The 1,024,682-nt window shown below is 47.5% G+C and overlaps 23 protein-coding genes and 2 long non-coding RNA genes across 41 annotated transcripts; 12 read left to right on the plus strand and 13 right to left on the minus strand.

The window, feature by feature from the left end:
* Positions 1-11,197: 11,197 nt before the first annotated feature.
* Positions 11,198-91,767, minus strand: ARHGEF12 (Rho guanine nucleotide exchange factor 12). Of its 2 annotated transcripts, XM_064470942.1 has the most exons (41): positions 91,130-91,767; positions 58,438-58,461; positions 57,635-57,723; positions 55,983-56,039; positions 48,639-48,737; positions 48,132-48,181; positions 47,230-47,287; positions 46,321-46,499; positions 45,622-45,699; positions 44,894-45,013; positions 44,146-44,280; positions 42,500-42,571; positions 41,631-41,723; positions 40,906-41,016; positions 40,334-40,432; positions 39,653-39,695; positions 39,154-39,259; positions 38,194-38,331; positions 37,681-37,713; positions 36,884-36,998; positions 35,678-35,783; positions 35,237-35,449; positions 34,657-34,786; positions 34,309-34,344; positions 33,576-33,730; positions 32,755-32,901; positions 31,861-31,946; positions 30,248-30,373; positions 29,325-29,439; positions 26,392-26,492; positions 26,061-26,138; positions 24,485-24,560; positions 23,909-24,076; positions 23,299-23,386; positions 22,248-22,337; positions 22,022-22,098; positions 21,422-21,649; positions 19,072-19,557; positions 17,096-17,409; positions 16,206-16,278; positions 11,198-15,594 (listed from the first exon to the last, which is right to left on the minus strand). In XM_064470942.1, the coding sequence occupies exons 1-41, from the start codon at positions 91,159-91,161 to the stop codon at positions 15,584-15,586; spliced, it is 4,635 nt and encodes a 1,544-aa protein (XP_064327012.1). In that variant the 5' UTR covers positions 91,162-91,767; the 3' UTR covers positions 11,198-15,583. The 2 variants fall into 2 exon arrangements, with proteins under 2 accessions (XP_064327012.1, XP_064327013.1); XM_064470943.1 differs by lacking the exon at positions 55,983-56,039.
* Positions 91,768-99,435: 7,668 nt separating this feature from the next.
* Positions 99,436-106,315, minus strand: TLCD5 (TLC domain containing 5). Its single transcript, XM_064470858.1, has 3 exons — positions 106,235-106,315; positions 103,777-103,976; positions 99,436-103,354 (listed from the first exon to the last, which is right to left on the minus strand). The coding sequence occupies exons 2-3, from the start codon at positions 103,973-103,975 to the stop codon at positions 102,816-102,818; spliced, it is 738 nt and encodes a 245-aa protein (XP_064326928.1). The 5' UTR covers position 103,976; positions 106,235-106,315; the 3' UTR covers positions 99,436-102,815.
* Positions 106,316-108,988: 2,673 nt separating this feature from the next.
* On the minus strand, positions 108,989-112,741 carry LOC104051020 (TLC domain-containing protein 5). 2 transcript variants are annotated; one of them, XM_064470744.1, is made up of 3 exons: positions 112,558-112,741; positions 111,805-112,094; positions 108,989-111,130 (listed from the first exon to the last, which is right to left on the minus strand). In XM_064470744.1, the coding sequence occupies exons 2-3, from the start codon at positions 111,998-112,000 to the stop codon at positions 110,547-110,549; spliced, it is 780 nt and encodes a 259-aa protein (XP_064326814.1). In that variant the 5' UTR covers positions 112,001-112,094; positions 112,558-112,741; the 3' UTR covers positions 108,989-110,546. The 2 variants fall into 2 exon arrangements, with proteins under 2 accessions (XP_064326814.1, XP_009510277.2); XM_009511982.2 differs by lacking the exon at positions 112,558-112,741 and having other exon boundaries at positions 111,805-112,546.
* Positions 112,742-119,386: 6,645 nt separating this feature from the next.
* Positions 119,387-161,671, minus strand: POU2F3 (POU class 2 homeobox 3). The gene is made up of 14 exons (XM_064470857.1): positions 161,464-161,671; positions 157,075-157,128; positions 156,204-156,272; positions 145,093-145,127; positions 131,340-131,444; positions 129,654-129,756; positions 126,380-126,462; positions 126,044-126,226; positions 125,514-125,655; positions 124,501-124,637; positions 123,052-123,213; positions 121,408-121,474; positions 120,694-120,826; positions 119,387-119,729 (listed from the first exon to the last, which is right to left on the minus strand). Exons 1-14 carry the CDS (start codon positions 161,669-161,671, stop codon positions 119,690-119,692), a joined length of 1,521 nt encoding a protein of 506 aa, XP_064326927.1. The 3' UTR covers positions 119,387-119,689.
* Positions 161,672-166,163: 4,492 nt separating this feature from the next.
* Positions 166,164-178,414, minus strand: OAF (out at first homolog). Of its 2 annotated transcripts, none has more exons than XM_064471031.1 (4): positions 177,436-178,414; positions 169,039-169,173; positions 168,297-168,477; positions 166,164-167,776 (listed from the first exon to the last, which is right to left on the minus strand). In XM_064471031.1, the coding sequence occupies exons 1-4, from the start codon at positions 177,670-177,672 to the stop codon at positions 167,502-167,504; spliced, it is 828 nt and encodes a 275-aa protein (XP_064327101.1). In that variant the 5' UTR covers positions 177,673-178,414; the 3' UTR covers positions 166,164-167,501. The 2 variants fall into 2 exon arrangements, with proteins under 2 accessions (XP_064327101.1, XP_064327102.1); XM_064471032.1 differs by lacking the exon at positions 177,436-178,414 and adding an exon at positions 169,363-171,192.
* Positions 178,415-214,113: 35,699 nt separating this feature from the next.
* TRIM29 (tripartite motif containing 29) lies at positions 214,114-238,734 on the plus strand. Of its 2 annotated transcripts, XM_009501245.2 has the most exons (9): positions 214,126-215,156; positions 222,854-222,949; positions 224,179-224,412; positions 224,779-224,977; positions 228,897-228,980; positions 232,439-232,498; positions 233,739-233,840; positions 234,942-235,018; positions 237,893-238,734. In XM_009501245.2, the coding sequence occupies exons 1-9, from the start codon at positions 214,299-214,301 to the stop codon at positions 237,953-237,955; spliced, it is 1,773 nt and encodes a 590-aa protein (XP_009499540.2). In that variant the 5' UTR covers positions 214,126-214,298; the 3' UTR covers positions 237,956-238,734. The 2 variants fall into 2 exon arrangements, with proteins under 2 accessions (XP_064326877.1, XP_009499540.2); XM_064470807.1 differs by lacking the exon at positions 232,439-232,498 and having other exon boundaries at positions 214,114-215,156.
* Positions 238,735-245,252: 6,518 nt separating this feature from the next.
* On the minus strand, positions 245,253-814,404 carry CBL (Cbl proto-oncogene). 3 transcript variants are annotated; one of them, XR_010375982.1, is made up of 17 exons: positions 814,036-814,404; positions 806,056-806,303; positions 789,959-790,105; positions 788,480-788,636; positions 786,830-786,951; positions 785,666-785,803; positions 784,784-784,871; positions 784,107-784,238; positions 783,493-783,696; positions 781,966-782,097; positions 780,469-780,846; positions 779,426-779,520; positions 778,747-778,902; positions 778,152-778,255; positions 777,510-777,692; positions 771,190-772,007; positions 245,253-245,267 (listed from the first exon to the last, which is right to left on the minus strand). XR_010375982.1 is itself a non-coding variant. In XM_064471090.1 (16 exons), exons 1-16 carry the CDS (start codon positions 814,180-814,182, stop codon positions 771,727-771,729), a joined length of 2,712 nt encoding a protein of 903 aa, XP_064327160.1. In that variant the 5' UTR covers positions 814,183-814,404; the 3' UTR covers positions 767,332-771,726. The 3 variants fall into 3 exon arrangements, 2 of the variants coding, with proteins under 2 accessions (XP_064327160.1, XP_064327161.1); XM_064471090.1 differs by lacking the exon at positions 245,253-245,267 and having other exon boundaries at positions 767,332-772,007; XM_064471091.1 differs by lacking the exons at positions 245,253-245,267; positions 806,056-806,303 and having other exon boundaries at positions 767,332-772,007; positions 814,036-814,107.
* NECTIN1 (nectin cell adhesion molecule 1) lies at positions 425,057-529,243 on the plus strand. Of its 3 annotated transcripts, XM_064470944.1 has the most exons (10): positions 425,057-425,802; positions 473,667-474,017; positions 474,669-474,971; positions 475,396-475,513; positions 479,683-479,834; positions 512,802-512,949; positions 514,979-515,066; positions 515,557-515,667; positions 523,211-523,255; positions 528,664-529,243. In XM_064470944.1, exons 1-10 carry the CDS (start codon positions 425,718-425,720, stop codon positions 528,880-528,882), a joined length of 1,620 nt encoding a protein of 539 aa, XP_064327014.1. In that variant the 5' UTR covers positions 425,057-425,717; the 3' UTR covers positions 528,883-529,243. The 3 variants fall into 3 exon arrangements, with proteins under 3 accessions (XP_064327014.1, XP_064327015.1, XP_064327016.1); XM_064470945.1 differs by lacking the exon at positions 523,211-523,255 and having other exon boundaries at positions 425,058-425,802; XM_064470946.1 differs by lacking the exons at positions 512,802-512,949; positions 514,979-515,066; positions 515,557-515,667; positions 523,211-523,255; positions 528,664-529,243 and adding an exon at positions 489,784-496,838 and having other exon boundaries at positions 425,076-425,802.
* Positions 642,807-645,159, plus strand: LOC135316690 (uncharacterized). The gene is made up of 3 exons (XR_010375932.1): positions 642,807-642,983; positions 643,934-644,015; positions 645,007-645,159. It is a non-coding gene; the product is annotated as an uncharacterized LOC135316690 (long non-coding RNA).
* On the plus strand, positions 677,562-678,289 carry LOC135316655 (uncharacterized). Its single transcript, XR_010375895.1, has 2 exons — positions 677,562-677,896; positions 678,154-678,289. It is a non-coding gene; the product is annotated as an uncharacterized LOC135316655 (long non-coding RNA).
* Positions 686,811-692,812, plus strand: THY1 (Thy-1 cell surface antigen). 2 transcript variants are annotated; one of them, XR_010375914.1, is made up of 5 exons: positions 686,811-686,941; positions 689,472-689,553; positions 689,690-690,025; positions 690,709-691,214; positions 692,106-692,812. XR_010375914.1 is itself a non-coding variant. In XM_064470828.1 (4 exons), exons 2-4 carry the CDS (start codon positions 689,517-689,519, stop codon positions 690,819-690,821), a joined length of 486 nt encoding a protein of 161 aa, XP_064326898.1. In that variant the 5' UTR covers positions 686,811-686,941; positions 689,472-689,516; the 3' UTR covers positions 690,822-692,812. The 2 variants fall into 2 exon arrangements, 1 of the variants encoding a protein (XP_064326898.1); XM_064470828.1 differs by having other exon boundaries at positions 690,709-692,812.
* On the plus strand, positions 694,226-711,578 carry USP2 (ubiquitin specific peptidase 2). 2 transcript variants are annotated; one of them, XM_064470759.1, is made up of 13 exons: positions 694,226-694,533; positions 698,987-699,756; positions 707,556-707,606; positions 707,900-708,023; positions 708,317-708,428; positions 708,516-708,626; positions 708,794-708,858; positions 708,952-709,055; positions 709,129-709,209; positions 709,364-709,442; positions 709,549-709,656; positions 709,885-710,005; positions 710,123-711,578. In XM_064470759.1, exons 2-13 carry the CDS (start codon positions 699,028-699,030, stop codon positions 710,208-710,210), a joined length of 1,773 nt encoding a protein of 590 aa, XP_064326829.1. In that variant the 5' UTR covers positions 694,226-694,533; positions 698,987-699,027; the 3' UTR covers positions 710,211-711,578. The 2 variants fall into 2 exon arrangements, with proteins under 2 accessions (XP_064326829.1, XP_064326830.1); XM_064470760.1 differs by lacking the exons at positions 694,226-694,533; positions 698,987-699,756 and adding an exon at positions 699,779-704,865.
* On the plus strand, positions 712,263-717,284 carry MFRP (membrane frizzled-related protein). Its single transcript, XM_064470863.1, has 13 exons — positions 712,263-712,558; positions 712,661-712,772; positions 713,023-713,151; positions 713,521-713,682; positions 713,763-714,006; positions 714,099-714,229; positions 714,387-714,512; positions 714,666-714,742; positions 714,881-715,029; positions 715,215-715,345; positions 715,891-716,025; positions 716,177-716,304; positions 716,383-717,284. The coding sequence occupies exons 1-13, from the start codon at positions 712,505-712,507 to the stop codon at positions 716,605-716,607; spliced, it is 1,803 nt and encodes a 600-aa protein (XP_064326933.1). The 5' UTR covers positions 712,263-712,504; the 3' UTR covers positions 716,608-717,284.
* C1QTNF5 (C1q and TNF related 5) lies at positions 718,469-721,637 on the plus strand. The gene is made up of 3 exons (XM_064470861.1): positions 718,469-718,841; positions 719,763-719,995; positions 720,582-721,637. Exons 2-3 carry the CDS (start codon positions 719,782-719,784, stop codon positions 721,097-721,099), a joined length of 732 nt encoding a protein of 243 aa, XP_064326931.1. The 5' UTR covers positions 718,469-718,841; positions 719,763-719,781; the 3' UTR covers positions 721,100-721,637.
* On the minus strand, positions 727,921-733,142 carry RNF26 (ring finger protein 26). Its single transcript, XM_064470745.1, has one exon. It carries the CDS (start codon positions 731,675-731,677, stop codon positions 730,262-730,264), a length of 1,416 nt encoding a protein of 471 aa, XP_064326815.1. The 5' UTR covers positions 731,678-733,142; the 3' UTR covers positions 727,921-730,261.
* Positions 743,743-755,270, plus strand: MCAM (melanoma cell adhesion molecule). Of its 3 annotated transcripts, XM_064470739.1 has the most exons (15): positions 743,743-743,878; positions 748,651-748,778; positions 748,882-749,092; positions 749,201-749,271; positions 749,375-749,462; positions 749,656-749,835; positions 749,923-750,050; positions 750,214-750,376; positions 750,465-750,586; positions 750,903-751,041; positions 751,160-751,281; positions 751,380-751,515; positions 752,248-752,389; positions 752,836-752,953; positions 753,781-755,270. In XM_064470739.1, exons 1-15 carry the CDS (start codon positions 743,812-743,814, stop codon positions 753,808-753,810), a joined length of 1,845 nt encoding a protein of 614 aa, XP_064326809.1. In that variant the 5' UTR covers positions 743,743-743,811; the 3' UTR covers positions 753,811-755,270. The 3 variants fall into 3 exon arrangements, with proteins under 3 accessions (XP_064326809.1, XP_064326811.1, XP_064326810.1); XM_064470741.1 differs by lacking the exon at positions 752,836-752,953 and having other exon boundaries at positions 752,248-752,434; XM_064470740.1 differs by lacking the exon at positions 752,836-752,953.
* A 4,562-nt stretch (positions 814,405-818,966) lies between the features above and the next one.
* DRC12 (dynein regulatory complex subunit 12 homolog) lies at positions 818,967-822,696 on the plus strand. Its single transcript, XM_064471029.1, is given in 6 exon segments — positions 818,967-819,033; positions 819,774-819,839; positions 821,027-821,158; positions 821,792-821,884; positions 822,247-822,395; positions 822,454-822,696. Coding segments are annotated over 6 exon segments (699 nt in total). The 3' UTR covers positions 822,646-822,696.
* Positions 822,697-822,773: 77 nt separating this feature from the next.
* Positions 822,774-827,093, minus strand: NHERF4 (NHERF family PDZ scaffold protein 4). The gene is given in 10 exon segments (XM_064470956.1): positions 822,774-823,470; positions 823,724-823,894; positions 824,073-824,269; positions 824,452-824,656; positions 824,732-824,868; positions 824,956-825,142; positions 825,216-825,427; positions 825,659-825,723; positions 826,072-826,132; positions 826,135-827,093. Coding segments are annotated over 10 exon segments (1,401 nt in total). The 5' UTR covers positions 826,232-827,093; the 3' UTR covers positions 822,774-823,401.
* Positions 827,094-827,223: 130 nt separating this feature from the next.
* NLRX1 (NLR family member X1) lies at positions 827,224-835,257 on the minus strand. Of its 3 annotated transcripts, none has more exons than XM_064470948.1 (9): positions 835,184-835,257; positions 832,879-833,006; positions 832,600-832,660; positions 832,078-832,175; positions 831,254-831,870; positions 829,372-830,786; positions 828,437-828,523; positions 828,075-828,326; positions 827,224-827,920 (listed from the first exon to the last, which is right to left on the minus strand). In XM_064470948.1, exons 1-9 carry the CDS (start codon positions 835,225-835,227, stop codon positions 827,602-827,604), a joined length of 3,021 nt encoding a protein of 1,006 aa, XP_064327018.1. In that variant the 5' UTR covers positions 835,228-835,257; the 3' UTR covers positions 827,224-827,601. The 3 variants fall into 3 exon arrangements, with proteins under 3 accessions (XP_064327018.1, XP_064327020.1, XP_064327019.1); XM_064470950.1 differs by lacking the exon at positions 835,184-835,257 and adding an exon at positions 834,846-835,015; XM_064470949.1 differs by lacking the exon at positions 835,184-835,257 and adding an exon at positions 834,846-835,015 and having other exon boundaries at positions 832,879-834,288.
* A 4,983-nt stretch (positions 835,258-840,240) lies between these two features.
* ABCG4 (ATP binding cassette subfamily G member 4) lies at positions 840,241-854,193 on the minus strand. The gene is made up of 18 exons (XM_064470953.1): positions 853,972-854,193; positions 853,508-853,675; positions 853,135-853,338; positions 849,818-853,008; positions 847,929-848,166; positions 845,356-845,473; positions 845,142-845,274; positions 844,834-844,884; positions 844,503-844,648; positions 844,082-844,205; positions 843,720-843,834; positions 843,294-843,433; positions 842,871-842,969; positions 842,508-842,676; positions 841,844-841,944; positions 841,490-841,648; positions 841,201-841,319; positions 840,241-841,089 (listed from the first exon to the last, which is right to left on the minus strand). The coding sequence occupies exons 4-18, from the start codon at positions 850,358-850,360 to the stop codon at positions 840,864-840,866; spliced, it is 2,481 nt and encodes an 826-aa protein (XP_064327023.1). The 5' UTR covers positions 850,361-853,008; positions 853,135-853,338; positions 853,508-853,675; positions 853,972-854,193; the 3' UTR covers positions 840,241-840,863.
* A 1,816-nt stretch (positions 854,194-856,009) lies between these two features.
* HINFP (histone H4 transcription factor) lies at positions 856,010-861,439 on the minus strand. 2 transcript variants are annotated; one of them, XM_009504680.2, is made up of 9 exons: positions 861,004-861,438; positions 860,574-860,800; positions 860,259-860,370; positions 859,628-859,780; positions 858,928-859,005; positions 858,714-858,834; positions 858,462-858,600; positions 858,040-858,164; positions 856,010-857,345 (listed from the first exon to the last, which is right to left on the minus strand). In XM_009504680.2, the coding sequence occupies exons 1-9, from the start codon at positions 861,164-861,166 to the stop codon at positions 856,823-856,825; spliced, it is 1,641 nt and encodes a 546-aa protein (XP_009502975.1). In that variant the 5' UTR covers positions 861,167-861,438; the 3' UTR covers positions 856,010-856,822. The 2 variants fall into 2 exon arrangements, with proteins under 2 accessions (XP_009502975.1, XP_064327024.1); XM_064470954.1 differs by lacking the exon at positions 858,928-859,005 and having other exon boundaries at positions 861,004-861,439.
* Positions 861,440-861,505: 66 nt separating this feature from the next.
* On the minus strand, positions 861,506-906,684 carry POU2AF1 (POU class 2 homeobox associating factor 1). 2 transcript variants are annotated; one of them, XM_064470955.1, is made up of 17 exons: positions 906,516-906,684; positions 906,243-906,370; positions 905,478-905,520; positions 905,116-905,387; positions 903,418-903,689; positions 900,065-900,170; positions 899,312-899,458; positions 896,948-896,999; positions 896,370-896,536; positions 895,897-896,013; positions 892,046-892,210; positions 890,528-891,618; positions 882,553-882,846; positions 881,303-881,448; positions 873,262-873,401; positions 867,783-867,875; positions 861,506-864,425 (listed from the first exon to the last, which is right to left on the minus strand). In XM_064470955.1, the coding sequence occupies exons 1-12, from the start codon at positions 906,535-906,537 to the stop codon at positions 891,547-891,549; spliced, it is 1,563 nt and encodes a 520-aa protein (XP_064327025.1). In that variant the 5' UTR covers positions 906,538-906,684; the 3' UTR covers positions 861,506-864,425; positions 867,783-867,875; positions 873,262-873,401; positions 881,303-881,448; positions 882,553-882,846; positions 890,528-891,546. The 2 variants fall into 2 exon arrangements, with proteins under 2 accessions (XP_064327025.1, XP_009505653.2); XM_009507358.2 differs by lacking the exons at positions 861,506-864,425; positions 867,783-867,875; positions 873,262-873,401; ... (7 more) ...; positions 899,312-899,458; positions 900,065-900,170 and having other exon boundaries at positions 901,401-903,689.
* POU2AF2 (POU class 2 homeobox associating factor 2) lies at positions 867,001-873,388 on the plus strand. Its single transcript, XM_064470707.1, has 4 exons — positions 867,001-867,153; positions 871,267-871,309; positions 872,059-872,357; positions 872,987-873,388. The coding sequence occupies exons 1-4, from the start codon at positions 867,001-867,003 to the stop codon at positions 873,386-873,388; spliced, it is 897 nt and encodes a 298-aa protein (XP_064326777.1).
* POU2AF3 (POU class 2 homeobox associating factor 3) lies at positions 877,566-885,365 on the plus strand. The gene is made up of 5 exons (XM_064470958.1): positions 877,566-877,736; positions 879,903-879,997; positions 882,368-882,425; positions 883,970-884,196; positions 884,738-885,365. Exons 1-5 carry the CDS (start codon positions 877,730-877,732, stop codon positions 885,071-885,073), a joined length of 723 nt encoding a protein of 240 aa, XP_064327028.1. The 5' UTR covers positions 877,566-877,729; the 3' UTR covers positions 885,074-885,365.
* A 106,884-nt stretch (positions 906,685-1,013,568) lies between the features above and the next one.
* On the minus strand, positions 1,013,569-1,015,485 carry BTG4 (BTG anti-proliferation factor 4). The gene is made up of 4 exons (XM_009512485.2): positions 1,015,269-1,015,485; positions 1,014,541-1,014,678; positions 1,014,173-1,014,368; positions 1,013,569-1,014,013 (listed from the first exon to the last, which is right to left on the minus strand). Exons 1-4 carry the CDS (start codon positions 1,015,439-1,015,441, stop codon positions 1,013,837-1,013,839), a joined length of 684 nt encoding a protein of 227 aa, XP_009510780.1. The 5' UTR covers positions 1,015,442-1,015,485; the 3' UTR covers positions 1,013,569-1,013,836.
* Between the last annotated feature and the right edge of the window lie 9,197 nt (positions 1,015,486-1,024,682).

Raw genomic sequence — 1,024,682 nt, forward strand, 5'->3', positions numbered from 1 at the left:
AGCTAAGACCCTGACTCTCCCCGTGTGTCCTCCCTTTCTACATTGCCTGCAAAGGACACAGGGTGAGATACTTTTGCCCACAGCTCCTAAAATCTTCATATTAAATGTTAATCTCCTTCTTGTGCCCTGAACAGTAATGCATGCTGGGCAAGAGACATCACCTAGTGCTGGAAAACTGGCAGGAGTGGGACAGTCAGGACCTGTCCTATAGCACAAGGCTGAGAAATGCGGCACCAGACAGTCAGTTCCCTAGGCAGTGTCCCTGCGGGCTATAATGCTCCAGCCGTTTCTGCTACACTGCAGTTTTGTTTTCCTGTTTGTTTGCTTTTAATAGTGAGAAAAGCAAAGCTTGTAAACCATCAATTAACTGGACCCTTGCATTAGGAGCAATGAACTATTATTTGACAGAAATTCATCTTCTCCTGCTGAGAAGAAATAAGCTGGAGGAAAAGAATCAGCTTCACAGGAGGAAAAAAAAAAAGCATGCCTCTGCTTCAGAGACAAATTACTCATAAGATACATAGGTAACAGGCACAGGGTGCTTTGAGCTCATCCCTTTTACACATCATTTCCCTTAGGACAACAGCTACAAGTCAATTGCTTTGTGAATGATCCCTGTGCCTTTGCACCAGTGACCCTGCCCAACAGGCCATTCCAAGCATTTATTATTCTCAGAATAGAAAAGCATTTCCCTATATCTGGGCTGCATTTGCTTTTAATTTATAGTTGTGGCCCTCAAGGTCCAGATTCACAACCGTCTGGGCTGCAGCTCAGTACTGCAGGGAGCGGTGCTTTCTGCTCGTGTCCGAGGATGGGCAGAGCAGGTGGCGGTGGGCGTTTGGGGGACAGGAACACACAGGTCTGGCTGGCAGAGCTGGGATTGCTTCTGGACCGAGAGCCGCCTCTGTGCAAACTCCAGAAGTGGGAGATAGACTGAGCATACCTCTTACCTCAGCACTGACCACACTGAGCCTGGCAGGGCTTCCTCTGTTTGCCCCTCGCAGGCGCGATCCAGCCAGATGCTGCATCCTCCTCATCACTCCTGCCATCTCCTGCCTTCGGAGGGGTTTGCTTGTGCAACCACACTGCTTTCTTTTAGACATCTTTTGCATAGTACAGGTACATCTCTGCATAGCCCTAAGCCTTTCATGCGATTATTGGAGCCCCAGCCTTGTTGTTGTACTCATAGAAGGTAACTTAAGACCTAGAAAGCTAATACAAGGCCTTTGCCTCAAAATCTCCATGAGCTACCCTCTGGCACAGTATAAATCAGTGCAGGATCACAACAGTTAGGGCACCTTTTTCAGCCAACAGCAGGTGAGAGCTACCTTAAAGAAAGCAATCCAGGCAGTTGTCTGTGGTCTCCAGGGTCCTGGAAGGCAGAAGGCAGATGGGCTGCATGACCCTGCTGTCCAGGCGGGCCGTGCGAAGCCTTCCTTTCACCTCACCTGTGATGGGGAAACCTCCAGTCCAGCATAAGGCAGGAGAACAGCACAGCCATCCCGTGAGTCTTGCAAGACAGAGTGAAGGACAGCATTGCTGAACTCAGTCCTGCTCCCTTTCCCTCTACTTCTTTCCTCCTCCCTTGCTCTTGAAAAAGGCTTTCCTGCTGGGACTCTCACCACTAAGCTTGAGGAAAGATAGCTGGATTCCAATTATTTCCAATTTCATTTGCTCTCTCCAGTTTCTGAGACAGTTATGTTTTATTAAAAACCTTTTGGGATCTTTGTGCTTGAGATAATTCAGCAAGGGAACAAATGGGGTAGAAACCGTCTGTAAATAAATCTTGTTTGGCTTGGAAATAAAAAGGATTCTAACCATGAGAGAGAGGTTTCAAAACTGCCTTCTGATATAAAGCATGTGTAGGTAGAAGAAGGGGAGGCAAGTCCTCCAACTAGTTTTAAAATATTTTGGTCATTTTATGAATGAGGTTATCTGACACAGTTACCTGCAAAAGCAAGGGAGTTTGATGACCTAGAAAATCCTGTTTGTGGAAGGAACTATTGCTGTTGTAAGGACATAAATCCAAAGGTTACAGACAGTTTGGGATCCCGCTTACACGCAGGGGCACAGAAAGCCAGGGAGGCAGCGTCTGTCCCAGGGGCTCAGAAACCTTCAGGGACCCTCTGGGGTGCTCAGGGCAGAGCACTGGTCCCCACTGCACCAGAGAGCCCTGAAAGCTCCTTCCCCGGGAGTCACTGCTAAGGTGCTCCCTAAGGTCGGCAAGGCACAGAGGAGAAACCATATGGTCTTAGAAAACCAGTTAATTGTCCAAAACAGAAGTTCAAAACAATAGTTGTACTATTGCAGGTCCAGCTCAACCCAGACCAAAACGTGCTTTTCCCAGCAGGAGCTTTACTAGCCGTGTCCGTGCAGGGTGTAAGAAAGCCTGCAGTGATGCATACGGATCAGTCTGTCCCTATTTTCACAAACAACAGGCTGTTTGTTCCTTAGAATAATCTAACGTCTTCAGATCCAAACATCTGGGGGAAATAACCACCATCAGTAATCACACTGCTTACCTCATGGTATATTATATATCTAAGCAATTAAATTATCTTTTCCCTCTCAGTTGCACTAAGAGGGGCTCTGATCTTAAATTGACGTGAAGTGGTGTTGTGAATCATTTAAACAACTGCTACATTTATCTTCATAGGTGGCTATATTTCAGCAGAAGAGTAAATAACAGTACCACTGTAAAAAAAAGAGTCAGTCAAATGCATGAAGTACTGAGAGATTTCTGGGGATAAAAGACATTGCAAAAGGCAAGATTTCTCATTTGACTGAAATATAAAAAATAAATCTATTATATGTGTGCCAGATTTTTTCTTCAAGGTTCGTAACAACTTTCTATTGGTAATAGAACATGTCCAAATTAGATAATTTTATAGATAAGAACAGCTCTGAAGGAACTGGTTAGCGGAGCAAGTATCTTGTGGTAGTTACATAAAAAAGCCCATCTAATTACATATATATATTTAGATGGCTCAAAGAAGTTAGTAGGATGAGTTAGATAAATAAGGAACATTTTGTGGAACAGTTTGTTTGCTTTCTTTTTTATGCAAAAGAAAATGTGTGTGAATTTAAGAGCTGAAGTCAGAAATAGCATCTGCGATCCTGACGCAAAATTTGGGGGGATAACTAGTAAACCCGTCGAAAGAGACTGGTCCACGCCCTACGTTGTATAACTCCCTCCCCGAAACGCACACGAAGGTCCAAAGCTTTTCTCTGGGTGAGGATGTGCCCCTGCCAGATAGCTCACGGCAGTGAAATGCAAGAGGTGCATACGTGGCTGCAGGACCCAGGCTACACGAGACAGGAGAAGTGGAGACCACCACTGGCATTCATTGGTCTGTTGTTCTACAGGGATGCAGATTTCCCAGGCGCTCCGGGTGAGAGATGGTGCACCTTGCAGGCCTGTGTCCCGGAGATGTGGAGGCCCTGCCGCCAGTACTGGCGTTGGCTGGCATTGCTAACCTCTGGCCGGCTATTGCTGCAATCACAGTGACTGTTTTCACTTGAAATGCAGTAGGTCCCCGTTCACTGAAATTCCTCGCTAGGCTCCAACAAACAGCTGGGTCCCTCGGTCTCAAGTCCTTTCTAAACCATCTCTTACCTATTGCCTCCATCCGTACGCTTCTGCTTATCCCCAATTTTGAAAGCGACCCATTCCATTAACTACCATTTAATCTGATAATTATATACATATATATGTAATTAGTGCATAACATTTCCAAAAGAGATTGATTACGTACCCTCTCAAGTGCTGTACACACAGAGAGACAATCCTGGAAGATCAGAGCATTTAAATAAGGTTCAAAAAAAAGCATGTGCTGTGCCTTGCCATTTTAATGATGGGAAACAGGGCTGGAGCAATGACACGACTTCAGTAATGTCACACAGGCTTGCGCTGCACATCTCAGAGCTAAACCCAGACCACCTTTACTCATTGCCCTGTGTTTTCACAAGGACATCCATCCTCTTCAGACAGTAATAAATATTGGACCGATTATTTGCAAAGTGTTTACCTTCACTTGCATCTTAGTTTTCCTTGGTTTTTTATGTTCTTTTCCTTGTAATTACTGCCATCAAAGAATGTTTTCTCCTGTATGTATTCCATTCACACACCAAAGGAAAATGAAAGCAGTCATTTAAAAAGGAAAAAAAAATGAACAAAAAAACCCAACCCAGAACCACAAAACCCACCTCTCTTTGAAATGTGGTGAAAGCAAAAGATTAAGAGACTTTCAGGTGAGAAAAAAATTAAGAAAAGGGAATAACGAAGAATGACACTGACTTGAGAGATATCGCCAGCAGGTTGGTCCAAGGAGTGAGGACACAACCCAGAGAGGAGGAGACACCAGTTTAGCTGCTCTGGGCTCTGACGTCGACTGACTCACCCTCCAAAGCCAGGAAGTGCATTGCGCCTTACCCATCTTTGCAATGGATTCAGAGAACTCTAGCTCTGAAGTCTCTGCTCCGGCTGTGACTCACTCTCGGGCAGATTAGTCCACCCTTAAATCACCACCAATTTATAAAGCCTCTGGTCTTGACAGATACAGAGCCACCTTTTCTCTCTCCCATATCCAAAGGAACCGTAGATGCCCCAGACTCTTGTCTCTCAGGTCAAGCCAGTGAATGCTTTTCTGAGCTGAGTTCTGAGCATCCCCTTCTGATTTTTATCATTGGCACAGCGCGTGATATTTCCCAGCACTAATACTTCTAGGGAGAATTAAGAAAGTAAAGCAGAGAAGACAAAGGCTCAGGCTTAGCATGGTGTGTATCAGCGCAGTCACCTGAACAGAAAGATTTAGATCTACTGAGAATCCAACCCCCAAGTCTCTTAAGCAGAGCAGAGTCCTAGAGGAGCAGCCGAAGCAAGGCAGCCACCCCAGCACACGCTTCTCATGCAGACATCTGCGCAGGAACACGTCCCATTGGAGGATCAGGTTTACTGAGAAGACAGAGAAGCCAGGACTGGAGCCTTTCCCTGCTCCTTTGCTAATATTGGCTAAGCTACTATGAGCTCTCCTACATACGTGACTGACAGGGGACATGCACAGCCGCTGCCATTCCAGCTGGGCTGCAGCTGCTACCTGCAACAGCATTAGCAGCATGGAAGAAATACTTGTTTGGTTTGGGTTTTTTTTTTTTCCTAAGGCAAACTGGTACTGTCCTACCTCACATAGCATTTTCTTTTTGCCAACTCCAGACCAGATGCAGAGCCCGTCTTATAGAGACAGACGAGCAATAGCTCAGGAATGACAGGTGTAGTTTTATTATAGCAGAATAAAGAAATTGCAGAGGAAAAAAGATGAGTTCAGTGTAAGATACAATTGAGGCTATTTGACTTCTGCTGCATGTATCCACTAAAATGATGATGATGAATGGGTCAGAGGGACTTTCGAAACATTGTGAACCTGTTTCTTCCAGGACAGAAGTTAATAAAAAAAAAAAAAAAAAGAAAGAAATCCCAGCCAAAAAAAGTCAGCATTTGGAGTTGAAATACTAGGTAAAGGGCATGCACAGCAGAACACAGAACAAACAGATCTATAATCAAGTTCTTGTGTTGAATAGTAAACAAACACCGGAACTGCTGGAGAACAGGGAGGGCATCTCTTCTGCTCAGTGCTGTCTAATTAGACTTCGGAGTTTTAAAAGGAGACAGCAGAATTAGGAGGAGCGGAAACCTCCAGACGGATTTAAAAATGCAACGAAGACCCACAGAGAAGGGTTTAATCTTCTTATCACAAAGGTCAAAGGGAAATAGATGGAGTTATATCAAATACATCTTTATGAAACTAAAGACCATCCTTTCAAACTGGAGCTGACAAGAGGCCAACACAAAGCTTTCTCCTTTCCATGTTAATTCAGAACGGAGATGTTGTTTTAGCACAGAAGGGGGATCTGAACTGAAGTTTCAAGAGACAAAAGGAAGGAAGATGTGCTCATTAATATCCTAGTCTAACAATAACCTCAGATAATACGAATTATAGCAAAACCTCCAGAGAGCTGATAGAAATGCAGATTTACTTTCCCATCCATGGTGTTCCACTTAATACAGTTTATTCAGCAGCACTGAGTAAATATCAACAAGAAGGTTAAAATATTGATCAGGGAAAATACTTCACATGAATAAGCTGCAGACATCTGGAAACAAACAAACTGGTGCAAGAAAGCAGCAGAGATATTTTGGGCATTTATTCTGCCAAAAGCCCAACTGATGATTTGCAGCTGCAGCCTCCCATCTGGTGAGGAAGAAGGGGAGAAATAGATGCTCACTGTCTGAAGAAGGAGGCCCTATCAGTTTTTTTGGTTTGTGATATGGAGAAACGGAGGAGGGATCTGCACAGTCAGCTCGAGCAAGGAATACACTTCTGCCAGAACTATTTCCCAAGAAGTGGTCAGGCCAGTTAATGGGGCTGGATACCAGATTGGAACACCTCCAGTTTTGCAGACTATGTCTGAAGTCTCTCGCGCAGGACTAGCCATATTCTCCTACCTTGTTGCATCTCGCACTTCCCGGGCAGCACTGCTCTGAGCTTCCCAGAGCAGAGCTGAAATTGTGTCAAAACTTTTGGCTGCCTAAGCCTTTCTTTCAGAAGCAATCCTGACCCTCTTTTTTTAAACGACAGATGCCTAAAAAGTTTTGAAGATTTGTTAAGCCAACACCTAACACAGACATGCTCTGGATATCAATCCTATTCTGCAGTGTTACACTCGTGTTTACCACCTAAATGTTGGATCGCACTTAAGGCAAACACATCAAGCTTTCATTTTCTGTGAACAGTGCCCTGTCTGGGTCCAGTTCTCTGGTAATAAATCTACCCTCACGATAATCAAACCAAGTGGCAAAGAATACATGCCAGGAACAGACAACTTCCATTTTATGCCAACCTTTGTAAATACTCTGAGAGAAGAAAAACAATAACAATATACTAAAATCCATTGACCAGTTGATAAAAAGAAAGGGTAGTTTATAGGCAGTCTTCAGGAAATACCCAGGCCACCCTTGCCCAAAGATGTGTCCTAGAAAAAAATGGAATAGCCGTCTTTTGCCATGTGGGGTAGTGGTGGTGGATGGATAGAACTGTCCTCCTAATTGCTCAAAAAGACCCTAGAGTCACTGTGTGTGCAACCAAGAGTGGCAAAAACCTCTAGGTGAACACCACTAGACTTAGGCAAAGACTAGGAGAGACGCTTCACGAAAAAGACCGGGAGGAAGGTGGTATAGGAGATACGTTACAAAGGTAACACTGCTTGCATCTCAGGATCCTGAAAGATGCTGCAACCTCGCTTAGGACTCCAAGCTCTCTGGCCTAGAAATTGGTCTTATAAAGTTTGTGGCACAGCAAAGCCCTCAGTCCCAGCGAGAACTGTCAGGCATCACCATGTAAGATATATTCCTGGACAAGTATTACCAAACACACCGACGTTTCTGGGAGCTATGCTGCATGACCACGATACTTCAAATAACCCAGAAATGACACAAACCCATCTGAAATAAGACTCTCTGAATCCTTTCTTACGTATCCCTTCCCTATCTATGGCAGGCAGCAAGCAGAGGTTAATTCCATGATGGTGGATGTTAAAGAGCCCTAAAAGATGCAGTATGGTTCTCTCCCATCCCTAGGTGGGATTCAAGGGCATAGGCTGCAGGAGAATCACAGAATCAGAAAATAGTTTAGGTTGGAAGAGACTTTTAAGATCATTGAGTCCAAGACACAAAGCAAAATCTGAGCTGTTTATTTTGAATCATTTACTTACAGCAGTGCAGTAAAGGGAACATATAAAATAACATTTAAATAGGCAAAACACAAAAAGCATCATTAGGAAAGCATAATAGAACTCAGATTACCAATTATAATAAAGCAATCTCTCAAGGAGCTTCACATACATGCTGCAGAAAGTGGGGGGAGAGGATCCTAACCACTGAGAAATATACCTGATTTGGTTTCTGGTTTGGTGCTTGCTTTTTTTATTCATTCATCAGCTTGTCTATCAGAAATATGAGTGCAATACTTTCCAGGGAAGTCAAAAGCTAAAGATAAACCTATCACTGAACGATAAGGATGTAAGTAGGAGTGTTGCTCTCCTCGAGGGCAGGAGGGCTCTGCAGTTGCATCTGTACAGGCTGGATCCATGGGCCGAGGCCAGTTGTGTGAGGTTTAACAAGGCCCAGTGCCGGGTCCTGCCCTTGGGTCACCCCAACCCCAGGCAGCGCCCCAGGCCTGGGGCAGAGGGGCTGGGAAGTGCCCGGCGGAGAAGGCCCTGGGGGTGCTGGCTGACAGCCGGCTGGGCATGAGCCAGCAGTGCCCGGGTGGCCAAGGAGGCCACCAGCCCCCGGGCTTGTGTCAGCCCTGGTGTGGCCAGCAGGAGCCGGGCAGGGATGGGGCCCCTGTGCTCGGCCCTGGGGAGGCCCCACCTCGAATGCTGGGCTCAGGTTTGGGCCCCTCGGGACAAGCAGGACCCTGAGGGGCTGGAGCGTGTCCAGAGAAGGGCAGCGGGGCTGGGGCAGGGTCTGGAGCACAAGTGTGCTGGGGGGCGGCTGAGGGAGCTGGGGGGGGTTTAGCCTGGAGAAGAGGGGGCTGAGGGGAGCCCTTCTCGCTCTCTGCAGCTGCCTGAGAGGGGCTGGAGTGAGGGGGGGTTGGTCTCTGCTCCCAAGTCACCAGTGACGAGAGGGAACGGCCTCAGGCTGCGTCAGGGAGGTTTAGATTGGAGATTAGAAAGAATTCCCTCCGCAAATGGGGTGTCAGGGATTGGAACAGGCTGCCCAGGGAAGTGGTTGAGTCGCCATCCCTGGAGATATTCGAAAGACATGCAGATGTGGTGCTTAGGGACATGGCTTAGTGGTGGACCTCTCAGTGTTGGGTTAATGGTTGGACTCGATGATCCTAAAGGTCTTTTCCAACGTAAACAATTCCATGATTCGTGTAAAACATCCTCTGCAAATAATGCGACAGAGCAGAGGCCTTCGTACAAAACTCTCAGCACATATGTTCCCTATTAAAAAATTTGCAAGTTCCTTCAACAGCAAGTTTCAATTTTACTGCTCTTTCAAATTCTATTTGATCCTAGTGGAGGGAAAAATATCCAGCAAAAGAATGGAAATGAAAAGCCTCAAGTGCTTCCATGCGCAGATACACAAAGCAGTATAATACAGCTTCTGTTACGTGACTGTCCCCATAGGCACTCTATCCCACATCTTATAGAGGGGAGGCAAGGGCTGCCAGGCACAAGGGTGAAGTTTCATCTTCTAGAAACTCTACCTTGTTAAAAGAGTAGCCTAGAGAGGGAAAACAGATGTCCTGTTCTGCTGCACACACCACTTCACACATACCCACCGTCTTTGTGAACACTCCAGCGAAGGCAGTCTCAAAACAACTTGCTGGAAGAAACCAAACTTCTTCAAAAGTAGACATTTTAAAACCAAAAGACATATATAAGGAAGAAGATTCACTTTACAGAACACAAACTATCATTTCAGCCCAATGGACTCCAGCTAACATTTGATATAAAGTTGAAGCCTTTTAGCTGAACAGCAAGTACTTGCAGTTATGTTTCAGGGGAAAAATTAGTCCAGCGAGATTTAAACTATAAACATTTGCAAGCTTAGTATCATGTTGAAAGGCTACATATTGACAGTTCCTAACTGTCAAAACAGATTCTGTTTTAAAAATAAGCTTATAAGTTAACCAAATCAACTCATTTAATTGGATAATGGTTCTGGTTGGATTTAAAACTACGGTGCTGGAAACTTAAAAGCAACCCCTACAGCAGGTAAGTGCTGGAGCATGGGAAGACAAAAACTAACTTGAAATGGAAAGCGAAAGTCACTGCTCAGATTTAATCAAAGGTGATCAGATGAGCCAAAGCATTAAAGGTGACAGCTCTGCTGGACTTCTTAAAGCGTTCATTAAATTGCTCTTCTTAGTGACAAAAAAATGAAATATTAGTGAACAAAACAGATTCCAGTGAATGCAATAGGGGGTGTAGCAGCCAAGTAAGGAAATCCACTACAAAGGGCAAAATTCCACTTCCAAATCTCATCTAGCAGTTATAGAAACCAACAGAATGGCCACAGGTGCACCACGAACTGTGTAAAACACAACCAAGGCCTCACTTACCGTGGGGAACCTCCTCAGGTATCATTCTCAGCTTAGGTCAAGCAGCAGATTTGTTTGTTTTCTTGTAGTTGAGGTTTTGTGCTAATTCCTCCTTGCTGGTCAACACTAGAAGGAAGACACAGGGACATCCTTCCCTGTACAGTAAAGATCGCATTTGGCAAGGAACCAAACACCACCACCCTTTAAAAGGCAGCTCCCAAACAAGAACTCTTATGTTGTTTCGTGTGCTTTCTTTTGCCCTGGTTTAGCATGGTACTCATATTAGACACCATACGCAGACACCCTGTTAGATTACAGCCTTTGTATAAGACTGCTGTTGAGACCAACACAACGCAAGGAAGTACAAGTCCAGGATGTGATGGGCACAGAAGCACCGGTTACTTACTAACCTGGAACTTCAGCTATTTCAGGAGGCACTTTTGACTTTAGAAAAAGAGTAGATATTCACTAACTCACTCTGACCTTCACAGATGCTTAAGTACCTTGTCCAAGTTTCTGCAGGTCATAGTACAGTGCCTTCAATATCAGAATGTTTAAGACAATCTTGAATTCAATGAATTCAAATCTTGAGAATTTTTTTCTGGTTTTGTTTGTTTGGTTGGTTTTGTGGGGTTTTGTTGTTGTTGTTTGTTTTTATGTTTGTTTGTTTTTTGTTTTTAATGGGCACAGACCTTTGGAGAAGACACAAACAATTTGACACCTTGCCAGAAGCAGCCCTTTAAACAGAGACTGCCAAGCCTACGGGACCCTTTTACCTCGATGAGACCATGAAAGAAGCATTTTTGCTCACTCCGCCAGTCAGCTGGGCGCAGGCAGTGCCCACCGCAGAGCTCGGCACCGGAGGACATCTCCACTGCTGCTGGCAGGAGGCTCTCGCTCTCTCCTCAAGGAAGAGCGACTAATCAGTAACAACTGTGTTAACTGGGAGAACTGGGGATCCCACATTTGCAACAGCAACAACAGATTCTGAAAGGTCATTCGTACCGAATGAAAGCTTCCTTTGCCGATCAAGACAGTTTGTCCTGCCAAACGCTCCAGGCAATTAAAGCAGAATACCCAGCACACAAAACTTATTTCCTTTAAGCTTATTTAATGATATTTGAAACGCTTAAATTTTCTATTTCCCAGATCCTGAAAACAGAATTTTTTTTAAGTGACCAATATTTAATTCCAGAAACATACAACCTTAACAGCTAAGTCATAAAAGAGCTATTTTACAAACATACATCTGGATAATTAGAACAATAAAGTCTTTTTAGACATTCAGACATGATCAGTAAAAATACAGGATTATTAATAAAGATTTTTTGTGTATTTTTTAAAGAATACTTCCAGATTTTTCTTCTCTTTAAAGTAAATCTCTGTTAAAGAGTACATGATTGTATGTTGTACAAAGAAAATAAAAATACTCTAGTATGAAGAGAGCTCCACAAGACTTAATCCAAAATAAAACAGCAGTGTTTTGGCTGCAGTATCCCTTTTGCAGTACATCTGCTTGTCAGTTGGCACCTTTAGGGGAGGGAGAGGGAATTAAGGGACTTCTTTGGGGAACAGAGGGTGAAAACAATACCAGATACGATCAAGCACTGAGATTATAATCAAGGGCCACCTGCTGAAGCATCAGAACCCTCTTGTAATAATGATGACAGCATCTTTAAACCAGTATATCTAAGTTTTCATAAAACACTGGAAATAGGCACAGTGCTCTCTGAAAGCTGACCAAAACCATCCAGACTTCTTAGCTCTTGAGGTTTACATTCTTCATCCTTCTTTCTGATCCCACCTATAGGATGTTAAAGAAATCTCCCCTCCCTACAGACACAGTATGTTCAGGAAAATAGAGTGATCAAACGCCAGCTTAGCACTTGTTCTTCTATGCTTCTATAGGAGAAGGAAGTTCCCCTTTCCAGAAGTACCCATCCGACTTTTTTGCCTGTCCCTGAACTATATCCCAGCAACAGCAAAAGACAAATCACTTCTCAGAAGGATATGAAGGAATGGTTGCCATACTACATCTTTGTTCCCAAGACAAGAAACCCTTGCTCAGTTGCATTTGGGGAAGAAAGGGGGCGGGGAGCCAAACTAACCAACCTAAAACAAACAAAAACAAACCACTGGGGAGGAGGGGCTGGGGCAAATGAACCAGAGAACATTGTCCTGCTCTGCTATCCAGTCTCAATAAGGGAATGTACAATCAATCACCAACCATAGGCAAATTATGATGCTTCCTTACACTGGAAACTGGAATTTAAAAAAGGATAATCTTATGGCTTCAAGGGGAAAAGAAAGTGAGAATCCTGAATAGTGCGTCTGAGTTCCAGCTCCTTCCCCACAGCAAGATATAGCCTGAGGGCCGCAATAGGGCAGATGGGCTAGAGAGGAAAAAGGAATCCCCCATTATTTCAGGTTACTGCTCTCAGAAGATAACAGATCCGTGACCCCACCATTCTTTTTCTAGAGGAGTAATGCCTATTTGTGAGGATGATCAATGGAGCATAAGAAGGCCAGCTGAAGCAAAAACTAAACAGGACAGGGCACAGTGTGTTATTTATATTGCCCATAAAACTGGGTTCAAATTGGACTGGTCTTCTCCAACGTTCCTTAAAGCCCTCTGTGATCTCCGGGGACTGTCCATTTCACCTAGCACAAAGGCTTCTCTGCCATCATCTTTAGCCTGGAATAAAGTGTGGATGTCTCCCCTTATACTTCTTGAGAGGTGACAGGGGAAGAACTGCACCTGACCTCCCAGGGGATAATGTCCAAGGCAGCATTAGGGGATGGCGGGGAAAATTCTGCATTCCCAGCTTTCTCACTACATCTATTAGAGATGAAACAATGTAGTGGTGGATGATGCTACAACATGTTTACACAAGGTGAAAAAGTCAGAGGCAGCATGGACAGATTTCTCCCCTGTGGCCCTTCCGAACAGCCATACGCTTCTCGAGCAGTACGTTGCTCACCACGAACCTTAAAATTCATGCAGCTTGGAGAAAAGCATTTTATCTTCAGTCATAAGTAAAGAGCATTAAGCACCCAGGCCTTCACAGGTGCCACCTTTGCTGATCTTCCAGCAATCTCTGAGAAGCCAGACTAAGCTCTCTCTAATAAAAGAGGTCAGTGGTGATTTTCCATCAACGATGGAAGCCTGCTAAAAAGCTTTTCGACAGCTATGGTCACAACAACTGCTCCTGTTTCTAGAGCGTGCAGACCCAGGCAAGCATCATGCCAAGTGATGAAGGGGAGTTGGGGAAGAACAAGGGTCCTTTTATTTAAGGGGAAAAAGGGCCTTAAATACCAAGCCGGGCTATAGCCCAGTTCTCTTTCTGGCAGGATCAGGTAGAAGATGCCACTTCAGCATGAGGCAGCATTCCAGTTTGGGAATTTATCAGAGGAAGTCTAAATGTTTATAACCAAAGGAACCGTATGGCTGAAGGTGAGGAGGGGCGATCCCACCCACTAGGAATGGAAGTGCTTGGCTAATACTGACAGTATACTCATACAGGTGCAACAGGACAGGCCTTAGTGGGTCCCAAGGAAGAGGAAGCTCCTGCCAGCCTGGAAGAGAACACTTTGGCTTGTGTTGGCAGTGTAATGCTCCACTGGTGAAAAATTATACTTTGTGCAAGTGGCTTTTAAGACAAGAGAAACTCCTCCCTGCTCTATAAGGGCTCATGGCTCCAACTTTCATATCAGGCCCCAAATCATCCCTGCTCAACCTCTGTCAAATCTTTACACGAACTTATCTCTGGCATATTCCTAACAGGAAGAAAAAGGACTGGTTTATTCCTACATGAGTAGACAAAGGACAGATCTGATTTCTTGCCCATAGTTAAAGAGAAAGTGTTTGTTGTAAAGGAGCAGGGAGTATGGTCTTTTTGCTGACCAAAGACAGATTCTCAGTACTTCACGATGCACGCAGTGATGCAAACAGTGCTGTAGCGGTTCTGACATATTAATGGGATTTACAGGTTGGGCATGCTGTTCAGTTTGGGTTCATCAAATAGTTCAAAACTTGGGAAGAGGGTGCAAAAAAGACTGCTTTACACAATTTCCAGTAGCAGATGTATGTACAGTGTCTGTGATACCAGGAGCAGCTTGAAGCACCCTATGCCAAGCAGGAAATGCCTGTCCTAGGACCAAAAGCAGAGAGGAGGCACAGCCAGCTTAGGCTGTCCAGTGTTAGCTCTGCCAGTAGCCTGATAGTTACCATCTTGTTCCCAGACCAAAAGGAATTCCAACAGCAAAACTGATTAGAACAGGCCTAAGGATGTACTAAAGAGCTGTTTCAGCCTTCTTTGTTTTGCACATCTCTGTTTCAGTGAGAACACATTGGCACAAATAAGTGTAAAAAAAAAAAAAAAGAAAAAACCCAAAACAAAACAAAACCTAACCCAATCCCACCCCCCTAAAAAAACCCCAAAACCCACCCCAAGCCCTCAGCAAGACATACTTTCAGGTACTAAAACTTACTGGCCCTATAATCAGCAGTACCTGTGGCTAACTCAAATGGCAGCCCTTAATCATTCAGTAGTGAATCAGGGGCAGATCTGCCCCACATCTTTGATACACTTCTGGGTTTGCATTTTTTCTTTTTGATCCAGAGAAGAGTTACAAAAGTGCTGCAGGTCCAAGTATTTTTATCACTTTACAAAGGAGACAATGATCAAAGCCAACTAAGTCAAGAAAAAATTAAACCTATCTTTCCCCTCTCCCAGTCTAATCTTGCATGTCAACAAAGGAGACCCCTAATGGGAGCAGGGAGAAAAGAAATTTGCCCATCTCAAGTGCCTGGCTATTTAGTGCATGGAAAAGTCTTGTTACATATGTGGTGACATGAGCAGTTCCCATGCAATTGTTGAATACAGATAGTTCCAGCCACAATTCATCCTAACACCTTCATAAGTAGCTCTTTGCATGGCAGTTTGATCGCCAGCAGGGAGTGCAGAGTCCAGTCCAGTGAAGATACAGCTGCATATAGGCACACCCTCTCCCCTCAGACCTGACTTTTGGTTCAGGAGCAGTGGCAGGCAGGGTGTACTATATGCAGAGGGCTAGAACTGTCACTACCCAATTAAAATAGAACAAAAAAGGCAGATTAAAAAATTAAAATGTGCTTTTGATACACGGAATGAAGTCAAATAAATACATTGATTTTTTTTTTTAAATGTCTAAATACAGTTTTATATCCTACACCCAAAGCTCTGTACATTTGGTTTGGTTTTTCTGTTCTGAAATATTACTTTCTGGTAACAAGGAGAGGAGCAGAGTAGAATAGACTCCCTCACTGACAAGATAGTGCAGATGCCCCACAGGAAAAGCACCCCATGCCCACTTTCCTAGAGTATGGTTCACGTTTGGATGGTCCAAACCCTCTTGTCTCAGAGTCCACAAGGAAGACAGCGGGCATGGTGTCCTGATACTCTTCCTCCAATCTTCAGCCACTCCTAAAAACACGACTAGCTTTTGTCTGAAGGAGGAAAAACAACAAGGAGAAAAAAAGGGTGGTGAGAGAGATGGGGTGCAATGAGAGATGAATGCCTAACGTTTCTGAACACTGACACAAGAGAAAGCATGCTGTGTGAGAGACAGCACACCCATTTAACCTTAAGACCTTTGTTAGCAATTCCAGCAATTATGTCTCTAGGATGCCTAAGGCCAATTTGAAGGGACCCACGGCAACCGCTTTACACAGCATCAGAGACACCCCAGAGAAAGAAAAGACAGACTTGTAATCATTTTACACATTCAAAAATCTTCCTTTGGGACTTTACACCAATCTAGCCTTCTTTGAAAGAGAAGTTGTATATCCCGAGATGCAGGGCTTTGGCAGATAGAGGTGAGCAGCTTGCGAACAGCCCTTTCAAGGGAAGGAACAAGCGCTCCTCTGCACATGAGTCTCAGTGGATTCAACTGACCTTTCTTGGAATCAGCATGGTCTCAGCCCTGTGAGAGCTACTGAAGTAGGTGAAACCTTTTTTTTGTGTGTGTCTGTCTAACAGTAATAATTGACTTTGTGCTGTTTAATATCTGAAGCCAGTGTGACATATGCTACCAATTACAGACAGCCTGGTTGCATACCTGAGTGCTCTCCCGTGGAGGCTGATCCAGCCAGCCCTTGGCGTCGGAGAATGGTGTAGTCTTCTTCAACCTCCTAAAAAACAAAACAAAAAATCCCCCCAAAACTCAAGTGGCTCTTTCTCTATTTACTGAGGGGCTTCTATTTAAAGAGGGCTTCAAATGGGAAAAGAGAAGTTTCACTGCATGTGAGTGGACTGGAACCACCAATGTTGCTACAGTGACCCGCAATGGAACTCAAGTCCCTTATCAGCATCTTTGTCAGGTCTTCCATTTGCATGCAATATTCCACTTCCTTGTCAGTTTTCAGTTAGATTAAAGGCTGGCTACTGACTTAGCACATCAGTGTGCCTCCTAAATCAGGGTGCTATAAACCTTCTACAGCAATGGCTATTATGTACAGAGAATCCCCATTACATACAAAAAGTAATTTTAAATATAGTGAGGCTAAAAAACTCCTTCTTGGTCTACTGCAACTTAGCACCTTCATTCGACATTAGCAGCAGTATGCAACAGATTTGGTAAGTCTTTTAACGCCAGGAATTCATATTCCTTAGGTCAGTGATCCCTTCAAAACTCCACTGTTGCAGACTTGCATCAGTTCTGTCCTGTACTTCAAGAATCTCTCCAAATTCAAATCAAAGCAACAGGCATACCCCCTAGCTCCAGTGGAACTATTTGCTTCTCATAACCCACAACTTAATGCAAGCAAAACAGCACCGATTTTCTGTTTTAAAAAAGTTCTAGAGATAAGAACCAAAGACAAAAAAAAGGCATGGTTACTTCTCTTCCCCCTCAAAATTATTTTCAAGCTCTTTTCAAAAAAACAACCAACCCCAAAACAACCCAAAGAATATGATCACCCAGATACTTCAAACAGAAACATAGTATACCTTTAACTTTTCAAGGTCATCCTCTATCTTCTGAATATACTGCATCATCTGCACACGTGACTCTATAGAAAAGTGAGGGCTTGCTACAAATGAGCAGGACTCTTCCACTCCCCCCCAGCGTGAGGCCATCATCTCCTCAGCAAACGGGGAGCTTCCTCCATCCGACTGGGCGTCCCGTGGGGAAAGTGGCTGCTGCTGTGCAGAGTCCAAAGAGGCGCGGCCACCTGCAGTGTACTGGAGAACTAGGGACGATACCTCCTCGTCTGTGGAGCTCTCCTGTACTGTTCCATATCCGTCAAGGATCAAATAATTTCCTGTTAGGAGAACAGTGTTTTACTAACACCTCCAGCTCAATGATCACCAAGAACCACTGAACTGTAGACAGTTTAAGCGTACTTTAAGACACACAAGTGGTGAGAGGCCCATCTCCTGAGACATTTTAAAATGGGTAAGAAAAAAGCATTTATGAACACCACACAGAATAGTGATTGTATGAGACCAGACTGGTTTGGTTCTGAATTGCGCTTCAGAGATCATGGCTGGTTTTTGGACTGCAGTTTCAGAATTACATGATCAGATGAGCTGGTCACCTACCTTCCTGTTTTTCCAAAATCTGTGTTTCTGTTGTAACATCTGAAAATCCTGCACTTACACTAACGACACCCAACAAATCAGACCGCTAGATTTCTAACCTCCACTAACTAGCTATGGTACCAAGGATGCTTTTAGATGGGCTAGCTTTAAAATTTAGCTTGCTGAAAATTTGTTCGAAGATAAAGCAATTATAAATAGAAATGCTTTCATAACCTGCACCTAGCAATAGGATTATATTAAATAATTTCTTTACAGTATTACAGCAAAGCTAGTATGTGAAGTCAGAATTGACTAAAACCAGGTCAATCTAATTTTCATGTCCCTGCACAGTTAGGAAGGTAAACAGTGTAAAAAGTGACAAATAAATTAGATGCTTCAAGTTGTTGGCACAGGTTTAATAATTTAAAATGTCTCAGTAATTCAGGGAAAGAAAAAGTATTTTCAATATGTAGTTGGAAGGCAGCAGTCACAAATTGGCTTATTCACATTGCTAGAACTCAATTTTTAAATATAAGCATATTCACGGATAAGAGATTTCAAGACTAATATTCATATAGAAACTACCTACTAGTAGCTACTTCTACAACACGCATGAGATAAATCTCAATTTGTGTGCTAAATTTAGTGCAGTGTCACCATGTCAGCTGATCAAAATCACAGGACCTTCCAAACACAAAGCGCGCCAAGTCCCATGAAAGTGCTCACAGCTGCTGTCTTGGAGCTAGTTTGCTGAGTTAACAGCTCTACAACCTTCTTGAAGGCTAGAACAGATATACTTCAAGATGCTGCTCAGGTAACTGCCAAACATATGTAGCAATAACAATAATAACAAAATTAATAAGCTTTTAAGAGCTTCAGACCGGGGTAAGGTTGCAAGAGGCAATTAACAGTACAAAGCTGAACTGTAAGTTTCTTTTCTGTGGCTTGATCAGGAGAAGTCAACAGAGGATCTACAAAACAGCATGAGTCATGGGGGCTCTGTGTGTACAGAGTAAGGAAGTGCTTCGCCTTCAGGGAAAATGTTTTCCCTACAGGTCCCAGCAGTCAGTTGAGAGAGAAACTGGTGCAGTGACAACCAAAATCAAGAGCTTGCATTGTGCCCCTCCCTTTGTAATTACAGTCTGTCACAGTGTATTAACCCCACAGTATTTCAGCTTCTGCTTTCATGAAATAGATAATTCATTAGGTACATGTTTGCACAGCCTTTTTCAGGGCTAAAATGACTGTCAAGGACTGAGCGTTCACTTTAAATATCCTCTATCATATAAGCAAGAGAGGAAAACACTGATTTTCTTCAGTATCTTCTATTTAAAACTGAACTCAAGTCTCTAATACCAAATCTGGACAGACTATCACGCAATAAATAAATGAAATATGGTCACCTGAGATCCGTATTTGCACATCATCTTCCTCCTTCCTTTCCATTAGTTCACTTTCAGATGGATTTTCATCACTGTGAGCTTCTCGTGCATCAAAAAAATGCTCCCCACTTTCATCAGCACCCACCCCTTCCAGCTCTGTGGTAGACATCTCCAGATTCATACTCATGTGGTCTATTGCTAAGTTACTACTTGACCTGGGGTCTCTCACTATCAGCTGCATGGCATCCCCTGCTGCTGGCGATTCAGCTGAAGTCCGGAGGCCATAACTAGCTGTGGACTCATTAGTTCCGGTTCTTGGAAGCATTCTGTATGTTCCAGGCTGGTGAAATTTGTTATTGTCAGAGTGCTGTAGTCCAGGCTCACTTCCACTCTCCGTTTGGGCTTCTTGAGAAACGGTCCTAAACCTGGGAAAGCGCTGCCGGTCTTCAAGGATCCCCTTCTCAGAAAAGCCAAGCTGCTGTACCAACAATTGTTTCAGCAAGCCCACTGCAAGTAGAGATAACGTTCACAAGGCTTCACAGACCATAATCTCTCTAACAGTGATTAAACTAGACGTAAAGGCCACCCTTTCAAAAAGGTATATCTCATGGCAGCCAGCCCTCTTGTTGCTCTTGGTAAGAAAAACAGGGATAAAAATAAATATATGAGTTCTGAAGCCTTGCTCCACATTTTACCTTACAAGCGAGAGCAAACATGCCACTACAAGTTCCATCTTGCTTATGGGAAAAACAGAGAGATCATCCACTGAAATTACCCAGCAAGCGAGTTGGAGCGCAGGTATGTGCCCAGGTTTTACCCATGCCCTCAAATGAACTAAAAACTATGGCCGTAACAGGGGATTCCCACCTGAGAAACAAGCATATTGAGAACATTCCACTCAACTTTGAAATGATGGATCAAAAAAGAATTGAAGACATATTTCCCCTAAAATTTCATGCAAATTTATGCTTGTTTGAACTTCAACCCACATTCCCTTAGCTCTCAAATTATCCCAACCAAACACTTCATAATAAGGACACATTGTTCAAAACAAAAATATGATACTGTCAAGCCATAAGAACACTGTTCATTCTCACCATACAGTGCTCATGTAACTCCCAATATAGGCTATGATTTCATACAGCAGAACAGTCACTCATCTAAGTGGAAGGCTCTTGTCAAAATGTGAGTGACCCACTGCTGCTGTTAGAGGGCTGCTCTTTTAAGTCTGAATAGTCATGAGATGCTAAGTCACCAATACTATCTTTACATACCCCACAGACTAAGATTATCTTATCACTTGTCTCTGCAAACAAGTACCAAGAATATCTGTACAGCATTCAGAATTAGAAAAGGACTTTGAATCCTGTAAGAAGGAGAAGCATAAATGGATCAAAACATCCAAGATAAACTATTAGACTACAGAGAACTGTCATTACTTGTATGGAGAGATGGAAGGTCGAATTTGGGACAACGATATGAATGCTCTGCATTTTGGGAAAAGCAAACGACCCACAGAGAAGCAATACAGACCGTTCCCTCGAAGTACAATTAAGGGACTTCATGTCCCTTTCAGAGTTGCCAGGAAGAGATATATGGATTAATCAATTAATTCAAATTTTAGGAAGTTATATTTAGGAACTGCACTGCTAGATCTGATCAAGGAAGTTGCATAGTCCTGCGTTCTTCCTCTGAAAGGAGGTATACCGGAAAACAGAGGAAGTGATTAAAATCTTCTGTAAACAATTTTATAGAATCTGTCCATCAGGAAAATTTCTTCTCAACACACACAAGTGTTCGCCTAATTATATCCAACCAAGTCTACAGAAAATTTGAACCTAGACTTTGTCAAGCTCTCAGACATCCAATCTTGTTTGCAGGATTTTACAAAAAAATATGCAAAATCATACTCTGCAGCTCATGCAACCTCTCCTATTCTGCTCCAGTGCTACAAAAACAAGTCCACAGGCTAAAAACCGCATTGTCTTTTAAAAAACTGCTGACTAGCAATGGTACAGCACCGCACAAAGTTCTGCAATATAATATTGTCATCAAAGCACTTCATGGACAGTAAGCAACAATTCACTACCACCATCATTTTATACAAGGAAAAACCACAGAAAAACAGTGAGATGCCCAAAGCCAAGGAAAGGGACAGTATATGAGTCCAGAACTTAGAATTCCTTGCTGTCAGATCAATTTTGTTTTGCTACGCTGTGATCTACAGCACAGAGAGAATTTATATTAAACAGAAATGGGCTTTAGCTTTAATTTTAGCTCACTGATTTAGAAGGTTGATGATTTAGATGGCTGACCTAACAATTTCCACCTCCAAACCACATCCCACCAGACACTGCCCACAGATACTTACAGTTCCTTAATGCATCCAGTGCCCACTGCCCTTCGGATACTGATGGTAAACTGGTGGTTGTGTGTTCATAGCATGCAGAAGAATCTTTAAGTGTCAGGTCTGCCTGCTGCACTTTATCAAACTGTCTTTCTGACACAAGAAGACTTTCTACCTTGGACTTTTCAGACATGATGGGCGAAGACGACTGAGCATTTAGTATTAATGGAGATTCGAGGCCCAAATCTTTATCTAGTAAAGAGAAAACATACATTCAGGTTAAACTGATATGGTTTATTTATATAATAAGCGATAGACTACAGGAAATTAAGCTTCACACAGGAATCTCTGAAACTGCTAAAAAATACCAAGCCTATGCTCAAGAACTGTAGAAGGCCAGTTCTCTCCAGGGGAAAAAAGAATCCCACCAATTCTTAAGACAGATGTAAGAGGTACATTTCCAAGAGGTTCAATATCACTTCCCTACATGCTTGTGAAGAAATAATTCCTTTCCAGAAAATGTCAAAGCTACCAAAAGACCCCCAAGACACAAGGAATATGGCATGGCGCATCACGCTCCATGTAGCCATCTACTGATGCCAATTACCTGGACCACTGTTTTACCTGGACTCTGTAGACTACTGGCAGGAATGTCATGCTGCTCTTTGAGCTTCTGCTGCTCCTCTTCTTCACGCTCTTCTCTGCAGGGAGGAAAGAATGAGCATATTCTTTTAGTCACGTATCTGAATCACTGCCTGAGAATCTGTGCTTTGGCAGGCAATCTCTGAGCAGAAGAAGGGGTACTGGAGAAAGGAAAACCAGCCTTCTTCCTCCAGCTACTTTTACTTACTCGCCAGGTCCTGACTGTGGTAATGGAATCACTCTTCTGGTACTGCCCATTTTTACAGTCCCTGCCATCTGAGCTATAAGGTCCTGCCATCTGCAGTAGAAACATCAAATAAAAACATGCAAGACACGAAGCACAATAAATACTTCTCTATTTAACACCTCTTAAATCCAACTAATATTATTATGGCTTTTCTTATCAACAGATATTTTTTTTTTAAATTCTGTTATATTCAGTTCCTCAGTAATACCTTGCAGCCACAAGTGAAGCACCACAGCGTAATGCTCACCTCACCAGGATACTCTTCAGCAGAAGGAAATGAATGACAGAACCTTAGCAGTTGTCAGGAGAGGCAGTTATTTTATATAAAAATAGATACAGAAGCATTAAGTAACATTTCACATATTACTGAAGAGTTTCAAATGTGACACACTAGAAGAGTTGCTATGTATCATACAAATAATTCTGTGTCCTGCTTACATTTAGAAGAAAAACATTTCTACCAAAGAGGGAAAAAAAGCGTTTAGCTAGGGAATCCAGTTCATGCATTGGAGTGGTTATCATGCTAGTATCCAAGTCTGCAAGGCTAACTGGTTCTGCATGAAGACACAGGATTATTTCAGTTACTTATCTGGCAGTCAATCACATAAGACCAGAATGGCAAGGGTAACGAAAAGCATTTCTGAGGTCAGAAAAGGGGTTTGAGTAAGCCAGACAACAAGCAACAACAACAACAGAATCACTGAGTGTATATATGGTGTGGTTTTTTTAATATATGTGTGTGTATATATAGGTACACATATATGTACACACACACACATTCACTAACATGTGCATATATCATCTCCCTGCTTTTTCTAAGCTGGATACTTCCCTTGGATACTGCCCTTGGATACTTCCTACAGAGGCCAACATAGCTATGTTTACAGCTACGCTTAGAGAAGAAACGCAGGTAATTCAGAGACACCTGCACAGTTACTTCAGGTAAGCAGATGTAAAAGATCCCTCAAGAACAAAAAATCAAGCAGCAGGTGGAGCTGAACCAATTACTTACACATTCTTTTCTGAAACAGTCTGTGCCACCAGTTCATAAATATGAGCGCCATTTTCTGACATGGAGATGACGAAGAAAGCTTTGTTATCTGAAGCAACACAGGGAGGGAAGAATTTAGCTGGATGCCTTGTCCCACACAGCTTTCTGAAAATTCCTAAAACTGGGCATAACTCCAACCGGAAGCAATGAACGAAGAGTTCATGAGATAACCCTCCAACGCTATAATACACAAACAGTGATCTTTCCCTATCTCTGAAATTTGTCTATTAGTCCTGAAAGAAAAGACCCATTACCGCCCAAACCATTTTGAAACAGATTTATTTCTCCTCTTTTCCCTCCTAATAATTTCTAGGGTACCTTTCATCTAATACAATCAGAGTACTTTAATTTAGAAGGCTATTTAAAACTCAAGCCATGCCTATTACTGATGCAAAGAAGTTAAACAGCTCATACATACAAAGCATGTTCAACAACATTTGGACAACCAAGAATTAAGCCTACACATTTTCCCATGTTCTACTCTGGAACTCTAGACAAAAGCATCTGTCCTCAACTGATCTACGCTTCATTTTTGGCCTCCTCTTCTGCTTTCTCAATTGGTTACACTGACCTGTTGCCACCTGACGAACCAGAACGGTGTTCAATTTGATGATAGGACTGAAGGTGTGTTTACTATCAGCTGTAGATGCCAAGATTTTACTGTGACACTTCAGTACCAGTTTATCATCTTGTTTCTGCAACAGCACCAGAATGTCCTCCAGAAGCAGAGTGTAGAGATCTGCACAGAGTGCAAAAGAACCCAGAATGAGGTAAAGATTCATAGTTTTATACCACACCCCTGCAGAAAGAAAAAGGCTGCTTTTTTGATTACTCATGCATAGGCAGTAATCAGTGCTATGCCATTCTAGGCAAAGCTTGCAAATCTTCCTCATCAAAACTACAGCAGAAAGCTACAGATCCAATTGGATCATCTCGTGACTGACTGCTGTGTCCCTGCATGGCCCTAATGATACTCCAGCACATTTCAGAATTGACAAGAATAATTTAATCAGCTCTGAGAAGCACACAGCCATTATTACAGGTGGCAGTACAAATCATAATTGGAAACTGCAGAAATGTTGGGTTTGTGCATGCTTGCTGAGAAGGAGAGAAAGAAAACTAAGTCAGTTGATGGAATAGGACTCACCAATAGTTTTGTCACGATTAACCTTCCAAATTAGAGGTCCTTCATGAAGCATTTTTCTCTTTGTTAGATCCAAGTTCTGTCACCAGGGGAAAGAAAAAAAGTAGCACTATGAAACTTCTGCAGAAGCAAGTAATGGTAAAGCATGGGAGTATCAGAGGGAAGGCTAAACCAGGCACTCCAGTATGGAGACGAGCAGCTAAACTCCATTTGGAAAAAGAAACGTGGAGCAGGAGTAGGGTATGCTTGTAAATCAAAACCTTGTTGAGAGGTGTTCATTATCACTCTTCCTCGTTCGCTGCTCTTTTGCAGATGCTGGGGTCACAGGGTAGAGAATTTTTGTACTAAGTCAAGATACTAAGGCATTAGGATATCCCCTAATTTCTAGGAGGAGTTTTTCCAACATCCCATATCAAGTTTGCAGTTCTAGTATTACAACTGGTTAATACTTCAGCACGCGATTTGCAAGTCAAGTGTGCCTACAAATGATATACAAATCATTCCAATGATCTGATGGACTTTATAATGTCAATGGATTCTTCAGTCATTTCAATGCTTGTGACATTTAGATCTGCAGGCAAGTAGAAGTGACAATTTTCACAAGTCATTCCTTCCAAGTCGCAGAGTCTACAATCAATGACAGCACGACTTCATAACTGCCAGTAAGTTCTTCATTCCCTAACTAAACGCTTGCAAGTTTATTTGTGGAAGGATACACGACACAGTTTTATAGAGGAGTCTTCATACAAAAATTTCTTTGGTTACACACTGACTTTGGAGAAGATAGATTCCCTGTTCATTTATTATTCCTCTATACAAGACACAGGAACAGAGAGTGGCAGAAACTAGGAACTGGGGATAAAGTACCAAATCATGAGGAAACGGTACAGAAGTGAAGGGAGAGGAATCCTTGTGTAGAAGCTACATATTTGGAACATGTGTGAAAGAAAAAGAAACTATTTGTTTCAAGTTGCAAGTGTCTATTGGTGCTCATCATGCACTTGAAACACGAAAATTTCAGAGCTAGTCCTGGTCAAAGATGTTGCCAGCAAGTAACCAGCTTCACTAATGTAACTGCAAGAATTTGAAGGGCCCTGAAACACAGTACTCCTAGCACTAGACTTAGGCTTTATTTGGCTATGCCTGTGGATCTCCTATACAAATCAGCCTGTGTACAAGCTCTTCTTTTAAAGCCAACTGCATTGCTACAGTTAACGGGTTTCTGAGGCCTCCCCAGTTCCACGAGCACACCTAAGATGTGATCATATGACGTATATATCCATAATAAGATGTATTGTCCATCAGCTCTCTCTCATGTGATACAGAAGTGCTTTAGTTTGCAGAGCATTAAGATTTGTTTCACAGAACTTAAGCTTTATCAACACTTATGTGCAGAACCAAGTTGTTACATACACAGATATCTTCACAAAGAGAGCAAAACTCAAATTTCTGAGACTAATGTTTTAATTTTTGTATAGAAATATTTATCTCCAGAGACCATTTGATTGCACATCAGAAGATTCTAGTAGAAAGAGCCACAAAGTGGCTACACAGAGATTGCTTCGATGTTGTCACTCACCCTGAACTCATCCATCATGGGATCCTCGGACTGCTTCAAGTAAGACAGGTCAAGACGACGCTGATAATCTTCCAAGTGCTGCACAAAATGCAATGAAGACGGTCACTTTGGTTAGTGAAACTCACTAGCATCAGAATGCAGGCAGTCATGAATACTTCTGCACATTCCCAAACGCCCAGGATTCCTCCCTTAACAGGAATATTTGTGCCGCAAAATATATTTAAGCGCAATATAAAGTCACTAGTACAGGATCTCTAGGTGTCTTAAGCAGCTTGCTGCCCTTCAACTCTCTTCTCCCCAACCCTTGATGGTCACTCTGTTCACCTCCTACCTGCTTGTTCTCTGACTCTTTGACAGCCTGGTTCACGTGGTTAAGGATCTGACGACAATGATCTGCTGCTTTCTTCACTTTCTCTTTCTCTTCAGATAGTTCTGCAAGAGAAAAAGGAAATGTAACAATGCTTTCCGATAAAGGTGGAAGAAGTCAGAAATCTAGTACAGCTTGCTGACCTCAAATTTGAGAGGGAGAACTTAAATTCTCAGAATAGCCTGTCAACAAAAGCACTGCATTTCAAAGGCGAAATGACAAAAGTAGACTTGTGACAAGAGAGAAATCATTCTGCCCTGCACAAGACACCAGTCTCTGATAATCACCGTACACAGCACAGCACTTGTTACTCTCCCATTTTTGAGGGGCTTGTGACAACGACTCATTCCACAAACATCACTGAGAAGCATTCTGAGACGTCTAAGAAGTTTACTAAGACTCCACTGTGGTACAAAGAGAGTCTCAGGGTAGATCTTTAAGATCACACACAGCCATCTACCCAAAGTCCCAGTATTTGGCAACTGGCTACTGGCTTCTGCATTTCTCAATATCCTTTTTATTTCTTTATTTTGGAAGAGAGAAAGAGACAAAGAAACATCATGCAAAAAAAAATAAATTACATAAAGTGTTACATAATAGCCTTTTCCATCCAGATAGCTTGTATTTCTTTTACAGCTTGGGAAAAACAGTATCTCTGGCTACATTCATGCAGCCTGATTACAAAACCTAGTCTTTTATTACAGCAAGAGCAAACAAGAGTTATCTTTCCAGCCAATGCCACTTGATCATATGCAGATAGACACAGATGGACCCCATCAATTCTCATTACAATAAAACACATCAAGAATTTAGTTAACAGGCAAATAAACAAGTACATCAAGGATAATGGAGTATCACATGCTTTCCTAATTATGATTAGAGTGAACTTGTAAATGCAATATATTTTTTACAAGTAATGAAATTTGACTGCAGCAGGTATCAACTAGTAAACCTGAAAAGGCATTTTGTGGTATTATTAATCATATTTTAGCCAGTTATGCTGGAAACAGTCTAACACATCCTAGCTCAACTCCAGCCTCTTCAAGAACACGAAAACATCCTGTAGTGCTTTAGAGATTCCACAGATGAGGAGGATTAAGATTCTGTTGGTGTCTACTGTGTACAAAAGTATTTCTTTCCAAGTTCAATCTCCTTCAAATTCTTAGTTGACGTTATATTGATAACGTCCAATATTTTTATATGAAACTTGTTTTGTATCAGATTTCAGGGGTGTAGGTTAGATTGCACTCTGAGCGCACATTTTTCGCACATATTGGGAATTGTGAACAAATAATACTGAGGATTGATTAAAAAAAAACAAACAACAAGAACACACCCTTGGTCGATAACAAGAAAACCTTGACCTTAAAAAAAAGAATCAATTTGTTCTGTATTATCTGCTTTTTGTTCTCTTCTTTTGTTCTCTTGCTTTTTGTTCTCTTCATGATTTTTGCTTAGATTCTAATATACTTTGCTTTTTTTTTCCTTCCTTGCACAGAAGTATACCCTATGTCTACCCAACCTTGTTTAAGCAATGGCATAACTTGATACGGTTTTATTAGATTCTTCACCCTTCACATTTTTATGTTAGTAATGGACGATTAGGGATTTCTGTTAATGGAGAATTTATTCTTTTCTCTCCCAACTGCATCTACATGGAAAGTGGAATTCACTTTAATGTGTTTTCTCTTAATAGTTTGATTTAGCTATCCTTACTATGCTGAATTCAGGAAAAAATACTTTTTTCAGAACATTTATTACTGAAAACCAATTTATTGAAACAAATAGAGTATCATATTTAGTGACTGAATTCTTTCTAGTTACTTCCTTCTTCAAGATTGTAGAAAGGTGTTAAATGTATCTAGAAAATTACAGAAAGAACAGGCATGCTAATGACTATTCAAAACAATAGCACAAATGCAACTTGCCTCTCAGTAAGTTCCGGAAGTTTTGATTGCTAAGAACAGGTATTAAGGAGAAGTTACACGATACCCACTGTTTTTCCTGTTTCTTTTTCTTCTGAATGTAATTCCAGCTACTGGCAGTATCATGTTCTTATACAATCAGAAATATAAGGGTGCAGAGAAAGTATTTTCTTCACTTCCATTTGGTTGTCATAATCACTAAAAACCATTCATAACAGTAATATTCAGCGTAAAACAAAGAAACAGGCTAGGAACTGCAGGGTAGAGAGGAGATAATCACAAATACCTGGTTTCCTTCTGCAATAACTAATAGTAAAGCAAGTTGTTTTACAATTAACTTTCATAAGCAGGGTGGTTCGGTTTATCTCAAAACTTGAGCATCCTCCTCCCCTAACTTTCTAAAACTACATTTAAAATATTTTATATATATATCTATATAATGGTCTCAAGCTGCGTCAGGGGAGGTTTATATTGCATAATACAAAAAATATCTTTACTGCAGGAGTGGTCAGGCACTGGCACAGGCTGCCCAGAGAGGTGATGGAGTCATCATCCCTGGGGGTGATCAAAACACATGTAGACGTGGCACTTCAGGGTATGGTTTAGGAGACCTGGTAGTGTTGGGTTCACTTGACGATCCTAGAAGTCTTTTCCAACCTCAATAATTCTATGATTCTATACTGCACTCTACATACACTCCAACCCAATGCAGACTGTTATTCACTTATTTCCTACTTTTTTTTGTCCTAAGATGGAAAATGAATTTAATTTAGAAACAAAGACTGTATTTTTAAATTATTATTATTAACTTTTTTTAACCTGCCTCCCTGTGTGGAAGGTAGCAGCGAGGTCACAACGAAAACAGATGGTGACCCATAAAATTGAATTGTCCTTCAACACATGCTTTGAAATCACGTTTGCCAAGAAAACCTGCTGAGATGTGTGCACAAACCCTAGTGGAAAGGCTTTTACCTGTGTACTTTGCAATGTTATCCAGCAGAAGGGGGTACTTAGTCAACCTCTGCATCTCTGTGGGAATGATATCCTTCAGCTGCAACCGGCGACACAGTGGATTACTCTCAGCATCCTAAAATTAAACAGCACAATAACTACATTTGTCATTTTTATTAAGACTATAATTACCTGAACGTGTAACAACTATTCATCACATAAACATCTATTACTTCACTTGCCAGTAATTAAATACACAACAAGAAATGCCAAGATCTATCATTCCGACAACACATCCCCTCTCCATTTGCAATTACATATAGGAAAGGCTCATCACAAAAGCGGTGGCTTCCTTCCCTCATTACTTCACAGAGGCCTGGTACCATCTCCAATCAATCTCAGTCACCACCATACAGGGAAGACATCAGTTTAGGCTTTCACACTATAGCAAAACTACAGTACATTTTTCAATATAACCTCAGCCCTTGTATTACTGGAGTTCCTCCCAGCCTGTGGTAATGAAGATAATGTTCTCTTCTCCAAATGCCACATGTATTCAAGCCCCTTTCCTGGCAGGCAGAATGGGTGCGTATCATCTGTCTTCTGCCCGTGGCATGCATAAAAATTACACTACTGTAAACAGTTGTCCCCACAGAAGTACTCATCCTTGGGAAACAGCCACCCCAAGTGAGATGCCATCTCCTGCCTGGGACGCCAATGCTTTTCTGCATGCCATCTGCATGGTCTCTGTTCCCCAAAATTAAAGGCTCTTTCCACCAGAAACAACTAGCAGAAAAAAATACACTATTGGAAGTGATCCCAATCTGAAGACAATGGTAGACATGATGGCATTAATTATAATATCTTAATCTACAAGCTTTTGTTATGCTATGCTTGCCACCAGCCACATCCTCAGGCAGCCCAAACCCTTGTGTAAAATTCACCTGCACAAAAGTCTGGAAGCGAGAGTCCTTCTTCTGGCGTGACTTGATGACCTCTAGAGCAAAGGGCTGGTTACTGCAGAAGGTGGCAGTTGCATGTTTCAGCTTCTCCTCTGCTGCTCCACTAAACTGTGCCACAAAGCCAAAAAGCCAAATTTAGATAGGCTCAAGTTCAGCGTGTCCCACTTTCAACAGACATATAGCCACACAGCAGAACTGGACTCGTCAGAGAAGAAAGGAATTATTGGCAAAATATGAGAAGTCATTTCCATCCTTTTTTTAAGGCCTTGACTTCCCAGTCTACCGAGGAACCCCTTCACATCTCAAACTCTACAGTTGTGCTGCCTCCAGCGCTAGCGCATCCAATCCTTTCCATAAATGCACTGCTGATTCAGAGGAACAATACAGTGCCATGTCTCCACTGTCAGCCATAAGGAGAGCAGAAAAAACTGCACTCACATGAATGACAAGGGATTATTTACCTGAATATTGGTCAGCAAAGCCAAGACCAAAGGTTATCTTGTTTCTCAGGGACACCCATGCTTAAACACCAAAATATAACATCTTATTTCCTAAACAAAAGTATTACCAATACATGGCTAGGGGAAATGATAGCCATGAGCAGGGCTGAGAAATGTGCTGCACATGACAGATGGCTAATCTGTTACTGCAACTGCAACTCCTCCCATTCCTGCTACCCAGGCTGTGATGCAGCATAGTAACTCCTGAAAATACTCACTCTGGAGAAAGAGATCCTCTGTTTCTTTGTTTTAGCCACTTAGCCAGAACACTACAAGGGCATATTACTATTAGCTTAAGATCTAGAGTCCTCTAGCAAGTGTATTCATGCTTTTTGATAATACACAGGAGAACTGAAAGGGTTGGAAGTGCTTCTTTACCAGCCACATATGATTTTTGCTTTCTTTCTTTTTTTCCTGGAATACTAGACAAAGTGGGATATTAAAAAAAAACCCCAAACCAAAACACCACAAAACACAACACTCCACCACAAGAGACTTCTCCATGAAGAGCTGAAAAGAACAAACAGATCAATCCTCAATCCTAAATTAAGTAGGCTTGAAACAAACAACAAAACGGGATTCCCAAGTGAAATTTTTTTTTTTTTAAGAACCTACATCACTCCTGGTCCTGTCATTTGCATCTCTGAAAGGAAACCTGCAACAGTGTTATAAATTTGAAAAAGTTCAGCTATGTGAATTCTAGCATTGGAAGCCAATGTTTTTAACTAACTTAACTGCATCACAGGCAATACAAGACTTGTATTTCACTGTTACTGAATAAATTGTGATATTACATTTTTTCAAAATCCTTCTCTGATCTTTATGTCTCCTGCCTTTCTACTCTACCCACACATCATAAGGAAATGATTTTTTTCTTCCTTATATTGTTCTTATCTCCAGCCAAATCAAAGTCCTGTAAGTTCTTTCTGCTTTCCTTCAACCCTCATTCTCTAGCTCTATGGTGGCTCCATAGAAATGGCAGCTCTAAGACCTTCAGCTCCTATTAACTGGGAATTACCTTCACTAACCTCTGGCTCTGTTTGTCATTATATAAAACATTATTTTCAAGGTCAAGAAAGCAAAAAATTATTTTACCCAGGAAAGCAGGTCTTCCCCAATTTGGCCAATAACAGAAGTCTCATTCCTTTTTCGGACAGCTTTCATATGATCGTTCAACACAACTTAAAAAAAAAAGAAATTTTATTAATACTGCTCAAATTGTTTGCTTAATTTTCAGCATGTGTTTTAAAATAAAAGCTATTCTATGAGAAGACTAGATTTGCAATAATTTCCTTTAAATTAAAAAAATCAAATGTATCCTGCAACATAATAAATTTAGCAGAATATCTAAGAAAATGTTATATAAGTCATTTGCACTTTCATCTCACCTGTCTTCAAGTAACCCCTAGGAACCTTTCCAGTCTTATCTTTTCTGAGGTTAAATATTACTGCCCTTTTAAAAACATAGAAATAATGTAGAACACACTTCAAGACACCCGCATGAAATTATACAATTGATTATTCAGTGGCAGAGCTGAAATTCTGATTCTGAACAGTCCTTTCTCTAAACAGTTAGTAAGGGCTGCCCTTCAAAGACACCTGCAAGACTTCCATGTTTTCAGATTTGTGTTCATATTCTCTTCAACAACAGTTGTAACATTTTAAACATTGACCCATAAAGACCATTCATCAAAGCATCGCTCCTTTTATCAGAGCATAAATCAGCACAGGAGAGTCTGTGTACACAGATAAGATAAAAGCAAGTATCTGAAACACTGGACGCATGCATTCTTTACCAAAGTATCTTTGTAAACCAGGAACGGAAAAAACTGTGTGCAAAAGAAAGAACAGCTGCACTATTCTTTTTCATCTTAAGTGTTGTACAAGGTTGTCTCTTGTTTCAGGGTCATGTGCTTAAATTTTTCAGATATTTGTATCCAGAATTCGAGTTGAGACTACAAAGCAAAAAGGCACCTCAGCTGCACTTACTATGAAGCCCAAGAATATCCTCCAGATTGGAGAAGATTTTCCGTTTGTCGCTGGAGTTCAGGATCCCTTCCCGGGTGACACGCTGGTAGAAGACATTATGCAGAACCTTCAGCGTGCGAACATGAGCCCTCTCAGTGTAAAACAACTCTGAAGAGAGAGCGGAAAGCACGATTGTAACTACCTACTTAAAGAGGTGTGGCAACATGGATCCAAATGTGAAGCAAACTGAAGTCAGAAGCATGAACTTACAAAAGCCTCCCTCACGGATGCTTCCCTTGCTGGCCCACAGTCCAGCATGTTCCAGAATGGAGCCATGCTCTGCTATACTTCCATGTTTGAAAGAACAGAGGAGTCAACTGATTTGTGACTCACCATTTAACCCAAACAGTGAGCTCTTAGCAGCTCATACAGCCACACAGTGTGTTGTGCAGGGTTGCAAGACCTGAATTGAGATGAAGCTTTGAAGATGAAGTTTGGTAGTAGCTTTCCATTTGCATCATGTGCTCTCCAACAGTGTTGACAGTGCCTCTTGATTTCTTTTACCGAACACAATACTGCAAACTTGCCTTTCAGTGTCAAATCACTTTTTTTTCCTTTTTTCCCCCTCCTCTAAGGACCGGATCAGTCTCATCTCCGCATACTTTTCAGTAATAAGTACACGTTTCACACACACAAACACTGCAAACCAGAAGTAATAGATGGCCACTGCTTTGAGCAAATCAGTGAATGAAGACCTGGTTTTAAATTTTAAGAAATTCAGCGCCCCAGAGAACAGGTTTCAGCTTTGCGCTACATGAGCTAGGAAAAAATACCCATCTCACCATTAATCACTTCTTGGCGCTTGATTTCATAGGGTTTCAGCCCCAGCAACACTTCTCGGCTCACAAGTTGCTGCCAGTTGGGAGGGTCCATGTCCATGTCAAAATCATATAGCTCATCTTCACTTTGTACATCTGTGAAACCAACACTGTCCATCCTAACATGAAAAAATATGTCAGATACTTCCCATTTTAGGCATGGATGTAAGGAAGAAAGAAGAGAAAATCTTAAGTGTATCAGTTGTAAAGCATTATGAATATGCTCTCCGTAACAGCTGGAGTTCTTTAGATGTCTGAACCTATAGATACATTTTCTAACTCTCCTTTTAATTATAAAAATAAACATTATTTGCTTGAAGTCAAATATCTAGTTGGTGACAGGGCAGGTTACCATTTCTTCCCTCCATCTATCTGCAGAGCAGAGCTAAAAGCAACACAAAGATTTAAAAAGAACATGTGGAAATTCCAACTCCCTAACCTATCAATTCAGATCAGTAGATACAACAATCACTATACTTCACTCATAGATCAAAGGGCTTATTTGCATATGAGTCAGTCCACCTGTCCTATATACTGATGCCAGTGTCTCATTTCACATATGCGTTATTTAAGAAAAGGAAAGATCATGCAGACAATTGTACCAGCTCAGAACAATGAACACTACTACATTCTACTTCCTAACCTCTTAGAATCTCAACAAGTTCAGTGACGTTCAAACATTCATAAGCATACTCACTTGCGAAAAGGCTTTGGCGTTCCCATGTCAACCATTCTGCAAAGAACGAAAGGGATTATTAGGGAAGCTTATGCAAGAACTTCATCCCACTCAGACATTCAGTGTAACCTCAGAGTAAAGGCCTAAACTCCTAACTAGAACATTTTGTCCATCTGTCAGCCTCACCCTCCTGATACACACATACTTTTCTAGTACAACCATAGTAGCAGACACAGATCAGCATTTCCTACTTCTACCAATAGTGTTTAATATAAATGATGTCACTAATAGTTCTATAGACTCAGCTTCAACAGCCATTGTGACACTGACTCTCTTCCAAGGATCAAGCAATCAGGGTACCATAGTTACCTTTCTGATTCTCCCTCCTCCTCCTGCAAGTTTTCCAAAGGAGATGGGAATTCAAAGGTATTATTAGGTGTGCGGGGAGTGCCATCCATACAGTCATTGGCAGGTGGAGCTTCTCCAGTCTGCTTCAAACCTAAACAGAAAGTGAGTATGAAATGTTAAGAACTGTATCAAATCAGAGTATGCTGGAGAAGTTCACAGCCTCTTCATAGCCTCCTGATTCACAGCTTTATTTCATCTTTGAGCTGGAGGAACTGAATTCCTAGGCTGGTAAGAAAAATCTCAGTGACAAACGTTTCCAGATGACACTGACTTGTGCTTACAAAAGCAGGCACCTGAGTCTCATTCTTTTCCTGTTAGATGATCCAATGCCACAGTGATAGAACCCAGCTAACAACAATTTCCCTCCATGATAAGACTTCCTAATTTGAACCAGAGACTAAGTCAGAAAAGATAACTAAGCACCGAGGAAGACCATGTCTAATGACATAAAAACACTTCCTAATTTTTTAAGTCTGTTGGGCTTTGCGTATCCAGTTCACAGCACAATCTTAATCATTACTCTTTGCTAGTGTCATCCTACCTGTTTCGCTATCTTTGCTTCCCTCTGGAGAGGAAAAGGGACCCATTGCCAAAGGAGACATTGGGTTGGCAGGCGGATATGGCACATCTGTTCCATCACTGGAGGACCCACTCTGGCGCATCTTGCTAGAATCCGGTGGCTCTGGGCTAACAGAAGACGCTGTAGTTAAGTGCTTTGAATGGCGGGGCTTCTGCATTTCCATGGCTCTGCCAACTAAACAAACACAGAGCCATTATATTGCTGAAAGAGCTTTTACCTGTCTTCAGCAATGAAGAGAGGAAGCATTCCAGGACAAAATTAGGTTTGTGTTTCTTCAAAAACATGTTTTAAAACCAAAAAGTTTACTGAGACGTTTTAGGATGGATTTCTAAAAGACAGCTAAGACTTCATCTGACTTTCAAACTAATAGTTAGGGAACATATATTTCCTTGTCTGACATACTTGCACTGCTATCATGTCGACTCGGTCTCCTTGGTGGGCCCAGAATATTAGGAAAGCCTCTTCTCTTTCCTTTTTCCTCTCCTTCTTTCTCCTTCTTGATACTTTGCTGCAGTTAATATACAACAACGAAAAAAAGGAAACCGATCACTCATTTCTTCAAATTCAGTTATTTACTGCAGTTTTAAAGAATTAGCCAATATCTCAGGAGTTCTGTACAATAGAATTTTACTTCTAACAAGTTATCGAGAGGTCATCATCCTGTAGCATCAGAGGCAAAGACAGTCAGTCTACGGACAGACGGAACGGTGCGTAACAGGGTTAGCAGCAGGGAGCCACAGCATCTTAAGAGATGCATCTGTTACAAACAAAAACTCACACACCCTGTGTTTAACTTAGCAGGAGCTAAAAACCACTCTCCATCCTAGGGTAAGAGACAAATTTACAGTGACCAGTAGCACCTTGTTTCTCTAAGGCACAACATCTTGTGACTCCAAACCTCCACGAGCATACAGACTCTAATCTGTGAGAGAAATATACAACTTCTCTTAGCACTTCAGAAAGGCTGCAAACACTTGATCTAACCTTTTTGTACTGTCAGCGTAGAACTGATCGTAACAGTCTTAACATTTCAAAGGAAGCTGGAATGATGATGAAAGTAAGTAGCTACTGTGACCAGATACGCCCCCATACTGTGGGAGGCGAATGGAAACACCCACACGGAGTTTTGCTGAAAAAATTCAGTATATAACCGGGAAAGTGTGGGTGGCTGGAAAAGTATGTTTCCTGCATCATGAAGCATAAGTTTTTGGGCAAGTTTCTCATGAACAAAACTGAAGTATGTAGGCCAACAGCCTGATTAGCCATAATGAGATCCTCAAGTGATTCCAGGTTGTATTATAGGAAGTATTTCTCACCCAAAGTTTTAATAAGGCTAGAGCTGTGAAGAACAAGCAATTAGAATTAGACATACAGATAAAGGAAGAAAGAAGGCAACTGATTTCTAATTCATGTGTCTGGAAACATATGTAGAACCCAATTTAAACTGTTCTGTTTTCCGTGCAGCTCAGTAATCCCAAATCCTCTTGATGCAGCAACAAAGACTGTAAGACCATACCAACTTCTAATATGTCATGCAAAAGGTGAATTTTGAATTCTAACGAAGCACCCATGCTGGGCAGCTTTAACCATATACATTCTGGCCACTACCTTGATCTTTGGCAAGAAACCAATACGGCCACGCTTCTGCTCCAGGTTACGAGGTTCTTTAACTTTGACTCCCAGGTGTTTCATGTAAGTAAGAATCACATACTGCATTGTGGAACTGCCAAGAAAAAAAAAAAAAGATTGAGAATACAGAGAAAAGTATTGGGGAAAATACATTTTGTCAAGGAAATGAAAAAGGTCAAATGCAAAGGTTCTATTCGCATACTTTTTTTTTAAAATATGAAACAAACTGTCACAGACAATGGGAAAGACTCAGCCAATATCAGAATTTGTCCTCTTGAAAAAAAAAGATGGAGTATATAAGAGGCATACCAGCCTAGGCAGTAAAAATAACATTGAGAATTACGCAGAAGGTCCAAATGATCTACTAAATAGATATTTGAAGTCACATTATAGTTTTGAGTTATGGTAAAAATAAGTTACAGTAAATGGTACAATTGCTGTAAAGAGTATAGTACACGCTACCCAGACAGTTGTATACATACAAACTGAACAAGGCAAGGCACATACAGAAAATACATGTCAGGCGAGATTTAAACAAAACCAAAAAACCCATGAACTCTCAGTGACAGAAACTTTTTCAGATCTGAAACAAAGGCAAGAAACTTCAGAATAAGAAGAGGTTGATGCTGTGAATTCAAATTAATTATGCCAGGGGATTTAGAAAATGAGAGTTTGTGGCTCCAGCCAGCAGAGGGCTGTCTTGTTCTGCTCAGCAGAACACACAGCTAGAGGTGGGATTCTTATTTTAGACTAAAAGCCCATACAACTTGCATTACCTCTTGTCTTCTTCCAAAGGCTGAGATGTCATCCTAAAAACCAAGAAAGACTTTAAAAACTGAACTCAAAACCCAGTTAATACCCAGTCCCATCCACTCAGCATCAGCAGTTGTGTTCCAAGTGTCCTTTAGAATGTTAGAAAGTCCCAGGGAGGGGTAGGGGTGTAGTACACAGAAACAAATGTTCACACTCATATTAAAAGAAAAAAAGGGGCTCTGAAGCTATAGGTTTCTACAACCCAAAAAAGGGACTCTGATCTAACAATGCACAAGCTGACAGTGGAAGCACTTCCTCTATTTGAACAGTAGCCTCCTTGAGAAGATACATGGACTTCACCTAACTATTAGCTCACTTCTGGCTGTCATTACCCATACACTGACAGCAAACAGAAGCAGCAATGTAAACATAGTGACGTCAAATTGTTTCTAGTTCCTAATTCCTTTGCTCTGCTGTTGTCAGGTTTAAGGTAGAACATTTTTTTTAGCCCCACAATTATACTTGCTGTTACTCACAACACTTCCTCAATTTTAGCAATAATCTGTTCTGCACATGCTCTTTCCTTCTCCACTGCATTCCGGTCACGAACTCTTTCTGCATCCAGCTTGGTTAGCTCTCCTTCTGCCAGGGTCAATCCCATACTACGTTTCTGCCTGAAAAATGGGGAGAGGGAAGCACCACTTGACATTGAATACTGACCTGTAACAAGGAAAAACAACCTCTTGACATTCAAAATGTCTAACATGTTTCATTATTGGTTTCTGTACGGAAATGGAGCAGTGATGACATTTCTCCGTAACATTTGCGCTCACTGTAAAACATAGCTAACATAGCCTTTGGAGAGAGAAAACTGTATGATATTTATCACGAGGCAGCCATTGCCAGGGTCAAGAAAAAGTAGTTACTCCTTTTGCAGCATCCCAGGCTGTACATTTGAAGAATATACTTGAATTGAGACATTTTTAGATATGAAAAAGTCCATTACTGAACACTTGTCTTGGTATAATGTCTCATGTCGGCACAGAACTCTTATGACTCCACATGAAAGGGCATATCAATTATCAAATTCTACTACATGCCGTTCACAGCTTTATAAAGTGGATTAAATCTTATATAGGGGAGAGGGAAGGAAAGAAAAAAACAGAAGATATAAGCTGATTATAAATACGATTAGTAAGAAGGATTTATATAACATGACCTAAGTAACAGTATTCTGAAATTGCCTCAAATAGCCTCAAGGAATGGAGAATCCAAGCTCTAAAAATTGATCTTGTAATTGATTACTTGCAACACAGTATCAAAAAATATTCAAGGATTGGTCACAGGATGACCCTGGAAGTCCCCTCCGGTGGTATCTTCCTATTCAGCCCAAGACTAATTACTTCATACCTCAAGTTTCAACTTCCCCTGTATTGGACATGTTGACTGAGGGCAGGTATGAACTAAAGGAAAACTACACAGACAACTGTTTTTACCTAAAATCTTCCAGATTCCTTTGAACTTCTGGACAGACTTTATCTTGCATAGTTTGTATAAACTGGCGATGAAGCTCTTCAGGAAGGAGTTCTGGCCTTCTTCTATCTGCCAGTCAGAAGAGAAGGTAATAGATTATTCTTTTGAGAACACCCCTCTCCACCTTAGAACAAAGCCACTCACATGTATATTTTAGCCCATCCAAAAGTACCTTTTGCCTTTCACTTGCCGATAATATGAACTTCAGTGCATTAAGCATAAGCAGCTTTGGTCGCATCCACTGTTATACTAAAAAATGTACATGCCCAAGTGTCCAGTGCTTCCCACCACTTACACATGTATCACAGCACGCATTATGCCCTTCCCAAGAAACAGAAGTAGTACTTATTTGTCTCTCCATGTAACATAGGACACCATATGTTTGAAGTAATCCCAAGTGCTTTTCAGAGACTTGGACAGTAGAAACTACAGAAATAGGTATCTGAGGCAAGTGGACCCTACCTAGTTCTAGGGAGATTTCATCTGGGACTGGAACTTTTAGATTCTGCAAAAGAAAAGAAAAACTGGGAGAACATACACAACAAGCACAACCCCAATAAAACACACGGTACAAAACATACAACAAAATCCCCACAAAAGCCAAAGCCATACAACCTGAACACCTGAAGGTATTAAGGGGAAGACTCCCCTTAATATATATTATATTACATAAAGATTATTTAATCTAAACGTGTAATACTAGCCTCTGCTACACTATCTGGTAGTCCAATTCATGACAGTGAAGAAGTTTCTCAGGCTTTCCAACAGACACATAACACTTCCTAATCCTTGCAATAGCCACATCAATATACTAGACGATCCCTGAGGTCCCTTCCAACCTGTGATTCTTTGATATGCAGCAATTAACTAAAAGGCAATGTATAACAGCCAGAGCTTGCTTATATATCACAAAGTCATTTCTCCTATCAGACAATGCATTCCCTGCGATTTATTGAGTTTCCAAGCATCTGACGCTATATACCATTCATTTTGCCATATTCACTGGAAACATTTAAACAAAAAACCCTTTTATTTTGCAGGACTTAAGTAATTCCGTAGTTTTTTCTAGTTCAGGAGAGTGGAGAAAGATATAAGTCAGCTTGCTAGATATGCTTGAAAATGAGGGAAAGGACTGGAACCTACTGCAGCTCGGTCCAAGAAGAACTGGTAAAACTCAAGGAAGACACGCCGAGTCTCTTTGGAGTTGGTCTGCTTGTACAGGTCTGTGTAAAGGTAGCATAACTGTGGGAAACAGGAGGGGAAGAAAGTAAGCGATACCATGAGAACTCTTACACTTCTAACTCCATGTTTTCTTCCAAATATTTCAAGGTATGCAGCACTGTTGGATTGAAACTCTTCCTAGCTGCCTTCGGCCATCTAGATTGCTCAGGTAACCTCAGCTAGGCTGCCCCGATAATCAGTGGAGTGGGAGGATCAGACCTTCCCCATAGACAACTAATCCTACCACCTTAGGGTGGCATGAAGTGCTTTCAAGAGCTAAATACTTATTTGTAAACAGCTAAATGTACAGGACACTGTTGTCTTTGTGCTTCTCTTCATTTATCTGAAATACTCTCATGCCTGCATAGGATCTGCATTTCTCTCCTTGCTGATCCAGCCATGTCACTGACCACTCTACAAGAACAAGAAGATCCTGATACGCTCTGGTTAAGACTACCAATCTGGGCAAACGAAACAATTCCAGAACATCTTACCAATGCTGCAGGGTCAAACTGGGACACCACATGATGCAGAAGAACAGCCAGGTGAGCTGGGCGAGATTTCAGGAGCTCAATGTTTTGGAAACAGCTGCATTGTCCATTAATCTGTAGAGATATATGGAAACTATTTGAATTATTCAAGAAAGCTACTGTGAGAAGAACCAAGAAACTTTGTTCCAACAGCTTTGCTCCTCATTTGTTTAATTAAAATAAAAACTGACCAATTCCAGGACATCTGCAATGCCATTCTAACATCCCAGGAAGAACTTACAACAGGAAAACGTCTTTAAAATACTCTTCTGAGCACTGAGTAAAATATAATGAAATATAATTCAGAAGAAAGAACAACTAAAATAACTCAGAATAAATATGCCAAAAGCCATAGCAGCTATACTGCTGTGACAATAATACAGAACATGAGAGAAACTGAATAAGCAAAAAAAAATGAAATAAGGCAAGTGCATTTCTAGAAAGCTTGAAGTTATGAGAAGAAAGAAGTCTAATAGAAATAGTCAAAGATGGTATATTGTTATAAACTTCTCAAATGTTTTAATATGGCAAGATCAGCCGTAACAGGAATCACATTCTCTAATTCTTAATCTACCACACAAACACTGCCTGATAAAAACAAGTCATGGAACACTCATAGTTTGGGCATAGAGGAACAGAATTCTGGTCAAAGGGGAAAAGGGGTGGCTGAGTCTAAATGTCTTTCCCACCTGCTCCTGTTCAGTGTCAAAGTCGTCATCCTCTGCTCCAATGATCTGAGGCCCCACTCTGGATAAAGGACTTCCAACACTCGACTGGGAATCCTGGGTGAGTGAGGGAAGAGATGGAAGAAATGCACAGTGCTATTACTCTCTTGGCACAATAAACCTTTTTTACCAAGTTAGAGACACTGCTATAATTTTTATTCTCCTTCTCAAAACTAAATGGAAACCCATGTCTGTACTCAACCTTGTCCAAGTGTGCAGCTGCAAGATCCCCTTACAACTGCTTCTCCCAAGCTGCAAGCATTCAGAAACATTAAATCACACAATTCAAAAAAACCTGCATTATCTACAGACATGAGCACGCTAAGCATGTGGCATATGACAAATGCCATCTTAGTACAAATGGAGAAATACGACTTTTGAAATTCAAGCAGATGAGGGAAAAAACACTTCAGAAGTCATGCTAAAGGAATAAAATACTATGTTCAGATAGGCCTGCACTTTCTGCTGTGTTCCACTTTTACCTACTCTTCAGGCCATCCCTGATAATGCTAGCCTCATAATGACTAAACATCCTAAAGAAAAGTCTTCTGATTATGGCAGGACTCAAGGAATAAAATATGTACAACTGCTCTACCCATTTTAGGTCCAGCTTTTTACTGCTTATTATGTATTTGTCACCTCTAATTGGGCCTGCTTTTAAACTCCATAAACATCTACTCAGCCAATTAACTTTCCCTGCACAATTTTAATTGTATTTAGGTGCAGCGTACATAAAATTTGCTTTAGAAAATAAAAAAGCTCAGGAAAACCAGCAGTGTTTTAATTGGCCCGTTACAGGAGTGTCATTGTGACACTTTATGTTTTGTACTCACATTATCTTGAACCTCACTCTTTTCTGGGCTCTCATCTGGATAAATCCGCTCCTTCAAGCCACTGCGAGGACTCTGGGAAAGAAGGAAGTCCAGTTCTGGTGAGTACCAGCAAATCCAGGAAAATGAGTAATGCAGAGTAAGTTTTTCAGCCACAATAGCCAAAACTTCTGCTTTCTCACAGAATGAACTGCTGAACAGCTGAGGTGTGAACAGCCAAACTAAAGTGTGTGACCTACATGCGCTGGTTCCAAAAAAACACAAAACACAACCGGATGCAGAAACAGTTTCAGTAAGAAAGCTAGTGACATTGAGTAACAGTAGAGCTGTAAAATCCACTAGTGCATCTGTCCCCAGCTTTGTCTTTGCTCTTTCCACCGATTCTGACAGTTTATGTAGCACCCACGTTGCTAGCTCTCTGACTAGGACCTTTTCTCAACATCCCCTCTGAAGAGGGGGCTCCCAGCAAAGGCCTCAGCACTCCAGGTGTAGTCTCACCAGTGCCCAGCAGACAGGGCTAGTAACCTCCCTCCACCTGCTGGCAATCCTCTTTCTCATGGCGCCCAGTAGATACTTGGCTTTATTTGCAAAAAGCATGTGCTGTTGGCTCACCTTCAGTGTGTCCACAGTAACACCTAGGTCTTTTCAGCTAGGTGACTATTCAGCCTGTTGGTTTCTAGCCTGTACTGATGTGTGGAGTTATTTCACCCCAGCTGTGGAACTCTGGACTTCTTGTTAAACTTCAAGAGGTTTCTGTTGCCCCCCCAGTCCTCAAGTTTCTCAGGGTCACTTTGTATTGAAAAGCTTGAATGTTCGGTGTGTCAGTCACCTCCAGGGATCAAATACTATCCACAATACTGACAGGATTAAGTTTATTAGGAAGATAGCTATGAATTTTGTTCTGCATTTATTATATACAAATATAGAGGATACCTACTCAGATTTGGAGGAGGAATGTTCCTAAACAGGATCAAATATGGTCACATTTTGGAGGTATATCTGACCCATCTTCCTTTCACTTCCAACTGCTAGTACAAGTTTAGCTCCCACATCCTCAGGCCAAAACCCAAGTACAGAGTCTCAGTTCTGCACTAATCAGATAGTGACTTAAGGATTAGGTGCTAAGGCACTCCAATAGGGAGACCATACAAGCAACACAGACTGATAACTAAAGAGTGAACAGACTAGGAGCCTTTACTGTTGACAATAATTGAAGCTTAGAAATAAATCTCTTCCCCACTTTCATGGCAACTTGCCCACTGCCTGGATTTGAGTCACAGCTACCGCAATTGGGACATTACCATACTCTTAAAAGATGTTCTAATTGGCACCTCTGAGTTCTGAGAAAGATGCTGGCATCCATTTTTCTTTGTCTGGTTACAGGCATTTTGCCAGGAAAATCTAGTCCTGGATAAAAACCCCAAACCCCCACTATTTCTTCCCCAGTCCCTAATGGAAGACCAATATAGTATCCTTCATCAGGGAAATGTTTTTGGTGTGTAGCGAGAAGCCTATCTAATAATACACAGTGTTACTGAGGTAGAGTACATATGTATGATACACAGGACAACAGAAACATAAGAAATCCACACAAGAAAACCAAATCTGAAAAGTACAGAAGCAAAGTCATGGAGTTGTTCAAGACTCACATCAGCAATGTCACTGTTCGGTCGGGAGGGGCTGTCACCACTGTAATCCAGTTTGCTCACACAGTCCCCGCTCTCTGCCTCCACTTCACTGATCTGCAGCGATTCCGTCACAGACCTGGAGTACAAGACTCCATCCTAAAAAGATACAGTGAGTTGGGAGACAACACAGTGCAAGTAGACTATTTCAAGAGACAATCCTTAAAAAATAGCTGCTTTTAAACCTGGTTAGTTCACATTATTTATAAAACTTCATTTCTGTATCCAGAAAAGGCTGCAATGCCTTTGGAAGAGAACAGAAAAATCACTCCAAGTTTTCAGTACTTATAACGTTACAGACAGAGGAAAAATGGGAACAATAATATCACCTACATTTTTTTTTCAAAAGCAAAGCTGTTTTAAGCCTCCAGTTATTCAGTCTCCACTGTAAGAATGACTTCAGGGGTTTCTTTTAAGTTGTATTGACAGGCAGACTAAAAAACACATCGTAGTTTGCACTTACTGTTTTAAAAGCAGTTTTTCCCAGATGGTTTGGGAGTCCATTGTTAAGAGTACTTCATATACTGCTTTTGCACAGTATTGCTTGACAGCCTCTGCAAGCCTAATTACAAGTCTCAACCCTAGAGGGTGCAATTTGCCTGTACAAGCACAGACGAGCACAGCAGGGAACTCCTGCTTGCCCAGAACACCATCATCCCCCAAGAATTTTCACCCAGAACACACCACAGAGAAGCCTGACACATTCTGTTACCTGAGTACAGCCTGTGGCTTTGGACAACTGCTCTTGCAGCTGAGGAATGTGCTTCTTCGTTTCCTGTATCTCTTTGAGCACTCGTGTGGTGGGTGATCGGCTATACTCTTCTTGCAGAGACTGAAAAAATAAATTTCATGAGCTTTCACTCAGTATCTCCTCAATATCAAAGCTTACAACTACAACCTACAACTAATCTTAATTCCGTTTACACATTTTAAATAGTAAACAGCACATCTGCACACTTACCAAGTAGATGCTACAGAATGTCCATTTTATATCTCTCCTGTGCCATATGAAAATAACCGTATTCTAGAGATTTATTGTAAATTACAAAAACATTGAACGTACAGCTGAAGGCACAATAACTCAGCACCACCACGGAGTACTGTGCCAATTGTAGCTCCCAGTGAGAAATGGCTCGCTCTCTCAGTAAGAGTCCAAGATGCTTACTTGCCCAAGGATTAGATCTGATTGACAGATATGTACTTTTCCACTTAAGAAAGCTCCCATAATTTTTTTCTTACCCTGTCAAGGCTTAAAGACTCAAGAGCTGATCAGTAAGAGTGATTAGATCTCTGGTGTTGGGCTGGTATATAGAAAAGCTAAGCTGAAACACAAGCTATGCAAGGGAATGTTGAAGATGCTACTAAGTAGTGATTCAACAACCAATCTTTGCATTTGCGCTGTACTTTCCTCTGCCCCTGCCAAACTCTCAATTCCAGTACCTGCAGCCGCTCCTGCTCTTTCTGTAGCATCTTTCTCAGAATCTCCACCTTCTGGCTGTGGACAATATTATTCTCCTCCTAGAAAATATACAGAGGTTAAGGGTTGGGGTTTTTTGGTGGAGCTGGAAAAAAAAAAAGGTAAGGAAAATGGATACGCCCATTTTTCATATACTTCCTAGATATGGATTCTGAAAAGCCCTACAAGAAGCAATTCAAGTTTCTAAACCCTATCCTATGCATTCTTTCTTACTTTTGAACATAGCCTACCAACGTTAAAAAAAAAAAAAAAAAAAGAAGAAGAGAAAAAGTAAATAGACCAGAAGTGTTTGCTTATTTGCTTTCCCTACTCTTTGCCAAGTATCCGCACACCTAACAACCCACTTTTTAACAGAACTTACAGCATGACTGGCTTGGATCAAACAATGTATAAACTCACAGCATGCAAATTGCAGGATATCTCAGAGACAACCTGTGAATAACTCCTCAACTATCTTTGTATTATATCAGATGGGACGGGATATTTTTACTTGCAAAATGTTTTTCCCATGTGATTAAAAGCCCACTGGGTGGCAGGATAAATATTCCACTTCCAATTTGTGATACGTGCAGGAAGTACAAAACAATTCAAGAAAAAAAATACATGACAACATTTCTTCCACTGCTATGCTGGTTTTTTGGAAAGAGACCTTTAAATCTTACCCCAACAAGCACTGGGCTAGTAATCCTTTCTGCATTTCCTGATGTGCCAGGCGAATGGGGAGATGTCATGATGGGAGACATATGCCCAAATGTTGCCAGATCCACTTCAGAATCAGCTAATGAAATCTGGGGCGACCCTGGTGGGCGCCCCTGAACAGTGAGAGCTACATAGGAACCCGCTGTAGAGAGAACAATTCACATTTCAGACACACTTGCAGATTTCTGTGGTTGCTGGTTCTCTGGTTGCCACTTTTTTCTAGAGACAAAACTCAGACCATTCTTCACCTATTCGTTCTTCAAACCAGAGAACCTGAGAGCAGTGGCAGCTCTGTTTTAGAGGCCTGTTAAAATTTCAGGTAATCCCAAAACCTTCATGAAAATCATCCTTAATATAAGACTAGAAATTGGATTGGGTGCTATCAGGTTACATTTACCAGATTGCCTTTATAGTATACATATGCTCGTGCCACAAAATAAACTGTGCTAGGGTGGAAGGAGCCACTACCACCTTCTTCCTTATACAAGAAAATCAACCAGGAATGCACTTCCTTTAGAAATGCCAGTACTTTGCATGCATCATACCACAGTGTACATTAAGAGTGCCTGAACAGCTATGGTATTTAAGGTGGAATCAAAAGACGGGAAGACGTGTAGGCAAGGTTTGATGGTAACTTCGAACATCAAGCTAAGGAGAAACTGCAGAAGTATGTATCGGCTCAAGTTCGAGAAGCCAAAATTACCCCAATTTTACTTTGCTGTTTCATACACACCCTTTATCTCTCAGCATGGGCCATGGTTAGACCTCACCCTGGTCACCTGATAGCTGAATCAGTCATTAGTCCTTTAAAATTATGCCTTTCATGCTTTGAAGGAGCACAATGACAAAAATAGTAACCTGCCTCTACTTACACTTGATCAGCTTTACCACCTCCAGATGGTTTGAGTGAGTTACAAGAGTGCCATTCACCTGGGGGTAGGGAAGAATACAAAGTTAACAGTGTTTAGCTACTGATTTCCAGCTAAGGGTACCCACACACTACACAGTAAGGATGTAGAATGAGTAACAAAACTTTTTGGCGGCTCCCCATCTCCATTACTGTGTCTTTCAAGACACCAACAGGTTAACATTTTATCCTTCTAAAAGTTTGTCTTCTAACAGGTGAGCAGAGCTCTGCAAAAAGAAAACTATACACTCATACCAATGAAAACCAAGCAACCAACCAACAAAAAAAAAAAAAAAGAAAAAGCAATCCACCTCTGACTGGGCAGAAAAAAGATCTGGGTAGCTAATCTAATTCATCAATTTAAATGCCTAGTTGAAACCCCAGCTCCATCCATGACAGCAGTTGCTGGAGCACAACCACCATTTTGCAGCAATAGTTTAGATAGTCATCTTGGATTATTGTTTTTCCCCTAACTGCCCCTAGATCAGTGCTCTCTTTTAGTCCCAAACAACTAAGAAATTGTCTGTATCTAAAAAGACTATTTATTTACAGGCAATTATTAATAACTCTCCATTCCTTCCTTCCCCTGCCACTTCTGTTTTTATTGTACATGTGATACCTGAACCTTGAGGATACTGAGCTCCGCCACGAAGTTCTGAAATGAGAGTGATCTCCACAACAAAACACAACCCAGCAGTGAGCTTTCAGTGGTTACTGTTCTGGTGTCCCCAGAACACAAACTTAGACCATTTCTCTATCCCACCGGCAAATGCAAACATCACAGCAGATGTATCAATGACATTATTTCAGGGAAAGAGCTAATTTAATACAAATAATCCATTTCTCTGATGATTTTGATGTCCTTACCTTGATAATTCTATCCCCTGTTTGCACTCCAGCCCGCATGGCTGCTCCATCTAGAGAGGCAAGAAATCACTTTGTTCCAGTCTCAGTACATTCAAATCAAAAATGGTTTAAGCACTTCTGTAGTTCCATGCAAAGCTACTTCCCACACTCACCCAAGCTTCCTCTGTCTCTATCAGATTAAAATCTCTGAATATCTAGACTAGAGCAGTTCTGTTCTCATTTTGCAGTGACTACACCAAGCCACAATCCCACCACATTTCAAGGAGTCATTTCCTGTCAGATATAAGAGGTCAGTTTCCAAATACGTCAGACACTGAGGTGGCGACTCACTGCATCCCAACAGTGCAATGCTCTTTGTCCTTGCACATCTATTCCAAAGCTACAGCCATCCCACTCGTGAAGGCAGCATCTGGAGTTTTCTCCTCTAACTCATGCACATGTTTCTTTGATTCACATGAAAACCATCTAGGCTGCGCTCTGCCTAGCACATTTAGCAAGTCTGCTTACCTTCTTTGACGGACTGCACGAAGACTGGATTGTCTCCGCTGACTGTCAGCCCAAATCCGTTTTCATCCCGTTGGATAACAACACACCGTTGAACAAGACCTGCATAAGAAAGGTGGGGAAAGGGCAGAAGAAAGAGAAGGAGAGAAATACAAAGAGACACAAGCTAGGCATCAGTCCAAAACCTTATCCTCCTAGATAATCACAGAAAGAAACTGGTACAACACAACAGAGGGGAAAATATATGACAGACAGAAACAGGGCAGCAGTCCAGAAACAGACAGGAATGTCAAGACAGGTCAACCTTATTGCTTCAGTTACACAAAACAGAGATATACAACAGCAGAGATACAGACAGCTCTGGCACATCAGATACAACTTGAGGTAAAAGCAGGTTTTGAAGGAGAGCAGCTATGTACATGAACCAAGGAGCACAACTTCCCTTTGTCTGATTAACAGTTCTTCAAAGTACAACAGAGGACGGTCATGTCCCAGTACACTATCAAAAACACCAAACAACTTTTACAAGCTACTCTAAAAAAAGTCACAACTCTCAGACTAACATCAACAGGTTGGACTAAAACAGATTTATTGACCAGGAAAAATCCTCCCAGTTCTCAGCAAAAATCTCATCTCAGGGCACCTTCTGTTCCAGGATGAGAATATCGCAGAGAACCAGAACAGCCGCAGTAAAGAATTACAAGCCACTCTTACTACATTGAACAAGACTTCTGAAATCAAGACCATGTGTCCCACTGAGCTACTGATGTACAGGGCCAAAACTCCAGGAGATGCGAGTTTGAATCTGCTCCTCCTTTAACTTGCTGTATGACATCAAAGGCAACTTCTTGTTTCCAGGTGTTAGGGTTACTCAGTATAATGTGAGCGTAAACACTGTTGCAGAGATAAATGTACTTAGTAGATGCAGCATTTTGAAAGGGTGAAATGTGTATGTCTATTGTTCACCTGAAAATGACATAAGGGAAAAACAAAACAAAGCAACAGTCCTGGCACTGTGCTACCAAGTGCCTTGCAGAGCACTTCCCTAGGAGCATCTGCAAAAAGCCTGCCACAATGGAGCCCCTATCTTGAAAAGCAACTTTAGGAACCCTGCAAAACGCTTGGGTATTCTTTCATTTACACAGCAGAAACTACTAGCTGCTAAACTACTAAATATCACCCTTAGTTCTAAGGGCTTGCCTTGCTTCTTCATTTCCAGCCACATCAGACAAAACTCTTACATCAGTATCTTAAGAATTGGAGTTCTCCACAATTAAATACCAAAATTGTAGCAGTTCCCTTTAGCGTGGAAGGAGCAAAGGGAATTGTGAAGATGCTGTCCCAGAAAGACTGTCTTCTCTGGAATAATTTTTAAGGAATGAATTGTAACAGAGTATGGAGTCATACCCACGTCTTAAATTATTCTCACACCACTACAGCTCCTTTCACTTCTCTGGAGCAATTCCTAATGGAAATGAGGAGCCGCAAGTGAAAATACTGTCTGCCCAGTCAGCCCTGTTCTCCTTGAGTGTGGCATATATGAAAAATGGGTGTGGGAGTAGTGGAAAAGGTTGCATTCCAGCACTTCTGCAGCAGTCTGGTCACAGTATCATATCGCAGTAACTCCCCTTCCGCCGATAAAGTAGAAGCAAATCATGCTATACAAAGTGATCTGCAGTAAGATGATGGAATGGATGCAAAGGGAAAGCAGACAAGAGGGGAAAAAACCCACCACCTTTCACACCCTCTTTATATGGTTAAGTGAAAGAACATGCCTCTCCCTTCTGTACCTCCCACTTTTCTATATAGCCAAGCTTCTTTAAGTCTCACTTCACAAGAATGATGCCCCAGGGTGGGGTGTGGGAAAGAGAACATATGCTATTTCATAAAAACAGCTCGTTTTAAAACCTGCTGCCAGATGTACAGGTTTTATGAGTAAGACACTAACTAATCTTTCGACTCATAAGAACTGTCCTTATTTAAAGGCGCAGTATAGTTCTGTGTACTTGTTGCTCTTTCACTGAATTTCTTTCTTTTCCAGAACCAATAACCCTTGGATCTACTCTTAAGGTTCCTCCTTGAATGAACGTGATGCCAAAGCAGAGGCAATATAGCAGGAGGTGCAACATAAACTGGCCTTACAGAGTATAATTCAAGTTCCAAGAGTAATCACATTAAACACTGTTACACACCACAAGCCTCAATTTCACCCAAGACCACCTTTCAATTTTAGAATGGGGAGGCAATTGAAATTAGGACAGCTCAAACCCAAATTAGTCCATAATTGCTTTCTCCCTGCATTTGTTCCCTTCAGACAAGCAGCAGGCACTTAATCCTTCTCCTAACACAGTATAAAAGGCTGGAACGAGGTCTAGGTAGCCCAGCTGAGAGATACCATGCTGGACAGAGATACACAGCAGCTTTATAGTGATTTTAATGAATGTAATGAAAGTTTTCTAAAGATAACATTATTACCTGCAGAACTAGATCAGCTTTGATAGCACTCCCTGTCTGAAACAGGTATACTAATAAGCAACATTCAAGTGCTCTCTTTTACTCTGCTGTGAGGAGAAATTAGCAAAGAAACTCCCCAAATCTCTCATTTGCTCACTTTTGTTCTTTAAGTAAAATACATTCAATTTGAAATCTGCTTAGTGGTAGAATTTTAAGACCAGAGCACCAATGTTTTCATAACCCACATCTTGCACCTTGAACACCTCATTAGACACTCTGGAATAGACTTAAAGGAAAGCCACAAACCCCTGAGAGCCCAGTGACACGCAATGTAAGGTTTTCAATAGCTGTCACTGTCACGTCTGGATATCACAAGTACAGAAAATTACATTAAATCATTAATTAAACCAACTTCACCCACTTTAATTAAAGTCTATGAGTTTGGGGCAACAATGAAGGACCCATGTTAGCAAGTGGCAATCCGCTTTTCATTCACCTTTTTTGATTTCGTGTTCCAATCCTTAGCGTTCCCTAGATGGAAATCGTGAGTGATTTTGCAATATCTTACCATGATATTCCACTTTTTCCAGCTGAAGCTTAGTAAAGATTACAAGATCAATAGAACCCACCATTGATAGCACTCAAAATCAAATCAATAATTAACTTATTTTCACATTCAGTTTCACATGACAGTGTCCTGAAGGCAATAAATGAGGAAACATCACTGTAACCACACTTCAAGTACACAAAATCAGACTACGTGTTCATATCTTGAGTGGATTAATAAAATTCTGTGGAGAAAAAAGTAAATCTTAAAAATCCTTTTTCACCCTCACGCATATTATAATTCCCCAAACTCATTGGTATAGCCTCAAGCCAAGAGTTCGATAAAGCAGCTAACCATGTACTGTAGTTAAAGAGGTTTAAGATTAGAAACGAAAGCAGTTAGAAATTACCAGTCTCAGAAAAAAGGAATTGCAAGAAAAGCTAAGATGATCAACTCTTCAGTAGGTGGCACTATTCTCTCTGCTGCATCGCGGCTGAGTTACAAATGTGCCTTTTGGATAACAGGGAAGGGTAAAGTCCGAACTTCTCAAGGTCACAGACACACCATGGTAGAAGTGATTGCCTGAAACAGTTCTGCCAGGTATGTTTTGATTGTCCAGGAGCTTCTCTAGTAAAGAGATCATTTACCTTCTTCTCTTCTACAGATCCTAAATAGTTTTATTCAATAGAATAGGAAATTTAATTTCCCTAGCAGTGCACAACAAATAGAGCAGGGGTTCATTCTAAAAACCTGACTCACTACAGAGAATGGAAATGTGAACTGCATCTCTGGTAATACAGTGTAGCTTTTCCCTGATCAGACTGTGTGGGACATGGCAAGGGAGGAGACTTGTTAACTAGAGCCTCCCTGGAGGCATGAGGCCACAATAGGAAAATGCAGTTTAATATAGTGATTTGAAATGAATCATTCAATAAACAAAAACAATCTCCTTGGGGTTTTGAGAATGTCCCAATGTTTCATTTCATTTGGGAAGCTTTATTTCTATAAAATATTTTCAGAAACGCTGCTCCACAAAATAAATAAGACCATCAGCTTTTATAAAGAAAATTTCTCCTAGGATGAAATTTTGAACTGCACTTAGTTCTAGTTATTACAGTGATCTTCATACCAAATGCCATATTCGCAGCATTCTTTAGCTTCTTCCACTAACCTGGTAACAGAAGTCATGTAAAGTCAGAGCAAAAACTATATTGTTTGAGGTTAGTGCAGTGTATAGTGTCTTGGTAAAACAGCTAACAACAATGGCACTGAATACCGTTCATAAAACAAGGTTCAGTAACCTTTCTAGAAAAAAGAACCACGTATTTTAACCATGATAAATAGGACTATCTGCTCCCATGGCAACAACACATTCAACCCCCGTGGTCAAGTGGAAGCCACAGCCGTTTCTGGCTATTGTAAGGGTAGTGTTGAGGGACTCCCAAGAGTCCTTTCAAGAGTCTGGAAAAATGGTGGCCACAACATGAAGACACAAGGCTGACAAGAACTACAAGAAACAAAACAGAACAAGTAAGTTCAATTTAAAAACGTCTTAACAGGGGTAAAATCTGGGGTTGCAAACCAAAAACCTGTCTAAAAACCTGTTCCAAAGCTGGAGAGAATATGTGAGGATATGTATATGGTCTAGTCTAATATTTGGGCCAGAACTGATCATTACTAAATAAAAACAAAGATATCGTTGGAGAGCAACTAAGTCATGGGGAAAAGAGAAGAGTAACTGATATCTCACCTACCACCCTGAAAGCTAATTTCAATCTTAAGTTAATTTTAGAAACAAGAATTCTACTTCGAGAAAAAGGTATCAAGTATTGTGGGAGATTATGGCACTAATTAGTAAATTACAGCATATCTGAAACTACACTCAAACTCTCTCCTGTTGAATACACAGATATGAGATGGTTGGATTTATGGAAGAAAACACCGCACTAAGTTTCACTCACTATAAATCAACTTCTGTGTATCACAATAATTTCCCTACCTAGCCACTCTGCCAATCCCAGTCACTCATATACCTCATGATAATCTGGTCTCTTGCTCCTGAATGAAGAATTTCTCAAGGTAAGAACACACGCATACACAAAAGCCACACCTCCTTTTCCTGTTGTCATTCAAGACTTCTTTATTATTCACTTTCCATGGCTAGCCAAAGAACCAGCTAACATCTAGTCACCAGCATGCAAAATATCAGTACAGTATTTCTACTTGTAGGTTTTTAAATAGTTTGGTCCCATACAAGGCAAACAGCAGACCACAGAACTTGGGAAAAGCAGAGGCTAGAGACAAAAGGCAGGGCAAGGTACAACACAGCAAAGGCCACTGGAAAGGAAGGATGAGTGGAAACTGCTCCCATAGATACTGGACATGGATAGAGCATCTGCAGGAAGCTTTGGGGGAAGTAAAGGCTTATGTTAGGAAGTCATGTTTCTTTCTGCCACACATGAAAAACCAGGACACTGTACAGACTGAGGGAAAAGTGTAAACACAGATACATTCCATCAAGCATACCAAATGTTTCCTGTAATTGACCTACAATAGTTTGACAGCACCTCCAGTATATTATGGGTAAGCAGCATCAGGCAAAAATTAGTGCAGGTTCAAGCCATAGCAATCTAGTCCACCTGACTGCACTGTCACTAACCAGCATGTACCTGGCAAGGGGAAGAACTAGTCAAGGCTTCAAACACAAGCTCATCAGAAGTATCTTCCCAAAATATACGCTTTTCAAGAAGGCTGCTTCCCTGTTCATTCTCTCTGAGCATGGGAGGAAGACGTACAAGCTGCAGCAAAACAGGTCTTCCTTAGACAGGTTTCCAGCTCTACCAAAGCAAATCAAGGCACTCTCAAAGCCTGTTTACTTTCTGAGGAACAGTCTCACGCCCTGAGGAACGTGACTGTCATATTACTTTTCTTTTTGCCTTTTTTTTTTGTTAAGAAAAGCATGTGATTCAAAATTCCAAGGAAAATTAAGAGATCTCATTTTCAGAGAAGGAACAGATTACACCTCCCTAAACTGCATCAGCTTTTGCCAACATGCCTACATTGGTTTAGGAGGAACTCCTCAGGGTTGGTGGTTTTTGGCTTTTGGGGTTTTTTTGGTTTATTTTTTAATGTTCCTTATAGCCAGAGCTATGACAGCATCATTTGGTATTACGCAGGTGGTTTAAGAAGTTGTATCACAGCAATTAACATGTGGCAGTTTTACTCTAGTGGAATAATAAAGCTGATACTGGAAGAGTCATTGCATCTCTCCCAAAGCCCACAGCAGGTTATGCAGCAAGCAATATTCTCTACAGAGAAAAATCAGAAAATATCACAGACTGTTCTAAATATCAAAGGAAAAAAAAAAGGAAAGGACAGGAAAATAAAGGCAACCCATGGCTGGAGTCAAGAGAGCTGGACAGATTCAGCCTAGGTCCAAAGGTCTTAAGAAGCTGGCAGGACCCAAAAGACCACCCACCAACTTGAAAATGCATTACTTTTTTGTTTCTGAGTGCAAATCTCTTTAGAGATTGGAAATTCAACAAGTCATTAACATAAAGGTAGGATGGAGAGAGTGCCACAGCCCGAAGACTGAAATATCTGATATAATCTGAAGGAGGATGAGCAAACAGGCTATGTTTGCTAGACATTCTTTCCAACAGCCCCCATCGTGGTATACTGACAACAAAATGGTGTGGGGGGCTACTCCTATCCCAAACTGTTTTATGACGATTTGTTCCAGTCTACAAGACCACAACACAGTAGTAATACACAACAATAAAGGACTGCCACGGAGCTTACTCCCTTTTCAGAACGAAGAACAGTGAAGTTCATATTCTTATATTTTTTAAAATTATTTACAGATACATTCTTCCACTTCTGTGAAACATGGAAAGGAACTGACATGAGACCCTCTACAAATAATGCAAAAAATAAGATGAATTGCTGGCTCAATCAGATTGATCTCCACAGTTAGAGCAAGACAGACTTTTCTACAACCACAAAATCTCTTCTGGAGTCCAGCACGAGCTGCGTCCTCATACAATGCCAAAAATCCTCAGTTGCACAGGATCTCCAAGAAGGGCAGCCCCAGCAAGTTTTCCCAACTATCAACAGATAACAGGAGAATCCAGGTGACAGCCTATGCTTGCCAGGTATGGGTTAGTTTCCAGCCACTACAAAAACTACAAGCTGATACACTGAAGCAACATTTAAACCCAGTTTCCCACTCCCTGCTGCAGAGCCAACCATGCGGATCATGTAAAGGATGAAAGCCTCAGGTGCACAGACAGAAAGCACGGAGCAGACTGCAAAGGTGCAAGGCCGCAGCAGCTGCTTTAGCTTACCATACGTCTCCGATCTACTCTCCTCCGAACTAGACTTTGTCTTCTTGGAGGAGCTATCTGCACAAGAGCAGGAGAAAAGGAGAGAGAGATATAGAAAATATGGAGACCAAACATGAGAAAAAAAAAACTTCATGAAAAACACAGACGGATTTATTAGGTTAAATCGTGCAAAACACAAACAAGATGTGAACAAAACGTAGGTGAAACACTTGGAATAAGGAGTGAATAATACAAACATGGAGACACAAGTAACACCACAAAGAATCTATTACAGAATCTAAGTCACAACAAGAGAAGTTCTCTGCAATGAACTACAGAGAGTATTCTGGATAAAAACAGTCCAAGCATAGAAACTCTGGTGACATTTATCTCCAGAGTAAGTAACTGACATATGCATAGTAGTTCAGCATTCTGAATTCACCCCTTAAAAAGAAAGGAATTTTATGAAGGCTACAGTACAGAGTTCATCTATCAGACCAGATCATAGGCATCGTAACAGTAGTGCCAGATAACAGCTCTCAAAATTGGAATGACTGTCATCAAATTAAGATGAGAGGATTCCTGAAGTCTGCTTCCAAAGAAAACAAATTCCTTCTATGAAACAGGTTCATAGCCTGAGACCTCCCCCTGACTTACCCTAACCTAAAATAATCTTATGTTACCTATTCCCAAGGCCAAAGGAAAATAAAGACAAGCACTAATTCAGGTTTTTTCCCTTACAAGATTTTTTTTTTTTAAACAGACAATAAAAGCCCATTTTAATTTATTTTGTGCACACTAGGAAGGAGTCATACAGAAAGCATTAATGAACTGGACAGTTTATAAACATCAGCTTCAAACGTCTTGTGCAAAAACACATTCTACAAGCTCTACCACCTTTACATTCAACTCTCATCTCTTCCACAAGCCCCAGGGGAAAGACTGGACTAAACAGCAGAATGCACAGACATGAAAAATGCACACTGCGTGGGGCCAGGAGGCTCAGACAAGAGCCTGTCATGCATTTCATGAACATACACAGTAGTCACTGGGTTAGTGTTTCAGAGAGAGAATGAAGAACCCCTGCATGCGTCCTAATTTCCAAGGCACCACTGGACAGGCTGACCAAATTGACCCAGATTTAACCTTTAGGAAGATTAAAAAATAGGATAGCATATCCTTTAAAAATAAATGTTTATCTTAAAATGTATCATGTTGGAAAGGACAAATTCACTTTAAAATTGACAGAGATGGATCAAATCCACCAAGGCTCAAAAAAATCCACAACAAGGAATACCAGCCCTAGTCAAGCCTACAGTATCTCCAATTTCACACTTTGACTAAAACAGCCAAAAGAACTACTCACAACTACAGTATTTGCTTACAGAAATTTCAGTCTGACTTTTCTGAAAGAAGAAGTAGTTATAATTATTCCTTGATACCACTAATCTAGGTTTATTCTTGCACAGGTTAACAGCTGCTTTGTAGATGAGCACGTTTAAAAGGAAGCCCGTATTCATTTAATGCCCACATTCTTGAAAAAAGGTTTGCAGTCACAGAAACACAACTCTGAAAACCGCATTTGTTGGCACTTTCAGATCATTTTTATTCTGATCCCCAGCACTTTTCAAACTGAAGTCTAGAATTTCAGCTGTGAAGTTTTAGGACTTTACCTGTCGGATCAAAGTCGTGCGTACTACTGCAGCGTTCAACCTTCTGTTTCTTGTCAGCTGGAGACTCTCTGCTCAGAATGCTGCCGTGTCTGTGTCAAACCAAAGCAAAGGGATCCTGACTACCGTACCACAGAAGCATTGCCTAACTGCTAAGAGTCTTGGGAATAACCTTAGCTAGGTCTGTTTGCTAACAAGGAATTTAGATAAAAATATCCACATTAAGTTCACCGAAAATAATTTATTCCCAGGCTGAATTCAGTTGGAAAAAATGAGCTCTCTTAGCATCTTTGGGAGTGTATCCAAGGCTCTAGAAACAGTCTCGTTAACCTTTGAAATTAGTACCAGCAAGTGCATTCTCTTTATCATTCAACACCAGGCCATATGTTATTTTAAAATCAAGATAAATGTAAGTTACATAAAACTGAAAACACTCCTGAAATCTTAACTCTACCTCTTCTCCCAGCAAACCTTAAATATCTGTGCATGCAAAAATTAGACTTAGAATACCCCCCCAAAGTAAGTGCCTGTACATCATACACGAACATAGTGTCACTTTCTCAGTTAAGACAAGCCACCAGCGTACATAACAGAAATGCAGATGGTAACACTATGCCATGCACTTTAAGTACACCACCAACAGTATTTTTGGCACCTTGTCCCAATTAATATTAATTTCCTCACATCTATAACGGGTATTGCTATCCGTGGTTGTATTTTTTTTCCTTTTAAAAATGCATTCCTCCATCAAAAATGCTATATCATTATTTGCAATACAGATAAACATTCAAACTTCAGTAACTCACCTTGTAGGTTTTTTGAGAGGAAACCTAAAAAGAAAAAAGAACATAAGTTTAATGGACTTTTTTGTTTCTCAATCTTATGTTTGATATCAACACTAACGCTTAAATACAGTTATTTTACAATTCTGTAAAGCTTCACAAGAAAACAGGTCTTTTTTGGTATTCTACTTCAGCCAATTATTAGTCCATTTAGAGTTGATAATTCTTTACCTAGTTGAATCAATATGCTTAATGTTTCAAACAGAACTAAGAACAGAAGCAGAATCTGTGCTCTCAAATCCAGCATCTAGACAACCTTTCTTTCTTAGTATGCTCATGGATCATCTTCCTCTCATAACAACTAGTTCCATACAATAAAAATTAATGGAGCTTGATTTTTTTATCCTGCTGATGGTCTGAGTACCTGGTACATAATGAAGGTCCAAACTCTAAATGAAAAAATCTCCTATAGCTGAGACATTCCAGTTATCTCTCTCCTATGTGGGTGCTGTGGTATCTAGTAATACATGACACATGCTGACATCTCCTAACAAGATCTCTAACTATTTTCATGAAACTGTATGAACTTGCCATCTTTGAGACAAGCACAACAGAATAAAGTTAAGTTGAAATTATATTAAGTATTCCAAATATTATTACTGGGACATACAGGTAAAACAGGCAATACAAACCCACAGTTAAAGGGAAGAAGTAGTGTATACGCATTTTTTAAGTAAGGAAAAAATGTGGGACTTACAAAACCAGGATTTTTTTTCCTTGAATTACCACAGAAAAATGACAGAGCAAGGTGTATGCCATCTAACTTAAGGTACCCACTTCTACCTTCATAAAGCAGAACTAATTTTTTCTCAGGTTTTTTCAGAAGTTTAGCTCCATTCCTACTTGTTAAATGTCTTTAGATCCTTTGGCTGGAAAGCAATACAAACATCTAGAGTTGTGTGTATATGTGTAAGAAAATAACAAGTCACTTTTTCTTCTAAATTAAGACATCTACAATTATTATATCTGATAATTTCCCCCATATACATAATATTTATCCTTAGTGCATTTAGTTTCTCCTATTTATTTCAGGTTTTCCAAGAAGTAATGGGGCAAGAATTAAAAGGAGGCAGGGAAGAGATTCAAGTAAAAAGAAATGTAATACCACAAAAGTTAACAGGTCATTAAATGACAACTTTTTTTTTCTTTTCTTTTTTTTAAAGTTAGCTTAGTTTAAACAGGCCTATTTAGTAAACATCCACAGTTCCATGATAAGTCTGCATTAGAAAAAGACATCAGTGCAGGATAGTTCCAAGGACACCACCTCCAAATTCAGACTCAGCTAGGCTGAGCGATGGCCCTATGCAACCAAACTGGTCCAATGCACAAAATCAAACCATCCTCCGAAAGCATTTCAGAGCATTACAACAACAGAGTCCTTAAGCACTGCCAAGACAACCGCCCAAAATGCGCACCTCGTGTTTTAAGCTCCTTTCTCGAAAGGATGTGCACCTTGCCACCTATTCTCTTTTCCTCCATAACTATACGTAGAGTGGCCCAGCCAGAAATAGCACAGTCTTAGAGTTATAGTAACTCCCTCCCCATTACCTGAAAAACATAACAGGATACACAGAAATACTCAACTTAATCCCTCTCTTTGAATAATAGGTATTCCACTAAATGTGTATACACCCAAAACACTGGCCAGCTCACACATGCCAATTCCCTATGCAAGCATGCACTAATATGGCAACTGTGAAATGAACATCTGATGACACATTAGGCAAGTGAAATTAAAATGTTGTCTGCCTGTTACTGAAAATAATTACACACATCAAGACACTTGCTATCTTTTAGATAAGAGCATCAAATTCAGTTGAAATACAACAACGGCTTCAAAATGAAGGGGATAGATAGAGCCTTTGATTGCATAAGCCTTAGGAACCTATGGGTAATGCAGTACAGAAGTTAATTAATTGAAGAAAAAAAAAAAAAAAAAGAGGTGTACATAGACTCCACAAGAAGTGGTAGTCCTCTTTCCTCCTGCCCCCAAAAGGATTATTTTCGTCTCAGAAGTCTGGGAAATGCACTCTGATTCAAATAAGAAACATGTAGGTAATCAAGCCTCTCATTATTCTGCTCTACCTGCAAAGACAGATCTCTTCAGCATTCAGTCCTCCCATTTACAAATTTTGGCCAGTAAAGAACTACTTTGTGCAAGACAGACAACCTGAATCCCAAAGCAAAGAAAACAAAAGTCATCTCAGGCCAACCTAACCCTGTCTGAACACTGTACGGTAAAGAGACGCAGTAGTGATCAAGTGTTTCATTGAAAAGCAGAAAAGGAGACAAAGGAATTCAGGGAAACACAATCTATTGTCCCTCCAAAGGCAGGAAAAGATGCTTAAGATAAATTATACTATATTTTTTATTCAATGCACTTGAACTTCAGAGCTGCGTAAAAAAATCCCAACACCACTAACAAAGATTTTAATGAAGCGTTTCGGTGAAAACCTTTATCCCATAGTGTTTCTTATCAAGCACCCAGAACTTCAGGCTTATACTCCTGTAGCAAAAGAAACCATTTATGAACAAAATAAAATTAGTTCACTGGTACCGTTTTGAATGGTTCAGACCTATTTATTATCTGTTCAAGGATGAAAAGCAAATATTCTATTTTAGAGGTGTAGAAAGTTGCTTTAAACCTTTCTACTTATTACATACATAGACCACTGACACGAATTATTGAGAAAGAGAACTCTAATATTTTTGTACATAAAACAGCACTGAAAACATCAGATTTTTTTTTTCCTGTGCATTGACATTAACGGTAAGCACAGAAGTCTCTCTGAGCAAGAGCCAAAATCCCAGTCTCCTAGTCTGAGGCCCCAACTGCACTGATAGTTGTACGTGCAGCACTTCAGTACAAATGGCCAGGGCTCGCAAGGAGCCGGCCAGCTCCAAGGAATCCCCAGCGCCCCGATGCTGACACCCACGGAAAGAGACTCCCGAGCCCAGGCCTGGGATGGCACGAGCGCAGCGCTCGCTCCCCTTGGGCTCCGTCCCGTGGCACCCACGGGCACACTGCCGCGGAGCACGGCTGCAGAGCACGCCGGGAGCAGCGCCCGGAAGCTCCGGAGCCCCTTGGCCCCCCGCCAGTTTCCTGCGTTTCTTTCTTCTCTGAAGTGGGCAGGGAGGGGGAGACGTGGTGGGGAAGCGGGGCAGGCAGCAGGTCACCATCACAGCAAAGCCTCTCAGGCACACACAGCATGTTCACCAGAGGCAGTGAGGCTGAGGGAGCTCCAGGCCTTCTCTTGCACCAGCTTTACTTCAGAGGTATTCCATAAAACCAATAGAGTAGGAAGGGAGTGGGCTTTGTCCAGCTAGGCTGGACATGAAGCTCCCCAGCCCCGCACAGAAAACCTCGTCTCCCAGTCCTGAAATCATTCCAGGCCACTGAGTTATGAAATCACAGAAATTAGCTCAGCCGACTGTTCCATCTCTAAGACTACAACTATGATTTAATGTCCTTCCTAGCCAGACTGGGGGGGGGGCACTCGGCATAAAAGTTTCTCCCCTTTTCCCAGTTTCCTACCTAAATAGTACCTGGCATTTCTTGATTTGCTGAAGACATTCTTCAGTCCCCAAACACTATGTCACTTGTATGCTACAGCAGAAGGGAGACTATAAGTGGATAAATGGAGTATTATCAAAGAACACAGAAGAGCTCCTATGAGTTTATCCAACAACCCTTTGTATTTCACCACAACTTATCTTCACTTTGAAATAGTATTAAATTTGAAAGTAGTACTGAAACTCCCCTCACTGTGTTATAGCCTCCAGCACTATATATAACATATAAAATGTACTTCACCTACTACTGTAAACACCATGCAAGCTGAAGGCACAGCAGGGTGCGGTTAACAGCTGAAGACTTAATTCCAAATCTAGCTGGCAAGTTTAGGCTACACGATAAAACCCTGTAGACATTTTGTCTGATAACTGATGAACATCAGCATATTTTCAAACAAGTTGTTCCACTCTCCCAAATACCAGGAACAATTAAAAGCCAAGTCACATTTTGTTTTTAAAATACTGGGTCAAATAATTTAAGTAATTTAAATGCATCAAATTACTAAAAGTATGTCTTGTTAGTCATGCTGCATTAGGAAAATCTATTTACCATAAAGCCAAGTGAGGAAAAATACACCTACAACTAGTAACGCTGTGGATTAAAAATTATACTTCTCCAAGTTAGCTCACGCATGCACCACTCAGTACTGGACCAGTGCCTAACAACTACCTTGAAGCCAAGACAGAAAAAGAAAGTTTTAAGACCTCATGTGTCAAAACACACCAGAGTGAGGAAGGATTCCCAGCTTCTAACAGTACAAAGCATTCCATTCTAGCCGGGGAGGTTGAAAATATAGCTGACCATAAATAGCACAGCATTCAGATAACCATGCTGGGGTTTTTTTCTCCCATACTAAAATATTACCAGAATTCAAATAACTACTATCTCAAAAAATGATCAAAGACAAAAATATTTACATTCAGACAAGGGCCCCAACCTTGGAAATATTTATTCATGTGCCTAACTTGAGTTCCATTTGCTTCAACAGGACTACTCACATGCCTGAAACTAAGCTTGTGTGTGTTTGCACGATGCAAGTATAAATTACTACAAGTTGTGCCGAGATGAGTAAGAAATATTGTGAAACCCATACAAAAGAGAACAGCCAAAAACTGCTTGCTTGACGGAACTAATCTTTAATTAGGAGACGGACAGTTGCAATAGAAGCTTCTTCATTGCTTTATTAGTTTCATTTAACCAAGACGTCGCTTGTTACGGACAAACCCTCTTACAGAATTCTAAATTTGAAAGAAAAACAGCAAAAACACCCGACCACCCCAAACTCAGGAGAGATGAGAAATACTACAGGTTCACTTGATCATCTTTATCACACATTTAGAAAGAGAACAGGAAAACCAAAGGTTAACTCAAAGTTTGATCCGCCCCCTCCCCCCTCGCCGTAACACCCCCAAACCATGGCTATTTAAAGTGGCATCATCCTACTTCAGGAGGTTTTCACTAAGTAATTAGTCAATGAGAGGCCTTTTGCCAGCACCACCTCCACGGATTTTGGTGACAAAACGAGTTGTGTAACTGGCAGCTACGCTTCTGGAAGGCTGAGCTGGATTGTACTCTCCTCTTGTTCACGCACACCCAAACAGATCCTAGAACTGGAAGAACTGAAGTTGGGTGACTGTTAGAAATCACTGAAGAACTTCATTACTATTTTGAGAGCATCTAGTGCATGCAACTCCTTCGGTACCTATTAAGCCTCATTTTCAACACCCTGATTGGACCTTTACTGACAGTAGTCAGAAAAGGCTACTTAAACCTACTAGATTTAGACAGAAAATGTAAGTGCCTTGGAAGTACACTAAGTATGGATGTCTTAAATGCCATTCTGCAGATATTTCCCAGATTTTCATCTTGAAAGAGATGGGAAGAAACAAACAAAAAAGTACATTTGTTTTTCCAGTTTGCAGATGCAGATATCTACCAGGGCAGTTTTCTGCTTGGCTTAAAAGCCCTGAGAAAGGTATTACAGGAGAGCGCTGACATGACCTGAACAAAAGCAATACCAATGTGGCCTTAACATAGAGCTAAAGGCAGTCTTCTGTCACAACAAAAAAGGGGTAGACGCGTTCTGTATAGGACAGTGGGTGAGTAAAAGGAACTGATGAGATAGCAAATGACAGGCGGATAGAGAGAAACACAGATGCAGCGAGTGGGCAACTATTAGCAACCAAGAAAAAACGCAGACAGAAGTCTGTCATTTTACTGTACTGCCCACAAACTACAGCTGTAACCACATCAGCTTGTCCATTGTCTGTTGACAACACTGAACACATGAAGTCTAAGTGGGTTAATGCTAAGGTAAATAAAGAGCAGTTTTATGCAGCATCATCTTTTCCCCATATCAAAGTACATAAGCTCAGGAAACCACGGAGTTTTCTTCCTCAAAAAAACCCCACTGCATACTGATGATAACAGATTGCAATGCAAGGCGCAGAGAAACAGCCAGGTTGAGGAAGGGACCCAAACAGCATGGATTCCTAGGAGCTGCCAGAGCCTACAGACACATCGTATGAACTTGTAGCAAGTGCACAAGGAGGCGAAACTGAGCTAGGCAATGAAAGTTTCCATGTTATTTTCGTAGGAGTCCAAGGCAGCAACCACAGCTGACACAATGACTCATGGAAGAATCGTTCATGGCATTATTAGCTTTAGATTACCGGCAGCTTTGTGAACAGGCCTTCTGAGAAGGAACATAGGAAGTTTAGTGAAGTGACTGAAAAGCTTATATAGCTATCTTCTTGTGTCTACTCCACACTGTTCTCTACCTTCTGAACATTCCCAGCAACTTCAGTGTTGGGTTTGCCCTAATATGGCATCAGAGAATACCTCCTATGCAGTCAATGTTATATTGCTTTTCTGGCCCACCAGTGTTTCTATACGTAACTAGAATATGCCATTCAATTTTCCTTTTAGGTTAGAAAATGCGGAATAGCCAATATAGCCCATCAACATACTTCTTGATTAATCAGTATAAGTATCAATGCAAGGGACCAGCACTATGGCAACTGAAAGTGCCGAGTTAAGCACTTAACACAAACTAGCTTAAGATAAATTTGACAAATATCAAGGAAAAAAATTGTGCCTTTTCACAAGCCTGGAAGCGAGCAGGTTTCTGATGGTCTTTCATAAGAGAAGGTCAGGACTCCAAGAGGAAGGTATTTCTACAGGAAAAGAGTATTCCACTGGTGCTAGTGAGCCCACCTTTCCATGACAGGGATGGTTCCTCTTCAAGCTTTAAAAAAAAAAAAAATCCATACCCCTATATACTCTTCTTTCTGGCAGTTAACCAGAGATTTAGTCTGGGTGAGGGTTTTGTCAAGAGGGGTGAAGGCAAGGCAGCAGCATGAGAAGGGAGCAGGAGAAGAGGAAAAAAATCAGTTTGAAAAGATGAAAGAAAAACAGAATGCAAAGATAAGCCTTCTTCATAAAACGGATTAAAAGAACACGGAGATTTTGCCTCCGCACAAGAAGGTGCATGGAATTTGCTGATGATACAGATAGTATGTCCATCCAAATGAACATTGCTCCCTCTGGGAAATACTCCTTTGCAGATAGACGTGACCAGCTCTAAAGGGAGCTTGCAACCATGTCTGTTAAAGAGACAAAATAAAAAAAATATAAAAAAGAAATAATGACAAGCAGGGTACTTTGAATATACTACAGCCAACTGTAGTTCTTTCCTTAGCACCCTTTCACTGTAAAACTTTCAGATAGGAAGAGTTTATATTTCTCTAGGAACAGTAACATTTGGAAAGGGTAGGAGAAGAGCATCTCTGGAGAAGTTTCATCCACAGTTCAGTCATTCAGTCCCAGCCCAAGCAAGTGCTTCAGCTATTTTCCATGACACAAGCACTTGGATTTTTCCAAGAGCTGATGTCAGGGCTTTTCATGGAGAAAGAACCGCATTTACAGGGCAGGCAAGGAAGGAGGGCTTCCCCAGCAGCTATTCTCAATGTGGCCTTTGTGCTGCTCTGCTGCTGAAGCCAGGACCCTGCAAGAACTCTTAGTCCCTGCAGAAACTCTACAAAGGGGAGGGGACAGAGACATTTTCAGCAGCCAGTACTGTACTTCCACTCCTGACTGACTTCCAAGGCTCAGAAGCATCAGCTCTCCATCTACAGGGCCTGAAGTTACAGCCTTTTAAGACAAGGACACCTATTGTTTAATATCTCTACAACAGGGTAGAAGCAGACAAACAAACTAAAACTGGGGACGGGAGACAGGGGAAGAGAACATAAACTCTGTTCAGAAACTGATGAAGAACAGAGGTTGCCAAATCACAGGTGATTTCCTACTAGTTTCCTAACCTGACTTGTTACAAGTTACTAAATCCATCAGCTTCCACCTTTGGGAAAGAAAAACTGACATCTTTGAAACGGAAAAAAAATTAATTAAACACCAGAAATACTGAAAAGTGCCAAGTATTTTTGTAAAAAGACCTTCGGAAAATGCTATCATAACAAATATTTAAGCAAAACTCCAGTGCACTGTAGAGAAGAAATATCCATGATTTGTTCATTTGTCACAAGCTTTTACTGCATGACCCACTTAACAGAATTGACCAGGTACAGGAAAAAGGTCAAGTGTTGTGTTTTCAGAAATTATGACCCAGTTTTCTTGCTTATTTGTTTATTTTTAAGTAGACTATAAACAAATTTTCCCAGGCATAGAGAGCTCAAGCTTCCCGAAAGCAAGGAAAAGCAGCTGAAACATGCACGGTTTGGCCATACTAGAGGAGGTCCAAAATAATCTTTTTCTCCACATTTTCGTATCGTCTTGGCAAACTGAGCTTCAGCTTTTTGGTGGCGGGGGGGAAGAGCGCAGAACATGTGTGTTCTGATGCTTTTTGCCAGCTTTCTTTTGTGAAAATCATTTAAAATCCCTTTGCCCGTAGACGACTACTCTATGAAAGAATCAAATAAAGCAACAAGGTTTCTTGCACAGACAGGGCGTGGCACTCAAAATTAACCTGCCTCCCTACACTGGAGCTAATTACGGGGAAATGAAATGTTTGCTTTGCTTGCCAGTAATTGCAATACAGAACTGGCTCAATGGAAGCAGCCCTACTCTCCGCCTCCCTACCACCACTCCTCCTACACGGCGTCTGGAAAAGCTTTCTAGTTAGATGCACACAAAAATCAAAGCAAGAGACAAAGGAACAAGAGCGCCACACCAGACAATTTTATTTTCCTAAACCAACCATAGAAACCTAAAGCCATCAACTGCCACAGGATCTGCTTTTACCTGGTGCACACGTAAGGGCTTGGAGATCACTCATGTTGCCCCAGCGTGTCAAGCAGTTTTTGCATTTCATTAGGCACACAGCCTAGTTCCTTATTAATGCCATACCTAGCTTGTGGTTGTTATGAACAAGCAATAAGACTAGCGTGGAAACAGTTCTTAAAAACAGCAAAAGACAGCAATTAGAAAGGGAGGAGGAAAAACACAGCGCACGTAATACAACTGGAAATGTAGCTTTCAAAATACCGTAACACTAACTCCAATTACCCAGCTTTAAGTTTTGCAAATATATGGACAAGGTTCAGAGCCACATTTGAATACTTGGCCCAGAGTTCATGTTTCTGGTGAGTGAGTGAGTAGTTGCCTGGCACAGAAACACCACACCTCTATACTAATGAATGTGGCTCAGGTGCTAGATACCAGTCAGAAAGTATCCACATTTAGACATATTTATTATTCCTCCAACGTGTCCTTCAAAAGATGTTTTAAAGAACCAACAAGGCTAAGTTGTTGTTCTGCTCCTCAGCATTATGAACTCATGTCTGACTTAATATTTCACCAGAGATTTACCTTGATACAGATATTACTACAATTTGAAAACATTAGAAGTACGTAGCTCAGCAACACCTTCACCAATGGATTTATATATTTAAAAGATATACCAGTTTGTCTGACCTACTGTAAAATGCAACATTTCATTAAGTTACTCCTAAATAAGATCAGCATGACTAAAATACTTAGCTCCAAGAAAGGCACCTTGTCTTAATTTAATTTTTCCTCCAAGTCTCTTGTCAGCTTATTTTAACGGTTAACGCGTGTTTACCAGTCTAGTAATATAATGCCAACACTTCAAACCCAAGACTTGCCTGCTCACTAGAACTAGGAATTTATCAGTTCCAAGCTAAACAGACTCAACAAAAAGGCATTTTCAACCCTGCCTTTCCTTCTCCCAACCAGTCATAAGCCTTTGGTCAAACTACACCCATTCTGCATGGGATGTGCAGAAAACATGCACCCTAACAACCTTTGCAAAGCTTCTAAAATATTTGCCAGCTGCAATAAATTAATTTATAGCTAATATGTCTTAAACGACCCAAAGGCAAAGTGCTCCCAGTGGCCTAATTTACACCACAGAAAAAGCGGATACACAATTTTACTAACGAAAGCTGTAGCACAGAGGACCAAGAAATCATTACCATACTGTTGCTTAACCTGAAGAGTGCATTATTAGCTCTTAATCCTTCACAGCTTCCAATCTAGCTAATTCTGCTGGTGAAGTCTCACTCATGTAGATACAAACACCAAGGGCAACAGAAATCTAAACTATTTTAAACTAAATTAAAAAATATGCAACTAACTGAACATTTCACCTTACTTGCTTCAACACCTCCCCAGAAGGTTTCTATCCTAGCATTAACTCATATTTTAAAAGCATCTATGACCGTTTCTCAACCATATATCTTAGTTTGTCAGAATTTGCAAAAAAGAAAGTATGTGCTGTAAAATGAACTATATAGAGATTAGCAACGCTACATACTAAAGTTAAAGCTACCTTATTTATTTACATGGCCTAAGAAAAATAGAGACTTCTGCGATATGCACACCTATTATTTCTGCCCTGAAATGCAGGTCTCACCTATAAAATGCAAGACAAAAGATGCACATAGCATACATTGCATGAAAAGTGAAAAATTTACACCAGCTTCTCGGCATGCTTTGCTCCTTCACATTTCTTCTTCCCCTTCATCTAAATTACAGGACAAATCCAGAAAGACCAACTGTAAAGGACTGGAGCTGAACACAGGATTAGTATTTCACAGCAACATCAAGCCCTGTTTTTCCTACTATAAAATGGAAGAGAAATAAAAAAAAGAGTAGCGAAGCCATGGCACTTGTAAAATGGCTCAAGATCCTGAGAACAGCATGTGAGTCAAATACATTGCTATTAATAGGCCTCCGAATATGTTTGTATTAGTATTTTCCTCTTGGGTCTCTTAAAGAAAAATACAACAAAGAAAAAACATTTACTCAGGAAACTACCAGCTGCTAAGAGGTGATGGCAACAAAATTCCTTAGCAGATATGGGTGCGGTATAGAGGCGACCAAGCTATCAAAAATATCAATACCAGTTTTAAGTTGTTTCCCCACCCGCTTCAGTTACACCAGTTCTTGATACCTCCTCCTCATACAGGCACAATGCTGAGAACTGCCAACTCTCACTGACTTCAGTGAGAACAGAGCAGAGCTTGCAGTAACTTGCAGATTGTCGCTCAGTATTTTAGACAGTTACCTCTTCACATCAAAGCCACCTACAGTGCTGCCTTCCTGGAAAATGAGCATCTGGTCACAAAGGGAAGTAACCATTTTATAGTGTATCCACTCAACAAAAAAAAGCTTTTTACATATATACATACATATATATGTATGTGTGTATATGTACGTGTATATATGTAAAATCCAAATCCCCCCAGCAGTGATTAGCATCTCACAGCCCTTCTACATGAAATCCTCATACCCATACATTAGCAGAAGCTATTGCAAATGAAGTCTCTCAATGCCATTGTTTCTATCCTCTACTGATGCAATTTGCTTAATTTTTAGAACATTTTACAATGAAATTAAAAAAAAAGGAAAAGATCAGGAAACATTGTATTCAGAAAAGAAAAACCAAACCAACACCCAAACCACTCAAACAAGGTTTCTTCAACATCAATAGCTAATTTCACATCAACATGCATAAAATATCAGCTTATCAAAAAAAAAAATAATCACATTCACTTGGACTGGAAAAGCTGGTGAGAAGATTCTGCTAACATGCTGGTATGCAATTCAGCACTGGGAAATGGAATGAAGGTAGTACTGCCAGCACCTACATCTAAGGCATCTTTCCTAGCTGTCAAAACCTTTGTTCTTGAGCTGAGACACTGAGGCACAGATTTACACAGCAAGCATATTTAGTTGGCCATTTTCACAATGAGAATACAGAAGAATAACTAAGGTTCACATAGCAGCTATTAAAAGAAAAAAAGCAAACCCAAACCCTACAGGAAAAATACCTTCCTTTCCATCCCACCTCCCCCTCCCCCCCCTTTTTCCAATAGGTATTAAAGGAAAAATTCTTTCTGTCTTCTGCATTCAAGGAAGCTATTTTCTCATCTTTCAGTATATTCATGTATCACAGAATAGGAACAAAGACTCTCAGACGTTACCTGTTTCACAAGGCAAAGTCAGCTGAACAGGGAGATCCCAAAGGCCCATTTCCAGGGGGAGTACACTGAGACCTAGTCCTTTCCAAGGAGCACAGCTACCCCTCTTGGAAGCTTTCTCGGTTTTTTACGCTTATCCGATATCCTTGAGAGGCATCTGCCTGATTGTTTCACTGACCACTTGAGGGAAGGGAAGAAACTCCACCTCTTCTCTCCCACCTCCTCCCAACCACCATCAGCTGCGGCCCTACACTGCACTGCTAATGGATACACAGAGAACAGCATCCAGCTACATCCCACAGAGACTGCATGCAACAAGAAAGCAGAAGAGAGCTAGGATTTTAATTTAGCATTTCCAGCTGTCCTGAGGGACACAACAATATATACCTAAATAGGTATTTATGTACATACAATGCATGCACACAGAATGTATGTATTTATGTACATATGCACTTATATGTTTATATATTCTCTATATATGCCCGCATATTATTAAATCAGATCACTGATCAAAAACTGCATCACATGAGGCCCATAACAAAAGCTTGGCACAGGGCAACAAGATTTTTCCTTCAATCCACTTTCAGCCTTTTACAGGGTCACACTGTGCCACGTAACGTATTTTCTTTTCAGGCATTTTGAAAATACCCGACCACTACAGCACCTGAAGAGCACACAGTCTCAGAAAAACAGAGCCTCTGTATTGTTTTAGAAGAGAAGAGGGGTGAAAAGAGGGCGAGAATGAAAGCATGCCTCTTTCTGTCATCCACGGAAAGAAACTGGGAGGTCAAAACAGAGGGGCAATGAGTTTACTGCTCTTATAGCTTATATGACTGGTCAAGCCCTAGGGAAGAAGGATTGGAGGGTGAAGGGGCTGTTTTCTTTTTCTGCCCCAATAACCTAATTAAGTTTGTGAGCACTGCTAGCGGGATAGAAATTTCTTCACGCTACACTGTCTGTTTGTGTTTGATTAATGTAAATCTTCCCAGGGCTCTAACCATGCCCCAGGCAGTGTGATGCCTGGCTCTCCATTAACAAGCATCCAAGCCGCCACGTACAGCGGGATGAGAGAAAAAGCAAGATCTCTACTTTAGCCTTTGCCATAAAGCCATCTAACTCAAAATAATTTTTGGTGATTTGATTTGAATTACCATTACTAATTAAATTCTGCTTTTTTTCCCAAATTATGGGGCCTGTTAAAAAGATGAAACTGCAGCAAACCACTTATATATTAATCACTTTCTTTTGCATTTCTTCAGTTCTCATGACTGAATTTTTTAGACTACACTCACCACAATTACCATGTTGCCCAGTCCAATGCGTGCTGGTACCAAATATAATCTCCAAGCCACAACTGCATCAAGGCTACAATTACAGAGCAGACAGGAAGCCAAAGAAATCAGCTCCTACCCCTACATCTATCTGCTCCATGGTTCTAAGCATGCAATAATTTCCCAGCCAGAGCTTGCATTTTCCATGCTTCTATCTTTTCCAGTGGCATGCATTAGCATTTTCTAAATAGTAGTAAGCTGTATTTCATTGGTTCATACTTTGAAACATTTGCCCAGCTCCTCATTTTCTAGGAATTTCACAAATCGGTAAAGAAAATGTCAGCTCTCAAAAAGAAAATGGTAACAGGAGGAAAGCAAAAAAACCCAGTACGTAGCCAGCTGCTCAGATACTCACTGGCTAGCACCCCTTCCTTTCAGAGTCCTAGTATATGACCCCAAAGCAGAGGAAAATAAAATGAACAGTAGTGGTTTTTTAGGCAAATATGAAATCACAAAGGGTTAAGAAAGCAAGGAAAAAGTCACTGCAAATCCCAGAGCAGAGCTTCATATCCAGTTTATTCATGCCTGAGTGAGAATCACGTGCACCAAAACAGCCACCGCTAAGGCATAAAGAGGGTGTCAAAACAGAGGTATTTTTAAACCTGGATTACATTTTAAAAATCAAACATTTCCTAATTCTTCTCCCTAATGCTCCTCGTCATTAAGTGAAACATGAATGAAACAATATAAGCAGGCCAATATACCTTACTTTACCAAAACCACATTTTGCTTAAAACGCTGTAGTTTCCCATTTCCTTCATTGTGCAGAGTACTCTTGTACCGACTGCAGGAGCCCAAACAACGCGCTCCAACAAGCAGACCTTGCAATGGCTGGTCAGAACCAGATCTCCTCCCCTCCACAGAGCTTCCCATTCCCTAGCTGCGTGCCTCAGTTTACCCTTCAATGAAACTGCATATTACCACAAGTTTAAGATTTTTAAGTTGCTTTACAGTCGTAAGAAATACATACAACATTGTGGAGTATTACTTATCATATCCTTGTAACTCAAATTACCCTGAGCAGAGTGCTTTTTGAAATTTGCATGTAAAACATTTAATATGAAGCCATTCAGGCAGGTGAACAGCTGGAGGAATACAACAGGAGTATGCTTCAAGGCCGTGTTATGCCCTTACCTCATAGGGACATCATCAATCCCCTTAAACATGAAAACTCTTATAGCATCAACGCTTGGGAAAAGAAATGCGTTTGTGCCATGAAACAATCTCAAAAGCTTCTTAAATAGATATCACAGCTTTCGCCATTATAATAAAGTTTAAAACACTTTGAAGCATCCAAACAAAATTTCAGTCTATCAGGAAAAGTATCAAGTAGAATAAGGATTTAAGCGCAGCAACAGCACTTTTGGAAAACTATTACAAGAATGAACTCTTGACCTCAACACTGAATTTATTCATTTCTTGCTCTAAGGTTTCTTTTACACTGCAAAAACAATATAGAAGGGACTGGTGTAAGCGAACAGAGCTAGTCCTGTAGACGGCTTCTTTCCTCAAATACTGAATTTCTGAAAGAACATTGCTTTCCAAAGCACTGACCACCTTTCAAACGAAGCCTGTTATGTCCTGACTCCTAACATCACACAGGTGGCATGCATCACAACTTGAGACAAAGTTCCCTTCCGTACTTAAAATGGGGAAGGGGATATGAATAACTGACTCTTAACAGGATTATTATCCAGTATGATCACTGCAGAACTACAGATCAGTCACGTAAGACTTCACTGTTGGCTGCAGTTTTTTGCTTTGCACATAATGGACTTATAATTTTACGGTATTAATTTTTATTTATATTTTATCTAAAGCTTTTGGGAAAAAGCAACACAATGCATTCCTTTCAAGTACAAAGCAATGCAGCTGCCAGGAAACAGTGTAAAAACAAGAAAGATTCAGGAATGGAAGCTTATATTTTGCTTCCTACTCTGATTTCCCAGATTTCCTTCCCTTGGTGCTCTCTCAGGCACAAGACATAAGAAAAAAAACAATGGGGGGGCGGAATCTTTGACCAAAAAAGGCAAGAAAGTCTAGTGCAACCAGGTTTTAGAAGAAATTAGAGATACCTAAGATATGGCTAGAACTGTATATGTAGTATCACTATTTTAAATCTACAGGGATTTCTGCAGTCCTGAACAACAGCAGGAAAGGAAGATAAGGGAAGAAAACACAGAAAAGAGATGCCACTTTCCACATCATTAAAAAAGAAATCTCTCCTAAAAATATAGGAAAGATGGTAAAAGAGTAAGATAACTCCTCCTCACTGAGCCCCATTTCTTTTTCGTTTTAGAAAATAATTAATAAAAGGTGAGAAAATTAAGTTAAAATCAATGCTTCTAAAATACCACACTACAAGTTACAAGCCTCTGTATTTCAGGTTTCACTTTCCAGAATTTTCAAACCTTTGTTCCACCCTTCTTTGTCAAGTAACTGCAATTTTGGTCCCTACACTCTCTGTCGATTAAGGAATTATTTACTTCTTACCCATAATACAAACGACGCACCCTGCAAGCAACATAAGTTGCTCTCCTCCTTGTTCAATAACAGTATTAGCAGCTCTCAGCTGGTTAGGCTGGGATATGGTAAATATTTATGCAGAATTCACAGACCTTTACCCCAATAAGGAGCCAGGCATGGGAAAAGAACAGCTTCCCAGAGCTCCATACAGCGGAAGTGAAGTGGTCCCCAAGGAACGGAGTCCACACCCCTGTGAAAAAAAAAAAAACAGCAAGAAGAGCTCCGCATCTGACCACTACCACTGCCGGCTGAGTTTCTACAACAAAACCTAAGGCCTCAACACACTGAGCGCTAAGCATCCTGTTTGCAGCTTAGCTGAAGAGACCGAACCTCACTCACAACTTTTGGGAAGTTCAAAGAGGCATGGATGAAGAAATCTGCTCTTGAAAAATTATTTAGTTCAGATACTGTCAGGATATGGGGTAGATGGATACATGCATTTTTAATCAGTGAACCCCTAGCATTATAAGGTATCACATCAATATATAAAAAGCTTGCCTATGCACTTCCTTAGCCCTTAAAATCATAAACAACAGGCAGAAGGGCTGTCCAATTCCCCCATCAGAGTATCTAAATACTTTACAGAGCCTCTAAATACTTTACAGGGCCATATGTTATGAGCCCTGACTCTCATCCTCTCCCTTTTATTTGATTGGATCAGGATGTTAATTTCTCCTATCTTTAATATAAAGCAACAAAATACATCCCGCACATCTTAAATAAACAGGAACCAGCAAAAGGCTACTATGTTTTTTTAGGAGTGCAACTATAAAAGAACAGACAAGGTGATGTGCAAGAGATCTGACATATTTCAGCAAGATACTGCAAGAACACAGAGCCCACTAGATGACCTGCATTTTTTAGACACATCTGAGTGTTTTCAAGTACAAAAACAGCAGGCCACTATTTAGAATGTAGATACCTACTGAGAAGTCACAAAGATGTTAGAAGCTCTGAACTTCACTTTAGTCAAGTATGGTGAATGTCCTTTTTTGTTTTTTCTCTCCATAAAGAGATCAGAACTCTCATACTTCAGGCACAACAGCACTTCCTTCTTGTCACCAAGAGAACTATAAACTATACCTTTTTTCCCTCTATGCTTATGCTGCCTTATTTTCAAGTCATGTGCATTTTCTTTTTGCTTTAGACACGTCTTGGTCTTAGACATTATGTCTTTACATAACCGATATTGATCCTTCAGTACAGTTTCTGACAGCAGCAGCACACAAACATTGCCCAACCTGCAGCTGTTATCCACACACTTGTTCCATCACCTACAGCCGATTCCTTTCTACCACGAGCAGAACTGCGCAGACTTGACACACACCGAGTGGGTAAGTTCACCCTCTCTGCCTTCACAGCATAGACTGTGTTCTTTCATAAACTTTTCTTGGCCTGAAATATCAACAACTCATAAGCAGCGTATGATGAAGAAATATTCTGTTCAGCTACTCTGGGTATGCTTTATTGAAAGCAGAAGACAACTTGATGAACAACTCCGTTAATATTTCATTTGAGTACCTGAAGTATGTTATGTAATAGGCAGTGGAAGGTCAAGATATAGAAGCTTCCTCTTAGGAATTTCTGCAAGTCAGAGTAGACATTTAAAGGAGAGCTTACGTCAGGTAAAGTAATCATTTTACAAAATCACTGCTTCATGTATACAAATCCTTCATTATTTCAACTCCTTAGAAACATGCCTTAAATTACTGGAACTTAGTTTGAAAAATAGGAAACTGAGGTACAGAAACAGGAAATTATTTTTGCAATAAAAAACAATTGCTGAAGTAGAAATACTATCCAGATTATTTGACCAGTACTCAGCCATTCTATCTTAAATCAGTACCGTAATTACTTTTTTAAAAGTCTGTGTGGCACCCTGCAAGGTACAGAAACCAAGTCACAGATACTTGGCATATACAACATATTTGGGAAGGAAAGCGTAACTGAGTTCTAGCAACACATGTGCAAGTAAGCCAGAAGACCTATAGCTTTCATAATTCAGAGCATTTTGCTACATGACAATTAACCAAAGGCCTTTAGGATCCTAGATACCAGACGAGAACCCCCTAAGAAATACCCCCCAACTTTAAGTGCATTAGTGGACACAGCTTCAGCAGTTGCTATGTGAAACACAAGGGACAGCATCTGTAGAATGCCAGGCAAAATTCAAATTCAAAACTGGCATAGAAGAAAGAAGAGGAAATCAAATCAAATGTAGGACAAGCTCCAGAGAAGCACCACCTGTGAAGAAAAAAGCAAGGATGATTTAGACATAAGAGAAATTGATTTACTGAGCAGGGTGGAAAAATATATAAGCAGAACTAGAGGATAAGAAAATAGAAAAGCTCTCTATTGCTTGAGATACAACCCAATTTATTATGCATCTCACTGAACGATTCACCGCACAAATACTCTCACTGTGCTCTGAACAAAATCCACCTTCCAGGCTCCAGACAGCTGACTAAAAAGCACATATCAGCACAAGTTAGGATTAGACTGGCAACCTACTTTACAGAGTCAATCATTACAAGACTGAACCACATCTGTCTGTTTTTAATGCATGGCTGCATTAACCCTAAGCAAGATGTAGTACTTTGAAAAAAAAATCACCTTCAAAAAAGAAAACACTGAAGTCATTAAAACTTTAGGCAAATTGTTAATTGCAAGCATTTACTAATAATAGATATTACTGAAGTAAAGAATCTGCTAACCAAAGAAAAATTTACAGAAGTACCAACCATTTTCTACTGTGACACACAACATGCTACTGGACAATCTTCACAGAGAGTAATTAAAAGAAGGAAGTTCTGATACAAATATGGAAACGGATTAAAAAACATCTGTAAAGTCTGCTGATTCAGTGACGCAATAAAAAATACTTATCTGTAGAAGCAAAAAGTGAAAGACCCTTTAGGAAAGGGAACCCTAATTCTTTCATTCTCTCATTGTCTCAGCTGACCTCTGGCATAGGAAAATGGGCTATATGGAGCTTCATTTAAAAGGTCATACTGTTTCCTTCCTTGATCTTTTACCATGAACAATTTTAGAAGGCATTAAACATTTCAGAACAGCCTAAACAAATTTTTGCTTATCCTGTCATTGAATTAAGTTCAACCAATTCCAGTAAGCCTACTAGGAAGAAGAGGAAAAAAAAAACCAAAAAAAAGCAGTCCCCCAGAAGACCTCCAAAAGATTATATTAATGCCAGTCACTAAATTCAAACTGGAAACAATGCCAAAATAGAACACTTATCTAAAGAGTGAGACAAGTAATTATTGTACAGTTGACAACTTGGAAAGAGAGAAAAATACAAACAGGGATACTCCATTTTCTAAGATACAATCTACTTCACTCGTAGCAAACTGCCAAACATAGTTGCTAAAATTGTGTCATAATTCAAAGAGATAACACAAAACCAATAAACATGGTTTTAGCACTCAGTACCTTGTTATGGTACACTGTAGAGCTGGGAATTTTCAGCAATAAATACTTCCAGGTCTAAAAAAAAGCCACAAAACTCTACCGACTGCTCACTATATATCCAGAACTGGGACAGAGCGGGTGAGCTTAACTTAGTCCTTCCAAAGATTTTTGCAGGGCATTCTCAACTCACTGTAGGCTTCACCCCACCCCAGCTTTACAGTACAATACATATAAAAATAATTAAAGGACATGAAATGCATCAAAATATTGACCCAACAAGCAAGCCAGCACTGACTTCATCATTACTGTATTCTGCAATTGTAGCCTTACACTCCCCAAATTCTGAAAGAAGGGGGGGCGACACACCAAAATGCAAAGTAGCGATACCTGTATTCACAGCCCCAGCTTCTGAAAATGCATAAATCCATTTCCTTAATGCACTAAAACATAATTCCATTCTCTCATCGCTTCAGTGTGACAAGGAACATAAAACCACCAACATTTAGAGTTTGCAGTGTTTCCAGATGTTGTCTATAAGCCAAATACCAGTTTGAGTTATCTCCCCTAGAATTACTTTTATTTCTGAGTCTGTCCTATTGACAATTTCTCCTTTGCCCTCAAGCCAATGCATAATCAACAGTCTTTTCCAGGGCTCTCCGTCTCCCCCTTCACAGCAATCATCATGCCTAAAGCACACCACCAAAGCCATACAAGGGGTCAGGAGACGGGCAGGGAGAAAAAAGTTTTAGGTCTTGCCAGAAAACTTTATCATTGTAGCTACGACAGTGCATCTGCCTCTTACTTTGAAATTCCAGAGCAAGAGCGTTCACATAGCTAGTTACACCAGTATAATTACAAGTGTACATTTCCTCAAAGCGGCAGGCCAGCACTTTAGTGGGGCCTGGTAGCTGATTCATCTGATTTTTTTAATATTTGCTCACAAGCCGAGTACTGCTGCAGCCTCAAGAGACTCTTCCTGCCTTAGCCTCTGGAGGGGCAATAGTACTAAAACCAGGCAAATTTTAACACAGTGATTGCAGCTGCTTTTCAGATAACATTTGACCATCAAATATACAAAATTAAGTATTATAATTTCTATTTAAGCAGAGCATGCATGCAGCTTACCTACAGAAACTTTAATATAGCTGTTTTTCTTATCAGCTAGATCTGAGTCATTCATGCTTGCAAGAAATCACAACTCCCTCAATTTTGTATCAAAGCATGCTCCAAATGCCACAACACAGACCTCCCTCTCCAATTTCCACTATACCGTATTAACTGAACGTGTTCACTACACATCAGCAGTTGTCCACGTTCAAACATCCTCACAGGATTTAACAAAACGTGTTATCACCATAACCAACAGCTGAGTTTAAGTAACCGAGATTATTCAAGTTACTACATACGCAAGAAACTTGCAAACATAAAAATTAAGCACTGATCACTAGCAGAACATCAGTACTCAGTGCATTACATCAGTAAGGGAATTATAGTTTGTTTAGTTTTGTGAACGGCCCGCAGTAAGGCAATTTCTCCCAAGGTATTTTCTGCCCGGGGTTCTGAAAATGGAATATATGTAATCAGACCCACTGCAGCATGGAAACCACCAGGATGCCAACAGGAGTGCTTTAATCTAAAGCAAACATCTCCACGTGATGGAAAAGAGAGAGGAGGGGGAGAGTAGAGGCAGCTTACAATCTTACAAGACAAAATTCATTTGCTACTGGGCATTTCTTCCCGCACATTATCATGCAACTGAATCGGGTTGACTGCCATTGAGAAACAGATCCTGGGGCCAGGGTGACAGCCAAAGTATTTGTCACTGACAAAGGGCTGCCCCACAGATCTGTTATTCCTGTGCCAGACTCATGCAGCCTGACATCTATATCCAGTGCACACACAGCTGGAGAGGTAACGGAGACAAAGGGAGGATGCAGCGCTCATGGATTCTCAGATCATGCGACCACCTTCAGGAATGCTAGCTTGAGCACGGCTGAGAAAGCATTTCTTAAAATCCCACAGGAAACAAGCCTTCCATTTTTGGGTCCCAGATATTTTCGTAGGCTTCTCATTGCCACACAGCTAATCATTGTATTTCAAATTTACTACCCCAGCAAACCGATCCAAATACAAATCTGAGAAGATGATGAAGCGATTTCACATGAGGATTTAAATAAACAAGGTCCCTGAACAGAACAGTCCTTGTTTGAAGTGTCCAGATTCCCTTTGTGCCTGTCTCACAACCAGGTACAAGGTCTTTTTTAAAAAAAAAAACAACCAACAAATCCAAACCCCACCTCATTATTTGTATGTTCTTTGTTATTTTTTTCCTCTACCTAGCTGTTGAAATGCTCTTTTGGGGACAACTGTAGTTTTGAGCTAGAAGACACTTCATTTATAAAAAAATATTAAAAGTTTTTTTAAAAACCCAAATCCTAAATCCCTACATACACTCTAAATGAGCACTTACTTTTGGAAAAATACATTCCCAGTTCCCAATAAAAGCAGAGGAACCAACTTATTTTGATGGAGTAAACTTCAGGTTTCTGAAGCCCCTTGCTTATCCAATAACTGATCAAAACCCATCATTATTCTGAGTAGTATGTTATAGATTTGAAGGAGACATTTTTCTCCATCTATAAAGAGCAACAGATGGAGCAAGATTTTCAGCACACTCTGAGCTACTGTGATGTTCTTGTCATTGCAGTAAGTAAGCAGGCTCAGCGAAGCTGCCTCCCAGTAGCCAGAGCCATGATCTTTTTTTTTTTTTTTTTTTCAAAAGGCAGGAGAAAGGGGCAAGTTGTCTCCATCTGGCTGAATTCCAGCAAAAGCATTTTGAGTTGCAGGCTGCCCAAAACTCAAACCTGTTGCAAGGCTACTTCCTCTCCCCCTTCCAGCTAAGCTTAATGATCTGCTTCTGTTTTACATGTGACCCAGGAGCTCTGCTAAGAGAAGGAGCCTCCTCCAGTAAGGCTGGTGCTAACTGTTAAAACAAGCCGTGATCAGCATACAGTGACTCTTGCCCTTCGCCTGGCACCCACCAGGCAGCATTTCTAGCCTAAACCAGGGACTCCACATCTGGATTACTAGGGCCAGAGCACAGCCAGATACCCCATCTACAGAGGGGGAGTCAAAAGCACAGGTGACCAGGTGCAGACACTGAAAAACAGAGTTAATGTCTCATTATCAGGTTTTGCACTCATTAGTAAGTCTACTAAAAGGAAAAGGGAGAGGAGGTCAAGGTTTGCTATGCAACGCATACAGCTTAAGTTGCACTGGTTAACATCCAAAGTAAACAACACTCTAGCGTTCAAAGCTATCACCAACATTCCTACATCTTTCCACACTGGAAGAACAGGAAAGTATGCTTGCCTTTCCCCATCCCCCACCACCCCCAAATATTACAGGGTTTTATTCTCACAACAATTTCCATTATGTGAGTGGCTGAATATTTTACATAACTTCATAGACCTGACGCATCCGAGTGTAAAACTTGGGGCTTTCAATACTACTGAAAGGGCTGCTGTGCTTGGCAACATTATACTTACCAAACATTAAGTAAGTATTATCAAACACAGACACCAAAGCATCCGCCACTGAAGCAACTAGAGCAGATACAGAGCAAAGTTCTTTTAGATCATGTACCCATTTCCGAACTGTCACAAGATACTGCTTTTACTGTTGAACGTTCCATTGTAACTCAGGAGTAGAAGTCTGTGACAAAGGTATTCATTTTACCAGTGCCCTACAGACTTGGACACATCCTTACAACAAAGGAAATCCCACAACAATTGCAAACAGCTGTCTGCAGTATCCCCATACCACCTTCACCAGCCAAAGTGATTGAGCTTGTTGGTTTGCTAAGATCAGATCTGCACCCACATGAACCACTTCCGCTACTGAAACCACAGGGACTATGCAGGGCAAACCACAACCTATCATTTTGTGTCTCTCAACAGACAACAAGAACAAATTGCCAACTTGAGAGCTGCAGTTCATCATTATGAGATATCTAAGCTAAGAACTTTTATCCTCGACACAGAAGTATTTCTGATAAACCATCAATCCCCCCTACCCTTACATTTAGGGAGTTCATATGATTTAAATTCATCCCCTTCTCTCTATTAGTTCCCCCTGAATATTTTTCAAATCTGTTATGATGCTGCCTACCTAAGTCAGGTTAGAAAGCTATACAGCAGTCTACAGCAGCAGGGAAAAATCACTCTTTTAAAACACAGAAATGATGTGAGAAGAACAGCTTACTTCTGGCGGAAGTCACTGTCTAATTTGGGACATTGTATAATAATTTTTCAGAAGGTGGAAAAAATATCCTATCGACACAGATCGGAAAACCGCATTATTTTCTTACTTGCAAAAAAAAAAAAAAGAACAGGAGTTACCATCATCGTGGCTCAAATACTGCCACATGGGACTTGCTGTCACTCCAACCACAGCAAAATTTTAGAAGGCATTATAACAGCTGAGTTTTCTAGTCCCGAACAGTACCAGCACAGCCTCCTCAAGAAACAGACAGGCACTCCCAGACACCAAACGTGTATCTTCAGTCCCCCACAGAAAACTCACACAGCTGTAGCCCTGCCTTGTCAGGGTTTTTTGCCTTACACCAGGTCTTAGTCCTTTACGGCTGACATCTGCCAGTGCATTCTGAAGGCCCACAGGAAACCCCTCTCCTATCTTGCAGTTGCCACCACCTCTCCCATTTCTCTCCCTCTCACTCACTTCCTATTGGCTTTCTCATGTCTTACATTGCAGCTTTTTCCTATTTCCTTTTCTCCTCGCTCATTACAGCTTCCCTCCTTCAATTCTCCTCTTAGCCCCTTTTCCCAACACTTTTCTAGTACCTTTGATCTCAGCCTGTACTCATCAGAATATTCTTTTGCATCTGGGCACAACAGAAGCATGCAATGGTGCCTCTGTGCCATGGGAGTACTGAGAGGAGACGCCTTGTCTGATGTGCTGCCAATAAGCTACACTAACAGCCACTATCATAACAGGGTAAAAAGACTTTCAAGCAGCCATCAGATACTTCAGGTAAGCCTGCAGGTTGAAGCTTGTATGTTTATGGGAGTGGTGAACCCAGAATCCTGTACCTGCCTCAGATCAGTCTAGTGTTTTATTAAATAGAGGGGTCTTCTCCTCTAGACTTGCTTCCTCAGGTCAATTCAGGTCCCACCTAAGCCTGCCAACCGCCTTCCATCCAGCGTAACAGCTCATTCAGGACTCCATAAAAGAGTATCTAACTCTTCATTAGTTACTGGTTTATCTTGGGAAGTCACCCAAGCTCTTGGTAAAATGATTGCCTGTAATACTACAAACCAGGATTCACACTCTGCAAATAAACTGAAGATCAGCTTCTCACATAAACAAGCATAGTTGTGCTGCTACTTATGGTCTCGAGGAACAGCACTTGGGTAAAATTAAGATTTCCACCATTATCTCTGAAGACTTCCAATACGTAATTCAAAAGCTTAGGAGCAGACAGAAACCAATTCGAGTCTTGCCCTTGCATACACCTTTCTTGTGCCAACTGAGAGCAAACAGGAACTCCCATAACCTGGGGACTCTACCTTAGGTTTCTAGCACCAACACTGTAACTTCTTTATAACCACCAAAAGAGGCCCTTTTGCTCAATTCACACAGTTCAGTCCATCTTTCACATAGCCCTGTTCCTTGGTGATAAAGGGTTTAGTTTTTCTGAACCCTTAAATGAACTGAGACCCAAGTGCCACTTCCAGGACAGCATCCACTGTTAGCATACCAGTCCTACAAGGGACACTGCCTATCTTCAGTGGGACATTTGACAGTATCCAAGTAACTAACATGACAATGACCCAGACAGATTACAATGAAATTACTTCAAGTAGAGGAACTCATGTGCTTGGCCTTAGGATCTCTTCCACCCCAGGTATTCACCCTCACAAAGGGCACCATTCATTTGCTTTTCCAGTGCCAAGGCAATTTAATGAAGTACCTTACCAACTGACATCACAGAGCCCAGAAGTTTCAGTGTTGTCAAAACAAAGCTCAAAATAGCCACAGAGATAATATTTAAGCATTTGCCAACAGATGTAAACAGCAATGTTTCTTAGACTTTGCTAAATGGTGTGACCATGCAAGAAAGGGTTCCTGCCCATTGGTCTTAGAAGTCAAACACACACAATACTGAAAATACTCAAGGCAAGGATACAGAGTAATAACAAAGCATAAGTGATGTTTAGTAGATGATTTGTGAATGTCACAGTCTGAACATTGTTTGTTTTGTTTTTACTATTTATACTTATGCTTACATTTTAAACATAAGGACACTGCTTCTTCCTGTCATTTTTAATATATTTATTTTTAAATGTTTTCTTTTAAAAGAAAAATGAGTAAACCTTGTTTCTTCCTGTCTTTCGCTAAGTGTGCTGTTCCTATTTTGTATGTATCCTGCCTTGTATTTTATTCCTTGTACCTTCTTAATCAAACACGGCAGGTTTTACATCCCTTTTCATCTTACTAATTACTTTGCTACTGCTTCCCCCATCCTTATTTTGAGCTCCCTCCTGACGTTAAGACATTATCTACATCCAGGCTCCTGACCCTTAGTTTAATCAAGCTGAGACATGAACTAACACTTCTGTTCTTTAAACCTAGTAATTATCCAGAACAGGGCCACAGAACAGGACATAGCATCACCTACCAGAAAGTATGCATTCAAGTCTATTTTCTCTTAGTGCTACTGACATCTCTTACACAAGAACAATCTAGTTATCTCAAAGCAGATAAAATATCATGACTAGAGTGAAAGAAAGGAGAGTGCTTAGGCAGAGGAATATTTGTGGAGCCTTAGGAATGCCACAAGAAGCATTTTCATTAGTGTCCCAAATCACCCAGTCTAGAAACTGAAGGATAATACAAGTGGGATTCATTAATGAGTCTCCTACTGCTAATTTTCAGGGGGAAGGAAGGGGTATTCACCGAGAAACCTGGAGGATAAAGCCTTGAAAGCAAGAGCCTAAGCTTATCTTTCAAGCAGCACAGCCAACATACTTCCCCGGTGACCCAGAAGGACCACCTAGGGGTTTAAGTGGAGAATTCAGTCTCCAGACCAAGGCAAATACTGCCCCTCTTTGAGGCACTTTGCATAACTACAAGCTATAGCGCTGGGCTGGCCAGGGTGGGGGTTGATGCTTGTAACCATGAGGCAAACAACGCTACCCAGAACACTGGAAAAAATGGGTAAAAAACCAGTTAATACCAAAAATTGTGTTAATGATACTCCAAAGCTTCTTGGTAAAGGAGGGAAACATAAGCAGGCACTGAAGCTACTCACTGAACAGGATTCACACAAAATGCTTAAGGCACAAATTCAGTAGGAGACCCCACTTCTTGAAATAATCAAAAGACCTTGGGATATAGTAATGAAATATGCAAAATAACCAGTACAGGTGTCTGCACTGCTTTCCCCAGGCAAATACATGAATGCTCTACACTACCTTCAGATGGACTGCCAAATAATCCTCAATGCCTAAATCACTACTTTTACAATACAATACAGAATAGTTCTGAAAGTAACCACAAGACTACTTTGCTTTCCAGCAGGAAGACTATAGTCAATGCTGCCACCCTCAAGGACCAAGAAACCTCTCTCCTATATGGGTCATGCTCATCCACACAGAAGTCTGTTTTTTAAAGAATGGTCTGAGAAGATCACGAATGAACGCTCACAAAGCTCAATAACCTCAGCAACTTCTGCCCCAAGGGTAAGATGCATGTTTCTTCTCAGGCATCTCTGAATAGGAGTGCAGCAGGCATTAACAAAACAGAACAGTGATCTTAAAAAGCACTCCAATGGGCAAACTATTTTCCAGAGGAAGAAAGGGGAGGGGTACAACATGGAGAAGGACTATCCATACATGACAGTCGTGAGTTATGTCAATGTGCTACCAGCACTCAATCACTACCATGATAAGCCAGTCTAAGAGTTCTCTGTAGAACAGACTAAATGAGGCTGGAAAAGCCAAAGAGGTCCCTCCATCTTGCAGCAGGGTTTATATATTTCACATTTACCTAGACCCCTATGGACATCACTTTGACAGGAATGGTATCTGACAAGCTTAGATTATCACCAGACCATTTCTCCACACTTTTCATGCAATCCCTCACTCCCTCTCGGCTTTCCATAATTAGCTCTGGCAAGTATTTTTTTTTGCTGCTAAATGCATCGCACCCTGATTCCTGTGAATCTGGACAAGATTTTTAGAAGTCTAAAACTGAAGTAGCCTACATCCCAGCATCATTCCTAAGTTATCCATTTGAAACACTAATAAATGCCATAATAGGAGTTATGTGCACAGGGGGAATTATACAATTGGGCTAACAGATGAAATATCGTTCCTGTCTCCACCCAAATAATCATGACGCCCACAGCTCTATTCAAAACTAGAAAATCAAGCTCACCTCAACTTCTGTTTCCAGTAAAAGCCCTAATAAACTATGCAGCATGAACTGGTAGCATTTGCTTCCTAGCCAACAGTAAACACCACAGACAGTACTCTCTTCTGACAGCTTCAATAAAAGCAAAATTAAAAAATGAGTTTATGAACAGACTATGTCAACTACTAATTTGCAAACATAGCGAAGGCACAGTGATGGAAAGCACATGAAGACTTGCCTCAAAGACTTTTTACTTCATAGAAACAGACATGGTGCTGCAGCTTTCCATAAATATTACACCTTACAAACTCTACTAATTAAGTAGATGCATGATAAAAACATCTAGCTACTCAATAACACTAAGGCATGACTTTCTAAGAAGTTCTTACCCCTATCCTGCTGGGAAAAAAATAAAACTTTTTTTGCCACCATACAGTTAGAGTAGTCCAAGTTACTATGGGGACTTACAAACAGCCAAAGACAGGGAAAGTGCATCTAAGCAGATAAGAAACAAGGGTCTATTTTAGTACCAAGTCAGGAGCAAATCGGCAATTAAAACCTCTCAAGGGTAACTATGTGTAAATTCTACCTCTCCTATTTTCCAATCATAGCAACAGAAACTACAGCACTGTTATAAATAAAACTCATTTGCAAGCAACTGCATAGGAAGAGTCATCAGTTCCTCAACAAGGTACTGCAAAAGCAGTGAGAGCCTCCATTCTTTTACTGTGCTTTAATAAACAGAAAGAAACATAAAGCAAGTTCTGTAGCCGTGCAATTGCTCAACTCTACAGCACGTTTGGAATGGTTACAGGAATAAAAATACAGTTAACTACGAGACCAAAAAAGATTAATTGCATACAAATGTTTCTTTAGTGTCATAACAGGATACAGCAGAGTTCTGATCATCCTTCAGTGGCCTACCAAAGCCTGCAAATGGCTGAATTTCATCCCAGCCCCAGTATGTCCTTGCAAAGAATAAAACCCTTATCTCTCTCGCTCAGCCATGTGTCGCCTGCCACAAACAGCAGAACAGAGCAACGCCCAAAGCCAGCCGGCCTGCCCGAGTGTGTCTGGGCCAGAAGAGCTCTGAAGCGAGCCAACGCAGGCACACTCGTACGCAGTCTCACAGAAGTAACACGGAAACACCTCCTCTGACATGCCCTACTCAGCCACCCACTACATGGAGGGAGGTCCCAAAGCAAGCCTTAGGTGTCCCTCCAAGGTCAATCTCCCCCTTCCAAAATCCTCACACTGACAGCCCGAAACAGCATCCAGGAACTAAAACTCCAATATAGCACTAGCAACTAGACAGCAATTTGTGGAACAAAAAACCCAGACATTTTCAGGCTAAAAGGTACTGCAAATCTCACCTGAATCCAGAGCTGGATGAAGGCAAGCAGGCATTCCGACATTCACCTGACCAATTTTAGATACCTACTTTAGGATAAGAAATGGTCCCCTAGATGTGCTTATTTTCTTCCACTAACTATAAAGGCAATCTAGACAAACAGTTCAGATAGAGATGTTGACCTCAAAGACTTATGAAGTTAAGCAAGATAAATGGCACCTTAGGAGGCCTCTAAACAAATACAGCATAACTAAGAGAGGATTAAATTAAGAGGGTGTAAATGTTTACAAACATAAAGTGGCAGAGGAATAAGGCTGAAGAGGAATTGTTTGATATGGTCAACAGGATTATGAAAAGCAGCAGCTCTCAAAGTAAAAGAACATTGTGAAAGAAAGAAGGGGAAGTAAATGTCACTGTTCTGACTCTCTCATACCATCAGAAGCCATGCAGGGCACCATGCCTCTCCTGGACTACTTTTTGCTTATTTATTTCTAAACCTGAAGTACTACATTAGAAGATAATCCTTCTTTTTCTGCTAGCACCCTTTACAATCTTCTCTAAATGCTGAGTAGCTGACCAGGAACAGCAAGTGTCAGATGCTTCTTCATTAACTTTGAACAGTCATGACACCCTCAGAAGTCTTAACATCTGTTATGTCTTTTTGTTTAATACCTGACATTCCCCCAGGCACTCACCCCCCCCCAGACTTAGGGCACTGAAGGAAGAAGATGCAAGAAAACGATGGTGCTTTGTGAGCCAGCTGGATACTGGAATCCAGCTCAAGGATGAGGCATAACCATTATCAAAACTGACTAGTTTAAGGTTTGGTCCACAGAGAATATTATCCCAGACACATGAGATGTGAACTGGCACGATTGTGTTTCAGCAGAGTCTCAGACACTAAAATCCATTGAACTTTGTTAGGAAAAAAAAAAAGAAGAAAACACTATGAGGAAGAAAAAAAAAGGAGAAAAAATAGAGGAGGGGACTTAATGAAAGAATCATTTATCATACTGGCTACAGAACTGCACTAGAAATGGCCATTCATACATTCCTTCTAATTTACATATACTTTAATGCCATACATGACATCATCAACAGGAACATGAGAGACACAAAACACGTAAAGGATAGGGCAAGTGCAACCTAGACAAGGTAAATGTCAAACAGCTATCACAACACACAGTATGATTGCCATCTTACATTGAAGGGATAGCAAATATTTCCTTTTGTGTCTGTAACAGGGATTTTAAGCAGCTATACATATGTAAAATGCAAATATGTAAAGCTAATGTGGAGAAAAATGCAGGCCCATGCTACCCTATTATATTTGTAATACCATTTAGCATGGACACAAGCTGGGTTTTTCTGTTTTAAGGCAGTTCCCAACTTGATCTCACCAAGGAAGGTCACTGATAAATATGGAGAGAATTTAACATGCCATATGATTTACACCATGTAGATCCAATGACATTAGAAGCATCAAGTTTGTTTATATTGCACCCACTTTACATCACAAGCTTAAGAGCCAGATTTGAAGAGGCAATATGGAGGCTTCTTGGGCCTAATGGGAAAGCAGGCTTTTCACCAATGTACTGCTAGGACAACAGTGACCGAAAAACAGACCCCTCCTGATCCTGCACCATGCTGTAGATAGAATGCAGCAGCCTTGATCCAGACACTAGTAAGCTGACATCCACGTGTTAAGAACATACACCACCACTACATCCAGCGCTCTGCTGAAAGGTTCGGCCACAGAGTAAATGGGCCACGACAACCAAATTCCCTTCGTGCCCCCCAGGCTGGGGTTTCTTCAGGCCAGAGGTGAAGACTAGTGGCAAGGCCAGGCCCAGCTTCTCCACATTGCCCCAACCATCACACAACCCCACCACCAGAAAGCTCTGACTGCCAGGGTTGTGGAGACAGCTCCTCACCTGACATTAAAAGTCTTCTGAACCAGAACCTTAACGGAACACCAAACAGAAACATCCTCTTAACGTGACTGAAAGCAAAAGGAAATGAGACATTTTTGTCTCCACTACATTTTCAATTTGGTTGTTCCAATTCAATAATGGAAAGTATTTTGTTTTACTAACAAGCAAATTAAATTCCCTGTCCTCATGCTTTTCCTTCCCATGCGTTACTCAACTGCTTCTTGGTATGAAAATCCTGTCATTTCTTTTGATATCTTGCAACCTGCCGTTAAGACATACGCTCTTAAATACGTGACAGAATTCTCACAAAGCCACTGAAACACCACCTTCTTTTTTACTGTCACTGCCTTGTCTGGTACAGAAGAAAAGTGTCCTGCAAGTCAATAATACCTCATGCACGTGCACTGCAAAAGAGGACAAAGTTAAGAGTTTTGTTTTGCCGCCTATTCTGCTAGTACAAACATACCACACAACTCATTTCAAAGACTTAGCACTCTATGAACAGCACAGTCATAAACACAGACCAGACGTGATTTTGAGCTGTACTAGAGCCCCTACACACTGCTCAGGCACTACGCTCTGTTAGACCTGAGGAGTCATGAAAATGCCTAAGTGTGAGAACTACACTTACTCTTTCCTGCCCACACCTGGAGACTAAAAGGTGATCTCAGGCACTCAGAAGCATCATCCCTCTGTCCCAGACAGCCCTGGCTTATCCCCTATGCCAGAAGTGCTTGTATTGGTCATGAAAAGCCTAAGCAGCAAGGCCTTTGTCACACATGTTCATGCCTTAACCAACAAATACACGCAATAAAGGAAAACATAATTAAAAAAACATAACAAAAGAGAAGGCTTTTTCACTTACAAGAGTAGAAAAACTGAGGACACTCATTCCATACTTCTGTCTCAAAAGCACATAAGAGGTTTCCTACTTGGTTTTTTTTTTTCCTTACAACAGTAAATACATTTTTTCCCCTGGCTGTGAAGTATCCCAGTACAAGTGAGAGAATCCCAGACTGCTAATGAAATGCACATGGCAGCACCTGCAGAGAAGCCCAGAGGCCTGAACAGGTATCTAAAGCAAGGAACAGATTACTGCAAAGGCAGCGCAGCCACCAGCAGACATTCCTGCTCATCAACTATCCTTCCTGCCCTCACCTGAAGTGACCTCTCTTTGGTAGGCTACAATGTTTGACCTAACAAGAACCAAGTGCATCCCCTCTGCAGCTTTTGAGCTCAGACTCGAGCTGTAGCCTAAACTCCTGCCGCTTTTCCTGCTTTAACTTCTTGCAGAAAAAATTCCTTTCGGTGTCCCTCCCAGCACCAACCCGTCCTGAGAGCTGAATTACAACCCCTAGTTCTTACAAAGTCAGCCTAGCAGGCTTGAAAACAGGTAGGCTTGAAATACTCCAGTTTCAAAGTTAACCTAGTTGCCTTGACAGCTGGCCACCCCAGGTATATACCGATTCCCAGAAACTCAGGTTTAATCCCACTTTTCTGGTGCCACCTGTCACACTGTCACTGAAGTTGGAACACAAAGTAACAAGCTCTGGGAAGCACCTAGACTTTAGAAAATAAAATTTAAAAAAGAAGGAATAATCTAATTTTATACTGACCTGTCCGTGATTGTGGACTGTGTGCCACTCATTGGAGCCTTTGGCAGGAAGTCGTGCTATCCAATTTACATTTTACTATTACTGCAGGAGTATTAACGAGGCTTTGCCCCCCACATGCACTGAGGTTCAGGATCCAGCCTTGCTCCAGAAGAGGCATGCACAGAGGACAAATTCAGTTCAAGGGCAGGAAAAAATAAACAAAAACAACAACAAAAAAAGGAAAAACAAAAATCCAAAACAACTCCAAAACTCGTCTTGCAGTCACACAGAATTTCCAGACCACGGAAGCGCGGCGCGGGGGATGTTCAAGAAAAAACTCCAAGGGAGAAAAAAAAACAACAAACCACAAAACACCACCAAAACGAGCTGTTCCCCTCGATGCTCCCTTCGCCCCAAAGAAGAAAGGAAAAGTGAGGCGTGCCGAGAAAGGAAGTCTTCCGAAGCAACCGCTCCTCCTCACCGGTCCGGGGTGTCGGTGGGGAGGGGACCGCCGGGGGGCGGCGGCGCGGGGGCGGCTGCCCGCGGGGCTCCCCTCGCCGCCGGGGACGCCCGCCGGCTCTCGGCAGGAGGGTGCCCCCTTCCCTCCCCTCCCCTGCCTTTCCTCTCCCCTCCCCGCCGCTGCTCACGGCCTCTCGCCCGCGGGGGGCGGGCGGCGCTCCCCGCCAGCTGCCGCTGTCCCGAGGGCCGCCGCGCAGGGGCCCATGTCCCGCCGCCGGCCCGCCCCGACCCCCCGCCCGCCGGCTCGCCCGCAGGGGGGTCGGGAAGGGCGGCCGCCCCGCCGCCGCCGCCGCCGCCTTTAGGCCCGCGGGTCCATGCCCCGCCGCTCCGCCTGTCGCGCCTCGGCCCGAGCTAGAGCGGGGCGCGGCGGCCCGGCCTGCCGGCGAGGCCCCGCGGGCCTCGGTACGCTCAGCCGGCGGGACTCGGCCTCGCGCTCGCCTCGGTCCCGACCCGCTTCGAAGAGGGGCGAAGCGAGCGCCGCCGCGCCGCTCCTCCCCGCTCCGCTCCTGCCGGCCCGGTTCCGGCCCCGGCCCCGCTGCGCTGCTGCCAGGCGGGAGCGTCGCGTCGCGTCCCGGCGGAGCCTGCGCCGAGCCGAGCCGAGCCGGGCCGGGCCGGGCCGCGCCGCCTCCGCGCTCGCCCCTCCCTCCCGCCTTCGGGGGGCTTGTACCTCCGGGACGCCTCACGCCCGCCCCTCCGGCCGTATCCTTCCGCCGCCGCGCCGCCCGCCGCCCCCGCCGGTAGCCCGCCGCCCCTCCCTCCCCTTGCCCCGGGCGCTCCGGGTGGGCGATGGGGGGGGGGGCCGGGTCCCCGCACTCACAGGCCCCTGCCGGGACAGCCGCAGCCCTCGCCAGGCCGGCGGGGTGTCCCCTCCCCTTCCCATCACGGCCCGTGAACAGCCCCTCCTCCCGCGGCCCGCCGTACCGCTGCCGAGGTTTTCCTCTCCGTGTCCCGTCCCTCCCGGAGCTCCACCGCCCGCCGGCCTCCTCCCTCCCTCCCAGCCCGCTCCTCTGTTGTGGCTTGTCACAAGCTCTCAGGGGCAGGGAGTGTCCCTGCCTCCATCTGCACGGTATGCGGCGTGGAAAACAGGACACCGAGGAAACTCAGAGAATAAACAGCCCATTAGGACGGCGAGCGGCCAGGAGCTGCGTGCGGCTCCGGAGCCTCAGCGAGCCGCCGCCCGCGCCGTTTGCTCCCAGACCGTGCGTAGCTCCGCGTCCAGCCTCGCGTTCCCTGCATTTCCACAACACCTTTCCTTAGGCATTTTTCTCACAGGTGAAGGTGAACAAAAACCCGAGATCAGAACGAGAACTAATCCCTCCCCGTGCGTTTCCCAGCCTCCCAGAAACACTGCAGCTGGGGGCCTGTTCCTGCTCCCCTTCTCTTAGAGCAAAAAACTCCCCCCAGTACGAAAAGGTGAGCAACAGGCTATGTATTACCACACCCATTAAATACAGAATATTTGAACATTCAAATTTCAATGCATGTAGACTTCCCTCTCCTCGGCCACAGCTCCCAACCACCACATCCTTGCTGGTACATTGCTGTAACTCCATGCCATTTATGCCACGTACAACACAGCTTTAGGGAGAAGCGCCTGCCTCAGCTCCAGTTGAGACACGAACAGGATGAAGCACACTGTGACAGATCAGAAGCCAAGTTCTAGGTACATTACCCAACTCGCAATCTCATCGCCAACACAGGGGGATAAATAAGATTCTAGCCAGGCACTCGCGTCCTCAAACACCTAGGAAAAACACCTATATACCAGAAGTTCAGGAACCTCCCATGCTACTATGCCTCATGTTGCCAGGAATTAGGGTTCATGATCAGCACAAAAGCGGAATGGAAAGCAGGACGGCTCTGCTGCCAGGGAGGGTGGGCATTAATACCAGCCGCCCCAGCGCAGACAAACTTGTCAAACATCAGTCTTTCCTACCAAATGCCAACAGACCAAATTAATCTTACTAGCTAATCCCAGTCATATAGGACAGCATCCTTCTTCCCTCTAATTAATCTTACCTTGATACACTTCTTCAAAGCCAGGGCACTGGACTTGGAACGAGTCTGGAAAGATGGCTTCTGGAAACTCAGGGCCAGGTACATCACTAAGCACGCGGGACCATACCTTGCGTGAACCGGGACCCTGCTGCTCTACAACATACAGCTTTTTCATCCTCAGAGCGAAGTGAGCATGAATCAGGAAGCCAGGAGACTGATAGTCTGAGGAGTTTGTTGTTTTGAGGAAGTTCAATGCAAAGCGGGGAAGCATGGGATGAAATAATTTTCTATATGATACTTGACATATATACACAGGACATTTATACTTCCTCTTTTGGTTTCCTTTTGAGGAAGATAGAGGCTTGGGAAAAAGAAAAAAAAAGGTGGGGGTGGGGGTGGAAGACATGTAGCCACAACTGCCTCTCATTCTGCAGCTGTATGCAATACACCGGTCAGGGTAATAGAGTGACTGAATACCTCTATCTATATTTATTATGTATCTCTTTATTGCACCTTCTCTGCAATGAATCCCTCCCTACTTTTAACTTGGGGAACATCAAGTACTGTGCCTTGAGAGAAGAAAGCTCCTGGGAGACCTTCTGTTTCACGGCAGGCCCAGCATTTGCATATTAAGCCTCAATGCTGTTTTATTACTTTAATTATTTTTTATTGTGCATTACAACATAATGACAACAACAATTAGCTGGAGGAAATCCTAAAAAAAAATATATGCGAATGAGAAGGAAACTTATCCCCTGCTGCAGTAAACTGATGTAAAATTCAGCAGAGTGACAGTGATTAACATTTGCCAAAAATTTGCTCAGCATTGTCAACAGAAGAATCAGACAAAACTACATCAATGACATAACAGAAGCATAAAACCCTTACGCACATGGTTCAGTAGATTAACTCTTGCTCATAATGGGCTGCATTCACATTCTGATGTTTAATGCAACAATTAGAAAGAAAAAGCACTAAAAATGCGATTCAAAAGGAGACTCTGAAACCATAACTACTTCTCTTTTCTGCAGACGACTTCTTTGGTGGGAGCTGTTTGCATACTTATGTTAATATAAATGCCTATTTGTGATACTTCTGCTGCCTGGGCAGTTTTACAGTGTGAAATCCAGGGTCGGGATGGGGAAATCAATAAGCAATTACACTGGGAAATACCAATTAAATTTATTTTTTTTTTTATAGCTATAAAGTCCACACTTAACCTGAATTTACAGAGAGTACTGTCATACAGGCATAGATGCTCGAAGCAGAGAGCGCTTACGAACCTCATCAGTCCATGTCCCCAGGGCAAAGCACCAGTGTCCAAGACTGTTTTTACAGTCCAGAGCAGAGCTAAGCGCCTCAAGGGAGGAGGACCCTGAGGCCAGGAAGGTTGAGTCCAACGAAGGATAGCTTCTTACTTTGCCGTAAAGGATGGCGCAGAAAGGACAGATGCTCGGAGGTGCCTTCGGCGGGTCCCCTGACCTGCAGGGCCAGGAAAGGCTCCCCCCGGCTCCCAGCCCCGCACCCGAAGCTCACCTGGGGCGCTGTTGCCATCTGCTGGCACGTCCCGGAACGGCAGCAGTCCCGCACCCGCCCCCAGGCGCCGGCTGGCAGCCAGGCCCCGCTCGCACCCTCCGGCCCCTTCGGGAACGAAAGCGGTGCCAGCTCGGGGAGCTTTGGGGCGCCCTCCGGCCACCTGAGGGTCCCCATGCGGCGGCCTGAGCGGCGTTTGCACCGCCACGGGCTCAGCCCAGACAACGGCAGGAAATCAGCAAAAGCTGATGCTTTTTTTTTACGCCTTGATGCTGGATTTACCACACTGCCTTGCCTCTGATAGCTGGTGTGCTTCAAATTTTAACTGTGAACAAACAGTGAATGTAATAATTTGTCTTTCAGGAAAATTTCCCTTCACATTTCAACTTAGGACACTCAACCAGCAGAGTGACTTACCTGCGAGTGCAATGGATCTCCTGCAGACCTCACGTAAAGAAAAGCTGGTGTTGTAAAACCATGTGCTGTAAGTCAGCCGTGATGGGCTATTATTAGCTGAGTTTCGCTGACATCTATCATAAAAATTAAATGGACAAAGAGTCTTCTAACTTCTGCTACTTACAAATAATCAGTTTAAAACCAGTGATAGAACGCACCAGTATTTTGTACTGTTATTTAAACTTAACATAACTTGCTATGCCAACTGCTCTGCTGGCAAAAAAAAAAAAAAGCCAAACATGAGCTGCTTTCGTAAGGCAACAGCCAACCCTTGAGCCTTGCACAACTGGAGGGGAAAGGCACAGGGGAAAGGATTCCCAAGGCTAACACAGAAGGCAGCTAATTTCCCAAATGTGCATATGAATTTGTGACTCCTGAAGAACACATAGGACCTTGACCTTGTGTCAGGTCCTTGAACTTGAGTCAGGTAAGCCTTGCTCTGCTCTCAAGTTTAGCCTAACTTACACCTTCCTTTTTATAGTGCCCTGCCATTCAATCCAAACTCACCTAAGAACTAATGGCTGCTGCTTAGTTCAGCATCCTTCAATCCCAGGGAACTGCTCTGGCATGAGATTCTTCTGAGCCAGCTGAGAACGTGTGGGGGACTTCATTATTTGCTGAGATTCTACTTCGGAGAGTGCTGAAGATCGTAACGACACCCTGAATCAAATCCAGACATGTGTCTATCTCCTCGCCCATCCACTGAATTTTGCAGCCAGGTGCTGGGCTGATGCTAACCAGCTTCACTGTGACGTGGATGCACCCTGCTTCAGAAACTGATATGACTCATCCAACAGCCACTAACACCTCTCTGGATGCAACTCTAATCTGAAAAAAACCCGCATGAATTTGTCCTGTGCTTCACATTGCTATACAATTTCAAAGCCTTTTAACCATCTCCTACCTTAAAATAGGCACATGATTTGCCACCTAAAGACAGGCCACTTGTTCTGCATCCAGTTCACTGGAAATGCATACAGGGCTGGTCTATACTTCTAAGTCACTTGGACACAAATACAATACTTTGCTGAGACTTCGTCAAGACACAGATAGCCTAATCTATCAGAGCTTCTACTGTGACAGTGTATTACAGTTCCTAAACCTGGATAATCCACATTGCAGTAAGCATTTTTATAGCACTAAGCTTTCTTTCCATATCAGCGTAATTCAAGCAGCAACCTTTATAAGGACAGATGAAGCTGCGTTGTCATGAATTTCCTTCTTGCCCTCTGCTAGAATCCGTGTCCTCTGACTGGAGGGGTGGGAGAGAGGAAAAAAAAAAAAGAGGTATTAGTTATTAGGGTAAAATCTAAAGAGATGGAGAATAACATTATTTCTCATCACCTTGGAGGATTATCAGTTACACTGAACAGACCTTACCCTTCTGACACGATACACAATTCAAACAGCAACATAACACAAGCATTGTTGAAAACCTGTACCTTTTAACATTTGAGAAGCCACAGAAACTGACACTTTCTCCTTTCCATATGAACTTGACTACCAGTAAACCCTTCTTACTTTGCAAAAGCTTCTCCATACACATTGATCTGCTCCACTCCTTCTTAAAGTAATTTTCTAAAGATCTCTTATATGTTGCCAACTTATCAGCTGCCAAGCTCCCCCTGGAACTTGAGGGAAACAGGACAAAGCCTGCAAAAGCTAACACCTTCTCTTACACAGATTTACTAGAGCACATATTGAAGCTGACTTGGAAAGAGAAAAGTGTGGGTATATTGATATAACCAAAAGAGAGTTGCTCCTTGCCCAGAAATTGCTCATGCAATGCAAGGCTAATGCTGACTGATCCTTTCTCGGCCTCTGAAATTTGATTTCTTTGGAAACAGCAGCAGATGTGTTATTTTACTCTCAGCCAGGCTATACAAAGTCTGCAAGTATCAGGAACATACCCATGACTTCCATGAAGCTTAAAACATTCTCTCGTATTTTTTTGTCCAAGAAACAGACCTGCTGACAGCACTGTTATTAGTCTAATAGCAGACTCCAAAGCCTTAAAATGCTATGCTTTTACATCAGTGCTTGGACTACTGTTGCGAGGGAATAAAACCTTAAATATCATAAAATTGCAATTTCTTCAAATACAAATAAGGAGTTCAGGTAGAAAAAGAGGGCAGAGGACTGAAAGAAGAGGTTAATTTTATAAAGCTCTACTACAGGGACCAGCATCAGAAGCAAAAGGCAAGCAGCAGAGAAGGAATGGCTTTAAAAGAAATAATGGGAAGATTAAAAAGTGAAATAAATGATGGGGGAGAGGAGAGTGCGGATTTCTCTCTTTACAGTCAAAGCACATTTGCCCATTGACTTAAGGCTAGATTCTGGTGTAGTTATTCCTGAAGACATGAAACTTGGAAGATGCTTGCAGCTCTAAAGCAAAGCTTCAGAATGCTGCTGTACTTTCTTTTCTGCTTCTGGACTACCTCAGAGGTTAAACAAACTCCCAGGATAAATTGTTGCAGTCCCCAAGACCTCTTTATCATGCAGGCAGGCTGCTTGTAGAGTATAAACAAGCCAGCATCTCTAGAGGGCTCACTGCTACACAGCTGCTCCCCAGCACTGGAGGATTTTGAGGTAGATTTAAGCATTACATCCAAACAACTAAATTGGCTTAACTATTTATAGAACACAGTTTTTGACATGCTGGACCTCTGGTAAAATGCTGTGACCATAAGCAAGGCAGATAACTGTTCTTCACCAACACAAGACACACACTACACTACATTCAGGCTTGGCTACACACAGTTTCAGAGCTTCTGGTACAGGCCATGTGGGGCATTCCCAGCCCACAGAAATTCTTATTGGTACCTAGGTCTCTTACTGCAACTGCTGAAAGCATCACTGAAAGAAATGTTCTCCTCTCTTATTTTAGGAGCATCTTTTGAAGCAGAGCTTTTAAAAGGAGCACACAGCTTTCTAAATCACTTGACAAGGCTGTTCTGTGTGGTGGTGGCTTTCCCAGTGCTAAGCTATTGCATTAAGGGCAAAAGAAGCCCCTGTGCAAACAGACCTGAGCCCTGCACAACATCCTGCCGGCAGCTCCCACGTCCCACGGCAGATTATGTGGCACAGTCAGCCCTGCCCGGGGAGCTTCAGGGCACAAACAGAACATGATACACACAGCTTCCGGCAGCTGCACAGCCCTGCAGTTTCTCTCTGGCTCTGAATGAAGACAGCTCCCTGGTGCGTAAGCAGTAACACCACAGCAGGCACGTGGAGAGACAGACTAACACCACTCGGACCCCAGATTAAATCTGCACCTTTGCACAGTGCTGACTTTGGCTCATCTCTACAGCTGCAAGGACCCCCCAAACAAGGCAACATTAAATAATGCTAAAAGATACTCTCTTCCTATCAGCAATTCATAGGCACCAACGTTTAGTTTATTAATTATAAGAGCTCATGGTTAACGGTGTGGAAACAGAGGACAACCTTCTCCTCTATCATACAGGGCATGGAAAACCAAGGAAACACTTTTGCTCTGTGAGTTGCCTGAGGATAGGCGCATGGAAGGCCTGGGAACAAATGCTATGGAAGAAATGCACCCTGTTCAGCCAGTCAACGTGAAAGCACCTATTAGCAAACACCAAACTACTAAGAAGTCCTCAGGACAACCTCGCAAAGAAGGGTGGTTTCTCTGACTGTTAACATGTCTAAGATGCAATAATGGTGAAAGCTGTACAAGCTGTTGGCTCAGTCCCTAAAGAGCACCCACCAACCATCATTTTGTTGATTTACACTGGCAATGCTGACTCATTCGGCAATATGATACAACTTAAGAACAGCATCCAAAGAGAAAAGATAAATCCCTCATATAATTAAAATATCTTTATTTTATAAAACATAATACAAAGCATCTACACCATTCACTGGTGGAACATTAGTTGCTATTACACAGTAATTCAAACACAAGTTATTATTTCACACTAGTTCTTCAGTTTCCTTTTACAATTTGCACTAGCCATTGTGGACTAGCCTGGAGACAGGTCCCACCACGTGATCCACAGCTTGAAAGTTACAGTCCTCCTGGGTCTGTGATGCTATGCCGGAACCCACTAGACAGACTACAAGGCTTTGCTCTGAGACATCATTGGTAGCTCTACCTCATTAAGCCATTCCTAATTGCTCTTTTGTTTTCTGGTGCCCTTGTTTAGCTTCTAAAGCCTCAACATTGATCAAAGTGCCCGACTTCTTCCACCCAAGATTCCCCCCAGCTCAAAGAAGGGGACCACTCAGCCATTAAGTGCGTTATCTTTCAAAACATCTTCACACAAGCTGTTTCATAGATACCGGCAGTCACTAACTGACATCCTTATTCACCTGGGCAGGTATGGCCTGTAAAACCCCAACAGAAAAGCTGTAACCATGCATTAAGCTGCACACCAAACCTCAGAGTCTAAATCATCAGGACTGCTCAGGAAACTCTTCTTGGTGGGCAAGTCAACAGCTGCAATGAAAAATGAACAGGCTGTTTTCACCTACACTTCTCAGGACTTGCTGCTGAAAGGCCTTATTCCCTGGTCAGCCTGGCTGCTGAAACTCTTTTGGCTTGAGATTTACTGCAATCCTTTCTAGGGAAAACCCACCAGACTTCCTTTCTTCAACTTGGGAGTGTTTCTTCAACTTAGGAGTCGACCTGAACAAGAAGCAGCATGGCTGATCCTTATGCATGTGTCTAGCTCACTCCTTTTGACTCCTACCCATAAGCACCACTGCAAAACACCCTGGACTCATGCCTCTGAGGCAAGCAAGATGCTGGGAAGTGCCATGTTCAGGTGACAAGGTACTGATAGCAGGCCATAGTGAGAAGTGCTTCACTCAAAGCAACAGCATTTTGCCTTTATACAGCACAGCTTGACACAGACCACCAAGTGTTACTCAAAAGTGGCTTAGTGTTAACAAATTAAAACACCCCAACGAGGTAGGTAATACTGTACCCACTTAAGAAAGTGGGTAAGCTGAGGCAAAAAGGATCCTTGACAGGCCCCGCAGCAGCAGCACAGCTGGGAAAGAACTACAAAGCCCCAACTATCCCTTCTTGTCTCCCTTCAAGGCTCAATAGTCCTATCACCATGCTGTGCTAAGTCAGTTAAGTTTCCTTTACAGGACCAGCTCACCCAACAGTTGGCTCTGCTAATCTGAAGTACTTTGGGCTCTTCAGGTCTTTGGCTGCAACAGGCAAGGCTCACAGCAGAACTGGCACCTGCGCTGCGCTGCAGGCCTGGTGCTCAGGCTCAAACTCAGTGATCTTAAGAATGACAGCAATTACGAAGGAACAGCGCTTAAGAACATACAGTGAAATAAACATCAGAAGCTGCCAACTGAGGGACAGTTTTCCCCTGCAAATGGACCAGATAAGTAACACTTATTTTCTCTCCCAGTCAGGTTCACATTTTTTCTTAAAAAAGGCCAGATTCTGTGCCTCTCCTTTAATTAGGCTTTAAAATAAGTCTCTCTTACCATATAAAGTTCTCGTTATATTATAAAGTAACCCAGATACATCAGGAACACAGAAGTGAATTCAAACCCGGGGGTCAAGGCATCAATTCAGATGGAAAGCCAAGGTTAGGTCTTTGGGTTGAACAGGGCAGAAGACATATTTAAAGCTGTGTAGCTCTTCCACCTTAGCCACTGCCTTTTGAAGATGCATGTTGGCCACTCTTCAAACAGAAATCCCAGTTTGGATCTGAGGAAACACCCCTGTCGAAACTGGTATCTTTGGTCCTGGGGGAAATCATCAACGCTAGTTTCAAGTCTTTTTCAATCCCTTTCCCACAGAGCTTCCAGAAATTCACCTATGGTACCCTACTATCCTCAAACACTACAGCAGAGTCAGGGTTCAGATACACTGATCTGAATCTGGGATGACATTTTCAAGGGCAACAGAAGTACACACAGCCTTCACTACAAATCAGGCCCCTGACCCCTCTAGATTGCCAAAACCGGCAAGTACAGATTGTTGGCAGACGGCTGCAGTAAAACACTCTGCATTTACTTTTCTTACTTTTAAAAGTTACTTACAGCTCGGGGAAGGTATTTGTCTGACAATCTCAAGGCATGCTGTTTATTCTCAGGCTGGCTCCACAGTATGCCTGCATTTGGGCCAATCAGCACAGCAGAGGGTATTTTGGCATTCTTCAGAAAAATCAGGGTTTGGTCCATCAGCCAGAAAAACACTTACTGGCAAGTCCTGATGGGGCTTCTCATAATGGAGAGTGTTGGTCACTCTAGGAGCTAAAAGCAGTATTTGGAGGGGGCGGGTGGAGTTTTAACAGGGATGAAGAGGGAAAAAGTCAGAAAGGCGTTTCACATCAGGGGCTGTGTCTTTGGGTGTATTCACAGAGCACCTAGTCCTGCAAGGCGCCAGTGCTAATTAGAGCTTCTGGACACTACTGAAAAATAAGTTACCAATATGTTACTAAATAAGTTATTAAAAGGAATTAGAAAGGGTAGGAAACAACAACCTACCTAAAATACTGTTCTTTCTAGAGTCACACTCTAGCTCAACCACCAGAATAGTTTCTCCCAAAGGAAACATAGGGATAACGAACAAAGTGCAGATAACAACCATCATTTTGCATTTATATAGCACCCCTCAAGTAAAGATCTGAAAGTGCGTAATGCAGATGGATCAGCTCCATCACCCCCAACTCACAGATGGGGAAATAGGCACAGAGTAGAGTTATGTGACTTGCCCAAGGTCACATAATGAGTTGGTGGAAGAGCCAGGAATCCCAGCTCTGATGCAACACTAGAGCATGCTGCTTCTTAACAGTATGAAGAGTCACTCTAGCTGTCCAGCCTGTACAGGACACTGAACATGAAGATCTAGTGTTATTTTCTTCTCTCTTCCAAGATTTAGTGCTGAAGGAGTTAGGTACTAACATTACTATTTACACCTGCACCACTGGACTAGTTATGTTTAGTCTGTAAAATTAGCCCTTCTTTCACTCATATCGTTTAGTGTATGCTTATGTACACACCGAGCCAGCCTCTGCCAGGCCAAACACTGCAGATCCAATGAATCCGTGGCATAGCTCCATGGATTTCAATGGAGTTATGCCAAGGATAAACTTGGCTCCAGAATTGCTAACGTGTGCTGGCTCCTCTCCCGACAGTGGCATTTCAGGCACGATCCTCCTCTTGCCAGATCATGAACTTGACAAAGTCTTCCCTCAACATCCAGTCAGTGGTTTTTCAGATGTCCATTAGTTTTCAAGTATAACTCATCACTCCTCCGACTCCTCCAAGCATGGTATTTCTTCATGCTCTTCCGCCTAGCAAAGCGACAGATGCTGACCATGAAAACCCAGGAGACAGCGTACATGATGACGCCCCCCAGCTTAATGTACCACCTGGGTTTGGGCGAAGCAAGCTCACAGTACATCAGCCAGGCTCCCACTCCAATCCGCACCCCAGTGAAGAGGACCACGAAGAAGAAATCCACTACATCACCTGTGAAACTGTGGTAACACCCCATCTCCTTCAGGAACCAGCGGGCCTGCAGCAGCGGGTTAGTGATCTCACTACCAAAGATGACGGCATTGACCTCCGCAGCTGACTCTCCGAGTGCCAATGATGCTGTGATGCCCAAGATGCTCACCAGGTGGTGGGCCAGCATCAGGGCACCCTCTGTCTGGAAGTACACGCACCAACAAAGGTCAAAGAGGAAGTAGCCCAAGCTAAGGCACAGCACATGTACCTGAAGAGTTGTGTTTGGTGATCCTGAAACATAAAGACACCAGACAGAGCTTTAAAGTATGGAGACAACAAGCAGGCAGGATGCGAGACAAGGAAAGGGTATTCACCTTCAGCACTGGCAGGGTGGTATTAGCTTGTACTGATCACAGCTCAGCTGGAGGAGTCAGACAAGGCATAATACTACAGTTGTTAGACTAACAGCTGCACACATGTAACAGCCACACAACGTGATCACACAGTCTGCCAGATTGCAGCTGAGGAGGGCCATTACGCTAGCAAAATACAGTACCAGTCTCTCCATTTCTCTAGTACTGGCCGTCACAAAGCAGCTCAGATACCATTACAATCATCATTCCTCAAGTGGGCTGGATACTGAGGTGGTAGGAGAACCCCACTTTGCGCCATCACCTACTGGGCGACTTGGGACCACAACTTTCATTACTCACCTGGGTGACTTAAAGGCCAGGGACCATCAATAAAGCCAATGTAAGCAGAGAGACAGGTAGCAAGGATGCCATGGGTCAGTGTGACCAGCCTGCAGCTCCATTCATAATTCCGGTGCTTGTAGCGATGGCAGAACCAAGCATAGAGAGAGAGCCAGGCAAGCAGACTGCAGGCTACCCGCAGAGGCAGGGGGAACAGCATCCTGTCACAGGAACAGAAAGACAAAATGCATCAGAAGGTCTAGCCTTCAGCAGCATTAGCACAACCCAGTGCAGCATTTCACCCGTTAACATCCCAGTACTGAGCGTACAGTGCTGTTTTCTGGTGGTGCTGCTTGCTCCTGACAGTTTTTGTTCCTCTGGGGAAAGGCCTACATCAGAGCAGTGTATCCTTGAGAATTAGGGCAGATTCACCATGTGGCCACCAGCACACAGACCCCCACCAGTGTCACCTCAGCTGTGGGAAGACCCACTGAAAGCAATGACCTTGTAAGGCAGTGAGCTCCTAGCCTGGTTGAACAGAAGACACACCACAACTTGGTAAAGCACCTCAGAGGACTTCCCCAACCAGTCTATGATGCAGGATCTACTGGTATATGTTAGGGCTCATCTCACTGGCTCAGGAGTGCCACATCCAGCAATAAAACTTTGACCCAGAGCTATGCCTGCACCTTCATTTTAATTCCCTGCCCATATACCTACATTTGACTGTCTGCTTGTGTTGCCCCACCTGACCCGTCATGCTGTTTACTAGCTTGGTTCTTCCTCTCCTGAAACAAACCACCAAGAACACCCAAAGCACACAGTGTCTTTTGCTGGGTCCACTGATAATCTTCCCAGTGCAGTGACACCAACTGCAAATAACTGCAAAACACATATCCAGGACAGTTTGAGGAATAAACTGCTGTAAAATCCCCCTGTCCTCCCAAGGAAAACTCCCAGTAGAACAACATATAGTTCAAGCTTCTTCATAAGCACATGAGGACAAAGCTCAAATTAGAACAATTAGCCCCTCAAATAAGTAATACTCTAATAGCTACATCTTGTTCCTATTTATAATAGCTTTCCATGAAACATAAGATGTGTCTCATTACTCCTGAGCATTCAGGGCAGCGCATGAAAAGAAGTTGAGTCACGCTCTGGGATACGTGAGTTTCCAGCTGTGTAATAGCAAAAGCGCCACTGGTCCTGCTGGTACCTGTGACCAGCACGCTGGATTTCACACCCAGGGCTCGGGAACACCGAGAGGACTACATATGATTTGACGAGGAGTCAGAGTTGCAATGCCCAACCTTCCTGTTTGGCCTGTTGAAAGCATTACCAGGAATTACTTAGGAGGCTGGGTAAACAAAGCCATTGAGGTATAATGGGCCTCCACAGCACGGGGAGATAAAGTAAGGATGTGATTAACTGCTCTGACCAGGTGTTTCCATTAACATCCCTGGTACTTGAGGTCCCTATGCATTTAGAGGCAGGGCAGATAAGGGAGGAAGAATCCTGATATAACAAAAGGAATTGACCAGCTGAGAAGCCTTGTAGAAGGAAGAGGAATGACCTTTTAGGCATTTTTAGGTGTTTTCCACACCTGCTTGTGAAACAAATGTTTCTCCATTTCCTGGAAAGAAAGATGGGGGCTACCTTCCAACTGCACACCAAAGTTAAACATTTGCATTTAGCATATACTATATAGAATCACAGAATCATTAAAGTTGAAAAAGACCTCTAAGATCAAGTCCAACTGTCAACCCAACCCCACATGCCTCCTAAACCATGTCCCGAAGTGCCACATCTACACGTTTTTTGAACATATATGTTGCACCTGTGAGTTACGCCTGTCCCCCCACACTGGAAAGGGCAATATCCTTTAAAAACATCAATAATTATAATCGTTTGTACCACCAGTAGCAATGGGGTCACGAACAACAGCAGGCTCTGCAATAATCACACGTGCCTAAGAACCTAGTCCAGAACAGCCCTGCTCTCCCTGAAAGAGCTTGAAAATTAGATGGGCACCTGAGCAAAGCACCATTTTCTGGTGTGGGTTTTGGGGGGTTTTTTTGTGTGGTTTTTTTGTTGTTGTTGTTGTTGTTGTTTTTCTGCTGTTGGTTTTTTTTGGGGGGTGGGGGTGGTGCGTGCGTACAAATGAGAAAATGGAGGAGCCCAGAGAGCCTAAACGACGCGCCCCAAGCCACGGACACAGCCCGCCCCGCCGACCGGAGCCTGCCCGCAGCCAGCAGCCTTCCTCGCCGGGATGCAGCCGCCCTCCTCCTCCCCGCCGCCCCCGCGGCCTCCCGCCCCGCTCGCCGCACCTGCCCGGCGGCAGCCGCTGCCCGCGGGCCTGCCCACAGCCGAGCACGGCTGCCCCCGGCCCCGCTCCTCTCCAGCGGCTCCCGCAGCCTTGCGGGGCCGGGGAGCGCCGCCGGGCCGGGCCCTTCCCCTTCCCCCGGCGCCGCGTACCCACCTGCAGGGAGGCGGCTGCTGGGGCCGGCCCGGCGCCGCGCCTCCGCCGCCCGGGAAGAGGAAGCGGCCGGGCGGCGGCCGAGGGGCACCTGCTGGCGGGGAGGAGGGACGGCAAGGGCGGCGGGCGGCGGGCGGCGGAGGGGTTCCGGCGCGGCCGGCCGGCCCCGCCGAGCATCCCTCCTGAAGCCAGACAAGAGGTCGGTGACCTTCGGGGGCTGGCCCCGGCGGCTGCAATGCGCGGGTTTGCGGGCCCCGCTGGCTGGCTCACAGATCGAGGTCCTGTTCCCACCGGGTGCACGCATGCACAGCGCTGCTTTAGCCTGTGGGCACAGGAAATTAGTCCCATGCGCCCACGACCCGTTTCAATCATCTCCCACGTCCCAGAGATAACAGGCGTGACCACACAGCTGCAGGCAGATGTGGGCTTGCTTTACTCACACCCAGGCAGCACCTGATGTGAACCAGCTCTTCCACAGAACTTGCAAAACTGTGTCAGTACAGCACCGGCTTCAAGGCAACATACCCCGCGGGGTTTATCATCACAGAGCATGCAGCTTCAGCAGGCTGAGAAAGCACACAGCCCTGCCCTAAACACGCTCTCTCATCCAATGCTTATGCAGCAGCTACAAAGCCCAGCAATTTCTTCTCACTACAAGCATTCAGTGCTACACCACATTATTTTCTCTCCTCCCTTCATCCACAGAGTAACAAAATCCACAGCTTATGCAGGACACCTGAAGTGGCTTCTGAAAGTGTTCAACCAACGCACTTACTCCTTTTGTAAGTTGCAATCAAAACAACCTCTCACACCCTGAAATAGGTTTGTTTTTTCTCCTTCATCCTGTCAAGTTTTACCTTTTGAAATACACATGGTGGGAGTGGCTTGTCCTGCCTCTTACAGCACTTGTAATGAGCCTGTTTTCAACTGCATATCTATCTCACTTTTCCAGCTCAGGCCAGGCTCAGGTTCCCATTGCTACAAGATGCTCATCCTTCAGCTATTTCAGCACAACATCCTCACGAGCAATGATGGCTTTCCTCCACCTTTGCTGGACCAGGCCTCCTCCCATAGCCTCAGTAACAACTGAGATGGAGCTGTTCTAATATTTAGCTTAGGATACAGAACAGCATTGACCCACAGAAAGCTATAGGGCTAATATTGACTCATAACACAGATTCTGAGTCACAAGGAAGAACAACAGAGATGGTCACCAAAGACTACTCCCAAAGTCCAAACAAGGCAAGGACCATTTAATGCTTGAGGTAGAATATAGAGAAGGTGGTGTGGGCTTTTTGTTCTAGATCATACAACAAGCAAAATTTGCACGAGGTACAAGGTGGCAAGTTAAATTATCTCCCAGTGGATTGTACCAGAAGTTAGGTGCAGCTTATACACTAATTTTCTCGTTTGCTTTGCGCAGAGTCAGCCATTTAAATACGCAGGCTGAGCTGCACTGGCTCATTTTGCCTGCAGATGAACAGCACTCAGCAAAACCACTCAGGACAGGAAGCTCCGCTCACAGTTATTTGTGCACTGCTACCCATTTTAGTATACCTACACCCTCCCTCAGCAGTACATTCTTCTTGTATTCTTTCTGCACCTATTCTAGCGAGAGCTTACAACACTGAAGGGTCCCAGACATATTAGCTTGCCAACACCAGGAATCTTCTTGTCCAACAATAAGCTGGAAATACACAAAAACTGGAAACACACAAGAGTCCAATAGCCTCAGAGACAAGCAAAGACTGATGCTCGCTTTTTGTGACTATAAAAGCCCTCAAGGGTATTTGACAGACAAAAATCAGGCACCTGTATTAAAAATTACATAATCCGAAATGTTAGCAAATAAGAAATCCAGTGGGATACTGCAGGTAGACCCAGATGCTTTTCTAGCATCACATTAGTGGGTTTAACACTAAAACTATCCTTAGATGAGACATGAGGCATGACCACCTGAGGGCACTTACTTTGCTTCAGATCTAACAGGGTAACTACCATCAGCCCTGTTTTGCATGCAGGCAAGCTGGGTGCACTGGGTTCCTGTCCCTCAGCTAATGGAAGAGAGTTTTCTTGTTGGAAGCCAAGCCCAGGCCCACCTCCACTCCAGACAGCCGAGTCCTGGCCCAGCAATAGCAGGTTCTCAATTGGAAACAGGCACTCAGCAGCAGCCTAGGACATCTCATTGCACCAAAGGTGTTCCCATGCTTTCAATTGCTTCTCCAAAGACAGTGTAGACAAACCGCCTTGCAAACCAAGCCTTCTGAATTGGTCATTCCTAGGACAAAATGCAGCAACAGAGAGCCATTAGTGCTGCAGAGAAAAAAGGCAACCTGGGATGTAGACTACGACCAGAATTTAAGTTACCTTGCATCTCTCATGAGCAAGCACCTCAGTTTGATGGCCCATTTTTAAGTTCCCTGCAGTACCGACCATGAATCATTGGCAAGGCAGGTTATGGGTATATTAGTCACAAATCTGAGCTTCAGCTGACCCTCACCTATCCTTCACACCTCAAGCATGAGCTCCAGAGCACATGGCTCAGTCCATGCTTGTTTTCCCACCAGCTCACTCCTTCCTGAACTGCATGAGCCAGAGCTTTGCCAGTGACTACTAGCCTTTGCATGCTTAGGCTACCCTCAAGCCTGTTTTCCTCAGCATTAGCTTCATCTGCCATCTTAAGACCCAGAACAAAAGAACATTACAGCAATGGTTTCTTTTTAAAAAGAGAACATAACTTTATTAGAAGTCTCATCGCTTACAGGAGTTTTCCAAAGAGCACAGTGACTCTGGCAAGGGTTCATACCTCATGAGGCCAGGCCCTCAGAGCCATGCTGGCAAAGTATCAGGAGTGCAGGGCTCCTGTTTTTCTAAACATATTAGCCTGCTAACTTGCCTGGGTTCACAGCTGCAATGCATTCAGAGGGCATGTCAAAAGGTAGGCTATTTCATATCATTTTTTAATCTCTCCATCACCTTATTCTAGGCAAGGCAGATATCTGCACTGAACAGTACCAAAGTTAGTGAGATAAGAGGCGTGGAGGAGCTAGTACGGCTGCATCCCCACAGCAGCTGTATTCCCACTGCTCCCCTCCTTCACCTCTGCAGCAGGGGTGACACCTCATTTAAGCAAGTGCCACAGAGGCTTTTTCAGGGGCTTTTTAGCTCCATGAAGCAGCTCTTACTAAACAAGGTCTTGGAAAGCAGGCAGGAAAGGCAATGGGCCTTGCTAAGCCTGAGGGCTACACAACGCCATTTGTTCCTCAGCTCTAAGTAAGGCTTTTACGGGAGAGCAAATCTGAACTGCAGCCTTAAACAGAGGGAAATTCACATTAAAACTCCAGGGGAAGTGTCAGAACACAAATCTGAGATGTAAAGAAAGCAAGAGAACTGGTCCATACTCCACGACCTGCTGCTACGGAGCAGATGTTACAGAGCTGCCTAAACATTACTGTCACCCTGAAAGTACAGTCACTTATGAGACTCATTAGCCATGCATTCAGCTTAAAGTGGCTTTTACATGAGCCAACTCCAGAACAGAAAGAGCATCCAGAGAGCGCTGTTTTTAAGTCATCCCTCACCCACAAAATGCATGCTCTTTGTTTTTTAAAGCAAGCCAAGGTTACGTGAACACCTGCTTATGGAGTTTACTGGTGTAAGTCTAACTCTTAACTCTAGTTTGCAAGGACCTGACACAATTCCAGTGAAGTCACACTGCTCTACAATCAGTATCTGCTTCAATGCAAGTATTAAAAAAAATGAAATGTATTGTTAAAAACAATGAGGTAAAACTTTGCCTCACCTCAAGTACCATCACTTCACACACTCAAAGGACAACTATATTATACCCCTGCAAGCACTTGAATCTTGTTCAGATGCTTTCTTCCAAGTACTTAGTCAAGCGTGTGGTCCAACTCGAGGATTAAGGGAGAGTGAGGCTCAGCAAATCTTCGCTAGGTCACGCCCTACCTGGTCCCACTGGCAGGAAGATGGGATTTTTCAGATTTGATTCTCTGGCTCTACACTGTAAAATAATTCTACCTCCAAAATGATTACAGAACATACAGACTGTGCTGCTATTGGCTGTGGACTGAATAGGTCTGGTATTGTCACCCTCCTCAAGGCTGTACCATTGCTGGAGAAGTCAGGGAATCAGAGTCCAGTAGACATGCCAGGTTCCTCAGATTTCCACAGAAACTCCTCTTCTGTCAGCTTTCCTATGTTTGTAGCACTGATTCATCTCCTCCAGGGATAGCGGACCAGTGCAGAAGGTCAATTTCCACATCACTTCTAGGAGTTCTCAGAGGAATAGGCTTCAGTAACCAGGACCATAGCGCAAGGGATTGCCATCCACAACCCGTTTATGAGCTGTCAAGTGCCCATTAGTTTTCACAGGAGCATTCATACTCCTCAGGTTTGTCCAGGAACCATATTTTTTCAAGATTTTCCTCCTGACAAAGTGGCAGATTTCAACCATGAACCCCAAAGATACAGTGTACATGGCCAGGCCTCCAGCCTTGAGGAGCCAGCTAGAATCAGGGGATGTCATCATCGCGTACATGATGAAAGCTCCTCCTCCTATTCGCAGCACCAGGAAGAGGAACACAAAGAAGAAATCCACCACCTCTCCCAGGTGAGTGTGGTAACACCCCATTTCCCGCAGAAACCAGCGGGTCTGGAGCAGTGGGTTGGTGATCTCGCTAACAAATACTACTGCATTGACTTCTGTAGCAGACTTCCCAAGCCCCAGCACCATGATCATGCCGCAGATGCTCAGCGTGTGATGGAACAGCATTAGGTCCCCCTCTGTCTGGAAATATAGGCACCAGCCCAGGTCAAAGATAAAGTAACCCAAAGTCAGGGACAGCACATGGATCTGAAGAGATGTGTTTGGTGAACCTGAAATGAAAGATGTGCATAAGTCTGGGGTCTTATTTAAGACATTCTTCTACAATACAGAGCAATACAGGTGTGAGTATGCCTCTTTCCTGCTTAGCTTCCAGCCTTATCCTGTGGGCCTGGAAGTTTGGATATCTGGTTCTGTTCTCCCTTCACACTTCAGCCTGCCCAACAGACCCAGGCAAGCTATCCCATCCCACCACACTTCTGTTTCTCTTTTTTTCTCCATGCTTTTAGAAATCAGGGGTGGAAAGCCTGACCCTTATCAGCAGAACTATTTGAGATTTAATTATAGAAAACTGCAAATAAAACCCCACAGCCAAATGCCAGGTGCTATTACACCCTTAAAGATGATAACAGCACTTAGACTATTCTCAACACATTCCTACAACTAATGTTGCAATAAACTCAAGCTACCAACCAGAAAACTTTCAATATATACATGGATAAAAAAACAAAGAAAACAAACAAACAAAAAAAGGATTAGCAGTAAGAAGTGGTAGGGGCTAAAGAAGAAGCAAGGGCATTAAACAAAATCCCGCCACAAACACACCCCAGAAACACACACATAAGAGAACAGACAGCAAAAGCAATCAGCCCCCCACTCCACCTGTAACAAGAGGTTTCCACACTGCATGACAAGGACACGTGTCAGGGTAAGACTCCAAACATACCTGCATGGGTCAGAGGCCAGGGGCCATCCAAGAGAGCAACATAACCAGAGAGGCAGGTGACAATCACCCCATGTAGCAAGGTGACCAAGCGACAGCTCCACTCATAGGAACGGTGCTTGTTCCGGTAGCAGAAGCAGGCGTACAGAAACAGCCAGGCAACAAAGCTGCAGGTCACCTCGAGAGCGATGGACACCATCCCGGTGAACACAGATTGAGGATGTTATGCACACAGCAGCCCTGTCAGCAAGGGGCATTCATCCAGACATCCACCTCAGCATCCACCCCAGCCCCTTTGCAGCAACCGCAGGGAAAAAAATAATGAAAAGAATTAAAATAAATAGAAATAAAATAAAATAAAAAAGAAACCCAAACAAAAACCCCCAAACAGCCAAACCCAAAACACCAGCACAAACAAACCAAACCAACCAACCAAAACCGCCCCACCAGAACATGCCTTGTACCCTTCCCGTGAGCACGGTGCTCTCCTGAAGCCCTCTTTGGCACCCCTTCCCTGCAAGACCCTCCTCGCTAACCAAGGGGCTAACCTTTGGGGAAAACCACGATCCCAGCACCCCCGGGCCCAAGCGGCTCAGCCCGCCCCGCTCCCCCTCGGGGGCCGGCGGACGGCGCGGCGGGGGCCGGGACACGCGGGGGCCAGACCCGCTCCCCCAGCCCGGCCCGGAGGGAGGGAACGGGCGCCCCGGAGCGGCGCTTGCCCCGGGGCTGCTCGGCAGCCCCCTGCCCGCTCCTTACCCCGCGCTCGCCGCCGCCTGCGCCTCACCGGCTCTGCCGCCCGGCTGCAGGTTCCAGCTCTGTCCGGGACGGGAGGCGGCACCGGCGCGCACCGAGAGGCTTTTATCTTCCCCTCCCCTTCCCTCCCCTCCTCTCCCTTTTCCTCCCTCCCCCGACCGGGGCAGCTCCCGCCGGGGAGGGTCCGTCCCCCGCCCCAGCTCCCCCATCCATCGCCGGCGGACGTTCCCCTTGCCCCTCCGCTCCCCATCCCCGCTTACCCCACCCCGGAGGCGAGAAGGGATCCGAGCAGCACAGCTGCGTACCGGGGCAGGGAGAGGGCCCTGCTGCTGGGGGACCGTGCCGGGAAGGGGGAACAGGGGAGGAGAAGTAAGGACAGGCGTCTGGAGCCTGTCAGCCAGGCTGGAACCTCCATCCACCCTCAGCCCTCCCGGCTGGAAGAGTCCCACAGGGTCCCCAGGCTTTAATGCGGCTGAATGTTTCTCTCCAAGGAAGGAGAATAAAGTGGAGAATAAAGCTGGATCAGGCAAGAAGGGAGGTGCTTTTTTCCTTTTGTTGGTGTTTTTTAAAAGAAGTGTCCTGGGGTCCTCCTTCAACTTTTATACCTGGTTTTGAAAGCGGAGGCCGGGTGGGTGGGTTTGCAGTGACCAGCTTTGTGCTGTCCTGTGCTGACTTCAAGGAGGGAAGGCTGCGACAGGGGCTGGGACGGCTTGGTCCGGAGCTGGGGAGCGGTGCTGGCTGTGCAGGGAGGAGCGGCGCAGAACGCACAGAACAGGATGAGCGAGCGAGGAGCTGAGCTGGGGCCAAGCGCTCGGGCCGGGCAGAGGCAGGAGTGAGTAACCACGAAAGAGCTGTGCTTCCTCCAAGCCCTGACAGTGAACTCAGTGTCGGTACCAGGGAATTTCTGTTCATTCAATTTGCTTTAAAAACTGCCTAAAAAGATTGTGATTGCCAAACCTCCCTTACAGCCAAAGAGCCCTATGCTGGGGGTGAAACCAATCACCCAGAGCATGAGAGGCCGCTTCTATGGCTGCTGAGGTCTGGTGTGTGTGCTGTGCTCCATAGGATGTTTTGCTGTGTTCTAAAAGCTCTGGTAACACATTAAAATGCACTTCTAGTTGGATTGTAGATTATAGGTTGCCCTTCTACTTGAGCTAAATCTTCCTGATTTTTCTCTACTTTGCCAGCATTTTGGCCCCAGTTCTGAAGCAAGCTCACAGGCTGTGCTGGCAGGGACCCGCTGGCACAGAGAAAGGGGGTCCCACTGCAGCTCAGGCACTCATCCCTGCTGGCATCTCTAAAGGTGAGCCTCAACTTATGCTCAGCTACTGAAGGCATTGTATTGGACTGTTAGGATCTATGCTAATTCTACCAGGACTGTAAGTCCCAAGGCATCAGGAATGATGAGGACTGTAAGTCCCAAGGCATCAGGAATGATGAGGGCACTTGACGGGCTCATTTGGACACTTAGAAATGCTCAAAGTCTCCCGTCAGGCCACAGGGAGAACTGGGAAGGGCAAGCAACAGAGCCCTGCTGTCCCAGCTTGCACTCACTGTCCTCACAGGTGGAAAACAGAGGAGAAAAGACAGGGGAATGAACAGTAAAAGAAATTAAATACCACAAGAAATTGTTAATTTGCCAGCCCTTCCCAGTCTTGCTTGAACTTGGGCACTGCTGAACATCATGGTTGTATGAGGTATCCCACCTCCTACCTGGGCTGCTCACTTGCTTAGAGCTCTGCAGTTGCTACCGCAGTTAAGTGGAAAAGTCACCCCTGATGTCAGTCATTAATAGGAGTGCATCTCCTGTATGCACTCAAGCATCTATCAACAGAACAGTCAGGAGTATTTGTCCATTTTTATATTCTGAGGATGCCAGGTCAGTTACCTCTGGCTAAAAGCAGGAACTAGAGAGAGAGGTCTACCTACAGACAGACCAGAACTTCCAAAGGCATACCACATCCTTGATTTGATTTCGGAACTGAGTGGGATCTGGGTCATTTCTCCAGAGAGCTTGTGTATGACCAGACTACAGATAAAAATAGAAGATGAATGGGGTTGCATCCCTTATACTCACAGACAATAGGGATGGGACCCACAGAGGTGTTTTAGACAGGGACTCAGCTGACAGCTGGCTCTTCACTCACACCTGAGGTTCACGTCACTGATGGTTCACATCACGTCCACTGAAGGTGGAGTAGCAGCGGAGCTCTTCTCAAGAGAAGAGTCGGGACAGAGACCGTCGAAACAGTTCAGGCACAAGGGCTGCTTTGGTAGCAGACCCGGTTGTTCAGGACGTTATGTGCGTTCTTATAGCCACTGTGAGGCACATCTGCCTGTGAGCAATTGTTCCCTGCGTTGTTTATGTGTGGCTGTGGGATGTGACTCTTAGCCTTGGAAAGCTGGAATTTCCTGCCTTGTATATTTTTAATCCCTTAGATGCTCCTGTGAGTCTGGAAGTATTTCTGGAAGACAGGGAATGAAGACCTTTCCCTTCAAACTGTAGCTTTTTGTGAAACAAACAAGCTGCTAGTGTTTGTTTTCCTATTCAGGACAAGTTTATCAATAAATCTGAGAGACTTGTTACTGTGTTTATAAACTTTTCAGCGGACAACAATTCTCATAATGTGTCTGCACAACACCTGGCACAGCTTGGCTTTGATCTCAGCTGCAATACTAATGTGCAGATACCGTTATTCAGCATTTAATACATTTGTAATTTCCCACCCAGCTTTCAGAAGTAATATTCCAAAAGTTATGCGGTGCTGCCTTTGTGGGAGCAAATTAGAGGAATTTCTGAAAATTAAATGGAATGGTCCTTGTCAGTTAAGAGCCAGATTTTGATCTTGATGTATCTTCTCTATAAGTGTACACATGTACAATAACTTGTAAACATATTATTGTAAATAGTAAGCTGCCTTTCAAAACTTTATTTTTGGTCTCTTTTGACAGAGAGTCTTACAAACCTCTGGGAGTCTTTACCAAGTGTTTAAGTAGACCGTCAGTTGACTCTGAAATCTGTAGCTAAATTACAGCTCAGCTACCAAGCATAGGATTAATGTAGGGATTACTAAGTAAAATTTGCAGGCTAGGGTTATGAAGGCAATCAGAATGGTCACTTCTAAGATTTTTAAATAATTGCTTGTAATCTATGAAATAACTTGATATTTTTTACAGTAGAAATGAGCTGGAAACTAGAGCTTTGCCAAGCGCTGGTGTAATAAATGTCTTCGATGGCTGGCAGCAGAATCAGCTGTAATGTTCATCATTCATGAACTATGCTATTTAGCACAAGCTGAGTTCTGAGAGAAGGAAAGGATTATCATCACCATCACCTAATGGGGATTAAGTCATTTGTCCAAGGTCATACAGGAAGTAAAATAAGATAGGGTGTCCCAAAAGTATAGATGAGTGGTTTACATTTGTTCTTCCTATCTGCTAATCTTTAAATAGTCATAATAGCCAAAATTTAAAAAGAAAAAGGAAAAAAGTAAAAGAGAGAGAGTGTCATTGTCTTAGCAGCATGCCATCCTGTGATGCGCTTGTTTCCATTATGTAGATTATTAATTTCAAGAAGGTCTGTATCTTAGGAGGGAGGTGCTGGAGCAAGATCCCTTCATGCCACTTGAACATCTTTTTCATATGGAACTGGCTTTGAATAAGGATTGTAAAATTATTGCTTAAAAAGCTGGAAGCTTCCTAAGGGGTCTTTATAGTTACAGAGTGACAGCCAGCCACCCATCATCTTCATCCCTGGCCAGGGCTGCTGTTTAGTCAAAATCCAAATCCTGCTGACTTTATTCATTAGGGTTGCAGCACACTCAGTGAACAGTCACACACAAATAACTTCTCAGGCTGGCAAGAAAAAAAGATAGATTGTTTCATCCTCCATCCTTCTCTCAGAGTGTTGGCCAGCCCTCACAGGAGCTTGAGTGAGGTGTTTCAATGAAAGACCTGAGAGGAAAGGCAGCTCCTTGAGGGGGGCTCATGAATTTGCCACTTCTCACCTACACCTCTCCCTTAGGACTTGCAGCATCTCTTCTCCAAGGGCACAAGCCCATAGTGATGCACCTGGCAGGGTTCAGCCGTGGCAGGTATGATTGAGTCATCAATGCGCCTTGGCTCATCTTAGTACGCGGTGGGGTTTATGCCATCCCAGCCAGTCAGGAGAGGAAAATTCTCCTCCCACACACTTTATCTGCATATGAGTACGGGTCAATGATTTGTTTTCTAAGTAGATTTTTTTTTTTAACTATGTCAGGATTGAAATTTTCATGTAAAAGTATACTTTTTCTAATCTTTTAGACCAGGTAAGAGAGAAACACAGATCTGGAAAGGTTTCTTTCCAACAAAACCAGCAAAACACTGGCATGCTTTAGTTAAAAAGCAAAACAAATTTCTGCTGATTTGTTCATTTCTGTTTCTCCTAACCTCCACCATTTTAGGACAGATCCCTTAGCCTCACCCCACCAGCCTCCCAGCCAGTTTAACTCAGCTGCTTATGTGAAATTAATGGAAATGCATCAGGCAAAATACTTATAGTATCAACCCCAATTCTCTATCGAGTAACCAAGATCTTGCATGTGAATAAAAACTGTTACCAGTCTCTGGCTGTGTATACGTGAGTATCTACTACTAGTGTTCAGCAGCAATCGCACAGGATTTTCCAGCAGGACAGAGCCAGCGCTGGCGGGGAGCTGAGCAGATATTGCTCTGTGTCTGCAGAGCTTGCCTTAGAGCATTTTGAGAGCCCACTGTTATAAGCAATCCCATGGAGGCAAATGGCAGGGGTAAGTTCAGACAGGGAGGGCACGTTGGCAGGATCTGTCCCTGCAGCTGACCCAGCAAACAAGTACCTGGGTTTAAATGCAGTTGTCGTAGCACAGTTGTTTTAAAACACTGCTGTGGTGTCATTCTCTTGGCTGGAGGAGAATTTGTTTTTTCCTCAAGAATTCTGTGATTAAGGCACACTATAGAAAGAGCTGTCATGTTTAATTCCTGTCACTCCAGCTCTAGAAAGCAGTTCTTGTCCCTGTTTCAGACAGTAATGGGAACCTTAAGGAATCTGCCAAGAGACCCACCCGCACAGCTGCACCAAACCTGTCACAGCTCAGCTCTAGAATGATTCATTTCAAATAGTTTGTTTCACATCTCCAAATACAGTTGGGAAGCAATGGAGAGCAAGGCTTGAAATCTACCCTACAAGCATGTAAGAAAATTTACTTAACGGTAGAAGAAGGGCTACAGCAATCAGGAGAGTTAGATTAATACTTCCCGTCTACATTTCTTGCTTTCCCATCATAAAATGTTTTTTAAAGTCACAACAGATTTTGTTGAAAAAGTTTCATTTAATTTTAATGTTTCCAGTGAAAAACAGAAGTTATGAAAGTGTTTCGGTTAGAGGTAAATGACTGGTGGTGGGGAATCCAGGAAACAGAGATACAGTTTCTCCCTTTTTGTGTTAGAACATTTTGAAAAATCTCATTTTAATATTTTAGAAAATATTTTTTTTAATTTCCATTTTTCAAGAAACGTTACCTTATCTTTTCCAGTTCCCTCTCATTATTATCAGTGTCTGCTTCTGTAACAAAACCTCACTCAAAGCAACAAATGCAGTTCTATATACAATGTGCATGTAGGGCTCAATACTTTGTGTGAAGGTAGCCGATAAACTCTTAAGGTCCACAGACTCCCTATAGCAATAATTCATCACACAGGACTGGATGAGTAGGATAAGAAACAACAGATCAATCCCCACCCCCCACCCCCCTGGAAGTGACAAAGGATAATTTTTACTAAAAAAAAATCTCACATTTACCTATTAAAAAAAAAAAGCTATCAGGAAAAAAGACGGCTACTCAAACTGTCTATTTACAATCTGTGAACCAGATACTCATTTACTCTAGTTCCGCTGAATTAATTACTTATACCCATAAACAACCTGACCAGGACTTTGTATTACTTAAGTCTACTTTAACAAAATTAAATATCTACCTCTTTTCAAGTGGAGAGTTGCAAAGTAACAACAATTTCCCTGGTGATATGCTGTGAAAGTTGAAGTTCCCTACACTTTGGCATCTCATGAAATTAAGAAACACTTGCACACACCAACCTCAAGATTCACACCTGAGCAAAACAACTTGTCCTCCCAGGAACAGAAGAGCATGCTGCAGAGAACAGGCAAGCTACATTACTTACAATTCAGGAAAGACCAGAACACATGCACACCTCTACTCCAGAGAGGTTGTTTTGATTTGGTATCAGATAAAAACCAAAAGATTAATAAAAGGAAGGAGGGAAGGTCAAGACTAATCCTTGTCCCATCAAATCAACACAAACTGCTTTTGTGTTCAATGGAGTCAGAAGTTCACCCAAGGTTTTCGAACAGTGACGTCCTCCAGTGGGGCAGTGAGGCCAGCTGTGAACAATAACAAGACCTGGACACAAATTTTGCAAAAGATAATTTTTTTAAAAGGAAAAAATAAGATGGCTCTAAAATACTTAATAAAATAAGACAGAAAAAAAAGGGAAAAAAGCACTGTTAGAAACAGAGCAGAATGGCTCAAAGCAAAGCAAGTTTGGTAGTGGATAAAGCACAGTGCCATTGACCTTGGAAGTCTATTGGAAACCAAAGCTCACATCTAGACACAGGTCTCTGGTGAAATGAACTGGGTAACCTCGGCTCAGTTTGGGGGTTTATGGTGTGTGTGCGTGATAGTAACAGCATGACAGACCCTTCTTATGGGAAGCTCTGAAATGAGTGAGGGGAAAAGAGGGTCCTGACAAAGAAATCCTTCCAGATTAAAGGTTGCCAGGCAATCCAGCATGAATGCAGAGATTTGCAAGCAGAGGGCAGTGTTTCATGCTAAGAGTGATAAGCAAGGGCTCATTCTTGAAGTGAATGCCTGGAAGAGTATTATAATGTCACTGTTGGCATTGAGAATCCTTGGGGAAGGTCAGCTGCAGTTTGAGTCCCTGGAGATTTCTGCTGCTATGGGTTTCCTTAAACAAGACCTTCATTTGGCAGCATTTTGAAGGCACTGGAACACCAGATGTTGCCCCAAGCATTGTTCCTAGAGAAGTTGGTCCATAGCTAGAAGTCAGAGCTCCTTTTACACATGATGGAGGAGTCATCTCAGTGGAGGTAGGTAGGTTGATTCCATCGGTACCACGATCTGTTTGCAACAGAGGGAATAAAACCTACAATTGCCATGTTGTTAAGAGTTTCCCCTTGAATTAAAATCATCATTATTCCATTTGTAACCTTCCTTCGACTTGGCAGCCAGCAAACGATTGTTTGCCTCTACAGGAAGCAAAACCCCTGTCTTTCTAAGCAATCTTTCATTGTGCTTGTGATTTCACATACTACCTGGCCATTGGACTTCCTCCATGTGAGAGAAGTCTGATTCACGGCACAGGATGATCCATGACTCAGAAAGCCCAAAAGCTACTGGTAACGCCCTCTGCTCTCTGTTGCCTTCCTACTGACACAGCATCCTTCTTGAGATGTAGCAGAAACTACAAGCGCAGAGAGGCCTGAGCAGCACAGACTGTGGCGGAGGTGCATTCAGTGAAATAACCAGAAGGGCTCTGAGCCCATATGTGTGGCTTAATGCTTTTGTAGCTTCTAAAGGCAGGGCAGAGGAGAATCTTTGTTCGTGTTTCATCTGCCACTGTGGAATATTTACTCTGCAGCAGATCTCTCTGGGTGGCACTGCAGGAGAGGAAACTGTCTGTGGACAGGATTATCCAAGCAGAAACAGCAAAATAAGCCTTCCTCTGCTTCCTCCACAGAAGGAGTTAAGCTGGGGCACTCCTATGGCCAGTGTTTCTATTCAGGTTTTTGGGTGGGGAGGTTTTTTCCTGGTTTTTTTTTGTTGTTTTTTTTTTTTTTTTTTTTAACCAGCACAGTTTTTCAGGCAAACCTTGATTTACTATTTGTATTCAAGCAGAAAAATAGCCAAATCCCAGGAAGATTCAGTTTAGATGTGACACTTCATGTAAGAACGTGCTGCCACATAGCTCCGCTTGCTGGAGTCTCTAAGGGCTTGCACGTTCTCCTGTAAAGTCCCACTGCTTTTCTCCCAAGCCCTCTGATGCCCTTGTGAAGGAGCAAGCTGTGGGCCCCCACTGCCTTACCCTGAAGAGTTGAAACCAGATGAGTTCATTGCAGCTTTAGAGTTGCTCTGGGCTGTGCCGGGGCTGCTGGCATGGAGCGCACTGCCAGGGGACGAGGGCCTGCTGGAGTTCCCTGGGGAACACGATGATGTTACTGTGTAGCAGAGAAAGTAGAATAAGGCTGGGATCTCCTTTTCCTGTCAAGGACAGCCCAAGCCCAAATACTTCCAACTGTCTTGTACCCATCTTGTTGCTCATCTGACTCACTGCCCTGCAGCAGCAAGGCAGAATCTGCACTCCAGCCCCAGAGAAGGAAGGGGTCTCCCTGCTCTCTCTGCAGCACTTGGTTTCTATTTGTGAGAGTCATGCTTCTCGAAGGAGATCTGACAATGTTCTGCTGAGGAAGTGCAGTAACCCACCCCCAAGGACTCCTCTTGATAGGCTTCTAGGTGTGCCTGGCTCCCAAACATAAACACTCCAGGAAAATTTGCCTAGGATTATCCTGGGAATGTTATCATGCCCAGGAAGATTTCCATGTCTTTGTTCCAGCCAAGAGAAAGACTCTGCTGTTCTTATCCCTTGCACACTAGTTACGTGGTGATACTTTCCCTGGCCAAACCCAAGGGTCTTAATAAGAGTGGCCTGCAAATGTGACCTAGAAACTAATTAATCAGAGGGCAAAAGCAGAGGAATGAGGGAAGGAATGGTGAGTGGGGCAGGTTTCTCAAGGCTTACCAGTCCCAGGCATGGTGCTATGAACCGGGTTGACGGAGAGGGGCCCCAAGGACCCTGAGGTAGAGACCTAGAGAGAAACAGAAGCAAAGAGTAGGCACGTGGCACTATGAGGGTATAGATCACAAAGTGCCACTCTTTTCACATTCTTTTTAGACTGTGCTTGCTCCCAGGCAGACTTTTTATCCACATATGAGGCTCCCACAGATATTTCTATTCATACTCTAGGGTAGAAGCTCCATTCCCATATCCAGAGCTATCAGAAGAAATGGGAATGAGCATTACATATGCCTGACACTCTCCACACAGTTCTAAATGTATGGATTAGCTATGGAAAAGCCTGAAATTATCAAACAAGCCAAACTTTCTGGAAGGCCTGAGATCCAGCTGGTAGGAGCCACTGCCTTTTGGATGTGTCAGGCTGGATGTTTCTAGTCTGAAACTTCCCAGCTCACTCTGGTCTTCAGCACAAACAATCCCTTTTCCTTTAGGGAGTCCTTGATGGGTCAGAATTCTCAGGTGACAATTAGTAATTTGGTGGCTGCAATCCAAGCGAGCCAGGAGCATTTGCTGTTCAGCCGTGATACTGTAACTACAGGCACCATGTTGTTCAGAGTGACTGATGAGCAAAGGTATCGTTTGTACTATGCATTCACAGAAAAACAATTCACCAAAGCTACTGCTTTAAAAATTCATGGCTTGCAAGCAGCATTTTGTCTTTGTGACTGTAAATCAAATGTATTGTGCAACAAGTGACCAAACTTCTTGTGATGCTTTCCTGCCTTCTGATTGATAATTCCAAAACGCAGAAGATTTCAAGATAAAATATTGCTTGCAAATACATACTCTCCCTCCCACTCGTGTGCTCCAGCACTAATAACACTGTAGGAAGGTTCTTGCTGCTTTTATATGTGGAAGCACCTAGGCAACTATTAACTAGCAGAAGTGCAGTAGTAGCTTGTTATCCACGATAGCTGCTTCAGTAGATTACACCAACTCTCACAACAGTTTATCTTTTCCTCATCCTTCCTGGCAATAAAAATAGGCTTCACAAAATGTGAATGTGAATGAGAGAAGGACAATTAGCACTACTGAAGTATATTCTGCATTTCTGCACAGTTGTAAACCAACAAACTGATATATGAATAGTTACCATTAGGTTTCAGAGTTAACAACTAAATTGACATGCATGGATGTAATTCTCATTCCATGGAATGCTGATTCCTCCTCCATTCACTTTGGAAAGCTTTTCTTTACCAGGTTCAGGGTGAAAAGTTTTGGGATAGCACCCCTATTTGGATAAATTATCCTATAATTAAACTGAATTGTACTTTCTAGGAAATTTGTATTCTCTTTCTGTTGCTTCCATTAACAGAATAAAAATAAATATTCTGTAAGTGTGGGCATGAGATGGGGATGTTGAGTATATGCCCGATCCCTGGCTAGCCCAGCTGCCTCTCTGCACACTCCTGCAGGTGTAATCCCCCACAGGACCATGGAGTGGGCTTGCCACCAATTCAGGGACTTGTGTGTACAAGGAAATGCCCTGTCCTGTTTCATTTTCCAGCAAACCCTGATGCATCCCCCTACCGTTTTCCCTTCCTGTCTGGGTTGGCATGTAGAACTCCTTAATCCAAAGTCTCTCACCAGTCTGGAATTGTAGATAGGTGATTTGATGGGGGATGGCATTGGGCAGCTGATCCGTTTTTCCTTCTGGCGCCGGTTGCAGAACCAGACCCGAACCACCTCCTTTTCCATGGACAGCTGCTCTGCTATCAAGGATATCTCTTCTGAACTGGGCTTGGGGTTCTGCTGAGAAAGGGCAGGAAGTTAAAGAAAGCCCCAAAGAGCCATAACTTACAGCATCAGTATATGCTTCTGCTGCTCAAAAGGCAGAGGACGAGGGTGGGGTTGGCTGTAAACTGGGGAGGGGAGAAAATTTACTTCTAAAACAAAGGGTAAATATTTGGGTGAGAGATTATGTTCTGTGAACCAGAAAGTGCTTCTCATTCAACACTGAGTCTCATGAAATCAGTGGGGGATGAGTCACAGTATCTGGCCCTGTTATTGCATGAAGCGCCACGCTCTTTGATCTTAACAGCACCCTAAATCATTGCTTGAGGGGAAGCTAATGACTGGTGGTCTTCTTATCACTACACAGGACACACGACCTGAGTGCTGACTGTACACCTACCTGCACCATCTCAGAAAAGCCATTTCTTCTCTTTCTTCCTCCATCCCTCATTTATAAAGGGAAATAACAGTACCTATCCTTTCTTCTGAGTCACTTATTTTCTGGTGCATTTCACAGCATTTAGCTCTATGGGTTTTGAACTGAGTTGGAGACATTGAAGGTCAAAAATACCTAGCACAGAGATGCCAAGACAGCTTGCCCATTACAAAGAATGCCTCATACTAGCTAAAAATGAGGTGCCCGTAATGACCTGACAATGACTGTCTTTTGTTCTCATTAACAGGTACAGGAGGATATTTTGATATGATCAGATAGGAGGGAGAAACCAAGAAAAAATGAGGGCTGGTCAAAAACTGTTTTGATGAAAAATTCTCAATGAACAAGTTAGTGCTACTGATTGAACAGTTGCACTGTTTGTGCTCTGTAGTGATTTCTCTTTAAAATCTTGATGCTTAGGAAGTTAAGAGTTCCACTTCTGAAAAAATTCAGCAGCAATATCTGGAGCAACCTGTTCTGTGGTTTCACAAGACCTGCTTAATGGGGCATCCGTTTCTGTGCTGCACCATGGCCACACAGCTGCTGCGACACAACGCCTGCCAACTCGCAAAGAGAAGAGGTGGGTGCAGGTGATCAGCTCTGGCGAGTGCACTGATCAGTGGAAGATAATGGGGACTTGCGGTGGCAAAATTGTAATTCCCTTAAAACCGCATTTACCCAGTAAATAATTGGGTCTGATTTCTCTGTTTTTGACACTTTTCCTGTTAATCCCTTCAAGCATTTTCTAACCTCCTATGAAAACAACCAAACAAGATCTCTGTTTTTTGATGATTCAGTGCTACTGTGACCTAGCAAATGCCAGACTTGGAGAGAGTTCACAACACATTCAAAGATTTTCCCCTCACATCTTGAAATCTTTTCTCCAGCGTGGAGCGAATGTTGGTCTCAATGCTGGTTCGCTTCTTTCTTTTCCGTCCAAACATCTCATTCACTGAGGGGTAGGAATTGGGAGTGCTCATGGAAGAATCCAAAGGAGCCGATTCTGTTGAAAGAGGGAAGGGAAGAGAGATATTCAAAGACGACAATGAGGTATTTTCATTCCTAGATCCTTTCTGGGAACTATGGCACCTCCTAAAGTAAATAAAATATTCCTACATTGAGGATCATTCCTCTAACGATGAATAAAATTGCTCCAAGGGTCCCAATCCATCAATGATCTTGTTCAAATCAGGAAAGAAATATGAATGCTGAAATTTTAATCAACACACTATTTTTCCTCTTTCCAGCCTGCTCTGAAGAGGATCACACATTTCCAATTATTTAATTTCACACAGTTAAAGATGTTGACTTACATTACTGGGGTCAGGTCTCATGTAGGTGATGCCTCCTGACATAAATTGGTCAAACATGCAACTCCAGAAGGGCTAGGTGAAGCACTTGAGACTAATGCCGCTCGTACAGTGGCTCGCAGCCAGCAGAGGACACCGGTCCAATACTGCTGCTAGTGGGGCTTCCCCTTGCAGTGATATCTTTCTTTTCTAATTACTGCTCACAGGCTGATCTCTGAGCACTTTAGGAGGAGTCCCTTCCTACTCTTCCCAGTTTACACAAGGAGGGACTGAATGGACTAGCCCTGCGATTTGCCCTGGACCATGCAATAGAGCAAGAGGCGGTGCAGGAGGGGGCTGCCCCAGACACTAAATTGCCAGAGTGAAACAACATTTATAGTTTGGTATCTAGGCTGCTATGAAACCTGCTGTGTGATCACAGAGGAAAGCAGTCTGTCACCAGACCAGACACAGATCTGAGAGGTCTTAGCTCCAGCTGCAATTTTCCTGGATTTTATTGGAGGTTCCCGGGTGGATCCTCTCATGCGCTAGCCAAGACTGGTGTCATTTCTGCACGCAGTGTCACCTACCTGCGTCACTCAGCCACTTCTCCAGCAGGGGTTTGAGCTTGCACATATTCTTAAAGCTCAGGTTGAGAGCCTCAAAGCGGGAAATCGTGGTCTGGCTGAAATCATTGCCATAGAGCTTCCCCATGGCAAGTCCAACGTCACCCTGCCAGAGAAGATCCAAATCACAACATAAGCTCAGAAAAAAACCTCATAAATTCCTGCTGTCAGAGCACCTCCCAGCCTGCTTCCAGAATAGGTGCAGCCTAGTTTCTGTGACCTGCCTTCCAGAGAAAATGACTTATCTTCTCACTAGAGTCTGCCCCAAACCCTCGAACCTTTGTGAATTGATGAAGATGCAGATAATGAGGTCACAGTAATGAAATGGTAGGAAGGGTTTGTCTCCTCGTCTGTCTGGAAGGAGATGCTCCAAAGAAAGCCAAACTGTGTCTAATCCAGCCCTTCCTCCATACCCTCCTCTGCCACAAACTCCCCCAGCCCAACACATCCACATCACAAGTGACACCAACCTTCCCATTGATGAAGCTGCTCACCTGCGTGAACCCCAATTTGATTCGCCTTTGTTTGAAAGTCTTAGCAAACTTTTCTAGCTCCTCCAGGTCACTGGGTTCCTCAGATGCTCCTGATGGAGTTAGGTGCTTTGCCACTTGCAAATGCTGTGGTACGTCCAGGTGGGGTTCAACTGACGATCCAGGGAGTCCAGACCGGCCCACAGCCTGTTAAAACAACAAAAAAAGGTGCATAGAGTCACAACAATAGAAAAGCACACAATTTTCTCTGACATTTGCCCTTAATGAAGCAGCACTTTTTGTAGATGGGTGCTTCTCAGGGTGGGACTCTGTGTTGGACTGCACGTTGAGGCAAGTTACCTGTGATGCCAGGCTGGGTCCCGGCTGGGAGAGGAGAAGGCTGCCCTGTTGCTGAGGGAAGGAGAGGATGTTTGGCTGCAAAGCTGAGGAGAGAAAAAAAGACCCATCTGAGCAGACCAGCTCCTTCATCAACACCTAGGTGACTGAATATCACTCTGCACAGAGAAAGACCCAGAAATCTCTGAATGGAAAATATCAGCTATCTCTTGTTCGAAATATGAGAATTTCAGCTGTTACAAATGTGGATGGCTCTAAGTCGGATTATGAGAAAGGAAAGGTCCTTTTAATGGCTTTTTTAGCATGAAAGGGATTATTACAATAATGATATAGGTAAAATATCTCACCCACTGATCTCTGAGTGTAGCTCATTAACCTGAGGCTGAACCAGGGCACAGACATTTTGCATAGACATCTAACTTTGATTGTGGATGCCAAGCAGCAGAAAATTTACTATATTCTTAGTGGTAATCTCTCCCAATGCTTAATCACTGTAGCTGTTAAAAAAAGGTGCATCTTATTTCCAATAGAAGCTTTTCTGACTTCAACTTTCAGCCACTTGATCTTGTTAAAAAAATCCTGAACCTACACAGTTAATCTCATGATCCTACCCACTCTGCTTTCTACTATACATTTAATTTTGAAGTGTCATTTTGAAGCCATCTTACCCTACTGTATTTCAAATAAATTGAATTTCTTTTGGAATATATAAACTGACATGAAATGATGAAAGGAAACTGAATGGAGACTGCATAATTGTTAGTTGACAAACTGCCATGTACAAGCCTATATCTCTTACAGGGAATGTCCTGAAGGATTAAGTAGTGTCCAAGGCAATGTAGCTCCCTAGAAATTTAGTTAGGCTCTTCAAGACTGTTGTGGGTGAATTTAGTGAGATTTAGTGAGGATTTATAACCTTTCCAGAAATAGTCAATATATTCTATTGATTGTAACTGACAATTATAAGGAAAACTATAAAAATTTATGGACTTCTGCTAAAAAAGGAAAAAAGATAATCTCCAGAATCAATCACTCCCCCCTCTCTTTTTCTGTCTTTCCTTTTTTTAATTTAGATCTGAATGTGTAGGATCCCATTTATTTATTTAGATTGGTGTTTCAATAAGCCTTCTCTAATGCTGGAACAACTTTGAATTTCAAATGCAGGCTGGTAATGAGGTGCACATTTTTAACAGTGAAGATAATTAATCACTGGAATGGCTTGCCTAGGGACATGGCGGATGCTCTGTCATTTGGAGTCTTTAAAATCATGATTGAACACCTTTGCAAAAGCCAAGCTCTAGCTCAAATGAAAATTATGGACTGGATTCAGGAATCACCGGTTTGACAGCTGATGAGGCAGAGGCTGTGTTTCCGTAAGATGAAGACTTCAGCAGCAATATTTTGGCTGACAGTATTCCCAGCATCTACCTGGCTGCCTGTTTCCACCTCTACAGCACAGAGCTCTGACCCCCTTGTTCAAGTGTCCCAGCAGTAGCTGTTTGAAGGGCTGTACAATGAATCAAATCAGTGCATAACGAATCAGACCTGGGAATTTATCTGGCTTAAAAACAGCTTTAAAACACTAAACCCAAACCAAAACACATGTTGTCTTGGAAAGGTTAAGCCATAGCCAAGTCTCTTTGGCCATTGAAATCCACGAACTGATGTACCCATCAGTCAGAACTCAGGAAACATCGAGGGTGTTCCCCTGATGGCTCAACAGAAAACTTCAGGAATATTGTGTGCATCTCTTTGGTATAAAGAACACTCCATCTGTATCTGTACCAAACAACTACTTCCACAAAACCAACCTGTGCCTTCACTTTCACTCCCCAGTGGCTGTGCAAGCAGAGGGCAAAGGGTCATTAAAACTTGGCAATCATCTATTCAAATGGAAGTGCTCTTGCACAAAACACTGGCTACTGGCCAGAATATCCAGTCTTTGTCAAGTCTGGAACCAAAAAGGGCCATGACCAAACAAGTGGCCATCTGTTGGAGGGGTTGTAGCTGCCAAAGCAAGTCACTTACAGAAGAAACTCTAACTCAGTAGAAGGAAGCAAGTTCTGTTTTCTGGTATGTGCTTCCTATTATATATTAAGAAAAGCAGACAGTAAGCAATAGATTCTCCTGACCCTGCCATTTCAGACAAACTAAATTCTAGATTATCATTAAATATGCATAAAGTAGTTTCTTTATACATCACCCAGCATCATTTGGCAGAGAGAAGAGCTTATATATTGTCAATGAAAGGTAGGTTTCCCACTTTCCTACAATATGTTATCTTTAGGACTATGTGTACCATTGCATTTGAGCTGCAGAGATTTTAGGGTTTTAATTCTGAAATGTCATTCGTAGGGACAGACAGACCTCTGTGCTGGAATAAATCAAGAATGTGAGCAAAGGACCCAAGTCCCTTTGCATCTGCCTGGTTATGGATCAAAGCCTATGTTTGTCTATCCACAAGCAGCATAAAACTTTATCAATGGCATGCCTGTGTCCCCGTTGCTGGGGAAATGCCATAAAGAACCAGAAACACAGGAGCTTTCTCAAGCGCTGGGTTCAGCCCTCAGTGCTTTCATCCCTCTCACAAAGCTGACTACACTGTTTCAGAAGTAGATAGACCTCCCATCCTCTCCTGCTCCATGGCTTGGAGCAAGATTTGGGAACAACCACTGGCAACTCCAAACCTCTCAGCTCTCAACCCCGGGTTGCTCCCGGCTAGGTTAGACCTGTTTGTTCTAGTGCCAGCATCATCCTTCCACCAGAGCAGCTCAGATCCTTCCCTGGATTTGCTCTTCCTCTAAGGTACTTTGAGAGAACAGCTCAACCTCCCATCACTTTTCTGGAAGAAATGAAGAGTGCTAACCCAGAGAGGCTGAAAGCCCAGGCAGGCTGCAACTGCTCCCCAAGGAGCAGGCTCCTTGCTGTTTTGCCGAAAGCCAACCACATGCTGTCCTGACTTTCAGAGGTGGGATCCCTACCAGGTCTGCAAAGATTGGCCCCAAGGTGGCACTCTTGGTGCACACAAGCCACAGATACCAGGAGCACCTCCTGCACTGGATCCTTCCCAGATCAACTGCTGGGATCATCCCAGGTGTGGGAACCAGCACATGGGGAAGAGCAGGGGAAATGGCATCTGGTGCCATAGCAGGGGAACAGACACCATCATGCTGGGAAAACTTAACAGACCAGATTAAAATGAATAGTCATGAAGGAATCTTTTCCTATATATATATCTGCTTATAACAATGCCCCTTCTAGCTTTTATTACTCTTACCTTGTTGCCCGGCCTGAGACTGAGACAGAAGAAACTGGGGAACTGACTGCATATGACCAGGAAGCAACACAAGCTGCTGCAGGGTGTGAAGAGAGCTCATATCCTACAGGAAAAAGCAAAGGGAACAACAAAACTCAGATGTCTGCTCTTCACACAGCATCACCTCTCCTATAAGGCTTCCCTGTTCTTTTATACTGTCCTTGACCCCATTCACACTTTTCATTTAACTGCCAACAGACTGGATTTATCCAATTCATGCACTGGAGAGTTACAGATCCAGAGGTACTTCAGGATCTGAAGTTTTCAGCTGTATAAGAAGAATTCTGAGCACACATGTGGAGAATTGTCTACTCTTATCTGAAAAAGCCAATTATTGAAAAATGACATTTCTGAGGCACTGGCAATCAAGACCTAGTTTTGTGAAAGCACTTAGATATCGGTTTCTTCCAGATAATGTATTTTCAGAGAGTGAACTCCCTAAAATTACATAGGAATTGCAGCTGACTGTCCCATCTCACACTGAGAGCCTACTTTCCACAGAAGGCTCGTTTCTCAGCCAGCCATGTGAGGAGATGAGAAAGAAGCAATGCCCAACAGTGCCTGATTCTCTGCACTGACAGCAATTGCATTGCAATGGACACAGTAATCAGGTCCAAAAACATTTCCTGTTCTTTGCCACATAGCTGCCAGGAATTCCCCTCTGTGCATTGAGCAGAGCAGGCAATAGGTACTGAGAGATGAGGATTACATCCTAGTGCTCTTTCACACCACTGGGGTCCCAGCCCCAGGTCCTTTGCTGGGATTAGGGACTAAAAGTTTACACTTGCCTGGGACAGACACCAAAAAGCAAAACAAAAAAAAAGCCGCAATAATAAGACGAACTCTCTTTAGAGATATATTTTTAAAGGAACTCATTACTCAATAAGGTGAGCTTTTCGAGCTTCTCAAGAACTCCTTTGAAGCTTTGGGGAAATTGAACAGTCCCTCAATTGTGTAAGGGATCTGAATACCCTGTGAAAGAATGAGGGAAGAGATTACTGAGCAACTGTGTGGCCTTCCGGCATCTAATTCTGACTAGAATTTAACAAGTTAAGTGCTAAACTCCAATTTTCAATGTTAGGGGGGAAAAAAATCCCTCGAGGAATTAATTTCTTCGCTGGTATAAATCAATTTGAGGCAACATATTCAAGGATAGCTGTACTCGTTAAGATCAAGAGTTACTCTAGCCTGGAATCCTATCTCCAACAATGGCATTAACCTGACACTCATGAAAAAGGAAGACCAGGGCAAGCATATCTAACATTTCCCCTTGGTGTTGTCTCAGCCCCCAATTATTTTCAATTCAAGGGATTTCCTGAGCATGGTGTGGTTTGTCTACTAAATAAACCCTCAAAGGAAATCTCTTCTAAGCACATGTCCAGTCTCCCTTTAAACACATGTAAGAATTTCTTCAGAAAAGAAAGAGGCTGAGGAGGAAGCTCACTTCCTCGGTCACAGAAAGCTGACTTTTGCCAACACAGACTCACTTTTCTGATTTTGCATCCATTGCACCCTCAAGTCTCCCTTTGCCACAGTCAAAAGGCATATGTAATTTGGCAAGTGGCTCAAAGCCAGCCTCTTCTCCGGAGGTTCACTAGCCAGTGCCATTTCAGACTTCTGGATCCCTGAAGCAGCAAAGTCACTTACCCCCGCGATTTGGCTTCCAGGCATCATTGATGATCCCTGAACAAGGTGACCTGACCTGGAGGGGATTGTAGATTGCAAGGAGTCGCTGAGGTCTTCGGTTTTAATCTGAAAAAGAGCAAAGTAATTGTAGCATTAGGGAGCAGAGAGACAAGGAGGTGCAGGAGGTGTGGGGCAGCTAGGAGTCTGAGAGGCCATAAGGGATTGGGAAGGGGTTCCTTTCAGAGAAAAGTTAGAGGTCAGGACTTGCTGCTTCCATCCCTGACTTTGCAGGAAGGCATGGTTACTCCCCACTTTTGCTCCCCAGTTTATAACATGGACATAGTTTTCCTGCCTTGCCAAGGAAAGGGAAGGCTTGCAGTTTGCTCAATTAAAATGCATTAATTAAAACATTTTAGGAAGTACCAAGTTCCAGTGACTTAGCAAGGTCCAAATCATGGGAGTCCTTTCCTCAGACAAAACACTGAGGCATTTTATGGAATTATAAGGAAAACACAAAGCAATTCTCCTTTATAGATCACGACTCACAACTTGATGGCAGGATTGGCTATAGAAATCTTTTCATTTTGTTCTGCAGGTGACAGAGAATGGTGCAAGGGGATGCAAAAGGAAAGGGTCATGAAGTAAAAGACCTCAAAATGCACTGTAATCTTCCAGACTTGAAAATGCCACACCCCAGGCCCCAAACTTATTTGCTCAGCTTCTACCAGAAAATGACAAGAAACGGTACTGGTCTGGCAAGGAAAAACATCTGCTTCCTTAGCTAAAACAAGCTGTGAAAAAAGAACTGGAAGACTTCACAGGTGTCAGCCCTTTGTCCAGTGGTAATTTTAACCTATTTTAATGTTCAGGAAAGATTCCTGTCTGCAAAAAAAACCCATTAGTTCTGAGTCTACGTTCTTAAGAGAAGAATTTACCCAGGGACCACGACTGAACCTTTGTATCTGGTTTATTCCATAGTCTCCATGTTCATTTCTAGCATTGCTACTGCATTAAAAAAAGCAAAAAAAAAAAACCCAAACCCTGTTATGTCACTATGTACTAGCTGAAACCCTTTGGTAAGGCTGACTGGGACAAGAGAGAGGGGAACTTGGTTGGGGAGATTTTAGAAGTTTTTAGATTAATTCCTGAAAGCTGTCTGAGGAGTGTCTACACACAGATACCATGCACAGGAGACAGAAAAGTCATACAGACTCTTGTAACACATTTTCTCTAAGAACAAATCCAAGCAAACAATTTCCAAACTTAGGCTCAAGTTTCTCCTAAGCGTGAGAATGTGTCGAACAAGGCTCACATCATCAGTCCTGTTCCTCATGTAAGCCTTTCCAGTGCAAGAAGAGGCTCCAGTTTCCACAAACTGGAAAAACCAGGAGGACGCCAGGAAGAACAAGTCTTGAAAACCCTGTCCACAGGCTCAGCATTACAGATTCACTCTTACTACTAGGGCTGAACCTCACTATCTCCCATGAAATTACAACCAAGCCCAACATCCCCCAGAAGACAAGGGGGGTCCCGTTTGCTGGGGTTTTGCAGTGCTGATATGGACTTTAGGTCATACAACCTCCTACCAGCAGAGGGGGACAAGAAATTCAGCTTTTAAAAACATTGGCCCAAGAGAATATTTTTGGTTGACGGATGTTTTATTTCAATTTGACTAAAGCAAACAAATACACAAATCTCCACAGGAGCAAAGGCGAAAATGTGATCTCAAGAGGCTTGCAGCTGCAGCGCAGGGAGCTGGCCTTGTAGCAATAACCTCTGCATTTTGGAAGGTGCTACGCAGAGGGAAGAGAATTACAACATCTTTCATTACAGCTATAGCTCCGGACACTGCCGAAACTAGTTTTGCAATAGTACTAGCTCCTTGAAACAAGAGTTATACATGCTACAAATTCCAGTTCTTTCCTACCTTTCAGGTTGGCATGATCATCCCTCTTAGCCTGGCGAAAAAAAATCAGATGGAGAGATCTTCTTGATCACTATCAATGCGGATAGTGACTACGTTACTAAATGTTAGACAAAAGGCTCAGGAGAATACACCGTTACCCCGAACCATCCAGCCACTGCAGGCAAATGGTTTTACGCATGTCTTTTTCTTTCTGAGGGTGCATTAAAAAAAGTAATCCGAGCCAAAAAGTAAAAATAAATAAATAAAAATAAATAAATTACCCCTGCTTGCAATTCATGTGTGTCTGCCTCACACAACGCAGTCATTCAAGTCTGAACAGTCCCAAAAAGAAAAGTTATCCACGTCTTAGAGAACAAGGCACTTGATCCCGCCTAAGTTATGATCCCAATAGGAGTGGAGTGTTGAAGAAGCACAAGCCATTTCCAAACTGAAATCAATTTTTACAGCTGCCAAGCGGAATGATTTGGAAGCATTCCAGGGTGAAAGGGGTGTGTAGCTGCATCCCAGCATCGCACAATATGAGAACGGGAGGTGGGTTTGGCATAGGACTGGTTCCCAATTTAAAAACAACAACATCTCCTACTGCTCCTTCCCCCGTCCCTGGAATTCTCTGCCTCCCTCCTGCGCAGTGGGCGGGAACCTGGGTGTTCTTGACAAATCCTTCTCCACTGCACCTATTTTCATTGGGTTTAGGCTCAAGTTTACCTCTCCCTCCTCTTCCTCTCCCCAACAGGCCTGCAGCTGGCTAATTGTTCATTAGCGAGAGTTTGGGGTATATCCAAAACTTTTGGGATGGTTTATGCAAATCCTGCACCTTCATTTTTTCCCTGGCTAAACCGGCAGTATTACCAACTGCACATTAAAAAAACCAAAACCAAAAACCCCAAAAAACCACACACATTGTGGGTGAGGCCACTCAATATCATGAGACTCCCTTAAAATAATGTAAATTTCAAATTAATAAAACAAGGGGAGGAGTTGCCTTCTCCTTTCCCAGTGCATCTGACCTGTATTTGCAGGCATTTTCTACAAATATGAGAAAAGTTTTCTTTAAGGAACTCGAAAAAGTGGAAATTATCACAGCATCACCTCATGTAGGTATTTGATGAGAACCCTGCTAAAACACTGCAAGCGAGCAAATGTGATTTAGTTAAAACCAGGACCAGATCCCACTGTGGTCCCTCAGGACCTTGGTTTTGCATGACTATCAGGTCAGAGACGGAATGGGGAACAAGAAGTCATTGACAGTAAACCTAAGTTTCTTCCTGTTGAATTTGATTTGGGGAAATAACACTATCTAAGGAAAAACAAACTTGTTAAACAGTGGGACCAAGTAATGCACTGCAGACACATCCTCCTCACTGACAGCTAGGCAAAGGTATGAAGCCTGGGTTGCCAGCTGCAAATCTACAGGCACCTTCTCCCTCTTGGGCTGGAGGGGAGTCTCTGGGCAGGGCTGGGAGCAGCTTTGAGCTCTTCCCGAGGAGGTAACGGCAGGTGGCGGCACCGGTACGTGGAGCTACCTAGGGTTTCTCCAGGATACGAAAGGAATCACACTCGCAAATCTCAAGTGGATGTTTTCACAGCCTTAAAATAGGGTCAGCTGCCCCCAAGCAATCAAGAGTGAAAAACACAGGAAGGGTGACTGGATGGAAAGAGAGTCCTTTCCTTAGTTGGCTAGCACATCTGCTGGGCCTGGCCAAGGATAGATTGTTTCTTACCTATCTCTTGCCTAAAAACAAAAACAAAAAGCAAAACAAACTAAGAAACATATTGAGGGCGATGGAAAATGATCAAAGCTCTTCAGCTTGCTTGCGTAACCGATTTGTGGAAGGTGTTTCATAAACATTTCATAAGAAGGAGAATTATGAAGAAAACATCTCCCAACCTGCCTGCAATTACTGCACAAACTCTTCCTTACCAGTAGGAAGAAGGGGAGGAAAAAAAAAAAAACATCTGTTTTGTAACTGATCTGTGAACTTTTGGCAAACATTCGGCTCATGAAAACATCCTGCAGACATATTGCAAAGCTGTGAAAAGCCAGCTTTACATGAGGAAGTTGGAAAGATTCACCTTAGTGGCTCTGATTTCACTGTGTGGAAGGCCATACCCTGCTGACAGACAGACCGACCGACCCACATTTGATTCAGTGGACTGACAGTCAGATCCCATTGGTTGGGCAGGACTCTGGCTGCAGTCCTCCTCGTATAAACAGAGCTTAGAGTCACTGCGCACTGATAATCTAAATTGGTCTTCCTCGTCTATTAGACACCAAAGCAGGCAGGCTAAATGCAGCCCCAAGACACCTCCTTTTGATGAGCACTTCTGATGTAAGGTAAGCACTGCGCCGTCATCCTCTTTGAAAAGGTGCGACCCACTGACTGACTCAGCACTCAGAACCATGGATACTTTCCCCAAATCTAGATAAAAGATCCCCGTACCCTGCGAGAGCGAGGCTGTTAAAGCTGTGTCAGCCTTCTCTAGTACCAGTTATTAGGCAGGAACTGTGGTCGTTATTGTAAAACAGAAGACAATCCTATTTGTTGTGTAGTTTCTATTTAGACAGTAACCTCTTTGAAACAGATATTTATCTGCCTTCGTATCTGGCTTATCTCATAGTCAGCAACTCAACTGTTTGAGAGGTTGACTTACTCATATGCCTGCCTCCCTCATTGCAGAGTGGTAAGGCTATTTCACTGCACAGAAGAGGATCAGGTGCACACAGACTGAACAAATTGCCCCTCACTGAAAGCAAACAGTACGGTTCTTCCAGGGCTGAATCACTCCCAAAGCGCTATTCAGTACAACGGACCTGGCTGAAGCTGCCCCAAAGCAATTTGCCTGAAGCCAAGGAAGTTTTATGGTAGAAACAGGTATCAAAACTGGGTCCAAGGCTATTGCAGTTAACTAAGCCTTCCCACCTTCCAATGGCGTAAGTGTACTTCTCTGTGAATTACCTGCACACGTGGGCACCATAAAATAAAAAACACACTAATAATAAATTATAGCAATAATAATAATGGGCTTGCAATTACTATTTCCACATGTACTATCCTGCACGTATGGCAAGGCTTAACAGACACCCAGGAAGAAAGCAGAAAACCCTTATGTCAATGCAACAATATTAACTTTATAACACTTGCTATCCTTTCACACTGAAGGCTAGGATTTTCCAGAAGCTGTCAGCACGACAAAAGGGGAGTTAATCCCATGCTGAACGTCTTACAGACTATATCCTAAAACTCAGCAATGACAGCACAGTGAAAAACTAAAATGTATTCGCTAACCTCAACACACCTGCATCACAGCTATATGAGGCCTTTGAGTTTATTAATTGAGGCCTGATCTGATATGCTTTACCCTCTGAGCTTCAGCTCAGGATGTTAATAGTTGCACCTTAGCTGTAGTAAAAGTGGGGGTGGGAAATCAAAACTTTAAGAACAATCAAGCTACATGCTTCGCAAAAGAAAACAAACAGAACCACACTCAGCTTTATATTAATGGGTTTTCTGATGCAGTATTTCCCTAGCGTTCTTGCTTTTAAACAGAGAACAGGAAAACGAAAAAGCCACCCCTCTCCTCTGTGCTGAACAATAAACCTCAGAATGATCACGTGTAGCACAGCTGGCTTCAAAAGCAGGCGCTGGGCAAGGGAGTGGAGAACAAAAGCCGGAGGTGGGAAGAGCACCTGCCCTGAATGCCCACGCTCATATCGGCGCCTGCTCAGGTAGGCACGTCCTGACGAAGGGCTGCTCTCCACGTTAGAGACTGCGGCCTCTCCAAGAGTCTCAGGACCACAGAAGCTAGCTAGTGCTTTTGTATGGTGATCTGTGTCCAGGGAGCACAGAACTGGCAAAAAGATACTGAAAAGCAACAATTTACAACATCTTTGGTCTTACTGTTGGTACTCAGACACGTGGTACCTTCTCTGGCAAGGCCTGTGGACATGCCAAATTGGAGGTATTTTAAAAAAGGGGAGGAGAAGATGCCTTTTTCTTGGTCAGAATGGTGAGAACCTCCACATCAAGTACGGAAAACAATTTTACCACCATTAAGGCTGATATTTCTCTCATGTCTCCATTCCACGATTCTCCTGGCCCATTCCTCCCTAGCCATCCTCAGCCCAGAGGTCCTGCTCCTCTGCCCCAACCTTCTCATACATTGCAGCACTGCTCCCCGCATCTCTCTCAATTTCACTTGCCCAACTTCCAAAGCTCTCCAGAACTCCACCTCTGCCTACACGTTTGAGCTTATCTCCACTGCTCCCACCCTGGGCTGCATCCCTGCCCCTTTCCTTATCAATCCAGTTTCACACACACCAGGCTTCATGGCTTCTCCCATGCCCTCTTACATGCTCACACAGGTTCCCTGGAGACTAATCACGTTCCTGTTGAAGTCAGCAGCAAAGTTGCCTTATTGGGCTCTTCTGGGGCCAGAAAGAGACCCTTAGTTCTTCTCCAAATTTTCTGCATGAAAAATTTCTCCTTCCCACGAATGTCTTGTCTAGGGGGAGCAGACTGTGATTGTTCTGTATTCTCTGTGCCCTCTGGTCGCCAGCGAGTCACAGACCATCTAAATCCCTGGCACTGCCTCCCCGCTGTACAGTACCGATGTCCCCGGATCAGTCACCCATGAGGAGGGCAACACAGTGTCCGCCTAGCAAGTCGTGGTACAGGTAGCCCTCAATAGCAAAGCACTTTCCACCACATCCCACGTTTGAAAGGAATTAACTTGGAATCAGGCTGCTCCCGTGACTGGGGCTGGCTCCATCCCAGCTCCACAGGTTTCTCTGATTGGTTCATCGTAGTTTTGGCACCAGTTGCTGTGCCCCAGGGAACTGGGACACAGGAAGAGCAGCTAGAGGGATTGCATTAAATATACACAAGTAATATAATTAAAGAAGAAAGGGAGAGTGAGAAAGATCAACTTTGCTGGAGAGTATCACATAGTTTTTCATTTCGGGTGGAAGGAATGAAGTCTAGTGATTGAGGGGAAGAGAGAGCTAAAAGCCAGTTGCCTGCTCCCAACTCAGTGGCTCTGGGCAACTTCTGTGTGTTGGGGAAGCAGGGCAAGAGGGTTTCTGGCTCGCTTAAACCCAACATCTGACTCCTAAGGGGCTGAGCAGCCCTGGTTCAGCCCACTGATTTCACATGGAGTGCCTGCAGATCAGCACCTCTGGGAAGAGAGAAAGTACACTCTGATGTCAGGCTTCCAAAATTAGAGGCCTTGCTTGAAACCCCATCACCTTCACCTTTTTATGCTATGACTTGCCCTTCTGCAAAATGGGTGTAGGGCCCCACCCTTGCTGGGTGGTGCAGGCTTTTGATTGAATTCTTGGAGCTCACCAGATGAAAGGCCTTCAAGAATTTAGAGTCCTCTCCTTATTACCAATGAGCCATTCTATAGTAGGCAAAAGAGTCATATCCAGGCACAGTAGTTCGTGTAACTCACCACTTAAAAAGGTGCTAGGCAACCTAAATAGTGGTTTGACAGTGACAGCCATGCCTTCAGCTTAGTTTCTATTGTGGAAACAATTGTTATGTCCCTTTGGACAGGTCCATGAAAATAGGGCTTGTCCCCTGCAAGCCAAGGAAATATTTCCCAAAAGATGATAGGAACAGAGTTGGAGCAGGGAATTGGCATGAAGAAAAGACCTCTCTCTCTCCCTGATCTCAAAGACAGCTCTGAAACAGCTCTGCAAGATATACTGCCAGTGGACCAAGGCAACAAGTGTAGGAAATACCTTATAAGTGTAGGTTGCTCTGTAGAAGCCTGGAGCAGAAAAGCAAGTTTATGAACAGACTGCAGCTAGATCTTAAGGAATGGATACAATCCAGCCAACTCAGAAGAGATGCTGGGTTGTTGTCAACTGTTATTGGCTAACATAAAGCTAATTTAGTGGTTTCAGTCCTCCACTTGAGAAAAAAAAAATTTAAAAGACAAAATTCTTCCTCCTACTTCCATCCCCCTTTCCCTTATAAGCTTCCCCAAAGACTTGCTGGCCTGTTTTGGAGTTAATTCCCAGCAATCTCATCTGAGGACTTCTGTGAGGCATCAGAACAAAACTAGCTTGAAGAAGGGGTTTGTCTACATATCTGTCCTAAGCAAAACAGTGCCATATATAGAAACAGAGGACTTTCCCTCAAGCCAGGGCTTTCTCTGATGCTTTCCCAAAGGGCAGCATTTCAATGAAGAAACAGCACACATACAAATTTATGCAATCAGTCTATCCCTAGGACAGAGCAAGGAAACTTCAAAAGGGAAAGGCCAAGGTAGTGTTCAGCTTGGATGTAGTGTCAATCAAGGCAGATACGGACAGCCGGGCTGATTTCCAGTTAGTGAAGGCTCAAGAGATGAAAAGCAGATGCAAGACTTAGGCTGATACCCTGGGGCAATGCGGAGAAGAAGAGAGAGTGAAATCTGAATTGATCCCCAGAGGGGAGAAGGAAGCAGGATGTGAACCTCCCCTTGAGAGGAGGGCAAAACAGGACTGGGATGGAAATCTGGAGGGCAGACTGAAACCTGAACTACCCACAGGGAAAGCCAAGCAGGAACAGAAATGACATGTAGGGAACACATGAGATTAAGGGGAGGTGGGAGCACAAAGTGGAATGAAAAACTATGAGAGAGATCCCTGGGGGGAGGGAAGCCCTGATGGAGCAAAATTAAATCTGCAGGGAGTTTTGCATCCCAGATATTAATAACAAACTACCTAGCAAGTTAGGCCCTTCTTTCCACCTTCAAAAGGACAGAGGGGAGGAAGAACTTGTCTGTGGTTGAGCACAAGACTATGAATCAGAGAATCGGAGTCCATATCCCAGCTCTGCCAGGGAGCAGGTACTTGGATTACAATACACCTCAATGTCCACAGGCAACTGTCCTATAAAGCATCCACTGATTTCAACTGCAATCACGGTGCTCAGCATCTTTGGGAAAAGCCAGGTAGTCAGTCTGTGTCTGCCTCATCTGTAAGACAGGGTTAAACACCTCCCTACCTTCCAAAGGCACCGGGATCCTAAATTCATTAGCAAAGTACCTTCAGACGTGTGGGTGGAAAGTACCAAACAAGGTCAGAGTGTTATTAACAGCACTGAAAAAGAGCCGCCAGTGATTTTAGATCTCACATGCAGTTTGCCCACTTTAATTTCTCATTCTGTGTGTCTACAGGACATCAGCTGTGAAGACCTGAGACAACTCACTCTATTACCTCAAAACAACTGTTGAAAACTCCACATAAACCTCAACAATTAAAGTTCCCTTGGACAACAAGTCTGAGATATGAACAGGGCAGGGAGATGATTTAGGTAAGGAGGTCTTGAGAGAGGGGAAACCCTTTGGCACCTCTTGCAGAGAGCAGGGCAGTAACACACAGGATTCTTCACTTGGTTTTGAGAGGGAGGAATTTTTCAGTGGACCCAGTCCCTCACTGCTCTTTTGTGATATACTAGCAGACACACTCAATTGGCCAAAAAAACGTCTACTCAGGTCCTTCTGACTGGGAATGTTAAGCAGCTTAATTATTTAATGCTGACTGACTACTGGAAGAGAGGGATTCTGAAATGTGTCCCTTACAGTCATGTGCAACAGTCAAAAACGGCAATGTGTATGACCCCATGTGCAAATGTAAGTGTTGGGCTAACGTGCATATGAAATACAAGGCCACTTCAATTGCATATCTTATTTCTTTATTTTGTTCTGGATGCTTCCCTTTGGTTCTGAACATCTCTTCTGCCCCAGGAATACATCTCTAAGCTACCTCCTTTCCCCAGGTAAATCCATCCCAAGATCCTATTTCTAGGAAGCCTGTTGGAAAGAGATACATAACCTTATTACCTGCCCTGATTGGTGTAAACCAAAGAAAATAAAGTAATAGGAATAAAGAACCAACAGGAAAATTTAAGCTGTGCTGAGCCCTGGGCTGCTCAAGCACACCAGTGCCTGCTTGTCTGTCTTCAACATTGTAAAGTCCCATAGCAGGATCACCTTTACATTGATATAAATACCTAACCTGTCATTATCATTAAACAAATGACAGCCTGTCTGCAAGGGTTAGCCTTTTGCTGGAATGAAACTGTGGGACATATTTGGATACAGAGCACATGCAGATCCTGGTAAGCCTTTCCTGCACTGGTAGCAACCTTTCAGCTTTATTTCAAAAGAGGTGTATTCTCTCCCAGCACTGGAGTGAAGCTCAGTGCGTGAGAGCATGAAGGGGCTTGGAGGGGACCTCTCATTCCCTCCGGAAGGAGAGGAGGTCTGAGCCTTTGTTCCTCCCTGGCACTCAGAGACTGTTGCTGCAAGAACCAACAGATGACATGGTCCTACACATCACTCCCCTCACAGAAAAGAAATCAGTGATTCAGCATCTGTGTATTTTCCTCCTCCAGGTACAGATCAGTGCACAGCACTATGTGCTGGGCTACAACACTCACAGAATGCACACAAGCCCTGTTGTCTCCCAAAACCATCAGCCCTAGCCCCATGCCTGTATTCCAGAAGGCAATATTATCTCAGGGTTTAACGCCAAACACAGGGTAAATTACCTGGCTCTCTAGAGCAGCTCTATTCAGAACCATCTACAGAAACAAACAATGCAATATTTCCTTAAAGGCTGAACGCTGAGTATACAAACAACGAAATAAACCAAACAAAACCGGGTAAGACCACAGCAGCATCACCTGGTGAGGATCACCACATTACAGAGAGGAAAATGTCTGATTTCAACACTTTCAGTCAGATCTTTTCCTGGTCCCCTTTCATGGCAAGACTGAAGCCATGTTTACGGAGTTACTCAGTTCTGTCCCTGACACACTCTGGACATGATCCCAAACCATCAAGGAGCAGATGTCGCTAACCAGGTTGCCAGCACTGAAGGTGAAAGTTTATTACTGTCTCTTTGCATTTCCCTTGATATAAACAGGAAACAACTAGCATTAGAGTCACTAAATAAAAATCCAAACCAGATAGGCAAGGCAGAAGATGCTCCTTTTTCCATACACACCCTTTTCCCTCTCATTCACATACAAATTACTGTTGCATCCAGGTGGGAGGAGAGTTTGAAGAAGGGAGGGGGGAAGAGATGTTTGCCAAATAGGTTGAGGGATCAGAAGGCAGCTTTCTCATAAAGTCAGGGCTGACCCACAAACTGCGAGAAAACCTCAAACTCCGCAAGAGTTTCCCTCCTCCCCATTTTCAGGGTGAGAGCAGCCACAGCAGGGAATTGGTAGGCAAGTAAGGGGTCTAACCAGGTCACTCCACCCTTCTCTTCCCGCCTGGAGCATAACATGGGAGGGAAACAGACCTGAAATGTAGGCCATCTACAAAGACTGGAGGAGAGGCTTAAATGATGTGAGATTTATGATCTTCAAAGTGATTAGCGCCCAGCACTCCAAATAAAGTCAAAGAGAGCTCAGCAGCTCTCGCATTCAGTTTGGAGTTGGGTTTCAAACCATAGTCCTCTGGCTTCAGTTTGAAAACTTGAATTGCAAGGTAACAAAAAAAAAAGCCACCCCAAACCAACCTCAAACCCTAAACCAAAATGAAAAAACCCACCAACCTCCACCCCTAATGAAAGAGCTTGGCACCTGATTTTACATTAAAACATTTTGATATTTCCGTATCTCTCTTCTTCCTTTTTCTTGTAATTTGAAATCTATTTGCTGAATTGAAGATGAATTCACCAATAGCTGAGGTCAATCTGAAATGTGAGGGTATAACCCTTTCGCATTTGGGCTCATGCTCATTTAAAGTAATAACAATAACAATAATGGGTCAAGTCTACACGTGGCCTTGAGAGGGCCAAGAGAGGGAGACAAAGAGCCATTCGCACACGTCTATGTCCACTCACATGGATGGTTACAACCCCATCCCTGACATCACCGCAAAACCCCTTCTGCAGACACTACCTCTGTCTGGGGAATTGCACCAGATTAAAACAAAACATTAAAATGAGGTTGTTCACAGGCTTTTGCTTTTTAAGCCATAATAAGTCCCCAGTCAGGCTTGCTACTCAGTTACACAAACAGATACGCTAGCACAAAGGAAAGGGATTTTGCGGTACCCCTTTGGTGGAAGGAGAAACACAAACGCAGAAAGTGAATGCTACAGAAGACTGTCATAAAACCACAATCTTTCTGGGAGGGAATTGTTTCTATCAAGATGACTCTGGCCCAAATCCTGCTGACTGTGAGGCTGTCTGCCCCTACAACTTTTCCAGCATCCGCTCATTCAGTGGCATGCAGAGGACTAGGACCTTAAAGCTGATGGGTCAAATCATCAGTGGGTGTAAATCAGCACCGCTTCACCACAGTCAATCACGTTTCCTTGATTAACCTCAGCCCAGCTTCCAGTTCTAATATCTTTGTGGTGTTGCCATAGGAAAAGTTTGCAACATGTAACGATCTTGTACTTTCATAGCTTATTTCTATCTTGAGGGAATTTTCTTTTATCACTAGTTATAAGCACATTGGATTCTTCTTTTGGCATGTAGAAAGCTTATGCTTTGGGCTCTGCAATCCACAGAGCTGGAGACACAAGACTTTTTGTTTTCGGCTGGGTATTCCAAAAACGTGGAAGATGGCTGAACGTGTTAAGACACCTTTGATAGGAAGTTACGACCCACCCAAAACCAGAGCAGCCAAAGCAAACAAACAAACAGCAGCTTGCTGGCATCTGTCAGGCAACAGCCACCAAGGCAAGCTTGGAGGACAGAAAAGTCATGGTGAGAAACTTCAGCTGCCCACCTGCCGCTAGCAGGAAGCCTTTGCAAAGGACTGCAACCCTTGAACTCGGGAAATGCACAGTTGGAAGCAGGTAAGCTGCTGTACTCTTAAGAGTGCCAACATCTGCTTCAAATGCTAATGACTGCCCATGGAGCTACGTACCCTTCTGTGTCCCCGCTCCAGCAACCCAGTCAACCCCTGGAGTCCTGGAGCACATCAGCGAGTTAGCTCTCCAGACCTCCTCTTTTAATTTACAAGGTCTGAGTCCAGCTCCACTGACAGCCACAACAGCCCTTAGCTCTGGACTCAGAGAGCATTTTCTCATGTGTCTGCACAGATGCAAGATCCATATTCTCTGGAGGACTGTAACCTTCCTGCCCTTGCAATTCTGATGTGAGAGTCAGGGATTTCTTAGAGCCACATATGAAAATCTCCAGGTACTCAGTGAGATGAGGGTTGCTTTTAGTTGCTTGAAGCGGGGAGGATAACAGCAAACACAGCAAAGACAACGGTCCCTCACATGTTCATTTGCAATTAGGGCTTGCTTGCCCTGCAAGAAGCACTTGCTTTTATCTGCTGTCCCTTTCCCCACTGGTTTACAAAGAGGAATCTGCAGTTGTAGGCAGGCCTGGTCTTGACCTACACACTCCAAGACCTCAAACCACCTCATCTTCAGCCCTTGCTGATATTCCTGTGAGTCAGCGCCATGCTCTTAGACTTGCATACCACAGTGTTTTCAGCACCAGTGTCACAAGAAATCAAAATGATTGGGGTTTTGGGGCGGGATTTGCACATTTGCCAGTGTAAATAAGGTCCCTTTTGTTTCTAAATGGCAATGGGGGAAAAAAAAAAAGCCAGAAAAAGCCTCAAACAAATGGTGATTTAAAGAAACACGAATTAACTAAACTTATATGAAGTAGGAAGGCCTGGAAACCAGAAGTTTAATCTGTCATTCTATCCCACAAGGGGAATTGGGAGGAACTTGTGTGGTCTGTTTCATGGTAGCTTCTGACCTAACAGTTTTTATCTCTTAGCAATAGCTGCCTGGGACTCAGCAAGAAGAGCAATTAAAAAACAGTAATTCAAGAAAGCAGGAGAATACCTGGAAACCCAGGGAGCATCTTACCTGCCTGTTAAAGTCCAGCCCATTCTGTTCACTTCCTACAATGAAACAAACAGAAAAATATCTCAGTATTAATGACAGTCAGCATCGACATAAACCTTCCAGAACTTAGAACGCATGTAACCAAAGACACGCTGCTAACCCAGCTCAGTTTACTATAAGAGCAAGGAGAGGAGGAGGAAGGTGGAGTCAATGTGAATGCAGCAATGGAAATACTAAGGCAGCTTTTGCAAAGTTTGGTGGTATCAGCCTTTGCTGAAGAATAACAGAAGTGGTTCTGCCTGGGAGATACCTGGCCAAGCAGCAAGGGTAGGGGAAAGCTCACTGGCTGCAAGGGAGATTCCAGCAGAGGTGAGCTGGAGAAATTGCAAATCTCCAGGGAAATCCAGGACCAAGGCACTGTACATAAAGTAAGAACTAACTGTGGGAGAGGCTAGCAAACAGGTGGCTGAGGCTGTTAATGAGGGATCTTCAGGAACTCATGTGGCACTGAGTAATTACGGGATATCTAAAGGAACAGAGGGTGCCGTGGGGTTGTGCTCAAGAGGCGTCTCCTTGATTCCAGAAGAGATTGGCAGGCACAGGGGGAAAAAAATCAGACAGGTTTCAGCCTGAAGGTACTGCACAGGCCCTCACTCATTCCCCTTTGATGATAAACATTCCCCCCCACTCCATCACACCTGCCAAATTCATCAAGAACATCACAGAGGAAAGGTTGTACACTCCACAGATATGAATGCTTTAAGGGATTCCACGAAGCCTCTTTAGCTGCAAAGGCAACCCCAAGAAACCCCTTCCCTTCCCTTTGCAATCCACTCCCTAAATCATTCTCCTCCAGTCCAACTGAGTTTGTGATAAATAGTCTTAAATTGTTCACATCCCACCGGCACAAGCCCCCAGGGCCTCCTCCTCCTGTTTTTTCCAGTATAATGTTCCCCATAAAACATAGCCTATGCCCTCTGATCTGATCAAGCTTCAACACATCATGTTTTTCAGTAGTTCATGTCTCTCTTGCAAAAAGTTGGAAAGCATCTAAGAGAGGCTCTGCAGGCAGGAGTGCAAATCTGCCTTTCCCATTGACTCACTTTCTTCAACTGAACAAGCCTCTACCCTCCATCTAGCACACGTTTTTTCAGCTTGCACCATACATATAATATTCCCAGGTGAATCAGCATGATTCTTTGAGATCCTCAGGGGGAGCACGCTTGGTACAATCATTCAGAGATGGCAAAATATTTTAGAGTCGACGATAACGATTTCATGGCACCCTGCTCTCTGTTACCTAGAAAAAACTTGGAGATTTAATCTGCACCATGTTAATGGCATTGACCATGGAAACTGAGCTGCCTTTGTTGCTCTTGTTAGGCTGAGCTGTAGGTCTTCGTTACCAAACAATACCAGAGCACTATTTAACAGCAGAACAAGCTGTTGCCCTCCTGCTCTGAAATCTGTCTTCTCACTGTCTGCAACTCAACCTAGATCCAGCTCTGTGCTTTCTCCCCGAGCCTGTCTGCTTGTCTGCTGTGCTAGAGCTTGACCTTGCTTCCTGTCTTCCTCCTGACGTGCTTCTCAAAGCTTTTTCTCTTCCCAATCTCAGCTTTTTATCTTCCTCCATGTAATTCCCTACTCTACTACAACCTCCAACTTGCCACGCGCTTCCGCGCTCCCGTGCCTCCCGCTGTAACCATCTGCTCCCTGACCACCTCTCTCCAGCTGCTCCCGCCTGAGGAATTTGTTCATTCATTGCGTTCCAGCTCTACGCCCCAAGAGCCAACAACTGCACATATAATGATGGGAATGCTGATAGTGTTAATAGATGATCACAATCAGTATCCACACACCTGAGCAGGACGGTGTGAGGATCTTCAAGGCCTGCAGTTTCTACCTTTGAAACCCACAGGGGGTTGATGCAATCTAAGGGCAGTAGCTGAAGGGAAGAAAGGCAAGGAAGAGAGAAGGAGGAAATAAATTTCCCAGTTGCTAAAATAGAACAGGAAGGAAAAGGTAATCTTTTGGTTTCTTGGATACAAGAGTTTCGTTCACGTTCAAATGAAGCATGTTGATGAGGCAAGATTCAAAGACCTTGAGGGAAATCCCTGGGTCCCACCAATGATGGCTCTGAGTCACTATCATACACCCCAAAACTTGGAACTTGAGACGCACAGCCGGAACAGTGTTTCACTCCACATCGCTATGACCAAGCTCAAGTTCTCCAGCACATTCTTCCCTCTTCTTCCAAGCTTCCCATCTTTTACTTTTCCTCCCTGCACAAGCATACGCAGCTGACAGACTTCTACCTTTCTTTTTCCCTTCTTCTCCTACAAGGCCAGACACAGCTTCTTCCAAGTCCTACCCTCTGTTCTCTTGCATGTCCCTCCGCAGATCCACAGGGGTGTTCGGGAGTACCTCAGCCAGATATTTGGTGACAGTGGAAAACACTGCAAATATGCATGGAGATTGACATTAACTCAGTCGTAGTTTGGGCGTCTAAGCCTGAGAAAACTGCCCCAGGCTGTCTTGGTAGACAGCGAGGAGGAATAGGCACCTCCAGAGGCCATTCATCTGGCCTATCTTAGACACCTATCTTAAGTTGAGATGAATGGCCCTCTGGAGATGACTATTTCTCTTTATTGACTACAAAGGGACCCAGGGGCAACTGGTTCAGACTTAGATGTCCAACAGTGAGATATTTAAAATTGGGCGAGGTAATTTCTACTCCCAGTGGTTATGTAAATGGGAGGTGGATACACAAATCTCTTCAACTTTTCAGCAGGTCCAGTAAGTGTTTGTGCACAGATTTATTTGCAAACAAATCTCATCTTTTTTCTATTTCAGTAAAAGCTTGTGTTGGAGTAAAATTCAAATTATTCCAGCTGCCAGCCAAGGTTTGGGTGTGATAGGGATAACTCCCCTATTTCAACTGAATCAGTAACTTTCCTACAAATATTTTAAAAATAGACTCAGTTTATCCCCAGTTTCTAGCAACATCAGGACTCACACTGAAGTAGTCATTTCTCTCCTTAAAGGAACGGGCTGTTCAAACAACAAGGATCTGCACTTAAGATTTAATCTTTTCTACCTCCAGGAGATAAAAAGAAAGAAAAGTGTAAGTGGCAGCACATTCTCGGCTGCTGTAAACTGCCAGAACTCCACTAATTTTAATGGAGCTTTGCACCAGCCAAAAACTTGCCTCTTGCTACACCAGCCAGACACAATGAGATCCAAAGCCTCCAGTGTCTGCTAGATGCAGTCCCCCCTCCTTAAATTGTATCAAACTGGGGAAGCCCTGGGATTTAAATTGAGAAAGACTGCTTTGAGCCCTTGCACTACTGTTCCCAGGAGCTTCGCCATCAAACAAGCCTTCTTTGCCCTCTTTATGGGTGTTCCGGACAGGGGGAAAAAGGCAGCAATAAGCTCAGGTGGCTCCCTGCAGCACAGCATAGACAAGGACTGTGCTGCTCTCCTTGGTTCACCTGGCAGCTGTTTTGCATAGCCCTGGCATCAGATCTGGTGCGAGTTTGCCCGGGGAGGTTTCTCTGGGGATGGGAGCAGCAGAACAGTTCCGGACACTTCCCCCGACCCATTGCTGTTCCCCCTGTCTGGAACATGCTGTTTGCTCTGAAAACCAAAGACAAGCGCTCTATCAGAACCAACATTATTCCCACTGGAAGCCACTGAGCCAGTCCAGCACTAGAGGATAAAGGTGCCGTAATGGGAGAAAAGTAAAATCAAGATTGCAGTGTGCCTTCATCTTCACAAGGCAAACACATGCAGATATCACCTCTGGGGAGTCACAGCCACCCGTGGGTTTTCGCCTGGTGACAAAAACAGGGCTGCAATCAGAAGGCTAACCTTATCCCCTATCCCACCCCACTGCAGCCTTAATTCACCTCACAGTTTGATCTCAGCTGCACAGAAGGGACAGGGAATTAGAAGGTGATTTCAATCTTGAACAGGTGTTGGGGAATTCCCACAGGGAATCAGTTTTCTGCCGCATGCATTTGGGAGGGAAATTCAGAACACCTGAATGGCGATAGAGGAACAGTGCCAGGCAGACAGCAGGCAGGGGATTCAGCTGCCTGGCCTTAGATGTCTAACTTTTAGGTGTCTAATTCTGAGCCAATTGCTCTAGGCTCCCTTTAGAGCCACAGAGAGGAAGCAGGCACTTCCAGAGGGCAATCCATCTTGCCCTCGAGATAGATGGCAGAGAAATTAATCACCTTCTGGAGATAGCTATTTTCATCATAGACTGTACAAGAAGTCTAGGGTGAGTAGGTCAGACTTCAGCCTCAAAATATTTAATACCTAAAATTAAGATTAATCTCACCTATCCTGAAGATTTTAACACTCTAGTTGATAAAGCATAATACCACTAGAGATTGACAAAGCAGGCCAAATGCAGAATGCCTTCTAATGTACATTTTTGAGAAGCTGAGAAATTAACTTGTTCACATTAACTCAGACAAGAATCAAATCTCCCACCTCAAACAACATGTGAATTTAAAAGATTACCCAAGAGTGGGTGAAGAAAAGAGCGACAAAAATATTGTAACCATAAACAATACTTGACCCACATGCTGTGAATGAAGTAAAATGCTCACCTGCACTGAGAAGGATGTGGTTCTATTAAGCAAAATGATACTCAGTGCCAAATACACACCTCAGGATTTCAATTCACTGTGGAGACTCAAGCAAATACCAAGTCATAGCCCTCAACACTATTCTTCCCAGCAGTCAGACCAGCAACTTCTCCAGAACTAGCAAGTAAATCCCTGGGTGGTAGGAGCTCACTTAAATCACCTTCTCCCCATTTTAGTGACTACCCCTGATTCCCTTCAGCTGTGTCCAGTGGCACTGGGGAACAGAAAATGAAGCTGAGCAGACACCAGTCAGTTCCCTAAATCCTTACATGCCTTGCTGAGATGCTCTCTGTTCCCAAGGCTTGCCTTAAGAAATGCTTTTTAAAGAGAGCAGGGGAAAGTGTGAACAGGATAGCAAGTTTGAGGCAGCCAGATAGGGTTTTTCATGTTAACCATTCATGCTAAAGACACAAACAGACCAAACAAGGGCATTGGAGCATCTCCATGGGAAAGTTCAGGCTGGCTAGTAAGGAAAGTGAATCTGTGCTGACTCAGTCAGACAGCTACAGACTCCAGGGGAAGCTTTCACTGAAGACTCAAGTGTTTCATTTGGGTGGAAACCCCTGGGTTATAAAAACACCTTTCCTTTGTCAGCAGTGCCTCAAAGAAATCACATCTTCTAGTCCCACTGCAGCTCTGAGTGCAATATACCCTTCATGTGGGGCGGCGGGGGGGGCAGGGGGGAAGAAAGCAGGACAGCAAGTGTGGGAGACTCATGCAGTTTCCAGAAGGAAACCCGAAGGCAGCAGTTGTTCCCACGGAAAACATTTCACCTGCAGGTGCTGAGAGAGGGCAAGTCTCTTCTCTTAGACCAGAGGCAAGAGGCAGATCAGACCAGCTCTTCCTTTGCCCCTCTAATTCAAGTCAAACCAGCCTTTTGTTCCCCTTTCCCCTCCCCATCCTTTTTTATCCTCTTCCATAATGGGATGTTTAAGAAAAAAAAATAAAATAACCCAACCTCAAACCCTAATCACCTTCATTTGAATTTCAAATAGCCCCCTCCTGGCCTCCCCCACGCCCCAACTGACTCGGAGCTGGGAATATGGAAATTTCTCCTGCTTGCCTTAAATGTGGCTGTGCTATGAAAATCATCAGCCTTATGCAAATCCTGAGCAGGCCCAATTGCCATAGCAACCAGCTGTTTCCAGCCCGACTGCTGCTGCTTTCATTTATTCGGGACTTGTCCTGGGGCTGTGCATGGCTGCAGGGGGAAAAGACAAGAGAAATCCTGGAGGCTTTGAGGAAAGTTTCACCAGGGAGAGCAAGCCTTGGAGAGAAAAGGTGCAGCCAAGGACTAGGCTCAGCGTGGGGCCAGGGAAGGCCAAGTTTCCTCAAAAGACTTTGGCCTGGCAATCTGTTTCCAGCCTGATCTGCAGAGGTAACAGCAAAAGGCGAAAGAGAAAAGCTGAGACTGTGTATCCCTTAGCTTGCCTGCTGAGTGCAACGTGGAGTGCCCCTGTGCATCAAGCAGCACAGCCTGAGCACCCACCAATTCATCTCACACAAGCTGTTGCACTGCTCAATTTGACATCCCTTGCTTGTGCACATTTCCTTTTGCCGGAGTTAGAAGCTGACACAGAGGTCAGAGCCTCCATATCCTATTCCAAAATGAGCCATCAAGTTTAAAAAAGACCCTACCCAGACACCTACAGTTGGAATACAATAAACAACGGTGTCTCCAGAGCCCAGCAGAGATGGAGTCCATTCTGCCAAGAGCTGTACCCATCCCTGGGGAAAGCATCACCTGCATCAAAGAGCTTACACCCTGGCAAAAAGGTGGGGAAAAAAGATCAGGACCCTCACTTTGGAGCTAAGGAACAGAGATAGACTTAAATAAGTTTGTACAGAGTGTGTGGCAGAGAAGCAAACTGGGACAAAGTCTCTCCTTTTTCCATCCACCCTGATATGGATTTAATGCAAAATGTACTGACATGGAAGCCAGGGTATTGGGAGGATCTTGTGCTTGGGTGGGAAATTTTGGTGTCCAGTTTCAGAGCTGCCCTTGCTTTCTCTCTTTCACTACTGGGGGACTTCAGGTGTCTTGCAGCAGCAGTGCAGGAAGGTGTCTCATGCTGGCATCCTTCCATGGGCACATACTGGCTGAAGATGAGGGTGCAGGGAGGGTAGAATGATATTCAAAGGACCGTCCCCTCAAAAGGGACACTTTGCAAGACCATAGGAGCAGACGCATCATAGCTCCTTACCATTTTCATTTCCTTGGGCTTTAAAGGAAAGGGTCTTTCCTACCCTCGGGGAGAAGATATCTGCTTTATCTCTTCCTAACGCACCTGGATGTGTTATCCAAGCTGTAGGGGCTAGGTAACCCTGCCGCTGTTGCCACCAGAGTCAGAAGCAGGCCAAGAGCCCAGCTTTCTGGCTACGTGTGCCCTCCCCGTGAAACCGCACTCCTCTACCTGGCTGCTGCTCTTCCAGAACCCAGACCTGACACAGCTGGGCAAAGCTGCCGGGTCAGCCAACCACCCCTGTCCCAGGGAGAGATACTAGCTGCTCCCGAGGCAGCGATAATGCTGTAGGGCTGTCCTATATTGCACCCACACGTACACACCTCAGCTCCTCTCCCTGTGCGCTGGGATGCCCATCGTGCACCCCGCCCTGGGCTTCTGGCAGGCTGGCCAGTTCCCCGTGTTACAGGGTGGGGAGGGAAGATGTTCGGGTGCCTGCAGCTATTCAGTTACCGATGGTTGTGTTTGAAGAGCTTCCCTATCGCCCTTTTGTTAAAGCTTTGGCTTCCCCCCCATAGCCTCAACAGATGAAATCAAAGGGAAGTAGCTTTGCTTGGTGTAACCTGTTTTGATCAAGCAGATAAACGGGGAACAAGTGTCTGACACAAACAAACAGACAGACAGAGGCAAGTCCCACCTCAGCATTTTGTTGCATCAGATACAGAGGGCTTAGATAAACCACAAGAAGGGGGAGATCTCTGCCTCTCGGCTTGAAGACCAGGGGCGACACTCTGCAGTGCCAAGCCCCCACAGTTCCCATAAAAAAAAAAAATCAACCCAGAACTTGCTGGCATGGATTTCATCAGTTTAAAAAGATGAAAAGAGCTTACAACCAAGCATAAAACTCATGCTTGTCATTACCCCCCATGGAGTCAGCGGTACTGCCTGCAAGCCCAGCCACAGCTGCTGCACGCCAAGCGTTAAACCACACTGGCATCACACAGGAAAGGGTAAAGACGACCCTCAGACTGGAGAGATGAGCCAGTGCTCGGACTGGAGCTGACCTCCACAGCTCCAGAGCGATGGGGGAAGGCAGCGCAACCCACGGCCCTCGCAGGAGAAACTTGTGCCTATTCCCCTCTTCCCCCTCACACGTGTTCTGTGATAAAAAAGGGAGAGTTAAGGTAATGAAGGGCTTCAGATTGACAGGACTGGGTAGGGTAGGTGATATTCCTTAGATTTTTTTTTTTAAAAAAAACATGGCTTTTTGTAAAATGGCAAAATTTTACTATAAGCACTAGACATGGGGAGGCTGGAATTGAACAAACATGGGTTTTTCGAGAACATCTTACTAAAAGCTTTGAAGCCTTTTCTATGAAATTGGTATGGATGAAAAAAAAAGCTTAGCTTTCCTAACATCCTATGAAAGATGAACAATGAAAAAGAGAAAGCCCCATGATTATTTTGAACACTTTCAAAGTAAAACAATGCCCCAAATTACCCCCTTTCCCCCTCTAAGCCTAGAACTGGCAGAGATATGAAAGGATGAGATTATGCTTCTGCTACTGACACTTCCCATCAGATCTCTAGGCATCAGTTTTAGATCAAGGGCTTGGTTTACAAAAGCAGTTTGGCACCCAACTCCCTCCAGTATTTTTTTTTTTTTAAATCTTCTTGGAACCAGTCTGCATCTTTTGGTGATGAAAGACCTTTGTAAATCTGCACCTAGAAGGATTTCCATTCTGTATAAGCTATAATACTGTTAGTTTGGTAACTGGCCTCTCCTTTGGGGGTAACAAGATTACTGGGGAGCTGTGTGGATTGGTCCAATTCATTAAGAAATGGATCTTCACTTAATGAGTCACTGGAAAACAGATTTTCCCACATGAAGCTAGTAAACAAAACACTAAACTCTTAGGTGTTGCAGTAAATTTTCCTCTAACAATGTATATTAGGGAAAATAAAAACTTCCAGGGAAGTTCAGTACAAAGAGTTTTGTTGTTTATAAACAGAATGGTCGGAAAGAGGGGGAAAAACCACCCAAACAAAACAAAACTCAACAGAGATGTGTAGAGGTTTTAAGTAAAGCATGGAGGCAGCCCCTCCGTGGGCATGGCTGGTCGCGGCTGCCAGTGGGGCTGGTGTGCCAGGTCACACCACCTGGAGTGTGGCATATACAGCTGAGCAATGGTGTGCAAGCCTGCTCTGGGCACCCTCTTCTCTGGAGTCCTGCAAGGGACCCGTCACCCCGCAGGAGGGGTTGTGCCAGTTTGCTAGAGTCCCACAAGAAGCTCCTAACTCTGCAGTGTCTCTCATCCCAGCTGAGTCTGGTACGGTGAGCTCTGAAAATCCTGAACAGATCAAGCAGTCACGGGGACTGTATTAGAAAAAAGAATAATTTAAACAGGTTCCTTGTATCAGCCCGCAGGGAAGTGTCACTCTTTTGCAAATGAAGGGGATTTACTTGTTCTGATTTCCCTGCTTGATTTGAAGGCTCCTAGAGCAGAAGCAGAGCTAATGCTGCTGCAAATGTTTTTGTTATTTTAAAACAAATTGCCTTCACTTCTCTGCTTTCTTTTCTCAATTATCACTAGAAAGAGGTGCTACAGCTAACACTAATGGCTGTCTGGGAAGCTTAAGCTGAATAACATACTTGATCCAATCGACTGTGGTGCCAGCTTCTTGCACTATTGACTACAACATCAGCAGCCAGAGACTCCTACCACATTTAGTAACAACCAATACCAAAACCAAATACCAATTCTTATAATAATACAGCCTTCCCTGATCTAGATTCACCTATGCTATCCATCAGCTTTGTGTGCCAAGATGCGCGAAACATTCCATGAGATCTGGTTCCCAATTTAAGGCCTGTAACAGATACCAGGGTTTTTTGAAAGAGCTTGGGAAGTTGGGGACATGTTTGTTGCTAGGTGGCTTGAAAACATTTGTTTCAAAAAACAACTTGGGGTCACCTGAAAGCCGTGAGCAGAAGCGGGCCTGACCAAAGTCAATCAGAGTTCATGGATGTGAATAGAACCAGATTTTATCTCTACCTTAGGTTATGTCAAATAACCCAGCTTAATAGCTAAGAACACAGATGATTTCTAGTCCTCAATGTACAGTGTAAATAAAGTGGTGCTTTGGTCCATTAAAACATGCCTAGGTTTCTCTGGCTTTACCAAGAGCTCATTTTTTTCTAAGTCCTCTCAAATGACAGAAGTAAAAGAGAAACAGTAAAATCATTCCATGTCAAGTTTTAATCTGCTTCTACACCTCCCCCCCAGCTTAGGGCTCTTCATTACCCAAAGAACAATGATTCTTCTACATTGTCTCTGTGAGTTTTAGTTTTAAATGCTGTTTATTCGTAAGTCTATAGATGACCCTCACTGTTTCTAATAATCTTAATTTCTTATACTTAGTAGGTGCTAAAAATATTTCTTACTGCTGTTTATTTGCCTAAAAAGGAATCCAGCTGTGAGCCCTTGTGAAATTACAGCCTCGAGGTCTTGCATTCAAAGCCCACTGCAGGCAGTGGCAATCAGAAGTGATGCCAGAAAACACAAACGTGGTTTTTTTTGGTGTATATCACACCTTGTGGCAGTGCAGGAGTTGGTAGGTAACCTGACAGAAATCAGCGCTAACACCAGTGCTACTGCCTTCAAAAGATCGCCCTGTTCTTCAGCTTTCCGTATTCAAGGAAAACTGGAGCTTCTAGCCACGGAGGAGCGAGCGCCTGAGCAGCCATCAGGTGGGAGTAGCAGAGACGAGAAACCCAATCATGCTCCAAGATGAAGAGTGATAAATTTTTTGCTGGAACTACCTAGCTGGATTTCATTATTCCTGAAGTTCCTCCCATTTTAATACATATACATGGCCAAAAAAGGCTTAGTCCCCAGGAGCTTTTTCTAAGGAAACGTTCCTGACAATCCCTGCATGAAACGAAAAGCTGTTTGTGCTAAACTCAGCGGACCAAGACTATTTCAATGGCATTATTCCTTTGGCAAGATGTGAGTCTATTTCCATGCTAAAACTACAGAGGACATTACTGAGACACCCACTGATTCACCACTGTTACTGAAGGATCTTGCACAGTGATCAAGATACAAACTCAGTCCTAGCCCAGAGCGCATTCTTGATCAACTCCCAGGCCACTTGGAAGAGTGCAACGTAGCAGCAACAGGAGTCAAGCAAAGCACACACAGAAACTTCCAGCATCCATGCCCCCCCCTTCTATCCGCTCCTTCCTTGGGGTCCCTCACCTGCCCCCCACATCCCAGACCCTCCTTACCTGGCTCCACCTGGTCGGGTTCGTGCCGAGTATCTGTGGAATCTGCCGCATCACCGCTCATCTTGATCTCTGGAAAAGGAGGCACAACTGATTTTAATAACAGGTCACAGTCCCAGGCAACAGGCACATGTGGCTTCCACTAAACAGCACAAATGAATGTGTAATTATAATAAACCATCAGACTTTCAAATTTCTGATTCCTCAACATACAGTCACTAGAATATTCATCAGCTCCGAGGATGCACTTTCCCTCCTGTTGCTCTTTGCATCCCCCTCATTCCTCTCCCCCCTCCCCAATTTGCTGCTGTGTTCTCACCTTTTGTATCATTCCTCTCCTGCACAGAGGATGAGGGGTTGTTCAACCATTGGGAGCCCTCCCAGCCTCTACCCCGAGCTTTATGCAGGCTTCCCAAACCAGCTGGTGTGGCTCTCCATTTGACACCATCCTCCACCATACCTGTGGAGGCAGGGGATCCCTCCCAGCTTTCCCCTCCTCTCCCACATCCTTTCATTGTCCCTCCAGATGGCTCAGCCGGGCCAGTGCTTGGTGCTGTACAAAACGCTTGCAGGGAGGACTGGCCTCAGAAAGGCAGGCACAGACCAAGATGCTCTCAGAGAGAGGAGCAAAGCGGTCTTCTCCTCTCACTCCCTGGCAAACTCAGCTTGTTTCTCTCAATACATCTGATCCCTACTCACAAACTCTTTACCCTGCTTTCTCCTACAGGCGTGTGCTCGCACCCCTTGCAAACCACAAAGCAGCTGCCTGGCTCCAAAGCACTGTCCCCAGCCCAGGAGCAAGAAGAGTACTTTGCCATCAAGCTCCCAGATATTTCCCCCCATCTTTATCAATGCCAGCAAATTTGTCATTTACCCTTGAAGTGATGGTTGCCACCACAACCGGGGCCACGCTCTCCTTCAGGGACAGCTGAAAGACAAGGTGGGAATAGTCAATTTTACACTGGATTGCTCATCTCCTCCTTAAAAGAGGCAAAGTACACACCAGTGAAAGAAGGAAGAATATGTATTCAAATTCAGATGGACACCCCCTCACACTCTTCTACCCTTTGCATGGGAATTTTAACTCTTTCCAGGCTAGTTGGGGAAAAAAGATAATTTTTTTTAAGAACCAACTGATTTGCATGTGCTTCCTGCAGCCAATCCCAGCCACAGAAGTCACCGAATTTGCATCGGGTAATAACAACAGCGTGGAAGCTGGGCCAGTGTTTGCTGTGGTTTTGCTGGGGTAGAAAAGGCAGGTGGAAGCCCTCTTAAAGGCATCATGCAAGCCTTTTCCTCTTTCCTAAGAACGCCTTCTATTATTTCCAAACAGCCAAAAGGGCGAGAAGGACCCTATAGGTTTTTATAGCCATTTCCCTCTATTACTCACACTAAAGCAGGCAGGCCTTTTTGTTTGTTTGGGTTTTCTTTTCCCTATTAAAGCTTCCACTGCTTAAATAGCAAATTATCTGCTTTTTGGCCAAAATTGAATAGCTTTGTTTAGGTTAAAATTTGAAACATTTTCTTCAGCAAATTGAAAAAAAGAAAGAAAAAAATGACAAGATTTTATACCTGAGATGGAGTGCAGAAACACTCACATACTTCAGAAACTTCCTTTCTTTAAATTGTATTAAGGAGTGAAGGGAAAAAGGAGAGAGAACAGAGCTGTGGGGGTTTTTTTCCCTTCAAACAAACCCGCTGCAATTAAGACATGAACATTTAGTGGGGGTTCTAAGCATTTCTACTGCAGGAAGAGTAATTATCAGCTACAAACATCTTCTTGTCTTGTTATACTGCCAAGGGACCCTAACTTAGGCAATCTACAAAGCATAAAGTTTTGCTTGCTGCCAAAAAGCATCTTTTAAAAAAAAAAGGCAAGTTCTCATAAAATAGAGTAAGAGAAATCTTAAATCATGCAGAAGTTTGGTACTTTCTTTAGTGAGAAAGCCTGCAGAAAAATTAACTTATGTTAGTGGAAGAAAATTATCTAATCCCCAAGACCAAGGAGCCCCTTATGAGCACAGAGCAAGAGACAGGGCAGTTCAGATAGAGCTGAAGAAGGAAAGACACAAAAGTAAATGTCCCTCTCACAGGGGTGACCCCTCAGCCCCTCTGCTATTTATAACCTGGGGTGGGGAGGCAGGAAAGGAGGAATTGCAGCTGTGGCTTGATTACATATCACATGTTATCCATCAGTTAATTCCCTCCTCCTGGAGTCAGGAGATAACAAGATACTCTGTGATTCTCCTATATAGAGCAGAAGAAATGTGTTTTCACAAAGATTCAAATTCCCATCACAAATATTCATATATCTATTAAATTTTTATTACATAAATGTAAAAAAAGTTTAAACATCTTGTGGGGGGAAAACAAAACAAAACAAAACCCCAACAACCACAACAAAAAAAACAACCCAGGCAGAAAAAGAAAGCCCTTTTGATGAAGGCCTACTGATCTGAGTGGTTTGGGGCTGGCCAGCTTTTGTATACCTGTGGACAGCAGTACAGCACCAGAGCACCAGTCATCCTCCAAGGGGTCCTTGAGAGCAAGTAGCAGACATACAGAGGAATTACTTCCTAATATGATATGAGTGTAGCCAAGATAAGGGCAACACCTTTTTATTGACACCCAAACGGTTTCCACTATAGACCAGGACCGAGTGATGTATCTGGATCTGACACCTCTTCCCCCATCTGACAAAATATCTCAAGACAAAACAGGCTGTGAAACTTTGAGTCCAACTAAATGCAAGCTCCACCATACAGCTTTGCTAGTTTGGCAATATACAGAGAATAAGCAGGCTAGTAAAAAAATCTCTGGGAAAAATAATGCAACTTAGGACTGCCTAACTCCTAACCACAGACCTATTAGGAGCTGCCACTGCGGCCTCGGACATATTAAAAATGTGCTGCTATACCTCAGCTAGCAAACATACCTGGAGTAGGGGTAGTCTGGTTTGTTCACCAGACCAAAGAAACTATACTAGTACAGACACTTCTCTGGGGATATATCTGCATCTATATTTTTGCTGAAACAAATGGTGTCAGCAAATGAAGATTTCCCAAGCCCTTACTCCTAGTAGTTGTTCAGACATGGGCACCAGGGCAAACCAGCCTGATGATTTTAAAAGGGAAAGTGAAAGTTGGTGGTGGTAGTGGGGTGAATTCAGCTTGGCTGAGACCAGTACCTGGAGCCTATTGAATTTTCTGCACTTTAGGTGCCTGAGCCCCTCGGGGAGGCTCCATGACGGTGAAATATCCAAATGCCTGCGGAGGAGGTGGTGGTACACACCAGGGAACACACTGCTGCAGGGAAACCATCTTGCCAGGGAGGAGGGCGTGCAGAGCCCAAGCAGCCCACCTTCCCTTTGCATGCTACATCTTCTCTGCACGGCTGTGGAAGAACCAGAGCTCACCTCTGCAAGCAGCTTACTGCAAGGCCTGACTCTTCGGGGACCCCAAGACTGAACATGTTGAACTGCCTTTGCAGGAGGGTGAAGAAACACCCTCCAACCAACACTGGGCTCTGGCATGTGAAAGTGGTCTCCCTGCAAAAAGACTGCTTAAACCGTAGGCCCTTCTGACAGATAGCAGGGTGGGATGATTTGGTAGAATGGCAGTTCAGCACGCACCCAGCTCTGCACAGCTCCTGGCCAAATCCACCCTGAGAGTGATGCCACTGGCTTTGAGAGAGGGCACAGTATCGATTTTGGGAATCTTCTCATGAAGAAAGAGTCGCCCACAAGGAAAGCAGATGGGTGGATAGGAGCCTGCGGGGGATGCGTCCCCGAGAGACACCACACACAAGCACACCCATTGCAGGTGCTCAGACTAGTCAGGCTCACACGCTGAGCCAAGACCACGAGCCTCCCGCAGCCCCTCCTTGCGGCCAGCCACACAGCGCCGGGGGCTCCCCAGCTGCCCTCCCATGGCTGGCATAGGGTGCCAGCCTGCTCAGCAGGGTGCTGACTGGCCACAGAGGGGCTGCTGACATCCCAGAGCGATGAAGAGGTTGCAAAACAGCCACGGAGCAGAGGCTTTGGCCACCTCTGCTGGCCCGCTGCAGGCTGACGCTGCGTTAGGTGATGGCATGGCCACAGAATCTGCCTTGCCCTGCAGGCCTGCCTGCGAGCCCACGTGCAGGGAGGGCCTGTTGAGGGGCCACCAGCACTGGCCATGGACCCCTAGGTCTCCCCTGCACAGCAGGACCACCAAAAGCCTGAGCTTCTCTGCAGTGTGCCGATATGCAAAGGGAACGAGCCTGGGACAGATGATAGAAGTACTCGCCTCCTCCCCTCTAAACCTGGAGACAACATGCAGTGTCTCCCGCTGCACAAAGTGCCGGACACAGGTCACTAGCAAGGCATATGGCTCCCATACCTACAACACCCTGCTGCCTGCCCCTGCTGCAGAAGGGGCTGACAGGACCTGGCCTTCACTGCTGCCACACTGCTACCACCACCCCAGTGTCATCCTCGGCTCCAGTATGCTCAGGGATACAGTCCTCCCCCTTGAGCGCAGGGGCTTGAGCTGAGGGCAGAAGCTAAACTCACTCTGCCAGGGCAAGCTGAAGCTCAGCACAGCTCAAAGGGATTTGGCAGTGATTGCTCTTGTTCCCCAGCTAATTGCAGAGGGGAGGTCTGCTCAGAGAAGATGTGAGACTAAGCTGTACCTCTGGGTCAGACCCCCTGGAAGGAGTCTCGCTCTTTCTGAGTATCCCTGCTCATTCATTCCTCACTCAGCCCAGCCTCCTATAGCTCCCTCCTCATTCATTTCTCCCTCCTTTTCCGTCTTTGTCATTAACTTTTTTACTTCCAACCCATGTCCCAGCTCACACTCACGCTCACCCCACCCCTCCACACTTGCCACATCCCTATGAATTTATCCCCTCTCACTCCTCCCAGCTTTAGCCCAATGGCTGGACCCACAGCTCAGGCACTAAATACTAATTTCCCAGGTACCCCAAGAGACCTCTGCGCTCTGGTCCCCAAACCGTGTTAGGGCTGGCAGCATGAGCAGTGCGCCCACATTGTCAGCATGGCTTGGCAGCCCCCTAAATAAGATCAGGGCAGCATCCATCCCCAGGTAGGAAGGTAGGCACTTAACCAGGCACTGGCTGTGATTGCTGACTCCAGCAGGAGAAAAGAGGAGGGAAAGGAGGGAGGAAAGGTCACAGGAATCAGAGCAATCCCATTTCCTGCCCAAGTCCACGGTCTGAGCTACATGGTGAGCTCCAGCCCGGTCCTTCCTCAAGTGCTCTTTACCTGCATGCACAGACTCCAGGTTCACCATCCTGCTGGTGGAGGGAAATCCACGGTGCGCCCAGCCTCCTGCCGTCAGCCCCAGGTTGCCAGGGGCTGCCAGTTTGCCCTCCCTCCTCTGCCACCCGTTGCCTCTCAAACCAGGCGTGGGTCCGCTCCCGAAGGGACCTAGAGCTCCATTGCCTGTTGCCATGCAGGGCCAGGTGAGCATGCGGCGCCGCGCCACGCCTCGCCCCACCTCCGGCTCCCTCGGGTGCCCTGACACCCAGCAGCCTGGCGCCCGGCCCATGCAAAAGTGTCCATTTGCATATTAGTAACTTGGGAATGGATGAGTCCCTGCAGCGCTACCAGGGCGTGGGGTGGGGTGGGAAGGAGGGAGGAAGGAAGGCGGTTTGCCCGCCCTCAGCTGCGCAGATACACCCCGCAGCACCTGCCTGCTGGGCTGCAAGTGGGGGGCTTTGCAGGGGCTCTGCCATCAGCCCCAGATCCAAGCTGTCCCCTCGTGGATAGGCTTTTGGCTCTGACCCTTGCAATGCACAGGTAACAGGTCAAGGCATCAAGCCAGGCTGGGCAGCAGCTGCCAGCACCCAGCAGATAAGGTGTCTGAGCTGCGGGAATGGCCCCTCCAGTAAGCAGCTCTTCCACTTAATTTCTGGCCTCTCTGATAAACCCTGGGGTCTGCTCAGTGAGCCATGAGAGCAGCCTGTGCAGCTGAGTCTTTGTATCCCCTAGATCTGGGCTGAACCTGAATGATGCCATATGAAACAATCAGCACAGAAAGGAACATTAAGAGCAGAAAGGTATCCTGACTTGGCTAAAGACACAGGGCACGGTTTGGATCAGCACATGGAAACTCTCCTTTCGTGGCCTGTGCTCTGTGTGGTACATCAGTCCCCCAAGAAGAGGAGAGAAGTGGCAGACAGCCTCTTCCTCCTCCTCCATGTTGTTCAAAGCTGCAGTATTTAACTGACTTCCAGGGAAAGCAGGGGATAAAAACCCCTAATGTTGGCTTCTTTGGAAGGAAGCTGCCAGAGGCCAGATCTTCCACGTATGCTCGGTGCTCTGAGAGGGACCAGCAGCCACCCTGATGGACCCAGGATTGTGGTTGCTCCCTCTCCCTGCCATGCGCTATCTTGATGACCCCCACCATGGCCTGGGGTACCAGGATGACTGTGTTAAATGCCTGAGCTCCAGCGCTGCTCAAACCCCTCCTGAAAGTGTTAAAGCGTTAACGCTCTCAATTGGTAGCTGCCAGGTACAAGCTATCATGCATTCATCTCTCCCTGGCTAATTCACGTTCCAGGGCTCTTGGCTTTCCCACATGCTGCTCTCCCTGGAAAGACAGGTTTCTCTGAAGAGATGGGTGGGTGGGTGGGTGGGCAGGCTCTTGAGCCTCACCTCCAACCCAGTCCGACATTACGGTGCTGGAGTGCCTGTCCTCGGCTTGCATAGTTGGAGAGGAGATCCTCAGGAGAGGGCAACAGGCTGGGAGGAAAGGGTGGATGTGCTAAACAAACCTCTAACAAGGAAAAAGAGGGGGAAAGTGGGGGAAGAGATGGAAGGGGGAAAACAGGGAGGAGGGGGAGCTCCCTACTCAGACCAGCGTTTGCAGGACAGGGCACAAGGGGAGATTTCTGCGTGCTGTGTTTAGCGCTGCTCCAGGAAGCAGAAAGGTGACACAGCTTGTTTCAAGCTGCTGGAGGGGCTGGACTCCTGCCACCTACCCCGGTGGCAGAGACCCAGCCATTCAGGCCCTGACCCTCAGGGCATTCCCGGGCAGCTGCTGGTCTGTTTTCTAGTGTTTTCGGCATGACCCCCACGTCTGGGTTTTCCCCGCCTTGAAGACTGACGGGATCAGGTGTCTTCGCTGTGTCAAACACGGATTTGCTGGTGGCTTCCAGCCAGCTTTAAGGGCCTCTGGGGCACAGGAGAAAGGCCCTGGAAAGACTGGGGACCCCAAGAGCTCTCGTTTCCCCCACATCAGAACGTCTTCTGTACACGGGAGTTTCACTTGACACCGGTCTTCTGTCCCTGCTTCCTGGTGCTTCTCCCTTGCTCCAGAGCCGAGCAGCCTGTCCCGGCGCCCCAGGGAGGCAGGTCCTGCCCCGTGGCACCTCCAGCCGGACAGGAATCCCGGGCATCCTCCTGCCGGGGATGCTGTTTCGGCCACGGCAGGACCGCAGTGCCCTCTCCTGGCCCTGGCGCTGCCGAATACAGCCGGGAATCCTCCAGCCACCGGTCCCGCTCTGCGGCTGGGGGGATCTGCTTTTTCTGGCTATTATTTTGTGGTCAGTAGAACAGCAGGAAAAAATTAATATTTAGGCGCTTTTCTCCCCAAACGGCTGTGCGAGCAAAGCCCTTCACCTGGGTACCCTTGGCTTTGGTGATGTGCTATGCAGGGAAGACAGAATACACCCTCCTTATTAAGCTATCCGAAACACTTCTGATACCCAGAGATAGAAAAAATAGGGGAGGGACTACAGCATCATCACCCCTTTCTGCTGTGGAAATAAGACCACCTTCTCCAGGCAAAGGCAGATTTGCTTTAAATCTGTCCTGAGATGATCGCTCCTAGGTACCGGCAGATATGCTGCTTTTTCTTTTTTCCCCCCCATGGCCATCAACGAATGATCCATCAGTCTCATCCTCACTGTATGCATGCGTTCCTCCACTCCTGGCACCCATGTTTATTCTCCTGTTGAAGGAAGATAAGCTCTGCAGATAGCACTTCAGTTATGGGGTATGGCCTTTGGAGAGGCCCTGAAAGCACGAACTGCAGGAAGATGTTACAGAATCCCCCACTGCTTTTTCCTAGCAGTAAGGATTTATACCAGTGCTCCTGGCCAGCTGTGCCTTTTCCCTGTGCCAGGACGGTCTCCTGTCGCCACCTGCAACAGCTGCTTTTCAAGGGTGTTATTTAAGTGCATCAAGAAGGAGGATTTTTCTCCTGGAAGGCAAATGCACGGCGGTGCAGCTCTCGTCTAGCCAGGCCGGGGAGGTGGCGAGATCTTGCAGGGACCAGGATGCCTAGCTGTGACCTGGGGCAGGGAGCCTGCAGCCGCGCAGAGCAGAGGCGCGCTCCGCCAGCACCCACTTGTGGAGCCCGGGCAATCTGCACCCCGAGCGGCGCCGTGCTAGCCGAGGGGCAGGACCCCCGGCCCCCGGGCCGCCCTGGGGCTCCAGCAAGCCGCCGGCGCCCCCCCGCGATTGCCGAGGCCCCCCCCGGCGCTGCTTGCCCGGCCCTCTGGACCCCCCGAGGCGCCGGTAGCCTCAAGGCGGGCAGGTGGCATTCGTTTCGGGAAAACCGAGGCACCACCTCCCTCCCATGCTCTGGCGAGGGTGGCAGGTTGCGGCACACCTGAGGGACCTGCCCCGGCCCTCAAAGCCCAGCTCCACGGGAGCGCACGCAAATCCAGGACTGCCGAGTCGAGCTCAGGGTACACTGCCCACAGGCAGAGTTCACGTCCTTCCCTTATCTGCTACTCCCAGAGCTCCCACGGCCCTGCTCTTGCACACAGAAGTTCAAAGCACTCTGACCTGCGCTGCTGAACACCGGTCCAGCTCATAAAAGGCTCCTCCACCACCCCACAGAGCCAAGGCAATGGTTTGGTACTGCTCTGCAGCATGCTGCTTTGCCAAGGCGGCCTAGGAGTATCTCAGCTCAGCTGCCAAAAGAACCAGGGAAGGCTGAGATGTCTCTGTGATCCAGGTACCCCAGAGCCTCACCATTACAAAATAAGCATGTTCAAGCTCACCTCGATATGACCCAATGCTCCCAGAGCAAGCTCACATCCCCTCCCAGCAGCCCTGTCCAGGATGTAGCTGTGGAAATGGGCTATGCAGGGCTCCTGGCAGAAAGGCACACAGCCACCCTGCAATCCTCTCCCACTCTGCCAACAGCCCATCTCACCCCACAGCTGGATTTAACTCCAGCAAGCAGGGACAAAGTCCCATGGTGTCCTGCTGCAGCAGGAGCCGAGGCAGCACAGAACACAGCCCTGTAAATGCTGACCACGTAAGTCTAGAAGAAGCAATTCCAGCTTCCCGAGAAACCACAGTAATGGGGTAAGTTGCCTCAGTAGCTCAAGCAGCAAAGGAAGGAGGCTGCAAAAGTCCTGTCCCATCTCTGCATTCACTACACTAGGGGGAATCAGCACTCCATGTTTCTCCCTTGAGCAGCCACTAAGCTAAGAGCTATGAGCCAGCCCCAAACTCCACCGCCCTATCTCCCCTCAGCTATAGCTGCAGAGGCATAGACAAAGAATACCTTACTGAGGCTGCTGGACCCAGACAAGCCTCCAGCCACATAGTGCAGCTGCACATCTGCATAATATCCCCTCGTGGGACCCAACATCACTTGGAGAGGAGATCAGGTACCAGCCTGCCTAACCCCAGGACCTGGTTCTACAGTTGGTCTTGTACTTCACCAGAGCTCAGGCTCAAAGCTTCCAGTTGCTTCAGATGAGTCAAAGCTGTTTCCCTACAGAGGGGCTGGGTGGAGGGCGTGCTTGAGATGCAGGACCACTGGTAAGTGCTGTGGTCATGCTGGACAGCAGAATGCTACCCCTTGCCCTGATGCATGGGTCTTCAATGTCCTAGGAGCAGGCTTGAGACTGACCATAAGGGAACAACTCTAATTCAAGAACCCAAACAACTGGATCACACACAGATTCTGATGCACAGAGAATCATTTAGGCCAGGGATGCTTTAAAAAAAACCAGTTTATTTTACCTTACAAATGATAAATAATTTGTTTTTAAAAAAAATCAAGTGTGTTTTACTTCATGTTGCAATATTAAAATACCTTTCCCTTCTCCCCCTTTAAGTGATCAATACAAAAATAATTGTGACCAAATTATTTTTTTTCCTCAAAAATTCCTGTATTTTAAGCAAAAAGGCACATTGTGAAGGCTTTTCACCAGGAGGTACAGGGGTTCACAATGACCCCAACAGCCTCTCTCCCCTCCCTGCTTGTTCTAACTTGAGTGGAAGAGGACACAGGAACCAGGCTGCACTCCTTCAGTGCTTTTTATCTGATGCCCTCCAGGTATATACCAGGGCCAAGGTCAACTTCTGTATCATCCCTGTTTTACATATAGGGGAAACCAAGGCACAGCAAAGCAGTACAATTATCTAAGAGCTTCTTGTGAATAGCTGGCAGAGTAGTACATAAAATGACGTAGATGTAGAATGTCGTCGTCTTCAAAACAGCAGTGCGGTCCCACCTGGGATCATCCTCCCGCCTTGCAACCAGAATGTTACAACAGTAGTCAGAAGTCTCTAGATGGTTCTTAGCAGGGGAGTCACAGGACCAACACAAAAAGTTGGGCCTTCACTAGTCTAAACAGGGATTAATTAGAGCCCTAATTACCAACCCTTTAGAGGCAAAAGTAATTGCTGGCATATATCCCCCCCATTATACTTCTAGCCACAGGAAGGATATAACAGCCAGTCAGACGCTAGAAAAAGGCAGGCTCTTGTTTTGGGTAGGCTTCGTACCTTCCTTGTTCAGGGTATGTGGTCCCATAAATCAGCTGTTTTCCCACTGGGAAATGCTGTTGTGTCACCAGGAGGTGGTGAAGTCAGTGAGGGGGCTTCTTCGGTGGCAGAGATGCTTGACAAACCAGGTCACCAACACCCTTTCTCTCCCTGCCCTGACCACTCATCAGGATGCTCAAGGCTGATAACTGATCAGGACTGCCCCCTTTCACATCTGCTAACTCCCAAGCAGGTCAAAACACACCCCTCCCAGTGCTTCAACCCAGAAACCTGCATCTCCTGCTTCTTCCAGGAGGCCAGATCTCCTGGCAGCTGTCAGGAGAGCATCAACATGCAGTGAGCTGAGCCCATTTATCACAGAATGAGGCAGCGTCAGGTGGGGAGGGGCCAGAAGGAAAGGCACACACACAGAGCTCTCCTGGTACAAGGCACCGCTGTGAACCGTATTCCTTCTTTGGAGCAGCCAGCTCCAGGAGGCCCTTAGCATCATAAATGGAAGGAGGCAGATGAGCTGCCCCTTGCAAAGATCTGGCCTGGCTTTGCTAGGTCTCCTCGTCCCAGAGACAGAGCTGCTTCTGCGGTACATAGTAATCAAAGGTGTAGCCCTTCTGGCAGCTGCGGATGCCACATTTGTAAGAAGAAACCTTGCCCCCAGCATCGCGACTCTTGCAGTACTTCAGCATGCATGGGTACCACTCGATGCTCAGTGAGTAGCTGCAAATGCAGGGTTTCCAGCGGTCTGCACACAGCTTGCAACGCTGCAGGTCAGGGAGATCGGATGTCTGTGGCAGGACCTCAAACATGGAGCCATCCACCCCTGAGGGAGAAAGCAGAGAGACGTTGCTCAGGGTGCTGCTGAAAGGCACGGCCAAAGGAAAAAACCACCAATGCGAGCACTGCTCTCTCTGCGGAGTCTCCAGGACAGCCGAGGAGGATGAAGTTAGACACAGTGCATTTCCAGTGGCTGTGTGGACACGAGTCTGAATAGGAACCATGGGAGAAGAAAGGGCCCTCGGGAAACTAAGCCAAAAGATACACAAAGTGTGGGAAGAACGTATTTCTTTTCAGTGATGGGCCAGGTGAAAGGTTACCTTGGAAATACTTGCCTAATTATGTTCATTAGGAGAGCACCACCAAAAGTAGTCAGAGATACTAACAAATACACTAGTGCGATGTGATGTGCAAGCAAGTGATACACATGCCTTATCCACTGTAAAGACAGTGAAAGAGAAGCCAAAAATGATCTGTGCTGATCACCAGGAATCTGGCAGGAGAGATCACAGCAGAGCGCCAACTTGCTGACAGGAGCAGTTCCAATGAAACTGAACGAAACTTACCTCTCTCCAGCCAAAATTTGACATCTTCTTCTCGGGTGTAAATTGCTTCTTTGGCCTCTGCACAGACATTGTGGATGTGAGAGCTCAGCTGGGCCCCCTTGCTGAAGTTGACAGCTACATCCATGCTGAGATGCTCCAGGCCCCGCACCTCCTCAGCCTGCCGCACTGTCCTCGGATTTTTCTGCAGAGGATGAAATAATGAAAACCAAAATCCTCGTTGCAACAAATTATTCCATATAGCATGTCGAGATTTCATGCCAACACAAGATTTGCAAATGGGTATTCCTCTGTAAATGCACCTGCATCCTATCTGGATGGAAGGCACTTAAACTTCTTGCTGATGCCGAAACCGATGATAGTTTAACATGCTCTGATCTGCCTGTGATCATTTATTAACGCTTTGTTGTGATAGATGGTCCCAAATCAGTACTTACTTCGTTGGGCAATGTGGGCTAAGGGTTTTCATGGTGATTGCTCTAGCCATCCACTTACCCTTTAATACAGGCTAGGCTGAACAAAATCATGCCTTATTCTAGTTTATTAGTAGAATAGGATCAATACTATTGATGAACTTAGTTTAATACCAAGTCCCTCAAGCGGGAGGGGTGGTCAAAGGTGGGTCTAATAGCTGAACAATCAGGCAGCTGCCTGGGAAGAGTATCGAGGCAGGACAGCTCTAAGAAACCCTAGATGGGCTGGAGGATGGAGCTGGCACTGAAGCTGGCTGCAGGGTGCCTCTCACCTGCCGCAGCTTTGCCATGGACTCGCTGGGGATGATCTCGTTGCGGTGAAGCCTTGTGACGAAGCAGAGCGCTTGGAACTGGCTCTGGCCCCTCTCCAGCTCCCCTAGGATTAAGGCACGGAAGATCTTCACCTCCTGACAAAGAGATAAGTAAGCAGAGTGAGAGTCACAGATCTTTGGCATCAGTGGGGCGAACCAAAAAGTCAGGGTCAAAGAGAAAGGCTCCATCCAAAAGAACAAAGTCAAAGGTCTCATACTTCTGCTACCTGAGCACAGGGGTGTAGTCCCAGGTGCAATCCCACCCAAAAGCCTGCGGCATAATACCTGGTGTCTGTGAAGTAGTAAGGCTTTTCGCAATCCCACTGTGGCAAGGACAAATTGCTGCCAGGTCACATCCCACATCCATGGCTCTCTCAAACAACAGCTGGGGGTTTCAGGCCCTTGCTAAGAAGTGAGGCAAACCTCCAGGTAGTCTCATTTTGTTTTGTTAAACAAATACCACATAGCCATTATCTCCATGCATTACTTAGAGCAAGCAGCCCCAAATTTCCTCTGCTACCTTCCCTCACTTGCTTCTGAGCAACTGGTATCCTGGAGAACAAATTATTCATTTCTGAACCCAAGAACATGTGGAACAGAAATGAAAGCCAAATTATTAAAGCCAGAAGGAACCCATTATGATCAGCTGCAGCTGACCACCTTTTCTGCTTGGGTCAATAATTTTGGCATTTTATATATTAGAGCTTCTAACATGGATTGTAGCCCATCTCCAAAACCAGCTTGGAAAGCAGGCATAGTTACCTCCATGTAGACTCACAGAATACCTTGTTCAATAGCAAAGCCTCCCTATATCCTGTTCTGGTGTAAATCAACACTGATTTCTATGCAGGTATCAATTAATTTGGCTTCTAGTTTCAGGGGCATTTGTGCACCCTGTGGGAGTCTGCCATCCCCTGCCTTGGTGTCAGAACATGCTACTACAAGGGCTAAGTAGATGGATTAAATGATGCCTCCCCCTCAGTATGAAGAGCAATTATTGCCTCCTGGCACCCACCTGCAGCCATTGCTCTTAACAACAACATCTACAGAGAACTGGACAGATACTGGTGGCTAGGGACCAGCAAGCAGAAGCTATGCCAAGCTACTAAGATCATCCCTCTCCTCCTGAGCTACTCCTGTTGTATGGCTCATAAGCTCGGCTTCTCCCAAACCTCTTTCTGCCCTAAGAAGGGAGCCTTTCTCTTTTCTACAACCTCTAAGCCGTGCACATGCTGACGACTTCTGCAGACTAGAGCTCATACAGCCCACCGTTTATTCCCTGCCTTCTCTTCCACATCCAGAAGAGAAATGGGTAGGCAGCTCAGTGCACATCTGGACAGCTGAAATCTGCAATCTGGGATGCATTTTGCTCCCCAAGATAAGGATTTTGCTGGGTGCATTTATTGACCAAAAACTTGCCACAAGAGCAGAACATGAAGGCATTTTGGGAAGAAAGAAATACTAAAAATGCTTGTGAAATTACTATGGAATCATTATTTTTTGACTGCTTTAACAGGGAGAAATCCCACCAAGACATTGGCACCACTAGAACAGCCCCTGTTCCCATCTGCATTTAGTCCAACTGCCGTCTTCTGCTGTGAGCTCCCACACTGTGCAAGGCCCAAGGATGAGCAGAATAAAACCAGCAGCTGACCCTGGCATATTCTTCAGTTGCATATTTGATTTCAATTCAGTTTGTACAATCAGCATTCAGTCTGGAAAAGGCAAAGTGGGATAGCCATGTTTTGCTCTCAGGGTGAAAACCTCTACAGGAAGGAGATTAAAAACAGTGCAGTACTTCCCAGGTTGGGGGCAATTTTTGTAAAATGAGAACATGCTAAGCAACTGATTAATCCTTCTGATCTGCCTGTTTAAGAATTAGTCTTCAGACACCTAACTCTCTTTCTCACGGCTGATACGTAAGAGAGGTTCACAGCTCTCACTGCTCCTAGCAAATGGTCCAGAGCTCCCCACCAGTCCCACACAGCTGCAGGTCCCTCACTCCACCTCCAAAGTTTGGATCCTAGCTGCCCCTGCAGAGTCCAGGCAGAGAGAAGCTGCCTCCCAAGTGGGCTCAGGTCTCAAGGCACCACCTCCACAGTCCACAAAGGGCTCCTGGATTCAGTGACCCTGTTCAGTGACAAATTCAGGCAAAGGTTCTATGCATCTGTTTTAAGTATTTCTGAGTTCTGAGTACATGGGAGAGGAAAGACCAGATTTGTGTCACGATAATGCACCAGTGAAACACATGAACAGCTCTCAGGCATCAAGACAAGCATCTACTCCCCGCTCCAACCAAAGGCAGACACAAGGAGCAAGCTCGGAGTGCACAGGGTCACCAGCCACTGCTGTATTGCCCTCAGAGCACCTTATTGAAGCACCATCTTCAGCTCCAGCCCTGCTCCCACCACCAGAAAGCAAGTGATCCAGGGCTGCTGCTCAGCTAATCTATATATTTATCAGCCCATCTATGCGCTTACTAATTTATACGTCAATGAGTCCATGTAACCGCTGTTAAATATCCCTGCAAGAATCACCATTGAAAGAGCTCATTGGTAGGGGATGGAAGGAGAGAAAGAATAGAAAGGTGAGGAAAAAGTGGTCTTGCAGTGGGGGAACTACAGCTGCACGAGGAAAGAGCAAAGGAGAAGACAGTAAAGATCAATGGGGCGGTGCTCCACTACATGATTCTCCTTTCTCGGAAAGGCATGGCTGATCTCCCTCATGTCTCCCCCCTCCTACCCTTGGGCACACACAGAGCCAGCCCTTTGCTCCCCCACCTGCCTGCCTGCCGCAGCCCCTTCCAACTGAATCAGAAAGGCTCTGCGCCTGGCTGTCTGGATGGTACATTGAACAGCAAAGCCAGATCTTTATCTAAGTCAGCCATTCCACCAGCCCTGATGATGCTGCTGCCTGTGATTGCAACCGCCCCAAGCTGCGACCCTGCAACCACCCCATGCTGGGCTTTGGTGCCCCAGAGATGGGGTAATTTCTTCTCTTCGCTGTGTCCCCACTGCTTCTGGTGTGTGTCCCTCTCCCAGCCCTATCTCATTCCACGGCATCTAAAGGAAGCAACTCTGGTGTGAAGAGGGCTCTGGTGCTGCCTAAACTCCAGGTGTCAGGGATTTCCAGCACATTTTTTGATACCAAGGGAGGTTCACGGCGAAAGCCAGGTATGGTCCGGGTTTGCCAACACTGAAGTAACCAGTGAGCAAATGAACAGCTTTAATCAAGCTGTTTTGTTCAAGGAGTTGGCTCCTATGTCATGTGTTGTTCCAAAGAGAGAAATCCTACCCTTACCCAGCTCAGAGCAAACCCAAAGCGACCCTCGCCGAGGTTTCCAGAGCAAGGTTAAAACTATGCTGCATGCTGGCCCATTTTCTGGGAGACACATACCCTGCAGTGACCACTCACTCTCTCCTGAGCAAGAAGTCAGTCTCTTCTTCTCCCCAGCCCTGCTTCGCCTCTCTGTCTCAAAGCCTTGCTTGGCTTTCCCTAGCTTTCCAGCTCTTCCTGCCCTGGCTATGCAACCTCAGGTGGAGCAAGAACCAAAGCATGTCACATCAAAAATATGTCACACTTCTCACCTGGAAGAGGCTACCAAAGTTTTTCCTACTCTGAGAGAGCCTTTCACTCCCCAGCCACCTCACCTCTTTTCCACCAGCAGAAGTAGGGTGAATCAGCACCAAGGTGGGTACCCGGCCAAGGCAACCAACAGCACCTTTAATTCTGGGTTCCTGCAAAATTTCCCAGCAGGGAACAAGTCTCAGCAGAACACTGCCTTTGCAATGCGGGGACTCTCCGGATGAACTCATCATGGGGGTGTTGAGAATCCTTGGCCCCGACCCACACTTGTGTGGCGGGTACAGTTACAACTATTGTTTAGGACACTCGGTGTAACGCAAACAACCAGTTTTGCAGCCACGCTCTCATCATTGCACTGGAGGTAACCGCAGCCTTGGCTTTCAGGGCAAGAGGAGAGCAGCTCCTCTCTCATAAAGACAGAAAAGAAATCAGTGCACCAAGCTCCCAACAGCTCAGGCTGCCTGTACCTACCAAAGGGACTTCTAGCAAAGACTAGCCTGCAAAGAGGATCGGGGAAATCATTAAACAACTTCCCTCCTAGCACAGTCCTCAGCCAGCTCCTCCAGGGACTGTCATCTGGGGTGCAAGAACAATTCAGCCTCCATTTCTAGGGTTTATCCAGTAGAGACTTACAAGCCTGTGTGGTCTAGATCTGAGCCCAGTGTCTCGACTTCACACTGAGTGGAGCAAACCAGTTCCCAGGGAAATAAATTATTTCAGTGCCTTCCTCCCCACAACCCATTCAGCTTTCCTGCCAAATTTCTCTCCCCCAAGGACATAAGTGCTGCTGTGGAACCCATTTTTGTCTTTGCTGTCGCACGCCTGCTCAGAGCGGGGAGTACATGCAAAGGGGACATGCTGCTAGGGGCACTGGGTAACATCGGCACTCCTGGGCCCAATTCCTTACCCTGTCAGCAGCCTTTGCTATGGCCAGGGCCCTGCCTGCGCTGCCCAGGGGAACAGCTACAGCTGGTCAGAAAGTCCTTGTGCCTGTACGACACAGAGAATGTGTTATTGCATCCACACTGGGAGTCCGGCCAGCTGAGTTACCCTGACTGGGTGGGGATTACGGTCTTTAACCCCTCTCCTACTGGAAATGGCTAGAATGGACACATTTTGGTGCACTGCCTCTTAAGCTCAGGCATCTATAAAGGCAAATTAGGGATGTGCGGGTGTGGGGTGGGGTTGGGCAGGGAAGCACATTTTCAGGAGCAGTAAGGTTTGATGCTGATTCTTACAAGCACTGAGCAGCCAGAAATCCCCTCAATGCCCCGAGATGCTTGGTACACCATCCTCTTGCCCAGCACCCACAACCTGAGGGGTGCCTAAAAGTAACTGTCAGAGGCCACTTCTGAAACTGGATCTTACCTAAAAAGTGATTTCCCCAAAGGTGCGGAGTGAGCAAAGGGTAGCTCTGGCCATAAGGCAGGAGCTGAGCCCTGCGCTCAGCCCAGCAAGCCATCACACTGCCTTTGCGGGCAGTACAGCTGCCATCTAGCCACACTTGAGCGATCAGTTCAAGAGAGAGCATTTTTAGATACCTCAGGGTAACAAATGCTACCATGTTTTAATGATCCCACCCCATCCCAGAGGGTGCTGAATAACCTTTCTATTAATCGTTTGGTATCTCTACAGAAGAGATGAGGCTGCTTTCCAAATTACTCAGGTATCATTTTCGGACAGATGCTTTCTTGTATCACCTGGTCATTCAGCACCTAACATGATGGACCCCTGGCATAAGGAAATTCTCAAAACACCACCCCAGAATATCACATAACATCACCTTAGTAACAAGGAAACTGAAAGGACTGGCAGTGCAAGTGTTAAAATACCATTACCCATGCTTTCTCCCTTTGTTTCCAACACAACTTTTCCAGCAATCAAAAGGAAAAAGAAACTTTTCTATATCTTTGTGCTTGGAATAAAACCACCTACTTTGTTCTCAGGCCACGGTTTATCAACTGGCAAGATTATGCTATTCAAATTAGACACAACATTTAGGGTTGCTGTCCCCCCTTGCTCTTTTTTGCAATACATTTTGTGCCTGATGGTGCTATACAGGAGAAGTAGTGTTTTCATCACGTTCTTTCAAACTGCAAGAAAAGAAACAGCCTTTACTACTGTACTGACCAAAAAACAAGTTCCAGTTTGGACTCCCACTGACCAGTTTGTGCTGCACTAGAGAACAAGGAAGAAAAACTGGTATGCTCTGAGGACAAGACTTCTTCAGGTTCAGCTCTGGAGAGAAGGCAGGTGTGAGAGAGAAATTAAAATCCCACCTCTGTGGAAGACCCAACTGCTGTTCATGTCCCACCCAGCTTCCACCAGTGTCAGGGCAGAGAAATGAACTGTGATCTCATTATAACTCCTTTCTTCTCCAGCCCCTGGTCTAGCAGCAACAAGGAAAACAAAAAAAATCTGCCTTTGGACTAACCCCCTGCAGTTTAAGCCAGAGAAGTGGAAAAAAATCATTTTTGCAAAAACCCAGCATCCCAGCCACAGCATGACCACACGATCCAGCTCGGGAAAGCCAGATCAACAACCCCAGCTGCTTTTACCAAGGCTAAAAGCCTCAAGACCTTCTCTCTGGAAAGGAGTAGTTGTGTAATGTTAGAGATGAGGACCAGAGCAGAGCAGGGAAATGCCTGCATGTAGCCAGGAGAACAGGTCAGAAGGGGAAGTCTGGCCAGGCAGCTGCCTGCTCTCATCATTACTCACTGCACCGCAAATTCATCTCCTCAGTCCTTTATGTCTTTCTGGCTTTTTTTCAGCTATTTTCCAGCAAGGCCATGAAACAGAGAGAGCCAGTACCCAACTGCTCCAAAACTGAAGATTACGAACGGGCTTCTGCAAGTCTGATGCTTGCAAAGCCTTCCAGGGACCATCTCCTGTGTATTTCCAGCAGGAACTGAGGGGATGCATGGAGCTAAGGATTTTACATACTGAAGTCAAGATACCTTCAGAGAACCTCTCCCCAGAAGCAGCTCAACTATACTAAGGATGAGAATAAGAAAAGAGCTAATGTGTACTCTGTTGGATTTGTAGGTAAGGTTTGACAGCAAGCTTTCCTCAAGAAGAGCTGAAGCCCAAAGGGCCTACCTGATTTTGAATTTCCCTTAGCCAGAAACACTCTGTGGTATGCAAGTTTGTAGACTGCAGGCTTAAGAGGCCTCCCTCCTTCTGTTCTTTACCTTCCACGGTATGCTGTGTCTTCTCGGAATCTTTTTTTTTTTGGGGGGTACTGCTTTCCTGGATGCATGCTGGAGTACCCTAAGCATGCCATCATGTCCAAAATCACCATAGCATCTCAAAGAGGGCCATGGGAGGCAGCCGTCTGAGAGACTTGCAAGACAACTGGGACCAAAGAGCGTAGCTGAAAAGAGAAGCGGTACCAGAACAATCCCTAGCAGAAGGCTCCAAGGTTCACAACAGGTTAAGACACAACTCCTTCCTATCTCATGGGTCTGAGCTTTCTCCTGCCACAAACCAAAGTCCACCTGAGCAAACAGGCTGGATGAAAGGCTGGAACAAGATAACACTGTCGCGCCATCTGGACAGCCATGCCACCCACGTGGTAGCAAACAGCTCTTCTCTGTGCAATAGAAAGTGCGGAGCATGCCAAGTCCGGCTGGATGCAATGAAGAATGCCACGCTGGCCCAGAAGCCACCATCTCCTGCTGAGAGCATAGCATCTTAGACTTCAGCTCAGCAAGGATCACCTCCCTGCAGGGAGGCCACCTCTCACACGCTGGGTCAGGAAGAAAGGTTCCCCTGACAGGTGGGCTACTGTCAGTCCCACAGTCAAACACTTCCCACGCCACAAAATCACACATGTGCTCCCAAAGACAGCGGGAGTCCACCTAAGGAGCTAACTGTATCCCACATGCGTTGTGGAGGGAGATGTTCTAGAGATAAAGCAGAGCATAAACACCCCCACCCAGGCATCAGGAACCTGAGCTCTCCTCACTGCACAAAGCCTCTCCTGCCCTGGCCCTGCTCCATGCCCAGTTGCTGCCATGCAAAGCAACGCTACTTGCAACTCAGCAAAGAAAAACAGAGCTGCTAGGGTCGGCAGGGTGCAGGAACGGCACTGCCACCCATCCATCCCACTGGGATCTTTACCACCTACTTGCACAACAGAGGCAGCCCCGGTTACAGGTGTAACGCTAGCAATAGCTTAGAGCTATATATGTGAGAGTTGCTCTGCAGAGACTGCAAAGACCCCGACAGCGCTCGAAGGTGGAGGGGCTTTTCCCCCACACATGTGAAAGGACCCCGCTCCTCCTCGGAGACAGTTCTGGCTCCCGGACCCTCAGCCAGGGTCTTCCCAGGCTCCAAGTCGCTTCGAGGTCCCGAAGGACCTCACGCACCGGCGCTCACCCCACAAAAAACAGAGCCCTGACCCGATCCTCTCGCCGGGCCCATCGGCTGACCCGCGAGGTGCGAAGGGCCAGAGCTCCCAGCCCGCAGTCTCTGATCCGCTCCAGCCGAGCCGGGAATCGCCGTGGGGACACCGGCCCCGCGACACACGCTGCGGGTTATCCCACGGGGCTGGGGGGGGCCGCGGGAGGGGACGGGCTTTCGGCACACGGGTCCCCCTCGGGGCAAGCAGCGCGGACACACACACCCACACCCACACACCCCCCGTATCCCTGGGGAGCCCCCCTCCCCACCGCGGCACCTCCCGGGGACGCCCCTCCGGCGGGGCGGGCGCAGGCAACGGGAGCTGCCCGGCGCTGGGGCGCGACGGCGGGGCAGGCTCCCGAGCCCTACCTGTCTGAAGTCGGCGGTGAGGGTGACGAGGGCGCCGTCGGCCGTCCGCAGCTCCAGGCTGATGCAGTCGGAGCCGCTGTCGGCCTGCAGGCTCTCCTCCGTCACCTGCCCGCCGGGCAGCCGCACCCGCACCCGCAGCTCGGCCCGCGCCGCGGGGCCGGGAGCGCCGGGCAGCGGGGCCAGCGCCAGCCACAGCAGGGCGGGCAGCGCCGGCAGCCGCCGCCGGGGGCCCCGCATCCCCCCCGGGGGCGCGGAGCCGGGGCCGGCCGCCGCGGGCTCAGGGCAGGGCCGGCATGGGGCGGGCGCGGAGCGGCGGCGTGGGAGGGCGGGCGGCCCGCCGCGCCCCCGTCCCGGTGCGGCTCCCGGCCCCGCTGGGCTAGCTCGGCGCGCCGCCCGCTCGCCCTTTTCATTCAAGCCCTCGGCGGGCTCTTCCCTCGCCCCCCGCCCGTCACTTCCTTCCCCCGGCCCAGGGACCGGCCCCGCGCAGGCAGCGCGCCGCCCCGCCGTTAAAGGGCCAGCGCCGGCCGCGGCGGAGGCTGGCAGGGCAGCGCCCGCCGGAGGGCCGGCTCGGTCCTAAGCAGCGTGCCCTGCACGCACCCCGCTCCCTCCTGCCGCCGGGGCTCCGGCCGCGGCGGGACGGTGGAGAGAGGCGTCTCCTGCCGGCTTCGGGGCTCTCCCGCCTTGTGCGGCCGTGGTTTTGATGTTTTTTTTTCCCCTGGGATACGCAGCTATCTACGAACTGCAGTTGGAAAGAAGGGAGGGCAGCGCTAACAACAAAGCCCCGCTCTCCTGCCGGCACCGCTACGGAGTCCTCTAAGCATGTGGTTACTGTGAATCAAACGCTGACACGATTGCTCGGGCTCTCGCAGCGCACTAGCACAGGTCTGCTGCGAGGCACGCTGGATGTATTCCTGCCTCTGAGGATGTAACGTCGGCCGCTTCAGATTTTCTTTCACAGGCACCAGACCCGGGTCGCTTCAGACTCTGCACTTCACAGTCAAAAAGCTCCCACTCTGCCCTTCACCCACCCAGTTCTGCAATCACTTCCAGATGGGCAGATGCTCGTGAAGGGCCCCTTTGATTTCAAAAGGTCTCTCTGCAAACACAAAGGTCACTGCGGCAGCAGGATCAGGGCCTCAGAGAAAGAGCTTTGCAAGGAGAAACACAGAAATAAATAGAAACAACCATTTAAATCCACACTTCCAGGCAGAGAGATCACTCTTGTCCAAGCAGCACTTTTTGTGGGACCCCACACAAGTTTTAACCCTAAATTTTCACAGCCTCCCTCAAACAAACTTGTCTCCTTGAAATACTTTTCAGAACAATAGCAACGCTAAAAGTAACAGCTGAGGAGAAGAAAAAGCTAAGAGGTGCAAATGGGCAAAGGGGAGAAAAGAAATGGCTCAGCTCAGATACAAAGAGAGGGAGGGCCCACAAGGTAGAAACCTACAGGAAGACAGTTCCTCATGACAAAAGCTGCAAAGGAGAAGGCCCCACTCAGAGTGTATTTATTCAGAGGAGATTATGCAGAAAGACAGGAGGACCCCAGCGGGAGCTAGAAGGGAAAGTGCCCTGAGGTCCGAGGGCAGAAATAACCCTTGGAAGATTTCCAGTCCAAAGGGCCATGCTCGTTTCTCGGCCCAAAGCTGGAATCCGCTTCCCTGTTGCACTACGGATGCTTCAGACCCATCAGCTTGCAACTAAGCCCCAAGCACCAGAGCACAGTGCAGTCTTGTGTCTGCGCTGGAGGATAAAGGGAGATAAGGCTGCACTCTATGCAGCTCTAAACATTTGCGGAACATGGTCTCCCAGCTGCAGGTTTTAGCAGTGCCCACTGTGTACCTGGATCCTGGGGTGTGGGAGCTAATTCCGGACTGTGCTTCACTGTCTTGCCGAGCTAGCAAAGTTGACTTGGAATAAGTGGTATCATTTTTCTCCGGGTACCTCCCAGAGCAAAGGAAATGGGAAGGCAGGCTGTCTCAGAGAGCTCTTTCTGAGGCTCAGCACCTTGCCAGGAATGCTGTAGTCCCGCAGATTGCAATTTGAGCAGGACACCACTGAACCTTGAATCTGACCTGGGAACGGTAGATTGATCCCAGTCCCAAAATGAATGGACACATAGACAAGAAATACTGGAGGGTGGGGAGGAGATTCAAAAACACTGGCAGGCAACAGAATTAAAGAGCAAGTAGCTCTTTAAAGCAGATAACAGAAAAGCAACCAGGGAGCACAGGAGAGGCGAACTTTGCTGAGATTTGAAAGAGACTGAAAACTGATGAGTGAAAGGGACAGACACTGCTGGTCAGCATCCCAACAAGAGACACTTGAACAGCTTAGTGGTGGGTGGAGAAATACTGGCCATTAAGGGTAGCCAGAGAAGAATAAGTACAGCTCAAAGACTTTGGAACAGGTCTGAATGTCCAAACAAATTCTTTACTGGTGTCAGTCAGCATCTTCCACCTGTGTTGTTTGCTAATATGGGGCAGCTCTTCATACACGTAATCTCTTCTCCGAGCTATAGGGAAGGTGAAACATGCCTTACAGTTCAGCGCTCCCATTGCAGGATCAGCTGCCGGGCTGCATTGAGTTTTACGGAATGTTAATGGTGTGGGCCAAGAGTTTCTGGTATGTGTATGTGCTGCAGTCTTTTTACTGGGAGGAAACTTCCATTAAAATACCTCAGCCATGTTTAAGAACAAGGTTAAGGAAAAAATATGCTGTTAAAAGAAAAACACTCTCTGCTGTGCTTTGTTGTGAAGTTCCAGCAGGGCAGCGTGTTGGAGCAGGGTTTACATACTGACATGGGCTTTGCCTTGGTGCCTTAGATGTATCCTTTGTCATCCCTGGGGAAAACCACTAATATTTGGCCAAGCTACAAATGTTCATTCCCTCTTCCTCACCTCAGAACTTCATTTACAGAAGCTCAGGATCACATCGGCACCTTGGAAAACCAGGAAGGGATCAGTGCCCACTAAGATCTGGACTCAAAGACAGCCCTTGCTGTAAAAGCTTAGAGCCTTAGCAAGCAAGGGAAAAATAGAAGTAAAGAGCATGAGAAGTCCTATACCATCCCACACAAGGCTCGGTGGGTAAACTGCTTGCAAGGCCCCTGCCTTCCCCACGTGCAAATTTAGCAGGCAAACAAAAACGTTTGCAGCCACCCTGTCTTTACCACTTACCACCCACTTGCTGTTGCATGCATGCTATCAAGCTGGATGATGCATAAATATCTGCACCATCTTCTCCCTTCACCCATTCCAGGAATACATCTGCTCTCTCCCCCCTGCCCCCAGTCATCCTTTCCCCTTTTAGTCCAAAGTCAGACTGCTGCAACTATCTCTTACGCTGTCTAGGATGCTTCCTGCCCAACCCCCTGAACACAGGAGCATTTAAGACCAAAGAGAACGAAGGCCCTTTCCCTTTGCAGTTTCTCCCCAATATGAGTAATCAGTCAATACTCTAGAGGCCATTAGCATCTTAAGTTTACCCTCCCATGGAAGGGAGAGCAATAATTACTGCTACTTTCTCATCAACTTACAGTAAGGCTCTGTGGCCAGTTTTCTTCTTATGAGCATGAAACCAAGGTATTTAAAACACCACAACAACAGTACCACCAATACATCAAAGAGTGAAGACGTTTGTTGTGAATGAGCTGTTTATTCTAAGAAACAATCTCAGTAATTCAGCAGGGAGCTGGGCTGTGCAAGGCTAGGCAGTGGGAAGAGCAGCTTGCTGAGAACTGCTCTGCTGCCAGCAGTTCCTCTGCATCCCTCGCCTTTGGTGGGGCAAGAGACACACCTCCCATCCTCTTCTGCAGAGCAGCAGGGAGAAAGTGAGCCCTGCCTGGAGGGCTGCAGGGGACTTCATGCAGGTGCAGCACCACACCTCTTCCAGATCTCAGCTGATCTTAGTCCCACACAACTCTGCTGTTGCAGAAACAAGCTTTACCGCTGCCAGTGTGGCTCCCCTCAGACTGCGAATCAACAATAACAGTGGTTCCCAAGAAGCTCTAGCTCCAACAAATTGTCTCTCCTTCTTCAAAACAGCCTCATTTGCCATTTCAAGTTGCTTTTGCCTGTAGTATCATGCACTCTGTTGAACATAAATTCAGTGCAGAAGCCACGAAGCAACTAGGAGGCCCTGGCTCTTGGGGAAGGCACATATCCCAGCAGGACACCTTCAGAAAGTCTGTTCCATACCTAACTGCTAGGGTCCTAAGAGCACCAAGCATTAAATGTCAAACCTCAGACCTTCCTTTTCAGCAAAGACCCTGGTCCCCAGCCCTTGCCTGAACTCCACTACACGCAGGACCTCTTCAGCTTGACTTGTCTCCTCAGCATGACCCTAGACCTGACTTACCATCTCACACTTGCCTGGTGCTCACTGGACTGTTGGCTGAGCCAGTTATCCCCATCAAGACTCCTCTGCTCACCCTGCCCAGGATCATGCCTGTGTTGGCAAAGATACAGCCTTATCCCACTCTGCTCATCTTTGGTGGGGCAGCGCCCCTCTGGGTGCTCCACGCAACCAGCTCGGAGAAGGGCTGTGGGGCCAGTGGGAAAGGAGTGTGTGGGCTGAAGCCCAGGTGAGGCTCTTTGGGGCAATTAGCACCTGCTGGTGTGCTCAGGGCCCCAGCACCAAGCTGTCTACAAGCCAGAGCTCAAACAAAGCACTGATATCGAGGCATGTTTCTTTCAGGGTGATTTATTGGGCTGTGTCTAATGAACTGTACACAACACCCTTGCCCAGTTAAGGCATGGAGGAGATGAATGGAGCAAGCATCAAAGCTGGTGCATACACCCATTTTGTCAATGCAAGAGGCTTAACACTAAATTATGCTCACTTATAACGGACCAGGATTACCCACAAACCACAATGGGAAAAAGCAAGACCCTGACCCTTACGAAGCTGGGAAGAATGATGTGCTTTTGGATAGAGGTAGAACAGGGGCTTGAGAAGCCTCCCCTGTGCTCCTGGAAGTGATGCATTTCTCTGGGAGCTACTCACAGCTCTGCAGGTCCTTTCTGCAGCGCTTTCAGCAGGGAAAACACTACACAGCTAACTCATCTCAGAGGCTGCAGGGCTGAACAGAACCCCAGGAAACATCCTGTCACTGCAGTTGCAGGTCTTGTGCCCCAATCAGATTGCTAATCCAGCCAGCAGATCCTGAGAGCCATCCTCTCTCCCAGCCTTTACTGGGCAGCTTATCTGTGGTTTACTAAGGCTTTCCATCCCCTGCCCTGGCCTCATCAGGTTTATTTCCCCTTGGTGGACTGAGGAGAGCTCTGTGTGCACACACTGAGAGCCAGGCAGACTTCTTCCAACACTTCGGCTAACTGGTTGCACAGAGTTTAGGGCAGTAATGTGAAGGCAGGGGGAAGGAAAAACAGACTTTTGGTTGTGCTCTGAGAACCCACTCAGTAGTTGTCCAGAACAGTGTGACAGATCTAAGTCTTTGACACGAAAATCAACCAAGAACAAGTTTTGCTGCCTGTTCAGTCCCTGAGCTTCTCATTTATGCTGGTATTAATCTCAGCTAAAACTGGTGTAACTGAGGTCAGGGATCAGACCCAAATGTTCTGCCTTGATCTCTTTAATCTTCCATCCTTCATTTTCATGCCAAACTCTACTTCTAAAGCTACATGAAAGAATCATCAATGCTTTTTGAAGGATTCAATCAGGGCAACTATTTTGGGGATCTGAACACATAAAAACCAGCTTTTTACTATTGTTCACAGCACTGCAGAACTAATAGAGCTCTGGGAGAGTTAATTGGATTTTTTTTTTTTACACTTTCCCAGCCCCCCAATTTGTTGGCTAAATCCCAGCTATTATCAGGAATATTACTACAGAGGACCTATGGCTTGATCTGAAACTCTGGGAAAGGATTTGTGTTGTGGTGTTCACTAGAGATCTTATTGTTACAGAAGGGAATCAGGTTCAAGTAATTTTTCATTAATTAAAACTATTCAGCATCACTTTTGAGTGTTCCCTGCTGCCCCTCCTGAATGCCCTCCTTTTCTTGGCAATTACATAAACAAGCTTCTGTATGGTGTTTAAAACCAGCTTTACTGTCTTAAAACAATGCTTTATCTCTGACCTGTTTACCACCCTATTCTCTGTCCTGGGCAATTAAAAGGTTGAGGAGTACAGCAGCCTGGGTGTAATTAAATGAACAGGCCCCAGTGGCAGAGTACTGGGAGGTTAACTGAGTGCTCAACCTCTATAGCCGATGCAGACTCTCTCTTCCAGAGATGTTGATGTCCTGATTAGATGCACATTAATTGAGATACCATGCTTATTTATGCAGAGGCTGGATACAGCTGCAGGGAAGATGAGAAAAGCAGAGGAAAGGGGGAGGAGAGCAGCGGGAGTGGTTCTTGGTGTGTGCGGGAGGGGTAAATTCATGGGAAGAGACTTGAGAGCATGAGGCTGCTCCCACCGTGGTCTGTGTGACCTGGTTCACAGCTAGGGTGGAATAGGGAAATGCCACAAAAATAATACCCTTGAAGCCACACTATGCAATACAGATGAGGATCCCTCACAGGGGACCTGAGGCCCTAAAAGAGAAATCCTGAACTGTGGGAGCTGGTGGGGACCATTCACTAAGAGTATTCAAGACGTGGGATGCCCTTCCTTAGAAAGGGCACGAAAGCTGGAAGGATCACATGGAAAAGTCTGGTCTGTCTGAAGGAGAGGCTTCAGAGTTCATGCTGATGGTGGAGAATTGGGAGCTACTAGGAAATGCTTGGAAAATCATCCTTGTGGCTAACACTGTCTTACAGCTCCTTACATGACTAATAGCTGCTTTTGTGAAGCAGGCTCACGACTAAGCACTGGCTGTGGGTGCCTTCTGCAAAAGATGCCTCTTGGTGTGGGCCAAATATATCACACCGGAATAGGAGAGTAGGTTTTAGTAGTTTTTGCTGGTCAGCCCTTCTCTTACACTGAAGATCTGGGGCAGCTTCCCTTTTTCCCTTCCAGCTTCTGTCCTCTGCTGGGGGCAGAACAGAATTGTACCTCAAGAGCCAAATCCACATCCCTTTTGAGTTTAACTGGGCTAAATGCAGGGCAGGCTTGGTGCCCCTTACTTTCTCCTGCTCCAGCCTTTTTCCACCGCGCTCACACAACTCTGCTCCTTCCCTTAACATCTGGATTCAACTATCAAACAACAGGCTTTCTGTAACACATTCCTTGCCTCCCTCAGTGCTTCATGCCTCATAGGGTTTGTCCTGTTCACAGAGGGAATAAACACAAGGAGGGGGAGGCCAGAGAGAGATAAAGACAGGGCAGGACAAAGGCATAGGTAGGTGAAAAACTTTTTTCTTTTTGTTTCCTGAACCCGGCTCTTGGCCTGTTTGACATGAGCTCCCAAATGCCGCACAAATACAGGAATTCAAACCCACTGCAAAAGTCTTCTGGAACTGCCCCATGAAAGCTGCTGCCCTGCAGCGATCACGGTGAGCAGACGGGAAACCTTCCTGCCATTTCGAGGGGTGGGGAGCATGTGCAACCCTCTGCACTGCTGACAGGCTGTTCTTTGGTTGGCAGGTATCTCACACAGCCAAGCCCAAGGTACCCTAACGCTACAGCTCTATGAACGGCACGTCTCATAAGCTTTTAATATCTCGGGACACACAGTAAACTCCAGTGTCATGTAGCGTTTTGGGAAAGAGGAGATTCAGGAGGTTGGTTTTGTCTGTGTGAGACCTCTGAGTGAGTGCAGCCGCCACCCCTGCCAAACTGAGTGCTGATGGCTGAAAAACTTAATAGAAATTAAGATCCATCAGCTCAGGCCCTTAGTGGGTTTAGAGATAAAACTGGGTAAGGTCTGGGAGCAGTGGTCCACTTGGCCCACTCTCCTGCCCCCCAACAGAGCCCCGAATCACATGTTTCTGGGAAAGCAACGGAATATCCTGCTGTGAACATCTGAAATAACAGCCCTCAGGGACATCTACCGACCTCTCTCAATCAGAGGTTGGCTTTTGCCCTGAAGCACGTGGATTTAGGTCTCTTCTAGCTGATTTCTTATGCTGATGTGATCAGAGCTGGGCAGGACATACAAAGCCAGTTCCTCTGTGACTATTAACTGGAAGAGTGGCTTTTCAGAGCACTGCTGCTTTCCTCCTGCTGTGGTCTTGGCCAGGGTGTTGAGGGACAGGCTCTTGCACTGAAATTTCATGTCCTGCAAGACTTCAGCTCAAAACGAGGAGTGAGGGGGCATGGACTCACCACAGACAGGGCATAGGTGTCTGCCCCCTTTGCACAGTTATGGTCTTGGGGACAGCAGCAAGAATGAAATGCTGAGGAAGAAGGTGCTGCTATGTGCCTGAGATTGCCAGCTCTGAGCTCTCCTTAAGATATTTGAGTATTTTCCTGGAAAAATTAAAGTGGAGAGGGAAATGCTCCTGCTCCCTCGACACCCAGTTGCTTCGTGCTTAGGACGCTTGCTTGGACAGGGAAAACCCAGTTTGGAGCCTACATCACCCAACAGGACACTGATCCCAGAGTCTTGCCTCCTGGGACACTGCAGTCCTGGCCCTCTGTCATGCTGGGAGACTGTGCTCAGCTTCCCTATGATGGTGTGATATTTAGCATACAGGAAAGAAAGGAGTAAATGTGGTATCTCAATAACTGGACTCCCACTGGGTATTCTGAGGAATCCAGTAAGTGACATGATCTCTACTACATTCCTGCTGGTGTTGGCTTGGAAGAGGTTAATTTAAATCAGTACAGTTTATGCTGGAAATTAGGCAGGGGGTGGGGGGGTGGAGGGGGTGGGGGGAAGTGGGGTGTGGAACAGGCAGTGAGTGCTGGCTTCATATATCTAACTGGGAGGCTGACCAAAGTCTAGATAAAGCAACATCAGTGTTAAGTAAAACAATATCCTTCAAAAGAAAAAGGATGTGAATCTCCAATGCAAGACAAGCCTAGTACAGAGATATTGTAAATCTAAGTGAAACCCTCAAATTCTAAAAGGATATAAATCTAATTAAAGTGATATAAATCTAACTGAAGAAATACACTGTAAATCTAGCCAAAATCATACCCATCTAAGGAAAGCAATGCAAATGCACTAGAAACACCATAAATAAAATCAAAGCAATATATAAGATGTAATGGAAGTGATCTGAAACCTAAATCAAGTGATATAACACAATGATATAAAACTAATTAAAGTGATTTATAAAATGGACATTTCAAAAAGAATCATGGCCCACAGAAGATGAGAACAGCTGAAGAGAGGGCCCAGGATAGGTTTCTGAGCAATAAAATCACCTGCAGCTACAAAGAATAAAACAAGGTTAATTAGGTGCTGTACTTCAGGGCAATCTCCAGTTGCAGAGGGGGTCAGGAAAGCTGCTCTTTTAGTACAACACTGAGTCACAGTCGCGCTTGACCCATGTTACACGAATAGCAAGAAAGCAAAATGGGGATGTTTGCACAGGGCAAAAGTAACGTAGTGAAGATAACGACAGCACTGCTCAGGGGAACCCCAGAGTCTTCCAACCCAAGGTCCTGGGAGCTTTGGGGGATACTCAGTTAAGCAGGAGTTCATGGGAACGAGCGTAATTCCCTACACGGCTGAGCGCACTCCTCTGACTCTATTGGACCTGACGCAGCAATGTGGGCTGGGAGAGTCAGGGTCAATTCTCAAAGCCGTTAAGAGAGATTGGAATCAATTTAAAGCTGAAGCAAAAGGTTAGGCACATTTTAGCCATCCTTCGCAGGGTGCAGTGATGCCAGCAGCAGTGGGACCAACACTCCAGAGCCATTAATGCAGCAGGAGGGATGAGCTGTCAGGTGGTTAGTGGCTTCACCCTCTCCCCTGACCTCCAGCGGGGTCCCACTCCCCTACAGACAAGGGGACAAGAACAGAGGCAGCCAGCACAGTCCTGTCTGAAATTTATTCCCCAGGGAGGCTCATTTCCATTTCAAACTTTCTGGTATACAGTGAAGCAACAAAAAGAAAATTAAGTTTTTTGGGATTTTTTTTTTTACTTCAGTTATGAGCAGTGAACCCCTCCTTCCCCTTTCGCCTCCCATGTCTAAAGGCAGAACTGTCCCGAATCTTCTGTGTTCACAGAGGGAGTCAGCAGTAAATATTTTTCTCTTAAACTGGAAAAATGTCATGGGTTGTTTCCATTTTCAGCCGTTTTCACATAAAATGAATGCCTAAGGATCTCTTGGTTTTCACTTAAGTGATTTCATAATTGACCTAATATGACTACAATACAAGTAATTAATAAGACTGTTGCTTGTCTTTGGAAAAGATCTGTGTTGGAAAATAGTCAGATCTGCTCAAAATTCTGTCTTCCTTTAGCTAAAAGAAAGTGCTTTCTTTTCATTCTGAATAATAAAGCGTCCTCAGTTCAGCTTTACAACTGAGCTTTTCCCTTCCAAACCTATTCCAAAGCAAAGTGCCATATGTTTTGTACTTATGGATTCAAAATTTTCTCGTGCTTGAAAGTCATTTGGCATTTGAGCATCTGCAGTGGTCTGAATTTCATTTTTCAGAGTAAAGGAAAGTATCTATTTTGTGGAAACTTACTGAAAAGCAGCAACCCCCTCCCAAAACCCTCAACCCCAGCAATCTAGGTTAGAAATCAGCCTGAAGGGAAATGCAAATATTTTTCTTGCAGATTTAGCTGGAAATGTTTCCTATGCTTTCCTGGAACATTAATGCAAAATTAGGCAGTCTGTTGGACTGACAGGCCCACTGAATCAAATAGCTCTAAACCCTGCCCTCCCCCCACCCCCCAAGTTAACCAAAATGACTATTCACTTCATCTATGGATAGATACATTGCATTCTGTCACCTAATCTTACCTGGCCTTAAGGTGCACTGGAAATAGTCTTGTAAACCTATTCTGTCCTGTCTTATTCTTATTCTTATTCTTATTCTTATTCTTATTCTTATTCTTATTCTTATTCTTATTCTTATTCTTATTCTTATTCTTATTCTTATTCTTATTCTTATTCTTATTCTATTCTTGTCATTGGAGCCAGAGGGAAAGGTATCTAACCATGGGGATCAGCTTGAAACTGGGTTAAGCAGTGAAGATGTCCAGGGGAGAGTGACGGAATAAGCACCCTTACCAGAGCTGTTTGTACTACACCTCTATTTAAGGTGCCTCCAGCAAAACCTCACAGAGCTCATTACCTAGAATCAAGGTGGTGGGCAGACATTCAGCATCACCAAAATTCAAGACTGATTTAGGCCAGGCTGGAAGAAATGAGAAGTGACACTTGAAATTAACAAAGGAGCTGGAAATTGGAAATTAGGTCTGGTGACTAACAGCTAGAAGTTACACACCAAATCCAGAATGAACTCCCGAGAGCCCTGGTTCCCACAGCATTATTTTCCTTTGGCTGTTGGTAACTCTTCCAATTATTTGAGAACAGCAATAGTCCTCAGCTATGGTCTATCATGAAGGAGTAAATCATACGGGTCACTAAAGTTATCATTCGGTGACAGATTTGTATAATTTTACACTGAGAAGGATCTTGCCTCTGCAACTAGTCCTACCCTGAAATCAGACGTGAGGGACAGCGCTAGTCCCTGTGAGCATGGGCGCCGGGACCCGGCTCTGGGGATTTCACATAGTGCAAATGCAAGCTGGATCCAGCCCTGGGACTTAGTCGAGATTCACAACCAGGCTGTTTCTCATCCTGTTCTTTTGCTGAGGTGGCTGCAATCAGTGTTGAATACAGACGCTGAAATAATCATGGTGATACAATCAGCAAACAAAAGCCGCAAAGCCACAAAACACTCTGTACTGTCACTAAAAATTTCTGGCGGCTACAGGAGGATGAATGCTGTCCAGACCAGCCTGAAACACGGTGAAGGCACCTCAGTGCGTTGTGCACCATGTGTTATCTTAGATAACCTAGCATGCTTTGAAAAATGATGGGGACTGATTTAGGATAGGGAACATCGCTGGTTGTTATAGCAGGGTAGAAGATGGGGTCGTGATGTTTGAAGAAGGACAAACAAGATTTTACTCATGGTCAAGTACTTCTGCGGTTGGGGCTCTATCTTTGTGCTGCCTGTTGACAGCACCTGGCCAGTGAGATCCTGGCACTTACCTGAGAAGCCCAGGTCTTGCTGCAATAAATGTAGTAAGTGATGAAATTATTACCAACCTGGAGAGGTGGCTTTGACAAGATAAAAACAGAGAAACTTGGTAGACTGTCAAGAAATTAAACCAAAACTCAAAAGCCAGGCTTGACGAATCTAGAGTGGACTAGGTACAAGGTCCAGTTAGGTTCCTGTGAAGGAGCTGGGGTGGTGGCTAGCTCTGGGAGCCAGGGTAGCACAACTTATACTCAGAACTCTTGATCTCAGAAATGAGGGATACAGTCAAAAAAGAGGAAGAGAGGACCTTGGCCACACAAGGAGTCTGGCAGTGATATCTATCACCTTTAAAAGGGTGAGGACCTCCTTTGGGTGACATCTTCTGCCTGCACAGCCTGTGCTGCTTGTGGTGAAGGCTCTGCAGCCATCCTGCTTCCAGCCCTGCCTGGCAAAGGAGAAGGCTGCCATCTTCCCTCCTGTTTGCCTCTGACCCTGGGGACAACAGAGCAGTTGAGTGTAAGTTAGAACAATGCAGAGGCTGCTCTATCTTACCTGGGGGCAAGGGGCTGCTCTGTGTCTGCTTGGGAAGGCATCTTTGCCTTCCCGAGGTTCACCTTTCCTTCCTCCCCAGGGAAGGCTGGAAGCTCCTGTGCAGCAAGGCCTTAGCAATGCACCTACAGGGCCCAGGAGGGGTGTCACCTCCCCCCAGCTTTCTGAAGTGAAGCTGGCAGCAGTCACCCCACACTGTGGGCCTCAGTGGAGGAGAGGGAGAGCTGGTTCAGGTCCAGTTTGTCGTGCTAGCTTCACACACTGATCACAGCTCTTGACTAACACTTGTTGTAAATCTTTGCTGGGTGCTGCCAATAAGCCATCAAACTAGAGATGATGGAAAGAAATCGCCCCTGTGCCAGTTCCTGCAGTCCCTCCTGCAGCTCCCAAACCCTGCTGCTGCTTTGGCTCCAGCTCCCGGGTGCCGTTATCCCAACGTGTGGCTCCTGGAAACAGTCCACCCTCCCTCGTCTCTATCTTTCCAGCTCAAGGTCCTCCTGCCTGATGCCCCCGCAGGCAGCAAGATGGAGGCAGGCCAAGGGACAATCTGTTCCTCATTGAGGTCACCCTGCAGCTTGCAGCTTGCTGCTGATGTGGCGTTTGGGGAATGGAGCAAAAAAAAATAAATAAAAATATCTCCCGTCCTTGCCTAGCCTCAGTCCCTGCTGAGGGCCTGATAAAGCGTGAGAAGCACAAGGCCAGCAAAGGAAACCTAACTCTTCCAGGTAACCCTTTACACCCTCACCATCCCGATCCCAGAACGGCGGCTAAAAACCACAGCATCTCACCAGCTGGGCACAGTACCAGGACTTTAGAGGAATATTTTCCATCTTCCTAGGAGGTCTTAACAAGGTCCTTCTCTGGTTTACTCTCTCTCACCCCTGCTCCCAGAGCCCCCCCGCATGCTGGGAAGCTCTCCTTCCCTACAGCTCAGCCAAGCTGCTGTATCACTTTAATGACCCAGCTCTGAGTGCAGCTGCTGAGCTCAGACAGTTTCTTGGATTCTGGTGAAAAATCACAGCTGTCTGAGAGTTTCCTGTTGGTTTGCCTTCCCCCATTTGCCCTCCAACTAAGGAGGTGGGGAAAGCAGGAATGCAAAAGCTGAGAAGTCTTCAGAGCTGGGAAGATTTTTCTTCCCTCTGGTACATCAAAGGCCAGATACTTCTGCCTTCCCTTTCTGTGGCATGTGGGAGAAATCAACAGCATCTTCTGAGAAGCTACCTGTTCCCAAATCCCTGAGCTCCCAACCCTCCCTTAGGAAAGAACTAGGCTCTGGATTTCAAATACCCCAAAGTCTGAAGGGGTTTAGCTCAAGCTGTTACTCAGGAGTCTGGGGTATGTCTTTCAGTCATGCTGTGGAGAAAACCAGAGCCCAGCAAGAAAGAAAACAGAAAGGGAGCACGAGAGATGGAGTAAGGCAGAGCTACTGCTAGGAAGACTGGGAAGACTGGGAAGTCCCCTCTGTTTGCCCAGCGTACTGTGACATGAAGCTCAGAGCTTGGCTAAGGACAAAACAAGATGGTCCTACTTGCAGCTGCCCTGCTAACCAGTTCCAGGCTGGGCAGCCCACGAGTCACCGAGCACACCAGGCCTGAGATAATACATTATGCTGTTTCTGGGACACTGCTGCACGGAAGTCTGCAGCCCAGAATTAATTGAAAGGCTCTTAGTGCTGCAAGAGAAATCACATTATTTTCCCTTCACAGCTTTTGGGGCAGGATTGGAAGAGAACAAGAATCCCTGACTGGGATGGAGCCACAATAGGGTCAGGACACTCTTGTCTGTATTAGTGAGAAGAGAGATACCTTTTGTTTGAGATAAGAGGCACTAACCACGGCAGGAGGGAGGCAGAGCCTGGCACTTTGTGCTCTGCCTGTTCAGAGCAGAGGAAAGAGAGCAGAAACTCAGGGAGCACATGCTGTACCCTGACGTGATGCACAGGGGGGCCCCACTCCCTGCAAGCATGCTCAGAAAATGCTTTTGCAACAGGGGGCTAGATTAGTAGGGAAAGCTACACCCCTGGTGTTGCCAAGCAGGTTTGTGGTGCCATTGGCAGCAAAGCCGGGTTGTGGAAAAGAAATCTCCCCTTCCTTCTCAGTGACACCCCTGCTAGTTGCCCCAGCTGATCAACACTGGGGGTTTCCCTGGTCCTGACCAAAAAAGCTGCTCCCGTGGGAAGAGGCCAGCCCAGCTGTACCAGGAGATGAGGAATGACCCCTATTCCCCAGCTCCAGGAAACCATCCCACTGGTTATGATTCATGTTTATGGGAGTGCGGAGGCTGGTACATGCATGTAGCCTCTTGCGTGCTAATCACAGCTGAGGATGGAGATGGGGGAGGTGGGAAGTGTAGGGGGATGAAATCCTGTTCTCTGGTATGAAAAGATTCAGACAGCCCACTGAGTCAGCACAGGGTCAGCAGGGTGAGGCCAGCCAGGCTTTGATTCCCCCAGCAACTGGCTCTCAGCTGGTGCCTTTCTACCACCAAGCTCAGCCCCTGGCATAGGAACCACATGTACGAGGGGAGGTAGCTTATCCCTTCGCCTCTCTTTCTCACCGTAACCTTAGCTGGAGCCCTTCCCCACAATCACGTGGCAAATATGGCTCTGTTTCAAGGGACAAAGTGCAGAAGTTTCTCATTAACAGAGAATGAAAACTGCCTGCTGTGATCCAGCTGCAGTAACTCCATTGGAGGAGGGAGAAAAAGCACTGTGGGGGTAAAAGGAGGTAAAAGGAAATCAAACAAGCACAACCGCCTCACAAAGCCTGAGCCGAGAGCTCTGAGCTTCGTGACATTGCCCCTGTACCCCTTTCCCCATGCACCCTGCCAAACCCCCACTGACACCAGCACTTCACGCTGGAGAAGACCTTGTTCTTCTCCTTGAGCCTCTTGGAAGATCACAGCTGCAATGACCTTGACTTCAGTGTAATGCCCAGCAAAACCACTCTGGACACACAACATCCGTCTGGGGCTTCCCTGTCTTGCCTGAACACCTGCAGTCCATCCTAGGACACCGGGAGCAGGAAGAGCACTGCCTTCTCAGAGTATTTAGGAGCAGGGAACAGAACGATGAGGAGGAGCAGGAGAAAGAAAAGTGGTTGCTGCGGTGTTTACACCTCCCCATGTTCTCCCCCCAAAAAGAAGAAACTGAGATTTGATTTCCCTGAGGCAGCTCCCAAAGAAGTTACCCGGCATTCAAAGGAAAAGGCCTCTTTTTTCCCCACCTACAGACTTGGCTGCAAAACCAGCCTCTCACTCTACAAGAGGAAAAAAACCCATATTGTTAGTGAGATCCCACTACTGCCAAACAGAAAGAACCATGTGGGCCAGAGCTGGGAGTAGGAGTGAGACAGGGAGGGAATAAAGTGGCCCTTTATCTGGTGCCTGGGTTGCCTGGGCTGGGGATGATGCATAGCTAGCATAACTGGAAAGGTCAAGTTTTATAACAGCCTGAAGAGGGGGATCTTCCTTCTGGGGGAAATAGAGGAGGAATACAGAGGAGCATCTGATGAGCAAACAGCCAGATAGTTGGCATTGAAGTAGGGGCAGTGGGAGCAGGGTAGCATTGAGGGATATTCAGTCCAGCTTCACACCAGTGGGGTCACTGACGTGCACATGGCTTTTTCATACTGCAGGGGAAAGGATGTATTGTGGTAGGATATGCTACACGCATCACATAACCTGGCAAGAGGATGGGAGAGCAGCCCAGCCAACCTCCTTTGGCAGTGGCAGATTCCCAAGACATGGAGATGAAGGAGCAGACAGGGCAGAGATGGAAGTGGGGAACTGGGTGGCTGTGGGAGAGATGGGGTGACAGCACGGGGCAGAGAGGAAAATGCTGAGTTTGGGTAAAGTGGGACCACTGTTTTCCTTCCGCTACGTTGGCTCAGCAACAGATAAATCCGGTCCCAGAGGAACTGTGTTTGTTTGTGATTGTTTATGGTGAAGTGAAACAAGCTGCTTTCCTTTCACCCCCAACACACGCACTTGCTCACTGGCACTTCATGCAGCAAGCTAATCTAAACTAAGCGAGAATCTGCCAGCATCTGCTGCAGCTTCTCCTATCCTCCCCTCCCCAAGGCAAGTTACAGACAGTAGAATCATCCTTGCATTGTCGTCCCAGCAAACGCCTCTGCTTTTCCCCAGAAAGATGTGGTGGTGTTGGCCAGGGTGGCATACTGTTCCCTTTCCACCTCCTGGTAGAACCTCTGTTGAGGGTGAAGGGCAGGTTACAAGAGACAAAGCCCTGATCCTATTGCCATGGAGATGTTAATTCAAGCTGAGTTCAAAGGAAATTGTTCCAGCTAAAGCTAACAAGCCTGGCAGGAAAGCCCTGCTGTCAGCTGAAAGAGGCCAGCTTCTCGTAAAAGGGGAAAGGAGGTGGGGTCAGAAAGAGGGGCCCCGTTCAAAACACAAGCTCCAAATAGACACAGTCCTATTCTCTGCCTTTGAGCAAAGCCCCCCCCACCACCAAAGCACCAGCTGTGAAGCAAGACAGCAGAAGATGCCAGGCAGGCTTCTCGTGCCTGTCCCCTTACAGAACAGCGGCAGGGAAGCAGGGGATGGAGGAGCTGGGAGAGCAGCCTCTCCCACTCAGGGCAGACGTGGCAGGCATGCACTCAGGCTGTCGCAGCTCTGCAGCTGGCTGCTGGGCTCTCCCTGGTCAGGTCACTCTGCTACGGTTTATGCTGATGACAATAACAAGCACAGGTCCCAGGCAAGGCTGGCTGCCTCCTGCCACGCACCAGCAAACACTGGAGGTGTCGGGGAGAGGGAACCCTTGACATCGGTGGCAGAGCTCCTGCCTTGCTGCCACGCAAGCACTAAATGCACCACGTGATAATCGACATCTTCCTCGTGAGGCTGCAAGGGACTGCTCGGGGGCAGGACAGCTTTTGCTTAGCTTGTCACTGAAATAATTCAGGTTTTCGTATAGCCAGTGCAGTTTCAGGTTTTAGTGGAAGTATTACATTGTTGTAATGATTAATCCAGCTGAGAAGTCTCACCTGCTGGGTATAAGACCTTGTGTTCATACAAGGTGTTTAGGGAATGCTCTGCCTCTGAGAGCTGGGGGTGAATATTCACGGCCCCTCTGAGGATGGGTGGGACTGACCTGGTCATTATTTGCCATAAGGGCCCATATAGAGCATCTGGAGAGAAGGCAGGTGTGCTCTCCCACACAAAAACTTCCTTAAACTGGCACTGAGGAAGTGACTTGTGGAGGTGCGAGAAAGGCAGAGGCCATAGTCTGGGGTGGACAGGAGAGCGTGCAAGAGCTGCAAGGTCAACAAACTGCTTTGAAAGACATGATGAAGCAACCAGCTGCCAACCCCCTCCTCTGCCCTGCAGAAACACTTTGAACGTCTATCCTGAGTCAGAGCAGGAGTGGGCCTGCTTAGTGCAAGATTTGGAGGAGAATTATGAGCAGCCCAGCTTAGTATTAGAGGCATTAACTGCATTTTTTTAAAAGAAAGAACAAAAACCCCAAACTCGGAACAGACTCTTCCAATTGAGCTAGAATATCTTCCCATCTGCTCATCTGGTGCCAAGAGGAGAAGCAGGCACTGAAGTCGAACTGCTCCCTGCCAGCCAGAGCAGCAAGAGGAAGAGAGGAAACTTTTGTCTGTACCAGGCAGCCCTGGAAAAACTCCTGGCTGGCAAAGAAAGGCCCTGAGGGAGGCCTCTGCAGTCCCTGGCCACTGCTGGGTCCTGAGATGCCTGCAGGGCTTGCAGGAAACTGCAGGCAGCACAATTACCCTCCCATTCCACCATCGCCCTTTTCCCCCCTCCCCGTCCCATCTCCATTGCCTTCCTTGCTGCTTCTCTGCAGCCCTTTCCTTCTCTTGCAAGCTCACCCCGCTGCTGGGCTCAGAACTACTGCCAGGAAAGTGGCAGGGAGCAGTAAGAAAGCGCTGACAGCCAGTTAGTACTGCGGGTTTCACATCCCGCTGGTTTAGCAAGACTTGGGCCCTCTCCCACCTCTTCCTTTTCTTTCATCTTCCCCTGCTTCCAGGCTGTAGCTCGAGGCTGCAGCTGCTGCAAGAACACGAGAAATTTGCTAATGGACAGCAGAGAGTTTTCCCACAAATCAGAGCAAGAAATGTTTTCTCTCTTTTTCTTAACTTTTTCTCTCTTCTTCTCATCATCCCCTTTTCCTGCCACTTATCCCTCTCACTGACTCCTTTCCTTGCCAGCTGGCTCCTCTCCTCCTGTGTCACTGCTGAGAGCATGAGGGGCTCCCTCCTGAAGCAATGCTGACTTTTGGCCTGCTCAGCAACGTGCCCGAGCAAGAGGAGAGAAAGTAAGGAAAAGGGGAAGGACAGACTGTGAGCTACTAGGACAGAGAGAGTGCGAGAGCTAGCATGTGCCTGCAGTGAAGCAGAGGAAGAGAGCTGAATAGGCTAGGGTCAGAAGTAACAGCAGAGACACCTGGCATTTCTCTAGCCTCGTTTGTCTTTGCACCATAATCTGAGAGATGAGGTCACGGCATGCCCATGGCTGCACAGCCCAGTGGTGGGAGAGCCAAGAGGAGGACCCAGAAACCGGGCTCTGGCCTGAACTGCCTCTTCACTGTATAGTTAGGAAACCTCCAGACACTGCCTCCAGTGAGCCCGACCGCCCCAGCCCTGCCTGCTCACCCTGCCACGGACAAGGTGGCCAGGGCACCGCTGAAGAAACAGCCTGCGCAGCAAACTCCCCTCAGCTGGGAACCTGCACTGTTAAACCTCAGGGTAAAGCACCTCTGCAGCCACTGCTCCCACCACAGGCGTACACGTAAGCTGATCAGCAGCAGTACTTCTCACAAGCCCTCTCTCCTCCTCCAGGAATGGGAAAGGATCTGCTGGAGTAGTATTAGGAGAAACCATACCACACACTCCCTTCCTCAAAATAGCTCAAACTTCATTCTAATGCAAGCTAGGGAGTTTTTTTTTTCCCCCAGGCTCTATCTACAAGTTGAATTATTTTAGCAAAGAAAAACAAATAGTTAGAAAAACAACCAGTCCCTCCTAGGCAGCCATAATTAATTTCATATTCCATTTATACGTAGCCTTAACCCTTCTCTCCTGCAAAATTTGCTCTGACATCCTGCTGAGGAGTGAGGTAGCGTTTCTGTAGTAATCTACAATAATCTCTCCCAAACCCATTTTTAATTGTAGGTATTGAATTAGGTGCTCTGGTCATGTGATAATGCTGAGATGACACAGACTTGTTAAAAATCCTGATGAATGATCCGTAATTACCACCACTCTTCTAGAACGAGAGGGGAGAAGGTATTTCCCTACATCCCTCCACCAGAAAGGGAGCTCTGAATTTTATTTCTACCAACAACTTGGCAATTTCCCTTTGAATACCTTTGCCTTCACTTGCCCAACATTTAGCCCTTTTTCCCACTGATGATTAAGTCCTTCTGAGGCAATATTTAGACCCGCCTTAATCTCTACCCTATACTGATTGCAGAGCATCACCATGTCTTCCTTCCTTGCTTGCTCTTTTTGTTCTCCACCCGAAGAACTTGGGGCTGGTTATTTTAATGCCCATTGTGAGGTTAGTCAGCTTGGCTCTCGTTGATTCCTCCACACGCTGACCGCTAAGCTGCTGCTTTCTCTGCTGATCTGGCCTGTTTCTACATACCTTGCAGGCATTCTGATTACTGTTAGCATCCTTTTGAGGTGGTTATTAATCTAGCTAGAATTGGAAACCTCCCTTGGAAGGTGTCCCCACCCCCCACCTCTAAAACATTTTGAACTTCGGGGTTTTTTTTTTAACTTAGAAAAATCGCAAGCCTCCTCTGAGCTCCTGAGTCCAATTTTCATTCCTGTGGATTTCTCTTAGCCAACAAGGATTTACCGATTTGAAATCAAGAACCTTATTTTCAGGCTTTGTTTGTCTTTCCATTTCATTTTAATTGAATCAGCAGTTAATCTCTGAATCCAAGGTTACTTTCTCTGTACGGTGCCCTCATTGCTTATCAAAACCCAGTCCAGGGCAATACCTTTCCTCACTGGTTCAGTGAATGCTGGTGAAGAAATTCACCTGCTATCACATGCCAGAATATATTCACTTCTGTTATTAGTGACATTGATTTTTCATGCTAAATAAGAGACTTTCACCTCCTGAGTAAGAGCGCACTTTCTGAGTCTGTATCAGGCGAATAACTATGCTGTAGTCTCTGTCCATGTCCAAGTCTGACCCTGGAAATCTACAGCACAGCTCCCTCAGAGTGCTAGGACCAGCCCATCTTTCTTTCCCCACCGATCTTAAATCTAACAAATTTCTTTTATGGCATATCAAGACTTGGTGGATTCTCACTATAAAGCTCTGTATTGCCCCTTCTACCATATATACCTTTAGGGAATCATAATTATTTCATTTCTGCTTCAGAGCAAGCTTTCCAGCTAGCCTGCTGGTTCTGCAGCTCGTCAGCCAGATGTCGCATGCATGGTGCAATACATCCTTTGCCTGGAAAGCAGGGCATGCTGCAAATGGTGATGAAATGCAGTTCCCTGAAGTAGGAATCCACTGAAAATGGGATTCAGTACAGAATGGACAAGCCTTTACCTTCTCTCTCACTTCTAATTCCTCCAGCTCAAAAAAAAAAGAGTTAAAAAAACAGATTTCTATGCTTAGATCTTAATTTCTGTTAAATCTTCCTCTCAGTCACTGTAACAGCAACTACTAGATATGTAAGTGCAAAGAGCTAATGCAGATACAAGGCAATAGTACAAAGCATGCTATGCACCAGCACCTTGCTCTAACATGTGGCAGGGGTTGTGAAGCAGTACATAAATTTGCTTCAGTCTCATTACATTACTGCAAGAACAAACGAAAGCAATCAATGCAGTACACCAAGAGGATTTTCTTTTTTCTCTCTTTAATCTGCATTTGAGTTCCTCTCTAAAAATCTTCCCTTTCACCTCCTGATGTTTCTGCCCCCTCCCTGATCTTTAAAGCACTGCTTCAGCCTGCTAAGGTGCGCATCAGGCCAGGCTGCTGAATGGTACTGTTTGCTTAGTTTAGCATTGGCTCCTATCAGGAGGAGCCCTGCTGGCTGAACACACCCTTTGTAGCCATATGTGGTGTTATTTACATGGGGAAGGGAAGAAAAAATATATCTTAATGAAATATGAGTTGAGAGAAAAAGACACAGGCAGAGTGGGGTGTGAATGTGCCCATCTGAGAAAGCCATCCCAGCCCAGACTGCAGGAAGAATTAGCACAGAGCTCACAGAAAGGAGCACTGCTCTGAAAGCAAGCTGCAAGGGTCTGCAACAAAGCCTCGTAATGGGAGAAGAAATTGGACAGACTTCTGGAATCACTGCACGGAAGCTCTGCTACCAGCTGGGAGACTAATTTAGTTTCTGGGTTTTTTTCTCCTTCTCCCCATCCTCCCTCTTTCTGTCTTTGAATAGGAGAGCAACGCGGCCAAGGGCTCAGCTCCAGCCAGATTGTACAGGCTCAGATGGGGCAGACTGGGTCACTCAGTGGAGGAGGGCTTTCTTAGGCTGTGCTTGAGCTAAAATGCTGAAGAGCAGCACAGGAAGGACTTGAAATCCCCAACAGGTCCCGGCCTGTGTGCATCCAGCTGCATTACCTGTTGTGAAGCAGAGCAGCCTGAGGACTGCTCTAAATCCCACAGCAGCCGCAATGAAAAGCCCACAGCAGGTAATGAAAGCAGAGACAGGCAGGGGCTGAAGCTGGTGAGTGCTCTGTTGTCTTCCTGCTGCTTAGCACAGCAGTGCTCTTCTCCTTGACTGGTGCCCAGCAGCAGCATTGCAGTTTTGTCTTCCCCAGCACAACCAATCTCTTCCCAACCCAGCCAGTGTCAGTACCCTGATGCGCTTGATGAGAGATGCTGTGCCAGTGGAGGTGCCAGCTTTTGGAATAAGATGTAAAACCAACTGTCTGACAGCTTGGACTATAAAAGTTCCCTTGGCAGTTTCTGACAGTGTTATCTTCCTCCCTCAGCCAAATTCCAGGTTAGAAACTGAACAAAGCAGTAGTGATGAGCTGCCAGTATTTTAATGAGCAGTTCCCACAGACACCTTCCTACCTCTGCCTGTGATGAAACTCCACAGAGCAGGTGCACATGTGCTCTCCCAGAAAGGGAGTTGTATTTACTTCTCACTTGTTCAAACAGCAGCAGTTACAAAAATCCACTCTCATAACCATCACTCAAGCAGAGAAGTGGCTTATTTGGCAAGGGAAATTGTCATTAAGAGCAGTATGCTGGAGATGTTTACACTGTGTTTCTGAGGGTATAATGAGTGTGCTGATAAGATAGTGCAGGAGCTAGCTGACTGGAATGAGGGGGGAATACGTTGATGGGGAAGCTGTGAGCTATATTCTGCAAGATGTTTGGGAAATACCCTGCTAGCACCCTGCAGAGGCAACGGCATTTACCTTTGAGCATTTCTTTCAGGCCGCTTAGGGAAAAGGTCTTTCTAGGAGAGAAAAGCAGGACTGGGAGCACTGGGATTTCCAAGATCATGTTTTCCTCCCCCAGAAAGGAATTTGTGGTGTTTTCCCTGCTGTAAATCCAACTATCCCTTCTCAGCATCTGGGGCATTCCAGCAGGGAGGAGGAGAGGAAGAGGTACAGTCAAACCCCTAAGGAGCCCTTGGTTACCTGCTGGAGATTAATCATGAAGGCATTTGCCCCACTAGTGACCCTGCAGGACAGGCATGGACCAGGGGAGCAGCACAAGATATGGCTGGCTCCAACACTGGCAGATTATCTTTGCTTCTTCTGTGCTTCAGGGCTCGGCTCAGCAGCTCTCTTGCTCCCCCCGGGCTGGCTGTGTTTCAATGACGGTGGATTTACCTTTCTAGCAGAGCAGAGGAAAGCCAGGAAGACTATACCTAGTGAAACTCCAGTCCTGTCCTCCTCTGCCCACGAGCTCAGTATGGGCATGGAGAGGGTCCCTTCCTCCTCACTCCCACCAACACCTCCAGGGACACCAGGGATGGGCATGTCCCTCTGGGATGCTGCCCTGGGCAGGTCCAGGCACCCACCCTACCACCAGAGACGTGGGCTTGAGATAATATCCCCCCACCCCTGCTCAGCCCCAGGTACTCGCTCCGAACCCTGCCGGGAACGGAGCTCTGCCAGGACAGGCAGCTGGAGGAGGACTGGCTTATCCTGTCCTGGAGGGATTTTCCAGCATGCCGGCATTTGTGGAGGCCCCTTTCCGTGCAGGGCTCCCGACACCCGTGTGCAGGCCACGGAGGACACCTAGCGGCTGGCAAGCCCTGCTGGGTGCCCTTGCCCCACAGCACCCAGCCTGCTGGGAACCAGGCAGGCAGGCTGCTCTGAAGATGCTCACCCCATTGCTCACCCAGGGTGGGAGCGGCAGGGCTGAGAGCTGCCGGAAGCTCATCTGTTCCACAGCTCTCGCTGAACTCCCCTCTCTGTCTTTAGTGCTCACACACAAGCCCCAGGCCCAGGGAATTCGTGCAGTCCTGTAGCATGGAGGGGGAAAATGGGGCTTAGGACCTGTGGCATCCTCCTAGCCCATGTCCTCACACGAGCAGGCTGTGCAGGAAATTATTTGAATGCTACATGGTGCAGAAGGTCAGCAAGAAGTAAGCATCTCCTGTACACTCCCAAGCTGGACTTCCACACCTCTCCAGTGTGGTGCAGAGCACAGGGATGGGCAGGATAAGGGGAGCTGGGATGGGCCAGGGGATGATGGCTTGCAGATGTGGCATAGGGAAGGGGGATTTGAGCGGCTATTAGGGCTTCACGAGCTAGCTGGGGATTCCCCCCCCATCACTGGGGTGCCAAGAGCACCCTGCTCAACAAAAAGTCACTGAAAGTGCCCTGGGAGGGACCTCCCCACTCACTCTTTCATTTTCCCATGTTGGATAGGCAAGATGTGAAAGCCCAGGAATAACTGAGCACTAAAGCCCTCCCGGTGAGAGACACGGGAACCTTCCAGCAATGTCCAACAGACCTTCGTCCATCAGAAACACCCTTTTACAAATCAGCTGCTCTTCAGCTGGGTGGTGAGTGGCGTGCACTCTCTTCAGTGAGAACGAAGGTGTCCTTCGTGTGTGTCCACACGTACACACTGCCTCTCTCTCCTTCCTTCTGCCATGGGACTGGGATCTTCAGGAGAGGTACAAGCAAATAGGTGAGAGCAGCTCCCTGATGCATCCTCCCTCTCCTGTAGTGGCAGAGGTGGCACTGGCTGGCCATGTGCCCCCCTAACATGGGGACCTCACCCCAAAAGGCTCACCCCCATCCAGCCCAGAGGGCAGGATCATTGCTGCCAGGGTACATGGAGATGGGCAGGGAGCGCAAGGCAAGGGCAAGCATGCCCTTTCCCTGTACCAGAAGAGAGCCGCAGCTCCCCCAGACCTGCAGCTTTGTCACCCAATCTTCCTCCACCCCCTTGGCTTTCCTTCCTGGGTGCCAGCCAGCCCCATGACGCTACATTAGGCTGCGTTTGGACTTGATGGAGCCTCAAACTTAAATGCAATTAATGTAATAAAGGCCAGCAGCTAATACATGCATGGGGCCAACTGGAGCAGCAGGGACGGCTCCCTGAGTTGCCCAAGCTCCAGGTGTTCCCTGCCCGTGCACAACAAGCAACATCCCTTCTCCACTCCCTGGCATTCCTGCGGCCCGTGGAGCTGCAGTGCCAGCACACAGCTTGGAGCTGCCTGGGAATCTCCCCCATTATTTTACCCTCTTTCACAACTATACCACCAACGAGGAGGCCAAATCCTGCCTCTGCCAGCAGCTCACTGCTGAAGAAGCAGGATCTGCCAGGAGGTAGCAAGGTAGGGAGGCAGGAATGCATGAGCTTTTGGGCCTTCTGGGTGTTGGGCACTTTCCAAAGCTCACATGCAGCTGCAAAAGAGTTCTCCAACCTGACTGGCCATCCTATTCTGCAGGGCCGGCAGGCAGTGGTAGTGACAGTGCTGGCTGACACACAGGGAGTGTGGCAGATGCCTGGCCTGAGGCTGTACCCCTTGCTGCTGCTGCCAGTGTTGAGTCTGCTACCCCGCACCTTATTATGGGCACTTAACTCGCCACGGAGAGCTGCTACTGCAGTGACAGAGCTGCCACCAAGTCCGGAGGAGAGCTCCACATGCTAGCCACACAGAAAGCCCTGCCCTGGGGAGGTAGGTGAGAAGACAGGATGGACGAGCAGGCATCCACTGACAAGGATGCAGCGGGTAGCCATGCCTGTGCCACCAAGAAGCCCACTGTCTCCCTGGTTTTGAGTTAGGTCCTGCCATGGGCATTTCTTGAGCTGAAGAACCCTTCAGAGGTTTGTTTTGTGTATGCTGGATGGAGGCGGAGAGGTTAACAGCTTTTTCTGTCACCAGACCACATAGGAGTGAAGCAAAGAGGCACCAGTGCAGTTGGCAGGAAGATGGGTGCTGGTTACAGGGGCGGTGAGGGGGATTCAGGGTGCAGGTGATCCTCTGGGCTGCCCAGAGCAGCGAGCATGCATCTGGAAAGAGGCAGCAGCTAGGACAGAGAGCTGGGCTAGCAGGATGAAAGACAAAGTCTGAGCTCCTGCCATTTAACAGTGGGGCTTGGAAGAAGGTATAAACAGGTGCTGAAGAACTATGAGCTCAGTGCCAGTGACGTAAGAGCTACCGCGATCAGCCTGTCCCCAGATTCTTTCCAAGGCAAACATCAGACATTTTCCATCAGACACTGCTCTCCTTGGATGCCAAATTTCACTCCCATTTGTGCAAGCCAGGGCCAGTGTCCACATGCTCCCATTGAATTGCAGATCCCTTCCCAAGCCCCAAACACTGAGCAGCCCAACAGGAGCAGATAAAGGACCTAGGAAGACAAGCTGTATCAAGGGCTGCCTGCCCCCTGCTCCCATCTCCATCTGAATGCCAGCAACTAAAATACAGTCTTCTGCACTGTTGCCTGGAGAAAAGCAGCCTTGTTGGCCTTCCCTGAAGCTTGATGATCCTGCTCTTTTCACCTGGAGAAGGGGATGACATGACAGAGTTTTTTCCCAGGCAGTTGCCACCACCCTAAAACCAGAGGGTGGGATTAGGCTGCAGAGGAATAATGCTGACCAAGGACAAGCAAGTCCAGGCAAGGCACGCAGCAGCGCACTGCTCCTGATGAGTAAGAGTGGCAGATGCTAACCCTTCTCGAGGTCTGGTCCTGACCCTCACCCTGCCTCAGCTTCTGTCAAGTTATCCTGTGTTTATGGCAGTGAGTAAGGGTGGCTCAGTACCCAGGTTCACTCTCTTATCTAGGTTCTGTATTTCTCTCCCAAAATTGTTCTGATTTTTTTCTCCTTCTCCCTCTTTCCTCTCTTCTATATTCCTCCCCCTTCAACCCCACTTCATTTTTCTTTTGCTGTCCTATTTTTCCTCCTGTATTTATAGAGGAAAGGAAGAAGGAAGTAAATCAAACCGCACACAGACATGCACACACACATGCTGGATGTTTGTCTTGCTCAGTCACAGAGTGAATAAGCGTCCTTGTTTCAACATGTTTTCCCATTTAACTTCCCAGGGGCTTTTCAGAATGAGAATTACTCTGAACAACCAGACACAAGAGCTGAGCTCCCAGTCATTTGCTGTGCGTGGTGGCCTCATTCCTCAGGCTTCCCCCTGTCCTGCGCTCTGATTTCCAGGAACCCAACAATGACACAGACTGGGGCCCACCCACCACCTCCCCTAAAGCCTTCCCAGCAGGCAGGGAAGTCCAGCAAGGTCAGGTTGCAGCTCCCCAAATGCTGAGCTGTCCCCTGGCATGACAGAGCAGCAGCCCTTGTGCTGGCAAAAACTCCCATGGAATTTTCTACACAGGGCAGAAGCCATGGGCAGCAGAGACCTTGCCTGCTGGGGCTTTTCCACATCCATGGGACAGCTCAGATGAGCCCTGCTGCCCTGGGTGGGTGACGGCTCCCCATCCCTCTAAGTACCTTCCCTGCAGGGGAGCCCGTCTCAGGTGGCTGAGCCTTCCACAGAGAGCGCCAACTCGAAGCACTGAGACTCTTACATGAGGTGAAGAACAATTCAGGAGAGATGGCACTTGCTCTTAGTGAGGAAGACACTGACCTGATTCTACAAGCCCACGAGTTTGCCATCGCCCCCAGCCCCTCACCAGCACCTGGCCCGTGAACAAGCACAGCCTAAGGAGAGAAAGCATCTACCCCCTCCTTTGCCCCACCTGCAGCATGCTCTTGGGGCAGAGGTTGCCGTGTCCTGCTTGGTGGTCACGCAGGCCTGGACATCTCGGGAGGGACAGAGCCACAGTTTCTGTCTCCAGGGCAGGTCAGGGCAAGGAGTGCTCCTCCATGCGCAGGTCTCCATGCTACCCTTACTAGAAACAACCACTGCCTGGAGGAAAGCTTGGCTTGATATTGCCAAATACAGAGGATTTCAAAGTAGTTCATGTGTTAGGGAGACTCTGTTAATACGTCTCTGTCCTTTTTATTCTTTCTCTGCCTGTCCTTGTTCTGTTCGTCCCTATCCATCCGTCACAGAATGGTAGGGGTTGGAAGGCACCCCTGGAGATCATCTTGGCCAACTCCCATGCTTGAGCAGGCACACCCAGAGCAGGGGGCACAGGACCATGTCCAGGCAGGGTTTGGATATATCCAGGGAAGAGACTCCACAGCCTCCCTGGGCAGCCTGTGCCACTGCTCTGGCACCCGCACAGGGAAGAAATTTTTTTCTCATTTGCAGGTGGAACTTCCTCTGTTCCAACTTGTGGCCGTTGCCCCTCGTCCTGTTGTTAGGCACCACTGAAAAGAGTCTGGCCCCATCCTCTTGACACCCACCCTTCCACTATTTCTAAGCATTGATAAGTTCCCCCCACAGTCTTCTCTTCTCCAGGCTGAACAAACCCAGGTCTCTCAGCCTTTCCTCATAAGAGAGATGCTCCAGCCCCTGATCACCTTGGCAGCTCTCTGCTGGACTGTCCCCAGTAGTTCCCAGTCTTTCTTGAACTGGGGGGCCCAGAACTGGCCGCAGCCCTGCAGCTGTGGCCTCGTTGGGGCAGAGCAGAGGGGGAGGAGAACCTCCCTCGCCCTGCTGGCCACACTCCTTTCCATGCACCCCAGGGCACCGCTGGCCCCCTTGGCCCCAAGGGCCCGGTGCTGGCTCAGGGTCACCTCGCTGCCCCCCAGCACCCCCAGGGCCTCTCAGCAGAGCCGCTCTCCAGCAGGTCCCCCCCAGCCTGTGCTGGTGCGGGGGGCTGTTCCTCCCCAGGGGCAGGACCTGGCACTGGCTCTGGTTGAATGTCATGGGGTTCCCCTGGGCCCAGCTCTCCAGCCTGGCCAGGTCTCCCTGGATGGCAGCACAGCCTCTGGTGCATCAGCCGCCCCTCCCAGCTTGGTATCATCAGTGAACTTGCTGAGGGGACGCTCTGTCCCTTCGTCCAGGTCACTGATGAATATGTTGAACAGGACTGGGCCCAGCACAGAGCCCTGGGGAACACCGCTCGTGACAGGCCTCCAACCAGACTCTGCGCCGTTGATCACGACACTCTAAGCTCTGCCGTTCAGCCAGTTCTCAGCCCACCTCTCTGTCCTATCAGCCAACCCACACTTCCTAAGCTTACCTATGAGGCTGTTATGGGAGACAGTGTCAAAAGCCTTGCTGAAGTCAAGGTGAACAGCATCCACTGCTTTCCCTTCATCTACCCAGCCAGTCATGCCATTGTAGAAGGCTATCGGGTTGGTCAAGCATCATCCCCCCTTGGTGAATCCATGCTGACTACTTCTGATAACTTTCTTGTCCTCTACATGCCTGGAGATGACCTCCAGGATGAACTGTTCCATCACCTTTCTGGGGATGGAGGTGAGGCTGACTGGCCTATAGTTTCCCAGGTCCTCCTTCTTGCCCTTTCTGAAGACCAAAGTGACATTGGCTACCCTCCAGTCCTCAGACACCTCTCCTGTCCTCCATGACCTTTCAAAGCTGATGGGCAGTGGATTAGGATAGCATCCGCCAGCTCCCTCAGCACTCGTGGGTGCATCCCATTGGGGCCCATGGATTCACGAGGATCCACCTTGCCTAAATGATCTCTAAACCAATCCTCTTCAACCAAGGGGAAGCCTTCCTTTCTCCGGATCTTCTCTCTCACCTCTGGGGCTGGGGTGCCTGAGGACCAGCCTTAGCACTAAAGACTGAAGCAAAGAAGGCATTCAGGACCTCTGGCTTCTCTGCATCCTGCAGCACCAGGGCACCCACCTTGGTCAGCAGCAGGCCCACAGTTTCCCTAGTCTTTCTTTTACTACTGATGCATTTGAAGAAGCCTTTCTTGTTATCCATGTCTCCCCTCTTTCTCTCCACCTGTCTCCTCCACCCTCGGCACTGTGAGTCACACTTCGTCCCATCAGCTTCACTTATTTTCACTCCCAGACCTCACCAGGGATCTGGGACTTTGACCACATGAAGGCAGAGACTCTGCACTGAAAGGGAAGCTGGGGTACAGCTGCCAACCTGGGAGAGCACAGATGCTTGGGAGAGGGGAGACGGAGAACCATGGGATTGCAGGGAAGGGGATGACTGTTAGAAAGAGGCTAAGGAGGAGCAGGTAGTGATTCGGCTTTTTACCACCTTTTACCACCCATCACCAAATGCAGAGCTCTTTCCAGCTCCATTAGCACAGAGACTCTGGATGTCAAGCCTGCTACAGCTCGTGACATGGACTTGTCAAGTCTCTCCCATCACAAATAAAACTCTTACCAGTGGTACTCTCAACCCTTTCCCAGCCTGGGCTCCATTCCACAGCACCTCTCTCCAAGTCTAGGGTCCCAGATATAGATGTATGACAAGCTTAATCAGCACAGCTCTTTAAAGGGAGAGAAACTGGCCCTCTGCTCAGGAAGAAAAGGACCATACAGGAGCCCTGCCCCAGATATGCCCTAGTAGCCTTTCCCATCTGCTGACACAGTGCCAAAAACCCCCTCAGTGGCTCAGCTACTGGAACTGTATCTCATGGATCAGTAAAATAGGCTCTAGAAAGGAAACACGTTTTTAAGCAATGTGACAGGGACGAAAAGGTTTCTATTTGGGGATTTCCAGCCTCCACCTTTGGCTTGCTGCAAAACCAATGATTCTGAACTTCGGTAGGCCTTGCAGAGTTTAGTGCAGAGCATTTTTTGTTGAGATACAAACCCATAGAGAACTAGACCTAACCTGCTGCTGGAGACAATAGCAAATTATGCTAAAAGCTATAATTTTCAAGCATCAGAGAAAAAAGAGCATCCTCACAGAAGAGTACACAAAGAGATCCTGGGGGCTATAGACCCATACTAGCACCTATACCTCAGGACCAAATATTTTTCTGGAAGGTCTACAATCTCTGTTTCAGCTATCCAGAAACCAATAAATTCAGTTCTCCCAGCTGCAAATCAAGGACTGTTTTGTTACTTCTACAGCCCCCAAAACCATAAGACTATATGGACTGCCAATTTTACATTAATAATATCTATCTCTTCTAATATGCTTTGTTCCCAAAGATCTCAGGACAGCTACAGCAGGTTGCAATAGAACAGAATCATGATTTCCCAAGTTCGCATGTGGAAACATCCATGAAATCACATCTGCATGGTTACTGAGGCTGACTTGAAAACTGCCAGTGACCACACTCCAAAGAAGCTAAAAGACAATGTGCCATCCTACAGGAGAAGGTAAAAAAGCTCCACTGGTCCTTGCAAATCCAACTAAGGAATATTCCTGATCCCAAATTTTGAGATTGTGTTTTAATGCTGAGCAGACACCCAAGAGGTGCAACCAACTCCACCCAACCTCCTCATCTCAGGTTGTGCCAATCTCCAGTGCATAAAAAGGAGGTGGAAAAGAAAACAAAAACTGAAAACCAATGACACAGAAACCAAGTTAATCATCAAAGGTGGGGGTGGGGGGGGAATCCTTCCTGGCCTCTACAGGCAGCCAGCAGAAGCCTTGAAACACAGGTTTAATTAATTAATTAAAAACAATATGAACATGGTGCAACCAGTCTTGTAAGCACATTGAAGGCATGCAGTATCATCCATACACTGTTATGCAACGTGTTGATGACTATAGCAAGCTCATCTTGAATCCAGTTTGGATCCTGGTGCCCAAGACTCTGTTTCAAAGGCCACCCCTCAACTCTGCTCCTATGATGTCTAGAAATCATCTTTTAATTTCTAGCCTACATTTTTTAATGAACAAATTTACCCTATTTGATCTTACACTAGCACTGTCCTTTAATTCAAATAGAATCCCCTCTTTAGCTAGTATTCCCTTTCCTGGCCTCCACAAGAATTTAATGCTGAGTAGTCATTTTCCCCTTCAGCCCTTTCAAAGATGAAGACTCAGCATAACCACTAGAAAGGGGGCCTCCCCCAGGCAGCACATATCATCCAGTTAATGCCCTTGTCCTGTCATATACCCTCTCACTCCTTCAGTGAATCAGCCTCCTTCTGCACGATCATTGAGTATTGTTGTTACACAACAGGCATTCATATAATGCCTGTAACTTGTTCCAATAATTAAGATTCCCCAGGGTCCAGCTCATAGCCTGCAGGCCTGATTTAAGCCCTAGAAAGCTTGTGTTTGGCCTGCCATGGAGCCCTGGAGGAGCTATTCAGATGCTCACACTACCCTAAAAATCCAAGTCCTCATACCTGAAGCCAGGTCCCGACCACCTTCTCTGAGCTCTCAATTCAGCAGGCCTCCTAACATGAAAATGCATCCTCCAAACAACTGGACCCTCCTGGTTCAGTTTTCCTTCCCTTCGTCACCTATTCTGACACACACAGCTAATTATCACATGGAGGTGGTGAGCCCAAATTGTCACAAATACCTGAAGTTAAGTTTATGCCATATAAATTGAGTCTATCTCATATAAATCCCAGCTCTGAGTACCTGTAGATCTGCTTTAAGCACACCTGCAGCACTGTTGTTTTTTCCCCATGTACTCTATACCAGGATAGCTCTACTGATCTATCTGGATGCATTGCTGACTGAATCTGATACGTGTGAAAGCAACACGAAGCCTTGAACTAGTTCTGCCTGCTCTGCTGTTACGCTCGGATCTGGCTAATGCGTGGTCATTGCTCAATGGTGTCTACATGCTTGATGGATTAATTTCCTGAGCTTTCTTGTAGCAGGAATGGTGTGCATGCATTTCAGTGTAACGTTTTCCGAGCTCTGGACTTGTCTTATGTAAAGGTATAAGAAATGAGAAAGGACTGAAAATATGTAGGATGTGAAAGGGAATGTCGATTAGTGGGTAGAGCACAGAGCAGGCAATTAGCAGACAGGATCCCCGCTCCTCATTTGGTTGGAGTTGTTGTGAGAACTGGGACCAGTGAATCATGGGCTGGTTGATCTAATTCTCTATGACTCTCCATGACTTCATCAGCCATTGGTGTTTGAAACTCTGCTCCGGAGCCTGTCTAAAGGAGTGCCCTGGGGTTGGCTTAACTGTTTCTATTCTATTTAGTTTGAAATTGACCCAATTTTTTCACTTTTTCCATCCTGGGGAAATTTATTCTTTTTTGGTACCTACCCACCCATGAAGATTTTTGTGCAGCACGTTGCACAGTGGAAATACTTTAGTACAAACAATAAACTACCCAAACTTACTGGTGTATATACAATGAAAATAATGTTCAAAAAAAGAACAAAAGCATCATGGAATATTAAAAAAAATCAAGGGGTCACAATCATGAAAAGTAAGAGAATGAGCAAACAAAAAGTCTGCATAGCTATTTCAGGAAAAAAGTTTCATTTTTGCTGAAAAAATTCAGTTCCACAGTACGTGCCTCAGTTTCTCTAATTGCTACATGAGGTTAGCAACCCAGACCTATTTTGCAAAGGTGTTGTCAAGTTTAATTTGCGAACCTTTGAAAAACGCTCTGAGTTTTTCAGATGAAAGGCACTGCAGATGCCAAACGTGGGTGTATACTCTGAGTCAGAGGCATAGACATGGGCATATTGTGTGATCGGCTTGACGCAGTGCACTAGATAGGAGACAGTTGTCCTCTGCAGGAAATTGAGAGATAGCTGGTGCAAAAATCACAGATGATGCTTACACAAGTGTGAACTCATGCTGTAGAAATCAGGAGCCACCCTCTGGGAAGTTAAAAAATAAAGCCTGCAATAAAGAGAAGTCCAGCCTGTACTTTACTTTGGCTTCTAAATTGCCTGAAATACATGCATGCGCACAAGTCTTCTAAATATGGTTGGGAACTGAAGCACAAGGTGTCTAACAAACTACCCTTTAACTCTCGTAGTCCTCCTGTGATTCCCAGGCAGAATTAGCCAGCATTGGCTGTGATTATGAACACCAATAAGACCATGCGCACCTCAAGTTTCAGACAGGTGTGAACAGTAGATGTCCCAGGAGAGGCCAGAAATATCAAGAAAGAGGTGGGCTCCATCTGCAAACATTTTTTTGGCATGAAAAGACATGATGAGGTGTGATAAGGTGCAGAGAGATGCTGGGGAAAAGAGTGGCCTTGTCTTTGGCTAAAACGCTGCAGTCCCAGGAGACTCGGCAGCAGAGGTGATGCATTTAGCTCTTGCTGGTCAGACGTGAGCCTGTCATGGTTTCACAAGTATTTGCAAGCAGGACGTGCCCAAGGTGCTAATGCCAGGCATGTGGGATGCTGTGAGAGTGAGCTGAGGTTGAAAGGGGACCAGTGAAAGTGGCATTACGCAGAAGTGACTGGCAACAGCAGGGAATGTTTCTTACGCAGACGTGAGTGACATCCTTTCTTTCTTTCTGCTGGCTCAAGGGAGGTTCATCCCAGACTAATGGCAAACAGAGTCTTCTTCAAGACACCCAGTTTGCACTTGGCTCCATTAGTCTGTGTGTGTGTATATGCACATGACCTCCCTTTTCCTCTGTGACACAGAGTATTTAAGCTGAGGATTCTCCAAAATTAAGCAGTAAAGACAGATGCCACCCAAGCTATTCAAAAGCCAAAGCAGAACCTGAAGCTTTATGGAACAATAGCAACTGTCACGAGGGCTGACACCAGCCCATCTGAGTCTGACTGGAGCAGCATTAGATGATAGACATCACATCATCTTAGATCTCAAGTATGGCCATACTTCACCAGTACCGCAACCAACGGAGTAGCTAAAGCCACGACTGGCATTAGGGTAGGCCAGGCAAAGCACAGCTGCAGCCTGACTTATTGGAAGGTGGCCAGTCTTGTATGTGCCTCTGCATGGACAGAAGAATCAATAATAAACCATCCTTCTGAGCCCAATTGCTCCTGAGTCTGCCTGGAATAACTGGATTAAACTCATTTACTCTGGATTTGCATCAGTAAAACCATGATGAAAAAATTCAGTCCTTAGTTTTCTGACTGCCTATGTGCTCAAAAATCTTAACAAAGTGTCAGGAAAACAAGAAAAACCAAGGCCACCTTCTTCCAAGTTAGACCTTTTCATATAGATGTTTTTTGTTTCTTAGGTATTAATGCTAGGTTGGAAAAGCTCTGCTGAGTCTTTTCTGTACACGTGAGAACAGGTACCTCCACCCTCCAGTATTTTTAATTACTTGGAGATCTATAGGACTGTTGATGTTATGAAGGTCGGCTCAGCCCAGGAAGCCAGGGGGAAAGAAATACATATATGTCAGCCAATCTCTTTTCTTTTATGAAATTTTTTTTTTAAAAAATAGCATTGCCCTTTCCTATGCCAGAGAATGACTTCTGACTCATGAAAGACTACGGTCCTATTAATAAAAAGCCTGTCCATTAGAAGTTACTGCAAAAGGCGTGGCCTTTCCCAACAACTATTATCCAAAAAAATACTGAATACTGAATCATTTCTCATATATAGACAGCCATAATGACATATAGGCAGTAAAAGGGCCTGGATCTATGAGCCAGAGGTCCCAACTGCATTTTAGTTGAAGAGAAAAAAAATTTCTCATTCCTTTTCTCTCATTTTGCAGACAAAAAGCCCTTAGAAACTGTATCTGTAAGACACATGCTTCCTGGCTACCTCATTCTCATATCAGATCCAAAATGTATGCTGTTCCTGTTTTGGGCTGCACCTCTATTGCCTCCACACCTAAAAAAGAGCTGCACAATGCAGACCTGGATTTTTCCTCCACTATATGAGACACTTCCAGCCAGGGCTTTGTTAAGGATTTCTAATGAGAAATTATTACAGCTAAAAATCACATTCTCCAGCAATTGCATTCTGCAAAAATTAAATCAAGCACAAATCTTAGTCATGGTTAATTTACACTCTGGGCATTAATCTCAGCAGTCGCACTGAAATTCAGAGTACAACCTATGCTAAATTGATATGATATGAGCGGAAGATCAGCCTCCTCCTTTTGAAGTTGATGGAATTCACCAGTGCTTATAAAGAGCCTTTTTCAGTGGACATTTATGGGAAGAGCTACATAAGATACACCTGCACCCTTACCTCATTGAGAACATGCAATGAAATAGGCAATGGGGGTTTTATTCTACTAGTCACGTTAGTGGAGATTGCATGGCCTGTGGGAAAAACAGGACTAGCCAATTTTTACTTCAGGTAGGCTGTGTTTTTCTGATCCATGGCTGGACTAGATGGATGGACCTTGCACAAACCCAACATCAAAATCAAAATAAAGATAATAGGGTATTTTAAACCCAGTATTACCCATCTGTTTCCCCTCCCTGTCCTACTGAATACAGTAAGCCCTCAGGGAAACCCTCTTTAAGAATGCTTTATTCTAGGCGTTCATTTTAATTACAACCATAATCATTTTTGTGCATGTGTATGACCCAGTTAACAAACCCATCTTCAGCATCTCATGGTCTCTCCAACCCTGCCCATCTCTGCAAGGAGGTAACCTCAACTCCTGGCTACAATGAGAAAAAATTATTTTTGAAACAAGCGGTCAAACTGGTTGCTACATCTTAATGAAAATTATTAAAAAAAAAAACCACCACACTTCTATGTATATAAACAGCCCTTCCTCCCAAACCTGGTTAGACAAGAATGTTCCTGGGTGTGGACTGCCTTGTATAATTAACTGCACAGCTGTAGCTTCTGATCCCTGGTAACGTCTGTTTCTTTCTTTCCCCCTGCGTCTACCTAGGATAATCCAGGCGTTCTCCTCCTCCTTGTAGGAGCTCCAGGTGCGTCACTTGGGCAGAAACTTTCCTGCATTCCACCATCATTCTTTGCTGAGACAACGACCGGGCAGACGTACCCGCTTTGTAGAGGGTTGGGAGACAGGAATCGGAGGAAAGACTGAGGAGTGAAGTCAAGTCACACTGTTAGACGATGGAAACGGGGAGTGCAGCAAGGACAAATGGTACCACTGGGAAGCCAGAGGATGTGAAGAGTCCATCTGCCCCCAAAAAAGAAGAAGAAGTGAAGAAGACCACAAATCCTGGTGGAGGTGAGAAGGAAGCTTTGAAGGGCACTGGCGGTGCTTCTTTGGAGACAGGGCAAATCAAGAGCTCCCTCTTCTCTGGGAGTGACTGGAAGAGGCCCATCATTCAGTTTGTGGAGTCGTCTGATGAGAAGAGGTCAACCTACTTCAGCATGGATTCGGCAGATTCAAAAAAGATGCAATATGCCAGTGGACAGATAGGAGACATGAGGAGACCACCCCTCTCCTTTGCAGAGAAAGGCGATCTCAGGAAGCCCCTCTTCTCCTTGGATTCCAAAAAAAGCTTCTTGCCTAGTGAAGGGGAAGGGAGGAAGTCATTGTTCTCTGGGGGGCAGATGGGGGACCTGAAGAAACCTTCCCTTCCTCTGGTGGAGACAGGGGACCTGAGAAGATCCACCTTCAACAAGCCTGACAGAGCGGCTGGGTCACGGCCCAGGGTGAAGCTCGAGGATGTTCTGTGCGATTCCTGCATTGACAACAAGCAAAAGGCCGTGAAGTCCTGCTTGGTATGCCAGGCTTCCTTCTGTGAGCTGCACCTCAAGCCCCATCTGGAGGGAGCAGCTTTCCGGGACCACCAGCTCCTGGACCCCATCAGGGACTTTGAAGCAAGAAAATGCCCTGTGCATGGGAAGACCATGGAGCTGTTCTGTCAGACAGATCAGATGTGCATCTGCTACCTCTGCATGTTCCAGGAGCACAAGAACCACAGCACGGTGACAGTGGAGATCGAGAAAGCAGGAAAAGAGGTAATGCTCTTTTTATTGCAGGTTCCCATCAGTCTTTCCAAAGGACCTCAATAGTACACCACAGCTTTTGCTCTCCAGCCTAGAGTCTCTCCTAAAATCATGTCTGCAATGTAATTCTGGGAATCAGGGGTGGTGGACAGGAAGCATTTAGTGGAGAACTGATACTGCCTGGGTTCTGCTGCAATGGGATTGTGGCTCTCCTAACAGCTGATTACAGCAGCATAGCGCTGCTGTTGTGTAGCACACGGGGTTGGTAGGGTGGGTGGTGAAGAACCTGGTTTCCACCCCTGGTTGCACCTCTGACTTTCAGCAGAAGCTGAATCAAAGTCCGAAATGCTAAGTTTTAAAAAAACGGTCTCAACTTTTGGCAGTGTTTATGTAGTGTTACCCACAGCCAGAAAGGTGGGTCAATACTCAAGTTCAGGACCTCCAGAATACAGGTAGTCAGATCAGTGACTGCTCAAGTTACTAATGGCTGCTAGGTTACTATTGAAAATTGCCACCTCAGCTACTTAGAGTGAGATTATGGGTTTTTGGTTTTCTTTTCTTTTTTGTTATGGATATAATAGTGTCAAGCCCCACCTATGGAAAGTCTTTTCAAGCTTAGATGAAGAAAAAATCCTGGTGCAAAACATTATAATTTCCCCTGAAGTGTTACTACAGTAGGTTCAGAGGATGGACACCTAAGGAGATGAGGCTGGTATGTGAAACAGTGCTTACTCTAATGAAGTGTCTTCCAGCTTTGTTTGCTTAAAGTCTCATGCTGTTTGCTTTCTGGGTGGATGTATGATTATTCCACTAGGTGTAGTGAAGATCAGGGTCTCACCATGTCTGGTGCTGTACATCCCCATAGTAAGAGCATGGCCTAAAGACCTTCTGATCTAAGCAGACAGAACAGGACAGATTACAGAAAGGAGACACATGAAACAGTAATGTAAAACAGTTTGCCTAGAAACACACAGACAATCCATGGCAGAAAACAGAAGGGCACTAAGATCTGCTAAATCCTAGTTTTAGGCACAGCCCAAGTCAATGCTCTGATGCGAACAGGCAAATACAAGTACTCACTGTTGGAAATTCTTAAGTTACCCTTAATATGGGAGAACAGTTTAACTCTTTCTAAGGTGCTAGGAAGATTTATCTCATAAGGCTGAAAGAACACCTTATCTAGAGCTTATCTCTGACTTCTTGTGCAAATTTTTGGTCTTTTCTGGCAATGTCATCTCCAGCTTGCAGCCTTGCTGAAACCAGACAAGGTTTCTTCCATGTCTCAGACAGTCTTTCTTAAAGAAATTCCTGCAGGGCTCGCCAGTCTGCTGTTTGTTTCATAATTGCTTGTTCTTGTGTTTTTGATGTCAGCCCTGATCATAGCATATGCTTAACTCTCACAAAGCTGCGTCTAGTGTCTGCCAGGTTGTCCAATTCCTCTTAACCTTTTTTCAGTAGAAACGGCTAACAGCTGCTCTGTAAGGAACCAAAGCTGGCCAGAGCCTTCTTCCTGTGGTTGGATGGACCTAGAACACCTTGCTTTAAAAAAGGCAACCATAGCTGGGCACAGAAGACTTCACATAATATTTAATTTATGTCTGATTTCTTTCTCAGAGTCTTGTTAGCTCCATGCTTTAGTAACTGTACTGTCCTGTGCTGTTTCTGCTGCTGCTAAGCCTAAAGGATTTAGGACTTTATCAATATGAATCATACACATGTGCAAGTTTCTCTTGACAATGGGTTTTGACCATGTTGTAACTTGAGTGAGTATTCACTCAGACAAAAACAATTAGCAGGAAAGCTGTTGCTTACAAGTGTTTATTCCTAGCCCTGATTTATTCACCATTGGTGGAGCCTTAGCAAGAACCACAAAGACGAACGAAGGAATGAACATTTCCAAGTCCCTGTGTGCACCACCTATTCTTTTCAAGTCTTGCAAATCAGCCGAGCTGAAATAGGACCACAAATTGGAAGAGTGGCAAAGTGTGGCTGGTGCTGCTGGCCTTTGTAGAAAGAATAAACAAAACCCCTACATCAGGTTAACACCATCCCTGCCCCATTTTCACAGCTAGGCATCCAAGCAGCTCCAGCATACCTTTACTGCCTCCAAATTTGCTAACTATGCCATGGGACTGGTGGCCAGAAGACAACTGTATCCAGACAGACCCTTTCAGAGGGTGTTGGTTGTCAAGGAAGAATTGGTTTAACTGCAAGGATTTCCCAGTCTCTGACTATACTGAGGCTGCAAACCCAAAGAGGATTCCAGCAGAACTGGGCAGGGGGAGGTGGCGGGGGGCAGGGAGCTTTTCTATGCTGTGAGGCGCTTAAGCCTGACTGTCAGTCTGGGTGCTCAGCAGTTTAGTGGCACAAAAGCGTCACATAAAAGGTGTATTATGCTTGGTTTAGGTACATCTGTTCCTTTTGTATTGCAGAATTAATGCAGGTTAGAGTCTCTTTCATGAGTTTATCTTTGCTATAGACCTGCAGGGAAGAGAGGTGCTGTACTTCAGTGTTGGGAAAGCAAGGGATAGCTTAAGATCCTTCTGTAAAATTAGGTAACTCTGCTTGCTCCACGATGCAGGCAGAGACAGTACAGCTTAAGAGAAGAGGAATGCAAACAAGCCAGTATACAGACACCTATTGGGTTAGAGCATTTAAGCAAGCAGTGGAAAAGCCTGATGTTTCTGTCTGTGGAAGAGAGGGAGAATACAGCAGCATCTTCCACTTTTCAGGAGCTCGGGATGAGAGACAGTCATTGCCTTTCCTGGTGTGCTGCTGAGTAGGCAAGAGCGAAAGGCACAGGGGTCAGACAGAGAAAACTTGGCAGGAAAGGCAGGAACATTTTTTCTGAGTTTCCACCCAGTGGTATTTGCGTATTTTACCCAGCAAACCTTTAATGCCTTCCCCAGATCCACTTTGCATTAGTTTCCTGCTACAGACTTAAAGGAAAAGCAACCCCCACCAGAATCAGTACAAGAAACTACCACGAAAAAGTTTATGAGGCTGGGTAATAACCACACACAGTTGAAAAATGAGAATTGTCAATAGCAGCTTGTACAATCCAATAAAACCTGTAGCCAGCTTGATTTATCAGCAGAACTAGAGCCCCCCTTTCAGACAGAATCCTTCATTTTGAAAGGGGATCCTTCAATTCAAAACTTCTTTTACAGGCCTATTCTCAAAATGACACAACTTCACATATTACTGACAGTCACAGAGCTGTAAATAACCTGGCATTATTATCCAGCATTAGCCTTAGTGCTCAGCATGTTAGGTCAGTTCTAGTGAAAAGCACTTTGATTTTTTTCCTTTAATTCTTTACCTTTAAAGAAAAGTTCACATTGTACAGCAGGTTTAAAGAGGCAGCAGAGAACTGCTGTGCAGAAACGGAGGCTGGGTGTTCCTCTTTTCAACAAAGCAACTTTTAAAAGGGGAGACTTCACAGAGTCTGAACTAGGCTTTGAAGTCAACCGTCCACAGAGATGGATCCAGAGGGATTTCCATCTGAGCCCTCTCTGTGTTGCTTTCACTGTCTGAATAGAGAGCAAACAAGAGTGTATCAATGTGCCAGTGGAAGGATTTTTGGCCTTTCCCAGTGATGCAAGGTTAGGGCACAATGGGGCTGTAAGACCTTATCTACACTAGCTGTGGTTGCTCTGTGGACACAGCTTAAAGTAGATGCTCTTTCCACAGAGAGGGTGCAGTTACCTGCAGGATGTTCTTCCTAGCTGGAAGGCTGTGGAAGCTGACCTGCTGCAAATTGTGATTTAGAGTAGGTTTCCCTGTTTGCCTGCACTCTGAATTAATGCCTCTACAGTGAGGACAAAACCCAAGGAAAACCCACGAGTTTGGAGGTAAGGAATTCTCTTGAAACTGTGCAAAGCAGAGAGCCTTTTCTGGCCTCCGCTCATGCAGTGACTAGTGGCATTTTTGCAGGACACTGGCAGAGCCTCCAGAGGTTGTAGCCCACTGACACCCACCTCTGCTTAACAAAAGCTTAGACAGAAAGACTTTAATGGCAAAACCAGCAGAAATGATGTCTCAAAAAATTTGCTGATTTTTCAGCTATGTCATTTCCAGTACAGGCCCTGTACTGGGACAACTAGTTTAAACACTTCTTCTCTAGCTTCATTATTGCATTTGGTTGTTGCTGTCAGGTAATTAGCGTAGCTCTTCCAGGCTGGTGACACAGGGGTGTTCCCTGATTCAGGGACCAGGTTCCCAGAGCATTAAAACATGATGATGCTTGTATTGCTGCCTTGCAAAAATGAGTTGCATCCTGATGCAAGACTCATAATCTCACATCTCTGGGCCCTTTACAGGAGAAGGGCTGGGTTCAGTTATGGATGTTTAGGTGTATGCTCTGAACTTTCACTTAGGCCTCTTGACTGTCCTAATTAACTTACAACTCTAACAGGGGATCCTCTCTTAGCTCAAAGACACTCTCAGTGCCAGCATTTCTCAACTTGCTATAGCCAAACTGAATGGTCTAAACCTGTATTTCCCAGACCTTCTTCACTGTTAGTGTTGTTTCTGCAGCGTAGGGACTCCCCCCGCAATAGGTACAGCTGCTATATTATCTTCCACTAGGACCTTCTGATCCCCAAGTCTCACCCAGTGGATTTGTTCTGGGTGGTCCATCACATAAGGGGATCAGGGATTGTTGACCCTGGAAAATCTGAGACATATGAGGAAGGCTAGGAGAGAAGTTTCTTCATGGGGAATGAAGCTGAGAAGGTGACTGTCCCTAGTACCTGTAACTACCCAACTGTAAATGTAACACAGGATATACATGGACAGCTAAAGTAATCTTGCAGCCAGCCCGAGACCGAACAGGGCCTTAACAACATCATGAAATCACCATTGCTGATCCCCTTATGTTGTGGTCCATGTCCAGAGCATCCCTAGTGAATTCGCCTCCTTGTGCCCATGTCACCAGTTCTTGTACTATTCCATAGTTTCCCTGGACCACTTTTGGACCTTTTTTTTTTAAATGGTAAAAGTAGTTTTAATGTTTGTACTATCATGCAATGAAACACCTCCCTTCACGTCCCTTGCTGGTGTCTGTACCAGTGTTTCCTTTTGCCCTCAGTATGGGCGTTTTAACCCAAGCTGAACCTGGATGACTGTGGCATTTGCATCCCGGCTGTTGGAACTATCTCTGTAATTTCCATTTGCAAATCATAATTCTCACTCTAAATTGTAGTGTGGGTCTGCTCTTAAATAGTTGTTACATCCCATCCCAGAGGCACCCAAACTACCTTCCTGGGTGAAGGGATTTTTTAACTGCAACAAGCTGTTAAGAGTTAGCTATCACTTTTGAGCAAGTAATAGTTTGCAAAATTCCTTTGAGACCCATCTTAATTAAAAAGTACTATAAAAGTATAATATTGTTATTACGACCTTCCAGCCATCACCTGAAATGTTTTCCTGTTACCTTTCTTTTCAAACCCCCTGTGTTTGGGAGTGTCTGCATGGCTGTGAAAGGTCTGCTCTTCTCAAAAAAAACCCCTTCAGTCCCTCTCTGTATGATTTCACTCATGTCCTTGTCGTAAGAACGTCCTGATGTTTAGGGATGTGGAGGAAAACAAGATCTCCCATTGTTGAGGAGGGGTGCTTTTTACTTTGCTAACAATTAATGCCATCTGCATGTAGCTCCGTGGCTCGAGAAATCAACTTGCATTAGAGTGTAATTTCACATATTGGTTACTACAGTGTGATGGATATCTGGATCTAAAACGCTTTTATCTCATTGCATTTCCCTGCTGTGCAAAGATAGTGCACACCTTTGTGTCTTGAAGCAGAGGGCACCTCACAATGCACATCAGGATGGAAAAAAGCATGCATTCCTCCAAGTCACTGTCTTGACATTATGAAAACTACAGGATCAAGCTCATGCCTTTACTCTCTTGATCAGTAGTAGGGTGAATTTTCTCACCTTGATACCCTTCCATGTCTGCTCTGAACCCCTGTAGAATATGAGCTCATGACTGCATTCAGTTGACTAGTGAAGGGTGTCCAGGTGTATGGATAATATTTAGAGGGCCAGTGCTGTCCCAACTCTCAACAAACAAGGACAATGACAATATGAGGATGCAGCTCTTGTGGCACTGAGACACCTTGAAGTACATTTGCCTTTTTTGTTCCCCCTTCTGTTTTATAAGGCAGTAAAATAACTATCAAATTGTTTCCCCTCTATAAATAGAGATTTTCTAAATTGGAACAGCTAGAGTCAATGGCTCTCGGAGGCAGCTGTGCTTGATTCAAGCTCAAGAGGATGTTCAGACACTACGGTGTCTGGCACCAAGGCAAGAGCCCTGACAGGCTGATTTCCTTGGTCTGAGCTGTTTGACAGTTTGTTGCCTGCTCTTCATTGTATGATGCTGTTTGCTACTCCTTGAATGGAGAATCGAAAACTTTTAAACTCCCACTCTGAGAGCAACTATGATCACAAAAGACGACTCAGGTTTTCATGTTTATTATGTTCTTGGAGGGGCGTAAAGTAGTGGGAACTACACCTTGTGTTTTAACAGCAGCGAGACCTCACAGTGTTAATTGCTGTGGGAGTGGGTTTATCCATCCCTCATCTCTCCTGCCTCTAACTGTTGGCCTAAATGCAAGTGCTTTTGGGTAATACAACGATTTGCCAAAGGACCCCACCTGAACAGTGGGTTTTGAGAACTTTTCTAATGCAACACAGCTCAGTTTTGGAATACAGGTAATTTCTGCCAACTGCATAGTTCCTGAAGAGCTGTGGGGATAAGTGTCCCATAGCCAGATTGCCTGTAGTTACAGTTGTGCTGTGACCAATCTGTACACACATGAAATGCAAAAAAGATCTTGAAATACGTAAACAAAGGCTTTGTCATGATCTGTTGGGCAGGGATGTGGTGAATATGAACAGCCGAGGGAGGGGTTGCCCAGAGTTAACGGCGCAAGGCATTACTAATCAGCCAGGTCCTGGTCTGATCCAGAGACATGGCATGCACACCAACCAGCATGTTACACCAGTGCATGGCTGCCCAGCCCTCCACAGGCTCCAGTTGTATGAACTGCCGTGCATGCAATTGTCTGGTCTGAGCTTCCCTGGGAAGTCAGTGCAAAACGAAATGCAAATGAATCCCAGTGAAGTTGCTGATCTAAGCCAAGCATGGTTGACTACACCTCCTCCCTCCTCCTTTTGTGTTTTTCATTTTTTTCCAAGCATTCCCCAGCTTCATCATAACATGAAAGCTCTCAATTCAGAGCAAATTAATCCACAATCCTGCCTAAACAGAATTCCTGCCGGAGGCATCATCCTCTTGTTGCAACACTCGTCAAACGTCATTCCATAATTATATGAAAACTGTTATTGCTGCAGAGGCACACCCTGGGATGGGCCCTTCACTGCATACACAGCTGAATTTTGAAACAGACCTCTTCCCCCTCCAGCTAATGACTCTAATGTGATTAAAAGTGGCACCATGACGGTAGCCTAGTAGGTGGGTGCTTCTGCTGCTGTCTTTGCTGAGGGAGCTGAATCTCTTGACCCAGCCAGAAGCTCTGGGATCTTGTCCAGTGTCAGCACATGATCTCCATTTCAAGCAGTGCCAGGAACCTGTACCTCCCAGCTATTATTGTTCAGGGCCAAATGCATAAGTGGAAGCACAGTGCCTCTTTGAAGTAGGCCACCCTCAGCCCCAGTTCACGAGACTCCCCTCTTCTCACAGGCTGAGCTTTCACTGCAGAAAGAGCAACTACAGCTGAAGATCATTGAAGTAGAAGATGAAATGGATAAGTGGCAGAAGGAGAGGGACCGTATCAAGGTGTGTATGGGATATTCTTTTATGTTCACGTCTCTTTTTCTCCTGTACTTGTCACTTTTCTTTCTCACATCCTCCCTTCCTCAATTTCTCTGCCATATCCAGCTCTTACTCATTCCATTCCTTATCCAGTCTCTATCTCATCACTCTCCAAAATTCACTCATGCCAAATCTTGGAAACAACAACTCCCACTGAAGTCATCTTGCAACATATCCTGCAGGAGATCAAGAAGAAGCAGCGCAGCCTTGTTACAAAATGATCCAAGGCACCTCCCTGCTTTGGGTCCCTTGTAGTTCTTCAATCACAAGTAGCCAGGCTGACTTGGAAACAAAGGTGTGCTGCTATTTTTTTCCTCCTAGGCCACACAAAAATAAACTCCAGAAGGGCTCTGAATTGCCCAAACAGAGATAAGGGAACAGGAACAGATGCAGTTACACCAACAAACATCTTGTTTACAATGAAACAACTTATTTCCATACTGATATAGGGCTCCTTTATAATTATTTTACCACGCTAAGGGTTAGAATATAGAAATGGTGCTGTTTTTTTCATTTATACCCCAACTGAATAGAGAGGTGAAAACACTATTTGGAGACACCCCAGAAAATTTGCATTATATTAATAGGCAAAGTCATTCTTCTCCCTTTTATGTGGTACACACACATTGGTTTGCCAGGTCTGGTTTTTGTCTGCTTTATTATTATTATTACTATTATTATTATTATTGGAAATCTGACCTAGCAATTTTTCCTCTGAATATAGTTACATATACAGTCCTTCTGAGAAATGTTTCAGAAGGACCTAGAGGCCAGGTTTGTAAAAGGTATTTCAGCACCTTTCATCCTTTGAGATGGTGGGAATTTAGTCCTCAAACTCTTAAGGAGACAGAACCATGATTTAGAAGGTTAAACAGTGTTTCTAAATATCAGCTAAAAGAGAAGCTCATGAATTGAAATAAAAGATATTTTCTTATAATCGGGAAGACCGCATGCCCTGTAGATTACACACACACAATTATTGCATGAACAAGTATTACTTCTCTCGGTACGGTTTTCCTGGTGCTAAGACTTACATACCTGGAGTCCTCATAGTCACAGTCTAAATGCTGAGATTGCTTGGACATATCCTCTTCTATATCCCTCTATTAGCAAGTGTTTCCCTGCGAAGTTTAATATTTTATTTCTCCTGCATCTTTCCTGCTGCCTCCTCTCTTTGCCCCTTCCCTCTGCAGAACTACACCACCAATGAGAAAGCCACAGTGGACCAGCATTTCAAAGAGCTGATCCGCGACCTGGAGAGGCAGAGGGATGAAGTGAAGGCTGCCCTGGACCAGAGGGAAAAGATTGCATCAGAGAATGTGAAAGAAATTGTGGATGAGCTGGAAGAGCGGGCAAAGCTTCTGCGGGAGGACAAGGAGAACAGGGAGCAGATCCACCAGATCAGTGACTCCGTGCTCTTCCTGCAGGTAACTGAGATCTCATTTCCCTTTCCTTTTTTCCCCCCATGAGGACAGGATTTGTCCCAAAGAAAATCCCAAGCTGCTGTAAGGTCTGTTATTCTTCTCCAGTTCAATGCACGTGTATAGCAAGGACCAACCCTGACATTTGAAGCTGTGTCTGCTCTGGTAGGTGAAGAATGAACTTAGGCGTGTCAACACCTGATTTTTTGTAGATGGCTACAGCTCACAGACAGAACATTTGTCTGCCCCCTTCATATTCACTATTCTCCTTTGCACTTCATACTATTTGGAGCCTAACATTAGCCAGTTCCCTAGGATCTAGTCTCTGTCTCTTATGTTTCTCAGTAACCTCTCCTCCCTTCTTTTTGACAGGAGTTTGGGGCTTTGATGCGGAATTACGTCCCCCCTCCATCACTCCCAACATACAGTGTGCTGCTTGAAGGGGAGAGCATGAGCCCATCTATGGGACTCCTCAGAGATGACCTCCTAAACGTCTGCATGAGGCATGTAGAGAAGATCTGCAAGGCCGACCTTGGCCGCAACTTCATAGAGAGGAACCACATGGAGAATGGTAGAGTATCAGAGATCTCCCTCTCTGGGCAAACCCTAGCTCAGGGTCAGAGGAGATGACGTGTGATGGGTGTGCTTTCACACAGGATAAAGTAAGCAAGGACCTAAGGAAAGTGGGAGAAACACTACGGGTAGCTGAAACTCATTCTGGAATATCAGAGCTGTCCTACCAGACCTATGTGGGGCTGGAGCCAGTTGAACTGCCAGGGATTTAAAGTATCTCATGTGTTTGGACCCAGGGGTCCAAACTAGCCCTGCTTCCCTGTTTTGCATTATGGCTTCACAGTGTTTAATTGGTTCAGCCACGTCCCGCATGGGACTTCAGAGCAACACTTCTTTTGGGGGTGGAGAACACTGACCTTTCCTTCCTGCAAGAGACCAGCAGGGACACTCTGCCTTGTGACAGGCTCCAACAAGCTCCTGCAAGCTTAGCACGACAGTTTCTACGTGGAAGACTGCACAGGTATACTAAGGCAACTCAGTGGCTCACTAGGTAAATTGAGAAGGCAGTGGCATTTCTGCCACTGTGAAGGTAGCCACCCCAGCATGGCAATTTTGAAATCCTGTAATTAGCCTATTTGTACAGCTCGGTTAGCACATTTGCTGTGCTGGTATGACATATTATTTTAAAACAGCCTGTTCCAGCCACTGCTTGCCTGGCTGGAACATGAAATACCCTGCAAGCACCTGTTGCTGAAAAGCTAATACCAGATTTTCCAAGTAAGAAGGTGTCCATTTTGGTGTTCAGGATAACCTATGACTTGAACCGGCATAACTCTCTCCGATCATGCTTCTCTGCACGTTCCACTAGGGAGAGGTTTGTTTCCTGCCTGCCCTGAGCCAGGATGTTCAAGGAACGTGCAGTGCCAAATGGTCCCCACACTTCAGGGATGTTTAAGGATGGGTGATCTTTCTTATGTGAATAGAGAGGTCATGGTCAATACCACAGCACTGAAGGGAATCTTCTGCATTTTAGAACACACTTACTTCCTGTGTCTCCCAATTAGCTCTGAGAAAGGACTTGTCTTGCAAGGTCACACATAAGATTAGGAGGACAGGGCACTAGAATGGGACTCCACAACTGAGGTTCACTTCCCAGCTCTCCCACAAGCAGCCTTGGTAACCTTGGGCAAGTTACTTAATCCCATTAATTGACCTCTTGCACTAAGAACAATAGAGATCAGAATTAATTGTTATCTCACTGGGCTGCTATAAGGATATAATCTATTAATAATTATGGAACCCCAGATACCAGAACAATAAAGGTCAAGAAGCTGGATAGGTAACATGAGGATAAATTGCACCCTGTTGTCCACGAGGATGTGTGACTTGAAAAGATGCAGGAATAATCCCAAGTCCAGTTCATACAACACAAGCAGATGAGAAACTCTGCTGCAAATCTGAAAGAGCACTGTTATTTCATTCAAATTCATAGTACTTAGTAGACTTTCCTCTCATATTAACATACCACCTTTTTTCCTGGGCAACAGCCATGCAAATCACTCCAACTTCCTTCCAGAAAAGACAGATCCACATTGCAAGGTGATATGATAAAGGAGGAGGGGAAGAAACAGCCAAAAAAAACCCCAAACCCAAAACCCCAGACAAAAAGCAGTCCACTGAAAAGATCCATAGAAGTCAGAACAACATGGGTTCAGTATTGGTCAATACGCTAATGTTTTTCAGAGCCTGGGTTTTGTGAATCAGCCTGTCTGGCATTCAAAATCTAGATCAATAAGAATGAAGGTGACACAGGACCAGAGTATGTTTAGATCTGTGATGGGAATCACTAGTATGCATCAAATGATAGCCTGCTGCCTTCCTACACTATGGACAGAAAGAGTAAGTCGCTGGCCCCAGGGAGACTGCACTGCAAACAGTTCATTAATGTTTATCTAGTACCATCATTCCCCATTAGACATGAATTAGACAGACCAGGTATTTCTGGTCCGGAGAACCAACCTTTCAGAAAAGTCAGGAATCATGTTCAAAGTGTTGACAATGCATAGCTAAAGCCATATTTTTAAACTCTCTGTATCCTTAAAGTAGTACCAGGAAGTGAATATTACTTGTCTTCCAACACTTAATACTGCAGTGCTCCTGGTCAGATTCTCAACACTCCATGTGCTAAGGTTTGCTGAGAAATTTGGCCATAACTTAATGCAAGTAGATGAGAAGCAGCTCAGATCCAAAAATCACTTTTTTACATTTCTGTTCCTTCTTTGGTCACCTGGCAATTTGTAGAATTTCCAAACTCTGGATGGCATAATGCCAAAGGGGTTTAGGATTCCTGACTACTCACAGCATTTATGAAAACTAGAAGAGTGGCATAAAAGCACTTTGCATTCAAGTTACCGTTGCTTAGGAAGTTACCTTCCATCTGCTGAGCTGTTTTTTGCCAATCCTGAAACAAATACATTTTACTTGGCCATTTGTACAACCCAACAGGAGTATGCATATGTTCAGTTCTAGTAGCTCTGTATAAAGACTGGCTACTTCTTGGCCACTTTTAATTAGGGTCCCCTCCATGTTACTGATGCCAGAAGTCCTCAATGGTACTTAGAATCCGTGGGACTCAGATGCCAAAACATTTGCGAGCAGGGCAACTATTGCCAGAAACCTGGGCACTTTCAGAAACTTTACCAGGTATTTAATGGACACAGCTTGAGGCCTGCCTAATGAGAACAACAGTGGTATCCACTCAGTTGGGAAATGTTATTTAAGGTGAGTCTCAAATTTCAGAGCTCTCCATTTTTCAAACCACAGTTACATTTGAAAGAGGACAGCACTCTGCATCTAGTGACTGCAAGGAAATAACTCCACGATTACTTAATGGATTTAATTAACTCCGACTCCCCCTGAGTCATTGCAACAAATTCATTTGCAACTGGCTTGATCTTCTAGCGTAAAAAACTTCCCAGGAAGAAATATTATATTAATGGAATGAAACCTGCTTAATAGCAGACTCCAAAGGGAATCCACTTTCTTTTAGTTGTCATAACAGGTACCTACTTAGTAGTGTGGCAAGGAGGCAAATAATCAGAGAGCATCCAGGGATTTTAAACAACACAGAAATAAATTGGAGAAATAACATAGAAGTTTGTTCAGTGACTTAAGAATCAAAGAATGGAACCATTTAAACAGGGGAACCAAATTTACCCCTTTGCAGAGAACAATGGGTTTATATAACACTTGAGGCCTTAAAAGAAAGTATTTTTATGAACAGCTGTACTGATAGAGCACCATTTTCTGTGGATCAGAGTTGGAAGACCAAAACCAGGGTGTGTAAAGAGTAGGTTTCATCCACTTTGCATGAAGCCTGAACCAAAGGCCCTTGTCCAAGACCCCTTGTCCAAGGAAGCTAGAGCTGTTTGCAACTCAGGTTTAGCATCTTTCTTTAAAAATTGAACAAACCATTACATTAAGCCCTCCCAACACTGACTTTCTTGAGCTTTGTAATACTGGCAGTTCAAGGTCTGCTGGTTGAAAGCCAGCTCTGTGCATAGGTTAGACACACAAAAAAAGCCAAACACAAACCACCACTTTGAAGCAGGATACATTTTTAGCCACACGGCAGTATTTTGATAGGAAAATGCCTGAACCCTCACAAGTCTCCCTATGGATTTTTAGCAGATAGCATATCAACTGAATGGCCAAATGCTTCAGCTATGCTATGCATCTAAGGGAGCTTTTTTATCCCAGGCTGAACCTCTGGGCAGCTACAGCACTGCTTTACCTCCCAGCCAGAGTCCTGCAGAGGAATTACAAAAAGAGAAGAACTTGTTTTCAAAAGGCAGAACCATCTCTCCTGCAGCACTTGAGGAAGCAATTCTAGTCTGTTATCCTCTTTCCCCTCCTCCCGTCCCTCTCAAGGCCACCAAACTACCTCTTCCAGCTCATGTCCTGCTCTGCTTCTCCAGGTGACCACCGGTACATGATGAACAACTACGAGTGGAACCAGCCTGACAACTTGAAGAGATTTTCCATGTTCCTGTCTCCCAAAGGTATGGCACCCTAATGGTGGTCAGGTTTCCTCCAAACACAGTGTAAGAAAGGAACTTCATCAATAATTTGACCCAAAATTTGCTTTCCCTCATATTTCCTGCTGTTCCCTAGACAAGATAAGTCCCTCTGCTTTTGTTTATGCCAGGTCTTCTCTCCAGCCTACAGAGCTTTGAGAAGTTTTTGCCTTTTCATCTCAGACAAGGCAGCAAAGGTTCTCAACTCCATGGGGGGGAGCTGGAGCAGCCTGACTCTTGAAAGCATGTGGTTTGTGAATATAGGGGGGTTTTAACATGTGTGACTGGGTCGAAGTAAGTGTTATTCTCTGCCAGAGGCTTACCCTACTGTGGTATCAAGTATGAAAGCTACACTAGGCTTGCTCTGCATTAGGATTTTACTTTCACCAGAAAACATACTTTTTCCCTACAGGGAAAGGATCGAAGAAGTGAGGAATGTGTCCTAAAAAAAGCAGGAGTCTGGGGTTCTTTTATGAGCTCTGACACTGACAAGAAGAGCCCTGGTGATTTGCTTATGTCCCAATTGTTACACGAACATTACAGGATGAGCCTTTGGAGTGAATGACTGTTTCAACACATTCAGTTGTAAAATGGCAGCTGCTTCTAAATTAGTGGCAGGACCTCTAGAGCAAGAATCAGAGTGCTAAAAGCATAGGCAAAGCAATGCCTGTAGAAACAAAAGAACAGAGAGGGTAGCACAAAATAGGGAACCAAGTTTCCTCTGGTCCCTAGAGAGCAAGGCCCTGCCTGGATTTGCCAGGTGTTTACAGCTGCTGCTCTGCAGAGCCAGAGGGAGGGCAGGGCAAAGGGATACACAGCAATTAGCAGTGGCACTCCTCTGAAGGCGTATTTGAAGTGTGGTGTTGCCTGCTGTGTCGTTAGGGTTTTATGGGGATAACCCAGATCCCAACACTGAGCCCTTTGTCTGGATCTCCACTCTGCCCTTCTCCTCGGTTCTCAGCCCACGCCTGGCAGCTCACTGGCCGCCCTGCCCGGCGCCGTGGGGGTGAGGACGCTGTTTGGAGCAGATGCCAGGGCAGAGGCAACATTCCCAGTTCAGCATCAGCAAGCCTTTAGGACTGTTCCCTGCAGGCCCCCCAGAGTTAGAGGGCACCCTCTTCATTAGAGGCTGCAGAGGGGCATTTTGCCAGTGGTGGGTTAGTTTTGCACAGAACCTGTCTCCAGACACTGCCTGGATTATTACAGCTGCTGTTCTGCCCCAGCTGCTTCAGGGCTTTACAGGCCCTGTGCTATCAGGGAAACACATGTTCTGCTAAGCGGAGCTGCCGATGTCTCAGCCCTCCATCCAAAACTGTTTTCAACCTTAAGGGATGGTGGAAAGTTAGTTCTAAAATTGCATGGGCTGAACCCATTTCTACCCAAAACGTGGGGCTTTGGGTTCAGGTGGAAATAGCCCAACATGCATTTGAAGAGGTGGGGGCGTGGGGGCAGCGGGGGGTGGTGATGGGAAGAACACAGCAGACAGTGCCATTCTGCCATCACCACTCCCATCTGTGTCTGGAACAGGGCTGAAACCTGACGTGGTGGAAGCCATTTGTGGCAGTGCCATAGCATGGCATAGCCTGGCTGCTCACCGCTCTGGACCATAGTGCCTCGACTTCTTTGCTCCTCTCTGGAGGATCAGCTGGTGAGACCTGGGAGCAGGGGGCTCCTGCCTCCCAGCTGAGATCCAGCATCCCAACCTCCTGAAGGGTGTGCCAAGAGACAGGGACTGCTAGGTACAGGGTTTCTGATTTAGTGCTCTTTATTAGAGCCAGAGGGGACATTTGCTGTATGCAGTCAGCTAGAGAGTAGCGTGAGGGTTGTGCAGCAGCTTGCTGCTTCCTGCAATGGGCTTTTGAATATACAAATACTGGGGGAACGCTTGTGCCACCTATACGCCTACATTTTCCTGAGAGCGCGGTCATGTTGCCTTCCAAAACTACTCATTCTATATTTTCTACCAACAAAGTTACTGCTTTGCACGTGATTGCACCCACGGTCTTTGCTGAAATGGGGATTGAACAGCACTGGATTCTCCACCAGGGTGAGGGCCCAAGCATGAGCCCTTATGGGAACATTTTGATAGAAGGCAACCGGCTGTTGAAACCACACTGATGGGGACTTTGGGAACAGAATGAATCAGTAGGCAAAACAGGAGACATGACCCACTTAGCTTGCATGCTGGCTACCAAAGGATATCCAATGAATAATGCAATATACCTATAATCATTTAACTCTCTAGAGCCTTCTGTGCTCTATCAATGTGTCATGCAGAAGTCCAGCGCTGCCTCCAATTGCATATTTTCTAAGGAATTCCACAAAATGGGAGAAGAAGAAAGAGGACCACCCTTTGCATTGCATAATAGGAACAGAATCCTTGAATAACTCATGATAGTTTTGTAACACACCCTTTTTCTTGCTAGGTTGGATCACTGCAAATTCTGCCTGAGGCCATAGTGGCAAGTCTGTTTGCTGCATTGAGGAATGCTACCCAAGCAGTGCTCTGCGCTAACTGCAGCAGCCCATACTAGAAACTGCTTGGATTTGAGCTGAACCTATAGGTTTTTAAGCCCTGCTTAAATACAAGGAGACTTCCACTGCTCTTGTCATTAAAGACAGTATCACAGAGCATCTGTCTGCAGGGATGACATAATGAGGCAGAGGGGAGACATAAAAGGTTTCAAATGCTGTCTAAAAGATAGAGGAACAAGCTGTTCAACTGCTCGACACTCCTTTCTGTCCTCTTCCACTGAGTTTTCTTCTCCTGTTGTCGCGAACAGTTTGGCAAAGCCAGGATGAGGTTGGAAAGATCATCTTGTGCTTTTGGAAGTCTTTGAATGAGGAATAGAAGGGACTCAGCACCCAGAGGGAGGGAGAACTGCTTAAATAGAAACACTGCTTAAATAGAAAAGCAGTCCACAGGATGGCAGCATAGCAGCTCAAAGTATTCATCTCTTTTTCACTCTTCTGGGAGTCCAGTGTCTCACAAACAGGGTACAACAGCACTAGTCTGCATCACAGCATGATGTCCTAGTGAAACCCCGGAGCACATCCCTGTCATGGTGGCCGAGGCAACGTGTGCTTGAGCAAGAAATGTTCCTCTACTTGTGTCTCTTGAGCATTAAATCCAAGCCTCTGCCTGCCGGTCTCTTTGCAGAATAGTCATGTCGAGTAGACAAACCTGAGTTGGCAATTTAATGCACCTAAAGACAGCTCTGTGGCAGTGAAAGCGCTTTGTTCTCTAAATGAGAAGTCTATTCACGCTTCCCTAGAACGCAAGAGAAAAAAGACCAGGCTCTCCGCTACTCCCTGGACCCAGATTTCTGGTTTGAGACTGCTTTCAAATTGGTGGGGACTGTTTCATAGAGCAATGCCAGGCACAGGCCTTTGAGCCAGCTCATCAGGAGCCGACTGCTGAACTGGATGCTCTTGTTTTACAGCCAGTTTCAACCCACGATCATGGGAATTTTCCTCCTTCCAAGCAACTGAGGAAACACTTGGTATGGGTAATTCCATCTTCAGTTTGAAAGGATCTAACCCCCGTGCCACAGCCTTCTAGCTGGCTAACCAACCTTTTCTGCTTCCCTCTCAGCTGTCCTGTCATCTATCAGTCACTGTCTCACAGAACCATCTCTTAGCTGGGTTATCAGCACCGCCTGCATACACCCAAAACCAGGGTCTCACTGCTCTATGCACTATCTATATAGGAGGGAAAGGCATCCCTGGTCCTCATCGTTCAGACAGTGAAAGAAGATGGAAAACATAGGTGCCAATTTGTAAAGATCGTGAGATACCTAACCAACTGCAAGTGATGGGAGTGCCAACATCATCCAAGGCAATCTGTGGAGGTTGTGGCAGAACAAGGAGAGGACTCCAAATACCCTCAGCCAGTCTCAGAGGCACAAGGCTGCTCTTCTCCATCGTACACACACCTTTTACTTAGCTCATAAGTTCTCAAAGACAGAGCTTGTCCAATGTTCACTGTCTGTACAGTGTCCAGCACAATGGGGAGGGCGTGCTTTGAGCTAGTGTACTGAGAACTAGCAGCAGCGAGCCATGCCTTTTCTTCCCAGATCCCCACCTTCCTTTTTCTCACCTATATTTTCTTTCTTTGCTTTGTTCATGCTCAGAGGGTCCTGCCTTTCCTTTCATTCAGAGGCAGCCTACAAGCATCCCCGGCCACTCTACCTGGGGAGCCCTGGTGACTCACAGCCACACCTAAGTTGTTCCTGCTTTTCATGCCACAGACAGGCCTGTCTCCCTCTCATTGTCTCTGCTCTCAGATTCATTCTGGCAGCCAGGGCCTGACCCCAAAGAGGCCAGGAGGGGAAGCCTTGCTTTAATTTCAATGGGCTTTGAATAAAGCCTCAACTGCTTTGGAGGCAAGGGAGCTTTGGCAGTTAATGTAGCTTTCCCTCATTACTCCAGTCTCTGGAGATGCAGTTTACCTGTGAGGAAGCTGCTGCTCTTCAGTCACACCTGCACTCTGGGTCTCTCAAGAGAAAGGCTTTTCCCTGGAGCATTGAGATTTCTTCACACATGCACACTCTGTACAAGGGGACCCCACAACTGACTGCTCTCAGCTGCCTTTTCTTACTAAGAGAAAAGGGACAAAGCTATTAGTTCCTGTTTTCCCCCAAGCTGGCTGAAGGTAGTTTTGCAGGATGTGTTTTGAAATGCTTGGCTTCCCCACTGCAGCACACAGCACCATGGAATAACGCAACCTCTTCTATCTTCCAGTAGGCAATGGTACTAAGCTGCCTTTTCAGTTCTCCTCGGTGGGACAGAATCCGCCTGGTGACTTCAGCAAACAGTCTGACGGGAGCCTCTTCACTAAGACTGGTACTAGGCATTTAGTTTTTTCCCCTTCTTCCCCTTTTTCAGATGATAAGACATTTAATCCTGTCCTTGCTCCCCCAGAGAAGGCCTGGAGCAGTTCTACACCTGCCCTGTCCGTCAATCTTTTAGATGCACGCACGTGTTCACATAGGCAACTTACTCTGCTGAACCAGGGCAACAGGAGTTTATCAGAGAGTGTTGAAAAGTATTAGAAAGTTATATCGAGTGACTAGTTGAAGGGTGTTTACATTTTGTTTGTAATGGGTAGAGATGAGAATTTTAGATTATTTTAGAGATGTAGGGACCAGGAAGAGAAAGATACTAGGATAATATGTTCACAGCCATTTACCCCTCTAACTTCATCAGTGTTTTAAAACACCTATTGTCCTGAAAGAATAATAGCCACTGAGCACAACCTTTTAAAAAATATGCAGTAGCTTCCTGTTCTCCATCTGAACCAGAATCCCCCACTCACCATCTCATAATCATCTTTTCACTGCCCACTAGTTCAAGGGCACCAGAGGTGGAATCCAAGAGCATCAGCACCTGCCAAGCAGAGTCAGGTCTGATTAATTTGCAAATGGGAGATGGTGGGGAAGGGTCATTGTCTGATAGTGCTGAAACTGGTTGTGATTCAGCAGGGTTGGTATTATTTTTGAATCAGAATGGAGCTGGTGTGCTGGAAGGGGGTTAGGGCTTATCACGCTGCCAGAGGTACTGTCATTAATTTCTGACATGAAACCCAGGCCTCGGCTCTTTGCACTAATTAAATAGCCTATAGTGTTCTTTGCGAGAGTCAGAATGCTTAGTTCAGGACTTGGCCTAACTTTAATTGGACTGATTGCATTCCACCTCTCTGCATTCCTCAGACTTTTTAATTAGACAGACCTCCTTTACTCCCTTTTTCTAACTGATTGGGTGGTGGAATAGGCATCTGTCTGACGGCTGTTGTGTCCCACCCCAGAAATGGCTGCATTTCAGTGTTAAGCAATGCAATACTAATTATGTGGCACTTCCAGTCCAGCTACTCATCTTGATGATTGCAAGGGGAGACGGGATGGTGGCAGGGACTGATCTATAACATGCTGTTTTATGTTGTCGCAGCTTATCCTTCAATAGTGAGACATCAGTCTGCAAAGGTGACGCCACAGACATGGAAATCCTCTAAGCAGTCTGTATTGGTAAGAAATATACCCTTGGTGTGAAAGCATGTGCACAGCTTCAGCATACCTGAGCCTTCAGAGACTAGGACTTGGGTCATATAGAGATGGGAAAGCAAAAGCCTCAAGTCAACAACTTCTATTATTTTTTTTCTGTGGTTAACTGCATCCACAGAGGGATACAGATAACCCCTACCCCCTGCCCCCGCCCCCAGCTCCACAGCTCTGGGTTGTAGGAATAATCAATACTTCAAAATGATATTATGAAAATATTTCACCCTGGTCTAAAATTTGATTGAGGCTTCTGGAAGCTATACAAATACTATAGAACATATGCTACTCTCTGTAGTACTTTTCCTCCCTGCAGGGATATCATACATTCTTAGCAGTCTGTGACATCTAGAAAGGACGGATTGTGTAAATGACATCAGAGACACCATATAAAAGTATCTTGCTAATTACATCCTACAGTGGGCAGATGCAGTATCAAAGGTGAGGGGTCAGACTAAAATCATAAATCACTAGAACATCTGTAAGTCACTCATTTCACACTGTTAGCACAAAGCAGGTAACAGTGCATTATAAGGGGCAGAGAACAACTATATTTTAGGTCTTGTAATCTTAGGTATACAAGGTTAACAAACAGTTAATGCATAACCACAGAAACACTAAGTTAATCTGTTTTTCTTGACATCCATTCACACTGTGCATTAAGATCTTGCATAATCTGAATTAAGATCAAGTTTTTGCCCCCATTTCGGCAGATGAAATCTATTTTTTTTAATTCTGATTATATATTTGTGAAAGATTATTTACTGTTCCCTGGAAATAAGACTTGTAAGAAGGAGAGGGTCAAAAATCAAGAGCATTCTCACACTGAAGAAAGAAAACGGAGGAAACTGACAACACTTAGAAAGTGGCTGCCTAAGGACTGCAGCTGTATGTCTCTGCTGATTTTTCAAGGCCCCACCAGGAGATGAATGCCAGAGAAAGGGATGCTCCTTGGTAGACTGCATCACTTTCAGAAAATCCAGCCTTGAGCCTCTGAAAGTGCTACAGCAAAACATATCTCCTAGGAGCAGCAAAGTTTTGCAGTATCTTCTGTCTTGTGTTTGATCACCGCCTTTCTAAAAGATCATCTACTTCACCATGTCTGTGCTCAGATAGAGGCTCTTCCCAGTGATTTTAAATACCAACATATCCTCCCTGATGGTGGTGTTATACTGGGGATGTCTGGTTAGGAAAGTGAAGTCTCTGTTTGCACTGGAGGACGTGAGTATGGCCTTCTTGGCCACATGCACCCCGCTGCACAACGGTCGGTGTGCTGTGCTCCACGGACGCAACCAGTGCTTTCCTCAATCCCCATAGAGCAAGCCCAAGTAACTTCTCCCACATGAAGTCACCAGTCTTTTTCTGTCTCCCTTTCTCTCTCATGCATACACTCGTAGCAGCTATTTTATTTTTATAGCCTATATTCACCAGATAGCCCTGAACCTAACAATTGACTTGATAAATATAAGCATTAAAAAGTCCCAAAATAGAAATGCATGCTCCGGACTGCAGTAGCTCTGCAGGAGCTTTTATGGTCTATTGGGCCAATAATCTAGCCTTTAAAATAGTCTTAAATATGTATTTAAGTAATACACATTCTAAAATCTCTGTAAATAGCAATTTTTGCAAAGGACTATACTGTTCAAGGAGGAATGTCTTTTTAACCCACAGGGAGTTCTTTAAAACGAAGGTCCCCTCTTCCATCTCTTAATTATACTGGAAATTAAAGCCATAAAACGAAAAGAATTTCAACAAAAGGGAAGATTGAGCAGGAGGTATTGAGAGTCAGCACTGAGCAGCAAGATGGGTTGGGTTTGCTCTGCCCATGCTTCCAGCCTCCTGCCATGCTGGTATTAAGTAGTGCGCTGCAAAAAAATGTACCAGCATGCTCCTGTGGGGTCTCTCCCACCTTCTGCAAGCAAGATCTGGGCAGCAGATCAAACCTAAGACAGATCAGACATTACAAAAACAGAGTTGTTCCTGATTGCCGTGGTCACTGCTTCACTGGTGTAAGCATATTCTTATCCAAGCTAAAGATTTTACCTTGAATAGTGCAACCAGCTATCAGAATTAATAAATTGGCTTTTCTGTTTTGCAATGATTCCAAGACAACACTAGGCTGCATGACAACTTCGCCACGTGTTGCTTGTTTGTAATGGTGCAGATAAGAGTGAAATTCCAGGCGTAGGTCCTGGTGAGAAGAGATGCAATTAGGGACTGCAGTAAACAGAGACAGGAAAATGGCAATTCCTTTAGGCTCTGCCCCTGTCTCTCCACTTATACTTCTGTTTACACAAACATTTAGTACTGGGCCATGCAACATGTGGAGGCATGAATAAACAATACACCACTGTGTGAGAATTTCCATGCACAAGAGTTTTGGCTTGCCAGCCAGAGAGCACAAATAAATGCCATGTGACTTGGTTGATGACGCGTAACTGTGCATGGCTTTAAGCGTGAAAACTCCCATGAGTTCTCAGGTTAGTGAGGGATTAAAAGACACTGACAGAAGCATAAGAATAAAGGTGACATTCCTTTTCTCCCTGAAACCTCTCATCAAACTATGACTGATAGTCTGAGATTGTATATGATACACAGGCTCATTTGGGTCAGGAATGAAGTCCATGCAAAGCATGTATGTAAATCAAAAAGCAACACCATTTGATCACTCTAGCACCTCCAGTAATAATATCAGGTGGTGCTGCTCTGCAAGAGGAAAGACTGAAGGTGTTAAGATAAGAGTACATTAAGATACATATGTTTGGGCTACCTAGGAGGGTGAAGCATAGGCAGTCAGAAAGAGAAGGTAGGTCAAACTCACATGCCCCAAATTCTCCATTGCAGTCACATTACCGCCCCTTTTACGTCAACAAAGGCAATGGAGCCACTTCCAACGAGGCACCTTGATCCCTGAAGATTTAGGGAAGAGCTGGCAGCACTTGGAGTGAAGACTCAGCTGCGGATTTTCATGGATGTACCTGCTACTGTATTAACCTTACTGCTCTAATCTCTGCCAGGGAGAGGGAAGGTGCAGAAGGGAATAGCCTTTACTAGAGGAAACAAGGACTTTTTCCAAATCACCTAATCACCTTGAAAGCTCTGCAGGCCCTAACAACATAACCCCACCCTCTGCTGTCACCTCCTTATTCCCTCTCTGTCAATGCCCTTCCTTTTGCTTCTGCAGAGCAAGCTGCTCTGCTTCTCCCGGGAAGCATGCATGCTTGGGTAGCACCGCCACACTCTCTGCTGTACTAGTTGCCCCCTTGCCCTGAGTGTGTTTATATGGCCATAGCTGTTAAGTCCTGGTGAAAGGTTCCAAGCTGGGGGGCCCCAAAGGTCTTCTTGGAACGGAGAGGCCCCAACCACTGGGAGCAGTGACAGGTTAAATTTCTTCCCTTGCCTCTTTACCCTGTCACCCAGCCCTGCCTCAGACAGGGACGCACAGCTCTCACTGGGATCAGGTCCAGCAGTGCCACCTCCCTGAGATCCCTGCAGACTGCCCCAGCCATGCCAGTGGTGGCACACTTCCTCAGGGCCCTTTGTCAGCTCAGCTCTGCTCCTGCTGGCTTCCAAAAAAGCCAGCCAACAGGACCTATATGGAGCTGCTACAGCCCAAAGCCAGCTACCGGTGGGGGGCAGCGAGGCTTTCTATTCCATTAAAGTATCCCTCCAGCCACCTTTTTAAATTAAAAAATAAAAAGAAAATCCATCCTCCTAATACAAGATTGATTAGATGCCATAGGTGTTGGGTGCTTTTTGTTTGTTTTATTTTTTGTGTGTGTTTTTTTAATTCCCCTAAACCAAAATTGATTTATATATTGTGGTTCAGGTATATTTTCTGCGATGGGAATTAGTACCATAGCATTTTGCTTGGGATAATATTTCTTATTTGTCCCCTGGATAGATGAATCACATCAGCACCCGGCCTGCAAACCAGCCAGGACTGGTTAACCTTTCCACGATCTCACTAAGATTGTTTTCCTTCCCCTTGGGCAATGCTGAGAGGTTGGGTCCATGCTATGCAAAAACCTCCCCGGGCCAGTCCATGGGAGCAGATGGCTCATTGCAGGACCAGAGCCTTCAAACGCTGATACGCAGCTTCAGAACAGAGAACCAAGACCTGACAGCTCCTTGTCACGGTTTGCTCTGTTCGAGCGGTTTTTGGAATGGCTTCCCCCACCTTTCCTACCCCCATATGCTTGCAACACCTTGCTGAGAGAAGTCACACCTATCGCTCCCTGAAAATTATTTTCTTGCTAATCCCCGTGCAAAGATACTCAATGGTTTTTAATCCGATACCTCAGACGAAACTTCTGAGGCTGAAAAGTTGGTTGCTCCAGAATACTTTAAACAGCACATATACTTTTTTGTTTTTCCTTAATGACCAGAGGGGAAAGAGATAGCATGGTAGAGAAGGATGTGAAGTAAGGGAAACTGGGACAGAGTTGCTAGGAAATATACTGAGGGGTTTGAGTATGTGTGTGAAAGGATAAAATAAGCCCCACCCCAAATCTCGCTGTTTGTTTTGCCTCCAAGCAGGCGTCCAGTAATAACCTGCGTCCCTTACGGTCCAGTAAAAGCTTCCACCGCCTGCTTTCTATTCTCCAAAATGTGGGCATGATTCCTCCTCCTCCTCCAAAACTCAGCTTTTAAAAAGTCTCCTCCCTGCCCTTTCCTGCCCCAAAGAAGGCCTGCTGCGGTGTCAGCTGGGATCTGCACTGCCCAGCACACAAACGACTGGCTTGAGGAAGCAAGTGTCCCCTTCCTCCCGCTGCGCCTCCCCGCCGGGTCTGCCCTACCCCACCTCTGCAGCCCCCGCAGCCTGTTCCCTCCCCTTCCTCTCCTCGCTTCAAGGGCCTCGCTGAGACCTCGCACACACACCTTTTCACACCAGCACGCTCGGGTGACAGGAATGGAGCTGCTCCCCATTTCTGTTAGCCTGGGAGGATGCCAGGCCTCCCCTTCCAGCCCTGCTGCTCTCCCCGCAGTCCTTTGCCCCTCCAGAGTGCGGGATGGGGTACAGCTCCGCACCCGCTGCACCTCGCAGTCCCAGGGAACTAGCAGCGCGGCTTCAACGTCTATTGTGCATGAACTGTTTTTATCATGTTTGTCTTGATCAGCAAAGCAAGAGGAATTCCAGCTCCTCAGACAGGACACGACTGCGCTGATGTAAATGAGGCCCTTCACATGTGCAACATACTGCAGAAATAAAGGAGAAAGCTCCATATCTGACCAAAACCCTGGGAATGAGGTGTCTCTGTCTTTGGTGTTTGTATGCTTGCAAGACTCTCAGTGAGGTTAAGTCTTTTCAAAATATTCTTTATATGAGCAAGGGGTTTGGAGAACCCATTTTCCCAGCTCCTTTATTTTCACTGCTTTCTGGATATTTTGAGTCAGGGTCATGTCAGCTCAGAGAAAATTCCCACATCCTTGAAGGTCAAAGCCAGACTGATGGATGTACTGTTAGTTTAATACCTTGAGTCTACCCTGCAGATATGCCCAGCCAGGTCGGTTCCCAAACACTGGTCCTGTGGAAGTCCTTCTCTGCAAGGGCATTTCTAGAAACCCCTCGGCCTGCTGTTGTTCATGATTTTAGTGCCTCTCTCCTGCCAGAGGTAAACCTCACCAGTTACCACTGGAGGAAGCACTTGCTCACATACATGCAGCAGGCCAAAATCAGCCTGGGAGAGACAAGGCTGTGAGGAGTTTTGCTGAGCTGGGTCACTGTTTTGCTCCAGCCTGGACCCAAGTCTCCCTGGGAGGTTGGTTCTGGGCACCACTGGCGCCTTCCACACACTTCAGCTTTTCTGGGGATATAGGCCTCTGGTTCTGCACGGCTCCAATTTCTTGCCTATATCATGGCTTCTCTTGTCTCTGAGGGAGAGAAAAAAATATCTTGTGGGCTGCTAAAGATGCAAATTTGAGGCCAGACACGCACACAGGTAGCCCTGAGAGCTGCTTAAAAGCGCAATTGTACGTGTGAATCTGTGGGGATAAGAATGGAGGCAGGCAAGGTTTGTTCATTTACCCTAGATACACTAAGGCAGGGAGCTTTCCGAAGGATGCCTGGCCTATTTCTTCTCCCAGGTACTGGATACCAGCTATTTTTTCCCAGACATTGCTGACAGTCATTCCTGAAGAGCAAGGATACTACCAATTCACTTGAGAAACCAGTAAATCCTCCTTGTTTACCCCACATGGGAATTATCAGAGAACAGAGCTCAGCTCTTTCCCATCAATTCCACTCACTGCCTCCATTACTGTTATTACTGTGATTAAAAAGCAATCAAAGAGAAATCTTCTTCCTGTCCTGAAATTGCTGCAAACATCTCAGTTCCACCACTTAAGCATGAGAAGAGCAAGTTAGAAGCGTACTCTGCACTCCCGGACTCTGTGACACTAGAAAAAATAATGGAGCTCATTGCCTGAACAGTCAGAAGGAGTGAGCAGGACTGGCCGTGCCAGCAGCGAGGGTATAGAGTAATGAACCTTTCAGCTGCAGGGCTGCGTCGCACCTGCTTAGGGAATCTAGTCAGAGCAGCCCCAGACACACCATAATGAACTTTGCAGCCTCAAAGTGCAGTCTGAGCTCAGCGCTGCTGCGCACCTAGCTTGGAGACCGAGGGCAGCCAGCCCAGCTGAAGGAGACAGGACTGCTCATCTCCCTCTGCTCGGGCAGACAGGAGGCGTTGGATGTGGGGTCAGGCATCAGCTCTCCATCCCAAGGAGATCCCTGGGAGAAGGGAGGGGGGTGATGGGTCTCTCTGACCCAGCCAGCAGGTGCAGAAGGGCAGAGGAGACTTGGACACCCAAAGCTGGGCTGTCAGAGGAAGGCTCAATTGCAAAATTTACAGTCAGGGTGACTCAGGGGGAAGTGAGCAGCCATGACACCTCTTTGGAGGGCCTGGATGCCAATGAAATCAAAAGTGGTCTTCTTAACTCTTTCACCCCCAGTAATTTGCAGTTTCCTTAAAGTTTAGGCTTCTGGGAGTAGTTTCTTGGCCCAGAAGAGGCTGTTTCTCAGTGCAGACTTTATTCACAAACCCTCACTGCCCTCCAGAGCAACCCCAGCCTGCCCCACGGCACAGCTCTTTGGAGCCAGCCTGACACCGCCCAAAGCACCCTCAGTGCAGTTCAAGACATCGTTGGGCCAGACTGGGGTGCTGGTCCCGGTCCCCGGGCCAGGCTGGCGGCAGCTGGCAGGTGTCGGTGCCCCGCTGCCGGGTGTGTTATCCGACAGTAACCACAGCCTTCTGATTATCAAAAGAGCAAAATGGACTGTCACACAAATATAAGCAAATTTATGCCGAGCTTTGCCAGCATGTATCTAATTCTGGGCTTCTAAAGTAGAATGATACATGTTCTGTGCTAGTCCAAGGGAAACATAAATAACATGGGGACAGACCCTCTTCTTGGATCTAAATTGGCTGCAACAGTCAGCTAAGAATCAAAGCAAGTACCTCCAGAAGCTGATCATCTTTAATAAATCATTCATCTCACTCAATCACTTGACTCCTGTCACCAGCGCAAGACAGGCCACTACTTTATCTTTGTACATATTAACTATAACGTCTTAAAATGAACAATTCTTCAGGGGCATAAACAAGAATAATAAAATCTAATTACTTGTGAATCTTTAAATTTTTGCAATATTTTAATGACATAAATTTGCCACTCTCTTGCACAAAGATAACACAGAAAGAAAGTGTTTGACTTTGCTAATTAGCGAGCATAAAATACAGGAATGCCTCCTTAATAAAACTATTGGGATGTTCAATCAAAGACTATGATAGCTTCTGAATTTTCATTGCCAAGAATCTGATCTTTAGACTTTTAGTTCTTCAGGCTACAGTCCTTGAAATGAGGCAGCATAACAGAGCATTTCCTCCAGACCACACTGGAGCTAAGGGGCACAGTGACACCAGTTGCAGACCCACAGTCAAGGCTGAGTTCTGCCTTGAATAGTTCATAAACTTGGGGGCTAGCTTAGGGCCTGCCTTCAAGACATCACTTACCTCATGCAAAGTGAAGTATGTGGATGTGTCAAGTGGGACTGGGGCTGAAAAAACAGGAAATACTTAGCATCTGCAGATATGGTACAACCCATAATTCTGCTACTTCAGTGTGTCACAAGAAAAACGCTTTTTCATCTTCTTTAGCTCTCCTATACCAGCCCACCACAGCTCACATACAGACAGGGAGAAAACACTCTATTGCCTGGTACAGTGAGGCCCATGTCTTACAGCACAGTCATCCAGACAGTACTCAAAAAAATAGCAATGAGAAACACAAAGCTGGTTCAATATGTTCTTTTTACCCCAGCTTTTTCCTCTACTTAGATTTTTAAACAACTCCAATTAACTCAATAGAAAGAATTGTTGAAATAATTATTCTAAATAGAATTGTAAAGAAATTCCTTAAAGGTTAGTACTTTCCTCAACCTGGGAAAAAACAAACATGCATGGATAGTTGTGGTAATTAATTTACGCATTTTAGTGCACTTAAACTAGCAGTCTTACACACTTCATTCAATCATATATCTAACTCCTGGAATAGTTGCCATGCACTGTCAGGCAAAGCTGCCTGCATGTTAGGGTAATGAAGGGTAAGCTTTTTGCACTTTCTGTCACTTGACATTACAGGATCTTCAGTGTTTTGTAAATACGGGTTTTCAATGCTTTCTCCCTGAGAAGGTAGGCAAGCACAGCCTGCAGTTCCCTCATCAGGAGGCACAGACCAAAGGGAACAGCTTCCCTGGCATTGCTGATGCTGACTCTGTGCTCTTGGGTAGGTTTCAGGGAGAATTCAAATCAGATTCTGTCAAACTCTACCTCAGACTGTTGACTCTGATAAGGCCTGATACCAGATGCTTTGTGATGGTGTTAGCCAGTCTCTGCTGGATTGCAGTGCTGGACAATTTTCCGACAGCTAGCACACTAAACCTGGTTAGCCTGACTTTGACAAGCTCTAGGTGCCCCAGAGTCCTGCTGAAGCTGGACTGGGCCAAATGGGCCAACAGACCCCGAGTCGCCAGGAAGAAGGCCTGCTTTGCCGCTGTCAGGAACCACTCATCAGCCCCTGCAGCAGCAGTATCAACTTACACTGATTTTATTAAATAGCCCAGTGCCAGAATTGCTTGTGAACTGCTCCTGGGTCCCTGCAATGCAGGTGCCACAGGACAGCTGTCCTGATTTCAGAGGAACATGCACAGAAGGTGTTTTTGTGGGATCTGAAAGAGAGACCTGTCTCAAACCCCACAGCAAGAGCATCAGCACTCAGGAGTCCAGCCTTGCATTTCCCTGCTCCAGCGGTTTGACAGACCCTATTACCTTTTCGCGTGCCATTTGGCTGCTGTCAGAAGCAAGAAAGCTTCTTAACAGAGAAACCTTTAAAGGCCACAGCCTGCATATGTGTGCTCTTTACTGGAGCCTCCTTCAAAGAAAAGATTTACTTCACATTTTCTCTTCCCAGCTAGGACCTCCAGGGGACGATAGCTCCATAGCAGTGCTCTCCTGCCTACTTATAGATTCTGTGAGTACTTTCCCACTGCAAATCCTGGAGGATTTAATATCCACTCTGTAATCTACTGGCACCAACAGGCATTATCTAACTAAACCTTAAATTGAAAATGCTAGTCTTTCCATTTTCCCCAAGCCGTTGTGAAAGTCGGGTTCTCGTAGTCCGATGTAATTTACTCTCACTCTAATTAAAATACAGCAGTCAGCTGTTCCTGGCAAGATACTCAGCCGGCTGATGCTGTGAGTGCTGAAGGCACATCAGGACCTGTGCAGAGCTGGTGGGTGGGACAGTGGGGCCCCAGGCCTCCCAGACTGACTCTGCTTTATCAGACCTGCCTCTATTCTGTCTCCCCATAAACCAACAGGAGCAGCACACCGAATTCTCCATTCCTGTTTTGCTGTGGCTCTGGTCAGTCAAGTTTTGGCTCTACTGGGGCCATGGACTGTCACTGAGGGCATCCAACCCCTTGCCCCAGCCCATTGCGAAATCTAGGCAGCAGTGATCAGCAAGGAAACTGTTCGGTGTTGTGTTTGGTTCTGTAAGTGGTGGGAACTGATCAGTGTCCACAGAAACACCCTCCACCCAGCTTGCTTCCCAGGCACCTGACGGCAACAAGAGTGGCTACCTGGCTGGGCTAGCAAACACACATGGCTGGGCATACAATGGTGACCTGGTGGGTAGGAGAACAGGCAAAAGGGACCTGAGGTACACATTTAATGCAATTAGACATGGGCCAGTGACACAGATCTGTGACACTGACCTTTCTGTATGGCCATGTGCTTCCAAGATAAAGAAACAAATGTTCTGTAGTTCTTCCTCCCTCTCATTCATCATACTCCATTTTGACTAAATCACCAAAGTCTAAAGACCAGCCAGCAATATTCATTTATGGTTTCCAATTTTATTAGGAAAAAATAAAAAGTCTCAGTCCCAATCAAGGCAGTTGTATGTATCAGGTTCCCACATGGATAGGGTATAGGTTCTGCTCTACAGTAATCAATCCCTACTGACACACAGCAAACAGAGGATGGAAACTTTTAGGGGGAAATCAGTCAGGAAATGCAAGAACAAAGACAGTATTAGAGTGAATTGCTGAACAAGTCCATCTGGTTCAGTAACCCATCTGACAGTACCAGATGCTTCGACAGAAGATGCCAATAGACACATGTGGGATAAACATGTTTAGGGAGAGCTATTTCCTCCTGACCCCACCAGTTAGTACTTAGCTTATGTCACTAATTGATACCACTTTTACTATTTTTAAATCCTATCTGATGTGGCTCCCTATTAGTATAACAGCTGAGCATCAGGATCTCTGGTGCATTTATTTTACCAACACTTATGGCAAATATGAACCCCATTTTACAACCACAGGGAGCAGAAGCACAGAGAAGGTGAGATTTGCTTAAGGCCGAAAAAGGAGTTTGTGGCAAGGCAGGATCTTGAGGTCTAATTTCCAGCCAGAAGAGGATTATTTTCCTCAAACACACCTAATCCCATTTTGAATCCACTTCTCCCTTAGCTCAGGAGTATGTGGCAGCAAGGAGTTCTACAGTCTAGTCTCATAAAAATACTTCTCTAAGAACAACCGTTGTGCACATTCAACTTAGCACATTCAAAAACCGCTTGGCAGATTAAAGGCGTTATTAGTGCAGGGAATGCAGGGTTACAGCAGAACTCCACCACTCCACCTTCTATCTGAAGAGACTGCCAGCGTCAGCTGCAACCTTGGCCTCGCCAATGAAGGTGGAGGACATGACGGATGTAGGGATTTCCTCCACCCTTTTTGCTCCAGTGTAGCATATTTACTGGGACAAGAACCATACAGGCTGAAAAGTCACCTCTTGATCAAAATGAGGGGGTTGACAAGGCAGTGTTGTGCGGGGGGGACACACCAGCTGGACATCTGCAACATGCCTTTTGGATTGATATAAAAGCTCACCATGGGAAAACAGTGCAGACACTGATACACAGAATATGGTTAATAAGGTCAATATTTTGTGTGCAATGCTTAGAAGGTGATGGAAAGATGGAATAATACACACAATGAAAGCAGAGGAACCTGAACAGAATAACGTATTTTCTGAAAAAGAATCAGTGTGAGGAAAGGAAAATTTTCCCAGCTGAAACATTTATTATTTGATATATGTTTAAGAAAAATAATTTCAGGGAGATGTAATGACTAAATATTCCCAAATCTGTTAGCTTCTGCTAAAAGAACAGCTGCACAGGAAATATAGGGAAATAATCAAGAAGAAAAACCTCATCCTAGCATACTCTCATTTTCAGCAGGCATAAGGGACTTTTGCCCTTCATAACTAACGTAACAACTTTGTGTTTTCATTACCCAGAGAAATGATTAATCCCCATTTGAACCTCTCTAGATGCTCCACTTCCATCATATTTAGCGCAGCAAGTTCTACTGAAATATGCAGAATTAAAAAAAGGTCTAGGACAGAAGACTGACTTAGACTAACAAAATACATGAACAAGGTCACAAATCTGTTTACATACAAATAAAAATGCAGAGCTCTTCTTTCCAACCAACGGCAGCAATTCTGGGCACCCATGTCTGTTACCACAGGATCAAACTCCTCAGTTTGCAGCAACACTCACCAAGACATTCCATAATGAACCAGCCATGTAGGAGTTCAAAGCTCTGTGCTATAGAATTAATGTTTTATTATGGCTGTTAGGAACACAGGGCATCACTTTTTATCATCTGCTGATAGTTATGGCCAGTCAACTCAGTTATGCTAATCATTGGGAGGTTTTTTTAAGAGTAATATAATTTCATTTCATATATAAGATAGGCTAAGAGTGTGCACACAGTCACAGTGGCTTGGCTAATGAGCGGTAATTTGTTAAAGGAACAATTAATTTCAATACGTAGCCCATATGTCCCTGGCCAAGGGAGAAGTAGGGTCCAGACTCTTCAGTTCCAGAGACGTTCCTGTTACTTGCGGTGAGGAAAAAAGTCTCATTTTCTGCTCATTGCAAGTGACTAAAACACAATGTGGAGAAGTTGCAATGCCAGCCAGGCAGTAGCACAAACTCATGCACATAAACTGGCCAGTTTCTGCTCTGACAAAATGTGAGGCCGCACATCGGTGCCCTCTGGGTGACCAAGGCACTGGCCTTTTTCCCTCCTGTTTCAGACAGTCTCAAGGAAGACAACAGCCTGTCCCCAGCAGCTCTCCCTTCCAGCTCCCACCTCGGTCTGTCTAAAAGAGCCCAGCCACACAGCAAGGAATGGGGCTGCAAAGTTCCTCTCCAAGACAACTGCATATCAAGTAGAAATCACACAAGCACTCTTGATAAACAGCAGGCAGCCCTGCTCCTGCCAGCTAACAGGATTAATCTAAATGCACACAGACACAGCTGGGCAAAATCAAAACATCGAGCAGAGACTAAATTACACCACTTAATGGCAAAACATCTTTGAGGCTTCTACTCCACCCACTGCTTTTCCCCTTGGTGCTGCAGCCATGCTAAGGAAGAGAAGCTGCATCCCTGCCCCTCTAGCCCTCTGGCAGGCACCAGTTCAAATGACAGCCAGACCTCGGAGGTGAAATCCAGCCACCCAGTTCTCATAAGAGCAATGAGCAGAAGGGAGCCAGGTTTTCACAGACCTGGAGTCCTAGCTGCCAAGGGTCAAGAGATTAGTTTTGAAGCAGTAGCAGTGGCAAGGTCTTTACAAAGGGAGACGACCTGACTCTGAGTTTTATGCCACAAAAGACTTGGGCTCTTCTGGCTCTGCTGCCAACCAGTTAATGTCAGAGTGAGTTACCCAGTGCAGTGCTGAGTCTGCAGCTCACCCAAACCACAGGAAGCAGTCCTTGACACCAAGGAGAAAAACCTCCACACATTTTAGCAACAGAGATTAAATGAAAATAAGAAGCGTATCTTCAAAAGGCTAGCATAATTTTTACATGATTGAAAGTAAAAGCCACTGAGGCAATGCTACACAAGAGGGTCTGTGGAATTCCTCCTCCCCCTATAAAGACCAGGGAATCTCGAGATTGAAAAAGATGGAGAATTTCTATCATAGTTACCCATGTTCAGGTCCCCATCTGTACAGTGGAAGGGAGCTACAATCACAAATGTGTTTTGAAAACGAAGTTTGGGCACGGGGATTGTCTTCTTGACTCCATGCCTCAGTTTCACCCTGTGCACATCTCATTTATCTTGGTTCTCACAAATTGCTTTGTAGAATTAAAGAAAAATCCAGCTGTCATGGCTAATGCCCTAGCATCAGTTTCGCAGAGTTTACAGTGATGTGGGCCAGGAGGTGGAGAAAGTATTAAAGCAGGCACCAGCTGGACATGTCTAAGTGAACAAACTTGTCAATGCTGGAAATGGTTTGGGTTGGCTCTGCCCCATAGCCAGATCTCATTTAAAACCAGTGAGCAAGGTTTTGCGTGGGCTGGCTCCATTCATATTGTGCTCACTAGAAACAAGACTAGCAGTTATCTAGGAAGTAATTGCCTGACTCACCTCATGTGAATTTTCCTAGCAAGCAGAGGCTAAATCTCTTGTCCCTGAGAGTAGAGAGACCTCAAGATGACCAGGAAAAGGTCATATCAAGCTGTGGCAAGCTGCCCTCCTACTGGCTACTAATCCAGGACAGGTTATGAACTCTGCTTGAACTCCAAATGTGAGTAAGCTACTTCCAAGTGTTTCCTAATGACACCTGTGGACTTAAAGGGAACATCCTTTATTCTCCAGAGACCATGATAACGTCTGGTATGATAATACCAGAACCTTTGTGGTTTCAAATCAGAGAATTATGTAAACATTCCTAAATTATTGTAGCACATTACAGCGGTCTTAGTGGGAGATGGGTTTTCCCTTAGCAGAAACGACAAGGAATATCCTACTCTGAGCAGCCCTGAGAGAGCTTCAAGTAGTTGTAGAGCAGTGATGGGAGGTTAGATGAGAGAAGCAATGACCAGATTTTGAGAGACTTTGTGAAGAACACAAAACCCCAAAATAGATAGCTGCTTACCAGCTTTCCAAACTAGCAACAGAAGTGAAGCTTCTGCATTTAGTATTGCATGGGGTTGTCAGTACTTTATGCCATTAAAGTTGATCAAAGCTCAGCAAGAAAAAGCTAATATTGGTAAACTAATAGTGGTCAACATGATTATGGCTAGTCTGTGGGTTCTGGATGGAATTTCCTTTTAATTTCATGAATATTAATCGGAAAGAATTATGCAACAGAGAAACACGGTCACAGGGCAAATCAAGTTTCCAGCTCAAAGGATGTTATTGTCTTTTCTCTTTCCCTGTTCCTTTCAAAGCATTTATAATTTTGCTTGTGGGACACAGTTCAGCCACTAAGCTTCTTCCTTTCTGGAAGCAGGTCCCTGGTGGGCTGAAAAGATAGCACTGGAGCTCAAGCAATGTAGAAACTCACTTTTGTGCAAGCGGCTGTTTCCTCTTTAAGGATAACTGTAAGTCTGTATTTCATAGCAGACGGGAAGGATGCTTTCTATTTAAAGCAGATGGGTTAAGAGTTCAGGAAAGGAGGATGAAAAGAGATCATCGGATGAAACATTCTTGGAGATGTAGGGATTTGAGAATGGAGATAGGCTGGCACTTGGCAGACAAGAAATTACACAGGGCAATTTGTACTAAGAACTATTCTGACCCTTTTTAAATCAGTTCTTTAGAGTCTCCCCTGAGGTACCACAGTAATTTCCTTCAGCTTTTACTCAAAAGCCAGACTCTCCTCTAGGCAACTTTTTTTTCACAGGTTGTTTGGGTGACCTTAAATGGCAATTGCATTACCAGTAAAGACCAATTTCCTTTATTTCTGCCAATCAGCATGTTACAAACGCTGTTACCTGCCATAGAACACAAGTTCCTGCCTGGGGCTGTTGTTTCAGCAGCTTTTAAAGCCCCAAGCCCCATGTAAACTTGATGCAATGGCCAGATCCCCAGCTGGGCTGAGGCTACTACACCTCATAGCAGCCTCCTACAGCAATTCAAAGAGCAGCTTGTTTGGCCTCAGCTCAGGGCTGCACAGCAGGATGCTCTCTGTCCTGGGTGACCCTGACCACATCACTAAAGGGCCACTGTTCAAAAAGCACCTAAGTATCTCTGTGGGTCTAGCCTGTAAGTTGTTCCAGGTGCCATATCTCCACCAGAAAATGCTGTGCATTTCTGTGGCATTTTTTGTCTGGACGTACTAGGTGCTAGGACCCAGACACGGTCTTTAGGGACACAGAATAGATGTGTACCCCTCTGGTCTATCATTCCTTGCTACATTTTTTAAGTTGCAGATCTTAAACTGTTCTTGCCAGCCATTTCTATCTCTAACTTAAAAAAAAAACACACCAAAGTGTGTCTCCTTACTTGGTTTCTGTAGCGGGGGGTGGCGAGTACCCTTGTTGGATCTATTTGTATTGTATATCTTTCAGACATTAACTAGTCACACCATGCTTATATCCAGGTGCATGGTGTTCAGAGAGATCAGACTGCTGATCATCTTTGAGACCTTTTTTTTTTTCTTTCCCTCATATTCCTTTTGAGTGATGTTTACCTGCTCCCCCCCTTTTCAACATATTTGAAAAACAAAGCCAGACAACCACTGGTTTGCTTTGCATGTAATTTTTTTTTCTTTCCTAAGAGGCCACAGAGGTAAACCTCACAGTCGCAGAAGCAAATCAAGAAGTCCTGCAGTACAAATATCTAAAAGTATTTTTTACAATAGTCATCTTGGTGTTTACGTATTTGCTCCCAGTCTCCCCATCTAATTAGACTCTGAATCCCATAATCACTTATGCTGGCAGATAGCTCCGTTGTTTTCATGTTTTGGGTCCGTGACTATCTGGAGGATTACAGTATAAGCCCATTTCTGGCTTTGGTGGAGGATGAGGCAAAACCAAAGATAAGTGAATACTCGAGGAGGAGCCTATTTGCAAAGGATAGCCAAGGCAATACTAATGCAATTTATACTTGGGGTGACTGGCAGAGCTCAAACATGGGGTGAAGACTGACTCCCTCATTGAATGCATAGATCTGTTTGATGATCTTTCATATGAGCCAGGAACTAGACAATTACAATGCAATCCAAAGAGAGGTTACCAGGCACCAAAAGAAAAAATATCATTGGCAAAATCTGTAGATGCAGGTGGAAACATCAGTGACAAATGACAAGGACAACAGAGGCAGGAGGATTTTCCAGCAGGTTGTGCAGGGACCTGGATTATCCATGTGTCGAGAACTTCAGTAAGCTGCTCTCTCCACATTGGGACAAAACCAAACGGAAAAGGATCAGTTCATACATGAGCTGTCTCCTATGTTTGTGCAACATGAAGCAAGCAACATTGAAGCAAAACTGGAGCAAAAGTGGCTGTTGCTTCACAGTTTGGATAAATGACGGGCTCGCAGAGAAGCCAAGACATGCTTGGGAGGGGCAGTCTTTGAGATGTAGCCACAGAGACACCAGTTCAGTAATCGATGCAAAGCGTTTAGCACGACAGCTTTTCAGCTGGATTTGTGAGCTGGATGTTGGCCAGCTGCTATAGCTTCAAGCATGTTAGCAGGGATGTAGTCATAAATCAGTAGGTTCCCAGCCCAGCAGCAGATTGAGCTGCAAGGACCACACGAACCGACACCAACGCTCAGCAAAGAGTGTTGGGGGATTTCCCCCAAAGCATGATGTAAGCATAATGAATAAGAGAGAGAAAAAAATGCCTGAACAAGCCCTTGGAATAAACCTGAGCTCTCCTCTCCATGAAGCTGAGCAGCTAGATCTAGCTTCCTGGCAGCTGAGTATCTGTCCCAGTATTAGGGTCAGGCCTATTGCTGTTGGACCTTCTCAGATTCAAAAGTAAAAACATATTCTTTCAAGTTAGATGACTTGCTTTTGATTAAGGGCAAAGGGGAAGGGGAGGCGAAGAAGCCAAGGAAGCAGCTGTGAGAATACAGCACAAAAATGAAACAATCTGAAAAGATGTGATTTTGAGACATTTTATTCTAACTCATTGCCTGTCTCCCTCCCTTGTGAAAGGATGATAACATCTACCTCTGAGGGATAGAAGCAAGCTTGCTTGAACAGTGTGTGCAAAATCCATTTGCCATTCTTGAATGAAAGGGGCTATTGAGATGTGTGGTATTAGCTGAGCCTTTATCTGATACCCTGCCAACTCGTTTGAAAGTCTCTTTTTACCCACAGCAGGGTCAACAGCAACTAGTGTGGCTGAGATAGGGCTGTGCTGCTGGCACAAAGATCCCATCCTGGCATTTTATCTGGTACAGAAATAAACCTACAAGCTTAGGATTTTTCTCCCATTGGTTAATGGATTAGTCAGAAAAGCAGCCAAGAAGGAACCCTGATGTGCCATGGACTGACCCGAGGGGAGGTAACAGTTGAAGAAATTAGCTAGATGCTAAAGAAATTCTGGCTCCCCAGTCTTGACCTATTTGTTTTCTAAAATGCAGAATCTGAATCACTGATTTTTAAATAAGAGATGCTCCAGGGATGCGAATTGGCTCAAGGGGCAGACAAGAGACCACAACGGCTTTCCACCTTTAGGTTAGCAGCAAACCTGCCCTGCTTTGTTATCAGCAGAGTGTCACAGGGGCTGACAACCTTGTAATCGCCAACAGCATGTGACTTTTAGGCTGCACAGTACCAAACCTGTAATTTGGTAATCTCTGCAAAAAGATTGTAGAGGCTTGGTCAGAAAATGCTAAGCAGTGGGGAGATATTTGTTGGCAGAGAAATCCTCTCTGTTACTGCTTCTGCTACCAACTTAAAGCCGACTTTCTGCCCAGCAAGTCTCTCTGTTATACTGTCCCTGACCAGGGAGGGATGGGGACACCCTTGCTCAGTTCATTTGCTGCACTGTCTCTGCGATGCGAATTATGTGCCTGACTATATACCTTGCTGATCTACTTAGATTGGGATCTTGCTGACCCTGAACAAGGAAGGAGTTCCATAGCACGAGAACCCTTATATAATTTGGGACTACGGGGGCCTTCAAGGAACACAAAGCTCTTCTGACAGTAAAGCTATGAAATACTAGCCTGACTCCATGCTCCTCTCACACTGAGGGGAATTGTAAAGGAGGCAGCAGCATTAATTATTGATCGCAAATAGAATTAATAAAGAAAGAACATTTACTACAGCTGATAAAATGTTCCATGCAAGATCTTTATCCTCAGGTCAGTAGCAGAAACAAGACAACAGCATGCAGCCCTTTTCATGCCAAACAAGACATGATACCTTGTTTCTCACAAGGCAGAAAGACTAGGGAGCTGCTTGGGACGCAGAGAGAGTTTCCATCGTGCGATCAAACTTGAGCCATGCCACTGCCTGGTGCAGGCACTGGGTCTCGGTCTTACAGCTCTGGGGAAGTGATCTGCTGCCCTAACCCTTGCAAGCCAGCTGCAGATTTGCAGGCAGACCTCGCAGCAGGCAGCTATGCCAGATTCGCTCTGCAGATAAATAAGCTCTCTGCTCAGAAGGCAGAGGTAGGTGGGGTGGGGATGGGGTTGAATAAGGCAGCTGAAACCTGAAAGCCTGTGCAGGCTTGTTGCTGGTTGGACAAGCATAACCATGTCCCATCGGAGGAGATGGAGCGCTACTCAGGGGTTTGGTGGTATGCTTTACTGGGCTTTCAGGAGAACCTGTCTTTCCCCTTGCCACAGAATTTCAACAGCAAACCTCTCTGGGTATTATTGCGTTTCGAGGCTGCACTGTGTTCAAGCATGGTATTTCTCACTTTCGAGGTTAATATGATTTCTCATTTAGCTTGGATGGAGAGCTGCTTCCCAAGGCAAAGCCTCTCTGGAGACCTCAGGTTCTGCTCGCTATGGACATCTCTGACAATGATGTGATTTTTTTTCCCATCCTCTTGGTGTGCATGCGCTAGCACCTACATAAATATTGTCAGTGCACATAAGTCTACATAAATTAGATCCCCGCCCCCAGCCTCAACATCTAGTAAAGCTCTAATCAGCAGAAAAGAACAGATTAAAGACACAGGACTAGATCATTAAACTGCATCAAGTCTGTACAATTCTTTGAATTCTGTTGAAGTTACTCTGGTTTACACCACCTGATGGGGTAACGCAAAGATTCTCCCATTGCCTTGAGTCAGGATGTTTTATGACCTAGTTCTATTTATTTTTACCCACAAACTAAACTAACCTGCACTATAAGTTATAGCAAAGGGAGGGGATTTTTTTCTCCTTCTTTCAGAAAGCTTTACATTTATCGAAGTTAATTGTAATCGGCCATTAGATCCCATAAATAATCAGAGACACAGAATAAATCCACCCAAATTATGCTAACGAGTAGAGTTCTGAAAAAGTTTAATCAAAGTTTTCGTATGGAATTGCAATCAGCAGAAAACGGCCAGTTCTTAAAGGTCCCCTGTCTGCAGTCATCACAAAACCCCTAAAATCAGGAAATAGCAGAAGCTTCAAGGGTTGGGTGGGAGACTAGCAAGGCACTAGTCTCCTCTACATATCTTCAGGTCTATATTTATATTACTATCAGCAGCGTGACAGCAGTACTGTAAATCTTGCTGCTGCCTAAACAGGACCATAGGAATAAGGGAATTTAAGTATAGGATAACAAGGTTTTTGGCCTCTATTCTACACATGGTTTTATACTGCCCTCCTCCTAACAACCTGCCTATTGCACAGTGAACAGCAGTAGTCACCTTGTTTGGGCTTTTCCCCCTTCGCCTGTCGCTGCAAACACCAGCTCATTTTCAATCCATCACTCCTGCTAAGAGCTCCATTTTCCAGCTCAGCTCCCGTTCTCTCTTATAAAGTTTTAAATTAAGATGGGGGCCCCACAAAGCCAGGGTGGCCTCCTCCCCTCTACATCTCAAGAGGCAGAAGTGGGATATTTCTGAACTCTGACTGTGGGATGAAGGCCCATACTCCCCCAGTCCTTGCTGGCTGGGTGATAAAAAAAAAAACTACCAGTGCAACCCCCTGCTGCCAGTGTTGCTACAGCTGGAGTGGCAGGGAATTGCCCGTGTAGAAAACGCTCACAAACAATTACTGTGAAGTGGCTGATGGGACTGTAATTTCATGTCTTGTGTTGTCAGGGAGTCACAGCAGACTCAATAAAAAGTTGAGACCAGAAGAAGAGAAAAGAAAAAAAGGGGGGGGGGGGGGGGGGGCGGGGGGGGTTATGGTGTGTATACATATATACATGCCTGAGTGTGTCTGGGACAAAAATGATGATTGAAGTGTCCCCCGTACCCCAGCAATAGGAAGTGTCTGCTTTTGATGAAAAATGGGGTATTCAGAATGTGCTGAGAAAAACGAGGAGCATGACCGGGAAGGAATCCAGCTGACAAATTACATTGAGAAAAGATCCTTCAAGGTGCGGGAGGCGAGTTGCAGTTCTGATTGAATAGACTTGTTAATAAAAATACATTGAACAAAAAATGAAATAGAGAACAAATCCTTTCAAATAAGATTTCAGTCCTGACTTAAATCCATGGCTTTATTTATGAGTTCTTCTGTCCTTGCTTGCTCAGGAGGACAGTAGAAGAAAAGAAGAGGGGTGAAAACAGACTGAAGCGTGTCCCTCCCGAGGTCTGACACACAGCATTATAGCTGGGGGAGTAAGCCACAGCAGTTTTAAAACACCTTTCCTCTCTAGTTGCTTTAAAGTTACAGCTTGTTTTCCTGGAAATGGAGGCAGCAAATCTTGGTCATTGGACTCTCCCTAGCTCTGTCCCATAGCAGGCCAGTGTTGCACCTTTACATAAGTCTCAGCCCTTCATTTCTTCTTCTTTTGTGTTTTCCCCTACATTGCACCCTAAAGGTCCGTGGCAGGTCCCCACTGTCAGATATAATGGCTAGAGAGCTCTGTTAGCCAGGAGCAGGAGCTCCATCAACTTGGGTTGGGGCAACACAAGAGCTCTCTCTGTGGTGACTCTTTCTGAGGGATTTTCTGGGGACTCTTTGCATGAAGCACCAGGACTAAGTAAGTATTTTGCAAGCCTCAAGCACTGCACTTCTGCATTTCACAGGTTTGTTTTTTCAGTTGCTGGAGTCATACCAGCTTCTCAGCTGTGTAATGAACAAGCCAACACTGAGCCTCATTAGCACCCATTTCAGGTGCATAATTTAATTGTCAGCTTTGGAAATCACCTTTGTGTCATGTGCAGAGCTTTAGAACTGGGCCATGAGATGGGGCAAGGGAAGTGCAAAGACACTGCAAGGAGGCATGAGAAAAGATGTAAATCATGCAGGGCTGAAGCTGCTTTAAGACATGCGTCTCTGCTATCTGCTGCTCTGAACACATCATGCTTGCAGGCGTGTGAGTCCTGCTAATTTACCAGTCTCAGGCCCTGGGTCTGTCCGGGCTTTTCTCTGCCCACTCCCTTTCATCCATCCCCTCTCCCAGCCTGACCAACAAGTCTGACCTGCAGGGAGTTCCAGCAGCAAAAATCAGTGACCATAGCCAACGGGATGAGAAAAGCAACAGAAATCCAAGCGTGTTTCCAAATGACTCCCCTATCCCCCTGCTCACAAAGCCTTATACTTTGTGAGGCTGTTTTTCTGCCTCTTACACGCTGACAAACTCCTGCTCTCCAGGGCCCATTTACCATATGAGACCTGTTTTCATATTGCTTCCCAAAAGAGTTTAATGGAGCAGAGACAGTGTGCACAAGAGCAGGGTGAGGGGGAAAAAAGCTGGAGGGTTTCAGTGTTTTAGAGTGCTCTGTTAACATGCCTGGAGGAAAATTTTTTGCTTCCTGCAGTCCTTCATCTACTAGGCCTGTGCTGGAGAGCAATACTGCTTGGGTGGTCCTGTGCCAGCTCCCAGGGCTCCCACCTCACTGAAACCCGTTACAGAAAATCCCCAGCTGTCCTGCCCAAACTGGCTCTGTTACTCTCATCTCAGGCCACCGAGACTCACCATCGTACAAAAACTGCCCAGCCTACCTGTCCTTGCTTCACATTGCTTCACGGACTGCTTTTCGCTACCTTCTTTGGTGCAGAAACACAGTCAGCACCACTGGAGGGCCCACAAGTTGTTTGAAGGAGTCTCTCCTATACTTGCCACCCCCTGGAGTTAAAAAATAATGAGATCTATAAATAATAAATAAATCAGCAATTCTTTTTCATGTCTTTAGAAAGGCTATTCTCTAAGGCTACATAGCTTTTAGAATTTTTAATGGAAGTGCAAGGGGGGAGCTAGAGAGTTTTTCATCTTGATTTTAAAGATAAACACACAATTTGTGGAGGTGAAGCTTTAAGAAAAGAAAAATCAAGAAAATGTAATATAATTAAATAATTTCTTTCAGTCCAGTGCAGAGGAACGACAGAAGGAGAAAAGTGGACTAAGTTTTGCTTGGAACCTCCTAAGAGAAATATTTACTCCCACCAGACAAATAGATCAAACTTTTTAAATGCATCTGTACATGGCAATTTGAAAAATTCCTTTACATGCAACAGGGTGTTTGAAAATATGAGCTGAGTGTCTGACAGATCTACAAAGAGGGAAACTAAATGGGGAAGAGGAAACCAATACGTACTCATTAGCCTGGGTCTTGTGAGTCTTTCTGTGCTGGGGAAACAGGACAGACTACTTTTAGGGTCATTCAGTAAACGTGCAGGACCAAGGGTATTAATAATACAAATCCCCCCATATATGGAAGATGAATATAACTAGATCAATTCAAGCAAAATATCAGTGGTGAAACTAGCACATCTGAGTTGAGGAAAAGCAAAAGAAAAGCTGGTATCACACCCCTAGGTTCTGTCTCAGCAAAGTCTGCTCTGCCTCCTTCCTTCCTAATGAGGCATTTTACAATGTTGATGAAAAAATTCCCTGATGGAATTGAAGCACCAGGGTGGAGACTAGGGATATGCTGAAATTTATATACAGTAAGATGAAGGCAGGCATGCAGGAAGGGGAGCAAAGGGGGAAAAATTGGAGGGAATAATCAAGTTGACTTCCTCTACTGCCCAGACCTGGACATCTGCAGTGTCTCTGCTTCCATCAGCCCCCTGCTCCCCCCAGAGAACAAGTCAAACCAATACAGAGACCTGTGGGTTTTTTTATTTATGAGAACCTTCTATTCAGTTACCTGTGGTCCAGTAGAGCTTTTTTGCTTTTGTTTTCCCAAGCATCAGAACAGCACTGCTAATCCTACAGAATAATATTAATGTAATCAATATGATTATGCCCATGAGAGAATATCAGCCACTGTAAAATAACACAGCCAAAGGGATCCAGTAACAGAACAAAAACAAGGACAGGAGCTTATTTTTGGATTTGTTTTGTTCTTCTGTCATTTTTTATCCATTTTCCCCTGTACTATGTAAAATAGGAATAGATAGAGTAGAATTCTTGGGCATTGCCAGAGAAAGCCAGCCTTTTATTGAGTCCAAACACTAGAGACCCTAGCTTAAGCATCTGCTCTTCAGGCAGTTTGAAAAACATACCCAAAGCTATGACTTCCCCATTGAAGCCCAGGTTAAGTGCTGCCCAACCTGCCTGCCCGTCAATATCTGGCTAATTATCTGCACAGCACCTTTTTCAGGAGAGATGATCAGAATCAAGCCTATTGCTGCTTTGCTGGATGGTGTGGGCAGAGCAGAATCTGAGCATTGCTGCCCCAGGTCAGCCTTTCTACAAGGACTGTGAATGATTAGCACAGACCCGAGGCCTCGCTTAAAGATGGCACGTGCCAGCATTTCTTCACACTTGAAAAGGCTTGAAACAAACACGGAACAGGCAGAGTATCTGAGATCTTGAAAAAAGATCCACACACAACTCTAAGTGATTTATCTAGTGCTCCCACAGCCATACCTGGATGAGAACTTGAGCCCTGCTCTCATACTCTGAGCTATATTTGTGGAATGAGTCATTTCCTGCCAATTTGGGGAAACCTAGGGTTTGCTTTTGAAGGCATAGAATTTTCTTTCTTGAGTACTGCAGAATGCAGGAGCTGGCAGGGGGGATTTGTCTCAAATAGAGCTGTGTCTGCACTTTGGGTTGCCAGGCAGGTTCTTAAGCATGATCACCACTCTGATAGGAGTTAGCAGCTGCCCTGCCCACAGGTGCATTGCTGAGAAAACTTCTGTTTAAGTTCCCTTTTTGGGGATTAGCACCTCCTGGTCTGCACAACCTGTCCCTTCAGTCTCTGTCTTATTTTTTCTAATTCTCCCATTATTGTTTCTTCTAAAAGCTCTAGGATGGTTCCCAGAGGCCATACAAGAAAATAGAAATTGATGAAGTTTAAAATGCTGATCTAGAGCTGCTAATGCCCCTCAGGAGTTACACAAACATTCACTTGGAATGAGTCCCATCTGGATAACAGCAAGAAACATTCAGGAACAAACCTTGAAGGTTAATTATCATATTAGCTTTCTTTAGATCTCATATCCTCTTTGACTTTCACCCCTCTTCCCTGGCATTAAGGAATGGCCTAAAGACCACATGCAGTAAAGTTCCGACAGTGGTCACAGGGCTTTAGCCAGGTGAAAGCTGCCCCTGCTCTGGGGGCTGTATGAGTCACCGATGGGCTGAGAAAGCCTGGATGCTCTTCCAGGACATGACGGTGTCTCAGGCATGATGGGCCAAGTCCCGTCACCTCCCTGAACGTAACTGTTCACAGAGGATGAAGGGTTATAGCACAGCTAGGAAATCAATGCCATTTGAGAAGGGCTGGACAGGGACAGCTGGCCAGGTCAACAGGAGAAATTGACTTGCCCCCTAAATAGCATTAGACACTTAAAGTGCCACGTTCAGCTCTGCCAGTGGAGACGCCTCCAGCACAGAGGTGCATGTGCTCATCACCCAGCAACCTCACCCAGCTACTTTTTAAACCAGCAGAGAGAAAGGGACACTTCTTATGTGTATTTCATCTCCACAGGACTCCTTGCCTGACTCCCTCAAAGTTTTGCTTTGGACAAGGCATGGTGCTACGCTCCCTGCTTCTGTTGTGCTTCAGCCCTCTCTCCCATCTGCAGGGAATTCACTCTTTACTTCATCCAGTTCATCACATGATCTTTTAATGCCTTTGTTTTTGTCATAGATTTTTATGTGTGTGCACACGTGTTAAATCTGGGCAGGAATGTGTTTGAACGTTTAGCCAGATTAGCCTGGGTTTTATTTATTCTTGCTAGGATGTGCACTCCAGCCCCTGGCTGACATTATTTTAATTGTTTCTGTTTCATTATCCTTACTTACAAGGAAGGGGTGTGTGTGAAATGAAGAAAGCCTCATATGCCTTGAAAACATGTTTTATCTCCCCTTTGATTCCTCACCAGCCAGTTCCAGCATCAATACCTCCTTTGAGCTGGTAACCCTGACACTTCTTGCCTCTCCCCATTATCTCTTCATCACTCTCCAGGACCATACTGATTTCCTGCTCTGTCGTCCACCCCAGTACCTCCTGAATTTCTCCTTCTCTCCCTGGTCTTCTAAGGCCACCCTCTTTGCTGTCCACACTCCGAGCAAGGCACCTGTCTCACATCCTTCTCTCTCCTGTATCAAAGCCCCCCCAGTCTGCAGTCAGGGGGGTCAGGTCCCTATCGGGATGGCACGCCTGCAGCGGCAGCACAGCCCTTCCCCAACAGGTTACTAAGTTCCTGCTAATCCTAAGTCCACAAATAAGCACCACTCTGGCTCTGATAGCAGGGAAGGAGAGTCTGAGAGCACCCTTCATCGGGGAAGCACGCTGATTGTGCCTTTCCTCCTACCCTTTCACTGGGAGGCCACAACCAGCTGTCTCCAAACTCTTGGTCTATACACAAATACTCATGTTTATGGGGTCAGGGTGGCTGCTGGGGTGAATCTGGGATGCAGCAGAACTGTCTACAGCAGTGGCCTGCTTGCACCTTGCTTCTTTTTGGAGTAATAAGAAGCTACCAGGTGCCTCTTGCTGCCTTTCTGTGCTGGCACATTATTTATATGCAAATTTCTTGTCTGTGTTTGCTGCATTTAAACACAGTAACAAAACCTTCCATGGAGACAGGGTGTGGGAGAGGCATGCAAGGGCCTTTGGATCCAGCCAGGAGAGTTAATACAGTATTATTCAGAACCAATTAGATATTTTCCGACAGGAAGGGATAGCTATATACCGAGATACAGTTCGTTATACTGAGACTGCATCCGGAAACTTGGGAAGGCAGAGGAGGAAAGCTCCTAGAAACATACTTAGCTACAATTAGACTGTATTGAAATTTCAGCTCTTTCCCACCTCAGGGTCAGCAGAAACACTTCCCTATTGCAGCAGAAAGAACCCCTGCTCCTACGAGATGATCTCCAAAGGTGCCTTCCAACCCCTACCATTCTGTGAACTGCACCGCTTGGGTTCCTATTTGATTCCTATAGTTTCTGCAGAAACTCCTGGGCTTAACTTATATTGTACTGCGACTTGGGCTTGCAGCGAGATGAATCCCAGACTGGCAGGGGCTGGAAGGACCCTCTGGAGCTCACCCCGTCCCACCCCCCGCTTGAGCAGGCACACCCAGAGCAGGGGCACAGGGCCGCGTCCAGGCGGGGGGTGAATGTCTCCAGGGAAGGGACCCCACAGCCTCTCTGGGCAGCCTGTGCCCCTGCTTTGTTACCCAGAGATGAGATGATCCCTTCCTGTCCTACCCTGCTAGGGGTGTCCTTCTCCTCTTCCTAGGATTTGACACCTTGTCTTCTTGCCCTCTGAAAACTCTGAATGACGACCAAAGAAACACCTTCTCAGTTATTTTTGACTTTATTTTCTGTGAAGCAATGTGTTTCCCCAGTTTCTGGACCCTACTTGAGATACATAGCATTATCTAGCCCAGTACATTTGTAGTCAAGTTACCTGAAGCCCCCTCCAGTCTTGCTGAAGGTAGCTCACATCCAAGTCTTCTCCTTATGCTTTTGCAAAATAAGCTTTGATTAACAAAAATGTGCACATTTTGACATGCTTAGATGAAAAGTATTAGAGTGGCTATGAGAAGAGTGGATTCACAGACCTGAAGAGGCCACACTTATAATGAAAACCTACTTCCTACCCAAAATAGGCTGCAATTTCTTTATGAGCAAAATTATAGAGTTTTTAAAAACCCCATAATCTTGAGCTTACTCCAGAGAGGTCCTGGGTCCTTAAAAAATCCTCGCAACTGTCCATTATGGCTGAGAGTAGCACCTGCATACCCTGCTCTCAAGTTAGCACCAGCATTAAGTGTTGAAGGCTGCAAGATTTTTTTTTTTTCTGCGAAGACAGGGACAGAGAAGAAGGGAGATTCCTGGGAGGGATCACTTGTTTTCTGGTAGAAAATTACTAGTTTATGACTAGTACCATAAACTCCCTGGAAAGGTAAGGCTGCTTTCCAAAGAAATGAGTCTGAGTTAACCCAAAGGTGCAAGAATAGGAACGTGTGTCCCTCTGCTCTCAGGCCAGTGCGGAACCTGCAGGCTCACAGCTCCTTACCAGAGCGAACCGCTTGGCCTCACCACTAGCTTTCTCAGGCCCTACGTGTTGCCCTTACCGGGTAAGGAGCTGCTGCCTCTAGAGATCTCACCTGGACACAGGGAGGCGAGGACCAGCGTGTGCTTGCTGTTCAGGGTAAGCAAGGAAAACAATGAGCCAGAGGCTTTGCTCCTGGCTCCTGCCTCCCTCCACACCCCGAGGGGCCATCGCTGGTTTCCCGTCACTCTTAAGAGGAGATGCTGATGGGTTGGGCCACATCAGGTGCTGTGTCAAGCCTGCCACTCGCTCCCTCCACTTTCCCATAGCTCACCACGACAGACCCTATCAGCTCTCACTTCCCCTCTCTTGACAACGTTGGGAAGTTCAGAGGCTTCACAGAGCCTCAGGCACTTAAACCTGTCTGTCTTTTCAGTGACTGCCGCTGCTAAGCAGTAAATGATAGAAGGAAAGAAAGAGAGAGAGAAAAACTACTCCAAGAAGAAGAGTTCAGCTAAATAGAGCAGCATTGGTGACCAGCATGTAGAAACCAAGAATAAGCTCAGAAACACACTTCCCCTCCCTCTGACCAGCTACTGAACATCATGCCTCTACTATCAAGTGAGACAGGCAGCCCTGCTCCTTCCCTCACCTCATCCTCCTGTAAGCTCCGTTTCCCACTTTGCTCAGCAAATGCCTTTGCCATGGAGATAGGACCTCACCAGTGCTTAGAAATAACTCTAGCCCTGATCTGCCTCCAGCTTATGCCAGGTGAGGTCAGCAGCCCTCCCACAAAAGCGATCTTAGCTGTGCTGGTATTACTTCCACCTCCATCCTGCTCATCCAAGCCATCCTGCTCATCCAAGTTTCTGTTTGAGCTCCGTACCCCTATGGCTGGCCACACCTCTGCTCAGCCCTGCCAGATCTGCCAGTTGGCCAAATCCTGGCCTGGGGTTTTGGAACAAAGATGTTTCTTGTCATTTTTTGTGTGCTGGTGAAACACTGTCAGAGATTGATAAGCACTGAGTCTGCTGGTTCCAAAGAGTCTATGATGATCACTGCAGGATCCACCCATTCTCCAGAAGCCCTGTTTTCAATTGCAATGTTAATTACAGATTAAAACAGGAGTGTTGGTGTGAAGTCAGTCCCCCAGCCAGGCTGACACAAGCAGCTGTTTTGGTTTACCCGTTTCCTGTCCTCCCGCTACCTCTTGGCTGCTGAGCTACTGATGCGTCTTCCAAAGACATAGGGCTGCCAAACCCTAGATGCTTATTATAATATCTGTTTGGCATTTTGGACCTTTCCATCATCCAGAGAAGCAACCGCAAAGCATGCAGAAAGCCAAATCCTTGTTACCCTTCATAGGTCTGAAAGCACCCTTGCAAAGAAACCAGTGAACAAGCAGCTTTACCTGTGGGCTGCATGTGTAGCCCATCATGATAAACTACCCTTGTTCCTTGCCTCATTTCTGTCTTCACTCTTTATCTCCTGGCATGTTTAATATAAACTGTCTGAGAAGGAGAACATCTTTCTACCGAGTCCCTATTCCTCTCTCAGCACCAGAGGGATTAAGCTATACCTGAAGTTCCTAAACAAAACTGCTATACAAGTGATATATTTATCTAATTTACACAGTGATCTCATTGTATCAACATCAACTCTGATGGTTCTGAGGTATAAATGGGCCCAAAATATCTGTATTCAGATTTTATTTCTTTTTTTTTAATCCCTGCCTCATCAAAACTAGAAGTGTACTTTGGGGACAACTCCAGATTTCAAGCCTGGTTTAACTGCTTGTGACAAAGAGAATGGGCATACGAATAACTAAGCGCTGATTTCACACACATCTGTACCGACTGAGTGGAGGAGAAGGGGATCTGGGCCCTGAGGCCATCCTTCATGATTCAGAAAGCCTCTCCAGCTTCAGCCCATGGTTTTTTGTGAAAGAGAGCTTTAGCCTGGCAGAGAGCGATACAGGGAAACAGGGATTTTGTATATTTACCTCTAGGTATCTCTTTTCTCCAGAGCAATACAAGAACAGAGAGCTTGTGGCAAAAGGAGTTGTCTGCGGGGCAGATGGGCAGGCCTGCCCTGAACCTGAGCCTCCTCTCCTGCCTCTGGCATGAGTCAGACCCGCATACCTTTGACACTGGCAAGGGAAACGGATGGAGACCTCTCTCCTCTCTCAGGATGCACTTGGCAGATGCCAGGTGAACTACAACAGAGCATAACCACACAGAGGGAGCAGCAAATGAGTCTGACTAGCTCCATTTGCCATCCTAGTGAGTGACTTCCCCTGCAGAGATGGGGACTGTGATCTCTGGAGGAACCTGTCAGATAACACTAGGAGCTGCACAAGGATTTATGCTGGCAGGGGCACAATAATTCACTTCGATGACACTTGCTTTCTTAATATTTTAATCATGCTGTTAACCTCGAGACTTGAGAGACACAGGCGGCTGCCACCCTTCCCACTGTGCCTTCCACTGATGAAGCCAAGCCCTGCAGCAAACGCCATGCCAACAGCCTTCAGCACAGCACAATCAGCTCAGAAGTTCTCCCAGCTCGTGCGTCACAGCACACATCACACCAGAGACCAAGGGACCAATTACCTATTCTCTTCCCCTGAATTCAATGGGGCTTGAATCTCAGAAAAGCAACACTGAAGAAACAAGAAGGAAAGTCAAGGTCAAGGCAGCCAGGACTGCAGGACTCACTTCTGCATCCCTTAATAACGGCGGATAACCAAACGCCGCAACACACTTGCTTTCTAGCCAGTCCCATGCTGCGTTCTGAACAAATGACTAGTAACAATGGCATCAGAGAAAGACAAGAAACCCTCAATGTTCAACTCCACATGCAAGATTCATAGGATCATTCATTGCCTAACAAATTACCTGCTATTTCAGTAACTCAGAACATTTTTAATGTCCTTGGTCCGTTTTGCTTTCTTCCTTCAGGTTACTTTAGCTTGGGAGCTTTTGGTCTTTTTTTTTGAATGTAGTACCCTAGAGTGTGCATATCCTAGGGAAATGTTTCTAAAACTCACACACATTGATTTTCAAGATGCTTGTGGACACATCTATTATCAGGCTGCATATTTGCAAGGGACTGTATTTGATGAGCCAGATAATTGCTTCTAATCCAGGGTCCTGTGTTATATTAGTGTAAGCTGAAAATTTACAGTGATCATATCCAGGTGTGTGTTCATCTGATGTTCATTCTGTTCACAAGAGTAATCAGACTATCTCAGAGATGTACAAATAGATATGAAAGTGGAACCCGTTCCACAGCAAAGAAAGGCAGAAAACGATTACATGCTTTCCTAATTCTGCAATTCAACAGAGACGAAGACTGTAATGAACTGAGTTTTCCAAGTCTAACTCGCAACTCAATGAAGTCCTTTCCAGGAGAAAGAAGAAAGCAAAGGCTCTGAGGACTCAACTTCAACAGGCTGCAGAACAGCACTGGGCTGAGCCATGGCAAGCCCCACACAAGGGATATTACAGAGCAAGTAGCAATGCACTGGCAAGACATCCAGGCTGCTCTCCAGTCTGGCAAATGGGCCGTACCCAGCCCTGCATGACAGAAGATTGCAGGCAGGTGCCTGGTTGCTCACAGGAGACAGAGCAATAAATCTTTCCTGCCACTGACTGCACCCTTGCTCTTCACCAGTACATTTTGACAGGGACTGAATTGAACAGCATCACTAACACACAGGTAAAAAATTATAAGGTTTATTTAGAGGGCACTGAAGAGGTAATTTTCAACTTCCATTTGAAAATCATAACATAATAATTCTTTCCTAGTGGTTTCAACAGGGGAGCAAGAGCAAAAGGGACCTCAAAGCATTTCAGTATCCAGCTCCACAACTGGCATGGGTGCCCACACTCTGGCTGAGAGAGAGCAGCTTTGAGACCCCAGCAGGCAGAGGACTTCAAGCAAATATAAGGGTTGGTGCATGTTTTCAACACCTACAAATTCCAGCTAAAACCATGGCCTCTTTATACTGAAGCACAGTACAAATGGATAAGGAAAAGAACCTTTTCCTTAAAGAACTTTTACTATCCTAAAACAGGACATTTCGTTATCACTGGGAAACAAAGCCCTGAAGGTGCTAGATGACATGACCAAGGCCTTATCGGTAATCTGTGGCAGTACAAAGATCTGATTCCAGGCTGGGGTGAAATTCAGGATGAATGTAAAACCAGGCTTCTGCACTGTGTGTATCTGCATATACATTTTATAAAAGCCTGGGAGTGTGCGTGTGCTCACACATTAGTGGACAGTAGGGACAATACATGTGACTATTAAAATCAAAGTTCTGCCATTAATTCCTGTTGGTCCTTTGCATAAATTTACTGTGATTTCAGGAGCATTCCTGGAAAACTGGAAGAGATATTAGGCATGTGTGGAAGCATTGATTCAAGGCCTTTGAGTCAGTATAGATGAGTATGCATGGGTTAGGACGGGGTGCTGGGAGGGATACAAATACATGCAACGTGACAGAACTATGGAGTCATGGATGGATCAGGCACATAAGCAAAGTATGCTTTTGCATAGCGCTAAGAAAAGTAATCACAGCCTTTCCTGGTTAACTGTTTTCCTATTCTTCTTTCCATCACCTTGTAAATAGCTACAAACTGGCCTCAGCAGGATGTACAGGGAGATGATTGATGCAATCAGCTTCTATGTAATTAGTGACCAAAGCAATAAGGGCAGTCTCCTGGTGTTTCACTGGAGATCTAATAATGATATATACATCATATAGAGAGACATACACATACCATTTTCACACACATATATTTATTGTTATGCCCATGGTTAGATGAATAAAAGCCATGAATAGTCCTGAAGGCTCTGTTTTGCTGTTGTATTAGGGCTTTTAAGGGGATGCCAAAAGCTGATTTCTCCTACAGTGCAACAGTTCCTGTTTGGATCAGAAAGGCCACACAAAAATGTGTTAACTGTAACTTAAATCCATTGTGCAATTCCTACTCTTCTATTTATTCTATTTTGTATATTTTCATAATGCGGACAAAAGTTTCACTTGCTAAAGCCAAGCGTGATGCCACAGAAATCAATAGATAATGATAAACTGTCTGTAGCTTGGGATCTGATACTCAACCTTTTATCTGAAAACTCTATTGATTGGTGGAAAAAATGGATTACAAATAAAAATACAAGACAATTAAACGCTATGCAATTAGCACTAAGCCTCAAGAAAGATTACTTAAAGACAAAGGGTAGAACTGAGTAATCAGCTTTTGTTCCTACTTTTTTAAAGGATATAAACCCTTAAGTTTCAGTGCTCAGGCCAGCCTTTAAACTGGTATATGTTAGGAAGAAGTTTTCCCTATGAGAAAACAGTTCTTCTAATTATCCACTGGTGACGACTTCTCTAGCTTCTGGACCCATTTGTTGTGGCAAGTAGATACTGCTCTGGTGGATCAATGGCTTGATTCTCCAAGGCTGTTTCTCTGGGAAAATGGCCAGGCTTGAATACCAATTATTTCATTAGAAATCTGGAATAACTCGATTGACTTTAATGGGAATGGTTAAATTTGGAATTACTTCATACAGTGGGTTCATCCAGCCTGAAACATGCATTGAGGACAGTATATTTTAGTGTAAACTAGAAGGACCTCTGATGCAACACCACTGAGAACAGCACAAGAGAACAAGGAGCACTTCAAAGGCTGTTTTGAGGTAGTGTGACAAGAACACTCCTGCCAAAAACCCAGTTGCAAACTAGTTCCATAAATCTCTGCATTTGCTGGTATCATTAAGGATTTGTGGAAGGGGAAAAGAAAGGGCAATTGGATTTATTACTCTGGAAATAAGAGCAAGGCATCCACCAAAAGTAGAAATGTTTTGGGATAGATTAAGCTTGATCTTTAGGATATGCTATGGTAACACACCTGGCTAGTATTGTCCTTTGAAAGCACTGGAGCAAAGCTGTATGTACACAGGCCTTTATTTCCAATACATAAGCACCTATAAGTTTGATAGCCCACTGATAGTTGATCTGTTGCCATAGGTCATTCTCAAATCTTCATTTATGTCAGGTAATGCCATGCATCATTGATTACAATTGAGAAGATGCTTATTAATAAGATTTAGTGTATTGGATTGTAAATCTAGCAGAAAGGCCATCTATGTCATCATAATGACCCAGAAAGGTGGAATAACTCATCGTATCACTATACAATTTTCTTTAGATGCTTGCCACAGTTTTCAATGTTAACAGCTTCCTTAGGACATTGGGGCTTACTGCAGGTCTGAGGATTTAAGACCCATATGGAAAATGATGTGAAGATTGCAAAGGCTTCTGTATTAGAAGAGATTAAAAATATTAAGACTAGATTAGTTTGGGGAGGAGATGATTAAAAGGTGACATGATAGAGGCGTGTAAGGTAGTAAATGGCACAGAGAAGGTCAGCTGGAGGGTCCTGGTTTTACTTTTCATAATACAGGAATCCAATTAGATTAAAAGGCTATTCATTTAAAACTGATAAAAGGAAATACTCTTTTCACATGCAGTGCAATTAGGCAGTGGAACTCATGAGTATGAGGTATTACAAAGGCACAGAATTTAGGATTGCCCCAAAAGAGGGAGCATTCACAGCGACAGAATATTCATCATCAGCTGTTGAGGATAAAAGGTTTAAAGGGGATACAGACTCATACCTTAGGCTATATATTAAGCACAAGAGACTTGGTACAAAGCTCAGAAAAGCTGGCCCAAAGACTCACTTTCATTTTAGAGGGACTCGTTTCTGTCCATAGCAGCTTGTTGATGGAAGGAAGTTCCCTCGTATAATTTCATTGCTGGCCTTAGTGGGGATGATACACTTCCTGTCCTCAGGAAGTGCAGCACTGGGTTTTGATGTTGCAAGTTCCAGACTGAAGTGGCCATCAGGGTCTGGTGATAGTGACAGAGGGAAAAGTATCCCTAACTCCATTCCTGAATGACAAAAGTCAGCCTCACAGTTAAGTGATAGAACCCTGTCTATCTTTGTCGGGAAAATGAGTAATCATAATAGATTAAATAGATCTTTTTTTTAAAGCAAACATTTAGGAGCCACCTTCTTCAAGTTAAGTAACAGTGAGAAGACCCAGTTAATAAGTCCAATGCCTCTTGTCTTGGGATATCACCAACACACCCGCCACAATAACAATGCAATATTATTTCAGCATTGTTCTTATTTATTAGGACACCTGAAAATGCTATCCAGATTAGGCTCCTATTATGCTACGAATTGTGTATACACAGGGTAAGATAACTGCTGCAAAAAAGCACTTGTGATCTTAATTTAAATTAAGCACAACAGGTATCAGTAACAAACAAACGTAGGCAATAAAGGAAAATGGATAAAAGCTCTGAAGATAAGAAGTGCCCAGAGGCTCTTCATGTTTGGGGTTTTTTTGTAAGAATCGTAGTAAATGAAATGCCTGGAAAAAGTGTCATAGACACCATGTTTTAAGCAGATACATCACTGAAAAACAAATTCTGAGTTTCATAATCACAAACGTTTATACAGGAAAACTGATGCTATGATATATGCTTATCCAATCAGGGATTTTAAATATGCCATGTAACCACAGACAAGAATCAAAGCTGCTCTAAATACACTTCCCAGACACTCATAGCTGACAAGCTTTAGGCCAAGATTTATCAGTAGAAACTATTTTTGAATATCATGTTGCCAATAAACATGTTTCAGAAAATTGCAATCACGGAGTATTCAGAGAAAGCAAATTGGATGAAACTGCCACCAAAAATTCATTTTAAACAAAATGAATGAAGACTTGAATAGAACTGTTTTCCCTTTGAAAATGTCATTCTTTCAAAATCAAAATATGTTGTGAAATTGTGCTAATTTTGGCCAGAGGTATAAAAGAATATTGACAATGATGAGGTGTCTTAGTTTGGCAGCTTTAGAATAATAGCCTCTGATGTTTCTTTGTGAGATTACTTAAACTCTAATTTTCACCTGATAAAATACAAATATCAACACTGAAGCAAACCATTTCCATTTTCAAAGATGACCAAAGTTCCACCTAAAAGCAGGGTGGTTGTTTTTTTAATCCATTCCCATGATATCGCTGCTTACAAAAACCTCATGTCTGAGCTAAATGTATTCATGAATCCATCTGTTAGGTCCTTTTTTAGCTTCAACAACAAGACATGGGCTCAGACCTACAAAAAGTCATCAGCAGAACAAATAGTACCTCACTAGAGCTGGCTACAGGAGGGAATCCATCCTGTGATGGTTTTTCAAACTAATTTTGCTTAGAAAATTCAAAGATTTTGAAACATATCTCCCTTCCTCCACTCCATTTTGAAATGCTGAAAGAAAATAAAAACGTCTGGGTTTCATGCTTGCCTTGCTTGCGCTGGACTGTTCCTGACTGCTGGTACCCAAGGCTGCGTAGGGCCTTTTACCCACTCATTCAAGACATACAACTACAAAAATTGGACCTTTTCTCTGACTGGATAGCCCATGTGGCCAAAGTGCTTCAGTGCCTTCTGGTATAAATGAAAGTAACTCATTTGGCTCCATCTCTACAATTAAATACCTGTGGCTGGGGCATCCCACTTTCCTGGTGTTCTAATTTTTTACCCCATTTGTGAGCTTCTCCTGCCATTCCTCCTGGCAATTACCTGCATACACCATCTGCAGAAGCACAGTCCCCTAGAGACCATAAAGGCAGGTTTTGACAAAGGTCTCGGAGACAAGCCTCTCTAAAAGTGACAAAAATGTAAAACCCCGCTGAGCTAAATGCAATGTGAAAAGGGCAAAGCTAAAGTCAGCTCAGCAGAACCAGTCCCCCCTTTGCTCGGAATAGACTGCCTCAGCAGAGATCAGGGCTGGCCTGCTGTTACCTCTCACAGAATGGTGAGGTTTGAACAACAGGACTTTTAATTTAGCACCCAGAGGGGAGAAGGTAAAGGTCTGTGCCTGATGACATTTCTTCTCTCTGATCCCATCTGTGGCCACCAAAAGTTCATCTGGCATCTTTGAGCATGTTGTCTGTCTGGAAGGCATCACACTGACAGCAAACATTCCTAAGTGGCTTAGCCATACCAAGAACTCAGAAGGGAAAGCCTCTGTTACCCTTACCCTGAACATCTAAATTAAAATGTAGGGCTGAAGGTGTTAACACCTGATGTGTTTGGTACTGTATGTCCGTTTTTACACAAGCAACATACTGCTTTAACCCATGCAGTGACAAGCAGGGTGCGCAGGCCTATCTAGCAAAGGGAGAAAAAAAAGTCTCACAGATTTATTGGGAGGAGAGGTCTCTGTTAAGATGTGGCTTCAGCATTAGCACTTTGGCATCATGCCGAAGCCCAAGGGAGATTCACAGAGTTGGGCCAAGTACTGATAGAAACAAGAGCATCTGTGAAACGCCGGTCTGCATGTTTTAGCTTGTCCGCTCATTAAATAAGTGAGAGAAGGCTCTGTTAAGTTAAACCTGCTCCCTAAGCTTGGGGTATGGAAAGGTACTTTAGGGTGCAAACCAGCTGACCTGCATTCACACCAAAGCATTTGCCACTGCTCTCCTGTGTGGGTAAGCCATTTCTTCCCCCTTTGCCTCTGTTCTACAACTCCCGGTGCACAGTGAGATTTGAAGAGCAACAAAACAAAATAATGGAACTAAATATTGCAAAAGTAAAGCAAAACTTTAGCACTCGTCAAGCAAAGCAGCCATTGAGGGCGTGTGCGTGCATGCATGCACACCTGTGAGCAGGGATTCTTGGACGCAGTGAGGGAGTGGGATGATTGACAGCAGTCACTCGAAGGCTGCAAGCACCGCACAGCAAAGAGACCCTGCTGAAGAGAGGGATGTTTGGAAGTGGCTGGTGCACTGCACTACCTAAGGAAACAGCCGCAGAGACAAAGGTGTGAATTCAACCCACGCAGCCCTGGAAAAGTCCTGCTCATTTCCTCACAAAATAAGCTCTAAATGCTGTGGATCACCCAATTCCCAATTTAATTCTGAAAGTCATTCAAGAGAGGGAGAACAACAGAGGAACATCTGTGCTGGTAAGATACCGAGACCCAGATACTGAACATCATTTTAGTGCTAATTACACTTTTTCCCCTTCCTCATTCTTGCAGTTGACAAGAATCTTCAAACAACTAAGGGGAAGGAAATAAAAGCATTTAGCAACACCTCAGTTGTTGCTTTTTCCCAGTCAGCTGCTTGAGCAAGGTTTTCATCTGTCCAGAGGTTACAGTTGACTAGTTGTGCTAATGTCATGAACAAATAACATTAGGAGCAGCTGTTTTGGAAAAGACAAATATCCATCTATCCCACTTCTGGTCTCTAGTGATGGTCACTGGCAAATGTCTGGAGAAGAGTATAAAAATAGGTCAAACAGACTGTACTGCTTTCCCCAGCTTTCCAGACTCCCAGGCTGTGACTGTAGGATTTGACTACCCTTCTAGGCAAGGAATCCTAGGCTGTTTTCCAGCCCCTGATGTAGTGTGCAGTCCAAGCATGTACCACCCACCTCTGTGGGATGGTGGTAAGGTATGCTCCTTCCATTCCTTCACAAATAAACAGCGACATGGACCAGAGAAGAACTAAAACTGCTCTAACAGAACACCAGTTTGGATGGTGATGGACTGAGGATGCATGGCTGCATACTCCATCAGGGAAGTGTAGCTGCAGCTTTAGGGACTTCTGTTGTACAACACCAGAATTTCAAATTATATTCTGGTGGCTCCTTAAGATTAGAATAATATTCTGCTTTGATGACAGCAGAGGGACCACGAGAATCTCAATGCTAACTAAAGATTTTGTATCAACTATGTCTTGCAAGACTCTCCAACCAAAGAAAGAAAGAAGAACTCACATTGAATGACTGCATTTCAAGAGAGTTTCATGGGACTTGACAGACTCAGACAAAATGCCAGGGAGGGAAGTTTAATTTGCTACTTCTCTGTATGGGCTCATTAATTAAGGACTCATATGAAAGCATCCTATAGTTCTCTCCTGTGGTGGCTAGGCTGCTCAGAGAGATGCTGCTGTTCTTTCAGGGCAACATACACACGAGCTTAGAACTAACAGAGAGATGGGAGGAGCTGCTCCCACAGGAACTGGGGTCTGGGAGAGCTGTTCCAGCACATCCACGCTGCTGAACAGCTCACATACCTGCAACAAATCCTCTTTCTCTAATGATGTTACTCCTCTTTGACTGATCAGAAAGCACGACCTCTTTTCATTGCAACCTGTCTTTTTGAAAGGTTGGGTTCATATAGTGACGTGGCCATATGAGGACTACTGGATAGAGAGTCAATTCTGTTACTGCGGACAAAGAAGAGTCTACTACAGGATGGGAGACCAACAACCTGGGAGGCCCTGTTCTCACCACTGACATGGGGGGGAGCAACTCCGTAGAAGCGCCTCTGCCTGTGACAGGTGGTCAGCGGTTTTGCCATCTCTGTAATGGCAGAGATGTAAAAATGTCTCCTCAGGACAATACAGGCTGCTTCGTCCTTCTTAAAAATTGGCAGTTAATAACGTACTTAAAACTGGCTGTCTGCATCCTTACGCTTGTAAGTGAATGTAAACAGCTAGGGTTTAAAACTGAGACCCTGCCCTGCCTTGCAGGGAATTCTTAGGTAGAACAGTGGAATTATTCCCTGGAACAGCTTCATCCAGCTATCCCCCTTTTAAGATGGAGCTGGCCAGCTTTTATAGGAGCCTGAAAGCTCTCATTTCTAGCTTGCCCTACCTTGGCTTTCATCCTATTTCTTCCATGCCAGAAGTATGAGGAGAAAGGAAGCAGTAAGGCAAGGTCTGGCTGAGACTTAGTTTGCCTGGGTATCTACACAGTGTTATGAGAAAGTCTCATTCTTGCTTCACCTTGGAACCTGGGCTTATCTCAGCTCTTGGAATTTACCCAAAAAACTATATTGTTGCCACCTGGTACATCAAATAGCTAGCAATAGGACAGCAGAGGACTTGCCACCACAATAAGATTTGTCACCCGAGAACATAATTTTTCCCCATCCCCTTTCCCCTGCTCCAAATCCTGCCCACTTCATTGCATGGAGACTCAGTACACACCCCATTCAATCCAAGAAAAAAAGGGGTTGCATTCAGCCTAAAAAGAACAAACAAGGAGGCGGGTTTTGTGTATATGTATATATACAGCTATATACAAAAAATGTAAAATTTTTTTAAAAAAATCACAAACCACACACAGGTGGTAACTACGTTCAAATGCAAAATAATTTAAAACAGGCACAGCTATATATAAGTAAGAATAAGTAGATGTAAAGTTTCAATGAATATATTTAGGTTGAGAATGAGGAGGATTCTACCCACCAAATTAATGAAGCTTTGAAAGGGGAAGGGAGGCAGGGAGGGCAACAAACACAACCCGCACAACCTGGCTACTTTCAAGGTGGAGTCTGAGCAAGACACTACATTATACTTTGACAAGAAGCCCTGAAAATGGATAAGGCCTGCAGACAGGAGGTGGGAAGGAATAAAAGGAAGACAGAAAAATGCTCTTAAAAAGATAATTTTAGATGAAAGAACATAATCTTTCGTGGTCATACTATACTTAAAATTATATACTAAGGTACAAAAATGTCTCTAAATATCAGGCTGGGGCATTTAAATTCCTGGTTTAGAGATACGTGGATCCTGAGAGCAAACCAAATCTTCATCTGACAGTAGTCCAAGCAGAGGGAAGGTCTGGACTACTGGATTTTCCTCTCAGTTTTGCTGTCTTTTTCTCCTAAGCCATTCTCATGCAATGCCACAAAAATCAGTCCTGGAAAGGGACCTTTTTGATGAAACTCTGGGATAGCCAGTGATCTTTCCCTTCCTTCCTGCGACAGGAGGAAAGAAAAGAGGATCCCTAAAAACTAATTGGGTCCTGCAGAATGCATTGAAGACCTGGGATGTGATGAGCTGTGCATGAAAAAACGCACATGAACATCATGATCCCCACGTCAGACAGCCAGGGAACTGAACCTGCAACCCAGCCCAACACCAAGGAAGACAGCAGCTCTGACCTCTCCCATCTCCTATGCCTCCTTTCTTTCCACTGGGGCTGCAGGAGGTCTCTGCTGCTTTCCCACTCTATCTGCAGTAAACTTGGCTGCAAACTCAAAAGCAGCGCTGACACCCAGGTGGGAATTTCAGGCATGAGGGACTTTGACATGGCTGGTTTCAACTTCTTTCCCTCCTGTCCTTAGCAAGCAATTTCCCATTGTCCAGCATTTCTCACCTCTCTCTCTTCCTCTCTCCCCTCTACACCTATCAGACAGATGCTACTAGCAGTGAATTCCTTTTCAACATGGAAAAAAAGATCAGATCCTTCCTGTCTTTTTTTGAACCTCTGAGCTTAATTAGGCTCATTCTGCACCTGTCTTGATGACACATGAAGAAAATTAACGGAACCAGCAGCCATTTCAGACTTCCATGTGGCCTGTGGGAGCCTCCAATTACTTCCACTACTGGGCTATGTCAGGGATAAGAATAAAGGACTTTAATTATCGACCCTGCTGTGCTGGGGAATGGCAAGAAGATGGATGCCTGGCTAACATCACATGATCAGCTCAGGATCTGGACAGCAGCTTTTGGAAGGGAATACGGCAAAGGTTGTCAGGAGCAAATAAAATCTGAGTGCAGAGTCTTCCAGCAGGTTACAAAAATCCAGGTCTGTCTGTGCTGGCAAAGGAGCTGAGGCAGCATGATGAACAGTGCTACTGAAGTTCACAGGACAACTGGTGATGCATATTTCTGAGCGCTTGCACAGCCCAGTCCTAAAACAGAATATTTGAGCATCCACAGACACACCTCTCCATGCAAAACTTCTGACTTCACTTTGCTTTAATCCTACATAACTCCACTGGATTCAGAGAATGCAAGCTATTGCATGACCTTGATGATGAGAGAGAAGAGAGATTATGTGTAAGAAGGAACCTGGAAGTCAATATTTTTTTCATTGAAAATATTCTCCTGGAGTAAAATACTTTTTCGTCAGCACAGGGAAAAGAACAGAGACAAAAAAAGTGGTTCCTTACTCTTTTGGGAAGTCAAACACTGGTAGTGTACACAAAAACTTCCACAACAAATTATTTTTGGCAGCAAAAATTTCTTTAAACGTCATGTTTTTACATGTTTTAAAAATGGCTGTGACCACACCTAATCTCATAAGTGTGCACATTTTCTTGCAGAACAATTTCAGCAAAGCCGCTTTAAAAAAAAAAAAAAAAAGACATTTCTCAGAGAAGTAACAGAAAAACCAAAGGAAAAAAAAAAAACCACTCCAAAACACCCTCCCCCCCCCCCCCCCCCCCTTCTAGGCAGAGCAGAGCCGCCAATGTCCTTGTACCGCTTTAACTTGCATCAGTCCATGACCATGACTGTGCACAGGCCCTACTCTAACATTTAGCACAAATCAGGCTCTTTTCTAATGCTGCTTTTTTCAAATGAAAACTCTGAAACGCTTATGACTGATGAGCTATGTATGTCATGAGATTTTAAACAAACGCAGCTTTTAAGTCATAGTTTCCAGTAAATAATTCACTATTTCACGTAAAAGAGGTGACATTTATTACCCATATTTTTATGAAGTATCTGATGAGATTTTATAGAAAAGTGTTTGACTTTTGATGAATCAAAACCAAAAAAGAGAGATTTTGTCATATCTCCATTAATGCAGGTCTATATTCCTATCAAACAGGTTCACTGTAGCCACACTAACTATTCCCCAGCAACAGCAGCATTACATTCTGCTGCAAACCAATGAAACTGGATCTTTATGGACCTGTATCATATACCTGCCACCGTCGTGTTTCACATTTCCCAGCACGGCGTCACACCCAGTTAGCACAGAAAGTGCGTGGGCTGAACACCATATGGAGAAATGTGAACAATTTAGGGAGATGCAAGCCATCTATTTGGAGTAAAATTTAGCCAGGAGTCAATTTTTTTTTCTGCTATTTTTTTTCTAGGAAGGCTTTTCAACTTATATCAGGAGAAAGTAAAGGGTAAAGGAACTTGACATTCTGCTTCCCCCTCCCTATAGCAGCTTATTTCCCTATGCTGGCTTATAATATCAGATCCAGCAGCCAGATTTGCCCACAGCTCTTGGGTACAGGGCAGTTAAAACTAAGACCCACAACTAAGGCTCTGTAGTTATGAACTGTCTACACCAGGAAGACAACTTCATCCTGCATGTACAAACCTTCACAGGCCGTGGCCTTTTTTCTTTCATATATTGTCACCTATCTCCAAATCTGGCCACCACCTTCTCCTAGAGCTCTGAAGGAAGGTGGAACAAGATTGGTGTCCACTTTCCCCAATACCTCTCTGCAAGAAAAATGGATGCCATTTCTGTGTATCTCAGTTCCCAGAGACAGCCTCTCCCTTCCTTCCCTTCTTGAATGGATATAAAATACCTCTTAATGTTTTTAAGACACATAAAACCAATGAAGCCTGCAATGATATGTAGGTGCGTATGATGTATGAAGGACAACTCCACTCAATCCTACTGCTGAGTAATAGCTTTTTGGGTAATTAGTATCTGATATTTTTAAACAGATAGGTCCCCCTGGCTGAGGGCAACTATAATGCTGAAAACAATCCTGAGCAAGTATTATATTACTTTCAGAGATCCTTGTCTCTGCGGACAAAACCCCACTGTGTTCCAGTGAACATTATAATGATGAGATTATTAATATTAGATAATTATGACTTTGAAAGATTAGATGAAAAATGGTGATGATGAGGAAAAAGCATTATGTTAAATAAAACTCCTGCCCACGTACACTGCTAACGCTCGTCTGTTGATGGTTTCAGACTGAAATAATAAAAGCAAGAGGAAGGGAGAGGTGGTTTCTGTCTCTGTCCAAAGTGGCAGAGGTGCAACCCTGAGGCAGGGACTGCCAGTGAAACAGAGTTATTCAGACAGAAAAGGCATCTTCACTGATCTATAGTAGAAATGCTTAGCTCCTTTCTATAATGCTTTTCATCCTCAGAGCTTTTCATCTTTACAGTGCATGCTCAGGGTTTTGATTTCCCCGATTATGTTCATAACAATAAAAACACAGGACACTTACAGAATCTCCCTTTGAAGGACCTCAAAATGTCAGGGAGAACATCTGCCTAAGCTGTGATATGGACAACTCCTCCTGCCTCTCATCAGAGAGATACAGTTGTACAGGACAGGGGTGCAGGTAGGCAAGCCTTGAAGTTAGAGCCAACATCTGAAGTGAAGATAAAGACTGAGCATCTGCACCTACTAACAAGAGTCAAGGTAGTCACCAAAGATATGGGGATGAAGAAAGGATCACTGAGGGAAGAATCAGAAGATGACACCAGAGCAAGCTGAGAGATAGGAAAGAGGCTATAACCATCAGATGCTCCAGCTATCCTCCCACAAAGCAGCTCTTGCTCTCTGTTGTCTTAAAGCTACTGCTCTCACTGGTCCATTACCTACACCAAGGAACAGCAGCACAGTCCTCCTTCTCCACCAGGCCGATGGCTGGAGCTGGGCAGAGCTCCTGTCCAGGCCCAGTAGCCCTGGCAAGGAAGTATCAGAGCTTTAAAAAAAAAAAAAAAAAGAGCAAAGAAACGATTCCCAAGAGTATTCCAGGAGCATTTCTTCCTTGCATTAGCTGCTATACCCCTTATTCTCCTGGCCAAACAGGTACCGCTACCTTGGATGGCTGCCAACCTCAAGGGGCACAGCTAGCCCCCAGCACCCCCAACACTGCAGCCTCCCTCATCCCTGGCAGTATCATATTCTTCTCTTCCAATTTCAGATTTTTGCCTTTCACCCCCTGGATGGGCCTAAATGAGGTAGAAATAGTACTTAAAAGAGGTAGAGATGAATCTGTTCATGCCTGCGTCCTTTGCTGAAGGCTAGCACAGAGCAGAATTTTAATTGCTTGCCCAGCCCCATTCCAGGGCATGAAAGAGGCATGTTTTCTTCCTACCTCTTTTTATTTTGCTTGCTCTGAAGGAATTTTATGAATATAAAAACCTTACCACTGTGTAATAAGCACAATCCTCTTAGAGCAAATCTGACAGGCACTAAAGGTATCTTAATGGATGTATTATTTCAAATGTTCCCTCCTGTTTGATATCTGGCAAGCAGAGAGAAATGTGATTAGAGGATGCTGGGGACACTGTATAGCTGGCCTTCCTTCCCACCTTTCCTATTCAGATTATTTCCCCCCTGTTGGTGACCTTTTGATTCTGGCTCTGATCTGAACCTGAACTAAAATTTATGACCCTTTGATAAGAAAGGTAAAAGAGTCTGTGTGTGCTAAATTCCTTTTCTTCTCCTTTAAAAAAAAAATTCTTAAGTAAGGCTCAATAAAATCCTTTAAGCCAGTTGCTTTTATCTATTTTTATATGGAATTTAAGGATTTATGTCTTTTTTTTTCCCACCTCCCTGTTGGTTCCTTTTTGATTGAATTACATCAGGAGCCGAGAGTCACAATATTCTTTGTAGCTGTCTTAAAGCTCCCGTTAAACTCTAAAACCACAGGAACTGCAGTGGCCGTCATCAGTGATTTCAGTGGTGGTACCTCTGGGTAAGGATACAAGCATCTCCTTCACTCTCATCATCATTAACATTTTAATGGATATTTGGCTTGCAAGTGGTGAAATGCTGAATTTTTTCCAGCTGTAACCAGACACTAATGTCCAGGCATACCAGGCTATTAATCAGTCATGCCTTTACCTTTGCCCTGCCCTACTTGATGTAAAAAACATTGTGTTTGTAGCAGACCACTTAGCAACTCCATGGCTTGGGCAAACCTCCTTACCACTCTCCCTTGAGGAACATTATGTCAACAGATCCTCATGAAATCATTAATCACAATAATTAGGACAAGACAATCTAGCAGTTAACAAGCACGGTGCCCACATTTGTGCAGCAGTCAACTTCCTTATCCTTCATTACACCTCAATCTACTCCCCAGCCTGCAGTCAGGCCTAACATATCTGCCCTCCCTCCTTTCCCCAGCAGGCTCATGGGATTCAGGCAGCCTGGATGCTCTGGTAACTAAGGAGGGGGAAATTCCCAAACTATCCCAGCTTCTGCAGTGGTTAATCAAAATAAATTAGGATACGTCAGAGAAAATTTAAGAAGCTAAAAAATACAACACAAGAAAAAACTCTTGAACTTGGCTCCTTTGAAAACTTGATTGAATGTCTCCTGGACTTCAAATTTCATGGCCCTAAAAACTCCTATTGATTTTAATAGCACAGATCAGGTCCTGACACACATTGATTTCCCTTATCTTTCTCTCTCCTTCTGTTCTGCTAACGCCCATTCCCTTGGGATGTGACAATCCTATTTTATCATACTGCTTACTCTGCAGGGGATATCACTTCATTAGCAGTCTCAAAAGGTGGGAGGGAAGCAAGTTAGCTCTGGGACATATGGCTGAGAGATCTATCCCTCGTATAAATTCCATTAACTCAATGCTTTCGCGTGTTTTAGAAGCAAATCTGCATTTGACCTATTTCCATGTGGGATACGTGCTTTCAAGTTCATTGCTGGGTTCTGAGCAAAGCAGAGCCCCATTCTGGATATGCCATTGGCCTGCGATGAGGCTGAGACCAAGGATCAGTCGTCTGCAGACAGAAGCATAGGGAGATGAAGGAACAGATCAAGAAACACCTTCTCATCCTTATTCTCAAGATCTTGATAAGGAAGTAGCAAGACAAGTAAAATGATGATAATTTGCCTTCTCTCCTTCAGTTGTCTCCCTCACCCCCACCCAAAAAAAAAGTTTCAAAGAAAAAAATCTCAAAGCCAGAAAAGGACATTTTCTCCATTAAGTTTATTGATGGTCTCAGCAGACCACAGTAAGATCAAAGAAAGAGGGAAAAACTGCAGCTAATCAGAGAAACAACTGGGTATAAGTCAAATATCAGAAAGCAAGACGAAAGCCCAATATAGATGGGGATGAAGCCACAGCCAGACCACACGAGCACAAAGCCTTCAGCGCTGAGGAGACTATGGGGAGCAAACAGCTAGGCTTTTCCACAACAGGAAGACAACAGAGTAAGCTCAGTCTAAATGCCTGTCCCAGACAAGATACGCCTGCAGTGTGGATCTAGCAGTGAATGCGACAAATTCCCGTGTGGCTCCCATTCACCAAATCTGAAGAGGCTGATCCAATGCTCACCTGTATCACTGGCTCAACCTCCCCTAATCTCAGTGCTACTTAATCAGCTGCTGCTTCCTAGCTCAGTCATCAAGCTTTTAAGGAAGTTTTGACACCCAGGGACCTAGATGCTGCAGCAGCACCCTTAGTCTATGCCCACAGGTACGCTGCCAGACGAATTTCATTGCGAGGAAATTGTGTTACTGTCTTGCTTTTACGGTCATTGGAGCACTTAAGGCTTGATTTTCAGAGGCACTAAGCAACATGTGGAGCTTAACAGGAATCACAGAATCACACAAAATCACAGGTTGGAAGTGACCTCAGGGATCATCTACTCCAACCTTTCTGGGAAGAGCCCAGCCTAGACAAGATGGCCCAGCACCCTGTCCAGACGACTCCTGAAGGTGTCCAACGTGGCCGAGCCAACCCCTTCCATGGGGAGATTATTCGAGTGGTGACTGTCCTCACTGTGAAAAATTTCCCTCTGGAGTCCAATCGGAATCTCCCCAAGATCAACTTGTGTCCATCCCCCCTTGTCCTCTCTATGTGACTCTGTGTAAAAAGGGAGGCTCCGTCTTCTTTGTAGCTACAAAGCAGCTACTGCTGTCACATTTGAAAAATCAGAACAAGGAATGTTCTCCCACACCAGTGTGCAGGCTGCTGTACAAGTCAATAGGGGGATCAACAGAACAAGATTAATCTGGGGGCATGGGTGTACCAACTGTTTCTAATTCCTGGCTATTGGTAAACATACATCCTCTTAAAGTAAATACATCTCACATGCAGATGCTCTTACACATGGATAAACCTGCACACATGCTCCCATAAATTCAAATCAGGAAAATACTTTATTGACATGACAAGTACTATAAGCACTGCCAAAACATAAGAGGAGAAACCTGTCAGAGGGAGATACAATTCAGCAGCCAGGTTGAGTATACACTGCTTCACCTGGCACGGGAAGTGGAGAGATACAGCATAAAGAGTGGGAAAAGCAGTCCTGCATCACCAGCTATGCCAAGGTGATCTGAGGCAGAGTCCGGGTCTCCCCAGCCAATGCAGTCTCACTCCCCAACACGTCCCTGGCACCTACTCACTGCCTCAATGAATCTACTGTACCAGAACCAACTCTTCTTATTGCCAGCACAGTTTCTGGAATGCTCTTTCTCCTATCCAACACAGGCTGTTCCCTCCCTTCCCTGAAGTATGTTTTCTTCTCAGTTATCACACATTCCTGTCTCCTCTTGCTGCCTCACACCTCTACAGCTTTTCGGACAGCAATGGGTGGGAGCGAGCCAGAGTGTCTCAACACCTTGGCAGAGCCGATCGAAACAAGGCATCCATAGGTTCTGCATCCACTGAAAGGTCTTCAACCAGTTGGGACCAACATTTGTGGGAATTAAGGTGCAAAGCTACGGGTTGTAAGAGATGTGGGTGGAAACAGCTGGGAACAGTCCAGCACCTCTGAAATGAATCATGCAGAAATCTGAAGTTGGAAAGGAATTTCCCTCCAGGTTATGAGCGTGCAGGTGACAGAGATAGTTGTGATTCAGAAGGAATTTTCCCCACGGGACTTTGGCAAGGATTGAGGTTGGGGAAGGAGGACAAAAAAAAAATATATTTTTTTTCCTCCTGAGCACAAAGGAAGAATTCAGTGAATGTGCTGCTCACCTTTACAGAAACATTCCTCTCTAACAGTCTCAATCCCCTACAAACACCAGTTTTGAGTGCTCCCTGTAAGCTGTCTTAGCCTTCTGAGGTCCAGGATATCTGGGATTCAGCTCCATCTCTAACATAGATGTGCAGGGGAACCCTAAGCAAACACCATTCCTCAGGGTGCTTTAGCCAACCCCTCTACCAGTTCCATAACAACATGAAAATCATTGAGTGGGGTCAGGCTGTGGGTACATCTAGCCTCTTACTCATCTCAAAAAGGGATGCTAGCAAATATTGAAGGAAAGAAGATATAAACAATTATTCTACAGATTGTGGAAAGCAGGGTACAATGATGCCAAGAGACTTAATTTTATGCATCTTCAGATAAAAGCCAAAGTGTAGAAAATCGAAGTTAAATATTGCTGTCTGCTGCAGGCACATTGACCTGTTGTTCTGCACCACTAAGAGATCTTTCTGCTTACAGGAAAATGCAAGATTCAAAAAAAAAAAAAAAGTTTTTTATAAACCATTAAAACAAAAGCCACTTCTAGTCCAAATGTTCCTAGTAGATGCCTCCACAGGTGACTGCTAAGTAGACCTCTAGCAAGAGAGCACATTTTGTTGGCATTAAATGATCAACTCTGCAAGTAAAGCTAGATATTTATGACTTCTGAGAGTTCCCCACCTCCCCAAGTTTGCTGTGAGTCTCCTCCAGCCACTGATTAAACAGTGAATCATGGCCTCAGTCAGTGTTTCTCATGGGGCTGCCTTCATGTTCCTTTTCTTCCAGATCACTGAGTGACATTGTGGCAGCCAGTGCCCAGTGCTGGCAGTGTGCTCCATGAAGACAAGGGACCTTTAGACATAGCACCCCTGTGGCATGGAGACTGCTGCAGAGATGAGAGTACTGGCCACTCCTAGAGGACATAGCTGCTGAGAGTCATGGGCTGCCACAGTGGGAGAGAGAAACCTGTGCTTTCATAGCAGTCACCACAGTTCTTTGCATTCAGCCCTCATGAACTTCTACCCAGCTGCTGCAAGTGGACAATAACTGTGTTCCTTGCCACTACATCCACTCCTCGGGCAGTATATAAACATATACATGCACCTAGCTCACATCATCTATCTATTCCCCAGGGTGGAGTGTGGTTAAAACAGCGCACAAGGACAAGATAAAAGGGTTAGGCCAGGAAATGAAGGAGAATACTACATCCATTTGAAAGCACAGAAAAAATTTTAATTAGATGGCAAGATGCAATTACTCATGTTGGAGTTTTGCCAGCTAATATCCATGCAAAATACCACAGGTCTGAATGGACAAAAGGTTTTGGGACCTCTGCTTTATATCAGTGAGGACACGCAGCTATCCTGCTCAAGGACAAAGTACAAAAAGCTAGGTGGGCAGCAGGGCAGCCAGGCCACAAGTGCTATCTGGACAATATAAGGACAAGTGAAAGAGCAGCTCGCTGATGGAACAAGCACAGATGACCACTGCTTTCTGCACTCCGTGGTTCAGAATGTGGCAGAATGAATCAAGGGACAGAGCGCAAAACCTATTCCCTCCCCAAGCACAAAATGCTAAAATACATTTTTGGCCGAATTCTGGACTTCAGCATACAGCAAACCTGGCTCTTGCTTACAATCTTCCATCCGCTTCAGCTTCCTGACTCTAGGCCTATACAGTGACAGATATCTGTCTGCTCTTCCACATGTAGTGCCTCTATAGAGCATTGGAGTATTGGAGAAGAGCTTTCCTTAAGTGCAACATCCCAGTTTAGTCAGATCAACATGGCAGTAGAAGAGGGTATAGCGTTGCAAGGAACAACATCTGCTCCTGTTTGCCCTGTAAAGGTAGAAGTGAAATGAAATGTGGGACAAAACCAGAATCCAGACAGGCAGCCCACCTCCTGCCCCATGGGAAGGTGTGAGTTAGAGGAGCTTGTATTTTGTTGGCTGATTACAATTACACCATCCACTGTCTGGCTTGAAATAAAATGAAATTGCAACAGAGTTCCAGCTTTAATTGAAATTTCCTGGGATCTGTTATTACACGGCAGTGATTGTTCTGCAGTACTAATGAGCCTTTGCTCAGATGATTATCCAAGTGTCTCTCCAGTCACTATTTCATTATTGTATTATTAATGATCAAGATAGGATTGTCACAGCTGAGATGAAACTTGAACATCAGACAACAGACAGAGCACTACGCACATCAGAGCACACAAACATGACTGCTTTGACACATATCCCCCTGCTACAATGGCTGTAGCATCATTGCTGGTACATGAAACAAAGTCCACGCCAATTTTGTTGGGAGCAGGTGGGACCTCTTTATTTCTTTTTGGTCCACTGCACTATTAGTCTGTATGAACTCTGCCATCCAGATGACCTTTTACGTCCAGTTGTGTGTGGGCTATTGGGAAGGCTGGTGCTCTCCCGTCTTTGTCTTCCAAGAAGGATTTTTGTTCTTTCTTGGTTTGCACATTTTGCCTTTTTTTTCTTTTTGGTCATGCAGTGAAATGAGGACTGTAGCCTTCCCCTTTCCTTATTGGTATGAAGAACCTCCGAGATCCCCCCCCATCTGTCTGGGTTTCATGGCCTGGATTGATCACCGAAACAGTTTTAACATTTAGGAGCCGCTTACCCAGCCCACGTGGTGTTGCTTGGAAGTAATTCAGACCCCCGTCTCATTCAACAGATTGCCCTGTGCCAAGTCCTGCATGAAATCAGGCAGGATCCTGCGAGCTATCCACTTGGCATAAGGCCAGGCCAAGGCTGGAAGCTGTTAATTTTGGCAAGAAGGTATCTGCAAGATTTGGCAGGGCAGAGAGAGTCCTGGCTCACTACAGCCCTAATGGCTTTGGGAAGCAGCTTTCCCCCTCCCCCAGTAACACAGTTGTACAGAGTGATGCTGCTGAAAGGACATAGCGACATTTGTGCAGTTATGTGCATCAAATTTACCACTCTCATTGCTGGTTCTCTGATATGTAAGCAAATGAGCAGTCCATTTCCTCTGTCAGCAGTAGGATCTCCCCGTTGTCTCAATGCCACGAGTCAAAAAAGCCATTGTTCATAGAAAAGGCCTGTAACAACTTTATCTGAGCAAATCTCAGGTTTGCAGAGACTCAGAAAAAGATATATTTTCATATACCTCAAAGGCCTATTTCACTTTCTAAACAAGAATGATAAATCCCACACCTCTGCTTTTAACAGCACAACGTAGCCCACCACTCCGGAAGATCAGCCCATTCAAACCTCACTGCTCGCCATCTCTTCAATCACTGGCAAGAACATCTCAAACAGGCAGAAGCATTTCTCAGACAACTCCTGGCAGCATCGCATGTGTTCCTAGGCTAATACAAATCCTTGAAATACACAGTCCTTTTTGGTTTTGACCAGAATCCAGGAATTCTGGGTTTGGTTGTCTATGGGTTTTAGGTTTTTTGTTTTGGGTTTTGGGTTGTTTTCTGTTAGGTTTCCTCCCCTCCCCCCCAATTTTACATGCTCCTTTTTTGTGTCATGTTCAGCAAATCACTTCTCTATTTCAGCTAGTGCAGATATAAAATGGGGCAAAAAGTTCAATCCCAAATCTGGGTGACATTTCAGTTTTCTTGCGAGATGTAGCTAGAAACAGAAGAGGAACAGTTTTAAACCAGCAGAAAATATTTGCAGAATCAGGGTGAGTTAAGGGAACAGCTTGAGTCAACAGAATTATCTGTAAAAAATTCAGAACTTCCAAACCTTTATATATTTTTGTCATTACAATTACTTCTGTTTTTCCTAAATTTTTTTTTCTTTTCATAGTTAAGCAAAATGTATTGTTAACCCATGAATAATAGATAATGATAATGGCTCCCCCTTAGGGCTGGCCAAGTACTTCAGCCACTATTAATTTTTATTGGGAATTTGTTTGTTGCCCAGGATCCTAAGCATGTACTGGTAACTGGACAAAAAAGTTTATTTGGTTTTACCATTAAATAAATATTACAATATTTGAATAATCTTCTACACCCAGCATTGAAAAAGTTTTATGATCTTCATGAAGAAAAATACACTGGATAAGTGCCAGGTATTGTTCTTAATACTGATAAAAGACAACCTACATGTCCAGGAATCATTTTCTTAAAATCCTATCGTAGGTTTTTGCTGATTTAGTTCTCTCTCAGAAAAACACCACACATGATTAGATCATTATGGTCTATCAATTTGTCATATTTCAGCAATTTTTCTATAAGGATCCAAGATGAGACTAAAAGGGTCTAAAACTAGAGAAAAATCATTTTAGAAAAACAATTGCTCCATTTTGATGTCAAAATGCACAATATTCTTCTCCGTTGAAAGAACATTAAAAAAATCATCACACCCCCCTTAGCAGCAATCATTTCCTCATGATTTTTGCACATTGTGGTTGCAGATATCTGTCTCAGAAATTATAGGGAAGCCTTAATTTACATGGCAGTTGCTTGCCTGTCGAGAGGCTCCACCTTAAATCAAACACCCATTTCAGAGTGCTGCCATCTTGTATATTTGTTTAATCGACATACACACACATATACATACGAACCGCTGTGAGCGTGGCTGAGACTACAGAGTAGGTGAGATTTAAGGAGCTCCACGTTAGCAAGAAGCTCGGCACAGGGAAGCGAGACCATTGCTTTCCCAGCCTCTCAGGCAAGCCTGGATACTGCAAGGCAGCATCTGAGCCATCTGACTCAAAGCGAGCTTGGATATAGCTGTCCAAGCATCTCCCCTGTTCAGCTACGAAGTAGCCTGGTTGTGGTGTATAAGAGCGATAGCATTAGTTCAGTGTGAAATAAAGATACGATGACGAGACAACGTTGCATTAAATTGCTGGCCCAGAATGGTTCCCAGGGGAGAAAAGCAGTCCTGATCCACGACTTCATCTAAATGCTTCTGCATTTTCTCCAGCGGTACCGGCTATTCTCTGCATCCCCAGGCCATTAGCATGCCACACTAGCAGGTCAAGGAAGACAAAAAGGTCCCTGTAGTTCCCATCTGCCCCACTAGAAAGGATGAGCTGATTATACTCTACATTCAATCACAAGAAATAAGCAATCTGTAATTAAGAGACTTCTCTCCCACCCCTGTCAGGCCTTTGCGTCTTTCACCATTCCATCCCCCACCAAACCTTCCAGCATGAAGTCAATTTAATGAGATTTCTCAGTAACAAATGACCAGTTTGTAATAATTATATTTTCTTCTGCAATTGCTGTAAAAATGATTTAAAGCAGAGAAGGCTCCAATTTATTAAGCATCAAATTTTCTGCAGTAAACTTTTAACTATGAAAAGAGCCTTGAGACTGAGGGAGCTCTCCTCCTCCACTCTGGGCTTTGCCATTGCCCTGAAATATTGATGGTTTGTAGATTAAAATGTAGCAATAGCTATTTGACTCCTTTATGAAAATAAATGAATCCTGTGGCAAGAAGAGCCCAGCTGTGTCTTCTACCCTTTCATCAAGCCTTATGGCAGCACAGCAAGTGAAGGAGGGAAAGAAGTCATATAGAGAATAACAAACCCATCCTCAACCAGCTCCAGCCTCATGTTTTCATAGCTAATATTAGCAGAGGAAGGTCTAACTGCTGTGCACCTTTCAGGCTATTGGGGAAAAGTCCAAAGCAAAGGGAGTTCAGGTTCTCAGCGGGTACATCTAGGCTTGGTGAGCTTACAGAGATACCGAGAACACAATAGTTATCCTCAGGAACATCTAGCTTGGAGCTTCAGGCCCTTGGAGTACTAAAAACCTGCTTCAGCTGGGAATAGCCTTAAATGTGGGGATTTAATTATCTCAAGACACAGCTCTCCTCCACAAGGCTAACCTCTGCACTGACAACACGCCCTGGCCACTGGTGTTCCTTGGTCTTTTACAGTCTTAGCTTACTCTCATGGCCTTCTAGCCTACCATTAAAATAAAACTCATACATTCATAGTCTCCTCAAATATGCGGTGGTTGCTTGGTTTTGGTTTTGTTGGGGTTTGTGTTCTTTGTGGTGTGTTTTTTTGTTTGTTGTTTGGTCAGGTTTGGGGTTGGGTTTTTTTGTTTGTTTGTTTGGTTTTCTTTTAACCAACATGCCATCTGGACTTTAAAATCAATTGAGACAGAGCATCTGGAGGAGGCCTAGAAACGATGTTCTGACTTTAATGCTTCATTTGAAAGGCACTTTAATAGCTTTGATAAATCACAACACTCAAGTTGTGCAATTGTTTCTACTTTAGAGAGACACCATAGCTAAATTAGTTGAAGTCATGCAGAAAGTTTAGGAGGAAGTAAAAGTCCAAAATTGTTAGACTATTGCACAGCCTGCCAGAGCTGGGAAGAGAACCCAGGAGTCCTGGTTCTCCATCCCATTCATCAAACGCAAAGCACCTTCTTACATTTCCCCAATTGTTCCTGTCCATTAAACTTCAATGTAGTTTGCATCCTAAGTCTTTTCTGTCAAATCTGGCTTTCTTTCATTTTTATTGTGGAAGATTATTTATATCACAAAGTCAGAGTCACCCAGCTGTGAGGCAATATAGAAACATCACTAATGCTAAAGAAATTGATCCCACATCATTAGTTTTCCCATGGGTCTCATTTTAAATCAGCAGTATGTCCTGCATTTCTGGACCTTTGATATGTGAGATGGGCAGAGAAGAGCATAGGGATTTTAGTATAATCAGCAAGCACCATGCAGGCATGAGAAAGCAGCCACAGTAGTTCTGTCCATTGCTTATCAGGGGAAGCATAGTGTAAGAAGATCCAAGTATAACACTGGACTTGATGCCAACTGGCAGTGTACCGAGGAAAATTCCTGGTGTCTTGGTATTCTTATTGATATAGTGCACCTGAACACCGGTCTGAGAAAGAGCGTGCTGAAGCTGGTAAGTGTCTGGTGGTTAGATATTAAACATGCCACACTGGGATAGTAAAGTTCAAGATTCAATCCTCACTCTGCTGCAATTCCCTAATTAACAGAAGTTGCATCCCATTATGCACCTGGACAGTGACAACAAATAGAGCAGGTAAGATCTTGCTCTCAACTTTTTCTGCTTAGCAAATAAAGTCTTGAGGACCATATTTTATTAGGATTTCCCACAAACTTCCTATGCAACCAGGCCCTATTTGTATAAAGGACCTCTTGGGACTGTTGCAATCCATTAATAACTCAGGAAGAATACAATATGGGTAGCTGAGTTTTAAGATGCCTGTGGAAAGGATACTAGACAGGAGAAAAATAGGAAGGTGCTTATGGAAACAATTGAAACTAGAACTTAAGGACAAGATCCGGACAGGTGCACCTTTCTCCCTGATTCATTTTAAAACACCAGCAATGGTTTGCTATGTCAGGGGGATAAATAGGAAAAAAAAAAAACAAACAACAAAAAACCCAACCTACCACACCAAAAATGAAACATAGAACACCCCCACCAAGCCAAAAAACAACCCAAAGCCTGCAGCATCCTGACAGCTTCCAGTGTGGTCACAGACAGACTGCCAAGTTCAAACCCTGGTCCTAGCTCTCCTATAATTTGGAGTCAGCTGGTTCTAGCACACATTTGAACCCTTTTCACAGCAGGAGCCCACATTACATGTTAGAATTTGCTCAAACTACTCCTCAGCTGATTTGGGCCTACCTAGGACCCTTTTCAGTTCAGGCAGCTGGGACAAGCAGGTTGTCATGACACCCCAGTGCAGCTGGTCAAAAACTACCAAGTCCCAGTCAGCTGCTGCTGTTCTCTAAATACTACTATAATCCTCTTGTTCCGGTTGGGAGCCTAAGTGCAGGCAGCCCAAAAATAGAAGTGGTAGGAGAATGAGAGAATCAAGTCCATGCCATGAGATTAGCATATTTTTTTCATGGATAATTATGGTAAAAAGAAAAAAGCAATATTACTTCCTTTTCGCCTCACTTTGGTCATTCAGAGGAATGAAAATGAACCAGAAGAAAATCTGCCCTAATGCAGTACACACGCAGCACCCAAAAACCCCAAAGCAAAGGTTTACGTGAAGTTTTCTATTGCATCACTGGAAGTTTTTGCGAAGTATTTTATTCTACCTGGTTTTGCCCATGTGCACCTCAACAACTTTGAGAATGAAAAAGGCAGTTTTCTGTAGCACAGCAGCAACTGCTGAAACAGCTCTCGGCATGGAGTTCATTGAAATGCAGACCACCTCACGCTTCCTTTTACCTTCAGCTGAACAGAAAAGGAAATAGCTTCTACTAGCTGATTGACCTTTCTGCTGAATAGGTTGTCTTGCTCTAAAGCTATGATCCATGACCCCAAGTGGAGTGGCATGGGCAACCATGGGTAATTACAACCCAACAGGGCCATCATTGCTAAAACACAAGGGTATTCAAGTAGTTGGTGTTAGTTTCCTGTTTGAAGTGGCAAGCAATATTCACAGCAACTGATCCTTCCCACCTTTCTCCTCCTTGTCTTCCAAGGAGGAGGGAATGGATGCAAACGGTAGATTTCCTTAATTAGAACAAGGGGCAATTTGCAGAGACAGTAGGAGACTGAACAAGACTGGCTCATGGGGGAAGAGATTATTTTAATGAGACCTAATTCTATTATATGAAAGATGATGAACAATCAATGTGCAATCATGCTGACAGTGGTTAAAGATTTTAGTCTTTGGTATGCATTAAAAAAAACAGGTTTTCTACACCTAGCAGAGAGACCGCGAATATGAAAAAGGCAAGATAAAAGAAGCTGCGACCTTGCATAGGGTAAATTGGCACAGTTTTACTGTTTTGTGAATAATACCAGTGAAAGATGTAGCCGAGAGTTTTAACCTGCATATTGTTTACCAACAGCTGTTGCAATCCAGCATCTTGTTTCAAAGCGCACTTGTTACATGAACCTCCAGCACGCCTACAAAAGGCTGTTAATTTAATTAATTATCTTTGATAAATGGACCCCTAAGAGCTCCCAGAGGTAACATGCATCTTGGCAAGAAAACAACACAGTTGACAGGAGAATCTGCCTTGCAGAAAATTACAGTGCCCACCTAGTGACATTAAGCAACAGAGAAGCCGCCAAGTCTCCTTGCTCCTTCCTCAAAAGGGGCAAGGCATCAGTCACCTGGCTCATCTCTGGACCTGTCTGAGAAGTTGTACCACTGTCTGAGGTCAGAGAGAGAATGTGTTCAGCTGGGGATATTACTGTCCTGGAAGTAAGAATGGCATAAGAATATTTTACTCCTCATTCCTGACACAGAATGTTACTGTGACAGTAGGCTAAAGCACTGGGCAGGACAGGGTTCTGGAGCACGTTTTGCAGGCCCTGAGTCTCAGGGTCAGGTTTTCAGCTAGCAAAGACAAACCTCATACTGGTAGTAGCTCCAGTGAATCCTACTGGCATTTTTGTCACCATCTCCGTTCATTCTGCCACGGCCAGATATTTCTAGTCAGAGGTGTACAACAGTACATACAGCTGCATGGCCTTACATTACATGCTTAGGCAACTATTTGTGAAAGCACATGCACTATTTCTGCATGCCTACTAGCTCTGTGTACGTTCTCGTGGGCACACACAAAGACAAGGTTTTAATGAGTCTAGTTTGAAAATCCATATTCACAACAATCTCCTGCTCAGGTTAGTGCTCAGACAATCAATTTTTGCTTTAGAAGCTAATGACACCATTTTTAACAAGATGAACTCAATCACACCCATGGAAAGGGACTTAGCTGCCTGATGATTTCCTCCAAATTGACTAAAACAAGGCATAACGTTTTCCTCAGCTATTTACAATTGCTGGATGAGCTCTAAATGGAGTAAGTCAGATGAATCCCAGCCTCTTCAGTCAAGCTTTGCCAATATTTGGAAGCTGAAGATCATGCTGAGAAGACCTTGGGAAGGCCATTTTACACATCATCTGCAAAACCTGACGCTTTGTGGGGTTGAATATTATGGGGATACTGTGGAGGGAAGGTACAAATTAAAAATTCACTTTTGGAAAACTGTCAGGGTTACATGCAGAGAAACAAGGGTTTTGACAGCTTTGAATTTGACATCTGAGACAGACGTGAGGGCCTGCACAAACCACTGACACCATATAGAAGGATCTGCTGTTGCCATATCTCATGACCATGACATTCACAGTTGTAGTTCAAGATCTCTGCAATTAGCGCCCACATCTGACTCCCAGCTAAGGCTGAGGTCTCAGGCTAACAGGCAGTTGCGGCATTTTGCTCTCTAGTACACATCCCCCTGCATTGCCATCACTGACCCTTATTGTGGCAATAGCTGGTTGAGTTTCCACTGCGTGCATAGCAAGAGCTGAGCTGCAGACCTGGGTGCAGCGTGCTCTGCCTCCCTGTGTGAACAGTGACGGCACCCCCGCTAAAGCATCGACGCTGCCCAAGCACTGGGGACAGGGACCACGTGCCAGGCTGGCAGCAGCTCGAGCCTCCTTTGTGACCGATCGCATCAAGGGCTGCCGGTGAGAGCTGAGCTGCTCTGGGAGTCAGTTCCCCGACGGCCTCCTCGGCCACTGCCAGTCCCCTTTGTTGGGCTGACAGTAACTTTTTCATGACAGTACTTGTCCCTGCACAAGGGCCCAGATCTCGGTGGAAGCCTCTAGGTGATAGTGTAAGACAAACAATAAATAATTGTGTTTGTCCGAGCATGAGCGGCATGTACAATGCTGTAGACAGCTGTAATAGTTTTACACATTTATCCTTCAGGCCTACATAGGTTGGGTGTCTCTTTCATAAGCTGAAATTATACTAGCTTCACACTATATATTGCTTTTCTTATTAAATCTGGCCAGACCAGTTCTTCTCTAGAAAACCACTGCTGTCACATTAGTTTTATCTAAATGTGTACGGCACTCTCGACAGTTTCCAGCCTAACAACAGAGCCATTCCTTCCTGCCTGGGTTAAGGCTGGCTTGCTTTCTTCTCCCTCCTCTTCCTGCACAACACCCTCATCCACATGGAGGAGTCAACCACCTCTTTCCCCCTCCATCCCCTCCCCATGTTTCTCTCTGAACATTGCTGCCAGGCTCAGTGCATTGCTTAGGGAGATGTAGAAGCAGCCAAGGAAAAGGCACCCGCCTGCTGTTTCCCCTTGTAACAACTTCACCTCATGGATGAGCAGAGGGCTATCAGTTAGAGGTTGTCAGTTATCCTCAATACCCTGACATAGTCAGTCATTGACAGAGAGGGAAAAACAACCCTTAAAGAACAGAGTAAGATCAGCTCTCAGGATTGCTCCAGACAAGTCTCTAACCTCAGGAAATTCTCCATTGTAAAATTCGACGGGAAGGTTAAAAGCTTTCTTGTAAAAAAAAAAAAAACCCACACCCCTTCCTCTAGGGGATTTTATAATGTTTCAGGAGGCCCTTCACTCCCCAGTAGCGGTTTGTTTAGCATCAGATCAGGTGGGCTAGAACGTCGGCTTGTACAGGCTAACTTAGTTCCAGATATTTAGATGAATCTAGAGCAATTTGCATTAATTTAGTGGTGATCTGCCAGGCTGCACTCATTCAAAATTTGGCCTTGCAGACATCTGCATAAGGACTTGTTCTCCCTCTCTGCCTGGCCTAGTGTGCTTGACTGACAAGGGCAACCCTCTACAATCACTTCTCCTGACGGCATCTTTCCTTTGCTGATGTAATTTTTAAGATGAGGGTTGCTTTTCAGGTAGCTAGGCCAGGCCCACTGAGAAGCTGATTCATGTTACACAGGGGTAAGAAATCTTCCCTGGAGCATTCATATTTTTCCCTAACGGTTTTCTGCATGGCAGATCAGCAGGGAGGCAAAGCATGCAACAGGCCATAGTGAGATCAAACCCTTTTCCATCTTCCAGAGAAACTGCTAAGTGATTAACCACTTCCCGGAGAGAAGTGACATGGAGACATGAATAAAGAGACACTGGCTGTTAGACTGTAAGAGCAAGTGGAAATTACTGATAAGCCATGGGATTCAGAGAAATCTGTGATCGGTAAGTGAGCATATAATAACTGTATCACCAGAGGAGCTCCCTGAGTGCCCATCTCTTCTCCTCCTCGCACCACTGCAGACGCTCACGGTGCCTGTCAGCTGCTGTGCTGAAGCTGAGGGAAAGCAAGTATATTGTCTTTATTAGGATCTGGGTGGAGACTTACATCTGCCCTTTTTTGGGGGCTCTACATTATTTTACTTCACTGGTTCTGCAGGAGTCTTGGCCAGACTCTTTCCCTGGAGGTAGACAGGAGCTGTGTGTAGAAATCTCCTGAATCACTCAGATAGCAGCAGCAAGATAGAAGAGAAAAAAATAACCTAAGAATATCCTGTCTACCAACGTAATTTTTAACTTCTGCTAAATGCAACCAGTGTTGCATTTCACAGAATCACATAAAGCTGGAAAAGACCCCCCAGACATCACCTAATCCACTCTAATGCTCAGAGCAGGACCATCACCATCAAATGAGCAGGTCAGCTGTGGCTTTGTCTATCCCTCACAAACCTCCAGAGGTGTGCATCTTGAGGCAGCACATTTCAGTCTTGCTGCACTAGCAAAGTTTTCCCTAGCGTTCAGTCTGACCCTACGCATTCACAAGTTGTGGCTGTTGCCTCTTATTACCTCAGACAGTTTTCACCTTAAAATCTGTTTATTCAGAGTCTACATTCTCAGTTTCCGTATAAGAAAGTCTTGGGAGACATTATCAAATGCTTTACTAATACCATGCCAGACTACATCGCCTCATCCACACAGCCCAACACTTCTTGTAGAGGGCTGTAGAGTTGATCAAGAATGACCTATCCTTGGTAAATCTGTCAGCTGTTTAGAACTTGCCCAAGTAGATTTTATCTTTGCATCACTTCTGAAAAGGCAGGCACTGTCCAAGGGAAAAGAAAAAAAAAATCCGCGGCAGCGTTTTCTTCAGAAAATTTCGATTCCCTGCAACTAGTCAGTAGACAAAGCTACAGTACTTTGAAGAGCAAGCCACAGGTCTAAGATCCTGCATAAAAAGCCAGGCAAGAAGAAAAACTGCTGACCGTAAGGCTATAGAACACATTAGACTATTTCAAGAAAGCCTTAATGCCTTAGGCAAAGCTACACGTATAGGTGTTGTGTTGAATAAAGAGCTGTGCTCAAACCTTTTAGCTCCAGCATCTCATCCTCTATGTTATGCTTCCTGCTTTGTGTCCTGAGACACTAAGCATCATCATGATTATTCTTGCAGAGGTACTCATTGTAATGAGTGTCTCCATCTTCTCTGGGATATATGCATCAGTAATTATGTTTATGTAGGACTCACTATTACTTTCAAGTATCCAAGGAGAAACCTTTGCTGAAACCTTAGCTACAGTGCAAAGAGATATGGGAGGGATTTGCTGAATGACCAGTATAGTCTCCTTCTGTTTAATTACCAAATTCTTTAATGACCCTTCTAATGAGCTGCAAAAGCCTGCATGTATCTTTCGGAGAGCCACCATTAACCACACAGCAACCTGAGGATAAATCCTCCCCTCACCGGGTTGTGGAAAGCCCAGGACAGATTCATACGTAGAGAGACTTAAAAAACAAGTCCTAACCAAACAAGCTTACTGTCTAGTGCTTAGTATGAGGCACTAGCTGTCATTTTTAGGATTGCAGCAGGAAGAAGGATCCTCTCAGACTCTGAGTTTTAGAGTGACCTTGTAAGAGACCCTGATGTTCCTCCTCCCCAACACACTCCCTCGCCTCCTTTCTCTTGCCCTAGTTTTCTGAATGTCTCTTATGGTGTGCCTGCAACAGCAGCCATTAATGAGGACCCGATCTCACTCTGAGCCTTAAGCTGTCCCATAGCACAAGTAATTCTTCTATACCGGTATCTGCCTATATTTATTCTCAGGTTTCAGTAGCTCTAACAATACCCAAATTATCAGGTGAAAAGCAATTAAGTAATAACAGACTTTTATCAGAGTCATCAGCGACTTTTCATGCTGTGGTAGAAAATCAGGACCCAAAATGGATTTGATTGGATTCAATAAGAAAACCGATCTGACATCCTCATGATCTCCTACATAGAACTGAAGCTTTACAGAGCTTTGAAAAAGCAATCACAATATTTTGTTTCAAGGTTTCCTTCATTACTTCCCAGTCTTGCAATGAGAACATGAAACAGGAATCACCTCTGTCTACCTTCTCTGCTGAACATTTTCTGCTTTATTGCATGTTTTGGGAATTTATCAGAAAAATCTCTGGGCCCCCTGCACCGAAGTACCACCAATAAATGCAACAAGGTGAAAAACTGACCTCACTGCTGCCCTGCTGTTTCAGAATGCAAAAGTGGAGAAGTTTGTCTTGTCCATTCCCAGAGTGCCTGGAGCTTTGCAGATGAAACTGTTGTCTGAGAATAAATTCTGTGCCCTGCAATCTGGATAAAGCAAAGACAATCAGCAACATATACATGCTACCTGATTTAGGCTTTAGCACAGCTGTAAAACACGCATCATCTACAGCCACAGAAAAGGAAGTCCCATAACATGGTAGTGCTGAATACCTCTTCATTTAGCACCATATCTACTGCTCCTTTTCTTTTGTAGGATGTCTTTTATTCAGCTCCCTGTATCTTCAAGAGGGTCCCAGCACCTCCTAGAAAACAATTATAAGAGCGAGCTGTGGAAAAAAGGCAGAAAGGTAGTAAAGATAGTCAGATCTTTCCTATAACAAGTATTTGGATGAAAGCATGGGAAAGAGTAATGCAGAACCAAGTGAGTTGTGCAGTCTGGTGAAAGATGAGAGAGCAAGGGTTAACAGGAGATAAATTATACAGGGCCTTGAAGACAAGGACAAACCCATCAATACTCAGTGACCATCCAGGGATTCTGAAAATATTGCAATAATTTTAAGAACAAACATTAAAAAAAATAGGCAAGAAAGTTCCCTCACTTTCTGTGCCACCTGTAGCTATTTTGATCCCTCTCTGCCTCCCTGCCCTTACATCAGCTAATCTAATGATTGATTTTGGTTAAAAATAGCATTCTCTGTGGTTTTGGGGGAAGGGATGCATCCTGCAAACAGCAAGAGTGATCTCTAAGTGGCCCCTGGGCAGAGTAGGAGAGGTGGACAGCTTTCCTGCTTATCTTGTGCTCTGCAGATGCAGCACAGTTAATCCTTCCTGGTGTATCTGGAAGTAGAGTCCTGGACAGAGAAGGCTGCTGTAGCACAGCAACCAGCCATAACGGACCCAGGCTTTTTACAACTTAACCTGTGCAGAATGTGTAACCAATATGCAGACAGGGCCAAATCCTGAGACATATCGAATGCATCCAGAACTAAAGAAGTCACTTATGGCTTTCACCAATTCCTGCCTATACCAGTGACAAGGAAACTCTCTGGTATCATTTAGCACAGCCTAAAGGCTGCTGCTTTTTATCTTTAGCTGCAGTGACCTCCAATGCAGAGCAGACCAATTAATTCGGAAATAAAAAAAATATTTGTGTGATACAGTTCCTCCTCTACAATATGTTTATAACCCAATCAAAAAGCTGCAGAAAACCTTTCTGTGCTAAGGCCCATTTAATTAGAATTTTCTATATTAAAGTTTTATGGACCCTCCAACTAAACCTATATATATCATATCAGATGACCCAGCCTCAGTTTTTCCAGTGAGGGCCAAATGATGGTCTGGCATTGCCATAAAAATATGCCTTTGCACAGTTTTGCAGCTAGAATGCCCTGTAATGATTTCCCATCAGAACGTGTTCCAAGACTTTTCAGTCAGGAACCCCAAAACAAACTGCAGGGATCGCCAACCCCTGCAAATAAAAAATACACACACACTCACACATCTGCAGACTACAAAGGCCCTAGAAGTTGTACTGCTGCTCTTTGTTTAAAAAGAGACAAGAAGAAATTGCGGGAAATAGAGAACATTTACAAAAGACAACATGGGTCTGAATGTTCTGCAAGAAAGGGAAAAAGCCACTGGAAGGTAGGTTTTGCTTCCTGGTTTTAAGTGGACAGCTGTCAAAAGGGAACTCTGTGAAACAATTACAAACCCTACTCCTGCTCCACCCCTGAAAAGGGTGGGGGGTGCAAGTAAAAGAAAAGTCAATTGAAGTGCAGCAGTGAGCATACAAACCCACCACGCAATTTCTTACAGAAGGCAGGAGAGCTTGAAAGTAGGTTAAGATTTGTGTGAAGATAACATGCAGGACAGCACTAGACATTAGACCTAATAACCTTAGACAAGCCAAAATGTGTGCAAACTTAGTTTACATTTTTTGTTACTTGGATGCTTTCCCTCTTTTTATTTCCCATGCACCTATGATGATTAATCATCAAAGGGTATTATTGCACTCCTGACATTCAAACCAAGCAATCTCAGAGCCTGGAATAAGCACACACACAAAAAAAAAAGAAGGGCAGGTGGTGAGGGCAGCTCACTCCCAGATCCAAGCTCTTTTTCTATTTACATTAATACAAGGAAGAGCTGAATGTGCAGAGAACACACAGGAAATATCATCTGTGTTCATAGACTTTTGTATTAAAGGTAAGACCTGAATATTTATCTTTCCTTCCAGCCACTGAACTCCACGGGTCCGTTAGCTCAGGGGCAGTCATGTTTGACTGTGGGGAGTTACGATAACTGCTGTGGCTTTGCGATCCCAAACATCTAGCAATCCTTTTGGGAGCAGCCCTCTCTTTCCTCCCTTAACTAAAAGTGTTAACATGCTCCAGAAGTGCGAATCGAAAGTAAGGAAAACCACCAATGTTTTTTCTTTAAGCTTGAGAGAAAAAGCAAGTAATTTAGCAACCACCACTTAAAATAAGCGTTTCATAAAATGACCTCTGCTCTGCCTTTTTTCTTTCTCTTTTTTCTTTTTAAAAATTGTTTCTTCTTCCATCTCCCCCTTACTTTTCTGCCACTGGTTAACAGCACCCTGATAATTCTCTCAGTTCGTAGGCATTTTTTAAGATTTAATTCATGGCACCGCAAACTGAATTGTCCCTCTATGCCTCCTCCAGTTTCTCTCCCTTTCCAATTGGTTCTAGGGGCAATAGCGGCAAAGATTGCAGAAATTGAAGGGAGTGCCTCTATATACACACTATGTTCCTGCCGTGGCAATAAAGTGCATCCATTTCCTAACCTGTAAACCCTCCAATGAAAGGTTCCATGATGACAGAAAAAAGGAGCCGAAAACTCAGATTAATACTGAGGACAAGTGACTATTTCGCTCCAAGTATGCAATGTGTTTCTCAGTCCAGCCTGGTCACTCTCAGCATGGCCATGTTGGGGCACTACCAGCCCCACGGTACCCCAGCCTGGATCTGCAGTTCCAGAACAGAGCATAGGCAGTTCATATTATAAGCTTAGTGTATCATTTCTTGGGCAACCCAAGGGACTGGAACACTCAAGTGGCAGATTAATTCAAATCCAAACTTATCAGAGATGAGAAGATAACCATACCGTTTATTTTGTGGGCAAACAGCAATTCCATCTTGGCCTTGATCTCAATAGAATACTTCGCTTTTGTTGTACAATCACAGCCTAAAATACAAATTCAAAAGAGGCTCAAAATAAGCCCATATTTTCTGTAAGAGCAGTTTGCAGAAAACACTGTGTTTTCCATATTTACTTTGTTTGCCAAAATTAGAAGTGAAAGCCAGAGCAGCAGGATGGGAGACACTCCCCTGGTTAGAATTACTTTCACTTTTCCCTGGGGTTTCTTACTGACAGTGTAAATTTGGGGCTTGTTAACACATTACAAGACATCAAGCATCACACAGCTTTTGCTTTTCAATCTGTTTGTTTCTGTTGCTTAATTGTGGCAATGGTTTAAATCTGAGCAGGAGTGGGGAAACCTTTCTAGTAGGAATGCTGGCTGCCTGTCTGTGCTGGTTTTGCTTTCAGTTTCCGAACAGGGGAAAGAAAGGTCCTTTCTAAATAACTGGAAGTCACCATACCACGGTCAGGGCTTGGAAGCTGGGACTGCAGAGAGGCTGGTTGTTTGATTCAGGGAAATCTCTAGTAACGGAGAGGGGGAGGTTGTGTTTAGCCTGCTAATCCTGACTTCCAGGCTCAGGTCCCTGCTTTGATAGAGAACCCAACGAGATATTTCAGCTAGCAACTTTGAACCACCTCTTTAAAAGGATTAAGCTTCTAAATGCCTCAATAGAAATTAGGCACTTAAATGTCTTTGAGGATCAGAGCCTGCTCTACAGCCAGAGGAGATCTGCAGAGATATTTCTGTGCCTCAGGCTGCGGACAGTGGCTGATGAGACTTATAGCACACACATTGCAAGCTGCTCGAACCCAGCTTGGCACTCTAGTTTCCCATCAGGAAAATTGGAGATAATAGTACTCTCCTGTCTTACTAGGGTGGGGGGAAGAGAAAGACATTAAAGATTGTGATGTTCACCTAATACAGCCCTAGGGAGCAGATAAGTGAGATTTTTCTCAAGTATTTTAACAGTGACTAGGTCTGACTTCAGTAGTGAAATGGAGCTAATTTGCACAGCCCAAGGATCTAGCTCTTGATGCTTATCTAAAGCTCCTAGGACTACAAATGATGGCTGCAGGTATCACAGGCACATCCTGCTGTTTGCCACTATGAAGTGCAGCACACAAGCAGTTATAATAGCAATACAAAGCTTCTGGTGACACTGCCCTCAGGGTAGGTAGCACATCAAGGTCATTTCCTTGCTGGCAATGGGTAACATCATGAGCAGAAGAAATATTACTCGTTGTCTTGAGAGAACTGCAAAGCGCAGAATCCCTTGGCAGAGCAAGAGAAGTATTAGTGAACTCACTCTGGAATTTCTGAGCAGGTTCAAATCCAGCCTCATTTCTGCTGTTAGGGCAGTTTTTCCTCCACATGATCCCCTGGCGTGTCACAGCGCCAAGAAAGCTGTACAAGACCTTGGAGTCTGCCACACATCTCAAATGCAATCAGATTCTGGACTGTCCCCCCCCCCAATCAGAACCTGCAGCCTCTCCATGGTCCCCAATCAAGGCAAATATCCTCTTTTCCATGTCTCACAATAGGCTGAGTCATTTTTCATCACCTCCCCCATCTACAAAGCCCAAGGTTGCTGTTTCCAGACAGTCAGGTTTCCCCTAGCTGTGTATCTCATTAACCTAAGACAGTGGTGTACATATTGATCTGTGTCTTCCCAGTGCTACCAAGTAGTACCAAGTACTGCTTCCCAGTACTTCCACAGATGCTACCAAGATCTCCTGGCACCTACAAGAGATTAATTCCTGAAGGACACACAACTGCCAAAGAATTCACGCCCATCTCTTAATGCCAGCCTCATGACTTTCATCACCCCAGTATGACCTGTGGGTATGACCAGCACTTCCCTCTGCACAAGAAATAATCTTTCCTGGCCATTTCCAGTAATACTTTTACTGCCCACCAAGACTTTATACAACCAGCAGTTAGGCTTTTTATTTTTTTAAATGATGGGTATAGTTAAATATTCAAGAGGAGAAACCAAGAACAACTCTCTAGTCTTGCAGTTAGAAACTAACATGGGGAATCTGAATTCCAGGCATTCTCACAGTCAGAAAGATTTGATACTAAATCCCACATGTTACAATGAAAAACCTTAATCCCTGAGCTGTACAAGGAAAAAGGGAAAACGGAGATTCAGCTAGGATGAAGTGCTGGACTTCAGAGAATTTGGTCTGAACAAAGCATTTCTGCAAAAATGTTACTGCCAGTTAGCATGCTTAGCCAGCTGTGAGTCATTAAATCAATGACGGATTCCAGACTGAATGGAAATGGAATATCCTGGGACCAGCAGGGGACATATTCTGCAGGTGTATAAGAGCAGGTTGCTCTGGCTAATTACTAGGTAATAAGATCCAGTGTAGTATTTTTCTGAGTAGTAACCAATTTACCCTACATAGGTTTCCCCTGAGGTATCTCTTGCTCATATTGGATATTCCTTGTCTGGAGATTATTTTTGTTTTAGCAAAGTAAAAGCAGCTGCTCCTTCAACTTAGAAAAAGAAGTCTAAAATAGCATCAAGGGCCCAGCATGTGGTTGGTGATTGCAGGGAAAAAAAGGAGGTCCATTCAGGCTCAAATGCAAGGTTGGAATGGACTTCAGAGAAATCACTGAAAGCTTGGCTATCTAAAGCCTACTCTGTCCCCTTTCTGGCAAAGCCCATTGTGACAGTTGTACCTCCTGAGTAGTCTTCCATCCCCAGAGAGGTATGGTTTGAAATAATCCATAATTTATATACAAAAACATTTTTGAAAAAGCACAAAATAAACCACTGAAAAGAAATGACAACTGGGGAAAAAACAGATGACTTGATAGGTTTCCAGACAGTGTTGGAAAGTTCTTGTGCACTACAAGGAACTTCAAGCCACTGTCTGAATAGGACAAGTGAGAAGAACTGTACCAAGCCTGAAAAAAAGGCTTCCTGAAAGCTGTTGATCTGCAGGCTATTACAGTTGAAATGCTGATGTTAGTTTCATATCAAAGAGACAGGGCACCCGGAATAGTCCGTTTTAGTGCCAAGCTGATATTCAGACACGATGGGGCAGGTAGCCTTCCTCGAGACGATCCCTGGAGCGACAGAAAGGAACTGAACTCCAGGACCCCAGTAATTCTGCAGGGAAATGGGGGTCGATGGAGAACGAGGGGCAGGGGACCGATCCATTTTCGTTCTGAAATTGGTCTGGACTCAGCAGAAATATGAATGATTTGTTTTGAGCCTTGTGCAAATCTTGGATGAGTTTAATAAGAACTAGAATTAACTCAGTTAATAAATATAAGATATAATCGGAAGGCCCAGTTGGTACGTGTGCTGTTTTACCATGGCATGCCTTGATTAAGATTCATTGCATTTACTAACCCTTCTGATGTGAATGGTCAAGTGCCCCCATCCAGTTAAACTCAGCCTTTTCTTCAGCCTTAAGACAGTTCTATAAAGCATATGAGAGGCACGCCATAATAAATATATATGTTTTGTCTCTGCAGCAGCCTGGAGCTGCCCCAAGACAGTGCACAGAGAAAAACTCAGAGGCATATCAAGTGGCTCAGCTCCAAGCTGGCACCATGCAAGGTAACAGAATTTCTCAGACAAGCACACAAGGGCTAGAGAATTTTAATATCTTCTTCCCTACAAGTAATTTCCAGTGTTTATGCTCTGTGGAGCTCCTTACGAGTGTCAGAGCAGAACAAATGTCATTTTTAATGGACTTGCTAAATCATAAAAACCATTTACAAAATTGCATCTGATTAAAACATGAAAACGTTCCACTGTTCACAGAAAGGTCCTAGGCAGCTTGTAACAGTGGCAGTAGCGGGCTGTCTGAAGAGAAGTCTTGGCCTGCAGGACTTAACCACAGTAACAAAAAGTAATCCTCTAATGTACTCTGGCCAAATACAGAGGCATTTTCCTGGAGCCTTGGAACAAAGCTTAGCATTCATCATTACATCATTAATTCTTGCAGCAACATATAAAAATGCACAACACAATATGCATTACAACGTACAACTTTGCAGCACGCATTGTCATTGGTAATATTCAACATTCTGAGATGTAGATCACAGGTCCCTTTGGGAAAAGGCCAGCCTTGGAACAGGCCAAAATATTTCATTTCTAAGGTGGCTGTCACTGAAAGAGTTTCCTATTATTTATCCCCATTTTAACCTGCCCACATTCACACACACACAAAAAAAGCCTTTTACTCCATATGGAAGGGGAGTAAAAATTGAAAGTTCTTTCCCATATGGACAAAGCAGATGCAGCCATAGAACATGTATTAAAAATAGGGGCTGCTTTAGAGAGCAAATAGCACTAAAACCAGAAAGGATATCCATCAAAATTATTATGTTATACCATTTACTGGTGACAACATAGAGGCTTAGTTCTAACTATGCTCTCTAGATGGTGATGCAGAGTAATTGTGCTTTAGTTTACTGAGCATGTAACCTTTGGTAATAGTATATTCCGAAACGTGACAGAAAATTATTTAGCCAGACATGACACATCTAGGTAGCTGCTTATATCCTAGATGTCAAACCATAGATCAACCTTTTACTGTTAAGCTGTTGCTTAATTTTCAGGGGATTCAGGAAGCATGTTCCTTCCCAAAAGCATATTTTTTATTGTATTTAGCTAAACAATGCAGCTTCAGGCAGGAAGGGAGCAACCATTATTTTTAGAAAGGAAAAAACATATAATTTAAACATATCCAAAGCCAAACATTTCATTTCAAAAGGATCCAAGCTTTCCGTTGTGCATATCTCAAAACAGCAGATTAAGTTCTGGTTTCTCAATGGTATTTCCATGGCAGAACTGATGCATGCATTGCTTTCTAAAAGGATAGAAGAACATGAATAACTTCAGCATTAAAATAGTTGGTTGTGAGGTTACCAAAGCTGATTATTTCCCTTGAGGTGCAAACACACCCTGATCTGACCATGTTAGCATGTCTAGTTTCAGGACTGTGACAGGAGATACAGGACTACTTTTGCTGCACTGACTGATGCTGATGAGCAGGCAGAGGGGATATGCTCTTTTAGTGCCTCCAGATATTCCATGCATACGATAGGAAACACAGACTCTGATATTTATATACTGGAAATGTCTACTGTAGTCTGTGCTGTACAGAGAAATTCAACTGTAACACATCACCTGGTAAAGATTTGACCAGTGCCAAGCGTGGTTGTATGGATAAATTTATTAAGACAAAGGTGGTTTGAAATAGTTGGATGATACTGTCAAGTAAGAGTAAAAATCAGACTGTTTATCAGTGCTGCTGCAGTGTTTTCCCCATACACCAAACAGTGTCAGAGAGATGCTGAAATGCAACTTGGGCAAATTTCCTACCATTGTGCAGTACAGTTTTCATGCAAAGGTTAATAACTCTTGATACGTTCTGTGAACTCAGCATTTCTCCTGAATTTCAGCTTGATGTACTGCCCTTTTCACCGTGAACACATTTCTTCCTGCTTGCCTTCTTTTGCTAATCAGTTTTATCAACAGAGCCTCAGGTGAAGAATAGCTTTCAAGATATGTAGACTACTAGACAGAAATTCTTCCTTAGTGCAAATGATAACAGTCAACAGCAGTGTATTAATAAGCTACGGAAATCCAGCCATGGCCCAGAATTACAGCTGATATAAACTGAAACAGCAATGTCAATTTACACCACAAGAGAGCCTGGCCTTGCAAGTTTATAAATCTCAATGGTCTTTAAAAAACAAAATACTAAATCATTTTGTCTGAGAGCTGAGAATATCAATTATATTGCTCTACATCCTTCACCATAACCATTGATTTGTGCTTCCCTATTTCATCCCAGGATTTTCAAACACAGTAGAAAATTTATAGCTCCAGTCTATAGAGAGGAAAACTGAGAATCTTGTGAATTGCTGGTGGTTAGCCAGCTGTGGGAATCCAACTGCCCACATTCATCCCAACAGAGTACAAATGCCACTCTCACCATCCTGAAAAATGAACCCCTTATAGCCCAAGACTACTTGGTGACTAGTGTTGAAGGTGCTTATTTTCACAATCAAACTGCTTGACAGTGGCTCAGCAAGTCTGTAAAGAGACCCTGTATCTCCTGGCAAGTTTGGAAGATGCCAGCATAACATCTAATCTTCGATTCCCTGCAATGAAGAGATCCAGAGAATAAAGTGCATTATGTTATCATAAAGTTTTGGAAGTGCTGCACTTAATCCTTTGCTCCTACCCAATGAACAGTTTCTTTTGAATTGTATGCAGTTTGGTGTTGGGCCAGAGCAAAAGAAGCTGGGTTATTCATGCTCATTGCAAGACATTTCTTCTCCTGCTAGACTGGGACACAACTACCCCAAATGCTGGCAAGCTTGTTCTCTAAAAGGTCACTGAAGAGCTCTTGCTTTGTGGCAGACATAGGTTGATTTCACTGAAATTAATAAGTGTACATTTCAAGCTTTAGTCTGCTCATGTCTGGGATTCATCTGATTTCAGGCATTATTTGAGTAATGTATTTGCATTCCCTCATCCTGAGTAGCATTTGGCTGCCCGTCAAGGACAGGCCCTTTGTTATCCTGGGCAGGCAGGAGTGATGGGGGACAGGACACAAAGCAGGTTTCCCTCCCACAGGACCCTGGCAAAGGGATGGACAGGTTCTATAAAGGTTGCAGTAAAGTATCTGTAGTTGCATTTCATTAAAATTTATAGTAATGCTTAGCTCTCACATAGTGTTTGTCATCCTGAGATTTCAAGTCATCAACATAATCAAACCTTGCTTAGAGCATAAGAAAGGCTTGAGGTCATGCAGAGTCTCAGGGAGGACAAGGATTAGACCTAGGTCTTTGACTAAAAATAGCACTGGCAATACTCTGCTTCCTCCCTATTTGCGTCTTTCCTTTTAATCCTGTTTCTCTGAACAAATGGAAGTGCAGTCTTTTCTGTGCAACAATCCTGAATGTAATCATAGTGATGAATGCCTGTCTGAATCTTTCTGATCCGAGAGGTGCATCTGCTATGCTGACACCGCCAAGCCTAAGACAGCAGGTGAGTCACAGGGAGAGACAATTCTCCCAGATCTCCAAGCATGTCGGGAATAAGTTTAACTGGACAAGACTGGGGTAAGTATAGTTCCTTCCATGCAGCACAAGGACTTGAAATAATAAAAATTAATCCCATCCTACCATCAAGGAGACACTATGGAAAGGCTCGTGTTTATCAAGTCCTCCAGTTCTTAATTATGATATCCTTAATTAAGGACAGGGGATCCTCAACTGTTAAATTACAACGGTACACACCTCTTCCCAGGGAAGGATGGGCAGCCAATGCTACCTCATCTGCCAACGCTTCCTCTGCAAGGTGCTCTTAGAAGCCACATTTCTCTTTCTGTGATGGGGACACCCCAAAGTGACCCCTCGCTCCCCACATTCTCACCAGAACCAAAGCAGCACCTGAGTATGGTGAGGGGCTACAGACGCATCACTTCAGCACAATATTAGATAAAAACAATGGGACAACAAGCAACAATCCTTTCCCTATATTATCTGTTGCAGACCTACAGCTCTTGGCTTGACACTGAACTTGGGACAAGTCAGACCTAAAACCACAAGCCTTTCTCTGCTGAAATAAGCAATTAGCAGCTCTCCGCTCACTTCTTGACTCTGTGTTAGTCAGGTGGGATCACATTCCCTAGAAACTGAAGTACTTATACTTGACATCAAAAGATACTCAGCTATTGCAAAAAGCTCTTGATCTTGTGACCCTAGTGTGCTGCCAGCTTACCTCAGCTGAGAAGCTGGTCTGTTGCAGACATTATTTACAAAATATTGGTTCTTTGGTTTACAAGCACGGAGTTCATCCACAAATGGAAGTGAATCACTGCATTAGATACTTTTGTTTTTTCCTCACACACTGCCTTCTCTGTGAAAGGTTTTCAGCAACATTAATTTAAAATCTCCTATTAAGATCACTATTAAGATCCTATTAAGATCACTCACTGCCATCACTGGAGAGCAGAAGGCTGTGAGGGACGTAGAATAATACCTTGCACAAGGAAAAAGTACAACCCATAAAGACAATAAGAGCAAAAAAATTGCTTTGCTCTTTAAGGTCTACAGAGGTATGTATGGAAAACTACTTTTGGTCTGGAAACTCCTTGGGCCTAGGTAGCAAGTAGCATCTAGTATTCTTGCCTGAGGTTTAAGTTAGGAAACCAGAAAACAAACAAACAAAAAAGCAAAGACAAGTTTTTCCTGCTGATTCTCCTGACATCATTGCTGGTGTAGGGCATGACGGGAGCTTCTTGGCAGACGGTACAGGCTCTTGTCACAGGACGGCTCATCACTGCTTTTGCAAAACCATTTGTTCCAAGATTTTAGCACAAACTTTGGAGCAGGAGCGTCTCCATATAGGAGGTCTCAGGAATTACTTCAGCAAACTAGAACTGAGAGCCAAGTCATAGCTTAGGCACTGCTTATGTCCTAAAGACTGCAGGGAATGTGCCAATAAACCTTTTGCGAAAGAAGTGAGATAACCTCCATGAATATCTCAAGGATAACAGTCAGCCAAGGACATACCTACTGCAGCTTTGAAAGACATTGCAGCCATAGGTGACAACAGAACTGAGTGGACAATAATCATAATTTCTCTCCTATAAGCATTCCATAAAATTTACGAAGCCAATGGCTTTTCAGCTGAAGCTGCAGAGGGTTGTTACCAGAGATCAACTTTGACCAAAATGGGAAGAAAAAAAAGAAATGAAGGGCTTCTAAAGATGCAGGAAATAAACTATACAACTACACTGTAGAAGGCATCAGCAGTTTTCGTTTTAACTTCCCACCCTCAGTTCCCCAGAACTTCAGTTAATTTTGTGCCAAAGCATTTCAAAGCTCAATTCTTCTACAGAAAAGCCTGATGGAAACTAACTGATGTGAGAGAAATTCAAGCATGAAACAGAAAATGCCTTTCTCCCCATCTATTATTCACACTTCGTGGTGAGAGAACATCAAAATGGGTAGTGGGAACTTCTAGTTCATCTTGTTAGCGTAATTTGCCAAAGTCTAACTCTGAAGCCACAGTGTTTTTTCCCTAAATGGCCAGCAACCACAGGGTGGGGGGGAGGGGAAGACATAGAAAGTCTCAAAGGTCTGTAACGGTAGCAGACCAAAAGGAATGTACCTGGAAGATACAGAGAGGGAAAATCTTTTATCCAGTACCCTGGCTATAAAAAGCGTTTTCTACAAATCACCATCCAAGTCGATGTAGCTAGCTTATGGCACTGAAGGGTCTGACCTTTTCCTTCTCCACTGCTCAGCAAATGCCATTGGGTGGGAGGAACCAACATTACAGAGCTCAGGGAGAAATGCTGAGCAATAGAGCTCTGTGCCTGCTGCCAGGTGCTCCTGATCAGACTGCAGTCTGCCCATTTGCTTTCCTCCAAATGAGGAAGCTCTGTTTTGTTTTTTCTCTTCAGACTACAGAGTAAAAACAAGCCAAGAAAACAGATATAAATGTCCACAACATGACAAGATTATGCTGCAGAGCTGAGATGCGGGAAAGTGAGAGAGGAGAAGATGTACTGGTAACTCTTAATTGAAGCCACAGCCAATAAACAGTAAGTAACAGGGAAATCTGTGCTTGCTTCTCACAGCCTTGTTTATGCTAACAAAGGTTTGGTAATGAATTATTGCTAAGTGGCCTCCTTTTGTGGAAAATTATTCAAGCAAGCAGGTGCAGCTTAACAAACATTTATCTTTTTCTGGCTGGCAAGGCACTCCAGGATCTGTGCTAAAGGCACCACAAGGCACCAGCTACCTGTACAGACGTCCACAGAGGGGTGCGGAGAGGTAGCAAAACACACAGGCAAGAGACTGCAGGGTGTATGTGGGCAGGGAACGTTGCGTCTGCCCTACTTGATGCAAGTGCCATCCCTAAGTTCAGCATAGCACTTGAGATCTTGTCAGCCTCCATGAAGCTTACTTTATCACTCTGAGAAGCCCATTCCTAGACTGCTTGAAGAACATGACAAGGAGGTTTTGAAGCCCTAAGCTAGGATTAGGATTCTGAGATCTGAGGCCAGGGTACCACTGGCTTTGCACGTGACATCTGGCAAGCCACACCAAGCCTGACTAGGATAGTTTTGCTATCACATCCTTCCAGGGCTCTCACACCACCTCAGTTTCTTTGCTTTACCCATGCTGGCAGCTAAATCCCATTTTTGCTTGCAAAAAGCTCAGGCACTAATGCAGCACTCGTCATTTCAGTTCCTAGATGGATAAGTACTCTCACTGCCACTTTAAGCTGTCACAAGGATTTGTATCTGCCTTCATTACATCCCTTCCAGTCACAGTATAATTATATCTGATGTTGCTTTAAGTCTCTGAGCAAAGGAGAATTCAAGAGATTAATCAGAATATTTTTCAAAAAGAATTCTAAAAATATTCTAAATAGACCAGAAAACCAGGTGAGTGGCATTCTCATTTATTACTGAGCCAAGCTCTGGATACAACAATCAATTGACTTGATAGATAACACAGGTCTTCCGCCTCTCCTATGCCGTTCTAGAAGCTCTCATTCAGAGCCAGATCAAGATGCAATTCTCTCTATTACTGTCTCATTCACAGGAGTTTATTTTTGGATGTGTGTTTTCAGCATTCTTTCAAGGCGTGTGCTGTTGTCATGATTTTGAATTAGGTTTTTCCTTTCTCATTGTCCCCATCCTGTAATAATTTTTTTTTGAGCACATGTATCCTAAGATGCCGTTCAGTTCTGTCCTTCCAGAAGCCTATAAGAATTTTGTTGTTGCATTCAGGGGAGTCATGATGTCATTGCAGACACACAACAGAAGTTTCCCATATGGTTGTCAAGGCTTTTTTACTCAAGCCTGGACCAGCTTTCTGTGATATATAATCTGATATTTACAAAGCAGTTGTAGCTGTTTGAGCCCCTCGGGTGTTTGTTTCTGGCCACTTCAGCCCTGATATAACTGATTACCTTTCTGCATCAAGTAAAACAGGTTCATCTATACCATCTTTAAGAGTAACTTCACAAGCTTCTTGGCAAGCTGATGTTCTGGCTGTATCCTTGTATGCTTTTGTCACAGCAGCATTAAGCCTACTGACTGGGCAAAATTTACAGCTGCTTTACATCAAGAACATGAGAACAAAAGCAGACACTCATCCTTTGCAGCTGGGCCAACTGAGCTGTACAGAGGATCTGTAGATATTCCCACTGGAGCAACCAAGAGAGATTTGACCCAGGAAAATTTCAGCACTTAGATCAGTGTCACTTTAGCTTCTACTGAGAAGATTTATTACAAATATATAACACAATAAAATAAGGCACTTGCTTTTCATGGTGTAAACTACCTTGCAAAGGCATGAGGGGATGATGGAAGAGGGCAGTCAGCCTCTGTGCCTCACCTGTGAATTCCTGCTCTGATTTAAACACATTAACTCCTGAGAAACACCAGGTGCCATTTGCTGACCTTAGGGCAGTAGTTCTGCAGAGCCCAGGCTGCCAGAGCTGGTACCAACCCAGCATCCTCTCCACACCTACTCATGCATTGCCATTCCACAGAGAGGCCTTGGGTCTGACAAGCACCAGCCGTTGTCAGGTGACCTGAGAGAAATTTGAAGCTCCTGACATACCTGACTGTTCACATGGCTGGAACAAAGCCCCCAGTAGAGGCAACTCTTTCAGAAATTAAGAAATAAACAGACCAGTGTAAGCTCCAGAGGAACCCAGCCTACAATAGATTGCCTGAATACACTATGAGCAAGAGGAATATAACATAGGCAACGCACCTGCAAGGTGGAAATTACATGGGGAAAGAGGTAGGTAGCACTGGAGGAAAGAAAGGATATTAAAAATAGAGCATCATGATTCAATGCCAAAATTATTAGGAAAGCAAAGGAAATACGCTAGAAAGCAGCATAATCCATATCAGTCACTGGATGCTGTTCCACTGGGGAAGACTGGAGATGCCAAGGTTGAAAAGCCTGCCATTCATTATTTTTTATTTAGTGCTGCACAGACATGAAGAGCTTGCATGATGCATTAGTTGTATATTCTTCTATTGATCTCTCAGACTTAGTTTTCTAAACTTACCATCCATCACCCCCACAAGTCCCACTCAAATTCTCCTTGAGAGGAGACTGAAGAGAAGCAACTGTCCTGTCTCTCAGGGCCAAGCTCCAAATAGTTTATGATAGGCAACGACATGTGAGAACTTCTGTTGATCCACTACCTTTATGACAGATTGGCAGTATTTGCAGGTATTACTTTCTCTCTCCTAGGATGGCTCTTCTGAAGGGCAAAAGAAGCCTTGAGGAAGCTGCACTCCCAACACCTCTTAGGTGAGACAAACCGATCATGAGAGGGGGAGAATTCATCTCCAGCTCATGCACCACTCTGCTAACACTGTATTACACCTCCATAGAAACTAAATCTGCAAAACTACCACCTCCCAGAGTACAGATCTGAGCTTTCTCTGAGCTTGGCCACAGCCTCGACATTAGATTCTTAAGGACACACCACTTCACAAACGATACCACCCTCTGCTCCTCTTCCCTGTTCAGCCTATATCCAGTCATTTACCAAGGAGTAGGTATGTCCAAGTGGGGGCACACAAGGAATGAGAAGGCAGCTTGTGAAACAAACGCAAATGTAAAATCCCATATACACCTACTTAGCTGCTTTCTCACGTTACCCTTGCCAGCAAGTATTATTTATGGCCTGTGTTGTCCTGGCTTGGGAGGGCTAGGTTAAGCTTGTGCAAGTTTTGAGCTAGATTCTCATATTTTCATCATTGTAAAGAAATGTCTTAACTCTCAGGTGTTGGGATAAGACTTAATACGGAGGAGAGATTAGTGTTCATCTTCTGGGCGCCTCTTAGACTTTCACCAGAACAATTTAAAACCAGCATTTGCTAGAGACAATATGGCAGCTCCCACAACTCAGCTTTCATTACTGGCTTCTCGTCTAGTCTATTGAAAGAAGACGACTCTTCTAGAGCATCAGTGGCAAAATAGGGTGGTATGAATATCCTCTACTTATAACAATAGTTATTTCTCTGTTGCCCCATCTCAAGCAAGAACAATGCCTGAAGTCTGTACCAGACAAAACTCATGAAAAGCAATAGCAGTTTTGCCCCAAATAAGGACCAAGAAATAAGACATCAGATGAATTGTTTCAGGATTCATCTCCCACATGTCCAGCTACCATTTTCTTTTGCTGTGCTCTGCAAAATGTCACAGAAGCATTGATGGATCTGACAGTCTTAAATCCATCATGATAATTCTTACAGAAACTCTGGAAGGATCTTTACATAAATTCTCACAAAGCTTTTCCCCCACCCCTTTCTTGTAAAGATGCAGATGTTAAGAACACAAAGCATTATTCATTTCCTCCCTTTCTGACATTTCAGGTATAAAAAAGGAAGCCAGGTATGAAGGGGACATGTAGCTTAAGAGCAATCTGTCTATGCTCAATAAGAGATGGAAAAAACATGAAGCAAAATTGTACATTATTAGATCATCTTCCGTTGCCCTCTCAATGCAGAAAGCAGCAGTATTAGGAGGCAGGGAGAGTTTAAAAACCTGTAAATGGCTCCAGGGGCGAAGTGCTCTCCGGGGGGGGAGAAAACTGTTACTGCTGAACAGGTTACATGTCAGGAAATCTCAAAGTTTAGAAAAAGCTGAAGATGTTTTTTCAGAAGGTCTTTAGACAGCTACACAAATTGGATCTGTGTTCTGTTTCTCTGTATGTGGGATAGTTAACTAAACTATAGTAAACCCTCCCATGTCACCACAGCAAGAGTCCCAAACACACTTTGGAGTTAAAGCAAGCACCAGGCAAGGAAAAAAGAAAGATGATGCTTACTGTGCCTTATGTTGCGTTGGCCCAGAAACGCATCATGGGTTCAAGATATAAGTGCATCCATAACACAGCCAGAAATAACCTTGTCTGGAGAAACAGCCATGATACAAGCTTTAGGTTTAGGAAAAAATAAGAAAAAAAAAGAAAGAGAGATCTGTTTACCTATTACCAAATACCTTTACTATTAACGAATTACTGAGAGGTAGCCCAGAGCAGCAGTGCTTTCTGGCTTGACTATTATAGTTGAATATTTCAAGGCCTGCTAATGGGAGATAAATTCACGTACAGGAAATTGGATGCCATTAGAATGATTTAGCAATAGTTCAGAATAGAACTGACCTTTGCTTTCACATGCAGGGTTCCAGAGATTATATATTAATTTTATTTGTTATGGAAGAAAGCTTTTGTGTTCACATGTACCCGAACAACTTACCTAAGCAAAGGAAAACATGATGTGAACCAGGGTTTAAAGAATGGTGTAGGATTTAAAATTCCTAAATTCTAGTCTCATCTTTGTCATCAACTCAGTGTGACAGTAATTTTGCTTTGCTCTGACTCATTTTACCCATCTTTAAGGCTTGGCTGACTCAACAATCCCTTGTAGTTCCCGAATATACCCTTCTATTTGACACTTCCCTTATTTGGTGTTGACACCTTCACAGCACTTACAGGCAATTATCAGTTTCCACTGAGAATCCACCTTGCAAAGTCAGCTGAGGAATCTGGTAGGAAATAAAATCATTCCAATGGGAAAGTTACTTTATTAAGATAAATATTAGGGGTCTTTTCCAAGTGTGCTTTCTATAGCTGATGCACAAAGCAGTCCTTAGATAGTATTTGAAAGGCTTGCAGTAACCTTAAACAGCACTACCATTTCACAGGTGACTCAACCAACATACCTATAAAATGTATACCACTGTCTGCAGCCAACCAGAACTGGCTGGACATCAACAACAACTCTCATTGAATTTTCAGGTTTGGATATCTTCTTCTCTTTTCCTCTGCTGTTCTGTGCACCCAGCAGTGCTCCCCAGTCATCTGTCTAACCTCGGGGTCTGCAGCTACCAGTAAAAACTCTTCAAAGTCTGGCATCCTGGGCTTAATACACAAAGTGCTTATTTTTAACACAGACTGATGTCTTTTCTCCTAGATAATGATGATTGATTCTGTTTTCCATCCTCTGTCAAGGCTCAGCACTTGCTTAGAATTTTAACTAGTCCTTCTGATACTTCCATGCATCCATCTGTTCCTCTGGATCCCTCTCATTCTCCTGCTTTAAATAATGAACTTTGCTACACTCAGAACAATCTATTAATAAATAACAATCTTAGAGATTACACGAGCCAATTAATAATAAAGCAGTGTCAGGAACTGAAGTGATAGATGCTGCTGAATGGGAGAGGTGTGGGAGGGGGGCGTTGAAGCCGCCAGTCCTTGTACACACAGGATTAGCAGAACTCTTTACAATAGCTGGGGGGCAAAGTTGTGCAAACAGTGCCATAAACAAACTCATAGTAATTAAACATGCACTGATGTCCAAATTATGCCTGAGCAACAGAAAGGAGGGAGTAGAACTGCATTAATTCTAACATTCTTTAACATATAAAAGTGAAGATATTATTTGCACCTACAGTTCAGGCTCAAAGACAGAGCCCAGCTCACTGGGCACTGGGAATACAGTATCATCGATGAGTTTTTCCTCCTTAAACTTGTTGTTTGAATGTAGCACAACTGACCTGGTAAAAGACCTTAAGAATCTCCTAAACCTACTCTATCCTTTGCTCTATCATTCCCTGCATTTCTGTGCCCATTTGCATGGATACAGCAAACCCAACCAGCATGGCACCATTCAAGATCCTAGTTAAGGCTTGTTCACTTTGCCTCACAGCCTGGTCACACATGAAGCAAACAATGAGAAGTAAGAGTAGCAAAAGATGAAGATGCCATATAGGATACATGCCATCTCACTTCAGCTAGTTGACTCAATGGACGTAACAGAGTTACCTATTGCCAATGAAAAGGGACAGAAACCGCCATGGAGTGACTGCACCCATCTCTGGTCTGGAAGTGCTTACTACTTTGGACATGCAAAAAGATGAACCATCATCAGCTCTGTCAGATCAAAGGATGGCCCTGCAGGGCTCTACCAATCTCCATAACTGTCAGAGCTGGACAGTACCGTTGCCTACACTGGTTGGGCATTTAGGAATTGTCTAAACCTTTGATTCAGCTACATTTTTGCTTCACTTCATGTTAAGCACATATTTAAATGTTTAGCTGAATGGTCTGCCAATATCTTAGTTTACTGTGTTTGCCGTCTCAGTTTGTTCCTTTTATTTTTGGTCTTCATTCTTCTGTCCTCTCTTCCTTTCTCTTTTATTTCTCAGTCTAACTCCTGTGGGATTTTTTTTCTCATTTCTCCTCCTCTCTGCCCTTCATAATGACTTAATCTGGCAGGCAATGTGACAAGCAAATGAATCGAACACGGAGTTTTCCTGCACTCCAGATTCATTTGAAGATTTCTCCCAGATGCAGCTCTAAAGCCCCAGATTCAATTTCCCTTTGACATAATAACAGAATTAGTCTTATATTGTCATACATAAATTACTTGCAAGCCCAGTGTCAGGAGAGAAAGCAAGGAGAAAAAAAAAGAGGATAGGATTCAAAGGAAGGTGTGACTCTGACAAGTAATAACAGAATAACAATAGACGACCAGTGGCTGACATCTATCATATCTGACAAACAAGGAGAAAGCTATCTCTATATCAAACATAAGAATTATTTACCTCTTCTTCTCTCAGCCCTTGAGCCATTAAACCTTATACTGAGGATTTCTGTGTCTTGCAAAGGACACACGAAGTCTAAATAACTCTCAGATTGAAAAATATTGTATCTGACTTAGTTTAGCAGAGTGCTTTCTTCTTCCACACAAGACACCATTCACAGAAATAACCCTACTGCCCTTAGCTGGGAGAGACTGCTCCCGCAAAAGTCATTAGAGACAGGAGCTGGACAATGCCCTTCCCGTCCCATTGAGCTGGTTTAAAGACCTCAGCTGCTCCCAGGCAGCAGCTCACCCAGGCTTCTTTTTCTGGGGGTCTGTTGGATGGGAGGCAGGACACTGCAGGCAACCATTGCTTCTCAGTGCAAGCTCTCAGCCTCCTGCTCTCAAATCCTTACAGCTGCCTGCGGGTTTCACAGCACTGTAAAGGATGGCTCAGCCTGCGCTATAGTGGTTCAGCTCCCACCTGTCCAGCACCTAAGCAGCTTAAAGAAAGAGACGAGCAGAGCCAGGTTAGCTAATACAGGACATGCCCCCATTCTGCCTGGCCTGGACAGGCAGTGTCAAATGGGTATGAAATATTTCTCTTTCTGCTTCACTAAATGCTGCCTTTTAAAGGCCTCTCCTTTTCCCAAAAGCTGTTTTTTGTGGGTTTTGTGGTTTGAGTTTTTTTTGGGGGCAAGGGGTGTGTCATTATTTTCTTTTTTAATAAGGAAATAAACCAAAATAAATTCCTCCTACTTTCCTCAAGAGGCTGTCAGCTTAGCTTCATTACCACTTTTTGTACTCCAGAGCAGAAGGGGCTTAACCCTTTACATATTTCATTGCAATTTATTTATCACCATAATATTAGGGAGCGCTTCTATCACTTTTCCCTTCCCTGCCAAAAAGAATAACTTTTGGTCAAAGCATTCTTAATACATACAAATAAAATTAAGCCTTCGTATTAAAGAAGTTTGCGTATACAACCGGCAATGAATCAAATACAAAACGTTATCCTTGCTCCTTTGTCCATATGGAGAGAGACAGCCCGCACAGGACACACCACACCAGCCCCCAGCACTGCAGCTGGGTAAAGGGCTGAGCCAGCAGAGCTAACAAGCTATCACAATCACTTTGACAGGGAAGAGAAGTTACCACATTGCAATAGCCATTGCTCCACTTTACTTGCCCAACCTGTGAGATTCAACAGCTCTTTGGCTGCTGAATTAGTGACAAAAGAACACAGTCGCACTGTTCCTTCCATTACTTTCATTTTGCCTAGGTAGCAGGGCAAGGGAGGTGATTGACCAAAAGAGAATCCATCTAGCCCAGTATTCTGCCTTAGGCTGAAATTACAGAAAGTAATTACTCACTGCAAAAAAACATGCTTTGCTTATCTGCTTTAAACTGATCTGTTTTCAGTGAGTGCCCACAAGTTCTAGTACTGTAGGAATTGATGAGTAACAGCTCAGATTACCTACTATCCTCATGATTTTGTGAGCCTCTATCATAACTCCCCTCAGCTTTCTCTTTGTGTCTGTATTGTGGAAAACTGCATTTAGAAAAGGTACAAGGGCAGCTAGAATGATAACTCATATATGACTGAAATGGTAGTTTGTTATTAGTAGAGAAAGTTAACAGAGAGGAGGATTCAGAGTTCTTTTGCTTTAGTTCAGTACTAGAATGAGGCAACCAATGGCGAAAAACATTTGGAAAATGAGTCTTTATACGCTTTTTCCCCAGTTATGACTGCAACTATGTCAAATGAAACTTCAGCCTATAGATTTTAAGAAGCTGGCAGAAGATACAACCATTGACTATATAATCTGCGGTAAGGAAGGCTATCGTTCAAATGCAGGCTGATTTATAGACTTTGGCTTTGAGGCTACTAATATGAATGCAGCCCAGATGTTCTACTGTGCAATGGATGCTTGATAGCATTTGCTGCATGCTTCTGTTGGGTCGGACTAGTCCCCGGTGAGCAAGCACACTCATCTGGAAAGCCTACCTCCAACCACAGATTACACTAGGGGATATGCTAAGGACTGGCAGGTGTGTTGTGGGGACAAAATGCTCTCATGATTTCCCTAAGGCTTCTCCTCATTGCAGAACTGGTTTTGTGGCTGGGACAGCACACCAAAGCATGCTTAGCTCATGATTAGTCAGGAGATGGCAATCTCTCAGGTTAGCAATAAAATTGACAGCATTCATATTAAAAGAAAAAAGAAAAGAGCAAACCAACAACAACTCCTCTGTCTACCCATCCTGTCCTTTGATTCTTCTGTCTGCCTCCTGCACCAAGAGCAAATGGCTAGGACTATAGCTCTAAGAGAGTAAGTAGAGAGGTAGGTCCTGTGAGAGCTTCCTGGCCCTAGCAGGAATGCCACAGCCATTCAGGAGAGTTTCCTCACCTGAACAGACATGAGAATTGATGCCAAAAGGCTCATTCATCAGCTCAGCATTCTCCATGGCAGAGGACAAGGCCCAGCAGTGCTCCAGGTGGGACAGCAGAGCCAGCCATTGACACAGCTCCTTGTCACACAAAAGAAATACAGAGCATAATATATGAGCAACTATAATCTCAATTTTGCCACACAAAGGAGGCAGGCAGACATCAGCTGCTGCCTGGAAGGTCTGGGTGGCCAGTTACTCCATCAGAGGACATACTGTCAGCACAAAGTGAATTAAACCTGCCACTCAGACCCGCCTGTCAGAAAGGTATTGCTTAGGATGGAGCAGACCAGCTTCCGCATCACATCAGCCTGGCTGGCCAGACACCCCTGGGAAATGCCTGCTTGGCACTGATGACACAGGAGGGCATCCAAAGCACACATGGTGGCACAGCCCTTCTTTCCATTCAATTAACCTGTCATTTGAAAGGCTGTCTCTATTCTATCATGATAAGGAGGAACCAGCCACTCATCATTTTTAATAGGCGTTATCTGAATTTACAGGTACATATATAAAATTGAACTGCAGTAGGGAAGGAGGGAAGAAACAGAGAAAAAAAAATCATTTAATTGCCATCCAAACACAGGCATTCAGGTTCAGAAGCGACATGTTTTTAAAAAACAGTCAATCCCTCTGGAAAAACCTATGGACTTTGATACAATTCTATTGACTTCCTTAATAAAATCCATGTGTTAGGGAATAAACAGATACCTCACAGTTGATTACAGTTCTAGTCCTTTCCCAGGTTTAGTTTTTTTACACCACCTCTGTCTTTTGAGGTCAGAAACCAGGAGTTACACCTATCTAACTTAACTGAGGGAATCATGAATGCTTAAGCCTTTTGCTCTCCCTACCACTAATGCACACAGTGTTGTTGCAGACTTAAAACAAATCTGGGACATAGCTATCAGCCAGATTCTGAAGCTGGCATGAGCCCGAGCAATTCAAGGAAGTCAGGTAAGAATATTTATGGAGGCTTTCCTTGATAAAAGTATTTGCAAAATATTTCAGGTGATATTTTTTGTCAGCTGAAAATCCAGGCTAGTTTTGAGGCGAGACAGTAAATAAGGGGACAAGCAGAAGATTAGCAACAAACAAGGCAGGTTAAAATAACCCCTTGCTAGACAACTGCAAGCCAGACAACTCCTAAAGATTGTGCGCAACACTCCGGCACCGTTTTCAGGGGTGATAAAAACACTTGCAGCTTAACACAATGCTGACCATAAAGCACTCAATGTTTGTGATCGATTACAACACTATTTCACCCTGTTTTGTTTTTCTGCCTGCCTCACTGCTGTGATGTACAATCAAACACCAGCGATGCATGTCAGATAGCGCACGTCACTGCTGATTGTCATTTGAATATCATTGTGCCATGTGAAGGCATACTTAATGGTACAAGTCTGAATTCTCCGTAACAGCAGTCATCTGAAACTCCACATCTCATTCATCTATCAAACCGCTCGTAGTAATAAAACAAGCTGACCTGAACAGAGACATCTTTGGATTTTCAAGGAATCTTGACAACCTTATGTCCTTCATTAGGTGGCTTCTGCCCTTCCCTTTTGGTCATTCAGCAAACAGCAAAACTGGCAGTTAGGAATTGAATATAGAAGGTGAAATCTGAAAGATGTCAGCAAAAGGCACTTGACTGATCATTTCAGAGCAAAGCTGTGCCTACACCTGCAGGCTGTGCCATGTCAAAAAAATTGGTACTACGTATTATATTTCAGCTGTCAGTCTACTTTGCAACCCTCCAATTAACTTCACTTTCTGGGGATGAGCAGCTGACAGGATGCTCACAAACCCCAGAAATCCCAACACTTAAGCATCACTTCTCACAGGTGCTTCTATCTGCGGGGGGAGGGGGGGGGAGGATAGTGAAAAAGGCCTATTTTCCTCTGTTGACCCACCCTTTCATTAGCTGTGTAAATATTGGCTGCTGAATGGTACCATACCCCCTAAAAAAAAAAGGTACAGGGAGCCCCTGAGTTTATAAACACCTGGGGGGCAAGTCCAGACCAGAGTAATCCACAAAGCAGTAAGTATCAGCCTCAGGGATGCTGAACTTCAAACCAAAGCCAGGTTTTATTTGCCTGTTGACAGAGCAAATGAGTTTGTTGGTCTTTCTAACCCACCTCTGAGACAGTAAAGGTCTCTTTAATCTAGCAAAGGCATAACAAAAACTAGTGGCTTAAAGCTGAAGCTAAAGAAATCCAGGCTGAAAGTAGGACATGCTTTTTTTTTTTCCCCAGCAGAAAAATGTAATAACCCATTGGAGCAGCTGCGCTTGGGGAAGGAGTGCATTGTGTCCCTAGGTGTCTTCATTCAAAACTGCCCATCTCCAGCTAAAACACACACACAAAAAAACCCCAAAAACCACAAAAAAAACCACCACAGACACAAAAAAGAGTGAAAACAAACCCAAACCCCTCTTACTCAAGGAGAACAAGCTCAATTGGGGATTATCAGTATATGTGTCCTGCCATGGCTGTTTTGGCTTAAGACCAGCTTGGAAAAAATCAAGGTTAGTAAATCTGAGCTACCTAATAAGCAACATTTGCTGTTAGTTCCATATCACGCATAGCCCAGGGAAGTCTGAGTGGTTATTAAGACTCATGATGTTTCTGGCTGAAATCATGGCATATGCTTGGGCCAATTTCAGGTCTGACTTTTCCCCTACCTCCCAAGTCAAGACAACTGGAGTGCACATGGGCTCCCCATCTGGATGCGGTGCCTGCAGCATTTTGATGGTTTATTCCCTTGGCACAAAGAAGAGACAGCTGCAGGTCTCCTCCTGGTCTCATCCAGTAAAAAGCTTTTACGCTCCAAGCCTGCCTCACACTGCTTGTGGTGGGGGCATGTCCCTGAGCAATCGCAGCCCACCATGTCAGCCCTGGTGGCCGCTGGGACAGGCACAGGTAGCTCACAAGATGCTTTGGTACTGAGTTGAGCCACATTTGCTCACAGCTGCTTTGATGCCCTGACAGGCAAAATCCAGTCATCAGCATCTTCCTCTTTAAAAGGATATTGAGGGACTTAGTTGTATACTTTGCCAAGAAATATTAAACATATCTACTGAAAATACAAATGAGGTAAATTGTCAAAGAGAAGTAATTTCAATGTAAACACACTTCCCCCCTCCCCTTCTTCCAGAACAGCTCTGCTACCAGGTAGTCCTCCTTTCACCCAATATACCTGGACAAATCCTTTCTTTTCAGTTTTGCCTGACTTGCTGTCACTGGAACTAACAAGGCTGTGCAGGGAGGGTCACAGAAACTGTGTCCATTCATCGTAGCTCAAGAGGGTGTAAAGAGCAGCAAGACTGATTGAGGTTGGACATTGGGGAGCATTATAATAGGGGAGAGAAGCACTGGCAAAAATTGTCAAGAGGAGGAGTGAAATCATCAGGGGAGTGCTTTCCATATAGTTTAGTCAATCAAAAGCAGTTCAGCTAGCACCACTCAGCCTGGACATCCTTGCAAATCCAAACACATGGAAAGCTGATAGAAATTCGGAAGATGCTCTGAAAGAAAGAGGCTAGGCTGACTTTGAAATCACCCTTTCCTGAGCACCTAGCACTGCATGAAACCCCACTCCTCTGTTTCCTTTCAGGAGGTGCCAAAGCCCCTCAACAGAGTTGGAAGAACTTTCTACAGTAAGAGGCTGGGAGATCACCCTCCCTCCTCCTCCTTCGCCCTTCCATGAATAATGTCAGCCATTGACCTTTTCAAACATGGTGCTTGCTGTAAAATATTACATTACAGTTATCACCAGCACCAGTGGAGGAAGGGGCTGGAGAGAAGTCTCAAGCCTGGTAGCATGCCAGATAAAGGGCTCTGTGATTGTAACAACCTCCAAGGAAATTTTATTACTATATCTCTGGCATTTAAAATTAATATAGTTATTAAGAAAGATATTGTTTTACAGCATAATGGCTTTTTAACAAGGTGAATGCCATGGACCCCTGCCTCAGAGGAGAAAAATAAAAAAGGAATATGGAGGGTCTTCCATGCATTTGTGCCTCTTGCAAGAGATTGTCAGTGACAGAAGCTTTAAGGACCAGTTGCACACCTCGATGAGACTAGATTATAATTTATGTCACTTCCCTGCTATTAACCCTCTGACTGCGCACAGAGCTCCACAGTGAGCAGAGAAACAGGACAGATTTAGCCCAAAGATGCTTCCATCAGCATGATGTTGGGCTGGTGATGGACTTCTCCAGGGCTGATAAGCTCCAGTTCCATTTGTGCTTTCATTCCTTCTCTTCCACGCTTGTTTCCTTGGCTATGCAGAAGGTATCTCAGCATCAAATGGTACTTGCTAGTCTGAAAGGTTTCTGCCTAAGGCTCTAAAAAGCACCCCTGGAGCTAGGGCAGAGAGATGATGCATTGATTTTAATTCACTGAACTTTATTGCTGCATTTAAACATATAATTTTTTTTAATAGAATAAACCAATGAATCAAGCAATGAGAGAGACTAATTTTACCACTGGCCGGATGGCCGCTGGAACATTCTTTGCAAAGCCACCAGATTAAATTCTGCTAACCAAGGCATGGTCTATTCACAACATCCCTAAAAAACGCCACAGACTCTTGCTTCTTCCAGAGGCTGCAGAGATGCCAATATTTTCAATGGCTTGCCACAGAAATAGTCTGTGTTTTGAAGATGTCTCATTCAGGGGGCTGGATTCTCTCCTTACACCAGTTTAGGTTGGGATTAGTTTTGCTACAAACAGGATGCTTTCAAACCAGGGTATAATTGCATTCCTTGTTATCTGGGCAGCTTTGACACCACAGATTGCGCATCATTTATTTGGTACAAGCAGCACTGCAGAGCAGCTAAAACACTGTCCACAGGGCACGAAGGTCTATCTCTGGCAAACCACTGAGCTCCCAAACCCATGAATCTTAGTTCCTAGATGCATTTGATGCTTTTAACTGCTACAATGCAGCTTGTTGGACTGTGACCATTTAACCAGGGAGTTTGCTTCATGCCATGACAATAACTACATTTGCAACATCACAAATCTTTACCTCATCTGCAATCTAGCCCAGCAAAGGACACGGATCATCAGCTAAATCATTAATAGAAGTATTGAATAGCTGTGGACCAAAACAATGCGTCCCTAGGGAACTTGCTTGAAACAGCCTTCTTCATTGGTATCGTTCCTTGAAAAACTGTACCTTGATTTCTGTCCCCAAGCCACACTCTCATCCGTCTAGAATGCGCCCTATTAATTCTACCTCATGAAAGTTTCTCCTAATCAAAATGTCAGGTGATACCAAATCAAACGCCTCAGAAGGAAGTAAGAATATGCTACCAACACTGCTGCACGTGAGCCAGATCCCTACACCTGTCAAAAAAGACAACAGGTTTGTTTGATGGGACCTACCTCAGAGGACACTCTGCTGACTCACATTAATTTTATTTTTATCCTTTGATTTGTTCTTGTCAAAATACCAGATCAGCCATTCCTCTGTGTAACATGGGTTTGACCTCAGACTGCTGCTTCTCTCACCATCTGGCTTGCCTCTTTTTACCCTTATTTAAATCTTACAACTATCAGAAGGATTTGGCAGAATATTTCAGAGGAAAGACTGTGAAGGGTTTTCATCTCCAGCTAGGCTAGAAGCTGTATAACCACATAGACATGTGCCATGCTCAACCGTACATACCTCATCTTTCAAAAGGCCTTATTAGCTAATGTAGCTATAACAGCTTCTAGACACCAGAGCTGGCTTGCATCCAGCCGGATCAGAACAAGGGCAGAATGAGCTCATGTCTGTCTGTATCCATCTTTCAAGTATGAGAACCAAACAATTTTTATTCTTTTCATCCCTGCATTGCATACCCAGAACATTTGTGAAAGCAGCCAAATCTAACCTCACCTTAGCTATGTGACAGGGGAGGAAAAAGATACCTTTATTCCACTCTTCTGAAGCCTCCTATGTTGCTGTTGCTCCTTCCTGAAATTGAAGGTGCTCCCCTACATCCCACAGAAAAGCAGCCACCCAGGCAAAAGCTGGAGAATCTGAAAAAAAAGAGCATTATTTCCAGGCTATACCTTGGCAGGAGATGGCTTCCCTTACGTGAGTGTGATCCAGCAGACTGGGTAAACAAGTGGTTAAATTTCAGCACAATCCTTCAGAAGAAAGGAGAACTATTCACCTCTCTGAAGTTAAATATGCAGCTGCTAGCACTTAGGATCTGAGATGTCAATGGGTCTCTATTTTCATCATCCTGCTCTAGCAGAGCAATGTCTCCTGCAGCCTAAATGTTGCTGAGGCACTGAGGCATGCAAGACTGGCAGCGCTGCACTAGCCCGGAACAGTAAAGCAGTGCACCTCTTGGCTTTAAAGGCAGCAGACGTTCCAAAAGTCTTTGCAAGGAGAGAGGATAAATAAGCTCTGAGTGATGCAGTTTTTAACAACAAAATCATTCTATGGACAGAGTGTGTAATGAGTTCTAGTCACAGCAACTTATGGAGGAATAATTTCTGAGTACCTGGAGCTAGCAACCACTTCATGGATGTTTTTATTCCTAGGCTGTAAATTGATTTTATACATCATTTATCAATGGAGGCCTGGCTTTATAATAGGTATATTTTAATATTTATGCCTCTCCACCCTCATGCTCAGCAAACAAATGTGAACAATAGAACATGGTCGGTATTACAAGTCACTGGGGTATCCCCCCCGCTCCTAGGTAAGGCTGATTAAGGTCTGCAAGTGACAGATAAACTCGGAGAAATTTGGTTATGTAACGCATAAAGAATGACTCCTGTGTTACTGAAGAGGATTAAAGTGCTGAGGGCCTAAGTTTTGTGCTACCTTTCCAAATTATTGCCTTTATAAGCCAAAGGCACCAGCATCCACAGAGGGACATCACCACCCCTCACCCCCCATATCCATGAGGCTGCAGATCCACAGCACAGACCACAGCATTTCTGCAGGACCACACTGCCTTGAAGCACTAAGGGGATGTGCTTGGACAACCTGGGCTGTTGCATTGTAATGATCCTTCCAAATCGTGCTAATCAAAAGCTGAATGCAGACAGCAGGAAACATATATCCCCACTTTGGGCAAAGGGCACGGCTTCTGTTCTATGGACAAAATTTCGCTATTCTGCAGGTGTGGAAGGATAGGTATCAAACTGTTCTTGCACCTCCTCAAAACACTGACCTGTCCTTCCCTTAGTGCTCACCCATCTATAGCTTTCACTTTCCACAGTCGGCCTGCTGGGAAGCAACTATTCTGAATGTTTTCCAAAACATTTCATGCATCTGTTTATTTTCATCAAAACTGTAAGTAAAGCCTCTGACAAGGTTCTTCGTTTGTGCTTAGGCTATCAGCTGTATTACAGTATACTCAAATAGGACTCCTGCAGAAAGATCTTGTGCTAAACCCCACTGCTCCAGGGATGAAACATTAATATTCAGCAGAGAAACTGGGAAAATACATTTACTCCCTACTCACAGCTAAAACTGTTCTTCAGGCAGCTACTTAATCTGTGGACACTGTGCTATTTTACTTCCAGAAAGATGATGAATACTCAGAGCTTGCGCGCTGGTTCTGCTTCAGAAAGCCAGACTTAATTCATAGCCATGTAAGCCAGAACCACATTTGCAGGCTAACAAAACCTGCAGTCTGTCCCTTAGCATGATGATATACCCCTCTGGAGCCATAAACTGTGGGAGTTACACTTCACAGCTTTCAACTGCAATAATTATCTCCCCATTATTGATGTTGATTAGATGAGATATACTCTCGCTATGTTAAATACCATATTTGTTTATAGATATGGGTACAATCAGGAAGTATCACAACCTCAGCCAACAATAGCAAAGCAGAAGAAACTGAAATACATACTTCTGTTTTCCTTCCCACACGCTAATAAGGTATCACAGTTAATAACAATACCGTGTTAACACTTTGCAACCTCACTGAGCTGTGCACCTGAAAATGCCTTTCCAGCTCCCCGGTGGCAGTTCGCCTTGGGAAGATGAAGCAACAGAGAAGCGAGGTGACTTGACCAAAAGCTGTACAGCAAAGCACACCTATTGAACCCTTCTTGCCTCTGCTTTAAACAGAAACCCAAGTGCCCTTTTTCAAGGGCATGCAGGAGATCAGAAACTGTACCTTGCAAGCCAAAACACAGAGCTGGAGTTTGTACTTAAATCACTATAGCTTAATGCATTACATTAACACCTTACAATGTGTCAGTCAAGTGTGTTAGCTCACAGCAAAGGCAGCCAATGAGGCTTAACATCACACACATTCCTTAAAAGATTAGCCACCGATTTATCTGCCTTTACAACTGGTGATTGTGAAAGTTGTTGACTCAATACGTGGTGGAGTGAAGGCTGGAGAGTGAAGGACAGCAATGGTTAACCAGGCAAGTAAACAACCTCAGTTTGACAGCATACCATAACTTCACTGTCTATTGCCAATAAAGGAGAGCATTAGAGAAAATTCAATTGAGAGGACAAGGCATAATGCAGGTAATATGATGTGCTCATCACAATCTCAGACTCCAGGTAATGAGTACCTGATAAATGCTCTGGAGAATAAAAGCACTGAGCACTGCAAGGAGGAGGCAGAAATAAACACACTGAATAGTTCTGCTTAGTAGCAGGAAGATGTCATGAGGCTCTGCCTGTTTAGGACAACAGCCTGAAAGTGCTTCTTGCTCTCTTTTTCCGCATTCTCCCTCTTTGCTTGTTCTCCCCCCCGCTATTTCTTCAAATTTTGGTGAAAATTTCCCAGTTTCTATGAATTGGAAGGCCTTTGGATAGCAATGTGGCTTTGCTCAATCGCTTACTTCTGATCTTAATATCCCTTCTCCTGGCAGATGCTAACTTAGCAATAGCTAAGTGGGTGGAACCTGTTTATTGCTTTTCACAATGGAATAGATTTGAAGTTATTGGCTAATTAGATGACAGATGAATTCAATAACATTTGCGTAGAATCATCAGTGGTATTAAAACAATAATAGGCCAGATACGACAGATGGAGCTTACTCAAGATTATACAGCTTCAGATTTTTTTTTTTATTATTTCTTTTTTATTTCTGATGGTCCCCTTTGACAATTTCAGGGGCACACAGTTTAACAGCTACTTAGAACTGGAAGTCTCCTTGGCTGGTTACAAAAGTTGACGGTGGAAGTAGAGAGACCTGCCCTCAGGCAGGCCAAGCTATATTGTATGTCAAGCTGTAATTTCCACGCCATACACTATTCTACACACTCCTGTTGTCACCTCCCAAAGGAAACCAACCATCAGAGGCATAAACTCCAAATCCCTTACTTTCCACTCCATTCCTGCAGCAGAAGGTTTTAACAAGAATAATCCAGTGAAGACCACAGCTGAAAGAAAGGGCACTTGGAGATCCTTTCTATTCGCTCTCATTTAGCACTCTCAATGGAGATGCTCCTTTTTCATGTTACAATACTAACATGAAGAACAGAAAAGCTAGGTTAATTTAATCTATCAAGGCAATAGTTAAATAAATATACAAACACATCACTGCAAAGAGGATTATAAAGGAAAAGCACAGAAGAAGACAATGTATAGTCAGATTATCATGAACATCTACATTCTTCCTTATACATACAACTTGCTGAGGAGCCTTTTAGAGGGAAAAATAAGTGTTTTCTGTCAAAAAGAATTGCTTTGTCAAGCAGGAATGCCTTCCTGACCTGCACCCCCCACCCCCGCCATACAAACCATGGCTTTCAAGGTCACTCCACAAAGTAATTCAGCATGAGGCGCTCTAAACTTATTCGGCTTGACATGTCAATTTTTCCCTATGAGGCCACAGGCCAATGTCTTGGAGGAGCCGCAGCCTGTGGCAGCATTAGGAGAATAACCAGAAAAGGAGAGTTGGAGTCACAGCTATGCTCCGAGCAACACCGGCATGACAAATGCCATTGCAATATAGCTAGAATCCTGCAAAACCAGAAAAGGGGGGCTAAACCATCGCAGCCCTGTCCCTCCCAGGAGCCCAGAGATTTTATTTACAAAGATGCATTTAATGATTCCATTTAAAGAAAAGCTACAGTATCTGCAGAGGAAGCTGGACTTGAAAACTGATCCTTTTCCTACCATCCCCTTTAGCAACAAGGCTGACATGTGAATCGAGGTCAAGTTTGTTTTCAAACACAAGGAGAGATTTGATGGGTTGGTTTTGCGCCTGCACCAGTACCGCTGCATGGTAGGATGCTCTATGACTGATGTCTCACCATGTCAGTCTGTGCACTTGACTCTCACGCTCTCTAAGGGTGAGAGGTAGAGATACTAAAGAGAAAGCAGGAGGTCTAGGCTGAGTTCCTAGCTGTACTATACAGCCCTGCAAGATCTCAGGTAAGTCATCTAATTGCCCTTGGCCCATGTGCTAGCTCTGGGACGAAAAATCAGCATCTTTCTTGCCTATGCTGCCCCTCCATCAGGAGGTGTTCGGGCCTGTTTGGACACAGTGCTAGCATGATAGAGTACTGGTGTCCATGGAGCCTGGGGCAGTGGTGGAATATAAGTAACCATAGTGATCGAGACTAGAGCATATATAAAGGAAAAAGAGCATCCAAAAGGCTCCACTGCTGGCTCTGCCCATCCCCCAGCTGTCTCATTCAGAGCCACATTCTCAAAACCATATCTCAGGGACCTATGTCAGAGCCAGATATTAAAATGATGCATAACAACAAGCAGTTCCAGCTATCTTTCCTGCAGAGGTCCCCATCCTTCCTGCTTTAGTTTATCAGAACACAAACAGAAAGGGACAGAGGAGGTAGAAACTTCACGGACCCCTCTCCATCTGTTCCCTTCCTTATCATTCCCTTCCCATGACCCAAGCAACACATCTCAGTTCTGGAACCAAATCCATCCCTCAACACCTCTGGCCATACGCATAGCCTCATATAATTGAAATAACTCTGCAACACAGGGCCCAGCCTGGCACCAAAGCATTGATGATTACTATCTAATCTCCCAGACCCCACTATCCCTTTTCAATCCCTCAATTCCCACTAAACTCCTATTTATCCTAAACCACAGCTTTATCTTGCAGGCTCTGTGGTTCCCTGGCAGCACTAAAGTCCCTTCTCTTGTGAATGGACTCTTATTTGGAGCCTAAGTCATTGAAGCATTTAGTTGACATTGCAGTGACAAAGAAATGTCATGGTATATAAGTATATAGTAGTACTGAATGTCCTAGAGAGAAGAGTATACACAGGTGGCAGATCCCTCCACAGCCTTTTAGACCCTAACACATTCTGTTGGCTTGGTTTCTTTTTTGCCACCACTTTTCTATCCTCACACTGGTGCTTGCAAGGATGCACAAAGCTAAATAGGTCCTCATAACTCCCAGGCTGCAGGGCAGGGGGTCGTTCCTCTCCTTACTCTGCCTGTCTTTTATAATACACTTGTACATAAAAACCAATTTTGGTCTCAGATGGGAAACATACCCTTGCCTTGAAAGATCAACCCAGCTTCATACCGATGCATTTGTAATCTGTCACTCCATCCTTTGAAGGCATCGGTCATCAGTAGAAGTGCTACCCGTCTCCTGTTGCTTGGGCACAAGAAGCGTGTGAAAAGGAGAGGAGATCCAAGCACCCTGCTGCACAGATTAAATTCAAGGTGTTATGAGGAAGAACACCACCACTAGAAAAGGAACACTTTCCTCCTACAGCACAGCACCTATGTTGCAGGCCTCAGCTTGGTTGTATAGTTTTTGACAGAAATAATAACAATAAATCATGTATAATGCTTCCTGACACTTATTTGCTAGTTTTAACTAACAAGATCCTTTGCAGAGTCCAGAGAACATGAGAATCTGAAGTGGATCCAGCTGTTCACCTAACTTCAGCATTATACATCCATACTGTGTATTGTTATACAGCCATGCCTTATACAAAGCACAAAAAAAAATAGTCCCTGCTCCACAACACTGACAATCTAAGCAGGAATTTTATCTACCACCCAATATAAAAGCACTACTTTTCTCTACCAGTGACTTCAGAGGGAGTGTGGCTTTTTAGAGGACTCCATTTCCCTTGTGAAGTTGTGAAGGTAGCATTCTGCATGTTAGCCCGTACCGTCTCTGCTCCCCAACCTATTCCCAAGCAAAAAATGCAATTGGTATTAAAAACACTGACTTCTACATTTAGTGGCCTTTGTTACCATCCAGTAGGCTGAGGGGTGGGTGGATACAGAAGCTAAATCCAAAACACTGCCTCCACAGCAGAAACTGGCCTGCAGGGCAGTGTATTACAGAATCTTAAATACCTTTAAGCCACTGATTGAAGAATCGCCTCTTCCACCACAGGAACACAACCATTTCTGGGGTGGGACCTGGCAACTAACTAGCAGCACAGTGACAGTGTGATTTAGAGCCATGTCTCCTTTTGAGGCTATACTAAATGTCAGCCAGGAACCTTTAGTAAAGCACTAAAGCTCACAGCATGCATCTGTGTGGTTGGGGAGAAAGATGGTTGCTTCTTCTTGATTGCAGGGTACAACTTGTGTCTGTAAGCTGCAGGAAGAATCCCTGACAGCCTCATTCAACAAGCCCTCAGGAAAGAAATTAGGTTGAACTTTGTATTCATTGATTATGGTTTCTCTGGACCTTCAGTAACACCAAACGCTCACTTCTCACCCAATCCCTTTATCTCTGTCTTTATTTTTTTATCTTTAACTGAGCTGCCAGAAATCATTTTTCTCAGCTCATAAACACATTTCCATTTAGGAAAAGAAAGTAACCTTTGCTGCAGAATTGCTTCACCCTTCTCAGCCCTAAAAGCTCCTATTCTTCCATTTCCACCAATAAGTGTTTCCCAAGGGAGGTGGAAGTTGTAGGCAGGGAAAGAGGATTTAGTGTGCACTGCAGATTCCTCCTCCCCAAAACACATCCTGGTTTGTCACTCCATTCAGTGTTAATAAGCCTCAACAACATGCAGTCTGAGTGACTGTTTGTTGAAAAATCATTACTGAGAAAGTTGATGTTAGGAATGCATACAGGGACATGCAGTCTTCTTTTTAAATACCATACATGAAGCAGTATTTGTTTTGCAGATGGGGATCTGCAGGACAAATGGATTAAGAAACTCCTCTGTGATGAGATCAGGGAAGTTGTGCCAAAGCTATGCCTACTTGCCCTCTCTGAACATGCCTCCTTTCTACTCTCTACTGCATGTTTCTGATAGCCTAACTGGTTATCAAGACAGCACTTTTTGCATCTTGAAATATTTCTTTATATATTTAGCATCCTCTATTGCAGGGAAATTTCAAAGGCAATTTTTCACTACATCCAGTTGTCACTGGTGAACAATATAGCGTGGACTAATTTCAATCACTCTCAAAAAAGGTTCTCTTCTATTGGATGGAAGATTAGGATTGCCATGTATATCTTCCCTATGGCAGCCAGACTGTGGGAATGGAAAAGATGCCTGCCCCTATTCCAAACTACTTCCATCTATGAAAATCTAAAGATTTAGATCCTTGATTCTTTGTCTTCTCTTGGGAGACAGTGATAAAATGCATTCATTACCTCTACTTCAGTGGATGGAAAATGAGGGGAAAATGGTTGTTTATTAGATGTCTAGAAATACCAAACCTTTTTAACTTGTACTGTAAAAAAAGGGAAAAAGGTAAAAAGGTAATTTTCCAGGAAGCTCCTGTCACTATTTGACAAGAGTAAAAGACTGCTTTTATTATCTGCTTTATTTATGATTACTTCATAATGACACAGACAAGTACATTAGTTGCTCAGCCACTTCCCTGCCACTGCTTTTGTAAAGGCAAAGGGGCAATGAAATTTATGCCTGTTTGCTAAAAGCTGAACTCAATAGTCAGCCAACAGTGGTTTTCATGTGTCTGACTCGGGGGAAAATGGAGGTGTAGTGCAGAGGGTTAATGGAGATTTACATGATCCTGGACCTTAGGGCAGCAGGGTTTAGGGAGAGAGGCCACCTAAGGAGGGAAAAGGGAAAGTGACAAGTGAGTTTTACAGGATTTCCTACCTCTTTCTGGGCTATTGTTCGCCTTAAAACTGTCACAGAAGAACACCTTATTAAGATGGGAAGCAGAGATGAGTCCGCAGCACTGTCATCCACAGAGAAGAGGAGCTAAAACATTAGCCAACACTGTCTGTGCCTTAGTTTAGGCTTCAATTCTCTAGAGCCAAGTGGATTGAGAAGCAGCATGGCTACAGACAAAAGAGTGGTTCCCAAATGTGATTGACAGCCTCATTTCTCAGCATAGCAGAGGATCAAGGGTCAAGGCTAGCCAAGTACCAGAAATAGCAGGGACAAAGAAAGGACAACTTTGGATTAGGGTCCAGAGCATTATGGTAGGCTTTCTTCAGGATACTTGAGCATTAGGTCAGTTGCCAGACCAGAACAAAGACAGCTGAAAAGTTGCAGCCCTTCCTAAGAAGATCAGCTGCAGGGCCAAGAAACTTGCAAGGGTTTGGGGGATACTAGGGAGCTGGTTTGGATTTAGTGTCCCAGTCTCTGGTATTTGCTCTAATCAAAACTAGTGCTTAGCTTCAATGTGAGCAAATGCTGGAGGACAAGACTCAAAAAAGGGAACAAATGACCTGTCCATCACGGCCATCCTTCAGTACCCTTTTCTCTTTTTATTCATAGTTAAAAAACAAACAAAGCCAACACGATACACAGGCCATCTAGCGGATGCCAGAAGAGCTTCCTAGCTGATCCTGCACATATATTTGTCAGGCAAGTGCATAACATTGCATGGAAAGCAGCTCTGCTGAGAGGCCCTGGGGGTGCTGGGGGGCAGCGAGGTGACCCTGAGCCAGCACCGGGCCCTTGGGGCCAAGGGGGCCAGCGGTACCTGGGGGGCATGAAAAGGAGTGTGGCCAGCAGGGCGAGGGAGGTTCTCCTCCCCCTCTGCTCTGCCCCAGTGAGGCCACATCTGGGGTGCTGCGGCCAGTTCTGGGCCCCCCAGTTCAAGGAGGACAGGGAACTGCTGGGGAGAGTCCAGTGGAGAGCTACGGAGATGGTCAGGGGCTGGGAGCATCTCCCTTGTGAGGAAAGGCTGAGAGACCTGGGTTTGTTCAGCCTGGAGAAGAGAAGACTGAGGGGGGAACTTATCAATGCTTAGAAATATCTAAAGGGTGGGTTACAAGAGGCAAAAAGCCCTAACTGGAACACAGGAACTTCCACCTGCATATGAAGAAACACTTCTTCCCTGTGCGGGTGCCAGAGCAGGGGCACAGGCTGCCCAGAGAGGCTGTGGGGTCTCCTTCTCTGGATATATTCAAAACCTGCCTGGACGCTTTCCTGTGCCCCCTGCTCAAGTGGGGGGGTGGACAACATGAGGTGCCTTCCAACCACTGTCGTTCTGAGATTCCGTGAAAGAGCAAAGGATAGGGATAAGGAAGGGAGAGGCATGGATGGACAAGGTAATATTCCTGCCTCACTTCCTCAAGAAGTCTAAGCCATGGAATTTGGCATGGAGACTACAGCTACTTAAATAAATCCAAAGGAATTTCTTTTTTTGTGTTTGGTATAGATTTTTTTATCACCCTGCACACTATGATACAGCTCAGAGCTTTCTTGCTACAAGGCACAGACAGTTCTTAATTAAGTGTCTTAACTGTGTAGTTATTTATACTGCACACGATATCTGGATCCAGTTCTGTATCACTAGGGTACTGTTGGCTTTCAATAGCAAGTACTTAAAGAGATTGGAGGTCTTTTATACACAGCTGTTTAAGGTGAATGAACAATACATCCCATGAACATTACAGCAGCCAAGAGAAGAGAAGGATGTGGCTATTAAGATCTGTTTCTAATAATTCACAATGGATTCAGTTATCCCAGGTATCCTGCAATGAGGCAGAGTGTTAATATGCTATTAACCCATCATGGAGCAAGCAAAGTGGGATGGCTACAGCTATTAAGGGAATTGGGAGCAAAGCAATGTGTGTGGGGAAAGGAAGGACAGGAGCATCAGGATCTCTGACACTGGGGCAGGATCCTGTCCAGAAGGTAAGAACTAAGGTTTATGCTACCACCTTCTTTGCTTTTTCCCTTCAGCAAAGAACTCAGATGTCCTGTACCTTTCTGGCCCCTGCACCTACCTCAAAAGAAAATACAGGTTCATGTATCAGGTATCATATGCTGAGAGGAGTGCAAGAGGTTGGTGCTGTGTGGGTCACCTGGTTAATATATCACTTCCCACCACAATCTGCTTGACACTTGTTTACTCAAGCACAGTAAGAGCTAAGCTGTTCGTTCCATTGGGCATGTTCCATCTGGGCTGACATAGCTGCAGACATGAGATTTGGTGAGAGAAACAACATCTAGCATCTTATGGGAAGGCATAGCACACGGTAATCTTCCTTTGACTGGAGGGGTGGATGCAGGAGAAGCTGGAGAAGAGGGAAAGGGATAGTGTAGAGGTGTGTATTTGCATAGGGATCTTTTCACAGAGAAAAAACCCTACCCTATATGTTTATTAACAGATGGATACCTCTTGGTATTGATTCTCTAGTGCAGTTAACTAGGAATGTTAAAAGCCTTTGGGCTGACTTCAGAATAAACTTAGTCCATTGTGTTACTCATGACCTTTCCCTTAAGAAACAGCTACTCTGATGACTCAGGCAGATTTGGAGCACCAAAAAGCAGGATATTATTTGCACCCTCCAGGACAAAAACACAGCCTTTGCATCTGTGTTTGGAGTCAGGCACAGCTAGGAACTGGTAAGGAAAGAAACTTTGGATACCCATCCTCTCTAAGGTAAACCAGGACTAGGTGATCTCTGCTTCTCATTTTATCATGAGTAAGATTGCTTTCTGTTTTGGCTTTGTATTGTTCTCACATTGCTATCTCTCATTATGGTGTTTGAGTGCAGCGCCTGACAGAGTGGCATCCTGACCTCTGGTAGGGACTGTCAGTGCTGCTAGAATACAAATGCACAGAAACTGTGGCAGTGCCACAGTTTTCCCATCCGCTATGCTGTTACCCACAATGTGATGGCTGCCACAGCAGGAACTTTTTCACAGGCAGATGATTCATTGGAGGAAGGTGGCACAGGGAGGGAGGCAGTATTACCTACCAGCCATTTCATAATTTCTCTGGGTCGTGACAATTGTATATTGTGGTATTCAATACCTGAGACCATAGTGGCTCTTACAGACAAAAGAATATACAGCTATCCAGCCGAGAAATTATGTCAGGAAAGAGTTGCAAACAGGACCAAGGCAACAAGGCAGAAGCCCTTCTGAGTAGGAGTGCCTAGAAGTTTCTACAATTGTAAAAGCTGTTCTGTGCTAGGCACCGTATGTATCTGTAGACAGAAACAGCCTGTGCACACAGAGCCTGCTGCCTAAAGGTAGGAGACAGAGTAGGTGAAAGGACTTATTTTGGGGAAATGAGTTTAAGAGCAACAAGGCACCATCCCCTGCCTTAAACATGACCCAGCAGCCCACACCCACACTTACCAACACCTGGCAGCAGGGTACATGAATGCAGAAGTGTCACACCATGCAGTAGCAGGTTCTCTGCTGCTTGTCCATACCACAGGTCTTCCCTGAGGCATTCTGCCAAAAGACCCAAGGCAAATCTACCTTGACTCTTTGAGAGCTCTCCTCAGAGGCCCTGAGTCAGAGCTCCCAGCCAAGTAACATGCTCCAGACATGCAACCAGCAGCAGCACCGAGGCACAGGTACTCCCTATCCCATCCTCCTGGCAGCACTCAGGCCTCCCTTTGCTGCCTAGTCCTGCCCCTCATCTGATACAGCACGAATGGGCTTAGGGTAGAGGTGGCAAGTCCAGGGCAGGGGGAGTACAGGCCAACCACCAAGCCTAGAAGGATCAAGTATGCCACCTTGATCAGAAAAGCTCTGATAAAGCATTTAGGGACAATGGAAGAGGAGAAAAAATGCCCTGCAAAGCACTGCAGCCCCATCTGTCTCTGACATAAGCAGGTACATTGGGCACTAAGGAGTTTGCTATTAGATGTTTTTCCTCTGCTGATTGATAGTATTTCCAGAGTGTTATTAACTGCACTGGACTTTAACACTTTGGGGTGATCTATGGAGCAGTAGCAGCTTTAAAGTCTTTGGCACTCCAGCCATGGATTATAGAAAAGAGTAAAAATTGAAGCAGTTGCTCAGAGCATCGCCATCTGTCAAGGTGTATTTGTGCACACGGGGGGGGGGGGGTGTGTGAGCATGAGCATGTAATACAAGGGAGCATCTGAGGAAGGGCAGCTGGCTGGTGCAATGCATCACTTCTCTTAGAAATGAAGACACTTCAATTTGTTTCCAGAAGCCCCAGCTGCTCACAGGAGTGAGAAATTGGGTGACCACACTCAGAAAACCAAAACAGGAGGGAAGAGAGACAAGTGATGGAAGGAGAAGCAGACATTTTCAGAATAGAAATGTCAAAGGAGGAGCCTGCTCAGGACATGCTGTCTCTGAGACTAAGAACAGATGAGAACTTCGGTTTGAAGGCAGACAATCCCCATTTCCCACTGCATATGAAAGCCACATTGCAGCATACAGCCAATCCTCTCTTTTTTGGAAGATAAGAGGCTGTGTAGCGCAAACCATCTTATCCAGCATTTCCAAAGGCAGGGGGAAGGCACAGGGTGGCTCTCACTCCCAGTAACTATGCATTTCATTTGCAGTGAACTGTTATCATAGAATCATTAAGGTTGGAAAAGACCCTCAAGATCATCGAGTCCAACCGCTAACCTATCACTGCCAAGCCCACCACTAAACCATATCCTCAAGCACCACATCTACCCTTCTTTTAAATACCTCCAGGGACAGAGACTCCACCACCTCCCTGGGCAGCCTGTGCCAGTGCCTGACAGCCCTTTCGGTGAAGAAGTTTTTCCTAATATCCAATCTAAACTTCCCCTGGCGCACCTTGAGGCCGTTTCCTCTTGTCCTATTGCTTGTTACTAGGGAGAAGAGACTGACCCCCACCTCCACTTATGTGGAGGGCACAATGACCGGCTGGAGAAGACACTTGCAGAATGAGGTTGAAATATTTCCCAAGCAGCGCCTGACCTGCCACTTAGCTCTGTTCTGAAAACATGCAGAGTTGTGACCTGTAATCACAACAGTAATTTTGAAGATTAATTAATTTTATTTTAAGCAGGTCTGACCTCTAGATAGTGATCTACAATACAGTCACATTCTCAAGATTATCTTTTGCAGCACCCTGAATTTACCATGGCATAAAGGAACAGTGAGTCAGCCCTATGCCTACTAGGTATTGGTACTGCTTGACTAGTTGCAAAGGCCTGGATCCACACACCAAATTCCCTCCCTTTCCCCCAGCTGAAACGATTTGCTAATTTAGCACTAATGTATGAATCATTTCAGTCAACCTGAGACTGGCTTCCATAATATTTTTTGTCAAATATTCATCCACTAAGAAAAACTGCCTTGTTCTTGTTCCAGGGGCCTAATTAAATCATGGCACAAATTGGAAGAAGCCATTCTTCTAGTAAGACTGAGCTGACCTCCTCAACTCATTTATTCACTGATAACCATCCTACAGAAGCAGTCAGCAATGGGTGCACATCCCATTGATCCCAAGCTTTTCCCTGACTTCTCAAGCAGCTTTTATTTTAGTTGTATGACTGCATTCCCATAGCAGGAAGTACTTGACCAGCTACAAAAATCCTTTCCCTCACCCACCTCTGCTAAGGAGCCAAAGCTGTAAGAAATCACAGCTGTAGGCTCAGTCAGAAGAGACATGGTCAAGCCACAAAGCAATGCAACAGGAGCCCAAAGTGGTGTTATGAAAGGCGACAGCTATTGCTGCTGGACAGCATTTGAAAATGTGAGTAATCATCAAGGTGTCATTTGTATACTTTCTCTGATCAAAGCAGGAAAGCAATGGAGAGCAAAACATCAGCTTCAGCAGGGGAAATATGTAGAAGTACCCAAGAACCCATAGCACTGACTGTCAGGCTTCCAAAGCAGGCCCCAGCTGTCAAGAGAAATTTAACTGTTTATGGCCTCCTGTTCCTGTGAGCCATAAAAAAAATAAACAACAGCTGCTTCCTTCTTCTCAGTATCTAGCAGGACTGGGTTTGTTCGTTATTAATTCTGTTTGGCATTTATATCACAGGGGTTCAAAATCCTGGCCCCAGACCTTGTGTTAGGTGCTTAACACTCCTAGAAGAAACACGTGCTTGCTAACCCAATGTACTTACAGCCTCACAGTGGCTAACTATGGCATGATCCAATTCATCTAGGAACCTTAACACATCCAAGAGGAATCAATGTAGAAGGAAATTCATCATCCCTGAGCAGGTGGGGGAAGTGAGACACAGCAAAAGCCAGGCAAGTTTCCCCACTCCCACATGCCTACCACCCAGGTTCCTGCTGTGCCCATGAGACCACATGCAGCAAATTGCACAGTGCTGTCTTTCCACACCGGTGTCAACACTCAAACTCACACATTCTCACAGCATGGGACAACACAACTCAAAAGATTATGATGGTGCAAAGGGTTGATCGTGTAAAGATGGGCTAGAAGAGCACTAAGGAGATCAGGCCAGATTTTCAACAATTGCCATTAGACATGGAGAAAGGCACAGAAAGCCAATAGCTCATTAAAGTGTCCTTCTGAGCCAAGGTCCACCTCCCATTAGGATGTGGCCTCCCCATTTCCATAGGCTGCTTTGGAAATGTCATCCTCAGCCACTGTGAAATGAAAAGGCCAAAGGAGAATTTCAGAAGTCTAAGGCTCAACACGAGCAAAGGGAGTTGTTACTGCCTCTGCTTGCATAAGATTTTGTCCTAAGAGGAGTAGTATAATCTGTCCCACAGGAGTAATGAGTCTCTTACAGCATTCTCCTGTTCACTCACCCATTCATTCTTCTTACCTCAGAGGGAAATAGGATTTCTGTGTTATGCCCAAAGACACATATGCCCTGTTCCCCTCTGCTCTGCTCAGTTGGAAGCATGAAGTAGTTAATCAGGGGATTAGCTGATGCTGCTACATTGTCCCTGTCCCTAGGAAAGGGAACACTTGCCACAAAAAAGCAATGAAGAAATTGGACGAATGATGTGGCAAGGCAAAAATATCCCAGGTGCTGCCCTGCACAACAGCTTATTAGTCTGTCTCTGCATTGCTGGGATCCATCCTTGCAGCAGAGCCCCAGAGCCTAATTCCACACCCCCATAACGCTCCAGTTGTGTCCCTGCCTGAGCCTCCTGAACATCCCAAAAGAGGACAACCCTTGAGAATCTGTCTCAGTTTTCTTGCCGAGCCAGTGAAAGCAAACAAAGGACTATGGAGTTGAGCTTTTTCTGGTGCGAACGTCCATGCAGGAAAAGGGGAAGGACCAGAGCCACGCCTGCATTTTTATTCATGCGACAGTGCTGCGGGACAGTGCAGCATCCTGCTGTGCAAGGACACACAGCAGCATGCCACAGGCTGACCTGGACCTGAGCATACATCAGTCCAAAGTCCTACCCAGGATGCCCACAAAGCTGAGGATCCAGAACGAAAGGTAGCATTCATGCGACAAGCTGAAAAATCAACTGAACTGTAGAACACCACCTTTTTACCATGGTCCAACTAAAGGTTTTTAGATCCAGCTGTTCCCAGTTAATTCCCGTTATCACACGGACACGAGGTGGGAGCAGGAAGGTTGTTTACTGGATAGATACAAGCATGGCCCAGGATGGCTCAGCAACACATCATCATCTTTTAAAATCACGCTGCTCTGCCTGACACACAGGCATCCCTGCAATGTAACAAATGTCCCTTTGGAAGGAGGAGGCAAAAAAAATAGCTCTTTAGTGAAACTGCCTTTCTTTGGTTCCCTCCCTCCCCACGGTGAAGTCAATCTTTAAGTGATCCTGTACTATCTTCTCTCCTTGACCCAGAGCCATGCCTGGGGGAGTTTCTAAACTACTTTATTCTGAGTCAGTTAAAAAAGCCTTGAGAATATTCATCATTCTGACATACCCCTTAGCTAGACCCTCTGTATAAAGTAACTATTCATCTTCCTCACTCTGAGCTGCCTTTCTGCAGACTGTGGGGTCTGGACATACACCACTTTAGGGGAAAAGTGGGGCCCACTCTCCTTAATTTATTGTTTTTGAGAAGGAGAGAGGGGTGATGATCTCCCCACCCATCCATAGAGAGCTCCAGGGGTTAGACAAGAGGCTGCCTCTGCTTTCAACCAATAAGTCTGTTCAGATCTCTCAGCCCACATAGAAGCAGATTAACGTCTCCTTTTCTTTCTCCTGTCTTTTGAAGTGCATTCCATTACCTGTCCAGCTACACTACCACATTTACTACCTCTCTTCTGCTCCACCTAATCCATCACCTGTGCTTCCCCACCTCTTCGGAGACAAGGAGCTGTAAAATGGCTTTTTTACCTAAATGGGAGGCTATTAGGGGATTAAGCACAGCAGATGCTAAAGAGGCCTTCACACTGCTCAGCAGATCTACCCTTGGAAGCAGAAATGTTTATAAACATATGGATGTTAAAAAACCACAAACCACTTATGCAAAGCATTTTTCTTGCATTGGAAGGGGTATCTTCATTGTGCCATTATGGCATCTGTGTGCCCTTTCCCCTACTAGGTATGAAACTCGGAGCACATGGAAAACTCCTGCTCAGCAAAGAACAGACTCCTTGCTTCTCAGAGATGAAAATGCCACCAACGGAGCAGAATAATATCCTCACTTCTGACCAGGAATTGAGAGTGTGGGCTGATTCACCTGGGTGTGAGGCAAAGGCATGCACTTCTAAAGTAACATCAGGATTTTCATAGTCTTAACCTGAGATCCAGTGCCCAAACCAGCTCTAGCCTCTGGAGTCCCCTTAGGCCAAAGGAACCACACATCCATCAATCTTAGTGCCACAGGGTGCCCAACTGAGGACACAAATTCACACTCCCAGCCTAAGGCAGCCAACATCATGACACACCCAGGGACCCAATTCAAAGCAAGGTGCACATGGAATTGGCTTCAGCCCAGTTTTCAATGAGAATACATACACTGCAGTGGAAAGACTGAATTATTTTTGTTCAGCTATGAGCTTTTATCTAAACTACAGAATGTTTTCTGCACATAACCCAACCTTCAGGTAGTAGCCACAGAGGGCAGCTCATCAGGAATCACAAAGCCCTCTAGCAAACCCACTAAAAAATCTCCCAAAACCTTCTCCATTGCATGTAACAATGAAGAGCAAAAGCAGATGGGTCCCTGCAGCACCTGCCTCCTCTGCTCAGTACTTGACTTTTTTTCTTCCTCATCTTATCTCTCTCTCTCCATCCCTTGGTCTCTCCCTGCCATCAGCACCAGCTGTTCTACTGTACACAGATTCCTGGAGCCATTACCAGACCCTGCTAAATTTGGTGTCCATATATAAGATTTGTTATTACAGCATTTGCATGAGATGTAGTAACCAATGTTTTGGACAGGTAGTCCCAAAAGACGTGGTGCACCTTTGCTCCCAATGCAAGGGTCAGTCCCATTCAGAAGTTCCTGAAACTACAGCCATTAAAAGTTCCCTGGATTTTGCTGAACCTCAACACTTAGAGTTTTGCATGTCCTGGACCACCTACTCCATACTTCATTCTTTACATTACGTTATTCCAAGAGCTTATAGTTGAGATCAGGGTCAGTGAGCCAGGTGAACCAAAGCCTAGGACAAGCCATTCCTCTGTGCTAGAGAGTGCACGAGGCTGAGCAGGTGAAGCAACCCTAGGACAGAAGGGGAAATGGGCAAAGTGACTCATCGTATTCACAGAACTCCTCTGTCCAGTGGAGAGTTATCTGCTAAGATAATGCTCTTCAGTTTCTCATACCGTGGTCAGAGTCTAATATCAACACCTAAAATGTTCCTTCTGTGCAACAGTGATCCTTGCATCCAGTAACAAGCAGTAAAATGTCTCCCCATGCAAGCCATCAGCAAGAAATCCAGCAAAGAAGGGGGATCCATACTTATTCAAGTACTGCATCCTGAAGTGCTAGCCAATAACTGGGATGTAAAACCTTACAAATGAAAAAACTATTTACAGAAATAAGCAGTATTTTTATTATCCAGAACTCAGAGGGGTCACAGCATTTTCAGGCATAGACCATACTGCTGGGCCACAGAAAAAAAATCCACCTATGAAAGAAGCACAGGAGAATAGAGGCATAGCAAGAATTAGAAGTCTGGTTAGATACTGTACCAAAACACAAGGGGGAAGAAAAAAAAACCCCAAACAAAAAAAGCAGCTAAGCTACTTCCCAACACTGAACAACATGGTTCCCTGCATTAGAAAGGGTGGAACAGAAATTGTCGAAAAAGCTGCCCAGTGAAAGAAAATTTTTTCTCGCCCCTTTCCCTAAGCCTTTACAGAGCTATGCAAGTTGACTTTATCTATTACAAATCCTCCTTTCTGTTTCAGCACTTGGAAAGTTAAAGTCCTTAATTCTCCTACACACACTATAGGCTAGGTTGGGTAATATCTGTTTTATCCTTTCTATAATGAATCCCATCTCCGCCTCCCTGGGCTGCCATGGTTATTGATTCCAGCCTAACGCCCTGGCTTGTTTTCTGTCAGCTCAGACATTCGCCCCTTGTTGGCCAAGCAGTTTTTTCATCTGTGATTTTCTTTCTTGTAACTTCTCTGTTCACTTAGTTTTGCCACGTACTGAAATGACATTGGGTTTTTGTATCAACCCAGTGGTGGTCCTTCCCCAGTCTCTCCCTGATGGGATTCTTTTGCAGGAATCTACCCTGAGATGCCAGAGTAGGTCACTAGCAGCAGCCAGCAATAGGTGATGCTGGGGAGGAGGGTGGAGGAAATTAAATTGTTTTCCTCTTTATGCTCTTTGCTCTGTAGAGCACCGTGGATGTCTCTGCGCTGCAGGCCTGCTACAGCTGCAAATCCCCTCGGGCACTGCTCCTTGCTTGCAGTTTGTAGCTGGTATTATGCCGAGGTTCAGCTCTGCTACATGGCTCAGGCTTACTCTGTTAACTAGTACAAGGGCATATTTGCACAAAACTGAACTGTAGGCTTCCAGCTCATGACTGGAGTGTGCCTGCAGTGTTTAGGTGTTTCAGGAGCAGAGCTGACGGGCCTTGGCATCACAAGGGCTCGATCTAATGTGTGTGCAGTGCAGACTGGGAAAGGGTTATGCACCAGCATGGGAGAGCTCAGCTTTACCACTGTTAGAGCCGTACCCTGTAGACTGATGGACTGCAAGCCACCAGCTCTCAGCACATTCATGACCAGCTGAATGCAGCAGGTCACAGACTGACAGGAGAGCCTTCTCTATTTGAAGGAGCAGTACTTTCCCCAGGTGCAGTTTAACTTCGTTGTGCTGCACAAAGCAGCCCTAGGCATGGCGGGGCAGCCCACAGCTTCCTCACTTCATCAGCAAACCAATGCCTGAAAGCAAAGAACACCCCACTTCAAAAACACTGAGGGCCCCAAGTGACAAAGTGATGCTGCAGGCCCTCAGAAACCTCTTGACACGGCCCTTGCCTGTGGCATGTGCCTTAGTGACAGGGCACAGAGGTAAAACAGCTGCACGCTACTGTTCCCAGGCTCCTTTAGGTGCAAGATGGAGACTCCAAGATACAGAGGAAGGTCAGGCATGGGAAGAAGGAGCAGCAGGGGGAAGTGCCAAAACACAAGGCTTTCTGTAGCTGCCTGTGGCTGTGTAACAGCCTGAATGTATCTTAGAAGTTCCCTGGCCATGCCTGATCCCAGAGAATAAGTTGTTGTGTTGACATCTGCAGGGCCTGCCTCTAGCTCACACCGTAACAGCTCACACTGTTAGCTCTGGAAGTCACAGCTCCTCTTCCAGCAACTGACTGGAAGTTTAGGTAAAGTAAGCCTGAGGAAAACAGCAGGAACAACAGGCCATATCATTAAACTGAGCATGGCGTTGATCGTGACAGGGAAGCCAGACTGACTACTGCCCTGATTACCCCATGTACTTGTGCAGGGTTCCAATGGACAAATAGGAGCCTCTGGAAGAAATGCTAGGTCAGCAAATGTCATTAAATCCAGGCCCATGGAACTTATGCAGACACATACCTACCCTGAACTCTCTGCATTATGGCTGGTTCCCTCCTCTGCACAGTTCTTTTGTCAACTAGCCCAATCTCATCCAAGATGGATCCCTGTTTGGGAGATAAAACCTCTCTTCAGCAGCCCTAGATTAAACAATAGAATCTATCAGCCTTTCTGGATTTTCAACATCTCCTCCAACGAGCTTTTATCGTCTCCCAGCATCTCAAACAGCAGCTTTCTTTCCACTGCCTCACTTGTTTGCCTTCCAAAGGTTTAGCTGCAGAAGAGCTGAGCCCAGTTCTGATATCAGTCATGTGGTGATGACTTGGTGGCCTGATGCATCTGTTCAGATGCAGAACTGAAGCAGGCAATAAATTTCAGACATTGCCCTTGGGAGCACTAAGTCTACAGCTGAAGGAGGAAACAAACAGCAGCCATAAATATCACCCTGATGGCTTAAGGGGAACAGCAGGATGGGAGAATGCCTTTGCAGGTGGTAAAGCCTCTCAGAAAAGGTACCATCAGAAGAAGCTAGCATTCACTCCAGGCATTTTCCCCACCAGCAGCTGTGGCACCCGTGGACCCCAACGCCTGAACTCCCATGCACTGAGACCTGATTGGCATCAGGTCACTAGAGAGGGAACTGGTGCTCTTACTACCCCCTTTTGCATCAGCTGCTTGTTCAGCATCCAGCCAGGCATCTGAGAGGGTTTGTGCCCCCTCCAGTGCCAAGGAGCTCCCTCCTGCTTTAGAGCATGTCCGCAGCCTACAGAAGTAAAAGCAAATTTACAGCAAAGGCACTGAGCCCAGAGAGCTTATTCCCTGCACTGCTGTACACTGCAAATGATCTCCAGGAAAATAACTTCCATTTCGTTCAGCTGCATGTTTCACATGATCATCTATTTGCAGTCAGAGGCACACACAGCAGAGAGCCCCCTCACCAATTCACAGGAGATAGACCTCATCTCAGAGATGTTGAGGGACAGGACAACTGGTACAACTGCCCTACCACCAGCTCACCTTGCAGCTATTTATAGATGTGGTATTTAAAGTTTTAAGTCTCTAATAATCCATCATTTATTTCTGTGCTGCAAGCAGATACACATTTAACCCTGTCAGCTTCTACCTTGTCCTCAAAATGCAGAATGGGGAACACAGCCAGCTTAGGATGCAGTGACAGATGCTGCTCTGACTCACAGTGGGGCTGATGGTGCAGGGAGACAAATTGCTCCCACTTCAGAGGGGCCAGCATGTTGCTCCTTTATCAGTCGATTTGCACAAAAAGCTAAGAATTGATGAGGGGGATGAGTCCCTCATGCTTCAGTTCCTACAGCCACTTCTGGAGTCATTTTTCAGCACCCATCCCTCCCCCCCGCGCCCACCTTTTTTTTTTTTTTTAATGCAATATAAGGCTTAGAAGGTCAGCTCTTTTTTTTGCAAGAATAAGTTAGACTCATTATCTGTAAAAATGTCTGACTTGGAAAGAAAACATGAATTTGCTGAGGAAAAATAAAAACGTTAATGAGATCCAAGAAATATTAACAAGTCTAGAAATGAGAGAATGTGGGAGTGTTAATTAAAGGTAACAGGCTCCAACACAGGAAGTGGGGATGTTCCAGTACTACTCAGAGGGGAAGTGTGCTCATGGATTTGATTTTCCTGAGGCTGTAAAATTGGAGGACGGTTTGTCCAATTTTTCACCTACAGTTGTGCGAGTGTGCATGTGTGGTGCTGCTGCTGCTGATTTTCCAAAGTGGCTATGGGGCAGTTTCATGCACTAGGGCAGAAGAACTTGAAGGGAGACTTGCTAATATTGGGCCCTGAACAGGAAGACAGAGTGCACAACTATGCTGTATTATTCTGGACTGGCCTATATCACGCCTGCCTTACTTCCCTGAGGCATTTCATATGCCTAGAGCAACAGACTGATTTCTCAGCCTCCCCTCACCAGTAGGGAAACAGGCCAATCAACTGGAGCTAACTGGGGATAAAACAGACAATTCATTTCCAGAACTGGACAGGAATTCCAGGCCCAGAAGGAATGTTCCACATTCTCCTAGCCCAAATTAATGCAGACACCCACCAGGATGCTGCTGAAACCCTCTGTTGTTGTCACTGAGTGCTGCCCCCAGCAACTTTCTCCCAAAAGCTGCATCAGAGCTAAAGATGGGCTCTCTTCTCCCTATATGCCTCCCATGCCCCCCCCCCCAACACCAGTAAATCTGAGTGGACTGCAGCATTAAACAAAAAATGTTACCTTAAAACCTCCTATGATTAAAGGACAGGCAGTGTAATTCCATAGTTGTTTAAAGTGAAATCCATAAAGGTTAAGTTTAATATCAGGGAGATGAGATTTCACCTCAGTGGAGCCGTCAGTCAAACCAGGGCCAGGGAAGCTCTTACAAGAAATCTTCAGTGGTCTTTCCCTTGCCAGGACCCAGGGCATGCTCCACAGCCTGGCGTATACCTAGACAAGAATTGATGGTTGATCGAAAACTGCTGGCAGAGGACCCCAGTAAGCGGGCACAGAAAATGTTGTTCTTCACTCAGGGATAGAAGATAGATGCATCTGCTCATTTCAGATTGTTAGCTTGCACTGCCCTCGCTGACTGCTGTATTTAAAAAGTGCTTCACTTTTTATAATAGTAGCTCTCCACTTGTTCACCTACCTCACTTTGTAGGTCCTATATCCCTTCCATCCCTAAGTCCTCCAACATCTCTGTCCATCCTGACCCAGTCCACTGTGGCAGAAATCACTCTACACACAGCTATTGAGAAAGTCTGAATACACTTGCCTTTGATTTCTGAATTGCTGCAGCTTCACTACTGCTGCATCACTAACAATGTGAATCTGTCCAAGTCAAAAAAAAAAAAAAATCCCAACAGGAGACACGGCTGTATTTGAAGTTGTGCACTAATGAGAGAGAAAGAACAAAAAGAAGCAGCAATGCTTGTCCCCCCAAAGACAACAAAACTCCAAGCATCAGCTGGTTGAAGCTGCTGCTGCTGGGTTTGGCTGTTAGAATCCGTAAAGGGAAGGAGGGAGATCAGTGGATCGGGCAGAGGGTGCCATGGAGGCCAGCTTCATGCTGCAGTCCTAAATGATCTGACACTTCCCTAATGCAGAACTTTGGGCAGTTGCTGTTTGAGAAGAAACAAGCAGCTTAAACTAAAATTCATTTTCAAGCTTCTGCCAGCCTCTAACTCCAAACAAGATGCTTCTTGCTAAAGTCTTTGAAAGATAAGTTTGTCTTCGGATTATTTCCAGGCAGCTGAAAGCCCTTGAAACACTCTGTCCTCAGCACTATGGGGGTGTAGGACATGAGAGCAGCTTCTTGAAAATTTGAGCTTCCTGGTGAGGGATCTGGCAGAGGAAACTTTTACTTTTGCTTGATATTAGAAAGGACAGGTTGAGGGAAGTCATCTGTCATCAGATGCTAAGGAGTAACATTCATTTTCTCTACTAACAGACATGACCATAGGGCTAATGCACTGCATGGGGACACCAGAGATCTCTGCTCTTGCCTCTATCACAATTTCCCTCTAGCAGGTCACTTCATTGTTCTGTGAAACAAGCCAAATAATCCTCCTTTTCTCACTTTGTTGGCCCATCTCACTGAGATTTCTCAGCACAGAAAATGTCTGTCTCCTGCCAATGTGCAGATGGCACCTGAAATTAAGAGACTTACTATCAAAGGGAGTACTACCCTCGGACCCCTAAGAACACAGTTGCTCAGCTGAGGGTCTTGAGCTGCTGTGCAGTGCTCAGCCCGGCACCCTGTGCCCCAGATAGGAGCAACGTGTTGCTATACCCCTCTAAGACATGGGTAAATAACATAGGGCTGCCTGCAATGTGGGAGGCAAGAGCAGACTGGCTCAGCTCTTACAGCAGTCTTAGGCTTTAGCCTGTAGAGGGTATTTATGCTATAGCCCTCAGATATTGCTGGTGACCATTCCCAATGTGTAGATTAGAACCAGAGCCATCCCTGGGGGTGCAGAGAGCTATCTTATCTGATCCTGCTTGCATTTGGGGTGTTGTTATTGTAAACTACAGGCTAAGACTGCAGTTAACCTGACTTCAGTATTAAGCCAGCTCAATTGTCAGCCCTCGCCCTCTATGGGATAAATTTTCTGCTACTCCTTGGCAGAGACTCCCTGAGAGCTTCACTGGCAAGTTATTTACCCAAAAGCTAATATTTCAAAAAAGATCAGAGCTGACTAATGCATTTGTAGGTATTTTAGAACAGCGAAAGCCACAAATGTCCATGAGAGATTGGGAAGCATTCAAGTCCTGACATTTTCAGGCTGGTTTAGACACAAGCCCCATTTACTCTAGCATACTCTCTCTGCCCAGAGCTAGTACCAGTGGCTCTGCTGGAAGGCTCAGAAAGCCTTGCAGCAGGTGGATACAAAATTACCAGGGAAATTTTCTTCCTGACCCTGATTAATTAGAAGCTGCCTGATGACCTGAAGCACAGAGAAGAACACTACAGGAAGAAACCAGAAGGTAGACAAAAGGTTGCTCAGAGGAAGCAGCAGCTATTTGCCAACTGGCAAGCTATGACTTGAACTGTGAACTGGTCTGCAAGGGAATCTGAAGACATTTTAAAGTGCATTTTCCTGCCATGAAGGAAGACACTTTCCTCCTTGAGAACCAAAGGGGGTCTTCCTGGGCTAAATTTCATTTCCTTTGTAATGAACACTGATAGGAACAGTAAAGACTGAAGCAAGGAGGAACTATAGCTTCCTCCCACTCCACAGCTGTGCCTGCCACTCTACTGCAAACCTGCTCCACTCAAAAAACAGGCAGTCACCACATTTTAATTATGTCAGTAATATATTTGCAACCAATATGCCCCTAGGAGTCAGCACAATAACCATTTAAACACAAGATCAATTTGCTTGCTGTAACATAGACAACACTTTAAGGTTACTTATTTCCACAATGTGTTCTCTTCCAGACAGACAACTTTTCACCCCATGTCTCCCGCTCCGCTCTGCACTGTTACCCTTCTCCTGTAACAACCAAGCAAAGATTGCTGGCAAAAGCCAAAAAATAAACACGGGCAATGCAGCTTTTCCATAAAGGTAATCAAAAGATACCTCTCCAGGAGCATCCAGGACTTCAGAGAAAGTCTTTGCATTCAGGCTCCAGAAGGTGCACAGTTTTATCAGTTCTAGCATTTTTTCTGGATTAGGACACAAGGTTAGAAGTGAAAGAGGAGGCAAAGAGAAAGGGGATTGACAGTCAAAGCATGTGAATGTCAGATATGTGAAAGGATCTTTGTAACAGATGTGTCAGGCAAGGGCAGCAATGAAGGTCCCTGTCACCCAACACTAAAGGAGTCCTTATAAGAATGAACATCATTTTCATTGCTTGGGGCCTGAAAGTTTATTAATAAAGATCATGCTATTAATAGCAGTGATATAGAGAGGATCAAATAGTGGAGCTAAAACTACATGGGGATAAGAAAAGGAAGATGTAGTTTCCAAATAGCAATAGTGAAATAGGTGAAGCCAAATGGTGATTTAGATTAAGGAGATCAAATATTAAGTTTTCACCTCAAAAGGCCTGGAGAGCAGCAGGAAATGCTGAGTGACATGCAATCCAAAACTGTGGTGGAAGAGGCATGGATTATGATGTCCCAGGTCAGCTGCCTGCTTATGAGAGGGGTATTCCTCCCAGCTTCTCGCCCACCCTTGCTCATTGTCCATGCTGCTAATTCCCTACTTGCGGAAGGGGCAGTGCCAGGCACAGCCTTGGCTTTCTGGGGCTTGTTGTTTGCCAGCTGCTGGTATAAGCCTATTGTTTTCAAAGAGGCTTTGGATCCACACTTAACTAGTGCCTCATGTCCTAAAGCATGCCAGGGTTACTATGCAGGCAGTGGATGTCCACCTCTGGCTGCAGAATCCAAGCCCTAGCAATGCAGGAGTCCTGACAGTCAAGCAAACAGCTAGCACCTGTTTTGTCCCTCCCTCACCTCATTTTCCTTGCATTCCATAAATCTACCTCCACATATGTTCAGTACTTTTTGTTCCTGCAGAATCTCCACAAATGTTAGGATTTCTGGGATGTTTCCAGGAGCAGAGAAGAGAAACAACACAAAAATCATATATTTATATGAAGACAGAAACTGACAGAGCCCCCAGAGATCACGGACTTTTCCCTTCCAGGATGCACGACTAAGGCTCACAGCATCAGGGGAGTCTCCTTGCCAGCTTCCGTGGAGGAATGCTGTCTCTGGGTACCACCGTGCCTCTGGCTGGAGCAGGGAAGGACGCATTTGGCCCTGCAGGAGGCTGTGCACAGTTCCAGCCTGCGCTGCCATTTCCTCATGCCAGGGCATTTTGGGGGGAGGTTCTTCACAGTAGAACACTAGTTCGATAGGCCTCCTCCACAGGGTACAACATAAGCAGACTCTGAAGACAGAAAAACTAGAGAGACAACTTGAGGGACGATTTTTACTCAGCCTTTATTTAATTTAATATTCATGAGCAATCCCAGCAGGGGAACTAAAAATCTTCCACTCCTAAATCAAAATGCTGTGCAAAAGCCTATTTAAGTTACTTCATGAAAATACAGTGACCTTCAGAACTGTAGTTTCCAAGTGCTCTACCACATTCCAGAAATCTCCCAGGAATAACTCTCCTGGACGCACAAACCTCATGGCTCTTCCTTGCGCAGCCTGTAGGCAGGCAATACCACGGGGACTAAGTGTCCAGCACAGCATCACATGAATACTAATCCAAGTCCTGATGCTATCTGAAGAGGATGTTTCAACATTTGCTGTCTGGGACAGAGGTAGAATCCAGGTGGAACTGAGGCTACAGATCAGCATTAATTGAAGAACAAGAAGAGTTTGGGTGAAGTAAGGACCTGACCCCTAGAACTTGAATGAAGGAGGAACTTTGTAGAAAGGATCATTTTGTAGCCAAGACAAGGCCTGAAATGCACACAAGTAGTTCAGCTTAGCTAGGAAGACACTGCTCTTTATAGAATTATGCATGGTCCGATTCATCTTGAGGTATAAGGACATGAAATCCGCAGGTTCCTGAAGAAATTCTTTGGTGCAGGCATAGCTTTTCACCAGTTTTCAGTCATAAAGTTCTGCAGTGCTGCTGATTTTTAAAAGACCTGTCGGAGGCTGGACTTAGCCATTCAGACTGTAGCAGTTCCTGCTAGAGGAGTGCCGATTTTTCAAGTGGAAGACTCGGGTATTGAGCTTGCAATTCTGTTGAAGCTAGCCATCAACGCCAGCCCTGAGATTTAGAGCACAACATAGCCTCTATATTCAAAGGCCACTGAAGAGCATTTTGGATTTTCTTGTCAAGGAAAAGAGAGGGCATCTGCTGAAGAGGCCTGATATACAAGTGGGTACCTGGCTGGCTCTCCTCAAAGTATCAGATGCTGCGTGCTGGTTGCAGGAGGGAGGGAATGGTCATATTGATCTGGAATGCTGAGTCACAGCCAGATGCTGCTGTACTGAGTCATATTTCTGGCAAAGGGCAAGCTGACCTAACTGATAGCAACTTTCACACCCCAAATTACCTCATCTTTCTGGAAATGACAGCAGAAAGAAATTTGTAAGTCTACACACTAAAAGCAAATCTTGGGACAGCAGGGGCTAGATCCACTAATTTGGCAGTGTAATAACCCATTCTGTATACAATTCTAGGGAACAAGGTCAATTAAGCACTTGGGAAACAATTCTGCAATTTCACTGAAGACAGAATCATCTGTTTTATTTTTTCCAGCCAAAGAACCTCTTCTACTGAAGTGAATTCAGTGCTGCTGGTGGAGGCTGGATTGACAATAGCTATCCCTCCAAACACAGGGAGGAAGGTTGTCACCTCTGTTTGGCCAATATGCATGCCTCCAGTCTTTTAATAAAGATAATTACCAATCCCTTTTCCAGAGCTACTTTCTGCTGAAACAGGGAGAGCATTGCATAGCAAGAGTCAGTCTAGGAAAATCCTATTCATATCTAGCCACTGTTTGAAAGATGCCAATGAGCTTGGGGGATTTCAGTCTGGCAAAATGCATCACCTCTTACTTTGTAGTGAGCAGACACCAAATGCACTCAAGGAATGTTCCATTTCGGGTCAACACAGACCATGAAGAACTCAGGGAAGCGCTAGTGGAAGCCGAACAGCTGGTACAGGCTGACTCACAGCAAGTCTGTTTCCAATATCCATATCCCCCTGATGGTGCATGCATAGCATGGCCCATGTCACTTTTGTAACATAAAGAGCTATCACATCTGGAACACCTCTAAGCAACAGAGCTGAAGTTGAGTCTCCCCAATAGTTTCCTCTCTCTCCTCATCCCTGCCTCAGTTGTGTTTTTCTGTTAGCCCTGCAGTATGGCAATACCTCTTCTAACCTGGCCTGTCTCAGAGGCTTCCAGTAAAACACCTGTTTCAGTTTCTCTATAGTTGTCTTTTGCAAAGGTCCTGCCTATTCTTGCTGCTTGCAGCAATATCCCCTCCTACCCTGAAGAAAAAAAATGCTGAATTAATTATATCTTCATGCACAGATCATCTTTTTTCCAGCTGCTACAGCTATGCTGGTGTTCTTTGTGATCCTGGCAGTCCTAGGGTACAATGGAGGAAGGTCAGTTCAGCCACAATGGGGAAAGTACGGTGCTCCCAAGACGAAGAGCTCTCAGCTCAGCAGGTGGTGCTCAGCTCTTTGAATCAAGACTGGCCCACATGGTGGACTTAACAGAGAATGGCTTGCTACTGGAAAGATGTTGGTTTTATAGTTGGTAAGTTAAAAATAAGAAAAGAAAATATACTCCCTTGCAGACTCCAAGATCCTTGTGTTTCTAATTAAAGATGCAAAGGTAATCAAGGGATTAGCTTTGATGCTATAGCCAGCTCCTAGAATGGGTGATTGCATTCTGTTCCCCAGTCACACTTCACTTCCCTGCCTCCGTTTCATTACCAAACTCTAACACACTTGAACGAGTGTATTCTGGATGTCAGGATGCATTATTATGCTTTATCCAACACAAGAGAAATTAAGGCACAAAAAGATTAAGTGATGTAAGTTTATGCAGATCTAAGAGTCAGACCTAGGGCATCCTACATTCCCAAGGCAGCTGTGGGTTTTGGTTGAAAGACAGCAAACTGAATCATGCCGAGCCTGCAAAACAGTTGTGCTTCCTATTGCTTCTTCCTAGCTTCTAAGGGCTTTTCGGGCTGGAGATTTATTCTGTTGAACTGCAGCCAGTGTCCCATCAAAACTGCACATAGCCATTTTGCTTCATGGGGAAACACTGCCTCTCCTCCCCACCTTTCTCTGTGTTTCAGGCAATTAATTCCTAACCACAGCTGCTCACTTCCCCTTTCAGTAACATTCTACCCTGCCCCATGGGACCTACGCATTGCTGCTGCATCTTCCCACTGTCCCTCTCCAGCCAGGATCAGGTTCCCACTTGGTCACCCAGCTTTCTGTGCCTATAGGGCTGCTGCCTCTCAGCCAGCCATGGCAGGCCCCACCAGCACCAGACATTGTAAGAGTTAAGCTAATCAATACCAGAGGAACAGATTAAGGGGACTGGTTTGCAGCCATCAATCAGTACCATTTACAGGAGAACTGTCAGGCTGCAAATAGAAAAGAGGTGATGTGAAACAATTCTGTCTGAAGGTTTTTAGCACTCTTTACAAATTGCTATGGTGAATAACTTGTTGCCTGTATTTATCCCTTTTCAAATTGTCTCTTAGCTACAGTCATCCATCTTCATTCCTCTCTGCTTGCTCCAGACACTCTCAGCTGCTACCTCATTATTTTACATTTGTACACTGCCACTTGGCTGTGCCTTGCTGAGATACATAGAGCAATCTCAGGAGGACAGATTCATCCCTGGGGCAATGCCACTGGCTTCAGTATGAATCCAGCATGGCCTTTCACACATTTCCCCACATCTTTCCAATTGAGACAGCATGTTTGCAAGAGATCAAAGCACTGGCACCAGGACACCTGGGTCCCAGCCAGGACAGTGCTACTGACAGCCTTGGAAAGCAAAGCACCTGCTCTGTAAAAAGGTTGTTTTGCAGGGCACATGGTGCAGCTTCACTGAAACATTTTTACAATGATGGGCTGAAGGATGTTTGAGTCAGGTCAGATCATAGCAAGCCTGAGTTTGCCCTATCACAAAAGAGCCAGCTCAGTGTGTCACAGCAGTCAACTCCTGATGCTTGAAGCACAGATCTCCTCTCTTTTCAACTGCCAGCAGTATAAGGCACATGACAGTTATTCTAACAGTCCTTTGAGACAGGAGTGGTACACACAGTCCATTTTATAAGGAAATTGCAAATCAGAGATGTCACTGAGAAGTAGACACTGCACTTAATACAAGCTTCAGCACTACTGTGCTCCAACGCACTCTAGAAAAAACACCAGACATGCAGCTAGTAAAAGCCTACCCTGTTTCAGCAGACTGGCTTATACCAACTCAGATATTGTTTCTATTCCAGTTTTGCCACTGCTCCTTATTAGACGAATGCTACTGTCTTCCATCCTTGAAGCCCTTCCACACAGCTGCAGGCACACACCTTCACCAGCTGCTTCAGAGCAATCACTCTTGCATCATGCCTCCAGCTGTCCTGCTTATTTTAAAAACCTCATGTTCAAAATTAAACATATATTCGCGTTTTCCCATACTTCAGATTTTCTCTCCTTCATTTGCCAGTCTCCTGACTGAATGCCCTAAATGTACTCATTAGCCAACATCTCAAAACCACTGCTTCCCCTAGATTGTACTTTGTACTACCTTGTTTTTGTTTGCCTCTGAAAAGCATTCAGGGGATACTGTTTGTATGAAAGATACAGTACACATTTATTTTGTATAGCGCTATAATCTCAGCCGAAGTACAAATAAGATAGGTACAAAATTACAGGCTACAAGTAGGTGGTTGGAGAGTGCATGCTTGTGTAGGAGGAAAGAATGATTCCCTTCATAACAACCATCACTGGGGAAAACTGAAGTTGGTATTATTCATGTGGTCAGGCTATATAGGGCTCATCTCTTCAAATGCGTAACTGAAAAGGTCAGGTTTTGTTAAAAGAACATTAACAAGATCAAGCCCCCGAAGCCCTGGAGACTCTGTATCTGTCTTCAGAGAGGATCCTGCCACTTAAGAGAAATCAGCAGAGAGAAATGCCTTGGTCGGGGCAGCATATGAATCAGGGGCAGAAGCAGGGTAGACCCAAGGACTCTGAAATTTCTGTGCTGTGCCATCCAAAGGAAAAAAAAAAAAGGCAGAATTAAACATAGGTGCTGTTTACATGTAAATGGGAGGAAGGCAACGACTCAGAAGCAGAGCAACGTTTTGCAAGGGGGCCAGCTTTGGGGGAGAGAAACTCTCTCAAAGGGAAGAGGAGAAAGGAACACTGAAACAGCTCTGAGGGCTTTGTAGTGCATTTCCCAGCAAAGGAATGTGTCAAGGCTCCATCTTGCAGCCTCCTGAGCCAGGCAGTCCATCTCCACAGCAGCACCTCCCGTGAGGCCACCCCTCACTCAAGCTCCCCTCTCAGCTTACTGGGTAATCACAGGTACTCAGCCTTCCTCGCTACTTTCCTCTTCAGCTTTATGGAGAAAGAGAATCCAGTCAGATACCATCATTGTGGGCAGCATTCCTCAGTTTCATCTCTAACTTATTCTCCTTTCTTCCTGCTGAGACAATCTTGACTTCCCAAATAAAGTGACAAGGGGTTGAACGCCTGGAGCCTGGTGCCCAGAGTGGCCCCATGACCTCTGTGCCGCTGCTGGGCCCAATTTATTCAGCCTCAATGCTACCAGCCTGCTAACAGGCAACCCCAGCAGCTCTCCTCTCCAAACCAGGGCCTGCCTCTTGCATTATGTAAGATCTCTCCACCTAGAATATTCCCCAAGCTGAAAAGCTGTTCGTATAATAGATGAATGCTCCGGCTGGACACTTTTATTTTTATTATGTTTAATTCACTTTATCCATTGCTAATTTCCCTTTTGCTGTGTGCCTGTCAGGAATCCATGTCTCAGCAATTCACTAAGCAGAGCAGCCTAAGCATATATCAGGCTTCATAAATAGCACCCCAGTGGCTCGGGCTTGCTGACAGAGCTGCCAAGCAATACTGATCTACTGTGATTTGTCTCTAGAGGCACAGTCCTCTGGGGTCAGATGCGGTAACCATCTTCCAGCTATACTTCCCTGTTTGCTCCCAACTGCCTCCCCCATGTCCTCCTTCTCTGGCATTATTACTGTTATATAGCAGCCACAACAGACCCCTGGCAAAAATCTGAAAACCCTATTTGTGCTAAGTGCTGGGGAAGCATTTGCTCCAAGAGCCTCCGAAAATAGATGGCAATAGTGGAGAGTAAAAAGGGGTCGTGACCTGCTGCTCCACAAAAGAGGAGAGAAGCACAAAAGGATGAAAGGGCTTGGCCATTGGCACTTGGGGAGTTTACAGTCATGTCAGTTGCCAGCTCATTCCCAGGCTCAGGCTTTACGCACACAACAACCCTTCGTGCCAGCAGGGGAAGCAGGAGGATCAGCATTGTACACGCCTTCAGAGGCAGGCAGGCAGCACCACACCAAATAACCCCACAGAGCTTACACAGAACATCACAGTAAGAACTTTCCAGCGGGAGCCAGAGCTGATCTGCCATCCTGATGCTTACAACTGTCACTGCAATGATTGCTGTTCACCTCACAGCTAGTTTAAAGTCTGAATTCCCTCAAACAGAAGATAAAATAGGTTATCGTATGGAAGAGAGCACTAGAATTCAAGCTCTGTGCAAATTTTTTTTAATACGTTAGCTAAAACTGAACCATCTAAACAATGTTGTTCTTTTCATGCCTATGGAATATAAATATATCATTGTTTCTCATGGAAGTAATCCTCTCCCCATCATGTTTCAACCCTGTATATGTAATCATATAATTTGGGGTTGAACAAAATGTTTATCTTTCTGCTGAAAACTATTAGTCCAATGTAGCACAAGCTCATGAATAGTTCCAGTCAACACAAATCTTATTTTCCAGCAGAGGAAGATATTCAGCTTCCCCCACTCCTTAAATCAGTTCTAATTATGAGAGCAGAAGAACCAGAGATGCCCTTAGACATGGCAAAATGAGCGTTAGTCTCAATTCAGAAAGAGAACAGGCAGAAATAAAGCAAAGCCTTCCTGAGCATGGAGCCAAAGGAGACGTCTGGGGTCAGTTTGGCTTCACAACAAAAAAGGAAAGATATTTACATCCTTCCCTGAGGGTCATACATGTAAAACAATGATTGCCCTTCCCAACGACATCCTTCGTATTTCCTCCAACAGCCTATGGAGGAAAAAAGAAAAGCCAGTTAAATAAAGAGGAAAAAAAACCTAACAAGGACATAAAAATATGGAAGTTACTAAAATTCAGAGCCATTAGATAAGCAGTTACTATGCACTGCTGATTTATTTTGTCTTTTCCAAATCAATTTCCAGATGATCATAAATATGAACTCACATCCAGCATTAATATTTTCATAGATCCACATCAGACATTTGGAAAAAAGCCTGCTAAGTCTGTTATCGCAATGCATTCACAACAAAACACACTCACCCATAAACCTGAATACTGAACCATCAGAGAACATAAAAATATAACCAGGTAGGCAGATTTTTTCCACAGTGACATATAAACAAAGCTTACAATTAAAATTTAATATTTTCTTTCTCTTTGAACTAACCATGAATGAACTTTCAGACCACTGAGCCTTTTTGCATTTATTAGAACCCTTAGCTGGGTAGATGTAAAGCCTGACTTTCAAAACGTTCTGCTTTCAGAGAGCAGAAGGCAGGTTGGGTTGTCCCCAGTGTTATTAATTATTTATTATTGCCATCCACACTAAAGCAGCACATTCAGGCCCCAGATGGGATCAGTCACTCTGTGCTCAGCTTTGCACACATGTACGACAAACTAGCCCGCTCCTCGGGGTGCGGGCTGCGCCCCCAGCAGCGGGGAGGAAGGAGGCACAGAACCTGAGGACAGCACAAGACACCCCTGATCTCACCGATCAGCAGTAGCAGAGGTGAGAGCACGGCAGTACCCTAGCTTTTCTAGCCTTCTATACGAGATGTATTTCTGGTCTGGTGAGGGAGACCTGCTACTTCACTGGGCTCAAGCCAGACACATGCCATGTAACATCCATCAAGTGCATTACTAGACATACCATACAAACCCATCTCCCCCAAACCTGGGCACAGGTCTGACAAGAGACAGCTGGAAGGCAGAGGAAGAGAAATAATGCACATGTGGATGTCCCTTTAGGTATGTTTTGGGGAGAAGTTAGGGAGCAAATAGGAGAAGTAGAGTCTTGGACCTACTCTACCACCACACTACCTAGGAAATACGTGAAGCAGGTTTGGAGAATCACATTTTGTTTCCCTGTACAGCATGGAGTTGGAGCATAACTCAACTGCAGCACTTCCCCTGCCTTTACTAAGTAATCTCTTCCTCACTGTAACCATGGGACATGCCAGGTATACAGAACGGCGCAATAAAAGGAAAAGGTTTTCTGGCAAAGGGAATACAACTTTTGCAGAGTCTAACTAGAAAATAAATTATTTCAGGACAACCAGCAATCTTTTCCCTCCAAGGGAAGGAATTATTGAATTGTATTTTTAAAACCAGGAGAAATATTTTGCACTATATGTAAGAGAAAATATATTAGTGGTTGTGCAGGGAGAAAAAAGTTACTTCCTTTTCCTTAGCAGCTTAAAAACTGGCAATTAGCAATCCAGTATGCAAATGTGATCAAACTTGACAGGCAGAGCTACACAGTTATACAGTAATAACACCAATGGAAAAATACAGAAGAACAACGATGTTTAGAGAAAGCAGAAACAGGAGGCAAATATTTTTATACAGTATAAACTGTATACATCTTAAGTGTTTTCAGTATTACTCTCAATGTAATTATTTGCATTGAGCAGAATGTAATGGGCCTTGGAAAAATGTATTGTGCAAACAATAGGCTGCCTGCCACAAAAAGGTTCAATATAGAAGTTGTAAGACAACAGACTGTCAGACAGAAGTGTGGGGAGTCAATGAGAGAGTACTGCTCAGTGCACTTAAAGGCAGTTTCAGCTTGCCCTTTAGCAAAAGTTTGTGTATAGCAACACTTTATATTATGGTCACTTCCCAAAACACTAAATCAAGGTTTGGGTGTTATCTCCAGCACACTGCTAACACAGCAAAGAGCTCATCTCCAGCCAAACGGTATAAGCAGACAGATGGGCAGGGCTGGAAGATTCTGCAGAAAAACAAATCAAGAAGGAACAGTTTGTTTCTCACTTACAGACTGCTAAGCTTGTGGAATGGTTTATTGTCTTTTTAAATTCTTGGCCTTAGAAATAAGCAAGGGAGAGGAAAGGATGGAACTAGCAAAGTCTCCTTGGCTGGCAGGCAGAGTTTGGTGGGTAACTTGCCTAAATTGGGGGGGGGGGGGGGGGGAAGGATTTAGTGGAAAATATCTTGATGTCAACATAAGCAAGTGCTCTCTGAAAGTCATCTTCGACTTCTCAGGCACTTAGCAAGCAATGCAGGAAGCTGCACAGAAAGCAGAGCTGATATGGTCAATTCACAGAATTGTCTTAAATAGTTAACATACACCTCATGAACATAGGGGTGCCCCAATGCAGGAGTTTTACTGCCATATGACATTTTGGGGCAAGACAAATTGTGGCCCCTTGTCACATAAACAGTCCTGAAAAAGTCTCCCTCTGCTCTTGTGAGAAAAAGCTGCTCAAATAGGGTCATTTGATTAGGTGCCTTAAAACTTGAACTGACCTCTTCCAAAAATTCAGTCCTAGGGAATAATGAAGCTAGAATAGGCAGTGAAATACAGCGACATGCTTCCCTTAGCAACTATTACAACAGCAGAAAAACATTGTTGAGTAACTGGATCACTGAATCCACATTCACATAGCCTAATAGGCTCATCTTGAGAAAATACTCCTTCCCTTTAGGTAGCTTTTGTTGTCGTTTTGTTTTTTAACAGCAGAAGAAAATTTGATGGAGAGCAAGCCTTCATACTAAAATATTTTGATTTCTTCTATTTGCTGTTGAAGTAGAAGAGGATTTAGTTCAGCAATTTTTACAAGGCCATGACCAAACAGACAGAATTGGTATTATATATTTCTATAGGCAATGTGTTACAAAAGCTTTGCTGCTGATTCGGTAATGTTATCCGTTAGCACGCTAATAAAAGCGTGAGCATGTATGCACACAGAGGTATCTAAAAAACAGTAGAGAAAAGCAATTCTCTGGGAGTAGCAACACAAGTCAGAGTCAATGTCCTTTCACCTTATGCCTCATTAGAAGAGAGTTGTTTCTGTGCCTGAACTAGGATTTGATATTAGCTTTCAATTACCTAGTGTAGATTTTAAACACTTAACTGATTACCTTTGCCACCTTTCTCCCATTGCAGTTCCACAATCAATATATGGGCTATATTCCTTTCCCAAATTCCAGTGGAATATAAAGGCAATCTAGGTAATGACACCAGCCTGCCTATAACCCAAGGAGAGGGGAGATGTTTTCTTACCCTCTAATATAATGTCACCCCCTTCCCAAACTGAGCTTTCTTTTCTTGCTGGATTTCACTTCAGCTCACTAATGATCCACGTTCAGATAACATAACAGACTCATCTTGAGAAAATACTCCTCCAGCAACAAATAGAAAGACTCCTGCTTGATTCCGCAAGGATATTTATTACCCAGGGTGCCCTTTGATCCTGTTTAGTCTAATTCAGCCTGGCACATAGCTCCAGGTTGCTAATGTATTTCCACTATAGACTATATTTGCAGACAGATGGAAGTTACATGATTGCCTCCTTTCGCTGCTATTAGTGAAGCAGTCAGCTCCTTACTTTTACTTACAATTTAATTACGAGGCATATGGAAACACTGAGAGCACTGAAGCCAAGGCCCTTGCACAGATTTCAGCACTCAATTCTTTCGCCTTCAAGCCACCTCTCTCTCCTTTTCAAAGACTCAAATGACTCCTAAAACAGAGCCTCTTCAGCAGCATTCAGAAACAGAGAGATCCCTTGGCACGCCATGCTGGGGGTAGGCTGCTGCTCTGGGGAAGCTGCTCTTCGTTTGTGTGGATTCAGCATGGTGGAAGCAGCAGCTAGCTAAACATTTCCTGCTTTTCTACTACTACAGGGCAAGGAACAGAAGCTTTTCTGGTGACAGCTGACCCCCCTCCCAAGACCACTAGGCACTGCCTTGCTAAGACAAGCACCTCAGACAGACATGCCGCAGCTGTCATTAGACTAGTTAGCTTGGGCAATGATCTTAGCATAGCTGGAAGTACTTAACCTCATCAGCTAATCGCCTGAGCATTTATTCAACAGCAGCTCTCTGAAATGTCAGAGACCTAGTAAAAATTGACATGCTTCAACTCCTGCCTGTTTTTAAGTATCAAGATGCCTTCAGCTGTGCTCATTGCCCTCTAGGAAGCAAATGGAGGAAACAATGGCAATTCCTAAGCTCTCCACATCTGTCTTTCATCTCCCTCCTCATCAGATGTCCATGGGGACAGTGATACTGGTCTCCAGGGCCCCCACTCTGTAAAGCAGGCAGGCACAGGCTTCAAGGTACACTGGACCAGTAAGGGCTGGATGAGGGATGCATTGTATTTCTCAATATGATTTTCATCCCAAAACAAGCTGCACATTAGCTATTGCCAAGATACAAATAGTTTTTGGCTGGTTTAGGTGCTTCTGGTGCATTGAAAAGGTGAGTCTCAAAGACCTTCTTTCCTGGCAGTGATACCATCTTCCAACTATATTACAGAAAAGACCCAGAAGAGAATGACATGGCCCCAGTCTGAGGGCTTAGGGTACAGCTCTGACAGACAGAGGTAGCCCTTGCTAAAGGGAGTCCATTAAAATAGGCTGCACTACAGCTCAGCCTTTCCTGCTGTCTCATTATCTGAAGTTTCCTTGTTTCTTTTTACTGTTTTCAAATTGAATCCACAATAAAACATTCCTGACAGTGGAAACAAGCCGAACAGAACAGGGGAGGGGGTAGATGGAAACGCAATATTCATTTCCCTGCCCCCACCCACCCCCCCCATCCCCCCCAAAGATGCCTGACAATTTCTGTTGCTGAGTAAGTGACAGTCATATTCAGGGGGATAATTGAATCCCTGTCAGACAGAAAAATCAGATGAAACCTACAATAACACCCCAGTAAAAATATTTTTAAAAGTTAAAAGGAACAGACAATGAGAGCAAATAAATTATACAGAGTGGTCTAAAGCACTCTTGGCCTGACCTGTCCTTAGACTGAGTTGTATCCTACTGTGTGAAAGGACAGATATGAACCTTTTGGATAGCAACAGGAACATAGTCATCAGTTTCCTCTGACTTAGAATTACTTCTGTGGCTCCAGAGACCTTATGCACCACACGCAGGACCCTGTAGGACACGTGACACATGGAAGAAGCTTCATCTTTAGCAGGTCAGGAGAGGTGCCCAAATACCTGGTGACACACAACCATGCAACAACTGGACAGAAATGGTGCTCTCATTTCACTGTTTGCTCAGGACATGAGAAAATTGACACCTGCCATCCTGTCCCCTTCCCCCCTTCTCTCAAGGGCTGAAAATCAGCAAGCTGGTGCTCCATGCCCATCCTGGTGAACAGAGAAATTCCATCCTATAATCTTACTGTGAAATTCAAAAACAAAACTGTCTTTGACAGAATCATAGACAGGACTTTTGAGTTCCCAGTGGCATCATCAGTGTATCCTAGTCTAAACACCAGTCCCAGGATGCTGGATCGTCAATAGCCATGAGTCACCACTAACATTTCCCCAGTTTTGGATTTTTGTCTGCTCTCATTGCTTTTTTCCATCTTTTTCTCTTCTTCAGAAAAATTGGTCTCTCCCTAGCTTGCACGCTTTCTCCTGTGCTTTCCTTCTGCCCCCAAACAGAAGCCTACGCTTGTCTTTTCCTTTTCTCAATTTCCATTCTCCGTTTCACTGAGTTCAATTTAATTTAAACCACATTGCTTTATTGGTGCCACTGAAAGACAAGGATTGCAAAAGCCATTATAAACACGTACAATACACATTATGTAAAAAATATTTAAGGAAGTAATACTCCAGCAAATGGAATCAATATATTCCGCATAAAGCATTGCCAGGAATGGAAAAAAAGGAGCAAAGTCAAACTCTTGTTAAATGCACCACAAGCCTACTCAAAATTCAGAGCTGATAACATGTTAGCACATAATCAGCAGCGTTCCAGTTCCCACTACTGTGCTCACCCTGGCTCCCGTGCCCTGACTGTAGCAGCAGCCTCTCACAAATGAACGATCTCTTACTATTTCAGGGATCCTGGGCTGAGAACTAGAGCTGTTTCCTTTGGATATCTTCTCACTGCACTGCTGCTGATAAAACTATATATCTCCATCTCTGTCACTTCTGAATCACATTTCAGAGATGTAGCAGGCAGGCACTGAGGGTGGGAAGAAGGTATTTACATAGTAATTTTAGACCCAAAGAGGAAATAAGTCTATGACCATTTTTAGAAAGCAGTCTTGTATCAGATCCGACTCCAAACATGTTGCCTTGTTTCTCTTTGAGTCTTCTCTATAAAAATTCTTATTAGATGCCTAGGGACATTGGTGACCGGGAAGTCTCACACCCAGAAGAGCAAGCAGATCCCTAATTACAGTCCAGGAACTGTGCAGTTCCACCATTCCTGAAGGAGTCATGAGTATTTCCCTCCTCAAACTCTTTTCAGCAAAACCCTTCTTTTTACCATATGATCACCCAGCTGGCAAACCTTTGCCTGGTGCACTTCAGAGAGTCGCCTTGAAGCAAACAGTGTGCTGTGTGACATGTGCTGCCACTCAGCAGAAGCAAAGCTTAGAACCTAGGCCCCAGAAACCAAGGATGAGTTTCAAAAAAGCTGAAAGCATCTGAAGTCAGTGTAAATGGACAGACATTTTCAGAAGCTACAAGCAATCTGGAGGCCAGATCAGGTCACGAAAGGCACAGCAGCTTCTCCAGAATGAACCCAAGGAGGACAGAGCCAGCTACCATCACCGCTGGGGATTTCTCCTTATTCCTAATCTTTTCCTTCCCTAATCCATTTTCCCCATTTCTGCACACCTGTGCGCTCCAAGAAGCAAAGCACACTGCAGTGCTAATAGTCCCTTCTTGCTCCTTTTCCCCACCAGGCTGGAGACAGTCTTGCTTCGAGATGCACCACAGTTCATCGTTTTTGCTTCTCCCTTGCAACGGTTGGATTATCAGCTCATTTTTCTGATAACTCCTGGATGCCCCAAGAATCCCAGTAGACACAGAATACTCTTGCCTCTCTGAGAAGAAATTAAGTTTTCTCTGAGGAAACAGTCAGAGTGTGTCCCACTTACTGCAGAGATTAAGAGGACTCTGCTAATAGTTTGCTTTCTAGAACAGAGCACATCAGTGCTGCCTCCCTGCCACTGCACTGCCTTGAGCAGCTCAGCTTAAGAGCACTTCTGGGGCAGCCTGCAATTCACACAGCTTTTAAAGGCACCTTCAATTTCAGATCATGCGAAACACACGAGCACCTGTTTTTCCTTCCTCTGTATACCTTTTCTCAAATAGTTTTGGGGACAAGTGATAAACCAAGTGAGGAGATGATACTGGAAACAGATGGGAAGTTACTCTCTACACTTCCCCTTGTAACCATTTTCTCACTCTGTTCAAGCCATATAAGAGTGGATTTTAAGGAGGATGTGCCTAAGGGCTGGGGACACCAGTAAGTGGGCAGATGAACCTTTTCACCTTCAAGCAGGGGATTTGAATCCTGCCCATTTAATTCATCTGTCTGCGTATTCACATTCATCACCACAGTGGCTGACCAGTTGAACGCTGAGCGGCCAGTGATCCAGAAACATTTTGGATTCTCATCCCAAAACAAGCAGAAGTTTTTGACTTAAAGGACACATCTCACATGCTCCCTCTCATGGGAAGCCAGAGTGACAAGAAAAGAGGAGGAAGATTTTTGCCAAGGCTTGTGGAAGATGCCCATGAAAGACAGAACAAAACCCTTCTATAGGACAAGTACTTCTTCCTTTAGTATTCTTCGGGATACAGCAGCGCAGCACTCAGAGCAGACCATTTAAGTAACTGTCCAGATGTATTCAGATACGGCCCTAATAGAGTCATAGAAGGGTTTGGGTTGGAGGAGACCTTTAAGATCATCTAGTTCCACCCTCCTTGCCTTGGGCAGGGACACCTCCCACTAAACATCTTTTATTCTTTAATTACCAGCTGATAACTGTTTCCTGGGGTTTTTTTTCCATCTGCTAACTGCAGTGAAAAAATGCTAGCTCCCCTCCCTCCCCATTCAGTTTGCTATATGTGCAATTTACTCAAGGGCAGGAAAGATAAAGCTGCAGGAAGCAGCCATTCATACAGCAAATCTGTCAAGCAACCTGCTCACAAAAATGGCTTAGCCTCTGACCCAGCACCTGGCCAGCTCCTGCAAAGCACTACATGGCGTTTAGTCTGTAATGCAGCAACTGAGCCAGGAACTACAGAGGAAAAGCACTCCTGAAGTAATGAAAAAATACTGGTAATACTTGTTAAAGCAGAATTAGAGCAAAAAAGTAATGGCGATAGAGTTTAACAGCTATTAGTATTTAAGTGGGAAGGAAGTACACATCCAGTGTCTGTTTTAAGCTGGTATCTAAGGATATGGCTGTCTAACGCGAGCCATTTATTGATCCCAGGATGCATGGGGGCAGAGGATCTGTGGTAGGTAACAAGCAACAGTTGTGCTTTTGAACATCTGATGTACCATACCTCCTGTATAACACTCACTACTCTGCTAGCTACGCCTCTTCCACCTCCATCTGGAGTACCCGAGATTGGGGTGCGCCCTGCCAGGTGAGGGACATGGCAGCACAACAATCTGCTGCCCTGTCCTGTCCCCCATCACAGAACTAACTTGCCTAGAACACAGGAGAATGCTTGTGATTTTTATTTAGTTCTGCCAGTCATCACTGGCAACAGGACCCTCTGCCCAAAGCAACACCTGCCTAAACTTTTACCTGATAGATGCCAGCCTAGTTTCCAGCAAGTCTTCCACAAGAGGGAATCTGGTTTCCCCCTTACCCTTGTCAAAGCTTTCCCCTGCAGTGTTCCCCCCTTCCTTCCTCCCCAGTATCTAACCTGATTTGGGAATCAAGGGGAAGGAGGAATACTGTGTTTCCCCCCCAAGACCATTTGGCACCCTCTATATCACACACCACCCCCCAGCTGGATCTAGGCTGTCTCCATTACATTACAATCATGCCTGATGCATTAACCACTCCTGATACAGTGGTAAATGTTCCTTACTGATCTGCGCTTCACGTGGTTTTGGTTCTTAACTGTGTCACCATCTGCTTCAACATACTTGGGTTATATATACAGCCACCCCCTTTCATGATATTACTATCAAGCATGTGTCCCACTACAAACAAGGCTCTAACCTCTGCAGTAGCATTTTTGGGGTTTCAACATTGCTGAAAGCGAACAGGACACTAGCTCCACTTCTGGGATTCAAAGCTACTGAGATGGTTAAAAAAAATTGCTAACAAATGTTCTGTTTTAAGCTGGAAAATAAGGCCAGAACAGACTGGGATTCCTCAGCATCTCACTGCAAGCTGCTGGCCGTGTGCCAATACTGTTCAGCTTCACAGTCCCACCAAAAGCAAGCGAGGAGAGCTGAGGGGGGACAGACCTTTTCTCCAGCAAGATTTTCCTCATTCCAGGATTTAGAAATATGCTGTGACCCAAGAATGAGTCACATTAGCCAAAAAGTACCCTGAAAAAAACCCAGTACATGCCTGTGTCCAAAAGCCCCTGACACATTTTAACATCTATATCATCTTTAAAACATCCCAGATATTTCCAGACTCCATGACCTGGGAATGAAACTAACTTCTTGGAGCATCAGGAGTGTCTTTCGAGCTTGTGATCGCCTTGAGTCCCAGTAAAGTTACAGCCTCTGGTTCATGAAGAGCCACCTGCCTGCAAAGAATCCCAACCAGAAACGATGCAGATGCATCACAAGAGTGGGAAGATCAAAGACACTGGCACTTAAGATTATATGCTAAAAACCCATCCCAGGCATATTCTTGCAATTTGTTTTCATCCAGTCCTCCAAGTTTTATAATAAAATCACCCCTTGCAAAACACAACCTGGTACTTACAAGATATAATGATTTCAGGACAGAATTTTCTCCTTCGGGAAAATGAGTACTACAAGCTATAATCGTTTTTTCAGATCAATACTGGACTAATCACTATTAATACAGATAGTTATCTCCTCCTCTGGTTTGTGTGTCCTTAACAGCAGATGTAATGCTTGTAAAATAGTTTCCTATTCAGTATATACTGATTGCTTTCTTCCGAAACACAGTATTTTTCAGAGCTATCACTGTGTGGGACTCATTACCCAGAAGGCTTTGGTCACTGACAAATCTGGTTGGCCCTGCGCTGCCCTGAATGAAGGTTCGTAATGTAGCTTTTGCCTGCACTTTTCTATAGCTCTCTTTGTTGCTTTTCTCCCCTGGAAGCCTCCAAATAAATATGGATCTCATAGCATAATGCAAACAAAGCATGCCCTAGAAAGGCCTCAAATGAAATTATGGATGATGCTTTTAGTTTAAACAGCATCTTCATGGTTGGTTTTAACAGACTGATTTCTCAGCAGCTGTCTGGGTACTACAGAACACTGCACTGAAAGGGAGAGAGGTCACAGACCCAACTGCCCCAGCACTGGGCCTCTCTTAATTAGTCTAAGCTTTCCGAAGATTAACTGTCTACTCTCCCCAGAAATCCTCATACCTTATCCTCAGAGACAATATTCCCCTGCACCAGTTCATCTCTGAGGTGAGGGCAGAGACCATCCCATTGCTCATCGTGGTGCGGACTGATCTGGCATCCAGAGTCCTTGGATGGAAAAGGAATGCATAGTTCTTTGGTTAGATACGATCCTTCTGTGTTCTGATTAAGAGACTGTAAAAGCAGATATTTGGCAATATAAATGCTGAAGCGGTCACTATGCCCTGTAGGTAAGTCTGTTCAGACTGACATGTAAACTGTAGCCCTGATGGCTCCTCGCTTTGTCCTCAAACAGGCTAAGGAGCACCCAGCAGTTGTTCTGATGCCCATTTTATAAATCACTAATTTGGTGAGAAAGGAATAATTGAAGTATCTGTGAGGAAGAAATACAGAGGTGGGTTGCAGCTAGGAAGAGCCATCCTTGAATTTGAAGATCCATGCTTTCCCTTTAATCGAACGTCAGTGAAAATTGTTCTGCGCCTGTAGGGACTGGCATTTAGAAAGCAGCTAGAACAATCCAACTGTTTTATTACTGCTACTGTATAATAGCACTAAGATCCTTCCCCTTGCAGTGTTTACAGACTGGGATATTGAGTAAAGAAAAATACTGAACCTTGAAAAATAAACAGTAGCTCTAGAAAATGCTTGTATTGGCCCTTCCTCCACTTAACTGCTGTTAATGACTGTAACCCAGGAACCCACTGCAATGAGGTAAGGACAGCTTCTCCACGAGAAGTGTGTCTGAAGGAGAAGCACACCTTACTGCTGTGTCAGGCAGCCATATAGGCAGAAAGGTCACCTGAGGGCTGCCATCACAAGATGTCACCGGGCACCATGCATGGCTGAACGCAGTCATGATGATTGTGTGCTACACAACACATCTCGGCACGCCTTGTGTGCCATCCAGAACAGAGGCAGGATGAGTATGCAGGCAGGTTGAAACACAGCAGAACAAGGTGAGTGACACCCTTACATTATTTCTTTTCAGATTAGGGTTCCATGGAGGCAGGATACTTGCACAGAGCAGGATACACCAGCAGAACAGGGTGCCTGTTACTAACTTTCAGAAAAACATTTTCCTTTCCACTTGTCAGTTCTCCACCTGAAGTAACTCTCCCATTCTCTCATGCAACTATTCACTAGCACCTACTTCCATCATTTTCTGGTTGGTGGCCCCATGAGAGCAGGATCTTTCATTCTGTTTATAAAAGCAGGGACTAGGTCTCATCTCTCCTTCCCTCCCATCAGCCTACAAAGCAGGTAGCTCCTAGACTACCTTACTGCAAGAGGTACCCACAACTGTTCAAGCACTGTCAAGATCATTTAGATGAAAGGCTAAAACAGCAAGCCTCCTTAACTCCAGTGGAGAGACAGCTACGTATCATACCTTTAATTCCATGATCTGAGATTTGTTTACTCTCTGGCCAGAGACAAGCGGAACAACTGGTAGCAACAAGTGGACTTTGGTGTTCCAGCACAGAGCCCTGTAATCTCCCAGCTATGTTCATCTCTTCCTCCAGCAGAGACACCAGAGAAAAAGGTAATTACTCCAGAGAGCATCCTATGAGCTAGCCTGATTTCTTAAGAAAAGAGATTGAATGAGCTAGAAGGTGTTTGCCCCCGTCTTACTTCACCTACATCATGAACTTCCTAACAAGCCCCTCCACTACTGAAAGCAGAAGATAGAGGTAATTTGACTCCCAGAAGAAAGGGTAGTGGTAGAAGATAGCTCTGTCACACAGGATTTCACATGTCAAGTCCCACATATGATCTGTAACTTCTGCAAAGCTACCAAATTCGAAGAACCATAGTAGAAGACAAGTCTCATACAAGGTGATTCTAATTATCTTGTTGAAATCTGCAGATAAACCTTTCCTTCTAAAATGAAAATGTAGGATAGCATCTTCTGTTACCTGTGGGTGTGTGAAATTCAACCTTTCCAGAGATTAAGTTACTATACAGTAACTAAAACAGGAAAAAAATTACTAGGACTGATGCATTCATGAAGAGAAATCCCTGCTAAGAATACTTCCACTAAAGCAGCCAGTCTAGTTTCTAACTCCTCACTAGAGCTTTGCTTTAAGACAAATTCCTGCTCTAATACAAAGCTCCAATCTTAGAGAACAAGAAAAAGATATGGTCTCTGATGTTATCATCTGCCTTTCATTTGTACATAATTTTTCATTTAGCTAGTATAGAACACCTGGTACCCCACTAACAGTTGAAGACCATTTTGCATCCTGAACATTATCAGCTGCATTGTTTTTATCACCTGTTCTTCTCCCTGGCCCTTGATGTCTCCAGGGTGTTTAAGTAGCAGACCTACAGTAAGAACCATTTACTTGAAGGCACGGGAGCAAACAATTCCTATTGAAATCAGATAACCACAATTTATTTGCAAATCTGGCCTCAAACTTTATGTTTCAGAGACAGAAAGTGGAGAACTACTCTACCAAGGAAATTGCTGCCACACCAAAGGACCCCAAACAGAGACCAGGCCCTTGCTATCCAAATAAATAACCTAAGACTAGGCAACAAAATGAGGCAGTTAGGGATAATGACCCAGAATTTATCCTTTTCATTGAAGCTCACTGAAACAAGCAGCATTATGTTGAAGATATATTAACTTTTGGAGGGGCAGCAGGAAAGAGATTGGATAGGAAGAAAGCTAATTGGGAAATAACTAAGCACTGATTTCTTTGGTGGAGATGCAGGTAATGAAGTAAACAAGTAGTGAAGGAAAAGCAGTGAATGAAAGCATTATTTATTCATCCTGTCCTAAGTCTGGATTTTTGGTCTCTCAAGATGCTTTTATTGTCTGCAGGTTCCAGCTCAGAGCAGATCCTACCACAACAGGCAGAGTAACAGGCAATCTGCCTCTAACAAAAAGCAAAACAATTGTCACAAAAGGAAAAGCAAAACCAAGTGTTCTGCCCTGTCCATGCAACTGCTCATCTGGGGAACAGACCCTCCCAACTCCCATGTGTTTGGAGATATCCATGTGCTCAGCCACTCTATTGAGTCAGGGACCAGTTCATGACAAACACAGAAGGAGGAGGCTACTAAGAATAATGACAAATATTAAGCCTTTCTGTAAACCCAGTGAACTAAATGACCTTACACAGAGGTCCTTTTAGTTCATGGATCCATAAGGCTTTGCTTTTCTTCTGTTCCAAATTTATACTTACCACTATAACTTGTAGCAATCTGGAGGGAATAAGACTTCTCAGGGATATTTTGCAACTTCCACTTAAGCTCAGTCTGTCTTTATATTCACTGTCATCTAAACTGTGAATATATTATATTTTTTCCCCAACTTTCCAATTTTATCATCTACTGTCAGTGTGTCATTTATGTGCAATACTGCCTAGATGGGAGCCTGGTATTTTTATTTATTTATTTCGTATTCAGGAGCTTCACCTTAATGTGTTATAATACAAAACATAACAGCCATTACTGGGTTGGATAGGAAAGTTAATATTTCATTTTCTGTGGTTTATGTCCTGATGGCTTCCTACTAACATCAGAGGTAATTCTCACATATTTCACTGGGAAATGTAATGGGGTGGAAAGACATTCCCTAGCTCTGCAATCACTATTCTAGCTGAGACACAGATGGAATAGGGACTCGCAGAAATGCATTGGTGGTGTCTATTCTGGACAGACTTTCAGCAATTTATATAAGATACTAATACGCTTGTCAGGGAGACAACATCAGACATTTACTTTTTCTTTTGTTTGTTCACAACACAAATGAGAGAAAAGGAATGGATGCATTTACTGAGATACAATCTTTAAGTTAGTGGTGTGGAAAATTGCACTGATACTTCCTGAGTAAAATGATCAACTTTATTGAACAGCAGCAAAAGCTGAACATTTGCATGAGGCTTTTAAAAAGAAATCTTCATCTTCTGTCTATGACAGGTAAAACAGGAAGTAAAGCAATTTTATCTGGATATTCTCCAAGGCATAGGAACTTAATTGGAGACCAATTTATTTTTGGGCAGAGGAACACATATTGATCAAGGGCTACATAGAAGTAAGAGATGTAAAATTGGAGACAAATCGAGCTGAACGTGCTTTGAAGAAGGGAATTTGATGTTTTTCAGGTCTGGAGTATGTAGTATGGTCCTCTTAGCTCTAAGTTACCAGATTGAATGTAACTCATATTGACCAGGAACTACGAGACGATAATAGCTTTGAGCAATTCAAATGACTGATCTCATTTCTTTCTGTGTCAGTCTACAGGAAGTCTCCCTAAAACCAACAATATCAATGGTATATGCAATTTCAAATTCATCAAGAAAAATAAATAGAATCTAGAAAATTAATCGAATAATGTGGTCTTACAAAGATAGAGCAGCTAAACAGTCTAGAAGCAGCTGAGGAATTTCGCTTGCCAAGATCATGTCTTCACTCACTAGAAGCAGAAAAATATCTCTTACCCCCACCACAAACTTGCCCTTTTAGGTCATGTCCAAAGAGGTTCCTTCTAGACAGCAATGAAATCTATCACTTTCTTCTGCACATTGAGAACTCCTCTGCATTTATTGCACGTCACCTAGTAGTGTTTCTACAGACAGACTTCTGCCCTGTTCAGCCCTCTCCATTAATGCATTACATTAAGGTTAAGGGAGTTATTTATTTACAAGCAGCCATGTCTTCTCCTGCCTATAAGCCTTTAACCCTGTTGTCTTGATTAATATCTTAACACCAACAGACTTCCTTTACCCTTAATTTTTAGATTTCATAGGAAAATTCCTGATTCACTCCAGAAAAACACTTTCTTCTATGGTACAGGTAGGCTATCCTTAACCCACAGGGTTCTTCCTCATGTAATCCTGTCTCTAAAAGTCATGTGGCCTTGTCAATTCCTGAGCCCCAAAGTTCCTTTTCATTCCATGAACATTACAGGCTCAAAGAGATTTCTTCTGTAACTGTATGTATGCAAGTCTATCCACACTTCAAAGAAGTCTTGCTATTGGGTGTCCGAAGTTCGTCAGACTGATTTCCAGAAGCCCTGGGACCATATGAACTTCACATTCTCTGTTAGATGTCATCTGTCTAGAACATTGTGGGCAGAGATAAGTCATCTTTGAATAAAGAAAAAAAATAAAAACACGTAGAAAGCCACAGCACTCCCAGGGCTTTCATCAAGATTCCAAGGAAGAGCTCCCTGCCATGGCTGTCAGCAGCATGGCTGGCATTCTGAGCAAGCCTCTAACACCAGTTAAAAGGAAACTCAGCCCAAGTAGGGGATGACACACACACAATCCAGTGGTCACAACTTGCTCCAGTCAGGTCAAGTCTGTGTTTCACAGCTCCCTTCCTCAGATCAGAAGCAGCTATACTGCACACTCCAACATGAAAGCTGGTGCTAGGGTTATTCTTTTGAGCTCGAAAGACTTCGCCCTATTTTCCTGCTCCTTCCCCCTTCTCTACCCTTGCTTCTCACTTGCACTCCAAAGCCCTCCCTTGCTCATCGATTTAATTATTCATAAGGTGGAGCTCTAGTACTCTAGTTAATCTCTTGCACTCTTCTCTTTCCAGTTAGGGTGAGTTACAAATCCACAGTGATGCATGTGATGTCGATTAAAGTATCGATCAGCTTACAGCATTCACCATCCCTAACTGGAACAGTCAGTGCTAGTCAGTCCCCACTACACCCCAGGGCATCCAAGCTGCAGAGATGCTTGACAGTGGTGCTCTACCTGCAAAGACAGAGGCACAACCCCACTCAGTGCTAGGGCACATGCAGCAAAGAGGTTTTTAATGCTTGCAGCAGAGACTCTCGCAGCCTGGTCCTAGGGGTGCCAGCCCTCTTTGTTCTCTTCAAAATGCGGCATGTGCAGAAATATGTGCTTCAACAGCCTGCTGTCCCTTCCTCACGCTCAGAGTCCTCAGAGCAGTCACCTCCTGGCCGACAGGCCTTCAGCCAGGACTGAGCAAAGGAATAAAGTCTCCTCAGCAAATTCACTCTGTTTTTCCTGGGGCTGCCTTCTCAGGGTACTCAGAGTAGTCAGGCCTCCCCCAGCTGCAGGATCCCTTGTGCATTTGCAGGTCTCTGACTTCCACACCAGAGCTTGAGCCAAAAGGACGAGTGGATCAGTTTGTTGAGACAGTGCAGTCCAGCAGCTGTTTGCCAAAATACATTACCTACAGTGATGCTGAGGGCAGAAAGTAGTATCAGGGTCTGCCATAGAGCACCCACACCATGTTTGCAGGGACAGCTATTGAAGAGGTTAGTGCAGCAAAGAAATCATCAGGCTCAAAATCCTGCTTTGAAAACTAGGATCAATGGCAAGTATTCACCAAAAGCACACAAGAGGATAAGCCAAGTAAACCTGCGCTGTATCATCTCCCCACTGCATGGCCAGACACATACCTATGCTATCCCATGACCTGGGGTGCTCTCTGTGCAAGTCAGATGAACAGACTTGTGCAAAGCACCAAAACAAAGTAGAGGTCTGTCTCTTTCAGGACCTGAGACTCTTTGCAAATGCAGTTTTTGATTCAGGCTGTAAGAAGAGGACATAACATGATCAAGTTTGGGCAGAACTTGCCCTGAAGATTAAGAGGTATGCAAGGGAAAGAGACAGATGCATTCAGCTCTAGCTTAAAGGCTACCAGCTACGCTCTAAAACAGTCCAGTGACCAAATAAAGCCAACAAGATTCGTTTGCAGCAAGAACGGCTCAGCTGCACACCTCAAACCTCTCCCCTTTCCTCCATCAGCAGTGACCCCTATACTCTCTTCTCCCAATCTGCCTCCCTGCTGTAAGGCAGCTTTTTCAAGTCACATATGGCTGTGACTAATAAAGCTACTGGTTTCACATTCATTAAGGGGTGTTTGATCTGGCAGCCCTGGACTCTGCAGCCTTGGCACTTTTGGCCTGTGATTCCTCACAAGACAGGAAGGGATCAGACCCTAAAGCTAGCAAGGGTTGGAAGAAACTGTGGAGAGAAGGACATTGCATTGTAAAATTAGAGGACAGCAACTTATGATCATAATTTAGCTTAAAGCAGCAAAAGGAAGAATTTCTCAGGCAGCTATTTTTGACACCAAGGCTGCTATAATCTCTTGCCCTTCTGTGCTGCCTTTGTGCCTGTTCTGTTCTCTAAGGAGAATTTAAAGGTGAGCTGTAACACAGGGAGAAAGGAAAAAAAGAGGAGGCTTTGTTTCAGATCCCAGGTTAGTAACTAGAAGTATGTGTTGGCCTAAAAAGCTCCAGTAAGTATCAGTGATAAGGGCAGGCTGAGAACCTGATTTCCACCTGAGGAATGGCCTGTATTTTCAGTTCACTGAGGTGCCAGTGAATATTTTCAAGCCAGTATTCTCAGGAGGCACTTGTTGAGCATCTTGGAGTTGCATGCAGGGGGCAGCAAAGGGGTTGAGGCTGTAACACCTCGAGCTGTAAAGATACAATTCTTGTGTTACACTGCCCTGAAAAGCTTTGAGTCTCAGCAGCCTTCCTGATCCCCAGGGGCCACAAACCCAGAGCTGGGTGCCTGTGTCTAACTCACGTCCCCAGACATTTTGGCCAGTATGAGGTGTGCTAAACATCAGAAGGCAGGAGAACCTAGAAGTCGTGGCTCCCCCTTTCAGGTTACCCTCAGCCTACTTTCTGTACTTGTCCAAAAGAAATACCTCCATTTGTCAGACAAAAGAGCTAGAGCTTCTCTCCCAGTATTTGCTTCTAACCCATAGCACAAACACATGTTCCCATAGAACCTGACCCTGAGGGATAATGAACAATTGACTCCAGATGAGAGGCAGAGGTTTGCGGTACCCTCCTTCCAGAGATGCTACCCTCATCATCTGACAGCGTAACTGTTTACTTTTGGACACAACACTAAATGAAAGTTTCCTTAGAAAGACCAGCAGGGCTGAACATGAAGAGTATAAATGCTTCGCTTAACCTTCAAATCTGGAGCCACAGGGCTATTTTATGACAAGTAATCCTCCTGATATCACAACATACCAGCTTTCAGATGATGCCACACGAGATAAGAACACATGAAACTGCAGAGGCTTCTGCATAGCAAATCCCCTCTTTTGCCAGATACTGCTTGTATTCTTGTCTTCAAAGTAATTCCAATACACTATATTAAAAAATTGTCATCAAGTCAAGGAAAGCCCTCAAACCTAGGGGCACAGTGAATTCATAACATCAGTGACATTTTTTTATTTCTTCAGTCTCTCACCTCAGACTGTATTGCCTACAGGGTTGATATCAGGTCTCTGTGTATATATATTTTCATATAAGAACTGCTGAAAAACAGCAAGGCTTTTCACACACTTTAATGAAACAACTCATTCTGTTGGCCAGCCACATGCTATCTCTTTATCTCCCCTTGCTTTCAAGGGCAGGGGAGTGCACTGACATGGGCTACAGCCAGAATTTCTGGAGCACTTTTGAGCCAGCCACGGGCATGCTGTGCCTTCTCATCTGTGAAAGACTACTAATAATGCCTTCATCCCAGGGCAGGCTGCCTCCATGCCCCAAGGACATTATAAGCCCTCAAAAATCAAAACCCCGTGGGAAGAAGTCTGCTTCTGAAGCATAGCTAGAGAGCTTGAGAAATACACCCATGGTCCCACAATGTAGATGATAGAGAAGCATATGCTTCAATGGTTTTACAGGGGCTTTCAGCAGCATGTACCTGTAATAAAGTGCACCTGCAACGCTAGCCCTGCCAACTGACACCACAAAATGGGAGCTCATTTTTAGGCTTTCTTTCCAGGTCTATTTGTGCCTCACTTCTCAGGACAGGACATGATCTCTGTGCTTCCCAGGATGCCTCAGTAGTTTTCTGTACCCTGACATCTGTTGAATTTTGCATTGAGTTTGAAGACAGGAGGCATGAGCTGAATATGCTACAAAGTCAGAGCTGATTCCTATTTCAATTCTCCAGGAACATACAAGTGAATGTTGCATTTAATCATCCCACACTCTCCAAGGACTCTGCCTCTCTCACCACTGTTTGGGGAGGATTCCTGTGCATGCAAACACACTTTACATAGGAAAATCACCTTCAGTGAAAGTACAGTTAAACATATGCCAGAGCATGTCTCCTATCACAAAGACACTGCTGTATATGTACAGCGCACAGAGCCCCAATTGCATCAGGAACAAGCAGGTTCAAAGCATCCTGAACAAGAGGGAAACCCCCTAGGGTCTCATGTTAAGTTTGCACAGGCAGAATGACTGACTGCTGCAGCATCCTCAAGATCCTTATCCCAGGAGACAATTCCACTACACAGTGCTTGGTGAATCCAAATGCCTGGCCCTGCAGGGAGCTTTCTGGGTACAAAAAAACCTTAGAGTACTAAGGCTCTGCTCTTTATCTTTTAGGAAGGAGCGGAAGAGAGATACACACATCCATGCCAGAAAAGAAACAAAATTAAGAGTCTCAGTATTTGTATTGCTGTAGGAACTACATTGCCTACCTGTAAGCGAAGCCTGGCTGCGCTGGATAAATATCAGCTGCTCTGAAGTGCTTTGTAACTAAGCAGACAGACAAGCAAGTATAATTGCATTTGTTTTGTATATAGAAGGGACTAATACAGATGTTATACAGGAAGTTTTGTGGCAGGGAAGGGATATTTATCTGAATATAGCTGAAAACATTTACTGAGTTCTGGCCTTTGTAAAGACAGGACGGAGAGGTGTAGCTTTTAGGGAACAGGTTTTCATGTCAAACATTAATAGCAGTCAGCAATTCCTCTCTGGAAATGCAGGGAAGAAACACTTCGATAACCACACAACTGTATCTCACTACATTAGGTAATTCTTCAAGGGTACAGTGAAGGTCCCTCAAGCAGGCAGGCTCCAAGCCACTGTTGAAAACCAATTCCTTAAGCTTCAGCTGTCTGAAAACAAGCACGGAAGAACAGCTATGAAGCAGGAACAAATACAGGTATTCACATCACATAATCAGAGACACAGCAGAGTAATTGTTCTAGCCTCCCTTGTCAGTGGTTAGGGAAGGGAAACTCTCTCCAAGGGTGATTTACAAAACCTGTCAAGATGGATGAAGAAGGACCAGAAATAAGAAATATAAAACAAATAAGGGAGATTGGGAACTGAAATTGAAGAGCTTGAAAAGGGAAATGAAGGCCCTTGAACCTGACAAGGATGAGGCTAAATCCATAAATCCAGGCTCCCACCAAAGGATTTGCCAGCTGTGGAGCCCAGGGACTCAGTACAGCAGGACACCAGTGACCATGGCTGCACTGCCCTTGTCAGAGTCACTCCCAGCCCTGCTTGGTCCCAGGGACCCAATGCCCTGCCAGTCCTTATGTCCCACCTCTCCCAGCTGGCACCAGTAAGCCCAAAGCAAGGAGCAAGGCTTTCCCTGCCACATGCCTCCAACCCCACCCTGCACAGAGTACTTGTACTAGTGCATCAGTGCCACAACAGAGCTGGATGGAGGAGCATGGAGGTGTAGAAGATGCAGGAGACGTTGTGACGTCCCATCCCTGCTGGCACAGCAGGGGAAAATAAACCTCAATTCTTTCACTCCCAGCACTTTAAATTTAAAGTCTGTCTTCTTGAGAGAACAGGCTGTGAAGCAAAGAAATTTTTTTTCCTTCCCCCTCCTCCATTTCAAGTGTCAAGCAAACTGAGGCTAGCTCTGACAGGCTCGAGAGCACTGACTTGCATCGCATCAGATTTTAGCTCCTTGTTTTGTAAATAAATTGAGGGCAGCTGGAATAATATACCTGTCAAACAACAGTGAGCTTCCAATTTCCCTTGACAGAATCAGCTCACATGTGCTGCCTGCCTTTTACAAGAGTCTGCCAGGAGGAATCAATTCTTTAAGCATATGTTGATATATAAACACATTCTCTGTTGCTTCAGTATGTTCTAGCCATTGACCATGGACCTGAGAGGCTTCACCTCCCATCGTCATTTCTCATCTTAGTTCCAGGCCAAATCTGGTTCCAGCCTTCCACCGAGATTCACTATAGGCGATGCAGGTGAGACATGCAGGTGGGTTGCCCAGCACTTTGTTTTATGACCCTGTCTTCAGTTTGACTGTGTCACTCGCTAATCAGTTCAGCTTACAGTCTCCATGCCAGGGGCCTGACTGCTAGACAAAAACCTCTGACAGGGGGAGTTTCTTTTGGGATAAGTTACCTGCTTCTGAGAAGAAAGGTAGGCTATTTTAGAGGAAAAAAACCCACATATCTTACCGACAGTAAGAAAAAAGGACAACAATATTTTGGCTGAATTTTTGCAGTGGTCTCCATACTGATACAAAGAGACTAATTAGAAAATTATAACTCATTAAAGCAAAATAATTAAAGAATAGATATAGGGCTCTGCAAATAGAAATTAAAGTTCACAGAGCACTCTGATATTTTTACAACTGTCACAGTGAAGCTCTTGTGGAAATTCGGTATTGCGTTGTAGTCAGTGCAGGCATTAGAAACTGCATCATAAATAATGCATACTGGTAGGCAGTTTGTGATGAGATTAAAAAGTGCTTAAGGATAGCCATGCATTACCACCATCAGTTCTCGCACATGGAGAGAGGCACAGGTCTTGTGGAGCAAACTGTAGGTGCTTAAAGATCTAAGACTCAGGCATAAGCAGAAAGAACTCAACTTATTTAAAGCAATCTCTGTTTTGATGTTCCCAGCCTCTCGGAGGTCTGGCTGTTACCTCAATGTTCTCCTCAGAGAAGCGAGTATAATGTTATATAGCTTGTGTTTATTTGCTTCAACTGCTATCCAGGCTCTCAAAGCATGCTATGAACTTTAATGCATTAGGCTGAACCCTATGCTCCAACAGGTGTAGAGGGATCCAGACATCCCATTCAGGGATGGAGAAACTGAAGCCCAGGGAAGTCATTGTTGGCTCAAGGTCAAAAGATGTCTGTGTTAAAAGCAGAACTAGAAGAGATGGCATGACTCAATATATGGAACAAATCTTTGGTGCTATAGACTGGAACAAGTCTCTGTGTGTCTGTTGAGCAAAGGCAGTAGGCGCTTGAATTCACCCACAGGATTAGCCCTTCATCTTTACAAACCAGCCTTTTTGTCTTGTTACTGACATACCACAAAGATGCAAAAAACAACATAACAGCAGCAGAACATTTGACACAAAATAAAGCTAGCAAAGCACCTGGGCAATGAAATTCCAACACCAGCTGTGCTTCTGATTACTGAGAGGTACTGCTTAATATAGCAAGGAAGCCACTCTGACCTCTCTTACACTGCTGAGAACAAAGCAGTTGAAATAAGCATAGTAGCAACGGTGGAAAGTCAGAGAACTAGGCTTGATGCTCTATTAAGGAAAAACAAGGCATTTCTGCTTATCAATCCAGTAAGAGATAGCAAGGGTGAATTTGCTGTCTTAAGTGCATGCTTAACAGGCTGTGTTGGGTCCGACCCATTTTCCCTCTAATCCACTATCCTGTTTTATATAGTGGCCAGATGCAGAGACAGGGAAAAAGAACAGAGCAAACATTCAAGTCTTCCCTGATCTCCCCTTTGAGCATTGATTTATCAGACCATAATACTGAGGGTAATTGCATTAAAATTAAGATTCAAACTAAGACTTGGACCATTGAGCATAAGCTTAGCCAAACTATTTTTACTTCTGTTCAACTCAGTGCACTATCATCTCATTTACTAAGCTAAATGACCAGAAGTTCAGCAACTCTCTGCAGAAGGTTTTTATAACATTCTCTCAACCAAAGGGAAACCCTTTGCTGCCTGAGCTAGCAAAACAGCTCCTGTAAGTAGAATGCTGTTACTCCCCACTCAGAGTAGGGGCTGTAACAGACATTTTACAAATTCATTAGGTGTCAGTGCCTGCAGGCACAAACTAGTAGAAAAGCCAGGAACATCATAGTGAGTGACACTGTGGTCTGAGTAAGACCACTAGCCAAAACACTGACCAAATGCTTCTGCTTTGTGTCAGGAAACCAAAATAAGTGTTGACAAATGAAAACACAAGAGCTGGGCAGGGCAAGAGATTCTTCAGTACTTCCCTGTGCCTGGCTTTTGCGTTCTGATGTTGACACATGCAAAACTCCCTGCTGTGCCCAGATCTGGGAACACATCCCAGAGCCCGTGGAAGGTGCCAGCCTTTCCAGCACGCACTTGTCTGTCACCATTTGCCAGCAGAAACCAGGGCACACAGCAGGGACAAGGGACTGACACATGCTTCACCTTGAGCACCTGAAACAGCCCTTTCCCATAGCCTGCCTGGCAGCCAGGGGCTGGCATGGGCCAAGATCACCTGCCCTGCTCTTGCTGGAGTTAGGACTACCTAACTAGGACCTTGGGGAATCAGGTCCTCTGCACCAGGTTTGACACTGCTGTAGCACAATTCAAGAGCAGAGGAGTTGCTCTCCCCCTCACCAGGAGGACAGGCACCTGAAAACAAAAGCAGACCTTTTGCCTGCCTTCTTTGCAACCTCCCATCCACAACCTCTCCCAGCACTGCCTGAGCCATGGTGATTCCTCATCACCACTCACATTATCCCAAGGAGCATAATGGGACACAAAAAGCAAGTTTTTTTTTTCCCCAAAACCATTTCACTCTGTGTCCAAACGATGCAGAAAACTGGGTCCCATGCTCTAGCAACTTTCCAGATTACATCCTGCCTTCTGTACCACTTAGCAGATAGGTATTACACCCTCCTGGCATGGCCTCTTTTCCTGTGTCCTAGGTAATCAAGTGCTCCTTCACCCCATTATGTTATTCCACAGAGTTACTGATAAAAATCCATATTCTGCTCTAAGATAACTCACTAGGAAGACCCAGAGTGTTAAATCCAGGAATGTATCTACCTCCAGCCTGTCCTATTTGAAGGCTCCATCTAGAGACCATATTCCCCCCAGCAGATACAGGCATCTACCTAGAGGGGTAATCTGAGCTGCCTTTCTCAATTTTATTTTCATGTTGTAAAACTTCTCTTCCCAGCCCTCGGTTTCCCTGGAGCATTTCACCTTTTTCAATTGATTACCAGCTCCATCTACGCCAGCTGAGTTGTATTCTGATGGTTGTTACTCATTGTTGAAATCACCTCATTCTGGGGACCTAGTGTGGTCGAACAGCTGCAGAGAGAGAGGGGGATCTGTTTGTCTGAATGCAGACACTGACCAGGAGAAGATCTCCATTTGAGCACATTATCCAGACTGACTCCACAGATGGCTAACCAAGAGAAGTAGGTGCTTCTAAGGAGCAATGCATCCCATCCATGTCCCAAAGTGGACTCCTAATACCAGGCAGAACCTACCTCATCTGTTCCTAGTTCTCTTAATTGGCTAAGATAACAGATGAACAGATCAGGTGTAGTCATAGTTGCTGCCTTTCTCAGAGCAGTGGAATAAGCAAAACACATATTTTGGTTGAGATCAGTTTTGGCAATGGGAAGCAGGACCCTGCAAACAAGGACTTCCCCCACCTTTCATTCTACATTGCAGCTGTGCAGACCCGAGGGGGAAGGATTTAGATTACACTGTGTAGCAAGGCCTTCTAATGAGATTGCTTTTGGCTGCAAGCACAGCAATACATTTGCGAAACCACTACACCACCCTGAGATGCCATCTGACTCCATTTAGGGAGGTTTGCTGCAGAGTTCCCCTTTTGCAGATATATGAGAAAACAATCCAAAGTGGGAGGACTGCAGGGAAAATGTTCTCTCATGAGCAAGCCTGGGTTATGAGTCAGGCTGGGACTGCAGACTAGAAAGAACAGAGAACAGCAAATGGACAACACCTCTTCCTCCCCAGAGCTGGCTACACTTCAGTATTACAGAGACAGTTTGTGAAGCTTAGGGAGCAGCTGAAGATTTAAACAACCTAACACCAAGAATAAAAGTCTTCATGAACACAAGAAATCCATCCTCTGGATCTGAAATTGATGGGCTTTCCCATTTGGAAAGTTGTTAGCCTCAAGTGGAGAGCTTTTCTTCTGATGGGGAGAAGGTTTGGCCATTCTGGTACACAGGTGCTTTGTTGTTTTATCAGGAGAGTCATATACTGCAGCCTCTCCCTCAGTGCAGATGCCATAGGATCTTTCTTGCTGAGCTCCAAAACTTGCAGCAATCCAACACTTGAAGCCTCCTGTCCTCTGCTAAATGTGGCTGAAATGAGCTAATGGCATAGAAGTTATGGGAAGCATGTATACAGACACTGATTATGTAAGCCTCATTTCTTTAAGAAACTAAGCTAAAAAATGGTAATTAAAAGCTATGTCATCTTCCACATAGTCTAAGGTTAAATAAGCCCTGCATTCTAAGTATCACAGAAGTCTGTTTAGATCCTTGTCCCTCAAATCTTGCACAGGTTCAGCATCAGATTAGTCAGCTGTCTTTTCAGACTATTTCTCTCATCTACAAGAGGAAGATGTCTGGAGTAGTGGCTGCTGGAGAAACTATTCCATCATGCCTCCCAAAGGACATTATGATAGCAGGTTTTTATTCCAGAATAAAAAACACTCCAAAGTAATTAGCATCCTTCCAAAATGAAGTAATTATGCTACAGTAAAGTCACTTATGTTCCAGAAGAGTGTGTCCACGCAGGCAACTATTCTGGAAAGCTTCAGGCTGAACAGCTTATTCTGCAATAGCTATTCCAGTCAATCCCTCAGTGTAGGCAAGCCCAGAGAATGAGAATGATCTCTAATTTCCCCTCCTATAGGGAGGAAAACCAGATTAGAAAAGCTAGTGTTCTTCAGGAGACATTGGAACCATTTCAACCAATTTTACAGATCCACCAGTTTAAGGGAAATTAATTTTTACAAGTTTTATAACCACTGGCAGATAATTCAAGGAGAAAGGTCAAATTCTTCCCCTGCCCCTAAAGAAAAGACAACAACCATGTTCAACAATGTTATTACCTATCAGAGCACCCACAGGGAAGAGTGCTTCTATGAACTGTCCAACCATGCAAAAAGCTTCAGAAGCGCACATTTTATTAGACACCAGAGACTCCAACATAAATCACAAGTCTGAAGGAAAGCTGGCTGTGTTACTGTTGCAGCTCCTGGAACTGCATGTTCAACAACAAAAAGGACATGAAAGACAACCAATATTTAAATACATAACTACATGCAACCACGGGCAAAACACTGTGCCCTGCTGCCCAGCTCATGGTGCAGAACAGCACGACTGATGCCAGCGACGTTCACCTCTTTACAGGAGGTGAGAGAATATCTCCCAGTACTGTCTACTTGCCAAACACTCTAAACTGAAGAAGGCAGAAGGGTTAATTGAGACCAGAATGGTCTGGGCTGATTTTACTGTGGGCTGGCATGTACTTTAAGTGTACTGCTCTATCTTTGGAGCTCCTTAGCATATTTGCTCAGCTTATTTGCATACACAAATATAAACTGTACTCTCCAAAAATTGCTCAAGCAGAGTCTGGAGCAAATTAAACACTCAAGCTGAAGAGAGAGAGGGAGAGAGTGAAAGAAAATTGTAGGTATTGCATGTTCTGGGCTTGTAGCTGACATGGCTTTAAGCAAAGACACTTGCAAACACTGACTACTAGGATAAAACATGGAAAACATGACAGGCAAGTCATGCTAGTCTAAGAGAAGGAGATGCATGAGTAGTTTATTTCTGCATATTTTTTCAGCTAATATGTAGCTGTCAGCAGTGATAGGGTTGTATCTAACTGGTGAAATACTTGGGGGAAGATCAAGGGAGAGGGCGTGACCCAGAGATTCCTGGTACGGGGGATACTGCCAATTTCCATGGCCTTCAGTCAAGCTTTGACTGACAAGGAGACTAAATTGCATTGGCCCTGCAAGTGCCAGCTTCAACACACAGGGCCATGAACAGTGTGCACAGACCCCATCCCCCCAGCTTGAGTCAAACTGGGAAACACATTTTGTGTCAAAAGCCAGATGGGGAAAAGGCTGCCCACACTGGCTGGTCCATTCCCCTGCCAAAACAACCTGATCCACAGTGCAGTGAAACAGTTGGTCTTATGGCTCAGTGACATAGGAATGGGCTATCGTGGCTTGTAGCTCTAGGTTGTGAATACTTGTGATTTTTACCATTCTGTCACAGGGCAAGGGGTGGGAAGTAAATTGTTTGGTCAAATTCTGGTGGGCAAAAGCTCATATCAGGGTCCATATCAACAACTTGCACATCGAGCTCACCCAAGAGTTTGATGGGAGGCTTGGGAAACACAAGCCTCGAAGAAAGGTCAAATGAGGTAGGTTTCCTCAGCCCACATAAGAGTTTTATGAACTGGGAATACGATAGAATTCTGATATGTAAAGGGTTGCTCTGAAAAGGGAAGTGAACAATTATCCTTCAGGCCACTAGAGGCAGAACAGGAAAATAGGGTGAATCTGCAGGGGAGGAAATAGAAAAAGGTAGATTTTGTTTTCTTGTTAGGATATCCTCAGCATTAAAAAGTTTAAATAAGTACTAGAACAGACTACTCAGTGCACTGAATCCTTGTAAGGGGAGGATTTTAAGGACATCTGTCAGGGCTGGTGAAATATAGCCAGTTGTATAGAGGATAAGGGGGTGGATTAGATGACCCCATCCGAGTCCCACCAGCCCCACAGTTCTATGACTATTCATCTTTTGCATACACATAAGTACCAAGAGTTGAGTGTGTTGCAAGGAACGAATCACAAAGGAGAAATTGAGGATTTCATCCATGTCCTAACGAACAACATTACGTGAAATGCAGCATATAATCCTAGGGTGGGGCTGTGCTTTGTGTTACAGAGGAAGAACCTCTAGTAGCTCCTGCTCAGGGTGGGGCATATTCCTTCCTGACCTCACTGCTAGTGGTCAGTCAGTCCTCCTGCACACAAGCAAGAGTCAGACTCCAGAGGAGTATCTCAGTGTCCCTGGAAAAACTTGTATATCCCACTTGGTGTCCTGTCTCTAGACAGCACCAATCTCTGATAATCCAAAAGAGGCAGAAAGCAGCAATCCAGAAGTTAAGATGGGAGAAAAGTAGAAAGACTGATGGTGCAGATTCTTTGTGCCCCCTGCAGACCAGCATCAGAAGCCCTCAAGAAGGGCTTCATTTAGTACAGTGCAAACAGCAGCCAAATTTGCTTTTGGTCTTCCCTCCCCCACCTAGAAGATGCCAAGCCCCCCCCCGTCAATTAGCACCCCATTGTCCATTCCCCTCCAAAGCAGCTGACAATACCCCAGTTCAGCAATGCTTTAAAATGTGCTCAGCCCAGCAATTCTACTTTGCATTTAGGTTACAAGAGTTAAGAAGGTTATTCTTTGAATAAGCTCTTACTTTCAGGCCAGAAATTAAGGGTAATCAGCTCTCACGAGCAATGTTTCACTGCAATCCCCACTCCCCCAGCAAGCTACTGCTAGGGACTGGAATTCATTTCTTGCCTCTTTTCCCCATGGCAGGCAGGCTGAGTCCCAGAGAGTGCTGACTTGCAGTAAGATTCTCCAGATGCATCATACCATGTAAGGACTGGAGGGAATATTGTCATATGAAATAGAGAGGGAACTAACGGAAAGACAGGCTAAAAAAGAGGTTTCAGCTTGCTTTCTAGCAAAAAGTCAGGTCTGTTCTGGGAATGACGGATTTCTCTCACAGGGACAGGAAAGTGCTGGAATTTATCTAGGCTGGCAGCATATGCTATGTCTCAAAGGGAAAGGGTAGAAAAGACTAAGGAGGCTCTTTGTCATTGTGCCCCTCAACCCCTGGCTGCTTGAGCTCCCAGGTGGAAGTCAACTGGGGTAGATGAGGCAGAAAGGAATGCAAAGAGACCTACCACACTGCCACATCAGTTAGAAAAGTCATCCAAAACTGGAATAACTGTCAAGTTTTTTCCTCTGGCCTCTGCAGATAAACCTGGTTTGGCTCAAAACAACATTCAGGATGATATTTTGAAAAAAAAAAAAAAGCTGCTCTGCCCTTTGTAAGGGTTGAACCTTTTGTGACCAAGCCCTCCCAGACTCTTGTTCTGATCAAGCAGTTCCAAAACCATCTCTGGAACAGGCCCAGGCCCAACCTCTATTGATAATCAATGAGCTTTCATTGGGAGATTTCAGCCTACATATCTGTAAGCTTTATCAATGACAGCAGAACTGGTACCACAGCAAGGAGACAACCCAGGATTTCCGTGGCTCTCCTGCTGTATTTTGACCTTGTTTTGCAACTTCCTCTTACAGATGTTGCCCCAGGGCTGCAGTGACATCCCAACCAGCCTCTACAATCTCTGCAATCTCATCACCATGCAAATTGTCTCCATCTGCTGAAGTGTGAAGCACAAACCAAGATTTTGCCCCTGGATTTACAGCTCCTAACTGTACATGCTTGAGTGGAGATGGTTGTGACCTTCAAATGCACTTGCAAGCATATCTGAACTTGGGAATCTTTTAAAGTAGATTAAAACTTCGTTAGGGGAGCAGATGCTTAGCCTACTTTAATCAGCAGAGGTGTTTCTCCATAAAAAGGACTTTTCCTGAACTTTTGAATCTTGAACATGCCCACCCAAAGTTGCCTCTGTTCTTGTCATGCAACAAGGAAAGAAACTGAGGCAAAAAAAAAAAAAATTGATGTACCTGGGGAAACTGGGACACATTCAGTTACAGAAATGGGAAAAGACCTAAACAATTCATTGTTGCTTGCCTTTGATCTGCTGAATAATTTTTGCAAAGCCAAGGAGCATCTTGGGCACATTTCTAAAGGAATTACTGGGGAATCAGTGGAGCTGAGGTTCCCAGTGAATAGCACAGTTACACACAAAGGATTCTCAAACATTTACAGAGGAGCAGAATGAGGAATCCTTTTTGTTCTGGGCATGTAACATTAGAGAACCTGTCAGCTCTCATTTCACTTGACGACTTGGGTAAATCTCCCTGTCTGTTTGTCTTTTTCTGCTTTTCTTTCTTTCTTTTATTGTTTTTCCGAGAAACAGTTGACATGAAAAATGAGAAACACGAATTGCATTGTCAGTTAGAAACGCATACATGTAATGAATTGTAAGCTGGTTGACCCTTCTTGGATATTGATTCTGCTTTTTAACTAGGAGGGGAAGCATGGACTGCTTTGCAGAAGCTGATAAAAGAAAAAAGAAACCTGCCAAATAAAAATTGAACCCAGGATTTTCTTATTTTAAGCTTAAGCTTGTCACTTACAGGGCTGGCTGGAACACTAATACAATGCAATTCCTTCACTGAAAAGAGGCTCCCCCAAAATACCACCCTCTGTGTCCATGAGAAACTTGCCTGTTTTCACTTATCACCATTTTTATCATTAAAAAGGTAAATAATAGAGACCGTGAGCAAACCCGGTGTTCTAGTAAGAAGCCTCAAAATGTTTTCTTTTCTGGGATTCTATCTCCCATCAAAACCTTAAACATGCTCATGAAATATTTTCACTCACTGAAGAAGCATTTTTATGAAAAAACATATTTCCCCCAAAATTTGCATTTTTCAAACAGCTGCAGTAAATCCTTATCTCACAGGGATGCTGAGAGAGGAATGCTAAGCTTTAAACAGTTTTAGAAACAGATCTTCAGCTAGCATAAATCAGCCTAGTTCCACTGAAACAACAGACTTTGAAGCTCAAATGTGCATAATGCAACTCCAGAGAAACTATCCCCCCTTACACCAGGTAATCAATTTGGCCCTCTAATATCCCTCTCTATGCAGGGACAACAGAAGCTATTACAAGCAACACACTCCTGACTTAAAGCAACGTATTTTTAATCATCCCAGCAGAACACCTGACTAAACCTACACTGCTTACACTTAAACCCTTAAGCATATTCATCAGCATCACAGCTATTACTGTGTATTGCAAATGATTGGAATCAGGCAACAAAGTGTTCCTGTAACTTCCTCTGTCACATGATAGATGTTGTTTGCCTTGCAGAGCAGCACCAACATGATTGACTGCATACAGTAGCACAGGCTAAAGGACAGGTGCTTCAAGAAAAGACTTTCAAATGAGAGCAGAAACACCAAGTGGATTTCCAAAACACAGCTATATTCAGAAGATATTTCCCCTCACACCCCAGGGTCCCCCAGGGCCAGCAAAAAAGTGCTTTTAAAATCTTCTTTAGCGAATATGTGAAACAATGAACCTTCGATCTTGGTAACAAGCACCAGCAGAAAAGGGTAGGTAACTCAGGGAAGCATGCCGCTTCAGAGTAGTTATTCAGCCTGCTGCTTTTCATCACTGTTGCCTGCATTAGTTACGTGTGCTGCAATTTCTCCCTCTTTCTTTGTAAAGAGTTTGTAAGTAACTTTTACCAATCTCTCTTCAACCAGGATAACCCAGGTTGTGCAGAAGTACAGAACCCTGCAGACTTTCTCTGCAGCCCAAGGGAGATGTCTGGAGGAGGCTGTGGCAACCGTAAAGCAAGCAGGCAGAAACATCAAACCCTACAGAGGCAAATCTGTATCTACTCGAAAAACGAGGGTATATAAAGATGCAAAGGAATTCTTGCCAACTCACATTTGCCTACCAAAGCCAGGGATCCCTTCACTAATCTTTGCAGAATGTCATTGCAAACGGCCTCACATGAAGACAAACTTCCTGTTTTTAGTAAAACCCTCCTGACTTCAGAGTGGGATGTGGGTTTTCACAGGGGGCTAGGGCCACTGCCCAAGTTCCTCTGCTAGAGCCCCACACAAATATGATGCAAGCCGGGTAGCTCAGTGTCATGGCTTTAGCTGGTATAGTGACGTGACACTCAGGGGGCACGAGGTACTAATGGAGATCTCTGGCACAGGCAAGCTTAGAGGCCAACAGGTGCAAAAAGGCAGGACACTGGGGTTTGACTAAAGCCTTAGGAATGCTTCAGGTTTAAGTAGAGTGGCTCAGAGGTATGTCTGGTGGTCCCTAGCAAAAACCAGAACTCCCCTTCAGTATTCTGCATCCAACAAAAGCCACTGACTTACTCCCCACTTCATACAGCCCTTCCCTGTGAACAGCCTGGCTGCTGCTTACAGCTTGCAACACGCCCTGCCCCCAAAGGATCACAAGACATACTCTGGGGCACACTTACTGCCCTGCAGTCCAGCTGACTTTTCTGAGGAGCAAAGATGGAGGAACAGCAGGACAGACTGTAAATATAAAGCCAACAGATGGGCATTTTTTGATTCATTTCCAGCCATTCCCCTTGATACTCTTTACCGCAACACAAGACCTCCTGAAGCACAGCCTTGGTAAGCTTTCACTCATCTACCACTGCACACTGAGGACAAAAGTCTGGGGAGGGATGTAGGGCTGGGCTACAAAGACAGCAGATCTTTCTCTAGTTTTCTTTGTCCTTTCCTCGATATAGCCCCTAGATACACTAAAAGCAATAAAAAAAAAAACCACTCAAGAAACAACTCAAGAGAGAAAAGTGCTGTGTCAACATTTCCGGGGCAGATGAGGAGGCAGAGATACAAATGAATTACTGCACAGCTACTGTCTCATTGACAGATATCACTGCTCTTTAAAACACACTTATCTCACTGACAGATCGACTGTATTTTTCCACTACCTCCCCTAGCACTCCAGGCTGGAGAAAGGTATACGAGACCAAAAACCAGAAGTAACAGAAAGTTTTCCTACCTTATCAATGCAGCTTTGAAGTTGAAGGAAGCAGAGTAGAGCAGATAAGAAAATCACCTCACACCTACAGCCACAGTAAGGTGTAACTACAAAATAAAAAAAGAGCTAAAAGCTCTGGCTCAAACAGGACATCAGACAAGAAGCAGCACCACATTAGCAATACAAAAAACCTATGAGGAGGCTGTGCTACTCAATAAATAGCTTTCCTGCAAAGGCGGTGCCCCCAGGTGCTGGTGCTGGTTGAGGCATCATGGCCCTAACAGAAACAGCTGGGTAAAGAATGCCTAAAACATGGTTTGTTCACAATCATAAGAGCTCACTCCAATGCCATGGATAGATCTCAGATGGAAGGTAGCATCTTCAGGTAATTTTTAATAGACTAAAGAAAATGATACATTAATATGGGATAAAATATTTTCCCAAGGAAAGGTGTGAGGAGAAAGCTTTATTTGCCTAATTGCCTGAATCAGCTGCATGCCCAAGTGAGGCTTAGGGCTTCTCATATCACTTTCACCTGATTCTCCATAAAACGATCATGCTTTCTGTGTTTCTGCTGGTTTGCTGTTTATCCCACAGAACTCCTGAAATCCCTGTCCTGTTTCACTCAGTTTACAAGAGACAGGACAGCATTCAAGAGTAAGTTCTTATGGATTTCTGCATCTCAGGGCTGGAGGGAGGAATTGTTCTTAGCACTGTCTTTACTCAAGGAAAAGCTGCAGCATAAGTCCATTAGACACTGAAGAAGCTATGCAGATGCTCATCCTTTAGAACTATGAGTCCATAGGTTCTGTGGTGCAAGGACCTATTTAATAATGCATTTGGGTTTGCAAAGTGAGCAGGGTTTCCTTGCTCTTATTCCTTGCTTGGGTGAGTGGAAAATATCCCCCTATGCCGAGCTGATTCTCAGAGGTCCCTAGGGAATAGCTGCAACTATTACCAAAATTGCACCATGATACAAATGATGTGCGTTTGAAATTTTCCATCTATTAATGCCCATTGAAAAGACTTTAAATTCCTTAATTCCCACAAAAATACCTGGGAAAATAATGGCTTGAGCAAAAGTGTCTCTTCCACTCTGTGTTGTACTAGCTGAATTCCTGAACCACAGCTGCAAAACTGGCATCTAGACTCAAGCCTCAAATGAGCTTCGGTTCATGCCCATCTTTTGATCAAGCTCTGGAGTGAAGGAAAGAACAGCCGCAAGGTCTAAATAACATTCAAAGCGTAGGGGTAGCAAGGGAAATGCTTTATGCTGATCACATGGAAAATAACATCAAAGCCTGCACAATAAAGTAAATTTATTAAATTGGTCAAAAAAAGTTTATTTTAAAATCAATTTGCATTGAACCTCCATAACAAAGAAATCATAAAGTCCTTGTGTAATAGATTTGAATTGACCTCAGCCACTCATCCTGAAAGATGTGAAGCCACTAGTCAACACAGACAGCCCCTCACCTGCTTAATCCGTACCCTGCTCAATTCATAAAAGCAGTAGCTCTATAACTCAGAACACAGTCTTTCCAATCTAGAAGTAAACAGCCCTCTAAGCAATCAAATTCAGAAACCACTAAACCAGTCCATTCCCCATTCTAAGTACATCACTGGTTTAGAACATAGTGACTGTTTTATCTATAAAGTAGTAAATGGTGTAAATCTAATACTCAGTAAAATACACTTTCAGAGAAAGGATGCTGTGCTATCAATTTGTACTGTCTACCAACTAGCACCTAGAGACTCCCTCTCCAGCTTGGAGTTTATTATCTCTGGACATTAGAATCAACAGATCTACCCTGGATCCAAACTAAAATCACAACCCACTCTAAAGCTTCATGTCTGACCTAGTGAAAAAGTGCACCAGCCTGGAAGAGCACTCTTCCTTTTTTTTTTTCTTTTTCCTGTTTGCTGAATCCTTAGAATTTTCTCCTGGAATTGCAAATCCTTGTATAGAAAATCTAAGCCTACTGTCAATGAGTTTGTTTTCACCAAACACCCAGAAATAGTCAGTGGGTTGTCTGGAATCCACAGACTGCAGCTTGAAAGTCAGCACAGATCTAAACTGATGTGAGACACAGCAAAACATATCCTGGCATATCTGCTGACCTGCCAGCCCTGTGGAAATGCTCAGAAGGGACGAAAGCTCCTTGCTCAGGAATAAAAGGCACTGCTGGATTTGGAATACAGGATCAAATCAGAAATTTTTCCAAGTAGCCAGAGACTTGGGAGCCTGTCTAAATGCCATTTTCAAAATGGGGCTGGGACATCTAACAGTTTAAAAACGTGACCCCAGATTTAAGATATCCAGCCGGCAAAAAAGAACTCTTGGGAGCTGTGCAGCTAATATAGCTTTAGTTATTTTCTGAGGTTCAGAGCTGCACAGATTTCCTATAACAAATGAGTTGCAAGCTCTGACTGAAGGTTTTCTCAGGGCTGAGCAATCAGCGTGTCACTGGCCTCTGTGGATTCTCTGGTGCCTATTACTGCTGCTGTGCTCACACCACAGCTCTTCCTTTAGCTGAGGAAGTAATTTTGCTCTCATTCTCCCAGCTAGCAAAACCCATCAGAACTTCACTGGGGATCTGCTGAAATCAGCCGATAGCTCAAACTGATTAAGAACAGGACTGGCAGATAGACACAGAGAGAGAGAGAGAGAGAGAGAGAGAGAAGTAGAGGGATTCAGGCTAAAAAAATGCTGCCGAGTTTGACTGTAGTAAAGAAAAAATAGAATATATAACAAATATCCATGTAAATTTCTATAAAAAGTCTTAACCCCCTTATATTCAAGAAAGTCTTTACTAAGCAAGCCTCCTAGACTGGAACCCTGTAACCTGTGTTTGGCTCTGGAGCACCCCAGGGACAGGGAGTACCACGTCAATACCAATTACAAGCAAAAGGACAGAGGTTTGCCCTGTCAGCACTTTTACATGCACAATTAGTCTCCCTAACTGTCTTCTGGATAGGTGAGGCAGCCTACTGCTCTCGGCGAAAGGAGAGGGATGCTGTGTGCATTATGAAAGGGCCGGACCTTGCTCTGGGCTCCGGCCTTTCACAGAGGCAAGTGGCTGCTTAGAACCACATTAGTGCCTCAGGAAAGTGCTATAGCAAGGGAAAACTGGAGAAAAGAAATTGGCATTGCTCTTCCCCTTGCCTCTGGGTTCCTGCATCGGGAGTCCATGGAGCATACAAGCCAAGCCCCCAGCTGGATGCCCCCCCCAAAAAAAGAAAAAAACATATGAAAGATCCAGTGAGAACAGAGAGGAAGGACTTCTTTATCCACCTGCTGCTAGAACGATGTTTCTTTCCCAAGCCTTCAGGAAATGGTAGGAGACTTGGGTCTAATGCCAGCTGGGCACATCCCAGATGTGTGACCCTTGCTTCCAAGACTGACCTTTCCGCAGCCTTGCAGGTGCCCCAGTGAGCTTTCCCTTGCTCTGCAGCGCTGAGTGGCAGCACACTGATGCCCTGAGTGAGGGGTCTGCAGTGATCTCTAGAGAATCAGGGGCTTATGGACACTGAGAAGTTTCACAAAAACACCAGCAAAGCTCTGTGTGCAGAAAAGTACTGGAAGCAAAAATTCAACCACATGCCCAGACAAGTGTTTAGGGCAGACAGAGCTGTCTTTTTCCCAGATGTCTGCCAGACTTGGCTGGCTCTGCTTCCCAGGAAGTTTCTAAGAGTGGCAGGGAAAGTGGTATTTGATGTGACAGTTTGAAATTAAGCATTAGACTTCTCCACCTTCCACCTAGCCATCACAGATCCACCAGCACTATTCATTTCTATGACCAGATCCTGGCCAAAACCCTTGGGAAGTGCTTCTCTGAGGACTGTGGCCAGATGGTTGATAGCTGCACGTCACTAGGGCCAGGGTTATGAAGAACTAGTTTGAGATGCTGATTTATTTTGCTACATCTCAGGTAATGGAACAAAACCAGCGTGCTTGGACAAACGGGATTTTCTGAAACTTACGGGAACTTCATACCTCAGAGATACCTCTCCTTCTGTAAGAGTTAGAGGAAAGCGGCCAATGACAGCAGAATTTATTAGTGCTGCATACCAGAGACACACAGCAGGCTGCATACACCTTGCTTCCCTTGGGAGTCAGGCTTAATTTTTAAAAAAGAAGAAACCAGCAGCCCAATATTTTCCCTACAAGCCCCCTTTTTTTTTTTTAGAGCTGCTATCAGAAGAACATTTTGTCTCCCAATTGGATCAGAATGTCTGGAAATGTACAGGGGGCAGCTCGGCTCCTCTTGTCTTCTTTTATAAGTGGAAGAGTGGAAGCAGTGAAAAGAGTGGGAGGAAGGAGGCAAACGTGCACCTCGGTGCTGAAATGGCCCAGCGAAGCGATCGTGCTGTTATCAGCACCGTTGTGCTTTCTGTGAGTGTGTGTGGAATAATGGAGAGGCACACAAGGCAGAAGAAAAGCTTCATTTAGAAATGCATTTCATTTACATTTTTATAACAAAACTTCAAAGTTCTGATTGATCATAAGGGCTTCGCTTAGTACAAAGAGCAGAATGATTAAAGCTCACATAAGCAATGATTGTGAGCCAGAATTGAAGTCATTTTCCCTTACTGATGGAGGAATTGTTTATCCTGCTAAGGTTTACACCTTCTCCTCAAATAAGAAAAGAGCTTCTCAGCACTCTGTATTTATATTGAAACCACATGTGTGCAGGCAGGGTCTCCAAGACTAAGGAGACAAAACGCAGCCTCGTTTCCAGCTGTGTGTTTAATAAACAGCCCTGCAACTGAAAGCATAGATGAACCTGTGAAGGAAAAGTTTCCATACATGTTAACAAATGAACACTAATCTGTGCTGAGAAACAAAAGCCAAAGGACCACAGAGACGGTGGGTGTGAGCAAGCATTGCCCATTGGTGCTGTGCAGATTTAAGCCTGCTGAAGTCCTGATCCCTTATCTGAGTGGGACTAGGAAACTCCACAGGGCCCTGCAGGGCTCCCACCCTGGAGAAGGAGCAAAGCACTGGACAGCAAGGCTGTGGGCAGAGCACTTAATCCTGCTGTGCCTCAGAGCCCCCAGCTGTACAACAGGGGGAATAACACTCCTTTCTGCACATCTTTTGCCTCCCTCCTCCTCTGAGGTTCCCCAAGGCACCTCTGGGTGCCTGTACAGCACTGCGCACAATGAGGCCCGGGTTGCCATTTAGGCAAAAACCCCAATGTTATACAGAGCAGCCACATTCTGAATTAGTCCTACCACACTGGTAGAGCTATCAAGATGTCAGTATAGCATTCACAACTCTCACAATGGACCAACACACAAATGCAATTAGAAGTTGTCATCACCCAAATGCACAGACCCTTTTGCTTGTAAATCTGGCCTCTTCAGCATCAAGAGAAATTAGTACCACACTAAAACCCATCTCATAAGCCTTATCAGGAAAATGGATCAAAGTTGGATAACAGCTCTCTTCAGATTCAGGAGTCAGGTATTTTAGAGAATTGGTTTGGAAATTATCCAAATGATATAATTAAGGAATCAAGATCAAGTTAAGCTAGACTTAAATAGCTCTGAAGCTTTATCAGATACATTCAAGTACAAAGTAGTTCTGCATTGCGGCACCATTTGGAGGTCCTGGCAAAGAGGTCCATGTTCTGCTATAATGCTTGTCTATATATTAAGATAGGGCTTAAATTCCTCAAGCCAGACAGGTCTCTGTTATTTTACAGGCTGTCCAGACCTCTACTGAGAAGCAGTCGCGGCCACAGTGACTTTAGTGACTACGTAGCTTTCACCTTCCAGTTGCAGACCCCTACAAATGTACCAGTAGAAGTGTGGACCCAGGGTAGCAAATTTAAGCCTGGTAACAATGGCTTTTGCTTTCCCTGATCACTTTGGCAGATCCTTTAAAAGTAGCCTAAGAACTGCCTAGACTTGCAGAACAGAGTTTTAAACCAGCAGATGAAAAAAAAATTAGGTGGATTGCACATATCAGAAAGGAGGTATCATTGTTAGATTGTTTTGGTGTTTAGGATAAACCTTCTTTTTATTGGCAAATGGTCATTTTGCCAGGAAACCTCTGCTCCACATCGGAAACTGCAGCCTAACCCATATACTAACCTGGAATAATAAGAGGTAAAAGGACGGATATTGTAGAAGTCAGGACCTCAGGCATGAAATTCTTGGCTTACAACCATCCTTGAAATTTTCAGCCTGCATCAGGCAGAGCAAGAGTTAAATCATCCCATAATGATAAAGTTCTATGCATGGGGACAGCTTAAAACTGTTCAAAGGTGATGAGCAACACTGACTACCTTAACTAGTGTGATACTGGAATTTAAGAAAGCTGGGATTCAGTCTCAGTATTTGAGGCACTCTGAATTACTTACCCCACTTAACAATCTTTGCTTGTTCCCAAAGCTTCTTCCTCGAACATCAGTTGAAGAACTAGCATTTGGAGACCTGAATGATTTAGAAAGTGCCCGGATTTTTTATCTTTTTGATTCCTGAACATAAGTCACATCTTGATTTAGAGTGTATCAGATCTTGAATTATATATATTTTTCTCCTGATTGAGGATACATTTGTGGTGAAAGGAGCACCGTGTATTTTATTTGCAATGCCATGACTGGGTTTAAGATTGGCCAAATACAGTGATATATGCCTGCTTTGTTCTCCTCATAACATTTTTTCTGGCTCTTTAGTGGGAGGATTATGGCCTCTCTTTTTTTGTGCATTATGAATTCAGCAGCCTATATATTTTTTTTTAATAATAAATACAATGTTTACAAGAATGAAACCTCAATTTCAGACAGAAATATGCACTCGCATATATATATATCAGTGCCAGAGGCTCCGATCTCTTCCCATTGGTGAGTAAACTCACAGATGCACGCAATCTTAAACAATGCTTAAACAGCTGTTCTTGCCGTGCAGGGAGCTTCACAGACCTGTCCCTGGTGTGGCTTACCCCAACAGAGTAATATTGTGCAAGACCTGTGTGAGAAGTGGGAAGGCTTCTCTCCCGAGGGATCTGTCAAGTTATAGGCACTGCACTGCACACAGGGGTCGCGCCTGGGAGGCCAACAGCTGGCATGTACCGCTTGTCACAGCACTCCTTGAAAGACGGGTCCCACGAGGTGACGCTCAGGCCAGCAGCAGCACCACGCAGCTGCCTGTCCCCTGCTCTGTGACCCAGGCACCCGGCATAGCTGGTCAGCAAGGTGACAGGCCAGCCCAGCACACATGAAGGCACTGGTGCCAACAGCCCCAGGAGGGATGCAAGCTGGAAGATGACTGCTAGCACTAAACCTGCCCCTTGGAGCTCGGCTTGGAGTGAGGTATATCTTACACCATGGCCCAGGAGGAGTAGGAGTAGCTCCTGATTCCACAGATGTGCACTGGTGCCGTGCGCCACCAAAAGGCATGGAAAAGGGATTCAGAGCAGGTCTCAAATCCCCATGGCTTCATTAGTTACCACAGCCCAGCCAAAACACAGCAACCAGCTGGACACATCTCAAATGCAAGGCTGGATGCATTAGAGCTTTCATCAAGCTCTGAGCTAACACATTTCCCTCCCAGTTGTGGTGCCAGATAAAATTTCAGTTGCCAAACTGCAAAGGGGGTTTAAGGTGTACTACCACCGTGAAGGACACAGCCTGCTGAAAAAAGTTTTGTGGTTAGCTCACCTGGTACTCAGCTGCCCAGGAGCAGGGAACCCAGAACCAAGAAAGTACAGGTTTTAATACACTTTTTACTCCTAAGTGCAGTTATAACCCAGCCATCATAAGTGTGATTACCAAAACCACTTTTAAACCAAAACTGCAGATGGGGTCTTTTACTGCCACATCCCCTTTATAAATGTATTTGGAATAGTAAAGACAAATATACGATGCTGTAGAAAATTACACTGGCGAGGCTACAGAGAGGCTGTAGCCAATGATCAGAACTAATGGATCACTATTTAATAGTAACACTTAGAACTTGAATATGTTTGAAGCTTCAAAGAGCTGTGCAAACGGTACCTAATTAATGCACACAAAATCCCAGCCAGGTATTACCGGATTCTTCCCCTCCTTACACAACGCTCAAAAGATTACAGCCACTAATTGTCCCCACAGTCACAGTGGGGAAGCGTGGAGATTGCTAAGATAGGAGGAAGCGCATTCATGCTGATGTGAACCCCACAATGCAGAAAATGAGAGGTTTAGGCCCTTGGGAACATTACTGGTGCTAATGATTCATCCCCTTCCAATGATCCTAAGGACTACTATTATTATTACACTAATTTTCACAGGGAGGAGAGAAAGGAGCATCAGAAGATGAATTGCTCATATAGGAATTTGGTAGAGGAGCAGGGTTAGAAATCAGACCTTGATAGTCATTCCTATGCTGGTGAGCAGCAGCACTGCTCCACTGAGCAGCAGCGGCAGTGGTGTGCATGCAGCTGAAATTGTATACTGAGATCTGGCTGGGGAGGGGAGGACTCCATGTGCGTATTCCCCATCCACTTTGCTTGAATGTAAATATTTAGCCACGCTGGGTCCGAAACACCAGCTGTCCAGGTGATAATACAGCTAAATCCCTCCTCAAATATCCAGGCACCTCCTCCCTCCGGAAAGGCCATTTGGCTAATGCAATGTTTGCACATGTTAATCTGAAGCAGGCTGACACAGAACCACCCCCTCCAGGGCAAGGGCTGTGCAGAGGGACAACAGGGTGCAGGAGCTGCGATTCAGCTGGGAACAGCGCTTGTGGGCCCTGCCAAGCCCTGTCTGGAGGATAAAGCAGAAAGCAGGAACATAACCCTCCCATCCCCGGGGGTCTGGCAGCATGGGGAAGAGCAAAGGCCCCAGAGAAGAGGCTCCCAGCTTCTAGCACTGACGGTACAGCTGCTCCCCTTGTGGGGCTCCAAGGCAGGCACCCTGCCCAGGCACATGGGACTCTCTGTGGGGCGAGGGGCAGAAGGCTGCCCCAGCCTGGCCATGGTCACACCACTGAGCACCTGGGAAGGACCAGGGAGGAAGAAGCAAGGGGTCTTCACCAGCTCAGAGGGCAGCATTTGGGGTCTCTGGCTCATTTACTGACCAGGCAGAGTTTACATCTGTTCTGCCACTGGCACACTGGGGGACTGTTTCACCACTTTCCTACTGTTCTCACCTTTTTTTATATTTATGGTATAATTTCCTGAAGGTAGAGGATGTCTCCTGTTAGGGCTACGTGTAGCACCTTCACTGTGGTCTGTTACTGATGGGCTCCCATCTCTCCTTCTCTACTGATACCATATGTGGCTGTGGAGTCACCGTCAGGGGCAGAAGCAAACGTACCAGCCAGGAGATTACAGACCTGACAGCTGACGTGGTTTGTTTCCTGTGCTGTGATCCAGACTAGCTGCTGTGTCCTGCAACTGGAAAACCCAGAGCAGGCAAACACTTCTGTCACACAGAGAAACTTTCAGCACATTTCCTTCCTGGCTGCTCTTCAGGACCAGCCCAAACTATTTCCATCTTCAGTCACAAAACACTAGGCTTGACAGATCTGAGCTCTCCTGAGTCATCACAGCTTTCTCCAGACCCCTCACTGTGTTGTTCTACAGATTAAAAAAAAAAAAGCTTACCTTTCCCATTTTGCATGTGGTTTGTGACCATTTAGTTGGGGGTCACAGTACAACTAACTGATCTTCAGGCTTACAGAACATTTTGCCATCAGCAATTCAGCACGGGGAGGAGAACAAAATTATTTATTTTCTGTCACTGTCCCTCACACTAATATCACAGTACTGAATGGGATCAATGAGAATGTGCTGCTACACTTCCTTAATGCTTTATTACAGGCACCAGAGTCCTGCTAAACAGCATAATAAAATATCAATAAATAGACTGTTTGCTGTAAAGGCTCCTTCTGCTTCTGCAATTTCTCCACCTCATGCACGACTTCTGCAGCTTGGTATGTTTCAGCTTAGCCAGAGAGTACCCCAGTATGCTGGGAGAGATGGGAATGGATAGGTGGATGAATGAATGGACAGACTGGTAGCAGGCACAGGGGTGTCTGTTCTCAGAGGCTGGAAAGAAACATGCACGCTGATGCCCACTAAAATTGTTCTGCTTTCAGCTTCCTACAAACAACAAAACCCAAAATTGTTCATGAAAAAGCAAGACTGATTACCCTCACTTAATGACAATCCCAGAGAAAAAGAAACATAGCAGTTTTTTTCATCCAGTTTTTAAACCAAGATTTTGAGGATAGTTGGTATCAAGGGACACTTCATTGGAAAGGTAGTTAATACAGATACAAAAGTAGTAGGGAAAAGAAAATAAAAAGTCCTACATGAACCTGAATCATTGTGATTAAGCACAGGCAAAAATGGGTTTCGATGATTGATGAAAACCACCAGGATTTTCATTTGGGAAAAAAAGGCTTTGACCTTCCCCCAGAGCAGGAAATCCTCTATCCATCCTGCTCTTCTAACCTGCTCCATTTTTGATATAATCTTTTCTTTAGTGCCTCTGCCTAGAAAATCTCAGCAAAGCTCCTCTGCTGAGAGACAGCTGGGTTTGTGATGCAGCGTGGTATAACACAGACCTCCTTTTTTATTAATAGCTAGCGGTCTACCTAAGCCTTTGGGTTAGCGAGGGCTCCATGCAGCCTGACTCTGAATCTCAGCCAGTCTGTGCCTGAAAAATCTCTGCTGACCAAGGTCTGTCCTACAGCTTCCCCCTGGGGGCTTTGGCAAAGCACCTGATAAAGATGTCTTCATCGTGTCTGACACGAAGCTATCATGCTGTTTACAAGAGATCTGTTGCAGACAAGTGCCTTCTGTACAGAAGCTGTTTCCTCCCCAGGCAGAGAGCAGAGGACATTCTAAATTAGCTCCTGAGGATGGAGTTATTCCAACACACCCAGGCACTAACTAAGCTGTACTTCAAGCTGCACAGAGCTGCATCCTATTATGAGTTTGGCTTACGACCTGTAAACTCTCTCTCATTTCTGATCCCTTCCTTCCTTGTTTGTCTTCCTGATCTTGCAGTTTATCCAGCAGTTCAGCTGGAGAGAGGGCAAAATTTGGAGTGGAGGGATAGGAGATGGTGAGGCTGAGAAATGATGGCTGGAAATGGTTTGGAAATCACCCAAAAGTAGGAACACATCATTGTTTAGAGGACTGTTAATATGAAACAAAGCAGTCAGGAGCCCTGCCTTGGGCTGCAATCCACTCCTCCTCTCAGATATGCATGCAAAACCCAGGAGTCCAGCTTACAAGAGTGGCTTTAATGCCAGCTTGAAGATGCATGGGCAGAGTCCAGGAACTTGGCCCTTGCCTTTGCCAAATCCTTTCACTGAGGCCTTCATGAACTAGGGTCTTCCATGGCCTTTTTCTCCCCTATCACTGTCCCGTGGAGCTGCGAAGCAGAGTGATATGCACGCATGTATGCGCGTATGTGTAAAGAAGTAGGGGCAGCACGAAGTGGTGAAGGGTTCATTTCTGTAATCATAAATTCAGCCACCTGTAAATTCAATTCTGTGATGCTGTGCCTGTGACGTCAGTAAATCACAGCCATAAAGAAGGGAAGGCAACAGCAGCATGCAAAGTGAATATAAATGCATCCAGAAAGCCAGGACCATCACTCACACTGGTTTCTGCTGAGCTCAGCCAGGAGAGGCAGGTCTGGTTGCTGCATGGGCAGAGATGTCCATGCCAGCTCCTACCCTGCGAGAGGGGCAGCACCCTGCATTCCCATCAGCTGCTGGCTTCACCCAGCAAAGGCAGCATCTTGCAGGAGATGGGAAGTGTCTCCCTGGAAGCTGATTCAGCTGAACGGACCTTTGGGTTCAGTGGAAGATACCTTGCATCTCCAGCAGGCTTTTAACAGCCGGGTCCCATCAGCTCTGTCTTTCTCCATAAAAGCTGATATTCTTATTGTTTCACTGACCAAATTTTCCCCAGAGGAACAGGATTTACTGCATGCTTGACACCTGTAGTACAGAGCTGGGCGCACAGCTGTACAAGATGGTGGATTGTTCCTGTTCATAACCCGTGAGTTTCTGCGTCCAACAGCACCCTGACACTCCCACTGAAGGTGCTCCTGCCCCATGTATTGCAACACATAAAATCCCTTCACATCCCACTAAGTGGGAAGGGACTGCAGATATTCTTGGGGGTGAAGAATGAGGCATTTGTGGCCCGGAATGATGCTGAGACCTCTGCCTCCCCATGTGCACTGAAAACATCCTGATCTGTTATTATGGCTGAATTCACCCTGCACGGCTCTGCCCAAAGCACTTGCTTCTTCAGAAGCAGTTCCCAACTGGCTTTCACATCCAGGTGACCTTCTTCAGGGACGTTTCCCCCTCCCCACCCCACTGCCTGGCCATCATGCGTGGCTCTTGGCAGCCCAACGTGATGCTGTCCTGAGCTTCCCTCCCGCACAGGCTGCTGCTCCGCAAAGCGGAGGCCAGTCCAGCAGCGGCTTGCTGACAACCCCGCGGATAATCAAGATGAGCAGGGAGAGCCAGCCGTGCCCCCTGTGCGTACAGCACTCCGGCCTCCTCCACCTCCTTCCCGGTACCCCCTCTTTGAGTCCCCTGCTACTCCCGCACAACCTACGTGGGATTTGGCTCCCTCTGCTTTGCCTCCCCCCTCCCCTCCGCCGCCTTGCAGGGTGGCTTTGTGAGCCCCTGAGCTGTCACAGCGCGACTGCCGGCCGCCTCCGCCCCACCGAAAGTGAAGCTAATGCTGTGTGACATCTCACTCCCAGCACATCACACACCGAAGACGAGACCAGCTGAGGCTGCTCCCTGCTTCCTGTCCTGGAAACTTCCAGCACCAGAGACCTAAGTCTCCCTGCAAAGAGCTTTTCCAGGGTGATGGAGGGGGTTTTTAATACATCTAAAATCAACCTGTCACAGTCTTCTCCGCCTCCTTTCTCCCCAGAGCAGGGTGACTAACTCAGCTGCAGCAGATCGGGTCACAGGCTGATTCCTACTCTGATCCAACCAAACCAGGAGAGGCATTGTTAGAGGATATTCAGGACCACCAGGAGCAGATAGTCTCAACGGCTTCTCCGTGCCAGCGGCTGGCTGTATCGCCCTTGGCTGTGCATGGCAAAAATCATCAATAAGGTCTGCTAGCAAGGAATTCGGGTAAAAGTTTCTGTCCTCCTCTCCTGCTTCTCTGCAAAAATCTCTCAGCCCTGCAGGCTTCTTTTAGGTGCTTCCATCCCTCCTCTGTGGAGAGACTTTGTGCAGGAGTCACAGACAGGCAGGGGCCATTTCTATTTGCAGCCATCCCACTGCCTGTACTTCATCCACTTACACCGCAGAAACAAAGAGCGGCTTCTAAAAAAATACCCACCCTCTACCTCCAAATCACGCTTCACTTCTGATTGACAGCTGGGGAAAGTTCCTAATTATGTCCCCTGGACACTTTGGAGGCAACCCACCCCACAGCATGATTTGATGGCTCAGCGAATGGATGGCCTCGTTTGTACTGATTTATATTACAGAGCCAGATCTAGCCTCATCAGCCTGGCTTGACCTAGTTTTTCTCTTGCATAGGTCAATAAAAACACAGCAAATAGAGCTAATCATACACAGAGGATGCACAGTTAATTTGGGCTTGTACAAACTTACAGGAAGACTGCAAACTCTGCTGGCATGAGGAAGGAGAGGATAAATCGTTCCCTAACAAGTCAAAGGGAACTGTACAAAGACCATGCTATTTCCAGGACACATAATGCATGAAGCGTCTTTTTTTTTTTTTTTTTCTTGCTTCCCTTTTGGTCTGTCTGCATCTGGTAGATGCTGCACGATCTTCCTTCCCCTGAAAGCAGAGAGGATTGGTCCCTTCTCTGCACTGGCGTTATAAGCAATCACCAAAAGGGCATGAAGTCACACAAAAACCAACCAAAGATGCGTGCAGCTGGCTCTAGAGCATCCAAATAAATCCTGGGTAATCGCCAGGCTGCCTTAGTCACTGGCTCTGGTGGGACAAGGACGACCTCCTTTAAACTGCCTGCATAGTGAGAGGAACAGTAGCCACATTAGAGGGCTGGCTGCGTTGTGGCATTGTGCCATCACTGCGGGCGTAGAGCCAGCAGGACCTCAGGCAGGGCTGGGCCAACCGCGAACAGACACATGGGAACACACACACTGCAGAACGTGCCTTACAGAACAAACATGTGTTAGGCACATACAGCAGGGTAACCCACACACAGAGTCAGGGGCATCCTAACCAAATGCTTAGCTTTTGTGCAAACACTGACTCACATGGGACATATTAGAGATCTGCAGACAAACACGTATGCCAACCAGGATGTGAAGAGACGTAATGCCTTACAGCCACACACATGCCATCCCTCCTCAGCCCATCACACCACAAGGACGTGATGTCTGCATTCAGATATCAGCATAAGCATGTCCAAGGCAGAATGCTTACATGTATCACCCCCGCACAGAGGTGGTGTGCTCGGACCCAGCCATTTTCTGCACTTGTACGGCCATCGTGTCCCTCTCTGATCCCACTGCAAACACAGCACAGCAAGGGTGTACTCTGTGCAAATGTATTTCTCTGTATAGTCACACTTAAGCATCATAGTATGTGTGTTAGCCTGTGTCACATGCAACACAGCTGCATGAAAGAAAATCACAGATGGGTGTTACACAGACCACATAGGTGCATATAGTACAATACATATGCATTCCTATCCCAGAGTCCACAACCTAGTCAATGGCTCTCACTTCGCAACCTGCATGTTTCGAGCACCTCCACTAGCCCTTTTCCTCCCTAAAGCAGCCACAATCTACCAGGAGCCCTGACAGCAGCACTAATGAAGGACCATACCTATTAAGGTGCTCCAGCCCTTTGCCCTGCTGGAGTGGCATACCAGCCTGTGCTCTTGTCCCTCCTTTTTCCTGGATCTCTCCTCATGTGGAGATTTTCATGCCTCAAGTGAAGGAGCCCAGGCCTGAGCAATAGCCTAATGAGGGCATATCACATCCACCTGCTGATGATTGCCACACACAGTGGCTGGCGAGCAGAGCCTGCCCAGAGTTCAGGGCTGGCTTGGTCTGGGGCTGAGGTCAAGAGTGTTCATTTCCCTAGAAAAATTAATAGTTGCATTCTCCCATAGCAGACACGTGCAAGCACACTTTGCAAGGGGGGCAGGAGTCAGTGCCTTTGCCAGGGAATGCTCCCTGCAGGCAGCTGCGGGAGAGCCTGCCTCCCTGTCTGCAGCCGCTGCTGCCATTTCCACTCAGGGACTGCGGCTTCAGCACTGCAGGCACTTGGAAGCAGCCTCACAAGGGCAGGCAAAGGGGCCAAGGTCACCTGTACCCATGCTTGCACTCAAGTAAGAGCAGTCAGCGTGGCGCTCCCATGAGAATAAGAGCTGGCACAGACATGCCAGTAGTGATGAGGTCTCCACTTCTGGACAGAGCTGCCATGCTCAAACTGGCCTCAAACCACCCTGGGAAAGAACATCAATCCCTGCAGGCATTGAGCAGCTGACTCCCCAAAAAGAAAATAGCAGGGCTGTCTGCACAGGGGAGAAGCAGGGAGAAAAGCAGGGCTAGTGCGGGGTGGGCAGAGGCTGAACTGGCCACTACAGGGCAGTGTGACCGACTCTGGTGAGCAAGTTGCAGAGGACTACAGGGCAGAACAGCGAGGGAAGGAAGGGCTTCCAGACCACCGCAAGGTGTGCAAAGCCCACTTGCATGCTCCCCTGAGCCTGGATGTGTGGGGACCTGGCACCATCCACCACCATGGGGAGAGGGTTTACATGCCACCAGAACTGCACCGAGTACCTTCACTGGAGAGAGGGGGAGAAGCAGCACGCTCCAGTTCTGTCTGCCCATGTGCTGGCTGCTCTCTCAAGGGATGCTCGCGTGCTCGCAGTGAGGGAGAAATGGCAGCTGACAAAAGTTATTCCCAGGCAATCAGCCCCAAGAGGCCCGTGAAGGCTGCAATTACTCTGCTACATTGCATCCATGTTTTACTGTACCATTGCCAGGGCAGGGAGAAGGAGCAGGAGCTGAATGCACAGAAATACGCTTCTGTATGTGTAGGAGCTCCCACTACTCTCTACAACGCGTGAGGGTATTTCCACATAGGGATCCAGTCCTCCTCCTGCTGCACAGGAAAACTGCAGCTCTGAGACTTGGCCCTTGGCTTCAGCTTCCTACGTCTTGGCCCACTCACTGCAGCAACTAGAAAGAGTACTCGCTCCTTAGGGAGGGAGTTGTGCAATCCCAGATGCTTGCAGTGACACAGCCTAGCTTTCTCTGCTTATTCAAAAGATTGCAGAATTTGATGTTAGCTTGGTAAGGGAAGGTCTATCAGAAAGGTTAAGTTCCTAAGCCAACATCCTTGCACTGATGCAATAGCAAGCGGGATATGTCCATCCAGAAAAGCAAAAATAGACCACTGTTTAAGGACATTGGAGATATCTGCATTTCCCCTATTTTACCACCATACACCCTTGGTCCCTTGGTAAGCAGAGCAGGGCCAGGCACAGAAACGCAAGAGCCTGATGACACCACCAGCTGATGCCAGCACCCATGAGAGGCTTGCCCTCTCCCCCGCTCTGCCTCCAAGAAAACCCTGCTTCAGTGTGCCATGCTGCCAGGACTCCAGAGAAGAACCAGTATTTGCAGAGCAAACTGATCTTACTGCCTGCTGGCCCTCACCGCATCCCACTCCACAACATTGTCCCTGTGTCTCTGGTGCTGGAGCATCAGTGTAATGTGATGTGACACCTTCCCCCACACATTGTTATAAATATCATGTTTCACTGTAACTGTGTCTGACACCCCCTTGGAGGCATTTTCTCATGCTCCTAGCCAAGATGTGGGCATGTGCAGATCCCCCCCAGCGTGCACTGCCTCTGATGGTAGGGGACTGCCGTCCATACCCCCTCCTTCCCCACCACCTGCAGCAGAGATATTAGTGGCAGCAGGACGGGGTCGTGTAGGGTGAGCCGATTGCAGAGATTCCTTTGCATTCAGTCTGACTCTTCAAGAAATAACGCTGCTAGATCACAGATCTCTCCCTCTCTTCTTCCATAAGATAGATGCCAGTGCAAGGGACAGGGGCACTGAAGTCTGTTATTTATTTGGAGAGCAGAACCATCTCCTTACCACCATGACCCACCTCTTCCCTGGGCACCTCCTTCTTAGCCATACGTGCTTGTAGTTATAGTAAAATGCCACTAGATGTCTGTCAGGGTCCTAAACATTGCCTGCTAGGGATAGCCCTGGTAAACAAGGGAGACAAGGCTGGGATGCAAGTTGTGCAGAAAGCTGTGTCTGTTCCTCACTCCATTTTCCCAGTCAGGATTTCTGATATTTTTGCACCTGTGGAAGAATCTTGATTTTACATTTATTTACTTCCAAGAAATGTAGAATACCTGAATATTATATCTCTGTACCATAAACTTTTATCCAGTTTTCTTCCAGCTGTTTTGAGACAAGGTTTGGAAAGCTTCCCCTCAGGACATGACCTCTAGGTATGTACCTCCATTAGGCCTGCTTAGAAAGGCCTTTTTCTATACCCCAAAAGGGGGCATGGATGAGAAGAAGATGCTGTTCCCATACCAGCCAAGAGCAAAATCAGCTGTGCCACCGTTGAAAAAGCCCTTCCTTGTAGCAGGACTGGTCATCCAAAATCAGTGTTGCAAGGACAAAACATTTATGCAGCTCAAGTTCTTTGAAGAGCCTTGCAAGGGCTACATCACTTTTTTGTCATCCTGCTCACAAATGAATGTGACCTGTCCTGAACTCGCCAGGCCTGAGCTGACCTCCTGAAGACATCCCTGAGTTCATCCCTCTCTCACCTCTCCAGTCGCCTTTTAACCCTGCATTTCTCACCTTCCTCTTGCCCTGCCCTGCCCGGGCCTGGGAGGCCTGTTTTGGTCGCGCTGGCAGTCACGTCCCTCCATGTCAATGGGGGAGATGAATCTGGCCTCGCTCTGTTAATGCTGCTCCAGAACGTGAACCACAGTGACAGGAGCCCTCAGTAGTTCTTTTGCAATTTACCATAAACCCTGCTGCCCTGAAGCCTCAACACCCCTGGGAGGGTCAGCAGGCTCAGGAAGGTGGCAGCCTTTCTGGAAGGAGGGGCAGCCACCTTCACACAAACACATGTGCCTATTTATTCCCCAGTCGGGTTCTCCTTCCTGCCTGCGGGAGAGTGGGAGCCTGGGAGCGTGTGGCAGGGGAGTTGGAGCTGCGAGGTGCAGCGCTCCCGGATAGGAAGGGGCAGTAACTACATCTGCCTCTGCTTGTGGAGTCACCCTTGGTGCTGGAAGCAGAGGTCAAGTCATGGAGCTGCTGCCCAAGAGCCATCACTGAGGCTTCTTCCAGCAAAAGGGCAGCTGCAGCTTTATGACTTCACCTCTTGGGTAACTCTGCAGCAGATGCCATGCAATTACCATCACTGATGTAAGTGCAATTACTGCTGGAGCTGCTTGAGAAATGTCAGGGTTTTTTCAGAGGAAATTTGGGAAGGAAGTAATCTCTTTTTGTGTTTTGGGGAACTTCAAATTTCCACTAGCTTCTTTTTCTCTCAAAAGAAAAGTATGAGAAACGTGCTTTTCTTAATACTGTTGATGTAAAAACATATTAAGGAAACACATTAAAATAAAGAGAGATTTGTAAAAGCGAAGCTATTTTTGGAAAAGAGAGCATTTTATATAGTTTATTTTTTTAAACTTGTAACCAAAAATATTTTATTTTTCTATTCCAAGGGCATTTATCTTTCACAGAATCACAGAATGGCAGGTATTGGAAGGGCCCTGTGGAGATCATCTTCTCCAACGCCCCCGCTTGAGCAGGCACCCCCAGAGCAGGGGCACAGGGCCGCGTCCAGGCGGGGGGTGAATGTCTCCAGGCAAGGGACCCCACAGCCTCTCTGGGCAGCCTGTGCCCCTGCTCTGGCACCCGCACAGGGAAGAAGTGTTTCTTCATATGCAGGTGGAAGTTCCCGTGTTCCAGCTTGTGCCCGTTGCCCCTTGGCCTGTCATTGGGCACCACTGAAAAGAGCCCGGCCCCATCCCCCTGACACCCGCCCTTCAGATATTTATAAGCATTGATGAGATCCCCCCTCAGGCTTCTCTTCTCCAGGCTGAACAGCCCCAGGTCTCTCCACCTTTCCTCAGAAGAGAGATGCTCCCATCCCCTGATCATCTTGGCAGCTCTCCGGTAGCTTTCCCTAGTCTTTCTTTTACTACTTTATTACACTTTCTGTGTAATAAAGGTAGTTTGAAAAAAATACTAACCAGCTTTACATCCAGGTCTATCCTGTAGATGTCAAGGTAGCATATGAGCCTCTGCAGTCAGAGCTGTCCCTCCCCATGGCCATGCTGCTCAGCTCCTAGCCAAGGAGACTGTGAGTGTCACGAAGAAAAGCAAAATTCCTTCCCTTTTGTTTCACAGCTTCCTCCCCTTTTGCTTCGCAGCTCACAGCCCAGTATGGGACCAAAGTGTTCCCTGATAAAATCTCCCAGAAAGACAGCTGACTGAGCACTGGCTGGGAGAAAAAATGCAAAAGGCAATTAAAAAATAATGGAGAGGACAGAAGAGACAGAGATAGGCAGTTGGCTCTCAAGGTCTACAACTGTAACGAGCACAAAGCATTTGGAAATGCTCAGAAGATGTGTCCGAAAAGCTCCCCTGGCTGATATGTCAAGGAGCTTCCAATCCCCTTTCAAAAGCTTCTCTTCTCTCTGCTGCCGCTTGCTCCCTTTGTAATGGGTGGCTGTTTCTAATTATCTGTAAATGTTAAATGTTCTCTAATTCAATCAGAACAACTTGTTCACAGATGGAAAACCCTTCATCTGCTCAGCTTTCAGTGGAGTCTCTGACTCAAGAGCCATTGATCCCTTCCCTCCCAGAGAAGCTGGCTTGAGACATGCAAGGGTGCAGAGAGGAAAGGAGTGTGTAGCATACAGGAACAATTCCAGGTCTTTCCCTTTTTCCCTTGACAGCTCTCACGCCACTCTCTGCTCCTGTGTAACCCAGTACTCTCTCCTGTGCAGGACACTTCAGTCATGATGCTGGCAGATGCATGCTTGGGTTCAGTCCCTCCTGCTCTCCCCACTGCTCCTTGTCTCGTCTGAGCGAGCAGTCCTGTTCAGTGCCACCGCATCCCACCGTGCAATAGGTACACAGTGTGGTATCCTGGATCCTGATGCAGTTATGTCACAGGCCTGTGGTTTATCTCACCATGTATCCCAGCTCCTGTTACCAGTACACTAGCTCATGTCAAGCTCATGCCCAGCTGATGCTGATCCCATTGGACTCTGCATTTCTTATCTTGTTGCCTGTTGGTGAATAGTACCTGCCAACGCTCTGTGTCCTTTCTCATTCCCTGCTCCTAGCACATGCACTCATTCACATCTATCCCCCTCAGCTACAGCACTTTCTCCCTTGCTACTGTCCAGACTTGTTGGTTACGGCAGAAAACTACTGCCCAATGCCAAGGAATAACTGTAACATGGATCCTAAATCACGTATCCCCATTCATTAAATCATTAAATTAATTAAATTCACTAAAATTTGCAATTTACACTACAGAAGCCAGGGGGCATGGGGGACAAAGGAGGAGGGTGGTGAGGTTTTCTCATTAAACCCAAGGGAAACTCTCTTTACTGCCAATTCCTAATGATTTATTGAAGCATCTAGTCTTCCTCTCAGACCTAGAAAAGGGTCTTGCCTTTGATCAGCCAGTGACTCACCATCTGCAGCCGAGGTGATTTACGACAAATGCAAGCTATTTCTGCACATGGTAGGGGAGAAAAATAGGCCTCATCATCACTGAGAGGGTGGAAAGGATAAAAAACAAGCCACCCACAGGATAATGCTGGCTGGGCTGCTCCTCAAAGCTTTGCTGCTCCCCTGGCACCTCAGCGGAGTCCCTGGCTCCCCACAGCAAAAATGCTGCTGCAGCGGGTTGTGTGTGGGAGACTCTTACGTCTCAAACAAATGGCTCCACGCCAGGGTAGGAATAGAACAGCTTAAATTATACTCTTCATGTTGCATCGCAGGGCTGGGCACGGGTCTCCATCAGCCATGCCAATAGAGGGGGCTGCAAGAACAGCCCATGGGGTGGAGAGCATTGACAGCCACTGATGAGCATGATCCTGATTCCATGTCTGAACTTGCTCTTTTCAATACCCATCCTTTCCTTCCTCATGGCATAGCCAAAATCTAATCACTTCCAGATCACGAAAACTGTATTTTCTGGAATTTTTCTGATTTTTTTTTGCAAAGACCTCCAACCAAATCCTGGTACAAAAATGAAATCCTTAAAGACCTCTGAACCCTTTGCATGACATGCCTAAAGCCTGAAATATCACCTCTACCATTCCCCTAGCCTTCACTTTCTGACTCTGCAAAAATGCCTTTAGCTTAAAAAAAGACTGTACCCTGTTTAGAAAAGGAAAATGTTTCATTGTTCAGGACGTGAGCAGATTCACAGCTAACATCCAGCCACCCATGAGAGGCTCCCGGCACAGCAAGCATTGCAGAATCACTGCTCCATATCCTCCAACAACTGGCTAAGGAGAAGCAAAGTCATTATAGTGCGCATTATACTTGCTGGAACAATCCTTGGGCAGAAGCTTCATGCAAAGCCCCACTGGGCAAAGTGCTCCACTGCTCAGGAGCAGTGATTAGGGAGTTTGTTAATGAAGCAGATTTTAGTGACTAAAGACAAGCGTGGAGAGAGAGAGAGCAGACTCTTCATCAAATGGTATAATGTGGGCTTGCTGCAGCTGATCTTTGGTGGACATAAATCAGTTCAGTTCTCCCAGCTTTTATCAGCTGAGGATCTGACCCACGGGATGTGCGAATTTTTGAAGGGCATAGCACCGATCACATCATAATAAAACTGCTCATTTTTGGCAACCGGCTGCTGCAGATCTCAAAGCATTTTGCAGACATCCAAAGCTGCTTCAGAGCCATAAAGGTTTTCCTCACATTTCCAAAATTGCCTTTTTCATACACTCCCTGAAGGTTCAGCTGCTTTAAATCAGGGCGATCCCCCTGAAGCGGAAGAGTAAAGGGACCCTGAGTAAAAGCATAGTCAGCCCTGCTGTTCTGATCTCACTGGGCTATCCACCTCTCTAATGAAAATCAGCATCACCCTGTGGATACCAGCAGAACATGACCAATTTATCATCTGCGGCTCCATTCCCAGCCCTATGGTACATGTTTTGCCCTGCGTGAGAGACGAAAGTGTGGATCAGTGCGCTTAAAAGACCCAACACGGTTTTATCAGTGCTCAGATGGTGTATACAGGAGGACTGCACACACAGCATCCCCAAACGCAGAAAAATATGCTTCCTGTTCCCTTCTTCCTCTTCTGATTTCTCATCCTCCTCCCCACCTTCATACCCTTCCCCTCACGCAGGAGCAATGTGTCTCCACAGCCACATAGATAATTCCCATTTCCTGAAGCGGATTGCCAAATAGCCAGGTATGACCTTCTGCCCTTTACACCTTTCCCTCAGTAATGTAACTCTACCACTCCAAGCACCCTTGGAGTTGCAAGTTCCTGTGCATATACAACTTCAGCATGAGGCAGGGGAACCTGGGTCCCTGTTGCAGTGCAGAAAGGCCAGTGAGCTGGGACTGGAGAGGTTTACCAAAGGCAGAAGGGCAGAGAGGCAAGTGTCCCAAAATCACTGGAAAGTAAGTTCATGGGAGTTTGCTAGCCCAAGTGAAGGCAAGATCAGCATAACCCCTTCCCCAAAATAGCTCCTGTTGGATGCAGGACCCAGGCACCTGATGCAAAGCTTTCCAATGGCTTTCTGTTAGTGCCAGCCTTTATCCTCTGTTATTATCCATAGTGTGATTGCTTCCAGGAGCTCTAGTGTCCCTCCCTATACTGAATCATTTGTGACAGGAGGAGAATAGGTTTGATGGGAGCAGGGATGGGTGGTTTTAGAGAGACATCCCTCCTTCCCAGAGAGAAACTGGGAAGGAAGGGATAGAAGACCTACCATGGTGCTAGGTGGTGTGGTGTACAAGCATGGAAAAGAGAAGTAGAGAGATTGGAATCAGATCTTACACGGGCTTTCCAGGTGTCCTTCAGGCAGAAGTACCTCAGTTTGGCAAGCCCTTCTAAATCTCTGCAGTTAGCAGTAAAAATGACGCATTTTCTTTATCAGTCACTGCTCTGCACTGCCTGCCCACCCACCCATCCCTCCTCATCTCAAGGATAAAACCCACTTAGCCAAGCCCCTTCCCATACAGCCCTTCATCACTAGGAATTGATTTCCTATATTGACTGAGCAGGCCCCAGCCATTAATGAGTTCATTTTCCATCACTTAAATGCAGATGGATTCCCTCAGGAGCCCCAGGGTCACCGAAGTTTCATTAACAGACACTGTAAAAGTATTTAAATACATTTAAAAAAAATCACTTGACAAATGGAGTAAGCCCATAGTCCTACTCTTCTCAGGTTATCTTAGAAGATAAAAGAAACCTTTGCTGCCCGCAGAAAGATAGAAAGCCCGTAACATCTTTTCCCTGATATTACCCATCTCACACAAAACATCACCTTTAAAGAGGCACAATTTCCCATAACGCTCCAGATGGAAATTATCTGTTCATTTATCCAAGCTCTGGCTAAGCATGTTCCAGCAACTAAGGGCTTTTGGCCTCCAAACTTTCCTGAGGTATGGAATGATGAAGACTCAGACACAGACCTGGGTGCTTAGATACACTAGCAGCATACATACCATAGACAGGCATTGGTAGCTCTGCTGCAAAGTGAATTCTCATCCCAATTGTTCATATCAGGGCACAAAATAAACATAACTGAGCCCTATCTGGCCTTGAACACCACTCAGGAGATTACATGGGGAAATATGTGTCAGAAATACAGGCTGAACTAAGGAGTCTATTTCTGCTGCTAAAAGATTTCTGTCTTTTTGCCAGAGATCTCTAGAAGGCATGCTGAACTTCACTACCATGAAACTCTAGGTAGATGGTGGCTTAGCTGTCACTCCATGAGGCGGGGTTTGGAACCAGAAACACCACCAAATCTCCACCAAATACATGGCCATGGAAAATTCAGCCCTGCAGACAGTTTCCATTCTAAGCTCATTTATGTCAAGAACTCAAGCTACACATTTGAAAAATTTGCAAACAGAAATTTAATGTGACATTTTTCTCCCCGCTTGGAAAGAGATGACTCATTAAGTGAGCCTACAACTCTTATTGGGTGTCCAGGATGGCAGGGTCTCACAGCACTTTGAAGTATAGTCACATTATCCTCAAACACTAGGAGGAAGGGCAAATAAACCTGGCTCCCCTAAGTCCCAGGCCTGCGTGAATCCCTTCTCCTCACGGGAAGGCTGTAAAGTACCATAGATCTACCAAATTTTTCCTAGTATCTTTTTCCATCATCACAAAAAAAGAACAACCCACCCAAACAGCTAGTAGGAATTAGCAGGCAGAGCCTGGCTCTGGCCGGTTGAGTGGAAGTTTGGGTAGACTTGCCATGGGGACAAAAGCTCATGCTCAGTGCAGGGCCAGCAGCTCTCCCAGGGAGATGGGCAGACTCCCTATCCAGTGTCTTTGGAAGGGTCTCATGATCTCCTAGGAGCTCAGCATAAGGAAGGTGACCTCCTCCCTCCAGCATCTGCTGAAGAAAGCAGAATCTCATGGATGGAGGAGATAGATTGCTCCCACAATTAGACAGGAGGAGGAAACTGGCCCGTGAGGAGAGGTTTGTCCTCTGAGAGAGAGGGGTAATGTCATTTCCCTGGCCCCTCTGCAGTTACTCCAGGCTGACAGAAACATTTCCCTTGGAGTCCCTCCAAATTCACATCGCTGACTCCTCAGGCTGCAGAAAAATTCCTCTGAATAGACATCAGCCAGATCCAGTTGGCATTTACAAAACAGGCTGCAAGAGGGATTACTCTAGGTCCACAAAATCACTGTTTGGAGTGAAACCCCTTGCCTTCCCTGGGATGGTGGAGGAGCACGCACAAGAGACCTCCACTGCATGCACAGCCTGGCAATATTCCCCCTGCACACCAACAGGAGATTCATTAATGCTGACAAGGTAAACTCAGGCTGTGTTTTTCATATCTGTATTTATCAAGTATTTATGCTGACAACCTAGAGGGCAATAAATCAGCATCACCAGGATGTGTTGATTCCTGTGGCCGATTCTGATGCTGACAAGGCTGATGCCTGCTCTGCCTGGGAGAGGGGGGCGGAGGGCCCTGCTCACAGAGAACAGCTCGTTTGTGACAGACGGAAATTAACGGCCTGGCTAGAGGAGGGGGGAGAGAAAGGACAGTCTTTGCTGGATGTGCCTCAGAAGCAAATGGCAAGGATTGAATGGGGAAGCTCCTTGTGCAGCAGAAATGCTTCCCCACCTAGATGTGGATTTTAACAAAGCTTCCACCTGCATACCAGATGAAAACAGGTCTTGGGCTGCCTTCTGTGTCCAGCCACTCCAGCACAGACAGGGAGGGGGCTGCCCTACTGTCTCGCTCATGGGGCTGCTCCATGTTGACAGCAGCAATTGTGCTCAACTCATTCCAGATTTACACCACAAATTCCCATGTCTGGGCTGGATTTGCTGCAGATTTGCTGAAGTTAATGCATTGGAGTTGCTCCAGAGGTACACCTTGACAGCGGGGAGTTGATCTGGTCCAACTCCAGGGAGGTCCAAACTCCAGGGACTCCAGCAGGGTGACAGTTACCCCACTGATGGCAATGTGCCCCTCCAGACTCATTGTGGTGGCTGCAGCGGTATTGCTCCCTGTTCACAGCAGCACTTCTACTGCCGTAGCATCAAATTTGCACTCCCATGCTATCGACAGCCTGCAAATGAGACAGGCCTGCAAACTTCTTGACTTTTCACCCTGTGATCCAGAGATCAGGTCCCAGAAGAGCTTTTGCAAGATAAGAAGCCTATTTGTCCAACTACTAAAAGCAAAGGGCTTATTTCCACTTGTAAATTTACACCAAGTTCTGGTCCTGATTCAAATCCGAAGCAGAGCATGTCAGTGAATTTCCAGTTCAGAAGAATCCTCTCTGTGGCTTTTCCCTCATGGATGACTGCACAGCAGCTTCTAAAACCCTCTGTCAGAAGGCTATTCTGGGTATTGGTTTGGGACTCTGTGTCCTGCCTTCCCTGCCATGCACGGGCACTGCCAAGGCACTCAGGAAGACAGGGCTACAGTGCTGATCAATAATGCATGCTATTTTCTAATACAATAACTTCTGAGGCTTGTGCACGCTCTGAATGAGCTGTGCCAGTGCTGGAGAGTGTTTCAGCTCAGATGTTGGAGCTAAGAGACAAGTCTTGAAGAGAAGAGAGAGCATTCCCCTTGCAGGATCTCATTAGCAATGCCAGGAACACATGCCTTTTGAAATATTTCTGTTGATTTCACGTCATATTTCTCCTCTATATTTTCTTTCTCTACGCCTATCTCTGTAAACGCTGTGTCCATTCTTCTGCCTAGCACCGGCCCTTTATGCATACGTACGCACACATGCAACCCAAGTGCAAGGCTGCGCGTCTGTGTGCGTGTAAGACAGCCCTTTGAATTCCTTCTCAGATGTCAGCTTCATCACCAAAGATGGCACCTCCTTCCATCAAGCATTTAAGCAGCTTTGCCCAAGCAATTGATCTTCGCCGACGTGGAGCACGCTCGCATACCCCCAGACCCCTCCGCGAAGCCGATACCCGGCGTCCGGGAGGCAGCGCTCCCCGGTGCTCCCCCGGCCTGCCGGGGCCGCGGCGACGCTCCGGCGCTGGGACGGGGCGGCTGCACCGGGGCTCGGATGCGGGGCGGGCGTCGGGCAGCCCCGGCCGCGGCCTGCGCGCCCCCGCGGGGCCGCCGCCCGCCCCCCGCCTGCCGAGGCCGCCCGCGCGGCGGCGGCTCCGCGGGGCGGCGGCGGCCGAGCCGGCCCTGCTGGCGCTAGGTGGTGCTCGGCGGTTGCGCTCGGGGCGGCGGCGCCTGCGGCCGGTTTCGCCTGCCTTCTCTCCTTGCGAGGTGGTCGGCCCGTTTGCTCCACTAGAAACGCTCTCCCGCCGTGCAACGGGCATATGCGTCTGCCCCCACGATCCCTGTCCCGGGACGGGTGGGATCCGCCGCGCCCGCTCCTCCCGCCCCGGCGCTGCCTGCACGGGGAGACGAGACCCCCGCTCCTGCAACGTAAGCCAGGAGACACCTCAAGAGCGCTCACAATGTTTGGCGCCCTGTTCCTAAGGAGCCTCCATCCCCTCCTCTGCCTGGCTCAGAAAGGACCCCCAATTAAAAACATCTCCCAGCAGTAACATTACTGTTGATGGCTGGAGTGGAAGGTGTGCGTTGGCACAGAAAGCCAAGAAGGAAAGAGTGGACCAAAGAGCTGCGTGGCGCGGTGGTTTGAGCAAGACACTGATGCTGCTTGCAGCAGTTTTACCCATGCAAGAGCACTCCAGCCCAAATTCACCCCCAATTTGTGGCTGATTGGATTGAAAAGTGTGGCTGATTGGATTGAAAAGCATTCAGATCACCCGTTGTTGGGCATTTCCAAAACGTGGGTCCTCCCAAGCTCATCAGCCTTGCACTTCCAGCCACTTTCCACTGAAAGCCCATAGCAGAACTCATACTGCTTTCTGCAAGGCTGGGATTCCTAATCTCCTTTGGCTTCTTTTGTCCATGTATAATGAGGATTATGGTTTAATTCCTGCCTCACAAGGGGGTGCTTTGGGGACTGAGAGGGTTAAGGCACTCAGCATTGCAGCAAGGCTATTACAAACCCTTCAACAGAGGGGGCAGAAATACCCCACTGCTGTTTGCAGGCTGCTTACAACTTGCATCAGCTTCCATTAACTGGGAAGCAATTTTCTCACCAGTTCAGATTTAATTTCTTCTCCAACTGCTGGCCCTGTCCAGGGAACAGCAGGACGGGAGTGACTACCACCACTGAAGTGTATTTTAAAAGGATGGTGCTTTCAGATTCAAAGGAGTGTCTGCTGTCTGTACAGTGTGTATGTGTGCGGATCTATGTGTGTTCATGTAAGCATGTAGGAGGCTGTATCAGGAGAGCTCAGAAGTGAATCCAAGCAGAGAATCAGCTCAGGAAGCCCTTTGCACCTTTGGTACCTCATTGTTGACTGCGCTGCAGACACATTATGTGTGTTTACAGATGAAAAAGCAAAAATAAAACTGATGCTGGCTTTAAAATTCTGTTCAGCACAGCCTTCTGCACTGATGCAAAATGTTTATAAACACAGAAGTTAATGTAATCAGCACTGCAGCAAATACACTCCAGGTATACAGCAGAGAGGAGGAGTGTCAAATGGGCTTCCAGCTCAGAATGACAGGCCTATGCTTTGGGGTCTTCGTCAAACAAAAGCAGCTGAAAAAACCCACTGAGGAACGCTTTAAAAAGCAGTTCCTCTCCCCCTTCTTCCCTCCTTCCAACCCCCTCTGGTCATCATAACTGTAAAAAATAATATAACATGTCCATTCCCACTGAGCCTTTCAAGTCACAGGGCCTTGCAAGACTGTGTGTGTGCAGGGAGCCACTGGAAAGCGGCCACTGCTCAGGAAGGGGAGCGGAGGCACAGCCCCAGACATCAGTGGAGGAACATCAGTTCACCGGTGTGGGGGAATTCCTGGGTGACGTTTCCTCCTCCATGGAAACACAGTGTCCTTTGAGGGCTATCCATCAGCCCAGCCCTATTGTTCCTGAGCATGTGCTGTGCTCATCCCAGAGCAGATAGGAGCTGCATTTACAAAGATCTGGGGGAGCAATTTTGCCCTGACTCCAGCCCAGTGAATGTTCAGCCCTGGGGAAGGATGTGTATCAGCTTGCCAGGGAAGACCCCATCCAAAGGAGTTGCGTCATCGCAGAACCCTTACCAAACCCATCCCGTGTCATCCTGCACATTGCCAAAAGACCATGCTCAACCACGTTAGCCAGTGGGAAGGACTTTGGGAGGTGCGCGTGAAACGTGCTATTACAGCAGGTTGCTGCAGAGACATTACCTCACATGTCAGCATCAGCAGAAAACTCTTGTGCTGGCTGAACAGCCAAAATGCTGGGCGGACAAAACAGTGCTTGACTACAAGCAAGCCTTTTGTGTTTTTTTTTCAGCCAAATGTTGTTTCATGCTTTAATTGCAATTTTCAAGAACTATATTAGCATGACAACTTATATAAGTGTCAGCCAAGTTACTACACCATTTCTAGTATTTGTGCCTAAACCAGATTTCACAGGGGTGTAGAGGAAGGGGCTTGCATAACTTTTGGATCTCTGTTCTGATGGCTCGTTGCCGTCCAAAATGAGACTTCTGGCATCCCTAAAAATCAAGAGGGGGTAAATATCACTTCTGTACAGTATTAGGAATTATTTTCCTTGAGGAAGGGGGGATTCGTCACTGCCCAGTCCTTCGGACTCTGAAGCACCAGGTGGGTTGGGGTATTTTCTCTTTGTTTCTAGTGGAATATATTTATAGATTTATGAAAATGAATTCTGAGCCTCAGAGTGGTTCATGTGTTCCTGTACTCGGAGTGGAAAGGATGGGCCACCGTTGAAACCTCCTCCTCTATTATTGCAGGCACCATGGTATGTAAAGCAGTTAGGGCTCCTCCTCCATGTCTCTGGCTGGGACGTACTTTAGAAACCTACTGCTGCGGAGGTTAGAAACAAGGAAAGAAACAATCAGCTAAACCAGCTGATATAGCAAAGCAGAAGGCAGCCCCATCAGCCCCTCAGAGGACATGCACAGAGATACCTCCCCAAATCAAAAAAATAAGTATGATGCAATTAAATATGTTACATATTATGACCTTCCTTCCCTAGAAATAACAAAAATTGCCAAACCAAAGTATTCTACTCCTGACTCCCCTTGGGCTTCATGGAAATCTTGGACTCACAAAAAGCTGCAGAACAGGGGCCCCATGGCACAGTATAATAAATCTTAGAAATTAACGGCTAGAAGTGTGCCAAATGGGATGGGTTTTGCTTTGCGTAGGATCATGAAAATAATACATTCTGGCTCAATAAGTTAGGCCTGATGCACCAGGGCTAATGGTCTGCTGCTGCTGCTGCTGCTGCTGCTAATGGATTTACATTTTTGTCTCAAATGTTTGAGGTCTGTGATTTGGGAGGCCAAGGCCCAAGGCTCTATCAAATCTCCCCATATTCTTGAAGGGGAATCTCAATCGTACCCCAGAGGTAGCACTGAAATGTCACCTTGCTTAGATCAAGCTATGATCAATCCTGAGTTTTTCTTTCTGTGGTTGATTTCAGATCTGAGTTTGCAACAAACCGGCTGGGAATTTTGTGTGCTTATCATGCCTGTTCTGTGTCACCCACAAGCCCCCATTCACCTTCCTAGCCCTCATAGTGAACGACTTGGGCAATTTCGGTGTTTGCCAAACCATTACTGCTCCCCATGGCCAAGCAGTGCACCAAAAGGTTGCCAAGGGTGAGAACAGACATGCCTGGTGTACTGCGTAATCACAGCTTTGGCTATTCTCTTTCCTTTCACAGAGGAAAACCTCTAGCTGCTGGGCCTGTGAAGGAAACCCTGAACATGTGAAGCAAGGGTAACCGTCCCAAGATGTCTTTGCCTGGATTTGCAGAAAGCTTAAAATGATTGTGCTGAGATCTGGCCTGCCTCAGCCATCTCAGCAGAGGCTAGCTCAGGTGCCAGTCACAATACATTAAAAGAGAGACAGGAGAGTGTCACACTGGGAGAAATGTAAGTTGGAACATTGTGTAATGTGGGGGACTTGGTCACAACTTACAGAGACCTGCCCAGGGGAGTAATGTCTCATCGGAGGTATCTCTTTAATGGAGTCGGGAAAAGAAATAATGAGATCTTATGGATTAAGGGTGAAACTAGCCAGATAAACGCTCCAAGGACAAGAAAACCAACCACTGAAACAACAGTTGCAAGGATGCTGGGAGCTCTCCATAGCTTGCCTGTCCACAAGGACAGGGGGTTGCGCTCCTAAGCTCTGGCCTGCAGCTTTACAGAAGAGGCAGGAGGCAGAAATAATCAGGGCAAGTTCAGCAGCCTTCCCTCCACAAGCAGGATGACCAGAGCAATCCCAGTGGCCTTGAAGTCTGTGAATCTATTAACTAAACCTCATTACTACGTAATAACTTCTGTTATTTTGGAACAAACCTTGTATCTGGCTAATCCGCTTTGTTACAGAGCTGCCCATCCTTCCCTTGAACGGGAATTATCTTCTAAAGGAATTAAAAGGAGGAGGAGACTGCTGAAGGGGTCCTTAGAGGTATCTTTTTATAGCTGCTGGCTGCCCCCCCTTTCCCTTCTCCACTACGTGTGGTATCCTTCCCCACTGATTCTGTCCTTTTCTGCTTGCAGGCATTGATTTGTTCCTGTGTTGTTCTAATGGAGCTTGAAATCAACATGACTTTGTTATTGGTTGTTACCATTGTTGTTCACATCTTTGTTTGGGGTTCAGCATCCGTGTGGAGGCCAGGGCAGCTCAGGAGCTGGCTTTAGCAGGCTAAATACCTCCTTAGCAGAAGAGCCACAAAGGCTGTGTCTGTGTCCACATGCTAAGGGCTGATACAAACCACGGCAAACCAGTGCCTCCCTCCTCCAGTGCATCAGCCCTTGTACTGATTCTGAATCCCCTCGCTTATCAGCGCACGCGGAACACGTCCAGAACAAGCCGCTTCTTTCCGTAGGCCCCATGAAAAAGCTGTGTATTACTTGGGTTCTACATCCAAAGCATTTGTGAGGGTAAATCTAGGTTCCATGATAGCCATGTCTATTGACCAGGCAGTTTGTGCAAGGTATTTTTATATGTCGCAGCAATGGCCAGACAGGTAGGCTGCTGTCACTGCCAGCAGCCACGGCCCAGGCGTTCCACCACCCGTAAAGGAATTCAGAAAACAAGCTTCAGGTCCACAGAACCCGGGTGCTGAGGCACAGACCAAGAGCATCTCAGGAAACCTACGGAGAGGCGCGCTGGGCTGCCAGATTATCCCCTGCAAGCACGCCGGACGCTCGCCGAACAAAAGACAGCGGCCAGCAGCAGCCAGCCGGAGCGGGGAAGAGGCGAGGGGCGAGGCCGGGTCACCCCGGCCACCCCCACCCCTCCCGCACGCCGAGGCGGGCGGGCCCCGGGGAGCGGCGGTCCCCGCGGCGGCGGGGCGGCTGCCGGAGGGCCGGCGGCGGCTGTGCGGGGCTGCGGGGCAGGCAAAGAGTTAACGCTGCGCCCTCCTTCCGCTGTGCACTGACATCACGCAGGAGGGCGAGCGCCGCCGCCGCCCCGCCCGCGAGTGTGCGTGTGCGTGTGCGAGCGGGCGGCCGCGCCGTCCCCTGCCCCGCCGCGCCGCCCAGCCCAGCCCAGCCCAGCCAGCGCGGGCAGCCCCCGCTCCCCCCCACCCCCCCGCAGCCGGCCCGGCCCCGCGCCCCCCGCCCGGCCATGGAGCGCCCCCGCCGGCCCGCCGGCCCCGCCGCCCCCGCCGCCTGAGCGCCGCCGGGCTCCCGGCGCCCCGGGACGCGGAGGGCAGGCAGCGGGCGGGGGCTGCCGAGCCCCGCCGCCGGAGCCACGGGACCGCCGCGCTGCGAGCGGCGGCGGCAGCAGCAGCCCGCGGAGGGCTCTCCCTCGTTATTTGTTTTTCCTCCCCCCCCTTCTTTTTTTCTTTTTTTTTTTTTTCTCCAGATTTTTTTTTTTATTATTACGTTTTTCCCCTCCCCTTCTCACTCGCCCAGCTCTGCGGACGTGCTTGCTCCCGGAGGAAGGCGCCCGCAGCCGGCCAAAGCGGGAGAGGGGCCCCGCGCCCCGCCGAGCCCCAGGGCCCCTGCGGATGTGCGAAGCTCTCCTCCGGCCGCCTGTCCTCCCGCCGGCTTGCCTGCTGGGTGCACCACCTCTTTGTCCTCCTGCATCTACAGTTTTCAATTTTTAAAAAATTTTTAAATTTTTTTTTAAGCAGACCTGAGCATCACCGGCAGCGGGAAGGGGGGGGGTGGGGGTGGGGTGGGCCAGCGACGCTGCCAGACCGACCCCTGCCCATTTCTCCTAAGGAACTCTCATGGCTTCACAGCTGCAGACAAGTTGCCGTGCATCTTGGTGGACTATCGGAGTTTGCATCCTGCTGGCGGCCGCGCTCCTACCAGGTGAGCCGCTGCCGGCCGGTCCCCGCAGGAGGCGGTGGGCTCTGCCGGGGCGCTGCGGGGGTCGGGGCAGCCCCGGAGGAGGGCTGCGGGGTGCCGGTGGGGGAAAGGGGTGCGGGGGGTGCTGCGGAGCGGCGGGGAAAGACGGCATCGGCTTTTTGGGGTGCGCGCCCGTGTCTGGAGCAGGTGTGGAAGCATCTGCGTGACGGTGGGAGAGAGTCGGGGCCGATTTCATCTCTGGCTTGGAGAGAACAACACGATCGTTTGTTTTGGAAGCAGCTGCAGGCAGTGGGCTCCGGAGTCCTGGGAGCTGAGGCGGTTTGTTTGCTTTTTGGATCGAGCAACGTCTAGCGAGGCATAGCAGCCAGGCTTCCCAGGAAAGGGAGCCACAAGGCTGGGTAATGAGCACAGATGTTTCGTAAGGAGAGATGGAAGGTTTCAGCTGACTAGCACCCCCGAAATCCCTGCTCCTCTCAACACACACGCTTCCCACGGGCTCTTTTGCAGAGGGACTGGACTGGTCCCAGGTTTCAGACCTTCCTTTCACTGCTTTTGCACTGGGATGCCTGATGGCATCTGATCCATCCCTTTGGTTCTGATCCATCCCTGGAAAGGAGAAGATGGGCAAAGATTTGGACTGACTTCTCCCCAGCTCATTCGACCTACCTGGGCGGCTGCAGAACAGCCAGTGTGTCCCCACCCCAGGGCTTGGTCCTGCCCTGGGCTCTAGCACAGCTCGGAGAAGCAGGAGAGTGACCCACTTTGTGAAGTGCCCCGGGGGAGACTTTTATCCTGCTCCAGTGCAGAATGGGTTAATGCCATCCTGGACGGCTCTCCGGAGTAGTCTGCTGGAGACATGGAAGGAGGACCAGCAGTCTGGGTTTACAGCACTGGGAAATGAACTGGGAAATGCGAATAGAACCGATTTTTGCCTTTTTGAGGCTGAGCTCCTGGTGGCTGGGTCTGGAGTGCGTGGCAGCGGGTGCATGTGCCACCCCCATGCTGGTGTCCAGCCTTCTGCAGGGGTAAGAGGCAGCCTGTGCCTGCAGAAGAAGGGGGGGTCTGCAGCTGGAGAGGAGAAGTTGCAGTGAAGGCAGGGTGGAATTGCCTCCGCTGCCCCTCTCATCAGGCTGGGGCAGCATCCTAGAAGAGCAGCCAGGCTCTGATGCTGAGATGTGGCCACACTTAGCAAGGTCTGGGCCAAAAGACCGGCCATCCGAGCAAATGCCAGGGCCCAGGGCTCCCCATGCTAGCAAAGACAGAGATGATAACATCCAGGGCATGGGAGATCAACAGAGCACAGTGACTGGCTGGTCCAGCTAAAATGGATAGGACAAAGGTGAAATGGGAGGGGGTGGTGCACAAGAAATCAGGGAGGCTCTGAGAGGGAAAAGGTTAGCACAGTGATGAGGAACCAGGTCTGGGTGCATACCTCTGTATTCCCAGGACAAAGGGATCTGCTGTGCACTGTGATAAGAGCTGATGGAAGGGACAGCCTCGGGCTCCCTGCGCTTTGTGCTTCCAGGCAGGTGCCTGGCTGACCTCTGGCTCCTCACAAGAAGCCTCAGAACTTTCCATGCCGTTCTTCACCTGGTCTTCTCACCCCTCCACCAGGCAGCCCCATGCAGGAAACCTTCCCCACAACCCCTGGGAAAGGCACTGGAGGCAGAGTAATGCTGTGGTAACCGTGCTGGGTAAACCAGAAGGGGTTTATGCTCCCCCAGTCCCTCTAGGAATTGCTTTCACCAAGGAGACACATAGACAGTGACACTGGGGCAGCCTGGCATCTCACCTTGTCCTGCCAAGAGAGACTTTTTTCCCCCACTTATTCTATTTTTGGCTGTTGTCAAGGCTTTGCTGCCAGCAGTCAGGCAATCTTGTCTCCTGCCACTCTGCAATAGTCTGGTAGTTCGTCTTGCACTGTCCCGCTGACAGCTTTGCCAGGATAAGACAGTGGTGCATCTAGTGGTGCCTTGCCAAGGAAAGAGTACGACCAGCTCTGCAGTGCTCCGGGAGGGTAATCCTTTCCGAACCCTGTCCATGATCACTGAGTACCCTGAAGGTTGTGTGGGCGAGATTCTCGGCTGGACCAGTTTAGTGGTGGATGCGCCACATTTGTAGGAATGGCTGATCCCGTATTACATATTTATTAATTTGTTTCATTCGTTTGTGTGCTTATTTGTACTGTGGATGCATCCGAGAGCTGCAGGGAAGGACCAGTACAATACTGTGCTAGGCGCTGCACAAAGCCACAGCAGACTGACAGTCCTTACTAAACCACAGATCTGAGTGCTGTACTGAGGCAGGTAGTTCCTCAAGTTTGCAGTGCATTGTGCCAAAATCAGCTGAGGGTGTATGTTTAACAAGCCATATGTAAGCTTTGAATGCAGAGAGTCTCGCTTAAGGAGAAGGGGAGAGGGGAACTTAGGATTCTATATTATGAACTAGTGGCTGTGGACTTTGCTGGAAAATGTGGTTTGGTACCTAGCACCCAAGGATGGGAGGAAGGCAGGAGACACTACCTGCTTTTTGGAAAACCTTTCATGCTCATCTGATCAATGCCATTTCATTTTGTTCTCATCCACGTATACTACCTCCCCGTTCTGAAAACGTCAGCCTTTTTTCTGATAAGGAAGTAAAAGTTCCTTGCTGTAAAACCTGTAAGGAGTCCCTTATAAAAATCTGCTTTACAAATTCTCTTTCTGGATGATTGAGCCGATCACATTAATGGATTCAGTTCGGGGTTTCTGCAGCCTTCCATGCAAATCTGCCTGCCTGTCCGTTTGGAACCATTAGCCGGGCTATGGCATTAGGGCTTCAAGATATTAATATGAATAGGGCTTATTGAAAAGCCATGGGGTAGTAGGGAGGAGGGATCCAAGGCGGCTGATCTTCAGAGGTTAGGAACACTTGCAGTTAAATTTATGCTTTACAAGTCTTAACAATCTATCTGTTTATCCCTGCCGTCAAACTCGGTACAGCTTGAGATGCAACCACACAGAGCAGAGGCATTCATCTTGTGCTTGGTCCTGCATCTGCAGATCGGGGCCTCTGTTTCCAAATGCTCTCCTCTGGGGACAAATTCCTGTCTGCTATAACTGGGCTGCCTCTTGGGCTCTGAGAGGGCCCTGTGAGTCTTTCTTTGCAAAGTGCTTTGAGATCCTCAGCAGGGGAGAGCTGGAGAGGTGTTTGAAGCTTTGGCACAGGGTTTTTCCATCAAGGCGCTTGAAAGCAGCATTGACTGAGCTGTAGTGACCTGGAGGCCTTAGGTCAAACTTGGCTGCAGCTGGAGGGAGGGTTCCTTTTTGGGGAGGAGCGACAGCTCTCTGGAGTGCTGGGTAACAGTCAGATTTTGTCACTGCAGGATCTGGTCCATCCTGTAGTCTATAGAACTGCTTTAATATCCACAGCAGCTTCCAAAAGGCAAAAAGTTGCCAGAGTTTTGTTCAGCCTTTGGTTTGAGTTCTTAGTTGTTATTTTTTCTTTCCCCTACCTATCCCCTCCCAAAACTCAGAAATGACAACATCAGTCTATTTCAGGAAGCAAAAGTGTGTCTTTGGCTGATATTTTCTCATTAAACCATGCTTGTTGCAGTGGAACCGACCCATCGAGTTTTAACCTGGTGTGAATTTATGAGCTCGTGTATGTATTGGTGTGGGTGAGGCGACAGGCTGTATTGAGAGCCAGCTCAGCCCACAAGCAAGAGGGTGTCTGCCCCGTGGCCAGAGCCAGGGGACGACCATGGTTAATGCTATTTGCTCTCTGAACCGGCAGCGTTAATCAAGCGAGAGCTCCCAGCCTAGTGCACATGGATCCATTTGCCAAGAGATGTACAGAAGCAGGGGCATTACCACATCCAGCAACACATCTAGCGTGACGCAAATGCTTGCAACTAACTGGTGGCTGACAAGATGCCGATGCTGGCGGAGCCTGGCATCTCTCCTTGCGTTGCCCCTCCTCTGGGCTGCTACTGTACCAGCCACAAAGCCAAGTTTACAGGGAGGCACCAGAAGGATCCTCTGGGCACCGCTCACACCTCAGCTGAATCATGAAGGGAACCAGAAGAGCCGGTTGTCGTGACCTGCTTCCCAGGCTTGCGTTTCCACTGGCACCCCTTGCCCTCTGCTAGCACCGCTAAGGCTAGGGGCAGCGGGGACAGCTCATCATAAGGTGGGGTGAGAGCAGCGAGTGGCCACCACTAGCCAGGGTAAGGCTCTTTCCCACCTCCAGCACCCTGGGGAGATGGTGGGGCAGCACCATCGGAAAAAGATTTTTTGGAAGAGCAGAAGTCGGGCTGCCTGTGAATGCTGCAGGGATGAGTTGGTAAGTCCTCAAATGGATGGCCACAACCTTCAGGGCCTCTGAGAAAAGGTTTGCGTCTTGCAACATCAGTGCTCGAGGTCGTGATGACTCCTACTTAGTCCTTTTCACAGGCCAGTAAGGCATATTGGTGCAAAAAGCAGAAACATATGAGAGAGGGGCAAAGGTAGTCCAATCTGAGCAACCCCTAGAGATGATCTTGCGTTTTCAAATGTGTCAGATTAAATCAGGGCAGCTCTGATGCGGGGTGAGTTGGTGCTGCCAGCCACTGGAGCTGGGACTCAGCTTGCATTTGAGACACCTATTGTGTTAATTACCAGAGCACAGCCATCCCAGCACAGAGAATTCACAGCTCTGCGGTGAGGGCTCCCTAACCCAGATTATCGTTTCAGGTGAAAATTTGTTTAACTAAGGAATGAAACCTCTCATGATACATCCCCTTGCTTTTCCCCTGGCGGCTGTTGAGCTGAAGATGTTCTTCTGGCCTTACAATTTTCTTCGCTTCTGCCAGTGAAGGTTTAGTCCAGACTAGATTGATGAACAGATCCTCCCAGCACACATGCACGTACCCTCCCAGCATGGTTTTCAAGGGGAACCCCTTGGCTCTGTAGCAGAAGAGAGACTCATTCCCAGCTGCTCAAATGCAGAAGTATCATCTCTGGGAGGAAGGACACTTTCCCCTCAGTCTGCAAATGAGAGCCCGTGGCAGCCAGACAGGCGTCTCCCTGTCCTTCCACTGTGCCACCCTGCTAGGTTTAAAGTCCTGCGTTTACAATCTTGTCTCATTACACACAGAAATGGGAAGCAAAATTTGCAGACGCAAGGGCTACCCTTCCCAGCACTGTGTTGTTTTATACGCCCCATGCTGTCACTTCTGTGTGTCCCTGCCTCGACGGGCACCCAAGGAAGCATGGGGAGTTTAACGCCTTGCTGTCCATGCGCTGTTTCTCCCTGTCTCTGGGGCTGATGCAGGCTGGCATCATAAAAGCTGCAGCAGCTCTCGGCTCTGCAGCAATCCGAAGGCAGACAAACAGCAGCTGCTGGGCATGAGAGGGGGAGAGTGAGCTTCAGTCCCTTGCTGTTTGCCCAGCGCAGGAGGACGGGTTCCCAAGCTAGGGGGGCTGCTTGTGCCCTGCGTGCACAGGTCTGCAGTGGCTGGTCCCGCAGGGAACCTGGCCAGCGGTCTCCTGTCCCTTCAGCATCTCTGTGGGGTGCTGGGGATGGATAGGAGGAACTGACCCAACTTGATGAACTGTCTCTTCTCCATTCCCCCATGATAAAGCTGTCCCTGCAGGAGGTTTATAATCCTCCCTTGACATTATTTGGTGTGATGCAGGAGGAAAGCCTTTCTAAGCACTATCCGCCCAACTCCGCCTCTCTCCCTCACTCTGCTCCAGGCCTGCCCTCCCTGGCTGTAAGCCAGTCCAGTTGGAGACTGGTGTACAGCACTGCTTTCCATCTTTTTTTGACCTACAGGTAGGCAGGGGGAAGAGCTTAAGGAGAGGCAGGATCCGTGTGACTCCTCCCTGAAAGAAAACACAGGGATGGGGTTTTCTGTTCCCTATTCTAGCCTATTTGCCTTTCTAACTGCAGGAGATAGCAAAGTGCCTCCATCTGCTCCTGAGCATGCAAGAATGCTACAGAAGGACCTGCAAATCACATCACTGCCTTGAAGCAGCCGCAGATACCAGATGGACCACCTGGCTATGAGACAGCAGGTGCTCCCAAGCCTGGTTAGTCAAGAGGACTCTGCCTCCATCTCTCTTCCCAGCAGTTCTCTCTCTACCTGGGAAAACCCTGTAATCAGACTGATCTTGAGTCTATTTTTCTTTTCCCATGGAAGATCCATTCCTCCCCCCATGCTACAGCGAGGCATCCAGAGGCATGGCCAGGAGTGACAGAGGGTCCATGCAGCTCGCAGCCAGTGGCTAGCATCCAGCGTTTCTGCTCTGGTGACAGGCGAGAGTGGTTCCCAGCACAAAGGCCCGTCTGTGTGGGAGACGAAGGGGCTGGAGCAAAGTGCTGTGTGGCCACCTGAGAGCAAAACCAGCCTTGTTCTTTGTGTGAGGCTAAAGACACGATACCAGAACAGGCTGCTGTAGCAGAGGGTCTGTAGCCACATCTCGGAGGGACGCTGGATTTCAGCTGGCGTTATAGGTATATACTTTTTGCACTCATGATCCTGCACTTGGCAAAATCAGGTTTCATTTCTTTTCCACTGGCAAGATACCCTCTGGACTGAGGGGGATACTGCTTGAGAAGCTTTTCATAGGCCATTTTCATTGTCCCTAGGAAAGATAGCCCAAAGGGTCAGACCTGGGGGCAGAGTTCTGGCTGTGGACTCAGGGTCTAATGCTAATGTGTAAAAGAGGCTGGTGGGACCCAAGAGTTCAAGCAGAGGCCTATAATTAGAGGCTGTTGTGCTGAGTGTCCTAACAAAGCCAGGAGTTACGAATGGTCCATGACAGGCAGAAGTCATAGACCTAGGGTAGGGTTTGATATGATGAACAGGGTTTACTGGGAGGTGCATACAGAGAGCTTGATAGTTGAGGAGGAAGGTCAGGGATTCTGTCACTCTCTTCTCCAGGTTTCTGTGTAGAGCAGCTTGATACATGATGGTTATGCTGGCCTGTGCAAGGCACTGTGGCACTCGGGGCAGGGGAGAGCAACAAGGGAGGAATGAACCCTGCCCCGTCCTTGGAACAGCCCAAACAAGTGAGCTAGCCGAGCTCAGAGTCTGGCCACGTGAGTTATCAGCACACTGTGGAATCATAACTCACCCCTGACCCAAACCTATGGCCATGACAGAGGTTCCCCTGCCTTGAAACATATCCTCGCCCTCTCCTGGGCTGGGACTAGAAATAGAGACTGTCCCAGTGTCTAGGTGTGCTACAGCCCCAGCTTTCCTAACTAACTGCTGGAGCCACGCTGCTTCACCAGAGACTGATGAGTGCGACATGCCCAGCAAAGGGAACGCTGGCATGGACAGGAGAAGGGTGTGCACTGCTGCTAGCACATTAAACATCCACACAGAGCCTGCAGTCAGGAGTGTACTGGTTTCACTGGAGAATTAAGCTGCACCAAGCTAGGCCTACTTTTTTCTTAGGGAGATGCAACTAATGGGCTTTACTTTTTTGCTTTTCCTGGGCTAAATAATCAGCACTGAGACAGACACCTTGTAGGCAAGCCCAGAGTCACATTCCCACCAGAGTGGTTGTGCCAATGGCCTTCCTTGCCTGGGGGTGCCAAAACTAGAGGAAATGCTAAGGATGGGTAACCAGAGTCCGCTTAGGGGCTGTAAGTACACACAAGAAAAAGATCACCTCTGTTCCAAAGAGGTTGCAGCACACAGTATTTCCTTGCTGCTCTTGCCTATGTCACCTTACTCACTTAGCCAAGGCCTGCGCTGTTTGAGAAGCAGTGTTGTTGTAAGGGCTGGAACAGAAGGCAGCAGCTAGTGATTTGATGGTGTACAGCGGAGACAACTGCACAGCTGTTCATTACTGGGCCTGTTCATGCTCTTCCCCTTGTCAGCTGCACCGGCGCGGTGGCTAGGGACCAAGCTGCAGGAAGGGGTATCTTCTGGGTGTGGGGCAGAACCAAGGCTGTGCCCATTTATGGTCATTCAACATCAGGGATGTGTTGCGTAGCAGCATCCTCGACATGCTGTAATTTATATCAGCTGCCATCGTTTCCACTGGATACAGGACCCCTCTTGGCTCTACAGGCAGTGCTGCTGGGCGTTGTTAGTGGGTGCATTGTGCCCCACAGCTGGACACACTGGAGCTCTGTATACTTTACTTGGGAAGGTTGAGTTCAGTTTTGTGTACCAAGGGGCTGAGACCTAGGTGGTAAGTGCTGAAGAAAGGGCAGTCTCAGACCAGCCAAGGATCCAAATCTACAGGACACCTATCGTCACGACTTCAAAGCCAAGTGCTGTGCTTGTTGTGTCATATTGGTAAAGCACATGGTGTCTTATGAAAGGCTTTAGGAAAGGCTTCTTGCTTTTCTCTTCGAGGCCATGGTTATGAAAGACATTTATGTGCACCAACATGTGAATCAGCATGCATGTACCTGAGTGCCACTTCTGTCCTGGTGTTGGCCCCCGTGCAGGTGTGTCCACCTGCTGCAAGCACTCCCCTCTCCCTGGGCTTGCATTGGTTTTCTGCTGTCTGCTGGGGAGAAGCAGGGAGAGGAGGGTGGTGAGGGGAAGGGACGTACTGCTATTGCTTGTGATATCTGTGGCAGGCCCTCTTGCTGCACAGCCCAGGTGGTGCACTCCAGCTGCAGGTGGGGATGCAAAACCCAGACCTTCAGGGCAGCAGCAATGCCCTCCAGGGCACGAGGGCTGGGGCAGCCTGTGAATATCTCTGTGTGCTGAAATGGGGGAGAGAGCTTGCAGAGGAACAGGGAGAGGCCAGGAGCTCTGTGTGTGCAAGTTTTATGAAGCGGCTTTTACTAGTGATGGGGCTGAGCTTGCCAAACATATCTCATGTGCTTGGGTTCAGCAATAACCCAGAGAACGTGGGGGAGGGCTTATTGGGATCTCCTTTCAGGAGGAGTGATTATAGTGTGCTCTGATCTTTAGAGGTGGCTTCTTTGGGCATTTGCTTGATGCTCTGGTGCTCAGTGGGTGTGCTTTTGTATCCCCTTCATACACATTGAATAGGATCCTTTTGGGAGGGTGGCAGCAGACCTGGTAAGGGGTAGGAGGGATGGGAGGGAGAGAGGTTTGCACAGAGCACAGCTTGTGAAAGGAGGAATGTTCTCTGTGCCTGAGGACCCAGGAGGGAATTAGGAGCAGAACTGAGTTTGGCAGGAGGAAAGCTCAGTGGTTCCAGGGGAAGGCAGTGCTCTGGCAGTTTGTATTTGGGTCCTCTAGGACCCCCTGAGAGAAGGGCTGAGAACTCTGAACATTATTACATCTCCTGTGGCAGACTGTTGCCATGCAGTGTTGTTCAACCTGCGATCAGTTGACCTATGATCAGTCAGCCATTGACAGGATTTCCTAGATGACTGCCAAAAAAGGAGCTCATCCCACTCCCCACCTTGTGCAGGGAAGGAGACACTAACCAGTAAAGCATCAGAAAGGAAAACTGGCCTGGCAATCATACACAAGCCAATGCGTGAATTTCCCTGCCCCAAAGCTCAGGTGGCCTTGCCACACAGAACGGCTGGGACACACTGCTCCAGTGGGCAAAGCACCACGTGGGGCTCTGCCCTGGCTCTAACTCCCAAGGCCACGTCCTTCAGTTGACATCCACAAGCAGGTCCCTGTGCCCCAGTGTCCCACCCGTGCTGTGTCTGGTTACATGCTTGGGCTCCTGGCCCAGCGAACCAGACTGCTGTTCCCATGGGGGTACTGCTGCGTAAAGCCATGTCATCTCACCTCCTGTGGGACATTGTCTCAGACACCAAGTAAGCAGGGACAGTGCAGAAGTCACCCCTCAGGATTCAGAGGAGCCAATTTGCGTTTGCTACTGATCCGGCTGGGAACTGAACGAGTAATTTGCCAGTGAGAGAACCTTTATCCCCTGACTCCCCCCAGTCCTTCTGGGATTTTGATTTCTCTCCTTCCAACAGAAGGATGGTGGTAGGGATGAATTCTCTGGGGCTAAGTTTTCTAGTTATCACACTATGGAAAGGAAATTTTTTCTTTCTTTCTTGGCATGGCAGGAACAGACTTTCAAAAATGTACCCTGATTTTTAAATACCCTTTTCGCCTGTGGTGTAAATACTAAAATGTGTTTTTTCTCTCCCCTCTCTCCCGGAGTTTAAAAATATCGCTAGCCTGGGGAGGTGCATCTTTCAGCGAGATTTATAACGGCTGCTCTCAAGTGATGTGGAAAATGAGCCTCCCTCTGCCCCATCCAGCCTGGCACCTTCCAGGAATTTATTTCCTTTATTTGCGTGAGCCTAAGAATACTTAGAGGATGCATCTCCACCCAAGCACTCTAATTATTTAAGTTTTGTTTATGGCCAGTCTCTGGGGACCTGAGTAGGTCCAAGCTGCCGATCCTTCCGTCTTCTGGGTAATTCAGCTCTGCATTACTGCCGTTTGATAATGATCAACAAATCACAGATGCTGCATCTATTGCCTGCTATGTATCACTCCGGCTCCGTAAATTGGCCGAGCCATCGGAGCTGGTGTGAGCAAGACGTGCATGGCCTCTTGCTGGCAAGGCTGCTGCACATAGGCAGGGAGCAGTGAGCAAGATGTGGGCAGGGGTTTGCATGTCAGCGTAGTGGCGAGCTTGCTGGGGCAGGGACTTTTGCACAGCACCTAGCGTGGCAGGGATCCTGACCTAGCTGAAGCCTTTAGATGCTGTCCCAGCCTTGCTTGTACTAGGGCTAAGCAAGAAGCAGGCAGCTTCCTATGCGAGCACAAAGCTTTGTCTCATTCCTGTCCAGCAACCCGAGTCCTGGTCAGTGCCCATGCCATGCCCTTGCCAAGCTGCTGCATTACTTACCCCGTGATCCCCTGCTCACTTTATCTCTGGCAGCTGGTGGGAACGCCCTGCCGTGGAGGTGGCTGAGCACTGCTTGGGAGGCAGGAGCCGGGTATGTCAGGAGGCAGTGAGGAGGAGGCATCCCCCCTGTGCCCCGTGCCCGCTTGGTCAGCACTGGCACCACTTCACTGAGGAAGGCTCCTTCCTCTGCACAGCCAGGTGAGAGTTTGGGCTCTGCTGCCAGCCAGTGTCCAGCTCCACAATCAAGGTGTGGCTGCCTCTGGTCTTAGCCTGGCTCTGCACCTCCTTTCCACAGCACCTGCTCTACCAGCACCCCTCAGTGCCCACTTCTGCCTCCCTGCTGTGCCCGGCCAGGTCCCTGCCCAGCTGAGGGGCTGAGGATGGCTCTCCCATTAACCTGTCTGGCCAAAGGCAGGCCGTAGAGTTTCAGCAGTGAGGGACTCTTTTCTTACCCCTGTGCCACAGCTTCCCAGTCCCAGCCTGATCCACAGGAATCCATAGTCTCTGGAGGCTGTGTGCTTGCCAGCGCCTCTGCTCCCGTCACGCTCCATGATAAAGAGAGAGCAAGAGAGATTTTGATTATGTTATGACAAGCAACAGAGAGATGGAGTGAAAGCTGCAGTCTGCCTATTGTAATTCCAATTAGCAGGGGTAATGTGGCCAAAGCCTGACAGCTGTATTGATCCAAACTTTGTATGGGGAGAACCTATAATGCAGTTTTCAAAGGCCCCTGGGGCATGGGGCTGAGCACATGTACAGCTGTGGTGCAGGAGAGGAGAAGAAAGGCCTGTTTATAATGGGGTACATGAACAGGCAACTGCATCTCACCATCTGAAATGCCAGAGCCATCCCACCAGCTAAGCTCTCTCTAGGGCTGGATTTGCCTCAAAATCTATGCTGCAAAATCCCCTTGTACCCCTTAGGACTTCTTTCTACCCACATGATAAAGCAGGTCTTCTTGGTGTGCATGTGGAATGAGTTTGTCAAGACTCAGTTTCTCCCGTAGACAGAATGCTCCCGAGTAAAATAAACCAGCAGTGATCACCCTGCTGGGGAACAAAAGCCCAGGGCTGTATGGGAAGGGGGAGGAGGAGGAAGGGGGAGTTTCCCTCTTGCACTTCTAGGCAACTCCTCAAGGTCAGAGCTGAGGCACGCTGGCAGAGACTGAGGGCAGGCTGTTTGTGCAGATGCTGTCTCAGCTGTACCCTTTCTGTGGCTAAGGGGAGGACTCCAATTTGCAGCTTTGCTGGTATTGATCTGAGACCTTTTGCTGGCTCTAAACTCACTTTGGAAATATAAGGCTAAAATAATTCTTTTTAGGTATATATTTTTTTGTATTCTTGATGTCCCAACTGCTGCCATGCCTTCCAAGTACCTTACAGTACCTCAGTGGAGAGGGGAATATTTGCTGCCTCACACTGACTTCTACCAGGAGTGAATCAGCTTTTACTTAAAGGGAAAGAATGGCCTGGAGGTGATGGCAAAGGCAGGCTGAGCTCTGAAGTGTTGGCATCATTTCTTGGCTTTGCCACAAGCTCCCTGGAATATCCTTGGCTAGATCACTTCACCTCTGTGTGCCTTTCCTTGTCAAAAGCTGCTGGTAGCAGTCCCTCTCTTCTCTGCTCACATTGCCCTGTGTCTGCAGGGCACCTTGCACAACTGATCTTGCCAATGTTACTCTATACAAGCAGGGGACTGTTTGCAAAGCACAGGGAAAGGTGACTCCCCATTATTTTGTCATTTTTCGTAGCAGCTGGGAGCAGACAGCTCCTTGCCCAGGGATATTAGAAGACAAGAAATTGTTTTGCATAGATCGATGTACAAATATTCTGTCAGTACAAACACGGAACCCAGTTTCTTACTGCTCTGTGTGATGTGTGGGTTGAAATCATGGAGGTGGGTGAACATGGTCCATTGGCTTCCCTACCTGGTTTAATTCAAAGGCCTCTTGATTTCTCGCTCCACTAGTTTTGCATTTGGGTCACTTCTGGTTTCCAGCCACTACCTGGTGGGGTTTGCAGGTAGGTGAGAGGTGTGGGCTGAACAGCCCTCCACACCCCTGCTGCCCGGCCAGCCCAGGGCAGCTCCACCCAAACCCTGGCTCTTTGCTGGACAACACACCAGGCGGGACAGGTGGCAGGGGTTCACGTTGTGCCCTGTCTTTGCTGGTTTTGCTGTGAATGCTGAGGCAGGAAGGATGGCTGTGTGCTGAGGACAGTAAGTCTTCAGATATCTGCAATGTGTTTTGCTTTTCCCACTAATTTCCTAGGAGGCTGTAAGCAAGTTTCGTAACACCTGAGTTGACCCATTGTAGGGTGCAGTTAACAGAAATACCCTGCCTGTTGGATGAACAAGCACTTCAAAAACTCTGTGGTCATTCTGTAACAGGGGGCAGGTAGCAGTGCAAACCCAGGCCCTATGAGCCATTCAACTTGTTTCACGTGTGAGCCATCACATGGAACTGATTATAGTTGTCTCAGACAGCAGATGGATATGAACAAGTGTCTTTATGCTATAAAAGCTTTCTAGTCTATCTCCTGGGTAGATTATGATTTTAGCCGTATGCAAGAGTCTCTGGTACTCCAGGGCTGGGGGAAACTTCCCTAGGAAGATGTGTACCACCACAAGCCATTTATTTTTGCGGCCAAAGGAGCTGCAAGATGCATTGAGGGAGGGAAAGCAGGTTCAAGCTGCATGGAAGTTTGGAGCTGGGGCACTGCAGCTCAGTGTAGAAGCAAGGAAGCAGCAGGATCAGCAACTGCCTCCTGCCTGCGCTGGAGTCTGTCTGCATCCCCCTCCTTTCCCCTCCTGCCTCTGTATGCCCCAACAAACCACGCTGGGATTGTTTCAGACTGGATGAGTTATTACAAAATCCTGGTCCAGACGGAGAGAGAGATGGAGGGTTTAAAGTTCGATAATGGTTAATTATTACCCAAGCTTCCCATGAGACTTTCTGGGAAAAAGACATGCCTCCCTTTTGCAAAGGTGTTTCATGGAACATTAGTCTCTGTCCTGGCCACGCCGAGTCCTTTCTCTCTGCCTTCTTTCTGCCTCCAGTGGGATTAATAAAGAGCTGCTGGAGAGCTTCTTATCTAGCAGCTGAATAATGTTTGTAATACAGGGAGGGGAGGCAGCTTTGATCTGGGAAAGAGAGCAGAGGGGAAAAAAAAAATGGGCTATTGGGGCAGGGGGAGGGTGTGGGCCAGGCTGGGTGCTGGTGTGTGGGAAGTGGGCATGGCTGCTTCTGCACCTAACCTGTTCTGCAGAGAAAAGATGTGGGTTTCCAGGGCTTGTTGGGCTGGGGAAGAAAGGGCTGAACCCAGACGCCAGCAGAAAAATAATCTGAGAACCCCCTCTGAAGGGGAGAAAGCACAGAAAAGGGGTGCTGCGGCCAACCCTGTCCACAGCAGGAGGCTTTGCAGCCTCCCACGAGCCGGTGCCCGGGCACAGACCTCCCTGGCAGGGTGCTGCTGCCCAGCAGCTCCTGCTCCCCTTCTCTCACGCGCAAAAGTGGCTGCATCCAAGCTGGCACCAGTGCTCTCACCAGGCGGGAGCCCGGAGGCGAAGGGCCACACCTGAGAGGCAGGACCAGCTCTCCTTCTTCTCACGGGTGTGGGCTGGGAGCCGGTTGGGCCGGGCCAGGCCCCCGAGGCCAGTATCTCTGTGAGCCATGCCAGGGCCACGGGAAAGGGAGCAGCTTGGCGCAGGAATGGTTGGCACAGGGAGAAGTGACTGCTATTCGGCAGGAGGGGGTTTATCTCCCCCCTCCCCACAGTGCTCCATGCAGCCTCCCAAAACGCTCATCTCGCACCCTGGTACTACCTGCCTTCTGTCCCCAGCCTCTTATGGCCCTTAAGCCCTGAAAAAATGCTGCTTCCCTGGTGGGGCAAAAGCTCCCCAGGGCTCCATGGGCAGGAAAAGCTGGCCCCTTGGATCTGGGGTCAGGGTTGCAAAACTCAGCCATGGTCCACAGTGACTGAACCTGTCTGGAGCTAAGGAAGTTGTGATAATGGTGGTAACCGCTCCCAGACTGGCTCTGGAGAGCGAGTGTTGCTTTGGGTTTTTCAGGAAAAAATGGGACTGAGCAGCTGAGACAGTCTGTGCTAAGAGCAAAGGTTCCTAAAGGAAAGGCCACTTGTGTTATTTTTTCTTTCTTAGAATCATAAAATGATAGAATTTTTTCTTTCTTGCAACAATGTTCCTCAGCATCTTTAGCCTATGTTTCCCCATAGAGAGTCCTTCCTCTTTGCAGGTCCAGACAGCTTTGTCGGACTTGAAGTGTAGTTTCACAGTTGCTGCTTCCCCCTAAAATGCAACCAGTTATGGGGCTGACCACACCAAGCTGAACTGGGTTTGCAGCTCACTCTGCAAATACAATAAGAGAAGAGGTCTGTGCCCCTGAGAAACATCCTCTTCTCTCCAGGTGCCTGGGGCATGCCTGGCTGCTTCTCTCAAATACTCCAGAGGAGTTGTGGGTATCTCCTGGAGGGCTTAGATATTGTTTGTCTGCTCCAGAGCCCCACACCAGAGCCCCACGTGGACAGTCTTGGCAGTTAATCCACAGAGAGATTAGTGGCTGAGCTTTATCTTCACCCACCCTGGTCCTCATCCCTGGGTCTGCTCGGATGAATCCATCTGGGGGACCCAGCAAGGCTGTGCCAGCTGAGCCCTGTGCCCACTCACTTTGCAGATGGAGAGGTCTGGCCCCTGGCCCTGCCTGCTGTCCTAGGGGGTGAGGCTTGCTAAAGGCTGGCAGGGCAATGCTCCAGTTAGCTGGGGAAATGTGGCTCTTCCTGTAGCCAGGGAAGTACAGGTCATGGTATGGTATGTCTCAGAGGGTTCATGCCCCTGGGGAGGGGAGCGTACACGTCCCTCCCTCCTGCGAGGCCACCCCGAGGTGGCACCAAGCCTACAAATGTCTCACCATGGCCAGAGCACAAGGGAGAGGAGCACGAGGAGGGCGACCTCCCTGTCCCCCCCCAGTGTGTGGCCGGGGCCCGCTCCTGCCCTGCCTCGTGCCCCTGCACCACTCCCCCTCGAATTGGGATTTGGCTCGCCAGGACCATCTGTTCCTTTCAGCCCGTTGCCATGGTGACAGGGTGGCTTGAGATGGGGTTTCACCAGCAGTGGCCAGGGACGCTGGGAAAAAAATCCAGGCAGGGAAAAGTCTTCCGTTTTATTCCTGGGCAGAAATGAAGGGGAGAGAGAGGGATCCTGCCAGCACAGGCTGCGTCCCTTCCTTCCTCCTTGTGCCCCCACATGGCTGCCCTGTTCCCAGGCTCCTCCTGCCCGCACCCCCTTTCCCTTCCCGTCTCTCCCTTTCCCTCCAGTTTGAGTCTCCTGTGCGTGCATGCAGCAGCAGCGAGATGGGCTGTGGCTGTGCAGGTGTGTGCTGGGACGTGTCCTGCCTCCCCCGGCATGGCGGCAGGCAGTGAGCCCGCAGGCAGTGAGCCCGCAGGGTGCTGCAAGGAGGGGCCGCGGTGCCTCCCTGAGCAGCCATGCCGGGCTCTGCCTCTCCCCCAGCCCTGGTGCTCTCCCCATCTAGCGCCCATCGCCGGCTGGAGCGTGCTGCTGGAGCGTGCTTACTGACCCAGCGGAGAAGCTGCTGCAGTCCCCTGCAAGCTGTGGCTGTGTCTATGTCCCACCACTTCCCCACTCTCTGTCTGGGCTGGTGGCTCTCAGTCCAGTGGTAGCTGAGGCTGAAGTCACCCGTGCATGCCGAGCGCACGGACATTCAGGAAGTCCGCTGGTGGGTGGCTTGGTTTGTGCTCACGCTGGGCCCAGGCAGTCAGAGCAAGATTTTGGGCTCCTGCTTGCTGAGCCATGGTCAGGCCCCTCCTCTCCCGATGCAAAACTTGTGGTTGCAAGGGAACACGTTGGCTGGCGAGCAAGTGTGGACTGGCAAATGGGCTCAGATCTGCTGCTGGCAGTGCAGACACAACCTGGCCTCCTGCTCTGCCTCAGCCCCAGCTGAGCCCAGGTCGTGCACGGAAGCCGGGCTGATCCCTTCGCCCTGCCCGCGTATGCAACCAAGACGAGGCTGTGGCAGTCTGGATGTTGGTTTTAATGCAGAGTCACTTGTCAGACCAAGTTACTCCCAATATTTCTCACTAAATAAGCTTGGAATAGAGACTAAGACTGGTGAAAATGGTGTCCTGCTGTTTGTGTACATACCCCTGTGTCTGTGTGCGAGTCAGTATATTTCAAGTGGAAATGGCTTTAAAAAAGAAACCAAAAGAGGAGACAATAAGTAACTATCTGGTTGTAGACAGTAAGATCTGGGCTAATGTGTGACAGATGAAATGAACGCAAAGTGACAGACTGACAGAAAGACAGACATGTTTTGGTGCTGGTTTAGCATCCTGAAAGAAACAGAAGATACTTCAGCTTGCGAAGGACCTCAGAAGGTCTTCTACCTACCTACTGGAGTGGATGGGTGTGCTAAACGCCCCCTGTCAAGAACTCAATACCCCTTCGCATCGCAGCAGACACACTAGAAGGCTGCTTTCAGTGGCAGGGCTTGCAGGGCCATGGCAGGCAGGAGCTGCGAGGCCGAGCCCGGGGCGGTTCCTGCGCGCTGATTGCAAACGGAGGTAATGAGGCCATGTGCAGCCTGAGCCCTGAGAGAGGCAGGGAGGGACAACAGGCAGCGAGTAGAACAGTAGCAAGCTGGGGGAAGCCTAAACACAGAGCTCCTTTTGGGTATGGCACTTGCTGGAAACGCAGTCTGGGGTTTTCGATGGGCTTTTTGTTTGTTTCTACTAAGTCTAGGGAAACGGGATCGATGAAGCGAGTTATCACTGTATACCTTTGTGTTGGAGCCCTGCTGTGCTGGCTGCAGTCCCAGCCGGGAGATTTTCTGACCTCTGGCTTTACACTTGCACCAGACAGATCTCTGGACATGTCTGCTCCCAGGGCAGTAAGGCAGTAGGAGGCATCTGGGGCCAGGGTTGAGTCTGCTGCCTTGAAGACAAGTCTCGGTTTCTCAGTGAGAGCTGTGGGAAACGGACCGTCAGACCTGAGGCTTCACTGACATGTCCTGGGAGCTGAGAGGAGAAACAAGGGGCTCGCGTGGCCCTTGTGAGTGCAGAGCTGGCTTAAAGTCACCTTTCTCTCCCCTTGCATCCCAGATCTGAGTGCAGCAGGACTGAATGTCACCTGTTCCCTTGTGACTAGCAATTTACAAGCGCTCATCCTGCTTCTTGTTTGCTGAGCAAATGCCCTTTTCCTGTTGGCTCTGCCCTCCCTGCAGTGGGGAATCAGCATATTTTGGTCTTGAAGCTTCTCCCAGATTTATGAGCTTGCTCTTCACCTTGAGAGTAAGGCTCACTTGCCCTGAGAAAGCTTTGAAACCCAAAACACCGATTGCTGACTTAAGCAAACACCATTGATCCTCCAGCAAGTAAAATTTCTTCCTTTTTCCTTTTTAGGACCCAGGTTGTTGAGATTTTGTTGTTGCCCTCTGTATTTATCTTTTTCTCTAGAGATGTGAGTCCCAAACTGTTCTGAGCAAAATCAATGAGATTTGAAAAGAACTCATCGATAACACTTACGGGGGATATTGCCTCCTTGCCAAAGACCAACAAAAAACCCACAAAAAACTCCTCTGTTTCCTGTCCCCTTGAAAAGCCAGGTTCTTTAATTGGCTTTTAATCTGGGGAAGACGAGAGCTGTTTGCATTGAATTGGTAATAAAGGATAATATCTTACCCTGAGTGATGGGTTATTTAATCTCTGTGCATCAGAAACCTGAGCATATGTCTGTGAAATCAGGTGGGGGGAACACACCAGGCCTGGCTCAGGGCTCAAATAGTAGCACAGCTGCTTTTATTTCCAGTAATAGTTAGAAATAAGATGGGGAACAATCACTTTTTGTCCGCTTGCTCCAGGGCATCAAATGATGCTGGGAAGCCTGGGGAAAAGCCTTCAAAGACATGCATGGGGCATACAAGGGGTGTTAACACTACCTAACCGCTTAATGGGACAAAGCCCAGCCAGTGCTGCAGGCTGCCCCACGTCAGCCTGGCTTTAGCAAAGCCCTGACTCATTGAAGGCTGCCAATACCTGCCTGAGCAGATAGATGCACAGCAAAGAGGGCAGCTCCACTCCCCGCAACCCTTCAGCATTTGCTTCACTCTAAGCACGTGAGGAGCCCAAGGGAGAGGCAGCTGCATGAGCGCTGTACCTCATGGGACAGTGCCGGGCAGGTGCTGGGGGTACAGGGGTGAGCAGACCTGCACACCCACTGCCCACGATCACGCTGCTGGTCAGGGCATGCCAGGCAGTTTGGAAACAACCCTCAAGCCCACGCTTTGGCCCTTCCGCCTGGATGGAGGAGGAGGAGGAGGAGGAAAGGTGAAGGCTGTACTGTCCACAGAAATGGGCAATCATTTTTTTAAAACAGACGAATCTCTGTCATGGTGTGATCAGGTTTAATAGGGCTGCAAGAAACGGGCAGTTTTGGCACAGGGACATTGTTTTGACCTTGGTTCCCACCGGTGTCCTGTGCTTGTGCCCTAGCTGTCACTGCACAGGGCCAGACATTGCAGCAACAGCAGCCTCATCGACTCCTGCGGCTGCAGGCTCACAGTGCTGGCTGAGTGCTGCTCAGAGCAGCAGGCCTGCCATGGGGTCTGTGCCTCTTGCACAGGCTCACCTCCTTCTGTGTCTCTAAATGTCATCGTCGGGCCTCTGCTGGTCCCAAACTGGGCTTTGAAAAGGGGATGAAAGGGGGATAAATCAGGCAGTCACCAGTTTACACTCCCAGAGTGATATTAGCTCTGCAGGCATCACAGAGGTTTTGTAGTGAGATCCGAAGTGAAGACCATTGACGTCATTAGCCTATGGATTGGGCCTGTAGTCGGCTCACTCATGCGGTGCAGGGAGGAGCAGTAGGTGCTGGAAGGCATGTGGGCCTGGGAGAGAAATGCAACGACAGCGCCGGGTCCCTGAGCGCTGAGCCCAGTGAAACATGCTCTTAAATGCCTCCTGGCTTCAAGCTGACTCAAGCGAACATGGGAAACTTGATGTGGATGACACTGTTCATTCCTGGCTGGTTTTGTTTGTTTGGTTTTGTTTCTTGCTGCAGCTGCCTTTGGAGCAATAAATAGCTGTGGATCTTGCTTGTGGTCTGTGCAAAGTAGTTAATATTTAATCAGAGGTCTGAAGCTGGATTTGTTTGGTTGGCAAAACATAAAAATTGCTTTTTCTGTTTTTAGAGCTAGGCAGAAAGGGCCAGACTTTCAAAAAACCTCAGGGTCAGCTTTTAATTAATCAACTATTTTAAGATTGTAGTATACTGGTCAGTGACAGGTTTTCTAAGCACCTCAGCTCCCAGCAAACCACCTTAATAAATGCCATAACATCTGAAATGACTAGCACCCAGCATACCCCTGGGTGAAATATTATTTATAGAAGAAGTCCTGCTGACACATGATAGCAAAGTGTTATCTGCATCCACTCCCCCTTCTCCTCTTCCTTCTTGGGGCTTTCTTCCAGGTCTGTGCATGTGGTTGGATTCTGCTCCCCAGGGTACAGGTAGGAGGCGAGAGGGCTATCCTTCCTGCAACAGAATCTAGCTTTCTTAAAAGGTCTTCCCTCTGGCTTTGTCCGTACTGGGGATCCAGACCCTTTACAACTGTTAGTGTAGAAACCCTGCTGCAAACTCCTGAGGGAGAAAGTTTGAGCTTTGATTCCCCCATTAGCAATTCTTGCTGCTTACAGAAACACTTCTGGCAGCTGTTTACAGTTGGACACCATGGCCAGGCTATCAGGACCATTGCTTCACTTTTCTTCTCCTGACTCCTTCAGGCCAAGGTCAGAGAACAGAAGAGGCACACAGGCTTTTGAGGCGGCTGTTGTCAAACTGGAAGGTGGCAGCTATAGTATTTAGTGAGAAGCATCCAGGAATGCTCCTTGTCCCAAGCTCTGAGCCTGCTGGAGTACCAGAGGCAGAACAGAATAGAATCATCTAGGTTTAAAAAGATCTTTAAGATCACCGAGTCCAACCGTTAACCTAACACTACCAAGCCCACCACTAAACCATGGCCCTAAGCACCACATCTACACGTCTTTTAAATACCCCCAGGGATGGTGACTCAACTGCTTTCCTGGGTATCCTGTTTTAATGCTTGACAATGCTTTCAGTGAAGAAATTTTTCTTAATATCCAATCTAAAAGGAAGATATCACTCACCAGCTGGTCTGCAGCATCTTGCCTCTCCTGATCCCTGTGGAGTTTTTATTACCCCTTTTGTCCTTTTATTTGGGAAAGACACTGGCACCCCAGCCTTAGAAATCTGCTGTTCCTCCTCTTCACCTCAAAGTACACGGTTTCTTTCTGGGGAGTGAAAAGTGAACTCTGCCCATACTCAGAGCCAGCCAGACCCCACAGCACTGTGTTAGCCGAGAGCTCAATCCCTGCTTGATGGATGCTGTCGCTCTGCAGAGTGCACCTCCCGGGTTGGATCCCAATTACCCCCATTTGCAACATTTCAATGTTGACTTTGGATTGCTGTAGAAATTTGGCAATCCATGGGGTTCTCCAGTACATTTTGCAATGCCAGGCCTCTGGATTATCATCCCTTGAGACTAAGGAGTGGGATGGCCAAGATTTAGCCAGCTGGTGTTTGCATTGTGTAGGAGGGCATGGTTTATTTGTGAGAAGGACCAAGCACCAGCATGTCAGCTCTGTTGCCTGATGATCAGAACATCATACCTGCTAGAAACCAGCAATTGTATTTAGTCATGGAGTCCAGCAGTCCACCTTCAGGGGCCAGTGCCTTGTCAGGTCTTGTTTGTGAGGGTGCAGGGATTTGTATGCTGGCCTGTCGGTGGACAGTTATGGAAAGGATAGAGATGTTGGTTCTGACCCTGTTTATCAAAACACTCCCTGCTGGGGCTGTAGCACACGATTAACTGAAGCGTAGCTACCTTTGCGAGCTGCCCGGGGAATGTGTGGCAAGATGGGGAGCAGGGCAACTACCAGGGATGGGGTGTTGTTTGGAGGTGCGTAAGGTTGGGGATTTTACAACTGGCAAAGGGTCTTGAGTAGCTGCTTCCTACTGTCTTTGGAAGGGAATCGGGCTGGGACAGGCAGACCGTGCCAGACAGCCTGTGCCTTGATTTGGCCCATAATCTCCTTGACCTTACTCAGACCATAGAAAATGCAGTGGTCCTTTTGAAGCCAAGAGAAGACTTAGCACCCTTTATAGACCCAGCAAATTGGTGTCATGTCCCCTTAACTGGACAAAGCATAGGAATTCTGCAGTTTGGGACAGATGTTATGATCTTTCCTATTAATATTTCTGTTGCTGGTATCCAAAGTCTCCGGTTCTAGAGAGATGTAAAAGGAGGAGCTGGTAAGATACCTTACAGGTTATGAAGGTCATGTGGGACAGATCTTTTCCAGTCTGTCACCTTGCACTGCCACAGTCTACAGGTGACAGTCAGTGCAGGATCCAGCCCACAGCCCTTTTCTGCACAAGCGCAAGGGGATGCAAGGGTTGCAGGATGGGGTTAATGCTCTGCAGAGGCATCCTTTGTTCTGGGCAGGCTGCTGAGGTTTGGAAATGGAGCGCTAAGAAGCAGAACACCACAAAATATATACGTCCGCACTTTATGATGCTGATTTTCAGTTTCAACAGCTGTTCCATTTGGAACGGATGAACGTGTACTCCAGCTTAGTAGGAGTCAATTAAAAATAAACGGAGGGAGAAGGATTGGTGTTGGAGCCCAGCGACGCTCATCGGACATAGAAGTTGCATCCTTTCAAGCCTGGATTTTCTCTCCAATTTGCCACAGGCAGCAGGATCTAACTTGCAGCTCTCATTAGCATAGAAATGCTTGTTGGTTGCTCTGAATTCCTGGCCCCATCGCTTTGTTCCTGCTCTTGGCAGGAGCCATGATAAAACCGCCTCCCGGCCTATGGGTCCCCTCTGCCTGCCCAGCCGAGCCGATGCATGCCAGGCTGGGGTGCCTGGACCAGCTGACCCCTTTCCCCATGCTCCCTGGTGCTCCTTTTCTAGAGTAGATCTCGATAGTCAGATCTAGTAGATCAAGTCAGGTCAAGTAGATCTAGAGAGGCCAGGGCTGCGGATTGGCTTGGCCGCCTGGTGCGACACTGCGGACCGGCGCAGGGAGGGAGGAAGGAGCAGTGCCTGCCGACCCGGGAGGATTAGACAGCAGACAGCAGACATCTGCAGGGAGCGGCGAGGGGGCAGGGAAGGGCTGCTGTCTTTTGTTGCTGCTTTTTTACCTCACGTAGCCTGAATATGGCCATCGGTTGCAGCTTGCCGTGGGTTTTTTTCCCCTCTGCTTCCCCAAAGCGCTGAGGAAAGAAAACTTTAGCCCTGCATCTGCACAGGTGGACATCCTGCTGTCTCGGGTGCGCAGGGGAGAAACACTTTGTGCAGGAGAGTTTAATTATAGACAGGACTCCTGCAATGTCCCTGCTCTTATTCCTGGTCTGGCCACGTATTTTTTGGCAAGAAACCTCGGATCTTTCTGCCTGTGTTTTTGCCAGCAACGAATTGCAAGCAAGGTAGGGAAGTACAGGGTCATTCATGGGATGTAGGATGCGGTGTGTACTTTCCCAATGGAAAAGACGTGATGGCCTACAGTAGGATCTTATGTTTCCTCCCCTTCCTATTGCTGCTGAATGGATGGTCCCCTTGAGCCCCACTCTGCTGAGACGGAAAACATCGACAGGTCCTTGAAGTGTCGGACTGCCAGTGCCTCCTCCCCTGCAACAAATATCTGCATGTTCCCACTGCCTCTGTCTTGTAGACTGGCCGTTCAGGAGGGGGTGGGAGAGGGAAGAGGCCAAGCATCATTTACAAAGGCTGGATTGAGCATTGGGCCAAAATGCATCATCTTTAAGTGATGAGTCAGAAATCTGAGCCACAAGCAGTGTCAGTTTTCACAGAGGGGTAGTTTGCAAAGGGAGAAGAAAAAAGACAAGTGCTTTGCTTAGAAATTTGGGCAGGAACTAGTACTGCCAAGGAGGCTCTGGAGGAGGAGATGGGTTCAGCTGATGTTCCCCTTGTGGCTTGTGACTTGGACTGTCCAGGTTAAGACCCGTTAAGGAGGCCAGCACTTCATAAGCCATTTTCGAAAAGAACAGGCTCTCATGAAATGGGGTTTTCATCTAGGCAGCCCCTTTAGAAAATGCAGGCCAAGGTACCCTGAACAAGTGTTTTGAGCAGTTGCTGGATAAGCTGCTGAATGAGCAGAGCCCTCTCTCTTAGTCCTGGTCAGTGAGAAAGGCTTGATTTCAGTGGGGGTAGGTTCCTGCAAGATCCTGCTTTGACATCAAATGGGAATATGGAGATAATAATCCAGAATCCTTCACGTCCAAGGAAATAAATAGGCACTTTCAGGCTAAGATTCATCCAGCCCCAGGTAGATTTCTTATGCACACTGGGTGAATTATGGGGTAGAAATTTCTCTTCGTTGACTCCGCAGTTAGTGCAGACAGCAAGACAAAGTCTGCACCGTGCAATGTGAGCTGTATTTTTCCATGAGGGGGGATGCTTGTTGTGCAGGCAGAGTTTCTACTCCTCTCACTTTTCTGCCGCTGCAACTTTAGGAGCCATTTCAGTAGCTTGGCATCACTTTCTGGATGCCTCTCTCAATCACTCTCTATGCCTTCCAACATTTTTAGTAGTGTATTTATGTGACAGGAAAACACAGGGATGGGAAATTAAATCTGGAGAATAAATGAGAGGTTTATTAATTTATTAATATGACAGAACTATTTACTGTCTCTCCAAGATTCATCTCTTTGCCTGGGTTCCCACATGCCAGCAACTTGGTCCCAAGAGTCGCACTACTGCAACAGCGAGGCTGAGAAGAGCCTCCTGAGGGGAATGAAGAGCAAAACACACAGCCTGGGCAGAGAGGGCATGGTGGCATCCTGTCACTCAGGCTGGGTGTGCACGGAAAGCTGAGGATAAGACAGAGCAGGAATGACTGGACAGAGCTAAGCCATTGCATCCCTTTCAGCTGCTTGTGTCACTGGATGTAATTCCCAGTACGGTGCTTCCTCTGGGACAGAAGCAGTGGTGTTGCAGAGGACAACCCAAGCCAGTCCAACGTGGCTGCAAATTGGTGTCCGCACTGCCCATGTTACTCTCCATTCATCTAAAGGAGGGGTTGACTCTGAAAGCTGAAGTCTCCTGAGTGTGTCTGGCAACAGGTTATGTGGTTCTTTAAGCTGCTGGGAGGCCTTGCACTCCTGCTTGCACTTCTGCTGCTGTTAACATGTTATTTAACACTAGTATGGGCAGAATCCCGCAGTCGCACAGGATGCCAAAACACGCTGATGAATCCCCTGGCTTCAGCCCCTGGCATTGTCAATGAAAAGCCATTTGTCCTCAGTGTGTGCATTTTAAAACTACTGGTTCACTTTATTTTTCATCACCTTCAGCATATCAAGGCCTGGGACTCTATTTAGAATCTATTTGAACAACGGTTCAAGGGTTTCACAATGTCTCGGTGAGGTTTCGTAGGCTGTGTATTCAGTCAGTGACTCCTCTGCATCCCTCAAGATCTTTTGCTCTATTTCCACCTCTTTGTAAAAAACAAAGGCAGCGAAGTGAGATTAGTTTTCAGACAAGCTCTCTGTATACTGCATGGACCCTTGGGCCTGATCCTTCCTCGGCAGGCAGTAGAAAATAAGGACAGTGTGGGTACTTTGCTGAGTTGTGGCTAGAAACTACTGTTGTGGTGCTTCCAGTTGCTGGATGTCTTTGCATTCCTGTTTATTAAGTGCAGATGTTTCAAGGTGGGGTCGGCAGGGAGAAGTTTCTGCAGTGAGACAGGGTCAAGTGAGCCTCCTCAGCTCTCCCCTTCCCACACACCCGGCTCCCTGTATGCTGTTGCTGAGTTTTGCTGCTCTAGATTGGTCAGATTGCTCTTTCTGGCAGAGGACAATGCTGTTGTGTGCAGAAGTGTCAGAAGGGCAGAGCAAAAGGCAGAGTGGAGGGTGGAAGAAAAGGAAAAGAAAGAAGGTGTAAGTCAGGTGCATTTGTGTGCATTTGTGCATGTTTCTGAGCCTGCCGCTCTGCTTCTCCTTCATCCCAGGAAAGCAGAGCTGGGAGACGGCGGGGGAGCTTCACAGCCAGTTCTTTGCTGGCTGCCCTTGACATGTGAGAGGGAAATCACCGTGCTGGCAGGGACCCCAAGGCAAGCAGTTCCAGCACAGCTTGCCTCCCCCGCACGCCATCCCCCAGGAAAAGGCACGGATGCTGCCAACAGGCCCTGGCACCACAGCTACCCTGAGCAGCTCCAAAGAGAGCCGTGGGCTTTCCTTGGTGCAATACAGCCCTGGCTGAGCATGCGCTGAAGCTCTGGACCCTGCCTCTGGAAGGCCAGCCCTGGCTCCCAGAAACAGCTAGAGGGGAGCTGGAGCTCTCCTTCTTGGTACATCAGAGCTGAGCTGCAACACAGGTTGAAGTTAGCAAACAGAGGAGCCCAGCACCTCCTCCTTTTGCATCAGGATCTGCTGGCTCTGTGGATGCTGACATACCCAGCATCTCCTTCACTGCCTGCATGTGTTTGCAGGAAGCAGTGGCCTGGTGACAACGGGACAATTATTAAATGCCTGTGTGTGATCACAACTATGGTTGTCGCTGGGGGTTGCTCACCAAGTCATTCTGCACAGCAGTCTGCATCCCAACAGGATGGTGTGAGCTGCAGGAGCTTTTTGAAGTCTCTCCTTCATGGGGTGTAAAGTAACCCAGTTTCTAGCAGGCAGCAGGATTTGAGCACCACTTCTGCAGGTATTGGCTTTTGACCTAGGTACTGACTGTGAACCAAGAGAAAGCAGTTGGTATTAGCAGTAGGAAAGAATGGACAGTAGGTAACATGCCTTGAAGGGGCAGTTCCTCCCTGGTGTGGCAAGCCATGATCAGCTCCTGCCCTGAAGCACAAGGGCTGAAATGCTGTCTGTGTTCTCCTCCTGAGCTGTGACTAAGGGCCCCACAGGTGGCCTGCCTTGAGGGACAGAAGGAACACCACCCCTTCTGCACCCATGGGAGGACACCCTGGAAAGAGGCTGATGCACAGTTGTATGGCAGAAGCCACTTCCAGTCTCACTCTTCCCTCCTTCGCCAGGCTGGGAAGCAGGAGGGCAGAGCAGGCTGTGGGAGCGGGACCCTAGGACCTGCTGCAGGAGCACCCTTGCAGAGGGCATCTCTTTGGTTGTGGGGGTGCAGGGGATGAGCTGGATATGGCCAGCAGGGACAATGCACTGCGCCCAGAGCAAAACGGGAAGCCTACCTGTGACTGTAACACGTCTGTGATGATAACAGGGATGGCCAGCTCCCCCCATATCTGCCAAATCACCCGTTTGCTTGGTTGAGGGGTGCCTCCTGTGTAGAGGGTCCTCCCCACATGTGGTCTGAACTAGGGTGTGGGTCCTGTGGGGCAAGACAGGTCCACCAGGCGCCCCAGGGGCTTTGCCACCAGGGCAGTCGGTACAGCCAAAGGTGCCGTGCCTCCCGCTGCGCTCCAGCCCAAGGCAGCTCCTGCACAAATGAGGTCAGTCCAGGAAGCACTGGCCCTGCTCGCTTCCTGCTCTGCCCAGCTGCTCCGTGCTGAGCTGTGTCTCTAGGAAGATTTCTCATTTATGGGCTGGGTTTCTCTTTTGGCTGCTTTGTTTACAGGGGAATAAATGACACAATCAGGCAGCCTGGCCTTATGTGCTGGGAGGGAGGAGAGGATTGATCCAGATCTTCATTGCTGCTGCAATCAGCTTAGCTGTTCCCAGAATCAGGGTCTGTAGAGATCAGTTTGGTAGGGAGACTGAGCCCGTGCGCTGCCTGTAGGAAAGGGCGTTTTTGTGTATGCACAACTGACCCCCGTGTCATGCTGCCACCGTAGCCAGATTGCTTTCGCAGTTTTCCAGCCCTCTCCTTTCTCCCCACTACAGTGCCATGCTTTTCAGGGTCCATCGCTGCGGACAGGCCCCAGCCAGCCTGTAACTTCCTCCCCTCCTGTCCTCTGTGCATTTGTGCTGGCTTGGTCCTTGTCCCATGTTTCTGGGACAGCTTCCTATGCAGCTCCTGGCGCTCTGCCGCTCCCCGTATCTCACATTTAATGTTCCTATTTGCTCAGTTGTGTTATGGTTGGAGGGGTAAGGCAGAGGGAAGAGGCGCACTACCTGCCTGCCCACCTGTGCCTGCCAGCACATGGACACGCATGCCTGACAGGCTGCCGCGGTAGCCATAGCTGAACGTGGGACAGTGAAGGCGGGTAGGGAGCGAGCGTGGGAGAAAAGGGCCTATGTATTAAATATTCCAAGTAGGGAAAATTGGCGTGTTTGCTAATACTATAAAGAAGGCAACCTTTTCTCAAGCCCTGGGGCAGATAGGTAGGCAATAAAAGAGAAAAAAACACTAGAAATGTGAGCCACCAAGCTGACGGCCCAAGCAAGCTGAAACCTGCCTAGTGAGGAGGCTTGTTCCAGAATGGGAAGGGGCAGATTCCCAGTCAGGACAGGCTCCGTGCAGTCACCTTCTCATGATTACAGAGGCCAGGGCTTCCAGGAAAAACTGGGCTTTCAATATCTGGAGGGGAACTCTGTCCCCAACCCTTAACCTTGAGTTCGGGCTGCTCCAAGCTTGAGGAAGCCTGTGAACCCACTTTATGCCCAGTTTGAAATACAAGCACAACCCAATAGTTTTTCTCTGCAGGTCACAAGTCACAGAGCTTATCTGGGTCCCATCTGAAGCCACACTAGGGCTAATTTACAATGAGACTCTAAAAGCAGGCTCATTCTAGCACCATGCCAGGACCTTTGACTTGTGCTCAACCATGGAGAGCCCACCAGAATAGGAATGAGAGAAGAAACCTTTTTGGTAGATCCTGCTGTGACAGCTGGATTTTTCCTCTACAGCAGACTCACGCAGTCCCAAATATCACCCCACCCCAAGACTCCACAGATCCTTCCCCTGGTTCATAAGAAATATTTGCATCTGTCCTCAATTCTTGCACCAGAGCAGCTGCATTTAGTGTGCCCACCCTTGCGGAGACTGGAGAAGGGGAGGGCAATGGTTTTTCTGCACTAAACTATCCCTTGTCATTAGGGCTGGGAGCCAGAGCACTTTCTTCAAGAAGCTATCACAGAGCCCCCCTCCCAACATGCACAGGTCTCTCTGCTTTGCACACCCCTGTGTTTATGACGGCCCTTGTCTGATAGGACCCAAGCGACGGACTAATTCCATGGCCCTTCTGCTTTCCCGCTGACGTTTCTAACTAAAGCTGCATTTCTGGGGCAAGTTGGAGCAGGCAGCCCAGTTTCTGGTTGGACAGGCTTTGTTTGTGCTCTGGGAGAAATGGAGAGGTTGGCTGCAGGCCTCAGCTGGGATGGGAGTTGCATGGTTGTGGCCTGGGAGAGGGGATGTGTTGCAACTTGCTGCCCATTGCTCCCCCTCTCCCAGGTTCCCTCACAGGCTTTTGAACTTTGGAAATGTCTTCCTGCAAAAAAGGGTGTGAAATAGTGCCAGAGGGAAGCAAAGAAGGAAGAAGGGGAACGGCCGAAACAGGTGATTCTGTCTTATGGGAGTAAACTTGCTGGAGTCTGAGCACTGGGTGCCTTTTGAGGCTGTACAGTTTGGAGGCATAGGGAAGACCAGCCATCCCCCATGAGCTAATGCTCCAGGCTCTGGAATTAAATGGCTTGTAGTCTCCTGTTCCCTTGGGAAATGCCGCTCCAGTGGCGTACCACTCTGGTAGCTCAGGCAGGGCCATGGGAATCCAGGACGGTCCTCTGAGCTCCCAGGGCCTCCACACTGCTGGATCTCTTCTTTTGGGGTCTAGGCTTCAGTGGTGGAAGCCAGCCTCCACCTTGCCTTGCTGCACCTGCTGAGAGCTCTGGGCAACTTCAAGCTATTTCACAGATAGCTGGACGTTTGATGGATAGCTTGCAATAAGGGCAGAGGAGCATCATGGGTGACCTTGAATGTGTGGCTGAGGGACCTGGTCTCCTTCCATCGTATGAATCAGCCGTGAGACAGGGCAGTGCTCACATATGATGAGAAGGAATACCATGGTTTCCATTTCCCTACTTCCCTCTTTTTTGTTCAGCTCCTTCTCAATTTTAAATGTGGGGTTTTTTTCCCCCAGCCCTTTCTCTTTCCATCCCTCTCCTCTTTTTACTATCCTTTTGTCTTTCTTTGTTTCAATCCCCTTCCTACGTGTCTGCACGATGCCTCTGTCCAGACACAACAGATGATGAAGGGCAAGACTGGAACTACTCTAGATGCAATCTCCATTTTGCTCAAGGATTATTAACTACCTTGATGATTAAATACAATTAAAGATCCATAAGACCTTTCTGATATCAGAGCCTTTAGCAAGGGCAGCTTTTAGGAACCTTCACCAACAGTAAAACAAAAGGAGGAGATAGACCAGTAAATCAGGGAATCCCAATTAAAATCTGTGCTTAGCTCATTAACCTAATTACATATCGTGACTCACTAGCCTCAGCTCCACTGAGGGGGAAGAGAGACAGCAGTGGGGGCAGGCTAGTTACCCATGTGCTAACCGTGCTATGTTGGTTTTGTTAGATCTTGATTATCTCTTTGGCTGAGAAAATGGCCTTTGTGGGGGATTTCTAGCTGGGCTGTGGAAGTTGAGAAGCATTTGTGCCAAGCCCTGAAAGGCGGTGCGCATGCATGTAATACAGCATGTATTTCCTCTTCCCTGAAATGTCCTTTCCACATGCGTCTCGTTCCTTACCCCACTTGTCAGATGGCAGCTCCAGTGCTGGGCAGGAGCCTTCCCACACCCAATTCACTCTCATCCCTTACCCTTGAAGAGGCACTGGTAGAGCTAGTGGAAGAAGTAAAGCACCTGAATGGGCTTATAATGGAGATGGGGAGGAGAGAGGGTCTCTGAAAAAGAGGAAAATGGAGGGAGTCAGTGCTGAGCATGGAGAATCCTTCAGCCAAGGCAGGCTCCTTTGCTGCAGAGTCGAGGCTGAAGCACACCAGGTGTCTGTGAATTGTGGGTTGCTCTGCAGGGAGCCGTCTGCTCTAGTTAGCTGTTGTGGCACCCTGTCCGTCCTTTCATTCCTCTTTCTCACGACAGGGGCACCTTCACCCTTCCTGAGCTCTGGGTCCAAGATCCTGCTCCCAAAGCCCAGCACAGCCTAGCAGGCAGAAGTCTGTCCCCCCCAGGAGCTCATGCCAGTTACTGGGGTGGGAGGAGGGAGGCATGATGTCTTGGGAGCACGTCTGTCCCACCAAGAAAGGGAAGAGAACAGGAACATTTGCAGGCCCCGTCTCTGCTGAATCCAGGTGACTCATGGATTTGTGGTTTTTCCACACAAAAGTCTGAGGGCTGGATCCTGCAGCATGCAGCTGCATTCAGCGTGCTTCACTGCCTACGTGTCTGTGTTCAAAGGGACAGGGAGGAGGCAGCAGGCCCCAGCATGTCCTACCCATAACCAGTCGAATTTGGGAAAGCAAGTCAGAGCTCGAAGAGGTCAGGGTGCGGCTTCCCACATGGCAGGGCAAGGGAAGCGGGAGCATACTGGAGACCCCGAGTCCTGTGGGACCAAGCTGTGACTTTCCTAGTACCTGCAGACATGGAGAGAGAAGGGAAGGAGGCGGGGAGCCAAGAAGGCACGCTCCTCTCAGCAGAGCAGCTCCATGTGGGGGCTATGCAGCAGAGCCATTGCCAGCCAGGAAGGGGTAGGTTACCCTGGGGAATATCACTGGATTCCCTGGACTGGCAGGGCTTGAACTGCTCTGCAGAGTGCTTGGGAAGGAGACAAGGGAAAAGCAAAGGGATTTAGGCATTTGCAGCAGTTTGAATGGAGGCACAGCACAGCTTGCCAAGCAATATGCCACATACAGGCTAGTTGAGGCCCTGATAGGGAACACTGCCATAGCCTAAGGTGACTTCACACAGGGCCAGGGCAACCCAGCTGGCAGGGAATTGGCCATCCCTCCATTGGGAAGAGCTCCTGTTCAGCATTGGTTCCCATCTTAGTCTCTTGGGAAAGATCTGTTCCTTCCCTTCCCTTTGCCCACATGAAAACACACCCAAACACCATTTTCTTTCACATGGCTATGCTGCAGGCATGTGAGGAAGATGGCAAGGATATGAGGGGACCAGAAGCCATGGGGAACTACTGGGAGTTGGGTAGGGCTTGGTGGGTTGGGACAGATAGACTCAGATAGACAGATGGTGCCCAGGAGTGCAAGAAACCTGCTGAGTGTTTGAGAGAGGGTCATGATGGAGCGAGTCCCCTTGCACGGCTCAGTTCCACGTCCCCGTTTAGTTCTAGGCTGAGCCACGGTGAGGGTGTTTGGCCTGGCAGCAGTTTACTTGAGCACAATGTGTATGAGAACAGCTGTTAAAAAAACTTCCACAGTGGGTGCCAACCTGAATTGAGACTACAGAGGCAGCCAGGAGGCATAAAGGTGATCAGAATCCTTTGAACTTCAAGAGCACAACAAATAGAAAACAGGTTGGGAAGTTCAGGATGCAGCCTTTCCCCCCCCCCCCCCTTTTTTTCAGATTCATTTGTCCTTACTTTGGAAAATAAAAAATACCACTCACTTAACAAGCTGTGTATCAGTTTTGTGGGGTTACTGTCCTAAACCCTAAGTCCATTGCCTCTGGCCCAGCAATGGCTGTTTCTGGGGAAGACACACTGATCTCCTGCTGAAGCTCTAGGGCTCTGAGAAAGTGGGATCTGCCTCTCTACAATTATAGGAATGGAAAAGCAACAACTTCAAACCCTGCTGAAGTCACGGTTCCTGGGGTTTTGCAGGGAGTGTTATAATCCAGATGGGAGGTTTGCTCTGGGATCACAGGCATTGCCCCAAACCAAACAGCGGACTCCAGGGTGCAGGAAAGAAGTTATCCCCATTGCCATAAAACTGTAGGCCAGCTCTCACAGAAGAATTTAATCTAGCAGAAGATCAGCAGGCAGCCATTCCTGAGACATCCCAGCCCCACTGGGACAGTAGGGCTTGCTTTACACATTGACCATTCTTTGGCTGGTGCTCTGCTTCCAGGTAATTAAAATGGATTAACCCTGCAGCCCAAACAGCTGCCTGCAGATAACTTGTCTTTATGCCCAAGGGACCCTTACCTCATTGTCTGCTCCAGAGAACCCCTTAACTGCAAGGCATGTTTGAGGATACAAGGATTTCATTACACAGTGAGAGAGTGAAGGCAGGAACTCAAATACCTTTGTCTGGGATCAAGGCAGCAGAAAGAAAGAGGGCATGAGAGAAGAGAAAAAACAGATCTTAGGGATGTGAAAGAGCAGCGGATTTGTAGATCCTACAAGGGAGAATTTGGAGTGTATTTCTCAGTTATGCCAAGTGTATCTAGAGTATTCCCAGAGCAAACAATGCAATTACTTTAGATTCACACTATGCCAGTGAGTTGTCAGGCCCGAGGTTCAGACTCCCAAAGGGTCCTGTGCAGACTTGCATATAAGCTGCTATGCTTTCCTAAGGGATATGGAAGCTCTGAGAGAAAAGGCCACGTTCACTTTTCTAAGGACAAATGTAAACTTCCTCTTCCTCTTGGGCTTCCTGTTGCTTCCCTGTCTGAGTCCTTCACTTGAGATCTGCAGCAAAAAAGCCCAGTCCTTTTCTTAGTGTTTGTTGAACTTGTATAGACCATAAGGTTGAAAATAGCCTTGGGGATAAGATTGGGCTCTTCTTTCAGGTTGACTTCAGTCCTGCAAAGAGGTAGTTATTTCCCGTTTCAGGGGTATTACTTCTTTCTGATGGGATCTTTCCTGAGGAAGGTGTGTCTCTCCACTAAATGAAGTCTCTTCATTTCTCTTTGGGGCACATGATCATTCTTATCCTTTTGTGCTCTGTTTCCTCTGTCTCACTGCCCATGTGTTTTGCTAGGTCTGGGCACAGGGTGACTGCAGATGCAGAACCCATCACCTTTGCATTCCTGCATGGGCAATTCCAGTGTGGACTGATCTGCTCGCCACACTATTGATCTGTTGATCAGTTCAAGTCCAGAGATCTATTTGCTATGACTGTCACAGATTTGGTGCTGTGACAGCATCAGAAAAAGGAGATTCTCAAGTCTGTGCCTTTCAAGAACTAGGAAGAAACTTAGCTTTTGGTTTAATGAATTATTCTTTCGTTTCCTCCAACTTGTGGATATACTGGTAAGGCACCAGTCTGTGTCTTGCAGCAGTATTCCCTTGCTTAGATCAACCAGGTTGCTTAAATAGAGTCCTTTACCAGAGTAGCTATACCTTTTTCCAGTGCCTGAGCTTACTTTTAATGAGCAAGTTAATCTATTTCTGCATGACACTGTGCTGTGCTAGAAAGACATGTCCGTCTCCGCTCTGCATTCACAAAACATGCCTTAAAAGTAATGTTTCTGTCTCCCTTTACCTCCTCCTCTTGGAGTTTCTACAGACAAGCCTCTGTTGCCAGACACAGCCCCTGATACCTCTACCCTTAACTGAAGATTGACCCTTTGAACTCTCTAACCCCCACACTAATAGGAGTTAATGACATTTATCTATATCCTTATCTTTCTTTTCCATTGCCTACTTCATTACTCCCCACACTGAAGTATCTGGGTACCTTACCAACAGTAACAATTTGTGGTATCCAGATGACATTAACTCTTTTTCCATGATGGGAGAATTACAGTTCAGACAAATTAAGAAGCTCCCTTTAATCTCTTTTCCCTGGTTTCATTTTTCTTGCTTTTTTTATTGCCCCCATTTGCATTCATTCAGTACCCATCTGGTTATTTCTGGAAGCCTTTCTCCACTATTATTCTGGTCATTTTTACAAAATGGGAGACAGGACTTTTTGTCCTCTTTTCTCTTTCTGTTAGCTATTTATATCCTTCCATCCATCTTCTTAGGTAGTCAAGCATCCAGCTGTGTTATATCTGTCACCTTGGTACCTAAGCAACAAGTAAAGATGTTTCTTAACAGCTGTGTGCTCAAGAAATGGCTGCTCTAGAGCAGGGGTGGCAAACAAGAGACACTCGAGCTGCTGTGCCGCTTGTGAGCAATTTAAGCCCAGCTGCCATGCCCAGAGGTGGTGAAACACCAAGGAGAGCCCTGGCCAGGCTTGTCCCATCCGTCCGTGGAGCATCAGGACCCCAAGAGAGGTGCTCTCGTCTCCTAGGGATTCATTCTGCACAGCTCCTCCTCTTGCTGCCTCACTTGTGTGATGGCCCTCAGCTGTTGTAGGACCTGGCATGGTAGGTCAAGAAAGTCCATCACATTTGACCTACAAGTCTCCCTGCTTCTGCCTTCAGTGTTTTGGCTCCAGAGCCATTTCCCCCATCCTGGGGCACCTACCTGATGGGGGACGGGCTGCTTCTGCAGGAGCGTTGGCTGCATGGTGCTGTGGCGTTGGGGAGCGTCTGTCCTCACTCCAGCCCTCCGGGGAGGTGGCAGACAAGGGCTGCTGCGGTGGGAGACGGCGGGGTGCTGTCGCAAGGAAGGTCTGGCAGCTGGGACGCTGGCTGACATTGGGGCACCGCTGCGCAGGAGCTTGCGCTTGGCGAGTGAGGGGTGCTCTGCAGTGTGTCGACGAGCAGCTGCTGTGTGCAGTAGCCAAGCACTCAGCCTCCTGACTATGCAGCCAGGTGCTGAGAGATCTTGCCCAGTTCTTTTCAGCTTTCCGAGAAGAAAATATAAAAGTTCTGCTGGAAATCTGAAGGACCCTTCCTTTTCTTCATTTCTCCTCCCACCGGGGGAGATGGCTGACATTTTTTGGGTGAGGTTTCTCTTTAAAAATGTACAACGTTCTGCAGGAACTGTGTCCATGTTGTCGTGTCTGCTAAAAAATGTAATAGTCTGAATTGTGTTATCTCTTTTTTTCCCCCAATCTGAAAAAAACATGAGTTCTCTTAAATAGCCTCCCATGTAGTTGTTAGCAAGTGGGAAGACACAAACAGCAGACGGAGGAGGAGGTGGGCACACCAGGCAGGTGGAGGGTGGGAGCAAATCCATCTGTTGGGGAGGAAGAGACACGGAGTCCAGAGGGATAGGCGCTGGAGCAGTCCCATCCCAGGCTACATCACACAACTGTGCGGGTTGGCCTGAGGCCCCAGAGAACTCCTAACCCAGGGATGAGATGGGCTGAGACTCTTACAGAATGAATCCAGATGGACTGGAGCTCCAAGTGGGCTGTAGAAAATGAAGGTGGGGAGATTCGCAGGCAGGCAGGAGGTGCTTTCTCTTTGGGTGTGAGAGCTGTTGGAAAGGTCAGCTGTGGAGATGACTAAAAGGCAGAGCGGGCGTGCAGGTGGGGACGTTAGGCTTCTCAGAATGAGTTTTCCATCTGCTTTGAAAGAAACTGGCATTTGAAAATTTCCATAGTAATGAAATTTCAAAAGAAAACTTTCATCTGGCTTAATCCAAAATGTCCCATTGCATTACAACCAAAGAATTTCATTCTGGTTGCAGTTCTGGTCAGTGTTTTGCAGTATACCATTTAAAAGAAATGAGAGTCCAAAAGGAGAAGTTACTCTACAATAAATTTAACAAGTCCTAAAATGGGAAAAGCCCTTTTTTAAAATGGGAAAAATGAAAACTACAAAAAAGGAAACATTCTGTTCCAAGATTAGCACAAACCATTTCAACCTTATCAAATGGCTTTTTATTTTTTTTAATTGAACTTTGTCAAAATCAGCACGTTCCAGTGGATAGTTTTGGCTTGGACTAAATGGCACTTTCCATCAGAAAAACATGCCATGTTGGAAAGTTTTCCACTAGCTCTAGTGTTTTTTTCACATGCTTTCCATTTTTGTGGCAACTTCAACAGTCCCTGGTTTCAGCTAGGACGAAGCACACAAGAAGTCCCAAGAGAGCAGTTGACCTCCTGGTCTTTGAAGACCAGGATGAGTCACTGGAGCTCTCCCCAGTGGCACAGAGGCAAACACATCTGCTCCACTGAGCGGCCTGCTGTTCCTGTCCATGTAGCCAGCCTTTTGAACATGGCTCTTTGCTACATAAGAAGGAAACAGGGAGCCGATTGCTGATGCAGTTTCAACAGAAGTCAATGAAATAACTATGAAAGTCGATGAAATACGTCAGTTAAGGCCAACGGAGCTATTTAACTCTCAGTCTCTGGGCCTAGTTTCTCCAGCATAAGGCTGGAAATGGCATGCTGACTGTCAGTTTGCTCCATCCTGTTGCCTGTTAATAGATCTTTCCAGGGAACTGATTGCTTTTTCGTTCTGGCTTGTCTCTCATGAATCTAGACTTTGGGAACAATTAGGTTTAGAACAAATATGTGATTCAAGCCTGCCATAGGGATTTGGGCCGTGTAGTTATTCTCAGCTCCTGTCACAGTTGTTGGTATTCCAGCCTTCCTGCTCAGGCATCCCCAGATTGGGGAAAAAGTGAAACATGCTGAGAGATGTCCCCAAAAACCAGCCTAAACAGCAGCAACCCAGTGTAGATGCTTGCTGATGCTGAGTCCATCAGACTCCGGGTGATGCATAGCTGAAAAGCCTCCCAGGGTGCGTATGAAGGGACTTCTTTGTACCTGGGCATAAGAGGCCCAATGAGTCACTCAGCACAGCATGTCATTCCACCTCCTGAGTGACACTTGTCATCAAATTCCCCTAACTGTTATATCACAACCCAGCTCCTCCCTGGGGCTACCTGGAAGCACAAAGCCACCTTGTTGAGCAGGAGATAATAAGGCATAGAGAGGCCCTTAGATTCTCTTCCTGGAAGTTTGCTTGCCTCCCACATTGCACTACAATCACTAAATACATACAACTCATAAGTCAAAGTCCCCTGTTTGCCCCACCAGATAGAGCAAGGTTTGCTCCCATTGAGAGGTGTCCAAATGGAAATGCGATGTTGTCCCCATTTTGTAAACTCCTCTCTGCAGGACAAATCATCTTTCTGCAGAAGTCCTTTTGAACTCCTGCTCCTCATGATTTGCCCTCTGCTCCGGGCTAAATGCTCTCTGTCTTTACAGCGCAGTGAGTCCTTGCTGATTGCCCCCACCTTTCTGGGCAGGTAAGAATGGAAATAACCACCTTGGTCTCCCTTGCCACCCCCAGAAAAGCAAAGCCACAGCCCCATGCATCCCAGAGCTGTGCACCAGGCATGAGGAAGCAGGGAGCGTGATCCCTAGTGGGAGATGTCCCCACAGGGCTCTGACCCTCACTCATTGTCTTCCTCCCTTGCTTCGGATGCTCATGACTGGGGCCGGCACAGGCTGCCTTTAATGGGTGGTCTTCTCACTTGTTTACAGTCCTGAATCTTACAAGCTCAGCAGGCTCCTCTAAGCCCCCACCTGTGCAGCTGTTTTGAAGCTCAGCAGTCAATCCAAAGACAGCCTGGATGGAGGCTGTGACCTTAATAGATATGAGAGCTCCCTCCAGCATGGAGTCAATCTGCCAGCTGCCCTCTGCTCAACCCCACCAGCTGCTGTGAGGTCTGGAGTCAAAGGGACTCCTAGGCACCCTAATCTGCCGTGTCAGATCTCTCTCCTCGCGGAGGTGCATTCCTGCTGAGCTGTAGTGGGCCATGCCAGATCTAAACCTGGGCTAGAAGGATCACAGCAGCCACTGAGCTAGCAAGCGAGAGAGATGAGGCAAACCTGGTGTGCATGTCAGCTCCTCGGGGCAGTGGGGACTGGAACTGTGGAGCTGGCTTTGCTCAGACGTTGAATGGGACACTCACTTCAATGTCTCTCATAATTTCTGGCGTGTTCTTAACACAAAATGTCATTGATTTGGTCGCAGCCAGTTTGCTCATTGTTGAGAAAAACACGAGCCACATTTTGGGCACTTTTAGTCTAGCTGTTGACATGGATAATGTTTAGTATTGCTTCCAGGCTCTGTCAATAGAATACTTTTTCCACTTCATCTCCCTGTGCCTCAGTTTCCTCAGCCATAAGAAAGAGGGTGACCTTTTCTGTTTGAATGAGTGGTGCGTGGTGCTGTGAGGCCTTACCACAGATGCCTCTATACCTGCTTCTTTGGGTGAGAATTGTCACCATAATATGCAGATACCCACATCTAAACCAAGCCATTCAAGTGAGATTGTCAGTGATTGCCTGGGTGGCCTTGGGCACATGTCTTTGTCATTCAGCACCTCTGATTTCCCCATCCCTGAAAGCAGGGGTAATCATACTTTCCTGCCTCTCAGGGTGCTGGAGGATTAATTAGTTACTGTTTGAAAAGCCTTTTGAAGATGCAAAGCTTTTCATAAATATGCAGACTTATTCCGATGGGGCCCAGGTAGGACTGAAGCCTGGTGGCTGTTACTCTCCACTGTGGAGATCATAAATCCAGGAAGAGGTGAAATTTGTAAAATTAGTTCCCTGCACAGGGACTTGATGAAACGAAAGCTGAGTAACAGCAGGCTGGAAATCAGGCAGGGCACTGAGTTTTGCTTTATATGTACACACTGTTCTTCACGGCCTGTTGTCCATGGGCAGTAATCCTTAAACAACCCGGAAAAAGTTGGGAGGTCTGACTCTCTTCTACTTTCGTGCAGAAATATCTCTAGGGCAAAATAAAACACATTATGAGAGAAATCACAGGCAGTCAGCCAGCAAAGAGTGTCTGTCCATTGCATCTGTTGGGTGCCACGTTTGCATTCATGTTGTTTGCAAAGATTTTTCCTAGTTGTCAGCTCTGGCAGGTCATGAGCCGCCAGAACATATATCACATTTTTCAGATCACAAAAAGAATTTGTTGTTTCTATCTTCAAACAAATTATAGAAGAACAGAGCATGGCTTTCCCACTTGCAATAGTAGAAAACATTTCTCTTTAACTTAAGGAGATAGTGAAATATCAGCAATACGTTATATACTAAAAGGATAATGGGAAGAAAGACAAGAGGAAAGCAAGACCACAGTCAGAAAATTGTGACTGATTAGGATGCTTTTAAACTACAGAAACGTAGGAGTTTTGATCTTCACAAAAATTGCAGGTCTGGCCAATACCAGCATGGTTTGGCAGGGATGCATTTTTCACCATGTCTTGGACAGGAGACCAGAGAGTTTGTATCCTTTGGTAATTTCCCATGACCTGGCATCTACCCCTCTGATAAAGGAGGCTTGATATGAGTGAGGACAGAGAGACTCAGGGGGTGGTGAGGCTGCTGGGGGCAGTCAAATTAGGGCTGCCAGCTATTAACCTTGGTGCTGAAGTCACATCTGAGTCAGCAGAGTTTCGGCTTTGTCGCGTTCCCATTGTACAGGCGAGTGAGTCACCACCAGGCCGAGCCCTGGGAGCTCACCAGTTTCCTGCTCCAACTCTGAGCTGTCAGCCCAGGGAGGGAAGGAAGGATCTGATGTTCTCTCTTTCTGTGCTATCAAGTTTATTTTTGTTTCTATTGCATATCTTCAGTCTCAAGTTCCTTCATTTCGGAAATGAGACGCTCTATGGGTTACTATCTTGATCCCCTCTTCACAGCTCTTAATTTAATCCCTCCTCTTTAGGACCTGGAGAGCTCTAATAGTGAGAATATTTAGCCCTGGTCCAGGGCTCTTTGAACAACATCCAAGGCAACACGGAAGTCCAAGAAAGAGGCAGGGCAAAGAAAATACTCATCTACATTTGAGGACTCAGCCCATCAAGATAAGGTCTCAGGACAGTCTCAGCTTAATTAGCTTCCCCCTCCTCAATGCTTCAGCTTCTTTCCCCACCTCCACACTTGATTTTCCAGATGTACTGTTCTTTTCTGCCCTCACTTCCCCACCCAACCGCCAAATAAGCATTGGCCCTGAATATGGTCCCCTTTCTCAGTCTTCCCTCTAGTTTACAGGTCAGAGTTGGTAAGCAAGAAGACCCTGGCTTTCTTCTCTGCTGGCAGGCATCAAGATGACTCTTGAGAGAAGGGTCTTTGATTTTTTGTTCTTTGTCCACCCTTGTCTTTGCTTGGCCAGCTGCCTGCTTTTCCTAGTGCAGAATTATGATCCTGGACATATTCACTGGTGCCCTCCAGAGGAAAGAGTGGCTAGGAATGAGGAGAGGCAAGTGAGTGGCCTGGGGAATGGTGATGATGTTGGAGAGACACAAGAGGGGTAGAAAAATTTGTAAGGCTAAAATGGAGGGAGGGCAAATCAAAGAAACCAAGCATTGTAGGCAAGGCTGAGAGGCTATTCTCTCAGCTTATGGAGACAGGTAGCAGGGGCAGAAGGGAGATGTGACTTAGCTGTAATAAGTTGTGCAAGGCCACAGGGGAAGGGAGATGAGAGTCTTCTGAACCCAGGCACTGGGCAGATATGCATAAGAACGCACAGTGGGAAAAGAGCTGAGGAAGGAGCTGGAGTAAAGTCCAGTCCAAAAGGCCTGGAGGGACAGGCTGCATGGAGGGGAAAGTGGGCCAAGTACTGAGCACTGGTGCACATCAGGGAGAGGCAAGGGGCAGTCTGGTTTGGTGCTCAGGTGTGTGGGAACTGGCAACTCTTGCCAAAGGATTAGCTGACATGCTTGCGGGGTGGGGCGGGCAACAGGAGCTGGCTCCTCTGCGGTGACTGAGGAGCCTTTGTGCTTTGTTGCTGAGCATGGGGTTTCATAGCTTTATTGCAGGAAGGCCTTTCCCAGTGCTGTGTCAGCTCTTTCAGCAGGAGCCCTGCTCTGCCAGCCCTCCTGCTTTTGCCATGGGGCATGTTCCCCTCCCCTTGACTTGGGGAGTGAAGCAAAGCAGCTGTGTGAAAGTCAGGAAAGGTACAGTGAACAGTGAAAGCTGAGAGCAAAGGCAGACATGATTGTTCCCACTTCTCTGGTTGGCAGCCCTTCTACAGAACTAGAAGGTTGGCTGCAACTGAGGCTGTTTGCAAGGTTGAAGCACAGACAGCAAGAACTAGTGGTCTAGTCTGGTGTTCATCTCTGTTTTTTGCTGTCTGTTTGATCTGTGGCTGGTCTCACCCTGGCATCTGCTTTTCTTTCATCTATTTCTGTGAAGAACACTTGGAACAAACATGGCCTTGGTCTTGTTTAGGGCCTTTGTGTGATTCCCATGGTGGCTTAATGAATAGACTTTCCAAACCTTAACAGAGAACAAGCAGAGCATCAATGGGTCAGGCCCTTTGGGAAAGATCTTTCATTCAAGTGGATCCTGAGGCTGCTTTCTGCTCTGTTTATCCAAAGAGGAAATACTGCATAGGCAGGTGAAGGCAACCCTGCTTTATCCCAAAGGCATCTCCACTGTCCTATCCCAGCAGACAGCCGATGAAGGGCTGGCTAGACACCTCACTCAACACAAGCCATTGACTGGTCCTCAGATAATAACATCTCTGCTGTTGCTGCTATGTGCTGGCTCTGGATATGAACCAGTGACCTAGAGTAAAGGCCCTGTGTTTCCCATTTGCAAGCCAAAGCCAAGCCCATTCTTTCTTTTTTTTTGAGAGGGATTTGGATGAGAGCCAGATGGGCCATTGTACATGCTGCCATTTCCCGTCAGCTCCCATAAAGCTCCCAGCTCTCAGCTGGGGGAAGGGATGCTTGGGCTTGCAGTTTCTCTTGGTGTGCTCCCACCTGATCACAATGTTATCTCAGGCCTTTCACTTTGATGTGCAGCCATGTCACCTGGAGCTATAATCTTGCCACATCTCTTACTCTTATCTTCTTTCTAAGCCCCCCACCCCCACCTCTTGTTGGATATTCAGTCTTCCTCTTCTAATCCCTTTGGTGTTCAAGCTCCACACTTAAGCCTGGCAGAACCGAATCAGTGCATGATAGAGAGACCTCCAGTGAAAGTCTGCTGCTGCAGAAAGTGCATGTTGGTGAGTCACTGGAGACCACTCCTTCATTGCAGTCGGCTGCAAGCCATTGACTAAGCGGGGTGAGGCAGGCTCTGTGTTCTTGTGAAAGAGCAGCTGATTTGAATGCCTGGCAATCAATACAGAGTTTCTCTGGCAAGGGGAAAGGTATTAACCCCAACATCTTGGCCAAGCGCCAGCTCAAACCTTTGCTTCTTGCCACCTGAAATTCCCCTGCTGGGATTTAGGATCTTCTTTCTTATTTCTCACCCTGCCTAACACACCTGTGGCGTTCCTTTGGGCTGTTGGAGGCTGGTTGTGTTCTATCCCACAGGGTTGCGTTTCAGACCTTGATTTCCACTTAAAAATAGGGAAGACTTGAAAGATTAATTCAGAAATACCAGGATAAAAATTTATAAGTGCCACCAGCTGTAAAGTTTTGAGCTCCTGTTCCATCTCATTTTTCCCCTCATGAAAAGTTCTTGGAGATCTGTTTGAAGTGTCTGTGAGGCATGCACGACCATGTACAGGACATCATTGCCCACAGTCAAGTGCAATGCAAGGGCCTGTCTTAAAATCAGGTGCTTTGTGTAGGGTATTTTGTAAGTTGAAGCGTGATGCGTTGATTTGTCCTTTTGTAAAGTCTGGCTACTGTGACCCTTCAGTTTAGTTCTGAATGATGCAAAGACTGTTAGGACTGATTCCTCTGACATTTGCATCAGCCATGGTATTGCCACACCAAAGGGAGGCTCATCACACTTCTGCCAAGGGCTGTTTCAATGCCCTTGGGGTGAGATGAGTATCAGGGAACAGAAGGGAGAGAAATTGGTGAGAGGCTTATCAGAGGCAAGGTTGTGCAAAGCAGTGTGGAGTTCACATGGTTCTTAACAAAGCAGCATTGATTGGAGGCTCACTGTTGTGACAGAGCTCACTAGTGCCCGGAGATCATTTCCAGAGCTTTTTATATGGGGAGGGCAAAAACCAGATTTGCAAGTGTGGGAGCCTCAATGTAACAGCACCTCCCAGGCTTTTAGGAGTTTCAGGTACAAGAGCCACCGGCTGCCACTTAGTCTGCTCCCTTCCCAGTGCCCCCCACGCCCAGGGAGTCCTAGACCTTCCTTCCCAGTCCACTGCCTGTGCCGCAGGGCACAGTGAGTTCTGCACGGTGCCCCCGAGGCCTTGCATGACCTAGTAAATATCTGGGTTTGGGATCGTGGGGAAAGGCATCAACACAAACCACTTCAGAGGCCAAGGTAGAGGAGTAGGATCTCAGAGGTCTCCACTAATGAGGTCTTGGCACCAAGATATATTTGGCGGCACTGAGCTGGGACTTTTTTACTGCATTTGGTGCTTAACAAAAAATAACACCAAAAGACTAATGAGTAAAATGCAACTTGGCAGGCTTCAACCAATACAGCTAATCCTTCCCTGTGTGCTGGCTGCCCACAGTGGATTGGTGGGCACTGGGAGATGTGGCAGGATGTATCCCAAGCCTTTTCTCTGCCATACTGACCACACACATGATTCAGCAAAGAAGAAGCCAGGCGAACTCTAGCACTGCACAGGCACACATATATCCTGCTTAATATGTTCAAGCCTCTCCAGAGGCTGATTAGTGATCTTATTTCCTCCTCCTCTCCAGGCCTTGCATGCTCATTGCCATCAATTATCTATGCATTCGCCCTGATGAATTATTGAGTGTATAACGGGGCAAGGGAAGACCTGACATCCCAGCTCAGTCACCTTGCAAACAAATGCTCCCCAGAGTATGACGGCAGGTAGTTTATCCTCTGGCTTCTGATTTAGGATGGGGAGCATGGGAAGCCGATCCAGTAACTTGCAAACCCCGTTTACTCCATCTGTTCCCCTTCTTCATCATTGCTGTTGAGATATGGGTGTTATTGCTGTGGTATGGAGCAGAGCAATGGGTGTGTTATTTCCCTGATGAGAGGCTTGGAGGAGTGGAACATAAAGAGTTTACCCTGTCTTGCAAAAGAGCCATAAGTTATTCAGTCACCTGGAAAGGAAACATGATTTCCGCACACTGTTTGGGGTTTTTGGGGGTATTTTTTCTTTGTTTTGTTTTGTTATTTCTTCTGTTAGTTTTTTTCCCCTTTTCCCCTGAAGCCTCTAGAAAGTTTGGAATGTGTTTTTGTTAAACCTGCTACATGTAGGGGCCTGAATCCCAGCTTTGGCAGCATTTTGTTACTGGCAAGCAGTCCTCAACTGGCACCAGCTTTTTGCCTAGGTGAAAGTCTGACTGTTTACACCTGGGCAGAGGAGGGTTCTTCAGGCCCATTCTGGGGTCTGGTTCAGGGTCGAGTTCATCAACACCAAAGTCTGCTTTTTCTCCAATTTGTGTCCAAGTACGGTCTGCACTGATGCATGGATCCCATGGCAGGGGTAGGGTAGAAGGGGAAGGTAGAACTGGGAATTGTTACTACCACTCAAGGTCAAGAAAAATCACTTGATTTTTTAAAGGGTCATTCATTAATTTGCAGGGAAATCACAGAGTAAAGATAGGGCATAGTAATGATGAAGTGGGGGATTGGACTGATCTCTCTCTTGTGATATATATCTCATTCTCTGCCAGGTTGGCTGACAACATCTTTATTTAAGAGGCATAGTCTCCTGTGTGCAGTGCTCATCCGTACACCCTACTAGAGAGACAGGGCTGTCCTCACAGCTGCCCTGCAAGTGCAACTCCTAGGGGCAGCTGGTGGCTTTTCATCCTCTCTTCTCTGGCGTTCAGCTCATCTCCCACTTTTCTGGCACTGCAAGGAGGTGCTGGGGCACGACTTCCTACTGTCACGAATGAGGCCTCTCTTATTGGGATGTTGAAAGCCTGGTTCAAAGGGAACCGCGGAGGCCTGTGGGGGGTCAGGGAGCTTGTGTGGGAGCAGAGCCAGCTGTGCCATCGCCCCAGCCCCGGGCAGGCTCTGCTCTGGGGCACGGGCCCTTCACAAAAGAGGTGGGGACCGGTGCTGATGAATCCGCTCTCCTCCAGCCTTGGGAGAAAGAGGGAGTGCTGAGCACACCTACAGCCAGACAGCAGTGAGATGGGCTGCAGGTTGTTCCCAGGGCCTTTGCTACGTGATTGCTTTTGCTCTCCGGCAAGCTCCCACATGCTTTGCAAGGCTCTAAAGTTTTGAGAGCCAGACTGCTTGGCAAAGCTGTTGCTCACCTCCGCAGGCCTGGGCAATTCTGCAAGAGGCTCTCTCACCTCCAGGGTAGAAGGAGCAGCATCTGCTGCAAAGCGTGTTGGAGACGTCTCCCCCTTCCCCACCCACCAGTTCTTTCCTCAGAATGCAGCATAGCATCATCTAAACCTAACCCTGCTCTGCACCCGGTGCCCTCATTTCATCAGGAAGGCCACTGCGGGCCATGGGATCCCATAGGGCACAGGCCAGACCGGTGTCAGAAGTCTTTCACTGTGTGTTACTGCCTGGACATCCTTCTCCAGTGGAGCAGTGCCTCTGGTTGGCATGGAGAAACATGGTCCAGCTGTGATTTTATCAGAGCAGGGTCATCCCTTCCCTCTGGTTTCTGGAGGGACATGCACAGCAAAAATGGCCCTGGCTATGCTGGGAGGGTGAACAGGCAACCCTGCCAACTCAGCTGACAGCCTATAAGGACTTGATGGCTTCATGCATGCAGGCACATGAGGGCACCAGTGCTTTGCTGTGGCTGTAAGCAGCGCTGAAAAACATTCCTCAGCACCCAGCCACAATGCTAGGGTGTGGGGCAAACCAGCACTTGACTCAGGGAAGGGGGCAAGTTCGCACAAAGCTCTAGAGACTGAGTTTCGGTCTTAACTGCTGATGACTGTGGTCAGCTGATGGCGTCTCATGGCCAGGCTGGATTGTTGAGGCTTGTCCTCAGGGTCACAGGCTTGGCGTGGAGGGAAGGAGACAGGGAGAAAGAAGAGGCTCAGACGAGATGTGGGGACTGAGATTAGGCTGAGTACAGCAGGCATGGAGTGAGGAGGCAGCATGGGAGTGTGCCGAGAGAACAGTAATGGCAGTCTTTGTGGGAGAGAAGACTTCTGTATGCCTGCACTTCTGTGTATGTGAAGCTGGAGGAAGGGGGCTCTTGCTCAGGTTCAGGTATAGAAGTCACAGGGCACATCTGCCAGGGGTGTGTGCAGGCTAAGACTGAGGAGTTCATTTTGGCCTTGACACAGGGAGCCTATTCGTCCCCTGGAAGAACAGGGTGGGGATGACGTTTCAGAAATGCTCTGTCCCCTTAGTTAGAAGATGCTTTCCTGTTTCTCTTGCTATGCATTTTTTTCTTTCCCCAGTCTCTCTCTCTTTCATTACCCTTTCATGTTCCTTACTCTTTGTACATCTTTCTTTTTTTATTACCCCTTTCTTTCCTTTACTCTCAGTCTCCCAGAATACATCCAATTTCATATTCTGCCAGAAGCAGTGAGGAAAACCCGCTTTTCTTGTTCTTACCACCTTGCTTCTTGATTGTATTTATCATATAAATACTGGCTGTATAATTACCAGAGCATTATCTCCAAACATACAGATTAGGGAAAGACACAGTGGCAGCCAAAGATGAATTTCAGGGTCAGTCTTGTGGGAGACATTTTTCTGCAGCTGTCAGGGGAGGAATCAACTGAGACAGAATAGCAGTCATGAAGACCAGCCACCGCTTTTCCCAAGCACCTTTCATCTTTACTCCTCAGAATCAAGATGGAAGGTTTCTAAATGCAGCCACTTCTGGGGTTAGAAGGCCACAGAAATGATCTAGATCATGCAGGTAGGTCGTGCAAAGGTGTATAGGCACTGCTGTAAATCTATTCTTGTATGGGAACTACTGCTACTCTGAAATCAGGGCTGAGTCTTTGCAGCTTATTTAATTACTGATGCATTTCCAATAGGATTAGATGGATGTCTGAGTGTGCGTTAGCATATGTTAGGATATGCTCTGCTGATAAATATCAGTGCTTTCATATGCCTCCAGAAACGCATGCTCTGTATATTTACAAGAATTGATTTAGTGTCATCCAAAGCTGAAGACAAAAGGAAGGAAAATATTATTGATCCAGTCTTGTGCCTTTTGGTTATCATGAGCCCTAGGTTGGCTGCAGAGCATTAGGGCTGGTTGTAGTGAAGTGTGGACACCAATTGTGGGAAGGAAGGTATTTATGAACAGGAATGAAGCTGCAGGAGCTGAAGGTGGATGCAGGTAGTTGCAGAAGGTACTGAGTGCCTGTAGCCATAGACTGTTCTTGTGTCACCCAGCCAAGAGGAAGCAAATGGAATAAATAAAGGAGTTCATGGGCCCGATGTCTAAGAACTGTTCTTTTTCTCTCTTCTGTCTGAGAAGTACATGTATATTCATGTCTTTCCATTTTTTTGCAGGGCTGCAAGCTCAGACTGTCTTAGTCAATGACACAGTGTCGGGGTTTATTGGGACAGATGTGGTCCTGCACTGCAGCTTCACTAATCCGCTCCCCAATGTGAAGATCACGCAGGTCACGTGGCAGAAAGCCACCAACGGCTCCAAGCAGAATGTTGCCATCTACAACCCTGCCATGGGAGTCTCCATCCTCTCTCCCTACAAAGAGCGGGTGACTTTCCGGAACCCTTCCTTCAAAGATGGCACCATTCAGCTCTCCCGGCTAGAGCTGGAGGATGAGGGAGTTTACATCTGTGAGTTTGCTACCTTCCCAACTGGCAACCGGGAAAGTCAACTGAACCTCACTGTGCTAGGTAAGGTACTGGACAAGCTTTGTAGTGTCAACCATTGCCTCCAATTAAACATCTCTCATGTCCTGAGAGCTCAGGGCAAAGCTGAAGCTTGGGTGTAAATTTTACTTAAGATGATCTTTCAAGTTGACTGTAAAGAGGTGAAGAACAGGCAACGCCTCTTCCTCCTTCCAGGCCTCAGTTCCCCTATCTCTTAATGCAGGTGCAATAACAGTGACTTGTTCCCTAAGGGAGTGGTGAGTTTTAATGATGTTATGGCTGTCAAGTGAACAGAGAGAAAAGACAACAGAGAAATCCTAAGCACAAGTAGAGCTTGTCCATGGAGCTTAGGGTTGTGAGTGAACAGACCACACCCAAGGTCTACACGATTCATTTGCTCTCCAATTTCAGATTCTCAGTCTAACACAGGGCTGAAAACCTATGGCAGGAAAGGATCGATTTCCCATCATATACCTGTGCATTTAGGGCACCTCCACCATTCTCTCCCCAGAGTAGGTTGCTGGCAATTTGCAGCAGCTCTGGATTCACCACAAGATCAGTCACAGACTCAGTGCTGCTAGCTGTCTCTTGGGTTGTAGTAAGAGGGGGTAGCATTGCTTTCTTAACCATCCCTTTGTACCCTTTTCTTGTCCTCCTTTTCACGCTTCCTTGCAGCCAAGCCCACAAATTGGATGGAGGGCACCAAGCGGCCACTTATTGCTAAGTCTGGCAGGACAGAAAAGATCTTGGTAGCTACCTGCACCTCCTCTAATGGGAAGCCCCCCAGCACTGTCACTTGGGACACCAAGCTCAAAGGGGAAGCCGAGTTTCAGGAGATCCGGAATAGCAATGGCACCATCACAGTGATCAGCCGGTACCGGCTGGTGCCGAGCCGGGAGGCGCACCGGCAGCAGCTCATGTGCGTGGTCAATTACCAGCTGGACCGCTTCACCGACAGCATGACCCTCAACGTGCAGTGTAAGTGAGCATGGGCAGGGCTGCAGAGCGACGCTTTGTGGTCAGTCCCTGGGGCAGGTCATAAGGTCTGGCAAAAGAGGGTTTTTCTGAACGGAAGATCTTGGTGTGGTGGTGGGGCTGAAGTAGGGGGCTGCTCTCTTTTTCTGGAGAGTAAAACCTGAAGTGATCCCTTGGAATAATCATGTCTTTTTCACACCTTCTTTCTCTCTGCCTCTGCCATGTGCCTTTGTTCCTCCCCTTCTCTCTCCTTCATTCACCCTCTCTCACATTCCTTGCCCCATCATCTTTCCCACCTTGCAATCTCTCTCCTTCTTCCACCCCTGCCCCCTCATCTCTTCCTATTTCATTTTCTCCCCCTTTCTTTTCCACAACTTGTTCCTCTCCCTTTTCATCCTGCTTTTCCATCATTTTTGTCCCCCTGCAGATGAGCCAGAAGTCACTATTGAGGGCTTTGATGGCAACTGGTTTCTCAACCGGAAGGATGTGAAGCTGATATGCAAATCTGATGCCAACCCCCCAGCTCACACCTATGAATGGAAGCTGTAAGTGCCTACAATGCTTCTGCTCTCAGCAGCACGTATGATCTTCAAAGAGGGCCACAGAGTCTCTGTAGAAACATCAGGCCCCCTCTGGTAAATCAGGGCCCACTCCCATTACTGTCAGCGGTGTCAATCCAAGGTAAAACCTGTACATGTGAGGGGAGAGTTGGACACTTAGAGCTGCTGGAGCTGTGCTCCTGTAGGATGCTTGGAGCCGATTCTGGTTCCCTGGCACAGCTCTGCCAGGAGGTGTTCGCTGCATGGGGACCGGAACTAATTTCTTCATCTGCAAACCTGGGAAGCTGCTGTCTTCAGCCTTGGCCCCTTGGCTCACCCCCTCCCATGCTGGCCATCCTCTCAAGCTGAGCTTGTCAGTCCAACACAAGGCTTGCTGCCTGGCCAGCCCTGTCTAGAGGGCAGCCTGTGCTTTTAAGGCAGTCAGTGCAGTGTTTGCAGTGACTAGGGCAAGGGACTTGTTTTGGGCGGATGGGCTTTATCAGAAGTTTCATGTGGCCTGTGGGTCCAGCTGACAGAGCTGGGACTAGCAATCTAGTTGAGCCGTACACAGCCACCTCACCTTGCAATAGGCAGAGGTTATCTCCTGTCTTTCAGCTGGGTCTTCCACAGCATCTACCAGAGTCGGGACAGAAGGGGAGTGGGTAAGGATCATACACACCCCCTCTCCACTAGGCTGGGATGGAGCTTGCTACCAGCCCAGTGCTGCCTCAATACCCAGGATAACTTCCTATTCTCACTTTGCTGGAATAATATTCTGCCCTGGTGACATGAAGCAGCTGAGATATGAGAAGGTGAATAATTTGTCCAGCACCACTAAGTTCTTCAGTAGCAGAGCTGGAAAAGAACCCAGGGTTTCCCTTCCTTAAAGGGGCACAAATGGCACAAAATTTGTCTGCGTGTGAAAAACCCTTTCCCTGGAACCAGCCCCATCTGTAAGCAGGAGCTCCCCTTTGGAGCACTCATCCCCACGCGACTGACATTAAACAGAAGCAATTCCTTGTCCTCCAGGGTTTCAGCTTTTGGCTGAACACACTAAAGGGACTGAAAAGTGAGCGAGGGGTGTTTGGGGAGTAGGATGGGAACTGATGCAACCTGATGTGGCGCTCTCTCCATCTCTTTCTTTTCTATAAGCACTCATGTAGCTTTAAAAAGGAAAGATCAAATGGATCCTTTCTTCTTTTCTGCTGGCATTTGCCATCAGGAAAGAGGCTCTCAAAATGGCTTTGCAAGGAGCTAGGCATATTCTCTCTCATTCCACTTCCCAGATCAAACTGTTCACAGTGAAAGTCTGAAGAGGACTGTTTTTCTTGCCTTTTTTCTTGTTCTTGTCCCCAGCTTTCTCCCTCTGTTGGTTTGCCAGTTCGACTTGAACTCCAACAGGGTTCCTCACAACATTGCCAGGGAAGTATTAGAAGCAAAGATGTCCCTTGTGTCACCCAAGGCAGAAGAGATCCCAGTTTAGGCTATCTGTGTAGCAGGGCTGGCAAATTGAGCTGAAGGAAGCCTTGTGAAGTGGAGCTGGGGACAGGAGGCAGGTTTTTGCTCTGCTTTTGGGCAAGTCATTTCATCCCTTTGTTCTGCTATGGCTCACATGCAGGGCTGGAGCCTGAGTGCTTGCTGGGCTCCTGGACATCAGGCTCTCTGTGGCAGGAGCTCTGTCGCTGTGTACAGACGCAGCCAGTGGCAAAGGCAGGCCCTGATCTCTGCTGGGGCAGTCTGTTCCTGCTGTGATAGTGATGCTGAAGGCAGGCTGAGAGCTGAAGCACGGGGTAGCCAGGTGCCAAACATCTCAGCTAGGTGATGTTTCTGTAGCCCAGGGCAGGAAAGAGGGTTAGTTACCAACACCAGCGGATGCAGGTGTAAGAGCTGAGCATGGCGCTGCGTGACTGAGTATGACTTGTCATTTGCACACCTGGTTTATGCACTGCACTGGTAATAAATTCAGCTCTGGCAGAAACTATTATTGGAAACAGCACATCTTTGAGCCAGGCATTGAGTTGGTCCCTATGTGCTTGCATGATTGATGATCTTTTTTTTGTTTAACACTGGAAAGAGTTGTTTTCCTGTGGATTCTCTGTGAGCTATGTGTATGTCCATTTGTCTGTCTTTAGCCTGCAAACGTTTCTTGACTTACAGCTAAGAGGCTGGGAGTATCAATACTTGGCTTTGAGAAGGAACTGCAGGGACAAAAATGGAGAGAGAGAAAGCATGGAATTAAAGAGTACATGTTTCTAAGTCCAATAGCACTTCAGTCTGATTCACCAGCCTCTCCCTTTTTGCACACTTGGTGGGTCAGTTAGGACTGAGTATAGGATTATTGACCTGAGAGAGCATGGAAAGGAAAGACGGAGTGCAGCTGAGAGTGGAGGCGGTAGAAGCAGAGGGAAGCAGAGAGTGAGAGAGAGCAAGTGAGACCTGGGGAAATAGAGGCAGAAAGGGAGGAAGAAGAAGAAGTTGGGGCACAGAGTTGCCTGCCGGCTCTTTCAGCCCAGACTCCTGCTCTCCCATTCTTGGCTCCAGGCTGCCTGTGAGCAGGGCCCTGTGAGGAAGAGGCAGACCAAGCAGATGGGATGAAAGCCTGATAAATAATTGTAGTGCAGCCAACCACCTAGGCATGCAGCATGTGTGTGTGTAGGGAGGTAAGGAGTGGGAATAAGATCCATGGCCATCCCTTTCCTTCCCACAGTGCCACTTGGGTAATATCAAACTGATTCCTCATTTTTTTGGTGGGGCAGCCAGAGAAATAGCCACCAATGTCTTTGGTTTATCCATGTGCTCATATGTGCCGCTTCCCCTTCCTGGGGGTCAGGAAGCAATTACTGCTGCTGCTGTTTTGCTTCTGCCTGGAATGTAAAAACCAGCCATGCTTTCCTCTCCTCTCATTTGGATGGTGATGAGCAACAGTCGGGGGAGCTGTTAGAGGAAGCAATAGCCTTCTTTAGCATCCCAAAGCACAGTTCTTAGATGTGCCCTTGTCTTTGTAGATTCAAGGCCCTAATTCACCCATAGGCAGAGGACCAACTTTAGACTATTCTGTTCTTCCATCAGCTTGGGATCATTGGCTTGATGTAGCTGGGAAAGAGTGATGTGTTTGCTCTACGTATGTGCCTATGTGTATATGTAGACATGCAAAATATGTGTGTGTGCATTTAGGCACATCTTTCCAAACCTAATTATACACCCATTATTCCCTTTTGTTTCTTACAAATTGCTGACAATACGTGCGCATTTTTGTTGGGAGGAGGGGAAAGAATTACTTGAGTAATTTTTAATTGCCTAAGAGAAGTAATTACTTTACTTTGCTTCAGTAATTAAGAATAACCAGGCCATGTGTGTCTTTTCCTAACACACATGGGTTTTTTTGTTTTGTATCTGCCTTTGTTCATTTATTCTGTGTATCCCTAGACTTAGTTTTGCATTATTTCATTTTCACACTTACCTGACTATTCTGACATGGGCAGGTCATAGATGGCAGGGCTCTAAATCAGCGCTGCTTTACTCAAGCTTGAGTTGCAATTAACAGTGCTTGATCAGCTGCCCAGGAGAGTTACACAGGCAGGAAATTGGAGTAAAGCAGGGTCAAGTTGGTGTCCCATTCCTGTGTTTTCCATCAAATGGAAAGTCAGGGATGGAGGAACACTCTGAAGACGCGCCTGCTAGAGGTGAGCCACTGAAACAAAAGAATGACCTGGCCATCTTACCCTAAGCTTGTACCTACTTGGGGATTGTGCTGGAAAATAGACCACTTTAAGGCTCTGAGTCTGTTTTTTGGATAGGGGAGAAGAGAGACTGAAAGTGCTCCACATCCTGTTAGTCAAATCCAAGGGGCTGTATATGACCCAAATATGTCCAATCTCCCTTGTAATCACAGAGAAAGGGAAAAAAAAAAACCCCAATCCTTGTAAAGAACCTGATCCTCATCATGCAGTGGATTTACCCTGGAGACACTCTACTGACTCTTTCCTGTAATGCTGCTGTCTGAGGGCTTGGGTTCAAGGCTGACTCGTTAATGGGTATTTTCCAGCCAGCACCACTGGGTTCCGGACCTGCCTAAGGGCAAGCACAGAACCAGCATGTCAGTGTCACCTCTGCAATACTGCTTGACCGTACTGAGTATCACCTCTGGGGTCAACCATGATCTTTTTCTCCCCTAGGCCAAACGGGACTCTGCCGGGGAGCGTGGAAATCCAGAACAACACCATCTACTTTAAAGGGCCTGTCTCCTACAGCGTGGCTGGCACCTATATCTGTGAGGCCTCCAACGCCATTGGTACACGGTCGGGCTTGGTGGAAGTCAACGTCACAGGTAGGAAAACACTTGGTGTGCTTTGAAAGACAGAAGAGGAGGAAGAGGTGGGAAGAAGAGAGTGTGAGCGGCTGACAACTACCAGTCAGTTACATCTCCTTAACGTCTGTCTTAATCACCAGTGTCTCCTTCTAGGGATGGGGAGTTTCACAATGCAAAGGGTGCAGTGAAGTTCTTTGCTTTGCACTGGTTTCGCACTGGTTTGGCTAGGATTTTTTCTCCCCTTTCCTCTTGTTGTCTTTTCCTTTCTTTTACCAAGATACATTCAATTTGTTTCCCCCTTGTCTTCTGCTTTGGATTCAGAGATATCAGTGGATGTGTTAACAGCAAAGGCATGTCAGGGGGATATTTATTAAAAGGTAGAAGAAGGAGTAGGATGAGGATATAGACTGCCACTGAGGCAGTAAAGCATGAGATGGATGAGTCATTTGTTCAGGACAATATCTGGTGTTTCTTATGTTAGGCCCTTCTCAGGATTTTTCATTTGTGCTCCTTCCAATGCCATGTTGGTCTGTGCACTTGCTCACCTGGCTGTCACAGATTACCGAGACGCTGTGAGCACTTGAGTAGCTTTGTCTGGGCTCCAGAAAGGCATAACATCACAGGACGCAGATAATGGGAAGTGATGCTATGTGATGTCATATGGGACAGAAGGAATTCGATGAGTTGCAAATCAGTAGCCACAGGAGTGAGGAAAAGACATGTGGATATGCTTAGGTAGTGTCAGGGAGAGAAAGTGATGTCAAGAAGTAGGTTAAAGAGAAGAAATAACATATGGCAATAGCCTGATTTTAGAGAGACAAAGTGATATTGCAAGGCATCACCAAAGGGGAAGGGTGACTGTTGGGGCTTTGAGAGCAGGGAAGTGAAGTTTACCCCATTCCTTTGGGGTAAAAGGAGCAAATTGTTTTGTCAGCCTGTTAATGGCCAGCAGCTATGGGTCTCAAGAGAGAGATGGAAGTACCTCTTGCAGTAGTGAGTTAGAGCACTGCCATGCTGCAATGAGCTCTGGGCTCTCACGGGACAGAGGAGGGAGTGACCATGTGATGATGAAGCAGTGCTGCCTGTCTGGGAAACATGCCTGGCAGCTGGGGTGACTTGCTGAGGCTCTCCTCTGGCCCCCCAGCCAGTCAGCAGCACTGTGAGGGCTCAGCACTGGGCTCTTTCAGGTGCTCCCCCTACACCCCAGCTTGGCAGCACAAACCATGGCACACAACCACTTTTCCAGCTGGGCTCACAGCAGGTACTGTGGGCTGTTGTAGCTCCAGACTTGCTCTCTGGGGAGAGCAGCAGGGCTGTGACTGCAGCCAGGTGAGCTGGAGAGCAGCCGGCTGCCTGCGTCCTGCAGATGCCACAGGCAGCACGGATGCCTCCAAACTGGGTGGGCAATTAAGTGTGCTGGGGGTCCCACGGCACAGGAAATACCGGGGAGGTGGTTCCTGGGTTTGTTAGCTCTTCCTGCTGTCCAGCCTCAGGCAAATCAGACCCCCTGCTGTTCTGATCGTGGGCCACCTTGATGAGCCACCCCAGTCCTTGAAGAGCTGTCTAACCTGAGAGTGATGAAAAGGGCTTCTCAGAGGGTCTAAGTTCCAGCTCCCTCCACCCACTCTCTACAGTGGTAAATGCTGAGGAAATATAAAGGCGAGGCCTGGGCAGCTGACCTTCTGAAATCAGCAATAACACTGTATTTGGCACCCTCACCACCTCAGTTTCCCTCTTCTGTAACATGGGTAAACCAGGCTAATCTTCTGTCCAAGTGCTTGGAGGTCAATGGATGAGATGTGCTAATTAAATGCTAATTACCAAGTATGTATTTATGATTATTATCACTGTAGCAGGCCTTTAATTCACACCTCCTGTCCTGGATCCTTGCCTGCTGAGTTGCTTCTGGTATATGCTTTTCTCTGGGGGATTTTTCATTTGCCAGTGAAAGGCCCCAGAATAACAAAGCTCTTTGTTCAGGACAGACACAGGGCAGCACCCGCCCTGCCCAGCCCTGCCCAACAGCCAGAAGCAGGGGCAAGATCGCGGCCAAAATCCATTCAGCTGCTGGCCGTTTCATGGGAGTTGCCACCAAAGACACTGTGTTTCTGGGACAGCGCAGGCACCTGCCTGGTACACACTGAGCAGACTTGCTTCCCATTGGCAATACAAAACCATCCCATGCAGTAACTAGCACCTTGGGTCACGTTTGAAAGAGTGATCAGAGGGAAAAAGTCTCCAAGCTCAGTCCCCAGTCACAGAGAAGGAGGTGGGATAGGTATTGCAGAAGGCTTAGAAAGGAACTGGCTCTCTTCGCTATGTCTCATTTTCCATTTCTGCATAGCCTGCATGTCCATTTGTTGCCGCTGTTCTGTCTATATAACCACCCCGTATCTCCTGTCATGTCAGGACACATGTTCGCAAGCACCAGATACAGCCCTCTCTTCATATTTCCTGCTGCCACCTGCCAGCGTTTTATCTGTTTCAGCACCACATAACACCAGGCTGCACCGACTTGCCTGCTCGGGCGCGGGCTCCTCTAGGGACGAGGGTCTGTGGGTTCCCCCTCCAGGCTTCAATGAATGCCTCCCTTCCTGGTGGTTTTTCAGGGGAGTGGTAGAGCATCATTCTCAAGCTCCATCAGTGCAGTGCTGGCAAGGGAAGTGGTGACTAGCAGGATTTCTGGGGAGTGACTTTGGGTTGATGTCTCCCACCTGTGATCTCAATTTATTCCCAAAGGTCCGAACTGTGGGGTTGAGGTTAAATGAGAGGGAAGGAAGGACACACCAGCAGCTGCCCTGCTAGGAGGGATTAGCAGCCAACCCGTTAGGCCAAGCCTCCACCACATAAAAACAATGCTTTTAATAATTCATGGGATCTGAATATGTTTATCCAGCTCTCCCGAAGGACCGATTAGGCCAGTGCTGGGAGGGCTCAGCCATCCTTGCTCAGCTATTACAGGTACATTTGTTTGGGTCTTGCAGGCAATTTAGGGATTGTCAGTGGACCACGAAACCTCTTTCAAGAGTTGCATACAATAAATAGAGTTCAATCTAGTGAGCAGCCAGACTTGGGAGAAAAAAAACAGAAGGCTGATACAGGGAAAACCCTGCAGCGGCTTTGCCCCCTCCTGTCTCTGTGGGTACAGTCCTCCCCACTCCTGCAACCTTCCTCCCAGCCCCAGTCCCAGAGAGGAGGAGCGCAGGGCTAGTTGAGCCCCCTCGTGGGGAGGGTGCTTTGTTCAGAGGGAGAAGGCGGAACGCTTCTATTAGAGCTATAGCGCATTAAAGAGATTGATAAGTGCAAATTTAATATTTTATTCCAGCAATCTGTTCCTATAATAGCTTCTCCTGCCTTGCAGGACCTTTGTCAGTCGCAGCCAAGGCATGTAGTGTGACATGTAACTATTTATTACAAGCGGTTGGGTGACATAATAAAAGGCTGTGGTTATAGACTGCATGCGTGTCCCTGCGTGCCTGCACACAGGTGTGGTGGTCCTGCACAGAGAGCTGGTCACATATGTGTTACACTGATCTGCATCCTGGCACGCAAATGGGCGTCCCAAACCGGCATGCCTGCATAGGGATGTCCTGCTGCACAGTCTCTTGTGCTTGCAGGATGCAAGAGCATCAGTGCATTGGCATGCATGAATATGCATGTATGTATGAACATGTGTTTGGCTGTATGGGCTTGTGTGCAGCAGTGCATGTGCATACCTGGGCTTTGTACATGCGTGTCCATATACATTTGTGTGTGTATGTAGGGAGACGTTAATGCACTTGTGTACTGGCTTCAGCCAGAGGAAGCCCAAGGAGAAAGATGATGTTAAAATGTCTCTTCTCCCGATGGGCCTTCAAGCACCAGGCAAACATCAAAACTGAAGGAGAATGACAGTGCTAGAGCTGGGGAAGCAGGGACAGCAGAGCCTGTGCTGAGGCAGTGACCACTATCAGCCTCCCAGCTGCAGGACGTCCACCTGTTTCCCAAGGTCTTTTCCTCCAGGATCCTGCAGGCTCCTACTGGTGCAACCCCACCTCTGCACCCCCTGGGTTTCCCGGAGACATGACACAACGTGCAAGAGCCCCGGGGAGGAGCTGTGAGGACAGAAGGCTCCGTGTGTTCCCTGCCCAGGGCCGTGCCGGCTGCTTTGCAGCCCTGGCCTTGAATGTGCTACAGGCTGTGGTGGGGAGGAGAGGCTGGCATGGGCTGATGGCCCCCCCGTTTGCTTGGCTTGCAGCAGGGAGTTATTTTACACACCACCAGTGATCTTGTCCCAGCAAGGTTACTGCAAACAGCCCATGGGGCTCACTGGAGCTCTGCCATGCAGCCACAGGCCTTTGCTAAGGCTCAGAGCGCAGGAGAAGGCCCCTTCTGGGAAGCGTTAAATCCTGAGCCCAGAGCAGGTGCACCCAAATCCCAGCCACCAGCCAGGGCCATGCCATGCTGCACCAGCAAGCCCTTGTGGCTGCTTTAGGTAAGAGGATGTAGGGCTCGGGGACTAAAGAGGAGCAAGCCTGGGGGGAGCCTGTCTGATGCTAATCTTCCGGATGGCGGTAGGAGTGTCTGTTGCATCCTGTCTGGTGGCATCTCTGCCAACGGCCCCTGCAGGAGCAGGGCTTGATTGACAAGTGGTAGGTGACCTGACAGAGAGATTAAAACCTAAGACATGTTTGGCATCCGGCCTAAAAGCTGTCACTTTCTGAAATGCCAGTGGCAGCTGCTAAACTTCTGGATTAGTTGCCAGTGGTTTTTCCACCCCCACTGCTTCCTCTCCCCGCTGCCCTGCTCTGCACAAGGAGAGCAGAAATTCCTGGTAGGGAGAGGAAAGGTAGGATCCCTTGAAGATGGAGATGGGCATGCATAGGTGCAAGGGCTGTTGTGAAGGAAAAAGAACAGCGGTGCTACCAACTTCTCAAATTGCAGCCCTGTCTGGGCTGAGGCGGGTACAGATGTATTTCCCTATCTTCACTCATGACATGTCTGTAACTCCATGGGTCAGAGTCCTGGTATAATTTGGCATGGACTGTACTGGCAGGGAAAGTTTGCCATCTGCAATCTGTCTTGTAAAAAATCCACGTGATCACCACTGTATTTGCTGAGGCCATCTGGGAACTGGGAAGCTCTATGAGCCCATGGGAATTAAGGTTCCTGCTCCACCCCGGAGCTGCTGCTTGCCCTGGCTAGAGCCTGCCAAAGGTTCCTGCTTCCCATTGCAGCAGGTGTTTGATTCTGCAAGGGAGAAGGAAATCCAGGGCCTACCTCTGGAGGAGCTTCCTGCAAGGAGCAGCTTGGGCTGACGCATGTTCAAAAGGTAATTCCTCATGGAGTTTGACATTTTCCTCAATACCCATGGCTACAGTGAGAATCTCGTCTGGTGCTAGGTTTTTCCTTGGCCCTTAGGATTGAAGGGAAAAGGATGGAAATAAGACTTCAGGAAAAAATGTGTCCATAGGAAGTAGTATCTTTTAAAATATCTAAGCAAGTGTGATGCACAGAAGGGCTTTTGACAGCTGGTTTCCTGTGGATCTGCATATCATAGAAGAATCATTTGCTGTCTAAAAATACGCTTTTTCTGATCTGGTCCCTTCCTGCCCTTGGGAACAGCCTCTTGTCCCTGTGGGCTCTCTGATGTCTAATGAGGTTTAGCTCCGACCTTGCCAGGGATCTCACTCCAGCTCTCTCCGAGAGCTTTATGATAGGGATAATTTTGGCTCAGTCTTCTGTCAGATAGCACTGAAATTGGCCAGCAGGTTCAAAAAGCATTAGATAAGGGATTGATGGACAGGCAGGGTGATTTGCATACGTCTCATTTTTATTGGAAACCAGCCACTAAAAGAAAGATGTGATTTTTAAAAATGTGTATTTTTGAAGGCACTCATGATGGGGATGGCCTGGTTTGCTTCTGCAGTGGCAGCAGTGCTGTGCCCCCAGGTGCTACAGGGAGAAGGCAGGAGCCAGGTCAGGGAGATGCTCGAGCCCTCCGCCTTTCATGGAGGGATCAAAGAGAACCTGTGGGCTCAGCTGGGTGCCAGAGCAAAGCCCAGGGTGACCCCCATCTCTCTGCGCTCCCAGCTGCCGCCCCAGAGGTCCGGCTCCTGTCACAGGCACAGGAAGCTGGGCTGAATGCAACAGCTGGCAGAGCTGGGCAGCGAGCAGATAGGGTTGCCGCTTTAATTCCTATTCATACAGCACTCCCTCTTTTTATGAGGGCTGGGGGGTAGCAGGAGGGGGGAGGCTTTTTATGCCGGCATTAAAGCCTGGCTTGTTCCCCCTCCCTCCACTCTGCTGTCTCCTGTTTCTCCAGTCCGCTTTTCACAGTGGCTTTAATTCTCTCCAGACTCTTCCTAATGGATTTTTCACATGGGGCCCCCAGCACGCTCAGGCATCACACCGCTTTCCAGAAATTTCACGCACCCCTTAAACACAAAAAGGGGATCCTTTTCCCACACTTCCCCCTCTCTCCCCAGGCTGCAGTTCTGCTCTCTTTTGCGCCCCGGACACAAAACTCGGTGTGCAGAGGGGTAAATCCCCCTTTGTGGGGCTCTGGGGCAGCGGCTGCGTGTGGAGGGCACCCTCTGAGAGGCGGACCTCTCCCGAGTCATTAATTAACCTGGCTGCTGAGCGCCGGGACACGGTGGCACCGTGGCAGGAGGCTGCGGGGCGCGGGGACCCCGGCCCGGGCCTGGCTCTGGGGCAGGGCTCTGGGGCAGGGCCGGAGGAGGCGGAAAGCAAAGCGGGCAGGCTGCGGGGGGGAGGCGGGCCGGGGCGCAGGGTGGCAGGATGCTCCCTTGCCCACCGCCCGGCCCCGCCGAGGGGGCCTTGTCGCAATGCAGAGGGACGCCGGGGCAGAGCCCAGGCCGGGACCCCGCTCCGTCCCCGGCTCAGCCCGGGCTGAGCGGCCGCGGCGAGGGGCTCCGGCAGCGCCCGCCCCGGCTCCGGAGCCAGCGGCGGTCTGCACCGCCATCCAGCGGCGGTGCCGGGCCTGTGCCCTCCCCTGCTCCGGGGCAGCCCGTCCCCCTCCTCTCTGGGTCACTCACGCCTCCTTTGTACCCGTGCCCCCCACCCGGAGCGTAGCCACGTTCCCCCGCTGCATCCCCAGAGCCACTCGCTCTTCCAGGCTCCGGGGGAGGAGGGGGAGGAAACTATGTGGGTAGGGAGGGGGTGATCTCGGCTGCTGGCTTGCGATCTTCCCATCTTTCTTTTCCCTCTCTTCCCACAGTTTGGTTTTGTTTTCTCTGGCATGGGAACTGGGCTGCTGCGAGGAGGATGGGGATGGGACCCAAGGAGAAAATAGTTCTGTCCCCGAACAATGTGTGAAATCCAACACAACGGCGTGTTAATTTTCGTGACCACGGCGTTGGCAGTGGCAGGGGGGTGGTGTGTAGGCGAGTGCTATCTCAGTGGTGGGTAGCACAAAGGGCAGGAAAAAATAAATCTAGATGAGAAAGGTAGAAAAACATTCCCCCTTTCGCTTCCAACAGTCCAACCTGGGCTGTTAATAAGGCTTTTAATAGAAAAGTTGGCCAAGCTCCTTTTGAAACTGCACGGACTTCCCCACTCAGGTCTGTCTTCCCAAGCTGGGAGGCAGAGGGGATCAGTATTGCTTTAGGAACCCTGTGCCCAGCATGCACAATGTATTTGGGTCTTTTCAGGGGTGGGTATCAGGACCCATGGTTCCGTGCACAAAATCAGCCTTGCTGCGGGGAAAGCAAGGCAGGAAGAGGCGTCAAATTGGAGGTGTGGGGTGGAGGAAATCAAAGATACAGCCCCTGGGGAGTGAACCAGCTTGCTGGGCTTTCCCTGAGCCCACTTAAACTCCAGGTGGACCCCTGCTTTGTGCACAGTTTTGGGAATTGGGCACCATGGGGTTGCAGAGGCTTGATGGCAAGGAGCAGGCCTGGGGAGGTGGCAGGGGCAGGGGTGGCAAGAGCTCTGTGGACGCTTGTGTGGTTGAAGTTGAGCCCAGGGGATGGACGTGACATTTCTTGCTATCTCTGCGGAGTGGTTTTTGCATTAACCAGCTGGCTATGACAAGCTGTCTGTTGATGCAACATGTGGTTTTGGCTTTCCAGAACCCAGCCCCAGCTCCCTGTGCTGAAATACATGTCCTCACTCCTGCTCTGAAGGCTGTCTTTGGAAAGAGATGCTGGCTCCTGTCTGCACAGCATCTTCATCCTCGTTCTGGTTGCAGAAGGGAGCCCCTCCATCTGCCTGTCCCCCAGCCCGTTCTGCCCAGTGTGCTGCTCTGTGCATGTTTTCAGGCTCGTGAGGCTTTGCTCAAGGCAAGTCAGCACTGCAGAAACCAAGATGCTGTTGTTTGGATGATGTCTCAGGAAGGGCAGGAATGAAGCAGCTCTCGGACACAAGCAAAACATTTAACATTTATGCCACAAGGATCAGGCCAGCAATTGTTTGAATTCAGTACCCTTGTTCAACATCTGCAGCTGTTTCAGGAACTGCCTGTACCTGGGGGAAGCTTTTTCTCCTCTTTTCCTAAGCGGCTGAGCTAAGCTGTACTGCAGGGAAACCCAATCCCTGCCCAGCTCCTGCTTGTTCAGAGCTTCGTGCCCTAGTGCAGAAGCGTGGCTGCCAGCAGCAGACGGTCCCTCAGGCGCGTGAAGAGGTGTCAGGAATCAGACTCTGCCTCATATCCCTGTTGAATTTGCTGCCTTTGATCCCCTCCCACCCCATGACCCTGTCCTGGCTGCTCCTCTGGGAGGGTGTGGTGAGATTACTAGTCAGTCTGTGCCTCTCCTTGGCTGCCGGGGTAAAAAGTGAGGGCCAGGACGCTCCAGAGCAGCAATAATGGCTTTCAGCTATGAGCAGGGCTGGCTGGCAGGCAGGCCTTGGGGGTGCAAAAAGCAGTGTAAGGGGTCTGAGCATGGTATGAAAAAGCAAGGCTGCTGGGGCCGTTAATCAGGCACCTGCTGCCTAAATTTAGAAGCAGGTGAAAGACTGAGACAGCCATGTAGTGTGTAATGCTTCATGGGCACGGATGCTCAACAGGCAGTTTGTGAAAGCTGAGTTTGGCCAGGGGCTGTAATTGTGCCCAGGGAGTGTTAGGGAGGTTGATTTAAGTCCTGGATCAAACTTTTTGTGTGCCAAAGTGTAGGTGTTGAACTGCATGAAAGAGAAGAGAACTTCTTTCTCACCTTCTTTTTCTGAGTTATTTAATTTTTCAAATAGGTCAGGATAACCGTAGGAACAAGATTAGCATGAGTAGTGGCACTATGCTGGCCACAGTAATAGCAGAAGAAAAAGAAACAGTGAGAGGTCTGTGTCCCTGTGCTGTAGAGCACAGCTGGGTCAGCAAGCCGGTTCAGGAGCCAGCCGTGACCCTGAGCAGCACTGTGGAGCCACAGATCACTTGTGGGGTGGGTGGGAGATCACATTGTGCCGCTGCCTTCTGGCCTGACCTTGACTGGTTGGGGTCAGGCCAGGCTGGGATGTCGAGGAAGGGGGGTGCAAAGCTGGCAGGTCCAGCATGGCATCTGCGGGAGCAGTCATGGCAGCCCAGTGCCCACTGTTGGATGGGGTTTGGGTCTTGCTCCCCAGCAGGAGCACCGTGGGGCTGCCAGTATGCTCTGGCAAACTGGACCTGAAATATCACCCAGTAAAATGGAAAGCATCTGGACTCAAGGCACTGGGCTTGTGGGAGCTGAGCACATCTGGAGAAACCAGGTGGGGTGGGGAAGGAAACACTGCTTCCAGACTGATGAGCTCCTGCATGAGGCTTGGCGAGCTTGGCACGGCACGCTGTGTCCCCCTTGCTACGGCAGAGCTCCCATGCGCTGACCCCTGTGAGGATGCACCCTGTTCCCCTTTCCCTAGCTTTTCCCTTCCCTGTTCCTTACCCTCATCTTCCCACCCCCTCACCCCCCAAAAATGGCAATGAAAGCATGGAGGGAGGGCGCGTTTCCGCATGGTTTGACACTGTTCCCCCTTCCATCTGTCTTTTCCTACCCAGAATTTCCCTACACCCCGTCTCCAATCGATGATCGCAAATCCATGGTGCAGCCGAACATCCCCACACCGGTGATTGGGGGCATAGTGGGAGGAGTCTCGCTGGTCCTGGTGGTAGCCGTGGTGCTCTTTGTGGTACTCCGGCGCCGGCGTCACACCTTCAAGGGTGACTACAGCACAAAGAAGCACGTGTATGGCAACGGCTACAGCAAGGCTGGCATCCCACAGCATCATCCCCCCATGGCCCAAAACCTCCAGTACCCTGATGACTCGGATGATGAGAAGAAGCCTGGCCCGCTGGGCGGCAGCACCTACGAAGACGAGGACGAGGATGCGGGAGGTGACCGCAAGCTGGGTGGCCCCAACAAATACGAGGAGGATGCTAAGCGGCCTTACTTCACGGTAGACGAGGGGGAGGCACACCCCGAACCTTACGACGAAAGGACACTCGGCTTCCAGTACGATCCTGAGCAGCTTGACATAGCGGAGAACATGGTCTCACAGAATGATGGATCTTTTATTTCCAAAAAGGAGTGGTATGTGTAGCTCGGCACCCCACTGCTGCACACACACACACATACACACACACACACACACACACACACACACACACACACACACACGAGTGATGCCCTCCCACTACCCCTACATCCCTGCCGAGCGGAGCCGAGCGTGCTGCGGCTGCTTGCACACCCACTGCACGCACGCTCACCCCCAGCACACGCACGCACGCCCCCGGCCAGCCCTGGGCGCTCGGCAGAGACTTTGGACGCTTCCAGCACTGGCCGAAGGGCGGGCGGGGGCGAGTGGGGAGGGAGGGCAGCTTTGCTTACGGATTCATTTTTTGGGGCATAAGGGAGGTGGGAGGTTGGGTAATTATTTTCTTGGTTTTGGTTTTGCTTTTTAATTTCTCTTGATGACTTTTGTCCCCTCTGTGGTGTTTGTATTGGTCGGTGGCTTAGGTGTTACTATTTGCTTTAATGACTGTTGCCCAGCCTGTATATTACACTCTGTTTGTGTCTTCATGTCTCAGAGTGCCCTTCAGCCCCACTTCCCTCCCTGAGGTTCCTCCTCCCAATTCTGCACCCTCGAAACACTGGAATTTGTTTGTATGTTGTCTTCTTTGTTTTTTTCTTAACCTTGGGAGGGGGTCAAATGGGCTGTCCATAGAAGGACAGAGGCCAGGAAAGCTTATGGCAATGGAAACATAGCGGCCATTGATGATGGTGATGACGGTGAACTGATCTTTTTTTTTCGTGATCACTTTCTTTTCAGTGTGGTCTGGGTAGCACTCCCATTGCCCACTGCACGCCTGGGGAGATCCACTCCCAGTTTTTAATGACTCAATAAAAGGAAAATGAGAAAGGGAGGGAGAAAAAGCCCTAGAACAAACCCCAGGTGCATGGGCTGATAGCAGGGCAGGGAAACAGAGCTGCCATTTTCCTCCTACAATTTATTATTTCCTGGCTTTTCATTTTCTGTCTTTGTTTGAGTGTTCTTTTAAAAGAAAGAAAAGGAGTGTTTATTGCTGACATTTTTTCCCCCGTGATGGCTCAGAGAAATGCGGGCTCTTTTTGTTCTTGTTGCTGTTGCTGCTAGTACCAGCCACAGAGCAGTTAACTCTGGCACAACGGTGGTGCCTGGCATGTCATGCACACACCTTGCTGCCATTGCCTGGGGACAGGGACCAACCAATACCACTTCGCTTCTCCCACAGACTCACTGCCTTCAGCTCTGGTCTGCAGTCCCTGGTAGGGCAGATCTCCCAGGGTACCATCCAGTGTCTTTGAGGGCTTCAGTACAGGATCAGGCCCCTAAGTTCTATTATACCACTAAGACTTAATTGTCATGTGTTTACACTTTTTTTTTTCAGGTCAAAGCATGGGGGTGCTTCTCTCTAACTCTCCTAGCAACAACCCCAGCCCTTAGATATACTGCTTAGTCTGCATTGATTGCCACTTTTTCAATATCCCATCCCTCTTCTAAGCAAAGGCTTTGCAGACCGTGCAGGAGTGAGTGAGCCTGGGGTATTGATCTCATCCTCCTCCCCTTGAGCCACTGTGATGTGTTGGGGAGGCTTGGATTGCTGCTATCTCTGCTCCGTGGATAAATGGGATTCCAGACTTCAGGGCCCTCTGTCTGACACTGGCCGTATCCAAATTAGATTCACTGGGTTGGGGCTTATTTTCCTTCTTGCGGCTTGGGTTTTTTTTTTTTAATTTGATGTATAAATAAATCTTTTGTTTGAAAAGAAATCCCCAGTTTTCTGAGCTGTATTATCATGCACATCTAAAAATAGCAGGACTAATTCTCCTCCTGCCTTACCCGCTGGGTTTTGTTCCATAGCATCCAGCGGTTATCCTGCTGCAAAAGGGAGGGTGGAGAGTCAGACCCACGCAGATGAGTCAAGATCAGATCTCTGATCCAGACAGCCTCCCATGCTTTCCTTTAGCATGTGGTGCTTGGACCAGAAAACATGAAGCTCGGCCTGAGCCATCCACAGTTTGTAGCTTGCTCTTACTGCATTAGTGGTGTAGGGGAGTGGGAAATCCAACTGTTATGCTGTAATCTTTCTGCTATTCCTGCCAGCCCTCCAGGCTTCCTGGCTTCTGGCAGAACAGCCAAATGCTGCAGGAAGGCTGCTTTATGTCCACTTGAAGCAGGGCAGACAGAGATTCCCTTGGGATCTCTTGGGCTGAACCTTAAAAAGTACATCTAAACTCCTCGTGTCCATCCACTGCTAGCAGGAGCACCCTGCTACCAAGCAACCCCCAAATAATGCAAATGAAATCTCTAACATCTCTCCATACCTCTGATTACTAGTATGGGCTGATTATTAGGGGCAGAGGGAATGACTTCCCTCCAGTGGCTTGGGATAACAGCATACACAGGGCTTTAATTCCCCAAAGTGTGAACCCTGTAATCTGGATCAGGACTGAGCAGCATTGCTGAGCCCTGTACCTTAGCCACAGCTTACTTTAGTGTTACATGGGCTATGCTGCAGAGCCTGCAAAATTTGTGATTCAGAGATAATTCTCAACAAAGTCCATCTCTCAAGTGACTAAGCCTTTAAATCTGAATTTCACAACTAGGCTCTAAAAAGGGTTGTGACCACATCTCTTAACACCAAACTCTGGGTGGTCCATGACCAAGCGCAGAGTGGAAATCGGTGGCACAGGCTGTCCTCTGCAAATTTCCCCCAGCACAGATACATACTGCAAGGAGATGGATTTGGAAGAAAACAACCTTCTATAAAATCTGCAGGGTCCAGCAGCGATTCTTTCATGTTCTGCACTAGCCACAGTCAGCGGCCACTGATCTGATCTGGCAAATTCACACTGCACTGACTCCACGGCACTGCAGGGCCCTAGCCCACAGTGAAGTTGCGTCCTAAAGACCAAAGGTACAAAGCCTTGCAAATGGAGCAGACAGGCCTGAGAGAGAACGGGACAGTATGACTGTTCCTGTGTCAGGGTATGACTTGCAGGAAATACAAACAAGGAGACCTAAGAAATAAACTGTGTTAGTTATTAGCCTTGCACTTAGAGGTGTCATTTTTTGAGATGTAGCTTCCTTGGCTTATTCACTGTCCATTCACACAGTGTCCACACAGTTAGCTGAATCGGGGCTCAAAAAAACAGTGGGACTCCGAGAAAGAAAAGGAGATAATGAAGCAATATGGTATTTCCAAGCTAAAGCCTATATGCAATTCCCTTTCTGCTATATCACACTTTTGCTCCCCAGTACTGCACCAGCACAAGCCTAGGAAGAGCTCAGCCACGTAGCTCATCAGTGTGGTTCAGAGGAGAGGTCAAATGACAGTTTTTCATCCAGAACCTTGGCAAGCCTGGAGTGGAAGATCCTTAGACAGTACTGCCTGGCACAGCAGTGAAGTACCCTGCAAGTTCAATGTTCAGTAGTGCATTCCCCTCGTCCTTGGGCCCTTCAGCATCGCTCCATTGGTACAGTTATCCCCACAGCCACAAAGAAATGCCACCTCTGTGCGGTGACTTGCTTCTTGCTGCCCCTTGCAAGGTCAGCTAATTGGCCAAGAGACTCTTGGGGTGGTAATTAGCCAAGTGATTAGCCATTAATCCACAGCAAGGTAGGAGAAAAAAGAAGTGTGAGAAAAAAAATCAGATTGATGTTTCATCTGAGAGCCGTTTTGATCCAGTAATAGCATCACACCCTTCTCTGGGTTAAATTGTTCTGAGGGGGCCCTTGAAGGTAATTAGACCAGGTTTTCCACCAGCATCAGGAAGAAAGTGGTACCTGTCTCTACCCAAATGTGAGAGTGAGCTCAGTAGAGATGCAAATTGAAGACCATGTGCATCCTGCATCCTGGGAGGTTTTGCAGGGGAGTAAAGGGTCTGGAGACCGTGTAGTACTCACCCTGGAGGGGCAATCTGCCTGGTGGCCCCAGGGCTTCCCAGTGCCTGGGCTGGGAAGGGAGGCAGAGGGGCAGTCTGTTCTTTCCTCAGGGGATGGTTGCACTTGTCCCTTTGTGCCTCAGTTTCTCTCAGTGGGCCAGATTATGTCAGGCTGGAGTCAAGCTCCTGATTTTAAGTGGTGATGCACTTTTCACAGCTGTGTACACGAGCTCCCAGGCTGGACTGGCTGGGCCACCTCTCCAAGTCACTTTCAGGCTGCCTCAAGTGAAAAATCCCGTTTCTTCACCCCCCCTTTCATCAGAGATGCTAAGAAGGTGTAAAACATCCCTGTGGGACCCGGCAAAGAGCAAGCAGAAGCTTCCAGTTGCAAGCTGGAAGCTGTTTGTTGTGGTATCCCTGCTTCACAGCCAGCAGCAGAGGATGGTGTGGGGACCCCCAGGCTACTCCTCTGGTCAGGGTGAAGCGTGTCCCCATCCTCTCACAGATGCCCCATTTTTTGCTGGACCTGAAGTGGTGTGTCACATACCTGAGTTGGCTTTCTGCCTGGGAAGCGCCATCACACTGCTTGGGGACTGGGTGTTGGCAAAGTGCCTCGGGGGCACCGGCGGTTGCAGTGCCTCCATTTGAAAGGACCATTGTCCAGATCCCTTTGTTGGGTTCTTGCCACTGGAGAGACGTGTCAGCGTGGTGCTTTTCCCTTCCCAAACCCTGATCCTGGATGGCACCTTGAGGCAAAACTTGTGATACCTCAAGATTAAGATGGGCAGATGGGAAAGCTGAACAAGTAGGTAAGAGGGAGGTCAATCTGAGCCCCGTGGTACATTGCTCTGGGTCTCACCACTGTCTCAGCAAAGAAAATGCAGGTGAATTTGGGCTAAGCCCCCAGCTCCTTCCCTGTGTGTATTCAGGGAGCTGTATGAAGCAGACACATCTGTGTCACAACCCAAAACGAGCCTGTAGTTTATGTACAAAGACACCCCAGCTGTTTTTCTGCTGGGGCTTATCACTAGGATTATTCATTGCAATTCACCCTAGTGATGTTATTTTCCCTTATTTAATTACCAGATTTTTTTTCCTCCTGTTAAATCATTTTCGTTCATCCAGGGGAAAAAAAACCAAACAAAAAACCTGAAGATTTATTCGTAAAAAGAATCAAACAAACAGAAATGATAGCACCAAATTGATTGCAAAGACATAAGGGACAAAGGGAGCCATTTTCCTTATGTTGAGTCAAAAAAGAAACACAACTGTTCAGCAGAAATCACTGAGGGTAAGAGAGGGATATTCAAAAGCGTGATCTTCAAGCAATTAGAGAAGGGAATGCAATTAGAATGGGGGCTGCTGCTCTCCTTTGCTCTTTTTCTTTCCCATACACAAGCTCAGAAACACACACACGCGCGTGCACACACACACACACAGATTTTTGGAGTTTCAGGCACCGGTCACGCTCAAAGAGCGGAGGGGAAAACCCCATTGCCCAGCTCAGTGCGGCAGACCGGCAGATGTGTCATGCCTGCAGGCTGCACGAAGCGCAGAGGTTTCACACTGTGGAAATGAAGGGGGTACGGCAGGCCCACTTTGTTCTGAGAGGAGAGACACTGGGGCAGGTTGTGGCCTTTTGCCAGCCCATGTTCACAACTGCTCCTGCTGTAGCAACAAATTTTTGAGTTTCTCTGCTCTGCTGGGCTGCGGGCAGTGGGCTCCAGTGGGGAGAGGAGACGCTGCCAGCATGGCGGGCACTGATGTGTTTTTTATTCTGCCGGGCCTACAATAGCACTTTACCCTCCCCTAGCCTGCAGTTTCACCCCCCTCTTTCCCTCCCCTTCGTATTTGATGCAATTTGCTGACAATTTGAGCGACTTTGAGAGAGGCAAGCGAAGCCTTGGGGCAGGGGAGGGTGCGAAGGCCTGAGGGTCCAACTGCTGCCTCACCATTGCTTCTAAAACTCCCTGGTCGGCAGCACCGGGTGGGGAGAGCCAAGGGCTGGACCCGGCCGAGGGGCTGGGGCAAAGCACAGCCAGGGCTGGGGTGCCAGGGTGGGGGGTGCTGCCTTCTGCAACAGGGCAAAGGGGAGGATTCAGTCCACCAGCAAGGGAAGGAAACCCAAGCCTTAGAGAGGGGGGTGAGTTTGTGCTTAGGACCAGCGTGACTTTCCATATGAAATGTACCTGAGGTGAATGTAATAAGCATATGGAGTCAGATCCTCCGCTAGCATAAACTGGTTTTGGTGGAGGTAATGTTGTTGAGGATCTGGTTTTTCTTTTCTTTTGCCTTTCTTGTTTTTTAAAACATGATTCCTTAACTCCAGTGATTTTATCTCTCTTTTTCTTCTTCCTCTTGCTGTAATTATCATTGTGGAATAAAGACTACAGACAGACAAACAACCCCAAGCCCACTTTTTTTTTTTTTTTTTTTGTAATCTGTGTTGTAAGTGCTTTTGTAAAAAATAAAAAATAATAATAATGTAATGGACTTTTATGATTTTTTTTTGTTTTTGTTTTCCATCCTTTGTAATAATTTGTTTGGTTGGGGTCTGGGGGGGCATTTTCATGGTTATGATTTGTGTGGCAGGGTGTTGCATCACCCTTTTACTTGTATAAAAAACAATAGTGGCTCAGCTGTGGAAAAAAAATGTACTTTTTTATAAATAAAGAATTTTAAAAAAAGGGACAGTCTTTTTTTTTGTGCATCTGTGACTGCGTCATTCTGCAACCTGTGACTGGTAGCTGTAAGAGTCACAGTAGCAGAAATGGCATCTGCTTTCCAACAACCTAGGTCTGTTCCCGTGATATGCAGTATTTTGTAATGGGAGTTGGTTGCAGATGAAGGGTGAAGGCTAAGGGTTAAGAGATCTGCAAAACAGCAAGTGGCCTGGACAAAGTGGACAGGGAATGACTGGTTTTGCCACTGACATAGGTGGTGATGTGTGAAATTCTTGGGCAGCAAATTCAAGATAGACAAAAGGAGGTGGGAGTGTTTCCCCCGATCGATGTAAACAGTGAAATTCCTTGTCAAAGGATGCTGCTGATGCCAAAAGTTAACCAGAGCTAAAAAAGTAGCTAGCAAAACCTGTGGAAGAAAAATCCATCAGAAGATATTAAAAATTAGGACACTGTCTCTAGCTTAGGAAGTTTTTAAGTTGCTGTTAGCTCTAGTGGATGGCACAGGCTATTGGAACAATGTCAATACAGACGTGCTCTCTTCTTACATTTTCTCTAGGCATGTGTAATTAGCTGTGGTCAGGGCCAGGATACTGGGCTAGGCCAATCTTTGATTTGACAACCTTTGATGTTCCTATAGGGCATCACTTGGCTACCATGACGATCGCGCATCAAAACCATCTACATGCTATAGGGATGCTAAGGGTCCACTGGGAGGCAAGATCAGTCAGACTGCATCTCTGCATCCCTGCATCTCCGTTACTGATCTCTACATTGGCCAGAACAGGTTGCCTTTCTCCTTTCCTCCAGCTTTCTGACTGTGAAAGTACGCTACAAAGAAAGCCTTGTTCCCAAAGATCAAGGCAGACAACTCTGCAAGACCCAGACTTTTGCAAGGGAGGGAGAGACCAAGCAAGAGATCACAGAAAATGTGCATGTTCTTCCTTGTACTGACATCAATGGGCACTTTGCCATGCCTCTGGCCTAGAGAGCAGAACGCTCCTGGGGAAGAGATTTTTGCACCCAACTTCAGCATGTTGATCTGTTGGAGATTTGAACCAAAACCCAGCACACCCCATCACAGAGAGAAAGGGAGAGGGATCCTCACCCGAATCTGAACTTGAACTGTGAAGAGATGAGCTGGATGGAGAGGGAAGTGTTCAGGATTAGGCTGGAAAGGAGTGGTTTTGTGCAGACTGTTCATTCCCTGTCAGCAGCAAAGCAGGCATGGAGCATGTGCCAGAGCAGCAGGAGGCTCTTTGACACCAGGCTTGATGATCAATGCATTGTGTGCTGCTTGGCAGACAGGCTCCCTCCAAACCCCATGCCACTAATGGAGCCAGTTCTCAGTCATTCTGCTGCAAAAGGAGTGTGCTGGACACCTCACTTTGGAAGGGGTTAAAGATAGCCTTGGGGAGGCTTTCCTCAGATGCAAAGGGGGAAAAGCCAGGAACACTCTTATTATCAGGATTCAACATGCCAAGGGAGTTGTGACCACTATTTGGGCTGTATCTATAGGTCCACATATTTTACTCCTCTCATTTTCCCCTTTCTGTCAGCTCCTCTTAGTAATGACAGATGTTGGAAGTGTGGCTTTGCTTCAGCTGCAACTGTTGCGGTCAGTAGCCCTAGAAGCAACTGTGACAGCGATGCAGATGAGCAACATCCTACAGAAATGAATGCCCAGCAGCTGGCTTAGCCACATCAGCCAAGTTTGGGGGTGGGGAGAAAGGGGAGAAAGAAAAGGAGTACCAGGGATCTGGGATGGGGTCTAAGATGGAAAAAGGGGTAGGAGGGGCTATCTTTGCCCATGGTCCTGCTGTGTTGAGCCCCTGGGAAATGCTGCGCTGATTTCCCAGGCCATGTCTTACAGTTAAACAATGATGGATAAAACCCATTGCATGGGGCCTCTTCTCAGCAGCTCAGGTTGCAGAGAGCTGAACACAGCAGGAACTGACTCCCATGCAGTGCCCCTAAGTATTGTGTTTCTCTGGAACAAAACAGAAACATGTTGGGGGTGGGAATGCCAGCAATGCATGTAGCCCATGGAAAAAATGGCAGCATGGCTTGGCTTGGATCTATTCTCAAAGCCACATCTCTGCGGGCAAGCACTGCTGTCCCCAAAAGCAACTTCACAGCCCTGACAATCAGCAGAGGTGCTGGATCACGGCAGGAGGATATGAACAAGAGGCTCATGTTTGCTCTTAGGCTGTATGCCCACTGCTGGGCATGGTCCAGCAGCAGAGAGCCAGTCTAGACCAGAGCAAACACCGTAAGATTCACCTCCCTGCAACTGGGAGATGTACACAGAGTTAAGGGCCAAAATGTCCACGATGAAGATACAGTTCCTGGTTGGTGCAAACACATCCAACTTTTCTGACTGCAATGGAGTTATGCTTATTTCCACCCACACAAGTGAACATGGCCTAAGTAGGATTTGTAGTGAGTGAGAATGAGATGCACTCCAGTGTAATCAGGGAGTTACCAGGCAACCTGCCGGATATCCCTGGGCACAGGCACCTGGGAAGGGGATGTCTCTCCCATGCTGGGATTAATGCCTTGCACAACGCTCAAAACCAGATGGATCTCCCAGGGATCTGCATTCACAGCAGAGTCAGAACTGGAAGTGCAAGAGCCAACAGACTCCAACAGGCAGAGAAAAAGGCAGTGTAACTCAGAGATGTCAAACCAGGCTGGCTATGAAGGGGTGGGAGCTCAAGGGGCACTGGAGACAGGTCAGGTCACGGAGCATCAGTCCAGAAATATGTGACTTTCAATCCAAAATTCATTGTGAAGTAAGAGATAATCTGTGCTCGAATTCAAGTCAGAGGACTCACGGCCACACATATCACTAAGTCTCCTAGAGCTAGTGCTGGAAAAATTGAACTGAGAGAAACTTGCCGGTTTAGAACAGTGCTGGGTGAATTACTTGTAGTAACAAATATGTTTGATTAATTTTTTTTCATGGATTCAGATTATTTGCAAACTTGAGCTTGATTTGTATGAACATATTTGTTAGAGGAAATTGCTTTATGCAAATTCATTCCAGCTGGGGGACCTGTGACACAGAGAAGTGCTGTTGAGCCGCAAATGCCCTCAGTGGTGCCTGGCAGAAGGCAAGGGAGACTGGTTCACTCCTCCTCCAAACAAGGCATTTCACAGCCTTCCCAGACGTGTTTAGATGCAGGCTCCCTCTTATACAGTATTTGCAGAACAAGGATCAGCCTGTAAAAAAAAAAACCAAACTGGATATGTGTTGCATTTCTAAAATTTTACATACTAACTACCAGAAATCAGTCAGTCAGGCATGGCTGTGCAGGCAAAGCAGGGGCACAGCAAGATAAATGTGTACATGATTAAAATGTAGGTTTAAAATGTTGTATCACCCCCCAGGGGCTGAGTTATCGAAAGGTAGTAATTTATGGATACCAGCTATTGGAGTTGCTCCCTTACCCTCAGCAGCTGAGGTGAATGTGTGGCCTCACCTAAGCCCAGCACAAGGTGAGTTAGGGAAAAACCCTCCTCTGCAGATTTCACAACTGCTGAACCAAAACCAGATCCTTGTAGGAAACAGGCAGGGTTTTTTTGTCTGAACTGCATGGAATTTGGGGAAGAAAATGGTTTGCATGCAAAGAGGCGCTAAATGTTCTTTCTGCCCCTTTGCAGAAAACACTGTCCTGTAGTTTGCTGGTGAGATCAGGAGGAGCAGATCAGTGCTGGCTCAATCCCAGGACATGAATATGGATCAAACCTTAGGAGATCAAAGGGACCACCTTTTGAGGAGCTGTGAGAGGAAGGGGTTTCTCTTTTTCATTAGTGCCTGGTTGTCAAACCTTTTTCTAGCCCAGCACCTGAGTTCCTTGTATAGCCGGGGCTTTGCAAAGCAAACGCTTTCCTCCGTCCATCTGCCTGTGAGCCACTACTAGCCCCATGGAGAGAGGGTACCTGAATGTTTCCATTTCTTCCTTATCTCTCTGTTTCTCTCAAACTCCTGCCAGCCTGTTTATCTCACAGTTTTGAAAAGAAAATTGCCAACTCCACACCTGTCAGGTTTAACTGATTGCTTGTCGCTTGGAAGGAGGGAGTCCATCCGTATGGCCATGGCTGCACAGGCTCTCCTCACCAGAGTTAATGTCTCCATCCCTTGAGGGAAAAAAATGCTTTATTTGCCATCTCCTGGCCGCATCTCATTGTCCTTCTGTAGCCCCCAGCCCTTTCAATTACCACTTTACAATAATAATGAACAGGAGCTTTCTGCTGGCCCACAGATTTGTCCACCCAAGGAGCTGATCCCATCATGAAACGCTCATCCCCTGAGGTCCATAATTTACCTGCTGTGCAAAAGAGTGCCCTTCCCCAGGGTGGGTGATACAGAGAAGTGAAATTACTTCAATGAAGGTAGGGGAACCAGGGAAAAGGCTCAGGGGTGGACTCAGGAGATCTAAAACCTTATCTTGCTTGTCAGACCATACTTCTGCCTATGGGATATATACAAAATGCTTGCTGTCGCCATCCCCAGCAGGTCCTGTGCATACCCCTTCCTCTACTCACCCTGAATCTGGGGGAGACTTAATTCAGGCTGTGCCCTTCCTAGTAGCTTAGCCAAGGAGGAGATAGGAGATGGAGCAACAAGTAGGAGGGGCACCCAGTCCAGCTGCTGCCAGCTGTGTGAGGTCCACGGCTGTTGATCTGAATGCTGCAGCTGTCTGGGATTATGAATGGATACTGGAATGGGAATGCCAAGTCTGAATGGCTCGAGCAAACACTGCAGAGGAGCCAGAAATAATGGCGTGGGGGCTTTATAATAGGAAGGAATCATAATTAAATAGAAATTAGTTATTTAAATGGTCACTTCCTGGGGTTTTGTTGATGTCCGATTAACTTAACTTTTAATTTTCATAAGCAATAAATGTTTAATTATGTTATTAATGTATTTGAGTTGAGGAGCTTATGGGGTTTTATAATTGGCATTTAACTAGATAGTTCCAGCATATTAACTGATGTTTTATAGCTCCATGCGAGATTTCCCAATTATAGCTGACCTAAAAATTTGCTTGGATAACCTGTCTTGAAAATGTTACCTGAGCAACAGAATATGGGGAGCTGCAGATAAGGATGTGTGGAGCCCGTCCCCACACAGAGGGATGTGCGGAGGCAGCTCTTGCACCTTCCACAGAGGCTTTGAGACCCCTCTCCCCTCCCTAGGATGCTCTTGCCTTACTGCCCACAACCTTCCCTGTGTCAGAGAGGGGATCACCTCCCCTCTCTCAGCATGCAGCTGACTGTTGAGCCAAAAAGACTGACACACAGCAGGGGATTAGGGTGGGGAGAAAGAGATTTAGAGATGGGGAGCGCTTGTCAGTGGGTTACAGCATGACCTTGTGACTGATCAGCTCTGGCAGGCTCTGGGACTCTGTGTTCAATTCCCAGCCCTTCCCTGTTCCTGTTACTCTGCTGCAGGTTGGCGCCAGTTTCTTTTTCACTCAGGAGGTGTTAAGGAACATCCTTTAAGGTCCACTTTCAATAGACTTACTGAAAATCTATACTCAGGCATTTTCTGCATTCTTCCCTTCTGGGTCCTTTTAAAAACACTGGTGCTTCAGCAGGGATAAAGAGTATTGCAATGGCTGAATTATAATGTTCTATTAATGAGCTTCTTTACAAATACACTAACCTCTGTCTCATCCAGGGATTGCTAAGGCACTGAGGTTGTCATTATTTCCACAAGCCTTATGAAAGCATTGAGTAGCATCAGGCCCACCACCTCTCCCTGTGGACTCTGTAGAAACATGCCCAGTGGCAGTGATTCCCTCTTGACAACTCCTTCTGAGACCTGTCAGTTAGCCATTCTTAATCTATTTTCTATTCAATTTCTACACTTACTTTGATGAGATGACTGGTTTAGTAGGCAAAAAATGACATTGTGCTTGACAAGACCCATTTCCCACAAACCATGTAGACTAGCATTGATTGTATTCCTGCCTTTTCATTCTTTATCAACTGGAACCTGTGTTAGCTTTTTCTTTGGTGCCAGCAATTGCCCTGTAGTATTCAAGTCATTCTCTGTGTCTTCTTCCAGTCTGCTAGATTTTAACCTTTCAGAATTTAACTATTCCAACAAATAGAAAAAACTAACAGCAGTGAGTTAGGGATCTTGTAACCTATCTGTTTGTTTATAAAAAGTGGAGTATCCAAGGAGATGGTGTCCAGCAAGCTCCTCAGTCTTCTCATCCTCAAACATGCAGAAATGCATCTCAGAAGCCACAAACAAATGTCTTTTGGTCTCCAAAGACAGATCATGAATAGTTATTCAAATCTTCTGCCTTTTCTGAATCATTACTGCCCTCTTGACCATATCCATCTGGCAAAGTGCCTATAGAGCATTGCAGAGATTTTGTTTATTCCTGTTGTATTCCTCAGGGTAACCCTAGCTTTTGTACCAATCGCCTGGCCTTCACAGCTTCTCTTTCATGCTGACTGATGACTCCTCTTCCAGCTTTTCCATTTGATCTATATCAGAGATGGGGGAAGCTCCCTGTGTGCCAGCTAACAAATACCCAGATGAATAAGGTTACACGGCTAAATATAGGTGGTTCCATGCTAGGGCAGAGACTGTCTCACAGAGCTTGCAACACATTTGAGAAGGTAGGAGGGAAGGTGTGTTAGGAGTCTTTAATGGCCATTAACATGAGGGAGAAATTAGGAAAAGGGTCAGGAACATAAAGTCTGAGTTGCCTTCTGCATCATTGTCCCTCTCCTGGAGCAGGACTGAGTGAGGACAGCCGGGGACATGCTGCAGCTGCTTTCGCTCAGTCAGTGCAGGCACAGTGACCACCCTGGCTTGGGAGAAGCAGATTTCTACCCTCAGCAATGCCAGTCAGTAAGATGCTTGTGAGGAGCCGGAAGGGAGGCAGTGGCACTAGAGTCCAGGTCAGAGCCACATGAGCATCCAACAGCTTCGTTCTTGCACATCACTCCAGAATGGCTGGCAGCTCCCTCCTTGCTCCAGGAGGCTGAAGAGTCATTCTTTTGTGCAGCAGGCCTCAAGGGTATTTGGGAGGCTGTGGGAGAGGAGAGAAGGAAAGCGTGTGTGAAGAGGCACTGCAGCCTCGAGCCCTCCTTGCTGCTGCAGCTACCAGGGGAGATAAGAGAACGGTAGTCCTGTCCACCTTGTCGTTTGCACAACTGTTCATGCACTTTTGGCCAGATGACAGAGAAGCAGAGCAGTTCCTCCGCGCCTTGCCGCACATACTCTGCACCTAACTCCCAGCAGTCTCCCTGAGTAGATGAAAACAGGGAGCTGATCTCATCCTTTGGGACATTCAAGAAACAGCTGTCCCGTGCTGTAAGCACCCTGGAGGCAACAGGAGACAAATACAGCCCAGGGCACATGGCCAAGTCGAGTGAGACATTCCCAGGAGTGCTGCTGAAGACTGCTGAGCAAATTAACTCTATTAACGCAAATGATAAGAGTCTGAGCTGCTGTTCTTGTACCTTCTATCTGACAGAATTCATCTGGTGGCTGCTTGTAATAGCATGACCTTAATGGACTCATCAAGGGAACAAGGCTGTATCTCTGGCTAAACATGGATTTGGGACCACGCTGTGCTCTGGGCAGGCTGCTAAGATCGAGGGAGACACAGTCAGGTGTAATGGGCTTCAGGATCTGGCCCCTTCATCCCTCCAGGAGAGGCAATTTCAAGTGTCATCACCTCCTCAAAACTGTACAGCAGAAGAAATAAATTACTAAAGGGATTTGATTGTTCATTACTCTGTTGAGCTGCAAGGAAATGAAGCAGAACTAAAATTAAGGGCTGGGAGGCAGAGGAAACGTCAGATAATATTTCCCATCTTCTCCAGGGCCCATCTTCTCCCCCAGAACAGGCTGGGGACTCTCCATACTGCTGCACTGAGCTGTGAAGTCACTGGTTCTGGGAAGGCAGGGGGGTCTGTGGTGTTGGCCAAGCGGGGTGGAGGGAGGGCAGGGTGAGGTTTGTGCTGGATTTGGATAGATGGGTTAGAGACAACCAGATCATGTCTTGCCCCTCTTTGCTAGAGCCAGAGTAGCACAGAAAGACAGGGACATCCCAGAATCTGGAGTTAATGCAGACATTCCTTGGCTGAGAGGAAAGTGCAGGGATGTAGCATACGTGTGCACATACAGACGGGCTCAGTTTCTATGAGTGGACACTGCTGCAAAAGACTGCTTGCTGTTGCACCCTCTGAACAACTGGCCCTTTCTGTTGCACAGTAATGACTTTGCTAAGCTCTGTCTTTTCACACAGAGAAAAGGCTTCCTTACTAAGCTCTCAAACCATGTTCTCAGGTGCTGTTTAAAAACTGCTACTCTTTGCTTCAGGAGTGGAGGAAAAACCAGCCCAGTGAGAGGTACCTGCAGGAGTGCTCCCACTACAACAGCTACTCTGCAGCAGTCAGTTCTCATCTCTTAACACACTGCTCCTGTTGCTGCTATCCAAACCCCATCCTTGTTACTGGCCACTGGGAAGCATTGCAAGGGAAGGTCACCAGGGGTTAAAGCTGCATTCCAGACATGCTTTTGCAGCCAGCAGCTACTTAACCAGATGCTACTTAACTAAGGATGGCTCCGCTGCTTCCCCTGCAGGAGAGGAAAGGGAGAAAGCTGGTTATTACTGGAGAGAGCCTAGATGCCTCCACCCTTGGTGAGTGGCAAAGCAATTGCCTTTGCTGCAATGTGTGTGTAATCTCCACTAATACCAAGCACATCTATGTGTCCACTTGCAGTTGGGCATGCTTTTCAAAGCAGGCACCCCAGGGAGGGCTGGATCTGCACAACACACTGCCAAGCTCTCCCAAAACCTCATCAGAGACAGGCAAGTGGTTTGCAAAGTCTTTAAGTGCCAGTCGGGATAGTAAAAATTACAGAGGAAAGCAAAGTGGGTAGGCATCTTAAAGGGATGTTGTGATTAGTACCTAGACAGTGGGATACCCATGCTCCGAATGCACTTAGGACCCAGGGGATACCCAGTTGGCTGGTCTTTAGCAGAGAGGAATAAGAGAGGGGATATATCAGGGCTCTCATAGAGGGGCTTGGCAGTTGTCAGGGATTCCCACTTGTGGGAAGGAGAGGAAGGAACAATTCAGAGAGCGATCAGGAGCATTTGTTTGTTTAACTACCCTTGGTGACACTGGCTTTTGGCTCCACTCAAAATATACAATATAACCGAGGCCCTCCCAGCACCCGTTAGCTCGGACCAGATGCAGGGAGGCGCAGCAGCAAGCGGAGTAGCCCTGTGTGGGAGGCGAGCAATCCTGCCTCACTGGGGCCCTGCGGACCCAGCCTGTGCAGTGGGGGATTTCCAGGGAAATGAGGCTGAAGCCCTGTGCGGTGGCAGTGTCAGGATTGCAGCCATGCCTTGGCACTCGCATGTGTGGTGGCTCATTGCGTAAATGAGAGTTACATCAACAAACACCCCAACGGGAGAGGCTGTGACGGATTTTAAAATTCCTTCTGACTTACATCAAAGCAGCTCTGCCTTCATTTTGGTGTTTAACCTTTGCTTGGCTGGCTGCATCTCCAGCTCCTGAGGTGACACAAGACCAGAAGCACCTTCTTTTGCTAGCAGGTCCGGAGCTCCTTCTGTAGCTGGAGGAGTCTCTGGGAGGCAGGGATGGGGAGGGCTGCTGGATCAGCTCTGCTCTTGCTATGCTTTTGTCACCAAGTGAAGCCCAGATACTCTTCCAACTCTGAAAACCCTGCCAGCCACCTTTGCTAACCAAATCACTCCTCTTCCCCATGCTGAGGTCTAACTCCCCCTCTTTCTCTCGCCACATGTCACCAGATGAAGAGCACTTGGTAACAGAGCTGGTTCTGGATACTGCAGGGGTTAAGTGGTGCTGCAGACCGCAAATTGACCATAGAAGGTTGATCTGTGTTTGCACAGGGACAGATTCTCCTCACTGTGAAGTGCTTTCACAAGTGTTTCTTGCAGCCTGGTCATCTCCACTTGAAGTTAGGCAAGGGTCTGGGCTGGAGCAAGGTCTGAGCAGGGCCTGGGTGAGAGGAGACCAAAATGTTGTGTTGCCCTTCTCTCCACTTCAGGCCAGGACAAAGGGAAGGGTCATGAAGATTTTGAACCCGGCTCTGATGGATGAATGAAATGCTGCTGCTGAGAGGCAGGACGGCACATTTCAACCTCACATGCTAATGGTCCAGTGCCAGCTTTTCAAGCAGTGCCTTTCCCTTCTTAATCCCTTTTATCCTCTGGATGCTTAGCTGTCCCTGCAAGGGATTCTCTTAATATACACAGTGAAGGGAACTGCCCTCAGAGAAACCTACCCCACCTCTCCTCCCTCAGGCTTAAGATCCCTTTAAAATTTCCAGTGACTTACAAGCCCTGCTGTTTATCCTACCCTTCGGCCCACCAGCTCTGCCAGCTCACATCTCTGGCTCTCCTGGGAACAGCATTTCATTAACCCTTTGCAAACACAAAGCATCACGAAGCTCTGAACCAGCTTGTGCCTGGGGGTGTGTATGCTATTGGAGCGTGTCTCAAATTAGCCAGTCCTGCTCTTGTCTTTAAAACCAAACTGGAGATGTATTTGTTCTGCCAAGCTTTTCAACTCAGTTTAATTTAGCGCTGTGAACTTGCTGAGTCTCAGGCTCCCTGGAATGTGTCAGGTGGGATGTATTATAAATATGGATCATCTGATCTCATTGTCTTGCTCAAAGGTTCAGCAGGCAGAAACAGTCCAACAAGCGCTAACACCTACTGGATCAGGGTGACAATCCAGGTCACAGACGGGCTTACTTTGAGCTGGCACTGTACTAGGACAGGCTGCTTTAGACATGCAGGCTGTATATGCCTGTGAACAGGGATGCAATTGAGCACGAAGGTAACATTAACCCTAGCAAGGCTTGCAGCTAGAAGAGCTTCAAAGCTGCTAGCATAAAGGAGAAGAATCACAATTCCTTCCCATTGATTTGCAATGTGTCTGTGAGCAAGGCAGCACATCGCTGAGTGGCTTGGCTAGCCAGCCATGAAATGGATGGGGATTTGTTTTGTGTAGGGAAGAAATAAATGGAAAGGGAACCCTACTTTGTAATTGGTTACAGATGCAGGCAGATCTTTGCACAAATGGCTTATCAGGGGTGTTGTATGTTGTTATGCTGGTTTTCTGTGAAGCACTGAGGGATGAAGTTGAAGTTAGGAGGCAAAGACAGGAGAAAAGTGTACAGCTCTCTTTGAGCAAACTAGCTTCACTCAGAGCTGCAGTAAACTGGGCCCAGAGACTGACTCATCTTCCAGATTTACCTGGGGGATGCAGGTTAGTGCATTAGCTATTAGATGGGGCTCAGGCTGCCCCTGCATCAGCTGAATACATGGCAGTCAGTCAGGATAGAAAGAAGACAGTACCAATATGAGACCCAGCGCTCTCATCCAAATGAAGCCTTCCTGCCTGCCAGGACCTTTGTCCCACACCACAGCTGTCTGTGCAATTCGTGTAGGACCCCACTCCACAGATCTGCTCCTCCCTACCTGCCCAGGCTGGATGTCACTGTGCGTATACTGCAGCAAGTGCAAAATTATTTGGCTGATCACAGCTTTACATAAAAAGTCAGTCCCAGGCAGGCACATGACCTTGGTGGGAATGTAACATACCCCACTCTCAAGTCTCAAGTCTTGAACAGCCAGGCTGCTTCATGATGAAAATATCCCAGCCACACAAGTAGCTTTAAGGAGGGAAGAGGCCTTACTTCCAAAAGCGTGACAAACTCTGCCTCTTACCTTTCCTTTTGCAAAGTCCCCCACATCACTCCCCCCATACGAAGAGCAAATGAGTCATTTTGTCTGCTCTGACATACCCTTCTCTGGAAGCTTTCCAGTTTATCCGTCTTTGCCTCCCTTCAAGTTCCCTTTGGGAACATCTCTCTTGCTCTCCTGCAAGCTGGTTCTCCAAAGCCCTCATTGTTCCTCTATCGTTATTTACTATTGCGCTCTGCAGCTGCACTATTTCACCCTGTGGGCACGGCGCGTGTGGACAGCTCCGTCCGTTTGTCTCTGTGCTTTGAATTGCTACCATGGCTGTTTGCAGTAGATCTGAGCCACGGCTCTGTCCATACAGACTAAGTCATCAGCCCTGCAGCTGTTTGGACAAGGGTTTTTTCATAGCCAATGCTATGAAACTATGCGTCAGTAGTGTACTGTGATTATGCCTGATACATTTCTCCAGGATGGCTAGTCTTGTCTAGTGGACATTCTTCACTTATCTGGGAGATGTGAACAACTGACATCATTGGAATGCTGCATGTGATTTAACTGAGCATTGGGACTGGTGGATTACAGTATCAGCACCTCACAAAATGTTTTAATTGATCTTCCAACTTGGTAGGAAGATCTTAATCTGCTACTGGTTACTTTTGGAAACTCAGACACACACCCCATCAGGTGACCCGGAAGGATCTTTACAGATGGGTAGCCACTTTTCTTCCAGGAAAGTCTGTTTCCAACTGAAAATGTCTGTTTCCAACTCCAGAAGAGCCGTGGGAGAACAAAGTAACAAACAAAACTGCTCTGAAAGACGCTGGGGGTGCGGTATCCTTCTTTTCTCCTTAACTCTAGTACTGTGAATTAATTCTGTTTCCAGTAAGAATGAGGAGTTCCCAGCAGCCCTTAGACATCCAGATAAGGCTGAGCTGTTCGTTCAGCCCCTTTGGGTTCTCTGGTACCTGCCTCATTGACAATTGCTTTGCACAAACTTTTTGGAGAGTTTTAGGTTATTTGAGCATGACACAGAGCAAGGGGTTTTGCATTCTTAATTGGCAAAGCCTTTTCCCACTCCAGTCTGGAGGCCCCTGAGCTGTCCTGTGAATTTATTCTGATCCTGATTCACAAGCCTTGCAAACATCTTCCCAGGGCTGCCCAAAAGCCCTGTCAATGTAACTGAATCCTCATCTGCCAGTTCTTACCATCTTGTCCTGAGGCTTTCCCAGTGCCCTCCTGTGTGAATTACAACACCATTTCTTGCAGCCACCCTGCCCTCCAGAAAAGCCCAGTTGGTGCCTCTGACTTTACCTGTTAAAGAGGTAATGCACACAGAGGAGGGAAGGAAATAGGCTGGGTTGCAGGTGAGCCCTCCGAAGAATACTAGCCACAGCTCTTCACCAGGAACAGGAGACTGAGGAAATAAACAGGAGGGGATGCAGATGAAGGAAGGTTTATAAAAGGGGCAGGGTGGGGGGAGGGAAAAAGAAAGACAGAAGTGCCAGCAGAAGGAAAGGTCCGTTTCCATCTCTTCCCATTTTCTTCTCTCCTCTGCACTTTCTTGCTCTCTTGGGACCTTCATCTCTCATTTGCCTTCCTTGTCTCCTGGTGTTCCCTCTTATCGTCAGCAATTATCTCTGTTGCCTTTCACAGTTTCCTAGTTAGACTCTACAAAGATGTGACCAACAATTTTGCAGGATGGGTCAGCCTGTCCTCAAGAAAGAGACCTGCACATGTAGGGGCAGGGCTTGTTGCCATAGGATTTTGTCATTGTCTGGTACTTGCCATTCTGTGGAAGCACGGCATTGCCACACAGTCCTGTCTTAGGCAGCTTGGATGGGTGCCAGCACCAGGATGTTTATACCATAGTCTTGAGAGCTTGGCAAGAAGGAAGTACTCTGGTAGACACCCCAAAACATCTGCATTTTCCTTTGTGCTCCTCCATTCTTTCCTTCTCCTCATCTGCACTGCCCTATATTTATCCCTCTCCTGGAAACGGATGGCTGTATTTTCCCACCTTTAAATTTTCCTGGCCCCTTTCCACTATTACACAGCCCTGTTCAAGTTCCTGGAGATGAATTTTAGCTTTACTTATTTCCTTTTCCCTCTTTCTCCTTCCACCCTTTTCCCTCACACACATATAGACACCTACTGATTTACAGTGGTAGCAGGAAGCTGATGTTCTCTGCTCGCTACCTGCCATCCAGAAAGCCATTAGGGGACAATTCATCATGAAAATGCCCCAGCCAAAGTGAGTGGAAGATTCTTTACAGTCGCTGTCCCTGCCACAATCTCGAATGGTGTCACGGGGTTTGGATTGCAACATGTCAGCTGTCTGCCTGAGCAAGGCTGTAAGTGAGCTGTCTCAAGGCAGAAATATTATTTACAAGGTAATGTGGCTCATGGAGAAGGGAATAGAAATAAAAGTAACTGCCACTGCTGAGGACAGTGGGGAGCGGGGCCTCATGTTCTGATGACTACAGCATCCTGCCACTTGAAGACACACAGCTCTGAGCTCTTAATTAAGGAACAGGGGAAGGCAGCGTGTGGGATGCAGACTGATGGAGGCTCTGGGATGTCCTTGCAAGGCAAGAGAAAACCAGGTTTTCATGGAAAGGGATGGGGGATCAGTGTCAAGACAATTCCCAGGGCAAATTCTTCATTGGTAGCAATGCCTCAGCATGGTGCTGGGAGTTCAAGTGTTTTGTACTGATGCAGTAAACATGCCAGTTCTGTGCTGTGCGATTTGTTGGTATTGACCAGAGAGGGGATTTCCCTGGGAAATATTTATACACCTCAGTTCACTTCTGGATGACAGCAGCAAATCTGAAAGGTGAAGAAGGCTGGCTGTTCAGGTGAGATCTGGGAATAGGCTGTTGGCAACAATTCAGCACAGTCAGCTCTGCAATTGCACCTGGTACGTAGGACTTCAGGGAGCCCAGGCTTTGAGCTAAGCAAGTGCTGAATCCATGGATGGGAGGTGGGAATAAATGGCAGGTTTTCACCCTGAAAAGTCCTGTATAAGTTGTCCTTTGTGGTTTGGGAATGTGTGCATATACATTTTATAGCCATGCACGCATGTAAAGTGGGTATAATTTTGAGGCCTTGGGATGGCCAGTTTAGTGGAGATACTTGCTACCACTATAATACCCAAAGCCATAATTGTTTCAGAATAAGGTCCATATAGTCCAATATCTAGTCTCTAAGAGCAGCCAGTAGCCAGTGCATTAAGAAAAGTAAAAAAATTAGGTCTGACAGACAAGTTCTACAAAGCACCTTGTTCCCTCATCCCTGTCTCACTCCCCTCCCCTGAATTTCTTTTCCTTCTCCTCCTCCTTCTTCCTCCATTCCAATTATCTCCTTCTTTCATCACTGCCGGAGCTGTAAGTACAAAGTACCAATTAGCTAGTTTTCAAGTTTAATTAGGTTGGAAGGTAGAGCAAATTAAATCCTTTTATCGTACGTTTCAAAGCACTTTCCCATCAGGCCCATGGGATAGGTTTCCTTTGAATGAGGTCCATGTAAGTAACCAAGGAGCTGGCCCAAGTCATAGAGCTCTCCGGCCATGGGGCAAACAGGAGATGAAATGCAAGATGCAATATATCTCCCCCTCACCCCTAAATCCTACACTCAGGGCATCTTTTCTGTAAGGGTTAAGGGTGCACATACCTCTGGTCCACCTCAATAAATTGAGCATTGGCCTCTTCTAAGGTCTGCATTAATAGCAAAGTTTTCCTTCATTTCAACAGCACCAGGAATTCAGTGAAGACACTGTGACAAAGTCCTGCAGAAGGCTTTCAAGACAGTTAAATAATATCAAGTAGCAGGTCCACGTGAGTCCCTCTGCACCACATAGGGTGGCTGCTTAGAAGCACCTTTATTCCCTAAACCCTTCTTTCTTCAAGGACAGAACAAAAGCAGAAACATGGACCCAGGAATAACCACCTGATTTGAGGGGAAATTGCAACTAGATTAAGGAAGCAGTTAGCTCTTGCAGTGGGCTGTGATTGTAGCCACAGACTTCTGTTCCTCTTCAGCTCAGACTACTACATTTCAGTATGACCTGTCTTCCCTCCTGAAGCTACCCACAAAAGGCTACCTGAGGCAGTTTCAGAGCATGTTGGTATCGTTGCTCCCTGAGTCCCTGGTTCTACTGGTCTTCGCTCCTTACTGGTTGTGTTGTCTGATGCTCTAACCCTCTCTCCTGTGCTTCCCTCTGTATTGCAGATAAGCCACTACCTCAGGGTGCCCCGGGAGGCATCATTGGGATCGTGGGAGGCGTCATTGCAGGAGCTCTCATCATCGGTGTGGCTGTCACGGTAATTATTGTCTACAGGCGGCAACAAAAGAACCGCACTGGAATGGACAATGACCTGTAAGTAGCCCCATGCTTGCGGAAATACAGCACAGTGATGGTGCAGGTACTATTGGATGGGGCAGCAGACAGAGCACCACCGGCCCTCCTGCTACCTGCACACAAAAAAAGCCTGGTGGCAAACTGTTTTTCCTCCATTTCTTCCTGTCTGCCACCATCTGGCTCACTCCTCTGATTTTATTCCCTTCCTTGGGGCCTTCTAGTTCTTTCCATCCTGTTCTCTCCCATTTTTGAATTCTTATCACAAGCCTTAAGTGGAAACTGGAGCACAGCAGTGTCCACCCAGATGATGCTTTTTCTTGGAATCGATGCAACTACTCAGTGGCACTCTCACCTCCAGTGGTAGGACAGGATTGTATTCCTCCTTTTTCAGGGAAATGGCTTCAGGCTCCTGTTTTAGACTGAATCACGTTCTGTCATCAGAGGGGGGTCTCTGATAGACCCTGAGCACCTCTGAATGTACCCCAAAGAGTCCAAAAGGATTCACATCAACTCAGCATTCCAGTTTTGTATATATTGTGCCAGCCTGAAGACATGAACTCTGGCAGTACAAGAGCAGGGAGAGGGGATGCCCTATGGGCTCCTCTTTGACAGGTATTTGTGCTCTGCCCTGCACTGTGCAGCACAGATCCCAAGCAAGGAATTCAGTGGTGTGGAGTTCAGCCTATGCAGCATGAACGGAGCCCTCTGAAGAGATGTTTACCCGTCCTCTTCCTGAAAAGCTCCATCTTGTCACTGCCTTTTCACTAGAGCACCCCCTCCCATCCTTCCCACCTCATAGGCGAGGCACAGAAAGCCCAAAGGCTAGAAGTTGCTTTTATCTTCCACAACCCCCCACCTCACTGTTGTTACATTTTGGCCACATTTTGTGCTCCTTTTAATCCCATATGAGAGAGGGCATTGGAGGATAGTGGGAGAGAAAATAAAGAGAACTGGGGAAAGCAGGAGGAGACACAGAAAGGCACACACAAAAAAATAGCACCACAAGTTGAAATTGTATCATCATCATCGGCCCTGTGATAGAGATGCATTCAGACAGTCCGCTTCCCACAATGGCCCTCCGTGCAGGTGCAGAGAAGAGCCACTTTAGCTGAGAATAGAAAAACAATGGTGCCCTAGTCTCCAGAGGTACTGCCGCTATTGTGGAGTCCGCTCCAAAGCCTCCAAAAGTTAACAGCATTTATTTTCTTTAGACCCATAAAGTCACTGTTTTGCAGAGCCTCAGGGACCCACTTTACTCTCCCCTGCACCTGTACACTCTGTGCCCATGCTGGAATCCATTGGATTGCCAAGAAAAGTCACCCATCTCTATCAGAAGATCTGGTGAAGTCTGTACAGAGAGAAGGGAGGGGCACCCAGCTAATTAGCGGATCAGAGGTTTAATAAGTTTTGTAAAAGGATTAGACACATCTGTGCATATGAACAGAATGTGCAGAGACAGTCTCTAGGCTGGGATTATAATGGCTGCCAATCCTTACACTGTGGGGCAAAAGCTGATCCCCTGACTGGGGGGTCACGCATAAATGTCCCTGTATGGCACAGCACATCTATAAGGAAGATCCAAACTCCTACTGGGAAGCCTGTGGCAGGGGCTACCTTTCCAGGTAAGCTCCCAACTGGGGCTGATATTACCTTGTTGATTTGCACTGACCACTGCCAGACACTTTCTGGTACCCTACAGCCACAAAATGAGCCACCTCCCATGTGGTGATTTGGAGCCATTCCAAAACAGCGCCCAAAGTCAGGTATCCCAACTGCACCCTTGGGATCTGCAGTCCGACATGGGGATTTGCTTGGAATTAGGAACAGAATGCTAGGAAGGAGTTTATTTCTATTAAGAATTCTAATCAAGGTGAGAAAGAGGGCACAGAGGGTGTTACTGAGAATAATTTATGCGACGATATTGGCAGTTCAGGGACAAACACAGTCAAATCTTTGGTGCATGCAGGATCCGGCTTGTTACATCACGTCAAAGCAAGCAGACCCCTTTCTCTTGCTCTCTAATCAGCAACTACTTCTTTATCTGCAGAATTGACTTGCCTCCATCCCACAAACCTGTCCCTCCACCAAAGAGGAAACAGGAGATGAAAAGCCACCTGAATGCAGAAGACATCCAGGTATGTCTCCCCAGCCCAGCTGCAAGTTCCTTCCTCTGGCAAGGAAAACTGATTCCAAGCAGTATCCACAGTACCTAAATTTTGGAAAACTGGGTTTGCAAGATCAGAGAAGTCCATGGCCTAAGTTTGAGGGGCAGCAAGAAAGGACTTGTCTGCCCCAGAGATCCCAAAGATTGGCACTAACTGAAAGCTGATATGTGGATCCCGCTTACTCCCTTTTGTAGGGATTGAATGGTGTTCAGATGGGCTTTTAAGTATGAGGACTTCTGAGCATCCCCACAATTTTGAATGTCATTAGTGGTACTGAGTGGTGTGACTATGAAAGAGAACAGGAGGCAAATAGTGTGGTAGGAGCAAGGGAGAAGGTAAGATACAGTGCCCTTCATAGTGATACCTTGAGGTGGTGTCCCCTGAAGCAGATGTTGCCCCAAGCTGTGACAGAGGGATAGTACTTGCTCTTCTCATTCCTCTTCTCTCTCCTCTTTTATAGGTTGTTCACTTGGACAACATGAAACATGAGGAGGAAATCAAGAAACTCCCTTTGCAGACTCCATACTATGACATGGCAGCCACCGAGCCCTCTCCCTACACTGACAAACTGGTAAGGAGATCAGGGTGCTAATAGCGCTGCCTGGCCTCATCCTTACACCCCGCCTCACTGCCTTTTGCACGGGATCTCTCACCCTAAAAAACAAAAGAGCCCTATCATCCACAGGGGTGAACAAGCAACCTTCACAGTCTGGGAGTATCCTCTCCTGGAGGAAGGCAACCTCCACGCAACCTCTGATCTCAGCCTATATCTCAAATACCACTGACCCCAATTCAGCACTTGTCCCTTTTGTCCTTGGTTTCCATAGGTCCTAAAGCTGTGCCTTTATGGGTCATTCCTCAGTAAAACACTATGCTTATTCCGAATCTTTATCAGATGACTATCACAACCTGTGGTAGTCTCCTCTTTACCTATGTATGACAGCTAAGCCTACAAGCCACTTATCCCACCCTGGTCATTCTTCACCTCCTGCAATCGAGCCCCTGTTAGAGTTCTGCAGCTGAACAAAGCAGCTCTTGAAGAGCAGCGTGTACTGCAGTGAGAGCTTCACAAAGCAATTATCTGCAGGGCAAAGCGTGCCAGCGTTTGACTCTCAATTGACAACAAGTTCTTTAAACCTCCTTTTTTGGAGTGGATTTGTTCAGCCTCAGACAGGGAGATGCAAATGTGAGGCAGCAGCAGCAGAGAGATTAACAGTCAGGCAGAGATATTAGCAGCCGTGCAGGAAAGGCTGGTTTTCAAGGACTGAGGCTGAAGGAGGAGATGTTAGATGAAAGGGCAAAGACAGAAAACAGAGAACAGGTAGGATTAGAGTCCTCCGCTGATGAGAAAATGGAAAGCTTTCCTCCTCCCAGGACTTGGACAATATCCTTTCCCTCCCTCACCCCATGGCATGGGGCTCCTCCCCCCCATTCTCCATAGGAGACACAGGATCTCCGTGTAAATGCTGCAGGTCTCAAACTCTTCCTTCACTAGAGCACTACACACCAGGCCTCACGTTTCTAGATCTCAGCAATGCGAACCCATTTGTATAAATATCAGCCCATACTAGAGTAATACTTTATGAACATAACTAATTATAACCCTCCCTCCAGTTCATCCCGTTATGACCCTTTAATGTGTATTCATGTGCAGATAATCAAAGGACAGGGCCCAGTGACCTTTAGCCAGCAGAAGTCTGCAGCGACACAAATGCTGAGGGCACTGGAAATAAAGACACAGTTCTCTGCTGAGCTGTGTTGATGTGACCCTATTTACTTCATCCTAGCTGAACGTAGCTGATGTCCCCAAAGAAAAACTTCCCTTTGGAGCCCTCCCTTGGTCCTGGGGCTTGTCTCCAGCTCTTTCTAATCCTTGCTGAGTTTTAAATGAAACAGGATGCTAGAGGAAGACAGGCTGCTGTGTGTAGAGCATCTGAGAGCACAATCTGAGGCAAGCAGGAGGATGGAGGAGCTAATTTCGGGAAATAACGAGCAGTCAGTTAATTAAGTGGCAGAGTTAGTGATGTGAGATGGGGCCTGATGGGTAGCTGCTCCGTAACCATGGGAACCAAGTTTGCTGCTCTCAATCCTGGTCTGAGAAGATGCATTTCTATGTTCCACACTTGGCACTTTCTGCTCCTTACCCATGGTTTTAGCCAAGAGGCGATGGACTGTGGAGCCCTTATTTCATATAGCCCATGAAGAAACTCCCTTTGCAGTAGGGATGCAGTGTCTGGGTGACTCAGCTGCTGCTGCCACAGGGGCGCCACTCTTGGCACAGGTCTAGCACAGCTGTGAATCGGACCTGTCCTCTTGTCGGCTTGGCTGGCAGTCCCTGTAAACGGTGTCAGGCCGCCCCATCACACACATGCACCATTCTTTGGATTTTTGCCCCAAGAATGAGATGATGCTTGCCCCCATTTTTTCCCAAGTTGCTGTATCCTTTGGGCAGGCAGCAGGCTATTCAAGTCCGTAACTGGTAAGGGGAAGGAAGGTGTCACTTTGCTGCCAAGGAGTGCTGGTTTTGCTGGATTCTTCCCAGATAACACAGGCAGTATGTGCTGCCAGGGCCAGGTGTGCATCACATTGCCCAGCCACGCTTCAAAGGCAGCCAGCTTTTGCCCTCCTCCCTGAAGGACCACCCACAGGCATCTTTTTTTCACCCCTAAAGCATTGCAGAGACCTCCTGTTTGTGTGGCACACATGCACTTCACTGCAGAGGAGTTACTAAGGATCGTCTCACTGTGGTAGCACTTGCATGGAAACCTCCGGGGAACAGCAGCAGGGATAATGGTGCTTACCAAAACCAGCACATTCAGCTCAGGCCCAGTCACCACTCTCCAACTGAGGGCATGCTAAGGGGCTGCCCAAGGCAGGCTAGACCTGCACAGTCCTTTGCCTGAGAGATGGGTCGGTTGGAGGATGAGGAGGGAAGCATATTCCTTTCAGCTTCACCGGGTCTCTGCCAACCTCGCTTTGATACAGCCCCTCTCCCCTGCGTTCAGGCGCAGATGGAAGGAGCAGCTCTGTTGTATTTGTGGTTCTGGGATCCTTTGGAGGGGAAGGCACAAGAAAAAGGCAGGATATTCTTGTTCTGCTTGCACTTCATCTGGAGATTTGACTTCGGAGGGTAGTGAAGATGAGTTGAAGGGAACATATTTTGCAGGAAAAGGGGACGGGTGCATTCAGCTTTAAATGAATGGTGCAAACCCCCATAATTTGGGATAAACTAGATTAATCACAGGGCGGCATGAAAGCCACTGCCTGGGGTTGACAATTTCACAGCACTAGAATGGGATTCAGAAAGTGATTAGAGGTGGCAAAAAGCAAGGGAAGGGGAAATGGGAGAGGTGCCAGGAGAAAATAAAAGAGGCAGGTGGATGAGAAATCCACAAAAAGGGTGTGCAGGTATGTCTGTGCAGACATGTGCAGGCACGTGCTGGCAGGGGACCAAATGAAGGGGAGAGGCTGGGGCACGTCTGCAGGGACAGGATACCTGCAGAAGGGAGCAGGGATGGGCCCTGTGTCAGAAGCTACAAATGATTATGTATGTTTATGGGTTGCAAACTGTGGGAAAGATAAGATGAAGCTGACAGTGCAGGGTTATGCAAGAACAGCGTAGTGGACAATTAAGGGTACAGAAATGGGTATACGGGTGATGGCGTTGCCTGCAGCATTTGTCTCTGAGCTCTTGTGGGGTAAAATCTTTGGTTTATGTGAGGATATCTAGGCAGGAGTGAATGAGATGGAAAGGTGAGTGTGTGTTTCAGGTAACATCTACAAAGACTATGCATGTCTGAGAGTGCCAGTACCCATGCGTGTCAGTGTGCAGAATAACAGGTGTGGGTAAAAGCATCTGTGTGCTCATGGCAGTGCCTATGGTAGATGCTGCGTGTTTGTGTGAGAGGGAGCATGAGCGAGAGAGGTGGAGGTACGAGTGCATGTAGGAGCAGAAGTATGATTAGTGTACATGTCAGCAATACTCATTTGTGCAGGTAGAAGGGAAAGTTTCATTGCTGCAGACAGCAAAATAATTCCTTTCAGTTTACAGGGCAATTACCAGGGTGCCAATGCTGATGATTAACACAGAGCGCTTGCATGTGGCAGTACTAGACCTTGTATACAAGTCACATTATTGATATTGTAATAAATTCTGCTCCAAACAAGCAGCAGGGAGCAGGAACAAGCCCAAGAGCAGCAGAAAGCAGGGGAACTCCATGGAGAAAATACCTTCAGTGGGAAGGAAGCACTATTTTGGAGAGAAGTGAGGCAAAGTAAACAGCATAGGAAATAGGAAGTAAAGATTTAGCCTGCCTTTCTCTGGGACTAGAGGGGGTACTGAGATACAGAGTCCACAGGGAAAGGGTTCTGCAGGGCATAGGTTTAGGTTTAAGACTGGAGCTGGCATTACTAATTTTCTTAAATGTCCTTAGACACTGTCCGGATTCAGACATTAAGCAGAGAGGCCATAGGATGCACAGCTTTCACGCCAACAACTTGCCACTGCCATTTGGGCACCTGCTCAAGGGCAGGACAGAGGGTGACCTCAAACGACCAGACCCTCCAGCATCCAGCTGTGCTGAGCACTGTAGGGGAGCCAGATGCTGGATATGCCAGTTCAGCTGTGTTCGCCTTTCCCCTCATCCTGGTGGCTGAGGGACACCAGCAGGGAGACAGCCAAACCCTGCCACAGAACAGCACAGCAGTCACAGTTAATCACCCACTGAATAACCTCTTCCAGCAACAGGCACTAAACCAGCTCATTACAGGGCTATAAACTTCTGAAAATGGCTCTGCCACAGCTTTTACATGGCTGAGGACACTTCCAAACAAAGAGAAGAGAAAATAGTTAAAATTAAACACCTTTTGCATAATTGCCATGTGATACAGCCATTTTGGAAAGATGGCTTAGCAGATGCTTGGCTAATGCTGGCACAGAAAGCAGGCCCAAAAGACAGTATTAAAGAAACTCCACAGGGCAAGTAGCCAGGGTACCCCCTCACACCTTGGTTACTGACACCAGGGCTCCTCCTGGTAACTCATTTTCCCCACTGAGCAGTGAGTTTTCCAGGCCACCCTGTCTTCCAGGGTTCTCTGACCGTTATTACTTGCAAACCATGAGAGATGTCTGGGTAGGAATGATCAGACAAATTGGATGATATTCCATTCATGCCGTTCTTGCTGATAAGCTTAGTAAGGGAATACCCATAAATGTTTTCATGCCAAAGGAGGATGCTTTTAGCATCTATTAGACATTTTTATAATGACAAAATCATGCTGCATAGTTAATCTGCAGTAGCATACTGTGCAGTCAAGCCTTGTGTTAAAATGTAGCACTTAAGAACTCTACAGCCTCCATGCTAGGGCAAAACAACAGTATTGTCTAAGGAATGTCATTTCCCTATGGTAATGTGTCTGCTGTAAACCTGTCCTGGGACCTATGGCTTCGAAGCCGCTCCCTCCAGGTATCTCCTTCCTGACAGCCAAAAGTCAAGCCTCCCCCATTTTCATTCATGCCCTCAACTCTGCATTTGCCTCCAGTGTGCTTCGATGACCCTCAAATTCCTGGGTCAAAACTGACAGCTCGGGTATCCAATAAGGTTTGAATTCACTGAACCACCCCCAGCTAAGGAAAATGCTGGTCCCAGAGGGGTTGATGGAACAATCAGAGCAGCGAGATGCTACTGGGAGCATCCCCAGTAAAAGGGGCAGATGGGGCAGTTGCTGGGAATGCTGCCCACCTGGGCCAAGTCACTCAGCTCAATGGGGGATTTGGGGAGCAGTGCCGTTAGGACTTTTGCTTTGATTTGGAATTTTACCTGACTGACTGTTCATTACCTCCCTACCTCCCCCTTTTTAACTGTTTTTTCTTCCTCCCCCCTCTCACCCTTTTCTTCTTTCTCCCTCCACCCTTCACACACTCCCTCTCTTCTGTCTCATTCATTCACTCCCCACCTTCTGCACGGTTCCTCTGTTCTCACTCCCCTGCCTCCCCACTTACACCCCAATTCCTCCCTCCTGTGTCCCCATCGCCTTGCTGCTCTCTTCTCTCCAGAACTCTGGCAACAAGGACTGTGATGTCCACTATGCAGAGCTGGACACTTCCGCTCTGGCCTCGTCACCCAGTCCTCGGACCTCCATCCATGCTGGCGGAGACCTAGTCGAGTATGCAACCATCCAGCCCAACTTAGGCTAGCGCATGTCACTCTAGGCCCCTTCCCCTCAGATTCTGGCCTCAAGGTACATGATCGCACTCTGCCTTCCTCACTGTGCCCCCCTCCTGACTTCAGCGGTCCCCACTCCCCACATCTCCTCCTCTTCCTGTGGAATGGCCCCCATGCATCCAGTCTGTCCTCCACCCCACACCCTCTACCTCCTGCATGCTGCCCGTGATAGCTGCTCTCTTCGCTACCCTTATTTCTGGGGGTGCTGACAGGAATGCTTTGCCTTGTCTTGCCTTCTGTGCATGCTTTTTGCAGTGTTTTCCTTTGCTTTCTACAGTGAGGCATGTGGGAGGGGGAAGGGGTTAGGGGATTTATTTCAGAACCAGGATCTGCCCCCTCTGCAGTTAGTGTGGCTGGAGACACAGGGAGAAATGAGGCGGGTTTGAAGGGCCCAGCTCTTGCTGTGGGATTTTGTTTGGGGAATTTTTGTAAGGCTCAGCAGCATGGAGCAAAGCAGCCATATTAAAATGTGCAGAAGCTGAAGCCAAAACCTCATGGAGATGTTAAGAGGGCCTTTCCAAACTAGTCAGTACAAGAAGGGGAGGGAAAGAAAAGGGGACTGTTTGAAAGAAAAAGAGAAAAGTTTGTGTGCATGGAAGCAACTATAGATAAGATGGAACATATGTGCATGTGTGAAAGAACAAGGTGGGAGAGTATGTGACAGAATATGGGAACACGTAAATGTTCCTGCATTCGAAAGAGTCAGTGAATAAGAGACAGTCAGAGGATGGCTGCGTATATGAAAATAAAAGAGCTTGCACTGCATTAAGTTGGTGCAGACAGCATGTATGGAAGTTTGAGAAAGGGAGAAAGGTTATTTTATTTGGTGCTGTCCTTCTCAAAATTAGAGACCAAACCTGACCATTTCCCTGTTCTCATGCTTGCCTGACCACTTTGTCATCAAGCTCCTTCAAGCTCAGGTCCTGTGGCATGGACTGATTAGGACTCAGCTTGCATTTAAACCTACAAGTGGTTGTTGTGGGCCTTTCCATCTACCATACCTTTGATATGGAATTGTGTTTGCAGTGGAAAGAGGCAGCTTCAGCTCTTCTTACATTCCCTTACCTATAATCATACCCTTTTCTCAGGTATTAAAGCCACCAGGTCCCTGTCTGAAAGGGAGACAATTCTCCTTTCCCACCCCTTGGGAGATTTGTTGGGAGATGCCAAGAGTTATTGGCCAAGGAAATGCCATTGGCAGCCCCTTCCCTGGCTACAACTCTCCCTCACTCCTATGTATTCCCTGAGTTGTAGTGACTGCAGCTTCTGTCTTGCTCCTTCCCCTTTACTGTGCTGCCTTTTAAATGGGAGGAAGGGGCTGTGGGTTTAATGGGGCTACAGACCCACAGGGGTGCACAATGAAGAGGTGTGGAGAAGTGTAGGTAGACAAGGAAGAGAGCAAAGGGAGAGAAGAGGTGCTTTGCAGCTCACTGAATCCCTCCCCTGTCACCCAGGGTAGATCAGAGTAGGCACACAGAGAAGCAGTAGCTTGAGGATGGACAGAGGCAGGTTGGAGAACGATATCAAAGGGCAGGGGAATTGGACCCCTGGGAAGGAAAGGAATAGTTCCATGGAGGAGGATAAACAGGAGAAAAACAGCTTTTTTAAAGAAGTCCCACTGGACAGCCCTGTTGACGTAGTGCCTCCTTGCAGACTAGGAACATCCATGCTAACAGGTACGTGAAGGTGGAGCAGAAACACCTGGGTGGAAGGTGTGCCAGGGTTAGTTCAGTTCGCTTTTATCCCTGTGGTCCCTGGTTTTCCTGTGTTGGAAGCAGCCTTGTAGTTACCTTGCAAAAGCCTTTCTAGGTAAGTGTCTACAGCAGGCCTGGCCCGGACCAGAACGGTAACCTCTCTCTCTTGTGATGTCTCACCCACCCCTGCTCCCAGAATGAGGATCAAGGTCTTCGTAGACGTAACGAGCGAGACTGGACAGTAAGTTTTGGATGAGTTTCATTTTTCTTCATTCTGGTGTGGGATCTGTTTGTCACTGCAGAGAGGTGCTGATCAGCTCCCAGTCACCTGCCTGCCTGTCACCAACAGGCAGCAGCGCTGCCAGCTTCTTGCACACAGAGAGAGGTTGAAAACACCAGCCCAGAGGAAGATGTGGTTGAAAGCAGTCACCCTCCTTTACACTTTCACCTTTAATTCCCAACAGTTTCTTGGGCTGCACTGGAGGACTACTCCCACTGTTACAAACAAGGCAAGCACTCCCTAATGCATCTTGGGAGGTATCACCTTGTCCTCCCTAGGTTGGGGGATTTTGTCGTCACCAAAAGGACAGTAATCCTCCAAATCCAAATTTGGAAATCCTCCCAGTTTCTCTGAAGTAAAAATAAAGCCAGTCATATGGCGCTTTGAAGGTGTAATCTCACCACCACAAGATCTCCCTGTTAAGGCACACCACAGATCAGGGCGATTATTTTTTTTTAATGCTTTTAAAATTATTTCCTCCCCCTTCACCTCCCCACTCTCTGGCTCTCAGTTTTGTTTGGGAATTTCTTGTCCCTGTTACAGCAAGAATAGCTCAAAGCCATGAGACTTGCACCAAAACCCCAGCAAATTACTGACCAGGGTTCAGATTCCCAGCTCAGCTTGCTGAATGCCTCTATAAAACCTGCACCAGTTACACGTTTGGTGCAGACTGAACTGGGGATATTGGAGAACCATCAAAGTAGCAGCCTTGACTTGGTTCCTGATTTCCTTCCGATCAACACAAGGTTGCCTGAGTACCCCCCGTCAATAGCCCCATTTCCAATTTTCAGCAGAGATAAAGGAAAGATCTCATGTGATTCCTTACTAGTTTCCCATTTGTAAATGAAAACAAGTCTTGCCCTTACTCCAGAAGGTTAGAGAGAAGGATGCAGGAAAGAAACAGAATGGAGGGAAATGTTTAAGAGTAATGGTCTAAGATGCTATAGGAATGCAGAATGGGTACGTACTATAGACAGTGAGAGAAAGAGTTAAAAGCATGCTGTAAGAAGGAATGCAACTTTATAAGCAAGTTTTCTGCATAAGTAATATTTGCATGTGTCTGTGGATGTATTCATCACCAGAGCTCCTTACCCTATACTTCAGAAATTTCAGCCTTTCTCATTCTCAGCCTTTTGTTTTTCTGAACCCAGGGGTAAGCCCCTCTGTCCCACCTGCCCTCAGTTTTGTCCTCACAGAAGTCCGCCACTCTTAAAAGCAAGCTCAGGGCCACTGGTTCCTGCTCATCCCTAATATGTTAATGTTTGTTCTTTACTCAGGACAGCAATCGTTCCAGGAGCTCCCTCATAGATAACACGTCAAACAGAGCAGGAGCATGCCGAGAGATAACTAAAGTTGTGGCTACACTTCGAAGTTGAAAAGCAGCACCAAAATGCTGAGCAGGGAGTTTAGAAACAGGGAGGAGAGGATGTGAGGCTCCCAACACCATGTTGAAATGTGCTTGTTTTTGGCTTCTGTTATATATATTTTCTATCTTCCAACACCTACATGCTCTCCACTGGCTGGTCCACACAATGACAACAGTCCTCTCTTGCTGTCACAAAACAAAACCGCTTCTTTCTATTCACCAGCCTGTGCTGCATCCCAAAATTCAAAGCCAACTGATGGAGAGGGTCAGGGTAGGGGCAGAGAGGTTATTAACTGGCTCTTGGGCTTTTGAGCAATAGCAGAAACCACAGTCCTCTGTAGCAGTATCTGTCCAACTCTCTCATGTAATAGAGTCTTCATATTTTCCAGAGGAAATTATAGCAGAGGAATCCTCAGGACCCTGAGAAGGAGTTTTTCACTTTTAGACCAGTTAGAACTCATTATTTAGGGATGATTAAAAGTATAGTATACAGTTAAATTGGAGGGAAAGCTGTCTGCAGCACACCTAGTTTTACCAAAGAAATTACCTGCAAATAGAAGCAAAGCTGGAACAGCTGTGTAGGGGATGGAGAAAGGTTGAGAATAAGTCATGGCAGAAATGAATGCTCTCTAATTCAGCCAAATAAAGACTGTTTAAAGGTAATCTTCCAGGCTGTCTGAAATGGGTAGATTGCTGACAACCCCTTTAATCAAGCTCTTGAAAATAAAATTGAGAGGGGAGGATGTAACCCAGATAATGAAGAATTGTATGGAGTCATGCTGGAAACAAAGGCAAGTGGGAGAAGGCAGGTGGGGGAAGGTGGCAGAACTGTGTGCCAGTTCAATTTAATTAGTTCATTATCCCTAATTTAATTTCAAACTTTGTTAAAGATAAATTAGATTTGGGAAAAGTCACAGTGGGACTGGGGAAGGAAGTCAAGGGGCACTGGCTGCTACATATGTTAAAAAATATCAGACTGATATTGTTCCCTTCCCTTTCACTACTTACAAATGAGATTGGGGAACAAAGCCGGAGCAATGTGACTCCTGGCTTCACGTGCTGAAGAAAGGTGAAAGGAGACAGGGAAGTCTTTCCCTTTGAGATGATGCTGGCATTCTCCAGCCGACCTGCTTTGGCCCCACTCCCACCTGTGAGGAGTAAGCACAAAACACTGGCCAGAAAGAAAAGGAGAGCTTGTTCATGTTCACCTGGCCAAATAGAAGCTCTGCCAAAATTGCACTTATTTTCTCTAGCCCTTCTTTCATGCCCATATGAACTGACTGATAAACAGAAAGAAATAGGTTTTGCTGACCCAGTATATTGTCAACAGGCAGCCCATAAAATACTACCTCATGACCCCTTCTGCTTCTTTCAGTGTTGGATGCTAACAACCAGCTCAATTTACACAAGACATCTACTTATATTAACCAACAATCTCTTTCTTTTCTGCCTATTAGACCTTTTCAGTGCACATATTACTACAAAGTCCTATGCTTCTCTGTTGCATGCTCAAAAAGCAGATAAACCTACCTGCCCATGTAATTGATAATAGATTGCTAACCTTGCTAAGAGACCCTCTTACCTGTTATGTCTCACTAAAGTTCAACCACTGAGACAACTCCTCTTTCAGGTTAGCTTTATCCAGAAAGTTGAGCTATCAGTTAATTACCTACCTCTATAAAACAGGAGGAGAGCATGGCTAATTTTTTTTTTTTCCCCCCAGTTGCAGGTATGGAAAGGAGTTCTATAGTGTTTGAGATTTCTTGAGAGTAAACTGTACAGTCAGAAGTCCCCCACTCACTCAATACTTGGTTACACTCTCCCTAGCTGTTAGCCCTTCTTTATCCCTTTTTATCAGCTGATGCAATCAGAAGAATAGCAATCAGCTGTTCTTTGTTCATTCCTTCCCCTATGGTATGGATCCCTGTTTATGCTATAGAATTTGTATGAAGATAACTGCCTCCAGGCTTGAAGTATGTGTTGCCACTGCCTGCCCAGTTTTCCAGCCACAGGGTCGTGCATGGTGCAGTGTAAATCTGAGCCTTGAATTCTGTGGAAGACTAAACTTTCGGTGTACATATAGCTCCCTCCTGGGAACGTGTGAGCTGTAGGTCAGGGCTGCCTAAAGCAGCTAGGAAGAGATTGTAAGGGGTAAGGTAGAGTTAGTGAAGCATCCTTATGTCCCTTTGCTTGGGTTCCTCCAGTTAAACAGCTACAATGCTGCACAGCACGTCTCTACCTTTTCATTTTGCAATTAAAAGCTAGAAGTGGACAAAAACCTCATGAGGTAGCTGTGGGAATGGCCCACCCAAATTTCAGATACCAACACAGCAATTCTAAATAGAAGGGGCTTAGAGCCTATTTTTCTTTGCTATCTGGCCCAGTGAGTTCACTGACTTTTAAAAGCTTAAGTGGTGGGATGTACAGTTTTGCCAAGAAAAGGGAAATGAAAATCACATTGACCTTAGCATTGCTGCTGTTTTACTGGTGCTCAGACAAACTTTCTGTCCTCTAGCGGCCTTCGTTGCTCTTAGTGAGATTGTTCCTGAAATTGTGTTAAGACTGTGCAGCCCTCCAACTTGCTTGTTGTCTCTTCTAGCAGTCTGAACCATCAATACATTATTGTCGACGCTTTGTTTTCTATATGATCTTTTAAAGCATCCTGGTGAAATATTTATCCAGGAACCGGCAGCACATGAGCAGAGTAGATTGTTCTGTTCCTTCAGGCATTTTCTCCTCAGGGTCAAATCCTGTCCTTTCCACTAAACAGACTGTTTCTGGTATTTTGAAAGAGAACAAGGAAGGGCTCAAGGGCAAGTTACTTGCTACAACCAGCCCCAGTTCAAACCACAGGCATAAAAGGTGATTGCCAGTGCATTTGCTCTCTCTTAGAGAAGAGATTAGCCCTTGGTGAGAGCCTATGAATATGGGTTGGTTTTAAAGACAAAAAGCACTGTCCTCGCTAGATGTCCCTCCTGCTTGGGTCATCTTGCAGGGCTTCAAACCGGAGGAAAGGGTCTGTGAGCAGGGAGGAATCCTTCCCATCTGCTGCCACCCTCTGGGGAGCCAGATTCCTGGGCTGTGGAAAAGCTCTGCCCTCCTGTGGGCTTACAGGAGCGTCCCCTGCAGGCACACCAGGATAAGCGGGGGTGGGGCGGGGGTCTCTCTTCCAGTTGCTGCTGTTTGCATGGAGCTTTCTGAGAGAAAAAGGGACTCTGCGATTTTTGCATTCGAACAAGCAGTGTTTCTACAGTATTGCTTGCCACACCTCTGCAAAATTATCTCAATAGACATCAAAGTACTTTGGACTCTGAGGGGTTTTCCTTTCATTTAGCACTTAAAGAAGAATAATCAGATTTTGCAAAGCATCCATAAGAATACACTCCATCAGAGGGAAGATCATGGGACCGCAGAGCAGTCTAGATCTTGGAAGTGTTTTATATTCTCTGTAGTTGATTTGACTTACAAAACTGGCCCCAGGGCTTTCAGTGGAACTGCTCACACAGGTAAAGCTTAGTACATGCACTCCTATCTACTAGGTAAACATTAGACACAATAACCTATTTTGCCTCCAGAGCCCCTGGTCAGACATATGTGCCCTTTAAATGAAAAAGAATGAGCCTGGATTAGATTAATGATGCATAGAAGCACTGCTATTTCAAACCTCAGGTGTGGGAGAGCTAGGAAGACTGAAAAAAACCTGTTCTTTCTTAGGCGACTGCTTATTTTATCCAGAGAGGCAGAGTGTTTACAGACAAGGGGCAAACGATGCAAAATCTATACATATTCATCAGCAATATGGATATTTTGGGAAGTGAGACAAAAATTTTGAAATGTGAGGATTTAGCACCTGAGTTTCTATTTTTCTGAAGCCATAAGCAGAACTGTTTAATTTTCCATCCTATTTGTTATATGTGTGTCTCAGCAAGGAACTGAAGAGTTGTATGTTTTATGGCCAATGATCCCAGAGTTTTCACCCATTGACTTTTGTCTCTACTTACAGAACTTTGGAAAGTGTCACTCAGAGATATCGAATGCGAGTGATTACCTGAACCACTGTTACTCACATGAAGATCGATATCTGGAGAAGATCCCTCATGTCTATACCCCCTTGTCAGACCTCCCACAAGATCTTTATCTTCATCATTCTGACATCTCCTTCTGCTGCCCAACTCCCGGTTCCCGGGCTCCTTACATCTGTCCTAAGGAACAGTATGTTTAAAGTGTCAACAGAGCAAAATGAAGAAGCTAATGTTTTTCACTTCTCCTGATCCTGTTGCTCAACAACCAAGGCCTTTTAGATCCCCCCTTTGCCATTGCCTATTTTATTTATTGATTTCTAAATTTTGGTGCAATTGTAATTGACATGATTAGGTTAAGTATCTGCCTGGCTTGCTAATGCTCAAGGGAACACTCTGCCTTTGCCCACGTCTCATTCAGTACTCGCTTCTTTTCTCATCCTGGCCCTCCTGTATTAAGCTGGCTATGTGTATGCATGTGTATGTGGGTGACAGCTGCCCTGTATTGGATGGGATGTGTCCAACCTGATTAAATGTCCGTAGGTTCCCTTGTGTCAATTTCTACACTGTGCACCAAAGTAGCTGGGTGTGGATTTTCACAGCCCTTGTTCCAGCTTGTGTGAAGTTTTACAGCACACCCAGTGCTTAAATCTGAGGCTGTATCTTTTTTTTTTCCCTCCTTTGGAGAAATTTGTTTCCCCCTTGGCAGTGGCGATAGGAAATCACTGTTGTGAAGAGCTAAACAGTCAAGATTGCTGAACAAAATAATAAGATGCTTATAATGAAAGATGCTGAAAACCAACCCAAGAACAGAGAAAAACGCTTGGTTTAGGGGTTTTGTTTCTGTCCTTTTTTTCTCTCCTGCTCCCACTCCCAATCTCTTGGATTGACTCTTTTAAATCCAGATGGCATGGGGACATATTTTGAAGCCAACACATTTGGAGAAAGCATCCTTTAAATAACTGTCTTATAACCTGAAACCCAAGGGGGGGAAAAATTAGAAAGACAAACATTCTCTCTCTAATTTTCCTTTTCAAAGCCTAACATGACCCCCCACTAGCTTTTCCCCCTCTCTTCCTTGCATCTGTTGATTGGAATTTTAAAATGAACTCAGGCAGAATATAAAGAAGAAATCATGATTTCAGGTAATCTTCTTGCTCCTAATGAAGGATAAAAGCCAATAGAGGAATCTGGCCTTTTAACTTTTTTAAAAGCATCTTAGGTTTGGGGCTACAAATTTTTTGCTATTGGAAAGTGTGTGTGTGTTTAAATCCAAACATGTACATTCCTGTGACCACAAAGTGTTTTAGAAAAGGGAATTTATCTTCACATCGCATTTGTATTCACCTGTATTAGATGAAAAACAATTATAGATATACGCTTAAATGTATGTAAAAGCAAAGAAGAGGTATGAACATCGAATATAATGGCTCGGTTTCAAGGATAACTTTCATCTGCTTCACTCAGGTATGGCATAGAAGAGATGGCAGCTGGGACAATTCTGAACAAGGGGATAATCCTTCTCGGCCAATGGGCATTTACTTTCCTTTGTCTCGGGTTGGGTATTTGGCATTCTGCAGACATTGCACACTTAACGTCACTCTGGAAACCGTAAGGATGTTTGAGCAAAGTGCGTGTGGGAGGGAGAGATGGGGACCACATCATTATCCTGCTGCCCAGACACCAAACAATGTTTCAGTGCTACTTGTACAAATAAGAAGTGAAACTACCATCAAGATGAAAGCCTCCCCATAAGAGGAGGTATGAATACTATGTTGGATGCTACTAGCCCTGCTCCTGCCATGCCACACAGACCAAGGCACCGTTTTATTTTTGTATATCTGAATCTAAAGAGCTATAGTTGTTCTATGCACTTTCTGTGTTCCTATCACCTAAAGCAGCCTCCAGACTCACCCTGCTTGTCCCTCTTCCTCCACAGAGAAGCACATCTGTGTTCACACTACCTCGTGGATTCCCTGCAGGCTAATATAATAATAATATAGATCTGTATATAAGAGAGAAGTTTATACTTCAGTTAGTACAGTCTGCACTGCGTGAGGATGAAGCCACACACACTGATCCCGCTGGGCCCTTGCATAACATACAACACACCCTTGGAAAACCAACTTTTTCCACCCCCCTTCCCCTGCTTCTCCGGTGCATGTTGCCACTTTGTGCTTTGTGGAGACAGCATGGTAGCTGGTCGCAAGGACAAGATCTCATCTCTGTGGTAGGAAATGGCTGCACAATGTGGGGAGGTGGTTCCTGCCGGGAGGTGGTTTCCCACTAGATTGACAGGTTGTTGTATCAGCTGGGTGACCTGCTCTGCTTGGCTTGGTGTGGATGAAAGGGCACTGATGTATTTCTTGTCCAAGCTGAAATGGCCAGTACCTCTAACAGGCATAGCAGCTTTTGTATGTGCTAGAGCATGGAGCGCTCTCATTCCCGGAGGATCAGAGGACTATAGACATAGCCGTAGAGTATGAAACAACTTTTCCAATACCATTCTTTTGGTCTTGACTGATGGAACCCTTTTTACGTCATTTGGATTCACATTTCTTCTGCCAGACTCCAGAGAATTCAGCCAGTCACTTCCTTACACCAAAAGACTCAAGTGCTACATGTCTTGATTCATATAATGTATTTACCTCTCTTGTTTTTTAGTCAAGATACCTTGGGGTATTTTCTGGTTACCACAGAGCTGGAAATTGGCTGTGCTCGGAACTGAAGTCACAGCTACCACATTCAACCCAGCAAGGGAACTATGCTTTGGAGTCTGCCAAATCTGCCTTTAGTCACTCTCTTTGGAAATGTAACGAGGTGCTGGAAAACCCAGGGGTTTCTGACATCCTGGAATCAACCCAACACCACTGACCAGGGAGAAAAAGCAAGCAGAAGTCAATTACATGCTTCCCTATTCTCATGCCTGTAATAGCAGGATGCTGTCTGCACAGCAGCAATTAAAGTAGATTTGATTTGGAGCCTTCACCTGATGCAGTTTCAAAAAGATCTAAGAATTTAAATGAAAAGTGGAATATGATCAGGTTTTCAAATACATAGGGAAACAAGCTAGATAAAATGGTTCTTGGCCAGAGGAGGCAGAGAACATGTTGCAGGTGGTTTTCTCTGCTGCCCACGGCTGGAGGAACAATGCTTTGATGAGGAAGGGGAAGGCAGAGATACAGACTGTGGCATTATAGAGAAACTCTAGTTGCCTTGTGCAGATTTGAATTTGAGCTGCCTAAAGACGACTGCCACGAATAGTTTTACTGTGCTTTTCAGCAAAGCAGAAGTATTTCCATCTTCCTTAGAAAGTGAAAAACCAAGAAAATCCTAAATTCAAAGCAGTAGTTTGACTTATGCCAGCACATATGTTAAGCTTAGGAATGTCTCGGTTCTCTTTGCCTCTTAATGTTCTCTCTTCTTAAGAACAAGGTTGGTCTCAAAAAAATGGCAAAAGAGAGTCTCCGCACACCACCAAATTCCTTTGTACCCTAGGAAAAGGGGGAAAACCCCTGAAGAAAGAGATGGTGAGATTCAGGTCCATCATTTTGGTTTTACAAAGCTGCATTAAGAAATGGTTCTGATTCAGGGCTCTTATTCCTCTCTCCCTTTCCGTACAGTTGCACAATCTTTGCCTAATGGCTCTTTCCAAACTTTGCTGCACCTGTTGCCACAGGCTTAACACTGGCTTTGCTCTATGATAAGGCTACCTATGTCTGCGGTGACCTTGCAGGCACAGAAATCCTTCTGCAGCAATGCTAGTGAGAGGTGTTCTCATGCCATGGTGGAAACTGATTTTAAAAGATCCCTTCTCCGGGAACAGAGCCATCCAGTAACATTGTTGGGTGGAGACTGCTGAACAGGTTGAACTGGAAACTGGTGCAGTGTGGTCATGCATCCAGTGGGCTAGTAGTGGGAGGGAGGAACTGGTGTTTTATTCTGTGTCTTACTGGTGTGAGACATGAGCCATTCTTCCTGTTACTGGGGTGAAATGCCATAATTTCTGGTCCATATATTGGTGGCACTGACACAAGAGCTCTTGCCGATGGAAAAGACTGATCACAGAACTTAAATAAAAGTGAACAGAAGAGTTGTAAAACTTCTCTCATAGCTGTGAAACTTGTGAGAGGTGCTTGATCTCTTCCTTCCTCCCAGTGCTGACTCCTTCCTGAGTTGTTCGCTACATCCATCTTCCTCGCACATTCACACCCCAAAATGTACAGACACACACGTGCACTCCTGCCTTCACACTGGGCCCCAGGACTTACTGGCTGAGTTCTGCCTGTTCGGGAAGGCTGTCCTCAGGACTAGGTTAACCACCTTTCTTGTTGCATCCTTCACTGTCTGTAGCACGGGCGGGGACATGGGACTTAAATGTAAACAGAGAAGCAGTGTTCAGGTGACCTGCAAGGTGATGCCTGGTGCACATTACTACTATAGCTCTGCCATTGGAGCAATACAAACATAATTATGATGCCCCAATGCTCTATGAGAGATGCCTCTTTCACTTCATTTGTTTTACTTGTTACCTTTTGGGGAAGCCTCCTCCCAGCCTCCCTATGTAGGTGGGTGGAGTAGATTCAGAGTTACAAACAGACAATCCTCTGGGTGAGCAGCTATTTAGAGAAGATACAGGTGAAGTCACCCCCAAGGCCCACTCCTCTCTAGCCCGCTTCTCTTGCAAGTGCCCTGATTTCCTTCTGCAGGCAATCAATGCTTCTGGTTCCATATGAAGGTGGACACTGAAAAATATTTTAAGACAACAAATGCATTGCAGCTGCCTTTGCTGCAAGGGACTGCTAGGCAGCCCCTGCTGCGCTCTGGTGTGCTGCGTGTACATTCTCTGAGAGGGACAGAAGGCCCAGAACCCCTCTGCCCCAACCATAATGCAGGGGGAAGGAGACTGCTCCTCTGCTCCGGCTTAATTACATGCTTTGCTGGCGCCCATGAATCATGGTGCAGTGAGCAGGCAAAGGCTAGTGTCCTGGATGTTTCTTCACCAGCAGCACATGGCGATGAAATGTACCTCGGTCGGGCAGGACCAGGCCCTGCACCAGCTGGTGGGAAGTGCTCCCTGGTTAATCTGGGATTAGCAATAGCTGGATTCACACAAGAAACAGGCAAGAGAAGAAAAACCTGTCTTTAAAGGAGGTCCTCTGGTTAAAAAAGAGAGAAGCAAGTGGTCTGGGGAAAGTGCTCCTGTCTGGGGTGGGGGTTCCTCTGCAGCCCTATGACTGTGGGCAGTACCCCAGGGACAGGTGACCATGGTGCTGGTGGCACAGCCCCAGCCTGGCTGCACGCTTCCACAGCCTCAGCAGCTCAGGCTTAGTCTGGGATCCATGGCAGGAAGAGGAGAGGCCAGCAGGCTGCAGGATGAGGGCTTCCCAGCCGGAATCCTGCCTTTCCTCCTTCCGGGCACTGCTTGCTCTAAGAGGAGGCTGCACAGGCTTTGCAGGGAGTTATGTGTGAGCCTGGCAATCTGCTTCTATGGGTTCACCTTGCTGAACAGGCAGACCCCTGCCCTTGTGCCTGCCTGCCCTGGTGAGCATGCCAACATCCCGCAGTGGGCGGAAGAGCTATATGCAGACAGACACATTGGCGCGTGCATGTGCAAGCATGCGTGCACACGTGGGGGCGTCAGTCCGGTCCAGCTGAACATGCAGCTCATGCTTACTTAGGAGGTGCCCTGTCAGACACATTTGATCAATACACCATTACAGAATTTTTAGCACAAGCCACTAACCCTGAGAATGAAAAATCCCCAGGATATTTTTTAATAAAAAAGCTCCACTGCACAAGGACAGAGCCTCTGCCTCTGGATAAAGACATTTCGGAAAAATGTAGCCACAGATCTGGGCCAGCAAATGGCAGAGGGCCGGGTGGGGGGTCACGAAGGGAGGGTAAGAGGGTCTCTGTCTTGCAGTCAGTGGGTTGAATACAGCCTGTGTTAGCAGCAGCCAAGGCTGGTCATTACCAGGTATGTGTTTATTGGATTGCATGAGGTAAGCTGTCATGACCACGGCACATTTTCCTGAGAACTCGAGTTTCTCTTGGTTGTTTCTCAGAATAGTTCAAGGAGAGCCACAACTCATCCTCAGGGCCAGTGTGGCCCAGGATAGTATGCAGATCCAAGCACTAGTGCAGGATGGTGAAAGCAGACTGCTGGCAATGCTACCCTCCCTTTGCATGAAGACAGACAAGTTTATGCTGTATTTCTGGAATGTGGCATCTCCCCCCAGGACTGTATGTACTTTCTGAACAGGGGAAAAGAATCTGGATTTACCTCCTGCATGGCAGTTTATAACGCAGGTATCATTTGCATGGAGAGTCCCACCACTGCTCAGCTAGAGCTTTGTTCATCTGAGTTGAAAATGCACACAAACACCCAGGCTAGTATCGGAGACACTGCACAGATAAGGCAGGAAAGATGCCCGCTCAAACAGAGGTGCTGTGAAACACATCCATTCCTGCTTTTTTATTTCCCCACAGTTATCAGATGTGCAAGCAGGTCAGCACTTAAGATGAGTTTTGAGGTCTCTTTCTCCAGCGCTGAATGTATAATGATCAGTGCCTTACTCAGAACACAATACCTACTGCTGCGTCACTTTATGTGTATGTAGAAATTTATTTATTGATCTATTTGTATAAAACTAAAATATCAGTATTACTACCTCTTGGATGGCACTAAATATATAAAACATATCAAAATACTTATATAGCTAAAAAGCTATTGTTTTATCCTTTATAAAGAGCTTTTCATACGGAAGCAAAAAATAGGCACCATGGAGGGCAGATGATATACCACAAGTACGGAGTGGAGTGGAGTGGGGGAGCTGCAAATTAAAGGACAGCACAGGAAAGAGCTGCATTAAAGATTCCACATCTCTGCTGTAAACAGGGATGCCTGATCTCTTTTTTGCTATACTGTCATACTCTATTTTCTTTCCCTCTGAGGTGGATGGGAGGTGAGGTTTTAAAGCCTGCCAAGAATGCATCCAGCCCTGTTCCTCTGGGTGAATAGCACCATAGACGGAATGAAATTTCTCCAACCTTCCTCCCACCCCCAGATTCCCCTCCCCCTTGTAATCCAGGCTCAAGTACCATCATTTTCATATCAGTACTAATTACATTAATTATTCTCCTCAGTATAAAACTCATTAAGCTGGAATTTATGGTTCATTAACTCAGAGCCAGAGTTCTTCCTCAGTGCAGTGGTGTGGGGCCAGGATTATTTCTGTCCTGGCTGGGGGAAGGTTCTAATCCATGTCCCTTGGCCACGCTCAGCGTCGCCTGTTGAAGTGTGAACGAAGTCTTGTGTGCTCCTACAGAGTATCACACCAAGCAGGGAAGGTGTTTCTGAACCACACGAGGACTGGAAAGGTCAGCACCCCTGGTGCAGGCCCAGCGTGAAATGCGTTTTGTTACAGTTCAGGGAAGATCAGGTGTGACTAGCAGAGTGAGAGCAGCCAAGGGAATATTTGCAGGCGGGCTACATGCCAGGGTGGATCAGGACTGAGAAGAACGTGTTTAGTGGTGTGGGGAAAGGTTTGCACCAGTGCTCGGGAGGTCTGGCTTCACATCTGGTACGGAGGTGCTGCAAGCCCGCGGAAGCCACTCATAGAACAGGGCAGAGAGGATTTACGCTACTTGACCTAAGGCGACCTGGTTAGGTGGCTGGTCATAGTCAGGAGTGAGATGCTTCTCCACCTATTTTGAGGGCAAGCTTTAATCACTCCCTCAACATGCCATTGACTGGAAAGGCCATCCTGGCTTATGCATTTGGGGTGGGAGTAATGGTATCCTGCTGATATCTCCTCTGTGTTGGTTCTCCATATGCTTTCTCTTGGGGCGGAGGGCTAAGCCAGCTGTAAAGTCCCACGTAGACTCCCTGTGACTCAGTGGTAAAGCTATGATAAGCATTTCCATTCTCATGGAGGGTGATGGTAGGACAGGAGCCCTTGCTGCCACCATCTCCCCCAGGGACACCTCTCTAACAAGCACTGTCCTTGTCTTCTTCTAACGAGTAGCCAGGAGTGGTCTTTCACTGGGCCTGATCTTTGAGTGTAAAAGCAGCCCTGGGAATGGCAGGGAAGGAAGGAAGAAAGAAGAGAAGATGCAGGTCTCCTGCCTAGGACACGGGGTCCAGCCCACCATGTTTCAGACAGGCCTCCCAAACTCCCAGACGTGAGCATAGGCTGCCACAGGAGATGGAAGTGACAGGCAGGCTGACCTCCTAATGGACCCGACTGACAGAGAATCCATTTCCTGAGTGCAGTGCCTCCTTCAATCTGTGCAGGCTTCTACCACACTCCATAATTACTGCAATTAAGCAGTCATGCTGAGTGACGTTAGACAGAGGGTTCAGAGTCATTACAGGCCTGCAGAAGATTAAACTAGCCCTGGATTCAGTGTCTGAGCTCTTCTTGGTGATGGTGGTGATGAAGATTAGAGTATGAGATAGAGCTTTATGAGATGGGTCATGTCATTTGTCATGGTTCTCAGGTCTGCCCTTGTCAAATGTGGCCAACACAGGAGGGGACACAGCACTGGTATCCTGTCCATTCGCAAGGACCTCTGCATCCCTCTGTCTCCCAGAGATGGATGACTGCCCTGAACGGTAGTTTTGAAGGTCTGGAAGGGAAAGGTCATTGTGACTTGCACAGAGATGATAGTGATTCTCGATGCCTACATGTCTAATTTGTCATTTGTCAAGCACAAGAATAAATATGCAGTTGGATTTGTGCAAGTGAAAAGTCCCGTGAAGCAGAGGGGAGTCCGGTTTCACATTATTCACTTGGTACTGACCACTTTCTCTCTCTTCTGGTCCCCTTTAGCTAGGATGTACATCAACACCATGGCAATCATGGAGTTTAAGTCTGTTTCCCTATGGTTTTATACAGCAGCCTGATTAGTTGAGCAGCGGCCTTCCCTAAGGTGCTTGCTGACAATAGCAGAGGACTTAGACTGGAGACAACCTTTTTAATCCCACAGCTGTACTCCCTCCCTCCTCAACCTTTTTTTCCCTTGAGGGCACCCAGTGTTTTGCAGACCTACTTCTATTCACACAGGTAGTAAGACACACTGTGTACAAGAGACAACAGCTTAGTTCATATACAACTGGTATCTAATTCATTTCTTTGTGAATGTGAAAATCAATACTGTTTATAGAATCCACAACGGCTCTTCAATTGGTCAGTGTCCTTGTTAAGTTCATTTCTAGCTGCCAAAAGACCCTTTCAGGATGTGATTCTATGAGCTGAAAAAGGAAAATAATGATCCCCATTTCTCTAATGAACCCTGAGAAGTCTCTAGCCTTCTCTGCCTGCCCCCAGTAGAGGGAAAGTGTTTCTTGGTAATCAACTTAATGGGGTGGACTGGCTTTTCTTGGAATTTTGCCTGGGTAGTCAAATTCTGGTGCCTGGTTTTGCTTCAGTTAAGGTCAAAGTGTCTTCTTACACATACAAGAACATGTATTTCTTCAGCAGATGTTAAATGATTTTAGCTCTACTTGTGCTTGCAAATTTTGTGGGCATAACTGTAAAAGCCAGGTTTGGTCTGCCCCAGAGCACCAGAGCTCCACAGTTTTTTTCAGTTCCCTATGCTTCTAATTTTATCTCTAGCAAGTATCTTCAGGACAGTGTTTGATCTCTGTGTCCTGCTCATTCTGCCTGTTCTAGGAACAATTCCAGCCCTAGGGTCAGCTTGTCCAGTGATAGCTTCTTTCTATCTGGGGATGTTCCAGGGGCTTGGACAGCTGTTGACTACTTTCCCATTTCCATCTGTTTATCTACTCAATGAGTTGTCAGTTCAGTCCACAATTTCCAGTATGGCTCTCATGATGTAGTTACATGGCAACACCACCTGGAGCTGTTGAACAAGTGAGTTTAGCGGACCAGGAAATCCAGTCTGAGGTCTCCAATTTGCAACTGTTCTTTTTTCAGTGTTCACTTTCTAAAACCTACAAAATTGTTACTAATATTCCACCCCTGCTTATTGATGATAAACCAGCTGGAGTGTGATTGCTTGTTATATCTCAGGGTCTACTGATAAATGTTGCTGTTAAGCTGGCTATTTTCCAGTTGCCAGGGCCTCAGTAGCAGAAAACCTTTATTTTTCTTTTCCCTAAAAGAAAAAAAAAAAGAAAAAGAGCCAAGACTTTAAGCTTAGTTTTACCTTTTCCTCTCTTTCATCTACAGTCTAAATATAATGGTATTGGCTAGGGCAAATACAAGCCACACTTTTTACAAGCTACACTTTTTGCAACTGTGTCTGTTGTTCTGCTTGCTTTCTACCCCATGGCTTGAACGGAGGCATAGTGTATTCCTCTGGATTTATATCCATTCCAGATCGGCTCATTATGTTTTGGGAGGGCATTCAGTTACAGAAAAAGAGGTCAACTGCACCTTGCTGGCTGTTTCAGGGCTTTTCTGAATACTTTCAGCTCTTCCATAGCTGTATGGAATAGAAATACGTCCTGGGTGTAAAGCCACTCCATCCCTCTCCCTGAGGGTAACAGCTTCCCAGATGAGGCATAGCCCTGGGGCAAGGAGCCCAAGCCCAGCTTCACATTCCCTCTTCACAAGCAGTAGGTGAAAAGAGGCAGCTGATTCTCCTCTGTGCTAGTTTGAATGACCTGACTTGTCTTTTCATCACCAGCAATGAGAGAGCCGCAGGATCACTCACTTTTCACCTGCTAATACCCAGGGAAGAGCAGGGCAGTCAGTATAATGTGTAAGCATTGCTCAAGTCAAGCCCAAAGGTAGGACACACCAAAAGGGACAGGGCTCTATCTGTGGCATTTGCATTTGAGTATCTCCTGGGAAGGAATTTATTTCTCTGAATGGTATAAAAGACAGCAAAGGAACTTCACGGTAAATCCAGAGTTCAAATAAATTCTTTTTCTGTTAGGAGGTTTTTCCTCCCTTTTTGGAGAGCAATTTTCTTTTTTTAATAAAATACTACAAATACAGTCACAGAACTCCACAGAATTTTTAGATTTTTTTTTGAGCACTGGATTCCTCTGTTTCTATTCGCTCTGCTAATTACCCTTTTAGCTTGCTTGTGCTCTATTTTCACAGATCTCTTGGTTTATTTATATCTACCTATCTATAATGATTTCAGAACCATTACTCACAGCAGCACCAGGAAACATTACATTTCCCAATTTACAATTGCAATTATGGTATCCGTCAGAAACAAATGCAGCTGCCTTTAATTTTAAGCAATATTTTGATCATCATAATTAAAAAAAGAACTTATGGCATTGCACATATTAGAGAAATTAATATCATTTCCTGGCTGCCTTAAAAGGCATGCAAAGTAGTGGTCACTGGATGAGATATTTAGGGGGAGAATTAATCCTTTTGGTTGCTTTTACCACTCTTCAGGGCACATTGAAAGCCTCAGTGATATTGTTTTTAAGAGCTAACTTCACTGTAGAATTTAATATGTGAGTTCTTTGTCCTTCAGCTTCTTTTTCTTGTACTTTTCTCTTTCTGAAATTGCTAGTTATTAAAGTATTTGTGTGCAAACAAGAACATTTTCCTGTCACTGTTCATTTCAGCTTGCATGTCTGAATGTGTGGGGACAGATGAAATTCAGTTGGTGATATTATAATCATTCCCGCAATTGCATATTACAAGCTCAATAACAAACTGTGGCAGATCCTGGGTCTTGTGTGTCTCACTGCTTTACGAGAGAGTATATGCAATGCAAGTTTGGATTAATGACACAAAAGCATCTTTGAGGGAAGCAAAGATTCAGATGAACAGCCATAGAGCATGCTTTTCATGAAAATCGGGGCTCATTCAATTAATTTAAATGTGCTGTCTTAAACATAGAAGGTGAAAGTTTGACTTCTTGATATCTTAGTGGCAGGGGATTCATCTGTGCCTGACTTTTCTTGTTTTATTATTTGCTTCCTACTTTGAACTCCCCTCTCAGGACTCACTTTGTGTAACTGCTCAGCCCGGTGCAATGACATGCTATAGACCCCTGAACCTTTCAAAAATCCCGGTCAACTTGATTTCTTCCCTTGCAGTATTGACTGGCAGAATAACACTAGAGGCTGAAGTTCTGGGCAGAGGAAAGGGCAGTTTCAGACAGCTTCCCTCTTTCCAGAGCCCGCAGCTCAGCCTGTCCTGCCACTCACAACCACCTTCCCCTCTGTCAGGCAGTAAAGCTGCACAGTTTGACCGCATTATTACAGAGGCCGACAAACTGTCTCCCCTTCAGCCTCTGCAGAAGTACGGAACTGGAGCACACGGTCAAGCTGCAGCCCAGTACTCCATCTCAAAGCCATCGGCACTGAATAGGCTGGGTCTAACTCTCTGTTTGCTCCTGCTCATTGGCTTCTAGAGAATGACTCTAGCTTTACATTTACACTGAAGGAAGATGACCCATTGAATTAGGCTCAAATGGTAGAGGAGAGGAGGAGAGTTGTGCCCACAGCTCTGTTATTAGTGGACAGAGTTTAGTTGTTTGTACTATGTCTGTACCAGTGTCCCCGTTCTGAAACTCACATGGCCTAACTAGACAAAATACTGGGAGAAGGGAAGAGTTTGAGCCTGGCCAAATGGGCTGATTGATGATCCCGTGTGATCACATTGCAGTGGCATGGAATAGGACCTGCCTTTGCATCTCCCCTGTTCTAGCCTAAACCTCCAGTGCCAGAGCACTTGATCATGTTGTCTTTTGTGAGTCTGAAAAGCATGAATGTATTCGTCAGCACCAGCAGTACAGTCAGAGCAAAACAAAGCAAAGAGAACAAAGGGGTGCCCAGGGAAATGGAGTTAACAACAAGAGGGGTATAACAGAGCAGATGGCATTGAGCAGATGACCATTGGTGTCTGCTGAGGTTTATATCCTCTCTGAAGGACCTATGTGGCTGAGCAAGACTGGCCAAAAGGAAAAGCACTCCTTGTACATTCCTGGCCAGCGGGTGTTGTGCTAGCAGGCCTTGTGCCTTGCCTATAAATGCATCCCCTGGCATGCCCCTCTGGTCCCAAACCAGTCATAGCAGCCTGCCTTTTGTTCTGTGTGAATAACTCTTCTCCTGAATTGGCAAAACAAACACACAAAAACTGCAACTGCACAGGAGATGACGGGTACTTGTGTGGGGGACAGCAGACTGATACTAAACTAAATGATCCCATCATAATTCCCTCCACTCTGCTTCCTATTTCTGCCAGGGTCTGAGTTCTGATAACTCATCTGATCACAGATTTCCATCAGGTGCAATATGATTTTGAGATAATTTGATATTTGTCACTCACTGGTCAGGAAGACAAGAGCCTTTTTTTTTCTGTTTAAGCACAAGCACTTACAGCTACAATATGTAAAGAGACAATGCTATTTCAAAGAGGAGAAATAAGCGTGAGAGAGGAAGGACTGACTTATGAATTTTCCTTCAGGTTGGCACCTCATCTTAGTGGCCAGTTTGATCACATTCTTAATTTCAACCTCAAAAGGTCAATTCAGTTAAAGAAAATCAAGCTGTAGTCAGTTCTCTGCACATCAGTGCTTGGGGCACGGAGAAATAATCACTCCCTGATCAGAACTTGTTTGCCATTATCTGCCTGGTGTTGGTCTATGATGTATGAAGCAATTTTGGCTGAGACAGTTCTGTGTGCATGCAGTTCCTTCCTGGTAAAAACTATACGGGATTGGGTTTTTTTCCTTTGTGCTTTCTTTTTTCCTTACCAAGGAGCAATATTTTAAACTAAAAGGAGTTTTCAAACTGTAGTCACCATCATTCATCTTTACAGTCCTGGGTTACGAACAATCTCTTCATTAGACACTGAATTTTTCTCCATTACAGCACTATCTGAATGCATTTATTCGGTCATTTATTAGAAGTCACTTGATGGGGTGCAGGGAAGGAGAGAACTAAATTAAAGCAAAAGGGCCGTGTGTGTATGCATGCTTGTATATTGTAAGTGGAGAAGTCTATAAAAATATCCAAACTTAATAACAACCGTAACGCTGTAACCCAGACAAAGATGTTGTGGAAATATTGCACTTGCTTCAGTGGTAGGGAGGGAGATAAAGGGAAAAGAGGGGGCTGCCATTGAACCTCCTCTGCCAATGGTGAGAGCTGGTAGAGTGGACCTAGGGCTAGAGAGGAGTGATTTCTCTTTAAATGTTGCAATCAGCATCACATGCTTTGTTCGCAGATAGCACCGGTGGCTGCTTTGTCTGTCTAAGGACATGACTGTGTTGTTGGCTGTACTTTTTTTGAAAGAACTGCAGGAAGACAGGATTGAAGTGTAACAGGGACAGACAGGTTTGATCATGCCAAGCCTGTGCTTTTAGGATTCCCTAGGCCTGTCCTGTGCTTTATGTTTTAGTAATGCCTCAGGGACATCTGATTAGAGGCTGATTGTATAAATTCAGCACCCATTCAAGGCACACATCAAGATCATATGCATATGTAATGGGCAGACTAGACGCCTCAGCTGGCCTTTCACCAAGTAATCATGCATGTGAAGGTTAAATCCCCTCCTGAGTCTAAGGGAGCAGAAGTGGCTCTCTAATGAAAGAAAATAAAACACAGGAGAACCTGCATGGCACTGTGAGGCACTATCAAGTTAATGTTGGGATTTGTAGAATGGTCCTTTACGGAAAGGTCTTGGTTTTTTCTTTTTTTCAGAAGCCAGCAGTAAGTAGAACAATCCTCTCGGCTGGGTGACCTCGCTTTACAAATCAGAATGTGGTAAAGATGGAAAACTAGATCTTGTTCTCTCACAGCACAGGCACACACAATACGCCAGATACACATTCTCCCTTCTGCACCGTTTTCATCTCCTCCAAGCCCAGTTTTCACCCACACTTCCTTCCCACCCGTTTTGCTCCTCATTATTCTTCTCTTGGATATAGCCTCACACCAAATGATGCCCATTTCCCCCCATTGCACGAAATCAGCACTTCAGCACTGTGTTGACAGAGCTGTACTCTAGAGATCACACCAGGGGCTGTGTTTGAGTAGAGTAAAACCACCACCCTTGGAGCAGATCTGATGAGATAAAAAGTCTCTCCCCCATTTCTGTGCATGTCACACCATCATTCCCAAGTTAGTTCTACTAGAATGCCTGTGACGATGCTAATTTCAGGGGATATATAGCTGTTCCTTGGTTTATTTTGTTTCCGCCTTCTCACTTTTATTTAAAAAGACAAGTCTCTCTTTCATATTCCAGAAGGCTGCTATGGTTCCTCAGAGGAGATTTGTAAAAGCTAAACCAAAAAAGGGACTATTTCCACTCAAATACTCTTAAAAAATTAAAAAAACCAACACAACAGCTCATAGCTCAATAGGAGCATTTAGTCTTTTGTGCTTAATTTCCACCATGAATCTTTCCCTCAGAACTGTGCTTGTGTAGTAATTGCAAGATGAAAATGCCAGACTGAAAAACAAATGCATGTAGGCATTTGGCCTATCCAAAAGATACCAGGACATAAAGCAGGATTATGATCCCAGAATGCAATAAAAAGAGATAAAAAATTCAGAAGCGATCAAAATAATTTCAGAAGGAAATGAAACATTTACATGGGAATCATGCCTTATAAATGGAAACAGAGCAAAGGGTATTAGCCTGTATTATTGACAAGTGGTCTAAGGCCAGATATGTCTCTGAAACTTATTTAGGTGTTAAGTGCCTCTTGAGAGCTAAAGCAGGGCCAGGTAAAATAGGAAAACTGAGCTGTGTAGGTCACCTCAAATCCCCAGTGAATTGTGAATGGGCTGTCAGTAAGTAACTGAATAGTTGGGAAGTGGCAGGTTGCAATTGAATCGGTATTTGTAGTTATTTGTTTAGTTGGTCTTTAGATGACTAGTCATGAGAGGCTCTTCGTGGCCTAGAACTTGGCAGACATGAGGTCAGGGAGATTTTTAGCTCTTCCTGGCTAGAAATCCTTTGTGTGAAAACCACCCCAACTGGGGAATTGTGTAATAGCTAAAGCAACACTTGCCTGCTACAACTCACTGGTGCCACACTGGAGAGAGGGAGCCACAGTCTGGACTAGGAGAAAACAACATGATTTCATGGTGTAAATTAAGGAAACAGCTGTTCAAATTACATGGGTGAACAAAGCGTAAGGGGTTGGAGATGAAAATACTGATATAGCTGTCTTTCAGCTCTTCCTTCAGGATCTTCAAGAAAATGGAAGGGTAGGCATTCTCCATTTTAGAGGTGACAAACTAAAGCACAGAGGGAAAGAAATAGCTTGACCTTGAATCAACAGCCAACTTAAAGGAGGAACCTGAAGTCTTGCCTCTGTGTGGAAAGAGAAAAGGAAAGCAACACGAACACAGAAGAAAGAAACCAGGCACCCAAGTTAGAAGAAACAAAAGTCCTTGGAGGATCTTTCCCAAGAGCAGCACTGTGCTGAAGTCATTGCTAGTCTAATGAGAGCAGAAGGTCTGAGGGCCAGTTGCTGGGGTTTAAGAGGTCCTCAGCACATTGCTCACTTTGGGCTGCAGTATCTATGCATAGAAAGGGCCTGCTTAAAATTGATGTCTGTTGGCAGCCAGAGCTAGGCCTCTGAAACAAAGCCCTTTGACAAAGACTTTAATTAGATTCAGCACCTTATCACCAGCATGGACTCTCAATATATTTCCTACCTGAGTTAGGATCAGCCCCAGAGGAGAGAAAAAGGGAAAAAAATTTCTCAACCCCAAACCAAGCTGCGATCAATTCTAATTTGCCTGGGACATGATACATTTTTTGTCTGACCTGACACAGGCTCAGAGAAGCAATTTTTTAATGTCACAGCTCATGACCTCCGCCTCTCCTGTCTGCTTTCAGAATTCTTCCCTGCCCAGGCCGGGAAATGAGGCTGCCAGTGAAGAAGGTATAGCAGCTCTTGGGAGACAGTTTCAGTCTAATGCCAGCATGTTTAGCTTTGGATAGTCTATTGAAATAGAGGGAATTTGTTAAGCTGATGAGGGAAGGCTGCAGTAGAGAAATACAATAGCAGAGTGGGATTAGGCCTGGAGTCAGTGTCTGTACTTTGGAGGATTAATGAGAAAACTGCAATGGATTTTACATGGTGAAAAGGATTCACTGAATACTTTAGGTGAAATGAAATTAGTCCCACTCACGCTCTCTGAGCCCTCAAGCAAGAGAAGAGACTGGAACCTGCCCATCACATGTAATAACCAGACCTCCTCCAGCTGCTCTCCTTTATGGAAAATTCCAGTGCAACACTGATGGTCATTTATTTCCATTTACTATAGCAACCCATACTCTCTCCTAATGGGCCATGGGACATTGCCAGGAGGTATCTCTGGTCCAGCTAGCTATTGATATCTCTGCTGACTGTGTCAGCTGGACTCCTCTTTTTTGGTTGGGCCAGCAGGACTGGTAGGGCCCTGGAGCCAGCAAGAGAACAAAGGCCTTCAGCAGCACTGGCCTGATCCACACTAGAAGAAGAATCCCAGGGGAGAAAGGTTCTTCTCCCCATCTCCATTGCCTGCCCATGGACTATGAGTTCCCTTGAGTAGCTTGGCTTTCCTACCGGCATGGGGCAAGTCTAATGAAGCCAACTCTCTCCTGACAGGAGGCCAGGGACTCAGGGGTCCCCTGAGGTAGAAAATGAGAAGAAATACTGGCCTCAGAAGTTCCAGATGCTCAAAAAACTTCCAGGAGAAAAGACTAGGAAGGACAGGCACTGTAATGAAGAGGGAAAAGGAAGAAGGAACAAGAGTTCTTTATCACATTGATTTTTCAGGGGAAAGGTAGATGGAGCAAATAAGCATGTGAACAGATGAAATCTTCCCAGGGTCACACTGACACATGAGAGTTACTAGAGAAGGGCTTCCCAGCTCCCTGAGTGAGGGAACAGACCAGAAAAAGGGGGGTTGTTGACGCTAGAGCATTTACATTGCCTATAGCTGATGCGCCTGGATACAGAGAAGAGGCCATGAAGAGCAGACTGGGCTGGCTCGTGCCTCCTGTGTGTTGCCTTCCAGTCCATCATTCTTTCTAATTAGGCACCTCTGACACACAATTAATCCTATTTGCCCTCAGGCTTTTTTATCTTTCCTTCTGCTTTTATCAGACAGGGAATTAGACTCTGTTAGTATGTAAAGTGCATTGCGTGGACCTGGCTTTTCATGGGGATTTGGAGACTTTTAAGAAGGCAGTGTCTAACCCATGATCCTAGAAGTTTCTTATGAGTAATTAACTTCTTTCTCTTCTCTTCTTTTTTTCTGATCATAGTGCTTATTTTGCTTATGCTCATACAAGCAAAAAGGCAAAGATGTAAGAGTGGGACAGAATTCAATTTAATACTGCAACATCCAGGTTTCAGTCTGCTCTCCTCAGCTTTCATAAGCAGCTATCTCAGTCCCACTGTCCCCATCCTGAGTCTGCCCCCCATCCCAGGCTTTACTTGCAAAGTCCATAGACCTGCTATCGCAGCTCCAGTCCCTGGGACAATGCCACAGCAGGTCCAGCTTCAGTTCTGCTTCTCGTTCCAACAAGTACTCTCTTGCTTTAACCTTCCTCGCTCCCCCAGCATGGTTGTCCACTCCAAATTGCCTCTCCTGAGTCCCAGTCTTGCTGTCCTGGGTATGGGCCAGCAAAGGCAGCCTGGAGGAGCCACCTTGTGAACCTTAATCTGTGTCTCTGGTTTGTCTTTGTGCTCTCTCTAGTCAAAATGCAACATGATAGCTGATACTTCTCATCACTGGGAAGTTAATAGAACAGTGTTAATGCAATACCCACTCTACTCAATGAGTTGCAAGTGTAGACAGCAGTGGCTGCCATGTTAACTCTTTATCACTGTCAGGGTCCCCTGCAGCTTAAAACCAATTCCAGACCCAAATGAAGAAGGTTTGGCTCTACCCAGAGTGTAATCTGCCTGTCATTTCGAATACATATTCCTTTGCATTAAGTTATGAATTGCAGTGGCTGCCAAGGCTGAAGGGTTATGAACCACTGAGAAATGAAGTGCTCCATACCCTGCACAGCTCACTTCAGTCAGTGAAGGTCCACATAACATACTACTCCTCTCTTGACTCTTGCTCTGCTTTGAGACCACAGAGCTGCACTTTCAGGCCACAACTTCTCTACTGGGAAAGGAGGCAGGGACTGAGACTTTTGGTTGTCTCAGGCTTTTCTGCTCTTTTTCACACACTGAAAGGATTAGTCTCACCAACCTCCAAGCAAAAGAAGGAAAAAAGGAAAAAACAGTGCTGGTCTTGAGCTCATGGCATGAGGTTTTTGGCAATGAGAGAGGGTTAAATCTAAGTCCTTCCTGGGATTTCCCCATGCACTGCCTTCCTCAGAACTGAGAAAGAAGTAAAGTCTTTCTGCACGAAGGTGAGGTAAAGATGGACTATAGATGAGCTCTAGTGGCCACTGAGCTCAATACTTCCCATAGACTAGGTCAGAGGCAGCATACAGCCTCAATGCCGCCCAGTGCTTTTATTTTGGGAATAGGAAACTGGGATACTTTCTCATAGCCAGCAAGTTCCCTCACAAGCAAACGCATCCTTCCTGGCCTTTCTCTCCACCAGCCTAATACCTCTTCAAATACATTTGCAGCCATGCCTTCAGCCATGTTTTTTATTGTTGTTGGGAATGGGGATGAGAAATTGCACACAGGGTTAAGTATTATACACTTATTTAGGAAATGGAGAAGCAGGAAGAGGTCATACTGCTCACCTTCCCTGTTACCCTTTCAGCAAGAGCTGTCTTCCCCAATCAGACCTGTTCCCAGCCCACCTCCAGCCACCCTGGAGATCAGGCCTGTCAGTCCCTCTTTGTACCAATGTTTGTTTGATTCCTGTAAAACAATGATTAACAAGACACATCTGACTTAGCAGGTATGGCAGAAAGCTGCACCTTCTTCACAAGCTTCCTATGCTGCCTTTTATATATCAAGCTGAAATGTAATTATCTTCATGGTGCAGGGTGTAAATCAGGGTGTGTGTCAAGATAATTTCCTTCAGGGTTTTATTTTATTGCATAATAATATTTGACACAGGGCTTAAAGGTGCTGTTACCTGCCTAATTGTGTGAAACAATATCATGTGCAAACAGCTGGTAAGTGTGAAAACTGCCATAAACTAGCTCCAGGAAATTCTCTGCTTCCCTCCTCTAGAAATCCTTCTTGGAAAATACCCCTGGCACTAAAGTTTCCCCATCAGAGAAACCAGGCTGGGAGAAAGTGCTTTGCCCTCCTGGCGCCAGGTTCTTACATGGAGAAACCAGCCTGTTTTCACACAGCAGGTGCCTGTGTGCTCCACACCTCCCTCTCTTCTCCCCTGATGTGCAGGGGGAAGCAGGAAATTGGGGTCTCTATCTGTGTTAAGCCCCTCAGGCCAGAAAGATGAATTTACTTTGGAAGGGGGGCTGACTGGGTGTATTACCTAAGAGAGCGAACCATGTGTAACCAGGGATGTTTCTCCAGCCTAATCTCTCACAGTCAAATAATCTGGGAGGGGGTGCTGAGGGTGGATACACCAAATTCTCCCTCTGAGATGGCTCTCACGTCAGCTGTCTTCAAAGCATCCTACAAAGCAGGGTGTCCCCTTAGAGAAGAAGGCAAGCTGTTTTGAGCAGGACTCTGCAACCGGCCCGTTGCTGGCTCCCTGGAATCACACCCACTGCCCACCAGCAGCCCGAACAGGGCTGACAGCAGCAAACTTCAGGGCATGCGTTGCATGGCATTACATGGTTACCTAACGCTTTTGGCTGTCACCCTGCTCAGGCACAGATTTCTGCGTTCAGTCTCTCTCAACATCCAGCTTCTGGGTTTGGTGTTTCGAGTCCTCACACTACACACACGCAGAGATACCCTTTGTTCTGAAAAGGCACTGCACAGCCTAGCAGGGGATGCAAAGCTCCTGAGGGCTGCAGGGGCACATGCAGGCAATGCAGCAGGGTGCATGCAAAAGCTCTGGGTGCTTGGAGTCCAGCCGGGCTGAGCTGCTCCAGCCTCATCTGAAGTCCTGCGGAGTTGAGGCTCTCAGTCCTTATTCACAAACCCTGCCTGGGCGCATCCTTCCCTGAATGGTAAAATAGTTCTTCACTTAGGGATGTTCAGGAACACAGAAATGAAACAAAACCAGATGTGAAGCCAATACGCATAATTAAAGGGAGTAGATGTTCTTATGCAAGACTGAAGTGGGCAGAGACACACAAAGCTGAGCTCCCCTTTGCCTTTCACACGAAGTGCACTTCGGAAGCAAGGGGCACACAGCTTTGTGTCTCCGCTGTAGCAAAGCCATGTGTACTGGGAGAAAAGCAAATGGAAAGCAGAGCAGGAAGGAAGATTCCAGCAACCCTCCTCTGCTTCTCCTTAGCACAAATGGAGGCCTCAGAATCTGCCTTAGGGAGATGGCGAAGGAGGGAGAGGCAGAGATAGCAATCTTGGAACAATAGTTGTTATTTATAAAGCTTTTTTTTTTTGTACATTGCAGATCATAGCCAAGAGGCATCTGCCTGAGGTCTGAATTAGTCAGAATGGGGTTGGAAGGGGAGGTGGGCAGCTGCTTGAAATCACCAGTCTCCAAGTCACTATTTTTTTCTCCTCAGGGTAGCTGGCATTGTCAATGATGTTTTAACCTACTTACAATAATAATCACTGTAATAAAGGCATTTTTAAAAATCTCATAGCCCAAATGACTGCATGCAGGGGTATGGGAGATGCTGTGCTGGAAGGCTCTCTGTGTGGCTTGCCAGTGAAGAGTGGTGAGCCAGCTATATGCTGTAATTTCTTTAACACGCTCCCAGACCACTACCCCCGACAAGGCAAGAGAATTCCTTTCCAGGAAGGGAGTTGGCAAGGACTGTCCCTTCCCCCCCAAAAAAGATCTCCTCCCTGTGGATTAAGACATTTCACATCTGGAGTGATATTAGATCATCTAGGTTTCTGATGCATTCTGAAAAATCAAATGAATCTAATCCTGCCCACCATCTGGCCCAAAGCTCTCACCAGCTGGTAGGTTCCCTTTTGCACACCCAGCAGTCTCTGTGCCAAGATGCATGCCCCAGTGTTGCAGGGACTGTAGCTGCACAGGACTGTGTCTGAGGCAGGACCTGTTGCTTCAGGTGACAAGGCAGGCAGATGCAGTGGCAAAGGTTTTGCAACGGGCCTCAAGAGCCCTGGGGCCAGCTGCTCTGCAGGTTCATCAGCCTGACCCTGAGGCAAGTCCCTGAGGTGGGCAGAGGTTCCTGAGCAAGCAGAAACCATTCTGACACTGGGACCAGGAGCAGTAAAGCTGCATCAGCACAGCAGCAGTACTAAGTCCTCTGGGACGGCTACACTGCTTTAGGACCAAGCTATATGAACATACAGGTGGCTGAGGACCTTGAGCAAGTTTGTGACACTGCCATCCTGATTAGAAAGAGCAAAGCCTGCCAGTCTCCCAGCTGTCTGAATTGCAGAGAGGTCCTTTAGAGGCCATGGATAGATCTGGCCTTGCTATTTATCTGTGTTTTTTTCCTACTCCTCCATACAAATCCCTTCTCTTTCCCCCCTCCCTCTGCTTTCAAGACTTTCAAGGCTTTTCCTTCTGCAGAACATGAATGTCCAGCAGCAACCTCCTGAAAGGAGGCTGTAGGGAGGTTGGGGTTGGTCTCTCCTCCCTAGTAACAAGCAATAGGACAAGAGTAAATGGCCTCAAGCTGCGCCAGGGGAAGTTTAGGTTGGACATTAGAAAAAACTTCTTCACCAAAAGGGTTATCAAACATTGGAACAGGCTGCCCAGGGAGGTGGTTGAGTCTCCATCCCTAGAGGTATTTAAAAGACGTGCAGATGTGGTGCTTGAGGATATGGTTTAGTGGTAGACTTGGCAGTGATAGGTTAGCGGTTGGACTCGATGATCTTGAGGGTCTTTTCCAACCTTAACTATTTTATGATTCTATGTGGCTCACAGTCACACTTCCTAACTCCGCTTACTTGTCCTAGTTTCGGCTGGGATAGAGTTAACTTTCTTCGTAGTAGCTAGTATGAGGTGCAGACCTCACTGTTTCTCTGACTCCAGCTTTGATAGGGTCTTGGCTAAATCCTTCTCCACTCATCCACTTGAGAATATGTGGTTGCTGAACACAGCTCGGTGTGGTGGCTGGCACGTTGGCTGGCCAGGCAAGGAGGCATCAGAATGAGTGGACTGGAACCTGCTCTCCCAGAGCTTTTTCCCAGACTCTGGGTAATGTGGGGAGACAAGAGCTGTTGATGTATTTACCAGTCATCTTCTTACTGAGTCACTGAGACCAGCGTGACACAAGTTGTACTGGACGTGCACTGAACAGCAGGGTAGAAAGACCGGGCTGGCAGTGGATGGCAAAAAAAGATAGCAAGATTGTGCACCGCTGTAGGTCAGGGGAAGGACTGCAGTCTGTACCGTTTCCTTCATCTGCATGTTACATGAGCTCCCTGTGCCTCAGCATGCCATTAAGAGGGGTATTGACAGTGCTTCCTGGGTCTCATATAGACTTCTCCCCAGGGTTGCCTCAGTTGTCAGGGACACCCTTAAGGACTGAGGTGGAGTTGCCATTTCCTATAAGTGATATTGCTGCTGAATGGATTTACCCCCTTACGTCTGGGTACATGGTTCTGGCAAAGGTGCACACAGTGAGTTGGGAAGGACAGGACTTGCACAGAAGCCAAGAGGCTGTGGGAAAATCTCCTTCATCCCTATGTGCTGGGTGAAACTTTTACATACAAAACCACTGTGAAGGCAACATGCTTTAGGCTGGGACACCAGATAGATGACGTCCCCTCAGCCAAGAGACAACAATGGCAGCCCAGGAGCTCTGCCTGGTCTCCTCCCCAGACAGATCATTTCCATACTGAGCAGTGTTATTCATGAGGGTGCCTGGGGGCCCCAGTGGTGCTCAGAGAGTTTTATAGAGCTGCAAATCCTAACTGCTCCAACCAGGGAATAAACAGCTGTGAGTGAGAGAGAGATTTACTAGTGCTGGGGCTGTGGAGCAGCAGTTTGCAGAGCTTCCATGGGATTAATGGAGAGGAAGGTGACTGCATCTGCACAGATGAGTCCTGGGAGGGAATGAGAGCCTGCCTTTAGCATCCTGTGGCTTGTCGTGATTATTTGTTCTTCCACCATGAAGAGAGGCAGGAAGGAGGGCTGAGATGCAGGCTGGAAAATACTTGGAGGAATAAGCGATAATTTAGAGCTCATGCCCTCAGTTGGAGGTACTCTGCCTGGCAGCCTGCTTGGTCACAGGGCTGAGCTAGATTTAGCCGACTGCTGCCTTCTCGCAGGCTTCCAAAGGAATGACTGGATCTTTGTCACAGACACTGCCCTGACTGTGAGGACAGCCTAGCAGGTAGCACAGGACCTGGCAGTCAGGGTCTTAGTGTATGGTAACCGTGTGGGATGGAGGATGACAGGAGAGGAGAGGTGCCTTCACCTCCATCACTGGTGAGGGATGTTGAAGTACAAAGCAATTGTTTATTACTCTGGAGGGCCACTGAGAAAGAGGTTTGCTTTCAAGCTATGTGGATGGGAAACAGTAGTTCTGGACCAGTCCATCTAATGGTGTCAGTCCTATAAGGAGGGGAGAGAAGACAGGGCAGAGTGCAGTATGTGTGCATGATAAACAGTTGCTTTGTTAATGCTATGGAGCCTGCTTAGGCTAATGCATGGGTTTTTATTCTAAACCATTCATGAAACGTTGCTCAAAAATTGCACTTGCTATTGCTACCTCAGTCGCTACAATCAAAGCTGAAGAAATATGCAACTCAGAGATCTGTGAGAAGCAGCTAAAAATAAGGCAGGTCAAAAGGGGAAACGAGGGAGAGCGGAGCTGAGCAGCACAGCAACTGCTTCAGCAACAGAGCAGGGCAGCATGCCCCTGCTGCCAGGGACGGGGCTAGGAGGTGTAAAGTGGCTCCCCAGGTCTGGGGAGCTGGAGAGGGCCAATCTCCTCCCTGCTCCATCATCTCAGCATTAAAGGGAAGGAAAGCTATAATCAAGTCCAAAATAAGAGACAAGAGTAAATACGCCTTTACTTGCATGGTGAGAGAACAAATTTTGGGATCCTGTTAATCCTGTGTAGATCATATTAACACCAATAAAATACTTAGACAGTTCTCTCTGTAAAAATGTCAACATTTATTAAGTGCTGTAGCACATGCAGCTGGATCTCATAATGGTCTTTTTGCTTGGGATTTTGGAGGGGAGAAGAGCAGTGTTTACTTTTAACGTTATTTCACAGAGACATGATTGTGTCAAAAAAGGGTGAGATATGGTGACCCTAGAAATGTCTACACCAGTGAAGGGATCTTCCACACGCTGTTGTCACCTGAATTTCTTGCAGCCAGGAGGTTTTATATCCAGACCGTGCTCTTAGCTTTGCCATGTGTCTCTCCTCACTCCCTTTCTTTTCTTCCCAGTCAGTATAGCTGCTGTGTGCACTGCTGAGCTGCTGTGAGCAGCAGCTGCCTTCCATGGAGCCAGTGTGCAGGGTCTGTCTCCTCTCTTGCTCTGTCTAGGCACCAGGGAGTTCATACCTTTGCCTCCTGAATGCACCGTGCCAAATCCAGCATCTATGGGAAGGGCCAAGGAAAATGAACAGTTGTAGGGTAAATGACTCCCAGCTCTGCCCTCAGTCTGGAGAGAGAGATAACAGACTGGTTTTATGTCACAGACCACATGGCCTGCCTTTCCATCCTTTGCAGCCCTAGATTTCTTCTATTTGTATAACCCCGTTGGCTGACGGGCAGATCTGTGGTATTAAAAAGAGAGTACCTTAAAGAAATCCGGCAAAGTCTTTGCTATCTCACGCTCACAGCAGAACAAGATATGAAGCTGAAGGTGCATCTAGCACCACACGCAAGACCCAAGGCACCCCCCCAAAGAGCAGTGCACTGCTGAGCATCTGACAAGCAGCAGCCATGGTCATAGCCACCCTCTACTGAGACTTATCTAAGGTGAAGTAAAACATCTGTGGCAAAGCAAGAATGTTGCACGTCTTTCACTCGCTTTCCACATACTGGGCTACAGCTTTGTCTTCATAGGATGGCACAACTAACAGCATACAGCTACGAGGACTTCTGAAAAATACAGCTGAAGCAGTGGTGGTCATCTATCCCAGCACCTATGGGGTACAGGCATGATGGATGTTCCTGTGCAACACTGAATTGCCTTTTTAGATGGGAGTTATCAATTTTGCTGCCATAGCAACCCCAAAGTCACCTAAAGGACAGCCTGTGTGAGAAAGCAGAGATGGTTTATGTCTAAGACTGAGGGAGTCAGGGTTTCTGGGACTCTGGGCCCAGGCTGGAGGGTATGAGACCCCAGGGACCATAGTAGGGGCAGGCTGTGTTTCCCCTGGTAAAGGGCACTACCTATGCCACTGACTCCAATGCTCATTCCTCATCAGAACAGAGCAATCAGCCCTGAAAATGGATGCTGGTGTTTAATGTTGCAACCCAGCTGCTTCCTCAACATCTTTTTCTACATGACCTCCCTCTTGCACAAACCTCTGTAGAGTTTAATAGCACCAAGGCCCACTATCCCTTTGTCAAATTTGGTTGAAGCCTGTCAAAGGGCTCAAGATTTGTAGGAGGGGACAGAAAATAAATTGTCTTTTCTCATGCATACTGCATGTGGTGTGATCTCATAAGCTCCCTTTCCTTAGAAAACCAGAGTAAAGCTGGTATGCTTCAACCATTCCAATTCTTTTTGGTAAATGTTTTCGAAATCAGAAGTTTAGCAGAACTGCCCTTTTCAATGCAAAGGACTTCAATTTAAGTAAATTGTTTTTTTCCAACCAAAGATTTCACTGAAAAGTTCCCAGACAGCTGTATTCAGCAGCTGAGAGAAACCAGGGTTTCCTTCCTTCACTCTAACATTCATATGCAATACTGTACATTTTAAGCATGTTTCTGTCTGTCCCTAAGCTGATGTTGGCTTCTCATTCCTACTGAGTGTTTTAAGTGTATTAATCTTATTGAAAGACACTGTCAAACCTGCATCTGTGTTTGCATCTAGGATTCTAGCTCTGAACAGCACATTTTATTTTCAGCCTGACTCACTGAACACTGATTGCAAGCAATGATTTCTTCTGCTTTCCCATCATCTCTGTGACGCCCTCCTTTTTGTTTGGAGTTTATGGTCACTGACTTCTGGGTTGTGTCATTATTTGTCTTTGTTCCATGTTTTAACCTTTGTTAGAGACTCTGCCATTGTGCAATTTCTGTTCAGTGACCTATAATACCCTAATTTAGTTGGCATTTTGATCCTGGATTCGTGGCAAGCAATCCGTCATATGCAATGCTTCTCTCCCTTTCTGTTTTCATCACTTCCCAACTCTTTCATTCCCTTCTACCTTTAAAAAGGTGTCCTGTGTGTTTCCTTACCCTCTTCACACTCCACTCTCCCTCTCCCTAAGTTGCCTTTCACTCATTCTTTCTTTCTCTCTTTATTCCTTCCAAATCAGCTTCCCCTTTCACGCCTGCTTGTCTCTCAATCCCTGCACCATGTCATGTCACTAAGAGGTACTGTAATGGAAGGAGGCATCTGTTCATCCTCTCAGGATGAGTCTGATAAGGAAACTGCTCTTCTGCTGAGGCTGGAAATTTTGCCAGAGCAAGAAGTGTTGGTAGATGAGACAATGGCCATATACATAAGCTCCAGGGAGCAAAACCCATCCTTCTCCTGAAGACCAGCAGCAAGGGCATGCATGTGGCCTTCACCATCACAAGAGGGAGTTGCTATTGCCCGTTTCCATTTTGTTACCAGAGACTGAAACAAAGGAGGAGGAGGGTTAAGCAGCATTCTGGCCAGCTCCTGGCACTGGAGCCCTTCTCCGGATTGCCACTTGATTGCAGTAAAGGGAAGAACCTGCACAGTGCATCACATCTTTCCAACCACATTTCAGGATCCTCTCCCAGCAGAGTCTGGAGGGACCAAACTCAGCCTTGCTGTGCTCGGATTGTGCTCTGTCACAGAGTACCCCTCAGGACAAAGAGCTGGAGCTCTTAATTTCCTTGCCTGCCTTTCCCAGGATCCCCAGTGGCTGAGATCAACTGTGATGTTTTACAGCCATGACAACATCAGGGCAGTGCTGTTTTGGAGTCTGAATGCTCAGAGCAGAATTTCTCCCAGTTCGCCTCCCTCTGTCCCCATTGGCTTTGAATGACTCTCTGATGTATTATTCTGTCAGGAGACCCCAGCCAGGAGCTGCTCACAGGGGAACATGCTTGCATTTCCTCTGGGGAACGTGCTCACATTTCCTCTGGCCGTGGGGACATTAATATTGCAAAGCCTGGGAGACAGCAGCTGAACCAGGAGGGCTGTCTATGCTAATTTCCCTCTGTAACACAATGCCTAACAACATCAGGATCCTCCCAATGCAGACAGTCATGAGATGCTTTTCTTGCTCAGGCAGCATGGAAAACACCTTAACCATGGGACAGCATCAGGTCAAGACAGGGAGATGGACAGAAACTCAGTGCCTTGCTTTTTCAGTCTGGCAAAAGCAAGAGGAACAAGTGTTGTTCATCTTCTGCAACATGGACTGAGATTTGCTGTGCAATTGCTCAAGATAATTAGTTTATAGAGGAGGTAAAACAGGTAAATAACTTAGAAATGGGTTGAGTCCTTTAATTATGATAGTTGTCTGTTTGTCTTTGTATGGTTAGGACCATGTTCACCAATCCTAACAAGACAGCAGCCCTGTACATGCCCATGCAGGGTTTGCCACATGTCAGTTGGTAGGCAGCCCTGTGTGTGCAGCCCTCTTGTTCCTCTCCTACTTGTATCCAGACAGCCAGTTAAAATAATGAGCCTGGGGAGTCACACTTAGCTGTGGTGCAAGCCCAGGAATGCTCCAGTTCCACAGAGGCTGCATTTTGTCCAGTGTTCACACTCCCAGGGGAAGGGCAGAGGCAGAAAAAGACTCAGTGGCTCTTTTGGCAGCTCCTGAATCCCTCCTTTCTATCACTGGGGTGGCATTGTAATGAGAACATGAAAGAGGAAGATAACACTGAAGAGAGGAAAATAAGGACTGCTTTTCTCTCTCTCCTGTTTAAAACTAAAGGCAAACCATGGCACATAGGCCTATCAGATCTGTCAGCACGACAACTGGCAATGGGAGGGAAGGAGGAAATGCTATTGTATGCACCATTCTGCTTGGCGGACTCCTCTTGCTGTCTCGGGGAAGAAGAGAGAAAACAGAGGGAAAACAAGATATGGGTGTTCAACAGGGAGCCAGAGATATTTGTTATCAAAATGGAAATGCGCCTCTCTGTTGATGAAGGTGTGTCTGCTTCCCATTGTCTCTCGTGCCAGCCCAGTGAAGGGCTCCTTTGATGGCTCTGTGTTTGTGCACTGGCTATGAATTTGCTTTAGAAGACAAAGGGAGTGTGTGCTTATTGGTAATAAAAAGGAGGTGAGGGCTATATTTCTCTAACCCTGGCTCACCACACAAGCACAATTTCCCTGGGAGCAGCTGTCAAAGGCTTGCAGAGAAAATTGGAAGGCTGTGACTGGGTGGGGGGCCAATGATGAACGGGGATAGTTGCTGCTCTTTTGCAGGGCTAATGTGGCCGTCTGCTCTGGTTTAACATTCCTGCTCCAGTCCAAGTACTTCGAAGCTCTCTGGGCCGCTCATTCTTCCTCCTCCCCAGTACGCTGGCTTCTGCTAGCGGCGAGGACAGGGCTGGAGGCACACCACTGCCTGCCACATAGTGCCATGTTAGGCTACTGTCCAGGCACTGAGGTGGGACCTTCCCTGCCTGGGGAAAGGAGAGGAGGAATCAATAGCTGTAAGAACCCGAGGGCTGTACATCTCTCCCCCTTCTACTTGCCCTACTGATCACCAGTGATCTCAGCTGGGGAGTGCAACAAGGATAGAGATACATGTAAAGCAGCATCAGAATTGCAGAAGTAACACCCTCAGGAAACACGCCAGGCAGTGTAACACCACCCGGCAAAGCTGTGAAAGCTTCAGTACCCAAAGCACAGACAGCCACTCCATCGGGCAGCATCAGCGCTGCTCTGTTATCCAGCCGCTCCGTGGTCCACTCCCCCAGAACTGCTGCACACCACTTCTCACAAATGCAGCTGACTATGCCAAAACATGGTTTGCACCTGGACTGCTCCCTATTTATCTGCTTCTCACACTCAGTTTCTTGCACACATCTCCAAGCCCACCTGAGCTCACATTGTCCCTACTCCCTCCATTGCCCATCCTGCCTTTCCACCTCCATTCTGCTCCGCTCTCACATACAACATGGGACCAGGTGTGTCTGTGTGTGCAAATACTGTATCATCGTACACATGCATGATTTCTCATTAACTAATAGCAGCCTTAATAGGAATGTGTTTCTTTCTTCACCTCTCCTTCCTTGGATGGAAAGTTTAATCAGACATTCATGCTCAGCCAGCCTTGCTCCTTTATCTGTGCAATAAAGAAATGGTTTATGGCAGATAGACACCTCAGACCGAGCTGTCAATTTCACACAGGGCCTTATCAGCGCTCACACATGGTGTAAGGCCGTTGGAAATTAGACGCAGGATTCACACGTCTAACAAGCAGGGTCAAATGCTTTTTTCCCCCCCCTGCTTTTCCCCTCGACTGCTCCTTCTTCTCCCCTCCCTCCTTCTTCTCTCTGGTTAAAACACTGACAATGGCTTTCAAAGGACAGTCTTCCCTGGCTCCTGGTAAAAGATGTTAATTTATTGTAGTCTGTTCTTTATTTGATTATCAGTTTATTAAAACTGCCTGAGGTGGTAGCATTTCTTCTAGAACAAATCCCCTGCTCTCTCCTTTAATCTCTTACCAACTCTATTGGCAAGGCAAAGGCAAGTGGCTGCGGCTGTTTGGGGGATCATGCCCCCTTTCAGCAGGAGGAGCGGCAGGAGGAGATGGGAGCACAGCTGGGTTTCAGTGGTGTAGCCAAGCCACAGTTGCATGCCCTCCAACACAGAGGAGTTGTCCACCAGGAAGCAGACACAGTTGTCAGATCCTCTTCTGTCTTGGACATACTCGATTTCCATTTGTTGAGCTCACTTACACCATGAACAGGTCTTCTGTGGTGTGTACTGAGTCCCCAGGGATGCACTCTATTGCAGCCCGGACTCTCAGCCCTGCCTAGCAGGGACCCTCTGCCTTCTGCACAATAAAGGGCCACTGTACCCCCATTGCATTCTCCTTTTCTCTAGCTCTTCCAGTCCAACCTTAATGCACCTCTAGCACCACCACTTTGCTCCAACCAGCCCCTCCTGTCCTCTGAGTCCCGTAGCACGAGGGTCCTCCTTGGCCCTGCTCTCTCACTCCCTGTGGCAGCATTCCTTCAGTTCTCAAAGTCAAATGCCCAACACCCAGTTATACTCCCTAATCCAGAATTTCGCTGGAAGACACCACAGGTATACTATTGGTGTCCAACTGCAGAAAAAGATGCGGCTGTTTTTACTCAGGCCATCCACACAGCAACAAAGTCCATTGGTATTCAGAGAGCCAAGCCTCCTATGTTTGCACTCAGGGATGGAGTTACTGCAGCAAACTAACTCCTGCTGGAAGCACTGCCTGGTGCAGCCCCAGCCCTACTGAAGCTGCATCCAGGCCATACTCCTTCCAACCCCTGCAAAGCATCAGCCCCCTTCACCCCTTTCAGCAGCTGCAAATGCTTATTCCACTTCTTCTGATCTGCCCTCCAGCTCAGCCACAAATGTACAGGAATATTTTTACAGTGACAGTAGCTTGTTATAGACTGCAGTGCCTGCCACATAAAAGTCAGCAGCAACATACAGGAGCGATTAATGATAATGGTTGACATTTTATACAGTGCCTTCCAGTCTAAGTGTTGCAGGGCACTTAGCAGGTTGCATCAAAATACAGGCCCTTGTTTCCTCCAGAGACAGAAAAACAGCCCCCTGGGGAGAGCAACATGAAAGCTGGTTTAATGGCATGTGGCAAGCATTGTCCAGGAACCTGACTGGGCAGGCAGAGGGGAAGGTTGACTCCCTTCCTTCTGAATTGGAACAGGGCACCCAGCCCTTTCAAACAGCTTTAAAAATCCTCACTTGCATGTTTAACAATGACTCAATTTCAGTGTGTGGGTTTTGTGGGCTTTTTTAGGACACTGATATTGTAATTTCTGGAGGCTTTGGGGTAGATTTACATTTGGCCGAGGGGAGACGTAGCCCCTTACAATATTGCTGGACCTGCAACTTGGACTCTAGGGGACAGGACAGAAGAGAGGTGGAAGCCTTTGAAGATCTGCTGAACTCCCTCCTCTTCTCTCCTTGCTGCTTACAGGCCTTTTGAAAAGAAAGCCGTGCTCAGCACTGATGATTGTTGCAGGACAAGGAGTCTGTGCCTTCAATTAAGGCAGGTTTCATCCAAACTGGGGATTCTGCATATTGCCAAGGCTAATGTCTCCCACACTCAGTGATGTTTCTGAAACATGTTCATCACAACTGAGGACTGTCTTAGCTGACCCATAATTTAATTTTTTTCCTTTCTGTCTTAGGCATGTACAGCTGGGAGGGACCTCAGGAGAACATGGTATCCCTCCCTCTTTCACTGAAGCTGAATCATAGATATCCAAAATGTCCTTGCCAGATGCTGGCTAAACCCACCTTTATAAGCCTCTGAGGGAGGAGATTCAATGACTCTCCTGGATAACTTGTTCCCATGCCTCACTCCTCTCATAATTAGAAAGCTTTTCCTTATACCTCACCCAAACTGTGTTGTTGAATTTTTTCCTCTCCCATTTATTTTAAACAAATAAGTAATGAACCAAGCAGTTTTCCTGCCCCCCTTGCTCAGTATGAACTTTTGCATGATTTATGAATGAGCTCCACCCAAAACTTAATTATTTTATTCCCAAACAGGAGGCACTTGAGATTAAGGCCTGAGACCTGGAGAAAATTGATGTGCACAAGTAAGAGGCATTTATGCAATATGTTGATTATAAACCAGCACTCCGGGATTTGTACTTCCACAGTGAATGTGATGCCTCAGGGCATTAAGCTCCTAACTCACATGTCAGTGTTGCAGGCAGAGATGGCTGGATAATTAATCAATAATCTCACAAATTTGGCTTCCATTCCTGTCTGTGAGCACTCTGCACGAAGATGTCTCTCCCAGAATCTATTAATAAAAATGGCAGAGGGACTCTGGGTGTGAAACCGTGGTCCTGGTGGTAGTTTTGAATTTGCTTTGCTTTGCAGCAGGAATTAGTTGCAAAAATTCAGGACTTGAAATGAGAGCTGTTTTGGATTGGCTATGCTGCTCACATGATGTTGTCTGTCTCCTGAGTAGCTGAACTCAACCCCTGGAATGAGTTTCCAGGGGGAATAAGAATATCACATTTGATTTCCATTAATGCACTATAACATTTCTTAAAATTCACTTCCCTCAGTCAGACTGATCTATCTATCTATCCCCCTATCTCTATAATTTTATTTCTAGAGCACCCATCACTGCACTGTCTAATTTTTAATTCATCCACTAGAATGTTTGCTGCAAGCTCACATCAAAGGCTTGTAGGTTCCACCAGAGTCAATCAGTTGAAAAATGCAAACAGATGTCTGAAATCTGCTGGCCAAGACATTTCCCTATATCAAATCCCAGTTTTCCAGGCCCTTTTAAACTGCTGAACAGCATTCACAAATCCAGAAAAGGGCTGGGGCACATGGGGGTGAAAAAACCTGACAGTTTAAATTTGCTCAGGGATGACAAATCTCCACTGGAAATGGCAAAATCTGATGTAAGGGAGAAGAGTACAGTTATTATTTGTATTGCAGGAGGGTCTGGGAGACCCCAGCCAAGTGTCAGGACTGCCTACAAGCAGCCAGTGAAGAACAGAATAGCTCAACAGCAGCTTTTCAGTAGGCAGGAGGCGGTGATACCTTGAGGCAAGGCACAAAGAAAGGCGTAGATCACGTCTTGAGAAACATAAAAGAAACCAGTACAGAGAAGGAATTACTGGTATCGTTTACCTCGCAGAGAAGGGGCTGGCATTTTAGTCTAACAAAAGCGGAGGCTGAAAGAGCATCTGATGTCTATGTCTAAAAACAGCAGAGGAAAAAGGAGGAGGGAACTTCAGTCCTCCAGCTAAACAGTAACAGAGGGCAAACAGAGAAAACATTTGTGGCTACAGTTAGGCCAGAAAGAAGAAGGAGGTTCTTTGCCATCAGGCCAGCCGGACCCACTGGTATGCGTGAGGACAAACAACCACCAAACCGAAGATGCTCCCACGCTGGTGAAGGTCACGGCCCACAGAGAGGACCGAACTAGTCACACCTGCCATAGGCCAGTGCCACCTGTGTCCCTGGTCACTCATTTCCCGGACATGCCAGAGCACTCCTCATCTGCATCGGGCTGATGCTGGCCAGGCAAGCTCTGGCTGCCCCACACAACCCGTTTGACCAGCCAAGCTGCAGGATCACTGATCTCTAGCAGACGGGCAGTAACAAACAGCCAGACAGCCTCCAGTTCATGTCTCCTTTACCCCACCAGTACCTAACCACAGCCTGTGCTTGCTTCAGCGTGCAGACTTTCACAGAAGTGGAATAAATAAGCACAGATTTCGCTGTCAATTTTCCCATGGACCTTAAACCTTCCCCAGCTTGGAGAGAGGGAAAAGCAAAGCACATTGCTGTCGGCAAATGCATGAACGAGTCGCTGTCCCCTCACCCTGGTTCCCCGCTGTCTTCACCAGGTGACAGTTCACGTGGGAGGATAAATACAAATAAAGAGAAAGAAGCTGAGGCATTTTGATGACTCATGTAATATTCATTTTGAATTAATTTGTACATGATTCTATAAAAAAGGTACATTCCATAAGATTATTTTTGTGAGCTCTAATTTGCTGCTGGCAAGGAGCAGTGTTTGGGTCTTTTACGGGTATTAGTTCCATAGCGTATAGCAGGAGGCAGAGGAAGTTTAATTATGATTCACTGAGCCACATTGTGGGTATGTTTTAAAGCCACTTAATTAGTGTAGAAATATACAGCTGTAATTATCCTGAAATATGGCCTAATTAACCTATGGAAAACCCATACACGCAGCTCAGGAAACTTGGAAGCATTAATAGTCTATTAATATACCAGAGCTGACAGCCCATCATGCTCACATTTGGGAACAGGAAGGCAGAACCTCCTCAAGCATTATCCCCCACTGAGAATAACTACCTGTGGAAGGTGAGGTCTGACCTTCTGCTGTGCTGGGAAGGACTGTGGCAGGTCTGGGGCATCTCCTGCCACTGTCTGTGTATATGAGCTGGAGCGAAGTTGCTCTGGTCCAACTTCTACTGAGATCGTCCCAGCCCTTCTCCCCTGTTCTGTCCTCTTCTTAAATCCTGGCATGCACCTCCCTATGTCTCTTGTCCTACATCCTTCCCACTCACTGCAGCCCTCACTAGACATTCATGGAGGCTCAGGAAACAGAGCCATGCCTCTGTCATTTCCCCCTCTCTGGAACTAGAAAAGATTAAATGCCGCAATGGACCTCATGGATGAATTTCCAGCCCTGGAGAGTAAAGTAGATGATCAGGGAGATAACTAAAGCGTGGATAAAGCAAAAAGGTGATGGCAAAAGGCCTCATGTTTATTCCTGAGTGTTAAAGCTGATAAAAACAGGAAGAACCAATTATCACTTCAAAGGCACCTTGATGTCATAGGGTTTCCCAAACCATCTTGCAGACCCAAGAAATCAGGCTTGCATCTTGCCCTTGGAACATTGCGTATAGGAGCCTTTACAAAGCAGAACAGCAAATTAATGCCTTGTCCCTTGGCCCCATCACTTTATAGATGAGGAAAGAGAGACACACGCCTGGAAATTAAATTCCCTGACTATGGTTTCCTTTTATCCTGCTCTAAAAATCAGATCATACTGTCTCTTAGCTGGGAAAATATCCCAATTTTCATAGAAGGGGAATTTTCTTCCACTTAAGCTAAAGAAGCAGCAGAAAGACAATCTCTGAATTGGTAGGGAGGGTTGATAGGGGCTGAAGGGAGGGAGGTAGAAAGAAAAGAGAGGAAGGAAGCAGCTGGTGTGAGGTTCTTCTTTAGGCAGAGCACATAACCAAATATTCAAGCAGCGTCTTCGTCCTTTGGTGATCAAAGCAACAGAAATTGAATCCGGCTGTAATCATCCACAGGGTAGTTTGCTTAAAATTCCCCTAATTATGGAAGTGCTGGAAATTACTGCTCCATGATGCACTGAATAGGAAATTGAAGGCTCCCACAACCCAACTACTGCCACTCCAGCTTAAAGAGAAAGGCAAGGGAGATTCAAAGAAAAGGAGAGACAAAGAAATAAATGTGGAAGTGGCAGGATGTGTCAGCAGGGGACCAGGGAGGGGAGGGGAAGACCAGGAAAGAAAGGTAATTGTCTCTCTTGAACTGTCTGGAAGGCCACCAATTTTGGAGAGCTGTAGGCTAAAGAGAGCACTAAGAGAAACGTGGGCCTTGCTAAGCTGGCCCTTCCACTTTGCCAGCAATTCTGCTGTCACACACTTGACACTGTACCACAAGTGATATTTTATCCAGAGCTTCTGGTTGAAACTCAGAGGACTCTTCTGAGTACCATTCTGTCTGATATGCAAGGGCGGGGGATCTCTATATATAAATAATCTGAATTATTGCATCCCAGAGTGTTCCTCCAGCAGCGGTTTCTCGTGATATATGACAGCAGGTACCACAGAGGGCTCAACCACTCAGCTGGGTCACTTAGGGACAAGGTGCTGGAAGAGGGTATTTTCTGTTAAGAAGAGATTTTCCACTTTAAAAAAACTACCTATCTCTTAGTGTGGTTCTCACACCGGCTTAGAGAAAGCCCTCCCCTCATCCTCTTCAGACGAGCTGCTGTGAAGGGTGAATCCCAGCTCAGCCCTGCCCTGCAACCAGGCAGAGTGGTCTGAGTAAAACTGCCTCACACTGGGCACATGGGTAGCTTGCTTTTTTTCATGGGTGGCCAAGTCTGCCCAAGGGTCCTCATACCAACTGACATCTCAGGGGGGCATTCTGTTTTCTCTGGTTCTTTTGTCCTATTTAAGCAGGCAGCATCCTTCTGTGTTTCTGGGGTCCCTCCTCTGGACAAATATTTGCTGCACTCCGGTTTCCTAAGAGGGACTCGGAGCACACTTATCTTGCTCTGGATGTTTCATATTGGGTGTGAGAGAGAAGCTGGCTCCACCTCTCTCAGGAGCACACAGTCTGTGATTAAGCAGTACCCCTTGTTTAGTTAATATCAGTGTCATTTCAAAAGCCCTACATTCACTTAGAATGAATGAGATCAACAGTGCAATGCAGAGCATGTGCTTTCTACAATCACAGGCGGCTGGTTTTGGCTCCAGCTTCCTTCTCCCAGAACTGTGTGCTACAGTACATCAAAAGCTGCTTAGAGGCGTCAAATAATCCTCCAGGGAATACCACCCCTATTACAAACCAGTGCTGGGGCGGGAAAACACCACAGACAAGTGTAATTCATCCCACCAGCATGTTTCTTCTCAAATAAATCCTCCAGTTCTTTTGAAATAAACAGCGACAGAAAATAACCAGTGACCCAAAACCCGTTTTTGCAACTCTCCATCTGCAGGGGCCTCAGCAACCGTGGTGCGGCGCCCATGAGCAACCTTCGGCCGAAGGCTTAGTGCCTGTACTCGTAGCAGAGTGCAGGTGGGAAGGGACCCCAGGGGGTCTCTAGCCCAACCTCCTGCTCAGAACAGGGCTACCTGTGAGTTCAGAGCAGGTCACTCAGGACTTGATCCAGCTTGGACCTGAAAACTTCCACGGACGCAGACGGCACAGCCTGGGCAATGTTAGAGGGCAGCAATGGTAATGAGTGGTTTATGGGCTTAGCAGACATCAGTGGAAGAGGAGGAAGCTGAGACTTGGGGAACAACATGGCAAAGCAACAGAGGGGCTTTTGCAGGAGAGTTTTTTGTTCTCCTTTGGTCATAAATGCTGGCTCCCCTTTGCTGTTGCAGTCACTAACTCCAGCAATAACATCAGAGAGCTGTCTGCTTTCGCAAGATACCCCCAGAGCCGAGCCAGCTTGCCTGCCAGTCGTAGGTCTCATGTCTGTCTTTGCACACATCCTGGCTTCTGTTTGAATTGAGGTGTCTGCAGTTCCTGGTAATAACATGGGACATTAGTCTGCTGATGACTTTGCATAACAAGAGGATTGCAATTAACATGATGATCCTTTCTTGTGTTTGAGCACGTTGGCATGGGTCATGAAGTCAGTGTAGCAAAATGATCCAAAGGGAGTTACTTATCTAGCTGTAAAGGGGCTGTGTTCCTGCAGAAGCAAGAACTCCAGTGTAAGGTAGCTGCTTACATCCGCATGTGTCAGTCATTTCTTGCCTCTGCTTGGGTGGCACGGAGAGGACACTGTGTGCTTATGGGTGCCTGCTGGCTGTCGTATGATAGCGACCCTGTGCCCAGGGGAGGGCTGGCCTCCCCATCTTGAAACACACCCTGCAGCCTGCCAATACTCTCATGTCCTCTTTTCCCTGCCTGGAAAAGCCAGATCTCTGTGTTTTGCAGAAATGTCTGGCCCTGCCAGTTGAGTTCAAGGAATGGATTTATTTTGATGTCTCAGGTTAGAGAGAAGAGAAGCCCAGATGAGTTAGAAGACCATGCATTAGGCTCATGGCTCTGCTCCAGTAGGAGCCGAGCCAGCCCTCCTCCTGGGCAAGTCCAAATGCCCTGCCCTGGGCCACTGAACCACAAACACCCATACCCCACCCTCACCCACAGAGGCATTCCCCTTCTTTCCCTTCTCTCTGCAAGTGCCAGTATTGATTTCCCAAGGCAGAGCATCCTGTAAGAGCCTCTCAACCCTATATCTGAACAAATAAACATTTGCTCCAGTCATTATCTGTGCAAAGACCTGCATGCCCAGGCACACACACAAAGCAGACTGTGTTTGATGATCTGCCATCTTCCTGCAATGGGAATCAATGTCTCTCCACTCCTTTTGCCTCCGCCTCTCCTGCTGCCACTGTAATCACTGGCCAGTAACAAATGAGAGGGATTTATGATTACTGTGTGGTTAACCAGCTTATGATAATTAATGGAGATGCACCTGAAAGTTTGCTGGCAAGTAATAGGGATCCCACTGTGTTGGAAGAGAACCGAGGGCCTGTAAAAGAGAAAAAGGCTCTCTCACTTGGACAGCTTCATGAGAGATGCATCCCTTCCTGGTTAAATTAATTTTATCTGATGAAGTGATAAGCTGATGAAGTGAAGAAATGGTCAGGAGCATTCTTTCATTAGAGGTGTGTAGCAGGGAGCTTGTGTGGGTGAGAGTGGACTTCCACTCTCCCCCCACTCCCTTTACAAGTGCTACAGGGTCCCAATCCCTGATCAATCTCCAGGTGTTGGCATGACATCCCTGTTTCGGGGAACATGCAGTTGGGAGGGACAGACTCTCGCTATGGGATTCAAGCTTGGCCGATAGGGCCTCCCTGTTCTGTCCTACCTTGACAAAGTGCCTATCACAGTGCTTTTTATCTAAGTGATGCTAGGGCATGAGTTTTCAGCCTGTTTCCCACCACATTTCCTAAGGCCTCTCCACATTGTCCCACAGAAAACTGCCTCCAAAACCAAATCCCCCTTTCCCCTGCCAGCACCAACCAGCACTCAAGTTTACTCCACTCCTCCAGCTGGCTGGTTCCCAGCATCCACCCACAGCAGCCCGTCTGGAGGAGCCATGCATATGCGCGAGAAGGGCAGCACCTCTGGAACCTTCCCACCAGCACTCATGCAGGAACACAGCTGGTTGATTCTGGTACATTCAGACCAATCTCTCACAATCCCATTTGGATGCAGAACAGCATGGTGCCATCTGTATGTAGAGAGGGTTGACTACAGCCAGAAGGAATCTCAGCCTGTTATGGATGGCCACGGGACAGAGCTTTCCTCTTCCACTGTGCAGGAGTAATTGTCTCCCTCAGGCTGTGTGTCTCCCACCCTGCAAGCTACACTAGACTAAGTCCAAAGGGCTGAACAGACCAGTTGCATACACGCTAGTGTTAGGAACAGGCTGAAATGGGACTGGTCCCATCCTTCCCGTTTGCATACCTGCACTGTCCTGCTGGGAGCCAGACCAGAGGCCAGTATGGACAAGGTGGGGACCTGGGAAGTTTGAGGTCCAGAGAGGGTGCCCCAGGTGTTGCTTTGGAGGGCAGAAACTGAGATGACTGGACTCCATGAATGCGGAGCATAAAGCCCAGGCTCAGGGAGATGGCAGGTCAGGAGCTTGCAAGCATTTCAGGACAGCTTGTTTCCTATCAGACCTCACCCACTTTTTCAGATCACATGAAGTCTTCCATTCTCTCTCCACCTCCCCCTTCAGAACTTTAATAAAGTCCTGCATCATTCTTGTCACTGGAAAAGACTACCCTTCCCGTTCCCTTTTCCCTGCAAGCTTTATTAACAATTCTAAGCAAGCTTCCCCAAAAATGAGGTTTCAATCTCTGCAGCATCTTTTAGGGGTCCTTAAACACTTATAAAAAGTAAGTAAAGAATTAACAGTGTGAGAACTGCTCTTTCTCAACGAGGAACAGTGGTTTACCAGGATGTAAAGCTCTGCAATGGAACAGAATCTGGATGTCCAGATTAGCTGTCTTCCCTTCTTATACTTCAGATGTAACATGCACGGTCAGTGTCTGTTTTGTATGTATCTCATTGTAAAGCCAGATGAGTACAAGATTTTAAAGACTCTTATCACATGCTGTTGCACAGTACTATCTTTCTATTTCTTTAGCCTGGGGTTTTTTCCCCCCCAAGCTGTGTTTTTCATAGTCAACTTCCAATACAGTTTGTACCTTGTTTTGCATAACTCTAAATTGTTTTGTTAATGAAAAAAACCAATCCATTATAAAACAAATACACAAAATATGAACAGCTAATCTTTCCCTTATATTGCAAGGATTAAATAAACAGAAATAACAGCAGAAAGTATTCTAGACACGTTGGGCTGCCATAAAATTTAGTAGGTGAACTGTTAATTTACATATTCCCAAAATGCAATAGGGTGACACTTTTGAAATTAAAAACCTGATGATACAAATGGCATTTAAAGTTCATTTAATATTATTTGTTAAAATTCCACTGACAAATCTGTTGTATGTATAGCAGATCCTATTACTAGAAGATGAAAAAAAAAGCAATTGAAATCAAAACCCACCCCAACACTGAAGGGTCTATTAAGGCAGTAGATGAGAATTTGCATTATCAAATAATCCTAACAGAAGATTTTATAAATGGAAATGTAAACTGTAGAGGGTTTTAAATGTTAATTTATACCGATAACTAGTTTTATAAACAGACTTGACTATGTTTCTCCTAGAGACAATAAGAAAATGTTTCCCTGGGGGATTGGGAGTACCCAAACAGCAGCAGTTGTATTTCTGAATAACAAATCTGCAGCCACCTGGGATTAGGTTGAAGCAGTGCAGCCAAATGGATAATGCAGCGCATGGTCTGTCAGTAGAGTGGGTCTGTCACTGGCCCTGCTTTTTGCATCCTCTGAGGATGGCCCTTTCCCACCCATTTCTGACCTGCAGGTCTTGCTTCCCATAGGTCTGTATGGCACCACTCACAGGAAAAGCCCAGCCTTGGGCTATCTGGCCCCTATAATAATACTTTCAACCCTCTGATGCTGCTGCAGCAGCGAAATCTCTTTCTCCCTTATTTAATGCCTGGCACGGGATCTTATCCATTACAAGAAGCCCTATCCTGCAGGGACTGCTGTTGGCTCTCCTAAAAAATCCCTCTGGGTCTCTGGATCCTAAAAACCAGGCAAATTGTGAATCCCTATGGCCAGGTAGCGATACAGAGCTAGTGATCCTCCAGCTGACATAGGAGATAGCTGCAGAACACCAAAAGGGAAGCCATCCCTTGGCCTGAAGCTTAGAAAATTAGTCCCACTGACCAAAAAGATGCAGAGGAAGACTTTTTCTGCACAAAGTAAACCATCCTGATTTAAATGACAGCTGGCTCATGAACCATCTAAAAGAAGCTAGATATTTGGATTTCTTTTTGTTTGTTTATTTGTTTCCCCCTTACATAAATATGGAAGGAAAGCGTTGCAGGTGAAATGGTGCATGGAAATTAATCTGTTCATAGTCCTCATAAATATTAACAGGCTGGTAAATATGTAACCTTATTTCTTTTTCCCTCTGCTCTCATCTCTTCCAAGTTAGTTTCACCAAGGAAGGTTAAGTAGTTGGGGTGGTTGTGTGTAAATGAGACCATGGCAAAAGGGAAGGTTTTCATCCAGACCCAATACCTGCAGTGGTGTCATCAAAGCAGTGCTACCTACATGAAAAGTGATTCTGCACCATGATGGTGCTCTTCATTGTGCGGCTACAGAACGTGGTCTGAGGAAGGTCCTGCTCCACCAGTTCCATTGGCCACAGGGGTAAACTGAGGAGATGCAGCTCACCCCCAAGTCTGGATGTGACAGATCCTGGTGCTCTGACCTTGCCAGCAGCCAAGGCATGCTCTGGATCTGCCCTGAGGTGTCTCAAAAATAAATCCCCCAGGGCTGGTCCAGTATTGGTCTCCTAAAAGCTCTCCCACCCTGTGCCCCACAAGGCATCCACCTCCTTGCTCTTCTCTCCATGTCCCACTTTGTGCCCAGAGCTGCACAGAGAGGAGGGCCCACAGCCAGCCCACCTGCACTTCCCACACAGTATTTTACTGTGCTGAAAGCAAGTTCAAATGCCTGGTTTTCTCCTCCCCTTCTACCACAGTTCAAACCATCAGCCTCCAGTCCCTTGCAGCAGAAAAAGGAATACCAACAGGCCCTCCCTCCCTCCCTCCCTTCCTTCCTTCCTTCCTTCCTTCCTTCCTTCCTTCCTTCCTTCCTTCCTTCCTTCCTTCCTTCCTTCCTTCCTTCCTTCCTTCCTTCCTTCCTTCCTTCCTTCCTTCCTTCCTTCCTTCCTTCCTTCCTTCCTTCCTTCCTTCCTTCCTTCCTTCCTTCCTTCCTTCCTTCCTTCCTTCCTTCCTTCCTTCCTTCCTTCCTTCCTTCCTTCCTTCCTTCCTTCCTTCCTTCCTTCCTTCCTTCCTTCCTTCCTTCCTTCCTCCCTCCCTCCCTCCCTCCCTTCCTCCCTCCCTCCCCTATCTGTTCTCTCCCCTTCCAAAAATTTTACCAGATAAACGACTGAGTGAGAAATTAATAGACACTTTCATTTGCACTGTAATAAAACGTGTGCATGCTGGTGGGAAACACTGGAGGAAAACTTCATCTATAGATTAAAGCAATAGGCCTTGTCTCCAACAAATTCGGTTAGAGCCTTGGAGGACAGCGATACATGCCTTGAGCTAGACGAGAGTTTTGTGCCAGAGGAGTGACTTGAGTGAAAAGGGCTCTGTGGCATGAAATGCAAAAGGGTGTTTATAGCACTAGGATTTATCTGTGATTCCAAGCACTTACAATATTACTAATATGACTATTAGAAAAGCAAATGGGTGGAACCATTAGGCCGTATAATCCCTCAGAGTCTGGCTGCAGCTATAAAAAGTATTTATGGACAGGGCTCCTAAGTGAACTCAGGCAACGGATGCCCTGAGTGGGACCAGGGGGATATGGGGACAGGGAAGGGTCAGTGAAGGGTCAGTGCTCCTCCCTGAGCAGCAAAGGAGAGGAGAGAAGAGGCACATTGTCCTCAGAGAGGAAAGGGTCTGCTGAGTCCCTCCAACCTGCAGGGGTTTAGGGGTGAGTGCCTGTACACAGCACCATGTAACATGTTGCTGCTTCTGCTTAGCCACACTCCCTGCAGAGGATGGCTGTGTCACTTTGAATCTCTGCTTCAAAAAGCTGCTGAGGCTGGAAAAAACATGTACAGTTTCCATTTCATAGTAAGCTTCTGGGCCACGGGGGGATATTCTGCTCACATGGTCCCAGTCATAACCAGGGAGGGGATCCTGCAGCACCCCACAGCCAGCACACAAGTCTCATGCAGCTCCTCGAGGAGAAGTGCGTGTACTACTGCTGTGGTGCACCCCCTTGGCAACTACTGGTGTCAGGGGAAGTGAATCAGCATGACAGAGAGCTTGTTCTCACTTGTCCATGGGCCACAGCTGTCCCGAGCTGAGCTGGTGCTTTCCTCAAGGCTAAATCCATGCTTCAAACTGCAAGATGTTTGGAGTTCCCCTTGCTCCACACAGCTGTCTGTTCATGCCCGTCTGCACCACTCTGCAACATGGTGGAAAAAAAAAACCCCAAAACATTTCAAGAAAAGGAATGTCTTCTCCAATGCACCCTGCCTCCTCAGATAGGCCAGGGCTGATACCGTCAGAGAGCTGGCAGCTGGGCTTGCTTACTGAACAAGGCAAACCCTCTGCCAGGGAACCTGAATTGCCTCCTGTCACATGCAAACCAGCACAGAAAGATCTGTAAAATCAGTGCATAGGATTTCACCGTCAGACCTCCAGATATGGGTGAGGTTCTTCCCTGACGGTCTGGTCCTCTTGCAGCAGAGAATAAACACCACAGAGGTGCGAACTGCAGGATCCCTTCCCCTAAGCACCTTAGTCTGCACCCTACCTTGCTATTTGCACAGCAACTCCTATTGCCTCTAAAGACATCTGTCCCTCCAGCAGTGACACAGAGGCTGTGCAAAGTTTTGTGATGCTGACAGGTAGTATGGGACTAGCAAAAAGACCTGAAGCTGCAGGCTCAATGGCATCTCTTCCAATTCCTGTGGTCTGGGCGAGGCCTTGAGCTGGCGTCCTCCACACTGAGCACCAGCAGAAACACCTTTGTGGTTCATGAGCCAGAAGAGAGAGCAAGAGAGTGAAAGAGAGACCTACATACAGAGATACACACAGTTTTGGAAATCACTGTTTCTCTAGTGTTTAACACTTGTGTCCTGCTGGTTTTATTTCATATGCCCATGTTTTTCCATCCAATAGTGGAAATTATGTAGGTTTCAAAGCAATCATGCCATTTTCTGTTAGCTGATCTTTTAATGCCTAGATTTATGAAAGATGGCACCCTATATTTTTGTGTTTACATGGATCATTGCTGAATTGGAACTTATCCTGTTTTCATAAAAGGATTCCTCCCTTTTTGGCCGAGAAAATGAGTTTGTTTTCAGATCTAGCCTATGTGAAAGATCACGTGACCATGAAGAAGATCTTGAATCAGTTCCAAATGGTGAATATCATGAAGGCAGATTTGTACCAAAACCTCTAACACTTGCAGTTTCAGATATTTTCAGCAGGGAAAACCCTCAGCTTGGCGAAATTTCACAGAGAAGACATATTTCACTGGCATGAGTTTTCCTGAAAGACAAAACTGTGAATCATATACAAAAGAAGAAGAAGAAGGAAAAAAAGCTGCTGAGACTTTATACAACATTGCCATATTTACAATCTTGAGCAGCTTCCCTGAAAAGCAGCCATTGCTGGAGAGGAGCAGAGCAGAGAGCCAAAAGTCTGCAGAAATATATCAGGTGAGGGTGCAGATGGGTACTTTAAAGTTATTCAAAATGAGGGAAGTAAAGGAGGCAGATGAAAATGGTGGCAGAATTGGACTGTGCCCCTAGTTTTTGTCCAAGCTACCATGAGTAATCAGATATTGCAGATAACATCCCTCTGAAATCAAACCACTCATCTTCCTCAGTGGAGATGGATTACACAACCCAGCAGCTGTCCTCTGCCTCCCCCCCACCGCTATGTGACACAACCTCAATTCAGTCCCTTCATGCCCCCATATTTCCTTTAATCACTCTTGGGCAATCCATTCCCTTTCTGTGCTGAAGCCGTCGGGCCACTTCAGAAGCATGGAGCTTGGGCAGTAATTGTTCTGTCGCAGACTGACATCTCCAGAGAGGCAGCTCGGGTCTTAGCAACAGAAAATCCAGAGGCAAAGCTGGAAAGCTATTAATGTTTAACACATAGGGAAGCTGCTGTCTGTCAGATGCTCCGATCACCCTGAACTTGGCAGGCAGAACGTGTTAGCACATCTGAAGCTGCTGAAGGATTTTATCAGCCTGACAAGACAAGGCATACCCATCTCCCCTTCTGTTGTGTATCTAGTATAGACATAAGGAAGGGGACTGTAAGGAATGGACACAACCAGGCCCACATGTAGCTTTGACACATCAGCACCCAGCAGCCTCAGGGAAGGACTGAGTTTGCATGGAAAGTTTGAGATGCAGTGAGATCTTTGCCAGGCCCAGCTGGGGTGGCAGCATGTGGTGAAGCACAGGACAAATGCTCCTTGCTGCTCCCAGTGATGCTGTTCCCAGCAGAGACAGGCTGGGACCAGTCCTGAAGAGAGCATGGGACTTTTTTTATGGCCCACAACTAAGACAGTGGCAGAGGAAGGTTTCCCAACTTGAATGAATTGAATTTGCTTTGTTAGTGTGGGCAAAACTGTAGCTTTGAGACTGTGGCAAACTGCTCCTGCATCTGAAATAGCCATGGGACAGCTGGAGGAGTGTAAGGGGGTACCTGGCCCCTTTCTCAGTGCACAATCAGGACAGCATGAGCTGCAATGCTGAATGACCAACTGCTTCCAGCAGACCTGCTATTTTCAGGAGTAGCTTAGAGCTACTTCACCTGACTCAGAAAGAGGTCTAGCATGGGACATAAAGCCTGGGCCTCTTGAGGAGAACCCAGCCTGGAAGAAATATAAAAAACTTAAAACTAAACAGACTAAAAGGCCCTCCTGCATTATCCTCGTGTTTGAGTACTTAGCCTCAGTCACATACTGAGCTTTCAGTCTGTTTTTGATCTCTGATCCTGTTAAGTTTTCCATGGAGGAATAGCTTTTCTGACCCCTAAAGACCTCAGTTAAGCCTGCTGACAACAAGTTGCCTTTTCTTAGTTTCTTCTTGCAGCTCCTTAGATATAATCTGTTGACCCCCAACAATCTTCAAAGTGCAGGTTAAAAACCACTGACCTGTAGCACTTTGGTGCCTGCCACCTCAGCACCTAGCTTGAAACTGCTTCCTGACACCAGGGGATTGAAAAATGTGTTATGGATCCAGATTCCTGTATGGTATTACCCAGCCACACGTGAAAGTGATTCAGACAAAAAACAAGGAGTCAGGAGGTAGAGACCTGGATTTGGTGGTGCTGATGGCTCTCTGATGACTGTCTAAATGGCTCCATTTAGCTGTGGAGATGCTGGCTGTGTTGGTATCTGAGGAAGATCATGCTGCTGTACCACAGTAAAGTATTTTATGAGCTCTGCTGGAAGATGCTAGGCTAGTGCAGAGTGACATTGTTTTGATAGCACCCTGTCTTGATGGAAAACCTAGTGGTTTTCCATGTAGGAGGAAATATTTCTCTATTAGCCCACAAAATAACACATTACTTCACCACCTGACTTTTGATGCCCATCAAAAAAAAAGCACACTGACAGAGATGCAATCAACATCAGCTCCTGCAAGTGTTCACTGCATTAGGCAAGCTCTTAGAGGACTTGCTGCCAACGCTCAGGGATGTCCCCTTTCCTCTCGGCATGCCTGGCTCCTTCCACCTCCCATAGCCAGCAGGAGCAGAGGGAAGGAGACAGCTGGGGAGGCTGGTGGGTGGGTGGTGGGCTGGGGCTGTTGGAGTACAGTGGGGTGTAATAGTGGTGTAGGGTACAAGACATGTACCTAACTTCTGCTATTTGGACTCCACTCCAGGCCACTGCTTTGCTAAGCCCACCAGCCCCCCATTAGGTGCTGTGAGAAAAGGACTCCTTTCCCTTCTCCAGTTCCTCGTCCCTCCCCCACCTCTGCTGCCTTTGATCCTCCTTGCTTTCAATTTGAAAATCTTCCTGTATTCATTTTGCCTCCTGCCAGGAAAGCCTGAAACCTTTGAATCCAAGGCAGATAGTGTCCAGCCAGCCTGTACTTGAGTCTCCCTTACCTTGTGGAATAACTATTACAGCTGCAAATGAGCTCCCTGCTCAGCTGCACCTGCGAAAATTTTCCAACAGTGTCCAGGGTCTAGCAGGTGTCAACAGACCCATTCTGACATGCTAACATCCATTGCCCTACAGTCCACCTTGGGCAGTGCCTTTTGCCTCTCTGCCTGGACCAGCAAGCTCTCCAACTCCTCACCCCTAAAGCAGCTTTCTTGATGCATCGTCTGACAATGGAAATGCTAAACAGAGTGCACAGGGTGGTTGGGATCAAGCCTTTTCTTCAACCACTAATTCCTCTTGTGAGCCTGGAGACGTACCTACTCATAAACTCGGGTGAATGTGCCTTTCCATCTCTGTAGCAGCCAAGGAGGAATTGTATCTTGTTGCACCTGGTGCAGTTGGAAACATGTAGTTTTTAGTTGCTCTGGTGAGTGCTTTCAGGCATTGCTAGCTCAGGAGAGAATCCAGGAGATGAAGTTAAAGGTTAAGACATCACTATGGAGACAGAGGCTGGGAATACTCTGTTACCAGCCAGGATATCCCTAAAAGCACTACAGAAAGGGGGTTACTTATTGCACAAGCCCCTTGCAGGATGTCTCCTGGAGCATCTGAAACACTGCTTAAGCCACAGTTGGAGCCAGGACTTCTCAAGACCAAAGCTGTGTAATGCCTGGTGTAGCTTTTCCAGATAATGTGGGCCAGGCCATTCTGGGAGGCATGAATATAGCAAAACTGTCCTGCCTCTGCAAAGTTTTAAGCATCCAAATTTCTGGCAAGAAAGGGTGCAAAATAGAAAGGGCTGGGCAGGGGCTGTGAAGTGCACAGACCTTCCCCCAGACGGCACCTCCTCTCTTGGCTCTGCAAACACAGATGCCCAGCCAGAAGGAACCATTGATCGGCATGACTAATGGGGACTTTAAGGAGGAAAGTGTGCCAGATCAATATGCAATCCACAGTACATGAATCACTTCAGCTTTTCCAATTTATTCAGCTCCAAAATCAAATGAACAAACAAAAGATAAATATATAGCCTGGGGAGGCTAGGGTTGGGGGGTGAGAAAGGCAGGTGGGGAGGCAGACTCTCATAAGGGATAATTAACTAGCTTTTATCATTCTAACAAAGCATTAAGCCAGTAAAACTATGAAAATGGGAATACTCCAGAGTCGTTACTGGTATAAAGCAGAGACTCCAGAGTCCGGCTCCTCTTCTCCAAGTTGCATGGGTTGAGAAGAAGGCAGCTCGCTCCTACAGCCAGCCAGGACTGCGGTGTCCCTGCCTTTCCAGCGGTTGGTATGCTGAAGCTTCAGCCTCCCCACTGCACCTCAGACCTTCTGCAGGCTGAGGGAAAGCACCTCAGTGGCTAGGGGTGCATAAAAGCTGGGCTGATTTAATCCAACAGAGGAGAAACAGGAGAAAACTTATATTCTGGGGATGAGACAGAGAAACTGATTATTCCCCTCCTGGGTGAACTTGGGGTTCCTTACATCCAAGTCAGAATATTTAGGTTGGCTTTGGGGATTATACTATGGATGGTCCACCCTTTTGTTTTGCCACTTTCTTTGGGATGAAGGCTATTATTACATGACAAGATATGGTTTTAAAATGAAAGATAGTAAAGTTTTGTCTGATACAAATAAATGACAGTTCAGCCTTTTACAAAAGAAAGTATTTAATGCTTAAATATGTAGACATGCCACATGTTTTCGTTATCCCTCAGACCTTCATTTTACAGATTCATTTGCTATTTCCTCAAAAAGAATAAAATTGCTGAGAGATCACATGCACCTGCACATTCTTTTCCAGCTTATCCCTCTCTGAGTGCCCCCTTCTTGCTTCTCTCTTGACTTGGCCAGGCCAAGGTTCAGCTTCCCTCTTACCTCTTCTCTGGCTGCAGTCCTGGGCCAGGGAGGCTGATGGAAACAGAAATCCACTCTCATCACAGCCAGGCTGTGGTGGGACTTTCCCAGAAAAGCAGCAGGACAACATGGTCTAAAACTCCCAGCAGCTGAAATTAGCTGCCTCTGTGCAATAGTCTCTCCTTGCCATTGCCTGCACTCATCTGTCTTTGCAGCAGCCCCTCCCTCTTTTAGCCTTATGTCCCCCCGCAAAGTGCTACAGTACCTGAACCTCCCCTCATTTTCAGTCTCAGAGCAGTGGTCAGGAGGTTTGTCCAATGCATGTTCCCCATAAACAGGGACCAGTCTCAGGAAACTCAGCTGAATATCCCTTGTCTCTCTGATCCATCTTCTTCTCACTGTCATCACCCATCATCCAGACAGGTGATTGCACTTCCCATCCTCATACAGCCCTCTCCAGGCCTTCCCATCCCCCTGTGCCATGGGGTTTCTCAGCAAAGAGATCTCTGGCTTTGCAAAAAATGAATGCTGTTCCACTGCTCCAGCCTCCTGATTAATTACTTATCCAACAGGATTTGCTCTGCTTATTATCAGCGTCATTAACAGGATAGCGATGAGGACGGAGAGACCTTCAAGGAGGGAAGCCAGGCATCTCAGGCAAAAAAAATTATTTGTTTTAGTACGGAAATATTTGGATGAAGCCTGTGTTACCTTCTCTCAGGCTCTGCCAATGTCTGCTGTACCTTCTCCTCTGTTTCTATTCTGGCTGCGGGTAGTCCCTCCCCTCACAGCTCCTGTGGCACTGCTTCCCCCAGACCTGGTGGTAACCCCACACCTTCTGCGGCCATATCTTCATCCCATGGCTCCCACTACCTCTCACACCTTCCACTCTTCCCTTATGCAACCTCAGCCTCACAGCAGCTTTCTGCCTCTCATCGTGAGTCTCCTGCCACTGCTACATGCAGTTTTCACACACCTCTGATGAGATGTTCTGCTCTGGGGCACAAGTAACTCCTGCAGAAGAAAGAAAGGAGAGTGGGGAGGGTAGAGAAAGAGCAGAAAAAACCCTACAGGTTCTGAAAAATATTGGGTTTTGATTCTTAGCACTTTCTCTCTCCCAGGCCCACACAGGCAGAAAAAGTAAGTTTAATTAAAAGTGCATTAATTCTTCTCTTATTGAGCTGATGGGCCTCCTGGAGCCATCTGTCTCTGACAAAACTCTGTGTGTGACATGGTGTTCCCAGCACTGCAGCGCTACAGAATAGTTTTTCTCATGACAAGGTAGGAAGGCAGCCTCTCCCACACAGCAGAGACGGTGCCCAGCCTGGCATGGCCAACACGGCAAGACAGGCTCCTAGAGACATGCACTGGGCACAGAGTCTGCAGGGTCCTGCATAGAGGAGTACTGCAGACATACCCCTCGGTGTGCTTATGTCACACCATACAGAGAGAAAAAAGGATGGGGTGGAAAACCACTTTTTTAACTGACAGAAATCTGTCTCAAATTGAGGTAAAAAGTCAATGCATTTCCAATCTTCCCAAGCTGACCAGTAGAAATACAGTTTAGATTGGGTCACTCCACACTCTACTCCAATAACTTTAGATTGTTCCATTTTGATTTTGAGCTTTGGGATATTTTAAAGCACACAAATTTAAACTTCAAGTGAAATGGTAAATTTCAACTAGGACTATCCCAGACTTTTTGCCTTGATTATATGAGACTGGGGTGCCTTGATAATTTTCAAACTATGTTTTTTCAGCCTGGAAAAATCATCATGAATGCTTCCAAACCTTGAATAGTTCTATTGCAACAAATCAGCACTTTTCAGTGAAGAACAAAAATGCATCTTGGTGAAAAAATTGCCACTGTGTCTGCCTGTCAAAGGCAATCTCATGCTCACCGTTCTCCTTCCAGTTCTCTCGCTCCCTCTTAATCACCCCTCATTCCTGACTGTAGCACATGACAGCTTCCCACCCTCTGCTGTACAAACACACACTCTGCTGTGTGCCCAGCTAAATAGTGAGTGTATTTTGGAGACCTGGCATGGGAAGGGCAGAAGAGCCGTGGCTGATTTAAAGGCTCAGCCTAAAGTTACAGGGATGATCTCAGGTGCGACTTCAACTTCCCTAATGGCCCTGAGATCCAGTTGTTTTTTACTAGGCTCCCCTCCTATACAGGAGTTCCTCCCTTTTGCACAGCCTCAGGGTGTTTCTCAGTGGCATATTCCCTCTCGCTTACTGTCCTCTTCACTGTTCCTGCTGGGAACTTCTGTGCTGCCCAGTGACGTGCTGAGGGGGAAGAGGGGCTTTGTTGCCATGTCAGGATTTTTAATTTCCCCATGTGGCAATGGTATCATGGCCCTGACAGTGTTCTAAACACATCTTATCTCTCTGCATGTGGAAAAGCAATATTGATATTGTGGCTTTAAGGGCCGGAGCGAGAACAGTGCACTGTGCATTGTTAAACAAGCCACCAGCCCTGTGCTGTACAAGCGGAACAAGTATTATCAGTGATACGGACTTTCAGGATAATTACAGTTCACTAGTATGCACTAGTATACTAGTATTCACTAGTATGCACCTTCCCTGTCCTCCCTCCCTCACCTTGAGTATCCTGTATTACAGCCCTTGAGATTAGCTTTACACCTGCTGGCTAGAGGGAGACTCCTTTGCCACCCCTGTGCTTCAGTCAACCACATGTTCAAGTGAATCCCATGCCAAATTACAGACATGGTTTGTTCATGAGACCCCCTTGTGATGTCCCCTCCCTGTAGGATGTGTGCTAGTGACCCAGCAACCATAATCATGTCCGTATGCTTTGGCATCTATGGAAGGATCCATGTGAAACAAGTTGCCAATCTCCAGTTCCACTAGCCAGGATGCACAGCCTCAGAAAGGCATGGGCCCTCCAGCAACCAGTTTTCCTCTCTGTTTTCTTCATCTTCACCCTGTGGTGCTGCACCCTCCAGGCCTTCGGGCAGTCACCCTGCCTGCGTGCATGTCAGCAAAGCCTCTGATCCGTTTTTGGCAGCAGAGTGTTTGAAAAGGAAGCCTTGAAAACTGAACTCACCTCTGACAAACAGCATCAGGCATGAATTTATTAAATCTGTGCAGCTGGTGCTGGCCCCATCACCTGTTTGATGCATGAAGGCCCCCAGCAGAGCAAAGCCCTTAAGCATGCACTGAGCTTCAAACACTCAAGTTGTGCTACTGAGTTGATTGGGAATGAGGCAGGTGGGAGCGGGGCCCTGGTGAGGACTTTGAGGGTCATCAGTCTGAGCCTCTTGTTTGAGCACTGCATTTACTTAATACTGGTATTAATGACTTTAAAGGGATAAACTTCTGCCAGGCAAAAGCCCAGCATGAATCAGGTTTTACCATTAAAGAGGCCTCCAGCAGAAACATACGGCTTTTGCCACACCAGAGCCCCTCCAGTAGCCCCCAGATTGTGCTGGGGATACACAACTCTTACACAGGATGCAAAATGCCTTCACTATAGGGAGACCCAAAGAAGCCATGGCCCTGTCCATCTCCAACTCAGAACCAAGCAGTCCTTTTTATATCCTCACAGTGAGGTGACAAGATCTGACATACAATGAACCAGTGCACAGGAGGAAATTACCACGGCCACTAGTTACCCCATGCTACCATGTTCTTAACATCCCCCTACATGGAGCTGTGTGCAGCAGGCTGATCTTATTGAGGGAACGAATTATGTTAGTGAGGAGAGTTTGGAAGCGTCTACAGGACTTGTTCTAGCATTTAACCACTCACCGACTGGTCTCACCATTGGAGATTGGCACTGCAAACACCTATCCCACTGAGCAACCTATAGAACCACATTGTCACCCGGTCTTCAGCTGGTTTGAAGTGGGGAAGGGCCATTGCCTGGACCCTCAATGACAGCACAAGGCACCCTCTGTGCTCCCTCAGAGCTCTCTCACCAACTGAGACAGAGAGGGAACTGTCCCCATCCTGCCACCTGTATGTGTCCTTTTTTTTAAAGGCAGATCATAATGCTCTGAAGTCTAATTGCTTCTCTTAGCAGACTGATTCACATAATGACTATAGTGTTTTGAAATGTTGAATAGCAGCTGTGTATCAGTAATATCTCTGGAGCAAGGTCAACTGCTCTGCAGTAAAACTCTATCCTGCCTTTCATATCCCATCAGCACAATCAGCGAATTGGACTCCTCTCCGAATACTAAATGCGGCAGCAAACTCCAGAATGAGCTTCCTTTGAGAGCAAAGGGCTCTGCTTTGTGAGCCAAGATTGGATGCACCTTCTGGATGCTGCATTGCTGCTGCTGTCTTCCCTGGTCCCTTTTCAGAGCTGTTGCCAGCCTCTGTTTCAGCCAGGCCAGGCAACATGCTCAACAGCAGCATTGACCAATATGGCCAGGCAGGCAGAAAGATCACAGTGACCCAAAGATGTACAGGAATTGATGGCAAAGCCCATCTCCCCATAAGTCTTCACCCTGGTCTCCCAAAACCACACTCTTCCTCCATCCATGACCCATCCAGCCCTTGGGTCTGCCACTGCCTTCCCAGACAGCAGCAGCAGCCATGGCCCAACTAAATCTGCCTTTTTTTGTCACCCTCCATTGCAGAGAGAGTCCCTCTGTTCCCTGCTTGTGCTTTCTATGACAGACAGGTGAATGAACACTGCAAGATATGGAAGAGACAGACATGAAAAACTGCCCCTTTTCATGAGGTGAAGGTTAATGGAGCAGGCAGGGGAGGGTACACAAAGCTAGAGGAAAGCCAAGCTTTGCTGCTAGAGCTATGTGCATAATGCAACACTTCCAGTACAGGTACTCATAGTGCTTGATAGGAAGAACACTCCTAGGAGAGAGTCTCACTCAGGCTAACGCAAACTTCTTTCCCTGTTCACCACTGCAGATGCCAGATGTGGCCAGATGATGTGTGCCAACTCTGCCTGAGCCTGTCAAACCACTCTTTTCCTTGACATGGATACCTTTAGTTTGTTTCTGCTTTTGTGTCTCTTTAAAAAGGAAAGGAAGAACAGGGCAAAACTCAGTTTCAACAGGTTTTTATTTCCTCCTCCCCCCTTCTTAAACAGATATTCATAAAACCACTGTCTGTTCTCCCCTGGCTAATTAGCAGTGCAGATAATAAGCTGGTTTCATGGAGCTAGCATGCGTCAATGTCTCTGTTAACTGGGTTAATTACACAGTGGATGGGCATTTGTTTCCTGTGAAGACTGAAGATAAGAATGTGTCTTGGTTTCCCAGCAGGCACTGCAGTGCTTGGACTCGCAGCACTGAACAGACTGACCATGTCTGATGGGAATATCTGTGGACTTCACCAGTGGTATTCCTGGGACTCATTGTGTGGTGGGGGGTTGTCAATCAGTCTGCCCAATAAAATTATGTTCTGTCTTTCACTCATGGTCTGGAAAATGGGCTCCAAACACTGAGAACTTGTTCATGCTTCCTGCCAGTACCCATGGGAGAGGACAGAGACAGGAAGAGAGAAAGGGAAGGACTGATATGCTCAGCAACATTGAATCACCAAGGTCCCAGCAAGCAGAGAACTTGTTCAGCAGAGCCAGAGGAATACACTGTCTTCCCTTTCTGTGCCAGTAATTTATCACACATGCTTCTACAGATACAAACCACTGATCTGCAACCAACAAGCTGAACACCATCACAGCTTGCTCCATTCAGCCTGTCCTTCTGAGTTTCAGAGCAGCTCTCTGGGGCAGTGACTGGTGCAATGGGACAAGAAGGGGAGCAAAGAAGTGTGAATATAATTGTTCTCTTGAGTGGAAGTACCCTGAGCAAGTTACCCCTCATCGGAGTGCAAGGCCTGCAGGTCTCTGTGAGCGTTTCACCAGGAGAGCTCCCATCATAAGTCCCTCTCTGCCAGGAGACACCCACCAGCTCCGGGCACACAAAGCACACAGCTGTCAGTGTGGGTTCCAGCAGCTGAGCAGATGATCAGAGCTGTGCCCTCAGGGTTGGTGCAGTCAGCACCTGCATGGCACAAGCCACCTCCAGGTCAGGTGCTGTGAGTTTTGCAGAGTTCGAGCAGGCAACTGGAGGCACCATCATCAAAATCAAACCTGATATCTCCCGGCCACAACTCACAGTTCCTGCTGCTCCCTGCAGTATTTTAGCATTAAGCCTCGCTTTTCCCATTTCTTATTATCTCTGACAGCTGGGTAAAGCACATGACCCCCAGCACCATCACAGTGATGCTGCATGCTGCCTCTCCCTGTGGGCCAGTACTGGGGGGTGAAGGGGAGCTGGGGAGCTCACCTGCGCCATGCTGTTGCCATGCCAACCCCATCCCCAGTCTGCCGCATCCTGCGGGGTGTCCTGCCTCCCTGACTTGCTCTGGCAGGTTTTCCTCCCTTTCCAGGAGATAGAGAAGGCTTGCAACAATAACCTCTCTGATGGTGAGTGGGGAGGGAAGGCAGAAATGCCTGCATTTTCCCTTCAGAGGATGCACATAGTTAACTCAGCTGGGGAAGAAAATTCTCCCCCTGGGCCCGAGGCAAACCCTAGGGGATGGAGCTGCAGAGGGATGGCTCTTCAGTAAGTAGAAATCCATTTTGTTTCCTTTTTCCAGCACCTATCACAAGGCAGTGCAGTATGCCTGGGTCCCGGCTGCACTTACTCCCCAGTTGCAGTCTGACCTCCAGCAAAAGGAAGTGATACAAATAAAACTGAAAAGCATTTCTATATGCCATGTTGCTGGCTAACTACAGTGGAAGAAAATATGGGTTCTCTCAGTTTTCATTCTTAAAATGCCCCAGGAGATTGTCTGTGTGCATGCTTGGGTTTACCTGGAGATACTTACAGAACACAGTACAGTGCACACATACATGGAGAGAGACCAAAAGAAAGTGTGACTACATGGACAGCCTTCAAAGGGTTAAGAGGAACATCTCTGTTTGCAGAGGAGAGAAAGGACAGATGAATTCACAGGCTTAAGAGCAATTTCAGAATCCACTCAAGCTTCATGCCACTCTGTGAAATCTCAGTGCACCTCAACTAGGTCAGAAATTGGTTTATATTCCCTTCTATATGTTTATGAGTTTGTAAAATCTGATTTATTTTATTCCACTGCTACTCCAGGATATTATGGCAAAGGCATCTATTGGGAGAAGAACTAGGATTCATTACAAAGTTGCTTAAACAAAGTCACTGCTATCGGAATTGCTGGATCGGATAGTATTTTACTTTTATTGTACTGCAAGGAAATAGCTTGGTAGCAGTGCTAACTTTGGCCCAGCATCTGATGGGGGATGACAGAACTGTGGTCAGAGGCAGTCAGCAGAAAAATTACTTTTCACTTCTCAGATGACACAATTTCACCTGGAGGGTTCTGTTTCTTACCAGGTTCCATACTTGCCTGCCCAAAGGCTGTGATTCCCCTTTTTCTACCACTTTTGGAGAAAAGACACCAGGCTAAATGCATGCTGGGTCTGTCCCAAACAACTAGACTTATTTTAACCATAACGTGTGGGCAGGTGTTATAGGCACACAGGTATTGGCTTTCCTGTAGTACTTCACATCCTCCCTAATCATGTGCCAGGCCCTGCATGTGCTAGGCTCTGCACAGACACAGGGCAGCAGCAACACTCGTGTGCACAGCACATGAGCTGCTTCTCACTCTGAAAGGCTAAGGAAGCTGTCCCTTCTGCTATGACCCATGAGCTTCTGATGAAAACAGCATCTTCCATCCCTCCTTTCATCTCCTTATTCTCCCTAGTTTCAATCTCTTGGCCTCGTTTCTGCTCCCTCCTTTCCAAATGCTTCTCTCATGTCAGTTTTGTCATGCTCAATCAAGAGGTTCACAAGCAAAACCCAATTGTAAAACAATTTGAAAGCAATTTTGCAGCTGCCTCATGATAAGAGGCAGAGCTAGTACCAGAGATACTCGCTTTAGAATCGCGATGCACAGGAATAATTACCTCAGCTCATGAAAAGAGAGAGAGAGGGAGCAAGAGAAAGAAAAAACATGCAGCACGTGCCCAGATGGTCTGGCTGGCTCCTGCCTAGATTTCTGAGTTGCCATCAAATCATCTTGGCTGCCTGTGTTTTCCCCAAGACATCTGGAGAAAGTTTTCCCTTAAGAAACAGATGCTGTAAACTGCCCCACGCACAAGTTCACTACACCGATTTGCGCACTGCACAGATGTGGCCCAATAACTTCTCTGACACCAGACCAGCTTCACTCAGCTGATCTAAGGGATATATTTACACCCTCAGATCAGAAGGAAATTAATTAGAAAATAATGGTATAAATAGATCCATTGTTGTGATTCATTACTCATTGGTTAATTTCCTCAGTTATTCTTTGTTTGTTAGCATATCTGAGCTCTTTGGGGAGGGACTGTCTTTGCTTCATTCCTGTGTAGGGCATAGCACAACTAGTCTGTGGTCTCAACTAACTTCAGTTGATGCTACAATAATAGAACTGGATCATTAAAAACTGCCATGACATACTGAAAACGTATATCTTTGAAACTAGAGCAAAAATAACACTCTTCTCCCCTAAAGGTAAACCCAAATGCAGCCACTTCTAAAAGTTTCATGATAACTTTCTGATTCAGATCTGAAAATTGCCTGTCAAATCAAGCCAACAAATCACAGCACTGCCCTCCCTCCGCTAATTCTGTGCAAAGATCAGCGCTCCTGCCTGAGCTGCAGAAGGAACGGAATGAATAAACAGCTTTTGCCTTCAAATTCTGCACCTTCTCCTCCAAAGATGACAGCAGATAATCGCGCACACTCTTGATTTAATAGCTGATTCTGGAGAAGATTAAAGCTGAAAGGAATAGGCCACATATGAGGAACTATCTGTAGGTGGGAGGGATTTCCTAGGCAGCTTTACAACAGCAGCCTCACAGTCTGAAAGAGTGGACAAACGTTTCCTCTGTCACCCGAGAAAAAGTGGTTTCTTATAGGAGGTATGTCACAAAACCCTAGGGAAGCAAAAGAAGAAGAAATTCCCTGGACCTGAGGCCAGAGGCCAGCAAAGGACCAAGCCCTTTAAGTCCCCACAACACAACAGTCTTTACAATAAGGCATGCCCCAAATGCCTGGACACACAGCTGCAAAGATACTGTCATGCCTTAACACATCTTACTTAAAAAGTACTTGCAGATCAACTTTCAGATCAGAAGTGTGCAAGTGGTACACAGCCCATGCCAGGGAGCAACTTTCTGCCACAAGAACCCAACACAAGGGCTGTATTCTCCACTTCTTCCTGAATCTGAATTCCACAGGCATGCCACTTATGCAGTACTTACTTGTGCCTGGTCACTGCCCAGTTACTTTCAACAATCTGAGAGGCCTTCCCCAAACGTGCAAGGCAGAGCTCTGTACAAAAGAGGACGTGGTGTAGAATGCATTTAAGGATGAAATGCAACACAGACCCCAGCAGCACATTCCCTTAAAAATCAGTGGGGTGGTATCATGACACTTGCAGAAGAAATTGTGCCCTTCATAAGGATAAGAAGTGCTTGAAATCTTAGAAATAATAAAAATGGATTGGGTAGATGGAATTACTAATAGAATCTTAGCAGTCAGGAAAGAACCATGAGCTGTTCCTCACACAGCTCCCTCAAAAACTCTTCCCCAGAATCAGACTGGGGAATGTGCCACCTTCATTTGTATGCAGCCCACAGACTTCAGTCAAATACCTTGCACAGTCTTTCATTATTGCTGGTATACTCGCAGATGAATTCAAACAACTCCTGTTAGCAATGGTGAGAGGAAAGCCAGACAGAAAAGAAAAATCACATACCTGTCTAGGAACTGACGTCCTCGCTCTCCAAGCATTCTGACACTGAAAGTGGCTCCAGACAGAGGAACATCCTGCGCAGAGCCCCAGTTACAGGCAGGGCCAGCAGATTGCCTGCACATCCCTAGAGGATAACAACAGCCCTGATAGTACCCTGTAGTGTTGGAAACTGACCCAAAGGAGAGAGTAATCCAGGCACGTTCAGGATTCCTAAAGTACAACATTTGTCCTTACTTGTAATAACTCCAGAAATTATCCCAAGTACTTCAGAGCGGGTCCTAAATCTGGACTTCCTTAGAAATGAGACATTCTGCCTGCCTCAGGTCATGGCTTGCCAAAGGTCATCCTCAGACAGGGGATATTATTCAGATTCGTTCTTAGAATCATAGAATCAGAGATTCATTTAGGTTGGAAAAGACCTTTAAGATCATTGAGTCCAACCATTAACCCAACACTACCAAGTCCTCCACTAAACCATGTCCCTACGTGCCACATCTGCACGTCTTTTAAATACCTCCAGGGATGGTGACTCAACCCCTGCCTTGGGCAGCCCATTCCAATGCTTGACAACCCTTTCAGTGAAGAAATTTTTCCTAATATCCAATCTAAACCTCCTCTGGTGCAACCTGAGGCCACTGCCTCTTGTCCTTCATTCCTTCTTTAGGCAAAATCCTGATTTAAGGAGTCCTGACCCTTGACTGGTGAATGAAGTCTGAGCAAAAACAGTGGACATAAGTGCCTTGTTAGTGGCATACTGAATGGGGTCCTGTGTTGAGCTTGGGTTGGGTGGGTACTGCGTCTGGGTATGCCTGACACCTCCCTGATCTTCTTGTTGGATCAAATGGGCTCTACAGCTTTTTGAAACTCCAAATCCCTAGAAACAAATCTTCCTGAAGGGACAGAATATGCCTAAAGTCGCTATCAAAGTGCCTGTTCCAAGCCCTGAGCTGTAATACAAAAAAGACAAACTGTGCACCTATTAGCACCACATCAATATCATTTAAAGCCCCATTCTGAGGAGGGCCTGGCAACCCTATTAATGCACTTAATTTCCCTGTGTCTCTGAATGGACATAAATAATTGTGCGGTGCTGGCCCTTCCCGCGACATCCTCTCCAGCCAGATGGATTACCTCTTGTTCTTTCCCTAGATTTGGCTTGAGGATGCAAACACCACTCATGGCCACTGATTGTTCAAAAGGCCAAGTGTATAATGTACCATAAAATGAGATTTTAATACTCAGTGGGAGATTAGAGCAGCTCTGTTTTGTTAAAGCAGCCTGTGTTCCCACACTTCACTGACGCCCAGCTCCTATAGCTTGCCACTGGGCTCAGGAGAACCTGGTGTGAAGAGAGCATGCACTGACCCAGCGTGGACTTAGCTTAAATGATTCTGTCTTCTGCTATTGTTTTTACCACGTTGTCTTCAGATTTTTGCCTTGCAAGGCTGCTTTTGATCCTAATGCTTTGGAGATGGAAAAGTTACAGGGGAGGATTTGGGAGTAGCCAGCAGGTCAGGTCACAGCTTAGTGGATGAGGAAGGTGTGTGGTTCATGTGCGCAGTGTGGTACTTTGGTGCCTGGAGAGCAAGGCTCCAGGCAGCACAGACAGAGCTCAAGACCACTGCTTTAGCCCTGCATGCTACTTGCATGGGATTGCCCAAGGGCAAAAGGTGGTTCAGTGACCTCCAGCTGAGATGTGCCAATGGAGGCCCTGACCTGGACAAGCCCGCTTTCTCCTGGCCGTCTCTGTGGAGCTCAGGCCCTCGGGGAAGATGCAAGAGGCGGGGAAGCTCTACAAATACTGATGACAGGCTCAACATCTTGCAGCTCTGGAATGTCATTCCCATGAAGCAAAGCTGAAGGATCAGTATTATTCTCCATGTAACCCAAAGGTTGGGAAATTAGCAAAGCCGAGTCTGGGGAACAGACTGCAAGTAAGGGAGATAAAATCTATCATGAATTAATCACAATAGGGCATCTTTCCTCAGATTTCTATAAAACTCCAGTGTGATAATTTAGTGGTGAGAATATCCTCTAATGAGCTTTGAGGAAACTGCAGTTGTCTTAATGGGCTTCTTAATGAAGAATCATTTAGGTTTTTATTAACACTGAGGAAAAACACATGGTGTTTGGTAGCTATTCAGAGCTGGATGAACATGAATAATTACTTCAAATGTTCAAACACGAGCACTCTAACGGGCCCCCTCTTGGTGCTTGAAGGGATATCACAATTTTGGTCTTTGGGAAGCGCATCCAGAAAGAATATTTTATTTGGTTCCTAAACAGAATTTCCAGCAGATCAAGCTCTGTGGCAAGTGCCATCGGTACCGTATGGTTCCCAAATCTTCTCACAACTAAAGACAGTTTGAAGACCCAGTGGAAACTACCAGTGGATCTCAGCTTTGAATCTTGTACTGGGTTTGCTCTAGGTTCAGTGAACGCTTACTGACAGCAGTGTTTGCCAAGTCATTCCAATTTGTCATTCTGCTACCTGTTATTTTCTGGTTTAATCCTTTTTAAGTCCTGACACAACATCTAGTCAAATGGAGGAAAGTCTCCCATTGGCTTCAAAGGACTGTGGCCCAGCCTCACGGTCAACAGACACTGTGAAGTTCTGTGATTTTTGTCATTCCTGGTTCAACCTTGAATTCTAAAACCTCATGTTTGGTGTAAGCTGCCTGTTGACAAAAAGGCAAAAAGCAAGATCACAGCAAGCCAATTGAGATGAACTGGGAGAGCTGGCAGAGGAGGAACTTCTTGTCATTTCCTATCACAATTTACCTGGCTAATGGGCAATCTGTTCTGTGGGCATCACAAGTCTAATATCAGTAAAGAAGTCTGAGGTAATAAAGCCAAGAGTTTCATGCTCTACGCAGCCATGTGGGATTTGTTCATTGTATCACACAGCTGCAGCCCCCAGAAAGGCTTATGGCCGATCTTGCTTGTAGACCTCAGTTTCAAATGTCAGGAGCTCATGGGAAATCTGTCTTTATAGTTATGAGAATAGCTTCAGCTAGAGATAATAACATCCAAGGGTATAGCAATCAGGCAGTTATATAAGTAGGGATACTGCAAGAGGCAAAAGAGGTGCTAAGACAGGGAGTAAAGAGGTTATTTTTTCTTTCCCTTGGCCTAGATTTGCTGCAGGAGTTTTCTCACAACCTTCTCTGATCACCTCCCTCCAGCCCTACTCACTGTGTTCGCTACGACTGGTGTGAGCATCAGGTATCTTCCTGCCTCTGCATAGCCTAATGCCTTCACCTTCATCAGCAAGGATGACTGGTGAGCATTGCTATGAGGGGGGCTGACGCCACCCTCTGATCTCTGCTCTTTCTCCTGTAACACTGCCACATCATTATGGTCCTGGACAGGGAAAGGCTGCCTAGTATCCCATCCCTCTGATCTGTGCGCCATGCTGATGAGGCAGGGAAGCACAATAAGTCCAGCAGCTGTTTCCTGACTCCCATGCCATATCTGGATAGATGGAGCAGAGCTCAGGAGAAATCAGACCTGCCTTCCCCCTCAGCCTGATCATTCATGCAGTCACTCTTTCTCTCTCCTGTGAAGGCCATTCAGCTCTGTAGGTGGGATGAATCATCCTCAGGAGATGTTTAGCCTTTCCTTTGTATTGCAGAGGAAGCAAGGGGACAATACTCCCAACATGGCACCTGATAAATGAATCAGACCTTTCCTCACCATCTGCCTCTATTTCCCCAGCCCAGCTGTTTGCATGGCAAGCTATAAGAGACAGGGATCCTCTCTGCCATGTGGCCCTTGGCGCTGCTCAGCCCTGAGCAGGAAGCTCCAGCTCCTTTCTTTACACCATTAACAACTGGATCAATAGCCATGTGCAGAGGTTCTGGCCTTGGCCTCCCTGGGTACACCAATATCTCCCTGGCCTGAGTGAGAGACTTTGCCTAGTTATAAGCTTTCTAAGGGACATCCAAATTTGCCCCTAAGAGACCAGCAGTTGGGAAAGACAGAAATAACTATGGAATTACTGTCTTAATCTATCTGCTATTTACTGTGCAATCAGAAGGCCAGCAGTTACCATACAATTATGGAGTTAATTAAATGGGTATCTGTGCCCTTAAACATAAAGCACTACCAGGAGGTACCTGCTGCTGTTGGGTTTTAGAGGAATAAACAAGAAGAAAGAAGGGGGAATGGAAACAAGATATTTTAGATTAATGGGGAGGAAGAAAAGGGTTTTCATAATTTTCTTTTCTGATGTTCCAGCTTGCTAGATGCCAGGAGTTGAACTCGTTTAATTTCTGAGTTCTGTGCCTCAGTGCAGTGGAAGCAGCAAGGGAGGGCTTTTGCCAAATTCAATAGAATTAGTCAATAATATTTCATTAATATAGAGGCAGTATCACAAGCTTTTAAGTATGGACACAGTAATTACAATTTATTTTCAAGCTAGATTTATTCTCCCTGTACAGCTGGTAGTAAAATAAATGGTAATATTACCATTATAATTAATCTCTAACCTTGAAATTTTAGTAATGGCTAAGAAAGGGAAGCTACCTTTAAGAAGGGATGTTCTGGGAGACTATTTTATGCAGGTGGATTTATTCCACTTTCAATTAAAAGACTAACACTTCTGTTACTCTCTCAGCTTTGATTTGCCAGCATCTTCCTCTAGTTCTACTGCAAGCAGAAATTAGGTTCCTCTGTTTCTAATGGAGTAAACACCAGATTAAAAGTGCATTTACCCAAATAGTTCATGAGTGCTTTGGGCTTCATTTGAATAGCTCCAAAATTACACCCATTTGAGGATACCAATTCCTGCACTTTGTTTGGACTCTCCTTTGGTATAGCCCAGCATGACCAGCTCCCATCCCTTTGTGATCTGATCCACTCAATTTATCTGTAAATCATCTTGGGCTCACCAGTCAAATTTCTCCTTAAAAATAATGAGTTAAAGACTTCCTGATCTGGGGTCCCAAAGCCTTCAACCCTGAATCTTCACTGAATCTGAATAAGAGAATGCAAATTTCTGGTGGCCTCTGAGCATTTTTGAACCAAGCTGTGCAGTCACCAGCAAGTGACTGTCCATATTTTAGTATCTGCTACCTCTGTGGAATGAACTGGCCGCTTTTTCAGTCACACAAGACTGAGCACATGAGGGACTGAATTCCCTCTTACTAACAAATCAAAGCCACAGCGAGAAGGAGGATGCTTCCCACCCTCGCTGCCTGGTGTTTCTTCCTGTTTCTCTACTTTCATTGTTCTCACTCCTCCTCAGTGCTGTCTCAGGCTCTTCCTTCCTACCAGCAGAGTTTCCTGGCTTCTCCATAAAGCTACATGTGATTCTTGTCACTGTTTGCAGAAGTTATTCCCAAAGGACAAGCAAATTATTTGCAGTTTATCTCCGTTCTACAACATTTCTTCATCTCACTTGTGATAAGGAGTCTACAAGCTAGCACTTTTCAGCATTCAGGTATCCCATCTCCAAACATAACTAAGCCAATTTGCAAGTCTAAAACTTGCAGGTTCCTACCACAGAGGAACTGTAGAGCTTGCATGGGCAACTACCACGTCTTTTGTCTGCTTCAAGGGCCCTCCTCCACTTCCCTGGTTTCCCCTCAGCAAAATAAGAATTACCAGTTAGCAAAGGTAAGCTCAGGAGATTTTCCAGCCACAGGAGATTCATCTACTGCACCACAGCCTGTGGATAAACTACATACTGCAATCCAGCCTGTCTTTATTACATAGAGAGGTCCAACAGGCTGAGATTAGCATAGATTAAAGAAATAAAAAAAATCATACTTAATATCCTGTAAAAACAGGGTGAAAAATATCATCAGCTGTCCAAGGCACATGGTAAGGTTTGAATCATGCTCTGCGCTGGAAAGAAACCTGGAGTCTTGAGAGAGATACAGGCAGTTTTTAAATTAGGCAATTAGACATTCAAACTTCCACTCTTTCTATTGCTAATTAATCTGGACTCCCACTCCTGTATTCACTGTAGAATTTTCTCTCTGATTGCTTTTGCTTGGGTTTCCAAGGGAGATTCACCCCCTCATTGGGGTGTGATAGCTTGATTCGTATTTGGTTCGCTTCCCTGTCATGCCTAAGTGATGGACAATGTGTCTGGAAGCCAGTATACAATAATAACATTAATTCTGTGTCTCACAAACAGACTAAACTTAAGAGAATGCTGCCAAAGAAACCCCGAGGAAGGGAAAGTGATGAAAATATAAATTATTAGAAAGAGATAAGGGACAAAGAGTCTAAACCTGCCCAGGGAGAGAGGAAATGAAAGGGTGTAAATCAACTCACTGATTATCACAGATTGACACCAGCTGAAAATCTGCCTCCCTGAATGCTGCCCGTTTACATCTGAGACACAAACTCTTCCCTCTTTCCCAAAGGAACACACACAGTACAACGTTATCTGTGCAAGACCAGAGCGCTCAGTTTGCTTCACCCTGGCATTTTAATGTCCTCTATCAAAGCTCTTCCTCAGATTCATCCAACTTGCAGCCCTCATTCCTAGGCTTACCATTGTCTCCCCTGCGTCTAGGACCCCAACACTAAGTGTCCCCTCTTTCTTTTCTCATGTGGTCAGTCGATTCTGGAGGACACCTTAGGCATGAACATGACCAGATTTGCGAACATACGTGTGTGTTTGTGTAGTTAAAATTTCCCCTTAGAAGCATGTTCCTTAGACATGGACATGTTCTCCCATCCCAGAAGGAAGAATTTATGGAAGTGGGGAAAGTTGTTTTAAATTATTCAATATAAATGTAAATAGGAGAAAAGCTTCCTTTGAATAAATTGTGTTATTTATGCTCAGCCCTGGAAAAATGGGCAGCAGGGCAGGATCTGCTTGCAAATCGAAGGCATTTGTTTTCCTGGTAGTTGATGCAAATAATGTAAATATGCTTTACATTTTAGAAGGAAGCTTATGAAATATTAAAGCAAAATTCCCAGGTCCCATCTCCTATTGTAATGGAGTGGTCTTGAGGGAGATCAAGGATATTGTGATGGTAAAGCACAGGAAGGCTGAAGTGTGTGCGCAAAACAGAGAGAAAGCAAAGTGTGGAAAGGGATGGCTAGGGAGACAGTTATGTTTATACAGAGGAAGAGGTGGCTAGATGGATTGATGGATGAAAAGGAAAAGGAGTATGTGTAATGTTTGTGTCTCCCAGGAGGGTGTCCCCCTCTCCCATTGCCCGTGTGTATATATGGTGGAGACTATGTGTGTGTTGGGGCTTGATTCTCCTAAGGGACAATAACAAAAAAGGAGCAGGGCATGAAAGTCCCTTGAATTATTCAGTATTCATAAATTACCACTCTTCGGTGCTTCTTTGTTGGAGAACATGTTTTCATTTCAGGGGAGAGATGAAGAGATGGCATATTACCATAAGCCCTGATAGTGCACAGGTCATTTGGGCAGGATACTGAGAACCATGCAGGGGGAGAGAACTGAGAAAGCAACTTCTCAGATTTCACCATGTTTCCATAGCATGAGACTGATTTCCTCCTATCTAGAGTATCCAATTCACCACAAACAAGTAAAAAGTGAAGGGCAACTCTCTAGCTAACAGATGCTCTTGTTTATCTCAAAGCTTCGCATATCCTTCACACCCTACACATCTCTTCGTTCACACTATGAGGCCCAGGGATCTCCCACAATGTTCCAGAGACTCCTTATCCCATACCAGGAGGGAAGCCATTCGAGCAGCTATTTTCCTACCCTATAATGAGGAACAGCCCCCCTAGCACACTGAGGCCACAGGATGCTCCATGTCAGTTTCTGCTTGGAACAGAGCAAGCACTGGGAAAAATATTTTCTGGTGGTAGGGATGAGTCATAGCAGCTTTTGGACTTGAGCTTGCTTTTACCCAGGGCAACAGAGAGCGCCCACACACTAAGAGACAGATGACAGTTCTACACTGCACTGGTGAAAGGGGCTGTTAGCCCTAAAGCAGTGCTTTTTGTTTTATATTCATGATTGCTCCATCTCTGAGACTGGGATTAAAAATAATCCAGGCTCTGGGAGTGACTGATGAAGGAGGACAAAAGACCACAAGAAATGCAGTTTCTGCAGCATTCATTCATTACAGCAAAGGCATATTCCTGGGTGCTGCACGGTGCTTTGTCTCACCTTTAGCAGATGAGCTCTAAGAAGCCCCCACGCCATATGCCAATAGATGTAGGAGCTGTGCCCCTGCACTGCGCTACTGAGGGGGGCTTTCTGCAGTTCCTGAGCTGGCTGGCCAGGAACAAGGCCAAGGGACTCACATTAGCATCCCCGGCCGCACCTTAGCAACCCTGCCGTGCCTTCAGGATCTCCCATAACTCCAGGGCAGAGCTGTGGTTTTTATGAGTCCCCCAGGGCAGGTTTCTGCAGAGCTCTGGCCAGGCTTGGAGGAAAGAACACAACGCTCCCTGCATGGCTAACTGCACGGAGTGTCCTGCCTTCCCTCCTTGCAAAGGCATCTGTCATTATCTAGCAGCAAGTCACACATGGCATGGAGGGAGAGGGATATCTTCCGGCAGACCTTTTACCCAGGAGCATTGCAGCACTTGGAGAACTGGCTGTAAAGAGCCAGAAACTGCCCTACCTCATTCTCCCTGCTCACTGTCAAAAACTCCACTCTAAGGAAAACAGGATTGCTACCTCACTGCTTTCAAGGTTGAGGCCTTCAAATAAATGGGACTATTTCACACAGCAGACTCTTGCAGGGCTGCTTTAAGAGAACATTCCCTCCACCCTTTTATCTTCCACCAACTTTCATGGTCCTCTCACAGAACAGAGCTGGTAAGGTGAGGGCTCTCTGCCTTACTATCATGGCCATCACCCCCTACTGAACTGCTGTAAGAGGACAGGATGGAAAAGGCAAAGTTTATTATCACAGGATGAATAACACAATCGGTGGTTGGTTCCCAGCCATACACCACAGCCCATTTCCTCCCCTTTTTTGCTCAAAGACAGACAGGGCACCATCCACCTTCTCCTAACACTTAATCAGAGAGCCTGCATGAGAAGAGGTAACAGACCACCTGTCAATTAAATCTGTGGCTAGTGAACAATGGGGTAGAAGTTGTCAGAGCTTGTCGCAGGGGAAGAAGGGTAATTATCAGCTGTAGTAGGGAGCAAAAGCAATTGCCTGGTTTAGTGCTGTTTGATTAGCAGTCTGCACTGCCTCTGGAGAGCAGGCCCATGAAAAATGCAGGAGAGTGGATGTGTGTGCAACTCAGTAAACATCATTACTGCAACAGAAGAGGGGAAAGGCCTGTTTGTACAAGAGGCTGCAAGCTGCCCTGCCAGAGCAAAGCAACCAGCAGTGACACCAAGGAGCACAGGGGAAAGGCTCCAGGAAGCAAGAAGCCCTGGCTGTTTGAAGCATCCCATTGCGTTTTTCCAGCTTGTTCCCATGATGGAGGGTCGGATTATATGGGACAGCCACCTGTGCATGGCGAAATAACTATATGTGCACAGTATACATGTATGTGCTGCACACTGGCAAACACCAGGGCATGCACAGACTTCTCCTATACGTAACCCAGCCAGTGGGTCCATGAGTGAAAAGCATGTGATGCAGGTCTGTGTCTTTAGTGGCCCCAAATTGGCATGCTGGCTGTCAAAAGCAGGCATCTGACACATGGGAACAAGGAATAGACATTAGCCATGGCACTGCCCTGCAGCTGAGGCAGGCAGCCATGCACACACTTCTCCAACATGCCTTAAACAAACATCCTAGCTTCTATTTTGCCTGATTTATTTTCTTCCTTCCCTGTTGAGATAGGCAGCATAGCCACTTCAGATACTTCTGGAGCTAAATACGGAATACAGTGTGAGGCAAGCAAAATCAGAGTTTAAGCATCTGCCTTCCTAGGCTGGATAGGTCCAGGGAATCTGAAAAGCTCCAGGCATTTCTCTGAAAGACAGTTAGGTGATCAATTTCATCACTGCAGTAAGAACAGGATGCCCCTTAGCAAGTCACCTTTCTGTCAGGAGATCTGGTTTCCAAAGTTTTTACATTTCTGAAACACTTTCTTTTTTTAATTGAATGCACTTCTCATCTATAGTACTGCCAGTGCCAGCACTGAAGACAGCAGAAAGGAGGGAAAGGAAAAAGGACATTATTTAACTTCTGATTAGGGAGTCTGTCAGTCTAAATAGGGATCTGCAACTTGTATTGATCATTTTTATACCATACAGCACTTCTGCAGCATTTTAAGTAGGAGCCCCAAAAAAGACACCAGTTTGAACTCCTTGACTTGATGACCAGTTGGGTCATTGCCTATGTCTGGAAGCTGTATTTGTATTTACCGACAGAGTTTGAGATTCCGGCAATGCAATCATTTGCTTGAGTTCCCCAGGCAATGGTGTATAATACGTGGCTGTAAACAGTAATAAATAGAGAAGTATTAGCGTAGAGCCTATCTGGCAGAGAAAACACAACAACCGGTGGAGCTCCAGGAAGGGCAGTGCATCCTGGCAGGATATGCTGCTTACTTGCAGAGGTGCAGGAAGGGGAGGACTCGACTGGAACCCTTGGCTGCCCACACAACCTCTGGCAGAGCAGCACAGCTGGGCATCTGCTTATTTAGATACAGGGTCTCTGGCCAGTGCTAGCCTGGTGGCAGCTCAGTGGGGGACAGGCAACTGTTCCACCAAGGTTCGGGAGCACTCTGCCTGCACAGATCGAGCACATTTGCCTTGCCTTTTGGACACATCCCAGTGCTGCGCCGGCTGACCAGGGAGTACTGGCACAACCAGAGGCACGTCCTGTACGATGCAAAGGTAAGCAGACTTGTGAACCGGAAGCATCACAATAAAAACAGTCCCCTAACACACACCACCACTTTGAAGCCTGCCTAACAAGGCTCCTTCCCCATGTTTGACAGCAAACTATTAATTCACCCAGGTCTCATTTCCATGCTCCTCTCCCATTGTGATCCAGCAGTAGAGCAAAGGTGGTCCAGAATTCACCCAGCCCTCAGGTGTGAGGTGACCCCCTTATTCTTGTAGAAGACCATGGTTTTTGCCATCCTCCATCCTTGCAGTGTGCAGCCAAAGTTCCCTGCTATTAGCGCACACTGTAAATGCTGTGTTAAACTTAGTGAAAACAAAATACCTGATAAAATGAAACAGGAAACCTCAAAGAAATTGCACTAGCTTCTTGTACTCTGCACTGATAGCAGGAAAGTACATATTTCCACCTGGGGGGAAAGGTCTTCTGCCCCCCCCCCCCCCCCCCCCTTTTTTTTCTTTAGGGTAGAGGAGCACCTTAAGTCATGCAGTCCTGTCTACACTCCTGGGATATGCTGTAACAGCCCCAGTGCATGGCTGGATGCTAGAAGCGGATCACGCGGGCTCCTCCTGCCAGCTGGATGCTGGTGTTGCCACCGGCTCAGCACCAATTATTTATGAAAGGAAATAGAAACAAAACTGCTTGACATTTGAAAAGAAATCATTACCACGCACTTGTGGCGAATCAGAGCTGGAGTGCTTTAAAGTTCCGCAGTCCCAGTGCTTAATTAGAGACCAGGCGGCTCATGTTTAGCTCTCATGAAAAATTTAACCCCCGGATGCTTTGCCTGATTCCAGCTAAACCCTGCTTCCAGCCCCACCCCCTTCCACTTCAGGGTGCTGGTCTCATCCCCCCTGCCCAGAGACATCAACCCCAACTGGAAGGAGCCTTGGGACCGCTCAGGGTAAGCACTTCAGCAGATGTCATGACCCCAAAGGGGTGGTTTGGCAGTTCAGTCCATTAGGACAGGACCTTGGTGCAGTCTATGGGAATCTCAGTGAAGTCACGAGAGCCTTTCCCTTTCTCCCTGTGCCAGGAGAAGACTTGGTGCAACAGCTCTGTTCGTTCACCATCCCCAGGGCAGGATCAGCTTTGGCTAAACCTGGCCTGTTTTCTTCCTCGCTTTTACAAAGCACACCTCCATGGATGGCTGAGCTGAAAAGACTTTTTTTTCCTCCCCCTGAAAGGCCTTAGTGGTTCCATGGGGTAGTAATTAGAGCCTACTCCCCATTTTGGGTGTCTAGTATCAGCTGCTCTGCTCCCTCTGGATGACACTGCTTGCCTCTATCCCTCATCTACAAAATGGGTGTAGCAGGTGTAATATGAAGATAAATAGACTGAGTAGCACAAACTGCTCAGATAATGGGATCTATATAAGCTTCCACAGTAAATGATCGTTGTAGCTACAGCTGAATTTCCCTAATCTAGACAAGCCCCTGCTCTCCTGTCCTTCAACTAGCAGTTTAATTTGCATTAAAAAAATCCTTCCAAGATGATGTGGATTGCACAGGGTTTTTTTCCCCTCCATGCTTTACAAGATATAAACATTGCGTCTTCTTTTTAAATGTAGCCTCTGGGTAGGGATTCCTGTGAAATTGAGAAGCAGGCCATTTTTCAGATAAATGAATTATACAGAAGATGCTATGGATGACCTGATGCTGACCTGTTTGAATTAATTCCAGCATTTGAGCTTCCATTTCTATTAAAACTCCATTTACCAGGGAAGTGAAAAGGTAATTATCGTCCCCAGCTTTAAATCACTCTGCTTCTGAATTATTAAAGGGAAGAATTAAAAATAATCAGGCTTTTTCATTATGTTTCATAGAGAGGAAATTAAAGGTGTAAGAATGTATTTTTTACTTGAATTTAAGTATTCATTTCTGAGATTTATGTAGAAATTGAAATTATTCTCTCTGCGTGCCCAGCTTATTCTCTTTATGAAAGATGCACAGACACGCACATGAGAGGAAGGAAAAAAGTAAAAACCCTCTTGTAAAATTAAAAGAAGAATAGAAGGAAGAAGGGATTTAACATGAAAAGGTATAGGAGAGTGTTTTGCATTTTAATACCCTTTTTTCTGCACAATTACACCTCTGAGTGATCCAGCAGAGGGAGATTAAGCTGCTACTAATTTCAGATATACAGTTGTAAAATGCTAGGTTAGTTCTTACCAGGAGAGGTAAAAAAAAAATCTAACACTGTCAGGCAGTAAGAGATAGCTGATTGCTTCTGATGTCTGGAAACTCACAGGAGTAGCGCTACAGCAGGGACTGACACCGGATCAGAGCAGTCTGGTAACATGCTTCCTCCCAGGGAAAGGTATCAGCTGCTTTACAAAAAACCACGGAATTTTCCTCACTTAATAAATCCTAGCCCTCTTGCCAAGTAGGCAATAGCTTGTACCTTTGCAGCATGAAACTAGGGCAGAGATAGTTGATCGAGTGGATGGATACACACAGTAAAATCTTAACACACCTGTGGAATTGCTCAGTACCTCCCAAACAAGCAGCTTTGCATGAGCCTTGGTCAGTATTTCACCTCACTTCATATCTCAACGCAGTGAGCTCCAAGGACAGATCTTGCCTACAAACTCAGCGTGCTACAGGGTGGCTATAGCTACTCCTTCATGCCAGTTCAATAGCACTTGCCATGCCCTGAGGCAGTAAGACCCTTAAAGTTTTTTTCCTCCTGTGCATTCAGCAGGAACAAGCCTAGCAGCTGATAAATCTGGTCTCAAAGCATAAACAAGTGTCTTTGGGGCTGGCATAATCTTTGGGGAGATCCAGGAACATTAATCTATGTGGACACGGGAAAAGAACAGTTGCAGCCCAGAAGGGCAAACTCCTTTGTTTCATTCCAGAGACAAAAGCAAATCCCAAAACACTGGGATCCTTCTGTGATTGCCTGGCCCACCACCTCCTCCTGCTGGATGAGGGCAGATAGAGCCACCCCACACTCCACAGCCTCACACTGTCTCTCCTGCGATGCATGATGGCATTGCCCTCACTTAGCTCCATGCTGCTCAGTCCAGAGGGGTCAGTATGGGACACCAGGCCAACCAGGTGCAACATCAATGTGACAGGAATATTTATTTAATACTAGGTACCATCTCCACTCCAACCAGTCACGGGCCATCAGAGGTGGCAATAAAGGGCAAGCTACAACCTTTTGTACAATATGTCAGCAGGGTCACTGGATGCAAGTGTATTATTGGGCCAGTGGTAACTGTGTTAGAGGCTGTTAAAGAGATACAGTAGTAGTGAGGTACATTTGGGTCAGAAAAATCTTTGTGCAAAGTAATTTGTGAGCTGATTATGAATGACCGAAGCAGATCGCAAAGGTCCTACCCAACGCACATGCCAGGAGCGTTTGCAGTAGGTCCTTGGGTTCTTGCATGACACAGAAGAGCTCGGCTTCCCCAAACTAAATACATCCAACAGCTAAACATGGTTCTGCATCAGTTCCAGCTTCAGGTATGTTCCTGGGACTCCTTTTCACCACTTATTCAGGGACAAGTCTTGCCAAGACAGACATTACTTAGCACTAAGCTGCACGCATATGCCCTGGATAAGACATTCCAGCTATGGTGTAAAAAAGGCAAAGGGAAGTCAACAGCAAATAGCCAAAGCAAGAGCTATGCTTTTTCCCCTACCTCTTACATTTGTACAAAGTAGTCTTTTCTCCCCCATCCATGCTCTCCTATATATTAAAGCTCACAGCTATCCAGTTTCCTGAAAAAGGAAGGAAATCACAGGAGGAAAATGCAAATCTGGTGCCTCTATTTTACAGCTGCCACCAGACTGAACCAGGGAATCTAGGCCAGTCAACATCTGTCCCTGGCAAAGTAATCAGAAAAGTAGATATATGATTCAATTGATAAAGAATTAAACGAGAGAAATATAATTAATATCAGTCAACATGGTTTCATGGAAAATAAGTCTTGTCAGACAAATCTGATTTCCTTCTTTGATGAGATTACAAGTTTGGTTGATAAGGGTAACTGCAAAGATTTAATATATTTAGCTGTTAGAAGATGTTTGACTTTGTATCTCACAAAAAATTAGGGCTATGTGATATCAGTGAAGCATGTGTTAAATGAATTAAGAATCAGCTTTCTGGCAGTTCCTCAGAAAGGGGCTGTAAATGGAGGGGTGTTACTGAACAAGGGAGGGAGGCAAAATGGCGCTTCTAACACATCTCTAGGCTTGGACTCGATTTTCTCCAATAGTCTTGATATGAAGAATTAAATTAATATTGATGAAATTTGCAGAAAGCCAAAAGATCTAAGGAGAGGCATATGACACTGAAGGGGCCAAATTCCTCAGAGAGAGATTTGGATCACTAAGTAAGCTGGGCCTCTTCCCGCTTCACAGGACAAGGAATGGTGTGTTTGTGGCTCCAGGGCAAGCAGGGGTAGGAGGCAGATGAGTAACTCAGCAGCTGGTGCTCACAGTTCCTGGCTGCACAAGCAGCAGCGGAGCAGAGAGAATGCTTCCACTAGATACAGCTCCAATGAGAGCAATCAAACACTGCTTCCCACCCTGCTCTCCAAAGGATGCTGCAGGTCTGGAGCCTCACAAAAGACCTGACTGGGAAAACGTGCAGGCTAGCAGGCATCCATATAGCAGGAGTTCACTGAAGCAGGGCTGGTGTCTGGACAACTGCTTTCCCTGGTGAAGACCAAAGGCAGATGCAGAGCGTGCGGAGAGCACTGATCCATTGCTCCCTGGAGGGTAACATAAAAAACTCAATCCATTTACTTTATCAAATGGAGGCTGAGAAGTGACTTGACTAGAACAGATAAAAACCTTTGTGGGAAGACAAAGCAGGTACTAAGGGCCTCGTTAATCTGTGAAAAAAGACATAAGAACAACCCAAGGTCTGCAAGATGAAGCCAAAGAAATTGAAATTTGCAGCACAGACTGGGATCCACCTGGCTGGATTTTTCACAGTGAGGACAGTCACCATTGGAATAATCTCCCCAGGGATGTGGTTGACTCGGCCACGTTGGACACCTTTAAGAGTCGTCTGGACAGGGTGCTGGGTTGTCTTGTCTAGACTGTGCTCTTCGTAGAAAGGTTGGACTAGATGATCCCTGAGGTCCCTTCCAACCTGGGATCCTGTGATTCTGTGAAATGAGAAATTAGGCCCAAATACCTGGCTACAATATGATTAAATACTAAAAAGCTGCTAGGGGAATAGCACATTCTCAAGCTCCAGACACATTTAGTATTTTATGAAAGGGCTGCTTTAACCAACAAGAAGTCGGTGGGCTCATGTTCATTCCCTTTTGCTAGAAAGGAGAGAATTAGAAAAAGCTTCTTCAGGTGTTCCCTTCCTTTAATGTTGCCTAGGAAAAAATTGATAAACATAGCTCTGTTATCAATCAAGATGAACAAGTGCCCCATGCTGTTGTTCCATGCACCAACTGTCCCCTTTCCAAGCTGCATAACCCCATCCTTGGGGAGGGAATTGAGTATGACACCCCAGGGTAACACACAGCACAGACCATCCCAGACATGCATACGCGCGCACACACACAGACACTGACCCTTCTCAGACTCTCCTTCAAATACACTGACTTTAACCCAGAACCGAGATAACCCTTAACTTGATAACCCTGGCTATATTGGCCTTCTGTTCAGCATCAATCTTTAAAAGCTCCTGGTCTCCAGCAGTCTTGCCTTTTTACCATATTCTGCACAGAACTTATACTACCAGATCTCCTGGGCAATGAATTTATTATCCCTTTAACTGCCTGAAAAGAACTTACAGCCCTTATAATAATACTTTACATCTCTCCAGGGTTTTCCCTTTAAGGATCTCAAAGAGCTATGCAAATAACTATTATTCCTTATGTTCCCACACATGGTATTCCTTTCCATCATACAGATATGGAAATAGAGGCTGAGATGACATGATTTGCTCCATGTCGTACATTGTGTCAGGGAAAAGAGGGCAAGAAGATTAGCTGCCAGCACTCTTCACCAGATTGCGTGGTCTCTCCAAGAAGCTGCAATGAACTTGCAAAAAACTGCTGTTGGCTGAGATGTTCAAGGCAGCCCACAAGAAAGATGGTGGTCTGGGGAGATATTAACATTACAGGGCTGAAGAGTAAGCTTTGTTTAACCAAGTTGTTCCTTCAGTAACAGAAAAAACAGGACACAACTGCCCTTTAAAGACTCCTCTCTCTCTCTACTGACTATAGCAGGAACTTAGTCTCTACTGTGCCTTAAGTCAGCTAATGCAAATAATCGCACAGCAGCACCTTGTATTATTAATTTGACCAATGCACTGTCACCGCTGCCACCAACTCAAACTCTCTGCCAAGTCTTATCTCTCTTACGCTCTATGAAACCCAAAACATGCAGACATGACATGTACTCTCCCACGTGGCACTCATCTGGAGTGGTATTTTAGGCTGGACACATCAGCATCCCCACACACATCCTTCACACCAAAGTGTAAGCTACCTTTGCTTTGATACTAGGCTACATCATGCAGATGAGGACATAGAGACATTTTCCATGCTTGCTCTCCTACTTTTCTCTCCAACACCCCTACATCCATCAATTGGGAAGAAATTTTGATTAAAAAATAGGTAGAGATGCCTTTTGATAAAGCAGAAACATAGTTTTGACACTGTTAGAAAGGAACACCTTCATTTTTCATTTTAAGACCTGCCATGTCAGAACATGGCTTTTATTCTATTATCTTTTCAAGGCACAATTGAAAAGAAATATTGCGGTTGGCCCAAAACAATGTTTCTTTCAAAAAACTGTATTTCACAGGAAAGAGTAACATTCTAATTCAGAACAGAAAGTAAACATCCCCACATCCCCCCACTGGATGGATATTGCAGGCAGAAGTATAGACAGGCAAGTTAGCAAATAGGTGAGTAGGTAAACAAGAGATGGATGAATATTGTAGACTGATGAATAGATAAATATGTAACTAGAAGAAACAGAGGTAAGCAGGTCAATGCTCAGATAACATACAGGAATTGTGAGTGTGAGTGGAAAGCCAGACACAGGTAGAAAGATCAGCAGGGAGTTTCCTGGGGATGCTAATTTGGGCTTTACGTCCCTAAGTGCAGCTGTTGCTGTTGACACCAACCACCCTTGTGGAATCAGCACAAGCTCTTATGCTGCTGAAGCAGCTCCATATTCCTTTGCTGTCTGGTTTTTGTATCCACCAGCTGTTTTACATTTCCATGCTGTGTGCATTGCGGTGATTTTCCCTCTTCTCCCTCAGGGTTCCAGAAAACCATTCTCTCTAGCATTTCTCTTTTGTGCTCCTGCTCCTTCCACCCCCACTACCACCTCCTGTTCTCCAGTCACTTCACACCACAGCCTGATTAATGTAAATATTGCTACCAAACAGAAACTGTCTGAACAGATACCTTTCCATTTATCTCCCCTCCCTTCCCACTATGCAAGTCTGTAATGAATTAGGAGAAAATGCTGCTGAGAGGTGTCAGAACAATTTCTATTAAACATAATTTTCTAATGAAAAGGTTATAAGCTACTGTGTCAGAGCTAATCAAAATTCAATCCCCCAGCCACTGCACAGCACAATCCTCTTCCAGCAAGTCTAACTTGGATGGTTGCAAGCCCTCTACAGCGTGTTGGAGTCCCATGCCAGACCTTGCTTTTACAATGCCATCCTTTGTAGGAGTTAAGCACCTCCAGCTCTGGGGAGGAAGAAACCAGTGAAATAGTTGCAGGTTCCAGTGACCTGCACACTGATCCTCTCCTAGGTCTTCATCAGAGCACAGCCCTCTCTCCAGCCCATGGAGCAGGAATAGTGTTTGCTCCTTAACTAGCCAGCAAGCCATTGTGGAATAATTGCTGGAGGTGACTTAGAAATTAAACGTATGTTTTTAGAAAAGGTACAGCACTGAAGAAGCTGTCAGGGTGAAGTGCAGCTGGTATGTGAGGAATCCATTCCACAGAAGTTCCCTAGTAACCATAGATGTCAGCAATGCCAGGAGAACTTGGCGTACTGACTCTAGGAGGAGTTGTCTGGAGGGTGGAGCAGTGTGGAGGCACCATGGAGCTGGTACGCTGCACATTTGCTACCCTGGGCCAACAGTCCATCATGCTTTTGACAAAATGCTGTCCTTTTGGTGAACTTTTCTCATTATAATACCAAAACCACACCTCCATCCCAAAAGTTACCTGCCTCTAAGTTGTGACCACCCCTCACCGGGCACGTGCTTTGAATTTCTTCTAGTCTACACTTTTAAAAGTAAAGCGAGGAAATTTTACACCAATCATAATAAAGGTATGTGCGACTAGAGTCACTCAAGCTCCACCTGAAAGATAAAAAATAGTATAAAATGTGTGAAGAGAAAGAGGGTATTAGGGAAGATACCATTGCATACCACACTGACTTCTGGGACCAGATGATGGGCTGAGCCTCTCTTCCCCACACTGGGACACATTTGGGTAAGATTGGAAACCTATATAGAATCACTTTATATCCCTAACATATTAGAGTTGCTTTGCTTCATATTAGAGTCACTTCATATTTGTTTAGCATACTTGTAGCCTAGCAGTGTGCTCATACCTTTGGTATTTACGTGTGTCCTGTAACCAGCAATCTTATCCCCGGTAATCCAAAGAACCTCTGTATCTGTTGCTTTAATAAACTGCACTATTCGTTAACCTAGCCGTGATCATTCTCACTGAACGCGACCAGCCTGGGCATCTGCCAAATTAATTACTAACAACAAATACTCTGATAAGTGGTTACTTCACAATCCTTAGAAAATAAGCCATTGACCAAGTCTGAGACTAAGACTTGACTTAGCCACACCTAGACTCCTCTCAGAGAAGGAGTTTAGAAAGGAAAGGGGTCCTGTCTGAACCTCGTGACTCAATGGTAGAGTCTCTCCCTAGCCACTCCTCAGACACCTACCATTAACACAACAGCCATCCTTTCTCAGGGACAACTTCTTCCTTGCCTCCAGCACTTCCCTTAATTTATCCCTCTCATTTCTTACTGTCCCTCCTTCTCTTCCTCTCTTCTCTCTCTTTCCCAAGCCACAAGAGAGAATTTGAGACAGGATGACTTATTGATAATGACAGCCACCATCTTAAATCCAGTCAGGGATGGTGGCTAATCCCTTTAATGAGTTGCTTTAGCTCTGGCAGCTGAGTTAACCTGCACGCTAACTCACCAGCTCTCCTCCCCCACAAGCTCTCACCTTCACCTCCTAGAGAGATACAGCTGCTGATCAGAGGTTGCAGACCAAGAGATTGCCCTCAGCAGTGGGGAAGAAGCCCTAAGGTATTTTGTCATTCCTTTAGTGCTATGGAAACTGTCTCAGAGAGCCCCAGGCATGCTACATATGTCAGGCAATCTCTCTAGCACGCAGAGCTGGAATAGGGGCCTGTGTGCATCGGTCTCATGAAGGTTACTCCTATGACTGCACAAGGCTAAAGAAACGCCTTCCACCAGCAAAACAGCAGAGACTCTTGTAAAACTCAGAACACTTACCACCAAAACAGAAGCGTCAAAACACAGGACACAGCCTGACTCGAAGCTTCCTTCGGTGCTGAGCTGCTCTGCTGGGCTCCCCTCCAGGTGTCTCAGGGCCCAGTCTCCGATCACGCACAGCACAGACTGTGCTCACGTGCAGGGCAACCTCTTTGGCAAGCACAAGGCAGTGTCTTTCCTGCAGCAAACAGAAACAGGGGTTGAATGCCCCTGGGCTATTCATGCACAGTAGGCTGAACCGAACTGTTCTAAGTTAGGCTTTGCAAGGGCTAAAACCTCTCATTGATTCAGTCTCACGTTCATTCCCAAGGCTCACTGGAGTTAATGACACTTCCTTTGTTACAACAGGCACCTGCTGGGCTGGGAAGGGCTTTCGGCTGGTGTAAGATTGCAGAGCACCCCAGCCCCACAGCTCCATGAACAGCACCCCAGGGAGGCAAGGTACATACCTCTGCTGCCTGGAGCTCTCTGAAAGGGGATGCTTTCACTGAAAGGGAGCAGAGCCCATAGCTAGAGTACCCATTAACCTGCTGTTAGCAACTGTACAGAGTCATTCAGCGCTGTACAAACAGAAAAACCATCTCCCCTCCAGCGCTCAAATTCAGATAGGACAGGAGAGGTGGGAAGATTCACTTCCATCTCCATCGAATACAGTTTGGGAAATGCTATTACAGCATCCAAGGAGACACTCTGGAAAGGTACTGCTTGTTTCCTACCCAGCTTGCTCTTCCCTGCCAGCAAGGATGACAGGGATACATTCTTCCCTCAGTCTCAAGGCAAAGTTTCTCTGCATGGATAATGCGTGGCAGACAGTATTACAGTTGCCCCATCCATTCTTTAAGGCTGGTTCTTCATTATTTTGCTATCTTTGTGCTGATGCAAAGGAACAGTGTAGATCAGGCATGAATGAAGGAGGATTACTGCTTCAGGAGCCTCTGACTGCCCCACATCGGCAGGTTTAATTGCTTTCACGGGGACAAGGCCAAATCAGACTCAAATTCTGAGAATAAAGCCATACAAGCAGCCACACTGATTAAATGTTTTTCCCCATCCTGCTCTGGTCATAGCACTGTCTGTGAGCAGGAGGCCTACCTACAAGGTCTGATGCTTTGTTTCTCCCCCTCTGGCTTTTAGAGGGAGTCCTCACTCCAGTAGAAAGGCACTAGTCAAACTTGACTAAAAGCATCACAATGCAATCCTACATGCTTCCCTTTTGCTCTGCAAGAATGATCCTGTGGCTGTCAGCGCATCCCTCTTGTCCTTCATTTACAGGTGTTTATGCTCCTAGCCACAGCTTGGAGTAACACTGCTGCCAGTGCTGCACTGCCTTGCCTTCTAATGAGGCCTTCTCTCTCTGCAGAACACGTGCTGGCTGGATTTTTCCCCTCTGTTTCCTTATTAAGATAAAGCTGTCATAAGCTTCCTCATTCCACTGGTTTGTTGGGACTTTCAAAGCCTGGAACTGTATTAAATATTCAGTCTACTCCTTTGGGCTACATTTCAGAGCCTGTATCCCTCCCTTTAATTGCTCTGTCAAGAATAGATAAAAGTTTGATACTGAGGCTTTGACTGGGACCAACTCAAACACTTTGGGTTCTGCTAATTTATTTATTTAAAGAGAAAATATCTGGATTATTCTGCTTAAATTAGGCCCTATGCAATTGCTAAAAACCTCTTTTTCATTTGTTCTTTCACTCATTCATGCATCCTTCTATTAATTCACTCTTTTCCCTGCTATTTTTGGTTATGCTGGATTATATGCACATGCTTTCCTTTATCCCTTTCTGTCTCTATTCTGTCACCAAGTGTACATCTCCTCAAACACCTTTTCTAGAACAGCACTGTGCCCTATACTCTCATGGGAAGGCAGATGGAGATTTCCATCCAAGGAGATACATCCCTCAGGCATTGCTCCATCAGCAAAGTAGCAGACATCAGAATTTGGAAAGAACTCAGCTGGTAAAGAAGAAGCAACCACAACAGCCTTTGCATAGCTTTAAAGGCTGGCTCTGATTTATATGCACCCAACATAAGCTCATTAATCTGCACCCCATCAGTTCACTACCTGTCCCACCTTACCTAACCAGCTAAGCTCTCAGTCATGTCCCCAGGACCCTTCTCTTATTTTTGCCTCTCCTGAGCATCTTTGTACTTGCTCTGAATACTGCTTACTTCCCCACAGTCAGACAGAAGCCAGCTTTGCTTGTCTCCCCAGCACAAAGAGACAGTTTTCCATGCACAAATTCAGCTCCATCCTTCTATTGCAGGCTGCAGCTAGAAGGAGACTTTGAGTTTTTTTCCTTTGCTTTGTCTTTATCTACACATAGGTACATCTCAGCTGCTTTTTGTTGAGGTTTGGAGTCTGTGGGTGAGCACATCTGTGCCAGGATCAGGGGAAAAAGGTCAGCCCCAATCACAGGGTGGCAAACAGCAGCCACTCCAGCTGCACTGCCCTCCTGGTTCCTTTGATGTAATTAACATCCCTTTGTTATTGTGTGCAATCACATCTGTCTCTGCTTTAATCATCATCTCCCAGCAATGAGCATTCCTTCTCATTAGGGTCTTAAAAACCTCCATTATAAACATGTAAATGGGATGCAGTGAGAAGGGAAATATTTTACTACTCCAATTTCCTGTTGTGCCACTGCCAGCAAGTCGTGATATTATTACTAAGTATCTCCAATCAGCACCAGCATATACAATACAACCAGCATCTGACAATACACTACTGCCCAGTGGTATCAAGGTTTCCAGCCTTCGATGGAGAACGGAGATTTTTCCTTTGAGGAAAGAGTGGAGATTAGACAGTAGACTCTGAAAGCAAAGCAGAATCCAATCCACTCTCCCAAGATCCAGCTTTCAATTGGCAGCACGCTCTCAAGGTAAAACCAGCAAACTGCCCTGTCTTTATCATACAGAAAGTAAAATCTCAGTTCTTCTGGCAGCATCATTTAAGGCTTTTGACCTCTTCAGACTTTCTTACATTGATACCAGCTGAACTCTGGCCCAGCAGGTCCCTGATCTGCTGGTACACCCATACTAACCACAGGCACTCATTGCATTGCATGGACCTTTTTGATTCTGCCAACTTCCTTCTCAGCTAACTGCAGACCTGCTCGTGACTCTCCCTTTTCCCTTTCAGCAGCAATAGAAAGCAAGAGTCTCCTAAGCACCAGCTTTGCAAGGAGATGTCTGTCCAAGCATTTTCTCCCCTTCTTTCAGAAAGAGCAAGGTCTTATATTTCAGAGGAATACTGACCTCTCCTCTCCACACACTCTTGTCCAGCAAGCATTTCATGCAAGACCTATGTCCCCAGAAGTGCTTCAGCAGCAGCATGCTAGCCAGGTACTACCCAGACACATTTCAGATAGGAATTGTTCAACCCAGTAACATTTACAATGCAAATAACAGCTCTGTTTGCAAGCATACCAGGCTTAGGAGGTGCACGGGAGAACTTACCATGCACCTCCAAAAAGATGCTAGGAAGCACATCAAACCAGATGCTGTTCACAGAGGTGAGAGGCTCTGTTCCCCCCTACAGCAGCTCTCACAGAGGCAGATCTCCCAGTGAACCTGGTAGTGCCAGGTAGCCACTGTTTGGGCGACATGTGGAGAACACAGCAGCTGTGACACCTCTTCCACCACTGTAACCTCTAGGCTGTCCAGCCATGCTCTGTTCTCAGAGGTCAGTCAAGGCCTCCCTGCCACAGGGGTAGGTCAGCTCTCCATTGCTTGAGGCCCACACACCACAGCCCATTGCACAGATGACCTGTAGGCTTTGCATATAGCTGTCTAGCTTGCTCCTCTGACAAAACTTCTGTGTTTTATCTGAGCCAGGCCCTCCCAGTTTTCTCTAAGAGCATCCATAAACAGTTTAAGCTTCAGGATACGACCTTCCTATGCCTGAAGCCCATGTCACAATTTTTTGTCCTTTTCCCTCTTCTGTTTGTAGCAGGGTACAAGGGAGGCTTGATCTGATCTCTCCAGATTGGCTTTCTGCCTTATCCATACCAAGGCCCCTGCAAGCAGAACCCATGGTATACATATAAAATATTTTTCACCCAAGGTGCCTAACAAACCCCTAAAGGCAGAAATTGCAGCCAAGGTGCAGAGAAGAGATAGCAAATCAGGCACCACAGTGCTTTCAACTCCAATCTCCTTATCCTACCTCCTGATAAAACGTTGCTAAGATTCCTTCCATCTCTCAGTTCCTCTCTAGCACATGGATTTGGCACCCATAAAACTTTTAATTTCATAAACCACCAGTTCTTTGCCTTCCCTTTTGCACCCCTGTGCCTTCTTGGAGCTCTCTAAGCCAGGTGCAACCACCTGATAATTCTCTGTAATGTGATCACGTCCGCTGGAGCAGGGCCTCTGTGCCAGAACTGAACTGTGCTGAACTACAGCCTCAACTCAGGAAGACCACTGCTAGTAAAATAGCAGGACTACTGGGAACTCAAAGTCCCCTCAAGCTTGAGCTGCATCACACAAACTACCTTATTTTGCTGAACACCAACACCTCACATTAGCAATGACGGCATTCTCCTTTATAAGAAAACTCAGCAAGGCCACTTCCCCTCATTTCGCAGGCCCCACACATGGAATCTCCAAAAGTGATAATATAAAAGTGAAGAAATCTGGCTCTTTGATGAGTGGTTTATACCCTCTGTACACCTGAGGAAAGGGCACACACTACTGATGCCTCAGTTTAAAAAAATCACACACCTTTTGCACTCAAGTCATCAAGACAAGAACAAGGGGATTGTGCCCATTCAGTTAAAGGGGTAAGGGCAGGAAAGTTAAAAAAGGTTAAATAGACATATGAACGCTCTCAGCCTTTTGTGCAAGACTCTGTGCTTAGGGGCAACCCCATCAGATTTAATCCTCTTTAAGAAATGCACTGGCTTTGCTCCTGAATCCTTCTGGTGTGTTCCCTTGGAGACAAGCCCTGAAAGCTTCTCTAACAGCCCTAACTGAGCACTCACATTTACTGCCTTAGCTGACATCTACTCTGACCAGGCCTTAGCTTTCCCTTGGCCAAGCTGCAGATGGACAGGACAGGATAAAACAAGGCAATTGCCTTCTGCAGCAGAAGTACTCCTATACTAGCAGTTTACAGCTGCATGCAGATGCACAAATTGTGCTTCATGTGCTCAGTCCCACTCACTCTTGTACCAAGCCGCCACCACAGCTGGTCAGAACATCTCTGTTGAGGGCAAGAGCATGACCTGAATGTGCACTAACTGCTCAGGAGCCCAGACACCGGACCCACTTGCAGGGAATGGTTTGTAGTGAAGTGGAATTCATAAGCAAACACATCCACCTGCCAAGAGACCCACTGCGAAACTGTCTCATCCATCCCCTTCCAAACACCACTCAGGCAGAATTTAATACTTAACACTTTCCTGTTTATGTCCCCATCCTGTGGCCTTAAAATATAACCAGCCTTTTCACAATGACTTCCCATTGACTGCAGGGGAAAATCCATGCCTGCTTTTAAACACAGGAATGCCCTTCCTAGCCATCTTCCCCAAATAACTTCCTTTTCTCCTCAGTCAGAAATTGAAGGACTATGCAACACCATCAGGTATATCTCAATCCTCCTTGATGCTCACAGTTCTGCTAAAAGATTAGTTTAAAAGCAAGAGAGGCCCACTGTGCAGTGCTGACAGAGTAGCAACTGCCTCTTCCTCTGGGTTCAGCTCAGGCTAGGGCAGAGGTTATGAGTTATGATCCAGCATTAACAATATTTAATAGCAGGAAGAAGATTTTAACCAATTGTAGAGATAAGGCATCAAGATTACAGGGTTAATAAGGATTTTAAGGGAGGCTTGCGCTTAACTGGTCGTGAATGAATGGGGAGTGAACAAGGGTGGAGTGGATAGATGCATAGATGAGTGGGAACTAATAGTTGTAAAGATGCAATTTGGCTTTCTGTTGTGGTTAGGAATGGGACATGACTGGACGACCATCAAAGTCTGGATGATTTCTGCCTTTGCTCTGTACAACTGGCCAATATTCTAAATTCCCCTTTGTTGCTCTTATTCAGGAGAAGATACATCTACAGATGCAGAGATTAAAATGGCTTTTTTCCCTGTCAGTTTGGGTGCTGATTTTAATCAGGAGGTTGTGGTTTTTTTCCCTTTCACAGCTCCATTTCTAAAGAAAAGGAACAGCTCAGAGAGAAATTGGAGCTGCTCCCAAGACAAATGGGCCTGACTGGCAGTGCATAAAATTACCACTGTCTCTTCACCTTGCTTTCTGCAATTCCTTTATTAACTAACTGAATCCACAGTCATTCTCTCTTTCCTAGCTCATTCATTTTCTTTCTCCCTCTCTCTACTCCTAGCTAAAAGGTTCATTATTGCATGCTTGTGGACTAGTAATGCACCCATATCATGGGGGAGTGCAATTACATGTCCTACAAACATCACTAGCCCAAGCTGGCAGCAGGAGGACAGTCTGGCCCTGTGGGAGATGCTGGATCTGGACCTGGGAGCTGCTTTCTCCAGTGCTGCAGGCACTGATGTGGTAGAGAGGTGCTGCAATACCCTGTGCATGGTGTTATGCATTTGGCCAGGTCTAAGGGCAATTTATTTCCATGATAAAGAGGAATCCTGCCCTCCTATGGCTCTGGCAATGGGATGCAGGAAGAAGAAATTAACATAAGTATGTAAAAAACTCAGCCCTGGATTTTGCCTCTAGCAGGGCCACAAGCCAAAGAGGAAGCCCACAAGCTGCAGGTAGAGTTTAGCAAGCCCTTGATCCTGTGCTTTGCAGCTACCAGTCAGCCCACCTTCTGTGAATTGTTGTCTCACCCCTTCTCAGAGCCCTTCACAGAGCCCTGACATCACCTGTCCTCATGATTGAAAATGCCGCAATTAATAGCCAACCTCCGTAACTCTAAATGGGCCGGTGTGACTTTGGCCTTGGCATGTTATTTTCTGGGACAGGGCTGAGGCATATCAGAAACCATGCTGGGGTGATTATACCCAGCAAGTTGTCAGACTCTGCTCTGCAGTGCCATCAAGCCAGTTCTCACTTCAGCCCCTAAAAAAAGGATTCAGACACAATCTCCAGTTGTCAATCAAAACACACATCCAGGCTGAAGTTCCAGGAGGGTAATTAATTTCCATCAAAAGACCAGAGAAGTGTATTTGTTTAATGAAAGCATTAACAATTTGTTCTTCCCCTCAGTATGTGTTCTGGCATTTTATTAAGACTTTTTTTTACTGGGGGTGGGGAACAAAGACTAACAAAATGTGTTAATGACAAATACCAACTGTGTGAAGGGAAGACATAAAAGGGACAAGATGATTTGTGGGCTGGATTGAAGGAGAGACTGAACATTCAGTCCACAAACTGCAATGAGGAAGAGCTGACGTCATGCTCACTTGAAGAAGGTGGTGGGTTTCTGGCACTTTTAAATTTTGCTTATTAGTGTCTATCTGTGGTGTGATTGTGTCTGAAGGGGTCCAGCCTTCTCCCAAAAGGTGCTGTCTGCCACCTTACCTGCTCTGTGAGACCTCTTCTTCCTTGCAGTCATGCCACCTCCAGATCCCCACAAACCTCACTGAAGTGACCATTTACCCCCAATGTCAATACAGGCTGGGGGATGAAGGGATGGAGAGCAGCCCTGCAGAGAAGGATTTGGGGGTACTGGTGGATGAAAAGCTGGACATGAGCCAACAGCGTGCACTCATAGCCCAGAAGGCCAACCATATCCTGGGCTGCATCAAAAGAAGCGTGTCCAGCAGGTCGAGGGAGGTGATTCTGCCCCTCTGCTCTGCTCTGGTGAGACCCCACCTGGGGTGCTGCATCCAGCTCTGGGCTCCTCAGCACAAGAAGGACATGAAACTGTTGGAGGGGGTCCAGAGGAGGCCACAAAAATAATCTGAGGGCTGGAACACCCCTCCTATAAAGACAGGCTGAGAGAGTTGGGGTTTTTCAGCCTGGAGAAGACAAGGCTGCAGGGAGACCTTATTGCAGCCTTCCAGTACTTAAAGAGGGACTACAGGAGGGATGGGGGCAATCTCTTTAACAAGGCCTGTTGTGACAGGACAAGAGGTAATGGTTTTAAACTGAAGGAGGGTAGATTTAGACTAGATATAAGGAAGAAGTGTTTTACTATGAGGGTGGTTCAACACTGGAGCAGGTTGCCCAGAGAAGTAGTATATGTCCCATCCCTGGAAACATCCAAGGCCAGGCTGGACAGGGCTCTGAGCAACCTGATCTAGCTGAAGATGTCCCTGCTCACTGCAAGGCGGTTGGACTGGACAGCCTCTAAAGGTACGTTCCAGCCTAAACCATGTTTCTGTGATTATCCCACCTCTACGCAGCTGGGAACCCCCAGGTTACCAGCACTGTGGCTTCGTCCTTGGCACAGGTACCAGGGCGACAAAGGAAGAACGGCACGGGGCTCCTCGCCCCGCTGCCCTGCCAGCGCTGGCGGCGGGGGGGTGGGTGCGGGCCCGGGCTCCGCAGGGCGCAGCTGGAGCCCGAGGGTGCGGGTGCGGTGCGGGTGCTGAAACGCGCCGCCAGGCGGGCCTGCGCTCCCCACAGCTGCTTCACCAGATCTTCCCCGACCTCCTCATCACCCTCCCGGCGCTCTTCCTCGCTCCCACACCCTCTTGCTGCCAGGGAAAAGCCCCAGCATCTCTAACTACACCCAGCCATGTTGCTCCTTGACTACTGTGGCCAGTGCCAGAGGAGAATCCCACTTCTGGCAAGTGGCTGGCAAATTGCTCTCTGCCTTGCCATGGACATGCTCTCTTCATTGCTCCAGCTTGCTGCTAAGCCATGTTTCCCTGTCCTGATCATCTTGGTGTGTGGGATCCAACACCAAGAGTGATGATGGGGATCCCTCTTGGGCATCTCATCTGATTGTTTCCAAGACGTGACCAGAAGGGACAAGTTCAAGAACAACTCTTGCCCAAAGCCCAGCTAAGGTGGGAGAAAATGTTTCTGCTTAGTTTCAGCTCAACAGCCTCATTATTGTTCCTCCAAAAAGCCAAGTGAGTTATGCAAAACTGGCATTGCTCCCTCTGACCAACTGCAGCACTACTCTCAGCTTGTCTATCCTCTTTGTCTGGTGAGGTGCTGCAGCTTCTTGCATGGGGTGCCCAATTTCTCACTGTGCCTAACATTTTGCAGGGTGGATAAGGCACACCACAGCTGCCTTCTCCATCATCATCTCTGCAAGGCACCTGATGCCACCGGTTGCATGGTAACGCAGAACAAAAGGCAGAAATAAGCCACAAGGACACCCTGTCTCAGAAATAGTGGGGAAAACAAGTGGAAGCAATTGGCAAAGAGCTGGGGTAAACTGAACAGTTTTATTTTCATTTTCTAAAGAAACCAATTTCCTCATCTGGCCATGGCACCTTTCTGTTCTCCCTGGACTAGCTTCAAGTGGAGAGAGGGGACCAGCCCCACTTTTCTCATTCAGAGGCTCTTTTCCTCAGAACTTGCCCTGGGCTTAGCTGCTTGCTTTCTGCACAGGACTGGGCAGGGAAGGACGTAGCCATGGATAGAGGCAATGGAAGGGGTACTCAGGTTTGCCCACCATCTTCTGTCACAAACCTTTTCTTTCCACATGACTCCATCCAGCTCCAGCAATGACTCTTTTCAGTATGTGGCTGGCTTTCTAAGCCATCTGCTCTCCTCATCTGTGCTTGCTTGCTTTTGCATTGAAGTATGGTGCTCCAGGACAATCTTGCTCTCTCAGCCACTGGACTACCCCCTAGGGTAAATTATAATTTTTTATTTTCTTAATATTTTGTAGCTCACATGACAATAAATAACTAAAATATCCATGCCTTTGTTGCAGCAAATATTGTTTTACAGGAGATGAACGCAGATATGACCCTCAATCTACTGCCCTTCATTGTATCTATTTTCTGTTCTCTATTTTTTGGTGAAGTTTTCTAGAACCATTTATACTTTTCTATATGTCACTTTAAAATCAGAAAAAGCTTTACAAAGAAAATTGCATTTTTCTCTCATCACAGAATCTTAGCTTTCTTATTACTCTTCTTGATTTTTCTTCTTCCTAAAGTAAATAAAAAACATTTTTTTACAGCACTCTCAAGAGGTTATATTCTGGTCATTTCTCATGGTTTTTTTCCCAGTGTTCAGTGACAATTATTAAAACAAAAAATTTCCTGCCAAGACCTAGAATGGGAGGAGTCATGTAAACCACAATTTCTAAAGGATGAAGAAGGTGGATCCACCTGTTGTAAATATCGTGGGAGCCTCAGTGACCATGGGTGCACTAAGCAGATTTGCACTAGCTGAAGAGATCTTGTGTTTTTTAACTTCTGCATCCCCTGACACCCCCAGAACTTTCCTACCTTGTACCTGAAACACACAGAAGCTACTAAGAAAGAGTATGCACGTAACACCTATATTTCTAGCACTTCTCACTGGTTGGAGGTGTTACCAGCTTCCTCAGTGTTTGTTCAGCCAGATACTTGTCCACATCACCAGCGGGATGTTGCTGCAGGTTGCTGAGCAGAGAGATCAGCCTCACAAAAAGGAGGGCTCAGGGTTGATGCCCCTGTGCTCAGGCTCCCAGTGCCTCAGCTGGCAGGACACATTGGGAGCAAGACAGCCTTTCTCCTGCTGATCTTCCAGAGAAGCCAGTTGCAGCCACAGGCAACCTGTCAGCATAATCCAAAGCTGTTTCTCAGCATAATCCAAAGCAGGATAAGACCTAGAGAATCGCCCATCTTTCCTGTCCAGAGGCAGCCCAAAGTCCTGGCTAAGGGAAAGATTGTCCCTTTGGTACCTTTCCCTCATCTCTCATTTCCTCTAAGTTGTGTCTTCCATCTGTTCACATGTACAGGGGTTTTATTTTAACTGGAAGTTCTTCACCATTAAAGGAAAGAGTCTGCTCCATGCTACATGCAGCATGGCTCAGGCAACACCTCTGCTTTGATTAATGCCTCCTGCAGGTTCAAAGTGTGTCCCCATCTGTCATCAGCTCCATCTCCTCACAATGAAAACAGATCACCGGTCTGCATTTAATCACTCAGAACAAAAACAAGCCGTGCAAAAAGAAAGGCTAGTTAGGAGGCAAAGCACTGCTCAGCAGCATTCTCTCACTGTGCTTTGTGCCTTGGGATCCACTGAGAACATGTACAGAAGGGCCATTCAATGATTTCTTTGCTGCCTAATCTAAAGAACAGCAAGCAGGGGAAAGCAGGGGGCAAAATAGCAACAGGTCAGGACACAGCTTGTCCACTTAAAACTCACTTGGTTTTCAAAGGAAGAAGCATCGAAAACTTTCTTGCCAACTTGGCAATGTCAGTTTCCAAAGGAGACAGGAGAAAGTGCCTTCTTAGATGACTACAGGTGTCCACATTGTGAATTCAGATGAAAACAAAGTGTGGTCCTGAAGGACATTGGCTGTTCATGTATGGACACTTCTGTCCCCTCCCAATACACTTCTGCCCTCTCCCAGTACAAGAGGAAGGTATTCCTTTCAAAGTGGGAGAAGGTGCTCAGCAAATGGGAGCTCTTGGTTCTGCACTAAAGGGTGGCCAGAGATTGTCAAAAGCAGTTCACCAGGAATCACACCCTGAAGACAGGCTCTGAAGTCTTTCTTGCTTTCTCTCAGTCTGGTCTGAGTTTCTAACGATCACCCCATTACTGCTGGTGACAGGTTTGTGATAACATTGCCATTTCATTAGCTGAGTATTGTTCAGGAGATTGACGGCTGGCAAGCTAAGAAAAATTGCATCTCCCTCTGCAGCTGCCTGCCCATAGACAGTATTCATCACAGAGAGAAGGGGAGTGAAGAAAAACATACAGGATTAGGAACTGGATACATTGGCATCCTGTTGAAGTCAAACGTCTATCTGCAAGCATGTGTGAGGATCCTGGAGTCCAGGTATTTTCCCTTCCCTGCTTCAACCCCAAGAGAATGTATTCCAGAGAAAGTAGAGAAAATCTGAGCACCAGGACCACCCTCCCCAGCCTGAGCTCACAGAGCTGGTCCCAGAGGCCTCACCTCTCCTCTGTACTTGAGAATTATTATTAAACAGAGAGTTCCAAAGGAAAGCAAATATTGACATTAAGAAAGAAAGTAAATGCCATTTTTCTCCTGGGTGCTTGAAGAGAGTAGAGAGGAGAGACAATGTAGAGCAGAAGAAAATGAGGTTCTGGAAAGTATAAGAGAGACTTAGGTCTCCTCCCCAGCCGCTCTCAGCATTTACACACTCTCCTTTTGCTGTGAAAAAGAGTGATTTTGGGGCTTTCTGATGGAGACAGCAAGACTGCAAATGCAAAGGAGGGTGACAAAGGTAGAAAGCAGGCAGAGAAAAGGATAAAAGAAATACCAAAATCATATGTTTGCGCGGTTGTGTCTAACACTCCATCTTTCTCGACTGCCTTTTGCAAGTTTCTTCCAATGTTGCTGACTGGATCTCAGGCTGGATGAAGCCAGCTGCCCAACTTCCAGAAGAATTTTTCCCATGCTGAGCACCTCCTTCTGTGTTTTCAACACCTCCACTAAGCTGAGAGGGGGTCTACGTGGTTTCCTACCAGTACTCGCATGGTGTGTGATCCTAGGAATCTTGCATTCTTTTGGCACTATTGCTGAGGACAAGTTTTCCTAAGTCATTCATTGTCCAGCAGTATGTTGTTCTGAAACCAGGATGTTTCCTAGGAGGGGCGCGCTTTAGTACCATGCGTTTGTGACAAATAACCCCAACTCATATTAAAGCTGCAACCTATCCTGCCACTTCTGGAATATCATCCCAGTCTTGTCTGACCCTTTCCATCCTTTTGGAGGCAGTTTCTGACGTGGGCAGCCTCAGAGAGCTCCTGATGCGATGAATAAAAACCACCTTGCAACTGTACACAAAAAATTAAAACCTCATTTGTGTCTGCTGAGCGAACAAACCACAGCTAATTAAATCCCATAACAATAGGATATTATACAAATGAGCACCGCCTCCTTAAAAGCACAGCTGGGGACAAGTACAGTTATTCGTGCTGTGCCCCTCCAGAGTCATGGGGTGACTAGTCTTTCATGGCAAGGCTGTGCAGCAAAGGCGGGAGCTCCCTCATGCTCTGACAGATGAGCCAAGAAAGATTCTTATTTTTGCCAGGGAAAAACATACATAGGCACACATAGACAAACAGCATGAATGCTCTTCTGCTGCTTCCCTGGGGAGCACTTGAGCTCTCAGCAATCGCTCCTGCTGTGGGATGGGGGAGTTCCCTTCGTGCTCACAACAGGCTCTGTTTGCAGCACCTCACGCTATGGCAGCATGGGAAGGCTGGTGCCCCAGCTGCAGGGAGCGGAGGAACAGCCAGGCCACAGGCGCACTGCCAAGCACGGCCGTGGGCTCTGTCCTGCTGTCTGTCTCGAATGAAGTACAGAAGGCTGACATGGAGAATTTGTTATTGTCTAACATCTGTGCCAGTCAAACTATACCCATCTCCAAGGTTTGAATAACCCACTTTGCTATTGAACAGGATCACCTCACTAGCTTCACACGCCCTTATCACGCACCTTGTGGGGGTGGGAGGTAGGCGTGAGTGGCTTTTCTCCCTTTCTTGCAGACAGAGGGATGAGAAGCACAGAGAAATCCAAATGACAAAACTAGGGCCAAGAGACAAATATGCATCAGTGCCAACATCTGCAGCTCCATGACTGCCCCCTGCTAATTCTTCTTTTGCACCCTGTGCCAGCAGCCTGGCTGGGCTGGCATCCCACATGGGATGCTCTGCCCCTACACAAAGACATCCACTTCAGCAGAGCAGTGTCACACACAACAGGAAAGGTCCCCACCCCGCTGGGGACTGGATTACTAGGTGAATCACAATGGAAGCCCCACTTCCCATACTGTTTATTTTTCAAACTATTACCTGGTGTAATATGCAAAATGCATAATGTGCTTGCTCACAGCACTGCCTTTGCAGTGACTGGTATTTAAAAGTATAAGGATAGATTGGAAAAAGACCTGCTTTGTATTAAAAGGATGAAGTTTATTCAGCTGAGCTCAGTCTTAACTCCTTGAGCAGGAGGAAGACAAGGGCTCCTTCACTATCTACACCCATACAAGCTCAGCCTTTGTGATTTTTTTTTGTAATATCAGTTAACTTATATTTCTGAACAAAATGGTGTCTTCTAATTCAAAGTGGCACATTTTTTTCCTTTTTGGAAATGTTGAAATGTGATTATTTGCCTGTGTCTTTCATTCTTTCCCACAGATAAATTTGTGACTGGGTTTCTTGTAAAAATTGACTTATTTATGAAAGCATTTTCTGCAAAGAATTTCAGATTCATTAAAGCAGTTTTCTGATGAGGAAGCAAATAATCAGAAAGTACCTGACCTTACCTAGTTATATCTCATTTTCCCTCATTAGTACTGATGAGGTTTTCTGACATAGTCTGCCAGTTGCAGAGTAGTGGAAGGACTGGATTTCTGTGTTAACCATGATCCTGGACAAGGCATGTCGGGGAGTCAAGGAGTAATCAGGGAGACAGAACCCCAGCCTAGAACAGGCAGGAAGCAAATGAGAAATGTAGCTCCTTTCACCCTGACTCTCCCCCGCTGGCAGTGCTGGCAGCATTACTCCTCTCATTTTGCAGTGGCTTGCATGAGATTTTTTGATCCTTGGGGGAACAAATGTCACTCCTTCCAAGCCTGTGGTTTGAAAGACTCTAGAAGCACAAAGAGAAAATGAAAACGGAATACAGTACTTCATCTGGTTCTGATGCAAAAACCAAGCCACTAATGCTTTGTAGTTTCTATCAGCAACTGTGACTTTGGCCATGGCCACGGCCACGCGAAACACAATCCACAAGCACTGGAACTGGGGTGAGTGTATTACCAGTGTACTTTCTCCATGGAAGTCCCGGAACATCCCAAGGCACAAATTCTCTGCCTTCTAATACTGCCCTTCATTATCCACCATGGTGCCTTCTGTTACTGCTTTCCCTAGGACCATTCCTAAAGCCACAAGTCTGGCAGAAAAGGAGAAAAAACAAAACTGAGGAACCAAGTGAATGCAGAAGACAACCAGTGAATGGCTGAGAGGTTGGGGAGGGAGGCAGAGGCTCAAATGTCTGAATTTACTCTTGGCGCTGAAGCCTGCTCTGTGTTGGCTCAGGTTGGAAGGGACTGTGCTGTGTAGTTTTGCACTGAAGACTCAGGAGTGTTGGTGGGTTTTTAAGGTTTTCATCCTATTTTACACCAATTCTGCAGTTTCCAGACTGACTGATTTGTGGCTGAATCCCCAGTAGCCATGCAGAACTGTCCCTCCTCCCCCACCTTCTCTTGCTCCTGAGGGCAGCTTAACTAACTTACCTGAAAGATTATTTATTTGGCAGTAAAAGCCACAAATAAAACACAGCTGCCTAATGAAGACAGCTTGGTAAGTCTGGCCCTTTTTTAATCTTTATGTTGCATGTAATCTCCATTCTCGTCTATGGACTTATCAGTGTTTTTACAACTTCTGATTATACGAGTGCAGTAGGCAGAGGCAGCTCATGAAAGAGCTGGGAGAGCAGCATTAACAACTGCCTCTGAAGAGTCCTGCCAAAGGAGCCAAGGATTTGTCTACACCATCATTGCAGTGACAGAAAGCAGAGGCCGGGAAAGCACTCTGTTGTGGTGTCCTTTTCACAACATACCTGGACACTTATTCATAGGTAGTCAAGTAGCTCTGGGCCTTAAACACAAGGGAAGAGGAGACTTCTGCTTCACCATCCATGGAAAGAGAGGGACGCTTAGTCACTGTGTTTTATAGAAGGGCAACTGTTACAGAAGTAAAGTGGATACTGGGGATTTGCCTATGGGTACAGGGCAGAGGGGCACTGGCAGACCTTAGGGTCAAGCCTACAGCCAAGTTGGCAATCTTGGGCTATCCACCATTGCCCAACTCCCCATCCTCAAGGCTATCTCCACTACTGAAGGGACCCTGTCACTGTCCTGCCAATAAAGCCCTCCAGACTCATTCACTTCCTTCCACTAGGCAGGCTTGGTGCTAAACATCTTACAGATTGGAGAGTAAATCTATTCAGAGGCTAAGGATTTTCTGACAGAAAGATGGATACAGAGAAAGCATTTTCCTTCCCAGCATGAATAGAGGCAAGCATAAAAGAGTGTGTGCATAAAAGCTCAGCACTGTTCTTGTTCAGAGACCCATGACCTCAGCCGTCCTGCATGGCTTGCTCTCCTGCCTGCAGAAGCCCCAGGCTCACCACTCCCATTGTGCCACGAAGGATGCTCTCCTCCACCACTCAGTGCGCACACCAGCCTTTCTGCTGCCCTGCTGCAGTGGGCAGCTGTCATTCCTCCCAGCAGGGGAGGGAACACACTGAGGATTGCCTGGAGAGCACAGAGGCTGTTGAGGTTAACGCCACTGTGGGCAGATGGAGTTGAATGCTGTCTTACAGCTGGAGACTTGGAAAGGAAATGTGAGCTTTGCTCCATGGACAGTTTTGGCAACCCAGGATCAGGGGTGGAGCCGTTGGCAGAGCAGCACGTGGAACTCCGTTACTCTCCTGGATGTTGTGATGGTCAGCAGGAGCAGTCTGAGCCCTGAAAGGTTTGCATTCCTCATAGCTAAGGCAGGAGGTACCCCAGCTCTTATGGACAGAACTGAGACGGGGAGGAATTATATGACTGACTTAAGGTCCATCAGGGAGTCTATGGCAGATCTGACATTTATCCCAGTCCTCCATCGTGTTGCCCCTGCCAGGACTCAGAACAAGGTTGAATCAAAGCTGCATCCTTTCTCTTTACAGTGGTGTAAATCAGGAGTGACTGCCCTGGAAGTATGTTGTCCTTACCTGCCTAGCAAACTGCTATAAAGCAGTGAACTGTGGGGTCACACTCATCGCCTGGCCTCACAGGCAGGCATGAGTTGGGAAGGTGGCCAGAGAAGATGCTCCAGACCCTTCAGTCCCCCAGCCCTGGGCCTGCAGACTCTTTCCTGATGCTGGGCCCTTTTTTCTTCCTGGGGAAATGGTACTGCAGTGCAACGAGTGCTTGGATAAGGTCCACAGGCATCAACCCCCAGTGAGAAAGGAGTGGTCTCATTCCCCTGGCTCCCCTCCAGGGACCAGCATGTCAGCCACACAAGATGTTTCTCGCATGAAGTGCAGAAACTGCCACCAGCTGTGGAGCTGGTGAAAACTAGCCCAGCCATTGACAAATCTTTCTCTGGAGATGGCTGTCTCAGATGCCGCTCTGCCTCCCAGGCATCTCCTGTCATGTAGGCCCTGTCACTTCCGTGTCTCAGAATTAGCCAGGAGGGTATTCTGCCACCTGAGTTTGACCTTCTAAGGATGTTCAGCATCTTTCAGCATTTGGCCCATTAGGGATGTGGCATGCTTCACAGATGTGCAGGCATAGGTTTTGCAGAGCAATACAGACCTCATTCTTCCTTGCTCACCATCTCTTTCCTGGGTCTGAAGACACATTGCCTGATGCCTTCAGGTCCCAGCAAGGACTCTGGCAATACTCAGCAGCATACCCAGGTGACCATGATTCTTTTCCTGAAGGAAGAAACATAGTCTCACCTCCCTCCCCCACTCACCCCCCAACCCCACCCCCAATAATGCCCTCTAGTCTTCATGCTAATCTTTCATGAGTCTCCAGTCTGGTCCTGCCTGAGGAGGGGTGGTGAAGAGGATAGCTTTTGCTCTGCTCCTGCTGCCTTGCAGGACACAAGCGCCTGCAGTCAGTCCTGCTTTCTGCTACTCGGTTGCCAGCACACTGATAGGAAGCGTCTTTCTGCTGCTGCCACCCACTGCTCTGCAGCCAGACCCCTGGCAGAAGTTGCTGTGGGATTACAGGCATTCAACTACAAAGCCCAGTAAACCTCCCGCTGCCCGCAAAGGGGCATCTACCTCTCTCAGGTGCTGTATCACTGACTCTGAGTGCCGCTTAGTTCAGTCCCTTGACACATTTATCTGTCTCCATCCACAAGGGAAATTCCTGTGCACTGCAGGGGCTCACCAACCTGGGCAGCAGTTTGGCTTTGTACCAATACCTGAAGCTACCCTCCTGGCTGGGCTTCCCAAAGGGCAAGAAAGAGGCTTGTCTGTCTTTACAGGTAATTAAATCAGATTAAAACAAGATCTTAACGGAATCCAGCCTGGGGGAAATTGTAAAGCCTTCCTGGAAGTGAAGCTCTACAACCAGAGCCCAGGGAGTGCAGTGTCCTTTCTCTGTCTCCTGAAAGCAAGGGAGAAGTGAAAAACTCACAGAAGCTGGTTTGGGAACCTGTCCATAGCCAAATACCAGCTTGGATACTCCAAAACAGCACTGTCCATCACATGCAGTTCTCTCTTCTACCTACGGGAATGAAGGTAGCCATAAGAGAGTCCTGACTCGTGTAAAACCAAGCTTAGCCTCTAGTTCTCCCTAAAATTTCACATGCTTGGCTTTTCAGGGCTCCCAGGAGCGAGGTAGCAATCTCTTCTTGTCTGCACAGCTTTGGAGAGGAACCAGCCCTGGCCTCTGAGCCAGGACCAGAATGAGTGGAGCACTACATGGTATTCACTCCTGCTGGGCAGCTTCAGAGCTTGCTCAGCTGCCTCTCAGCATTGCCACGTCTCTGCCACGTACAGGCTACTCCCCCCTGCAAAGTGTAACCCCCAGCCCACCACTGCCTTGCACACACTTCTGCCACCAGCTCCTCCTCCTCCAACTTGCTGGGCATTTTCCATGGTGTGCCCTTGCAACCAAGCAGACATCATGGCTCGTGTTCCCTGCCAGATTCCCACAGCACCCGCCCATGTGCTTCCTCCCTGCTTCTGCTTATACAGCAGGCCTGAAAACACAGAACTGATATGCAAATCTGACATTTAATTTGGACATGAGAGTTTAATGAGGCTGTGGAGATTCTGCCACTCACAGCCTGCACATCCTGCAACCTGCAGTCACATTCCCTTAATTGAACACGTCCCCACTACACATGTATGAATGCACACTCACGTGCACGTGCTCTCCAACACAACCCACCCTTTGCAAAACAGTTGTTCCCAACTCCCCTCTCTGTCCGTGCCTCCTGCCAGGCTCCTGGGGCCATAGGGCAAATGTGAGGACTGTGACTCTCCAGTAGCCACATCTGGTCTTTCCAAAAGCATCTCAGTTTGGAGCAGACACACATTTTCCTGCCCCAATTCTGGGACCTCTTTTAAGATGGTGCTTTGTCTGGTGACTCCTAAAGCACCTGGCTCTGCTGCAGGGCAGGTGCTGCCTCTTTACTCTGAGCCAGAGGGCTGGCAGCGTACAGTTCATGAGCTACTACTCTACCTTGCTCTTGAAGAGATGGATGATATACCAGGAATAGGCCCTGCTAAGAGCTGGGGTGAAGAGGGACAGGAACAGGTCATGCCTTTTGAGGCCCCTCCTCCCATCCCAGGAGACCTGCAAAGCATTTTCCTGCCAGAACAACACTTCAAACAGGGAGAATGTATCCCATCCACTAGCCCCCAAAGACACCTTGCTGTTGGGAACAGGATCAACTCTTCATTTTAATAGCTCCATACCTGAACACCTCTCTGAGCAAAGGCAACGTGGGCATCCCTAGACTCCCTTTTTTGCCACCCTGCCCTCCTCTGCAAGGTGGGAAAGGAGGAAAAACACATCCTTCCTGATCCACAGGCTCACTCTGACATGAAAGGCACCCCTGCAAACTAGAGCTGAACTGCAACAAACTGAACCCTAATTAATCTGCCTCCTCAACTGCAACATCCTGAGATCAGCATATTGCAGAGAGCCCCATATACAGCGTGCATTGGATACACTGGTCCTGAAGAGGGCAACCAGGAATGTGCTATCAGGCCCTCCGAAGAATCCTTAAAACTCTCAGTGAAGAAGAAAACAAATAATCAAATAACAAAGCCCAAGCAAAACCCAGGAACTCCTACATCCAGCAAGGAGATACTCCTTTGTGTCACCTGCCTGAATGCAAAGGCTTCCACCAGCTCCCAGCACAGAAACTTCAGATTCTTTTTATTTGAAGAGGATTATGGAGCTGCCATTCAGTAAATGAAGTGCCACTCCAAACGGCTGCACTGTGGCCTGCCCTTGTTCAGACAGAGTATCTTGCTGGGGCTGCAGCAGCTGCAGGCAAAGGCTGCTCCTGGCCTTAGAGCTCTGCAGAGCTAAATTATGCGTGAGAGTGCATGCACAGGAGCCAGGAGAGGGGTGAAGAAGCAGGAGGAGAGCTTCTTTTCATCATTTCTGGGGCTCCTCTGACAGGTACAGCCAGGGTTTTCTTCTTCAGCAGCCTTTTTCCTCCCAGGTTGCAGCCACAGCACTGAACTGCTTCTCCGGCAACTGAAACACAGGTCCCTTTTTCCCTGTTTGCCTGGGAGGGAGCAGAAGGACAGAAGAATATGGGTCACTCCGCTCCCCTGCTGCTTTATATCAAAACAAGTTGCTCCTAGAACCCTTTGTTGCTGCAGTAATCGCAGCACCCTCAGCACAGGCAGGGCTGATTACCCAGCGTCACAGAAGACAAAGGAAGTGAGCGGCAAGCCCCAGCTCGAAGTGTGCCACATTTAATTGGCAGGAATACAAGCTGGGGAGAGGCCGTACAGCTGGTGAAGAGACAGGGAGACCCAGTCTGGGGCTAGAAGTGGAGAATATGAGCTGGGCCAGGGCAGGAGATCAGCAGGAAGAGACAGGTACATGGGACATGAGCTCTTTTCAGCGAGAGCAGGCTCCAGTATGAAATATTAATGCCAGCATCCTGAGAAGGCAGCAAGCAGCAGTGTCTGCACCACTTGGCTATGAATAAAAGATGGTCCTGAAAAGGGGGAAGAGCAGTAAATTAATTAATCAAAACAAAAGTCTCTCCACTCCAATTAATGAACAAGCCTGGAATCCTCCACGTGCAGCTCAGCTTGGGGAACATGCAGGGGCACAAAGGGGAGAAGGACAGCAGAGGCAGGGTCTTCTACCAGTGACCTCTGGTCTCCCACTGTCCAGCAGTGCCTTTAAGCTCAAGTTCAGGTCCTGGTTCAGGATCATGTCTAGCCTGCCAGCTTTGAGAGTTCAGCCTCTGCAAGCTCTGACTCCTTGCTTGTGCCCTGGCTCCCTCAGGTTTTAACTCCAAGCCCATGCAGGCTTCTTCTCAGATCACTGTCTCTGCAGTAACCCTGAAAAATTACCATCGTTTCCTCTTTGTTCACCTCCTTCCTTTTCCTGGGCCGAATTCCCTGTTGCTGATGGCAGTGGGTCCCTCTGGACACAGGACTCCTGGGCCCCAACACCCCACCAAGGATGCAGGGCTGGTGAAGGAGGAATGGGAGAGAAGCTGCAGCTGAAACAGTGCCAAATAAGGGGTTAGGTGGGAGCTGCAGCTGGGGTCCTGGCCCAAACACCAAAAGTGGCTTGCAGGAGAAGGTAGAGGTGCCACAAAGGTGCTTTATCACGTCAAGCAGGAGCCAACACATTGCGCTAAGTGGGGCTGAAGGAAGGCTGCTGATTTCTAACCCTGCACTCCAAAAGCTGTGCAGGCTCAAATATCCCAGCTCTCAGCCAAACCCTGGGGCCCAGCCAGCTGCTCCCAGGGGAGCTAGTGGGAGGACAGGGCTCTCTCCTGGGGGCAAATGCTGGGGGACAGCTCGGAGTTGTTCCTGTCTGCAAGAGAAGACAATCTGGTTTCTCTTCATTCAGAGCTGGGAATTTTTTGGGTGCTGCTCCGCCCAAGGCTAATCCCTTATGCTGTGCCAGTTGACTGGAAACAGAACAGTGGTGGCTGCTGTAGATGGAGAGCCACCCTCAGCTCCAAGAAATTACTCATCTCCTCTTCTGAAGCTTTGCCCATAAATTATACATTTTAAGCGGTGTTTGTTTAAAATATTCAGCTTGCCACTTAAAAAAGAATACTCATACACAACAGGAATGGAAAGAAGGATGGGGGGTGGGGGCTGTGTTTCCACTTACAGGAGGGGGAGGGAAGAAGACTTACAGGAGGGAGAGAGGTATTTCCTGACTAATGAGCCAGCATCCTTCCTGGTGGATGTGCAGTCCCACACGTGAGCCACCTGCACTGCAGCTTTGCCTGCCTCTCCCTGTGGCATACAGCTGAGGCCCAGCAAAGGTCTGCAGGAGCAACCTACTCTGTTTTTTCCACCCTGCATCCCAGTGTGCAGGTCATCCCATGGGCGCCCCTTCAAGCCTGCAGGACAGCATTGTGTTTGTAAAGTCAGAGCAATGACAGCTCAGGTGCTCTAAGGGCACGAAGGAGGTGAGGAGGTAGGAAAACATCCACCTCTACACACATACCCCTTACCTAAAAGCACAATCATTTCTTTGATTAAAAATTCAGCTTTTCAGCTGACATGGGCAAGGGGCAAGTCTGTAAAAGGTGAGATGCAGGGAGCAGTAGCAGAGATATTTCTCATCAATGAAAAATGCTCCTCTTCCTCTGCTCTGGGTGCATCTCAACCCTGCCAGTCACCAGAGCCTGTATTGCCGCCTCATGGTGAAGAAGAGGCAGGGCTCTAATGCAGCATAAAGGGATTTCTCCTCTAGGTTGCAGCATTTCCCAGGCTAAGGCAGGCTCTCACTATCTTCTGGGGTGGATTTCACACGGAAGAGACTGCAGATAGCATTGGTGAAGAGACACGACCTTACAGGACATGACTAAAGGCATAATTCAGCTTTTCCTGCCCTAAGAAGCTCACTCATATACTGGGGTACATCTTGCAGCAGGGTACATACAGGTAGCAGCGGCACAATTGCAGAGAGATGTTCAGGAAGGCACAGATCTCCTCCCAGCAAACCCAGACACACCAAAGGGCTGCTATTATGCACACATGCTACCCACCTCCTTGTGTAAAAGCATTGGAGGAATTCTCACAAAGGCAAAAGGCTTTCACTGTTGTGTGCTCAGTGCTTGCTGTTTCTCAAGGTCTCTGCCAGCAAAACTGAAGTGGCTAGAGGGAAACAAGACAGTTACAGCCAGAGTACCTGGAAATGCCATTACCTGTGCTGTGTTGTAGCAGCACCTGAGGGGAGCCTGACCCACGATCTTGGCCTTGCAGCACCAGGTGCTGCATAGAGCTTTAGGAAAACCCAGCCTAGCTGAAGTCAGTGGAAGGTGAGCAGGCATGCAGGGTCTGGACCTTACCCAGAGGAGAAAGACAAAGTTCACCTTTAATGAAAGGAACACAGACCAGGATCAGACACAGCTAGTGGAAAGGGCTGCATCCTCAAATCAGGGCTACCCCATATGTTCTGTGATTTTAACAGGGTCACACCCAGCTGGGAGCTGGCTCTCCTGAGCCTCAGGTTGGTAGCTCTGTGGGATCTCCCTGTGATGTAACGATGGCTGGCTGTCAGGAGCACCAGCTCAGGGGCACTCTGCCTTTTTTTCCTGCCACCTCGGTGGTGCTCCAAGCCCAGCCCTCCCTCCTCCTGGCACCTCATGTGTGTTCACCATGTGCCCAGACTGCAGAGACATCTTTAAGAAAGATACCTCCTTCTGAAGGGGCCTCTCAGGCTCACCTTAGCATGTAGGTAACCTAGGGCATACCCTGGGCCTCATCTTGTCCAGGCAATACTAAATGCCTGCTTGGGAAGGCAGGCAAGAGGTTGTCCAGGATCCTCCTAGTTCCAGCAAGAGGCAGTTGGGCACTGCAGTCAGCAGGGTCAGGGAGTCTGCAGCTGAACTACCCCTGCCTGCAGCTTAGGCACGTTTTGGGCTGGCTCCACCTCACTCCCTACTTAGTTGCAGAGGGAGAACAAAACACTCTGTGCCTCCAATAGGCAGAGAAACACTTGGTGTCTTGTCACACTTCCCGCGTGGCAGACAGAGGAAGAGGGCACAGCAAGCCCTGCAAAAGACCAGGCAAAACATCTCCACATACCTGCTGCCTCCAAGGATGCTCAAGGCTTGAGCCTCCTGCATTTCCTCCTATAGCACCCTGAGCATCCTGCAGGGCTGGAGATATTTGCTCAGCCTGTTCCGCTCACCAGCATGCCCTTTCTGGCCCTAGCATTTTGATCTAGCAGGAATCAACCAAATAAAGCTCACCAGGAGCAGCCTGGAGCTCAGCACCGTGGCAGCTGCAGAGGCTGAGGGTCCCCTTGAGCTTCCATGCTGCTCAGAGGTTTTCCCAGCCCACAGGGGCTTGAAATTGGCTCCCCTCCTGCCTGTCCCCCAGCCAGGCAACATTGTCGCCTGGCCAGCCACAACCCATTTGCCAGCAAATGGCAAGGAGCCATAGTTGGCTGGAGTCTCCCAGCTGGAAGGAGGGGTGTTCTGGCTGTAACATTTTGCCAGTAGTCAGCTCTGACCTGCTCAGTCCCAAAACAGGGAGTCAGGAGCCCTGGTTTCCCCACAAGCAATTAAAATGAACCAATAAGGCCAGGGAAGGACTGATGCTGAATGAAAGCCGATTGGACCCTTTTAGAGATTCAGAGGAAAGGCCTGTGAAAAAAGCCCAGAAGATCAAAGAGTCAACAAGCACCTGCTGATCATTTTTACTAGCCTGTCTGCTCCTTGCAGCAATGTCTGTCTTCAGATATACCCAGCACCTAGAGGAGGCCAGGGATTGCATTGCCAATACACACAAAGGAATGCAAACACTAGCCCTGCTGCTGCAGCCCGTGTGACCTGCAGCCGAGGGTGGAGTCCCTTTAACCTCTCAGCACTGCCTGCCTCCCCACAGTGCAGAAAGACCTAACCCCCCAGCCAAGCCTCAGCACAGCTCCCCTCTGTGACCCTGGCAGGGCCATGTTTCTTGCTACCCCTCCCAGGAGACACTGACCGTTCTGGCAAGCTCTGCGCTCTATTTTTAATAAATTATCCGTGAACTGCATTTGCATGGATAAATATAGCATCAACCATTCTGCCAAGCCATTTTTCTCTTGGTTAACACATTCATCCAAGCTGCTCTATTTGTCTTTTTTCCACAGACTCATATTCTTCTGGATTCATTTTGTCAAACAAATTGCACAAGCTGGACTGCCCATTTACCCAGTGCTGTTTCATTACAGGGGTTATTTATGAAACAGCAAGACATATGGTATTAAGCTTCTTAATAATAATAATAATGAGAGAAGGGAAGGGGGAAAGCACTAGAAGAGAGGAGGGGGAAAATGTTTTTTATTACAGACAAAAGCTCCTGCCACAAGTGATAAATTCCAGACACTTTTTCCAGTTGCTCTTGCACTGCTGGCATGATGAATGGCACAGGCACCAGCACGCAGCCTGGCTGCAGGAGCATGGCCATGGGCTGCAAGGAAAGGAGGGAAACACCAGAGCATACATGCATGATGAGGCTGGCTGAGGCCACCAGGCCGTTCACTTCCCAGGAGGGATGACACTGGTTGTAGTGATACAGACCACACCCAGCCCTGCCTACCATCAGCACCATGCCTAGAGTCCCTCACATCGCAGGCTCAGAGGAGCCTCGGAGGCAGTGTGAGGGCAGGTGATATGGCCATCTAGCACCTTGCCAGGCCCCTGTTGGCATTACGCCTCCCAAAGCCCAGCTGCTACAATCGAGTGATTACTGGAGAATCCTGTGTTAGAGGAGCAAATTGTCCTCTAATTCTGTGGTTGCAAAGCAGAGCCTGAAGAAAGAGCATAGCACAGAGAAGAGAAAGCCTTGAACTACTTACTACTGAGCATTCAAATCTTGTAAAAACTGCATCTACAGCCCAGTGAGAATCTAGGCCAGGTCCTCTCCTTCTCCTGCAGTGTTCCCATGCTGAGTAGCCTCCATATATGCAGCTAGTTTTTCTGCTGTAACCTGTATAATTTCCAGGCGGTACTCAGACTGCCTAAGATATTTTTGCATAACTAAACTGCTTTTCAACCTGTTTCCTCCTCTTCTTTTTGATTTAGTTACTTATTTCTGATAAGTTTGGAACCACTCCGTTCACCATAAGTAGAGCCTAGTTAGGTCTCTGAACTCATCCTCCTCTGACCTGGCCATCCTGGCTGTAATGATGGTTTACTGCAATTCAATCAAAACTTCTTTCAAAGGGAGATGCTTGATTAAGGGCTTGGGAGACCTTGAAAGTAGAGTCATTCCTGCAAGATGAAGGTAATTAATTTTTTTTAATCAGTGGGCACTGATCTCAAGGTCTGGAGAACAGAATCAGCAGCAAACTCATTCCCACAGCTATATAGCGTAGCTCTGCCACATTACTGGAGACTCTAGGTAAAGTGTTGGGAACTGGACTTGGTACACACCAACCTGCAGAGCTGTTGTATCATCTTATCATTCTCCCTGGTGGGAGCAGTCTGGGCTATTCCCCTGGGGCAGAGGCACCTTGTGCTTTTCCCCCTCACCTCTGACGTGAGCAAAGCTCCTGGTCTTCCCTTCTCACCCTGTCCCAGAAAAGCAAAACACACCAAGCCTGCAGTCAAAGTCAGCATCAGTCTCTGGAGATAATTCCTTAGCAGCCCAGATTCCCCTCACTGTCTTACAGGGAAGACTTTGGCAATGGGATAAACAAGGTCAAACACAGAGAGTATAGGCTTTCCCCTGGCAAATACAAATGGTTCTGTCTAGCCTTAGCTTCTGGTTTCTTGTTCATCAGCTGGCACAGACCTGGGGATGCCAGGCAGGCAGAGTTAATCAGGCCTCATTCGCGATTACAATGAACTCTTGCATTTCATGGCCTGCATCCTAAACCTGCTTTCTAATTCCCCGAGGGAGAGGGATTTACACTTTCAATTTTATGTCGAGTTAGTTAATGGTCCATTACTGTCAAAAGGATGAGTATCTAGAAGTTAAATCCTATAGGATTTACAATAAGGAAGGAATGAAGGCTGCAGAGGAAAATGTGCCAGACAGAGAGCACAGGAAAATAAAAGGGTGTTTGCAGGTCCTCAGTGCTGTGACACTGGCAGCTGGACACTGGCCTGGTGACAGCTCTAGAACAAGGTACCAAGGCTCTGCCCCAAATTCCTCCTTGGAGAGAGTTTACCAGCAGGCTTCCTGCAAGGGAATTCGAGTAAATTCCTCAGCTTCCAGCAAGCAGGGATCTGAGTTGCCAGCCACAGAGGAAGGTTCTGCTTTCCATATTGAGCCAGGTACCAGACCCCCATCCTCCAGCAGGATTCACCACTGAGACTGAGTTCAGCTGGGGCAAATAGGCACTTGGCTGATGCTGCATATCTCCTCCCTGCCCCCATCTTGCAAACTCAAGGCAACCCCAGGTCTGCAGAAGACAGCATGACCTTACTTGAGCATGGTCTGTTAGGGACTCTGCTTCCCTACCACTAAAATTGGAGTAATGGTACTCCAGTAGTGCTGGAAACTGGAAGGGCAGAAAGGCAACGCCATAGTACACATACAGTATAAAATAGATTTTGATGGGACTTCTAGAGTCCAAGCTACCTCTTATCCAGGATTCTGCTTGTTCCCAATATAGTTCCCCCTCCATTTTCCTCATGGAAAAATACAGAACTTGAGCATGGTATACTGCAGCCCTCCCCTTACCAAAAGGATTCTCCAGAGCCTCTCAAGGGGGAAGTCAGGTCCTGTTTCTCCCACCCACAAAAGAATTTGCTTGGGCTTTTGCCACTACCCAGAGCTGAGCTAACACTGCAGGCTCTGCAGGATTTGGCCCCCCAAGCTCTGGCTAGTACTGCTGACTGACCTTGAAAGCTACTATATTTCCACATTCCAGCATCACTTAGGGGAAGGTAGGTCATTGCATCCTATTAAACTGCATGGGAAATCAGGTGACCAACACTTTGTTAAGCCCTGGCCTACTTTCCATCAATGCCATTCACAGAAGGATCCCAAGGTCTGCTGTGGGTAGAAAATTATGCAGCTACCTCTGAAGCAGGACACTGTCACTATCGCACAGCACTAAGAAGCAGTCCTTGCTGCAGGCAACCAGAGGCTCAGAGCAGAACAGTAGTTTCGGCAGGACTGGAATGGGTTTGCCTTGTTCACGTTGAATTCCTCCTCCTTCCCCACCAAGAGACACTGAAAGGTCTCCACTTCCTTAGCAAGACAAAGGCTCCTGTGAAGTATACACAAGCCTGCCAATAGCCAAAAATGTCCATCTGCTTCCGATCCTATCCCCTGAGATGTATGGTGTTGCTGCTGTCAGACCAGAGGTATTAAAGCAGCTACACTGAAAGGTCTGTCAATAATACAGAGCTTGCTGTGCAGGGGTTTTATAACCTGCCCATAAAAACTCACTCCAGGCTGAAGCAGGGCAAACAAGGTCCCTGTGCCCCTCAAGCAGGGAAGTGTTATTTTCTTTTTATTTTGCAAACAAGGAAACAATTTTTTCTGTTGCCTGAAGTTTTTCTGAGTTATAAATGGTGCCAAAGAGACAGAGTTTGGCTAGATGGGGGACAGGAAAATATTTAAGTGATCAAAGAACATTTATTGATGGTGCTTAGCAAGAGGCTGGAAATTATATTATAGGTCAAGGTAGCTTGAGCTATAGCCAGTCAAGCAGCACAATGCAACTCTGAGGTCTGCAGCCACCAGGGCAAGTTCAGGGTCCTTCCTCAGCCTGGTTCATACCTGCAGAAGAAGGACACATTAGGCCTGGAAAGGCCATCCAGGAGAACTCCAAATTCTAAGCCCCTTGCCAGCAAACATAGGTATGCCAGCAATGTTGCTGGCCCGGGAAAGCCTGGGACAGAGAAGGCAGACCTGAACACTGTTCAGAGATATTACCAGTCTGGCCTTCCAGCAATGCTATAAGTCTCTCCCTGCCAGCACACCACACCAAAGTCTGCCTTGCCCTTTTGATGCAACCATACAGCTTCATGGAACCCATTACACACACCATACACATCACTGACAGCATTCAGAAGTTGTACTGGTATTGCTTTTAACCATTTCATCTAGTAAGCTTCTAAGAGATCAGCATCTTTTAACTTCTTTCCACTCCCCCTTTCCATACAGCTAGGAGCACTCCTCCCCACTGAAATCTGTGCTTCTCCGCTAAAGCCCTGCTCAGAAACTCAGGCCTGCTAGCATATACACAAAATAGAGCTGTACATCTCATGACAAGATGAGTCCATAAAGCTTACTTTCATCCTTCCTATCTACCCTACCAGGGAAGACAAGGCCTGAAACCCAAGGATCATTTTTTAAAAAAAAAAACAAAAAACAAACAAACAAAAAAACAAACCAAAAAAAAAACCAAAAAACCCACCCTCTACCAATCGACTGCAGCCCATAAACAAAACATAGAACTTTTTGCTTCTACAATGCATTTCTTTTCACATATAAGAACAAGCCAGTGCAGGACATTAGGATCCAGCCTGCTGCACCCCAACAAGCCTCACAATCCTTAGGGAAAACAGCAGCACTACACTGGTTCCCATAATCACACTCCAGCAAAAGGCAATGCTACCCTCTGGTGCTTCCTAGCAGAATAACCAGTCTGCCCACTACTCACCAGAGCTTACACAGGGGCAGCAAGTCAGGGATGTTAACATCATGCTGCTTCTCCCACATCCTTCCATACAAACCAACTTAGCTGTATCATGCAGCTTTATCACTGAGAGTGCCATAGCACCCTCGGCTCCCTAAAACACTATACTAGAAAAAGATGACCAACCATGCTGAGTGACCTACCCCCTCAGCCAATAACACAGACCACCTTTACCATGGAAAGCCATAAAATACACGCAGCAAGGTGCAAGGGGTTGTGCTCACACTCACCTGTGCAGGCCAGGAAGCTGTTTTTGTTCTCTCCCTTTGTCAAAGTTGCTTCTGACTCAACAGGTTTCAGTGTAAATTCCCTCATGTATCTCCACAGCAAAAGCAATTAACGTAGTATTAAGGAGAATGGAGGAAGAAGATAGCTCTGTCAAGTCATTACTTTGCATGAGGAGGACACATGGATACTTCAGGGCAGTCTTTGTTGGCCCTTTCACACGGGATTAATTCAAATTTACAAAGCTTTGCTTCATTTGAATGGAGCTTTTTGTGATTTATTTCTAAAATATTTTCAGAAATGTAGCCCTGGCCTGCCAGCACAGACAGCAATTGCATTAAAAGAGGCTGAGGTTTGATTCCTACCATTTATTTACTATTCTTGTAGTAAACAGCAGATTACATTGTTTGTGATGCTTAATAAATCCCCTTTTCATTAAGTGTGTGTTTGTATGTAAGTAGGGCCTTCCTCTGTGTCAATGTGCATGCATGACTACAGTAGCAATGTTTTCCTCTGACAGTATCTCTTTTTCACCTAATTCTCTCCCTATCTTTCTCATCTTGCCCATCTCTCTGTCCCTGCCTGTGATTTTCACCAACAGAACTTTGTGTATTTCCTTTGCTTGCAAATAACTTGTTCTGCAGGGAGGTTTTGAGTGTACTAATGTGTGGCCTCGGAAATACCTGTAAGCACTTCTTTCAAGTTAAGAAATAGGAAGAAAGAAAAGGAATCTTATTGAATAAGATGCACAGAAACACGCATGTTTCTGCTGGGTAACAGCTGCATAGATTCCAATGACACGTATTTTAAGGAATATATTTTCACTACTATTTCCAAGCCTTAGCCTAGATTGTAGTCACGATCCTAAACATAGCTTTTTGGAGTATTTTGCCCAATGCACTTTTTGACTGAATCTCTTCAAAAGAGACATTCACAACATTAAAAAAAAATCACAACATTAAAAAAAATATATATCCTGTAGAAAGAGTAAAATGACACATCATGTTATGACTGACTCATCACAAACACTCTCCATTGCTCGCATAGTAAAGAACTATGTAAATAAACATAGTTTATGTTTATAAATAAATAAACATAGTAAACTAAGTCAAATGGTTGACTTTATCCTTGCCATAAAAAGCAGAGAACATACTTCTTCAAAAGGTTTCTAAGCCAGCATATGAACTTATATAGCAATTTCTTCTTTTTTTTTTTTTTTTTTTTCAAATAATCTCATGTTTTATAATCTTTTTTCAGGGCTTTGAATATCTCAGGGGCTCAGTTTTAGCAATCTAGAAGAATATTGTGATACTCAGACTGGCCAATGCTTTGTATCCAGGAGTTTCAAGGCAATGAAAAGTACAGATCTAATTGCATGGAGATGAAGGATGGAACCTTGAGAAGCAGAGCTAAAAAGAGATAGCATAAATCTTTTTTCCACTTTTTCCCCACCATTGCACAGGAAGAGTAGAGAAGGAGGACTTCTTGATAAGTAGATTTTTAAAAAACACCAAGGAGACCACTGAAAAATAGAAATAACTTCCTCATATAGTATACAGTGACAGTATTTTCACCTATAAAGGGCCAAAAATGGCTTATTTAGAATTCAACTCCAGAATTATATAAATGTACGGGTTAAATCAGGTGGCACCTCTGTGCTGCTAATTGCCCGTCAGGTGTTGCCAGTGAGGGCTCCTGCCCCCAGCACCCCAGGAATGATGAGCTCCCCACAGCTGGGATCCCTATAAGTAGCTTCCCAGCAGCAGGTGAAAGCTTGTGTTTGTGCTGCAGTCTTGTGTGAGGAAGCTGAGAGGTGCTGGAAGGGTCTTCGATATGTTCAGGACTAAAGCTTCAGAGAAAAGCAACCAGATAAAGGTATTTGGCCTGAAGATTGTGTATATGTTTTCAGAAACTGAATTGTTCCTAAAGTATCTTCTAGGGTTGTAGACCTGATAAATGAGCTCACATTTCACTTAAGTGGGTATTTAGGGTGGGTAGGGTATTAATGAAGTTTTTTCTAACTCTGAATTAACAGTTACAATGCTGAGGGAGGGCTAGCGAGGCTGGGTGATCCTGGAGATGTTGTAATGCCAGTGGGAGCTGTGCCTAAGCAGGAAAGTCAGGTAGCTTATGGAAGGTGTACAAAGGGGTGGTGCTTCAGGTTTAGCTTAATCTGTGTGATGTGGGACCTGCAGTTAAAAAAAAGATGGTTTGGTGTAGGTTCTTTAAAAAGGCAGTAGATGATCACTGTTCAAGAATAGCTTTGAGACATCTTTCCAGACTCCTGTCTCTACTTTCTAGCTCAGGAGATCTTTGGGGACCTTGCAGAAGGCCAGGGGATTGCTAAAGGGTGACTGGTCTGCCCTGTAATTTAACATAGCAACAGACCATGACAGTAAATCTTCCCCTTGCTTGGTAAGGTTGGGGGGTTACAGGGGGTGGGGCAGTTGCTCTGAGTTTGTGGGGTATGCTGGTGGCCTGCTCTCTGGACTAGATTTGCTAGGCAATATAAATGATCCTGCACGATGCAGAATCTAATCTGGACATTGGGGGAAGCATTTCACAGCACTGAGATGCCCCTTGGGTGGTTAAGCCTCTGTTAGTAGCTTCTTTGGCTTTATTTAGGCCAATTGCCAGTGTGCTTATGCTGGGATAAATGCTTGTATAACATCACTGAGTGCTTTGACCCTGGAGGCTTGAATAGGTGCATGAGGGCTGAGCTGTCTGCCTTCCTGGGTGTGGGGGCTGCCCCTTCCTGACCAGCACTGGAGCCATAAGGGGCTCTGAGCGCTGGACGGGAGGCTGGTCCAGGGCTGCCCTGGAGCTGCAGGTTCTGCCCCTTCCTCGCCTGGAGCATGAGCTGGGAGCTTTATGGGCAGCCTGCCTGGCCAAAGGCCTTTTTGACTGTAGGCACAGGCATCTCATGGGGCTCACTGAGCCCAGAATAATGCCATGAAAAGGCTAGACAAACAATTGAAGGGAGAAGGCTGCCCTGCCAGACCTGGCACACCTGGGTGTGTGTCACTACAGATATCTGCATTTTACCTGCTATAAAACTGTCCCCTGCCTTGAGGCTGTTCCCTTCCAAAAAAATTTCTAGTACTTTTTTACAGTATAGATGTAGCAGACGGCTGTTTTGCATTGATTAGTACTGGATTCATGTGTTGTTGGATGACCTGGCAATGACGATGTTACCCAGACCAATGAACAAACAGATTTTAGTCCCATTTGCTGGCACATGCAGAGCTGTTTGTTCCGTCTTAGTCAGCTGCAGGGGCACAGACAATAGTCCATCTGGCATAAAACTGCTAGGACAAATCTTCCTCCTTCAAAAATACTGGAACACACCTGAATCAGCAGAGTGAACTTCCACTGATTCAGCATTTCATGTTGGCACAGTAACTCCAACCTGGTAGCAGCTACACAAGGCCTGGATGTGAGCTTCCAGTTCCAATAAACATCAGCTTTTGAACTCATAAGAGTGCCAAGACAGTCTAGAGAAGATAAATCATGAACCAGCTATAGGGGTCCTGCTTTGCCTTGCTCAGGGGTTCTTATCAAGGCTCTTGAGTATTAGAAACAAGTCTCAAGTCCCCAGGAGCTGATGTAACTAGATAGCTCCCCACCTCACCCATGAGGCTGCAATATAATCCTGGCCTGCCCTTTGCCTACTGGTGTGAGTCTGGTCTTCAAAGCCTCTGTGCAATCCTTTCTTCCACCTGCTATATCAAGAGATGATGGAGTAGGGGGACTCCAATGCCACCCTGGTATTCAGGGTACACTGCCTCAATGCTCAAAGCTTTCCCTTGTACAGCTACCTGAGCAAGCTGAAGGGTATGGCCAGCAGCTAGCCCTGCAGTGTTAGAGAGTCTTGAGTGAGTTTTATAGGCAGATATCACTTAGCCCTGGTGCCTCTGACTCAGGGTTGCTGGCATTTGTCTCTGGCAATTTTCCCCATCCGTTGAAATGACTGCAGTAATTGCCCAGTCAGGTAGGATCCCCAGGGGATTACGCAAAGGGTTGCAGTCTGACCCAGGACATCGTTTAAAGGCAAATGTAGGTTTTCCTGCAAACCATGAGAACATCCATGCAGGTGGCAAGATGAGAGAGACCTATAAAAAAAAAAAGCTTAAAAATGTTTAGGGAACCAGGCTTATTTCCGTAACTTTTATAGCTCTTTCTGACCACACATTCCAGTGCAAACCAGCATTATTCCCTTCAGAATTATTACTGGCAGAGGCCAAAGCGTTTGTTCTGGGAAAACAGCAGCACAAATGTGGAAAATATTAAAATGGATATATTTACGTAAAAATCATCTTAAGTGGGTGCATGCGGTTGAAAACTTGAGGAAATCACATCAGAGCACATAATGCTTATTTAGAGTTTTTTAGAAAAATAAATAAAGGAAATGAGAGGGCCTCTTGTGTTAAGCGGCGCTCTGGAGAAGCCCGGTGACTGCCGTGGGCTGGCTGGGGCGAACGGGGGCCTCCGCCAGGGCCTCGCTAGGAAGGGCAGGTGGGAGGGACCACCCAGGCAAGGCAGCGGGGGCGGGGGCGGGGCGGGGCGGGGGGGGGCAGCTGCGCTACGCGCGCCGCGCGGCTCTGGGCAGGACAGCCGGCGCGTGCCCCGCGCGCCCCCGACGGTCGCACGGGCGGGGGGGGCGCGTCGCGCCCCAGTCGTGCGAGTGCCCGCCCGCCCTCCGTCGCGAGGCTGTCCCGCCGGCGGCGGCGCGGCGTTTAAACCGGCGCTGGGTGAGCTGCCCACCCTTCAGCGAGAGGGACGGCAGCCGGCCGGGGGGCGCTCTGGGGCTCGACGGGTCCTGGAGTCTCCCCGGGGCACGCTTGGCGCTGTTACAGAGGGAGGGAGGACCGGGCGGGGAGTGCCTCGGAGGGCAGCAGGGTGTTTCGGTGGAGTTCCTGAGGGAAAAGTTGAGGTAATTCTGAGGGGACAGAGTGAGATACATGCGGGAGAAGGCTGAAGTAACTTAGAAGGAGCAGAGAGGGGACAAATTGAGTGCAGAATCTGAGGTAATCTATAGGGCACAGAATCAAATTTTTGGAGGGAAAAGCTGAGGTGAGTTGGGGGAGACAGAGGCGATGTTTTTGACAGAAAACCTGAGGTAACTTCAATGAATCAAAATGGCCTTTTTTTGAGGGATGAGTCTGGGGTAATTTAGGGGGGATATGAGCATTTCTGAGGGGAAAGTCTGATGTAACTCGGAAGACAGAGGCAGCATTTCTGACATAGAGAGGACAGAGGCGGCATTTTGAGTGGAAAAGCTGGGGTAATTTAGAGGGGAAAAATGAGTGGTTTTGTGGGAAAATCTGGGAAAACATAGAGGGGATAGAGGTGTCATTTTGGAGGGAATAGCTCAGGTAATTTAGAGGGGACCCACCGTACAATTTTTATGGAAAATCTTAAGGCACCTCAGAATGGATAGGGTAAGCATTATTGAGGGAAAGGCTTAGGTTTCTGAAGTGGGACAGAAAGAGTATGTTGGAGGGACAAGTCAGAGGTAACTAAGAGGATAGGGAAAGATCCAAGAGAGTTCCATATTTTATCAGAATTATATTGAGGATAGTTAGGATGGGGTGAGCATGTTTGAGGGCAACATCTGAGGTACCTTAGGGAAGACATTGCAACATCTTTGTGAGAGAAACTATGATATTACAGGTTGCTGAAAATACCAGAATGGATGAAGATTTTAGCAGGGGAAGCTAAATGCACCTTCTTGATTTGTGTGGCTGTTTTGGCTCTAGGAACTAAGGTGCAAGAGAAATGATAAAAGGATCGTAGGCATGGATTTTCTGAGGAAAAAAGATCTGTCTCCTAGGGAGTCACTCAAAATAATAATTTAGCAATGGTATTGATCATTATTTAAAGGTCTGAGGCCAAGGTGCACCAGAAATTCATGGAAATAATCTTCTGGGAGGAAAGGAGAAGAATGATGATCACGTACAGGACGGTGAGTTCAGCAACAGATTTTCCTGCAGTGAATGGCTGGGATGGCTGCAGTGAGAAAAAGAGGGAATACAGCTGTGGAAAACGGAAGAGGAAGATGCATGAAATAAAAATTGGACTTGATATGGGTTGAAGAGGGAAAACAGAATTAAGAGTGGAGCTCCAAAAGTCAGTCTTACTCCATTTCTAGTAGATAGGTTAGCATTATCAGGCCTAAATGTGTGTTCCTCAACACCAGCTACCGCAGAAGGGAGTGGGTCAGGCTATGGATCAAGGTACCCCTAAATTGGAGTGCCCCTGGCCCCGGCCTTTCAGAGGCGTGGGGCCAGGAGGTGTGGGGGCCGGGCATGTGTGCCCTCTCTGTCCTCGGGGCCGGGGCCCCGGCCCCCCAGCCTTTGGCCGTGAAGCTCCGCTGCCTGGCTTTGAGTCTCGTTCCTGTCGCTGTGGGGGAAGGCCGAGCTCTCTGGCTCCCTGTGTGTCGACCTGCCTGTAATCAGGGTCCCGGTCTGGGAGCCTTTGTGCTCCGCTGGCAGCCTGCGTGGGGTGACCGCCCCGTTAGCGGGGTGTGGGTCAGGGTGCCCCTGAATCGGAGAGAAGGAGCCTCCGTGGGCCTTTGGGACCAGGGCCGCCCTGTAAGCCGGGGCCCGGCCAGTGCCCTGGAGTCCCGGGCGCTTTGCTGTCCAGGCAGCGGCTCGAGCCCCCTGTAAGCAGGGGCGCAGCCTCTTTGGCCGCCGCCTTGCGTGCCCAGCTTGCTTTGCCCGGGGTGCCCGCCTCCGAGCCCGGCTCCAGCACCGGCCGGAGCTCTGCTGTGCACGGCTCAGGTGAGATGAGCTCTGAAGCAGCAGGGTTTTGTGAAGGTGGTGCCTCGGGGAGCTTCCTCTGGGGTGGAGGAGCTGGTGCTTCTCAAAGGGTGGGCTAGACAATCCCTGAGGTCCCTTCCAAGCTGTGATTCTGTGATTCTCAGGCCTAACCGTGTCCTCCTTCCTCGGCAGCAGCTGGCGGAGGAGAGAGAAGAGGCGTCGTGTGGAACGGCGAGGCAAGAGTGAGCGAGAAGAGGAGCGGGGAGCGGCGTCGGGCTGCGGAGGGGCCACGAGAAAGGCACTCTGGGCAAAGGGACCTCCCTGTCTCCGGGGCGTGGTCGCGTAAGAGCGGGGCGGGCACCTTTGGGGTGCCCCCGCTGGCTTTGTGCTGGGCGACCTCCCTGTAACCAGGGCTCGGTCTTTGCTTTTGCTGTCGTGGGCCTTTTGCTGCCCTTGCTCCTCTGGCTGCCCGGAGGGAGTGGCGACCCTGTAAGGAGGGTGAGCGCCACCGCCTCCGCACCCGAGGGGGAAATGGAGCTCGCAGGACCCCAAGCCCACCCTGTAAGCAGGGGAGGGCCGTATTCCCGCCCCGGCGGCGGCTTTCTGCCTGCCGGCGGCCTGGCCAGCGTGACCCCCCCGGAGTCGGGGCGTGTCACGGCATTTGCTCCTCGGCCACCCGTGAGGCCCCTTGGCACGTTGAGGCCCCCCCTCGGCCTCCGTGCAGCCCGGGGGGCAGGTGTGAGGCTCTCCTCTCCTGCTCGGGGGTAGGGATGGCTCCCCAGACATTGGCTGCACAGAGCTCGCGCTCTCTCTTCTGGGAAGTTGTGTGTGTGTGTGTGTGTTCCCCCCTTGTCCCTGTCCTTGTCGGTGTGAGCGAGTGAGTGAGCTTGTCCTTTAGGCCCCCCCTTAAAATCGCTGCAGCTTAGCTTCAACTTCCCGGGAGGGAAAGAAGGGCTCTGTGCAGCAACGGGGGGTCCCCTCTGACCCCGCGAGCGGAGGGGGAGTCCGGGCTTGCCCCTTTCCCTTCCCTCTAAGGACGGAGCGAAGCCGCTTAGTCGTAGCGTGGGCAAGGTGACCAGCCTGTAGTCAGGGCCTGGGTCGCTGCCTGTCCTGCTGGCGAGCTGCCAGCGTGCCAGCCCTGAGTGCGCTCGGGGCATGTGTCAGGAGCCGTGGAGCCCTCTGTCCTGTCCCCAGGAGCAGCCCGAGCCCCTGTAAGCAGGGCTGGGGAGGCTGCTTTAGCCAGCCACCAGGAACGAGCCCTCCCTCGCCCTTTAGAGGGTGCAGGTTGAGGGAGAGCTGTGCCCGAGGGCGCAGTCGCGCCTTTGGCGCCGCTTTTGCTGGAGCGACCTCCCCGCGGTTGGGGTCGAGGTCGCTCCCTGGGCTCCTGAAGACGTGGTGATGTGCTGCAGCCAGGACGGCCGGCCCCTAAGTCGGGCGCAGGTCGGAGCCTCGGGCTCCGTGGGGCTTGTGGGAGCCGAGCGGGACCGCCACCCTGTAAGCAGGGCCGTGCGCGTCCCCTGCGCTTGGAGGGACCCCCTGTAAGCAGGCGGGTGCCCCTGGCCCCGGCCTTTCAGAGGCGTGGGGCCAGGAGGTGTGGGGGCCGGGCATGTGTGCCCTCCCTGTCCTCGGGGCCGGGGCCCCGGCCCCCCAGCCTTTGGCCGTGAAGCTCCGCTGCCTGGCTTTGAGTCTCGTTCCTGTCGCTGTGGGGGAAGGCCGAGCTCTCTGGCTCCCTGTGTGTCGACCTGCCTGTAATCAGGGTCCCGGTCTGGGAGCCTTTGTGCTCCGCTGGCAGCCTGCGTGGGGTGACCGCCCCGTTAGCGGGGTGTGGGTCAGGGTGCCCCTGAATCGGAGAGAAGGAGCCTCCGTGGGCCTTTGGGACCAGGGCCGCCCTGTAAGCCGGGGCCCGGCCAGTGCCCTGGAGTCCCGGGCGCTTTGCTGTCCAGGCAGCGGCTCGAGCCCCCTGTAAGCAGGGGCGCAGCCTCTTTGGCCGCCGCCTTGCGTGCCCAGCTTGCTTTGCCCGGGGTGCCCGCCTCCGAGCCCGGCTCCAGCACCGGCCGGAGCTCTGCTGTGCACGGCTCAGGTGAGATGAGCTCTGAAGCAGCAGGGTTTTGTGAAGGTGGTGCCTCGGGGAGCTTCCTCTGGGGTGGAGGAGCTGGTGCTTCTCAAAGGGTGGACTAGACAATCCCTGAGGTCCCTTCCAAGCTGTGATTCTGTGATTCTCAGGCCTAACCGTGTCCTCCTTCCTCGGCAGCAGCTGGCGGAGGAGAGAGAAGAGGCGTCGTGTGGAACGGCGAGGCAAGAGTGAGCGAGAAGAGGAGCGGGGAGCGGCGTCGGGCTGCGGAGGGGCCACGAGAAAGGCACTCTGGGCAAAGGGACCTCCCTGTCTCCGGGGCGTGGTCACGTAAGAGCGGGGCGGGCACCTTTGGGGTGCCCCCGCTGGCTTTGCGCTGGGCGACCTCCCTGTAACCAGGGCTCGGTCTTTGCTTTTGCTGTCGTGGGCCTTTTGCCGCCCTTGCTCCTCTGGCTGCCCGGAGGGAGTGGTGACCCTGTAAGGAGGGTGAGCGCCACCGCCTCCGCACCCGAGGGGGAAATGGAGCTCGCAGGACCCCAAGCCCACCCTGTAAGCAGGGGAGGGCCGTATTCCCGCCCCGGCGGCGGCTTTCTGCCTGCCGGCGGCCTGGCCAGCGTGACCCCCCGGAGTCGGGGCGTGTCACGGCATTTGCTCCTCGGCCACCCGTGAGGCCCCTTGGCACGTTGAGGCCCCCCCTCGGCCTCCGTGCAGCCCGGGGGGCAGGTGTGAGGCTCTCCTCTCCTGCTCGGGGGTAGGGATGGCTCCCCAGACATTGGCTGCACAGAGCTCGCGCTCTCTCTTCTGGGAAGTTGTGTTTGTGTGTGTGTTCCCCCCTTGTCCCTGTCCTTGTCGGTGTGAGCGAGTGAGTGAGCTTGTCCTTTAGGCCCCCCCTTAAAATCGCTGCAGCTTAGCTTCAACTTCCCGGGAGGGAAAGAAGGGCTCTGTGCAGCAACGGGGGGTCCCCTCTGACCCCGCGAGCGGAGGGGGAGTCCGGGCTTGCCCCTTTCCCTTCCCTCTAAGGACGGAGCGAAGCCGCTTAGTCGTAGCGTGGGCAAGGCGACCAGCCTGTAGTCAGGGCCTGGGTCTCTGCCTGCGTGGCTGCCTGTCCTGCTGGCGAGCTGCCAGCGTGCCAGCCCTGAGTGCGCTCAGGGCGTGTGTCAGGAGCCGTGGAGCCCTCTGTCCTGTCCCCAGGAGCAGCCCGAGCCCCTGTAAGCAGGGCTGGGGAGGCTGCTTTAGCCAGCCACCAGGAACGAGCCCTCCCTCGCCCTTTAGAGGGTGCAGGTTGAGGGAGAGCTGTGCCCGAGGGCGCAGTCGCGCCTTTGGCGCCGCTTTTGCTGGAGCGACCTCCCCGCGGTTGGGGTCGAGGTCGCTCCCTGGGCTCCTGAAGACGTGGTGATGTGCTGCAGCCAGGACGGCCGGCCCCTAAGTCGGGCGCAGGTCGGAGCCTCGGGCTCCGTGGGGCTTGTGGGAGCCGAGCGGGACCGCCACCCTGTAAGCAGGGCCGTGCGCGTCCCCTGCGCTTGGAGGGACCCCCTGTAAGCAGGCGGGTGCCCCTGGCCCCGGCCTTTCAGAGGCGTGGGGCCAGGAGGTGTGGGGGCCGGGCATGTGTGCCCTCCCTGTCCTCGGGGCCGGGGCCCCGGCCCCCCAGCCTTTGGCCGTGAAGCTCCGCTGCCTGGCTTTGAGTCTCGTTCCTGTCGCTGTGGGGGAAGGCCGAGCTCTCTGGCTCCCTGTGTGTCGACCTGCCTGTAATCAGGGTCCCGGTCTGGGAGCCTTTGTGCTCCGCTGGCAGCCTGCGTGGGGTGACCGCCCCGTTAGCGGGGTGTGGGTCAGGGTGCCCCTGAATCGGAGAGAAGGAGCCTCCGTGGGCCTTTGGGACCAGGGCCGCCCTGTAAGCCGGGGCCCGGCCAGTGCCCTGGAGTCCCGGGCGCTTTGCTGTCCAGGCAGCGGCTCGAGCCCCCTGTAAGCAGGGGCGCAGCCTCTTTGGCCGCCGCCTTGCGTGCCCAGCTTGCTTTGCCCGGGGTGCCCGCCTCCGAGCCCGGCTCCAGCACCGGCCGGAGCTCTGCTGTGCACGGCTCAGGTGAGATGAGCTCTGAAGCAGCGGGGTTTTGTGAAGGTGGTGCCTCGGGGAGCTTCCTCTGGGGTGGAGGAGCTGGTGCTTCTCAAAGGGTGGACTAGACAATCCCTGAGGTCCCTTCCAAGCTGTGATTCTGTGATTCTCAGGCCTAACCGTGTCCTCCTTCCTCGGCAGCAGCTGGCGGAGGAGAGAGAAGAGGCATCGTGTGGAACGGCGAGGCAAGAGTGAGCGAGAAGAGGAGCGGGGAGCGGCGTCGGGCTGCGGAGGGGCCACGAGAAAGGCACTCTGGGCAAAGGGACCTCCCTGTCTCCGGGGCGTGGTCACGTAAGAGCGGGGCGGGCACCTTTGGGGTGCCCCCGCTGGCTTTGCGCTGGGCGACCTCCCTGTAACCAGGGCTCGGTCTTTGCTTTTGCTGTCGTGGGCCTTTTGCCGCCCTTGCTCCTCTGGCTGCCCGGAGGGAGTGGTGACCCTGTAAGGAGGGTGAGCGCCACCGCCTCCGCACCCGAGGGGGAAATGGAGCTCGCAGGACCCCAAGCCCACCCTGTAAGCAGGGGAGGGCCGTATTCCCGCCCCGGCGGCGGCTTTCTGCCTGCCGGCGGCCTGGCCAGCGTGACCCCCCGGAGTCGGGGCGTGTCACGGCATTTGCTCCTCGGCCACCCGTGAGGCCCCTTGGCACGTTGAGGCCCCCCCTCGGCCTCCGTGCAGCCCGGGGGGCAGGTGTGAGGCTCTCCTCTCCTGCTCGGGGGTAGGGATGGCTCCCCAGACATTGGCTGCACAGAGCTCGCGCTCTCTCTTCTGGGAAGTTGTGTGTGTGTGTGTGTTCCCCCCTTGTCCCTGTCCTTGTCGGTGTGAGCGAGTGAGTGAGCTTGTCCTTTAGGCCCCCCCTTAAAATCGCTGCAGCTTAGCTTCAACTTCCCGGGAGGGAAAGAAGGGCTCTGTGCAGCAACGGGGGGTCCCCTCTGACCCCGCGAGCGGAGAGGGAGTCCGGGCTTGCCCCTTTCCCTTCCCTCTAAGGACGGAGCGAAGCCGCTTAGTCGTAGCGTGGGCAAGGCGACCAGCCTGTAGTCAGGGCCTGGGTCTCTGCCTGCGTGGCTGCCTGTCCTGCTGGCGAGCTGCCAGCGTGCCAGCCCTGAGTGCGCTCAGGGCGTGTGTCAGGAGCCGTGGAGCCCTCTGTCCTGTCCCCAGGAGCAGCCCGAGCCCCTGTAAGCAGGGCTGGGGAGGCTGCTTTAGCCAGCCACCAGGAACGAGCCCTCCCTCGCCCTTTAGAGGGTGCAGGTTGAGGGAGAGCTGTGCCCGAGGGCGCAGTCGCGCCTTTGGCGCCGCTTTTGCTGGAGCGACCTCCCCGCGGTTGGGGTCGAGGTCGCTCCCTGGGCTCCTGAAGACGTGGTGATGTGCTGCAGCCAGGACGGCCGGCCCCTAAGTCGGGCGCAGGTCGGAGCCTCGGGCTCCGTGGGGCTTGTGGGAGCCGAGCGGGACCGCCACCCTGTAAGCAGGGCCGTGCGCGTCCCCTGCGCTTGGAGGGACCCCCTGTAAGCAGGCGGGTGCCCCTGGCCCCGGCCTTTCAGAGGCGTGGGGCCAGGAGGTGTGGGGGCCGGGCATGTGTGCCCTCCCTGTCCTCGGGGCCGGGGCCCCGGCCCCCCAGCCTTTGGCCGTGAAGCTCCGCTGCCTGGCTTTGAGTCTCGTTCCTGTCGCTGTGGGGGAAGGCCGAGCTCTCTGGCTCCCTGTGTGTCGACCTGCCTGTAATCAGGGTCCCGGTCTGGGAGCCTTTGTGCTCCGCTGGCAGCCTGCGTGGGGTGACCGCCCCGTTAGCGGGGTGTGGGTCAGGGTGCCCCTGAATCGGAGAGAAGGAGCCTCCGTGGGCCTTTGGGACCAGGGCCGCCCTGTAAGCCGGGGCCCGGCCAGTGCCCTGGAGTCCCGGGCGCTTTGCTGTCCAGGCAGCGGCTCGAGCCCCCTGTAAGCAGGGGCGCAGCCTCTTTGGCCGCCGCCTTGCGTGCCCAGCTTGCTTTGCCCGGGGTGCCCGCCTCCGAGCCCGGCTCCAGCACCGGCCGGAGCTCTGCTGTGCACGGCTCAGGTGAGATGAGCTCTGAAGCAGCGGGGTTTTGTGAAGGTGGTGCCTCGGGGAGCTTCCTCTGGGGTGGAGGAGCTGGTGCTTCTCAAAGGGTGGACTAGACAATCCCTGAGGTCCCTTCCAAGCTGTGATTCTGTGATTCTCAGGCCTAACCGTGTCCTCCTTCCTCGGCAGCAGCTGGCGGAGGAGAGAGAAGAGGCATCGTGTGGAACGGCGAGGCAAGAGTGAGCGAGAAGAGGAGCGGGGAGCGGCGTCGGGCTGCGGAGGGGCCACGAGAAAGGCACTCTGGGCAAAGGGACCTCCCTGTCTCCGGGGCGTGGTCACGTAAGAGCGGGGCGGGCACCTTTGGGGTGCCCCCGCTGGCTTTGCGCTGGGCGACCTCCCTGTAACCAGGGCTCGGTCTTTGCTTTTGCTGTCGTGGGCCTTTTGCCGCCCTTGCTCCTCTGGCTGCCCGGAGGGAGTGGTGACCCTGTAAGGAGGGTGAGCGCCACCGCCTCCGCACCCGAGGGGGAAATGGAGCTCGCAGGACCCCAAGCCCACCCTGTAAGCAGGGGAGGGCCGTATTCCCGCCCCGGCGGCGGCTTTCTGCCTGCCGGCGGCCTGGCCAGCGTGACCCCCCGGAGTCGGGGCGTGTCACGGCATTTGCTCCTCGGCCACCCGTGAGGCCCCTTGGCACGTTGAGGCCCCCCCTCGGCCTCCGTGCAGCCCGGGGGGCAGGTGTGAGGCTCTCCTCTCCTGCTCGGGGGTAGGGATGGCTCCCCAGACATTGGCTGCACAGAGCTCGCGCTCTCTCTTCCGGGAAGTTGTGTGTGTGTGTGTGTTCCCCCCTTGTCCCTGTCCTTGTCGGTGTGAGCGAGTGAGTGAGCTTGTCCTTTAGGCCCCCCCTTAAAATCGCTGCAGCTTAGCTTCAACTTCCCGGGAGGGAAAGAAGGGCTCTGTGCAGCAACGGGGGGTCCCCTCTGACCCCGCGAGCGGAGGGGGAGTCCGGGCTTGCCCCTTTCCCTTCCCTCTAAGGACGGAGCGAAGCCGCTTAGTCGTAGCGTGGGCAAGGCGACCAGCCTGTAGTCAGGGCCTGGGTCTCTGCCTGCGTGGCTGCCTGTCCTGCTGGCGAGCTGCCAGCGTGCCAGCCCTGAGTGCGCTCAGGGCGTGTGTCAGGAGCCGTGGAGCCCTCTGTCCTGTCCCCAGGAGCAGCCCGAGCCCCTGTAAGCAGGGCTGGGGAGGCTGCTTTAGCCAGCCACCAGGAACGAGCCCTCCCTCGCCCTTTAGAGGGTGCAGGTTGAGGGAGAGCTGTGCCCGAGGGCGCAGTCGCGCCTTTGGCGCCGCTTTTGCTGGAGCGACCTCCCCGCGGTTGGGGTCGAGGTCGCTCCCTGGGCTCCTGAAGACGTGGTGATGTGCTGCAGCCAGGACGGCCGGCCCCTAAGTCGGGCGCAGGTCGGAGCCTCGGGCTCCGTGGGGCTTGTGGGAGCCGAGCGGGACCGCCACCCTGTAAGCAGGGCCGTGCGCGTCCCCTGCGCTTGGAGGGACCCCCTGTAAGCAGGCGGGTGCCCCTGGCCCCGGCCTTTCAGAGGCGTGGGGCCAGGAGGTGTGGGGGCCGGGCATGTGTGCCCTCCCTGTCCTCGGGGCCGGGGCCCCGGCCCCCCAGCCTTTGGCCGTGAAGCTCCGCTGCCTGGCTTTGAGTCTCGTTCCTGTCGCTGTGGGGGAAGGCCGAGCTCTCTGGCTCCCTGTGTGTCGACCTGCCTGTAATCAGGGTCCCGGTCTGGGAGCCTTTGTGCTCCGCTGGCAGCCTGCGTGGGGTGACCGCCCCGTTAGCGGGGTGTGGGTCAGGGTGCCCCTGAATCGGAGAGAAGGAGCCTCCGTGGGCCTTTGGGACCAGGGCCGCCCTGTAAGCCGGGGCCCGGCCAGTGCCCTGGAGTCCCGGGCGCTTTGCTGTCCAGGCAGCGGCTCGAGCCCCCTGTAAGCAGGGGCGCAGCCTCTTTGGCCGCCGCCTTGCGTGCCCAGCTTGCTTTGCCCGGGGTGCCCGCCTCCGAGTCCGGCTCCAGCACCGGCCGGAGCTCTGCTGTGCACGGCTCAGGTGAGATGAGCTCTGAAGCAGCAGGGTTTTGTGAAGGTGGTGCCTCGGGGAGCTTCCTCTGGGGTGGAGGAGCTGGTGCTTCTCAAAGGGTGGACTAGACAATCCCTGAGGTCCCTTCCAAGCTGTGATTCTGTGATTCTCAGGCCTAACCGTGTCCTCCTTCCTCGGCAGCAGCTGGCGGAGGAGAGAGAAGAGGCGTCATGTGGAACGGCGAGGCAAGAGTGAGCGAGAAGAGGAGCGGGGAGCGGCGTCGGGCTGCGGAGGGGCCACGAGAAAGGCACTCTGGGCAAAGGGACCTCCCTGTCTCCGGGGCGTGGTCGCGTAAGAGCGGGGCGGGCACCTTTGGGGTGCCCCCGCTGGCTTTGCGCTGGGCGACCTCCCTGTAACCAGGGCTCGGTCTTTGCTTTTGCTGTCGTGGGCCTTTTGCCGCCCTTGCTCCTCTGGCTGCCCGGAGGGAGTGGTGACCCTGTAAGGAGGGTGAGCGTCACCGCCTCCGCACCCGAGGGGGAAATGGAGCTCGCAGGACCCCAAGCCCACCCTGTAAGCAGGGGAGGGCCGTATTCCCGCCCCGGCGGCGGCTTTCTGCCTGCCGGCGGCCTGGCCAGCGTGACCCCCCGGAGTCGGGGCGTGTCACGGCATTTGCTCCTCGGCCACCCGTGAGGCCCCTTGGCACGTTGAGGCCCCCCCTCGGCCTCCGTGCAGCCCGGGGGGCAGGTGTGAGGCTCTCCTCTCCTGCTCGGGGGTAGGGATGGCTCCCCAGACATTGGCTGCACAGAGCTCGCGCTCTCTCTTCTGGGAAGTTGTGTTTGTGTGTGTGTGTTCCCCCCTTGTCCCTGTCCTTGTCGGTGTGAGCGAGTGAGTGAGCTTGTCCTTTAGGCCCCCCCTTAAAATCGCTGCAGCTTAGCTTCAACTTCCCGGGAGGGAAAGAAGGGCTCTGTGCAGCAACGGGGGGTCCCCTCTGACCCCGCGAGCGGAGGGGGAGTCCGGGCTTGCCCCTTTCCCTTCCCTCTAAGGACGGAGCGAAGCCGCTTAGTCGTAGCGTGGGCAAGGCGACCAGCCTGTAGTCAGGGCCTGGGTCTCTGCCTGCGTGGCTGCCTGTCCTGCTGGCGAGCTGCCAGCGTGCCAGCCCTGAGTGCGCTCAGGGCGTGTGTCAGGAGCCGTGGAGCCCTCTGTCCTGTCCCCAGGAGCAGCCCGAGCCCCTGTAAGCAGGGCTGGGGAGGCTGCTTTAGCCAGCCACCAGGAACGAGCCCTCCCTCGCCCTTTAGAGGGTGCAGGTTGAGGGAGAGCTGTGCCCGAGGGCGCAGTCGCGCCTTTGGCGCCGCTTTTGCTGGAGCGACCTCCCCGTGGTTGGGGTCGAGGTCGCTCCCTGGGCTCCTGAAGACGTGGTGATGTGCTGCAGCCAGGACGGCCGGCCCCTAAGTCGGGCGCAGGTCGGAGCCTCGGGCTCCGTGGGGCTTGTGGGAGCCGAGCGGGACCGCCACCCTGTAAGCAGGGCCGTGCGCGTCCCCTGCGCTTGGAGGGACCCCCTGTAAGCAGGCGGGTGCCCCTGGCCCCGGCCTTTCAGAGGCGTGGGGCCAGGAGGTGTGGGGGCCGGGCATGTGTGCCCTCCCTGTCCTCGGGGCCGGGGCCCCGGCCCCCCAGCCTTTGGCCGTGAAGCTCCGCTGCCTGGCTTTGAGTCTCGTTCCTGTCGCTGTGGGGGAAGGCCGAGCTCTCTGGCTCCCTGTGTGTCGACCTGCCTGTAATCAGGGTCCCGGTCTGGGAGCCTTTGTGCTCCGCTGGCAGCCTGCGTGGGGTGACCGCCCCGTTAGCGGGGTGTGGGTCAGGGTGCCCCTGAATCGGAGAGAAGGAGCCTCCGTGGGCCTTTGGGACCAGGGCCGCCCTGTAAGCCGGGGCCCGGCCAGTGCCCTGGAGTCCCGGGCGCTTTGCTGTCCAGGCAGCGGCTCGAGCCCCCTGTAAGCAGGGGCGCAGCCTCTTTGGCCGCCGCCTTGCGTGCCCAGCTTGCTTTGCCCGGGGTGCCCGCCTCCGAGCCCGCCTCCAGCACCGGCCGGAGCTCTGCTGTGCACGGCTCAGGTGAGATGAGCTCTGAAGCAGGAGGGTTTTGTGAAGGTGGTGCCTCGGGGAGCTTCCTCTGGGGTGGAGGAGCTGGTGCTTCTCAAAGGGTAGACTAGACAATCCCTGAGGTCCCTTCCAAGCTGTGATTCTGTGATTCTCAGGCCTAACCGTGTCCTCCTTCCTCGGCAGCAGCTGGCGGAGGAGAGAGAAGAGGCGTCGTGTGGAACGGCGAGGCAAGAGTGAGCGAGAAGAGGAGCGGGGAGCGGCGTCGGGCTGCGGAGGGGCCACGAGAAAGGCACTCTGGGCAAAGGGACCTCCCTGTCTCCGGGGCGTGGTCGCGTAAGAGCGGGGCGGGCACCTTTGGGGTGCCCCCGCTGGCTTTGCGCTGGGCGACCTCCCTGTAACCAGGGCTCGGTCTTTGCTTTTGCTGTCGTGGGCCTTTTGCCGCCCTTGCTCCTCTGGCTGCCCGGAGGGAGTGGTGACCCTGTAAGGAGGGTGAGCGCCACCGCCTCCGCACCCGAGGGGGAAATGGAGCTCGCAGGACCCCAAGCCCACCCTGTAAGCAGGGGAGGGCCGTATTCCCGCCCCGGCGGCGGCTTTCTGCCTGCCGGCGGCCTGGCCAGCGTGACCCCCCGGAGTCGGGGCGTGTCACGGCATTTGCTCCTCGGCCACCCGTGAGGCCCCTTGGCACGTTGAGGCCCCCCCTCGGCCTCCGTGCAGCCCGGGGGGCAGGTGTGAGGCTCTCCTCTCCTGCTCGGGGGTAGGGATGGCTCCCCAGACATTGGCTGCACAGAGCTCGCGCTCTCTCTTCCGGGAAGTTGTGTGTGTGTGTGTGTTCCCCCCTTGTCCCTGTCCTTGTCGGTGTGAGCGAGTGAGTGAGCTTGTCCTTTAGGCCCCCCCTTAAAATCGCTGCAGCTTAGCTTCAACTTCCCGGGAGGGAAAGAAGGGCTCTGTGCAGCAACGGGGGGTCCCCTCTGACCCCGCGAGCGGAGGGGGAGTCCGGGCTTGCCCCTTTCCCTTCCCTCTAAGGACGGAGCGAAGCCGCTTAGTCGTAGCGTGGGCAAGGCGACCAGCCTGTAGTCAGGGCCTGGGTCTCTGCCTGCGTGGCTGCCTGTCCTGCTGGCGAGCTGCCAGCGTGCCAGCCCTGAGTGCGCTCAGGGCGTGTGTCAGGAGCCGTGGAGCCCTCTGTCCTGTCCCCAGGAGCAGCCCGAGCCCCTGTAAGCAGGGCTGGGGAGGCTGCTTTAGCCAGCCACCAGGAACGAGCCCTCCCTCGCCCTTTAGAGGGTGCAGGTTGAGGGAGAGCTGTGCCCGAGGGCGCAGTCGCGCCTTTGGCGCCGCTTTTGCTGGAGCGACCTCCCCGCGGTTGGGGTCGAGGTCGCTCCCTGGGCTCCTGAAGACGTGGTGATGTGCTGCAGCCAGGCCGGCCGGCCCCTAAGTCGGGCGCAGGTCGGAGCCTCGGGCTCCGTGGGGCTTGTGGGAGCCGAGCGGGACCGCCACCCTGTAAGCAGGGCCGTGCGCGTCCCCTGCGCTTGGAGGGACCCCCTGTAAGCAGGCGGGTGCCCCTGGCCCCGGCCTTTCAGAGGCGTGGGGCCAGGAGGTGTGGGGGCCGGGCATGTGTGCCCTCCCTGTCCTCGGGGCCGGGGCCCCGGCCCCCCAGCCTTTGGCCGTGAAGCTCCGCTGCCTGGCTTTGAGTCTCGTTCCTGTCGCTGTGGGGGAAGGCCGAGCTCTCTGGCTCCCTGTGTGTCGACCTGCCTGTAATCAGGGTCCCGGTCTGGGAGCCTTTGTGCTCCGCTGGCAGCCTGCGTGGGGTGACCGCCCCGTTAGCGGGGTGTGGGTCAGGGTGCCCCTGAATCGGAGAGAAGGAGCCTCCGTGGGCCTTTGGGACCAGGGCCGCCCTGTAAGCCGGGGCCCGGCCAGTGCCCTGGAGTCCCGGGCGCTTTGCTGTCCAGGCAGCGGCTCGAGCCCCCTGTAAGCAGGGGCGCAGCCTCTTTGGCCGCCGCCTTGCGTGCCCAGCTTGCTTTGCCCGGGGTGCCCGCCTCCGAGTCCGGCTCCAGCACCGGCCGGAGCTCTGCTGTGCACGGCTCAGGTGAGATGAGCTCTGAAGCAGCAGGGTTTTGTGAAGGTGGTGCCTCGGGGAGCTTCCTCTGGGGTGGAGGAGCTGGTGCTTCTCAAAGGGTGGACTAGACAATCCCTGAGGTCCCTTCCAAGCTGTGATTCTGTGATTCTCAGGCCTAACCGTGTCCTCCTTCCTCGGCAGCAGCTGGCGGAGGAGAGAGAAGAGGCGTCGTGTGGAACGGCGAGGCAAGAGTGAGCGAGAAGAGGAGCGGGGAGCGGCGTCGGGCTGCGGAGGGGCCACGAGAAAGGCACTCTGGGCAAAGGGACCTCCCTGTCTCCGGGGCGTGGTCGCGTAAGAGCGGGGCGGGCACCTTTGGGGTGCCCCCGCTGGCTTTGCGCTGGGCGACCTCCCTGTAACCAGGGCTCGGTCTTTGCTTTTGCTGTCGTGGGCCTTTTGCCGCCCTTGCTCCTCTGGCTGCCCGGAGGGAGTGGTGACCCTGTAAGGAGGGTGAGCGTCACCGCCTCCGCACCCGAGGGGGAAATGGAGCTCGCAGGACCCCAAGCCCACCCTGTAAGCAGGGGAGGGCCGTATTCCCGCCCCGGCGGCGGCTTTCTGCCTGCCGGCGGCCTGGCCAGCGTGACCCCCCGGAGTCGGGGCGTGTCACGGCATTTGCTCCTCGGCCACCCGTGAGGCCCCTTGGCACGTTGAGGCCCCCCCTCGGCCTCCGTGCAGCCCGGGGGGCAGGTGTGAGGCTCTCCTCTCCTGCTCGGGGGTAGGGATGGCTCCCCAGACATTGGCTGCACAGAGCTCGCGCTCTCTCTTCTGGGAAGTTGTGTTTGTGTGTGTGTTCCCCCCTTGTCCCTGTCCTTGTCGGTGTGAGCGAGTGAGTGAGCTTGTCCTTTAGGCCCCCCCTTAAAATCGCTGCAGCTTAGCTTCAACTTCCCGGGAGGGAAAGAAGGGCTCTGTGCAGCAACGGGGGGTCCCCTCTGACCCCGCGAGCGGAGGGGGAGTCCGGGCTTGCCCCTTTCCCTTCCCTCTAAGGACGGAGCGAAGCCGCTTAGTCGTAGCGTGGGCAAGGCGACCAGCCTGTAGTCAGGGCCTGGGTCTCTGCCTGCGTGGCTGCCTGTCCTGCTGGCGAGCTGCCAGCGTGCCAGCCCTGAGTGCGCTCAGGGCGTGTGTCAGGAGCCGTGGAGCCCTCTGTCCTGTCCCCAGGAGCAGCCCGAGCCCCTGTAAGCAGGGCTGGGGAGGCTGCTTTAGCCAGCCACCAGGAACGAGCCCTCCCTCGCCCTTTAGAGGGTGCAGGTTGAGGGAGAGCTGTGCCCGAGGGCGCAGTCGCGCCTTTGGCGCCGCTTTTGCTGGAGCGACCTCCCCGTGGTTGGGGTCGAGGTCGCTCCCTGGGCTCCTGAAGACGTGGTGATGTGCTGCAGCCAGGACGGCCGGCCCCTAAGTCGGGCGCAGGTCGGAGCCTCGGGCTCCGTGGGGCTTGTGGGAGCCGAGCGGGACCGCCACCCTGTAAGCAGGGCCGTGCGCGTCCCCTGCGCTTGGAGGGACCCCCTGTAAGCAGGCGGGTGCCCCTGGCCCCGGCCTTTCAGAGGCGTGGGGCCAGGAGGTGTGGGGGCCGGGCATGTGTGCCCTCCCTGTCCTCGGGGCCGGGGCCCCGGCCCCCCAGCCTTTGGCCGTGAAGCTCCGCTGCCTGGCTTTGAGTCTCGTTCCTGTCGCTGTGGGGGAAGGCCGAGCTCTCTGGCTCCCTGTGTGTCGACCTGCCTGTAATCAGGGTCCCGGTCTGGGAGCCTTTGTGCTCCGCTGGCAGCCTGCGTGGGGTGACCGCCCCGTTAGCGGGGTGTGGGTCAGGGTGCCCCTGAATCGGAGAGAAGGAGCCTCCGTGGGCCTTTGGGACCAGGGCCGCCCTGTAAGCCGGGGCCCGGCCAGTGCCCTGGAGTCCCGGGCGCTTTGCTGTCCAGGCAGCGGCTCGAGCCCCCTGTAAGCAGGGGCGCAGCCTCTTTGGCCGCCGCCTTGCGTGCCCAGCTTGCTTTGCCCGGGGTGCCCGCCTCCGAGCCCGGCTCCAGCACCGGCCGGAGCTCTGCTGTGCACGGCTCAGGTGAGATGAGCTCTGAAGCAGCGGGGTTTTGTGAAGGTGGTGCCTCGGGGAGCTTCCTCTGGGGTGGAGGAGCTGGTGCTTCTCAAAGGGTGGACTAGACAATCCCTGAGGTCCCTTCCAAGCTGTGATTCTGTGATTCTCAGGCCTAACCGTGTCCTCCTTCCTCGGCAGCAGCTGGCGGAGGAGAGAGAAGAGGCGTCGTGTGGAACGGCGAGGCAAGAGTGAGCGAGAAGAGGAGCGGGGAGCGGCGTCGGGCTGCGGAGGGGCCACGAGAAAGGCACTCTGGGCAAAGGGACCTCCCTGTCTCCGGGGCGTGGTCGCGTAAGAGCGGGGCGGGCACCTTTGGGGTGCCCCCGCTGGCTTTGCGCTGGGCGACCTCCCTGTAACCAGGGCTCGGTCTTTGCTTTTGCTGTCGTGGGCCTTTTGCCGCCCTTGCTCCTCTGGCTGCCCGGAGGGAGTGGCGACCCTGTAAGGAGGGTGAGCGCCACCGCCTCCGCACCCGAGGGGGAAATGGAGCTCGCAGGACCCCAAGCCCACCCTGTAAGCAGGGGAGGGCCGTATTCCCGCCCCGGCGGCGGCTTTCTGCCTGCCGGCGGCCTGGCCAGCGTGACCCCCCGGAGTCGGGGCGTGTCACGGCATTTGCCCCTCGGCCACCCGTGAGGCCCCTTGGCACGTTGAGGCCCCCCCTCGGCCTCCGTGCAGCCCGGGGGGCAGGTGTGAGGCTCTCCTCTCCTGCTCGGGGGTAGGGATGGCTCCCCAGACATTGGCTGCACAGAGCTCGCGCTCTCTCTTCCGGGAAGTTGTGTTTGTGTGTGTGTTTCCCCCCTTGTCCCTGTCCTTGTCGGTGTGAGCGAGTGAGTGAGCTTGTCCTTTAGGCCCCCCCTTAAAATCGCTGCAGCTTAGCTTCAACTTCCCGGGAGGGAAAGAAGGGCTCTGTGCAGCAACGGGGGGTCCCCTCTGACCCCGCGAGCGGAGGGGGAGTCCGGGCTTGCCCCTTTCCCTTCCCTCTAAGGACGGAGCGAAGCCGCTTAGTCGTAGCGTGGGCAAGGCGACCAGCCTGTAGTCAGGGCCTGGGTCTCTGCCTGCGTGGCTGCCTGTCCTGCTGGCGAGCTGCCAGCGTGCCAGCCCTGAGTGCGCTCAGGGCGTGTGTCAGGAGCCGTGGAGCCCTCTGTCCTGTCCCCAGGAGCAGCCCGAGCCCCTGTAAGCAGGGCTGGGGAGGCTGCTTTAGCCAGCCACCAGGAACGAGCCCTCCCTCGCCCTTTAGAGGGTGCAGGTTGAGGGAGAGCTGTGCCCGAGGGCGCAGTCGCGCCTTTGGCGCCGCTTTTGCTGGAGCGACCTCCCCGCGGTTGGGGTCGAGGTCGCTCCCTGGGCTCCTGAAGACGTGGTGATGTGCTGCAGCCAGGACGGCCGGCCCCTAAGTCGGGCGCAGGTCGGAGCCTCGGGCTCCGTGGGGCTTGTGGGAGCCGAGCGGGACCGCCACCCTGTAAGCAGGGCCGTGCGCGTCCCCTGCGCTTGGAGGGACCCCCTGTAAGCAGGCGGGTGCCCCTGGCCCCGGCCTTTCAGAGGCGTGGGGCCAGGAGGTGTGGGGGCCGGGCATGTGTGCCCTCCCTGTCCTCGGGGCCGGGGCCCCGGCCCCCCAGCCTTTGGCCGTGAAGCTCCGCTGCCTGGCTTTGAGTCTCGTTCCTGTCGCTGTGGGGGAAGGCCGAGCTCTCTGGCTCCCTGTGTGTCGACCTGCCTGTAATCAGGGTCCCGGTCTGGGAGCCTTTGTGCTCCGCTGGCAGCCTGCGTGGGGTGACCGCCCCGTTAGCGGGGTGTGGGTCAGGGTGCCCCTGAATCGGAGAGAAGGAGCCTCCGTGGGCCTTTGGGACCAGGGCCGCCCTGTAAGCCGGGGCCCGGCCAGTGCCCTGGAGTCCCGGGCGCTTTGCTGTCCAGGCAGCGGCTCGAGCCCCCTGTAAGCAGGGGCGCAGCCTCTTTGGCCGCCGCCTTGCGTGCCCAGCTTGCTTTGCCCGGGGTGCCCGCCTCCGAGCCCGCCTCCAGCACCGGCCGGAGCTCTGCTGTGCACGGCTCAGGTGAGATGAGCTCTGAAGCAGGAGGGTTTTGTGAAGGTGGTGCCTCGGGGAGCTTCCTCTGGGGTGGAGGAGCTGGTGCTTCTCAAAGGGTAGACTAGACAATCCCTGAGGTCCCTTCCAAGCTGTGATTCTGTGATTCTCAGGCCTAACCGTGTCCTCCTTCCTCGGCAGCAGCTGGCGGAGGAGAGAGAAGAGGCGTCGTGTGGAACGGCGAGGCAAGAGTGAGCGAGAAGAGGAGCGGGGAGCGGCGTCGGGCTGCGGAGGGGCCACGAGAAAGGCACTCTGGGCAAAGGGACCTCCCTGTCTCCGGGGCGTGGTCGCGTAAGAGCGGGGCGGGCACCTTTGGGGTGCCCCCGCTGGCTTTGCGCTGGGCGACCTCCCTGTAACCAGGGCTCGGTCTTTGCTTTTGCTGTCGTGGGCCTTTTGCCGCCCTTGCTCCTCTGGCTGCCCGGAGGGAGTGGCGACCCTGTAAGGAGGGTGAGCGCCACCGCCTCCGCACCCGAGGGGGAAATGGAGCTCGCAGGACCCCAAGCCCACCCTGTAAGCAGGGGAGGGCCGTATTCCCACCCCGGCGGCGGCTTTCTGCCTGCCGGCGGCCTGGCCAGCGTGACCCCCCAGAGTCGGGGCGTGTCACGGCATTTGCTCCTCGGCCACCCGTGAGGCCCCTTGGCACGTTGAGGCCCCCCCTCGGCCTCCGTGCAGCCCGGGGGGCAGGTGTGAGGCTCTCCTCTCCTGCTCGGGGGTAGGGATGGCTCCCCAGACATTGGCTGCACAGAGCTCGCGCTCTCTCTTCTGGGAAGTTGTGTTTGTGTGTGTGTTCCCCCCTTGTCCCTGTCCTTGTCGGTGTGAGCGAGTGAGTGAGCTTGTCCTTTAGGCCCCCCCTTAAAATCGCTGCAGCTTAGCTTCAACTTCCCGGGAGGGAAAGAAGGGCTTTGTGCAGCAACGGGGGGTCCCCTCTGACCCCGCGAGCGGAGGGGGAGTCCGGGCTTGCCCCTTTCCCTTCCCTCTAAGGACGGAGCGAAGCCGCTTAGTCGTAGCGTGGGCAAGGCGACCAGCCTGTAGTCAGGGCCTGGGTCTCTGCCTGCGTGGCTGCCTGTCCTGCTGGCGAGCTGCCAGCGTGCCAGCCCTGAGTGCGCTCAGGGCGTGTGTCAGGAGCCGTGGAGCCCTCTGTCCTGTCCCCAGGAGCAGCCCGAGCCCCTGTAAGCAGGGCTGGGGAGGCTGCTTTAGCCAGCCACCAGGAACGAGCCCTCCCTCGCCCTTTAGAGGGTGCAGGTTGAGGGAGAGCTGTGCCCGAGGGCGCAGTCGCGCCTTTGGCGCCGCTTTTGCTGGAGCGACCTCCCCGCGGTTGGGGTCGAGGTCGCTCCCTGGGCTCCTGAAGACGTGGTGATGTGCTGCAGCCAGGATGGCCGGCCCCTAAGTCGGGCGCAGGTCGGAGCCTCGGGCTCCGTGGGGCTTGTGGGAGCCGAGCGGGACCGCCACCCTGTAAGCAGGGCCGTGCGCGTCCCCTGCGCTTGGAGGGACCCCCTGTAAGCAGGCGGGTGCCCCTGGCCCCGGCCTTTCAGAGGCGTGGGGCCAGGAGGTGTGGGGGCCGGGCATGTGTGCCCTCCCTGTCCTCGGGGCCGGGGCCCCGGCCCCCCAGCCTTTGGCCGTGAAGCTCCGCTGCCTGGCTTTGAGTCTCGTTCCTGTCGCTGTGGGGGAAGGCCGAGCTCTCTGGCTCCCTGTGTGTCGACCTGCCTGTAATCAGGGTCCCGGTCTGGGAGCCTTTGTGCTCCGCTGGCAGCCTGCGTGGGGTGACCGCCCCGTTAGCGGGGTGTGGGTCAGGGTGCCCCTGAATCGGAGAGAAGGAGCCTCCGTGGGCCTTTGGGACCAGGGCCGCCCTGTAAGCCGGGGCCCGGCCAGTGCCCTGGAGTCCCGGGCGCTTTGCTGTCCAGGCAGCGGCTCGAGCCCCCTGTAAGCAGGGGCGCAGCCTCTTTGGCCGCCGCCTTGCGTGCCCAGCTTGCTTTGCCCGGGGTGCCCGCCTCCGAGTCCGGCTCCAGCACCGGCCGGAGCTCTGCTGTGCACGGCTCAGGTGAGATGAGCTCTGAAGCAGCAGGGTTTTGTGAAGGTGGTGCCTCGGGGAGCTTCCTCTGGGGTGGAGGAGCTGGTGCTTCTCAAAGGGTGGACTAGACAATCCCTGAGGTCCCTTCCAAGCTGTGATTCTGTGATTCTCAGGCCTAACCGTGTCCTCCTTCCTCGGCAGCAGCTGGCGGAGGAGAGAGAAGAGGCGTCGTGTGGAACGGCGAGGCAAGAGTGAGCGAGAAGAGGAGCGGGGAGCGGCGTCGGGCTGCGGAGGGGCCACGAGAAAGGCACTCTGGGCAAAGGGACCTCCCTGTCTCCGGGGCGTGGTCGCGTAAGAGCGGGGCGGGCACCTTTGGGGTGCCCCCGCTGGCTTTGCGCTGGGCGACCTCCCTGTAACCAGGGCTCGGTCTTTGCTTTTGCTGTCGTGGGCCTTTTGCCGCCCTTGCTCCTCTGGCTGCCCGGAGGGAGTGGCGACCCTGTAAGGAGGGTGAGCGCCACCGCCTCCGCACCCGAGGGGGAAATGGAGCTCGCAGGACCCCAAGCCCACCCTGTAAGCAGGGGAGGGCCGTATTCCCACCCCGGCGGCGGCTTTCTGCCTGCCGGCGGCCTGGCCAGCGTGACCCCCCGGAGTCGGGGCGTGTCACGGCATTTGCTCCTCGGCCACCCGTGAGGCCCCTTGGCACGTTGAGGCCCCCCCTCGGCCTCCGTGCAGCCCGGGGGGCAGGTCTGAGGCTCTCCTCTCCTGCTCGGGGGTAGGGATGGCTCCCCAGACATTGGCTGCACAGAGCTCGCGCTCTCTCTTCCGGGAAGTTGTGTTTGTGTGTGTGTTCCCCCCTTGTCCCTGTCCTTGTCGGTGTGAGCGAGTGAGTGAGCTTGTCCTTTAGGCCCCCCCTTAAAATCGCTGCAGCTTAGCTTCAACTTCCCGGGAGGGAAAGAAGGGCTCTGTGCAGCAACGGGGGGTCCCCTCTGACCCCGCGAGCGGAGGGGGAGTCCGGGCTTGCCCCTTTCCCTTCCCTCTAAGGACGGAGCGAAGCCGCTTAGTCGTAGCGTGGGCAAGGCGACCAGCCTGTAGTCAGGGCCTGGGTCTCTGCCTGCGTGGCTGCCTGTCCTGCTGGCGAGCTGCCAGCGTGCCAGCCCTGAGTGCGCTCAGGGCGTGTGTCAGGAGCCGTGGAGCCCTCTGTCCTGTCCCCAGGAGCAGCCCGAGCCCCTGTAAGCAGGGCTGGGGAGGCTGCTTTAGCCAGCCACCAGGAACGAGCCCTCCCTCGCCCTTTAGAGGGTGCAGGTTGAGGGAGAGCTGTGCCCGAGGGCGCAGTCGCGCCTTTGGCGCTGCTTTTGCTGGAGCGACCTCCCCGCGGTTGGGGTCGAGGTCGCTCCCTGGGCTCCTGAAGACGTGGTGATGTGCTGCAGCCAGGACGGCCGGCCCCTAAGTCGGGCGCAGGTCGGAGCCTCGGGCTCCGTGGGGCTTGTGGGAGCCGAGCGGGACCGCCACCCTGTAAGCAGGGCCGTGCGCGTCCCCTGCGCTTGGAGGGACCCCCTGTAAGCAGGCGGGTGCCCCTGGCCCCGGCCTTTCAGAGGCGTGGGGCCAGGAGGTGTGGGGGCCGGGCATGTGTGCCCTCCCTGTCCTCGGGGCCAGGGCCCCGGCCCCCCAGCCTTTGGCCGTGAAGCTCCGCTGCCTGGCTTTGAGTCTCGTTCCTGTCGCTGTGGGGGAAGGCCGAGCTCTCTGGCTCCCTGTGTGTCGACCTGCCTGTAATCAGGGTCCCGGTCTGGGAGCCTTTGTGCTCCGCTGGCAGCCTGCGTGGGGTGACCGCCCCGTTAGCGGGGTGTGGGTCAGGGTGCCCCTGAATCGGAGAGAAGGAGCCTCCGTGGGCCTTTGGGACCAGGGCCGCCCTGTAAGCCGGGGCCCGGCCAGTGCCCTGGAGTCCCGGGCGCTTTGCTGTCCAGGCAGCGGCTCGAGCCCCCTGTAAGCAGGGGCGCAGCCTCTTTGGCCGCCGCCTTGCGTGCCCAGCTTGCTTTGCCCGGGGTGCCCGCCTCCGAGCCCGGCTCCAGCACCGGCCGGAGCTCTGCTGTGCACGGCTCAGGTGAGATGAGCTCTGAAGCAGCGGGGTTTTGTGAAGGTGGTGCCTCGGGGAGCTTCCTCTGGGGTGGAGGAGCTGGTGCTTCTCAAAGGGTGGACTAGACAATCCCTGAGGTCCCTTCCAAGCTGTGATTCTGTGATTCTCAGGCCTAACCGTGTCCTCCTTCCTCGGCAGCAGCTGGCGGAGGAGAGAGAAGAGGCATCGTGTGGAACGGCGAGGCAAGAGTGAGCGAGAAGAGGAGCGGGGAGCGGCGTCGGGCTGCGGAGGGGCCACGAGAAAGGCACTCTGGGCAAAGGGACCTCCCTGTCTCCGGGGCGTGGTCGCGTAAGAGCGGGGCGGGCACCTTTGGGGTGCCCCCGCTGGCTTTGCGCTGGGCGACCTCCCTGTAACCAGGGCTCGGTCTTTGCTTTTGCTGTCGTGGGCCTTTTGCTGCCCTTGCTCCTCTGGCTGCCCGGAGGGAGTGGCGACCCTGTAAGGAGGGTGAGCGCCACCGCCTCCGCACCCGAGGGGGAAATGGAGCTCGCAGGACCCCAAGCCCACCCTGTAAGCAGGGGAGGGCTGTATTCCCGCCCCGGCGGCGGCTTTCTGCCTGCCGGCGGCCTGGCCAGCGTGACCCCCCGGAGTCGGGGTGTGTCACGGCATTTGCTCCTCGGCCACCCGTGAGGCCCCTTGGCACGTTGAGGCCCCCCCTCGGCCTCCGTGCAGCCCGGGGGGCAGGTGTGAGGCTCTCCTCTCCTGCTCGGGGGTAGGGATGGCTCCCCAGACATTGGCTGCACAGAGCTCGCGCTCTCTCTTCCGGGAAGTTGTGTTTGTGTGTGTGTTCCCCCCTTGTCCCTGTCCTTGTCGGTGTGAGCGAGTGAGTGAGCTTGTCCTTTAGGCCCCCCCTTAAAATCGCTGCAGCTTAGCTTCAACTTCCCGGGAGGGAAAGAAGGGCTCTGTGCAGCAACGGGGGGTCCCCTCTGACCCCGCGAGCGGAGGGGGAGTCCGGGCTTGCCCCTTTCCCTTCCCTCTAAGGACGGAGCGAAGCCGCTTAGTCGTAGCGTGGGCAAGGCGACCAGCCTGTAGTCAGGGCCTGGGTCTCTGCCTGCGTGGCTGCCTGTCCTGCTGGCGAGCTGCCAGCGTGCCAGCCCTGAGTGCGCTCAGGGCGTGTGTCAGGAGCCGTGGAGCCCTCTGTCCTGTCCCCAGGAGCAGCCCGAGCCCCTGTAAGCAGGGCTGGGGAGGCTGCTTTAGCCAGCCACCAGGAACGAGCCCTCCCTCGCCCTTTAGAGGGTGCAGGTTGAGGGAGAGCTGTGCCCGAGGGCGCAGTCGCGCCTTTGGCGCCGCTTTTGCTGGAGCGACCTCCCCGCGGTTGGGGTCGAGGTCGCTCCCTGGGCTCCTGAAGACGTGGTGATGTGCTGCAGCCAGGATGGCCGGCCCCTAAGTCGGGCGCAGGTCGGAGCCTCGGGCTCCGTGGGGCTTGTGGGAGCCGAGCGGGACCGCCACCCTGTAAGCAGGGCCGTGCGCGTCCCCTGCGCTTGGAGGGACCCCCTGTAAGCAGGCGGGTGCCCCTGGCCCCGGCCTTTCAGAGGCGTGGGGCCAGGAGGTGTGGGGGCCGGGCATGTGTGCCCTCCCTGTCCTCGGGGCCGGGGCCCCGGCCCCCCAGCCTTTGGCCGTGAAGCTCCGCTGCCTGGCTTTGAGTCTCGTTCCTGTCGCTGTGGGGGAAGGCCGAGCTCTCTGGCTCCCTGTGTGTCGACCTGCCTGTAATCAGGGTCCCGGTCTGGGAGCCTTTGTGCTCCGCTGGCAGCCTGCGTGGGGTGACCGCCCCGTTAGCGGGGTGTGGGTCAGGGTGCCCCTGAATCGGAGAGAAGGAGCCTCCGTGGGCCTTTGGGACCAGGGCCGCCCTGTAAGCCGGGGCCCGGCCAGTGCCCTGGAGTCCCGGGCGCTTTGCTGTCCAGGCAGCGGCTCGAGCCCCCTGTAAGCAGGGGCGCAGCCTCTTTGGCCGCCGCCTTGCGTGCCCAGCTTGCTTTGCCCGGGGTGCCCGCCTCCGAGCCCGGCTCCAGCACCGGCCGGAGCTCTGCTGTGCACGGCTCAGGTGAGATGAGCTCTGAAGCAGCAGGGTTTTGTGAAGGTGGTGCCTCGGGGAGCTTCCTCTGGGGTGGAGGAGCTGGTGCTTCTCAAAGGGTAGACTAGACAATCCCTGAGGTCCCTTCCAAGCTGTGATTCTGTGATTCTCAGGCCTAACCGTGTCCTCCTTCCTCGGCAGCAGCTGGCGGAGGAGAGAGAAGAGGCGTCGTGTGGAACGGCGAGGCAAGAGTGAGCGAGAAGAGGAGCGGGGAGCGGCGTCGGGCTGCGGAGGGGCCACGAGAAAGGCACTCTGGGCAAAGGGACCTCCCTGTCTCCGGGGCGTGGTCGCGTAAGAGCGGGGCGGGCACCTTTGGGGTGCCCCCGCTGGCTTTGCGCTGGGCGACCTCCCTGTAACCAGGGCTCGGTCTTTGCTTTTGCTGTCGTGGGCCTTTTGCCGCCCTTGCTCCTCTGGCTGCCCGGAGGGAGTGGCGACCCTGTAAGGAGGGTGAGCGCCACCGCCTCCGCACCCGAGGGGGAAATGGAGCTCGCAGGACCCCAAGCCCACCCTGTAAGCAGGGGAGGGCCGTATTCCCACCCCGGCGGCGGCTTTCTGCCTGCCGGTGGCCTGGCCAGCGTGACCCCCCGGAGTCGGGGCGTGTCACGGCATTTGCTCCTCGGCCACCCGTGAGGCCCCTTGGCACGTTGAGGCCCCCCCTCGGCCTCCGTGCAGCCCGGGGGGCAGGTCTGAGGCTCTCCTCTCCTGCTCGGGGGTAGGGATGGCTCCCCAGACATTGGCTGCACAGAGCTCGCGCTCTCTCTTCCGGGAAGTTGTGTTTGTGTGTGTGTTCCCCCCTTGTCCCTGTCCTTGTCGGTGTGAGCGAGTGAGTGAGCTTGTCCTTTAGGCCCCCCCTTAAAATCGCTGCAGCTTAGCTTCAACTTCCCGGGAGGGAAAGAAGGGCTCTGTGCAGCAACGGGGGGTCCCCTCTGACCCCGCGAGCGGAGGGGGAGTCCGGGCTTGCCCCTTTCCCTTCCCTCTAAGGACGGAGCGAAGCCGCTTAGTCGTAGCGTGGGCAAGGCGACCAGCCTGTAGTCAGGGCCTGGGTCTCTGCCTGCGTGGCTGCCTGTCCTGCTGGCGAGCTGCCAGCGTGCCAGCCCTGAGTGCGCTCAGGGCGTGTGTCAGGAGCCGTGGAGCCCTCTGTCCTGTCCCCAGGAGCAGCCCGAGCCCCTGTAAGCAGGGCTGGGGAGGCTGCTTTAGCCAGCCACCAGGAACGAGCCCTCCCTCGCCCTTTAGAGGGTGCAGGTTGAGGGAGAGCTGTGCCCGAGGGCGCAGTCGCGCCTTTGGCGCCGCTTTTGCTGGAGCGACCTCCCTGCGGTTGGGGTCGAGGTCGCTCCCTGGGCTCCTGAAGACGTGGTGATGTGCTGCAGCCAGGACGGCCGGCCCCTAAGTCGGGCGCAGGTCGGAGCCTCGGGCTCCGTGGGGCTTGTGGGAGCCGAGCGGGACCGCCACCCTGTAAGCAGGGCCGTGCGCGTCCCCTGCGCTTGGAGGGACCCCCTGTAAGCAGGCGGGTGCCCCTGGCCCCGGCCTTTCAGAGGCGTGGGGCCAGGAGGTGTGGGGGCCGGGCATGTGTGCCCTCCCTGTCCTCGGGGCCAGGGCCCCGGCCCCCCAGCCTTTGGCCGTGAAGCTCCGCTGCCTGGCTTTGAGTCTCGTTCCTGTCGCTGTGGGGGAAGGCCGAGCTCTCTGGCTCCCTGTGTGTCGACCTGCCTGTAATCAGGGTCCCGGTCTGGGAGCCTTTGTGCTCCGCTGGCAGCCTGCGTGGGGTGACCGCCCCGTTAGCGGGGTGTGGGTCAGGGTGCCCCTGAATCGGAGAGAAGGAGCCTCCGTGGGCCTTTGGGACCAGGGCCGCCCTGTAAGCCGGGGCCCGGCCAGTGCCCTGGAGTCCCGGGCGCTTTGCTGTCCAGGCAGCGGCTCGAGCCCCCTGTAAGCAGGGGCGCAGCCTCTTTGGCCGCCGCCTTGCGTGCCCAGCTTGCTTTGCCCGGGGTGCCCGCCTCCGAGCCCGGCTCCAGCACCGGCCGGAGCTCTGCTGTGCACGGCTCAGGTGAGATGAGCTCTGAAGCAGCGGGGTTTTGTGAAGGTGGTGCCTCGGGGAGCTTCCTCTGGGGTGGAGGAGCTGGTGCTTCTCAAAGGGTGGACTAGACAATCCCTGAGGTCCCTTCCAAGCTGTGATTCTGTGATTCTCAGGCCTAACCGTGTCCTCCTTCCTCGGCAGCAGCTGGCGGAGGAGAGAGAAGAGGCGTCGTGTGGAACGGCGAGGCAAGAGTGAGCGAGAAGAGGAGCGGGGAGCGGCGTCGGGCTGCGGAGGGGCCACGAGAAAGGCACTCTGGGCAAAGGGACCTCCCTGTCTCCGGGGCGTGGTCGCGTAAGAGCGGGGCGGGCACCTTTGGGGTGCCCCCGCTGGCTTTGCGCTGGGCGACCTCCCTGTAACCAGGGCTCGGTCTTTGCTTTTGCTGTCGTGGGCCTTTTGCTGCCCTTGCTCCTCTGGCTGCCCGGAGGGAGTGGCGACCCTGTAAGGAGGGTGAGCGCCACCGCCTCCGCACCCGAGGGGGAAATGGAGCTCGCAGGACCCCAAGCCCACCCTGTAAGCAGGGGAGGGCCGTATTCCCACCCCGGCGGCGGCTTTCTGCCTGCCGGCGGCCTGGCCAGCGTGACCCCCCGGAGTCGGGGCGTGTCACGGCATTTGCCCCTCGGCCACCCGTGAGGCCCCTTGGCACGTTGAGGCCCCCCCTCGGCCTCCGTGCAGCCCGGGGGGCAGGTCTGAGGCTCTCCTCTCCTGCTCGGGGGTAGGGATGGCTCCCCAGACATTGGCTGCACAGAGCTCGCGCTCTCTCTTCTGGGAAGTTGTGTTTGTGTGTGTGTTCCCCCCTTGTCCCTGTCCTTGTCGGTGTGAGCGAGTGAGTGAGCTTGTCCTTTAGGCCCCCCCTTAAAATCGCTGCAGCTTAGCTTCAACTTCCCGGGAGGGAAAGAAGGGCTCTGTGCAGCAACGGGGGGTCCCCTCTGACCCCGCGAGCGGAGGGGGAGTCCGGGCTTGCCCCTTTCCCTTCCCTCTAAGGACGGAGCGAAGCCGCTTAGTCGTAGCGTGGGCAAGGCGACCAGCCTGTAGTCAGGGCCTGGGTCTCTGCCTGCGTGGCTGCCTGTCCTGCTGGCGAGCTGCCAGCGTGCCAGCCCTGAGTGCGCTCAGGGCGTGTGTCAGGAGCCGTGGAGCCCTCTGTCCTGTCCCCAGGAGCAGCCCGAGCCCCTGTAAGCAGGGCTGGGGAGGCTGCTTTAGCCAGCCACCAGGAACGAGCCCTCCCTCGCCCTTTAGAGGGTGCAGGTTGAGGGAGAGCTGTGCCCGAGGGCGCAGTCGCGCCTTTGGCGCCGCTTTTGCTGGAGCGACCTCCCCGCGGTTGGGGTCGAGGTCGCTCCCTGGGCTCCTGAAGACGTGGTGATGTGCTGCAGCCAGGATGGCCGGCCCCTAAGTCGGGCGCAGGTCGGAGCCTCGGGCTCCGTGGGGCTTGTGGGAGCCGAGCGGGACCGCCACCCTGTAAGCAGGGCCGTGCGCGTCCCCTGCGCTTGGAGGGACCCCCTGTAAGCAGGCGGGTGCCCCTGGCCCCGGCCTTTCAGAGGCGTGGGGCCAGGAGGTGTGGGGGCCGGGCATGTGTGCCCTCCCTGTCCTCGGGGCCGGGGCCCCGGCCCCCCAGCCTTTGGCCGTGAAGCTCCGCTGCCTGGCTTTGAGTCTCGTTCCTGTCGCTGTGGGGGAAGGCCGAGCTCTCTGGCTCCCTGTGTGTCGACCTGCCTGTAATCAGGGTCCCGGTCTGGGAGCCTTTGTGCTCCGCTGGCAGCCTGCGTGGGGTGACCGCCCCGTTAGCGGGGTGTGGGTCAGGGTGCCCCTGAATCGGAGAGAAGGAGCCTCCGTGGGCCTTTGGGACCAGGGCCGCCCTGTAAGCCGGGGCCCGGCCAGTGCCCTGGAGTCCCGGGCGCTTTGCTGTCCAGGCAGCGGCTCGAGCCCCCTGTAAGCAGGGGCGCAGCCTCTTTGGCCGCCGCCTTGCGTGCCCAGCTTGCTTTGCCCGGGGTGCCCGCCTCCGAGTCCGGCTCCAGCACCGGCCGGAGCTCTGCTGTGCACGGCTCAGGTGAGATGAGCTCTGAAGCAGCAGGGTTTTGTGAAGGTGGTGCCTCGGGGAGCTTCCTCTGGGGTGGAGGAGCTGGTGCTTCTCAAAGGGTGGACTAGACAATCCCTGAGGTCCCTTCCAAGCTGTGATTCTGTGATTCTCAGGCCTAACCGTGTCCTCCTTCCTCGGCAGCAGCTGGCGGAGGAGAGAGAAGAGGCGTTGTGTGGAACGGCGAGGCAAGAGTGAGCGAGAAGAGGAGCGGGGAGCGGCGTCGGGCTGCGGAGGGGCCACGAGAAAGGCACTCTGGGCAAAGGGACCTCCCTGTCTCCGGGGCGTGGTCGCGTAAGAGCGGGGCGGGCACCTTTGGGGTGCCCCCGCTGGCTTTGCGCTGGGCGACCTCCCTGTAACCAGGGCTCGGTCTTTGCTTTTGCTGTCGTGGGCCTTTTGCCGCCCTTGCTCCTCTGGCTGCCCGGAGGGAGTGGCGACCCTGTAAGGAGGGTGAGCGCCACCGCCTCCGCACCCGAGGGGGAAATGGAGCTCGCAGGACCCCAAGCCCACCCTGTAAGCAGGGGAGGGCCGTATTCCCACCCCGGCGGCGGCTTTCTGCCTGCCGGTGGCCTGGCCAGCGTGACCCCCCGGAGTCGGGGCGTGTCACGGCATTTGCTCCTCGGCCACCCGTGAGGCCCCTTGGCACGTTGAGGCCCCCCCTCGGCCTCCGTGCAGCCCGGGGGGCAGGTCTGAGGCTCTCCTCTCCTGCTCGGGGGTAGGGATGGCTCCCCAGACATTGGCTGCACAGAGCTCGCGCTCTCTCTTCCGGGAAGTTGTGTTTGTGTGTGTGTTCCCCCCTTGTCCCTGTCCTTGTCGGTGTGAGCGAGTGAGTGAGCTTGTCCTTTAGGCCCCCCCTTAAAATCGCTGCAGCTTAGCTTCAACTTCCCGGGAGGGAAAGAAGGGCTCTGTGCAGCAACGGGGGGTCCCCTCTGACCCCGCGAGCGGAGGGGGAGTCCGGGCTTGCCCCTTTCCCTTCCCTCTAAGGACGGAGCGAAGCCGCTTAGTCGTAGCGTGGGCAAGGTGACCAGCCTGTAGTCAGGGCCTGGGTCTCTGCCTGCGTGGCTGCCTGTCCTGCTGGCGAGCTGCCAGCGTGCCAGCCCTGAGTGCGCTCAGGGCGTGTGTCAGGAGCCGTGGAGCCCTCTGTCCTGTCCCCAGGAGCAGCCCGAGCCCCTGTAAGCAGGGCTGGGGAGGCTGCTTTAGCCAGCCACCAGGAACGAGCCCTCCCTCGCCCTTTAGAGGGTGCAGGTTGAGGGAGAGCTGTGCCCGAGGGCGCAGTCGCGCCTTTGGCGCCGCTTTTGCTGGAGCGACCTCCCCGCGGTTGGGGTCGAGGTCGCTCCCTGGGCTCCTGAAGACGTGGTGATGTGCTGCAGCCAGGACGGCCGGCCCCTAAGTCGGGCGCAGGTCGGAGCCTCGGGCTCCGTGGGGCTTGTGGGAGCCGAGCGGGACCGCCACCCTGTAAGCAGGGCCGTGCGCGTCCCCTGCGCTTGGAGGGACCCCCTGTAAGCAGGTGGGTGCCCCTGGCCCCGGCCTTTCAGAGGCGTGGGGCCAGGAGGTGTGGGGGCCGGGCATGTGTGCCCTCCCTGTCCTCGGGGCCAGGGCCCCGGCCCCCCAGCCTTTGGCCGTGAAGCTCCGCTGCCTGGCTTTGAGTCTCGTTCCTGTCGCTGTGGGGGAAGGCCGAGCTCTCTGGCTCCCTGTGTGTCGACCTGCCTGTAATCAGGGTCCCGGTCTGGGAGCCTTTGTGCTCCGCTGGCAGCCTGCGTGGGGTGACCGCCCCGTTAGCGGGGTGTGGGTCAGGGTGCCCCTGAATCGGAGAGAAGGAGCCTCCGTGGGCCTTTGGGACCAGGGCCGCCCTGTAAGCCGGGGCCCGGCCAGTGCCCTGGAGTCCCGGGTGCTTTGCTGTCCAGGCAGCGGCTCGAGCCCCCTGTAAGCAGGGGCGCAGCCTCTTTGGCCGCCGCCTTGCGTGCCCAGCTTGCTTTGCCCGGGGTGCCCGCCTCCGAGCCCGGCTCCAGCACCGGCCGGAGCTCTGCTGTGCACGGCTCAGGTGAGATGAGCTCTGAAGCAGCGGGGTTTTGTGAAGGTGGTGCCTCGGGGAGCTTCCTCTGGGGTGGAGGAGCTGGTGCTTCTCAAAGGGTGGACTAGACAATCCCTGAGGTCCCTTCCAAGCTGTGATTCTGTGATTCTCAGGCCTAACCGTGTCCTCCTTCCTCGGCAGCAGCTGGCGGAGGAGAGAGAAGAGGCGTCGTGTGGAACGGCGAGGCAAGAGTGAGCGAGAAGAGGAGCGGGGAGCGGCGTCGGGCTGCGGAGGGGCCACGAGAAAGGCACTCTGGGCAAAGGGACCTCCCTGTCTCCGGGGCGTGGTCGCGTAAGAGCGGGGCGGGCACCTTTGGGGTGCCCCCGCTGGCTTTGCGCTGGGCGACCTCCCTGTAACCAGGGCTCGGTCTTTGCTTTTGCTGTCGTGGGCCTTTTGCCGCCCTTGCTCCTCTGGCTGCCCGGAGGGAGTGGCGACCCTGTAAGGAGGGTGAGCGCCACTGCCTCCGCACCCGAGGGGGAAATGGAGCTCGCAGGACCCCAAGCCCACCCTGTAAGCAGGGGAGGGCCGTATTCCCGCCCCGGCGGCGGCTTTCTGCCTGCCGGCGGCCTGGCCAGCGTGACCCCCCGGAGTCGGGGCGTGTCACGGCATTTGCTCCTCGGCCACCCGTGAGGCCCCTTGGCACGTTGAGGCCCCCCCTCGGCCTCCGTGCAGCCCGGGGGGCAGGTCTGAGGCTCTCCTCTCCTGCTCGGGGGTAGGGATGGCTCCCCAGACATTGGCTGCACAGAGCTCGCGCTCTCTCTTCTGGGAAGTTGTGTTTGTGTGTGTGTTCCCCCCTTGTCCCTGTCCTTGTCGGTGTGAGCGAGTGAGTGAGCTTGTCCTTTAGGCCCCCCCTTAAAATCGCTGCAGCTTAGCTTCAACTTCCCGGGAGGGAAAGAAGGGCTCTGTGCAGCAACGGGGGGTCCCCTCTGACCCCGCGAGCGGAGGGGGAGTCCGGGCTTGCCCCTTTCCCTTCCCTCTAAGGACGGAGCGAAGCCGCTTAGTCGTAGCGTGGGCAAGGCGACCAGCCTGTAGTCAGGGCCTGGGTCTCTGCCTGCGTGGCTGCCTGTCCTGCTGGCGAGCTGCCAGCGTGCCAGCCCTGAGTGCGCTCAGGGCGTGTGTCAGGAGCCGTGGAGCCCTCTGTCCTGTCCCCAGGAGCAGCCCGAGCCCCTGTAAGCAGGGCTGGGGAGGCTGCTTTAGCCAGCCACCAGGAACGAGCCCTCCCTCGCCCTTTAGAGGGTGCAGGTTGAGGGAGAGCTGTGCCCGAGGGCGCAGTCGCGCCTTTGGCGCCGCTTTTGCTGGAGCGACCTCCCCGCGGTTGGGGTCGAGGTCGCTCCCTGGGCTCCTGAAGACGTGGTGATGTGCTGCAGCCAGGACGGCCGGCCCCTAAGTCGGGCGCAGGTCGGAGCCTCGGGCTCCGTGGGGCTTGTGGGAGCCGAGCGGGACCGCCACCCTGTAAGCAGGGCCGTGCGCGTCCCCTGCGCTTGGAGGGACCCCCTGTAAGCAGGTGGGTGCCCCTGGCCCCGGCCTTTCAGAGGCGTGGGGCCAGGAGGTGTGGGGGCCGGGCATGTGTGCCCTCCCTGTCCTCGGGGCCAGGGCCCCGGCCCCCCAGCCTTTGGCCGTGAAGCTCCGCTGCCTGGCTTTGAGTCTCGTTCCTGTCGCTGTGGGGGAAGGCCGAGCTCTCTGGCTCCCTGTGTGTCGACCTGCCTGTAATCAGGGTCCCGGTCTGGGAGCCTTTGTGCTCCGCTGGCAGCCTGCGTGGGGTTACCGCCCTGTTAGCGGGGTGTGGGTCAGGGTGCCCCTGAATCGGAGAGAAGGAGCCTCCGTGGGCCTTTGGGACCGGGGCCCGGCCAGTGCCCTGGAGTCCCGGGCGCTTTGCTGTCCAGGCAGCGGCTCGAGCCCCCTGTAAGCAGGGGCGCAGCCTCTTTGGCCGCCGCCTTGCGTGCCCAGCTTGCTTTGCCCGGGGTGCCCGCCTCCGAGCCCGGCTCCAGCACCGGCCGGAGCTCTGCTGTGCACGGCTCAGGTGAGATGAGCTCTGAAGCAGCAGGGTTTTGTGAAGGTGGTGCCTCGGGGAGCTTCCTCTGGGGTGGAGGAGCTGGTGCTTCTCAAAGGGTAGACTAGACAATCCCTGAGGTCCCTTCCAAGCTGTGATTCTGTGATTCTCAGGCCTAACCGTGTCCTCCTTCCTCGGCAGCAGCTGGCGGAGGAGAGAGAAGAGGCGTCGTGTGGAACGGCGAGGCAAGAGTGAGCGAGAAGAGGAGCGGGGAGCGGCGTCGGGCTGCGGAGGGGCCACGAGAAAGGCACTCTGGGCAAAGGGACCTCCCTGTCTCCGGGGCGCGGTCGCGTAAGAGCGGGGCGGGCACCTTTGGGGTGCCCCCGCTGGCTTTGCGCTGGGCGACCTCCCTGTAACCAGGGCTCGGTCTTTGCTTTTGCTGTCGTGGGCCTTTTGCCGCCCTTGCTCCTCTGGCTGCCCGGAGGGAGTGGTGACCCTGTAAGGAGGGTGAGCGCCACCGCCTCCGCACCCGAGGGGGAAATGGAGCTCGCAGGACCCCAAGCCCACCCTGTAAGCAGGGGAGGGCCGTATTCCCACCCCGGCGGCGGCTTTCTGCCTGCCGGTGGCCTGGCCAGCGTGACCCCCCGGAGTCGGGGCGTGTCACGGCATTTGCTCCTCGGCCACCCGTGAGGCCCCTTGGCACGTTGAGGCCCCCCCTCGGCCTCCGTGCAGCCCGGGGGGCAGGTCTGAGGCTCTCCTCTCCTGCTCGGGGGTAGGGATGGCTCCCCAGACATTGGCTGCACAGAGCTCGCGCTCTCTGTTCCGGGAAGTTGTGTTTGTGTGTGTGTTCCCCCCTTGTCCCTGTCCTTGTCGGTGTGAGCGAGTGAGTGAGCTTGTCCTTTAGGCCCCCCCTTAAAATCGCTGCAGCTTAGCTTCAACTTCCCGGGAGGGAAAGAAGGGCTCTGTGCAGCAACGGGGGGTCCCCTCTGACCCCGCGAGCGGAGGGGGAGTCCGGGCTTGCCCCTTTCCCTTCCCTCTAAGGACGGAGCGAAGCCGCTTAGTCGTAGCGTGGGCAAGGTGACCAGCCTGTAGTCAGGGCCTGGGTCTCTGCCTGCGTGGCTGCCTGTCCTGCTGGCGAGCTGCCAGCGTGCCAGCCCTGAGTGCGCTCAGGGCGTGTGTCAGGAGCCGTGGAGCCCTCTGTCCTGTCCCCAGGAGCAGCCCGAGCCCCTGTAAGCAGGGCTGGGGAGGCTGCTTTAGCCAGCCACCAGGAACGAGCCCTCCCTCGCCCTTTAGAGGGTGCAGGTTGAGGGAGAGCTGTGCCCGAGGGCGCAGTCGCGCCTTTGGCGCCGCTTTTGCTGGAGCGACCTCCCCGCGGTTGGGGTCGAGGTCGCTCCCTGGGCTCCTGAAGACGTGGTGATGTGCTGCAGCCAGGACGGCCGGCCCCTAAGTCGGGCGCAGGTCGGAGCCTCGGGCTCCGTGGGGCTTGTGGGAGCCGAGCGGGACCGCCACCCTGTAAGCAGGGCCGTGCGCGTCCCCTGCGCTTGGAGGGACCCCCTGTAAGCAGGCGGGTGCCCCTGGCCCCGGCCTTTCAGAGGCGTGGGGCCAGGAGGTGTGGGGGCCGGGCATGTGTGCCCTCCCTGTCCTCGGGGCCGGGGCCCCGGCCCCCCAGCCTTTGGCCGTGAAGCTCCGCTGCCTGACTTTGAGTCTCGTTCCTGTCGCTGTGGGGGAAGGCCGAGCTCTCTGGCTCCCTGTGTGTCGACCTGCCTGTAATCAGGGTCCCGGTCTGGGAGCCTTTGTGCTCCGCTGGCAGCCTGCGTGGGGTGACCGCCCCGTTAGCGGGGTGTGGGTCAGGGTGCCCCTGAATCGGAGAGAAGGAGCCTCCGTGGGCCTTTGGGACCAGGGCCGCCCTGTAAGCCGGGGCCCGGCCAGTGCCCTGGAGTCCCGGGCGCTTTGCTGTCCAGGCAGCGGCTCGAGCCCCCTGTAAGCAGGGGCGCAGCCTCTTTGGCCGCCGCCTTGCGTGCCCAGCTTGCTTTGCCCGGGGTGCCCGCCTCCGAGCCCGGCTCCAGCACCGGCCGGAGCTCTGCTGTGCACGGCTCAGGTGAGATGAGCTCTGAAGCAGGAGGGTTTTTATGGGATAGTGGGGGTTGTCATTATATACTGCATGGAGGGAGTTGCTGCTTTAGGTTTTCTTCAGAGGTTTTTTCTACCAGATATGTAGGTGTAGGGAATGGTGTATCCTAGATGTTAAACGGTTTTTCTATGGCAGAGCTGTTCTTTTAGGATGTTGTTTTTTTTTTCTCTAGTCCCTAAGTTTTGTGGTGGTGTTGTTTCTTATTATGTTTGTTTTTATTGCAGCATCTCCACAGAGGAGGAAGCAGTTCGACCCCAGTATCTAGACAATCTTTGTAATCTGTGTCCTGATTCATGTCTCTGATGTCCCTTTTTCATGCTCTTCAATGTTCTGATTTGTCAATAAAAGGCTTTTTCCATCTTTGTTGTATTTATAGCACTTCTCATACCTAATTTTTCTTATTCTCTTTACGTTTGTATAACACTTCTTTTTTTTAACCTTTGTAACAGCTGTTGGAGTTATTGCTGTGATTAGGTGGTTGTGTATTTGTTCTAGCTGCTTACAAGTGGTATCATGATGCGGTGTCCAGATAGGTGGCCATACTGGATATACTATAGGGCAGATCTCCAGGATTGCCAGTAGGTCTTACTTAGACCCTGTGCCTGGCCTGGTAATGGGACATCCTTGGGGGCATTTCATGTGCCTTCTGTAGCAGAGGATTTGCTCAAATAAAGGAGTGCTCAAATCTGAAACTAAGAAAAAGCGAGCCTTACTCCGCTGGTGCACTTGTGGTTACTTATGTATGTGTTCTATTCTGCACGTGCTTGTAAGTAGCTCTCAATGCCTATAGTCACAAAAATACCAGAGCAGATATGGGAGCAGTGCCACACCGGGGGTATTGTGTGGCTGCGTAACTGTACTGCAGTATTTCAGGGGTCTGGAGTGGCTGCTTGCAAGAGCTTTGCTGAATCTGGAGCTGAAGAGCTCCAGAAGAAGGGTGAGGTGCTGTAGCTTTGATAGTGACACAGCCTGTTGCCAGGTGTTTTGTTTACAGACAAATATGAAGCTGTGCATTTAACATACAGGATATTATTAAGTTGCAATGCACAGATTAATAAACCATGAAACTTACTTTAAAAGAGTAGGAGATTGTCATCAGGTTGGCTGCCAGGATCCTAAACTCAGCAATGTTTAGCTAAGTGCTGCGCCACTTCTGTTTCTCAGCATGCTCAAGATATCTGAAGCTACAGGGAGAGATATTATCCAGAGATAGAGTCAGGGGGTGTTTACTTTTGGAAGTTGCAGAAGTTTATTCTTTATGCATTGCCTTTCACTTGTTTATTTCTAGTAACAGTACAGGGCTCTACAGTTCTGCAGCTGTCAGTACCAGAGAAAAGGGCCTCTAAACAGAGCAGCTATACTTGTCCCTGCATCTGGGGTCCCTGCCTTGCTCTAGAAAATAAGGAAGGTGTGGAATAAACCCACTGTTTTGTGGGAGTGGCAGCTTTGATGTGAAACTCCTGGGGAGAAGTTTTGGTGTCACTTAAAAGGAGTAAGTTGGCAGCTGTTGCAATATTGAAGCAGGGCCTTGCAAAGGGCAGTTAGTGCGGCCTGGACAGCGCTGCCAAGCACGGCTGTGGTACCCATCGTACTTTTCCCTGTGAGGCTCTCGCCAGTGGTGTCCTCCTTTCAGGCTGTTTCGTTTTGCTGCTTGCATTTACAGAGGAGACCGTAATTACCAGCTGTGCTGTTGTCCTTTGATGAAGTCATTAAAGAGAGAAGGGTGCTGTTTTCTTCTCATGTATATTAAGCTACTAGGCTAAACTTAAAACATGCTAGGAATGGCAGGGCCTTAGCTTGTTCAGTTACCGATGTTTTAGATAAAGCAGCATTAGGTCCCTGTCATGATCCTGTCTTCTTTCCAACGCCCACACCTAAACCGCATTTAAGGTCTATCTTCCTAAGGAAACAGTGGTGATAGGGTGGAACTTAGAGGTAAGAAAGATTTTGCTGTGAACTTATGCTTGCAAATGAGACTGTGCACTCGGTACAGTAGGCAGTCCTCAGATTTGACTATGGTGGAAATAAGTTGTATTGACATGTTTTGGAAGAATTCAAAGTTCCCCTTGGAGTAGTTTCCTAAGTTTAAAGTTACTAACGGCATTGTATGAATTAGGCTTATTCATCCAACTGCAACTGAACCTCCCCAAAAATTGCTTGCTTATAATAATAGATTAGAATAGCTGAACAGATAATTCAGCTCTAGAGAGTTGAGTTCTTTCAGTGCAGAAAATGTCCCCAAAAGATGATTGGCTCATAGTCATACCTACGTACCAGCTGCAGATGTTAGTTTCTGCCAAGTGTGGCTTGAGTTGGATATTAATTAGCACTCTGGTTAGGTGGACAAGGACACACATCCATAAATTACCCCTCAGCTATTTTGTGGTCTTCTGTTTCCTGGGACTCCATTTTGAGACAGATGCAGCCATCACAACCCAGTGCGTGTTATTACAACTGTCACTGGTACTTATCACTTGAGCAGAGCCCGGGGCAAGGGATCAGGTGAGGGGGAGCACACTGCCACATGGGACCTCACTTCTGAGCAAACTTTGGCTTCCTGGAGGTGCCTGTCTTCAGTGCTCCAGCGGTGCAGAAACATCTGGGGATGTCTCCACGAGAGCTGTTGTATTATGAGGCAAGGGGCTTGTGCTGGGCTAAGGCTGGGCCCTCTTGCCTGCCTCTAGTGACATTATGATGGAAAAATCCCAAGACAGCAGTGTTTTCAGACATTTGGTGTTGTAGCACTGTTGGAAAAAATTCTCTGTACTATAGCATAAATGAAGTGATTGAGACTCTGTTTGCTGGAGGCCTTTGGTGCTTGTGGTAACTCAGTGAGTACATGGGAGAGCACTCACGCCAGCATACAGCTCTTCAGTGGGTGCTTGGGTAACTCCTTCACTGCTACAATCGAGACTCTCTTCTTTCCCTTTCATGTCTAGCTTTTACCCATGGCTGTCGTTTCTCTTTACAAAAGCTCAGTGTTTCTTTTTGACTGTGGTGTCTTTATCAGCCATCTGTCTCCTAGCAATCAGTATTTGAAAGCAGAGGGTTGGCCTGGACAAAAAAAAGGAAGGAATTTTGTCAGGCCACGGTTTTCTATGGCAAAACTGATGCACACAGGTAGGAAGGGACGCATTTCCTGCGGTCTTGGGGGTCCAGGGGCCTCTGCCTTCCCAGCTCTGCCTCAAGAGCCCAGAACCGCAAGGTTCTCCAGCCTACTAAGCAAACAGCAGCAGACAACAATGGGTAAAAAGCTGCCTGGGAAGCACTTGAACGTCTTCCTCTGCTCCAAACAATGTATTGTTACAGACTGGGAGGAGTCACTGAGGGACTAAGGCGAGCACAAGTCTGCTTGCGCAGCCAGATATGGCCGAAGGGATGCTGGTGTTTGTGGCCTGATGCTGAGACAAAGGGTAACGCAGGGAGCAGGCCTTGCTAAGTGCCTATTATGAGAGCCAGCATCAGGCTCTGGGCAGGGAGTGCCATCTTTCCCCTCAGCCGTCCTGGGGGCAGGAGCACTAAGGAGGCACGCTGGCAGCACAGGCTTGCAAGAAGGCAGGGAGCAGGGGGAAGCCCTTCCTTGCTCAGCCTGGGTCCACGCTCCCATTGTCCTGGCTGACAATGGGGTGGATGAGGGAGCGCTGGAGCTGATGACACAAACCCAAGTGCAGGGAGCAGCTGGCTGGCTGCTGAAGGGAAGCACTGTCTGTGCTGTAGCGACAGCCCCTGCCCTTCCAGCACTGCTGGGGTGAGCACCAGGCCTGGGTCTCCCTCTGTCACCAGTTTTCCTGACGGTGTCCAGCATCAATGCAGAACCAGGTTCTGTTCTGTGCCTGAAAGGGCAAACTTGCTTGCCTTTATTATCCTGCATCTCTCCAGAGCAAGGACCTTCCTGGCTGGCTTGGAGTACAGGGGCACCCAGCAGGCAGTTGCTTCCAGTGACTTTTCTCTGGAACTGTCTGCAGGAGCCTGCGTGGTGAGAGTTAATCGTCCTGGCCTGATGGCTTCTTCATAAATAAGGAATGATAATACACAATTTCCATTCTTTAAGACTTAGCAGGTAGGAGGAGAGATTTCAGGGAAACTATTTCCATTTTCTGTAACTTGCATTGTTCATCTTTCCTGAGACAGAAAAGAGAAAGCTAGGTCAGGGATGGGGAGCAGAAGCTGTGCTGTGCTCTGTGTTCCTTTTTCTGTCCAGCATCTTTCTAGGAAGGCCTTAGGAGCTTCTCCTTTTCCACACGGGTAAATTTCTCCAAAACACAGGGGTCTCTGAGAATCAGCTGCCTTTCTAGGACTTTTAATGCTGCACAACCTGGCATCAGCCCCCAGAGACACCCCCCTTGATTACCATCTTAAGGGGGTGGGGAGGTAGTGTGACACAGGGTAAGGTGTTCAGCGGGTGAAAGAAGGAAGTTTCATCATCTGAAGTGGCATCTTTTCCCGGTTCCAACTCTCTCTCTGTGTTTACTCTCATACGAAGAGCCCATAGTACGTGGCACCCTTGCAAAGAGGTTGAATACGGGCCTTCTGGCCACTCACCCTAGAGGTAAGAGATGTCCATCTGCAAACTCTGAGCTAGGAGCTGAGTTGTCTGCCAAACCTGCCTGGTTCAGTTGGCAGAAAATTTTCTTCTTCCCCCAGGGACAAGTATCCCTTTGAGCTCAGCAGAGATCAGGTTTGCACAGCATGGTGCAGAAAGAAGCTCCTCTATCCTTGCAGCTGTGGGGTGAAAAAAGTAGTCCTTGTCAATTGCCAGCAGGATGCATCACTGGTTGCAATGGGAGGCAGCCAAGCACTGCTCCCACTCAGTCTGGGGAGCAGATGGAGCAAGCAGAGAGCTCTGTGCCTCAGTCAACCCCCTATTCCAGGCTGAGTTGGTTTCTAGTGTCCTGGTTGGCTCCCACAAGGATTTCCAAGTATCTTGCAGGAAGATTTTAGTGGCTGTGGGCAGGAAGGGATAGAAGCAGACAGAGGTGGTCACCCACTCCTCCAGATGGGCACCAGATCACAAGGAGAATTGCTCTGCTCTGCTTGCACAGAAGAGCTGCATTGCCGGGATCTTGCCTGGTGCCACTCAGATCCCACTAGAGTGGAAAGACAGCAGTACCAGGTGAAGCAGGGATTTACGATGGGGGATCCTGCACTGTAGCAAACAATCCCTGCTGGCAGTCTCCGTGAGAAGCCTCCCTTCAAGGCAAGCCACCACAACAAGCAGGGGGGCATAGCATCCCTGGTCTGGAGCACTCTTGCAGGGCTGGGAGTGAGCCCAGGGCCGGGACTTTCTGCTAGCCAGAGCACGCAGGCAAACAGGGAGGAACAGAGGGAAGGGAGTGATCTTCCTGTGGGCAGGTATGTCAGTGCAGGGATGTGAGCTGATTCCCCACAGGTCGTTCCTAGCCCTGGATCTCTCTCTGTTAGACTGAGGTGTGTACTCAGGGTACAGCCATAGAACAGGTAGAGGCTACGACAGCAGAGCCTTGCACACTGCAGGCAAGCCACCCTGGCAGAGCTGGGCCTTTGTGCCAGCCAGCCACCTCCTCTGCTATGCTAACGTGGCTGCTCAAAGCAAAGTAGACCCTGGACCAGTGCTGCAGCAGGAGCCCTGCCTGCTCCTGTTTTCTGTGGCTGTGTGCTGCATGCAGGAAGGAGGGGAGCAGTCTCCTCCACCCCTGTTCTGTGCAGTGGTGCCACAAAGCCCAGGGGATTTGTATCTAGGCTATGCTACATATAGCATCTGTGGGGCCTCGCTGGGCTCCCAGGGGCCATTCGGTCTCTCCAATCAAGGGCAAAGCTCTTCCGTAGCCTTTCTTGTTCCTCAAAGGTGGAACAGGAACAGCCTGGGTTTGGCTTAGTGCAGTGAGAAGCATGAATCCTTTGCAGTCCTCCTGCCAGCTAGAGCTCTGGGGCTTGGCCAGACTGCCAAGCAGAGTGGGGATGCGCAGGGGCAGGTGCTGCCCTGCAAGGCAGGTGAGCATTTCTATCAGTCAAGCCTAGAGCTGCAATCTCTGCCAGATCAATTGCACTGAATCTCAGATGCCCTCCCCCACTCCTCCATCCTGTAATTCCCCAGGTCTAATGGCCTTAGAGAGGATGCCAGGGGCCTTTCTCCAGGAGTGCTGCTCTCAGGTCCCAGTAGGTGGGACTTCATACCTCCCCTCCCCAGCAATTAGCAGTGGGGGACAAATGCGTGCTGTACGGGGACCAGCTGCTGCGTAGGCATCCTGCTGTCACATTTTGAGCAGGACCCAGGGAGTACACTGTGCAGTGTTTCATGAGCAGGAGGGAGAGACACTCACTTATTGCTGTGTTTAGGGTAGGCTGAGGGTAGGGGATAGATGTTCCTCTTGGGAAAGATGTCCCTCCTAGAAGTGCATCCCCTGCAGCAGGATGTCCTTGGGGCAAGGCCAGGTTTTAATAGCTGCAGCAGCACCAGGCACCCGAGTCATGGTCCTCCTCAGTGCCTCTGCTCCCAGCCTGCCTCCTGCAGCTACTGCGAAAGGCCCTTGAGCTACTGGCAGCTGTGATGCCCCCAACACACTCCATTGGAGCAGGACTCCACACATGCCCTGCCTTTCTCTCCAGACAGGAGCTAGGGGTAGCTGGGCTTATCTGAACTCCTAAGAGGGCTGTCTGTGCCCTGCTTCTGCCTGCTTGTCTATCTGTTCTGCCACATCAACCCACACCTGCTGGTATCTGCACTGCTGTGCTGCAGTGTCTATTTGGCTACCTCCTTGACCATGTTTATGCCTGGCTGTTTATCTGTCTGATACCTGCTACTGTAAATTCTGCTTGCCCCCTCTCCATTTGTCTGTGTCATTATTAGATTTACCCCTCCCCACCCTTTTTGGTGGTGTTTTGTTTTTAGGTTTTTTGGTTTTGTTTTTTTTCTTTGACTAATATCTGGAGGCCTCTGCATTAGGTGTGACTTGGGGACTGGTTTTCTCTTGTTTATGGATGGCAGCCAGACTGCAATCTGCAGCGAATGGACTATCCAGCTGAAGAACCTCTGCAAGGAGCTTCCTGCAAATGCCTATGCAGGACACTCACTGCCAGCACTGCCCAGAAACTGCACAATCATGCGGGCCTCCACAGCACCACCAGCCAGAGATTTAAAGGGAGCTGAAATCTCTTGCAATGGGACTTGGGCAACTGCATGCCTCCAAAAGCCAAGCCTTCAATTCCCTGGTTGCCTATGTTCGTATAGCTGGGGGTGAGGGTGGGGATATGGAGGAGAGACAGCTTGTGGAGGAGACACAGCTTGCGGAGATGTGGGGCTAGATGTAAAAGGGACCCATGTGCGATCGTGTGTGTGTATGGTTACATATGCTGTCCCATATCACAGCTCTGTTTGGATGCAGACCTCATGCTTGTATTTGTTGCACCCTGACAATTTGGCAACACTCCTCTTGTGCTTGTCTGTTTGCATTGCATTGATCGGCTTCCAGTCATGTTGGTGGTTTTCTGTGTCAGTTTGTCATGCCTTTAATCCTGTCCTTAGCCAGCACCATCAGTCTGTACCATCCTGGGTCACCAGTGTAGTTGTGTTGCTGTGCACATGCAGCTGTGTGTGACCCCACAGCCTGGGTACGCCAGATGCCCAGCAGCCATAACAGGTAGGGTGAGGCTTTTGCCCTCTACATGGCAGCACACTGGGAAGCCTGCTACATACTCCCTGGGCATCATGGACTCCCTAGCCAGCCTGGGTGTCCAGCCCCATTTGGGGCAGCACACCCACAGCCCACATAGTGAGCGAGCAGACGGAGCCAAGATTTTGTAGAATTAGCAAAACTCCACGGCACAGCCAGCTTGCAAAACCTCAGCACTCGAATGTCACCTGGGATCAGGTTCTGCTGGAGCAGAATATGACTTTTCATATCAACTTTCACAGTGCCAGCCCTTTTTGCAGAGCCTAGCCAGGGGGTGTGGGAAGAGGTAAGTACAGGGCAGACCATTCTGCATGCTTCTGCTCCTTCCTGGGGTGCCTTGGGACACAAGCCCGGAGGGAGCGCAGCTCCCTGCTGCTGCCCTGCTCTCCTGTCATCTCCACCTTGCCCAAGAGCAGGGAAGATGTCTTTTGCTAGGCTGCCTTCTGGGTGCAAAGGCATTTTGCCTGTGCAGAAGCAGCTCTGCTTAGCCCCTTCCCAACCATGGGAACCTGTGGGGAGCAAGACCTTGTTTCTGTCCTCATTGCCACAGGCCCTGGGCCTAAAACTTAAGGCTTGTGGCCAGCACCATCACAAACAGCTTCCGCTGTGTCCCCTGCCGTTCCCACCGCCATTTCCCATGTGGAAGAAGCTTGTGTTGCATGGGTCTCTGGTGGCTTGGTGCAGGCTGGCCTTGTCAGGCACCTGAGACCTACTCATTTCGGGAGGGGGAATACCTCCTCCCTCCTCAGCAAAGCCGGAGCCCAGCTCTTCTTTCCACTTCCTTTCCCAACAGAACAAGTCCCACATTGCCAGGGAAGATGAGATTTGGCAGCTGTCCTGCAAAATGTGATGTTCCCATGGCAATGGGGATCTGTCGCCCCTTCCAGTCTGCAGAAAGAGGGAATGGGGCTGGGGGGCGGGGCGGGGGGGAGAATGGGACCCCTCCCCACACCGGTGCGTGCCTTACCCAAGCCAGGCTCAGGGGCCGCCCCGGCGGAACCCCTCTTGCCCCCCGCCTGCCCGAGGGGCTTCCTTCCTGCCCGGCGCCCCGGGCTCGGGCCGAGCCCACCCCCCCCACCCCCACCCCCCCCCGCTCCCGGGGCCGGCCGCAGCCGGGGGCGGGGGCAGACCCGCAGAGGCAGCCCCCCCCACCGCGCCGCAGGGCCGGGGGCCGAGCCTGCGTGACGCCGCCCCGCAGTGATTTGCTGGGGCCGCCCGCCCGGCCCTTCCCAAACTGCGGGAGCGCCGCGCCGCCCACAGCCCCGCCGGGCAGCAGCGCCGGGCAGCAGCGGGCGGCAGCGCGGGCAGCACCGGACAGCGCCGGCAGCCCCCGCCGCCGGCAGCACCGGACAGCGCCGGGCAGGTAAGCGCGGCCCCCCTCCCCGGGCAGCCCCGCCGCCGCGCTGCCCCGCTCCGGACCGGGCGGCCCCGGGGGCGGCGGCGACCCTGCGGGCTGTGCCCCCTCCCGCGCGGGAAAGGGCCCCCCCGCCGGCGCTGGGGGTGGTGGCGGCGGCCCGGGAGGGGACACGTCGGGGCGGCCGCGCCTCCGTCGCCGGGAGGGTCCGCAGCCGCCGGGTGGGGCGGCGGGGCCGGGGGAGCCCCCCCCTTGCCCGGGCGGCGCCCAGCGGCGGGACGCGACCCCGGCTCCCGGGGACAGGCTGGTTCCGGAGGGCGGCGGCCGCCGAGGGAGACGCTCTCCGTTTTTTCGCATTGGTGCGGGTGCCGCCCCCCCCGGAGGATCGGGACTGCGGCATTCCTCCGTGGGCACGCCTGTGCGCATGCAGGCGGGCACCCCCAGCCTCCCCCCGCGCCTCCAGCCCCCGCGCACTGCCACACGCCTGCCCGCTGCCTGCCAGGGGGGCAGCTGCCACCCCGACGCCTCCTGCCCCTCGCAGAGCCGGCGCCTGCCTCGCTCTCCCTTGCGCAGCCACACGCTGCGTCCCCAGGAGCCCCCATGCGCCCCCCTTTTGCTGGCAGCCGCCCCCGAGCACAGCCAGGTTCCTGGGGCTCCTGGTTTCTCTCAGCCCATCAGTCTGGCTCTCTTCTTTCGCCACGCCTCCCCCCCACCACCTCCACCATACCCACAGCCCTTTTGTCACCCTTAGCGTGTCACGGTGGTGGACACAGAGCTACTACCGTGGTGTGGGCCTGAGCAGGTGGGAGAGGCCATGCCAGAAAGCTTTGCTCTGCAAGGGTTGGAGTCACCCTAATGCTACCACCCCCGTGAGTCCTGTCCCTACGTAAAGCCCCTGGGGTCATGCAGGAGTGAGAGTTACCTGGCTAGCTGTCCTCCTGGCACCACTGTCCGGAGGAGAGAAGGGGTACAAGGGATCCAAGGGCTCGTGAGCCTGGAGTCTAGATGATCTGGGTGCTTTTGCACATAGATGGAAGGAAGCCCCCCTCTCTGGGAGCTTATTTGCACTGGTTTTCTGGAGGAAAGGCTGGCTGTGACCTAGATAGTGTCCCTGGACATTCAAAGACGAGTGGGTCAGAGCCGGGAAATGACAAAGCAAGGGACAGGGGCCCATTTCTATGACCCCAGAGGAGACTTGAGTAGTCTTCATCATGACTTGCCCCCATTTGCAACCTCTTGGTTGTCAAGACCAAACAGAGGGGAATTTTTCTTTCTGGCCAGGGTTTGGGGCTGTGGATAGAGATTTGTCACAACTTCAGAGTGAGCAAATGGTTTTGGTATTTCCTCCTAGAACGTTATATGAAAGACCCAAAAAATGCTAAAAAGAAACATCCAGTTGGCTGGGGTGCAGACAGTTTCTAGCTCTTCCCTGGAAGCTTAGCCGGGGTCAGAAGGAGCAAACTGGGGGTCTGCTCTCCGCTCTGCCAGCCTGGAGTCCCAAAGGGGTGGTAATTCACCTCCCCCTCTTGGACATGGCCCCACATTGCCAGCCTGGAGGATCGACTGCAGGGCGCTCAGTGTGTCCTTCAGCCCCAGCATCTGCTTTGCTGCTCCCCCACCCTCTCCCTCCATTCCGCATGTCTGCGGCTGGATTCCCCATGCGGCTGCTTGGCTGGGCTGCAAACCTTTAATTGATTCCTCTCAGCTGGATTGGACTGTCAGCAGCCCTAGGGTTTTGACAGCACATCTGGAGGCCCTTTACCCATACGGACTGGGAGGCAGCCTGAAAAGAGACAGGCACCAGGCCAGGGACCCACACAGTGGACTCTGCCACCCCAAAACCCTTCCGCCCTGCAGCTAGGCAGGTTCAGCTCAGACCCTGGAGACTTGGTGCCATCCTTCAGCAGCCTTGGCTCCCTGTCCAGCTGCCATGTCCCTCCTTCTCGCTGCTCTTGGCCCTTTTCCCTCACTGCATCACAATGAGTCATCTTTGCTGAGCTCACCCACTGGAGCCGCAGGGGGGCTGGCAGGCCCAGCGCCCGCCGGCGCCAAGGGAGGGTCCCTCACCTGACAGCAGTGAGCCACAGCCCTCTGGCCATGATATACAGGCACCGGGTGTGCATCCTGATTTCTCCTGCCCGTCCCTTGACTATACACCCACCCTGGGCACGGGGCAGAAGGTGGGGAGGGCAGCACACGCAGGCCTTGCTGCAGGCAGCTGCAGGTCTGTGCCATGCTCATTCAATGTCTGGCATGGGGGATCCAGACAACGAAAAGAGAGCATGTCTGGTATTGCCTGGGGATATGGAAGGGTGATGTTGGCCAGACACACAGTGCCTAGTTCCCTAGTTCATCGCAGGACCAGCTGGTCCCTGTACAGAGGATCAAACAGCATGATGAGGAGCAGGCTATAGAGCATCATTTGTGCAAGAAGCAGACTGCCCACCCGTGCCACGTGTGCCCATATCTGCACCACCGAGTGCCCGCATCTGTGTGCCAGGGCAATGGCCTAGCTAATTTCCTATCTCTCCCTTCCCAGGCTCCCCTCTCAGCGACAGCCACCGCTGGGCATCTCGGCGGAGAGATGAACCCCGCCGTCGGCATCGCTGTCATCCTGACAGGTACGGCCGGCAGACACGCATCTCCTCCCTGCTCTCCAGCGAGCTTGGCCCAGAGCAGCTGGGCGAGGGCCAGGAGGCTGCCTGGGCATCCCCAGTGCCGGCTACTCTCTGACCAACCCCTGCTTGCCTCTCCCAGTCCTCCAGGCTGCCCACTGCCAGATGATCAAGGACCTGAGTGCCTGCCTGCTGGGCCAGAGCCTCCGGGTGGACTGCCGTTATGAGAACAAAACCAGCAACCCCCTGACCTACGAGTTCAGCATCACCAAGGACAACAGGAAGCATGTCATCCACAGCACCATCAGTGTCTCCGAGAACGTCTACCGGAGCCGAGCCAACGTCACCATGCACAAGAACCTGGTGTGCCTCTACCTGCAGAGCTTCACCACCAGTGATGAGGGTGTCTACATGTGCGAGCTGAGGGCCACCAATGACTACACTATCAACCAGATAAAGAATATCACTGTCATCAAAGGTGAGTCAGGCAGTGGTGTGTGGTCTCAGCCCCTCCTTCCCACCTGTTCCTTGGCTTGGCAGGGCCAGCAGAGAAAACCACAACACCCTATAGCGACCCCAACTCCCCCTGAGCCCCATAAATGTTTCCCAACCCTAACATGTCCTTCCTACTGCAAACAGAACAGCCAGCCCCACAGATGGCCTCACTCTGCCCCATCTCAGACTACTTACCCCCGCCTCCCTTGGGCCCCACCTCGGGCACATTGCCCGGGTGTCCTCCCGTAGGTGATGCTTCATAGTCAGTCCCAGCAGAGGGGACAAATCTGCTGGTGAAGGACTGAAGAGGTATGTGGTCTGGAGCGGGAGCACAGCGGGGATTTTCCACACTTACATCCCACAGGAGCAGTCCTCCAGTCACAGAGTCCTTTGTTTTACGTGGTGCATATCCCCTTGTCACCTCAGTCAGGCACAGGCAGCGTTATGATTTCCAGGGTCTCTGTGCCCCAAAAGGCTTTCACCACTACATAGGCACAAGGTGGGAGGGGAAACAGGAAAGGAGTTGGGATGGGACTTGCTGCATTTCTGTGGCAGAGAAAAGGCAAGAACCTGAGTCCGAGTATCCCTTATAACATGCAGCCCAATCCCTATTCCGGGCGATTTCACTGCAATTTTTCTCTCCCTCCCCATTCCCTGTCCTCACAGACAAACTGGAGAAATGCGCCGGCTTCAGCCTCTTGATCCAGAACACTTCGTGGCTCCTGCTGCTTCTCCTTTCCCTGCCTCTCCTGCAAGCCGTGGACTTCGTGTCCCTGTGAAAGGAAAAGTGCGCACGCACACACGCACGCACACACGCACGCACACACCGAGTACCCCAGCAAACCCACCTCCCCCACCAGAACGCAGCCCTTGGAAAGAGAAGCTGAACCATTTGGAACAAGTGAACTCTCTCTGTGTTATCTCTATATAGCCGTATACCTAATGCTAACCACCGTCCTGTGCCAAGACCTGACATCACACGCACACATGCCCTGCTCCAAAGCATGGTGGCGCCGCTAGGCAGTGTTGCTTCTCCCATCGCACCTCCCCGCTCAGTAGGCTGGCTGGTTTGCTCATGCTGGAGCCTCAGCCCCGCACAGCCTGCTTCTCCCATCCCTTTAACTTTCGGGGATTGCCTGTTCTCAGCTGGGGAAAGACAGCTAAACTGGCAGGTAAGAGAGAGAGATGATACAAGAGTGTGCGGACGGGTCCCTGTGCTGGGTGCTGTGCCCACAGCCCCCAGAGGAGACAGGGCTGCCGGCACCCCTGACCCACCCTGCCTGCTAGCCAAGTGACTTACGGATTTCTCAGCCTGCTCCTCTAGCCCTGAGTCACCCTGAGCTGCCGCGATGGGGAGGCAGCACAAGGCGAGTCCTATCTCAGAGCAAGTAGGGAAGAGACAGAGGGAGCAGGGGAGGCACAAGTTGATAACTGGGCCTGGCCAGGCTGGGAGAAGAGAGGGGAGCAGGTCTGGAAGACGCCTGTCAAATGCCTCTGCCACCTTAGGGCTCTTCTGGGGCCCTGGGAGGGAGCTCACTGCAAACGTGCTTTGGCAACAAGTTTTTCCTAGTCTGTTTTTTACAGCTGAGCTGGAAGTGAGGCCTTCTCTAGACATCGTCTGGTACCTTTGGGCTGCCCAAGCCTGAGACACGGCTTACTCTCCCCAGGAACCAGCCCTTAGCTGTGACGAGAGAATTGCTGCCAGCATCTGCTCACAGTGGAGGCAAGCAGAGCCTCTCTGAGCTAGCTACAGCCCTGCCTTTGCCCCTGCTCCCCTCCCCAAGGGTCCCGGAGCTGGATCTAGGCAGGCTGGTGGGGAGGGGGCTCCCTTATGGGAGCGTGACGCCAAGGTCTCCTCTGCACTGTCACCCTGTCTTCCCCAGGGAACATCTGGAGGCCCCAATCCTTCCTCATGGCACACATTGCGGTACCTGGCCCTGGGTGGGCTCAGCAGCCTTCCTCCAGCACAGTCTTCCTCCAGTCCCACCGTGCAGCTGGAAGAAACCCATGTGCCCCCTCTCTTCTCCCTCCTCCCTTTCAACATTATCCTGTCTCCATTTAAGGGCAGAAAAGGGCCTAAGGGCAGCCCAGCTCTTGGCCACCCAGGATGTTCCCAGGGGTCAGCGAGAGTGTGGAGACGGACACCAAGCAACAGCCCACATCTGCCAGCCCAGGCCTTCTCCAATGCCCCACAGGACCCCGAGGAGCCAGTGGGCCTGCTGCTCTGGTCTCCCTGAAACCTGGCGGCTCCTGGCAAGGAGCAGCCCAGTCAGCCATGGGGAGAGAGACCGGAGGGCTGGCCCTGCTGCACCCTCCCCCAGGGAAGGGCACGGGGGCAGGGGAAGGTGCAGGCAGGAGCATCCGGGTCCATGGGGTGAACCTCAGCCCTGCTGAGCTATCCGTGCAGCTGCTCCCCACTCCTTGCTCTTCTCCAAACACCGTGAGCTGCTTCTTACCCCATGCCCATCCCTGCCTGCTTGCTTGCTGTCTAGTGCTGCTGAGGCCATGTATAGCTGAGGTCTGGCTGTGCCCAGCTCCCTGGGCTTGCTGGTGAGCGCCGGGGCAGGCACAGAGCCCAGCCGGCAGAGCGCGGATGCGTCTCAAATCTCATTTTTTTTGTGAGCATTTGTAGTTGTTTCCACAGCTTGTCGTAAAAGAAATTCTGTTAAGGGGGGGAAAAAATGAACCCTACAAAAAGCAACAACAAAAAAACTTATTCTCCAGGAGTGTTCCTCTCTCTGCACAATAAAGCCCTGGGTTGTGTGTCGGAGCCATGGTTGCCTGTGTGTGAGGCGGTGTGGTGAGAGGCCTTGGCAGGGCTGGGCTCCAGCCTGCAGTGAGGTCAGGGGCAACCTGTGGCCTCAGCCTCCTGGCTCGGGGGGACACCCTCCCAAGGAGCCCCCACCATGCCTCCAGCAGCCCGAGCCCTGCAGAGAGAAGCAGGCAGGGGCAAAACTTGCTTTCCCCGGGAAGGGTGACCTCCTCCTGCCCATCTGGATTATGGACCCCCGCACCCAAGCCCACTGCTCCCATGCCATCCCTATCGCCCCCACTCCATCCCAGAGGCTCCCCCCTCACCCCACTGTGAGCTCAGGGCCAGGGCTGTCCACCATGCCGGCAGGGAGGCAGAGCGGGGTAGTTACAAGCGGGCACCCCATGGCCAATCGTGGCCCAGCCATCCTCTGGGGAGGGAGTTGCCGGGGCTGGGAGTGTGTGTGGGGCTGGGCGCGCAAGCGTATCCCGCAGCTCCTGGCCCCTGGATGGTATGCGTGTCGTGCCAGGGACCTTCCTGCACGCCCATGCCTGCACACTGCCTCTGGCGCTGTCAAGGGTCCCCGCATCCTCTGGAGCAGCCATGCACTGCTCCCTGCCCAGGGTCAAGGTCCCATGCTGGGAGCCAGGGACTATGGGATATGGTAACCCTCAGGTTTGGGAGCAGGGTCCTGCCACCACACCCTTAACGCCGCTGGTCACCCTGTAGTAGCCTCCCTGAGTGACGCCCAGATGCATCCCTCGTGCGATCCTCCCTGTTTAAGAGCTTGAGCCAGACAGGAGGGAGGAAAATGCCACCATAATTGCATCCCTTCTAATTATCCTCAGCAGGTGCTCGATGAGTAATGGCCACCCAGGTGCCTGCATACCGTGTGGCTGTGCCGCCCTGGGCGGGTCAGGCATCGGGGAGCGGTGCCGGGTGGGTGCCCTGGTGTCCCCATGGAGCCACAAGGGGTGGCTGCCCCTGTGCCCACTCTGCCATGCTGGCTGCCCCATACCCACCTTTGCTGCAGGCTTAGGGGGCTCTTCTCCCTACAGCTTGCTCCAAGGGGGCCAAAACCCAGACCACCTCTTCCCCTGACCTCAGTGCTGTGCTCCAGACCTTACTGGCAGCCATGGGCTCCCTCTCTTACCCCTCTGCCATCCTTTCACTCCTGGACCTCCATCTCTGTCCCCAAATCTCTTCCCTCCCCACACTTTCCCTCAGTTATCCTTCTTCATTCCCACAGCCCACCCACCTCTGCAGCCTCTCCTCCCAGCACCCCTTTGCTGTGGGCCACCAGCCCCCTCAGGTTCACGTCCCCTTTAAGCCTCCCCGAAGCTGGAATGCAAGAGGAGCATTTCAGTGCCCTGTGAGGTCAGATAAAGACACTATATTTATCTAGCCGGTAACCTGAGACGTGAATTTCTGCAGTGGTGTTTTTACGCAGCCCCACAGGCCTCCGGCTCAGCCCCCTCCGGCCATTGCGTCCGCTCCCTGCAGGGTAGAGTTGCTGAGCCGTGGGGTGGCCTATACCCTGCAAAGGGCTTGGGTGCTGCCAGCCCTTCCGCATCGCTCACTCTCCTCCGGCCCCAGGGGAAGCGGCTTGAGGAGGCAGGATCAGCTCCCCGTGCTCAGTCCCGTGGGCATCACTCCATAACCAGCCTCTCACCCCTCACCATGTCGGCCTCGTGCCCCTGACCAGCCACTGGCCATCTGACCTACCAACCCGCGTGCAGGTGAGTGGAGTGGGTGCCACGGGGACGCCGGCCTCAGGGAGGGGGATGCGGCATCAGAGACTCAGAGGTACCATCAAAACTGCCCCCCTCTTCCTTTGCCCGGGTAAAACCTCTGGGGAGAGGTTTGCCATATCTATATCTCCAGAGAGCAGGTTCAGAGTTCAGGCACAAAAACTTGGCAGCTGTCTGCCAGCAAGACGCACTCTCCGGCACCCTCCTTGTCCCCCAGCGTGGGCAGAGCCGTATGCCTGGGCACTTCCCTGGGGTCCCTTCTTTTTTTCCACCTGCAGACGTCAAAGCAATAACGTGCCCTGGGTCTTATGTCAAGGTTCCCCGTGGGTTTGGGGTTTTACCACCTGGGGGTGGCCCAGGAGGGGTGACTAGCAGGTTTTGCAGCTGGGTGGGTATGTGTCAGCAGCACAGAGCGTGAGTCCAGGTCCATGACTCCCTGCCAGCACATGTGGCTTGAGTTTGGAGGGTTCTCAGGCCCAGTGGCTGGTAGGGGAAGGGCCCTGGTCAGGCTGGCCCCAGCTGCCATGTGTGACCTTGGGCTGGTCCCGTCGCTCTGGGGTACGCGAGCGGTGTGGGGGCAGTGCTGGAGCCCGGGTGACTTCTCCCGGAGTGCTGGAGCAGGCCTGGGAGAAGGGCTGCTGGCAGCACCCCAGGGCACTGGGGTCTCTATCTGCTGACCAAAGACACCCTTTGTGTGACTCCAGCCCCTTTCTTCCCTTCCCTGAGCAAACACTTTGCAGCACATTCCCCCCAGGGCAGCTTGGGGACACCCTTCCTAGAGGGAAATGCAGATACTCAGAGGGATCCCTTGCCTTGTCCCCCTCGGGGAATGGGCAGGAGGCTGTCCCACCCCTCTGGCGCTGTCAGGTGGACACGGAGCCCCTCTGCCCCAAACCACTTGCAGGCTGGAGTAGGCAAGGTGCTTCACACAGGGTCCCCTCTATGCCTAAGCTGTTGCGGAGGGCTGGGAGCTCCCAAATAACCTGCAGGCTGGTACTGGGAGCTCCCAAATAACCTGCAGGCTGGTACATTGCGTCTCCGGGGACAGGGGACACAGTTCCAAGCGTGCGTAAGTGAGAAGCAGCTGTGCTGTAACACCTTGGATGGAGCCAGTGCTGTGTAAGCTGAGCCCACTCTGGGGCTCCACGGCTGCCAAGGGGGACAGCAGCTACCGGACCACAGGCAGGAGGGCTCCAGCAGAGGCCAGTGGCTGGAAGAGGAGCAGAGTCTCTGCTCCTCTGCCTCCAGGGTGAAGGGTTTGCCTCCCAGCTTTGGGCTGAGCTTCCCATCAGGAGGACTGCCAGAGCTGGAGGCCAGGGCAGAACTCCCCAGCAGCCCGAGCAGCCCCGCAGAGCCCTCGGTCCCTGGTGCTGGCTGCTGCCTGTCCACGTGATGGCAGACCGGACATTCCTGTGCCTCAGCTTCTCCATGACACCTCGGGAGGATGATGAGGGTGCAGGAGGCCTGACTCAGCCATGCCAGCCCCGGGGCTTTGCCAAGCAGTAGGAAAGCTCAGCGCTATTATGGGCAGGGAGGGGCCAGGCAGGCCAGGAAGCGATGGGAGGAACCAGGGTTTTCTCACACCCCCTCAGCTTTTCTGGCTCCTGGCACGCTCTGCTGTCCGGCAGCACTGGGGTGCACTCTGATGAGACATGGCGACTTCGCAGCGCAGGCAGTCCTAGCAGATGCAGCAGTCCTCCGTGGTAAGACCTCTCTTCCCAATGGGTTAGCTGTGGTGTCTTGGGGCAGGTTCCCCTTCCTGGGCCCCACATCCCTCCATCGGCTCCCCTGCGTCCCCGGGGCACACGCTGCCTTGTGGAGACCTGTCCTGCTGCCAGAAAGCACCTGCTGCCCTCCCACTCCCAAGCCAGTGGCTCTCCCAGGGGCAGAGGCGCCCTGCGCACACCCACGGGGAGCTGCTGCTGGTGCCGGCGGTGGCACAGCACAGTGGGAAGGCACAGGCGCTGCTGGCAGTGGGTGATGACATGGGTCTGTCCCAGCACTGAGGTGCCTGTCCCAAGCCCAGATCACCTCTGCTGGCTAGGGGTACAGGGAGCAGGAGCGGCCCAGCGAGGCTCCATGTGCCAGGTGGCTCTGTGTCCCAGCAAGGCAGGCAGCCAGGTGTGTGCTCCCTGGGAGCAGAGGGGCTCCAACACTCTCACTCCGGCACCCATAGGGGGTGCCAGTCCCTTGGCTGGGGTCCCATGGCCCTCGGAGCAAAATTCCCCACTATGCATGTCAAATCCTGGCTGGCAGAACTACTCCTGGGCCCTCCCAGTGCTGGCGAGGGCAGCCGTAGCCTGGCCAGGAAGAGCCGTGTGTTTTGTGGAATCCTTGCCTGGGTGCAGATTATTCACCCCTCAGCCTCTGCTCCCAAACAGGTCTGTGTGCTCCACCTTGCTCTTGCTTGTAAATAGTTTCCTCTCCACTGCAGGATGGTTGTTTCCTGGGGAGTAACACCAGCAGCCAGGATGCAGCCGGCTGGCCAGAAAGCCAGGCTGCCGGCCATGAGGCCGCTGCGGCTGGGTGGTGCTTCTTACCACTGCCTCCTAAAAGCAGTCCTGGGGCATTTCCATGCCAGGTTAGATGGGCAGGGGCGGCTGGGGGACCTGACACCGCAGCCACCTCTCCCCCTGCCCCAGGGTCTCTGGGGCCGAGGGCGCTCATCCCCATGATGCCCTTCTGCCTCTCCGGTTTCATGGGGATCGCTTTCGGCTGCCTGTCATGGAAAATGCAGGGCACACGCACTGTGGCGGCAGCCGGGAGGCTCAGGGTGGCGCCCGCCCCTGCAGTGACATTTGCAGAGGGGTGCTGCCAGCTCTCCTGGGCGGGGGGTCCCACTCAGGGCAGGCATGCCTGGAGACTCCTGGGCTCTGAGCAGGAGCCTGGGTCCCCTCCAGGGTCAGGCAGGGAGTGATGCTGTGGTGACTCCTCTTGCTGAGGATCCAGTGCCCATCCCCAAGCCTGGATGTGCCCTGCGTTCTGCCAGGGCTGCACGAGGGCCGGGCCGGGCACTGTTTCGGTCACCTCCTAGCTTGGAGCTGGGCCAGAGCCCTCCCCAGCTGGGCTGGGAAAAGCCTTTGTCTCAGGGTCATCTCCTGGGTGACTGGAGACTCTTGGAGCCACATGAGCCACTGTCCTGCCAGGGGAGGGACGCCAGGCACCCAGGGAGCAGAGCGCCAGCAACACCAGGACAGAGGAGCTCAGGTGGGGTCCTGCCTGCCCTAGTGCCAGCCACAGCCCCAGGACAGGTAGGGAACCAGCCATCAGCCTGCTAGCATGGGAGCCGAGAGTGAACTTTCCCCTGGCTCTAGATAGTCTGTGTTCGCAGGCACCGGAGGCTTCTGGCTGTCACACTGCCCTGTCCCAGCTCTGGGCTGGCTCAGTGTGTGCTCTGGGCACCTCTGTCCCTGTCCCCCATATGCTCCTCTCCTGCCCCGTGCCATGGGGCAGAAGCCACCAGCTCCCTGTGGGGACTGAACGCTGGGCTGTCACCCACCCATACAGGCGGGCTCTGCCCAGCTGGCGGGGGCACAGAACCGCCTCACCAGGAGGACTTGCATTGGCTTGAATTGCTGATGAGAGGCTAGCAGGGCGCAGCCGCAGCAAGGAGATGGGCAGGCTACTTGGGTGGCCAGGCCCCTGCAATGAGGGGATCTCTGGCTGTCCCCACAGTCCCCCAAGGCCCCAGGGTGGTTGTGGCTGCTCCGAGATCTTCACCCACTGCCTGGTGCCAGGCACCAAGCAGGGAGCAGGGATGGTTGGAAGGGACTCCTGCGCTGACTTCCTGACCTTGCCTCAATTTCCCTCTCAGCCAAATGAGGTGTGTATCAGCAGTGAACTGGAAATGCCAGCCCCCTGCCAAGCCCTGGCACTCACTTTGAATAACCACGAGAAGGTGCTGGGCTGGATCAGTCCATCCTGCCTGCCTATCTCAGCCAGAGTTGGGCCTAAATATCATGACTGTAACCAGGCAACTGCCTCCCAGCTGGAGGACACTGGGGACACCTCTCCAGCTCCAGGAGTGGGGCAGCCATGGGACAGTGTGGCAGGGATGCCAAGGCTGGAGCAGAGGTGACTGCTGCAGTCCCTTGGCTTCAGCAACTGTGGGTGCCGGGATGCTGGGTGCCTCTGACTGTGCCCCAGGGCTCCCTTCTGTGGTACAAGGTGCCCGAAGGCACGTGGGCAGCAGAGTCAGCTGGGCCCTGCTGTCCCAGACTCTCCAGGAGGGCTGGCAGGTGGCAGGAGCCATGGCCACACTGCACCCCACAGCCCCTCCTGCACCCTTCATCCCCTGGGTTCCCACTGTTGCCTTCCCACCCCTTCCAGCATCTCCGGGAGACACAGGAGCCAGCAAGCTACTAGGTGGGTGCTGGTGATGGGCACCCCATTGTGCTGACCATGGTCCATGGAAGCTGATCCCTGGGCTCTTCTCTTGCAGTCGATGCCTCCAGGAGAGCCCGCTGAGCCCCAACCTCCAGCATGTCCCAGCTGTCCTCCACCCTGAAGCGGTACGTTGACTCGTCCCGCTATGTTGAGACCACCTACAGCAAGGTGCCCAGTGGCTACAGCTCCTACACCTCCTATGGATCCACCTTGGCCACATCCTATGCAGACAGCGACAAAATCGGCTTCAAAACCAGCTACCTGGCCTCTCCCCGGTACCACCACACAGGGCTGTCCCCAACCAGTGGCTATGACAGTAGCCGGCTGCCCCTGTACCCTGACTCCAGCATCCGCCTGAGCCCCACGTACATCCACACCCAGACCCAGCCACCTGGCAGCAGGCTGAGCGGGGGTGCATGCTACACCTTTTCAGGGGCCCCCAGCAGCCCCCCAGGCTACCTGCCCACCACAGCGTCTCTCAGCCGTCGCAAATCCATCAGCCACTCGGACCTGGCACGGGAGTTTGCAGGGCTGCACACCTCGGACAGTGCCTACGCAACCACCCCCGGCCCCCTTAGCACCCGGGGCTGCCAGGAGCTCAGCACCCTGCAGGGTCTCTACAAGGCTGCTGCGCGCTCCGACTATGTCCGCGGCTATCTGGAGAGCTATGGGAGGAAAAGCAGCCATGGCAGCCTCCCCACAGGTCCCCTTAGCTCCCCAGAGGCCACCCTCGGCTCCACCCTGCCACCCTCAGGCACCCACTGCGCCAGCCAGCCCTGCGAGAGGAATGATGGCTACTGCGACGTGCCTGCCCGCGACCCCACGGTATGTGGTGCGTGCTGGGGGTGGGGGACAAAGCTGTGCTGCGGTGGGGTATGTGGTCCGTGCCAGCTTGCACTGAGCTGGGGAGCCCGAGGCACCTTGCATGCTCTCCCTGGGAATCTTGGTCTGTTGCTCCATGCCTCGGTTTCTGCATCTGTGCCACACGGCTGCTGCTGACCCTTTGAGCCATACTTGCTGCCACAGCAGTCCTGGGCCAGAGCTGCTAAGACAGGCGTGTGCAGGCAGGTGGGTGCCCTCTGAGGGGCTGTGCTTTTCACTGCCTGCACTGCTGGGAGCACAGCTCACGAGGCTCCCCACGGATGCCTTGTGGCTAAGGGTGCCCATGTGCTGGCAGGAGTGTGTGTGTGTTGCACCTTTCCGAATGTGTGCGTGACAGCAGGTGATGGCACGTGCAGGCAAACTCAGGCCCCCTGTGCGTGCAAACCTGCATGGGTGCACACCGTGCACCATGTCCCTACACAGCTGACTGTGCCCACACCCCCTGCCCTCTGCTGCCTCCCAGTCCCAGCCCAGTGCCAGGCCAAAGAGGGTTTCCTGCTGCCTCGTCCCAGCTAGAGGAGGTGACATGACTGGTCCGGGCACTCGCCTTGCTGGAGACACCCAGCTGGGAAGGCTGGTTTGCCTGGTGCTGGCTCTGGCACAGTGACTCGGTGTCCAGCTGCTGGTCAGGTTTTTCACTGGTGCCCTGTGATGCCTGAGCCCTGGCACGGTCTATTGCTGCCATCTTGGGGCCCTGTGCCCCAGCCCCAGCATGGGCCGTGGCAGCCAGGGAAGCAGCAGTTTCTCCATGGCAGGGGCTGCTTTGTACAGCATCACACGTGGTGGCAGGCACTCGCTGCCCCAGGCCGGTGCTACACAATCCCCAAAGCCTCAGCCCAGGCCAGGAACAGGCATCACACACGCAGGCCAGCTCGGGCACACAGGGGAGCAGCCGGGTAATTTTCCACTCAGGTTTCCTTCCAAGACCTGGTTAGGCTCTGCCCACGTTGTCTCACACTCTTTTTCCAGTCAGCCTTCATTCATCCATGGTGGAGGCCAGCCTGCCCAGTCTTCCCTGCAGCTCTATCCCCCCAACGTCCACCAAACCTGGAGGATAAGGGCTGGGATATTCTTTTCTACTTCCCTGCGAGTAGAAGCAGAAGCTCTTTCCCTTTCCAGCCAGTGCTGCCGCATCCCTCCCTGTGCCCAAGGGCCTGGGAAAAGGGCTGTGGGAGCAGCCTGGAAGCAACCTAGAGGTCTGGACCATGCCCTTGGGCTGGGGAGGCACAGCTGGAGGCACGGGGTAGGGACGAGAGGTGGACACTCCTGCCCACCACGTGCCTGAAGCTGGGGCTCAGCAGGAAACGCCTCCCCGCCATCCGTCTGGAGCCAGCCATCCCGTTCCTGGCAGGGCTGGCTCCCCTCTTCCCTCTCCCTGGCACTCACTCAGGTTGTAAACACCCACCTGAGCCCCCAGGCATGGGAGCAGGGTCCATGGAGGGCATGCGGCATCATAGCCCGCTGCCAGAGTCTTGCCTGCCCCTTCCCCAGCACCCTCCACCCCAGAACGAGCTGCACCATGTGCAGCACCAGCATTACCCTGCCCCGGTGTGGAACCCCCTGTGTCCAACCTGCCTAGTCGCTGGCCCCAGCCCTGGGGCAAGGGAGCAGGTTGGGGGACCGGGGTGAGTGGAGGAGGGAATTCCTGCCTCCCCCTCCCACACCAGGCCCTGGTGGGGGGGACAGAGGGGGGGACCCAGCAGCCGCCGCCAGCCACGGGCACTCACTAAAGCCCTTGCCACCACTGCTAGGGCAGGGGTCCCCACGCCCAGATGCCCACACACCACTTCAGTGTGGGTGCCAGCCTGCTCCCATGGGATGGCCATGGCGCAGCAGGGGCTGTGCTACTGCCTAACCGCAGCCTTGGGGTCTGCATGCGAATGCAGATGGGATTTCCAGCCAGGACTGGTCGGTGGCAAAGATGAGGAGGGCTTGGCAGCTGGCACAGGGTGCTGGGGTGGGCACCATGATGGGGTGGGTGGTGAGGCTGGATCGGTGACATTGGCTCAGGTTTCTGTGGTGCTTTGATGGGCACACTTGCTATTTTCCATGCCTGTGCTTTTTTTCCTCCCTTTCCCAAGCTGGAAAGCAAATGTACCGATCGTAAAAGAGACTTGGGTGCCTGTGGTCGTGCCAGGTGCCGGAAACAAGTGCATGTTGCAGCCCCAGCGCTGCCATCGGTTCTGCCCCATTACCCAGCCCCGAGGGCAGTGCCAGCAGCACCCGCTCCTGCCAGAGCCAGGGCATGGCAGGGCTGGCTCAGTGCCTCCTCCTTTCCCTTCTTCCCAGCTGCCTCCTGCCTCTGCACCACATGAACCACTATCCAGAGGAGTTTGCAGCCAGGAGGCAAGGATGACCACATTTGTTCCTACCCATACCATCACTTTATGCCTCACATTACCATCCCGCAGGGCAAAGGGAGGCATGTGCAGCTGCAGTGAGTGGCTGTGCCTGCCGAGCCACCGGCTCTACACAGGGCCGTGCTGGCTCCCAGGAAAGGCAGGCTGGCGGGGGGCAGGACCGGAGCTGTGCCGCCCCATTAAGCACCCTGGGTGAACATAGGGTCAGAAGGCCAGAGCCACCCACAAAATCGCCGGCAGCTCTCTGCAGTCCCATCCTGAGCAGCTGACATCTCTGGCCTGCAGCCAGTCCTGGCCCTGCAGCCAGTCCTGGCCCTGCCTGCCTTCATGGTGCCAACTGGGCCTGTGGCAACCTCTGCCCATGGCAGAAGGTCACCGCTGCAGAGGGGACAGCTGAGGGCAGGGAGCTGGCTCTGGGTGATGCCATCCCACTGGGGCTCCCCTTCTCCCTCCTACTCCAGCCTTGCCCTGAGAACCTGCGTGCCGCTCTGGCTGGAGGGGAATTTGGTCCTTGGCCCAGGGCACCCAGTGTCACCAGGGCACAAGGCTTGGCATGGGATGTGGCTGAACGCCACCCCCCTTGCCATGGCAAAGTGCTCCGCCAGCACCCTGCACAACCCTTGGGGTAGGCTGTGCACCGGCACAAATCCTGCCCCTCGGCCTGCCACCAGGCTGCAGGGCAGGGTAGTGGGAACCCTGGCTGGTGTGCACAGCACCGGTATAGTGGTACGTGCACTGAGGAGCTGTGCCATGGCCCTGGGGCCCAGGATGAGACTTGCAGGGGCTGCGGGAGCATGTTGCAGGGCACCCGCACCATCTCTGCAAAGCCGGTGCGGTGCGTGCCCCTGTGTACACCCTGTGTCCCTGTGTGTGTACGGTGTACACACAACGGGTCGTGTATATATATACACATGCGCGCACATGCACGTAGGGATTACAACAAGCATCCTGTTGTGATGCAAAAAGCCCTGGCCCTGCAGATGAATAACGCTGCAAGATGCCTCCTCAGATATTTTTGCTGGTGCCAAAAATAGTCTGTCTTCCTCCCCCCGCAGTCAGCCCCTCCACTGGCTGTGCTGAGCTCACACCACGGACAGGGAGGCTGCATCTGCAGCAATTAGGATTCAAACAGCAGCCACTGGCTCTGGCTGGGGGTGTATTGGTGGGGGCTGGCATAGGAGGAAAGCAGCCTCTGCTTGGTGCCTCCAGACCCCTTGGTGAAGCTGGATGCTCTGGCTGTCCTCAGAGCCTCCTGACTGCACTCCCTGCCTCCATCACCCATGGAAATTTCCCTGAGCAGGCAGGTAAGACACCTGGGCGTGCACAGCAGTTGCAAGCCTCCGTCACTTACCCTGCTGCGGTCAGCAGGGTGAAGCAGAGGGAGACGCAGGACTGGGATGCAGGACACCTGGGCTCCCTGCCAGCCTACACAGCTGCCCTTGCTGCAGGAGAAGAGCCGGAGCCCTGCCTGCTCCGTGCCTCAGTTTACCCAGAGCTCAGAGCGGAGACACCAGATGGGGTCTTTGCTCCATACAGGATTTGGGGAGAGTTTTTCCCCAGAGAAGGAAGCAAGGCACTGAAATACTCTCTGAGCTCAGTGCCAATGAATCCCCCAAAGAGAGGGGCATGCACTGTCTGCTGTTGCTCAGTTTCCCCAAAATAGCACTGCCCACGAGCCCAGCACTGGCCCTGCAGGGAAGGCACATGCCTGGGAGTCCCACAACCCTCTCAGACAGCACTCAGCACCTTTCTGGGTACAGGGACCCCATGCACCCACATGCTGTGGGAGTGTCCCCGTTTTACCAAGCCAGTTTTGGTGAGTGACCCCTGGCTGGGGCAGACCCACTCTCTGCCAAGTGCCTGCCCAGCTTTCTGGCCAGTGCGGTGCTGGCAGCACAGCACTCCTGGGTCTGGGGAGCGCATCCCATCAGCCCTGGTCCCCAGGAGCCAGGAGCATGGGGGAGCCCTGGGGGAGCAGGCACTCCTCCAGATGCTGCCTTGCATTAAGTGCCCTATTGCCCCCATGATGCCAGTGTGGTGCTGGCATTGGGGGACAGGCACCCCAGCGCGCGGGGAGCACCTCTGCAGAGAGTCGCACAGCTGCGGCATGCTGGTGGGGTGGAAGGGACAGATGACTGCACTGGGGCACTGCCCGCATGCTCCCCAGAAGCCCTGCGGTGCCCGGGGCCCTGCCACCACCACGGGCTCGGCATGCCGGGAGCGTGGCCACGGGCACAGCCGCCCCTCGCGGGCCCCCTTGGCTCTCAGCTCGGCTGTACCACGCGGTGCGGCGGGGGCTGGCCGTCACGGAGCCCGGCTGCCGCCTCTCCACCCATTTGATGTCAGAGCCGCTCAGGTGCCGTCAGCCCCAGAGCCGGCACCGGCTCCGGCACTGCACGCCTGAGCACGGCAGTGCCCGGCGAGGCCGGACACCTGACCCTGTGCCCCAGGCCTCAGCTGGCCTGAGGTGAGGGGTGCCCACCCGGCACCCCCTGGCAACCCCCTACCCGCGGCTGGCCCTCGCCGTCTCGCTGTGCCCGCGAGGGCCATCATGAGGGACTCCTACACAGTGACATTGCCCGAGGAGCCCCCCGCGCTCCCTGACCTTCACAAGGACCTGCGTCCCCGCACCTCCATGCCAGGGTCACTGCTGGTCTCCACCTTCGTCGGGCTCGTCCTCAACAAGACCAAGGTATGAGCCCTGTGGCTGCCTGCAGCCCCTGCCCTCCGGCTTGGGGGCAGAGAAGGGGGTGCTGGGAGGGGGTGACCCCTGCCCTTGCCAGGGAGCATGGGGTACCCCATGGCATCCCCCTTGCTGGAGGATGGGGTGCCTGGGGGTGGGTGCCCGTCCTGGCTGGCTGTGAGGCCAGGGTGCCCTGGTGTCCTGCGGGAGGGGCAGGGAGCAGGTGAAAGCACGTGCCAGGATGCCCGGGTCCCTCTCCCAGCCTTGTCCCTGCGGTGACCTTGGTCAAGTCCCTGCACCCCAGTCTACAAACTGCAAGGAAGGGGCTCCTGGCCATGCTAGCCCCTTGGCAGTGTCACCAGACTGAGCTTGGCTGTCCTTGGAGCTACAGTGCCAGGCAGGTCTCCCTCTGTGGGGATAGCAGAGGCAGGGGGCATGGACATGGAGGGCAGGGTCTGGGCACTTACGTAAGTCTGGCTTCTCCAGCTCTCCTGCTGCCAGGCACTTGGCATGTGGACCCAGATGGGGCAGGACAGTCTGGGTCTTGTCCCCTATCCCCATCCCCTGTCCCCCGTCCCCCTCCTGCAGTGCAGCCTCAGGGACTCCTCAGCCACCACCGCGTGAGCCAGCTCTCCTTCACCGCCTCTGAGCAGCGCCGTGTCCTAGATAAAGCCCCAGATGGGCGAGGGGGATTAGCTGGAGTTGAGTCACCATGGGGAGGGAAAACCAGGGAGGGAAATAAGACGGTGCACACAGGCTTGCACCACGGTATGGGGGCAGCTGGTGGTCCCCCACCCCAACCCTCCCCTGGGGATGCTGAACCGCTTGGAGGGCAGCCCAGGTCCTGGCCTGGCCTGGCAGTGAGCAAATGCCATGTACACAGGGAGGTTTGCACCCACATAGGTGGGACACTCCGGTCCCTCCTGCCACGTGGCAGGAGCTGCCCAACCAGGGCAATGGATGAGCAGCGTCCTGGTGGGGATACCTGGAGCACACTGGGGCAGCTCCCAGGAGTTGCTGCTATCCCCCCAGCACCGTGACCTGCCCTGCATGGGCATGGGGACATGAGCAGCAAGCCCTCAAGGGATCGGCCCATCCAAGGGGTGTTGGGACACAGACCCACCTCTTCTGCTGCCTGCTTGGCCCCGTCTGCTCAGGGACCAGAGCCAGGCCAGCTCCTCCAGCCGCAGTGTGGCACTGACCTGCCACAGCCTGCTGGCACCCCTTGCCCAGCTGAGCCTGCCCTCTGGCCTGGGGGTCCCCACGCAGAGATAAGCAGTGGGGTTGCCTGGTACATTTGCACAGCCAAACCCTGGCACTGAGTGTCGTGGCCAGCTGTGGCTGGGGACACCCCTGTGTGCTGAGCACTCACATTGCACACGGGGTACCCTGTTGGTCCGGCAGAGCCATGTGCCCCCACACAAGGCATCTGAGTCCCCACTGGTGCTGCTCCCCCCTGCGGTGGGTGATGCCTGCACTGTCACTAAGGAGCACGTGTAACTGGATCTGGGTTATTTTGGGCTGCTGTCAGGGCTGGGTGCTCAGCACCTCCCACACACACACCAGCTGCTGCTATTTTGGAGCTGCTGGGCCCCCTCCCCTCCTCTCCTCCTCCCTCTCCTCATGCCCGGGGTGGGCTGCTGGGGTGTTTGCCTAAGGGTCCTTAAAACCTGGTCAGGCTGGGGACAGCACAATTGGCAGTCAGATCCCGCAAGCCCTCTTGGCCCCCCACCCTGCTCCAGGCATGGATCTGGGGAGGTTCACCCCACCACTACCCTCTGCACCAGGCTTGCATGCAGAGCTGGGGACAGGACCCCTGGGATCCCACTACTCATCCCCACCAGCACCTGATCCCCCACACTGGGAGAAGGGTGGGCAAACCTGTGGCCCGCCCCAGATCCCGCCACGCTCTTGGTCTCTCCAGCAAAGAGTGGCGATGCTTCCTGGCCCCGGTGCTCAGCTGCACATGCCCATCTCTGCTTGGCATGAGCCTGCCTGGCTCAGGGAGTGCCTGGGGCTCTGGAAAAGCCCTGTGGCACAGGCACAGCACAGCCAGGCCAGCGAGTGGCTGAGAAGACACCACTGGTCACAAGCCACATTCCCAGGGCTGACTGCCACAGGGCTGGGCTCGTACTTTCCCAGGTGGACTTTATCCTGCAAAACATCTGTGCCAAAATCTAGGCTGCCCTTGTGCGGGGTGTCCTGGAGGGGACACTCAGCATGGACAAGGCAGGCAGCGGCAGAGCACCATGCACCTCCTGCAGGTATGGGGCAGGCATGGGGCACTGCCACCCCCTGGCTTCCTGGGACACAGGGCTGGCAAGGGCAGGCAGCAGTGGTGGCTGGCCTGGCCTGCAGCCCAGGGCATGGGGCAGCACTGTCTCCAGGCAGGGAGAACTTTGAGCCCTGTGCATTGTCCTGGGCCAGGGAGCTGAGCAGCAGCAGCCAGGCAAGCAGGATGGGGCAGGCCAGCCGTGGCTTCCCACTGGGTCCTCTGCCATGGTCCTGTGTGCAATCGGTGCAGAGAGCAGCTGGGGTGCTGGCTCTGCCCATGATGCCCACAGCGGGATGGGGCCTCTGCTTGCCTTTGAGGGTCTGTTGCACGTGGATGCCCGTGGCACCATGGCCTCACTGGGCTGCCCACAGCCATGGCCAGCCTGTGCTGGGCACTGTCTCAGCCCTGTTCCTTCTCTCTGCAGAGCTCCAAGGCAGTGCAGGGGCTGACCGGCCTGCGAAACCTCGGCAATACGGTGAGTGCTTACCCAGGCACCTGGCTGCACAGCCCTAGCTCACACCATGCTCTTCTGCAGGCACATCTGTGGGGCAGTGGGGAGCCCCGTCCCTTTGCCTCACCCCCAGCACCCACACTCACACCCCAGCAGCTCCCTGCACCCCACTCCAGATAATGCTGGCTGAGGAAGGGGTTCCCATGCTCTGCACTGCTTCGTCCCTATCCTCTGCCCTCCCACCCCAGGTGTCCCCCTGCCACTGCCTGCTTCCCTCTGCCTCCCGTTGCCATGGTTTTCTCTTCTGCCTCCCCCAGTGCTTCATGAACTCCATCCTGCAGTGCCTGAGCAACACCAAGGAGCTGCGGGATTACTGCCTGCAGAACCAGTACCTGCGGGACCTCAACAACAACAGCCGCATGCGCACCGCGCTTATGTCAGGTAGCTGTCACTCACCAGCCCCTGGCTCCCTGCAGCACATCCTTGCTCCCCTGGGCCACCCCTTGTCCTGGGGGACCTCCACCCAGAGGTCGGTGCTTCTTCCCAGCCCTGCTGGGACAGGCACTTTGTTGTGGGTGCCCAGCCAGTAGGAGGATCAAATCCTCCCTCCAGAGGGGCCGGGGCTGGCCACGGGGACCTCAGAGTGGGGTGCTGAGCTCTCCCCTGGAGGGGACGGCAATGCCATGCCCCTGGGTGGGGCCAGCTGCGCTGCTGACCTGCCTCTCTGCCCACAGAGTTTGCAAAACTGATTCAGCTGCTCTGGACCTCGTCCCCCAACGACAGCGTGAGCCCCTCCGAATTCAAGACACAGATCCAGAGATATGCCCCCCGCTTTGTTGGCTACAAGTAAGGGCTGTCGGTGCGGGGGTGGCAGGGGGGAGGGGGGAGCTGAGCCTCTGTCACTGCTCACTGGCTGTGCCCTGTGACTTGCAGCCAGCAGGATGCACAGGAATTCTTGCGGTTCCTCCTTGACGGGCTGCACAGCGAGGTGAACCGTGTGCTAGTGCGGCCACGGGCCAGCACCGACACCCTGGACCACCTCCCGTAAGTTCTGGCTGGGGCAGAAGCAGTGGACAAGCCCCACGGAGGAGCTTGCTGCCTTCAAGCCCAGCCCAGGGACGGTGACCATGCAGGTCCCTCTGTGCTGGGTCACAGGGACTGGCATCCCCAGGCCACACTCAGTACCATGCTGTCTCCCCAACCTCTTGCAGTGATGATGAGAAGAGCCGCCAGATGTGGAAGAGGTACCAGGAGAGGGAGGACAGCCGCATTGGTGGTGAGCAGTGCTGAGGGGAGAGGAGGGCAGGGCTGGGTCAGGAGCGGGGCTGGGAGCCAGGGGTCTCATCCTGCTTTGTCCCATCCCCACCAGACCTCTTTGTTGGGCAGCTGAAGAGTTCACTGACCTGCAGTGAGTGTGGCTACTGCTCCACCGCCTTTGACCCCTTCTGGGACTTGTCCCTGCCTATCCCCAAGGTAAGGGGTCCCCACCAACCCCCAGTCCCCTGCCCCATACACCCTGTCCCTGACCTGTGCTGTGCTCCCACAGAAAAGCTATGGGGAGGTGACTCTCATGGACTGCCTACGGCTCTTCACCAAAGAGGATGTGCTGGATGGGGACGAGAAACCGGTATGGGGTGTGGGGCACGGTGACAGGTGGGCTTGCCTGGGTGCAGGCTGGGCCCCTTTCCCACCATGCCTGTGTTGCCAGGACTGTGGGTTCAGTTCCTAGTGGGGCTGGCTTCTGCCCTCACCCCTCTGTTCATGCTGTTTGTCTCCCACAGACATGTTGTCGCTGCAAAGCCAGGACGAGGTGCACAAAGAAATTCAGCATCCAGAAGTTCCCTAAGATCCTGGTGCTTCGTATCCTTCAGGCAGAGGGACAGGGTCAGAGGGTGCTGGGGGTTCGGGGCAGGCAGTTCTTTGCAAGTTCCCCTTTGTCCCTGGGCTCCTTGACATGCCCCCCCAGACCTGAAGCGCTTCTCAGAAGCCAGGATACGAACAAGTAAGCTCACCACCTTCGTCAACTTCCAGCTGAAGGACCTGGATCTCCGGGAGTTCGCCTCGCAAACCTGCAGTAAGTGCCTGGCCCTGTGTGGCTCCAGCACAGCTCTGGGCTCCCAGCAGCGTCCACCAGGGTCCCTGATGTGCCCCAGGGTGCTGCAGCCTACAGCGGGTGGCAGAGGCACGGGGGGTGGGAGCCACAGACATCCAGGGTGCCAGTCCCTCCCAGCTCCATGCTGGCAAGTTGGGGGACAGCAGGGCAGCAGCTGGCACAGCTGAGCACTGCCCTTGCTCTCCACAGACCATGCCATTTACAACCTTTACGCTGTCTCCAACCACTCGGGCACCACCATGGGGGGACACTACACTGCCTACTGCAAGAGCCCTGTCTCCGGCGAGTGGCACAGTTTCAACGACTCCCGGTGAGGCTGCACATGGGACAGGGGTGGCTGGAGGGTTGGGGCAAGCAGGGACCCCCTGCCCAGGGCATCCTGGTGCCTTGTCCCCATTACTCACAGCACATCTCCCCATCTCCACAGTGTTACCCCGATGTCATCCAGCCACGTCCGCAGCAGTGATGCCTACCTGCTCTTCTACGAGCTGGCCAGCCCATCCTCCCGCATGTAGCCAGCCCTGCCTCCCCAGGGACCCCTGTGCTACCCCTCAGAGCCAGCCCCTCCAGGTTTTGGCATTTTGTCCCCCCCCAGGTGCAAGAGGGAGGTGAAGAGGAGAGGCCCAGAGGTGGCTGCAGCAAGAGGCTGGAGGTGGCCAAGAGCAGTCCCTGGGCAAGGACACCCCAGCTCTGAACTGAGGAGGGCAGACCGCAGCAGGGCAGTGCCCAGGCAGCTCAGGCACCTCCTGGTCACTGGCATTTGGTTTTTACCTTGGGGTACGTTCTAGGTTGTTTTTTTTTTTGTGTGTAATAAAAATACTGAGCAAGGGACTCTGCAGGCATGGGGCTGCCTTGCCCCATTGACTCAGCCAGGACCTCTGCTTCCCTGGGTGAGGACCCAGAGCTGGGAACCCAGAAGAGCCTCCCTCATCCCTCCTGGCCTCTTGGCACTCCTATTCTGCTTGGCCATCCCAGAGGATTCATGAACTGCACCTGGCCTCCTTCCGGCACTTCCGAACCTCCCGGCAAAGGACCCCGGCCCTTCAGTTGCCTCTGTCCCATCTCAGGCAGCATGTCCCCACCAGCTGCCCCATGCACACTCCTCAAAGCAGCCTGAGTTCAGGCCCAGTCTCATGGACAGGAGGGAGGAAAATATTTTGTGGAATTTATATGTATTTATAGTGGACTTTGCTCAACCTGGAGCACCCCACCGCTTCCTGCTTCTCCAGGGACTTGTGCTGGGGGATGCTTTGGGTAGGTTTTTACCTGCCTCCTCATACGACGGTGCCTTAAACCATTTAGGGGAATGGGAGGCCATTGGGGTGCATAGGAACAACCATCCTGCAGAGGAGAGGGACAGGAGGACAGTGGCTTTCTGGGACCATCTGCGATTGGGGCTTTCTTCTCCCTGCAATCAGGAGCCCCCCTGGGTGCCTGGGTGTGTGTGTCCCCACACGCCCTGTTGCTCTGTCCTCCAGCTAGCAAATGCCAGTGGCCTTTTTAGCCTTTTCTCTAACTTATTCTCCTCCCCATCCTGCCTTGCCTAAGGTGCAGCAGGAGGAGAGATGGGCCCCACCCAGCACAATCGCAGCCCCAGCCCGCAAGGCAGCTATGTCCAACTCAGCAACCCATCCTGCTTCGCCCTCACTGGCCCTGCGGGCACAGGATGAGCACTCTCACGCCATGAGCATCCCACCCAGCCCCGGGACGTCCTGGCAGGGCTTGGGGTGGGGCAGGCCAGGATGGGGGGCTGCCCACGGCAGGTACCGGACTGGGGCAGCGTTGCTGCTTGGCAGGTGGCTTGTTTACTGTGTAAGCAAGATGGGCGGGAAGTGTCTCGTACAAGGGAGACTCGTGCAGGAATAAATTTTAGCTTGAACAGAGCGCTGTGTACATGTGCTTGTCTCTGGGCGGGCTAATGAGGACTGTGGCTCCAGCAGTGGGAGGGAAACCGCCACTGGTGATGGAGCAGCCTGCCGGTTCGTGGCTCCAGAGGTCCAGGAGTACCCACGCCCCGGGCCTTGCCTGGAGGGAGACATAGGTGCAGGAGGCAGTCCCTCTTCTCTAGTCATCTGCAGTGCCTGGAGGCAGAGAGCGCCTTTCTTCCTCCTCCAGCCCTGTGGAGCTCCCCAGTGCCCATGCTCTTCCCCCAAAGCCCCTGAACAATGGCCTCTTTCTCCCCTGCTTAGGGACGAGACAGGCACTGAGGCATTAAGGGGCAGCAGGAATGCAGGTGGCGGGCCTCAGGCACCCAGTGCTGGGGAGGTGCAAGGGAAGGAGGGACACATCCAGCCCAGGCTCCCAACGCAGCCCCTTCAGTGCTGCACTGCACCAGCGGGAGCCCGGAGGCAGCGGGCAAACCAGTGGCCCCTCCATGTACCCAAAAGTCGGGTCCCCAGGAGGACAGGCTTCCAGCAGGGCGGGTGCGAGAACACCTTCCCCTTTAAGACTCTAGTTCTCTGTGCCAGAGCCTGACCTCGGCATCCTCAGCTGAGCTGGATTAACGGGGGAGGGGGAAGGGGCCTGCAGAGGGGACTGGGGCTGCCAGCTTCCAGGGGCTCCCTGCACTTGCAGCATGGTGGGCATGGCCCCTGGGGCTCCGGAGGGTCTGGCACTGGGGTGGCACGTGTAGGTACAGCTGGCGCTGCCACCACCGCTGCCCCAGTAAGTGGAGAGGGGGTTCCCATGCTGCCCCGGGGCTAATGGGGGCAGCTGGGGAGGAGTGGGTGGTGGGGCAGGCAGCTGTGCTGGGGGGCAGAGTGTGCTGGGGAGGCTTTTAGTCAGGCTGCACTGGGAATCATCTGCTGCAATGAAAGACTTCACCGAAATCACGCTTTGCCCCGAGGCTCTGGACCACAGCAAGGTAGGGCTGGGGGTGGGGATGCTGCCTAGGGGTCCCCACCTAGCCACCCACGGGCCCTGCAGCATGCTCTCCATATTGCCATCTGCACTTGTTCTCCTGCAGACTGAGTTCTGCAACCCCGTCTTCGATGGCGAGGAGCCCCGGGCAGTGCCAAGCACCGAGCGCCTGCCAGACGAGGATGGGACCAGCCCTGCATCGCCCCGGGATGGCCTCGGTACCAGCCTGGGGGTTTGTGCACACACCCCTGTCCATGGGGCTGTCAGGAGCTGCTGCGGGTCTGGAGTGGGGTGGTGGGACAAGCTCCCCACAGGGCTCTGGGATCACTTAGAGGACCCGCTAGCACCCAGGGGACAAGAGGTCGGGACATGCCCAGCTGGGGCTCAGCCAGCTGTGCAGGGAGGTGGCAGGGTGGGGCTATGGCTAGCAGCACCCCAGCTCTGCCCACTTTCCTCACCCTCCTGTAGGCCAGCAGCTCTGGGGCCAGGCAGGCTGGCGGTATCGCAATGACTGCAAGTTTACTTGGCTCTGTGTGGCTCTGATGAGCACAGTCCTCCTCTTCCTCATCGCCCTCCTGCTAGGCATCATGATCCACGGTGAGTGCCTGAGCAGAGAGGTCTTGGGGACGGGCTGTGACCGTATGGCGGGGGACAGAAAGCCGGCTCAGAGGGGTAGAGGGGCACAGAGAGGGCATCCATCCTATACAGGACCTCCCAGGGCCTGCCCATTGTGGGGAGAGAGTGCCCCCACGCACAGGAACAAAGGGGATCTCCACTTCCCTGGGATGTGGCGAGGTCACTGGGCCCTATGAGAGCTGTGTGGGATCTCCTGGGACCTGCACTTATGTGGGGTAGAGTGGGAACACAGGACATGGGGCTGGGTGGGCTTCCTAAACCCCTTCCCCCACGGCTGCAGCCGTTTCTCCCTGCTGGGGCTAAGCTGTCCCTGCTCTTCCCTGGCCACAGAACTGACATCCCCACAGCCACCCCGCGCCCCAGCTGCAGCCCTGCCTGCCCGTGGCACCGCCATCACCACTGCAGCACCCATCCGAAGGGACCCCCTGGCCCCCACAACAGCTGCCACCCCAACCCAGAGCTGGCTGCCCACATCCAGCACACCATCACCACGTAAGTCCCATGTGGGGCAATGTGCCAGGATGGCAGTGCCCTGTAGCACTAGCTCATGCCCACGCTGTTGCCCCATGCAGCCTGCGGTGGGACCCTGCGTGGCCCTGAGGGCTCCTTCAGCTCTCCCAACTACCCCGGCCCCTACCCACCCAACGCACTCTGCATCTGGCACATCGAGGTGGGCCCCAGCCTCGTCATCCAGCTGAAGATGGAGATGTTCAGCGTGGAGGGCACTGCCTCCTGCCTCTTTGACCGTGTGGAGCTCTATGAGGAGCGGGGGGCCAGCGGCACGGATCCTGCCCCAGCTCAGGGGGGCCCGATCAGGTAGGGCCTCTTGCACCCAGGGAGCATGGCAGTGCAGTGGTGAGGGGGCAGCATCTCCAGGGCAAGCAGTGTCACCCCTTGTTGTGCCCCAGGTTTTGTGGCAATGTGGTCCCCCCAACCTTCAACACCAACTCCAACCACCTGCGCGTCACCTTCATCTCTGACAGTAGTGTGGGTGCCCCAGGCTTCAGTGCCCGATACCGTGCTGTAGCCCCCAGCGAGAGTGAGTACCCCTGCCCCCAGGCACTGCCAAGACTCCTTGCTGCAGGCAGGCAGTGGGTAGCACCGGGGACTTTTCCTTAATGCCCAGGGTACTGGGGCAGGGGAGGGTGCCCAGTGGGATGCCACCACCAGCCTGGCTATCTCTGCCTGTGCTGCAGAGAGCTGCGCCTGGGATGAGCACTTGTGTGACCAGGGACTCTGCCTCCACCCGGGCTTCATCTGTGATGGCTTCCACGACTGCATAGACAAGAGCGATGAGGCCAACTGCAGTATGAAACACAAAGGTGGGCCAGCCCCCCGCCTGCAGCCTGCAGCCCCCATGGCACCCGGCCACAGGGCACAGAAATGAGCAGTGAGAGGCAGGGGCAAGGAATTGGGGGGATGGGGTGAAGGGAGAGGAGCAGGGGGTAAAGCTGCATGTGTCTGTGTCCTTCCAGAGTGTGGGGGGCTGCTGACTGCCTTGGAGGGGTACTTTTCCACCCCAAGCCATCCCCAGCCATACCCGCACCAGCAGGTGAGAGAAGGGATGCCAGTAGAATGGAGGTGGGAGGAGGGTGAGGGTGGGCACGGAGGAAGGCAGCCTCCCACCAGGGAGAAGTGGGGGTGTCCTACCAGGCTTCACAGGTGTCACTGGTTGCCCCCTGCCCTGCAGCTGTGCCTCTGGCAGATCTCAGTGCCTGTGGGCCATGTCATCGACCTGCGCTTCCACAACTTCAGCTTGGAGTCGCATGAGGACTGCAGCTTCGACTTCGTAGAGGTGCATGACAGTGCAGGCACAGGGACTGCCAGCCTCATGGGCAGGTACAGGAACACCCCTAATATCTCTGGCCCTGCTGCACCAGCCTGGGGTTCCCTTGGCTCAGCTGGAGAAACTGAGGCATGGGGCAGGCTGGTGAGGAGGAGCTACTGGAGGACAGGGTTTGGGGAGGTGCTGGTTGGCTCCACTGCCCACCCTGACCTCATCCCTTGCCACACGACCCTGGCAGGTTCTGCGGCCACCAGCTGCCACCCACCCTGACCTCCTCACGGCATGTCATGACCGTCCTCTTTGTGGCAGATGAGGGAGTAGCAGACGATGGGTTCTTCGCCACCTACCAAGCCCACAATGCCACAGAGAGTAGGTAGCCAAGCAGGGGTGCAGGCTGCCCAGAGAGGCTGTGCAGTCACTGTCCTTGGGGATTTTCAAGGCCAGACTGGATAAAGCCCTGGAAAATACTGCTCTCACCCCATAGATGACCCTGCTTGGAGGAGGAGGTTGGGCTACAGGCTCCTGGGGTCTCTCCTCACCTGAATTACCCTATAACCCTACTGATCCTAGCCATGGGGATGTGGCCTGGAAGGGCTCACCTGCATACAGGCATGATCCATCACCTGAGGGCCACCCCCAAAAACCCAGGGAATTTGGGATCCCTCTAAGCTGGACCAGCAATGGTCACCTATCAGCCATGGCTGCCAGGTGGTGGTACTCTGAATCACTCACCTGGATGTCCCCTGGCCAGTGACCAAGAGGAGCTGAGACGGGGTGGTTAGCATGGGAACAGGCTGACTCCTAGCAGGGAGGCCAGCTGCCATTGGCATGACCCAGGCCACGGCCAGCCTGCTCTCTGCCTGTGCCCATGCCAGAGCTCATGCCCTGCCGTGCTGGCCCCTCTCATCTTACAGAGACCTGCAGCCCCACAGAGTTCTCCTGCGGAAATGGTGAGTGCCAGGTACTGGAGTCTGTGTGTGATGGCTGGCACGACTGCCCCGACGGCACCGATGAGCTGAACTGCACAGAAGTCTCCTACCCAGCCTTCGGTGAGTGCCACCCCCAGGTGCTCCACTCAGCACTCAGCCCCCCTGAGTCCACCTCACCCAGGTTACACACTGGCAGCTGTCCCATTTACCTGAGGCATACCTGGCAGTTATCACTGCTGCTTAAGAAGTAAAGCGTCTCACCCTACGGCAGGGTCTGTCTGTGAGCCCGTGGAAGTGGAGATGTGCCTGGGGCTGGGCTACAATGCAACCTCCTTCCCCAACATCTGGCTGGCCATCCCAGACCAGGAGGGAGCCGCCGAAGTCCTGAAGGACTACCAGGTGAGCTGCCCAGGGGCAGCATATGGGTCTGCCCACACCACATCACACTGTGCTATGCTCACTATCACTCTCCCACAGACGCTGATGGAACTCGCCTGCTACCAGCACCTCCGCCTCCTCATCTGCAGCCTCTTTGTGCCCAAGTGCACCCCAGATGGGGGTGTCCTGCAGCCCTGCCGGGCCGTGTGCCTGGCTGCCGAGCTGCGGTGCCAGAAGTCCCTCGGCCTCCTTGGCATTCTCTGGCCCATCAACTGCAACATCCTGCCCGACTCCAATGACCCTGTAGAGTGCTTCCAGCCCTGACTCAGCAAGAGAAGAAGAGCAGGGGCTGAAGAAGCCTGCCCAGAGCCACCCCCCCGCCCATCCTCCTCCTGTTGCAAATACTCAGCTGCCTTGGTAGCCCCCATCAGCAGCACCCCAGCTCCTCACCTGCCCTGGGGTCAGCCCCTCTGCTCAGCACACAGGTCAGTGCTCGGATGCCATGGGCTTGCCCACAGGACCAAGTCCTTAGAGAGCAGGTGCCCCTTCCCAGCCATGCTACAGGGAAAGGCTTGTGCTGGAGGGCCTGTGCCCACAGGTTGGAGCTGTGCTGGGGACACCACGCAAAGTCCCCCTGCCAAGCAGCAGGGCGGTGGCAAGAGGGTTGGCTACTGCCTCCCCATCCTCAGCCAACCCCAGGCATTTTGGCCAGAGATGTGCGTTGTTCCCAAGCCACTTCTCTCTTTCAGCATCTCCAGGCTGTGAGCGGCCTTTTTCCAGCAGCTCTCAGACAGGTTCCTAGCAGGGGAAGGGTTAATGCTCCCTAAATGGAGCAAGGCTGGGCTGAGGTGAGCCAGGCTGCAGACAGAAGAGCCCAAGGCTGCCCATGTCCACAGCCCCAAAGCCAGCAGCATAAACAGCATGAGGAGCAGGTGGCTTATTTGGTGAAGGTCTGTGTGTGGGTCCTGCTAGATCCTAGGGGAAACTGAGGCATGGGCCAAGGGGGGAAAGCCAGGGCTGGGGTGGGGGATGTGAGCAGGAATGGAGGAGCACAGGGGAGATTGTCTGGCTGCAGGGGGGAACAGGCTGATAGCTGTGCCCTCAATGGGCTGGGGGGCTTGCAGGGCCCCAGAGAGATGGATGGGTCTCAGAGGGGGTCAGGCTGGCAGCTGCGTGGTGCAGGGAGGGATCTTGTCCCAGCAAAGGCTGTGGCCCTGCTGGCTCAGCTGGCCGTGCTGGCTTCAGGCCACCCTGATGACCACAGGCCTGGCAACATCCCATGGCCACAAACTAGCTCCCAGCTGGCCAAAACCAACAATCCCTTCACACCTTGGGAGAGTGGAGCCAGGTGGCTCCTGGCTAGTGCCCAGCCTGGTCCTGGGTGGCTGGGGCAGGAAGGCTTAGCCTCCAATGTCACCCATGCCACTGTGGTGACATTGCACAGGGAGGAGAAAGCCAGCAGTGCCAGCATGCTCCGTGCTGCCCTCTCCTGCCCTGAGTGTGTGGGGAAGTCCCCTGCCTGGATGGGGTTACTAGGAGCAGGACCCACTCAGGTCAGCACCACTCTGCCCTTGCAGCCAGCACTGCACCGCCATTCCCACACAGCCGCTCCTGCCCAGGGCTCTTGAGCCCGCATGGCTCCTTCGCCCTCTGCATGTCCCAGCTGCTGCAAGCTGGCTGCCGGGCACGGGACTTCCTCCAGCCATGGACCGCCCCACCACTCAGCTGCTGCTGATGTCCCTTGGACGCACTCGGTGCTGGAACGAGTTAAAGGCAAGCTGGGAGCGCCTTCGAAAGCCTGGCATGGTCCCAGCTTTGCCGCGTGCCCCGTGGTCCCCCAGGGCTAGCCCTGCTTCCTGGCATGGCCACAGTACTGCTCTGCCTGCACTTCCACCTGCCTGCTGCTGCCTGGCATATCCCCGCCTGCTCAGTCCCACACACTGCCTCGGGGCCCTATGCTGGCACCCCCTGGCTGACTCCTGCAGCTCCCTGCGGGTGCTCCCAGGCTGGCACTGCTAGCCTGTGTGCACCCTGCCATCCCCACTGCCTCAGCCCTGTTCCAGGGACAGCCCCGAGGCTGCCAGTCAGGGGACCTGCATGACCCCGAGAGCTCCGTCTCTCGTTCCAACCCTGCCTGCCTTTGCTAGGTTTCCCTCCCTTGGCCTTTCTTTTGTTCCACTTTCACTCTGCTGCCTGTTTTCTCTTGTTTCCCTTCCCCTGTCCTGCTGCCTGGGTGCCCAGACGTGTTCAGCCAAGGCGGTTTGAAGCTCATGACTCCTCTCTCTTTGCCAGGCTGTTTGTCTCACTCTCCCTTCCCCCTCCTTACAGCACTTCTGACACCATGGGATTATTTTTCTTTTTCCCCTTGCCTTGTAGCTTTTGGCTCCCAAGGCCCTTGATTTCCTTTGGAGTTTGGGAGGAGAGACATGAGGAGGAGGGGGGGGGGTGGAGAGGCTGCCTTTCCTAGGGCCTTCGTCAGAGCGAAGCGGTCAGGAAGAGCCACAGACCTTCAACGCCAGAGAGCACCGAGGCACTGGGGCAGGAGCCGCGAGATCACAGTGAGTGGGGCTACCCAGCTCCGTCCACCCTGCATCGGGGGGAGCTGGGACTCGCTGGGGTCCTGGCTCCAGCGCCTGGGCGGGGGAGAGACACTTTTCTCCTCCTTTTCCTCTTTGTTGCAGCCGTTACTTCCAGGAGGGGGAAGAGAGCAGCTTTCCCGGGGCAAGGCCATAGGGAGGGGGCCAGAGCTGGCCGCAGGGCTCCGTTCTCGCTGCGCTGGAGTAGGAAAGGCTGTGGGCAGCCCAGGCAGCAGGGTGGTCCCCAGCACTGGGGTGGTCCAGGACGCAGCTGGGGATGCTGCCGGCCCAGACAGCTGTGTCTCAGGGAGCCAGCCGGGTGTAGAGCAGAGCTGCCGGCAGCCAGGGTGCTGCCAAGGGCTGGGCCACAATGCAGCCCTGCGCTCCCTGAGCTGCTGCCCTGCCACACGCCACCGGGATGCAACAACCCCACCCCACGCACACCTCACAGCTCCCCCGCTGCCCTCCAGCTGACACCCCAACATTCCCCTGCTGGCATCCCCATGCACACCCGTAGCCAGGCACACCACCAGTGTGGCAGCTCCCATCCCAAACAGCCCCAACTGCTTGCACAGGGCTACTGCCTCCCACACATGATGTAGCTCCTTCCCCAGCTTCCTGGCTCCGGCCCCCCCACAAGCCGTCCCATGGCGGATCATGCCGGTGGGCTGCAGGACAATATGGTGGCACAGCCGGTGATGGGGATGTTGCAGCAGGTGCGGCCACCAGTTAGGCCTTGCCATGGGGAGCAGCTGAAAAGGCAAGGGGGAAAGAAGGGAGAAAAAGTCCCCTGGCGACCTCCTGCCACCCTCTCCCTGCCAGGCACTGCAAGCCTGTTCCCTCTTCACTGAGGTCCCCAGAGCCATTACTCCTCTCTGCCCACTCCTCTCTGCCCACTTCCAGCCCCTCTACAGCAGACAAGATGAAGCAGCTCTTCCTCCTCTTCCTCCTCGGGCTCGTTGCCAGCTCCTTGCAGATTGAAGACAACAAGATTCCTGGGCTGTGCTCAGGGCAGCCGGGCATCCCGGGAACTCCAGGCCTGCACGGGGGCCAGGGTCTGCCAGGCAGAGACGGACGAGACGGCCGGGATGGGACGATGGGGATGCCGGGGGAGAAGGGCGAGATGGGCCCTCCTGGTAAGAAAGGAGACATCCCAGCTGGGGTGGGGGACCTGCTCTGCCCTGCCTGTGTGGAATGCCCTCATGCCAGGGGGTGAGTTCTGGATACAGACACAGTCCCCCGTTGCCAAACCAAGAGCGAATCCTGCAGAAATGACCCTTTCATGCCACCACTGCCCCTCCGGTCCTGCCTGTGGTGACCCTGTGCTCTGTCACTGACAAAGCTGCCTTTCTCCCCACCCTCACCACTGTCCCTACCTTCTATTTCCCGCTTTAGGAGGGTCCGCCAAGCTGTGCCCAGAATACAGCTGCATCAGCCCTACCCTGGTTTCTGGGCTGGACTTTCTCCCAGCCTGTGGGGGTTCCTCCAACTCTCTGTTGCTGCTGTGCCCACTTATTACATGCACCTAGCCCTCCCCACTTGCGCTGCTTCCCCAGGCAGAGCACTGGCCACAGCAGGTATTCACCATTCCCATCCTGTGGGAGCCTTATAACCCTGGTGGGATTGTGGCTGGGCAGGGTGGCTGTGGGAGCTCGGATGGCAGGGAGCCATGATGCTGGTGGTGACTTAGCGGTAACCCTGTCCCCCCCCCACCTGCCCCAGGAGCACCTGGTCCCCGCGGGGAGGTGGGCAGCCCCGGCATGGATGGCATGCATGGTGAGAAGGGGGCACAGGGCGAGTGTGCGGTGGCCCCCCGTTCAGCCTTCAGCGCCAAGCGGTCCGAGTCACGCAGCCCACCACTGGTTGACCAGCCCATCCGCTTCGACGTGGTGCTCATCAATGAGCAGGGCCACTATGACCCCACCACGGGCAAGTTCACCTGCGAGGTGCCTGGCCTCTACTACTTTGCCGTCCATGCTACTGTCTACCGTGCCAGCCTCCAGTTTGACATCATGAAGAATGGCCAGTCCATCGCCTCCTTCTTCCAGTACTATGGGAACTGGCCCAAGCCCACCTCGCTCTCGGGGGGTGCCCTGGTCCGCCTAGAGCCCGAGGACGAGGTGTGGGTACAGGTGGGCGTCGGGGACTACATCGGCTTCTACGCCAGCGTCAAAACGGACAGCACCTTCACCGGCTTCCTCGTCTACTCCTACTGGCAAAACTCTGCCGTCTTCGCCTGAGCCTGACCTCGGCTGCAGCCGGGGCTAGGGCGCATGACCCTTCCCAGCCACCAGTGCCCTGGGGAGGGTGGTGCCAGGGACCGGCTGCGTGGGAGCCAGGACACCAGGACCCCCACCCCACTCCACTGCTGCCACCCAGCACAGGGCAGGAACACAGCCTCTCTGCCGCCCTGGGGGTGGCGGGGAGCATCCCTTCAGCAGCACTGTATAAGAGCTAAGTATTATCTCAGGCACCCAGCCCCGGGACAAGATGCCCACGCTGGGGAGCTGTAGTAACCTGGTTGACGTATGTTACTCACCATAGCCGCCTCGGCACACAGTGTAGCCCTGCCGCACGGGCACGGTACCCCGGCCCGTGCTGCCAGCTTCTCTCTGCACAGAGCGAGCCCAGGCTGCCGGCCGCTGGCACGGCAAGGGGCCCACCGCGGTCCTGGCATGCCCCAGGGCTAGCAGTCACCCCGGCTCCCTGCCCTCCGGCCGCCCCAGCACCTTCCCTTCTTCCTTCACCTCAATAAAGGGCTCCTCAGCCACGCGTGTGCCCGCTGCGTGTGCGCCCGTGCCTGCGAACCGGGTCCTGCCGGCCCGTGGGCTGCCGGCGGGGTCGCACCAGCCTCGCCGGGGTGCCGGCACCCCGTTGGGGAGGGCGGTGGGGTCTGGGTGCTGGCACCCAGCTGGGGAGGCTGCTCCCGGCGGGCAGGGCTGCCTGGGTCCTGGGGCCCGCGGGTGCAGCGAGGGGTGCCGGCGGCGGGCGGGGGGACGGGAGGGGACGGACCCGAGCCGCCACCCGCCGCAGCTTGGCCAGCGGGAGCCACTAGATGGAGGCACCGGCTACGACATTCCACCGCGCACCACCACCACCCCCAAAGCCTCGGGGGGAGCGGGGTCAGGGGAGCCCCACCAGGTGCCCTGGCTCCCTGCGGGGCGACGGCGGGGACTGACGCCTTGCTGGCCGCGAGGCTCCCGCTCCCGCGAGGGCCACCCCGACGGCAGCGGGCTCGCCCGGGGCCAGGCGGGGGCCCTGGCCCGGCGGTGGGGGCTGAGGGGTGCGGGGGGCGCTGACCCCACGCTGCCGGGACGGGGTTGGGGGGGGGCCCTTCCTTCCTGCCCCCGTGCCAGCCCCGCGCTCCAGTGTGAACGCGGTGACCCGCCTGTGAGAAAGGTCTTTATTTTTAGCAGGGGAATGATGAGCTTCCTCATTCCTGCCCAAAATAGGTCCTTGCGGGGTCCGGCCAAGTAGGGGGCTTTTGGCCAGGGGCCGAACTCCTTAATGAGCCCCGCTGCCGGAGCGCGCTGGGGACGGCTGCTCTGCCCGGCCTTGGGGTGGCAGCTGGGCTGGGCTCTGCTCCTGGCCATGCCAGCAGGACTTTGCAGGCGCCCACCAGCCGGGAACCCTCCTTACGCGGCCAGACAGCCACCTCTCCGCTGACACGGCTCCCCTGCTGCTCCCCTAAGTCGTGCTGCATGGAGCCCCCAGGACTATGGCCATGCCCATCTGGGATGAACAAACCCTGTGGGAGCTGGGGCAGGCTGGCAGCAGCCACGGGGCCAGGCTGTGTGCCCCTATGGAGAGCCAGCACCACCCCCAAAGGGGGCTGGCCACAGCTCCCCACCCTGGGACTGGGGACCATGCAGGGACCTGGGACCAAGGACACATCACTGCAACCTGCCTGGCTGTGTGGCGCTGGGGGGGGATGCACAGTCCAGCAGTGCCAAGGGCCACCCAAACCCATAGGGACCCATAGAGGTGCTGGGACCAGGGGTGAAGCCTTGTTCCTTCTTGGGGTGCAGATGGGCTCTGCTAGCCGTCTTGCAGGCTCCTCTTCCCAGCCTCACCCACCGGATTGGGTTACAGCGGAAGCATCTGTTTGGGTTGACGATGGCCTTTTCTGTAAGCAGAACCGCCCAGGGGCAAACAATGCGGCAGAGCAGATCGATGGCCAGTACTGCCTATTCTGGGAGGAGAAAAATTACTTTCCCTGACATGAGGCCAGGGGAGGTAGATGGGGGCTGGGAGCATCCTCTAGTCCCTATCACGATGTGGGGGAGCACAGCTAACAGAGGCAGCCACAGACATAGCACTTAGCAGTTTCTGGGCTCTGCTTTCTTTGAGATGCTCTTGGTCTTCTGGACACTTTGTCTGGGATCATTGGGGGACTGCTGAGGAACACGGGGTGCCTGCTTCTGCCTGGGGAGGATGAGGAAGAGGATAAGGAAAAGATAAGGATAAGGGAAGGAAAGCCACAGGAGACCTTGACTTCTGGCAAGTTTCTAGTAAGCTTCAGCTGCTTCTGACAAGCTCTACCAGCTGCCCCTAAGGAAGGAGTGCTTGAAGCCCCTGTTCCAGCTGAGCCCAGGTTAGGGAGGGGCTAACATCCCTTAGCCAGTGTAAGGGAGAAGCCTATATAAGAGCTGGGTCAGCACACAGGTCCTGTAGTGCAGTTGATAGAGACAGCAGTTTGTGCAGAAAGGTGGGGTTTTGGGGGGAGTTTTGTGGGTTTGTTTGTTTGTTTGTTGTTTTTTTTTTTAAAAAAAGTACTAGCACTTCTTTTCAGAGCAGCACACACATCCTTGGCACACTGAGGTTGCAGAACCCCGACAGCCATCGGGGCAACTCTTCCTGCAGTGCTGGAGGACACAGCCTGGCTAGCCCTGAGCTGCAGAGGGTGCTTGGGGCCTCTTGCTGCGGCTGGTGCACCTGGCTGGCAGCCTGCAAGAGGTGTGTGGTTTTGTATGTCTTGAAGCTGTATTGCCAAGTGGAGGAGCTGCTGGAGGAGGTCAGCAGGCTGCGTGGCATCAGAGAGGGCATGAGAGAGATCAGCTGGATCACCTCTGAGGCGCTACAGCTGCAAGAGCCCAAACCTTTAACTGTGGTGGCAGAGTGTGTGCCTGCCAGGATTGAAAGTGCAAATGCCCTTGATGGTGAAGGGTGTCCTGGTGACTCTTGTCAGCAGAAGGATGGCTCCTGCTCCACCCAAAAGCTTGCAGTTATGGCATAGATTCAGCGCCCTCATTGCTGTCAAGGTACACAAAATACTCTCCAATTATCTTCCGGTGACCTCTGCCAGCTGGCCTGCTGACCTGGTAAGGAGAGCTTTAAACTGGGAATGGCAGGGTGGGATCAATCCTCGCTCAGGTGGGAATGGGGTGGGCAAGCAAAGGGCTCAGGCGGTGTGAATAGCAGGGACTCTGTTATCAACAAAATGGGGTTGAAGTGGGGTCATTTCAGCATAGGGGCACAGGTAGGGCAGTGCCTGCAGGACAGCATTGTGCGCAAGCTCTCATGGCCTTGCTGGGAAGCGGGCATGTGCAGGGGATACTACTGCAGGCAGGATGGGGGGCACACAGGAGGAACTAGTGGGATGTGAGCACTTACAGGGCTGCAGCCTCTTTAGGATGATGGCTGATGTGACAGCTGAAGGCTGATGGGTCAGGATTATCAGGCAGCTGTGCGGGCATTTGCTACACGCAGCCTGATCAGGATGCAGCCTGCCTTCTTCAGGCTTCTGGAAGAAGCCCCAAGTCCCTGGTCCTTATGGGGAGCTGGAATGCCCCAATATCTGCTGGAGGAACAGCCCAGCAGGGCACAAGCAGCCCAGGAGGTTTCTGGAGCATGTTGTAACACCTTGCTGATGCAGGTGATTGAGGAGAGGTGCTCTGCTGGACCTCACAGACAAGGAAGGGCTGGCCAGGGGAAGCTCAGGATCCTGAGAGAAGAAGAAAAGACAAAAGCTGGACCACAGCCCTGGATTTCAGGAGACCAGTCACTGGACTTTTCAGGGATCTGCTTGGGAGAATCCCATGTCCTGGAGAGAAGAGGTATCCAAGAGGACCAAGGACCAGCTCCTCTAAGGTCAAGTGGTCCATCCCAATGAGCAGGAATTAGAGGTGGCAGGTTATCTGCATTGATCTAGGAGGACTAGATCATGCATCCTGAGCATGCAGGGATGGGGCTAGGGCCAGTTCAGCAAAAGGAAATGCCAAGTCCTACACTTGAGGAGGAATAACCCTACATATCAGCACACACTGGTGACTAACTGGGTGGAAAGCAACTTCCCAGAGAAGGCCTTGGGGATCCTGGTGGGCAACAAGTCTACTACAAGCCAGCAATGTTCCCTCATGGCAAGGAAGGCCACCAGCCTTCTGGGCTGCATTAGGAGGAGCATCACTAGCAGCTGGAGGGAGATGATCCTTCCTCTCTGCTCAGCACTGGTCAGGCACAGCTGCAGTGCTAGGTCCAGTGCTGGGCTCCCCAGTATAAGACATGGACTTCCTGAGAGGGTCCAGCAAAGGGCTGTCCATCTTCTACTGTGGGGGTGGTCAAACCCTGGCACAGGCTGGTCAGAGAGTCCCCATCTATGGAGACAGTCAGAATCTGACTGGCCACAGTCCTGTGCAACCTGCTGTAGCTGCCCCTGCCTGAGCAAGGGGCTGGGCTTGGATGATCTTGAGGTCCCTGCCAGCCTTAGCCACTCTGCCCCCCCAAAGCCTCAGCACTGTGGCTCTGAGGTGCTGGGATTGCCACTGTGTTCAGGGAGCCAGTGTGGCTCCCTGTGCCCAGCTGCTAATGAGGTAACAAAGCTGGTGCCCAGGAGCAACCCAAAGGCCCCCCATGGTTTAGCTGCTGATCATCACCTGCTCCCTCCCTGTTGGCCTGGTATCATTAGCTGCTCGTGCTGCTGCGCATCTGCAGCAAGTGTCTGTTGTGCCAGCTCCCTGCTGTCAGGCAGATGATGGCTGTTGTGCCTGGGCTGAGACTAGTGGTTCATTAGGGCTGGGGTGTTGCAGCTGGGCTGACAAAAGGATCCCGGGGATTTTCCCAGGGCCTGGGGGGCCCTGGTTTCAGCAAGCTGTCAGCCCTGACCACTCCTAAACTGGAGTAACCTAGCAGCATCATGCTGCTCCCTCCTTGGGGGAAGGGAGAAGGGTCTTGGCATTGTGATGGACTGAGACCAGCCCGCTTGGCTCACACATGAGGCTCCCAAGCCAAGCTCTGGAGCCAGGAGTACCCCTGGGGATTCCAGATCTTGTGCCCTGGACTGGTCTGTGAGCATTGATGGACACCCTCCCCAAGCAGTGCAGCGCTGCACCAAAAGCCACGGTACTGGAGTAAGCAGGTCTGGCATGGCTGACCATCAGTCTTGGGGGCCTTGTGTGCTGCCCATCAGCTGGGAGGTGGTTGCATTTTCCTCCTGTAATAGCTTGCTGCTTGGCCAGCAAGTAAGTATGTAGGATGGCTCCCAGGGGAAGGTTGTGTCCCTCACATCCTGTCCTTGCTTGACAGGCTTGGACACACTGGGCTGAGACAGCTGAACACCCTCTCTGTCTCCTGCTGGGGCTGGCTGATGGGGTGGCGGGCTGAGAGGACCCTGCTTGTGTAGGGGATGGCAGTTGTTCCCCTGCTGGCCCAGTCTTCCTGCCCTGGGGCAGCTCTGCCACCTCCCTTGGTGCCCAGTCTGCCTCAGCTCACACACTGCGGGAGTAAGAAAGGAAGGCTGAGCAGTGCCTCAGTTTCCCTAGTTGTCACTCATCTGCAGCCAGAACCCTACAGGGCTCAGGCAGGCTGCCAGCATGGCCCACCTTCTCTTGACTGCACTGTGCTTGGCAGAGCTACGCTCCTGCAGCAGATGTCTATCTTTTTCTGGCCTCCTAGCAGTCCCCCTCTCCCCATTGTGGTTTTCAGCCAGGGCATGAGAGGATTCTGGTTAAAATTAGCTAGTTTACTGGCATGGCCCTGCCAAGGCAGGTGAGTTCAGGGCAGGGTGAGCCAGAACTCCTGGGGTCTCTGCCTATCAGGGTCCTGAAGCATTTTTCCAAACAATTTACAAGGATGCTGGAGAAGCAGAGGGTGCTTAAAAGCACACAGCAACCTGCCAAGAGCTCAGATCATGGCCAGGGAGTAACTCATTGTGCAGTGAATGGATCTGCTCACCAGTAGCCCAGCATGGCTGAGCCTGCCACGGCCTCTCTGCAAGGCAAGGCTGAGCCCTGTGCTGCCTGCTCCTCCACAGCTCCTTGGGTCCTGCCTCCATCCCTGGGACAGTCAGGCTCACCAACACCCTCCATCACAAGCAGCAGGACAATGAGGTGCCAAGGACACACAGGAGCAGGGATTACACATCCCTGTGCATGTTCCTGCCAGTCTGGGAAATCCCAGCCCCTCTGCTTTGGGCTGCTCAGGCCCGGAGGAGCTCCAGCTCTGGAGAACCTGAGCGTGAATCCCTTTGCTCCAGTAGAGGAACTGCTCATGAAAAAGAGATGAAGCTGTGTGTACAAGTCCCTCTGCAAAGCAGACGTTGCTTCCCTCCTTGCTGAACAGTTCAATGACCTGAATTAGAAGTGAAGATGCCCACCAGTCCTGAGCCCTTACCAGCAAGAGCTACCCCAGCTGCTCCTCCTGCTTCTGGGTCCAGAAGAGGCAGCAGCACCAGGCACATCTCCAGGCAAGATGCAGGCATTAGCACTGGTGCCTTGCAAGCTGCACTCTCTGTCCCCTTGCACAGGCATAACCACAACCACCTCCTCTTGGTGTGGGTTAGCAGAGCAGGGGCTGGGGGATGCCAGCCCTGGAAAGGCCACCCACCATGTCTTCAGGTGTAGATTTATCTCCTAGGTGCCAGGCTTTTCCTGTGTAGCAGCCTGGCTCCGGGGTATCCCACAGCGATGCCTTTCTGGGTGCAAGTACCCCAAGCTTGCTGGTGGTGTTGGCTGTCCAGCTCTGACCCTTGGTGGGGAGTGATGGGCTTCTCCTGGAGCCCTGGGGTGAGCAGACTCCATCCCCCCGCCCCGAGAAAACACTTCCCAAGAATGAGGCAGCAAGCAGCTTTTGGTAAAGGAGACTTTAATCTGCTCAGTAACTAGTCCATAGTGCAAAGAGTTAAACTTAAGGCAAAGCTTTTTTTTTATAAACAGGCAGCAAACAAACAGGCCCTAAAATAAGCGTGACTGCTAAAAAGAAAAATGGGTTGAGGGGGGAAACTGCAGTCCTGGGTAGGTGTCCTTCCCCCCCCCCCATAATTCATGTAGGAAATATTGCACCCCAAGATCCATGAGCTGCTCCTGACCAAACACCACTGCCTGCAGCCAGGAGCTGGGCCACACTCCCAGGTGTCTCCAGAGGCAAGTCCAGGGAAGGGTGCCGCTCCCTTTCTCCTCTTGCAGGAGGACCTCTGCAGGTGCCTGGGATGAGCTGGACCCTGGTGAACAGAGCCTGTGAGGCTGCACTCACTGCTCTGGCAAGGCCTTGGCTACTCAACTGCAAGTGTCACTGGCTGCAGCCACAGGAGAGGTGGCTGGGGAGAGCAAATATTAACATGGGTGGTATGTGTCTGGGGAGGCACAGGGACAAGAGGCTGAGCAACAGGGCTTGGGCAGGGAGTTATGCGTATCTTCAAAGGGATGTGGAAGCAGCTGACAGCTGTGTGCCAGGCCCTTCTAACACCCATTAGTGCTCAGGAGTCCACCTTGGCCCAGGGAGTCCCTCCAGCCCCCAGCAAACATGGGGGGAAACCAGCCCCCGCAGTACCCTGCACAACCACTCTACAAGATAGTATCTTGCCACAGCTCAGGTTTACAGCAGAGAGGTGTCTCCCGGCATGGCTGGGCCTCTCTGCTGCCTCTGTTTTGGCTTAAGTCACTAATCAAGGAGAATGGAAAAGGAAGACCATGCCAGCCACCTTCAGGCTCTTGGCTTGCAGTTCAGGAGTCAAGACTCTTTCCTATCTGGCTCTAGCCAAAACTGGCCGTGGCACGCGGCTGACCCCAGGTAAGCAGCTGGAAAAGAAAAAGCTTTTTAGTGCAAGGCCGTCTTGTAGCCCAGCAATTTTTTGGAATGGTTCTGGTTGACCAAGCTGGCATGAGCCATCTCAGGCCTTCCCAGCCAGGATTGGATGCCCTTGATAGACTTCAGGGGATGCTTTTAATAAAACTAGCTACATTTCTGACAGACAGTAAGACAGAACAGCAGCATAACCCTGCCCTAATCAAAGATAGCCATGGTTCTGGTACTGCTCCACGCACAGAGCTGCAGATCCCCAGCACGGATATACAGAACTTACGCCTGGAGTTGGAATGTCTAGGTGGGCTCCCAGAAACTTTGGGGTGTCCTCTCTTCCCAAAGAGTTACTCCTTCTAGCCAGTCCAGCCTGAGAAGCAGCAAGCAAGCACTGGTATGAATCACCCAGTTCCATGGCACTCTGAGCCTGAAGAAAATGTGTATTATCTAGAAAGAACTTGACAGCATTGGCTCAGATATGCTGCTGCTGCCGCCAGGGCTGTGAGCCCTGACTGGCCAGCCGCCCCTCAGGTTTCCCAAGCAGCAGCACCACCCCTGCAGAAAGAGTAACTCCCTCCAGCCTCCTCATGTCAGTAGCCTGATGTGCACTTGCTAGTCTTGCATAGGTAATGCGTGGAAGTGGCAGCAACACTGAGCTCTGCAGGGAGCCTGCGTTCATCTCAGCTCCTCGTCCTGGTTAAGGGAACAGGAAGCTCAAAAACCAAAACCACTGTGGCTGGGATAATGAAGTACCCCAGAAACAGTGCTCTTCTCCAGCTGAGAGGCAGACTCAGCAAAGCTTAAAAAGCTCGAGTGTGCTCATTGCTCTACTAGGGCTTTGCAAAAGGGGCACACTTCTCCCTTCCCAAGGAGCTGCCCCACTTAGACGGTCAGAGGAGGAAACAGAGGCATGAATACAGTCTGCCAGGTAGTTTTCTGGGCAGGTCTAGGGAAGAACCCTCCCTTGCATTGTGCTAGCCCTTGTGATTCCCAGGAGGGCATAGCTTTTGACCTTTCCACCAGCTTTGGCTAAGAGGGACCAGAGCATCTTTCTGTGCTCTGTTTTGGATCTCAGACTGCTGCAGGCTTGAGGCTGCAGGCTTGAGGCAACAGGCTCTGAAACAGCAAAAGTTGTCAACAAAAAAAACTTTACTCTTTCAGCCTGCTGCAGAGATCAGTTATTGTGCTTGCTAGCAAGAGCTACAATCTAGTTACATAGCAAATATGGCTAGCAGACACCCCCTGCATTCTTTTGACCTTTCAGCACCATCATAATTCTTTGGAAGCTGCTCGAGGCAGCCCTGGGAAGTTCTACTTCCCAGCAAGAGACAGAGAGAGGGGTGCCCTTGATCTCCTGGGAAAATGATCCAAGCCACTTGCCCGCCTTGGGTTCACAAGTACACATTGAGCGTCTGGAGGATCATCTGGCGGCACAGTGGGCAGTTGCGCTGGTAGATGGCCTGCTGCAGGAGGACTTCTGTGCACTCCTGACACAGGCACAGGTGCCTGCAGGGCAGAAGCAGGACTGTCTTGGTTTGGTCTTGACAGATGACACATTTCTTGCGTTCCTCTTGTTCTTTCAGGAGCACCCAGGGGTCATTGTCTGGAGTGCCTTCACCATCCCCAGCTGCTGCATTCAGCTGCTGCCTCCTCAGACCTTTCCCCCAGGAGGTGCTCGGTTCCTCCCTGGGCAGCTGGAAACGCTGTCCTGCCACGGCACTTCGACTCAGAGCAGGACGTGCTTGTGGTACCTGCTCTGCCTCCAGCTGGTCCACGTGCTCGGCTGGCAGCTGGCCAACCCCTGCCAGGGTCAGCCTGCCAGGGGCCGCTGGTCTTGGCACAGACGCAGCTGCCCCACGCTGGTTGCTTTCCCGGTTCATCGTTCTGCCTCCTTGGCTCCAGTTGGTCACCTGCAGGCTCCAGTCCACCAACCTGCGCCAGGCCTGGGAGGTCATGGCCATACCCAGCGTCAGGACAGCCACCTGATAGAGCCGCCACACATCCTGCTGCAGGCGGTGGTAGGAAGGCAGCATGTTGAAGTAGCCCACCACGTAGCCTGTCAGTGTCCACAGCAGTCCGGGGTTGAAGACAAAGGCGCTGACAACAATAATGAGGAGAAGCAAGCCCAGGCCATAGATATGCAGGAAGAAGATGTTGATGAAGAGCTCGACAATGGAGGCCAGGAGCTCGAAGGCCAACCGGCAGGGTGACCACAGCAGGATGGCCACAGCGATGGCGCCGCTGGACACGTGCGCAAGGAAAGCAGCCAGCAGGTCAGTGACTCTAAGGAAGGGGCCGGCGACGGAGTCCCACAGGGCCACCACCAGGGTGAAGAGGTTCTGCGTGCCGATGAGGCAGACGTTGACCAGGCTGTTGACAAGGTAGGCCAGCAGGCTGGTGCCGATGGCCAGCACCTCGCAGACCTGCCTGGCCAGGGCCTGGCCGCCGCCCAGCAGGCCCCAGAGCCCGCGCTGTAGCAGCTCCCTGCCCCGCAGCCCCAGGTGCGAGAGGAGGTGCCCGGCCGCCTTCAGCCCCTCCAGCCCGCAGCAGCACCCCCGCAGCAGGCCGCCCAGCGCCTGCAGGCCGCCCAGCGCCAGGCAGCAGGCCGCCCGGGCCAGGGAGGCCAGCGAGAGGAGCAGCCCGTCCCAGCAGGCCAGCGCCGCGGCGGGGAGGCTGCAGGCCGCGGCCAGTAGCCAGAGCAGCGCCGACACCAGCGAAGACACCAGGAAGAAGTTGACGTCCAGCACCAGCACCAGCAGGTCCGCGGCCACCCTCAGGGCGCGGAGCAGCGCCAGCAGCAGGTCCATGGCGGCGGGCCCGGGCCGCCCTCAGCCGCCGCGCGCCCCGGGACCCCCGCCGCTGGGCGCCGCCATCTTCGCTCCGGCCGCCGCGCCCCGCCGGGCCAATCGGAGGCGAGGGCCGCCCCCCTCCCCACCGCCCATTGGGCGGTTCGGAGGACGCGGCGGGGGCGCGGCCGCTGGGGGCGCGGATTTAAAGGGCTAACGGCGCTTGTTTAACTCCGGTGGGGCGGGGGGTCCAGGACCCGGACCCGGACCCGGACCCGGGGCGGCCGGGACATAAGAGCGGCCCCCTCGCACCGCTTCCTAGCAGCGCCCTGTGAAGGGACCTACCACCCACAGGGTCCCTGGGGCCATGCATGTGATGAATTTGTGACAGCCTCAGCCCTGGCACGGGGGATGGTTTGCGTTCACTAGTGGAGTCCCTGGGGCAGGAGTGTTTGGGACAGGGTCAACCCAGGGCAGTGCTGCTCTCGCCCCACCAAGCAGTTTCCTGCAGAAGATCCTAGAATAAACCCATGGCTGTAGCCTGGCTCAAGGTTACAGGCCTAGAGCAGCTCCTGCCCTCCCTGATGCCTCCTGGGCAGGGCGTAGGGCTGCCAGAATCTCTGGCCTTTGTTCTGCCATGTCTCAGGAGATGGTCCAGCCCTGACGGTGATGACAAGCTTAGGAAAATCCAGTCCTGGAGCCCAAGGCTTTTTAAGGAAGGGGAGAGTGAGCAGAGTGGATGACCCATGGCAAAGACATCTGCAGCTATGGGAGGCACCAGCCAACGCAGGGCCAAAGAGAGAAGCACTGTACCCCCGGGCCGCAAGGGGGGAGCCCTGAGGGAACAGGATGCTGGGGTTCCCTGAGTCAGAGTGTTCAGAAACGTAGGTGTATCATGTGCTTTGTATTGTAAGATAACATAGTCCTCTAATTGTAATTTGATGTGACTTGGAAACATGACAGCAAGAGTGACTTATACAACACCTACAAATGTGCTAAGGTTAGATAGGAATCAGAAACCCAGAATGATGAAGGAATCCCCTGGTGTGCACAAGAGGTAAGAGGAAGTGAAAAGGAAAAACACATTATGAGGCCAGCTGAGAGTGCTGAAGGTCAGCTCTAAGACAAGGGTTCTGGATTTTAGAAGAGCAAACTTCAGTTCACTCAGGGCTCAACTGGGAGGGATTCCATGGGAAGCTTCCATGGAAGACAAAGGAGCTAGTGAGAGCTGGGAATTCTTCAAGAACTCTCTATTGGAAGCACAAAACCAAACTTCCCTGCAAAGGAAAGGGAAGTAAGCGGAGCAAGAGGCCCCCATGGCTCAACCATGACCTCCTGGGTCTACTCAAATCCAAAAGGGAAGCATACCAGAGATGGAGAAGTGGAGGATTATCTGTCGAGAACTACAAGGGCATTGCCAGAGTGTGCAGAGGTACAGTTAGAAAAGCTAAAGCCAAACTCAAATTGAAACTGGCTGTAGTCGTGAAAAATAACAAGAAAGGTTTCTTGAGACATGTCAGCCATAAGCAGAAAAAGAAGGAAAACATAGGCCCACTGGTAAATGGAAAAGGAGAATCAATCACCAATGATGCTGAAAAGGCAGAGGTCCTCAACACTTTCTTCACCTCTGTCTTTACCAGCACTGTCGGGTCCCAGGCTTTGGGAACAAAATTGCCGATTGAACCAAACACTGACCCACCATCAGTGAAGGAAGAGTTGGTATATGAATCACTAGAGGAGCTTGACCCCCACAAATTAATGGGCCCTGATGCCATCCACCCGAGGGTGTTGAGAGAGCTGGCTGACATTATCGCGAGGCCACTCTCCATAATCTTCGAGAAGTAATGGAGAATGGGGGATGTCCCAGAGGACTGGAGGACGGCAAATGTTACCCTTATCTACAAGAAGGGATCGAGGGAGGATCTGGGTAACTATAGGCCCGTCAGCCTTACTTCAATCCCTGGGAAAGTTATGGAATGAATCCTCCTGGGGGCCATCACAAGTCAAATGAAGCACGTGATTGGGAAAAGCCAACATGGCCTCACTAAGGGCAGATTGTGCTTGACTAACCTGGTGGCCTTCTATGACAAAGTGACTTGCCTGGTTGACATGGGGCAGGCAGTGGACATTGTCTACCTGGACTTCTCCAAGGCCTTTGATACTGCAGGCTCCTCCTGGAGAAATTGATGCGTTATGGCCTAGAGAAGTAGTCTGTGCAGTGGGTGGGGAACTGGCTGACAGGCCGCACCCAAAGGGTGGTGGTAAATAGCTCCTTTTCCAAGTGGTGACCTGTCATAAGTGGAGTCCCCCAGGGATCAATATTGGGCCCAATGTTATTCAAGATCTTTATAAGTGATCTGGGTAACGGGATCAAGTGAATCCTGATGAAGTTTGCTGATGACACCAAATTGAGTGGGGAAGTAGACACTCCAGAAGGGAGAGCTGCTCTGCAGGGAGATCTGGATAGGCTGGAAGAGTGGGCCAGCAAGAACCTTATGAAGTTCAAGGACAAGTGTAAGGTCTTGCACCTGGGAAAACATAATCCAGGAGCGCAGCACAGACTGGGATCCACCTGGCTGGAGAGCAGCTCTGTGGGAAGGGACCTGGGGGTCCTGGTGGACAGGGAGCTCAACATGAGCGAACAGTGGCTGCTGCGGCCAGGAAGGCCAACAGGATGCTGGGTTGCATCAAAAAGGGCATCGCCAGCAGAGAGAAAGAAGTCATCATCCCGCTCTACTCAGCGCTTGTCAGGCCACACCTGGAGTGCTGTGTCCAGTTCTGGTCCCCGCTATACAAAAAGGATGAGGACAGGCTGGAAGGGGTCCAGAGAAGGGCCACCAGGATGATCACAGGACTGGGAAGCTGCCATACGAGGGCAGGCTGGGAGAGCTGGGTTTGTTTGGCCTTGAGAAAAGGAGGCTCAGAGGGGATCTCATCACCATGTGCCAGTACTTAAGGGGCAGCTACAAAGAAGATGGAGACTCCCTTTTTACACGGAGTCCCATGGAGAGGACAAGGGGGGATGGACACAAGTTGCTCTTGGGGAGATTCCGACTGGACACGAGAGGGAAATTTTTCACAGTGAGGACAGTCACCATTGGAATAATCTCCCCAGGGAAGGGGTTGGCTCGGCCACGTTGGACACCTTCAGGAGTCGTCTGGACAGGGTGCTGGGCCATCTTGTCTAGGCTGGGCTCTTCCCAGAAAGGTTGGAGTAGATGATCCCTGAGGTCACTTCCAACCTGTGAGTCTGTGATTCTGTGAAACCAGACAGAACCAGCTTTGCAGGTTAAGTCTACGAAAAGTGAAAAGGGCAAGGGGAGGAAGACTCAGAGCCTTCACATCACCACGACCACCAGAGAGACCACCCAAAGATTCCACCCGTGCGCAGGCAGAAGAATTAAGAGTGGGGAGAAATGTAAATTAATTCTGGGAAACCATTACCATAATGATGTAATCAGTCGCAAAAACAGTATCAGGGGATGAATATTGAAACAAGGGGCGTGCATGCCTTTGGAAGATCGATCCCCCACGCACCCGGCGCCGAAATAAACATACCTGCTTTATAATTCTTTGAGTTGTAGAGTTTGTTCCGCAGCTCACCCTTCCTGCAGCCACCTGCCCCTTCCCTGTTCCCCCCTCCCTGTAACACCCTGATCTGGGGCAGGGGCGGCGCCAGGGGGCATGTCCTGGCACACTATGGGATGCTGCTGCTTGGTGCCATCCAGCTCTCCTCGAGCCGCAGCACTGGCTGAGCTGCCAGGATGGCAGATCTGTGTCTGTCTGTCCCTGCCTGGGCTTTGTCCTGCCAGCTGGCTCCCTGCCAGCGCCATCCCCTCCCTGACTGGCTAGTTTGGCCTGTGGGCTCCCTTGCAGCTGGTGCTTGGATTCCCCCTGCAGCATGTGTGCCTGCGCCCATGTGATGGAGCCAGGATGCTTTCAGCATTTATGGTAATGTTTGGATTTCTCATTGCTTTACCAAACAGGAGAAGGAAAGAAAGAACTGAGCCAAGGGCTGGGCATGTTCCACTTCTTCCATGTCTCCAGCCATGCACCTGCCTCTCCTTCCCTGCTCCTGGCGCCTGTCTGGGGCCCCTGCCATGCCTGGGGCACCATGTCCCGGTGGGCTCCCCACTGCAGGGCCGGAGGGGTGCAGAGACTGCAGGGTTTTAGAGGTCATGGCTCTGTGGCAGGGCTTCTTTGTCATTGCAGAGAGGGGCAGAGAGGAGCCTGTGCCTGCTCTCCACTGCTGTAGCACGTCCAGCTCTGCAGCGTCCGGACCTGGTAGAGAGAGGTGCAGGGCTCAGGCACCCCAGCACAGAGCAAGGAGGGGTGCAGGGGGCTGGGAGCACCTGGGTGATCAGCTCAGGTTGGAACACCAATTTGGCTGGAGCAGAGTAGAGCAGGTCTTCTGGCGGAGGGGCTGTGAGGCTGGGGTGTAGGGATGGAAAACACCTTCCTGGGGCCCTGGGGCACAGACACAAGTCCCTGCAAGGGTGCCTGGCAGCTGGGCCATGGCCAGGACTCCTCCTTGCAAGGAAAGTCCCCCCAGCTGTCCCTGCACTTGCTGGAGGTCTGGGCGCAATGCCAACATGCTCCCAGCTGTGCCCATGACAGCTGCCAGCAGCAGGACAGGATGGGGCCCACTTGTGAGCCCCTCCCTCATCAGCCTCTCAGTGCTCGTTTGGCACAGGGTAGACAGGGGTCTGCCATCAACCGGATTGCGCTGGTGCTAACCGGGTCACCAAAGCCCACCCTGAGGTTGCAGGAGCCCGGGATGTGTGTGCACCCCCGCCTGCCTACCTGCCTGCCCTGCATACAGCCCTGCCTGAAGATGTACTGCCAGCCAGGGGCTGTACAGCACACCGGCTGTGCTGGTACCAAGCCTGGCTGCAGGGCTGCTGCTGCATCATGCCTCTGAGCTGAATTGCCGGTGCTGAGCTCACCACAGCCGGGCAGCTGCCCTGCATTTCAGGGAAATGGAGTAGCCAGAGGAGGCCAGCTCTATAGATGCCTCAGCTCTAATAGATGCTGTGTCCTTGCAGCTTTAGCTGGAAGCAGAGGGAGTGGGGGAGCAACACCAGGGCCGGATGTCACGGTCCTTGAGGAGCTTTCTGAAGCCTAACGTGCTTAGGGGGATCAGGACCCTGTGCTCTGGGGTCCAGACTGCGGAGCCTGAGGCCAGGCTAGAAGCACTGGAGCTGCCTCGCATCACAGGTTACAGCAGACTGGCTGGGAAGAGGCTGCGGGTAGCACAAGTACAGGAAAAACGAGGCAGACAAATGGCTGGCAGCACAGTCTGCAGCCTTGGATTTGGGAGGCGGTGCTGGAGACCACCACAGCTCCCTCCACGCCTGCCTCTGCAGGGCAGCTTCCCCAGCCCTAATATCTTCCCCTGCCTCCCTAGGCCCTTGCTGCATGGGCACATCCTGCCCTGTTGCTGTCCTGAGGCAGGAAGGGTGTTTCTGGGGTGGGGGTCCTGCTAGCATCACGTCAGCACTCCCAGCACACTCATGGCTGGCCAGGCAACTAGGACCATCCCCAGGGTGCCCTTGCCTGTGGACCCCCGCACCGTGTGGCAGCCCCAGTGCCTGGGAGAATCCAGCCAGCACTGTTCTCCTGGGCACTGCCAGCAGCCTTACCTCAGGTCCTTTCACGATGCCCTTGCCAAGGGCAGGCCAGATGCCTCAGCATGGTAGCAGGCACCTCCACACCGTGCTCGTAGGCGAGGCTGGAACAATAGCTCATTCCAGTGCATCCACTCCAGGAAAGTCCCCCGTCCCCACTTGGGCTCAGCTGCAGGATGATGTGTCTCACTCTTCCTCTGGCCTTTGCCTAACCTTGGAAGCACAGGTGATGGTATCCCCCACTGCATCCATCCCAGCTGGCAGGGAATGATAGCCAGCATCCGCCCTGCATGGTGCACAGCTGCCAGGGAGAGCCGGTGGGACGGCTTGGGAGCTGGAGGGCACCCATATCCCCACCTGTCAATAGCAGGGGACACCTTCTCTGCCTTTGTTTGCCCTGCAGAGTGGTGGAAGTGTGGGAGCACGAGGGCTGCTGACTGTGTTTCTGGCGGGCCGTGTGGCTTCCCTGAAAGGATCCGGGATATCTTTATCCTCCTGGAGCCTGGCCAGACGGCCCTGGGAAAAGCAAATCCTCTTCCATGAGAAAGTCGTGTGACAAGAAATCCCTGCTCGGCCCAGCCAGCCCCACAGTTCCCCTGGGCCCCGGTGCTCCGGCATTTCCCTGATGCTGTGGGGCCGAGCAGAGTGCAAGGCCAGTGGTATGCCCTGCTTGCTGCCTTCTCCCAGGCAGCCCTTATCTACCCTCACAGCTATGCCATGTGCCCTCACAGCAGTGGGAAGCCTTCCCCAAAGCACTCCAAAGGGATCCTCCAGAGCCCATGGGTGCAAGAGGGGCTCCTTGAAAGCTGGTGTTGGCCTCGACACCTGTCTGGGGATAATCTCTTATTATGTTTTCTTGCAGTTGCTCCTAATAAGCTGTCCTGGGGAAGTCTCAAGCCCTGCATACAAATCTGGGACAAAGACTTCACTGCCTGGGGCTGCAAGCAAGCACAGGGGCTGATGCTGGGTCCCTATGCTGGCTTCTCCTTCCTTCCTTGGCAGCAGGGAGCACGCTGCTCAGCAACACTGCAGCAAGCCAGGAAAGCTGGGTGACGTGGAGCACAGGGCAGGGGTGTTCCTCCTCCTTGTTCCTCTGGGGAGCCATGGCCCAAGAGTTGTGGCATTAGCAGGGGTGACAAATGAGCACGGTCAAGACCCCCACCTGCCTCACTCTCGGCCCAGCAACCCATGCCACAGGGCTGCTGCGTGGGCGCTGGCGGCAGCTGCTCCTCCCGGGCATCCCGCTGCTGGACCCCACCAGCCAGGCGCATAATCTGCCCCATTGTGCGGGTGAGCGCCCAGCCCCAGCCCATCTGGCATTGACATAAGAGGGCCTTTTTCCGGCCGGTGCTGGCGGGAGATGAACTCGGAAGCCTTCCAAAGAAAAAGGCTGGTTTATAAATAGCCGTCCCTGGGCTCCCAGCTTCCCCCTGCTGCCCCATCAGCTCTCACCCCACCCAGCCCCAGCCCCAAAGCCTGCCCCTTGCATCCGGGCAGCAGTGCACCAGGGGTGGGAGAGGAGCCTGGGACGCATACGTGACCAGCCTGGCCCGGCTGTGCGTGTATGAGTGAGGGGGCAGTACGTGGCTATTTGCACGCCGTCCCAGGGCTGCACCTGCTCCAGGCTGTGGGGAGCCTGTACCCCTGGAAAGCCAAGTGACAGGCCAGCCCTGGGCAGAGGGCTCCTTCCCCGTGCACCTTGGCAGTGGCCCTCAGCTGGCTAAGGTTTCCCCAGGAGCGCTCACTCCCCCAGCTGTCCTTGTCCATCTGCCCCGCACAGAGCGAGCGTTGGGCCCCCAGGGTAGGGCACAAGGGGAGCGCTGCACGGCTCCACAGCCTTCCCCACCACTCCTGTGCTGCTCCCTGCAGAGGGTGGCCAAGCCCATGTTCCTTGCACACCATGAGCCAGCCCTCACAGGGAGCCAGAGCCCTGGGTCTGTCCTCTGGCAGTGGCACCATCACCAGGGCAAATGCTGGGGGCTGCACTTTGGATGGTGTGGGACTGGGTGATCCTCGCCAGCTTGGCTCCTCTTTGGGGCTTTGCAACTGCTCTGCATCTGCTGAGCCCCCGGCCGTCTCCGTGCAGCTGCCCCGGGAGATCGTGCTTCTCCGGCACTGACATCCAGATGTCACCTTCCTTCCCCCCTTCTGCTCACGTCCTTCCTTCCTCCACCCGCCCAGCCCCTCACCGAGCTCCCGCTCCCAGCTCCTCCTAAACAAAGGCGCCGTAGCCATGGTTAATAATCCCCACATAAGGGCCCCGCAGAAGAGGAGAGGAAGGAGAGAGGAGGCACAAAGAAACCACTGGGAGCCCAGCCGAGGAAGGGAGGGTGGAAGCAGGCCTTTTCCTGAACTGTAGGGCAAGGGCATCGAAAAGGACTCCCAGAGGTGGACAGAGAGGGGAGCGGAGGTACCCTGAAGCAGCTCTGCCCTCACGGCACATCTGATACCCCATCCCTCGTGGTCTTTCACCCAGGGAGCGGGGAACCAGAGGTCACACAGTTCAGGGAGGTCCCTGTACTTACCCCAGACCTCAGTGCATTGTGTGAGCCCCAAAGCACCCCAAAATGCAGCACCATGGGCTGGTGGAAAGGTGCCCTGGGGGTTTCTTCTAGGAAGTAGTAAGCCTTAGCACTGCTGTGCCCCAGTGGCAGAGAAGCAGCGGGCTGTTTTGGGGCAGTGTGGGAAAGCACGGTACTGGCCCACGTCCCGTCCCTTCCCCAGGGAGCCGGGGCCCCTCTTGGCCCTGATGATGTTGTGTAAAGAGGTGCAGGCCTGGGCAGACACAGCAGCCAGCTTCCGCCCTGCACGTCTGCCTTTCATCCACCCTGGAGCCGTGCAGGAAACCAGCGCCAGCTGACAGCTCATCGCTCACCGGCACTGGTGGGGTGCTCGAAGGGAGGCGGCTGGCACGCAGAGCACCCCCAGCAACCTGCAGACCCCTCCTGAGCCATCCAGGCTGCTCTGGGTCCCATCGGCATGGTTGGGGGCTGCAGGGGCTGGGGAAGGCCCGGGGCCCCCTGTCCCCACCTGGGGCTTGCCAAGCAACATGTCAGGGCACGCACAGCGGGAGCACAGCATGCTGCCTGCCGACATGGACCACAATAGGGCCATCTCCCTCCAGCAGCATCCGCAGGACACAGCCAAGCCCCAGGGGTCTCGCTGGGAGGGCAGGGAAAGGTGCGAGGGGCTGAGGTGTGTGCTGTGATACGGACTGTTCTCAGCCCCAGGCCCCATGCCTGGCTCTGCACACTGGCCATCGCTTCCCTCTGGCTGCGGAGAGCCAGGCTCAGTGGGAGCAGAGGAGAAAGGCAAATGTGATTACACGCTTCCAGATCATGCCTGCAACATGTGATGCTCAGATAATGCATGGGTAATCAGCCATGCTCTGGGCAGGCTACGCCTACGAGCTGCCCGCTGTCCCCTCATTTCCAGCAGAGAGAAGCGGCTGTCCAGTGCCTCTGCCAGGGTCCAGCAAGCCCCACTGCTCCAGGGGCAGAGATGCCTTTCATGGAAGGGGCGGGAGAGACGCCAGGAGCAGCTTCTCACGTGAGAGATGGCAGGAGGGTTGGAGGAGGAGAGTGCTGGGAGCTGTGGTGGCCCGGACACCTGGGGTTCTCTCAGCTGCCAGAGAGAAAGAGCTGCCTTGGCTGGGGCCGGACCCATGTGCCCTGACCTTCCCACCCTGGCTGTGTGCGTGGGACCACAGCACGGGAGCCTAATCCACATTGTTTGTTTGCATAGCAGTGAATGGGGGCCGAAGCCAAATCCATTAAGCAAGCAAATAAATAAGAAGCCATAAGATAAGGCAGCAGAGAGGGAAGATGAAGGTGGCCAGCCTGCTGCACTCCCCACGCAGAGCCCCCAAGCCCACCAGCTGCCGCACACAGTGTGGCAGGGCAATTTCATGCCAGCAGTGAGGGCAGCGGGCCCTTGCTTTCAAATACTGCCCATCTTCCCCAGAACAGTTTGGGAGGAAAAAAAGTTTCCTTCAAAGTTAAACAGTCTGAAAAGCAGAAGCCTGACTGATCGGCGGCACGGCTGTTGCAGTAACAGTGGAAGGCTCTTTCAGGGTTGTATGCTCCCTGCTGCACCGGTTGGCCAGCCTCTTTTCTCCAGGGAGTGGCATTGCCCTTTCCAACTGCTGGGAATTTTCTGCAGAGGTTTTATTAGCAACATTTTGCTTTATTTTTAACCCAGAATAAAAATTAGCACTAGAACAAAATGCACCAGCAGAGTGTCATCTGGGTTCTCCCACTTGTTTGTTTGACTTGTTTTCCTGCGGGAAAGTGGGACTCCTTGAACCCTCTTCTCTCACAGGGTGGCATTTGTGGGGCTTAAATCACGGTATTTTGTACAAAATTCAACATAATTATCTGTCCTTCAAGGGGAGCAGAGCTGGAGGCTCCTCTGGTGCTGCGTCTTGCCCTTTGAAGGGAGAGGAAAGTGTGAGCATGTTGTCAGGGGGTCCCCAAGCCTGGGCATCTTCTCAGGGGGTAGCTGTTCCCACGACAGAGAGGGAGCTCCTGTCACCGTCAGCTGCAAGAGCATCCCTGCACTGCAGCCATGGGGCCAGAGAGCAGCTCACAAGCAGCCTGCTCATGATGGCACAGCTCCCTTGCACTTGTTCCTCCCAGAGAACACACCGCCTGGGAGGATTCCTCCCCTCTGCACCAGCAACGCAAGGGCTATGAGCCTTATCACTGCCTAGCATTGCCATTTTAAGCAACTAATCTAATGGAGAGAAAATTTAGTCATTTCCGATGAATCATCAAGTCTATTTGGCTGGGAAAGTGTTGGGGGGGTATCTGGCCAGGCATGCAAAGCAGGAGGAGGGCATGGGAAGGGCCGCTGCATGGCACCAGCGGGGGAGCGGTGCTGGCACTGGCGGCCAGCACAGGGTTGTTGGGGCTGGAGGGTCTGGCAGTATGAGAGGTGGTTGGGGATGCCCAGAAGGAATGCTGTGGCCCAGGAGAACCTGCAGCCCAGCCCCAGAGTGGCTCAGGGTGGTCGGAGAGATGAGGCCATGCTGCCCAGGGCCCAGAGTACAGCTCACGCTGCAGGAAAAGCAAGCTGAGGAGGGAAGAGGATATGCAAAGGTTCAGAGCCCCTGGGCTCTGAGAGCGGGAGGAGAGTGCTCTCGCTGCTCCCAGGAGATGCTGGGGCAGCTCTGGGCCTGTCCTCACGTGAAGTGAGTGCAAGTCAGTGAGCTTCAGGAGTCCTGTGTGAATGGGGAGCAAGACTATGGGAGGCAGAAGGGCTTTGAAGGAGAAGAAAACCTCCAGCACAGCCCCTCTGGCTGATTGACCCAGGGGGAAGCTGAGGCGCAGAGCCAGGCTGCAAAGGGGCAGGGGCTCTGGGCCTGGGTCCTGCATGTTGGCTGTGGGCAACTTGCAGCACCTGGGGAGGTTTGTTGTGCTTCCCCAGGCCTGTGCCCCTCCCTGGTGGCCTATCTCGGGGCTGCAGGCGGGACCGGCCTGTTTTTGGGCTGGAATATTACCTCGGGATAATACCAGCTTTGTGCAGCCCTGAGAGCCCCTCTGCCCCCCCACCAGATTCTGGCCAGGCATGCAGCCTTGGCCACTGCAGCTAACAGCTTTTCCACAGCCGTGCTATTCAACAGCTGTGCGAGGGCTTGGGCCACAGCTCGCTGTGCGCTACAGAGTGGTGCTCTGCCCTACAGAGCACAAACCCCACAGGCCTCATTGACCTGCCTGGGACAGGACCTCCCTCATGTCACCTCCCTCATGTCCCTGCTGATCCCCAAGGACCCCACTGTCCCCAGGTGTCTCAGAACCCAGGCAATGATGAAGAGTGGCTTGGTCCCCCTGCTTTTGTGTCCACCTGCGTGGGTTCAAAGGCAACCCAGGAGCTGTGGATGGGCTTTGGGGCTGGTGCTGAGCTAGGGAGCAGGTCAGTTCTGCCCCAAAGCACTGCCAGACAGATGCACTGATGCCTGGAAGTGAGACTCTCAGGGGCTGTCCCCCTTTCCAGCATTCCTTAAGTGCCTGTGGAAACCAGCCCCACCCCACACCTCTACCCCCTCAGCTGGGTCTGCTAATGATTTCCACCTCCAGCGCCCGGCAGTCTGCTCCAATCAGCCTGAGCAAGTCTGGACAGGCAGGACCTGGCAGGCTGCAGGTCTGCAAGCAAAGCTGGAGCAAGCCCCTCCAGCAGAGCTAGAAATGCCTGACAACGGCTCGTTCCGAGGCGGGGGGGAGCATCTGCTTGAGGCTTAGAGTTAGGGGGCCCTCGGGAGAGCCGGGGCGCCGGCCGACGTCCCGCACCCGCCCGAGCGACACCCGCAGCCTGGCGCGGAGGCCGAGCGGGGCCGGGGGTACGGACCCCCTCCGGCCGTGCTGGGCGCTGCGGGGCTTGGCGCGGTGGCGCCCGGCCGGCTGCCGCTGGGGGGTGATAAGGGGCCGCGGGCGGTGGGCAGGCACCGCGCCTTCCTCCTCCTCCTCCTCCTCCGCCTGACGTCAGCCCGCGGCCCCGCTCAGTCGCGGGCGGCCGGCGGCGAAGGCGGGCATGGCTGGGGGGCGGCGGGCGGCCGGTCCCGCTCTGGGCTGGGGCTGCTGCCTCCTGCTCTGCTGCGGTGAGTGGGGACGGGACGGGACGGGACGGGGCCGCGGTGCGGGCGGGCGCACCTGCGGGCGCAGCGGGTCGGGGCGCGGGTCCCGCCGGCCCCGGGCAGGGGTGCCCCTTCGCCCCGTGCCGCTGCCGGCCCCGCTCTTGCCGCTGGCCGGGACGCACCGGGCTGCAGCGGGACACCGCGGGCGTGCGGTGCCGGGGTTTGCCGACCTCTGCCCTGCTCGGCCCGACCCCTTCCCGACGCCGGGCTTCGTGCTCCGAGGGGGCGAGCGGCGGCAGCCGGCGGGGTCTTCCCCGCAGAGCCGCTCCGGGACCAGCCCCGGCAGCCAGCAGAGCTGACGCCCTTCGGGCCCCGCCTGGCTTGGGGCCAGGAATGCTAAAATTGTGGTACCGGAGAGCCTGGGTGGGAGCAGCCCCCTCGCGGGTATGTCCGCGCCTGCACGTCCCCGGGCTCCACGGCGGGGGTGGATCTGGGTGTGGGGGAGCTGGAGGTGCCCCATTCTGCTCTCGGGGCTCCTTTGCAGCCCCCTTAAGGCAGGGCGGGGTGAGGGACGCACTCTGCGTCCCGCGGGGCTGGCCCGGTGGCCAGGGAAGGTGGCTGGTGCAAGGCAGGCTCCTGGGGCCAGGCTCCGTGGGGCAGAGACAAGGGTGTGAATGGCAGGGTGCCCCCACGTGTGTTTAGTGTGCAGCTGGGTGAATTGGTCGACTTATTAGGAAGCATCCACCCCTTTCCTTCTAAGGAGTTTTTCCCTGAGCACTTTGTTTCTCTTGGCTTTTTTCACACTTTCTTTTTTTATCCTCTTTCCAGTCCATTTTCACCCTCGGGCCTGGGGTGTGTGGGGGGGGCTGCATTTCCTGCCCTGCCCTGCTCCCTGCAGCATGCTTTCCCCTCACCGTGGGCCAGGGAGTGGCACTGGTACGCTCGCTGTTCCCTGCCACCTTCTTGCCTTGTCCCTGCCCAGCCATGCTGCAGAGGTGGCCCCAGGCGCTGGGGAAGCCTGTTCTCGCCAAGGCGTTGGCGCCACAGGAGAGCTGAATGCCCGAGCCAAAGGCAGACAGCTTCCACCCCCGGCCCGTGCTGGGATCCCCTTCCTCACAGTGCATGTGCCGAGTGAGGCGTTTATTGGTTGGCAGAATTGGTCTGTTTGCAAGCCCAGCTACGGTGAAAGGCTTGATGTTTCCCAGAAGCATGAGGGGCCACAGCCAAGCCATTCCCTGGCGGGCTAGGGGGCTCTCCATGCTGCTGGGGCAGGAGGCTGAGCCCACACTGGAGCTGCCCGTGCCACCCTGGCCCCTTCTGCACTGCAGTCTCCAGCTGTTAGAGAGGTCTGTGTGGATGTTGTCACCTGGCTTCGGGGCTGGGGTTGTGAGCCTTTCCCCTCCTGGTGCACATGGCTGGGTCCTGATGGAGTGGTGGTGTTTGTCTGGGGGTGCAAGGTGCCGGTCCCGCCTGCAGCAGAGCCTTGGCTCCCTCCCCACCCCCAGCACAGCGAGGGTTGGGCTGGGGCGGAGGCTGTTGGGGGCTGGTGGTGTTGCTTGCTGCAGGGCTGTCTCTCTGCACCGTTTCTCTGTGAGGAAGAAGTGGCGTAGCTGGGACACCCTGGATCAAGGATTTGTGCGGGAAGGGTGGCCTTGCCAAGGGAGAGGAGGCCAGCTTGTCTGCATGTGCTGTGGAAGCAGGAGGGATCTGGCCGCAGCTGGTTTCCCTGAGAGGGAAGCAGAAGCCTGCGGAAACCTCAGGCATCCCACATGCGGCTCCAGACCCCTGTGGCGCCCCTCCTCTCACTGCTCTGTGCTGGGGGTTCTGCACTGCCACACAGCCGTGCTCCTCGCCAGCTCCCCACACACCTCAGCTCCGCAGGAGGCTGGCGGAGGGGCTGTGCTATTCCCCACCCCCTTCCCTGGCTCTAAAAGAAAATCTTTGTTCTTGTGGAGCTCTGGCTGCCGGCCGGCTGTCCGCCAGCCAGATGGAAAGGCACAGGGGCTCTCCTCCCTTCCCTGCTTGCTTGCTGCAGACATCCTCTCCAGATCTCTAGGTCTCCTGCTGGAGCTGTGCCAGGTGCTTGGGTGCACTCTCCCAGCTGGAGCTCAGCTTCACAACCTGGGCTGCTCCATGTGTGGCTGATGGGTCTCCAGCCCTGCCCAGGTTCCCTCGATGAACTGGTGTCTGCAGCCATTCTGGGCACAAGGGAAGATTGTCATGTCCCAAGAGCCTGCTATGCCAGGGTGCCTCTACCCAGTTCCTCTCTAGCCTACCCATGTACCTGGCAGGCTGTGAGGTCTTGGAAGCCTTGTGTCCCCAGGGTTGTGGGGGGCCTTGTGTCCCCCAGTTAGCTGCACTTGCAATGTCTCTGAGTGCTCCTTCCAGCCTGGGGCAGGACTAGTATCCAGCCTGCTCCGGAGGAGGTGGGGGCGCGAGCCCTTGTTCCAGGCAGGGTGGGGGCTGCGGCATCCATGTCCATCTCCTCAAGGGCAGTGGATGGGTGGGAGGGACGTGTGCCTCATGCCAGCCCCAGATGCCAGCCATTCTCCAGCTCTGAGCTCATGATCTCTGCTGCTTGACTGCCTGGATGAGGGCTTTCATGCCAAGCGGGTCAGCAGGGTGGGCCAGCAGCTCTCCCTCTCCTGGGGGCTCGCTCTGCCCAGGGCCCATGCTGAAGGTCTAAAAATGATGATGGGGCAAAGCCTGGCCTGGCTGCCTGCAGCCCAGAAGTGTCAGGGCTCAGGGTGAGGGTGCAGGGGGGCAACTGGGGTACACCCCAGCCCCAGACTTGCCCAAGTCTGCGGGTGCCCGGCTGCAGCAGGAAGCCAGGTCATGGCTGTACAGGTTGGCAGGTGCTTCCAGTGCAAAGTTATCTTTTCCTATGTATGCTTAGTCCAGCTTCCTGGACCCCAGTGCATGCTTATTATCTGTGGCGGTTTCACCTGTTTTTCTAGCACCTCCTTTCCAGTGCAGTGCTTTGCTTGTCCTTTGCTTAGTGCCAGCTGTACTGCGCTGATGGGACAGGTGAGTGCCAAAACCTGGCTGTTGGGGTGTCCTGAGGTGGCTAGTCCAGTGAGCCAGGGCCTTTGCTGTGGCAGAAGGGCTCCTGGCTGTGTTTTAGGGCTGTGTCACCACATACCCACTCCAGACAAAGAGCATTTTGTGGGCACGGCATTGCCCTTTGAAGTTGCGAGGCCCTGTGGCTGTTACCGAGCAGCACTATCAAGGGAGCTGTTGACACAGCTGGCTTCCTCCAGCCTCTTGTCCCCAGCTCCCATACCTGGGCTGGGCGCTAGGTGCTGAGCTGGCCGGCCCTGTTGCTGGGGGCCAGACTACTGTCCCTTCCTGCAGGGCTGGGTGCCAGCCCAGGGCATGCAGATCCCTCTTGCTTTGGCATCCTCAGGGCTGGTGGCGACAGCACTCCCAGCCTTGAGTGATGCAGCCCTTTGCTGTGCTTTGCTAGGGCTGCTCTGCCCCCAGCCCCTCAGGAAGCTGCTCTGTTCCCTGTCCTGGATCGATAGCCATTACCTTCCCCTGCTGCTCGGAGCGTGGCCAGGAGCTCCATTACTGCTGCGGGCGAGCGGGTGACTGGGCTGGGAGGGAATGTGGGGTGCTGGGGTGGGCAGGCTCTGTTCACAGGGTGTGTGGGTACCTGGTGCCACCATGCTATGGGTGGGCAGTGCTGGGTTTGCTTTATGGGCAGGGAGCAGAGGAGCAGTGAGGCGCCCGCCTTGGGTACGCTGCAGGGGTGGATGCTCTGACTGCTGGGGTCTGGGTACCTGCTCGGGTGGCAGGGCTGGAGCTTGGGGATGGACCCAGGAGTCCTGGCCGTGCCACGGCCATAGTGATCAGGGGCATGCTGCCTCCCCCATGGGCCCTGTTGCCTTGGAGGGGGAAAGGAAGCAGCAGGCAGCCGCAGCTGGCTGGGGCACCCCTCCTGAGCTGCTGCGCTGTGTGCCTTGTCCTGCTGCAAAGGAACACAGTGCCTTATTCATGCCCCAGCTCCCGGGGCTGCTGTGGGGGCCGTGCAGGCTGACGTCAGGCCTCTGGTCCCAGGCTGTGGGAAGGTGCAGCCTTTGTGCTGCCAGCTTCAGCCTCCAGCACCCGGCCCCTTCTCCTGCCTCTGCTAGCCTTCTGACACCTCCTTGCCTGGCCCTTGGGGCCACTAAGGCATGGTGGGTGCTGGTCTGGGATGCTGGCTTGGACCAGGGAGGATCAATGTGTGCTCTGGGGTGTGAGGGGGTTCAGCAACACCCTGGGCTCAGATTAAGGCAGCTGACCAGGCGATTTGCTCGCTCGCTGGCTGTAGAGATGCAGCCCCATCCCATACCCATCCTCAGGCAGGATGCAGCAACTCCCTGTCTTGGTGGTGTGTGGGGCCGTTTGGGGGCTCAGGACTTGCCCATTTCAGCAAGTCTGGGTTGCCGTGGGGAGGGCAGGTTAGTGGGGACCCCAACAGCAGTGGTGTGGGTGGTTGTCTGCAGGTGTCCTGAAGAGGTTGCTGGTGTGAGCACGGTGTGCCTCAACCCCTCTCTGGGGACAGGGGTGGCCTGAGCCCACAGGCTCTCTGTGGACACAGAAGGCAGCGTGGCAGCAGGAGTGGGGCCATGCTCCTGGCTAGCACTCCTGCTGGGCTGGCACGTGGTGTCTGGGGGATGCCAGCGCAGGACATGGCTCTACCCCACGGCCTTTGCGGGATGGAGACAGGGATGGGCCGGGGCTCAGCTCCCTCACTATCTTAGACATGGGAGGCTTCCCTATGCTTCTTCCCCCTGACGGGCTCTGTCCCACAGCTGCAGCCAGCAAGGTGGAGGTCTCCATGCCAGCAGTGGTTGAAGTGGAGAGCGGGGGCACAGCCAGGATCGAATGCAATTTCTACATTCCTGGAAATGGTTCCTACACCTACATCAGCTGGTCCTACGTGAGTGCTGAACTGGGAAAGGAGCAGTGGGCTGGGGTGGCAGCAAGCCTGGGGCTTTTTCCTGGGCTCCCTGTCAGCCTGGCATCAGCCCCTCACCTTGCAGATTGACCGCAACAACCTGGTGAGGGTGTGCCACATCCTAGGCAGCGAGATCCCAGAGGAGGGCACAGACTGCAAGGGGCGGCTGTCAGTGGGGGAGGACAAGGCCCTCTCCATCAGCAGGGTGACAGTGCAGGATGCTAGGACCTTCGTGTGCCAAGTTGGGGCGGGCAGCCACGGCGTGGGCGAGAACCGCACTGAGCTCCGCGTCTACAGTGAGTGATGGGACAGGAGGGCAGCACGGCTGTGCATCTGCTCGGTGGGGCTGGTGGGGGATCCCATCCCATCTGTCCTAATACGTGTGGGGTGGCTTCTCTTTCCAGAGGTCCCCGAGGCCCCTGAGATTGAGGCCAACACAGGAGGCGTTTCTGTGCAGAGCACTAACATCCCGCAGGTGAGGAGAGGCCCCACATAGTGGAGGGGGAGGCTCGCATCATGCCAGACTCCCGTCTCCCCATGGCAGCACCCCGTGCTCAAGGCTCCCTCTGCTGCTGCAGATTGCCCAGTGCGTGAGCAGGAACAGCTTCCCATCCCCCAACATCACGTGGCACAAGAATGGGGAGCAGCTGCAGCCAGAGGAGAAGAGTGAGTTGGATGGGGATGAGGAACTGCACCTGCCTGCTTGAGAGAGGGGCTGGGGCGCTCGTGCTGTCCCGGGCCTCATCAGCTGGGGACTGGCAGTCTGTGGCCACCCAGAGGAGCCCTGTGCTCCCAAGGGAGCCCTCCTCACCCCCCATGGCCTCCCCGTGGGCTGAGAACAATGGCTCTGTCCCTGCAGTGGTGAAGATCCTGGCCACGATGACCCGTGAGTCAAGTGGGCTGTACACAGCAAGCAGCACCCTTTTCGCTCACGTCACTCGGGAGGACCGCAACTCCCTCTATCACTGCACTGTGCACTACTGGCTGCTGGGACAGAAGCATACCATGGATTCGCAGAAAATCAACATCACTGTCTTTTGTGAGTCAGGGGCTGGGGGCCGTGCCCGCTGCCTGGTGCTGTGTGGTGGGGCCCTGTACCAACCCTTCTCGCTCCCTCCTCCTGCAGACCCTGCGCAGCATGTGAAGCTACATGTCATGCCATCCTCAGCGCTGGTGAAGGAAGGGGATGACGTGAAGCTGGTCTGCGAGGCCGATGGGAACCCAGCGCCTGTCTTCAGCTTCTATAAGAGAGAGGTGAGGCCGGAGGGGACCTGGACACCTCTCCCTTGGCAGACATCTCGTGTCCTGGCTGTAACTTGTCCCCTGCCTGGAGGGCCCTGGGGAGTGTGATGCAGCAGCTGGGACGGAGGGTGCCTGTGTGGGGTTAAGGGCTCTGCTTTCTCCCCACTGCCTGCAGCTGGAGGACAGCTGGCAGGACCTGTCGTCGCTGGCAGACACCAACAGCGGGGTGTTGAACCTGCACGGTGTGAATAAAAGCAGCAGTGGCCTGTACAAATGCCAAACCCTGGATTTGGATGATATGAGACAGCTGGAGAAGGATGTGGAGCTTGTTGTGAACTGTAAGGCGGGCAAAGGGACCCTGCGTACCTTGTGGTGGGTGCCCCATCCCTCCTGCTCACCCTGCCCTGTTCTCTGTGCCTCTCGTAGATATTGAAGGGGTCCATGTGAAGATGGAGCCATCCTCGCCCCTTCAGGAAGGGGATAGTGTGAGGCTGAGCTGTGATGCCCACAGCCCCGTGGCCCTGGCCTACCAGTGGAGAGATGAGGAGGTTAGCAGGCATTTGGGTATTGGCACGTTCAGGCTCGGCGAGCTTGGGCTTTGCAGCAGACTGGGCAGAGCCAAGAGGTTGCTCCCTATCTCCTGAGAGAGGCCAGGGGTGGGATTCCCACTTGCATGGACCTGTGTTGTCCATATCTACCTCTTCACGTCCTGGCCAGTACTGCAGAGAGGTCCTGTGCTTGCGGGCTCCCTCGCCGCGTAGCAGGGAGGGCTGAGCCTGTTTGGGACAGCTGCAGTCTGGGGAGCTGGGCACAGAAGGGCCTGGTGCTTGGGGCTCATTGCTGGGGGGCATCCCTTCCTAACAGGGCAGGAAGGTTGGAGAAGGGAACCAGCTCTTCCTGAGCAACCTCACCTTCGAAACCTCCAACAACTTCAGCTGCAAGGTGATTGCACCAAGCGTGCCAGGGCTGGAGCAGAGCAAGCAGGTGGTCGTGGCTGTTCAGGGTAAGAAGCGGCATGTGTGTGGGCATGCTGCCCTGCCAGAGTGAGCCCCGTCCCGCCCAGCATCAGCCCTGTTCCCCACCACTGAGAGCCATGGATGCTTGATATGCCCTCCCCACAGGGAAACCGCGGATTGTCGCCATCAGCTCCCCACTGTACGTGCGGCAGGATGAGGTGGTGAACCTGACTTGCAAGGCCATCGCTTTCCCCAGGCCCTCTGTCCGCTGGAATGTCAATGGGACGGTGAGAGCTGGGGAGGGTGCTGGGTCCAGGCTGTGGTCTATCAAGGAGCTGCACATTGCCTCGGGTGCTGAATCCTTTGCTGCCTCCCCGCCTCACAGGCTCATGAGTACATTGAAAATCAGCACGTCGCCAGCAACCTGACAGTGCGTGTGAACCACGACCTGCTGCGGGCAGGAGCCATGTGCAGGGTCTCTAACGCACTGGGTGTCAGCGAGAAGCACATCCAGCTGCTCGGTGAGTCTCAGGCACTCCCTACTGCCCTGGAACCCAGAGAAGTATTAGTCCACCTCGCACGGGTGGCATGTGTGCCATGCTGCTCTGGCGTGGCTGAGCTCTGTCTGTTTCCCTCTGTTCCTGCTCTACCAGTGGAGTCCATCAGAAAAGGTCAGTCTCCTGACTGCGCTGGGTGCATGCGTCCATCAGCCTAGGCTCTGGTGGGAGCTTGCCACTGTCTGGAGTCATGCTGACCTCTGGCCTGGGGAATGAGCCTTGGCTGCTGGCTCTTGCATTGCATCTGTCACTGCTCCTCTCTCCCTGCCAAGCCGCAAGGGAAACAGAGGCTGTCTCCACCTGTTTGTGAAAGCTGCCTGCTTGTCCTCAGCCTGTAACCCAGTGAGGCCATCAAGTGCTGCTTCCTGCAGCCCAGGCTCGCTGGGCAAGGAAGCAAAGGGATGGCCTGATGTCTTGCAGGAAACCCTGTAAGCCATCTTCCTATGGCACGCAGGGGCATGGCAGCCGGGAGCAGAATGCAAAGCGTGTTCGTGCAGAAACTGCCGTAACATAGCGTTTTTGTACTGATGTTTGCATCCTGCAGGGAGCTGGAGAACCACCAGGAACTGGAGTCCCCATGGTGCCTTCTCGGGGGAAGGGGTCCTTCTCTTGCCCCCAAGGGGGTACAGTAATGCAGAAGCTGGAGAGCATCAGGGTGGGAAGGGCATTAACTTCTTCCTCTCTTGTTGTGTTTAGATCAAAAGACACCAGAAAGCAAGGGGGTGATCATTGTGGCAATCATCGTCTGCATCCTTGTGGTGGCTGTGGTGGGGTCTGTCATCTACTTCCTGCACAAGAAAGGCAAGATCCCATGTGGCCGTGCTGGGAAACAGGACATGTAAGCGCTGCCGTCTGCCCTCCCAGGGAGCTCTTGGGGCCAGAGGTGCTTGCCATCATTCATGCTTCCCATCTCATTGCACCAGCCACTCCCTGCCCAACACAGAGGGAGGCAATAGTGCAGCCTTGGGGGGCACCACACTGGGGTCTCAGCAGTGCTTCCAGCTTCCTACAGCCTGGGGTTTGTGCTGCTTGCCCCATCTGCGCAGGGAGGCGATGAGGAGGACAGCAGTGGTAGAGCAGCCGAGGGACTCCTCCCCAGGGAGGGGCTGGGCAGCCAAAGCTTTGTCTGAGCTGGAGCCTTTTCCACCCCTAATCTTCCTCTGCCCCAGCCCCACTCCAGAGCATCCCCTGAGATGGAGCCCCAGGGCTTGGCCTCACTCAGCCGGCCATGTGCCCTCTTTGGTATCGCAAACATGTCTCAAAATTGTCACCTCCCTCCCCTAGCACAAAGCCAGAGGCACGTAAAGACAAGATTGTAGTTGAAGTTAAGTCAGATAAACTTTCCGAAGAGGCGGGGCTCCTGCAGGGTGCCAACGGTGAGAAGAGACCTGCCGCTGACCAGGTAGGACAGAGCGTCGTGTGCTGCCCTTCCCCAGGGCCAGGGCCGCTCCCAGGGCTGGGAGCGGAGGTCAGGAGTGTACAGGGGGTGCATCAAGGTAATGCTTTGCTCCTCTCCCAGCACTCTCCACCCTGCATGGGCCTCCATCATCCATCAGCAGCACTCGAGAGGGGCCGTGGGATGGAGGGGAGGTGACAAAGCCACAGCTCTCTGCTCCAAAGATGTAGGAGCAGCCCTCCCCTGTGCACATGCAGCTCTGCTCCATGCCAACCCCTGGCACCTCCTGGGAGCACACTGCCCAGCCTGCTTGGCACTGCTTCCTTTCATGCTCCCTGGAGCAGGAGCTGGGCTCTCTGGGGGGCTCTGGGAGAAGGACTACATAAACATCTCTGGCCAGGGGTCAGAACGGAGGCTGCAGGAATGGGCCCTGCTCTGGCATCTCTGAGCCAAAGCTCTCAGTGCAGCATGAGATGAGCCTCCTGGGCCACATGCTTACCTCTCATCTGGGGTCAAGAGCCACTGAGGGCTCAAACAACTATTCACAGTATTGATGCCAGACCATCACCGTGCTAAGGGAGGGCTTGTGTGTCTTGCAGAGCCATAGGATGTGGCACTGGACCCCACCCTGGTCCAGCTGGCCGCACAGCTTGTGCTCTTCCCTTGTCCTGGGGTGGATGCTCAGCCACCACAGGTGGCCTGGGCCAGTGGCTCTCCCCCATTGTGTTGTCTGTCATGTAGACACCTGCAGTGGAGGACCTGGGTTTACGTTCACTTCTAACTGTTTTTTATTTGTTTGTTTTTCCCCCTCTTTCTGTTTTGGTGGACTGAAGAGCGAGAAATACATCGATCTGAGAAACTAGAGAGGGAATCTACTAAGTGCTTTCTTCCTTCAAACCTTTCCTGCTCTTGGATTGCCTTGTCCCACCCCTGCTCCAGTGCCTGGGGAGCACAGCCAGAGACGATTACTGTGTCGCAGTGCTGAGCCCCAACACGCAGGGGACACCCCCCTGACTCAGCTGTCTGTTACCTCAGCCGTGGGCTTGCAGATTGTTGATTTAGCAGCAGCAAAGCTGGACTTGCTTACTACTACAGAGAAGCCAACAGCAATATTAGAAAGAAATATCCCATTAAGCTACCTGGTGGAAGGATTTGAAGCTTTTTGAGAAATTCTGCCCTGTATGTGTGTGGGAAGGTTTTGATGTGTTTTACCCCAAACTTGCTGAGAAAAACTGGTGAAATTTTACTTTTACTGTTACTTTTGGGATGTCCCAGGCATCTTAGATATAGTGGTGTGCAGGTTAGGCGAGCAAAGAATGGAAGGGCTGTGTTAGAGCAGTGTTTGCGAGCTGCTGGGGGAAGTGTTAGTGCTTTGCTTTTCCTTTTGAACTGTTCTTGTCTTGTTGGTTTAGCCCAGCGTGTCCTGATGATGCTGTGTAGGTAGGGAGCTCCATGACGGGTAGCTGTGAGCCTACGAGAGGTGAGTACCTGGCAGAGCAAGGACGGGGGTGCCCATCTCTCGGCACATGCCAGACAAAGGGCTTAGGTTCTATGGTTTGTAGCGTAGCCTTGCTGATGTGAAGGGGAGGCTGTCTATCTCCCCAGCCTCCAGGGAATTGGATTGCTTTTAGGGGGGCTGCACAGCTGCTGGCAACAGCAGCTCCTGGAGCCCCCCCCACCCCCCCAAGTTTAAAACTAAGGAATATTAGGCCAGGGCCAGCTGGCGATGTCTCAGGGTTTTTTTTGTGCTGAACAATTACCAGCCCCGGGTAAAACTTTTATTTCTGTGCTTTGGTGGCACCCCTGGCCCTACAGCCAGGCTGGTGTGGGAGCAGCTGTGTGGTGGAGAGGGGAGACGGCAAGCAGCCCCGCCTTTAGTTTCTGCTGCCATGGCCTGTCCTAGCCTTCCGCCTGAAACATGGCTCTCCCTCCTGCTTCCTCCTAGAGAGATCAGCCCCCCTGTAGCCCCTCCTTCCTCTAAGCCATGTACTCTCAGTGCTATGCTGTCCACAAGCCCATCACTCCCCTAGCCCTTCTGCAAGGAGCTGAGACTAACCCTGGGTGACAGGAGAGATGTCCCCTCACGCACCCCCAGCATCCTCTGCCGGTAGCAGGGAGCCGTGCAGCAGTCTGGCAGCCAGCGCCCTAACAAGTGGTGAGCTAGACTTATGAGCTACAAGTGCTGTCAAAACAAAAGCTTTGGTTTATATATATTTTTGTTGGATTGTGTGTAAATTTCCAGAAGTTTTGTCTGATACTTGCGAGGTTGTTGTTTTTTTTTTATATATATATATATGTCTGAAAATAAAGTCCAAAGTTCAAAGCCGGGTTCTGAGTTTATTCCCACTAGCAGTGGCCCTGCTGGGATGGTAAGGGCAGCATGTCTCCCCCATCCCCACTCAGTTTCAAGGCTCCCTTCCCCAAGAGCAGGTTACCAAGGCTGGGTGGCACTGTGTGCACTCCCACCTTTAGGTTCGCTTCCACAAAAGTGGGACTTTCACCGAGGAAATCTGCTTAAATCAGCAGGTGAGGGTCAGCTCGAACCCCTCCTTACCCAGGCCCCTGGCACTCAGGATACCGCTGAAGGTCACGGTGGGCTGGCGGCTGCTGCCCAGGGGCCTCAACCCAGCTGCTCTCAGCAACGCGTCTGCAGCGCGGCACGGCTTTTGCTCAGAAATATTGAGAAATCCTGAGGCCTTTCTCTTCCCTACTTTTTCAAACAGCAAAAATGGGCAAGCTAAGCATAGACCACATATTTCTTCATCTTCAATCTTTTTCCCCACTGTTGGCAAAACTTCAACACCCTTATGTGTAAAATACTAGAAGAGCTGCCCCATTTCACAGCGTGCACATGCAGCACATGCATTAACTTTAACGGGATCTTCATGTATTGAGAACTAATTAGTGATGCTTGAAGATGACAAACCCTTTAGACCTGTGCTGCAATGAAGTCTGAAGAAGCGTTTTTTTATCTCAGGTAAATATATATATTTTTTTTTTTAACTTTTGTAGAGATTTTATACACATTTCATGTTTTATTGAAAATGTCACTGAACTTTTTTTTAATTCTAAGCATTAGATATTTAAAATATGTCAACCTTCACCTGTTTTCAGCTGAAAAGCTGTGAACCATTGATTTTTGCTTTCCACTGTTTAAATCTGATAACTCTTTTTAATACCCTAATTTTAAGGGCATGAAACTGTTTCTAGTCCTGGCAAAAGAGTCTGGAATACCTAAGGAATACCTAACTGAATGTTATTGCTTGAATATATTTCCAGGATATTTTCAATATATCAATTTCTGACCATCTGTTGGGTCAAAGGTTACAAAGGAAATTGCATTTCATTTTTTTTCTTATCTCCTGTTTTTTAATCCGCATTACCTTTGGCCCTCTGTTTTTTACAGAAGTTTTGCATTCAGGAAAAAGAAATTAAACTATTATTTCCTTCTTGCTGAAGATTACATCCCAGGTTGTAAGTGTAAATCGTAAGAACCATGGGGCTAATGGTAAAACAAAAATACAAAGTTTAAAAGAACTTGGAGGTTATTAAAGGTTCAGTAGCTGAGCAGACATCCTAAATACTCAGCAACCAAAAAAAGCCTCTTTTAAAAACCTTGTTAACTTTTGCTTTTTTGTCCTTTTAAAAAATTTGGGAGTCAATTGCAACATCTTAATTTGCTTCCTGGATGGAGCCAGCCAAACAGTGTTGGCTTTGCCTGCCTTTGCACCGTGGCTGGGGCAGGAAAATGTGTTCTGTTCACTGGTAATAGATAATGCCGCTAACAGGTGGTGGACAAGTCTGATACCAAATACTGAGAGGTAGCAGTAGGTAATGGCTAACGAGGTAGCCAGCAACAGATAATTCTATAGATTCTAATAGGTAATGGCATTAACAGCCAATACAGACACCAATAACTACCAATACTAATAAATCTACTAATGTATTCTAATAGGTAATCATAGTATTAGATAGTAATTTATAATTATATTGCTACTGATGGTAGATAGATACTAAGAGATCATAGTCAATAGAATTTAATAGATCCCAACAGTAGAATCATTAGCTGGTTGTACTAATAGCTAATATAGATACTAAAAAGTACTCTTAGATAGGTCTGTCACTGGGTTCTAATAGATAACAAGATGTTATAGTAGTTAATTGTATTTATAGCTACTATAGATACTAATAGATATTAATGGATTTTTCCCTTAAAGAATTCTGATAAATTCTAACTGTTATTTATATACTAGCTACTCTAGACCCTAATAGATAATTCTTATTTATAAATTCTAATACATTTTAATTGGGAACTGTATTATTAGCTACTATAGATACTAAATATGAATAGGTAGTTAATTCATTAGATGCTAATAGTAATAGCTTTTAATAGATAACTTCAGTAATACTAATACTGATATAAATAGGTAACTGTTAAAAGATTCTCATAGACTATAAGACAAAATTTTATGGCTAGCTACTGAGTATACGAATGGGATAACTGCACTAATAACTACTATAAATAATTATGTAAGTAGATTATTGTAGACTATTGTATTTCTAGCTAATACAGTAACTAATAACTAACAGTATTATTAAATACCAGTAGATTATTATTAACAGATATTGTAGATACTGATAGATCTATAAATACATTCCAATAAATTCTGATAGATTTTAGGACCAGCTGCTGTAACTACTACTCATAGATAATTATTGTTAGATTCTTAGACATACTGTGTAGGTTAAAATAGCTGTTATGTATTAGTACCTATAGTAGACAGTAATACAAAGTCTGTTACTAGACGCTATAAGAAAACTGCTACTCACTGCTGTAGATGCTAATAAGCACTAATAGACAATAGTTTTAATAGAATCAAATCTAAAAAATTAATTACTGTTAGTAACTGTTAGTGTCTACAGTAGCTGTTACCTGACAGCTGTAATATTCTAGTCTAATACAATCAATAAACAGAATTATCTGTTAACATTAGCTACTATAAATACTAATAATGCTGAAACCAACTCTCTTAGTGCATGCCAGTGGATACCAATAACATTAACAAATAACTCTTATTAGTAGTTTCTGTAGATGCTAATAGTTACTCATCAATAATTGCAGTATTAGAATCTATGAAGTTGTCCTGGTTTCATCTGGGATAGAGTTAAATTTCTTCGTAGTAGCTCATATGGGGCTGTGTTTTGGATTTGTGCTGGAAACAGTGGTGATAATGCAGAGATGTTTTAGTTGTTGCTAAGTAGTGCTCACACTGGTCAAGGACTTTTTCAGCTCCCCATGCTCTGCCCGGTGCACAAGGAGCTGGGAGGGGATGCAGCCAGGACAGCTGCCCCCACCTGGCCAGAGGGATGCTCCATACCATATGATGTCATGCCCAGTATATAAAGCTGGGGGAAGAAGAAGGAAGGGGGGATATTTGGAGTGATGGCTGTTGCGTGTGATGGAGCCCTGCTTTCCTGGAGACAGCTGAACACCTGCCTGCCTGTGGGAAGCAGTGAATGAATTCCTTGTTTTGCTTTGCTTGCATGCGCAGCTTTTGCTTTACCTCTTAAACTGTCTTTATCTCAAACCATGACTTGCCTCACTTTTACTCTTTGAATTCTCTCCCCCATCCCACCGGGCGGGGTGAGCAAGCGGCTGCCTGGTGCTTGGTTGCTGGCTGGGGCTAAACTGCGACAGAAGTTCTAACAGAATTATTTTGTTAGCTATGACAGATACTAATAACCCTCTAATAAATAAATCCAATTCTAGTGTTGCACTGGTATGTGATTCTGTAACAGCTGTGTTAACAGCTTGGGTAGCTGGTACTAAACACTAACAGCCACCTCTATCAATATGTGCACTTGATGGAATGCATCAGGCTACACTAGCTAACTGCGTTAACACCTTCGATAGGGGTGATAGCTATGGATCAGACCCTGAGACGTAGTTCACATTATGGATGACACCACTGGCCCTCTGTGCCACATGGTGATTTCTTTGATTCCATTTAACTAGCTCAATAGTGCTTGGTCCATTACCCCATGGGCCCCCTCATTTGACCCCAGTTCATATTAGTCACATTCCCTTAGCTGCCTTTGACCCTTGGGTCCTCATTTCAACCAATTAACCTCATTTGACCATATGGTGGCTTCTTAGAGGGGTTCACATGACTGCATTTGACCCCTGTGTCCTCAAATGACCCCAATTAACCTCATTTGACTCCAGAGTGATGCCTTTGAGGGTGCAGTTGAACTCAGTTGACCCCCCCGTATCCTCATTTGACCCCCTGTGTCCTCATTTGACCGCACAGTCACGTCTTTGAGGGGTTCAGGTGACCTCGGTTGACCCCCCGTGTCCTCAGTTGACCCCTGTGTCCTCAAATGACCCCTGTGTCCTCATTTGACCCCACTGTCACTTCTCTGAGGGGTTCAGGTGACCTCGGGTGACCCCTGTGTCCTCAGTTGACCCCTGTGTCCTCAAATGACCCCAATTAACCTCATTTGACCCCACTGTCACGTCTTTGAGGGGTTCAGGTGACCTCGGTTGACCCCCTGTGTCCTCAGTTGACCCCTGTGTCCTCAAATGACCCCTGTGTCCTCATTTGACCCCACTGTCACTTCTCTGAGGGGTTCAGGTGACCTCGGTTGACCCCTGTGTCCTCAGTTGACCCCTGTGTCCTCAAATGACCCCTGTGTCCTCATTTGACCCCACAGTCACTTCTCTGAGGGATTCAGGTGACCTCGGGTGACCCCTGTGTCCTCATTTGACCCCCGTGTCCTCAAATGACCCCTGTGTCCTCATTTGACCCCACAGTCACTTCTCTGAGGGATTCAGGTGACCTCGGTTGACCCCCCGTGTCCTCAGTTGACCCCTGTGTCCTCATTTGACCCCAATTAACCTCATTTGACCCCACTGTCACTTCTCTGAGGGGTTCAGGTGACCTCGGTTGACCCCCGTGTCCTCAAATGACCCCTGTGTCGTCATTTGACCCCACTGTCACGTCTTTGAGGGGTTCAGGTGACCTCGGTTGACCCCCCGTGTCCTCAGTTGACCCCTGTGTCCTCAAATGACCCCTGTGTCCTCATTTGACCCCACTGTCACTTCTCTGAGGGGTTCAGGTGACCTCGGTTGACCCCTGTGTCCTCAGTTGACCCCTGTGTCCTCAAATGACCCCAATTAACCTCATTTGACCCCACTGTCACTTCTCTGAGGGATTCAGGTGACCTCGGTTGACCCCCCGTGTCCTCAGTTGACCCCTGTGTCCTCAAATAACCCCTGTGTCCTCATTTGACCCCACAGTCACTTCTCTGAGGGGTTCAGGTGACCTCGGTTGACCCCTGTGTCCTCAGTTGACCCCTGTGTCCTCAAATGACCCCTGTGTCCTCATTTGACCCCACAGTCACTTCTCTGAGGGATTCAGGTGACCTCGGTTGACCCCTGTGTCCTCAGTTGACCCCTGTGTCCTCAAATGACCCGTGTCCTCATTTGACCCCACTGTCACTTCTCTGAGGGGTTCAGATGACCTCGGTTGACCCCTGTGTCCTCAGTTGACCCCTGTGTCCTCATTTGACCCCAATTAACCTCATTTGACCCCACAGTCACTTCTCTGAGGGGTTCAGGTGACCTCGGTTGACCCCCGTGTCCTCAAATGACCCCTGTGTCCTCATTTGACCGCACAGTCACGTCTTTGAGGGGTTCAGGTGACCTCGGTTGACCCCCCGTGTCCTCAGTTGACCCCTGTGTCCTCATTTGACCCCAATTAACCTCATTTGACCCCACAGTCACTTCTCTGAGGGATTCAGGTGACCTCGGGTGACCCCCCGTGTCCTCAGTTGACCCCCGTGTCCTCAAATGACCCCTGTGTCCTCATTTGACCCCACAGTCACGTCTTTGAGGGGTTCAGGTGACCTCGGGTGACCCCCCGTGTCCTCAGTTGACCCCTGTGTCCTCAAATAACCCCTGTGTCCTCATTTGACCCCACAGTCACTTCTCTGAGGGGTTCAGGTGACCTCGGTTGACCCCTGTGTCCTCAGTTGACCCCTGTGTCCTCAAATGACCCCTGTGTCCTCATTTGACCCCACAGTCACTTCTCTGAGGGATTCAGGTGACCTCGGTTGACCCCCCGTGTCCTCAGTTGACCCCTGTGTCCTCAAATGACCCGTGTCCTCATTTGACCCCACTGTCACTTCTCTGAGGGGTTCAGATGACCTCGGTTGACCCCTGTGTCCTCAGTTGACCCCTGTGTCCTCATTTGACCCCAATTAACCTCATTTGACCCCACAGTCACTTCTCTGAGGGGTTCAGGTGACCTCGGTTGACCCCCGTGTCCTCAAATGACCCCTGTGTCCTCATTTGACCGCACAGTCACGTCTTTGAGGGGTTCAGGTGACCTCGGTTGACCCCCCGTGTCCTCAGTTGACCCCTGTGTCCTCATTTGACCCCAATTAACCTCATTTGACCCCACAGTCACTTCTCTGAGGGATTCAGGTGACCTCGGGTGACCCCCCGTGTCCTCAGTTGACCCCCGTGTCCTCAAATGACCCCTGTGTCCTCATTTGACCCCACTGTCACGTCTTTGAGGGGTTCAGGTGACCTCGGGTGACCCCCCGTGTCCTCAGTTGACCCCTGTGTCCTCATTTGACCCCAATTAACCTCATTTGACCCCACAGTCACTTCTCTGAGGGATTCGGGTGACCTCGGTTGACCCCTGTGTCCTCATTTGACCCCTGTGTCCTCAAATGACCCCAATTAACCTCATTTGACCCCACAGTCACTTCTCTGAGGGGTTCAGGTGACCTCGGTTGACCCCCCGTGTCCTCAGTTGACCCCTGTGTCCTCAGATGACCCCAATTAACCTCATTTGACCCCACTGTCACTTCTCTGAGGGGTTCAGATGACCTCGGTTGACCCCTGTGTCCTCAGTTGACCCCTGTGTCCTCAAATGACCCCAATTAACCTCATTTGACCCCACTGTCACTTCTCTGAGGGATTCAGGTGACCTCGGGTGACCCCCCGTGTCCTCAGTTGACCCCCGTGTCCTCAAATGACCCCTGTGTCCTCATTTGACCCCACAGTCACGTCTTTGAGGGGTTCAGGTGACCTCGGTTGACCCCCCGTGTCCTCAGTTGACCCCCGTGTCCTCAAATGACCCCTGTGTCCTCATTTGACCCCACAGTCACGTCTTTGAGGGGTTCAGGTGACCTCGGTTGACCCCCCGTGTCCTCAGTTGACCCCTGTGTCCTCAAATGACCCCTGTGTCCTCATTTGACCCCACAGTCACTTCTCTGAGGGGTTCAGGTGACCTCGGTTGACCCCCGTGTCCTCAGTTGACCCCTGTGTCCTCAAATGACCCCTGTGTCCTCATTTGACCCCACAGTCACTTCTCTGAGGGGTTCAGGTGACCTCGGGTGACCCCTGTGTCCTCATTTGACCCCTGTGTCCTCAAATGACCCCAATTAACCTCATTTGACCCCACAGTCACTTCTCTGAGGGGTTCAGGTGACCTCGGTTGACCCCTGTGTCCTCAGTTGACCCCTGTGTCCTCATTTGACCCCAGTGTCCTCATTTGACCCCACAGTCACTTCTCTGAGGGATTCAGGTGACCTCGGTTGACCCCCCCGTGTCCTCAGTTGACCCCTGTGTCCTCAAATGACCCCTGTGTCCTCATTTGACCCCACTGTCACTTCTCTGAGGGGTTCAGATGACCTCGGTTGACCCCTGTGTCCTCAGTTGACCCCTGTGTCCTCATTTGACCCCAATTAACCTCATTTGACCCCACAGTCACTTCTCTGAGGGGTTCAGGTGACCTCGGTTGACCCCTGTGTCCTCAAATGACCCCTGTGTCCTCATTTGACCCCACAGTCACGTCTTTGAGGGGTTCAGGTGACCTCGGTTGACCCCCCGTGTCCTCAGTTGACCCCTGTGTCCTCATTTGACCCCAATTAACCTCATTTGACCCCACTGTCACTTCTCTGAGGGATTCAGGTGACCTCGGGTGACCCCCCGTGTCCTCAGTTGACCCCCGTGTCCTCAAATGACCCCTGTGTCCTCATTTGACCGCACAGTCACGTCTTTGAGGGGTTCAGGTGACCTCGGTTGACCCCCCGTGTCCTCAGTTGACCCCTGTGTCCTCAAATGACCCCTGTGTCCTCATTTGACCCCACAGTCACTTCTCTGAGGGGTTCAGGTGACCTCGGTTGACCCCTGTGTCCTCATTTGACCCCTGTGTCCTCAAATGACCCCAATTAACCTCATTTGACCCCACAGTCACTTCTCTGAGGGGTTCAGGTGACCTCGGTTGACCCCCCGTGTCCTCAGTTGACCCCTGTGTCCTCAAATGACCCCAATTAACCTCATTTGACCCCACAGTCACTTCTCTGAGGGGTTCAGGTGACCTCGGGTGACCCCTGTGTCCTCAGTTGACCCCTGTGTCCTCAAATGACCCCAATTACCCTCATTTGACCCCACTGTCACTTCTCTGAGGGATTCAGGTGACCTCGGGTGACCCCCCGTGTCCTCAGTTGACCCCCGTGTCCTCAAATGACCCCTGTGTCCTCATTTGACCCCACAGTCACTTCTCTGAGGGGTTTAGGTGACCTCGGTTGACCCCCCCGTGTCCTCAGTTGACCCCTGTGTCCTCAAATGACCCCAATTAACCTCATTTGACCCCACTGTCACTTCTCTGAGGGGTTCAGATGACCTCGGTTGACCCCTGTGTCCTCAGTTGACCCCTGTGTCCTCAAATGACCCCAATTAACCTCATTTGACCCCACTGTCACTTCTCTGAGGGATTCAGGTGACCTCGGTTGACCCCCCGTGTCCTCAGTTGACCCCCGTGTCCTCAAATGACCCCTGTGTCCTCATTTGACCCCACAGTCACGTCTTTGAGGGGTTCAGGTGACCTCGGTTGACCCCCCCGTTTCCTCAGTTGACCCCTGTGTCCTCAAATGACCCCTGTGTCCTCATTTGACCCCACAGTCACGTCTTTGAGGGGTTCAGGTGACCTCGGTTGACCCCCCGTGTCCTCAGTTGACCCCTGTGTCCTCAAATGACCCCTGTGTCCTCATTTGACCCCACAGTCACTTCTCTGAGGGGTTCAGGTGACCTCGGGTGACCCCTGTGTCCTCATTTGACCCCTGTGTCCTCAAATGACCCCAATTAACCTCATTTGACCCCACAGTCACTTCTCTGAGGGATTCAGGTGACCTCGGTTGACCCCCCGTGTCCTCAGTTGACCCCTGTGTCCTCAAATGACCCCTGTGTCCTCATTTGACCCCACAGTCACGTCTCTGAGGGGTTTAGGTGACCTCGGGTGACCCCCCGTGTCCTCAGTTGACCCCTGTGTCCTCAAATAACCCCTGTGTCCTCATTTGACCCCACAGTCACTTCTCTGAGGGATTCAGGTGACCTCGGTTGACCCCTGTGTCCTCAGTTGACCCCTGTGTCCTCAAATGTCCCCTGTGTCCTCATTTGACCCCACAGTCACTTCTCTGAGGGATTCAGGTGACCTCGGTTGACCCCCCGTGTCCTCAGTTGACCCCTGTGTCCTCAAATGACCCCAATTAACCTCATTTGACCCCACAGTCACTTCTCTGAGGGGTTCAGGTGACCTCGGTTGACCCCTGTGTCCTCAGTTGACCCCTGTGTCCTCAAATGACCCCTGTGTCCTCATTTGACCCCACAGTCACTTCTCTGAGGGATTCCGGTGACCTCGGTTGACCCCCCGTGTCCTCAGTTGACCCCGTGCCCTCAAATGACCCCTGTGTCCTCATTTGACCCCACAGTCACTTCTCTGAGGGGTTTAGGTGACCTCGGGTGACCCCTGTGTCCTCAGTTGACCCCTGTGTCCTCAAATGACCCCTGTGTCCTCATTTGACCCCACTGTCACTTCTCTGAGGGGTTCAGATGACCTCGGTTGACCCCCGTGTCCTCAGTTGACCCCTGTGTCCTCAAATGACCCCAATTAACCTCATTTGACCCCACAGTCACTTCTCTGAGGGGTTCAGGTGACCTCGGTTGACCCCCGTGTCCTCAAATGACCCCTGTGTCCTCATTTGACCCCACAGTCACGTCTTTGAGGGGTTCAGGTGACCTCGGTTGACCCCCCCGTGTCCTCAGTTGACCCCTGTGTCCTCATTTGACCCCAATTAACCTCATTTGACCCCACTGTCACTTCTCTGAGGGATTCAGGTGACCTCGGGTGACCCCCCGTGTCCTCAGTTGACCCCCGTGTCCTCAAATGACCCCTGTGTCCTCATTTGACCCCACAGTCACGTCTTTGAGGGGTTCAGGTGACCTCGGGTGACCCCCCGTGTCCTCAGTTGACCCCTGTGTCCTCAAATGACCCCTGTGTCCTCAAATGACCCCACAGTCACTTCTCTGAGGGGTTCAGGTGACCTCGGTTGACCCCTGTGTCCTCATTTGACCGCTGTGTCCTCAAATGACCCCAATTAACCTCATTTGACCCCACAGTCACTTCTCTGAGGGGTTCAGATGACCTCGGTTGACCCCCCGTGTCCTCAGTTGACCCCTGTGTCCTCAAATGACCCCAATTACCCTCATTTGACCCCACTGTCACTTCTCTGAGGGATTCAGGTGACCTCGGGTGACCCCCCGTGTCCTCAGTTGACCCCCGTGTCCTCAAATGACCCCTGTGTCCTCATTTGACCCCACAGTCACTTCTCTGAGGGGTTCAGATGACCTCGGTTGACCCCTGTGTCCTCAGTTGACCCCTGTGTCCTCAAATGACCCCAATTAACCTCATTTGACCCCAGAGTGATGCCTTTGAGGGTGCAGTGGAACTCAGTTGACCCCCCCGTGTCCTCAGTTGACCCCTGTGTCCTCAAATGACCCCAATTAACCTCATTTGACCCCACAGTCACGTCTTTGAGGGGTTCAGGTGACCTCGGTTGACCCCCAGTGTCCTCATTTGACCCCTGTGTCCTCAAATGACCCCAATTAACCTCATTTGACCCCACTGTCACTTCTCTGAGGGATTCAGGTGACCTCGGGTGACCCCCCGTGTCCTCAGTTGACCCCCGTGTCCTCAAATGACCCCTGTGTCCTCATTTGACCCCACAGTCACGTCTTTGAGGGGTTCAGGTGACCTCGGTTGACCCCCGTGTCCTCAGTTGACCCCTGTGTCCTCAAATGACCCCTGTGTCCTCATTTGACCCCACAGTCACTTCTTTGAGGGGTTCAGGTGACCTCGGTTGACCCCTGTGTCCTCACATGAACCTAGTTAACATCATTTGACCCCCATGGTGATGCCTTTGAGAGCAAAGTTGCCCTTATGTCCTCAGTTGACCTCATAGCCACATCTTTGAGATGTTTTCTTGACCTCATTTGACCCCCGTGCCCTCATTTGATTCCAGTGTGACTTGTCTGAGGGGTTAACTCAACCCCATTTCCAAGGAAAGTATTTGCCCCCCACATGTCCTGGGGGGTGGTCAGCTAGACGAACTTGTCCTCATTTGAGTCTATTTCCTTTAACAGACCCTCCAGCTGCTGGAGTACTGGTGTGTAACAGAGACCAGAACCTGCCGGACTCTGCCGAATGCTATCGGCTCTCCAGACTCCGCTGGTGCTTAAGACAGCAATTCAGGGCTGGCAGAGTCTCACAGGAGCTTGTCCTCTGCAATATACTCACACAGGCCCCCAGAGTCTCACAAGCTCTGGCATGTTATGTTGGACTCCAACAGTGTCTAACCGAATGTATAGAATCTATCACACCACACAATATTAGAAACATAAAGGATATAATATCATCTATATATGATTTTGTATGTATTATGTATGTTTCACGAGTTATTTTATTCAATAATGATGTAATATATAATTATATAAGTGCAATAATTACTGAAGTCTTTTCGTGTCTATAGTAATGTACTGACGGAGTCTGTGAGAGGCAAACGGAGCCTAACAGACTCCAGCAGAGTGGGACTGATGCTTCTGGACCTACTAGACCCCAGCAGACACTGCAGAACCCATTAGACTCTACCGGATTCCTATACACTCCCTTAGACTCTGTTCATCGGTGGTAACAAACCTGTTAATGTCATTCTCAGAAATGACTAATAGAGTCTCTAACCCATCAGGACCTATTAGTCTATTAGAATACATTAACTCTCTCAATAGATTTACCAGTATAAGCTTTGTATAAATCTTTTCTGCCCTGTTTGTTAGTACCCATGATACGAATTAGAATTTAACAGATAATTGTGATAACAGTTAAAATACATACAAAGCGAGTCACAGTCTGCAAGAGAACCAGGAGACTAACAGGACATCTCAGACTTGGGCACCCTGAACAAGATGACTGAGACAGGCTTGAGCAGGTTTTGCGTCTTCCAGGACTCAGAGAACAAACACAACACAGACGATATGCTACAACAAAGGAAATTTTATTTAAAAATAAAACTTTGTTTTATTTTCTTTTTACTGACACAGGTGAATGAAATCCCAAACAAAGAAGCTCTTAGTGGGCAGCATACAAGAATGGAAACAATTAATAAATAACATTAGTACAACCTCTAAACATTAACAATGCATTTGCAAACAAAATGAGGACTTTAAACCAAGTGAACCTTAAAGCTCAGCTATTCTCTGTAAGAATATTTACCTTCTGTTTTTCCTTATTCTTTACAGATCTGAAAGGATTAAATACTGCTATTATAGTTTTATATTAATGACACTATCATACTTTTTTAAAATATTTTGTGAAAATCTCAACATTTTTAACACTGATATTATACAAATTGGTATTTGTCATTCAAGAGAAAGATGAACTGTTCTTCCCCCACTGGGAATTTAAAAAAAAAATTTCTATTAGCAACTTTACAAATAAGGTCCATAGCCCCCACTAATTTTTAAGGTGGCACCTTTAAGAAAGTGCCCTGGGAGTTGCATTTTTTCTTGCTCAACTGAAAAAAACATTTACAGTAATGACCCTGCCTCAGGATTAGCTACAGTAATGTAATCAGTCTAGTGCAGGAAGCAACATGCTGTACTCCAAGCCTATCTGGCTCCCTCACAGTAAGGGCTCAGTGAAGGGCATGCAGAAAAGCTGATTATAGTGAAAGCAAGTCCGCTAGTTCCCAGCGGAGACACTCCATGCCTCAAGCTGCAGCACTTGCGGAGACAGACACACAAGGGCAGTGCAGCAGACAAGATTTACCGCACCCCTGGCAGGATATGCCTCATTTCAGATTCCCATACAGCTACGGTGGCACTGAACGTTCCAAGTCAGCCGGAAACCCTATTCAGAACAGACAATACTTGCCTGCTTTCCACAGCTACCTGCTGCTCGCTGTGCAGAAACCCATACTGGTCCCACATATTTGGTGCCCAAATCTGACTGTACAAAGTGGTTTCTGCTTGCTTTGTGTCCACGTTGACAGGTAGGGGGAAAAACCAGCATTTTTTCTGAGCAGAACTCGTATTTTGCTATAAGCAAAACCAATCCTGTCCAAAATTGTACTGTCTTCACACCAAGCATAGTACAGCACCAGTCCAGAAAAGTCACTGTTAGTAAGAGACAAAGTAGAAAACCTCCACGGTTGAAATGCTACAAAAATGCAGTGTCATAGTTGACGTGACAATTGCCCATCTTTCTTGCCCCTTCTTTTCACCCCTTTCAAAGCAGCCTTATGCTTAAAGGCATCTTTGCAGCTTGTCTAGTTCTGGCTCTTCATTTTCACAGAGGGGTGGACACTCAGATCCAGCCTAGCAATGCAGCATTCCCTCAAGAAAGGCACTAGACATTTGGGTTTTTTTTTTTCCTTTTTAAAATAGCGTCATAAAGTTAAGAATAAAGATCGAAGAGGTGAAGGGAAAAAAACAGAAGTCAATCTTGGGCTTCCTGAAAGAACAACAAGAAAAATACACTGTATGGTGCCTGGATTCACTTCACAGAGCACAGCCATAAGACATGGTCAGGACTCTGCTGCACTTCAGTGGTACTAACAAACGTGTACATGTCTAAGGAAGAAAAGCCAAGACTTAAGTTTCTTAAATCAGTTTGAGACACAAACAGTGCACAGAAAGGACACATGCAGAAAAATTAGTGATACATGCCACAAAGATTGCTCTCTCTAATCTCTAATACCTGGAACAATACTCATAGCAATGTCTCTTGGCACATAAACCCCAAAGACAGGCCTGTGATAGCGCTGCTAGGCATGACTTAATTTAACATTACAAGCCTGTAATAAAGGGCTTGCATGGGACGGGGCATCACTACTCTGATCACACACACTGTGCAAGACATGAGTTAAGGCTTTCTAGCTAGCTGGACTTGGCTCTTACGCAGCCTTGGCAGTGGCAAGAGTCACGCGTTGCACTTGAACACACTTGCACTGAGTTTACGCAGCAAGTCAGAAATGAAGTGACTCCAAACCCAACACGGAACTAGTGGCAGCGCTGGAGAGAATACAAAAAAGAGGGAAATAAAACTGCAGTGCTCCCTCACAAAAAGGTTTTTACCTGGTTCCCCAGGACAAAGCCAGGCAACAACTCTCATACGCTAGGACTGGTTGCTCAGGCTCACAAATGTAATATGCAGATCTACTGCGAGATCAGCCAGAGCTGCCCCATGTTCCCGTGCTGCAGCAGCAAAAGTGTTGGCCTTGCTTCTCCAGAAGCTCCCACAGACACACTGACCAAGGCTGCCATGCATAACTGGCAGAGCACTTCACACAGAAAGAGCAGGACTGGTTCACAATGTGCTGACTGTTGCATGTGTGGACAGAGGAAAAAGAACAGCTCTTCCCCAGATGCAATATGCACTGACATCACCTTCTCTGTAAATCAGCACCTTCACCAAGGCTGGACCCTACTCTTGGCTGCGCCTGACCTCTCTCTGCCCCACTGCACAGCACCATGCCCACTGACAAATATCAGCGTGCTGCATTTGCAAGTTTCAGCCCTCGTCCCAAAATAGCAACAGTGGTGATGGCCTGTAACTGTTGCAGGAGATCTCCTTAAGGTTTCAGAGAACATTTTCTTTACTAGAGAAAGGAGGGGAGTAAAGAGAGACAGTTCATGCTTTTAAACTGCCTGGAACCCACTGCATCAATTTATAAAGCTGTAGGTCTAGAGGGAAACCTACACTCTACATGAAACACACATTTTATGCCTAGTTCCCTTTGCTAATACTTGTTAAGTTCTCTCTGCCAACTGCAAGCTGTTTCTCTGAGATCTGGGCCCAGCTACTAGATTCTTCAAAAGGCTAAACTCCTTCCAACCGCTATAGTCACTCCAACAGTATTTCAAGTTGTAACCCTTTGCCTAGTGACTACTGCTGCCCTTAGAGAGATACAAATAATGCTAGACATGCTTCAGTAGGCTAATAGCCTCTCACTGTACCCAGAGCACTTGCTCATCTGTCAGGCTGTGATCTGTGTGTCCCTACTTCATTTAAGTCCTCTCAAAAGGAACCACACACTTCTCACACATCAAGCATATATGAAGAGAGTTAAGTAACTGAGTATGCAAGTCAGGTTTTTCCAAAGTAACAGCTGAGTACTGTCTTTTAAAGCCATGTGATTGTTTTACAAACACAGAAGTTTCCCAGATCTGTTTTAATAAACTCTGGCAATTCCTTAGAGTAACGGAAATGGAAAGGAGAGCCCCCATGTTGTTTTGACAGCCATGCAGAGAACTGCTGCATTTTTTTTACTGCAAAGCAGGTAAGATACCAACGAATACATCAGCTGCATCTACCAATTCCACAAAACAGCCTGGCACAAAGACAGCTGGCTCCTGCAAAAGCTCTCTGAAGATGATGGAATGTGTGTGAAGGCCACTAGTCTGCGACAGCCACCATGCAATTAAGATAAATAAAACATCATATTTACCAGGTGCTACATTCCTAGAGAAGAACGCATGGAAGTGTCCAGTGACGGCTGCTCAAGCCCAGCAGGGCCACAATCGAGTTTGAGCATTGAAGCACAAAATCTCAAGGCCAAAAAAGGAAAAGCAGCAACCAGTTCTTCGCTGTCACTCACATTCTTCCCACCCTCTCCCACCCCTCAAAAACAAGCAAAACTTTCAGCACATCTAGCTGCCTGGAATCTGGTGCTGCCAGTGCTGCCGGCAAGAGGACACATATGAGAGAAATCCAACTCTCAGCACTGTGAAGATCAAAATGCCTGACAGAAGCTAGTCACTCTAGCTCCAGGCAAAAAGGGAGGACTCGAATCATAAGCAATAAATGTTATTATTACAGGCAGAAGGGAAACACCATGACAAACAGGAAGCAATCGAAAGATTCTTCCAAGGTCTCCTATTTATTCCCAGCCGAAAGTGACCTCCCAGCTGCTCTAAAAAGCCTGAGCCAGACACACAGCAGCGAACAGATCCAAACCTAGTACCATGAACCACAGGACACACCACACCGACCTCGAGACTTTGTTTCTCAGAGCACTCACTTAGAATTCACAGCACAAAACACTCCCCCCAGCCTCCAGGGCATCAGCTCGGCCACCCCTTGTTGCGACACCTTTCTCTACCAACACCCTGGAAATAAATCTGTTCTCTCAAACAAGAGGTAGGGGTAAAGGACTCCAAGACATACACTGTATAAAACACCATTCTGCTCCATTTCATTCCACTCCTTTGAAATCTGGAACCACAAAAACCTGATAACTGATTCTCTTAAGAGGCAGGACTGACCTCAGCATGAAGTCTCTAAAGGAACCCCCCTCCCCTTTGGTGCGTAGCTGGGCTACGGCTGCCCAGGCAGCTGGTCCACAGAAGTTGTAGTTGTGGAGGTAATGTGCTATGTGGCCACATGCGCCGGGGAGGAAATGGAAACAAACTCCCGGAGAATATTCTTGGCCATTTCAATATTGTTATGTGCAATGACCAGTGCTTTCTGAATGTCCTGATATGAGTAGCCTTGGCTCATTAGATTCTCGATCTCACTGGAGAGTTGCAGTGACGCACCGGTCCCACTGCTGGCTCCGCCTGTTTGGCAGCTCCCTGCTTTCCGCTCAGAATTTATTCTCCGTGGTAGCGGCTTCGGCGGCCTTTCGGGAACTTGAGAGCCATCTGAAAAACCTGGAATGGACAAACAAATGCTTCGCTTCAAAAAAGGACATGTGATCCTTGCTTGGAACAAAGCAGGAATGACATTAGACTGATAAACCACACTTCAAAAACATGCCACTGAAAGCTATGCCACTTTCTCCAACCAGCCTATCCTCTCACACGACAGTACAGATTAGCTCCGCTTTCCCTCTTGTATACATAAACTGCTATGGAAATTTTTTTTAATTAGGAGGGCACATCAGGATCATTTATTAAGATAAGATGACATAAATAGGAAAAATCGGCAAGGGAGAGAGGTGTGTGTGTGAGCAGAGCTCATCTATCAGCCTTAGAATAAGAAGCAGAGACCTGCTGGGAAAAGATGACGCATAGAATATGCAACTTTACTAAACATCACATTTCCTTCTAGAATCAGACAGCAACCCCCAGTTTAACTGTCCTGATGCTGATCTCTCCTCACAAAAACATTGTCCCTATTGCAGCGTACTGAGGGAGTGTATGCACAAACCCAGATCTATCAGCTACAGCTCAACTACCACTATTGCTCCAGCAACTGAATTACATTCTCTGAAGGGTCTGCTCCTCTTCCAGCCCATCAGCAGGCCAGTACCATCTAAAAGAGCTCCTGCCGAAGCTCACCCTTTCTAATGGCTGGGTGCTATGGCAGATCAGTAAGCTCAGCCTGTTCTGCCTTTCTTCTTAGCCATTCAGATGTGTTACTTGCCAATAACCACATCATGCACTACTCCTGGGGAGAGAAAAGAATAGCCAATAAACCAAATGACACCGAACACTCCAACACACTGCTTAATGTGTTAATCCAACGTCTGACAATTTCTGAGTTCTAACCGCCTGTATCATTGCAAAAAGTATTTTTTCCTACTTCCAAATCACGAGAAACTGTTCTGCACAAATATTGGTGGCGTTCATACTCCTGAGGGATACGACAAAAGCTAGGAGTATAGTCAAGACCCTAAATTTTAGGAAAGCAGATTTCCAGCTCTTCAGGGAGTTAGTCAGCAGGACCCCCTGGGAAATGGTCCTCAGGGAAATGGGAACAGAAGAGAGCTGGTAGACCTTTAAGGATGCGTTCCATAAAGTGCAAGAGCTCTCAGTTCCCAGGTGTAAGAAATCAGGCAAGCAAGGGAAGAAACCAGCATCACTGAGTCGAGACATGGTGATTAAACTGAAGAGCAAGAGGGAACCGCACAGGCAGTGGAAGCAGGGACAGGTATCCTGGCAAGAGTTATAAGGATGCTGTCTGGTTGTGTAGGGATGGGGTCAGGAGGGCCAAGGCACAGCTGGAGCTGAGTTTGGCAAGGGACGCAAGGAGTAAGAAAAAAGGCTTCTACAGGTACGTCAACTAGAAAAGGAAAGTCAAAGAAAGCGCACACCCCCAATGAACAAGAATGGTGGCCTAGTATCAACAAATGAGGGGAAGGCTGAGGTGCTCAACAACTTTTTTGCCTCAGTCTTCACTGGTAACCTCTTTCCTCACCCCTCCCAAGCCGATGGACTGCAGGCAGGATGGAGACCAGGGGGATAAAGCCCCTCCCACTGAAAGGGAAGATGAAGTTCGTGACTGCCTGAGGAACCTGGATATACACAAGCCTATGGGACCTGATGAGATGCATCCGAGAGTCCTGAGGGAATTGGCTGATGTAGTGGCCAAGCCACTCTCCATGATATCTGAGAAGTCGTGGCTGTCAGGTGAAGTCCCTGGGAACTTCAGAAGGGAAACATTGTGCCCATCTTCAAAAAGGGTAGAAAGGAGGACTCAGGGAACTCCCGTCCTGTCAGCCTCACCTCCGTGCCAGGGAAGATCACAGAACAGATCCTCCTAGAAGCCATGCTAAGGCACATGGAGTACAGGGAGGTGATCCGAAGCAGCCAGCACAGCTTCACCAAGGGCAAGTCCTGCCTGACCAGCCTAGTGGCCTATGATGGAGTGACTGCATCAGCGGACAAGGGAAGCGCTATGGATGTCATCTGTCTGGACTTCTGTAAGGCCTTTGACACGGTCCCCCACAGCATCGTTCTCTCTAAACTGGGGAGATATGGATTTGATGGGTGGGCTGTGCAGTGGATAAGGAACTGGTTGGACGGTCACATCGAGATAGCAGTGGTCAACGGCTTGATGTCCAGATGGAGACCGGTGACGAGTGGTGTGCCTCAGGGGTCTGTACTGGGACCAGTACTATTTAATATCTTCATCAATGACATAGTGGGATCAGGTGTACCCTCAGCAAGTTTGCAGATGACGCCAAGCTGAGCAGTGCAGTTGACAGACTGTTGTCCAGAGAGACCTGGACAAGCTGGAGAGGTGGGCCTGTGAGAACCTCAAGAGGTTCAACAAGGCCAAATGCACCTGGGTCAGGGCAAGCCCTGATATCAATACAGGCTGGGGGATGAAGGGATGGAGAGCAGCCCTGCAGAGAAGGATTTGGGGGTACTGGTGGATGAAAAGCTGGACATGAGCCAACAGCGTGCACTCATAGCCCAGAAGGCCAATCATATCCTGGGCTGCATCAAAAGAAGCGTGTCCAGCAGGTCGAGGGAGGTGATTCTGCCCCTCTGCTCTGCTCTGGTGAGACCCCACCTGGGGTGCTGCATCCAGCTCTGGGCTCCTCAGCACAAGAAGGACATGAAACTGTTGGAGGGGGTCCAGAGGAGGCCACAAAAATAATCCGAGGGCTGGAGCACCCCTCCTATAAAGACAGGCTGAGAGAGTTGGGGTTGTTCAGCCTGGAGAAGAGAAGGCTGCAGGGAGACCTTATTGCAGCCTTCCAGTACTTAAAGGGGGACTATAGGAAAGATGGGCACAACCTCTTTAGCAAGGCCTGCTGTGACAGGACAAGGGGTAATGGTTTTAAACTGAAGGAGGGTAGATTTAGACTGGATATAAGGGAGAAATGTTGTACCGTGAGGGTGGTGAAACCCTGGCCCAGGTTGCCCAGAGAGGTGGTCGATGCCCCATCCCTGGAAACGTTCAAGGTCAGGTTGGACGGGGCTCTGAGCAACCTGATCTAGTTGAAGATGTCCCTGCTCACTGCAGGGGGCTGGGACTAGATGTCCTCTAAAGGTCCCTTCCAACCTAAACCATTCTATGATTTGACATCACCTTAAAGAAAGTTGTATTTGTCTTCTGGAGAAACTAGTCAAGGCAATCAAGAGTTTTCTAGCAGTAGAACTGGTGTACCATAGCCAAATCCATAAACTACGAATGTCCAAACGATCCCTTTTTAAGAGGGGGCACTGCAGCACTGCTCAGAAAAGAAGTCCTCATTGTGGAGCCTTTCTGAAAAACTTGTACCAAAAGCATGAAGATAGAGAAGGCTCTTCAGGAAACAAATTCATTGAAGCTTCCTCACCAACCACAATGCAGTTCAGCACCCTGATCTTCAAAGTACAAACTTCTTACACATAAAAAGCTTTTTGTACATTTGAGATAAAGGACTACCCACTTCTCTCCCCTAAATTGTCTTTCAAAATAGCTGTTTCAGCTTGAACTGCATCAGATCTCAGAGACTATGGGTCAATTTGAAGGGGGCACCACTAGAACAGCTTTTTTTGGTAAATGATTAAGAAACTAAACTGTAGGGCATAATGCATGAGAACATAAATCTGCCAAAATGTATCAAATGTATCTCATACTAATCAGGCTTGTTTAAAACCAGCCTTGAGCAGTAGCCAATACCTACTGTTTCAGAAAACTGCATATGCTTCCCAGAGCAGTAGCAATCAGCATTTCTACAGCGTTTTTCATTAGCAGATCTCATAACACTACAAAGGAGGACAACAGCACTGTTATTTCAGGGCTGTAGAAACAAAGAACGGTCTATGATTAAGCTCAGTACTTCATCTGAAGCAGGACGTGAGCTCTCTCTGCTCCTTCTTATCCCCGTCAGTCACATTCTACAGACACAGTGACAGACTTAAAAAATGAGGCAGGGAACACAGAGGAGTGGCAAAAGCTAATGAACTTCTTTGCACTAGTACACTCTGCACTGAAGAAGGGCAAGCTCAGGGAAGGGGAAGTGGTAGAGCAGGTTAACAGAAGACACTAGGGCAAGTGGTCCTGGGTACAGAAGGCTTTGCCTCCAGAAGGAATAACAAACTCGCTCCTCTTACTTGGCTAATCACCAGGGTGGTGTCCTGGTTTTGGCTGGAATAGAGTTAATTTTCTTCATGTAGCTGGTACAGTGTGTTTTGGATTTGGTATGAGAATAGTGTTGATGTCACATTCATTTTGTAGTTGTTGTTAAGTAGCAGCTAAGTGTTGCTAAGCAGTGCTTACACTAGTCAAGGACTTTTGCAACCTCCCATGCTCTGCCAGGGACACAAGAAGCCAGGAGGGGAGGGGGCACAGCCAAGGCAGCTGACCCAAACTGGCCAACGGGATGTTCCATACCATATGACATCATGGTCAGTATATACAGCTGGGGGAGGAAGGAAGGGGGGACATTTGGAGTGATGGTGTTTGTCTTCCCAAGTAACCGTTACACGTGATGGAGCCCTGCTTTCCTGGAGATGGCTGAGCACCTGCCTGCCCGTGGGAAGGAGTGAATGAATTCCTTGGTTTGCTTTGCTTGCGTGCGCAGCTTTTGCTTCTCCTTTTCATTATATTATTATTGTTGTTGTTATTATTATTACTACTACTATTACTGTTTGCTTTACCTATTAAACTGTCCGTATCTCAACCCATGAGATTTTCTCACTTTTACCCTTCTCAATCTCTCCCCCATTCCACCAGGGGCGAATGAGCAAGCGGCTGGGTACAGCTTAGTGGCTGGCTGGGGCTAAACCATGACAGGTGTTCAGACAGGGTGAAAGCCCCCCAGTGGGGACAGTTTCAGAGATTCCTTCAGAGCTGCTGGGCAGCTGTAGAGAGTAAGTTGAGCATTATTCAAAAAGGCTCTTGGAGAGGTGAGGCTTTGGTTTTTCCCTCAGAGAATGTGCCTTGCAGCCAGAAGGACAAGATGTCCTCTACTCCCTGGGGCCAAAAAGCTGACTTTGCTGAGCCACTAGGCCCCTGCTCAAAGGAACTGACAGCATCAAACAGTACACTTGTGCCATCTGCTGGCAACAACCTCAGCAGACACTGAGCCAGACAGAAGCGGTGCAAGGCCAGCCATGTCTCTCTTACTTGGAACAGCGACAAGCAGTGATGTCTGAAACTCTGTTTAATGCCCTGATATGCCCTGGTGCAAAAGGTATGCCATGCCCTGTAGGAAAAGTGGTTTAAGGAACATCCCTTAACCTGAGGAAAGGTTTTCCTAACTGCGATTTAAACGTGATTTGCTAGCTCAGTGATTAAATGACCAAGGCAGTGCATTCCAAGTTGTAAACCAAACTGAACCTGTAGCTGTCTTGTAAACCTGATCTTTAGTGCCGTCTAAACCTGATTTTTACAGCTTGCATACAAAACTCTGAGTCAATGACAGAAGTTTCAAACATGCATAACAAGCCGTCAGAACCCACTACAACATGAAGAGTATGGGTGTTTCTAACCTGTTACAGGGTCATTTTCCAAAGACATTCGGCTGAAGGCAGGCGTGGCATTGGAGATATCAGACAAGGTGCGACGAGCAATAGCAACCGGTAGTGGTGGTTTGGGGATATCATAACCATCTTCTTCATTTTCTGACTCTTCAGGGCCATTGCTGGCAGCGGCTGTTGCCAGATCCCCTTCATCTAGAATAAGAAGCACATTCTGAGCTCCAGGACTGAACAGAGCCTCTGTCTCTCAAGGCAGACTCTGCTCCCCTGTAGTCCACAAACATTGACAGGACACTGAACTAAGGTTTTGTTGCCAGAGCTCCACATTCAATGAGAGCTCTTTCCAGAAGGTAGTATTAGATTAAAAATACTTACGGGCTGACAACTCTGCCCAGGGAAAAACAAAATTCTAACCAGCTATTTTCTTTGACAACTGTTGAGTATATTTACAGTGCATTCCCATTAGGCTTCTCAACAATATCCCCACATCCAGTCTGCAGTACACAGATCCAGATGTTTCCACATACATCCTAGCTATTTTAACAGTGAAAGCAAGTAACATTTAAATTTAGCCTAAAATGCTCTTCCAGCTGGGACTGGGACCAATTCATTGTACCCCAGTTTCTCAGTTGTTTTTTTAGAACACTTACTCACCAGAAGCATTGACAGCCTCAAACGCAGAGGTTGCTGCTTGGGAGTGAATGTTGTACATTGCTTCATACATACAGCCTTCCGTCTGCTGGTCGCAGTCTAAAACTCTGAGGGAGAGAACATGTATTTCCCCTCAGACAAGTGACAGTGGTCACCCACCACCACCACCTAGTCTCTGTGAGTGAGATTCTGTTCAGACCCCTGTTCAAAGTGAAATCACCACTGTTCCATGAAAGAATATTTGTTCCAGAAAATGCTTTAGTAATGTCTGTTGTAACACAGCATATCAGCTTAAGAGTTTAATTGATACCACCAGAACACAACCTTTGAACAGAATTTTATTTTCAGTTGCTGCTGCTCTCAAAAGGTTACCAGCAGAAAGAGGTGGAAATGGTTATCTGGCTCTAATACTGTATAAGGACTCTGCAGAAAAGCAGTAGTCACACTTCATTTACACTTAGCTATATTAGTCTAGATGTGGTGAATATCACTGGGGGAGTTCAGCAAACCAAACAAACAAAATCTCCACCACAGTAAACAAATATGCTTTCCCATAAGCTGTGAGGAAGAAGCACAGCACATACAAACAGAATCTCACCGTAAACTCTGAGTCATATCCAAAGGCATTTTGATCTCTGTTTTTTGTACAGCAGGACCTGGAGGCACCACAGGCAGAGAGGATGGTGACATGTATTCAGTGTCTTCATCGCTTTCAGACTGTTCCCCAGGAGGCAGTTTTGGTACAGGCAGTGGTCTGGAGGCAGAAGAAACAAGATATAAACATCAGAAAAACATTTACACCAAATCTAATTAATATCGAAGTGGCCTTCAAAATCCACAGCAGATGTAACAAGCAGTGATCTTATAGTGATTCTGTCTAAAGAAATAACTTGGCTTTCAGGATTCTCATCAGCCCAGCCGCAAGGTCACACTGGTACAAGGCCATTATGCAAAAGGAAATCGACGACATCATACACATTGTACATCACCTACTTCTCATAAAGACTAACACAGAGGTGAATTCATAAAAGAGCTAATGGCAACTGTAGCCTGTTTCCTATTGCCACAGCCAAGGGTAACTACCACCACTATCCACAGATCTTTGGGACGCTGATTTCATCTACTTTCTCCAAACTGTGTATTTTGAGTCCATCAGAGATTGAAGGTAAGGCTGACAGAGTTGTGTCAAATTCTGTCCCTGGTACCAGCATGGAGAGAGCCCTACAATTACCATTTTGTAAGTTATAAAAGAGCACTCTTGCTAGAAAACAACAGACCTGGCAGCTAAGGAGTAGATCGCATTGGCAGATGAGGAGGGTTTAATTTTGGGGTGTTCACACTCTGGAGTTGTTGACGGACCACTGTTCAAGCTCTGAAAGAAAAAATTTCCAACCAGTAATCAGAAACACCACATATACCAGTGTAGTTGCAAAGCTGTCAGCCAGTCATTCAGCACATCATCTAGGGGAACGAAGCACCTTCATTATTCCAAAGCATTTACTGAAGCCTTAGAAATCCAGTAGGTACTGTGACAGTTTTCCCTCAGTGAGGGCACAAGCAGGATTTTCTCCTGTAGCCAACTGCTCGTTTATACAAAAACTGCAGGAACTTCATATCTTTTGATACTCCAGTAGTTTTGAAAAAAATCAGCCAAAATAGGCCAAAAAAGCAAAATGTTAATGGGGGACAAGAGAAAAAGGATGCAGATGAGCACACACATATAGAGACAGAATGACAGCCACGCAAGTGTCATTTTCTTAGTGAATCTGGCTAAAAATTCATTTGCTTTCAATTTCAGAAAGCTGGAGGTTTTAAAAGGAAAAATTAGGGGAATGGAATCAAAGAAAGCAAAACTGACTGAGATTTCTTTTAGAGAATATGTTAGACTACTAAGTTACACATCATGACATTGGTAATAGTAACAAATCCAAATTTAACACAATTTTACTGTGTTACACTAATCATATCTACCATGTGCAGGTTTTACAGGACTGAAAACTGAGAAGAGTAAATTACACTTTTTCAGCATACCAGCTCCCAGCACAAAACATTCTCACTTTTACAAATTGAAAGGTGAACAGTGATCACGAAATTGTGGCTGTGACTGCTCAAACTGGGATTTCAGCCTTGCTCCCAAGAGGCATGAAAGCACTTCCCTAAGACGTCTTCCCATTATTCTCCCTTGCCTGGCACTCACCAGTTCCCTTCCATCTCTCCCTTGGCACAAGATCACCCTTTTCAGATGTAAACTATAAGAAGAGGGCACCTTGAAGGACATAATTCCTCACAAACTACCTTCACCTCCAATAGACCTACTCACCACTGGGTTGTCCAGGCTGAGCGTGCTCCCAAGCCGATGGCTGTCAGCCCTGGAGTCCATCTGCGAGGGCAAGGAAAAGGGAAGCGAGTGTCTGTTTGACAGTTCTCTCCCAGCCCAAGGGTCACCAGGGCTGAGAGCTACAGATGGGGCTTTGGGAATGGGCCTGGATGGCCACAGATCTGCCTGACGATTGGAGGGCACAGGGGGTAGTTTGTCTCTTGAAGGACAGTCTCCTGGTGTGCAGGGCAGGGGACGTCTCTGAGGTCGACCTTCAGTCCCAATGGAATGTGGCCTGTCCGGAGGCGGTGGTGGTGGGAGGTCTCTGAGCGTGGGTGGGATTGGCAAAGGTTTATCTTTGTGAAGAGTACCAGGTGCAGCCTGGAAGGCAGAAGAATGTAAAATATTGCTGAACAAAGATAGTCTAGCCACAAAACATAAAAAGGAGCAAGGTGGGTGGCAAAAGTTTGAGTTTTGGGTTTTATCTATTTTTACAAGAAATTATCTCAAAGGATGTGGAGATAACTCTCCAAAAGAAAACCCTCCACAGACACCTTCTCTACAAGCTCGAAGACATAACACAGTTACTATGTGCAGCTACAGCTAGGGACTAAACACCCCAGATTATTCTTCTTGAAGGTCAAAAGTAAAGCTTATAGCAGCATTAGATTGGATTCCAAACAAAGGATACCTGTAATTTAAAAAAAACCTATTCAAATGTGGGTTATTTATACAAGGTAACATTCATCAGTCAGCATTGTGTATTTATAGAATTGGATATTTTCTTCTGCCCGAACTTCATAATTTCATATGCATAATCTCATTACTTTATCCAAATGAGCCAAAAAACTGCTGCCATCTCTTAACAGCCAATGACCAAATGCCACCAAGATCACGCTACTGCCTTCTGCTAGTCAATCAGAAAACCAGTTACTGTCTCCCCGTCACACATTCCTTCCTTAGTTTTCTATCTGAAAAAATTCACAGTGGAAAAATTTGTGAGGAAGAGTTTGGACAGGAATATGACACCTCCTCACATCTAGCCTAGCCACGTCTAGCTAGCTAGAACAAAACATGAGCTCATAAATGCAGCTCCAAAGGCTGCCAGTAGCAGTGGCTGAGGCTGAAAACCAGTGAAGATATTGGTAATAACAATAACTTCAACAGGAGGACACCAGTCACCCTAAGTGAGCAAGTACTTCACCTTAGGAACAGCTTCTTTATAGCAATTGCATGGACTAATGTGAAGAAAAGACAGGCCCTTTAAACAGCAAAAACGGACTCTCGACCATGGATTCCAGAAGGAAGCATTTGCTTTCAGGACAGGCTCTTGTGGGGAATAGAAACAAAGTGGCCTAACAGGACTACAGAGCAGGAGGAAGAAAAAGTCTTGTGTGAAAGCATTCAGGGATGTCACAGAGAACGTGTAGGGTTCACCAGAATTCTCTTCTTCCTGCCTGCCCCACCAAAACCATAGCTGAAAGGGCAAAGTGTTTTAACCTTTGAAGTAGTCCCAGGACTGGAAGCCCCAGGAGGATTGGACACTCGCTGCTGCAAAAGATCCAGTCGTGGTGGCACAGGAGGAAGGGTAGCCTGTGGAGCTACTGAGAATGGAGAAGGAGGACGCTCAACCTGAAAAAGAAAAGAATGGGAAAATCAACAAATGACAAAATCCAGCAGAACTCCTTTTTCTAGAGATGCTTTCAAGCTCTGTGACTCGTACTGGCTTCAATATCGCTAATGGTAATAATGTACAATGTTAGTAACAATCATACGCAAACCTGCCTTACTGAGCCCTGAGCAGAGGCAAGCTTCTTTTCTTTTTGACACAAGAGGGCAGGATCTGCAGCTAATCCTACTTATCACTGCATGCACCACTGTCCAAACTACCCCGACTACAGTGTCATGGCTGCTGTAGCAATCACTAGTGTGCACCAAAACCTCCATTTTTGTCCCTGGAAAGATGTTTTTCCACCTAATCAATCAGAACAGTGCCTGTTCTCTTTTCCATAAATGTTACTTTACAAGCAAGGCTAGTGCTTTCTAACTTTCAAAAGCCTTAAACAGGTTTGAACTCACTAATGCCAACAAATACAGAGTACTAGCCTACTGCAAACCACAACAGGATGTCACACTCAGGAAATTGCTTTGCTTCCCCAAGCTATGTATACAAAAACTACCTCCAGGAATACGGATTACTGTTTAGTACACTATTTTACAGGGTGGCAGCTAAAGAGAAATATTACCATAGGTAAACCAGTGTAAAGGATTCTTTCTGACCATGAAAGACAGCTTACGCTAGTGAATTCAACTATTAAAAACTAGCCAAAATTAAACCCACTTCCCTATGTAGTAAAACAATACTAAGTGCAGATGTGCAAAAGCCGCAACATGCTTTTAGGAAAAAACATGCAGGGATCCATAAAGAATGCCTGCCTTGTACACATCTCCTGGAATGAAGTAGCACTAATGGCAGAAAGTTAGTACACCTTTATTATATGAATTTATCAGACACCATATAAAAAGATGAAAGTCAAACTGACTTCCTCAGCAAAATAGCCTGCCCTTTACTCAGTCAGTCATCAGGGCCTTGGGAAGACTGTATCTGGTTGGCTGTATTCATCACTGGGAAAAATGCATGAATTTTTGCTGATATGGCTGAACTATGCCTACTAAATCAAAAGCAGCCTTGCTAAGCATGCAGAGAAGTGTTATAAACCTAGATCTTACATTCCAATAGGTCAAGCCAGCCTTTACACCCTTCTAAGGATTCCTTCAAGACAACACACAAAATATCAAAGATTCCAAAGTGTGATCACCATTGCTGACTTCACACACTGACAGTGTGAACTGAACTGACAACACTGAACCTAAATCCCCACTTTGCATACTGAGTAAAATCTTTCCTGTTATAAGGTGTGACAACCCTCACATGCACAAATCACTAAGACCACAGAAAACCAATGGAGAACATGCAATCTTTGTACATACTGCCACATCTACCAGCACACACTCTGGTGAACTTACTTTAGAACCAGCGAGTTCTTTCATCATGAAGAGGGAATCATCAGCTCTGTCATCATCATCATCGTCATAATTGGGTGAGGGAGTTCCTTCTGCCCCTTGCCGTGACAATCCTCCTCCTCCTCTGGGGTCGAATGGGTCTACTACAATTGGCTCTGTGCCTTTGATTTCACAGCGGCAAAAAGGACAACCTTGGCCCTCTGATTCCTTCAGGGAAGGGAAGAGATCTGTTACAATAGCCACTGTGATGCAAAAATTAAACACACAGTTAATATACAAAGGGGTTTAAACCTGCTTTTTGGCAGGTACCTTTCAACTGAGGGGAAAACAGAAAGGCAAGCTGTGCTACAAATATGGAATATTTTCTCTCTGAAGTAGAAAAGCAGCTTTTTAGTTCCTAGATTAAGAGATCAGGCATCTAACTAGCTTCTCCCTGTGCTGGTAAAGCTGGCACTGATGCACTGGTATTACTACTGAATTATGAGCTTATGTCCTCAGTTATGCTATCTTATCTCAATACCTGAAGGAAACTGAACAGTTTTGAGAAGAGAATATACTGCTTCTGTAAAAGAGCAACTAGCTTCTCTCAGAGAGATTAACAAGAGGCAACGCCTTACCTGCCATGCAGTGAGACAGGACGTGCACATCAGATGGCCGCATGGTTCAATCTTCACATCCTTGTCATTTTCAGCACATATTTTACACAGCTGAAACGTGGAGCCCATCTCACAATACAATTCATATTGTTCCTTGGGGAAAGATAGACAGACATGGTTGATACTGTAAAATAACAAGCATGATTAGTCATAGCTACAAGAAACCCAACACGAGATTTGCAGGAATAAATAAATTCCGAACACAAGAACACAGTGCGAAGGAGAACAGAAGTCTGCAAAGATTTCACTGTAAGTTATGTACTAGATACATCTATCAAGCTCTGAGAAAAGTGGACTTCAAGTCATCCAAGGTTTTCATTTAGGTGTCCCAAGAACAGCCTAGGAAAGCAGGGCTCAAGACATGCTGGATGGCACAAAAGAATGAGTATTTGGCAGAACACTGAAAAAAAAAAATCCTAAAATCTGTCGGCCCTGCATAAAGCTTTACCTAATCTTTGCGATCTCCTCTGCCCATTCCTACCATTCAAAAATTTCTGCAACTCCTGTAAAATACAATACATCAGCCTTAAGAATAAGCCTTCAGGGTAGCGAGTATGACTGAATTGCATAAACAGCTGAGGAGGCTAGAAATTAGGAAGAAAGCAAGTGAGTTTGATAGGATAGAATACTTTGCTCACCTGTGTAACTTTAATGTGGTCCTGAGGTGTGGGCTCACACAAGCCAGTCAAGTCAGGATTCTGATTCCGGCCATCGGGAAATAAATAACTGTAAACAGTTGGGAAAAAAAAGATCTCTCTCTATATATGTGCGTATACACGCGCACGCACGCACACAAGTATAAGGTTTCTTTTGGGGATGATGGAGGTAAGAAAGAACAGGGGTGAGAAGCGAGGGGTGGGAATTCAAGGTATTCTGAATTCAAAAGAAGTTTTGGAAGGATTTTACTATCAGACAAAAATCAAACATGTCATTCTTAAAAAGCTTGTTTCTCTTCCTGGCAGAAATTTTTATTTTAAACAGGATGTTATGTCCCAGACTACTCTTTTTAAATCATCCTACAGTGAAACTGTAACATCCAGAGTAGGAAAACGAATGGCATATCATCAGTTGCAGTGGCTCAAATTAAGGACTCAACTGTAAAAGAATCTATGACAAAGGAAACACTGACACACACTTATCTGCCTAGGACAGTACAGCTCTCCGGTGCGAAAGATAGCTGTCTGAGTATTCTCAAGTGCCAAAACAGTTACGTATATGAATTATTCCACTGATATCAATGGGACTGTTCATGTGATCGAACTGTTTTGCTGAATCAAGGTCTAAATAAAAGGAAGAGCTGAGAGATGTCCAGAAGGGGTTCAGCAATGTCAATAGTGATTACTTGACCTCTGCAACATGCTGCCTCTCCTGTGAAGTATATAATGTGTGACGAACCCAAAGGGTACATTTTACCATTCAACTGACTTTAAGACCTCACCACAGGATTAAGATTTGTAAAACAAACTCACAGTAAAAAAGGGCAAAAGGGCAAAAAACTTAATTTTTATCAAGTTACTTACAAGCCTTCCCTGAAGCCATCAATCAGTGCTTGAAAAAGAGGTTTGTTGTGGGGGATTGTCTGAAGAATGTTCCCATCTGCAGTGACATAGCCAATGGCCCACTGACCAAGTCGTGTACAACTCAATCGGAAAATATAACTTTAAAAAACACAAAGGAAAAGAAACTTCAGTTTGGACTGGAACAGACAGGAAGGATTAAATGTCAGGTAGGCAGCCTTTGCCTGGCTATCTCCAGACAGCAAATAAAAACTAGTAGGAATAACTTGATGATTTTTACCAGCTTTCCTCAATTTATCCCCAGGCAGATCAAACGAGAACCCTGCAATCTGATACAAAGTGAAAAAAGCATCCAAGCGCTGGCATCCAGGTGAAATTAAACACAGAACCCAGAGCAAGAAAAGTTATCATCCTTAAAATAATTTCTTTCAAACTAACTTAAAAAAAAATGTAACAAAAAACAAAACCAACAAAGACGACACAAGGTTTCCATTTTTAAAACCAGCACGGAACTAACAGTACAGTAACAGCCTCCAGAAATGAACACTTGGTCCTTCATGCATTAAGAGAAATCTGTTAGCCCTGTTGCATTGAGCTAAGTTCTACACAGGTAGGGTGGCCCAAAACTGTTCAGGTCCGCAACCCCCCCGAAGCATGTGTTCCCCTCCACAGCCTCTGAAGTCTGCCCAGCCTGCAGCGTTACCTTGCAGCCTGCTCTGCCTACCATGCTGCTTCTGCCAGCTCAAACACTGCTCAGCCGCCTTGTCTGAAGCTGGGAAGCTGGCTTCAAATGTACACACTGCTTCTGGGAGGGTGCAATCCACCCAGCTCTCCTGGTTTTATGCATATACACCAGAAAGGTACGGGACCTACAGGTACAATCCCTTATTCATGGTCCTGAACAGCCCACCATTTAGGCTCACTCTGGCAACATCTGCCTTGGTGTTTTACTCATGCCTGAGTGAGTTGTTGTGACAATTGTGGGGGTAGGCAGGCTGTAAGTCACCACAGGGAGGATAGTCTCCAAATACAGGGCAAGCTACAGTTTTTCACAGTTTAAATTTCTGAGGAAGGAGGACAAAGACAAAATAAAACCAATCTCCTCAGTGCAGTAATCAGCAATGTTAGCAAGAAAAATCAAAAAAGTCACTGCTGCCAAGCACTAACCTGCCAGGTTTGTGAATGAATTTCTGAAGCCGGGCTTTCACCTCATCATACGTTAGGAATGCCATATAACCAGGATGAGTCACCGCTAGGCTATTCCAGTTCCTGAGCAAAGAGGACCATGGCTATAGAAACAACAAAGAATGATATTAACCATGCACTTCTAAAAGGTTTCAACACATATAATATTCCTTAATCAAAGGGATGAATTCTTCAGTTAAAGAAGCAGGTTTGTTATCCCACCATAAATCCAGAATAAGAACTAAAACCTACATTCTCATGCAGCAGGCTTAGCATTTGAGTTTCTCTCTTGTTGGTGATAAAAACATCACCTAAGAAAGACCTTAATCAAAACTTCTTTAATAAATGCCAATGGAGAAGTCACTGAGGTCACAAAGAGACAGCTCAAAAATAGCTACCAATTTGTGCTGCTTCTGCAGAGAAAATGACTCATTCCTGAGACAGAAATAAAGACAGGAGTTTAATAAGATTATGCACAGGACCAGAAACCATGACTAGTCTGATCTCTAACACCGACTTCCTCTACAGCCTCAGGAAAGTGACCTCCCCTCTGTCTCGGTTTCACTGTGTGTGAGATACTTCTGACTATTCCTTAACTACCTAACCTCACTGGGGTGTGCCAAGGACTACTGGCTAGTCTAAGATTTGAATAAATAAACCAACCAGCACATACATGTTAAATATTCCTTAAAATGATACACAAAAAGTCAAAAACCGTTTGAAAGCTCTCGATCCTGAGAAGGGCTTGTGTGTCTAAATCTCATTCAATTTTTCCAATTTCTCAACTTGTCTAAAAGAAGATATTAGCTCTCCCTAAGAACTTTGCACCTCTTGGAAATTGCAACAATTCTTAAACTTGCTCTGAATGTACTATAGCTGGAAAAAGTACGGAATGAGATCAGCTACATTGCAACACCGAACATGGGAATTTTTCATCTAGGCATATCTTAATTACAACCCACCCTATCACATGGGAAAAGGCAAGTCAGAGCCAAAGAAGTAAGTGTTTGTTCTTGTAAATATCCAATTGCACCAGCAGAAGCTGTGTTTTTGAATTTAGTACTATTAAAGACTGTGGGTTAGAATTTCACCCACTATTAATATCACTTCAGTAATATAGATATTTCTCATGCACAGAACACAGACACGTCCACAATATCCTGGATGGGTCAGTTAAAAAACTAGGAAGCCCAAATTTCCATGCTTGTGCTCCATCCTGAACAACGCCCCCATGGAAAATAAATCTGACAAGAAAGAAAAGGACAAGGAAAGACAGACTGATAAACTAAGATTCACATTTCCAGGCTTACAGAAGTTGTGTCAGAACTTCAGCCTGAAAGTGACCTTTGAAAGGGAAAGACTGATTCATGGGAGGATACTGAATGTGCCTTCCAGTTGCAGTATGTATTTAGACAAAATTCTCCTCCAGCCAGAAGTATCACACAATCTTACTGCAATATCGGGTCCTATGTATTACTAGAGCTGCTTTAGGGGATGAAGGGCAAGACGACCAAATCCCTTACAGCAAAAATAATATAATTTTAGTGTGTAAAGTATAGTTTGTCCTGGGAGAAGAGTCCAACCTAAAGCACTGAGACACATTTGAAGTGATACACACTCCTCAATTCTTACCTGAAAAAGTCGTGTGAAGATATCAAATTCAAATACTGAAATGTAGTCATTGCACGTCAAGTCAATTGTTGACTTCAGGGCCATGGCTTCCAGCCCTGAACTGATCGGATGCACTTCATGCAAGGCCTGACGGAAGCTTTTCCAAGGAACAATAGTCCTGGGGAAAACCAAGCCATCTGTAAATGTGATATGTCTGAAGACCACCACCACATACATGCCTTACACTTTTTTTTTGTGAGTATGCACCTCATGATAATGGAAGAGAGGAAAATCAAAACTATCCACAAGAAATTTATTCATGTTATGCAAGCACAGGATTTCTTGGTGCTGCAGGAAATTAGCAGCCAAATGAACTTTAGACAATTTTCTCTGCATATGCAAAATTTTGGAATCTGAAGTCCAGCTCTGCTTTCTCCTTTCCCTTTTTCTGCAGTCCTATCATGTCAATGTATGTATGTACCCTGGGCTGTATACGTTACCATCACTTGATAAGAATATCATAATGCTGCAGCTGGTAGAGAAGGAGTTAACAGTAGTCTTTCAGTAGAGGTCTAGACAGTTAAAAAAAAAAAGGTGCAAACAATTCTCTAAAGACAGATTAATTGGACAAGTAAGATAATCAGAAGCCAAAACAGAGACTCCTATTTAAAGGAATATTTTCCTCCTTTTAAAGTATTGAGTGGAAAAGAAACACAGGAAGAATATGCCTAGCTTCAGACAACAGTGTTATTCATGAGTAAATACATTATTGCTTTTTGTTTGACAGCTACTAATTAAACTCTTTATGTGAAGTACCTTAGTTAGAAAGCAGTACCCAACTAATCCTCAGATGTTGCTGTGGACACCTCTACAGTTCATTTAGTCAACACTTTATTAGATACAAAAATTTAATCTTACATTTCAACAATTTACACACAAATATACATTGCACTTCACTTTCTCCTTCATTCTATCTTAGCAAAGCCATTATGCAAACTCACAAAAGTTCAGAGAAGCCAGAATAAAGGTGACTAAGTGATTGGAAAAACTAATTGGAGAGAAGATTAAAAGAATTTAATATAATCGCTTAGCTAAAGGACAACTAATATTGGGAGTATGGCAACCTTTGGAAAAAGAAAGCAAATTATTTGGCATAGCTCGTGGAGCTTACAAGTTAAGGAATTAAATTAAGGAGAGGAAAATTTAAGATTAATAATTGAGGGAAACTGTGAGAATACAAGACTCTCCTACGGCAGTGGGGAAAGACCCATCACTTGACACATTTAAAGCAAGACAGGATGAAGAACTGCAAAATATAATGCAGGAACAATCCTGTATCTCAACCTAGAGAGCAGACCAAATGACCAGTAGGTCTCTCCCATCATTCATTTTAACCTGACAAAGACCTTACTGAACCACAAAACAAAATTTTTAAAAATATACGGTGCAGAGTGCAATTTGTTCCCACATCTCTATTTTTAAGCACAGTTAGACACTTACTTTTCACCAAAAGCTTTTCTCCAAAATTCTGCAGCATCTGCCTTGGTGATCCGGAATGTGTCTCCCTGGAAAAGGCCACTTGGGAAAATACCTTTGAGTTCTGCCAGCATATGGCTGAAGATCAGGGATAACTTTGTCAGGTTACGCCTATAGAGGACCACAAAAAGAAACATTTCTGTTAGAAAAGACAGACATGGTTTAGCATCCTGAACAAAACAGAAATAGTACCTATTGCAATTAAAGAAGTATCCCAGCCTAGAAAATTCTTCTCATTTGGGACCGCCTTTCAAGTAATTACCCAGCATTTGGAACAAATCTATCACGTGGTATTTATCAGCCACGCCTGTGTTTGTCAAGACATTTTCCACAATGACTAACTTTACATAACCTCTTTGAAGTGGGCAAGCAATTTCCAAGGCCACACCCCCACCCCCCCCCCAAGGAAATACATTCACAGAAAATGTTCAAAACCGATATTCACCCCTTACCTATTAGGTAACAGCATAATTGGAGCCAAAACCTCATCAGACTCCTTTGCTCCTGAGTCTGAAAATTCCCTATGAGAGCACATAAAACCACTACTGCCTTGGATCCTGTAAGCTGAATGTCTTTCCAAGTCTCCAGAGGGTCCCAACATAGTAGATTTGCTCAGAGAATGTCTAACCAATAATAACAGGCCCAGCTCCCAGGGGAAGGTCAAAACACCTGCAGGTTTTTTTCTAAAATGGTAAATAACTTACATACAAAAGGTTGATGGTTAGGGCTCAACTGTATTGTGTTGAGTAATTATCCAATTTGATTTACAAATTGGTACCCCAAGCCCATTCTCTGCCTGATGACATTCATGTAGCAGGAGTCAGAGTATGCCCTTTTCTAAATTGGAGAGTGAAATTTGGAGAAAAGACATTATTCTCTGCTTCAGATTTAGTCTACATCCAAAAGATTTCCGGAAGTAGAAGACAGGAGGACTACTGCCTAGCAGAGAGGACACAGCAGCATTGGGAGCATTTTGGGTTACATGCTTCACAAGAAACTAGCATTGGATTGGCATCAAACCCAGCAGTACAAACTGCAGCCCAGGACTGCTTCTTCCCTATTTGTAATCTTATCAACTACATTAGGGATATAAACTCTATGTTATAATTGTGCTATGCAGAAATAGAGCTAGCTTGAGTACCTCAAAGCATTCCTGCCTGTAGCAGTACAGGAATACCAAAATAACAGTTTTCCTACTTAGGAGTCAAAAAATAGCACTATTAAACAGTAGAGAGGTCATCTTCTACTTATAGATGGGGGGGGGGGAAAAAAAGATCTATTCACTAGTGGCACCCCTTTCTCTCATCTCTTTATCAAAATAAAGGATGACTGTCTTCTCTTCCACTCCATTACATTTTCTAGATGCTAGGAAAATGGAGTTCCTAAAGAAAGACAGGGATATTTCTAGGCTGGAGGTTGTTTTTCACCCCCACGTCACATTTGAAGGCAAAAGAAGGAACTAGTATCATGTGGGATAGTGTTATGCCCAACAGACCGCAGCTGATCAGAAGACTTCATCAACCACCAAGGCATTGCACAGGCTCAGTTATGACACTGAGCAACAAGTTATTTTGTAGACTGCAAAATACTGAAGCATCTCCAGTCACATAGGATTTTCTTAATGCCTTGTTTTCCAAGCTTTCTCACTCATTATGCTACTATTGTAGTGTGCCATCTGCCCGAAGACAGCTGTGTTTGGCAGAAAACTAACATCCCCCCCAGGTTTCAGCCTTTCACGAGTTTCTAGTTCTAGTATTCTGGTTGGAATGGTTCCAATTTACTTAATCTTGGACGTTTTTCAGATACCGCTTGATCCAGACATGCTACTCCTACTTGATCCTGTTAATCTGCCTGTTTGCAGACCTGCTTCCAGTCTTTCTGCAAAAATTACCCTGGACATTTGAGATTAGGTTTTCCAGCTCCATGTCATACTTTCACTGAGTCTAAACTCAAGTAGAAGTGATCTACTTTGCTTGACATATATTCTACCATATTCTCAGCTACACATGAGCCCTTTCTCCACACTACGATACAGTCTGGGCAGACTAGAATGTATAGAGGACTCAAAACTATACATCATCTTTGACAGTAGTTCTCTGTTACCCGTATTTATTCAACTACATTTTAACTTGTGTCTCAGCAATGAAGGCTGCTCAGAGGGTTTACAGAAGTGATCACAACCAGATTTATGAAGATCAGTGGCTCAGCACCTAGATGTAAGGATACACAAAGGAGCTGCAGCAGGACAAAGCCAGGCTTATCAGTAATATCTGTTTGTGCATCTCCCCCCCCCCCCCCACCCCCCCGCAATGTTAAGTAATTCAAAGTTGCATGTTCCTCTTTCCAGCAGCAGATAAGAAACTTTGCATTCACCAAGGGAAGACTCAGATTCTGATGTACAGACACTGGCTAATCCCACAGAGAAGACGATTTAACTGTAAATTCACACCCCAGGATCCCTTCCTCCCTGCAGAAGGTAGGTTCCCACCATGAACCTGCAAGGCCTTTGACTGAAGAACACTAGAAAAATTGCAAATCAGAGGTTCTAGCAGCAAAGCTTCTTCCCCAAGTCATCTCCTGATAGTCTTCACTTCCATAAAATGACAGAAGAGATGACAGTTTATGGCAGCGCAAGGGAAAAAACCAAACACCCTGCTATTATGAGTCATTTAATCCATCTACAACTCAAGCAGAAAAAGAGATGGTGTTTGTTTTCACAAAGTTTATAAAAATGGAGGCTGGAGCAAAAACTGCTAATTATTTGGTTTTATTAAAATGGAAGTCATTGGCAAGAATTAAATGCAGAATAATTTCCTTGAAGGGTTACCATGCAATATTTGTGTGAAATCTTAGCAGGTAAAGTGACATCTCACAGCAATTTATTATGAAGTGACTTGCAGTAAATTAGCAATCCTAGAGCTGTTCAGGTATGTAGCACAAGCTAGCGCTCATGTGCTAGCACTCTTAACACTTGAAAAATCTTGTCCTATTTGTGAAAAAAGTTTAGGCATGCTTGAAACTAATGTATGCAATACTTGGTAGGCAGAAGGAACGTAATTTCAGGCATATACTCTCCTATTGCTGCCCAGCACAGCATAAAAATTTGGGTATGACCAGGCAAGCACACTAATGCATTTCTGACCCTTGAACAAGAAACTAAGTGAACAAGTGCATGGCTTAAAGCAAGAGTTAACACTGCAAGAAGACAAAGTAAATTCATGCGTCCAGTTGCTTATCACTTCTGCCTAAGAGCCTTCTCCCTTAGCTGAGTTTCAGGAAGCGCTTGCACTCAGCTGAGCACATCACTTCAGCAAGAGAAGTAAGAACTTCCGCAGGCTTAAGGATGGATAAACAAATGATTTTACACAAACACATATTGAGTGACTGTTTCCAAAAACACTTCTGATAACCTTAAGAATTGAAAATGTTCAGGTATCTTTGTTTTTTTTACAAATATTCAGCTGTATCTTAGATAAATAACAGGAAAAAAAAAAGACACAGGAAATGAACATAAGAGCAGCAAATTGCAAACTATTTTTTGTTACTAGCTAGCTTTCACATACAGCAACTAGTTACCAACCCTGTGCTAAAAGGACACATTTTTCTTTCAAGAGTGCACTCCTTTATTTCAACAAGCCAAGTTACACATTTGCTAATTAATACAGACCAAATAAATGATTGCAATTACAGTGAACTTTATTAGCATATCAAAATTTAGTGATGACGACTGTATTTTATTTTTAGTAACATCTGCAGTTGTCCTCATCTCTGCTGCTTCAACTAAACAGAAAAGTTCTCCCAGAAAAAGGGTAATATTTTCAAAGAACACTTAAGTGACTTAGACCACAGATTCCCAAACATTTTTGGCCACAGACCTCCAAACTTCCATATTTCTTATAGACTATGATGGCCCTCTTTCAAACTTTTAGCTAAACACAATAATGAACACAAGCACTGTTACCAAGAGTTGCATCAGAAGCATGCCAACCGCAGTTTGGGAATCAGTGACATAGGCACCTAAAACCCATTGACAGTCAGTGGAATTTAAACACCTGTCATATAAGCACTTTTGAAAACATTACCCAGGGACCGCAGGCCACATCAGTTGGCCCTCCTCACTGTTTGCAACTGAGCTGAAGGCAACACCTGTACCAGCTTCAAATGAAAAGCTACAGCATGTTTCTGTTCAGTGGTTAGGTCCAGAGACTCAGCAACGGCTACAGTTGAGGTAGGATTTCATGTTCCTGCAAGTGTTTTCACACATACATGCACTATATTCAGCTTATATTACTGTTCAATAGTGTATCACCCACATTCATAAAAAGTGAAAGCTTAGAACGCCAAGTATTTTTCCACTCTTTACAGTAACCAAGTATTTTCTTATGAAACATCTGCAGCTCAAGTATGGACGCATTATTCCTTCTGCACACAGCAGGTTAACAGAGCTTGTTTAGCTACAGTTTTGCTAGCCTGTAAAATTGCGCTGCCTTGACACTGACGGGGCTCTGAAGATGCAGGTCTCAAGCAACCATTTTGGGAACAAGCAGCAGCGTGAAGCCAGACTGTTTCTTCAGTTACCCAGTGTTTATTGATCAGCCGGCTCCCCAAAGCTGGGCCAGGCCTGCCAGCAGCTCTGCAAGCTAAACAGGCATGTTCCTTCATCCTCCCTCCTCTGTGCCCCCTCTGCTGTGGTTGTGCTACTTCCTTCCTGCTTCATGACTGTTTTTACTCCACACATCTTAGCGGAAGTCAAGAGGTCGAGCAGGGACTTCCATTTGCACTGCAGTTCTTTGCTGCAGCCCCTCCGTGGGCCGGGCCCCAGCTGGGTTTTCTGGTGCTGTTGCCTCCCCCAGGCCTAGGGCAGATTCTTCTTTTCCGGTTTCGTGTTTGCTGGACAAAAGCATTTTTCCACTGTATCAGTTCAGTCTTGCAAAACCATTAACAGCAGAGGATAGTTTTAATCAGAGCATTAGCTCTTTCAGCCACATCGACACAATTAGTTAAATTAATTTAAGTCATAGAGCACCTAATGTTCTTCGCAACTAAAGTGCCTTTCTAACCTCAAGGGAATGTTAGTATAGTACTACCGGTTCTGCCACTGCCAGCTAGAATTTCTTCATTTTCTTCCAATATTTTTTCAACTACTTCACAGCTAACCAACTGACATATTATAATTTTGTTCCCCACACATAGCAAGGAGACTGCTCCATTGGATAATTTAGTCACAATATTATGCTCACATGCCATAGTTTGACATGAACATAACGTCACATCTGTAAAGTTCATCTGCTGAAAGCGTGCTACAAAGACCACTGTAGAGAGAAATTAGGAGTTGTAACACAAGAAAACTAACTACAAAATGCTTCACTTAAGTTGTTGTGCATCTTTCTTATGACTGCACCTTCAAAGGGATTTTTGTATTTGCACTCCCACTGACTTCAGTTATATTTGCAAACACTGGGTTTTCCACAAATAATGTTTAGCCTCTCTAAGAACAGGCTGCATTTAATGATTCTTCACAGGAAGCTGAGACAAACGCAGCAACAACTCCACCTTGACCCCAAAACAAAATCAAGCTGAACATGACTCAACTGACTTCATCACAAAACCCTTTCGAGAAAATGCTCTACTTCATAAAATCAGCATCAAACTGGCGAAAACTATATGTCAACAATGAAGAAGGTAAAATTAATTGAAATTAGAGGACTTAAGTTCCTGTAAAACCATCCTATTCAAAACTCAAGAGAAGGCTCTCTCTAAACAGTCAAGTTGACATGTAAAGGGGCATGACCCAAAGAGGCAGCTCACAACAAGAAATGCAGTCTCAGTGCACTGGGGGAACCACCACAGAGCATATTTAAAAAAGGAAAATTAAGTGAAAAAGCATTTACAGAGTATGTGGGAGTGCCTGACACCTTACCACTAAACTCACCAACTGAAAGTCAGAGGCTCCTAGAACAGATTATGCAGTTTCTAATTGCTTCTGTCCTCACAGAACTGCAGAATTAACACATTCACCCAGGACCACACAGGTGCACCACCTCCTTTCTTCAGAAATTCTACATTTATTTGATGAAAGAACTACATATTGGTGACTTGGAAATGAGATGATTGCTCAGTTAAACTGAGGGAAAACACACTCTAGTCACTGTACTATTATTCACTGCTACTGATGACTTAAAAAAACTCAGTCCAAAATGGCTTCTGTGGTATTGCAGTCTTATGTCTCCTGTGGCTCTCCATTTAAGTTTATGACAAGCAGAGCTTCAAGCACACCCTAGTTATTTCACTAGTTGAGCAATTAATGCTTGATTTCTCTAAATCACGCTTCAACAACCCTATTTGATGGGTAAGACTTCCGTCAGCACTTAGACATTCTTCTGAACGAGAGATGATATTAAGTTTTCTGAGAAAAAAAGATACTTTTACCTCATTTTACAGGTGAGGCAGCTGAAGGACAGAAATAAAAAGTGCTGGAAGCTAGAATTACAGCTAGGGAACTTCGAATTCCTTATCACGTGGTCATTATTGCAGAAGACTATCCACTTTCTAAGTACTACTGCAAGAAATTGCAACTAAGGAAACACAAGTTTCCTACCCTCTCACTCCTGGGATTCCTTTGGCATTATACACCACCATATGATATTTAGGTGACAGGGTTAGCTCTACTCCAGGTAAATGCAAGCTCTAGCACATAAGGAAAGAAAAAACAAAACCAAACAAAAACCCAACCCCCCCCAAAAGCAACTAAAAACAAAACCAAACAAAACCCTTAAACAGAAAAAACAAAAACCACAGTTCTTGGGACCTGCAAACAGCCAAACGTTTGCTTCCTGTAACTACATCTTACAATTTGATATTTCAATGATTTAAGAGCTAAAAAAAATTATCAGCTCTTTTAACCAGTCTCCAACCAGTACAATGCACCTTTCAGAAATCTAAGGTGTGAGGTTATCATATAACACATGCTTTTCAGATGTTACGAACTATGCCTCAGACATGAGTAGTTAGACTCAATTTCAACAGATAGGTGGCTGCACCTAGTTCCAGAGAGAACCATATCTTATAGCCTGCTACCATACCAGCAAGAAGTTTTCTGCATGCTCTTCATGTCAACATAAGACTCTAGCCTCAGCACATACGCAGTAAGTGGAAATGCTTGAGGTGATCCCAAGATGTCTTTTATAACTCCGAGATAACTTCAGAGTCCTCTATACAGAGTAATCAGTTTTAAAAATAGAAACAGCGGAACTACTTTCAACAAAACTTGCAACACAGGAAGTGAATGAAATTCCATTTAACTATTTCTGGCTCAACAGACATTACCTTAAAAAGTTAAGCTGGGCCACTGCTCTGTAACATTCACAGTATTTCCACAGGACAATTAATATAGCAGACTAGCAGAAAAACAGATGTTTTAGAATCAACAAATTAATTGCTTGTACTACAGAATTTCACAGCATCAGCTAATCCTACAATGATTTTATATACTAGCTCATCCTGGCACCCTCTTAGAAAAAGGAAACAAAAGGCATAACATAATGATAATGTTTATCGCCTCTTGTTAATACGAGGTTCGTCTCCAAAAGTACTTTTCCATTTAAAGAACTACAGGCTTCACTGTTTCATTCTTTGTAGAACTATAAAACTAGCTGGTTAATTTTGCAACTTCAAGACTTCACTTACTAAAACAGTGAAATGGGAATGGGAACACATAAACCACAGGACTAGATATTTCTGTCCATTCTTGGTCTAATCCCAGTTCCATTAAGTACTCTCAACAGCAGGCCTGAATAACCTGAATGCAGGGTAGCACTGTTATTTCCTCTGCAGACAAGCTGCTCTGCATCAGTGGGTGCCACGGGTGTCAGCATGCCTGGCTAAGGATGTCAGCTCCAGCACAGAACACGCTTCTAACTGCAGCTGGAAGCTCAACTACTACATTTGTAGGACATTGCACCTGAGCTGGCCCCCCCAAAGACAAATCAGAAATTACTGCAACCACTACATTAGACTCTTACCCTGTTTAATATCTGAAACAAATCTGTGTAACAACAGTTGTGACTGCTGTAAAGCTTCCCCTCTACTCCCTCCCCCACTTTTTTACCAATTAATTATGTCTACAGCCAAAAATGCTATCATTAGCTAGTGAACGGCATTCTCCACAAAAAGTATTTCTTTCTAGTCTAATTTTTTTTAAACAGTGCCAAGAGTAGCTGTAAAGAAGCAAGAAATTCCATAGGCTAATTCCTTTATCAGTGCTTTATATATTACAGGAAAAAATATTACAAAAACGTACATGTTTCCTTACAGTCTTCTGAATCCTGGCACTTTTCAACTAACTATATATACAGAGACATATATTTAAAAACATTGCGTTTTGTAAGTAGAGCGTGCCAATCAGTTTAAAGTGTCATGCAAAATATACTGCAGGCCACAAATGACCATGAAACTTTGGCATATTCATAGCATTATGCAAATGGATGTGACTGATCTGAAGCAGAAGGGACACCATAGTCCAGTGTGCTGACCAGAAACACCAACCTACCAACCTTTGAAGGATCTGGATGAGTTATTCTAGGCACAAATGCTAGCATTATGTTTTTAAACAAGCTAGATTTCTTTCAATGTTAAGAGGGTAAAAATCCACTTTTTCTGGATTTAATTATTATAGAAAGCACTTTAGAGATAATTCATTTGATATGATTAATGGTCTTTAAATAGCACAATATATACTCAGCAGATTGACAAGATAAAGGATAACCTCTCACCTAGGTAACAGAGTAATTCTGTTACCAGATTCAAGGGCCTGCTGAGCAAAACTTAATGCTCAGAATCCCACTATTTATTATATTTATATTTGGTCTCTCTGCACTGAAGTCACAATTTATATTTTAGGGGCTACTAGCTACAGTTAAAGGGAAACACATAGCACAAAAGTTCTGTTTCCAAATCAAGGAAGACTCCACATTTCATGCTTGATCTTCAGCCACCTCAAAACTGTCTTGGGTAAGACGACACCACTGGGGGATTCCTTCACAGAAGGATCTGTAAGCTCTATCACTTCATTTCCAACTTGCATCCTGTCAAAATATTAAACCCAAGATCTTTTGCAACATACGTACTCCAGAACAACACACAACTCTAGCATGCACAAGCTTCGGGGTCTATGATTGCAGCTAATATCAGTGCTTACCCAGCCCTTAGATGTCCTGCTGAGTGATTTGGAAACAGATCTCCATTTTTCCCCTCACACCATACTCCCTTACCATAACCAATTTACCCTCTACAGTGATTTTACAGTCCTTTCTACAGGATAGCAGTCAGCAAGTCACATTACCTGAGCCAGCTGTGGGTGGCAGATAACCGAGTGCCTTCTGATCAACCTTCCAGGGATGGAAGCAGGGCAAAGCCAGCAAGTTCACAAACTAACACCACAGAAAGTATTTGCTTCAAACTGTTGGGAAGCAGCTGGCCTACCTTTGTTCAGTACCTTCTAGCAAGCCAAGGTTTTTTCAACACTATCTTATGGTTCAGAAAAGCTTTCATGCACCAAAACACAATCTGGTTTCTGGCTGAAAGGGCCATGACTGCAGATTTGAATCAACAAAAATCCAAAACATGGCCCTTAGTATGCAAGCCAAGCACCCAAGAAACACGATATGGTTGCCAAGTAGCAGTAACACATTGTTGCCAACATCGAGAAATGTATCCACATTTCAAATTATAATTCTATAAACCAAGTAACATGCTTGCACTTCCATCTACAACATCAAGTTCACAGAGTTAGTCTGCCATAAAACTCTCCAATTTTATAGGCTCCAAGAGCAAAGAATAAAAATCTTACTTCCTTATTATGCAATAATCTGAAAGCTTACATTTGCCCATAAATTGATTTTCAAGACAGTTGTCCAATTTTTGATGGAAAGAGAGCTAAAATAATTGCAAGCTTATGCCAATTATGCTGTTACTGAAGTTCCACAACTATCACCTAAACTAGCAATTTAAAGCCAAATTAAAAAGAAATAATTCACATTGCTCTCTCCAACAACATTTAAATGATAATGAATTTCTTCTTGAGTAATAAGCAGTTAGTTAGTGTTCATATGCTGGAGCCTGGCAAGGAAGCCTTTCTTGTGGGCAGCTTTGGAGCCTGTTCTTTTCTTTAAGATGTTCTAATTTAAATGCAGATGTAGACTTCACACTAGTGGGTTTTGTTAAAAAAAAGTCTTAGCTGTATTAGAAGGAAGTAACAGAAGGAGGACTTGCAAACACCATGCACCATTTGAGTTCCAAATTTTATACTATCTCTTACTGGACAGGAGTGTGTGCAAGAACTCTAAAATATTAGATTATAGCACTAACACCTCCCCCCTCCCCCCAGAGGGTTTTTTGGTTCATGGCTTGGCACAAGTGTTTTCCAACTTTTCCTTCTTTAAAATCAAAAATTTTTTTCCCCAAGTCGTTCTTCATGCATTTCCTTCCCTTTTAGAGATATACATGGTCATTTCCAGTAGACATTAAATATTGGTAGCTTTTTCTTGTGTAAATTATTAAGTCTTCATATTGGAGCTAGAGAAGAATATGAAATCCTGCTGAGCCAGCATGCCACAAGGCTATTGTCAGCAAAACAGTTAAATACGGACTAGTTTCCCAAATTTTTTTTGCAACTCCACGTTATATGGATAGGGTTTATGATATTCCCTGCCTAAGCCCATTTTCTCCTCTACAGATATGTTAATTTGCTAACTGGGTTTGTTAACAGTTTGTTTTCCAAAGTATGCAAGCTGAACGTGTGCTATTTCCTAACCCTTTAGTCTACATCCCGAGTAATTTCTTCTCAGCCTTTCACCTCCAGCGTCTATAACTGCATTCTCTCACGGAAACATTTGCAGTGGTCTGATTTTATTAAGAAAAAAAATCTTCTGAATTTCCCCCTCATAATAGACTGTTTTAAAATAAGCAGTAAATTTGATTCGTTGGTGAAAAACAGACTCTTCAGCCTAATTCTTCCTTTCTGAAGTAGCAGACAATTCCTATCCCTGTCTACTAATCAGCAAGCTCTTTTTCTGTACTGCCATGTGAAGTATAATCTATTTACACAACTGCAAAAAAGCTGCTGCAATGAGTAATTTATGTAGTGGGTAAAGGTGATGAATGACAGCTCCTCTGTTGCAGGTAAGGGGTCTGGAGAGGTGAAAGCTTTCTGCAATAGAAAAAATATCCCAACATAACCACTGAGCGTCTAGATTAAACTCTAATCAAGAGCTTAGGCAAATTCAGCATGTTCAGAGTAGTTGTGGCATTAGCATTTATGACACTATCAGTCAATTGAACCATCACACTGCAGGAAAAAAATTATGTATGTTTAACCACTAGGTAAAAAGTAAACTCAAGAAATTAACAATATTTACAGAGTCAGAGAAGTCACACATTTACCACTGTAGGCAGCACAGCAAGCTACTCCGTGCTAAACAGGTGTACCTTTCTCCTTTGCATACAAACCTGCTAAGTACCCTCTACAGAATTTCTTTTATTGCACGTTTCAGCTATATAGCCTACAAACTTCACCTCCGAGTGGATTTTTGTTTTCTTTTTAAAACACTTGCAGTGACAAGTCTCAAAATACCTTTTGCACTAGAAAGTACTATGGAGCTATAAAGAATAGGTATCAACAGCTTTGGAAATGTATACAGCCTCAGGAATACCTGCTAATTACTGCAGCGCAGCCAGCCAATTACTGAATGACTTACCTTTAGCTTACTGCAAGCCTATGACAAAATACCCAAGATGATTAACTCCTGAAATACTATTTGCTTCCAATATCAAAGCCTGCAGATCTTACCATTTTATTTTACTAGATCCCTAAATTCCTAATTTCTTTTAAGTGACCAACCCACCTATTAGCAAGGACAACCCAAATAATCTCCTAAGCTTTCAAAAATCAAGAGGAGCAATATATTATCTCTGCTAGAAAACCCACTAGAAAACCTACTCGGAAGTCACCCAGCTGAATCTGATCTACTTGCTACAATTCAGTTTTTACCAGTAACTAGAAGTCAGTGCATGTACTTATTAGTCAGGAAGTGCATACATAGGTTTAAAAGCATGCTCAAAAGCATTCATTTTTGAACAGATATGGAAGTGAGCTAAAGCAGAATTTGAACAGCATCTTTAAAGCTCTCTTAATAAAGTGAGTTCTCTTCACAAAAATCGCAGTATGAGTTTATGCAAGAGTGAAAATTTCCTCTAAACGACTATACATCAAAACCACAGTATTAAAGACAAAACAGCCGTTACAGTCCTAAGAAAGGAAGCCATTGAGTGCTCATAGCATCGGACATCATCCTAACTGTCGTGTTAGCCACAACAGCAGGATGCTTTCAGCACACTAACGGTTAAATTATGACATAGGAGTGCTGCATTCACTTTTAGCAGCTCTATGACTGCAACTAGTTTAAAACTGAAGGAACACTCACCCACATCCGCAAGCACAGCGAGTGTTAACACAAGCCTTTTATAACCCTGTTCTCAGCACCTCTGCTCCTCGACTGTAGTTTGAAAGGCAGAGAATACATCAAAGCATGTGTCCTCTTTGCAAACACACCTTTAAATGTTCAATATGCAACTGCAATCTCATTTTGTACTACTGGATTTTAAACTGCCTGCCTTATAGCTAACACCAAATAGCATCCATATTATACTCCCACAGAGTCTACTATAAACACATAACACACTGTACCAAACCACTCAACGCTAGATGACACACATCTTGCAGCTATTACAAATTCTCAAAGCAGCAAAAGCTACAAGACATGGTGGGTGCTCTCTGCATATGTGCTCCAGCCTTAGTCTGCCTTGGACGAACACACCGAAGAACCTCTAAAAAGTTTGAGAGGAGCAAAGTTAGAGCAATTTAGAAATAATAAAGAGATGCTCAAGTGACCAAGAGAATTCTAATCCTACAATCTAAGAGAGGCTTCAGGCATTTCTAATTACTGGTCTGTTTGCTAGTAGCAAACACCTGCACAGCTTTCACACTAGTTATGCAAATATCAAAACAGTGTATTTGCTCTACACCAAGAGACATTTGGGGGAGGAAAGTAAGAGCACACACAACAGGAAACAAAATGAATGCTAAATCTGGAAGACAGGAAGAAAGAAGCTTCAAGGACAACAGGGAAAAGAAGTCAGAAAAAGTCAAGACAAAATGATTATTCAGTACACCAGATTAGATTTTTAAAAGCATGTTTTCTTCAACTCCCTAACAAGGTGAGAAAAATCTCCTAAATTTATTAACCTTAAATGACTAGATATATTCTAAATCTAAAGGTGCCTCTATAGCAAAAATTCATTTAACTAAATTTCAGATGAAACAAATAGCACTTAAAAGTCATCAGGTTCCAAAAGCTAACACAACCACTAAGTCAGACACTTGAAGCGCGACATTTAACAGAACTCCCAGCTGAACCCAAAGTGCCATTCTTTGCGCAGGTATCTCTTGAACTGGTAGAAGAGTCATATGCCCTGACTACTCAAACCTCTTCCTTTTCTATGTTGAGAGAATTGAGAAAGTTACCCTGCTCGTCACCAGTACCAGGAAAACAGGGTGGTATTTCCCCTTTGTGATTAAACAATAACTGTTGCTTCCTGGGCTGAGTGAAAAGCAAAGGAAGATTTAATGACAGTAGCCAGGATGCAATTCTGCTTTTACGCTTATGTTTACAAGTCTCACCACAGTTGCTTGCCTGATAAGCTGTTTATTCATAAATGGTACAATTAGCGATTCCCCAAAGACTCCCATCACCTCTGTGAGAAAGCAAGCCTCTACTGGAATTCTGTTTCTGAAGTTCACATCTATCAATTTGGATTTCACCCCGCCCTTTTGTCAATTAGTTCGACTACAAACTGACTAAGAGGATTAGCTCTCTGGAATTATTTCTCTCTGCTTCTCTCTGAAAAAAACAAGGGAATGGAGGAGGGGTGTTTGACTTATGATTGAAACAGCTATCATTTACTCATCACATGTTCCATATTTATGATGGACAGATCACAATACACACAGTTAATGAGAACAAGTATCACAGAAATTCTAAAGGGTTTCACGTACTCTTTTAGCCTACTTCTGGAGGCAACAGTCAACTGTTCTAGAAAATAAAATCAACTATTACATGGGTGCAACACACAAAACCATTTTCAAGATAAATGCTACTTAAAATAAGAGCAACCCACTGCACTGTAAAAATCACTCAGTCTTGAATGATAATCTATGTTGTTAATATCTCAAAGGATGATGTAAGAAAATGACCAGTTCCAGCAGAAGACCCAGAGGTTAATTTTTATCAGTTTAATCAATTTATTCACAGTAAAAAGTGCTTTACATACTGTGGCTCATTTCGATCTGAGTGAAGGCAAAAAAAAAAAAGGGCCATTTTCCATTAAACATCACCTCATCCACAAAACAATCCAGGTTAATGAACTCTCTTCTCCCCATATTTGTTACATCCATTATCTTCTATAACACTTTTCAGAAGTTCCAGCTAGCAGCATCTCCCAAAGCCCACTTCTCACCTGCAATAAGCCAATTGTGCCTATATTAACCACATCCTCCCAAAGCCAGGGGACAAGCAGATAATATTAAATCTAACTTTTGAGTTCACACATTACATTGAACCCAATTCCTGAAAGCCTCATACAGATAACAAACCTTTTAAAGGAGCAAGTATACCACATGAAGATGCCGTATTCATAAACCCCAAACCCTGTCTCAAACAAACTCTAAGCCTAAGTCTTATCTCACAAAGAAACTATGCTAAATGACAATCCAGAAAGAAACTTTCATTTCTTAATTCATTCTTCAAGACTGTAGGTGAAAAATAAAACAGCATTAACAATACCTTCTGGCACCACTATCATAGTCTTTTGTTAAAGTTCAATATTATAGAATATGCTACATACAGTCAATATTATACCAGAAATGTGTACCAGCACTTCTCCCACCACCCCTTCCCCAAAGTACTTCAAGCAAGTAGTTGCCAGGGCATTAACCACATTCTCCCCAGTGTCACTATGTTCAGCCTCTGGGTGGTTTTCACTTTTTTCCACTTTTTTTTATAAATTCAGCACCTACTCCAAAATCCTGAAATGAGTTTAAAGTTACAGATGTATGCTTTGTATATCTCTGTCCATTAGACCTGCTGCCAACAGTCAGACAAATATGAAAGACTAACCTTTTCCAGAACTTTAGTCTACTCTTAAATCACCTTAGCTGTCCTTTACTTAAACCTGGATGAAGGAAAGAAGCACCTTTTCAAGTATAGTACTCATAAAATTCATGCTACTTTGTTCAAGAGAGCCTTATATTCAGATATAACTGCAATTTCTACCTCCACCTATCCTTTTTAGTAAGTGCTGTTCACCTTGAAGATGCCCTTGATCTCAGCTATGCCTTCTAAAAAAAAAAAAGAAAGAGGTGGTCACAAGTGTGGCACACCAATCTACCTTAGATTTGAAGTTTCCAATGTATGAAAGTTATGGTGTTTTAGTAAGACATTTTATTCCCCAAAACAAGGTTACTTCAACCCCCACCTCTGGAAATACTGGACAGTTTCTGTTTCCAGGAAAAGGAAAAGTTCTGTAAAACCTAAAAACCAATTACAACAAGTTTTAGTCTGGATGGCTGTTTTGCTATGTAACACAAAACATTCTACTGTTTCCTAAAATTGCCAGAAATGGCATTCTGAAGCTTATCCTCTCTCACGAGGCATTTTCTGTGTGAGAATGCAAAGGACTACAATACCTTCTCACAGCAGACTTTATTCTTTACATTAACCTAGCATACCTGAACTACACAACTAAGGCTATACAGGCTGTGAACACTTACTCTGCTCTCAGATTTCAATATACCCAAGTAGAGTTCACTTAAAAATACACAGACTTACATGTCCTCGAAGTCTGTTTTCCTGTACAGACAACAGATCAACCAGTAGACATTTGTACAAGCTCTTGTTCACTACAGCAGATTTATATAATGAATATTTGAAACCATTTCTTCCCATTACCTAGGCTGAGAGTTCTCCTCATACATCCGCTCTTTCCCTTCCTTGAAAAGGCTGATGGTCTGCTTGGTTTTCTTCATCAAGTTCTCCATGAACACGCGGAAATACTCATTTTCTCCTAGGGTCTCCATCTTCCCCTCATAGCGTGATAGGATGGTTCGTAGATGCTGGTAGGTATCAGGCAGCAGATCTAGGATATAGGGTGGGCTGTTCTTCAACGCCAGTTTTGGGTTCTGACACAAACGCACCACCTACAGTTAATGAAGAAAATACTATTCTGAAAACTTAAAAATACCAAGTAGTAATCGGTTACTTAAACACAATTCAGTGTTACATACAAACACAATACACTGAAACATCCTCTCTCAACAAATCGCCTTCGTTGCTCAAGTCCAGACAAAGAGCGCAGTCACCAAGAATCAAGTTTATGGACTAAATGTCCACTGCATGTGGACTGACAGAACTCCCAACATACGTATGATTATATTTCACGAGGCTGCATTTCGCCCCAAGCGCATTTTCAAAAACAAACCTCAAGACAGTTCAATACAAAGTTACTAAGTGGGAAGGATGCAATTTACCACGTGTCTAGTACTTCCTGCCACATTTCAGACTCTGGATGTGCCCATAGGCAGAACTTTGTGTCTAGCTGCCCTGATTTTGGCTTCAAAAGTGCCTTTTCACTCTGAACCATATATTCAGGACAAATATGGCCACAGAGGAAGTTCCACTGCAACAGATATCACTGACGCCAGTAAGCACTCCCAGGCTAAAAATCTTTTGAAGGCAACAGTGCTAGAAGAATCTCCTTTTCTTCCTCCTTGAATACGTACAAGGGCTAAGAGGAACAATAGCTTTTACAGATAATGACAACCATCAAGGAAGAATAAATGCAAAGGAATTCTTCCATGCAAGAATGGGAAATAAGCTGTAACAAAATACATAAGAGAACTCGGTAGAAGTTTAGCTCACAAGAACTTGTGTCCCCAGTTATGCTTCAGCTTTGCTTCTACCTTCTATTAGATGAATCTTATAGCAAAACTAGATTCTTCACAATAATTTCTCTGGGTTTTGTTTGTTTGTTTATAAGTAGCAACACATCCACGGCAATACTATCAATTAGATTAGAGTGTTATTAGACAACCTCAACCTGTCTTCCACTTGGCATACGTCTAAACATCTGATTTTTCTTCCTTCTAAGCCACAAGTTCTCTATTTTTTTAGTAGCAAGATCACATATTCTCAAAGTTAAGAACTTAAACCTATCAACTCAAATTTTTGCCATCTACAGTGAATTTATTGGATCATCAATAAAATAATTTTAGGCACTTCCTTTTGCATTATGTACTTAACAGCACAAGTAACAAGTAGAATGTTCCTATTCAGAACTTGGAAGCAACAAAACTATTATACCTGTACACAAACAAATCAGGATGCAAGCTGAACTTAATACAGGTCTTCAACATACAGGAACATAGAGCTTACATGCCAAGAGCTCATGACAGTATGTTTATGTGATGGGGAGGATGAAGAATGCCACTTCACTGTACCATAGCCAAAATTTTCCATTATCTAGACTGAAGAGAATGATAGGGAGAGATAATGGCAAAGTGGTAACTTGAAAAACTAGTGGTGCACTTTCAGTTATAAAAAGGGCTGAAACTCTGGAGTTGCAAGGCCACTATCAGATGAAGTTTACAAGCTAAGAACCAGCAGCTAGTATAGCCTTACTGCTGTCTTGCTAGCTAACAGCTTCTAGCTTCTGTGATTTACATCAAACTTGAGATGAAGGCTGGTACAAAATGTAGATACCATTTCCTAAAATTCTTCACTACAAAGAACGTAATCTGACTGCTTAATACCAAGCACATGAATGAGGTCTAACATAATTACACTGCCAGGTATAAGGGTATTACAGGTATCAATGTCACACAGCCGAATGTAAAGCTTAAGGGAAGTGGATAGGAAAAGGTAAAAGACCAACCTAGCATCCTTCTGCAGTACACAATTTTGAGAAAATCTTGTGAAATCTTCAAGAGGAATTGACTAGTTCCCTACAATTCATACTTAAATAGCTACTTCCCTTAAACACTTAAATGCTGGTGGTAAACAAAGTAATTTATTCTGAAACAGTGCTTTAGCTTTTACCTTTGCCATTCAGGGTACATGCAAAAAGCAACCTCATCAAGTTAAGTGACATCTCCAATTATATCTGACTTACAGTAGTGCCTCTAACAAGAGCTGACTGAGAAAGACTCAATTTCAGTGAAGAGAAAGGCACCCAGTGTATCAAACCTCAGACAGAAAAATCTGACTGCCATTAAAAGAATAACATGCCTAAAGCAGCCTCAGCAATAATATATGGGAAAAAAACTACCAAAGTTCTCCATCCATTTTAAGGGGGCTGCCAAGGATCAGGAGGTCTAGATAAGGAGATGGATGGTCAGACAACTGACTTACACAATTGATTCTGATGCCTCAACTGCTGCTTCCTTGGAGCCTGTGAACATTGTACACCGAACCATACCAACAAATTGAGTCAGCACATTTGTCCCCTGAATAAAACTAGTTTCACTACGTAGCATGACTAGGTTCTAAATATGCTCCTCAGACACAGCTTAACTGTGCTATGGATAGCAAAATCTTTTCAACAGAAACGGTTTATTACACAGTGGGTTTAAAACCTTAATAAAAACAAAGTCAGCTCTTATGAGGAAACCACATTAAGCAATCATACAAGTCATAGTATGCACTTCTCTCGGTCATCTGTACTAGAAAACAGTTTTGCTGTTACCCCTTGAAAACATCCAGCTAAAGAGGAAGCAGACCCACTGTATTTCAGTAATGTAACAAACTTCAATACCAATTAGAAAAATTTTGCCACAGAAGCAGCAAGTTCTGCAAACCACTCATTCTCATAGCCTCTATAAAACCCTTCCCAAGAAGTAACTTGCAAATGGTTAACAGAAAGGCCAAAACTGCTGTGATTTTATTATCAAATGAGCTTCTTGATTTACCAAGTGGACCAAAATTGGCCAAGACAAGCACTTAAAAGCTACGTAACTAGGAACCGCTGCCTCTTGAGCAAACTTGGTCATTTTATAACACAGCAGCAACAAACTCAGTTGCATTTTGCTTGTTTCTCTACATGTGCACTTGCAGCATCATGACAACATCAAAAGGAATGTTCCCAGCCCTGGGAACAGCCGCCCCACAGCAAGCTACCCTGCCTTCCACAGGGACCAGCAATGTAGAAGGAAATTGAGCAAAAAGCAGCAAATATTTTCAATTAGGTGTGATGGTAACAAACACAAGCAATAAGTGTTTTTAAAGTACCATCCAAACTCAAAGTTTGCCTGGCTTATGCTTTGTTCTCTTAGGAACAAGCTTTTATGGAGACATTTTTGGATTTTTAGAAATATCAATAAAGCATTTCAATCTTAGCATGAAGATTCTGCGAGGTCGGCCTGTGAAGAACCCTGAAATTGACTTCACCGATTTTCTTTTTCCAAACTCAAGAGAAGAAAATAATCAAAAGAGTCTCCCCTTTCAGCTGTGAAGAAAGTATTGTTATCTAGTCATTTGAGTTAAAAATCTCATACAGATTTTCTGGGCCCAGAACTGACACTTTCCCCTCACGATTCTGCAGCTTGCCCTTGACTGATCTCTGGATTTGAAACACTTCTCATCAGCACTGCTTCATTAGACTTGCACAAATAAAGGAGCTGGGTAACTAGCTTAGGAAAGCAGTGACACTATATACAGAGTATTGTGACAGGCACAACATAGAGATAACCTTAGAAACACAGCAAGAACCATGAGGTTTTTTAAATACTGCATTCATGTTATGTAGTTGGATTAGGTACATGTCAGCAGAAGCAAGGAATTCAGGCAAAATGAGATACCTAAACAAATGCACTCATTTACCAATACACAGTATTTGTTAGGAAGGGCAGAGAGTGCTGCTTAACAGAGGACACAAACCTATTCAAATTGTGGCCCCTCAAGGCTGAGTCACCAGTTGCCGCACTAACAGGCTGTTTCCTCCAACACACACTGAATCCCCCTCTCTCAGCTTCCTGTCTACCCATCCCATCCTTTTGGTTCATTACCTTCCCCATTTTGCTCTTCCCCAGCCCTACCCACAAAAAAGCTAGCGCCAGCCTGTTTACTGCAGCCATTGACATGGCACCCCACTTCTTGTTCTGGCAGAAAGTCCCAGGAACAGACACTACCTACCAGCTTGCCTCAGACAGGGGACAGTGTCACGGAGTTCCAGGCCTGACAAGCCCCCAGTGCAGTTCTGAAAAGCCATAGTTCCTTCTTTCCTTTAAGAGCTAAACAGCTAACTTCTTTACTACAATCACATCTCATTTCATCTTAAGCCAACAGCAAAATAAAACCTACTCAAAATTCTCTTATCTCCCACTGAATTTTTATTTGGCCTCTTCTGCTTGTGATGAAGGTCACCTACAGTGGCATTTCTCTGTATCAGTTTTAGAAACAGAATGGCATTGATATGCTGTTTAGAGAAGCTTTATCTCAAAGCTCATCTTCCTCCTCCATGTCTTACTACATGTACTCTTACCATTCTGCTACATCCCTTATACCTCACCCCGAGCAGCTCATGACTACACCACCCATTCTTCAAATACCATCCACAGCAATGAACTCAAGTGGTCTGCATTATCTGCTGCCCAGATCACATTTGAAAGAACTGATTTTTAATCTCATCCTTTCATGTAAAAAAATACAAGTTGTTTTCACCAGCCAATACATCATATGTTTTCTTATAGTAAGTACTGCTTTATTTGCTAAAGACAGTGATAAGATGAGCAAGCATGATAAAATAAATTAACAGCAGTTTCTTCCACTTCAACCAATCTATACGCTTTACTCGGTTCAAGACACTGCAAGGAAATTACTATGTTGCTTACTGTATTATTTGTGACTGCAAGCTTGCAGGCTCACAAGACATCGGGTGACATGTCCAGCTTCCAAAGACACATTTAACCCCTATTCCATAGATAAATGCGTAATTGTTACCTAATTCAGCTGAAGGTGAACATCCTGCTGCACAGTGATGAAAAGGGCTATTTTATGTCCATACTATATATGACCACATGAAACTGTAGGAGAAACTGTTAGTACTGACGAAAATTAGAACTTAAAGCAAAAGAATCTGACAGACAGGAATACATCAGGCAGCTTATGGAGAACATTATGGGGAAAATATTTGGACAAGAATCAACTTGCATAGGAAATTCATCAGTCACATCCAGAAAGAGAGACGCACAAATGCTTTGACAACACTAGCTAATTATGCAGACTAATGAATCAGGTCATGAATGCGCTGTATGCACACAGATACAGCACACATTTTTGAAAGGCAAATGCATCATCTATTAAAACATGCACACAAATGATTTTTTTCCACCTGTAATTTCACTTACTTGGCCCAGAAAACTAACCCATTTTCAACACCTTCCATGCATTTAGCCCTTCTCACCGCTAGTTTAATGAGCACTCTGTTTGCCTGGCAGTTTGCTACACTACTAAAAATTTTTTTTAATTCAGATGCGTTCTCATAAGTGTGTGTAAGTACAACTGAAGTCTAACTGAAATCTGAAAGGCTTTTCACAGCCAGATCTTTCCTCCTGTACAAATCAGACTGCACAACCAACTCTTTAAGGCTTTAAATATTAAGCCTACACCTAAGAGCTTTTGGATGCCGCCTACAAGCAAGACTGAAGTCAGTGCACATTTAAAAGAGGTTACTTTAACTTGTGACAAATACAACAGCAGCCTTGGCTTTTCTTTCGGTGATGTCATGGTGGAGAGGGTATATAGTCAAAGAGTGGCTATGGAGATCTGAAGCTATGAAAGTATTCCCCCCAAAGAAACCTATCCCATTACAATTCAAAACGGCAAGGTAGTCAAAGCGGTTTTTTTCAGGCCAACCTTCTCCTTTGAACAGACCAGGTTATGAGGTCAAACAGAGTCTGACATTCATATCTATATCAATGTACAAAAGTGAAGATGTGCATTCTTACAAGTTTATCTGTGAGTTAAACTCATGTCTAAGAGGATCATGTTTCTGTGCTCCTCAAATTACCTTTCCCACCTTAGCACTTACACTTGCCCTCAACGTTTTTAAGAGAGCCACTGTCACCTCTCATAAGACTTTTTTCTTTATCCCCATCTGTCTCTGTAGAAGGTGATCAAAGCTCATCACAAGCAGAACAAGGCACAACTATAAACCATGCCTTTTGTTAAGCCAGCCAACACAAAGTGGTTTCTTGGCATGAACATAATTTAATGTGTCTTCAAAAAAGTCATCTATCCTGCCTGCTTTAGCATTTACTGCAGAATATACAGATACTGCATGCATAAATAATGCAGGGAAAGGAGAAAGAAAAGTTGAAATGCATAAGCCTGCAGGCCAATTGGATGAGGTATGCCCATCAGCCCTGCTTGCTCTGCTCCCAGAGGGGAAGAAGTTGGTAAGGTGACACTTGCCAAGGACTGCAGGCAACTTCGGCGATGCTCTTACTCTGCACTACTTTTAAGGCCCTGAACCCCGCATTATAAAATGCATTGCACATTTTAGACTCCATCATGTCAAGCCTAGCCTCAATTCTCAGAGCTGAATAGTAATAACATCAGAAGATGATTAAAAATCCCAGGAAAAATGTTAGAAGATTTTAATTTTCTGCCCACTTCTGGGTTCCTATGCTCACTTACTGGGTCATTCTATAAACAATGCCAGCATCCACTAACAACTTACCAGGATTTCTTCAAACAATGGATTTACCAACACACCTAGGCAGGCTAGTAAATCAACTGCCATACCCCATCACACCATCAGGCCAAAAGGCCTGTGGCCTGCCCCTGGTCATTTCCTGGCATTTTACAAGGTGGAGGAAGGGAGAGTCTTAATGACCCCAGAATGCAATGCCCCACATAAAGGCATGGGAGATGGCCTTTCCAATTCCTGCACCACAGGTTTTTGTTGCTAAACATTACATTTCATGCTCCTTATCTCTGTGTAACTACATGCATTTATTACAGAGTGTTTTATTCAGAGTTTCACAGCTTTTACCAGGCTCCCAGTTTTAAGGAAAAGGCTTTGGGCTGAGCTCATTAACATGTCCCGATTCATTCAGAAAAGGATAATTTAAACTGCCAGAAAGCAGATGCTCAGCTTCACCATCCAGTGTCCACACACCAGGCTCTATCACAGGCCGAGACTCACCTTCAGACAAGCAAATGCTAGATTACTCCCTCGTGCAGTTACACGCAGGTAGGACACCACCAGGATGCAGCTGCAACTCCCCACCAGGCCCTACCCATACCCAGCCTCTCCCCCCACCAGCATCACCAGTGGCTGCCACCCCAGCGTCTATAAGACGGTACAAACCCCAGATTCTACTGAGCAGATCAGTATCCAAATCTTCCCCTCTTTCTCCATCCTGCTGCCCCCCTGGCCCTGCACGCAGCTCACCCCTTGCGGAGCTGCCGTTCTCCCTCTGCACCTTCCAGTTTCGCATCCCTCTGGCCTTTCATCCACCGCACGCCTCCCCTCCGGCTCCCACATCCCCCGCGCCAGCGCTGCACCCCATCCTGCTCATACATACCCCATACAGCTCTCGCCCCCTACCCAAACACTTCAGCCCAGCCCGACACCGAGCCACACAGCTCTCCCTCCCCCAGCCAAGCCTGCAAAACCCTGCAACTCCAGGCTCACCCTGCCCCCAGAGCCCCCATCTCCCCGAAGCCCGCAGCTCAGTCCCACTGCCCCGTCCTTCACTGCTCCACCTCAAACCGCCCCCCCCCGCCTCCCCAGCGCTCCAGCCGAACCCCCGCCGCCGCCCCGGCCCCCTTCTACCCGCAAGGCCCGCTTCCCGCCCCAGCCCGACCCCCGGAACCGCCCGCAGCCCTCCCCGCCAGCCCAGGGCGGCCAAAGGCCCCCGCCGGGCCCACCTTGTCCATCAGCTTCCAGCACTTCTCCACCATCTTCTTGTCCACGGCGCCGGGCTGGTGCGGCCCGAGGTGGTGGTGGTGCGGCTGGAAGGCGTCCTTCATGAGCCCGATCAGCCCCCCGGGGCCCTTCTTCAGCGGCGCCGACATGAGGGCGGCGCGGGGGCGGGGGGGCGGCAGCGAGCGCGCCCGCACCCGCGCCCGGCCCGTCGCCCCCCTCCGGCACCGGGCCGCGGCCCTGCAGAGCAGCTGAGCGTGGGGCTCTCCCGTGGGCCGGGTCGCGAAGGGCAGGGCAGGGCCGGGCCGGGCCGGACAGGCGGGGGCAACGGGAGCCACGGGCGGTGGCGGCGGCGGCGGCGGCGGCGGCGGGGGCGCCCGGCTCTAGCGGCGTTCCGCCCTCCCCCCCGGCCAGGCCGCGCGCCGACTGGTCCGCCGGCGGCCGGCACCGCCCCCTCCGCCGGGGAGGAGCCGGCGCCGATTGGCCGGCGTCCGCGCCCGAAGAGAGAGGGGCGAGCAGCGGCTCCGCCGGGAGGCCCCGCCCCGCCGCCCTGGGGCAGGCGCACTGGCGGCGGCGAGGGCGGCGCGGCGGCCGTCTTTGGTGCGGGCGGGTTGGGGCGCGGGGCGGAGCGACGTCGCCGTGGGAACGGCGAGGGCCGCGCCGCCCCGGTCCCACCGCCCCCGGGGCGCGGTTCGTAGCATCATAGAATCATGGAATAACTAAGGTCGGAAAAGACTTCTAAAATCACCAACCGCCAGCCCAACACCACCGTGTTTCCTAAACCATGTCCCAAAGTGCCGCATCCACACATTTTTTGAACACCTCCAGGGATGGTGACTCCACGACCTCTCTGGGCAGCCTGCTCCAATGCTTGATAACCCTTTTGGTGAAAAATTTTTCCTAATATCCAATCTAAACCTCCCCTGGTGCAGCTCAAGGCCGTTTCCTCTCATCCTCTCGCTCATTACTTGGGAGCAGAGACCAGCCCCCCCCTCACTCCAGCCCCTCTCAGGCAGCTGCAGAGAGCGAGAAGGGCTCCCCTCAGCCCCCCCTTCTCCAGGCTAAACCCCCCCAGCTCCCTCAGCCGCCCCCCAGCACACTTGTGCTCCAGACCCTGCCCCAGCCCCGCTGCCCTTCTCTGGACACGCTCCAGCCCCTCCAGGCCCTTCTTGTCCCGAGGGGCCCAAACCTGAGCCCGGCATTCGAGGTGGGGCCTCCCCAGTGCCGAGCACAGGGGCCCCATCCCTGCCCTGCTCCTGCTGGCCACACCAGTGGTGACACAAGCTCGGGTGCTGGTGGCCTCCTTGGCCACCTGGGCACACTGCTGGCTCATGCTGGCCAGCACCCCCAGATCCTTCTCTACCAGGCAGCTTTCCAGCCACTCTTCCCTGGGTGCAAGGTTCCCTTCCCTAGGCCCACTGCGTAGCAGGCTGTGCTGGTTTCGGAGGTTGCAAAACAAGATTGTTTCCCCTTTCCAGCAGCCATGTTCCCATTTCTTCAAATGGCCTGCCTCCAGCCCAAAGATGGGGAAGCAGCCCTGAAAACCACACTGTGTCCCCACCAGGCAGCCGCTGGTGCTAACGGGACCTGCCACCCTCCACACTGTTGGCAAAACCTCCTCTTCCTGTGAGGGCTTCGCGTACCCCTGCCACAAGAAACCAAAAGCTGGCCCTCAGCCTGCTCAGCTCGGGGCCCAGACAGCGCTCCAAAAGCGCTACACGCTCAGCTGCAGGGCTGCCAGCCACTGCTGCAGAGAAACCAACCCCAACCCACCCCAGTATGACTGGGACTGCAGCCAGAGGATGCTGCATGGGGTGCAGGATGGACGACGGAGTGGCTCCCCAAGCCCTGTTGCAGGGAGCTGAACTGACATCTCCTTTGCAGGGATGGAAACGGGAACAGCTGGTAGTGCTGTGGTGCAGCTGGAAGGCACCTGGCTGCTGTCGGTGTCTTTGAGGCATCTCCCTCTGCAAAGGCAGGGGAAGGAAAAGCCCTCCGCAGCTGCTATCCCCATTACCTGCAGCCTGGTTCCAACAGGCCCCTGGGGCAGGAGCACACACAGACTGGGGCGAGGGTGAGAGGGGACAGAATAACAGACAGAAGGGGAGGGCCAGAGAGCTGGTCAATCTTTTGTCAGAGCTGAAAACACCAAACGTTCAGAAATTACGACATGGGGCTGAAAGTAAATTCAGTTCTGTTTCTTTGCTGCCCTCAGATCCTCTTTTCAGCCTCCTTTCCCAGGCAGAAGAACACTTCCTTTGCAAAAAAAAAGAGCTGAGGCTGGTACAGCACAGTCTCACAGCACGGGCTTCAAGGAGCAAAGAAAACAAAACAGCAAATGCTGCAGTTTGGCCAGCCCCACTTCGGGGAGCATGAGGTGGGCTCAGGCCTGGAGGTTGCAGGCTCTAGGAGCACAGCCTCAGCCTCTGGGGAGCTGGGATCCACACTGGACATGAACCCCACGACAGAGCTCACTCCTCTGCTTCCCCTGAGGCACCCACGCACTCACTCTTGCATGGGAGCTGGGACCCCTGGGGTGCCAGGTGTGCAAAGCCACAGCAGCACAGAAAAGCCACTGCCCTGGTACACCATCTGCCACAGGAGTGATGTGCCAAGCTCTGCTGCTGCTGCTCAGCCCTCTCTAGCCCAGGACATGGCCACAGGGCTCTGTGCTCAGGCTGCGGTGCTGCCAACAGGGAGGCTGTGCATGCCATCCCTCTCCTGCCATCCCTGCCCTGGCTGAGCACACACATTGTACATCAGCCTCCTTCTGTCATGGCAAAACACTGTGCTGCTCCACACCACTCCAGTTCCACGCTGCTTTCTTCCACTAGTCTCTGCCCAGGACCAGGGCTGTCTGTTGGCTGATGGCTTGTGATGAGTTCTTCTATAGAACATGGCTTGCTGAGCTGTAGCATGACATGAGCAGGACAGCAGGAAGCAGCATGCAGCACAAGATACAGCAAGGAAGCCCTGCATAGATTGGTTATAAAACTCTCTGTCTTGATTTTACTACCTTTGGTAAAGCTTTGTAAGTATTTCTGGGACAGGCAGCTCCATGTCTGGCTTTAATTACCTGGGCAAATTTTCCTAAGGATTATATTGACCTCAAATATGTCAACATTTATTGAGGCCATGTTCCTGAGGCTTTTCCCATTAGATGCTAATGGTTTCTGGCTAATAGTCAAGCCGGATTGACCACCGGAGGGTGCCCTGGCCAGCTCCAGGATACCACAAGTACCTGGGGAGAGGGCTGGGGAGGGTTACACCAGCTTTGTGGAGCCAAATCTAAAAATCACCATGGCCCCAATCCAAAGAGATCAGGGAACATGCTTGAGCAATTGCATTCCTAACTATCTGCTTCTCTGGACATAATTCAGTTCAAGTTGCAGCTGTATTTACATGTGAGGCTTCATGCAAAGGTTGCTTTCTCTGGGGAGTGTTCCCTCCCTGCAGGAAAGGAGTCCAGCACAGGGCTCCCATTTGCTTCTGTCCCTCAGGGCCCTGCCAGGGCCAGGGCCAGGGCCAGGGCCATGCTCAGCACAGCAGTCACTCTCCACCACTGCGCCGGAAAACCACATCATGCTGGTTGTTTTGAAATTGCTTCCCTCCAGCCTGGCAGCCGAGTGTGTCCGGGTGCCTGGGTGCTTCTGGCTGCCTACGTGCATTGCATGTGTGGTTGTGGGTCAGAATAGTGTCTAGGTCCCTTGCTGGTCATGCCAGCCAAGCCCGGGCATAATCCTTCCCTTTTGTGCCCCACACTGCCTGGCAGCCACCTGCCAGGCCCACGTGTAGACTGACACCCCTCTGATGGCTCAGCTCTGGGTGGCTGGGCAGTGGTTTCAGATGTGTGCACATGGGTGTGCACAAGGTGCGCGCCAGCTTCTGTGCCTGCACGTCTGCACAGGTGAACAGCCCCCACCATCATCCCTGGCCCCAGCTCAGCTCCCCTGGCTCTCCACACCCAGCCTGCCGCCCTGCCAGCTCCTCCAACAGGACCGCATGTTCCTGCCAGGCGTTCCTGGGTTGCCCTGGCAGCGGACAGCCCTGCAGCCTCCCCACATACCAGCTCCCTGCTCCTGCTGCCTGCCTGGCTCCTGCTGCCCTGCCCACAGAACAAGGCCTGCATCCTACTGAAGAACTGCAGTGCACCCAGGAATGACCTACTTGCTCCCAGGTAATTGGGGTTAATTGCATCCAGAGTAGAGACAGCAGTTTAAAATCCTCTCCTATTTTATAAAGAAGATCTAAATCCAAACACAGTCTCCAGGGTAAAACTTGCAGCCCTGAGCAGGAGGGTGTGATGGAGGGGAGAGCCAGGGCAGGAAGGGAGGAAGACACCAGACTTGTTTTAGGCTGTGACCTGGGGCAGTCGCCCTCCTCGCCATGTCCCCATTTCCCCATGGCTCAGCTGGAGCTTTGCTGGGGCTGCTCTGGGACATGAGCAGAATTAGGTCCAGCCTACCTGATCAGAGCCATGTCCTGCAATCCTGCAGCCAAACATGACCAGTTCCATGCTGGGGAGTAGGACTGGTTTCAGATCACCCCAGTGATGCACTGGGCAGAGGGTGTGTTTGATCAATGCCTTTGTCACAGGAATGAGACGCTCGGCTGCTGCAAGGCAGAGGCAGGTTTGGGGCCAAATAACAACTTGCCTTCATTGCAGATAGTTGCTACAACAGCAGGGATTATCTTGAAGGCAGCTGCTGCGTCTTGAGGGACTGAGGTCCATGCTGGCAGCTGGGACAGGTGCTGGCAGGACAGCCATCCTGGTGGAGGCACAGCAGCGCCACCCATCTGGGTCTCGCTTCCTGGGGAAGGAGAAACCTTTTCGTCCATGTGCTGGGGGGACCCACTGCCTCCCCTTTCTCCCCCAAGAGTCCAGTGCATGATAACCAGTTGCTGAGAGGGAGCACTGGTATCACCTTGCAGGAGGATGCCCCCAAAGAGCAAAGGGAAAGGGAGAAAAGGAGTGAAGCAGTAGCAGAAAAGAAACATAGCAGGTGAGTCTGGGGTCTTGACTCTCTCCAGCCAGCAGCTATGTGCCTCTCCTGTCCCTCCGCTGCTGCTTCCTGGCCCCAGTGAGGGCAGGCATCATGGGGCTGCTGAAACTGGGAGCTGGGAACACTGGGGCCCCATGGGACAGCCCAGCCTGGCTGCGGCTGTCATGGCTCCCCCAGCCCTGCTCACCCTGTGCCAGGTCAACAGCACAGTTATGCCTGATGAGGTACAGGAGGCGGGGGGTGCAGGGCCCTGCCCGAAGCACCCTGCACACCACTGCACCCTCCAGCCCAGCAGGATCCAGGGAGGAGGTCAAAGAGAGCAGCTCTGCCAGGCCCCAGCCTCTCCTACATGCCTCTGAAAGTTGAAGCATGCACCAGGCTGGAAGAACCTCTGGGGTAGGGTTTTGGAAGGGGTCTCCAAGCTTCTATGCACCATGGCTACTGCCCCATCTTCACTGCACAATCCCAGCCCTCACCCACAAATGAGAGTGCATCTTGCCAGGGCAGCTGCTTCAAGTAAAACCAGCTACACCTTGACTCAGTGTCTGACAGGTGTTTGCACAAATACCGCCCTGGTGCCAGTGTTTGAGCCAGAGATGTGTCCCAGCCAAGATTTCCTGGGGCAAACATCCCAAGGCAAACTTCCCCTGGGCCATTTGACAGCCCTTCGTGTCCCTGGGCCAAGTCCCTTTAAAGAGCTGCTCTTGACTCTGCCCCTTCCTTCTGCCCTCTGGCTGCAGAAAGCCGAGCTGAAGAGAAGTTCAGGAAAGCAGCACTGGAGGTGGACATGCCAAAAGAGCACCTGGGTAACGTTGGGAGGAGCCAGGGACTGGGGCAAGCAAGGCATGCCTGCTGCCCTTCATGTACTTCCCAGGGACTAGTCCTTCCCAGCAGCAAGTCACGCCAGAGGATGGCACACGGCCTCCCTTGCATGTGGGCTCCAGCCCCAGGGGCTGCCTGTGTTGTCCCAAGAGTCCTGGGTGTGCAGCACAGCAACTGCTTACGGAGACCAGCAATGCTGCAGAGATGGAAGAGAAAAAGAGGAGCAATGAAGAAAGCAAAGGGGAGGTGGTAGGGATGCTGCAGTGGGGCACCCCTCTGGAAATGCTTTCCCAGCACAGCACTGAGCTGAAACAAAGGGGAGGTTTCTTGCTATGAATCATAGTGTCATTTAGGTTGAAAAAGACCTTTAAGATAATCGAGTCCAACCATTAACATAGCACTACAAGTCTTCCACTAAACTCTAAGCATCACATCTACACATCTTTTTAATTCCTCCACTCAACCACTTCCCCGGGCAGCCTGTTCCAATGCTTGATAACCCTTTTGGTGAAAAATTTTTCCTAATATCCAATCTAAACCTCCCCTGGTGCAGCTCAAGGCCGTTTCCTCTCATCCTCTCGCTCATTACTTGGGAGCAGAGACCAGCCCCCCCCTCACTCCAGCCCCTCTCAGGCAGCTGCAGAGAGCGAGAAGGGCTCCCCTCAGCCTCCCCTTCTCCAGGCTAAACCCCCCCAGCTCCCCCAGCCGCCCCCCAGCACACTTGTGCTCCAGACCCTGCCCCAGCCCCGCTGCCCTTCTCTGGACACGCTCCAGTACCTCAAGGTCCTCCTTGTGCTCAGGGGCCCAAAACTGGACACAGCATTCGAGGTGGGGCCTCCCCAGTGCCGAGCACAGGGGCCCCATCCCTGCCCGGCTCCTGCTGGCCACACCAGGGCTGATAGAATGAGATTCACTCTGGTTCAGGCAGGGCTTAGGGCCAGACATGGCCTAGGGATGTGTCCACATTCCCCTGGCTTTGGGAGCAGAGAAAAGCTAAGAATAAGTCACTGCTGGGCCAAGGTACGGAGGAAGTACTGGGCAGGGAATAGCCATCCAGTATGGTTTGGATGGTGCCCTTTGACTGCCCATGCTCAGGTCAGGGTCATGATGTGGGTCACCTGTCAGGAAACACATTGTCCCCATGGCAGTCCTGTGTGTCTCTGACTCACAGTTCCCTGGAAGAACGTGTACTGGCAGGCAAAAGCTGACAACGAAGTGCTCAAGCGGAGGCTATGGGACCTCAAGAAGGCACTGGAGCAGGCACAAGACGACAAGCGAGACATTCATGAAGCTGAGGGCAGAGGTGGGAGGAGACAGTGGGACAGATGCAGGGACTCCATACCTTGGTGCTGCTGGGGCGAGCCAGACAAGCTTCCACCACTTCTCCCTTTGGCCTTTACCACTCAGCCCCAAACCACCCTGCTGTTGGCTAGCCCTGCGGTCTCCCATGCTGCCAGCATGCAAAGGCTTTGGACATAAACTCGTTGCATGCCAGATGCCTGTACTCAGCACAGGCAGAGAAGACCACAGAGGCAGAGACTTCCCTGCCTGTAAAACTTATTGCCTTGCCATTTCCGTTAGTACTCAAGAAGGGGCTGATGTAGCAGAGGTAAAACCTCAGCCAGAGGTTTGCGGTCTTTGCCACATGCAAAACTCCGTGCTCATTTTCACTCTCCCACGCTTAACAGAGAGGTAAAACTTTCCCTCCGGGGCTCCCTCCTGGCCCCCCCGCCCCGCATTGTCACAGCCCTGCCAGGGAGGGAGAGGGTGCATGCATAGCTGCTTCTGATGATTCACCCTGCAAGGGGAGGCCTCAGGTCAGACCTTGCTGGAGCCCCTGCCTGGTCACAGGTGCTGGGATCCAACCACAAGGACTGCCTGCTTGTCCCTCCTATAGTCACCACATTTGTTCCCTTCTCCCCTCCCTGGCTCCCAGAAATGACCTGGCAATACCAGCAGCTGCAGAAGCAGACAGAAGCCCGCAGACAGCGCCTGAAGGTGAAGGTGAAAAGCCTGCAGGAGCACCTCGGTATGCCCTCCTGGCATGCCTGCCCCTTGCTGGTATGTGGGGATGGGGTTTGCTTCAGGGCAGCAAAGCGCACTTGGTGGGGAACGAGGGGAGATGGGAGTCATTCACCCTGTGCTGTCAGCACGGCAGTAGCTGAAGGCAAAACCTGACCCGGTGCATCCCCAACCCTGGGAGATGCTGACTGCAAAGGACATGCTGTGATGCCACCCCTGCCCCAGAGCCATCTGCCACACTGGGGATGAGGGGGACTGGGCTGGGGCTGTGCCACACACTGCCTGTACTCTCTTGTGCACTGCTCACGCAATGCCAGGACCTGTGCCCACATGCTCAGTGTCCCCTGGCTCTGTCCCTTTACCCCACAGCCACTAGGCTCTGGGAGAGCCAGCAGCTCCAGGAGACTGCCACCCAGGCACTAGCAGAGAGAGACAGGACCATCGCCCAACCGCAGGACAGGCTTGATGCCATGGAGCAGGAATATAAGAAGATCCTCCACATGAGTGGGGACATGGCTGTGGGTGGCTCCCCCTGGCAACGCAGTCCTCCCTCATCACCATCCTCTCTCCCACCAGGGTAGCTTGGACCTTATGCTGGCCAAGATGGCAGAGGCCAGCCTGCACTGGGAAGAGGTAGGAATGACGATCGCTATGGAGCACAAGGAGTGCCTACAGGAGTTCAGCCTCAACCCCCTGCACATACAGCTCCCTGGGGACTCCCAGGACAGGACAGGCTCTCATCCCCTACCTCCCTATCAGCACACTTGAAGAGCTTTCCACACCCACTGCCCAACACTCCAGCTGTCTCAGGCTAGGTAAGAGAAGACAGGTCCTGTCCAGCCCTGGGATGCACTGCTGAGTCACAGTCCTCTCCATAACATTACCCACAGGAACAGCAGTGTGGATTTGTCCTTTAATCACACCCCAAATGGGTGACACAGGAAGTGCTGTGATGGTGGGCAGACACTCACTGCCCACAAGTTCAGAGGCAGGACAAGAGAGATATCCATGCAGGTGCAAACCTGAGCCAACACACTGAGATGCGGGGTTCCTCCAGTGCCCCGTCGGCATCCACTGCTCCCTTTCCCTTCACACAGCAGCCTGAAGGCCAGCCCTGGGCTGAGCCAAGCCTCAGGCTCCCCAGTCCCCTGGGTCATGGCATGGAGGGCAGTGCCTCGGCTCTCCTGGGGCTCCCACAGCCTGGAGCTGGTCAAGGGCTTCAGTGCAGTGTCCCTAGATACCCCTGGAGGAAGCTGGGCAGGCAAAGATACAGGTCTGTCTTCAGGTTAAAAGAAGCCACTGCCATGTTAATAAAAGCTTGGAGCCAGCTCTGTCAGCGGAGATCAGTCTCTGGGAGGTGTGATGCAGCGAGCCCCATTGCGGGCATGGAGACACAGCAGCTCTGTATGCGACAACCATGCTGAGCAGTGCTGTGCTCTCTGGGGAGCACTGATGGACTGGACATGGCCTGGGTTGAGGCACTGTCTGGGGGAGCCTGGCTGGAAACAGGGTGCACCTGGGCTGCTAGAACGCCTGGTGCAGCCTTCTCTGCTCTTCCTGGTGCAGCCTTCTCTGCTCTTCCTGGTGCAGGCTCTGCAGGGATACAATGGGGGCATTGTGGGCAGCACATATTCACCCACCCCACCACACCCCACCTTTGCCCCACGGGCAGGTTGGAGGGGTCTTTCTGCCTGGGCCCTGTGGCCAGGGGAGCACAGGGCCCCCTCCCACCAGTGTCACAGGCGCCAGGGAAATATTAGGACAGGCAGGGCAGGACGGTGCCAGGACTCAGAGCAGCGCTCTGCTGTGAGTATCACTGCTGCAAGGGTCTGGCAAAAGGGTTTACCTGTTTGATCCCTATATTGTTGGCAGCAGCCACCAGCCAGGAGCCAGGTCTCTTTGGTCCCACCTCAACATGACACAGTCCAGGGGAGCTGCTGGGAGAGGGCAGGGAGGGCATGCGGGATCCTGAGGCAGGGTCACTTTCCTCAAAGAATAGCAGAGGGGACAGCCCAATCTGGAAGAGCAGAAGAGGGATAGCCATGCAGCTCCTGGCACTCCATGGCAAGCCAGGTCCCCTAGAGAGGACCTCATTGTGCAGGCCTGGGGCAAGACACCAGTCCCATTATCCATCCTTGCAGCACCCCAGGGCTCCCCAGCCAGGGCAGGACCATGCTGGGTCCCCAAAAACCTACCGACTGGTAGAACTCATCGCCAGTGGGGTCAATGACCAGCAGTGTCACCTGGTCGTCATGGGAACGAATCCTGAGCACTGTCTGCTGGTGGTCCAGCCCCTCAATGCTCTCACCATTCACAGCCAGGAGACGGTCCCCTTCCTTCATCCCTGCCTGCTCAGCTGGCAGCCCTGCATCCACATCCCACAGGAACTGGCCTGCCACAGTGGGACAGAGGGAAGGTGGTGAAATGCTCAGAGGCATTCAGCCAGTAGGGAACTGGCACTGCTGACCCCCACGTGCAAGTGGGGAGAGGCTCCCACTGTGGGCACAGGGCTTGCAACTATCCCCGACCCTCAGACATGCCTTGTTCAGGACTGCCCCCCCTCAGCCCCCTCACCTGTGGCCCCTGAGCTGCAGTCATCCTCTTTGAGCAGAAACCCATAGCCAGCTGGACCCTTCATCATGTGCAGCTCCCGGACCTTGAAGGGGAGCCAGGAGGTGTCTGCCAAGGCAGCCGTGACCTGCAGGCCCCGCAGGCGGTAAAACTCCTCCACGGCAGTGGATGCCACCAGCAGTGTCACCTTGCTGCCACTCTGCTTAAGCTGGATGGGAAATGCAGGGTGCTCAGCAACACTGCTGGCCCCAGTCCCCCCCACACCTGCTCCGAGACCATGCACCTTTCGGGCAAGCTGCGCGTGCGAGTAGCTCCTCACACTGGCACCATTCAGCTCCAGGAGCCAGGACCCTGGCGGCACCCCTGCTCTCTCCGCTGGCCCATCCTGCTGCACCGACAGCTGGAAGGTGCCCTTCACACCTGTAAGGAGGAGAAGAGGTAGTCTGGGGCGAGTGGGGTCCTGTGTCAGAGAAGCTTGTGGTGCCAGCATCCCACTGCCCACTTTACCTTCTGGACCTGACACACTGAAGCCAAAACCACTTTTGTCCCGCATTATGTGGCAGAGGCGTGGGCGGATGTCAGCTGGCAGCATCTGGGACAGGTCCCTGCCCAGGGCTTTGGCTGCTTCGTAGGAGTCACCATCCAGCACCACCAGTAGAACCTGGTTCCCGCTGGCCTTGATCTTCTGCACCACCTGGAAGGACCCAGGCTGTGAACCCTGGGCAGGGCACCCCTCCAGCCACAGCCCCGGGGTGCTCCCAGCTTACCCTGTTGTGGTCCATGTGGTCCACGAAGTGGCCATTGACCTGGAGGAGCCGGTCCCCATCCTGCAGTCCCCTGCGCTGGGCCAGCCCCCCCACCTCGATCTGCCGGATGATGTGGCCCTGGCAGCCCAGCTCCTCATGGAGGCAGAAGCCAAAGGTCTCCGCACTGCCCTTGTTCAGGAGGTAGAAGCGGGGCTCCCCCATACGCTTGCCATCTGCATGGGGGCACAGCCCATGAGCAGGGCCCCACAGGGATCCTAACAAGGGTTCTCTACCCTTCTACCCACTCTACCTTTACATCCTGGGCTGGGATCTACCCATCCCCTCTGCCTTATGTGTTCACCTCCCCACAGCTCCCTGGGGTGAGAGCCAAGGACCCCAGCGGTGTCCAGCTGCCAGAACCCTGTGCTAACACAAGAACACCCTGGGGAAATAAGAGTATTTACCCGTGTCCTCCGCCAGCGACAAGGCAGGGTTGTCAATACCGTCTTTGGGGTTAAATTCAAATTTTCTGAAATGATATAGGGCAGGCGAGGTCACATTAGTGCAGCAGCATGTCCTTCCCCCCTGCCCTCCCCAGCCCTTCCATGGCGAGCCCCATTCCTCCCAAAAAGAGCCAGCAGAGGCCACAGCTCCAGTGCCTCCTCTTCCTTGGGGAAAGCCAGGAGGGGATATCCCTCTTGGACTGTGCCCCACATTTCTCCTGAGCTAACAACTCAGGGAGGAACTTACTGGGGAAGGCAGCTGGGATTGGCAGCCACAACCCAGACTACCTCAGCTAAGGGTGTGCCCCAACACAGCCTGGTTGTGGGGCCTTGAACCCCAGCAAGCCCCTGGCCAGGGGCAGCTCAGTACTTACATGATGGACTTCTTTTCGCCCTTGAGCCCTGCAGAGGGAGAAGAGAGGTCAGTGCAGGAGGCGCAGGCTGGGAGCAGACCCCACACTCTCGAGCACTCAAGGCTTGTCCATTCGCTGGCCGAGCATGCCACACCAGGCAAGGTGGGTTTGCTGAGTACATGCAGTCCCCCTGGCCCCTCTGCCCCCTGGCTACAGCCTGTGCCTGGGCACAGCTCAGCCCTTGGCCCCACCACCAATGTCCTATTGCATTTCAAAGCAGCAGGACACCTGCTGCTTGGGTCCAACGAGCACCTGCTTCCCAGCCCAGTGGGGTCCTACAGCACCAGGGGTAAAGTAGGGCCAGGCAGCAGTATGCAGATGGAGGTTAGTCCTGGGGGTTTACAGGGCTTTTGAGTGAGGGATAAGAAGGGTCACCAGGGCCCTAGAGATGGCTGAAGCCAGGAGATGGAGGCCTTCCCCTGTGCACCTCCCCATAAAACCCCTCCCCACCTCTTCCAGCACAAGGATTGGCAAACCCAAGGAGAGGGGATTCCTGCCAAGTGCCCCCACAATGTCCACCTGCATTTTCCTGGATGCCTCTAGCTCCTTTCCATGGCCTGCCTGGGCTCTGACATTGCCTTGCTCCATGCAGAAGCACAGCATGGAGACACGCGTGTGGGGAAGGGTCTCCACAGGAGGATGCCCCACTGCCCTGGCACATACCTTTTGTTTGCTTCATGGCTGCAGGGAATGCAAGAGGGAGCAAGGTACAGGGTGAAGTGGCAGGGAAGCCAGTGTCCCCGCCTCTTCCAAGACGCCCCAGGTTTAATGGTTAAACAGCTGCGATGTCTCCCCTGCCCTCCCAGCCATGGGGCACTGCCAGCCCTTGCCCAGCAGAGCTGGGAGCAAGTGGGAGGGACCCTGGGATACTCAGCTTGGGAACAAATCCTGGTGTCCCCGTTTCCAGCTGCCCGCAAGGGCAGCCCACGGTGGGGAAGACCAACTGATTCGGCATGGGCTGGAGCAGAAGTGGTCTGCCCCATCCTAGCCCTGTGAGATGAGAAAGGGCCAGAGCGCTCCACTCCAACTGCTGGAGGGACAGCTGCACCAGCGCCTCTGCATTCCTCCCCCAGGAAGGCCCGGAGAGAAGATCAAATCTTGGCACTAGTGTGCTTCAGTGGAAACAAAGTGGTGCACTTTAATGCCACCAAAGGTTTCACAAGCAAGCCTGAGTCCTGCCCCTCTGCCGCTGCTGTGACTTGTGGATGGGCCAGCAGTAGCCAGGGTGCAGGGGCTGGGTCTCTACAAGCCCAGAAGGACAAGTCCTGTTTGCTCCTGGACTGGTCTCTGTACAGTTCTCCCACACTTCAGCCTTGCCCGCAGATGAGGGCTGAGCCACACATACACAGCACCTTTGACAGCCTTGGTAGCACCTGACCACTAGGCATCTCCACGTGGATAAGGGCGCAGGGGATGTGCTGCCTGGGCACATTCCAGTGTTTCCTCCCCAGCAGCACTGCTCCCTCCCTGGCTGGGTGGATGAACAGCAGGTTAGAGGGTCCCATACTGCAGTTTCCCCAGCATCTTCTTGACCTCATTCTCAACTCGTAGGAACTTGGCTTTCCTCCAGGGGTTGGCAGTCTGTCTCCGGCTGCTCTCCAGATCCTGGAGGATCAGGGCAAGGTGCTGCCGAACCCGCTCACGGTCCCAGAAAGGCAGGTTCTTCTGCACCACGTTCAGGATGTTGGACCAGTATTCAGAGACGTCGGTGCCTGCTGTAAGGAAGACTAGCGCTCTAACGCCATCCCGGTCCATGCGCAGGCTGTGAAGTGCCTGCTTGCCGTCCTCACTGATGTCATTGAAGTACAGACTGTGGGTTGAGAAAAAAAGGAATGGGAGACACTGTGAGGGCTGTGGGCAAGACACAGAGGCTGAGTGGGACTCCCCACTTGCCACCATCGGGAGGGACACGCAGTTAGACGCATTGCCTGCAAGAGGGAAGAGATGGGGCAGAGTGAACTCACTGCACTTTGTCCAGCGTTGTGTGCTTTTTGGCCACCTCCACCACATGCAGGGCGGCTGTGTCAGTCAGGGAGTTGTAGCCCAGGTTGAGCTCCTGGAGGTGCTGGTTCTTGGCCAGGTGCTGAGCAATCACTTCGGCACCCCGGTCCCCCAGTGCAGTGTGCAGCAGGGACAAATAGGTCAGCGAGTGGTTGCCTGCCAGTGCCTCAGCCAGGTATTGTGCGCCCTGCTCACCCACGGGGTTGTTTCCCAGCCTGTGGACACAAGAGTTCAGGGCAGTGGCAAGGCTGGGCAGGGGGCCCAGGGCCAGGGCACAAGGTGAGCAGCAGAGACAGATTCATGCAAGGACAGAGGCAGTACTCACCGCAGGTTGCTCACCACACACTTGTCATGCAGGAGCAGGTCACGGATTTCCTTGCAGGCGTCAGAGCCCAGGCTGTTGAGCTGCAGGCTGATGCAAAGCAAGACATGACGGTGGCAGGACCGAAATGGCTGCTACCTGTGGGGCTGGCAACTCTGCTCTCTCCATTTTCCCTGGCCCACCCCATCACCATCCTACGTGGGCTCCCCAGACATGGCCACACAAGCTTCCCCTCCAAAACCGAGCACACTAAAACTGCACCAGAGCTTGGGCAGCATCAGCCAACAGAGCCAGTGCTAGGAGAAGCAAAGGACGGGGAGCAGGTGCAGGGTCTGCAGGGGGTGGGTGAAGGTCTGAGGGATCAGGACCACTTCAAGCCCTTCTGAGCATGTGGAGGAAGGAAGTGCTGCATAGCTCCACTACACAGCCGAGTCCACCTCTGCAGAGCACAGCTTGCCATCCCCTAGGCGACAGGAAGACTACAGTTCCACAAATGGACTGGAACAGAACCCATCCCTTTGCGCGGCCCAGACTCCCACACTTGGGCTGTGTATCTCCTGTTCGGAGTCAGTAGTAGCAGCAGCTACACAATGATGCTGGGTGGCTCCAGGGGGCCAAGCAGTGGAAGGGACCTGGGTGTGCCAGAGGATCTGGTAGCCCAGCCTGTGGTACCAGATGCCGGAGAGCTGCCCAGAGTCCTATAGGAGGGTGTGATGCAACTGCAAATCGCAGCATGCAGTGCCCTGGCAAGGCTGCTCAAGGAGTGTTGCATGTTGGAATCTGTAGTCCCCAAGTCTGCGCTGAGGATAAACAAGGGCATGCATGCCCTTCCCTGCCTTTGCCTTACTTGGGCTCCTAGTGTATCCCTGTGATGGGCAGAGGTAAGGGATAGCTCAATTTTTGAGCACAGCCAAAGGGCAGAAGAGAGCGGTACTCACTGGAGAGCTTTGCAGCGCAGCAGGACAGGGAAGAGGATCCTCAAGCTGCTCGTGTCAAGGTTGCAGGAGGACAGGTTCAGCTCCTCCACCTCGTGGCATGTGGTGCCCATAACAGATGCCAGCACAGAGCACTTCAGAGGGGTCATCTTGACAGATGAGAGGTTGACTGTCCGGAGAGAGCGGATGGCCTCAGCTGTGAAGCGCTCATTCTGGAATTCATGCAGGAAGAAGAGGTAGTCCATCAGCTCGGACGGCGGCAGCCCCTTGCGGCTGTTCCTGATGACTGTCTTCTTCATGGCCTTGGCGATCTCAAAGGCTGCCAGGTTCTTTATAGAGCAGCCCAGCTGCTCCAGGATGGCGCGGTTACGGCGGGACAGTATCCCACCCATGAAGATGGGGAAGAGCTCAAAGACCTCATCATCAGGGGCCTCGTCAGGGTGGCGCATGGGGCCCTCCACACCCAGGATGCTGGAATTGATCTGGTCCAAGACATCATCGTTGTAGTAGTCCTCCTCTTTGAATAGCTCCTCTGCCATGGTGTGGGCAATAGCATCCCGGTCCTTACCGCTCAGCCGGGAGAAGTAGCGAGGGAATATTTTGAGCAGGTTGAAGAGCACTGGCAGGAAGCGCAAGGGCAGCACCTTAGAGATGATACTGAGAACGACAGCGACATCTTCACTCACCTTCCCAATGATCTCTGACAGTTCCTTCCCCACTTTCTGTGCCAGGGTCTTCTTCTCACCCAGCACCACATACAGGGCTGCCAGATACTCTTGCATAGCAGGGATGGTGAAGACAAAGGTGTGTTCTTTGCCTGGCTGCACACATGGAGTGAGGAAGAAACGGAAGACGTCGCTGCGGAAGACCTCCAGAAGGTTGAGCTCACTTTCAGTCTTCATCTCCACCTCAAAGCACTGCTGCAGGTCATCCTCTGAGAAGCAGGTCTTGCGGGACATCACCCCTTCATAGGCTAGCTTACCCACCATCTTGGCCACATACTTCATCATGGAGATGTTGGTGGGGTCAGTGCTGTCCAGCACCTCCCCGCTGAAGTTCAGCCTCAGGAAGCTGGTATAGATGCCAGTCAGGGTCTGGCTGGGAGGCACTGTCCTAGTGAAGTAGAGGAAGTGCAGTGTGGTGCACACCAGCCAGCAGTAAGAGGGCAAGAAGCAGGCAGCGGCTATTTGGTTGTGGCGCTCCAAGTTCCTCGACAACATCTCCACCAAGTTTTCCTGCTCACCTGAGCTGCTACCCACACTGTCCTCTCCACTGCAGCCAGGCTGGCTGAGACGCATCTGGAAGTACAGTTTCTGCAGGTTGGTGTCAGAGAAGCCACAGATCTCAGCGTAGCGGCCCACATATTTACCAGGGATCCGGCGCACCGCCGATGGGCGCGTGGTGACGATGATGCTGGCCTGGAAGCAGAGGGCTGGGTGAGTTTACAGGTGCTCCCTCTGTGGCTTTGATCTAAGCTCAGCAGGGTGCCAAGTGCATAACCCACATATAGGTGCACTAGGATTGCACCACCCAGGGGCTGGGGTTCAAGAAGCTGCTGCCCAAAGGGCATTGGTTCAAATCTGACCCAGGCAGAGGGGACAGAAGAGCTTTCCCCATCCCCTGCTAGATACATATTGAGTCTGAAAGACCACAGCCCAGCAGACTGCCTTCTCTGCCTTACCACGCCTCCCCAAAGATCCTGCAGAGACAAACCAGTACTAGTGGCACGAGGCCACCTTGGTGAGTCCCTCCAGAAATGGAGTCTGCCTGTTCACTCACAGCCAAGCTGGACTGCAAGCAGTTAGCAAAACAGCCATGCCTGCAATGCCCCAGAGCTCACCCCTGGCCTTTCTCCAGCATGAAGGAGCTGGAGGGAGACACTGACCTCTGGCAGGAGGTATTTTCGCAGCAAGTTGACTACGATGGCAGAGGGAGGCACAGGCTCATTGGGGTCACAGCACAGCTCGGTGCCAGCCAGCCGGAAGTCCAAGTTGAGGCGCTCCAGGCCGTTGAGGATGAAAAGTACCTTGAGGTTGGAAGCACCCAGCATCGGCACCACATCCCGGAGGTGCTGGTACTTCTTGGTTATGAGGCGCCGCAGGGAGATGGAGGCATGACTATGGGACAGATCCTCACAGGAGAAGGGGATGACCAGCTCAAAGCGGGGTAGGCGACCGTGGCACCAGTCCACCACCATCTTCTTGATGAGGGTGCTCTTCCCTGTGCCCACGGTGCCATAAAGCACCACGTTCTTCACCTGCCGCCCACAGGCATCCACATCAAAAAGGTTCTGGAGGCTGATAACCTGTCTGCGGGGCTGCTGGAGCTGGTTCTGGATGGTTAGGTCGGGCGAGGGCTTCAGGATCTCCTCCAGGGAGCTCTCTCGGATCACTGGGTCCACATGAACTGCATCCAGTGAGAAGGAAGGGCCGAACTGCCTCTCTTCATTGGGCTGGTGGCTGAACCATGCAGACAGGCTCTTCTGGTGTTTCTTGATGGCATCTGGGAAGAGGAAGGTGCTCGACAAGACAAGGGCTTCACACTAGCAGGTGACTGGGGAAGTTGCCTGCCCCAAGCCACTGCAGTGAGGTAACTGCAGAGAAGACAGAACCTAGTTCCTGCTAACCCTCACACTGCCCAGGACAGCAACTGCCCCCAACCCACTGTGTAAGACCCTCCCTCCTCTTTGGTGTAGGGCTGCAAGCTTACCAGAAGAGGCCACATTCCTCAGGTGGGACAGGCCGTGGCGAGAGGAGCTGGGCTGGACAGAACGCTCCTGGGACCCTCCCTGGTAGCTAACACAGCCCCTGCAAGAGGAGGGAGAGTGCCACGAGGAGAGCCAGGGGCTAGCAGCTCCAAGCTCTGCCTGGGGCAGGGCGGGCAGATCACAGGTGACTGCTCTTGGAAGTGCTGAGTAGAGCCAGCTCACCCCTCCCTTCCCCTGCACCACTGGAGAGCGCAGAGATGGGGCAAGGGCATGGCTGGGAACTGAAGGCAGGTCAGCAAGTCATGTGTTGTGCGTCCCCAGCAAACCCGTGGTGAGGCAGAGAAGTTGGGCTGAATTCAGAATAGACAGGGAGTTGGGTCTGGGTTGTTTTCTAGGTGGAGGCAAAGCAGCATCTCTGCCCACAGAACCCCAGTGGTCCCCAGTCACCCAGCTCAGCCACCCAGGTCCTGTGGTGAACAGCCACAGGGCAGAACGGGCCAGGTCCCAGCTGTGTGGCACTGTACCTGGGGAGGGAGATACCACTTATGTGAAGGCTCTTCCTGAGGAAGTAACTGCCTGAAGTGCCTGGGAGGAAAAAGAACACACACCATCAGGGATGGCCTTCTCCAGCTTAGCAGAGCTAATACCGCTAAGCTCACTGGCTTCACATCTTGCTAGGTGCGACCCACAGACTGCACAAGCTCCACTGTGCAGCTGGGGAGACATGTCCACCAGGGACAGGGCTTCCCTGGTGGCAGGACAGATTCAGGGTCACAGTCCTACAGGCACGGAGCCCAGCTCACCTGGCACTGAAGCAGCACACAGATACACACTCCGGGTCCCCCTGCTCCCTGGCAGGGATCGACGCAGCTGCATCCAGCTGCCCAAGGGCAGGCAGCTCTGGCACTGCATGGCCCGCGACATCCTCTGCCTTAAAGAGAGGGGACAGCCCATGAGGCAGGCTGCGTGCCCGGACCTGCCAGTTCCCTGCTCCAGCCCAGCTTTGCAGCCTGAGGCTGTACCTACCCTCACCCCAGCCCAGGGATGCCTGGATCAGGAACGACCTGCTCCCACATCCGGCCCCACAAACCCACCAGCCATGGGGAGCAGCAGTGAGCCGGATGGCAGGGCAGCTGGAGCACAGCTGAGCTGACAGAAGCACATGTTGCCTCAGACTCCCCATCTAGCACCTTTTACATACCTACCTGGGCATCACCAGGGAGTTGCAGCCAAGACAGCAGCAAAGCAGGGCCCTGAGGAGGTCCTCACCCTGACAGACAATCCTGCTGGCTTTCAAACCCACCCCCACCCACCCCAGCCTCTGTTGGGACCAGCCACCTAATTCACTGCAGGCACAAGGGGCAGGGGATGATCTCTTCCCTGTTAGCAGCTGAAAGTCACTAACCTAGACTTGACTGTAATGGTGTATCTATAACAACTATCATAACACAGAGAACAAAAGTGCTGGGGAGAGGGCAGGCTTCTGGGCTTGAAATTTTGGGCCATTATGTTAGAATAAACCAACCGTCCTCCCCAAACTGCCACGAAATATGGTAAAACCAGGAGCTGCAGCCGGGAGAGAGGAAACAGCGGGGGGCAGGGGGGAGGCTTCAGAAAGGGAGAAAATAAAGCTGATCCACGTGCATGGTGGCTTCCCCCAGTCCAGTCCAGCACCAGCGTGCCCCGGGGCTGCCCTGTGGTGGCTGGCCCTGCCGAGGAGCACCGTTCCCCGGCAGGCAGCCCTTGCCGTGTCCTTGGCAGCCGCTGAGCCCTCTCACCGGGCCTGCCAAGCCGAGGCGGCTGCAGCACACAGGGATATTGAGCTCGGCCTCCTCCCATTTAAAGCAGCCGGGGAGGCTGCAGCCAGCAGTACAGGTTGGCAGGGGCGGCGGGGACTCAGCTGGTCCCCTCGGGGCTGCACCGGGTCCAGCCAGGCACAGGGTGATTTTTCCCAGGCAAAGCGCCCGTCTCCAGAGGCGGACAAGATGGGCTCAGCAGCGCCGCGGCGCTCAGGCAGCTGCCCCACAAACGCCCGGCTCTGCAGAGCCGAGCAGGACGGGGTTGCCGGCTTTGCTCCGCAGGGACGTGGCGCAGCAGCCCCGGTACGGTCCTGTCCGGCAGAACCGGCTGTGCCGGCGCTGACTCAGGCTGCCGCCCCAGCTCGGCAGGGTGGTCCTTCAGGAACACGGGTTGCGCTCGCAGCCCCCGACATCCTGATAAAAAAAATGAGGCAAGGGGCACGGGAGGGGGGCAGAGTGTAAGCAAATCCAGCAGACAGCAAGGGACAGCGTGGAAATCCCTCTGCACTTGCCCCCCATGAGAGGACGAGAAGGGCGATAGCTTGCTCACACCTCCCACAGACTGGGCTTTTTCCAGCGCGTCGTCGTGTTATCCAGCCGAGGAAACTGAGGTACGGGCGTGGGGGGCAGCGGCGCTGACCTTGAACCTGCGTGCCCTGGCCTCGAGGCCTCTGCAGCAAAGCGAACCCCGACGCGCCCCCGCCCGCCCCCCTCTGCCGCCCAGCGCACGCTGCCAAGCGGCGGGCCGCGCCGCCCGCCTGCTGCGGTCCCCCTCCAGGGACCCCTGGTGCACGCCTGGCCCGCACGCCCTCCCCTCTGGCTACCGCGGCCTCCCGCCTCCCTGCTTCCCCGTCCGGGAGGACACCGTGGCCGAGGCCCTGGCGGCGCGGCGGTCCTGGAACCCACGGCAATGGTGAGGCTGCCGCCGAGCAAGGCAAGGGCGAGGGTCGTGCCGAAAGCGGCGGGGTTACCTCCAGCAGGACTCCTCGCCGGGAGGCTGAGCCCACGGCTCCCTGTGCTCCTGCCGCCCGTCAGGCCCGCGGGGGGGAGCGTGTGCTGCTCAGCCGCCTCCTCCCATCGCTCTCCCGGGAAGCAGCTCCTCTCCGGGGGCGGCTGTTCTGCAGCTGTAACTTCCTGCAGCGCCGCCCCGCCCCACGCACGGCGGCCGCCAGCTCCGCCGAGCGAGGTGAGCGTTGCGGCTGCGGCCCGCTGCGGGGAGGCGGCAGGGGGGCCGGCAGGCACCACGGCAAGGGACGACACCCCCAGACACAGGGACGGACGCAGCGTGGGGGCGGTCCTGGGGTCTTACCTGCAAAGAGAGGTTTCCTCCGGACACATCGGGTGGCTCTGCATCCCCACCTGGTGCCCTTGCCTGGAGCCTGCACGGACAAGTCCTGCACCGGAGCGGAGTCCCCCCGTGCTCAGCTGCCGCCGCCTCACACAGCGCGGTGCAGAAAGCAGGACAACGGCAGCCCCACAGGGAAAAAAGAGCTCGGAGGAAGCTGTGCTGGCAGGGCAGCTCAGCTCCGCCTGGTTTTGCCTGACTGTGTAACACACGTGCGTGGACATGCACACACAGAGACATGTATACCTACCCTCTTGCTGCTTGCGGATCTGCTCTGGCAGCCCAGTAAGGTGGTGCTGAGACCAGAGCCAGTGGTGTCTGCAGGGCTGCACGCACTCTGCTCGGTCCCTAGGTGCTGTCCCGGGAAGTGCCGGCCTACCCGAGCCAGCCACAGGCTGTGCTGAACCAGGGGTGCTGGGGCAGAAGGTTCGCACCCTGGTAACGCCGGAGGCCCCACTCACACCCCAAAGGCTTGCACAGAGCCCACATGTCCCTACGCGCCTTTGCACGCACTTGGCACCCGTGCCCAGCAATGTGTGCAGCTACCTCCCCACGTGCTGCCCCCCAGCACCCGCCTCCACACCCCAATGCAGGGACGTTTGTTGGTGTACCCAGGCACACACATCTCCCCTTGCATGCATGCATGCCCTCTGGCCACTCAGAGAGGGGAGGCATTCAGGCATTACACTATAAATATAAGTTTTATTGATGTGTGAAATCCAACAAGTACAGCTGGCATCTCAGAAAGACTGAAATAAGCTGCAACACCTCCACCTGCTCAACAGCTCCTGGGGCCCTCTGGACACTGCTGACCACCAGCAGCAAGCTGCAACCTGGGCACACTGTCCCTGCGGGGCATTTACCTGCATGTGCGGCACAGCCTGGAAAAGCATCAGGGCCCTGCCAGCCACCATGTGCTTCTCCCAGAGCCCAGGGGCTCACCTCCACCCTCCTAGTTCCTGCCAGGCTGCAGCTGTGGGCAGCAGTGCCCTGACCCCACATTGCAGCCTCCCCCAGCAAGGCACAAGGGCACAGGCAAATGCCACCCACACAGAGCTACCACAGAAGAGCTGCAGCCGTGCGAGCAGAGGCCCTTGGCCTTTGTGCTGTTATCTGCATCTTATTTTGGCAAATGGTCCCTGGAAAAAAAGCAGCTCACCTCCAGTCATGTGGGAGCATGGGTTTCAACCTCTCTGCACAGACCACCCCTGCCCTGCATCACATGTGCAGCCCACTGCACATGTGGACAAGGTGAAGGCTAGAAAACCACAGGGTCCAGCATGGCAAGGATGCACAAAGATATCCCAGGCAGCCACAGGCTGCCTGTGGCACCAGGAGCTTCTGTGGCAGAGGGACAGGACAAATGGTGTCCACACACAGTGGGAATGAAACACTGTTTTATTGCCTAATTTGAGAGAGGGGTGAAACCCTGGGACAAGCCCCATCCCCTCCCTGCGCTGGCCCTGTCTCCCCTCCAGCAAACCCTAGCACGAGCTGGGTGATGATGTATTTGCTTTTCTTGTGTACGTGACAAAGGTGGCCTGCAGATGGGTGGAGGTGAAAGGCCATACCCCTGTGTGCCTGCCTGCATTCACAGCACGCATGGGGGAAAGGCAGTACCTGATACAACCGTGCCTGTGGGCTGAAGGAGCCAGGCTAAGGGGCTGAAGCAGTTTTAGATGGGTTGAGGTTCAACCGGTGTTCCCAGGGAGCTGGAGCCACAGCCCAAACCACAAACTCATCCATTCAAAGTGCATTACAAGGGAAGGCAGGGGGGAGGATGGGAGAAGAAGTGGGGGGGAGAAGCCTGCTCTCCTCCATCACACTCCTCATGATTATCCAGACGCATTCCCTGGTGGGATTCCTGCAGCCAGAAGCACCCACAGCCCTGCTCCCCTGCTCTGATAAAGTGCATCCTCACTGCTGTGTGCCAGCCCAACACATGGGTGCTCCCCACCCACTCAGGACAAGGCAAGACCCAGCCTAGGCACCCCTGGCCCCACACCACAAAAGGACCAGTGTTATTGCCAAGGGGTCCTGCCATAGCCTGGCTCAATGCCTACCTTGCCCTGAAGTGACTGTCCCAGAGAGATGCCCACTAGCCAGTGGGCTGGAGCAGCCCAGCCTTGCTCCATTAAGGGACCCCCAGAGCCGGGCAGCTGCACCCCAACCCTCTGCCGTGCCAGGGCAGAGACAACCCCTTTCACCCTGCTGCTGCGGGGCAGGGGGACAGCTGAGCCGTGGAGGCACAATAAACCCCAAGTGCTCATCCCAGCCACACGAGCCTGCAGGGCTCAGCGTAAACGTGCTCAGTCCCTTCTGTGCCTTCCACCATATCTGGGATTGTCCTCGCTGAGAGGGAGAGGAATGGATTGCCCATTCTGGCATCTTGGCTCAGTTCACTCCTTGGGCACTGTTTGCCCTTAGGCACCACCTACGATGTTTTTGCCTGAGGCAGGGTCTGCCAGACCCAGGCTCCCTGTGCCACGAGGTGCCCAGATCCCTCATTCCTCACAGTCCCTTCATACCAACACACTCACTTGTGGGCTCCGCTGGGAGTGCTGGTGCCCTTCTCCAGGGAGCCTCAGGCCTCCTGCTGCCCTGGCCCTGGGGATGAAGGGCACCTGCCCCACAACCCTACTCCCCAGCACCCTTGCCCAGCTCAGGGACACAGGCATCCTCTGTCTCCAGAGCTTGCCCCAGCCCTCCGCCATGCAGTGGCCTCATACCTGGTCAGCTGGGATTCTGCAACCCATGCACTCTCCAGCACAGGAGGCCCAGGCTGTGCTGAACTGTCCTGGAGATCCTGGGCAGTCACCCCGTCCCAGACAGGCTGGTTTGAGCAGCCACCTGTTGAGCTACCTGCCCCAGCAGTCTCCCTCCAGCCATGCCAAGCTCAGGCAGCCTGTCCCATGGGGTTTCTCTGCAAGCAGCAGAGGCTGGCCAGCAGAGGCTTCTGTTGCAGCATCCCTGTGTGTGCAAACATGGGCAGTGGCATCCATAGGCACCTGCTAGTAGCCCCTGCTGCTCCGCCCATGGGCCATCGCTAGTCCATCTCATCCTGGTCATTCTGGGAGTGGTGGTGGCGCTGGCTGTGATGGCACAGGGGTGTCTCAGGAGGTACCACGTGCTGGGTGCAGACAGCAGCAGGACACAGCGCTGGGGACAGCAGTGCCTCTGGTGTGCAGGAAGCAGGACCCACCCATGAGAGTCCCTGCTGCCAGGGAGCAGGCAGGAGCTGTGCAAAGCTGCACCACTGGCACTTCTTGCCGACTTGGTATTCTTCCAGGGGAAAACCCTCAGCCCAGCAGTGCACACCCTGTGCTGGGCAAGGCTTAACTAGCCACAGCCCAGGGGCAGGGCAGATGAGGGCCACTGGTCCCATCAGCCACACAGACAGTGAGGTGAAGGGTGACAGCCTGCTCCACCATCCCCCTGGCTCCCTACCCATCCATCCACCTGGTGACAGAGCAGATGTGGGGACTGTTCCCCATTCAACTGTGCCCCCGCAGCTGCAGTTGGCAGCATTGTGCCCAGGAGACTGCAGCCCCACAAGATGGTACGGCTCCATTGCAGAGCATGGCACAGGGCTGTCAGTGAAGGAGGATCCAGGAGCAGGGTGAAATTTTGTAAGGGACAGCAGTAAGACAAGAGCCCCTGCGGAAAACCCCAATGCTCAGCATGGAAAGGGCATCAGGGCATGTCCTGCTTCCACGCCCTCTGTGCAGGAGAGCCCCATAGCTACAAGCTCCTTGCAGTGATACTGTCCAGGCAGGAGAAACTTGACCTTACTAAGTGCCCAGCATCAGTGCTGCCACACATCTGCCATACACCTGCAGGACAGCCAGACCCTGCTGTGTGGAGCAGTCCCAACATGAGCCAGTAAAAGCAAAGAGTTGTTTCAAGGATTTTGCTGAAACCTGGAATTTTCCCCTGCAATCCCCTGCTGCTCAGTGTGCCGGCAGCAGCATCTCACAGACGGCACTTGAACCAGGGCCCAGCAAGCCAGGATGGGGCAAAGCTGCCTTCTCCATGTCCATGCTCACTAAAAAGCAGTAGGTTCCCATGCGCATGGGTGACCCATGCGCAGCCCTGTGACGCCAGTGCCAGCGCACCCACAGAGACAGGCCTGTGCTCTGTAGCTAAGCAGCATGCTGTGCTCCCAGCACAGCAGCATGTGCAGATACCCCACCAGCTCTGGTCTCAAGTCTCTTCCTTTGGAGACTCAGCAAGGTGCTGAAATACCTTCCCCTTCCCCTCTGCAAGGGGTGTGGAGAGGCAGGTGACTTTGGAGGAGCCACCAGAGACAATTGCCAAAAGGGACCTTTTCCTGACACCAGTCACAAACCACAAAGTCCTTTCAATGTTGGGGTCACCCAATGCAAATAAACCACTCCAACATCTCACCTGTTTTCCAGTACTGGCCCTGGTGGGACCCACTTGTGCAGTGTTACCCTGGGAAGTCTGCACAGTGATGAAGCTGGGTATCCTTGGGGCTTGCATCCCCTCCTTGCAGGGTCAGTGCTGAGCGAGGCTTATCCTCCCTGCTCTGCTGAGGCAGCCACAGTTGTGCTGGGGGAAGAGGAGTGCAGAGCGAGATGGTGCAAGGGAAGGGCTCAGGGCCAGTTCTGCAGTAGAGGCTCCAGTGATGGCATAGCTGAGCCCAGCATTGCTTTTCAGCCACCTGGCACTGTCAGGGTGTGGGAACCTGAATCCTCCCCACTCCATGTGGCACCTGAAGGGACTGGTCACTTCTCTCCCTGTTAGTCGATTTTATCCTCTTGGCTCGGACTCCAAAGACAACAGGGACTGAATATGAGACTCCCTAAGGTCTGAGAATACTGTCCCATACCCACAGACCCTGCCACATCCCCAGGTTTGAAGATCCCATCTCTGAGGATGGTATCTGAGCAGAAGTCTGAGACAGACCCCCAAGTCTTTCTCTGCCTGCTGTCTCCCTTTCACCTGCATGCAGACTGGGAAGCGATGGGGTTTATAAAAAAAGAAAGAAAAACAAAAAGGAAAAAAAAACCCCGGGGGATTTACGCAGAAATAAAAAGGGGATGCAGCAATTTCTGTGGCTATGGTGACAGGAAACACTAAAGCCTTGTGTAACTTGGCGCACTGCATCTCTGGGCTCTTCTTAGCACGGACACGCATGCTGGCCAGAGCGAGCAATGGGGCTACGTGCTGCGCTACCAATCCACGCTCTGCAGGTGTCTCTTCCTGGCTTCAGCCCCAGGATCAGGCAGCTCCAGGGCACTGCTCCCCTCCTGGCTGGAGCAGCTGGTTCCTTTCAGCCTTGCTCGGCAGACAGCTGCCTCCGCGGGACTGCCCCCAGTGTCCCAATGTGTTTGGCAGAGAAGGGCAGTGCTGGGCAGGGGTGACAAGAGGGGATCCAAGCTCCATGGGGTTCGGCAGTCCTGGGGGAGAGGGTGACACATGCCAGGGCTGTACAAAACTTTTGCAATGAAGAGTGTGTGGAAAGGTTAAAACAGTTCCGAGATGTCTCAAAACCCTTCTCGGCTGAGCCAGGCCTGGCTGGCACCTACCGATGCCTCTGCTGCAGTCCAGGACCTGCTAGGAGCACTGCGTCCACCTGCAGAACTGTCTCTCACAGCAGGCCGGGCCCGGGAACAACATTTTATCTCTCTGACTTGACTTTGTACCTGAGGACCAGGTAAGCCAGGAGCCGCAGGATGATGAAGAAGATGCCCAGGATGAGGAAGTCCAGGTAGAGCTTGGCCTCCTCCACATCCAGCTCCTGTAGGATCTTGATGGGTTTTTGGAAAGGGCAGAATTCCTCGAGGCACTCCAGGTCCTCACGCTCCATGGCATAGATGGTGAGAATGACACCCTCGAAGCCGTACCTAGGGCAGAGCGCACAATGACAGTCACTGCATGCCCCAGGCAGTCCCATTCTCTGCCCAACCCATGGGAGCTCAGGGCAGGGAACTTCTGGCCAGAGCGTGGGGTCCCACCTGACATAGGAGACGTAGGAACTCCACTGCAGGTAGGTGGGTATGGTCTTGAAGCTGACGAAAAAGCCCGAGAAGAGCAGTACAGGGATGGCAGTGACAGGTCCCACAAAGGTGGCCACCTAGGGAGCAGAGGACACCGGGTGTCATGTCCCTGTCCCCAGGCACACCACCTGTGGCACTCACACACCTGTCTATGGGCAACACTTCCCTCCACCTGTCCTTGTTGTGGCACTCCCTGCAACTCACCCCCCATCTCCACATAACAGGCAAAGTCAGGCCCCCATCTGACCTGTAGGGAAGTGGAAGCAGCTCCGATGAGAAGTCCAAGGGACTGGGCAACCAGGGCCGTGGCAGTGGCCAGGGCAGAGAAGAGAAGGAAGCGCGTGGCTTCAGGTGGCTGGCCTGTCATCCAGTACACAATGCTGCAGTATGCAATGGGGCAGATCACCTGAAGAGGGGCAAGCAAAAAGACTGCTCTGCTGGACCCATGGCCATCCTCACCCCACAGACCCTCCCAGGGGGATGGAGGGCTGTAGGGACACCTCAAAGGCCAGCTTGGGGTATTGGGGTAGCCAGGCAATTGGCTGTGCCAAGGATGGCACATCAGCATCAGGGCCATGCTTTAGCCCAGCTGAAAACTCACCTGGAAGGGCACATCTGCCATGGTTTTTGCCAGATAATAGGCTTTCAGGCTGTACCAGTAGTTCAAGTGCTCTCGCAGGAATACAGACATCTCCTGGGGGACTGCATGGGAACAAGGAGTTAGAAGCCAGCAGCACCCTGGCCTGGGCTGCTCCAGCCCCTAGTCCCACTTGCCCCAGTACAGGCAGATCTGATACTGCCCTGGCACAGAATACCACACAGCCTCCTGCCTGCACTACGAGCGGGTGCTCAAATCTTCACTAAGGAAAAAAGTCAGTGACCGACGTGGGAACTTTCTGCATGGAAAAGTCAGCTTGGCTGGGGGTTTTTAGGCAAACGTTTTGTGGAAGTGAAAGAGAGGTGAAGCAGCTGAAAATGCAGCTTTACAGACATTTTCTCAGCAAAAAAAAATTTCCCGCATTCTGCTTTCAGCCAACAAGTACGTTATAGCCAAACATTAAATAAAGGGCAAAGCTGCAATACACCCAACCAGAAGTTTTTCCCGTCTTCGTTTGAATTTTTTTCCTCTCCTGTATTATTTCCCCCGTTTTGTCCAATACATCTGGCTCCATCACCCAACAGACACACTCCCACACAGCTGGAGTATCCCCCTCTGCCCCAAGGGTTGGCAGCAGCAAATGGGTGTTGGGGGAGGAGCTCCTTACAGGTGAGGATGGTGGGCATCAGTGCAGCAAACATGAGGAAGAGCATGGAGAAGAAGAGAAAGCCAGTGTTGTTGAAGACTTTGCCTGCATCGTTCCCAATGTGCAGGTAGAGCAGCCCAATCAGCACTCCGATGCAAATGTGGGACATGAACCGCAGGTGGGTCAGCACCTGCGGGCAGAGAGGGTACAGGGGCTCAGCAAGGCAGAGACACATCCCATGAGCATCCCAGGAGAACAGAGGACAGCCTGCCTGCTCCTCAAGAGTAAGCCCCACTCCAGCCTCCATTCAGCTCCCGTTTCTCTACCCTCAGTGACTGACAGGCCCCATCCTCTCAGCCCTGGCTGAGCCTCCCTTGCCCTCACCGTGTCCCTTAGGATGCAGATAAAGGTTCTCTTGAAGAGGATGCAGAACTGGGTTGAAGTGCTGGTGGCAAACGTGTGGCTCTCGATGTGGTCGACATCCTGCAAGACCATGGACAAGTTGTGGACGTGGGTCAAGTTCACATCACGAGCTCCCTTCTAGGATGGCACCCAAACATTCCCAGGGTGTCCCTTGTGAGCACCCCTGGTGAGAAGAGGCACTGCCAGCTGCAAGCACTGAGCTGTTGCTCAGGACAAGCAGAGGCTTGCTGGACAACTCCATGCTTCCCACTGTGTCCAAGCAGCTCTAGTCATCACAGGATACCCATGCACTGTGGGGCAGAGGGGACTGAGGTGTCCCTGGGTGGGCACCCTGCTACCTGCCACTCCCCATCACTGCGGGAGGCTCCTCTCCTTCCCACTCACCGTCACACAGTGTGCTGGGCATGATGGATCTGCCTTGTCGGGGCTGCTCTTCTTCTCAGCCATGGTGCACATGCCATTCTGGACGGCACGGAACAGGACGGGGTTGAGGTCTCCATACTCTCCTGAGGCCACCTCGATAACTGTGGAGGAAGACAAGACCCCTGAGGACCGCTGAGCCACCCCTTGCCATCACGTTGCTTGGCCTGCCCAGACCATAACCCCATGGGGCAGGGAGGTGGGAGCCGAGCACAACCCCTACCACACAGCAGCACTGTCCAGTCAGCACCTAACAGGAAGGGCATGGGCAGCCCTGCTCCCTGGAGAATGCAGGGGAATGCTGGGCAGCCCTTAGGGCTTGGGCACTGGGTTTAGACCTTGCCACCCTCTGCTCCCCACCACAGCCCCAGCTGGGGCAAGGGCACTCACTGAAGTCAGCAGGGTTGTGGTATGTGGGGCAGTGGAGGCCAAGACCCTTCAGGTAAGGGATGAGGTTGGTCACGATGCCTTTGAAGATGCACTGACCCTGGCTCAGGATGTACAGCTGCAAGAAAAAGCCAGGATATGGCAGGTACAGAGCAGCCAGGGGCACTGTCACCTGTTTCTACCCACCTCCCTGTCCTAGGGTGACACAGGGCACCCTTGCCAGACCCCAGCCATCGGGGCTGTGTGCCACACAAGCCCCTGGTCAAATGCCTGCAGCCCATCCCTCCCATGGTCTCTCTCCTGGGTCTTGGGGCCAGAAGGACCCAGCATCCCTGAAGAATCTTGTACCCTAGCCCAGCCCAAACCTTGTCAAACATCTCAAAGAGCTTGGCGCTGGGCTGGTGGATGGTGCAGATGATGGTGCGTCCACCCTGAGCCAGAGACCGCATCAAGGAAACCACCTGGAAGCAGGAGGCACTGTCCAGACCGCTGTGGCCATGCAGGACGGGGTGATGAAGAAAGACAGCAGAGAGAGAAGGGGAGAGTTGAGAGAGGGAGAAGTACATTCTAAAGATGCCCCCAGTTGCTTCCCCTTGTGGGCATCCTCCCTCCCAGGTCGATGGAGAAAAGCATCCCTTTGCAGCCCCAGCCCTGCCATGTCCCAGCCCTCACAGGGTCTCGCAGCCCTGCTGTGCTCCAGAGGGTGCCAACCACCCTGGTGTCCCGCGGCAGGGGAAGCCCACCTGGGCAGGCAGCACCAGGGAGCCCTGGCCCCTGCAGCCTCACCTCGTGGGCTCGTCGAAGAACATGACTGGAGGGTTGTTCACCAGCTCCAGGGCGATCGCCAGGCGCTTGCGTTGGCCCCCCGAGAGCGAGATGGTGCGGGTGTAGGAGCACTCCAGCAGCCCCAGGGCCGTCAGAATCTCGTTCACCTGTGAGACAGCCTCATTCACCATAGGCTCCCGTGGACCCTCACCCCATCCCTGCCACTTCCCTTCAGACCTCCATTGCTGGGAGCTCCTTGGCATCCCCTGGTCCCCTCAGGGCCCTCCCTTCCCTACTGTCCCCATCCTGGGGAGAGGTGAGGGGGCCTGGGCCCATCTCCCTCTGCACTTACCAGCTCCTTCTTCACCTCCTGCTTTTCACTCAGCTTCAGGTTAGCAGAGACCTGCAGGGAGAGGATGGGCAGGGAGACACAACTATGAGATGTAGGGAATAGAATCAGCTGCACCATGGCCCCGTCCCTGCCCAGCCAAGGGCTGGGAACAGTGCTCAGGATGAAGGGAGCAAGAACAACAGAATGTCGTTCCTATGTCCCAGAGCCCTTGGAAATGCCTGATGTCACTGTGGGCTCACTGCCCAAGGACACAGTCCACAGGATGCCCCACAAAGCCCAGCAGGTTGCCTGGCTCCTGCACCACTCACCATCATAGCCTCCAGCACAGTGAGGTGTGGCAGGAGCATGTCGTCCTGCATGATGTAGCAGGACATCTTGCGGAAGGTACGGAGGTCCCGTGGCCGGCCATTCACCAGGATCTGGCCCTTCATGCCAGTCTCCCTACAGGAAAGAGGCATGGGGATGTAGCACAGGACCCCCAGCCCTGTACCCCTAGACCTGCTGGCTTCCCCTCAGCCTCACCTGTAACCAGCCAGGATGTTCATGAGTGTGGACTTCCCAGCACCCGAGGGTCCCATGATCCCAATGAGCTCCCGCTGGCAGAACTTCCCTGACAGGCATTTGAGGAGAGTCTTGTACCCTGGAGAGAGAGCAGCGTGGGTTTGGCTTTCAAGAGCAGCAGTGCTACAGGGACCACGATGCCACCCCAGCACCCGGGGGACCTCAAGACCTCAGTGTATTGTGCCTGGGGCTGCATGTGCCTGGAGACTGTCTCCATCAGCATCACCAGGGCTATAGCCAGAGTAGCTGTCATTTCCAGCATGATCCCTGATCCTGGTCCTTGGCTGGTCCCACTAATTTCCAGCACTGAAGAGGCACATGTCCTGGATCACAGCAAAGACCATGGAAATCCCTGGGTCAGGGCACGCAGCTGTTGAAGATGATTACCAGGCTGTGACAGTGATCCTATGTACATTGTCAGATCTCAGTCTCTAGGGCTGGTGGAGAGGGGTAGCATGGGACAGGCAGAGTCCCCAAGCCTGCTGGGTGCCTGGCTGTTGCCTTCATTGGCATTCATGCTGTGATACCTGGCAGCAGCCACTGCTAATAAGACCTGGAATTATCTCTGCTTTAAACACAGCTGATTAGCATTTTCTGGCAGAAGGAACATGATGTGTTGGGAGGAAGGAACAGGCACAGCCTCAAGCTCTTAGGAGCTGCTCCCGAAACACAGCCCTGGCAGGAGAGCAATGGTATATAGGGTGCTAGGACGATGCCGAACCGTGGATCAGGTCTGAGCATCTCCCTGCTGGAAATATGCCCCCCATGCTTCCTGTGGTGGCAGCTAGTGTTGGGTGAGGGCAATGTGTCCATTCCCTGCCTACAGGCTGGGGAAAGCCTTAGGGACAGACCAGCTCACAGTCCTAGTACCACACTAGGGGGGGCAGCCCCTCTGGCTTGTCCGTCCCCAGGAGCACCACAAGCTCCTGGTTCCTCCTCTGCACCCCGAGACTCAGGCATCCTGCATCCAGGAGCGGGCCCCGCTGGCAGAGGGGAAGCAAGGCCCGGGAGGGGAGGGCAGGGGGCTGTGCATGACAGCAGAACAAGCATGCCCGGCAGACCCCCCCCGGCACATCCCGGCACCACGCACACAGCTCCAGCACCGCGCATGCTGCTCACGTCGGCGTCACTGCAGCTTGCGCAGCGGTTACTTGCGTTCATTGACTGCCAGTAACCTCCTGCTTCAGCAGAGTGGGGTGGCCCGGCCAGATCCCGGGGGCTGTGGCTGGCAGCTCCCTGCCAGCTCCTCTATCTGCACCTGGCCTGAGGGAGAGAGGAGTCCCTCCCACTGCCGCTCTGGGATCCCAGCGCCCCTCGGCATGCTCCTTTCTGGTCCCCTTCCCTCCCTGCAGGGCACTGTCCCACTGGCAAGCAGCTGGTCCCCAGGATTCCTGGGTGCTACAGCACACTCTGCCCTGGGGAACCCATGGTTGTACCATGGCTCCTCCTGGGATGTGTCCTCAGCATCCCAGACAAACAGGCAGACCTCATCCTGGGAGATATCGGGGCTGGTCCCACTGTCTTTCAGTGCCTCAGTTTCCCTAGCTGCAGAGCCTGGTAAGACACAGGGTCAGAGGCCTCATCCAGCGCTCCTGGCTGGCGGGGCACCCCACTGAGAAGCCCTGCACCTTTGGCCTGCTCACCCCAGGCCCCTGCACATCCCTGCCTGCCTTCAGCTTCTACAGATCAGCTCCCCCTCTATCTCATGGGGCTGCCTGATTGGCATCCCATTAACTGAGAGAGCTAATTAAAGCAGACTACCACCCACCAGCCGCCATCTGCCTCCCCTTTTCCCTCCCTGAGCTCTCGGCCAGAGTCACACACAGGAAAGGGTACTGTGGCTGCAGCTGCACAGGAAGCTGCTGGAGGAGGAATCCCCTGCAAATCACACATATTCTTCTTGCCAGGCTCTGAGCTGGGGCACCCCTTGGGGTCTCCTGCTGTTGGCACATCACACACAGCCTTCATACCCCAAATAACAGTGCCGGGAAAACTAATCCACCCTGGCTGCCCTGAACCAGGAAATCTGCCCCACCTGCCCCATGCAACCCTGGCCAAAGGCTTCCCTGGGATGCGATCTGCTTTGCTCCAGCATTGCATGGCAGAGGTGTGCAGCAACTGCTGTCAGACATGAGCCTGCCCTCCACTCAGAGGTGCTCAGCAAGGACTACCAGCCTCATGTCTGCAAACAGCACCTCATGCTCCGACAGACTATGGGGCCAGCCAGCCCGACCGCCCAGCCAGCCCCCACTACCGCAGGGGACAGCAGGGTGAGCAGCTCTAGCATGTCCCGCTGTGGCTCCCTGCGTGCAGCCCCACTGCCACACGCTGAGACAAGCTCCTGCCAGCAGGCAGAGAGCACAGTCCTTGCAGAGGCTGGGGCTGCCTGGAGCAGGAACTGGCAGAAAAGTGATGAATCCAGCACAGAGGGAGCTGCTGAGGCCCTGGGTAAGATCAAGGCATACAGAATGGGAGAGGGGTGCAATAGCCCAGCAGGTCCCCTCCCCTGCCCTTCCCCAGCTGTCAGCTCCTACCTCTCTTCCTCCACCAGGAGCCTTCACGCACAGAGTAGGAGAGGTCAATGAACTCAATGTTGACAGCTGAGCGCTTCGGGAGGTGAGAAAACCTCTGGGCCTCTGTGATGTGATTCTCCACCTTCTTCAAGTGGGTGGTGAGGAGCGGGGCGTCTGGGGGACCAGCGTGGCACACTGTGTCCTCCAGGGCAATGGAGACACACGTGGGATCCATACCCTTCTCCGCCATCCTGCTGCTCTGTAGGAAACGTACAGGGATTGACTCATCATGGGCCCCTCTCTCAGGACCAGGGACTGCAGAGGCCAGGGACCACGAGGGCCAGGGACCAGCCCACAGCAAGTCCTCTCACACCCCTTCCTGCTGGCTTCAGGCCTCACTGCACACCTCTACCCTGTGATATACTGCCCAGCTCTGGTCTGGCACCCACAGCTGGATGGAAGGATGGACCTGGCCAGGGCAGCCAAGCCAGCACCAAGGGGTTCACGGCATGGAGCAGCTGATCAGCTCCAGTGTCAATAATTTATGCACCTTCTGCAGTTGGGTCCAGCTCTGGCAGCACAGCTGGGAGGCTGTTCAGCTCTCCCAGCCCCAGTGCTACTGGGCTCCCTACCCTGCTCCTGTTCACGATGGTGGGTACAGAATAGGAAGTGGGAGAGCTGATGTTCTTCCCTCAATGGGGGACACGCAGCTGTACTTGGATGTCCCTAAGGGGTCACCAGGAATTACCCTGGCCTGGGCCTGGCTTGGGGGACACAGGTATGGGGTGCCAAGCAAGGAGACTGTTCTAGCCAGTTCCTCAGACAAAGCATGCCATGCCTCACCCAGGCTCCTGGGGCAGAGCAGTCCTGGCTAGATTAGACCCTCAGCTGGTGCCCGGGATCCCCATGAGCTTGCTGGGACAGACTTAATAGAAGAGGGAGGGGGCACCACTAGTGCCAGACTTTCTCTGCCTCCCTTGGCTCATTTCACCTTCCTGGCTCTTACCAGCACAGCCTCAGAGACCAGGCCAGTACTTAACCAGGGCCATCGCATGATGCTAATACACACACCTGCCCAAACACTCTCCTGCTGGGCACTGTCTTCTACCTGCAGTCCTCCTCACAGCCGGCTGCAGCACGGCCAAGCTCCCCGCATCCCCACTTGGCTTGAGGACTCTGCGGTGCTGGGGGGGGGATGTTGAGCCAAGCAGGGTGGGGAGCACACTAACCCCAGGTCCCACTGCAGCACCGCAGACTGGGAGGGGGCTGGGGATCCCCACGGCACCAGCAGAAGGAGCCTGAGCTGTGCCAGAGCAGGCTGGGCCCAACACCCATCTTGCCTCCAAGGCTAGAGCCCTAATGGTTTGCTAACCTACATTTTGCTGAGGCGCAGGCAGCTCCCCACTACAGCTGCAATGCACATACACAATCCCTTGAAAGGGGAAGCAGGCTTTGCAAGGAGCTTCGCTGAGATCTTCCCAGCCCTCTCCCTGTTGCAGGCAGATCCGTTTCAGGGCTGGAAAAAAGCCAGCCCCAGACCTGGGGAAGAAAAGGTGGGGAGCAAGGGCTGCAGGAACCCGACGCTCAGGTCCCCCTCTGAGCAGCCGCAGGGTCTGGGATGCGGTTGGCAGCCCCAGGGTGCGGGCCAGCGGGAACAGGGGGCTCGGGGGGGCCCCGGGCACAAAGCGCCCTCGGGCTCACCTTGCCTCCTTCGGCTGGGCGTTACAAGGAACGCTAAATCTCGCAAGCCGCTCTCCGCGGCTTAGCCCGTCCCCGAGACGAGGGGTGGGGAAGGCAGCTTTGCCAAGGATGTTCTTCCTTCATCCAGGCTTCCCGCCGCCCCCCTCCATCCTCGGCCGCCCCGGGCAGGGGAGGGGGCTCCCCCGGGGAAGGGGGGCCCGCAGGCTCACCTGGCAGGCTGCGAGTGCGGCAGCTCCTCTCCCCGCCGCTCTGCGCCCAGCCGTGTCTCCGCCGCAGCGCCCTCCGCCTCTCCCTCCTCCTCCTCCTCCGCAGACAAAGGGGCGATGCCCGCAGCGGGGGCTGAGGGACGGCGCCGGGCGCCCCGGCCGGGCAGGGGGCTGCTCCGCGGCAGCCGGCCGGTTCTCAGCGCCGGGACCCGGGCTAGGCGCTGCCCCCGCGGATCCCCAGCTGGGGTCTGCTCCCCATTTCTCCGCAGGCTGGGATGGGATGGGATGGGCTGGGCGGCAGGCAGGGCGGGACGGGGGGCTTTCCGCCCCCAGCCCAGCAGTGGCTAGCAGCCCTCCCGGCCCAGCTGCCCGGCGGTGCCCCTCTCCGCCGGCTTTGTCCCTGCTGCTGCCGCTGCCTGTCGGGGCGGCAGGATGGGCTGCCCAGGCAGGCAGCACTGCCAGGCAGCGAAAAATCCTCTTAAAGGGGCCGGCGCTATTTCCTCTCCCCCGCGAGCCAGAAGGTCCTGAGCATCCCCGGCCCACCATCGTGGTGTTTGCCAGCACTGACTCGGCAGCCTCCCAGAACCCTTCCCCACTGCCTGCTGCTGATCACGTATGGGGCAGTGACCACCTCAGCCCAAAACCCAGTGGGCCCAACAGCCCCTAAGTCCACTCCCGCCTGGGATGCGCCTGGCTCCCACTCAGCCCTGTGCTGACCTGGGACAGGGGCCACGCTACCCTACAGCCACCACAGTGCAGGCACATGCTGGGTGAAACTCTGGCTGCAATGCAGAGGACTACCTAGGGAGCCCACACCAAGCATCAAGAGCCAGGGCTGGTGGCGTTAGAGCTGGCCACAAAGGACCCTGATGGGATGGTGCCCCCCTGCAAGAGCTTTTCCCCCAGCACACACTCCCTCCATAGCTCATCATGGGGGACCTGCCATCCCTCTGCAGCACCATGCCTGGCTCCATCCTCACTGTTACTCACACCTCTCACCCACCACAGCACATAAACATGAAAGACATATGGAAATGAGTGGCACTAACAAGAGTATTAATTAAAAAACCATCTGTTGAGCCAAGGAAAGCTTTCCCCTCCCACAGCCTTGGGCTGGGACAGAGCTTAGGGCAGTGAATTGACTCTTTAGCAGACTAGGATACAGCCAGAGGAGAGACTATAGGGTAGGGCAGCCCACAGACTGAGCAGGGCAAGGGCACAGGGAGATAGTCGTGGAGCCAAGATCCATATGGAAGTCTTAAGTCATCTCCTCATGGAGCAAAAGGCACGCTGGACCCATCCAGTTTGCATTCAGCACACTGACTCCCATCCCCAGGACACTAACCATTAGCATGTCTCAGCCCAGACCCCCTCTGCGTAGCACAAAAGAGCCCCGCTTCCCTGCAGGTGGGCACAAGCAGGGTCTGGGAGTGAACCCCCTTGATACTAAAGCCCCTTCCTTCTTGACTGCTCCAGGGTGAGTTGCGAGCTCCTGAGACATAGCTGGTAGCCATGCAGCAACCAGCAGCTGCTGCAGCATCCTGCTGTGGAGTCATTTCAAGGTGGAAGGCCAGCAAGGATGGGAGCCAAGTGCCCAGAAAGGCTTGGTGTTCAGTGCCATGGGCACATTCAGCATCCATCTGATCCCCAGCTAGGACATTTCTACAGTGGCCTTGACCATAGCTGTGTCCCTATGGTGGCTTCCATGTCCAAGACAGTATCAGTGGCAAAGGCAGCCTGTCCTGGCTCTGTCATGTATACCCAGGGCTTCAGGGACAGAGCAGAGAGCAGAATCTCTTTGCATGACTGGAAAACCTCTGTGATTTCCTGTAAGCATATTTTTAATTGCCCGCGGTAGTGCTGCTGGTCCTCCAGCTCCCCTGGCAAACCTATCACACGTGCTCCAGCCCACCTTCTCCTTCCCTGGGGGAATAAAAATTCCCTGCTTCAGAGGGAGCCAGGGAAGTCCCCAGGGAGCACAAGGCTGTTCCCATCTGGAGCTGGGTACCAGCGTCAGCATGAATGCAACCCACTGAGCATTGCCCCAGTGAGAAGTGAAGGGCCAGTGGGGAGGATAAAGAGTTTAGGGAAGGGACCCTGGTCAGAAACTCACTCCTGAGAAGAGAGGTGGCATAGCATAGGGTTACAGTAGTGCCCATGATGGCCACGTTAATAGCAGCCATGCAGGTCCCATGGTAGGCAGTGAGAGGCCACAGCCACAGCTCCCTTCTCAAGTGCCTGGAAGCAATCATTGTGGGCTCACACCCCAGGTCTCTTTCTCCAGCTACAGGACAAAAGAGGGCCCCTGCTGTACTTGGGACAACCCTCTTTTTTCTTCTTACCCATCTTGGCTGCAGGGCATTGGCTGCCATGTCTCTGTGGCCCCAAGCTCCTGGGAGAGAAGTGCCTGGGGAAAAGGGCTCTCAGGGCAAGATGGTAGACCTGAAAGGAGCATGACCTGCAGCCAGGGTGCAGACCAGGCCATGGGAAAGACTTTGCACCTGGGAGCTGAGACCTTCCCCCACACAACTAGCTGTCCTGGCCCCAGCTCTCCCAGAGAGGCAGTAGGGCAGTTTGTCCCACTATGACACTTGATTCCTCAGCAATAAGTGGTGCAGCCCTGGTCAGGCTGCTCTGCCCTGCAAGCTCTGTCCATGGCAGGGCCATAGCAGGCATGTCCCACACTCCAGCTCTGCCTGACAGCTGCAGTAAACACAGAGGGCAGATCTACCAGGACAGGGCCTGTCCCATGTGCAGGAAATATCTAGCAGGGGGAAATCACACCCTGCAGCACAGATGGGATAGATACTTCTGCAACAGACACAGGTATACATGCTACCTCCCCCATAAAAAGGGATATGAGTCTTCTCTAGGAAGCAGCCGGGCAAACGGAGGCCAAGACACCAACATCTCCAAGCCCAGCTGCAGGAAACACATGCAGCTCCCAGTGCCTGCTCCTCACAGAGCGTCCCCTGCCACTGGAGAGTCACAGGATGGGGCCAGGCAGGAAGGCAGCCCTGCAAGAGTCCAGAACGTCTCCTCTCAGATGATAGGCTTGGGACGGATGGAGCTTGTGGAAGGAGCTCAGCAATGGAGACGCATGGCAAAAAGAAGCAGACACCCAGGGTGCAAGCTTCCCTCAGCATGGGGCCAGTGACCATAGCCCTGGACAGCCCAGTTCTACCCAGAAGAAGCTGTAAGAAGAGAAAGAGCAGCAGATTTTGAGCTGTTTGGCAGCTCCCAGCTCTCAGTGCCAACCTTTCCCACAAAACAGTTAGGCAGGCCCTTACCAAAGGTGGGCAGCCTCCACTAGAACTCACCACATGGGACGTGGCAGTTGCACTCACAGACATCACAGCGTAGGAACCAGCGGGCCCAGCCTGAGTGCTTGGTGACACAGGCTGAGATCTTAATGCAGCCATGGTTGAGGAAGGCTCCCAGGTGGGCTTGGCTGCTGCAAGACGAGGAGCACCTCCCAGTAATATCCCGCTCACTGATCTCGATCCGACCTCGCAGGCAGATCCCTGTAAGAACAGGGCCAGAGCACATCATAGGGTGCCCACCAACTTTACAGCCCTGCTGCAGCAGGCTGGGGGAACAGAGAGATCAGACATATGCCTGCCTCCCTCCCACCTGCTCACCATGCAAGCACAGTGCCCCCTCGGGCTCAGCATGACACCCAGCAGTACTCACGGAGGCAGGTGGGCTTGGGGGTCCAGTGACCGTTGGACTGGCAGGCGCTGGCTGGGTCCCCCAGCAGCAGGAATCCAGGCCGGCAGCTGTATCGCACCACTGAGCCAACCCACCAGTCATTGCCATACACCACTGAGTTGAAGTCCGCTTCAGGTCGCCCACAGTTCACTGGGGACAGGGATGTTCCCGCAGGCAGCACAGGGCTAGCACCCTGGGCAGCCTGCTCGGCAGAAAGGCAGCCCAATGGGATGCACCCAGACAAGGCTGTGGGTCCTGGGTGAGGACCAGGGTGCTGGGCGGGCTCTGCAGATAACCAGGCTACATCCCCTTGTGGCCAGAGGACTGGGCTGCTGGAGAGACTCCATGCATGTGCGCATGGCACAAGACTTGCCCTCCCCAGCCTGGCTGTGCCAAGCCCTGCAGCCACCCCTAGGACCCCCACAGTCTTTCCCCTCTGGCTATACCTCGACAGAAGGACTTGTAGCCTAGCCAGCAGCAGCTGCCATTTCCACACTGGCTCCTCTTCAGCTCCTTGTGCTTCCCCTTGCAGCCCCCCAAGCAGATGGGTGCTGTGCCAGACCAGTAAGTATCCAGGTATCCTGGTGCTACAGGGAGCAAGCCAGAGAGAGGCTGGGCTGGGGCAGGTGGCTGAGGACCACCCTTCCCACCAGCTGCCCAGGCCTCAGAGACCCGCAGGGAGATGGAACAAGCCCAGCAAAGGTTTGTCTCAGCCCACCCCACAAGCACTGCTGTGGTGAGGAGTGCATCCATTTGCAGCCCCAAGCTCTTCCGCAGGCCAGCTCCCCCTTCCCCTGTGCCAAGCCTCAGCACAGGGACACAACAAAGGTCTTGCTCCCTGCCAGGGAAGACTGGTCCAGCCAGGTGCCAGCAGCTCTGGGGCACCCTGTAAACCCCTCTTCCCCCAGACACCCTGTTACCTTCTGGGTCCTCGCAGGAGACCAGCGTGGCCAGCACAGCAAGGAAGAGGAGGCCCAGTCCCATAGTGCGCACTGTGCCCTCCCTCCCTTGCCCCTCAAATCAAATGCCCCCTCTCTGCTTGCCCAGGAAAAAGTGAACTTGGCTTCCATATGCATGGGACAGGCAATGCTCTAGGACACGGGGGAAGGGAGGAGACATTCCGTTTAATGCCAATCCTCTCCCCATCAGATAATCCTTGGCAGATTACCCTCCCTGGACCCAGTGTTTAAAGAGACAACTCCTTCCAGCCACCACAGCCTCGTCTCTGCTTCCAAGACCCAGCACTCACATTGTGCAGGAGCACCATAGTCCAAAAGAACACAGGTGCAGCTGTGGCTTTGGCAGCAGAGCCCTGAGGCCCACGTGTTGGAAAGAGTGCCAAGCTGGAAGTGCTGTGAGTGCAAACCTGGCAGAGGGCCCCCCTCAAAGGGAGAGGGGCCAGACAGCAGTGGGGAAGGCTGGGCAAGGCCCGGCCACATTGCATGCTGGCAGCCGAGGGATGCTCTCCCCAGGGCTAGCAGCATCCTCCTGCAGTGCATGCTGTCGGGGCTGATGGGACAGCCAGCTGTCTCCTACCCTGCTGCACCTTGAGCACAAAGTGCCCAGCACATGGCCCTAGCTGCATTTCACTGGCCCATGTGAGGAGGCACTCGGCATGCATGCCTCTGGAGAGAACAGTATTGGGGTGCAGGGGTGCACATTGCCCTTCACACATGGATCCAGCCCCATGAAACCTTCCCACACAGCCTGCAGTAGGCAGCTCTGCCCACTTCATCCCCGCTCCTCACCTAGCCCCTGTATGGCAACTGCGGAACACACTGCCCCTCACCCAGGGTGCAGGCCTAAGGGGCTGCCCTCATCACCTCATCACAAGGGCACAGCCCCGAATCACACCCACAGTGTTTCCAATTAGAAAGCAACCAGATGGCCAAAGGTTTAGCATAAAGTAATTTCCTCCATTAACCTGGAATTCCAACAGCTTTTGCTGAACTGCTTGAGAAACAAAGCAAGGGGAAAAAAAAAAATCAGTGTCCAGCCCAGGAGATCAGCAGGGCACCTCCCTGCCTCTATGTGGGCACACCACCTCCACACCAGGGCAGCGAGGACCCAAGTGTCACCCCAGGGACACTAACTTCACACTGTCTTCATCCAAATCACTCAAAGGGCAAGCTGGCTCTGCTCACAAGCCCAGGCTACTCTCTATAGTCAAAAAGTGACATTGCAGGTGGCTGACACTCACACCCCGAAGGAGGCAGCAAAAACCAAACCTGCATCAGCACAGCAGGGAACAAGGGTGCCAGACCTAAACCTGGCCTTCCAGTGCCAACTCCGGGGATGTGGAATAGTCTGCAAGGCAGTCACCAGCTGCACCAAGTGGCAGCATGCAGGACACATCAAGAAATTCTGGCACCACTTCAGTGCCCACCTCGCACACTACAGGCTCTAGGCACCTTGGTCTTGTCCTCTCACCACAACATCCAACCGCTGGCAGGGGCGGGGCTGAAACACACACCAGACATTGGCTGGCCCAGCAGTCTGACGTTTATTTGTCTTGCCAAAGTACACTTAGCCCAGCCAGGAGCCCAAAACCCAATGTGGGGAGGAAACCCAAGGAAGGACAAAAGCAGTGAGAAGCTCCCAATCCCCCAGCGCTGCAGGGTAGCAGTAGCCTGCAAGTGACAGCACCTCTAGCACTCACCTCCCAGAGAACAGTGCAGTGTAATGGGATCAGTGGAGCAACCACCAACAGCACCGGCTGAAAAACCTAGGAAAGATGATGTGCAGGGAAGTGCTGATGAAGGCAGGAATAGAGCATGCCATCTCTCGGAGAACAAAGTATGGATGGGGAAGAACAGGCCTGCTAAGGGCTACACATCTCCCCAGGGAAGAGGCTTCAGCTGCGGCATCTGCTCAGCACACCACCCTGCTTGGGGAGATCCTAGCTGAGGACCAGGCTCAGCAAGGGCTAACAACTTAGCTGCACAGCAGCAGGTTCTACATCACCACTGAGTGACCAAGAGGGGAAGGCCTGTGACACACTAAGACCAAACCTTCTGGAAGGGTGGGAGAGGCTTGCTAGTCCCTAATCCGCAAAAGCAGGAGGCAGACAGCTCTTTCCAGCTTGGACCCGCAACAGAGAGATCTGTCCTTCCCCCCCCCTCCCCATGCTGACCAGAACTGGCAGCCAGTGACACTGGGGCAGCAGAGAATAAGGTAGCCAGCTGCAGGTAGGTGAAGACAAGCTCAGCCCTCATCCCCATGCACTTCCCAACCTTCCCCACTGGCACATCCCATGGAGGCCCAAGTTTTCCTCATGCAGAGAGGCAGGTGAGCACCTCACACAATCTGGATGCCCAGCTCCTCAGCTGTCTTCTGCAGACGGTCCATGACATTCTCCTCCAGCTCCACAGCCAGCCCACCAGGTGCTGCCACCTGCTCCTCTGAGGATGTGCTGGCCATGACATAGTACACAGTCTCACTCTCCCCGTGCTCATTGGTCCGGTTCACCACATGGATGATGGGACTGGACACGGTGCTGGGTTCTTGCTCCGATGACTGCGCTGCTCCTGGGAAGGCACTTGACTGTGCTGGCTCAGGGTTGTCAGCAGAGCAAGGGGCTGGGCACAGCGGGGCCACTTGCAGCTCAGCGATACTGTTTTCCACCAGGGGAGCCTCTGCTGGGGCCTCCAGAACGATGCCCTGCAGGTTGCCCTCACCCTCAGACAGCACCACACACTCAGTTGAGCTATCCAGGGCCTCCCCCCGCTTCTCTCTGTCCTTCAGTAGCTGCTCTGTCAGCTCCACACTCTCGTAACGCACCAGCTGCAGCCTCATGTAGCCATCCTCATGTTCCTTGTACCTGAGCAGAGATAGGCAGGTGTGATGCAGCCAGTCACACTGCAGCCCCTTCCCAAGAGACAGGTAGCAGCAGCCAAGGAAGGGGCACTATATTCTAGGTTCTAATGCCCAGTGCTACATAGACACTACCAGGTAAGTAGGATAAAAACCCTTCAGCCCCTACCCCTAAAAGCCCCTCCGTGTGGCAGCTTCTGAGATTTCTGCTAGGCCTCTGTCGATAATCTCCCAAGCCCATCTCCTTCCACCACTGTTTCACTGGGAGCATTTAAAGTCCTTCCTCTTCCCCTCCCAGCTTTTAGGGTCTGGAAACCCTTTGGAGTTTCCTAGAGAGGATGCAGTAGAGGCATCTGTCAAGAGATTGATCTGCAGCAGGTCTCTCTGGAGTGGGACACCTGGACCTGGCCCCTGGCAAGCTCAGAAACATCGCACCAGATGCAGCTGTGATGGCACCACTGCTGCCCTTGCCCCTAATCTCTGACCCACTGCTGGAGCTGCCACCCAGCACTGCCCTGTCGCTGTGCCAGATCCCACCAAACGCTTGCTGCCCAGTGCCTCCCAGCCACTGGGAAATGGGTCTTGAGCACATGATAGGCAAATGTCAGAGCCCAAGCACTGCCAGGTCTCTGCTCCAGCAAGCTGCAGCTCCAACTGCTTCTTGCACTAGAAAGTAGTGAGGAGCTAAGGATGGGCAGTACCTGAAGCGAGGATGCCCCGAGGGCCATTTGAATTGGTGTTTCTTCCTGAGGTGAACAGTGAGGTTGTTTCCACGTGTGAAGCACTTGTCGCAGACATGGCACTTGTAGCGGGGCTCTGAGTCACCCTGAAGGGCAGAGAGAGGGATGTGAATACCCCATGAGCCTGATCAGAGGACCTGGTACCCATACATGTGCATGGAAGGAAGAATCACGTTCTCTGAGAAGACTGACATGATGTATCACTGTGGCAGTAAGAGAGGAATGCACCTTGACCTCATATTCCTACAGCCCTGGTCAGGCTGGGGCACTTCCCATGACACTAGCTTTTTTCTCATGCTTCTGTACAGCATGTTGCCCCTAGTGGTTTCTCAGCCTCATTGGGAGAGAGTACACAGCAGAAAAGCCCTTTGCTCCCTTCCTACCTCATGGACTTTCCGGTAGTGCAGTTTGATGGAGCAGAGGGAACGTGCAGTGAAGCTGCATGCCTCGAACTCGCAGCGATAGGCTGGCTCTTTGCTGTGCGTGTCCAGATGTTTCCTCAAGTCAATGAGATTCTTGCAGCTAAAAGGAAATGATAAGGGAACAAAGCTGAACACTGTGTAGCACACACACACATGTGCCTCTAGGTGCTTCTCCATCACCAGTCTGGGAAGATGAAAAGCACTGATCCTCACCTGTAGTCACAGTAGTCACACTTGAACGGCCGCTCCTCGCTGTGCCGAAAACGAATGTGATTGCGCAGGGAGGAGGGCAGCGGGCAGGTCATGTCACACAGAGGGCACTTGTAATGGTTCACTGTGCAAAAGAATAGGGGGAAAACATTACCACAAAGCAGGGGAGAGTACACGCTCTTCAGAGTCTCAGCTGGGAGAAGAGGCCTTTACTCACCATGGTTCCTCATATGGTCACGGAGCAGCCGCTCTGTGGCAAACCTCTTTGAGCAGTGAGAACACTGAAACCTCTGCTCTGCAGCATCAGGGCCAGGGAGAAACGGGAGGGGGCAGTGAGAAAAAGAGCTCAAAGCAGAGAGAACAGCACGAAGAGCAGCAAATGAGAAAAAGAGGTATTTACAGTGGAGCCAGGAACCCTTCTATCCAAGCAGAGATAGCAGACACTAACTGCAATGGCAAACAAAACAAAACCAAAACCCCCACCATGTGCAAAGACCATTCTGCCTCCCCTTTGCACAGCCTCCTTGTGCTGCTAGTACAGGAACTGGAGAGCAACCACCACACACACACATGCAGAGCCAGCACAGCACAAGGGAACTCAACAAGCAAATCCCAGCACTGCTGCAAGTGCTCAGCTGCTGCCTTTGACTTGAGTCCTGGGTCCCTACAAGAGGAACAGCTTTGGCTGCAGCAGTGTGAGCCCTGTGCAGCCGTGTCAGCCTCCAACCCTCCTGCCCTGCAAGGCAGCACTTCTCAGAGATTCATCACTGTCTGAGCTCCCAAACACCAGAGCAACCAGGCTGTTTCCAAGCACACCCATGCCCTTTGCTTGCAGAGAACACACAGCTCTAGCAAACGAAACGGCCCAGCCAGAGAACTGCTCACAACCCACTCTTCCCCGGCCCACAGGAGCTTACGGTCCAGCGCAGTCTGACGGCGGATATGGTCAAAAAACTTGGTGTTGTTGGCGAACATCCCCCCACAAGTAGGACAAGCCACCACCTTCTCCTGTGTGTGGCTGCGCAAATGCTCCCGCAGTTTGCAGCGTCCCTTGAAGGTACAATCACAGTCTAGATAGAAGCAACAGAATGCCATTAAGATCCTTCACATGTGGGCCACAATTCACACCTGACTGAATGGCAGCCTTCTTGCTTCTGTTTTGACTAGCAAGGATCAACTCCCTGCTCCAAAAAGCCCATGGAGCAGGACGAGATCACTAGTGTATAACTGATGTGGGCCCCTGCCACTGCAAGCAGCTAAGGCAATTGCACAAACACAGGAAAAAGTAATTATTGAAAAAATTAAACTGGAGCCTTTTGTTCTAGGTATTAATTAAATATAAATGAAAAGTTCAACATTAAGCACTCAACTGGATCCCCTGAAGGAAATTCCACAGGAATATTTCATTGTTAGGACCATGCACATATCTTGCTGAGGTTCAAGAGGTCCTCTGAAACCCTGCCAAAAAGCGCAGAGTTCTCCTGTACAACATTTGTAATCCAGCCCTGTGCAAAGCTCTCTAGAGAGGCCTCGCATGCACCCACTAACCTTTCCAGCCACAGAGAACCACGTGGTTCTCCTTCCCTGCTGCCTTGTACTCCGAACAGAAGCTGTGATCCTCCACGTGCCGATAGAACCACTCAGGATTATCAAATGATCTCTGTTGGGGAGCAGGGGCAGAGAGAACAGGGTGAAAAGATCAGCATGCACTGGCCTCAGAGCACAACACGTGCTTTCACACAGGCACAAATGCAGCCAACAGGCAGGCATGCAGGTGAACTGCAGGACAAAAGCAGCTCTCCTTCCCTTGGTTGCCACGTCACAGACAACAATGGAAAGTGAAACTGGGTCCCCTGTTCTCACCTCACAGTAATCCCATAGACACAGAAAGTTCTCCTGGATCTCAGGGATGATATTGCGGCTCTGGAAGTCCAGCTGGCAATGGCTCACAGCTGACTGGCTCTGCAGGGCCCGCAGCCCCCACTGCTTCAGCTTGGTGTGGTAGCAGTGGAAATAGACATGGCGAACGAGGTCAGCTGAACTCTCTGGGGAACAGAAACCACATTCCTGCCACAAACACGTGAATTCCTCTGCAACACAAACAGAAAACATACAGGCCATAAGAGTTGGATGGAAACTCTCTGAGTAAAGCTCAGGATCCCACAGATAAACACTATGGTGTTTTTCATGAGATTGCGCTCCTGCAACAGGCAGCACTGCTTTCCTCGCTAAAATATCTCAGAGAACTGAGAGAGCTCATGAGCCGCAGCAGTCAAGGCTACAAGCTCCTTACCGAGAGGGTCCACCTCATCCCGGTGCTCCCCGGGAACGTGCCGCTGCAGGTGCTGGGCGACGTGCTCGCAGAACTCCTCCATCTTCGAGGCCACGTAGGTGCACACCTCCCACTCACACTGCAGCACCAGGGCCTCCTTCCCGCCAGCCTTGGCGGGCGGCATGGCCGAGGTCGCCGGCCCTGAAAGGCAGGGCGAGGCGCCAAAGGTCTCCCCTCACCGCCCCACCGTCACCCACCGCCCGAAACCGGCCCGGGTGCTGTCCGGCAGGCCTCTCCCAGGGCAGCCCCGCGCTCCCGCAGCTGGGGCTGAACGTCCGTGCCCAGCGGCACCGAACGGGCAGGCGGAGCAGGGCAAGGCAGGGCGAGCCCCGGGGCGCCAGGCGGAGCAGGGCGCGGGAAACAGTCCCACTCACCCTCCACCAGCCCCTGCCCCGCTGGGGGGCGCCGGAACCCAACGGACCACTCCCGCCCGCCTGCCCAATAGCAACCGCCCCCGCCGCGCCGATGACCAATCCCCGCGCAGGAACCGGCTGCAGGCGTGCAGCTGCCCAGAGGGCCCGCTGGGAAGCGGCGCTACCTCACAAAGGTTCCTGGGCGGTTTGGGGCTGACCCGCCAGTGGTGTCCTTTCAGGCACCGGCGGGACTAACTTGCGTTTGGTTTTGGGAAACCCGTATCCCGGGAGCCGGCACCACTTTTTTTATTACAACATCTGGCACGGACCTGGCTTGGCAGTGGTAGAGGGCGAAGACTAGCACAGGCTTTGCTACTACCACATACTTTAATTTCTGGTGCCTCCAGGGTTGTTCCTCACATAAACAAGAGGGTCCTCGCAGCACAAAAGCTGCGGAGGCGAAACCTACACAACTGGGTGTCCCGGCCAAGTGCCAAATAAAAAACCCATCAGTATTGCAGTCCCTGCTGTGAGATAATGCAAGATATTCTCTTTACTCTGTTATGAGAAGATGGATTGAAATGACAGTTTGAACTAAACAAATATACGGTAACTGCTACATCTGCTGTTCCAGGATTTTTTTTTTTTTAACACAAAATGGAGACACAATGCTCAGAAAGTTTGCTTTGGCACAGGCAAATGCCATGCTAAAACCAAATGAAATTGTACAAAATGTGCCGCAAAGTGTGTCTTGCCAATAGACAATTGCTTCAGTCATATACACCTGCTCTCCCTTCTGATCTGAATGGAAAGTACATGCCCAAATTCATGAAATCATATAGAGAATCTGGGTCTGATGCTTTTTCAAATGAAAATGTAAGCTAAGAGATGGATCTCATCTAAAAGAAGGCTGGCTGACATTTTATCTCGGTTTAATTATTTTCTGCTGGATCTGTTGTTTTCTATGTAGTTATTTTATAATCAGTATAGAAAACACCTGGACTGGCTAGACAGTGCAAAGCTATTAGCTTGAATGGGGCTGGGATTTAACCTGTATATCCTAAACAAAGTATATAAACATCTGGTACAGGAGACAAAATTATCTGGGAAGTCTGCCAGGAGGCAGGTGGCAAAACAAACCTATTGCTGACAAAGCAAAGACAGCCCTCTTCTGTTGCGACTTTACATCTGTCTCCACTTCCCTGACCCACCTGGTGCTTTCTGCCCATTCTATTACCTGTCAGCCAAATCTGAGACACCTGCGGGTACCAGGAGGGAGTGGCCAGGAATGGACGGGCCAAAGTAAGACTTGTCTTATATAAGAGGGTTCGTATATGTGGTGAAAGACTCTGTATACAGGAGCTAGAGTCTTCCGTGAGCTTGATTGTGTGATGTCTTCTTGGTCCTGAGCTCCCTGTCTAAGCAGGCAGAGTACCTGAGTCATTCTGCAAGTTAAGAATATTGGAAATTATTCAGGATGTTACTTCAGCTCTGCCTTTTCCACTTGCCTTGATAGCCTCAGCAGATGCAGTCTTTGCCAGCTGCTGCTCTCTGTATTTTATTTTTCTTCTGAAGGAAAAGAATAATTACACTTAACAAACCAATAGCCTTCCCCAGGAAGGTTGTTCACATAACAGGCCAAATTAATCTCCGGGCCAATGCTGGGGAAAGTGCATGGAATTGCAAAGAGGGATGGATCTTACCTAATAGACCCGCAAGCTGGCAGCAGACTCCACAAGAGGAGAAATATTCAATTATGAAGAACATATTGGCGCCAGTCTTGTCCTGCTCATGTAAGATGAGCACAGCAATACTGCACAGCAGCCCACTCTGCTTGTACAGAAACCACTCCAGAGATCATCTGCCTCACCATAGCATGTCCTCACTATATTGATAGGTTGTGCTAGCCATGTTGCAGGGGAAATGGCTCTCTTAGAGCAAACACTGATATGTTTCAGAACTAGGATATAAGTTATGGTGCTTAAAGAATAATTTAAAGGCTTAACTCTGCTTGTTGGTTCAGATATTGCAGAAACAGGCTTACTACCATTTGGTGGTTGGGAACAGAGGACTGGCTATAGCACGCCTGGCCAAAGGTCCCTTTAATATGGGTCCAGCAGCAGTGTAAGAACAGGTCCTTTCCTGGCTCCTGATTTCCCTGCTGGCACCTCACTGGAGACTAACCTCAGGCTTTCAGAAAGGGGTCCCCTTGCTTGATAACAGAGAGCCAAACCCAGGCCTCCTCCCCAGGAGCATGTGGGTTTGCTAAAGGATGTTTCTGCTGGTCCCATGAGCATGCTGTCCCTGGCTGAGTGTTACCCCTCTCCCCACAGGTGCCAGTGGATGCCATGCAAAGCCTCCTGGGTTCACAGTGTCCAAAGATCTAGTTTTAATTGTGTAATGCACAAGCTAGCCTGTGGGGTCCCAGAGAGACGGTACTACTCACCAAGTAACGCCTGCTGTGTGCATCTTCAACAGCACACAGGTATCTGACACTTACACATGAGAAGATGCTCTTGTCCCAAGCCTTTTTTTTCCAGACAGGTTTCTCACCTGTAAGGAGATGGCTCATTACTGCAAGACTTACCAGCTTTTCACTTTAACCCAAAATTTTTCTATCAGTAAACCTCAGCTCAGTTTTCATCCATGAAATGTCAGCTCAGACAGGAAAGAGACTCTTCGGGAATGATCCAGGCTGACCATGCAAATTGGTGTAAAACACACATCAAGAGATTTGCATTTAAGCAAATCCCAAACAATGTATTGTGGAGACATCATTAAATTGTAGAAAACATTTTCATCAGGCTCAGCTGAAACTTTACCAGTGGAGTATGAGCACTGTCTTCACTCTGCTCCGGGAAGCTCATGAGGGACGGCCCTTCTCCAAAGTCCTGCAGAATCTGAGAGCTGGGACTTGTCGGCAGTGACGACAATGGAAACAGGTGAGTTTCAGCACCTTGACTTTTCACAAGCATAAAGATGCATCCTCATGGAAATATCAGGGAAAGAATGTACCATGCCGTCCTTGGGCTCATATTAAAAAAACAACCAAACAAAAAAAGACCAACAAAAAAAAAAAAAACCAGAAAGAAGAATTGTCTAAAATAGATGTGTGGCATCTTCAATGTCCCAAGAATTTAATAGCATCTTTTAGCATGTTCTGCCTTCTCTACACTGAATTTATAGTCCTTCACAATGCAATATTTTTCCAAAAGTCAGTTAGATCAAAGTGATGTGAAATATGATTCAATTTACTTGAAAATTATATAAACTCAGGCCCAAATTAGCACTCCCTTCTCTGATGCTGCCAATAGTAGTTACCTGCTTTTAATACCTCAGCATCAAATCCTGCTGAATAACTCACTGAAAGCAACAGGTTTAGTTATGTGAGGCTGGACTGCTAAGTTAAAAACAGGGTTAGGGGACAGAGCCATTACATCGCTTACTTATAAGAACTTGAGCAGAGGAATCACTGCGAGTATATGAGTTAAGTAACTTCAATAGCACAGCACCCATGTGTAAAAGTAAGGAGGTATGAAGTGTTTTTCTAATGTTTTTAGACCAAAGTAAAGATGTTAGGAAAACAGGACTGCAGAAGTGCAGAGCATCAGGCTCTTGCTAGAAATGGTCAGTTAATACAAAGAGGTTGTAGGATTTGGCAATATCAGACTGCAGAATAAAGGAATAAAAGCTGCTCACAGTTTTTCCAGTAAAGCTATTTTAGAAATATCTCCATTGTGAAAATTAAATATAAGACTATATCCTTGGCTATAGTCCTCCTCCAGAAGTTTTGTGCTGAATCAAGGCCCGAATCTTCAACTGGATGGAGCTAGCAAAAGCTGCATGAGTTATCGCAAGTATAAAACCATGACGGAGCTCAATGAACTATGCTATACAGCTCAGACTTTTCCATCAAAGTGCAGCACTTATCTCTAAAGGAACTCTCATGCAAAGACACAAAGTTTCGATGCAGAAAGGATAGCTGTTTCTGCCAGTTATACCTGCTCTGCCACAGCTTTTGAGCTCCAGCTACAGGTGCACACCAGGTACCTGTGCTTCCAACTGCTCTCAGTAAAAACATCCCTGAAAAGGGGCTACAGTGGGGACATTTCTTCCTTGGGCCATAGAAGAGAGCCAGCTTCAGTATACAGATTCCTCTCAGCTGCAAGAGTTGATACCCATTTCTGGCTGCGTCCTGGCTTGTCCACAGATACTCGCTGGTCAGTATGCAGACTCAACATTCAGCTCCATTTTGACTATTTTGATCATAAGCTTTTTGGGGCACTGCCTCTTGCAATGTGTTTGCCTTGTGCCCAGTCTTGGCTGAAGTCTCTCTGATTACTACTCAAACACCAAAACCAACTTCCAGTTGCCCAAAGTTGCAATTACTGTGGCCTAACGGAAAACATTTAGGGTAACCCCAAGCCAGCACTGAGATTCCGAATTGTTTAAACCCTCCACTCTTCCCTTTCTAATCTCTCCATGTGTATGTGCACCTGGGGACAAAATGCCACATGAATGAAAGTGATAAATGGAGCCAATGTTGCTTTTCACATCCTGAAAAGCAGAAGGGCAAAATGATAAATCACAGTTTTGGAGATCAAACACATCAGCTGCGGAATGGCTGTTTGTTCCCTCGGGAAAACACATCTGTGTGTTTTCCAAGGGATTAGCTTCAAAGTTAAGTTCTTCTCTGGAAGATTGCAATAAAAGCCTTTATGGACACTCCTCCCGGGCTCCACAGGTGTGAGTTCTCTTTTCAGGCACAGCCTGCCAGGATAAAAGATCTGCCCCTGGTATTGTACCTCATACCTCTCTGCCCTCATTTGTGCCAAAATGCCTATACACAAGGCAGACGTCTCAAAGCTTTATCTAGGAAGAGGACAGAAGCCTCACACCAAAAGTCAGACACACCCTATGGACAGGTGGTGCTGTATTCCAGGCAGATCAAGAAAATGGAGCCAGGCCTGCCATCAGCCTCTTGGGTGACATTGCTGAGACACTGTACCCCCCCTGTGCCTTCCTCTATTACCTTGATAAAACAACAGAGCCCCCAAGTACCTGTCTGTATTTGCTGTGGATACAAAGCAGACTGACTGTCCAGCTCCTTTTCTGAGACCTGCACTGTGATTCACATCACCGTTCTGAGGAGCCACTCCAACAGTCCAGGGTATCTCTACTTTTGCTGTATTAAGATCAAAGCTCACAGAGCAATGTACTCAAAGCCGGCAACTCTAGAAGGACAAGGAGAAGCTAAACCACAGCATTGCTGCTGAAAGCAGTAGGGGCTGTACAGCTACATCAAATTTTGCTGACCCAAAATGAAGGATGCCCCAGAGATCTCTTTGGAAAAACAAATGCCAAAAACCATCAGCCAGCCATATATGGCACAGAGGGAGCTGCATGGAAACCACATGGCACCCAGTGCTGGAATACAGAGTAGGGCACCTCAGTCTTTGTTCTCTGCAAGCAAGCAGTCTTCACTGCTGGGGCTCCTAAGGGATGATTTTGTATTAATAATAGTAGCTTTATATGCCTCCTTCCTAACTTGGTGTACAGAGGCAATGAATTTGCTTCTTCCATAACAACTTCCTCCGGCTGCTCTATGCTTTCACTGAACTCCTCTGATGCTCATTTCATTCCCTCAGTCCCTACAGATTTTGGCAAACGGGTGTACCAAGGAGTGCGAGTGAAACATACAGTCAAAGACCTTCTTGCTGAAAAACGCTCCAGGCAGAACAGTGGCTCCCGCTTCAGTGTAAGTTGCTTCCCACCACTCGCCCTCCCCAGCCGCGCCCCCCCCCCCCCCCCCCTTTATTTTTTTAAAACCAGAAAAGTCATGTTGTGTAATACTCTGGTTTAAATAGCATTTATGTTGAGTTCAGGGCACTGCCAATATTGAGAGTGAACAGCAAAAAACATTTTTAACACTAGTTTCTGCCCCAAAAGATCACAGATTGTTCCTTGATTTTTTATATCAGAGAGCCTTTGAGGGCTTTTTTTTTTTTAAACGCAAATCAGTAATGCTAAATTTCTCATTTCTTTCACACCCTGCATATGACACCTTCCAAATCAACTTCCTTTTTCACTAGCTACACTTGAACAACCCAGTGCCACAAAAATAGATGTTTTTCCCTGAATATTGTGCTCCTTCCAGCTCCTCTCTGGAGCAGTGATGTTATGGTCTGCAAAAAGGCCAAGCATCCGTTTATAAGAGATTATTTCTTTTTAAAGGGGTTCTATGGCAACAGGAAACCTAAATCAAATTATAGTACACTACATTGGTTTTTTTTCAACTACTAGCCAGAAGAGCAATGCTGTCCCCAGAAGGTGACACAGCCAGCACGTGCCACAGTAAGCCATTCCCTGTGTGCTCTCAAAACTCACCTTTACCAAGCAGCAGCACTTCGCTTCCAGGCTGATTGGGAGTAATGGGGCCACTGACAGATGAGGAGATGCAGTCAAGCTGCTAAAACTGTCCTGGAAGGAAAGAGTGGGAGCAGAGACCTGGATTACTGGCAGAAGACAACATATATTAGGAGTTTTGTTGCTCTTTTCCTCCCAAACCATTTGCCTCGGGCTTTTTGTCTTTAGCAAAACAAAGAGACCTCAAAGGGACTTGCAAGTATTTTTCTCACTGTTACTTTCATGCATGTTAACTCTGTGTAACAGAACAGGCAGAAAACCAGCATAGCCATTACCAAACAAAGCAAGATCTAGCCATAGATCAATTCAGAGCCTTCAGCTAATGCAGGAAGGCATAAGATCCCCTGAGCCACAGACAGTCACTAGGAAACTCATACTCCCACCAGGCAGGCATTTGGGAAGACTTGGGGAGCAGCAGGAAACAACTGCTGTATTTGCACTCACTGAAAAAACAGATCCTGGTTGATGACTATCATGCTTTACCTGACTCCTTTCTGGAGGCGGTAGCTTCAACGGCTGAATCAAAAGCCCTAGGAACTGTAAAATGCTTGCTGCTTGCTTTATTGCCCTTTGCTTTGTATTCCAAAGCTTAGCAGTTGTGTGTCTATCTAATGCAAAATCAGCCCTGTTGCTAATTCCCTAAGAGAGATGAAAAATTATTGTGCAGGGCAAACATCCGTATTTGCTTGAACGTATCATGAAAAGAACAGCTGTAAGCACAGCTCTGTTTATCTGGCATAATATAATCCAAAATCAAAGCAAACGGCAGATAACTGAACACCCCTTCATATATTTATGATGCAGTGTAATTTAGATGCATCTTTTGTTTGAACATGATCTTTGCTCCAAAAATCAGTTAGCCTTTGTTGTGCAAGGGGAGGTCTATGGAGGAGATCTGTGCTGCTACAGAAAGCTCATTGCTCATCAGAGGTGAGCTGCTGGGCTGTTGACTGAGGCAGCAGAACAGCAACAACTTCATGACAGCCAGGCCTTGGACACACGAAATGATAGGAAACCAGTGTGTACCAGCATGAAAACCACACAATTTGGGCTCTGCGTTCCCACCAACTGCAGGCCAGAAGGGCTTGGTCCTGGGCTTTAGGGAGGCTCTGACATTTTTTCCTTTAGCTCATCCCACCATGTAGCCATGAACCAGCAGTTACCCTCTTAATGATAAAAGGATTACCCTATTTTCTCAGGTGGGGAGAGTGGTAGGTACACAGATGAAGCACTACAGCCAGCAGCACTCAGAAGCCAGGGACAGATCATTCAGCAAACTTGCTGTCAGCAAACCAGTGAAGTGCCCTGCCCAGAATAAGCTTTGCTTTTATTCTTAATTTTTATTACTTCGGCTGCTGTACTACATGTTGGGCCCAGAGAGGAGATACACTGAAGCCTAAGTATGGTCAAAGGGCACTGTAGGTCCCCATTGCAGGACCAGGTCATTATTTTGACCTGGATCCTTACATTTACACCCCCTAGGCAGCCTTGCAGCTGAACAATGCTGCTGGGTTACTAAGGCAGTGAAATAACACAGCTCTCTGGAGTACCCCCAGCCAGTATCTCTGCTCAGTCACGTGCTAGGCAGGCTGAGACCAAGCTTATCAGCAGCTGAATATGCTGTGGGCTCTAGTGATGCTAAACAGACACACTGATGCATTGTAGAAGATCCAGCTACCCCCATCCCACAGCATTGAAAGGAAGTAATGCAGGGAGGAAATTAACTAATGGGCTTAAATTAAGCAGAGCAATTCATCACCTGATAAGGAGCCAGGATGCAAGTGAAATGTAGGTCTCTGCTGTGATGAGGGCCAAAGAGGGACTGCTGCAGATGCTCTTGCAATTAAATTAAGCCAGGCAAAGCCCTTGCAGCTAATATCAGCTCTGTGGCTATCTAATATAGGTGTATGCAAGATGACCTGCTGTCCGTGACAGAGTCAGACAGTTTCAGTGCCTCTTGAACACGCAGGATCAAAGATGAACTGAGACGCACCGGTATTTGACATGCTCCATATTAGAGGCTGGCAGCTGTGCCCAGGGACCTTCTTGTCCTTCCAGCAAAGCATCCTAGCTCTAGTCACTGCAGCCCTTTGACCCGCAGTATGAGGGGTGCCAGATAACAGTACTAGACTACTTCCCAGTGGGATGTTAAAGCTGGGGTCTGAACACCAGCGCAGAGGCCTGCACCATTACTTTCAAAGAAATACCTTCTCAGTGAATGCAGACATACGCTGACTGCAGGATACGATGGCCATGGGCAAGCAGGGGAGGTGGTGGTGAAAAACCCTGAAGTAGGAGGTGTTACTAAAGTGACATAGATGCTGAGAGAGGGGTGTCTGCTGAGACCTGATTTGCATGTGGAAGCTTTAGCTTTGCAGGGCAGCATGCATTACCACCTATGATCCTCACTGAGGTCTGCAGCCAAAAATGGTCCAGCTGGAGACAGGTGCAAGCCCTGGCCCTGACCACGCAATGTGAACACTCATCTGCCCGCAAGCCAAAGGGCTCCTTCCTGATGCCTCCTATCACTCTTGCAGCCTGTATGACTTCTGTGGGCTCATAGCTCATTTTCATGATGGAGCAGGGAGCAGCTGCAAACCTCCCTCAGCAGTAAAAGGAAGTCCTAGCACTGGCAAATTTAATTCAAATCTAAACCTCTAAATTTGGTTGCTTGCTATGGCAGGAACCCCCTGTTTGCACTATGCAAACTGGAAAAAGCATGCCACCGTCAGTGGCTGGGTGACAGCATGGCTGAGGTAAATGGAGCAATGGGCACTGTATTTCTGCTCTGTGGGTTTGAAGGTCTGGAGACAGAACTCAATGAAACTCCATGTACAAGCTGCACTCCAGAGCAGCAGATGCCTTTGCCACAGTGCTTTGTAAGGAATTAGCCACCATGAGCACCAGGGTCACTCAGGGCTAATTCTCCCTTACCTAGGGACCAAGAGGAGACTATTATTATCAGTATTGCTGTAGCACCCAAATAGGAGCTAGAAACAACTGCCTTTTACACATGGCCTGCTTGTTCTGCTAGGAGGGCCCAGCTAAATTGGCTGTGTGGCAGGTAGATGCCGCATAGGAGAGCTGACTAGAACATGGGCAATGTAGAATCTGCCTGTTTTGACCAGCCAAGGACTTAGACACCAGCTTATTCACACCTGTTTTGTGCCAACACCAAAATAACTGCTCAGCATTATGTCTGCGTTAAGGAACCCTGCACTACATGAAAAAGAAGCCAGTTATCTTGATATTTCTATTGTTATAAGCTGTACACAAGACCTTCAAAATCCCATCTTAGCCTACATCTGCTAATACCTCAGAGGCCTGAGGCCTGAAATCTTGTAGTTAAGCTCTTCATACTCACAGCACAAAGGCTCAAGTAATGCATCTGCATTTTGACAATGCTTTGAAAAGATATTTTTTAACATGTCTTTATCTTTTGCAGGGCAGCGCCAGCACACAGAAGCCACCATTTGTCCAAATGCCAGGTGAGGTTTTCCTCTACCAATAAATATCTTCAGTGCAGGTTGGGCAGTTGACACTACTCTGTCTCTTCTCCTCCAAAGGACGTGAAGTGGGCAAAGGAGTACTGGAGCGGAGCTACCCCTCAGAGAGAGCCCAGGAGGAAAGTAATTGAAAAAGTCAAAACAGGAACAGCAATAATAAAAGAAAGGCCCCTGTAGTCTTGTACAAAATTCCCAAAGAGGGGAAAAAGAGCTAATTAAAGTAGTTCCCATCCCTTGTCATAGAGATGGCACACAGAACCCCTTCTTTTCTCTGCGTCTTCCAGATTTCCCTAGAGCTGAAGAGAGAAAGTATGAAACCAGAAGCTGACCTGTTTTGTCCCTTGAGCAGGGAAAGGGGAGTGAGGCTGGAACAGAGGCAGGTGGTTTTGCACCTGTAACCTCATCCTCCTCCCCAGGAGCTGTAGCAGAGCAAGGAAGAAACAAAGTCGGGAGAAGTTAACCTCCATCCCCCTGGCCTCATACTTGAGGCTTCCAAAAACATATTTGTTTTGCTGCAGGTGGAGGTCATCAGCTGGATCAGAGCAGTCTGAAGTGCTAAAAGCACTTGGGCTGACATACGTGTTTCAAGACAGGATTGACTCCTGTTCTGTGCAATGCTAGAGAGAAAAGGGCTCTACTTTGCACCTTCAGAGGTGCCTATAGCCCTGTGGCTCCCCAGGTGCTGCTGTTACAACTTCCCTTTAGCCAAACCTTCTTTCTAATCACCACAGGCTCACCTACCACGGCTGGTTACTACGGCGTCAGGAGGCCCTTCACAACTGAGTTGGATTTCCACAACACAAAGCAGTTTGTCAGTGATGTCTACTCATCCCCTCTAGGGTCCAAACCCTTCTCATGCGATTCCTCTGCAACTCAGGGCTACGCGGCACTCCTGGACCCATATCTCACCAACCAATACGGGGATTACCGTGCTACTCCCCTCACAGCTGGTACCAGCTCCTTCTTCAGCCCTTCTTCTGTGCCCCCTCTTCTGCCATCTTTCCCTAATGACACAGCGCACTTCCTACTAGTGAGTGAGCCTACAGTTCTCAGTCACCCAATGAAAGATTACCCAATTTAAAGCTGGGGTTAAGGCAGGGGGACTCATGGGGGAAGGATGTGGCTGTTACAGGAGACAGCCACAGCAGAGTATACAGAAGATGCGGCAGGGCTGAGGGGGAACTGATTTTCTCTTTGTTCTCATCCTCCACGTAACTGTGCCTTCTTCCTGTTGGAGACCAGCTCCTAAATTAACAACCTTCCCTGCTCCCCAAAACAACTACTCCATTAAGCTCCTTAAGTTTCTAGAAACATCCTTTATCAGGTCCAGGCAGTTGCCTATCCCTATCCCTGCCGCTTCCCAGGAGGCAGCTCCGTTCATACCCCGAGGGCAGTGCTCCTGGGCCCTGCAGGGTCAGGGCTGGTCAGTCCCACTGGGAGCCTATTCCAGACCTTGCCAACTATTGACAGAACAGATGTTTCCTTTCAACAGTTTTAACACCAAATACTGCTCCAGAGCAATAGAAACCATTGTGAGTTATCCAGCTAGGCTTTTGGGATAGCTTGGCTTGGTGAAGCCAGCCTAGATATGCCATTGCCTCCAGGACAAGCTTTTATTCTTAAGGGTCTTTCTTGCCTTCTCTCCCCACTTCTATGCAGAGAGAGCCCTGGGAGCAGACCTTACCCGACAGTCTCAGCCAGTCAGACGGTGCATGCTCAGATCCTTTGCAAGCACTCCCTTCTAGCACCAGCTGCCTCTCCTCACATGAGTCTGGAGGTGTTTCCACATACCGAAGCTCAGGTTGGACCCCAGCCATCCCTGGAGCCCAGCCCTACCCTCTGCATCCTCTTGAAGATGTCCACTACTCTCCCAGCTATGCTGCCACCTCACCTTACTCCTTCTCACCATTCATGACTGTGGCAAATGAGCTTACCTCCAGGATGAGCCACCTCTCACCAGAGCAGTCCTCTGAGACGCCGCCCCTTCAGGATAACTCTTCCTGGGCAAAAGAGGATGGAAGTCCCATCTGGGGGACTTATGAAGGCCAGGGAACTTACTGACGAGAGATAAGAGCTGGAGGAAAAGAGAAATGGACCATTATTGAAGCAAACTAATTACTTGTATGCTTTTTCCTAAAGCTGGTCCTTAAAACAGAGGACGCTAACAACATGCAATGCTTTATGCTTTGTTTATAAATACAGTCACTTGGATATGCCACATTTAGCTTATAGTGGTGCCTTCTAGTGCATTATTAAAGCCATTGCTCACAGTCCCACTGTGCTACAAGTAAAATACACAGCCTGAAAAATATCTTCACTCTGTGGGCCTTCCCTGCAAACAAGGATCTCAGGTACTTCTTTTCAGATGCTGAGAAAACAGGTTGCTCTGAATCTTAAACTACATCTACAGAGCAACATTAACATTTTTGTTAATGCCTTTGGGAAGGCTGGGGAGCAAGGTAGGGGCTGGGGGAAGCCCTCCTTAGTAGCACAGAGCCTGTATAATGGTATCTGTTACCCAACAGCATAAATGTACATCCCTAACTGTGAATATGACATTGTCTTGGGCAAGAGTTATGGCCAGAGTAGCAAAGGCATGGCATGTCTGAGCCTACAGCACAGAAGACTACAACCAAATAAAGCTCACCATATTACACCAGGGCCTGGCAGACAGCTTAGGGTGTTGGCAGGGACTGTCAGGGCACAGTCCTGCCTTATGATCTGCACAAGAGGAAGCCTCACCATCCCTCCCACCTGCAGTGCACAAAACCCATCCTCCCCAATTTCCGTTGCCCTGAAGAAAGGGCAGAGCTGTTCCCCCTCTTGCCTATGCCAGATCAGGCCAAGTGATGTGACCTGAAGCCCTGTGTCAGTGGCCATACGGCAGATTGCTTCCAGCCCCTTGCCAAGAGGCACCCACCTGGGGCTGTAATTGGGAACAAGGCTGATTTGAAGTCCCCGTGCCAGGCCGGGCCCTATGGCCACTAGAGGTAGCTCTGCACACACAAACACACACACAGCGTCCTGTGCAGCACTCACAGATGCAGCCAATTCCCGTGGCTGTGTCCACACCCGGCAGAGGTGGACAGAGGCTACCCTCTTTGTCCCACCTCGTCCCCCAGCCTGGCACCCACAGAAGCAGCAACAAAAGCCTCGCTGAGGAAGAACAGGAGCTTTCCAGGGCCTGAGAGTGTGTAGTGGTGAGGTGCTTTAAGGCCCTCCCTGCCTTTTCTCCTCAAGTCCTGGGGCTGATGGGGCAGTTGGAGTCTTCTCAACACCCTCCAGGGATCATAAATGGCATAGGAGTCACAGGATCGGACCCAGAGCATCACTTCATGCCACGCTGCCTTCTGGGACCTCTCTGCAGGGCAACACAGACTAGGGACACAGCACTGCACCTAGAAACAGGCAGCAATATCAGGCCCCTGTAAGCAAGACTTCAGAGAGCTGCCAAGCAGGAATGCCCAGTCCTTTACACAAAGCCCTTTCTTTCACAGGTGCACCACCTTGCATCGTCCCTGACACCCCTCATCCTGCAGCCCAGGAATGCCCCTGCAATTCAGTGCACATGCAGCAACCATACAAGCGCCTTGCTCAGCCCACACCTAGCAGACAACACCTCCCTGGCTGTTCAGGCACCCACAGACCATCCAGGGTATGTTCTGGCATCAAAGGATGAAAGGAGTGTTCCCAGGGATCTTGGTAGCTGCCCTGAAAGGGAAGGGTCTGCACAGGCTGCCCTGGGATAGATCTCTCACACTCACCCCTTGCAACACAGCTGAGAAGCAGCTGCAAGAGCCGGAGCACCAGCAGCTCTGGTGCAAACATGCCCGGCAGAACCCGTTTATGTCTTCAGGGGCTCAGCACAGCCCCTGCTTCTACTCCGCGGGGATCCGCAGCCCCCCGCAGCAGCGCACGGCAGGGACGGGGCACCCTCCTGCAGGTGCCTCTGCACCCCCGGGGCAGCGGCCTCGGAGTCGTCCCTGGGTCACAGCCGTGGGCCAGCCCCGACCACCGTACCAAGCTCGCCCCTGCACCCCTGCCCAGCCACTGGGCTGTGCCCAGGCTTCCCCGGGGCCCGAGACTCCGGAGCCCTGGCTCGAGCAGAGGCCCGCGGCCAGCTGGGAGAGCCCGGCTCCGATCCTGCTGGGGCTGGAGTCCATCCCAATGCTTCCTGTCTCCCCAACCTCGTTCAGACCTGCTTGGAAAAGCAAACTCCCATGGCTTTCTGTGCCTCAGATCTCACCTCTGCTCACCCCATGGCCTCCACTGTTCCTTTTATTAGTCAGACCCTGGAGGGACAGGGAAATATCCAGCAGCCAGCACACACACTAAGCATGGGGCAAGATGAGCCAAGCTGCCTCCCTATTTGGTCCCTAGGCACCACAGCCTCCCACGAGTGGCAGGTGTGGAGCATCCTGGGCTGGCACCTGTTCAGCCAGAGCTGCCCCCTGGACCACGGGCCAGGGCAAGGCAAAGAGCCCCAGAGCATCTCAGGGTGCGTGCAGGTCTCCTTGCCCTCCACCCAGCCCCTGTGTCCCCAAATGTGAGGCCTGACAAAGCCTCAGCCTTATTCCACACCACAACCGACAACACTGCCAGGCTGAAACACTGTCCATAGCTGCTGTCTGACAAAGCAGCAAAGCGGTCACCATCAGCTTTCTCAGCTGTATCTTTCTCAAGGGCCTTGCATGGATGGGGACAGCGGGGTCAGTCTGGCTGTATTCCTGTCAGGTTCTGAGGGCAAAGCAGAGACAGAAAGTTTTTGGGCTATCTTGTGTTTGACCCACTCTGGCATTCAGCTCTTAACCAAGACAGTTGGCAGTTAAGTCTCTGTGAACCTGGAAATGCTCTGAAACCCAAAACATGCAGGTACACCCTGAACACCGGTACTTCATGTTTCCTTAAGGCATACAGCTCAGTCACAACTGGAGCTGTGCAGCCTGTCCTGTGGTCTCTGGTTACAGAGATAAACATTACCGTGGTTCGCGGGAGTGCAGCTCCCCTGTACAGCGCCCATGGCCTCACTGGGCTCTATGCACCCACCACTGATGCTTCAGTGGGAAGCAGCCCCAGCAACCCAAGGGCTTCAGGTCCCAAACTGCTTAGCACGGGCACGCCTGTGTACTGCAACCCCGCCTCTGCAACTGCCCCAGCACAACACTCTCCTTTTTGGTGCATCGCAGGTGGGGGGAGAGGGCTTCTCTCTGGAAGACCCTGTGGGAAGTGTCCCTGTAGAGCTGCCCAGAGCTTACTAGGAGCTGCAGAGGCACATTTCAGCACAAGGAATGGCATCGCCTCTGTGACCACTCTCCACAGAAATCAAGTGTATTTGTTCAGCTTAAAGGAAAAGATTCAGCTGCAGCAATAGCCAAACTGAACTGGTAGTAGATTATTAACAGCCTGGCCTGCTTTCTACCTCAGCCAGCTATTACTGGCGAGTTCACAGCACAGACTGCAGTGGCAAGGGAAAAGTTTAAATGCAACCTAAAAACCCAGCTATGTCAGTATTGTATAGTGATGACGGGTTATCCAAAAACTGTGACATCCTACTACACACTGAAACCTCACCACCTGCAGCACTCAGGGCAGGCCAGCAGTGAAACATGTAAGAAGAGAGGGACCAATTTGTGCAGCAAGAGCAAATGGTCTGATTTAGGGGAAAATGCAAATATACTCCAGTATAAGCCCAGCATCTGGGCAGGGGGAAGGGAGTGCTGAGGAAAGAAGTGGGGCTTGGGTAGCTTTAGCTACCTGGGTGCCCAGGTCAGCCTCTTTGTTACATCACACCTACCCACTGCCATTTTGGCCCCAAAACCTTAGTATTTAGCCTTAAAATGTGGAAAAATGTGCAAAAAGCAGCTCAGTCCCTTGCAGAGTGCTCTCTGCAGGTAGCAAATGAAATATGAGAGGGCTGGAACCCAGCCTGTGCATCTGAGGGGAAAATACCGAGCCAGTTTTGAGGCATCTGCTTTGTTCAGGGAACGATGGATAAAACCCTGCAAATGTCCCAAAAGCAAAGGGTGGGTTGGGTGGACCCACCAAATCTTATTCCCCCAGACCCTCTGCTAGATGGGGATGTGCTTAGTTTCACGAAAAGATAGCCCATTTTGTGGAGCCTTTGAATATTCAAATTGAAAGTATCGCGCAATCATTGATTGTCAAATCATTGGTTTCTAGAGGTTTTAAATACTTGGCATTAGGAGAGAAAAACTCAAACTTATACCTGTAGGGATAAAACAATAATATTGCCGGATCCACCTGGCATTGCCACCAGGCAAGCAGGCCCCTTCACCCCTAAATTTTAAGCTGGTCTCCTCTTGCCCCCTTCACCTGCTCTGGGCCGGGGCCAGGGCCACTACTGCCACCGCACCAGCGAGGTGCTGCCCGCTCCTGCTCAGGATGTCTGGTAAGCCCTACCGCCCCCACCCCCCCACCCCCCGCCACCCCATTTTGGGGCTGTTTCGGGGTTCGCCGGAGTCAGTTCTCCAGCGAGGCAATCGCGCCTCCCAAGCGAGGAGGAACCGGGGAGGGCGGGGAGGAGGAGGCAGGGAAGGGCTCCTGCCCGCCGAGGGCCAGCCCCAGCCGGCCGCGGGGCCGCCGGCAGGACCGGGGCGCAGCGGGGCGCAGCGGGCAGACCCGGCCCGGCGGCACCGGCCGGCGGGGGGAGCCGGGGCGCCGCGGAGCCGCCCCGACCCGGCCCGGCGCCGCTCGCCCTCCGGCGGCCATCCCCGCGGCTCCCTGCCGGGCAGCGCAGCCGCCCCGAGCCCCCGCGGCGGGGTGGGAGACGTGGTCCCCCTAGCCTTGCCCCCCGCCTCTTGTGCCCTCCCCACACTGCTCTTGACCGTCAGCCTGACCCCCGACTGCCCTGCTCCCCGAGCCCAAGCCCGCCCTGACACCGTGCCTGCTCTTGTCACCCCGCTTCTGATTCCCAGCCTGCCCTGACCACCCCGTTGCCTGAACCCCAGCCCACCCCCAGCACCCTGCTCCTTGACCCCCAGCCCCAGCTTCATCACCCTACCCCTTCCATCCACAGCCTGACCACTTCAGGAGAGCTGGCCATGGTAGTCCTGCTCTCGATGCTTCACCTGCATGCAGACCATCCTGGGGCCTCGGGGCGCTAGAAAACAGGATCCGCAGGGCACGGTGGTCACCATGAGAGCTGGGGCTGGGGGCTGCCTGGTGGCCAGCACCTGGATTATAGATGTGTCCATACCTCACCTGTTATTTTCTTTTTAAATTGCTCAAAGTGCAGCCCCTAGCCCTGTCCAGCTGCCCATGCAGACCAGAGCTGAGGCTGTATGTAGCGTGGACCCAAACTTGCAGAAGGGGCCACTAGCTCAGGGCCCTCCTGGCTATAGGGAGTCCTGGAAATAGGGTGTTCTCATTAAATTCAACCCTCTCCTCCCCTCATTTTCCCCGTCTTTGGTTTGTCGAATAGAAACAAAAATACAAGATGAATAATCCCCAGCTGCTGAGAGCACAGCTCAGCAAACTCCCCTCGAGGCAGACCCGACTCAGTCTGCCACCTTTCTGGTGGGACCTGTATGCCTGTTACAGTATGTCCTCAACCAGAGCACCAAGGGGGCAGACAAGAGGATGAAGATGCCATACAGCCATCAGCAATGGGGAGAGCTTATAGCAGAAGAGGACAGTGCCTACAGTGTGGGATTCCCTGAATATGTGGGCAGAACCCACAAATCCAGCACTGCCTTATTGCCGCATGCAGCAGCAATAGGGTAGGGAACCTGCAACCAGCTGCCTCCACTGGGGAACAGCTGACTGCAGGATGAGACAACACTAGTGTTTGTAGGATCTGCTACTAGATAAAAATAACAGCAGGAAGTTAGGACAGAAGCAGAACTGCCAGAGGCTTTAAGTGTTTTACCGTGAGTACAGCAAATGAAAGTGATTTTTCAGAACACGTAAATTCTTTACCATTTCCTGTACTAAAAATCCCTCACCAGGTAGTGACTGATGATTGTTGATCGGTTTTGGCTGGATTAAAGACATCCTAAATGCTTGTTTGAAATATGTGGGGGTGGTGCAGAATGAGCAAAATAAAGAGATAATTTAGGCTTTGCAAGAAGTTGTTCATGAAAGCAGTAATTTAATTTGTGTTTTGTTTAGTCCTCTGAGGAACTGCCCACATATTTCCATTGTTTTATTCCTGGTCTTTGTCTGCCAGATGAAGTGCTTCCCAGATTTATTTTCAGGTCCTAAGAATGGCAAATATGAGAGGAATTTAAATAAGTTCAACAATAGCACCAGATGGAGTTTGGTATTAGGACACCTGGAGAGTGGGGGGGAAGAAGGAGATAGAAAAGAATAAAACACATATGATTACTAAATATAACCAACACCAACTTCTTAATAAATGTCTGCTTGTCACAAGCTTGAATAGCAGGTGTTAAAGAGAGCTATAAACTATGATTACAAGTGACTTAACAGTGACCAGTTAATCATCTCAACTCTAAGTAGATTCCATATACAGCATGCCTGAAAACACGCTGGATTTCCTGTATGATCTGAAAGTCTCCCATCTTGTAAAGTGTTTTTCCACAAATTCTTTCAGGAAAGCCCAAGGTGTATCAAGGTGTTAGAGTAAAGATTACAGTGAAGGAGTTACTGCAGCAGAGAAGAGCACGACAAGCAGCAACCAGTGCAGCAGTAAGTAAAAAACTTTTGGTGTCTGTTTTTTCTCTTCTCTCTTAACCTTTTTTTGCCAAGACTGTACTCTCTGAGCCAAGGAGACTGCCAAAGCCTGAGTGTAGCAGGCTGGTGAGGATGGGGGAAAAGATTATTCAGCCAGGGTAACTGCAGCTGTGATCTAAACAGGTGACAGTCTGAGCCATTACTGGAGGGAGAAAGCAGAGCTGTGCTCCAGAAACGTAACTCAATCTGGGATGGAAGGGTCATATGGACAAATTTCAGCCCAACTTACAGCTATCACAGCAACTCCAGCTGGATAATCAAGGCAGGCCATGGTTACTGCCCCCCATTTAAAATGTGGCCCGGCCGGGCTGAAGCATGCACCAAACTGTTTTGCAGCATCAGGCAAAGCATATGCCTGGGGCATGCCTTTGACTCAGCCTATGCAGCTTTGAGGAGCAACCAGTGCAAAGCTCTGTCACACTCAAGCTCCCCTAACCTCCCCCTTTTCCCCAAGTCTCAGGCCCCCAGGAGGCTGCTTTCAACAATCCCCTACCCCTGGAGGTTTTCTCTTGTCCAATTAGATCAGGCAGGAAATGAAGGCACCAGAGGTACAGTGCCTCCTGCAGCTCCCAGGCAGTGGAGAGGGTTTGAGGATTTGGGACTTTGCCCATGCCTTGTTTTCTTCCTTTCTACTAGCCAGAATTTGGGGCTGTTGCTAAGACATCTTAAGCAGGGCTCCATCCGGCTCCATTAGAGCTCCTTAGCATAACATTCAAGCATGCTTGACTGAATTCAGGTCTCCTATGTTTTTCAGTACCACCTGGGCAGCTCGTAGCCCCGTCCCTTCTAAAGGGGAGGACAGAGATCTGTGTGGGTGTGCACAGACACACACACACACACAATCTCTGTCTCTCGTTCACTCTTCTAGTCTTTGTAGGAGTCCTCCAGCTGCAGCCACTCTAAGGATTTACATAAGGAGTTTGGTAAATCATTACTTCTTCCTGGTTCATGAGATTACAGCTTTGGACGGTTTTCAGATTTTATCTCCCACCTCCTGTACCTTGCTGCAGCTGATTGCACAAAAAATTGATCAGCCTGCAAGCCACAGGCAGAGAGGCCTGGGTGAAGAGTACACAAAACTGCTGGGCTTTGGAAATGCTGGGCCACTCCTCCCCTCCAGTTCTAATGGAAGCAGCCTCTTCATCGCAGCCAGGCCTCACAGGGCTGTGTGGAACTGGTTTTCACTTCCCACAGCAAGTTTACACAGCACTTGTTTTCCCTGTACAGGAAAAAGTGAAAAGTAGCAGCACAGGACGTTACCTTTGTGATCTGTGAAAGGCATGCGTTGTCCTGAAGAGGTCCCAGAGATTAGGGCAGGCAAGATAAGCTGCCTCCACACACTGAAAAAAGCCAAACCTGAAAATTTCTGCTGATGATGGTACAGCTCTTTCTGCCTTGTTACACATCTGCAGCCAAAGAGAAGAGTAGTAGTCCTACAGGCACTTTCAGCCTGGAATAGCCACTATTTAATGAATTAAATGCACAGGGATGTTCTAGGAAGCTGTCGGTAGGGAAATGAGCTACTAACTCAAGAGCCTTTTGAATAAAGAAAATGAAATAGACGTCTCTATGAATTAAAGCTGAGGAGAAAAAACAGTGTTTGTGTTTGCAGAGTAAAATCCTTATCACAAACATCAAGCATCAGAACTCCTACTGCTTTTGGGGTGGATTTCTCCCCCTCAGAAGGTCAGGTTCCTAGAGCAGGTTGATCTGTCCACTTCATCTTCCAGCTTTCCTCAGAAAATGAGACAGTCCACTTCATAAAGGCACGTAGCTGTGTTAGAGTGAGAAGTGATGTCAGAGCTGGTTCTCAAATTACATCAACACCAAGCATGGCAACCCAGTGTGATACCCAGTCATGGGGATACCTGCAATTGTCTTTAGTCATGCTTCAAGAATTATCACTACAATTTGTTAATTACTCATTCTTGATCATATTTATCCCTACAAATTATTTGGGATCCCTCCATTATGGAATTCATGGTCCTAGAAATTAACACGCATTTCAAAGGCAGACACTTCTCTGCTGAATTAACAGTAATAATGCAAAAGGAAGAGCACACTAGCAAGGTACTGTGTCAAGGGCTTTATACCAGGTTGGTGTTGTGCTTCTCCAGTGCCATTATAGGCTCAGGGAAAAATCATGTTATGCATGTTAATATTGTTCCGTCAATGCTAGGGAAGTTTTCCATATCACAGCCATGAGGTAAATAAGGTTTACACAAATAGGTTGACGTGAAATCCCGACTTACCCCAGCATGCAGAAAAAATGCTCCCCTGTGTTACAGTGTATACAATTCCTTTTCTTCCCTTGTCTCTGGGCAGGTTTCTTGGGGCAGCAGCAGCACCCAGTTTTCAGACTCTGTGTCTCCTCCTCACCCAGGTTGGTACAAAGCCCATCAACATGTCCCTTCCCACCCCCTACCCAATTTTTCCCACAGCCCAGAGTCTTCCCAACTCTTGGCTGAGGCAGACACTGCCAGATGATCAGCAATGCAGCCAACCAGCACCTGAGAGGAACCCATGAAATCCAGATGAGGATGCCGTGAGGCCAGCAGGGTACATATTACCCTGTTCAGGAGCGAGATCCCCTTCAGGAAGGGATGCTCATTGCCTAGGGAATAACACTGCTGGCATCACCTTCTCCAGGCTGCAGTCTGTGGGTCCAATTGGAGCTAGAGGGTCAGATTGCCCTTACAGGCACTTTGCTGAGCTCCAGCAGTTAGCTGTTCTCACTCTCCTGGCAGCATCCGTAGGAGTGAGAGGAGTGTCAGGTTTTCAGCAACACGAAAAGTTTCTTCTTCCTGTATGTGAATATCCAAGGAAAGGGGAAAGGGGTGGGAGGAACAGCACTTTGGGCTCACAGAGCCTTCAATTATTCTGCAGCTAAAGCAGAGAGACCTAAAAGGTTGGGCAAGTGTGAATATACACATTTTTACAGACAAGGAAATTATTAAATCATCAATATTTGGGACTCAATTTACTTGTGTTAATACAGAAATGTGAGATATAACAAAGCTTTTTCAGGCTGGAAAGTCTCCATCTGTTTATGTATTTTGAGTCCTCCTCACTTCCTCCCCACATCCAGCTAAACACTGCCACCTTGAACCTGCAAACAATTATGACTCTGACTCTACCCACGTGCAGTTTCATTGCCCTCAGACCAGTGCCGCTTCCATAAGGACAGGGCTTTGCTTTTAACCAAAATTGAACACAGCATACAAAGATAATAATTCTGAAAAGTCAGATCATCTGTGAGCTTTCATACCCCCAGGAAGCATGTTGCAGTACATTGGAGTCTGACCCCACAGCTTTCTAGGAACTGGCGCTTTCGCCAGTAACACTATGTGCACGCAGTGACACGTGATCACTGATTTGTTCCATTTTGTCTGCTCACAAACTTGTCTCCTGTCTGGCTGTTTGAAGGGTAAAAGAACAAATTATTCTTCTGTTAACCCCTTATTCCTGCATATGTAGCTACCCTGCATCTGGAGACTGGGTAAGGCAAAGGTGCAAGCTATCTGCCAAGCTGTGAAGCATAAATCACTGCATGGCAAGCTTCTAGGTCTGTAAACAGTTGGCATTGGAAGGGAGGCCAGAGGGTCAAGAGTCTGAGGGAGTTTCCAGCTGGATCCGTGTCCAAAAAGGCTGGAGCCAGAAGGGTTTCCAGCAGTATTTAAAGAGCTTTGGAGCTTTCCAAGAGGACTAAAGTTCCCAAGTTATTTGCACGCTTTTGAGTATCTTCATCCCGGTGTCTGCTTCCCTAGAAAATTCACCTCAAAGAAATTGAAGGACCCTTTTCCTTGTCTAAATCCATAGGATTTCTGAACATATGAGAGTACTTAAACCTGAACTGGGGCAACACCTGCCCTTTGTGAAGACAGATACTGAATGATCTGCTACTGTCTGCTTTACCTTCTCTCCTAGCACCTTTTGATGCAGAACCCATCTCTTCTGTTCCCAACTATTGTTCATCATGGCAGTTTTCAAATTGCCTCTCCTGTGAAGAAACTCCTAGCTATCTGGAGCAGCTGGTAGATTCCTGTCTTCAGACAGATGCACCCTTAGACCCAGCCTTCAGTACTTTCCAGACATCCTCGCAATACACCTCAGACACCTTCCAGCCAGTCCCACTCTGCTTTAACCAGGGCCTGGTAAGCTTTGTGTCCCAGGGGAGCAGCCACAGGCACACTCAGAGGGAAGATGGGGAAGGGAGGCACATCCTGGGGCAGAACAGCAGCAAGCTGATTTAGAAATGTGGCTGCTTTTAGGGGCATGGGCTACAGCCACAGCAATGCAGGCTGCTTGTGTGGACTTCTGCATGGTTTCCCATTGGGAGCAGAGGACAGGGAGGCCCAACCAAACCTAGACAGACGATGCAAAACAGATAATGTCCCTTCTACAGGTCCTGTAGATTTCCTGCAAAGAATAGCCCAGTTCCTGGTAGCACTTTTCTAACTCGCAGAGAACCTCCCTATTAACACCAATGTCACAGGAACTGCCTCTTGGGTTTAGGCCTCTAATGGCTGAATCATCTCCCTGGGTAGCCAGACCACCCTGAGAAAGGGAACAGCATGGAAATTCTGACTGCTGTCCACATTTCCCCAAATGACACCCTGAAATGTCCTGGGTTTGTGGTTTTGGGGTTGGTTTTTTTTGTTTGCTGGTTTGTTTTTCTTCTCTCTCAAATTCTAGGCTGCCGGATCCCCCAGTTCAGCTGATCCGTCCAGCCCATTAAACTATAGCTGCTCTCCTTCTCAGCTATCTCCTTTCACCCCACTGACCCACAGCCCACCATCTGCTCTGGACACCAAGACCTATGGCTACCCTGCAGAGGACTGGTCCTGCCATAGCCCCTCCCCATACACTACCTCTCCCTGCTGCTGCACTGCCTGTGGCTCCCAGCATGCGGACAACACAGTCCCGCAGTACTTCTGCCCCAGCACAGACTGCATGGACTACCTACCGCCCATGGCTGTGGCCGATGACTTCTTCAGAAGGGATAGAAACTGTGACATCTGCTATAGCTAATGTGGACTGTGGTTTTACACATCCACTGTATCCAAATCAGATTAATTGCCCATGAACTATGCAAAGTTGTGCTGCCTAACACAGTCCAGTTTATTTTTCACTACTCACATATTTTTGACGTTATGCTGTCACTACATTAGTCCTCCTGTCTTGTACAGTCAGGGCTGTTTCGTTGTTGTGGTGGTGGTTTGGGGTGGTTTTTTCCTGTTTGTTTTTGTTGATGTTTTTTAAAGAAATCCTAAGCTGCTTTACCAAACACATGTCATTAAGCCAGCTCTTTTTGATACAAATAAATAATTTGGTACAGGTACTGAAGCTTGTTCATTCCTTGTGCTAAATGTCAGTGCTTTTGTCTTCCGCTAATGATCCAGAATGCTGGCCCTATTCTCACAAAGATGATGAGGAGAGACTCTCAGCAACCTACACAAGGAGCAATTACTCAGTAGTGTGAAAAGTCTTGCTTACCCTTTCCAGCAGATAAAATGTCTCTATGCATATCTCAGCACCCAGCACACTATCCAGAAAGCAAGCTGTGCAGCACTTCATTCTGAGATGGATCTGTGGCTTCTTAGCCACTGCTTCAGCTCAGCTCCCATGATGGTATTCTCTAGCAGTTCTTGCAGAAAAGGAAAACTGCTGTTTTCCATGCAAGCTCAGGGTCTTTGCCCATGAGAAAGGCCCCTCAGGCCTGCACAGAGGTTGAACCCAGAGCCAAACTTCTTTGGCTGCGGGTCAATACCAGCCTCCCCTTGAAGGCAGAATTTCAGTGACAGGCTGATGTAGTTCAGCAGCCCTTTGTATAGTGTGGTCTGTTGATACCAGGTTTTCTCCGCCTTTCAGCATAATCAACTGAACAGGAGTTAAATAATTTTTTTTGAAGTAGATAATGGGGAACTTATCATACCTGAGGATTCCCTGCTTCTTGCATAAATGCTGACCTTTCTAAGACTGTCTCTCACCTCCTTTTAATCGCACGTGGTGAGGCAGACTGCCAAGCCACCAGTTTCTCAGCCGAGCACCCAGACTGGAAAGAAAGAAGCATCTCTCCATATTAAGTACAACACAAATGAAAAAACTAACTATATGTGTGAAGACAAATACATTATTTAACTAGCTGTATGCTCATCTTCTCCAGACAACTCTACCATTAACTGAAAAGCTTTCCTCTCCCCAGAGTTGAAATTACCCATATGGCAGAGACACACATTTCTGGCTGGCAAATAGGGAAGTTTCCTGCATTCTACCAAAAACCACAACCAATATTTCCTCACCCTGTGAAATCTATGAAGACCTAAGAGTAATACTTTTTTAATGAAACTTTTAAAAATATTTATATAATGCCAGTTATTTCAACCTGCTATCCCCAATTTCATCAGAAAACAGAGCTGTTACCTCCCATGCATCTTCCAGGGTTCGCTTTGTTTTAAGTTCTATATGAGCTAAAAATGGCATTTTTTTCATGTCCAGTCCAGGTCCCTGGACAGGACGTTTCATTTTTGCCATGCTAGACAAGGAGATTGCACAGAGGTAGCTGTACCTTCCCAGCATCCAGTTCATTTACCTTACATAAGGCAGCAGCTCTATTTCCAAAACTTGCTTTAAAACACTTTGACAACTTTAAATAATATCTCCCCCTCTCCCCTGTTTTTACCTGATTAGTGTCAGAGTGGGCCCACGTGATAAAGAAAGTCTCAGAAAGCTCATGAAGAGGTGTTAACAGCTATATCTCTGCTGCAGTTAAAGGTGTGATTACCCCTGTGCAGAGATACTCTATTAGGTGTCATTTTAGTAGTGCTGGCAGGTGCTTCAGCCCTGAGCGTTGTCTCAGGGCTCTGGAGGGTTACACTTCTACTCCCCCAGCCTGCTCCACAGCTTGCTCAGCGCTGGCTACTCCTGCCTGCTGCTTGAGAAGCGGGCACACCTTTAGCCACATGTCAAACCCCCTTATCACCAACATGAAAGAGCTGGTTTTAAAGAAGCCAATTCTCCTGAAGAGAAGATGAGGTTGAGGCAAGATATTTGAGGCTTCTAGTGAAACTGGCATGACCACATCCTCCCCATGGGTTAGCAACATTGGTCTGAGCTTAAGAGAGCTGAGAGAGGTGTTCTCATACAGCAAAGGAAAGAGCATGTGAAAATGGTAAGTAAGCGTTCAACAAGGAGAACACGCAACCCATTTTTTATAGCAAGGTTAATAGTATCCCAGTTTACACAACAGTGCCAGCAAGGAAGTCACATAAGGTGTTACAGTCTAACAACATATCTCTCAGCTCCACATCAGGCAGCTACCTAAATTTAATATATTATCAGCAGATTGCACATTTGTCCGCATATTGTGGCATAGACCTGTACAGCTATCTGCTCTGCGCAGATTGTGGTGTGCAGTGGAGAGGTTGTGCCTGTCATTGAACCTATGGCTGCTGTTTAGGCATGACCACTTAGGATTGGCAGTGCATGAGCACTACAAACCACCCTACATCCCATTCCCATTCCTGCTTCTTGGATGTTGCCTGACCCAGATAAAAAAAAGCACCCCTCCAGTGGGAGAAGCTGTCTCTTGAAGGGCTGGTTTGGTCTCACCACTGAGCTTCCACACTTCCAGGTCTCACAGGTAGCTGAGGACCTGAGACAGGAGCATGCAGTGTGTTCTTAAAGATAGCACCTATTGGCCTCATGCTGCATGGGACCAGCTGCTCTGAATCTACCATCTTCTGAGCTATGAAGATCATCAGAGCACTGAAGCATCTCCCTTATGAGGAAAGGCTGAGAGACCTGGGGCTGTTCAGCCTGGAGAAGAGAGGACTGAGGGGGGAACTTATCAATGCTTATAAATAGCTAAAGGGTGGATGTCAGGAGGATGGGGCCGGACTCTTTTCAGTGGTGCCCAACGACAGGCCAAGGGGCAACGGGCACAAGTTGGAACAGAGGAAGTTCCACCTGCATATGAGGAAACACTTCTTTTCTTTGAGGGTGCCAGAGCAGTGGCACAGGCTGCCCAGGGAGGCTGTGGAGTCTCTTCCTCTGGAAATATTCAAAACCTGCCTGGATGCGGTCCTGTGCACCCTGCTCTGGGTGTGCCTGCTCAAGCAGCGGGTTGGCCAAGGTGATCTCCAGAGGTGCCTTCCAACCCCCACAATTCTGGGATTCTGTGAACTGCTCTGTTGGGACAAGGATATTTCCAGCAAAATGTTTCTATGCACTGTAGTCTCTGGATTCTAACAGCTTCCATTTAGTAGTGCTGTCCTCCATCCCTTGCAGCCTCTTCCTACTTCTCTGCTGCTCTTTCTCCAGTTGTTTTGCAATCCCCCACGCCAGGCACTGCAAACATGTTTTAGACACCATTTCCCAACTCCATGTCAATAGCTCCAGGTGACATATGCAGTGCAAGTAAAAGCTTGCTGACTGTTGACACAATGATGTCTTGTTGACACAAGGAAGGAAAAAAACAACAGAAGAGGACTATTCAAACACTGGTTGTGCATTTTCTGGCTATGAGTAACATATTCTTTCCCTGCTTTATTCCCCCCACCCACTAGGAAAAAAAAAAAAAGAAAAAAGAAAAAAGGCAGGGGGGTTAAAGGAAAGTAGCTTGGGTCATATCTCCAACAGAGCTGGCACAGCACTACTGAAACGCTGGCATTTCATCAGTCCCTGCCACGTGAATTTCTGCAAGCATATATAAACATGCCTGCACAAAAGTGAGGATCACTCCATCCTTACAAAAGCTGTGAATAACTCCAGAAGTAACCTGCAGTTATAGAGAAGATAAAAGTTTCTTATTTTCAGGTTCTTAACCAGTTGCACATAGTATTTGATCAAAAAGTTTTCCTTGCCAACCAACTGGCAACTTTTCTATGGTGCCTCTTCAGAACATTTGTTTGGTGATAACAAGTCTTTGTTATTAGCAATTTATCCAAAGCCACAGATAGGAAGAGATAAACTGTGCAAATAAAGGGGTATCACACATTGCCAGTGCTGCTAAGGTTATAAAAGGTACATTTCCCCTGAAAGAGTCATAAAAAAATCGAGGGGTTAACTGTGAACTTAAGATACTGCTCAAATCAATGAAATTCACCCCAGCACAGAAGACTTAACACTCAGGATACCTTTGAGTCTTAAAAGGGTTTTCTTGATACACAGGCCAGGAACTGGCTGGCTTGACAGGGAAAGGGAAAGAGAAAGGTGTTTTACATGCATGGGGAAGCAGCAGCCTCCAACTGTCTTATGGATCCAGTCCAAGGACAATATGAACAGCTTGTTGATTGTGGCTGGCTTCAGAGCAGGCCTCTAATGTATGAGCTTTGGGAAGCTGAACACAGATGTGCCTGCAGAGAGAATGAATCCTTCCTGGGTTGGTCATGGGATCTTCCCTCTGCAAATCTCATCTATCAGCGCTGAGTAACACAGGCTGCCAGGGTGATGCTTTGAATGAAGCCACATCCATCCCTCCCCAGACCAATATTTTCCCTGATATTCTGGAGACGGTGATGTTTACAGACTACAAGTCACTGATGACGTTGCTCTGTGTTAAACATCCAGCTGCAGGAGAATGAAGTAATAAAGAGATAAGCCACTCTAGAAAATACCACATGTATTTTTTTTTCTTCACTTGCTGCAAAAGGACTTTGTAATCTCATAGACATTTCCAGACGCAAAAAGCTTTTTTATATTTTCCCTAGTGCATCACATGCCACATACTTGTCACAGTTTTACAGTTTTGTTGCTAGAAAGTTCATATCCAAGAAATGGATATTTTATTGACCATTTTGTCTTGACTCACAGAACTAACTCACCAATGGAGTTATCACTCAATTTGGGGCTTGTTATAACATCCCTTCAAAGTAAGAAATCACATGCTTTTGCTGGCCTATACCCAGATACATGCAAATATATGCAAACACATGCAAATACATCTGGGTTTTTTCAGTGGAAGTTGGCGGGTTTGTAGATATGATGTAGTGAGAAGCAACAGCGAAACACCAGAGAGGACGGCTGACAAAGTCAAGAAGATCTCTGCATTTCTTAAGAGCTTCTATTGATGTCTGCCTAACAGTAGTTTAAACTGTCCAGGTCTGCAAAACTGACAAGTGCTTTAGAAAACCCCATCCCATTGAGTTAATCAGTGGGTGATCAAGGAAGTTCTGCACTGATATAAGACATCTGCCCTTCACCTTTTTGTTCAGTCCTGTTGGAAAAAATAACTGGTGCAACATTGAGAAATCAATTAACTATATTTCAAAATGATGTGTACTGAAGATGAGACACCCTCTGTGAAAGAGTTGTCAAAACATGGCTTTCACTCCCTTCAGGCATCTACCTTCAAATCCTATTGACCCAGCAGACTCACTGTTGTCAGTTGATTGCACAGCAATTCACAAATCATTTCACAGAAAGAATAAGAAGAATCTATTAAAATGCCCCCTTAGATAAGAATGGGAATAGGAGAGCACTTACCACATTGCACTCTGACCCTGCTGTGTACAGGCTCACACGGCTCAAAGGTTTTCTACCCTGTCCGTGCCTAAAAGCTGTTGAAGACCCAAAGGATCTGTCGTTAGCTCAGGTGAGGGTTCAGCTCCCCAGTCTGAGGTGCTTCCAGAGCTATTCTTTGCCATCAGAGCTGGAGACTTGGATTGGATCAGATGTCTCAAAGAGGAATCCCTTCACCGGGAAGCACTCAGAAGCCACAGGAACCTGCGCTGCTGAGAACCTGCCCCATATACTTGCTCTTATAAGCATCTCCTCTTTGTTGGGGTGGGGTGAGAGACTGTGGCAATGGACAGCTGCTTCAGCTTTCTTCCACAAAGTGCTAAGAAATGGGGTAGTAGCAGCTTGCAGGAACCCTCAACTTGGATCTTTTGAGTTCAGGTGTCCATTCTCTCAGGTGAAATACAGCTGTGGATGACTCCTCAGGCTAACTTGACCTCTTCCATCCAGTCTTTTCCCTCCCCTCAGGTTCCTGCATTCCCAGGCTAGCAGGAACAATGGAGGTAATTGCACATCACAAAGGCTTCAGCCTTTCAACCAGTACCTCTGTACAGGACGTAACAAGAGGCACAGTTCAAATATGTCCTAGAGCAGTAATACTCAAACTTTTGAAGACAAACTACCAGCTTGTGTTCTGTCATCACCATGAGTTTTGGTTGCCACCAAATCAAAGGCTGGCTGTACTTTGAACATTTGCTTATTTATGTAACAGCCATTTGCTTTGCTTGCCTCCTTACTTGCAAGCAAATTCTTGAGATTTATTAGTATTATTTGTTAACAAAATAAAGTTTTCAACCATTTGAAAGCTCATCTTCTGATATCTTACGTGCTACTTGTGGTCCACATGTTGAGAAACACTGCCATCCCACCCTGGTTAAACACTCCAGAAGCAGGGATGTGTTGGTTAACCATCCTCACAGTTTTTCTAAGAGGCCTTGTGCAATCAGCAAGCTGAAATTGAAGCCATTCCAGAAATCACAGGCAACCTAGGATCTGGCATTTCGGCGACAGGATATGAATGCAGATGCAACTTTCCCTTTCTTCAGCAAATGCCTAACCTGCCAAAAAATGTATAAGTTCATAATGTACCATCTGAAACTGTGCATGCAGACACCCCAATACATACATACACACTTATATACATGTGTATGTGTAACTAAATAGACATATAAACATACAATAGACTACAGTGAGCTCCAGGATCCTTTTCAAACCTGTAGGCATGAAACCTGGTCATCCCTTGAGATTTGCTGCCTTTATTAAAGAACTACACATTGACACCTCCCCAGATGTATTTGGAGTACCAGCTAATGCCTGTTTTGTGCTCCTCAATTACTGATTTAGTGAAGTGGGGAACCCCAAGCCTACACCGCTGCAAAGTCAGACCCATGCCCTATGACTTGTCCTCACTGTTCCCCTGGTAAGGACAGACAGCAGTGATGTGCACAGATGTGTTAAGAAGCAGCAGCAATGTGGATCCTGTACCTGATCCCCAGCTTTTCCAGAAGGAGCCATGTGGATTGGCTGATCGTTGTCTAAGTTTCGGATGCTCGGGTCTGCCCCGTGGTCAAGGAGCAACTGGACGATTTCTTTCTGGTTCTTGTCATGAGGCAATGCAGCTGCCATATGCAAAGCTGTGTTGCCATGTGCCTAATGCAGTGAAAGAAAAAGAAAAAGAAGGAGGAAAAAAAAAAGATAGAAACCTGATAAGCTGTGCCACCTACTCAAAATTGTCCTAGAACTGGAGACTTGTGAAACAAGAGCTGTAGAAGCCTCACATGATCACTTACTGGAAGGTCAGGGAGTATCCCTGCTCTGTTTCTCCAACATATGGCTGCTCATGTAGGAGACCTGTGGATTTACATTTTTCTCTCTGATGGAACACTACAGATTGGGGGGCTTTGATTCTTTAGGTACAGCTAACAAATAGCACTGTATCAGCAACATTCTTAATCGCTCTGCAACATTCTGCTAGATCGTACTCCTGTGTAATCAGAGACCTGGTAAGTTATTTGAAAAAGAGAAGGACAGAGGCCAAGTAACATGCATCTTTATCCAGGAGAAACAATAGGAACTATTTCACTGGGAAACATTTAAGTCAGTCTAAGGGACACAGACATTATGCTGTGTTACCCATCACACATGTGCATTACCCATCACAAGGATCAACAACAGCAGACCCATTTGTGCTCCACACATTTCCACTACTCCCTCTTACAACCACTTGCAAGTGCCAGAAAGTTGCAAAGAGCCCTTGACACAAGTGAAAGCCCGACCCAATAGCGTATTGGTTATACGCAAGGCTCAGACTCATCTCTTCAGTAGGAGGCATCTTTGACTGTGCGTGATCTCTCAGGTCACCAAAATCATGGCATTAAAAAGAGGTGCTTTGAAAGGTATCAAGCTGTCCCAGTGGTCCAGCTGAGCCAGAGGTCCAGCAGCCCCTGTCCTTCAGTGACTTTGTGTACCATGGACCAAACAGGGCTGAAGGTGGCTCGGTTCTGCAGCAGACAAAAATCATGCTGGGCTCCAAACCTTCTCCTGGTTCCTTCCCAGAGTGCTGAAGGTAATGCTTGGCTTTATTGTCATGGCACTGTCATTAGGCAGAGGCCTGAGGTCAAGGGCCTACTTAGCATATATTGACTCCAACTTTTTCAGTAACAGGATTTGCACAGAAACGATAGACAATATTTTTTTTTTATGAAGCCACGGGGGGGCGCAGGATGGATCATGCTGCAATTTGTCGCAGAAAAGCTCTGGTATCACCAGACCGTGTAGAAATCTGTGCCCCTGCCTAGTCAGGTATGACTGGTAACGGTTTTAAATGAGAAAAACGTAATAAGCAAATGCATAAGGAAAGGTATTTTTAGGCTGCAAGAAGTCTCATTTAGGCAGCTGTGTATTATTTCTCTCAGAAACAATCATATATCTGTCATAAACTTGGAATGGTTGGACACAAATTGCAACGTGTATTACTATTCCACTTGTTAAAAGGAATACATATGATTTTCGTGTCCTATTTACCACTGAGACATATGGGACACTGAAGCACAAAACAAGATATCAAAATCTTATTGTCAGACAAGGCATTTTTTACAAGCCCTGAACAAGCAGATCCTTGTCAATTTTATTATCCCATGGAGTCAAGGGACAGTTACTAGCCTTTTATAGGACTTCTCGTTAAAATGGAAACATCTGTACTTGTTTGCTGCATCTTTGTGGCAGGAGCACTTGATAGCTTCGAAATCCAGGCATGAGGCTGACAAAACACAGCAATCTGACAATGCCTGATCTTGAAGCCTCCCATTGACTTTAATAGGGCTTATGTGAGACAATGGTCCAGATCACCAATATGTGGGCTCTTGGAATCCTTCAGGTGAAAAATACCCAAAGGGCCTCAATGCTTTTCTCATTGTGAAATCCACAAGGAAATGGATTTGGAACAAGACTACCACAGCAAGCAGTGGGTGAACCAGGGAAGGCAAAACATGAACTCTAGCATCCCTGTTTTCTTGTCTTCATACTTGGAAGAGCTAAAAAGCCAGGATGGCTATCAGACAACCTTTCCATCATATTTCTCACTGTCCCAGACAACTCACCAACAAGACTGAAGACTCCAAGTGATCCTATCACAGTAGGAAACTCTCACAGGATTGTGATCAAGAGACAACAGCAGACTCCTATGGACAAGCTAGCACCTGCCTAATGGATCTTAAAAGATACAGAAAGAATGCAGTGAAAAGGCAGCAAAAGACCCTTCACTGTGCAGAAAGACAGAAACTTAGTGTTATTACCCACATCGACAAAGCAAAACATGCTTCCTCCAGTCCAACAGAAATCTGTAGGGGAAAAAAAAACTCTGAAGCTGCCCAGTATCTTCTTCCCAAGTGAGCAACTGATTTGATAGAAAACATTCAATTCCTTTCTGATGGACTCAAATACGTGGATGTTCTGGGGAGTACAAGCAAGGCTGAGAGACTGAAAACGTTGAAATAAAAAGCTAAATGCACTGACCCTCTCAAAACAGGGAGCCCTAGCCTTGACCTCCCTTCCCTCTGTCCTTTCCTGCTCAAGGGTACCCTTCTGCAGAAGCACCCAGAATCACCGACTTAGTTCTGCTGAGAGGGGGCAGCTAGTCAAGAGCCAAAGCTCTGGCTGATGGTGCAGAGTGATGTCTCACCTAAGGCACAGGAATGTAAGGATTTTTGTTTAGGAGGATGGGTGAAGCTGATACATCTGCAAGATAGTATCACTGCTTGGTATCTGCTCAGAGGTGAAGTATGGGGCAGCAAGGGGATGGATGACACAACAGCAGCTCTGTAAAGATTTCTAGCTTGCTTTATACAACCTAGGAATGGCTGTGCCTCCAGAAACCCTGCGCTGTTACCAAAACTTCAGCCAGTAAGCAGGATTTTATACAGTGCCTAAAGCAGGATCTCAAGCCCCCAGAGTCAAAGGTGGTCTACTTGCCACAGTGCTGGGGCTCCTGCATGCTCAGCAAGGATGCTGCCTTGTTTCAAAGAGCTGCTTTCCCCATGCTTCACCTGCTTGGCAACGTCAGCCACTGCTTCACTGCTTGTAGCACATGCATGTCTTTTGTTATTGTTCATGGCACCTGTTAGGGCTTGGTAAGCCCTGTGAATATTTTGGTTCTCCTGGTTCAAACTTGCAGGCAGCCATCACAATAACCAGCTTGTGCCCAGGCACAGAGCCAGAAGACCTGAAAATAATATTTAAGGCAGAAAGAGTCACCACGTCCCTTGACTGAAATAGGAACTTTGTCCTTCCTATGGATGGCATGTTTGACAGGAGAGATTACTTGATATATATATATGGCCGCCCTAAACTGCTGTCTTTCAGCATTACGTTGCTGCCAATAGTGAACTATTGCATCATTGCAGATCTATTTTCTCAGCCTTCAGCTTAATGTAATAAAGCTCATGGTCCTCCTCAAGTAACAACTTCCCATGTTCTTCCTCTTTCCTGGTTATCTTGGTCTCTCATTCTGTCAGCTTCCGCCTTCTGGAAGAGGGGCCTGAGTTTCAGGACACAACTCAGAGTTCAGGCCAGACACTGCTTTCCAGGCAAAGCGTCTATTTACTGGAAAATGCAGTTTTAGCTTAAAAAAAAGGTCAGATTCACAAACTGTTGCTCTTTCCCTCCAGAATAAAACATGTGTGTGAAGAGAATAAATGGTTTGTGCAGGACCCCACAGATCGCCTAATGCCTTCATCTGCATGCAGTCTCCCACTGCAGCACAGCTCTCACACTGCTCTCAGCATTTCCTTTGTCTGTGGATGTGCACACAAATCCTGGGCATGCATGGCCTGACTCACCTTATTGTTGACAAAGTCCCTGGACTTGAAAGCATTCAGCTCCAAGAAGTATCTAAGCAGGGAGATGTTTCCATCCTGGACTGTATAATGAAGAACTGTCTTGTTGCTTTTCACATCCTATTTAAAAACAGAACCAAACAAAATAAGAAATGTTCTGCAGAACAACCTGAAGATACTGTATAAACCCATCAGAGAAAAGTCCAGGCCAGCTCTGCAGCTAATGTAGAGCACCTCCTTCCCTGCAGCGGCCCTCTTACTGTCCAGTGTTTGCTTCAGGGTGAAAGAAAGTAACTCCAAACAGCAGCAACTAACTCTGCAACCAGTCACTTAAAAGGCGAACAGGCTTGGTCCTTCTGTCAGCGGTTCATTCTTTCTGCAATTCTATAGTTTGAGCATAGCACAAGCATCAGGCAGGACAGGGGACAGTTCCTATCCAGACAAACAGCCTACGGATAACAGAGCTGATCCCTTACCCGGCTGTAGATGGAGGCTCCTGTCTGCACCAGGAGATGGATACAGGACTCCAGCTCTTCACTCTGGTGCTGAAGGTCTTTCTGCTGCTCATCCATCAATGTCTGGCAACCCTGCTCCCGGAGCAGGGCATTGTGGGCCAGGACAGCACAGTGGAGCGGGGTATGGCCTGGAAAACCAAGTACGGAAGGAAGAAAACAACAGTCCATACAAAGACACTGATGTACAGAGAGGAAGCAAGGGCTGGCAGGGAGAGCGTATGCATCTCTGCACATGTGTTGTTAAGACACAAGCTCTTCTCTGGTTTCAGAGGTACCATTTTGGCTGTAGAGACACTTTATGGGGCACGCCAGCATGCGCTCAGTTCCAATGGTGCATTGAATCACCATTGAATCATCAGCACCATTGAATTCCGTGGCATTTGAGTGCACAGCAACAACTCTCCCCAGGGCGTTTTCCGGGGCCACTCTGGCCTCCTAGCACACCACCAAATACCAATAAGCATCAGTCAATGAGATAGTCAATACAGTTTTCCATTTTTTTTAATACCACTATAAAATATTTGTACAAAGGGTTTTACCTTCAAAATCCTTCATTTCTAAATCAAGAGGGAAACCTAGTGACAGTATAACCTATAGAAGCAACAGAGAAAAGGAAAATTTTAGTTCAGCAGGATACTGTCTAATCCAAAAATCAGTCAAAACTAACAAAATTTAAAAACAAGCAAAGAAACTACCAGATAATTATCATTTAACTACAAAGGAGCCCTTATTTGACACTCGATTTCAGTGCTGTGAATCTATTTCCTAACAGGGACATTCACAGTTACACATGATGATCATGTTCCCTAGTTTCCTAAACCCCACCAAAGTACAGTATCCTATTAGATTCTCAGTTCAGAACACTAAAATTACATCACTGCCCCCAGTTTAAGAGTGCTAGCCTCCTTACTTTCACCCTGGATTAAGCAAAGACATAAATAACACAATTTCATATTTATTCTGAGTTATTCTTGGCAAGGATAAATGAAAATCTCTCCTTGACATGCACAGCCAAACTTTATTACCTAAAAGTTTGCTGACACTAGAAATTCTTAGACTGGATTTATTTATTTTTTCTTTTTGATGTGCAGCAGTGTGACAGTTAAAACCACGACTTGTTGCAATGGCTGCAACAATGAGGATGCAGAGCCTACAAATGGCATGAAATAGTGGTCTGGAGATGAGCATTTCTTGGATTTAGCAAAGAGTAAAAATTTGAAATCTCTTTAACTTAAGAAAATGATAGATTTGATGTGATGCAGCCAAGTAGCTCCTTGTCTCTATTATTACAGATAATGCATTTTTTTCTCTTGATTGAATAAAGCACATTGTTCACATTACAGCACCTTGGCTGAGAAATTTTGCAGTGCAGTGACTCATCCAGAACCTTGTCAAGTTAGACAAGGTGCAGGACAAAATCCTTCTGCTGAAACATTATCCAGAACAGTTAGGGCTTGTGTTCCCTTTTCATAACAATAATAAAATATATACAGATCATATATTGACAAGTAGCTCTGAGCTGCCAGATGATTAGAGATTAGATGCTTAATCCATTAGAAAAACAACTAAACCAAACAAATAAACAAACCAGCTGTAAAGCATTCATGGCTTTGACCACACCAAGAAGCAAGCCTGCATGCATTTTCCCTTTTTATGTCAAGGAGAAAAAAAATAAAACAAAACACAAACCACAAACCACCACAAGGCACTCTGGGAGGCTTTGTTGGAATCATCTGGATGTAAAACACCTTTCCCCACTAAACAAAACACCTGCTTTCCAAAGAACTTGCAATGTTACACATTAACTGCCTGTTCATGACCTAACCCAGGGCGTGTACGAGGCAGAGCTAATGAATACTGGAGATGGACTGCCAGCATGCCAGGTACTCCCTGCCACTTCCACTGACATATCCCTCATCTTCAGAGGACCCTGTGCCCTGCCCTTAGTTAAACTTATCAGCAGCCATCCTGCTGCAATGAAATGCTGCTTTGAAGCTGCCTTTAATCAGTCCTGATACAAATCAAAGAAGGCACATTTTATTAATTCCATTTTATGACCAGTAGCTAAGCATTTAAGACACATTCCACAATGCTTATCTTTGCTATGTAATCCCTTCCAAAAATTCCCACAGTGCCTTTTCTAATGTGCTAATTTGCTCTTCAGGGCTTTTAGAGTCTCGCTGGCACACAGCTTAGATGTAGACCCTGTCTACAAGAAAGATCTGTGAAGCAATAGGGAAGCAAATATCTGGTTATATAAATCATGAAAGCTCTAATAGATTCTGGCCATACAGGAGCGTCTAGTTTCTCTCATGCCCTGGAAAATCTGGATGGATCCTGGTTTTGCATAATACCTGGAAAATATGTCTCATTTTGAAGGCTGTGCCTGTGCTGGCTCTGTCTTGCAGGGTCGCATCTGCTCTCTCTTCAGCTGGCCTGAGTCTGAACACAATTCGTTGCTCCTCTCTGGATGGCACTGACATCAGGGAGGGGGTTCCACACTGGTTTTATCGCTCCCTCTCTCCTCACACCCCACAGCTGCCTGCAGCCTCAGGGGAATCCCCTCCAACGCAGACATCAGTACAAGACTGGGGGCTCAAGCCAGAGCAAGCCCACTCTGACTGGCTTGCCATCAGCAGATTTAGAGCTATGATCTGTGGAAAGAATTTCTTTTCCCCCACAGATACGCTAAAGCTGTTTCCTCTGTAACAGGAGGCTGATGTTAGCTGCAAATATAGTCCTTGGGAAGTTGATTCCTAACCACAATGGAAAAGACGACTTTGGTCAGTCTTCTATGCTTACTGACATCTCGCCTTCTGAGGCAGTTATTTAAAGACACCAATATTGAGACTTTATTGTAGGTTTATATTGCTAGCAATTAAAACCATAAAAGCTTTTCCTACCTGAAGAACTTGGGCATACCCATATGTTGCAGCAAGGTGTAAAGCTGACTGCCCTTTGTTGTCCACAGCATTGACATCTGCTCCTGTCAGGATCAAATCATAGACAATAGCTGGCTGCCTGGCAGTGACGGCCACCAGCAGAGGAGTCTGAAAATAGCAGCACAGCAGATAAAATGTGAGAGTCTAGAAGCAGATGTTACTATAAGACAAAGAACAGGGGAAGGCAGTTTGGTATCTAGAATCCCAACAATTGTAGTACATAAACCAAAGACAGCTCACAGGCAGATTTTGAATCCCACATATTAGGGCCCATGGTATCATGAAATGGGCGGCATTTCACGGCTCCTGCTGAACCCCCTTTAGTATTCTTCATCCCTTATTTGGATGATAACTAACTCCAGCATTTTTGAAACACTGTTTATGTCAGGTGCAGCACTCCTATCATAAATCTGTTGTTGATAAAGCCTCCAGACTCAGACACTACTACCAGTATACATATACTTTCATGGACCAGTGTTGTCTTAGATCATTCTACGAACCATGGGCTGAAAAGAGAAAAAGTTCATTCTCATCCCATCTAATATTAGGATCCTGCCAGAGGCACCTAATCAAGGTATATCAATGCCCAAGGTTTCCTTTGCAACCAACAGAGAGGCAGAGCTGGATTTTTCAGTACATCCATTGCTCTCGGTCATGAAAAGCCCATGCCCATCCCAAACACCACTGTTTGCAGGAGAAAGTGGTCCATATTACCTTTCCTCTGTGTTCCTTGGCATCAAGTCTTCGCAGCAGTTTCATGCGCTCTGCAGCTGCCAATGTATACGCCCTCATACCTTTAGCTGCATAAATATGTAGAATTCTAAGACAGTAAATAAAGACACCGATCACTGCTTGGCCATGAACCACCCTGGAAGCAAACAGTTTTACAGGGTAGCATAGCCACTTTGGGGGTTTTATACCCAGTGTTCCACAAAACCATGCCATAAGCCCCAAAGGGCTTGACCTTGAAAGCATCCACTCCCGTGGGAAGGGCCTCCTACTTCAAAATAACTGCAGCTTTCAAGAGCCCTCAGCACTCCTGAGATTTGCCATGCTGTCTCCTTTCCACTTCAGCACTTTCTTTCAGGTGAGGTTCGCCCTTGTGCTGGGAGGCATCTAAGTCCTCCACAAAGCCTAGGGCTGGGGCCCAGTGTACCATATCATATTTATGTGTCACTTGTTGGGGTGATATGACCTTGTATGCACTGGTGATATCTCACCCTCTGGGGTGACAAACAGCCACTTCTAAATGGTGTGTTTGTAAACAGACTGTTAGGCTTTACTTCTTTACCAAAACTACTGGTAAGAGGGACCGTGTCCTTATCTTGTGCATAAGACAAAGATTTGTCACAACCCATAGCAGTTATGGGCTTGCTGGTCACACGGCTCTTAGCAATGGAGAAAACAGTGCTTCACTTTGATTGCCTGGCTCTGTGGCTGGTGCTGGAGAAAATTACACAGAGCTGCTCACCACTTCCATTCCCCTAGATCCTATTTGCAAGGACACTCGGCATGCACAGCTAGGTCTGCAGTTTCCCTTTGCACAAGAGTAGACTATCCTACAAGCAGTCATACCACCCCCCGGGGTTTGTTTCTCTCCAGACAGCAACATTTGATACCTTTTAGTCAGAAGGTGGTAGGCAGTCCTTTCTTTCCTTGGGTAATTTTGTACCCCAGAGCCACACCTTGCAATTTCAGGAAGTAGAAATGCAACTTTATGGCTCGTCTGATTTTCAGTCAAGCTCAGCGTTAGCTGTGGCTGCACACCCACACATCCCCAGGGATGCCAATAGAGGATAATAGTGATTGAACTAACATCTGAACTGCAGGAGTGCTTCTGTGAGTTAGGACTGCTTGAGCAAACAGTGCCTCCAGGCCATATTTAGATTATGGAGTTCCTCCTTAATCTGCCTTAATGTGCAAAATTAGCAGAAAGTCTAACAGCTATTCTGTGGTTCTAGCCTGTACATATGTTATTGAACTAATTGCTATACCAGTGCTGTGTTACCCTTTTGGACAGGAAATAAAACACTCTAGGCATATGAAAGTTACTGTAGATCTTTATTGAAAAAGATTTTGTCTTTTTCTAACCAGAACAACCCAGAAAGAAATTCTGAAACAGTTCATCATTGTTTTCTATTTGCACACAGAATTTACATACATTGGAGTGAAAGAAATTTAAAAGCAATCTTAGCAACCACAGGCTTGATTCACAACTGCATTATCCCAGTTTTACCTATTGAATGTCTTTGAACTTATAAAACTGGAGTAAGCAGTGGTGAACTAAGCTCTTTCTAATTAATTTCTTTGCTGGGTTTTTCTGCAAATGTAAGCCACTAATTTCAATCCACCTGAGCTACTGCTATTTTCAAACAACTTTATGATCACTTACATGATCTATTGCTTATTTCTTCCAGATTTGTCAATATTAAATAACAAAATATGCTTTGAAAGTCGTCCAGACTTTCAGCCTGAGCTTGCAAACCTCACTCAGGCGTAAACTGTAAGGTCACTTGAAAGGCCTGGGTGGCAACTGGAGTGCTGGACACCAGGTAATAAGCAGTGCAATAAATTACTTTGCAGTTAGTCTTGCAAATATTAAAATCACCTAAGGATGCTGGGCTTTAGGAAGCAGAAAAACCCAGAGAAATTGTGTTCACCAGCCAAGAGTCCCTTGTTTATTAAGAAAGCAATAAACAGAGCTAGAAGGGGATATATCTCCTGCAAATATATTTGCCTGTGGCATGGCACTCCTGAACATCAACAATAATATTTACAGTTGCATCAGAGGAAAAAGTAAAGCTACTCATTCTCCAGGAAAGAAAATCAAAAAGCTATAAAGAAAATGTGTGCACCTGTGGGCCTGGGAGACTAGAGCACAGAGAAACTTTCCGTATCAGTAAGGCACAAGAGAGGTCATTAAGGTTCCCTAGCTCAGCATGACATCACCAACTTCACACTCAAATGCTACAGAACAAACAGAAGTATTGCTGGCTAATAGTAAAGCCGTGAATTCCTTGTTAAACTGAAGTCCAGGTTTTGGAAGACCCTGTCTTCTCAAAGATCTCCTGATTTAGGGCCATGTCTTGCAATCCTGACTCAGGCAAAACTCCCGGTGACTTCAGTGGGACCAGGATCTGTCCATTGGTAGAACATGCAGCATTACCAGCCAGCCAGAGAATCAGCCCCCCAGCGAAAAGGTGGGTAATTTAGAGTCCAAATACATTCTGCAGCTGAAAGACTATGACTCGAAACCACTGTCCCACACCTAAATGACTGTCTTCCAATGGCAGACAAGGCGAGACCTTCAAGTTACACCTTTGTGTGAACTCAACCTTTTTGTCTAGGCTACTTTGTGTTGCTCTGTAAATAGGGATGTCTGACTGCACTGACATTTAGTTCAGCTGTATCGACTTTTTCTCTTCAGACTAATGCACCTGCCTGCACCAGTAGAACAAAACTGCACTTTACATTTTCCTATTTTCCAAAGGAGGAGTTCAATTTAGGAAAGAAAAAGGTAAATTTAGTCCCCAAAAATGTTCTCTAGTGGCCTACGTCAGGTAGAGGTTCCTTCACTGGCAGGGTAAAGACACACACACGAAGCATTTACATTGAGCTCTGGAAAGCAGTCCTATTGAACTAGGTCTTGCCAATATTTAAAGACAGGCGTACCTTCAACAAATGCTACAGTTGGCCACAGCTACACTATAGTATGACAATTTGAGACCACACCCTGTATCTGAGGATGAAAGTCACCTTGTGCTGATGCTGTGCACAAGAACTATGCAGTATCAAAAGCCTGCCTGGGAGGTAGCAGGAACTGTAACAGCAGAGAAATCTTGTGCTGGGCCCCAGGACAAAGCAAGTTTCACACAACATACAAGTCATGGTGTGCTAGAGGTGGACACCCGAATTGCAAGTAAAGTTCCCACCCCACCCCCCAGCCTGCTTTTCCTCTGTACTCAAAACTCACTGTGGTGCCAAGGGGAGTATTGAGTAGGTGAGGGTCAGGCCCCAGATGTGCAACTTAAAGCCCTTCAACAGAGAGAGCATGGTTTAAAACATACGTATCATTGTCTTCATCTTCTAGAAGCAGCTTCTCAATAGGCAGTGTGCCGATGACTCGTCTGGCATCCTCCAGCTCCTGGGGGGCTGGTTCAGGAATGGAGATTGGCAAGGGCACAAACTGCGGCCCCGAAAGCGTGGAAGAAGCTGGCTGGTACTGCAAAGTGGAGGCTGGCAGTGCAGAGAGGGGCTGTGCCCATGGGAAGTATGTGAGGGGTGGCTGCTGATCCGTCACCTCGAGCTGAGGCACTACAGCGGGGGTGGTGCTTCGGGGCTGTTAAAATAGAAGAGAAATAAAAAAAAAACCAACATAAAACAATTGGCCAGGTGGGGCAGAGGGAGGACACATAACAACAGACTAAGGATGCTCAGTCTCACTTTTAACATCCCTTTTCCTGTCTCTCTGGGTAAAGCGTTATACTGTGTGTGACAGTTTTCCCACGCTGGCTCCCATGAGAGCAGTGGCTGTGGGTGTCTCAGGTGCTTGCTGCCAGTAGCTCACACTCGAGTCAAGTTCCCTCTAGCTTTCTGTTCCCACTCCCACCCTCACTGTAAGCCCTTGAGACAGTTACACTCTGCTGAAAACTGCCTCCTTTCTTGCAAGTTGAATGCAGGGGCACAGCTTTGCTGCCAAAAGGCTGAAGACAGCTCATTCTGGCCTATGTGACAGTCCATCCTGATCAGCCTCTGTCTGCCAAGGAAGAGCCACATTTGAAATCATAGCCCTTCCTTACCAGTGAGGGCCACAGGACACAGCCTTTGCTGATTCGGTGTGTCAGTTCCAGCAGCTGAACTGAAACATTAAAAGGAAAATAAGCTGCTTGACTTCAATCAAAACAGAATTCTCTGCCCTTTCTCTCTAAGAAAGAACAAATCATCTTGGGCCAGCCAAAGAGATTTTGTCCAGCCTGAAACCAAATATTCTGCTATATTTATGTGTTATTTTGGCCTTGCTCTTCCATCTTCAAATAGCAATTTTTGAGAAATATATTGCCAAGTCATTCTTCCTGCTTCACCTGGAGGATGAGTTTCCTGGAATGTAATTTACTTTTTTTTTTTAATTATTTATTTTATTTTTGGCATCAAATAGTGAAGAAACTCCTGGATACTGCTCATCTCGCTGGCAGGACTGTGTCCTAAGTACTTGTCCAGACAATAGCATTTATTGATTGTAATGTGCAGCCACTCAGTGAACTACTTTAATTCTGCTTCCTCAGGTATTCCAAATCCAAGCTGAAGAAGAGTTGGAAGTGATGACAACAGTAAATGTAGCATTCCCAATATTATTCTTGAGCTACAAACTATGTAAATGTAAATAACTGTTCATAGACTTGAACAAATTCAGGGCAATGGCAATCCTGCTGCCGACTCGATGAGAGATGACTCATTTCCCAGGACAACAGCAAAGGACAGTGTATGTGTTAATAACGTGGGAAGTCTGGAGGAGTGCAGAGAGCTGGGGAAGTGGCAGTGAAATATGCCTGATTTCAGTGCAATCACAACTTTTTGTCCTGATCAAACCATACTAATGTCTAGCACAGTGCAGACAGGGCCAGTGCAAAAACAACTATGTGGCATGGATGGAAAGACACACAACATTATAGTAATTAAATTATACTAATTACATCCAGCACTTGCTATGGCCATTGCTAGAAGGTGAGGAATTAGCTGTAATTTATATGTAGGTATTTTTGACTTACTGCAAAATTGGTGATCAGCGGTTGAGAAGTATAAGTCAGAACAGATGAAGGTCCAACCAGTGTGTAACTGGGACACATAGGCTGAACATACATATCTGCTGTGTATGGACAGCTGACTGCTTCGTGGGACACATAATCAGGGTAAGTGGTCCACTGAGTTAAAGGTTGTAACGATGTGGGAGAGGGCTGGGAGATCCAGCCAGAACACAGTGCTCCTTCATCTGTGACAGGCAATGCAGAGGCAGCAACATCCATATCAATGCAAGGCTGGCCTAAAAAACAGGAAAGGATTAAAGGCCAGTTCAGCATAGCCTTCCCTGCAGCAGGGCTCACAAACACTTAGAAAGTCAGGGAAACATTACCCATTGGTGAATAGGAAGGAAGTGGCTGATGGGGCAAAACAACCTAGAAGAGAGAAGAAAAGTATCCAGGGATTAAGACCATAAGCATTAAATTCAACCCCCTCTGAGAAGCACTAAGGGGTAAGAGCATATTAACTGTTATCTGATTATCAGCTACTACTTCAGTGTCAGTGCCTGAATGTTCCCACCTGCCTCTACAGGAGGGCCAGGAGAACTGAGCATGGCAGCCAGTACACACAACCCCAGCCTATTCATGGGCCAAGCCAAAGTCCACGTGTCCCTTCAGCTCAAGGTGGGGGGGAGGGGGCTTAAACAGTATTTGAACCTTCTGTTGCAGAGAGAATTCCGCTTTAGAGAGGAGCCAATCTGCTTCCTCCTGGGAGGACAGGTAGACGTAGGCTGAAACTAAGAAGCAGACAGCCAAGGATGGCTCTGGCTGATCCCCTTTTGTGCTCTTTAACAAGGTGCTTAACTTCCAAGCCACTTTCTGTTCCTAGGAATTAGATCCTGCCAAGTGCATAGCACTTTCACCCTTCCATTAAGTCAATGGTGATTGAGGGTGCTCCGCACCCTAAAGGCACTCCACCTAAAGTAAAGATATATTTAATAGTATCTCCAGGTAACATGAGGCTGCATTGCCTTCAAAATACTTCAGAGATGCAAACATTTCTCTCATTGCCAAAGTACTGCCAGCTTCTGCCAGAGCTGGTCAATCATTTAGCTACCAAGGAAGAATTTTCCATCTTTGTTTGTTTTTTCTCTTACCGTTGTACCTGCCGTTGCACTGGCATTTTGAACATTTCCCCGTTTCCTTTTCAATAGCTCTTTCACTGGCTCTTTGACACGGACACCTTGATAGGGGCGAGGCTGCGGCTGCTGTTCTGGAGCGGAAGCTGAGAAAAAAAAAATGCAGGTGACATTTATTTTCCTTTCCTGCCATTTGCACAGAGCCAAAAGTCCCCATGGCATCCTGCTTGTCTGCAGGCTATACTAGTCAACATGGCTGGAGTCCGGACTCATAAACAGTTTCTTCCTTACCTAATGATGTCTTTTTGCCCATACTTAATGTCAGATAGCATAGCCCTTCTCTCCACCTTTGCTGCTTGGATGCTGTGATCACACAGACGGATCATGAGGACAACCTAACCTGACATAAGTATGCTTGTAATTCCCTCCAGCTGTTAAATAGCTGCAGCAATACCAAGAAACTCAGCCCCCCCACCCCCTTTTTTTTGTTGTGTTTTGTTTTGCGAAAGAGCATTCATACATACTATACAGCACGAGAGCTTGTGCAAGCCTCACAGCCAGGATGGTCTGGAAGCCAGAGCTGGCAGATCTGCTGGTCTGCAGAAGCCATGTCCTTTCAGGCACAGGGTATAATGAACATTTTTTTGTCGAACAAACAGGCATATTGCTCTAGATATTTGTGAAAGCCAGAGAGGATGTAATACAAGGAAAAGGTGTTGCTGCTGTTATGCGGAGGATAATACTCCATTCCTGAAAGCAATGGCTATCAACAGACCTCCACCTCCCTATGGGGATATATTTTATACATGTGTGAAATAAGAGTAGTAGTGGTGAGCCACACACTCTGAAAAAGAGGTGAAAAAACACATCCCTCTTCAAAACTTACCAGCTAGGTAGACAAAAAATAAAAATAGAGAGAGGCAACAAACAAATGCTGGTTTTCCTCAAACTGTCTCTAGACTAAACCTTCCATTCTGCTGCCTTCAATGAGGTTTTAGTGTGTTAATTGTGATGTTCTAATATTTTTTTTTCTCCTTAATCCCTGAGCCTGACATTCTGTTTTCTTTAGGCTTCTGACAAAAATAGAATGTTTATTTTAGTCCTCCTGAGTTCACTTCTGTGTATCTGCTTTAAGCTGCTTCAGTGCTACTGATCTGCACTGTAGCAATTTACACCCACCTGAAGGACAAATCAGACTGAGTATATCCAACAGGCATATACTACAGATTGGTTAGTAGACACCTAGCCTATGGCATAACATAATTGCTGGCCAGGTAGATACATAAAAAAGTAGAGATTAGATATTAAAGAGAAATACATTAAATTCTGTACTTAGATGCAAGCTATAAATGCAATCCCAATTAGAAAAGCATCCTCATTTGGAAAGGCATTTAACTCATCACTAGTTTGACATGCATACCTCATAGCTTTTGAGAACAGGCAAGTATACTTAAGTGCCATCCTGGACCAGAGTCATGTTTCCGTTCTAAACAGAGCTTTGCTCTTAACCTCCTCAAGAGGTTTATAACTTGGTGAGCTAGGACGCAACACAGCTTTGCAAACAGTTGTATTGACAACACAACTCAGAGCTTATACCCATAAACTCAGATCCATTTTGAAAAGTAAAGCTTACAGCTGGCTAAAAAGGCCTATCACAAAGCCTTGTGACACGTGAAAATAGAGAAAGCACAGTTCTTCATAAGCCAATATTTTCAGTCCATATTTTACATGAAGTATTTGGAGGCAATTGATAGCAGAAGGAAACCATAGGATATCAAAGTTCATGGAGGCCTGATATTTGTAAAGCCACTGGTAGCACTAGTGGCTACCTGCCCCTTTTTACTGTACTTTGATTTGTAAATATGCTAATTGCTAAGTTTCCATTTCTAAAGGTCACAACTGGCCTTTGTTTTTATGAAGGCCAGGTTGATATCCAGCTCAAATCTTAAAGTATTATTCCACACAGGAAGCATTTATTCAGATTTACATTCTGTGCTTTGCATCACAGAGCAAGATGAATAATTTTACGTCTGATCATCTCTCCCAGTTACCTGCAATTATGTGTACACTGAGATGTTTCTGTTACACCTTTCTGAGGGGAAAAAAAACCCTGAGTCTAAATAAGGACCTTGTAAGTCAACCTCAAAAGTATTTAACAGAATAAATGGCTCTGCTTTACTATCTTTTTAAAAAATTAAATACTTCTTTCCCATCAATTTTGCTCTACCATTAAGTCTTTCTGACTCACTACATATCATTTAATCATGAAATCCTGATTGGCCATTATAAATACTCTTGGTACCAGACAGCACTACATTTATGCATTGAACTGTTGTCTTTGTTACCCTGATGCATATTGGGAAAACACTTTGCTTTAAAATAGTAGCTGATTTTTTAGCCTTTGCCTGATTTGTGTTGGCTTTCTGTGGACATTCTTTGCAGGACCTTAATTCAGGTTAACTTGCATTTTCATGAATCCTGTGGATTTGGAAATGCAATTAAAGAGAACTGAGGTCGCTTTAACTCTGATAGAAGCATCCACAAGGGCTTTTAATACAGTTCACCTTTTGCTTTTTAAATTTAATTGGTATTAATTTATCTGAGTGCAAAAAATAGACAGTACTAAATTGTGCTGTGGTACGATCTGTACTGAGAATTCTGAAAAGGACCTGAACACTAGATAGGAGGTCTGAAAAAGACCATCACAAAGGTGCTTTCTTGGTCTTATAAGAGGTTTATTTACATTTGGAAATTATTTATTTGTACTTTATTGAAAAGATCTTCAGAGTAAGACATTGCTGCTGTTGTTTAGGCTGCATGAAATCATCAACTCCACCAAAGCAAATATGAGCTCTGCTGCAGATTACATGAGAAGCAGAACTGTACCTCTTGGGTAGTACCTTATCCCTGAGTTGTCACACAGATTTCAGAGGGCCTCCTTGCAGAATTAGGGTGAGGAAGGATGGCAGTTTCTGGTTCCAGGTTTGGGGGATGGGAAAGAAAAATTTACTGTAAAAGCTGACAAATATACCTATTCAGAGTTTCCGGTGTAAGCAGAGTAACCAAAAAAAAAAAAAAAAAGAAAAAAAAAGAAAAAACCCAAAGTCTGCAGAACATATTTCGGTTCCCCCAAGCTGACCTCCAGAAATAAAAATAATGCTAGCACAGCTGCTTTTCCACTGTTCAAGTGTGTACCAGGTCTGAATATTTCAGATGAAACATAGCAAAATTACCTTTGCCTTCATGTACAATTCCTCGTAAAGCAAAAGAAATATGATCGTTTAAAAATAAAAGTATTTCGAGATACAATGATAATTAAAATACCCTTGTAAAGGAAGTATCTGGATTTAGTACTCTCCAACTCCTTATACCAGTGTTTTCTTAATAAACTATGAAGCCTGCCTTGGACAAAGTTTCAGTTACATTTCTACTGAAGTCATGATCTGCAAATGCACCAAGGTCAGCATGCCCAAATTCCATTCAAACAAATAAAAGGAACAGCAGCATATGTGCTGCAGTGCTCACGGGCCCACTGTGTTCTAGCTTGTCTCATACAATTCAAGGACCACAGAACAGCCATATGCTGTTCCTTAATAGGCATTGGATCTTGATTTGCAACTGCTGTCTGAAGTTGGAGCAGCATGAAGCATCAGAAGTCAAGAAAGAAGAGAAGGAATGTAATCCAACCAGTGGAAAGCTTTGCAATAGTTTCTACGTGTAAATATGTTTTATCTCATTGCGATGCTTTTGTCAGGCTGCCTTACAAACCCTTGGTGTGTGTATATGCTCAGGCTCCTTTCATCAATGTTATCACTTACTCTATTTGTTGAATGTCGACAAAAGCCTAGCACAAACCTTGAAGACTTCTGAGCAATCTTTCAAAGTGGCTGGATAACACAACAGCTAATGAAAAGGTACCAACTGCAGCAGTCCCACCAGCTCTAAGTATCAAGGGACAACAGAAGAAAGCCCATAATGATGTTTGATTTCAGACTGCTCTGCAACTCAGCCTGAAAGTGTCCAGACTCTGTAGACAAGGTTGAAGGTTGCCTACTTCAGTGGTCTCTGGATGAAGATTTGATGACTCCATTAGCATTGCTGTGAAGGTAAACACACTCATCTCTCTACATTGGTTATTCCCCTGCCAACTGGTTTGTGCCTAGGAAAAAGTAGAATTTTTCCCACTGAGGATGAGTCCAAGTCATGCTGAGCGTAGCAGGCACAGCCAATGGAGATCTTGCTGTTTGCTTTTGGGGAGCACCTCCAACCCCAGCTCATGGGCTGAGAAGAGCTTCTGGAACATGCTTCACAAGACCCCTTGCTCAAGGTGAGCAAAATACTGAGCAGACTAATGTGTTGGGTGGTAGTCCTACACACCTTGGCCTTCAGCTATTTGTGCTTTGGAGAACCTGAGAGAAGTCTGTAGCATCTACTGCAACAGTCAAGAGTATCCCATTTTTGCACGATATTTGTCATCCCCAGATTTCTGTCAGTACAGTATCTATATGCAGACACAGTCTTTTTAAAGATACATGCTTCTTCATAACATCCATGAAATGCTAGTCTGCGTGAAAGATCAGACAGGGAAAGCATACCAGGACTTGCCAAACAATTAAACCAACCAACTTCAAAACACATCTTCTGCTACATATTTTTTTTTAAACATTGCTGAAATTGGAGGGAAGATAGTGGCAAAACAGCTGTTGGAAGACTGCAAGTATTGAAGCGTGACAAGTTTCAGATCACTAAACTTCATATTAGCACCACCGGCCTTCACACACTTATGAACTGCAGATCAGTTTAAACCTTCATCCTTTCAAAAAAGTCAGAATGATTTCTCATCAGGCCAATACACTGCTAATCTTTAAGAGTTTGCATGACTACCTGCCTGCAACAGCAAATGACACACTTGTTACTGTTTCAGAAGATTTATGGTTTCTTTGCTCACACACTGACATGTGATAAGCTTATCAATTGATCAACATTAACAGTGTAAATGTTTTTATCTTTTCTTCTTTCACCCTCCAGTATAATAACAAATTGAAAAGAAATACAATAGAAAACTTTCTTATTTGAAGTAACACCAAAAAGCAAACAGTAACTTTTGAATAACAAGAAAAATTTAGATTTCAGTTAACAAACTAGTGAGTTTCTGGCTTGGGTAGTGAAGACCAAATTACATTAGGCAGCTGCTGACATTTTTATCATACACAGGGAACTTCGGCTAATAAAAAGAAAAATGACTTCGCTTTGTATACAATAATTGGATACTTAGACTCTAATCAAAACCTTTTTACAATAGGACATCATTGCCCATTTAGCAAGGGACTAATTATTTCATCACAGTTGTCCGCATTTTACATTGACTTTAGGTACAGAACCCTTCAAAAACATTTTTTTTTTTTAAAGTATTAAAGCTAGAAATATTATTTTGGGTCTCTTGCTGTTTTGGAAGTGAATCACGTGATCAGAGCTGACATCAGAACTGAAACAGCTCCTTTTGTGATATTGGTAATGTTCTGCAGTACATCATGGATCACTGAGGAAAGCACTTTGATAAAATGTTGCTCTTGACAGCTAGGCAGGCAATCCTTCGTATGAGAATTACTTAATCAGCTCCCTTTGTGTTTACATCCAGTCTACCTAACCATTCATAGTATTGGATCAGCAAGGAAAGACAAGGAAATCTATGTCCAGTTCTTAGCTCTGTCACGGTCCCTGTACAAAGTTGAGGGAAGGGTCACCCAACTGGTAGATCTCTGAAGTTATTTGGCTGCCCAAGGGTAAGTACTTTAATAGACCTGTCAAAAGCACTTTTCAGTGGTTTGAGAAATCCCTGCAAAGAAGGACCTGCAGTCCTTAGGCAGTTAGATTCCCCTTGAAAACTCAGAACTTTACAAATCTATACAACCAGAAGAAAACCTGTCCTTATTGATTTTTGGCTTTCTTGTGTTTGTACCACTAGTACAACAGCAATCTGCCAGTCCACCCAGGGTTATTTAGGTGGTGCTGGAAAGGTAATCCAGCTGCAGCCCTTTTCATGGCAACAGTCAGATCTTGGATGCTTTGACTCTAACACCACCACCAGTACCCACTTATGCAAGGCAGTAAATAGTGTAATATTTATTCAGGTCTCTGTGCTTCCTCAAGCATAGACATCCAGCTGGGAGGCTTAAAGTGCATTGCAGAATGAGGGTTCCCCGGTCATGACCAGAGTGATGAGCTCTGTCATTATTTGCTGGCTAGTTACACAGTTTCCCTCAATATGTTACTAAGAGTGAAAAAACAGTGATCTATCTTTGTCTCTGCTTTGTGGAAGTCCAGGCAGGGAAAGAATGCACTAAAATTCATTTAATTGTCCAAGATCTAAGACAGTAATATGACAGGGAGTCACTCAGGAGAAAGGGTCTTCATTTCAACTTGATCCCTAGCCCTCAGCATCCTCCAGGGTGTGTCCCTTTTTTAACTGATCGGACTGATCAGTCAAAAGTGAAACACACTGAAGTGACCCATCTGCAAGTCATACCCTTGGCAAAAAAAATCAGTTATTTCTACCAAGATCCATCTTAGTGAGTTGTGTTGGTGGTAGCAGGCTTGGGTGGCTAGCAAGTACCAGGCCCATGGTACCTGGCCTAAACTGGCTAATACAGACCTGACTAATACATTCTCTGGCTGGCCCCAATAATGAATAATCTGTCATACCGTGCTCAGACACAAAATCACGTGTACAGCGTTGCCAAATAAATAATGAAACAACTCAGAAAATGTTTACCTGTATTCCATTTGGTTATTGCTTTCTTCATTATCTCATTAATAGCCATTCTGTCTGAAATTATATGTTTCAAGGCCACAGGTTTGCATGTCAAGGCCCATTTGAAGGGCTGAACTTGCAGCTCTTGTGCATCCGACACTTCCCAAATCTCCTTTGAAGTGTTACCATTATTTTTTGTATACAACCCTGACAAGGAAAACTGTACTGGAGTGGATTACTGTCTATACTGTTTGTTGCACTATGGGTGGGTATTTCAATAAAGATTTAGTTAAATGCAAAGCACTAAGCAAACATCTGGGCAGAGAATCTGCTCTACAGTAAACAGAAGAACTCAGAGCATGAGCAAAAGAGCCGAGTGATGGTTCATTGCTCAGCATAAGGAAATGAACTCAGGAGGGTTCTGAACATAATTAAATCAATAGACTAAATATTTCGCTTGCTTACCAACAACTTAGTACAGCCTTTGACTAGGTCTCTTTCTGCTCTCTTACATAGCACTGTAACTAAGAGTCAGTGAAACATATACATTTGATGGTAGTATTTCAGAATTATGTCTTTATTTTCAGGTGTTTATCTGCAGTTGAAAGACTGCCAAGAATGAAATTAACCTTGGATTCTAGGAGATTTATGTGCCCTTGCACCCTGTCAACACTCTTCTTGGGAGAGTGGTATGCTTTTGAACACTACCCTTTCACAAAAGCTCTCCTTCACACCTCTGGATGATCTAAATGAGTGGAAGTCAGGAGAGCACTGTGCAGAACCTACATTCTGTCATTCTGTTCCAATACAAGGAAGGTGTTGCAAATTGGCAAACAAAATGTTAACTTTGTGTTTTTCCACCTGGATAGAAACAAAATCAAGGGGAGATCTGAAGACACTTGGGAAACATCATGAAAGGCTGGCTAGTAATCCCTGCTCTTTTGATTACTCTAACAAAGCAAAAAAAAAAAAAAAAAACCCAAACAAAAAACAAAACAAAAAGATTCCAAGTGCCAATTAAGATCTGTATGCATTGGCCATGTAATGGTGAGGGCTACTAAAAATTATCTGTTTCCGAACAAGAGAACCTCTATTACAAAGGGGAAGCTGAGATAGACAGAAAGTGTCTTAACCATAAGTCTCACCCGCACGTCCTAATTCCTCCCAGCCCATAATACTCTTTCCATTTTAGTAATGCAAGCTTTCCATTTAATTGCCTATGTGGTCATTCGTAGAGCCTGACACCTGCTCTGTAAAGCATGGATGGGCTCAACTTTCATACTATCCATCTTTCCCAGTGGGGTTTTACCAAAATTAAAACTCACAAGGTGCAGCATATTGCAGTTTCACCTCTCAGTCTCATTATCTGATACTTTCAGAAAGGCCGTACAGAGCCCCACATCTGTTGTGGGCAGAAAAGGCTTTATGCACTTGAAAAGCATTTGGAAAGAGATTTTCTAAAGGTGCAAATTCACGTCTCAGTTGCATCGGAATCCAAGCAGTCAATGGAACAGCTATATAGCTGAATGTCTGCCTTATGTGCCGAAGTCCCATTGGACTGCAACAGGAGTTGAGTGTCCAAAGCATTTTGGCCTAGCCAAAAGCATCACCTAAATGTGAAACTCTTACAGAATTTCAACCTGCTGCATACCCTCTCATAACAGAAACCATTTGCATGAAAGGTACGTTCATTTTGTTTTCAAAATACAACATGAGGTAACTATCTGCACAAAGACACATAAGAGGAAAGTAGCTGGTGCCACCTATTAGAAATTTCCCATCCCTGAAGGGCTGCTGGGCTGCCGAGTGGGCCTGCTTCCATTAAGCAGAATCCTGCCAAAAGCTGGGAAGCCCCGACCAGTCACTTCGTTTCTGCCGTGGGAGGGGATGCTTTCAGGCTGAGACACTCTCTGGGGTTTTGCTGAGCGGAAGCTCTGGGCCCCACTCCTGCAAAGAAGTGCACTGTGCCGTGACCCTGAGGGAACAATTTCCAGTGCAGAGGGCCAGCCATGCGAGACTCCCTGGAGGACAAGAGCCTCTGACCATAGCAGCTGAGGGCAAGGTCTGTTAGTTTTCCTTATGTTCCTGCAGGGCTTTCTACAGAAGGGTTCCCTGAAGAAGCAGTAAACTGCCCTTCAGAAGGTGCTCATAAGAAATGCCCTCTGGTGAGGTCACACCTATTTAAATGAGTTCTTGTGTCACTCTTGAGCTTTCAGTTTGGGAGAGTTTTTTGTTCTTTGGGTTAATTGTTGTTGGACTTTATTTTTATAGCTGGAGAACCCTCCTATTTTTCTAAACCCTAATTTTCATCCAAGTCAAGGCACCCTGATGGAAGAGACTGCCAGGACTTCTAATGTAGTCTCCTTTCACATAGGTACAGATAGAACAAAAGTTTCTGTCTCTGCCTTTGTTTTCAAGCTGACGCTGCACTTGACTGGAATTGCAAATGCAGCTCCAGCTGTGGAACCAACTCTGCATCATAGCAGTAAGGCAGGAATGCCTTAGCATCCAGTGTACCCTTTGCTTCCTCTGGCAACATAAAGGTACATAACCTACTTGTATCCCTGCATCCCTAGTCATCCTGCTGTTTAGGCGTGTAAAGTTGGACTTGATAATGGCCTTGGTTTTTAATCCAGTCTCCTTCAGAAACCAGGTCCATCTATGAAATTTGCGAAGAAGCCTTAAGAAATCAAATACCTGACTCCACCTGACTTTCTCTGGCACTTCAGTTTGTGCCTCCCTTTGTCTTCCTTCTGGCTCAGTTATTGCAGCATCGTGTTGTCTTTGACAGATGACAAGTGGGATAAAGGTCTCTTTTACATGTGCCCCAGTACACAGTCCTATGTATCTCTAGTCTGATTAATCCATAATACAGCAGCTTAGACCACAGGGAAGTAATTTACCTGCAGGGTGAGAAATGTTAAACCATGACATTGGTTCCTGGGAGTGCATGGCTAGGTGTCAGCCTAGGTCACATTTACCAGGCTGGCTGGCAGCACAGTACCACAGGTGTGCAAAACAAAACTCTTGCTCTTGCCATGAGTAGAGCCATCTGTTTCTACACCAAATATGGGATGCTTTGTCCCATACTTAGGGAAAAGCTTCACCCATCCCTCAGAAGCTCCCCACAGACTTATTGCTCATCTATTCAGGAGGCCCTTTTGCCAGAATACCCAAGTAACTCATTTTGGTTTTAATTGTACTGAAACTCTCTGCATGGCAGAGGAACGCTCCTCCTATTTCCTAGGTATGGAGTAGAGCAGGGCTTTTATGCTCTTACATTAGAGGGCTCATGCAAGCACACACCCTGTTCCCTGGTCTCCCACACTGCCTCTGCATCATTTTATACATTAGAGCAAGCCAATGGCTTGCATGTGGGCACTGAGACATCCATGTGGGCACAGGTGGTTTGAACTAGATGGTGCAGGAAACTTGAGGCTACAGCTGGTCACACTAAGAGGAAATATAGGTGCATCAGAGATACCAAATGGAGACTCAGAGATACTGAGAAGTCTAACTTCCACTGAAGCCTTTGGGACCTGGCACCTGAATACCTGTACTGACCTGAGCAATCTAGCTACAGTTCCACAGAAGGTCTCCAGTAGAGCAGGCACCCAAGCTGCTGCCTGCATCCTAGTCATCAGAATAGTCTTCCTGTCTACCTTCAAAGCCAAAACACATCATTCATTACTGTAATGACACAAAAAAGAAGCAGGGTTAATAAGACAACACTTCCATGTTGGAAAAGGAACCCTAATCATGCAATGACACAGCAGACAAAGACAGAAAATGCCAACAACGAGCACAGACTCAGCCAGGCAGCCATCTCCAGAAATTTTCCCTCGGCCCCTTCTGTGTCTTAGTAAACATAATGCCAGGCTGCTCCAGCAAGCAGCCCAGGAGTCAGAGAGAAGTCTGGCCAGTTCACTGGCTGCTTCATCTGACTGGTGTGAAAAGGACTTCCTCAGCAACAGAAGTCAAATCAAGGCAGTTATTATGTCTCATGCAGGCTTTCAAAACAGCCAGGAAGCATTGCTATATCAGGAGATTCAATACTTGAGAAGCTCAGAGGCACAGAGGGACAGGCAGGTACTGGGCAGAAGTTGTCTTGTCTAGAAACTAGCAATGGGGAATGGCTGACATCAAGATATAGGTTTTGATCTCTTCTCATGCAGGCTGTAATTCCTGCTTACTTTTGAAAGCGCTGCACATGTCAAGGAAAAAATGCAAAGGAAAAAAACCAATTCAGTTACCAATTGTGTTCTATCTAAAACATCAGGTTGTCAGTATTACTTTGTCATCGCAGGCAAAAAAAAAAAAAAAACAAACCAAAAACAAAAAACCACACACACAAAAAACCCAAACAAACCATTAATGGATTTCTCAGATGGAAGATTAGATTCAAATCTTGAATCCAATAATCTTGCAGGGTGCTCCACATCATATACCTAGTGATTCTGAAAATGGCACAAGATAAAGGGGGAAAAACAAGGTGTGTTGCCATAGTGCTCCCACTTGTTGCTAAATACTTGTCAGACATTGAAACACGATTGAATAAGCAGTCAGAGTTTTTTGCTACAGGACATTACAGCCTACAATATAATTTCACAAATATAGATTTGAGCTTCCAAAGTGTTCAACTGAAAAGACAGTAGGAGAAATATGTAATAGAGAAAACAGACTTAACTGCTAATAAGCTCAGAAAGGCATATGCATAGGAGACCAAACTCTGAACAACCTACAAGCTATTTATGTAAGGAAAATTAATGTTAGTTCCATGTCAGATAAGTCACTGGCAAATGTTTAAGAAGTTAGCTTCTTCCATTCAGGTATATTGTATTATTCCAGGTTAACCGAACAGCATGGTGAAATGCAAGGGACGGCTGCACAGTTGCAAAAATTAGCATCATCTACAGATCCATACAGTGAGAATGAAAAACTTGCAAGAAGTAAACACCTACCTGTATTATGATCAGTAAACTATTCGAGCAAAGGTGGGCCAAGAGGAGTGAAATTATCTTAAAACCAGAAAACTGATTTCCTGTAAAGTCATAACTGTATCGCCCTCAACTGCTTCGTTCCTTATCTTTTTTATTATTTGAAAAAAATACATATCAAAAAAGGCACAGAAATAAGTTTTCTCACAGGTTTCACTTTTAAAAAGGAAAATTTTCTGGTATGTAACCACTGTAACCTTTGATATAATACCTGCATCCTGTTATTGTTTTTATGAATCATAGTCTTCCACTTGATTCATAGTGATGAATGCCAACAAAGCAGCAATGCCGCCCTGTGTTAATATCCCTGCTGGAAAATTAGCATCATGCCTTATCATATGCCTTTCTTGAGCCATGCATCTCTTCACAAGTACTGTCTCCCATGCTACGCTAACGCTTACTTATTCATTACAATCTTTAAAATTTATCTCAGTTAGGAAAAACAAATCAGAGTTCACTTACATTTTTGCCAGTGCATATTCTGTGTCAGGACGGAGTCTTTTTTTCTCTTTGATGAAGATAGCTTGGCTTTTTAAATAGCTAAAGTGTGTTTGACTCCTTTACGGGGATGCGATAACTAACTGTCAGGATGTTTCTTTCAGCTTTTTAAAAGCCCCATGTTCCCGCTGAACCCTGTGATGTCATCACATCCTCCAACCACAACCACTTCTATATTTTCCCTTGCTCTATGTTGCTCTTCATGATGCTAAATAGTTCCTCCAAGAGCAATGAACTCTGGAAGATATTATGCACAAAAAAAGCACTCAATATCACCAAAATGTATTTGAACAAACAATCAAACCTGGAACCTACCACTCATGGGGCTTTCACCACAGATTGGCAAGGCTAGGTCTAAAGATTGTACAGCAGAACAAGCAGGAGGGACTTTAAGTAAGATTTTGACCTTCTGTGGCACTAAGGATAGTCTTGTTTCACATAAGACAGCATTCTGTTTCTTCAGATGGCATAAATATTGGTTCCATGCACTTCAGCTAGATTGAACCAGCCCAGACACCATGTCTGCCTGGCCCTTTAAATGCACAACACTCTTAAAATACAAAACTTGAGTGTTTGCTCCTGCCTTATGAGAATATCAACTCCCTAGGGCCACTAAATTTGAACTTATGAGGAAACACCTGTAAACACTTCAAGCCTCATTAAACGAGGACGTCCTTCATTTAAAAAAGAAACCCTTTTCTCTGTTTTGTTTTTATCAAAATAAAACACTTCCTACTAAAGAAGAGATGGGTCTTCCAAAATAGCTTGCAAATCCAAAGGAAGGCTGAGAGAGACTTGCCATAGGAATTCAAATAAGTTCTTAGCATTAATAACAGCACCATTGTATCTTACCTATTCACACCATTGTATGAACAGAACCTCTTAAACCTCTCAGCGTCCTTTCCTGTAAAAATCAGACCATCGTGATGAATTTTCACAAGTAACACCAAATTAGGAACTTCATTCCCAGAGGAATATTTGTTGGAGGCTGCACAGTGAGTTTAGGATTCTGGCATTCCTAGCTTTCTGTTCAGTTTATAACCACTGAATTGCTGCAGCCCCAGAGTTTGCTCTCACAAATTTCTCTTCCCATAAAAAGAACAAGGCAGGATCTGGTCAGTTCTTTGGCCAGGAATCTACAAAAAGAATTTCAGCCTTTCAGGGATACTAAACACCTGTCGGGAGTAGGTCCATTTTGTGAACCATTTTGCAACATACCATTAGTGTTGCATTAAATGGAAAAGCTCAGATTAATCAAATGAAGATGAATGCTTAACTGTATTCCCTCTAGTTCAAAGATTTGTCAAAAAAAAAAAAAAACCAAAAACCACCATGAAGCAGCAAACACCAAAGCAAGCAGAGTGAAAAGAAATAAGGAATGCATACCTCCATATGGCTGCCCTCCAAAATAGCACCCACCTCCTCACTTCTCAGGCACGAGGGCATTGTTTAGCCATGTTTTGCATATCTGCATTAATGCTTACTACCAGTCACACAGTATAATATCCTCTCTGCTGTTGAAGTGCCTAGTGATAGCAGGCAATCTGTTAGCTGATACTTCATAGTTAGGCAGGTAAGCTAGAATCTAACTCATACCCCAATATAGCCTGATGAAGTGAGGGACAATATTGAAACTGCCTTCAGTAGCATTTGAGTTGCACCAAAGCAGGAAGAATTTGTGGGCTTCCATATCTCTGATATGAAACCAGTATAATATTTCTCCCTAAATTAATGAAATTCATTTTAGAAACCTCATAAATTTGTAGAAGTAGTATAAATGCTTGTAATACAACAGGAAATCTCTTCTTGACAAATTATACTCTTTGAAAGCCAGGGCCTGACCATGTATTTAGATTTACTTAAAGCTTACAGCACAAGGCAGTCTCAGGAAATACTGGGAAAAGTTCCTGGAGTTTGGCTTGAATCAGTGCATAAGACAATGTCAGAGAATATTTAGAACTGTACTCTGGTGCAGTTTATTTCTGGAAACCTGAATTCTAACATCACAGAGCTACTGGAAAACAGCATGGTAAATCAAGGCTTGGTTTCTGCCAGGAATAAGACCTTATTTTTAACTATGAGAAGATACGCTGTGTACCTTTGTGCTCTGCAGAGTAGCAGAAGCACATTCTAAGATTTGTACACACCAGGTCTTATGTATTTGTGAATGTAGACTGCATAATACATGAAAGTAAATATCCAGACTCATATTAAAAGAATCTATATAAGCATATAATCTCACCTTTAACTATACTCTAATTGTGTTTAGAAAAGCTGTTGTTAACATTAAATCACTCTAGGATTAAATAGTTTTTAAGGTCTTTATATCAATACTTAAAATATGAAACCAGGCATATAATCTTGTCTTATTACAATAAACACCTAAAATGAGGAAGCTGCAAAAAAAGGGCATGTTTTCCACAGATAAAACAGCCAGCACTATTTTGGTGGCTGATAATCATCCATTTCCATATTTTACACACAGTTACCAGATAAACTTTTGACATATTAACAAAGAATCATTCTCCAAAAAGTAACTTCACAGTTATACATTAAGATATAAAGGCACATGTGTGTGTAGCTCAAGGATTGCACAACATAGCAAGCAAAATAAAAGTTCTGTCAAATATGAGCCTCTTGTCATTTCATGCATTTTATAGAAAAATGCAATTTGGTTAAGGACTGTTTTACTAATGAGGTCCAAAGAAAGAGTCTAGAGCAGGGATAATAATGAAAAACATCACTTAACAAGTATCATATTTGCCTCTTTCTCTGACAACTATTTGCAAATAATGATTCAGGTTTATAGTCTATAAATATGGCTAGAGCCCAGGCTATTGTCAGATGCTCAAACAGCACTGACAGCAAAAAGGCTGCTTGTAGATAGCTGTACCTTTAAGACACTCAGAAAATTAACTTCAGCATTTGCCACTAGATGACTAGGTGCAAATTCAGCTCCCTCCAGTCATGCCTTGACCCGTTCACCATAAGACCAAAGCAAGAAGCTCTATGTCAGGCTACATGTTAGAGTCAATCAAGCCTTGGTTTGGCAAGGACCATCTCTGCCCTGATTCAGGGTATGATTTCTTACGTTCCTGCTGGCTACATTTTGAGTCATGTCCAGACACAAAGGACTCACAGGCAGCATTATAATTTGACCTGACTGCTACACACAGCTGTTCAAAGCATAACCTGAAGTTAGCTGCAAAGCACATTAGAGCACCCATGCACTGTATAGAGTACAGAAACCCTTCTCTTTAGACCTGCAGTGAGACAAATTTCTCCTAAGGTTGGTGGCTCTGTACACACAAGAGCGAATCAAGGGCTGCAGCAGATCCCAGTGGCTCCATGCAGCTGATGTCAGCAAGGATGGTAAGAGCAGAGTGCAAGTGTGACTCAAACTGCATGTACCTTATCTCCTCTTCCAGCCAAGGTGACCCAAGTGTGGAGGAGAGATGCCCAGCACCACTCTTTCCTTCATTAAGGTGTGTGGGATGTGTACCTCATCAGACAATGCCAGCTGGAAAACCAATACATCAGCCACAGCATTCAGAAGTCTGCAGCTCCCCTGATAGTAAAGCACCTGTTGGCAACCAGCAGGCAAGAGTTTCACCTGAACACACAAAGAAGTTGCAGACAAATCCATCCTTTCCTCTTTTACACAACAAGGACTACCTCCAAATCCCATCTCTCCTGTGGGCAGCAGTGGATTCACCAAAATCCCCTGCAAATGACCAAGAACCATAAAGCCTCTAAAGAAACCTCTTGCCACTGGTTCCCCTCACTACTGAAATGCAGATGAGCAGGATAAAGTGAGTGAGAGACAGCAGTTGTTCAGTAGTCTTAAAGCTAACCTCACTGCAAACACTAATGGATATGTACTCTATATATATATAAAGTCCTGTTAAAGGGGAACTAAAACCAAGAACTGTGCCTACTCAGTGCTGGCAGCAACATGGCCCTGCATGAATTAAGTATACAAATGTTATAAAATCATAGGGATATATTATGTCTGACAACCTCAATGTGAGCTTTATCTCACTCCTTCATCTCTTTGATGTTTTATTCTGAGGACAGGAGTTGAGCTCATAAGTAATTTTCTTCCAAAAGTGAATTAATGCTGTCAACAGATGTCCTGAGTTGGGTTTTGTTGTTGTTGTGGGGTGTGGGGGGTTCTGTTTAGTTTTTTGGTTTGTGTTTTTTAAAAACATGTCAGTATTAGCACTTTAATCCTGCCATACAATGTAAGAAGTATGAATATATAAGTAGTTTGATATTTCAGAAAGCTTTATGGTCTGCAAACACATTTACCTTTGAGAATACAGTAACTAAATTAATAAATGGATCTCTGCCTTGTAGGTTTGAATGAGTTTTTAAAAGACAGCCATGCTTAGAAAAGGTTTTCATACTTCTTTCCTAACCAATCAAGAGAGAGAATAGAGGAAATGAAAAGTTGAGCATCATTTCAGGGCACAAGATCTGACATCTGACTGAAAAAGAGTTCTTATTTCAGATTACAAATTCTGTAACCCATATCTTTATTTTCTAGTATGACATTATATGTGAAAACATATCAAGAAAAAACCCAGAACCAAAGCCACAGAGTATGAGGCCAAGATCTGTTACAGCAAGCTTACATAAATCACATCACCTAACTTAGAAGCGTCACACTACACCCTGTTGAACTCCCTTGGCAGAACCATAAGAACAACAGACACCTCCAGAGGTATGAGTCACTCAAGTCCGAATCTCTTTCTCAAGGTGCTTCTCTCTTTTAGTAGACCACAGAGCAGGACTGGTACAATGAGGCTCCTAATCTGGTAGTTTGATTAGGCATCAAAAGAGCAGGATAAATGAAGGCCTAAAAAACCTCAGAGTCAAAGTCTCTGCTGGATGCAGAGATGAGCCATGGCTTGCTACAAACAGTGAGAAAATAGTTCATTTCCTTGAGAAGCATGAGAGACGTGACTACTATGAACAAGGGCAGAGGACAATGGCAGTGAGCTGCATAGCAGGTCACAATGTGGAGTGAAATGTCATGCTCTATCTACAGACCATTTACCAGAGCACAAGTCCTCAAACACTTCTAAAGCATCTTTGAAGCAGAAGTGTTACCTCAGTCAACAAGGTGATGGGAGGGAAAGAAAAATTAAAAAAGAAAATTTCCCATTTCTAGCAGAAGCTGGGGCTGGCGCGACGGTCACCAGAACTCCATGAGTCGCAGTAGGAGAGAGATCATAACAACCTGATCAGAGAGATTTACCAGGCAGGGCAAGAGAGATTTTTAAAGAGAGCTGTAATAAATCTCAAAGCCTCTCTGGATAATGCCAGAATTTACTACATGCCCCACTGAACATGGCCTAAAAAAAATGACGGACACATTTCTGATTTCACATGGGCTCCAGAAAAGGTCAGATACAGGTAAAGAAGATGGCATCTCCTGCTGGGACACCCTGTTCCATCGGCTTTGTACATTACAGACTGTGAGAAGCACAGAGAAATACCAATTTTGCAGAAACCCCTCATCAGTAAATAGTCCTGTGAGTTTTTTTGTGGGTTTGGGGGTACTTTGGTTTGTGTTCTGGTCCTGTGAATACTGCCCCTCTAAAGAGATCAACACTGTAAGGTAGGGCCAGGAACAGAGCTGAAGAAAGAATCATGCACCACAGACTGAAGCATCTGATAGGAGCTTCAGTGCTTTGCTCAAGGTCATAGAAGAAATCTGTAGCAGGACTGTGAAGAGAGGCCAAATTTTTGGGGATAGCCTTGTGTACAAGACTGCTCACTAACACTGCAAGTAACATTGAAGCACGCATGGTACAATAAGCTCAGTGATTTTTTTTTTCGTTCTTTTTTTTAAATTTTTATATGAGCCTCACACCTCCCACTTCGCCCTCTGAAACAAGTTCTGATTCATACCTCAGCTTTGATAAGGAACAAATGATGCAGCTTCATATATGCTCAGCATTAGAGATTAAGTCCTTGGGCAGTGTAAATCACCATAGCCCTCATGACCTCTCAGACAGTGAGGATCTGAACCTGGGTCATTCCACATCCACTCCAGGCTTACTGCACATACTTTTTCACACAAAGAAATGTTCCATACTGATCAGGCCTAACATCGGGCACAAAGGAGATCATGGAATCCTTCAGAACTTCTGCACAGATGCCTAAGTGAAGCTATTTCCCAGCATCCTCAAGGAACTTCTGAGTTCTAGAGTAAAAAGAAATAGAAAAAAACCCAAGACAACCATATTTCTCACATTGAGACCATGTCTGCACTTAGAGAGGTGAGAGTTTCCCATGAGCAAGCACTTCTGTTTTCTAACACACATTAAGGTCTAGAACAGAACTTTCCAAGATTTATTTGTACTTTATACTCCTTAGGGGATCATCTGGTCTGTTCCTGAGTTCCAGGATGTGATTCATTTACACCCCCACCTCCCCAAAAAAATATGAACCAACCAAACAAAAAACCATCTCACCCAAAAGCCCAAACAAAAGAGACCAAAGCACCAAACAACAACAACCAAAAAAACCAAAAAGAAAAAAAAAAAACCAAAACCCAAACCACCCCATTACTTCTTAAAACTAAATATGGAAGCTGTTTGTAGTGATCACACACACTCTCAGATCTACCTTGTCCTTGCTTCTCCCCTCCTGCTGCTCACACACATGCCATGTTCAACACCATCTGCTTGCAGCCTACCCATTCTCCTCAAACACTCAGGTGTTTGTCTGTGAATGAGTAGCAGTCACGTTTAGTTCAAGTTTCCGGTACTGAGTCAGGCAACAGGAACAATAGCACATAACACAGTCTGTGTCCGTGCTGCAGCTGGAAGTGAGAGGTGAACTAACCTTGACTGAGCCAGCAAGAGGACCAAGGACAGTCATGATCTTACAAGCCTAGGCTTCTGTGCTTGCTCACAAAGCCAGCCTGGGACCACAGGCATGCTACCATGTAGCTAACACACACTGAAGTCCTTGTCACTGCAGCTTCTCTCTGCAGGTAGGTATACAAACTAGTTTGTATATGCCTGTGCTTCTTGCAGTCTTGCCTCTGCCTGCAATGCGGACAGATGATCTCAGGTGAGCTAGCGCTGGGAGCAGTTGCACAGCCTCTCCCCTTGCACATGTCGCAGACTGGCTGCTAAAGCAGGTGGCGTTAAAGGGTGAAAGGAGCAGGGCATCTTTGTAACTTCCCCGCCTACAGTAACACCAGTCCGGTGACTTGCTGGCTTCCACAGTTTGTGCGCACCAACACAGTGAAAACCACCCATCCAAGTTATCTGTTGAGAAATTACATACAGAACCACCCCCAAAATAAACCTGAAATTGGCAGAAATTAAAAGCAGATCTCAAATGATTCATGAAGAGAAAACAGGATTGAGAATATCATTGAATGTTACGCACATAAATCGCATGACTAGCTCTGGAAGTTGGCAATGTGACACAGCAAGAAAGCTTGGGGTTTAATCAGTTTTGAAAGCAATGTAGCATAACAGTTTGTTCCATGTTCCCACCTGAGTCTCAAAAGGGCTTCCTTTTGCAGTGGTCCCACACAGAAGCCAGTAACATGCTGCACTAAGGACACTCTTTGTTGAGTCTGCCGAAGCAAAGCATTTCTTTAAGGAGTTCTTACCATCACATTCTTAACAGCCTCTCTTTCTCCTCACAGAAGCAAAACTAAAGTACAAGGAAGACTTTGTGTAACATGAATTCAGTGATACTTCTCACAATCTATATTCACCATTTTGTAGAAGTTTCATTCAAAATTCATGTTATTGTTGACATGAATTTCAGATGAAACTCACTTTCTGAGAATATCTGTTTTTACTGGATGCATACTAAGGCAAGTCCTAGAAAGGCATTTTAGTTAGAGCTCACAATCTGTGCACTGAACTCATACAGTGGAAGTAACCCATCTCAAATTATGGTATTAATGGTTGAAAAAGCCACATTCAGCCAAGTCTTGTGCCCAAATCAGCCGAGTAAATCATGGACTTCAACACCTTCTTTCACATTTAGATATTGGCCCAGGCTTGCCAAAACCTAAGCAACTAGCATTTCTTCAAGCTAAGGCCTTTAAGCAAGTGCTAGGTATTCTACTATTGGATCAGACCTCCTGTCAGAAACCACACTGTTAGGCTGCTTCTTGCTAGTTCATTTAGAACATGAGCCTTGCAAAAGCTTGAGCCCTGATTGTGTCACAAGGAAAGCCAAGTTACCAGTGCCTGGTCCCTTCTGGAAAACATTCATGTTGAGAGCGCTCTCTGAGCACATTGGCCCCCGGAGTTTCATAGAGAAACAGGACTCAGCAGCTTTGGCATCATCCTCATGCCTGCCTTACCCTGAAACCCATGATGTACAGCTGCAGAGGAGTGGGCAGAGAGCTGCAGAGAGCAATAGCACTGTACTGTGCTGTGAAGCTACACAAAAGTTCCCATTGCTTCATTCAGCATTTACTTTTCCGTGGTCTCCTTCAAACATCTGGGAAACCCCCTTGAGGGTGCAGTTGGTTCTGAAAACTCAGGACGTTTTCTTTTCACAGGACACAAGCAACATGGGAGGTTAGAAGGTTCTCTCTACTGCTGGAAGGACCACCTGCAGATCTCACCTCATCCCTTCATTCAGAAGAAAAGGCTGGGGGGGAGGGGGAGGGGGGGGGGAGGGCAGCAGTGTGCGCAATATGAAAACTTTGGGGGAATTTCCTGTCAAGCACCTCCCTTTTCACCGTCTACAGCAAGGATACAGGTTTGTGGACCCTGCATACAGAGCTACTAATCAGACATCAGGATAGTGGAAATGTCAATTCCCCCTCCTAAAGGCATTGACCCCATTTTAGAAAAGACAACCTGTTACATCTCCATTTGGCCCTCATGCTTAAGAGAGAATACAATATTTTTTAACTGATTTCACATCCAGATGAAGAAAAAGGAACTAAAAACCTCCCCTCTACCTTATCAGCTCCAGTTCGTGGCCAGGCCACACTCAGAAAACCTGACTTTCAGTTTGCAAAGTTGCATCAGGGGGCCTGCAGGGAAAACTTCTACCAAGGTCCTTGCCTATTTGACAACTGATTAGAAAGACTGGAAAAAAAACCACCTAGACTAAAATACAGAATTAAAAGCTTGGTAAAGTGGAAGTATTACTGCCCACTCGAGAGAAGCGCATACAAGCCGAAAGCTCTGCACTGGAAGGGAAATTATGAATGTTGGCTGTGGTTAGCAGGAACAGAAGACAAAATACCAATTTCTGGTCACTGCCATGGGAACAAACACCACCTGGGTCTGTTCTAAAGTCAAATAAAACTCTAGGAGTGATTGCTGGAATTCCTTCTGCATCCTCATGCTGAATCGTCTGCAGGAACTGATTGTGGGTTCTCTATAACCAATAGCTCAAGACTCTGCTACAGGCAGGCTGCCTCTGCAGGGTTTCTTTAACTTTTTCTGAAACACAATGCTTCTGGTCACTCTGAGAAAAGGATCCTGGGGGAAGTTTGTCTCAAGACTACTCTTGTTTCACTAATATTTTATTTCCCCACTAGCAATGATATTACTTAGTTTAAATTAACCTTCCGTAGAAGTGGAGAAATATTGAAGATGGAAATACTCATGAGGGTGAGAATGTACATTTATTTGGCAACTGAGAGGGCTGAAAGTTCTTAATGACTCCCTCCAGGAATTTGGATCTCAGTGTCCATGACGTTATGTGCATCATTATCCAGGCAAATCACAATGGAAGCCTCAAAGAGGAATGTGTTGATTATGATAATGATGTCCCAAAGACTCACTCATTCTCACTCACATATTTTCCTTGCAACACTTCATACTACACTCACTATTCACCATGTATATACCCTTCAATTTTTGGTGTTACAATGACAGAACAAAACTGTATTTTGACCAAAAAACCGAACTGCTGGCATTTAAAAAAGGGCATATCAGGAACTGAGAGTAATAAATTTATCTGCCTTTAGTGGACAAGGGCTTCATGTCATGAAGCAAAATGGCATTTTTGTGTTTAAGCAAGAAACTACTATGAGAAGAATGTTGCAGCTCTCTTTTAGGATTTAGTAAGATGTGATCTGCAGTTTCTACAAGTCAGTGGAAAGATACTCAAACTAATGCCAGCCTTTGGATGCAGAGGTGTATATCAACATTTGAATGATCTGAATCACTTGTCTAAGATAAACAGTCCCTGTACACTCAAAGCAATTCCTTCCTGAATGCAAAAACCGGTACTGACTTAGAGTCCAGTACTGCAGCAATGACTCCAGCAAGAGCACGTCAATCGCTTACTGGCAGTTGTCATTGTCCTGAAACTCTGTTATCAATAGCATGCAAAGACACAATGAAGCACAAGTAAAAGCTATAATTTAGGTAAAGACAAAAGAAATCCACTTTTGCAGTTAGCATTTACATACAGGTTTGTTTGCGTCCTAACAGATTCGTATTAGTTGGATGAAACTGCCACCTGCTGGTCACCTGGCTGTCAATCTAAATGAAGTTTAGGGCTCAGCAGTTGTCTTATTAGACTGGCAAAGCAAAGAGGAGATTTGCAAACGCACAGACACCAGATCTTCCAGTTCAGCCTTGGACAACCTGCTCTTTAACACTCACTACAGTCAGGAATTATATAAGGCCCAAAAGAAAGAGACCACATTACCTAAAAGCCTGCTCCAGCTCAAGTTCCTGCAGTCTTCTGACACTAGTTTGGTAACAGAAAGAATCATTTTAATTAAATGGTTGAACAGAAGCAAAGCAGAGGAACCAAAGTTAACAATGACATGTGCTCCAGTATGTGCACTGCTGTTCAGGAAATGATGATGAAAATAACATGACTGCCACAACTGTTAGCACTATATACCTCATGCTGGTCTTTAAAACACAAAGGTTTGGATTAAAGAAATGTCAGAAGAGGAAATGTGCTCAAAATTGTTCTAAAGGAGACAGAAACATAATGCTTACAGCTCTATGTGCCTAAAGGCATAGCTTCCCTCAGACAAAAGCCTTCACCAGAATGTGCTTCATGGCACAGAAACCCTTAAGACATCAAGATGACTTGTAGCTCTGCAAGTCTTTGTTAAATGCTCCGTTGCATTCATTAATACTTGTATTGCGAATGCTGAGTCCATACAATAGGCCAGTCCTTGGCCATGTCTCTCAGCCCATAAGATGATCAAGCCCAGTTACTTATTAAAAAGGAGAGCTTCCTGGAAGGCATAAGGATGGCATTCACAAGTACGCACACACAGGCGCTAACTCAATACCAAGGTCTTGAGATTATGCTTCTCTTAAGTTAACATTCAACTCCATGTACAGTTCCCTGTAAAACCCAGGGAGCTGCCCTGCCTAAAGTTACACAGGCATTATGCAACACAACGGATGAGCTTTCCCCCAGGTTCCAGTCATGTCATTGACATGTCTTATTTAATAAATCTACAGAAGAACAGAAATATTGAAGGAACAACTACTTTTTTGGTTCCCTATGACCAGAGCATCTAAGAGAACATCTAGATGTGGAGCTGGAAGCAAAAGCTTTCCGGTACATATGATACATGCCACTTCACATGTGAAGTGAGAGGTGAGAGACACGCCTCAGAAGGACAGAACCAAATAGATTTTATGGGATGAATAAGGGATAGTTTTCTCTTCACCAGGGCTGATGTACTCTGAAATTTTTTCCATTTGCTCTAACCAATGGCTTCAGTGAGGAGTTATCTTTAACCACCACCAACCAATTGCATCTGGAATAACAACAGTGCTTCTCGCTGTCCTGCACAGGGAAGGGTTTCAGCTCTGGAGAAAAAGCCACTCCAGGTGTACACCTTGGCAAGCCATGCCCCTCAGAAGAGACTGAAAGCTCACAACACTCTTAGTCCAATGGCCAATGAAAGTATCAGGAATAGCCAACAGCTGGAAGAACATCTCCCACTCTGTACAGGGTGTGGAAAGAAATTAGCTTTTCACAAGTAGAGGAGCTGGGAATGCAGGGGAGATATAGCATGCTCGGCAAGGAAGCAAATCTTTCCTCTGCAAATGAGAATTTTGGAATAATTTCAGAACCCCTTAGGCACAGGAGGTTTTTTTGTTAGTCTCATGGCCAATGCCAGCACTTTTGTAAGGGAAACAATAAGGCCTGTTGCTGTGACTTAAATGGTAAAATCAGGGAACAAGCTCAAAAATGATTCAGAGACAACCTCTTTTGTTTCTCTGATCCTGCACTGTACGTCCATTAAAAATCTGAAATCATCATTTTGAAAAGGAAGCCATGCAGCAGCAAGCTTAGCTGAACGTGGATATAAGGGCAGCATCATTCTCTTGCAAATATTTGATATTCTGCTCTTTTTAAGGACAGTCCTTTTTTAAGGATGGTCAGGTAAACTGCTGTATCTCTAGGGAGATTTATGGCACATTGCCGTAAAACAGGAACACTGTTTGCAGACATGAATTTTCTGGTATCCATCTCTATCTGTAAACTTTTTCTTTAACCCTGATAAAAAGTGGAGATTTAAAATATAGCAGATGTTTAGAAGTTTCATCAGCATCAGTCATGTAAGTAAAATCAGCAGCAGTAAAAGAATGCATGTGAGAAGAATGCTCAAACCAGATATTCTCATTTATGTGACATATTTTTGAGTAATCCCCCTCTCATCTATTGCAGTGCAGAAAGATATGGGTATTTTCTTTCACTCCAGCTGCACAGAAAGGATTTGATTAACATTGACAGTTCCCTGGAAATTTAGGGGCTTTCCTTTTGTAGGACTCAGTTGTGAAAACTCCCTGCTTTTTTCTTCCAATGACTGGAACTCTCGCTGGGTGTTCTTTTATTGTATTAAATGCAGGTACAGAAACCAGCTATCATTTTTCTTGGTAATTCTGGTACAAGTACCAATGAAGGCACTTGATTTTCTATTTAACCCACACCTTTGTTTCTCTTTTGTTTACCTGTCAGTAGTTTTGCACGCTCTACAGTATATTTTCCACAAAATTTCACCTCTTAAGGTACTTTGAGCCAGGAAAAGACTAATGTCGAAAGTTTACCAGGTGAGAAACTCAGGCCTCAGGAATCTTCACCTGTAATATGAGGCTTGGCTATCAGAATTCATTCAACTCACTCTCTTCTGAATGCCAGTCCTATAACCAGTTACTGTAGGACCCATCATCTCTTCAGTAAGACACTACAGTTAGTATAATTTCATCTAGCTTTTACAGCTTGCTTCTACAGAGGAACTTCAATGCATTTTAGGAGCTCTAACTGAAGCTTAACAAAATCTAATGAACTTCAACGATTACACTCTTAGTGCAAGGTACAGAACCGTCAAGTGTTATCACTATCACAGTTACATACTCATTTGTACTCTTGGTTGTATTTTTTGGTTGACTAATATTTTATCAAAATAAGGAGGCAAATGCAGCCAGAAACATGTTTCTGAGTGTGATCCCTGTGCAACAGTAAACTGCATAACTAGTTTGAAAATATTAGCCAAAGTCACTTTGGAAAAATCTGCTTATAACAAAGATTCTGGGAGCTGCATTTCACCTCTGATAGCTACCATACACTTCCTAGTCATCTATTTGGCCTGAATGATTTGGCAACATGTTGCTCTGTACCCCCACCTGGCAAAGGGACACGCAAAGATTGTTTATGATTAATGACTGGAGATACATTCTAGCTGGGCTCAGAGGTACAGCTTTTCTTCAAGCCAACATAAATCCGAAGTGGAATATATTTGCACAAGTTCTGCAGAAAGAATTTGGGGATTTCCCCTCACACAATCAGTCTGTGAAATGCTGAATAAGTAAAAAATAAAACAAGATTCTAACAAACCTAGTTTAAATTACTTCAATTTTTTCCTCCTCTAGAAAACACTACTTATAGTGGAGAAACACCAGTTATGGGATTTCCCTACTTCTGCCCTTCCATGATCTGTAATGTGTCAGATTTACCAGGGATATCAGCATGGCAAGGATACAAGGAGAAGTAGCAATGCGTATGGTCAAAAGTGGAAATAACTTTGGTATGCAATAAAATTCAGGCTTTTTTTCCTTGCAACCTCATGCACCGAGGTCACTGAAAAGTTCCAATGTCTAATTAAAACATCAGATACCAACAGGCATGCAGATTCTCTCTTGTTAATTCTCTTTGGATTATGGTGTGTTCTGTCCACTTCTACATGAGCACTAGTAATGGCAATTGTAACCATTTGGGAGGCCTAAAGCCAAATATTGAGTCAGTTGTGGGTTTTTTTTCCAGATTAGACAAGGCCAGGTGATTTCCAAAGAAAGATTTTAAGTTGCTTTTATGTTTACAGAAGGGCAGAATTTTCATATTGGACAGAGTTCCACACAGTTTGGATTACACATTAAACTCTGTTAAAATAATTTATTCCTTTGCAATTGCAGGTAGTGAGAGCACAAAGTCTGGGTCTGTTGGAGTTCAAGTGCATCGCACAGAAGTATGCCAAATGCAGGCATGCTGTAGCTAGGTGAATAAATTCATAGCTTTCATTGCCAATGCTGACCTGAAAACTGGGAAACACTTGACCGTATATCACCTATTTTCTATGCCTGTCTTCCTTACCACTCTTGGTGAAAATCATGATCTCGGCACTGCTGCTCACCTGCAGAGCCAAGTGGATGGACTACAGCAGCCTTCCCACTCACATCCTGCATGCACAGCTACCCTTTGCAAAGGAACAGATAGGAAGGTGAACACTTGACTCTCCAGCCAATACATTTCGCGTGTTTATCACAGTCAATCCTGTGCAATAGAAAAGGGAAAAATTCACTGGAGCTTGACAGACAGAAAAAGGAACTTTGCGTATTTTCACCAAGCATTAATTTCTCTGCAGCCAGCAGCAGAAACCAGCTTTTTGAAGGCACAAATTCAGGGTGCAGGGCACAAATATCTGCATTATGCTGGTGGTGCTTAAGGCTCTCCAGAATTTGCATAAAGTTTTCTGTTCTATCTGATAACATCACAGAAAAACAAAACAAATCAGATCATACTGTTCCAATTATAAGTTGCTACAGTGAGGTAAACTTGGACTTTCCCAGCTAAACATCTCAATATTGTGAAAATATTATGACTCAATTATTCTGACTTGTTTCTTCTAACTTTGTAACATATAAATGAAACATTGGAAATAAATGAACAGACACATAAATGAACTAAACTGAGATACTAAATATTTTCATACGAGGAAAAGCATTGTCTTCAGTTTCTCTTCCAAACTTTGCCAACAATGTATTTTCTTAACAGCCATAACAAGTGGGACATTTCTGCCCTTTGACTGAGGCGTAAAGACCCAAAGCACAACAGGAAATGCTGCCCTGACATTAAATTACTGAATATGCAGAAACCGAATGAGCTTTCTGATTGGGTCTATTAAAAAAAAAAAAAAAAAAGAAAGAAAGAAAGAAAGAAAAAAAGCCAACCAAACCCAAAACACCCCAAACACATCCAACAAAAACCCTAATTCACAGATACAGAGTATCAAGTTCAGGAGTCAGGTAGGGAGGGTCCCCAGGAGGTCTGTGTTCTGTTGCCACCCTTAATGAAAGGTGCTTTTTGAAAATTGTTAGGTATGTACATTTTTTCAAATTTCTATAATCTAGTTTAATGTCTTTCAGAAACATACCTGTACTTATGGGACAAGCATTCTGCTCTTTTCGAAAAATCAGTTCAAGACATTAGAAAACAAGTACCCCGAAATTATTTACTCATATAACAATAATATACAATAAAACATCTAAAATTTTTAAAACTAGCTTACTAGCCTAAACTGCTCTTGTGACATATATGATCCCTTTCCACAGAGATCTTGGTCATCACAGTAAAGTTTTGTTTTGACAGTGTGCTTTTTAACCTTGTGGACAACAAATTACATCTTGTAATTCTTCATGAGCTTGAAAAGTCACTACTGCTGCTTTCCTCCCTAAATTACTACAGGAACTGACAGACTGAAAGATCAAGGGACTAAATACTCTTTTGCATTACCGTTAAGTCTGCGCTTCATTTCAAGTATGCAATAAGTTAGCTGGCACAAAAGCCTGTGCTGGTCCATAGTGTTAAGTGTATGCTTCAGTGATGACTAGTTATGGTTTAAGTCCCTTGACCGCAGTCACTCAGTGACGGAATTTAAGCCACATGCAATCATAACCATTTCACAAACATAGCTGCAGAAAGCTCCTCTTCGTTAGACAATCCCATTAGCAGATTAGAATGTACCTCCAATATCTTTTAAGTCCTGCCCTCCATAAGCTTATATGCCATCCATCCTCTCCATCCTCTGTAACCAACAGAAATTTCTGCTTTAAACCCTGCCCTTACAACTTTGGGAGAGGACTTAAAAGAAGAACTTCTCAGGAAAATGAGCTTTGGAAGAAAAAAAAAAAAAAAAAAAAAAAAAAAAAAAAAAAAAAAAGAGATCCCAGCATGGCTGGACCCTAGGAAACCCTAGGGAGGAGGTCAGTTTACTGACTAAAGTTAGTTTACTTCTCCCTGACTTGGATAAAACCTCTACAATACCACCTTTTGCCACTTCGCTCCTGCCTGGAATTCCTCTCAAGCATCAGCTACCATATATGGGGAGAGTTTTGCTGCTTCATGTACGTTCTGCAGAAGAACAGTGAATTAAATCTCCAATAATGTTAACACTGGTCTGAGGAACACAAAAAATAATCAATTTTACAGCATTTGCAATAACACTCATCATCTTGGCAGATGAGAATCTTGGTGGTAATTAACACAGGCTAACAAGGCTTGCTGTGTGCTCCGTGGTTTCCAGGACCTGTCTCTACTCTGGCTCAAAGGTCTTCACGGGGGACTTCTGTTTCTGGAATTGCCAAAGCACAGACCACTGCAGCAAAGCATGCAAAGTATTTTGGGTGTCTCTAGGTATTAAAAGCCACAGCAAACCCAGCTGCTGACAACAGAAAATAAGCGAGGGTGGAGACTGTTCAGACAGCGGATGGGCCAGCTCACAGTAGTGTAGTAGCACAGTTCCTCTTCATCCAGCCATACTTGAGGTTAACTATGTCTCCCACCCTGGATCTCTTCAAAGTTTGGCAAAGATAAATCCAGTCATTCTCTAACACTGGTTTCACATTCACATCAGCTGGGCCCATCTCCTGCAGGAGGCGTGAAACCCACTGCCCAAAATGTCTTGATTGGTCCTTTTCCATTCCACCTAGAAAGATGGCAGACAGCAGCTAGGAAGTTTGCACTAGAAGTGCAGTAAGGCGGGACACAACATGTTTTAAGGAGACCATCGCATTTTTCTGACCGCAACATGTTTTATGGGGACCATTACATTTTTCTGACTGCTTGGATGTGGCTCAAGGCATAAGGGGTCTAATGAAGTGCAGCTTGCTGTTGTTGACTCATGCTGATAATGACCACTTGTCCTGCAGGAAGAGTAAGATTTGCTCAATCTCTCAGGAGCAAATTGGCAACTCTGAGAGAAGTGGATGAAACAGTATGAGCAAGTAAAATGCTTCTTGTGGTACTTTGTTGCCAGGTCTGAGGTGCCAAGGTCCTACACTTTTTTTTCTCTTCCAACTGCTCTGGTTTATTTTCAAATTTGCAACATTTGACATTTATGTTAAAGTATCAGCAGCTAGAATCAAGCTGTTAAGAGTTTATCTCCATTTAATAAAGGAAGGCCAATCCCAGGGACTTAAACCTCAGAGAAGTACTTGCAATCATAAGCCTAAGTATGTTTAAGATTCAAGAACAGACTACAAACATGAAAACACTAATATTTATTTTATCATATTAATCTCAAACCAGTCTTCTGATTTTGAGGATCACATTTGGGATTTTTGAGTATTTAAAGCTGGTGACATGCACAAGAGCTGGATACACTCTTCTGAAGGTCATAAAACCACCTTGTCATTAGCATCCACAGGCTCTGACTCTTGCTGGCTATTGCAGCTGGAATAATAGCATCATAATAGCATCTATCTCACAGCATAAGAGCAGGAGGAGGAAAAGGATCCACCGGCAATGCAAACATAATCCCTTGGGACAAGTAAAAAGGCAGCTAGCCTCAGAGAGGAAGAAACACAAGTCTCTAGCTACTCCCAAGATATGATGAGTGTGACAGAACTTGGAAATGCAGAGGAGAACAGCTAATCCTGCTCTTATTGATTTACAGAGACCTCTGGGCAAAGTGAGGATGCTCTAAGATTGTTTTTCTGTCTTCTCTGCCATTTTATATATTATTCATTTGTTTCTGGCTTATAATTCCCCTGAAATACCTGGCTGTGAAATATTCACTGCACAAGTGTGTATGTGTGGCTGGAGCAGCAGGCTTGTAATCACAAATAATTTTTTTCTTCCACATCTCATCCCCTTCCCCTATTTCCTGAAGTTAGTCTTTCATCTCCAGAAACGCTTAGCCCAGTCTAGATATTTTGTTCCACTGTTGGGCCTGGGGCAGAGTATATGAATGTGGGCAGAGGTTCAAATTATAAGTTTGGAGTTATTTAATGCCAGTCTACTCTAGAAACATTCTTGATTTCCAGCCTCTCTCTTTGAGGTCAGAACCATCATGCAGTGCAGACTCATCTGTGACACCTGAAGGGCAGAAGAACTCAGTAAAACCAAAACAAACAAACAAAAATCAAACCCCCCAAAACCCAAAAGAAAACCAACAAAAAAAGCCAAACCCCAAAACAAGATGTGTATTCAGAGGAGACTCTTAAAGGGCTGGCTGCCACCCAGTTCAGGGGTAGTTCCTCACGAGTGACACTCAGTATGACTGAAGATTAGGACCACAAATAGATTGAAGGTGGGAATTCCCAGCAATGTGAGTGATACTTGTAGATGAGCCCCACTGTAAGCTACAGCTCAGCCCCCATTTCTCTAGGGATACCAGTACCTCCTTCCCTGCATTCAGGAAGGAGGTCAGCTCTGTATGTACCTACTCTCTCTCGCAATCACTCAGGTCTAAACTAGCTCTGGATTAAGAGAAGGATTTTTTTTTTGTCCTAGATTAATGTTATTTCACCACTAATTCTTCCTTTCTGTCAAGATCGACAAGGCCATCCCCTTGTCTATCACATATAGCTGGAAATTGAAAAAGCAGCAGAAACATGAGATGAGCAACAGGTTATGAGAGAGCAGAACAACACATTGAGTAAGTTACAGGATATGAAAGATTACCAGGGTCTACCTTGGGGCTTACAGGGGAACATGTGTCAAAACTGTCACAAGTACACAAACACTTAGCACAATGTCTGGAACAGAACTGTGCCAGCTCCTTCCCTTTCAGGTAGAGTGCCTAAGCAAGCTCCCAAGGAAACTGCTCTTTTCAATAATTGTTTCTGTTTCATCAGTAACACCTTCATCAAGTTTCTGACCCTTCTTCAGCCATGGAAACCTACCCTACACCTGGTTCCACAGCAACTCACAGATGCCAAACATGTCACTTTAGATTTTTATCACATTAAGACCACTCTTGTTACATACTTTGGATCAGATAATGGTGCACAGCATCCAGACAGCTGAGGTGAATGTCCCATGATTAAATTGTTCTGGTGAATGCAGACAAACTCCAAGCCATATCTTAGGAACTTATGCTTCTAAACAGTGAAGAAAGGCTTAGATCAAGTGGAAGGCAGAAGCCAGCAAAAAGTTTTAAAAACATGCCATTGTTTCTCTTGTAGCAGAGGCCAGATGCCTCCAACTATGGTGCCCTGAGCATCGAACACAGAAACAATACGACTGTCTTCAGTTGCTCACAAACAGGATAAAAGACCTTGAGATGAGAAGTATTTACACACCCATCACACTGACTGTGAAGAGAAACACAGTTAAGTGCTTAGATATCCCATCACTAGTCCATAGAAACACAGCTTCCAACAGGTAATTCATGCAACCCATCTGAGTTAAGGTGAATCCCCCACGATCCCTGTTTCTTTTCTGACTCTAAGTGGAACTTAGATGACCAGCTAAGATTTCCATGTCTAGTTTATAGATACTGACTTTAAGGCAGATGAAATTCAATGATGGAGACTCATAGACTTCCAGTTCACACAGTGCTGATATCAGAGCTATGAATCTGACACCAGACAAACCCAACCCACAGATCACCTCTAGGTGGGTCTTTGCAAGCAGACAGAAGCCTTCCTGGGTCCTGTGCCAGCCAGAGCTAAAGTGACTCGGTTGGCCTTGTACCAAGCACAAGCTCTCTTAGCAGGGTGGATTAGTTTAAGTCCTGCATAAGTTCTTAAGTTCTTAAGTTCTTGCCCTTCCTGAGCACAAGAAGAAAGAGCTTTCAACAGCTTGCAAAACATGTCAGACATCATTCCTCCTCTAGTGTGTTTCTTACACAGGAAAGGGTGACCAAGGGAACAGCACCGCCATTTCCCTAAAGCACAGCTGGGCCTAACAGCATCCCCAGGAAAGCAAAGATTCAAAAAACTTAGAATAGTGTCTGAAAGTTAGAGATATGACATGTTAAGAAGCAGCAGGTTTTGGAATGAAGCAGTTTGGTAGTATCGTATACACTTGGTTTTCTGTCTGTAAAATTTGAACAGAAGCTATCCTATTGAGCAATATGTACAACATCATCCATTTCTTTGTTAAACACTTCTTTCCCTGGGAAGAACAAACACAGCAGCCAATGCAAGTTACAGCCCTGCAGAATTATTGCTCCAAGTATTACTGATTATATCAGCTGCCATTCAGCTAGCTGTAACAAAAACATTTTATCCTGAGGGAAAGCAGTACGTACAGAAAGCCAGAGTGCAATGAGGTGTTGGATGAAGCTCACTCTTCCTGAGAGGCGTAGTGTTACTCCAGTGCCTCACTGACACTCTTAGGTCAAGTTTTTGCTGAAAAACCTCTCCCTCTTCAAAGCCTGCAATGCACATGAGCACTCATCTGCCCTCTATTTGCAAACCTCCACAGAGAGGGCACGCAAACTGAAATCGTCTTTACCTACAAGTAGTCATTCCCCATGTAGCTAGGACTCAGGTCATATTTTTTAAAGAGAGAAAGAAATTTTCCACCCACGAGCTCCATACAGAACAGGGAACAAGAATCTTTTTTCCATGACACTTTTTAAAATTCAGTGCTGCAATGAATTAGGTGGTCATCGCTGACTACACCTTGGGTGGTTCCCACATCTGAATGGCATTAACAGGGTTGGGGCAGGACACTTCACAGTGCACATATCAGAGCTAAATCCAAAGCTTTGCTAATCTGCCAATCTCAGACAGTTTGCTGCTACTAAGTTGTATCTCAGTAATACCTAAACCCCATAGAAGACACCAGTCTTGTTCTACTGAGTGCTCTATATACACGTTGAGCAACTGCGTTTCTGTGCCAAAGAATTTACAACCAAAAAAGGATGGAGGAAAAAGAAGAGCTTTAATGCCATTTTACAGGCAGGATTTTAAGCTAAGCCTTCACTCGGACTTTGCATTCTGGCCTCTGTAGCCTCCCTGCTTGCCACTAGTGCCCCATAAAAGACCAGAGTGCTTGCTTCTATGGCTAGGTGTTTGCATGCAAAAGAAAAAGAAAAGCGAATCTGCTAGATTATTTGCAACTACATCTAATAACTTCAGCTGTAACAAGCATCTCACTGGTAGCTATGAAGGCACAGAGCAAGATAAGTCTCAGCAGTCTTCTCCCATGTACTCACCACTTCAGCAGTGAGACCCAGCTTGCCAAAAGTGAGGCTTATTAGTAAAAACCATATTTGACACCCGATTTCCAGTGAAACTTCACTGAAGGAGGAACCACTGATTTGCATGCACAATATTAAGGAACAGCAAAACTGTTGTGAATTCAAAAGAACTTCTCAGCAGATTCTAGTCTAATCTGCTGAGCACAAAAATTTTCCCTTTCATGTTGATGCATCGAATGTCTAGCTAATGACATTAAATGAACAGTTCTCTCATTCTGACTGAAAACTCCCAGTGCCATCCGATGTGCATATTGCATATTTCCTGTATATATTATCCAGCACATGTCTCTGGCTGTTGTGGTTTACTGGGCTACTAGTGCACCTGCAGTTTGTTTGTGTAATGCTGCCTGTGCTTCTGGCAGATTTCTATTTTTAAAAAAAACTATAAACAAGCTAAGCATGCTTCAGGGGCCAGCAAAATAAAAGAAGAATCCCTTTTTGGTGCTTTAAAAAGATCATTTAAATATTTGTTTTAGGATGAAACTAAGGGAGGGACTGAGTCTGAGACTAAAGAATTCAGTTCCACTGCATGGGCTAACTTTCAAGCTTTCCAGTAATAGGGACAAAATCAAGTGTTTTCTGAATATTTAGGACGGTTATATAGTTACCACACCATGAGCTACTTGGAAGCTAAGACCCTGGGCCTTGCAGAAGTCTGAAACAACTTGTTGAGTCCTAGTCCATGTACTGTATTGGTACCCTTAAAAAGGTACCTCCCATCCCTGCACAGTACACTATAAAGCTTATGGAAACACTGCTCATAAATCTTAAAATCAGGGTAGGTTTGGACACTTACAAATGGAACAGGAATTCACTCGCTGAGTTCTGTTGACTTAATAATTTCCCTGCTCTTTACAAAGTGGAAATATGAATTAAAATGTGTATGCATATAGCACTTTCTCTATAAAGACTATTTACATTAATGCATTGAACTTGCACAGTCATGAAAAGCTGTCACCCGATCAGGTGACATCAGCTCAGCTAACAGCACTAAGTCACCATGATCTGATTATGACTTTTGGTGCAAACCACCACGTGGGAAGGGATACGAGGTATAGACCTTCTAGTATTACTACATACCACATCACAAGTAGGGGATATGGGGTAATCACTTGCAGCAGAAAAAAAAAAACCCCAATATTTGGGGTCATGTCTAGCCTCTTTTCATGAACGCCAGGTTCTGTCCCTTTTAGAGGCTAGAGAACAGGACTTGTGCATTACCCAGAGACTGAAGCAATAGCCACAGATCTGAGAAGGGCTGAAACTACAGGATAACTTTTCTTTTGGAAAATTTAATTCAGCACAAAATTTGGAGCATCCACCACTCACTGAACACAAGCACATTCAATACTGGAAAAAAACTTGAACTTTTGTGGGTTTTAGGCATATAACCCACATAAAGCTGGACCTGCAGTTCCTGGATCAGGCCAAAGCTAACAACAAAAGCATCAGAAATGTCTGTTCACACAACACTTACACCAGTGACAACATCATCAGGTGCACAAATCTGTCTACATCCCTCAAAAATTATTTTATCCATGGTGGCTTGGTTTATTTCAATGCAGGGATTACCCTGACAGATTAGATATCGTGGTTCTTCTCATTAATTCCTTTAGTATGTACAAGTGGCAAGAGGGTAAAAGAATGCACCTGAAGTGGAAAAAGATGGAGAAGGACTGAGAAACAATCACAGTGTTTCTAGAGGGTCACTGTTCTCCAGAGAACTGCAGGTGGCAAGTCTCTTCTTGCTTTGCACAGGTGTAAGGCTTGTACCAGATATTTGCTCCTCCTTCAGCTCTGACTTTTTGTTCTGGAATTATTGGAATGATAACAAAGAACCTGCAAATTTAATCTGTCAATTGGCATCTCTTCTACTAGGTAAATATTTAATTCTTTTTTTCTTTTCCATTTTCTTTTTTTTTTTTTTTAGCAAGATCTCTGTGTGTGCTGTGCTTCCATTAGCCTCTTAACCCTGGATAAAGAGGAGCAAATTCCAAGCAACACCTGTATTTTTGCATTTTCTCATTTTCATACACAAACTTACCCTCAGTCAGTTACATACTCTAGAAAGTTGCATCATCTTTCACCTCTGTTGCTTGGTAAGTATAATTTTTTGGAATGTGATGCAGTTTACTGTAGGAATACAGCACTCATGCTGTGCACATTGGGTCAGTTAGCAAAGCCTTGCTGGAATCAGCGGAACTTCCCTAATTTAAAGCACCTAAAACTGTGGTCTGAAGTGAGACATTAACCTTCTTGATGAGAGTAAAACTTTTTCTTGTGAGCACTTCTGTCAGCTGGTTACTGTTCTCCAAGGGTGTACCAGTATGGCCCTAAAAAACCTGAGATATCACTCTGTGGAGTTGTTTAGTGTTTCCATTTTTTATGTGTAATCCTTAGCTGAAAGAAGAACTTACTGACAGAGAGGAGCTCTGAGACTAAAGAATGAAATAATTTAGGAGCAGAAATTGTAGGGGCAGTAGCTGTAGCATAAGGAAGTGGTACTGCAATTTACCCAGCAATATAAATGACAAAGAAGGATTAGATGCAGTTTTGTACTCATGGATAAATTAGGTTAGACTCCACAAGACATGAAACGATTTATGCTAATGGAATATTAACTCACAACAAAGGGGGATATGTTGGCACTTTCATGGGAACTTACTGCTCAAGAAAAAAACCACAGGTGGCAAGAAACCAACCCAAACAATTGCCAGGTTAGACTGGTTTGGTCAGAGTGTCTGAACCTCAAAAGCTGACATAGCAATCATTTGTTTATTCATGGCTCAAGCAAATGATATGAACTATAGCAAGAACAATCCTAAGTAAATCTCTCCAGTCACCAATAAATATATTTCCGTAAAATATAACTACTTGAGAAGATTGCCACTCTCATTTGTGCTCTTACACAGATTTCTAGGAGACATCAGTTTCACAGAATGAAGATTTATTCACTGACTGTTATTGGAGGACTACGAGATACATGTTATTTTCCTCATCTGCGGTGTGGCATGCTTTACTTGACAAAGCTTATTGGACACAAGCAATTGTAGAAGGCAAAAGCTGACATGAGATTGAGATTTTTCTCTGGGAGCTCATATCTGCAACAAAGAGGTTTTAATTTTCTGGGAAGAAAGTCTGAACAGAGGTGGCTGGAGGAATGAGTACAGGATCACCATATTTGGCTTTTCTGCATTATAACACAAAAGCTCTGGAAAACTCCTCCACATTTCTGCCTGTTTAACAACTGTGGCCGGATGTTGTCAAGCTCTTGCTGCATAGCCATTCAACAGTTGCTGTGAGGATTCAGTAGTTCAAAGCTACACGACTGCCTGAGCGATACATCCACCTTTGAAACAGAGCTGCTAAATGCTTTACAAATTGCATGCAAAGGCATTTTGTATGCATTCATCACACTGTGTTTTTCTTAGGCTGTGGTTACTGCCACCATTCCTAGCTACCTTTAGGCTTTCCTTGAATCCAATGAAAAGGGAATGCAGTTCTAAAACATAAGGGGGAAGAAATAATTGAATGCTTAGCACATTCTTCCCCTCTGCCAAGCACTGTAGGTAATTAATACACTTTAAATACACCCAGAACTGTGTTACTGCTTAAGTCTCAGTTCAGTAAACTGTTCAAGCACATGCTCAGCTATAACAACAGGAATAGGCCCCATAAAGATCAGCAGAAGTTCTCTTAAAGTTCTGAACTGACACTAATATTCACTTTACCATCCTGTATAACACTTTGGTCTTTAGCTCCTGTGAGATCCCTCATACATGCCCATATTATTGTGATATTTGTCCTTAAGCTTTGTGCCTAAGCTTAATAGAACATAAAGGCTTGGTTATCAAAGCTATGTCACAACAGAGCTGTGCATACATAAAACTCTTAGAGATTAGTTTATTCTACTGCAAAGGAATTGAATGCTGCTGAATATTTTTGTATTGATTACAATACAATGTTGATTAATAAGGCGTACTTTCTTATTTTTAGATAAATACCAGATGTCACAATTATTAAAGAAAACCAAAAAGCAATACTGCACACAACATTGAACAAATAAAGTAGTTCAGTAATCTCAGAAATTTTACAGAGTTGTTTTTCAGGGCTCTGCTCTTATTCGTTGTGTTATTATCCAGAGATTAGCATAAAAGTATCTGGATCAAATTTCATCATTATATGTTAACTTTGGATACTATGAACTTGATTACCCACCATAAGAAGCGCTTTGTTCGCTCTGTCTTCTCAGGCCAGCCAGTATCTTATTAAATTCCTGCCTTCCATTTCTACAGGAAATGCTTTTTGTGGTTGTTTTGTTCTTTGTTTAATCAAAATTATTTACCGATTTGCAAAGTGACTGCTTTGGGTCAAGGATAAGGGATAACAGTATTTTTACTCTTGTTTCAGCAAAAGTGTGATAATACTACAAACAATGGCAATAGCTCCAGCATCTCTGATCTTCCCTACTGTTAGCTGTAAAGTCCCAGTATGATATGCATGCCCAGGGTAGGATTTGGTGGTGTATTTCAGAAAAGTGTGATACATTTTCAGATGCAACCAGCGTAAATGAGATGAAATCTCAAGGAGCCTAACAGGTCTAAACTATTCAGTAAAGGTCCTGCGTCACATTTCAAACAGCTATCAAAGGGCAAAGTGACAGCCCGACCCTACCCATCTCTTCAGGGGCAAGCCAGGCACGCTTGCCTGTTCTTTCCCACACCTGACTCACCTACTGTGCAAACCACCATGCTCAGTGGCTCTTCCCTTGTTATGTAGTCTAGGCAGAACCATGCCCAGCTATACCCAGAGTAAGTAGCATTTTTAGGTCTATGAAATCAAGTCTCTCTTTTCTTATGTAGCCACGGTGGGACTGCATTAACTGACCTCAGTGGGAGTTGTTCCCCGATGCTGAAATAATTTGGATGAAGGCCACTGGGAGTGAAATGTAATCTCGGTGTATGGGAAAAAGGATCTGAAACTTGACCCTAGATTACAAATCATTGTTGTCTGTGACTTTCAATTTATTTGCTCAGAGGGAAAAATGGATTTAAGGCCTTTATGTTCTTATCCCCACTTATGTATTACTTTAATAATTAACCCCAAATAAGCAACTTTTATGTAGCTAACTTGCAGTTAATAGGAGAGCATTTGCAATTTGGTCCATCGTAAGTCTTGTTCCATTGAGCTGCTCTGGCTCGCTGTATGACTAATAGGCTACCTCTCTCTACAGACTCCCTGACATGCAGATATTAAGGAACATTGTTTATGTGGATTTTTGAGATGAGAGGCTCTCTGAGGATTTGGGTGCGTAAGCATAGTTTCTGGCAAATATCTTCAGTGAATGTTAGAAGTTGTTGGAATTCCTTTCAAAGGCAGTAGAAATTCAATATCAAGGGAGTAAAATATTCTAGTAAAGAGTTGTGTGCTAATGGAAGTGGTGTTTGCTTCACAGTCTACAGTGACTTCTACTCTAATAGAGACACCTTGAAGCTTATCTTCTACAGGAATATAAGCAGGACTTGAAACAGCCCTTGCTCTTTATACAGAAATGCATTTGAAAACAAGTCTTCTGATATCCCACAGACAGAGACAGAAGATTTGGAGTCTGAAAACATGCCAGGCAGAGCAGAGTATAGGAGATCAGGAATCACCTGTGAGATTAAGTGTCCCCATGCCATCCTCTATCACATAGAATTCATGTGGCTACTGAAAGAGTTTTGACTGGTGCAATACATTATATGCATGAAAATCTCAAAGCCACCTGTACAGTTTGCATTTTAGTGTTTTTTAACCCTCGCTGTTTTCTGCCCTGTAAGCAATCCAGTGGAGAATCACCAGGCTCTCTTTGTGCTTGCCAGAACTTAGTCTGTGTCAAACCCAGCCAGATGTACTCAGTTATTCAGGCATCACATGTCTTTGAAGAGCAACCTCAATACTTTTGTAGACATGCCTAGCTTGATGTCAAAACTGGTGCACCAAGGAACTCCATTGAATATTTAACTACAATAAACAAAAAGGTGCAAGGGCCCCAATTCAAATAGCACGTTTTTGGTTTGTGTCAGGCTAGCACTTAACTTCCTGACTTGAGTGTTGTACAAAATCCCTGCCAGAAAAGGCAGACCAAAGACAACTGCAAGATAAAACATGGCAGAGAGAAACCTTGTATCCTGAAGTGACATTCTCCACTACCTCACCATCAAGTCTGAGATGAAGCAGAAAAAGAAAGAAAACCAATTGTTAAGCATTTTATAGCCATCTCGGTCAAGACAGTACAATAATTAAGAGAAAGGATTTGCAAATAAAAGAAGTGTATGAAAATGATCTGAAAATATATGGGTTTGGGGCTCAACTTCCCCACCTGTGTTCACATGGAATAACTCACTTCTCAATATAAGCAAGAAAAACTGTTTGGGTACCAACAGCCTCCCAGTGTAGGAACAGCAGGTCCCATGTGTTTGTGTCTGTCAAGGACAGGACATAAAGGGTGAGAGACAATGTTGTGAAAAGAGTTGGAGAAACCAAGGACTTTGACTGGCTGCCAGCCATGTCATTGTATTTCAATACCTAAGCAGACAAATGATCCTTAAAAAAAAAAAAAAAGAGACTGTAAATAGAGAAGACTGCTTAAGTACCCAGTCTCAAAAGAATACATGTTAGTGGCTCTAGCTTATGAACAAAAAAATATTAACCCTAGATATGCATCCTTAAATTGAGTCTATCCTCTGCAGAGCCAGCAAAAGTCCTCCATTTTACCAAAGCATTGTTTTGGTATGCATGTACAGGTCTAAATTAAATTCACACCCAGTAACAATCCATCTAAGCTCCAGGGAGACAAAAAGGACATTTTCAAAGGCATGAATGCCAGGAGGCAGAATAGTTCAATCTTGAGATTCAGAAACATATAGATGGTAGAAAAAAAGAAGTAGCAGCTATGACATTTATAGCAAGACATTATGAAGACATTCAGAGTGAGAGCCAGCTGCTTTATTATGTGCATCTTCTGCCTCCTGAGATGCCTTGGGGTACACAAGACATCCACAGGGAGCTAGCAGGTGTGACACAGCACTCACAGAAGACCTGCACTGGTCAAGGGGCTGTGGGACATCCAGCTTATCTAAAATAACAAGATGTCTAGGCACATGAATCAAGCCACAGCTCACATGACAGAATCTGTACCATGTAGTCCCTTGAGTTCTACAATGCTCACATTTACATGCTTCTATGAATCCTTTGAGATTAACAGTTTCACCTGAGCTTCCACCTGGACTGTTCTGACTTAATATCTACGACTAGCTGCATATTTGAAAGTGCACTGTCCTTTTCACCCTGAAATCTAGTTACAGCTGACAGTAAAACTGTCAGCCAGTTCAGAAACTAACACAAATATTTGACAAGTTTGAGTCACCAATTTTGCTGGGAGGGAAAAGTAATAAAAATGGTATTTCTGCCATATTTGTCACTGATGTACATTTTAAAAGAACACGGGGGAACACAGGGAAATCCTCATGCACCAGATTTCTTTCAACATGAGATTTTGACACCCTCTTACATATCCCCCTTTATGCTACTCCTTGCTGATCTTTTTTGGTATCTGTTACGTTTCGTTTGCTGTTATGGGTTTCCTACGGTCTAATTCACAGCACCATCTAGTGACAGAACTTGGGATACCAGGAAAAAAATTTACGTCGCTCACTCGATTTTCTTGGCTTGGTTTTATTTTATAATTGTTGCAAATTAAAAGGATGATGAAAAATTAAATACAAATAGATTCTAAGTAAGTGAGTGAAAGTAAAACAGCATACATTGAGACCAACTTACTGTTTTGGTTCCTTAGTTGCACAAGAATGTTGAAGTTACTGGAGAGAGCTCATTGGTGCAGACCTGAATACTTTACTGAATTTGGGGATTTTTTAAAAATATGTTCTTAAAATTCAATTTCACTGTTACAAGAAGAAAAAACAACTTTAAAATGTTTCTTAAAATGTCAAACCTAAGTACTTGCACTTTTCCTGTGCTTTCTGTTCAAATATCCTTCAACCAAAATAACGGTACAGAAATTCACAAAACAGCATAGGCAGCCTAAATCTGCTTTTAACAAGGAACAGAAAGTGCTGAGCCCTACTTCTAAATAGTTTCACACTGGCACCCTGTAGCTCCAAGTTAGATGCTGGTACTCCACAATCCAAAGGTGATTTGTTTGAAAGATGAACCATCTGTGGATTTCAGAGCACAGCCAGTTTGCAAATATAATATTAAAATTTACTTTAGACCTATTCAGTGTACACACAAATGGAGGTGGACGTAGATGCCTTTTTTCCCCACACTGTGCCAGTCCCTCTGCATAAGCAAAAATGTCTGGTTTTCATTTTAGAAGCAAAGCCCCCAGGAGCCCCATAGGCTTGGTTCACATTGGTTTTGTCTTTCTACATTCAGTTAGTCCAGCCTAGCTAAGGCACAATAACCCGTTGGTCCTCAGTCATAACTTATGTCTGAGCCTAAGAGCTAAAAGTACATTGTTCCTAAAGGCTTCAGTGCTCATGCTGAAGGTATAAAAAATAATGCCAAGAACAAACATTTAAGAGCCCTGTTCTCAGTAGGTGTAACACTGTATGGTCCTATTAAAATGTAACAAGAATGTGGCCCAAGGACTGAGTAAAACAAAATATAGTAAAACACTTTGCTCCCTTCTCCAGTTTTCAAAAATTATTTTGCATGGCCCGCTAAGTATTCAAATTTCCAAATGACAGTGAGGTAATAAGGTATGTTTGAAAAGCCTGACTCTGCAATTTCCAACAGTAACAGCATGCAGCCACGGAAGAAAAAAGTAAATTTTATCAGCTGACACATCCCTGCCTCTTCAAGCATGAGGAAATGCACTTACCCACCTACAGTTGTAACAACTCAGCCATTTGGGAAGACTGCAGAGAGCTCAAGAAAACAGAGGGGAAATGGGAGAGTACTATGAATGGATTCCCTGTCCACAGTATGCTAGGATGGTCCCAACACATTAAAAATCCAGTAAATCTAACCAGTCTATAAGACATGTATCTATGAACCTGCTCGTGCCTGCAAATGCAGACCAATTTTTGTTAAATTCTGTCAGCCCACTCCAACAACACAAACTGAATCATTCCTCTCCAGAGCTCAGCAACAGGCTTACTGTCGGTCACAAGCACATTTTACTTCATCAGCTACAAGTAGCAGCAGACTATGATGTATTTTACTCTCTAGCCCCCATTTTAGATCATCTGGGAAAACAACTATATTCTGTTAACACACCAGCATCTGCTAGTATTTCTCAGTTGAGACAGCACAGACAAACTGCCTTTGAAACGAGGCTTCTGACTACATATCCATTCTCTATAGCTCCTAAAGGTTTGCTTTGGCAAAGAAAACGGGGGCGGGGGGAGGATAAAACCACAACAGAAGAAACATCTGGAAGTTTTTTCTTGCAACTTCTTTCCAAGGTCTGTCTGAATAACAATAATAAAAAAGTCTTTCTTACTGGAAAACTGGTTAAAGTGAAAAGCACCCAAAGGAAGACCCATCACAGTTCTCCAAATAGCAAGATTTTTTCCCTTATGTCTTCATGTGCATATTAGGCCCCTAAGTTTAAAGTTTTGCCTTCAGCTTTGCTGGATATTTGTGACAGGTATAGGCTGCTGAAAACCTATGCCAGAAAACTGATCAATAAACAAGGTTTATACTATGCCTGGCAAGTTATTTGGAAAGCTGAGAAATCTTGTGTACAGTTTGGGATTAGGTGATCAATTCCATAATGGATTTGTCAAGTCAATAAAATAGAAACGTATATCACTGACAGCTCATCTCTGCCCATGCGAGGTCACTGTTGCTTCATAGAATGAATCAGATGTGCCAGTTTTAGGTTAACAGCACAGTTCAGGTCAGGAACACCAGCAAACCACTTTCTCTAGAGTAGCTCAGTTTCTCTCCTTAATTACCTTTCCCAGAAATACACCAAAAAACAAGTACAGAATTACATTCTTTTGAGTGGATGCCGATACTTCTCAGAGCTCTACTAAGAGGAAACCAAATCACATCTCCAGATGTCCTAAGGCATTGAAAACAGGCAGATCAAAATAGTTTCTTCACCCTTGCGAGCCTGCAATTCTTCAAGACCTGAGCACACAGCTTAGAAGATTACTGAATGCTGTCAACAATTAACTGCATCTGATCACTACATATAATGGCATTAGAAACTAATGTCACACAGGAGAACCAGCTTTACTTGTCATAGTTTGAAGCGGTGCAAATAGTCTGGGAAATTTCTTGGTTCATATCTGTGGGGGACTGAGTCAAACTGGCAGTCTGACATGAGAGAAATTTCATCATGGTTGAATAAAAGGTATTTTGGGTAGGTAAAAATAGTCTGAACCTGCCATCTCTGTCACCATGAAAACATTTAGAAGTAAACATGGAACATCATTAAAGGTGGGTTAATAGTAGGCAATTCTGGGAAAATTACAATAAACATAACGCAAGAAGTGACAATGATATTTGCAATTACACCTTCATTACAGCTGCAACCCACTCTTATTCTCTTGCCGTCACTATATATTTTCATCTTCTACAGTGAAGGTAGTTCTGCAGACTTCAGACAATTTCACAAGCTCTGCTGCCTTCAGCCCTCAGATATATGGCTGTGTGAAGTGGGTGGAGAAACACAGCCATCTGTGCAAAGCAAGTAGCATGACTTCTTCAGGACAGAGAGCAGCTGTGTTAGAAATGAGCAAATAAACAGGATCCTTCTGATACCCTCCCTTCTCAGGAAAGGTGGTTGTTACAAGGAAAAGCATACATGAGATGACATCATATAGCATCCCTAAGAAAGGTGGAACACATTTAGAAGGCACAACATAAGAAAACTGACCTTGTCTGTGTCCTATGTTCTATTTGTGTCATCTAAAGACAAAGCAGAGCATGAATGGTTACTGGAGGAAAGTAATCACCACTAAGTGAAAATCATCATCTTTAGGAAAGCAGGACATCAGTTACCAGAACAGGCATTCTAAGGAGATCTGAATGACTGCAACTGGCAAAAGGACTTAATTCTGTCTTTCAATACAATTTTGTACTGCAGCAAGAGATAAGTAGAGTTTGTATTTCATGGCCATCAGAATGACTAAGAGCTGCTCAGGTTCACTTGCTCAGCACTGACATCTGTCTTTATAGTTTCTTTCTTTCTGAAGCATCATATAGAGGTCACTGTCACCAGGCGTCCCAGATACAATTACCCAATGGCCTGTCTCAGCATAGCTAATTAGGTACTCCTGTTTACTATGAAAATGTCAGACAAACTCAATAGCAATGTCACAACCCCATTTCACTGCCAGCATGGATACAAGCTGTTAGAAGTATGCACATCTAGAGTACAGCATAATTTAAGCTTCCTATTGAGGGCATGCAAATGGAACCTCTGCAACAAAGCACTGCTTCCCAGGAGAGATGCTCTGACAGAAAAATCCATGCATGTTCGGCACTAGTTCTGAATTTTATACAGCTTCATTATTCAGTGAGTGCCTTTTAAATTACTCGTCATCCATTTAGTTCAAGGCCTATTTAGACAGTATGATGCTTACCTTCAAAGATAACTATATTCATACAGCTGATATTTTATTTGTATTCTAATCAGACATTGAAAGCACACGCAGGGGAAAGCCTTATGCTTGCTTTCTACATTAGTGCACATTAAGCCCACCATCTCCTGATCCATAGATATGTGAAGAGAATGTTAATAAAGGAAACCTTTGCAACAAAGGATTTCATAGTCAGGTGAGTTCACAGTTGGGAAAACAGCATCTAAAGGGAAAGACAGACAAACACCTAACCCAGCAAATGCCGTTAAACTGGGCGTGTGTACAAAAGAAACATGTAGCAACAAGGGATGAAGGAAGCTAGAGAGCATTCATCCTACATCTAGAGATATAAAAGGAGCTTTACCCACTGGCAGCATAACCTGAAAGTTTACATGGAGACAGGTTTGCAGAGCTGCCCATCACAAATCAGTTGGAAAGGAACTGCTTTAATTATAGTTATCCACTAGGAACTTCCAGATGGTGACGGCTGTTTTTGCTGGAAATATTACATCAGTAATCAGAATACTAGTAATTACATCAGCATACCTAAAAAGGTAAAAAAAAATAAAATCCCCAAACACACAGATCTGGCATGCGATTTTTTCCTACAGGGGAGCATGAGCAGAACACAGGAAGTGCAAACCAGTCTTTCCTAAAGGCTCGTAGAGCTCTGTTTATGACCAAATCTGTCTTTGACTTCATCCCGTTCCCCAGATGAACGTTACTTACGACCTTTACCCAAATGTTCATAGTTGTATCCTCATTTTTTACATCTCAGTGCTTGAAATTTTCTCCCTTTCTTAGAATAGATATTACAGGGTAGGTTAAAAAAGCAGAAATCACCTAAACTGTGGAAGACAGTGAAAATAGCTATGCCACTGGGTAGAAAATATTTTTGCCAGCCCAGGTTTCTCTGGGTAATAAGCAAAATAGTTCTGTCCATAGCTATAAGAATCAAGAGGTATCAATTGAAGCAGTATTTACAGATCCTAGAAAGCCATATTTACATCTCTGCTTGCTCTGCATGCTGGATCTTGCCTTTGCCATGATGTGTACAGGAGATATAATGTACCATTATTAGTGGGTCGAAATTTAAGACAAAGCTGTAAATAGGCAGCTCATTTCCAGTAGTATTTGTTTATAGACTAAAGGTCATAAAAGCTATTTGACATTAGAGTAACAAAGTGTTCCCTTAAAATATCAGGTACCTATTGAAGTTGGAAGTAGGAGAACCACAAGATTCCCAGGCAAACAAATAGAAAGCTTTGGAGACTCTTTCTTGTAGTGGCCACATTCCAAGGCTTTTGCTGCTAGTTTTGGAAAACTGCTTCTCTTCTCATGGCTACAGGGATGCATTTTGGTCCTCTCTGTACCATAAAACCAGGCTAACTCCTGCTTTCACTGTGAATGTAATAGCACATTATAAAGAATCAGCGAAATCTATCCAATATATGGGTTAGAGTATGGAAAAGAATAGAAAGATGATAAATCTCCGGTGTGATTTACTGCCCAATAAATACAATGATTCACCACAGTAATTTCCTGTTTGCAGTAGGCCAAATTCTCCCACCTATACAGGTGTTGAGTAGTTCCTTAAATGATGCCTCATCCTACTGATTTGAATCACACCGTTTACAGATTAACATACTGTTTCATGTCACTAAGGAACTGGACCCTGGCTCCAGCTTGTCCTAGACTGACAAAATCGACCAGGCAAAGTGGGTGAAACAGAAGGAAAACATTTACCAAAGCAGAGCACATGTCCTTAGTTAAAAATAGACACTCTCTGTGGCTGTGTCAATGACAGAAAGGTAAATAACCTTTTATCTTCTGAGATGTCCTTTAACAAATCACTTCCCTTAAGCAAACTGGTTACAATCTACTAAGTAAGAAACTGGAGTATTGGCTCACTATGTGTCCTTAATCCCTGAACATGACCTACAAACCCCTGTGGATTTCACAGGAATAAAAAGAGAGCTGCCTTTCCCTTGTTAGTTGAAATCATGGGCAGCCATGCAAAGCTGTGGATGCATTAGCCATGCCCCTCTCCTATGCATTCATGCTTTTCAGATCCAAATGCAGTAACATCACTAGATAGTAAAATCCGTGGGGCAGGGAGCCAGGTAATTGTCTTCCCAGTGCTACTGCAGTGCAGATTGGTTCCTGATTCTACACATGTTCTACAAGCATAAAATCTGGCTTTGGTCAATACCTAAATAATTATTTCCCTGAGGCTGGAGTTATTACGCTTAGTACTGAGGAAGTGGGAAACAGAGGATTGTGCAGGTCTGTAGAGAGGAGTTACTACCCAGTTCAAACTAAAACACATACATAACGTTGTTTTAACTTGCTCCAGAAAGTCTGGCTGCTTTCTGCTCAGACTGATACAAGATGATTCTGCTTGGGAATAAAGCTGGAATGCTTTCCAAGACACATCTAAGGAAGCTGCTGCATTTGATAAGCATTGTAATCTTTCTCCAAACTAGGTACCTGAGAGAAATACCTGCTTATTCAGTTGAAATGGCATAGCCAAAGTAAGATTGTATGTGAAATATATTTCCCACGGACATGAGAATGGAGTTTAAGTCTGGTAATGAAGTCTCCTTGTGACAAGGAAATAGGCTTCCTATAAGAAGAGTATCCATCCAAACAGATTCTTAATCCTATTGAGTTTTAATAGTTGCACCTGTCATAATATTTAAGAATACTTCCTTGCTAAAAATCCAACCAAACTAAAAAACCCCAACCCCCTCACAAATAGAAACAATATTATCCTTAATGGAGCTGATAGCCCTTCTCTCTTCACAGATTGAAAGCTATGCAGATTGCAGAGGATGTCTTTCCTTAGCTGAAATTTCATGTTTAAGGCAAGATTATCTATTTTTGCCTCAGAAAGTCTGTAAGAAATAGGTCTTCTTGCACAGCCTTGGGAAAACTGCCCTTTGAGAAAACAATTCACAAAAGTTTACTTCAGGATCAGTTACTGGTTTGCACAGTCCTGTCAATTAGTCTAATTAAGGCAGAAGTCGCTTTTCCCTACTCATGCCATTTGCAATATATCAACCAGAGTTTAATTTTTCTGTTCCATACCTAAGCAAAAACATTTTTCTATTTGTACTCAGTCTCTTCTTGGGAAAAATAATTTCTTCATCAGCTGCTGCAGATTGTTGGGAAAGAGGGTGGGGCCTTCCCAGGCTGACGTCCTTCAAGCCCTACCTGAGTATAAAGAGCAAGGAAGAATTGCAGCCAAGAAACTCTCAAAAGCTGTTTCCTGTGACTGCTGGGATTTCAAGGCTGGCTTTATTCTAAAACTGCTATAACTTGCTGCAAAGAGAGAAGAGGGAAGCTGGACCCAGCTCACACTGGCTAACTAAATCGGAGAATTAAATCCAATTACCATGTTCTCAATGTGAAACTGGATTATTATTTTTTTTTAATACAGCTGAATAAGCTTTTTTCCTCCCTTCTTCTTTCTCATCTTTTCTACACACACAGTGGTAATGTTGCAAACAGTCTGCATGACTCCTGAACTACTGGTCAATCAAAACATCAGTGAAAGTGAAATCCGTGGCTATAGTCCAGGACAGGGATCTCCACTGCCTGGAGAAACTGCCAGTCCCAAAAACTATTTTCAACAGAGCCCATCGTTGCCAGACTCTGGATTAACTGAATTTAATGTTGCAAATCCCAAGACCTACCCTCCTCCTTCACGTGAACCTCAAGAGATGTCTGCTCCAACTGGTAAGATCAAATCTTTCTTCACATTTGCTGTTTTATGCAATGCTATTATGCTTATTTTGCAAAGCAATAAAGTACACTCACTTGCAACTCCTTTTGTGCTAGCAGAGGGCAGTACTAACAGTAGCATGTATTAAGCTTCTGTGGCAAAAACAAAGATGTACAGCACACTCTCCTGTTCATGTCTTGGTTTTATTTTGTTGTGGTCTGCTGCTGAAGTCAGGAATTACTCTGTTTTGTAAAGGATGCTCAATATTCCATCGCTTCTGTCCATGTCCAGCATTTTGCTGCTCATTTACATTCTGAATTACAGGTTCTGAATCTAACAGCAGGGTAATAGATATGATCTTCTGAGTTATTAACATTACAAAGTCATATGAAAGTTTGGTGAATCATTGCCTTTGCTGAGTTATTAACTTTCAAGGATACAACTGGGCACGTAATCTAATCCATCAAAAGCATTTTTAGTGTAAAATATCTTGAAAGATGATATACTAGCCATTTTTTTATATAAAGCTTTTCAGAGAGGCCTTTAAAATGCTCTACAAAGAGTAAATAATTCATTGTCAAAACATCAGATTAAAAAAGAAATTATTCCCATTTCTAGAGCAGTCTGAGAAACAAACTACATTTTTTGCGATCCCAATGTTTTAATTATTCAGTGATAGGTTAAACATTGAGAAATGTCAGAAATCTTAGCACAATATGACAATTCAATATATATTCAAAATGTACTATTTGTTACTTGGGATTTGAAACCCTCCTGCTGAAGGGGTGTCAGTCTCTCGTTGCCTGGGGCAGGGAAGAGAAACAATATCATGCAACGAGAAACCACATCTTGTGTGGCTGGTTTCCATGCCAATATTGCCTATTCTGAGACATCCCAAGTTTGGGGAGGTGCACCATTCCCATCTGTTGAGCTCCTACAGTTCTCCTTCACCGCACTTAATCAGCCAGACTCCAGCAGCTGCTACAGAGCTTACACACACATTTTGGTCAAGGAGGAATATTGGTACAGGCATCTCATGGTTTACGTAACACTGACTGCTCCTGTAATAGGAATTGCTTGCCCAAGACACATACACCTTTTCATTTTAGGCTGCTGTGTTGTTTAATCATAAGTGTGTTTTAATCACAAATGTTGTTTTCATTGCTCATGCCATGAGCTGTGCTAGAAAGAAGAGATTCTCTCTGCTCCAGCAAGCATTGCTGCTGGATGACTCCTTATTCTCAGTAGCCCACACTCTGACTCCCAACACTCTGGGATTCCTTGGAACAGTGGCCTTCTGTAGGGTGTATTTGATGCACTAACCAATTGGGAAGACCCTTAACTAGTGCAATAAAGCTACTGTTTTATATTGAAAATAGCTGTTACTGAATGCATTCTATACAAAGAAGATCATTCTCAAGGTGGGGGGCGACACACTGTTGCATAAAAGGTATTTCAAAAGCAAAGCATTTAAGCTCCTAATCTGGGCAAGTCTTTCAAGTTTGAGGATTCAAGTACAAAATGCAAGAAGACCTAACACCAACAATTACAGAGCAGCTTGTTTTGACGAAGCCAAGCTTGTTTGGACAACTATGTATTCTCAAATAACTATTTCATTTTACTACGGAAAATTATTGCTTCCCTTTGAATCACACCACACTCATTTCCAAAGTCACACCAAGAACCATTGGAGAAAGACATTGGACATAGCATCACTCACTCATTTCTGAAACAATTCTGTTCCTTATTGTTCCACTGAAAACAATATAACAAACCACAGGACAGGAAACTGCAAAGACAGATTTACTGCAACAGATGAAAACTAGAAGATGACTAAGAGGAGGAGTAGTCTAAACAGTGTTGACATATTCCCCAAAAGCTATCAAGTGCTCTAAGCCAGTATAGCAACCCTGTGCTGAAGGGCACCAAGAAAAACTGCCCGAGGCCAAGTCTCAAGATAGTACGTTTATTTCTGCACCACTGAAAACTCTAAAACAGAGACATCCAATTTCTTTTTCTTCTTTTTTCCAACCTTCCATCCAAATTTCCTCTGCATTGTTACCTGCCCCTATTGTCCTCTTTCCAGCTTCAGTGGCATATTTATACTCAGGACATTCTCTCTTCTTAACTCAAAATTGAAACCGTCTCTGCACACTGAGGTTTGACGATGGCCTTCATGTAGGAATTTGCAGGTTAACTCAGCTCTCTGCTTATGCCCTCAGAGTGAAGATCCCACAGCCAGCTATGGGGTTTGGTTTTGTTTTGTTTCTTAGGAAAAGAACTCCCTTTGTGAGGCCCCACAGTCTGTTGTAGCTTGAGAAGCAATGCATTAAAGTAATCGTTAAGCAGGAAGTAGGCCAGATCTAAGGAACATGTAGGGTGATGTGGAAATTTCCCGCAACTGATGATGAACATCAGAATCACAGGTCATCTCTTAGGGTGACCTCATCCTCCCACTAGTTTACAAAGCTGAGAGAATTTTATTACTTTAAACATCATGTTAACTTTTCCAGATTCTGGACTTAGCTCTGATCCCCCTCAGAAGCGCTACATGGGTGTGAGAGTGAAGATGCCAGTAAGGGAATTACTGAGAAAAATTCGGCTTTCCAAAGGTCTGGACCCAGCTCACAGCAAGGTAAGGACTCTTCTTGAGTTTAGAAAGATTGCTCCCAGAGGTATAGCATCCTGGTGCATGCACATCACACTGCCACTCTGCCAGTGTTGTGAAGAGGTTACACCTACAGCTGCTACCTCTTCCATCCACCAAATGAATGCTTTAGATGAAGGTGGAGAATATACCAAATTTTAAACAAGATGAGGGCCTGTGCTGGGAACATTTTGAAGACAGTGACAGCAAGAACTCATTTGGGCCCTGCATACTACACCTCATACAGCAAGCCAAAGATGGCCCAAGAACCAATACCAATTTTACTCTAGCAACCCAGATTTCTGAACAACCGGCAAAAACAGCCCAAGAAGCTAGTCAGCTCCCAGATGCCTGGTCTGTTGTAAAGATCTCTATAAGGCTGCCATGAACTACCCGCTTAAGAAAATTTATTCATCTGCAGTCTCTGCTGTGCGAAGTACATAGCACAGAACACAATTTACTGTGTTCATGTTACAATATTTGTCGCTGTTTCATCTTCTCTTATGTGCAAGCATCTCAAATTGAATTGGGTGTTTTTGCCTCCTCAGGAAGCCTCATTAATGAAGACAGTAACCAAAGGATCCTCAGGAAAAACAGGTTAGGAAACTCCTCTACTGGTAACAGAGCCTCCTTTTCTAGTAGGATCGTCACTGCTTGGTACCCAAAGAGCTGGAGCACTTCTCCCCTATGGTCAGTGACCCATGCTGGTTCCTAGCTCCTCTTAAATTAGAGGAGCAGGCCAGCTGTGCATCACTACCATGTTAAGTGTTATCTATCTGTTATCTGGGGCAAAATCTCTGATGAGAATGTCTTCTGTATGCGTCTTTCTCCCCACCCCCCAACTCAAAATAGCTTATTGCTTCCTTTCTTTCCAACAGAAAAGAGAAGAGTTCACCCTTATACAGAGAAACAGCTTAGACAGGTATGCATAACACCTTCAACTCTGTGCTGCCAGCCTCCTCAGGCATATTTCATGTTATATCACTGGGTGAGAACAGGACAATTCATGTCTGATTTCCCTCCCCCATCTTCCACCCTCCCCATGTTTGTTGCTGTTTCAGAGCAAGCAGAGCATTGGGCAAACGCTAAAAGGCTTAGAGGACCTTGATATCCTGGTAGAGGTACTGCAGGAAGATTTGAACAAAAGCCAGTTGAAGAAGGAGTCTCTGCATTCTGTGCCAGATGGCTTTTGGCAGAGTTTCTCCACGGATCTGCAAGCCTCTCGATGGGAAACTGGAGGAAGCAAACAGGCAGCTGGTGGCCTGCAGGAAAGACGCCACAGCTTAACCAAGTTGTGTTCATACTGCTGTTTTAAAGATTTCAATTCAGTATTGCAGAGAGAGTTAGAGGCTTCTTTTCATGATGATTCGAGAAACATGCAAGATTCCAACTCACCAGGAATATTCTCAAGGACAAGTGGGAAAGAGAGTAGCTGGTGGATACAGGATGCATGTACAAGTACCCAGAAAGACTTTACAAAGCATTCTTCACAGAGCACATCTCCAAACTCTAAACCATCAGGAAGCTGTTCAGAGGTGCTTCTGGAAGCTAACACAGGCTCTTCAGACACTGAGGCACATTTGAAGTTGACCCCAATTTCTTTCACGCAGCAGGATCTCTCTGCCATCTCTTTCTTCCAGTTCCAGCTACACAGGGAAGAAAGTTTACTGAGAAATATCCCAGCAGAAAAACTGCTTGCACCTGATGAAAATGGCAACAGGTCTGCAATTTTTCTATTGAAATATATTCATTTCTGTTTCCTGGGGCATCACTTGTCCTGAGGCTTTGCTCTAAATTGAATTGCTAGTTTTAGGCACACCTGTAGCAAAGGCTTCCTTGCTCAATGGGAAGCTCAAACTTGCCTCGGTACACACAACTTTAGGCAGACAGTAAAAATAGAAAGATTCTATATTTGCAGTAGTATTGCCAAACTACAGCTGACATCAGGACAAATTTGGAGTGTTAACAATATTAACAACTGAGTTGCATATGTAGGTGTTCACAAGAAAATTAAAATCAAGCAAAACAAGTTATTGCAAGTAATTGCTACTTGGGGGGGGGGAAGCAGAAGATATGCAAAAGAGATCTTTTCCATGCTGCAGACAGTCTCAGGATAATTACTTATACTATTAGTTGGTAATAAAAATGGGTGGGAGGATTACACCAAAACATACATATGCTGCTAGTCTAGAGCACAGACTTCCAAAGAACTGGGAGTGGCTGTTTTATTAGAAATGAAATGAAAGCAAAGGTTTTACTGATCCCGTTTTCCCTAGAATGGCATGCTTAGAGAAAATCGCTATTTATAAAAAAAAATATAAAAGCTCTTATTAGGTTCCAAACAGTTCAGCTACTTTAAGGAAGTATCAAGTCAGATTGAGAGAAAGCATGAGATAACTTATAAACTGTCCCAGTCTTGGTGCGGAAGAGGTTAATTCCTGTTCATATAGACAATCCTGTTTCCAATTTAAAGTATTTATAACCCACACAGGGAAAGCTAAACACAGCACTGTCCTCTTCCATGAAGTACCATGTTCTGTTTGGAATAATGATTTTCAGTGCAATAATAAAATTACAGACTTCACTTTTCAGCAATAACGTAACTGTAACCAAGTTACAGTAAGTCACCTACTACCATATTTCCTGCATATTTTTTAAATAATAGAAAAAGATTCTCACACATGAACAAAATTAATCACACTTAAGAAATTTAGACATTTCTACTATCGTTTTTGTATAAAATTCACAAGCTAAAACTTCCAGCAGCCCACTTTACCTCTATGAAGTATTTAAACATCAGATTACATGCTCAAAAGAGCATATGAAGGCAGGACTACACACCAAATAAGCTAACTCTAAGTTTTACTGAATGCAAACAATGTTAGTTACTGTGTCAAAAACACACACACACACACAAAAAAGGAACAGAAACAGCAAGAAGTGTCAGAGTTATTCAGACATCTTCAAGGATATCACGCTACAAGACAAGGGGAAAATAAATAAATAGAATCAATGCCTGCATTAATTTTTCCTCCAGGAGGAAATGAAGACATGCCCAAATTACCAAGAAGAAAAAGTATTTTTCAGGATGAAATTCAGAGGAAACACTTGTACTATTTTAAGTAGTTCAGTGAGACTGAATACACAGAAGAAATTGAGCTCTACTCCTCCACAGGACTGAATGCAGTTTGGAAAAACTTTTTTTCTTTTAAGTGCAAGAGGAGGGTTTCCCTTCTTTTGATTTTTAGGTATCTTACACTCTTCCCCGTACTGAAGTATGCTTTAAAAAATGAGGAGGAAATAGAGATTGTTAGCAAAAATGGATCATGGAGTAGCTCCTGGAGAGGAGAGCAATGACTTTCTAGTAAGAAGGGAGGACCAAGAAATCCTAGAAGACAAAATCAGCAACTACATTATTAATATAGAGACTAAATAAATTAAACAAATATGCCAAGATTTCAGCATTTGTGAACCTTCATGTTTCATGCTTTAAAATACATTCTGACTTTTACTTTCGAGTATTTTAATCACTGTTTTATCTTCTAATTTTTTAAAACTCTGTTCCATTCCAGGCTGCTGCACAAGGCTGTTGCTCAGGGAAGAAGAGCTCTGACTTATGCACTTGCACAGAGGTTTGCATCCCTAAATAAGATCAATGAGAAGGATGCAGAGAAACGGGTAGGATGCTAACTTGCCAATAATAGGGTCATTTTCCATCACATGCAAATGTCTTTCAAACCCCAGTCAAGCACCGAGCACCCTTTTGGACAAGGTGTGGCTTCTGTCCTTGCAAAGAAGGGAAAACAAGAACAGGGAGGAAGTGATCTGCATAGAGCAAGTATTAGCATGAAGGAGAACAAAACCCAGAGTCCCAATTCCCCACCTCATTCTCTAACAAGCATGTTGTTTTAAAACTATTTTTGAGTTTGACAATGAGTTTCTCCCATTCTTTTCTTCTTAGACTGCATTACATCTTGCTGCAGAAAAGAACCAACATCTGATGGTGAGTGACCTGATATCCCTAGGAGCTAATGTCAATGAACAGGACAGTTTTGGGAAAACTCCACTCCACCTGTGTGCAGAGAATGGATATTTGAGAGTTTTAGAGGTAATTTGGTCATTTATGTTGTACAAAAACATGTGCAAAGGTACAGCAAAGAATACAAATGCATGTTCTTTTGTTTAAAATATACAAGGGTTTTCCATACCTGAAAATTAGCTTTGGCCTGATGTGGTTAAAGTAAGATGGAGTTGAAGGAGGAGGAGGTATTTTGGCACTACCAAAAATCAGGACTTCTCTTATTCTTCATTTCAGGTTTTGAAAAATTGCAAAAACAATGGCGTGTGTGTGGAAGTGAATCTGACTGACCATTATGGTAAGAAGAAAAGCTTAACTGCATAGATGCTTAGTGTAGACTCCAAAAGTTTCAGACTACACATTTTATCTAGGCCAAATAATGTTCAATTTCATGTTTAAAACTAAAAGGTCTAGGAAGACAGCCTATCAGTCTTAATAGAGCACCCCTTATGATTAGCCAAGTGTGGGATAGTTTACGCCAGTGAGGTATTCAGGCACTGGATTTGACTTTTCTGTGGTCTGTTCTGTTCAGGTTTAACACCACTACATTGTGCCGCTCTTGCCCACACTGTCTTAGTTACAGAATGTCAAAAAACTGACATCGATGCTGACATGGGAAGGTTTCTCAGACTACGCAAAGATCAAATTCTTGAGGGAATTAACTGCTTACTACAAATGGGAGGAAAGCCTGAGTTGCAGGTGAGGACCAGCAGCAGGTTGTTTACTGTGGCCTTAGGTTTTCTTACTCTTTTGCAATCACAGGTTTCACTGTCATTTGCAGGTACTAAATTCATGTGAAATCACCACTACCTATTTAAAAATTGAGGAGAACACAGAACTCATGTGTTTGCTTCAGACTCACAAACCTAAGGGACGAAGCATTCTTCAAGAGGTAACTATCTATAGCTACTTTTACACAGACTCTAGCATTCATACCCAAGAAACTAAATGCAGTAATGTAAGCTGTACCATCTTGTAAAGACAATAGATGATGCTCCCAGCCTTGCCCTATCTTGCATAGGGCAGGAAACCAGCTTGTCAGGGAAAAAGCACTGTATGAGCTCTTACCACGCTTGGTCCCGTCCCAGCTCTAGGAACTGCTATATTTGCTACAATTTAGAGCAGTCCAGCTGCATGCGGGTGCGGCTCACACCTGTCCCCAATCAAAACTCCTCCTAGCAACAATGCCTTCATTTCCAACATTTTGCAGCACACCAAGCCAGACAGAGGTACCTCAGAAGCAACACTAGGGGAATTCTTCCTCTGCTGATAGAAGAATGCTATAGGCCCGAGTATTGCCCCTATGTTCAGTTATCTTCAGCAGCTTCTTAAAAGATGAAGATCTCATTTTCTCTATCCCTTAGCACACATATTCAACACTAAAGCTATCCAAAACCTGCATTGCTGGGCCAAAAGATAACCAAACTATGAAGTGGGTGTCAGCATCTCTCTCTAATTTTTTGGAGCAGGAAACAAGACACGAACACTGAAAGGCAGAAGCTTGACTGCTTATCAGAGGACTAAGTTTCTAGGGTGAAATTCTGCTCTATTGAAATAATGCAATATCCACCACAGATTCCAGTCATTCTTGTCCAAAATTAAGTAGATATTGAGTGTTTAGAAGTTATAGACCTTCTACCTTTTCTAGGGTCCTTTTTGACTCTGTCAGATAACAGTTCCCACCAGTGTACATGTACAGAAACTGATAAGATAATAAAATTTCAGTTAGAAATACAGACTTAAAGCTGCAATTCAATGCATTTAGGAACCTCTCTTCTTAACAGTTATGCTCTGTAGGAGATAAAACACAGTAGAAAAAAAATAATTTCAATCCAGCTCATTACTGACTGAACTGTTAAACATGTCACCCTCTCTAATCTTACAGTAATGAGAAGAATCTAGGCTTTGCATGTCAAAACCAGTACAAGTTCTTGACACAAAGCCTGTATCACTGTTAATGTTGGAAATTTTCTGTTCTGGTTTCTTCATTTATATAGAGTTACAGTTTGTTAGATGCCCCAAGAAGAATGCCCAGTCTTTCATCCCCAGATAACTTTTCTGAAGTTTTTTCCATGTCATCTTCGGACCTCTTCGACGTCATTCTTAAAGGTATTGTGTGGTCAGAAATTGATTTTTCCTAGTTAGGGTCTTTGTAACTCAACAGCTGTAATGTAGTAGCTAGGTCCAGTACCTTTCCTGCATTGCTATATGACACTTAACCATCAGCTCATGTAGAAGTGATGGAAAAGATATCTAGTGGCTTATAATAGAATTCAGATTAACAGCAGAGTTCTGTACAGAATCTCTTGTGCTTGCAAAACTCCTTACCTATCCAAAACCAAGTAGAAAATAGGCAATAAATATGTGGCATTAGAAGGAACACTTAGCATGTAGATTGAGCTGAATATTTTTTGGTTTGTTGCCTTGCAGGGAAATGATGGTAAGGCTCATTATCTGCGTCTCACGGTCGATGTGCTGCAACTGTTTCTGAAGAATAGACAGAGCACAGACAGTAAAAGTCTTCAAATGTATTATAGCTTGAACTGACTGTTGAAAGTATCTCCTCAGTACCCAGAATTAAAGAGTAAACCAGTAAATGGGGAAAACCCTCAAGCCAGGTTTCAACAGTATTAGGTATTCAGTGTTAGGTGCTCCAGTAAATGAATAGGTCTTAATTTTCTCACAAAGCCAAGCACTTGTACTTCTCTTTTGAAATCTGAGTTGTAGGTATTCTGTATTCTGAAGCTCTGACAATTTTTTAATGCAGAGGCCTATCTTAAGGAAAAAACCCTCCAATTTTAGTCATTCAGAGCCTAGCATCGAGGGTACCAGTGCAAGATTAGTCTCCACAGTCCAAACAACGTTTGAATGTGCTGAAAATCTCAGACAATATGTAATTTTAAACATGAACTATGGGAACTCAGAATCGGATGGGCTATAGTTAATACTTTCTGCAGTCTGGCTCTGAATTTGTCCAAGGCTGGAGCTGTCACACTTTAAGGCAGTCTTATTGGGGGAAATAAAAATCTCTCCAAAATAAAATATACACACACATAGTTACTGAGCATGTTTTTTTCAGCTCAAAAATTGAGTTCTTTCTTTATGCAATCAGAATTTGCCACCAATAATGGATGTTAGGTGAAGTCTGGGACAGAAAGCGTTTTGAATCAGTTCCTTTTATTTTGGATGATCTAACAGAGGAATATACCTTTAGAAAATTTAAGTATATAACAACATTTTTTACAAGGATCACTTTTTATACTAAGCAATTTTGCAAGTTAGAAGCATAACAAGGAGCTTAAATTATTCTGTGCTGCCAGATATCCAAGTATACAGTAGAATTCCTATAAATTAGATAATTATTGTCCAAAAATAAAAAAAAATCTTTTCCCAGACTTAGTATATTTTATTTTAACTTCTGATTGTAAATTAGCTGGTTTCTATGAAACTTCCCTGTTTGCTACATATGGAGCAATCTACATCTACATAACCTACAAAATGACTGATCCAGCAATCAACTCACGTATGTACCTCCTGTTGAAGTAAATAGGAGATTTTTTACGTGTAACCACTGCAGGATCCAGTATTAAGTACTCAGCATGTTTGGGGAATATTTTTTAATGAACCCTTTGCATTTTCTGCTTGTAAAAAAGGTTACTTTCCTCTTACTGGATATCCTTAAGTGTTAAGCTCCAAGAGCTATGCTGCACAACGTGAGTTAAGTTTTACTGAAAAATGACAGTGTTTAAGTTAATTCCACTGGGATTTGGGTCATATCCTATGTTTTTTATGCTCTGAACAGCTAAATAGTACTCTTATGTTTTTTTCTTGTCTGAATGAGTTATAAAATACTCTAAAATTTTAAAGTATTTTATTAAAAAAGTTCGTTGTTCACATGATGAGCTGTATAATATTGTGGAATATTCATCCACCTCCTTCCGTAGGTGTCCCTCATGTTTTAATCATGTGAAGGGTTTTCTTTTTCCCTTTTTGTCCCAGGTTTTACTTGGAAATACAAATATTTTCCTCTGTGATGATTTTTCTTTGCCCCCATCCCCCCCGCCATCACCACTCATTCTTCCTTCATGTTTGCATTTTAACCCTCATCTGCGCTCACAGAACTTTTTATTCATTTGAAGAGAATTAATGAAGATCATGTAGGTTACCCAGTCTCCATTCATGTGATTTAAGGATCAACATCCATTGAAATTAAAGACTCCTTATTTTCAGTGAAAACTGACCAAGAAATTCTGCATCACATACAGAACCAAGAATGAAGCAGTATGGTGAACAAACAGAAGTACATCAATAAGCATTCTCAGTGAGGAAAAATTAATTTACTTATAGGATATCTTAAAAAAGTGTAGAAAACTATCATATAAGAATACAATATTAATCAAGTTCTTTTAGTCACATGGAAACCATTCAGGTGAAAGGACAGGAACCTTAAGCTATTAGTATGTATCATTTATTCAATATACTCAAAGCTGAACTAGCTTGTAAAGTATATTCTACAACAGTTATACATTAAATGCACTGGCATTAGTAGGCACGCTTTACACTGTTTCATTGTTCCTTCCTGTCAATAAATATATTATTTCACGCAGTATGTAACTTATTGATTTTTATGTACTGGTACAGCCATGCTACACTCACAACAGAAGTGACTATCATGAAAAGAGCAAATTAAGCAGACTTCAAAAGCTGACAACTACATAAGGGGTTTTCGTCATTGTTTTGGGTTTTTTACAACTAACTAATTTCAAACTAGAAAAAATAAGCCATGGACCTAACGAGATTAAGTAATATAAGAGTTTGCTGAAAAAGCTCTATCTTTTCAGCCATTCACTGTGGCTAACTACAACAAACAATTCTATACTAAAAGAGAATAAAAGAGGGTGCCGACAAGATTTCAGGTCGCTGAAGTCCAAGGAGTGACCTCTTGACCTCAAGACATGTCCTGTGCTTTATTCACACAGATAACTACCATGCCCATAGAAGAGGGAGAGGGGTTACCATTCTGCACTTGCAGCAGGGCATGGCAGAAGAATCCCCAGGACAAAATCTGTCCAGCACAGATCAGACCTATTCTAAGCTGCACTGACATTATCAACCTGTCTCATGACTACCTAGCCCAGGGCTCTTTTCAAAAGCAGCTGCAGCAGCATAAGGTTCAAGGTGCACAGCTAGACTGTGGCATGCCTGAAGCCAAGTGCTGTGCTTCTGACACCTAAGGACTGGTTACGGTGGCCAGGCTAGTATTTGCAGTATGACTCATACAGCTAATTCTTTCTAAACCAGATCACGTGTGCTCCCACAAGCTATAGTCATGCCTCTGAACTGTGGCACAGGCTGTACTTAAAGAAGCCGCTTTTCTTCTTCACCTCACTTCTCACCCATATTACAAAATCAGTGCTGTTCACTGGCTTACATGGTTACTTAGGTTCCCTGATCCTTTGAAGATATATACGCATTGACATGCATAATTATTTTTAGGAGCAGTGTAAAATCTTTACCACTGAATTAGTAGCAATTCAGTAAAGAAAGAGAAAAATAAAATAAATAGATCAGATCCAGTGCTTCCAGCAGTTCTCAGGGATGCTCCTGATCAGGAAAGAGGAAACTCACAAGATATCTGTTGCAGATTTGTAATGGCTTGAAGAAGGCCCTAGCAAGGATGGAAGCTTTACTTTCCTGGCAGGGTGCTCTGATGGACACTGCACATATTTATGGTCAGTGATAGTCACAGAGCCACAGACCCTGTACATAAAGTGAATGGCAGAGGAACTATGGTCTTCAGTGGGTGTACAGAAGCCTACAGTATTCATTCCAGTTTCCTAGACTTTCCTTGCTAAGTCTCTCCATCCAGAGTTGGGTGAAAAAAGCTCTGAGCCAGAGCCCTAGAAGCTGCAGTTACAAGTTACCGCAAGGGGATGAACAAATATATCTGCAAAAACAGCCTGAGGCAAGGGAACAGGAACCCTATCCTATGTGTTCCCTCACTAGGACTTTGGCTGAATATTAGATCTATCCCCTACAAAACCAACATCTTAAGATTCCAGAGGGAAACAGGACACTCACAGATGCTTGGATGTTACTACACAGTCACAAGTGCAGAAAGTCCTGAGAACAGAAGCCTTCAATGCTAAGTCATTGAGCTCTACTGAACGGCTTTTGTGGTCCACACAGATATATTTCCACTAGCTTTCAGAAGTTAGCAGTAACACAACTACTTAGTGTAGTCTCCTATAACATGCTGTGAAAAACAATGGACAGGCGTTGCCACCTAGCAGCTCATCTGTACCTATGAAATAAACACAACATAAATTGCAGAGGTGACAAATGGCATTGCAAAATATGAAAAGATGAGGGAAGATATTTTATGGATTAACAAGAAACTCCATGGCAGACACACAGAAGTTGTTCTAGGTCTTACATAAATTGAAAGAGTAGAAACAACACAAGAAAGAGTAGAGAGATTTTGGCTCAGATTTTCAGTGGCATAAAATTCTCCAGGCAGCAAAAGAGCCTTTTACAGACCATTAACTCTGGAAGGTGCCTTAAGAAAACAGCTTTTCCAGGAGCTGTTTTCAGTAGCTAGTGATGGCAGAAATGCTCCAGCATTCTCCTTCCCCACTACTTATGACAAATGGAATAACAGGACCCAAATTCTTTTTGGCAGAAGGGTATCCCGATCTGGAGGTATCTGACTGCTTTCTGATCTTGTCACCCCAGCCTGGTACCACACCAAGACTGACCACAGCAGAAAATTCACCTCCTGTTTTGTTTTTAATCCTCCAAAATGTGTTCCTTGGCATCATACTTTGCTGTATATCCCCAATTATTGCATCAAAAACTCCCTAAGACTGATGGATTTTGTTTAAACAAGCTATCATCTCCCAGTTCCCAGAAACTTAGCCGAGAAGCATATGAACTCCTGCCCACTAAAACAAATAATGTTACACCAAGAACAATGCCATGATTTTAAGTAAAACACATAGAAGAAAATAAATTACATTAAAAAATTCCTTCTAACACACAAACAAAAAGAATTTAATATTTTAGATGGGGAAACAAGAAAAGAGTCGGGGAGGCTGGACACTGAAGAAAACCTTCCATAGCCCTCTGAGAATATGGATCAACTGCTGCCGTTTGAGAATAAATACTGACATTTCCTCTACACCACTCTGCATCCCTTTTTCCATAACTCCACTTCTCTCTCCACGTGATGACAACCAGTCTGAATTGCAAGAAGAGCTGGAGGAGCCAAGTTTCTGAGCCAAGCAAGAGGGAGAGGCTGAGCTCTTGGCTGATTCAGATTCTTTTAGAACAGTCTCACCCATCAAGTTTTATTTTTCCTGCTTTCTTTGTGGCTAGAGAAACTTGGAAACCAAATGATTTAATTTAAAACAAGACATGTTTCTGCAGCTGTGCTGAACAGGACAGATGAAATAAATTTAGAGAAGGGAATCCCACTAACTCAAAAATTGAGTGTCTCAAGCACTTTGAAGAGGGATCGTGGTGGGGAGAGGCAAGAAAAGGAAAGAGGACAGGACATGGGCTCCCACTCAACCTGGACAGCAGGGCTCTCAAGCTGTAGACCCAGACTGCCCCAGCCACACACACACAAGCCAGGAGCTGCAGTTCAGCATGCACACTTCATCAGTCTGTTTACCCAGAACTTTCACATGTCCTGAGGATAAGCATGCTATGCAGCTTAGCATCTGGAGGTTGCAGTATCTGTTCTAAAGAAGTTCCTTTTGTCCTGAGGGAGTCTAAGTGGGCTGGAGTTGCAGGCATCCCTACTTGCCCTATTTACTCATGTCCATGAGGAGCTGGTTACACAGCACCTGTGCCCCAAAGTACCACACCATCGTTTCCGGCCTTTTTTTCTGCATCCCTCATTCTTTGCAGTTTCTAGGAGGAGGAAAGAGTTTCAACTGAGGTTATCAGGAAATGTTTTGCCTGAAAAAAAGACAGTGAGGGGAAGGATATTCTTGTTGAGCTTCCTGCTATGCCTAGGAAACAATACTTATTCCTTCTTCCCTGGATTTCCAGGTTACAATGTTTTATTTGTCATCTGCTTTGAAGCCACTTCACCGGGGAAGTTTTGGGGTTCACTTGTCTTAGCAGCAAGAGTTTAGGCTCCAGTGGATAAAATATCACTTCTCGGGTATAAAAACCCAAGATGTTGTTAACTAGTTGATATCAGGAAATCCCCAGGTACTGCTCTGCTCCATGCTTGGCCATACTTCACTGCTACACCTACCAGAAGCCTGTCTGGGTAGGTCCCAGCTTTTAATTATCTTTGTTTGTTATCTCTATCTATCATCACTAACCAAATAAGTTTACAGAAGTAACATTTTTTTTAACATAAGATCTCCGAACACAAATACTGAAATGTGTCAGGTGTGATAAGTACATACAGAAGTCATAACACCATTACTTCAGTAACCAGAGGGTTACTGTGCAACCCAGAATAAATACTCCCTTCAGATCTAAAGGAAAACATGCAGCACAAATTAATAAAAAAAAAATCTAGTGGCAGATTATAAAGATGAAAATTGGCTTTGTTTTGCTTTGTTTTAAATAAAACCCTCTGGATCCCTTTGCTACTGATGAGTAACCAGTTTTTGAATCCTTCACTTCTAGAAAGGTATTCACAGCTAATTGATTGCTAGCGGCACAGAAACACACAATAACCTGCCTTCAAAGGTCTACACAAAGGCCAAAAGAGATTTCCATCCACACAAATGCTGAGACTTAACAAAGCATTTTAGAATCCACAAAGCACAGCCCCCTTAAAACTTCAGTTTTCATTTTCTTCACCAGAATCTTATGCATCTCTTTCTGCTCCTTCCATAAAGCTTCTTTAGAGAGCAGAACTAAAAGCTATGTTTACACCTCTACTGAGGCTGTGATGAACTCACATTTCAATTAAGCAAGAAATACCTGCCTGTTAGAAAGACTCTAGGAAATACCATTGAACAGAAATTTATCTACTAGGATTTTAAGTAGTTGGACACTTTCTGATTTCATTTTCTTATGCTTCCAGGTGTACATGTTTTGACTCCTACTTAACATGACTTTTCCATTTCACTGGAATTATTACTCACACACAAAGGCAATCCCTTTTCTGATATAAAAAAGATAAGCTTCTGCAGAACCCAGCAGTTCAAGTCACAGCCAAATAGGGTGTTTGTTAGGGTGAAGCACGTACACTATTAAAGTCCATCTTGATGACATTTGTGTATGTAATAGAGGTCATTTAAATACTGGATCTTTACTTTCTATGTTCACAGCAGGCTATTTCCAACAAAATACCTGTCTATTGTAAAACAAAATCCTCAGCTACATTCTCTTACAAATTAAATAAAATTTAGGTTTTTAATTCCCTGAGGAAGTGAAAGCCATGAACTGCTGTATTCCCCACATTACCTCCTCTCCCAGAATCAGAGCTCAGCTGCAGGGATGCTAAAAATATATCCTCCAAAGTTTTAATCCATCTATGTATAAAACATTGCTATTGGAAAAATACAACTCAAAAGCCAAAGCAAAAATCTAGCAGCTTCCAGTCTCTGCATTATCCCTGGGACTTGAAAAAAATCTGAGATCTCTTTGGTCTATATCCTCATTTGTTTAAATTTAAATTATGATTCAGCTGGCTTTTCAGGAATAACTCCGAATAACCAGTCCTCAGTGTTTTTGTTTTCCAACAAAGCAATTGAGTCCAGAATGCCAAAAGCCTTCTGCTCACTTGATTCCCCATAAAGAACAAACTAGAAGAGCAGTAAACAGTGAAGAATAAAGGGAAATAAATCAGAGAAGGAATGGAAAGAGGAAGGAAAATAAAATTAGAATCTTCCACATGTTGGATCACTTTCACCACTCCAATTTAATGGGTGGTGTCTGTTTTGCTGAAGATGACAAATAACCCTGCAAAGCTCCAGACCGTGCTGTCACATGCTTGTGTTTCATGTGGAGAAAGATTCTGTCCTCTTTTGCAGGGAGTAAGTATGTTAGAGAAAAAAAAAAAAAAAAAAAAAGAAAACAATGCATACACAAAACAAAGATGATAAGCACAGGAAAATAAACATACACTGTATGCTTCAAATCCTACTTCTTCAAACTGGAAGTAAGCCTGCAGGAACTAGTTGTAAGTGTTCTGATTTTTTCTCAGACTGGGGTCATAAAAATCAACTTCACCCTCCCCTCCCAATTCCGCCAACTGTGAAACTGAAAGGGAGCACAATGAATACTCCAAGTTTATCATCATGTCCCCACCCTGGAACAAGGCAGAAGTGTTCATAGTAAGTTGCAGTTTTTAGAATAATAATTCCTCTGAGAGTCACTTGTGGGTAATGCCACCAAAAAACATCAAAATTACCTTGGCTTTGTGCCAACTGTCACAGCCCAGCCTTTCACTGGAAGTCTTTAAACTATTTCAGCATTTGCATAACCTTCTCTTCAAAAAACCCACGATTGTAATCCAAGCATTAGCTAAAGGTAACCGGCCTTCTTTAGCAGAGTCAAAGGCTACTGTAAACATTATGTGGAGAATAAAGTTTATGTGGAAAAAAAATAACAACATGGTATAATTATGGTGTAAGTTGGTCAAATATTTGCAGAACATACACCACCTGTGGTTGTGTGAACACAGGCTTTCCTTTGTTCAGAAACCTTTATTCAATTTAACAGAGAAATAAGACCAAAATTTTGCTTGACTGCCTTACTATGGTTCTTACAAATATATTGGTGTACCTACTTATTCAGATACCATATAACTAAAATAACAAATAAATCTCAAATACCAATGCCCAAGAAAAAAAATAGCTAACAATAATGTGTGGTTTGTAATGTGAATCTGGTATAGCATACACTGAAAACACCAGTGAGGGGGAAAAAAATAGCATTCCTGACCACAACAGTTACATGAGTTAAAAAATTGTATGTGCATTTTTGCTGGTTTCAGCTGGGGTAGTTAATTTTCTTCATAGTAGCTGGTACAGGGCTATGTTTTGGATTTGTGCTGGAAATATTGTTGATAATCAGGGATGTTTTCATTATTGCTGAGCAGTGCTTACAGAGAGACAAAGCCATTTCTGCTTCTCACCCCACCAGCAAGTGGGCTGGGGTGCACAAGGGGTTGGGAGGGGACACAGCCATAGCTGGGACAGCTGACCCCAACTGACCCAAGGGATGTCCCACACCATAGGACATTATGTTCAACATATAGAGCTGGAAGAAAGAGGAGGAAGGGGCAGGGGAGACGTTTGGAGTGATGGCGTTTGTCTTCCCAAGTCACTGTTACACATGATGGAGCCCTGCTTTCCTGCAGGTGCCTGAACACCTGCCTGTCCATGGGAAGCAGTGAATGAATTCCTTGTTTTGCCTGTGTGAGCAGCTTTTGTTTTACTTATTAAACTGTCTTTATCTCAATCCATGAGTTTTCTCCTTTTTACCCTTCTGAATCTCTCCCCCATCCCACTGGGGCAAGTGAGCGAGTGGCTGTGCGGGGATTAGTTGCTGGATGCAGTCAAACCATGACAACATCAGGGATGCTTTTACAAATCCCATACCAGAGAAGAACGGCAAGAGACTGCTTTGCTCTCTTCAGGAACTATTTGAGAAGATGTGAAATCTCCAGTTTCTGTGTTCAGTAATATGGTACTTTTGGAGGCTATTTATCCAGTAGCCTGCTCATTTTCCCATCTTTAAAAATTAAATAGAAAAACTGGAGTTTGCCGTACTTGGCCTCCCCCTTTTTTCTGTTCTTTTGCTGGTCTGAAAAGTTAAGATAGGTAATGACTAAAGGGACACCATGTCAGCCAGGCCTCTGAGAATGACTCAGGCACTAATTCTTGGTCTTGATTATAGTCACAAAACGTTTTATGGGGATATTGAACTCCAATCCCTGCCAGGAAAATGACAGCTTGATACACCCTGCAACATTGTATATCAGTTCTGTGGAAAAAGGAAGTCGTGTATCTGCTCATAACAGCAGGTAATTGCTAACCTAAGACTCAACAGGGAAAATGTTGTTCCAAGCTATTTCCTTATTCAAGACCCATCACCACTGGACTCTGGTTTGTGTAGCAAATAGCAGTCTTACTTCCTGTATGAAGGAAATCTACTAAATTCCTCTCATATTCTTTGCCTATGAAACCTAATGCCTCAGGGAATCTCTGGGGTCATTTCCACAATGCTACGACTGTTCCATTCCCAAAGGCGGAACTCTGTGAGACCCAGGGCTGGAAGGCTTGCCCAACCTAATCTTCCTAAACCTCAAAAAAAAAAAGCCCAGCACCAGACTTAGAGTGGAATCCAGAGCCTTGTAGCAGCTGGCTGAAATAGAGACTCACTGCTGGAGGAAAGGAGCTGAACACAACCGTAGAGCTACTCACTGCTTTCTCTAGGCTGTGACATTAGCAGCTGCCCAGCTCCAGCTGCCCAGAACAACTAGATTAGCAGTCATTCCTCAATAACCCTCTTGCTCTCCTCCCTCTACTCACAGATGCTGACTGGGAGCAAGGCACTAGTTTATGACATAAGAGATGGGGATTGAAACCTCCCTGGGATTGAAAGGAATTGAAAGTACCTTTCTGTGTGAGTGTTCCAGCTCCATGGATGTTGGCTGGCAGATAGCTCTGGCTTTATCTGTGATTAAAAAAAAAAAAGACAAAACAAGAGAAACCCAAAACAAAAAACATGAAACACAACAAAAACAAACCTACAAAGAAAAAGAAGAAATGGCTGCCCTTAGTTTCTCAATTACCTGAACTTACTAGGTGTGCTCTGAGACTAGGCACCAAAGCAAAACCCTGCAGGGGACAGGAGAATAGGCAAAAATCACAGCTAGTTCCTGCATTCCAATCTGTGTTAGGCAGGACCTATGCACAGGATTTCTCCAATGGGGGCAATTCCAGGCATGCTCAGAGACAGATCTCTATGCTTGGGGAATGCAAACTCAAACAAGGAGGTGAGTTTAGGCACTTCCAGCATTAGGCAGCACTGAGTGGGAATGTTTTGTATTGTAACTTAAAGTGCAGGCAGTTCAGATCTAAGTAAACTCTACTTTAAGAACCAAACTCTTTTGGTTTGCTCTCTATTGTTTTCTGTACTGTATTGCTCTCTAACTCTGTCCTCAATTGTACATTCCCCTACAAAGCACAGCCCTTGGCTGGGAACTCCAGCTATTACTGCACATTAAAAAAAAAACAAAACAACCCACAACCAAAATAACAAACCAAAAAAAACACCCTAGTGTATCAACTAGCCCTTCACTGTAAAATCAGAGATTTGCCAAAGGAGCACCAACAGTTTCTGGCAACATGCATATTGTCAATTAAGATGTAGTCCTAATTTCTGCAAAAAAATGAATGTCTCCTCTCTCTGAACACTGCTCTCTTGCTTCCATTTTTTTCCAGGCTGACTAGCCAGTGGAACGATGACTGCCATTCAGGACATATCTGGAAACCACTCGTTTATTGTGCCCCTAGAAAGTCCACCCAACCACAGCTCTTTGAACTAGTAGTTGTGTGAAAGATTTTTAATAAATATATGTGCATTTACCAGTGCCACAGAAGGTACAAAGAGGGGATAACAACAATAAAGGTCATCCAGAAATGCTCTTGAATATATACAAGGAAGCAGAAACCTCTGCTATATATATGACACCCCCTTCATGACACGTGCAGGTAGGGGGCTGCGATAGCTGCCTTTTATTACAAGAGCAAAGGTTTCAGAAGTGCCTCAAATGCCCATCAGCGTAAGATGTGACATTAACTCCCTTTACCTACATCTCATTACACTTTAAACACCCATTTCTTATGCGACATCAAGAAGTTTATCGCTTCCTCGGCCACATCCGGAAGAGCGCAGCGCATTGTACGGCCAACCGAAGGAGACGGAGCCGCCCGGTGCCCTTGCGCTTGCGGCGGCTTCCCCGGCCCCGCGGAGCGGGCAGGCTGCCCCCTGCTGGGGGAAAGGGTGCTCGCCCCGCGGCGCCGCGGCTTCGGAAGCGCTTGCTGCTCGTGCCGCCCTTAAAACACCCACGAAGAATGGAAAAAGCGGGCAGCGCTCATCAGCAGGTCCCCGAACTGCATTCTAGGATCTTGAAAAACAGATCTTGCAAAACAGAGGGGACAAAGCAGCCGTGAATAATTACATTTTCTGGAGTCAACAACGAAAAGACACCAATCGCTTGACAGTGTTTGCCTTTATGTTCATCACAAACTATGCAGCCTACCCCAAAAATAAAACCCAGCATCCCACACTAACTGATGATCCCTTACGGCAAATGAGGATTCATGGACTTTGCAAAGTCATGGCTGCTGTAGGGACCCTGAAAACTTCAGAACACCAAGTACAGTAGCAGACTGTCTGTAGTCATAAATAAGCACTTATCTGTGCTGCAACAGTCATATTTTCTATGTAAATTCTTTATGTTGGACAGAGTACAGCTTCTGTTATGACCTGTAGGAGAGTACAGTAGGCTCAAATAACTTCCATGAATATTTTACACAAATGCATTAGCATGTCCTACCTTTCACTGACCATTAAATATTAAGTGGCTGAAAGGAAAACTCTCCTTATGCGTGTCTGTCACTTACCCACATTTGGCAATCCAAGCTACGCCGTGTGATAGATAAATGGCCCTCTTCCTCTTAATTTTCTGTATATTTTCAAGCTTGCCTTGTGACAATGGGGAACTACAACCTCAAAACAGTGAGGACTGTCAAAGTGGAATTTACTGCAAACGAAGAAAAGAGAATCTGCAAATTTGTCCAGCAGGTATTTGTAGATAATTCAGCAGACATTATTAGCTTCTTTAGAATGCTTCTCAGTCACATACTGCTCAATAAAAATGCAGTAAGACTTTTTTTCTGAATGCTATAGGAGATCTCAGATAATCTATTGGGCTTGCTGAAATTCGTATTGCAAAAGGTAAGTAAGCTTAAACAATTATAGGGCATTCAATTTAATTTTAATAAGATTTGCATATCAGAATACTTCCTTTCTGTACTGCATAGTAAAACAATATTGAAATGGGGGAATATTTCTGTTGAAGCAGGATGTGTTTAACTGATTTTGGTGTTATGACACAAATAAGCTACAATACTTAAACTAGAAAGACACTGAGTCATCCATCTACATAATACAGCTGCATTATGTAAGAAAAATTGACAAGAGTTTTTGTTATTGTTCAAAGGTTATTTCTGCCCTGAAGGAAGCATCACACCGGTTCCATGTCCCCCAGGAACTTTTCGCTCAGAAGGAGCAGCGCTGATATCACACAGCTGCTTGACATGCCCAGTGGATTTCTTTAATCCTATGCCTGGCCAAAGAGCATGTCTTCCATGTGGCTCAGAGGCAGTGCAGCCTGCAGAAGGGCAAGAGACGTGCATCTGTCTTGGGAAAGGTCAGGTGTTTCAGGTACCAGAGCAGTTCCACAAAAGCTGTTCAGTCTTAACACACATCAGTACTACTTCACACTTCTTTCATTCTCTTTACCTCACCTGCACTACCCTACTCAGTCTCTCTCTCTCTAGTATTGACAGCCTTCAGTCCTATACCTCATTTCCAATTACACAGACCCACAGGGAGGGGGACAGGGACACCAGATCTACAAGGGTTCTGAGTTCCTTCAAGGCTACATCAATCCTCCCCCTTCGCTGGAATGTAAAGGATATGCATACTGACATCAAAGTTTCGTCTGACCCTGGTCAGAGAAGGTGCAATGACTAATGCAACAAGGTACAGAACAGTATCTGTATGAGGCTACAGGTTCCTAAACAAATACCTGTTTTTTTCTTCCAGCCCAGTGATGCTCACTGCACATGCCCTCCAGGTTACTGGAGGTCCTTAGATGATGGAAGAAACTGTGTCAGACAAGCGTACGATATTTGTCGAGATTCAACCTCGCGAAATCAGGAAGGACAGTGTTTAACCAAGAAAGGATGGGTTCATTATTGTTCAGAAAAGGTATTTCAAATTTAGCGTTAGTTAAATCCAAAGAAAATTCAGAAACTGCCCTAAAAGCAAACTCCAAAGCTCTTCCTTCAGAAGGCACAGACAGCATGGCAACCAGGTGTTATCAGTGTTTGCACAGGAGGTTTTGCATCATCTTCTACCTGAAATATGAAGCCCAGATTTTCCTCCTCCCTTAAGGAGGACCTGGACATTATTTGTACTTTTATTTTATTCCTTTTTTTCCCTCCTGCAGGTTTGTACTCTCCCCAGATATTATCAAGGTTATGACAAGCTACTTGGCCTCTGCATTTGTCAGACTGACAGTCTGGAGAGTGTGTGTAATTCTCACTGTAGAAGACAACAACGAGATACTCTCCAAGTCACTTGTACAGAGAAAAATGCTCAGCTTTTTATCACTTACAGAAATGGGAGCAAGGTAAAAGCTGCTATTATTTTCATGATCTACCTATTCTTGCTAGGCTTTCTAGACTTCTAGTAATATTTTAACCAAGGAACACCATCATTCCTTTTTTCTTGGAAAATTATAGAAAGCAAACAACAAAACTCCCAGGCACTATTCTATTATCTGCATAGCATATTTTTGTACCCCATCTTGTATTGCAACTGTGTAAAAAATTCATGTGAAAAAATTTCTGACCTCTTTTTCTATTAGATTGCTGTTTTCTTAGAAGAATTAAGAACAGTACTACTAAGACCACATTTCTCTTTTAAAGAATTCTGCACTTCAGAACAAAGCAAATATACCCATGCAACATACATCGTGAAAATGAGTGGTAAGGGAAAGAATAACAAGTGCTATGGTATTATCTGGCTATTAAATGGCTTTTATACACAACAAGGCTTTCCATTATATTTATAACACAAACAATAAGAAATCTTGATGCTTATATCCTATAGCATGCAGCAATACAAATTCCTCACTCCATGCAAAAATCATGCCACTCAATCCCAGAACATTCACCTGAAATCTGTATATTTCCAATATTACAGGAAAGGACAGATATTCAGAGATTTCCTCTCATTCCCTAAATTATGATAAACAGAGATTAAAAATATCCTTGTCCATCAACAGACTCCCTTCTCAGGTCCTTTATCTGTACAGATTTTTTTTTTCTTGGGCTTCAGATTTTAATCTGTTTTCACCAAGTAAAATTAGTAGCTAAATATTTTTTCCCCAGGATTCCAGAACCAAGCCATATGCCAAAAGCACTATTTGCACAACCATGTGAAAATTTAGTAATAACAATAGGATAGAATCATTTGCCCATGGTGCCCTTGCATTACTTCATTGACTCTAGCCCAGTTAAACCAGTTGCTACTTCAGAAACATGTCCTGCAACACTAAACAAATCCTAAAGGCTTCGAGTAAGGCCCAAGCATTTTAAAGCACTGCCTTAGAATAAGAAGAATGTACTAAAAAAGTATTTGGGTTTAGAATTTTGTAAGTCTTACTTGGGGTCTCCGGTGAGCTGGTACTCTATAAATTAGAAAGAAGAGCAAAGTCCAACATATTGAAAACCAGAAGTGACCAATGCTTTTTATACCACTTCAGGGAAAGGCTTTTTAGGGGTGTATAATCCTGATCCACAACTATTTCACAACTTCATCATGCTAAATGAGGCTTCACCACATCACAAAAATAGGCCTCCTTCAGCAACAGCTCCAGGTAAGTTCTGCAGTAAGGCTCCAAAGCATGTATTAATACAGCTTCTTTAAGATTTAATTGTGCTTTGTTCTATCAACCATCTCAAGTACTGACCTAAATAGGAAATAACAACAGCTAAACAAAACAGACCTCACTATCTTCAAATTCCTGGAGAAGCTGTTCACACTAAGCATAGTGAACTCAAATAAAAAGCTTTACCTTCTCTTCACTGCAACTCAGAACCTCTGCAGCCACAGCCCAAACTCACTAGTCAGCAGACTACTTCTCCCTAGCCCCCTGCCTTTTTCCCAGAGGGCAATAAGGAACAACTGTGTGGGAAACTGTTAAATGCCTCCACCTGTGTGCACACATGACCTGGCACACACTGCCCTAACACTGCTATGACTGCCACATCCATAGGTATGCAGGGAGGACAGAGCCCAGGAGCAACTACCAGAGCTGAACTTCTCTCATTTCCTCCCACATCTCTCCTTTGACGTAGTAGTCCTGATCCACAGTTTAGCTCCATTCTTCAGTTCTAATCTACACCATCCCCTCCTTATTATTCCTTCCACTTGCATTCCTTTTGGACAGCAGGACTTAAGTCCCCCTTTAGTGTCTGCAGAGGTATCCTCAAATCTACAGGCAAGCCAAATCTGACTAAACATAAGGGACAGATAACTTAAACAGGCTGCCAATTTTGCAAGAAATGCTGCTTCTGCACCAGATGCTTTTCAGCAGAGCTGTTGCAAAAAGACAAGAAAATGTGGTGCACAATTATCCAAAGTTTAGTCACAAAAATTAAAAGGAAATGCTATATCCCTCACTTGTTTTGTAGACAGAAAATGATTAGTAATGATTCAAACCTAACAAGGTCTGTGCTTTTACAGTGAAGTCTGGCCATGAAGAACTCGGGTCTTCCCAGGTACAAAGCCTGAGACCTTCAAACTCCACATCAAAAGTCATATTTACTGGCATCTTAAATCCTACTGCATGCATTAATGTTAATGTTGCCATCATGTTCATTGTCTCCAAGGAGCATTACCCAGTTTATGATGTGTAAGTACAAATTCTGAACATAGAACTTCTTACCTAATGCACTTTTACTTAAGCTACAGAGAATAAGGCTGAAGTTGTAGCTTTTTTCAACATACAATTAAGAGAAAACATGACAAGGAAGAGTAGAAATCTCATTATAGTGTCCTATGACAGAACAAGGGGCAATAGGCAGAAATTGAAAGACAGGAAGTTCCACCTAAACTTGAGAAAAAACTTCTTTCTGCGGGTGCCAGAGCAGGGGCACAGGCTGCCCAGAGAGGCTGTGGGGTCCCTTCCCTGGAGACATTCACCCCCCGCCTGGACGAGGCCCTGTGCCCCTGCTCTGGGTGTACCTGCTCAAGCGGGGGGTGGGACGGGGTGAGCTCCAGAGGTCCCTTCCAACCCCCAGCAGTCTGGGATTCTGGGATTATTAAACATACTTCAATGTCTTCTTGACAGAGAAGACATTGTGGCACAGTAGGAAACAGCATGTAAGTCGTTAAGAAAATAACATTCACTTATTAAAATAAGCAAAATTAAATGTATACATACTGCTCCTGATGTCTTGCTGATGCTATTTCTGACCTCTGTTCACACACTGCAACTTGACTTCTCACTGACTTATGCTGTATAGCCCCTCTAGTTGATGTTAAGTTCTCTTTCCTTTTTTGTAGTTACTGAGTTTTAGAATCTTATTGGAGCTAAGGTGTAGGTTTTGGTAAACTAACCCAAATGGAAGCAAGTAGTTCCTACTGCACAGAAAGCCTTGGGAGCTCTGCCTTTGTGGCTTTCATTTGTTTGGGTGGTTTTGTCGGTTTCTTCCCCTTCATCCTATATTGATTTCGTTTCTGCCATTCATTCAGTTTCAAACCATACAAATAATACCAGAGACACGTAATCAATAACAAAATCTACATGTGGTTTCCATGTTCTCCATGTTGACATCTGTGGTGATTAAACACCTGTAAGGGGTCCCAGTGACTATTTCTTCACTGCTAAATAAACATCCATGCTGATTAGGGTTAATTCCTGCTACTTCACATTTGTTTGGGGAAGAACTAGCTGGACAAGCCCAAAACAAAGCTGGGGGTGAGTAAACAGTGGAGCTGTGTGTACAGTTAGAGGCTCGGTGCCTAAACTCACACTGATCCTCAGTTATTTAGTAGTATGGATGAGCTTGAGTGACAACTATCCCTCAGTAAATCTCTGCTGTAATTATGAGCCTACACCAAAAAAAAAAAAAAAAAAAGGGTAGTGACAAGAACTGACTTTTGTGCTTTTGCTCCTAGAAACAACCTGTACAACACGAATGCTGAATTTGACTGGGGAGGTCTTCGAAGCCTCAGAGAGGAAGTAAGAGAGGCCTCCCAAAAATTCCTCCTCTTCCTTTTCCAGTTCCAGTACCCTGGTACCTATGTGCTACAGCTGAGTAGCGATCGACACAAAAAAATGGTTTGTATCAAGGAATCCTGTCTTTGCATTTATAATGTCCCTCTTAGCAAAGCATTTCATGTTCCATATGAATATTTGGAACACAGGAAATTTAAAAAATAATAGCGAGCATCTTTTCATTTTTGTATATCATACTGTACAAGTACAGCAATAGATGTGAATTTGGATGCATGTGTGCTACATCTATGAGTGCAAAATGGTGCAACTGTTGCAAAGCCCTGACTCAGTGTAACAGACAAAATCACACTTCATATTTAAATCAGATGCAATGACATGTGACTGGCCTTATGCTCATTTCATTAGTACATTAGGGTAATGCCGCTTGGAGGACAGTGTTACGAAGAGGGGCCATTCTTCCCCACAACACCCAGATATGCTATACAGGTGGGCATTGCAAAAAACCGAGACCTCTTACTGAAACCTGACTGGACAGCAGTTACTGGAGTAATCACAGGACTTCTCATATTGCTTATTGCCTCTGTGGTATTGACAGTAAGTAATAGTTTTGTTTTTTTTTTTCAAAGGATATTACAAGATTTTGCACGATGAACCCACAAGCTATCTGTTCCCTTATGCATCACCTATAAAGTTGAAAATTAGAACAAATTGTAACACAACCTCATGTTTTATATATGGGGTAAAATTCACTCCTATGAATTGATCCAGCACCACCAAAGCCCCAGTATATTTACCTGTTACACAGGCCACTTAGAGACACTCAAGGTATAGGTGAATTTCATTCCTGTTTTCTAATTCATTAGATCAAACCATAATAAAATTCTTCACAATTCACATCTCTTTGGGAAGGAATGAGATCATCAATGAGATGATAATTATTTTTTCTTTAATGTCTGACCAAGTCTGCCTCAAAATAGATTTACATAAGCCCTGGAAAGCTATTAGAAAGAACTGTCAGTCATGAATAAGTTCCTCCAATGCTCCTTCACATGACATCCAGAATTGCACTCCTTATTCAGACAAAAGCCCCAGTAACCACAACCTACCTGAGATCAGATCTGCTGTTTCACAAGCAAAAACAAAGATGGTCCTTCAGACTGTTAATCCCCCAAACAGTCATTCCTTTGTGTTTCTAGCATGTTCTGAAATCAACAGGCTTTTTCTGTGACCAGACTACTGAGGTAATGATAGAAAATGTGATTTATTCATCCAGCAGATCCAAACAACAGATAACTAGATTTCCTTCCTCTCGGTTTCAGCCTTATCTGCTGGGATTACTAGTTCTTCTGATTTAGAACAGATTATTTTAATCATGTACTTAGAAAACAGACTCTCAGGGTCTTTGCCTAACAGGTGACGATGCATCCTGCTTGTTCAGTGAATAACATTAATAAAGCGTGTCAAAATAAGAAATGACAGTTACTTGTTTGATTTTGTTGTGTTTTGCAGCTTCTTTGCCAGGGACTTAGCTGGTCACAGAAAGGCACTACCTGCCCTCCATTTCGAAGGCAGCAGCTGAAGTACAATCTGGGCAGCTATTCCTCCAATGTACCAAGAGTCTTTTCCATTAAAAAATGTCACCCCTCGCTGCAGAGCAAAGGTAGTATGGATGACGACCCTTGTAGCACTGATGGAACAGGTCAGACAAAAAAAAGGCTAAACAACAGTGGGTCTACCTGGTTACTTGCATACAATGTAGCCAGAACCCCATGTTTAGCACTGTGCAATGGCTGCTAAATTCAGTGATTTTCATGCGTTCTTTGTTCAAAAAAGTCTCAAATCAAAAAAATACTAATAAATGAATATCTGTATTTCAGCCTGCCTCCTGAAAAGGGGTGATGTTGGGGAGCCTGAAGAACTGATAGACCTTGAGTCATTTAATACCAGTATTTTCTTTGAACTTTTGTTGAGACAGTCGCTGTCTGTCACAACCAAACTGGGCCATTTCAAAGAAGAGGTAAATTGTGTTTTGGGTCTACTCATATTTATTGTAGAAATTATTGTAGAAAAAGCCTAAAACATTAACTTTGTCTTTTACCATTGTTTCATTAGCCTTTGGTTATTAGGTATATGCTTTATTTCAACTTTCATCTTTTCAGAACATGAAACACAAATATGTACCCATATTCTTAAGTGTGTTGTTTATACCATGTATATAGTGGGAAGACTAGTGACCTGAAGGCAGGACATTTTGGTTTTCTTATGGTTCTGCACTGAACTGATACCATTTTTGGCAAGTGAGTTCATCTTCCAGCTTCTATTTTTCATCCATAAAATGAAAATAATATGAATTTCCTAGTCAAACACTTGAGAGCTGGAGATTAAGTTGAGAAATATAAATTATTAAATCAGTACACAGTAACACAGATATGGAGCCTCATTTAGATATTTGAATTCTATAATAAACACTAAGCTGAAATCAGTGGAATAGCATTTCACAGCCCTAATGATGAATCTACCTGTAATACTTATGGAACTTTATTTGTTCATTGTGACAGTAGAGGGAGCTGGCATTATGGCATGCAGTTAACAGATGAATAGTGTGCAGAAATCGTTGTACCCTAATCTGAGACAAGTTAGCATTAATGTGGTTTGTACTGAAAACTCAGGCACCAGCATGTGTTTTATTTACATGAAGAGACATTTATTTTGAAGACAGACTTCACCATCTCCAAATCACCTCTTACAGTCCTAATTTTTTTTTTTTTTAAACTCAGGTAAAAACTATATATCGCAAGCTTACAAGTGAAATATCTTCACTGAAAAACCTTTGGACAAAAACACTGAATATCCCAGAAGAGATGGAGGCTTATGAGAGCACAATGACAGAGGCTTACTTAAAAGCAAAACAGCAGGTAGAGCTCAGTTCAGCAACACTTACACACGGAATAACAAGTGAAATTTTCAGTACTCTCAGTCCATTCAGTACTTTCCATAATTTTAGGCATGGTCATGTAAAGCCTTATTTTTGGAACTGCAGACACTTCATATTTCATATGCTGAAATTATCATTGTAATGTCTGTGGACAACAGGCTACGCTGGGCCATTAAAGCATTTAAAGTTGCTGCTACTGCTTTGCGCTAACACAGAAACATACCTCTGAAAGATTACTCATCTTTTTTCTTTTCTTGATGTGTCTGATACATCCATGCATCCCATCTCTTCTGGGAACTCTTGTCTCTCTGCTTTGGTAGCAGAGGTTTCAGCTTTGAAAACAGCATAAGTTCACCTGCTTGAGTGTGTGTTGCAACTTCCTTTTTCCACATCAGAACTGTACTTGTTTACTTTGTTACAAAAGTTCTGAGAATGAAACGTTTTCATGTCTTGAAAACAGAAATATACTCATTTTCTCACTTGGAAAAATGTCTATGCTACACAGTAAGGAGTTGCAAAAGCTGATTCTTTCTTAAGGACTTATTACATCACTTGTTGAAAGGATACACTAAGTTATGAGCTTACTCAGATCTGGATCCATGCTGATCAATTCCTAGATAATTGTAATTCAGCATATTAGAGTTGTCAGCATATGTATGCTCAAATTTGAATAAAAACATCAAAATTATTTTAAATTTCTAATCTTTGCCATTTTAATAAAGAGCAGAAAAGTTGTAATTTCTGTTTACATTTGGATAAAATAAAAAAGAAAAAAAAACACAAAACCAACCAACCAACCAACAGACATGTTTGGATCTTATATCCCACCTAGGCAGAAGAGGAGATACAGCGAAGGAAACAGCTGGCTGCTGAATATGAGGGAAGTGTGAACAAACAGATGCACTTATTACAGCATGATCTGAAATGTCAGGAAGAGCATTGTGTCGTGTTCAATTCTGCCTTGCAAGAGGTGCTGAGATTGGCAGAGATGCTGACAAAGAAGGTGGCTTGTAAAGGAAACCAAACAACACTGTCTCAGCCAGACTATACAAGGTAATAAACATACCACAAAATTCTGCTGCAACTTTCCTTTTGCTAGCTAGGAAGCATTCGTGGCAAGCATTTGGGTTGGCTTGTGGCTGGCAGTACATATATCTGGAAGCTCAAAACTGATTCTTGATCCAGAAGATCAGATGATGCAGACCATAATTTTCACGTTTATGTAAAGCAAGCCTAGAAAATCTCGAAGACAGACTCTGAAAAGACTCCCATCATAATCTTGGGGACAACAATACTTTGAGGGTCCTTTCCTGTGTTACCAACTGATTTGGCTCTGGGATATCACACCAGTTCTAGCCAGCATGCTATCCATGCTCTGACAGATCTTATCACTGTCAGAAAGAGAACGGTGTATTTAACAAGAAAACAGAAACAAGAAAGCAGTCTTTTTTACTGCATTAGCCAAAGCAAAGACTCATCAAGCTCTCTAATTGCCAAAGCACAGATATCATTTGCATGTCCATCAAAATTCTTCCTTTAATGCTCCCTTTGTTTTACCGTATCTTCAGAGTAACTATCTTTACCTCTTGCATTCCAGCCTGTTAGCCCAGATAGAAGCTGCAAGCAGCAAGATGTCAAGCATAATAATAAAGGAGAGTCACCGCCTCAAAGCATGGGGAGTGCTGGGTGAAGGAACGGGAGCTCACCTTCTTAACAAAGCTAAAACCAGGATACTTACCAAGCAGGAGCTAGTGGGTAACTACAACCTCTAGAAATGCTTTCAAAAATTATGTTGGTGTATAAGGAAGTGTGGGCAGGCAGGTGCAGCATAGTTCACAAAAAATAGCTAGGTCACAAAAGAATTAATAGGAAAGTCAAAAGAGACTGTGTTTAGAAAACAATGTCCTCACAGAGTTCCCAGTAACAACTTGTGAATTAAGGGACTGTTACAAAAGCAAAGTCATCAGTAGAACTCTTCTATATTGTTTCTTAGGAAGAATGTCAGATTTGCATTTATCAAGATTTTTGACTGGGTACTTGCTAATTATCCCCCAGCAACAGAGAGGGAAATGAACTATTCTGTAGACAAGCCTCAATAAGTTCAATTAATTTGCTCCTATGCGTTTGTCTCCTTTCGAATATTGTTACATGTTTTTTGGTATGACAAAATGTAAAAGGTACCCTGACACCAAGACAGCTCTTTCTTTCACCCTTCTAAAAGGAACAGAAATTTTAAAAGGACAATAAAAGTAATCTTGGATGCTTAAGTAAATGCTGCAGACTGAGGCAATGAAACCTAAAATCCTGAAAGGTCATTCACAAAACATCAGCCTCCCCACTGTTACGAAACTCATGCAGACGTGGTAAAGAGATAATTGAATTGCCGTGTACTGCAGACTTTTCCCCACAGACATCTTCTGTAAAAGGCAGTAACAAGATCAGTTTCTTTATTCTCATCTCTGCCCCTGCATACGACTCCTCTCTGCTTCTGCAAGGCTACAGGCTGTTTTTTCTCCCCTCTCTCCCCGTCTATTGTAAACTGCTTTCAGACTCAAATGGCACTGCCCGAGCACCTGATGTTGTCTACGTGGATCCTGTCACTGGATTGTTAACTCCCTACCCACACTGCACCATGCTGCTCACCAGTCAGTGCCCTGGGCCAGTACCTAGCAATCATTTTCTGCATCCTGAAACTGGAAAGGTACTTCATGTAGCTGGTAACATTGGTTATGATCCCATCAGATCTAGGCTGGTCTGTGCTGTTGATTCTGCTTCGGGTAAGTGCCACAATGCAATAATCAATTGATCTAACTGTCTATTTGTGGAGTACAGTTATAGTGGGTCTACTAATTAAAACAAACAAACAAACTCTCCAACTTGCTATACTCGCATGTACTTTTCCCATAACAAAACCTAAAGAAAATCTGAGAAAGCTTCTTATTAGCATGGTACTAGAGTGCAGTCTTGTTCATCTAGATCTAAGACTTACTATGGATAAGATGTACTAAATGTTACAAGGCTTGTATACAAGGAAGTGTTGAGGTATTCCTCATTTCTAACAGATTTCAGCCCCTCTCTTCATTAAACCATAAAAACCATTATATTCTGAGAAACTTGCAACTTAAAAGGAATGGCCAAAGCAAAGATTAGATTTTAAAAACCCCATACAATTATCAGAAAGGGTTTACATTAAATCATTTAATTCTGTACCTCAAGACAACAAACCTTTACTATCAGCACCCTCTGAAAATTCCATAGCCTCCATTCTGAGCTCTAACTCTTCCTTGCTGTTAACATCAGTTCACATAACCACGTTAAATTTCTTCTGGTTCTATACGTAGGTAGGCGTCATAAGCCTGAAGTGCCCATATTTCCTTACATTCCTTACCCAGTTTGTCCCAACACTGGCCTACCCGTGAAGACAAAACTTCCAGTCCTGTGTCCTGAAAAAATATTTGGTATGGGAGGACTCATGCTAGATCCGGTGACAGAAATAGAAGTTCCAGTGCTTGGGGTCACAATCCATCCTCACACTGGGCAAAAGCTGACTGTTGGTGGGACATACCTTAACCCCCTTACTGGGACGTTAACACCTCTGGAGATTGGGGGTCCTATGGCTGAGCCAGAGGGAGGCAAGATTGTTCCAATACTAGGAGTCGGTTTGGATAGAAACACTGGTAAGTGAATGCTCTTCATGACTCAGTAAGTGTTGTATGCACTGTTCATTTAAACTGTCCCTAACTGATTGATTCGAGTCACAGACCAGAACGAGCCAAAAAAGTCTTTGTCTTCACCTCACACCTTTGCCTTCTCCTGTCAAACCAACTGTGGCATAGTTGTGCAACATAGCTTTTACAGACAGTAATCCTTCTCTTTTCTATAATTTTCTTTTACAATTTATCACTTTAAAGGTCATAAAACCATCTAGTGAGACTGTGAGAGACATCCGAGGTCATAATTCATTAACTATGTCACAAACTACTGAAGATGATTTGACTCTCAAAGATGGTCCCAATGTTCTATTAAAAGTAGCATGAAAAGCATTATTTAGAGGCTTGCAGGGGGTCGTGGTGTGTGTGTTGAAGTTCTAGATTTTTAAAAAGCATTTTCACATACCTATATTCTTTATGACTTATGTTAGAAGATACACTAGATCCAAAAGAAGGAGTGGGGACCTTAATCATCTTCTAAAGCAGAAAATAGGAGACTTGTTCAAGAACATTTTGTGAGGCAAATTATTTTATAAACAACCTCTGACTTCCCTCCCATCACCTCCCCCATGCATCCCATTAGACCTATTTCTGCTTCCATTGAATTTATCATTGTGCCTTTTTCTGAATGGGAAGGAATGGACCGTAATGACGAGTTGCCAGGTGATGTTCTGACTCTCATCTCCTGTTCCTTAACTGCAGGAGAAGTTATACCTCTAGGTGGGCTGGTGAGTCCTTCCGGAAACCTAATGCTTCTTGGAGATTCCTTCACTGAACCTCTGAGTGGGAAAATCGCCCGGCTACATGGAGCTCACCTCCGGCAAGACGAGGTGCTGCCCCACAGTGGAAGTTACCAAGCAGTGTTGGAAGCTCACTGGCTGGTATCACAAACCCAAGTGGTGAATGCCATAGAGCAGTTTAAGGCATCAGTTTTGGAAGACACCTGTCTAGTGGCAGACAGATTAGCAGCACTGAAGGCTTCAGTAGAAGATATGAAGAAGTCTTTCACCACTAAGTTTTATCATGCAATACATTGCTTGCAAAGCCTGGAGAAAAAACAGGAAACAGCCTCAAGTCTCAAGAGTAATGGTGGTAAACTGGGTAGGTATAAGACAATCGGCCTGTTTTAAGGAGTAAACAGGTTTCCTTACAAAAAAGGCTAGAGCAATGCACCCATTTCCATCGTAGGATTTGACCTACACATCAGCACTTCAAACTTCTAGGAAGTTTTTAGTCAAAATAGCCACTCCAGCAAATCTTATGATGAGCTCAGCCAGGTATTATTTGGAAGCTGTAGTAGAAATAATAGCATTGTAAACCTCTAAAAGTGAAAGCAGTTCTTCTAATCACAAAACTATTCACTGGTTTATATTTCTCATCTCTTTTTGAATAAACTAGGTACAATCAAATATCCTGGCACAGAGATGTGGATCCCTGCAGTGTTTGGAATGAAAATCCCAGATCCTGGTGGTTCCAGTTTGATGGTGCCAATTCTGGGAATAGACTGTGACTGGAACACTAGACAGCCTTCCCCACTTGCAGGAACCATGGAAGATAGAAATGGAAAAGGTAGGGCAGGAAATTTAATTGGATGATGTAAACAATTAAGAGACAAGGACATGTTACTTTCACATTGAGGAAATCACCTTGCCAAAACAGATCCGTTTCTACCTCAACACTGAACGGACAATACCAATTTTCATGGTGTGTACGTTCAAAACAAGCAACACTAGAATAAGAGTGAAGGAGAGCTAGGACTGAGACAAAATCACACTGTGGCTTTCAGCCCTTCAAAAATCCACTGTACTCTTTAGGAGGACAATTCTGATGTTCTCAGTGATGGGGCTGTGCATAGATGTTATGTGAGGGTGAAGGTCTGTAGTGGTTTGGTCTGACGCTTGGTACGTAGCATTTACAGCTCAGTAAAATTCAGTTTGTTTTTCATTAGGCAATTTGAAATCATTGTCAGTTCCTTTTGAACTTTAATAAACGCCACTCACTAGGGCTGTAACTGGAATTTGTGACCTAAATTCTAAGCATTATACTTACTTTTTCTTTATCCACAGGCCTTGTCCCTATCACTATTGGTACCAGAACCGTAAGTACAATTACAGGTGAAATTGGTCCTGTTATAGGTGCTCAAACCAACCCCTGGACACACAATGTAATTCCTACTGTTCAGTCTCTTGGAGCTTTACCAAGAAGAGCTACAGATCCAGATCTGGTAATTACAACGCCAGCAAACTATCTTTACTTACAGGTTCAATATCTGTGGGAAATTCTTTGCTGATGTTTTTCCACTACTGAGAGGAAATTTCACTTCTTTGTATGCCCCATTAGTAGTATTTTCTTAAAGTGCAAGATGAACTGAAATATATGTATGTCATTTTACTCACCTCTCCTCTTTTATCTTTTTTTCCCCCTCATTTTAGTTACCTGTCCTCTTTTCATTATAGGCTTTTCTCTCCCTTCTATCTGTATCTCCCCTGTTGACCTTTGTACCTTCCATTTCATATCCTTCCCCTACCTAAAAATACATATTGCATTCGGACATGAATTATAACATGCACAGACTTAGGATTGCAAAGCATTCATCCCCTGTGGCAGCAAAGTTGGATATATGCTGTCAAAAGCATTGAATGTAGATTTCATCACTAGCCTCAATGAAGTTTATAACCTTCCTTCAGCTTCCTGCAAATCTGAGCTATTATGTCTGGTTTTGCTTTAAGCTGGACTTTCTAGAAAAGGAAATAAACTCAAGGCATATATACTGGCATTGCAGAAGGAAAAAGGAAGAGGGGCTTCTTGAAAAGCTGAACTCTCTATTTCTTCGTGTCCTTGATGGTGCAAAAGAGGGAAAGGCACAGAAGGTATGGTTCATTCTTTTTGCAGCTGGCTTCAGGAAAGTTCTTTAAAAATTCCTTAAGGAAGTCTTGTTCACACGTATCAAATTCAAATATCACTGATGCTGCACCCAGGATGGTGGTGTTCTGAATCCAAGTGACTTCCCTCCCCAGTACAGTGCAAACCAAAAATGTAAATGTAAATGATGCTACTTCAGTGCAACCATTCCCAGCATAAGGGAATGGTTTCAGGTGTCTTTTACAGAATAACCAACAGTTCAAATTAAAGCATGTGTCTTTACCCAGCAAGGATAATACATTTCTTAGTGGTACAGAAACAGGGGATTTGCAATCGGTTTCTACACAATCAGAATAATTAAAAGGCTAGAAAAAAGCAATAACCAAGTTAGACAACCTCTTGCTCTCATCTCTCAGAAGAAAGAGTATCACAACAGGTCACTATCTCACAAGTTCGTAACATTATCTAACACTTTCTCTCCTCTTCCATTTCTTACAGATAAAATACAAGGAAAAAGTGAAAGACATTGAGGAAATATGGCATTTCCTTCAAGAATCCTCTCTGCAGGAAGCTGAGAGACGAACCTCAAAATATTTTAGCAGCCAGCTGGCCACAGAATTATCCTTGCTATTCAAAGGTACAAAAGGGTAGCTACAACCAGAAGAGAGGGAGACAGGGTCATACATAAGTTTCTGTGATTTTTGCTCCCGCTGACAGGCTAGTTTAAGCCTTACAAACTATTTATGTCCTCCTGAAGCAAGACAACACAGAGGTAGGATCTGAAAATTAGGCTGTTCTAAAAGACAAAGAATGTAGATGTGGTGAAGCATAATGATAAGGCATATTACTTCAGATTTCCTCTGTGAATTTCCAGGAGATTATCAGATGGTTTCTATTGCTAATATTTGCTGTTTATAGCTGACGGAAATGAAAAAGAACAGGAAATACTGGTTCTGCTGGAGATCAGAAGGGCACTGGAGAAGTTGATGGAGTTCATTGAAAAGATGCAACTAGAAGAAGAAAGAATATACATGCAGCTGAAAGAGAGAGAAAAGCAAAGGAGCCACATCTCAAGTACTGAGACAGTAACAAACCTCAAGCTCAGAAAGGTGAGGTCACTGCTGGGTTAGGCTGAACATCCCCGGTCTCAGTCCACAGAACACTCTGGTCTACCTTTGAGAGTCACTAAAAAATGAAAGCTCTGAAGCCAGAATACTGTGATATTCCCAGTTCCAGGAACTGCTGTTTTTATAAAGTTTCTCCATTCCCACCCAGCCTTCTCTCAATCCTAATTAGAAAAGAAGTTGTTAAAAAAAAAAAAAGCTAAGACAGACAACAACAAGAAATGGTGAAAATCCTAGTCATCGTAGACGCCCATCACTTAGATATTTAATGATAGGCTTTTGGCAACAGTAATGTCTCATTGAGCTGTGTGATTGAGGCTGGATTTCATTAAGGAGAGAAAAAATGCAGCCTACCATATAAAATCACAGCTGTTAAAGCTAGAACAGATCTAGGACATCAGGAAGTACCACTCTGCCAAAAAGCAGTGCATATTCCCTGTAGGGCTGGATCCAGGTGTGATCCAGATAGGGTATTTGCAGAGCTGAATTTCTCTTCCTATACTCTTCCTTCTTGCAGGGAACGCTAAGAAATATCTAAAGACTTAAGACTTCCACACAGGTTAATCTATATTCAGCCCCATAAAACATCATCAGTGCTTCTCAAATAATTGTTACCTACAGAGATGCATCTATTTCTGTGCAAACACCACTAGCTAAGCAAACACAAAGCTTTTTACTGACTGAACAGATGTCAAATTGACTTTATTGAAATACCTTGCCAGGAAGCTTTTTTTTTGTCTTTCTTCATAGCATTTGCAGTTTCCATGACTGTTCTTTAAGGGCTACTCAAACACTAGTGCTCTAGAGTTGTTACAGTTACACCAGCTTCACAGCTAATGGCTTGCCAGATTATGTGTAAGGAAGTAAAATGAAAGCCAGGATTTTCAGTTTACTTGAAGCAGGCTTATATTTTGTATCATTTCTTCCAGGTCATGCTTGCCCTAGCCTCTGAGTGTCAGGAAGGTATACTGAAACGACAAGCTAGTGTGGAGACTGCATATGCCAAATTGGAATATTTGAGGGACTTGTCAAACATCCAAATGCAGCAGGCAAAGGTACTGACTTCGCTTTAAGGCAAATAAAAAGCAATCATGTTATTTACTTTCTATCAAAAGTATGAGCAGTTGCCATGTTCTGAGAATATCCATCCAAAAACACTGCTGCAAGAAACCAGAGCCCTGTAAAATAACAAAAAGCTTAAACAAGAATTGCAAAAGTTCATTTATGAAGTACACATAAAAGAATTTGACACTTGGAAATTTGAACAAATTTCAGTTCAAAAGACAGCTTTTCAACAGCAGGGTTAGAAAAAAGAATAGAACAGCCTAGCATAGCATAGTTTACTTGGAAGGGACCTACAATAATCATCTAATACAACTGCCAAGATGTCTATCTGCAGAGAGGTTTTACACAGCTGGACACTTGAAGTTCTGTACTTTCTAGGGAAGAAGTATGATATTAGACATTCTACAACTCCCGTGAACATTTTTTTTCTGGATGTAAAATGATGTTCAAAAATGCTTGAGTACAGAGGATCACAAGTCCCCCTCTCTGAAAGGGACCTTTTAAATCCCCTACCCATACTGCCTCAAGAACTGAGACACAAATCCTTTTGACAAGAGAGTCAGAGAATCTTATCATTAATTCAATGGTTTCAGTATCTGATCCTTACTTTTTGCATTAACTAGCTTCCACATTCCATTTTGGACCACTTATGATAAAAAAAATAAATTTAATGCACTTCTCTAATCCTCTTCCCCTTTCTTTAGAGTCCTTCCTTGAAAGTTGCCTGGGAGGGGTGTCTGTCCTCCTCTTCTGCTCTTCCACTGCCATGAGACAATCACTATTAACTAAGTTTCAGCTTATTAGCTCAAATGCAATAGGGTTATTAGACTACAATGTTGAACAGAAAATATTTTGTCACATGTATGCACTATGGATGGCTCATGTATGGATTCCAGAGAAACTGAGGACGTTAAATACAGGTAATGAAGTCTTACAACTTTTACATCAGCTTGAAGGCTGAGGCAAAGTGCTGTAGTATCTTACTGAGTCACTGGACAATATGCATAGGATAAGTATGAACAGACAATATAAAGTTTTCATAGGAAAACAAAGAATGCCAGGATACCTTTTTTCAATTATATTTTTGATAGACATGAAATGGCCTTTGTCTGCTTTGTGGTGTTTCAGGTCCTTTTCTCTGGGTCACAACACTGTTTTGAAAACTACCAGACAACCAGATTTTACGGCATTAGTGGGATCTCACGTAGTACATGCAAAGTCATCCAACAAAACCTGATCCCACTACTCAAGTCTACAGTTCAGATGCTGGAAGAAAATAGCAGAAGTAGCGTATCACCTGAGACATCAGGTAAAAAAGAAGATAAAGCTACTGCCAGTTATTTCATTTTATTCTGGCCTTAAAATATATGTTGTTGGAACCTTTCAACTTTGAAAATCTAGAAAGAGATTCTCCCATCTGACAGCTGAAAATTAGACTTTGGTTCCTTTGTATAAGAATTAAAGATCTCCCTGGATTTAATGAGTAAACTCTTTATTATTTGTATAAACTTGCTGCAGCGTGGGATCAGCCCTGAAATAATTTGTAAGGCTCAAAGTTTCTCTTGCCAGGCCTCACAAAAATTAATGCATATTTTACAAAACAGAATATGTCTTTTTCCACATTTAGAGTTTCCCCGTAAGTATAAATGCAACTTTATTAGACTAATTTATTATAACCAGAAAGGCAGTAAAAATTTAAAGGAAAGACTGAAGGCAAAGGGTGGCACAGAACTTGGTTTCTTGGATTTTCTATGCATCAGAGTTGAGATGGTTTACCTCAAAAACTTAAGCCAGGATGCTTTAATCTTTGGAAATATTAAAAAAAAAAAATGCATCATGTTTATGCACCTGAACTAGTTCCACGTTTTCAGTCCTGCAGCTTCTGCAGAATGGAAAATCTAACATCAGTATGACAACAGACAACACAAACCTAGAAATCAATAGAAAAACTTTTACTTCCTCTGCTGAGAATATTAAAATTGCAAATTACATTGTGACCAGGCTTTTAGTTATGTACAGGTCTGCCTGCCAGATGAGAGCAAATGGAGGTGAAAAATACAAGCTATTCAACTACTGAAAAAAATTTTAGTAAGTAAAGTGTACAGTTATTATGAAGTATGCTTCTCTGAAACCCTAGAAAGAAAAAGCATAGTGGAATTTCCAAGGAAGTTCCATCTTGGTGATTGACATCATCCTTGGATGATGTCCCAGCAAAAGTACTACTTGCAAAAACAGGTACTCCCTTCTTCATTCTGAACAGGCACAGTCTTTGCTAGGGCAACTATCTGTACAGCTGGAGTTTGAATCAGTATTTCAAAGGTCTTTTCCTACAGGATCTCTTCATTACTATTAGATCTAGCGATGATCTAACCTACTTAGAAGATGGCTGTCTTCATGGCAATACACAGTGGGTAAATACAAATTCAGCATGCATACTGCCAGAGGAAATATGCACAATGGAAACAGTATATTTGTTTTTGAGCATATATCCTTGTATTGCTGTCAGGTACTTCAGGGGATCAGGAATTAAGTAACAGTAGATTCCCAAAGCAACTACTACTTTTTCCATTTTTCTATCACCTCTGGTTCCTTTTGAAAACATCAGTAATTTCAGCTAAACTGGAAAGCCTGCAGATTCGTCAGCACTTTAGAATTAGTGTCTATTTAAACATCAGGAGTGCATTAGAGTAATTGATACACATAGAATTAAATAACTTTTTTTTTTTTGAGGCATTATTCATCTCAGTAACAGTATTTAAGCTCATACAACTTGACTATTTCCAGCATAACCAAGAGTAGGATTATCATTATAATATTTTCAGTACAAGAAGATGGAGGGCATCATCAGTTTTATTTTTACTCCAGTAGGCTAGCATTGGTGATTAGTAACAAAAATCAAATGAACCAGAGTAAAGACATGCACTTTCAACCTCTTTCCCTCTAAAATAATCCCCTGTAGAATTCCTACATCAACTGCAGACATCTCTTAATTTATTTATCTGCAGCAAAAAAATTGATGGGTGTGCCCTTCTGGTTCTTTCCATCTACTCATTTATGCTTAGGACAGATTCTACACTGGAAATGACTGTCTGGATAAGCAGCAAGAAGATTCTCTTGAGTTAAAATATACCTGCTGTTGAAGTTTATTTGCAGTTGAAAAGGAACAAGTGATATAAACCAGGTTTTCTTTCTCAATAAGCAATATAAGCAGATTTTCAGAATTCTCATATCCAGATGAGGACAACTCACAAGGAATTATTGATAAAACATGCTTTTTTGTTGGAAATATAAATCTGTTCTGGTAAGACACTCTTTTGTGGAAATGTAATTAGAACAGACTGATAAATGACTTTTTGAAAGGTCATTTGGTTTCCGTCCAGCCAGGAACACTGCTACTTCAACTATTTAATACTGTAGAGTTAAGGAAAAAAAATCTTAAGTGTATAATGTTTGAATTTACCCAAAATATAGTGATTCAGCAGTAAATATAGTCTCTCATGTTTCTTCTACAGGCTGCTCATCAATGAGCATTTTAAAAGCATCTGCTGCTCCTTCAGAGGCACTAAGGGCTGAAGCAAGTCACAAAACTGCTTCAGCTTCCACAGTATCACCTGTTCTGCCCACTTCATATTCCAAAAGGATCAGGCACATACAAGAAATTAAGACAAGGTAAGAAATCCTTGTTCTGCCTTGTTTACTTGCCTTTGCATTTTTAATTACAAAAATATATTCTTTGCAATTTTGGAAGGTTTTCTCCCCAGAAGGCTTATATTTGAGCTTTGTGTGTGGCTCAACAGAAGATACCTGTTACAGTCAGCTGCGTGTTCTCCAGGCACTGTATGTATGAATGTGACAAGTGCCTCATAGTAATGACTTCATATAAACAAAGTAGTGACCTATCTTCAGTCCTGTCTCATGCATATCTGGTTGTAGGTTTTTCTTTGAGAAACATGCCTGTGAACTGGCACATCTGGAACTGTCCTTATTGACCGACGAAATAAACACTATCTTTTCCTCTTATGAATCATCCAAGACTAAGGAAAAGGAATACCATAAAGGAAAGTGGGTAAGGCTGGCATTGTATCAGCTTAGAATTCTCAGCTGATACACAGGAGAAGAAAATTTTCCATTTCCTTTTTGAATTCCTTTCGAATTTCTGACATCACTTTAGAAAAGGAAATTGAAGGGAAAAGGAGTTTATTAAAGAAGAAAAAACTTCTGTTCTAACTACTGCAAAGCAAAACAGAAACTAAATTAGTTTTCCTTTTTCAGTGTTAAGGCACAATAAGCAGTGGCGTTATTTTCAGTAACTCTTGGGTACTTAATCCCACAGTAAATCAGGGTACTTATATTATTTAAATGAACATAGACATATAGTTTGCAGCTATGAGTTTTAGATCTCTGGCTCAGTATTACTCAATTCTCATTCCTTTGATGTTCCTGATCATGAAGATGTTTCAGTTGGGATGCCTTTAATTTCAGGGGATGAAGATCAGTAAAGGAACAGGAGCAACCAGCACAAAGGATTCACTTCTGCAAGAATTATCAGAACACCACTGCCACACTGAAGAAGCCCTCCGTCAGAAACAATTGGAAGAAATCAAGTATTCAGGCCTCAGCCCAGACTTAACGGTGCCCAAACAGACCCTACATTTTCTGGAAGAAATTCCACATCAGTTGTCAATTTGTCTTCTTGGCTTACAAATCCCAGGTTCTAACCTCATTGAACAGCAAGTGAGTTTAATGCATTTTCTTTATTACATGGGTGGCTGTATTATCAGAGCAGCTACAGGCATAACTTAAATGTTCCAGATTTCCCTATACTGGACTGTCTCAGTACAGGTGTGAAAGCACTTGATCAAAGAAAAAAAAAAACCTCTAGGTTTTAAAGTAACATTATACAAGAAAAAGATACTGACGTCACCAGTATGAAGCTTTTTAAAAAAAACACCCCACACCACCACCAAAAAACCAAAACTGCTTACTGGGTTTACTGTCCACATTTATTTGTTTTGCTTACATGCCTAAATATAGTTTCTTTCTTCTTTATCACCTGTCTTTTGGATTTTGGAGCTCTTATGGTCTTCATTCTACCCTCCAGTACCTTAGAATTTTATTACACAGGATGAGTCTACAAGTATGGCATGTTGTTTTTCCTCTAGTGTGTCCTGGGTTTTGCTAGGAGAGTAACACTGAGACACAACTTTGAAAATAGGAAAGCTCCCTCTTCTAACGGCAATTTTTCCTCAAAATATTCTGAGTTAACATCTCCTTTACACTCCTTTGCTTTTTAGAAGGCCCTACCACCATTTCTGCAATTTAAGTGCCCACTGATGGTGGGGTCCTTTAGCTCTTACTACTCCACATACCCACAGACCTCAGGCTACTGGCTGACAGGAAAATGTTGTTAGAGAAAGCTTAAAAGATGTTTAGGCAACCTGTAGAAGATACTTCTGTAATGGGTAAATTTAACCTTTGAGATAACCTTGTTTACACAGGCAGCTTTTAATAGAGCAGAGTCATTCTACAGTCAGATTAAATAAATCTGTTCTGGGAGCAGACATTTGCCTATCTCTTATTAAGTTAAGGCCAAGCTTTTTAATCCATTTCCTGATTTCACCTAACTTTGCAGGGGTATAGAGGACTTGGAAAATAAAGCACTTGACAAATTTTATTAACAAACAGACAGGTAGAAGAAAAATACAGACTTTACAAAACCATCTGAGGAAAAGCTGCAGTGTGACTCTATGCCTTACTAGGTATGAAAGGTTTCCCTCAGAGCTTCTATAACCTTAGAGAAAAACCTAGTCCAAACTGACTCGCACTTCTCATCACAATTCTGTAGGAAATTGGACTTCACTAGTTGTGGTGACCACAGTGCTGTTTGTTCGTGTAGAAAATCCCTACCCTTTACTCCCTTTTGCTTAATAGATACTACATGCTTGTGAAGTTGAGCATCTGCCAGACTCCCTAACTCAAATACTACAAGTTTCAGCACTGAAGATAGTAAAGCTGGAAGCTCTGAAGCACGTATGTCTGTACAGAGTCCTGGATCTCTACAGCAACCTTCAGGTAGAAGCATTTCATGCTTTTCATGCCTCACCCCTCCCTGCATGAGCCTCACGGTAATTCACAAAACCTGTAAGCCTATCCTAACTGACAACCTACAGGATGTGTGGGGCACTCAGGCTGGGGCATACGTGCAGACTCATGGCGAAACGCAGTTAGAGACCTCCTACACAAGTCAGCCCAGCAAAAACCTGCTATTAAAAGCCTTGCTAATTATGCCCACTACAAACCCAATGCTGGAAACAAGTTAATTTCTATAAACAAAACTCATTTGCTCATATCATTATGCTTACGTACTTCAGATTCTGACTTGCCCAGAAGGTGTGACAAGGATCCTGAACAGTTTTGACTACAAAAATAATGGTGAAGAAGTAGCTCGAGAGGTTGCTCAGACTAGAGAGAAACACCAAGTAGCAAGTGCAGTGGCTTTTCTCCAGAAGCATCATCAGGAAGGGGATTTACTTAAACATTTAAAGGAAGACTCAGAAGCTGAGCTGAGAAACATGCAGGCACAATTTAGGCTGGAACTTCAAACACAGACAGAAGAAAAGGTATACCAACTAAAGCATTGTATTGTAATTTGCCAATAGCTGTACAGACCAACAAAATTTTAGTAAAATCTCTGGCCATGTTATTTTAGGTTCAGCAATATTTTATGTGGTTCACAGCTATTTGACTTGTGCTGTCAAAGAAATCTTTAAGTCCCTTTTTGAATTAATGGATTCCATTCCTCTTCAGGGTATTTAATTTCCACACCCCCCACCCCGTCTGGATTCTTATTTCCAAACCTGCAGTGAGAGTTGTAATATTTCCACACTTTCAGGAGTCTGCAAGTAACCTGTAAGATTTTGTAATGTTTTCTTCCCAGATGCAAGCCAAAGAAACGCAAGTGATCCAGGAGACTGAAGGAAAGGAGTTTGGGAATCTTGTGGCATATTTCATCCTATCTCAGAGACACCTGCGGCAAACAGTCATTATGCTACAAGATTACTACAAGCTCAAGAAGATTACCTTGAGGTCCCAAAAGGAGGGCACAGACCTGGAACAGCTTGTTGTAGAAGTAAAATTCTCCTGATAGTTTGATATAGAATCTGGAACTCCTCCAGTGTGTTGCTACAAAACTTTCAAGTTTATTAACTTCAAGATTTGTGTGTGTTCATAGCAATGAGAACACTAACTCTAGATTACAGTATATTATACTACATATTTTTTATACCAAGAATAACTGAAAATATTTAGGGCTTAACTACTAAACATCAGACTTCAGATCCATTTCTTAACATGTATTTACTTGAGGTTCCTTTGAGAGTCTTCAACTTGTTTTTAATAGTTGTGTTTTTGTTATTTGGGTATTTACCAACAACAACAAAGGGTGTATAGGACTGCAAAATACTGTTACCTAGCTTCCACTACCTTTGATGGCATTTTCAAAAACTCTGGCTCTTAAATCTGTTCTCAGTGTGTTGCATGGAAAGTAAGATAACCAAAGAAAGTTCACACATTTCATGTTATATTTCCCACGACCGTTTTACCTTTCAGGAGTTATCAGTTGATGATGACACTAGGAACATTGCGCATCTCCTGAAGGACACAGAGTATATATTTTTAGTGCTGGAATTTATGCAGACTGTAAGATTATTACAACTGAGAGAGGCACAGTTTAAAGAAATAGTCAGAAGCCTAAAAGGCTGTATCCAGGAGAAGGTAACTAAAAATTCAGGAAATGCAAAATAATTTGCATTGCTATTTTTACTGTGCAAAGGGATTTTTTGTCCCAGTAACACTCTTTCCAGAACAATACCAGGATCTGGTGGTTGATTGTTTTGTTTGTTTTTCTTATATAATCTGTAGTTTGTGGATGAAGATAGCATCATAGTCAATGAACTGAAAGAATTCAGAGAGCAGAAAATGAGAAGGCTGGAGGAACAGCTGAAACTCTTCCTGGAAAATAAAAGAACAAAGAATAATATTTCAAGTAATTTTGATCCATTGCAGGTTAGAAGACAGCAAATCCCAAAAGTTTTCTAATAGAACAGGCTGCATCATATGCACAGTATATAAGATTGATGGTATAATGCTAGTAAGATCATGACTGCAGTTGTATTGTATGGATTGCGTCCTGTACTGAGATTCACAACAGATACAAAGAAAATGGTTGATTGTAGAGATTAAGAATGTAATACTTTAAGCTGGAAAGGCATAGGAGAAGTGCAGCTTTCAGAAGTAGACAATCCCCCAAGTGAAAGTACAAGAGCTTAACAGATTTTTCTTCTTCACAGAAGAAAAATGACACCTTGAAAACAGAAGAAACAGAAAAAAGAGAAGACTTCTGGCAGACTTTCCAGGAGAATCATCCAGACCTCAAAGACCCTCACATATGGCAAATATCAGATGGAAGAGCAAAGCTGCAGGATCATCTGCTCTGTGGAAAGCAGAAGAGCAGGACGAAGCCCACAGGGTTCAGTTCTACAGCATACACTGAGCAGCATGATAGGGTACCGTGTGACCACCTCCCTTCACACAACCCCCCTCCACTATTTTTTTTGGTGGGGGGTTGCTATTTTCTGATTTTTCAAACTATAGAAAGATTGTGAGGGCTGGTACTCCAGAAATAGCATACCTAGTACAGAGTTCTAATCATTATAGAGTCTGAGAAATTTAACAGCAGAAAGCACACTAAGCAGCTAGTGTCTACCCTAAGCAAAGTATGTATTGCCAGAAAATTTCATTCCATAAGGTTACAGTCCAGAGGTCTCTGTATTTGCTGCCTAGTATTTTTTCTGGCAGTTGAGTATTACAAGGGAGCAGAAGTTTCTAAAATACAGACCGTAAGTTTATGCAAGGGAAGGAGTAAAGAAAAAGGTCACACAGAACCAAATATGAAGTTTCTGTTGTGCTTATTATATGTACTTTTACATTCTCCTACTTTTCGTTGTAGCACCTGATGAAAGAATGCAGTGAAACAAAAGCTTTCTTACTAAAGGATTTTCAACCAGATTTAGAAGAAGAAAAAAAAAAAGAGATGCAGCAAAACCACAGTCCTCTATCATCCATCACCAAATCTTTTTGGGTTCCAGGGATACATCATGAGGCAGATGACCAGCTCCTATTGTTCTTGACAAAGAGTAAGTCTGCTTTGTCACAGGAAACTCAAGTGACCTATGATTTATTATTTTTTTAATATACTAATGTATTGCCTGGGGGACATTAATGCTTTGAAAATAGAATGAACAGGGAAGAGGTGAGATGGAACTCAGACTATAGTCAGAGTATAAGATGAGGAAGAATGATGTGATTCTGAAGAAAAAAAGTCAGTCACATTCTCACAACTGACCATGAGGAGAACAGCTAAACACTGCTGGAAACTGAGCAAATGAGCAGGAAGATTTTAGGTTAAAAGTGCATTTTTTAGCTCAGAAAATACCAGTTTTCCACCCTTTCAAGTAAAAGATATTATCATATTTCAGATTTAAAACTGAATACTTGCATAGGTGCTTGCCTGTTCTAGTACATAAGTAAAATCAAATGTCTTACCTAGATGATGTTTATGCATCTGCAGAGCTGCGCTTGTCCCATTCCTAGGGTTAGCAGGTCTGTAGGGGTTTTCTTAAAACATCAGCAGCTACTTGATAAATAGTAAAATTTCATGCTCTTGGATTGAAAATATTTCATAGGGATCAGATGAACTATCACATATAATCAATTACTTAATGTTTCAGAGTCTTTCCCAGAACCTTCTCTGTGAAGTTAAAACCTGTTTATTTACTCATTAGCTTGACAAAGTGGGATAGCACAATCCTGGAATTCAACTAAACACACAAAGAAATAAGGCAAAAGAAAATTTCATTTGAAACCTTGCTGTCTGAAACAGATGAAAAATAATTCCTTCATGCAGCAAAACTAGAATTAAGGAAGGCACACACCAAGTGCATCAAGCAGTCCGGTTTGCCTTATTGCTCTCATCACCCTGTAAGCAAATCCCAGAGCTTCCTGAACATCAAACAATGCCAGTCACATAATTATCAAAATGCCAGAGAAAGATTTCCTTATCTAGCCCCTTGAAAATATTCTACTACATTTCTGCATTTTTAAACCTCTTCTGAAAATTAGATATTTAGTTAAAGAGTTCCACTTTTATTCCTAATAGTTAATTTTTAAACTCACATCTTAGGCCCAAATACTATGTAAAAAAGTCAAGTTTAGCTAACAGAACAATGACAGGAAGGGACACAAACCTCTCTGGAATTATTTACAGTCATTAGTATATACTGTTCCCACAGATATCAAGGTGCTGAAGCAAGCAGAATACCTGATGGCATCCAGAATCAATCTTCTGAATCCACAGTTCACAACACCTTCTCTGTATGGTAAAAACCTTAAGTCACTTTATGGACTCTGCCCCATGGACAGAGCTGCATAAAGTGATCTCAACAAGAAGCTTTTTTCCTTCCAACTAACTCATTTTTGTCTGCTTAACAAAATACATGAGCTACATGTGACATCTGCATAAGTAACTTGCCTACAGCTATGAATTAGCAATGATGTCCTTATATTAAAACAAATACTGTGCTTAGAGCACTTAAACAGGCACATGTTGTATTCACTAGCTGGAAGAAAAAAATCCTATCAGTTCTGATCAGACACAGAATTTGATACTTTGACAGAAAGCCACTATTTAAGGGCAGATAGAAATTTTTTTCTCATCAATAAAAATGCATCAGTGGCAAAGGCAACTTCATGGGGAAAAATGGCAAGGAGTATTCTGTAAACAGTCCAAACAACAACTATGGGAATAAGAAGTGTTTGGAATAGGATTTTTTTTTCTGTTTGTTTTAATTGAACATACCATTCTTCCTGTTTAAACAGGGCTCCACATGATATTTGAGATGTATGAAAAAGGACAAAACTAGTTAGCTGGGTAACGTAAAGACTTTGAGAGATGTTTCCCACAACATACTTCAACATCGTGCTCCAAACAACAAAACTATTTACCTGTTTCACCTTACTTGCCTACATAATTCCAATGTGTGAAATGTTTGCTCAAAAAAAATATGGTGAAATATAAATTGTTTAGGAAAGCAATATTTCTATATTTGTTTACACAGGTGGTGATAAAACTAAGTGTATAAAAACCTCTCTTCTTCCTGGTCTTCTGAAAGACATGAACGATGATCTCCAAAGTCACACAGTGGCAGTTGAACTACTAGAAAGCCAAAGGCTGGACAAAAGTAAGTCTCACCTCTGCTCTTTCTTATATGAAAGTCAGAACTTCAGCATAATGTGAAGATTTCCATTTCATCATTCAGGTAGCTGTTGGTTGTGTTTATTGTGATAAGATTTTACTGGACAGACATCAAAGTTACTGTCCTTTTTGGATGAAGTGCTCTACCAGTAAAGGAGAAAGACTCAACACAGAATCATCCCCAACTTAGCTGCTGATCAGCTCTGAAGCACACAAGTTGACATCACTTTTCTAGGCCTTAGTTATCAGAAGTTTCACTAGGAAGAGTGAAGTTTTGGGCATTGCCTAATGGTATCAAGTACTTCATGACTCTCAAAATTCCTAATGCATCAGAAGGGCTTAGTTTTATATTGAACAATTATATTATGAGGTGAGAAATGCAGCATATTACACACTTGTATTGCAGTGTTACCTTTTGGACAAATAAAATGAAAATAGAATCCATTTAGTCTAATGAAATGCTACTGTTCTTGCAGAAACAGCAAATACTTCTCAGGGTATACAGGATGCCTTTTTGGCTCAAGAAGGAGAACTAACAGTAGTTGATCCTGCAACCCTTTCTACAAGAGAGTTTGTCATATATCAGTGTGGCATCTCCATCCTACAGTTTCTCAGATTTCACATTGATGTAAGTTTTGAAGATACTTTTAGCAATCAGTGCTTCCAAAAGGCAGCTATAAAAACTTCTTCAGCCAAGAGGCTGCAAAGTGTCTACCAATTATAAGGTAAGATCAACTAGAGAATGACCAGTGGGCAAATATCAGGAATTAATTCCATTTGTTTTCTCCACAATGGTGTAGGACTGTTTTGAAGTCAGACTTCTGTCCCACAAGATCCACAGTCAGTTCTTATCTCTCTTGTGGCATCTTTCTTGATTACATCACATAATTCTTACATTACCTAATCACTGCATAATATTGTGATAAAACATAGTTCCTTTCTAACCTGGAGCAAGGATTCTCTTTTCTTCATACAGTTCTTAGAACACTATGGCTTTAGTCTAGGTAAACTCTCTAGGGTCTTTCATAGCAGTATCAAATAAATAACAGTAAAAGTCAGAGACTACAGCCAGAGCTCCAGTGCTGGAGTACACTTTCATTTACTTAATTAGAAAACTGGCAAGATGAACAACTGATTTGCTAGCATTTTTTTTAAAAAACAGTCTCCATTTTGACATGCTATTTGTTGGCTCTATATACCCACTGCAAGTCAAAGCTAACACTTAAATGAACTTACATCCCATTAAACCCTTACTTTGCAGATTTGATGTGCATACACACTTTCTACAGAAGCATTTTCCTTCTTTTGCAGGCTCCAGAAATTAACCTGTGTGTTGCCTCCAGCATACCTCTAACTAATGCCACAGGCAACGCCTTCAGAAACTGTTTCTTTTATCAGGTTTGTTAACTTCACATCTAGCCAGCCTATGCAATAGTTTCATATCCATTAAGTTCTGGGACTAGGAAGTAAAATGCAAACCTGTTTCACACTTCTCAAGTCACAGTATGCTTGATGCTTTCTAGGAAAAATATTAATATAAGAAATCCTCAAATGTTAACGGCATGCACCAGATATATCTGAATACAAGCTTCACAGAGCACTCTAGGATACCAAGTTTGAGTATGTTTAACGTGAGGGTTGTACTCAAAACACGTTTTTTAAATCAGCTCTGGTTATGCAATTTCTCGTCTCTAAAATCTACCACTTCCATTTCTACTGAATTCTCTATAGGTCAGCTTTATAGAAGTCAGCAGTGTGTCAGCATTTTACTCACTATGATTGAATTACAGAATCTGACTATTTAGTATTAGTTATTTCTAAAATTCTGATGTTGAGAGAAAAGTTTTCGAAAGTTGTGATATATAGAGTTAAAACTGTCTAGAAACAGAGCGCAAGAATGCTTCAGATTCACATCACAGAGTATTAAGTGAAGTCTTATGACAATGCTGTTGTCTTGTGTATACGGATATTCCCCAGCACTCTAATTTGAATCTTTTAACTTTCCTAAAATTGAGACAAGCTATTTGAAGAGTTGCATCAGCTGAGCTGACTACTGCTGTGGCCTTGTCTCAGCTCTGGATATTCATTCTTTCTCAGAATTCGGAGAACAACTTATTCATTCTAAGGGATTGCCTGAGTTCTGTAGGAAGTTTCCTTCTGCTCCTCGTACACTGCTTAGCTCATATCACTGCTGCTGACTTCAACCACGATGCCAACCCACTCTTTCTGAGGCTTTTTTATCAGGTACATCAATATGTTCCAAATATAATTAAAGTATAGCAATGTTTGTAAAAAATTATCATTTAAAAAGTAGGCAGGTTAACACAACTTAGGATAATAAAAATCAAGAGATAAATTAAGATAGTTAACCATTACCTGAACTGTCATTACAGTTAGACAGTGGCTGTTCACAGAAAGATTTATATTCAACATTCAAAGCATACTGCTTCACCTTAGGTGAAGGCAGCAAGACCGCAGAAAAAAATCCACCATATTGCATATTAACATCCTGTCTGCATACGAACAACACTAACTCAGAAACAGCTGTTTGTTCCACTGGCAGATAAAGAGATAGAAATAGACAACTACATTCTAACCATCAGGTGACCCATACATGGGATAATCAAACAGAAAATGCTCTTTCATAATCATAGTCCTGACTCTGAGAACACAGTTATACCAGACACAGATTTGTTGAGAAAGAAAATAATGGAACTGCAGTGTTCTTGCTGTGATGTGATGCAACCCTTTCCATTCCACCTTCAACGAAGTGGACTTTTGCATTGCAGAAGATACCCATTATCGTATCATTTTCCCTAAAGGTGTTCCCAATGTATACACGTTGATTTTAGCCCCCTACTGAAAGTTGCCCTTTATGAATGATGGTTCTTTTCACGAGTTGCAAGTACTATCAACATTGCCTAGAAACCAACATAACACAAATATCCCGAACAGTATTCTGCTCATGCATGGCATCATGTTCTGATCTTGATCCTGTCTAACAGCTGCATATTAACCACATTATGCAGCATATTAGTGGTCTGTATCAAATCCCCATGAGACCACTGAAGTTGTTTTCAAATGAAATATTCTTCCAGAAAAGAAAACCTGTCTTGATACCCTACTATTTTTGGATTCCATCTTTTTGCCTCCCTTATTAATATAGCTATTCAGTGGTTAGCTGTAGAGAATTGTGTTCAACTGCTTCCAGGTTTTCAAAAGGATTTTTTTTTTCTAGGCAATAAAGGCTTGTCTCAGTGAAATGTTCTCTCTCAGACTCCAGCTATCAGCAGCTCTCCAGGATGATAAATCTTATGGGATAAGTCAGATACTGTTCAAGGAAGAACTTTTCTCCAAGAAAGAAGTAAATCTTATCTCCCAACTTTTTGACAGGAAAGTGAAAAGCCTCACAGACATGGAAAACTTTGAGAAGGTAATTATAAAAGAGATCAAGAGCACTGGTCTGGTTGAAAGCCCCCATCCCTGTTTTCCTATGTTGTTACAAAATAGCAATTTTAACTGGCTTATAGCTGCCTGCCTCTCCAAATCATTGCTTGGTAAGGTCAGACTCCTGCTAGATGTCAGTAGAAGTTCTATACATCTATACATAAACTCCTGACCTTAAAGCTACTCCTAATGTATCAGAAAGGCACAACATTGGCTTTCTGCAGAGATGTTCATAAGCCACAAAGCCAAACACCTGTTCAGCCATCCCTTGAGTACCTAGATCTAGGATTACCTATCCCATCTGCACAATTATGGTAAATCTATTGTGACTTAAACTAGAGCTAGTGAAGAGAGGAGCCATTTGTACCATCAAAACTAGGTGTACGCTTAAATATCATCAGGGATATGGAAAAGCACAAGCCATTTGAACTATCTGCATGTAAGCCAACTCAGCTGGGATCCAGAGAAAAGACTGCAGCCCTCCAAGGGGAGCTCAGCAAGCTAGAGAAATGGGCTGACAGCAGCCTCGAAGTTCAACAAGGGGAAGTGCAAAGTCCTACACCTCAGCAGGAACAGCCTCATACACCAATAAATGCTGGAGGCTGCCCAGCTAGAAGACAGATTTGTAGGATACTATCCAAGGGTCCTAGTGGACACAAACATGAGCTGACATGCCCTTGCTAAAAAGGTTACTAACAGTATCCTGGGCTGCATTAGGCAAATTATTTCCAGAAGGGCAGGGGAGGTGATCCTTCCATTCTACTCAGCACTGGTGAGGCCATACCCAGAGTACCGCGTCCAGTTCTGGGCTCCCCAGTACAGAGAAAAGTATTGGACTCTCTCTAGTATGTCTAAGGTGCCACAATGATGATTAAAGGAATAGAATATCTCTCCTATAAGGAAACGCTAAGAGAGCTGGGACCATTTAACCTAGAAAAGAGAAGACTTAGGGGGAATCCTATCAACATATATACACAAAACGAGTCTCTTCAGTAGTTTCCAGTGACAGGACAAGGGGCAATGGACAGAAACACAGGATGTCCAGTCTGAACACACTTTACCGTAAGCACTGGGTGGATTGTCCAGCGGTTGTGGATCCTTCCTCCTTTAAGACATTCAAAAGCCATCTGGACATGGTCCTGGGCAACAGGCTTCAGGCAGCCCTGCTTAATCAGGGGTGTTGGACAAAACCTCCAGAGGTGTCTCCACCCTCACCCATTCTGTGGGAGGGCACAGCCACTGTTTTAAGTACAATGTTAAGACACCGTTTGCTTCCTTTAATATATTAGGAGCACAAATCCCAAAGATAAAGGCATGCAAGGGTTGATGTGGACTCCCCTATCTTCAGCTATAGATACCCAGCATATATAACTATGTTGAAATGTAAAAGCTACAGAAGCAGCTGTCATTTTAATCTGACAAACTTAATACCAAAAAAATAATTTGACTTCATATAAATAATTAAGGTAGCATAAAAAGCAGGACCATGAAAATATATTTAGAGAGTCTATAAAAAGTCTTTTAAAATAACCACTGAGCTGCTTTCTCCACTTCTCTGCTTATCACATAGTGCTTGAAGAACAACCTCTCGCTCCATACAAAGTTTGAGGAACCAGTAAGTGACGAGTTGCTTCTAACGAAAAAAGAGCATTTACTGCATACCTCAAGCAGCTATAAAAGGAGCAGTTTTGGGTGGAGAACACAGTAAGAATATTTTGACAGAATTATTAACTATTGTATTAAGACTACAACAACTAAACAATTTTGGGGGTTTGATACAAACCGAGTCATGACACCTCTTTATTATGACCTCACTTTATGCTACAAAGCCAGTCTCCATAACCCTCTACATCTAGACATCTTGTGTAAAGAATAGATCAGACCTGATACCAAGGTATGTCTCAGAAAGACTGATTATTTCTCTTTAAGCTACCATCACTTTCTCAGTAACAGAGAAATTAAGTCCCAGTGAAACTTGTCTTTCTGGTTTACTCTTGTGAAGAGTCTATAGATGTCTAACAGTGGCATTTCTACTGTCTGACTTGAAGCATTCCTTTCATTTGTCTTTTTTAGCTTTGAAGAGGAAACCTCTGCTTACTTGTCCCCTTCAGAACTTGATGACAAAGTGGATGTGTTAACTGAAGAGCTGGTGCATGTTATAGAGGATGAACACCAGTTTTTAAACAGAAAGGCAATGAAGACTTGCTTTTTCACTACCTTGAAATAACTAGTTTGGAGAACGACTGTTTGGTAAAACAAAGGCATTGGAAGAAAAAATAGCTCTAGGCAGAAAGTTGTAATGGTACTCAAAAGAAGATTTGGTGATATGGTTCTAACTTGGTCCTCTGCATTTGTCCTCAGGCTTTGAGCCAAAATAAATCTTGTGTTGTTTTAACTATAGTGTATTTTTCCCCTTTGTACTCAAGGGTCATTGAGCTAGGAGTGAAAGCAACATAGCAATTTAAGTGACAAGACTTTAGTCTACATGACTGACATTGCTGGCTATATCCAAGTAGTGAAAAGACAAACGTTGTTGCAAAAGACTTGTGGTTTCCAGGAACAGAACAGAAATATAGAATCACTTATAAGTCTGCTTAGTGTTAAAAAACTATTTTTAAAACTAATGTATCAGTCCACTACATGTTCTAAAGCTTCTGCAGATATTAGCTGATACTTACAATTTTCTTCTGACTTTATGAGAGTGAATGCTATGAACAAAAATCAGCCCAAGTAACTTTATCTACACAATTACACATTAAGAAAAAAGATATGTTCTCTACCACTGAAAACAACTTGCCCAACCCAGACAGCTTTTACATGTTCCTAAATCACCATGTTTCAGCTGCTCTGTAGTACCACCTATACAGGAATGCAAGTCCTGCACTGTTAAAGATGGCCACTGCTCTTAAGCTTGGAGAAACAGTCTTTCCTCATCCCACATTGAAGATCCAAACCCTGAAACACATGAAATATTCAGTATTTCCTGATCAATGAAACATCATCTCTTCTCTGCCCACCACAGCCTCTGATTTAGGTAAAAAGCAATTGGGGAAAAAGCAGAGTCACCTAAAAGCCTTTCTTCCCCAGTGGTACAAGACTTCATGGAGCACAGGACAAGATTCAAATTATTCCAGCAGTCACTGAATACCCTCAACACTATTTGATGAACAATACTGTTACCTCATTATACAACACTGAGAAATAGTTGGATTGTTTACCTTCACAAATTATGTACCTATTCCATTATCTCAGAATTGCTGAATCAATTGTTCGTACCTTCACCTAATACAAAAACGCTTATTTTGTTCTTACTAGGAAGAAACCCACTACTGATTACAATAAAGGGAGTAAGCTGCTACAGTGCAAGCTCTAGTATCAAATCTGCAAGAATTAGTTGGAAACACTGCTCTGACTTACAGTAACGAAGCCTCTCCTCACATTTTATTTATTCAGTTTGATCAACACCCCACAGATTGCAATATTCACACATAAAATACAGACTTGAAAAGGAAGTCTCCTAAAAAGGAAATTTGTAGTTACAGGAAGTGTAAGACTTACTTTTTATGAGTACTCTACTGAATCCTATCAATACAAATGTTAGTGCAAAATTCTTGTGCAAAAGTACATGTGACTGATGGGGGTTTTTTGCGAAGAAACATGGACCAAGTCACAGGGAAGCATAACTGACACATAACTAAGTAGTTGATTACAGTCCTTGGCCACCTTCTAATTATTCCCATCCCCACCACATTTGAAAAGTAAGCTAGGATACAGTTTATCAAACACCGAAGGCTTGACACAGCAAGTATCTAAAAAAAAAAAGTCATAAGTGTGTAAAGCTAAAATCTATAGTATAGCTTTAATTCTTTCTTTTTGGATTCACTTATACAGGTAACCCTCCAATCTTGAACTGGCTTCTACTCATCTGCTTTAATAGGACAAAAAAATGCTTCCCCTTCAAAGATATTTATTAGGAGGTTTTTTCCATCATTGCTTATTAGGTAAGTTGGGCTACGGCAAATAGATGTAGCTACAGTAAGTGACAACTGTAGGTATTTACATGAGCCATTAAGTTTTGACAAACTAGTTTGTTCACCATTTTGACCAGATAAACCAGCAAGACAGAAACTATTAACATCACTCTTGTAACCCTTACGCCCCACAGTGTAACAAGCAGGCAGTGATGGAGTAGGTGACAAGTCAGTAGGAAGGCATACTGCAAGTCAGAGCAAAGTTATCTTGATTTTCACCGTTTGAGACCAGAGTTTTTACTCAGTACTGAAAACAATATCCCAAAGCATAGTTTTGAAGCCCAGTAGTATTCCAACAAGTCCTTTTCCACTGAAAGTGAAGTCTCCATCTGTCTGCAGTTCCGGATTAGCTAGAAGACAGTTTGACGCAAGTTGTCCAGAGCTAAGAGAAAAGCTTCCTATGGGCCACAGTACTGTAAACTGTCAGGCATCCTTAGAGATAACAGCCCCATCATTCTACAAGAGGATGTGTTAGCTTGCAACTGTGGAAAGCTACCACACCATGTATTCACCCCTCTCCTGCCCATGAGACTGTGTTCTTCTGACAGGTAAACTACAGTCTAGAGGCAAAAGCCCAACTGGAGCCCCAGGGCAATCTTTCACAGCTGCATATACCAAAGCTTCACTCAAGGGGGAGCATAGAGGTAATTCTGCTTGTGTTATGTAGATGCTTTGCTCACAATACAGCTACCCTTGCTACCTTTGCCAGAAGGAAGCACACTATTATCCAAAGAAACTTAAAGGATGTCTTTATCTTCCTTGACTTGCTTGTATTTTCACCAAAAAGCTTTTTAACTCCCTTCAGGGCACTCATCGCAGATCAGACAGCTTTTAAAAACACATGAGTAGATTTATTGATATATGCATTTCCTTTTTAACTTCTAAGTAGAGTCTCACATTAATATCCAATCTTATGTTAACATTAATAAACCATTTAAAAGGTTATATAATAAAACCCCAAAGTTTCAGATGTACAAAGTAAGAGATAAGGATTAGACAGTAAGTGCTTTCTGGTTTTATGAAACTTTGTCATGCCAGCCTTCATCCCATACCACAGCTCAGTGTTTTAACAGCCTATAACAGGTGTAGCCACCGATCTATCGCTTGGTGTTGATCCAGTGGTATCTATCAACACGTGGTCCTGTTAAAGCAGCTGTTGGCCTGTAGATTTTGTAACCCCTGTGCTGGGCATAGTATGAGCCATCAGTCATATAGGTCTTCCTATGAAGATACTGAGACCAGGGCTGTATGGGTGCCTTGCAGTAGTCACTGAACTAAACAGCAAGAAATGAGATAATGTTAAGATGTGTTTGGGAAAGAGGGGAGTTAAGTCTGGCCAGCAGTTGGTAAATCTATTGCATTCTTCCATGAGGGAGCCTAAAGGGCAGATACTAGTGCTTACTGAAAGCCACATACCATTACCACATTCTTACCTGGTAGACACTGTTAGGATTGCTGACAGTAGGGATAGCTTTCGGCTCCTTGTTGAAGCTCTCCTCATCTGAGGAAATGCCAGAATGATAGTCTAGGGCTGCTCTGTCAACAGCATAGCTGATCTGCTGAGGAAGTTCTGGGTTCTCCTCTCCTTCAAAGTGCGCAATTGTGAAAGGCCTGTTCTTCTCACCATACCTGAAAGTGACCGTGTTCATATAATGCAGCTCTGCACTAACAGCATGGATATCTGTTAATAGCTAAGAGCCGTAAGTACACCCTCAAACACTAAGACTCTAGTAACAGGCTTGGAGTTGATCAAGGTTATACAGGGCACTGGACATGCGTTAGTCACAGCTTCTCAACTCACCTGCAACACACCTCAAATGGATCAACCCATAGTGTCATCTCTTTTGGCAGACCAAGCTTATTGAAGTCCACGTTACTCTCCACACAAGCTTGCTCCAGTAGTGGATCTCTTCTCTGATGTTTGTTTATCCTTATACATCTAGGTAAGAACAAAGTGTAGGTGAATTTAAGATTTCATGGCAGCTTTGCAAGTTTTGCTCATACAGAAACACACTTTAGTTCACTATTAATTTTCTAAGTACATTTAGCCTGTTGATGCAAGTTCTTACTTATAGCCCCAACCAGCAAGTTACCCTAACAAGCTGATTTATAAACCCAAAGAAGGTTTTGGGTTTTTTAAACACATAATGCAGCAACTTACTTAATCAGTAATTTTTAGGACTATTAAAAGCACTTACAAACAACTCCACGAGTCAGTTTAAGACCACTTGTATTCTGCACTGAAGAAGTCAAGACACTTCATGCATACTGTCTGAAGATTTCCACCTCAGCTCTCTAGCCACACCTACATAGGCACACACTGTGAAACCACTTTCAAAGTAAGTGCCTCTTCACTGGTTAATAACACTTCTTCCCTAGAGCTTAAGGGATAGGTAAGTGGTTCTCTTTCAGTTTTGTGTTGCTTACTTCCAGTTTGAGGGTTCCAGGCACTGAGAGGGTACTCACAGCATTCTGAATGTCATGCAAAAGGCTCTGTTCCCCCTCCTTTTCTACTAAGGGTCCTCTTACCTGAAGGCTTGTCCTCTCGATGGATTGTCTAAGTACCAGTGATTCTTATACTTTTCAAACAGTATTGTCGTCAGCTTAGCTGCAAATTTCTCCATTTTAGGCTTGCTCAGCTTGTCTTCCCTTTTCACTAGCCTTGTGATGAAAAAGACTGTGGCAGCAATTTCATCTTTCATTTTAAATTGAAGTGCACAAGCTGTTGAATAGTCATCAGTAGAGATGAGACACTACACTAGAGAGATTTAATAACATTGAGGTACTACAAGTTCCAAGGACAGATATTGCAAAACCTGTATAACATGTGACAGATAGAGCCTAAGTAAGCCAAATCACCAAATAACTGATAGATTTAGTTCTGAGTAGTAAAACCTATTTAATGCATTATTAGAAATCACTCACACTAAACAAGTTAACAGTATTTAAAAAAAAAGCTTAAGAGAGTACTCCTTGTTATATATCACATAGATCACAGTCAACAACCAGCAGTCCTTACAACTACATAGCTCTTGTCTATACAAGAAAAACAACAAACATTACCTTCTCAGACCAAAGCTGTTGAAAACCTGAGATATGCTGTCTAAACAGCTTCAGCTAATCACCAAGGAAACAAACCTAATGCTACACCAGCCTACGTCACTTATATAGAAAAACAGGGAGGAAAAACCTACACCCAAACCTTCCCTCACTCTTCCTCTAGTATAGCTTGCTTAGGGCCTATATAGAACAGGAAATCATGTGGCTCTGAGGAATGTAACAGTATTCAGGTGTTTGCCATTAGACTAACTAACATAATTGTTTCAAAGCTATTTCCAGTCTACTTGGTCTAATTCCAATATCAGCTCCCATTTTTGGGGTATATTTGATTCAGTACTGTATTCTGTTGTGTCCATCAGTCTATCTTATAAACATCTGTGTAATATTTAAGTGGAACATCACCATGAGAAAAATAATACCAGGCTTATTCATTATTAAAATTGCACTTGACTGTTTCAAGCAGATTTTACATAACACTTGCCTTATGAGGCCCTCACATTTGGTATTCTTTATTTTGGAAATCGCATGACTCTGTATTTATCATTACATTAATCTTCCTAATGATCTATACAAATGTTCACCTTATTAGAATAGCTTTATTTTATTTTGAGGTATTTCATACAGAGTGTGAATGGCTCTGTTTAAGAGTCCCTGTTTAACAGCTCATACACAAGCAGTATCTCAAATATGAGTGCTTCATTATTTAAAACTTAAGGCAATAATTAGCTGGGGTTCATTCAGAGAATATCTGATGTGTTCTTTTTTTCCTGAGACACGAGGAAGTTGTGCCTCCAGTGTCAGATATCAGGAACCATCAAGATATAAGAACAAATTAAGGTAAAAAGAGCTGAGTATTTAAACTGACCTTAATTTGACTGTAGATGTTGCAGTCAAGCAATTCAAGTACTTATATTTCAGTCTTCTGAATAGATTGTGATACAAGACGGGGTAGGAAAAATAAAGCATGACTGCACAAATTTACAAAAGTACACATCTTTTCAGAAGTATACCCTAATCCATTAATTTCTGGCTATTTCTGGATTTCTTTTCTCCTCCGTTCACATGTTAGTTCCTTGCTCTTGAGGGTTTCTTTCTGCAGCACAAAAAAAAAAAAAAAAAAAAAAAAAAAGAACTTACCCACGCTTTTAGTGGAAACTCTGTGTTTAAGGAATGAGTAACAATTTGCCAAAAAAAATATGTCTTCTCTTTCTTTTTCTCACACATCAAAATACTTCCTTAACCAACTGGGACCTTTCAATAACCACTCAAATGAAAGAGAAATCAAAGTCTGAGATACATAATGAATCTTCAGAAAAAGCATTCAGCAGTTCCAGGAGTTGAGCTTTAATACAGTACACCAGTGATTTGACCACAACAGCATCTTTATCAAGTGCTCTGCACTGCACTTTGTTGCTTGTAATAACACATAAGGATTTTGTTCCATACATAAGCCATGAGTCATCTTCCCTTTCTCATATAGCATAAAAGGGCAGCAGTAGTCTGTTCTATGCTTTTTGGAGAATGATGTAGGACAACAGGAAACCACTGCTATGCACTTCTGGGAAGAATTTCCACACAACATTTTTTAGGAATTGGTTAGCTTCTTTCTATGCAGCCTGTGAAGATTTTTACTTGCTGTTGACTGTCTACATCCAGCACACCAAAATTAACTCTCGGCATTGTTGAACAGGCAAGGTAGATTTTCATTCTAGAGGCCTGATTTTTATTCTACAGATTAAACTTGTTTTAAAATTGTTAGGCAAATGATAGGTCATCTTCTGATCTGAATGGATTCCCTTGTAAACAGTGAAGACCATGTTTACAGCCACATCAATTTTACTTTGTTTTTAAACATCTGTTGCATGGTGACATGTCAAAAGAACAACAACAAAAAAGTTCTCCTCTGACTTGAAACTTTTGATCACAGATTTTGCTCCAGAGTGCAGCTGAGTGTGCATTATGAAAAATGGGGCTTTGTCTCTCATTTTAAGAGTGAATCCGTCAATGAGGGGGGTTAGACTAACAGATACAGCTAGATACATATCTCCTGTAGGTAGGTCTTTACAGACTCACTCTTGACTTATGGTGGTATGCCTTATGGTGGCTTGTCAGCTCTCTGAACAGCACTGGAGCTGTTCTTGTAACATTCTAATCTGCAGGATTTGTTTATTGCTCTGCCAGAGCTATACGTTCCTGAAAAGCATTCCAGCATTCTCATCTAGCTACCCCTGAGGTACCCACATATTATTTCCCCAAGAAAAACACTTGCTCCATGAAATATCTTAAATGTCTAAGAATTTTCTACTGAAGTTATAAACAAGTATCCCAAAGCTTTGCAGAGGAAAAAGCTAGGATACATGCAAAGTATGAGGCAAATACAATGAACTGATCCCTTTTCTAGTGTCTTCACTTCTAAGAAAATGGAGCTGGGAGCAACTACCAATGATCTGGTAGTTTTTTAACTCTGCTGACACAATCGGTATCCAGGAAAATATCAAATGAGAGCAAGATTTGCCACCTAAAAATGTCAGATAATGAACATAATTATAGTTTTTGAAGTTCTTCTCAATAACAGTTTAGTCCACTCAGGGTTTCATACACAATCACACACAGGAGACTGTCTCTCCTCTGGGGATGATGCTGTCTTTCTTGCCAAAGCTTAGGAAGTTGCTCTTTAGTTTGGTTTCTTTGCCTTCATGTCATTTTTCACAATATCATACTATAATCTAATAAAAGATATGACTTCCTCCTATAAACGTTGTTTTCCTTTTATTCTTGAACGATAGTTCAAGGCTAAAACAACATTCTTGCTGCAAAATAGCAGCAGGCATCATAGGCAGTCCAATCCCCTGCCTTGGTGTCCACAATTTGATCGTAGTTTACATGTGGGATCTGACTCTGACACAGCTGAGTCTCAGGAATTATCCAGTTACCGTCTTTTCCTCAAAAAATGCCAAGCTGGTTTGGATCAGTGGGACATATCAGTTGACAGGACTTTGAACTGTCTCCTGCCTTCCTACTTTCCCCAACTTGTCCAGGCAGGCCCTGTGAGTTAGGAATTTCTGTGACAAAAGAGTGAAGTGACTAGATTCCACAAAGGACAATCAAAGAGAAGTCTGAATCCCTACACACCTCCTTTTGTTGAGTTACTTGTTCCCATAGTTAACACATAAACTGCAAGTGAGCAATAAACAAACTCTTCACCTGAGAAACCAGATTACAGCAGTGCAATCAGTCATGTAATAAGGTGCTATTTCTTGGATGTTAGGAGGAAAAACCCAGGCCAAACTGCACAGGTTCATCACAACAAACACAGGAAAATTTAGGCAAAGTTCTTGGTGATTCCTCCTGTTGGCTCTAATTACTAAGGTTGTCACTGATACAGAAGTAAGGTTCTGAGAACTTTTAAACTTTGTATTTTTAATATCATGCAGGAGTTCAAAAGTATTTCTGTTAATGGCACAAGAATAGCAGAGAGAATGTCTGGTTTCCCATTTCAGTGACAAGAAAAACTGGCTCTTTTAATTGGGTTGATTCAATGAACTCAAATCTTTCATAATGCTGTCAGTTGTCACTGACTTGAAGAAAACATAGCCCTGGGTACTCTGTTTGGATAACAAGCAGCTAAGAAATAAAATGCCAAAACCAAAATGTGAGATCTGTTAAGTAACAGTCAACAAATTGTGCTCCCACTCATTCCCAGTTACATCCAAACAGAAACTGTTAGCATCCCAGCAGATTTTGCAAAAAGCATGATGAATAGCCAAGTGTTCTGACGGACATGATGCATGGGATAAATGAGTAGACATTTGCACCTTTTGTTAAATGGTGCTGTTGTTTTTTAATCCTTATCAGGAAGAGAAAAAAACCAAACCATTTGAAAACACTACGTTACAGTGCCTGGACATTCATGGGACTGATCCAGAGCTCACTGAAATCAATGGACATCTGTCCAAAGACTTCAGTGGGATTCAGATCAGGCCCCTAACTCAGCACAAGCATTCTTAGCCAGATTAAATTATGGGTATCCTGGGTCACCAGGCAAGCCTAGGCATGAACTACAAAGGGAAAGAGTCAGACACAGTTTCTCTAGTAACTGCAGGCCAAACCAAGAGCAAACAGTTTCCCTAAACACACTACTGGCAAGAGTCACCACTGTAGAATGTTTTGCAGTTTTCTTGCTTTAAAGGATTGAGTACATGGATCTAACAAATCAAAGTGCAGCTTGGTAGTAGCAATCTTCCTTCTACAAGGCATTTGATTTTTGTGGATGATGGATGACAGGCAATTTCTCCAGGTAAGCAGCTGAAGTTCATAACTACTGATATAAAAATCAATAAGCCTGAGTTATTTCCATATGGGAAAACATCCTAGGTGGCAATCTTCTTAGAGAAAAGCACTTTGCATTTGCTTTGTCAGGCTATATACTGCCCTGATCACTTTCAGAAGTATCATGTAACAGCAATGTACGAACAATAGTAGTGCTGCACAAATGCAGCACCAATTCAATTGACTATGTCATTACATCAGAGGGCAGAAGAAACCTTGTATCTGGATATTAAAAAGTTACACCTTTATTCAAATCATGCTGTCTCTGTGCAAAGAATTATTTTTTTACTGAAACAAGACAGAAACTGATTCCAAGCAAAGCCACAAAGTAAAATTTTAATATGTTAATTGCTCACAAATTTTTCCCTTTCATCGTATGTAAGTAGATGCTTTCTGGGCCTGATGAAAGGGCTTAATAATAAGTATTTCAGAAATGAACTATGTTCCGATTAAGGTTTTCATCTTTGCTTGATTACTTAGTTATTCAGTGGGTGTTCTGTAAAAAACTTAAGTGGCAAATAATTTTTCTGGTTAAAGATTTTACTATGAGTACTGTATTTTATTATGCAAAGCACTCAAGACAGTATGACCATGCTAATTACACTGTTCAGGAGGAACCTCCTTTCCAAGGAAAACACTCACTGGTGTAAAAGGTCTTTGAAACAAGGTCTGTGAGAACACCCATGTTGTGCAGGTAAGTAGGAAAAGCCGAACGGTATGACAAAACGGTGTCATACAGGGCAGATGCAAGAGGTAGGATGTAACTGCTAAGGAGGTATATTCCACAGCTATAGATGTCCTGGCTTGCAACTCCATCTGTAACAGTTGACTTCAGGACCTGCTTTTACCCTCATTCTGTGAACTGTCATCTTCCTTTGCAGAAGAGAAAAACTGGTTCATAAGGCTATGTAGCAATGTTTAGCACCTTCTAATACATTTAATTAAATTCATATTACAATATAGGAATTGTGAAAAGCTGAAATTTGCTTGAAGAGGACCTTAACTGTTTGAGTACCACATATTGCCAGAATTTTATTTCAGATGATCACTCTTCAGTGACTAAAACAATAAAATAAACTTTAAAAAAAGCCTTCTGCTGGTCTAGCATGTTCTAAAATTAAATAGCAAAGGAAAGACTGTAAACTGCCTGGGCTTATTTTATGCAGTCTAAGAGCTATAGCTATAGCCTTGTAAATTTTTCCGGTAATGTAATGAAGTGTTGATTACTTTTGTCAGTTCTTTCTTCCACCCTATTTGCATGCCATGATTTTCAGAAATGACAAGAGATTTGAGCCATCCAGTTGGACATATTTTACATGGGCCTTACAGAGGTACACAGTTCTCAAAGAAGGTGGGATGCCCAGAAATTTCTAAAGGACAAGCTCTTCAAAGCATCTCAGGTCAGTTAGATACCCCAAATCACTAGACACTCTTGAAAGTCTAATTCTTACAGTGCTTGTGGATCACATCACCAGCTAAGAATCACATCTTGCCACTGTTGCTAACATAGCAGGGAGGAGCATGTTGTTTTTCTCTTGCTGTTCCTACACACACACAAAAAGAGGCAATGCAGAGCACAAAACACCTTTTCTCCTGCTCTGCCTTGGTTGCCAGTGTAGCTCGCATGGAGCAAAGGACAGTTGGCATTGTACCAATGCACATGAGCTTATCTCATGTGAGGTGGTGTGGGTCACCATTAGGTGAAGATGTGCAGCATGTGCCTCCCACTGCAGCCCAGTGCCAGGAGCCCAAGACATGCATTCTTCTGAGCTGTTAGTCTGTCTTATTTGGGGCCTCCTTCTATGGCAGCTAGACTCCTGGTATGAATAAAACCAGGCTGAAATCCCAGTGTCCAGATGTCAGCCTAGTGGCGTGTGCCTGGACTGACACGTGACATCAAAGCCTGGATCACCTTTGGCACCTGTGACACAACCTGAGGCCATTTGTCCACAGGAGCAGGGCGCAATCTCCATGTGTGAACTGTATTGACTTTGCTCATAGAAACCTCTTTTGCAACAAAGCTTCCTATGGCAAGCGCCATCTGCATGTTTCAAAGCAACGGTCCAGTCTCCATACACAAGCCCCAGCTGAGTGACCATGACAACAGAGTGTACACAAAGGTTACAGGCATGGGGCTGACCCACAGCCCAGACTGGGGACACTCCAACCCAGGAGTTCCAGAGGAAGAGATGGGGCCATGGGGGCCACCTAAGGAACCATCCCCCAAGGCATGTCTGCCAGTGGAAGACTGCTGGTTGCTCAGTGAATAAGTTGCAGTGCTAGCCATGGAAAAGGGAAAGAAATGAAGAGTGAAGAAGCTAGCCATTTTCCCCTTTGCATTAAATCTTTTGAAGCATTTTATTATAAATGCTGTCCTTATCAGGATTATTACAAGGTAAGTTTCTTGAGGGTAAGTCCTGAATTCTTTTTATGCTTTTTAATAATAAGGCATTTATGGGTGAAAGCTAGCAAATTGTTTAATTTGCAGAAAAACTCATCCTTGTAACCTCACAGACTCTATCTTATTCCTGATTTAGGAATAGCCTGATAAATCTATATAAAATAGTTTTATCACATTATTAAGAGCATACATAGGTATTAGACACAAGGCGTAACTGATTATAACTACTTACACATATCCAGTTTTGTTTTGCAGAACAGATTTGCTAATTTCTTTAGCTACCACAAATTAATGTAAAAGGTTTGAGCAGCCTGACATCTGAATACCAGCACATTTTGTGTTCCTATATCTTTCTCGAAGAAAAGCTTTCAGAAGTTCAGGGAACTAGTGAAATTCTACCATTCTTACTGCTGCTGTAGGTACATGCAGTTTCTTCTGAAAACCTTTAAATGGAAATTGCACAAAACCCATGTTGTATGGCATGAACTCAAATGACCCAACTAGAGAACAAGGGTAAGTAGGATCACACTGACATAAACACTAACAGCTGACATGCTGTAAACCAGGTAGAATGTTATTCATGTTGAACATTTTGTCTTTGCCCAAATTTGCACTTCCAGATCTGAATACAGCTACCACTTAGTCCACACTCATGCAGCAAGGACTGCATGCCAAGGTTTTTCTCTTTTCCCATTTCCACTGTGGTGCGTTATAATAATTTAAATTTTAGTATTTCATTGCTTTGTCTTTGCACCCCTGAAATGATCTTTGTGATGCATCCACTGCAGTTTTTAATTATTAAGAACAATTAATTTGGAGCATAAAGACTTTGGGTTTAATAGAATAACAATAAGGGTGATATGGCCAATGTTTTCCATTGTTGTCAATTGCTTGTTGTTATAAGAGCATTTCAGGAGATAGAGTATGTTAATATAATTATTGGAAGTGCTTTCTTTTTTTCTAGGTTTGAATGCCATGACCCCATCACAAGAGTAGTGCTTGGTTTGTAGGCAGTGTAGTTAGATGATTGTATCCATTGTTTCACAATCACTAACTTCACTGCCATCAAAACAAGGCACAGGATTCCCTGCTACAACCTCAGTACAGAAAACTGTACTACAAAACTTCCTTACAACATCTTTATTCCTAGTGCAAAATTATTAGTAATGTTTATTCATTTACAGCTTTGTTTCCAGAATTTTACCTGTTCAACAGAAGCATATGGTATATATTGACAATATGAAGTGAAATCTTAGATCTCTTGAAATAGGTGCTAAAATGCTTAGGAAGTTTCCTGGAGCGAGAATGCTGTCTGTTGTGTTTAAGTTGTTTAGCCACATGAAGATTTGTATAGCTAATTGCTTATGCACCAAGTTTGGACTAAGAATTTTTTTTGTTGTACCCTTCAGTTTATCTGACAGGTATTGGGAAAATGGTTTTTATTTAGCTTTCATGTCTTATTTAACAAGTTAGTAAGTAAAGGGGGTTTTGAGCAATGATTAAATATTAAACCCACCACATTTTTTACTCTGACCACTTTGCTTAACATTCAAGAATTTTAATAAGGCAGAAAATACTTAGTAGTGCTAGAACTGCTCTAAGAGCTTTTTTAACAAAACCCCAGCCTTAATCAAAGCAGGAATTGAAAGGGAACTGTGTCTTACATCAGCCTAGTTACTAGGCAGTGTAGTTAGCTGATTGCCAAAAGTAACAATCACTAGCCACACAGCCAGGTAAAAAGGTTTGGAATGTATCTCAACGGAAATCAGATGCATGGGAATTTTGACAACAGAAGGCAGATAGACTAACCTCTTTGCAGAAGCAGCTAATAGACAGGACAGTGAAACAAAGCAAGTGAAAAGTACTGGATTGCTTGTCACAAGAGACATCACTGCATTTGTCAAGCCAATTTAACTGCACCTTACTGTGTGATACACTTCATTCACAAGTGTTTTGCATACAGGACACTAAAAAACATGAGAGCAAACCAAAAGGTTTTTTCTTCCCAAAATTTGCAGACCTCAGCTCCCGTTCTGATAGTGCTCGTCTCAGCCTTACACTAAGGCCACTGTTTTCACATTTACCTCCGTTTACTCTTGTTGAATAAATAAAATTGTGGCCTGTGGTGGCAGCCATTTCCTGTTCATAGAGAG

This window comes from Phalacrocorax carbo, chromosome 21 (assembly GCF_963921805.1).
Source record: "Phalacrocorax carbo chromosome 21, bPhaCar2.1, whole genome shotgun sequence".
Classification (NCBI taxonomy): domain Eukaryota; kingdom Metazoa; phylum Chordata; class Aves; order Suliformes; family Phalacrocoracidae; genus Phalacrocorax; species Phalacrocorax carbo.

Coding starts and splice junctions, on each gene's coding strand:
- ARHGEF12 (XM_064470942.1), bottom strand. CDS start 91,161: ATGAGTGGCACACAGTCCACAATCACGGACAG. Junction 45,700..46,320: donor CTAGCCCAGTGCTTGTTGGG/GTAAGATTTAAA, acceptor TATATTTTCTAG/GAGGAGAATAATATTGTCCA. Junction 39,696..40,333: donor TCTTCTTGGACCGAGCTGCA/GTAGGTTCCAGT, acceptor TTTCTTTTGCAG/AATCTAAAAGTTCCAGTCCC.
- TLCD5 (XM_064470858.1), bottom strand. CDS start 103,975: ATGCTGTTCCCCCTGCCTCTGCGGGTAGCCTGCAGTCTGCTTGCCTGG. Junction 103,355..103,776: donor CTGGCCTTTAAGTCACCCAG/GTGAGTAATGAA, acceptor TTTATGTTTCAG/GATCACCAAACACAACTCTT.
- LOC104051020 (XM_064470744.1), bottom strand. CDS start 112,000: ATGGTGTCCATCGCTCTCGAGGTGACCTGCAGCTTTGTTGCCTGGCTG. Junction 111,131..111,804: donor CTGGCCTCTGACCCATGCAG/GTATGTTTGGAG, acceptor CTTTCATTTCAG/GTTCACCAAACACATCTCTT.
- POU2F3 (XM_064470857.1), bottom strand. CDS start 161,671: ATGCTCACCTGGCCCTGCATGGCAACAGGCAATGGAGCTCTAGGTCCC. Junction 124,638..125,513: donor GAAGTGGCTGAGTGACGCAG/GTAGGTGACACT, acceptor CTCTTTCAACAG/AATCGGCTCCTTTGGATTCT. Junction 121,475..123,051: donor CTATCTACAATTCCAGACTG/GTGAGAGACTTT, acceptor GTTTCTCTCTAG/GTCTCTACCTCAGGGTCCTT.
- OAF (XM_064471031.1), bottom strand. CDS start 177,672: ATGCGGGGCCCCCGGCGGCGGCTGCCGGCGCTGCCCGCCCTGCTGTGG. Junction 169,174..177,435: donor TCACCGCCGACTTCAGACAG/GTAGGGCTCGGG, acceptor TCTCTTTGTCAG/GAGGTGAAGATCTTCCGTGC. Junction 168,478..169,038: donor CCATGGCAAAGCTGCGGCAG/GTGAGAGGCACC, acceptor CATCCTCTGCAG/AAAAATCCGAGGACAGTGCG.
- TRIM29 (XM_009501245.2), top strand. CDS start 214,299: ATGGAAACGGGGAGTGCAGCAAGGACAAATGGTACCACTGGGAAGCCA. Junction 222,950..224,178: donor AGGAGAGGGACCGTATCAAG/GTGTGTATGGGA, acceptor TTCCCTCTGCAG/AACTACACCACCAATGAGAA. Junction 224,978..228,896: donor GAGGAACCACATGGAGAATG/GTAGAGTATCAG, acceptor CTGCTTCTCCAG/GTGACCACCGGTACATGATG.
- NECTIN1 (XM_064470944.1), top strand. CDS start 425,718: ATGGCTTCACAGCTGCAGACAAGTTGCCGTGCATCTTGGTGGACTATC. Junction 475,514..479,682: donor CACACCTATGAATGGAAGCT/GTAAGTGCCTAC, acceptor TTTCTCCCCTAG/GCCAAACGGGACTCTGCCGG. Junction 515,067..515,556: donor TGAATGCAGAAGACATCCAG/GTATGTCTCCCC, acceptor CCTCTTTTATAG/GTTGTTCACTTGGACAACAT.
- THY1 (XM_064470828.1), top strand. CDS start 689,517: ATGAACCCCGCCGTCGGCATCGCTGTCATCCTGACAG. Junction 689,554..689,689: donor CATCGCTGTCATCCTGACAG/GTACGGCCGGCA, acceptor TGCCTCTCCCAG/TCCTCCAGGCTGCCCACTGC. Junction 690,026..690,708: donor GAATATCACTGTCATCAAAG/GTGAGTCAGGCA, acceptor CTGTCCTCACAG/ACAAACTGGAGAAATGCGCC.
- USP2 (XM_064470759.1), top strand. CDS start 699,028: ATGTCCCAGCTGTCCTCCACCCTGAAGCGGTACGTTGACTCGTCCCGC. Junction 708,627..708,793: donor GACACCCTGGACCACCTCCC/GTAAGTTCTGGC, acceptor AACCTCTTGCAG/TGATGATGAGAAGAGCCGCC. Junction 709,056..709,128: donor TGTCCCTGCCTATCCCCAAG/GTAAGGGGTCCC, acceptor GTGCTCCCACAG/AAAAGCTATGGGGAGGTGAC.
- MFRP (XM_064470863.1), top strand. CDS start 712,505: ATGAAAGACTTCACCGAAATCACGCTTTGCCCCGAGGCTCTGGACCAC. Junction 712,559..712,660: donor AGGCTCTGGACCACAGCAAG/GTAGGGCTGGGG, acceptor GTTCTCCTGCAG/ACTGAGTTCTGCAACCCCGT. Junction 714,743..714,880: donor AGCCATACCCGCACCAGCAG/GTGAGAGAAGGG, acceptor CCTGCCCTGCAG/CTGTGCCTCTGGCAGATCTC.
- C1QTNF5 (XM_064470861.1), top strand. CDS start 719,782: ATGAAGCAGCTCTTCCTCCTCTTCCTCCTCGGGCTCGTTGCCAGCTCC. Junction 719,996..720,581: donor GGGCGAGATGGGCCCTCCTG/GTAAGAAAGGAG, acceptor CACCTGCCCCAG/GAGCACCTGGTCCCCGCGGG.
- RNF26 (XM_064470745.1), bottom strand. CDS start 731,677: ATGGACCTGCTGCTGGCGCTGCTCCGCGCCCTGAGGGTGGCCGCGGAC.
- MCAM (XM_064470739.1), top strand. CDS start 743,812: ATGGCTGGGGGGCGGCGGGCGGCCGGTCCCGCTCTGGGCTGGGGCTGC. Junction 750,051..750,213: donor TCAGCTTCTATAAGAGAGAG/GTGAGGCCGGAG, acceptor CACTGCCTGCAG/CTGGAGGACAGCTGGCAGGA. Junction 751,282..751,379: donor GCTGGAATGTCAATGGGACG/GTGAGAGCTGGG, acceptor CCCGCCTCACAG/GCTCATGAGTACATTGAAAA.
- CBL (XM_064471090.1), bottom strand. CDS start 814,182: ATGTCGGCGCCGCTGAAGAAGGGCCCCGGGGGGCTGATCGGGCTCATG. Junction 788,637..789,958: donor AGAAAAGCTTTTGGTGAAAA/GTAAGTGTCTAA, acceptor GGTTTTCCCCAG/GACTATTGTTCCTTGGAAAA. Junction 782,098..783,492: donor AAGAACTCGCTGGTTCTAAA/GTAAGTTCACCA, acceptor TTTCTTTTTCAG/GTTGAGCGTCCTCCTTCTCC.
- NLRX1 (XM_064470948.1), bottom strand. CDS start 835,227: ATGCAGAGCCACCCGATGTGTCCGGAGGAAACCTCTCTTTGCAG. Junction 833,007..835,183: donor GAGGAAACCTCTCTTTGCAG/GTAAGACCCCAG, acceptor CCTCTCTTTAAG/GCAGAGGATGTCGCGGGCCA. Junction 831,871..832,077: donor GAGGAATGTGGCCTCTTCTG/GTAAGCTTGCAG, acceptor TCCTCTTCCCAG/ATGCCATCAAGAAACACCAG.
- ABCG4 (XM_064470953.1), bottom strand. CDS start 850,360: ATGGTGGGCCGGGGATGCTCAGGACCTTCTGGCTCGCGGGGGAGAGGA. Junction 842,677..842,870: donor TCTGCATCCTAAGGGACACG/GTGAGGGCAAGG, acceptor CTCTGCCCGCAG/GTGCTGACCCACCTGCGGTT. Junction 841,090..841,200: donor TCCTACGTCTCCTATGTCAG/GTGGGACCCCAC, acceptor GCTCTGCCCTAG/GTACGGCTTCGAGGGTGTCA.
- HINFP (XM_009504680.2), bottom strand. CDS start 861,166: ATGCCGCCCGCCAAGGCTGGCGGGAAGGAGGCCCTGGTGCTGCAGTGT. Junction 860,371..860,573: donor GTCTATGGGATTACTGTGAG/GTGAGAACAGGG, acceptor GCTCCCCAACAG/AGATCATTTGATAATCCTGA. Junction 858,835..858,927: donor TGACCATATGAGGAACCATG/GTGAGTAAAGGC, acceptor TCTTTTGCACAG/TGAACCATTACAAGTGCCCT.
- POU2AF2 (XM_064470707.1), top strand. CDS start 867,001: ATGCTTTCACTGAACTCCTCTGATGCTCATTTCATTCCCTCAGTCCCT. Junction 867,154..871,266: donor ACAGTGGCTCCCGCTTCAGT/GTAAGTTGCTTC, acceptor TATCTTTTGCAG/GGCAGCGCCAGCACACAGAA. Junction 872,358..872,986: donor ACACAGCGCACTTCCTACTA/GTGAGTGAGCCT, acceptor ACTTCTATGCAG/AGAGAGCCCTGGGAGCAGAC.
- POU2AF3 (XM_064470958.1), top strand. Junction 879,998..882,367: donor AAGCAGCAACCAGTGCAGCA/GTAAGTAAAAAA, acceptor GTCTCTGGGCAG/GTTTCTTGGGGCAGCAGCAG. Junction 884,197..884,737: donor TCTGCTTTAACCAGGGCCTG/GTAAGCTTTGTG, acceptor CTCAAATTCTAG/GCTGCCGGATCCCCCAGTTC.
- POU2AF1 (XM_064470955.1), bottom strand. CDS start 906,537: ATGGGCAAAAAGACATCATTAG. Junction 903,690..905,115: donor CGCTGATCACCAATTTTGCA/GTAAGTCAAAAA, acceptor CTATTTTAACAG/CCCCGAAGCACCACCCCCGC. Junction 892,211..895,896: donor GGGACTTTGTCAACAATAAG/GTGAGTCAGGCC, acceptor TCACTGCATTAG/GCACATGGCAACACAGCTTT.
- BTG4 (XM_009512485.2), bottom strand. CDS start 1,015,441: ATGAAAGATGAAATTGCTGCCACAGTCTTTTTCATCACAAGGCTAGTG. Junction 1,014,679..1,015,268: donor TCGAGAGGACAAGCCTTCAG/GTAAGAGGACCC, acceptor GTTCTTACCTAG/ATGTATAAGGATAAACAAAC. Junction 1,014,014..1,014,172: donor ATCCTAACAGTGTCTACCAG/GTAAGAATGTGG, acceptor CTTGCTGTTTAG/TTCAGTGACTACTGCAAGGC.